At 48.6% G+C, this 1,153,433-nt stretch overlaps 4 protein-coding genes across 4 annotated transcripts; 2 read left to right on the top strand and 2 right to left on the bottom strand.

Moving 5' to 3' along the window:
* The first annotated feature begins 13,350 nt into the window (after positions 1-13,350).
* Positions 13,351-64,832, top strand: LOC146868883 (general transcription factor 3C polypeptide 4-like). The gene is made up of 5 exons (XM_085613913.1): positions 13,351-13,715; positions 39,034-40,812; positions 52,838-52,968; positions 53,418-53,506; positions 63,817-64,832. The coding sequence occupies exons 1-5, from the start codon at positions 13,434-13,436 to the stop codon at positions 63,879-63,881; spliced, it is 2,346 nt and encodes a 781-aa protein (XP_085470039.1). The 5' UTR covers positions 13,351-13,433; the 3' UTR covers positions 63,882-64,832.
* Positions 64,833-82,896: 18,064 nt separating this feature from the next.
* Positions 82,897-136,296, top strand: LOC146868882 (general transcription factor 3C polypeptide 4-like). The gene is made up of 4 exons (XM_085613912.1): positions 82,897-83,225; positions 125,781-127,529; positions 134,136-134,260; positions 136,100-136,296. Exons 1-4 carry the CDS (start codon positions 82,977-82,979, stop codon positions 136,221-136,223), a joined length of 2,247 nt encoding a protein of 748 aa, XP_085470038.1. The 5' UTR covers positions 82,897-82,976; the 3' UTR covers positions 136,224-136,296.
* A 97,977-nt stretch (positions 136,297-234,273) lies between these two features.
* On the bottom strand, positions 234,274-1,117,820 carry AK8 (adenylate kinase 8). Its single transcript, XM_085613911.1, has 13 exons — positions 1,117,640-1,117,820; positions 1,046,858-1,046,942; positions 949,665-949,714; positions 850,342-850,455; positions 762,584-762,652; positions 677,519-677,600; positions 653,305-653,376; positions 651,874-652,074; positions 573,200-573,331; positions 559,547-559,636; positions 491,781-491,922; positions 238,443-238,523; positions 234,274-234,664 (listed from the first exon to the last, which is right to left on the bottom strand). Exons 1-13 carry the CDS (start codon positions 1,117,721-1,117,723, stop codon positions 234,373-234,375), a joined length of 1,494 nt encoding a protein of 497 aa, XP_085470037.1. The 5' UTR covers positions 1,117,724-1,117,820; the 3' UTR covers positions 234,274-234,372.
* On the bottom strand, positions 477,763-479,028 carry LOC146868881 (uncharacterized). The gene has a single exon (XM_085614260.1). The coding sequence runs from the start codon at positions 479,026-479,028 to the stop codon at positions 477,763-477,765; it is 1,266 nt and encodes a 421-aa protein (XP_085470386.1).
* Positions 1,117,821-1,153,433: the final 35,613 nt, after the last annotated feature.

Below are 1,153,433 nucleotides of genomic sequence, written 5' to 3'. Positions count from 1 at the left end.
GTGGACAGGGCTGACATGGGCTTGCTCATGGCAACAGATGAGGGACAGGAGGAAGAGAGTGACCCTCTCCCAGACCTGCTCTCTCACAACCCTGACGATGGGTCAGTTGATGGAGTAGCCTTGGCAGGCAGCCTCACTGACCAGCAGCAAGCAGACTGTAGACAAGTTCTTCAGTCTTACAGACATATGTTTTCTCTGACTCCAAGTCAGACCCCCTGGTGCACTCATGAAGTAGACACTGGGGACAGTCTGCCTGTCAAGAATAAAATCTACAGGCAACCTGACCATGTCAGGGACTGCATAAGGACAGACGTCCAAAAGATGTTGGAATTATGAGTGATTGAGCCCTCAGAGAGCCCTTGGGCTAGCCCAGTAGTCCTTGTACCAAAACCTCACACCCAGGATGGTAAGAGAGAGATGAGGTTCTGTGTTGACTACAGGGGACTCAATGCAGTCACTAAGACTGATGCTCACCCAATTCCCAGAGCAGATGAGCTCATAGATAGATTGGCCTCAGCCAAATATCTGAGCACATTTGATCTGACAGCGGGCTACTGGCAGATAAGGTTAGCTAAGTCTGCAAAAGCCAAAACTGCATTTTCTACCCCTGGTGGGCATTATCAATTTATTGTGATGCCCTTTGGTTTGAAAAATGCACCTGCCACTTTTCAAAGGTTGGTGAACCAAGTCCTCTCAGGCCTGGAAGACTTTAGTGCAGCATATCTAGATGATATTGCTGTCTTCAGCTCCACCTGGGAGGATCACCTGATCCACCTTAGGAAAGTTTTGGAAGCCCTGCAAAAGGCTGGGCTCACTATCAAGGCTACTAAGTGCCAGATAGGGCAGAGTCAGGTTGTGTACCTGGGTCACCTTGTAGGTGGAGGCCAGGTTCAACCACTTCAGAGCAAAATCCAGACCATCATGGACTGGGTTGCTCCAACCACCCAGACTCAGGTCTGAGCTTTCTTGGGCCTGACTGGTTATTATAGAAGGTTTGTAAAGGGATATGGATCCATTGTGACCCCCTTGAATGACCTAACCTCCTAGAGGATGCCCAAAAAGGTTCAGTGGACTGTCAGCTGTCAGAAAGCTTTTGATGACCTAAAACAGGCTATGTGCTCTGCTCCAATGCTCCAAAGCCCCAACTACTCCAAAGAATTCATAGTTCAAACTGATGCTTCTGAGGTTGGGGTAGGTGCTGTATTATCACAACTGAATGAAGAGGGCCAGGATCAACCAGTAGCTTTTATTAGCAGAAGGTTGACCCCCAGAGAGAAACGTTGGTCAGCTATAGAGAGGGAGTCCTTTGCTGTGGCCTGGGCCTTGAAGAAGCTGAGGCCATACTTGTTTGGTACTCACTTCCTTTTCAAACAGACTAGCCCCTCCTATGGCTAAAACAGATGAAGGGTGAAAACCCCCAAACTACTCAGGTGGTCCATTTCCCTACAGGGTATGGACTTTACAGTGGAACAAAGACCTGGGAGCAACCATGCCAATGCAGATAGCCTCTCCGGATATTTCCACTTAGAACATGAAGACTCAACTGGTCAAGGTTAGTTTAATGTCCCTGCGTTGGGGGGGAGGGGGGTTATGTAGGAGAGTGGCATCGACTGCATAGTTGCCCCCAACGTTTTGCTGATGTTTTCACTGTTTTATGACTCTAGCCAGGCTATGGCCCTGCTATCCAGGACCCCAGCCTATCTGCTTCTTCTCTAAACTGATGTGAGTACCCTAGGTACAACCCAATTGGATACTGAGGATACCCTGTCAGCCCTTGTAGATGGTACCCTAGGTACCCAGGGCATGGGTCCCCCAGAGGCCTACCGGGGCTGCAGCACTTATTGTGCCACCCTGGGACAGCCATATCAAATGACACCACCAGACCACTACTGTAGTCTGTGTAAGGTGGTGCTTGCACCCCCTTACAAGGATACAGGTACCCTGTATCCCACCTATGTACAACACATGTATTCTCATTGGTCACCCCTCAAGCAGGCCTTGCTAATCCTACAAGGCAGGGTGCTGAGATATGTGTGAGGGGGGGGCCCTACCTGGAGTAGGGCCCCTCTGCAACCCTCGTAAATCCATTGCTGGGTTGTTTGTAGTGTAGCCATACCATATACTCTTAACCGCATTATAAGAAAATCGCGATAGCGTGATAACTTGAGAATGGCTACACAGAACCATATCGTGTTTGGTGTCAAACATGTAGGAATCATACCCCCAGTCCAGTCATGGGCATGATTCCCCCCTGCTAGAGGGGCGCTATAGGAAAATCGGCAGAATTTAGACACCAATTTAAAAGTGCACACGTATCACATAATGGATGCTACTCGCCACCCACACGACTCCGGCTGCCTGTTGCTGGGGAAAATCTCAGCCTCGGCAGCTGGACAATAGGGATCCTGTTGCAGGGAGGTGCCAGCACCTTCCCAGACAGGCTATGTGGATTGGAACTGGGTGGGTGCACCATAGGATACCTTTCAGAGTTGCACGTAGGCTGCCACAGCGCCTACATTCTGCATACACCGCCTGGAACCGGTTCAGGGGCATCCTGCCGCTCGCCCAGGCGGGAAACACACAAAGGGGAGAGGGTGTAGCCACCCTTTCCCGCCTCAACTACCATTGGTGGACACTGATCTGGACACTCCCCTAATCTTGTGGATAAAGGTGAATAACGTGTCCCCGGAGAATCAGATTAATCTTGGACTTCACAGACTTCACCTTCGATGAGCTGCTGCCCAGCTGACTGAAGAAATCTCCCTTGGGGTAAAGGAGTTACCCCCCTGCTTGGCAGGCACCTGAAACACTGCAAGTGTCCCGGTTGGAACTTCGCTGCTCCTTCGGACATCAACGACTCCTCTCAACCTTGAGGTGAGTTTCCTAGCATCCCAGAGGCCAGTTAGCGTGCCCAGCAAGTCTGAGCACCGTGGACAGCGTGGGTGCCGAGATCCCCGATACCCCAGGACACCGGCCACCTCTTGCGTAGCACACAACCCTGACCAGTGGGGAGGTTGTGCTTTTGCCCAATATTGAGCCAACCTCTCAGCAGCAACTGTGCCAAAGATCAGCGCCCTAGCTCACTCCGGTGGCCCGTGGGCACCCTTTGTCAGGGTTGAGCAAGGCAATTCCCATGGCGCCCCCAAGTCAGGCTTACTGGTTGAAGTTGTGCATAGAAGCAATCAATTTAAACCTCGCAGTGTAATGGCTTTGCGAGTAATTACCTGGTTGTTCAGTAACCTATTAAATTCCCTTCTACGGAAATCCAAGATGGCCGTCAACCACACCAGCCAAGAGTTGTCGGTTTGCCGCTCTAGTGTTTGGCCAGATAATCCGGCGCAGCGGAGTTCGCGCGCTCTCGCGCAGAGTACTCCGCACTTCAACTGATTTTCTGAGGGGAACGGTCGCAGTTCAAATTCGCTACCGTTTTTCTTCAGAGCTTGGAAGTTCCGGTTTCTTAAATTCTGTTTCCTGAAGAAGTTTTCCGAGTTCGAGTACAGAGAAGTTACAGTAGGCTGAGTTCAAGTACAGAGTGTCACAGTAGGTACACTGTGACGGCAGGTCAGTCAACTCACAGAATTTTCCACAGAAGAAGACACAGCCTTTTAGTATCTGAAGCGTCTAGTAAGAAGTAAAAGAGCCAGCGCATCACTTAGAGAGTTCGAGGAAATAAACTATTTGTAGAACTTATGGACATTTGAAGCAAAGAGTTTGGAAATACAACGTAGCACTGGGGTTTTGAGCCAGAGTGGATTAATGGATAAAATTTGCAGCGTATAACCTGATACAGTGACAGAAAGATTCCAACAGTAGATATAGTTATATATAAATACCAACCATATACTTACCATATACCGTATACTTACCAACATATACGTAAACTTACCAACATATACCAACCATATACCGTATACTTACCAACAATCTAAAGGAACTACCTAATATTGCTCCAGCAATTAAAGAAAGAATACGTCAATATGAGATGACATAGTAAATAACTAGGTCGCTGTGGCAGGTAATAGAGCAGGAATTGACTGCTTCGATGACTCAACTCAGTCAGAGGTTTACATAGTCATTTTTCTATTCACAGAATTCAATAGAGAGAGCAACATAAAGATGAACACATAGAATTCCTGCCCATATATAGACCATACAAGAGAGAGGCAAGCCAATAAGGAAGGACAGGTATTAATGAAGGGTACTGGATATAGTGGGAAGTGTAGGCAATGATTGTTGTTATATAATCTTCCATTCTTTCCAGGAGATACGTGAGTCAAGCAAGAGTCTGGTCCTACCGAAGAGCAGCAGTGGCAGTCTTTGGCAGTCTCTCTTTCTCATTCCAATTCCCCTTTCCCCCTCTTTGCTAGTTGTGAACTTAGTTTGCGGTAGTGGAGTTGGGGATCGGGGAGCATTCGTCTGCTCCTGCGGAATTCCACGGTTCTGGATCAGGTACTTGACACCCTTTTACGCACTCCAAATTGCTGCCTTCCGCGGTCCCTTGTCTCTCAACTTGTGGGCCCTGGCGGAGGACAATCCTTACTTTTAAGAGTTCCCCTGGTTGCTCCAGGCCTGCTCTACAGTCTCCTCGAAGGAGACCTCTCACAGACCTTGCGGGTCTGCACCAGTAGCTGATTTGTTCATCTTGCGTGGGTTGCGGTTGCCAAGGCTTAGTGGATCCAATCCGGACACTAACACCGCAGCAACCCTCATCCTATGTGGGATAGTCGCCCTCCCGAAGCTGGCCTTCCTTGAAGCCTCCCGGGCCCGTGGCTGCAGATCCAAGCTACACCTTTTCCACTTGAAGCACCCGACATTGAAGGGCTCTTTTCCTTGAGCCCCCTGGTCACTGTGCCGTGACCCAGACTCTGTCCCCTCTGCTTTCAGGTTCTTCTCTACAAGATCTACAACTTCAATCTTCACGGCATCATCGACGCTTTTGGCTAGCAGCAGTTTTGTACATTTTCCCATTGAAAATCAGCCCGCGACCCGACATCGAAAACGACCTATGCACCCGGCTTCCCTGGGGCAGGTAACAGTGGTACCTCGGTACTCCCGTGGTAGTGGGCTCCTCAAAAGCTTAACTCTAAGTTTTTAACTTTGAACTCCTGCTAGAAGTGTCTTTAATCTGTTTAAATCAAACCGCGACATTCTCCATAGGCTTTAATAGAGATCCCGATAGCAGCTATTTCCACTGCACGCGCCTCCCGTTGGTCCCCTTCCTCATAACCTGTGGTGGATTCTTAAGGGGCCAGCGATCCTAAATGCCCTAGGCATTGTCTGTCGAATTGTCGTGGTTCTTATACCACTTTTTTAATATATGGTTTGGTCCCCCCCCGGGGCCCTGTGATTCCAGTGCTATTTATTGTATCTATAAATGCTTGTTTGAATTGTAACTTTACCTCTAGCCTCATAAAGAGACTTGTGGGATTCTGTTTAGAATAAATACGGACACTAACACCGCAGCGACCCTCATCCGACGTGGGACAGTCGCCCTCCAGAAGCTGGCCTTCCTTGAAGCTTCCCGGAGCCCGTGGCTGCAGATCCAAGCTACACCTTTTCCACTTGAAGCACCCGACATTGAAGGGCTCTTTTCCTTGAGCCCCCTGGTCACTGTGCCGTGACCCAGACTCTGTCCCCTCTGCTTTCAGGTTCTTCTCTACAAGATCTACAACTTCAATCTTCACGGCATCATCGACGCTTTTGGCTAGCAGCAGTTTTGTACATTTTCCCATTGAAAATCAGCCCGCGACCCGACATCGAAAACGACCTATGCACCCAGCTTCCCTGGGGCAGGTAACAGTGGTACCTCGGTACTCCCGTGGTAGTGGGCTCCTCAAAAGCTTAACTCTAAGTTTTTAACTTTAAACTCCTGCTAGAAGTGTCTTTAATCTGTTTGAATCAAACCGCGACATTCTCCATAGGCTTTAATAGAGATCCCGATAGCAGCTATTTCCACTGCACGCGCTCCCGTGGGTCCCCTTCCTCATAATCTGGGGTGGATTCTTAAGGGGCCAGCGATCCTAAATGCCCTAGGCATTGTCTGTAGAATTGTTGTGGTTCTTATACCACTTTTTTAATATATGGTTTGGTCCCCCCCGGGGCCCTGTGATTCCAGTGCTATTTATTGTATCTATAAATGCTTGTTTGAATTGTAACTTTACCTCTAATCTCATAAAGAGACTTGTGGGATTCTGTTTAGAATAAATACATATATTTTATATATATACCTGTGTGGACTACTCTTTCATTTGGTCATTCAAGAGGTTATCTATGGTAAAACAATAAGCTTAACACTCCTTCAAGACTTACCCTGAAGGCTGCTCTCCACAGCTACCACTAGGATAGCTTTCTTTAAAGGTTGTCTTTTAAACCTATCACCTTAAGAGTCGAATTGGACTGGTGCAAGGTGGCCACTATAACTAGTGACCAGCATATGACAGGCAAACTTCTCACAATGTCATATTTACCTTTTTGGACTCGGCTGCGTCCAGTCCCCCGATTCCGTTTGTTTAGAATATTCGTGTCGCGCTGTTCCACGAGTGTCAGTTGGTGTTTGGCTGGCGAAGGTGGAACACGCTCGCATGTCGCACTGAGGAACTGCCTTGTTCGTTAATAAACATCTGTTCCTGAAGCCTTCGGTGTCCGGTGTCATTACAACATTTCTTGGTGACGATCGCCAGCCATATGTAGTGACACCAGAGCGGCAGGGAGCGTGGATGGTGGACGTGTTCGGCCGCCCTTAAAATTCAGAAGGGGGAGCTGTCTGCCGGGCTGTGAGCGCTCAAGTCGGAGCGCATTAAGTCATCTGTCAGAAGTGTTGTTCACATAGTTGCAGGGAAAAGATTTCACCTTCAAGGAGACATAAACGCCGAAAGATTGAAGTAAGCACAGGCAGCGGTTTTTCTGTGTGGCTTATCTGAAACTCGATGACAGCGAATTTTGAGGAAAATTAATTTCCTGTGAGGAGAGAGAGACATTTATTTGCGTTGTGAACTGTGTCAGATGGAGAGTGGAAAAGAAAGGGAACAGTTTCTAATTAACGCGCTGACAGGAAGACGTTTGGTAAGGAAATCCTTACCCAGAGTTTGAGGCATCTTTACATTTGCGAGGCAAACTGTGGCTGAGTGCGACAGAATCTCTTCAGGAAAATCGTGGAGGCGCGCGTTGACAGTAACGCGCATGTGTGTGTGTGTATGAGCAGCTGTGTGAGGTGGATTTGATGGCAAGGACCAGCTGAAGGTCACACACACGTTCTACGGTTAGCACTGTGTATGGCGACAGTCTTCGGATTACTTAAGTCAAAAAGTGACAGCGCATTGATTAGCTGTCTGGATTCTGTTGGCATACGTAGACGAAGTAAGTTTCGGTCGCTGAGGAAAGAGAATCAGAAGGAGTGAGCCCCCCTTGTGGCTGCTGTGCGCATTACATACAAACTCGTATTTAGATAATAGTTGTTTTGTAGGTAACCAGTATAATAGAATCAACATGGCAGCTTCTTCAATAGTAATTCCGCCATCATTCATGGCCCAACCAGGACAACCTTCAATGCCTTGGGAGGAATGGATCGACCTGTTCGAAAATTACATCGTAGCTGTAGACGGCGTCGAGTTCTCTCCAGAGAGGAAAAAAGTGCTCCTAAAGGGTACCATAGGGAAGGAAGCACATCGCATCTTTAAATATTTACCACAGATGTTGGGTAATAACAATCAACCGGTGGAGGATGTGTTCTTGGAAGCAAAACAACACCTGGCGAAACGGTTTACTAAAGAGGAGAACGTCATGCTCTCAAGGTACCAGTTCTATACCAAGCCACAGAAGCAAGAGGAGACTATGGAGGAGTTTGTGTCAGCATTGAGAGAGTTGTCCATTAAGTGCAACTTTGGGCAAATGACAGAGGAACTTATTTGCGACCAATTCATTGTGCAGTGTCACAGCAGAAAAGCACAAGAGAGGTTGTGGGCAGCTAAAAACCCAACATTAAAAGATGCGCTGTCAATTGCAAAAGTGGTTGAAGAGTCTGATAGGTGTATTTTGGATATGAGCAAAAATGAATGCCATAACGGAGGAAGTCGCAGCTATTGGGCGGAAGGATCAGCCAATAAAGACAACGACAAATAAAACTAACGAGAAAATACAAAAGGGCAAGAAGCAAAAAGGTTGTACAAGATGTGGCAGTTTAGTAAACACAAGTGACTCTAAGTGGTGTTTCGCAAGCAAACAAGACTGCATCAAGTGCGGGCGCAGAGAGCACTATGCTAGGATGTGCAAGACGACAGAACGATCAAGGGTTGCTGAAGATCCAAGTTTAGATGGAGATGAAGATGAACGTGTATTGATGGTCCTACTTGGCAACGGCAGCGAAGGAAAAAGAAAACGCCCCAAAGCCGAATTCGACATTAAAGGAAAGCAAGTAGAACTGATGGTGGATTGTGGGTTTTTGTACACCATTGTGCCTAAATGGATGTGGAAAAAGTTGTGGCTCGAAGTCAACCTGGAACCTAGGGACACTGATCCTAGAGGATACCAAGGAGAGAGGATTGACGTTCTTGGCTTCCTCACTGCATCCATTATGTTTAAGTCAAGATGTATTGTTGGCAAAGTCTATGTTGCGTAGGATGGTCCTCCTATTCTCGGGTGGGGACATCAATTTGACTTGCACATAATCATAGATCTGCACTTGGAGGGGCAAGTACTGAGCTTGTCAGATATGTCTACAGATGAGGTCTTGAGAGAAATGGAATGTGTTTTCACTAAGGGTCTTGGTAAACTTAAGGGGTACACTCACAGAATTGTTTTGAAGAAAGGTACTACCCCTGTCAAGCACAAACTGAGAAGGGTGCCTATTGTAGTGCGGGAGGAGGTGAAACAATTGTTAGTTCAAATGCTTAAAGATGGTGTTATTGAACCGGAGGAAGCCACCAAATGGGTCTCTCCAGTGGTTATCAGTAAAAAAAGGTGATGGGAAGTTGAGGTTGTGTGTGGACTTGCGCAGTCTAAACCAGCATATCGTAACTGACACTTTTCCCCTTCCCAACATTAATGAATTGTTATTATTGATCGGAGGTGGTAAGTACTTTTCAAAACTAGATTTGAAGAGTGCTTACCAACAGATCAAACTTGATGAGGAGAGCAAAAATCTCACGTCTTTTATCACCCTGGAGGTAACCTTTCGGTTCAGGAGACTGCCATTTGGGCTGTCTTCCTGTCAAGAATTCCTGTCATGCGAGGGGAGGAAAACGGTAACCAGCAAAAACGGACTACATCTCCCAGGATGCTTAGCGGTTGAGAGGTTATGTAAACAGGAGAGCTGTTACATAACTCAAGGAAAACACGCCCTTATGTAAACAGGAGAGCTGTTACATAACTCAAGGAACACACGCCCTTATGTAAACAGGAGAGCTGTTACATAACTCAAGGAAAACACGCCCTTATGTAAACAGGAGAGCTGTTACATAACTCAAGGAAAACACGCCCTATAAAGGGAGGAACCGGGAGGTACAACGCTGTCGGATATTGTGTTTACACCGACGTACCTGCTTAGTGAAGAGCAGTGTTCCGGAGTGGTGCTCCAGTAAGGCAAGAACGGAGGTAGGTCGAGTCGTTACTCCCTGGGCCGTGTCTTGCCCCATCGTCACCTGTGAAGGACCTGGAAGCTCTACCGGATAACCATTGAGCTTCGCTTTTTGACTCGGCTGAGTCAAAGCGCAGTGGCGCTTTTGCTGGTTGGAGTCGTAACTCCCAGCCCGACCAGAGATACAGGGACTGCCAGCTGTAACGCACACCAGGAGGTGTTTGCCGCGTTACAGACTCGGAAGTCCACGGGATCGATCGAGCGGCTGCTCTCGGTTCAGTCTTCTTTGCTTGTGATTGGGGTAGCGGTGACGCATCACCAGGAGGTGACTCCGCGTCCCGGTGCAGTCTGAGGAAGAGGTTGAGCGGCTGCTCCCTTCAGGTAGAGACCCCGGCTGGGTGTTTCCCTGACTCCTCGATTCTCCCCAACACTCTTCGTGCCCCTCGCAGCCTACCGATTGGCATTGTCGGCCATTTCATTTCTGCCCTCTGTTGGCATACGCCGGGATCGGCGTATATGCAGAGGACGGTTAGGACCATCCGTGCTGTGGGCTGGTAACGTACTTAGCCTGGAGGATTCCAGTGACTATAACCTTTGTTTATTCCTTGTATTATTTTTGCCTTCATTAAAATAACTAAACCTTCACAAGTGGTTGCGTTCTCATTATCGTGTCTGTTAAACGATCCTGAGACGTTCAGGGCGTTACACTTCCGCAGCTAGCGTATTTCAATGTATCATGACAGAAGTGTTGCAGGGTGTCGAAAAAGTTAAATGTTTCTAGGAAGACATCCTCGTGTTCAGGGAGTCAATTGATCAACACAACAAATGTCTGAAAGAGGTCTTGGGTAGGTTGAGGGAGGCAGGCCTAACCCTAAGAAAAGAAAAATGTACGTTTTTGGTGGAAGAGATAGAGTACCTGGGTCATACCATCTCTAGGAACGGAGTTCGACCAAAAGTTGACTTTATTGAAGCAATACGTGATGCACCTGTTCCGAATGACAAAGACAAACAGTTCCTTTATGGGCTTAATTGAGTATTATGCAAAATGTTTAAATTTGTTTGCCACTAAGACTGAGGCCCTTAGAGCATTGTTAAAGAAGGGGTGTTCTTTTTCTTGGGGGGAGGAGCAGCAGGTTGCTTTTGAGCAAATCAAAAAAAACATTTGTGAAGCAGGTGTCTTGGCACCGTTCAACACCAAACTCACTACTTTTCTCACTGTAGATGCCAGTGCTTGTGGGCTGGGGGCTGTCTTGTCCCAAAACTTTAAGGGGCGGGAGAGAACAGTTGCATTCACATCAAGAACTTTGACAGAGAGTGAGTGTAAATATTCAGTAATAAAGCGGGAAGCTCTGGCTGCCGCATGGTTAGTGGAACATTTCAGGACTTTCTTGTGGGGTATTGCAGTCTGCAGCCGTACGGACCACAAGCCTTTAGTCAAAGTGCTGAGCCCAGGCGGTGCTGGAAAAGGGTCAGCAAGGTTAGCCAGACTGGCATCGTGCCTGGTACAAGGTGACTCACATACCTGGATGGAGAAACACACAAGCAGACTGTCTGTCCTGATTGTCTTTATGCAATGGTATTAGCGTGACTGAAAGCATTGTTTGGGAGCAGGAAGGAGCTGTGGCATCCTTGGGTGACGTAGCAGAATGTGTTGGAGGAGCGGTAACTGCGGAGGAGTGGAAGTTGGGTATGGAGCAAGATTCCACTTTTAAGGAGGTGGAGCGCATATTGATCAAGGGATGTAGAAGGGAAAGTACGGTGGGGTCCACTGTAAAAAATATTTGTGAAAATATTGGACGTGTTCAGCATGAGTGAGTCCAAAGTACTTATGAGGGACGACAAATTTGTACCACCATGTGCTGTCAGACGCAAGATAATAGGATTTGCTCACGAGGGCCATCTAGGCCAAATGTTGACCAAGAAACGTTGACGAAGAAATGTGTGAGAGAAAACTTCTGGTGGCCCTGTATGGATGAGGAAATCAATGAATGGGTGGTAAATTGTGAGGTGTGTGTCCAGAGCGAGAAGAGGCTCAAGACGGGTCCCAAGACCAACATTGGCTTTGAAGATCCAGGATTTTCATGAAGCACTGTTTACTTGGACTTCATAGGACCTATGCACGGCATAGATGAAAACCTTAAGAATGCGTTGGTTATGGTAGATGGGCACTCTTAGTGGCTCATCGTGCATTTCATGTCTGAGGTCACCACTCAGAGTACCATAGAAAAACTTAAAATGATCTTCCAAGGAGGGTCTTCCATGTGTCCTGGTCACGGATAATGGGACCCAACTGGTATCGAAAGAAATGAGAAATGTTCTCGACAAGTGTGGCATTACACACCATCGCACCAGTTTGTACAATCCACAGGCCAATGGGATGGTTGAGCGGGCCAATCGCCTGGTTAAAGGTACCATTTCCATGGCAGTCCACAGCCAGAAGAATGTGAGAAACATGGTGAATGAAATGGGGTGGGCGCTTCGTACGACTGTGCACAGTATAATTGGGGTTTCCCCTTTTGAGAAGATGCGTGGGCGGAAACCCGATACTAAACTTGTACCTGCATGGCTGATTTCACCCAGTTCACCCGTAGAGAGAGACACTGACCATAGCGCAAGAGCATCAGGTATCTGTATCGGTGACTTAGTTAAAATCAGACATGGCAGTACAGTCTGTGGCCTGTCAAAGTTTTTGGTGCCAATCAAGGTAAAACAAGTATTCCAGAACTATGTTGTCGTTGAGAATGGAAGCAAGTGGAACAAGCGTAAGGTCGCAAAGGAAGGGAGAATGCACAAAAAGTAGATGTGGTAATGTAAAAAGTTCTGACAATAGTGATAACGAGTTTTGGCTTTTGATTGATGTCGGAATTGAAGCCAATGGAGGGGGTGGAGGAGGACGAGGGCGTTTCTCTTGCGATGCCCACAACTTATTACCTGCTATCTCTTCTTCATCTGCAGGGCCTGAGTTCCCACGCCCCTGCCGTGACCACAGACCGCCTAGTTATTTGGCAGATTGTACTTACATGATTTCCTTTTCACCTCCTAAACCTGTTCCTGTTTTCCTTTCCTTCTCTCCTCTTCTAGGGTGAAGGGAGGGGGGTGTAGTGATGTCATATTTACCTTTTTGGACTCGGCTGCGTCCAGTCCCCTGATTCCGTTTGTTTAGAATGTTGGTGTGGCGCTGTTCCACGAGTGTCAGTTGGCGTTTGTTTGGCGTTAGTGGAACACGCTCGCATGTCGCTCTGAGGAACTGCCTTGTTCGTTAATAAACATCTGTTCCTGAAGCCTTCGGTGTCCGGTGTCATTACTACAGTTTTCATATATAACCCGAAAATTGAGATTGTAGTAGATTCTAGACAGAAGATGGTAACAGGTAAACTGCTGTATATCCAGTTAGGAACGAGGCAATGACCTTATTACAGCTCCAGTGGCCAGGCAGTGAACTTGAAATGTAGACCGGGGTATAACACCAAGGAAAATTTTTATTTTTCTCTCACTTTTGAAATTACTGAACCGGTTGTGCTTGACTAAAAACCAGAAACTGACCTCTCACAAGTAGTCGCTCACAGCAATATATTATATATTTTTTTGCCATGTCTGTTTGACCAGGTAATGAAGGACTCTTGTAAATCTTCGCACCACCAGCAGACTTGAAGCTCCGACTAACATACAAGAGTGGGCGTGACCCACGGCGGCCATGTTACTGAGGGTAACCTCGTCAGCCATCTTGGGAGAGGCGTCACTTTCTCTAACAGAGTTGTAAAGGCTGCCCTGACTTAAGATGGCTGTTGCGCGCACGGCTCGCCCATATTTGAAGGCGCGTTTGTCGCTCGTCGTGACGCCATGACGCCGGAACGGAGGGAAAATGTCAGCCACGGAGGAACCGGAGCCGATGCTTCCTGAGGAAGAGCCGGCGCCGAGCGCGGGGTTTCGCCTCAACCCCACGCGCCGGGAGCCGCCTGTGAAGCTGCAGCACCCCGCCTGCGGCCCTCAGCCGTTGCGCTGGTCCGAGGACCATCGCGTGTCGGTGTGCACGAGCCGCGGGGTCTCCGTGCTGGAGCAGATCTGCGACATCAATACTAGCTCCTCCGACCTGGTGCTGCACCGCACGGCCGTCCCCGCGCCGGAGCAGGCCTGCACGCTGAAGGTGAGCCCGGCACATGCTGCGCCGCCTTCCTACAGAACTGTCCGTAGCTGGTCGTGACGTGCACCGTTGGCATGGCTGTCTTCCTATTGGTCACTGATTTCACCACCGTTACGTCTACTTTCTCTTTAGTCTCTTCTGATGATGTGATCACATGTGTGATGATGTCTATGACACCCTTCCTTTAAGTTGATTAGTAACAGGTGATTGCATCAGCTAAAGAAAGCCGTTGCCATGGAGGTCTTTGTAGTGTTCAGTGTTAGCTCTGTCAAAAAGGCTGCTGCCTATTGTTTTTCTACGAATATCCAAAGAAAGTAAACGGGATAATTTTATCTTTCCTAGTTCGATGCAATTGTGTCCAGAACTGCAGGTTTCCCTAAAAATGTATAGGATAACACAAGTGTTTTGTTAAGGTAACCCTCATCCACCAAAAGGTCCCTTGGTGGCATGTTTAATCATTGGGTTCTTCCCGGGACGGGGCATGCTGCGACTGACAAAGATGTGGGAGCTCTTATTAGTGAGATGATGCTGTGTGTAATGTGAGAGTGGAAGGGTCAGAGTGAATATAGTGAGATTTAAAAAATGCCTGGCTGTGTGGAAACTAAAATTTTAATACTCCCTATAGCTGGTATTAGTAAAAATGAGGAGTGGAGGATGTATGCTGTAATGAGCTACTACCTCCTTAGTCTACATGTTTCAACAGAGTGTCAATTTATCGGAAATTTAACTACATTTTGTAGTTGTTTGTCGTCTTAAGGAAGTGTGAATGAAATGTAGATTTTTATGGAATTTGTAGATATGCTTGTGATTTTAAGGTATTATATATATATATATATATATATATATATATATATATATATATATATATATATATATATATATATATTATTCGATCATATTCATTCATCAGTGCTAATTGTCCAGCCCGAAGCCATAACTTTTTTCCAGTGGTCTCCAATGATGTATTGTCAAGGCTGCCTTTCTTCTGCTTAATACTTTTTGATGTGATTCCTTACTGGTTATTGTAGGAAGGTGGAATCTGACTATATGGTTGCCCCCACTTTTTTCCTGGTGTTTGAATGGTTTTTGACTAGTCTGGCTGGGATCCTGCTATCCATGACCCCAGCCTATCTGCTTACTCCCTTAAATGATTGGTGTGCATATTAGATGCACTAGTGACTGGATACTGTGGTACCTTATGAGCCCCTAGTATATGGTACCTAGGGCACTGGTACTTCACAGGCCTACCAGGGGCTGCAGCATGTATTATGCCACCCCTGGGAAGCATTCTCAATCTGACACCACAGGCCTGCTACTGCAGCCTGTGTGAGGTAGTGTTAGCACTCCTCACTGAGGTATAGGTTTTTATATCTCCCCATACACACACACACACATATAAACCTATCAGTCACCCCTCTAGCAGGCCCTAACAATCCTGAGGGCAGGGTGCTTGGTTTACTATGTGAGGGGGTGCTTCTGCATGAGCATAACCCCTCTGCAGCTGGCAGTCTATTCTCTGCTGCTGTTTGTGGATGCGGTTAAACCATATACTCTTAAGTGCATTATAACCTCGCGGTAAATGCTAACTTTGGAATGACTGCATCAAAACATGTTGTGTTTGGTGTCAAACAACTTGGAATCATACCCCCACACCAGTAACTGGTGTGGGAGTATGATCCCACCCTTCTAGTGGGGACGACATGTACCCACTGTACTAAACGGTAGAATCTCATAGAGCCCTGGCATCACAAAATGGATGTGTATCACACTAAAGGGTTCGAACGGTGGAGTAAAATAAAGCATCAAGCATCACTAACTCCAAATGAATGTATCTCACTAAAAGTGATGAAATGCTACTGTCCTAAAAGACAAAGTCAGTGTGTGTAAACAAGGGAGGAAAAAGAAATCTTTTCTTTTAAAGACGAGAACCCTCACTCACCCGAGGGTGACATGCTTCATCATTGGGTCCCCTCTTGCACACTGCAACCGCAAGGTATACAGTGTGGGCTACAGCTCTCAAAAAAGAATAAGAGAGGAGCGTGAGGTGTTTTAATGAGGATACCAAAGTTGGCAGGGGGAGTAAGGGGCAGAGTGTGAATTTAAACAAAATGTGAGTAAATACAACTAGCTACAGGGTAACAAACTTTAATTTAATGATAGTTCCCATCAGCTAGAGTAAAATGAGGTGATTTAGGATTGAAATAATATCCTAGTTATTGGTGGTCGACATGTTTCTGCCAGGTGACTACTTGTTCGCGGCATTCATCAGGACCTCTCAATATTATCACTCTGCTCGTAGGACAAAAATTAATAAATTACAGACCATACTCATTGGTAAGGTGTTTATGACAACAGAACCAGCTGCAGTCCGGTCCAGTGTCTCTATGGGTAATGTTAATTTACCTCTACCTTTCGAAGAATGATGCTACAGAGCACAGATTACTTGAGTTAATCTGTGTCTTCCTATTCAGAGCACCAACCGATGGATGCCACCAGCACAGACACTGGGCTGCCCTCCTGCTGCTGACCAAAACTCTCAGTGGAGGAAGCCCAACAAAAGGTATCCTGTCACAGGGAGGTGTCACCACCTCCCAGTCAGGATTTAGTGTATTGGAGCTGGGTGGGTGCACTCTTAGAGTGCTTTGAAGTCTTGCACTGGGGAGCAGTAGGCTCCTCTGTGCATATGCCAGCTCACACCGGTTCAGGGGCTACCTGCCCCTGCTCTGGTGTGAAACTGGACAAAGGGAAGTGGGTGTAACCACCCACTACCCTGACCCTCCTAGAGGAGTGGTCATAGAGCTAGTCCCTCCCCTATCTTCACTATAAGATACCAAGCATTGCCAATGCAATTCAGATTAACCCTGAACGACGCTCTACAAAGAAGAATCCTGGCCCTTCGACATTCCACTATCTCTGGAAGACTGAAGAATCTCCCTTGGAGTCGAGGAGTGACTCCCCTGCTTGGCAGGCACCAGTAACTTTGATCAACGGTTGCAAACTTCACCGCTCCCGCCGGAGTCCGAAGTCCCTGCGTCCCCTGAAGCGGATTTCCTGACCTCTCGACGGCCATTTTGAGTCCCCAGCAAAGCTGTGGCATCTGGACCCCACGAGTGACGAGGAACAGCAATACCAGGGAACCGTGCACTGATTTCGAGTGCAAACCCTAAACAACGTTCTACGAACTTCTGCTTTGGACCATCTGTAGTCCAAGTCCCTAGCAGGTCTGGTACCGAAAATCAGCGGACTACCCTGTTCCGAGTGACCGTGGGCTCCTGTGGAACTTTTCCTGCAAAGGCGTCTTCGCGGTTGCTTGCCTGTTGGCTAGTGACTCACCCGAAGACTTTCTCATCGACTTCAAGGGCTCTCCTGGTTGCTCCGGGCCTGCCCTCACTTACCCTCGCTGGGTAAGTCCATCAGACCTTGCTGGTCTGCATCATCGTCAATCCTCACTCCACACGAGACTTGCAGTTGCCAAGGTTCGTTGGCTTCAATCCGGTTGCCGACACAGTCATCAGCTGCAGACGTCGTGGGACCCTCCGAATCTAGCTGCTGGTCATCGTCGATCTCTCCTGGACCTCGTGAGCGAAGAGACAAATCGCCATCGACGACCTGAAGCAACGTGACATCAGTGGTCATCCATTCTGCTGGCCACCGGTCACTGGCAAGTGACTTTGAACTCTGTCCCCTCAATTTTCAGGTCCTCTTCAACTTCAATCCATCTTCGGCCGTTTCATTTTGCAAGTAGTTTGTTAACCCATTTTTTTAGTATATGGTCTGGTACGCCCCTAGGGCTACAGACATATTTGTGCTTAATTTATTGAGAAGTGTTGACATTTGAATGTGTATCTGGGTTCTAATCTCATAAAGAGATTAGTAGAGTGTATCTAAGAATATATATATATATATATATAATACCTACTGGCGGTCGCCAGTAGGTAGTTATAGTTAGGACCCTGTTTCCATAGGAAATCCGCAACATTCTATTTGGAATAACTTTGGCGCCGGTCGATGAATCCTCGCAAAATTTTCAAAATAGGTGGGGCGCTCCGCTCCGCTCCTACCCTGAAAGTCTCGGGGGGATTCGTCAAGCGGGGGCTGAGAAAAAAGGGGGGTCCCAAAACGCGTTTTTCCCATGCATTTTTCCATAGGACCTTTAGACACAGCTACAGCCCGAACGGCTGAACAGAGTTACTTGAAATTTGGCAGAGAGGTAGTCCTCAGGTCAAGGAAGTGCCTTTTGTAGGTCTGGTGTAAATCTGTTCAGTAGTTCCTGAGAAAATAGCATTTAAATCAATATATATATCTGTGGCAGCTTACGGTGCGCTTACCGTGCGCTTACGGTAAGCTTACCGTACGGTGACGTGCGCGAGCGCGATTCTGATTGGCTGTTAGATCTTAGTAAACATTCGAATCGGTCGAAACCAGGAAGCGGCGGCCGCCATTTTCTCTCTCGCACTCAGACGGGGGGAGGCAAAACAAAGGGAAAAAACATATAAAGGAGCTTTATAGACTGCTCCTAACCACCTAGATTTGAAGTAGGTGTCCTGAAAGAACCCCTAATGCAAAAAAGTCAATATTTTTTTTTTTAGAAAAAATCGGCGATTACGCTTACCGCACGCGTACGGTACAAAAGTGTTTAAAAACAAAAATTAACAATACTCTCCCCACCCCGTGTACAAATGGTGCATGAAGGGCATCATTTGTGCATGGCATATTAACACCAATGGGAATGTAAATGTTTAAAAAAAAAAAAATAATACTCTCCCCACCCCGTGTGCAAATGGTGTCCGAAGTGCACCATTTGTGCATGGCATACTTATGTAATGAAAATGTAAAAGTTTACCTTGCACAACGAAGCGCGTAATATGCCCTCCATGTGCGCACGGTGCGCGAAGCGCATCGTGCGTACATGGCCCATCCAGCGTAACGTGGGCACGCGGTGCGCATAGCGCACGGTGCGCGCACGGAACGAACTGCGTTAAGTGGGCGCACACGCCACGAATGGCGTAAAGTAACTTAGCATTTAAAAAACCGTACAAATTCACTGAAAAAACCATAGGTTTCACACACGTTATAGTTAGGAATTAGCATTTAAAAAACCTTGCAAATTCACTGAAAAAACCATAGGTTTCACACATGTTATAGTTAGCTGGAAATTTTACTGATAAAAAAACCTATGAAATTCCCCCGTTATAGTTAGTGCAGGCAACTATAACTCACGCGACCGCAATCCTCTGCTGATGACATATGTGTCTTTATGAAAAAAAAATAATTGTAATATATGTATAGCTAAAATTTAATGGAAGAAGACATGGGCAAATAAGTGTCTAAATACAGTATTAGCATCAGCAGAGGATTGCGGTCGCGTGAGTTATAGTTGCCTGCACTAACTATAACGGGGGAATTTCATAGGTTTTTTATCAGTAAAATTTCCAGCTAACTATAACATGTGTGAAACCTATGGTTTTTTCAGTGAATATATATATATATATATATATATATATATATATATATATATATATATATATATATATATATATATATATATATATATATATAATATAATATATATTATACCTGTGTGGTGTCCTTTTCATTTAGTAATTCAAGAGATTATAAGGTAAAACAAGCTGCTTTACATTCCTCAGAGACTTAGCCTGAAGGCTGCTCTCCACAGCTACCACTAGGATAGGTTTAAGACAACCTTTTAAAGAAAGCTATCTACCACAAGAGTCGAATTGGACTGGTGCGAGGTGGCCACTATAACTAGTGACCAGCATATGCCAGGCCAACTTCTCACAGTTATGGTAGTAGACTTACATCTGTGACAGTTGTGGATGTCCTCACCTATTGATATTGTTGCCTTCCTATTAGTTGCAAATCGTTATCCCATCAATAATTTTGATGGCCAGGCTTACTGTTTTGTCGTATTGCTGTTGTCATCAGTTAAAGGAAAGTTTTATGAATGTCTCCCAACTTTCCCTAGTGATCGTTTGCTGGTCCATTGATTGGTGTCTAGTGAGATCAACATTGTCAAGACGGCCCTAGTCCCTAATGTTTTTCACCTTTTGTGTTTACTTCCTTCTGAGCTGTCCATATTAGTGTGTGGGGTGATGTATAGTCTTTTTTAACTTTGTACTGAGCCAAGGTGGCCTACGTAATGCTTCTAAACATAGTGTCCATCTTGGACAGTAAAACTGTATACTGGGAGAGTACCATTCAAAGATATCTGCCTTATGTAGAAGGAGTATCTGCACAGGGTGCAGCACACTGCAAACTAAATAAGCAGCATGCATGCAGACAGCCCTTTAGAACTGTCTGGGGAGCTTCAGGTTCCTCTGAAACAAATGGAGAAGGAAACCAATTTAAGTGGGCCTGCAAAAGGAGAAATATGGAAAACTTAATGATCGACTAGCATCCCAGACTCTAAAGCGCACACTTTATAAAAAAAAAAAAAAAAAACTGACGCATGAGCTCTGTACAAATGCCATTACTCAGAGGGCAATAGAGCCAATGGTAGAAATGAGTGGGCCAATGCAGTAAGGAGGATATGATTGACACTCAAACAGGTAGAAGAGGGCTGACCCAATAACTAATTTATGTAGTTTATTTTTTATTATAAGGACCTAGCAGGTCCCTCTGAGATTGTCTAGCAAGGATTATCACAGTGTAGATATTCTACTATCAGGATTTGCCAAAAGAAATAAACACAAAATTCATTGTTTAACACAGTAATTCCATGTTAGAAAATGTCTTTCTACAGGTATAAACAGTGTAGTATCAATCTACACTTAACGTCCTATTCGCTATTTTTTAATGTATGGGTTGCACAATAAATTAGCCCGACCTACTGCCTCGAGTAATTTTTCATAATTAAAAGAATGTTCCTACGGCGTCTAACATAACATTCTACACCAACTACAATGATCTAAGATTCCATGTAACAAAATATCTGTGTACAAGCTTTAACACAATGTAAAGACAATCTTACTGTAAAGGCTTATTGGCTGTAACATGCTTACAGCCTCTTATAACTTTATATAATGAACAGATCAGGCTTATAGCCTTAATGGCTCTTCATAACAAACTCAGTCCTGCTGTGTTGGACATGAGCTTTTCTACACAGCAAAACAGAGCAATGCAAGCACCTTTTTCAGTGCAAGCACCGCTTCAGTGCAGCCAGAATCAGTGCTCAAGGAAATTCATTTAGGTTTGGAGCTAATGCTCCTCTCATTAGTGCTTCTTAAAAGTACTTTTTTGTTGATTACCTAACATCTGGCAACAGCTGCGCTTGCAGGACATCAAGTGCACTGCAACCCATTCAAAGATGGCTGCCAAATGAAAGTCAGAAGCGGTTTATGGGGGTGCCTCATTACAGACTAGAGTAAGTAAACCTCAAGAAATGGAACATGGTCCACCAATGCTTGGTGAGGTGAGTGTGTTTGGTAGAGAAAAGATGAGGGCATTAAGGAAAGGAAGTGATGCTGCAAGCAACAGGGAAGGGACGCAAGTGTTGTGGGGCAAGAGTGAAAAGTGTGGAGAAAGGAGGAGAGCCACAGTAAGAGATATGGAGGGGAATCCTGGGAAACATCACTAGACATGCTCTGACCCATGTTTGGAAGGATCTGGGAAGAGGAAAAGATGCCATCAGACTGGAAAGAGGAAGATCGCAAGGTCCCCATGAAAGGTGACCTGAGTAACTGCCCAGTTTAGAGAGAACTCTTCTGTCAACCCCAGGCAAAGTGTTTAACAGCGTCATCTTGAACAGAATGAAGGAACAAGTCCAAGCTCAGTTGCGAGACCAGCAAGCTGGCTTCCACAAAGATAGATCAGATTGCAACACTGCACATCATTGAACAGTCCGTCCACTTCGAATGAGAAGGCATTCGCCAGCGTGGAGAGACCCTTTGGAAATGCCTGCCACCATGGTATGCCAGATAAAGTTGTAAGACTTGTCAAGAACTCTTATGAGGGAATCCCCTGTAAGATGGTCTGTGGAGAACAACTCACTGAGGTTTTCCACGTGAGGACCGGAGTCTGCCAGGGTTGTTTGCTCTCACCTTTTTGGGTCGAGACTAGAGGCAGCGCACATGCGCTGCTTTGCGAGGCATGCAGTAATCCATCTGTGATGTTAGACCACACCCACCACTTTCTGTTTTTCTTTGTGTGCCTTTCTGTAGTCTTTCGCTTTTACTGGTGGAAAGCTGCTCTTTGTCCCGCCTTTGGGTGTGGTTTCAATTTTGAGGCGACTGCCCTTGTTAAAAGTGCCATTACACTTGAATTCCTTTATCGTTTGTTTGGGCACTCTTTAATTTGCATGTAATGGGCCCCGCCGACACTTGGTTGCCCGTGGCCGCCCTAGTTTCCCTTTAAGCATATCTACGCTATGCCCCTATTTGTCAGCATGACCCGATGTCATGTTGCCATTGCTCCAGCCCCCTCGCGTTTTCATGTTCAGAACCTCCCTGGTAAGTGTTCGGAGCGCTTCGGTTGTGTTAAAGGCGCTCCATTCACAGCCCAATACTGTTTGTCCCATGGATGGAGGAACACAACCATCTTGATTCCTTCCTGTTTCTGTATCTTTTACAGTGCTCCGCGCCGTAAATGGTCCGCATGAGCCTGGTGTGCTGCTGGCAGAGTGCAGTGCACGCGCGCGCACACACACTGTGTGCTGTCTGACCACAGTGACCTGCTGAAGCATTGCAAACTATTATTATTAATAAACAATCTTGTGAATGAATGAGTGGCGGCCAAATTAAACTTTCGTTTCCATGTTTCGCCGCCGCTAGAGTGTGCGGCTTAGGTTCACGTGGAGCCTAATTGGCAATGCACTGTGAATGTAAACAAGCTATACAGGGTGGTTGCCGCGCATGACTGGCACCCTGCATAATGTTTTTTTTTTTTTAATTTAATTTTTTTATCCTGCCCGCCCCCCTCCAAGGCACCGTTGCTGTTAAAGACGGGTCTGCCTGAAAACAACAGTTACATGCAGGGTGTCCTCACAGAAAACTGCTGCCAGCCAGAGCGAAACACTTGAGGAGAGCTGCCTGTAGCTCGCCTTGTTCTCTAAGACCGCTTTACACAGCAGCTGTAGTCCATCACCCTCCTCTCCAGCTGAAGCCACAAGACACGCCACTGCCCAAGACTGTCAATAAAGCTCTCTATCTTGTGAAGCGCTGCTGCTCCGCTACATTGAGACGCACTCCAGGCACCTGTGGAATGGCAGCACTGAGGTGATCCATGCATTCTGCCTGTGTTTGACACATTTCCGAGAGAAAATTAGCGGCCATTAGTTAAGTATCTGCAAAGGCCTGGAGGTGACTGATACGAAATGTGTAGAAAAAAATCTTATTTATTCGTTTGTAGCGTGAAATTTCTGTATTTGTTTACATTGAGTATTAGGAAATGTCAGCTCTAGCGCATTATTAAAAGTGCTTTTTAGGTTGAGCCGCGCGCATGCGCTGCCCTGCTCGACTTTATGTAAGGGCTTTCAGAAATCTGCCGCATGCACTCGCTCCCGCGTGTGTTTGTCGTTTTGCCCCAGGCTATTGGCCTTTGTGTGCGTATTTTTAACAAAGACGGCACGCAATTGGCCAAAGCCACTTTTTGTCCCACCCACGGCCTAATGCTTGCTGTTACGCGCAGCAGCATATGTTTCCAGTTATCGTGCCCAGACGCTGGTGCGATAATTGGAAACATATGCTGCTGCTAGCAACCGCGCTTGCACACCAGCAGCTCCTGCATCTCAGGGGCGACATGTGTAAATTCGAGCCGTGGTGCTTGCTCTCAAAATAACATTCAGGCGGCACACTGTACTAAGCACAGATTTTTATCTTATGTGTTTTTAAACTGCACCCTTAATTACACCGGCCGCGCCCCTTTGAGAGACAACCGCCACCCCCACACACACACACAATTTATTTTTTTTATTCCCTGGAAACCAGCTCACTTTCTGGTCGGATTCTAAAAGGGAAGAAGGGATCCGAGGCCAATTTGGTCACAGAAGGTAGATGGATAAGGAAAAGTCTCTAAAGTAAGTGTCCCTTATCAGTGCTGGGTGGGGAGTCTCTCCTTTAGACTTTAGTGCCCTCACACACCCTTGCGGGTGTCATGCTTCATCATCAGGCGTTGCTCCTCATGGGGGTGGCGCTGCAGTCCCCCACTGGCCCCGCGAGAGGGCTCTTTGTCGGAGATCTTTTGAGGAGACGCCGCAGTTGTGCATGCGGGTGTGTGGGCCTAAAAGAGGGAGTGTGGTATTTTAAAATTACACACCGGTGCCGTAAGGATAGTTTTATTCATGGGTAAGATAAAATTGGTACAGGGGCAAGGGGCAACCCTCTATTAATAGATGGCATAGAAGACGGGGTATTACTCCGCTGCTCCTAGTGCCCGTGTGTGAAAGTGTACGTGCTGGTCAACATGTTTCGCGCCGTGGTTGGGTCCCTAGTGGATCCCCTCGCGCTTCATCAGGACCATGTATGTGAAAAATAGAAATGTGAAAGGAAAAGAGAAGGATGCTCTTTGTTCCTAAAATACCTCTTATTCAGGTGCGTTTTCCGCTATGGGGGACACGGTTATTGTGTCCCAGCCTAGTACCTGTGGGAAGAGAAGGGAGACAACAGACAAAGAACAAACATGTAGAGACTTTGTGTCAGAAACGTCAAATGCTAGACAATCAAAAGACATCTGAAGGAGATACCTCTAAATGCTTGTGAGTGCATGCTGGTTGACGGATGGATCAAGATGTTCCAACCTGAATGATTGAAGACTTTGGCATGCACTCGTATATGATGGTGCTAGTAATTACATAACACCATGCGTTTTGTAGTACACATTGGTCAAACAAACAAAAGTGTATACTTGTAGTGAAGAGTGCAATTGAAGAAAAGGGCTCTCGTATCATACCGTGGTGACCACCCGAGTGATGTGCTCCCACAGCACGGATATGTTGGTAAGCGTTACGTGTGGGATAAGCCAAAGTGCAGCAGTGGAGAAAATCAATAACACCACTCCCGATTGGGGTACGCTGGTCGGGTTGTTATACAAGGAGGTAATATCATGCACAATAATCGGAAGACGAAAAAGTAGTCCGAGTAAAAGTTTACCCCTAACGAGAAGGAAAAGTGCCTCCTTGCAAGTCCTAGCGGCGGTGCGGGGGAATCACTGAAAACAGAAAAAAATGTTATCGGTATGGATTCCTTGCAGTGACATACCTCTGTCAGCAGCCTGTCAATGTAAAGCAGCAGAGTAATACTCTCATAGTTGACCCCTCGTTGAAGCCTATTCACCTGCCCTGCCGTGTAGAGGACTCCGGAGTGACGGTAGATGGACTGACTCTGGTATTTTACTGGTTAAAAGCGGAAGTAAACCGGGGGGCAGAGAAAGGAGTGTCTCTGGTGCGAGAGGGGCACGGCCCGGAAGTATTCAAAATTGTGCGGAATACTGGAAAACCATGACAGATAAATAAATAAAAAATAAATGTTGCATAGTGTACTGACAGGGAAAATGTAGTTGCAGCGCTAATTCCAGGAAATTGATTGGAAGCAATTATGTGCGCTGCTGGGTGTACAGTGAAGTTGAATGTAATCCCAGATTGGCTGAATGTGAATTGCGAATGTGGTTTCTTCATAGTTGCCCTGATAGGTGGTGCGGGCAGTTAGAATAGTATGGGATGACATGTAAGTGGCTTATGTCTCAGAGTTGGGTCAGAGTGCTCACAGGCAAGTGCAGGCTCCCAGTGCCTGTACGGGTGACTGGGAGTGGCATGTCTGAATGATTGTATCGGAGAGAGGTGAGACAATGGAGACCATTGTGTCTCTGTGCTAAGTCAGTACGTAAGGACGCAGAAGGTGCAGACTCCTAATTGTATTCACCTAAACGAAGGTCGAGTGTTATCAAAACTGAAGAATAACACTATCATGTTTGCCTTTTGTTTGTGGAATATTTGGTTCATGTATAATTATAAACTAGGAGGGGCCGCGTTAAGGTGGGAATATATTGAATCTGGTACTGCTGGGTCAGATGTACCTATGTGACCAATTCAGACCACGGTATATTGGCGTTGAGCCCACGTGTGTTGCTCTTCAGACGAAATACCCAGCGTTGTTCTGGTCTGAACAGGGTGGTCGCAGTCCAGTTCTATGATGGTCCATTTAAGATCATTAGTGGTATGGTTCATTTCAAGGAAATGGTTCTGTAGTTTCGTGTTAGTTCTCTTACACCGTACTGTGTTTTTGTGTTCCCCTATGCGCAGTTTGATGGGTCTAGTTGTCATGCCCACGTATTTCATATTGCATGGGCATATGATTAGATACACACAATTATTGGTGTTGCAGTTGGTGTGGCGCTTTTGTATCCATGGTCTTGTTAATCCTAGATCTAAACTTTTGGATGAGACCATTAGTGGGCAAATGGAGCATGATCCAGAGGGGAAGTGTCCTTCGACCGGTGGTAGGGACCATAGTGTGGGTTGGGAACTAACACTGTGTTTTGGTCGTGTATGGACAAGCAGGTCCTTGAAATTCTGTGTCCTTTTAAAGGCAAAAAGGGGGTCTGGTCCCGGTTTGAATGACCCGGTTGTTAAAATACCCCAGTGTTTTTAGATTGTTTTTTGAATCCTGTTGGAGTTGGGCGTGAATGTTGGCACACAGGTGAGGGCATTATTCTCCGGTTTCTCTTTCACTTACAACAGGGCTTCTCTGTGGTAGTTCCTTGCTCGTTTTTGTGCAGAATAATGCCCTTACCTGAATACCGGTTTTCCCACTCCAAAATGGCGGCCACGCTCTGCAGACGTGCCGACTTCCGGGCCGTGCCCCTCTCGCACCCGAGACACTCCTTTCTCCGCCCCCGGTTTACTTCCACTTTTAACTAGTAAAATACCGCAGTCAGTCCATCTACCGTCACTCCGGAGTCCTCTACACGGCAGAGCAGGTGAATAGGCTTCAACGCGGGGTCAACTACGAGAGTATTGCTCCACTGCTTTACATCGACAGGCTGCTGACAGGTATGTCACTGCGAGGAATCCTTACCGATAGCATTTTTTTCTGTTTTCAGTGATTCCCCCGCACCGCCGCTAGGACTTGCGAGGAGGCACTTTTCCTTCTCGTTAGGGGTAAACTTTTACTCAGACTACTTTTTCGTCTTCCGATTATTGTGCATGATATTACCTCCTTGTATAACAACCCGACCAGCGTACCCCAATCGGGAGTGGTGTTATTGATTTTCTTCACTGCTGCACTTTGGCTTATCCCACACGTAACGCTTACCAACATATCCGTGCTGTGGGAGCACATCACTCGGGTGGCCACCACGGTAGGATACGAGAGCCCTTTTCTTCAATTGCACTCTTCACTATAAGTATACACTTTTGTTTGTTTGACCAATGTGTACTACAAAACGCATGGTGTTATGTAGTTAATAGCACCATCATATACGAGTGCATGCCAAAGTCTTCAATCATTCAGGTTGGAACATCTTGATCCATCCGTCAACCAGCATGCACTCACAAGCATTTAGAGGTATCTCCTTCAGAGGTCTTTTGATTGTCTAGCGTTTATTGACATTTCTGACAGTCTCTACATGTTTGTTCTTTGTCTGTTGTCTCCCTTCTCTTACCACAGGTACTAGGCTGGGACACAATAACAGTGTCCCCATAGCGTAAAACGCACAAACGCACCTGAATTTTAGGACCAAAGTGTCCTTCTCTTTTCCTTTCCCATATCTATTTTTCACATATATGGTCCTGACGAAGCGCGAGGGGATCCACTAGGGACCCAACCACGGCGCGAAACATGTTGACCAGCACGTACACTTTCACACACTGGCACTAGGAGCAGCGGAGTAATACCCCGTCCTCTATGCCATCTATTAATACAGGGTTGCCCCTTGCGCCTGTACCAATTTTATCTTGCCCCCGGACCCACGAATAAAAATATCCCTACGGCACCGGTGGGTAATTTTAAAACTCCACACTCCCTCTTTTAGGCCCACACACCCACATGCACAACTGCGGCGTCTCCTCAAAAGATCTGACAGAGCCCTCTTGCGGGGCCAGTGGGGGACTGCAGCGCCACCCCCACAAGGAGCAACGCCCGATGGTGAAGCATGACACCCGCAAGGGTGTGTGAGGGCTCTAAAGTCTAAAGGAGAGACTCCCCGCCCAGCACTGATAAGGGAAACTTACTTGAGAGACTCTTCCTTCTCCGTCTACCTTCTGTGACCAAATTGGCCTCTGATCCCTTCTTCCTTTTGAGGAACAGTTACCACAACGTGATTTAATGATATTTCTTGGGAGTATTGGTACTGGACCTAGTCTTTCTAAACTCTCTCCCAGTCCCCCCCCCCCCCCCCCCCCCCCTTCCAGTTTTATACAGATTCTAAAAGGTTCAATAAGGCGGGCCCCTTCAATTACAACAAAACATCAAACTACTGACAGCAACGAATGTGGTGGACACCAAAAACTAAACTGCACTGCCTCCTGAGTGACAGGCGAGTGCCTCATCCAGTCGGCCCCGAAGGATAAATGCAGAGCAGGCCACGTTGGACGTATACTCGTGTCCCACAGCTTTGGCACACATCTGTGCTGCCGGCAGTCAACCAGCCGTGCTCTCTTAGTATGCGCCTGGACCCATACAAGTTGAACATTACAATCCGTGTCCACGCCTGAGAACCCCACTGAGAACAGTCGTCTGACGCAGGTAAATTTAAGTATCCACAGCTGAACAGAACTCTGAGGAAGCTCACTTCATGGAGGAAGTGAAGATTGCTGTCAAATGCACTAGTCTCGTGAGCTTGGAAGGAGGAAAGCATAATGGGCCGGCCTCAGTTTCTTGCCAGCGAGAAATTCATGTCTTGTACCCGTTTGAGCAAAAAAAAAAATGTCACTGACTGGACCCAGCCCTGAAGACCTTTCAGAAACACCATCCTAAAGAGTTTGACATGGGTAAAATAGCTCCTTCGTCTTTAAGCACTGTTGTCAGATGTGTGTGTGACGTGACTACAATTCGTACATAATAACCTAATGTTTCACCTGTATGTGTCTATATAATCATTTAGCTCTGTTACAGTGCAACTGCTTTCAAAGCGCCTCGAGACTGCGCGAATGTGGATGCAAGTGTTGCATGAAAATCAGGTCGTGTATCATAATCCACCCGTGAGGTATGCCAGCCACGGTACTAGGCTGTATATGTGGTAATGTGGTTGGACGGGGGGGGGGGGGTGCAAGTGGAGGGGTCATGCGGTGTTCAGACACACCAGGCCCATACAAAGGCAGCCGACGCAAGAAGGTCGACGGGGACACTGCAGACCATACACACGCTCCCCACCCGGTCAATATGAGAGGCCAGAACCCCTCATGCACAAAAACACACGTTGTGATTCTCACTCCGGTTAGCGAGGACGCAGAGAACGTTGAGGACATGTTCTTTCGGCATCAAGTAGTAGACTTGGTCACTACACAACACACTGCCCCCCAGAGGACAAAGTCCAGGGACAGACCACTGACGCGCACTCTGCCATTGGGTGACCACAGGGCTCAATAAGCCACACTAGCCAGTATCGCATGCAGAGTTCAATACCAGTACAGAACTGCCAATTAATTGACTCCGGGCCCAACATAAAAGGTGCCTCACATGTCCTAGAAGCAGGGCCCAGTGTTCAGGCGCAACGTGCCCTCTCTGCATCCCACACCCCGCCCTCCTCCCCATTCCTGCTTCCCGTCTTGCTGCGCAAGCAGCTGTGTGGACATGACGAGCATTGCCACATAAAATCCATAGGATGCATGGAATGTTAGTCTTTCCATCAATCGGTACATTAGTACCCAGAATATTTACATTGATCTGTTCCCCCCCCCCCCCCCCCCCTCAGGCCGCTTGGACTGCTAATGATGGGCTCCGTCCTCTTTCTCTTGCTACTCTTCCCTACATCCTTAACTCCAGCCTGTGCTCCTTTCTTCCATCTCTGCAGCCCCCAGCCCGAACAATCCCTTCCGTCCCACCCACTCAGCCTTTTTACCTCACAGCCTTTATATTACTGCACATAAAGTATATGATAGTTTACTACCCACTTACAAGATACCAAAAGCGAGACCTATTGGCTATGCCAATGGTTGTTATTTATATTTGTCACAAGATGTAGCTTCTTAAGAAAATACCGCTTCCATTGTCGCAGATCAACTTTCGGGCTAACAGTAGATGTTTCTGGAATGAAAGTGTCTTGCTGAGCGAATAGAATTTCTTTTTCTATGCATGGGCATGTTTCCGCTCTGAGCACTATCAAGAGTCCATTGCTTAAAGAAAGATGGCCCTCCTTAAAGTACCCTCTTAAAGTAAATATTAGCAGCAAAGTTCCTGCCCATGGAGCTCATGAGTCCTCAAGTCAAGTATCTGCCTCATCATCATGCCAGAAAACATCCATTGAATTTTGGCAAATAAATTGTCATGTGCTTGGGATTGGTAAAATGTGTTGCATGAAATTAATTGTGCAGTGATTAGCCTGAAGTGTTCAAGGCTTCAAGCTAAGCTTTGTGGCGTAGCTACTGTCTTCCATACCACAACCTATAGATGGCAAACTACATTGTTAGGAATAAAATGTAAAACATAAAGGTAGCTTTAAATTTGAGTAGTTATATCAGAAAAGTACAAAAACTTTGTTGCACTCGTGCAGTTTTGGCAGGTTAAGAGAAGGCTGCCCAATCCACATGATCTCAGGAGCTTCTCACTGCCGATCATATTCTCATCCCCTGAACAAAATTCTCATCCTGCACAACTCACTGGTACTACTCCTACCCTCAATAGCTCACATCTGGTCACATTTCGCTCTACTGTCCGCATCAGCACAAACACCTTCCAATTTATATGCAATTTTTTTACTCCCATCGTCACTCCATTTGCATCAAACCTGGTTCCCCGGCTCCCCAGTTAGCAGCTCTGGCCGTTACATCACATCCACACCCTTGCCATGTATCACTGCCAATTGCCCTGTTTGTCAGTAGGGCTCAAGATGTCCCTGCTTTTCATGTGTTCTTCTTGCTTGCCATCCCAACACTTTAGGCTCGCTACACCCTAACTGGCGGACCCTGGACACGCACCTGTTGCCAGCCTGGTACAATGCGGGCAAGTTTGGGATATTCCTGCACTACTGAGTCTTCTCTGTAACTTACTTTGGCTCCGAATAGTTTTGGTGGAACTGGGCAGGCGAGCACAAAGAGTACATAAACTTCATGAAACCATGCTGTTCCCCAGGGGCCACGTACGCTGACATTGCACCCGGCTTCACTGCAGTTATTCAACCTAGACATGTGGGCCAAGCTCTTCGAGACTGTGGGGTCCAAGTGACTGCGGTAAAGTAGTGCAGGAGGAATACAATAAACCAAAGCAATCTGGTTAGTGTGCTCACACTCCCAGCATCCACATACGTTTACAGTATGTAAATGCAAATATGAAAGGGGGCATTTTGCACAGCAATAAGAAGCATGCCGAAGAGTCAAGCATTTCATCATAAATCAGACTACATAACACAATATATAGTAATTGTACAGCTATTCAATACCTACCAACACAATACATAGGATAATGTGCTGCATACCTAAACGCTTATAAGGTTCCAAAGGTGAGACCTATTGGCTATGCCAATGCTTATTTCTTCTACCATCATTAACAACTGTGGCAGCAGACTTACCAACTTTCTGCTCATCAAGAAAAGATGCCGGTGTTGGGTAGGTCACACCTTCTGCAAGTCTGCATCAAACACTACCAGGCAAGCTCTGAGCTGGAACCCTCCAGGGAAAAGAAAGGAGGATGGCCAAGAAACACCTGGTGCTTAAGCCTCAAGGCAGACTGTAAGGAGATGAGTTGCACCTAGAGTCATATTCAAAGAAAAGACCAGGACCAAGATGGCTGGAGAGTCCTGGTTGATGGCCTATACCCCAGGAATCCCAGCATGGATTTGGATTACAATTTGCGTCTGAGCTCCTTTATTTATCCCTGCTGCCTCTGGAGTCTGTCAGCTGCTCTATATAATATATATATTTTTAAATAATCTCTCGCCACCTCCCATTCCACAAAAAAGATTCTTAATTCCACCTTCATGCACAAGCAGGGCTACCGCAACAGCTGAGTATGCTTCACCCTCCATACCACGAGCCCATTACCCCATACCACTTAAAAACTTAAGTCTAGTTAATATAGTCTAGTTAATGAAATGTAAACTCCTTGCCCTGTTTTGCATATTCTTCTCCCCCCCCCCCCTTCCCATTTGCAGCAGCCAGCTGCAGCCCAATGCTTACTTTTCTTACTTGACCTGTCCGCCAGAATACCACGCACGGCATCACATATGCTTTAAATTTAACAATCACATAAAAAAAGAATCCCACCCCCTTGGTCTACAAGTCACTATAGCTCATGTATCAAAGTATTTTATTCGTTTTGTTGACACTTTAATGAGCAGACGAAATATATTTTTTCCAAATTTAAAAAGTATGACCACTTAAGGTATATCCTGTTAAAAACCCTAAACAAATTTCAGTTTCTGCATATAACTTTTTTTAAAATGTGTAAATGCAAATACATTGGCTTAGTTGCGCAGGTTAGAAGACCAAATGTAATAATGTCTGTGATGCTACTTTACAATGAGAATTTAGAATGTTTTTATGTAAATAAAAATGCTGCGTATTTTAAAACCGGGCAGTTGCTTTTACGATGATGATTATTATTATTTTGACAACTTAAGTGCAAACCGCTACGTATGTTAAATCTTGGTCTTTCTTTGCTGTTTATCCTACCATATAATGGAATATCAGTTCGCCACCGCAGCCTTTCACCTTTCAATATTTTAACTCCTTATGGATTATGGTCATAAGTGTCAAAATTGTTCTCCAAAGCTTTTGTCTGAAATACTTCTAGGCACTAAATGAGAAGCCAGACATGTCAGTGATTTCATTTGGGCAGTAGCAGTGATGCATTGGAACATTTACATCGCCTGTCCCATGGGTCCGTGCAATGTACATCATCCATCTTTGTGGTTGGTTAACCCTTGTGCTAATGTTGAATGTTTTTGTTGCAATTTCAGCAGTCCCTACCCATGATTTTGACCTCTGCTGTTGTTTATCACAACTTCACCCGTCCTTGTCAGGGCATCCCAGTGTTCAGTGTTTCTTATTCACCATTAGTGGATCGTGCTCCAGAGTTTTCAGTCTGCCTTGACCACTGCATTGTTGAAACTGTCCACTGATATCTTCACTGTATTATTTTAAAATGCCTTTAAGTATGGTTGACGTACCATTCTCTGTCCAGTAATAAGAGTAGAGTGCTTATTGCCAAAGGACCTCGCATGTTTTCAGACTGAGTGGTATTGCTTTTTCTGGTGCTAAATTGGTGCTGAGGTGGTGGTACGCTGATGCCGAGGTGGTGGTACACTGAGGTGGCGCTGCGCTGGTACTCTGGGTGCGGAGGTGAGGTTGCGCTGGTGCGGAGGTGAGGTTGCCCTGGTGCGGAGGTGAGGTTACCCTGGTGGTGCACTGATGTTGAGGTGGTGCTGCTCTGTTCCTGAGGAGGTGCTGCATTGGTGTTGAGTTGTGATGTGGTGGCGCCAAGATGATGCTTGTGTGGCGCCGCCAAGGTGATGCGTTAGCGCTTTGATGATGCTTGTGTGGCGCCGAGGTGATGCCGCCAAGGTGATGCGTTAGCGCTGTGATGATGCTATGTTGGCGCTGTGCTGAGGTGATGCTGCTTTAGCCCTGGTGGTGCATTGATGCAGAGATGGTGCTGTGCTGAGGTGATGCTGCGTTGGTGCTGGTGGTGCATTGATGCAGAGATGGTGCTGTGCTGAGGTGGTGCTTTGGTGGTGTTGTGCTGATGCGGAGTCATGCTGAGGGGGTGGTGCTGAGCCGGTGCTCAGGTGGTGCTTTGCTGAGGTGATTTGCTGATGCTGAGTTGGTGCTGCAGTGGTGATGGTTCACTGATGCGGGGGTGTTTTGCTGGTGCTTAGATGGTGCTCAGTGATGCTGAGATGGTGTTGAGTAATACTAAGAGGGTGCTAAGATGCTTTGGTGGTGGTGCTGAAGTCATGCTGCGCTAATGATGTAGTGCAAGGCTTTAACAATCCACTCCACTTTGAGCAAGTTTTGGTGAGCTGATAACAAGCGTTCTGCTCACAAAGTGAATATGCACTAAAGATGCCTTTAAATCTTATGTTGTCACATTTGCTAGGCTTTCCGAGACCGAGGTCAAAACTCTGTTTGTCTTCCTACGTTTACTTTTCTTTCTGTGACTGAAGAGAACTGAAAATTGCACACTGCAAAACATGTCAAATGAAAGGCTGTACGATGTCATGCTTATTTTCTAACACAGCAGTGAAATGGACAATAAGTGAGCTGTTCAAACATGTCAAATATATTTCACTAGTTATGAAGACACATTATTGTAATTCTGTGGTGGAAAAAAGATTTTGATAGGATCAAAACAATTCGGAACACTTGGTGATGTGAAAAATTTAAATATTTTTGCTGAAACTCAATTTCCAAACGTGTATGCGCTATATAGTTTTATCAGTAAAGCTACATGTTAGTGGGAATGTTTTGTGGCCATTTCAATGGAAAATGTGCTGTCTGTAAATGACATTGCACTACTACATCATGCTTTCATACTTTATTTATGAAAAGTGAGTTTTTAAACATGGACTACCAAATATTCCTGCCCAGATGACAATGCTATTAGTGAACTGAGAGGCAAGCCAGGGATCATGTGTACCCTATATGTGGGCTTAATTCTTATTGTACATGGAGCAAACGTTCATTCTAGTAACGTTTTTTTGTACAGCAGAAATAGTGAACTTGCATACCTGAAGATGCTCTCTTCTGTGATAATGAAGAATAAGGCGGTTCCTTAAGACCATATATTTGCCTAGGAAGGTATTGATTTTTGGAGCCCTGTGGTGCTGCATTGGTGCAGACGTTGTACTGCACTCGGGCTGAGTTGGTGCTGTGCTGGTACACGTAGGTGGGGCTCTGATGCTGGGGTGTTGCTGCGCTGGGGCTGGTGTGGTGGTGCCCAGGTGCTGCTGAGTGATACTGAGGTAGTGGTGCTGAGTGACACTGAATGGTGCTGAGGTGGTGATGCACTGATGCCGATGTGGTGTTGCACTGTCTACTTGCAGGTTATATTGTTAAATAACCTCACATGAAATGCCGTGTGTGGAGAGCACAAGGAGGCATCCCTTGATCTTGGTTTTATTTCACCAATGATTGAAACCTAAAAGCTAGCATCAAAAGTTGAAAGCGTGCAACTTAAAGCTGCTTCATTTTCATACAGCGGAGCAATAATGGCATGCTTACCTCCTTTAATCAGATCCAAATACTCACGCTGTTGAAAGCACTATGTAAATAGGATGATCCTACTGTTAAACTACACTTCCATTAAGTAAGTATGTTTAAGGTTTGGGCATTTGCCCTAATGAAACCAAAAATGTTATAGGATGACAGACAAAATAGCTTCCCACTGAAAAAGCACTTGTGCAAGCAAAGACTGTGAAAAACAAGATAAGGACATTATTTGCAGCCCTTGGCTGAGCGCATTCGGAAAGCCAAAACAAGCTCAAACAAAAAAGTAGTGCGCCGCTACTAACTTATATGGCCAATAGTGAAGGGATCCATGTAACGGTGCCAGACTCCAGGGCATCACCACAACAGCAAGGAGAGACAAATGTAAACTGTTCACCAACCAAAGCAACGGAATTTCGAAAGGCACATTAAGGAACGAATCGAAACGGATGGGCGTGCTGAAAGTCCTTATGGTAGATACAGCATGCCTCGAGAGACAGCACATGTGCTGCCTAGGCGAGGCATAAAAACTGGTCAGTTGCCAAGATTGGAACCTCTAACATGCAGGTTGCTCACAGACTTTAGCCACAGGTGTTAACCCTCTTCCAGCTGAAAGGCATAATCAACAGTACTTACAATCAGTGTTGTAAACCTTCCCTAAAAACTTAGTTTTGTGCACTCACAAGGTTGAGTCTCCAAATTCTTCTCTGCACACACAATCTCAAATCGAAACTGCTAATTAACTGACTTGGGAGATAGACTGATAGAAATGAGTAGCCCAGGAGCATGGAAGTCTTCCTTCACAGTGGAGGAGGGAGTCCACTTAAAGTGTAGGTAAAACGGATAGTTCTTTCGTGCCAGACCTTCCAGTAAGCTGTCCACACTGATCTAATTGGTCAGTGATAACCTCTCAACAATATGCAGTCACACTCTTAATGAGCCAATGTATTTATAATCCCGCCTATTCACCCAAACTGCTGTTAACTAGACTTGTACGCGCCAGTACATTAATTGCAGTGAAATTGCTATGCTCTAGAATTAGAATGATGCTCATTTAATCTTCTTGCAGACTTTTTTGCTCTTCAAATCACCAAACAATTAAAACCCAAGGTAAGTGCTTCTACTATACAAAGTGTTCTTCAGCTGTGAATGATTGATTACAAAGTAGATATGTGAGCTGGAATGTTTATATACATTTGTAAAAGTGCTCAATCACCCACGAGTATTCTGGCACTGTGCAGGTGTGCGAGCCTAGCCCCGAAAGTGGTGTAGGGGGTTAGTCCAAGACCCAGGTCTTAAGCTTCTTGTGGAACTAAAAAGAGGAGGAGACTGTTTTGTGGGAGGTTGTTCCACTCTTTAGGAGCTATGTAAAAGAACGCTTCTCGGGCTCTGTTCCTGTGTATGTATGGAGGCATGTGCAAGTAGAAGTCTGTCTTAGTAGAGGTGCCTGACTGGTTGATGGAAGGAGATGTGGCTGATCAATTGGGCCGAGTGGGCCCGTATTGTGGAGTGCTTTGAGCCACTTGAGTTCCCTTAGGTGTGGTGTGATGTGTGTATTGCGTGTGAGGTTTAGGATGAGTCTTCTAGATGGTTTGCAGTCCAGGTGGCTACTTCAGATATACAGTTGGTGAACTTGTCCTAGTGTTGGGATTTTTGCCAAGAGGGGCCATGTTGGTTGCGTGCCATCGACGTAGAAGATGCTGATGGTCAAAGGGGTCATGTAGGTGTGTAAGAGGGTGGGGCTGAGTGAGCCTTAAAGTACTCCGCAGACTAGTTCTCTGGCTTTTGAGCAATAGGGAGCCAGGTTGACTACCTGAGTTCTCCCTGTTGGGAAATTGCAGACCCAGCAGAGGGCGTGTCCTTGAGTACCAGTCTTGTGGTGTTGTCTGATGCTCATAGGGTGTGCAACTGTGTCAAACGCTGTGACTAGGTCCAATTGGTTGAGGGCTGTGGTTTCTCTTTTCTCTAGGATCTGTAGGTGTTTGTTGCTGCGATTAAGGCCATTTCCGTGCTGTGGTTTGGTCTGAATCCAGACTGAGTCGGCAAGGTGATGTGTGAGGCACCTGTTGATGGCTTTTTCAAGGACCTTTCTAGGTAGGGTAGGAGGGGTGATTCCCTTGATGGTTCAGAGCTTTGGTGCGTCAGCTGAGGGTTTCTTCTATCAAGCGGTGAAAACTGCTTATTTCCAGTCTTTTGCGAAGATGAAGCGTCAATGGTGGTGTCTAGCAGATGGGAGAAGAGTCCTTTGCTAAAGGCTTGGTGGGGGCCTGAGTCTGAGGGGCCTCCAGAGTGGGTGGACTTCCTTGTTACAGGGATCTCCTGTGTGGTGATGGCTTTCACGTGGTCGTAGTCTGTTTCTCTTGCTTTGAGATTGATGTGGTCCTATTGAGGTCTAAGTTGGCATACATGGCTGTGATTGTTTTTGAAAAAATTGTTGCAGAGGTCTTTGTAGGCGGAATGTTGCCTGCGATTGCGGGCATGGTGAAAGCTCTGATGAAGGAGAATATTTCCTTGTTGCTGTTGGTACCGGTGTTAATGTGTTCTGCAAGGACTGATCACTCTGTTTTCCGGATTTGCTGGTGGTAGGGTCTCTGGGCTGACTTGAAGGCCTCTTTGTCTTTGGTGTTGTGGCTCCTTCTCCACTTACCTCCCAGTTGCTTGCAGTGCCTTTTCGTCATCCTGAGTTCTTAAGTGTACCAGCTAGCCTGTGTTCGTGTTATTGCTGTTTATGCAGTGCTTCAGTGGGACCAAGGTGTCTGTGCAGGTGCAGATCCAGGCATTGCAGTTCTTGATATTGTCCATTAGGGTGCTGTTTATTTCGGGACAGTGCTCTGAGAGAGTGGAAACCCATAACTTCTCGGACGTTCCCTCTGTGACCGCTAAGTCCCAAGGTGGTGGGTCTATTATGGTGTGGGATGGTGACTTTGAAGCTGATGATGGCGTAGTTAGCCCAGGTGATGGGTGTAGGTTTGTGGACCGTGATGTTGCTGAGGGTGGAGAAGATCCACGGGGTGTTTAGCAGTGTGGTGTGTCCAGTGGCATGCTGGGCGAGACCGCGCTTGTCAAGGCTTTCGAGGAGGAAAGTCAAATGAGGTCTGTGCTGTCGTATAAGTGAAAGTTTAGGTTCCCAGGCAGGATGTAGGTGCTGGTGTTGATTTATGGGCAAGGTGAAGTCTGTGATGTTATTGGCAAAGTTGGTGCGGGGTCCTGGTTGTCTGTATATGAGCTTTCCGCAGAGGTCGAAGTTGGATGTGGCTTGTAACTTGTAGAGGTGCTCCATGTAGCAGGTAGTAGTGTCCACGAAAGTAGTGCAGCTGAAGGAGTCTTTGAATATAATGGCGACTACTCCTCCGGGCTTGTGTGTACACCTTTTGTGACTATTTTGTAGCTGTTGGGGATAGTTGCGGCAATGGCTTGTATTTTTTCATGAAGAAGAGTGTTTAGGGCAGCAGGTCTCGTATATCTGTAGTGTGGTTGCTCATTGAGCAGGTATTGAGGAGCATGCACATGAATGTGGAGATGTGAGAAGGTAGTGGCTGGTTGGATTTTGCAAGGGGAGGTTGGGGTTGGTGTTTGAGGAGGCGGAGTGCAAGAGAATCTGCTGGCGATGCAGGTGAAGGCTCCTATGTTGTGTGGCACAGTGCAGCAGCACTGAGAGAGCAGCGGCCGGGCCGGAGAGTGGTAGTGGTGGGTCAGTGTGAGACTAAGGATCGAGGTGCTAGGGGCAGGTGGGCTTGTCTTTGGCACTTCCACACTGTGAAACTTGGACGAGCTGCTGTTCTGGATTGTTCCCAGTTTAGACTTGCTTAGCACAGTTTAAACGTTTCATGTTCGTTTCATGTTAGTAACTGTTCTGCAAGTGTCTTTTGCTTTGTTATAAAATACCTGTTTTATACAACCCTACAAAACTGCAAGTAAATAATGGCAGTGCTTAAGAAAACCAAATGGCTATTTGCAAACATTATTAGTATTTTGTGGATCCCTCACTAATGACGTGGTTTCTTTCAGGTCGGCATAAAAGATGAAGTGGAAGAATGTAAACAAAAATTTGCCAGCTCCAGCGATCCAACAGTCAGCCAGACTTTCATGCTGGACAGAGTGTTCAACCCAGAAGGGAAATCCTTACCATCCATGCGAGGATTCAAGTACACCAGCTGGTCCCCAATGGGCTGCGATGCCAATGGGCGATGTCTTTTAGCAGCGCTGACTTTAGACAATAGACTGACCGTTCAAGCCAATCTGAACAGATTGCAGTGGGTCCAGCTGGTGGATCTGACTGAGCTGTATGGTGATCGGCTCTACGAAGCCAACTTCAAACTCTGCAAAGGGGACATCCCGAAAGGAGAACTTGGGGACTTTGCAGAATTTCAGAGGCGTCACAGCATGCAGACTCCAGTGCGCATGGAGTGGTCTGGTATCTGTACAACTCAGCAGGTGAACCACAACAATCAATGTCGTGATGTCGGCTCTGTACTTTTGGCAGTCCTCTTCGAGAATGGAAACATTGCAGTCTGGCAGTTTCAGCTTCCCTTTGTAGGTAAAGAATCTATCACTTCCTGCAATACTATTGAATCTGGAATTAATGCTCCTAGTGTCTTATCCTGGTGGGAATACGAGCATTGTAACCGTAAAATGAGTGGACTAATAGTAGGAAGCAGCCATGGACCAGTTAAAATCCTTCCTGTCAACCTGAAAGCAGTCAAAGGCTACTTCACACTGAGGCAGCCGGTGGTGCTTTGGCAAGATGCCGACCAGATGCCAGTGCACACCATTCAATGCCTCCCTTTGTACCACCCCTACCAGAAATGCAACTGCAGCCTGGTGGTGGCTGCTCGAGGGCCCTATGTCTTCTGGTGCCTCCTCCTAATCACCAAAGTAGGTTTAAATGTTCATAACTCCCACGTTACTGGACTTCATTCGTTACCTATAGTTTCAATGACTGCTGACAAGCAGAACGGCACAGTTTACACCTGCTCAGGCGACGCAAAAGTGCGGCAGCTAATCCCCATATTCACTGATGTGGCGCTGAGGTTTGAACACCAGTTGATCAAGGTGAATGACATCTTCGGCTCCGTAAAAACTCACGGTATTGCTGTCAGCCCATGCGGAGCCTACCTGGCCTGCATCACCACTGAGGGCATGAACAATGGTCTTCATCCTGTTAACAAGACGTACCAAGTTCAGTTCATTATGCTAAAAACATTTGAGGAAGCAGCGGCACAGCTTCTTGAGTCCCCTGTCCAAAATTTGTTCAAACAGGTGGATCTGACAGACATAGTGCGATGGAAGATTTTAAAAGACAGACAAATCCCTCAGTTCTTACATGAAGCCTTAGATAAAAAGATAGAGGATGGGGCTGCATACTTTTGGCGTTTGAGGTTGTTCCTGCTGAGAATATATTGCCAGTCATTAAAGAAATCTCCCTCAGAAGCTCCTTGGAGGCCATCGCACAATGAAACTAAAGTCCTGATAACCGATACTGGTGCAGAGGAGAGCAAAGTTTCTGAGGAACAGGAAAGCGAAAAGGCAGAAGGAGAGACCTCTTTAGAGTCAACAGATATAGCTCCTTCAAGTGAAGCTGAAGTACAGGAAATGATGGAGGAGAAGCTTTTGGAGACACAAGGGAAGATTGAAGCAGTGGAAATGCATTTGACTCGCGAGCGCATGAAACGTGTCCTGGGAGAGGTGTACATGCACACATGGATTGTTGAGAACACCAGCATTCCAACTAGAGGAGTCTGCGACTTCCTGACCTCTGATGAGGAGCACGATGACCGCACCGCTCGGGTAAGGAGAATGGCAAAGCTAAACTGCAAATTCAGTTTTACTGGGTAGTCTTGCTTAATGAAGTGTACTAATTTGATTCTTATTACAAATAAACTAACCCTAGCCTTCCAGTCCCAAGATCACATTTCTCTCCCTCCTGAAGGCTGAACTCTTAAGATCCTTAAAAGTCCATCGCTTTAGCCAGTGGACATGTACATTTTCGTAAATGGTGGCGTTCCAGTTCTACTTCCCAGGATCTAAAATGTTGGTCATGACTACAATATTTCTGTACCTTTCTGTTACCTTCCTCACCTCCACCCTCATCACAGAATTGAACAGGGAGGTACTTTCACTCTTGTGGTAAAACAAGCTGAGTAGTACGTCACAAATGGAAATGGTCTGAAGCATGACTGACTGCTCCTGGATTTCATACCAGAGTCAGCCACGGTATGTATAGTGCCAGGATGAAGTGGCAATTGGGTCTGTGAGTTTCAGGGGCTCTGCTAGGTGTTGCTCTTTTGATCTTTTGTGGAAAACATTATTACCAACGTTTAGGGATGAAAGGGTTTGTACACCAGTCGGGTTAAATGTGCAGGACCTTGCTCGTCACACATTGAGCACTTTTCTCCATTTTAAAATAATGTGATTAAACTGCACTGCAAATGCATGGAAATGCCACACTGGAATGTGGGACCAGCCAAACGTTGCTGCTAATTCTACACCACTACTTTTTTAACCACTTAACGCAAGTTGTTTGCTTTTACAAGTACATTTATTTCTGATGGATACATCTGCCAGTGGATTCCTCACCTTGTGAATATCCCCTGCGCCAACAACATTCGGAAACTTTTGTAGCAGTCCACGCCGATGAGGTCGAAGACGACGTCACAGAGGCACGGCTCCGCTCGCGACTCCGCTGACTTCACCGGCTCCATAAGAAGACCTTCTCGGCGTGATGACGTCAGTTCCCTTTTTTCCGCGCCGACGACGCCAACGGATTTCGGGAATCGTTACTGGTAGCTTTACCTGTTACTTTGTGTTTATTCTGAAGTTTCTCTGTCTTTCTTCGAGAATGTCGACAAGGAAGTCTGGTTTCAAGCCTTGCCGTGAATGTGGCAAACACATGTCCATCACTGACCCGCATAACGATTGCGTTTGGTGTTTGTCCTCGGACCATGACGTTGGAGGTTGTTCGAGTTGCAGGAAAATGAGCTCGAAGGCTCTTAAGGAGAGAGAGGCAAAGCTTTTTATTGCCCGGATGAAGAAAAAGGAGAAAAGAGGTAGAAGAAGATCCAGGTCCAGGTCGGCTTCCAAGTCGACTTCGGGACATGCTTCAAAGAGCAAGAAGCATAAGAAAAAGAGGAGGCATTCGTCGCATCATAAGGCTTCGAAGTCGAAATCACCTGCTCGGCGTCGAAGGGAGTCAGTGTCTCCTTCTCCTGTCCCGGCTTCGCCTCCGGTTCCATCTTCTCCGGTGTCTTCGCCGGCTCCGGCTGAATCCCCGGTGCCGGCGTCCTCTCCAGCGCCGGTGCCATCTCCAGATCCTGCAAGTCCTCGGGCTCCGTCTCCGACTCCGGCCCAGGATGAGGATAATCAGGCTCCGGGTGAGTCTGTGACGCCGCAAGTTCCACCGTCGGCGCCGGCAGGCCCGAGTCCGGTGTTACCTGACCAGTATCCGGCTTTCCCTAATCCAGGTCAGGACCCCTCGCATTATCTCAATGCGATGTACGGGGTGTTTTCTCGGGCCATGTATACCTCTGGTGCACCTATGGGTCCGATGGCTTTCAATCTGGGTGTGCCGCAGGTTTACCCTCAAGCACCATTTATGCCGTTCTTCCCAGCGACGCCGTCTTGGCAGATGCCGGCGCCGAGGACATCGACGCCGCTTCCCTCTTCGCCGGCGCCGACTCGACCTCGTTCGACGCCGGCTGATCCGCGTTCGACGCCACTGCCGGCGCCGTCGGATTCGATCACGGCGCCGCCGACGCCGCAGGTGCGGATCCGTTCAAGAAGGGAGGCGCAGAGAGTGCTGGAGGAGAGACGCTTTCTGATGGATGAGGCTGAAGAGGGGGAATTGGTCGAATCTGATGAGATGTTCGAGTTGGAGGAGGCAAGTGGTTTGGATTTGTCTCCGGAGTGGGAGATCACTCCGCCATCGGATGAACCCTCTAAAGACGCGGCACCCTATCATGCTGTAATTAGAAAGGCTGCAGAGTTATTGGACCTTCAATTGCCATCTACTGAATTCAAGTCCAATATTTTGACTGAGGTGTTGCATTCTCCAACTGCGGTGTCGGAGCCTCTGTTGCCCTTTAATGAGGCAATATTGGAGCCTGTGCTGGATGTGTGGCGCAAGCCTTTTTCAGCTCCTGCAGTATCCAAGGTAGTTGCAAGAAGATATAGGGTGGCTCCAGGGGATCCTGCGTTTTTGTCTTCACACCCTTCACCTGAAAGCCTAGTGGTTCAGGCGGCTTGGTCTGGACGTTCCAAAGGTGCGTTTCCTCAAGTCCCAGGGGACAGGGAGGCAAAGAAGGTGGACCAATCGGCCAAGAAGGTCTTTTCTTCAGCCAGTATGGCATTAAAGTCATCAAATGCAACTTGTTTGTTGGGGCGCTATATCCATGCACTTATGGACTCTGCTAAAAAGTTGGCGCCAAAACTGTCAGAGGAGGATAGCGGAGGCTTCAATGAAGTGCTATCGGATGCCCAGGCGGCTGCTCGCCAGGTTATACAGAGTGGCCTGGATACAGCAGACTCAGTTGCCAGGGTCATGGGGTCTTCAGTTGCCACCAGGAGGGGTGCATGGCTAAAGTCCTCCGAGTTCTCTTCGGATGTCCAGACAACTTTGTTGGACTTACCTTTTGATGGGTCTGGTCTGTTCGGGAAGAAGGCTGATGCTGCTCTCGAGCGCTTCAAAGAGAGTAAGGCTACGGCTAGGTCGTTGGGCCTTCAATCCCAGCCGAGGGGTACTTTTAAGAGGTACAGAGGTTTTGGAAGGGCGAGTTTTCGTTCCTACAGACCATCTCAGCAGCAACAAGGTTCTCTGTCCAAGGGATATAGAGGAAGGCTTAGAGGTCGCTCACGTGGCCGTCAGCTCTCCTCCTCCTCTTCCTCTTCCTCAGCCCCTCCCACCACCGCAAAACAGCCCTAGATTCGACATTCCGGATCATGCTGGTCCTGTGGGGGGCCGGCTTATCCAATTTCTGCAAGATTGGGAATCTGTAACTACAGATCTCTGGGTTCTAGATCTTGTAGAAAATGGGTATGCCCTTCCCTTTCGGGAATTCCCTCCAAATTATCCTCCTTGCCAAGGGGCTTGCTCGGAGGACCACCGTCTTCTCCTGCAAGAGGAAGTCCTGAAGTTGTTTCAGAAAGGTGCGATAGAGGTGGTTCCGGAGCAGGAGAGGGGTCAGGGATGCTACTCCCGGTATTTTCTGATTCCGAAAAAGGACGGCAGATTGCGTCCGATATTGGACCTCAGAATCCTGAACTTTTACCTGAAACAGGAGAAGTTCAAGATGCTCACCCTTGCGCAGGTTCTTCAGGCGCTGAATCAGGAGGACTGGATGGTGTCGCTCGACTTGCAGGATGCGTATTTTCACATCCCCATTCTGAAGTCGCACAGGAAGTATCTCCGGTTTACGGTAGGGTCGCAACATTATCAGTTTGCGGTCCTCCCGTTTGGTCTTACTTCGGCACCACGAGTCTTCACAAAGGTGATGGCGGTGGTGGCAGCCCATCTCAGAAGGTCGGGGATTTCGGTTTTCCCTTATTTGGACGACTGGCTGATCAAGGCGGAGTCGCCAGGGAAGGTGCTGCTCCATCTGCGGGATACAACTCAGCTGTTGTACAAATTGGGTTTTTCGATCAATGTGCCCAAATCTCACCTGGTGCCCTCTCAGCGCAACCTGTTCATAGGTGCGGTACTGGACACTACTGTGTGTCGAGCATTCCCTCCTCCTCAAAGGATTCTCGACATACAGGAAATGATTCCTTTATTTTTCAACGGAGCGGTCGTTCCAGTTCTGAAGGTCCTTCGTCTGCTCGGTCTGTTCGCCTCCTGCATCCTGTTGGTCAACCATGCACGCTGGCACATGAGGGCACTCCAGTGGTGCCTCCGCAAGCAGTGGTATCAGCACAGGGGAGATCTCAGGGAGTCTGTGAGGATCTCCAGAGAAGCTGCAGCAGATTTGTCTTGGTGGAGCGTGGAGGGCAATCTGACCCAAGGAAAGCCCTTTCATCTACCTCCATCGGTGACCACAGTGATAACGGATGCATCCAATCTAGGGTGGGGTGCTCATCTGGGGGATCTGGAGATCAAGGGTCTTTGGTCTCCAGAGGAAAGGTTGCTTCACATCAACCTTCTGGAGTTACGGGCGATACGTTTAGCACTCAAGGCCTTCCTCCCTTCCCTTCGCGGTCAGTCTGTTCAAGTCCTGACGGACAACACTACCGCGATGTGGTACATAAACAGGGAGGAGTGGGGTCTCTTTGTCTCTGCAGAGAGGCCCTGCGTCTATGGTCCTGGGCTCGGGACCATCAGATTTGTCTGATGGCGAATCATCTGGCCGGGGTTCTGAACGTGCGTGCGGACAGTCTCAGTCGGCAGTTTTCCGCCGACCACGAGTGGAGGCTCCATCCGGAGGTGGTTCGTCATGTCTTTCGGACGTGGGGAACTCCTCGGGTGGATCTGTTTGCTACCCGCGAGAACGCGCACTGCCCGTCGTTCTGCAGTCTCCAGTATCCGATGCAGGGAGCGTTGGGGGATGCGTTTCAGTTGAGTTGGGGCTCTCGACTCCTTTACGCGTTTCCTCCCATACCCTTGATTCCTCGGGTTCTGAGGAAGATTCGCCAAGACCGGGCCCAAGTCATATTGATCGCCCCGGATTGGCCAAGAAGGGTGTGGTACACAGATCTTCTCCACCTCTCCTCGTGCCCTCCGCTCAGTCTCCCTCTGAGGGCAGACCTCCTCTCGCAGTCGGAGGGGCAGGTTCTACACCCCCACCTCCAGAGCTTACACCTTCATGCCTGGAGATTGAACGGGGCAACCTGAATTCTTTCTCTCTCCCTCCAGATGTGGTGGATGTTATTTTATCGGCCAGGCGACACTCCACCAAATCTATATACTCATATAGGTGGTCTAAATTTGTTCTCTGGTGCGGAGAGAGGTCAATTGATCCCTTGAAGGCTCGGTTGTCTAATATTCTACAGTTTGCCCTTTCTCTTGCTCAGCAAGGCTTTGCTGTAGCTACTGTGAAAGGATATTTATCGGCTCTATCGGCTTTTCTATGACTGCCGGATCAGCCGTCCTTATTTAAATCACCTATTGTGCTTAGGTTTCTTAAGGGCCTCATGAATAAATTTCCTCCTACTCCCTTTATTGTACCTCAATGGGACTTAAACCTTGTACTGACTTATCTTATGGGTTCTCCCTTCGAGCCCTTGCATAAGTGTCCCTTGAGACTGTTGTCTTTTAAGACAGTATTCCTCATTGCAATCACCTCGGCAAGGAGGGTAAGTGAGCTTCAAGCTCTTAGTTCAAAACCCCCATTCTTGACTGTGCATGCTGAACGAATGGTGCTCCGGACCAGGGCTGCGTTTTTGCCTAAAGTGGTAACTCCCTTCCATCTGGGGCAATCCATTACCCTTCCTTCCTTCTATCCTCCCCCTCACCCTTCCAAGGAGGAGGAGAGACTTCACCGTTTGGACCCTAAGAGGGCGGTGAGCTTTTACCTGGACAGGACAAAAGATTACAGGATTGATGATCAGCTCTTTGTGGGCTTTGCTGGTTGCAGAAAGGGTCGTGCGGTGCACAAGCGCACCCTTTCCAGATGGATTGTACTATGCATCAAGATCTGCTACTCCCTAGCTGGTAAGGAGCCTCCGGAGGGTTTGAGGGCTCATTCTACCAGGGCAAAGTCTTCTACGTCTGCTTTATCTAGGGGTGTTCCTGTGGAGGACATTTGTAGGGCGGCAACTTGGGCCTCCCTCCACACCTTTGCAAAACATTATTGCTTAGACACCGAGGTGAGGAGGGACGGACATTTTGATCGTTCCGTCCTTCAGGATTTTCTGGTATAGGGGGATGGACACCCTCCTCCGGGAGTGGGGACTGCTGTGGAATCTATTCACAAGGTGAGGAATCCACTGGCAGATGTATCCATCAGAAGAACAAGTTACTTACCTTCGGTAACGCTTTTTCTGGTGGATACAGTATCTGCCTGTGGATTCCTCACTGACCCACCCGCCTCCCCGTTGTCCATCCTTCTATACCAGTGACTCTATGACTGTAATTCTATTGATGGTTTCAAATGTGTTTGACTGTCAAGGGCATTAGGTTATTTCTAGTGCTTTGATGTTTCTTCTCCACACTGTGTGTGTTGATATGCATATTGTGTACTGTGTATACTGTTTATGTACATATTGCTGTCAGTCCGTCCGTGTGCCTCGAAGGCACGGAAAAAAGGGGCGGAACTGACGTCATCACGCCGAGGAGGTCTTCTTATGGAGCCGGTGACGTCAGCGGAGTCGCGAGCGGAGCCGTGCCTCTGTCGTCGTCTTCGACCTCATCGGCATGGACTGCTACAAAAGTTTCCGAATGTTGCTGGCGCAGGGGATATTCACAAGGTGAGGAATCCACAGGCAGATACTGTATCCACCAGAAAAAGCGTTACCGAAGGTAAGTAACTTGTTCACTAATACTGCTTATATCAGGAGTGTTAATTCAATTATCGATGCACAAGATTATAGCGCATGCACCGACAAATTAAATGCAGGCCAAAGGCTTTCTGCAAGAGCACGGATGCAGCTCATTCAAAATTATAAAGCTGGTGAGGAAGAGGCGTGGAGGGTGCCCTGCAGTTGGGCCACTGACACTTTCAGAATAATTAAATGACTCTGCTTGCGTAGAGAAAATATTGTGGAGCAAAACTTAACACCACTGAGATGGGTATCAAACCAAGCCCAGACAAAAAAGAGAACTACAACACCAGGACCATGTATCTGAAAACCCTCTGCATGAAGTACCTATGTTCTAGGATCTCAGAAGCCTAGTATAGGACGCAACATGGGAGACAATGGAGGAACCCTCAAAAGCTGCCTGGCTACTTCCATGTGATCGATCTTACTTTAGTTATCTTGTACTACATTTCCTCCATTGAAGACCCACATAATTACAAAATTGTGAGTGCCTTTTAGCTTTGCAAGTAGCTACAAGCCAGAATTATCAGACCTGGAGAGGTTCTGCCCCAGCCTGACAAGTGTGCACATAGAATTCAAACTGACTGGTGAAGTTTTCACACACAAGACTTGTACTAGATTTATATTAGTGCCCTAAGAAAGGGGCGCCAACTCTGTGTTGGAGAATGGCAACAAAAAAAAAACATTCCTGATAGTAGGCAGACACTGCAGATCGTACAAAAGGTAAACCAAGGGAAAGGTGGTTGCTTTGTGCGTATCGTGAGCATTTAAGCAAGGTTTACACATGCTTAGTCTGCCCAAGCGAAGCACGTGCATAGTCTAACATTTTGCCTCTGTCGCCACCAAAAGACCTATCTGCCACAACAGTGCACTGCATTGTGACTGCATAACACTCTCCAAATCTTGGCCCCAACGTTACTTCAAAAAAGTCAACAATTGTTTTAAAATTAACTTAGACATTCTGAACCTCGTATTACTCAATAAGTGCCCTTGTGCGTAATGTCCCCCCCCCCCCATCTTTGCCCTGCTTCAATCTGAAACTGCTATAATTCACCACAATAAAGAGCTATTAAAGCACCCCTGAACCCAGTCTCACACAGCGGTGCTTAGCTGCAGGAGAGAATGTAGACAGTCGAGCTCCTCAGGCCCTAGAAGATCGGCCGCCATATAAGATGCTGCAGGTCTGTGTTCTACAATATAAAAAGTAGATCTTAACGCCACCTTCTGTGCCTTACCTTAAATCAACAGTAGATTTACTCCTCCTTTTCCTTGTAAGAGGCAGCCGCGCTGCAAGCCTGCCTGTAACTTTACACCTGTTTATGAACGTCTTGCACCCTGAAAGCCACACTGTCACTCAGCAGATTGGCAAATGTTGTGTCTAAAGGTAGTTCTGTGTTGCTGTTGTCTACCGGTCTAGCTCCAGGCTGCTGTATTCATTCAAAATGTGTACAGTACAGATGCACTGGGTCATGAAGAGAGGGAGTTGGCTACCTCACAAGGGCCTGATAAAAGTTTGAATCCATGAAGGTGAGACAGCAGTTTTAACAGACTAGGTGGGAAAAGAAGCATTTGTGAAAAGATGAGATTGAGGTGTAATAATTAAAACAAAAAACTAGGAGAATTTCTGAAGGAGAAAGGGGGGAAAAAAAACTTGGAATGGGCATTTCCAAAGAAGAAAAACACTAAACCAAAATCCTGGTAAGTCTGTTTCTAAGGAACCAGTAGTGGACCTGCCTTAGATTCAGAGTGCCAAGAGAGGAGGCTGTGTTCCAGTCGGTAGAAAGTGATGACTGTTAATCTTAAAGAGCAGGGTCAGTAACACACAAACTGCTAGAGCTTCTGTTAGCACTTGTGAAACACGGGTCTATCAGTAGTGACTGAAGTAATCGGGACGCTCTAAACCAGAAAGTAAAAAACTTTCTGGCTTCGCAGTGTTTGAGAGTCTTCTATTTAAGCTTAAAATGTGGACTTGGCATTGGCTCAGAATGTGAACAAGTTCAACCCTTTGTCATAGACAACAATGTGCCGTTATGGCCACTGTACACGTGCTCTGGTACAATACAGCGACTTGTTAGAAAATAGGAATAAAACGTAAGCACTAGACTTTCATCCGAAGGCAAAATAGCAGTGTTGTATTTCTTAATTCATTCAAATGCATCTGAAAAAGACCTTGGGCCAGATGTACGACTGTTTTATGCGGTCGCTAAAGGGTATTCAACTTGTTTGCGACCGTAAACCGTGTCGGTATGTACCAACACTATTTTGCGAGTCAGACTTGCAAAATAGCGTCCCTTCCTAATAGTGAGTCCAAATGTTATGTAGCATTGTTTTGCAACCGCATTTGCGGTCGCAAAATACTCAGTTTACCACCTACTTCACGTAGGTGGTAAACCATTCGCAATCAGGAATTGGGCCCAGGGGACCCCTTCCCCTTTTTGTGCAAAAATATTTCCTAGGAAATATTTCCCAGGGACCACTGCCTACCCTCAAAATATGAAACTGAAAAGTTTTTTTTCTTTTTTAAATGCATCCCGATTTCCTTTAAGGAAAACAGGCTGCATTAAAAAAATTAAATACTGCATTATTGAAAAAGCAACAATGTCTCAACCGGTATTGAGAAGATCAATGTAACAAGTACGTACAAGACATTACTAGAAAAGGAAAAAGGGAGACTCGCAGTTTGTTGTAAAATGTGCATAAGGCATCTTGTATTCGAGATGAGGAATTTGAATTACACAAATATAGAATAGTTGTATCAGCACTGTAGGCAGAAATTGCCGAGGCAACACAATCTTGTGCACTAATGGGCTTGTGACACGCAAGGTGATGGCGCAAGTGACAAGTGCGAGAAACAGCGAACGGTGCAACGTGAAAAGGTGAAAATTATATACAGGAATATATGGTTCATTAAGGTTATTCACAGTCATAGATCATGTATTAGAAATAATTCGAGATGGTTTGTTCCTCCCCTGGAGCATAGTTTCTTTATCACCCTCTTGACTGACTGACTTGTCCTTCCCCCCCCGCCCCCCATCGCTTTTAGGTTAAGCACCCCATCAGTGTATGTGTTTCTGGGGGCTCTTCCTCCTGTTTTTCTCCTACCTTCCTCTGCTCTGTTTGCACTTGCCTTAGTGGTGACTCACTCTTACTTCCCCGCACTGTGTTGCTGACTTCCTCGTATGCTTCACCCCCGCTCCACCCTTTTATGCTGCTGTTTCGTGCCTCCTATTGCTTATTCACAAACTGCTTTTCCATTGCGCCCCATCCCCGCAGTTTTTAAATATATTTGTGTGTGTGTGTGTGTGTGTGTGTTTATATAGGGCAGACAGCAAATTGACGCCGGCCACAAGCGCTTCAGCACACAATTTGTTTTCATGACCAATCTAAATGGTGCATACACTGGTCAATAAAGAATACAAAACGACACCTGCATCACTATATAGACTAGGGGTCTCCAACCTTTTCTGTAGTGAGAGCTACTTCTGCTTAAAGAAAGTCTTCCTGAGCTACTAGCCAATTTTATAACTGTAAAACGGTGACTGCACTATGACCACCCTAATCAGGATTATCAGTAGTCATCACCCAAGTACTCGAGGTGCGGTTACCATCAGAAATGCCAGGAAAATGTTCATCAATATAAAATGCCTCCACCTGACTTATGAAGTAACATTCAAATCTTGACATGCCCTACGGCACAAAGGACATAAGTACAACAGTAGGTCTCCCCAGCTTAACTTGAATTATCATTCAACAGTTTAGTTTCTGAAAATTCACATTTTTCTATCAAATACCACTTTCCACTTTGGGCAAACAAACTCCATTTTCCAGAAGAAAAGCCAGAAACCATATATCAGTCATGACAATTAATATTCCAGGAATAGGTAAATGTAGGCCAGTCATGCTCCTAGTATGTAAATAATGGTTGCCAGTATACCACAACTTAACTAAAAAATACCCAAAATAGTAAAGGATGACAAATATTATGCCATTGGCACTATTATGCCAGGAACAGACACAATTATATCAGAGATAACACCCTTATAAGGGGGACTAGCATACACATTTGCGTGGGCTTGACACTAGGTGTAGCTTTCAAGAAACAATAGTGTTTATTATGAACACACCTAAATGCTGATGAGTCTCTTAATGTTCTCTGGTCTGGATCATGCCCTGTTCTCCTCAGGTCTTGAGCTGATCATGGACCCAACTGTCACATTTTCACTCTGACTCCTGCAGTCCCACATTTTGGTGGGTCAGCACTGATTACTGCGCATGCTACTGCTGCCTACTTCTTTCATTGTCCACTGTTCACACACATGTTGTGATTGATAAAGCGGGGACTAGAACATGGTCAATCTCCTTGTGGCTTAGTTATATTGAGATTGGATACAGAGTGTCAAGTGGCAGGCCCTATACGCCGATACAGTGTGTGTTTGAGTGTTAGTATGAGTTACTGCCATAGGTTTTGGTGGCTGTCACGCTAAGGGTCTTGAGATGAGCAGTGCTGCCTTCTTTAATAGGCTTCTACTCTCTGAATTTTATACTGGGCTTGACTTCACCTCTGAGAGCTACTTTGAAGGTACTGGCGAGCTACTCGTTGGAGACCGTAATTGATGCGTTTGCTACAGAATGATGCAACCATCTATAGCGCCACATTATTGCACTTTTTATGCTGATACTTAATGGTATCGGCAAAAAGCATTGCTCTTAACTGATGCTGTTCATTGTCGCCAAAAATCATTGGCAAAACTAGTAGGCCCTAAGACGAGGCCCATTGGCTTTGATGATGCTTATTTTTATATAAGAAAATTGTAGGTCATTTGGGGACTTTCACACAGGCATATAGTTAAGGAATCCCACAGACTTCTCTGTACAAATGTTGGTTCAACCACAGGATCAGATGGGATTGTTACCAAGCTTTCAGACCTTTCAAGTCTGTAGCACCCTCTTCTTTATAAAGTACCTTGGAGCCTTGTGCAGTAGGAGGAGGTTTCCGTCTATATTTGCTCAATCTGTAAATTATACAGGATTTCAGGCAGCTTGAAAATAGTATATTTAATATATATATTGTGAGTGTTGGTGCCTTGGTACTGTTAGTGTTTTGTAGTCTCAGATAATCCTTTGGGGAAAGACACCGGTACTTGGCTGCAAGTGGTTGATTTTCCTCGTGCCTGCACCTCCAGTTCTTGTGATGTTTGATAGTCTAACTGCTTAATGATGGTAGTCTTGTAAGCCCGGAGACAACCTAAAAATGCATGAATAAACAAATCTGTGCTTTGAGGTGTACAATTGGTCCTTGCCTAGTGGCCAGTCTGTAGATTTTGCTTACTTTGTGCTATCCCCTTAGGTACTGATTGGACACGTACTCAAGAAGATGAACAAGCAGACGTTCCCAGAGCACTGCAGCCTGTGCAAAGAGATCCTGCCTTTCACTGATCGCAAGCAGGCCGTCTGTTCAAGTGGACATATCTGGCGAAGGTAGGCATCTTCACACAAGGGTTTTCTCCAAAACTGTATGTATGGTGTGGTAAGAGGGCTGAAGGTTAGTGATCTCCAGTGGTGTGCTTGGTAGTGCTACCACAAGGCCAGTAAGTGTGTGGCAGAAGAGGTGAATCCTTATTCATTGGTAGGAGAAACAGTCGTGGTGACACAGATTTCAGATTTTTTGATGTCCTTGCTTCTCTGGCAGTAGATGGAGGCTTCATTAAAGTGCTGGTCACACTCTACACACCACTGTGGTGTGCTCTTCACTGGTCTTGCAGTTGTTTGTCACTGTATACATCTCCTGATTAGCTGTATGGTTGAATTGATACTTCACGAAATTCCTTCATGTCATGATTGAAAATAATCCTCCCCTAAGGCAATAATCGTTCAGCGTTGGAATCAAACTCCCATAGCATCATTTGTATACTGATTTCTTCTTTCAGATGTTCCTTAACCTACCAGGCCTGCCAGAGCTTGATCTACAGAAAGTGTTTGATCCAGGACAGCATCGCCAGGTATTCCGTTCCAGAAGGTAAGCCAGGTGAACCAGAAATGTGCGCAGGTGGTGTGCAAAGATTCCAGTTTATATTGTGCTAAAGCTTTGCTGCTTGCAGTAGGTTGCTCCTCTGGTGCAAGCCACCATAGACTGCGGAAACACACTACAAGGTTAGTTGAGAGCAAGTAACTAGCACTTCATTTCAGCATTTGCAATTTAGTCTTCCCTGCATGGATAAGTTTCCCCCAAGCTTGCTGATGAAGTGTTTGAGTTTATGCACTGCCAATACAAACGGTGTGCACAGTTTGATACTTCAGATGAATTCCTTTAATATCCCTTGCTCTTTGCCAAGGCGCGTAGGCCATCAGTACTTTATTAGACCTACTCAAGAGGGTGGCCACGCTAAGTCACAGATCAACTAATTTCCATTACTTGTACACACTCGCAGACCCTGAGTGGGAGATATCTCTTGGTCCAGCGCCTGTTTGGCTCTGTCCATATTACTCTGCTGAATTCATCTGCCCCAAACACCGCCCGGAATTTTGTACAGTCTTAATCTCTAACCCTCATATGTTGGATATACACACACTGTGCTCTGAGGAGTGAACCACATTGCAGTCCTAGACCCGCCACCTGATTGCACCATGGGTTCCACCTGCCCACATATCCAGGCAGTGAAAACGAAGGCCAACATCCTACGAGAACATGCTAGACATTTGGAGGGCGCTGCACCCCCACGACCGGGCCACACATTCTATTCATCAGTGCATGACTCTTCCTCCAGGTTAGATGCTTGGTTTGATATGAAAGATATACTGGGGTTGACACATTCCAGTAGACACATGCCCTGGACTCTGTCCTTCCCTTGGGCCCCCATACTACTTGATTATGCCACATTTGCCCCGAGAATTTGCTAGATGCGGCGTTTAGTAAAGATATACGCCAAGGCACTAGGAATTACTTTACCTAAAATATGAGCTCTGTGGATTCCGTTTTTACCTGATGGGAGGCATACAACGTGGTAATTAGGGAGGGGGAAGGAATTGCCAAAAGCCATGGTACTCTAAAATCCCAAATGAGTGAAGCCGGAAGGAGAAATACAATCACTAGAGAAGTATGAATGGTGAGGGGGTGGGTCATGAAGTGGCTGAAAGAGAAATCAATTTTTGTAGCAAATACAAATCTGTCTATCTATGTTGAGGGAGAAGAACGCCCTGGGGTATACCCTTGCATCGCTGCTCCAGCCAAATTGGGCGGCGAGCCATATTACAGGGATGTTGCGGAACGGAATAAGGGACACGTGAGCCAACTCGAAGTAGAGAGGGTTTTATTTTTCTCAAGACACGCTTTCTGGGGGACGCCAGGTTTAGTAAGCAAATGTCCGATCTGATCCGATAAGTCCTCCTCTGGGGGGGTGGTTCTCCTCCTGATCCTGGTTTTTCCTCTTGACTGCCGCTGTTGGAAGGGGAATAGCTCCAGCTCCGTCTCAGGAAAGGAAGGAGAGAATGGGCGTCAGTATCTGGTTACATCGAACTTCTTTGTGGGAAGGGGAGTGAGGGACACACTCATGAGCCACTTCTACAATAATAGTGAGATGGTGCCAGACTATGGGAGCGAAGTGACAGTGCGAGGGGAAGGATACACACAAGGTAAACTCAGTAGGGGTATGCCGGGTTACTTAACGGGGCTCTGCCTCCTCCTGACCCAGCCCACGAAGCGCTCATGTACCTGGGTGTGCCACGCTCCTCCCGGATCGTGGCTGGGCGAAGCGCGATGCCGTTGGCCTCCTGGCTCTCCTATGGCATCCGGTAGTCCCACAGTATGATTCTGCTTCTCCCTCCTCATGCGTTCACTCTCCTCGTCTCGGGCGTCTTCTCCGGCTTCCGCGTTCTCCTCTCCCGTGTCTTCACACACCCTCAAGGAGGAATCCCAAAATCTTATTGGTCCTGGCAGTCACGTCACTGAGAGGGCGTGTGTCCTTCCTCTCCCGGCTTCTCCAGTTAAAGGGAACGCCATATTCTTCTTGTTGCTGTAAGTCCGTCGCGAAGGATGACGAGGCCCACTCCTCCTGTTGCATAGAAACGAGAGAAGATAGGGGTATCGGGGTCCACCAGTCTACTTCAGTCCCCTCTTCGCCTCGTTCCGACCACCCCTCGTCATAAGGGATCACAAATGAAGATTGGTGGGTATGTCATGGGTCACAAGATATATTGGATTGTTTCACCACCTTCTATAAACACTTGTATAGCTCCAGAACAGCAGATTCCACCCACATCATGCATAGTTATCTAGGAGATGCTCGTAAGGCATGATTGACTCCTAACCACCGGGAGATGTTATGCCAGCAGATTACAGAGAAAGAGTTTAAGGGAGTTGTTGTCCAATTGAAGAATGGTAGCGCTCTTGGGAGTAACTGGCTCCCAGCTGAATTCTATAAAGCTTATGCCGATGATATGACCCCGATCCTACTCCCAGATAAATATAGCTCCTAACATCCCATATCCTTAATGTAGACAGTAAAATACTCGTCAAAGTTCTGTCCAATAGGCTTTTGCTACTAATGCCTGCCCTTGTCCGGCTGGACTAGTCGGTTTATACCTGGCTGTTCCACAGCATACAATTTGCATTCACTCTTTATAGTTACACATCAAATAGACTCCAAGCTTGAAGTGGTGGCTACTTTTTAGATGCTGAAAAGGTGTTCGATTCCGTTGAATGAGTTTCCTGTTTATTGCCTTGGAGAGAATGAGTGTGGGAAAAGGCCTTTTTACAATTAATTAAATTCCTGAGTCCCTGAAAGCATGGATATGGGTGAAAGACTTACTGGCTAAGCCATTTAATATTGGCAGAGGGACGCGACCGGGGTGCCCGTAGTCCCCGCTCCTCTTTGCTATTGTCATGCAGTCAATGGCCTGCCTCCTACAAGACAGTCACCACCATAGGAGTATCCGCTTCAGATAACTGCATGCTCTATTGTCGATGTATGCAGATGACGTTCTCCTACTAATACAATTTTTTTTAAACCCTGACTGTAACTTGAACCCAATCATATGTGATAGAATTGCATGTGGGTGGTCGAGGCTCCAAATAAATTGAACACATCATTATTAGTCCCCCTCGCTGATGCCATTTAATGACCGGAGCTCGAATTCCCGTTGTGCTGGACAACCGAGTCTGTCCGATACTTGAGCATAATGTACCATAGGGATATTGACACGGTGGTGTGGGCAAACTGTGGGACCTGTATTGCCGGGCTTACTGACTCGATCAAGAAAGATTAAATTGCCTTCATCAGTCACTGACAAGATCGCCCTAATGAAAATGTTAGTGCTTCCGAAACTACTGTATCTGTTACAGAACATTCCCATTCCCCTCTGCAGAGCGTATTTTCACACCTGTGCTCCCACATGATCACTCTGTCATGGGCTGGGAAGCAGCTGAGGATAAGCTGGTCTAAGTTACAGAAGTCCTATGATTCGGAAGGGATTGGGGGCACTGCATTTTGAGCTTTACTACTTAGTGACTCATGCACAATTTGCTCCCGATTGGATCTATAATGTCCGATGGGCACTGCGCGTGGATTTGGAATGCGGCTTGATTGAACCGGCCCCGATTCAGTCTAAACTTTACTGCGGATCACCTTGCCCAGGCTAGGAGGTATATATGGTGGTGTGCTGGGGCTTGGCGCTGACTCTGCTGGCGGAGCTCAGTGAAGACTGACTTTGGTTTGCGGCCCAGGCCGAGATCGCATATTACCTATATTGCACACAATTACGCTCCGCTTTCTGTACTGCGGTGCGAATGACTGATACGTGGGTAATTATTCCCAAATCAAAAATGTATCCCTTTGGAGGACTTTATAGCTAAGACGCCCTCCCCTATGCTGGATATACTTAGCTACCATATCCTTAAACACGTTTGAAGCGGCTCATTCAGACATTTCCAGATGCTCCTGCTGACCGGGAGTTAATACATATTCCTGCAGTGCCACAAATCCGACAAACCTCTTGTGACACACCTGCATAGCAAGGTATCCTGCGCTACCTCCGAACCCGAATGGAATGCTTGCACACAGTGGTCTGTGGACCTGGGTTATTGACATTACTGGCAAACAGTCGTTTTGTTGTGCGCAAACCAAAAAAAATTCCCCAAATGGGAAATATATACTTAATCATTATAAATACTTGCACAGGATCTATTCTACCTCCTGTTGGCATAATGAAAGACAGCATGTTGTCCGACACTGCATGTCGCAGATGTGTTGCCCCAGGTGCCGGTCCACCCCCCCCCCATCAAGTCCGTGCCCAGCGGTTGCGACATTCTGGAACCAGGTGATGCATGCATTGGATACGATAGATCACACAACCCCCATATCCCCAACAATACTATTACTGGGAGGCATATTAGTCGCCCGAGGCACTGTAGGAAACTGCTGGCAATGGCGTCTTTGGGCCTTAGATGGATGGCCTTGACCTGGGGGGGGCAAAAGGACTCCTCAGTTAAAATATTGGTGGAAAGACATTAATATGTTCAGTGAATTGGCTGAACAATATTGTGAGCTGTTGCCGCCCTCATGTAGACCAAGAGACCTTTGGGGGCCCTCTAAGAGGATATGTTTTGGAGCCACATGCACTTGGACAATCGACTAGATGGACATGGCGGAACATGAATGGGAAAGGAGATTGAGCCCCAGTGTAGCCTGATGGACAATTCAAGACCGCACGCGGATCCTAGAATTCCACGGGGCGGGGTGGGTGGGTCAGTATGGGGGTCTTTAATGTATATGGTGAATAGGTCAAGCTTATACCCAAGTGGGCTGTTGCATGATGTATTTAGTTGGAACACTGTCTGTTATGGTTGTACAAACAAAATCTAATAAATAAAAATATATTTTGCTCTGCTTAAATTATTTCAAATTCTTAAACCTAATGTGTTCAGTTATCCAATTTCAGTTTTCTTTTCATTAATATCCCACGTTTTAAGTTAAAATGTTTTGTTACTGGTGAATTAGTTGCAAAGCAAACCAAGTTCCCAATTTAGCCCATTTGGTAATACCCCATGCCAGCCGCGCGGACAGTTTCTGCACAGCTACTGATATGCAATCTGCCCAATTCGGGAGATGCATGTCGAGGTATCCGGGGAGACACCAACCGATAGCTCAGTATTTGGGGAGGAGTCGGATAGGCCTCCTACTAGTACCCCTTTTCCACCAACTATTTCTAGGGGGCAACCAGTGTTGGCCTGCCCCGACGCACTCGAGTCATCTCTGCCAAGTAGGGAGTCACTGGAGGGGGCCATTTTATCTACGGAGCCTGTGGCGCTGCCGATCAGCCAGGTGGCTACCACCACCGCCAGTGCCCCTCTTGCAAGAGAATTAGCAATGGGGTGTGAAGGGAGTGGTAGTGTCCCACTGAGGGTAGTTAGTTGGAACATAGCGGGCCTTGCAAGAAATATAAGCATACCAGATTGGAATGTTTTGATAGAATCATTTGGGATTTGCTTGTTCCAGGAAACTTGGTGCCTGGAACCACAGCATAAGATGGGTTATACCACCTACTTTGTCCCTGCCATATGCTCAAGTGGAGGGAAGGGGCGCCCCTCGGGAGGGTTGACAATCTGGGTAAGCATCTCCTTGCGGTACTCCATCAAATGCGTAGCTATGAAGTCACCTGACCTCCAGAGGCTAACAGTGAGAGGACCATGTGGAGGGAGAGTGCTTGAAATTTTCAACATCTATGTCGGAGGTGCACGGGGCGGTTCGTCCACTCTGCCCTTAACTGGCATTGACGAGGAACTCAGAAATACTAAAGCGGATTCCTTCGTCATGCTAGCTGGGGACCTTAACTGCACGTTTGAACCCCTTGCTGTGGACGATGTGCTTGGCAATAGAGATGATGACGCTAGGAGAGGCATTCCATCGTTGCAAATCGCGCCAATTAGGAGATGGAATCCAAGTGCCATCGATCTTAATGCCCTCTGTTTGGAGCACGGCCTCAGAGCAACCAATGGCAGATCCAATTCAGATCAAATGGGGGCCCACACGTTCAACAGAGTAGGGCATTCCTCACGAATCGACTACATTCTGCTGAACTATTGCTTGTGGGCCCATCTGCTGGATATGGCGGTCTTGCCGTCCACTGACAGTGATCATAATCCGCTGTCTCTGTCCCCTCTGTGGATGGGATACTCCCCTCCCCCAATCCCACACGTGTGGAGAACTACACATGAAGTGTGCCCCTCTAATAGTGGTAGGCGCCTGAAATGGAATAATATTGTTGGTAATGAGGGAAAGATCTTGGAGGTAAAATCCATAATGGCAAATATCCCTCCACGCTTCGACTCCCCGCCTCTATCAGTGCACAGGAGGTTTCCACACTGTTCGTCTAAACCACGTATGCACTAGGTGAACTGTTTCTAGCCCACAATGCGGGAAAAAGGAGTATTATAAGAGGCGGCACGAAGGGTAATGCTGGGTGGTTTTCACCTGCTTGTCGAGAAGCCAAAAGGGATTTAATAAAGGCAGTGAAATCCAAGAATAGAGCCCTGATCAGTGTCGCAAGGGGCAATCAAAGGAGGGTTATAACTAAGGCTAAGGCAGAATGGGAGAACCAGTTTTGGTACGACCTCAAGGCCGCTAGTCTAAGGAAGGACTCGAAGGGTTTTTGGGACCAGCGAAGAGCTAGGGATAAACCCGTGGACTCATTAATAACATGTAATATACCGGAGGGCGCGTGGTTTGACCACTTCTCCCAGCTCTACACAGTGGTCCCGGGTATGGGGGCAAGTTTGCCAGAACGGTATCGTTTAGCATTCTGTGAGTTTAAAGATGAGCACCTGTTCACAGCTAAGGAAGTGGAAGGGGTGATTAAATGCCTCGTCCCCAACAAAGCAGCAGGCCCGGATGGCATACCAGGAGATTTGTTACGCATCAATCCGGCGGAGTGGGGAAAACTCATCGCTGCCCTACTGAATGCTAGTTTTGATGGGGCAACCTTCCCGGGCTCATGTAAAGGTGCTGAAGTTGTACCAATCTTCAAAAAAGGGAGCCGGACCGACCCAGCCAATTACCGCCCCATAAGCCTCTTAGACTCCTCGCAGAAAGTGGCAGGAAAAGTGGTTCTGGGTAGGGTATTACACTGGATCGAGGAAAAAGGCATTCTCTCTGACTTTCAGGCTGGATTTAGATCGGGCATGGGGACGATAGAGCAATCCTTCCGTCTTCTGATGCTGTATTGGAAAGTGGTTGTACTGGGCAAAGGCAGCCTGTATCTTGCTTTTATAGACCTGCGTACTGCCTTTGACCTGGTCCCACGTAGCCAACTCTGGAGTGTACTTAATGACCAGGGCATTCCATCATACCTATTAAGCTTACTGGTAAAATTACATGCCGATAATTTTGCACAGATCAGGTGGGGAAACCAGGGACAAAAAACAGCACGAATACCTGTAAATAGAGGGGTCCGCCAGGGATGTGTCCTAGCCCCCACTCTGTTTTCCTTGTATGTAAATGGAGTGGTGGAGCACCTGCTTAAAGTTCCAGCAGATGCACCATCCCTGGCTGGCCGAAGAATACCTACCCTTCTATTTGCAGATGATACCCTCCTGATCTCCAAAACCCCGGTAGGCCTGCAGAGTCTGCTAACTAGCTTCAAATCTTTCTGTGACGCAAGGGGGCTAGTTATTAACACAGGAAAAACCAAGTACCTGGTTCTTAACGCACCGAAAAAGATAGCCAAACCACCGTCCCTAGATTCTGTGTACCTCGAGAGGGTTACGGAGTTCGATTACCTCGGCATTCGCATTTGTGACTCGATGAGTTGGAAATGCCACCTTCAAAAGATGTTGCTGACTCACAAGAGGGTGGTGGGTGCCCTTCTTAAGGAACAACGTGCATCATCCCTAAAACCCATTGCACCCATACTAGACATCTACAGGGCAAGGGGTGTTAGCGCAGCACTTTACGGGGCCGAACTCTGGGGGGTACACAAGGCTGATCAGTTATCCCGCTCAGAAAGCAAATTCCATAAAGATTTAATGGGGCTTCCCTATAGCACCCCCAACCCTTCCACTGCTTTTAGATATGGGTACCCGATCAATTAGTGACCAGGCTAGGCTTCGCCCTCTCCTCTTATGGGCGAGAATATGGAGAGTTCCAGAAATGTCGAGCTACGCAGATGGCTTAACCGACGTGTTGGGGTTACCAGGCTGGTCCAAGATCCATTGGTTGAGGGAAGTCAAGCGTCTTCTTGTCAATATGGGCCTAGGCGATGCCTGGGACAATAGAACTGACCCCCCCCCCCCCCCCCCCCCCCCCCAAAGTCTGTCCTGAAGAAAATTTTTGGTAGCTGATGGTAGAACTAGCAATACCAACTTGTGCAGGACCACTTTGGACTTTCTTTTGGTAAAGGATATGTCTTTTTGCGAACCATATTTGGATATTATCACAAAGCATAGGGATAGGGCTCTGTACTTCCAATTTAGGATAGGTTTACTCCCCGTCGGGGAACTAACATCTAGGTGGAAGGCCCCTGCTCAAACAATTTCTTCCTGCCCATTTTGTGAGAACAGGTTAGAGTCAGTCCCGCATTTGTTCTTTGAATGTCCGGCCTAAGTAGTCCCCCGCAGCAGATGGCTAAAACCACTCTGCAGAGCACTTGGAACAAGGTATTACAAGGAGGCCCTACGTATATTGAAAAATGATCCACGGCCCCTCTTTGCTTGTGGTATAGCCAAGTTCCTAGGATGGGCCTGGTGTATTAGATCATCTAGGCTTTTGTATCTTGTTTAATCTGCTTTTTAAAATGATCTTATTTAATTTATTGGGGCCATTTGTAGTATGAACTGTACGGCTATTTTCTATGCATTGGCTCCTTTTACTGTTTTATTGTTAAGTCTATGTACTGCTTTTTAAGATACTTTGTATATCGAAATAAAGCCTAATTGATGGTTGCAAACCAAGTTCCATCACTCCCTGTGATGACTTGTGTGCTCACCCCTGCAGTTGGCTCTACAGGCCTCTTTTCATAGATTTTGATTAAGGCAAGGTGTTGGAAGTATTACATTAAAACTTGAGTGTTTACACCTTGGTAATTGTTCCCATTACTCATTCAGCTTGTGAGCATTGCATTATATTGTCCTGCGATTACTTGTCATGGGTGCGTTGCCGGTATTATGGCCTGCGTTCCACAGTGTCTCTAGAAATGTTTATTGTGCTGTATCACAAGCCAGTGCTTGTTGAAATATTCCTTGTGTAGCAGTTGTGCGGGTGAGTTCCCTCGTATCAATGTATATCCAATGAGTCCTTCAAGGGATCAGTTTGTGTAGTACCCGGATCATGGAAGCTCTAACTTTGTCTGAAGAGCCTTTTTCGGCTGGTTTTGCAGCAAAGCTGTGCAGATTGCGCTCTCATGGCATGCATGTGGGTTGATGTGACCTCTTACTCTCTTCACCCACGAAGTAAGCACATGCATTCCTGTGCAAGCGTTTAATCCCTATGCTCGCGGTTGCTCATTATATCCTGTGCAGTGTGATCTTTTTGAGTCCAAATGCTCTAGCTAATTTCCAAGCACAGCATGCTGTGTCACTTAATTTAGCTAAACTATACAATAAATAACTATGTGCCTTACTGGCCCTTTCGTGTGAGAGGGCAAATGAGTTGCAGCTCTGTTGCGGTCCGGTGGTGTTTTTCTACTGGTTCGCTGCATCACTGGCCTCCTAAGACAGCCGGTGATGATCTGAGCCGACAGTGCAGTAGAGCAGCTGCCGCCGCCTGTTACCCGCTTTGCCCTTCTCAACCCCCCTAGCGCCATACTCTGCAGCATGCGGATTTGGGTTGTCGGCCTATGGTGCTTACCCGCAGTACACAGATCCACCCGTAGAGGGCAGTGCCCGACAGGCCCACCCGAGCGTCTGATGCCTCCCTTTCCACATCTGCAGAAAGGCCCCAGGACTGCTCTTAGAAAGCCTCTAGTCCACCAACTCTACCAAGCAAATATGTTCTTTCTGTTCCGGGAACCACAGCTGGAATGGTCTTTAGTTAATACAGCACAGTATACTTAAGCAAAACTGCTTGCTTTTATGTAAAGCCCAAAGTGCAAGACGTGGGAAATTATCTAAATGTCCCATCCCTATAGCAGTGAGTGGGAGGGAAGGGGGTCTCTTCTTTTTTGGGGCTGTTGGAGTAAGCACTGCTTGTTGAGTAAATATTTGCCAGTAAATTACCAAAAAAAGACCCTGACCATTGCCTGTGGAGCAGTGCTGTTTTGTCGGTGTTTCTTGACATTACAATGTGTTGCAGCATGGTTCCTCCTGTGTGGTGCTAATTCTAACTTGCTTCTTGCTTCTAGATCCCGAGTGGCTGCAGAGGCTGCTGCAGGACCCCTGCAACTTCTGTGATTCCCCCGTCTTCTGAAGACTACGGCGGAGCGCTCACACACCAAACACGTGGTCGCTGATGAGTGGACACCCCCCTTACCTGCAGTCAGGGTGCACAATGAAGCCCGTTGCCTTTGCGCTTTGTACTGTGGCCAGCAACATTCTCCAAACTGCTGCGGCCATGGAACAGGAACGCCAGACCGTAAATGTTTCAGTGTTGAGCGGTGGCATCTATCCTGTAGGGTGGATTGTTGTGCAAACGTCTCTCCCTGTACAGTCTGCTCTGCTCATGCATGGCCATGTGACCTGCAGCTACCACCAACTGTTCGAGGCACTTAACAAATGAAAGTATGTATGTGGCACAGATTGTGCCAGTTTCATAAAGGGTACCCAATGAAATGAGATTAATAGTGAACATTTTTGTGTGCTCTCAAATCCCAAGGTACATCCCTACATGAAACGCATGTGCACCGTGTGCAGCCTTTTGTGTTTCGGAGCAGGAAACAATCAATCTAGTGGCAAAGGGAGATTAACCACCCCCTCCCCCCAGGTCTGCGGGAATCCCAGGGAGGCAGCTGCTTAGTTACACACATCACTCTGCATCGATCAGGGTGTACCGTCCTGCTCGGCCATGAATGTCCACCTCCGCACAACTGGTTTGTCTTTGATCATCAGCTTGGTTCGTTGGGGTGCCGTAGCCAAAACTCCAGGTCGTGTTAGCGTCATGAGTGCGTCCTGGTTTAAAGGTCATCTTAGCGCCATGAGTGCGTCCTGGCTTGCAGGGCGAGTGAGGAGCAGACGTCGACGGCGGCTGCTCCCTGCAGTACATGGTCTCGTTACAGCAGGAATGATAGCACTGAGGTTGGGATGGAGCTCGAGAGGTGCTGGTGACCTCTAGTACCCGCCATACGAAGAGCCAGATATGTTCATTTTTTTTATTAATGTAATACTGCCATGAGTTTGTAAATAAATAACGCCTCTTGTTTAACATGGATTGTTCTGTTTTCAGTAAGAAAATAGGTTGATGTGATTAAATTGCACAATGCAGGAAACCGGACGGGGACAGCTTCAGTTCCCACTTCTCTCTAATAGATGTAAATAGAGAAGCTGTTATTTCGGTGCTTACAGAAGTAAACGTTACTTTCAGAGACTCCCAGTTTACGCACGTCCAGTGTGTAAACCTGCGGTCTGACTGACTGGTTGGAGCGGCCATGTTAATGAGCAGTCATTTGCTATGTAATGTGCATCCAAAAGTGTGGTGATGCTACTGCGGAAAAACAAGGTATATGATCTCCTTGACTTTGGTATAAACTTTTCCTAAATCCGCTCCGCAGGCCCCCCACAACAAGGGTTTCCACTTGGCATGCTTGCTCCACGCAGGACTGTAAGAGTGAAAAAGTTATGATCTGGTTTGATTGAATAAAGATTGCATTGGAGGGGAGAACATTCAACGGGTGATATATATATTTTTTCCTCTTCAAATACTAGAAGGGTCCTTCAGCAGGCAGGTAGTTCTGTGTGCAGGCTGACTGTATAAACAGCATTCATCCATTACTCATCCACCGATAGTAATTCTCCATTGTAGAGTAAGCACCAGGTGAAGATGAGTAGGCAAGCTGAAAGTCAGTGCAAAGGAAGTACATGCAGGAGGTGTAATACTGGTGTCCTGATAACAACCCCCAGGAACATGTATGAGAGCCACCTGGGTCTGAGGCAGCAAAGGATGTGGACACAGGACTCTTGGGCTTAGTAATAGGAATGAGGATCCGGATGAGCAGAGAATTTAGGCACAATCCAGATGAGTGTGGAAAGCTACAGCACAACCGCCGTGGGAGCATGGGGCAGCACTGATCAGGGCCTGGAACCCGTGCCTGCCTGGGAAAAGCGTGGGAGCGGGAGAAGGCATGGCAAGCTGGGTGTTGGGGTACGGCACAGACTGCAATTGGATCAGCCAGTACCTGAGTAGGGCTGAAAAACCGTATGGGATTTAGATAGAAATACTATGTAGATGGCAGCTCTGAAAATGGTGGATCCAATTGACCTTCAGTCTTTCTAAATTTCTTTTGAGACCGTTTTCTGCTCCTTGCTCGTCTTATTAGATCTGCGCTGTTGGAGCAACGCAGGCACTTCTATCCAGCGGGAGAATTGTATGACCTCCTGCTTCACTCTAGGCAAACTGCTCCCTCAGTACCCATGTAACTGCAACAGGACACCAACGAACTGCATGTCTCTTCTCCGCCTTACATCATGCAGGTAGGAAACCAAAAATGACCATCAGAGCTACATAGCCTTCAGGAGGCTCCGCTCCTTCTGTCTCGGCCACACTCTCGGTATCTATGATGTGTGTAGACTCCGCCTTTGAATATTCCAGGGACGCGCAGCTCTGTGATAAATCTTTCCATGGGCCACCGCTGCCATGTAAACCAAATGTGTACTTCATCTGATGGTTTTGTCCTATGTCCCTGGTGTATGAACAGCACCCCACACTGCCTACCCTCAGGCTGTTTATCAACCAGACATTTGTCAAAACGATTACCACTATCGATGCTCTTTTTTGCACATTACTGGCTCGTAATACAAAGCCACTGAGCAGCATTGCAAGTGTCCTGCCCTTCGTTCCTTCTAAGACCTCCGGAAGTGGACAGTTAAATGCCGGTTAGTGGGAGGAGAAGCCCACCCGTTGGTCTTCAGTGAGTGACTTCTGATCAGGATCGAGTGAAGAGGGGACGAACCGGTGCTCCATCACACTCACTAAGCACATGTCAAACACTGTCCTATGGAACTACAACACCATAGGAAAGGAGTCCCATGTGTGCAGAATTGCATGTGCTACCAGTCCGCAGTAGTCTTGGCGATAGCAAGCCACACTTAAGATTTCCCCACCCGTCTGTGTGCAGCCACAGTCTCAAATTATTCATCACCCTCCAAAAAAGATCTTGTGCTCATGTTACCATCATAAGTTCAGTGCAAATCGGCAAAAAGCACTTTGTCCTCCTCTTATGAATGTTCTGACTGCTTATTCTCGTAGATCTACTCTATGTATACCATAGCAGCCTCAAGACGGATACATTTATATATCCCAATGTGTCCACACCATCTCTGAGCAAGCATTGAGTTGGGCGGGCCAGAGAGGGTGTAAATTCTTTAAACTCGGACTACTGATGTCTCCCATCCCCACTCGGCATTTCACTCCGCTCCTTTCCTCAGACGTTGAAATCTTCCAACACAGTGGTTTTTATTAAATATTATAACTCTTGTAAAATAAATCACAGCTCGGTGTGTGCGCTCTGGGATGCAGGAAGAGCCTTCCATAGAGCAATGTTGCCTTCTTATTTCAGACTGTCCTTGCATGACCGCCTTCCGAGTCCCGAATAAACGGGGGGGGGGGGGGGGGGGGGGGCGCGAGAGAAGCATACTGCTGCAGCCCCTGCGGTGGGACCTTCTAGGTGCCCCCCATCCCCATATTCAACAGAAAGCCAACGAATATGAGACTGGGGGGGGCGTTCATCCCATTCTGTTGGGGGCTGGGGACATCTTGCATCAGCCCACTATGCTTCAAACACTACACTCTAGTAAACCGCCCCCGTCAGGCGCACCTCTCTGGGATGTCCCCCGTTTACTAATCTTTTGTCATGCATTCGAACTACAATAGTCTTCCTGGCAAACACTCCATGAAAATAATTATCTATTCCCGACATGGGTGAAATTCCAATAAGCAATTACAGAAGCCTACTATCTTTGCTTGTAGTAGTAAAAAATGCATTTCAAAGCATCACCTGGAAAAGGTGCAACCCTTCTGGAGAGGGAATAAATTACCAAGGGAACAATGGTTGACACACCAATGTAGTTTAACAAAGAAATCAAGATCAGCATGGGAAATAAATACTGGAAGAGCCGCAAAGAAAAAGGAATTATCAGATGTGTTCATTTTTTTTTTTCATGGGGCAGAATGACTTCTTTCTCCACTTTTCAACTACAGTTTAATTAGACATTCCTTCCTGCATGAGGTGGAATTCTTCCATAAAAGGCTGAAGGTGTTTGAATGTGGATTAACTGGATGCGTAGAATTTTGTAAATGGAAAAATCTTGAGAATAAACAAAAGCGAGACCACTCCGAAAACCAAATGCATGCCTAAGGGAGAAAATATTCAGGAAGAAACAAAATTAGTGTTGGTAAAAGGTAACACACATGAACAGTATGGAGGGGAATATTTAACAAACTGAGTCCAGATTTGCCAGTGCATGTACTTAGAACAACGGCATGGTCAGGTGAAACTAAATGAGTGGTGGCAAGCAGCAACTCTTGGAAGTATGAAAAAGGCCTTTGACGTGGCTGCTCGCGTCATTTTGTGTGTGCGCCTGCAAAATGACTTGGGTGCTTTTTTGTTTCTTACTCTCCTTTTTAGTTACGATATCAGTTGGATCTGTAACCAAAAAGAAAATGCAACCCGTGAAAGCATTTTTTATGTGAGCCAGGGATGCCGAATGGAAGCTTCGGGGAGCCAAAGCAATACATGGCATAAGAGAAGTAGCTAATGTGGAACCAACACAGAGAATGGTTGGGAGGAAGGATACAGAAGCAACACGTGGGGGGATCTGCGGAGGACTGGAAAGCGGCTTTGGGGAGGGCCAGATGAGGAAGGAACACGGAGAGTGCGAGTGGTGGGGGCGATGGGGAGAAGCAACGTGTGAGCAACAGGAAGGGGATGGGTGACGGAACAACGCCGGGAGAGGAGTGCAAGAGGAAAGCAGCTCAAAAACCCATGCACTCTCATAGTGAATAAAATAAGTGATGGTAAAGAGGCAATACTCCATCGGAGGGACAAACAGAAGATTGACATGCTGGGATACAAATAAGTTGGCAAATGACCTAGATAAGGAAAGCCAACCAATGGTAAACAGTGAGCAGGCTTCCAGCCCCTCCTATTTTTGGTAAGTCACAATATGCCTCACAACAGACCAAATATACAGAGTCTAGTAGGCTTGACCTAACAAGGCCCAACTTAGAATGTGATCACTTACAGAAGAATTGCCCTGTTAGATGTCAATATAAAATACTTTTCAAAAATATTTGGAGGCCTGGGCACTTCATTCCAATCTAATACTGTTTAATCAAACTAGATTTAAGTCTGCAGTGTGTACCTCCAACAATCTTGTGGCTCTACTGACTGACAAAGCACAACATAATAAATCTGTGTATGTACATGTTTTGCTGATTAAGTGCAACATTTAATAGTCACTAGAAAACACAGATGGCAAAAAATAGATAGCCGGTCCATTTCTCCACGCTTATTACGAGCCATTTCGTTGCTCTATTCAGACACCTAGGTCACCGCTGCTTTTTAACTAGTATATATTGGACTTAAGCAGGCAACTTGGTGCTGCCAACTCCCATCCACCGAAAATCAGTTAAATCCGTTCTTGCCATACAACTGCCCTTCAATATGAGGATAGCATAGTTTTATTAAATCCTACAGGTGTGGGTCTCCAAAACTATTAACTTTGCTTAATTCTTGCTGCCAAATGTATGCAAGTTGGTGAATTTTAATAAAACAATCCTAGTTGTTTGAGATAGGAAAGTGCATAAATGGGGCTTGTGGAACTTCTGCAATTACTCGGTTGGTAAGATACCCAAATATAACAACCTAGGTGTTTGGCTTGACGAGAGTGGTGGTCATGAATAACCTGTAAGCTTATTAAAACCAAAAGGGAACTCACTGTACTTTGCCTTCAGTGCCCGATTGAGGTCACCCAAAAAACCCACACAAACATTTAAAGCCATAATGTTCAAGTTAATTCCCCCACCGACTCACACCCCATCGTATGGGGTGGAATTTTTTCCAGACTTGAACATGTTCTCAATTTATTGCAGTGTAATCTCTATAGGCCTCTAGTCATGCCCCCACAGAGCTTATTGCAGTACGAGATTAGAATGGATCTGGGCCCTGTGTACCAACAGCTAGTGTTGGAATCTGCTTTTCTAAAAATAGATTTAAGTTAAAAAAAATGCTCAAATAAATTCTCTGAAATGTTTATCTGGGAAACTACTGTGAACAACTTTTTACTTGAACTCTGCCTAAATGTCTCAAGGCTCACTGCTTGTGGGAGTCAAAAATCCCTCTTTCTACGTTGAAAACTTTATTAAATCAAATCAAAACAAACTTCATTTTAGAAGACCAGTTCATGTTTCAAACAAGAATGCATGCTTGGGTACTAATAAACCGCGTCAAACAACTCAGTCCACAAAAGTAACTTGCCGAAGCTTATTACAAACTAAAACTAATTCAGTTGAGATTCTGCTTTCTTGCAACATTAGACTTCCTTTCCAAATGGACACTGTGGCCAAGCAAGCTGGACTGCAGGCTATGCAAAAATGAAACCGAATTGCTTGCACATATCCTATGCACTTGCCCGTTTCCAGTTACTGAAAGCAGGAAATGGCTACAAGATCTTTTTTTTATTAGGCCTGGGTGTGAAATACTGCTCTGCTCGTGTTCCCAAAACGCAGAGCGGAGTTTATCCCTTGCTTGCCAATGTGAAGTTGGCAAGCGGGGAAAATCTTACTCCAGACCACCTCCCTGTGAGATTTCTCAATCTTGACGCGGTTCACGACTGCTCATTTTGAGATCTTCTGTTCGCGTTGAGGAAGCTGTTGCTCGAATAGAACATCTACTCTAGCGACAGAACGAAGCAGCGCCCTCTTGCGCTGCGCATGGTGGTGTTCGCTCTGATTTTCCAGCGTGGGATAAACACCTGGTGCTGAAAATCAGCGCGAACGGCATTGACCTAGAACACTCTGCTGCTTGTGGAACTCCGTGTAGCGCGCCTGAGTTTTTTTGGTCACTTGCGGAGTTCCTCATAGTGAAACTCCGTCCAGGCCTACTTTTAGTTTTAATATCGGCAGCTATGACCGCTTTATTATATTTTGATTGAAAGGAGATCTGCAGGTGATGACAAGGTTCATAATATTTATGAATCATGCCACATCCTTTTTAGCTAAGTTAGTAACAGCCTTGATGAGCTGCTGTTATAAATCTACCAAGTTCCACAACAGTTTGTAGGGGAACATGTAGTATGCAGATTAAACAATGTTACTTCATGTTAGTTGAGGGATTACTGCATGATCTTTTAAATACATCAATTCGGTGTACGCTTTTTAAAATTATTTATAGCGTGCTTAATTTATTCCTGCAGAGTTTAATGGCTCTGTTAGATCAACTTGCTGAGCCCCAAAGTTTTTACATTTTGCTGCCTTAATCTGTCGTATAAATGCACAATTGTGTATATACAACTACTAGAAATGTGGCTTCATCTGTCTCAATCAAGCTTTGTAGCCAATGGTCTTATCTTTAAGGTTTTAATGTGGCTGTGCTATCTCTTCTATGCACTATGTTTATAATGGGTTCAATTAACTATTAAATAAATATATATAGGTCTTCTGGACAGTACTCTTAAGTTAGCAAAAACAACTTTTTACAATTTATTTACCTGTGATTTATCCTGGAAATCTGCTGAGAATAGTCATTCTTCTTGGCTCCTTTGCCATTTTATGATCTTCTGACCATCTGTACTTTCAGAACTAAGGCTTTGTATACTTCTATGTTGTATTAATGGTTTTTCAGACCTTTTAAGAGCGGGGTATACTGTTGAGCTCTGCAGCCACGGCAGAGTCTGATGCACTGTAAAGTCTGGTGTGCATGGGGTTTGCAGCCGCCGAGCAGTGATCAACGCTCTCCAAAAAGGGTGCGGGTGCCACATTGACAGCAGGACAAGATATGTTGTACATACCTCTGTTCACCCTTTGGTATTTGGCAAATGGAGATGGATGAAAAGAAGTGAGTTTAGGTCCCTTGCATAGGGAAAACAACTATCTTGTTACAGGAAGTACTATTTATTCCCATGGGGCATGCTAATAGAAGATTGCTGTAATGTGTCCAGGCCATGCTTAGGGTTAGTAGCACAAGTTAATATATGAAAATGTGTTTTTTTTTTTTTTTTTTTTTTTTTTTTTTAGTGCGCTGCAACACTTCGGTGATTCTGTCTTTGATGTTTTCAATGTTCCTTGCATTCCAGTTCCAGGTTTCCTTTTTCCGGGTTACATTGGCCTTGCTTTTTCCTGCTTCTGATTTGCTTATTTTTACTCCTGTGTGGTTTTGCTTTTTGTTTTATTTATTTAATACATTTCTTAGAAAATATTTGTCCTGGCTCATTTCAATCTGAGCCTCTTTTTGTTAGCATTACTAACCTATCCTTTATGTCCTAATTGCACAACCATTTCATTGATACTCCGTATATGGTGGGTATCAAACAGGGACACTGAATTTGTCATAAATCTATCCATAAGCGAGTGCTACCAGCAACTGGAGAGTTCCATTCATTGCGGGATGGTTCAGTAACCCCTCAATTTGAACATCTTCTGTATCTCTTCTTTTATGGCCTGTTTGGACCTCATAAATGCAATTTATTTTATTATCTTATAAAGCACGCAGATACCCAAAAACCGTTTCCCGACGCTAAGCATAGCAACAAAAAAAAACCTAAATGCCAAATTAATATTGCCATGTCTTCAGACCTTTGCAAAAAGCAAACAGAGAAGTGCGGTCCCTTAGGGATTTGGGAAGGGAGTTCCACAGTCTCCGGCCCAACATAGCGAAAGAGCGTTCTCCCATCTGGGCGAAAAAAAGTTTGGGAACAATGCAAAAGGCCAGATTCGATGATCTCAAAGTATGTGTAGGGGTATATGCGATCACTGGGTCTTTAATTTAGTGTGGACAAAGGGTCCTAAATAGAATGTTTGGCGGCTGTTAGCCAATGCAGCACAAGGAAGAGATGTGTGAACTAAGTGTGCTTAGGAAGCCGAAACAGAAGTCATGGCTGCTGAATTCTGGACCATCTGCAAGCCGCCTGATGGAAGCCTGATCTATTCCCAAATATAAAATGTTACCATAATCCAATCTGGTTAAGATTAGGGCTTGAACCGTGGTCCTTTGTGCCGATATCCAACCCGAAGATCTTACCCCATTTCAGTACTGTGAAAGTAACCTGAGCTTTCATTGAAAGTTTTTCAACCTAGAACAAAACCGAAGTTCTTAACCTTCGGGGGCAGGTTAGGAAGAGGTGCCAAGGATTCTGGCAGTGTTGTGGGGGGCCCCCGGATTGAGCGTGCTTGCCCATGACCTCCATCTTATCGCTGTTAAGCTTGAGACAGTTAGTACTCATCCAAGTGGCCACTCGAATCAAGCCTAGGTTAAAATCAGATGGTCCATGATCCTGTGCAGATGACAAAGAAAATATGGTGTCATCTGCATAAGAAAAAAGTTCAAACCGCAACTCTCCACTACGTCTGCCAATGGTCGGACGTAGATCTTAAGTAGCAGAGGACAGAACCCTGAGGGACACCTGAGAGCAAGGACAGTGTTTTATATTTAACATTGGCAGAAAAGACTTGAAACGTGTGATCCTTTAGAAAAGATGTTAACCAGGCCAAGAGTTTTCCTTCCAGACCAATAGATAACTTGTGCAAGATGAGATGAGACAACGCATCAAAGTCTGCGCTAAGATCGAATAAAATAATCACTGCCGTTCCCTCCTGCAGAGAAATTTGTCAAATTCAACTGGATTGACAGGTCAATGTTAGGTTTTTTAAGAGCAGAAGAACCCAAGCGTGCTTCCAGCTCTGTGGAACATGGCCCTCCAGTAGAGAGGTGTTTAAGAGATTCATCACCACCTGTAGTAGTGCCAGATCCAGCAAGCCAATCTTAGAAAGTGGTAGTGAGTTCAATGGGGAGCCCGATTTTATGGGTTGGGGAGAAAGTAGAGAAGTCCGGGGGCAGGATGACACAGCAGAACTAGCATCACATCTCACCCTGTCATTATACTCCTGTATAATTCAGTGGATGGCTTGCAACAGCTGTGTCCCTAGATAATAGGTTGCACTTAACATGCTTGAACAGATGCAGATGGATGTCTACCACCTGTGGGATGAAATTGGGCAAGCTCCTTGCACTGAATCTGAGTGAGCTGGAGACATTGCAAGGGTCAGAGAGTTCTCTAACCACCTTAAAGAGCGTCTTGGGACGGTTGAGCATTCGTGATTTTATCAGAATGGAATAAATCGTGGGCTATTCTACAAAGTCCATGCTAGGTTTTTTTAATCACATATTCTTTTTGGACACCACATCATAAGATTGTCTCCAAAGTCTTTCCGGACCTTTGCAACGTTCTTACTCTAGACAAAGCAAATCATTGAACCAGGGAGCTGATGGGACAGAACTAATTGAATAAGGTGGCAAAATGACATCCAGAGATTTGACAATCCAGCCCCCGATCTTGATCAGCATTCTGAGTTCAAACCGGTTTAGAGTGCAGGAGCTGCGGCGATTTAATGCCAAAATATCCAATGTAGACCAGATCCTAGACTTAGTGACTGTCTTGTGCAGCTCTCTCAGAGGGCTAGCTGGGATCCGAATAGTGAAAGAAACCGCGAGTGATTTGACCAGACCAAAGGTATTGGAGAGTCTGTGGTTAGATCTGTCATATTTGAAACTGTTGTAGGTTCTGAAATAATGTGGTGGTGTTTTAGATAGATTCTTCCTGGACCCTTGGGTAATAATCTGGAGATGGAACGCAGCAACTGGCTTAACACTTTTCTTTGATTCTCATTTAGATTCTGAATGATGGATTTCTTTTCATCTTTTTTTTAATGTTGACTCTACTACTTTTAGCGTTGCGTATGGTCTGTTCTCATTTTTTTCAGGAGACTGACATGGAAAGTTGGGTTTCCTTTTGATTTAGTATTTCCATTCTGATAGTGACTTCTAGCTGAAGATTCCTCACCTTTTGAATATTCCTGAGGCGTCGCACTGGATCCAGAAACTTTTCAACACTACCTCTGCACACTGGAAGGCGGCGGCTTGCGGTTCTGCACTGATGCCATTCTGCTCCTGAAATAATGTGCGGGGCCTGTACACACCAATCCTGCACACTGCTGTCCGTTCCTTTCTTTTCATGCCTTCAGATGTGGATCCGAAACTCACTTTCGAGACTGAGGCACTTACTTCAATATTTTTTTTTTTAACCAGTCTTTCTACAATGTCCAAGGCATGTCACCCCTAAAAATGACTGGTTTCAATCCCTATAGGTACAGTCTCAAACAAATGTCTATGACAGAATCTCCAACAGGTAAGCCTCTGGTCGAGCTACAAATCCGAGGCCTGTGGGGACTGCGCATCGATGAACTTGGATGCCATCAGGGGAAAGCAAGATTAATCTTCGCCACACTCCAAGTCCTCAAGTAAGCGCAAGAAACACTAAGTTAAAGTGGAGTCTTGCTCTTGTTCTGGAAGTCATCTGACTTTGAAGCTGATCCTGGAGCTTTTTGGGGCACAACCTGAGTTTCCGGGGCCTTCAGCCATGCCAGGTCAAACTGAAATAGTCTGGGCAGCTGTGTTCCAGCTCTTTGGCTCCCCGCTGACTGGCTCTGGTGTGTCTTCGGGCCCCAAGGAGCACAGGTGCGTTCCACCCAGCATACCACCAATGGGCTAGCCCTCAACACCAGCTGTACCCTCCTCACTTGTTTTTCCTCCAACTCTGCTGCCTGTGCCATGACCCACACCGGCCCTGGGCTCGTTGACGCTAATGCCGACTTTGCCACAGCAGCGGTTTGTCCTCTCTGATGCAGGTCTGACCTTGACCAGCGATGTGCTCAAATCTGCCTGAGGTGTCTCTCTATTCTGCTGCAGGAAGTGCAGGCCCTTTTGGTCAAAGGGGCTCTTGAGAGGGGGCCAGTGTGAGAAGTAGGATATGGTTTTCATTCCCATTACTTTCTGATGCCCAAGAAGGACTGAGGTCTTCTTTACTGTTCCTTGCTTTGTGGAATTTTCCAGGGTTTATCGTTTGTCCTTTAGGTCTTTTAAGTCAGTAAAAGAGGGCAAAAAGAGTCTCACCCAGCATCCATTTTTCTTTCAAAATGTTACACTGTATATTTCTGCATCTATCCCTAATCTTTCATGAATGGCATTTTTGCTATTGAAAAAGGAGCACTGCCACCTGGGTTAGCCAACTGATTAGTTTCCGCATATTATTGTGTTGCAGTCACCACCTCTAAGAAGCTTGCTACATGCATGGGACAGGTGACCAGCTGGATGGCAGAAAGCTGTTTCAAACTGAACTGTGACAAAATAGAGCTATTGCTGGTGGGTAACAACCTCTCACTTTGGGACCAACTCACCTGGCCCCATTACTTGGTAGAGCCCTCCCTTCCTAAACCTGAAGTTAAGAGCCTTGGCGTCACCCTGGATAGAGACTTGACTATGCTCTCCCAAGCTAAGGAAGTATTAGGCACATGGTTTGGGTTGCTAAGATCCCTTAGGAAAAGGCTTAAAAGGCTTCCGTTGCACTCTCGGAGGACGATGGTTCAAGGCTTAATCCTCTCACGCCTTGACTATGGTAACTCCCTGTATTTGGGTAGCCCAGCATATGTGACAAAAAAACTGCAGGTTATTCAAAATGCAGCAGCTCGAGCATTACTAAGAGTGCTGAAATGACTCTGCCTGTCCGGCACTCGCAGAAGGCTGGGTAAACCAAGAATTGAATTGAAATCCCTTTGCATTGCCCATAGGCTGAAATATGCCCCAGGCACTAATATTCTTTATCATCTCATCACTCGACACACAGCCACCAGAGCGTTGAGGTCAAACAGCCTTTCCTTTCTTGACGTCCTCAGGATTAAGCAAAAAGAGGAGGAGCTCGCTCATTCGCCTACCTTTCCACCAAATTTTGGAATACGTTTCCATTTCAGCTTAGGTAAAATAACAATCAGTTGAGTTTTAGAAAGCAGCTAAAAACTCACCTTTTTACAGTAGTCTGGCTAAAACCTAGACACATCTGTGATTCGGTTGGCTCTTTCAGCACCAAGAGGCCCGTTGCTGGGTAGTTGTAGCGCTTTATAAAACAATCTAACAACAACAAATCAACTGATAAAATTGGAGCAAAGTACCCACTTTTCAGGTGGCCATGTGGCAATTTGAGTAATTCTCTCAAAATTAGAAAGAAAAAAAAAAGCTGGGATCTTCACTCGGATCATATTTCAGCAGAACACCGCAAGGGGTGTTAGCGTGAACCTGTAAGCAAGCCACAGTCTCTGCTAACCTCATGATAGTATCATCTTGTGCCATAGGAATCTGTCAGTTAAAATCTATCATTTTAGATTCCCAGGATTTGCTGTAGACTTGAAGTTCTTCTTTTGAAATGTTCTTACAAACTGTTCTAAAATCTTCTTAAGGCTTATCTATCAGCCAGCTGCTGAATAAGGTCTTACGACACCACTTTGCAAAGGGATGTTTTGTGGGTTAGTGCATTTGTGCAAATAGGTGAATTTTCTCTCTATATTTTGTCTACTTTCATTTCCATCTTCATTCTTGCTCTACTACCCCTTTCTGCTCATCTCTTTTAATAGGCTTTATTTGTATCCCAAATAGTGTAACATAAGAACTCTGCCTCAAGGTACAGATGGCCTTTTCGCATATTGAGAAAAAATACCGTTTTAAGAGAGTGAATGGTGTCTCCAGTTTTAGAAATGTTGAAAATGTAGTTTATTCCAGCAGTGAAAAAGTTATTAATTTCAGAACATCACATGATTTTAGAGACTTTCTGTTCAACGAGATTAGTGTGCTATGATTTTGCTTCTTCACAGGTCCAGTCTACAGCTTTCCCAAAAGCAACTAAGTGGGATAACTTAGAAAAACCAGTTACACTAGTAATACTAGTCTAACTTCTAAAGCCAGCATGTGGTAGGATAGTGCCCTGGGCACAAAGACATTTGGCGCCCTCTCTGCTGCTATTGAATAAAATGAGATAGCAGGTGCCCCCTTTTGAATGCTGAGGTCAGCTCATGACTGATCACCTCAGAGCAGTGACTCCCCCAACTCACCTGAATCACTCACAGCTCAGGTCTGTCATACTGGTGCAAAGTTGTTTGTTGGCGGGGGGGGGGGGGGTGGTGTTGGTGTGTGAGGGAAGGATAAGGAAAAGAACTGATGGGATGTAAAAACAAGCTTTGGCATAGCCATGACGTGCTGAGTGCTGGCTTACTCTTGAGTCTTGTCGTCCTGGTGCATCACAGGGAGCCCGTGGTAACGGAGAGCTCCAGATTTAAGCATGTGTCCCTAGTGAGGCGCATTGTGATTGCCCTTTCCCTTGCCATCCTCATCTGTTTGTGGGATGTACATGCCCCAACTGATGTCAAAAATAGCCAGTACAGTATATTGTTCTCTCTGACCTTGCACACTGTGAAAATTGCGTGAGCGTCGTCGCTATGATGTCACAAACTATGTAATGCAATGTTTTGTCTGGGTAATACCCAACTACTGGTACAATGCACCATGCGCCTACTCTGACCTCTCCAACCGCAATGGACGGCATCGTACTAAGCTTCAAACATCGCAAACAGGCGTGATAATTAGGTGGTCTAAGCTTGTGACATCACAAGAACCAGTTGGAACGGAGCATGTTAAGATCGTGACATCACAAACAAACATTACAATGAAGCGTTCGAAGCTAATGACATCACAAACCGCCGGTGATATGCACCGTTCTAAGCTCCTAACATCACAATCAGCCGTTGGAGTGACGCTGTCTAACCTCATGACATCACAAACAACCATTACATTTAAGCGTTCTAATCTGATGACATCACAACCCGCCGATGGAATGATTCATTCTAAGCTCATCAAATCACAAACAACCGTTGGAAGGGAGCGCTCTAAACCTATGACCTCACAGCCAGTGGGCGACACGCTGTAAGTCTTACATCACAAAGCCAGTGTAATGTAGGGTTGTGAGCTATGACATCACAAGTCATTGGAATGTAGCGTTCTAAGCCTATGACATCAGTCATTAGAATGTAGCGTGCTCAGACCATTGCATTACAAACGGCCACAAGTTATTCTTCGTTTATGACGTCACAGCCAGGCTACTGAATGGAACCTGCAGAGCCCGAGGAGTGTAAAAGGCGCCACATATTGTATGACTGAGGAAGACTAAAGGGGAGGGCTGTCTTTGAAACGCCTGCGTCTTCCCTAATGACCTCAACCTTGCTGGCCACGCCCCTTCTGTAATTTCCGAAGATCCACCTCTAGCAGGTGATGTTTACACTGAGGGTTTGGGGTAGACCGGAGCTGGACAGGTGAAGCGCCGCCACATGCAGTGCAGGGGTGATGCCCAGCAGGTTAACACCCAGCGGGGTCCGGTCCGGACTGCAGATGATCGTGACGTCAGCACGGTGAGGTAAGTGAGAAGGTGGCTCGGAGAGGGAAGAGAAACATGGTCCCAGACCTGCAGTGCTGGGGTATTTCAGAGTCTCACTGGAGTCTATGCCACCAACCCCTCAGGGCTAAGGCGTGCAAAGGGAAGCATGTTTTCCCCACAGCTCAGGCTTGTGCAACCCTTCATGTAATCCAGCCAGAGAAGCAGCTCAGTATCACAGTGCACCTGTGGCAGAGATCTTTGATTAATCTGCCAATTAGGGTTACTGCATCCAGCAGGGCTGGTACGGCGTTTCATCCTTCCAGGGACACAGACTCGCATCACAAGCCGTACCTGTTCATTATAGAGCTTCACGGCTGAGGCTGCAACTGCAAGCACTGTATAAAATAAGTTCTGTGTAGCCTCGTTCACGGCTCCCAGTGCTCGGTTATCCCTCATGCCACAGTTTCAGCGGGAGTCTCTCTGTAGTGTACATAGTAGGCAGCCTCTTCTGTTTTGGCTGCAGGCGCCGTGACGAAAAAAAGAACAAGCAGCCACAAAAGTGAAGCGACCGCCATTGAAAGAGAAAATAAAAGCCAGGGCCAGCACGAGCGCCATCTGTTTCCAATTAACGCGAGACGCGGGTGCGATAATTGGAAACAGATGGCGCTGATGCTCGCTCTCGCAAGCCCTAGGCCAGGGGAGAGAGAAAGCGGGACATGCACCCGCCTTTGGCCAATTGCATGCTGTCTTTCTTAGAAAGATGCACGCAAAGGCCAGTAGCGTGTGAGCAAAAAAAAAAGCATACGCACGAGCGTGTGGTGCGAGTTGGAAGTCCTTACTAGAAGCCTCGCAGAGCAACTGGCTCAGGCGAGACCTAAAAAGGACCAATAGAGGTCAGTAAAATACCAAAATCACTTTAGCATTCTCTAGATTCCAGTCCATAGAAATTGTCTTCCATAAGCACCCGTAGAGAATAATATTTTTTTCAAATCTTGTAGAGAGCTGAAAATCTTCTGACCTTTCTTGGTGATTGTGGTGGGTGTGGCTGTCTTTTTACCAACCCCACCAATCGGTCTAGCCATTTTGTCTCTTCTGTTTCTCTACATGCAGCTTTGAGACATTTTTAATTTGTTAACAGCACATCTAACATTTTGGCTGTGGATGTTCTTGTTTAAAATAACACCATTCCTGCTTATAAAAAAATCTATATATGTAATTTGGCATAGTATGTACTGCTGGTGTAAACAAACCTCAACATCTAATGATTGGTGTTGATGCTCTAGAGATTATTGAAAATGTTGTTGTATGTCAACTCCATTCAAGAGAACATAAGTTTAGCTACCAAGCAGACCTCTTGCAAATTGTGTGTGTGGGTGTGTGTGTGCGGTTGTGGTTTGTGTGTATGTGGTTGTGGTTGTGTGTGTGGTTGTGTGTGTGTGTAGCAATGACGTTAATGGTTCTACATGTCAAGATCCTGAAAAAAGAATCCTTCCGTAGACTTCCATTCCAAAGGTGAGGGTCTGCTGTAAGGTAGTGGTAGTACCTGAACTGCAAAACTCTTACCATGCAAGTCAACTCAGCAGAGACACATGCTCACTGTAGGAAGCCATCACATCTACACACCTTCTTTGAAGCCATTTTTATTGTGTACCCAGATTGTTGGGTTCCTGCTCAGTCTGTCTTCATAGTTTGCTGCATAGGAGATTTTTTCTCTCCTACTGAAAGATTTTACCTTTGTAGTCACAATCAGCGGTAAAAGAGGTTTTGCGAATTTTGCCTCTTCTTTAGTGAACAAATAGATCAAAGTTCTATTCATGGTTAGCAAAGGTGTCTTCAGTACAAGGTGGCTAATATTATACACGTGCTTAATCACGCTGCAGACATTATATCCGATATGATCTTCAATGGTTAGCATTTAAAGAGATTACATAGAAGTGCTATGACCCAAAGTGCAAAAACATGCTGTGTTTCACGCAGGGCTTTGTGTCACCTTGGAACATGTTAAGATCATGCCCAAAATCCTGTTCATATTGAGTATATACAACTTAATAGCTATTTATCTTATTAAACAACAAGTCCTTTGTGCATTTCTAATGTAACAAGTACAAATCTGAACTAAATGGCATGGATATGTGGCAATGCAGAGAAAAATCTACACTGACAAGCCATACAGATCAATACTTCAGTCTCGATGAAAACACAGAATTTGTTGCTGTTTGTACGCGTGAGCCTCCATTATAACCAGGTGGGAGTTCGGTCTCAGCAGTAGTCAAACTCTGCAGCTTAAGAACTTGTGCTTCCTCAAAGTAGGGGAATCGGTCAGTATTATGGAGCAATAAACACGTGTTTCCTCCATTTTAAGGTAATAACAAGCATTGGCAACGCGGCCGCGAAAGTGAGGCGGCCGCGCAAGTGAGGCGGACGCGGCCGTGATTCACAAAAGCATTAAAATAACAAAAGCATTAAAATACACAAGCTTTAAGTGACGCGGCCGTGAAAGTGATTGCGTGCTGCGGAGGAAAGACACATGGCGCTGCGCGCGTTCACGTGCACTGAAGCTTTAGGCAGCACTTTGAAAAGCCGTATACAAAATGTCTCGGCCAGCCCAGCGCATGCGTTGGATCAGGCGAGACCTAAAAAGCACCTGCGGCATGTTCAAAAGTGAAAAGGCCTTAAAACGGAATCACTGGATGCTGTCTTCTGCATGACCTTAATGCAGACAGGTCTGTGCGCCTCTATAAAGACTGGTCCTCTGCTCCAAGCGCACCTATGTAGAAAACTGGCCGTGCTAGCTTCTAAAGCAGCAGTGTTGACATATATTTTGCAAATAAAGATGTTATTCTATCTTATTTCCTCCACCACAACCTGATTTATAGGTATTTTGACATACGGTTATTGACATAAGCAGCTTGCTTCTGCACTCACTTAATCCTATTCCAGTTATTGGCGCTGTTATTCTCATAATTGATTTATCTTTTCTATGCTATTTTTCCCTTGTAGTGTAAAACACAAGATTCATTAAAATTCTGCTGGTATGCATCAGGGCTGCCTGTTAGTGTGTTTATTGTGGCTCGTCAGTTCTGGATTACTAAATGGGCACTGGCCTATGGGCCCCACTCCTTTTAGGAGCCTGCAACAACGGATTAAAATAATATTGATTTGATCTTGAAGAAATTACAATCAAGCTTTCTTAAAGTGTTTCCGAATGTTTGAAAAAATGAATCCACTCAAAGGAATGAAAACTTTCCTTTTTTAGATTTTAGAGAAACTACAGTATTCTTGTAAAGTACCCATTAACAACTTAAAGTACCTAACTCAGAGACATTAGATTCACATAAGAGTTTGTACCTTAAAAGCTCATCTTCCGGCAACCTATACTTGAAGTTAAAAAGTTGTCATTGCTCTTACATGCACAAGAACGACTGAACTCACTTGCCATTATGGCCACTGAATTTGAAGTCTTGCAAAAGGTGGACTTCGAAGATATCCTGAAAGATTTATCCACAAACTGAGGAGATTGAACATTTAAAGTTTTGTTGGTTTATTAGAATGTAAAAAAATGTGTTTAATAACAATAATTGTTTAGTTGTGGGTAATAAAATTGGTTTATTAAAATTGTTGGTTGGTAAAAATAAAAACGTATGCGATAATTTGCGAGGGGGATCGGCACTGTCTGTCGTGGGCCAATCATTCGTCGAGCTGATCTCGGTGCGAATAAAAAGTGAAGGAGCAAGCGGGCAATGTTGCTGTCAGCGGCCATGTTGGGTGAGGATAAACACTGGCGCTCATCCTCACCAAACATGGCGACGCGCGGGTGTATCTCAAAAAGGTCACATTAGTGACGTCACAGCGCCCCTGCGCTGCGTGCTGCCGAGTGAGAAGCCGGATGTCTGTAGTGCAGGCGATGCCGGACTCTAGTAGTCCCCAAGCCATCCCGACGCGCCGGGAGCCGGCAGTGCAGCTGCACTACCCCGTCTGCGGACCACAGCCGCTGCGCTGGTCCGAGGACAACTGTGTGTCGGTGTGCACGAGCCGAGACGTGTCCGTGCTGGAGCAGATCTCCAACATCCACAGTAGCGCCCCCGAGCTGGTTTTGCACCGCACCGTTGTACCGGAGCCGCCTCGCGCGCCCAAGGTGAGCCCACCACGTGCACCGAATCCGGACGCTCATTGGGCTGTGCCGAAGACGTCACCTGTCTCTGGCAATGCCTGTTTTCTATTGGTCCCCGTGACATCTGCCTTGTATAACAGCTTGAATTCAGGTCTCAGCCGATGACGTAATCTCCCATGAATAAAGATCCTTTCTCATTGGTCCGCTAACATAATTACCTTTAATGACGACTGCATTTCCATTTGTAGCTACTGATGATGTCATCACCTGTTATTACAACTGATCATTATTTGTGGGCGTGAGCCACGAGTCCTGTAGGGCCCTATTGATGACATCACCGATTGGTAAAATCTCCTTGCTATTAGGCATTTCTGGCAGGGTTAGTGACAGGAACAATTTTAATGGGTCTGATCAATTCCTATTTGTTGCTACAGGTGATGTGATCACAACCTATTGCTTTCATTTTATAGCGTGCTAACAGATAATTTCATCACAGATTGTTTTGACAGCTTTTCCATTCGTCACCTACTGGTGATGTAATCACACAGTGCCATGGCTGCCCTCCCAGAGGTCACTGTTGGAGCTCTGATCACCCATTGTTATGTCTGCCTTACCGTTGTTCACTGCTACGTTATGGTAGTGGTGTTCTTATAGGGTGCTAATCACGCAGGAGGGTATCCGAGTGGTGTATGTATGTGTATATATATATCGGGCCTACCTGTCGTCATAAGTACTACATTTGCATGCTCCAGCTGTCCAAACATTTGTTTAGGCAGTCTTGGTGCAAATAAAAGTGAAGAAGCATATGAAAGAGGTTGCTGGCATCACCAGTTGGTGTGACTTCCAGTCACCCAGGCCCTAGTCAGCAGCAGACTCGACTACAGAAACGCCATCTACGCCGGAGCCCCGACCAAGCTCATCAACAGACTGCAAAGAATCCAGAATGCCTCTGCACGCCTGATCTTCGACGTCCCGCGCCGCAACCACATCACCCCCCACCTGAGGAACCTGCACTGGCTCCCCGTCGACAAAAGAATCTCCTTCAAGCTCCTGATCCACGCACACAAGGCACTCCACAAGACCGGCCCAGCCTAGCTCAACCATCGACTCTCCTTCTACGTACCCAACAGGAATCTCCGCTCCGCAGACCTCTCCATGGCTACCGTCCCACGCATCCGTAGAACCACAGCCGGAGGCAGATCCTTCTCCCACCGCGCCGCCAAGACCTGGAACACCCTCCCGCTCAACCTACGACAAACTGAAGACCTTCTAACCTTCTTGAGACGACTCAAGACCTGGCTGTTCGACCAGTAGCAACAGCACCCTCCCCCCCTCACTCCCCGCCCTCAGCGCCTTGAAACCCTTGCGGGTAAGTAGTGCGCTTTAAAAATTATTTGATTTATTGATTGATTAGGCATTTCTGTCAGAGTTAGTGACAGGAACCATAGTGTGCTAATCACCTGTGAAGGTATTCAGGTGCTCTGTAGCAGGTGTGTGAAGCCAACTCTGGAGGGTTTACTCGAAAAGCCAGGTCTTCAGTTACTTGTGAAACCCAAGAAAAGAGGAGGAGGCTCTGGTGTGTCGGAGGTCATACCAGGCTTTAGGCGGCAGGTAAAAGAAGGTGCGGTCCGTGCTCTTCCTTTGCGTTTGCTAGTGAGAGACCAGCAGAGTGGAGCTGTCAAGAAGGTTGGTGGAAGTGAATGCAGCTATTCAGGTAGACCGCGCACCTGTTGTGGAGTGCATTGTGGGTGAGGAGTTTGAGGTGTGCACACTGGTGTATCGGGAGCCAGTGGTGTTCCCTGAGATGTGGTGTGATGTGGGCATGGTGCGGGAGGTTAAGGACTAGTCTGGCTGCTATGTTTCGGACGGTCTTCAGTCTTCTTGTGAGCCAGGCGGTTATCCCTGCATACAGGTTGTTCCCATAGTCTAGTCTGCTGGTGAGGAGGACTGGGGTGCTCGTTTCCCTAATGTCTGGGGGCCACTTGAAGAATTTCCTCAGCGTTCTTAGGGTGTTGAAGCAGAACAAGACCACTGAGTTGACTTGGCAGTCGTGTCCAGTTTGTTGTCTATGATGAGTTCAGTTTGAGGCAATTGGATGTCATCCAGGTGGCCACTTCTGTCATGCATGTTATGAACCTGTTCCTTGTGTTGGATGGTTTGTCCAAGAGGGACAGTATCAGTTGCATGTCTTCTGCATAAGTGAGGATGTTTTTGTTGTGAGCTCGTATGAAGTCCACCACTGCTGATGTCATCATGCACTGTTATAGATGCCTTTGTATAATTGTATGCAACACCCTAGGCAGTCAATTGGCTCAAACCATCTAGCGGCTCATCACAGCAGCATTGTTATGAAAACTCAGTGCAAAAAACAAACTGTATAAAACATATATACATTTTATTTAAATTATTGATAAAAGAGTGAATCGCACATCATATACACAATACAACATGATTTCGGACTGACAAACATAAGGTTACAAAGGTTATGAAAGATGATAATTGATAACAGATACAAAAAACACTACAAATACATGTATACATAATGAAAAAAGGTGGCTATGAGATAAATCTTCTCAACTCGTGTTTCGACGCTAAAAGCGTCTTCATCAAGAGAGCCACGATGTTATCTTTCTATACAAAAGAAATGGGCTGAATCAAATCTAAAAGCTGATGCACAAATGATGCCAACAAACGGCCACGTTTTGTATTTGTCCTTCAAGGTATAATTATGTTGATATGTTCACAATACCAAAAGCGCTTATTCTTAATATGCAATAAGATACAGCTCTGTTTGTTGCTTCCAGGTCCGGATATAATGCAGCCAAAATGCAAGGGCAGCTTGATCCGTCTATATGTTGGGGTATACAAAGCGTGGCGTTGTGCTCAGCATCCGAGTCGGGCTCGATGCGGTATCTTACTTCAGCACCCGAGACTCCACTTGATCCGACATATGGCGGATCAAGCTGCCCTTACATTTTGGCTACATGGTATCCGGACCTGGAAGCAACAAATAGGCTTCCCCTTGGAGAAAGCACCTTCATTTAGAGCCACAATAACTGTTGGAGGTGTTCCTTTTCTCTTTCTACCTTTGGAAAAAATTGGTATACTCCTCATCTTCACAAGAGTAAATCCCTTAACATTTCGTGTGAGGGAACGGTTAAGAAAATGATTTGTGAATACTTACCAATGTGCAGGTTAGTGCGCGTTCACGACCTTCCAGTTCTTTCATGCCACTGTCAATGAAGTCCCTTGATTCCTGTGCAAGTAAAAAAACAACAAAAAAATACTGTCATCTTTTCCCCTTTATATATAATCGGACTGCCATGTCCTTATTAGGTCGAGCTTGGGCAGCGCTGGGAGGCATGCCCACATTTTTCATTGGCTTATGTCATTGTCCACTGTAAACTGTGGCTGTTCATTGGGCAAAAGGATTAGTAGTCTCTCCTTAGTACCGCCTTGTCTCATTTTGTAACCTCCCATGGCGACACCCCCTGTTACGCATGTTCCTCAGTATGCTTTAATTACAGCTTGCGAGCACTATTTTCTCAAATAGCTTTGCAGGACATGCTCTCTCCTAACGCTTTTTAAAAAATGTTATAGCACGAATTTCCAATGCAATAGGTCTCGCAATTGCAAGAGTTTAAGCTATTGGCATTGTAAATGTCAATGCCATTTATTTATCTGTTTTAAAAACGACTCCTAAATAAAAGGCATTGTCATTTACAATGTCAATAACTCAAACTCTCATAAATGCAAGACCTGTTGCATTGCAAATGCTTGTTTCATTATGTATACATGTATTTGTGTTTGTAGTGTTTTTTGTATTTGTTATCAATTATCATCTTTCATGACCTTTGTAACCTTATGTTTGTGTTGGTCCGAAATCATGTTGTATTGTGTATATGATGTGCTATTCACTCTTTATCAATAATTTATATAAAATGTATATATGTTTTATACAGTTAGTGTTTTGCACTGAGTTTTCATAACAATGCTGCTGTGATGAGCCGCTAGATGAGTTGAGACAATTGACTGCCTAGGGTGTTGCATACAATTATATTATTGCCCTGTCCTAGGAGTTCTAGAATCAATACAGGGGGTCCTTGATATTTACAATAGCTGCCTTTCTATCCATCGCTCCAAGTTATGGCATGGCTTGTCATAACCATGAGTTATGGGTAAATAATAGGTGCTCCCTATTTGTCATTTTTTTAGTGTTGTCAACTTCCATCATTATGACTGTCTCTCCCTGTCAGATAATATTGAAGAAGTCATCGTCCAATTTGGGTATTGGCGGTTTTATTATAGCGCGTACAAAACCCTTTAGCATTAAAGCTCTTTACAAGTTAAAACCATATTAAGCAGTAAACCTAAACAAATATATGCAATATTACTATGCTAATATGCAGAAATATTCAATGTCGGAACCTAAATATTTCTAAGTCTAAATATAATGGTACAACAAATATACATTGTAAAGTAATCTATCCAAGTAGAGTTTAAAGTACCATCCAGCAGGAGTAATACAGTCTAATATCCCAACAAAAACTCACATATCGCTCAGAAGCGGGCCAGGGTAGTAATACTGATCAAGAAGAACAGTTTTAGTTCTCTTTTGAAAGTAGAGAGCCAGATGAATTCTAAACTAAATCTACTAGGTGCATTAAAAAAAACAAGCATTGGCATAGCCAATAGGTCTCGCCTTTGGGACCTTATAAGTGTTTAGCCATGCAACAGTTGCATAACTAAATACTTATAAGGTCCCAAAAGTGAGACCTATTGGCTATGCAAAGCGGCCGTGCGGCCGCGAAAGTAAAAGTGATCCCGATCAAACATCAAAGTGGCCGTGCGGCCTCTAAAGTGAAAGTAATCGTGGTAAAGCGCGACCCGCTCACATGCACTGTAGCTCTAGGCTGGCCTGGTAGCACTTTTTGGAGCCCTCTCGATAAGTCTCGCCAGACCAGCGCATGCGCTGGGTCAGGCGAGATCTAAAAATGAAGATAAATGGTACAGAAGTTCGAGTTATGAAATAGTTGAGAACCCAGTGGCAGCTGGCACAGGTAAGCGCAGTGGGGCGGGGCAGGGGTACTGGAGACGACAGGCGGCGGAATCGGTATTATTTATTTAATTATACCTATTCCGTTGTCTGTCGACTCCCCCCTCCCACCTGCCACTCAGCGTTTGACTATGCCGGCCGCCGCTGTGAGACCACACAGAATCTTCAACTTATTGGCCAAATATTGGGTTTGATCGTAGTGTAATAGTTTATACACGAGGCAAGCAAATATGAAGGTGGGTCTGCCATCGATCTGGAGCAGATTTGAGAAGCGCATTAGATGGGACATGGTCAAAGCGACCATTTCATGAGATCTTTCGTGATACAAGATGTAAGGGACAAGGTGAACGTTCAGTCTTCTGGAGAGAATGGCATTTTCCTAGTCAAGTCTGGTTGGTCCTAGTGCTTGGACTCAGGTTCCTGAAAGAAATGGTTAATGGTCCCTAAATAAGTTCAAGCTGGTAATGGACACAAAAGGTCAGAATGTTGATGTATTTCTGGAGATTGAGTTGTGTATCGAGAGTAAAACCCAACAATTTTGAGAAAATAATTATCTCGTGCTCAGGACCAGGAGTACATCATGGGGGAAAAATTGGTATGCTTTATGACCTTGTCGTGGCAAAATGCTGCTAATTTCTGCTGCATTTATAGGATACCCTGTCAACGCCTGAGAAGAGAAGTATTAAGGCTGAGAATCGGTGTCAACCCTTTCTATCAGAATAATGAGACAAAAAGAGTAATGATTGGTAGTAATCGGAAGTGCAACTGTATCCTGGGGACAACATGTGATATTTTACATATTTTATTGGATTGATATATGGTTTTAGAGTTACGGAAGTAGATATTATGTCCAATTTTTAAAAAGTATAGTATAACTAATGGGACACAGGCAGCAGAACCTTTAACTGAAATGAAGAACTTCAATACAGTCTGTGCCCCGGGGAGGTTTATCCAAAGAGCAAAAGAAGACTTGAGATGTGTCTAGTATCAATATGCCCTCCTTTTCACATTTTGAGATAAGATATATGATTCAAAGGAAGGTAAGGATGTTAATAAAGAATTGTAAACTGATGTTTTAATTGCCTGTGCCTGGGGGGAGTTTATATAAAATTTAAAGAAACCCGACCAGAGTTAGTAATGAAATGCTTGACTCATGGTACGTAAAGTGAATTACTAGGTCTGAAACATGGCACAGGATTTTAAATCATGAATTTTAAGATGATGAGTCTAAGAATTTTTTTAATGATTGTAGGAATTGTATTTATGCTGATTTTATATGTTTAAGGACTGTGGAGTCTAAATAAACGTTGTCTTGCCAACAATTTGTCACTTTCAATAATGGACTCCTCAGTTCATCAATAGTGATATATGAACACCATCTGCAGAAAATGCTCACCCTCTCAGTGCTGGAAAACATCAAGCATTAACATTCGCCAAGTTCAGTGCAGTTCACCCCTCCTGTAGGTTCTGTCCTTTCAGCAAAAGTTGACGCGTTTCATTCAGAAATATTGTTTATGTAAGAATCTGCCAATTATGCAAGAGACGGTAGATGATGTGGCAAATAAGGAAATTCATAATTATACAGAAAAAACAGCTGAATCCGATGACTGTTGTGACCCGAGGGTACCCAACTTGAAGGGATGCTGCAATGAGCAGGCAAGGGTTGGAATGAGGTGAGGTGTATTTGTCTGAGGAAAAATACTAAAAGTTAAAAATGAAAACAACATGTTTTTATACATTTAATGTGTAGAACAATAAGCTACAACACAAGGAAACATGGCTCTCACTTTATGTATTTGCTAAGGGCAACTGACGTAAAAAAAAGTCGGTCCTGTATTGCAAACTTTAAAACTGAATAGTGCAGGAATTTAACACAATATTTTATATCCATAGTCCGACTAGACAACAATGATCGTTCTACAACGTTTTAGTAGATTGACAAGTAAACCTCCCTTTGTCTTGCACCATTCAAATATATTTTATTGCGGAGTCTTTACAGAGCTCTCATATTGCACTTCGATTGGGAACAAATGCGAAGACCACAGCCATCCCACTTTTGAGACTTCCACAGAGTTGTCGTGTAGTTTCCACCCTACGGTAGGAACTGCACATTTGTGGACAGCATAACTGTTGGGATGGTGCCAGACTGATTCCATGCATCCCCCTTAGGATACGTGGTCCTATAGGCCAGTTAGCTCACAGTGCCACTATGATTAACCCTAAACTTAGGCGGGTAGCGAATGTTTCTGGCAACCCCTGACCACGACAGCCTTGATCCCCCAGGAATCATTGTAACAGATCTAGAACCCTTTTGCTCAGTCACTCATGCTCTCTTTATTCTTAGAGAGCTACACAAGGAATACACAGTGGGACATTTTCAGTGTTTATTGAACCAACGTGATTCTTGTATAAAATATATGTGCTGCAATGAGCAATAGACAGAAGCAGATAAAAGTTCTTAAAAGTACCAGGACAGTGAACAGAATATAAAGTTCCACCATCATGCTAAGGCAACATATATATGCAGGCATACAACACAATATGGAAATCTGGTAATTCTCCTACTATGCCGTCCCTAACCGAAGTGTCTAGGGCATGTGTGTGTTCAGCCAACAATGTCAGTACTGAATGAGCCAACCATGGCTACCTGAAGGGAAAGAATGTAAGTCCCTGTCTTGGTACCAAGCTACACACCCTTCGCAGAGATGGCAAGCTGCTGGGCTGAAGCTTCAGTGTGTGGAGACCTCGCCAATGACAGCAAAGTGCTCCTCTAACTAAACCAGGAAATGCTTGTTTATTTATAATGAAAAGCATACTTGCAAGTCCTGGGCAAGCCAGAATTGGTATGGTTTATAGATAGCCGTGTTGCCCCGTGGATGAAAAATAGAACAACATTTGCACAATGTGTGTGGAGGCCTTGTATATGGTGTTCAAGGAATTGTGATAATGGTCTAGTGAAGTGGAATCTGTAAGCAAAGCATTGTCACACTAGGAAATGTGTGTAAAAGGTTATTGTGTGAAAGGGAACGCAACTTAAGAAATGTGTTCATGGTGAAAGATTGCATTGTTTCTGCATGGGCCTAACTAAGACACATGACAAGTGCACCTCCAACTTTTTAGGTCTCGGCCTGGCGAAAGCAGCGCATGCGCTGTTCTGCCATGCGGAGGCCTTTTGGAATCAATACGATTCCAGTGTGCACGCGGGGAGACAAACGAGACAGAAGATGTACACGCGGGGATTGGATGCTTTACTGGCGGGGGATACACTCGGGACTTTTTTTTTCGCCGCCAGTAAAGGCAGTCCCCGTGTGCACCTCTTCTATCCGTCCCATGACAGGCCGCGCTTGTTCTCTTTCTTTCCTTTTCGTTCTCTAAAGAAGTGCGTGTTTAGTGCTCGCGCTCTTCTTCTATTACTTAGTTATTTGCTGTTTCCTTCTCGTACCGTCTTTTCATTGTTCCTTTTTTGATATATATTTCTTCCTTATCTTGCTTTTTCTCCTCCCCAAACCACCCCCGCCCACCGTTTTCGTCTCTCTCACTTTCCGTTTTCGTCTCTCTCACTTTATCTTCCTCTCCCTTGTCCGTTCACCATATCTCTCTTTCTTCCTACCTACAGGGTATTACTTTTCGAGTCTCACCTGGTCTTTTCTTTCCCAGCTGCACGCCTCTAAACCTAAGCATTGCATTGTGTTCCTCACTGCGAGGAGCAGATGCTGCAATAAACGCACCTTGATCCTGCTCTGCGCACTCCCGCTCACTCTCTCTGACCAGAATGACAAATGTCAACTCACATATGCGTCTCTGGTCTCCCCTTCGGCAGCATTAGAAATGTCACCTGCCTTCAAACCCCAAATGTCTTATCTTTCAGTCTGGAGACCTGCTTTCTCCGGTCGTGGCATGCTACCCTGGGGAGTTCCTTTGCTCGCTGTTTTGTGTCAAGGTGTGTGAGTTTGCCTGCTCTGTGTGCCTTTGATTTCCTCAGGCATTGTTCGAGCATGCTGCGGCTGTCGGCACTTCCTCCATGCAGAACATAGTTTTGAGATGCGAGGCACGCGTGCTGTTGGCCGTTGTGTTATTTATTAGTTGGGTGTCGCGGGTCAGCTGCAGACGGCATCCTCACAGATCTTGCGTTTTAATAACCCCTCTCTGTACCTTTTGCTCTTAACATCGACTGGTGAGGTGGATAACTCAGGCAGGAGATGAGAGAGAGAGGAAGTAGCAATTATACCATGAGTATTTCGGACAGATTTAGGAGCGCCCCTCCCGTTTCACCCTCTGAGAAATGTTGCTGCTGAGATTAAGTGGCTTGTCTAAAAGCACACATCGAGTAGCGGCGTAGAAACATAACTTTAGCTCGCGCCTCCTGAACCCAATTTATGGCCACATTTAGGTGTTGGAAATGTTTATTTTATTTAGCTTGTTGTCAAACGTTTCACTACACTACAATTGAAATAAGAACCCCTTTACTCGGTTGAGTTTTGCTTTGCCATTTTGTTTATTAGAGTATGCTACTTTCTAATACATCTTAGACTTTAGAGTGAAAATTACCACCTGAAATGTGGTGTTTTCACAAATCTATCCTCACAAAAATATTGCCAGTCTTAGAACATACAACTGTGTAACATATGGGAAACTTGCAATGCTTATGTGAAAACAAGCATTAGCCAAGCAAGTAGGTCTGGCTCTTTTATATTTAAAGTGTATCTTTTTCATAGGAGAGTTGGGGTGCTGTTGTTGTTGTGTGGCAGTTTAGGTGGACAAGTGAGTCAACAATCAGACGTGCGAGTGAGTGCATGTATGCAAGAATGAGTGAGTCCATGAATAAATGAGTGAGTACATGCATGGATGGAGGGCTGGATAAGTGGTTCAAAGAATGAGCGCATGGATGGATGCAGACAGATTGACAGGTATCAACAGTCTTATAGCTGCATGGCTCAGACTGGGTACTACAGTAACATCTGCCTGTCCTATGCAATTATCATTATACCCTATCTTTATATCAGTCCACCCTATGCTGATGTTATCATGTCCATGAGAAGGTATGACGTGTATGTGACCAGGAGGATACAAAACTGCAGGTCCGCTAATACAACTTGCTGCTGGCTAAAACTCTGGGACTGGTTGGAGGTGACACATGACAGAGGATCACTAGACAACAATACATATTTGAGCAATGCTTATTAAAAATAACATACAGAGGTTGATACTGCATTTTACAGCTATAAATAATGTTTTTATTAGAAATTTAAGTTCAGCAGTGTTGGACCTGACATCTTTGGTGTGGTGTTCCACAACATTTTCCTTCAATCTCTGTTTTTGTTGACTTCGTTTTTGCTGGCCTCAGGACTCTGTGTCCTTTACTTCTGCTAACCAGTGCTTGTGCTCTCTCCCTAAATCATAGTAACATTGGCTTCCACCCTAATGGCACCTTTAATTTACTTGTAAATCCCTAATAAATTGGTGCTACATGTACCTACGCCCTGTGAATTAAATGCTACTGTTGGGCCTGCAGCACTGATTGTGCCACCCACTTAAATAGCCCTTTAAACACGTCTCGGGCCTGCCAGGCTGAATTGGGACAGGTGGGGCAGGACCAGGACGAAGTTGTTGCTTTTGTGTAATTACACAGATTTTCAAGAAAATGATGTGAGATTACACTTAATTACCCAAAATAGGGACCCGTCATTTAACGCTTTATTTTTAGCCCAAAATGATTCCAGCGCAGTACACAGTTGTCGAACAACAGCTGCTGACGTTCTGGTTGTTCTAATTGTTTTTACTCACCCGCCCTGTAATTGTGTTGCGAACTGCAGCGTAATTATGTGACCTGGCATAATTTGGGGGGTTTCATGCAGATTCCTGAAATTACAATGCTGTGATTTAAATTTCACCAGGGGCTAGTTGTGAAAAATGGTCAATATTAAGTCCAGCCTTCCCATTCCGTTTTCGTTAGGCATGGCCAGCACTTACCTTCAGATTCACTGAAACAGGGTCCTGGGGAGGTGTGCCATGGAGGTTTCACCAGCCGCCATCTTGTAAATGCTGGTTGAGGGCGCCTACCCAGAGTGCCGGCCCATGTGTCAGGAGCCACAGTGGCCGCTCGCATTCAGCCTGCAAACGAAGCATTGAAAATGCAATAGGTCTCGCCTTTGATTAAATAATGCAAAGCTATAATACAATACCATTAGCAAAGCAAATGGCTTTAACTTAATCAAAGGCGTGACCTATTGCATTTTCAATGCTTGTTTTATCTTTGAACCCCTTCATATGGAACTGGGGCAGCAGTTTCGATTAGTCAAATCCCCAACAGTGTCTTTAGGTCTTCTTCTTTTTTAGGTCTCGTGACGTAAGCAGCACATGCGCTGCTCTCATCTTACGAGGCTTTTTGGAATCGATACGATTCCAGAAGCCTCGTCCCAGCTCTGCCTTCAATTCTCATTCGTGCGTGTCTTTTGGCATCAAGAATTATGTAAAAGGCAGTGTAATGATTGCACCTAAGGCATGCCAATCGCTGCTTGTTGCCACCCTATCATCTTGTAGCCACGCCCAGCGGGATTGGATCTTTTACCCGCGGCGTGACAGTAGGTTTATTATTAGCTTGCCGCACTTTATTACTTTGATTCGGAGCGCGGTGCCCGCTTCAGGGACACCGCGCTCCGTTTATTAACTTTGTTTTATTGCTTTGTTTCTATTATTAGCTTGCCGCACTTTATTACTTTGATTCAGAGCGCGGTGCCCGCTTCAGGGACACCGCGCTCCGTTTATTTACTTTTTTTTTTTATTACTTTGTTTCGGAGCGCAATGCCCGCTTCAGGGACACCACGCTCCATTTATTTTTTATGGTGCTGGTGGCTGTGCGGTTGTGGTCAGCGTTGCTTCACCAGGGGAAGTGTCTCTGTTTGCTTCTTCTCTTTGTCAGACATTAGAAGTGGAACTGTTAAGAGATAACCATTTAAACATGTCCAAGCGATTTCTCAGAGTGAGAGAAATACTTTGCCATCAAATGTTTCTTTTCGGGTTAGGGATGCTTGAAAGTCATTTGAGAGTGTTTCTTTGATGTTTGCTCTCCCCGATGTAATATTTAATTAACAGTGTGGCATCGCAGCAGCGAGGCTACTGTAGAGAGACGGGAGTCCTGTTTGCCAACTTCAGTCTGTAATTGGAAATGTCAATAGCAGAACAGCAAAGCAGTGTACTCATTTAGCTGCCCGCGCGCCGCGCTTCCTCTCGGAGCTGCTTGACAATTCGGGTCCGTATTTGTTTATATTAATTAAGTTAATTGGAAAATGATGTGCTTCACATGTGTTGAATTGCGAAACATCCAGCCTGTGCATTGGAGCGTGCTGGCTCAGCAAAAATACTCTGCTTGTTTCCCATTGATATCCGTTCATCCCGGGGTGCTGCAACCACACTAGGCACGGGCTAATCGTTTCTTTTTCTGGTACGTCGAGCAACAAAACATCCCTGGCAAAAATAGTACACCTTCTGGAAGCATCAAGGGAGGAATTAACACGGAAAGTAGATGTATGCGAGTTTGGAGTACATATCTCAGGGCTTTCAGTGGGTTGAAAAAACTGGTAGGTCTCTCGAAGGGGCGTGGCCCATGTAATTAAGGGCGTGGTTTAAAAATACCTGAGCTAAAAACCTGTGCTTAGCATCATGTGCCGCCCAACTAGTATTTTGCTGTTTTTGTCATTACATCCAGAAATATAATAGAACAAATAACATTACACCTACAAGAAGTAAGGACTATTGGCTTTGCCAATGGTTGCTTGTTACATAAGTCATATATGCAACAACTATGGCTTCTTTGTACATCATATTGAAAACGCTTCAGTTTTGAAATGATGAGGCTGTGAAAGAACTATAACGAGTTTCTTTAAAGTTGTAATAAAATGCAGTTAAGGGTGGTACTGCTGCAGTGTTAAGATTTGTTTCTCCAGCCTGAGGGTGCGGGCAAAAATAGAGGGCCCGATACGGACCCGTCTCAGCACCTGCTTTATAGAACTGCCAGAGCTGAGCACCGGCAGGACCCGGCCCACTTAAAGCCCTGCATATCTTATTACGCAGTGATGCTAACAACTGAGTGAAGTTGCGGAGGATTTGCTAAATCTGGTTTGAAATTTATTCCGACTGTCCTGTTGTAGATGGTTTCTAATGGATCCAGTGCTGGCGCATTGGCTGATCCCTTGCACTACCATGCAGTGGAAGGAGTGTGGTAAATGGCCATCGATTGGGACAATACCCTGCCGCATCACAGTCAGGACAAACTTTGAAAAGAAGCATTGAAAATGCAATAGGTCTCGCCTTTCATTAAGTTAAAGCCATTTGCTTTGCTATACAATACCATTAGCAAAGCAAATGGCTTTAACTTAATCAAAGGTGAGACCTATTGCATTTTCAATGCTTTTTTGTTGTTCATCTTCAACCATGCTGCATAGCAAATGTGCTGCTGTACAAAATGGCTAAATAAACACATTAATAAAGTAAAATAGCTTTCACATATGCATCAACGCGTGGGAGGGGGCAGGTGGTGATTGTCACTGGGCAAACAGCAGTGGGGGCAGGAGAGGACAGAGAAAGGAAGAAGAACAGTTGGACAAGAAACAAAGGGCCAAGGTACGATATGGGAGGGTGGAGGCGGCCAAGCGATAGAGAAAACAACGGGAAAGCAACAATTTGGGAGCAGAAAGCAACAATGGCGGGCAAGCAACAACACAGGGGTAAGAAAAGACTCGGGAGGAGAGAAGAGGGAACAAACAACAACAATGATGGGGGGAAAAAAAGTACCTCAATTACAGTGCGAGCAGCAGAAGGACACTAATTAAAAAGAAGCAATCAATACTTGGTCCATGCTCCTCAGAAAGGAGAAACGAACGAAGAGAAAGTGAAACCGTGCTGACCAATCAGGAGCCAGCAAATAAAAATGACAATGAAGCCAACGAATCATAACCAGCGGCCGGGCTTCAGGCCCCTGTTAGTTAACAAAATGTCTTGCAAGCAACAGCGCATGTGCTACATCAGGCAAGACCTAAACAAATGTTTTTTTTTTTATTTTTTTTTTATTTTTAAACCTTTATTTGTGCATATTAAAAGAACAAATACGGGCCTACAACCGTCAGGCCGGCCACGGTACGGTTAAGCACTGGTACAAACATTACATCCCCTGTGCATCAACGGTCAAGATTAGCAACGAGTCATGAGGTATACACTGGAGAGATCCTTGACACCAGGGGAAGGAGAAGTGAAGGTTAATTTTAAGGTTTTCAAAATAATTTTATCAGGGAAAAATCAGTAAAGAATGAGAACCAAGGAGATTCGAGTCCGCAAGATAGCTTCACCACACGGGAGAGCAGCAGCATCATTAAAACGGTCATGGAAGGAAAACCTCAGGCAGTGAGGCGATGCAGTTATATAACAGGATAGTCACATGAGTAAATATGCACCCCTCCAGAGCCGCCCCCACTCAATCCACCCCACACCCGGACCCCGAATCGAAACAAGTATAGCGCAGAAACATAAAAGAAAAAGGCCCATAGAACTAAGTAGAAACAGTGAATTACCCCCCCACCCTACACCAATGCGGAGGCTACGGCCTGCCCCCCCCCCAGCATAGTGCCTGTCGCCCAATGAACCCGAAATATAGACAAGAGAGAAAGTAGGAATAGAGTGAAGAAAAATAAGAGAACAGAGAGGTAAGTGGGGAGGAGCCTACGTTACCCCAGAGCGCCCGAAACCATCGGCCAGCTATGGCCTCCACCCACTGAGAACCCACTACGCCGAAAGCGGTCGTGGGAAGATAACGTGTCACAACAATTGAAGTGAAGGCGGACAAACCGCGACGAGTGCGCACAACATATGCAAACAGTTCCAGTCCCAGTCCAGCCCATCCGTGAAACCATGGCGATATAAATCAGTTTAGCCCTGGCCCGATCGCGGGCTTAAGATTACCCCAGCCCCTACATGAAGGCCCCGCCCCCCGTGCAGACAAAGACAATATGGCCGCTTGGGAGAAGATGGTGAAGTAGAGTCACAAAATGGCCGCCGACCATCTATTGAGGTCCCCTTGTACACCACATAAAGTCCAAACCTGGCATGTAAAGTACAGGAGTTCCACAGAAAAGAAGCAGTAGGCCACCGTGAACAGTTCCTCGAGGACGTCAGGTGTCGCTCTGCTGGATACCCTTGCGGGCACGGTGAGGCAGGCAACAACGAAGCAGGCAGCAATGAACGGGGAGACAAAGTATCCGCAATTGAGCTGGAGAGCGATTGATCCTGGGTGCCGGTAAAGCCAGAGGCAGGCACCAGTGTAGCACGATCATAAACAGCCATTGCGTCCCCGCAAGAGGACAAAAGCACTGGCAGACCCACGCCTTGTTGATGACAAACGGGGCGCTCACGACCCGCAGCCGACAGTATGGAGTCAAACCGCTCACTCAGCGCTTGCAAGCCAAGACACATTTGTAGACGCAAGTCCCGCAGGGCAGCCAGAACGGAGCCGCATGTCAGCGGAGGCTGCTCCCCCACATCGGTAGCAATCCGGGACGGCACTGTGGAGCTGGTGTCTGGTAGAGGGAGGGCGAAGCGGGCAGCGGGCGAGACCAGAGTAGCATCCCCCAGCCGCGAGCAGGCAATCATCGCCATGTTTTACCGCAGCACGGTACGGTGGCCAGGGGGGGAGGTCGTAGCAAGGAGGCAATTCCCCTCAGGTCTGCGCCGCAACAGGGAAAAGCCAACAATCGCTGCCCTTCCCTCGGGTTCTCTTTGCAGCCGACTAGGCAATAGAAGAAGGGGGTCTGCAGCCTCCCACAGCGCGGTCCACGGAACGGGGCAGGAGACCCGCCGCACCGGGGCTTACCCTGTAGCTCCAGCCCATCAGTTGCGGGGTGCAGGAGGTGTCTGGGCGTCCCTCCCCCGGCTCATCCGGCGACAGTCCGTGGTGTGAGGTGGGACCGGGACCGTGGGGCTCAGGTTTACGCTAGCGGGTCCGGTAACTGCGGAGCTTCCAGGGGGCCGGCCAAGGCCACAATAGAGCAGGAGTCCAGTGCGGAGAACAAAAGCACCAAGAACTCCAGCGTCCGGGCGGGCTAAGACTCCGGGAAAGCGGCGGCGCGGTCAGCGCGTCGTCGCACACGTTGCACCTCGAAAATCGGCGAGGATAGGAAGCAGGATGATAGTCCGAGGCCAAGGGCCGACGGAGCTGGGCGCTCAAGCGTCTGCTCCGGTCGCCATCTTGGCTCCTCCCCTTTAAAAAAACAAATGTTTTTGTTCATCTTTTGCAATCCCTTCTCTGGTCAAATGTTCTCCTTCTATTGGGTCAGCATATTGGCTGACTGTGAGAAGCAGAGTTGTATCCTGACAATGCATAGGATTGCCTCAAACACCTTTGTAGGTCTCACTTAGGCAGCGCATGCAGTGTCTCTTTCGAGACATGTGTCTACAATGTGGGCTTCAAGCCCCTCCTATCTTTTCCATTTGTTCCTGTTACTGCCCTTCCTAAATGTCTGCTTTTGTTTGGTGAATATGCTTAACTAGTCCCTCCTTTTGTACCAGGAGACAACCTCTGTTACAGTTTGTCTTACTCTTTCAAAAAAAATGTATGTTCTTTCTTGTGACCAATTTATTTTTTTAGTTTGCCTCGGCTCGTGTATCAGCACGGGGCCCGCTTCACAGGCACCGCGCTTTGTTTCGGGCGGCATTTAAATTTTCCAACCAGTAGCATGTGTTTTACATGTGTCAACAAACATTCTTTTGTTTTATCAGCACGGCACACGCTTCACGGACGCCGTGCTTCATGTTTCACAACTGATTAGGATTCCAGCCTCACGGCAAGAGCGCTGTACCAGAAACTACTTCCCCCAACGTCCCCGAAGGCATTTTATGATCCGGGCGGTCAACCCCCACTGTGCTGCGCTCTCCACGACAGCATGCCTGGAATGTTTCAAAACGTTTTGCTGAAATAATTTTCCCCCTGTTCGTAACGGAATCCTATGGTTCCACTGTAGTTCCCTGAAATGTGAGCAGCAGCATGGGCCCCCGATGGCTTTAGGCAGAGGGTGGTAGTGGAGCCATATGACGTCATGGTAACAAAGCAGTAGCAGCGCCACTGCAGGATGTGAGGTGGGTCATGTGCTACGGCAAGATGGCTGCTCGGATTCCAGAGGATGCTGTGTGAGTGCATGTGCAAGCATCAGCCCGAGAGTGATTGCCTGACCCCTGCCACCGTGACCACACTGCTCCCGGGCGCTTATAGTATCCCGACTCTTCCCCTGACGCTGCTGCCGTGAGAACCGGTGTCCTGTGGCACATCTGAGTGCGCTGTGCTTACAGTCACAAGATCTACTTTGTGTGCTGTTGTGCCCCTAACTTTGTATTTGTGCAGCATTTCCTGTAGAGACCACTTTTTGCACATTCACAGCTGGTCTTCACAAGCTGAACCTAAAGCCTTACCTTAGCACTGACTCTATTTGGTAAGTCCCCAAAAAACAAACACACACCACACTCTCACACTCTCTCTTTCTCTCTTTCTCTCTCCACCTAAACTTGAGAGCTACCCAGAGTTTTCTGCTTCTTTTTTTGCATAATTTATGCGGCACTCTATGCCTGAAAGGAAATTGTTTTGACTTATACTGGGTGCTCCCTTGTGTTTGGACAAAGCTATACCTCTCTGAAGAATACTAATGAGAGCGAACCAATTGTCAGGGTTTGCTTTTATTCATGTCAGGTTGGCTTGGATGGTATTTACCAATCCAAAGCTGTAATACTGTGCCTGGAGTGGTTAAAGGCCTCGGTCATTTGACAGCTCGGCAAGGATAGCACTGTGCTAATCCTATGCTTAAAAACTTTGCTGTAGAAATGGTAAAATACTTTGTTCCTATCTATCTCGGCGTGGATGGCACTGTCCTAATCCTACGCTTAAAGACTTTGATAGAAAAGCAGACATTTGAGGGGAGCAAACTTCGCATCGCCGGTGTTGAGAGTGCTCTATACCGGAGCTGCTTTCCACCTAAACTTGACAACTACCCAGGGTTCTTTGCTTCTCTTTTTGCATATGTACGTGTGTGTGTATGTATGTGTATATATATATATATATATATATATATTTATTTATTCACCAGCGCCTCCGCACTCACGAGCAGGTGCTTGGTCACGCCAGGGTGCAATCGTCATTAAATCCAGTGCTCTTGAAAGAAGAGACCAGCACTCACGGGGAGAAAATTCCAATTGGTTCTGTAGGTCCAAAAGCATTGGAATGTTCTCCCCCCTTGAGTGCTGGTCCCTTCTTTCAGAGCATTGGATTTAATGGCAAGTGCATTGGTGATAGATAGATATATATATATATATATATATATATATATATATATATATATATATATATATATTCATCCCAAGGTTGCCCAAATGCGGAGACGCACACAATGAAAAGGCTGACCCCAGTTTTCACAGCGGAGTCTTTATTCGGCAATCAGCAGACACATCCGGATATTTCCTCGCCTCACCCAACATGTTTCGGAGCTCCTGCTCCTTGATCACGGGTCGTGGCTTGCTCTGTGTGCAGATGCGTAGGGAGGCAGTCTCTTAATTAGCAATTTATCGCCCTCCAATGGGCTTCTTCCTCGCTTTGCTTTCTGGGGCTTGCAGTCCCTGCGCTAAAATATTACCCTGGATGGGTTCTGCATTGAGAACTATGTTTTCAAACTCTTGATAGAGCCTCCAGTGCACCTGCTGACGTCTCCGCATTTGGGCAACCTTGGGATGAATATATCTATATATATATATATTCACTGAAAAAACCATAGGTTTCACACATGTTATAGTTAGCTGGACATTTTACTGATAAAAAACCAATGAAATTCCCCCGTTATAGTTACTGCAGGCAACTATAACTCACGCGACCGCAATCCTCTGCTGATGCTAATACTGTATTTAGACACTTATTTGCCCATGTCTTCTTCCATTAAATTTTAGCTTTACATATATTACAAATATTTTTTTTTCATAAAGACACATATGTCATCAGCAGAAGATTGCGGTCGCGTGAGTTATAGTTGCCTGCAGTAACTATAACGGGGGAATTTCATTGGTTTTTTATCAGTAAAATGTCCAGCTCACTATAACATGTGTGAAACCTATGGTTTTTTCAGTGAATTTGCAAGGTTTTTTAAATGCTAAGTTACTTTACGCCATTCGTGGCGTGCGCGCCCAGTTAACGCAGTTCGTTCCGTGCGTGCACGGTGCGCTTCGCGCACCGTGCGCGCACAGTGAGCACGCGGTGCGTTTCGCGCACCGCGCGCCCACTTTACGCAGTTAGTGCCGTGCACGCACAGTGGTCACGCGGTGCGCTGCGCGCACCGCGTGCCCACGTTAAGCGGGATGGGCCATGGGCTTCGCGCACCGTGCGCACATGGGGGACATATTTTGCGCATCTTTGTGAAATGTATTCTTTGTTAACTTCTTAGACGTTATATGCCATGGGGTAGGGAAAATGTGGATAATTTTTTTTTTTTTTTACAATTTTTTACCGTACGCGTACGGTAAGCGTAATCGGCGATTTTCCGGAAAAAAAACAATTTTTTTTTTTGGGGCTTGGGGGTGGTTTGGGGACCCCTGTATCAATGCTGGGTGGTTAGGATCTCATGAAACTGCCTCTTTACCCCTTTTTGGGGTTCGTTTTTGCTGCCCAACTCAGGAAGCGAGAGAGAAAATGGCGGCCGCCGCTTCCTGGTTTCGACCGATTCGAATGTTTACTAAGATCTAAGAGCCAATCAGAATCGCGCTCGCGCACGCCACCGTACGCGTACGGTAAGCTTGCGGTAAGCGCACCGTAAGCGCACCGTAAGCTGCCACAGATATATATATTGATTTAAAGGCTATTTTCTCAGAATCTACTGAACAGATTTACACCAAACCTACAAAAGGCACTTCCTTGACCTGGGGACTACCTCTCTGCCAAATTTCATTAAATTCTGTTCAGCCGTTCGGGCTGTAGCCCTGTCTAAAGGTCCTATGGAAAAATGCATGGGAAAAACGCGTTTTGGGACCCCCCTTTTATCTCAGCCCCCGCTTGACGAATCCCCCCGAGACTTTCAGGGTAGGAGCGGAGCGTAGCGCCCCACCTATTTTGAAAAATTCGCGAGGATTCGTCGACCGGCGCCAAAGTTATTCAAAATAGAATGTTGCGGATTTCCTATGGAAACGTGGTCCTATCTATAACTACCTACTGGCGACCGCCAGTAGGTAATATATATATATATATATATATATATATATCTATATCTCAGACCAGATGCATTAAACAAATATATTAACATTTCAGATATATGTGAGGCATAGTAGGAATGCACAGCAGGTTAACATAGTGTTAGTGAGAATGCATAAAGATAACACAGGCATTGTGGTCCCCGATCATTTCCAATGAGTATACGTTAGACATGAGCTCCTGAATGAGTCTTCTGGCGACAATCATATACACTGGGGCACTCAACACAGGAAGATAAGAACTGTAATTTAACTCTTCATCACCCCCTATGCACTGCAACTCGGGTCTCTTACATCCAATAGGGTGCTAGGTATTTCCTTCACCCCAGGGCCTCACTTATCCCCTCCTGGGCCCCCCGCTTCATACTGCTGGTGAGTCAGATACTCCCGATATGGACCCCATATACTATAGGGCTGCATAAGATCATGATAGGCTTCAGATTGTGTACTGCAATATGTAATATCAGTATGCCATTCTGCCACTTCTAGAAGAGGTCCTTTCATCCAACGAATGGTGCTCCTACACTGCGCCAAAAAGAGACCCAGTGCCACCAACTGTTGGCTGGTCCGCAGAACATTCTGGTCATAGTCTAGTAGGACCATCACCTGCTTGCAGACTAATTCCTCTCCTGTCATTTCTCCAAAAATATAAAGATCATAAGCCAAAGGTTCTGTATACCAGGGCAGTGTCATGCTATATTTGTGAAGCCTGCATCATCTATGTCGCAAAGTCTTCTCTCGGACCGTATCTATGTAATTGGAATGGAGTATAATATATCTGATTAAGATATTTAAACTGCACAAGTTGATGGCAGCCATTCATCGAATACTGCATATTACAGAACAGCAGTAACTCCATTATTTTTCAGTGATATCTAAGCCCAGATCGTCTTGCCAGTTTCTGCAAGCCTTGTGGATTCCAGGTTGCCTGGCCTCCTGTGAAAAAGCATATAAAGTTGCTACGGCGCATGCTGTTGTTGTCGCTTGTATGAGATGGGTATGGACTGGCACCTCTGCTGGCTCTGCCACATTGCCGTCCGGCAAGCTCCTCATCGCGTGACGTGCCTCATAGTAATGAAATTGCGCTAGCACGGAATCGTATCATATTCTGTACACTAACCCGGGCCCAGTCGTGGAGCATGTTATTATACAAAAAAAGTCACCCTTACTCCGTATCGCAAGCTCACCTAAAGCTGCTGTTGCTTTCTGCTCCTGTCCCAACGGAAACCATCTGCACCACTCCAGAGGAAGCCACTGGGAGTTAAGCAAGGTTGTCTGCTGCTTGGCCATTAAATGTTTTTTTTCTTCAATAGGTAACATGTGGTGCCCACCGGATTTATTATGGTAAAGTGGCGCACCGGTTTACTAAGTAAAAAGAGGGGCAGCGAATGAGGAGATGCTCTAGCCAAAAATGTGGTAAGCCTTGTGGTCTGTGCGGCCAGTAATGGGCAAATATGCTTTGCGCAGCCCCGTAGTAAGCCTGAAGGTCTGATGTGTTAAGGCTGCCCGCGTTATAAGGAAGAGTAAGCATCTCCATTGCTCACATTACTGCTTGCCAGCCCACGCCAAACGTACCATCAAGGAGCGCAAAGTCTGAAACATCGCACCCGGTAACAATATTGGGATGTGTTCGAATAAGAATAATGAGCTCGGAAGTATTCCCATCTTCATGATGGCTAAGCGACCATAGATGGAGGCGAATGCAACGATCCACAGCCGCGGTGAGGCGATGCACAGTCTTACCATACTTTTCTCGAATCACTACCTCTGAATCCGTGTGGACCTGGATGGCCAAATAGCGAACCGGCTCAGTGCTTCATGCAAGAGGGAACTCTGCCTGTATTGGAGTCGTAGCAGTGGTAAGGGGAAACATGAGGGACTTGTCCCAATTAATACGCTGTCCAGAATGGCCACCAAAGAGTACTACCTCCCGGAGCACCGGACAGACGTTCCGCTCTGGGTCTCTAACATATAGGGGTGTGTCGTCGGCGTATGCAGATAGTATGAGGTTATAACGTGGAAAGTGAATATTTCTATGGGGTTGATATTCCCGAAGTGCACAGGCCAAAGGCTCTGCAACAAGGGTATACAAAAGCAGCGATCAGGGACAACCCTGACGCATGCCCCTAGTGATGGCTATCAGGTCTGACACCAGACTGTTAATACGCACTTATGCAGTCAGTGCTGTATAAAGAACATAGACTAGCGTAAATAGATATCCCCATGCGATGCAGCATGGATAACATGAATCCCCATTTGACTGAGTCAAAAACTTTCTCTGCGACAAAAAAGAATTAGCCACAGCATTGAACTCTGGGTTGATCAGCGAGATTGTTTCAAAGAGGACTCGAAGATTGTAGCTAAGGGAGCAACCGGGTATAAAGGCGGATTGTTCCAGCCCTATTATTCCGGGAAGCAGAGGCACCAGCTGATAAGCTAAAACTTTTGCAAAGAGTTTTGTGACTATATTTAAGAGTGATAACAGTCGATGGGGCAAGCAAATATCGGCTGGTTTGAGCAAGGTGATCAATAAAGCTTCTTGCATTGTTGGGGGCATGGATCCGTCCCGTACCATTTCTCGAAGAGATTAACCTGATGTGGATTAAGTTTGTCCTGGTAGGCCTTGTAAAAGGCTACTGTCAGCCCGATGGAGTCTGGTGCCTTGCCCCCGGACATATCTTTTAATGCCGCTACAATCTCTGCAGGACGGAGCGGTGCCATTAGCCTCTCCCTATGTGTATCCAACAGCCACTTCATGGAGATATGTGCAAGGTAGTCAGCGGTGGCCCGTTCGTCATATGTAACATGTGAGGTATACAGTTCAGTATAATAATGGCAGAATCGCTCTGGCACTTGTGCGCCCCTATGTATGTATTCCTCCTGCTCGTCCAGAATAGACAGCACTTCACAGTCTTTAAGAGTAGCACTAGTTCGCTCTACCTAACCATAAACTCTAGCAGTGGTGTACTTACCCAGGTGTGTAACCTCACTCTGAGCTTGCTTGTTGTATTCATCCAGCTTTGTTTTTATTTCACCCAATAACCCCCGTTCTGCTGTCTCCCAATGTGCATGTTCTAGGTTGGGTATGTCTGTTTCCAGTCTCACGAGATGGCCTCAAATGGAACAGAGCACCCCTGCATGCTTTGAGATGATAACCCTGCGAATGTAAACCTTGAAGGCCTCCTAAATAGTAGCACATTTTGCTACCGAACCCAAGTTGGTGCAAAAATATTACTCAATTGCCTGTGCTCGATCCTCATGGAACACTGCATCCAGCAAAGAGTACTGTGGAAATCGCCAAGAGAACGCTCTCGAGTGTGGGCACTGTAGCTCTAAAACAAGGCAAACCGGGGAGTGATCTGAGTAGGTGCGAGGTAGATGCTCACATTGTCGAACCATGGATAGCAAACTGCGCGACATAGGCCAATAGTCAATGCACGTATGTATATCATGGAAACTGGAATAATAAGTGTACTCTCTACCCTGTGGTACATGTTAACGTCACACATTCACAAGACCACAGCTTCCGGATATCGCCGAAATAGTGCAGACTGCCACGGAAGGTCTCCGAGGAGGGCCCTGAGAACGGCCCAGCTCTGGTGCTAAATCACTTGAAGTCGCCTCCCCACATCTGCGGCATAGATCCATAGGTGGCAAGTTTGATTTGCAGTTTGTGATAAAATTGCAGATCGTTGAAATTGGGTCCATAGATTCCCCAGTAGAAGTATGTCAACATGGTCTTTTCGGCAACATGTTACCGGGTATTGACCACCAGGGTCTACACCCACACCCCGTAGGGTAATCACAGAGCCACGCCGGACCCAATGTAAACACTGCACGCGTGCGGTGAACCCCGCAGCACAGCATTCTCCCCTCAAACATCTCGATGTGAGCAGCCCACTATTGGGGACAAGATGTGTTTTCAGCCATATCACCACATGTATCTGATGCCGTTGAAGATCCAATACCACTTTGCAAATTTTACGACAGTCATTCAATTCCACACGAAGAAGTTTAATTGTGACGCATGCCCTAGAGCTGTATTAATATCTTCTTACTCACTAAGCACTTCCTTACCAGATCATGGGTAACAAAGCACTGTAATCCAATACATGCACAATTTGCAGTTCAAGTCTGAGCCATGGGAGCATTTGAATACATCCCCTCCACGTCCCCATACCCATGCTGTGTCCCCCAAAAACTAAAACAGCAAGACATTTTCCACCCTTAACCCTCCCATACCGTCGAACATTATACCCCAGCAATAACAGTGTGGTACACACATAGAGGCAGATAAAGCCCAAGGGCACTCCCCTAACACAAAGTCACAGTAGGGCCGTTGCAGCAAAGTAAAACGCTCAGCTTTGGGGTATCTTCTGCTGCCGAGGTGTTCCAAAATGCCATCAAAGAGACCCTCTTGGGCCTGGTCGGCGTGATCAATCTCAGTGATGACATTTTGATATACTCTCAGAGCCTGCAAGAACACCACGTCCGACTGCGAGCCACACTGCAGCGTCTGGTGGACTGCGGCCTCACGTTGCATAAGAAGAAATGCTCATTCTGTCAGGGGTCGATTTGAGTTCTTTTGGATACATATTGTCACAAGATGGGCTCCGTGTAGATCCATGCAAGGCGGATGCCATCCGAAAATCCCCGGTTCCCCAGAACCCGACGGAAATAAGGTGCTTCCTTGGCATGGTGACGTACTACAGGACGTTCCTTCTTGTCCTGGCCACACTGGCTGAACCCCTTTGCCAACTTACAAAGTCCAGTGTATGGTGGTGGTGGGGCCCCCGAGAAGAGATGGCATTCAAAAATTTTAAAAAGGCGCTGCTGGACCAGACGACAATGACGTACTTCCACCCCAAGAAGAAAACAGAGCTAGCAGTGGACACCAGCTCCGTAGGGCTCGGGCAGTCCTCCTGCAAGAGAACGACAGAGGAATCTGTGTCCCAGTCGCATACGCTAGTCGTGCGTTGTCGCAGACTGAAGCCCGCTATGCTCAAATAGAGCAGGAAGCTCTGGCAATCCGTTGAGCGTTCAAACATTTCCACCTATACCTCTGCGGCCACCTGTTCCATGTAGTCCTGGACCACAAGCCTCTACTATCCCTGGTCAATGGGTCATCTCGCCTAGCACCACCAAGGATAGAGATATGGGCCATCAAGCTCCAAGCCTACTCCTTCAAGCTGATCTACAGACCAGGGGCAGACAACCCGGCAGACCTGCTGTCAAGACACCCACCACCTGGCAGCATAGGGGAAACCATGGCGGAGGACGAACATACCGAATGCTTCATAAACATGGTGGAAGCCAATACCTGCCCGATCGCCATAACGCGAGAACTCCTCCGGAGTGCCACAGGAGCAGATGACACCCTCGAATAGGTGAAGGCTCTGGCTAGCGGACAGTGGCATCGATTCCTTGACGGTTCCAAGACACTCATGCCAGAGGAACAGAATGTCAGACGCCAGCTCTTGAGGGTGAGACACAAGCTAAGCATCAGTGGGACAGGTTTGGTACTACGAGGGCAGAGGATTATCGTTCCAAGAAGCCTCCGCAGTCAAATGTTTGCACTTGCCCATGAAGAACACCAGGGGGCCACAAAGACAAGGGCAAGACTGCAAGTGTGGTTCCCCAACATGGACGAAATGGTGGACGAATAAGTCAGGAGCTGTCATCCTTGTGCAATCACAGGAAAAGAACCGGCTCCGGCGCCCGTGCTGAAGGAAGAACCCTGCCGGGATCCCTGGACAAAAATCAGCAGTGGAGCTCGTGCCGAATACTGCATTCATTCATGTCCAGCCAGTACTGGAGAAGACTTTTGTGCTGTTTAGGCTCCCAGAAAAGGGCAAGTCAGACAACGGGCCGCCATTCCAGGGGCAAGACTTTCACTATTTCCTGGCACAAAGGGCCATCAAAAACTGTCGGATCTCCCCACAATGGCCCCAAGCTAACGGGGAGGTGGAGCGATTCGTGAGGACGCTGAACAGAGCCCTCCGAATCTGCATGAATCAACAACAGGACCCCAAAGTGTGTTTGCACCAGTCCCTGCTCTCATACCGACAAACACCTCACTCCACGAACGGGTGCGTCTACGCCTCCCTACCGCTCAAGTAGTCACCATGGGACATCATCCCAGAGGATCCTGAGTGGACCCCACCCTGTCTGGACATAGAGAGGGCTCAACAGAAGTGGAGAATAACCAATTAAAAAGCGACCAAGGATCAGAGCGCAAAGCCTCCGACACTGCGCGTAGGAGCCCGGGTGGTGCTTAAGGATCGCCATCCAGGATGGAAGTTTCGCACTCTATATGAGCCGGAAGTATGGACAGTGACCCGAGTGGATGGCCCCATGATTACAGCTCAACGAGGCCAGCACACCGTAGTGAGGAACGTGTCCTGGTTCAAGGCTCTTTATGGTGATGCCTTCCCACATGGACCACCCCCGCGAAGAGGGGTGAGGGCCTGAGAGTGATGACAACGTGCCGACCATGGATGGCAGCCAGAGCTCAGCACCCTCTTCCCCGTCGAAGGTTGCGCCCATGCCAGAAGACAGTAGGCAAGAGGGATCACATCCAACGTCACCGGGGAGACCCTGGGGGAACGCTCCTGATGCTAGTCCAGTTGAGGAGCCACGGAGTCAGCGCTACTATTGTGGCCCAACCCCGCTCCAAGTCAGAGACTGAAAGACTTCTTGTGCTGATATGCCTATGCACGTTTGTTTTGTTTTTCTCTTTCACTTTACTCCTTTTCTGTTCTCTCTCTCTCTTTCTCTCTCTCTCTTTCTCTCTCTCTTTCTCTCTCTCTCTCTGTTTTCCCATTTATCTCTGAACTAAAATAAGGGTCAGATATAGAGAGCCATCTGTCATCTTCTGTACTTGGTTTCACCCCAGACACCCTCCGCGACCGGGCTCGGTCCGAGGTTGTAAATAAAGAAGCCAGGGTTTCATGCGACCACTGGCTGAAGAGAGACCAACGTGTCTTGCGTGAGCTTCTTTTGTGCTGTGTAGCACAGGCCTTCTCTGCTGGGCCTTGCCTGCTAGGTAGGTAGCTGCCAGGGCCAGGCCTAGTGTGCGTCACGTCCCAGTCAGAGGGTAGGCCGTACAGGCTGCCGTAGACCTCCACGAGCCGCTCCTCTGCACAATAAACGCAGCGGTGCACCGGCAGCACAGAGCAATGTTTTAGGAAGCGCCCTGCAGCCCTATGAGGCATGATCCTTTTTGCAAAACGCCGAAGGAGCTCGCCTAGCAGGCGGCCATCTTTGGTCCAGGCAAGCCCCGCACAATTTATATTTAATGTTTCTTAAGTAGCCATGTGTCTTTTTGACTGGTTCGAAGATGGTGACAGCCTGTGTGATACAGTGCTTGTACCTGCCGCCTGAGACAGTATAACTGTCCGAGGAGAGCTCCTCTCCATTCTTTCCTCAGGCAGAGCCCATGGGCGTTCACTCCTGCTAATTTTAGCCCTGCTACGACTAGTAGACTGAATCGTAATGAAGATTTGGCAGTAGGAGTAGCGAGTTCCAGCCGTTGGTAATTTTATTATGCACACCTATTTACGTCTTTGTACGAGACATTTACCTGTATTTCAAAGTCGCATTGCATGCACGTTTTATACAAGAAAACCAGCCGTTGGTTAAAACAATCCTTTTAGTCGCCGACTGTTTTTCATACATGTGAAAGTAACATGAAATGAAATACCAGCATTTGTAAAGTGCACATCTACCTCCATAGTGGTGTCCCGGCACTGGGGGCCGTCGGAGGATTAAATGAGCTATTGCCCAGAGTCACATGGTGCTGGGCTAACCTGCCGCCAGCACGGGGGATCGAACCATGAGCCCCTGTGTTCCGGAGTCAGCTGCCCTGGCCGCTGCACCACACCTCATGACGGTTTCACTGCCTTAACTTAACCCTCTGCCCTTCCGCAATCTTAGGCACACCACCTGAATATTCTTTAGTAACACCGCTCTCCTCCTCGTTTATTTTAATGTGCTGGCCTCCCTGCTCTCTCTTGCATTGAAAGAACATGATATTTTACCTTCTGACGTCACTGCCAATCAATCCTACTGTCTCATTACACTGTTTTTTAATATTATGTGGCAAACTATTCATGCCTACATGCATGTCGATAAACGCAGCGACTGTGTGCCATCTTTTTATCTAGCACACCAGTAGCGCTCTTCATTTACTGTCCTCCATAGTTTTACTATTTTTGATCCTATGTGTTACAATATTCTATCCCACATCTTTTGCCTATACTACTACTACATTGTTTTTATGTCGCACCTAATATCTTTGTTTTTGTGGTTCTCAATTTATCAACCTCAGAAGGATGAAAGACTGACGCATATCTGCTGTGATTTGATATTGTGACCTGCAGGAAATATAATATGCCAACAACTAGAACTTTACTCACTTTGTCCCCTTGTCATGTGCAGGAGGCGTTCCTTTTTTTTTAAATTGTATTATTTTTTATTGGTGCATGATTACACTGTTATGAGTAACATTATAGTTTCAATTACATACAATATTCGGTTGTAAAGACAAACAAAATTATACAGTTACAGATTCACAATTCATACTAATACATGCCGTTTGGGCCAATGTCCTTATTGCAAAAGAAGGCAAATTAATTTATGTCTGTAAGATTTCTGTGGCATTTCTTCATGCACGTTTTATATCATTTTAACCCCCCCTCCCACCCCGGGGTTGGCCATCAGTCTAGATGTAGTTTTGTGTCATGGAAACCAGAATGTACAATGTCTAGAATGACTTAATTTGCTGCTCTTATCTCTCGAGCCATCTGGTCAGTGGTTCCCAAATGTTTAAGCCTTTCGAGCGGGATCGAATCCCTCTTTTTTCGTTTATAGCTTTTTCCAAGTTATAATTCGCCATTAGTCGTATTAGCCATTGATAATAACCAGGTGGAGATGGATCTAACCAAGCTGAAGTTAAGGATATTGCCATACCTATAAAAATCAGCTGCTCTCCCGGCTTCCCTTGGGTCTTGTGATCCACCCCCAGACAGATCAGGGCTGAAGAAAGGTTTATATCCCTGCCTAGCAACTCTTTAAAAAATGTAAATATTTCTAATTTTAAAATGTTTAACGTAGCGCAAGAAGCCAACATGTGGTCAAGATCCGCCTGATACAAAGAGCATCGAGGGCATAAGGTCCCCTTCCCTGTTCCCCATTTAGCAATCTTTTTCGGCGTGTAGTAGAGCGAAAAACAAGTTTTATAGCACTGTGCCTGATGCCGTGCTGGTATTAAAAAATGTTGTGCTAGTTCGATGGAATGAAGAAGTAGATCCTCTGAAATATCGATTTCCTCTTTCCATTTACTAGGTCGCTGTCCCAAGTCATCCGTCATTAAAGAATTAAGAGAGTTCTACACAATTCTTATAGCTGAATGGTTCTGCCTCAGATTACCTTTAATAGGATTATTTATAAAGCCTAATGGACCACCACATTTCTTACTTAAGAAGTCATGTATTTGCAAGTACTTATAAAAATCCCTCCAGTCTAGTTCATAATGTGCTTTGAGGGTTTTGAAGGAAATTATATCAGGAAAGGAATAGAAATCTCAGAGTTTGGCCAGTCCTTTATCTGACCATCTCTTGATTATTGAGTCTCTAAAAATTTTGGGCAGATTAAAATTGTTATAGATCGGTGTGAGGTAATTAGGTGGCCCAATCCTAGCTTTTTCCTGACTGCTTTCATGGTTTTATATCCCGCGGCCAACGTCTTATAGCGTACCTTTTTGAAAATGGGAATCGTTCAAAAACTTCCAGACCCATCCCCAAGCATCTTTGCCCATTATGAGTTCAATAGGTGTGGGTATATTTCCTTGGAGATCGTCGAATGGCTTGTCAGAAAAAAAGAGTATGATTATGTAAAAGGGTAGTTGCCAAATAACAAGGTCTGATATTTGGTAGAGCCAATCCCCCCCATCCTTAGGTAGAGAAAGGAACTTGTATGCTCTTCTGGGTTTTCCATAGGGCCAGATAAATCGAGAAAACAGGTCCTCGGTCTTTTTTAAACATTTGTTGCTAAATTCTAGCGGAATGGCCCTTATAAAGTAGAGAAACTTAGGGGGAAAAAAAACATTTTAATTATATTACATCTCCCAATTATTGAAAGATGCAAGTTATGTAATCGCCTCAACTCTGGTTTAATTTTATCTATCAGGGGGTTGATATTGGAGTCAACTAGATTTTCAACACTAGCAGTGATGTCTACTCCCAGATATGTGGCACTTTCCACCTGCCTAGTGTCGTCGCCCATACTGACATTTTTACAGATGATCTGGGTTTTAGCTCGGTTAAGAGAGTACCCAGACAAAAGTCCATATCTCCTCGCTTCTAGTTCAACCTCTACCATAGGCGCTTCAGGGTTGGAAGTTACAAGCGCAATGTCATCGGCGTATGCCAATACTTTTGTTTCCCAGCCTTGAGTGATTATAGGACTAATCCTTTGATTTCCTTCCAGATCTCGTAAGAAGGGATCGATATATACGGCGAATAGCAGTGGTGAGCTAGGACATCCCTGGCGTGTACCTAGAGTTATTTTAAAAGTGTCAGTAAGTGCACCATTTATAAATAGTTTCACAGTGGGTTGAAAATATAACATCTTAAATTGCTGGCCTATCCCAACCCTCGACAGAGACTCCCATAAAAACGGCCAGGAGACTCTCTTGAAGGCTTTCTCAGTGTCAAGTAGAATGAGCGCTATAGGATCTCCCGAAATATGTGCTGCATCAAAAAGTGAGATAGTTCTCCTGATATGGTCTATGGTACCATGTCCAGGGATGAACCCATGTTGCCTTGGTGATATAATTGTATGGATTACCGCTGCTAGTCGACCCGCTAGTATTTTGGAATAGATTTTACTATCCGCATTTCTTAGTGTAATAGGGCGGTAAGAAGCGGGATCCAGTGCTGATTTATGTTTTTTCAAAAAGATGATTATTTTGGCTTGTGACCATGATTCCGGTGGTGTTCCCCCCTTGAAAACATGTGTAAACAAGGGAAAGATAGCCTACTTTAGTTCTGTAGAGAATTTTTTATAATATTCAGCAGGGATGCTATCTAAACCGGTTGCCTTGCCATTAGGGAGACTATTCATACACAGCAGAGCATCAACCCATTGGGGAGGCTCTTCAAGTTGGGTCTTGTCTTCTGGAGATAGCTGTTCTACTGGAATTTGGTTGAAGTGAGTCATAATATCAAGTGTTGGTGGTTTCAGGATATAGATCTTGGTAGTAGGTTAAAAACACTTTACGAATACCTTCTGGATCTGAGACTATGGCCTGGGTAGCATCTTTTACCGCCATAATATTATTCCTTGTGGCTTTTTGTCTGGCCCTAATCGCGAGGTGATGCCCAACCTGCTCACTGCACTCGTACGCCTCCTTTCTCCAGGTCTCCAACCTGTCTGCTGCCCTTTTAGCTATTACTTCCATAAGCGCAGATTTGGCTGACATTATTTTGACCAGTGCCTCTGCCGGGTCATCACCATCCCTGTGCGCCGTAAATTTTCTTCATGCAGGAGGCGTTCCTAACCTAATTAAAGTCTGCATTGAATTCCTAGAGGTAACCAAATTGTGACTGCTTCTGGTTATTCCACTTTCTAGGGCCCGCAGTTTTCCAACACATGTACACGCGTTTTGGGGTCTTTAGCAAGATCCTGGGTTACCTTTTCTCCAAACGACTATCGATCACTGCTGCTCAGATCATGGAGGCCATGGCCAAGTGTTGCATGTAGATGGTTGTAGCTCACAACTATCCCCTTAGAACACCTCCCACAATGAAAGGGGTCCAGCGCCTGTACCCCACTTGTATCATGCACGTAAACACCATTCCTCGTCACTTAAACAGACACACGAACCAAGACTTCACAACTCAGTGGGAAACCAGGTACTCCCTGTGACTCAGGTGTGTCACTGTGAAAAAGTGGACAATACTGGCACAGGATTGCTCTCAGCTGGTAAGATAGCTCCTCAACAGCTTTCTGTGAGGTATGTTTGTAACCAGCAAGTCGAACCCTTCAATATACCGAGTCTGAGTAATTATCTACAGTTGATTTGGTTATTAATTTCTGTATTTACAGCCTTTGAAAAGGCAGAAGTGCATTTCCGACCCAGTTTAAAATATGTTTATAGGTAAGTAGACTGTAAAATCACGTGTAGACACAGCACTTAAAATAGAAATGTAAAACCCTAAAACAATTGTAAACAGCCAATTAAAATCAACTTCGCCAAATATGAGCTGCACCTTTTCATTTGTAAATCATTGCTGCTTGCTGAGACATTGATCTATATTGTAAAAACAAGGGTATTAGAATGTAACTCCGTAAACCTAGGAAACATTAAATAAGCCAATGAAATGTGTGCAGTGTAGCATTTTACATCCAGCTCACACGCACATCTCCCTTGATTGGCACTTAACCTTGAGGTCAAAACTGGGCTAGCAAACATGGGATTCAGATATAGTCTAAATTTAATTATGAAAAGCATACAGTGACCAGCAAGAATCTGTACATATGGTAAATATCAGCATTACCCCGACATTCTCTTGTAGGTTCAGCTGATGTTTTAGATTTCAGATACCGCTGGTCCATTTCAACTCCGATTCACAAAGGTGACTCTTTCAGCGCCTGCTCTGATTGAAGAGTCTCACCGCTGGATCCCCCTGTGCAGTATGTTGCATTTTGTACATACCTCAAAACAACAAGAGAGAGAGGGTGAAACACAAGGAACCACTCTTAGTCCCCCTGAATAATCATAATCAAACAACGAAAGAGTGTGTCCAAAAAACTAAGAGTTTATGAAAGGACGGGTCACTCCAAAGAGGTAAAAGAACCCTCACTCACCAACCTGGTGGGTGACATGCTTCATCATAGGGACCCCACCAGCGATGCCGAATGCATCTCTGGTGTGCTGCGACGCTTAAATACAGCGGAGCGTATTGTTTTAGTATACCTTCAATGAAGTGTGATAAGTGCAAAAATAATGAATTTAAAGGGCCGTTGTTTTATCCACAAAAAACTTTTTAGTGGCGGAAAACAAGGGACTGGTTAAAATGAAGTGAAATGGATGTCCCTAACTGGTATTTAATTGACCAGATACATCCTAAAAGGTGAAAAATCGGTCAACATGTTTCCGTTTCTATGTATAATTTGTTGAAGCTTTCGTCAGGACCATAAACACCACGGCGGTATAAGCACGCTAAGGCTTACCCTAACCTGTGGTGCAATCTTAAACAACAAACTCACGGTTACGTGGAAACCTTCAAGTATTTCTCGAAAGCCAAGGGAGTATTAAAAAATGGAAAACTCCGCTCCTTATGTACTGCTGGGTGGCGGGACCCTCATTCAAAATTCAACGAAGGATAAACCGCCGGCCGAAAACCTAGTAGGTCCCAACAGGCCTGGAGACTGGTAAGGGTAAGCCTCATCAGCGCACCACCACCAGTTCATCTCCTACTCGGCTTCAGCAAAGCACCACCTCAACATCAGCACACCATCATCTCAGCATCAGCACAGCACCACCTCCGCATCAGTGCACCACCACCAGCACAACACCACCTCAGCACAACACCAACTCAGCATCACTCAGTACCAACTCAGCATCACTCAGTACCACCTGATCACCAGCTCAGCACCACCACCTCAGCATCATGCAGCACCACCTCCGTATCACTCAGCATCACCTGAGGACCACCTCCGCACCATCTCACCATCAGAGTAGCACTAGCGCAGCACGGCCTCCACACCAGCGCAGCACCACCTCAACATCAGCACAGCACCCGTGCATTACCATCTCAACATCAGTGCAGCATCACCTCCGGATCAGTGCAGCACCACCACGCATCCACTCCTCAGCACCAGTGCAGCCCCAACTCCACCGTAGTTCAGCACCAATGTAGCACCACTTCAGCATCAGCGCAGCACCACCTCAGCACAGCACCACCCCAGCATCACTCAGCACCACCTCAGCATCACTCAGCACCACCTCAGCATCACTCAGCACCACCTCAGCATCACTCAGGGCCACCTCAGCACCACCTCAGCATCACTCAGCACCACCTCAGCATCACTCAGCACCACCTCAGTCTGCCCTCGGAATCTGGCATCTGTTGATTCTCCCCTAGTGTCCGTCCGCTGCTCATGTTGTAAATCAGGTGCTATTTCCGAACTTCCACACTCCCGTTGATTATGCCACCCCACATAATTTAAAAAAAAAAAAATAATAATAAACAAACATTAGAAAATGGCCGGAAGAAGTTGCCAGCGTTGCAAGGACAAAAAAAACAGACATTTTTAAGGTTCAAATATTTTTTAATAAGGTCGTTCAGTTGTACATAATGTCTTGGTTATATATAAGGTAATAAAAATGCTTATTTTTTTTATTATAGCTTTGCACCATGCTCCACAGCAGCCACGCCGCTCTACAACACAGCTTAAAGACATTGGCAAAGCCAATAGCTCTGGCTAAACACTTATAAGGTCCCAACGGAGAGACCTATTGGCTATGCCAATGCTTGCATTAACATGATCATTTATTGTTCATGGTACTACCACCTAGTCCTAAAGAAGACCCGGAGTAAGTAATATAAGGGGTCAAAATGTCGACATTGCAACATGTAGATTCACATTCAGTGCCATCACCTCAAACCGTACTCTACACGTGAGTCTTGTTTATAGTTAAAACTAAGTGCGGTCTTAATCTACATGGTCGTTTATTTGTTTTCGTTGTATAATCACCATACGCACACCATTCACATATGTCATGACTCGCTGCGCCTTCACTGGACCACCTGCTATATACATACTTCGGGCCTAATTTAGATCTTGGTGGACGGGTTACACCGTCACAACGGTGACGGATATCCCATCCGTCGAAATATAAATCCCATAGGATATAATGGGATTTATCTTTTGGCAGACGGGATATCCGTCACTGTTGTGATGGAGTAACCCGTCCGCCGAGATCTAATTAGGCGCTTAGTGGTTTGTATTTTTAGGCTGTTTAAACTCATAACGGATTGTTTCACTGTATACATTATTTTCTTTTACAAAGGGAGCAAAGTCTTGTTTGGCTTTCTCCAAAGGGACCATTGTTTTCAGATCAGACTAATCAGGAGCCAGCAAATAAGAGTGACAATGAAGCCAGCGAATCGTAAGCCGCGGGCGGGCTTCAACCCCCTGTTAGTTAATAAAATGTCTTGCAAGCATCCGTGCATGCGCGGTCTCAGACGAGGCCTAAATTACTAAAGCCCATAGAGGTGAGCTTCATGTCAGACATCAAGGGGAAAAAATACTAAATTATTAAAAATATACCAACTTGTCTGAAACTACTCTTGTTCGCATGGGCGTAGGAAGTGTGGGGGACGCGGGGGATATATCCCCCCCAGATTTTGGAGTGGGGGGGACACGGGGGACGAGGGGACAAAGGAATTTCCCCTCTCCCTTCTGTTATCACAGGGCCATTAGCACGTGAAAGGCTACCTAATGGCCCTGCACTTGACCTGCCTGGAGTCAGAGGCCACCCGCCTTCTGCCTTTTGTTATGCTGCAGGAAGGCTCAGCAGTTCTGGGAAGGGCAGAGAACGGAGACAAAATAAACGCGGTCTCTTTCCTTCATGGCAAGGACCGTGTCCACTACTCCTGATCTGCCTCTGGCGGCTGCCCTCCTCTCTTTATTCCTCCATCTCTTTCTGTCTCTGTCTCGCTCCTGCTTACGTGCTGATTTCAAGAGGCAGCTCTTAAGGTACTCTCTCTTGCCTCTCCTTTTCTTTATTTGTTCCCCTGCGAAATTGATCCAAAAAAGGCTGAACACTTTGGCTGTAAATGTCCTCATTTTCTGACCGTTTTCTATTGAAAAGAAAAACCTCGGAATGGAGAGAAAAAATAGTTAAATACCTAAATAAAGCAATACAGAGTGGACAGCAGACAGGCCAGACTGTTATTTACACCCACACACATTAGCGCCACTTTACAGAGTTTGCCAGTGAAAGCGCTACTTTCTTTTTATCTTCTTTCTTTGAACAACATTGTTTTCCCAGGGTGGGTAAGTGCGCCATTCCTAAAGGGACTGCAATACCTGGTTGATGGGTAGAGTGGAAACGTTTAATATGATCGTTTTCAACTTTTTAATTATTTTAGCTTATAAGATGCGGCTCTGTGTTTGGGGATGTGGTCTTTTTTAAACCAAACTGCATACATTTTGAAAGGATCTAAGCAATGGACATTGAAAGGGGTCCCTTCCTGGTCCTGTAGCCATGTCTTGAACTTTTCAGGCAAAATCACTTACTGATTTCTGAATAATGAGTTTAAAACCGTTAAGGTAACCATGTTTTTTTCTGATTACAGTTCACATGCTTTGCTTATTCTTGCATCCCCTATGAGTGTTTGCTTTTTCCAGGGTGTTATTCATTTTTTTCAGGCAGCATTTTCCTGTTGTCTAGTGCATAATTTGAATTTAGTCGCAGCACAATTGAGTTGTGCTGAAGGCAGTGCGAGTTTCTCTCAGTGGGGCAGTATGGTGTTCAGTGTGGGAGAGAATGTGGCACTCTGGCCAGAGCTGCTGAATTTGGAACTGGAGAACCATGTTCAGACCTTCATGACCAGTTCACCATACCACACTCCTGACAGAGCTTATTCCGATGCTACACCTTAGAAGGCCCGATAGACCTTAGAAGCCCAGGTGTCTTAGCACCCGCAGGTGGACCTGTCCACCACAATCCATACTGCAGTTCACTTCCAGTCTTACGGGCAGGCATATGAAGAAGCACATCCTAGATCGACAGTGAATCTGTCACTGAGGTCACAAGACCCTTGAGGCCAGTCCACCTCACCCATTGGTACCTCCATTGGCCTTTTTCCAGCACTAGCAGTGCAACTTGCCAGGGGTTGGCAATGTAGGATTTGCATGCACACCAAACTTAGGGGGTGATTATAATGGCAGTGGCACCGCCACGTCACCCCGTCGGTGGCGGTCCCACCGCCATTGGTGACTGCATCACAGCCCGCCATATTACAATGGCGGGTGGTTACCTGGCGGTCGGAAAGACCAACCACCACGCACCCGACTGGCTTCTTGAGCCCGCCGGTGTGGTGGAGGGGCTCGTGGTTCCTACAATGCTGGTGGTGCCTACCATGCACCGCAGCAGGGATTACGATGTCCCTTACCCGCCACCTTATCAATGGCGGTTCACCTGCCATGGAAATGCTGGCGAAAGGGACATTGGGGGCCTGTAGCAGGCCCCTTTACCCCTGGCCCCCAGACATGGGTCCTGGGGGGCATCAATGATGCCCCACAACATATCACTGCACCATGTGGCAGGCACCGATATATTTAATATGTTCCTTTTTTTTTTACTTTGCGGCGGATGATGCAGCCAGCAGCACCTGCTGTAATGTAAAAGATAGGCACTGCGAACACCTTAGTGGCAGTCGCATTGTAATGCCTATCGTGGGGCCTCCACCTTGAAGGCCAGCGGTCCCATTCCCCGATTCGATGGCGGTGGTACTGAAGTCCGCCTGCCATCGTAGTCAGCCCCTAAGTTTGCATTTTATGAATATGATTCAGCGAGAAATAAATTGATGTTTGCAATTTAATTGACTTTGGTTGGCCTCTTATCTATGAGATTTCCCTGTTGAATGTGCCTTTACATTATACATTTTCGGTTGTATGAATTGATTGCATACTACACTCTCCTACAGGTATTAATTTGAGTGTCATTAGGAGTGTCTGAGACCAATTGTTTTCTTAGGAATTGTTTTCTTTACTAACCTTTGCAAAGGGCCCTAAACTTCACAGCAACACAAGTCACATTTCTTTTAGTAATTTGGGATCCGTTTGAGCTACAAAATTGTTTTGGAGGAAATCGTTAGATTATGCAGCAGATGATGCATTATGTGGCAAATATGATATAGCCATAGTTAAGTGGAAAACATTTTTCCACTTAATTTTGCCCCAACATTGTAGTTGATCAATTTGTAAGTTCCCCAAACCCAAAAGTCGAGTTTGGGCACAATTTGCATTTTAAAAGCAGCCCTATAACACAGGGCTACTTTTAAACTGACCTCAGGCTTCAGCAGTGCACACATGCAAGCGCAGAAAGGGCTGCTGGCCTCTAAACTGCCATGCCTTATTATTTTCTAGGGACTTAAAAGTAGTTCTAATCCCCCTGCCCTATTATGTACTAGGGCCTTATAGGAGAGGTCATGCCAATCATAGGGGTACCCTAACCCATAGTGCACCCTAGTGTATGTAGGTGTTTTCACTGTATTTTTAAGTGCCTCTTTCAGAATAGCACTGGCTGTTTAGGCAGAGGCCAGGGTCAGTCAGTCAGTCAGGTACCACCAGTACCAGTCAGCAAAAAGTTGGGGAGTGCCCAGGGCGGCTTTGCAACACTAGAGAAACACAAACTCAGAATGTAAAACATAACACCATGGTTGGGGGGTTCTCTTCAATAATCAGAATTGATTTCTATCCTAATGAACCCATTTTCCAACATTAGGATAGGGAAAGACTGGGGAAAAATCATAACGTTGTAATCTATACATTGAAGTTTTTATGCAGCTCTTTGATGACGGTTAATAGCTCACTGTTCAATGTTAGGATTTTAACTGATAAACTTCAAATACAAAAAGAATATCTCAGACAAAAGCAGTAACTCACTGACCTATTGAATTAAAACTTTCACTAGACAAGCCTTCGATCTCTCTCAAAAAAAGAACATTAATCACCAAAGTTATCTTCACATTTTTATAGTTGCCTGAAAATTGCTGGAGACCAGGAATGCAGCAGCAGGTACTTTTCAAACCCTAATGCACTTGCAAACACGACGCCCCCACCCTAAGTCAGCGGCCTTTGTTTGCTTTGTGCATTAAGATTCACATAGATGTTTTTTTTTAAACATTTGGTCTCATTACTATATGAATGTAAATAACAATAAAGCATACATGCAAACTGTGACTACATGCCTGCTTTTCTCAATATTTCACTTCGAAATTATGCAATTGTATATGTTTAACGGGCGGTGATTTGTATAGGGTCACTGGAAAGTGCACAAGGTTGTCCCTGTCCCCCCCAGAATTTTAGTGTCTCCTACGCCCCTGCTTGTTCGAATCCCTTTCTCTGCTTCCCCAGATTCAGAATAAAAGATACAACAAGTACACACAACAGAACTAACTTATTATGAACTCGAACTTTCACAATCCATCTACTAGTTCCAACCTTAAACCCCATGAAACAATCCCCTGAATTAGTTTCCAAATTTTAATTTTCTTTGAATTCTTTTTTTTATTGCGATTGGGAATTCTTGCCTCCTGAGCCTTCAAGACCCACTCAGCCGGAGCCCAGAACTGGATGTTTCTTCCAGTTTACACTGTTTTTAAATACTGACATCTGAAGACGTGTTACAAGTAGCTCTGTTGTCGGCTGGTGTGCAGTGCACCTTGCCATCGCAGCACAAACGTGGAAGCTTCTATTAGACGCCTCTGTCTTGGACAGTGCACCAGTGTGTGAATACTGAGGCAGCCGCAAGGGGGCGGGGGGGGGGGCTGCTCTGTCCTTGTGTGCACAGTGGTCTGGTATCCCAGAACTGGCTCATCAGCCGAGCTCCCCCAAAGCACCTCTGTGTGAGCTGTAACCTCTGGGCTCAGATCCTGTGAGCACTCTTAATTTTTCAATCCTTTGTTAGGTAATATAGTTCAGCGGTTATCATATCTTCTGATATGTGCTTGACTTGTAGGTTCACAGTTTCAAATTTCGGAGGGGGGGGGGGGCGGGTGCTGTTCTGCGTTTCATCCTTCAATGGAAGATTTAAAAAAAACACCCTTGAGTTTAGCGATAGTAGGATTTTTAATTGACTGCCTCAATGTAGTTCACTTTAAATGTTCTATTCAAATGCTGCCCTTTTCATCTCCAACTCTCAAGTGCTTGTAGAAACTAGAATGTGTTGGGTAATAAAATTAAGCCATTTAAATCCATCTCACCTTTCGGGTATCTGCGGTGTATTAATAGATCCTGCGAGGAGCCATTAAAAGCCGATGGAGCCGCAGAAGGCTGCGTCCTGTAGGTTCTAGCACCGGTACGGTCGCTCATGAGGTTTAGTGCCTGCTGCTGTGATGTGTGTTTTACTTGCCGGGTAGAGGCTCAGGTGCCAGTAAGGTAGCTTGGTCTGTTAGTGCACGTGCTGCGGAAATGTGTGATGGAGGAGGCGGGAGTTCGTCTGTAGTGAAGTTCTGCAGCGGGTAAACAGTATCTCAGGAGATCTACAGGTCGGTCACGTGTCATCCTAGTGAAATAGTTCAAGTTGTGAATATCAGTAGTGCATTAGCCCTACTTTACTCAACAGTGAGTGCACTAATGTAAGCCCCTGTGGGATGCATCTGCTGAGGCGGCATGCCTGGGCGACTGACCACCTCTGTCCCCTGGACACAGCCACTGCCACGCCAGATCTCGAGGCTCCGAGCTGGACTTCCTGTTGGAGACTGCACCACGGCGTGAGGGGGCGAGGGGGTGGTTATGTGCTTGCTGTATACACATGTACTTGTGATCTGCAGCACGCAAGCACAGTCCCAAGGACACGTTTCAGTGACCTGGCGGTCTGTGCGTGCTCGGCTGGCCGGAGGATGGAACCCTTGCAGGGCCAGCTCGGCGTTTCACTCTCTGGACGACAAAATAAACAGATTTGGATATGATAAAATAACCGCCATTTGTCGAATGAGGTTACTTGATTTTAGACTTGCTGGTATTGTAACATGCAAGCCCCGTCTCCAGAAATGCCGCCTGTCGACATTTGGCAGAATTCAAGTGAAAATGTGAACGCATGTGATACATGTGGGTCTCTGAATGAAGACCCGCTGGCCTAGACTTGGAGGAAGAGCTTGGCGCACAGGTCAGCCCTGGCCACATTCCCACTCCCAGTGGGGCACAAACGCGACGGCGCAGGGGGCGGGTTTACTTCTGCCTGTTCACCACCGCAGCCACAGAACAAAGAACCGCGAAGCACCGTGGGGTCCCCAGCCTGCCCGCTCTTCATCACCTCGATGGTACCTCGGCATTGCTTGACTGATCGCCACCTGGTTCAGGGGTTCCCACCCAGGGGGCGCGAGATGGCATTTCAGGGGGTGCGACAAAGAGGGAAAGTGTGTTCTGTGTGCATTAAAAGCGGATTTGTTTAAGTTCAGTTTGGTCACCCGCAGTCCAGTATTGTGGTTCAATCTCTGGCTCGAAAATAAAAAGTTGACTTTTCATCTTCAAATGTGATATTACTTTTGTAGGGGGTGCGAACATTAATCAAGCATCTACTGGGGGTGCGGGCACAGGGAAGTTTGGGAAGCCCTGACCCAGTTGATCATGGAATCCGTAACGCCGAGAGAGGATGCGAGCACATATTAACATTTCACAGGTTCCCAGGGGGGCTCTTTGAATGAGCGGCAGCCAGGCCTTGGTGCTTGGAACCACACGCACACACCGCTTGCGTCGGTGTGACGCTGCCTGAGGTTGCAAAAGCAGAAATTCCCCCTCAATGGTCGAGTTTCCGGGTTTGCTGGTGTCATTTGTCGGGGTACCACACCCCTCTTACCCCCCTCCCCCTCCAGACTCGACCCTCAGGGCTGATACTTTGATCCTTGGGCAGATATTTTTTTGAGGACCTGTGTTGTCTCGGCGGGAGGGAGGTGCACGTACAGGGGCAAGACCCCAGTCCTGATTGATAGTCCGGGGGAGGGGGGGGTGGCATTCTACCCTCGCATATGGCACGAGCCCACCTGGAAACGCGACCATTGCGGGGTGGGGTTGCTGCTTTCACCCATATAGGGCTGGGCAGTGGTTAGTGGACGTTCCAGGCAGACCTCGCCTGCAATAGTGGGTGCGCGATGGGATCAGGGGGGCAACAGCCCATGTGAAGTGACGCAGAATAACAGGTCACAGCTCTAGGGAAATAGTTTTCCTCTGGAGAAACAAAAAACAAAAGTTAAATATATGAATACGCATTGTCACATTTCTTTGTACGTAGCTTTCCACCTGGTGGAACTCTGCGTGCGCTTCTGGAAATCCTCGAGGGGTCCCTAAAAGTCAAGTGTGCTTCATTCCAAACATGGGACTCAAAAGGTTATCCAGGGATCAGCCCGCCTTGCCTGGGATGGTATTCACACACTGTGCTTCACCTGTACCTGCATGACCTGAAATGCTGTCCTTTGCACCAACATTTATTTTTTGGGACCTTTCACTAAATAGTTGTTTTATTTCAGGTGGCCATAAAAGATGAAGCGGAAGAACGAAAGCCAGGGTTTGCCGGCTCCAGCGATCCAACAGTCGGCCAAGACTCTATATCGGAACAAAGTTTCAACCCAGAAGAGACACCATTACCGTCCATGCGAGGGTTCAAGTACGCCAGCTGGTCCCCGATGGGCTGCGATGCCAATGGGCGATGCCTCCTGGCCACATTGACGATGGACAACAGGCTGACTGTTTATTCCAGCCAGGACCGGCTGCAGTGGGTGCCGCTGGTGGACCTGACTGAGCTCTATGGACACGAGCTGCACAAAGCCAACTTCAAGCAGTGCAAGTGCCACCTCTCCGAAGCGGAGATCCAGCGGCGGCAAAGCATGCAGACGCCAAAGTATATGGAGTGGTCGGGACTCTGCACTACCACCAAAAAAACCCACAACAACCAGATTCTCAACGTGGGCTCGATTCTCCTAGCCGTCCTCTTTGAATACGGAAACATCGCCGTCTGGGAGTTTCAGCGTCCATTCAGGGGTAAAGAGTCCATCGTGTCCTGTGACACCATTGAGTCGGGTGTCGCTGCCCCAAGCATCCTATCCTGGTGGGAGTATGAACATTCAAACCGTAAAATGCGCGGGCTCATAGTGGGTAGTAACAACGGACCAATTAAAATCCTTCCCGTCAACCTGGCGCCAGTCAAGGGATACTACACGGTGAGGCTTCCCTTAGTCCTGTGGCAAGATGCCGACCAGATGCCAGTGCACAGCATTCAGTGCTTTTCCTTGTACCACCCACACCTGGAATCCAACTGCAGCCTTGTGGTGGCCGCACGAGGGACATATGTCTTCTGGTGTCTGCTCCAATATAGTAAAGTTAATCTAAATATCCATAACTCCCACGTCACTGGACTCCATTCCTCACCCATAGTCTTCATGACTGCAGACAAGCAGAACGGCATCATTTACACCTGTATGGGAGACGGGACCGTGTTCCAGCTTAATCCTATTTTCACCGACACGGCGCTGAAATTCGAACACCAGTTGATCAATTTGAAAGACATTCTTGGCCCTGTGACAACCCACGGCATGGGGCTCAGCCCGTGCGGCGCCTACATGGCCTGCGTGACCACCGAGGGCTTGGACTGTGCCCTTCCTCTGGTGAACAAAACATACCAAGTTCAGTTTGTCACTTTGAAGACTTTTGAGGAAGCTGCTGAGCAACTTCTGGGGTCACCTGTACAGAACCTTTTCAAGCAGGTGGACTTGACAGACGTTGTACGCTGCAAAATTTTAAAAGATGAACAAATCCCTCCATTTTTACAAGAAGCCTTGGACAAAAAGATTGAGGAGGGGGGCACATACTTCTGGCGCTTGAGATTGTTTCTACTGAGGATATATTGGCAGGCGCTAAAGAAGTCCTCCTCAGAGGTCCTTTGGAGGCCCTCGCACAATGAAACCAAGATCCCGGCGACTGATGCCTTTGCGTTGCAGAGGAAAGACTCTGAGGAGCAGGACAGCAAGAAGGGACAAGTGGGAGAAACGGATCTTGCGTCGTTAGGCGTGGCTGAAGGACAGGCAGTGATGGAGGAGAAGGTCCTAGAGCTGCAAGGGAAGATCGAAGCAGTAGAAATGCGAGTCGTCCGCGAGCACATGAAACGAGTCCTGGGAGAGGTATACCTGCACACACAGTGCGCCGACGACACCAGCATTCCGGTGAGCGGCATCTGCGACTTCATAACGTCTGACGAGAAGTATGACGACCATGCCGCGCGGGTAAGTCTTGGGAAACATAAACTTATCATATTCAGGTTATTTCTCTCTCCAAATCATCTTTAGTGATAGCGGCATATTTAGCTCAGTATTCTGCAAGTACGTGAGTGGTCGCCACCAGCTCACTGGTGTAACGTTGCATTGTTTGGTCCAACTGAGACTTCAGACTTTCTTGGGCTCCGTCCCAATTCTGCCTCCGGATACCAAGACACCACCATATGGGTTTAGCATGGAACAAGTTTGTCGCTTTGGTGCAATGTTCACTCCTTCCACAGATTCCCCACTAGCTGTTAAAGTTGAGCTCTTTTCTCTAAAGGGTACTAACCTCCCACCCAGCACATTGATTTCTTACCAGTAGTTAGTGCAGCCGCATCGAACGTCTTGAACATTCCTGGCTCGGTGCTATCGTTTTGACTTTCCTGGCCATCCCTGATGAATCTCGCAGGCGATGTGCCCTGCTTGCACACTAGGTCAGACCACTAACCTGTGTTTCTCACCGAACCTAGAGGCAGGTTCTCAATGCTTTGTAACACTGCACCTAGTACTGAAATAGACCCTTGGGGGCATAATACAAAATCACGTCATTGATTGTGTTGGTGAAAGGGGCAGGCTGGGTAAATACTCATTCAAGGACCCTAGTCCGCAGTGCTTTCGTGAGGTCAAGGAGGCAGGGCTCCAGTGGAAGCCCTACATTGGGGGTTCCAAGGCAAGTTGTGTTTCCAGGTCAGCAAAGGTCAGTGACGGGAAGTCACCAGTAGATATGCTCTCGGGGCAGCTGCATGTAAGCATTGAGGGATCCATTGGTTTTTCGAGTTGTGACAGCCGCTTCCAAGTAATGTAAGCAGTTTCCTGTTCAACTTTGCTTGACTTGGAAAAGGGTTAATGGAGGCAGTGGGATGAACCTGTCCATCTTCAGTGTAAGCGACATTAAGGCGGTTGTACCTGAGTGTCTTCTTGCCCATACGCGACAGATCCGTAGAACAAAGCTCAGTCCCAAAGCGAGGTGATGTTGCTGGAGTGTCCAACCGATCTGTCTGAGACACTTTTGAAACAAAAGGAAGCTGCTGCTTAAAACCCACATTGGCCTGATGAGTAAAAGGGGTCTTTGCTCTTTCAAAAATAAGTGTGATTAAAGGCACACAGAAGGCGAAAAATGTCAAAGAAGGAAAATATGTGTAGTACTGGATTTCAGAATGACTTTACATGCAAGGGCTGGCGTCAAGGTCTCAGGCATGTCTCGATTGTTGCATTATTATCTGTGTAGGAGCGTTTTAGCGCAGTGTTTAACTAATTGTGGGTTGCAACACTCTAGTGGTCAGCAGCCAGTTTTTGGTGGGTCGTGAAAGTCCAGGAGTAAATAAAAATAAGCCTTTAAATTCTGTATTTATCTTGTCACTACTGCTGCGCTCCAAAGACAGAGGTCACATCTGAGGCTATGTCTTCTGACAACCTGCTGCTTATGTTTTTCAGCACGCGGATTGGTGTTTCCAAACTCCTCTCAGTGCAGTCAGAGAAACTAAAGTAAAGTGAATTCTGAGACAATCTTCCTGGGGTACAAGGAGTGTGAAAGGAAAGGCTGTAGGATGTCATTTTTAGGTCTCGCCTGAGCCAGCGCATGCAGTGCTCTGGCGAGACATTTAGTAAGTGGGTTTTCAAAGTGCTGCCAGAGGCTTTTGCTGGCCTCAAGCTTGCAGTTACGCGCGAGCACGCGCCGCCATCTGCTGGTCATGGCTCATTAACTCTACACACACAACCCGCCCCCTCTCTTCCTCATTAAGCATGCTCCTCCCCCACCACAGAGCGCATCTCGCAGCCACGCGTCCAGGACTTCCTTGCTCGAATCTCTTTCACTCGTGTTGGTTTGCCTCCAGACCAGCGCATGCCCCTCCCCCACCCCCACCACAGAGCGATTCTCTTGTTTTGGTTATGGAGTGTTGTTGACAAAGCCTGAGCGTGGCGAGTCATTTGCGCAGCAATCGCTCTCCTCGGAGTGGCGCCAGAAACTCTCAATTTGCCAAGGCAGCCTCTTTCCTCCGTGACTTGGCTCTCCCTGGCTCCACCTCTCTTGCGGTTCAGGCCTCTGTCTGGAAGCGTGTCACATGGTCTCTAGTCCTATTGACGCCTCCACCCTCTCTTTACAGTGACTGCGCAACGTTTCAAAACGAGGCTTGACCCGCATGCCTGTCTCTGGCCGTACGTCCCCTGGCTTCCCTCCACGGCGCCGTCATGTCCACAATGCAGCGGAAGTCGGCGTTTGAATCTTCAGCGGTGCACAAACCTCAATAGTGGCCTAGCAGCTGGCGTGCCGTTGATTTTGTGCCTCCCCAAGAGAGGCATTCTGAATGTGTCACAATATTTACTGGGGTATCGAGCTCATGGTTGGCAAGTTATCGCTTTAGTATTTTTACAGTCTATTTCAAACAATGAGTCCTAATAACAATTAGATTTTTCTCATGTTCTTGTATCTTCCATGACCCAGTTGCTGCCCTGATGAGGGCTTTGTGAAGACCTCGGGCTGCTTAGTTTATATGGCCTATGAAATGGTCCAGCACAGCAACACTCACACTCAACACTCTTCAATTTCATGCTACACTCCATGTATCTATCCCCAGGCCAAGAGTGTCCCCTACACCCCGATACTTGCGGTACTCCGGAAACCCCTTCACCCAACCTCCCCTTGAGACCACAGCATCCCCTTGAACTGCTGATCGTCACTTCATCTATTCATGCGCTGGTGTCCCCATAACTTCGTATATTCTCTATGACCCAATGCATCACTGCACCAGTCAAATTGCATGTACCGTCCTCGCACCCTGAGCGGCCTGCATCCACTCTACTCCGGATGCACCCCGATGGTCCCAAGAACCCATGTACACCTGCGTCGTCGTATCACTAGGACCCCATGCACACCCATACCTCTGCGGCTAGCCCACGCTAGCTAGCACAGCTGCATGTCCCATGAATCACCAGCATTCTCTGTATCCTCAGCGGCCAAACCCCTGTCCCCCCGACAACCATGCACCCTCTATAACCCACAGTGCACTGTACACATGGTGACCCTGGACAGTTCTGTACCTGGCATTACGTGCCCCTGTATGGATCTCACGTATACAATATGTGCCCGTAGTGCATCATTTCTCACTATCCATCCGTACCTCCTCTGCCCCCATTCTATTCTACTCCATGTACAAGTCGCACCGACATGGCCATTTGATTTCTGTCCACACCATCTACCCCTTCTAGCCTTGTAGTAACTTGGAATTTTGAACCCCCTCCCGCCCATCCATATCAGATGTGCATTTACCGGTATCAATTGTTCTCTACCGAATTCCACGTATGCTTGGGCCCTCTGTATTCCCGCATGTCTTGTGCCCGCCTCCCCCCTGATCATTACCTACAGTGCATCTAGTAGGTTTGCTGTAATTCGTGAGCACGATGCGGTGTACCCGTTTACATTCCTCCCTTCGACCACTCCATATGAATAGTGTGACTCAAAGTCTGTTTCTAGTGCAGCCGCCATGTACTCCATGCTTGGAGCGGGTCCCATGTATTCTTTTCTTTGGTGTAGACACACCCTGTACTCTGTCTTTGGTACTGCTTTCATCTACTCTGATGTGGCCACCCATGTAATCTGTTTGTTGCAACCACCCAGGTACTCTCCTGTGCAGCTACCCATGTGCTGTAGTGCATTCTGTCTTTGGTGTAGCGACTTGTGTACTCTGGTGTGCAGTCACCTCATGGGCTCCGTTCTGGTACAACCCCCATCTGCTCTGCCTCTAGTGTGGCCACTCGTGCACTCTATGTTTGCTGCAATTGCCCAGGCACTCTCCTGTGCAGCAGCTCATGTGCTGTAGTGTGCAGCGATCCCACGTATTCTGTTTGAGTGCATACAAGTCAAATCTTTATTTGCACAGTTAATACACACCATTGCAATGATAGAATACACGCAAAGGGGCATTGTAATTAATCAGAGCTCTCTTTGGTGCAGCCCCGGTGTACTCTCGTGTGCAGTTACCCCATGGGCTCTGTTCTTTTGTGCACCCCTCCCCATGTACTCCGTCGTTGGTGCAACTAGCCACCTCCTTTGCTGCATCCCCATGTAATCGGTACCTTGAGCAGAGCTCAATGTGCCATGTTTTTGGTGCAGATCACCACAAACTCTGTCTTTGCAGCAGCCCATGTACATGTCTATGACGCATATGCACTTTATCTTTGTTGCTGCAAGCCATGTACAGACTTTGGTGCAACTCTTTGCTCTTTGGTGCCCCTCACAAACACTGGCTTTGGGACAACCGTCAGGCATTCTGTCTGCGGTGCGCCCCCCAATGTACTCTCTTGCTCACCCCTACGCCCCCTGTCTCAGGTGCAGCCCGTGCACTCATGTGCAGCCTCTTGAACTATCTCTGGTGCAGTTTCTCGAGAACGCTCACTGCTCACCACTGCAGTCTATCGTGCACTCTGATCCAACCCCCGTGCACTCTCTGGTGCAGCGCTCTTTCATCTGCACTCCCTTTCTTGCACGCTCCCATGAGCCCCTGTTTTCTGCCTCTCCTTCAGCCAATCTCTCTAGTGCAGTCACTGTATTACCGCAGCGCAGTCCCGGTTGTGTGCATTACATTCACCCCCTCCCTGCTCATACGCTCCTAGTACACATCTTTAAAACATCATTGTGTGCCGCACACCATGGATCTGATGAGCCACCGTCCGCTCCTAATGACTCCCACTGTACAGTTCTAATAGTGTGTGTTCCATCGGTTGCCCAGCGAAGTGTGCCCCTGTCAGGTGCACCTCCTCACATACAGGTCTATCGATGAGTGATTTATTAGGTCCGTGTTCCCCCTCAATGAACACTCCCCCAGCAGTCTGTGTTCCAAGGTCTTTCTGTCGCTCCCCCGTGAGATTCCCCGTCACACATTCCCTGCACTGTGTTGCACCGGCTCTCCGCCATGCCCTCTCCCCCTCATACAACCCCAGCAGGTTGTGCTCCAGGAGGTCTAAGGTGGGCCCCCAAATGCCCCCTAATGCAAACTATCCTAGTAGTGTGTGATCTATTGGGCTTATGGTGCAGCTCACCCATGCTTATACCCTGCACACAGTCCAGAAGTATGTGCTCCGGCAGGCGTCTGGTACACCGCCCCCTCACCCTCTACCAATCAGCACACCGTTTCAGCAGCGTGTGCTCCAGCGGTTCTATGTTGTACGTCCACGGCCACGCTCCCTCTCCACCCCCACCTCCGAATAGCCCAAATCCCAGCAGCGTATGCACGATGCACCATGTCTTTGTTGGTGCCTCCGCCCCTTCCCCAACTGTCCCAGCACCGTGTGCTGCATGGGGTCTCTGGTGTACGCTCCCTCCGCACACGATCCCAGCAGCCTGTGCTACACAGGGTTTCTGGTACAGCCCCCCCCGCACATACATTCCAGCAGCATGTGCTGCACCGGGTCTCTTGTGCAGCCCCCTCTCCCTGTGCTGTGTCTAGCGGGATTCTCTCCTTCCTGCCGCATGCTCCATGCAACAGTAACAAGCATTGGCATGGCCAATAGGTCTCGCTTTTGGGACCTTATAAGTATTTAGTTATGCAGCACAATATCCTTAGTGCAACAACACCAACTGTTGCATGGCTAAACATTTATAAGGTTCGAAAAGCGAGACCTATTGGCTATGCCAATGCTTGTTGTTAATGTAAATACCTGTAAATGAATTGTGCACATTCAGCAGTTAGGAAAGCACTAATGAAGCACATTTTTTGTAATTCTGAAGTCTGATGGTAGCAAAGATTTTAATAGGATGAAAACAAATCAAGTTACTTTACTTGACGGGCGCGCAAATGATAAATATTCACTGAAACCGATTTCCACACATTATCATTTGTGTGCAATATAATTTTATCAGGAAAACTGTACAAATTTAGCAAGCATTTCAATGCGAAATTTTCTGTCTCTTAATGACAGTGTGCTGCCACACGATGCTTTAGTTTCATAAAAAATCTCCCATCTCATGTTTATTGAAGCTAGGTGTGTCTCGGAGGTTTGGTCGTTTTAAAAAGTGGGCCTAACGTTTGGGAAGCCTTGTTTTAGGGCCTTATTTATGCGCCAATAAGCGGGGGATGTCCATCTGTATTGAGTGCATTGATGTCGGCGGCTCTCCAAATATGGTGGGTATTGGCCGATGCCGCGCTCGCGATAGGCTCCTTTGCGGCTGATCATCATGAGCGGGCCTGCATAATCAGAACACTAGTCTCAAATATGTGCAACATATTTATGTTCTTTAACAAAACCATTGAAATGTGTTTTTTGTTTTACAAATCCAGCTGACGAATATTGTTGAATTCAGGGCAACAAAACCGAGCATGGGGTAAATGTTAACTGTGAGTCCTACGGAACTAACCCATAGTCCATTTAGCAGTGTCCCTTATTCCTACACAAGTGAGATGATATGAGGAAAACATAAGTTTAGCCCGTGTAATGAATAGCAACCTCCCTTATCTTGGCTTGAGTCCCAGCTTGTCTTTTCAGCACAACCTAGAAGTCTATGAAAGGATCTGTGCCCTGTTTTTGCTTTCAGGTGCCTTCACAAGGAGTTTTCTCATTGTGTGCCTTGTTTTGCAGGTTCTCATCGGATATGTGTTAATGAACAAGAAGTTTTTCCATGAGCGCTGCAGCTTGTGCAAAGAGGTCCTGCCTTTTGCTGATCGCAAACAGGCCGTCTGTTCGAATGGACACATATCGCGAAGGTATGCATCCTTTGGTTCTGTGCTAAAAGGGTTCCAGGACTAGTATTCCGCAGTTCCCAAAACTACAGGTGTCCTCATGGAAAAGGAGCCAGGGTCGCCTCTGTCAGTGCTTGTGCAGATGTGGAACAAATTGCCAGATAGCATAAAAAGCCATGGCATCACATTTTAACACAACGAGATGATGGACGGAGCGCTGAAACATTTCAACCACTCACCCACAGTCAAGAGATCTGGGTTTAATCCATCGTTCTTCTGCTCACTAAGCCACCCCAGTTCAGACATGGCCATATGCAAATCAGTCTTGACCCTGTGCCTCATGGGAACAGTCCAGCCCGAACTGCCAGACCAGGTCCTCCCTGGAGGTGATTGGACTGGGAGTGAGTGGTTGAAAAGTTTCAGCACTTCGTCCATCATCTTTTTGTGCTTGCTATTGCATCACGCCAGCAAAAGATTTAAAGCAAAAACACAGCAGCAAGATGACTTTTACTCACACATGCACCACACCCACGTGCACCTGTTCATCATGACATGGCAGACATTTATTTACAGGAGGTTTACCATTTCAAGATGGCAGGCACCAACTTTGGAGTGGTAAATTAAAAATGTTTTTGCAAAAGCCCATCAGAAAGGAGCAGCCGCACAACAAATTGCAACTGCCAGCACAGGACAATCTTGACGAGGGGTTGTAAAATAAAATTAAAATCAGAGGGAGAATGCTGAGAGAAGCAACAGATGAGCTGAGGGAGGGGCAGGCTTTGAGGAGGGAAGCAGAAGATGACGATGAGTAAGAAAATACATATATTCCCAAACACACTTGTTCCCTGAGCAGTGAATGCATTATCCAGCGAAAATGATGGTAACATGGCTCTGCTCCAGTGGAGGAACAAACACAAGAAGAGGCAGGAAAGCCATTGAAGAAGAAGCAAGCACATGAGATTCAGAAAGGAAGGCAAGCATTGGTAAGCAACGGGCAGACCCTGAGCGCCCTGCCAGTAGTGGCATAGTACACAATAGGTCTTCGACACCAGACAGCTAAAAGTGTATATCAGCTGTAATGGAAGGAGAGCGCTTGCTTGATTGGTGATCTACCAGAGATTTTGATGAACTTAAAAAAGAAAAACAGCTCTTGTGTAAAGCCAGGCTCTGCTGGTTCTTTCTAGATCTACAGAAACAGGACACATCATGCTTCATTCCGTTGTTTTCTATGGATACACCGTTTGCGTTCTCTTGTCTGACATACCCGTTAGAACCTAACATGGAGCACTGTGAAGAAAGGACGTATGTCCGGGCAGCTGCCTCATTTCCCCAATACGTGGTTGAGGATTTCCTGGATTGCGAAGTGATTGGACTGCAGGCTGTAGGAATGTAATGGGATCAATGATGGCCATTCGCTCGTTGAGGTCCAGGGTAGGCTAGCGAACGGAGGGTTACTAGAGCAAGAGAGTATATATACATAGTGACTTTGACACAGACCGTTCCGGTCGGTGTGCGGTTATCTCTGCACGGCAGTGCAAGGCTTCTGGATTAAAAAATATATATATATATTCTCTTCTCCTGCTCAAAATCGATTACCTGAGATGGTGTAGCTGGGATAATCCAGAGGTTGGGTATGAAATGTAATTTGTGTTATGATAGCAGACACCAAAAACCTATAATCCTCAAAATCATGCGGCTCCTATAGGACACGCTTCGTGGAATGCCATGGTGTGTCTCACGGGCTTCCCATTTGTCACGTTTCACTCTGTGCCTTTGTCTCAAAGCTGTGTGAGTCATCACAGCCTTTCTTTGGTTTAGACTCTCTGCAGAGTTCTCCTTTTGATAGACTTTCCTTTCTTCCAGGTGCTCTTTGACCTACCAGACCTTCGAAGGCGAGATGTACAGACAGTGTTTGCTCCACGACAGCATTGCGAGGTGTTCCGTCCCTGAAGGTGAGCGACGAAGCGCATTCAGTTCCTGCGCATGATCCCGTTTTAACTCGTACCCTTGATTGAGTTTCTGTAAGTTACTTTTCTTTGATGCTGTAGGATGTTGTGCCACTGAATAAGAGATTGCTAATCCCGCTTGTTGTTTTTAAAAGGGTGCCCCTCTTTGTGTCAAAGTTGTCCATGTTGCACCTTGGCTGGACTGCTTGGCTTGGCTGCGGTCGCCCCTTACCTTCATTAAAAAGTTTTCAGGATACTCCTAGTGCCACAATCCAGCTGAAAAGCAGCTGCAGATGTGGTCACACCTCTGTGCGTGCTGAAGAGGTTTCGCAGATTAGTGGCGCTTGTTTCAAAAGTGGATTCCAATGCATTTTCTTGGGTTTGTGATAATTTAGTTTGTGGGTACGGCACTTGTGAACGGTGCGGGGATCAGAGCAGGGGGTCCCTGTCCTTCACAGCCTCCAACAGTGCCTAACATGTCAGAGTTCTGTTGCTGCTCGCGGTGGCAGATTCTCTTCTCTCTTTAGCTAACAGTGCAAGCCTCAGCCCCTGCTGAGCAGTGCACGGTTTTCACTTTCTGTGCACAAGACCTGCTCAGGTTCGTGCAAAACAAAATCAGACTGCGCATCAGCACTGCTGCGGGACGATTGCGCTGCTTCTGATAAAGTGCATCTGTGAAGCAATATTCTCCTTTTCTGTCCCAAGAGCAGCTTGTGTTAGGATCCCCACATAAAACATTGTATACAAACAAGACCTGACCCTGTGTGGTGCACCGCAGGGATTCCAATATGCACAAAAATATATATTGATTGTTCAACAGAGCAACCCACCACATCTAAAGTCCTGCACTGTACCCCCTCAAATCTCAGTGTGTGTCATTAACAACAGGTGCATGTAGACGTAATACACCACTGGACAAGCGCCAAGCAGTGAAATGGATGGGTAACTCTGCAGGGAATAGAAAGCATGTAGCAAAGTATGTCTTTGAAATAAGTCTTTATGGGGTGTTCTCTTCATGCCACTTTTATTGCTTGGAGAAACTAGAGATGCCAGCGGAGACTGCTCCAGGCGGCGATTGGGTTCAGTATTGTGCGTTACTCACCGAGTTTATTTTTGTAGTTGTATCCCTGCTGTGAGTTTGTAAATAAATACATTTGTAAAACTTGAAGTCTCCCTGTCTGAAGTAAGCTAGATCTAGGGGAAAGTCTAGATTTTATTTGCAGAAACTCTTGATGCAAACACCAGGTTGCTACAAGTATTGTTGTCCCCTTGCCAGCAGCACCACTGCAGGAGCATCTGGCCAAAGGGAGGCAAGGCTGCTGTTAGAAATGGGGGTCTCTAGTTGGCAGTGGCTGGCACCCTGTCCAAGTAGGGTCCCTTGTAGTCAGGGTAAAGAAATTACACACCCAAGAGAACAGGACCGTGGCAACTTGACACAAGCTTATCTCAGAGGCCATGTGTAAAGTATTTGCACATAAATACACAGTAACCCAGTGAAAACGGTGCAAATGGACACCACACTAATTTGGAAACATAACCCATCTTTATCTGAATAAAACAAGACCAAAATGACAAAAATCCAACATATACAAGCAAAGATATCACTTTTAAAAGGTTCAAAATAGTTCAGTTCATAACAAAGTATGGATGCCTCACTTTTTAGTGCAAAGTACCCGGTATGCATCAACATCAAAAGACGAAAACAGGCGCTGGGGAGATGAGACACTGAAAAGAAAGCGATGCGTCGATTCCTTACTCTCCGGGGAGGTGATGGTTGACTCCTTACTGCCAGAGCAGGTGATGCGTCGGTTTCTTGCTGCGATGCAGAGGACGTAATGAGGATTCCGTGCTGTCAGGAGAGGTGATGTGTCGATTCCCTTCTGCGAGGGGAGGTGATGCGTTGAGTTTCGGACACACAGCCTCGGTTTCTTACTGCTGGACAACTGCAATGAAGAAATGGCGCACAGGTGCGATGTGTGAAAAATCTGGTCAAGCTGCGTCCATTTTCCTGCTGCGATGCAGGTGATGTGTTGAAACTTCAGCCGCACAACAGAGCCTCCGTTGGAGTGGGTGCCTCAGACGTCAGAGACACATTGCTCAGGACTCAGGCTGCGGTGATCTTTGGGCTGTACAGTAGGTGCTGCGTCGATTCTTCTGCCGCACCATGGCGATGCATTGGTTTTTCAACCACAAGACTCCAGTGTGAAAAACAGGCGCTGAAGGTCAGTGCATGGATTTCCTTCTCTTCTTGCAGCAGAAGCCAAATCCAAGGGCCGAGAACTGGAATTGGCACCACTTGGCAATTCAGAACTCCCAGCAGAGGAGTTCCAGGCTGCAGGTGAAGTATTTGATGGCCCTGAGACTTCGTAACAGGTTGCACGCACACACAAGCCCTTGGAGAACCTTGACAAGCAAGATGATGAAAACAAAGTCCAGTCCTTTCTCTCTCCAAGGCACAAGCATCAAGCAGCAGGCTAGCACAACACAGCAACAAGCAGAGTGGCAGTTCTCCTCCTACAGCTCCTCCAGCTCTTCTTCTTAGCAGAATCTCCTCTTAGTCCAGAAGTGTTCTGAAGTTATGGTGTCACTGCTCCAGTACTTACCAGTGGCGGCTGGTATTAAGGGGCGTAGGGGGCGTTGCCCTACCTAACAGCATCAGGGAAAACTAAAGGGGAGGGGGGGGGTAGAGAATGAACACCATGGCACTGGAGCAGTTTTAAAAGAAGTGCTCACTTGGTTCTCCTGCGTGAACTGAAACTATGTAAAATGACAAATGAAATCCTTTTTTTGTGCTCGTCTGGAAGAGTCTTCCTGGCCCTGCGCATGTGCAAAGCTGGGCGGGGATTATTCCTCGCCCTCGAGGCACAAGCGAGGAGGCGGGTGACATCCTTGTGGGAGTGGCTGCATAAAGCGGCAGAGCATGGTTTTAAAATGGGCGCTAAAGAATTGGCCCTGGGTGCGGACAGTGGAGCGCCATTCAGGATAATGGGAAGGGGCAGGGCTGGCGCACAGTGCAGGCGACCTTAGGGGAGTGGCTATGCATTAGTTTGGCTGTTCGGCAGCTCCTCTTATTCCAGGGACACAGTCAGTTGCTGGAAAAAGAAAGGCGCCTGCACTGCAGCCGTGGTTTCAAACGAGCGCGCAGCAGCAGGTTGGTTTACTTTTAAATATCAAGTTAAGTTACCGAGAGCTGAATTGGGGCTGGGGGGGGGGGGGGCTGCCATTCATTTTATAATCAGTGTAGTACTAGTCTTCCTGTCTTCCTGTCTTCCTGCTTCTTGATTATTTGAGATGATCTTCTTTAGCACAGCCGATGTGTATCACAAGTCGGGGCTAGTTTGCAAGATACAAGAAGCTGAAGGAATAAGAAAAAAAAGGTTGTTTGTTACGCGTGTCACTCTGGGTGCCGGTGGCAGAGGGCGGAGCCTGCTCTCTGCCAGGGGGACAGTCCTGGGACAAAAGGTGCGCTGTTGTGGCATCAACAGGGGGCCAGCGAATGCCCTGCAGGGGGGGAAGTGTGTGTCTACGTAACAGAGTTCATTAAGGCATCACTCACGCAGAGCGAAGGGGAGCAAAAGTTTAAATCCCCCGCTCCCTCCCTCCCGGACTATTGACACCTTTCCTCAAAGACCCATGTGCCCAATGCCAATGCAGAAGAAAAGGCCAGTTATAATTTCTTTTGTATTGCATCAGGGCCCATTGGGGAGAATAATTATCATATGCAATTCACAAATTACGCCACAAGCAGTGACGTGATGCCATGCCCGTATAATAATATGTACTTAAAAGGTATGGGGCCTATTTTACAGAAACAACAATATAACATAATCGCAAAGAAATATGAAAACATATATTTGGTTTTACTTCAACGATCAGAATAATGCGTGACTCGCTAATGTGATCGAGGATCAGGGGTGCAGTGCAGTGCCCCAACGTCACTCATCCAGAGAGGTCATAAGGTCATCCAAGCCTGTGTGACGCAGACAAACCATTGGGCATCTTTCTTGGGCTGGTCTGCGAGGGCACGGGTCACACCTCGTCTTCAGGATATCCACGGAGGGTACATAATACACAATTCATCTGTAGATGGTTGATTGTTTTGAACAGACGGTGGTTATCGTCAAAAACTGTCATTGCTGAAGTCCTCAAGGAACAGCGCTGGACAACCATGACTCCGCGAGCTGAGCTGGGCCTGGGAACTGGGCCTGGGAGCTGAGCCTGGGAGCTGAGCCTGGGAGCTGGGCCTGGCAGCTGGGCCTGGGAGCTGGGCCTGGCAGCTGGGCCTGGGAGCTGGGCCTGGCAGCTGGGCCTGGGAGCTGGGCCTGGCAGCTGGGCCTGGCAGCTGGGCCTGGGAGCTGGGCCTGGGAGCTGGGCCTGGCAGCTGGGCCTGGCAGCTGAGCCTGGGAGCTGGGCCTGGGAGCTGGGCCTGGGAGCTGGGCTTCCCCTTCCCACTCCTTTACATAAGCATGACTCGGCCACGAAGGCATCCGCTCTAACCAGGCCAGGTTCACTTTCTGTCTGGGAGGAACATTGTGTGAGGGGAGAAGTGTGATTTCCGAATGATTGTTACTTCATAAATAGAAAGTAAACCTCCCGACTGCCACGTAGAATGCTATTGTTTTAAGAGTACATTTTCATAGGCGAGAGTGATCAGGTCAGCTTAAGTGAAGTGTCCTGCAATACAGACAGTCTGAGGTCAGAGGGCACTCAGAGCAGCACAGGGCAGAGGCCCCATTCACCCTAACTTCTTGTGATTTCACTTCTTAATGACGTATTTTTGTATGTGTCATGCTTGATTACAAACTGCACATGGAAACGAAAGGGACCTTTATAAAGCCTAAAGTGATTTGTTTCCTGTTGGCTTATGTGACAAATCACAGTTTACATGTGCTTTTTTTTCAATCCATAAATAAGAACAGATTAGAGAAATAACCCTCAGATGTTTGCTGTGCTTTTGCAACTGATAGTGGCGTTTGGGGGCACAAAAGCTGAACATCAAAGCCAAAATAGAGCTAAGTGAATAAACAAACACTTAACGTACCAGGTTCCTAAATTTCTCCTTTACTTTCTTTCTACGCCGTACATTTTGACTAGGATTATTAATTACCGTTGGGTCACCTGTATCATTACAAATTAAGCAACTCTTGACTCAACTGAAGCGAAAATCACAAATGGCCCCTGGGCGCACACACAGGCCAGAGCCACAGACCTCCCCTGCTTGCCAAACGGCCCCTAAACAAGCCAACCTCTTTCAATCATTGACCCTGTGGGAGGCTGGCCCAAGGGGCTAGTTTACTGCTCACCGTGGTAGTGGTGGAGTCTGGAGAAGTAACGGCCAAGCGACTCACAGAGACTGGTGAAGTATGTATGATAGAACTAGATAAAAAGAGTCTAAAAAAGAACTGGCTAATTGTGTGTTGCATATTTGATTAATAGGACCTCTGGACACGGGTTAATAGTGTCTCAGGGAAATGGTTAATAGAAACTGCTGCTTAGTGATTCTGAAGGAACTGTTTAATAGTGTGCTAGGGAACTAGCTAATAGCACTCCATGTAGTTGGTAAATAGTGCCTCAAGAAATTGGTTAATAGGGACTCAAGGAGTTGGTTAATAGATACTAACTGATGTGGTGGTTAACAGTATCTCAGGTAACTGGGTGATAATGTCTGAGAAAACTTGCTAATAGTGTCTCGCAAAATATGCAAAACATGTCCTGCAGAACTGGTTATCCGAGTATCATGCAATTAGTTAATAGTGTCCCAGGGAATAGATTAGTAGTGTGTCATGGTGACATTACACTTATACCCAACTTTTACGCCTCACTACTTTCAAATGTCACCAGCCGCCACTGGTACTTACACCAGTTTCTGACTTTGAAGGAGGCAAACTTCAAAGGAAAGTCTTTGTAGTGCACAAGACCCTGCTTTTCCCTGAGCTGGCTCCAGACACACAACAGCGGGGTGGAGACAGGTTTGTGTTACGACAAGCACAGATCTATTCAGGTGCTAGTGACAACTCCTCCGACCACTCAAGCTCAGGAAGACCCATCAGCCTGGTGATGGGCCTTCAGGATATGCAGGGCACACCTCCACTCCCTTTGTGTGACTGTCTAGAGTGAATGTACAAACAGACCAACTGTCAGTCTAAACCAGGTGTGGATTCCACAGGCAGACAGAGGCACAGAATGGCAAAGAAAGAAAATACCCATTTTCAAACACGCAATTTAAAAACCAACTTCACTAAAAGATGTATGTCTATCTCTTCCCTATTGGAATTTTCACTTGTAGGAGGTTACAAAGCAGCTTCAATGATAACATATGGGAAAGATAGTCTTTGCAATAGAGAAAAACAGAATTAGCAGTATTCACTAGCAGGACATCTAAAACACACCAGTTAATGTCCTACCTTTTAAATACACTGCCCCCTGCCCATGGGGCTACCTTGGGCCTACCTTCTGGGTGCCTTACACGCAGAACAAGGGATAGTTTGGGCCTGGCAAATGGGTGCACTTGCCAAGTCGACATGGCAGTTTAAAACTGCATGCACTGACACTGCAGCGGCAGGCCTGAGACAGGTTTGCAGGGCTACTCAAGTGGGTGGCACAATCAGTGCTGCAGGCCCACTAGTAGCATTTGAATTACAGGCCCTGGGCACACCTGGTGCACTTTACTGGGGACTTATTAGTAAATCAAATATGCCAATCATGGATCACCAATCATAATCACAGTGTACATGGGAAGTACTTACACTTTAGCACTGATCAGCAGTGTTAAAGTACCCTAGTTCTAAAACCAGCAAAAACAAAATGCAGCACTCAGTCAAAAACAGGAGGTCAGAAGCAAAAAAGACGGGAAAAACATGCCAAAGATGCCAGGTCTAACAGCAGCACATTGTGCAGGACTGAAAACATGGCTGGCGATTACATCATCCACAAACAAAACACATTTGAAAGAAGAAGTTCCCAGCATGTTCTCAGTTCCCATAGAAAAGTTATAGATCGAAACGGCATGGCAGAAGGAATTCAAATGGTGCCATTGGAATGAGTTTGAACACTAGATTGTTCCTTCTTTAAATATGTTAGTGCCCATGGATTTAATAATTTTTTTTAACACTTTTTATTTATTGTAAAAATGTGTCGATGGGTTATTTCTATCCTTCAACAGAAGGGCAGTGACGAGATATCGGTGTGTAAGAAAAGCCTTCTTCGGTCTAAGTACCTCCTATCGGTGATGCCTTTTCCTTCCTAGTTTTTACTCCTGTATGCGCCTTCCAGCTCCTTAAAGTTCATGGTCTGCCTTGTTCTGAGCGCTCCCTGGGACCTAGAGCACCACACTCGCTGCACACGGGTACAATGAGAGTTACTTGTATCTTCAGCAGGAACATCGCTCTGCGCTTGCTCTCCTGGGAGCCATGACACAGGTGCTGCTCGGGGTCAGCTGGTTTGACACAAAGTGGTTTCTAAGCCCCTGCTGTTTTTTGTCTTCTTTTATGAAACCATGCACCTCTTTAAAACAGTTGTGTAATTACAGTTTGCAAGTTGAGGACAAAAGTGTTTCTCATACTCTCTCCCAAAAATTATTTTTAACATTGCACAATTTCTTTGCTTGGTGAAGTTGTTCCTAGGATTTATAGCTGAAATTCACTGTTTGTGGATGTGGAACCAGATTTTGCTACTACTGATAACAACAACGCAGTTCTTATACGTTGGTTTGAAAATGACACTTTTCAAATAACGACTCTATTTAGCTCTGAAACCCAGGTTATCGCAAGACCGGTTTCTTGAAGACCTGCGCAGTGTGCTTCAGGGAGATCCGCCTACTTCCGGTGTGAGCAAATGATCATCCGTGTCGTGGGCTACCTTTTTGTGATGTCTCAGGCCACTGCAATGCGACCTTGCTCCAGCATGTGATATTTGTGTTGTGATGTATTGCAATGTTCATATTGTGAGGATTCAACAATGTCAGACTTAGGATGGACAAGCAAGACTTTAAGGCTTGCAGCTTGCCACAGTCAATAGTGTCCCAGAAGTCTATTGAAGCGGCGGAAGGTGACCTGTTCATGCAAACTGCAGCAGTTGCATGCTTACTTCTCTGCCTTCACGGTGGCGCTCCAGGCACCCTCCCCCTCTACCTTGTTTCTGGTCATATGTATTCCCTCTTTCTTTATTTCCATCCCTTCCTTCTCCCTCCACTTGGCCTGTGGCACTTGTCACTTAGCCTTAGTTCCTCTGCTCTGAAGGTGACATGGCTGTTCCTGCAGAGAGACCATGAAGTGAACATGTCCGAGCAGGTCACCAGTACCCTATCTCCACAAAAATCTGAGGAACAACTTTCAATGAAGGTTGGTTTGATGGAGATCTGGGTGGTGTGAGGCTTTCATTGAGCCATGACTTTCTGCTCACTCACGTCAAGGTGCGCCAGCCGCATTACTGACATCCTGGGCGCTGTCTCCCACAGAATTGGCCAGGTCTGGGCATGGAGCGAGCGTGGACGATTTTGTGGAAGTGAAGAAAATTGCATGTGACATTGTGTTGATTATTTCTCACCTCCTAGGGGCCTGCCACCTCAGACGAGGTGTAATGTTGGCGTAGATCACTCGCCCAGCGAGCGCTAAAGCTGTGTCAGCGGGCTCCAGGGTCGACCAGACACTCTGAAGGGTATGCCAATGACTGCAGACTGACAAGGCTGGCTCTCCTAAACGCGAGCAGTCAGCCGATAGATCTCCGCTAAACCTTCGCTGAATAAGGGCCGACTCGTCTAAGCGGCATCTGCGCCCTGGTCGCCGTCCCAAAATGGCGGGAGGTGCCTGTGTGAAGACCATTGAGTACAAGGCCACAGTGGTGACCCCCACGCTTTAATGCACTTGATTAAAAACGGCCAGCAGTGAATGGTGGTTGGAGGCAGTTATTCTGCAAATCTGATATTTTGCCATCTGGTGATAAACAAGCACAGGCAAAGCCTATAAGTAGGTCTGGCCTTGGCAAGTTGGTGTGATGCGTAATTTCTTTTAATGGTAATTCCAAACATATGCTAATGATGAGAAAAATTAGAAGAAAATAAGCGGCGCCTCCTAAGCCTGGTTGCAGATGCTTGCAATAAAGATGGTAAATTAAAAATCAATTAACCACTGTGATTTTGCTTGTAGAGTACGAGTGCTTCCGTGCAGGAGTATGGGACATATAAAACCTTTTTCTTTTTAAAACACATCACGGGAAAATATAATTCTTATTACATAAGGGAAATGCACTATTAGCTTTTAGGTAGACATAGTTTAAAAACGCGAGAACGGAGGAGAAACTGAGGAAAAAAACATTGCCCGTCAGCCCTGGCATTGAAGTTGGCTTCTCTTTAGGCAGAGGTGATCAGACAAAACGGTGTGCCAGAGAGACCGTGGCTGACACGGGTTGACTCACTGCCCCGTTCTGTTGTGGGCAGAAGCAACATGTGAATGACAGTCGAGCAGACCAATGAAGGAAGAGGGCTGACCCAATGCCCGTCTATCAAGCTTGTTTTCCAATTGTGTATTTTAGCAGTTTTTAAATGGGGTTAAAATATAATCAAGTCTTTCTCCCCGCATACATTTGCAGGGACGTGATCACATAGTCACTAAGAAACAAGGCACCACTCTGCAGCAATGTCCTGCAGGTACCCTTAACATATTTGTGGCATGTATTTGTATCCGCTCAGTGAGTCAAGAGCTGGTCTAAGGCAGTTCAATGAACCTTTCTGTGAAATGTAAGAGTTCCATAGTATGTACTCTTGCGAACAGATGGAAGTGACGTCATGACAGTATGGCTGCCGCGCAGGGCACCTTGTGGGATGAGTCTCGTGTACTCTGCATCGCATCGGTCTGCATGTATAGCACCAAACGAGGAGCTGTAAGGGCATTGAGTGCTGCCTTCAGGCCTAATGTACTCAGGAGCTGTGACCCCAGAGGAAGACTCTGAACAGCAAACACTCAACACTGAAACGTGTCAGCTGGTGAATTTTCACATACATGAGGTGTAAATTCATGGATCCTCTTCAGAAACAGTCTTTTTGGGGGAAGTTCACCTAAAAAAGTAGGGAAGAGTGATAGCAAAATTTGCCAGGTATTTTGGCAAAAATGGTTTCTACAGGGAAGCTGAGGGAAGGCCCTGACATAGTCCAGTGCTTCTGTCTCTGCTGCAGTGCCCTGGTGCAGTGCCCTGGTGCAGTGCTTCTCTGCCGCATCAGAGTGTGTGTGTCCCTCAGGTGAAGGCATCCACAGTAGAAACGCAGGATGTACAATAGGCGGATCGTATGCCAGTCCAATAATACCAGTTTAACACATGCCCACAGAGGTGTCAATGTGCATCTTTGCTTCTGTGCCAGTTGATTGCACAGGATTTCTAATGCATAGAGAATTCCTGCACTCTATGCCAGGGGTGCTGCATAAATCGGTCCGTGTTCTCCTCCGCGTGCCGCACTAATCAATCTTCACATTGCTAAGCTAATGTCGTGCCCCCTGTAAACACACATTGCTGTGCCAGTTTGGGGATTCTCCCCAGAAAATGGTACTACCAGTTTTTATATTGATCAGGGGCTGATAAGAGCAAATGATGGGAGTTTAAGGCCTAGAAGGAACTCTGACCCAGGCAGCCTTTCCCTAGCCGTGTTGCATTTTCTTACACATTTCTGGGAGTTTGCCAGTCACTTGGAAGTAATGGTGTCATCGTAATCATAAAATTCGTAGTTTGGGATGGAAATTTGTGGCTAATTAGAAAATAGCTTTTTAAATACTGATCTAGATTTGCATCCTCTAAACACCTCTGCCTGTGCCAGTGACCCAGACAAACACACTGGAGCCTGAAAGAGGGTGGATGAAACTATCTGCCAACCACTCGGTCTCAGGATTGGACCAGGTGATCTAACTTTAGAGTGTCCTCTTATGAAGCTCTGTCTGACAAATGGTGCTTCTTTCCTGATGACCTAAGGGTGCTTTAAAGAGACTTGCTGACGTAAGTTTTTTTCTTGTGGTCCCTGTTGCTGTTTACTAATCGGTCAGTCAGTGCTTTGGGTTCACATAAGAACTGCAAAGACTTCTCTATAAGTCAAATCACTGCATTGGGGGTTGATGCCGCCTCATCATGGAACTGCTAATTGAGATTCTAGGAACTGACACCGTGCACCTCGACAGCTTCATGCTCGATCCATCAGCCTGACTTGATGTCCAAACTGTGGTGGGACTTGTTCATCCATCGTCGCCGCTCTCTGGAACACACAAAGGCTGTTTGTTGGCTGCAGGCTTGGGTTTGACTCACCTGCCACTGTTCGTCTTCACGGGCATGTCCACACTAGAGTGACAGCTCGGAGTTTTCCACTACTGATTCAACCCAATGCCTTACATCAAGTTCCTCATTTTTAGGTCTTGCCGGTGACCGTGCATGCGCTCTTGCTTGCGAGACATATTTTATCCAAAAAGGGGTGTGCAGCCCTCTCATTGCTTACCATTCATTGGCTTTATTGTCACTCATATTTGCTGACTTCTAATTGGCCAGTGTGTACTGGCTTCACTTCCTCTTCTTCCAGCTGGAGCATGGACCAAGTACTGATTGCTTCAGCTTGATGTCTGTCCTTCCCTGGATCGTTCTGTGATAGAGGTACTACTTTTATTTTTTCTTCTTCCCTGTCCTTGTTGAACCTCTTGACATTTGTAGCTACGTTTTACTATGCCATGCACACTTCAAAAAAGCCCTTTTCTCCTTTGAAATAGATGTTTATTGTGACGACAGATGTTATCTGTTTTTATTCTGACAACAGATGCCATCTGCATCCAAATGCATTTTCTCTAATACATGGACATTGGGGCAAATGCTTTATTTATGTGATAGGATCTTTTGCCAAATGACATATCTTTTTCTTTTTCAAACATGGGGAAATTAACTGATTTGATTAGAGTCATAGGGGTGTTGTGCCAAGCCCTAAAAAGCATTGGCAATGAAAATAGGTCTCGGCTTTGAGACTATTTGCTCTGCCATTGCCTTTTGGTCCTGCTGTACAGCATGAGCTTTGCCTACTTTGGCAATGATGTGTAGCAGCATGGCAAAAATAATAATATACAAAGGACTACGATGCATCCAGTGCTAATGTACTTTAATGGCTGCGTATAACCCTTTTTAAGTTAGTTTTAGCCACACTGCAAAGCATATGTGCTACTGTATAGCATGGCTACAAAACATTACTAAATCCAATAGCTCTTAGGGAGACCAATTGATTTTGCCAATACATGTTCACCAAGGAACCTTTGCCTGGCTGTAGCACAATTTGCCAGGCACAACCAATTCCAGCTCTTGTTCGACAGCAGTTCTAGTAAGCATAGGAATGCTTCGATAGCTGCAGCCTTTATTCTCGTGGGGCCATATTTTGATGATTAATCAATCAATCCATTTGTAGAGTGCACTACTCACCTGTAAGGGTCTAAAGGCGCGGGGGGGGGCGGGGTGCTGCTACTGCTCGAACAGCCAGATCTTGAAGAGTCTCCTGAAGGCCAACAGGTCCTGTGTCTGTCGCAGGTGGATGGGGAGGGTGTTCCAGGTTTTTGTGGCGAGGTGGGAGAATGATCTGCCGCCGGCGGTCGCTCGCCGCATGCGGGGGACAGTGGCGAGGGCGAGGTCAGCGGAGCGAAGCAGGCAGTTCGGGGTGTAGAAGGTGAGTCATTCGTTGAGGTACGCTGGTCTGGTGTTGTGGAGTGCTTTGTGAGCGTGGGTGAGGAGCTTGAAGGTGATCCTCTTGTTGACAGGGAGCCAGTGCACGTCTTTCAGGTGGGCTGTGATGGGGCTGTGGCAGGGGATGTCGAGGATGAGGCGTGCAGAGGCGTTCTGTATGCGTTGTAGTCGTTTCTGGAGTTTGGCTGAGGTTCCTGCGTAGAGAGCGTTGTCGTAGTCCAGCCTGCTGATGACGAGAGGCTGGGTGACTGTCCTTCTGGTTCAGATGGGGATCCATCTGTAGATCTTGCGGTCCGATGATGAGGACCTCCTTCTTGTCCGAGTTCAGTTTCAGGCGTCTGTTCATCATCCATTCGGCGATGGCCTTCAATCCTTCGTGGAGGTTGGATTTGGAATGGTGGGGGCCTTGGTTAGGGAGAGGATCAGCTGGGTGTCGTCGGCGAATGAGCTGATGTTGAGGTCGTGCGATCAGACGATGTTGGCAAGCGGTGCCATGTAGATGTTGAAGAGTGTCGGGCTGAGGGACGATCCTTGGGGTACGCCGCAGATGATCTTGGTGTCTTTAGAACGGAATGGGGGGAGGCGGACACTCTGGGTTCTGCCGATGAGGAAGGAGGTGGTCCAGTCTAGGGCTTCATCGCGGATCCCTGTGTTGTGGAGGCGTGTGCGGAGGGTGTGGTGGCAGACGGTGTCGAAGGCAGCCGAAAGGTCCAGGAGGATGAGGGCCGCGGTTTCTCCGTTGCCCAGCATGGCTCTGATGTTGTCGGTGGCGGCGATGAGGGCTGTTTCGGTGCTGTGGTTGCTGCGGAATCCAGATTGGGACGGGTCCAGGATGTTGTTCTCTTTGAGGAAGGAGGTCAGTTGCCTGTTGACAATCTTCTCGATGACTTTCGCCGGGAACGGGAGTAGGGAGATGGGCCGGAAGTTCTTGAGGCCCTTGGGGTCTGCCTTGGGTTTTTTGAGTAAGGTGTTGATCTCGGCGTGCTTCCAGCTCTCCGGGAAGGTGTCGGTCTCGAAGGAGCTGTTGATAATCTTGCGGAGAGGGGGTGCGATGGTGGAGCTTGCTTATTTGAAGATGTGGTGCAGGCAGGGGTCGGATAGTGAGCCAGAATGGATGGTGTTCATGATTTTGATGGTGTCGTCGTCGTTAATGTGGGTCCAGGCAAGCAGGGGGTTGATGTGGCTGGGGTGGTGGTGAGTCTGAGTTGTCGGTGTCTGTCGGGGGGACTGGTTGTTGAAGTTGTCATGGATGTCTGCGAACTTGCGGTGGAAGAAGGTGGCTAGGGAGTCGCAGAGGACTTGTGATGGCGGGATGTCGGTGGAGTTGGAGCTGGGGTTGGAGAGTTCCTTCACGATATTGAAGAGCTCTTTGCTGTTGTGTGCATTGTTGCTGATGCGCTCTTTGAAGGAGGTCCTTTTGGCGGTTCGGATGAGTTGGTGGTGTCTGCGGATGGCACTCTTGTAGGCTGTGTTGCTGTCCGGTGTCTGTTCGTGGTGCCACTTCTTCTCGAGCCTACGGCACGCCTGCTTTGATGCCTGGAGGTCGGCGGTGAACCAGATGGCTTTTCTGTCGGTGCGTCTGTTCGAGGGTTTCTTGGTCGGGGCGAGAGTGTTTGCGCAGTCGTCGATCCATTGCCTTAGGTTGCAGGTGACGGAGTCTGTGTTGGTAGTGTCCATTGGTGGGTTTTGGGCAAGGGTGGTGACTAGCTGGTCTTCGGTGACTTTGCTCCAGCTGCGGCGGGGGGCCGGTTGTGAGCGGTGGTGCGTGGTAGGCTTCTCGAAGGTGAAGTGGATGCAGCGGTGGTCGGTCCAGTGGAGTTCGGTGGTGTGGCTGAAGGTGATGTGGTTGCTGGCAGAGAAGATGGGGTCGAGCGTGTGTCCGGCGGAGTGGGTGGGAGTTGTGACAAGCTGTTTGAGTCCGAGGTTGTCGAGCAGGGTGGTGGAGTTGCTGTCGTTGGTGTTCACGAGGTGGAAGTTCAGGTCTCCGAGGAGGATGTAGTCCGTGGACGCAAGGACGTGTGTGCTGACTAAGTCGGCGATGGAGTCGCTGAACTGTGGCCGGGGGCTGGGGGGTCTGTAGATGAGGGTTCCTCAGAGGGTGGTGTTGGGGTCAGTGTGGATCTGGACGTGCAGGTGTTCGGCGGCCCTGAGGGTATCGTCGGTGCTGGTCGAGATTATGAGGGTGTTTCTGTGGACGATGGCGATTCTTCCTCCTGCTCCGTTGATGCGGTCCCTGCGGGTGATCTTGTAGCCGTCAGGAATGGCTATGGCGATGTCGGGTGCCGAGGAGGGGTTCATCCAGGTCTCTGTCAGGAAGACAACGTCCGGGGAGGAGGAGTCGAGTATGTCCCAGAGTTCGATGGCGTGCTTGCGGGCGGAGCGGGGGTTGAGTAGTATGCATCGGAGGTTGTTGGGTCCTACCCTGGTGAATATTGTGGTGGCTTGGAGGCTGGTGTAGCTGCAGTTCTGGCAGGAGAAGAGTCTTTGGGTGCGCATCGGGGTGGCCCGGAAGCAGGTGTGTGATCGGCCGGCGTTGAGTGCGAGGAGGGTGCTAACGTCATAACGGCATTGGGTGTCATGGCGTTCGGGGACTCTGGCGCTGAGCACTGTCCGGGCACAGACGGCTTGCCTTAGGCACGCCCGCTGCACGCGGCCGCATAGCGGCCGCCATAAGAAGGGGAGGTGGGAGGGAGGAGCAGCTGGGAGGCGAGAGCGGGACGAATGGGCGATTGGGGGTGCCGCAGGGGACGCAGCGGCGGGAACAGGAGAGCCGTGCAGGCGGAATTAGCAGAAAAGCACAAAATGGTACAAAAAGGAATACAGGAGGAATAAAAACAGAATTACAGCGCAGAACAGAAGCTACACACAGCAGGGCAGACAGGAAAAAAATAAAGGGCAGAGCGAGTGCACAGAAAACCTACAGCCTACCACTGGCTACCAGGGATGAGGCGCAGGTGGTAGCCTGCGGGTGGAGTAGGGCCTCCAACTTGCAGCAGGAGCGGCAGCAGCAAGCTCAGGGACACGGGCACACAGGTGGTGCTGTGCTGCGTGGGGAGCGACCTGCCTGGTACAGGGTCAAGGTTGCTCTCCTCCCGCGCAGCGGCTGCCATAAGAAGGGGAGGTGGGAGGGAGGAGCAGCTGGGAGGCGGGAGCGGGACGAATGGGCGATCGGGGGGACAGGGCCACAGGGGATGCAGCGGCGGGAACAGGAGAGCCGAGCGGGCGGAATTAGCAGAAGGGCACAACATGGTACAAAAAGGATTACAGGAGCTCAGGGACACGGGCACACAGGTGGTGCTGTGCGGTGTGGGGAGCCCCCTGCCTAGTGCCTGCCTGGTACAGGGTCAAGGTAAACTCCTTATCCATGGACGCAGTTTGACTGTTTTTGCAGGTCATTTTTATTAAATATTTATCTTGAATTTAAACGTAATTTTGAAGTTAAAGTATTTAATGTCGTTTCTGTGACCATTCTGAGGTATCTGGGGGTCTGTGGGAGTCCTAAGCTGCAGTGTCTGAGGTGGTGGGAATAGGAGTGCAGCTGATGGTCAAATCCCTTTGATCCAAGGCCCACAGAGGACGTGGAAACTTAAGCCGATGATTTTTGTATCATATTGTAATTGCATTTATAATAGCGCTTACTATCCCCGATGAGGCGTTGAAGCACTTCATGGTGGGTAGCACGCTACACCTTAAACCACAGTTAGTAGTTTACCCAGTGGGTACTAGTTATTGTTGTATTATGTTAGTAATTGAATTAGGCTTGTGCACTTACTAAACTGTCAGATGCAGTTCCTCCTGTTTCTTGTGGATTAAGCTTGTAGGAGTTGGGTGAAATTATTAGTGAGATTTCATTCAAGTTCACTATAGAGATGGGCGAGAGGTGGTTGCATAATGTTCTATAGCAAGGAGAGGTTACACAGCAGCAGAGTTTGTGATCTGTGATGAGCGACAAATCACACTGGGAAGCGTAGACGGGCTAGGAAAGGTCTGGTATGAATGGTTATCCAGAAGACAAGATTGTGATTTGTGAGGAAGTTATGGTTAGTTTGCAGAAATATAGTAGAGAGTAAAGTGGACAAGCATGCAGCAGAGTAGGACACGCTCAGAGGGCATTAGGGCATGCCAATGATGGACTGTAGGGCGAGGATCATTCAACAGAAAGGAAGTAGAGAGAGCATTCACCAGCTATAAGACAAGGTCCATTTTCATGTAGGGATTTAGCAGGTAATGGGAGTAGGTGTTTGAGATAGGATGCAGTCTGAGGATGTAGAACGAAAGCTTCAGGGTTTTTACCATTGAGCAGGTGACCTGTTTTGCTGCTTTGGCGGGTTGGTTGGCCGATTCATGCTGTTGATACAGTCTGTCCAATTTTGCTACATAAATATGAGTATTTAGATTTTTACGACTTCATACGTGGCTTCTTGGAATATGAGGTACAGTGGTACGTGGTACGTTGGTATAGCTGGTCCTTTACAATTTGTCTGGTACACTAATCCTTTATTGGTTGCGGAGTAGCGTGCTACTCGCCAGAAAAGTGCTTTAACACCTATCAGGGTTAACAGGTGCTATATGAATGCAAACCTTTCTTCCCCTTCTATCCCTCCGCTATCCTTCCCACTCCAAATAACTGGCTCATATCCACCACTCAAATTACTCTCATATTTCACCATACTAATTCACCCCTAATCCTTTATTGGTTTCCGGAGTACTGTGCTACTCGCCTCCCAAAAAAAAAAAGCGCTTCAACACCCCATCAGGGGTAACAAGCGCTATATAAATACAAACCTTTTTTCCTCTTCTATCCTTCTGCATCCAAATAACTGACTAACCTATCCACCACTTAAAATGTACATTCATGTTTCACTATACTAATTCAACACTAATCCTCTATGGGTCCCGGAGTAGCGTGCTACTCGCCGAAAAAGCGCTTCGACGCCTCGTTGGGGGTATTAAGCACTATATAAATGCAATTACAGTACAATTACAATTTGGAGGATTTAGTGGATCTCCAGGATTGGCGTTTAATTATTCCGTTATGACTTAGTTTGGTTGTCCCTGAAATTAGGATGAAACTGTTTGTCCAAGTATCCTGCTGATGTGGTTCTTTACTTGAGCTTAGAGGGTCCTCGAGACACATCTGTCTGTGGGCTCCGAGGCCAGAAATTGAGGTCATGTATATTCAATGTTGTACCACATTGGCAACATGCAAGTCTTAAACATTCTTCTGAACTCTTACGTGTTTCTTAGCGGGCTCGTCCAGGAGATGCAGCCGGAGCACCAGTGAGGGTAGTTCAGATCTGTTTCTCTTGATGCAGCAGGTTGTAGGCGCGCAGCTGGGGAGCATGATTGTTGAAACATGTGTCCATCAACAATGTGAAAGGCTTTATTTTCCGTGGCCTTGAATTTTCTCCCCTATTCCCAGTGAAGTCTTGCAAAGATCAAACTCCCCAGATGATCCAAGTTTTTGGTTGCACAAAGCATTGCACTTTTACCTGTTTCACCGATCCGCAAGCAGGGTGACCATGAATTAAGGCTTGACGATGGCTAGTCTGTAAGCTGTGTAAAGGCACTTGACCTTTTGCCATACAAGGAGTGGGCAGTGGTGACATTCTTGACTTTACAAATGATCTGCACTCTAGCTTGGTTGCATTTTACTTTAAACAGTATTTTTATTGCAGGATATTCAAAAATGTAAATGGATTGTAGAGATGTTTGGGCTGCTTTTACTCTTTTAATGTACTTGTTTGAAATGTTTTTATTGCTATGCAGTGGTTTTAATTAAGCATGCAATAAAAATTAACTTGAGGCAAGGAACAAAAACAAAAGGTTTCTAAAGATGAGGTGGATTACTCCTCGACAAGGGATTTCTCCAAAGGGGTCCCACAGAAAGGACCCTTGTGATTCCATGCCAGATGAGGGTGAGGAAATGGGGTGTATTATATGGCATGTTTGTGCGACCTCACCGTGTAATACACTTACCAACCCCTTTAGGTCCAGTAGGTTTTGTCTGTAAAACCCTCAGCTCAACCCTGGGTAATGTGGCACTGAGCAGCAAGGTATACGCAGAGGAACAAGTGTTCAGCATTTAAACCGCACCAAAGCATTTTGAAGATGAAATCAACATGACACTCGAGAAATCTGACACCAATTTATAATCGTAGACTGTATTTTTATAAGAATTTGGACACTAGAATGAAAAAGATCCACTAGAGGGTTCCAGAGATATAGATTTTACAAGCAATAATAGATCAAAACAATTTCACTCAATCGCAAACAAGCCTGGGCAAAGTCAACAAATTGAACAATTAGAAACTTTTTCAGGGAAAGCTTAGGTAAGTGTCAATGCGGTTGGTTAGAGGTACTTGAGGAGACCAACTCCAGCAAGTAGCAAGTCAGGGGGACAATCAAGGTCCTCAAGAGCAGTTACCTTCACAGAAGAAGCAGTCCTTCAGCAGTTTCAGGCACTTTATCCGTATTGCAATGTGTTAGACCTGTCAGCCCTTTGGGTGGTCCCTCCTCATCATTATTTATTTTGTCCCACTTTTGCCTCAAACCCTGTTTGAATTTTTCCTTTTTGGGAACCACCAGACTTTTTCGTGTTGCTACAGATTCAGGGAGCCATTTTAGCTACCCCTGAAACTTCTGTCTGAGGGCCTGGAGCACAAAATGGTGGCCACCTGTGACATCACCAGCATCCACTGGAACCTACCAGCACCTTCCAGAACATTCCAGGAGCTTCCAGAACCCTGTGACCGTTGGAGGCGGTTTAGAATGTTGGGAGGATAAGAGAGGCAGTTGGCAGTTGGAGCTGGCAGTTGGCACCTGACTGGTGAAGAGAGAGGAGCACAACAGTGAAGGAGGAAGGAGTGAAGCAGCAGGGGTGGAAACTTGTGCCTGGAGTGGGGTCCATAAACCCACCCTTGATACTTGTCCCTACTGATGGATCCCAGCCTATAGCCCTGTGTGGGAAGAAGACAGAAGAAACTCATCCTAAGGACCTGGACAGCAGGAACAGGCCTTAGAAGCAGAGAGCAGCAAGATCCTGACCTGGAAACTGGTTTCCCTGGAGTCCGGCGTCGAGTAGCCTAAGACCTGGAGCCCGAGGTGGAGAAGCGGCGCTGACTGAAGTAGCAGACGTCGTACCCGGAGCCGCCTGAGGTCGTGAGAGGGCGCCGACGGGGGTCGAGAGGAATACCAGAGGTCGAGGAGGAAGTGAACCGAGGTCGAGCGAGCGGCGTCATCGGAGGAGTGAAGTCCGCCCTCCGGAGTCGTCGGAGACCGAGGTAGAGGTGAACCGGAGGTCGGGAGTGAGGATCGCACTCCGGAGTCGCCCGGAGCCTGTGAGGAGGAGCACCGGAGGTCGGGGGTGAGGATCGCACCCCGGAGTCGCCGGAAGTCGACATCGAGGCCAGGCCGGCCGACGTCATCGGAGCCGAGAGCGCCATCGGACCGGAGCCGCCCGAAGTCGACATCGTGAAGAGACTGCCTGACGCCGTCGAATCGGAGGTCGAGATCGAACCGAGGCCACCGACATCGGACCGGAACCGCCTGCCGGCGTCGTCAAAGAACTGACATTGTGCCGAGGCCGCCGAGACCGAACCGGAACCGCCTCACGGCGTCGACCCGACTCCAGCGGCGTCGGAACATCAGAAAAAGGGCAGTAAGTGGAGTAGAGGGCGCCTAAGGCCCTGTGGAGACCTGAGAGACTGCTCTAAGGGGCTAGGGAGGTGCTGAAACCCACCTGACTGTGCCTGGGGTGAACTGGGACTAACCTAGAGAGGTTGTGTGGAGAAGGAAAGCCAGGGCATTGGTATTCCCCCCTTTGATCTACCTCAGTTTAGGCCTCAGCCTTGTCCCAGCCAGGGAGTAGCCTCCCCCCTCAAGCCTTCCACAACCCTACAAGCTGTGCCTGGGCCAAATCAGCCCTGAAGAAGTGAAGTGTCATCTGATTATATGAGGGGTGCTGTATACTTGTAATTATTTATTGGGGATACTGTATTTATTGAGTTTTTACCTATTTATTGCTGCACTATATTTATAGGTCCACAGGACTTGTTGGTGTACAATATTTATTGGTACAGTATTTATTGCCTCAAAGTATTTAATTGTCTGTATATATTGCACTTGTATTTATGCCCTGTTATTTATGATCACCCCTATTTATTTCATCAAACAGCCAATATTTATTTGACCTGCACTAATTGAAACTTGTATATTGTGATTGACCTATTTATTTTTCCAATCAGCAACTAAGAGAAAAAGATAAAGAAAGAATATTTTCATAATTTTTACGGTGTAGAGTCGTTTTTGGAACGGATGCACGCATGGTTATTGTATGGGTATATTGTATGCTTAGCACTGCGCCTGTTTCCTGACCACTCGAGCCAAGCTACCCCATTGTGTTGGGAAGGTCCACCACCACCCTGCGGAGTGGGAGTGGGGCTGTTTCCAACATAAATTGGTGTTCAGTGGTGGGATAGAGCTGTGCCTACATATACTCAACAATAACTGTGGGTAGTCCATAGGCCTACACCGGGAGTTTTCTCACAGCGGCCTTCCAAATTGTGGGTTTTTGTTTTTTCCAAATTTACTCTGGTGGTGGGAGGAGGTATTACTAAAGGTACCCCCCTGCATTGTTACTGCACAAAACCTGTCCTCTAACCTGAGTGGGCAAGATGGAGTTTGTACTGGAAGATTTAGAAACGTACACTGTGGCCCAACTCAGGGAGTTTTGCCAGCGGGAGGGGGTGTACTGTCCCCCAGGAGCAAAGAAGGGTGCACTCCAAACCAGCTTAAGGGCTTGGGGGGAGGCACGCCGAGAAAGCAAGGCTGAGGAGGAAGACAGGGATGGAGAGCCTAACCCCGAGGGGGCTGAGATGTACCAACCTGAGGTGGGGAACCTGTCAGCAGGGCCCAGGACACTTTCTAGGAAGGGCAGCACTGTCTCTAGCGGGGGCTTATCCAGCGTGGAGTTAGCAGATCGGAGAGAGAAAAGACAGCTCACATGGGATTTAGCAAAGCTGGAGAAGGAGAAGGAGGAACAGAGGTTGGCTCATGAGACGGAGAAAGAGAGGATGGCTCATGAGATAAGACTGAAAGAGATAGAGCTTCAGATCCTAAGAATAGGGGCACAACCTGTTCCTAATGGTGGCAGCCAAAACCAAGAGGTCACCAGGGAATCCAAACCTTACCTGCCAAAGGACATAGTAGCCAGCTATGGGGCGGGTGACGACATCGCCAAGTGGCTAGCAGCCTATGAGGTCTCGTTGAGGGCCCATGGGGTTCCAGTGAAGTACTGGGGAGGGGGATTGTATAAGTACATGCCTCCAGCTGGTAGGGATGCTTTATTGGCCCTCGAAGAGGATGAGCAGACCCACTACCCCACCATGAAACTGGCGCTCATCAGAAAGTTTGGACTAACACCTGAAAAGTACAGACAGAAGTTCAGGGGTAGTCACAAGCTGGGCACACAGAATTGGGTGGACTTCCTGGACTATGCGAAGAAGGCAATGGAAGGTTGGATTCAGGGCAGTGAAGTAAGGAACTACGAGGAGCTGTTTGACCTAGTACTGAAGGAACACCTACTCGAGAAATGTTTCCCTGAACTGCGGCAACACCTGGTGGATAGCAAGCTGACCAGCCCCCGGAAGCTTGCTGAGGAGGCGGACATTTGGGCCAGTACCCGGGTGTCCACAAGGGGGACTGGAGGGGATACTCAAAGGGCCGGACAGGGCGCCCCCCAGAAGAAAGAGGGAGGGGAGAAGAAAAAGGAGTTCTCCAAAGGCCCCCAAAATAACTTCCAAGGGAAGGGAACAGGATTCACCTCTAAGGCTAACCCACCCAGAAACCCTAACCCTGGCCAGAGTCAGCAGCCAAGGGTTGTCCATTGCTACGAGTGCGGTGGCGTTGGACACTATAAAGGAGACCCGAAGTGTCAGAAACGATCACCCCCTCCCACTGGAGGAAAGACCCCCGGAGTAGCTAGTGTAGTGCTCGGGGAGGAGATGCCCTTAACTAAGGGAAGGGAGTGGGCGGGTGTCACTTTAGTGTCCCTGGGAGAACGGGAGATGGTTCCTAAGATCCAGGTGCCCGCAAATACCGCAAAGTATGGGCAGTGGATCACCATCAACGGCCAAAGAGGGGAGGCTCTGAGAGACACAGGAGCCAGTATGACTATGGTGCGTAGCCAGCTGGTGTCTCCAGAGCAGGTAATTCCCGATGTACTCCACCCAGCCGCGATGGCTGACGGCAGAACAGGCCACTATCCCGTGGCCGAGGTTCCCTTTGAATGGGGGGGGGTTGCAGGTTCACTTCGAGTTGCCGTAAGCCCTGCCGTGCCAGTCGATTGTCTGCTGGGCAATGACATGGAGCACAACGCTTGGAAGGAGGTGGAATACCGGACTCACACCGAGATGCTGGGTACACCTGACTGGGCCTGTGTTAGCACAAGGTCCGAGACTACCCGAAGAGGGAGTTCATTTCGGCTGGAGCCTGGAACAAAGGCCCAGCCAGCTGCCAGTCAAGGGAAGAACCGAGGACAGGAGGAGCCTGCCTCGGCGTCTCCACCCCGTAGGACGGATAGGCCACCGGAGGTGGTGGACCAGGAGTCTGCGGAGGGGGACGTTACCAACCTGGAGGACCTACCCATCCCGGCCGAGTGGCACGTGGAGGGAGGCCCGTCCAGGGAGGAATTCTGCCAGGGCCAGAGGGAGTGCCCTACCCTTGAGGGGCTGAGGCGACAGGCCGAAGCCCAGGCAGCAGGGAACGTTGAAGGGAACTACAGTGTTTACTGGGAGGATGGCCTCCTCTACAGTGAACCCAAGGCACCCCTACATGGATCGTCACGAGCCTTGGTAGTTCCTCAACGTTATCGAGCCTTCCTTTTAGAGTTGGCTCACGAGATCCCCTTGGCAGGACACCTGGGGCAAGACAAGACCTTCGCCCGTCTTGTCCCACACTTTTATTGGCCTCAGATGAAAGTGTCGTCCGATACCTACTGCCGGACATGTGTGTCTTGCCAAGCCAGTGGGAAAACAGGGGTGAAGCTGAAAGCTCCCCTGGAACCACTTCCTGTCGTTAGCACCCCCTTTGAAAGGGTGGGCATCGACATTGTGGGTCCATTAGATCCGCCGACTACAGCTGGTCACAGGTTTATCCTGGTTCTGGTGGATCATGCCACACGGTACCCCGAGGCAATACCTCTGAGGACCATAACAGCACCTGTGGTGGCTAGGGCCCTGATGGGAATCTTTACCCGAGTGGGTTTTCCCAAGGAAGTTGTGTCCGACAGGGGGACCAACTTCATGTCAGCATATATGCGGGCAATGTGGAAGGAGTGTGGAGTGACCTACCGGTTCACGACTCCTTACCACCCCCAGACCAATGGTCTGGTGGAGAGGTTTAATAAAACCTTGAAAGGCATGATCAGAAGTCTGCCTGAAAGCCTGCGGAGGAAATGGGACGTCCTCCTACCCTGTTTACTTTTCTCCTACAGGGAAGTGCCACAGAAGGGAGTGGGCTTCAGCCCCTTCGAGCTTCTGTATGGGCACCCTGTACGTGGACCTCTTAACCTGGTGAGAGACGGATGGGAAAGAACTCCCAGAAAGCTCCCCCAGGATGTGGTGAGCTACATGCTGGCCTTCCGGAGCCAAATGGCTAAGTTGTGGAAGCAAGCTTCTGACAACCTGGAAGCCAGCCAAGCAGTGATGAAGGCGTGGTATGACCACAACGCTCACCCGGTGGAGTTGGAGCCTGGCCAGAAGGTGTGGGTGATCGAACCAGGAGAGCTTAGTGCCCTTCAGGATCGCTGGTCAGGACCCTTTGAGGTGTTGGAGAAGAAGGGTAAGGCTACCTACTTGGTGGACCTGAAGACCCCTCGTCAGCCCCTGCGGGTGCTGCATGCCAACCGCCTCAAACCCCACCACGAGAGGCCCGAAGTCATCTTGATGATGGTGACTGACGGAGGAGAGGACGTGGAAAGCGAGCCTCTCCCTGATCTGTTTGCGTCTCAAGAAAAGGATGGGTCGGTGGAGGGAGTGATACTCTCCCCATCTCTAACTCCTGAACAGCAGGAGGACTGTCGCCAGGTCCTGGGGCAGTACTCTTCGTTGTTCTCCCTTGTCCCGGGTAGGACTCACCTGTGCGTCCATGACGTGGACACAGGAGACAGCCCACCTGTGAAGTCCAAGATCTACCGGATGTCAGACAAGGTGAAGGCCAGCATTCATAGTGAGGTCACTAAGATGCTGGAGCTAGGAGTGATTGAACCTTCTAGCAGCCCCTGGTCTAGTCCGGTGGTGTTAGTACCGAAAGCTGCACCACCGGGTGCTCAACCAGAACTGAGGTTCTGTGTGGACTACCGGGGACTGAATTCAGTGACAAAGACTGATGCACATCCGATCCCTAGGGCGGATGAATTGATTGACCGGCTGGGAGCTGCCCAATATCTAAGTACCTTTGACCTTACTTCAGGGTACTGGCAGATCTCGTTGACTGATGGAGCAAGGGAAAGGTCAGCCTTCTCCACGCCCAATGGCCACTACCAGTTCTGTGTGATGCCCTTTGGGCTCAAGAACGCACCTGCCACGTTTCAGCGCCTGGTAAACCAGATCCTCACCGGAATGGAGAGTTTCTCTGCTGCTTATCTGGATGACATAGCCGTCTTCAGTAACAGCTGGGAGGATCACTTGCGTCACCTGCAAGCTGTTCTCCAGGCCCTGAGACAAGCTGGATTGACGATCAAGGCCAGCAAGTGCCAGATCGGGCAGGGGTCGGTAGTGTACCTTGGACACTTGGTGGGTAGGGGAACGGTGCAACCCCTCCAGGCGAAGATCGAGGCCATCATGGCCTGGGAACCCCCCAAGACACAGACTGAGGTCCGAGCATTTTTGGGCCTCACGGGATACTATCGCCGCTTCGTGAAGGGGTACGGTACCATCGTAGCCCCTCTCACGGAGCTCACGTCCAAGAAACAACCTCGACGGGTAGTCTGGACGGAGGCTTGTCAGCAAGCCTTTGAGAAATTGAAGAAAGCCATGTGCGAGGCCCCGGTCTTAAGGGCCCCAGACTTTTCCAAGAAGTTCATTGTCCAGACAGATGCATCAGAACATGGCATTGGGGCAGTGTTATCGCAACTCAACGAAGAGGGTCTGGATCAACCCGTGGTCTTCCTATCCCGGAGACTACTTCCCAGGGAACAGAAGTGGAGTGCAATAGAGCGTGAAGCCTTTGCAGTGGTATGGGCTCTGAAGAAGTTGCGGCCATACCTGTTTGGCTCGCACTTCCTAGTTCAGACCGACCACAGACCCCTTCGTTGGCTGATGCAAATGAAGGGGGAGAATCCCAAGTTGTTGAGGTGGTCTATTTCCCTACAGGGGATGGACTTTCAGGTGGAACATCGGCCTGGAGTGGACCACGCCAATGCAGACGGTCTCTCAAGGTATTTCCGCCTTAGTGATGAGAACTCCCAAGGGGTTGGGTAGCTCTCCCCACTTTCAGCTGGGGGGGACGCGTGTTAGACCTGTCAGCCCTTTGGGTGGTCCCTCCTCATCATTATTTATTTTGTCCCACTTTTGCCTCAAACCCTGTTTGAATTTTTCCTTTTTGGGAACCACCAGACTTTTTCGTGTTGCTACAGATTCAGGGAGCCATTTTAGCTACCCCTGAAACTTCTGTCTGAGGGCCTGGAGCACAAAATGGTGGCCACCTGTGACATCACCAGCATCCACTGGAACCTACCAGCACCTTCCAGAACATTCCAGGAGCTTCCAGAACCCTGTGACCGTTGGAGGCGGTTTAGAATGTTGGGAGGATAAGAGAGGCAGTTGGCAGTTGGAGCTGGCAGTTGGCACCTGACTGGTGAAGAGAGAGGAGCACAACAGTGAAGGAGGAAGGAGTGAAGCAGCAGGGGTGGAAACTTGTGCCTGGAGTGGGGTCCATAAACCCACCCTTGATACTTGTCCCTACTGATGGATCCCAGCCTATAGCCCTGTGTGGGAAGAAGACAGAAGAAACTCATCCTAAGGACCTGGACAGCAGGAACAGGCCTTAGAAGCAGAGAGCAGCAAGATCCTGACCTGGAAACTGGTTTCCCTGGAGTCCGGCGTCGAGTAGCCTAAGACCTGGAGCCCGAGGTGGAGAAGCGGCGCTGACTGAAGTAGCAGACGTCGTACCCGGAGCCGCCTGAGGTCGTGAGAGGGCGCCGACGGGGGTCGAGAGGAATACCAGAGGTCGAGGAGGAAGTGAACCGAGGTCGAGCGAGCGGCGTCATCGGAGGAGTGAAGTCCGCCCCCGGAGTCGTCGGAGACCGAGGTAGAGGTGAACCGGAGGTCGGGAGTGAGGATCGCACTCCGGAGTCGCCCGGAGCCTGTGAGGAGGAGCACCGGAGGTCGGGGGTGAGGATCGCACCCCGGAGTCGCCGGAAGTCGACATCGAGGCCAGGCCGGCCGACGTCATCGGAGCCGAGAGCGCCATCGGACCGGAGCCGCCCGAAGTCGACATCGTGAAGAGACTGCCTGACGCCGTCGAATCGGAGGTCGAGATCGAACCGAGGCCACCGACATCGGACCGGAACCGCCTGCCGGCGTCGTCAAAGAACTGACATTGTGCCGAGGCCGCCGAGACCGAACCGGAACCGCCTCACGGCGTCGACCCGACTCCAGCGGCGTCGGAACATCAGAAAAAGGGCAGTAAGTGGAGTAGAGGGCGCCTAAGGCCCTGTGGAGACCTGAGAGACTGCTCTAAGGGGCTAGGGAGGTGCTGAAACCCACCTGACTGTGCCTGGGGTGAACTGGGACTAACCTAGAGAGGTTGTGTGGAGAAGGAAAGCCAGGGCATTGGTATTCCCCCCTTTGATCTACCTCAGTTTAGGCCTCAGCCTTGTCCCAGCCAGGGAGTAGCCTCCCCCCTCAAGCCTTCCACAACCCTACAAGCTGTGCCTGGGCCAAATCAGCCCTGAAGAAGTGAAGTGTCATCTGATTATATGAGGGGTGCTGTATACTTGTAATTATTTATTGGGGATACTGTATTTATTGAGTTTTTACCTATTTATTGCTGCACTATATTTATAGGTCCACAGGACTTGTTGGTGTACAATATTTATTGGTACAGTATTTATTGCCTCAAAGTATTTAATTGTCTGTATATATTGCACTTGTATTTATGCCCTGTTATTTATGATCACCCCTATTTATTTCATCAAACAGCCAATATTTATTTGACCTGCACTAATTGAAACTTGTATATTGTGATTGACCTATTTATTTTTCCAATCAGCAACTAAGAGAAAAAGATAAAGAAAGAATATTTTCATAATTTTTACGGTGTAGAGTCGTTTTTGGAACGGATGCACGCATGGTTATTGTATGGGTATATTGTATGCTTAGCACTGCGCCTGTTTCCTGACCACTCGAGCCAAGCTACCCCATTGTGTTGGGAAGGTCCACCACCACCCTGCGGAGTGGGAGTGGGGCTGTTTCCAACACAATGGATTCCTATGGAGAGGTCCAATGCAAGGGATAACGGATGCTGAAGATGCCCTAAGGATGCTGTTGATACGACACAGTCAACGGGGGTCTTCCTGCAGGGAGTCCTCGGTCCACGAAGATGGTGAGGAGATGCTGGTTGCACGGTCGACATCCCACAAGTCCTCTCCGGTCTGGCCAAAGTCCAGTTACTACTGGACTACCTCTCCCCTATTGTCACGGTTGATGCCAATCCTTCCTGAGTTTACTACTCGCCTTCTGAGGGTCCCAGCAACTCTCCAATAGCACTCTGGCGCTCAACGAACTCTGGTGCAACTCTGTGCGTCGGTCCTCGGTCCTGCATGGCAGAGGTGGCAGCCACTTGAAGCCTTTGGGCTACTAACTTGCCCCATCAGGCTTCTTCAGCTGTTGTGTCCCTGCGCTGCAAACAGGAGGCCAGTCAGCTGGCCCTTGGAGTGCTGCAGATCGGCGCATATAAAATCTCCCTACTTCCACGGACAGAGTAAATCTACAGTTGTACGCACATACACTCATCATACGCTAGGGCCCATCACACTAACATTCATTACTATTACTCTATCCACACTGTATATATGAGCGAAACTTATACCAATCTGCATCCAGTGCGAGGTCAATGCGACCATAAAGACATGTCTTGAGTCATGATTTTAAACACAGAAGAATACATTCAGAACTCAATAATTGACAAAGGAATAACCACCCGACACTGATATTCAAACAAAGATAATCTTTTATCTAAAATTAGTTCAAATGAAAGTCAATCATTAGCAAGATCATTATTCTCATAGTTACCTATTCTAGCTAAATGGGTCAGGACGGGTCAGGACAGGTCTCTCAGTAAAGTCTCCCGAGTCGCCGTCCTCTCGATCAGCATCGATCCTCACGAGCATAGGTTCAGGAAGAAGTGGCCTCAGACCCTCCCTAGTCTAACATTATTCATAATAAAACTAGCGAAATAAAAGTAACAAATAAACTCTGAATGTCCGTTGAGCCGCTGAGCAGAGCGAGCAGGAAAGGATGTCGTCTGGCAACATTTAGAAAACCTCCGCTCAGAAAAAATCACAAAAATAAAAACACGGAAGAAGGAAACTCGAGTTTGGAAGCGATACATTCATGAATGCTCTTCCTTGGTACCATAGCAGAGCCACCGCAGGTTTATCTTAGTTCATTGTGGCTTTATTCTTCTCCAAGGACAATTGGAAGCAAGCCCGGAGCTGCTGTCCTCACGGAAACTTTTAAATCAGACAGAGGCTGTGGTCAGGTGACTTCCAACCATATTCAGCAAGGCCTCTCGTCACATCTCAATCACTCGAGCGCAGGCTGTAAATGGCAGCCATCTTTGTTTAGGCCAAAACGGACCATCTTAATTAACACAAAACAACGTTACCACATCATAATGATTATACAGTGTTAATCCCCACTAATACCCTTATGTGTATGTAATTACCTAGCCATCTTGCGACACAAGAAAGCATCATAGCACGTTATTTTAAAAGCATAAACACGAAACAAATAGCACTTTAGCAACACTTATTTAATTAAATTGCACATATTATTAAGCAACATATATGCATTCCCACGTGTAGTTTCTCTCATTAGTAATGTTGATTAATCAAGACTTTTAACAAAACTAATAATTAGTGATTATAAATCAGTAATTTTAATCATAACATATAAACAAAACTGGAGCTTAAAACTCAATAAATTTTCAACAGAAAACTCTGCTTCAGCAATCCCCCCTTTGGTGATATATTATCACCACAAAAACCAACCCAAAAAAAAAAATGTTGTCCCAATTTTTAGGAGAAATTGAAAATGCCTTTTATGACACAACATTAAACACCAGACTCCCTCTCATCATCCCTCTTCGACTCCAAATAAACACTTTCCCTCAATTCTTCTAATTCTATTTCTTGTGGGTCTCTTTTTGACCTCTTTTGTTTCTTTTCAGTATTACCTCTAATTATTCTCTTTTTCCCTCCCCTGTTTTTACAACACAAACACCCCAATCTTAGTATCAGTAAAGCAACAATTACACATGTCAATGGAAATAATATTTTACCAATAATGGTACTACCTATTTTAGCAATAAAACTCTTAACAGCAACTATCTTATTAGCTATTTTAGTCCAGATACTTTCAGTTTCCAGTGGTACTAATTCTTCATGCAAATCAGTAATATTTTTGATATAGACCTTTAGATCTTTGCTTTCATCAGGAATGTAAGTGCAACAATGTTGAACTTTCAGCATTCCACAAACTCCACCCTCCTTGGCCAATAGAATATCAAGGGCAAGTCGATTTTGCATAGACATGGCACGTCCGACAATTATCTCCGTATTTACCAAAAGAAACCCTCCAGCGGTACTTGTCGATAAGCGATCCACCACTGTTGACAGTTTCCGAATCCCATATGCATTTAAAGAAATTCCCACTGCTGGAATTAAAGCTCCAAAAATATCACCTACAATTTCTGACCAAGTTTCTCTCTTAAAACGTGTTAGTAAATTAATGTGTTCTACATCTTCTATCCTATCTATATGAAAAATCTTTGGAAAGACCAGGCCCACATAACACGTGCCATACCAATGGTCAGGCAACTTGTAATAAGCCGTGTTCCCACAAACATAATACACTCCTGGGAAAACTGGATCTTCTCCACCTTTAAAACCCCATCCTGTTGCAATGAAGTATGTATCATGACACTCACTAGTCCCAACAAAATACCTATCATATTGGGATTTCTTTCTGGTAATGCATAGTTTACCCTCCTGTGGTGCATCTAAAGCTAAAGTTGGACTAGCCCCATTTCTCAATTCCTTTCCCATCTCAATATCCCATATTGTCTCACCCACTTTATATTTCCCTGCCTTTTCATGCATGCTCACTCTCCTTTCCTCTACCATATCTAGGAAAGCCTTCTCTTCTTCTTTCAAACTGCAAGTTAAATTGTTTCTAAAAATGTAATCTAATGTTAATTCTTCTGTCTCAATAAAAATCTCACCAAAAATGTTAGCTTCTTTAGCTGGATTCAGCTTTTTATTCATAGGCAATTGCCCAAAAATGTTATCTTTGTTAGACATCTCATAATCTATTTTCCCTAACAAATAAAAAACACTACTTAACACACTACATGAAATCCCATACGTAGCTGGTAAATGGTGATAAGTAACACCTTCTGAAACGGATGCAGGTAATTGCATACAAACGTAGCAATCCCTAACTTCCATTGTCTTTACATATTCGTACAACAACTTTGAAAAAACATTGCTAGAAAAATCATTAATTGACCTATCTTTATGTATGTAAATATTACTAATTCTAGTTGGCACTACTTTCTGTGTATTCTTCTCTATGTTAGTCACATTCTCAGTATGTATTCCAAAAGTATCTATCGTAACTCTAAAAGTAACTAGTAAAGCTAGTACACCCCATAACAGCATTAATAATCCAGTACAGCAGCAGCACATTTTACACCATCTTTTCAAGAAGGCACATCTACTTTGATTATTTTCTGTGTTAGCCATTTTACTACTTTGGCAGTGTCTTTTGACTTCGCCTCTACTACTCCACTACTGAATTTCTAGAACTCTAGATTATTTCAAACGGCTAATTTTAGACTTTCTTCTTTTCACTTTTCTCCAAGTGACTCCTTTAGTTCACTCAATTTGGATTTTCATCACTTTTCACTTCTTCTTCAGCAACATCGAATTGTATTAGATCTTCAACAACATCCTGAGCATCCGACTCTTCTCCAATGTCAGTCAAGATAACTTTCAGGATTCCAACAGTTTTCTCCTCAACCACTTCTCGTATGGTCCCCTCTGGATTTCCTTGACTTTCTGCCTCTTCACCTTCAGACAGTGCCACGTACGTCCATTCCGGTGACCTATACTTCTGGTTAGGTTTCCTGATTCTCTTGATTTCCTCTGGTTCTTTTGAGACCTTCTGTTTTTCACCTTTTGCTTGATTCTGACTCGACACCTCGTTCACCTGTTCAGCTTTCGATGAATTTGCTCGTGTCAGTCTGTACCTTAGCCTCTTTATTCTGTTAGGCCAAAGATCTCCTCTTACAACCCTCTTTGGTCTCACTTCTTTATTATTTCTTTCTCCAATCCAACTTCTCTTTCTCAGAACTCGACCCTCTGATTTCTCATTTTCACTCTCATCTGATTCTGTCTCATTTGCCTCTTGTTCCTTACCAATTTTCTTTCGCTCCACAGTCTTTTCCACCACTGATTGAGATTTCCCTATTTCTGTCCCTCCTCGGGTCTCCGACACGCAATCTTCTTGCTGTCTACTTGTCCCTTCACCTAGCTTATCAGGAATGTTCCCTACACCTCCTCGGGGGTCTTCCGCAATCTGTCCCTCTCTATCTTCTTCTGACCCTGCTTCTTCAGGTGTAATCTCAAGTGGATTTTCAACCTCCTCATCTGATTCAGGTGTAGTCTCTGTGGAATTGCTCTTTTCTCTTCTTTCTTCTCTACTGCTTGTTGGAAGAATCACCTGACTCTCTTTCTCCTTCCCCCCTTTCAGGATTCTTTTTTCTTCTCACTGGTTCAGTTTCTGCATCATCACTGGAATCTGACTCTTCAAAATACTCTTTACCAGTCCCTTCTTTTGGATTTGGAACTCTCAGAGTATGACTCGCATGCACCCAGTTTTTCACACCAGCACACTTTACTGCAGTCGTTGTAGTCAAAATAACTTGTCTTGGCCTTCCCCACCTTGGAACCAAGCAATTTCTTCTTCTGTGTACTTTAATCCTCACCCAGTCTCCTGGACTCAGATCATGAGCTTGCTTCTTTTCAAGTGTAGTAGCGTCTTCTCCAACCTGGTGAAACACAGAATGAACTGCGTCAGCCAGGCCTTTACAGTAATCCAAAATCATGTCATCAGTTATTGTCATCAACTTATTGACAGGCACAAATGCATGTCTCATTGCACGTCCCATTAATATTTCGTGTGGACTCAACCCTGTGGTTCTATCTGGAGTAGACCTAATAGTCATTAGCACTAGAGGCAAGACATCAGGCCATTTCATTCCAGTGGCTAAACACATCTTACCAATTCGGTTCTTGATTGTGCCATTCATCTGCTCAACAACACCAGAAGCCTCTGGTCTGTATGCACAATGTAGCTTCTGCTGTATGCTCAATGCTTCACAAATTAAACCCATGAGCTCATTGTAGAAGTGTCCACCTCTGTCCGACTCAATTGTTACTGGGAACCCGTACCTACGAATCAACTCTCTTAACAGTAACTTTGCAACTGTTATTCCATCATTCCTCCTAGTCGGATAGGCCTCCACCCATCTCGAGAACAAACAGACTACCACCAGAACATACCTCAATCTGTTCACTTGAGGCATTTCAATGAAATCTATTTGCATCCTGGTAAAAGGACCTCCTTCTCTGCCTATTGTTCCTAGACTCACCACTGTCTTTTTTCCAGTATTGAACTACTGACAAATCAAACATCTCTGACAGATGCTCTCTGCAATCAGCCTGAACTTTGCATTGTACCAGGTTTGTTTGAAGGACCTAATCATCGCATCCCTCCCCAGATGTCCCTGGCCATGATACATTCTTGCCATTGTCGACAGCATGGAATTAGGCATGACTGGTCTACCATCTCTATAGACCCAAACATGATCTGTCTCTCTTGGGGCACAACCTGCCTTAATCCAATCTCTCATTTCCTCATCTCCTGCCTCATCTTGCAACTGTTTCACTTCATCCCACGTTTCTAGGACATTAGTAAACATCACAGAACAAAAAGACATCTCCCTTTCTCGTGCCCTGTTAATCAAATGATTGTTCTTTGCACAATACTGTGCTATGTCATTGGCAAAACGATTACCAAGAGTAACAAAATCATCTCCTTGTCCATGAGCTGCACACTTCACAACTGCTAACTCTTTAGGCAGCTGTATCGCCTCAAGCAACTTCCCAATCACTTCAGCATTCTTTATTGGAGTCCCACTCGACGTCAAGAAACCTCTCTGTAGCCAAAGCTGGCCAAAATCATGAACGACTCCAAATCCATACTGACTATCAGTCATCACAGTCACCCTCAGATTCTTCCCAATCTTGCAAGCTTTCGTCAATGCCACCAATTCAGCCACTTGAGCAGATCTTACTCCTTTCAAAGACGAAGCTTCCATAACTTCTGAAACCTTGCACACTGCATATGCTGCACTCAGCACACCTTCCTCTGTTCTCAAACATGATCCATCCACAAACAGCACATGATCACTCTCAGGCAGTGGCAAATCTCTTATGTCTGGTCTGGGTTTTGTGCAGTAGTCAAGCACATCCAAACAATCATGATCAACATCATCTCCCACATTCACATTGTCAGCATCTGGTAGAAGTGTCGCTGGATTCACATTCACACATCTCTCAAGAGTCACATTTGATGCTCCCAGAATGATTTTCTCATATTTAGTCAGCCGACTATGTGACATGTACTGAGTTCTGCTTCTCGTCAAAAGAATTGCCACATCATGAGGTACGAATACCCTTACAGGATATCCCATTATTATACCCTCACTCTGTTCCAAACTTCTGCATGTAGCAGCTACTGCTTTCAGGCAACCTGGCAAACCCACAGCTACGGGGTCAAGTGTTGATGAGAAGTACGCAATTGGTCTTCTCAGTTGTCCATGCTTCTGAATTAACACTGAAAGTGCACATCCATTTCTCTCACTGCAGTACAACTCAAACTCTTTCTCATAGTCTGGCATTCCTAAAGCAGGGGCTTCACACATTCTGCTCTTCAACTCTTCAAATGCTGCCATTTGTTCTCCATCCAATTCCAATGGGTCTCTCACCTCACTTTTAGTCAATTTAATCAATGGCTTTGCTATCAGGGAGAAATTACTTATCCACTGACGACAATAACCCACCATCCCCAGAAACATCCTCACTTCTCTCTGGGTCATCGGGGCTCTCATTCCTCTGATAATTTTAATCCTGTCATCGGTCACTTTTCTCAGACCCTTTTCAATATTGTGTCCAAGATAATGCACCTCTTTCTTGCAAAATTGCAATTTGGCTGGAGATACATTTAACCCTCCATCTGCCAGATGATTCAGTAAAGCTATGGTATCTACTTCACAAGCTTCACGTGTCTTCGATGCCACAAGTAGGTCATCGATGTACTGCACTAGTACTGAGCTTTCAGGCATGATCAAACTCTCCAATGATTTCTTCAGTAACTGATTGAATATCGAAGGACTCTCTGTATACCCCTGTGGGATACGACACCATGCTAAAATACGCTGTCCAAACCGAAATGCAAAAATCGGCTGGCTGTCATGATGCAATGGAATTGAAAAGAAAGCATGGCACAAATCAATTACTGTGTACCATTCAGCATCATGAGGAATCTGATACAAAATCACTGAAGGATTTGGCACAATGGGACAACATGCCACCACCATTTTGTTAACTTTTCTCAAATCTTGTACAATCCTGAACTTTCCATTAGGTTTCTTTAGCCCCATTATCGGTGAATTACACGGGCTACTCAGTAACTCTCTCAAAACACCCTGTTGAATCATCTTGTCAATTATAGGAGTTATTCCCTCAATTATTTCTGGTGTCAATCTGTACTGAGGAATATTAGGATAAACAATCCCCTCTTTCACTGAAATCTTCACTGGATCTACATTATTCATCAATCCCACATCTTCTCCAGTAAAATCCCAAACTGCTGTTTTCACTGTGTGTCTCAACTCCTGAGGCAAATCATCTGGATTAAACACTGCATATGTACCACCAATCTCACTCTCTCTATTGTCTAGAGTCATCCTGTACAAAACATCCTTATCTGGTGTTTCAAAAGCTATTCCATCCGGAGTACAAATAATTGTGCAGTTCATCTTACACAATAAGTCCCTACCTAACAAGTTCACTGGACTAGTGTCACAGACTACAAACCTGTGCATGTCTGAGAATTTCCCTATTCTTACCCTTACTGGTTCGGTAAGACGAGTCTTAATCTGTGTATTTGCTACACCAACTACTTGGATTGCTTCGTCCGAGAGAGGAAGATTTCTAATATCTGCTGACCTGACAGTTGATCTCGTAAAACTAATAATTAGTGATTATAAATCAGTAATTTTAATCATAACATATAAACAAAACAAGCTTAAAACTCAATAAATTTTCAACAGAAAACTCTGCTCCAGCAATGTTCTCTTGGCTTGACTGGGCTCTTGGAGCTGACTTTTCCTTGACCAGGACACGGCAGGCGCAGTCCTTCTCTCAGCTAGCCACCAGGTGCAGTTCTCATCAGTGCAGCCTCTCTTTGCTGGTCGCCTTGGTGCAACAGGGCAGTCCTCCTTCGGTCATTCTTCCAAGTCGTTGGCGATCTTAAGTTTAGGTGCCAGTGCTGCCCCCTTTATGCTTGGAAAGTGCGCTCTGGGCAGGATGTAGTTGTTAGCCAATGGGCTACCAGGTTCCTTCCCACCTGGTGACCACTTCCTGTTGAGTGTGGCATCTGGGTACCCCAGGGTGCACCATTCTGCCCACTCCTAAGATGACGAGACCCCTCTCTCTCTGTTCAGACCTCACTAGCCCAGCCCCGTGGTGTAGCTATCTCAGGGCTACAAGCAGGGCAGGAGTTGCGGGTACACGGCGCCCACCCACTCTTTTCACAGGGTGGACGCCCTCCCCCCTGCTAAGAAGTTGGGTCCCACAGAAATATGTTGAACTTGTCCCAGTGTAATGTTGAAACACCGGGACACGTTCATCAGGTCGTGCACGTTGTCTGCTTTCGATTCCCAGCAGCAACGTGCAGGCAGGGAGGGAACTTTTTTTTTCCACCTCCACCTGGGCAACCATAAAGACAGAAGTTAAGGGGCCATCAGGTCTCTTTTTGATCGAGTTTGGCGCTTGAGGTGTCCTGGAACCTCACAGATGCAAATACACCAGTAGAAAACAAAAGCACACAGCTTATCTCTTCACAGGTACTTAAGAGATATATGCAACAAAGTAAAAAGCATGTAAGTGCATACACTGTAAGAATGTCAGATTGGTTGGTCTGTCGCAGTATTGACACAAATAATTTAAATAGAACTTTTTATTTCTTTTATAGCACTACTCATCCCAATTAGAGCACTTTACATAACATACACATTATCCATTCCTAATAAATCATGTAAGTGTGTAAATGAATGTACAAGATGTGTTACATGGGACAGTCAGGATTACAAGGTGTAGGAGTCAAATACACTTCGTAGCTTACTGTGGACTACTAGAAGGATTACTATTTATTAACTGCAAGTAACAAAAGGATCTGTGTTCATAGCAGTAATCCATTTACCTATCTACATAAAATAAAAATCTGTGAACTGCATGTTACATGATATGCAGTAGAGGGAGCCAGAGAGCCACAATCACCAGAACGCTGAGCAAGCAAGCCGCAGAGAAACGATCTCATGGTCTCACGGATATACGGGCACGCGAACTACCAGAAAACACTTGGGTCCCTGCTTGGATACCTGCTGAAAACCCCGCCGAAACCCTCGCTACAAGCGTCCGGCCGCAGTTGTACATCCGTGGTGCGGAGTATTGGGCAGGGCAGCGCGTGGAGCGTGAGGAGCAAAGCGGAGGCAGATTGGAGTAAAGAGGAGCACGGTCACAGATTCGGTCCCAGGCAGCCCGAGCCCACGAGGCTCCCCGTGTCCAGAGGTTCCCACTGCAGCCCTGTGCCGCATCAGACACCAAGGAGGGAGACAAGAAGCGGTGAGGAGGGTGTCCGGGGTTGTGAGTGGGAACGGGAGCGGGGACAGGTGCGGGTCGGACTTGGGGGGGCAGGCGGTTAGTCCTAAGCCTGAGCCCCTGAAACCAAGAGGTCCCTGAAGCCATACACTACCTGAACAGGACGCAGAAGGAGCAGTCTGGTCTGGTCTGAACCGGATTGGGAGAGCAGGCATTGGTAGTGGTGTGGGGAGGTGACAGTCCGGGGGCGAGGTGCGGTAAGGCGAAGTAGAGGTGGAGCAGTGCAGTGCTTGCAGTACCTCTGACTGGAGAGATAAGAATACCCCGCAGTGGGGGGGACAGTAGTAACAGTGAAAAACAGCACAGGGGGTAAGACTGACATTGGAATTAGACCATTCTCCAATTCGGAGTAAAGAATTGGGGACATGCGGTCAGGAAAAGTTCGTCAAGCCCCCATCTATAAAAATAAGAAAAGAGCGACAACACAGGATCATATAAAAATGGTTAACAAATCTGGAAATAAGAGTAATAAGAGTAAGCTAAAAGAGGATTTAAACCCACAAGAAAAGATTTTGATCCCCATTACAGCTACAGCCACTGAGTCATTTAAACTCAGTGGGAAAAATCTAAAGCACAAATATCAGTTTTTAAAAGACCCGATGGCGGCAATTTACGCAAACTCAGAAGAGGCACAAAGCCTACAAACACCCATAAAACCGACACACTTGATAACATCAAAAAGAGCCGGTGATAAATGTCCCGAAGCAACGTTAAGCCCACCAGAAAAGTGTCAACAAAAAGAAGGAAGGATGCCAGAAGAAAGGGATGAAAGACCGGTTCAAGAAAAATCAGCCTTAAAGAAATGGCTTCTAAAAGCGACAGCCCAAATACACGTTCTGGCACCCCAACCCATACATCAACCAACAACTCAACGTACAGCCTCTCACGAAAAAAGTAAGGAAGAAAAAACTGCTCAAAGGTATATGTTAAGGGAAGAAAGCGAAAGCGGAGATCAAGTCACACAACGAGGAACAATCCAAAAGATGAACTGGTCAAGATCTTTTTCAATAACAAAGGAAGACGACCTCATAAAGATGCTAGAATTCAAATCCCAACAAGCTGAGGAAACAGGGGCAATATACCAAGAAATACATAGGGATACAGTCCCGACGGAAAAAAAGGAAAGGGGAGTTGAAAGGGGAGCAGTATCAACCCCCATTAAACTCAACCCCAGCCCCACTCTTTGGCAAGAAGTAAACACGGGACGAAGTGGCTCACCATATGGAGTCAAAAAAACACAGTCACCAATCACTATTTCATCAGTAAGCGGGTTGGATTCCATATCAGGGATCTTAATTCCACCAACAAATAAAGAAACAATCACTTGGAGCGATCAGTTACTAAAAAGTCTACAGCAAGCAATCACTGTATTAAATTTTCAATCAGACAAATTGGATGTGCAGGTAGACTTAATGAACCTGATCGCAACTCATATTGCCGGAATCAATAATAAGTTGGATAAAATTTCAGACCAAATAACAAATGGAACAATCAAAGACCGACAAAACAAGTACAAAGTTTTGGACCAAAGCTGCGGGTGCGGCAAAATAATAGATAAATTGACATGCTTACCAGAAATTTTGACTGAGATTCTATGCGCCGCACAAGCAAGAAAGCAAATAGAAGAAAAATCGTGCTTAGTAAATACAGGTAAAATTAGAATGATTGAAAGAAGTATGAGGCAAAGTATAGAATCTGCAGAAAACTCCACGGAGGACGATGCAAATATAACAAAAGAGCAGGGAAATAGGTACAGCGAAAAAAATACGGCTGCCGCCCCAAGTGTGTTGGAAAATCCAACTAAAAGACAACGCAAACGAACTCGAAAAGCCAGGAAGAACGTCAATTAAAAAATTAAGCAGGGAGAAAAACAAAATTATGCTATTTTTGCACAAAATACTAACAATAGTGCACAAGAGCAAGCAGTCACAAGTCAAATAACACAGGAAAACACTGAAGAATCAATCACATTAGATAATTTGGGGGACTGCAATATTTCCATGCAAAGAAATCAGTGTGTATTAGTATCTGCCGATAGGAAAGCAATAAAAGGAGGAAATACCAATGAAAAAGTAAAAATAAAAACGAGCATAGAGGAGGAGACGGAAAACGTGATAAGAAGGGTCAATAACAAACAAACAACTAAAACACAGGCAATAGAAGACATGTCTCAAAAAGGGGCACCTGAAGTAAAAAACGACGATGGCATAAAAACCAAGCACCAGGAATTAATAAACAAACGGATAACAAATGAAGTTAAAATAAACCTGCAAAAAAGGGAAAAAAGTCCTGGACTGTACATAGAAAGAGCCTCAAGTACAGACATCCAGCTATCTATTACCATGGATAAAAATGGCCGAACGTGCAAAACATTAGCAGAGAAAAAACAAATGGAGAAGACCAGGACAGATAAAATGATCAGAACAAATGAAGATAACAGAAGCCAAAGCGATGAGGAAGATAAAATGCAGAAATCAAGCTCAAAAGGACTGCCCACCATTGAGCCCATGACCAACGCAAAGGCGGGGGAAAGGACAAGGGAAAAAAGGGAACAAAATGGAAATCAAGAACTCCACCCAAACCCAGTAGAGACAGGCTGTAAACTAATTTTCAACCCGGTATATCAAACAAAGGGAAAAAATTACACACTAAATAGGGGTAATATAATGAGACTATTTAGAGAAATACCAAAATTAAGGGACATTCCATCGTCCGATCTCTTGGCACTATAATTTGTTCAAGTTAACACTGAGACGGATCTGGAATTAAGTAGAACAACCTGGGCGTCGATAGAGACAACGGAACGGATCTTCTCCACTAGGGAGATCTTCGAAACATGGGGCATAATAATATAATATCCACCGAAAATAAAATATCCATACCCGCTAATAAACTACGAGGTCTCCGGGCAGCGTAAAACAAAGGGAAAGTCTTCCACGGTACTAAAAGGAGCTAGAAGTACGTCACCAAATCAAGAGATATGCAGGGGAGCCGGCGTGCAAATTATTTCGGACAGACAAACAGCCATCCAGTCAGAGGGAAATCATGACTGGTCCTGGTTACCCCATAACTTGAATTTACATCGATCCTGATGATAACATCACAGTAAGGGGGGATCAAAACAATAAGGCAGAAAATCAAAGTGAGAAAAAAACCATGATCTGTTCTTGGAATGTTCATGGTTTTATAGAAATGCAACAAGACCAAGAAACCATCACCTATTTAAGTAATTTCAAAGTAATACTGCTTCAAGAAACATGGAACACTTCACCAAAGCACCTGGCGGAAAAAATCTCCAAGTACGGGCATCCAAGAGGGGGGTTGTCCATATACATTGCAACAGAAAATGATTGGAAAACGGAGGAAATGGATTCCGGAGAAAACTGGATCCAAATAATAAAAGTGGAAGAAAATCTTCCTGTACAAGGAGAAGGAGTGGGGGATAAGTTAATATTCCTTAATATTTATATTCATCCTGCAAAGAACAAAAAAGAGAAAAAATTGTCAACTCTAATAAACTTAATAAAAACATTACAAGTCACACATCAATATCACGAGATGATAATATCAGGGGACTTTAATTATAATCTGACAGGAGGAAAGATGAATAAGAATAAGGAAATAAATCAAAATATACGAAACAAGCTGGAAAAACTAGGCATGGTCATCCTAAACGGTTACACGAAGGGAGAACAACCGGCTGGAATCACCTTTTCCTGTGGAAAAAAACAATCAATCATTGATTATACGATAATCAGTAAGGAGCTTTCGTCCCGGGTAGACAACTTCTGCATCATTACACGTCCTGAGAGCGATCATTTCCCTCAGGAGACAGTCCTAGACCTAAGCATCAAGCAAAAGGAGTGTGCAGCATCATTAGTAGTATGGCCTGAAATATACAACTTACGGAAGCTTAAATGGAGAGGAGACATCATGGAAGAGATAATGGATATGGTGAATGAACACATAAAGAATGATGAGGAGTCAGAAGTTCAATCGTTAAGTAACTGGGAGGAACTATGTGAATTACTCCTGGACAAATTTCCAGCAAAAACAGTAAGTAAGGGAAATCACGGGTTTATCAATGATCCATGGTACGCAACACAGATGAGAAACAAAAAAAGAAACATCGCCAAAGAGGTAAGACAAAACGCGCAAGCAATTAAAATGGGGAAAAAAATAGACAGTGGAAAGATCCAAAAATTGAGAAAAGAATACAAGGCGGAATGCAGAGTGGAAAAAAGAAAATACAGAGAAAAGTTATGGGAAGATCTGCTGTGGGCAAGCAAACTACCAAATAGTAAAGAATTCTGGGGTATAATCAACAAATTAATGAAAGGATACGAAAGCAAAATACCATCGGAATAAGCGAAAACACCTGGCTAGAATACATAGATCAATTGTATAACCCCAAATTTGGATTAGAAAAGGTAGATGCAGTAAGATCACCGAACATAAAGGAAAAAGAACCTTACACCGAGGTAACCAGCACTAATATTGAAAGTGGAAAAAATCAGTGTAGCTGGGAAGTGGATGACCAAACTCTGACAACTGTTAAACGCATAAAAACACTGATAAAAAAACTTGAAAACGGAAGGAGCAGCAGGCCCAAATGGGCTACCAAATGCTCTGTTCAAACGAGACCCGGAAGTTTGGGCAAAATATCTAACACCTCTTTTCAACCACGTGTTTTGTGATAACAAAATCCCACAATCCTGGAATGGTAACCTGTTCCACCCAATTTACAAGAGTGGCATTAGAACAGAACCCGGGAATTACAGGTTGATCGCCCTGATCGACGTAGAGGCCAAACTCTATGCTTCATGCATCCTGGAACATTTACAAGAGTGGATAGAGGAAAACAACATTATCCCAAAATTCCAAACAGGCTTCAGACGGGGAATGGGCACCATTACAAATCTAACAGCCTTGACAATTCTTACGGAAAAAGCTAAAAGGAAAAAGGGAGTATTAGTGGCCTGCTATATAGACCTGAAAGCAGCTTTCGATAGAGTGCCGCGGGATCGCTTGTGGAAGAAATTGAAAGCATGGGGACTGCCACAGACATTGATAAACGCAATACAATTACTATACAGCGAGACATGGGCTACTGTAAAACTAGGGGATGGACAAAGAGTTTCTTCAAAAATAAAAATAACAAACGGATTAAAACAGGGCTGCGTCCTTTCACCAGGTTTATTCAATCTATACCTAGCAGATTTGAACAGTCACCTAGAACAAATAAATGGACACCCACCAAATCTGGCAAATGAGCCGGTTCAATACTTACAGTATGCAGATGACATCGTGCTGGTAAGTCAAACTCCGATAGGGCTACAAAGGTCAATAAACAAACTCATAGACTACATGGACGCCCAAGGTTTAGAATTGAACAAATCAAAAACCAAGGTGGTAAGATTAGCAGGCCCAAGACAAGGAAACTACAAATGGTATGCAAAGAACTCTCAAATAGAGGAAATACGAGTTTATAAATACTTGGGCATCAAAATGGCAAGAAATTTGTCAATGGTGGAGCAGAAAAAGGAGATTACAGCAAAAGCACAATCCCTAATATTTGCCTACAAACAACTATCCAAGAAACTGGAAAGCCCTTCATATGGGCATCTTTTAAAAATTATGGCAGCCCAATTGCTACCGACCTTGTCCTACGGTCTGGAAACCTGGCATGGCCAAGAAAGCAACATCTTAAATAAACTACAAACCAAGGCTTATAAAACGGTATTCAACCTCTTTAAAGGTTCCTCGCCAGCACAAATTTGTTTGGAATTCGGACTACAGAACCAAGCATTCCAAAGGAAGGCAACCATGGTAAATCTATGCTGGAAATTCAGAGCAGCAGAATTGGGAACTTTGAACAACTTATGCTGGTTGGCAGTTCGGGCTGGACTGTTCCCATGGGGCACAGGGTCAAGACTGATTTGCATATGGCTGGGTTCAAACTGGAATGGCATGGTGAGCAAAAAAAACGATGGATTTAGGCCCAGATCTCTGTACTGGGGTGAATGTATGACATTGTTCTGCATTCTGTCCATCAATTGTTGTTTTTGCATTTGTCACCCCGAGTGGGAAGGGTATGCTCAGACGTGAGTCCCTTGCTCTCCATGCCACTGGAATCAGGCTATCCTGGCTGACGAGGGCTGAAAGCCCGAAACCGGTCCTAGGATGCTTGTTTCCAGTCCAGGGAGGACCTGGCTTGGCAGTTCGGGCTGGACTGTTACCATGGGGCACAGGGTCAAGACTGATTTGCATATGGCTGGGTTCAAACTGGAATGGCATGGTGAGCAAAAAAAACGATGGATTTAGGCCCAGATCTCTGTACTGGGGTGAATGTATGACATTGTTCTGCATTCTGTCCATCAATTGTTGTTTTTGCATTTGTCACCCCGAGTGGGAAGGGTATGCTCAGACGTGAGTCCCTTGCTCTCCATGCCACTGGAATCAGGCTATCCTGGCTGACGAGGGCTGAATGCCCGAAACCGGTCCTAGGATGCTTGTTTCCAGTCCAGGGAGGACCTGGCTTGGCAGTTCGGGCTGGACTGTTCCCATGGGGCACAGGGTCAAGACTGATTTGCATATGGCTGGGTTCAAACTGGAATGGCATGGTGAGCAAAAAAACGATGGATTTAGGCCCAGATCTCTGTACTGGGGTGAATGTATGACATTGTTCTGCATTCTGTCCATCAATTGTTGTTTTTGCATTTGTCACCCCGAGTGGGAAGGGTATGCTCAGACGTGAGTCCCTTGCTCTCCATGCCACTGGAATCAGGCTATCCTGGCTGACGAGGGCTGAAAGCCTGAAACCGGTCCTAGGATGCTTGTTTCCAGTCCAGGGAGGACCTGGCTTGGCAGTTCGGGCTGGACTGTTCCCATGGGGCACAGGGTCAAGACTGATTTGCATATGGCTGGGTTCAAACTGGAACGGCATGGTGAGCAAAAAAACGATGGATTTAGGCCCAGATCTCTGTACTGGGGTGAATGTATGACATTGTTCTGCATTCTGTCCATCAATTGTTGTTTTTGGAAATAAAACAACAACTTGAGCAAAAAATCCCAAACTCATGGGGGGACCAATTGAGGATAGCCCTAGAAGAATTAGAGCTCAATGGGCTTTGGAACAGCAAGCTGGAAAAGGCCACATTTAAAAAAGCTTGCAATAACAAAGAAAAAACATTATCTTCTGTGGAGGACAAAAGGGGATTGTTAAAACGCCGCCACGCATGGGTCATAATAAATTCTTATACACGGCTAAAACCACAACCGCACCTTGCAGCTCATTCCGATTGTCCCTAAAAAGGAGGTTCATGGCATACAGATTTGGAGATCATTGTTTACTGGACTTGGCGCCCTCCTGGAAAAATAAAGACCAAACAAAGGCATGTCGCTTATGTGGTTATCACACTGAATCCCTGTTCCATTTACTGTGTGTCTGTGAAACAGTAAAGTCAGAAAGAAGGAAGGAGCTGAGAACAGTTTATAATGACTTAAATATCCGCACCTGCAGACAGGCGGCGACAAGTTGGATGGGCGCCACATCAAACATTTTAATATGCAGGGGGATCAAATTTATGATAGCGGTAGAAAGCTTACTTACAAAAGTAGGCAAAGATTGAATGTTGGGTACCACAAAGAAATTAAGTAGGACTTTATGAACTGTAAATGTTCTTTTTTTCTTTTTTAATAAGAAATGTGTTTTATATGCTTTATGGTTTGTGAAAACCAAATAAAGTTACTTTTGACTGACTGACTGACTGATATGCTTTGCAGGAGACAAATAAAAAAAAAAAAGAAAACATATTTTATTGCATTTTCAGTTGGCATATGTTATAACATGCTCATATCAGAGCATCACTTCCAGTGAGGTCACTTCCTGTGATGCCACGTGGAATGTCATGCGTCGTGATGTCATGTGCTCTGATAGCATGCATCATGATGTCAATTGTATTCTGCCTGACTTGATCAGTCCCCCCACTTCTTTTTTTTAGGACTTATGCCCTGGCTACAAGCCCTTGGGGAAACTGGTTTGGCAACTGGCTTCCCCTCTATGCTTCTCGTGCCAGCCTGCTTCCCTCAACAAAGGGACAACCCTCTCCCGGGTGTTACACATCTGCGCTTCAAAGGCGGCTTCGCCTTTGAATCCTGCTTTTTGGGGCTAAGACCCAAGTGGCTTCCTGCAGGAGGGAGATGACACCTCCCTTGCCTGCAATCCCCCATTGTTCTCCTTGCTGAAAGTCGTTGGCATGTCTCTTTAGGTGGGCAGAAAACTGTCTCGTGGAGCAAGCTCCATGTGTGCCCGGGAAGGCAAAGGAGTTTTAACAGCAACAAGGTGGAAGCTTACATTATTTCCAACTTAGGCTATGTCCGGCTTTACGTAATAAGTTGTTTGATACCTTGGAGTGCGCACTTTGGTTGCACCATTCAGAAGTTAGCACAGGGGTCAGCGTGCAACCCTGTACTCACCAATCGCGCGACCAAGTCTTTCAACAGTAAAATTGGCAGTTTTGTGCATTTTACCGCCAGGACATGCAGAGTGCATGTCCTACCTGTGTCATGTTGCACCCTGCCTTTTCGGCTCGGTAGGCCTGACTGAGGGGTCACCTCCACACTTGTCCACAGGAAGTGGAGGCTTTGCCATTGATTTTAATGACAAAGTTGGGCTAGCAGTGCATGACTGCTCTACCAGTATGCAGCGGTGGACTTGTTTTACTTGGGGGGCCTCCAGGATAGCACCACCAGTGCAGTATGCTTTGGGGTACCCTTCTAACTTACTTGCCCTGGGTACCAGGATACCATTTACTAGGGTCTTACAGGTCAGTTAGCCACTTCAAATGGGTACAGCCAGACAAGGTCGCACGACGTGAGCATTTTGAACCATGCTGCTTTTTTCCCATCATGCTCTTAAAGTCAAAACAGGGAATGTTGGCGTACGTGGTTAGGGGGTCCTCGCTTGCGATGTGGGATGCACCAGTGTTGTTGGATAGCTCTGCCCTGCCTGGTACTGTACAGTGGGTGAATGTTTGCAAAACAAAGTGCTGAGGACTGAATCATGTGCGAGGGAGAGTTGATGATTGTCAGACTTCCAACAAATGGTCTCACGTGCAAAGGTAGTGGGAACCGACAATACTATGACGCCAGCTGCCCACATACACAGGGAATAAACTACCAGGGTATCTTCGGTGAAACAGAGTCTTTCCCTGGACACAGCCAGAGTCCACATACTTCCAACCTGGAAGCAGGATGCCAGTCCACCCAAAAACAGAGTTGAGTCTACAGCATGGAAGCACCACTGTGGTTCTCCTCAAAATGGGAGTGCAACATGAGGAGAAACAAGATCTTCTCCCAGGCAGATGCAGGCTTTGCAATCTCGCAATCTCATGACCTGTGTGGACCAGCGATTGGCGGATTTTTAAACTGGACATTCTGTTTTTGGGGCATCTGTTTAGCTGGTCCGCCTGGTGTAGCTGCTCCTTCCAGCGCCTTCTCCCTGAGTATTCTTATTTTGCAGTTCTGTTACTTTCTGTATGCTTCATCCCTGGGGCTGTATTGTGCCCATTTGTGTCTGTTCTTTTCAACCCCTGTGGCACTAGAGTAGTCCAGAAAGGAGGCAGCAGGAGCCTGTGTAGCCCCTTTTGTAATATCGATCGCTCTGCCCTCGTTTGCATCCCCTCTCTGCATTTACCTTCCCCCCCCCCCCCTACAGCCCGAACTAAAAAAGAAAAGCACCTGGTATCCTGTCACTCGCCCACATCACCCTCTCTCCATTCCCACATCTCCCCCAGTCCAGGTAGAAACACAATCAAACCTGGCCTCCTGCCACCCACCTCGTCTACTTTTCATACCCCCTGAAACCCCAGAAATAAGATTTTTTTTAAACTTGGTGCCGTATGAAAAGAAGTGCCCCAGAGGTGCATTGGGCATGTGTGTCTGCTTTTTGATTGGGCATGCGTGTCTGCTTTTTGATTGGGCATGCGTGTCTGCTTTTTGATTGGGCATGCGTGTCTGCTTTTTGCACCCCACAGCAGTTTGATATTACCGAAGTAGCATTGGCATCTCAAGGAGCTGTTCCCTCATTTGCATGGGTGCATGCCCTTTGTATTTGTGCCATATTACCAATGTCCAAAGTGGCTGTCGGGAGATGCACTGACGGCACCATATAGAGGTGGGGTACTGTGAGGCGCCCCCCATCCTGATGGTGCCCAGGCACTCCCCTGAACAATCCTACTGGAGGCAGGTGCAGTTACCTCCTGCTCCCTCCTGCCGGGCGATTCCCTTTAAAACAGAGACTTGGTCACCGCAACAGTTGGTCCCCCTTACATTAATGTGCAGTTCCCAGTAGAGGGGTGGGTTTGTGCCTGCATTGGGATCAAAGTATTTACTGTGGCACAGTGTCCTGCTCTCCCCATCCCCAGCCTTCGCTTGATGTCTCTGGGCTCCTGGCTTTTCATTGAGTCTTGCATCTTGTGGTGTGTTATACTTACAACATTCCAAGGTGGGTTCCTGTGCTACATGGAGAAACTGTTTGAATGGCGAGCCGATGCTGCTGTATAACTTATCTTTAGGCCATTGCAATGTGTATTTATTGTTCAGTAAAAATATTCAAATCATATGGTCCCAGATTTACAAAGATTGAGTGGGGTTTATTTCACCTTTATTTTAACACAAACCAGACACAAAGTATTGTGTTGGTGTTTACAATCCAATGCAAGTCGTGATTTGCGTTGGATGATGAGCAAAAGAAACGCAAATCTGCGCAGTGCGCTGCTTTGCTTTACTTTGCGTCAAGGGGACGTTCCATGGATGGTGCATCGCCGTTCCCATGCAAGCACCTATGGATTTTACCTCAAATCCCTATTTACAAAGAATTGGACACAGAAAGTCGCTCCGGAATCCTGCACCTCATTGAGGCAGGCGTAACGAGAAATCATGTTTTCACTTCCCCTAATCTTTCCCTCTTTGCTTGTGTGCTGCGTTGTACAGCACGCTTACAAAGAGGGAACCGTCTTAAAGCATCGCTTTTGTACAGGAAGGCAATCCTTCTGGTGAAAAATCTATGCTTACCACAGCGCACACGCCCTTGTAGTTTGGTGGCAAAGGACTCTGCGTTAGTGAATGCAGCATAGAGTGAGCCAGTGCAGGGAGAGAGCAGAACAATGCCACATCTTAATGGATATGGCGCTGTTCTGCTCTCTCCAGTTCACGCAACGCAGTGGGGAAACTACACTTGCTGCTCTGCCTTGCATGATTTCTTAGTAAATCTGGACCAAAGTTCTTTGCCTCTTTTGATTCTACTCTTGTGTGTGAGTTGTGACTTGTACCACACACATGTTCTCATGCCCGTACAGGCATGCTGCTCACGTCTGCCATAATGGGTTAATCAAGTTTATAAGACCAATCTGTTAGATTAGCCCAGCGAGCGACTCCTTGCAGTGGGTAGTCTCAAAACCTGATTCAGAGCCTCAGGATTCCCATATCCATTGGGTAGAACTCTAAGGGCCTCATTTACACACCCCTTGCGCCTCCGTGATATCACTTTTTTTATGTAGCGACTACACTATCCTATCTACTAACTGGCACATTGGCTCCAGTGCGTCAGTTTGAATAGCCCTGAGTCATATTATACCTGAATCACGTGTAATGTATGAAGGGTGGGCGTTCCCACGCAAAAAAGCCACGGAAAACTGGTGTAGTGAAATTTACAATATTTCATTGTGTCACTCTACGACCTCACTGTGTCAAAATGCTTACACCTGCTCAGACCAGGCATAGGGATTGATGCATATTTTTTACAATGGGACTTGCCTTTGTGTTCTGACACGTTGTGGAGTTGCGTCCATTTTACAACCAACTCCAGCAATGCATCACTTTTGCACAAACAGATGTGTCAGAATTTCTGATGCATCTGTTAATCCTTGCGCCATGGAGCCATGTACTGTAAATGCAGCGCATCCATGGTGTCACAAGGACACCATCAGTTTCTTGTGAATGAGGCCTTAAGGTTCTAACCCAGAGTCTTTGGGTTTGTACAAGTGGTGGGATCTTAGGAGCTGATCAAGAGTTTCGGGTCTTCCTTACCTGGTAGAGGGAACCCAAGGATCTCTCCCGTAGCCCCAGGAACCTCCTATCCAAGGGATTTCTCATAGTGGTCAGGTGGGCGTTCTCGTTATCTGGCCCTGAGGCTGCTATTAGCCCCATTAGATGGAGGTGTTGCCCACACACACACACAGGAGCATCGGGAGGCCGACTCATCTGGGAGCGGCAGTGTCAAAATGGCAGCTTTTGTAGAACAAAAAGTAGTTTTACACCCTACGGGTCACCAGCAGAAAGGGGCCCAGAGAGTATTCTAATAACTTTATGCCGCGGCACCCACTACAGATTTGGGTCCCCTCTATGAAGATGTGCTCAATAATGTGATAGTGCAAGTAGAGGAGTCGTTGACACTTTCTTTACACTTGGGTATACTGCAGAGGAAGCTTTAGGTGGGACTAGCTGGGGGCGTGGCAATGACTGAGGCGTCTGCTAGTTTGTTCAGTCTGCTCCATCCCCCTTTAATTCAAACCCCACTGCACAAGCTTCTCAAGTACATCCCCTGGTATTCCTGGCTGAAGTCCTTGTTGAGGCTGTTACAGTCTTGACAGACAACATTGCATAAAGCACCAATGTGCGCTGCAAACACGCAGGACATCAGGGTCGAGGTGCTCTGGAAGGACAGCCAGGGCTCACAGCTGGCGTACCTGAGACCAGCCTGTCATCCTGGGTACAAGTTACTTTAAAAGAGCTCTGAGCACTTATCGCTCATTTTAGACACCACCACGACCCCTGGCCCAGATCATTCAAGAGGTGCTGAGATCCACCGATGTCTGATATCCTTAAATGAGCCCAAGGAGGGAATGCCGTTAACGATGCAGAAAATGCGCTATATTCACAGGCTATTACTAGGCAACAGCTGGAACCATATAACACTATACCGAGTTCTCACACATGACTGTGGGCCAGTGTTCTGGCCAAGCAGGTGCTGGCCCTGCAATGCTACTAGAGTACATAGGCAACGCCACAACAACAGCTGTCAACAGAAACAGTGGCAAAGTCAAACTGTGTCTATCCGACATGCGGAGGACACGAGATGGACAGCCGAAGGCACAGAATCATGGGAATATATTTTCTCCCATGATAACTTAGAAGCTCCAATGGAGGACATTGGGCTAAGGGAGATAACGTTTAGACAGAAAGATGAGAGGCAATACAATATATACGTTGATATTACAATGTACAATAACAGTTCTTTCGCTGGTTTTTCGTTTATGTAGAAGATTCTTTATTTCTTAGATTCTTTTGTCAAGTGGTTACAGCCAACGCTTTTCGCCCTAAATAGGGCTTCTTCAGGGCAAAATCCCAGCAAGCACTTTCCACGAGTTCTAGGTAAGACACACCAGCATCAAACTATACCAGTCTTGTCCCTGTGTCAGTAATAGTGATCATGTAGAACATCCAGTGTTGTGATCTTGGATCCTTAATAAAATCGTTCCGATAAGGACAAAACGTTGCCTTGTTAAGCGGCCCGGGCGTTTCTGGGTTCTTGTATTATTTTCTGAGAGGCATGAAAACCTCATGTGTAGTTTCGATATAGTATCAGTCTAATCCCATGTCCGGAGGATCGTCAACTCCGGAAGGAGTTGACGAAGGGAGATAACATGCAGACCTTTGTCCGTGAGCGACTGTGTAGATTGGATCAACCTAGTACGATAAAGCACAGAAACGCCACCTTCTTCCCTATACCTGTGTTCCCACTCAGTATGCTGGCACTGATGAAATTCTACGCTAACAAATGCAGAAGATTGGATTACGGCTGAGAAACTCTTTTTCAAGGTCCATTATCTACAGAAACATCAGATCTCTTACGATCTCTCATTCTAGTGATCTGTAGTGACTGCGTTGCCAGGGGCCGAGACAAAGTAGGCATGAAGATGCTGCATTAGAGTGAGTATCTGTTCCGACGTATGTCCATAGGGAAAGATGATGCAGATGGATACCGCGACACAGGAAGGGAGCAATCTCCTGTACATCAGAGATTCAAGAGACTCTGGGTGCGCAGAGGGCAGGGGAAGATGCAAGACCAGGAAGGAAGTGATACAAGAGGCCTGACGTGGAGGAATAAAAAAATGATCACCAAACCATGGGCTCCATAGCCCTATTCCGGCACTGCTTCAAACGCAATCTGAGTTTACTCAATCCAGTACGTGGTACCATTGTCCTTCTCAGCAACTCATGTAGTCCATGATGTTGACTACAAAGTCCTCACCTTTCTCTGGAGAATCCATTCTCTAGACACACGTTCACAGTGAATTTAAGCTAGCTTTGTCTCTCCAGTTCCCGTTCCAGCAAAGAATTGTAACATGTCCAGTGCTAGACTAGCTCTAACTGGTCAGCCGACCTTCTTCACAAGAATTGTCTGTTTGTGTTCCAGTGACCTACAAAACACCTAAGGCTTGTTTGGGTTGGCGACACTCCCACCCACCGTTCACAGTCTCTGTTTGCTTCCAAGTCATGCACCACAAAAGACTATGAGTGCCTTCCCATCTTCTCTTCATCTTCTGGTCAGATATCTAGCTGTGCTTTGTCCCTTTGGTAGCCCCACAAGTCTGGGTTCTGTGGCTAACACACCACACAGAATCTCACCCTAACCCTCCCCCCCACTTCAGAGGGTATGTGTCCCGGTCTTGTAGAATAACAAACAGTATGATTTTGTCAAATTCAATCCTTCAGTCTGCAACACCATTAGATATGGACCTAGCAGAAGTGGGGGAACTCCCTTATTCAGCTTTCCATCAACCTAAAGTGTCTTATGGCAGAGACCCTGTTAACTGAGTGGTCGGATCAAAGCTTTCATAAGATTTCACTAGCGACTGTGGAGTGTTCCTATGGTAAAGTATCGGGAAAAGTCAAACAAAAAAAACGTTAACTCGAAAAATATGAATACTTTTTTTTATGTTAAATATTTATTGTAATTTTTTTAAATATTTATTTTAAATGTAGAACAAAAGAAAAAGTGTATTGCATAATTAACTTAATTTTGGATTAAATCTTTAATTCAAATAAATTTAAAATTATGTTTTGGAAGTTTAAATTAAAAAATAAATTCCCATCTAAAGTAAAAATATAACTCCATTTTATTATGCATTTATAATTATTAAAAGTGATGTATAGGGCGTGGCCAAGCGGCGCTGCAAGATGGCCGCAAGTTAAGAACTCTCCCGGACTCCCCTTCTCCCTCCGCATAAATCCGCATCAAGAATCTGCACCCTGGTGCAATAACCAACTGCCGGAGGTCCTGAGCATCGAAGCGAGCCCTCGGCCGGCGAATTCCGACCCCCGGGGCCGGAGTTGTGAGCGGACCCGAGGTGACGGCCTGCAGTGGTGGAGAGCCGGGACCCACAGCTTTGGAGGGCCCCGGGCGGCGGCTCCGTCGAGCGGCCTCGAGTGGCTGTGGCACCCGGGAGGCGCCTGGAGCTAAGAATGGGCGGAGCAGGGGGCGACCGGCTGAGCCCGCTGAGGCCCCCCTCCCGCAACCCCATCTCTCAGGAGCTGCTCCCGCTGGCTGACTGTACCGGGAGCGGTGGCCCCCGGGGGGACAACAACGTGCAGCAGGACGAGCCTCGCGAGACCGCGCCGCATCGAGGAGGTGAGCCGGAATTGCGGCGGGAGCGGTGGACCCAGCAGAGGCCGCTCCCGGGCAGCGGAAGGGGGCGAAAGGGTGTTATGGACCATCACCGGACTGCCGCATAGTGAACGGCGCTGCTCCCGGACGTCCCCCGGTCTCCGGGGGGGGGAAACACCGATCAGGACAAAACAAGAGGACGCATTGCGGAGGGGCCGCCCAGAACTACTCACAGAGGGCGGAGGGATACCGGAGGGCGCCTTTGCTGGACAGAGGGAGCGACTCAAGGGCCCCCGAGGGGTCGTCCAGGTGGAATAGTTGCATTGCCCGCGAGTGTTGGTGACGGCCATCAATTTTTACCACTACTAGTTGGGCATTATGCCTGTGGTTACTGTAGAGCTTGTCCCACGTCAATGAATTGGAACAATATTGATATCGGTCTAAATAGTCCCTGGGAATTAAGACAACACACTACATGTAACACAGAAAATGTGATTTACTTATTGAAATGCCCTTGTGAATTACTATACGTGGGCATGACAACACGAAAAATAAAAACTCGCATCTTGGAACACATGAGCACCATACGCTGCGGCAAGACTAATACAAGAGTTACTGCCCACTTCCTTGAAAAGAAACATAATGAGAAGGACCTCAGATGGGTAGTGGTGGATAAACCATTTATACCACCAAATATAAGTGATATCTCGAGTTTCCTCCTAATGCGAGAACAAAGATGGGTGGAACGATTGAAAAGTCACACTATGGGATTAAATGATGGAATCCCCTGGTTCCAATTATATGGAATCATGCAACAATGAATCCGATACAGAGAGATACGCAACATTTCAAGATGGGCAGTTATCCAGTGGTAGACGTGAGAGGGAGTAGTTTTATCCATCTTTTGGAATAACCCCTTTTGTACATTATGTGAGCAAAACAATTCATCTTACTCACTAATGTGTCCCATTTCCAAGGGTACAAAAACATACTATCTCGAGTTTCACAAGATCACATTTTTTAATTCACTGAGGCACGATTTGATGATTTAAGGAACTTAAGAATGGCCGCCATGATAGATGTATTAGAATATACAGATCACAGCGAGGGCCTATTTCGATGTCTATGGAACAGAGAGCATTCTGGGCAGGCCATAGACAGAGCGGGCAGTGATTTGCTCTGACGGGAATACCGGCTCCTTAAATATAGGCATTATGTGAGAGATCCGTATCGTCGGAGGACGGACGAGGGGAGACGGGAGACAGTGTCTCTTTGGAGTAGTAAGTGCCTACCGTCAGCTGCAATTGTAATAAGTGTTTGGAGGCTTGACAGTTGAACGGCCCCCCCGCCACACCCCTTTGTTTCCCTAGCACTTCGATCGTGGGAAAGTTGAGCGGTGATGCAAGCGTGATTCAGAATAGTTGTAGCCAAACACTGGTGCGTGTATGCGAGGTGAAGATAATTGAGTGGAATAATTATCTCAGTAAACATGGCTGCATTGATAGTGATGTCCCGTTTTTATTTAGAGTGTGACAACAAGAGCACCCTCCCCCGCAGTCCCGGGTTCAGAACAGTACTCGTAGACTCTTGTAAGTACATAGATTCCACTGGGAGTTGGGTGCAATTTAACCATAGATTGATGATAAACATTTGATGTTTCTTCTCTCTGAGGCTCTAGAGAGAGCTATGGATATACAAGGTTGCCGTTATTAAAGTATAAGCACTGTAAATACACTTGTGGGTCTCTGAGTAGGAATGATTTGGCACTCAAACCATTGGTGTAGGGTTCCATGTGGGCTGTGGTGTCCACTTGCATGGGTTTAGGGTTGTGGTAGAAGAATAGGCTGCAATGGAGAATATTAATCACGTAAATGGACGCTTGGGAAATACAAGAAGAATTATAAATAATAATAAGAATTACGAGATTGGAAATCACGATCCGTTTTTCCTCTTTTCTTGTTGTAGAATTGTACATCCTCTTGGAAATCCCAAAAAGAGAGTGACGCTGCGGTAATACCCCGATTGTAAAGGTAAAGAATACCCGAGTAGCGGTATAGACCACTGAATAGGGACCAACACCCTGATGAATGCCAGAGTGATCCGGTTGGGCACATAAAAAGCTGGCAGAAACATGTTGGTTTTTGCAGTGGGGATTGAAGGGTCGTTACCTTCCCTGAATACCCCATTTTGTTGATTTTAATCCTGCCAGAGGTTGACAATAATAAAATTTGTGGGTGAACCTCGAGACAGTTTTATATCTATTTCTGCACCTCTCTTGGTCCCTTCTTGCAGGAGAAAATTTGTTTTCCTTTTTGATTTGAGTTACACTTTTATGCTTGATTTTTGTCTGTCTTCTTTACTATACTTTACCCTCACCACTTCTCTTCATCATATATACTAAAAAAACTGCGCTCCATCCAAGGTGTTGGTCTGCACCTGGGTGTATGATGCGGCCCAATGATGAAGCATGACACTACCAAGTGTGTGAGGGCAGTACTAAGACATCTGTTGATTTTCCCAGGTGTAGCGTCCAGCACAGTTATTTATGTTACTAATTGTTTCTCTGTCGTGTGAGACTAGGTAGGGGAACTTCCCCAGGACCAACGACTTGCCACCCTAGTGATGATCCACAAGGAAGGCAAAAGTCGGACAGAGTGCTCCTCCTGTCGATCGATCTCACTACTGAACGCCGAGCCCAAGATTTTAGCCAAACTTCTGGCCACCCGGCTAATTAAAGTAATTAATAATCTCGTGCACCCGGACCAATCTGGCTTCATGCCGCAGCGCAATGCTGCACTGAACCTGCGAAGGGTGCACGGCGTGATGGGGAGGGCGTCCACTATCCAGGAGGAGGCAGTCCTTGTATCCTTGGACGCCTCAATGGCATTCGATATGGTCGAATGGAAATATCTGTTTGCGGTACTCGAGAAAATGGGATTTGGGCCCCAATTCATTGGGTGGGTGCGGCTCCTTTATTCAAAACCACTAGCTCAGAAAATCCGATGTGTTTGAGCTGGGCAGAGGCACGAGGCAGGGGTGCCCGCTGTCACCCCTCCTATTCGCCCTGGCCCTGGAGCCGTTGGCGGCGTGGATACGGAGGGATCCGGTGATCGGTGGCTTTAGGTGGGCGGAGTCCTGAGAGGACCGCATCTCACTGTACACAGATGACATACTGCTGTTCCTGACTTCCCCAAGGGCCTCCCTAACTGCAGTGCTTGATATATTCGCCATATTTGGCAGGTACTCCGGATATACCATAAATTGGGGTAAATCCGTGTTGTACGTCCTCAGGGGACCTCTTACGGGACTCCCCAGAGATTGCCCGATACAGATCACAACACAGGGCTTCCAATACCTTGGCATATATATCACTGCCAACCCTGCAGATAGATATGCACGCAACCTGCTCCCTCCTTTGCAAAGACTCAAAAGAGACTCCGAACGCTGGATGGCGCTCCCGCTTTCGCTGCTCGGTAGGGCCTCCCTGTTCAAAATGATGTCCTTACCCCGATTCTTATACGTCCTGCAGAACTCGCAGGATCTGGTGCCGGGCAGTTATTTCAGGGAGATTGAGACCTTACAGCGCCGCCTGTTATGGAATGGGAAGCCGCGCATAGCCCTGTCCAAACTTAACATCTCCTGGTATGACGGCGGGATTGCCCTCCTTGACCTCAAAAAATATTACTGGGCGGCTCATCTGGCAGCAATCAACCATGGGACATATAGGCAGGCGGACGAATGGATGGACCGCTGGGTACTGCCCGGGGGGAACTACAACCGGGCACTCTATTCGAGCGCTGGGCGGCACCAACTCACAGGACCAACGAAACTATCGGTGCAGGTCTGGGGGGCGGCCTCCAGGAGCCTGGGGTGGGAGCATAAAATCACTCGGGCCACGCCGCTATGGGACTCCGACAGGCTTGGTAACCTCTGGTCTACGAAGGGGTTTGACAAATGGGACCTCATTGGCATATCAAAGGTGGGCGACCTATGGGTGAAGGGCGAGGTTAAGTCGTTCGCCGCCTTGCAGCAAGAATATGAGCTGGCCCCTACCGAGTATTTCGGGTACATGCAAGTTCGCCACGCCCTGGGCACCTGTTTACGAAGGGGAGAGACCCCTCCGGAGGCGACACCCCTTGAGGACCGGCTCCTCGATGGATACTTGCCAACGAAGGCCATCTCACTCACATATAAAACGTTGGTGAACCACACGGGAGACCCCCTGGTGAAGTTGAGGGAGAAGTGGGAAAGGGATGGTATCATACTCGATGATGAAGATTGGGTGGCGGCGGTATCCTCGCCACGTGAGGTAGCCATCGCAGCAAAGCTGAGATTAGTACAACTCAAAATTCTGCACCGAATCTGCATCATGGGGCCAGGGATGGTGTTAATGGGGAGAGCACCTGATGGTAAGTGTAGGCGGGACTGTGGGAGTGAAGGCACCTTCCTCCTTATTCTGTGGGAGTGCCCGCATATCCAGAGGTATTGGAAGAAAATACACAAGGTGATGAGTGAAGTATTCGGCCTTGCACTCCCACTGGAGGCTAAGCGATGTCTCCTCAATGTGTGGGAACCAACGGACTTAAATACTGCGCGCATAACATGGGTCACACTGGGGCTAATGATAGCCAAACGAAACATCGCCCAGAAGTGGGGGGCATCGCTTGCGCCACGTGTGAGAGCCTGGGAGAAAGATATGGATTGGTGCATGTTTCGGGAGAAGTTTGTATATGTGGCCAGGGGGTGCCCCGAAAAGTGGTCCCGCATATGGAGCAACTGGAATGCATATAGGGGGGATATCTGCACCCCACCATTGACCCCAGCTCAAGATGAACAGTTGCAGACATGACACGAATCGCCCCTGGACAACACACTGTATACTTTCAATTGTTTGAGAGCCATGTAAAGATAAGAATATATTGTAATGAAGTACTGTGCCTGGTGTTGACGATTCCTATTGTTAATAAAAAGAAATAAAAAATAAAAAAGTGATGTATAGAATTAATTAGAAGTAATTAAATTATATTTTAATTAAAACGTAATGTTTACATTCATTTTTAAATTCAAAAGAGTGTTAAAATATATTAAAATTAGATAAAGGTTTAATTTGTATATATTATTTTTACATTCAGTTGAATTTATTAAAATATTTAACTATTTTAAATAATTTAATTTAACATTATTTTCCAATGGGTTTTATTTTTAGTCCCTTCCTTCATTATTTTCTATGGGAGGGTGTTGCAGCACCAGTTGTAGTCCATGTGTGGTGCTGGACTTTTTCCTGCTCTGAGCGGGAGTAATTTACTACTGTTTTATGCCACTTTTTGCTGTAGTAACTTTAGAAATGGGGTGGGGTGTGTGTGTGTGTGTGGGGGTGTGTGTGTGTGTGTGGGGGTGGGGTGGTAGTGTGTGTGTGTGTATCCGTCCCCCTCCACAAACCCCTACCTAAGTCCCTTCTTGCTCCCTCATAGTGCCTTTAGCTGTAAGTATTCCCCATTTTCCAGCTACTGCCCTCTGTGCCTCCCACATTTACTACTAAAATGTAGATGTGTGTGTGTGTGTGTGGAGGCTCCACAGTTGGGGCGGAGATCTCCGCACAGAAAAAGATAGTAGACAAGGAGACTAAACCACCACATGCTCATTTGTGGAAAGCACCTTTCAGTGCTTTGCAGTACTAATGGAGAACTGCAAAATATTCTAGAGGCTTCGATGAGTAGGAGTCCGTTTGCTGACAGATGTTCAAGGGTAAATCCAAAAACAATAGTGTTTTGCCTACGCACCACCAGGCCAGAAAATCACTTTTGTGTGCAGTTCATGCCTTTGTCCATAGTCCACAGCAAGAAATGACTATGTAGTTGTGCAAACTACAGTTCACCTTTACCAGTGTCATTCTATCCTGTCTTTTGGCTCAGTAGCCCGCGTCAGTGCATCGTGGCCATCGTAGTACACCACATATATTCAGTGTGATTCCTGATACATATTTTGCTCTTTTTGGGGCCTCTGAAAGGAGTGCAACACAAGTGGTTTGAAACTAGGTCATAGTTTGGTCATTCACACAATAGTTATCTGTTCAATGACAGCCTGTCTGAAGAGAGCTCTTCCCCGGTGGGCAGACTCCTTCAGCCCCCAGGAAGCCACAGTCGGAAATCCCAAAACTAGAGTATCGAGCATGCGCACCATCAAGCCATCAAGTCACAGGGGCAGTTTGTGACTCAGTATAGCTGTGGTACCACAGTGGCCATACTGCCCCGGCATGGGATACAGAACCAGAAAGACAAGGACATCCCATTCTGCTCTTTCCCCCTCATCGCTGTAAGCCTGCCTAGGATCCGCAGAAGCCCTGCTGCTGGGGCCTGCTGGGAAGGCTGGAGCTGCACTGTCTGCTGGTAAAAGCAACTGCCTGATCCTGATAAGAACAGCAAAGCCCAGTGGACTGAAGCATTTGTGGAGTGGAACACCCTGCCTTGGGGCCATGAGGTCATCAGCTGAGCTCGCCCTAAGACCAACAGCCTTACTCAAGGAATGCATCACCTGCAGATCAAGGCCTTGAAGGAGACCTTCTGGTCTGTGGCCTGTACTTCCCATGACACCTTTAACCTCGTAGGACCCTTCATTCTTAATTCTCGTCCCCGGAGGGATGCAAGGCCTTTTACCTTTCATCACTGCTTCTTCGCCTGTATCCCATCAGGGGGGCCGGTTCCCTGATGGGGACCCATTTGAACCATCCTTCTGTGATGGACGGTCCCAGTGGGGTGGAGCGTTGAAGGTGCAGTAGGACCTTAACCTTCAAACTCAGGGCCTCGCGTATGAGGAATTGGTTTAGGACAGTGTAGCAAGGCTTCTTACTGCGCTGCCCTACACCAATGTGATAGGGCTGGAAAGCACCTTATTTATGAAATATGGAGCATTCCTGCCCTCTTCCCCTGCGCTGGCACACAATTTGCTCTCTAGCGCCAACATGGGCACCCTTGCACCATGGTGCAAGGGTGCCTCCGTTGCAGGCAGGATTGTTTTTTGCAGGAAGGGCACTTTCCTGTACAAAAACAATCCGGAGAGGCGTTTTCCTTTTTCTATGTGTGCTGCAGAATGCTCTGGGGGACGTAAGGTTCTCGCGCTGCCCCAGGTTGAAGTGATTAAGTAAATCTGGGGCAGCATTAAAATCCATGGGTGCTGCGTGGGAAAACCTGCTGCAACGCCCATGGAATGCGCCCTTGACGCAGAGTACGGCAAGGCAGCGACCTGCGCTGCTTGCTCTTACTTCAGATCTATGAGGCCATGCAGAGCCACGCAGAGGGGGTTTGCGTCGCCTCATAGATATGAGTGACAGGCTTACGCCGCCGGAGCGTCAAATAAATAGATGCTCTGGCAGCATAACCCTCTCATAAATAAGCTCCAGAGTTGCTGATGGGAGAGAGAGGGGGTAGAAAGTGCCCTATACCCTACGGGTGCAGCGTCCACTTCAACACTCCAGTTGTGACCAGCTGTTTCTCAGATGTGGGGGTTGCTTTCATTGAGTGTCAGGGATGGCCTAATTTAGGTTGCTAAGCGCATGCCCAGCACTAGTGGGCCCTGTTAGGATGGAAAGGGTCCCTTACAGGGTTCTGGAGTGCGAGCTCCTCTGCCTTTAGTTTCCCATTGAAGTTCTGCAAGTTGTTGACTTTTCACCTCTGCACATAAAAAGTCAAGGATATGTACTGAGGGCTTCATGACAGGGGCTACGCCCCAGATCAGGCCTCTCTGGTTTGGAGGGGCGCACCAAGTGTGCCTTCCTTTACTAATCATCTCTTCTGTCGTTTCACTGGGCTGTTTAAACTGACATTGGTTGCAGCAACAGACTGCAGTGGTAGGACCCACCTCGTCACACATCACCTCACAAGGTGGGTCACCTGCTGGCCTCATCTGTGTGTTTGGAGTTGGTTTGTTGGTCCTCTGCAACCGGATCCTTCGATCCATCCATGTGGGCCATGGAAGCCATGTCTGAAGAATGGATACCTCAAGTCAAAGGTCACCTCAACGTAAACCCAGAGCCTCTAGAGAGTACGCGCGACTGCAAGACCATACACTGGAATTGGGGAGAGTGAGAGGGAGCTAACCACCTTGTTTGGGTTAGGGGGGGTGAGGGGGTTGGATCTGTAGTAGAACAATAATTCAGGTACCCAAATGGACAAGAGCGATGGTGACACTTGCTGCCTTCACCTTGGCAGGACAGGCGAAGCTGGCACCTGGACATGAGTCCAGAGACATCCACCGCTGGGACTGAGCCCGCTCTCCGGTTCTTGTGGGCCGTACAACACCGCACATCACCGGAAGCCATGCCGCCCTGCCAACAGCAGGCCAGAGCAGAGAAAACGACAGTGCAAGTCAACGGCCTTGAAGTAACTGGGACATTTTACTTTAATGTACGATATCTTCTGGTGGGAAGAGAAGGCAGGAAGGTGGAAACCCAGCAAGGGGATGGGGCTTAAAAGACCTAACCCCCACCAGATCCTAGAGAGGGCTTAGTCTGAGCATGCATTGAAAGATCATATGTTGCCTTAGCATAGGAAATACCAATTCCTATTAATAGCCGGTACCTCTACGCAGGGATTGCCACTGCGAAAACTGTGCTACATTTTTCTTACCCTCTAAAGCTGTATGTACGGAATTGCGTTGTGTGGCTGGGGTACTTTTTTTTTCTTTGAGTAAAGGCACTGGCTGGACTGTAATTTAATGTTTGCAAATAGATGTTTCATTAAGATCTGAGTCTCTGGCGCACCACCTCCATGAGTAGGCCTTGGACTGCATTACTTTGTTACCTTTGTTACCTTGAGGTCCATGTGCACTTGTTGCTCAGTTGTGGCATCAACAATAGGATTAGGCCTCCGAACACTAGGGTTCGATGGCTCTGATTATCACAGTCTGAGCCAGTTCCCACAGACGGTCTGAAAGTTTTTGGGCCTGCACACTCCAGCCCAGAGTATGATACTAGCCGCCATGTTATTTGGATTAGAGCTGCTGACCGCCTAGTTGCTATGAAAATATTTTGGGTCATGTAGGCTCCAGAAGGTACAGGGCCTTTTCTATTGTGCTTAATGTTAACAACCCTACTTTATGCCCTATGATAACAATAGCGCTAACTGGATATTGTGGGCCAGATTTATCAAGGTTCGGCGTCGCCCTTGCGCCACACAAGGGGTGCATGAGCGATGCAAAACGTAAGTGAGATTTATCAAACCACGCAAGACCAGCTTGCACGGCCCTGGACTGCTAAATAAATCTACAGTAACGCAACGCAGCAAAAATCGCTGCCTTGTGTTACTCTGTCCCAGGAAGGTGTTCCATGCTTGGAGCGTGGGTGTTACCATGCATCCACCCATGGATTTTGGTGCATTCCCAGATTTACCATTACTTGTAAACCTCCGAATGCGTCTAAATGTTACGCCTCCCCAGGTCTTTATTTCTCCTAGTTTCCTCCTCTTTCTAGCACACATAGAAAGAGGACCATGCCTCTCAGGATTGTGTTTGTGCAGGAAAGTGTCCCTTCCTACACAAAAACAATCTTGCCTACAGTGCAGGAACCCTTGCACCGTGACACAAGGATGTTTGCATTCATGCTAGGCAGCCAAAGTGCGCCACGCCAGAAAGGACAGGAATGTGGCGTGTAATGGTAAACATCGTGCACTTCCAACCTTCCCTTTCATGCAGCACAGCAAGGTGGCTTGCTGCATGGCACTGCGGGAAAGAATGATAATTCTGGCTCTCTTTGTTTACTGTATCACAAACCTCCCAGAGTAAGCCTCGACTGCTCGTCTTGGCTACTCTTGGTAAAGTGTACACAGGGAGTACGTTGATTATCCAGCTGGAGCGCACTGGTATGTGTGGCCTGTGGAATCATGATCCGCCAGTGATACTGCCCTTTACCCTGAAACTGCACCTGGTTGGACAGGAATGTCCTCTTCTTGGTGCACAGGCATGTACCCCTACCCCAGAGGCTGGATAGCACATGAATGTGGTATCCTGACTTTTAATTTGGCCCTTTCATCACATTAATATAGAATATGTGTGAGGTCAGGACCTGTACAGTGACCTGGAGAAGGGTGCTAGCTATGCCCTGATAGTGGACAGAAGACTACTGCCCCTCTCCTGGGTGTAGCCCAAAATGTGTTGAGGGGAGCGTGCCGTGTTTTGTGATTTCTAATGTGATCAGACGTTTTTACCGTTGTCAGCGAGGCCACCTGACCCTTCTGTGAAGTTTTGTTATGCTGACATCCTGTGTGTATGTCACTGGTGGACATATAGAATATGGGCCATATTATCAAGTGTTACGTCATGTTTGCACCACGCAACGGGGTGCAAAAGCGACCCAACCCTTGAGATGCGATTTATCAAGCCACACAAGGCCACCTTGCATGGCCCTGAGTAGCTTGATAAATCCACAGTAACTCATTGCAGACCGCTGCGTTGTGTTACTCTGCCCCAGGGAGGCGTCCCATGGGTGGTGTGTGGGTGTTCCCATGCAAAACCTATCGATTTTGACGCATTCCCAGATTTACCGTAAGTGGTAGACCTGGTAATGCGCTAAAACTGCTGCGCCTGCACAGGTGAGGCGTAACAAGGAGAAATATGTTCATTTGTCCTCGTTTTTCTGCAGCACACATAGAAAGAGGAAAATGCCTCCGGGGATTGTTTTTGTGTAGGAAACCACGCAGGCACCCTCGCACCATGGCGCAAGAGTGCCTGCTTTGGTGCTAGGCAGCACATTTGCTGCGATGCGTGATATGATGATAAATATGGCCACTTGCATGCAGTAGATGTATTGTAGTAGGACGCAGTGTGTGCGTGAGTACTGAAACGAGTGAGATGCATTTGTGATGCCCGTTGTTTGTAATGGTACAAGATGGAGGATGAGGTCAGCTTCCCCAGACAGGTGAAGTACATGGCTTGCATTCATGTGGCTGGAACATAGATATCCAGGCCTTGGAGTACGTAGGATGGGGGCAGGGCTTCCTTTAGAAAGTCCATGAAGAGCTGTTAGCAAGGGACTGTTCAGTAGTAATTAATGAGCACTGTCGTTCGGGAGATGGGGGGAAGCTGGGATTGCAGTTTCTGCTGTTTGGGCGAGGAACCTTCTAGGCCAGATTGCTCTTTTTCTTTCCCTGATGACTGCTTTATAAGGCTGACGAGAGCCAGGTGCAGAAAACTCACACTTTGATGTGACCATGGGGGGGGCTGCTCTTGCTTGGAGACATCCCAGTGCTACCGTCTGTGAGAAGCATCATTTTACATGAATGCTGTGTCTGGCGAGCAGCCTGTGAAGGACACTTGAAGAGATCCAACCCAAACTTGCTCTCTAGTTTGAGACACTGGATTCACATCCAAGAACGCCTTGACCAAGGAAGGGAGTGCACTGCAGAGTACTCCAAGGGCCACTGTGTTACCAGTGCTGGTGTCTACCTGAAATCTCTCCCAGAGGTGAGGGAACATCCCCTTAAGTCAGCACTTTCTGCTTGTGGATCTGAGGGTGTGTCTGTGCCTAGAGGCTTGCCTGCTGATAGAGGGAAGGAGTGTGCCTGGTCCTGCAGGAAGAGAGACTGTAAAGGAGGAGAAGTCCAGAAAAAAGAAGCAGATGGTATCGGGAATGACTGGTATTGTGTGTGGGTCCCCGGTCTCTGCACGGTGCATACCTGAGAAGTGTCCCACACCTGCACCGAATCCATAATGGCCGTGCCTGCTCTCAGCCACTGCAGCTGTGAACTAGTACTTTTAGAAAACCATTTAAAAAAACGAGCTGCAGCTCTCTGTGCCTGATCGACCTGGGAGGCTGTCCCTGCATGTTGCCACATTGAACCTGTTCAGCCTAGGAGAGCGCGACTGCACATTGCCTGTGTGAGCTCGGTCGGCCTGTGAGTTAGCAACTGCACACTGCCTGTGTGAGCTTGGTCGGCCTGGGAGTTAGCAACTGCACATAGCCTGTGTGAGCGTGACCTGCTCATGAGGCTGTACCAGCATGTCGCCACTGAGAGCCTGATTGGCACGGGACGCACTTCTTGCACATTGCTTCTGGATGAGTGACTGACTTGTGCTTCTAAGCACCATGGGGTACCTGTGTTATAATCTGCACCTGTACCAAACTTATGCCTCTGCCATCATATCCTGAGGGTGGCGTCTGCTAGGGTTACCCGAGTGGGTGGAGGATACAGGAGTGGGAGGTTGTATCAGCTTCTGAAGAACAGTCCGAGATACAACTCTGTACTTGATTATCGCAATTGAATTGTGCAGTGTTTAGTTCTGTTGTGTGATTAGCATACAGGCTTTTACGAAATGAGAAGCACTTGGATGGACATTCAGTTATTCTGTCTGCTGGTTGACTATTGAGTTCTGAGCACCTGCACCCCCACACTAGCCTGAGAGTGAGGTCAAGGCCCCCTTTACTGTGCGCCCCCATTTGTCCTCCTGAAAGGTGACTAACAGCACTAAAGCCCTCAGTACTATCACCAAAGCCCACTAATGCTCTCTTGCTGCTGCCTCGAACCTTTTAGGCTCGTTTCATGTTTCCAACCCCTCTTGACAGGGTGCACCTTGCGTCACCAGCCTTTCCATGAAGAGTTCTCTGTAACAGATGGAGTGGTGGTCTGGGGAGTCCAGATCTGCATTCACCAGCCTTTCCAGGAAGTGTTCACTAACCAGAGGTTGGTGGTGGTTTACTGGCAAACACAACAAGATTATGGACGGTGTGCTTAAACCTTTAAACCACTCACTCCCAGTCAAGAGAACTGGGTTTAATCCATTGTTCTTTTGCTCACTGTGCCACCCCAGTTTGGACCCACCCATATGAAAATTAGTCTTGACCCTGCTACTCATGGGAACAGTCCAGCCCAAAGCTTCCTGGGAACAGTTTTGGGGTATCACCCTTCACCAGCCAGGCTAGCTTGAATCCAGTGGCACAGCATACCCATGGTCACTTAGGGCGAACATAGCAAACACAAGATAATGGAAATAGTGCTGAAAACATTTCAACCACTCACACCCAGCCAGGATAGCCTGAATCTAGTGGCACAGCGAGCAAGGGACCCAGCCATATGGAAATCAGTCTTGGCCCTGCTCCTCATGCTAACAGTCCAGCCCGAACTGCCAGGCCAGGACCTCCCTGGACCAGAAAAAAGCATCCTGGGACCGGTTTTGGGGTATCACCCCATATCAGCCAGGCTAGCTTGAATCCAGTGGCACAGCGAGCAAGGGACCCATGTCTGGGAATAACCATGGCCACTTAGGGCAAACTTAGCGTTCCCCTAGCGATTCCCAGCAACCGGTCCCAGGATGCTTGTTTCCGGTCCAGGGAGGACTTGGCGTGGAAGATCGGACTGGACTATTCCTATGAGAAGCAGAGTCAAGAGAGATTTGCATATGATTGGGTCCAAACTGGGGTGGCATTGTGAGCAAAAGATTGATGGATTACACCCAGATCTCTTGACTGGGGGAGAGTGGTTGAAAAGTTTCAGCACTCCATCCATCATATTGTTGTATTTGCTATGTTCGCCCTAAGTGGCCAAGGGTATACCTAGACGTGGGTGTAGGAAGCTGGCTCTTTTGTATACTATAACTAAGTAAGGTATAGTGTGCACAGAGTCCAGGGAGTCCCCAGAGGTGTAGCAGAGGCTACATTAGGTAAGTACTAACAGCTCTCTTTGTGGTAGTGTGGGCAAGCAGTTAGGCTTATCCAGAGGGTGTATTAAGCATGTATTGTATTCACTCACTCAAGGACTGATTGCACACACTCAGAGACATAGTCCAGACCGATTGGGTAAGTATAAAAAAGGTATACTTGTATTTTATTTCTAGAACCAAGCAGGACTTTATATAGGTAGGTAAAATGTACTTTCAATTGTAATCCTTTACACAGAAATGCAATTGGGAATGGATTTGCAATTGTTACAGGTTGGTATGACTTCAAAAAACAGCTTAAATTACACAGTTATTACTTTTAGAATACTTTTTGATTACTTTCATATTACATTGACTACTTGGGGTGGAATGCATAGATACCACACCAAGGGATCTCACAATTAAAGGTAAGACAGACTTTTGAGTCTTTGCAGTTTAGTTATCTTTTCTCCATACAAACATTAGTTCAACAAAACATTTTAGACCCAAAATCTCATAACATGGGTTCCTATGGGAGAAAATGGTTATCGGTTTCACAGGTAAGTAAACGTCTCACGAGTGAGAGTTTTGGGGGTTAAGGCCAAGGTTCCCCAAGGTCTAGGTAGACACTCAAGTTGCACCACCATTGGCACTGGGGCAGCCGGGTGCAGAGTGCAGGGGCCAATGGGGCTAAGAGGGCCTTCGGTTAGAGACTGCTTACGAGCAGGCTACTCTGTGTGTTAGAAAAGTTCCTGGGGTTAAAGTGAGCACTGCAGGGGCCAACAATCAGCACAGGAGCTGCACCACCAATGGCTCTGGGGCAGCCGGGTACAGGGTGTAAAAAAGACATTGAGAACCCTATGATTCTCAATGGGGACCTTTTGGTTTAGTAAAGTTGCTGCAGGCTCGGCAGGGAGGCTTCCTGAAGGTGATCACTGGCTGGAAAGGGAAGTTAGGTTCTTGGGGTTTGCCTGAACACCGTCGGTTGGGCCACTCAAGGCAGTGGGTTGTCAGGTGCAGGGGTGTTTTTTGGTGTCGGGTCTTCTTATCAGCTCTGGTCGCGGTCGGAGGGACCCTTTAGGTTGAAGCTGCAGGTGTCGTATTGAGGCATGAGGGAGGTCGGGATCACCAGATCCCAGGTCAAGATCGCTGGGTAGACCTCCTCCTGGTGTTGGGCCACTTCAAACTCGGGCCGTGGGTTTCGGGTGCAGAGAAGTGCAGAATCATGGTGTCTCCAGATTCTGTGGGTGAGTCTTGGCTTGAGCAAATCCGGTGCTCACAGGAGACAGAGACTGTACGACGGTTGCAGGGCAGGTCCTCCGGGCTCTGGGGTTCTCCGCTGTAGGCAGGTTGCAGGTAGGTCTGGGGCCAAAGCAGTTAGTGTCCTCTTCTTCCTGGGTCAGCATGGTCCTTCTTCTTTCTTCCTCAAATCTGAGGTGGCAAAGTTCAGGGTGGCCCCTAAATGCTGAATTTGGGGTGTTAAAAGGGATGAGCAGGTCGGGACCCATGGGTCCCGACCCCCTATTATGCCACCCTCCAGTGGGAGGGGGCATGAGCCTCTCCCTAATTGGCTGAGTCCCCTCATTTTCAAGATGGAGGGGACTGAGATGTGTGCTTTACCTCGCCTCCCCCACCTGAGGGTTGGGGTTGGCAAAGGTGGGCATACCTCTATTCCTAACATGGTTGTCCCGAAAATTCTCTCACCAAAAGTGGTGGGCAGAACCGGTGGGAGACAGTTGCTGGGGGCAGGGACAGCTTCCAAAAGCGGCAGGCCTTTGAGGCTTCCCCTTTATGGACCCAGCCCATCCTGATGGAGGAGGCATGACACCTCTGCCCAGGATGGGCTTTGTTTCTGGATCCAGAGAGCGGAGACTCTGTACCCAGGGGTCCAGAAACCTGCCTGGTGGTGGCAAATGGTGGACAGCCATTTAGGAAACACAATAGGGCTGGTAATTTTCCATGGGGCATCTCTAAGGTGCCCTCTAAGTGCATTTTACATTAAATCCCACACTGACATCAGTGTGGGTTTAATGGGCTGAGACTTTTGCTACCAAATTTCCGAGGTTTTCATAAAGCCATTATGGAGCTGTGGAGTTTGTAGTGACCAACTCCCAGGCCTTCTACTCTTTATGGCTTTACTACACTTACAATGTCTAAGAATGGAATTAAGACACTGTAGGGGTACAGGGCTCATGCCACTGTACCCTCACCTGAGGGTTAATGCACCCTGCTATAGGGGTGGCTTTCCTAGGCCTCAGGCAGTGGGTTGTAGGCATGGCACACAGGGATGTGTGCCATGTCGACACATTACTTTTCTATGCACCAGAACATGCAGCTTGCAATGGCAGTGTGTGGGTGTTAAGGTACAGGGACTCTAAGGGTGGCACGATAGGTGCTGCAGCCCCTAGAGGCTTTCCCTGATCACAGTGCCCTTGGTTCCCATGGTACCTTTTACAAGGGGCTTACCTGTGGCCAGAGATGTGTCAATTGTGGGTACAAAGGTACAGTTTTGGGAAAGAACACAGGCCCTGGGAACCTGATTGGAGGAGTAGGGTCAAGACTGATTCACATAGTGCTGGGTCCAAACTGGGGTGGCATAGTGAGCAAAAGAACAATGTATTAAACCAAAATCTCTTGACTGGGGTTGAGTGGTTGAAAGGTTTCAGCACTCCGTCCATCATCTTGTGTTTCCTATGTTCGCCCGAAGTGGCCCAGACGTGGGTCATTTGCTCGCTGTGCCACTGGGTTCAATCTAGCTGGCTGATGAGGGTTGATACCCGAAACCGATCCCAGGATGCATGTTTAAGGTGTAGGGAGGACCTGGTCTGGCAGCTCGAGCTGGACTGTTCCCAGGAGGAGCAGGGTCAAGACTGATTGCATATGGCTGGGTCCAAACTGGGGTGGCATAGTGAGCAAAAGAACGATGTATTAAACCCAGATCTCTTGACTGGGGGAGAGTGGTTGAAACTTTTCAGCACTCTGTCCATCGTCTTGTTGTTTTTGTGGTGGTTTACTTGCCCCAGACCTGTCTTTACCACCCTTTCCAATAAGTATTTCCTCTAACCATGGGTGTGGAAGACTGCTTGTGCTAGACCTGCATTTCCATTGATTCAGGGGGTAGTGATTAGCTGAACCCAGATCTGCATTTTCCACCCTCTCCATGAAGTGTTCTCTAACCAGCGAGTGGCGATCCGCTGGTGCCACACCTGCATTCACCACCCTTTCCATGAAGCGTTCTCTGTAACCAGAGTGTGGTGGTTCGCGGAAGCTAGACCTACATTTGCTAGCCTTTCCATGAAGTATTCTCTAACTAGAAGGTTGGTGGTCTGCTGGTACCCGCCTTGAATTTACGACCCTTTCCGTGAAGTGTTCCCGTTAATCAGATAGTAGTGGCCCACGGGTGCATTCACCACTTTGTCAAAAAAGTGTTCTCTGTAACCAGAGGGTGGTGGTTCGCGGATGCCAGACCGGCATCCACCACCCTGTCAATTAAGTGTTCTCTGTAACCAGGGGGTGGTGGTCTGCTGGTGTCACACCTGTATTCTCCAGTCTTTCCATTAAGTGTTCTCTGTAACTAGAGGGTGGTGGTCCATGCGTGCCAGACCAGCATCCACCACCCTGTCCTTGAGGTGTTCTATAACTAGAGGGTGGTGGACCGCAAATGCCAGACCAGCATCCACCACCCTGTCAATGAAGTGTTCTCTAACCAGGGGGTGGTGGTCTGCTGGTGTCAGACCTGCATTCACCACCCTGTCAATGAAGTGTTCTATAACCAGAGGGTGGTGGTCCACGGGTGCCAGGCCTGCATTCACTACCCTGTCCATGAAGCGTTCTTTGTAACCAGAGGGTGGTGGTCCACGGGTGCCAGGCCTGCATTCACTACCCTGCCCATGAAATGTTCTATAACCAGAGGGTGGTGGTCCATGGGTGCCAGGCCTGCATTCACTACCCTGTCCATGAAGTGTTCTATAACTAGAGGGTGGTGGTCCATGGGTGCCAGGCCTGCATTCACTACCCTGTCCATGAAGTGTTCTATAACCAGAGGGTGGTGGTCCACGGGTGCCAGGCCTGCATTCACTACCCTGTCCATGAAGCGTTCTATAACCAGAGGGTGGTGTTCCACGGGTGCCAGGCCTGCATTCACTACCCTGTCCATGAAGTGTTCTATAACCAGAGGGTGGTGGTCCACGGGTGCCAAGCCTGCATTCACTACCGTGTCCATGAAGTGTTCTATAACTAGAGGGTGGTGGTCCACGGGTGCCAGGCCTGCATTCACTACCCTGTCCATGAAGTGTTCTATAACAAGAGGGTGGTGGTCCACGGGTGCCAGTCCTGCATTCACTACCCTGTACATGAAATGTTCTATAACCAGAGGGTGGTGGTCCACGGGTGCCAGGCCTGCATTCACTACCCTGTCCATGAAGTGTTCTCTGTAACCAGAGGGTGGTGGTCCACGGGTGCCAGGCCTGCATTCACTACCCTGTCCATGAAGTGTTCTCTGTAACCAGAGGGTGGTGGTCCACGGGTGCCAGGCCTGCATCCACCACCCTGTCCATGAAGTGTTCTATAACCAGAGGGTGGTGGTCCACGGGTGCCAGGCCTGCATTCACTACCCTGTCCATGAAGTGTTCTATAACCAGAGGGTGGTGGTCCACGGGTGCTAGGCCTGCATTCACTACCCTGTCCATGAAGTGTTCTATAACTAGAGGGTGGTGGTCCATGGGTGCCAGGCCTGCATTCACTACCCTGTCCATGAAGTGTTCTATAACCAGAGGGTGGTGGTCCACGGGTGCCAGGCCTGCATTCACTACCCTGTCCATGAAGTGTTCTATAACCAGAGGGTGGTGGTCCACGGGTGCCAGGCCTGCAATCACTACCCTGTCCATGAAGTGTTCTATAACCAGAGGGTGGTGGTCCACACGGGTGCCAGGCCTGCATTCACTACCCTGTCCATGAAGTGTTCTATAACCAGAGGGTGGTGGTCCACGGGTGCCAGGCCTGCATCCACCACCCTGTACATGAAGTGTTCTATAACCAGAGGGTGGTGGTCCACGGGTGCCAGGCCTGCAATCACTACCCTGTCCATGAAGCGTTCTATAACCAGAGGGTGGTGGTCCACGGGTGCCAGGCCTGCAATCACTACCCTGTCCATGAAGTGTTCTATAACCAGAGGGTGGTGGTCCACGGGTGCCAGGCCTGCATTCACTACCCTGTCCATGAAGTGTTCTATAACCAGAGGGTGGTGGTCCACGGGTGCCAGGCCTGCATTCACTACCCTGTACATGAAGTGTTCTCTGTAACCAGAGGGTGGTGGTCCACGGGTGCCAGGCCTGCATTCAATACCCTGTCCATGAAGTGTTCTATAACCAGAGGGTGGTGGTCCACGGGTGCCAGGCCTGCATTCACTACCCTGTCCATGAAGTGTTCTATAACCAGAGGTTGGTGGTCCACGGGTGCCAGGCCTGCATTCACTACCCTGTCCATGAAGTGTTCTATAACCAGAGGGTGGTGGTCCACGGGTGCCAGGCCTGCATTCACTACCCTGTCCATGAAGCGTTCTATAACCAGAGGGTGGTGGTCCACGGGTGCCAGGCCTGCATCCACCACCCTGTACATGAAGTGTTCTATAACCAGAGGGTGGTGGTCCACGGGTGCCAGGCCTGCAATCACTACCCTGTTCATGAAGTGTTCTATAACCAGAGGGTGGTGGTCCACGGGTGCCAGGCCTGCATTCACTACCCTGTCCATGAAGTGTTCTATAACCAGAGGGTGGTGGTCCACACGGGTGCCAGGCCTGCATTCACTACCCTGTCCATGAAGTGTTCTATAACCAGAGGGTGGTGGTCCACACGGGTGCCAGGCCTGCATCCACCACCCTGTCCATGAAGTGTTCTATAACCAGAGGGTGGTGGTCCACGGGTGCCAGGCCTGCAATCACTACCCTGTCCATGAAGTGTTCTATAACCAGAGGGTGGTGGTCCACGGGTGCCAGGCCTGCAATCACTACCCTGTCCATGAAGTGTTCTATAACCAGAGGGTGGTGGTCCACGGGTGCCAGGCCTGCATTCACTACCCTGTCCATGAAGTGTTCTATAACCAGAGGGTGGTGGTCCACGGGTGCCAGGCCTGCATTCACTACCATGTCCATGAAGTGTTCTATAACCAGAGGGTGGTGGTCCATGGGTGCCAGGCCTGCATTCACTACCCTGTCCATGAAGTGTTCTATAACCAGAGGGTGGTGGTCCACGGGTGCCAGGCCTGCATTCACCACCCTGTACATGAAGTGTTCTCTCTAACCAGAGGGTGGTGGTCCACGGGTGCCAGGCCTGCATTCACTACCCCGTCCATGAAATGTTCTATAACTAGAGGGTGGTGGTCCACGGGTGCCAGGCCTGCATCCACCACCCTGTCCATGAAGTGTTCTCTGTAACCAGAGGGTGGTGGTCCACGGGTGCCAGGCCTGCATTCACTACCCTGTCCATGAAGTGTTCTCTGTAACCAGAGGGTGGTGGTCCACGGGTGCCAGGCCTGCATTCACTACCCTGTCCATGAAGTGTTCTATAACCAGAGGGTGGTGGTCCACGGGTGCCAGGCCTGCATTCACTACCCTGTCCATGAAATGTTCTATAACCAGAGGGTGGTGGTCCACGGGTGCCAGGCCTGCATTCACTACCCTGTCCATGAAGCGTTCTTTGTAACCAGAGGGTGGTGGTCCACGGGTGCCAGGCCTGCATTCACTACCCTGTCCATGAAGTGTTCTATAACCAGAGGGTGGTGGTCCACGGGTGCCAGGCCTGCATTCACTACCCTGTCCATGAAGTGTTCTATAACCAGAGGGTGGTGGTCCACGGGTGCCAGGCCTGCATTCACTACCCTGTACATGAAGTGTTCTCTGTAACCAGAGGGTGGTGGTCCATGGGTGCCAGGCCTGCATTCACTACCCTGTCCATGAAGTGTTCTATAACCAGAGGGTGGTGGTCCACGGGTGCCAGGCCTGCATTCACTACCCTGTCCATGAAGTGTTCTATAACCAGAGGGTGGTGGTCCACGGGTGCCAGGCCTGCATTCACTACCCTGTCCATGAAGCGTTCTATAACCAGAGGGTGGTGGTCCACGGGTGCCAGGCCTGCATTCACTACCGTGTCCATGAAGTGTTCTATAACCAGAGGGTGGTGGTCCACGGGTGCCAGGCCTGCATTCACTACCCTGTCCATGAAGTGTTCTATGACCAGAGGGTGGTGGTCCACGGGTGCCAGGTCTGCAATCACTACCCTGTCCATGAAGTGTTCTATAACCAGAGGGTGGTGGTCCACGGGTGCCAGGCCTGCATTCACTACCCTGTCCATGAAGTGTTCTATAACCAGAGGGTGGTGGTCCACGGGTGCCAGGCCTGCATTCACTACCCTGTCCATGAAGTGTTCTATAACCAGAGGGTGGTGGTCCACACGGGTGCCAGGCCTGCATTCACTACCCTGTCCATGAAGTGTTCTATAACCAGAGGGTGGTGGTCCACACGGGTGCCAGGCCTGCATCCACCACCCTGTACATGAAGTGTTCTATAACCAGAGGGTGGTGGTCCACGGGTGCCAGGCCTGCATCCACCACCCTGTACATGAAGTGTTCTATAACCAGAGGGTGGTGGTCCACGGGTGCCAGGCCTGCAATCACTACCCTGTCCATGAAGTGTTCTATAACCAGAGGGTGGTGGTCCTTGGGTGCCAGGCCTGCATTCACTACCCTGTCCATGAAGTGTTCTATAACCAGAGGGTGGTGGTCCATGGGTGCCAGGCCTGCATTCACTACCCTGTCCATGAAGTGTTCTATAACCAGAGGGTGGTGGTCCACACGGGTGCCAGGCCTGCATCCACCACCCTGTCCATGAAGCGTTCTCTGTAACCAGAGGGTGGTGGTCCACGGGTGCCAGGCCTGCATTCACTACCCTGTCCATGAAGTGTTCTATAACCAGAGGGTGGTGGTCCACGGGTGCCAGGCCTGCATTCACTACCCTGTCCATGAAGTGTTCTATAACCAGAGGGTGGTGGTCCACGGGTGCCAGGCCTGCATTCACTACCCTGTCCATGAAGTGTTCTCTGTAACCAGAGGGTGGTGGTCCACGGGTGCCAGGCCTGCATCCACCACCCTGTACATGAAGTGTTCTATAACCAGAGGGTGGTGTTCCACGGGTGCCAGGCCTGCATTCACTACCCTGTCCATGAAGTGTTCTATAACCAGAGGGTGGTGGTCCACGGGTGCCAGGCCTGCATTCACTACCCTGTCCATGAAGTGTTCTATAACCAGAGGGTGGTGGTCCACGGGTGCCAGGCCTGCATTCACTACCCTGTCCATGAAGTGTTCTATAACTAGAGGGTGGTGGTCCATGGGTGCCAGGCCTGCATTCACTACCCTGTCCATGAAGTGTTCTATAACCAGAGGGTGGTGGTCCACGGGTGCCAGGCCTGCATTCACTACCCTGTCCATGAAGTGTTCTATAACCAGAGGGTGGTGGTCACTGGGTGCCAGGCCTGCATTCACTACCGTGTCCATGAAGTGTTCTATAACCAGAGGGTGGTGGTCCACGGGTGCCAGGCCTGCATTCTCTACCGTGTCCTTGAAGTGTTCTATAACCAGAGGGTGGTGGTCCACGGGTGCCAGGCCTGCATCCACCACCCTGTACATGAAGTGTTCTATAACCAGAGGGTGGTGGTCCACGGGTGCCAGGCCTGCAATCACTACCCTGTCCATGAAGTGTTCTATAACCAGAGGGTGGTGGTCCACGGGTGCCAGGCCTGCATTCACTACCCTGTCCATGAAGTGTTCTATAACCAGAGGGTGGTGGTCCTTGGGTGCCAGGCCTGCATTCACTACCCTGTCCATGAAGTGTTCTTTAACCAGAGGGTGGTGGTCCTTGGGTGCCAGGCCTGCATTCACTACCCTGTCCTTGAAGTGTTCTATAACCAGAGGGTGGTGGTCCATGGGTGCCAGGCCTGCATTCACTACCCTGTCCATGAAGTGTTCTATAACCAGAGGGTGGTGGTCCACGGGTGCCAGGCCTGCATTCACTACCCTGTCCATGAAGTGTTCTCTGTAACCAGAGGGTGGTGGTCCACGGGTGCCAGGCCTGCATTCACTACCCTGTCCATGAAGTGTTTTATAACCAGAGGGTGGTGGTCCACGGGTGCCAGGCCTGCATTCACTACCCTGTCCATGAATTGTTCTATAACCAGAGGGTGGTGGTCCACGGGTGCCTGGCCTGCATTCACTACCCTGTCCATGAAGTGTTCTATAACCAGAGGGTGGTGGTCCACGGGTGCCAGGCCTGCATTCACTACCCTGTCCATGAAGTGTTCTATAACCAGAGGGTGGTGGTCCACGGGTGCCAGGCCTGCAATCACTACCCTGTCCATGAAGTGTTCTATAACCAGAGGGTGGTGGTCCACGGGTGCCAGGCCTGCATTCACTACCCTGTCCATGAACTGTTCTATAACCAGAGGGTGGTGGTCCACGGGTGCCAGGCCTGCATTCACTACCCTGTCCATGAAGTGTTCTCTGTAACCAGAGGGTGGTGGTCCACGGGTGCCAGGCCTGCATTCACTACCCTGTCCATGAAGTGTTCTATAACCAGAGGGTGGTGGTCCACGGGTGCCAGGCCTGCATTCACTACCCTGTCCATGAAATGTTCTATAACCAGAGGGTGGTGGTCCACGGGTGCCAGGCCTGCATTCACTACCCTGTCCATGAAGCGTTCTTTGTAACCAGAGGGTGGTGGTCCACGGGTGCCAGGCCTGCATTCACTACCCTGTCCATGAAGTGTTCTATAACCAGAGGGTGGTGGTCCACGGGTGCCAGGCCTGCATTCACTACCCTGTCCATGAAGTGTTCTATAACCAGAGGGTGGTGGTCCACGGGTGCCAGGCCTGCATTCACTACCCTGTACATGAAGTGTTCTCTGTAACCAGAGGGTGGTGGTCCATGGGTGCCAGGCCTGCATTCACTACCCTGTCCATGAAGTGTTCTATAACCAGAGGGTGGTGGTCCACGGGTGCCAGGCCTGCATTCACTACCCTGTCCATGAAGTGTTCTATAACCAGAGGGTGGTGGTCCACGGGTGCCAGGCCTGCATTCACTACCCTGTCCATGAAGCGTTCTATAACCAGAGGGTGGTGGTCCACGGGTGCCAGGCCTGCATTCACTACCGTGTCCATGAAGTGTTCTATAACCAGAGGGTGGTGGTCCACGGGTGCCAGGCCTGCATTCACTACCCTGTCCATGAAGTGTTCTATAACCAGAGGGTGGTGGTCCACGGGTGCCAGGTCTGCAATCACTACCCTGTCCATGAAGTGTTCTATAACCAGAGGGTGGTGGTCCACGGGTGCCAGGCCTGCATTCACTACCCTGTCCATGAAGTGTTCTATAACCAGAGGGTGGTGGTCCACGGGTGCCAGGCCTGCATTCACTACCCTGTCCATGAAGTGTTCTATAACCAGAGGGTGGTGGTCCACACGGGTGCCAGACCTGCATTCACTACCCTGTCCATGAAGTGTTCTATAACCAGAGGGTGGTGGTCCACACGGGTGCCAGGCCTGCATCCACCACCCTGTACATGAAGTGTTCTATAACCAGAGGGTGGTGGTCCACGGGTGCCAGGCCTGCATCCACCACCCTGTACATGAAGTGTTCTATAACCAGAGGGTGGTGGTCCACGGGTGCCAGGCCTGCAATCACTACCCTGTCCATGAAGTGTTCTATAACCAGAGGGTGGTGGTCCTTGGGTGCCAGGCCTGCATTCACTACCCTGTCCATGAAGTGTTCTATAACCAGAGGGTGGTGGTCCATGGGTGCCAGGCCTGCATTCACTACCCTGTCCATGAAGTGTTCTATAACCAGAGGGTGGTGGTCCACACGGGTGCCAGGCCTGCATCCACCACCCTGTCCATGAAGCGTTCTCTGTAACCAGAGGGTGGTGGTCCACGGGTGCCAGGCCTGCATTCACTACCCTGTCCATGAAGTGTTCTATAACCAGAGGGTGGTGGTCCACGGGTGCCAGGCCTGCATTCACTACCCTGTCCATGAAGTGTTCTATAACCAGAGGGTGGTGGTCCACGGGTGCCAGGCCTGCATTCACTACCCTGTCCATGAAGTGTTCTCTGTAACCAGAGGGTGGTGGTCCACGGGTGCCAGGCCTGCATCCACCACCCTGTCCATGAAGTGTTCTCTGTAACCAGAGGGTGGTGGTCCACGGGTGCCAGGCCTGCATTCACTACCTTGTCCATGAAGTGTTCTATAACCAGAGGGTGGTGGTCCACGGGTGCCAGGCCTGCAATCACTACCCTGTCCATGAAGCGTTCTATAACCAGAGGGTGGTGTTCCACGGGTGCCAGGCCTGCATTCACTACCCTGTCCATGAAGTGTTCTATAACCAGAGGGTGGTGGTCCACGGGTGCCAGGCCTGCAATCACTACCCTGTCCATGAAGTGTTCTATAACCAGAGGGTGGTGGTCCATGGGTGCCAGGCCTGCAATCACTACCCTGTCCATGAAGTGTTCTATAACCAGAGGGTGGTGGTCCACGGGTGCCAGGCCTGCATTCACTACCCTGTCCATGAAGTGTTCTATAACCAGAGGGTGGTGGTCCTTGGGTGCCAGGCCTGCATTCACTACCCTGTCCATGAAGTGTTCTATAACCAGAGGGTGGTGGTCCATGGGTGCCAGGCCTGCATCCACCACCCTGTACATGAAGTGTTCTATAACCAGAGGGTGGTGGTCCACACGGGTGCCAGGCCTGCATCCACCACCCTGTCCATGAAGCGTTCTCTGTAACCAGAGGGTGGTGGTCCACGGGTGCCAGGCCTGCATTCACTACCCTGTCCATGAAGTGTTCTATAACCAGAGGGTGGTGGTCCACGGGTGCCAGGCCTGCATTCACTACCCTGTCCATGAAGTGTTCTATAACCAGAGGGTGGTGGTCCACGGGTGCCAGGCCTGCATTCACTACCCTGTCCATGAAGTGTTCTATAACCAGAGGGTGGTGGTCCACGGGTGCCAGGCCTGCATTCACTACCGTGTCCATGAAGTGTTCTCTGTAACCAGAGGGTGGTGGTCCACGGGTGCCAGGCCTGCATTCACTACCCTGTCCATGAAGTGTTTTATAACCAGAGGGTGGTGGTCCACGGGTGCCAGGCCTGCATTCACTACCCTGTCCATGAAGTGTTCTATAACCAGGGGGTGGTGGTCCAGGGGTGCCAGGCCTGCATTCACTACCCTGTCCATGAAGTGTTCTATAACCAGAGGGTGGTGGTCCACGGGTGCCAGGCCTGCATTCACTACCCTGTCCATGAAGTGTTCTATAACCAGAGGGTGGTGGTCCACAGGTGCCAGGCCTGCATTCACTACCCTGTCCATGAAGTGTTCTATAACCAGAGGGTGGTGGTCCACACGGGTGCCAGGCCTGCATTCACTACCCTGTCCATGAAGTGTTCTATAACCAGAGGGTGGTGGTCCACACGGGTGCCAGGCCTGCATTCACTACCCTGTCCATGAAGTGTTCTATAACCAGAGGGTGGTGGTCCACGGGTGCCAGGCCTGCATCCACCACCCTGTACATGAAGTGTTCTATAACCAGAGGGTGGTGGTCCACGGGTGCCAGGCCTGCAATCACTACCCTGTCCATGAAGCGTTCTATAACCAGAGGGTGGTGGTCCACGGGTGCCAGGCCTGCAATCACTACCCTGTCCATGAAGTGTTCTATAACCAGAGGGTGGTGGTCCACGGGTGCCCGGCCTGCATTCACTACCCTGTCCATGAAGTGTTCTCTGTAACCAGAGGGTGGTGGTCCATGGGTGCCAGGCCTGCATTCACTACCCTGTCCATGAAGTGTTCTATAACCAGAGGGTGGTGGTCCACGGGTGCCAGGCCTGCATGCACTACCCTGCCCATGAAGCGTTCTTTGTAACCAGAGGGTGGTGGTCCACGGGTGCCAGGCCTGCATTCACTACCCTGTCCATGAAGTGTTCTATAACCAGAGGGTGGTGGTCCACGGGTGCCAGGCCTGCATTCACTACCCTGTACATGAAGTGTTCTCTGTAACCAAAGGGTGGTGGTCCACGGGTGCCAGGCCTGCATTCAATACCCTGTCCATGAAGTGTTCTATAACTAGAGGGTGGTGGTCCACGGGTGCCAGGCCTGCATTCACTACCCTGTCCATGAAGTGTTCTATAACCAGAGGGTGGTGGTCCACGGGTGCCAGGCCTGCATTCACTACCCTGTCCATGAAGTGTTCTATAACCAGAGGGTGGTGGTCCACGGGTGCCAGGCCTGCATTCACTACCCTGTCCATGAAATGTTCTATAACCAGAGGGTGGTGGTCCACGGGTGCCAGGCCTGCATCCACCACCCTGTCCATGAAGTGTTCTATAACCAGAGGGTGGTGGTCCACGGGTGCCAGGCCTGCATTCACTACCCTGTCCATGAAGTGTTCTCTAAGTAGAGGGTGACGGTCCGCGGGTGCCAGGCCAGCGTTCACCACCGTGTCCTTGAAGAGTTCTATAACCAGAGGGTGGTGGTCCATGGGTGCCAGGCCTGCATCCACCACCCTCTCCATGAAGCGTTTTCTGTAATTAGAGGGAGGGGGGGTGTGGGGGGGGGGGTCCCCAGTGCCAGACCAGCATCCAACACCCTGTCCATCAAGTGTTCTCTAAGTAGAGGGTGGTGGTTCGCGGATGCCAGACCGGCATCCACCACCCTGTCAATGAAGTGTTCTCTGTAACCAGGGGGTGGTGGTCTGCAGGTGTCACACTTGTATTCTCCAGTCTTTCCATGAAGCGTTCTCTGTAACTAGAGGGTGGTGGTCCACACGTGCCAGACCAGCATCCACCACCCTGTCCATCAAGTGTTCTCTAAGTAGAGGGTGACGGTCCGCGGGTTCCAGGCCAGCGTTCACCACCGTGTCCTTGAAGAGTTCTATAACTAGAGGGTGGTGGTCCATGGGTGCCAGGCCTGCATCCACCACCCTCTCCATGAAGCGTTTTCTGTAATTAGAGGGAGGGGGTGGGGGGTGGGGGGGGGGGGTCCCCAGTGCCAGACCAGCATCCAACACCCTGTCCATCAAGTGTTCTCTAAGTAGAGGGTGGTGGTCCACGGGTGCCAGACCAGCATCCACCACCCTGTCCATGAAGCGTTTTCTGTAATTAGAGGGAGGGGGGGGCCAGTGCCAGCCCAGCTTCCACCACCCGCTCCATGAAGTGTTTTCGAACCAGAGGGTGGTGGTCCTCCTTGCCGACCTTGGGGCTCGAGGCGTGCGCCTCCACTGCACCCCTATCGCCTCTACGCCCCGCTCGCCCCACCAGACATGGCGCAGACTTCGAAAGAAGCGCTCCACTTTTCAAAGCGCGCACCGAACTTCAGGAAAGCAGCCCCATTTGCACATGAAAGCCGCCTGGAGCACACTTAGCGATAGAAGACCCGCACCCCCTGCAGTGCTGCGAAAGAAGGCACCGGCTCACCCCGCCAGCCCCCCAAAGCGACTTTCATCCTGCCCTTCTCAGATCACGCGGCGCCACTTGATGTTTGTTTCCGGGAATAAAATGCAAATTCGTCGCCGCGCTTGTAAAATGAGGTTTGAAGATGAAGATATTGCGCCTGTCCCTGGCACCGGCGCGTGTACATGCATTACCTGCATCAGTGGCGGCATTAACCCTCCCCGCAGTCATTAATGAGCTCGGCGGTGTCCGGGGGAGCTTGGACATGGTACCCTCCGCTCAGTACTGCGGCCCTGAGACAGGCCCGTGGGGGCGCCACGCGCCAGGCCCCTCCCCGCAGTCATTAATGAGCCTCGGCGGTGTCCGGCGGAGGCTTGACATGGTACCCTTCGCTCAGTACTGCGGCCCTGAGACAGGCCCGTGGGGGCGCCACGCCCCAGGCCCCTCGCCCCAAGCCCCTCCCCGCAGTCATTAATGAGCATCGGCGGTGTCCGGCGGAGGCTGGACATGGTACCCTTCGCTCAGTACTGCGGCCCTGAGACAGGCCCTGGCCTGGGGGTGGGGGAGCACGTGCGGTGCCTTATAATAGGAGCGGTCCTGCGGCCCCCCACTCCTGTGGAGGCGGCGGAGTGCAACTAACAGAGGTGAGGGCACAGATGAGACCGGGAGCCGGAGGGGCAGGCAGGAGAGAGGGGCCTTACTAGAGAAAGGGGCCCTGACTGCAAGGAGAGGGGGCCTTACCAAAGAGAGGGGGGTCCTTACCACAGAGAGGGGTGCTTATTAGGGAGAGGGGTCCTTAACAGACAGAGGGGGCCTTACTAGAGAGCGGGGTCCTGACATTAAGGAGAGGAGTCCTTACCAGAGAGAGGGGGCCTTACTAGAAGGGGGGGCCCTACCAGAGAGATTGGGCCTTACTAGAGAGAGGGGGCCTTACCAGACAGAGGAGGCCTTACTAGAGAGAGGGGCCCTTACCAGACAGAGGGGCCCTTACCAGACAGAGGGGCCCTTACCAGACAGAGGGGTCCTTACCAGAGAGAGGGGTCCTTAATAGAGAGAGGGGGCTTTACCAGACGGAGGGGGCCTTACCAGACATAGGAGGCCTTACTAGACAGAGGGGCACTTACCAGACAGAGGGGCCCTTACCAGACAGAGGGGTCCTTACCAGACAGAGGGGTCCTTACCAGATAGAGGGGGTCCTTACCAGACAGAGGGCCTTTACTAGAGATAAGGGATCTTACTAGTGGGAATGGGCCTTACCAGAGAGAGGGGTCCCTACTAGAGAGAGGGGCCCTTACCAGACAGAGGGGGCCTTACTGCAAGGAGAGTGGTCCTTACCACACTGAGGGGGCCTTACTAGAGAGAGAGGTGTCCTGACTGCAAGGAGAGGGGCCCTTACCAGAGAGAGGGAGCCTTACTAGACAGAGGGGATCTTACTAGAGAGAGGGGTCCTTACTAGAGAGAGGGGGCCTTACCAGAGAGAGGGGGCCTACCTACAAGGTGAGGGGTCCTTACCCGAGAGAGGGGGGCCTTGCTGCAAGGAGAGGGGTCCTTACCACACTGAGGGGGCCTTACTAGAGAGAGGTGTCCTGACTGCAAGGAGAGGGGTCCTTACCAGAGAGAGGGAGCCTTACTAGACAGAGGGGATCTTACTAGAGAGAGGGGTCCTTACTAGAGAGAGGGGGCCTTACTAGAGAGAGGGGGCCTTACCAGAGAGAGGGGGCCTACCTACAAGGTGAGGGTCCTTACCCGAGAGAGGGGGGCCTTGCTGCAAGGAGAGGGGTCCTTACAAGAGAGAGGGGGGCCTTAATACAGAGAGGGGTCCTTAACCGAGGGGGGGGGGGGCTTGCTGCAAGGAGAAGGGTAATTACAAGAGAGAGGGGGCCTTGCTGCAAGGAGAGGGGTCCTTACAAGAGAGAGGGAGCCTTACTGCCAGGACAGGGTTCCTTACCCGAGAGAAGGGGCCTTGCTGCAAGGAGAGGGGTCCTTACCAGAGAGAGGGGGCCTTACAAGAGAGAGGGGGCCTTACCAGAGAGAGGGGTCCTTACCAGAGAGCGGTGTCCTTACCAGAGGGAGGGGGCCTTACTAGAGAGAGGGGTCCTTACTAGAGAGCGGGTTCCTTACCAGACAGAGGGGGGCCTTACCAGACAGAGGGGGGCCTTACCAGACAGAGGGGGCCTTACCAGAGAGAGGGGGCTTTATTGCAAGGAGAGAGGTCCTTACAAGGGAGAGGGCTTGTTACTAGAGAAAGGGGTCCTTACCAGAGAGAGAGGGGGCCTTGCTGCAGGTAGAGGGGTCCTTACAAGAGAGAGGGGGCTCTACTTCAAGGAGAGGAGTCCTTACAAGAGAGGGGGACTTACTAGAAAGAGGGGTCTTTACTAGAGAGAGGAGAGGGGTCCTTACTAGAGAGAGAGGGCGTTACTAGAGAAAGGAGTCCTTACCAGACAGAAGGGGGCCTTAGTAGAGAGAGAGGGAGAGGCCTTAGAGATAGGGCCTTACTGCAAGGAGAGAGGCTCTTACTATACAGAGGGGTCCTTGTCAGAGAGAGGGGGACCTTACTGCAGGGAGAGGTGTCCTTACCAGAGAGAGGAGGCTTTACTGCAAGGAGAGGGGTCCTTACCAGGGAGAGGGGGTGTTACTAGAGAGAGGGGTCCTTACCAGAGGGAGGGGGCTTTACTGCAAGGAGAGGGGTCCTTACCAGAGAGAGGCGGCCTTACTAGAGAAAGGGGTCCTTACTAGAGAGCGGAGTCCTTACCAGACAGGGGGCCTTACAATAGAGAGGGGGCTTTACTGCAAGGAAAGGGGTCCTTACCAGAGAGAGTGAGTCTTACCACACAGAGGGGCCCTTACCAGAAAGGAGGCCTTACCAGAGAGAGGGGGCTTTACTGCAGGAAGAGGGAGTGTTACTAGAGGGAGGGGTCCTTACCAGAGGGAGGGGTCCTTACCAAAGGGAGGGGTCCTTACCAGAGGGAGGGGTCCTTACTAGAGAGTGGGGTCCTTACCAGACATAGGGGGCTTTACTATAGAAGGGGGCCTTACGAGAGAGAGGGGGCTCTTACCAGAGAGTGGGATTTACCACACAGGGAGAGGAGGCCTTACCAGAGAGAGGGGTCCTTACCAGTGGGAGGGGGCATTACTGCAAGAAGATGGGGGTGACGGAGACAAACAGACAGTGGCGGCCGGTAGGCACCGGGGGCAGGGAGAGGTGGGTAGAAAATTAAAAAAAGTAAACTTACCTCCTCCTCGCGTCCCCAGCCGCTGCCTCTCCGCCACTTCTCCATCGCTGCAGGAAGCGCCCAGGCTCCCCTAAGCCAATCACAGCGCTGCAATGCAGCGTTGTGATAGGTCTGAGCGCTGTGGTTCGACACCCAGATGGGGGCGGAAACCTGGGCATGTTCCCCACCAGGCTGTGTAATGCAGCCTGGTGAGGAAGATGTAAAGTGCGCAGGTCTGTTTGGCCAGGCCAAGACGTCTGGCCAAACAGTCATGCCCAGTAACAGTGTGCTCCCCACTCCTCCCCCTGGCCCCTGCTCTAGTCAGCCCAACCCTCCCCGTACCTAGGAATAGGAAAAATAGAATGATAATAACGTCCCGTTATTATCATTTTACCTTTCCTCAGCACTTCTCTGAAAGCAGTGGGGCGACGCTCCTCCACCTTAGCGGAGGAGCCGGCCCTGCAAACAGAAAAAGAATACAAAAAAACGTCCCTGCTGCCCTCCAGCATCGCGTCGCACTCTTGTGCTCCTCTTCACTGCAGGCAGGGGCAGGCTCCCAGCCTGCCCTGCGGCCAATCCTGAAGCTGCTCTCATGTGAGAGAAGAACGCTGAGCATTTGCGCACCAGGACAGACTGGGAGTCTGTGCCTGCTCTCTTTCCAACCCAGCAATTCAACTGGGGTGGATAGAGCTTAACTGCCCAGTGAAAGCAGTGCCCAGCACTCCCTGCCCAGCCTTTCACCACCCTGCCCCGCCCCCAAGCCTTGCCACAAGGAAAAATAAAACAAGGATAAAACGGATTTTAAACCCGTTTTATTATCGTCTTATTTTTCACATTTTTTGAAGTGCTGGCTGGGAGGGAGGGTGGGGGGGGGGCAGCGATGCTGCTCCACCATAGCGGAGGAGCCGTCACTGCCGGAGAGTGGTGCCTACCAGAGAGAAAAGGCTATATTGGACAGAGAGGGTCTTACATGGCAAGAGGGAGAGGGACATGCTGGAGAGGAGCATCCTTACCAGAGTAGGGTCGGGGACCTGTGGAAAAGAGGATGTTACTGGAGAAAGGTCCACCTAATTGGAGATGGAAGATCTAACCTGGGAGGTGCATTCACCAGTGAGAAGGTGCTTTAGCAGGTGGAGGTGGGCTTATCATTAGGGCCATAGCAGAGAGAGGGAGGCCTTACCAGAGATGAACAAGGTTTGGTTATTACATATCTCTCAGTACTCCTGTAAAGAGTGCTGTATGAATGTTCAATGTTAGGAATCCACAGGGGCACTTTTTCATCAGAAGAGCAAGTTACTTATCTTTGGTTATATTCTTTTTTAAGGATGAGTCCAGCTGACTGGGAAAAGGTTCTAGCAGTAGCATGCCATCGGCACCAGAGGGTGCTAGACGATCTCGCACGTGGAAAGAGCTGCGTGGACTCCCGGTGTGAGTTCAGCGTAGCATATAAAGCAGATAGATATAAATCACTACATGCGCCGTCGACAACTGTGCTGCCTCACGTTTTGAACCACCGAAGAAGTAGCATGCAGTGGATAGAACAACTTATGATTATCACTCAAAAGAAGAGTTAGCAGGAGTGTTGGAAGGAGTGGAGAGAACACCTTATGATTATCACTCAAAAGAAGAGTAAGCAGGAGTGTGGGAAGGAGTGGAGAGAACAATTTAAGATTATCACTCAAAAGAAGAGTAAGCAGGAGTGTGGGAAGGAGTGGAGGGAACAACTTGTGATTATCACTCAAAAGAAGAGTTAGCAGGAGTGTGGGAAGGAGTGGAGAGAACAACTTATGATTATCACTCAAAAGAAGAGTAAGCAGGAGTGTGGGAAGGAGTGGAGGGAAGAACTTAAGATTATCACTCAAAAGAAGAGTAAGCAGGATTGTGGGAAGAAGTGGAGAGAACAACTTATGATTATCACTCAAAAGAAGAGTAAGCAGGAGTGTTGGAAGGAGTGGAGAGAACACCTTATGATTATCACTCAAAACAAGAGTAAGCAGGAGTGTGGGAAAGAGTGGAGGGAACAATTTAAGATTATCACTCAAAAGAAGACTTAGCAGGAGTGTGAGAAGGAGTGGAGAGAACAACTTATGATTATCACTCAAAAGAAGAGTAGGCAGGAGTGTGGGAAGGAGTGGAGAGAACAACTTCTGATTATCACTCAAGAGAAGAGTAAGCAGGAGTGTGGGAAGAAGTGGAGAGAACAACTTATGATTATCACTCAAAAGAAGAGTAAGCAGGAGTGTGGGAAGGAGTGGAGAGAACAACTTATGATCATCACTCAAAAGAAGAGTAAGCAGGAGTGTGGGAAGGAGTGGAGAGAACAACTTATGATTATCACTCAAAAGAAGAGTAAGCAGGAGTGTGGGAAGGAGTGGAGAGAACAATTTAAGATTATCACTCAAAAGAAGAGTTAGCAGGAGTGTGGGAAGGAGTGGAGGGAACAACTTAAGATTATAACTCAAAAGAAGAGTTAGCAGGAGTGTGGGAAGGAGTGGAGAGAACAACTTATGATTATCACTCAAAAGAAGAGTTATCAGGAGTGTGGGAAGGAGTGGAGAGAACAACTTATGATTATCACTCAAAAGAAGAGTAAGCAGGAGTGTGGGAAGGAGTGGAGAGAACAATTTAAGATTATCACTCAAAAGAAGAGTAAGCAGGAGTGTGGGAAGGAGTGGAGGGAACAACTTGTGATTATCACTCAAAAGAAGAGTTAGCAGGAGTGTGGGAAGGAGTGGAGAGAACAACTTATGATTATCACTCAAAAGAAGAGTAAGCAGGAGTGTGGGAAGGAGTGGAGGGAAGAACTTAAGATTATCACTCAAAAGAAGAGTAAGCAGGATTGTGGGAAGAAGTGGAGAGAACAACTTATGATTATCACTCAAAAGAAGAGTAAGCAGGAGTGTGGGAAGGAGTGCAGAGAACAACTTATGATTATCACTCAAAAGAAGAGTAAGCAGGAGTGTGGGAAGGAGTGGAGAGAACAACTTATGATTATCACTCAAAAGAAGAGTAAGCAGGAGTGTGGGAAGGAGTGGAGAGAACCACTTATGATTATCACTCAAAAGAAGAGTAAGCAGGGGTGTTGGAAGGAGTGGAGAGAACACCTTATGATTATCACTCAAAAGAAGAGTAAGCAGGAGTGCGGGAAGGAGTGGAGGAAACAACTTAAGATTATCACTCAAAAGAAGAGTTAGCAGGAGTTTGGGAAGGAGTGGAGAGAACAACTTATGATTATCACTCAAAAGAAGAGTAGGCAGGAGTGTGGGAAGGAGTGGAGAGAACAACTTCTGATTATCACTCAAAAGAAGAGTAAGCAGGAGTGTGGGAAGAAGTGGAGAGAACAACTTATGATTATCACTCAAAAGAAGAGTAAGCAGGAGTGTGGGAAGGAGTGGAGAGAACAACTTAATGATTATCACTCAAAAGAAGAGTAAGCAGGAGTGTGGGAAGGAGTGGAGAGAACAACTTATGATTATCACTCAAAAGAAGAGTAAGCAGGAGTGTGGGAAGGAGTGGAGAGAACAACTTATGATTATCACTCAAAAGAAGAGTTAGCAGGAGTGTGGGAAGGAGTGGAGAGAACAACTTATGATTATCACTCAAAAGAAGAGTTAGCAGGAGTGTGGGAAGGAGTGGAGAGAACAACTTATGATTATCACTCAAAAGAAGAGTAAGCAGGAGTGTGGGAAGGAGTAGAGAGAACAATTTAAGATTATCACTCAAAAGAAGAGTTAGCAGGAGTGTGGGAAGGAGTGGAGAGAACAACTTAAGATTATAACTCAAAAGAAGAGTTAGCAGGAGTGTGGGAAGGAGTGGAGAGAACAACTTATGATTATCACTCAAAAGAAGAGTAAGCAGGAGTGTGGGAAGGAGGGAAGAACGTAAGATTATCACTCAAAAGAAGAGTAAGCAGGAGTGTGGGAAGGAGTGGAGAGAACAACCTCTGATTATCACTCAAAAGAAGAGTAAGCATGAGTGTGGGAAGGAGTGGAGAGAACAACTTATGATTATCACTCAAAAGAATAGAGTAAGCAGGAGTGTGGGAAGGAGTGGAGAGAACAACTTATGATTATCACTCAAAAGAAGAGTTAGCAGGAGTGTGGGAAGGAGTGGAGAGAACAACTTCTGATTATCACTCAAAAGAAGAGTAGGCAGGAGTGTGGGAAGGAGTGGAGAGAACAACTTCTGATTATCACTCAAAAGAAGAGTTAGCAGGAGTGTGGGAAGGAGTGGAGAGAACAACTTATGATTATCACTCAAAAGAAGAGTAAGCAGGAGTGTGGGAAGGAGTGGAGGGAAGAACTTAAGATTATCACTCAAAAGAAGAGTAAGCAGGATTGTGGGAAGAAGTGGAGAGAACAACTTATGATTATCACTCAAAAGAAGAGTAAGCAGGAGTGTGGGAAGGAGTGGAGAGAACAACTTATAATTATCACTCAAAAGAAGAGTAAGCAGGAGTGTGGGAAGGAGTGGAGAGAACCACTTATGATTATCACTCAAAAGAAGAGTAAGCAGGAGTGGAGAGAACACCTTATGATTATCACTCAAAAGAAGAGTAAGCAGGAGTGTGGGAAGGAGTGGAGGAAACAACTTAAGATTATCACTCAAAAGAAGAGTTAGCAGGAGTGTGGGAAGGAGTGGAGAGAACAACTTATGATTATCACTCAAAAGAAGAGTAGGCAGGAGTGTGGGAAGAAGTGGAGAGAACAACTTATGATTATCACTCAAAAGAAGAGTAAGCAGGAGTGTGGGAAGGAGTGGAGAGAACAACTTATGATTATCACTCAAAAGAAGAGTAAGCAGGAGTGTGGGAAGGAGTGGAGAGAACAACTTATGATTATCACTCAAAAGAAGAGTAAGCAGGAGTGTGGGAAGGAGTGGAGAGAACAATTTAAGATTATCACTCAAAAGAAGAGTTAGCAGGAGTGTGGGAAGGAATGGATTGAACAACTTCTGATTATCACTCAAAAGAAGAGTAAGCATGAGTGGGGGAAGGAGTGGAGAGAACAACTTATGATTATCACTCAAAAGAATAGAGTAAGCAGGAGTGTGGGAAGGAGTGGAGAGAACAACTTCTGATTATCACTCAAAAGAAGAGTAAGCAGGAGTGTGGGAAGGAATGGATTGAACAACTTCTGATTATCACTCAAAAGAAGAGTAAGCATGAGTGGGGGAAGGAGTGGAGAGAACAACTTATGATTATCACTCAAAAGAATAGAGTAAGCAGGAGTGTGGGAAGGAGTGGAGAGAACAACTTATGATTATCACTCAAAAGAAGAGTAGGTAGGAGTGTGGGAAGGAGTGGAGAGAACAATTTAAGATTATCACTCAAAAGAAGAGTTAGCAGGAGTGTGGGAAGGAGTGGAGGGAACAATTTAAGATTATAACTCAAAAGAAGAGTTAGCAGGAGTGTGGGAAGAAGTGGAGAGAACAACTTATGATTATCACTCAAAAGAAGAGTAAGCAGGAGTGTGGGAAGGAGGGAAGAACGTAAGATTATCACTCAAAAGAAGAGTAAGCAGGAGTGTGGGAAGGAGTGGAGAGAACAACTTCTGATTATCACTCAAAAGAAGAGTAAGCAGGAGTGTGGGAAGGAGTGGAGAGAACAACTTATGATTATCACTCAAAAGAAGAGTAAGCAGGAGTGTGGGAAGGAGTGGAGAGAACAACTTATGATTATCACTCAAAAGAATAGAGTAAGCAGGAGTGTGGGAAGGAGTGGAGAGGACAACTTATGATTATCACTCAAAAAAAGAGTAGGTAGGAGTGTGGGAAGGAGTGGAGAGAACAACTTATGATTTTCACTCAAAAGAAGAGTTAGCAGGAGTGTGGGAAGGAGTGGAGAGAATAACTTATGATTATCACTCAAAAGCAGAGTAAGCAGGAGTGTGGGAAGGAGTGGAGAGAACAACTTATGATTATCACTCAAAAGAAGAGTAAGCAGGAGTGTGGGAAGGAGTGGAGGGAACAATTTATGATTATCACTCAAAAGAAGAGTTAGCAGGAGTGTGGGAAGGAGTGGAGAGAACAACTTATGATTATCACTCAAAAGAAGAGTAAGCAGGAGTGTGGGAAGGAGTGGAGGGAAGAACTTAAGATTATCACTCAAAAGAAGAGTAAGCAGGAGTGTGGGAAGAAGTGGAGAGAACAACTTATGATTATCACTCAAAAGAAGAGTAAGCAGGAGTGTGGGAAGGAGTGGAGAGAACAACTTATGATTATCACTCAAAAGAAGAGTAAGCAGGAGTGTGGGAAGGAGTGGAGAGAACAACTTATGATTATCACTCAAAAGAAGAGTAAGCAGGAGTGTGGGAAGGAGTGGAGAGAACAACTTAAGATTATCACTCAAAAGAAGAGTTAGCAGGAGTGTGGGAAGGAGTGGAGAGAACAACTGATGATTATCACTCAAAAGAAGAGTTAGCAGGAGTGTGGGAAGGAGTCTCTGGGAGCGACACTATCCACCAGAAAGAACATTTTCAACGTAAGTAACTTGTTCTTCCAATGAACGATTTATCCGGTGGATTCCTTACATGAATCCTTCCTACAACACTTTTTACAGCAGAGGGGTTCACCGACAACGACTGGCGAGCCGACTGTCTCCAGACAAGGTCCCAGCAGGAATGGTTTGCGAATGAATAAAGAGAGGACCATGTGGCTGCCTCAGATTTTAGGAATCGGGACACTCCATAACACAGCTGTGGTCGCCTCCAAGACCGTATGTCAAATGGCTTGAAAATCCTCAAGAGGGGATTTATTAGTCAATTCATTATTGTGTTGAACAGTCCAGGACATGCCTCTTGATGTGGTCTGTTGGTGCAAACTCGTTCTTTGCTGCTTCAAAACCTACTGACTTCAAGCCTGGCATCAAATCTCGCAGTGAAGGAGCAGAAACAGGAACCTAAGCCAGGGCCGATAGTGATGACTTGAAAACATAATCTGCGAATCCGTAGCTACCTGGGACATCCCCAAGGCCACAGCAGAGGGAGGGAGGAAGGCTGAAGATGCCAGCTTTAGCTTTTTGGAAGCCTTGAATCTGCTCCTCAAAAGTTCCCTTTGATGGAAAATGCACCTGAGGAACCTCCTGTAGAATTGAAATAAAAGAGGGAGATGTTCTCCTGGGTTCTTATGCTTGGAGGAAGAGTGGTGCTCCCTCTTTTGATAGCAAGAGACAAGCTCTGAGAGCAAGTAGGAGCGTGCTGTCTACCTGTAGATCTGAGTGGTGGTCTTCAAGCAGGAGAGTGCTGCCTACCTATAGATCTGAGAGGTGGTTTTCAAGGCAGGAGAGTGCTGCCTATCTGTAGATAGGAGAGGTGGTCTTCAAGCTGGAGAGTGCTGCCTACCTGTAGATCTGAGAGGTGGTTTTCAAGGCAGGAGAGTGCCACCTACCTGTAGATCTGAGAGGTGGTCTTCAAGCAGGAGAGTGCTGCCTACCTGTAGATCTGAGAGGTGGTCTTCAAGGCAGGACAGTGCTGCCTACCTGTAGATCTGAGAGGTGGTCTTCAAGTCCGGAGAGTGCTGCCTACCTGTAGATCTGAGTGGTAGTCTTCCAGCAGGAGAGTGCTGCCTACCTGTAGATCTGAGAGGTGGTCTTCAAGGCAGGACAGTGCTGCCTACCTGTAGATCTGAGAGGTGGTCTTCCAGCAGGAGAGTGCTGCCTACCTGTAGATCTGAGAGGTGGTCTTCAAGCAGGAGAGTGCTGCCTACCTGTAGATCTGAGAGGTGGTCTTCAAGCTGGAGAGTGCTGCCTACCTGTAGATATGAGAGGTGGTCGTCAAGGCAGGAGAGTGTCGCCTACCTGTAGATCTGAGAGGTGGTCTTCAAGGCAGGAGAGTGCTGCCTACCTGTAGATCTGAGACGTGGTCTGCAAGGCCGGAGAGTGCTGCCAACCTGTAGATATGAGAGGTGGTCTTCAAACAGGAGAGAGCTGCCTACCTGTAGATCTGAGAGGTAGTCTTCAAGGCAGGAGAGTGCTGCCTACCTGTAGATCTGAGAGGTGGTCTTCAAGCAGAAGAGTGCTGCCTACCTGTAGATCTGAGTGGTGGTCTTCAAGCAGGAGAGTGCTGCCTACCTGTAGATATGAGAGGTGGTCTTCAAGCAGGAGAGAGCTGCCTACCTGTAGATCTGAGAGGTAGTCTTCAAGGCAGGAGAGTGCTGCCTACCTGTAGATCTGAGAGGTGGTCTTCAAGCAGAAGAGTGCTGCCTACCTGTAGATCTGAGTGGTGGTCTTCAAGCAGGAGAGTGCTGCCTACCTGTAGATCTGAGAGGTGGTTTTCAAGGCAGGAGAGTGCTGCCTAACTGTAGATATGAGAGGTGGTCTTCAAGCTGGAGAGTGCTGCCTACCTGTAGATCTGAGAGGTGGTCTTCAAAGCAGGAGAGTGCCGCCTACCTGTAGATCTGAGAGGTGGTCTTCAAGAAGGAGAGTGCTGCCTACCTGTAGATCTGAGAGGTGGTCTTCAAGTCCGGTGAGTGCTGCCTACCTGTAGATCTGAGTGGTAGTCTTCCAGCAGGAGAGTGCTGCCTACCTGTAGATCTGAGAGGTGGTCTTCAAGGCAGGACAGTGCTGCCTACCTGTAGATCTGAGAGGTGGTCTTCAAGTCCGGAGAGTGATGCCTACCTGTAGATCTGAGTGGTAGTCTTCCAGCAGGAGAGTGCTGCCTACCTGTAGATCTGAGAGGTGGTCTTCAAGCAGGAGAGTGCTGCCTACCTGTAGATCTGAGAGGTGGTCTTCAAGCTGGAGAGTGCTGCCTACCTGTAGATCTGAGAGGTGGTCTTCAAGGCAGGAGAGTGTCGCCTACCTGTAGATCTGAGAGGTGGTCTTCAAGGCAGGAGAGTGCTGCCTAGGTGTAGATCTGAGAGGTGGTCTGCAAGGCCGGAGAGTGCTGCCTAGGTGTAGATCTGAGAGGTGGTCTGCAAGGCCGGAGAGTGCTGCCTACCTGTAGATATGAGAGTTGGTCTTCAAGCAGGAGAGAGCTGCCTACCTGTAGATCTGAGAGGTGGTCTTCAAGGCAGGAGAGTGCTACCTACCTGTAGATCTGAGAGGTGGTCTTCAAGGCAGGAGAGTGCTACCTACCTGTAGATCTGAGAGGTGGTCTTCAAGGCAGGAGGTGGTCTTCAAGGCTTCGTCCTTGAACGAAGCAGCTACTTTTTCTCTTATGACTTTGCTGCATAAATCACACGACAACTCATCATGAGACCCTCCCAAGCACCGGGCTGGCGTACGGGAATCAGTAACCTGTTTCTGCTTCCACCAGGAACGACAAGGCTTCGAGCTAGAAGATTTAGGAGATGATATACCTCCAAAGTCCAAAGACTAATTCATGAAATCAGGGAGTAAAAACAACTGAAAAAAGTGCTCAGCCACTGGACCACATGTCGATGGAGGTACGGAAAGACAGGAATTGATGTCACTGGTGTGGGCAGCGCCCAATGGCCAATTCGGATGTCACATTTGGAGTCCAAGGGCCAGATTTATCGCGACCTAGCATCACACAAGGTGACCTAAGGGCAACGCAATCCTTCAGTCAGATTTACCAAGCCACGCAAACCCACATTGCCTGGTCCTGCGTTGCTTAGTAAATCTGGAGTGGCGCAAGGCAGCGCACATCGATGCGTAGCATTACTCAGTACCAGGGAAGGCGTTACATTGGCAGAGAGTGGGTGTTCCCACACATCCACCCGTGCTTTTTGCAGTATTCCCAGATTTACTAAGAGTAGTAAGCATGGGAATGCATTAAAATTGTCCGGCTTCCCAATAGAGCTACAACAAGGGAGAAGCCTTACAGAGAGAGACGATGTACATGAGAGAAGGACTTTACAAGACGGAAGGATCCCATGAGGGAGAGGGGCCTTACAGGAGAGAAGCTGTACAGGAGAAAAGGACTTTACAAGAGGGAAGGATCCTATGAGGGGGGGCTTACAGGAGAGACGTGGTACATGAGAGAAGGACTTTACAAGAGGGAGGGATCCTATGAGGGAGAGGGGCCTTAAAGGAGAGACGATGTACATGAGAGAAGGACTTTAGAAGAGAGAGGGATCCTATGAGGGAGAGGAGCCTTACAGGAGAGAATCTGTGCATGAGATAAGGACTTTACAAGAGGGAAGGATCCTATGAGGGAGAGGGGCCTTACAGGAGAGACGATGTACATGAGAGAAGGACTTTAGAAGAGAGAGGGATCCTATGAGGTAGAGGAGCCTTACAGGAGAGAATCTGTGCATGAGAGAAGGACTTTACAAGAGGGAGGGATCCTATGAGGGAGAGGGGCCTTACAGGAGAGACGATGTACATGAGAGAAGGACTTTAGAAGAGAGAGGGATCCTATGAGGGAGAGGAGCCTTACAGGAGAGAATCTGTGCATGAGAGAAGGACTTTACAAGAGGGAAGGATCCTATGAGGGGGGGCTTACAGGAGAGAATCTGTGCATGAGAGAAGGACTTTACAAGAGGGAGGGATCCTATGAGGGACAGGGGCCTTACAGGAGAGACACGGTACATGAGAGAAGGACTTTACAAGAGGGAGGGATCCTATGAGGGAGAGGGGCCTTACAGGAGAGACGATGTACATGAGAGAAGGACTTTAGAAGAGAGAGGGATCCTATGAGGGAGAGGAGCCTTACAGGAGAGAATCTGTGCATGAGAGAAGGACTTTACAAGAGGAAGGGAACCTAAGAGGGGGGCTTACATGAGAGAATATGTGCATGAGAGATGGACTCTACAAGAGGGAAGGATCCTATGAGGGGGCCTTACAGGAGAGAAACTGCATGAGAGAAGGACTTTAGAAGAGGGAGTGATCCTATGAGGGAGAGGGGCCTTACAGGAGAGACCCGGTACATGAGAGAAGAACTTAACAAGAGGGAGGGATCCTATGAGGGAGAGGGGCCTTACAGAAGAGAAGCTGTACATGAGAAAATAACTTTATAGGAGGGTACGATCCCATGAGGGAAAGAGGCCTTACAGGAGAGAATCTGTGCATCACAGAAGGACTTTACAAGAGGGAAGGATCCTATGAGGGAGAGGAGCCTTACAGGAGACAAGCTGTGCATGAGAAATGTACTTTATAGGAGGAAAAAATCCTATGAGGGAGAGGGGCCTTACAGGAGAGAATCTGTGCATGAGAGATGTACTTTATAGGAGGGAAGGATCCTATGAGGGAGAGGAGCCTTACAGGAGAGAAGCTGTTCATGAGAAATGTACTTTATAGGAGGGAAGGATCCTACGAGGGAGAGAAACCTTACAGGAGACAAGCTGTGCATGAGAGATGTACTTTATAGGAGGGAAGGATCCTACGAGGGAGAGGAACCTTACAGGAGACAAACTGTGCATGAGAGATGTACTTTATAGGAGGGAGGGATCCTATGAGGGAGAGGAACCTTACAGGAGACAAGCTGTGCATGAGAAATGTACTTTATAGGAGGGAGGGATCCTATGAGGGAGAGGAACCTTACAGGAGACAAGCTGTGCATGAGAGATGTACTTTATAGGAGGGAGGGACCTATGAGGGAGAGGGGCCTTACAGGAGACAAGCTGTGCATGAGAGATGTACTTTATAGGAGGGCGGGATTCTATGAGGGAGAGGGGCCTTAAGGAAGTGAGATGCTGTACATGAGAGATGTAGGGGTAGATTTATGAACGGATCAGGCAGTGCAGCAGAGGGCAGCAAGTCACCTTGCTTGGCTGCACTGCACTGCATGACCGGGAAAGGGCAGGAATGCCCGGTGCTTACAGCAATATGGTGGATTCCTGTCTTTTCTCCTGCATTGGCGCCCTTTTGGCAGGCTAGCACCAACGCAGGGACCAAGGATGCCTGCGTTGCATGCAGGATTGTATTTGTACAGGAAAGGGCCCCTTCCTGCACATAAACAATCCTGAGAGGTATATTCCTCTGTCTAAATAGATATTTCTCCCTGCTACGCCTCTCCTGTGAAGGCATATCTTTTTGGCGAAATCTCGGGTTTACCAGGGATCCTTTGAGGGAGAGGGGCCTTACAGACGCAAGAAGCTGTACATATGAGAGATGAAATTTACAGGAGGGAGGGATAGTTTGAGGGAGAGGGGCCTTACAGACGCAAGAAGCTATACATATGAGGGATGGAATTTACAGGAGGGAGGGATCCTTTGAGGGAGAGGGGCCTTACAGAGCCAAGAAGCTGTACATATGAGAGCTGGAATTTACAGGAGGGAGGGATCCTTTGAGGGAGAGGGGCCTTACAGACGCAAGAAGCTGTACATATGAGAGATGGAATTTACAGGAGGGAGGGATCCTTTGAGGGAGAGGGGCCTTACAGACGCAAGAAGCTGTACATATGAGAGATGGAATTTACAGGAGGGAGGGATCCTTTGAGGGAGGGGGGCCTTACAGACGCAAGAAGCTGTACATATGAGAGATGGAATTTACAAGAGTGTGTGGGGGGATCCAATGAGGTAAAAGGGTCTTACAGAGAAAGAAGCTGTACATGAGAGATGGACTTTACAGGAGGGAGGGACCCTATGAGGGAACAGAGCCTTATAGGAGAGAAGCTGTACATGAGAGATGGACTTTACAGGAGGGAGGGACCCTATGAGGGAACAGAGCCTTATAGGAGAGAAGCTGTACATGAGAGATGGACTTTACAGGGGGGAGGGACCCTATGAGGGAACAGAGCCTTATAGGAGTGAAGCTGTACATGAGAGATGGACTTTACAGGAGGGAGGGACCCTATGAGGGAACAGAGCCTTATAGGAGAGAAGCTGTACATGAGAGATGGACTTTACAGGAGGGAGGGACCCTATGAGGGAACAGAGCCTTATAGGAGAGAAGCTGTACAAGAGAGATGGCCTTTACAGAAGGGAGGGATCCTATGACTAAAAAGGCCCCTACAGGACGAAGGGTCCTAATGGAAACAAGTCTTAGAGGTGACAGTGGCTTTACGCAAGAGCCACATCTTACAGGATGGAGGTGTGGGTCTTACTGAAGGACAGTGAGGCAGATGAGAATAGACCCAGGATTCGTACCAGGGTAGACTAGAGTCAGGCTCCCTGTGAGAGAAGGGCACAGTTGTATGTGGCAGAGAAAGTAAAGCCCTGAACATCCCCTCCAAATCTCATTGAGCTTTCATGAGCACGTTAATCTTTGATTTGCAAGCTACTGATTAAAATACATTTAAACTATTTAAAATACATCTTTATTAACTAGTGCGCTCATACCAGGGTGAATATTCCGAACAAATGTCTATACAGAGACATCGACAATGACGCAAGAGCCCTAATATTCCTCTGGCTCCCCTTCAGTGGTGTGGGGGACGGGCAGGGGGGCTTCTTTGGGGCCAGCCTTTGGTAGGGGGTGTATGATGCAGCTTTCGATGTACTCAAATATGGTGTTGGGGTCTTGGTCAGCGTTGATGTGGATAACCCCGTCATAGAACTCCTCCACCAGTTGGAAGTTGGCGTGGTAAACATCAAGCTTCTCCTGTATTGCGTCCAAGGAGTTCCGCGGGTTCTGCTGAAGGCGGGCCTGCACCTCCAAGCTGGGCGCTGGCTTGTAAACGGTGTGGTACCTGCAAAAGAGGGGACAAAGACCAGATGTGAGGTCCAATCGCAGCTCAGTACCACATGCCTCAAAAATCCAATGCCACTCCGCCATACACACAAGAGGACTTTTCATCAGTGGTCACATTATGAGCTGCTTAACGATAATGGGCCAGATGTACGACCAAGTAAAGTGAGTCGCAATTTGCGAGGCGCAATTTACTATGTACAACAGTGTTTTTCTCACTGTTAGCGATTCCCAATGGGGTCGCAAGTAGAGAGGCTCATGAATATTAATGGGCCTCTCACAATTTGCGACCCCATTGAAAATGCAGGCCCTCCCAGGTATGGTGGCCTGCTGGGCTCAGCAGACCATAAGGAAGGCGCTATGGCAGACATTAGGCAAGCTATGGCAGACATGAGGCGAGCTATGGCAGACATGGGGCGAGCCATGGCAGACATGGGGTGAGCTATGGCAGGCATAAGGAGAGCTATGGCAGGCATAAGGAAAGCGCTATAGGAAACATCAGGCGAGCTATGGCAGACATGGAGCGAGCTGTGGCAAGCATAAGGGGGTGCTATGGCTGACATGAGGCGAGCTATGGCAGACATGGGGCGAGCTATGGCAGGCATAAGGGGGCGCTATAAGGAAGGCGCTATGGCAGACATGAGGTGAGCTATGGCAGACATGAGGTGAGCTCTGGCAGACAAGAGGCGAACTTTGGCAGACATGAGGAGACCTATGGCAGACATGAGGAGAGCTATGGCAGACATGAGGAGAGCTATGGCAGACATGAGGAGAGCTATGGCAGACATGAGGAGACCTATGGCAGACATGAGGCGAGCTGAGGCAGACATGAGGTGAGCTGAGGCAGACATGGGGCGAGCTATGGCAGACATGGAGCAAGCTATAGAAGACATGGGCCGAGCTATGGCAGATATGGGGCGAGCAATGACCGGCATAAGGAAGGCGCTATGGCAGGCATGAGGTGAGCTATGGCAGACATGGGGCGAGCTATAGGAGACATGGGCCGAGCTATGGCAGACATGGGGCGAGCTATAGGAGACATGGGCCGAGCTATGGCAGACATGGGGCGAGCTATAGGAGACATGGGCCGAGCTATGGCAGATATGGGGCAAGCAATGACAGGCATAATGAAGGCGCTATGGCAGGCATGAGGTGAGCTATGGCAGACATGGGGCGAGCTATAGGAGACATGGGCCGAACTATGGCAGACATGGGGCGAGCTATGGCAGACATGGGGCGCGAGCTATAAGAGACAGGGGCCGAGCTATAGGAGACATGGGCTGAGCTATGGCAGATATGGGGCGAGCAATGACAGGCATAAGGAAGGCACTGGGAGTTCTCACCCCCGCTGTGGAGCCCAGTGTGCGCAGCACACACCTGCTGTGAGTCCACGTCCACCCATAGGCCCAGAGAGCACACACACCTGCTGTGAGTCTGCCCCCACCCCCAGGCCCATTGTGCACACACCAGCTGTGAATCCGCCCCCACCCCCAGAGGGCACACACCTGCTGTGAGTCTGCCCCACCCCCAGAGTGCACACACCAGCTGTGAGTCCGCCCCAACCCCCAGGCCCATTGTGCACACACCAGCTGTGAATCCGCCCCCACCCCCAGAGGGCACACACCTGCTGTGAGTCCGCCCCACCCCCAGAGTGCACATACCTGCTGTGAGTCCACCCCATGCCCAGAGTGCACACACCTGCTGTGAATCCACCCTTACCCCAGGCCCAGAGTGCATACACCAGGTGTGAGTCCACCCATAGGCACAGAGAGCCCACACACCTGCTGTGAGCCCGCTCCCACCCCAAGCCCATTGTGCACACACCAGCTGTGAGTCCACCCCCAATCCAGGCGCAGACTGCACACCTGCTGTGAGTCCACCCATAGGCCCAGAGTGCACACACCTGCTGAGAGTCCACCCCCAGGCCCAGAGAGCACACAAACCTGCTATGAGCCTGCTCCCACCCCAAGCCCAGTGTGCACACACCAGCTGTGAGTCTGCCCCCACCACCAGAGGGCACACACCTGCTGTGAGTCTGCCCTCAGGCCCAGAGTGCACACACCTGCTGTGAGTCCACCCATAGGCCCAGAGTGGACACACCTGCTGTGAGTCCACCCCAAGGCCCAGAGAGCACACACACCTGCTGTTAGCCCGCTCCCACCCAAATCCCAGTGTGCACACACCAGCTGTGAGTTCGCCCCCACCCCCAGAGGGCACACACCTGCTGTGAGTCCACCCCCAGAGTGCACACCCCTGCTGTGAGTCCAACCCCATGCTAAGAGTGCACACACCTGCTGTGGGTCCACCCCCACTCCAGGCCAGTGTGCACACACCAGCTGTGAGTCCGCCCCCACCCCCAGAGGACACGCACCTTCTGTGAGTCCGCGCTCAAGCCCAGAGTGCACACACCTGCTGTGAGTCCACCCAAAGGCCCAGTGTGCACACACCTGCTGTGAGTTCACCCCAGGCCCAGGTCACACACCTGCTGTGAGTCCACCCAAAACCCATAGGGCACACGCCTGCTGTGAGTCCGCCACACCCCTAGGATGCACACACACACACCTGCAGGGAATCCGCTCCCATCCCCAGAGTGCACACACCTGCTTTGAGTCCGGCCCAGAGGTCACACACCTGCTGTGAGTCCACCCAAAACCCAGAGGGCACACCCCTGCTGTAAGTCCGCCCCACCCCTAGAGTGCACACACCTGCTGTGAGTCCTCCCTAGGCCTAGAGTGCACACACACCTGCTGTGAATCCGCTCCCACCCCCACAGTGCACACACCTGCTGTGAGTCAGCCCCCACCCCATAAAGCACACCCCTGCTGTGAGTCCACCCCCATGCCAAGAGTGCACACATCTGCTGTGAGTCCACCCCAGACCCAGGTCACACACCTGCTGTGAGTCTACCCAAAACCCATAGGGCACACACCTGCTGTGAGTCCGCCACACCCCTAGAATGTACGCACACCTGCAGTGAATCCGCTCCCACCCCAAGCCCAGTGTGCACACACCAGCTGTGAGTCCGCCCCCACCCCCAGAGGGCACACACCTGCTGTGAGTCCGCGCTCAGGCCCAGAGTGCACACACCTGCTGTGAGTCCACCCCTGGCCCAGAGGACACACATCTGCTGTGAGACCACCCACACCCCAGGCCCAGAGGTCACACACCTGATGTGAGTCCACCTCAGGCCCAGAGGTGACACACCTGCTGTGAGTCCACTCCAAGCCCAGGTCACACACCTGCTGTGAGTCTACCCAAAACCCATAGGGCACACGCCTGCTGTGAGTCCGCCCCACCCCCAGAATGCAGACACACCTGCATGGAATCAGCTCCCATCCCCAGAGTGCACACACCTGCTTTGAGTCCACCCCAGGCCCAGAGGTCACACACCTGCTGTGAGTCCACCCAAACCCCATAGGGCACACGCCTGCTGTAAGTCCGCCCCACCCCCAGAGTGCACACACCTGCTGTGAGTCCTCCCCAGGCCTAGAGTGCACACACACCTGCAGTGAATCCGCTCCCTCCCCCAGAGTGCACACACCTGCTGTGAGTCCACCCCCACCCTCATCCCCAGACCCAGAGTGCACACACACCCTGGTGGTTTCACTTCTAGGGAGCTCGGACCCGGTGGGGCACACCGGGATTTAGAATGGTGGGCGGCCTACAAGGCCGGGCTCGCTGCGGGCTGGGGGTCCGGGGGGGGGGGGGGGGAGGGGGGAGGAAGGAGGGTGTTCCTTCCTGAGGCCCGCGCCATCATGAGCGAGGATAGCCAAACTCACCTCTCCCCTGTCACGGGATCCGTCATCCTCTGGGTCAGGCGCTCCAGGGCAACTTCATCTGGAATATTCAGGAAAAAGACCCTGGCGGGAAGAGGAGCAGCGCGTTATTAATGTCACGTCATTACAAGCTTGACGTCACGCCCTGAAGAGCAGATGACGTATACAGCAGCCGAGCCTCCCTTTACAACCAGGACAATATTAACGATAAACACAGACCACAATACAGTAAACAAACAGGACCCTTCATTGCATCTCTTGAGATGGGCTGGAACTGGGGGTGGGTTTGGTGACACGAGATACTGATGGGCAAACTGAAGTCCGTTCATTGGGGCGGGTTGGGCAGACGAGTCCTCGTCACAGAAGATAAAGTATGAGCAGACAAGAATCCAGGGGAGGGAGGGGGGGGGGGGACGAGTATCCCTAAGGGCGAGTTTGGTGTGAACTAATACGATTCAGAGCTTCTTTAGGGTGAGGGGTGAGGTAAGAGTAGGGAGAGGGGGAGAAAGGAGGGGTGCATGTCCTACGTAAGTAACTGCTGACTCTCCTAGGACGCGGCATCAGCCCCTGCCAGGTGCAGGCTGGCGCACGTTGGCACCATCACAAATGGAGAGCTGGAGGGGGAGGGGGCGCCATTCTCTTCTGGAAAGCATCGGCACTTTGGGGCCCAGGAGTTCTCATCCTCTGTTAAATGCGCAGATTTCTCATTCCAGTTCAGGTGGCAGCGACAAAAATAGCATGCCATGGGTCCCCCCCGCGCCGTGCCAGAGACGCCATCCACCCACCCTCCTCTGACCGGTGCCAGCTGCAGCGCTTCCGGCTCGTTGTGGCCTCTGCGCCACTGAAAAAAAGCGAAAAAAGGTCCCTGCTGGCCAAAGCTTCTTGAAAACTGTACATAATTAATAGTGGCAAATGTGCCCCAGCTGTGCCAAGGCCTCTCCAGGGGGCGCAGGAACACGGTCTGCGATTGTCTTTGCCCAGTGAATTAGCGCTACGTGAGGCTCAACAGAGGGCATCGTTCTGCTCCACGGAGGCTGGTGCGGGGCATGGATTCTGTACGCAGTCTACCGGCAGACGCCATGTTTCCTGGATGTACCCCTGTTTACCATCACCACCTTCACCTGGTGAGCCACCTCTGCTTGAAGCTCAACACTAGGTTCTACAGAAGTCGTCTCTCTTCTCCATGGAAGCTGGAGCAGGGTATGGATTCTGTACGCAGTCTACCGGCAGACGCCATGTTTCCTGGATGCACCACTGTTTACCACCACCGCCTTCATCTTATTTATCTGGTGGGCGACCTCTGCTTGAAGCTCAACATTAGGTTCTAAAGAAGTCATCTCTCTTCTCCATGGAGGCTGGAGCAGGGTATGGATTCTGTACGCAGTCTACCGGCAGATGCCATGTTTCCTGGATGCACCCCTGTTTACCATCACCGCCTTCATCTTATTTATCTGGTGGGCCAACTCTGCTTGAAGCTCAACATTAGGTTCTACAGAAGTCGTCTCTCTTCTCCATGGAGGCTGGAGCAGGGTATGGATTCTGTACGCAGTCTACCGGCAGACGCCATGTTTCCTGGATGCACCACTGTTTACCATCACCACCATCACCTGGTGGCCACCTCTGCGTGAAGCTCAACATTAGGTTCTACAGAAGTCGTCTCTTTTCTCCATGGAAGCTGGCGTGCAGTATGGATTCTGTACGCAGTCTACCGGCAGATGCCATGTTTCCTGGATGCACCCCTGTTTACCATCACCGCCTTCATCTTATTTATCTGGTGGGCCAACTCTGCTTGAAGCTCAACATTAGGTTCTACAGAAGTCGTCTCTCTTCTCCATGGAGGCTGGAGCAGGGTATGGATTCTGTACGCAGTCTACCGGCAGACGCCATGTTTCCGGGATGCACCACTGTTTACCATCACCACCATCACCTGGTGGGCCACCTCTGCTTGAAGCTCAACACTAGGTTCTACAGAAGTAAACTCTCTTCTCCATGGAAGCTGGAGCAGGGTATGGATTGTGTACACAGTCTACCGGCAGACGCCATGTTTCCTGGATGTACCCCTGTTTACCATCACCACCTTCACCTGGTGAGCCACCTCTGCGTGAAGCTCAACATTAGGTTCTACAGATGTCGTCTCTCTCCTCCATGGAAGCTGGAGCAGGGTATGGATTGTGTACGCAGTCTACCGGCAGACGCCATGTTTCCTGGATGCACCCCTGTTTACCATCCCCACCATAACCTGGTGAGCCACCTCTGCGTGAAGCTCAACATTAGGTTCTACAGAAGTCATCTCTTTTCTCCATGGAAGCTGGCGTGCGGTATGGATTCCGTACGCAGTCTACTGGCAGACGCCATGTTTCCTGGATGCACCACTGTTTACCATCACCGCCTTCATCTTATCTGGTGGGCCAACTCTGCTTGAAGCTCAACATTAGGTTCTACAGAAGTTGTCTCTCTTCTCCATGGAAGCTGGCGCGAGGTAAGGATTCTGTACGCAGTCTACCGGCAGACGCCACGTTTCCTGGATGCACCCCTGTTTACCATCACCACCTTCACCTGGTGAGCCACCTCTGCTTGAAGCTCAACATTAGGTTCTACAGATGTCGTCTCTCTCCTCCATGGAAGCTGGAGCAGGGTATGGATTGTGTACGCAGTCTACCGGCAGACGCCATGTTTCCTGGATGCACCCCTGTTTACCATCACCACCATCACCTGGTGAGCCACCTCTGCTTGAAGCTCAACACTAGGTTCTACAGAAGTCGTCTCTTTTCTCCATGGAAGCTGGCGTGAGGTATGGATTCTGTACGCAGTCTACTGGCAGACGCCATGTTTCCTGGATGTACCCCTGTTTACCATCACCACCTTCACCTGGTGAGCCACCTCTGCGTGAAGCTCAACATTAGGTTCTACAGATGTCGTCTCTCTCCTCCATGGAAGCTGGAGCAGGGTATGGATTGTGTACGCAGTCTACCGGCAGACGCCATGTTTCCTGGATGCACCCCTGTTTACCATCACCACCATCACCTGGTGAGCCACCTCTGCGTGAAGCTCAACATTAGGTTCTACAGAAGTCGTCTCTTTTCTCCATGGAAGCTGGCGTGAGGTATGGATTCTGTACGCAGTCTACTGGCAGACGCCATGTTTCCTGGATGCACCACTGTTTACCATCACCGCCTTCATCTTATTTATCTGGTGGGCCAACTCTGCTTGAAGCTCAACATTAGGTTCCACAGAAGTTGTCTCTCTTCTCCATTGATGCTGGCGCGAGGTAAGGATTCTGTACACAGTCTACCGGCAGACGCCATGTTTCCTGGATGTACCCCTGTTTACCATCACCACCTTCACCTGGTGAGCCACCTCTGCTTGAAGCTCAACATTAGGTTCTACAGAAGTCGTCTCTCTCCTCCATGGATGCTGGAGCAGGGTATGGATTGTGTACGCAGTCTACCGGCAGACGCCATGTTTCCTGGATGCACCCCTGTTTACCATCACCACCTTCACCTGGTGAGCCACCTCTGCGTGAAGCTCAACATTAGGTTCTACAGAAGTCGTCTCTTTTCTCCATGGAAGCTGGCGTGAGGTATGGATTCTGTACGCAGTCTACTGGCAGACGCCATGTTTCCTGGATGCACCCCTGTTTACCATCATCACCTTCACCTGGTGAGCCACCTCTGTGTGAAGCTCAACATTAGGTTCTACAGAAGTCGTCTCTCTTGTCCATGGAAGCTGGAGCAGGGTATGGATTCTGTACGCAGTCTACCGGCAGACGCCACGTTTCCTGGATGCACCCCTGTTTACCATCATCACCTTCACCTGGTGAGCCACCTCTGCGTGAAGCTCAACATTAGGTTCTACAGAAGTCGTCTCTTCTCCATGGAAGCTGGAGCAGGGTATGGATTGTGTACGCAGTCTATCGGCAGACGCCATGTTTCCTGGATGCACCCCTGTTTACCATCACCACCATCACCTGGTGAGCCACCTCTGCTTGAAGCTCAACACTAGGTTCTACAGAAGTCGTCTCTTTTCTACATGGAAGCTGGCGTGAGGTATGGATTCTGTACGCAGTCTACCGGCAGATGCCATGTTTCCTGGATGCACCCCTGTTTACCATCACCACCTTCACCTGGTGAGCCACCTCTGCTTGAAGCTCAACATTAGGTTCTACAGAAGTCATCTCTCTTCTCCATGGAGGCTGGAGCAGGGTATGGATTCTGTACGCAGTCTACCGGCAGACGCCATGTTTCCTGGATGCACCACTGTTTACCATCACCACCATCACCTGGTGAGCCACCTCTGCTTGAAGCTCATCACTAGGTTCTACAGAAGTAAACTCTCTTCTCCATGGAAGCTGGAGCAGGGTATGGATTGTGTACACAGTCTACCGGCAGACGCCATGTTTCCTGGATGTACCCCTGTTTACCATCACCACCTTCACCTGGTGAGCCACCTCTGCGTGAAGCTCAACATTAGGTTCTACAGATGTCGTCTCTCTCCTCCATGGAAGCTGGAGCAGGGTATGGATTGTGTACGCAGTCTACCGGCAGACGCCATGTTTCCTGGATGCACCCCTGTTTACCATCCCCACCTTCACCTGGTGAGCCACCTCTGCGTGAAGCTCAACATTAGGTTCTACAGAAGTCGTCTCTTTTCTCCATGGAAGCTGGCGTGCGGTATGGATTCCGTACGCAGTCTACTGGCAGACGCCATGTTTCCTGGATGCACCACTGTTTACCATCACCGCCTTCATCTTATCTGGTGGGCCAACTCTGCTTGAAGCTCAACATTAGGTTCTACAGAAGTTGTCTCTCTTCTCCATGGAAGCTGGCGCGAGGTAAGGATTCTGTACGCAGTCTACCGGCAGACGCCACGTTTCCTGGATGCACCCCTGTTTACCATCACCACCTTCACCTGGTGAGCCACCTCTGCTTGAAGCTCAACATTAGGTTCTACAGATGTCGTCTCTCTCCTCCATGGAAGCTGGAGCAGGGTATGGATTGTGTACGCAGTCTACCGGCAGACGCCATGTTTCCTGGATGCACCCCTGTTTACCATCACCACCATCACCTGGTGAGCCACCTCTGCTTGAAGCTCAACACTAGGTTCTACAGAAGTCGTCTCTTTTCTCCATGGAAGCTGGCGTGAGGTATGGATTCTGTACGCAGTCTACTGGCAGACGCCATGTTTCCTGGATGTACCCCTGTTTACCATCACCACCTTCACCTAGTGAGCCACCTCTGCGTGAAGATCAACATTTGGTTCTACAGATGTCGTCTCTCTCCTCCATGGAAGCTGGAGCAGGGTATGGATTGTGTACGCAGTCTACCGGCAGACGCCATGTTTCCTGGATGCACCCCTGTTTACCATCACCACCATCACCTGGTGAGCCACCTCTGCGTGAAGCTCAACATTAGGTTCTACAGAAGTCGTCTCTTTTCTCCATGGAAGCTGGCGTGAGGTATGGATTCTGTACGCAGTCTACTGGCAGACGCCATGTTTCCTGGATGCACCACTGTTTACCATCACCGCCTTCATCTTATTTATCTGGTGGGCCAACTCTGCTTGAAGCTCAACATTAGGTTCCACAGAAGTTGTCTCTCTTCTCCATTGATGCTGGCGCGAGGTAAGGATTCTGTACACAGTCTACCGGCAGACGCCATGTTTCCTGGATGTACCCCTGTTTACCATCACCACCTTCACCTGGTGAGCCACCTCTGCTTGAAGCTCAACATTAGGTTCTACAGAAGTCGTCTCTCTCCTCCATGGATGCTGGAGCAGGGTATGGATTGTGTACGCAGTCTACCGGCAGACGCCATGTTTCCTGGATGCACCCCTGTTTACCATCACCACCTTCACCTGGTGAGCCACCTCTGCGTGAAGCTCAACATTAGGTTCTACAGAAGTCGTCTCTTTTCTCCATGGAAGCTGGCGTGAGGTATGGATTCTGTACGCAGTCTACTGGCAGACGCCATGTTTCCTGGATGCACCCCTGTTTACCATCATCACCTTCACCTGGTGAGCCACCTCTGTGTGAAGCTCAACATTAGGTTCTACAGAAGTCGTCTCTCTTGTCCATGGAAGCTGGAGCAGGGTATGGATTCTGTACGCAGTCTACCGGCAGACGCCACGTTTCCTGGATGCACCCCTGTTTACCATCATCACCTTCACCTGGTGAGCCACCTCTGCGTGAAGCTCAACATTAGGTTCTACAGAAGTCGTCTCTTCTCCATGGAAGCTGGAGCAGGGTATGGATTGTGTACGCAGTCTATCGGCAGACGCCATGTTTCCTGGATGCACCCCTGTTTACCATCACCACCATCACCTGGTGAGCCACCTCTGCTTGAAGCTCAACACTAGGTTCTACAGAAGTCGTCTCTTTTCTACATGGAAGCTGGCGTGAGGTATGGATTCTGTACGCAGTCTACCGGCAGATGCCATGTTTCCTGGATGCACCCCTGTTTACCATCACCACCTTCACCTGGTGAGCCACCTCTGCTTGAAGCTCAACATTAGGTTCTACAGAAGTCGTCTCTCTTGTCCATGGAAGCTGGAGCAGGGTATGGATTCTGTACGCAGTCTACCGGCAGACGCCACGTTTCTTGGATGCACCCCTGTTTACCATCACCACCTTCACCTGGTGAGCCACCTCTGCTTGAAGCTCAACATTAGGTTCTACAGAAGTCGTCTCTCTCCTCCATGGAAGCTGGAGCAGGGTATGGATTGTGTACGCAGTCTATCGGCAGACGCCATGTTTCCTGGATGCACCCCTGTTTACCATCACCACCATCACCTGGTGAGCCACCTCTGCTTGAAGCTCAACACTAGGTTCTACAGAAGTCGTCTCTTTTCTACATGGAAGCTGGCGTGAGGTATGGATTCTGTACGCAGTCTACCGGCAGACGCCATGTTTCCTGGATGCACCCCTGTTTACCATCACCTAGTGAGCCACTTCTGCTTGAAGCTCAACACTAGGTTCTACAGAAGTAAACTCTCTTCTCCATGGAAGCTGGAGCAGGGTATGGATTCTGTACGCAGTCTACCGGCAGACGCCATGTTTCCTGGATGTACCCCTGTTTACCATCACCACCTTCACCTGGTGAGCCACCTCTGCTTGAAGCTCAACATTAGGTTCTACAGAAGTCGTCTCTCTCCTCCATGGATGCTGGAGCAGGGTATGGATTGTGTACGCAGTCTACCGGCAGACGCCATGTTTCCTGGATGCACCCCTGTTTACCATCACCACCTTCACCTGGTGAGCCACCTCTGCGTGAAGCTCAACATTAGGTTCTACAGAAGTCGTCTCTTTTCTCCATGGAAGCTGGCGTGAGGTATGGATTCTGTACGCAGTCTACTGGCAGACGCCATGTTTCCTGGATGCACCCCTGTTTACCATCATCACCTTCACCTGGTGAGCCACCTCTGCGTGAAGCTCAACATTAGGTTCTACAGAAGTCGTCTCTCTTGTCCATGGAAGCTGGAGCAGGGTATGGATTCTGTACGCAGTCTACCGGCAGACGCCATGTTTCCGGGATGCACCACTGTTTACCATCACCACCATCACCTGGTGGGCCACCTCTGCTTGAAGCTCAACACTAGGTTCTACAGAAGTAAACTCTCTTCTCCATGGAAGCTGGAGCAGGGTATGGATTGTGTACACAGTCTACCGGCAGACGCCATGTTTCCTGGATGTACCCCTGTTTACCATCACCACCTTCACCTGGTGAGCCACCTCTGCTTGAAGCTCAATATTAGGTTCTACAGAAGTCGTCTCTCTCCTCCATGGAAGCTGGAGCAGGGTATGGATTGTGTACGCAGTCTATCGGCAGACGCCATGTTTCCTGGATGCACCCCTGTTTACCATCACCACCTTCACCTGGTGAGCCACCTCTGCTTGAAGCTCAACACTAGGTTCTACAGAAGTTGTCTCTTTTCTACATGGAAGCTGGCGTGAGGTATGGATTCTGTACGCAGTCTACTGGCAGACGCCATGTTTCCTGGATGCACCACTGTTTACCATCACCGCCTTCATCTTATCTGGTGGGCCAACTCTGCTTGAAGCTCAACATTAGGTTCTACAGAAGTTGTCTCTCTTGTCCATGGAAGCTGGAGCAGGGTATGGATTCTGTACGCAGTCAACCGGCAGACGCCATGTTTCCTGGATGCACCCCTGTTTACCATCACCTAGTGAGCCACCTCTGCTTGAAGCTCAACACTAGGTTCTACAGAAGTAAACTCTCTTCTCCATGGAAGCTGGCGTGAGGGAAGGATTCTGTACGCAGTGTACTGGCTGCTGCCTAGTTTAATGGATGCAGGAGAGTAGGATCTGCTTCTTATAGTTACCCCCACTTTTTGCTGCTGTTTCACTGTTTTTCGACTTTAGTCTGGCTGGGGCCCTGCTAACCAGGACCCCAGCCTAGCTGCTTCTTCTCTAATTTGATAACCAGTACTTTAGGTACACCCCAGATTGGATTCTGGGGTACCCTTATAAGTCCCTAGTATATGGTATACTATGTACCCTGGGCATAGGTACCCCAGAGGCCTACCAGGGGCTGCAGCATGTATTATGCCACCCCTGGGAAGCCTTCCAAAATGACATCACAGGTCTGCTACTGCAGCCTGGGTAAGGTGGTGTATGCACCCCTTACTGAGATATAGGTTACCTATATCTCTCCATATCATTGCACATGTAAACCTATCAGTCACCCCTATGGCAGGCCTTATCAATCCTGAAGGCAGGGTTCTGGGTTTCATGTAAGAGGGTGCCCCTGCATGAGCAGAGCCCCTCTGCAGCCCTCGGAAGGATAAGTTACTTACCTGTAATCCTAGTTCTCTTCCAGGGGTATCCTCATCAAAGTCATAAGCACTGAATATTCCCGCCCATGAGCGGGGACCCCGGAAATAATATAACAAGCATTTGCAATGCAATAGGTCTCGCATTGTTAAAAGTTGCAGTTTCTGGCATTGTAAATGACATTGTTTTTTAATTATATTTATTGTTTGCAGAATTGGAAGAGCACATATGGAAGAACTACCTGAATATTATATGCATGCGAAAATTGAGAGCATTATGTTACAAGCAGCTAGCTAGGCAGGGTGCTGCGAAAGAGGCTTGATATGCAATAGTCAGCCAACCGAGAGCTCTTGCACTCAAAACACCAGGCCAACACATGCCCATGTAAGACACAGTGGAAGCGGCCTTTCAGCGATGTGAGCATCTGCACCCATAGACATGAGACTTGTGTGACCCTTAGGAAGGAGGTTTGTCCTGACGAAGGTTTGCTGTAGTTCAGCTGAACCGAGGCCGACACAAAGAAAAACTTCCAAGCTTAACCCAAGTGGTTATCTAATAGTTAGTCACCATAAGGATTCTGCATATAATGCAGCACAAATGGTTGACACACTTATGGGACCGAGTGACATGCACATCACTTTGCTATTAAAGGTCATCATTAGTGCATTATGGGGAAATACAAAATATACACTTATTCTGCATCTATAAAATAAACAACGCATTATCAAAATAAAAAAAAGTCGGTGTGTTGCCTTAAAGACTGTATAAACGAGAGAACTGCATACACATCACAAAGCGCAATTCCTAGAACACTTACAGTGGAAGTGTTGGGTCTGATACATTCAAGCTGCGTAGGTTTTTATACAGCTTGTGATCAGATCAGGGTTTTTTTCCTAGTTGCCCGTATCAGTATATCACAGCAGAAGCACGGACTAATCCACTGTTCATTTGAATCCATACAGCAACTTAGTACTGTTCGGAAACTAAAAACTATAGATTTTTTTCTCTTTGTATGGCACAATCATGATTGTGGGTGGAAACCCTTGATCCACATTGGGTAGTTTTGATATCCTGTGAAACAGTGAATATTCGTTTTTCTTTTAATGATGCTGTAAAGAGGTGGTATTGCTCTTGCAGGCCCATTGCTTAAAAACATCAGTGGAGACGTTTAGCTCATATAATGATTTCTTTACAGTACAACATCAGGTGGTGTTGTCCCACTGAACTCCATATTTGGATACATGCACCCATTCATGCGGTTCACACATGCACATATTACAACGCCCCACTGGACAGCAATACATTTAGTCAGCATTTGGACAGGATCGCTTCTTGGACACCCAATGGTAAATATTTAATGAGAACCTCGACCTGCCACAGAAGGGTTTGGCAAAAAGGGTTGTCTTTTTGAAAGAGTTGCGAAAAATCAAATCTAATGTGCTTTGTATTGAAATCTGTAGAAACTGCATTCGGGTTGTCATTGCACCCAAACCCTTTCTAAAGATTACTGTCAATTGCCTGTAAAGTATCAAATCCATAAAACGTGTTACTTCCAATCGCATTGGGGCTTTCAAATACAATTAAAATGCACAATTTGACATTACATTTTCTCATACTGACTCTAAATATGGCTCCACCCCACTGCTTGAAGTGTTGGCCCCTTCCTACTTTATTAAAGTGTTAACCCCCTCCCGAAGTTCAGGTCCAGTTCCCCTGACTGTTGTGAATGGCCGACACAGTTCCCTTCTTTTATTTTCAAGTGCTGCACTACGAATAGCTTTCAAAGTTTTTAAAAAGTTACTTTAATTTGTGAGATGCCAGTTTTTGCCACTGTGCACATCCCTTACAGTGGCAGGTAGGCGATGGTTCGAACTCGCGTTATCAGGGGGCTGCTTCTCACTTCCACACAGCTTGGCACCTATTTCGTTCCAACTATACGATAAACAACACTTTATAGTCGCAGTATCGCCAAGGCCTAATTCGAAAGGCGATGGGATGAGGGGGGGGGGGGTTAATTTACCGCATTACATCGGACGGTCATACCTGAATTGTTACAGGCGAACTTTCCTATCCACACTACTAGTAATGTGTTCATTTACCAATTATGAAATGAGAGAGGTTCTGGAGCAACCAGTTCCTACGTGAATCACAGCTGTGACCAAAAGGTCTCTTCAAATTACATACAAAGTGCAACATATATCACCAAGCTTTGTAAAAAAATTCTTTACAATGAAGTTCATTCTGAAAATCGAAAACAAGATGCAGAGGTAAATTACTAGTTGCTTGAATATATTGAAATGCTCAAATTTCGATGTACTGTTAATGTCACAATTCATCTAATACTTGACAATAATCTTAAATCATAATACAATGTTACATAACAAGTCCCAATGCATTTCGGGTTAAACCCTTCGTCAGGGGATTAATGAAATCGCTGTAAGTTGTGTGTACTGTTCTTTTAGTTTCGTCTAGTTGACCTCCTGTGGGAACTACAACAAAAAGCACATATTGTGCTGTTAGCTGAGATCGGAGTACATTTGGATAGATAGAATTTGCACTCGAGAAAAGAGAAAAAGTCAATGACCCTGGATACCAGTAGTTGTAGAAAGTAAACAGTAAAAAACTGTTAGGAACTGTTAAGAATCACCGAAAGGTGTGCGTAAATTTTAAAGGAGTGCGAGAGGTGAAATGAAGTCAAAAATGAGAAACTAAGCAAACATCCTAGTGGATGGGTATCCGCTTACCAAAAAGTAAACCAGCCTTGTATAATGCGAGGTGCTCAACATGTGGGTTAAGAAACCATCTGTAAACACAATGTGAACTATAAGTTATTGCCGCCAAATCCATGTTATCCAGCATCCTAGAAAACTACATAATGTTGAGAACTCACCCGTCGCCGTTATTAGGTGTATTAAACCGTAACACAACTCCACCGTAATCTACGCGAACCGTGCCTGTAACACAAGCACCAGAAGTGACTCGTACACTGCGATATTAATTAAAAAGTTGACTGCCTAAGGCTTAAGTGACGAAAATTCGTTACTACGTCTTACCTTCGAAAAGGTCTAAATTTCTTCAAAGATGCTTCCGGCATTAGCGGGCTCAGGAGAGCGTGTGCGTGGGCCGAGTGAAGGGAAGTTTATCAAGAGAACCCAGGCGTTCTAAAGTAGTCGACAGCGACAGAGGACTTGCTTTCAAAATGATACGAGTGGAAATAGGACTGTGTATCTAGCTGTACTGGGTGTAAAACCTGGGTGTCAATAAAGTTTTGCTCATAAGTGGCGGATAAGAGAAAAAGCGGAGTTATAACGTGGTGATTATTGAAGGAAAAGGTAATGGAAAAAAGAGAAGAGTAAATGCGAGTGCAAATCCTTTACAGGAGAGGGTTAAAAACCAACACTGACATTACTTTTCAGATGAAACATAATAATTCATAGTGATCATTTAAACCACCCGGGATCACCGTTCCTAGGTATTTAATCCAATACGTTTCTCTACATGAAAGAACATTATGCATGTCAACGTTAGTCTGCATGTGGAGATGTTCAAGAATGGTAAAACGCAGTTGTGGAATGGTGTGCGATGTATTGATCCAGTGTGTCACAAGAGAAGAGTTCATGTTTTTATTACGTATTCTACTCTTGTGTTCTATGATCCTAGTTTTGATCTTACGACTTGTCCTCCCTACATATACCAGACCAAATGGGCATTTAATGGCATAAATTACCCATTCTGTATTACAGTCTGAGGTATGGCGAAGTTTGATGTTAAGGCCTGTGTGAGGATGTGTGAACACATTGCCTAAAATTACATTGCTGCATTGTCCACAATTGTGACATTTTTTCATACCCGCATATTTCAATGTGGTGGGTTTAGAATGGCTTTTGAGGAGGTCCCTCAGATTTTTAGATCTGGTGTGAGCAAAAAGAGGAGAATCCTTGAACAAATCTTGGAAATCAGACTCTTGTTCGATGATGTCCCATCGTTTTTTGATGATAGATTTGATTTGTGTGGATTGAGCTGAGTATTTTAATACAAAAACTTCGCGTTTAGAGCGGGTCTTCTGAGTAGTATGGAGTAAGTCTTCTCGTTTTTTTCGCCCAACTTGATTTTCCGCCTCGGTGAGGATGTGTTCTGGGTAGCCTCGCACTCTATATCTGTCCAATTGTTTTTTCATATCGATGTCACATTGGTGGTGCACTGAAGTTATTTTCTTGATCCTAGTGAGTTGAGAAACTGGTAGATGTTTCTTTAGAGAATATGGATGAGCGCTTGAATAATGCAATGCGTTGTTGACATCAGTAGGTTTCCTGTACATCATGGTAATCAATCCATGGGAGGATTTGTAAATCTCTAGATCTAGAAAATGAATCCTTTCAGATTGGATGTCATAAGTGAACTGTATTCTTGGATTGCATTGATTTAATTGTGCTATGCTATGTTCTAGCAAGGTTTTGGACCCCTTCCATATAATGAGAATGTCATCTATATAGCGTAGAAAAAGGGTCGAGTTGGATTGCCATACTGGATTATTGAGCACATGTTGATGTTCGAAATAAGCCATGAAGGTATTTGCATAGGCTGGGGCTCCCGGAAAGCCCATTGATGTGCCGGTGATCTGCTGGTAATGAATGTTCTTCCATGAGAAATAGCTGTGATACAGCGAAAAATGTAAAAGTTCAAGCAAAAAGATGCTTTTGTCTTTAGTCAGTGTTGAATTCAGTAGTCTCCACTCTACTGCTTCGAGTCCCTCATTGTGAGCAATAGATGTATAAAGTGCCACTACATCAATGGTGCATAGGAAATAGTCATCAGTGAGCTGAGGTGTAATCGCTTCCAATTTCAGTAAACAATCTGTAGTGTCCTTAACGTATGTTGGCCAGGATTGGACCAAAGGTTGCAGATGGTAATCTAAGTATCTTCCTATTGGCTCGTGCATCGATCCACAGCCTGCTACTATGGGCCTAAATGGTGGATTTTGTCTGTTCTTGTGGATCTTCGGGAGCATATAGATATGCGGAACCTTAGGTGTAGGGTGAAGTAAGAATTTTTTGGTGTTGGCATCAATATTACCATCATCTTCACCTTTTTGTAAAATCGAGTTAAGAATTCTTAGAAATTCCTTTGTTGGGTCTTGATCCAATGAGATGTACGTGTACTCATCCTTCAGATGTTCATTGACACTGTCTGTGTAGAAGGTGGTGTCTAGGACAACCAGGGCTCCTCCTTTGTCAGCAGGTTGAAATGTTATCGAGGTATCTTGGCGTAAAGCATTCAAAATGCGAGATTCTTTGATAGAAAGATTATTATGCTGAGATTTTTTATATGTGATAGATTCCAGATCCTTTTTAACCAAAATCTCAAAGGTGTCCAAGGTTTTATGTGACATAGGGGCCATGAACTTACTCTTGGGTCTGAATCGTTCTGCGGTTGGAGATTCCTCATTGGTGCTAGGATTTATTGAAAAAAACCATTTTAATCTCAATTTACGCATGAACTTAAACAGTGAAATTTCAGTTTCCAAACCATGTGATGTGTAAGTAGGCACAAACGATATTCCTTTGTTCAAAACTTTAAGTTGTTCTGTGTTGAGTTGTTTGTGAGATATATTCACTACTAGGTTGTTTTCTTCACTGTCCTCTGTGGTCTGCCTGTTTCGGTGCTTGTTTTTTGGGGTTTTTCCCCTGCGGGTATGTCGTCGCTTGGTGTATTGATTTTGTCTGGAGGGGATTTTGAGGAATCGCCCTCGGCTAAAAAAGAAGAGGAGGAGGATTTGCTAGTAGATGCAGTAGCCATTTCTTCTGTTTGTTCCTGTGGTTGAGATCTAGAACCAACCGTTGGTCTATGCACAAGTAGATCTTGTTCATTAGCTACGCTTTCTTCAGATGAAGAAGTTCCGGTTTTTTTGAAGGGGCGTTTTTGAGCATAAACCTCGGCCCATGAGTAGACCTCATCGAGTTTATAATCGATTGTGTCCCTTTTAAATTTCCTGATTTTTCGCTCGTGAACTTCTTTAGCATGTGTATCTAATCTTATGTTGATGTCTTCAAGTACTTTGTTCCAATCCTCCTGTTCCATTTTATTTGATACTTCATCCTTTAGTTTGTTGATGTCTTGATCTAATTCTTGAAGAATAGATGAAATCTCTTCGACTATAAGTAGTATCAAATCCAGAGAGCATTTATTCAAAATTGCATACCACCGAGACATGAATGCCTTATTGAACTTAAAGAGCATAGGTCTTAAAGCTATTCGTAAGCCTCTGGGAATTCGTTTTACTTTATGGTACTCAATAAGTGTAGTAGCGTGGAGACGTTGGTTGATTTCTTTCCTCATCATGTATTCCAATTGACGTAACTGTTGTGTTGTGGTTCCTGAGGAGGAACTGAAGGTTCGTGTATCTTTAACAAGTGCATAAATAGATGTAGCTTCATCTTGTGAATATGCTTTTGTTTCTGCTATGTTAGTAGTTAAATCTGCTTTGTCTTTCCAAGACATGTCCGTAACAGGGTGCTGGACCACCGAGGACTCAAAAATGGAACAATATCTTTTGTGGTGGGTGGGCCTGCACACCTAAACTTTTTTCTAAGTGTAAAATCCTCAATGTTTCAGCGCAATGGATTCTCTTTTTAGCGTGCTTTCACGTGTGGGGGATGTGAGTCTACACCCCTGTGAGTGACATGAAATGAGAGAGGTTCTGGAGCAACCAGTTCCTACGTGAATCACAGCTGTGACCAAAAGGTCTCTTCAAATTACATACAAAGTGCAACATATATCACCAAGCTTTGTAAAAAAATTCTTTACAATGAAGTTCATTCTGAAAATCGAAAACAAGATGCAGAGGTAAATTACTAGTTGCTTGAATATATTGAAATGCTCAAATTTCGATGTACTGTTAATGTCACAATTCATCTAATACTTGACAATAATCTTAAATCATAATACAATGTTACATAACAAGTCCCAATGCATTTCGGGTTAAACCCTTCGTCAGGGGATTAATGAAATCGCTGTAAGTTGTGTGTACTGTTCTTTTAGTTTCGTCTAGTTGACCTCCTGTGGGAACTACAACAAAAAGCACATATTGTGCTGTTAGCTGAGATCGGAGTACATTTGGATAGATAGAATTTGCACTCGAGAAAAGAGAAAAAGTCAATGACCCTGGATACCAGTAGTTGTAGAAAGTAAACAGTAAAAAACTGTTAGGAACTGTTAAGAATCACCGAAAGGTGTGCGTAAATTTTAAAGGAGTGCGAGAGGTGAAATGAAGTCAAAAATGAGAAACTAAGCAAACATCCTAGTGGATGGGTATCCGCTTACCAAAAAGTAAACCAGCCTTGTATAATGCGAGGTGCTCAACATGTGGGTTAAGAAACCATCTGTAAACACAATGTGAACTATAAGTTATTGCCGCCAAATCCATGTTATCCAGCATCCTAGAAAACTACATAATGTTGAGAACTCACCCGTCGCCGTTATTAGGTGTATTAAACCGTAACACAACTCCACCGTAATCTACGCGAACCGTGCCTGTAACACAAGCACCAGAAGTGACTCGTACACTGCGATATTAATTAAAAAGTTGACTGCCTAAGGCTTAAGTGACGAAAATTCGTTACTACGTCTTACCTTCGAAAAGGTCTAAATTTCTTCAAAGATGCTTCGGGCATTAGCGGGCTCAGGAGAGCGTGTGCGTGGGCCGAGTGAAGGGAAGTTTATCAAGAGAACCCAGGCGTTCTAAAGTAGTCGACAGCGACAGAGGACTTGCTTTCAAAATGATACGAGTGGAAATAGGACTGTGTATCTAGCTGTACTGGGTGTAAAACCTGGGTGTCAATAAAGTTTTGCTCATAAGTGGCGGATAAGAGAAAAAGCGGAGTTATAACGTGGTGATTATTGAAGGAAAAGGTAATGGAAAAAAGAGAAGAGTAAATGCGAGTGCAAATCCTTTACAGGAGAGGGTTAAAAACCAACACTGACATTACTTTTCAGATGAAACATAATAATTCATAGTGATCATTTAAACCACCCGGGATCACCGTTCCTAGGTATTTAATCCAATACGTTTCTCTACATGAAAGAACATTATGCATGTCAACGTTAGTCTGCATGTGGAGATGTTCAAGAATGGTAAAACGCAGTTGTGGAATGGTGTGCGATGTATTGATCCAGTGTGTCACAAGAGAAGAGTTCATGTTTTTATTACGTATTCTACTCTTGTGTTCTATGATCCTAGTTTTGATCTTACGACTTGTCCTCCCTACATATACCAGACCACATGGGCATTTAATGGCATAAATTACCCATTCTGTATTACAGTCTGAGGTATGGCGAAGTTTGATGTTAAGGCCTGTGTGAGGATGTGTGAACACATTGCCTAAAATTACATTGCTGCATTGTCCACAATTGTGACATTTTTTCATACCCGCATATTTCAATGTGGTGGGTTTAGAATGGCTTTTGAGGAGGCCCCTCAGATTTTTAGGAAAGCACGCTAAAAAGAGAATCCATTGCGCTGAAACATTGAGGATTTTACACTTAGAAAAAAGTTTAGGTGTGCAGGCCCACCCACCACAAAAGATATTGTTCCATTTTTGAGTCCTCGGTGGTCCAGCACCCTGTTACGGACATGTCTTGGAAAGACATAGCAGATTTAACTACTAACATAGCAGAAACAAAAGCATATTCACAGGATGAAGCTACATCTATTTATGCACTTGTTAAAGATACACGAACCTTCAGTTCCTCCTCAGGAACCACAACACAACAGTTACGTCAATTGGAATACATGATGAGGAAAGAAATCAACCAACGTCTCCACGCTACTACACTTATTGAGTACCATAAAGTAAAACGAATTCCCAGAGGCTTACGAATAGCTTTAAGACCTATGCTCTTTAAGTTCAATAAGGCATTCATGTCTCGGTGGTATGCAATTTTGAATAAATGCTCTCTGGATTTGATACTACTTATAGTCGAAGAGATTTCATCTATTCTTCAAGAATTAGATCAAGACATCAACAAACTAAAGGATGAAGTATCAAATAAAATGGAACAGGGGGATTGGAACAAAGTACTTGAAGACATCAACATAAGGCGAAAAATCAGGAAATTTAAAAGGGACACAATCGATTATAAACTCGATGAGGTCTACTCATGGGCCGAGGTTTATGCTCAAAAACGCCCCTTCAAAAAAACCGGAACTTCTTCATCTGAAGAAAGCTTAGCTAATGAACAAGATCTACTTCTGCATAGACCAACGGTTGGTTCTAGATCTCAACCACAGGAACAAACAGAAGAAATGGCTACTGCATCTACTAGCAAATCCTCCTCCTCTTCTTTTTTAGCCGAGGGCCATTCCTCAAAATCCCCTCCAGACAAAATCAATACACCAAGCGACGACATACCCGCAGGGGAAAAACCCAAAAAAACAAGCACCGAAACAGGCAGACCACAGAGGACAGTGAAGAAAACAACCTAGTAGTGAATATATCTCACAAACAACTCAACACAGAACAACTTAAAGTTTTGAACAAAGGAATATCGTTTGTGCCTACTTACACATCACATGGTTTGGAAACTGAAATTTCACTGTTTAAGTTCATGCGTAAATTGAGATTAAAATGTTTTTTTTCAATAAATCCTAGCACCAATGAGGAATCTCCAACCGCAGAACGATTCAGACCCAAGAGTAAGTTCATGGCCCCTATGTCACATAAAACCTTGGACACCTTTGAGATTTTGGTTAAAAAGGATCTGGAATCCATCACATATAAAAAATCTCAGCATAATAATCTTTCTATCAAAGAATCTCGCATTTTGAATGCTTTACGCCAAGATACCTCGATAACATTTCAACCTGCTGACAAAGGAGGAGCCCTGGTTGTCCTAGACACCACCTTCTACACAGACAGTGTCAATGAACATCTGAAGGATGAGTACACGTACATCTCATTGGATCAAGACCCAACAAAGGAATTTCTAAGAATTCTTAACTCGATTTTACAAAAAGGTGAAGATGATGGTAATATTGATGCCAACACCAAAAAATTCTTACTTCACCCTACACCTAAGGTTCCGCATATCTATATGCTCCCGAAGATCCACAAGAACAGACAAAATCCACCATTTAGGCCCATAGTAGCAGGCTGTGGATCGATGCACGAGCCAATAGGAAGATACTTAGATTACCATCTGCAACCTTTGGTCCAATCCTGGCCAACATACGTTAAGGACACTACAGATTGTTTACTGAAATTGGAAGCGATTACACCTCAGCTCACTGATGACTATTTCCTATGCACCATTGATGTAGTGGCACTTTATACATCTATTGCTCACAATGAGGGACTCGAAGCAGTAGAGTGGAAACTACTGAATTCAACACTGACTAAAGACAAAAGCATCTTTTTGCTTGAACTTTTACATTTTTCGCTGTATCACAGCTATTTCTCATGGAAGAACATTCATTACCAGCAGATCACCGGCACATCAATGGGCTTTCCGGGAGCCCCAGCCTATGCAAATACCTTCATGGCTTATTTCGAACATCAACATGTGCTCAATAATCCAGTATGGCAATCCAACTCGACCCTTTTTCTACGCTATATAGATGACATTCTCATTATATGGAAGGGGTCCAAAACCTTGCTAGAACATAGCATAGCACAATTAAATCAATGCAACCCAAGAATACAGTTCACTTATGACATCCAATCTGAAAGGATTCATTTTCTAGATCTAGAGATTCACAAATCCTCCCATGGATTGATTACCATGATGTACAGGAAACCTACTGATGTCAACAACGCATTGCATTATTCAAGCGCTCATCCATATTCTCTAAAGAAACATCTACCAGTTTCTCAACTCACTAGGATTAAGAGAATAACTTCAGTGCACCACCAATGTGACATCGATATGAAAAAACAATTGCACAGATATAGAGTGCGAGGCTACCCAGAACACATCCTCACCGAGGCGGAAAATCAAGTTGGGCGAAAAAAACGAGAAGACTTACTCCATACTACTCAGAAGACCCGCTCTAAACGCGAAGTTTTTGTATTAAAATACTCAGCTCAATCCGCACAAATCAAATCTATCATCAAAAAACGATGGAACATCATCGAACAAGAGTCTGATTTCCAAGATTTGTTCAAGGATTCTCCTCTTTTTGCTCACACCAGATCTAAAAATCTGAGGGACCTCCTCAAATGCCATTCTAAACCCACCACATTGAAATATGCGGGTATGAAAAAATGTCACAATTGTGGACAATGCAGCAATGTAATTTTAGGCAATGTGTTCACACATCCTCACACAGGCCTTAACATCAAACTTCGCCATACCTCAGACTGTAATACAGAATGGGTAATTTATGCCATTAAATGCCCATGTGGTCTGGTATATGTAGGGAGGACAAGTCGCAAGATCAAAACTAGGATCATAGAACACAAGAGTAGAATACGTAATAAAAACATGAACTCTTCTCTTGTGACACACTGGATCAATACATCGCACATCATTCCACAACTGCGTTTTACCATTCTTGAACATCTCCACATGCAGACTAACGTTGACATGCATAATGTTCTTTCATGTAGAGAAACGCATTGGATTAAATACCTAGGAACGGTGATCCCGGGTGGTTTAAATGATCACTATGAATTATTATGTTTCATCTGAAAAGTAATGTCAGTGTTGGTTTTTAACCCTCTCCTGTAAAGGATTTGCACTCGCATTTACTCTTCTCTTTTTTCCATTACCTTTTCCTTCAATAATCACCACGTTATAACTCCGCTTTTTCTCTTATCCGCCACTTATGAGCAAAACTTTATTGACACCCAGGTTTTACACCCAGTACAGCTAGATACACAGTCCTATTTCCACTCGTATCATTTTGAAAGCAAGTCCTCTGTCGCTGTCGACTACTTTAGAACGCCTGGGTTCTCTTGATAAACTTCCCTTCACTCGGCCCACGCACACGCTCTCCTAAGCCCGCTAATGCCGGAAGCATCTTTGAAGAAATTTAGACCTTTTCGAAGGTAAGACGTAGTAACGAATTTTCGTCACTTAAGCCTTAGGCAGTCAACTTTTTTTTTTTTTGAACCAACTTTTATTGATTTTAACGGTCGTGCAAAAATCCATACACAGCTTGTTCGCCTACAACCACATTGGCCGGCAGCAGGTGACTAGTCATTGGCATGAATACAGGCATATGCTTTAGCACCAGGAACATTATCGATAGCCCAGAAACCGGCCCCCACAGGTACATTGACTCTCAGAGGTTGTTTGCCTTAGTGGCGTTAAACCCTCAGTAGACCTCCCGCCCAGCAACCCTGTAGAGACAGTTCTTAAAGGCTAGAAACCATGGCTAACGAAATGTCCCACTCGTCCCGGGCCAGCCGGGCAGGTAGCGTTAGGGTAAGGCAGTGGGGGTGTCCCAGTTGTGCGATGTTAGGGTCACAGCATATGCTAGCAAGTATCACCTAAAGGAGGCGCTGTACAAGTCAGGTACCTTTCATCAATGATGCACAGAGCAGTAAGTAGCGCCCCACTCCCCACATCAAAGATTGCCAATGTGACGACCAAACAACCAGGGGGAGAGAACAAGGGAAGAGGGGGAGGGTGTGGACCATCGCAAAGGGGACAGTCATGGCGAGGGAGAAAAGATGCGCGCTCAGTTATCACCAGCAGATGGGGGCCCTCCAGGGTGTAGTCCGCTAACAGCAGGGTCTCCTCCCCTCCCTCCGGGTCGGCGCTCACTAGTGGGTTACGTTACATACCCCCTGCGGTGTTCCAGAACCCCCCCGGGTCCGTGGGAACTAGCACGTCATCGAAGAGCTTCAGGGCTCGAAGTCGTGGCGGCTTCAAGCTAGCATGCTCTAGCCGCCCCAGGTAGTCCACCAAGGGCTTCCAGAGTTGCTTATACTTGGCGTCTCGAAGCTGTAGACGCGCCGTGAGAAACTCCATCGCCACCACCTGCCACAGACGGGTAAACCACACGTTTACAGAGGGCGACTCCGGCTTCTTCCAGTGAAGGGCTACTGTTTGTTTTGCAGCGCCCAGCATGTGGAGGCTAAGGTGCCGATCACGACCCGTCATGGCTCTCAGGGTTGTTGGACTAACCCCCAGAAGGACCACCAGCGGATCCTCCGGAAGGGGGAACCCGAGCACCCTTTTTACATGGCTGAGGACCTCCTTCCAGAAGACTTTCAAAAGTGGACATGTCCACCAAATATGTATGAAGTCTCCCTGCGCCTGAGTGCATCGCCAGCACAGGGGAGAGGAATTGGGGAACATTTTGTGGAGTCTGGCGGGGGTGTAGTACCATTGGGTCATTACTTTGTACGCCGATTCTTGTTGAGGGATGCTACGTAGTATTTTAGGGATGTCGCCCCAAAGCCGGGCCCATTGGGCAGGGGTGACGCCCGAGCTAGTAGAGGAGTGCCATCTCGTCTGATAGGGGTGGGGGTCTAGCCGGTGCGAGCGCTGCAGCACCCTGTAGATGCGGGAAATGAGCCCCTTATAGTTACCTAAATCCCGCGCTAGCTGTTCGAACTGCGTGTAGGGTCGCGTGGCCGCCGGCGTCAGGGACGAGCCCTGTATCCAGTGCCGCAGTTGTATATATTGGTATTTGTCGCCGTCCAGGAGCCCAAATTCCTGCTTGCACTGTGCAAAGGTTTTGAGAGTGTCACCGCAAAATAGGTCTCGTATCGTCCTGCAGCCCGACTCTGTCCAGTTCGCGAAGTAAGGTGTCTGACATGCTGGCGGAAACTGTGGATTTCGCGCGATCGGGGTGTGTGGGGAGGGAAAGGTGGTCAGGCCCCTACTCACCGCCACTTTATCCCAGATCTCCAGGACCGTTTTGGTAGGGACGGCCATGTAGGCGCTGCGATGTCGGGCCGCCCGGGGAAGCCAGGCATGGTCCCATAGCGGCAGGCAGGTGACTGCCCTGTCCATGTGGAACCACACCTTTTCACTCTCCCACGCCCCCCACTCCAGGATACAGCGAAGGTGCGACGCCCAGTAATATTCGAGGAGGTTAGGGCAGGCCAGGCCACCCCTGGCCCGGGGGAGACTCAAGATTTTATTCGAGAACCGTGGCTTTTTCCCCCCCCACACAAACGCGTTGAGCTCGCGTTGGAGCCCCTGTATTTGATGTTCCGGAATCGGAGTTGGCAGTGTTTGAAATAGATAGAGGACCTTTGGCAGTATCGACATCTTCACAGTGTTTAGGCGGCCCAACCAGGAGAGCGGTAAGGCCTTCCACGCCCGCAGGTCAGCCAGGACAGAGGTTTTGTAGTCTTGCCAGTTGGCTTGCGTCCAAGTGGCCAGGTCTGGAGTCAAGTTAAGACCCAAGTATCGCACTGACGCGTCCGCCCACTGATACGGGGCCGAAACTTGAATCGCTGGGAGCTCTTCGGCCGGGATCGAGATATTAAGGGCCCAGGACTTGGTGTGGTTAATTTTGAGCCCAGAGGCACGTTCGTAGGTGCGGAGTAGCGAGTGTACCGCCGGCAGTGAGCGCAGGGGCTCAGAGAGGGTGAGGAGGAGGTCGTCTGCGAAGAGAGCAATCTTGTGCTGCACTCCGCGAAGGGTTATACCACAGATATCGGGGGACCGCCGAATCATAATGGCCAGAGGCTCCACCACCAGGGCGAACAATAGGGGCGAGAGGGGACAGCCCTGCCGAGTGCCTCTGCAGATGGGAAAAGGGTGCGTGAGCTGTCCGTTAACCCGCACCCTGGCAACTGGCGAGATATACGGGGCCATAATGCGCGCCACCATCTTAGGACCCAGGCCTATTTTCCGCAGCACTGCTCGAAGAAAGGTCCAGTCCACCCTGTCGAACGCTTTTTCTGCGTCGAGCGACAACAGGCAGGCCGGGATCTTCCAGTGCTGGGCCTTCCCGACGATATGCGCAATACGCCGTACATTATCCGCGCCCTGGCGTTGATGGATGAACCCCACCTGGTCGGGCTCAATGAGATTGGGGAGGTGAGGGCTAAGCCGCTTGGCTAGAATTTTAGTGTATAGTTTTAAATCGGTGTTCAGCAGGGCAATAGGCCGGTAGGAGGAGCACAGCGTATGGTCCTTCCCGGGCTTCGGGAGGAGCGTTATGTCGGCCATTGTCATATCTGCTGAAGGCCCTACCGACTCCCCAAAGGAATTAAAGAGGCGCAAAAGGTACGGCTGCAATTGCGGTAAGAAGGCGCGGAAGAACGACACCGGGAGCCCGTCCGGGCCGGGCGCCTTGCCAAGCGGGAGGTCGCGTAAAGCGCCAACCAGCTCTGCCGGGGTGATAGAGTCCTCCAGAAGCCCGGAGTGATGCCCACTCAACGGGTCCCAGTGACAAGCGTCTAAGGCTTCCGCAACCAGCTCCGCCGCGGGGGGGTCGCCAGTATAAAGGGCTGAATAGTAGTCGTGGAACGTTTGGAGCTTCGCCGATTCCGTAACGGCCCAGGACCCGTCCGCCTTCTGTAGCTTCGCGATATGTGCCGTAGCGGCCCGCGTCCGCAAACGTCGCGCCAGAACAGCGCCCACCTTGTCGCCCCCCGCATAGTAGCGCTGCTTGAGTGCCAGCAGAGCGCGCTCAGCCTTGTTGACCCTATGTGCGCGGAGCTGCCCCCGTAGGACGGCCAAACGGCGCTTGTGCGTCGCCAGCGGGCGCTCTTTGTCCATCTGCTCGAGCACCTGCAACTCCCTCGTAGTTTTTGTCTCATAGAGCTGGGCCTCACGCGCTCGAGCAGCCGCCAAGGCTGTGAGAGTGCCCCGTATAGTGGCCTTGAAGGCGTCCCAAAGGATAGGGAGAGGGGTCCCCGGCAGGTCGTTATCCTCGAAATATGCCAGGATAGCTGTTTGGAGCTCCTCTCTATCCACTGGATCCCGGAGGACGTGGTCCGGGAAACGCCAGCGGCGCGGACGCAGCGGGTGGGGAGGACCCTCCCGTAGAAGCAGCTCGACATGGGCGTGGTCCGAGACCGAGATGGTGGAGTGGGACACCGAGATGGAGTCCTTAAGTAGCGAGTGCGATACGAGAAGGAGGTCAATGCGGGAGTAAGTGCGATGAACATGGGAGTAAAAGGTGTAGTCGCGCAACCCCGGGGAGTGGTACCTCCAAACATCCACTAAGGTTAAGGCGGTTAAGGAGCGTTTCACCGCCGCAGACATGGCCCCCACCCCGTGAAATGCGCCCCCACAACGGTCAAGCTCCGCGTCCCACACCCAGTTGAAGTCCCCCCCGACTATGAGGTCTGTGGTTACCGGCTCTAGGTGTTCCCTGATTACCCTACGCAAGAAGAGATCCTGACCCTGGTTGGGGACATATAAATTACACAGTGTCAGAGCGCGGGAGCCCCGCCTGATCTCCACCCGCAGAAACCGCCCCTCCGCATCGCTATGTACCTTGGAATCACCCCGGGATATCCCCGCCCGGCACAAGATCGCCACCCCTGCCGTCTTTGAAGGAGCCGAGGACCAGAACTGAAGGGGGAAGCGCGGATGCGCCATCCGGCCCACGTCGGACTTGAGGAGGTGAGTCTCTTGAAGAAGAATGATGTCGGGGTTCTGCAGGAGGAGGTAGCGCCAGATGAGGCGTCGTTTGTTGGGAGAGTTGAGCCCATTCACATTGAGAGAGAGAATCTTCCAAGTAGAGATGGTAGTCATTGTCGTAGAATCCCCAGTAGGGCACCACACGCTTGAGCATCCCACCCAAACACATGTCCCCCCCGCCAAGGGTAATGGAGGAAAGAGGTTACGGAGGAGAACAAATAAGAACAAGTACAACCATGTAAACCTGTAGTCGGCCAACAGGGCCGGAAGAGCCTATTCCAGTCAAGAGAGTAGCCAGGCACCATGGCACAGGCTGTCTCGGAGATGTCACTCTCCCAGAAATAGGATGGGGGGTTCGCCATCGTTGAACCGCAAAGTTATGGTGTCGAGGTTCAGCCCGGGCCGCCGCCCAAGCCTGGGAGACAGTGCCCCGTAGAGGAGACGACGGTGCGCCTCCGAGTGAGGCGTCCAGGGCGCTAGCAATGGGGGAGAGATGCAGTCCACAGCCGGCCATGCCTCCGGTCGTCTCAGCCAGCTCAATAATGTGAATGCAGTCAAGTGAGCAGATCCGCGGTGGGCGTTGGTCATTTAACGGCAGAGGCCTGGGAGCCCAGAGGCGAGGAAGAGCCCTCCAAGGATTTGATATGTTCAATAATGTCCTGCTTGTCCCGGGAGGCCCTGCTGCCCTCCGGCGACGGTGGGTGTCTAGGGTGTCGCACCGTGGACCATTGCGGCTTCGCCGGGACTCTGAGTTTGGATGGGCGCCGCGCGGGGCTGGCCGGCGGTGAATCAGGAATCTGTAGGAGTTGGGCCGCTTCCCGGTATGAGCGCAGCACCCGCCGCTTGGACTCCCACTGAAACATGAGGGCGAAGGGATGGGCCCATTGGTAGCGGATGTTGAGCTCCCTCAATTTGGCAGTGATGGGCTTGAAGTCCCGGCGTCGCCAGAGAGTGGTGGAGGCCAAGTCCTGAAACAGTTGAATGGGCTTCCCTCCGCAGAGGATTTCAGATTTGCCTCTGGCCGCCTGAAGAATGGCTTCCTTTTCAACAAAGAAGTGAACCCGTGTCAAGATGTCAGGGACCAGGCCCGGCCTCCCCATCGGCCCTGAAACCCTGTGAGCGCGGTCCAGGGTGGGCGGCGAAGTGTCATCATCCCCTCGGATGTCATGGAGTAGGTCCGCCACGAAGGACATAATATCTGCCCCTTCTGCCCCAGGCGGCACCCCCCGGATGCGTATGTTGTTCCGGCGCCCCCTATTTTCCAAGTCCTCCTGTTGGATCTGAAGCTCAACATGTTGTTCTTCCAAGGTCGCCAGCCTTTGCCATAGGTGTTCTTGGTCCTCCGTGCGTGCATCCAGGGTCTTTTCCAAGTCATCCACTCGGCCACCCAGCTCTCCCACATCCCTCCGAAGGTCCTTCACGCATGCCTGGACTTCAGAGCGAAGGGACCCAATCTCCGATTTAAGTTCGTGCATGAATGCCGTCATGAAGGATTGCGTGACGGGGGCTGTCGAGGCCCCGGCCCCCGATGGCTCCACGCTCTGTGACGATGTGGCAGGCTTGGTCCACAAGTCCTTAACAGAGGCGTCTTTGGGGGTTGCCGGCGGCTCCTTCCCCTGTTTCGTTCGGGTCATGGTGTGGCCGCGTTCAGGATCAGCCTCACAGTGAATGGGGGTAGCAGCCCCCAGCAGCTCAGGGGCCCGCAGTCGTGTGGCGAATGGCCAGCCCCACCTTTCCCGGCTCAGAACCACAGGGGCGCAGGGATGAGCGCAGACGACAATGCCGCAGCGTAGAGCGCCACAACGCAGGAGGTCCTCGAGGCCCAACTCCACGTAGCGATGCGGCCGCTAAACTGTCCCAGGGTTGAGCTCCCACGCCGTCCAAGAGAGGCCCTCCAGCGCTAGGAATGGCCGTCACGCCTGTAGCGAACGCCACCAGCTCTCAGGTCAGGGCTCGTCAGCGGACCTCACCCAGCCCAACGGTAGTCTATCGTCTGGTGTGCAGGTGCAGGCAGCCGGCCACGGACATCAGGGCGCCGGTCGTCCTCTGAGCGCGTTTCCTTCTAGAACGCCCCCCGATCCTGGCCCAGGCCCCAGTCCAGTCGCCGTGTGGGCTAGGCCTCTCCCGCGAGGCGAGTCAAGGTGGCAGCCATCGTCTCTCCGCCCCCGGCTAGTCCACAGCCACACGCACACCCCGCGTCGTTCGCCTTCACCTTCGGGCCCCCGCCTCCGCTCTGGCCCCCAGCAATCACCCAGGACGTCCGGGAGGTCCCGGCCTACCAGCTCTCGTCGTTGTAGGTGTCGTCCGCCGTGCAGCTCGGTGGCTCTTCGCTGCTTCGCTCCGCTGATGGCCGGCGCCTCCAAGCTCAAGGTCGCCACAGGCCGGCAGGTCGACGCCGCGGTCAGGGCCCGGCCGGGCCAGTCCAGGGGCCCCAGTCACCAGCAGCAGGGCCCGCAGCGCCGCCACGCGGCAGCAGCTCCGCGCGTGCAGTGAGTCGTAGGCTATGGCCAGGTGCCCCCCAGGCAGCCCCAGCAAACCGCTCCGCGTACCAATGTCAGGGCCGAGGCCTCATCACAGTCCGCCTCCTCTTTGGCGCCACGAGACGGACAGCCGCAGCAACGGGCCAGGGCCAGCCGCAGAACACAAGATGGCGGCCGCGCCCGTCCCCGAGCCCGATCTCCCTCGAGTCGCCTCTCCGTCGGCCCCAGCCGCCTCAGTGACGCCGTCGCTCTGTCACACGGCCCCAGCCGCCTCAACGTCGCCGTCGCTCTGTCACACGGCCTCGCGGCTTCTCCAGCGGCACTCCTCCCGGTCAGCCAGGCGCAGCCAAGATGGCGGTCGCAGTCTCTCCCGCCGGCTCCTCGCCTCGTATATCACCCCTGCTCGCCACAGCCTGTGTCGGGAGTCTCTAAGGCGCCTGGCAGCTGCCCGCTGTCGATATCCAGCCGGTCCCCCCCCGGCTAACTCGTCTCCGCATCCACCGCCCCGCTTTAAAGGCTGTTTTCCACGGCGGCGGCCCGGAGCCTCAGCGATGTGCGACTCACATCGTCCGCGGCGAGACCACGCCCCCGGCAGTCAACTTTTTAATTAATATCGCAGTGTACGAGTCACTTCTGGTGCTTGTGTTACAGGCACGGTTCGCGTAGATTACGGTGGAGTTGTGTTACGGTTTAATACACCTAATAACGGCGACGGGTGAGTTCTCAACATTATGTAGTTTTCTAGGATGCTGGATAACATGGATTTGGCGGCAATAACTTATAGTTCACATTGTGTTTACAGATGGTTTCTTAACCCACATGTTGAGCACCTCGCATTATACAAGGCTGGTTTACTTTTTGGTAAGCGGATACCCATCCACTAGGATGTTTGCTTAGTTTCTCATTTTTGACTTCATTTCACCTCTCGCACTCCTTTAAAATTTACGCACACCTTTCGGTGATTCTTAACAGTTCCTAACAGTTTTTTACTGTTTACTTTCTACAACTACTGGTATCCAGGGTCATTGACTTTTTCTCTTTTCTCGAGTGCAAATTCTATCTATCCAAATGTACTCCGATCTCAGCTAACAGCACAATATGTGCTTTTTGTTGTAGTTCCCACAGGAGGTCAACTAGACGAAACTAAAAGAACAGTACACACAACTTACAGCGATTTCATTAATCCCCTGACGAAGGGTTTAACCCGAAATGCATTGGGACTTGTTATGTAACATTGTATTATGATTTAAGATTATTGTCAAGTATTAGATGAATTGTGACATTAACAGTACATCGAAATTTGAGCATTTCAATATATTCAAGCAACTAGTAATTTACCTCTGCATCTTGTTTTCGATTTTCAGAATGAACTTCATTGTAAAGAATTTTTTTACAAAGCTTGGTGATATATGTTGCACTTTGTATGTAATTTGAAGAGACCTTTTGGTCACAGCTGTGATTCACGTAGGAACTGGTTGCTCCAGAACCTCTCTCATTTCATGTCACTCACAGGGGTGTAGACTCACATCCCCCACACGTGAAAGCACGCTAAAAAGAGAATCCATTGCGCTGAAACATTGAGGATTTTACACTTAGAAAAAAGTTTAGGTGTGCAGGCCCACCCACCACAAAAGATATTGTTCCATTTACCAATTATAGCATGGAGCGTCTCCGACCTACATCATGGCGAGGAGCAGCAGAGAGTGTTGTACGTGAGTTACAACGAAACGCTTCGTGACCTGACGTTTTATGTTTACGGGTCCCGTTTTCTCCCTTGGTTATCACAGAGGACATTTCATTCCCATACCCAGAGCTTAAAACGTAAAAATAGAAGTGCAGGTACTCTGTACCAGAGAACCTGCTTGTTTCTGAGAAGTGCCGGTACTCTCCAACTAAAAGCATAACGTCTCTCTTGAGTAGTGCCGGCACTCTGTCTCTCAAAATAAAAAAGTACCGATACTCCGCACCGGACAGTACCGGCCCATTTAAAGCACTGCCCATAACCACATCTATATGGGGTGTTCCGTGCCCGCACTGCCAGGGGCGGAGTATACAAACGGAGATTTGTTTGCTGCCCACATTGCGACAGGTGATACTTTGTACCCTAATAATCACGCAAGGGCGTATTGTACCCACATTAGGATGGACGGTAATTCGTATCTTTATAGTAAGGGTCACAGTTTCGTGCCAGCACTAAAGTTGCTGCGCATATTCAGAGTAGGGACGGGGTTTTTCTGAATAATTCAGCAAACTATGCTGCTCCTGTAAGAGGGGTACAGTCGGCACAGACCAGAGTCTGTTGTATTTCTAATGTCCTTCATTCAAGCCCTCTTTACATTACAAGCTATGCCTGGGTGCTGTAGCGATCCTCGCAGCAATAACATTATTTTCAACAATGGAGGAATGGGATATAACATTCTGGCACAGAAAATGGCACAGGACACCGAAAGACAAACATTGGGAATACAGAGGCACAAACAGCCAGCCAGCCACCCACGCAAGCAGACACAAACACACACAGACAAAAGTACATACACACAGATAAACACATGGGGCAAACACACACTAGGAAAAAAACATACGCAAATAAAGGGAAAAACAAAGATACGGTCACACAGATTTATACACACACGCAGACACAAAGACACTCCCAGCGTCATAACGCAAAAGATGCCTCCCTTGCAGAATGTGATGAGGGACCACCAAATCTCCCATATCTCACAAATATTCATTGGTAGCTGAATTGAGAACCCCTGGAGGTCTTGGGGCCCCAGAGGTGTTGGGGAGGGGACGCAGGGGCCTGCGTTACGTTCCTGCACATTCTCAGAGAAACGTATACTGGCGACACACGTTCACTCAAAAACATACACTCAGACACAAAGACGCACACAGGGACAAACGCACAGGGAGGAACACACAGGTATGCGCCCAAAAAAAGATACATCCATCAATACACACTCAGATACACATGGAGAAAAAGACAGCCGCCTATATAGAGACACAGAAATACACACCACACAAATATAGATACAATCAAGCAAACATGCACGCATATGAAAATACACACATAAAAGCACACACAGAGAGTTTTACCAGCTGGATAAAGCCTGTCCTTCTCACTCTTGGGCAAACTCCAGAGTACAGATCGCGACCTCGGTATCCAAAATGGCATGTGGTGCAAGCACATACTCCTCTCCCAGGCTCCCGACGGGCTAGTGCTGGGAGTGGAGGGACTATCGGCGGTCAGGCCTCGCGCCCTGTAGTCGGTGGTGATGGCGGCGCAGGAGGAGGGGGGGGGGGCATGGCACCCTGGAGGTCTTCCTGCACGCGCTGCTTCGCCGCAGGCCTGCGAGTGGTGCGCGCGCGCGCCACAACGAAACATGTGTTTTCAATTATTGCGCCCGTGTCTGGACACGATAATTGAAACCACATGGCCTTTGGTGCGCGTAATAGACACCAATAGGTAGGCTTTCCTGTTTTCAGTTTCTATTTTTGGGAAATTCTGGTGGTGTTTTTTCAGTGTTTTCCAGTGATTTCAATACCTCAAAAAAACAGTGCTTTTCAGTGGTTACTCATTTTCGCGCTATTTATAACAACTGAAACAGTGTTTTACCGGTGTTTATGGAACGCTTTGCTTTTAATATTGCTTTTTCAATTTTTCTTCAGAAATTGTATACTGCTCTACATTTCAGAAGCTTAATACAGTCAAGAAATTCTTTCCATTGTCCTTTGATTCTGCAGCTCAGATTTAACAAGCATTTGCAATGCAATAGGTCTCGCATTTTTGAGAGTTTAAGCTATTGGCATTGTAAATGACAAAGCCTTTTATTTATGTTTTAAAAACGAAAACAAAAATAAAAGGCATTGTTATTTGCAATGTCAATACCTCAAACTTGCGTAAATGCGAGACCTATTGCATTGCAAATGCTTGTTTTAAATGAAAGCGTGAATTGGTCAATCTGCAAGTTGGAAATTACAGTCTGTGTTCCGGAGTCGCTACCGCTCTCCTTCTCAGAGAGTGTTGCATTGCATTGTATCATCGATATAGCGCCCTCACACGTGTTGTGTGCGTGAAGCGCTGTTTGGCACTTCATTTGGTGTCTTTCAAAGGAATGGCTGACTGCGCATATATTGCATTTTCTGCGTTGTTTACGTGTGGGTACCATTGGCCTCCTGTGCCATAGGTGCCAATATCTAAAAATGGTGTCCCTCCCACAGCTCACATATAGCTCCAATACCTTCGGGTCGAGTTCCCGCTATATAATACTTCCGTGGCTGCTGAAGTGAATGGAGCGTGAGGTCTATTGCGACTGCGAGGTGTCTGAAATAAAAAGTGTACTTCAATTAAAGCCCTGTTCTGTACAGCACTTAGCAACGGCAGAAGTGGGGTATGACGTGCCACATAAAAAAAGCTACAATTTGTATTGTTATTAAAGTGAATTGACACTTGGAAGAGAGGTTCACTTTACTCACACCCTCTGAAGAAGAGACAGTTCCGCTCATGAGCCCAGTGTGCGTAGGCGCTAGTCCCCCAGAAAGATCCCACCCCGGGAATGGATGTGCTGTTTGTATGAGACTTGACTGTGTTGTGCGTATAAGATCGGACTTTCTATACTTTGAAAACAGAGGAAGTAAACATGAAAGTCAGACCTGCATGGAAGTAGAACCTTCCTTGAACACCGGTGACGTGCCTCTTGCACATGTTTTCAGCAGGCGCTGCCATGTGTGACCTCCGGCATAAAACCGGACAATGTTTTATTATCGAATCTCGCTTTTCTAAATCTACCATCCGTACGTGGTCGTGCAGTATACATGTCAATGAGTTATTAGGGCATCGCAGGGGCGTAACACAGGCCCCCGTGATGCGGGGGGCCCCAAGCTCCAGGGGGCTGTGCAGGGAGGCCCCCTCAATTTTCGTTCCACCAGTGTGGCTTGGGTCACATTAATATTTCTTCTGCCTCTCGGTCGGGCACTTACGTTCCCATTTCCTACAGCCCGCAGTTTCCCATTCACTTTCAAGATATTACCTCTGCCCATATTGACTTGGTGATTGAAGGCTGGTGTGGTCGCCTTTAGAGCATAAGAACTAGATTAGAAACTATCATGGCTCTCTATTGCTCTGAGGAACAGCACCTAGCCCTAACGGTGTATTCAATCATGTAAAGCCTCTAGTTGGCACAGGTTTTAATTGATTGAAATGGTGCTGTAATCGAGCATTGTTAATTAACACGGTGGAACCTTACAGTGCATGTGAGGCAGCATGCTAGCACTTTACAAAGCACTACGCTTATGAGTGAATGCAACGGATTCTGAACCTTAAAAATCAGGTTTTTAAAATATTATCACTCATTTCACTCCTTAGGTCTAAAGCGCAAATATTATAAACCAAATTGGTTCCTTTAATATGGAGCTATTTAAATGCTGTTGATTGTATATAATTTGATCTACCCATTTTCTTACTTCTTAAAGCTTTATTACGATTTATAAATAAAATAAAAATATTAGTTTTTAGCCAATGTCCAAATATCAGAAGAGGATGTGGCATTCTTCCGTCTTGCAGAGATGTTCCCTCTAGAGCTAAATATACGTTCAATTGTCATAACTAACGTTTTCCCGATTCCTAAAGTTATACATGACCAGGACTCTGCTAATGTTAGTCATTAAAACTGTAGCAGTCTCAGTATTAAGAACACAACATAACTCCCCCACTCTCCATTAAGGGCGAATAGTGCAAATGATAAATGCAGGCCCAAACCAGACAGGGCAAAGAGTGCTAATTTTTTGAATTAATATCGTTGCTATTTTATGAATATATTTGACATGTATGGCTAAGAGGATCCTTGGATAATGAAATCACATCTCTGAACACGCTAACAGTCTAGAGACAGTTTTATACCGTGGGCAAGGCTGAGTCAGGAACTCTCACTGATCTCACAGGAATTAAGTGGTTTTTTTTTTTTAAAGATGTGAGTTGGTTCACACCTCTGTGCCATAAAGAACCGCAACAGCAATAACCCTCCTCGTAGAGACAGCGGGACAACGTTTATCAGCTAGACTGATGTACCACAGTAATGCTGAACATTACAGGCGAGTAAGGAGGGGGCAGGAGGGACTGGAAAAATCAGTAGGGGCCTTAAAGTAGTTCAGGTGAAATGCTTAGACCGCAGTCTGAGACAAAGCAGTCCAATCCTCCATCACAATACAAGTTATTTTTAATGTGATTAATTTTGACAGAGTGATGTTGATTATTATAAATGAAAATGCCCCGAACCCAAAATTCCTTTCTGCCTTTACAGGGAAGGCCTTACACAGGAGCAGGCTAGAGCGCCTTCGGGGCTTCTCTGCGCACATTTTCTGAAGGGATGCAGCGAGTACAAGGAACACACTCGCCAGAGAGCCCTTCTCTCCTGCTCTGCTTTTCGTACTCAAGATTTATCAAGTTGACAGTCCGACGGCGGAAGCCCGGAGCCGCTTTAGTTCTGTGTTTGGTGCGTGCTGAATGTTTCCTGAATCCGCCTACATTTAACTCACTCTGACAGGGTGAAATTGGATAACACAGCGAGTTAAACACTAACGTGCCGGATGTCCTGGCTGCCTAAGCATCTGGGCTCCAACCCCCGGGGACAGAAGTGGCAGTGACCCCAATGACTGAGTCTTTCAGGCGCCTGTTTCCTCTCCGCTATACATTCGGGATCTCTTGATATCTCAAACACAACCCTACAAAGTCAATTCGCCAAGAACTCCGTATTGTTCAATAAAATACAAATGCATTTAAAACACCAGCCTTGCATCTTAAAAGGCGGACAGAGTCTGAAAGGCTGAGTAAGGTGACGCTCCTTTTTTTTCTGCCTGATGAAACTTGAGCATGCAGCCTCTTTCCCCACCGCCCACTCCTTTATTAACAACAAAGCCTCGTTAAGTAAATGGTAGTTTGAAAGACCTGTGAAGTACTCGGGTGGGGCCGCAGTAAGACAGACTGCTGGTGAATTCACGGGCAGCCGCTGGGGCATAGTAACAGGCTGGATGTTTGTAGTTGGGGCGGCAGGGGGGCAGAGGACTCACCAGCTCCGGTGCGGTCAAGGCAGATGCTCAGTGCGGCCCCTCCATTACGAACGCAGGCCCAGGATTCTCACTGCAGCCGTGGTGTAGCTTTGGCTCCATCAAGTGGCCAAGTGGTGCAACAGCAATGAAAATCAGTGACACTCGGTTTAAACAGAGTGCGCTGATTTTCATCCGGTAGGGTACTGTCGTTTAGATTCGGTTTAAACCGAATTCCGGACAGCCTACCAATAGGCCATGAGCGGAGCAATGCGTCTGCCTTTGGCCTATTGCGTGCCGTCTTTGAGAAAAACACGCACGCAAAGGCCAATCGAGGAAACCAAAAGGAAAAGCACACGCACAAGTGTGTGCGATTCCAGGCTCCGTTTTAAAACCCTGTACAAAAGGGCTCTCGCCTGCGTGAGCAGTGCTGCGCACTGCAACGCTAGGGCACGAGCCCTAAAAATTAAATATGGAAATCATATATATATATACATCTCTACATATATATATAAACATATATCATTTTTTCTCATACCAATGCAGCTCCCAATAGGAGGCTAAACAATGTAATTACACCCATAAAGACTGTATTTGCCAATATATAAAAACACAAGAGGGCAAGTAGCAGTTGAAGTCTGTTTTTTAATGAGTAAAGCACTCATAAAGAGTAAAACTGCAAATAAAGTAGACATTGTTAGCCTACAGGCTGCATTGTAAACTAATAGCATAGAAAACGAAAGCATTTTCAACAAAAACTGGCACTGTGCCTTTAAGGCAGCCATGACCCCTAGCTTCCCATCATGCCTCAGGGGTGACAATTATGTCAGTTGTTCTTTGCATAACCCTTAAAGTCAGGGCACAAAGATATCCTTTAATACTTAAGAAAAATCTCATTTGCCTGGGGAGGCGGGTGGGTCGCTTATGACTTTCATGAGGATACCCCTGGAAGAGAACTAGGATTATAAGTAAGTAACTTATCCTTCTCTTCCCTGGGGATCCTCATCAATAAAAAATAAACAAAGAAGGGGGTATCCTTAAATGAGAGAAGGTAAAGACCTTCTGTCTGTTAGAGAGTTCTCAGAGAAGTAAAAAGAGAAATTATTTCTTTTTTATGAAACCCCTCACTCACCAACCTAGTTGGTGACATGCTTCATCATCGGGGTCCACCCGAGCAGTCGAATACCACTCGGGTGTGCTTCAACGCCTGATTACAGCGGAGCAGGTTTGTTATTATATCAGTACGTGTAAGTGACGTGTGTGAGTGAGTGAAATAAAGTTAAAAGTAATCCTACTGTACTCCCTAACAAATTTAATATGGAGCAGCAGGGTCACGATTAAAAAAGTAGTGAAGTGTAATACTAATGTAGGTTTAATTTGACCTAAAGTATTATCCAAATATTGACGGTCTACATGTTTCAACCTTTGAGTGTAATCACAGGTTTTCGTCAGGACCTATCGACACACCGGGTGGTCTACACGCACTAAGGTGCATCCAACCCTGGAGCGTCTGTGTGCCACCTACATATACTTGCGAAGGTGGTAAAAAGGGTTCAGGGAGTCCTCTGTGTACAGATGAACCTGAAAAAAGCACATACAGTTCTGGGTAATCAGAAAATGATCTATTTAGAATTAGAATGAACAGTTCCCATTTCCGTGTGAACTCTCATTTTTGCGCATATAATCACCTCATTCTGAGTTATGCGCCCCATGTAATTACCATTGGTTGTTGGAACCGAGCATTCGTTCCATATTATGCGAAATTAGCATCAACCCACTAACTCATTGTGGAAATCGTGGGTGTCTTACGGCTACACAGCAATTGTGAGTATACTTGATGTGTGATTCTATAGAGCGGACAAAGACGCACGTGAAAAAGACTCTATTTGTGACATGCGTGCGCTAAGGAAATTATTTAAAAACAGAACACGGTGGAGAAAAGGAAACGACTCAAAACTCACTCGAGATTCTTACTCGAATCGTGTCATGGGCTCATAAGGGAGACAGACGGTGCTGCATTACTGTTGGACAAGAAACACAAAACACGGGCGGCAATGGTCAGAACACTTAACTCTAAGTGCCTCACGTGTGCCTGGCCACCAGCTCTTCCCTACATACTCTTACCTCAGCTCACCGACTGCCTGCCACAAACCTGCGGTGCTTCCCCCAGGCGCCTGGATGTTACTGAATGGGCAGCAAGGCTTCAACTAAATACTCCTCACTTCCTGGTTATACGTCACATGACTAGTGGGCGTGGCCTGGAGTGAGGAGACAATTCTTAAAGCGACAGGTCGATTTCTGCCGGTGAATGGCTAGTCATAGGTGAGAAAATAAAAGGAGTGAAGAGTGATTATTAAAAATATATTTACATGGAATAGGACCTTCCACACGTAGGAGGAATGCTACAGAAAGGAAAACAGTAGTTCAGTTAAAATTACATGGCACAATGAGGTTATTTGTTCAGCACAGAGTTCCAAGGTATGCAATCGTTCATACCATGTTTGTGGGTGGACAATCTGTGTATCCAGCGTTGTTCTTTTTCATACAGATATTTCTGTGTGTTAGTACCAGTCACAGTTTCAATTATCGTCCAACGCATATCGTTGGGTGTGTGATTGTGTTGAAGAAAGTGTTCTGTTAGACGCGTGGTTTGTTTTTTGCATCTAATAGTGCTCCTGTGCTCACAGATCCTCTGCTTCACTTTCCTTGTTGTCATCCCTATGTAACGAAGTTCACACGGGCAGGTAATTAAATATACTTCATTAGTGGTGTTACAGTTTGTATGTTTTCTTTGTGACCATTCTCTGCCAGGTTCTAGGGATAGTGTTTTTGTGGCTGTGGTGAGATGGCACACGCTACAGTCACCGCATGGAAAATAACCTGTAATGTTAGGTAGTCCCCATGAATTAAGGACAGTACATCTTGTTGGTGTTTCTGGTTGTTTTGGTCTGGTGTGTACCAATGCATCTTTAATACTCCTTGCTCTCTTGAAAGAGAACAAGGGTTTTTCCCATTTTAGATTGCCTGTATTCAGGATGTTCCAGTGTTTGTTAATTGTCCTTGTGACCTGGTTAGAGATAGTACTGTATGTGGTGACGCACGTAAGAGGCGTGTCCGTCACTTGTTTCGGACTGGGTTCCAACAGTGCCTCACGGTTCTGATTAGCAGCCCGTTTTTTGCAAGTTGCCAATATCTTTTCGGGATATCCTCTGTCTGACAATTTGAGTGACAGGTCATTAGCTTGGGAGCGGAAGTCAGAGCTCTTGCTACAGTTTCTCCTAATTCTGAGATATTGTCCGAAAGGGAGGTTTTCCCTGAGGGGCCTAGGGTGGAAGCTATCAAACCTAAGTAGATTGTTTTTCGCAGTCGGTTTGTAGTGTGTGCGGGTTTCAAGGGCCCCGTTCTCTATAGTGATCACAACGTCCAGAAAGACTAAGGACTGGGTGTCACTACAGTGAGTAAATCTGAGATGGTCATCGCAGGTATTTATCCATAAGAAAAATTCATTTAGAACATTCTGGGGTCCATTCCATACTAGGAGTACATCATCGATGTACCTGCGCCATAGTGTTATGTTTCTATAGAAGGGGATGGATGTGGTCAGGATGAACTTCTTCTCAAAGTCGTAGACATAGAGTCCTGCCACACTAGGAGCAAAGGTACTACCCATAGAAGTACCGCCCGTTTGTAAATACAGGGTACCCTCGAACTCAAAATTTTTTCGTTTCAGGGCTAGAGTGGCGCAATCGATGATAAACCCCTTGGGGGTTCTATGGGACCATTCTGAGTTCTCGAGTGACTGCTCAAGCACGTTTAGGGTTGCATCCTGAGGGATGCTGGTGTAGAGACTTTCAATATCCAGGCTGACGAGGATGGTGTGTTCGTCAACCTGGATTGTTTTAAGTAATGACAGAAGACTTTTGGTATCCTGGAGATATGTTTCCGATTGTTGGACCATAGTCTTGAAAAAGAAGTCACAAAATCGTGATAGTGGCTCCAGGAGTGAACCAATCCCAGAAACAATGGGCCTCCCTGGTGGTGGGAACTTATCTTTGTGCATTTTGGGGAGGATGTAAAAGTAAGGAATTTTGCCTTCCGTGGTTGTCAAGTAATCTGCCTCCATTTTGGAGATCTCATTGTTACAGGCTGCTGAGTTAACCAATGAACTGATGTCACATTTTAGGTCATTAGATGGATCAGAGGGGAGTGGGAGGTAATTTCTCCTGTCAGATAACAGTCTCAAACATTCTGCTTGATACATTGCTTTATCCAGTATGACCACCCCTCCACCCTTGTCGGCTTGTTTTATTACGATGTCCTCACAGTTCTAATCAGAACCGTGAGGCACTGTTGGAACCCAATCCGAAACAAGTGACGGACAGGACACGCCTCTTACGTGCGTCACCACATACAGTACTATCTCTAACCAGGTCACAAGGACAATTAACAAACACTGGAACATCCTGAATACAGGCAATCTAAAATGGGAAAAACCCTTGTTCTCTTTCAAGAGAGCAAGGAGTATTAAAGATGCATTGGTACACACCAGACCAAAACAACCAGAAACACCAACAAGATGTACTGTCCTTAATTCATGGGGACTACCTAACATTACAGGTCATTTTCCATGCGGTGACTGTAGCGTGTGCCATCTCACCAAAGCCACAAAAACACTATCCCTAGAACCTGGCAGAGAATGGTCACAAAGAAAACATACAAACTGTAACACCACTAATGAAGTATATTTAATTACCTGCCCGTGTGAACTTCGTTACATAGGGATGACAACAAGGAAAGTGAAGCAGAGGATCTGTGAGCACAGGAGCACTATTAGATGCAAAAAACAAACCACGCGTCTAACAGAACACTTTCTTCAACACAATCATACACCCAACGATATGCGTTGGACGATAATTGAAACTGTGACTGGTACTAACACACAGAAATATCTGTATGAAAAAGAACAACGCTGGATACACAGATTGTCCACCCACAAACATGGTATGAACGATTGCATACCTTGGAACTCTGTGCTGAACAAATAACCTCATTGTGCCATGTAATTTTAACTGAACTACTGTTTTCCTTTCTGTAGCATTCCTCCTACGTGTGGAAGGTCCTATTCCATGTAAATATATTTTCAATAATCACTCTTCACTCCTTTTATTTTCTCACCTATGACTAGCCATTCACCGGCAGAAATCGACCTGTCGCTTTAAGAATTGTCTCCTCACTCCAGGCCACGCCCACTAGTCATGTGACATATAACCAGGAAGTGAGGAGTATTTAGTTCAAGCCTTGCTGCCCATTCAGTAACATCCGGGCGCCTGGGGGAAGCACCGCAGGTTTGTGGCAGGCAGTCGGTGAGCTGAGGTAAGAGTATGTAGGGAAGAGCTGGTGGCCACGCACACGTGAGGCACTTAGAGTTAAGTGTTCTGACCATTGCCGTCCGTGTTTTGTGTTTCTTGTCCAACAGTAATGCAGCACCGTCTGTCTCCCTTATGAGCCCATGACACGATTCGAGTAAGAATCGCGAGTGAGTTTTGAGTCGTTTCCTTTTCTCCACTGTGTTCTGTTTTTAAATAATTTCCTTAGCGCACGCATGTCACAAATAGAGTCTTTTTCACATGCGTCTTTGTCCGCTCTATAGAATCACACATCAAGTATACTCACAATTGCTGTGTAGCCGTAAGACACCCACGATTTCCACAATGAGTTAGTGGGTTGATGCTAATTTCGCATAATATGGAACGAATGCTCGGTTCCAACAACCAATGGTAATTACATGGGGCGCATAACTCAGAATGAGGTGATTATATGCGCAAAAATGAGAGTTCACACGGAAATGGGCACTGTTCATTCTAATTCTAAATAGATCATTTTCTGATTGCCCAGAACTGTATGTGCTTTTTTCAGGTTCATCTGTACACAGAGGACTCCCTGAACCCTTTTTACCACCTTCGCAAGTATATGTAGGTGGCACACAGACGCTCGAGGGTTGGATGCACCTTAGTGCGTGTAGACCGCCCGGTGTGTCGATAGGTCCTGACGAAAACCTGTGATTACACTCAAAGGTTGAAACATGTAGACCGTCAATATATGGATAATACTTTAGGTCAAATTAAACCTACATTAGTATTACACCTCACCACTTTTTTAACCGTGACCCTGCTGCTCCATATTAAATTTGTTAGGGAGTACAGTAGGATTACTTTTAACTTTATTTCACTCACTCACACACGTCACTTACACGTACTGATATAATAACAAACCTGCTCCGCTGTAATCAGGCGTTGAAGCACACCCGAGTGGTATTCGACTGCTCGGGTGGACCCCGATGATGAAGCATGTCACCAACTAGGTTGGTGAGTGAGGGGTTTCATAAAAAAGAAATAATTTCTCTTTTTACTTCTCTGAGAACTCTCTAACAGACAGAAGTTCTTCACCTTCTCTCATTTAAGGATACCCCCTTCTTTGTTTATTTTGTATACCTCAGGGGACTGGGAGTACCCCTTACAACTTAGTTGTGAAATCCCTTTCTCTCTCTTTTGTTACATTGATCCTCATCAATAGTCATAAGCACTGAATAGAATAGCAAGCCCACCAACCACCTGCAGGCAAATGAGAAACCAAGTGACCCAATTAACAACAACCGAAAAATCAGCTGTTGAACAGATTCCTCAAGGAGGCTTGACCTACTTGAGTGTCCGCTCTAGTATCTGAGTCAAGACAGTAGTGTCTTGTAAATGTATGTACTGATCTCCAAGTGGCTGCTTTGCAGATCTCAGAGAGCGGCACATTATTGAGAAAAGCAGTTGTAGCTGCTTTTCCTCTCGTGGAATGAGCTTTGGGAGCGGACAAAAGAGGCTTCTGTGCTAACTGGTAAGCCAATTTGATGCATGAGACTATCCATCTGGAGATGGACCGCTTTGATGCTGTGAAACCTGTCCTGACCGAACCATAATTAATAAATAGGTGGTCAGACTTTCTCAATGGCTTCGACCTGTCCAGATAAAACTTCAAGACCCTTTTAAGGTCCAATGAATGTAGAGCCCTCTCAGCTGGAGTGGAGGGATTGGGAAAAAAGGTCGGAAGAGAAATGGTTTGATTTACATGAAAATCGGACACCACCTTCAGAAGGAAAGAAGGATGTGTTCTGAGGACTACCTTATTGAGATGGAAAACCAAGTAGGGCTCTTTTGAACAGAGGGCCTGTATCTCACTCACCCTACGAGCTGAGGTGATAGCCACAGAGAAAGCTACCTTCCACGTAAGGAGTTGTAAGGTTGCTTTGTGAATAGGCTCAAAGGGTGGACCCATCAATTTTGACAGTACCAAGTTCAGCTCCCAAGGAGGTGAAGGAGGTCAGACCAGAGGGTAGACCTTCTTAAGACCCTGCAGGGAATCCTTCACCACCTGTAACTGAAAGAACGAGGGCTGAGAAGGAGACCGCCTGTTCGAGGCGTAATGGCAGCCAGGTGCACCTTAATGGATGAGAATTTTAAACCTGCTCTGGCTAGGTAAAGCAAATAGGGCAAGACTACTTCCTCCTGCTCCTTGGTGGGACTACAATAATTTTGCACACACCATATGTAAAAACGCTTCCATTTACAAGCATAAGAGTGCCTTGTCGAAGGTCTCCTTGCCTCTTTCAATATGGACACGTAGTCTTGAGGTAGGCCTAGATGTCCATACTGGAGGACCTCAGGAGCCATGCTGCCAAGTTCAGTGATGGAAGGTTGGGGTGATGAATCCTCCCGTTCATCTTGGACAGCAGGTCCGGTCTGCACGGCAGCCTCTTGTGTGGCTTCACTGAAATATGCAGAAGGTCCGGGTACCACCACTGTCTCGGCCAGTCTGGAGCAATCAGTATCATCGTGGTGTCCGAGTGTGACAGCTTGGTCACCACCTTTGGGATGAGAGGCAGGGGTTAAAAGGCGTACACAAATGCCCCTGACCAGCTGATCAAAAGGGCATTCTCCTTCGATCCTGGTCGGTAATACCTTGAGGAGAAGTCTCTGCATTTTGTGTTTTCTTTGTCCGCGAACAGATCTATGCTTGGACAGCCCCAAGCCTGGAAGATGTCGTCGACCACTTCGTCGTTGAGAACCCAGTCCTGCTGTTCCTCGAAGTGGTGACTGAGGGCATCCTCTTGTGAATTCTGCTCTCCCGGCAGGTGAACTGCTGTGATGGATAGCTTCCTCGCAAGTAGCCAGTGCCAAAGGGACTGCGCTTCCAATAACAGAGACCTCGAGCAAGTTCCCCTCTGCTTGTTCAGGTAGTAGATTGTGGTGATATTGTCCGTCTGTACTAGGATGGAACTCGTCTGAATCGAAGGGAGGAAAGCCTTGAGAGCAAGATGAACAGGACTGAGCTCCAGGATGTGTATATGGTACAATTGCTCTTTTGAGGACCATAGGCCTTGCGTCTGGAGAGAACCCATGTGGGCTCCCCATCCTTGTAGTGATGCGTCTGTGATCAGAGTCTGAGAGGGAGGAGTTTGATGGAACGGAACTCCTACTTCCAGGTTGTCCCTCTTCATCCACCATGGAATGGATGCTTTGGCTGCATGTGATAGACAGATCTTGTCTTCCCAGCGAGAAGACCGTTGATCCCATTTGTCCTCCAGATCCTGCTGCAGAGGACACATTTTTAATCTGGCATTGGGCACCAGAAAAATGCAGGATGCCATCGATCCTAGCAAGGAGGCGATCTGAGGTACCGATGACAGGTTGCTTTTTAAAATCTGTCTGCCTTTGTGAATGAGGGATAATTGTCTCTCCGACGAAGGAAGCACTTTTCTTCGCTTGGAGTCTATCAGCGCCCCCAGATAGTGGATTGTTTGAGTGGGTTGCTGCGTCGACTTCTGGTAGTTCACGTATAGGCCCAGTTTTTGACAGAGCCCTAGACACTACTGGAAATGGTTCCTCACACTCTGGGGAGAGGTTCCCTTCAGCAACCAATCGCCCAGATAAGGGTAGACGAAGATGCCTCTGCGTCGCAGGGCAGCTGACACCACTGCCATGCACTTGGTGAATACCCGGGGAGCTGATTTCAGTCCGAAGGGCAGCACTTTGAATTGATAGTGGGATGTTCCGACTATGAATCGTAGATATTGCCGGTGATGCGGATTTATCGGTATATGAAAATAGGCATCTTGCAGATCTAGTGAACACATCCAATCCTCTTTGCGGAGGTGAGGATATATTTGGTGGAGAGCCAGCATGCGTAATTTTTCTCGTTTGATGGACTTTTTGAGTGCTCGCGGATCCAAAATGGGTCTGTATTCCGACTTCTGATCTTTTTTCTTTACCAGGAAGTATCTGGAATACACTCCTTGACCTCTTTGTGACCGTGGGACCTTCTCTATGGCTGACTTTTGGAGAAGGATGCCCACTTCCCTCTGTAGCATGTTGACCTGGTAGCCTGATGATGGTACCGGAGGGATCGAGGGAGGATGACGTCGGAAACGTAGAGAGTACCCATTTTGCAGCGTAGCCAGCACCCACTGATCCTCCGTGATGGCTCGCCACTCTTGCAGATGATTTGCGACCCTTCCTCCTACTGGAGTGGTGCACGGTACTAGAGGAAGCAGAAACTCATTGCTTGGCTGGAGCTTTCGTCGAGGTAGAGGACTGACGGTTCCCTCCTCTTCCCCTGTTGGATCACTGGTTTTGGCATTGCGATTTCTGCTGACCCTGCTGGTTTTGGTTCTTTTGCCAATGAGGGGTTTGAACCCTCTGTTGGAAATATCGGCGATCAGTATTGCGGTAACGGCGACAAAACTCTTTTCTCTTCTCCAGCCCTACCGCCTTCAGGGTATCTAGCTCGGTCTTCATCCGTGCCATCTCTTCATCGGTGTGCGAGCCAAACAACAATGAACCGGAAAGTGGCAAGTTGAGAATCCTGGACTGCACCTCTGGCTTCAGAGCTGTAAGGCGAAGCCATTAAGAGCTTCTGGCGCAAATTCCGTGGGCGTAGGAGTGTGCTGAAAGTGTAGCTCCATCTGCTGCAGCACTAATGACTTGGTTAGCCACCAAGCTGCCCTCCTGTAATACTTCCTCAAAGTCCTTACGGTCTTCCTTGGGTAGCTTATCTGAAAAACGCTGTAGCGAGTCCCACAACGCTCTATCGTAATGCCCCAATAGAGCTGACGCACTGGAAACTTTAAGCATGGATGCAGAAGTGCCACAGACTTTTCTCCCCCATGAGTCTTGTGCTTTGCTCTCCTTGTCTGGTGGTACTGTAGACGAGGAGACCACTGAGTAGGTCTTTCTGGCGGCAGCCACAATTACAGTCTGGTTTTGGATCGGACTTCAAAAAGGAGGGATCCTCCTCCTCCGGATGATACTTTTTTAGAATTCATGTCGGTGCGGTCTTGAGAGTGGCTGGCGTAAGAAAAATGTCCATAACTGGTTTAAGCAGTCCCGGTACCAGATGCAGTAATGGGCGAGAGGACGTCTTCTTGTTCAAAGTCTCGAAAATGACCGAAGAAGTACTCTGTTGAACAAGCATGGGAATGTTCAGTTTGGAAGCCCCCCTGGCAAGCACGTCCTGGAATGTGCTTACATCGTCCACCGGAGAGATGGTGGACTATCTGTAAGGGTGGGCGAGTAGTCCCTTTTTGAGGAGTATGTTGAAGAGGTAGAAGGTGTTGGAGACCTACGTTTTCTCCTTCTGCTGTGTGATCTTGATCTCCTCTTAGATGTTGGTGCAGGAGAGCGAGTACGAGCTCTTCCTCTTGGAGGAGAAATATCCGCATCTTGTGCTAGGTGAGCCAGAGGGGTCCTGTGAGCTGGACTGGGCTCACGTCTAATGCCTGCTGCTTGTGTACGGTCAGCCCATAGATGTAATGGTTGCATCCATCTGGGAGAGAGGTGAATGGATGGAGACCCCTCCGCTCTAACAGGAGAACAATGTGGAGATTTTCGTCTTTCCTGATGAGCCTTTTCTACTGCCTGATGATGACCAGAGGGAGAGACCTGGATACTTGAAGATGAAATAACCACTTCCGGAGAACCGGACCTGGTAATGGAACGGTGGGAGCCTGCTCTCGACGTCGATGAAGGAGATGGAGAGAAGCTTACTGGGACTGACACCGATGGAGACCTCTGCCTCGACGTCGTTCTTCTCAATGTTGGCGAAGGCATGTGCCTCGACGTCGACTGCCTCCACCTCGACGTCGATCTGGATCTTCTGCTCTTCGACGGAGTATGCTTCGACGCCGAGAGCCACATCGACGGAGACTCCTACCTCAACGTCGATCGTGCTCGCTTAGACGGAGGGCTGTGCCTCAACATCAAGTGGCGCATCGACGGAGATTCCTGTCTCAACATCGATCGTCTTTACTTTGACGGAGGGCTGTGCCTCGACGTTGATTGTCTTCGCTTCAACGGAGGGCTGCGCCTCGACGTCGAGTGCCTTTCCCTCGACGGAGGACTGTGTCTCGACATCGGCTGTAAAACCGACGGAGACTGCTGTCTCGACGTCGAGTGTCTTGCTGACGCCAATGGAGGCCCCTGCTTCGACGTCAAAAAAGGACATCCGACGATCTCTGCTTCGACGGTGACCTGCGCTGAGATGCTGATGTCTCAACGTCGAAGATAATGACTTACATCTCGGCGTCGATGATCTGTGTCTTAACGTCGATCGTTGCTGAAGAGTCGACGGTGGAGGATCGTCTCTCGACGCCGGACGCTGTTCCAACACAGATAGACTTAGCTTTGGAAGTTGAAGAGCGGCGCTCCTGCGCCAAATCCCTCGACGACGACTCCGCCGCCGGTCCCTTCGACGTCGAGCCCGACGCCGAAGGGGAACATATAGGGACCTTGCTCCTCAACATTGAATGCGCCCTCTTCTTTGTCTTCAGAGGAGACAGACCTCTTTCTGAGCGGCCATAAAGACGGATTCTCTTCCTGTCCTTGATGGTTCTTTTAGATAACTTCCTGAAGTGTTGACAGTAGGCAGGAGAGTGTGATTCAGGAAGCAACCTTACAACACCTTACGTGGAAGGTAGCTTTCTCTGTGGCTATCACCTCAGCTCGTAGGGTGAGTGAGATACAGGCCCTCTGTTCAAAAGAGCCCTACTTGGTTTTCCATCTCAGTAAGGTAGTCCTCAGAACACATCCTTCTTTCCTTCTGAAGGTGGTGTCCGATTTTCATGTAAATCAAACCATTTCTCTTCCGACCTTTTTTCCCAATCCCTCCACTCCAGCTGAGAGGGCTCTACATTCATTGGACCTTAAAAGGGTCTTGAAGTTTTATCTGGACAGGTCGAAGCCATTGAGAAAGTCTGACCACCTATTTATTAATTATGGTTCGGTCAGGACAGGTTTCACAGCATCAAAGCGGTCCATCTCCAGATGGATAGTCTCATGCATCAAATTGGCTTACCAGTTGACACAGAAGCCTCTTTTGTCCGCTCCCAAAGCTCATTCCACGAGAGGAAAAGCAGCAACGACTGCTTTTCTCAATAATGTACCGCTCTCTGAGATCTGCAAAGCAGCCACTTGGAGATCAGTACATACATTTACAAGACACTACTGTCTTGACTCAGATACTAGAGCGGACACTCAAGTAGGTCAAGCCTCCTTGAGGAATCTGTTCAACAGCTGATTTTTCGGTTGTTGTTAATTGGGTCACTTGGTTTCTCATTTGCCTGCAGGTGGAGGATGGGCTTGCTATTCTATTCAGTGGTTATGACTATTGATGAGGATCCCCTGGAAGAGAAGGATAAGTTACTTACCTATAATCCTAGTTCTCTTCCAGGGGTATCCTCATGAAAGTCATAAGCAACCCACCCGCCTCCCCGGCAAATGAGATTTTTCTTAAGTATTAAAGGATATCTTTGTGCCCTGACTTTAAGGGTTATGCAAAGAACAACTGACATAACTGTCACCCCTGAGGCATGATGGGAAGCTAGGGGTCATGGCTGCCTTAAAGGCACAGTGCCAGTTTTTGTTGAAAATGCTTTCGTTTTCTATGCTATTAGTTTACAATGCAGCCTGTAGGCTAACAATGTCTACTTTATTTGCAGTTTTACTCTTTATGAGTGCTTTACTCATTAAAAAACAGACTTCAACTGCTACTTGCCCTCTTGTGTTTTTATATATTGGCATATACAGTCTTTATTGGTGTAATTACATTGTTTAGCCTCCTATTGGGAGCTGCATTGGTATGAGAAAAAATGATATATATATATATATATATATATATATATTACCTACTGGCGGTCGCCAGTAGGTAGTTATAGTTAGGACCCCTTTTCCATAGGAAATCCGCAACATTCTATTTTGAATAACTTTGGCGCCGGTTGACGAATCCTCGCGAATTTCTCAAAATAGGTGGGGCGCTACGCTCCGCTCCTACCCTGAAAGTCTCGGGGGGATTCGTCAAGCGGGGGCTGAGATAAAAGGGGGGTCCCAAAACGCGTTTTCCCCATGCATTTTTCCATAGGACCTTTAGAACGAGCTACAGCCCGAACGGCTGAACAGAATTACTCGAAATTTGGCAGAGAGGTAGTCCCTAGGTCAAGGAAGTGCCTTTTGTAGGTTTGGTGTAAATCTGTTCAGTAGATTCTGAGAAAATAGCCTTTAAATCAATATATATATCTGAGCCCGCTTACGGTACGCTTACCGTACGCTTACCGTAAGCGTACGGTGGCGTGCGCGAGCGCGATTCTGATTGGCTCTTAGATCTTAGTAAACATTCGAATCGGCCGAAACCAGGAAGCGGCGGCCGCCATTTTGTGTATTTCACTCTGAAAAAAAGAGTGAAAACAAGAAAAGGGGGCAAAGAGGAGAGTAACAGACCCCCTTACATTTGTGAGGGGGTCAAAGAAGGACTGTAAAGTACAAAAAAAACATTTATTGTTTTTTAAAAAAATCACGGGGTACGCGTACGGTAAGCTTACGGTAAGCGTACGGAAGAAAAATGGCGTGCGCGAGCGAGATTCTGATTGGCCCTTAGATCTTAGTAAACATTCGAATCGGCCGAAACCAGGAAGCGGCGGCCGCCATTTTGTGTATTTCACTCTGAAAAAAAAAGAGTGAAAACAAGAAAAGGGGGCAATGAGGAGAGTTACAGACCCCCTAACATTTGTAAGGGGGTCAAAGAAGGACAGAAAAGTACAAAAAAAACATTTATTGATTTTTTAAAAAATCACGGGGTACGCGTACGGTAAGCGTACGGTAAAAAAAAATAAAAATAAATAAATGAAATGCAGAATTAAGAGTTTAGATATTAGGGAGCTCTAAAAAGAGCTGTTGTGTTTATGAAGTCATTTTTTTAAGTGGTACTTACAAGTAAGTACCGATACAGAGTCTAAGGTTCAAAAGGAAGACTCTGTTCCCTTCATCATTGAAGTGCACACCATCTCCTCTATAAATGTCTTGCATGTCATAACGCAAGTTGTTGTGGTAAATGGCACCCATACCATAGTCACGGAGGAAAGCAGAAACAGATTTGTTGACGTGCTTTCTTGCTTTGTCAATCTGCGGACAGAAATGATTGGACCAGTTCCATTTTTGCCTTTGGCATATGTTGGAAAACAAAAAGGCAGTTTTAGGGAAAAGTGAAAACAGTTGTGCAAAGGTGTCCTTCATAAGCATTTCCAGACCTACCCCAGTCAAAGTGCCTAGGTCATTGCCACCACAGTGCACTATTATGAGGTCAGGGTGTTGGATTTGCATGAAGGATTTCACCAATGGCATCAACTGGTGCCACTTTAACCCTCTCTGACCAATCCATTTAATGTCTACATTTGGCAAAGCAAGGTCTCTCACCATATCTGTAACGTGCGCGTGTAGCGTACACGCGTACGCGTCCCACGCGGAGTACGCGCGGCTACGCAAATTGCGTAACTATACGCAAGCAGCGTGGATAAATTACGGACGTAGCGTAAACCGTACGCTTACCGTGAGCTTACGGTACGCGTACTAAAAAAATAATAAAAAAAATAGAAAAAAAGTACTGCAAATAAATTTTACATGTTTATTTTAAAAAATATATTTAAAAAAACATATTAAAGAATTTTAAAAATTTAATCATAGTCTTTATAAAAGGTAAGAAAATTAAAATAAAAATATGTTAGAAAAAATAGAAGAAAAAAAAAAAATTAGCATTTAAAAAACCTTGCAAATTCACTGAAAAAACCATGGGTTTCACACACGTTATAGTTAGGAATTAGCATTTAAAAAACCTTAGAAATTCAGTGAAAAAACCATAGGTTTCACACACGTTATAGTTAGGAATTAGCATTTAAAAAACCTTAGAAATTCAGTGAAAAAACCATAGGTTTCACACACGTTATAGTTAGGAATTAGCATTTAAAAAACCTTAGAAATTCAGTGAAAAAAACCATAGGTTTCACACATGTTATAGTTAGCTGGACATTTTACTCGTAAAAAACCATTGAAATTGCCACGTTATAGTTAGTTCAGCTAACTATAACTCGCGCGCCCGCAATGCACTGCTGATGACGTCACATATTACATCACTCATGACATGGTCAGTGACATCACTCATGACATCACTGATGACATCTCAAATGACATCACTGATGACATCATCCTTGTGATAGAGTGGTAGACCTCCTCTCACCCTAATATAACCTTTGATACACACATACAAAAATAGAGACTAAAATTTACAAAAGAATGGACATACCAATAACAGTTACAACAACCTCTTCAGTAATTCTAAGATCCACATACACATCCATTCATTCACCAACAGTTCAATACAGTCACTCATACATGTACTCACTTATCATATGTACTCATACACCTATACATCCTGTTACACAATGCCACTTATCCATAGAGCTACTCACACACATAGTCACCCATGCTAATAAAGAATAAAACATACATTTACTTGCATATACAGTTATTCACACACCACCACACTTACTTCTACGGAAACTTACACATACTTAGTCTTTTAAACAATCACTTATAGAAACACATACTTATTCATACAGGAACTCTTCCAATGTCTCACTCTCACATATACTCACTTATTTACACCAATAGTCACATATACTAGTTTAAAACATATGTAGTTACTCATAAAGACACTATTGAGACAGTCATTCACTCACTAACACACCCATACACACACTCATCCACCCATACAGTCCTGCACACATGCTGTCTTCAACATATACAAAGAGTGAGCCACTCATTCATGCACCTATGCACTACGTAATACCCGCCACCGAACCATGCAGACACTCAGACTGATACTCAAAAAACCAACTAATAACCCATATAGACACCCATGTAGCTACTCACCAACCCATGCAGCCACTTATACACAAAGTGAGAGACTGATACAGATATTTCCATATTTAAACATTACTCACTAAGCCATGTATTCACTATGATACACTTAATCAGTCAGCTACACAATCAATTTTTCAAAAACAAATCATCCATTTAGACACTTATATACCCATTTATTCTTCCATCGACCTTGAGATATACATAAATAAAACATATTTAATTTTCAGGAAAACACACATTCACTGGATGATGTCATCAGTGATGTCATTTGAGATGTCATCAGTGATGTCATGAGTGATGTCACTGACCATGTCATGAGTGATGTAATATGTGACGTCATCAGCAGTGCATTGCGGGCGCGCGAGTTATAGTTAGCTGAACTAACTATAACGTGGCAATTTCAATGGTTTTTTACGAGTAAAATGTCCAGCTAACTATAACATGTGTGAAACCTATGGTTTTTTTCACTGAATATATATATATGTAGAACTGCGTATATATATATAAGATTTCCATATATAATTTTAATATTTTTTCCGGGGTCCCTGCACCTGGGCGGAAATATTCAGTGCTTATGACTTTGATGAGGATTCCCCTGGAAGAGAACCTTTATTCCGGGGTTGTTGATGATGCAGCCAAACCATATACTCTTAAGTGCATAACGGTAAATGCTGGCTGCACGGAAACATTTGTTTGGTGTCAAACACCTTGGAATCATCATACCCCCACACCAGTAACTGGTGCGGGAGTATGATCCCACCCTTCTAGAGGGAGAGACATGACAGCACCGGATTACCCGGTACCAGTTAACAGAGCCCTGGCATCACAACATGGAGGCTGCCAGCCACAGACACAAGTCTGCCCTCCAGCTGCTGGATGAAAATCCGGCAGTGGAGGCCTGGACAATAGGTTTCCTGTCACAGGGAGGTGTCACCACCTCCCAGACAGGCTTTAGTGTATTGGGGCAGGGTGGGTGCACTCCAAGAGTGCTTTGAAGTCTGCACTGGGGGCACATTTGGTGTCCCTGTGCATAGTCCAGCTCAAACCGGTTGCATGGGCTAGCAGCCCATGCTCTGGCGCGAACCTGGACAAAGGAAATGGGTGTAGCCACCCCTCATTCCTGACCCTCCAAGAGGTGGGTCCCTAGAGTTTGTCCCAACCCTTCCTTGGGTATAAGATAGGAACCCCTGGCAACAGGACTTTAGATTACACCTGGACGAAACTCTGATACTGAATCCTGGAACTTCGACGATCTACATTGAACTAGATGACTGAAGAATCTCCCTTGGAGTAAAGGAGTTACTCCCCTGCAAAGCAGGCACCAAAGACGCATCTGACCGGTTTGCATGTCTGAAGCTCCAGCCAGACTCCGAAGAATTTTGCAACACAGGTGGTGGGTTTCCGTGGTCTTAGAGGTCGATTAGTGCCCACAGCAAGTCTGAGGCCCGTATCCCTTGTGGTGACTGTGCAACCCGAACCCCTGGACACCACGTCACTTTGCAGAAGCATCAGCTCTCCAACGACTCCTGCAGCTGAGCTTTGGGTTACTTGTAGCCCTGATCCCAAGCAGCATTTGCACTGAAGATTGCCCGCCTACACTCCACGAGTGTTCCGTGAGCTGGCCCTTTGTGTTTTCTCTCGAGGTCCCTTTGCGATCCCTGGTGCGTCGACTGGTGGGTTTGCACTTTCAAGAAGGACGAAGGAGGACGGGGAATCCATGAGCTAATAAGAGCGCCACGTATGCGCATCGGCAGGTGAGAAGGTGGATGTATTTAAGCCCCTCTACCTTGTATGTTATTTGCGGATTTTTTTGGACACAGACCTAGAAACCTGGGGTTCCGGATTGAACCGTTCAAGAATGTACGGCAGTTGGGAAACAGTGATCATTCAAGTCCGTTTAAGAAGGGGGTCCACTAACAGACCACTCTTCGAGCCTGCAAAAGGAATACAAGAATAAGTGCAAATATCAACTCCCTTTCATTCAGGGTATAATAACCTAATATACCACAAAGAAAAGTGAACAAAATGACTGTCTTGATAAAGATGGAATAATCAGATACCCATCGAAACGCGTCGATGCATTTCTGTACATTATCCCGAGGACAAGTTGGACCTGTAGATACAAAATAGAGTATATGTATCCAGGCTAATCTTGCTAAAATTATTCCTAGGGAATTGCTGAGCTAAAAGACAAAGTGTACTGTCTATCATTGTTCTTTTCCCTATTTTCTAGGGTTCTCTGTGGTAAAAGTGTGATAAGATGTTATGTTATGTCCTGATTTGATGAATTGTATTGTTTTTAATTATGTTGAACTGATGCATTGAGTTGTATTTTAGGTGTTTTACTATATAAATTGTGTTTTTAATAATATTCATATGTACTAAAGAAATAAATTGACCCTTTTTATACTGTATGTTTTAGTGGTATCAATGCTTGAGTGTGTTAGGGTTTTTGAGTGAGATCTTTTTTTGTTTTAAAAAGTTTATCTATGTGCTTTATATGAATCAAGAATTCCACTAATGATAGGGTGTTCTTGTTGATTGAGTAAATCAAGGGATAATTTGTTTTTTGTACTGGGTCCCTGTGAAGGCAACTTTAACTTTAATTGGGCTTAACTGGTTGCTTCAGACGTGCCCTGACTCCATCGCTTGGGGAGTCCCCAGAACCTTGCTGGTCCGCACCGGATCATCTTTTCTCTTCCTGCGTGGGTTGCTGTTGCCAAGGCTTGTTGGGTCCAATCCGGACACGGACACCGCAGCACTCGACATCCTTATCACTACCTTGGGTGGTTCCTTGAGGTCCCAGCGATTCTACGTGCTCTAGGCACTTTGTCTAGTCAAGTCGTGGTTCTTATAACACTTTCTTAATATATGGTTTGGTCTGCCTCTAGGGCCCATTGTATATTGTGCTATTTACTGTCGTTTTAGAACTGTATTATTGTGTATCTTGGACTCTAATCTCATAAAGAGATCAGTAGTTAGTGTTTAGAAATAAATACATATATTTTATATATACCTTGTGTGGTTCTCCTTTCATTTAGTAATTCAAGAGATTTTAATCTGGTAAACCAAGCTGCTTTACACTCCTTCAAGACTTAGCCTGAAAGCTGCTCTCCATAGCTACCACTAGGATAGCTTTTAATAAAGGTTGTCTTAAACCTATCATTAATAAGGGTTGTTTGGACTGGTGCAAGGTGCCCACTATAACTAGTGGACAGCATATGCCAGGCCAACTTCTCACACAATGCACCAGTAGAAGGTAGAGCAGTTGAGCACATCAGAGCTCCAGCAGAAGGTAGTGCAGTTGAGTGCCTCAGAGCACCAGTAGAAAGCAGCGCAGTCAAACATCAGGGCCGCAGTAGAAGGTAGGACAGTTGAGCACATCAGAGCACTAGTAGGGGGTAGCTCTGTCGAGCAAATCAGAGCACTAGTAGGAGGTAATGCAGCTGGGCACATCAGAGCACCAGTAGAAGGTAGCGCAGTCGAGCATATCAGAGCACCAGTAGAAGGGTAGCACAGTCGGACACATGAGTGCACCGATAGAAGGTAGTGCAGTCAAGCACATCAGAGCACCATTAGAAGGTAGTGCAGTTGGGCACATCAGAGCACAAGTATAAGGTAGTGCAGTTGGGCACATCAGAGCACCAGTAGAAGGTAGCGCAGTCAACCACATCAGAGCACCAGTGGAAGGCAGCACAGTTGAGCACATCACAGCACCAGTAGAAGGTAGCACAGTTGAGCACATCAGAGCACAGGTGGAAGGTAGCTCAGTTGAGCACATCAGGGCCAAAGTAGAAGGTAGCATAGTCAGGCACATCAGAACACCAGTAGAAGGTAGCACAGTCAGGCACATCAGAGCACCAGTAGAAGGTAGCGCAGTCAAGCACATCAGAGCACCAGTAGAAGGTAGTGCAGTTTAGCACTTCAGAGCACCAGTAGAAGGTAGCGCAGTCGAGCACATCAGAGCACCAGTAGAAGGTAGCGCAGTCAAGCACATCAGAGCACCAGTAGAAGGTAGTGCAGTTTAGCACTTCAGAGCACCAGTAGAAGGTAGCACAGTTGAGCACATCAGAGCACAGGTGGAAGGTAGCTCAGTTGAGCACATCAGGGCCAAAGTAGAAGGTAGCATAGTCAGGCACATCAGAACACCAGTAGAAGGTAGCACAGTCAGGCACATCAGAGCACCAGTAGAAGGTAGCGCAGTCAAGCACATCAGAGCACCAGTAGAAGGTAGCGCAGTCAAGCACATCCGAGTACCAGTAGAAGGTAGTGCAGTCGGACACATCAGAGCACCAGTAGAAGGTAGCGCAGTTGAGTACATCAGAGCACCAGTAGAAGGTAGCGCAGTCGAGCACATCAGAGCTCCAGCAGAAGGTAGTGCAGTCGAGCGCATCAGAGCACCAGTAGAATGTAGCGCAGTCTAGCACATCAGGGCCACAGTAGAAGGTAGGACAGTTGAGCACATCAGAGCACTAGTAGGGGGTAGCGCTGTCAACCACATCAGAGGACCAGTAGGAGGTAGTGCAGCTGAGCACATCAGAGCACCAGTACAAGGTAGCAAAGTTGGGCACATCAGAGCACCAGTAGAAGGAAGCGCAGTCGAGCACATCAGAGCACCAGTAGAAGGTAGCACAGTCGAGCACATCAGAGCTCCAGCAGAAGGTAGTGCAGTCGAGCGCATCAGAGCACCAGTAGAATGTAGCGCAGTCTAGCACATCAGGGCCACAGTAGAAGGTAGGACAGTTGAGCACATCAGAGCACTAGTAGGGGGTAGCGCTGTCAACCACATCAGAGGACCAGTAGGAGGTAGTGCAGCTGAGCACATCAGAGCACCAGTACAAGGTAGCAAAGTTGGGCACATCAGAGCACCAGTAGAAGGAAGCGCAGTCGAGCACATCAGAGCACCAGTAGAAGGAAGCGCAGTCGAGCACATCAGAGCACCAGTAGAAGGTAGCGCAGTCCAGCACATCAGAGGTCCAGTAGAAGGTAGTGTAGTTGAGCACTTCGGAGCACCAGTAGAAGGTAGCGCAGTCGGACACATCAGAGCACCAGTAGAAGGTAACGCGGTCGAGCACCAGTAGAAGTTAGTGCAGTTGGGCACTTCAGAGCACCAGTAGTAGGTAGCGCATTTGAGCACATCAGAGCACCAGTAGAAGGTAGCGCAGTTGAGCACATCAGAGCACCAGTAGAAGGTAGCGCAGACGAGCACATCAGAGCACCAGTAGAATGTAGCGCAGTTGAGCACTTCCGACCACCAGTAGAAGGCAGTGCAGTTGGGCACATCAGAGCACCAGTAGATGGTAGTGCAGTTGAGCACATCGGAGCCCCAGTAGAAGGCAGTGCAGTCGGACACTTCAGAGCACCAGGAGAAGGTAGTGCAGTCGAGCACATCAGAGCTCCAGTAGAAGGCATTGTGGAAGGGCACATCTGAGCCCCAGTAGAAGGCAGTGTAGAAGGGCACATCAGAGCACCAGTAGAAGGTAGCGCAGTCGGACACATCAGAGCACCAGTAGATGATAGGGCAGACGAGCACATCAGAGCTCCAGTAGAAGGTAGCGCAGTCGAGCACATCAGAGCTCCAGTAGAAGGTAGTGCAGTCGAGCACATCAGAGCACCAGTAGAAGGTAGCGCAGACAAGCTCATCAGAGCTCCGGTAGAAGGTAGCGCAGTCGAGCACATCAGAGCACCAGTAGAAGGTAACGCAGTCGAGCACATCAGAGCTCCAGTAGAAGGTAGCGCAGTTGGGCACATCAGAGCACCAGTAGAAGGTAGCGCAGACGTGCAAATCAGAGCTCCAGTAGAAGGTAGCGTAGACGAGCACATCAGAGCTCCAGTAGAAGGTAGCGCAGTTGGGCACATCAGAGCTCCAGTAGAATGTAGCGCAGTCGAGCACATCAGAGCACCAGTAGAAGGTAGCGCCGTCGAGCACATCAGAACACCAGTAGAAGGTAGCGCAGTCTAACATATCAGAGCACCAGTAGAGGGTAGTGCAGTCGAGCACATGTAGAAGGTAGCGCAGTCGAGCACATCAGAGCACCATAAGAAGGTAGTGCAATCGAGCACATCAGAGCACCAGTAGAAAGTAGCTAAGTTGAGCACATCAGGGCCAAACTAGAAGGTAGCACAGTCAGGCACATCAGAGCTCCGGTAGAAGGTAGCACAGTCGAGCACATGAGAGCACCAGTAGAAGGTAGTGCAGTTGGGCACTTCAGAGCACCAGTAGGAGGTAGAGCAGTTGAGCACATCAGAGCACCAGTAGAAGGTAGCGCAGTCAAGCACATCAGAGCACAAGCAGAAGGTAGTGCAGTTGAGCACATCAGAGCACCAGTAGAACGCAGCGCAGTCAAGCACATCAAAGCACTAGTAGAAGGTAGTGCAGTAAAGCACTTCAGAGCACCAGTAGAAGGTAGCCCAGTCGAGCACATCGGAGCCCCAGTATAAGGTAGCGCAGTTGAGCACTTCAGAGCACCAGTAGGTGGTAGAGCAGTTGAGCACTTCGGAGCACCAGTAGAAGGTAGCACAGTTGAGCACATCAGAGCACAGGTAGAAGGTAGCACAGTCGAGCACATGAGAGCACCAGTAGAAGGTAGTGCAGTGGGGCACATCAGAGCACCAGTAGAAGGTAGCACAGTCAAGCACATCAGAGGTCCAGTAGAAGGTAGTGCAGTTGAGCGCTTCGGAGCACCACTACAAGGTAGAGCAGTCGGACACATCAGAGCACCGGTAGAAGGTAGCGCAGTCGAGCACATCAGAGCACTAGTAGAAGGTAGTGCAGTAGAGCACTTCAGAGCACCAGTAGAAGGTAGCCCCGTCGAGCACATCGGAGCCCCAGTAGAAAGCAGTGAAGTCGGGCACATCAGAGCACCAGCAGAAGGTACCACAGTCGAACACATCAGAGCACCAGTAGAAGGTTGCGCAGTCGAGCACATCGGAGTCCCAGTATAAGGTAGCACTGTTGAGCACTTCCGACCACCAGTAGAAGGCAGTGCAGTGCACATCAGAGCACCAGTAGATGGTAGTGCAGTCGAGCACATCGGAGCCCCAGTAGAAGGCAGTGCAGTCGGACACTTCAGAGCACCAGTAGAAGGTAGCGCAGATGAGCACTTCAGAGCTTCAGTGGAAGGTAGCGCAGTTGGGCACTTCAGAGCACCAGTAGAAGGTAGCGCAGACGAGAACATCAGACCTCCAGTAGAAGGTAGCGCAGTTGAGCACATCAGAGCACCAGTAGAAGGTAGCGCGGTCGGAAACATCAGAGCACCAGTAGAATGTAGCGCAGTCGAGCACATCAGAGCACCAGTAGAAGGTAGCGCCGTCGAGCACATCAGAACACCAGTAGAAGGTAGCGCAGTCAAACATATCAGAGCACCAGTAGAAGGTAGTGCAGTCGAGCACATTGGAGCACCAGTAGAAGGTAGCGCAGTCGAGCACATCAGAGCACCATAAGAAGGTAGTGCAATCGAGCACATCAGAGCACCAGTAGAAGGTAGCTCAGTTGACCACATCAGGGCCAAAGTAGAAGGTAGCACAGTCAGGCACATCAGAGCACCGGTAGAAGGTAGCACAGTCGAGCACATGAGAGCACCAGTAGAAGGTAGTGCAGTTTGGCACTTCAGAGCACCAGTAGAAGGTAGCGCAGTCGAGCACATCAGAGCACCATAAGAAGGTAGTGCAATCGAGCACATCAGAGCACCAGTAGAAGGTAGCGCAGTCAAGCACATCAGAGCACAAGCAGAAGGTAGTGCAGTTGAGCACATCAGAGCACCAGTAGAACGCAGCGCAGTCAAGCACATCAAAGCACTAGTAGAAGGTAGTGCAGTAGAGCACTTCAGAGCACCAGTAGAAGGTAGCCCAGTCGAGCACATCGGAGCCCCAGTATAAGGTAGCGCAGTTGAGCACTTCAGAGCACCATAAGAAGGTAGTGCAATCGAGCACATCGGAGCACCAGTAGAAGGTAGCACAGTTGAGCACATCAGAGCACAGGTAGAAGGTAGCACAGTCGAGCACATGAGAGCACCAGTAGAAGGTAGTGCAGTTGGGCACATCAGAGCACCAGTAGAAGGTAGCACAGTCGAGCACATCAGAGGTCCAGTAGAAGGTAGTGGAGTTGAGCACTTCGGAGCACCACTAGACGGTAGCGCAGTCGGAAACATCAGAGCACCGGTAGAAGGTAGCGCAGTCGAGCACATCAGAGCAGTAGTAGAAGGTAGTGCAGTTGGGCACATCAGAGCACCAGTAGAAGGTAGCGCAGTCGAGCACATCAGAGGTTCCGTAGAAGGTAGTGCAGTTGAGCACTTCGGAGCACCAGTAGAAGGCAGCGCAGTCGGACACATCAGAGCACCGGTAGAAGGTAGCGCAGTCGAGCACATCAGAGCACTAGTAGAAGGTAGTGCAGTAGAGCACTTCAGAGCACCAGTAGAAGGTAGCCCAGTCGAGCACATCGGAGCCCCAGTAGAAAGCAGTGAAGTCGGGCACATCAGAGCACCAGCAGAAGGTAGCACAGTCGAACACATCAGAGCACCAGTAGAAGGTTGCGCAGTCGAGCACATCGGAGTCCCAATATAAGGTAGCGCAGTTGAGCACTTCCGACCACCAGTAGAAGGCAGGGCAGTTGGGCACATCAGAGCACCAGTAGATGGTAGTGCAGTCGAGCACATCGGAGCCCCAGTAGAAGGCAGTGCAGTCGGACACTTCAGAGCACCAGTAGAAGGTAGCGCAGATGAGCACATCAGAGCTCCGGTAGAAGGTAGCGCAGTTTGGCACTTCAGAGCACCAGTAGAAGGTAGTGCAGACGAGCACATCAGAGCACCAGTAGAAGGTAGTGCAGTCAAGCACATCTGAGCCCCAGTAGAAGGCATTGTGGAAGGGCACATCTGAGCCCCAGTAGAAGGCAGTGTAGAAGGGCACATCAGAGCACCAGTAGAAGGTAGCGCAGTCGGACACATCAGAGCACCAGTAGATGGTAGGGCAGACGAGCATATCAGAGCTCCAGTAGAAGGTAGCGCAGTCGAGCACATCAGAGCTCCAGTAGAAGGTAGCGCAGTTGGGCACATCAGAGCACCAGTAGAAGGTAGCGCAGACGAGCACATCAGAGCTCCAGTAGAAGGTAGCGCAGTCGAGCACATCAGAGCACCAGTAGAAGGTAGCGCAGTCGAGCACATCAGAGCTCCAGTAGAAGGTATCGCAGTTGGGCACATCAGAGCACCAGTAGAAGGTAGCGCAGACGAGCACATCAGAGCTCCAGTAGAAGGTAGCGCAGTCGAGCACATCAGAGCTCCAGTAGAAGGTAGCGCAGACGGGCACATCAGAGCTCCAGTAGAAGGTAGCGCAGTCGAGCACATCAGAGCTCCAGTAGAAGGTAGCGCAGACGGGCACTTCAGAGCACCAGTAGAAGGTAGCGCAGATGAGCACTTCAGAGCACCAGTAGAAGGTAGCGCAGTTGGGCACATCAGAGCTCCAGTAGAAGGTAGCGCAGACGAGCACATCAGAGCTCCAGTAGAAGGTAGCGCACTCGAGCACATCAGAGCTCCAGTAGAAGGTAGCGCAGTCGAGCACATCAGAGCACCAGTAGAAGGTAGTGCAGTTGGGCACATGAGAGCACCCGTAGAAGGTAGCGCAGTTGGGCACATCAGAGCACCAGTAGAAGGTAGCGCAGTCGAGCACATCAGAGCTCCAGTCGAAGGTAGCGCAGACGAGCACATCAGAGCTCCAGTAGAAGGTAGCGCAGTTGGGCACATCAGAGCACCAGTAGAAGGTAGCGCAGACGAGCACATCAGAGCTCCAGTAGAAGGTAGCGCAGTCGAGCACATCAGAGCTCCAGTCGAAGGTAGCGCAGTCGAGCACATCAGAGCTCCAGTCGAAGGTAGCGCAGTCTAGCACATCAGAGCACCAGTAGAAGGTAGCGCAGACGAGCACATCAGAGCTCCAGTAGAAGGTAGTGAAGTTGGGCACATCAGAGCTCCAGTAGAAGGTAGCGCAGTTGGGCACATCGGAGCACCAGTAGAAGGTAGCGCAGTTGGGCACATCAGAGCACCAGTAGAAGGTAGCGCAGTTGGGCACATCAGAGCTCCAGTAGAAGGTAGCGCAGACGAGCACATCAGAGCTCCAGTCGAAGGTAGCGCAGACGAGCTCATCAGAGCTCCAGTAGAAGGTAGCGCAGTCGAGCACATCAGAGCTCCAGTAGAAGGTAGCGCAGTCGAGCACATCAGAGCACCAGTAGAAGGTAGTGCAGTTGGGCACATCAGAGCACCAGTAGAAGGTAGCGCAGTTGGGCACATCAGAGCACCAGTAGAAGGTAGCGCAGTCGAGCACATCAGAGCTCCAGTCGAAGGTAGCGCAGACGAGCACATCAGAGCTCCAGTAGAAGGTAGCGCAGTTGGGCACATCAGAGCACCAGTAGAAGGTAGCGCAGATGAGCAAATCAGAGCTCCAGTAGAAGGTAGCGCAGTCGAGCACATCAGAGCTCCAGTCGAAGGTAGCGCAGTCGAGCACATCAGAGCTCCAGTCGAAGGTAGCGCAGTCTAGCACATCAGAGCACCAGTAGAAGGTAGCGCAGACGAGCACATCAGAGCTCCAGTAGAAGGTAGTGAAGTTGGGCACATCAGAGCTCCAGTAGAAGGTAGCGCAGTTGGGCACATCGGAGCACCAGTAGAAGGTAGCGCAGTTGGGCACATCAGAGCACCAGTAGAAGGTAGCGCAGTTGGGCACATCAGAGCTCCAGTAGAAGGTAGCGCAGACGAGCACATCAGAGCTCCAGTCGAAGGTAGCGCAGACGAGCACATCAGAGCTCCAGTAGAAGGTAGCGCAGTCGAGCACATCAGAGCTCCAGTCGAAGGTAGCGCAGACGAGCACATCAGAGCACCAGTAGAAGGCAGTGCAGTCAGCGAGCTCTATTGGGCTTCCTCTGCATGACTCCAAGAAAGACATAGAACCACTTGCGTGTTTAGCACCAGTGAAGCCAACGTGTGAGATACACATCTGCACTGAATCGGTGCCTATTCTGTGTAGATACAGTGCCTTGAGGCTGTATTCTGGATTAGTGCTGAGCTACTATTTAAGAGATGGCAGTGCCTGGCCTGGATGGATATGCCACCACACATCACTACTATAGGAGGTTCCCGGCCCATGCAAAGCTGTGTAAGCCATCTTAGTTGGCTCCATGTCGCGACTAATGTCCTTCCATGCTAAAGAGCCTGGCCTGGAAAAAACACAAGCCAACAAGTGTGCAAACTTAGATTAATGAGGACTAACTGAATGGGATTTACTTTAAAAGCAACACGACAGTGGCCACCAATGTCGAAGTTCTACCTCAGCCCACTGACGTTAATGGGCCCAGCTTCAGAACCCCACATGCCAACAAAGGGGCCCTGGGCCGGTCCAAGAAACAGGTCCACTCCACAATCAAATGTGTAAATGATCCAAACAGGGCCTGCTGAATATTTCATGGATATTTGTCATAAAACAGAAATAATAACCAGCGTGCAAAGCTATTAGAATTAATATTTATGGTGGCTGGCATGAAATATTCATGGCTCCCGCAGCGCGGGCGGGAGTGACTGTACAAGGGATGCTGTTTACCTGACGGCTTGATGTTTAAAGATGGCTGACAAGAGGAGATGTGAACCCGTCACTCACTCCTGGCGCCGCGAGGCGGGGTGGGCCGGGGCTGCTGACACTTCACCCGCTCCCTGCCTGACAGCCTTTCAGGGGGAAAGCAAACCTTAAGGCCCCCCACGCCTTTTTTTATCCCTTATTTCATGGCCTGAGGCGGTCTGTACTGCCTCCTTCACCCAATCTCCCTTCCATCTGCTGAAATTAAGGAATTAATGAGATATATACACTTTACAGCGGGGCCCTAGGAATGTTTACTGCGTATTAAATTATAATGCAGCCGCGTGTATTATTCATGAGCCAATTAAAGGAAGTGTTAGTTGATTTGATGGGCTGAGGGCGTACAAAATGCATTTAACTAATAGCGAACCGCCGGGCTGCCGGTTCGGCGGGCTCTCTCGGATTACGCGGCTAATTGCTTGCCTTTACAGGGCTGTCATGGATAGCCATGCATATTTCATCCTTCCCAAAGACTTCAATTGTCCCCTCTCGTGTCGCTGCTGTAATATGTAGCAGGCCGGCCAAAGTTGGGTGTAGTTAAAGCGTCGACTCTGCACACAGCCGGGGGCGCGCGGGCGGGGGCGCGCGGCCGGGAGCAGCCCGCTCACAAAGAGGTAACACAAGTCCGCAGACTTGGATGTCACTCCGCAATTACATGATTAAAAGGCTCAACATACGATAGTCGTTTGTTTTACAACTAACTGACACTCATTGTGCAGGCTGACTTCATGGCAGAGGCAATATTAGGAAACCACACAATTCGGGGCTGTGATTTTTGGTAGGGGAGTGGGGGGGAGGGGGGCGGGATTGGTCCCGGTGGGCCCCCAGAACAGAGAGCCCTGGGGTCGTTTCTGATAATCCCTCTTTGAGTAGACAAGGCAGGTGCTAACCCCTCAGCCCCTCACAGGCCTTTCTTTGCTCCAGCATTGACATCGCTGGAGTGTCTTCGATATGATATTAAAGGCAGGAATGGGGATTCTTAGCTGCCACTCTGCGAGCATTCTGATCTTGGGCTCCTGGCATTGGCTTCCTTCGATGGCACACTCGGCGTGCTGCTGCACAGCAACACTCAGCAGTGCTTATTTGATAGAAAATGAAGTGCCAGGGCCCTCGTCAAAAGGCCACTGCAGCCTGTACCACACATTGCCCCTTTCCGCGCTGCCAATAACAGTTCCAACATTATACCTACATGTGTGACAATTCAGACTGTTTCAGGCCACACAAAGCTGTAATTATGGCGTGAGAGGCTAGTATCAATCATTGTAATGTGATTTGACTTAAAATCAATGGTGCTCATATCAAAATTAAACAGACAGTGCCATCATGTGGTGGACTGTCACTAGGGCCGGTGCTGACGTTGCCGAGCACTGGAAACCACCGGCTCAAATTAAGCACTGGTAGGCAGATAAAAAGCCACGCTGTTCTAGCCCCATGGAGATCAGCGGGGGGCTCTTCTCCTGCATTCTAAGCCCCCTGGGTCAGATTGCTGCCCAGCCAGGTTCCCCACGGTACTGCTCTGTATCTGCAGAGCCCAAACCCACGGGTCGTAGTCTATAGCATTGTGAGGGACGCGCTGCACCAGGCTTGGGGCCCAGAGGTGCCATGGTCCTTCTGAGGTGGGCATCAATGAGCTGGAGCTTGACGGAACCCGCAGCTGTGAAAAGACACCCCTGCCCTCCTGGGCACGAACAGATAGATGGGCATGTACCAGGGCACAAAGTAGGTGTCCAGCGCTTCGCTGCTCAAACTCCCGGCGTCGCTGGCACTTTTCACATGTAGAACAGTGGTCCTTAGGCGGACGTGCTTACAGCACAACAGAAAATATGTTGGTCCGCCCAGGTGGCTGCCTATAAGATCTCCAGCACATCATGGTTTCAGGAAAGCTCCTACGTTAATGTCACTTTTGAACTTCCCTTCATGTGAGCCAATGGCAGAGAAGAACAAGTTACTTACCTTCGGTAACGATGTATCTGTAAGAAACATTAGTTAGTTAGATTCTCACCTTAGAATATCCCCAGGCGTCAGGCTGGATCCGGAAAGATTTTTGTAGCAATACCCCTTGCGCGTCGCTAGGCGTCGTCTGCGGCTCCGTGTCCGTCGTTGGCGTCGTGCGCCGGAATGACGTCGTCGGAGTACTTAGACGCCGCCCTCGCGCGCTGACGTCAGTTCTTGTACATAGCTTTCCACGCCAGGAACGCAGAGCCATGCAAGAGACCGACACTGGTGCCAAAAAATCTATGGCCTTGAAAAGGATAGCCTTAACCCTAGATGTCAGTTCGCAGAACGGGGAGGATGGGTGGGTCGGTGAGGAATCTAACTAACTAATGTTTCTTACAGATACATCGTTACCGAAGGTAAGTAACTTGTTCATCTGAAAGAAACACATTAGTTAGATTCCTCACCTTAGAATAGATACCCCAGCAATCCCAACCCCGGTGGTGGGTCTGCGAACCAAGATCACACCAGAAAGTCCTGGAGAACAGAACGGCCAAAGTAGCCATCTCTCCGGACTTGGCTGTCCAGGCAATAGTGCTTGGCAAACGTGTGCAGTGAAGCCCACGTCGCCGCCTGACAGATGTCCTGCAAGGGAACTTCCCGGCCCAGGGCAGTAGTCGCCGCTGTGGCCCGGGTGGAATGGGCCCTCAACCCAACAGGAGGGTCCTTTTTTGCCAAGGAGTAACAAAGTTTAATACACAACACGACCCACCGTGAGATGGTCCGTTTGTGTACCGCTTTCCCCTTCTTAGCTCCTACGTATCCAACAAAAAGTTGGTTGTCCACCCGGAACTGTTTGGTGCGGTCCAAATAAAAGGACAGCGCCCGTTTTGGGTCCAGACGGTGGAGCCTCTCTTCCTCTTTTGAAGGATGTGGACGCGGAAAGAAGGTGGGCAACGTGAGAGATTGCCCGATGTGAAAGGGGGTCACCACTTTTGGTAGAAAAGAAGGACGAGTCAGGAGGACAACCTTGTCCGGATGAACAGAAAGAAAGGGAGGCTTAGATGACAGAGCCTGGAGCTCACTCACCCGCCTAGCGGAGGTGATAGCTGCCAGGAAAGCAGTTTTCAGGGTCAGAAGACGAATGGGACAATTGTGAAGAGGCTCAAAAGGAGCGCACATCAGAAAGGTCAGAACAAGATTCAAGTGCCACTGAGGCATTACGAAGGGGACAGGAGGGAACATGTGAGTAATGCCTTTGAGAAAACGGGAAACAACAGGGGACTTGAAAAGAGAAGGCTGATCAGGAAGCCGTAAGAAGGCAGAGATTGCAGCAAGATAACCTTTCAAGGTGCCCAGAGCCGAGCCCTGCTGGGCCAAAGAAAGAAGAAAGAGTAGAACCTCAGAAAGAGGGGCGGAAAGGGGATCCACAGCCTTTGCTGTGCACCATGCCACAAATTTGTTCCACCGGCAGGCGTATACCGTCTTTGTGGAGGGACGCCTGGCTGCCAGAATGACATCACAGACTTCAGGAGGCAAGTCAAATGGCATCAACTGCCGCCGCTCAATCTCCACGCATGGAGGTAGAGGCTGGACAGGTTCGGGTGGAGGACCGTCCCCTGCTGCTGCTACAGAAGGTCCTCCTGAAGAGGCAGTCGTATCGGGGGATCGATTGACATACTGAGTAGCTCGGGATACCAGAACCTTCGTGCCCAATCCAGAGCCACTAAGCTAACTTGGGCCCGGTCGCGCCTGATCTTCTTCAGCACTCTGGGCAGAAGTGGTATAGGCAGAAAGGCGTACAACAGACCGCAACTCCACTCGTGACGAAAAGCGTCTCCGAGCGAGTGCTGCCTTGGAAATTCAAACGCGCAGAACTGCTGACATTGCGCGTTCTCTTCGGTGGTGAATAGATCTAACCAAGGCTCTCCCCACTGCCGAAAGAGACCTTGAACCACGTCCGAGTTCAGACGCCATTCGTGATCCATCATGCACCGGTGGCTGAGTTTGTCTGCTCTGGCGTTCAGAGAGCCCGCCAGATGTTGAACCACCAGGGTGATGCCCTGGTGTTCCAGCCATGTCCAGAGGCACAGAGCCTCCTGACAAAGGGTCCACGACCCCACCCCGCCCTGTTTTTTGCAATACCACATGGCGGTGGTGTTGTCCGTGAACACGACACTTCCTCGGACAGAGGGAAGGAAGGCTTTCAGTGCAAGCCGGATCGCTCTCAGCTCCAAAAGGTTGATATGGAGTTGAGCCTCCGCCGCAGACCAGAGTCCTCTGATCTCTGCTTCTCCCATATGGCCCCCCCATCCCAGGAGGGACGCGCCCGTCACTACTACGCGCTCCGGTTGGGGTAGGGAGAGGCATCTGCCGCTGACCCAATCGCGGTCCGTGACCCACAACTGCAACTGTTTCGCAGTGCCCTCCGAGATCAAGACATGGTCGGACAGGTTGCCTTGATGCTGGGCCCACTGAAACTTCAGGTCCCACTGCAGAGCCCGCATTCGCCACCTGGCGTAATGCACCAACAGGATCCAGGAGGCCATCAGCCCCAGAAGCCGCAGCACCAACCTGACCGCAACCCAGGATAGAGGCCGAAAGATGGGAATCAGAGCCTGAATATCCCGGACCCGCTGTTCCGGATGATAAGCCCGGAACTGCGCCGAATCGAGAACCGCTCCGATGAAGAGGAGCTTCTGGGAGGGTCTCAGGTGTGACTTCGGCATGTTGATGGAGAACCCCAGCAAATGCAGGAGGTCGGCCATAGTCTGGAGGTGGGAGACGACTTGCTGGGGCGAGCCCGCCTTCAACAGCCAGTCGTCGAGATAGGGGAAGACTGGAACCCCCGATCTGCGCAGATGAGCTGTGACCACCGCCATCACTTTCGTGAACACCCGAGGGGCACTGGTGAGGCCGAAGGGGAGCACGGTGAACTGAAAGTGCTCCTGACCCACCGTGAACCGCAGGTAACGCCGGTGGGCCGGCAGGACGGGGATGTGAAAATAGGCGTCCTGCAAGTCCAACGCTACCATCCAGTCTCCAGGGTCGAGGGCAGCCAGAACCTGAGCTAAAGTTAGCATCTTGAACCGTTCCTTCCGGAGGAAGGTGTTGACGCTCCTGAGGTCCAAGATAGGGCGTAGGCCCCCTTTGCCCTTCATGGGAACCAGAAAGTAGTGGTAATAGCAACCACGGCCTACTTCTGGACCAGGAACGCGCTCGACAGCCTCTTTGGCCAAGAGGGCCGTAACTTCCTCCCGCAGAAGATTCAAGTGATCCTCCGATATACGGTGGCACTGCGGTGGCATTGCTGGAGGGGTCGTCTCGAAGGGGAGGGAGTAGCCCCTTCGGACGATTTGCAGCACCCACCTGTCCGAAGTGATGGAGCGCCAGTGGAGCAGGTGATCCAGAAAAACTACGGGGACTGCCCAAATGACCCTCCCATACCTGGGCATAGAAACATCTACAATATACAAACAACTGGTATAGAGGGAAAATTCTCTCTTTTATTTTTGCACAAAAGTTTATAAATAACCTTGGCAAAACGCTATTTCTTATAGCAAATTCGATAATTATTTTTCAGGTGCAAATATCCATCAGTGTGTATCTAAATGAACTATACACAAACAAACTCAACAAATTCATTACAAATAAGAAATAATAAATAAATTACAAGACAATCCATATATACATACAACAACTACATCAATTATATTTTCCCCTATCTATTTCTTAAAAATGTACACTTCTCCATCTCAGTGATACATTCAAAGGTAGTCCTCTTGGCGTCAGGGGTATCCTCCCTCTATCTTAATTTGTTATAGTCCGCCTATTGTTTTAATTGAAACATTAGTTTTTTGGCATAACAAATTTAGATAGAGGGAGGATACCCCTGACGCCAAGAGGACTACCTTTGAATGTTGAGTTTGTTTGTGTATAGTTCATTTAGATACACACTGATGGATATTTGCACCTGAAAAATAATTATCGAATTTGCTATAAGAAATAGCGTTTTGCCAAGGTAATTTATAAACTTTTGTGCAAAAATAAAAGAGAGATTTATCCCTCTATACCAGTTGTTTGTATATTGTAGTTGAGCAGGTGATGGCGAACTCTGCCGCCCACTGGCGTGGAATGGGCCTGAAAGCTCGGACTAGGAGGGCTTTGAGGCGGATGCTGCCGGGGTGGATGTGGACTGACCGTGGACTGACCGTGTTGTCCTCTAGTACCGCCACGGCGGAACCCACGTCTGCGACCGCGTGCAGGTTGGGTCTACGGCCGGTGGCTAGGCGGACGTGAGGAGGCGCCCCTTCCTTGGCCACGAAAGGGGCGAAAGGTGGAAGTTTGCGGCCGTGGGGCAGAGAGACCCAAGGACGTGGCCGTAGCCCGGGAGTCCTTAAACCGAGCCAGCGCACTATCCGCCTTCTCACCAAAAAGGCGAGCGCCATCAAAGGGCATATCCATGAGGGTACTCTGGACATCCCCCGAAAAAGACGTGGACCTCAGCCGGCGTGGCGCCGGAGCGCCATCGTGGTGGAAATCGCCCTACCCAGCGAGTCCGTGGTGTCAAGTCCACACCGTATGGCATGTCGCGCTGCATCTCGCCCGTCAGCAAGTGCCTGGGAGAGACGTGTCCGGGCCTCCTCTGGACACAGGGGCAGCACGTCCTCCACCGCATCCCACAGAGAGTGGGAGAAACAGTCCAAGAGGCAAGCGGTGTTCAAAGACCACAGGCCCAAACTCAGGGAAGAGAACAGTTTCTTTACGAACTGTTCCAGCCTCTTGGATTCCCGATCCGGAGGAGCGGACGGGAAGGAGGATTGGGAAGTGGAGGCCTGGATAACCAGGCTCCCGGGGGTGGGGTGTTGGGACAGGAAACTGGGGTCGCCCGGAGCAGGGCGGTGGCGCCGGGCCACATTCCGATCCACAGGAGGAACTGTGGAGGGCTTGGACCAAGTGCCCTGCAGAACGTCGATGAGGGCCTCATTGAACTGCAGCAGAGGCTCTGTGGAGCTTGCTGACGGTTGAAGCACCTCAGTGAGGATATTAGTCCTTACGGCCACAGCAGGCAACTCGAGCCCCAGGGCTTCGGCCGCCTTGCGCAGCACCACTGAAAAAGCTGCACCTTCCTCCGAAGCCACAGTTGGAGGAGAGATTAAACCAGCGTCCGGTGAAGTGTCCAGACCACTGGCATCCCCCAGTTCGTCTACCCAGTCCTGTGAAAGTTGGCCCTGGAGGGCCATAGGGTCCTCAGACCCCTCCCAGTCGCCCCCGTCATCCGATTCCTGATAAACAGGAGGAACGATCGGAGCCGGAAGGTAGATGAAACGTTCATCCATCGATGTCGGTTGCGGTGCCGGGCGGCGCCGTATAACGGCGTCGGGTCCGGACAGGGACTAAACCGGGGAACGGCGTCGTCCAGAGACGGCGCCAGAGGTGGAACCGGTGTCGGCGCCGGCGGAGGAGGCGTCGTGAGGTTGACCGGCGCCGACAGAGATCCAGGCCTGGATCTCTCGGGGACCTGCGGCGTCGGGACCGAAGTCATCGACGGTGCCGGGGCCGGAGCTGCCGGCACGCGAGGTCGTCCAGTCGAGCCCGCGGGGCCCGAAGGCGTGCCGGCAGGCGTCGACGGCGGAGCCAGTCCCCTCATGGCCGAGAGGAAGGCACTGACCTCCACCGGAGTCGCGTCAGTCCCAGGGACCGGCGGGTATGGAGACGGACGCGGCTCCTGCGGCTCCAACTGAGCCACGGGGGTGGGACCACCCTGACCCTCGGCCAAGTCACGCGACCGGCGAGGGGAGTCTGAAGAGCGGTGTCGCCTCTTGGACTTCTTTGATCGCTTCGACTTACCTGAAGACTTCGAGCCCGACGAGCGATGATGGTGACTGCGGCTCCGCGACCGGTTCTTGGACCTCCTCCTGGACCGGGACCGTGAGCGGCGCGGAGCCGAGTGCCGAAGCTCGAGAAGCTTAAGGGACCGCTCCCGCCTAGCCTTCGAGGTCAAGGCCTGACAATCGGGGCACGAGTCCGCGTCGTGGTCGGCCCCCAGGCAGTAAAGGCACCGGCGATGGTGGTCCGTCACCGACATCAGTCGATGACAGGAGCCTCAGGCTTTAAACCCAGGCATCCTACCGGCACCAGAGTCGAGTCGACAGAAGACCAAAAAAAGTCAAAAATTGACTAAGGGGTAAGCTCTTCCCAGATCGGCGCTGTCTGGCGCGGAAAAAAGAAGAACTGACGTCAGCGCGCAAGGGCGGTGTCTAAGTACTCCGGCGACGTCATTCCGGTGCACGACGCCAACATACGGACGCGGAGCGGCAGATGACGCCTAGCGACGCGCAAGGGGTATTGCTACAAAAATCTTTCCGGATCCAGCCTGACGCCTGGGGATATTCTAAGGTGAGGAATCTAACTAACGTGTTTCTTTCAGATTGGAATCTCACAGTGATCTTTGGTGGTAGCCCCTGAGTAAGCCACAATGAGACTGACAAGAGGTTTCTACCACGCTCCGCCTGCTCTTCTGAGAGCTCATGCCTTTCTTGATTGCTTTGCCCGCTGTATTTATGTTGGAACATGCTAACATCTCTTACCCTACTCCCCAATGATTGCAGCCCGAACCCTGGTCTCTGCCCTGCACAGCCTTTCAGTAGCAATACGTCATGTGGCTCCCTGTTCTGTCATCCTGCTGTTGCTCATCCCCCACTAGGTTCTCACTCTTTCTTCTTGGAGTCTCTTCTTGGTATTTGATCTTCTATGACCTCCCTCTCCATCCCTGGACGCACCTTGCAAGGACCTTGAAAGGATCCTGGATGACTGCTTGCGCCCCACAAGCCACGGTCAGACTGCAACTTTGGCCAGTTAGGCTGGGGCCACAGGGTCAAGCTGGTGCCCAAAGGGTCAGGCTGGGCCCGCAGGGTCAGGCTGGGCCTGCAGGGTCAGGCTGGGGCCTGGAGGGTCAAGCTGGTGCCCAAAGGGTCAGGCTGGGCCCGCAGGGTCAGGCTGGGGCCCGCAGGGTCAGGCTGGGGCCTGGAGGGTCAGGCTGGGGCCCGGAGGGTCAGGCTGGGGCCTGCAGGGTCAGGCTGGGGCCAGCAGGGTCAGGCTGGGGCCCACAGGGTCAGACTGCAGCTTTGGCCAGTTAGGCTGGGGCCACAGGGTCAAGCTGGTGCCCAAAGGGTCAGGCTGGGCCCGCAGGGTCAGGCTGGGGCCCAGAGGGTCTGGCTGGGGGCCGCAGGGTCAGGCTGGGGCCCAGAGGGTCAGGCTGGGGCCCGCAGGGTCAGACTGGGGCCCGCAGGGTCAGGCTGGGGCCCGCAGGGTCAGACTGGGGCCCGCAGGGTCAGGCTGGGGCCCGCAGTGTCTGGCTGGGGCCAGCAGGGTTAGGCTGGGGCCCACAGGGTCAGACTGCAGCTTTGGCCAGTTAGGCTGGGGCCGCAGGGTCAGGCGGGGGCCCAGCGGGTCAGGCTGGGGCCCAGAGGGTCAGGCTGGAGCCCGCAGGGTCAGGCTGGGGCCCAGAGGGTCAGGCTGGGGCCAGCAGGGTCAGACTGGGTGAAACTCTCTCCAGACCATTTTTTAATATTTTTGGATGGAAACCCTGACGAGACCTCAGCTATGTCCTACTTACCTGCTCAACAACCGCTTACCCACCACTTGCCTGGCGTTGTGTAAATCTAACAACATAACATTTGCATTTGTAAAGCGCACGTTCACCCACAAGTGTATCTTGGCGCTGAATAACAAAATGTTTATTGTTACCCAACTCAATGGTACTCAAATCCAACAATTATCCATTTTAAGACGATAGTTGTCGCAGTGCATTCCACAAATCTCCAGAATCATGCTGGGGGTTCATCACCACTTGCACCTTATACAAAACTCAAATATATGACCCTAGACATAAAACTGACCAATCAGAAAGTCTCAAAGCGAGCACATGAAGGGGCAGAACACTAGTGACACCAGGACATGCAGTGAAAACCAACCATGCACCCGATGAGCCCTACGCCGGTTGAATTGTGTTGAGTTGCCTTGGGTTGCATGCGCACTGGATTGACCTGATGAGCCCTGCATCAGTTGAATTGAGTTGAGTTGCATGCGCACTGGATTGACCTGAGGAGCCCTACGCCGGTTGAATTGTGTTGAGTTGCATGCGCACTGGATTGACCTGTTGAGCCCTGCGCCGGTTGAATTGTGTTAAGTTGCCTTGCATTCGCAATGGATTGACCTGTTTAGCCCGGAGCCGGTTGAATTGTGTTGAGTTCCCTTTGGTTGCATGCGCACTGGATTGACCTGATGAGCCCTGCGCTGGTTGAATTGTGTTGAGTTGCCTTGGGTTGCATTTGCACTGGATTGACCTGTTGAGCCCTGCGCTGGTTGAATTGTGTTGAGTTACCTTCGGTTGCATGCGCACTGGACTGACCTGATGAGCCCTGCGCCAGTTGAATTTGGTAGAGTTGCCTTGGGTTGCATGTGCACTGGATTGACCCGATGAGCCCTGCGCCGGTTGAATTGTGTTGAGTTGCATGCACACTGGATTGACCTGATGAGCCCTGTGCCGGTTGAATTGTGTTGAGTTGCCTTGGGTTGCATGCGCACTGGATTGACCGGATGAGCCCTGCGCCGGTTGAATTGTGTTGAATTGCCTTGGGTTGCATGCGCACTGGATTGACCTGATGAGCCCTACGCCGGTTGAATTGTATTGAGTTGCCTTGGGTTGCATGCACACTGGATTGATCGGATGAGCCCTGCGCCAGTTGAATTGCGTTGAGTTGCCTTGGGTTGCATTCGCACTGGATTGACCTGATGAGCCCTGCGCCAGTTGAATTTGGTAGAGTTGCCTGGGGTTGCATGCGCACTGGATTACCCTGATGAGCCCTGCGCCAGTTGAATTGTGTTGAGTTGCCTTGGGTTGCATTTGCACTGGATTGCCCTGTGAGCCCTGCGCCGGTTGAATTGTGTTGAGTTGCCTTGGGTTGCATGCGCACTGGATTGAACTGATGAGCCCTGCGCCAGTTGAATTGTGTTGAGTTGCATGCGCACTGGATTGACGTGATGAGCCCTGCGCCGGTTGAATTGTGTTGAGTTGCCTTGGGTTGCATGCGCACTGGATTGACCTGATGAGCCCTGCGCCAGATGAATTGTGTTGAGTTGCCTTGGGTTGCATGCGCACTGGATTGACCTGATGAGCCCTATGCCGGTTGAATTGTATTGAGCTACCTTGGGTTGCATGCGCACTGGATTGACCTGATGAGCCCTGCGCCAGTTGAATTGTGTTGAGTTGCCTTGGATTGCATTCGCACTGGATTGACTTGATGAGCCCTGCGCCGGTTGAATTTGGTAGAGGGGCCTGGGGTTGCATGCGCACTGGATTGCCCTGATGTGCCCTGCGCCGGTTGAATTGCGTTGAGTTGCCTTGGGTTGCATTCGCACTGGATTGCCCTGATGAGCCCTGCGCCGGTTGAATTGTGTTGAGTTGCCTTGGGTTGCATGCGCACTGGATTGACCTGATGAGCCCTCCGCCGGTTGAATTGTGTTGAGTTGCCTTGGGTTGCATGCGCACTGGTTTGACCTGATGAGGCCTGCGCCGGTTGAATTGGGTTGAGTTGCCTTGTGTTGCATGCGCACTGGATTGACCGGATGAGCCCTGTGCCAGCTTAATTGTGTTGAGTTGCCTAGGGTTGCATGCGCACTGGATTGACCTGATGAGCCCTCCGCCGGTTGAATTGTGTTGAGTTGCCTTGGGTTGCATGCGCACTGGTTTGACCTGATGAGCCCTGCGCCGGTTGAATTGGGTTGAGTTGCCTTGGGTTGCATGCGCACTGGATTGACCGGATGAGCCCTGTGCCAGCTTAATTGTGTTGAGTTGCCTAGGGTTGCATGCGCACTGGATTGACCTGATGAGCCCTACGCCAGTTGAATTTGGTAGAGTTGCCTTGGGTTGCATGCGCACTGGATTGACCTGATGAGCCCTGCACCAGTTGAATTGTGTTGAGTTACATGCGCACTGGATTGACCTGATGAGCCCTACGCCGGTTGAATTATATTGAGTTGCCTTGGGTTGCATGCGCACTGGATTGACCTGATGAGCCCTGCGCCAGTTGAATTGTGTTGAGTTGCATGCGCACTGTATTGACCTGATGAGCCCTACGCTGGTTGAATTATATTGAGTTGCCTTGGGTTGCATGTGCACTGGATTGACCTGATGAGCCCTGCGCCAGTTGAATTTGGTAAAGTTGCCTTGCGTTGCATGCGCACTGGATTGACCTGATGAGCCCTGCACCGGTTGAATTGTGTTGATATGCATGCGCACTGGATTGACCTGATGAGCCCTGCCCCAGTTGAATTGTGTTGAGTTGCATGCGCACTGGATTGACCTGATGAGCCCTACGCCGGTTGAATTATATTGAGTTGCCTTGGGTTGCATGCGCACTGGATTGACCTGATGAGCCCTGCGCCAGTTGAATTTGGTAGAGTTGCCTTTTGGTTGCATGCACACTGGATTGACCTGATGAGCCCTGCGCCAGTTGAATTGTGTTGAGTTGCATGCGCACTGGATTGACCTGATGAGCCCTGCACCAGTTCAATTGTGTTGAGTTGCACGCACACTGGATTAACCTGATGAGCCCTGCGCCGGTTGAATTGTGTAGAGTTGCCTTGGGTTGCATGCGCACTGGATTGACCTGATGAGCCCTACGCCGGTTGAATTGTATTGAGTTGCCTTGGGTTGCATGCACACTGGATTGACCTGATGAGCCCTGCGCCAGTTGAATTGCGTTGAGTTGCCTTGGGTTGCATTCGCACTGGATTGACCCGATGAGCCCTGCGCCGGTTGAATTTGGTAGAGTTGCCTGGGGTTGCATGCGCACTGGATTGCCCTGATGAGCCCTGCGCCGGTTGAATTGTGTTGAGTTGCCTTGGGTTGCATTCGCACTGGATTGCCCTGATGAGCCCTGCGCCGGTTGAATTGTGTTGAGTTGCCTTGGGTTGCATGCGCACTGGATTGAACTGATGAGCCCTGCGCCAGTTGAATTGTGTTGAGTTGCATGCGCACTGGATTGACCTGATGAGCCCTGCACTGGTTGAATTGTGTTGAGTTGCCTTGGGTTGCATGCGCACTGGATTGACCTGATGAGCCCTGCGCCAGTTGAATTGTGTTGAGTTGCCTTGGGTTGCATGCGCACTGGATTGACCTGATGAGCACTATGCCGGTTGAATTGTATTGAGCTGCCTTGGGTTGCATGCGCACTGGATTGACCTGATGAGCCCTGCGCCAGTTGAATTGTGTTGAGTTGCCTTGGGTTGCATTCGCACTGGATTGACTTGATGAGCCCTGCGCCGGTTGAATTTGGTAGAGGGGCCTGGGGTTGCATGCGCACTGGATTGCCCTGATGTGCCCTGCGCCGGTTGAATTGCGTTGAGTTGCCTTGGGTTGCATTCGCACTGGATTGCCCTGATGAGCCCTGCGCCGGTTGAATTGTGTTGAGTTGCCTTGGGTTGCATGCGCACTGGATTTACCTGATGAGCCCTGCGCCAGTTGAATTGTGTTGAGTTGCATGCGCACTGAATTGACCTGATGAGCCCTGCGCCGGTTGAGTTGTGTTGAGTTGCCTTGGGTTGCATGCGCACTGGATTGAACTGATGAGCCCTGCGCCAGTTGAATTGTGTTGAGTTGCATGCGCACTGGATTGACCTGATGAGCCCTGCGCCGGTTGAATTGTGTTGAGTTGCCTTGGGTTGCATGCGCACTGGATCGACCTGATGAGCCTGCGCCAGTTGAATTGTGTTGAGTTGCCTTGGGTTGCATGCGCACTGGATTGACCTGATGAGCCCTATGCCAGTTGAATTGTATTGAGCTGCCTTGGGTTGCATGCGCACTGGATTGACCTGATGAGCCCTGCGCCAGTTGAATTGTGTTGAGTTGCCTTGGGTTGCATTCGCACTGGATTGCCCTGATGTGCCCTGCGCCGGTTGAATTGCGTTGAGTTGCCTTGGGTTGCATTCGCACTGGATTGTCCTGATGAGCCCTGCGCCAGCTTAATTGTGTTGAGTTGCCTAGGGTTGCATGCGCACTGGATTGACCTAATGAGCCCTATGCCGGTTGAATTGTATTGAGCTGCCTTGGATTGCATACGCACTGGATTGACCTGATGAGCCCTATGCCGGTTGAATTGTATTGAGCTGCCTTGGGTTGCATGCGCACTGGATTGACCTGATGAGCCCTGCGCCAGTTGAATTGTGTTGAGTTGCCTTGGGTTGCATTCGCACTGGATTGACTTGATGAGCCCTGCGCCGGTTGAATTTGGTAGAGGGGCCTGGGGTTGCATGCGCACTAGATTGCCCTGATGTGCCCTGCGCCGGTTGAATTGCGTTGAGTTGCCTTGGGTTGCATGCGCACTGGATTGACCTGATGAGCCCTACGCCGGTTGAATTGTGTTGAGTTGCCTTGGGTTGCATGCGCACTGGATTGACCTGATGAGCCCTGCGCCGGTTGAATTGTGTTGAGTTGCCTTGGGTTGCATGCACACTGGATTGACCTGATGAGCCCTGCGCCAGCTTAATTGTGTTGAGTTGCCTAGGGTTGCATGCGCACTGGATTGACCTGATGAGCCCTGCGCCAGTTGAATTGTGTTGAGTTGCATGCGCACTGGGTTGACCTGATGAGCCCTACGCCAGTTGAATTATATTGAGTTGCCTTGGGTTGCATTCGCACTGGATTGACCTGATGAGCCCTGCGCCAGTTGAATTTGGTAGAGTTGCCTTGGGTTGCATGCGCACTGGATTGACCTGATGAGCCCTGCACCAGTTGAATTGTGTTGAGTTGCATGCGCACTGGATGGACCTGATGAGCCCTACGCCGGTTGAATTATATTGAGTTGCCTTGGGTTGCATGTGCACTGGATTGACCTGATGAGCCCTGCGCCAGTTGAATTGTGTTGAGTTGCATGCGCACTGTATTGACCTGATGAGCCCTACGCGGGTTGAATTATATTGAGTTGCCTTGGGTTGCATGTGCACTGGATTGACCTGATGAGCCCTGCGCCAGTTGAATTTGGTAAAGTTGCCTTGCGTTGCATGCGCACTGGATTGACCTGATGAGCCCTGCGCCGGTTGAATTGTGTTGAGATGCATGCGCACTGGATTGACCTGATGAGCCCTGCGCCAGTTGAATTGTGTTGAGTTGCATGCGCACTGGATTGACCTGATGAGCCCTACGTCGGTTGAATTATATCGAGTTGCCTTGGGTTGCATGCGCACTGGATTGACCTGATGAGCCCTGTGCCAGTTGAATTTGGTAGAGTTGCCTTTGGTTGCATGCACACTGGATTGACCTGATGAGCCCTGCGCCAGTTGAATTGTGTTGAGTTGCATGCGCACTGGATTGACCTGATGAGCCCTGCACCAGTTGAATTGTGTTAAGTTGCATGCGCACTGGATTGACTTGATGAGCCCTGCACCAGTTGAATTGTGTTGAGTTGCACGCACACTGGATTGACCTGATGAGCCCTGCGCCGGTTGAATTGTGTTGAGTTGCCTTGGGTTGCATGCGCACTGGATTGACCTGATGAGCCCTGCGCCGGTTGAATTGTGTTGAGTTGCCTTGGGTTGCATGCGCACTGGATTGACCTGATGATCCCTGCGCCGGTTGAATTGTGTTGAGTTGCCTTTGGTTGCATTCACACTGGATTGACCTGATGAGCCCGGCGACGGTTTAATTGTGCTGAGTTGCCTTGGGTTGTATTTGCACTGGATTGACCTGATGAGCCCGGCGCCGGTTGAATTGTATTGAGTTGCCTTGGGTTGCATGCGCACTGGATTGACCTGATGAGCCCTGCGCCGGTTGAATTGTGTTGAGTTGCCTCGGCTTGCATTCACACTGGATTGACCTGATGAGCTCTGCGCCGGTTGAATTGTGTTGAGTTGCCTTGGGTTGCATTAGCACTAGGTTGGCTTGTATGACTACAGTGCTGAATCTCAGCATCAGAAATGCCCGTATCCCTCGGTGACCATGACTGCAGCCCTTCACTGGCACCTATCTCCAAGCGGCGATCGACTTCAAATGGTCAGCATGCTGAAAGTAAATGGTCAAGCGTCTCATCTGCTCACGCATGACTCACTTGTTAAATATTAAAAGGTCTTTACGCTGATAGACACCACTTAGTGAACACAAGACCTGAGGGACGCAGATGTCCAGGACACGGTGCCTACCTATCTTATTTGTAACTATATACACACCCGCTCCTTCAGTGCCCGGGGACACAAACTTCTTTTTCTACCAGCTCCTACAGAGGCCTTTCCTTAGCTTGCTTCTCTAATGTGGCCTTAAGTCTGTGCCAAACTTCTTTCTTGAAAGAGCGGCATCCTGAAAAAAGTCAGTCAAAGTAACCACCTTCTCTGTGATTGTATTTTTAGGAAATAGGCAGTGTTTAATTTGAGCCAGTGGTTTCCAGTGCTCGGCAGCGGCACTTAATTGTCAACACCAGCAGTTAAGGCAGTCTGCCAAAAGGTGGCGCTGTTTTTATAAAATAGAGATGAACACAAAAAGAGCTGTTTATTAATTTAATATACATTACAAATGTGGCATACCTGCTGCCCACACCATTCTTATAGCTTGGGGGGCCTGGAATAATCTGAATTGTCATACTTGTAGGGTGAGAGGGTTAGTATTTGTGTTGGTTGTGTCACTGGCAGCGCTAGCAGGGGCAAAAGGTGGTGCAAGCAGCAATGGCCTCCTGACGAAGGCCTTGGCACTTATTTTTTTTTGTTACAAATCAGGCACTGGAAGTAGGTGATCCGACACCGTTCTCCTGCCCGTTCTCCAATATTGATCCTGCCAAGTGGTTTATCTCAGCAGGTGGTCTGCAGCCAGAAATGGTTTCCATCTGCAAGATGGCGGGCACTGAAGAGTGGGACTCACCTCGCCTCCCCCACCTGAGGGGTGGAGTTGGCAGAGGTGGGTACACCTTCTGGGCTGGCAAGTTTTTCCCACCTGTCTTCCTGCCGAAAAGGATGGCAGACAAGAAGGGGAGGCTCCCGATAGCAGGAGACAGGAAGGGGGCCAGCTCCCCATAGCAGGAGAGGCTGGGGGACGCATTACAAAGGCTGCAAGGCCTTTGAAGCTCCCCTGCCACAGATGACTCTTCCTGGCCTGGGGGAGGTGTGAACACCTCTGCCCAGGAAAGGCTTTGTTTCTGGGATCAGGGAGAGAAGGCTCCCACCCTAGGGGTCCAGAAACATGTCTGATGTGTATCAGTCAGGGAACCCACCAGACACTGTTCGTTTTTCAGGACGCATGTCTAAGATGCCCTCTGTGTGCATTTTTCATTAAATCTCACACTGGCATCAGTGTGGGTTTAATGTGCTGAGAGTTTGATACCAAACTTCTCAATTTTCAGTATAGCCATTATGGTGCTGTGGAGTTCGTAATGACAAGCTCCCAGCACCACATAATCTTAATGGCAGCACTGCACTTACAATGTCTAAGAATGGACTTAGACACTGTAGGGGTACAGGGCTCATGCACCTGTACCCTCACCACCGGTATAGGGCACCCAGCTAGAGGGGTGAGTGATTTACGCCAGGGCAGTGGGCTGTAGGCAGGGATGTGTAAACAACCCTTCTGGTGAATGTTCACCAGTATACCGGATGCACAGCGTAAAGATATAGAATCAACACTTAACAATGATAAATAACAAAAAGAAACCAGATCATTCAATTGCTTTGTGCGAAAATTCTGTATTAGCCATAAAACCCTGAGATCAGAACAAATATCAACGTATGAATTGCTAATAGCATAAATGAAAATTTGTACAAGGACGGACAGAAAAACTCAGTACATATATACTACTGACTGTCATAACGTTTGCATGTTACAACTCAATTACCCAGCCTAGCCCAATGGATTTCGGGATTATATTCATCCCTTCTTCAGGGGCCACTGTGAGAAAAACTGCCATATCATCAATGTTACGTATTGAAGTATTTACAAAGAAAAAATGTAATTCAAGCAACGCAATTAGCGCCCATGTACTGAGTTTTTCTGTACGTACATTGTACAAATTTTCGTTTATGCTGTTAGTAATTCATACGTTGATATTTGTTCTGATCTCAGGGTTTTATGGCTAATACAGAATTTTCGTACAAAGCAATGGAATTATCTGGTTTCTTTTTGTTATTTATCATTGTAAAGTGTTGATTCTATATCTTTACGCTGTGCATTCAGTATACTGGTGAACATTCACCAGAAGGGTTGTTTGTATTACGAGGCTGGCTGCCTCTCACTGGGTAGCACGCAACCTTGTTTGAAATTGGAAAGCATTGTTTCGTTTTTTCAAAATAGGAGTGCGCTGACACACATGGATGTGTGCCATGTCGACTCTTCACTTTGTTCTGCACCAAAACACGCAGCCTGCAAAGGAAGTGTGTGTGTGTGTGTAAATGTACAGGGCCTTTAAGGGTGGCACAAAAAGTGCTGCAGCCCTTAGAGGTCTTCCCTGTTTACAGTGCCATGGGCACCTGTGGTACCATTTACCAGGGGCAGACATGTGGCCAGAGATGCCAATTGGGTTAGTTTTTGGGAAAGAAGACAGGCACTGGAAACCTGATTGGCTGGGACCCAGTGCACACCAAGTCAAAGTGCATCAGTAGTCTGGCAAAAAGTGGGGAGTTACTGCAACAGAAACCCAGCTTCTCACACCAGAGCCCCAAAATATGTTTGGTCCAGGGCTCCAAAATCCTTAAGATGTCCCTGGTTCCAGGACAGATGGTGCCACAGGCCATCTTCTGAGTCAGAGGGATAACTGGAGTTCCCCACCTCAATGGGGCAAAGCACTCTGCCCACCAGAAAGTGCCATTCCTTCCTCCTTTAAAGTCAAGGGAAAGCCCTAAAGCTTTCTTGGACATCGGGTCTTACCACCCCAAGAGACAAAAGGACCATGGGCAACAAGTAAGTCCAGTTTAATTTGTAGCGACTGATGTTATCTGATAGTCCAGCGCTTACGCATCACAGGTACTGCACTCTATCTCTAGAGCAATCTGAACAACAAGCAGTGGCATGATTTGCAACCCTAAAGTAACTTAGGTGGCATAAGTGAGGAAAACCTATCAAGGGGATTCTTCATGCCCTGTCACAATGTCCAGCATCTTTCTGAACCCAAATCATCATCTCACCCTGGTCTTTATGCAGCCTTGGATCCATCAATACAGGGGGCTAGAGGGTGACCACACAACGACCTCCAAATTGTTTTTTGCTATTCCAGTTTTTGGCATCAGTGTAGCTACAGTCTCGTCTAATGGGTTCATGTGTGCCACCTCCTAGGAAGAGAAGCTTTAGGCAGCTACCTACCTGCCCGGTGCCAGGCAGAAGTCCACCAACCTGCAGCTAAAATCCAACTACACCTTCAAGCAGGGAGAGCTTTAAACAACCACCAGCGAGGCCTGTGCCTGGCAACAGCTCTTCCTTTCAGCTAAAATCCAACTGCACCTCCCAGCAAGGGGAGCTTGAGGCAACCACCTGCGAGGCCTGTGCCATGCAACAGCTCCTCCTTTCAGCTAAAATCAAACTACACCTCCCAGCAAGGGGAGCTTGAGGCAAGCGCTTGTAGGGTCTGTGGGGTGTTGCGGAGGGAGTGTTGTGATGGGGAGCTTCAGAGGTCGAGTGTGATTCTGTCGGCTGCATTCTGGATGGTCTGGAATTCATATAGGAGTTGTTTGGAGATTCAGGAGTAGAGACTGTTGCCATAGTCCAGCCTGCTGGTGATGAGTGCATTGTTCATTCTGGATGTTGTTTGTGGCCAGTGGCTGTGCATCTGTGGATACTGGGAGATGCTCAACTCTGATGCCCATGGACACTCCCTTGGAGTACAGCCCTTACCACCCCTTCAGCTGGCAGTGAAGACAATGATAATTTGGTTCTCGTTTCAAATCAGGCGGTAATCTCATTTCGGCTAATAACCGGCATTACCAACTGACTCAGGGTTACTAATAACTGGGGCTCACTACACTGTTGATTTTTGGCACGCTAGGAATCAGGCCTTTTACTATGATTCCTCTATGAAATGACTCAAAATCTGATCTCCACTCAGGGAAGAGCGTTTAGTCTCCCATAAGTGGGTTCCCTCACCAGCACCTGCACAAGCGCTGTCAATCAATCATTTCCTATTTTAGCCTAAACCAAACAAAAAGAGACAGGACAATGAAGCTCGGGAACATAAAAAATAATCGATGCAAATATGCCAAAGTGCAAGCTAAAAAGCGCCACATATGTTTCGATTAATATATACAGCGTTGCCAAAATCTCAAAATACTTAAGAGTTAAAATGGTCAGGTCGATCTAGGCAAACTTAAAGTATGAAAACGAGAATTGGCAATGCCATTAGGCCTGGCTGTAAAGGAATGTTGTTTGACAATGTGCAGTATTACAATAAGTAGCATGGGAACAGATATGCATTTTGTGGTAGCAAAGAGCTGTAGAATAATATTGGTGTAGTTTAAGTGGACGAGTGACAGTTGCACTGTCAAGCCAGACCTAAAAATCCATGTATGTTAATGACTGCCCTTCACCCATCTGTATAAGTGCCAGAGAAAAACAACACAAATTAACTAGTTATCTAAGACCCTTTAATAGCATTACAATGGCATGTGTGTGCCCCTGAAAATTCAAGCTCAGGAGCTGAATAAATAAACAAAATGATCACCAATGTGTGGCGGGCAAGCACTTTTTTTGTGGAAGCCCCCAACTGCTCAATCAAGACACGTGCTCCTGGCTCTAAAGATGTGAGTGGAGCCAAAGCCCCTCTCCCGGTCATTCGTGCCGAATTGTCTGACGACAGCTTCACTGTCAAGCCTGATCATATTATCAGTGTGTTGGACTTGGCCCTTCTGGCAGGTTCACCCCTGGACTTTTTGGCTTTTTATTGGTGACTTGGTGTGGTAATTTTTTTGGTTTCTGCGCACTTTCCCTGTGTCCCAGGGTAAAGTGCGTGCGTGCGCTGAGTGCATGTGGTGAGATAGGCCTGCCCTCCCATAGGAATGCATGGGGAATGTATGTGTCCCTAGTAGTTCCTGATGCGTGGGGTGTGCAGGCCCGAGTTTGGTATGTGCGGACTCGTGGGAGTGAATGCTGCGCGATGATGTGTGCGGCGTGCATGTACCTAGTGTGGAAGTGCCACTTCTAGAAGTGGGCACTTCTGTGTGCAGTGTGTCTGTCGCGTGATTGGCTGGTCGTGTCATGTGACGGGCTAGGGATTCCCCAGTGTCAGGATGAGTCACCCAGTGGTGAATGGGGAGATCAGCAGCTAGATGGGTGGGAGGAGTCCACCTGGGTCCTGAATAGGACAGGGTTTTCCAAACACAATGCTGGCCCCGCCCCCTGTGGTGCGACTGACGACCCTAGCCCTGCCAGTCAATAGAGTGAGGGGCTGAGCACATCAAGGGTGCTCCCCAACCAGCTGCGACTGCTTTTCCCCCTCACCCTGAACCCAGAACAAAGGGTTTGCCTGTATAAAAATGGGGCTGTGTCCCCACAGAAACTGTTCTCTGCCAGGATCTTACCTGAGGGGGGCTGCTGCTGCTGCTGGACCAGAGGACCGCCACTTGGACGACCTCCCTGCCTGGAGGCCCAGTGAGCTGGCTCTGGGTCCAGCCTTGCCCCCCACCCCTGCCCTGCTGCATGCAGGGAAGAACCTGCTGGACTTCGTGGTGCTTTTTAGGCTAAAGCGCTGGGAGTGCTCTTCCTGTGTCCCTAAGCGCTTGGAAGCGCTTTCATTTTCCTTTAGCGCTCAGGAGCGCTTTATTTCTAACAGCCGGTGCCCACCCGGCGTTTGCCCCGTCTATACAGATCCTGAAATCCCCTGGCAGGTGCCCACCCTGCCAGGGACCTTGCTGTGCTCGTTGGCGGGTGCCCACCCCGCTTATTTGTTTATTTTACGGCGGGTGCCCACCACGCCGTACATCCACTGTAACGAGGGAGCCTACCCCTCTTGTGACGGGAAAAATCACCGCTGCAGCCCGGTTCGGGACTCACAGGAAGTCAGGCAAATCTCAGAGGGACGTAGGCGGGGCCTCGCCTCAAACAGGAAGCGGACGGGAGCCTACCCCGCCTCCGCCTGCAAAGGAGAGTCCCGCGTCGCCGGAGGAAGCCAGCGGATCCGGGGATCGGTGCTGGCGAAGGATTCCCGAGTCCCTGAGCGGGACTCCACGAAGCGCTGCCGTCGGCCGGGACCTGTGTGTTCACCCGGTGAGTGTCCGCTACTGGGGGTGTGACGGGGCCCTGGGTTCGGTCCTCCCCGGCAGCGCCCAGCGCTGGTCCTGTTGCTCGGCCCCTCCCACAACGGGGGCATTATTTCTGGGGTCACTAGAGCCCCGAGGCTCCACCGACTGGCAGCGATTGTCTTTGAGCGCGAGGCGCTCCAACGTGGGGATTGTGTTTTGTCGAGCCCACGAAGCTCCATCGCTGGGGGCATGATTATCTTGTAGTGTCCAGAGGGACTCCCCCGCCGGCCAGCATTATTTGTTTAGAGTCCAGAGGGACTCCCACGGGCCTGGTGTGCCTAAGAGCTCCGTGTAGCTCCAACGTTGGGGGCATTCTTCCGATAGAGCCTGTGAGGCTCCAACACGTGGGCCCATTGCTTGTAGAGCCTGCGAGGCTCTGGGGGCATTTCTTTTGTGACTGAGTGGCCCCAGATGGCAGCGGGCCACTCCCACCTTGCCCCACAGTGACGTTCAGAGCCACGAAGGCTCTAGGGGGCATTTTGTACAGCTAGAGCCCAGGAGAGGCTCCACGTGAGTACTACATATTTGTTTAGGAAGGCACAGTGGTGCCCCAGCATTTCTCCAGTTGCCCAGCACTTAGTGGGCAACTGCCACGTTTAGGTGGTGCTTTGTGCGCGCTGGTTTGCGCAGCCTGCGCCGGCGCGCCCTGACTTGCTGGACACAGGGCGTCCTTACCCCTCCACGGCCAGTTGGCCTAGGGACTGCCACAGATAGTGGCTAATGTGAGTTTTTGCGCCATTGTACCTTTCCTGCACCTCTGAATGTGGTTATGCGTCATGTGCTTTGCTTTACACCTCTGAATGTTATGCATCATGTGTTTATGTGCTTAGACCCCTACAGGTATTGTGATACTTAGGTGGTTGTTTTCTCCCTAGTACAGGTGGTGCCAGTGAGGTCCTGATTCCCTGCGCAATATTTTCCTAAGGTGGTTAGGGTTGCGTCGGTGGTACTTACCTGATACCAGTAGTGACTGGTTGTGTGCTAGGTGTAATTTTGTGCAACAATAATTTTATTTCCTATGTTCCAAGTGCTATGTTCTAAGAGTGCTAATTCCGGACAGCGGTCCATGTGGCCCTGTCCCCTGTACATATAATCCCTTGTAAATTCTGCCCGTGCCTGTTGGCACATTGTAGAGTGTGTGTTTTTATCTAATGTGTTGTGTATAATACAAAGGCTATTTTTATAGAATACCTTGTGTGGAGTTTCCTTTGTGGTGGGCCTTGGGTGTTGTTGCTGGGTGCGCGCGCAAACGCTTTACACATCGCCTCAGAGATAAGCCTGACTGCTCGTGCCAAGCTACCAAGGGGGTGAGCAGGGGTTATCTTTGGCGTGTAACTCCCCAGCCCTGACTAGAGTGGTGGTTTCTGTCTGGCTTTGGCGCAAGCCCTAGCCAACCAGAAATCCCATTTCTAACATTGGTGATCAGCGGTGGGATTTGGACTTGCGTTTGCGCTGTACCGCAGCAGCAACTGGCCGCACTACAAAACTCTGCATTTAGATAAATCACATGGTATAGGGATTATTGTTTTAAGTTTGTTTTTAATTGTCATTTCTTTGGAAATGTGTTTTTGTGCACTGTGAGTTAGGTGTCCCTAGCTCGGGAGGGTAGATCATCGCCCTTAGTGCATTGTGTTTCTGGATTCACCAGAGGGTGGGATCCAGTGGTGGCAGCGTAATAGTGTCCTGTACATTTGTCCCCCGCCCTGCGCCCAGAGTTGGTACCTGTGTCACGTGGTGGTCAGGTTGAGGAATCAGGGGTGGTAGAAACTGCCTTACCAGTCCGAGGGGAGGGTTGTGTGTGTGGATGAATGGTGTGTGGCACTAGGCAAGTGAGTGTGAGTTCTCTGGGTTAGAGAGCTTGCTGAATATTTTTGTGAATTGTGTGCTCCTGTGTGAAACTCAGACCCCTAGGTTCCCTGTATAATTGTTACCATAACGTCCACCAGAATGGAGCCTGCTTGTGATCCCTATGAGCTAGCTTGGCGCCAGAGGCAGGAGTTAGAAAGGTACTGTACAGAGGAAGAGTCAGAAGAGGAGGTAGAGGATGACAATACCTGGACGCCAGTAGAGAGTGAGGACCCCATAGGTAGGGCGTCCCTTGCTGGGTCCAGCGTAGGAGGCAGCGCCTCATCCCTTTCCCTGTCCCCAGAGGAGTGGGAAGATAGGAGGAAAGAAAGGGAGCACCAGCTGGCGTTAGAGAAGCTCAGGTTAGAGCATGCTCAGGCGATGGCGCAGCTGGAGGCCAGGAAGCAACAGCGAGAGACTGAGTGGGTCTTGGCGCGGGAGAGGGTAGAGGAGGCTGAGAGGGCCTCCACCAGAGGCAAAGTAGCTCTGGAGGGTAGACTATCCCCTGCGCGCAGTTTTAATTTTCTGGGCTCCCCAGGGAGGGTTGAGTCCAGTGGTAGTAGCGATGTAGATTCCAGTGTAGGAAATCCCAGTCCCAGTTCCCCCAGTCTGGTACCTGTTCCCCAGGAGGAGGAGTTAAGGTTGAAATTCAGGGGCAGTAGGAAACTGTCTCACCAGACTTGGGAGGAGTTTGTGGATGGATGTGAGGATGCAATGTTTGATTGGATTTCCACAGCAAGTGATTTTGACATACTGTGTAATCTGGTTCTCAAAGAACACCTGCTCAGTTGTTGTGTGCCAGGGTTGCGCCAACACCTGTTGGGGTGTGGATTGTCTGAGCCCCTTGAGCTTGCGGATGAAGCAGAGCGCTGGGAAAGGGCTAGAGGTTCTCTAGAGTCATTAGGGAGTGACTCCAAAAGTAGTGGGTCAGGTATCTTCCAGCCCAGCGTGGTGGAAGAGGCTCAGTGTAGCCCAGCTAGGTCCCAGGATAGCGAGGAGGGTGTAGGGGCTCACCGCCTGGCTCAGTGGAGCAGGAGTGAGAGGGTGACCGAGGGTCCCCTGACGTACGAAACCCTGCCTCAGGACTTGGATGGTTCCATGAGGGAACACCAAGTTGGGGACCTAGGCTGTCCTGTTAGCCCATTTGAGGGAGATCTCCTGGTGAGTAGAGGACCTGGAGCACCTGTAACCAGGGCTCCTGTGGTTCTAGAGTCTGGCAGTACCGCTCCGGTAGGGAGGGTACAGGAGTCCAGTGTGAGGAGTGATTGGGGGATGAGTTTCCCAGTGGAAGAGCCTGTGGGTCAGGGACTACCCAGTTGGGCTAGGATCCCGTGTAGTGACCAGGGTGGCACCACTTCTGTTCTGGGGGATCTCCGCGCACTGTCAGGTGGACAGGGGACGGGAGATCAGCGCCAGACAGACAGTCGCTTGACGTATGTGTCCTTTGATAGCCTCAGGGGGATGGAGTGGAAATCCCCAGAAGTCCTGGAGTGCCAGGCAATTATTCCACCAAAGGTTCTAGGCCGGAGGTTGGGAGGCCAGGTTCAGGATCAGCCTGACCTGACGGGTGGGACGTCTGTAATCAGCGTCCCGACCAGTTCTTCTTCCAGAGGTACCGCCCCAGTTGGTAGGGAGCAGGGTTCTGGAAGGGGGTGCAGAGGGTGGGAGAGCCCACCTCTGCCCCCGGTACAACCTGAGGGGTTAAACCCTGGGTTGGGATGGCGTTCTAGGTGTACCCCTCGCCAGAGGAGGAGGAACCCTAGGAGAAGAGGTAGGGGGAGGAGAGCCTTCCCTGAGACTCCTGGTCCGCCTGAGGGTGTAGACCCTAGGCTGGAGAACCAGTGGCAGTCTAGTCCTGTCTTTCAGAGAGGAAGAGTGGAGAATGGCCGCTATGTGCCAGGGGTTACTACCCCCCACTCTGTGATTAGGCAAAGACCGGTGGCACCTGGGTGGCCTAGGGCCTGGTCTTGGCCGCGGACAGCTTGGGAGTACCAGTGGGGTAGCCCAGTTGGTCCAGACAGTGGTGTTAAAAAGAATTCCATGGGTTCACCGTGGCGTAGAACCGGAGGGTGTCCATGCAGTTGCGGGCCCGCGTCCGTGTTCTATCGCCCCAAGCAGGGAAGTCCATCACGGTGGTGATTGGTCTGCCCTGCGTTTTGGCTGGAAGGGGGTTGTGTTGGACTTGGCCCTTCTGGCAGGTTCACCCCTGGACTTTTTGGCTTTTTATTGGTGACTTGGTGTGGTAATTTTTTTGGTTTCTGCGCACTTTCCCTGTGTCCCAGGGTAAAGTGCGTGCGTGCGCTGAGTGCATGTGGTGAGATAGGCCTGCCCTCCCATAGGAATGCATGGGGAATGTATGTGTCCCTAGTAGTTCCTGATGCGTGGGGTGTGCAGGCCCGAGTTTGGTATGTGCGGACTCGTGGGAGTGAATGCTGCGCGATGATGTGTGCGGCGTGCATGTACCTAGTGTGGAAGTGCCACTTCTAGAAGTGGGCACTTCTGTGTGCAGTGTGTCTGTCGCGTGATTGGCTGGTCGTGTCATGTGACGGGCTAGGGATTCCCCAGTGTCAGGATGAGTCACCCAGTGGTGAATGGGGAGATCAGCAGCTAGATGGGTGGGAGGAGTCCACCTGGGTCCTGAATAGGACAGGGTTTTCCAAACACAATGCTGGCCCCGCCCCCTGTGGTGCGACTGACGACCCTAGCCCTGCCAGTCAATAGAGTGAGGGGCTGAGCACATCAAGGGTGCTCCCCAACCAGCTGCGACTGCTTTTCCCCCTCACCCTGAACCCAGAACAAAGGGTTTGCCTGTATAAAAATGGGGCTGTGTCCCCACAGAAACTGTTCTCTGCCAGGATCTTACCTGAGGGGGGCTGCTGCTGCTGCTGGACCAGAGGACCGCCACTTGGACGACCTCCCTGCCTGGAGGCCCAGTGAGCTGGCTCTGGGTCCAGCCTTGCCCCCCACCCCTGCCCTGCTGCATGCAGGGAAGAACCTGCTGGACTTCGTGGTGCTTTTTAGGCTAAAGCGCTGGGAGTGCTCTTCCTGTGTCCCTAAGCGCTTGGAAGCGCTTTCATTTTCCTTTAGCGCTCAGGAGCGCTTTATTTCTAACAGCCGGTGCCCACCCGGCGTTTGCCCCGTCTATACAGATCCTGAAATCCCCTGGCAGGTGCCCACCCTGCCAGGGACCTTGCTGTGCTCGTTGGCGGGTGCCCACCCCGCTTATTTGTTTATTTTACGGCGGGTGCCCACCACGCCGTACATCCACTGTAACGAGGGAGCCTACCCCTCTTGTGACGGGAAAAATCACCGCTGCAGCCCGGTTCGGGACTCACAGGAAGTCAGGCAAATCTCAGAGGGACGTAGGCGGGGCCTCGCCTCAAACAGGAAGCGGACGGGAGCCTACCCCGCCTCCGCCTGCAAAGGAGAGTCCCGCGTCGCCGGAGGAAGCCAGCGGATCCGGGGATCGGTGCTGGCGAAGGATTCCCGAGTCCCTGAGCGGGACTCCACGAAGCGCTGCCGTCGGCCGGGACCTGTGTGTTCACCCGGTGAGTGTCCGCTACTGGGGGTGTGACGGGGCCCTGGGTTCGGTCCTCCCCGGCAGCGCCCAGCGCTGGTCCTGTTGCTCGGCCCCTCCCACAACGGGGGCATTATTTCTGGGGTCACTAGAGCCCCGAGGCTCCACCGACTGGCAGCGATTGTCTTTGAGCGCGAGGCGCTCCAACGTGGGGATTGTGTTTTGTCGAGCCCACGAAGCTCCATCGCTGGGGGCATGATTATCTTGTAGTGTCCAGAGGGACTCCCCCGCCGGCCAGCATTATTTGTTTAGAGTCCAGAGGGACTCCCACGGGCCTGGTGTGCCTAAGAGCTCCGTGTAGCTCCAACGTTGGGGGCATTCTTCCGATAGAGCCTGTGAGGCTCCAACACGTGGGCCCATTGCTTGTAGAGCCTGCGAGGCTCTGGGGGCATTTCTTTTGTGACTGAGTGGCCCCAGATGGCAGCGGGCCACTCCCACCTTGCCCCACAGTGACGTTCAGAGCCACGAAGGCTCTAGGGGGCATTTTGTACAGCTAGAGCCCAGGAGAGGCTCCACGTGAGTACTACATATTTGTTTAGGAAGGCACAGTGGTGCCCCAGCATTTCTCCAGTTGCCCAGCACTTAGTGGGCAACTGCCACGTTTAGGTGGTGCTTTGTGCGCGCTGGTTTGCGCAGCCTGCGCCGGCGCGCCCTGACTTGCTGGACACAGGGCGTCCTTACCCCTCCACGGCCAGTTGGCCTAGGGACTGCCACAGATAGTGGCTAATGTGAGTTTTTGCGCCATTGTACCTTTCCTGCACCTCTGAATGTGGTTATGCGTCATGTGCTTTGCTTTACACCTCTGAATGTTATGCATCATGTGTTTATGTGCTTAGACCCCTACAGGTATTGTGATACTTAGGTGGTTGTTTTCTCCCTAGTACAGGTGGTGCCAGTGAGGTCCTGATTCCCTGCGCAATATTTTCCTAAGGTGGTTAGGGTTGCGTCGGTGGTACTTACCTGATACCAGTAGTGACTGGTTGTGTGCTAGGTGTAATTTTGTGCAACAATAATTTTATTTCCTATGTTCCAAGTGCTATGTTCTAAGAGTGCTAATTCCGGACAGCGGTCCATGTGGCCCTGTCCCCTGTACATATAATCCCTTGTAAATTCTGCCCGTGCCTGTTGGCACATTGTAGAGTGTGTGTTTTTATCTAATGTGTTGTGTATAATACAAAGGCTATTTTTATAGAATACCTTGTGTGGAGTTTCCTTTGTGGTGGGCCTTGGGTGTTGTTGCTGGGTGCGCGCGCAAACGCTTTACACATCGCCTCAGAGATAAGCCTGACTGCTCGTGCCAAGCTACCAAGGGGGTGAGCAGGGGTTATCTTTGGCGTGTAACTCCCCAGCCCTGACTAGAGTGGTGGTTTCTGTCTGGCTTTGGCGCAAGCCCTAGCCAACCAGAAATCCCATTTCTAACACAGTGCAAATGTATCACAGTGCAACCTAAGAAAAGTGTGACGTATATGTTTCAATTCATATCTGAAGCACTGCCAGAGTCTCAAGATACAGCCCAGGTAGTGGAGATCCGCGTGGCCCTGACACTGAGGGAGCTTGTCTAACAGCCACCAGGATCTGTGATTCAACTGTCCCAGAGGCTCGACAACATCAGCGACAGGAAACAGCCTGATCAACGAGGGTAGAGCCATGCGTGCCATTCCAACGCAAGGGCAACCTCGCTTGCCTTAACCACACATATGCCTTAACCACGCCTATGCGTGGTTAAGGAAATGCGCGGTCTAGATACTGAAATGGGCGGGCCCAGGAACAGGAAGGATCAGGAGAGGATGCAATTAGGTAAGTGGGACTTGGGACAGATTCTGGGGGATACTTTTTTAAGGGTTGGGGTCGTTTTTAGGGCTCAGGGTTAGAGCTGGGAGGTGGGATTGTTTTTATGGCTGGGGGATCAGGGTTGCTTTTAGGGCTCATGAGGGGTTAGTAGTTTTAGGGCTTAAGGGGGGGTCAGGGCTCAGGAGGGGTTACAGTAGTTTTTAGGACTCAGGGTGTGGTCGGGGTACATTTTAGGGCTCAGGGAGCGAGGTAGTTGTTAGAGCTGGGGGGGGTTCAGGGTCGTTTTTAGGACTTGGGGGTAGGAGAAGTTTTAAGGGCTGAGGGGTCATGTTTATTTTAAGGGCTCAGGGTAGGGTCGGGTACATTTAGGGCTTGGGGGGCTGGTAGTTGTTGGGGCTAGGGGCAGGTGGCATACGGTGTGATCTTTACCACACATCCCTATGCTAGTCATGTCTTTAGAACGAAATTGCATGGTAAAGGAATGTGTTGGCCAGACGCACTCGTGGTTTAGGCAGTGTAGTAGAGGCAGCAGCAACACCGAAGGACTGCCTTGCTGGTGAGCCTAGAAGTCAGCAGTGACCCCCAGGGCTCGTGACCCAGTGATGGACAGAGGGGGTAAAGGCCTAAAGCTCACAGATACACCATGACTGTGTCGGTCCCTATGACACCAGCTCCTGGGAGGATATTAGAGCCCTTCTCCACCCAACCTTTCATTGTAGGCGGAAGGGGCAGTAGGGGTGCAGAATTCAGTTGAACTGGTTGTAATGAACCCAGAGCTGTCTGAGACGTAGCCCTAAAATGTACCGTTCCTGGATTATCACGGTTTAAGGTCCGGTGACAACCTCACCCTAATCCTGTGGACAATGGAGCCTGACCTGGGCAATGCGTCCAGCTGGACTGTGCTCAGACATTTTCGAGGGAGGTCCCCAGAGACTTGCAGCAAGTGTGAGGGCCCATTAACCTGCACCCCCTAGCACCCAAATTTAATTGTGGGACCAGATAGGGCAATAACTGATCCCTGAGGTGTGTTCAGTAATCCCTTGTTATTCCACTGGAGGACCTGCTACACCAAAGACGAAAGACATGCCACACTCTTCCAATCTCCTGGTACTCGCCAACGCCCTGCATCAGAAACGGTGTGCCGACACTACAGCTGTGGCATTGGCTTCCGAAGGTCCTCTCTTCTTCCACAGTTTCATGGCATCATTTCGATCTCTACAGCCCAATCTGCGGCAGGAGTGGCTCTGCAGCCCTAGTTCACGAGAAATTAGCCCATTGGTCCTCTTTTTATCAACCTCGGAAGTATAAAAGACTGAGACCAAAGTCATGGGATGCACAGACCTACCACTAATACAAGATGGCATTGCCCTCCACCCTCATTAATGTTACTCCTTTTTGTGCCAGAAGATAAACACTGGAAAGGGTACCAGAGGGATGGGTCTGGGGTTAGCAAGGTTTGAAGACTAGCCTTCACAGTGGACTTGTAAAACAGCCACCAGAAAATCCTCCAAGCATCTTGTTATTACACTGATTCATTAAACACTGCGACTAATTTCCCTCATTTTCAAATGGGGCTCTGAGCTCTGTCTGTGACTTGAAAAATTCATACCCAGAAACAGCATCACACAAGTCACTGGTGCATATTATACATTTTCTGCTTTAAGAGAGGGAGATCTTGCTGAAGGCAGGGGCCTAGCTTCAATTGTTATCCCATTGTTTCCCTTATCAAGAGGCTTCATCATATTGGAATCCAAGGAGACACCCTGAAATAGATTGCCTCCTTCCTCACTGGCAAAACCCAAAGAATCCGCCTACCACCGTTCACCTTGGAACCCAAGGACATCATCTGAGACGTCACTCAAGGCTCTACCCTCAGCCCCACATTGTTCAACACCTACATGACCCCCTTGGCTAACACTGTCAGAACCCATGAACTAAACATAATTTCCTTCGCAGGCGACACCCAGCTCATCCTCTCGCTATCAAAAGACCCCTCCCCCATAAGGGCCAAATTCAAAAGGTGTATGACGAATGTTGCTGACTGGATGAAAAACAACGGTCTAAAACTCAGCACATGAGAAAAAGAATTCTCTTGGGTATAATTGAAACCACCTTTTCTTCAGATATACAGTATCATATCATGCGTATACCAATCACTCTCATTCCCAATCAGGGGTACAAACACCCTGTTATTCAACCAGACTCAGACTTCAATGTGGATCACCAAATAACAAAACCGCATATGACTAAATGATAAAGAACTAAATCAATTAAAAATTATTATCACAATTTATTGACAATTATATAATCAAATATCTACATCAATAATAATTAACAAATTCATACAATACTCATGAGATAAAATACATAAAAAAACATATATATTTAAAATAGAATAGAAAGAAAGAATTAGAGAGCAAGAACGTAATGTGAAATCAATATATTCATCAAAGAAAGGTATAACTCCAGTGTAAATCAATGTATAGGGATCATCAGTCTATTATTTTCACAATAGATCTTGGTACGATACAGTTCCTGGATTTTAACCAATTCTTAAATGCACAAGCGTCGATGCGTTTCGGTAATAATTGCTTATTTAAATTCCACCTTCATCAGGACAAGAATAATAAAATCTCTCCAACTTTCATAAAAAACCCTTCTATGGTTTAAATCCAATCAGAGGAACAGGCTTATTACTGGTGCCTATTATGAATGTGTCCCTGATGGATGGAATACCTTGGTCCATCGATTGTTCAGACTATTGGGTCCTCAGTAGTCTCACTGTGAGATATATATATATATATATATATATATATATATATATATATATATAGATATATACAACAGGGTATATCTAGAGAAACGCACAGATATATTCCAATGTTTATATTCATTAAGGGAATCTTCTCGTGGATAGCATGTAATCAAATCCACCTTCGTGTATGGTTCGAAGTAATCCTCTCGAGTTCCAATACGTGTTCCCGTTCGCCTCGTTTCCGGGTAAGAGACCATGAGTATTGTATGAATTTGTTAATTATTATTGATGTAGATATTTGATTGGGAATGAAAGTGATAGGTATACGCATGATATGATACTGTATATCTGAAGAAAAGGTGGTTTCAATTATACCCAAGAGAATTATTTTTCTCATACACTTGAGGTACCCTCTCTCTTGGGCAGTGGAGTCGCTCACGATTTTTTTATACACTTAAACTCAACCAAGACAAAACGGAAGTGCTGATCTTCGGAAACAACACCTCCCCATGGAATAACTCATGGTGGCTCTCTGAATCAGGACCCTTACCCACTCCGACAGACCGTGTCTGCAACCCCTGCATTATCCTGGACAGCAAACTCTCCATGGAAAGCCAGATGAATGCAGTCTCTTCCGCCTGCTTACTCACTCTTCTAATGCTCTGGAAAATCTTCAAATTGCTTCCCATGGACACCAGACGAACATCACTTAAGTCCTAGTCACCAGCAGACTGGACAACGGCAACGCACTCTAAGCAGGAATCACCACTCTCCTCCTGAAAAGACTGCAGACCATACAGAACTTGGCGGTCAGACTCATCCTCTACCTCCCCAAACAGACCCATATCACACCCCCACCTCAAGAAGCTCCACTGGCTCCCCATTCAGAAGAGATGCCAATTCAAGAGGCTGACCCACACCTACAAAGCCCTGCACAATCAAGGACCAGCATGCATCAACCACTGCATGAACTTCACATCCCCTTGCAGACACCTGCACTCCGTCTCCCTCATACACCCATGCATCAGCTGAAGCAAGAGTGGAGGACGCTCCTGCTCCTACCTCACTGCTAATTCCTGGAAGAACCTTCTCTGTCAACTCTGAACCTCAATACCTCTTCGTAAGTCTTCCTCGCCACATGCTAAACAAAGTGAGCTTCAGCTCCACACCAGAACCCTCCAAAGCAAAAGTTAGCCTCCCATCCTTTCCAAACATGGCTGACCCATATCACCCCTGGCCTCTATAAGAGGGGGGTCAGCCCAACCCAGAGCCTGTTTTTTATGTTCTGTGCAGACTCACCAAGTGCGCTGTGCGGTAAGTGTGGGATCCTGCTCTAGCAAGATCGTATATCCCTGGGGGAGGCCCTGCTCTAGCGGGCCTGTGTGCGTGGGGATCTTCCCCTTTCCTTCCCCCATTTCCACTTCGTTGGGACGGTTAGGCTCTGCCTTAGCGAGCCACGGGTTAATAGAGGGCAGGCCGCGGTTGGGATTGGGCTATGCACTAGTCAGCCCTTCATGGCTTCGGCGGCTGTTTATGCATCCTTCCTGGTTGTGGGCACTCACGGTGGCCTTTGCCTGCTTTGTCAGGTGCTTCTCGGTGTCCGGGACAGTGGGTCAGTTCCCGGCTCCGGCCCGCTGTGCACGCTTCTGCCATTCAGCTCCCCCTTCATTTTCGAGCTCATTTGTGGTTCCCGCGGTTGGCCTTGAGGGCCTGCGTGGGCAGTTTGCGGCACCCCTCATCTCCAAGGACATGTCTCCGAAACACAGTTTTTCTAGTGGTGGTGGTGGGGGGCTTGCATTGCCTCTTTTGTTGGCCACATCTGGACGCCCTTTTGCAACTCTGCTGGGTCCGGGCCTATACGGCCTCCTGAGGGGCGGGGCCGGTTGTTTCTGGCTTCCCGTGTCGCAGGTTTCCTGGCAACTGTGTTTCCGTGTGATTTTTCTGTGATCTCTTTTCATTTGCGACAGAAACTGCTATTTAAGGTAAACAGTTCTGTTACTTGGCATCCTTGTGCGGCTTGTCTAGACGTCTGGTAGTTTCCTGTGTGCTGACTGTTCGGTCTGATTGTCCTCATGAATCAGGGGGCGGATCCTCCGGGGGTGGCTGGCTCGAGCTCTCAAGCCCCCTCTGATGCCCTGTCTATGCAGTCCATTCAGGCCATGATTCAAGCTGCGGTGGCTGCTGCTTTTGAGGAACACAAATGGGGGCAGAGTCCCTCTTCCCCTAAACCCCCATGCCTAAACGTTCCTCCAGGTTCCGAAGCTGAGGGTGAGTATGAGGACCTCAGGGGTCGGTATGTGCAGGGACAGGAACTGCGTGATGTCCTTCAACACATCAAGGATAACATGGCATTTCCAGATCCCACAGTCGATTAACTTTCTGAGGATATTTTCTTGCAATACCAGCGCAAGGAACCTGAGTCCCTCCCTTTACATTCTTCGGTTAAGAAAGTTATTGATAATGAATGGCAGGAAATCGATAAGCAGGCTTTTCCTTGTTATCTGGCCAAGCGCTACACCACCCAGGACTTCGCTAAGGAGTTCCATTCCTCCATGAGGGTGGATTCACTCATGGCTGGTCTTGCCACTTAGGGTTCCATCATTTCTGAGGATGCTTCTCCTTCAGACCCAGTCGGCAAACGGGTGGAAGCTGCACCAAACGGGCCTATGCGGCGGCCAACTTGTCCATCCGTGCTTTGGTGTACTTATCTTACACAGTCCAGTCTTTATTGAAGGACTTTCTTTGGCAGAGTTGCTGGACCAGGGGGCTGATGTTGTTCCTACCCTTGGCGGTGATGGAACAGCAGACGAGACTTCTATCGGATGTTTCTTTCGATACCCTGGGGGCCGCGGCTGGTGGCGCTGTGATCCAGAGCCGTCGCCAAGTCTGGCTGCGCCACTGGAAGGCTGATGCTGCCCAGAAGGCGATCCTGATGAAAATTCCTTTTTCGGGTACGAAGCTGTTTGGCACTTCCCTGGAGGACATGTTCAAGTCCGTGGAGGACAGGAAGCTTTTGGCATCCATCCGTTCCTCTAGGGGCTGTTTTTTTGGTCCTAAGAGGGCTTTCTCTTCCACGTCTACTACCAGGGGCAGTTTGCCCTTTCAAGGGAGGGGTCGCGGCCGAGGCACCCCATTCTTCAACAAGTTCCGGTCTCAGGCTGCTGCCTCTTCCCCGCTTCTTAATCCTGACTATCCTCTGGTTCCACCTGTGGAGAGTCTGGTGGGTGGACGCCTGCGCCATTTCATCTCGGCATTGGAGTCGTCCATCTCGGACCAGTGGGCTCTCCGGATTGTCCGGGACAGTTTTTCCATTGTGTTCAGCTCCATTCCTCCAGATGCTTTCTGCACCACCCCGCTGCCTTCCACGTCAGTGAAACTGGTGATCACTGCTGGCCGGTTTTCAGGATCTCCTCGACAAGGGGGCAATTCAGCCGGTTCCTGCTTCTAAGAAGGGAAGGGATGTCTATTCCATCCTGTTCTTGGTGAAGAAGGTGTCTGGGGACTATCGTCCTGTTCTGGATTTGAAGCAGGTTAATTAATTTATTCCCCAGGTAAAATTCAAAATGCTCTCTCTGCAGGTGATTCTGCCGCTGCTGATTCAGGGGGAGGTGATCGCATCTCTTGATCTTCTGGATGCCTACCTCCATGTGCCCGTCCACCCATCCTCAGAGATTCCTCTGATTTTGCGTGGGGGGCCTCCACTATCACTTCCAGGTACTTCCCTTTGGTCTATCCTCTACCCCGAGGGTTTTTACTAAGGTGTTGGCTCCTTTGGTGGGTATCCTCCACAGGGAGGGTATTAGGGTTTTTTCTTACCTGGCTAATATTTGCCTCTTCTTTTTCTAAGGGAACTCTTCACATCCAGAGGGTCTGTGAAGTTCTTTCCTCCCATGGGTTCCTGATCAATCTCAAGAAATCTCACCTGTTGCCAACCCAGGACTTGGTGTTGATTAGGGGTCGCCTGGACATGGTCCGGGGGATGGTATTCTTGCCTCTGGAACAGAGGAACACCTTGTGGAGGGATCTGGGTTCTCTCCTGAGTCTGGATTCCACCCATGTACATCAATGGTTAAGGGTTCAGGGGTTGATGTCAGCTACCATCAATGTTCTGCCTTGGGCTCGCCTCCATTTATACCCCTTGGTGAATCCTCTTCTGGTCCGATGGGATACCTGCTCAGGGAATTAGGACCTCCTGGTGGGTGTGTCTCTGCAGATCTGTGCCGAGCTGAGCTGGTGAGTCGTGGAAGCCCATGTCTCTAGGGGTCTCCCCTTCCTGGTCTCCCCGTCCTGGGTGGTCACGACTGATGCCAGTCTCCTGGGCTGGGGTGCGACCCTGGGTTCATGGTCTGTTTAGGGTCAATGGGATAAACTTCAGGCGAGGTGCTCCTCCAACTTTCGAGAGCAAAAGGCCGTTCTCCTGGTGTGCCTGGAGTTTGCTCCTTCTCTCCGGGGTCAGCATGTGTTGGTCCGGACGGACAATCAGGTGGTGTGGGGGTACATCAATCATCAGGGGGATTGCAGGGTTCGCTCCCTTTGGCTGCTGACCCAAGAGCTGATGTCCTGGGTGGAGTCTTCGGTCTTGTCCCTCAGGGCGGTGTATCATCCGGGGAAGGAGAATGTTGTGGGGGATCGCCTGAGCCGGGTGTTTCCACCTCTGTCTGTCCTCTCTCTGAGGTTCTCGGTTCTCCGGCACCTTCTGGCCCGGTTTGGCCAATTTCGGATCAACTTGTTCGCGGACGAGTTCAATGCTCTCATGCCTTGTTTCTGCGCTCTCCCACCGTGCCCAGGGGCGTGGCAGTTGGATGCTTTGTCGTTCTCGTGGCCGTCTTCCCTCCTGTATGCGCTTTCCCCATTTCTCCTTGATCCCGCGCGTCCTGTGCAAGATTTGCCAGGAGAAGGCATTAGCCCCGTTGGTAGTTCCCGGATGGATTTGCCGTCCTTGGTTTCCTCTTCTGAGCGAGTTGGCTGTTCAGGAGTGCTGGGTAATTCCGGATCCGATCCCTGTGGGGTTGTTGCTCCGGCTTCCCCTTCAGGATTGGCTCCTGAGAGGGTGACCTTACTGGCACAGGGTTGTTCTGTGGGGGTGGTGGGCTTGCTGCAGGGCTCCCGCCGGTCTTCTACTCTGCTTTCTTATTCCCGCCATTCGTCCTCCTTCTCTCGTTGGTGTGGGCTGAAAGGGGTCGACCCGGTGTCTGTGGATCCCTTGCGGGTCCTCGATTTTCTCGCTGAGGGTTTTTCCCTGGGTCTGGCTCTTTCCACCCTGTGGGCTCAATAGGCGACCTTGCGGGCATTTCGCAGTCCGGGGCTGGATGGACTCGATCCCCTTGTGGCTCACTTGCTTTGGAGTTGTTTTTTGCAGGGGCCTCGGGCTGTTTGCCTGGCTCCGCCCTGGGATCTTCCATTGGTTTTGTGGGCCCTCCAATGTGTCCCCTTTGAGCCCCTAGGTTCTGTGGATTTGAAGTTTCTCACCTTCAAGGTGGTGTTCTTGGTGGCGATCGTGTCGGCTGGAAGGATGGTCGAGCTGGGCTCCTTTCTTCGTTCTCCTCCATTCTTGCGGGTTCTTCCGGATCATCTGGTGTTGCGCCCTGACCCTAGGTTTCTTCAAAGGGTCCTTCGGTGGTTCACCGCTCCTGCAAGGTGATTTTGCTCTCTTTTCCTCCGGGGGCTGTCTCGGGCTCTGATGCCTCTCTGTCTCTGCTGGATGTTCGGCGGGCGGTCATGGTATATTTGGATCGCACTGCCACTTTCTGTTGTTGTGACAATTTGTTTGTGACATTTGGCCCGGTCACAAGCCTTCCATTTCCACGTTGAGTCGTTGGATTAAGCAGGCTATCTTGCTTGCCTACGAGTCTCAGGGGTCTGAGCTTCCTTCCAGGGTTCAGGGTCATTCCACCTGGGGCCTCTCTGTGTCTTGGGCCTCATTCAAGGGTGTCTCTACTGAGGATATCTGTCGGGCAGTGACATGGGCCTCCCCGCACATGTTCATGGAGCACTACCAGGTGGTTTTGGGTGGTTCTCCTCCTGGGGATTTTGCTGAGGTTGTTCTCTGAGCTGATTCCTCATGCTCGTGATTGTGGCCTTTTGTCCTTGGGCCTTTGTGATTTGATCTGTTCGTTTATCTACTCTGGATTGAATCCTGTTTGTGCGTCATCTACTCCTTGTTGTTGGTTTCTTGTTTGCTATGAAGCCTCTTGGCTTGGGTATGCGCTCACTTTGTTTGGCATGTGGCAAGGAAGGCTTACGAGGAGGTACTGCCCCGGTTACTTACTGGTAATCCTCATTACTCTGAGTATTGTCTTCCTCGCCACATGAGTTCCCATCCCTCCCTCCCTGGTGTGCTATCGGCTTCATTTTATTGGGGCTTGGTAGTTCTTCATGCTTTGGGTTGGGCCGAACCCCTCTTATAGAGGTCAGGGGTGATATGGGTCGGCCATGTTGGGAAGGGTTGGGAGGCTAACTTTTGCTTTGGAGGGTTCTGGTGTGAAGCTGAAGCTCACTTTTGAACACAATACTTGGAGTAATGAAGATTACCGGTAAGTAACCGGGGCATCCTCACTCCTGGGATTCAAGAAGGGACACTAGACCTGGCAGTTCAACTGATTCCAACTGAATCAACAAAGCCCTCTGCGTCCGGATTCCCTTGCAGGCGATTAGCTGCGCTCTATATATAAATCCTGATTGACTGATTATGTTATGTTATGTTATATTGATTTGATTTGTATACTACACTAATCACCTGAAAGGGCATCCAGGCGCTTGGGCAGGCGTGTAGGTTTGTGGTCCAAAGGTGCTTATACTAAGAGCCAGGTCTTCAGCTTCTTACGGAACTTAAGAAGTGAGGCAGAGGCTCTTATGTGATGAGGGAGGTCACTCTATGTCTTGGGTGCGATGTATGCGAATGTGCGGCCTTCAGGTTTGCTTTTGCAGATGCGGGGGATGTGTGTGAGTGAGACTGAGGCAGAGTGTAGGTGTCTGGTGGGTTGGTCAAAGTGCATGCGGGTGTTCAGGTATGTATGTGTTGTATGGGTGCGCGAGACGTTTGAATTGGCTGCACTTGTGAATGGGAAGCCAGTGAATCTTCCTGAGGTGCGGTGTGATGTGGGTGTGGTGTGGGAGGTAGCATATGAGTCTTGCAGGGGTGTTCTGGATGCTCTGGAGTCTGCAGTAATTGAGAGATTCCGGTAGAGAGCGCTGCCGTAGTCCAGTCTGCTGGTGAGGAGTGCTTGCCTGACAGTTTGTCCGGTATTCTGAGGCAACCAATTGGTGCAGCAGGTGCGATAACACCGGGCCCAGAGGCCTGAGGGGCACATAGAACCCCGATTATTGCTGTATTTGACAATTCAAATGGCGGCCAGGAGGGCCATTTCCTTCTTCACACAAGGGCCCATGACACACTGGATGAAGGCAGGGACCCCCTCCTCACCATTCCAGAGAGAGCAGGTACCGGACTAGGGCTGGCAGAGTAAACATACAGAATGCGAACAGTGTGACTGGGACGAGGTGTAACTCGCTGCTTCGCCCTCGCAGCTGCACGCTCGGGGCAGCTGTAGCGCCCACGTCTCGTCAGAGTCTGCCTGGCCTGGCAATGGCGGCGGCAGCCAGGTGCAGGTGCGCAGCTCCAAGCACAGGTACGGCACTGTCTGAAAGGCAGCCACGGCCCGTGGCACATTGTTTACATCAATTACGGCCAATTACTAGAGTGGCTCCAGCCTTCCTTCTGAGTGCCAAGAAGCCCGACCCATTCAGAGCGCGGCTGTCACTTAGCGTCCCTGCCGGGGAATCCGATAGCCGCTAATTAATAAAACTGTCAGGTGGATGGTCCGGGCTCGTATCATTATCCATACGGTAACACAAGCCCAGATCATCCCGGCTCTCAACCCAAGCTTCCAGCGCAATTAACTTAATGCTATGCAAATGAGCGCCTCTCCTCGTTAGCTTCCCGCTCACAAATGTTAATAGTATAATTGGGCCTTCAACGGGGTAATTAGACACGATTCCTTCCATTACTCTTACAAGTCTAATTACTGGTGATGGCGGAGCCGGGGCCGTGTCCCTGGGCTGCCTGTACAGAGGGGGCACCTGCTTAAAACTAATATAGACAGAGCTTCAACAAGGCACAACAATGGCTGAGATATGTAGCGGGTCAGGGGGCGCCGAGGAAGACATCAAGACGCTTCCCAGCGGTGCCATTGGTTCGAGAGCGCGTGCCTGCATGATCAGCCCTTGGGCAAAGCCTACTCGGTGCCATTGGTTCGAAAGCGCGTGCCTGCATGATCAGCCCTTGGGCAAAGCCTACGCGTTACTGGCAAATATGACTCAGGCTAGCGTCTCGCTTCAAGGCACTAAAAATTGCTGCCAGACCTCCTCTCTGACAACATGAATCAGGGTTACATGTAGCAGATTGTAACAGTTGATTGAGGTCGCTGGTGGACCTCCTTCCTCGTAACATGAATCAGAGTAAGGCTTAGCTAACCGCAACGAGGCGCATGAGGTCGCTGGTGGACCTCCTTCCTGGTAGCATGAATCAGAGTAAGGCATAGCTAACCGCAACGAGGCGCATGAGGTCGCTGGTGGACCGCCTTCCTGGTAACATGAATCAGAGTGACGCATAGCTAACTCCAACGAGGCGCTTGAGGTCGCTGGTGGACCTCCTTCCTGGTATCATGAATCAGAGTGACGCATAGCTAACTGCAACAAGGCGCTTGAGGTCGCTGGTGGACCTCCTTCCTGGTATCATGAATCAGAGTAAGGCATAGCTAACTCCAACAAGGCGCTTGAGGTCGCTGGTGGACCTCTTTCCTGGTAACATGAATCAGAGTAAGGCATAGCTAACTGCAACGAGGCGCTTGAGGTCGCTGGTGGACCTCCTTCCTGGTAACATGAATCAGAGTAAGGCATAGCTAACTGCAACAAGGCGCTTGAGGTCGCTGGTGGACCTCTTTCCTGGTATCATGAATCAGAGTGACGCATAGCTAACTGCAATAAGGCGTTTGAGGTCGCTGGTGGACCTCCTTCCTGGTAACATGAATCAGAGTGATGCATAGCTAACCGCAATGAGGCATTTGAGGTCGCTGGTGGATCTCCTTCCTGGTATCATGAATCAGAGTGACGCACAGCTAACCGCAATGAGGCATTTGAGGTCGCTGGTGGATCTCCTTCCTGGTATCATGAATCAGAGTGACGCACAGCTAACCGCAATGAGGCATTTGAGGTCGCTGGTGGATCTCCTTCCTGGTATCATGAATCAGAGTGATGCACAGCTAACAGCAATGAGGCATTTGAGGTCACTGGTAGATCTCCTTCCTAGTATCATGAATCAGAGTGACGCATAGCTAACCGCATCGAGGAGTTTGAGGTCGCTGGTGGATCTCCTTCCTGGTATCATGAATCAGAGTGACGCATAGCTAGCCACAATGAGGCATTTGAGGTCGCTGATGGACCTCTTTAATGGTATCATCAATCAGAGTGTCCCACAGCTAACTGCAACGAGGCGCTTGAGGTCGCTGGTGGACCTCCTTCCTGGTAACATGAATCAGAGTAAGGCATAGCTAACTGCAACGAGGCGCTTGAGGTCGCAGGTGGACCTCCTTCTTGGTATCATGAATCAGAGTGACGCATAACTAACTGCAATGTTGTGCTTGAGGTTGCTACTGCACCTCCTTCCTCGTATCATGAATCAGATCAATGCATAGCTAACCGCAAAGAGGCGCTTGAGGTCGCTAGTGGACCTCCTTACTGGTATCATGAATCAGAACAACGCATAGCTAACTGCAACAAGGCGTTCGAGGTCGCTAGTGGACCTCCTTACTGGTATCATGAATCAGAGTAAGGCATAGCTAACCACAAGTAGGAATTTGAGGTCACTAGTGGACGTCCCTGCTGGTATCATAAATCAGAGTGACCCACAGCTAACCACATCGAGGAGTTTGAGGTCGCTGGTGGACCTCCTTACTGGTATCATGAATCAGAGTAAGGCATAGCTAACAGCAAGGAGGCATTTGAGGTCGCTAGTGGACCTCCCTGCTGGTATCATGAATCAGAACAACGCATAGCTAACTGCAACGAGGCATTTGAGGTCGCTGGTGGACCTCCTTCCTGGTAACATGAATCAGAGTGACGCATAGCTAACCGCAATGAGGCATTTGAGGTCACTGGTGGATCTCCTTCCTGGTATCATGAATCAGAGTGACGCATAGCTAACCGCAACAAGAAGTTTGAGGTTGCTGGTGGACCTCCTTCCTGGTATCATGAATCATAACAATGCATAGCTAACCGCAAAAAGGCGCTTGAGGTCGCTAGTGGACCTCTTGTAACGCCCTGAACGTCTCAGGATCGTTTAACAGACCCGATAATGAGAACGCAACCACTTGTGAAGGTTTAGTTATTTTAATGAAGGCAAAAATAATACAAGGAATAAACAAAGGTTATAGTCACTGGAATCCTCCAGGCTAAGTACGTTACCAGCCCACAGCACGGATGGTCCTAGCCGTCCTCTGCATATACGCCGATCCCGGCGTATGCCAACAGAGGGCATAAATGAAATGGCCGACAATGCCAATCGGTAGGCTGTGAGGGGCACGAAGAGTGTTGGGGAGAATCGAGGAGTCAGGGAAACACCCAGCCGGGGTCTCTACCTGAAGGGAGCAGCCGCTCAACCTCTTCCTCAGACTGCACCGGGACGCGGAGTCACCTCCTGGTGATGCGTCACCGATACCCCAATCACAAGCAAAGAAGACTGAACCGAGAGCAGCCGCTCGATCGATCCTGTGGACTTCCGAGTCTGTAACGCGGCAAACACCTCCTGGTGTGCGTTACAGCTGGCAGTCCCTGTATCTCTGGTCGGGCTGGGAGTTACGACTCCAACCAGCAAAAGCGCCACTGCGCTTTGACTCAGCCGAGTCAAAAAGCGAAGCTCAATGGTTATCCGGTAGAGCTTCCGGGTCCTTCACAGGTGACGGTGGGGCAAGACACGGCCCAGGGAGTAACGACTCGACCTACCTCCGTTCTTGCCTTACTGGAGCACCACTCCGGAACACTGCTCTTCACTAAGCAGGTACGTCGGTGTAAACACAATATCCGACCGCGTTGTACCTCCCGGTTCCTCCCTTTATAGGGCGTGTTTTCCTTGAGTTATGTAACAGCTCTCCTGTTTACATAAGGGCGTGTTTTCACTGAGTTATGTAACAGCTCTCCTGTTTACATAAGGGCGTGTTTTCCTTGAGTTATGTAACAGCTCTCCTGTTTACATAAGGGCGTGTTTTCCTTGAGTTATGTAACAGCTCTCCTGTTTACATAACCTCTCAACCGCTAAGCATCCTGGGAGATGTAGTCCGTTTTCGCTGGTTACCGTTTTCCTCCCCTCGCATGACCGGAATTCTTGACACCTCTGTACTATCAGGTGTAAACTGCAAATTTGACCTGTGAAATAACTCATTTTTGAGAGGCATCAACATTCCTTTTAAAAATCAATACATCACCACTAAATAAGCCTTACTGTCCATAAGGAAGAGTGAATGGTATTTCAAAGTAGAACAAGTAAAACGTTAATAGTAAACATGTCTTAACAGTGAAAAAAGCTCTAAAGAACAAGTTATTTACCTCCGGTAATGCCTTTTCTGGTGGATACAGTATCTGCCTGTGGATTCCTCACCCTATGAATATCCCCTGCGCGAACATTCCACGGAAACTTTTTCCTAGCTCTCCACGCCGACGAGGTCGTCACAATGCTATGGCTCCGCATTGGAGCCGTCACCGGAGCCATAAGAGGACCACGTCATCGTGATGACGTCAGTTCCACCTATTTTTTCCATGCCTCCGAGGCGAACGGGCGGACCGACCATAGAGATAACACATACATAGTACACAGTATTCACACAAATACACACAGTGTAAAGTGAAAAAGGAAAGCAAAAGAAAGCAAGCATTTCCTATAAGCCTTATGACCTAGAAGCATGGCTAGGTTAAACCTTACGCAAAACCAATATTTAAATCAGGGTGTAGACGGGTATCTTGAAGGGTGCTCCAGGGAACAGAAAGGAAACGGCCACCTACGTCCCAATAATCCTCTGTTACTGAAGGTACACAGAAGATAAACACAAAACAGAATATCGTCCCCGAGCAAGGGACAAGTAAGCAACCAAAATTATATAATTAAAGCATGAGTACAATAAGATGTCAGTCCAATGTATTATCAGATAATATTCTTCTTTATTTTCTCATTTATCAAATGTTCTCAGCTTGATCATAACCGTAGATGTATTACACATTGGTTCATGATAACAGATTGGTATAGATGGTGTACCCAAGTTGTAGCCTGTAGCCAACACGTGCTTCGTCTTGGGTCAATCGCCCAGCGACTTCCTCAGGGCAGACGCAATTTCTGAGAATCGATTCACCACACCCCAGGTAAAACCTGTATGTGGTCCCATACAATATGGGTGTGTTTTGCAAATATCTCGATAGGACTTAAATTCCAGTCAGGACGTTTATAGAAAAGAATATCAAGTTTCGGAGAGTACTCCCGTCGCCATCGTGGTTTCGTCATATTGTATGGGACCACATACAGGTTTTACCTGGGTTGTGGTGAATCGATTCTCAGAAATTGCATCTGCCCTGAGGAAGTCGCTGGGCGATTGACCGAAGACGAAACACGTGTTGGCTACAGGCTACAACTTGGTTATACCATCTATACCAACCTGTTATCATGAACCAATGTGTAATATATCTACGGTTATGATCAAGATGAGAACATTTGATAAATGAGAAAATAAAGAAGAATATTATCTGATAATACATTGGACTGACATCTTATTGGACTGATGCTTTAATGATATAATTTGAGTTGCTTACTTGTCCCTTGCTCGGGAACGATATTCTGTTTTGCATTTCCTATAAGCCTAAACAAAGGCAAATAGAGGCAATACAAAATGACAATATGAAACAACCATATTAACCAATACCTCTTTTAAGGTATAAAAGGGTGGACAACGGAGTGGCGGGTAGGTCAGTGAGGAATCCACAGGCAGATACTGTATCCCCCAGAAAAAGCGTTACCGAAGGTAAGTAACTTGTTCTTCTGATGGATACATCTGCCTGTGGATTCCTCGCCTTATGAATAGAATCCCACAGCAGTCCAAACCCCCGGAGGACGGTGTCCACCCTTCTATACCAAAAAGTCTTGTAAAACAGAGCGTGCAAAATGGCCGTCCCTCCTCACTTCGGAATCCAAGCAGTAATGCTTTGAGAAAGTGTGGAGGGAGGCCCAAGTTGCGGCCTTACAGATGTCCACCACAGGAACACCTCTGGACAAGGCAGAAGTAGATGATCTAGCCCGGGTGGAATGAGCTCTAATGCCTTCAGGAGGCTCCTTACCAGCCAGAGCGTAGCAGATCTTGATGCACAAGATAATCCACCTGGATAAAGTGCGCTTGTGCACCGCCTTGCCCTTAATGCGTCCAACGTAGCCCACAAAGAGCTGATCATCCAGTCGTAAGTCCTTAATTCTATCCAGATAGAAACTAACCACCCTCTTAGGATCCAAGCGGTGCATCCTCTCCTCCTCCTTAGAAGGGTGAGGGGGAGTATAGAAAGTAGGGAGGGTAATGGACTGCCCTAGATGGAAGGAAGTTACCACCTTAGGCAGAAAAGCAGCCCTGGTCCCGAGAACCAACCTTTCAGCATGAATAGTAAGAAAAGGAGGATTTGAACTCAAAGCCTGGAGCTCACTCACCCTCCTAGCCGAGGTGATAGCCTCAAGGAAGACCGTCTTGAATGAAAGCAGTCTCAGAGGACAACTATGCATGGGTTCAAATGTGGAACCCATTAAGAAAGTTAAAACCAGATTTAGATCCCACTGGGGCATAATGAAAGGAGTGGGCGGAAATACATTACTAAGCCCATTAATAAACCTTAAAACAATCGGAGATTTAAAAAGAGAGGCTGATCGGGCAAACCAAGAAATACCAATAGAGCCGACAAATAACCTTTAACAGTAGCCACAGCACAACCTTGCTGGGCCAAATGCAGCGAAAAACAAAGGACATCAGAAAGACAAGCTTTTAACGGATCAATAGACCTCTCTCCACACCATTTAACAAATCTTGACCACCTGTATGAATAAATAGACTTGGTGGAGTGTCGCCTGGCCGATAAAATAACATCCACCACGTCAGGCGGGAGAGGGATAGAATTCAGGTTGCCCTGTTCAATCTCCAGGCATGAAGGTGCAGGCTCTGGAGGTGGGGGTGTAGAACCTCCCCCTCCGCCTGCGAGAGGAGGTCTACCCTGAGAGGGAGACGGAGCGGAGGGTGTGATGAGAGGTGAAGTAGATCTGTGTACCACACTCTTCTTGGCCAATCCGGGGCGATCAAAATGACTTGGGCCTGGTCTTGGCGAATCTTCCTCAGAACCCGAGGAATCAAGGGTATGGGAGGAAACGCATAAAGGAGTTGTGTGCTCCAACTCAACTGAAACGCGTCCCCCAGCGCTCCCTGCATCGGAAACTGGAGACTGCAAAATGACGGGCAGTGCGCATTCTCGAGAGTGGCAAACAGGTCCACCCGAGGAGTTCCCCATGTCCGGAAGATGTGTCGAACTACCTCTGGATGAAGCATCCACTCATGGTTGGCGGAGAACTGCCGACTGAGGCTGTCCATACGCACATTCAGTACCCTGGCCAGATGATTTGCCATCAAGCAAATCCGATGGTCCTGTGCCCAGGACCAGAGCCGCAACGCCTCTCTGCAAAGACGGTATGACCCTACTCCTCCCTGCTTGTTGACATACCACATCGCGGCAGTGTTGTCATTCAGGACTTGAACCGACGGACCGCGAAGGGAAGGGAGAAATGTCAATGTCAATGTCAAAGATTTTTATAAAGCGCACAAATCACCAAAGGTCTCAAGGCGCTAGCAACCAAGACAAAGAGAACCGGGGAGTGACTGAAAGTGCTCATGTGACAGCATTTATTGAGAGAAAAGCCAGGTCTTCAGCTTTCTACGAAAGAGTAGATGGTCCGGTATGGAGAGCAGATCTAATGGAAGTTTATTCCATAGCAAAGGGGCTAAGTATGAAAAGGCACAGCAGGGAACAGAGTAAGCTGAGCTAGAGCACCGCTGAAGCTGCGCTACCCGGCATACAGCGCCACGGAGCACACACTGGAGCGGCAGCTGAAGGCTTCAGCAGTTGTGACATTTATCTATGGGGTGCCGTTCGGAGGCAGGTGTTTGTTCACGAACCTTGGAACCTTGGTGGCTGCACGGCGGAGTACTTTGGAGCTGAACGCGGGTTCCTGACTGTTGTGGGAGCACTTGTGAACGGAGCCGGGACTGCGAGTACCAGCGGCCCCTCTGTTGACACACATTGGCCGCAGCTGTTGACTCTTCCCGGCCCCTCCCTCCATCTCTACAGCCCTACATAACGCCTCACGGCCCCCGCTTCGCGGGAGCCGTTCGGAGGCAGGTGTTTGTTCACGAACCTTGGAACCTTGGTGGCTGCACGGCGGAGTACTTTGGAGCTGAACGCGGGTTCCTGACTGTTGTGGGCGCACTTGTGAACGGAGCCGGGACTGCGAGTACCAGCCGCCCCTCTGTTGACACACATTGGCCGCAGCTGTTGACTCTTCCCGGCCCCTCCCTCCATCTCTACAGCCCTACATAACGCCTCACGGCCCCCGCTTCGCGGGTGCCGTTCGGAGGCAGGTGTTTGTTCACGAACCTTGGAACCTTGGTGGCTGCACGGCGGAGTACTTTGGAGCTGAACGCGGGTTCCTGACTGTTGTGGGAGCACTTGTGAACGGAGCCGGGACTGCGAGTACCAGCAGCCCCTCTGTTGACACACATTGGCCGCAGCTGTTGACTCTTCCCGGCCCCTCCCTCATCTCTACAGCCCTACATAACGCCTCACGGCCCCCGCTTCGCGGGAGCCGTTCGGAGGCAGGTGTTTGTTCACGAACCTTGGAACCTTGGTGGCTGCACGGCGGAGTACTTTGGAGCTGAACGCGGGTTCCTGACTGTTGTGGGAGCACTTGTGAACGGAGCCGGGACTGCGAGTACCAGCGGCCCCTCTGTTGACACACATTGGCCGCAGCTGTTGACTCTTCCCGGCCCCTCCCTCCTTTTCCCCACTATAACTAACATCACAGTCACGCGTACGCGGGACGCGTCCGGGGCGTGTCCCGGGCGAAGCCCGGGCCAAGGGCGGGCCCGTTTAAGCCCGTTCAAGCACGGTCAAGACCGGACCGGGCCTCCCCTCTGTCATTCCATATACCCCTTGCCGTATTGAGTATTAAGGAGGATTGTAAGTACTGTTTTTCCTGCTGCTTGACTAACGTAATATGGCTGCAGCATCAACCAGAAGCAGGACTGCATTAACAGGAACTCTGGACAACTTCATCACAAGAGCTAATTCCGTAATTGATCAGGGGAAAATACTGTTGGAAAGAAGAGTCTCCCATGATTTAGCTCTCGCAAAGAGATCCTCTATGGGTCACATCGCTAATGCTCGAACTCCGGATGCACCTAGGAGAGAAATGCTAGGCAATGGCCCCTCATGTAGTGATAATGTACCGTGTAGCATAGATTTACCGCACTCTCTTCCATCTGAGCAAGCTTTAGATTCTACTCTAGCTTTAACAATATTGAGCTCACCTGAGAGATTAAGTCTCCCCCAGCTGCGAGGAAGACGTGAGGGAGCGATGCCAAAAAGAAAAACGAATACGGCCCCGAGGGCGGGGGGCAAAAAAGCTAAAAAAGCTAAACTTGTCAAAGGTCATACGGGTAGTCAAATGACATATAATTTAACCACAACAGCTTCATCTGTTGCTGCTTTAGTCCATGCTCCACCCACACCCTCAGAAACTGGGCTACCAACTTCCATCAGCAGTGATACCCCACTAGAGGCACATGACATCCCAGTAGAGACATATACCACTGTAAGTGCTCTTTTGAGTGCCATAATTAAGCCCCTGGAATTGAGATTGTCTCGCATCGAGCAACAGCTTTTGCGGATGGAACAGGTTGCGCTGGATACACAGAGCAAGTTAAAGGTAGATACACCTAATCCATGTCCGGCTCAAGCAGAAAATGGGTGTTCTCAGCCTGACCTAGCTTCAACTAATAACACCACGCCTGTTCCTCCAATAATACCAACAGCAACAAGTCCAACTATTTTGCAGAGGGGGGATGCCAATATAGATAAAGGGAAGGGTGGTCAGATGGAGAGCAAGGGTCCCCTCCCCAAAGAACGTATTATAGATTTGCCACCTGAATGTAGCCCTTATGTGGCAATCTTGGTAGGAGTCCCTGAGCTTCCAGATTCAACCATAGAACCATACCCTTCTCTTAAAAATAAAGTAATAGATTGGCTTAATAAAAATCGACCACTTCCCCCCCGTATTACTAGTGAAATCCTTATGGCACGGAGAGTATCGTGGGTGGGTCATGGTCCTAAAACGAGCAGGGGTGATTGTATCTTAGTAAATTTTAAAGATCCCCGAACTGCTGAATATATCTGCAATTGGAAGTATAAGGACCAGGGAGCATTGATCCAAACCTATCCGTTGTCCCATTTTTACCCATCGACTCGCTGGAACGCAATGGAGAATGATTGGACATTAGTACAATATAGAGGAGGAGCTAGGTCACCAAGGGCCCCATATGATCATCCGCCACCACCTCCCAAAATACCGATGCAAAACAGATATAGCTGTTTGGACCAAGTGGACTGACTGGGTGATGTCCAAAAACAGAACAATAGTAAAATCTGGGCTGTCGGTGAGGCTGAGTGCCCGACAAGAATAGATGGGACATTAATTACTGTTACAGAGAAACATACCCCCACCGCCGAACTCCCCCCGGAATTCCAAGAGGTTACATCTGATACAAGGCACATAGAAGCCCAAGAGGACATAGGCCAGTACCTCTGTGAAAGCACCGTTACAAACAGGAGTGATTGTAATTCCAGGGCAACTATGAATACTGAATCCCTGGTAATCGCGTCCTGGAATGTTGCGGCGCTACATAGTAAAATAGCGAGCGATGACTGGGACACGTTTATCGATGGAATGGACATATGTCTATTCCAGGAGACATGGGCGAGAATAGAGGAAAGGAGAATGGGTTTTGCGGGTTTTCATATATCTGCACGATGGGGAGGCAAGGGACGACCATCTGGGGGCCTTACCATATGGGTGGCAACTCATCTGGGTTGTACAGCTGAGTCTGTCTGTACCCACTCGGACGACATACAGTGTGTAATCCTGAAATGGCCTAATAGCTTTAAGCTGGCTGCTGTGAATGTCTACTCGAGACCTGTCAGTCTAGCTAGTGAGTCTACTACGGTTGACGATCTATCAAATTTTCTGTATTCTATCCCAACGGATGTGTTTCTACTAGTGGCAGGAGACTTTAATTGCCACTATGAACCCTTACCGGGGATGGATCATGGTGCACTCGCAACTGAGGATGACTACTGGTCTATTCCGCAAATTCAATCTCCACATACTAGGTCGTGGTCCCCTTTAGCGGTCCAAATAACGGCCCTTACACTAAGTCACTCAATTAGGGCCTGTAATGGACGCACCTTATCAGATACACCCTCTAGGTGCACATACAACAAAAAGGGTCACGAATCACGTTTAGACTACATCATGGTTCGGACACAGTTGTGGTCAAAGGTTATCGACCTTGAGGTCATTGCAAGGGATGACAGCGATCACAATCTGTTGAGGCTGGAGCTGGTTTCGCCGGTTACACAGCCAAAGGAACAAGGACCTAGAGATGTGCGAGTAGATAGGCTAGTCCTAACGAATGATCGGCGCGGGGTCAGGTGGGACAAGGTGGAGGCGTCCTCTGTGGACCTGGCAAGATTGTATAACCTAATCTTGCCGTGTTTTATTGAACTAGATGTTCTGACATCCCAACAACCTCCTCCTGATTTTAATATTAAATTGCAGGCCCTGCACACGAACCTTGTTAGTACCTTGTTTGATGTGTTTAACCCAGTAGTAACTAAGAGAAAGAATAGGATTCCTCTCTCCTCTTGGTTTAACAATGCTTGTCGCCTGGCAAAAAAAGAGTTGATTCGGGCTGTAAAACATGGCAATAATAGGATCCTTATTGCTGCCAAGAGAACACACTACAAAGCTATGCTAAAGCTGGCCAAGCAGGACTGGGACCATGCAAAATGGACCGATCTGTCCTGTGCTCTAGATCAGAAAGATGCCCGCAAATTTTGGTCTATAATCAACACAGGAAGCGGGGATCCCAAACCTGCAACTGAACCTAACATAGCGGCTAGCATTTGGGAAGACCACTTTAGAGCCCTGTACACTATTGAAGTTGATATGGATCCACACCCGGTCCTTCCAACAGTGAATGATCCCCGCGACGTTATAGAGTTCTCACTCGAGGAAGTTGTTAATGCCATATCGAAAATTCCATCCAGTAAGGCTCCAGGGCTAGACAAACTGCCGGGAGACCTCTTTAAACATCAAAAGGAGATCTGGGGACCATATCTATGTATTTTATTTAATGCAATCTTGAAAGGAATGAATGTACCCTGCACCTGGTTGGGGGCAGAAATCGTTCCTATTTTCAAGAAGGGCTCCCCTTTGTCACCGGTAAACTATAGGCCCATCAGCCTTATAGATGTCCCGCAAAAATTTTTTGCGCGGCTCATCCTTGAACGACTACATGACTGGATGGAGGAGCACGCTATACTGAGCCAATACCAAGCGGGGTTTAGGAGGAACACCTCTACCATGGATCAAATCTTCCGCCTGTTATTACTATTCTGGAAAACAGCAAAGATTGAGGGTGGCAGCCTCTACATGGTATTCGTTGACCTCCGCTCCGCTTTTGATCTAGTACCCCGAGGGAAACTTTGGGCTGTGTTGGTCAGTCTGGGGGTGCCACCACCAATTCTGGCAATACTGATCAGGTTGCATGAGGGCAATTTTGCCCAGGTGCGTCATGGGAAGAATGGGGCTTTAATTCTAAATTCCCCATTAGCAGAGGGGTGAGGCAGGGGTGCGTATTAGCACCTACCCTGTTTTGCCTATACGTTAATGGTGTGATTTCCCATCTCAATAGTGCCCTTAATAATGATGCCCCAATTTTGGCAGGTAGCAGGGTGCCAGCAATTATGTTCGCGGATGACACCCTGCTACTTTCTAAATCACCAATGGGAATCCAGCGTGTGCTTGACAGTTTTGAGGATTTTTGTAGAGGTCGTGGCCTGGAAATCAATGTGAACAAAACAAAGTATATGGTTTTTAATCCCTCACCTTCCACACAGCCGAACCCAAAATTAGATTCATCAAACTTGGAAAGGGTAAAAACCTTTGATTATCTAGGAGTAACTCTAAGTGAAAACCTTTCATGGGCTCCACAAATCGCCAAAGCACAGCTGAAATTAGCCCAGTATGCAGGGGGTATACTTAGGTTTTCCAACACATCTACATATAAACCTATTAAACCCCCGCTTGAAGTATACAAGAGTCAGGCCAGGGCAGCAATCTTATATGGAGCATCACTCTGGGGGAATTCAACAGGGTTGGAACTCCTTAAAATTGAAAATAAGTTAATCAGACAGCTACTATCACTTCCACAAAGTACCCCGTTGCATCCTTTAAGGATGGATCTGGATCTGAGGCCGATGGATGATGAACTAGCTCTGAAGCCCCTTAGGTACTGGCACAGGTTGTGGACTACGCCAGAACTATTGCATTATAGACTAGAGCTGAAGGAAATTCTGGCTAGCAATAGTGTACAAAAAATCCCGTGGTTCATGTTTATAAAATCTCAGTGTATCAAACTTGGGCTAGGTGACATGTGGTACGAACCGGAAACAAGCTGCAAGGGGATCCCACGGAAGATGCTTACTAAGATCTATGTGGCTGAGCAACTAAACAGAGTACTGACTGCTCCTAAGAATGGACTTTTAACTAAATCCTTTTTAACTGTTAAAGATTTTTATCAATTTGAGAATTTTATGGATATTATCTATCCTATAGCATCAAGGAAACAATATCTGCAATGGAGATACAGCACTCTACCCCTGAGAGCTTTCACCCGCAGTTGGGCGCCAACCTCTACTGAGGCCTGCCCTGGCTGCAGTTGTGATAAAGAGGATGAGCTCCATGTATTATTTTTTTGCCCTGCATATTCAAAAGCTAGGAAGCATTGGATAGTGCCTATTTGTAAAAATATGGGTTTTCGGCAATGTAGCCATGCTTTTAGAATTCTTAAAACAGACACAACTGAATGTATAGTTTTCGCAGTCTCTAAATTTCTTTTAGCAATGTGGAACAGAAGAAGGGGACTGACTATCACCTAATGTATTGTTATGACTCATTTTATCTGTGTCAGGTCTGTCTGTGTATATATCTATTTTATTCTTTTTTGTACTTTTTAAGGCTTTTTGCCGAAATAAAGATATCTTGATGATGAAAAGGATCGACCTCCATTACGGACTGTCCGGATGCGAGGTTGGACAAGAAAAAGTCTGGAGCTGGACCGCAGACAGCGTCCAGGAACATATCATTGAAGTTTTTTTGCCAGGTATAGTGGACCAGTGCCATGCATTATCTTATGCGTGAGACTTAGGATTTTGAAACGCCCTCTTTGGCGAATCGAAAGCCAGTGCAAAGTTTTTAGGGTGGGGGCAGAGGGAGTACGGGAGGGAAGATTCAGAACAAGTCTGGCGGCCGTATTCTGAAGGATTTGAAGCTTGGAGAGTAAATCCTGATTGAGTGCAGTGAACAGGGCATTACCGTAGTCCAGGCGACTAATAATAAGACCCTGGACCAAGGGTTTCCATGCTTCTATGGGTAGCCATTTAAAGATCTTACGTAGCATACGCATAATCCCAAAACAAGTCCCAAGCACTTGGTTTATATGGGTCTTCAAGGACAGAGAGTTATCAATCATGATGCCCAGATTGCGGACTGCAAGCTTGGGAGAGGGACAAACGCCCAGCTCTGATGGCCACCAAGCGCAGGTCCAGAGCTGTTCGGCTTTCCCAAATAAAATAACCTCCGTCTTCCCACCGTTCAGTTGGAGCCTATTTAGATTCATCCAGTCATTGATACGAATCAAGCAGCTCTTAAAAACGGGTTTGAATATCAGACTGGTCAGGGTCACAAGTCACTAGCAGCTGGGTATCATCGGCATACGATAGTGTGTCAAAACCATAGGACCTGATGATATCGGCTAGAGGTGTTAGATATACGTTAAACAGCATGGGGCTGAGAATAGAGCCCTGCGGGACCCCCACTGTTACTGAATATGAGCGGGAGACGATCCCGTCCACGGAAACCGTAGTGAAACGGTCTGCCAGATAACTCTCGAACCAGTCCAGGGCCCTCCCTCTGACACCAATCTCCCACAGACGATGTTTGAGAATACTGTGGGAGATGGTGTCAAATGCTGCAGACAGATCCAAAAGGACCAGGATTGCAGATTCTCGACGGTCCAAGGCCAGCCTGATATTGTCCACTACTTCAATGACTGCGGTCTCTGTGCTATGAGCCGCACGAAAGCCGGATTGGGAGGAATCGAGGAGCTTATGGGTTTCAAGATAGGCCGTGAGACGTTTGTTGACTAAAAACTCCAGTACCTTCCCAAAATAGGGAAGCAAGGAAATAGGGCGGTAATTTGCAGGCACACTGGGGTCGGCAAGGGGCTTTTTAAGGATAGGCTTAACCTGTGCTAATTTCCACCTTTGTGGGAACGTGGCCTGATTAAATGACATATTAAAAACAGTGGTTAAGATATCCACAAATAGTGGTAACATTTTAGCACAGGAACAGGGGGGAAAGGGATCGGCTGGGGAACCAGACTTGATCCGTCCTAAACTTTCACTGACTTCAATTTTTGTTATAGGGTCAAACACTGTTAATAGGGGGGCATTATTTAATTCTAACGGAGGACTAAATTCACTCACGTTAGTATTGTGACAGTCCTGATCTTCTGCCTGAGAGGGGAATGAGGCATATATTGTTTTGATTTTATTGTCAAAGAACAGAGCGACGGAGTCAACCCATTCTTGGGTGGGCGCAAAAGAAGGTTGCTCGACCTGGGGAACAGTGAATTCCTTCAATATTTTATACAGCTCTTTACTCGAGTGAGCTGCATTATTAATGCGCTGGGTAAGGTAAGCCTTTTTTGCAGATTTGATATTGTTCATATAGATTGGAGGTTTGTATATTTCCTGCGGTGTTCGTCGGTTTTGGATTTCCTCCATTGGCGTTCAGCGGCCCGACATGTTGTTTATCGGCTTTTAATGCAGCAGTAAACCATGGTGACGCTTTGCTTTTTACTTGGACCCTTGTGAGAGGAAGGACTTTATCGAGGGTCTTCGAAATGGAGGATTCTAGATTACTAACAATGGAATCTACCGCATAGACCTTCTCACCTTGTAGTAAAGGCTCAAAATGCGATAAGAAAGTATCCGTAGAGAGTTTGCGCCATGACCGTATCCAGGTACTTTTCTTTAGGCTATCATTGCAGTGCATGGTTATGGGCATACTGAATTTAAGAATAGAATGGTCAGTCCATAATGCCGAGCACGGGGATTCAATATTTAGTTTAGAAGAATTTGTGAATATTAAATCTAAGGTATGACCCGCGGAGTGGGTTGGTCCAATCACCTTCTCTGTCAATCCTAATGTGAGCATTGCCCCGATAAGGTGAACTGAGTCAGGGTCTAGTGTCAATTCGGCATGGTAATTAAAATCTCCGAGAAGGATAAAATTATCTGCTGCTAGTACATGGGGTGCAATAAATTCTAGCAGCTGATTAACAAAATGCGTCTTGGAGCCCAGGGGTCTATATATCAATGCCCCATTCCAGTATTCAGCGCCAAGGATATCTACTGTGAAAATTAGAATCTCTGATTGGATAGAGGAAAGTGATTCTAGTACTCGGATCGCAGCAGGGGCCGCCGTTGCCTCTGCAATACCACCGCCTCTTCCTGACTCTCTATCAAGCCGAGTCAGATGGTATTGCGAAGGAAACGCGGTGGCTATACTCGCTGATGAGAAACCGTGGAGCCAGGTCTCAGTAATAAAACAGATCCCGGGTTTCTCCGCATCTAAAAGACTCCAGAGCTCAATCGCGTGCTTGGGTATGGACCCGGCATTTAGGTATAAGGCCGACAGAGAGTTCAGGACAGTTTTAATGGCATTTGGGCGAGGGATATCCAGTACCTGAGAGCAGATACTGGCCACCTCTCTACTGTTAGTTACGGGATGGGGTTTCTCATGGACCACAGAAAGAAGTAGATGCGCACTAGGCGAAGAGAGTCTAAGAGGGTTTAAAAGATGAAGCTCCGCACTAGAATAGCGCAGCATATTGACAGACTGGTACTTACAACTTTCTTCAGAGGATCTGGGCGTCTGGCGGCGGTCAGGCGCGGACGGGCGCAGACGGGCTTGCCTTTGGCGCGCGTCCGCGCCCTGAACCGCGTTAAGAAGGCGGAGTGGGTGGGGCGTGCAAGAACTAGAGTGCTGACCTAGAATGCTGAGCTGGGTGGAACCTGAGATCGCTCGTCACCACTGAGCGCCCCAGAAATGACCTTGCGTCCCTCCGCATCAACCGGCATAAGCCGTGGCGGAACGGGGACCAGCCAATTAGAGTAAAAGCAGCAGGTAAGAAGTTTTAAAAGCAATACAACACAATTTTTAATATACATTTTTTAAAAGTAATACGACGGAGTTTGAGATTGCAAAGTCCCTGGTGTCAGGTTCACACACAGTGCAATTATAGCAAGTAAGGATAGCGGGAAATGCTGTTTACATAAAGACAAACAGTCACAGACCTGGAACAGCGTCTATGGCTTGAGACCAAACGTATAGCCTGCAATTCCAGAAGATTGATATGAAGCAATCTCTCCTCTGGAGACCGAAGACCCTTGATCTCCAGATCCCCCAGATAAGCATCCCACCCTAGCGTAAGGCATCCATTATCAGTGTGGCCACCAATGGAGGAAGATGAAAGGGCTTTCCTTGAGACAGATTGCCCTCCACGCTCCAACAAGTCAGCTCTGCTGCAGCGTCTCTGGATCCTGACTGACTCCCTGAGATCTCCGTTGTGCTGATACCACTGCCTGCGGAGACACCACTGGAGCGCCCTCATGTGCCAGCGTGAATGATTGGCCAACAGAATGCAGGAAGCGAACAGACCGAGCAGGCGAAGGACCTTCAGAACTGGAACAACCGCTCCATTGTGAAACAAAGGGACCATTTCCTGAATGTCGAGAATCCAATGCGGAGGAGGAAAAGCTCGACACACAGTGGTATCCAGTACCGCCCCTATGAACAGGTTGCGCTGAGAGGGCACCAGGTGAGATTTGGGCACATTTATCGAAAAACCCAATTTGAACAACAGCTGGGTTGCTACCTGCAGATGATGACGCACCATCTCTGGCGACTCTGCTTTCTTTGTTGCAGCGCCTGAAGAACCTGCACAAGGGTGAGCATCTTGAACCTCTCCTGCTTGAGGAACAGATTCAAGATTCTGAGATCCAGGATGGGTCGTAACCTGCCATCCTTCTTGGGAATCAGGAAATACCGGGAGTAGCACCCCTGACCCCTTTCCTGCTCCGGAGCCACCTCTATCGCACCTTTTTGCAAAAGGACAAGAACCTCCTTCTGAAGAAGAATTAAATGATCCTCCGTGCAAAACCCTTGGCAAGGAGGGTAAGGGGGGGAAATTTCCTGAAGGGAAGGGCGTACCCATTTTCTACCAGATCTAAAACCCAAAGATCCGAAGTGACCGATTTCCAATCCTGTGGAAAATGGGTAAGCCAGACTCCCACAGGACCTGCATAATCCTGGATGGCGGATCTAGGGATGCTTTCCTGCATTAGCAGCAGGGGTTGGGGAGGTAGAGGAGGAGGAGGAAGAGAGCTGACAACCGGTTCCACGAAGACGACCTCTACCTTTAACCCTGTAGGACTAGTACAAGGGGTTTTGCTGCTGTTGCTGTGGCTGGCGGAAACCACGAAAGGAAGACTTCCCGAACCCACGGTATCTTCTATAGTCATAACCCTTTGCCTGAGTCTGCAGACCCAAGGATTTCGCTGTAGCCTTACTGTCTTTGAATCGTAGCAGGGTAGAATCAGCTTTTTCACCAAAAGTTTAATCCCATCAAAAGGAAGATCAAGTAAGGCAGCTTGTACGTCAGGTGAGAACCCAGAAGACCTTAGCCACGCATGTCTTCTCGTAGCAATGGATGAGCCCATCACCCTGGAAACAGAATCCACTGTGTCCAGGCCAGACTGGATGACCTGGTGAGCCGCAGCCTGAGAGACTGCCAACACCTCACTGAGATTTCCTCGATCTTCTTCAGGCAATTTTGGAAGAAGCTGTTTGGCAGAGTCCATTAGGGCAGGAATGTATCTGCCTAACAAACCGGTGGCATTTGTGGACTTCAAAGCCATACTCGCCGAAGAGAAGACCTTTTTTGCAGATTGTTCTAATTTCTTGGAATCCCTATCAGCAGGAGCCTGAAGAAAGGCGCCCGTGGACTGCTTCGAACAAGACGCCTGCACCACCAAACTCTCAGGCGAAGGATGTGACGAAAGGAACACAGGATCCCCTGGAGCAGGCCTGTACCTCCTGGACACAGACCTTGAAACTGCAGGAGCAGAAAGAGGATGGCGCCACACATCAAGGATTGGCTCAGCCAAGGCATCATTTGAATGGCAAAAGTGGTTCAACCACAGAGGGCGGTTAATAAAGCACCACTGTAAGAAAGTAAGGCTTATACTCGACCACAGGGAGCTGAAGATCCAAGAGCTCTCCAGCCTTCCTTATCACCGCATGGTAAGGTGAAACTTCCTTCGAGGGAGAAGCTTTCTGTGAAGCAAAGTCCCACTCTGGGGAGGAATCAAGTTCACTTGCCTCACACAGACTCTCAAACAAATCTTCAGTATCATAAATGTCACCTTCCTCCATCTCTTCAGCCTGGTACTGCTCCTCCTCAATCCACATCTGCGCTTCTCTCCTCGAGCGCAACTGGCGTCGATGGATCCGGGAGCGGTGTCGAAGAAGGATCCGCAGCAGCAACCGGCGTTGAACGAATCCGAGAAGAAGGTTCAAGGGATGGAGCCGAGGACTGCACATACGGCGTCGACATCCCCGGAGCCAGAAAATGCCAGGACGGCGCCGTCGGCATGAATGGCATGAAGGGTGCCTGAGGATATTGGTGAGGCACACCCAAATTAAATGCCAAAGGACCCATGGGACCCGAAGGTGCACCAGAAGGGTATGAGGCCCTGGCAAACACGCCATACATCGCATTTAAAAAATTTGAGGTATCCGATCCCGGTGCCGGAAATTGAGGATACTGAGCAGGCTCGAGATCCACGAGGCACCTCCGGAGTCGGAACCGCTGGAACCACAGGCAGAGCCACTGGAACTGAAGGATCCTCAGCATCAGCCGGATTCGACAAACCTTCCGGAGTCGGAGAAAATCTCGGAGTCGTGACTGCACCAGAGTCCCCTTGAGCCAAGGAGAATAGGTCGGAGTCGCTTCAGGAGACACCGAAGGTGAAGGAGAGACAAAGTCCTTTTCACGACGCTGAGGAGCCGGAGAAGGCAACCTCGAAACCACAGCCTTCGAAGAACGGCGCCGAGATCCATGTCTCGTCTTCTTCTTGTGCTTCCTCTTCGAGTCATACGAAGTCGACAACCTCGACTTCGAACGTTTTCGACCCCTTTTTTCCTTTTCTCACCGTAGACATGTACAGATTGGCTTCCCACTCCTGCAAGGGCTTAGGGTTCATTTTCCTGCAGGAAGAACAGCCTTCGACATCGTGATCTGATGATAAACACCATAGACAGTTATCATGGGGGTCAGTGATCGACATATGACCCCCACACTCTTTACAGGGCTTAAAACCCGACTACCTCGAAGCAGACATGGCCAAACCACAGATAGAAGCAATCCAAAATACAAAGTATCTAGCAGAAAAACAGTTAGCGTTGACAGCGCAGAAAAAAGGAAACTGACGTCATCACGCCGACGTGGTCCTCTTATGGCTCCGGTAACGTCATACGGAGCCACGTGCAGAGCCATGGCATTGTGACGACCTCGTCGGCGTTGGGAGCTAGGAAAAAGTTTCCATGGAATGCTGGCACACGGCTCTGCATGACGTCACCGGAGCCATAAGAAGACCACGTCGGTGTGATGACGTCAGTTCCACCCATTTTTTCTGTGCCACAGAGGCAAAACGGGCGGACCGACATAGAGACAACATATACATAGTATACAGAACTCACACACAAATACACCCAGTGTATAAAGAAAGAAGAAAGCTTGCACTTCAAACAAGACAATAGCAAATAAACAGAGGTTATGGTATAAAAGGGTGGACAATGGGTCTGTGAGGAATCCACAGGCAGATACTGTATCCACCAGAAAAAGCGTTACCGAAGGTAAGTAACTTGTTTTTCTGATGGATACATCTGCCTGTGGATTCCTCACCTTATGAATAGAATCCCACAGCAGTACCCCTCCCGGAGGTGGGTGTCCACCCTTCTATACCAAAAAGTCCTTCAAAACAGAACGCGCAAAATGGCATCCCTCCTCACTTCGGAATCTAAGCAGTAATGCTTCGCGAAAGTGTGGAGGGAGGCCCAAATTGCGGCCTTACATATGTCCAAAACAGCTACACCTCTAGACAATACAAAAGTAGAAGATTTAGACCTGGTGGAATAAGCTTGAATGCCTACAGGAGGCTCCTTACCAGCCAGGGAGTAGCATATCTTAATGCACAAGATAATCCATCGTGATAAAGTGCGCTTGTGCACCGCCTTGCCCTTCATATGACCAGCATATTAAACAAAGAGCAGGTCATCCTGACGAAAGTCCTTTGTTCTGTCCAAATAGAAGCTAATCGCCCTCTTTGGATCCAAACGATGAAGTCTCTCCTCCTCCTTGGAAGGGTGAGGGGGAGGATAGAAAGTAGGAAGGGTAATGGACTGACCTAGGTGGAAGGGAGTCACCACCGTATGCAGAAAAGCCGCCCTGGTCCTAAGTACCATCCTTTCAGCATAAATGGTCAGAAAAGGCGGCTTTGAACTCAAAGCCTGGAGTTCACTCACCCTCCTGGCTGAGGTGATAGCTACCAGGAAGACCGTTTTAAAAGTTAAAAGTCTAAAGGACAACTATGCATCGGTTCGAATGACGAACCCATTAAAAAAGTTAACACCAAATTCAAGTCCCAATGAGGCATAATGAAAGGAGTGGGAGGAAACATGTTTGTCAGTCCCTTGATAAATCTTAAGACTATAGGAGACTTAAATAAAGAAGGCTGATCAGGTAAACACAAAAATGCCGACAAATACCCTTTAACAGTGGCCACAGCAAAACCCTGCTGGGCCAAATGAAGAGAAAAACAAAGAACATCAGATAGATGAGCTTTTAAGGGATCAATAGATTTCTCTCTGCACCACTTAAGAAGTTTAGACCACCTGTATGAATAGACAGACTTAGTGGAGTGTCGCCTGCCGATAACATAACGTCCACCACGTCAGGCAGGGGAGAAAAATAATTCAAGTTGCCCCGTTCAATCTCCAGGCATGAAGGTGCAGGCTCTGGAGGTGGGGGTGTAGAACTTGCCCCTCCATCTGAGAGAGGAGGTCTGCCCTGAGAGGGAGACGGAGTGGAGGGTGTGACGAGAGGTGAAGAAGGTCCGTGTACCACACCCTTCTTGGCCAATCCGGGGCGATCAATATAACTTGGGCCTGGTCTTGGTGAATCTTCCTCAGAACCCTAGGAATCAAGGGTATGGGAGGAAACGCATAAAGGAGTTGCGAGCCCCAACTCAACTGAAACGCGTCCCCCAATGCTCCCTGCCCCGGAAACTGAAGACTGCAGAATGACGCGCAGTGCGTATTCTCGTGAGTGGCAAACAGGTCCACCCGAGGAGTCCCCCCACGTCCGGAAGATGTGTCAGACTACCTCTGGATGAAGCCTCCACTCATGGTCAGCGGAAAACTGCCTACTGAGACTGTCCGCATGCACGTTCAGAACCCCGGCCAAATGATTTGCCATCAAACAAATCTGATGGTCCTGAGCCCAGGACCAGAGTCGCAACGCCGCTCTGCAGAGACGGAACAACCCTACTCCTCCCTGCTTGTTGACATACAACATCGCAGCAGTGTTGTCCGTCAGGACTTGAACCGACTGACCGCGAAGGGAAGGGGAAAGGCCTTGAGCGCCAAACGTATCGCCCGCAATTCCAAAAGGTTGATGTCAAACAAACTTTCTTCTGGAGACCAAAGACCCTTGATCTCCAGATCCCCCATATGTGCTCCCCACCCTAGGGTAGAGGCATCCGTTAACACTGTGGCCACCGATGGAGGAAGATGGAAAGGCTTTCCTTGAGACAGATTGCCCTCCATGCTCCACCAAGACAGATCCACTGCAGCTTCTCTGGAGATCCTCACAGACTCGCTGAGATCTCTGTTGTGCTGATACCACTGCCTGCGGAGACACCACTGGAGCGCTCTCAAGTGCCAGTGAGCATGGTTGACCAACAGGATGCAGGAAGCGAACAGATCGAGCCGGTGAAGGACCTTCAGAACTGGAACAACCGCTCCATTGTAAAACAAGGGAATCATTTCCTGTATGTCGAGAATCCTTTGAGGTAGAGGGAATGCACGACACATAGTGGTATCCAGTACTGCCCCTATGAACAGGTTGCGCTGTGAGGGCACCAGGTGAGACCTGGGTACATTTTTTGAAAAACCCAATGTGTACAACAGCTGAGTTGTTACCTGCAGATGATGACACACCATCTCCGGAGACTCTGCCTTCATAAGCCAGTCGTCCAGGTATGGGAAAACCGGAATCCCCAACCTTCTGAGATAGGCTGCCACCACTGCCATCACCTTGGTGAAGAATCGAGGTGCAGTAGTAAGATGGACCGCAAACTGGTAATGTTGCGACCTAACCGTGAAACGGAGATACTTCCTGTGCGACTTCAGGATTGGGATGTGGAAATTTGCATCCTGCAAGTCGATGGACACCATCCAGTCCTCTTGTTGCAGCGCCTGAAGAACCTGCGCTAGAGTGACCATCTTGAACATCTCCTGCTTGAGAAATAGATTCAAGATTCTGAGGTCCAGGATAGGACGTAGCCTGCCATCCTTCTTGGGAATCAGGAAATACCGGGAATAGCATCCCTGACCCCTTTCCTGCTCCGGAACCACCTCTATCGCACCTTTTTGTAACAGGGTAAGAACTCCTTCTGAAGGAGAAGCAAATGATCCTCCGTGCAAAACCCTTGGCAAGGAGGGGAAGGAGGAGGGAATTCCCTGAAGGGAAAGGCGTACCCATTTTCCACAAGATCTAGGCCCCAAAGGTCCGAAGTTATTATTCTCCAGTCTTGAAGAAAATGGGTAAGCCGACCTCCCACAGGACCCACATGATCCAGGATGGCGGATCTGGGGCTGCTTTCCTGCATTACCGGGAAGGGGAGGGGAGGTAGAGGAGGAGGAGGAAGAGGGATGACGTCCAGCTACACGAAAGCGACCTCTCCCTTTACCTCTGTAGGATTTATACAGAGGGTTTTGTTGCTGTTGTTGTTGTTGCTGAGGCTGACGGGAACGAAAGGAAGACCTTCCAAAACCACGGTACCTTCTGTAACCAAAACCTCTTGACTGAGACTGCAAAGCCAGAGATTTTGCCGTGGCTCTACTGTCTTTAAATCTCTGCAAGACCAAGTCCGCTTTCTCCCCGAAGAGCTTAGAACCATCAAAAGGAAGGTCCAAAAGGGCAGCTTGCACATCAGGTGAGAATCCAGAGGATCTTAACCAAGCATTCCTCCTAGTGGCAACAGATGAGCCCATCACCCTTGCCACTGAATCTGCAGTGTCCAGACCCGACTGAATTACTTGTCGAGCAGCAGCCTGGGAGTCCATCAAGACCTCATTCAAGTTGTTCCGATCCTCTTCAGACAGCTGAGGGAGAATCTGCTTGGCAGAGTCCATGAGGGCGCGGATATATCTGCCCAATAGACAAGTCGCAGTTGTGGACTTTAGTGCCATACTGGCCGAAGAAAATACTTTCTTTGCCGATTGCTCAAGCTTATTTGAATCTCTATCTGCAGGTGCTTGAGGGAAAGAGCCAATCGACTGCTTCGAAAAAAGAATCTTGAACTACCAGGCTTTGAGGTGACGGGTGAGAAGACAGGAAATCAGGGTCCCCTGGTGCCGGCCTATATCTCCTAGAAACAGATCTAGAAACTGCAGGAGCAGAAAGAGAATTACTCCAGACTTCCAATATCGGCTCCGTTAGAGCATCATTGAATGGTAAAAGAGGTTCCACCACAGTAAGGGTGGGCGTAGTTCGCGAAGTAGCACTTCGCGAAGCTACGCAAAGTACAGTTCGCACTACGCGAGCTACGCGTAGCACTTCGCGAACTGCGTAGTAACATGTTCGCACTGTGCAAGATGTTGTTTTCAATGATTGCACAATGCGGACAAGCAACCGGCACTGTGCAATCATTGAAAATGGCATCTTGCACAGTGCGAGCTGTAGTTTTCTGCTGCTCGAGTAGATTTTTACTCGAGCTGCAGCTTTCTCAACGCGAACTGGTAGTTTCTCATCGCGAGCGGTCGCGACCATACGCGACCCCTCGCAATGAGAAACCTGACCTCCTCGCGTTGGGAATCTCGCCGGGAGGTTTATTTCCCATGCTCGCGATCGCCAACTTGATGTTGCTGATCGCGAACAAGGAAAAAGTCTCGCCGGGATGTCATTTTGCTTGCTCGCAGTCGCCAACTTGACGTTGAGGACCGCGAGCAAGCAAAAAATGACCGCAGCACTACGCAAGACTACGTTACGCGTGTTCGCACTGTGCTACGTGCAATTCGCGTAGTGCGAAGTAGCGAGAACTTCGCAAACTACGCGAGCATAGCGTAGTGCTTTGCCCAGGCCTACACCACAGCAGAAGGAGAATGAAGCACCTCTGTTAAAAGATTAGGCTTATATTCAGCCATAGGAAGCTGTAGGTCCAACAATTCAGCTGCTTTCTTGATAACCACATGGTAAGGAGCTACATCCTTCGAAGGAGAAGCCTTCTGTAAAGCAAAGTCCCCTTCCAAAGAGACATCCAAACCACTTGCTTCACAAAGATCTTCCAATAAGTCCTCAGACTCATAAATGTCCCCTTCCTCTATGTCACCAGCCCGATATTGTTCCTCTTCAATAAGCCTTTGAGCTTTCCTTCTCGAACGCATCCTCGGCTGCGGCATTGGCTGCGCCATCCGCGGCGTCTACGGATCCGGCAACGGCGTCGAAGTAGGCTCATTGACAGGGATCCGCGTCGAACGAACCCTGGAAGAGGGGACGCCGGATGGAGCTGGAGACTGCACAAGGGGCGTCGACACCCTTGGCGCAAGATACTTCCATGACGGCGCCATCGGCATAAAAGGCATAAAGGGGGCCGAAGGATAATGCTGAGACACGCCCAAATTAAATGCCAAAGGGCCCATGGGACCCGAAGCTGCTCCAGAGGGGTATGTGGCTCTGGTAAAAATATCATACATCGCATTCATGAAGTGCGGCAGATCCGAACCCGGCGCCGGGAATGAAGGATACTGCGCCGGATCGACTTCCTTATGAGGAGTCTCCGGAGTCGGATCCACTGGAGTAACAGGTGGAGCCACAGGAGCAGCAGGAGCAGCAGGAAACTCTTTCTCTACCGGATTCGAATCCCCATCCGAAGCCGGAGAGTCAACCGGCACTGGAGACTGCACCGGAGAAACCAAAACAGGAGACCGGTCTGGAGAAGCCTGTGGAGACTCGGAAGGTGAGAGAGAAATAACATCCTTGGTACGACGTCGAGGAGCAGGAGAAGGCGACTTCGAAGCTCGAGACTTGGACGATCGACGTCGAGACCCATGCCTCTTCTTCTTCTTGTGCCTTCTCTTGGATCCATGCGAAGTCGACAACCTCGACTTGGATCTCTTGCGACTTCTTTTTTCCTTTCTCACCTTGGACATGTAGAGTTTGACCTCTCTCTCCTTCAGCGCTTTAGGGTTCATTTTTCGACATGATGAACAAACTTCGACGTCGTTATCACTGGAGAAGCACCAGAGACAGTCCTCATGTGGGTCAGTGATGGACATGTGACCTCCGCATTCCTTGCAGGGCTTGAAATCCGACTTCCTAGGAACAGACATAGTTGAAACAATAACAAATAAAGTCTCGAAACAAAGTAGCAGTTGAAAGACAGGAGAGTCCCAGAAAATCAGTTAGCTTGTAGCGGAGAAAAAAAAAGGAACCGACGTCATCACTCCGACGTGGTCTTCTTATGGCTCCGGTGATGTCATGCGGAGCCGCGTGCGGAGCCATGATGCTGTGACGACCTCATCGGCGCAGAGAGCTCCGAAAAGTTTCCGGAATGCTGGCTCAGAGGGGGATATTCATAAGGTGAGGAATCCACAGGCAGACGTAGCCATCAAAAAGCAATTTTTACTGTAGCAAACTTGACTGTCCCATAGAAAGCACTGGGATACAACATTAGGTTTAATAAATGTTATCTCTGGAAAGAAAACAGCTACACAGTTTGTTTTTGGACTTTTTGAAATGTTAATTACAAGCCCAATTCACTGGTGAAGTTATATTTGTGATTAATATTTTGTTCCAAGGAGCAGACAATAAGCGGACTTGAATGGGCAGAAGAACAAGTTACTTACCTTCGGTAACGCTTTTTCTGGTGGATACAGTATCTGCCTGTGGATTCCTCACCTTGTGAATATCCCCTGCGCCAGCATTCCACGGAACTTTTCTTCCCCAGCATTCCACGTCGACGTGGGCGACGTCACAATACATCGGCTCCGCACGCGACTCCGTACGACGTCATCGGAGCCATAAGAAGCCCACATCGGCGTGATGACGTCAGTTCCACCCATTTTTTCCGTGCCTTCGAGGCGAACAGGTGAACCAACGACAATCCCAAGTATACACAGTATATAGAAAAACCAATACATATACATAGCATACAAAACAAAGGAATGCTAATCAAACAAGCATTTCCTACAAATGTACAAGAGAAAATATAAGCATTTCAAACAAGACCTATTTCATGGTATACAAAAGGTGGACAACGGGGAGGCGGGTGGGTTGGTGAGGAATCCACAGGCAGATACTGTATCCACCAGAAAAAGCGTTACCGAAGGTAAGTAACTTGTTCTTCTGATGGATACATCTGCCAGTGGATTCCTTACCTTGTGAATAGATTCCCACAGCAGTCCCCACTCCCGGAGGAGGGTGTCCACCTTTCTATACCAGAAAGTCTTGCAAGACAGAGCGCGCGAAGTGGCCCTCCCTCCTCATCTCAGAGTCCAAGCAATAATGCTTTGCGAAAGTATGGAGGGAGGCCCAAGTCGCGGCTTTACAAATATCTGCCACAGGAATACCCCGGGCCAGAGCAGATGTTGAAGACTTAGCCCTAGTAGAGTGAGCACGAATACCCTCAGGAGGAGTCTTACCAGCCAAGGCGTAGCAGATCTTGATGGTCAGTATAATCCATCTTGACAGCGTGCGCTTGTGCACCGCTTTACCTTTAGAACGACCAACGTAGCCAATAAAAAGCTGGTCATCAATACGAAAGTCCTTGGTCCTGTCCAAATAAAAACTCATAGCCCTCTTCGGGTCAAGGCGATGGAGTCTTTCTTCTTCTTTGGAAGGATGAGGGGGTGGATAAAAAACAGGGAGGGTAATAGACTGCCCCAAATGGAAAGGAGTAACAACTTTTGGCAGGAAAGCAGCCCTGGTCCTGAGAACCATCCTTTCAGCATGTAAGGTAAGAAAAGGAGGTTTGGAACTAAGAGCTTGAAGCTCACTCACCCTCCTTGCCGAGGTTATGGCTACAAGAAAAACCACCTTAAAGGACAACAGCCTCAAAGGACAATTATGAAGAGGCTCAAACGGGGACCCCATTAAAAAGGTTAAGACAAGATTAAGGTCCCACTGAGGCATTACAAATGGAGTAGGAGGAAACATGTTTGTAAGGCCCTTGATGAACCTCAGAACAACCGGAGATTTAAACAACGAAGGTTGATCTGGAAGGCACAGAAATGCCGATAAGGCCGAAAGGTAGCCCTTAACCGTGGCCACAGCACAGCCCTGCTGAGCCAAGGAAAGAGCAAACTGAAGCACATCAGAAAGATGAGCCTTTAAAGGGTCAATAGACCTCTCTCCACACCACTTTACAAACTTAGACCACCTGTAGGAGTATATGGACTTGGTGGAGTGTCGCCTGGCCGATAAAATAACGTCCACCACATCAGGTGGGAGAGAGAAGGAACTCAGGTTGCCCCGTTCAATCTCCAGGCATGAAGGTGTAAGCTCTGGAGGTGGGGGTGTAGAACCTGCCCCTCCGACTGCGAGAGAAGGTCTGCCCTCAGAGGGAGACGGAGCGGAGGGCACGAGGAGAGGTGGAGAAGATCTGTGTACCACACCCTTCTTGGCCAGTCCGGGGCGACCAAAATGACTTGGGCCCGGTCTTGGCGAATCTTCCTCAGAACCCGAGGAATCAAGGGTATGGGAGGAAACGCGTAAAGGAGTCGTGAGCCCCAACTCAACTGAAACGCGTCCCCCAACGCCCCCTGCATCGGATACTGGAGACTGCAGAATGACGGGCAGTGCGCGTTCTCTCGGGTGGCAAACAGGTCCACCCGAGGAGTCCCCCACGTCCGAAAGACGCGACGAACCACCCCCGGATGGAGCCTCCACTCGTGGTCGGCCGAGAACTGCCGACTGAGACTGTCCGCACGCACGTTCAGCACCCCGGCCAGATGACTTGCCATCAGACAAATCTGATGGTCCTGAGCCCAGGACCACAGACGCAGGGCCTCTCTGCAGAGACAAAGAGACCCCACTCCTCCCTGTTTGTTTATATACCACATCGCGGTCGTGTTGTCCGTCAGGACTTGAACTGACTGACCGCGAAGGGAAGGGAGAAAGGCCTTGAGTGCCAAACGAATCGCCCGCAACTCCAGAAGGTTGATATGAAACAACCTCTCCTCTGGAGACCAAAGACCCTTGATCTCCAGATCCCCCAGATGAGCTCCCCACCCTAGGGTGGAGGCATCCGTTATCACTGTGGCCACCGATGGAGGTAGATGGAAAGGCTTTCCTTGGGACAGATTGCCCTCCACGCTCCACCAAGACAGATCCGCTGCAGCTTCTCCGGAGATCTTGATCGACTCCCCGAGATCCCCGTTGTGCTGATACCACTGCTTGCGGAGGCACCACTGGAGCGCCCTCATGTGCCAGCGTGCATGGTTGACCAACAGAATGCAGGAAGCGAACAGACCGAGCAGGCGAAGGACCTTCAGAACTGGAACAACCGCTCCACTGTGGAATAAAGGGACCATCTCCTGAATGTCGAGAATCCTTTGAGGAGGAGGGAATGCTCGACACACAGTGGTGTCCAGTACTGCCCCTATAAACAGGTTGCGTTGAGAGGGCACCAGGTGAGATTTGGGCACATTGATCGAAAAACCCAAGTCGAATAACAGCTGAGTTGTCACCTGCAGATGACGCTGCACCATCTCTGGGGACTCTGCCTTCAGAAGCCAGTCGTCCAGGTAGGGGAAAACCGGAATCCCCGACCTCCTGAGATGAGCAGCCACCACTGCCATCACCTTTGTGAAGACTTGAGGTGCAGTAGTAAGACCAAACGGGAGGACCGCAAACTGATAATGTTGCGACCCAACCGTAAAACGGAGATACTTCCTGTGCGACTTCAGGATTGGGACATGGAAGTACGCGTCCTGCAAGTCGAGCGACACCATCCAGTCTCCTTGCTGCAACGCTTGAAGAACCTGCGCAAGGGTCAGCATCTTGAACTTCTCCTGTTTCAGGTAAAAATTCAAGATTCTGAGGTCCAGAATCGGACGCAATCTGCCGTCCTTCTTGGGGATCAGGAAATACCGGGAGTAGCATCCCTGACCCCTTTCCTGCTCCGGAACCACCTCTATTGCGCCCTTCTGAAACAAAGCTTGAACTTCTTTCTGCAGGAGAAGCAGGTGGTCCTCCGAGCAATAACCTTGGCAAGGAGGGTAAGGGGGAGGAAACTCCCGAAAGGGAAGGGCGTACCCAGTCTCTACGAGGTTCAAAACCCAAAGGTCGGTTGTAACAGATTTCCAACCCCGTAGAAAGTAGGACACCCGACCCCCCACAGGTCTTACATGATCCGGGATGGGGGATCTAGGGCTGCTTCCCTGAAGCCTCATTTGGAGCAGAGGAGGAGGAGGAAGAAGAGGGGTTGCGACCAGAACCTCTCCGACCCCTTTGCTTCCCTCTATAGGAGCGATAGAGGGGATTCTGCTGCTGTTGTTGCTGCTGTTGTTGTGGCTGTCGGAAGGAGCGAAAGGATGACCTTCCGAATCCCCTAGCCTTACGGAAAGTTGAACCTCTAGCAGGAACCTGCAGACCCAAGGACTTCGCCGTCAACCTACTGTCCTTAAAACGTTGAAGAGCAGAATCTGCCTTCTCCCCAAACAACTTTTGTCCATCAAAGGGCAGATCCACCAGCGTGGCCTGGACATCTGCAGAAAACCCTGAGGAACGGAGCCAAGCTTGTCTCCTTGCGGCAATGGACGACCCCATAATCCTCGCCACAGAGTCCGCCGTATCCAGCCCAGACTGGATCACCTGCCTGGCAGCTGCCTGAGTGTCCGCCACAACCTCCATGAAGGACGACTTATCCCCCTCAGGTAACTTAGGGGCCAAAGTTTTAATAGAGTCCATCAGGGCATGAACATAACGCCCCAGCAAGCATGTGGCATTTGATGACTTCAACGCCATACTTCCTGAGGAGAATGTCTTTTTGGCCGCCTGATCAACTTTCTTTGACTCCCTATCAGCAGGAGATTGGGGGAAAGCACCCGAAGCATGTTTAGAACATGAAGCCTGCACCACTAGGCTCTCCGGAGAAGGATGCGTGGATAAAAAATCCGGGTCTCCTGGCGCAACCCTGTATCTCCTTGCCACCTGCCTGCAAACTGCTGGAGCTGACAGAGGCTTCTTCCACACCTCCAACACTGGCTCCAAGAGAGCCTCATTGAAAGGTAACAAAGGCTCCGAAGACGACGTCGGGGAGTGCAACACCTCTGTAAGCAGATTGGACTTGTATTCCACAGAGGGCAGCTGCAGATCTAACAACTCCGCGGCCTTCTTGATCACAACATGGTAGGGCGCCAATTCCTGTGGTGGAGAAGACCTTGTAGAAGCATGCTCCCACTCCGGGGTGGTATCCAAACCACTTGCTACCTCTATACCTCCAAACTCATCCGAAGAAGAGTCGACTTCATCTTCTTCCACCTCAGCCCGATATCTTTCCTCCTCCAAAACCCTTTGGGCCTCCCGCCTCGATCGATCCCGGGGAGCCGGCGTCGTCGACGTCGTACGCGGCGTCGGTGGAGCCAAAGGCACCGGCGTCGGAGGCGCTACAGGTGGAGTCGGCGGCGCCGGATGCGGCGTCGATGGAGTCGGCCTCGGCGTCAAAGAAGGCTCCGAAGATTGACCATCCATCCGAGGTCGAGCCGGATTCCCAACCGGCGCCGGAAACTGCCAAGAAGGCGCCATCGGCATAAAAGGCAGAAAAGGAGCCTGAGCGTATTGCTGCGGCACTCCCAGAGAAAACGCCATCGGACCCACGGGACCTGCTGCTGCTCCGGATGGGAAGGATGCTCTCTGAAAAATGCCATACATGGCATTCAGAAATCCCGAAGGATCCGTACCTGGAGCCGGGAATTGGGGATAAGGAACTGCCCCTGTATCCTCCTGTGGAGCCACCGGCGTCGGCTCCTCAGAATCCTCCACCGGAGCCGCGGAGTCATCAGGCACCGGAACAGACTCTTCCTGCTCCTGCTCCACATCAGAATCCACCCGACCCGGAGTCGAAGCCTTGGACGGCGCCGGCGACGGCGTCGGGGAACGAGCTGGAGTCCGCTTCGGAGAGGGAGACTTCGAAGACTTATCAGGAGAAGGCGAAGGAGACAAGACCTTGCTCTGACGTCGACGAGGCGAAGCCGACCTCGACCTCTTAGACTTCGAGGACCGACGCCGAGAAGAATGCTTCCTCTTCTTATGGTGCTTCTTCGACTTCGACGACCTCGAAGTCGAAGACTCCCGCCTGGACTTCTCCTTTTTCCTCCCTCTCTTCTCCTCACCGATCTTCTTCATGAAGAGTTTGGTCTTCCTCTCCTTCAGCGCTTTAGGATTCATGCTCCTACAGCACCCGCACTCATCCACGTCATGATCAGAGGAGAGACACCATAAACAATTCTGATGCGGATCCGTCATGGACATCAGGCCTCCGCACTCCCTACAGGGCTTAAAGCCCGACTTCCTCGTCGAAGACATACCGATTTTAACAAAAATACACCACTAGATTACAAAGTATCTAGAGAGCACTGGGAAAAAAACGTTGCGCGTCGACGGCGCGGAAAAAAGGGAACTGACGTCATCACGCCGACGTGGGCTTCTTATGGCTCCGATGACGTCGTACGGAGTCGCGTGCGGAGCCGATGTATTGTGACGTCGCCCACGTCGACGTGGAATGCTGGGGAAGAAAAGTTCCGTGGAATGCTGGCGCAGGGGATATTCACAAGGTGAGGAATCCACTGGCAGATGTATCCATCAGAAATGACCAATCTGAACCTGACAGAATATGCAGAATGGAGCTGTGGGGATCCTTTTTGAAATTAAAGTATTAAAAACTGCTTGAATGTCAAATCCTGCTTAACAGGACTGATGGTGTTTTCATATGACACTTGGGGTGCAGTAAAAAGAGGCTTCCCCTATCACAGGCAAATCTGAGCTGCCACTTGGCCAGGGACCTACTTTTGTCCACCCAGCCATACAGGCCCCAAAAACAGTAGACATGCATCTTTTTGACATTACAGTGTCAAAGGCTGTTTCAACAGGTATGCTAGGTTCAAATGTAACATTTAGGGCATACTTTAAAGAAGGGAAAAAGGATGGCAAAACAATCTGGGTGTATCCGCTATCTGGTTGTGGAGAACTCAACTTTATTCTACCCGACTTGTACCTCTGAGGTTGTTGTGGGTACAGGACCTGCTTCAAAGAGGATTGTAGTGTTAGATGTGGATGGACACTAGTATTACCATAGTACAGTGCCCACACATACCACCAGCCCTCAGAGCCCAAGTTGAGTGAAGCTGAAGACTTCGGGCATCCAGACAAATGCCCAAAGTGGGTAGAATTAGCTTTGGGAACCTTTACTCCACAGGCTAGGGCATCCCCAGGGGTGATTCCAACTCACTTACTCTTGCCAGACGTAAATGTGGCATCTTGAAGCATCCAATTCAGAAGAGGACTGAATCAGATGTCTACAATCTGAGAATAGCCCTGGAGGACTGAACCGGCTCTTTCTATCTTGTACCCAGGGCAAAGAAGTAGACTTCCTGGGTTATAAGGTTGACCCCCTGTTCAACCTACAAGGACACACAAGCTACAAGAGGCCTTTTCCTGCAACTGCCCAGCTGACCACCAGCAACTGGATCTGGACTGACTGGACTCTCCTGTTGGCCTCTGCCACCCATCTTGTGAGTCTCTAAGGGCCTCAAGTGAGGTCCAGGGGAACTTTAGAAGTGTATTCCTGTGGTGGATTGGAACTTAAAGGACCAAAGTCAGAGGGTAAAATCTTCGACCAGGGAAAACCTGGTTGGTGTTTCTGACCCGTGCTCCATCACAGTCAGTAAAAAGTGTGTGTAGGTCCCAGTCTACAGCGACCATTGACGATCATTGTCACCCTGTGCTTCCTGGAAATATTTTATTTATACGTTTTTTAAAACATATCTCCTGTTCCCCTTAAGGAATATTTGTCAATTTACTGTCATTTTGTTGAATACATTTTACTTTATTTTTCTAATACATTTTAGGATTTTTATGGTTTTGCATTTTGAGTTTATTACTGTTTTAGTACTGCATAAATACTTTACACATTGACTCCAAGTTAAGCCTGTCTGCTCTGTACCATAGCTACCAGGGGGTTGAGTTCAGGTTATTTTGGTGACTTTAAGGGTTCACACTCACAAGGACTGTGGTGATTACCAAAAGTGGGTACATTGGCCCCTCAACTAATAATCCAAATACACTACCTTTTCCTCTTATGCCTGATGGGTGCTGATAAGACAGAAATCTGTGATTCCGTTCTGGAAGGACCTCCCCTGATCGGTGACCTCCCCTGTTACGGTTTTGGTCTGAGCAAAACCGTAATGTCATTGAATTTATTATGCGTCTGTGAATGTAACAGGGGTTCTCACTCAGGCATTCTGTAGCTATCTGATATCTTAAGTGCCCAGGCTAATCTAGAGGGACGGAAGAAATCAGGTTGCTTTTGAAAAACATCAGCGCTTGATATGTGCGCAATGTCTCATTGAGAATGAAGTGCCCGTCACTTATGCACTGGTGGCCTGATCCAGGAACTCTGAGGAAGGCCCCCCTAACACACATTGTCATCCCATCAAAGGGACACCATTCTATCTTACCCTGAACCCCTGTGCCACAAGAACAGCCTGGTAATCTGGGGCCAATGTTAAAACGAATTGGGAGGAGTGGGAAGAGTCTCATTTTGGGAGGAGAGCCTTCCATGTCGGACGATCCTCATGGGTGCGCCTTGATCTGGAACCCTGCCACTACTGCGATGGAAAGATAGGCTGCGGCACGCAACACAGTGACCTCCTTCACACCAAAAGAGCCCCTAGGAAGTAATTTCGGTGCTCCGGCCCCTCGATACTGTTGCTTGTCCTGGGTGGAACACAAAAGTATACAAAAAAGTGAAGGATGGAATGCTTGAATTAATCTCAGTCACTGATAATTACATGGGGTGCATCCCAAACCATTGTTATTTTGCACACCATGCTACCCCAGTATGGACCAAACCATATGCAAATCAGCCTTGACCCTGCTCCAATAGGAATAGTCCAGCCTGAACTGCCAGCCTAGGTCCTCCTTGAACCGGAACACAAGCAACTCAGGACCAGTTATAGCTTAGTTCCAGGGACTTAGTGAGCATGGGACCCACGTCGGGGCATACTTATCCCACTAGGTGCGACACACAAAAGTATACAAAAAGTGAGGTATGGAATGCTTGAATTTATCTTGGCCACTGGTAATTACTCGTGCCTCATCCCAGCCCATCTTGCTTTGCACACCATGCCACCGCACTTTGTACCCAGCCAGAATACTTCAGTGAGTGGAACTGAGACCGCACTTGACCATCGGCTGGGCCTGCCTCAGTGGCCTACAGCAGGATCTCGGCGCAGCCTGGGGCTTGTTCCTGATCTTCAGCGGGGCAGGAGGGAGGGCTCTGGCTTTGCTCCTTATTGTCACTGCTGGAGGCTATGAGCAGGGTGTGGGCCTCCCCGAGCAGCCTCCCCGATCAGCCGCACACATGTGGCGAGGGCTGCTCCCCTATTCCGTATCTCAGCGGGGCCTGATACATTTGCCAACCATGGGCTACAGGCCGGAGGCCTCTTTTGGCGAGGGACTGTCTAGACAATGAGTGGATATTGCCTCATGATAGGAGAGCTGCTTCAGTACTGCGCTAGGCCACATGAGGGGGAAAGACCCAGGCCAGCCTTTGGACAGGTGCCTATATATCTATTTGAGGCTCTCACCGGCGGGAGGTTCCCTTGGTTGGACTACATGGGGGTCCATATCTCTGGACAAGCTTTCCCAGATTGCTTGCTGCTTCAGGCCCTGAAGGGTGGGCAGTAGGTGTTCCTGCCACACCTGTGCCTCCGTCTCCCATCAAACTCCCCCCTGACACCCATCTTTTCTTATTTCACCAATTGGCCTGCTGGGAGCCTAGGCATAGAATTCCTTGCCTGACCTTTTTATATCCTTTCTGGACATTGCCTCTCCTGATGACACCAGCGGACTCGCTCCGTGGTCCCTGGAGGAGGACTCCTAATGAACACCAGAGAAGAGGATAGTGGCTGCAAGAGGGCCCCCACCCTGTGCCACCTTCCCCCTGTTGCTCGCTGACCCCCTAGATAACTGGGAATAAGATTCACAATCTCCTGCCACCCCTGGGGGTCCCCTCCTATGCAGTCAGGGGAGACCCCAAGGCATTGCCCTACCTTCTTACTGCACTCCTTTTCTAGTCTCCCTCCTCAATGACCCACAGTCGAAGTCATCAATCAATATCATCCGGTGCAGAATAGACCAGGTGAGCACAACCTGGACTACTGTAGCAGTAGTGACTTCACTACTAAGCAACCGTCCAGAGACTGTGAACTATGTTAAAGATTGCTGCTCCTCTGACAGGCTGCTGAGGCTGGTCGCATCCTTTGGTGCTGGTGGCCATGGAGGGCCGGCCTGTGCCTCAGACCTAACCACTGTTGGAGTCAATAACTGGTCAGTGACATGACCTCAGAAGATGTGGTAACCAAGAGTAGAAGGGTCATGAGCTACTGCTGAGATAGTGATCTAATTACAAGCTGCACTCCTTGAACTACTGCTGAGAGTGATCTAACTACAAGCTGCTCTCCTTGAACTACTGCTGATGTAGGGATCTAACTACAAGCTGCTCTCCTTCACCTACTGCTGAGGTAGGATCTAACTACAAGCTGCTCTCCTTCACCTACTGCTGAGGTAGGATCTAACTACAAGCTGCTCTCCTTCAACTACTGCTGAGGTAGCGATCTAACTACAAGCTGCTCTCCTTGAACTACTGCTGAGATTGTGATCTAATTACAAGCTGTTCTCCTTGACCTACTTCTGTGGTTGTAATCTACTGCTGTGGTAGTGATCAAGTTACAAGCTGCTCTCCTTCACCTACTGTTGAGGTAGGATCTAACTACAAGCTGCTCTCCTTCACCTACTGCTGAGGTAGGATCTAACTACAAGCTGCTCTCCTTCAACTACTGCTGAGGTAGCGATCTAACTACAAGCTGCTCTCCTTGAACTACTGCTGAGATTGTGATCTAATTACAAGCTGTTCTCCTTGACCTACTTCTGTGGTTGTAATCTACTGCTGTGGTAGTGATCAAGTTACAAGCTGCTCTCCTTCAACTACTGCTGAGAGAATGATCTAACTGCAAATTGCTTTCCAACTACTGCTGAGATAGTGATCTAACTACAAGTTGCTCTCCTTGAACTACTGATGAGATTGTGATCTAGCTACAACCTGCTCTCCTTGAACTACTACTGAGACAGTGATCTAACTACAAGCTGCTCTCCTTGAACTACTGAGGAGGTAGCGCTCTAACTACAAACTGCTCTCCTTGAATTACTGCTGAGATTGTGATCTATCTACAACCTGCTCTCCTGGAACTACTGCTGAGACAGTAACCTAACTACAAGCTGCTCTCCTTGAACCACTACTGAGATAGTGAACTAACTACAAGCTGCTCTCCTTGAACTACTGCTGAGATAGTGATCTAATTACAAGCTGCTCTCCTTGAACTACTTTGGTGTAAGTAATCTACTGCTGAGGTAGCGGTCTAACTACAAGCTGCTCTCCCTCAACTTTTACTGAGAGAGTGATCTAACTGCAAACTGCTTTCCAACTACTGCTGAGATAGTGATCTAACTACAAGCTGCTCTCCTTAAACTACAGCTGAGGTAGATATCTAACTACAAGCTGCTCTCCTTGAACTACTGTTGATATAGTGATCTAACTACAAGGGGCTCTACTTCAACTACTGCTGAGGTAGTGATCTAACTACAAGCTGCTCTCCTTGAACTCCTGCAACGGTAGCAATCTACTGCTGTGGTAGTGATCTAATTACAAGCTGCTCTCCTTGAACTACTATTGAGGTACAAATCCAACTACAAGCTGCTCTCCTTGAGCTACTGCTGAGGTAGTAATCAACTGCTGTGGTAGCGATCTAGCTACAAGCTGCTCTCCTTTAACTACTGCTGAGAGAGTGATCTAACTGCAAACTGCTTTCCAACTACTGCTGAGATAGTGATCTAACTACAAGTTGCTCTCCTTGAACTACTGCTGAGATTGTGATCTAGCTACAACCTGCTCTCCTTGAACTACTACTGAGACAGTGGTCTAACTACAAGCTGCTCTCCTTGAACTACTGAGGAGGTAGCTATCTAACTACAAGCTGCTCTCCTTGAACTACTGCAGAGAGTTGCCTAACTACAGGCTGCTCTCCTTAAAGTACAGCTGAGGTTGCGATCTAACTACAAACTGCTCTCCTTGACCTACAGCTGAGGTAGTAATCTACTGCTGTGGAGGCAATCTAACTACAAGCTCCTCTCCTTCAACTACTGTTGGGGTAGCAAACTAACTACATGCTGCTCTCTTTGAAGAACTGACCCATAGACCTGGGAAAGGTTCATCGTATTCTCTCCTAGCCAGATACTCCTGCTGCTGTAACTGGCCACATCTCTTGGGGCTGGCCTGAACAATGGGTCACTCCCCTTGGATGCTTATACAGGATGAGGTACGCTGGTTTGTACGTGCATCTCTCCATCTATTAATGCACTTGGAGCCACTATGATGTTGAGAAGAACCTGACTTGTCAAAGTAGCGCTGGCTTCCTCCAGGGTTTGTCAAAACTCCAAGGCCACAGCTTTTTTGACCCCAGTTACCCTGTCATGTCTACCTGATACATCTGCCAAACTAAACGCTATCCTGGAAACTATAAAAAGGTCGAGTACATCCAGTAATCTAGTCTGCGGGATCTAAGATCTAAGGGGCATGACGTGCTCATCATTTGTTCGTTTAAGAAAAACAGTTCCCCTACTTTTTGTGGAAACACAATCATCCCAGGATGGGTAATTCCGATAGTTCAAATGCTTCAGCTGAAGCTTAAGGTAGTGACTCTTTTGTGCTGTGATACAGAGGGAGGCGAGATAGCTAAAAAAACTTCCTGCCAGGGTGCCTGCTTCCTGAAAGAAATGCAGATGTGCGCAACTGGTCAATCTGCAAATGTAAAGGGTGCTTATAAGCCGGTATTGGCTTTAATTGATGGCATCACTTGAACCTTCCTGCTGACACATTTATTCTTTTTGAGTGGTATTGTAAGGGAGTTACCAACGAATCTAAGAAGTGTGTGCTTTTAAAAGACCATTATAAAAAGAATTGCACTACATGCCTGCCATCTTGAATGATCTCACTGTGTAAGGAGGGGCGGGCCTTGAAGAGGGCAGGGCCTCGTTAGAAGAAGTAGCAACAAGACACTTTTGAACCCCACCATGCAACCATGCCCCCTCCCTGCCAAAAACGTTTTAAAAGCTTGCGTAGGCTGCTGCCGATATCCTGGGGTGTTTTCACACCTCTTAACGGACGTCAACAGTTCAAAGCCTCGGAAAACATGCTGGAGCCCCACTATTTAAAGTGGTTTTCAGCTCGCTTTCCCTGCCACCATGTGATATCGACTCCTTATCGGTAGACCGTGTGATGGGAGCCGATATCGTGTGTCATACAGTGGCCCCGTGTGAGTTGGCACATATGGCACTACATACAGTCTGGGTATTACTAAACTGTGTATTTTCAAAGCACTTTTTATTAATCCTTTTTGTAGCAGTCTATCTTCTACAGTATGTAATACAAGTATAAAATAATGATTTACATATTCATAGTAGTTTCTATCACAGAATAGTACCCCGTAGCACTAAACATACACAAGTCACTATAGTCCACTGCACCAACCAGGCTTCAATTCTTTGGCTCCCAGGTGCAGTGCATTATCTAACAGTGGTTTTATAATGTACGTTAGTGCATTTCCCACTGATTAACATAACTTGCATTTACTTTTCCTTTGAGCTGTGTGTTATTTTGTCTATTTACCTGAAGGTGAAAGACCAAGACAATTACTGAATATTTTGTTTTTTAGCCACGCCTTTGACCATGCCCACACGCTCACTCACCCTGCCCTCTTTGCACACAGCATCACAGTTCCCATACTTTTTTTATGCACTTCGACCACTGAGTACATCCTTTGAAAATCAAATAGACGCTGTGGCACTTGATGTAAGGTTATTATGGGTAGACAATAGAAAATTGTCTGCAAGGTTGTCTCAAGCAGAACACAGACCACAAAACCTACAGCCTCAAACATCAGAAACACAGAAGTAGATACTTGATCTGAGAGACCGTGAGCATTTACTGGAGGGCAGAGCTGAAGATGCTGAAGGCTGATCTCGACAGAGCAACATCAGAACTGTGGGCCTGCTCAAAGGCTCAGAGAGCGAGACACTAAACTCTTTGGAGACGTGGTTTAAATGGTTTGTGCCCCCTCACAAACTCTCTTCATTTTTGTCCATCGACAGGGCCCAGAGGGGTTCCTGCACTGAGGCCCCCTCCTGTCTCTGTGCCTGGACTGGTTGTTGCGGAATTGCTGCACGTCAAAGACCGCAATGAAATCCAATGTCCTGTCTTGTGTTTTCAAACTATGGTACCTGACAGTACAACACCAGTGAGACTCCTTTGGCAGAGTCAAAAGAAAGCTGAGAGAAATGGGGCTGAAATACTCCTGTTACCTGTGAAACTCTGAATAATATCTGAACACAAATCAAATGTTTTCATTGATCCAGCACAGCGACTGGGAACTGCTCCCCTAGCAGACACCTCCAGGAAATGTGAGCAGCAAACAAGAAAACACTTGTGGAGAAGAAGCAAGAAGTCTATTCACACAAACCACCTCACAACCCCATCCGATGAACAAGCAGAAAGATGGCAGATGCTGGGAGCTTCATCCAGAGACTGGCCCTGGTCACTGACACTGTCACTGAAGAAACTTCCTCTTTCCAAATACCCCTCCAAGGGTTAATACCCCTTCCGGAGAGACCCCACAAACAGTGGACAAGCTACTCAAGAGATGTATCCATTAGGCCCCTTTCTCCTACTGAGCTGCTGTTGGTTGGTACTTGCCTCGACGGGTGCCGCCCCACCACCTGAGCCCACATTTACATCCTACCCTTAGTACCTAGCATTTGATATAGTTGTGGCTCCCTACTTACTAGACCAAAGCACACACCAAAATTAGTAAATAAAAAGCCAGTTACTTTAGTGGTCCCCACACCTGACCTACCCAAGCATGTATTCTGTTCAGTACTGATGTTGGGGTGCCAGATAGAACCCCAATCAACAAGGCTTTTCACCCAGGATCTGAAGGACACCATCAGCTAATCTCAGCCTCATCGCAAGAGACCAAACAGAGGGACGCATATCACCCCACTCCAAGAATCCCACAGCACAGAGATAGACACATAAGGGCTTCAGAAGCATTGGAGAGGACAGATGTTCTCCACAAATTACTCCGCATACGCCCGTGGAGTCCCAGTTTAGCCTTATGCCACAGTATTGGATAAAAGCTGGAGTCCCAGTTCAATCTTATACCACAGTATTGGATAATGTCTCAGTAGATCACACCCCCACTCCATCCTACTGTCTGGAACCCTGGTCTTGGGTCGACATATGAAGACAACACCACCTGGGGGTCAAAATCCACTCTTCACCCATCCCACATGATCAACACCTTAAGACTAGATAGAACTTTGTGTTCCACATCTATCTGCCCTAATGTCACCAACGTGGAGCATCAGCTGAGAACCATTTCAGACCCCAACCCGATGCAGGCTGGGCTCAGCTGGGGAAGGTGCATCCTCCCATTCCAACAGGGGGTGCAGACCTCCATACTTAAGGATGCGGCATTTCAAGCTACGCAACGTGAGAGAATTAGTGACTATTTTACATTCAGTTGAAACACTGCATCATCCTTATCAATTGAATGGGAAGTGTTTAAGTTCGTAGCTAGAGGGCGCTGCATTCCTGTAGTGGAAGGTGCCCGAAAAACTACTGACAAAGAATTCAAGTTGCCCTGTCTCCAAGTACCACCAAACATTATAGAACACCACTCACCAAAGCTTTGACAGCCAAGCAGGCACATTTTTTAATGAAATGCCACATAGCTGCTCATTCATTGTTCACAGCCTATATCTGTCCCTTTCATCTTTGGGCCTTTTTTGACGCCTCTGACCTCACTTCTCCCCTTCCCCTTTACAGCACTTCTTAAAAATTGTGACCATTGTCCTGATGATGGCCTGGAATCAATCAGGCTGAAACGCCGTCGACCCTCCCCAGCAAAGAACTTTGGCATTGCTCTGGTCAATATATTAATTGTTTAGAAATTACACTGTATATAATGTTTTGTCTCCTTTGACCACATTGTTACCTTATCATTTGTCGTCGTTCACGCTGTTCTTCACCCTTGTGTCACTGCGCCGTTCACTATCACTAGCACGCCCAGTGCTCACTTGAGTGTTATGGTCACTTGTACCTTGACTTGTACTGTAGTGCTGTAATAACTACTTACAATATAATTATTCTCCCTATTTCCTTGTGGTCTCCCTTTTTTTCCCCCTCCCTATGTGATTTATATCACTAACTCTGAATTTGCTATGCTTAGTGGAATGGGAGGCATATGAAGTGGTGATGAGGGGCCATTTTATGGGTCAGTCCACTGGGGTGCAGAGAGGAATCTGTCAAGAAACAGTAGACCTAGAGGGTAAGCCAAGTCAACTGGATAATGCTCAGGGCATTGACCCCACTTCTTTGTTAAGATTGCAGTAAACTCGCGCAAGCTACAATAAAGTGCTAGAAAGTATTGAGATGCCACAACTATAAGAAACATCTGGACAGAATACAGGAGGAGGGGAGGGCTGGTCGTCTCCTGGCATGGCTGATCAAACCGGAGATCTCTCAGTCACCGATCACACAGCTGCAGGCAGAAACGGGTGACCTAGTTTATAATCCTGAGGAAATTAGCACTTTTTTCCAAGAATATTATGAGAGATTGTATACCGTCCCTGTAGCGGTCCCTCAGACATTTATCGGGGACTTCCTGGACCCCCTGCCACTTCGGACAGTAAACAGACAGACACAGGAAGAATTGGGGGGCCCGGTGACTCTGCAGGAAGTCTGTGCGGACATTGCACATATGGCACCTGGTAAAACACCTGGACCGGATGGCCTCCTGGCAGAATTTTACAAGAGATATGCGGCCAGCCTAGCAGCGCGACTAGTGACTTTATACACGGAGTGCCTCAGACTCCGCAAGCTTCCCAAAACTACCCAGAGAGCGCTTGTGATTCCCCTCCCTTAATGTAAGGAGTTAGGAGCCTGGCTGGCAGATTTTAGGCCCCTCTCTATGCTTAATTTAGATTTAAAAATTCATAGTAAGGTACTGGCGGGCAGGCTGCTCCCTCACATGAGAACTCTTATCCACCCTTAGCAGAAAGGCTTTATTCCCTCCCGCAGTACCTCCTACAATATGCGCAGACTCTACTCTGTCCTTTATCACTCGGAAGCGTCACTCATGCAGCAGGCTGCAGCGTCACTCATGCAGCAGGCTGCAGCGTCACTCATGCAGCAGGCTGCAGTACTCTCCATTGACTTGTAAAAGGCCTTCGGCACGGTCTGCTGGGAATACCTGTTCAAACCAATGCTGCGGATGGGCCTTGGGAGTGGCTGGGTGAAGTGTGTACAGCTGCTCTATGCATCTCCCACGGCGAGAGTCAGGACAGGCGAATCAATATCCAGTCGATGTAAGATCTCCTGGAGAACTCTGCAAGGATGCCCTCTCTCTCCCCTCCCGTTTGCCCTAGCAATTGAACCGTGGGCTGAGAGGGTCAGTCAGGGTGGTGAGGGGATGGGCCTCAGGATGGGTGAGCGGGTTCCTATTATCTCTCTTTACGCCAATGACTTGCTGATTTACCTGGGGGAAGCGGTGAAGGGCGTGGCCTCAACAATACAGCCCCTGGTGAGGTTTGAACACATATCGGGCCTCCGGGTTAATAAGGCAAAAACGTATTTATTCCCAGTGGCGGGTCCCATACCTATGCCTGCGGCCCTGACCCCTGATACTAATTGGACCCCTCAGTCATTCAAGTATCTGGGCAGTCATATCTTCCACTCTATGGAGGACCTGAGAGACGCAAATTTGAATAGAGCAATGCGGTCCCTTAGATCCTGTGTTCTTTTTTGGCGCGCCCTGCAGTTGCCTATAATGGCTAGGATTTCCTTATCTAAAATGGTTATGCAGCCCCTAATCTATTTTTCGTCAATCTCCTTGTCCTGATGCCCCAGGGTGGTTCCGCCCGTTCGACTACCTACTAGGTGACTTGGTGTGGGGGAGACGGGTAACGGAGAGTGTCACTGAAGACATTACAATGCCCTAAGACAGAAGGTGAGTTGGGGGTAACAACTTTTGAACTTTATATGTTAGCCGCCCAAATGCAATGGCTGGCAGGAGTAAATGAGGAGGGTACCAGTTTACTGGAGCCCGGCGCTTACCCAGCTTACTGTTTGCAAAGCTGTTGGATCCAACAATCGCAGTCCCATATCGCTCGATATTGCAAAATACAAATTACAGACCTGGAAAAGATGTCTGACCAAGATGCTAAGAACCCCGAAGTATACCCCTATGCTGCCTCTAAAGGGCATGCCCCATGGGGAACCTAAGACGATATTCTCACCCGAACAGTTGGCGCCCTGGACAACGGCAGGGCTGGAGAATGTTGGGGATCGCTATCTGGATAAAACACTGATCACATCTGAGGAATTGGTGGAGAGCTGTGGTCTCCCCTCCGGGGCAGTTCCTACAGTACGAGGCCCTGACTCGCACCTTTGGACAGTTGTGGGAGGGGGGAGGGAGAAGCCTGGGACTCACCCAGTGTTGCATTCGGTGATCACCCTGGGTTCCGCCGGGCACCAAGTGAAGTGCTCACCACGTCCCTTACCGCATTGCATAAATTGTGGGGGAGATGGGAGAAGATGGTAGATTGGGAACTCTCAGATGTAGAATGGGGCAAAATGTTACAATCCCCTAGGAAGGTCTCCCGAAATACCCGCTTGAAATATATACAATTCAATTTTATACACATGACCTACAAGACACCTCACCGCCTCAACATCACTTATGAAATACGGAAGTGCCTGAGATGTTCCCACATAGACGCAGAGTTCATACATATGACATGGGAATGTCCGAGCACACGTATATTCTGGGAAGCAAATTTAGCTAAGATGAAAGATGCCCTGGGACGAGAGTCGGCCCTTACAGTGCGGGTATGCCTGTTCGTACTTTTTCCCCAACCACATACACGCAAGGTGGGGAATAGATTGATGGATTTAGCCATGGGGCTAGCTAAGCGAAGAATTGCGTTGGAATGGAAGTCTGCTACTTGACTGCAGTTTGAAACTTGGAACCGCAATCTGATTAACTGGGCTGCACTGGGAGGAATCCAGGGGAGTGCGGAGTCACCCCAAGGCTGATCTCTGGAAAGAAGCATTGGTGTCATGGGAAACGCCGACACAGTCAGGCAGCGAGGGAGGGGAGAGCGGTGGCGAGCAGGAATGGGCGGATACATGGCATCACAGCAACCTCGTCCCCATAATGAGATCTGAGGTTAGATTCAGTTATAGGACACTAGTGATGTTTATAACCAAGCAAGAGATGCGGGACCAAGAAGGAAACTAGTATATTATGAGAAACCCTCCCAGCCCAATGAGGGGCCCATTGATGAGCTCTGTAAGCTGTATACCATGAGTAAGACACTTCTACTTCCATACACGTACCACCCACCTGCACAAGTTGTAGTCAATAGTTAGAAGCTATTGTTTATCCCTCAAATATGAAGGCTGTTGGTATGTACTAGAACGGCGCTGACAACTACCCACCTAGAAGAGACTGAATAGACTGCAAACCGCATTGCGGAACAGATATCTGTTTATTAAAGGCTAGGACACGCCAATAGGCCGCATTCTGCTTCCAAAATCTGTGTACACATAGAATTTGACATGTATCGTGTGAGCTCGAAAGTTTATAATTTGATGTAACAGTACTGTACAAGATAATTGTGTTTGAAGAATAGCTGGATTTTTGTAAACGGTAATGTTAAATATAAAATGCTGATAAAAATATGTTTTTAAAAAATCATTCAACTTTCCAGTAAAAGCTTCCATCAGAATGTGTGAGGGACTATTTGCCGCTGCGCCAACTCACATGGTACTAGAATGTGTCTCATGGTACTGGCTCAATCCACAAGGTCACCCGGTGAAGAGCCAGTATCACATGGTGGGACTGGAAACCCTTTCACAAGGTGGGTTTACCGGCTGGTGTATGAAGGCTTTGATGGAGGGATGGCTCCTCCGTAATGGTGGAGAAGCCTCACACCAGAGCCCGCACCAGCAGATGATTAATGAAATAATAATAACACAATGTTATTATAATTTTATTTATGCTGTCTGAGCCCCGCAATAAGTATAGGGTGGAGCCGGGAATGTCAGGAAGGAGAAGTAGTGCGCACTTATAAGTGTGCGTGTGTGTTGCCAAATACACATGCGCACTTAGATTTCTGCAACCCAGCTGTGTTACACAGCCGGGTCCGAGAAAAGCTACAGGCTTCAATACACTGTCTGAGTGGTCAAACTAATCTGTTCAGACCAATCATAGTGCTCCTCTCAGGCTATGAGAGCAGAGTCTTGATTGGGTGTGGAGCTTGTGCTCATCCCCTTCCGGCCCGACAAGAGGAGCAGTGAGCAAGGTTGCCAGATTGGGCTATTTCCCGCACAATTGGGCGACTTTTTCCCCAGTTGTGCGGGAAAAACCCATGCCTGGCGGGGGGCTACTTTTTGGGCTGGATTTCAGTACTTGTGCGGGAATTACTGGCCTGGGGCGAGCACCCACCGGCATCGCCACATGCATGTCTGAGTCTCTGGCATTAAATTGGCAAATGGCATGCAAATGCAATGGCATTGGCTGGCAGCAATTGCACTGTGCACAAATCATTCAATCAGAGGAGAGCGCAGCTGCGCAGGCAGGCTCAGCGGTGGTGGAGAGAGAAGAAGAGCCTGAGCCACTCACTGACCAGCCAGACCACGCAGGCACCACCTAACTTTACCGTACCCCTCGTGAGTCGTGGGCATGGCAATTAATTAGCCAATGTGGGGGGTCTCCAGGGCCGTCATGTTGTAGCGCGCGAAAACGCTACCAATGACGGCCCTGGGAATTAATTTTAGGTCAGCCCCCGCGGTTCCCATTATAATGCGGGGGCGGACGTGAGCACGCACGGTCTTTTCGGCGGCCCGGGGCGCGGCGGCGATTGATCCATCTCTTGAACTAAGTTAAGTGATCATCTGATCATCATGATCACTGATGGTTGGTGCTTGGTGGTGCTGCCTGGCTGCCACTGCTGCTGAGTGCTGACTGTCTGCTGTGCTGCTGATGACGACGAGTGCGAGTGGTCGTGTAGTCAAGTCCGTGCCCGTGCAGCAGCAGCCAGCAGGCAGTGTTAACTTACTGTTACTTTCATTCTGTCTGACTCGGTCTGACTGAAGAGAAGAAGAAGACGACAACGAGTCACACGAGTCACGACGGACGGTCTGTCACTGCGCTGCCTGGCTGAGAGTGGAGATGACGACGTCGACGAGTCCTCGACGAGTCCTCGACTCCTCCGAACCCGACGTGTGGTGTGTGTGCACTCATCATCACCAGCACCAGGCCCAGCCCCAGCCGACCAGGCCCAGGCCCACCTCGCCCCAGCCGGCCAGCCCCAGCCCCCAGGGTTAGTCACTCCAGCGCCCAGCCAGGGCAGGCCCGCGGCGCCAGCGCCCAGGCCCGCCCCAGCGCCCAGGCCCGGCGCCAGCGCCCAGGCCCGCCAGCGCCTAGGCCCAGCCACTGCCGGTGCCACGCCACCGTGCCTGCTGCCAGGCAGCTTTAGTTTTCCTTTCCAGTCCAGTCCACTGCCAGCCCCACCACCGGTGACCGCGTGACTCACCACCGACCTCCGACCAGGACCAGGTAAGTGAGACATCAGTCACCCCATGATCCAAAGGATCAATTCTGTGTGTATATCGAGAGTTATTTTAAAGTTAAAGGGATATAATTAGCATGCACTTTAAAATATGTTGCCCTAATGACCTGAGTTGACCGCTAGTTAAATGAAAATAGAAAGGCAATGACAGGGCCGTGTTTAGCGCGCTAGTGCGAAAGTCTTTTTTGGTGCCGCACGAATGACCTCTTTCTCCACAGATACCATTGCTACCAACCTCCAACAGTGCCCTTCATGTCTCTGTAGCCCCCTATCATATGCATTTCATTTGTTGTAACTTGTATAGCGCTATTCATATGACAGTGTAGGGTGTCACAGTACTTATGTTATGAAGCTCAGGAGAGGAGACTGACGTAGTGTGCGACAGTGTGTGCGAGAGAGGGATCACACGCTCCTCAACTGTGCAAATCTGAGGTGTGCATGATTTTATCCACATCAATTTGGCAACGATTGCTTGTGCCTCATGATCATCACAGAGTGAGTGAGGTGGAAACTAATCATTTATCTACGTTTGAAGACTTCAAATGAACCAACACATATAGTTCCTTCAATTACTGCTACGTCCCGGTGTACGTTTCGCTACATTATATTGAGAAGCTGTGGCATAAAGGTACTGTTTTGTTTTATTTTCACTTACTCGTAATCACAATATACAGAGACAATGAATCATACAAGTATGTCATTCAGTCTATAGGGAATGTCACATAAGTCAATGAGGATTACAAGGTGTAGGAATTAAATGTCATCCATACTCTTGGGCAGTATATTTTAAGAGGGTTTGGCCTGGGAAAGCACAAACTCAGGATTTAAAGAATACCCGGAGAAGAGAAATCAAACAAGGGTCCTTCTCTTGTGCGTTTAATTTCTTCCATTCATTCTACCCCCACCCAACAATCAACCATTATGCAGCCACATGACCAACAAACAGAGCTAAAACAATTGTCCTTGAATGAACAGTACTAGCATTCGCGATGATCAGAGTCGGAGTGGTGTGCTGATATTCTATTTGGATGCGTTTCACACTAGAAACGAGTTGTATTGGATAGTAGGCCAATGTACTGTTTAGGAACAAATTATAGTGGATAGCGTCAAGCAAGACCATGACTACATTTGTGTGAACAGTAGTGCATGGATGCGTCAACCTAGCCATCTGTTTTCGTTTCTTACGGTGCATAGTTGTCCACTGCTTATCTTGGACAGCTCTTACGTGTACAGTAATTCCGGCAAACTGTGTGCTTAATGTAATGTTATTTAAACGAGGGTGTGTTATGTTTAATGTTTTATGGATGCAGATATAGGTGGGAGAATATCAATACAGTGCTGTGGTAGTCCAGGTTTATTCAACTATGAACTGGAAGAGACAGGAGCACCGTGGTGCAGCACCGTGGCGCAGCACCGTGGCGCAGCAGCATGTAGGGAAGACCAGAGATTCCTGGAATGCTGCTCATATACTGTGGCTACAGCCCACAGTCAGAACGAAGCATGTTTCCTTATCCAACGACACTGTACTCAACCATCTAAGTGGCATGCTTTCTCAGTGTCCCTGCTCTTTGCCCTGAATAAACTACATTTGTATCCAGGGTAGGTTCCTAAACGTCCAGCCAAAAACTGCCATACCTGAAATCCAACAACCACAAGATTGCTGCTCATCACGAGAAGTGAGTGACCATTTTTCAATGTAGATTGTTAATGTGTAATGTAATGAATAATGAAGACACTGAGTTTTACAGACTTTATTACAAATCCAATTTAGAGGGAGCAGTAAATTGCACAGACCACTATTTCTGCCTTGCTTATTCTTTGTTTTCTACTATTGTATTCTGAGCAGTGCCTTATTTCACATGACAAAGTCACAGGGAGAACTGGTCTTAAAAATGAGTAGCATTAAGGCAGGTGCCCAGTTAACACCCTCCCACCATCTGTATATTGAATAGAATGTATATTTGTCGTTAAAATTGTTTCTGATGTCGATTTGCGCTTAATTGGAGACTTGCTAATTTGGGCTGGAACTGGTCTGATTGGGCTTATTTTGGGCTTATATTTGAGCAGTTTTGGGCTTGGGACGGGTCTAAAAATCTGGCAACACTGGCAGTGAGGCAGCCGTCAGCGGGTGAGGAGCGGCTGTAAGTCTTATTTTGTTTATATTATTTCTCCCGCCCAACCCCTCGCCCTCCCCCCGCGGTCGCCCTACCACTTTAGATAGGCGCCCGCCGCCACTGCTTTGAAGTACTGAAATTGATTACTGATTTCACAACCTCACTGGGGCTAACCCGTTGTGAATTCAGTCCAGAAGCCTTTTGTGTTTGTGGCCGAAGTAGGAGTCACTACCCCCCTCTCCAGGTCCCATCCCATCAAGTGCTTCCCCAAACAATGACAGCTTTAAGTCCTGTCGCCATATCTAGGCCAGGCCTCCATCAATGTCCTTTACAAGGTACACTAGGCTTTCACAGTCTGAAGAGCCCCACCCCCATCCCCAGGTTCCACCCCTTCTGTTGTCGTGCTTCCACCCTCACACCTTGAAAATGTGTCATAAGTTGGCAGGTCTCAATTTTACCTCTTAAGAATGCCGTCATCAGTGTTTGTCATATTCAATGTGTTCTCCCCTGTGTGTGGTCTGTATAGAGAGCAATCCTTTGTCATGGTCTGGCTCGTCAGCACAGCTGTCACCAGACAATTAAGTGAGCATCACTAGAGACAGGTTGTGGCTCCTCCCATAGGTTGGGTACCAGGAGTACATGTTTTGATTGGGAAGAAGTGTACATCCACAAGAAAGAGAATACTCGCTCTCCACCGGTTGTGATTAATGTGTTTATTTATTCAGCCGCCTGAGCTTGAACTTTCAGGGGCACACACGAAACACAGTAATGCTATTAAAGTGTCTTAGATAACTAGGTCAATTGATGGTGGTGTTCTCTGGCAGCAGCATGGATGGGAGGAGGGCAGTCATTAACCATGGATTGTTCGGTCTGGGGTGAAAGTCTAACAGTCACCTGACCTTTTACCCTACACCAATATTATTCTACAGCTCTTTGCTTCCACACAAATACATATCCATCCTCATGCTATCTACTAGTAATGCTGCAAAGTAAGACCAAATAGCATTGCCAATGTTTGTTGCTAATTTTCCCAGTATTGGCAAACACAATAGGGCTGCCTTTAAAAAGATAGACAGCGTATTTGCATCCAGTGTATTATACAGCACATGCAAATGGCTGTGCTTAAATGCGTTGGAACATGAAAGCCAGACATACTCCCTGTGCCATTGCCTATCTTCAGCTCGTACATATGTTAACAGCACCCTCTTGTGGTCAGACGGCCTAGTGCTGCTCAATACACAGATTGAGCAGGCACAAGTAGGGAGCACACTTCGGAGTCCAGGTTAATCTCGTTTGTTGTGAATATTAGCCTCGGATTATGGGGTAAAAGTAAAACTGCTGGGAACTACTTTATCCAGAACGCCTGTTCCATCTGATGTCACCCAGGAAGACATTCGGAGTATACAGTTGTGTTTTTTTGTTGTATCTTTACCGTAGTGATTAGTTTCTTCTCCCCCCAAATGCCTGGGGCGTTTATTCCCGATTAGCCAAAATAGTTAAATCCTAGTCGAATTAGCTGGGGATGTGTATCCATTCTTGAGTAAACAATGTATTTATTTATGTATTTATTTTTCTCATTGCGCCTATTGCATCTTCAACCCTTTGAACGTGTTTATTTAGCTCGTGCAGTTTTACTGTTTTTAAATCTACTTTTGTGTAGTCTCTACATTCTTTATTTTTTGTCGGTTTGAGTCGTGCATCTGTCAGTGTTGAGGTTTTAGGCTCGGACAGAGCTATCTAATGGGCATCTCCGTGCCTTTGTTCTCTTCTAGGCGCTTACACACGGATTTGGGAGTTTGCAGGAACTCTGCTTCAGCGCATTAAACCCGTGGCTTCTGTGCCACCGGGACCCTGCCAGTGATTTCTTAGCAGAGGCCCTGAGCATGGGCGTCCTCACAAATTTAGGGGGTGGCTAACCTGGCAAATGAAGGGGCGTGGCTAATGTTAATCAATAAGGGCGGGGCTAAAATGGTGGTGCTGACTCTCACTGCCCGGGGGCTTCTCACCGCACAGCAGGGCCCCTGGTTCCATGCCAAAGGAGGCACTGACTCTCAATGCCCGGGGGCCGCTCACCCCACAAGTCCCCTGGTCCCACCCAAAAGTGGCACTGACCCTCACTGCCCGGGGGCCTTTCACCGCACAACAGGGCCCCAGGTCCCATGCCAAAGGAGGCACTGACTCTCACTGCCCGGGGGCCTCTCACTGACCACAGGGCCCCTGGTTCAACCCAAAGGAGGCACTGACTCTTACTGCCCGGAGGCCGCTCACCGCACAAGTCCCCTAGTCCCACCCAAAGGAGGCACTGACTTTCACTGCCCGGGGGCCTCTCACCGCACAACAGAGCCCCTGGTCCCACCGCAAAGGAGGCACTGACTCTCACTGCCCGGGGGCCTCTCACCGGCCACAGGGCCCCTGGTCCCATGCCAAAGGAGGCACTGACTCTCACTGCCCGGGGGCCTCTCACCGACCACAGGGCCCCTGGTTCAACCCAAAGGAGGCACTGACTCTCACTGCCAGGGGCCTCTCACGCATAGCGGGACCCCCAACCCTCCGTGGTCAGCTCTAGCAGCGCCCCAGCTCTCTCTGGGGTGCTGGGTGGATAAGGTATGCTGACTTTCACTGCCAGGGGGCCTCTCACCGCACAACAGGGCCCCTGGTCCCATGCCAAAGGAGGCACTGACTCTCACTGCCCAGGGGCCTCTCACCGACCACAGGGCCCCTGGTTCAACCCAAAGGAGGCACTGACTGTCACTGCTCGGGGGCCTCTCACCGCACAACAGAGCCCCAGGTCCCACCCCAAAGGAGGCACTGACTGTCACTGCCCGGGGCCTCTCACGCCTAGCGGGACCCCCAACCCTCCGTGGTCAGCTCTAGCAGCGCCCCAGCTCTCTCTGGGGTGCTGGGTGGATAAGGTATGCTACTTGGGACATACAGTGCGAACCAGCAGCAAGTACAGGAAGAATATCCACACGGGGACATTTGAATAAAAAGAAAGAGCAAGGTTATTGCTACAATAAATGACACACATAAAAATGTCCAAAATGTAAACTCATGAATCAGATGCTCAGGACAGCAGAATAGAGTATTATCAATCAATCAAAACATTTGTATAGCGCACTACTTACCCGTGAGGGTCTCAAGGCGCTGAGGTGGGGGGGGGGGGGGGGGGGGGAGGGTTGTCGCTACTGCTTAGAAAGCCAGGTCTTGAGGAGTCTTCTGAAGGTCAGCAGGTCTTGGGTCTGCCGTAGGGAGACGGGGAGGGTGTTCCAGGTCTTGGCGGCGAGGTGGGAGAACGATCTGCCATCGGAGGTCGCCCTTCGGATGCGGGGGACTGTGGCGAGGGCGAGGTCGGCGGAGCGAAGCTGGCGGGTGGGGGTGTAGAAGCGGAGTCGTCTGTTGAGGTACGCTGGTCCGGTGTTGTGGAGTGCCTTGTGTGCGTGGGTGAGGAGCTTGAAGGTTATCCTCTTGTTGACGGGGAGCCAGTGTATGTCTCTTAGGTGGGAGTGTGATGTGGCTGCGGCGAGGGATTCGAGGATCAGGCGTGCAGAGGCTTTCTGAATGCATTGAAGTTGTTTCAGGATTTTGGCCAAGGCTCCTGCGTAGAGGGTGTTACCGTAGTCCAGCCTGCTGCTGACAAGGGCCTGGGTGACCGTTCTTCTCGTTTCGGTGGGGATCCACTTGTAGATCTTGCGGAGGGTGTTGAAGCAGGAGGATGAGACGGCGTTGACCTGTTGAGTCATGGAGAGGGTGGAGCCGAGGATGAACCCTAGGTTGCGTGCGTGGTCGGTGGGTGTTGGAGCTGATCGCAGTGCGATCGGCCACCAGGAGTCGTCCCAGGCCAAGGGGGTGGATCCGAGGATGAGGACTTCCGTCTTGTCGGAGTTTAGCTTCAGTCGGCTGTTCATCATCCACTCGGTGATGGCTTTCATTCCTTCGTGGAGGTTGGTTTTGGCGGTGTGGGGGTCCTTGGTGAGGGAGAGGATCAGCTGGGTGTCGTCTGCATAGGAGATGATGTTGAGGTCATGCAGTCGGACGACGTGGATGAGCGGTGCCATGTAGATGTTAAACAGTGTTGGGCTGAGGGAGGAGCCCTGGGGTACGCCGCAGATGATCTTGGTGGCTTCGGAGCGGAAAGGGGGGAGCCGGACGTTCTGGGTTCCGCCGGAGAGGAAGGAGGTGGTCAAGTCCTGGGCCTTCTCTTGGATCCCAGCGTCGTGGAGGCGTGTGCGTAGGGTGCGGTGGCAGACCGTGTTGAAGGCGGCAGACAGGTCCAGGAGGATGAGGGCCGCGGTTTCTCGTTGTCTAGCAGGGCCCTGATGTCACCGAGGTGCTGCAGGGCTAGGGTGTTTCTCTGTAGCACGTCTGAAGTCCAAGGCTGGCACGGAGGGGAGCGGGAGCTTGTCTTTGTAGCGCCTCGTGGTTCGCACTCCAGCTCGAGCAGCAAGCACCCCTGGGCTGCTGCAAACGCCGCCGGATGCAGTGCCGCGGGGCCCTGAGTGCCTCCTTCGAGGGTCGCTTATGGTGTCCATGCACAGACTGAAGACCTACGGGCTTGGAAGACAAGGCAGGCGCTGGGACTGCCCAGGCGGCCTTCTAAGCGCTACCCCAGGACTCAAATGATGTATAAATCCAGACTCTTACCCCGTCTGACGGTCCGCCGTGGTGAACCTCCTCAGCAGGACAGGTGCCTCCACGCAGGAGTTCCTGCATGCAGGGAGTGCATTTCAGAGTTACTTATGTCAGCAGAAATCTAAACAGTTCACAAGAAAAGAGAGTTTAGGATTCTGTTCTCTGGGTTACTTCAGCGTAGAACATTATATTCTCATAGTAGCCCAGGCCACAGGAAAATGGTCTTAACATACTTGTGTCGCAGATATCTACCCTTATCTTTAATCTGAAACTCCCTACTGCGAATGGCGTTTTTCTTTCTTATTTCTTTATGCTATTGTATATAGCAGGAACTCCAGCCGAAGGTACAAGAGCGCTATACATTTGCGCTAGTTACATTATAGAAGGTCACATTCATTTTGGTAGGCACCGGGGAGATTGAGTGATTGGCCAGAATCACAAGATGTTGAGCCTAATGCCAGACTCGAATCCAGTTTCAAAGTTGGCAGCTCTAGCTGTTACGCCAGATCCTCTATACTTTCAGGCTAGACAGAAAAGACAGACGTGGCATGGTTACATATCTGAATTTATCCATGCTTATAGGTTAAGCGGATCGGGCGAATGTTCATCTGGGGTCTTTTACCCAGCATGCCATCTTAGATGACCAGCCATATGCAAATAACCCTGCTCGAGTGAGAACAGTCCAGCAGCTCTGATTGGGGCTCGCCTGCTGTGTGTAGCTTGGTTCCAGTGGCACAATTGTATTGTAATTGCATTTATATAGCGCTTACTACCCCTGACAAGGCGTCGAAGCGCTTGAGCACAGAACCCATGGCATACCCTTGCCACTTCGGCCGGTACATCAAAGACACAACATGAGATGGGATTGAAGAAGGCTTGTAATCCGTCCAAACCCTTGCTAGCACTCCTACTCGTCACACTCTTGTCCCCCATGCATTTCACTTTAGACCCATCCATATGCAAATCAGTCTTGACCCTGCTCCAATCGGAAGAGCCCAGCGGCTGGGACTCTGCTTGGAAGTGCGCCCACCAGGGGCTAAGTGAGCCCCTTCACTCCAACTTAGATGCTAAAATCAGGAGCCTATAATGACAGGATTATTAGGGAACATTGGTCCGGCCCACAGCCATGATAGGCCGGGAACTGCGGCGGGGCCAGCTGCCAGCCAGGCCGCCCTCTGGAGACGGCGCGCGCTGGAAGACATTCCAGGTCTACCCCACTCTCTCGACTGACAAATTAATAAAACAATGAACATTAAAACAAAGTTACCGGGCTTTTGCTAACAGACGGAGAAGATGTGCTCTCCAAATTAAAACGGAACACTTCCCGAAATATTCTTTTGCGCCATTTAATAAAATATATTGAACAAACATGTAATGCAAGACAGACACGCCTCGGTGCCTGGCTGATCAGTGTGAGCGGAAGGAGCCGAGCTGTAAAATGTTCAACTCGCTGCTCGGAAGATTCCAGCATCTGTCAATCTCTGCTATTTGCACTGAGCGCCAGCGCCAAGCCGTGTAAGCCGGCTTCTATGCGCCAGCTCATTTACGAGCGTGGCGCAGTACCAGTGTTGTTACTCGTGCAGTCAACGGAAGGTCAAAGGTCACCTCAGTGGCGTAAGGCAAAATGATGGGGGCTGCCCTGCAGAAGTGATGAGGGACCCCGGAATCTCCGAGACTGCACATATATTCGTTAGTCTTGGCCTGGATGGGGGTCCCCTGAAAGGTTTTGGGGCCCCCGGAAAGGTTGGAGGGGGGGAGGTGTTCCTGCTCCGCAGTGCCCTGCGTTACTCCACTAGTGCACCTACGTCACAGGCTTTAGATACATCTGCACACATTTGTACTGGGCTGCTCACGTAGGGAGCAATATACAGAGATTAGAAAAAACCTAAACTAGGGTCTGTGTAACTCCCACCTACGAATGCGCGAGGAACACATGACTTACGACTGGTAACCCTCTATCCGGTCCGGGTGGGTACTTTATGGAACCTCAGATCTCTCCTTTACAATAATCCCAGGCACCAGACTGGGTCCAGTGTCCGTGTGCTGGGAGATGGGGCCTGAGGCCATAGGAGAACGGACAGCGCCGAGGATATGATATGCTAGGAGCTATTTATAGCGCACTGTCACTCATGACTGAGCATCCTGGCGCTAGGACAGCAACAAACACAGCAAACCACCACCTAACACATAAGAATGTAGTATGAAGAACCGAGGGGAGAAAGCAGAACCTAAAACTCCGTCGGTCGAACGCCTACAGGACTCATCAGACAGGGAAACAAGCCGCGCTCGGGGACGTTTCCGGAAATCCGTTTCACTCTTGGTAAATCTGAAAGGGACAGGGAGAGGATTCAGATGTTGGCCCCCATTACAGAGAGATTCGTTTAGGGTGGCTAGCACATGAAGGTGGGAAGATTTCAAGGCTCTTGAAGGCCCGTCATTTTTAAAACGGTCACAGAGATATAAAGGGTCTGAGCGGTGAAAGCTCTGAACCCCAAGGCCAGAGTCTCAAAAAGAATTTGTTTGTGGACCGGAAGTCGATGCAGATTCCTAAGCGCCTAAGAAACCGAACATTTGCGCGGGAGTTTCAGAAGCAGTCTGACTGCAGAAATGTGGACCTCTTGAAGTTCATGTAATAGACGTCTAGTAATTCCAAGATGTGAGCTGTTGCTGTTGTCTAATCGTGAAGCAATAGGTGCTAGTACTCATTTTTCTTGCTTTCAAAGTAAGGCATTAAAGAATTTATTTACTGATTTGTCTTTAATGATTTGATCAGGGAAACCTACTACTTAGGAGTGAAAAGTGAGTGAGCAATCAGATTTGATGGCGAGATTACCAGCCACTAAAGAGACTGAAGAGGGAGGAGACAGGAGATCGTCAGGCCACTCCAACCGAGGGGAAAAGACATGCTCCTGACCAAATAAATGAATCTCCGTCTTGTCAGTGTTACATTTCAGGGAATTAAGATCCATCCACCCGACAATACTTAAAAACATTTTCAAAATTGGGCTTGGGGCAAGAAGAATTTTTGTCTACAGATAAATTCAATTGGGTATCGTCGGCATCTGATGTGGACGACTGTGAGAAGCTGGCCTGGTGTATGATGTCCACTAATATAAGTGGGCACCTTGCACCAGTCCAGACAACCCTTATGGTGATTTAAGAGATCTTAGATAACCGTAGAAAGCTCTCTAAGTGGTAGCTGAGGAGAGCAGCCTTCAGGGTTAGCCCGGGAGGAGTGTAAAGCACCTTGTTTCACCAGAATGCAATCTTATAGTACAAGTTACTTACCTTCGGTAATGATGTATCTGTTAGAGGCGATTCTAGCCGCAGATTCCTTCACGTAGAATTATCCCCAGAAGTGAGACTAGATCCAGAAACTTTTGCCACAGCATCCCTGCGTGCCGGGGGCGGGGCGATATCACGTGACTCTGCCCAGGCGTCGTCCGTGTACGTGACGTCAGCGAGGTGACATAAGACCCGCCCCGGCGCGCCTACGTCAGTTTTCTTCAGAGAACTTTTCCGCACCACAACGCAGAATCACCAGATGAAAAACTGTGGGAGCATGGGAATCGTGTGCGAAGAGCAGAAACATTGGAAAGAAATGGTGACTAACTACATCACCAGGGTAGTGCCAACACCGCAAATCCAAGGGCAGGGAAAGCAGAAAGAAGAAGAACAAGCAGAAACCTGCGCAGCCACCCTGCCCACACACAGACAACCACCCATCCCTGTGCCCCGGAGGGAAGAACAGGCATAAGTCATGGCACACGGAGGAAGCCCACCCCCCTCATCCTGAGCAAGGAACGGGACCAGTCCCAAGACGGATAGGGACAACAAACCACCAAGCCACCCCAACCTAGAGGGCAACCACCCACAAGGACAAGGGCAAGACATGGCCAGAGGACCCTCAAACCAGAGGACAGCAATGGAAGGGAGGACAAGGATAGAAGCAAACCCCCCCAAACCTGGGGTAGCCAGAGCAGCAGGGCACCAATGCACTGAAACCTCATCCTCCAAAGAATCAAGGGAGGAAGGAACCGCCCCCAGCCGGAGCCACCCGTCAAGAACAAGGAAGGCACTCACAGGAAACACAGCCCCCACCAGGAGGCGAGTACCAAAGACCAACCCAAGGGTCCTTGCAGAATAGGGGAGGAAGGGCGGGCTGTATAGGAATCTGCGGCTAGAATCGTCTCTACCAGATACATCGTTACCGAAGGTAAGTAACTCGTACATCTGATAGAGACTACTAGCTGCAGATTCCTTCACGTAGAATAGATACCCTAGCAATACCCCCGGGGAAGGAGGGTCTGCAAAAGGACCCCACCAGCCAATGCAGAACAGAGGGTCCCACAGGGGACCAGATCTGTGGACCAGGTAGAACCTCGCCCCTGCCAGGCCAAGGGAACCCCCACAAGCAGAACCCCACCGACCCCAAGGGGATGTAGGAGGGAAAGAAGGCTGAAGAGGCTCGCACACCCACAGCAGAGGAACCAAGGGCAAGGGCTGAGAGGCCGAAGCAGCGCACTACCCCACAACGCAGCACAGTTTCCGTCGAATGACAAGACAGGAAGACGGAAGAAGAAGAAGAAGAAGACTAGAGAGCCCAAGGAAAGTAGGGAGAAGAAGGCGAGCCCACTCCAGATGGAGAGCAGCCTGTTAGCCAGAACAATGCCGGCACGCAAGGCCAGAAGCAAGAAGAAAAGCCCGAGGCCCCAGGAAGACCAAGTAGGCAACGCCTGACAAGGGACATCCCAGACCGCAGAACGGAAGCAGGGAGAGGAGGAGAGGCCCGGGCCACAACCACGAGTGGCCGCGCACACGACCTCAGGAAGCAAAAGCAACCTACGTAAACACCAAGGAGAACGGGTACCCGAAGGCGAGCAGAACCCTCCAGCAGAGCACAAGCCATATGACAGCTACCATAACCCCACATAGGGCACGTGAAGTCCCAATATATGGAAACCCTCTTTGGAATAACTTCCGCAGCAGAGGAAGAAACAAAAGAACCACGGGGAAAAAAACATCCCCGCTACAGGCTTGACAGCAGCCCAAGCAAAGGAGAAGGCCCAATCTCAGGGCCAAGTCTGCGCAACAACTCCTGCAGAACTCACACACAACAACAAGGGGCTGTCCAGCAGCCAACAATGCCAAAGTCCCAAGGAAGAACGTAAGCGGCCAGAAAAACATACTCCCCAACCACAACCGCCGGCCTAAGAAGACCGAAAGGCAACCCTAACTCAGAAGTCACTGAGGAGGGGACGGAGGAGGAGGAGGACGGAGCCCTGCCAAGAGCCTCTGGATGGCGGAGTCAGCCGGGGCATGAAACAACAGACTGCCATCAAATGGGAGATCAATGAGCCTCTCCCGAATATTTTTGGGGAAGACGCCGTCCCGAAGCCAAGCATGGCAACGGAGAGCGACTGAGGAAGCCATGGCCCGGCCCAGCGCCTCAGAGACGTCTAGAGCGGAGAATAAACGCCGCAAGCTCCCGGCCATCCAACGCATGGTGCCGCAAATCCACCTGAGCAGACTCCTGTGACGCTGCAGACCCCAGAGACTCAGCCGAGTCCCACAAACAGGAGGAGGCCCTAGCCAGCACACACAAGGTGTTAAGGGCCTGCAGGGCCGCGCTGGTCGAGGCGAAAATGTTGCATCCCCAAGTGTCCAGCCAGCGGGCCTCCCTGAACGGCGGAGCCAACAGGGGCGGCAGGGAGGGAAAAGCAGTCCGCAGAAGGGGACTGGCGGCTGAGGGGTGAATGGACAGGCACGCCGGGTCACGAGCGTCGGAAGGTGCCGATGCAGATGTGAAGGCACCGGGTCCCCGGAGGCAGGAGGCCTCCAAGCCCCTGTCAAGGCAGAAAGGAGCAAACCGTCAAAGAGAAGCAAGATTTCCCTCCCACCAGAGCCCTGGTGGAGGACCTCCAACAGATGATTCGCCGGAAAGTGAGCCACCGGGACACCCATGCATAGGATGCCCACAGCCATGGACACTGCGTGAGTGAAGGCCGCACCCGCATCCGTAGGGCCCCGCGGTGGAGAAAGCAACTCCTCTGTGGGCGACGGCTGCAAACTAAGGCGGCCGTCCCCGAGGCCAAGCGGGGCAGGCAAGGGCCAGACCTGGAAGTCAGGAGGTGTCGAAGAATGAGGGACCTGCCCCTCCTCCGACGGACACCCCTGCCGCAGAAAGGGCGGGGAGCCACCCTTCCACGCCGGTGAAAAAGACACCACACAGCGACCAGTCTCCAGGGAGGATGACACCAAAATGCAGCCTGCCTCCGGAGAAGAAGGAGCGTCTGAAGACGAATCCGCCGTATGACCCCTCTGTGGAGCCGTGGAGTCCGCCGCTTGAGGCAGGACACCGGCGCCATCCGGCGTTGACAGGCAAGGGACCTCCAAGTCACCCCGCACCGGAGAGGGGACCGGAGTAGAGATGGAGCCGTACTGACCCCAGAGCGGCGCTAGGACGGCGCCGGCCTGACCCCCGCCGAGGTAACCACCTGCGTGGGGGAACGGGATGGGCCAGGGGAGGGGCTCGAGGCCCTCCGCCGGCCGCGGCCCAGAAGGAGGCGAAGGTCACCCGGCAACCCCTGTGGCGGTGCCAGGGACGATACAACCTCCGACTCGCCCTCCAATGAGGCAGCCACCTGTGAGGAGGTACGAGAGGGGCCCGAGGAAGGACGAGGGGTCTGCCCTCGACCTCGACCCGGAGCAGGACGAGGAGGGGCCACTGACCCCTGTGGCTCCACATGGTCCAGCTGCTGCCGGCGCTGTAGCGGCGTCACCTCGGCCTTAAACAGGACCACCCTGCCAAGGGACCGAGAGGGGCTCAGGGATGCGACCCAAGCCCCGGCGACCTCCCGCGACTCCACAGGGACCCCCGCGGGGGTTAGCGGCGAGGCAGAGACGCCGTGGCCTGAAGGAGGTGCCCCAGAGGAGCCGAACCCCAACAGCACCACATCCTCCAAGCCTGGATCCGACCCAGTCGGCGCCGGGGCCGGAGCGACCGGCGGTGCCGCAGAGGGACCCATACGAGGCAAGGGATCCGCCGAAGCCCCAGGAGGGAAAGGAGGAGGAGACGCCAGCAAGGCCTGCAAAGCCGCCGATTAAGTCTCCATCTGGACTCTCAATGTCTCAACACCGGGAAACGGTGGATAGGACGACACGCGGGCCGCATCACCCGCAGAGAGTCCACGCCCCCTTTAGACCGAGAACCAGCCCCCGGGGATGAATTGCGACACTTACCCACCAGAGAGTGACGCTCACGTGACATCGGAGAAAGGCGAGGACGACGACCACAGCCGCACCTTAAGTCGTCCGCCGAAGCAGACCGAGGGGAGGACTCCGACCTGGAGAGATGCGCCGAGAGAAGTTTAATTCGGTGCTCCCGCCGCAACTTCGGCTTCAACTTTTGGCACGCCGCACAATCCGAGGTGCCGTGATCTTCCCCCAAACACCACATGCAAATGAGGTGAGGGTCCGTCGCCGACATAAGACGCCCACAAAACGTGCAAGTTTTAAAGCCCAAGGTATTCGCACACTGCTCCCACCAAAAAAGAATGGAAGAAAGGGAGGCCTTAAACAGGCCCGCAGCAAGGAATGGATCCGCGTTGCACGCGGAAAAGAAAAAAACTGACGTAGGCGCACCGGGCGGGTCTTCTGTGACCTCACTGACGTCACGTACGCGGATGACGCCTGGGCGGAGACGCGTGATGTTGCCCTGCCCCCGGCGTGCAGGGATGCTGTGGCAAAAGTTGCCAGATCCAGTCTCACGCCTGGGGATAATTCTACGTGACAGGAATCTGCGGCTAGTAGTCTCTATCAGATGTATAGATTAAGTGAAAGAGAACCACACCAAGTATTTATAAAAATATGTATTTATTATATAATGCTCGCTAATACGTTCAAGTAACTCCCACACGGAGATAAACACAATGCTCACAATACTTTAGCAAAGAAACACAGTAAATAGCACTAAATACACAGAGGGCCCAAGGGGGGGAACCAAACCATATATCAAGAAAGTAGATTAAGAACCACGACTCGAGTTAGGACGATGTTGAGAGGACGTAGAATTGCTGGGGACCCACAGAACCACCCAAGGTAAGTAGATAGGGACCCCACGGACAGCGTGTGCAGTATGTGAACACGACCGCGTGCTCCGTACAAGTCTATGTGCAAGTTGCGGTTGGATTTTTAAAGATTAAGGACCCTTCCCAGTGGGTCCTGGAGGAACCCCTTGGAAGACAGAAGGTTGGAGAGCCACCCCACCCGTAGAAACCCTAGTACCCGAGTTACATACACCAGGGAAGCCGGGTGTATACGTGTGAAGAAGTGTCGGAAACCGCTATCGAACCCAATGGAGGACTCCAGGAAAGTGCCGCTGTGGAAGAAGGAAGAAGTGTCTGGTGGAATCTGAGGATGGATTCTAGATGAGAGGTACCTGCAAGCAGAGGGGCAGAGTCTATGTCACTCAGGGGTGACCAGGAGACTTGGAAGACGAATGCCCTCCGATGGTAGGTGTTGCAGGATGGGTGACAATGACCTTGACTCTGCACCTGTGACGACCAGGCAACGCTGAGGAGGTCCAGGAGCCATGCACAAGCTGTACCACGAAGGATGTCGAGTGTTGAGGGGTGAGTGTCCAGCGGGAGCACAAACAAGCCTTGGCAAATGCAACCAACGCAAGAAGTGAAGAAGGAGCAACGTCGGAACCAGCAAGGTCCAGGGGACTCAACACAATCAGGGGAGTCTGGGGCAGGCCCGGAGCAATTAGGGGATCGCAGAAGAAACAAAGGTGACCCTCTACAGGACCCACAGGCCGGAGGCACTGAGTTGCAAGAGAACCTCAAGCAGCTCACCAAAAGATGCAGGCCACGATGTACACGATGCAGTGTGGCTGAAAATTCTGGTTACTGAAGATGCTTGAGGTTGGGGCTACTTGGAGTCCGAATATCCTCTTGAAAGGAGGCCAACAAGCCTTCGCAACTACAGGTTGACACAAAGCACAGGGTTTCAGTTATTGCAACCCCCACAAGGGATACTGGCCTCAAACTTGGTGAGAGGGCAGGGCAGGCCTTGGCAGCTGTAGAAAACCACCACCTGTGTTTCAGAGCCTTAGGAGTCCAGAGGAACTCAGGATCAGCAGACCGGTCGACTTAGTTGAGGTGCCTGCAAATGCAGGGGAGTGCCTCCTTTGCTCCAAGGGAGATTTCTTCAGGTGTCTTTGATGCTTCACAGGCCTTGTAAGGTTCCTGTATGATGCACAGGCATAGACGATGCAAGAGACTAAAAGGGAGACTAAGTCAGGCCCAAACGAAGTCCAGCGAAGTCCAGAGTGCCCAGACGGTAGAAGTAGAAGTGGTGTCTAATCTGAATCTTATCCTACAACGAATCTAGGGATCTACACCCAGGTACGCCCTTAAGTACCCTAGGTAAAGGGTTGGGAAGATTCAGGGGACCCTCCCAGGGGAGGGTCTGGACAGAGGGGAGGCTACTCCCATGTCCTTTCTCTAGTTTCGCGCCAGAGTGGGACCCAGCGGCTCCCAGAACTGGTTTGAACTGGACTATGCACGGGGACACCAAATGTGCCCCTCATGCAGACTTTCTAGCACTAGCAAGCACACCTACCCGGTCCCAACACACTAAATCTGTCTGGGAGGTGGTCACACCTCCCTATGACAGGATGCCTATTGTTCTACCTTCCTCTGCTCGAGCTTGGCTCAGCAGCAGGAGGGCAGAAATGTGTCTCTGGTTGGCAGCAACCATTTTGAGCTCTCCTCGTCTAGAATGTTGGCACCGGAAACACTGAGAGCCTAATGGAGGGCTCTTCCAGTGCTTGGCATCATACCTCCCACACCATTTACTGTGTGGGGGTATGATTCCAATATGTTTGATACCAAACATGATAGGATATGATGCAGCCGTTTTCGAGATGGTCATAGCGTAATTACGCAGTGCCCCTCTATATAGTATATGGCTGCTTCACTGACAACCCGGGAGAATGGACTCCGTAGGCTGCAGGGGTGTCCTGCTCGTGCAGGGGCACCCTCTCACTTAGAACCAAGCACCCAGCCTTCAGGATTGCAAAGGCGTGCTATAGGGGTGACTTATAGGTTTCAAGTGCAATGACCCTTAGATATAGCAAACCTATACCTTTAGTACGTGGTGCATGCACCAACTTACACAGGCTGCAATGGCAGGCCTGTAGTTCCCTTTTGCACGGTCTTTCATGGGTGGCATAATACATGCTTCTGGGAGGCCTCTAGGGTACCTATACCCTGGGTACCTTAGTACCATATACTAGGGACTGATAAGGGTACCCCAGTATCCCATCTGTGATGTACCCAAGTAATGAACACAACAATTTAGGGAGAAAGCAGATAGACTGGGGTCCTGATTAGCAGGATCCCAGTCAGACTAGTCAAAAACAGCATCACATCAAGCAAAAAGTGGGGGTAACCATAGAAGCATATTCTACTTTCCTACAATGACATACCAAAAGAATCGATAAGACACATAAGAGGGGTGTACATTGGCAACATGAATCAGCACTAACATCAGTTTTTTCATGCCCTCAGGCGCAGATCAAACATGACAAATAGGTGGTGACAGTGTACAGAAACTAACTTGGGCCCTTTTTAACAGCTACAGGAGTCCACTCCACAGAACAGGGAAAGATGTTGGGCATGGATAGCTGCAATGAGGTATAGTACCCACCTGAAAGAACGGTACTGACAATAAGTAACTTATTTGATTGATGGATACTTCTAAACACACATTCCTCAGCTTTAGAATAGCTACCTAAGCAGTACCTCTGAATAGGAGGAGGGTCTGAGGTGTGGACTCGTACCAACAAGTCCGACAGAACCAACAGGCGTAGTTTCCACCTCTGTGGACTGGACTGTTGATGCGGCAGTGCTTGTTGAAAGTATGCAGGGATGCTCATGTAGCAACTTGGAAGATGACTAGGACAGGAACACCCGCCAGCAGTGCCGAGGAGGTAGCTTTGGCTCTGGGGAAATGAGCATGTAGGCCCCCAAGGAGCTCCTTCTGGGCTACTGTGCAGCATGTCTTTATGCACATGATGATTCACCAAGACAGGGTCATTTTCAGTACTGCCTTACCCTGTTTAGGACCTCTAAAGCCCACAAAGACCTGATCGTCTACACAATAGCACTTTATGCACTCAATGTAAAAGCTGAGTGCTCTCCTGGGTTCGAGCAACTGAAACCCTCCTTTGTCAACGGATGTGGCTGAGAGAAAAAGGCAGGAAGGGTGATGGACTGACCCACATGGAAGGGCGACACCACCTTTGGCAGAAAGGAAGCCCTGGTTCTCAACAGAAGTTTGTCAGGAAAGAAAGTGTTGTACAAAGGTTTCATTGATATCTCCTGCAGCTCACTGGCACAATGCATGGATGTCATTGCGATTAGGAAGAATGTCTTGATGGTCAGGGGCCATACAGAATGGATATGCAGGGACTTAAAGAGCCTGTACATCAGAAACATGAGAACCTAACTGATGTCCCATTGAGGCATGAAGGGCTTTGGTGGGAACAGGTGTGTTGACTCTTTTCACAACCTCATCACAACAGGTCCCTAGAGTAAGGAAGATAGGTCAGGCAAACGTAATAAGGCTGAGAGGCCCCATATAATCCTTAACTATGCACACCACAGAGCCTTGCTATGCCAAAGACAAGACAAACAGTAAGACATGTGATAACTGTGCCTGTAAGGGATAAAGGTGAAGGTCCTTAAGCCAGGCCACAAATTTCACCCAATGCTCCGAACAGATGGACTTAATCAAGGGGTGCGTGGATGTGAAAATCACATCCAGTACCTCAGCCATCAAATCAAAACTAATCAGTTGTCGCTGCTTAATCTCCGTGCATGGAGATGTAGATTGCGGAGATTCAGGAGGGCCCTCCGAAGGGACAGAGGATCGGGGGCAAAGGTTCAGGCTCAACAGATCTGGGTACCACACTTTCCTGGACCAGTCAGGGGCTATGTGCAGCCACTCAGAACAAGTGTGGAGGGCATGCGGTGTTCAGGCAAGGCATCCGTCCTTCATGTTTAGTCCGCCTGTGGAGCAGATTTGGGAAGTTGAGCCAAAATAAAACTGCCCCTGAAGCAGACACAAAGGGAGCAGACCTTTCCTCATTTGATTAGACAGTTTTGCCCACTTTTACATCTATATGTACTTTTACAAAGTCAATACAATAGATGTTATGATGAGCCTGTCTGGGATGATTGAATTTTTAGGTTTTGGTTGCCTAAGACAATGGCATATGACTTCACTGTCGTACGCCGAGCCTTTTTACTAGGTACAGGAAATATAATTCAATTGTCAAAGTTTCAACCCTCAAGACTTGTGGTGCTTGTACAACATCATAATAGGTCTTCATCAGGACTGATCCAGTGAAACGTTGTCTTTGGCAACCAAGACTCACAAATGTAAACATCCCAGACAGGCCCACCATAACATGTATATGTACTGACTTTGAGAAGTCCAAACGTGTTCTTGTTTGCATATAAACTGCTACACTTGTTTCACTTGATACACTGCACGAGCACCTTCACTTTGCACTTACGAAGCAGCCTACAAGAAAATGGATATATTTAATAATTTATGCTTGCTTTGTACATTCTATTCAAAACTGTTTGAATATACCAAATGATGGTAATCAGACCCATGGGTTTGTCTTTTGTCAATCTATGCTTTAATATATGAAAGATTCCTATTGTGTTTACAGCTCCTAAGCAACAGTTAACACTACACCTATCAGAATCTGGCAGAACCAATTGTCTTTTTACATCAACCAATACCCAGGTTCTGAGGAATACAGGGTTAGCCCATTGTAGCATCATGTTTCAAGGGATAGGGAGTGGGCACCTGTCCATCCTGCCAGCGTCCAACCCTGTTTCTGCTATTAATGTCTCCTTCCTCCTGTTGCACCTGGCCTACATGCACACTGTGCCCTTAAGGACTGCCATCCCCTGGCTTCTTGCCCAAGCCTGGCAACGTCCAAATAACATCTGGGCCATTTCAGGGCTCAAGAGCCAGAGGTCTGCAGATGGCAGCTCCTGGTCTCTCTGGACCAGATTAGTAACCAGAATCAGCCCTGGCAAAATGTTCATAGCAGCCCCACACTGCATGAGGCCGTGACTAGAACCAGGCTATGGGGCCATGGATGTGTCATCAAAACACACAAGATGATGGACGGAATGTTGCACATATCTGGGTTTAATCCATCGTTATTTTGCTCACCACGCCACCCCAGTTCAGACATGGCCATATGCAAATCAGTCTTGACCCTGTGCCTCATGGGAACAGTCCAGCCCGAACTGCCAAGCCATGTCTTCCTTGGACCGGAATCAAGCATCCTAGGACCGGTTTCGGGGTTTCACCCCTCTTCAGCCAGGATAGCTTGACTCGAGTGGCGTAGTCAGCATGGGACCCACGTCTGGGCATACCCTTCCCACATAGGGCGAACAGCAAAACACACATGATGATGGACGGAATGTTGCACATTGGCAAAACATTCACCCCCAGTCACAGATCTGGGTTTAATCCATCGTTATTTTGCTCACCACGCCACCCCAGTTCAGAAATGGCCATATGCAAATCAGTCTTGACCCTGTGCCTCATGGGAACAGTCCAGCCCGAACTGCCAAGCCATGTCTTCCCTGGACCAGAATCAAGCATCCTAGGATCGGCTTCGGGGTTTCACCCCTCTTCAGCCAGGATAGCTTGACTCCAGTGCCGTAGTGAGCACGGGACCCAAGTCTGGGCATACCTTCCCACATAGGACCTGGCTTGGCAGTTCAGGCTGGACTGTTCCCATGAGGCACAGGGTCAAGACCGATTTGCATATGGCTGGGTTCAAACTGGAATGGCATGGTGAGCAAAAAAACGATGTATTTAGGCCCAGATCTCTGTACTGGGGTGAATGTATGACATTGTTCTGCATTCTGTCCATCAACTGTTGTTTTTGCATGGATGTATCATGGCAGCCCACCCTGCTCTGAAAGAAGACAGATAACCTGCAACCAACTGGGGTAATGCCAGAGTAACCAAATCTGCAGCCTGACTCTAAGGCATCCCACGCAGTGGGGGTCCCTAGCACCACGTGGCTGCTACGCCCCAAGCCCACAGCTAAATAGCCCCCTCGCCTGCCTCCTGTAGTCTGGAGCACCTTCATCCCACCGATACTGCTACCTTCAGAGAGCCTAGCCAAGAAAACCCAATGTCAGAGCCCCCAAGACAAGATTTCCGTCACCTGCCATGGAAACTGGGAGGGCACGGAGGCAGTGACATTCAACGTTTCAGTATGTGGGTATGAGTAGGCACATGCCAATGAGCTTGAAGGTTTTTCCCAAAGAGTGCTTTCACTTTTCTTGGTATGTCTCCCTCCATCCGGAGTGTTATTTCATATAACTTTTGTGGAGAACTAACCCTGGTGTCTACATTTTCAACTGTTATGTATTCATTCAAGTCCACTGTCTCCAGAACTTCCTCAGGTTCTGGCGAGCTATTGTTACTTCTGCTGCACTGTCCAGCATTGTCTGAGCCCATTCTCCATTCTTGAGTTGTGTCCTCAGGATTTTCGGCATGTCTGATCTTCAGACCTGCTACCTTTTTCTTAGTGAATTGAGGTTTTTGTTTGTTTTTCTGAACATGTTGATCGTCTCTGGACTTCACGCGTTCTTCTTAATGATCTGACTGTCCTCTTCTTTCTGATGTTTGTGAAGATCTCTGAAAGGTACGAGAGGAACGTGTATCAGTATCTTGATACCTGTCAGGTTTTTTTCAAATTATCCCTATTCCTGAGGTTATACCTCCTTTCAGAGGGCTCCTTTTGAGGAGACCTACCTCGGGATGGAGAACGTTTCTCTTTTGAATGTTGTTTCTTGTTTTCCCTCATCTTTTTAGAGGATGTAGGATTGTGTTTAATTGAGTCTTTTTCAGGACCCTCAGACAGTTGTGGTTTAACTGGTTTCCCACCTAAACTGTCTCTGCCTAATTCTTCATAGGATTTTTCCAATTATTCTGGGTAGTTCATGTTGTTGTTCTGTTACATCAAATTCCCTTAATATCTGGCGGATCACCACTGATGCTGCCTCCCCTTTAATATTAGATATTATTATTGTTGAGACCTGGTCGAAGTTTTTCAGTAATTTCATACCTAAGTTCAGAGCAGGCTCTGCCCCGTATTCGTTTTGAATTTGTTTCATGACATCAGGTATTACCGCAATAGACGGAACACCATGTGTTTTAGTGTAGATGGCAGCAAAGACCGTGCCCCAAGTGGTGCAGTCTTCCAGTTGTGGTGTGATCCCCATTGGTAAACAGATTCTTAGGATTCTGTGTTTCTCATAAGGGCTAGTATTAGGAAATACTGCTTCAATTTGAGTAATTTTTTGAGCTATCCAGAATGGAATTTGTTCACGTTTTGTGGGCATTTTACCCATGACTGCGTGTAAAGTCTGTGGAGTAATTTTTAGTGTATTTCCCTGATGAGGCGTTTGATTTGGAATGGTTATTGGTGGTTGGACTATTAAAAGTCTGCATGACATATTGTATTAACTGTCTGTAAATTTTTATTAACTCTTTGAGTTGAGTGAGTAATTCATCATCTGACATTCCTTCAATGTCAGGATGAGGTGTGTAGCCGGCTAAAATCGGCCATGTTGCTCCTGGTCTACCTAGTGGACCGAGCCTGGTAATGTGATTGTAATGTTTTAGGGCGCCTTTAACCAGAGCTGATGCTCCTGGTATGTGAGTGGAATTTCAACATCCTCGAAGGGAATGTATTCCTCAGGTGGTTCATCTTTTTTTTGTTACTGGATTTGATTCTGGGAATGTAATCCATGAATAGAATACCTCTGTCTGAAAAGATTCATGTGCCTCTATCACAAAAACTGCTCTACCACCTCTTGGTGTCAGGCCATGTTTTATAAGTTTTAGAGTGATGGCTCTCCTTAAATTTGGATGGATGTTTATAACACCCTCATCGGTTTCATTTAAACCTGTAGTATTAAGAGCTGCTACGACTTGGTCAGCCGGAGCCTCTGTATCAGACATGTTTGTTTAATGAAAAATGTAGAACAAGTTTCAAGGGAACAAAGAGAAGGTGCACAATATTTTGGGACACTGTATCCTTCAACGTTGAATAAACCAAACAGCTAATACATAGGATTTTTGTCCTACACAGCTATGGCGGATATTATCCCTACCCACTCCAGATGTCTTATGGAGTTTTATGAGTCTCTGAGAAAAGACAACTGAGTTACTTCAGAATCTAGCGTTAAATTAGTGCCTTACCAAACCATTGGGCGCCATATAGTGTAGTTCCTATTTCCCTTATAGGCTCTACGCATTGGAACAATATACACTATAGTTTTTGCATAAGACTAAGGTCAGTATGCTCCTATCGAGTACATTAAAATTAATTACTTGTGTGTGCCAGTTAATTCAGAGGTCACTAAAACTTCTCGAATGAACAAGAAGAGATTAGTTTCTGACAACCGCATAAACATGACAACTTTGTTTCTCTTAGAATCGGAACAGTCTCAGAATTGTGGAAACAACAGATAACAGTTTCACTCAGTCAATCGTGCATGCTTTGTTTCTCCAGAGTTACACAGAAATAGATAGACGGGTGTTTCAATAAAAGGGTTTATTGAACAGTCTTGTTTCTCGTGTAAGAGATATGAGCTGTTACAATCATTAGACAGTAAGCAAGATATAATACGCACAACGTAAGCAGTAAGAAGAAATAAGACTGCAATAGCGTTGTCTTTTAGCTATGACATATATTCATATATACATACATAAATAACATAGACTAAAAAGTGAATACTTATCTGATGCTTCTAAAATAGTTCTACCCCAGTGTACCTAACCTAAGTGTAGCACGAGGTAAGAAGTAGGTGCTGTTTTCTATAGTATGGTATTTACTAAGTTTAGTATGGCAAGAGTCCCTCTAGGTTCTAGTCGGCTCCATACCTTTAGAATGAGCGAGGTGGGAATCTCTATCCGGGTCTCAAACTCTAACACCCCATGAAGGGAGTCAGAACACTGGAAGCTAGATTCTCTGTGAGCAGGGATGACAGCGTCTGGTCAGTGTGTCAGGCCGGGATATGGTCTCTTCCGAACTTGCCGTGGTGAACCGTGCAGTCAAGTCGTGCTGAGTCATGCCGTGCCGTGGTTTGCCATGGTAAGAGAAGGCATATTTATACCTGGAAGGTGCTTAGGAATGCTAGCATTGACGTAAAGTCAGGCAGAGGAAGACGTCATGGATGAACCCCTAAGGAATAGTAGTTCATGCATAATATAGGAGTTCTTGGAGAAATCAATAATCCTAGCTAGGGAAAGTGCCGTTCGGCTTTAGGGTCTGGTTTCTAAGAACTCGTTGTGGCGTGGGATGGACGGATATAGGTGACCATGCCTGTATTTGGTTAGCATGGTTAATGCCTAAATAAGGACTGGGATTCTATGCCTAAATAAGGGCAATGTGAATTGTGCCTATATAAAGGACATGATTCAGGGAAACCTATATACGGGTATCTAAATCAAAACACAACAAGCCTTCACATAGTGAGCGTTCTTGCCAATACCCCGACTATTGCTTGTACAATGGCACTAAAAATCTCTCCCTGTAGGTGATGGTGGGAAACTGCAGAATATGCCACGTGTAAGAGTAGTGCTGGTGAATGTCTGGTGGAAAAGAAGCTCGTATTTGTATCTACCATTTCAGGGCAACACATATTGGTGGGTGGAGGAGCAAGCTGCTGGTTCAGACCAAATTACTGCATTTCAGAATGTTATTTAAAGCTGGTAATTGAGGTGAGAGGCATATTACTGGTGATACCAGATGGCGGTTGATGCTGAGGCCATCATCTCATCATTGGAGAGGAGACACATTTCATCTACATTGGACAAACCTTCTCGGACATCACTACCGCAGCCTGGGGCGTGAGCTGGAACCAGTCTGCGCTCTCAGCCTGAAGTCACTGTCGACAGCAAGTCATTGCCTGTTCTTCTAACATCTGACTTTTCCACCCTCTCCCTTCCAAGTAGATTCTCGGTCCAAAAACATGACTGAGAATCTACTTGGATGGAGTGGATGTAAAAATGAAGTGAAGAAAGTTCCTATATAGATTTTAATAAATGCAAGGCTTTGTGAAATAATATAAGGAGTTTTTTTAACTGCCTGAAATACATTTTGGGTCTGGTGTTCAAAATTTCCTTAGAAAAAAAATTGTTTGAAAATTGCGCACCGGCTTTTTGTGAATGTAATAATGTTTTGTCAACTGACCTATGTACTACTATGTCGGTTCACAAAATTCATAATCTAGGAGAGTCGCAAACCAATCTACCTCATTAATATTCATTATGTAGTCAAGAAATGATGACTTACAGTGATTGGATGCCATTGCAGGGATGACCTACTGAGGTTAAACAGATCACCCAACGTTTAATTTGAGCCAGTGGTTTCCGGAGCTCAGCACCGGCACTTAATTGTCAACACCGGTGCTTATGACAGTCTGCCACATGGTGACATGGTCTATGTAATTTACAGACGAGAGCAACAACAGTTGTTTGTTAATTCAATATACATTAAAAGCGCCAAAAAGCTGCCGCCCAAGCCATTCTTACAACTTTGGGAGCTTGGAATAGTCTGAATTGCCACATTTGTAGAAGTATTAAGGTTAGTAGCTGTGTAGGTACTGTTGATGGCAGCACTGGCATGGACAATTGGTGGTTTCAAGCTGCAGTGGGCTCCTGACGATGGCCCTGGCATTTATTTTATCGCAAATTAAGCACTAGGACCATCATTTTTAAGGTACCAGTGGCTACAGGCTGGCCCCCTTGGTGCGCCTGTAAGATACCAGTGGCTACAGGCTGGCTCCCTTGGCGCGCTTGTAAGGTACCAGTGGCTATAGGCTGGCCCCATTGGCGTGCTTGTAAGGTACCAGTGACTTCAGACTGGACCCCTTGGCGTGCTTGTAAGGTACCAGTGGCTATAGGCTGGCCCCATTGGCGTGCTTGTAAGGTACCAGTGACTTCAGACTGGACCCCTTGGCGTGCTTGTAAGGTACCAGTGGCTATAGGCTGGCCCCATTGGCGTGTTTGTAAGGTACCAGTGGCTTCAGGCTGGACCCCTTGGCGCACTTGTAAGGTATCAGTGGATACAGGCTGACCCTCTTGGTGCGCTTGTAAGGTACTAGTAGCTTCAGGCTGGCCATCTTGGCATGCTTCTAAGGTACCAGTGGCCATAGGCTGGCGCACTTGTAAGGCACCCATGGCTACAGGCTGGTCCCCATGGCGCACTTGTAGGGTACCAGTGGCTACAGGCTGGAACCCTTGGCGCGCTTGTAAGATACCAGTGCCTACAGGCTGGACCCACTGGTGCGCTTGTAAGGTACCAGTAGCTACTTTCTGGGCCCCTTGGTGAACTTGTAAGGTACCAGTGGCTATAGGATGGCCCTCTTGGGGCACTTGTAAGGTACCAGTGGCTTTAGGCTGCCCCCCTTGGCGAGCTTGAAAGGTACCAGTGGCTACAGGCTGCCCCCCTTGGCGAGCTTGAAAGGTACCAGTGGCTACAGACTGGCCCCCTTGGCAGGCTTTTAAGGTACCAGTGGCTACAGGCTAGTCTGATTGGCGCGATTGTAAGGTATAAGGGGCTAAAGGCTGGCCCCCTTGGCGCGCTTGTAAGGAACCAATGGCCACAGGCTGGTCTGATTGGCATGCTTGTAAGGTACCAGTGGCTTCAGGGTGGCCCCCTTGGCGCACTTGTAAGGTATAAGGGGCTACAGGCTGGCCCCCTTGGTGTGCTTGTAAGGTACCAATGGCTACAGGCTGGTCTGATTGGTGCGCTTGTAAGGTACCAGTGTCTTAAGGCTGGCCCCCTTGGCGCACTTGTAAGGTACCTGTGGCTATGGGCCGGCCCCCTTGGCACACTTGTAAGGTACCACTGGCTTCAGGCTGGCCCCCTTGGCGCGATTGTAAGGTATAAGGGGCTACAGGCTGGCCCCCATGGCGTGCTTGTAAGGTACCAGTGTCTTCAGGGTGGCCCCCTTGGCGTACTTGTTAGGTATAAGGGTTTAAAGGCTGGCCCCCTTGGCACACTTGTAAGGTACCAGTGGCTTCAGGCTGGCCCCCTTGGCACGATTGTAAGGTATAAGGGGCTACAGGCTGGCCCCCTTTGCGCGCTTGTAAGGTACCAGTGTCTTCAGGCTGGCCCCCGTGGCACACATGTAAGGTACCAGTGACTTCAAGCTGACCCGCTTTGGCGTGCTTGTAAGGTACTAGTGGCTACAGGCTGGCCCCCTTGGCACGCTTGTAAGGTACCAGTGGCTACAGGCTAGTCTGATTGGCGCACTTGTAAGGTACCAGTGGCTACAGGCTGCCCCCCTTGGCGTGCTTGTAAGGTACCAGTGGCTACAGGCTGGCCCCCGTGGCACACATGTAAGGTACCAGTGACTTCAGGGTGGCCCCCTTGGCGCACTTGTAAGGTACCAGTGGCTACAGGCTGGCCCCCGTGGCACACATGTAAGGTACCAGTGACTTCAGGGTGGCCCCCTTGGCGCACTTGTAAGGTACCAGTGGCTTCAGACTGGCCCCCTTGCCATGCTTGTAAGGTACCAGTGGCTACAGGCTGGCCCCCTTGGCACACTTGTAAGGTACCAGTGGCTACAGGCTGGCCCCCATGGCGCGCTTTTAAGGTACCAGTGGCTACAGGCTGGCCCCCTTGGCACGATTGTAAGGTATAAGGGGCTACAGGCTGGCCCCCTTTGCGCGCTTGTAAGGTACCAGTGTCTTCAGGCTGGCCCCCGTGGCACACATGTAAGGTACCAGTGACTTCAAGCTGACCCGCTTTGGCGTGCTTGTAAGGTACCAGTGGCTACAGGCTGCCCCCCTTGGCGTGCTTGTAAGGTACCAGTGGCTACAGGCTGGCCCCCTTGGCACGCTTGTTAGGTACCAGTGGCTACAGGCTGGCCCCCTTGGCGTGCTTGTAAGGTACCAGTGGCTACAGGCTGCCCCCCTTGGCGTGCTTGTAAGGTACCCGTGGCTACAGGCTGGCCCCCTTGGCAGGCTTTTAAGGTACCAGTGGCTACAGGCTGGCCCCCGTGGCACACATGTAAGGTACCAGTGGCTACAGGCTGGCCCCCGTGGCACACATGTAAGGTACCAGTGGCTACAGGCTGGCCCCCGTGGCACACATGTAAGGTACCAGTGGCTTCAAGCTGACCCCCTTGGCAGGCTTTTAAGGTACCGGTGGCTACAGGCTGGTCCCCGTGGCACGCATGTAAAGTATCAGTGGCTTCAGGCTGGGCCCCTTGGCGCACTTCTACGGTACCAGTGGCTACAGGCTATCACGCTTGCAAGGTACCAGTGGTTACAGGCTGGCACCCTTGGCGCAGAGAGGCACGTGGAAGGCTGCAAGCAGTAGGCCGCAGTCCCTTGGCTCACTGCCTCCACAGGCTTCACAGGTAGAGTACATTTTGATGGAGTTGCGTCAGAAATAATTGCTGCTGGGTTCTGCAAGGAAGAGAACAAACCGAGTAGGAGGCTGTCATAAACTCAGTTTTAACCCGCGCGAGCAGCCGTGACCCCCCCTCATTGGCTCACAATGTAATTCTGCGGATTTTTTCGAGCGCAAACACTTGAAAGAGACAATCAGACATCCGTGTCCCCCTGAGGACGGCGGAGCAGGGGAAATGTCAGCGCTCATTTCTGGACTCAATTTAAAGGCATTCTGGAATTTTCGGGGGCTTTGAAAACAGATTGCCAAGGGGTGATCACGGTCCGCGGTGGGGCATGTCTAGTAGTGTGATGGCGAGGGGTCAGAGGGGTCACACGGAGCAGCAGTCGTCTCATTTCATGGCGCAGACACTGCAGAAAATATGTCATTTGAAACGGAAAAGTGAAAATATCACAACATAATGAACTAAAAAAGACGCGGCTTCCCTCGGACGGACGAGCCTTGCCTGCACTGTTAGAGGGTCAAACGGGCAGTTGCCAGCATTTCCAACAGAACTTTGACGGAAGTTTCCGCTGCAGCGGGTCACGAGATGTCGCGACTCTTGTGAGGGCGGCACTGGTGAAACCTGTCTCTGTGGGGCCTCTGGGCATCTCTCTAGTCACAACAATAACGTGTGCCGATCTTATTCACTACCACCAAAGTTAATATCCAACGCCTGATGAGTTTTTTTTTATTTTTTATTTGACGGAGTTTGACATAGCGCGAAGGTATCGGGTATCAGAGCACTTTACTGAGCACCATTTCCTTACATGAGGACACATTCATTTTTGTTAGGCATGGGAGATTAAGGGATTTGCCCAGAATCACAGGATGGTCAGAGTCATTGCCGAGACTCGAACCCAGTTCCCCAGATTCGAGGTCGACCGCCCTCGCCGTTAGGTCAACTCTTCTCCCTTTGCAGTCCTTACTGTGTGAAAAAGAAAAAAAAAACATTTCTAAAGTAATATTAAGCGCCGCCAGGGCCATAACTTTTGTTCACAATCCCACAACCGGTATTGTCCAAGGGTGGGGTGCTTCAATTCATAGGGGTGGGCAGAACACACTGAAGTTCACTCCACGGAATTCCGTGGAGTTACATGAAAACTCCACGAGATTCCAGAGAGTTCCACGAACAGGCAGAAATCAGCTTGTTGCGCTGCTCGTGTTGACTTTTAGCACGGGAAGCTCGTTCATGCTGAAAAATCAGCAGGCGGCAAGAGGCTGCTACTACTGTAGCTGATTTTTAGCACGGGAAGCTCGTTCATGCTGAAAAATCAGCAGGACGCAAGAGAGCGCTACTGATCCAGTTGATTTTGCTGCTACTTGAGTATATTTTCTACTCGAGTGGCGGCTTTCTCACTGCGAGCAGTCGCAACCACCCACGACCACCCGGGTTGGGAAAATCTTGCCAGTGACCTCCTAGCGCCCAAAAACTGTGGAAGGGGACGCCAATTCTTGCTCGCCAACTTATCATTGGTGAGCCACATGCAAGAAAAAACTCCGCCATACGGAGTTTGGTCAGTAATCCGCGTTATGAGTGGCCAAAACTCTGCCAACTCTGCAGGTAGAGCAGAATTTATCACTTGCCCCACGTGCTGAATACCGAGGCTTCCTCATCCACCGGCACTCACCCCGGCCTCCTTATCTCACTCCTGGAGGTTCCTTTCATCCATGCTTTCTCCTTTAGACACTGGTTATTCATCTTTCTCTCCTTTCCCTCTAGCATTTTTTTAGGTCTCGCCTGGCGTGGGCTACGCACATGCACAGTCTCGCTAGCGAGATTTAATGATTTGGGGTATTTTGTGTAAAGGGCGTTAAGCCCCGCCCCTCTTTTCAATTGGCCGGCGTCACCGTTTATGCTAAACGGTGGCCAGCCATTGGAAAAGAGGTGTTTGTGATGTTTTCGCCCGGCTTTCTGAGCCGTCCCATTTGGACGGGCTTGTCTGCCTTCCTTCTGCCGTGAAAGCTTTCTTATCTTTATGGGGCCATGTGTTTCAAACACATGGCCCCATAAAGACAAGAAAGCTTTCGCGACGGAGGAAAGCGGACCATGCTTGTTTTTGCTTCTGCGAACTGTAAGCACATGACCCCCTTCGCCAATAAGCAGCATCCCATTTACGTTGCCTGCGAATCTGATTCTGCCACCTCAGAGATGTGCGCTCGTAATCAAACACCCGTTCTGCTCTTCTGGTATGAAGAGGTGCCCGATAAATGATGGCGGCTTGCAGTGTAGCATGAGCGTGCAGTTTGTAACGTTTCTTCTTTTGATTGAGTAGCATCTGTTGCTTGTCTCACTAGCGGTTTCTCTTTCTATATTTCTTTTCCGCTTGTTATGGTGAGACTGGTTCAAAGCGCTTTTGCTCGCGAGATGAAGGAGATTTAAAGAGGTCAAAGTGCAAGCATCCTTCTGCGGGAGAGGTCCTATTTATTCGTATTCAATCACTGGCTTCCTGCTTCGCGGCTGTCTGTTTTGCCAAATTCACAGACCAATCTGAACCGATGCACCTTCAGTGCTTTTTTTTGTATTTTGAAAGTCTGTTTCTAGCGGAACAGGGAGTGACTTCCAAAGAAAATAAGACTTGCACGCGGAGCCTTTTGGGTCGCAAATGTGCTTATTTGTTTGGGTGGCACATCTGCTTTAGGGTCCGCCCCTAAGGTCCCAACAGGTTGAAACGGTAGGGGTCGCCTTTCCATGGAGATCCTTGTGCACACGTCACAGAGTCTCAGATCAGGCTCGTGACAACTGACAGTGGACATGATCTCCTGGGTCTTCAGAACTCCCTAAACCTTTGGTAGCGGAATGCTGATGACACTGACAGAGGGGTCGTAATCAGTGCTTTAAATGAGCCGGTGCTGTCCGGTACGGACTACGGGCACTTTTTTTCTTAAGAGAGGGCGAGTACCTGCACTTCTCAAGAACATTGTGATACTTTTAATTGGAGAGTAGCGGCACTTATCAGAAACAAACAGATACCTGAACTTTTATTTTCCGTTTCGAGCACTGGTCGTAATAACAAAGTAACCCGACTTCATCATCACAGACTGCCTAACACTTGATCTACTTGGATCCAGGCCTGCCAATACGTGGGCGGATGGCACAATATACCCCAAGCCCCTACCTTTTTATGGGCCCCAGCTATTCGTACTGCAACGTATTGATAGTTTTTAAAAACAAAGCGGGCATATTTATTAATAACAAGGCAGCTGGCAGTTCATGCCACTAGATGGTGCCAGACGCAGACCTGTGGTGTTTTCTTTGTCCCCACAATAGGTCTCGCCTTTGGGACCTTAGAAGTATTTAGTTATGCAGCACAATATCCTTGGTGCAACAACATGCATGGCTAAACACTTATAAGGTCCCAAAGGCGAGACCTATTGGCTATGCCAATGCTTGTTGTTTGTTGTTTTGGAGTCTGCAACCACCGGTTCAAATTAAGCACTGAGGGCCATATGTAGATAGCTAAATACCGGTCGGTAACGGCCGAAAATCGGTAATTTTCCCGTTACCGACCGGTATTTAGCCCTTTCTAATGTAGGAGGCAGGTTTTAAGGATTCGATAATTTACCGAATCGGTATTTTAAGAAATCGGTAAAATACCGAATCAGTAAATTACCGAATCCTTAAATCCTATGTAGGGAGCACTCAAGTGAGTGCATTTTTGGATTAAGGATCCGTTATTTACCACCAACTACAAGTTGATGGTAAATACCGAATACCTTTTCAAAAGCAATTTTGTGCTTTTTTAAAAGTACCATGTGGCAGACATACATGCCCTTAGGGCATGTATGTGCGCCACATATGCACACATGCACGATTCAGGGGTGCAACAGGGTGTCAATGTGACACCCTGCCACCCTTGAATATGCTCCCCCTATTACCGATTCGGTATTTACCTAATCGGTAATAGTGAATGGCTTCCCATTCATTCCTGTGGGCCTCCAGGCCCATAGAAATGAATGGGAAGGTATGCCTTACCGATTCGGTAAATACCGAATCGGTAATAACGAATATTACCGAATCGGTAAAATTTACCGATTTTTTACCTACATTCTATTTACCGATTCTTAAATACCGAATCGGTAAAATTCGGTATTTAGGAATCTGTAAATAGAAATTACCTACATATGGCCCTGAATCTCTAAACCAGTTTAGTTGATAAAGCCTGTGATTCACAGACTTCGCGAGCGAAAACCAAACGCAGCAACACACCGAAGGTGCAGTGCAAGTGGCCAGTGTCTGTGCCAATCATGATTTACACTTTACAACTCATTACGAATCGTCAGAGAAAGGTGGCAAGAAATGGTTGACCCTCCCCCTTCTGGCCCCACCCCTCATGATTCATTAATGTATCAATGGCTTGCAATCTCGGTTCTGGATGCAAAGCATTCATACCGAAGGGGGTGGGTGTTCGACCTGTCGCTCAATAGTTTTACACCAATCACCCACCTCAAGACCCCAGTACAACACCACCCTCGCCAAGTCGGCCAACGTCTGAGAAGTGCAATGCCCTGGGGGGGCGTAGCCATCATTGGTTGAGCAGGGGCAGTGGCCCCGGGGCCCAGAGAGGCCCAATGAACCTTCTTGATAACTACTCTAATTTCGTTAGCTGCATCAGGGCCCATGGCCCTTGGTCACTAAGAGTGTGTGGGGAGGGGCGGGGGAGGGAGCTTCAGATTTTCCAACAGTCAGACTGGCAAATAATGTTAAAATACATTCTTCGACAGACAGGGTGCATGAGAGAGGCCTGGGGAGCAGTGGAAAGGAAGAGGAATGCAGATTTGAAGGAATACTAAGAGGAAGCACAATATTTTGTAAAATAACCAACGTTTTGAGGACATTCAAAACAGACAGGAGAAGAGTGTGTGTGCGTTCGTGTCAGTGTGTGTGAAGAGTGTGCGTTTGTGTCAGTGTGTGTGAAGAGTGTGCGTTTGTGTCAGTGTGTGTGAAGAGTGTGTGTGCGTTTGTGTCAGTGTGTGTGAAGAGTGTGCGTTCGTGTCAGTGTGTGTGAAGAGTGTGTGTGCGTTCGTGTCAGTGTGTGTGAAGAGTGTGTGTGCGTTCGTGTCAGTGTGTGTGAAGAGTGTGTGTGCGTTTGTGTCAGTGTGTGTGAAGAGTGTGTGTGCGTTCGTGTCAGTGTGTGTGAAGAGTGTGTGTGCGTTCGTGTCATGTGTGTGCGTTCGTGTCAGTGTGTGTGAAGAGTGTGTGTGCGTTCGTGTCAGTGTGTGTGAAGAGTGTGTGTGCGTTCGTGTCAGTGTGTTTGAAGAGTGTGTGTGCGTTCGTGTCAGTGTGTGAGCACAAATTCCTCAAGAAATCTGATCTGACAGATAGGGTGACCAACTGGCATTGGTGCAAATTCAGGATGGTGAGTGTAAAAATTCAGGACAAAGGGTCAAAATTCAGGACACAAATTCAGGACAGGAGGTCAAAATTCAGGACAAAACTTCAGGACAATAGGTAAGTTTTACAGACACATCAGAGGAGGTGGCGCAATAGTATATAGGTAAGCCCAGCCATATCCAAACATATTCAACCATTTGCAAACCTATCCATCATGTATCCTTCCATCTATCATTTCACTCATCCATCCCTTCATTCATCCTTTCACTCATCCATCCACCCTTTCACCCTATCCATCCAGCCATTTACCCTTTCACCCATCCAGCCATCCTTTCACTTACTCATCCATCCACCCAGTCACTCATCCTTCCACCCATCCACCCTTTCAGTCATCCATCCATCCTCCCTTTCTCTCTCCATCGACCCTTTCACTTAACCATCCATCCACCCACCCATACACCCACCCACCCATCTACTTATCCACTCATGACTTCATCCATTGACCCTATCACTCATCCATCCTTTCTCTCATCCATGTATCCTTTCACTCCTTCACTCATCTATTCATCCTTGTGTCCCCCTACCCTCCCTTTCACTCACTCATCCATCCTTACATCCACCCTTTCACTCATCCGTCCATCCATTCACCCTTGTACTTATCAATTCATCAATCCATCCATCATTTCACTCATCCATCCACCCACTCTCATCATCCACCTTTTCACTCATGCATCCTTTCACTCATCCATCCACCCTTTTACCCATCCAGCTACCCTTCGACCCATACATCCAGCTATTTACCTTTTCTCTCATCCATCCATCCACTCACTCATCAATCCATCCATACTCTCTCATTATCCATCTATTCAATCTTTCATTCATCCATTCACCTTTCACTAATTCATCCAACCATCCACCCATCCCTTCACTTACCCACTCGCCCACCTTTTCATATTAATTTTGAGCTGAGCCTTTTTGAGAAGAGGCCCATCAAGAACTTCACCCTCGCTGCAGGAGCCATTCCAGGACTGGGACAGAAGCCAACCAGGGCGGAGACAGGATCCACCACAGGGGGGACAGGAGCCATCACAGGCAGGGGGGGGGGGGACAGGAGCCACCACATGGGGGGACCGGAGCAATCACTGGGGGGCGCAGGAGCCATCACAGTAGGGGGAACAGGATCCACCAGGGTGGGCACAGGGGTGGGCATGCAGTATTCTAGTATCATCTTGGTCTCTTCCAGGGTGGGGTAGGGCTCCTCACCCCCTCCTGGACAAGACAACGAGACGACAGGCTCTCTTTCTAAAATGTTAGTTTTGCCATCCCCCACTGTGATGTACAGTACTTAAAGGAGATACTCCAAGAGAACTGATTTAACTGATTGTCCTCCATACTTTGTTAATCAGTGTGGGTGCGATTGTGCCATTTCTTTATTTTATTACATTATAGACTGCATGTTTGAAGAACCCAGGTTTGCTTACAATTTAGTGACAGTAATTAAGCTCTGTGAAGAGAACCACGTGCTGCCTGGTGTAATCAGGGCCGGTTCTAGGATGTTTGGGGCTCTGGGCAGAAAGGGAATGTGTGAGGCCCCTCTAAATTGCAGAGACATGAGCATTCAGGGCTGTTTGCATCTGAATAGATGCCCCTGCGCCTGAAGCTGCAGCCCCTCCCTCTGACACCTTCAAGCACCTCTTAACAGCTCATCAAGGGCTGAAGGTGTGAGGGTGGCCATCCCGCTGAGCCTCTCCAATGCTGCTGGGATCTGAGCTTTGGTCCTGCATTGAGTCTGTTACACCCGACCTCAACTGCATCGGAGTCAAGCAGGGAGGTGGGTGGAAGCTGTGCCGGCTTTAGGGTGGTGCGACCGGTGCCCGGTTAAAATTACGGACAAATGGCGTCCGTTAAAGAATCCTTCACGGACAACGGACAGACGGCCGAAATTACGGACTGTCCGTGAAATTTACGGACGGTTGGTCACCCTACTGACAGACCGCACCATAGCTGAAAGAAAGCCCCTGTACCCAACTATTTATCAGAAAATACATGTAGTAGGAGGGTGCGTGTAACACCCCAAACCCTCACTGCCCATAGCGTCCCTGCCATGCTACTGGCAGTGCCCTCTGTACCAGCCTGCTCTCATCTTTAATCCGATAGTGGGACCCCTCCACCCCCCCCCCCACCAACCGGGCTCGCTGCTCCTCCAAAAGGGGGTCTGTGGCGCTCTAGGCTGAGCCCCACTCATTCTTGCAGCCTCTGGGACGTGTGGAGTATGAGGGAACCGTGAGGCCGTCTCCCACACCAGCCTCTAAATCCTTCCCCACTTACCTCCACCCACCACCGTTCACTCCTCCGACCTATAAGTTTACTGCTATCTGCCTGCTCCGAAAGCGTACTCTCCCCTCCCAGTGACTCCACTCAACCACAACACTTACAGACCATGTACCACTGACTATAAACCCCCTCTCTACCAACCACCCCTCCAACCCCACCACTACCTAACCTTGTTCCACTGACTTTAACCCCCCCTCTTTACCAGCCACCCCTCCAACCCAACCACTACCTAACCATGTACCACTGACTAGAAACCCCCTCTCTACCAACCACCCCTCCAACCCCACCACTACCTAACCTTGTTCCACTGACTTTAACCCCCCCTCTTTACCAGCCACCCCTCCAACCCAACCACTACCTAACCATGTACCACTGACTAGAAACCCCCTCTCTACCAACCACCCCTCCAACCCCACCACTACCTAACCATGTACAACTGACGATAAACCCCCCTCTCTACCACCCACCCCTCCAACCCCACCACTACCTAACCATGTACCACTGACGATAAACTCCCCTCTCTACCACCCACCCCTCCAACCCCACCAGTACCGAACATTGTACCACTGACGATAAACTCCCCTCTCTACCAACCACCCTTCCAACCCCACCACTACCTAACCATGTACCACTGACGATAAACTCCCCTCTCTTCCAACCACCCCTCCAACCGCACCACTACCGAACATTGTACCACTGACGATAAACTCCCCTCTCTACCAACCACCCCTCCAACCCCACCACTACCTAACCATGTACCACTGACGATAAACTCCCCTCTCTACCAACCACCCCTCCAACCCTACCACTACCTAACCATGTACCACTAACGATAAACTCCCATCTCTACCAGCCACCCCTCCAACCTTACCACTACCGAAAATTGTACCTCTGACGATAAACCCCCCTCTCTACCACCCACCCCTCCAACCCCATCACTGCCTAACATGTACCACTGACGATAAAATCCCCTCTCTACCACCCACCCCTCCAACCCCACCACTACCTAACCATGTACCACTGACGATAAACTCCCCTCTCTACCAACCACCCCTCCAACCCTACCACTACCTAACCATGTACCACTGACGATAAACTCCCCTCTCTACCAACCACCCCTCCAACCCTACCACTACCTAAAATTGTACCTCTGACGATAAACCCCCCTCTCTACCACCCACCCCTCCAACCCCATCACTGCCTAACATGTACCACTGACGATAAAATCCCCTCTCTACCACCCACCCCTCCAACCCCACCACTACCTAACCATGTACCACTGACGATAAACTCCCCTCTCTACCAACCACCCCTCCAACCCTACCACTACCTAACCATGTACCACGGACGATAAACTCCCCTCTCTACCAACCACCCCTCCAACCCTACCACTACCTAACCATGTACCACTGACGATAAACCCCCCTCTCTACCACCCACCCCTCCAACCCTACCATTACCTAACCTTGTACCACTGACGATAAACTCTCCTCTCTACCACCGACCCCTCCAACCCTACTACTATCTACCCATGTACCATTGACAATAAACTCCCCTCTCTACCAACCACCCCTCCAACCCTACCACTACCTAACCATGTACCACTGACGATAAACTCCCCTCTCTACCAACCACCCCTCCAACCCTACCACTACCTAACCATGTACCACTGACGATAAACTCCCCTCTCTACCACCCACCCCTCCAACCCTACCATTACCTAACCTTGGACCACTGACGATAAACTCTCCTCTCTACCACCCACCCTTCCAACCCCACCACTATCTACCCATGAACCACTGACGATAAACTCCCCTCTCTACCAGCCACACCTCCAACCCCACATCTACCGAACCATGCAGCATCTGACGCTCAACTTCTCTCCCCTACCAAGTGAACTGCTCAGAGCTCGTATCCAACAAAAACATTATCAGATTCTCAGAAATATCGATAGAAATGTCGTTTCTTCTCGAGCGCCAATGAATCGGCAGCAGGTGATTCGGAGGAGTGGGGTCGGGTGGGCGGTCTGTGGAAGCAGAGAGGGGTGGGCGGTCTGTGGAAGCAGACAGGGGCTTCCGGGACACTCAAACATATGCCGCGGCATGGCTGGCAAACGAAGAGATAATGGAGCAGGGAGGGGTCGCCGGGGTTGTGTTAGCTCAATTAATGCGCAGTAAGACAGGCGCGCACCTAGCGCTTCAGCTGCCGAGGCGCTTAGCTGCCAGTAATGGAGTTATTAACCTCCACCAGCCATGAGATGGAGCTGCGCATTCAAAACCCATCATCCAGTTCAAGCCGGTATTAAGAGCCTCTTTATGGTCATTAAACCGCAGGGGCTGTGCAGGAGAGGGGGCGAGCTGTCGAAATCTGAGGCATCTTGTCACGTCTGAACTGTAAGAGCGGTGACAAGAAGATCGCCCCACCCTAGTCAATAATATCTTATGGGGATCATCGATGAACATGTAAACTCTGAACTGTAAGAGCAGTGACAAGAAGATCGACCCACCGCAGTCAATAATGTCTTATAGGGGTCATAGATGAACATGTAAACTCTGAACTGTAAGAGCAGTGACAAGAAGATCGCCCCACCGCAGTCAATAATGTCTTATAGGGGTCATAGATGAACATGTAAACTCTGAACTGTAAGAGCAGTGACAAGAAGATCGCCCCACCCTGATCAATAATGTCTTATGGGGGTCATCGATGAACATGTAAACTCTGAACTGTAAGAGTGGTGACGAGAAGATTGCCCCACCCTAGTCAATAATATCTCATGGGGATCATCGATGAACATGTAAACTCTGACCTGTAAGAGCGGTGGCAGGAAGATCGGCCCACCGAATGTCTTCAGGGGTCCTCACTGAACATATAAACTCTGAACTGTAAGAGCAGTGACAAGAAGATCGCCCCACCGCAGTCAATAATATCTCATGGGGGTCATCGATGAACATGTAAACTCTGAACTGTAAGAGCAGTGGCGAGAAGATCGCCCCACCGCAGTCAATAATGTCTTATGGGGGTCATCGATGAACATGTAAACTCTGAACTGTAAGAGCAGTGGCGGGAAGATCGCCCCACCGCAGTCAATAATATCTCATGGGGATCATCGATGAACATGTAAACTCTGAACTGTAAGAGCAGTGACAAGAAGATCGCCCCACCCTAGTCAATAATATCTCATGGGGATCATCGATGAACATGTAAACTATGAACTGTAAGAGCAGTGGCGAGAAGATCGCCCCACCGCAGTCAATAATATCTTATGGGGGTCATCGATGAACATGTAAACTCTGAACTGTAAGAGCAGTGACAAGAAGATCGCCCCACTGCAGTCAATAATGTCTTATGGGGGTCATTGATGAACATGTAAACTCTGAACTGTAAGAGCAGTGGCGAGAAGATCGACCCACCCTGGTCAATAATGTGTTATGGTGTCCTTAATGAACATGTAAACTCTAAACTGCAAGAGAGGCGGTGAGAAGATCGCCTACCCTGGTCAACAATGTCGTAAGGGGGTCATCGATAAAAACGTAAACTCTGAACTGTAAGTGCAATGATGAGAAGATCGCCCCACTCCGGTCAACAATGTCTTATGGGGGTCATCGATGAACATGTAAACTCTGAACTGTAAGAGCAGTGGCGAGAAGATCGCCCCACCGCAGTCAATAATGTCTTATGGGGGTCATCGATGAACATGTAAACTCTGAACTGTAAGAGCAGTGGCGAGAAGATCGCCCCACCGCAGTCAATAATGTCTTATGGGGGTCATCGATGAACATGTAAACTCTGAACTGTAAGAGCAGTGGCGAGAAGATCGCCCCACCGCAGTCAATAATGTCTTATGGGGGTCATCGATGAACATGTAAACTCTGAACTGTAAGAGCAGTGGCGAGAATATAGATGCACCCTAATCAAAAAATGTCTCCAGGGGTCCTTCATGAACATTTAAACTCTGACCTGTAAGAGCGGTGGCAAGAAGATCGGCCCACCAAATGTCTTCAGGGGTCCTCACTGAACATGTAAACTCTGAACTGTAAGAGCAGTGACAAGAAGATCGCCCCACCGCAGTCAATAATGTCTTATGGGGGTCATCGATGAACATGTAAACTCTGAACTGCAAGAGCGGTGACGAGAAGATTGTCCCACCCTAGTCAATAATATCCCATGGGGATCATCAATGTACATGTAAACTCTGAACTGCAAGAGCGGTGACGAGAAGATTGTCCCACCCTAGTCAATAATATCTTATGGGGGTCATCGATGAACATGTAAACTCTGAACTGTAAGAGCAGTGGCGAGAAGATCGCCCCACCGCAGTCAATAATGTCTTAAGGGGGTCATCGATGAACATGTAAACTCTGAACTGCAAGAGCGGTGACGAGAAGATTGCCCCACCCCAGTCATGGGTAATAACTCTTTATTGTTTGGTTTAAAAAACCATTTACAACAACAAGCTAAAAATTGAATAATCAAATTAACTATGATAAAAGTTTTAAAACAATTAATCAATAAGATAAAATTCCATAATTGTAAAAGTCTAGTAATATTCTAATACAATACATCACCCTGGATTTCATGTAGTTTCTGATTTGGATAAATCGTCTTTTAGTTCAAAATCTCTACTCTGGCTAGAATGAAAGTTTGGCTTCAAGAAGTCTTGACGCTTTATGAACAAATTTCGCAAGCCCAATATTTAACTTGGTGTTAACAGGGTTGAGGGCAGCCATTATTGCTTGACGGCAGGAGCGTACACCCAACATAATACATTGGCCTCTCAGCAACTGCCGTCTGGCTTGAAGTAATGCTGGGCATGCACAAACAATATGTTCCATTGATTCAGTATGATAGCCGCACAACCTGCATGCAATGCTACTGCCCGACCGGCGCCATACCGGGAGATTCTTCAAAAAGGGCCATTCTCCCATCCTCAAGGCTAAAAACTTACGTTTCCAATAAAGTGCATATGTGCTAGACAGGTAGGGCAACTGGACACCCACTTCGTAATTGGCAATTACCGCCCAGGCATGTCCCCTCTTTGATAGTGTTGCCCTGTCTGAATGGAAGGACCACAACCTAACAGATTTCTTAATAACAGATTTTAACACCGATGGAGAGGGATTTGAGTCCCATAGGTCTTTTACGCCTAACAGCTGTAAACTGTAATCCAAGAGTTGTCGGTGCTTTTGACTTGTAGGCTTTTTCTGTATTTCCTGCCAGAGTCGGGCCTCCAAAGAACCCTCCCTGGCCTGGCGCAGTCTATGGCACAATTTAACAAAAGCACCTGCCTCCACGCCGAGGTGATCTTGAAGTCCCAGTTCTAGTCTCACCTGGGCTGGCGATGCGGATTTTGGCAGCCGAAAGGCTCGTTCGAAGATTTTTGTAATTCATTTATTTATTAATATACTGGTTGAGCCCTTGGTGATCTCGTGACCATATGTCAATGAGTTAATTACTTTGGCTTTCATTACTTTCACCATAGGTGTAAGGCTGGGACCTAATAGCTGGTTTGTCAATTTTGCGGCGGCCACCTCTAATGAAAGTGCTTTTATTTGTAATGCTTCCTTGTGCTTACCAAAGGAGCCACTTGCCTCCAGAAAGATGCCCAGATATTTATAACTGGGAGTTGAGTCCAGCTTTGTTTTATTAAAGTACCACCTTTCTATTGTCCTTTTTTGCTTCCCAAAGGAGATAGTTTTGGTTTTTGACAAGTTAAGTTCTAGATGGTTTTTTGTCGAGTATGACAACAATTCGTCCAATAACCTCTGTAGACCCACTTTTGTGTGGCTTAGTAGCACCAGGTCATCGGCGTAAAGTAAGTTGGTAATGCGGGTCCCATCAAGTTTAGGAGGGTGACAATTTACTCTATCAAGTGCTGGGGAAAGGTCTGATATGAATAGGTTAAACAGGAGTGGAGCCAATACACATCCCTGTTTAACACCAGTTACAGTTTTGATCTTCCTGGAGACATGACGGCCTTCGCACAGCTTGATTTTAATCCATATTTCGGTATGAAGCTGAATTATTGCCTGTAGAAGAGACTGTGGTATTCCCCATGATTTTAATTTCTGCCATAAGAGGCTTCTGGGCACACGGTCGAAAGCTGCTTTGAAGACTACGAAGCAGCAGTGTAGCTGTGTGTGTTGGCATGCTGCTTTATCCATCAAAACTGTTAATGTTAGCAAGTTGGTTATTGTCCCGGTGTTGGCTACGAAGCCCGTCTGATTGAAGGGGAGACACGCAGTTGTTTCAGCCCAGGCCTGTAGCTCCTCTAGTAAGATGTTTGCAAAATACTTGGACTCCACGTCAAGAAGTGCAATCATTCGATAATTTTTTGGCTCGTTTCTCTTTCCGCCTTTATAGATCGGGTGAATGATTGCTCCTCGCCAAGATAGAACAGCGGGGTCAAATAATCTGACCATAAATTGATGTCAGATTTAAACATTGCTTGGGGGAGGCCATTCGGACCCGGGGCTCCATCAGCTCTTGCTTTCCTTATGTGATTTGAAATCTTATTTTTTAATACTGCTGGCAACACCGAAGGCTCTGGTAGGATGTCATTCCGTTCCATAGGGTCCTTTTTTGTCGGGTCATCTAATGGGGTGTTTTCGGGCCAAACCCTCCTCTGGCTTTCTGGACCCGAGAAGAGGAACTTAAAGCTTACTGGGCTGGCAGAGTCAAGATCAACTTTGTTGTCATGAGTGTCTCCAAAATGAAGAGATAAAAACTTGCTCCAATCTGCTTCACTGATGTTTGCGCTGCCATGCCCAGTTACACTTTGATTACTCCTATTCACAAGGGACCAGAAATGTTTCGGATTAGGATTTTTACTTTCATGGATGAGCTTCAGCCAGAATTGATCCGAGGCCTTTAATTTTTCTTTTTGGATGGCGGTTCTGAAAGAGACTTGCGTTTGCTTGTAATTATTAAAGTAGATTTTGTTACTAGGGAACCTTTTTGAAAGACGGAGTGCTCGGTTCCTCTCAGTTCTTAATTTCCTTGTGGCTTTTGAGATGAAAAATTGAGAGGTTTGGTTTCTCGGGCCCCTCCTTATGGGAAGTTCATTAAGAAGAAGATTTATGAGAGAGGCCCAACCACTGACCACATGGGTGTTTGAATCTCGAGATTGATGTAACAAAGCTCTACTTTTTTCCATCAAAGATGGAGCCATGGAATCTGACCACTTTAACCGCTTAAGATCCTCTGAATGGCTACCTAAATGGGTGTGAGCCAATTCCTGATGATATGAGTCGCCAATGGATAATGTTATTATTTGAGCCCGATGATCACTATCTCCCTGTTGGGCAATTTGATAGCTCTTAATCCAAGGCAGTAATTCTCTGCTCCCTAAAGTAAAGTCCAAAAACGAATGGGATCTGCCATCTGACCAAGTCCAAGCAGGCGGGGTATCAGAAGAGAAACGCCCATTCAATAAAGTATATCCCAAGTTGTTGAACTGTGTTCCCACGTATTCCCGCAATATTGATGATTTGTTCCCAACGGGGATTACCTGAGGTAGAAAATGTGAGGGGGTTCTTGGAGGATCCGGGCATGTATCATCTACATGGTTGCAAAATAGATTAGTGTTGAAATCACCCGAGATGATGCTTGGTGTACTTCCGTACTTGCCGATTAGGTCGCAAATGGAATTGATCAGACTGTCCATTTTAGATTTTTTCTTAGTAGTGCCGGGGGGAATATAGACATTAAGAATCAACAACTGAGGATCGATAGTCGAGCTTCCCAGAGTTATTCCAGAAAGCCATTCCTCCGCGAATTCGATCTGTTTAACACTTGTTAATATTTTTGTTGATACATAAATCGAGAGACCACCCTTGAGACGACCAAACTTGGACTGCCTGGAGGCAAGTGTCATAAACTCCAAAAAGCCCACTATTGGGATACTTTCTCCTGCCCATGTTTCCTGTAAAAGGAGAACGTTGTTTTCTTTTAGAAAGTCCATTGTAGCTGGTGATTGTTTTTCCGGGCCAAATCCATTAATATTCCAGGAACATATTGTCAAGTTGTGATTAATAATGGGTCAATCGGTCTGATTTCGAATTAAAACCCCCGGTAGCCATGACCAGTGTGCAATGCCACTATTTCGCTGGTTATTTGCCGGTTCAGGGTTGCCTGTTGGCGAGCTACCTCTGGCGGACCTCAATACTGAATAGGGAGCTAAGATGGGACTTACAATGCATGCCTGATTTGTTTCAAATATTGAGGGGTAACAAGGAACACTCGGGGTTGTTATTATTATACCCCATGTTTTGAATTGGTCGGTTTTAGTCAACACTAGATCCTGAATTACGGACGTTGACAGCGTTATTTGAGTAGCTTCGCCCGTATTGGATCCAGTACATGGGATAAATTCTATCACAATTATATCCCTCGATTGAAGATGATTTAAATCTGATAATGATTTGAAGAGTTTTAATATATTTCCTCGGTTAAGAATGTCTTGCGGGCCCCTTGAGATGAATTCTGGAATAAACAGCAATTTGGTGTTTTGAGTGCTGTTTTGGGGCTCACAGAGCTCGTTGGCCGTTGCTGGCTGTTTTTGCTTGGAATTTTCTTTGGAGAGCTTTCTTGACAATACGGATATAGTGGGTGAAAAAGAAGACTTTTCCTTGTGGTTTATATTTAAAGAATGTGGGGAATGACTTTTGTTTGTGGGCTCCAAGCTACAATGGTTTGCTGAATTTAAATCTCTTTTACAACCAGAATCTATAGCTATATTTTGTATACATGGTTTGTTATTAGTGGCACCAGTGAGGGGTTGAAGTGAACTGAATTCTTGAGTAATAATTTGAAATGATGCGGGGCTCTGTTGAGCAGCTCCCGAACATGGTGCTTAAGTGATAGTTGTGTAGAGCCAGATTTTACTTGTATTGGTGAATGAAAAGAAGATTCCAGAGCTTGAGATGTCACTGGTTGCCTGTTAATCCGGGTTAAAAGTTCTGTCTGTGTTAGCAGCTGATTTGACGGAGGTTGAGGGCTTATCCGGGCTTATCAGGGAGCCGATTCGACCCACTCTATTGCCTAGGACTTTTCTGGTGGAGGATAGTGTGGACAAGAGCTATGCTGTCCTTTGCCAGCAAATTTTGACATCTCTGGACGAGTTGGCCCCTTTGCGAAGGGTGAGGGACAGACCTAGAGGAGCCAATGCTTGGTTCACTGATGATCTTGAACAGCACAAGCTCCGTTGCAAACAGGCGGAGCGTACCTGGAGGAGAGGGTATAAGGAGCTGGATAGGGCAGCATATAAAGCGGCCCTGCAGGTATATAAGACCCAGCTAAGAAGCGCTAAAGCAAAGTTCTTAGAAGATACCTTGGCGAAGGCCTCTAATAAATCGCAGACTCTATTCAAGCTGGTTAACAACCTATCTAACCCGTCTTGTACAGTACCAGCCATTCCGGCTTCCCAGGAACTTTGTGATTCTTTGGCCCTCACGTTCGAGGAGAAAATTAGGACCATTCTGAATGGACTTTCAGTACCCGGACAGTCTGTGCCGTCTTTATCCCTCCCCTTGGAATCCCCCTGCCATTCGGTACCCGCATGGGATAACAACAAGGTAGACTCCTCTCAGATGTCTTGTTTTCCTATTCCCTCGCTAGAGGAACTCTGTGTCTTGGCCAATGGCGTATCCTCAGGTTCACCACTTGATCCAATGCCTCATAAGATCTGGAAGGCATTCCAAAATGAGTTGTTTCCTCCACTCTATTCCATCTGCTGCCAGTCATTGACTACAGCGCTAGTCCCAGACAGTTGGAAGTTGGCAATAGTAACTCCACTGCTAAAAAAGGCTTCTCTAGACCCTCTATGCTCGGCCAACTGTAGACCCATCTCGCTTTTACCATTTGCGATAAAAATTCTCGAGAGGTGGGTCACGAGAGCCTTGTACAACTTCCTGGAAACAAATTCCTGTCTGGATGCAGCCCAATTTGGCTTCAGACCGGCCCACGGCACTGAGACCGCATTGGTTACCGTGTTGGACGATCTACGAATGCGTGTCGACAGGGGTAAGTCAGCATTCTTAGTGCTGCTTGACATGTCGGCCGCGTTCGACACGGTGGACCATGAGGTTCTTCTGGGCCGTCTTCAAAGCGTGGGAGTAAACGGTCTGGCTCTAAGTTGGCTAACATCTTATCTCTGCAACAGACAGCAAGCTGTGGCGTTACCACCATTTCGATCAGCCACACGACAGGTGAACCATGGTGTCCCCCAAGGGTCGGCGGTCAGCCCGATCCTTTTTAACTTATATCTCTGACCCCTGGTAGACCTGATCAAGTCATTTGGCATATCAGTCATCAATTATGCCGATGACACTCAATTGATTTTTTCATTTGAGGGCACTGAGATAGTTTCAAGGGACACCTTTCACCGCTGTATGTCGGCTACAGCAGAATGGCTGCCAGCTAACTCACTCCAATTTAATGGGTCGAAAACGGAAGTACTCCATTGCTCCCTAGACCGTCTCCCTCGCGTGCTACCGGATGACTTTTGGCCAACCTCTATTCCGGGCTCGGTGGAAGCCGCAGAATCGGCTCATAATTTAGGAGTTTGGTTTGAACCCAATTTACAGCTGGAAGCCTCTGTAAATAGGACTGCAGCGACCTGTATGGGCCTGCTTCGTGCCCTACGTAAGATCCTACCAATACTCCCCCGGGGAGCCAGAGCAGAGGTAGTGCGAAGTTCTATCCTCAGTAGGCTAGACTACTGCAACGCACTACTTCTGGGAGCTCCTAAGATCCTGATCCTAAAGTTGCAGAGGATCCAAAACATGGCTGCTAAATTGGCTCTATCTCGGCCACGTTCTGCTTCTTCATCTGCAGCACTAGCCGATCTGCACTGGCTACCGGTCCAGCAGAGGATTGCCTTCAAGGCTTCATGCCTTGTATTCAGAGCTCTGCATGGACTAGGACCAATACCACTCCAAAATCTTTTTTCTTGGTATCAAGCTGCCAGACCTCTGAGATCCTCCTCGGCGTTCCTGGTGAGGATTCCCAGGATTAATAGAGTGAGGATGGGCGGCCGCGCTTTTAGTTTCACGGCCGCCACATTATGGAATACTTTACCTCTGGCATTGAGGAGTAGCCAAGATCTGCCCTTTTTCAAAAGGGATCTTAAGACCTACCTGTTCCCAAGAGCAATGTAATACACCTCACCTGATGGTTAGATACGGTCTCAGCGCCAGGATACCCTTTCGGGTGACAGTTGCGCTTAATAAGCATTAAATACATACATACATACATCCGTTCTCCTTTTGAAGAAAGTATTTGTGCTGTTGATGGAGCATTTCCTAAGGGAGCGGCCTCGTCCCTGAGGGAATTGCTCATGTTTGAAGATGTTAGGCCGATTATTAGTTTGTTACGGCTTTTTCGTTGTCTTTTCTTTTCCCTTTTCGACAGGCGGTGTGATTTTTTGGATGGTTTAATGGAAAGTGGTTCAGCAACTGCTATGTCGATTGGGTTAGGAGACTTTGAAATGGTGTGAACTTTCAGGCGAAGAGAATCCTGTAGCTGACTTGGAGCCTGAGTGGAGGGATCTTGCGACTTGGACTCCAAGGGTTTCTTTATTTCCGTTAAAACGGCTGAAAGAAATTGAGGTAGAGATGAAAGAGAATCTATTATGGGCGAACAGCAGCACACTGATTGCACCAGTTGTGTTTGGGCTTGGGCTTTTTTAATAAGAGCATTGAGCGCCTCCAGTTTTTGATCGATCCAAGCGGTGTACACTGCAAGCGTGTTTAGAAGGTGTACCTGCATGTCCATCTTGTCTGAATGGTATGTTAAAGCAGCTGACGTTGTTTGAAAAGTTTGTAATAGTTGAGACCATAAGTTGTTGAAATTGGCCGATGAGGATGTGTTTTGCCTATCCGGCTCTTTATGCACAGTATTGAAAAATGATAAGTCCAGAGAGGTATTTATAATATTCGTTTTTAGGTCTTCGGATATAGGAACTTGGTCGGTTGCCACCCCTTGATTCATTCTGTTCAAACAGGGGTCCAATTCAGATTGAACTAAGTTGCTGAGGGCCGCTTGTGGAGAAGCCCTAGCCTGTGATGGAGCGGCTGTTGGACTCTTTTGTGGTTTATCCTGGTTAAGATTAACTGAAGAATAAAATGCAGGCGGAGAGAGCAAACTTGAATTTAAAATTGGTTGGGGGATTGAAGGGTCAGAATTACCGTGAGTTGTTACCTTTAATGAAGCTTGATCTGAATAAATTGATTGTTGAACTGAAGGTTGAGGGAGAGCCTGTTGTAATTGGATAAAGTTCAGGGCTTCTGGGGCATCCTTGCGAGGAGATTCTATTATTGATAAGGCACTGTGTTGACTTAAATCGGTGGATCCTCCATCGGCCCTGTGAATCAATGGGAGAACCGTAATTTGGTGTGGCCGTGGCTCAGGGACTGCTAATGCAGGGACCTGCCGAGAAGGGGATACCTGTTGATTATTCTGGGTACCTGTGGCACTCTTCCGGGCTGTGGCAGGAGCTGTGGAACTGAAGTAGTCACTTAGAGAGACCTTGTTTTTTGCTGATTTTGATTGTTTTTTAGAGCCAGGTGATTGTTCCTCAGTCATTGAATGGGCATATGCTAGCCCTGGATCGGAGGTTGTCCTTGTGGTTGCTAATATTTGGTGTGGCGTGGACATCATTGGAGAAGTTGCCAGTAGCTCACAGAAGTCCGTGTTGTTTGCTCCTTTTTTTGGCGGTTTTACCAGAGCTTTCCTTACTCGTCCTGACCTCATTCCAGGCGCCCTTCCTTTCCCCTTTTTAAAATTTTTTCTTAATGTGATTTATGTTTTGAGTAACTGCAAAGCTTCCTGGTGGTCCTGAAAGTTGCGATTGAATGGCTTAATGAGGGACCAGATCAATGGAAAACACGATGATCAGACTTAATTAAAGTAAGACCTTGAATTCACCTTTAATTTATTTATGTTGATATGATGGTGAATTGATTACTGAGTTATTAAGTAATTGGGTAGAATTTGGTGAAGTTGTTGGGTTATTAAGTGAATGGCGCCTGCTCTGGCAGTTCACCGGTTTCAAAGTGTCGGTTCTGTCCTCAGAAGTCTCGGGGACCGGTGTTAAGATCAACACGGATTCGAGCTCGAGTTCCTGCTCGGACCCCCAAATCAGGCTTCGCCCCGGCACCTCCGGCGCCCCCGGCGATGGCCGACCACGATATTGCTCGCTCCCTCTCCGTAGTCGTAGTCGTGGTCCGTGGCCGTAGTCGTGGCCATTGTGGGTAGCCGTCAATAACTACCACCGCAGCCTTGATTTTTAACAAGATTGTGGGGGGGGGGGTCCGCGGGGGATTTGCAGGGTCACAGTGGCCACCAACCTGAAGCTGATCCCAAGCAATCCTGCCGCAGAGCCGCCTCGTTACTCCACGCTCAACTCAGCTCCGAGCTCCAAGCTCCGCGCAGCTCCACGGAGCTCCCCGCAGCTCCTCCTCCGTTCAGCCCTCAGCTGCACGCGGCTAATGGCAACTCTCCACCTCGGTCCGACCACGCCAGCCTCCCCTTGGCTGACGGCGATGATTCAATAGTCCGACAATCCGGTAGCCCGATTGTGGTGGAGAGGGGGGAAGGCAGAAACCGCGTCTGAGGACTCCTGCGGCTTGCGGCTGCAGCACAATTGCTCTGCTCCGCTCCGCTCCGCTCCGCTGCTACTGCTTTCTGCTGCTCCGCACAGTCCTCAAAGGAGTAATCTGTGCAGTTCGGGTCCCACCCTAGTCAATAATGTCTTATGGGGGTCATCGATGAACATGTAAACTATGAACTGTAAGAGCAGTGGCGAGAAGATCGCCCCACCGCAGTCAATAATATCTTATGGGGGTCATCGATGAACATGTAAACTCTGAACTGTAAGAGCAGTGACAAGAAGATCGCCCCACCCTAGTCAATAATATTTTATGGGGGTCATTGATGAACATGTAAACTCTGAACTGTAAGAGCAGTGAGAAGAAGATCGACCCACCCTGGTCAATAATGTCTTATGGTGTCCTTAATGAACATGTAAACTCTAAACTGCAAGAGAGGCGGTGAAAAGATCGCCTACCTTGGTCAACAATGTCGTAAGGGGGTCATCGATAAAAATGTAAACTCTGAACTGTAAGTGCAATGATGAGAAGATCGCCCCACTCCGGTCAACAATGTCTTATGGGGTTCATCGATGAACATGTAAACTCTGAACTGTAAGAGCAGTGGCGAGAAGATCGCCCCACCGCAGTCAATAATGTCTTATGGGGGTCATCGATGAACATGTAAACTCTGAACTGTAAGAGCAGTGGCAAGAAGATCGATGCACCCTAATCAAAAAATGTCTCCAGAGGTCCTTCATGAACATTTAAACTCTGACCTGTAAGAGCGGTGGCAAGAAGATCGGCCCACCGAATGTCTTCAGGGGTCCTCACTGAACATGTAAACTCTGAACTGTAAGGCAATGAAGAGAAGATCACCCATCTGTAATTGACAGTGTCTTCATGGGTCCTCTGAACTGTACGAGGGGCCACAAGAAGTTTGACACCCACTAATCAGAAATGTCTTCAGTGGTCCTTGATAAACATATAAACTCTAAACTTTAATAGTGGTGACAAGACTATCACACCTTCATATCGACAATGTCTTCTGGGGTCCTTGATGAACATGTAAACTCTAAACTGTACAAGGGGGCCCAAGACGATCAGTGCACCCTAATCAACAATGTATTTAGGGGTCCTCGATCTCAACTGTGAGAGAGATGATGAGAAAATCACCACTTCATAATAGACAATGCCATCAGGGATCCTCGATGAACATGTAAACTATGAACTGAGAGAAAGACGATGAGAAAATTGCAGCTCCGTAATTAACAATGTCTTCAGGGGTCCTCATGAACATGTGAAGTCAGAACACTAAGAGCGATGGAAAGATCGCCCCACCCCAATCAACAATGTCTTTGGATGCCTTTGATGGACATGTAAACTCCAACCTGTAAGAGTGATGATTAGATCATCTCTATCCAATAAATGTCTTCGTGTCCTTGATGAACTTTCAAATCTGAACTATAAGAGTGATGATGAGAAGATCATCTCTGTCCAATCAACTATGCCTTCCGCTGTCCTCAATGAAGATGAAAGTCTGAACTGTAAGAGCGATGACAAGAAGATCTCCCCATTGGAATCAACAATGTCATTGTCGAACGCATAAAGCATCAACTGTATGAGCAAAAACAAGCAAATAGTGCCACCCCAATCAACTAGGTCTTCAGTTTGCCTGATGAACTTTAAGGGCCTTGTATGAGCGATGACAAGATAATTGTACCACCACATTCAACAATCCTTTCTGGTGTGCTTCATGAACCGGGAAAGTTTGAACTATTAGAGAGACAACAAGAAGGTCTCACCTCTTCTCCACCACAACTCCTCTTTGGACGTCTTCACACTTGTCATCATCAACTCCAATTTCCTTTCCTAGTGAGCATCTTCTTGTCATCCCCACCTCCAATTTCCTTTCCTAGTGAGCATCTTCTTGTCATCCCCACCTCCAATTTCCTTTCCTAGTGACCATCTTCAAAAAAATGATTAGGGCTTTGGTCCTCATTCTCTCCATGTCCTTCCTGATCGCTCTCTCCACCTCTCTGTTGGCAGATGGGATCCTTGCCTGTGTTGTCTTCACTTCTCTCTGCGTCCCCTCCTGTTCGCTCTCTCCAGCTCTCTGTTGGCAGGTGGGATCCTTGCCTGTGTTGTCTTCACTTCTCTCTGCGTCCCCTCCTGTTCGCTCCTTCCACCTCTTTATTGGTAAGTTGTATCCTCTCCCATGTCAGCTTCGTTACTCTCCATGTCCCTTCCTGTTCACTCTCTCCATGTCAGTCAACTGGTGGTATCCTGTCTCAGCCAGCAGGTGGCTCCTCTCTTAGTCGGCAGGTGGTGTCCTTCTGGCTGGCAGGTGATATCCCCTCAGTCAGCAGGTGCTAACGTCTCTCAGTCATCAGGTGGGCTCCACTCTCAGTTGGCAGGTGGGTTTCTCTCTCAGTTGGCAGGTGGTATCCTTTACTGCATCTTCTCTGTTCCTCTCCATATTTCTTCCCGTTCACTCTCTCCATCTCTCAGTCTGTGGGAGATATCCTCTCCCATGTGCCCAATGTCAGTTTTGCTTTTTCTTTTGACTGCTGCTAAACCTTGGAACTCTGAACCAGTTCCTGGCCACTCTACTCCTCATTCTAACCCAATGAAACATCTTCTTCCTTTTGCTTTTTGTGGACATTTTCCACCAACTGAACTATTCTACCTGATTAAGCAAACAAGAGCATCTGGTGACTAAGTCAAATGTCTGCACATACGGCGATACTTTGACCTATGAGTCTTCAGACCAGCATGCTTATCATGGTGTTGCGGTCCTTCTGTATGACCTAATACTACGGTAGCAGACACCTAAAACCTTTTGGGAGTACGTCGTAGTTTGCCCAATAATGGGATAATCATCTGTATGAAGTCTCAGATAAAAGGATTCAATGCTTCATACCCTATAATTATTAGAATTGGGAAAGACCCCAAATTTATATTGGACTTGTTACTACACATATAAACTTGAAAAAGTCCAGGTGGACGAAACACGTATCGGCTGCAGCATTGTTGGAAGTAAAAAATGTGTGTGGAACCCCTTATTTTGTGTGAACTGGAATTCTAAAGGACTACAAACAGAATTCCTAAACTTATGATTGAAATTGTGTGTGTTTGAATGCAAATTCTTTGTTCTGAACTATTCTCCCTCCTCGCTCTGTATTATGGTCAAGTAGTTTTACTATTTCAGGAGTTTTATCTTACGTGCAAAAATGTGTTGAAAACGCTAAGAGACACAATCTAATAAACTGAACAGTCTAATTGCAATTAATATTAAAACCAGATTCTGTGGCGTCATCTACACTGAAACAGGAGGCTACGCTCATGCGCCAACCATGCAGCCTTTAGGGCCAGTCAGGGCATGCAACTTGGACCACTTTGTAGCTTTGTAGCTTCTGGAAGCCCATAAGGACTGCTTTGAAACTGTGGCTATGGATCACTTCACAGTGAAAATGCCGTAGTACAGACTCATCTCACCATGCATGCATGCTTCTCAGTGAGCATGCCCCAGTGAAGACGCTCATTTCTCCCAGCATGCATGCTTCTCAGTGAGCATGCCGCAGTAAGACGCTCATCTGAACAAGCATGCATGCTTCACAGTGAGCATGCCGCAGTAAGACGCTCATCTGAACAAGCATGCATGCTTCACAGTGAGCATGCCGCAGTAAAGACGCTCATTTGTGCCACCATGCATGCTTCACAGTGAGCATGCCTCAGTAAAAACACTCATTTGTGCCACCATGCATGCTTCACAGTGAGCATGCCACAGTATGACGCTCATCTCAACAAGCATGCATGCTTCATAGTCAGAATGCCACAGTAAGATGCTCATCTCAACCAGCAGGCATGCTTCACAGTGATCATGCCGAAATAAAGACACTCATTTCTCCCAGCATGCGTGCTTCACAGTGAGCATGCCGCAGTAAAGACGCTCATTTGTGCCAGCATGCATGCTTCACAGTGAGCTTGCCGCAATAAAGACGCTCATTTCTCTGAGCATGCAAACTTCACAACGTGAGTGCTGCAGTAAAGACGCTCATCTCAACAAGCATGCATGCTTCACAGTGAGCATGCCGCAGAAAGACGCTCATCTGAACAAGCATGCATGCTTCACAGTGAGCATGCCGCAGTGAAGACACTAATTTCTCCCAGCATGCATGCTTCTTAGTGGAGAGGTGTGGCTCACTGGTTAGAGGCGGCAGACCCGTAAGCAGAGAATTGGCCAGGGACCAGGGTTCAATTCCCGACGCGGCAGGGTTGTGGACCAGGGTCAAAAACGGACTCGATAATTCTCGCCTCGGTACCTACTCTAACCAGGAACACACTCGGCAACTCTGGGCATTAAGCTTGCCTCATCTCTACAACGGCCCCCCACAGACGCTGGGGATGCCTGGTTTCACCTTGGAGATACCCAGAAAGGGACCATCTCACAGGGATAGCCAGGACGGGTTCCCCAGCGGTCTATAGCGCCGGGACACCTCCTCGTGAGGTAGCTGTTCGCGCTTTACAAATATCAGTATTATTATTATTATTATTATTATTATTAGTGAACATGCCGCAGTAAGACGCTCATCTGAACAAGCATGCATGCTTCACAGTGAGCATGCCGCAGTAAAGATGCGCATTTGTGCCACCATGCATGCTTCACAGTGAGCATGCCGCAGTAAAGATGCTCATTTGTGCCACCATGCATGCTTCACAGTGAGCATGCCGCAGTAAAGACGCTCATTTGTGCCACCATGCATGCTTCACAGTGAGCATGCCACAATAAAGACGCTCATTTCTCTGAGCATTCATACTTCACAACGCGAGTGCTGCAGTAAAGACGCTCACCTCAACAAGTGAGCATGCCGCAGTAAAGACGCTCATTTCTCCCAACATGCATGCTTCATAGTGAGCATCCCGCAGTAGGACGCTCATCTGAACAAGCATGCATGCTTCACAGTGAGCGTGCCACAGTATGACGCTCATCTCAACAAGCATGCATGCTTCATAGTGAGAATGCCACAGTAAGATGCTCATCTCAACAAGCAGGCATGCTTCACAGTGATCATGCCGACATAAAGACACTCATTTCTCCCAGCATGCGTGCTTCACAGTGAGCATGCCGCAGTAAAGACGCTCATTTGTGCCAGCATGCATGCTTTACAGTGAGCATGCCACAATAAAGACGCTCATTTCTCTGAGCATTCATACTTCACAACGCGAGTGCTGCAGTAAAGACGCTCATCTCAACAAGCATGCATGCTTCACAGTGAGCATGCCGCAGTAAAGACGCTCATTTCTCCCAACATGCATGCTTCATAGTGAGCATCCCGCAGTAGGACGCTCATCTGAACAAGCATGCATGCTTCACAGTGAGCATGCCGCAGTAAAGACGCTCATTTCTCCCAGCATGCATGCTTCACAGTAGCCACGCCGCAGGAAAGATACTGCTTGCTCCCAGCATGTATGCTTCACAGTGAGCATGCCACAGTAAAGACACTCATTTGTGCCAGCATGCATGCTTAACAGTGAGCATGTTGCAGTAAGACGCCCATCTGAACAAGCATGCATGCTTCACAGAGAGCATGCCGCAGTAACGATGCTCATTTCTCCCAGCATGCATGCTTCACAGTACCACGCCGTAGGAAAGATACTGCTTGCTCCCAGCATGCATGCTTCACAGTAGCCATGACGCAGGAAAGATACTGCTTTCTCCCAGCATGTGTGCTTCACAGTGAGCATGCCACAGTAAAGACGCTCATTTGTGCCAGCATGCATGCTTCATAGTGAGCATGCTACAGTAAGACACGCATCTCAACAAGCATACATCCTTCATAGTGAGGTTGCCACAGTAAGATGCTCATCTCAACAAGCATGCATGCTTCACAGTGATCATGCCGAAATAAAGACACTCATTTGTGCCAGCATGCATGCTTAACAGTGAGCATGCCGCAGTAAGACACTCCTCTCAACAAGCATGTAAGCTTATTTGTCATGCTTCACAGCGAGCGTGTTGCAGTAAAGACACTAATTTCTCCAAGCATGCACGGTTTCAGTGAGCATGCCTCAGTAAAGCGAAACATCTCACCAAGCATGCGCACTTCACAATGAGCATGCCGCAGTAAAGATGCACATTTCTCGAAGCGTGCATGAGTCACAGTGAGTGTGCCACAGTAAAGACACTCATTTCCCCCAGCATTCATGCTTCGCAATGAGAGTGCCGCAGTAAAGACACTCATTTCTCCAAGCATGCACGCTTCACAGTGAGCATGCCGCAGTAAGACGCTCATCTGAACAAGCATTCATGCTTCACAGCGAGCGTGTTGCAGTAAAGACACTAACTTCTCCAAGCATGCACGGTTTCAGTGAGCATGCCTCAGTAAAGCGAAACATCTCACCAAGCATGCGTACTTCACAATGAGCATGCCGGAGTAAAGATGCACATTTCTCCAAGCGTGCATGATTCACAGTGAGCGTGCCACAGTAAAGACACTCATTTCCCCTAGCATTCATGCTTCGCAATGAGAGTGCCACAGTAAAGACACTCATCTCACCAAACACGAATACTTCACAGTGAGTATGCCACAGTAAAGATGCACATTTCTCCAAGCGTGCATGATTCACAGTGATCATGCCACAGTAAGACACTCCTCTCAACAAGCATGTAAGCTTATTTGTCCCAGCATTCATGCTTCACAGCGAGCGTGTTGCAGTAAAGACACTAATTTCTCCAAGCATGCACGGTTTCAGTGAGCATGCCTCAGTAAAGCGAAACATCTCACCAAGCATGCGCACTTCACAATGAGCATGCCGCAGTAAAGATGCACATTTCTCGAAGCGTGCATGAGTCACAGTGAGCGTGCCACAGTAAAGACACTCATTTCCCCCAGCATTCATGCTTCGCAATGAGAGTGCCGCAGTAAAGACACTCATTTCTCCAAGCATGCACGCTTCACAGTGAGCATGCCGCAGTAAGACGCTCATCTGAACAAGCATTCATGCTTCACAGCGAGCGTGTTGCAGTAAAGACACTAACTTCTCCAAGCATGCACGGTTTCAGTGAGCATGCCTCAGTAAAGCGAAACATCTCACCAAGCATGCGCACTTCACAATGAGCATGCCGCAGTAAAGATGCACATTTCTCGAAGCGTGCATGAGTCACAGTGAGTGTGCCACAGTAAAGACACTCATTTCCCCCAGCATTCATGCTTCGCAATGAGAGTGCCGCAGTAAAGACACTCATTTCTCCAAGCATGCACGCTTCACAGTGAGCATGCCGCAGTAAGACGCTCATCTGAACAAGCATTCATGCTTCACAGCGAGCGTGTTGCAGTAAAGACACTAACTTCTCCAAGCATGCATGGTTTCAGTGAGCATGCCTCAGTAAAGCGAAACATCTCACCAAGCATGCGTACTTCACAATGAGCATGCCGGAGTAAAGATGCACATTTCTCCAAGCGTGCATGATTCACAGTGAGCGTGCCACAGTAAAGACACTCATTTCCCCTAGCATTCATGCTTCACAATGAGAGTGCCACAGTAAAGACACTCATCTCACCAAACACGAATACTTCACAGTGAGTATGCCACAGTAAAGATGCACATTTCTCCAAGCGTGCATGATTCACAGTGATCATGCCACAGTAAGACACTCCTCTCAACAAGCATGTAAGCTTATTTGTCCCAGCATTCATGCTTCACAGCGAGCGTGTTGCAGTAAAGACACTAATTTCTCCAAGCATGCACGGTTTCAGTGAGCATGCCTCAGTAAAGCGAAACATCTCACCAAGCATGCGCACTTCACAATGAGCATGCCGCAGTAAAGATGCACATTTCTCGAAGCGTGCATGAGTCACAGTGAGCGTGCCACAGTAAAGACACTCATTTCCCCCAGCATTCATGCTTCGCAATGAGAGTGCCGCAGTAAAGACACTCATTTCTCCAAGCATACACGCTTCACAGTGAGCATGCTGCAGTAAGACGCTCATCTGAACAAGCATTCATGCTTCACAGCGAGCGTGTTGCAGTAAAGACACTAACTTCTCCAAGCATGCACGGTTTCAGTGAGCATGCCTCAGTAAAGCGAAACATCTCACCAAGCATGCGCACTTCACAATGAGCATGCCGCAGTAAAGATGCACATTTCTCCAAGCGTGCATGATTCACAGTGAGCGTGCCACAGTAAAGACACTCATTTCCCCCAGCATTCATGCTTCACAATGAGAGTGCCACAGTAAAGACACTCATTTCTCCAAGAATGCACGCTTCACAGTGAGCGTGCCACAGTAAAGACACTCATTTCTCCAAGCATGCACGCTTCACAGTGAGCATGCCGCAGTAAGACGCTCCTCTCAACAAGCATGTAAGCTCAGTTGTCCCAGCATTCATGCTTCACAGCGAGCGTGTTACAGTAAAGACACTAATTTCTCCAAGCATGCACGGTTTCAGTGAGCATGCCTCAGTAAAGCGAAACATCTCACCAAGCATGCGCACTTCACAATGAGCATGCCGCAGTAAAGATGCACATTTCGCGAAGCGTGCATGAGTCACAGTGAGCGTGCCACAGTAAAAACACTAATTTCCCCCAGCATTCATGCTTCACAATGAGAGTGCCGCAGTAAAGACACTCATTTCTCCAAGCATTCATGCTTCACAGCGAGCGTGTTGCAGTAAAGACACTAACTTCTCCAAGCATGCACGGTTTCAGTGAGCATGCCTCAGTAAAGCGAAACATCTCACCAAGCATGCGCACTTCACAATGAGCATGCCGCAGTAAAGATGCACATTTCTCGAAGCGTGCATGAGTCACAGTGAGCGTGCCACAGTAAAGACACTCATTTCCCCCAGCATTCATGCTTCACAATGAGAGTGCCACAGTAAAGACACTCATTTCTCCAAGCATGCATGCTTCACAGTGAGCGTGCCGCAGTAAAGACACTCATTTCTCCCAGCATTCATGCTTCACAATGAGAGTGCCGCAGTAAAGACACTCATTTCTCCAAGCATGGATTGCTTCACAGTGATCATGCCGCAGTAAGACGCTCCTCTCAACAAGCATGTAAGTTCATTTGTTCCAGCAATCATGCTTCACAGCAAGCGTGTTGCAGTAAAGACACTCATTTCTCCAAGCATGCACGGTTTCAGTGAGCATGCCGCAGTAAGACGCTCATCTGAACAAGCATTCATGCTTCACAGTGAGCGTGTTGCAGTAAAGACACTAATTTCTCCAAGCATGCACGCTTCACAGTGAGCATGCCGCAGTAAGACGCTCATCTGAACAAGCATTCATGCTTCACAGCAAGCCTGTTGCAGTAAAGACACTAATTTCTCCAAGCATGCACGGTTTCAGTGAGCATGCCTCAGTAAAGCGAAACATCTCACCAAGCATGCGCACTTCACAGTGAGCATGCCGCAGTAAAGATGCACATTTCTCGAAGCGTGCATGATTCACAGTGAGCGTGCCACAGTAAAGACACTCATTTCCCCCAGCATTCATGCTTCACAATGAGAGAGCCGCAGTAAAGACACTCATTTCTCCAAGCATGCACGCTTCACAGTGAGCATGCCGCAGTAAGTCGCTCCTCTCAACAAGCATGTAAGCTCATTTGTCCCAGCATTCATGCTTCACAGCGAGCGTGTTACAGTAAAGACACTAATTTCTCAAAGCATGCATGGTTTCAGTGAGCATGCCTCAGTAAAGCGAAACATCTCACCAAGCCTGCGCACTTCACAATGAGCATGCCGCAGTAAAGATACTAATTTCTCCCAGCATGCATGCGTCACAGTGAGCGTGCCACAGTAAAGAAACTCATTTCCCCCAGCATTCATGCTTCACAATGAGAGTGCCACAGTAAAGACACTCATCTCACCAAACACGAATACTTCACAGTGAGTATGCCGCAGTAAATAAACATGCTTATCTCACCAAGCACGCATGATTAACAGAGAACGTGCCACAGTAAACATGCTAATTTCTCCCACCATGCACTTTTCACAGTTACCATGCCGCAGTAAAGACGCTCATCTCACCAAGCATGTTTGCTTCACAATGAGCATTCCGCAGTAAAGAAACTCATTTGTCCTCACGCGCATGATTCACCGTGTGCATTCTGCAGTAAATCCGCTCATCTCACAATGCATGCACACTTCACAGTGAGTGTGCCACCGTGAAGATGGTCATTTGACCCAGCAAGCACCCTTTACAGGGAGCATGCCACGGTAGACGCCTCTTCCATCAAGCATGAACACTTCACAGTGAGTATGCCACCGTGAAGATGCCCATTTGACCCAGCAATCAACCTTTACAGGGAGCATGTTAAAGTAGATGCCTCACTCACCAATCATGCACGCTTTCCAGTGAGCATGCCGCAGTAAAATGGCTCATTTCACCAACCATGCATGCTCCCCAATGAACGTCACAATAAAGATGTCCAACTCACTAAGCATGCATGCTTCACAGTGAGCATCCTGCAGTTGAGACGATTTCTCGCATCACACTTCAGAATGCGCATGCTACAGTAAAAATGCATATTTAGGCAAGTGACCAGGAGGCACGAAAGTCGAATGCCCACCGATGTCGGAGATGCAGGGAAGTTGACAGTGCCCTTGAAGTTGCTGCTGTGCGGACCAGGGGAGGCTGTGGAAGACCAGGAGCAGTTCATGAGCTTTCCCACGTCAGATGTAAAAAAATCAAGGAGTCAGTGTCCGGCAGGGGCACCAACAAGCCTTGGCAACGGCAAACAGTGTAGTCATAGAAAAAGGTGCAGTGTCAGGACCAGCAAGGTCCAAGTGACTCACCACGAGCAAGTAAGTCAGAGTAGGCCCGAAGCAAGCAGGGGAGCCCACTGGAGCCAAAGAAGACCATCAAGAGGACCCACAGGCCGGAGGCACAGGAGTCACAAGAGGACCTCGAGCCGCTCACCAAAGGTTGAAGGCCCACGGTGCAAAGGATGTGGTGCAGGTGAAAATCTTGGCTGCAGGAGATGCTTGAGGCTGTTGCTTCTTGGAGCCCCAAGATCTGTGGAGGAGAGAGTCGACAAGCCTTGGCAACGACAAGTCGACACTGGACAGGGATACTGCTCCAGCGTTTCCGACGAGGGGTACTGACTTCAAACTTGCTGTGAAGACAGGGCAGGCCTTGAGGGAGTTGCAGAACCACCACTTGTATTGCTGAACCTTTCGGAGTCTGTAGGAGCTCAGGAACACAAGCAGCTTTGTTGCGGTGCCTGCAGATGCAGGGGAGTGACTCCTTCACTCCAAGGGAGATTCCTTCGGGTTTCTTTGACGTCCACAGGCCCTTTGAAGAACATGTATGGAGCACAGGCACATACGTTGCAGAAGACTAGCAGGACGATGAGGCCAGGAGCAGCAGGAATCTTCCCAGGTGCAGACTCGGTTCCCAAAGCGAAGTCCAATGTGCCCAGACAGTTGAATCTGAAGTGGTTTTGGATCTGAATCTTGTTCCACTATGAATCTAGGGACCTACCCACAGGTAAGCCCTTATGTACCCTAAGGAAAGGGTTAGGGGTCCCTCCCAGAGTCCAGAGTATGGGCTGGACAGTGGGGAGGATACTCCCATGTCATTTGTCCAGTTTTACGCCAGAGTGGGAGCCGAAGGCTCCCTGAACTGGTCTCAACTGGAGTATGCGAGAAGGGCACCAAATGTCCCTTCAAAGCAGTCTAGTGGCGCTGGCAAGGGGCCCCACCCTGTTCTACTACACTATGGCGCACATGCATCATTCTAAATACTGGTCGTAAAGGGGCAACTCTGCGACTGGTATTTTTGCATTTGGGATGCATCAACCCAAATGCAAATTCGCAATATAAGTAATCGCAAAATTTGCCATTACTTAAATTGCGAATTTGCATTTGGGATGCATCAACCCAAATGCAAATTCGCAATTTAAGTAATCGCAAAATTTGCCATTACTTAAATTGCGAATGCATTTAGGGAATCAAAAAATTGCGATTCCCTAAATGCAATGCATGATGCAATTTTAAATTGCGATTTTGCAATTAGGGATCGCAAATTACCATCAATTTAATGTTGATGGTAATGTGCGAAAACTTTGAGAAATGCACTAAAGTGCATTTTTCAAAGTTCCATGTTGCACACACACACATGCCCTTGGGGCATGTGTGTGCGCAACATGTGGTCACATGGCAATTTCAGGGGTGCATCAGGGTGTCCTTTTGGCACCCTTGAAATTGCATGCGCAATTTGTGAGTCCCTATTTGGTACTCGCAAATTGCGTATGCAATTCCAATTCATTCCTATGGGCCTCTAGACTCATAGGAATGAATGGGAAGCTATTCCTCAATTGCGAATCGCAATTTGCAATTAGGGAATATGTCGGAATCGCAATTTTGTTTGTGATTCCTACATGCATAAGGAATTGCGATTCCTAAATAGTGATTTCTAAAAAATCGCTACTAAGGAATCGCAATTCCTTATGTTGATGCATGTGCCCCTAAGTCCTGTCTGGGAGGTGGTCACACCTCCCTGTGACATGAAACCTATTGTCCTGCCTTCCCCTGCTTGAGCTTGACTCAGCATCAGGAGGGCAGAATCAGGTCTCTGGTCGGCAGCAGCCATAGTTTGCTGTCCGGATCTATAAGACTGGTACCGGGAGCACTGAGGGCCTCCCGGAGGCGCTTCACAGTGCATGGAATCGTATGATTCCAACATGTTTGATATCAAACACGACAGGGTTCGTTTCAGCCAGTTCAGAGATAGCCATCGCGTAATGACGCATGGCCACTCTATATATCGAAATGGCTAATGAACTTACAACCCAGGAGAATAGACTCTAAGGGTCACAGGAGTGTCCTGATCATGCAGGGGCATCCTCACACTTAGAACCTAGTACCCTGCCTTCAGGAGTGAAAGACCTGGCTTAGGGGTGACTTATAGGTTTTAAGTGCAGCGACCTCGGATATGAGGAAATATCTGTCGTAAGTGGTGCTAGCACCAGCTTACACAGGCTGCAATGGCAGGCATGTAGTTACAATTTGAATGGTCTCTCATGGGTGGCATAATACCAGATTCAGCCCATGGAAGACCACTGGTGTACCTAAGCCCTGGGTAACTTAGTACCGTATACTAGGGACTTACAAGGGTACACCAGTAGCCAATCTGGAGTGTACCCAAGTACTCACCCTGTCCAATTTATGGAAGAATTACAGAGACTGGGGTCCTGATTAGCAGGATCCCAGTCAGACTAGTCAGTAAAACATAATGACACCAGCAAAAAGTGGAGGTTACCATGACAGCAGATCCTACTTTTCTACACAAGCATGCACACTTCACAGTGGGGAATGCTACAATGAGCCGCCTCATTTCACTAGTACCTTCATTTTACAGTAAGCATACATATTTAAATGAATGAATGAATGAAATTCTATTTGTATAGCGCATGGCTACCCTAAGGCCTCCCAGTGCTGCTCAAAAGAAGGACAGAGAAAAGAACAGAGGCTGTGCTGCTACGGAAGCATCTTGAAAAGGTGAGTTTTCAGGAGCCTCCGGAAGGCCAAGAGATTATTATTCTCACAAAGTGGGGGAGAGTGTTCCAGATCTTGGCGGCATTAAACGAGAATGAGCGACCACCCCATCTAGATCTTTGTATTTTCTTGGGGTGGCCAGGCTCAAGGAGCTGGAACGCAGAGTCCTGTGGGGAAGATAGGGAGTAACCAGGGAATGCATGATGACCGGACCAGTTTTCCAGATGGCTTTGTGAGCCAGGCACATAGCTTTAAACTGTATCCTGGCAGAAATAGGCAGCCAATGAAGATTCTTCAGTGCTGGTTTTGCAGACTGCCACCGCGGCGTCTGGAAGAGCATGCGCGCTGTACAGTTCTGCGTTACTTGTAGTTTGTGGATAGTAAATTGGGGAGCCCCGAGATAAAGGGCATTCCCGTAGTCAAGGCGAGAGAGAATAAGGGCCTGTACCATAATTCTTCTCGCCTGAAAGGGAAGGAGGGGGATGATTTTCCGCAACATTCTCATCAGTCCATAGCAGGTGGCTGAGAGCTTGGTGGCCTGGTGGTTGAAATCAAGAGAGCTGTCAAGCCACATTCCAAGGCTCTTAATCCAAGTCTTTGGAGGTGGAGCAGGGCCTAAGCAGACCGGCCACAGAAGAGCAGGGACAGGGGATGGTGGATTACCCAGGAACATAATCTCCGTTTTGTCCCCATTGAGCCTGAGGCAGGAGAGTTCCATCCACTCGTCCACCGCCTCTAGGCAAGGGCATAGGGTGCTAGACGACCCCTCAGAGTGATTTAGTGCTACCACTAACTGACTGTCGTCTGCGTAGGTGATGATCTTAATGCCGAATGGATGGACAGCCTCTGCCAGAGGACTCATGTATGTATTAAAAAGCGTGGGGCTCAGGGCAGAGCCCTGTGGAACCCCACAGCTGAGGGGTAGCTGGGAGGACACCACATCTCCCTCAAAGACCTGAAAATATCGCTCACTGAGAAAGGACTGGAACTGATATTTAAAGAGAAACATACTGCTGTAAGGATAATCCTTTACCGGCAACCATGCTCGTTTTATAGTAAGCATGCCACTGTAAACATGCTCATTTCAGTAAGCATGTCACATAAGTATGTTCATTTCATAGTAGGAATGTTACTTTCACAATAAGCATGCCATGGTAAGGGATCTTATTTCACCGTCAGCATGTCGATTTCACAATAAGAATGCCGTGGTTCATAGTTAGCATGTCGATTTCACAATAAGCATGCCGTGGTTCGTAGTCAGCATGTCGATTTCACAATAAGCATGCCGTGGTTAGTAGTCAGCATGTCGATTTCACAATAACCATACCGTGGTTCGTAGTCAGCATGTTGATTTCACAATAAGCATGCCGTGGTTCATAGTCAGCATGTCGATTTCACAATAAGCATGCCGTGGTTCATAGTCAGCATGTTGATTTCACAATAAGCATGCCGTTGTAAGGGAGCTCATTTCCCTGTCGGCATGTCAACGTCACAATAAGGATGCCGCTGTGAGGGAGGTCCTATCACAGTCAGCATGTCAACATCACAATAAGCATGCCGTGGTAAGAGAGCGCCTTTCACAGGCAGCATGTGGACATCAAAATAAGGATGTCGTGGTAGGGGAGCTCATTTCGCAGTCAGCATGTCCATTTCACAATCAGCATGTCCATTTCACAATCAGCATGCCGGGGCAAGGGCGCTCATTTCACAGTTAGTATGTTAATTCCACAATAAACATACCAGGGTAAGGTAGCTCATATCACAGTCAGAATGATGATTTCACAATAAGCATGCCTCGGTAAAGGAGCTCCTCTCACACTCAGCATGTCGATATCACAATAAGGATGCCGTGGTAAGGGAGCTCCTTTCACACTCAGCATGTCGAAATCACAATAAGGATGCCGTATAGGGGAGTTCACATCAAACTCAGCAGGTTGATTTCACAATCAGCACACCAGGATAAAGAGGCTCATTTCACATTCAGCATGTTGATTTCACAATAGGGCTGTGGTAAGGGAGCTCATTTCACAGTCGGCCTGTTGATTTCACAATAAGCATGCCGGGGTAAGGAGGCTCATTTCATAGTCCGCATGTTGATTTCACAATAGGGCCATGGTAAGGGAGCTCATTTCACAGTCGGCCTGTTGATTTCACAATAAGCATGCCGGAAAGGGTGCTCATTTCATAGTCCGCATGTTGATTTCACAATAGGGCCATGGTAAGGGAGCTCATTTCACAGTCGGCCTGTTGATTTCACAATAAGCATGCCGGTAAGGGTGCTCATTTCACAGTCGGCATGTTGATTTCACAATAGGGCCATGGTAAGGGAGCTCATTTCATAGTCGGCCTGTTGATTTCACAATAAGCATGCCGGAAAGGGTGTTCATTTCACTGTCCGCATGTTGATTTCACTATAGGGCCATGGTAAGGGAGCTCATTTCAAAGTCAGTTTGTTGATTTCACAATAAGCATGCCGGTAAGGGTGCTCATTTCACAGTCGGCATGTTGATTTCACAATAGCGCCATGGTAAGGGAGCTCATTTCATAGTCGGCATGTCAATTTCACAATAAGCATGCTGCGGTAAGGGAGCTCATTTTACAGTCTGCATGTTGATTTCACAATGGCCGGGGTAAGGGAGCTCATTTCATAGTCGGAGTGTCAACATCACACTAAGCATGCCGGGGTAAGGGAGCTCCTTTTGCAGTCAGCATGTCGACATCACTATAAGCATGCCATGCCAAGGGAGCTTCTTTCACAGGCAGTATGTTGACATCACAATAAGAATGCAGCAGTAAGGGAGCTCCTTTCACAGTCAGCATGTCGACATCACAAAGAAGGATGCTGCGGTAGGAGAGCTCATATCACAGTCAGCATGTCGATTTCACAATCAGCATGCCGGGGTAAGGGAACTCATTTCACAGTTAGTATGTTAATTTCACAATAAGTATGCCATGGTAAGGGAGTTCATATCAAACTCAGCATGTTGATTTCACAATAAGCATGCTGGTAAGGGAGCTCATTTCACAGTTGGCATGCAGATTTCACAATAAGCATGCTGGTAAGGGAGCTCATTTCACAGTCGGCATGTTGATTTCACAATAAGCATGCAGGGGTAAGGATGCTCATTTCACAGTCGGCATGCTGATTTCAGAATAAGCATGCAGGGGTAATGATGCTCATTTCACAGTCGGCATGCTGATTTCACAAAAAGCATGCCAGTGTAAGGTAGCTCATTTTACAGTCGGCCTGTTGATTTCACATTAAGCATGCCGGGGTAAGGGAGCTCATTTCACAGTTGGCATGTTGATTTCACAATAAGCATGCAGGGGTAAGGATGCTCATTTCACAGTCGGCATGCTCATTTCACAAAAAGCATGCCAGTGTAAGGGAGCTAATTTTACAGTCGGCCTGTTGATTTCACAATAAGCATGCCGGGATAAGGGAGCTCATTTCACAGTCGGCATGTAGATTTCAGAATAAACATGTCGGGGTAAGGGAGCTCATTTCACAGTCGGCATGTTGATTTCACAATAAACATGCCGGTAAGGGAGCTCATTTCACAGTCGGCATGTAGATTTCACAATAAACATGCTGTGGTAAAGGGGTTAATTTCACAGTTAGTATGTTTATTTCACAATAAACATGCTGCGGTAAGGGGGTTAACTTCACCTTCGGCGTGTTGGTTTTGCAATACGAATGTCAGGGTAAGGAAGCTCATTTCACAGTCGGCAAGTTAATTTCACAAAAAGCATCCTATGGAAAGGGAGCTCATTTCGTAGTCAGTGTTGGACTTGGCCCTTTTTGCAGGGTCATCCCTAAACTTTTTGCCTTCCTCCTGCATTTTTTCTGACCTGTTGTTGGCTGTTCTATTACTCCGGGCACTTTACCACTGCTGATCAGTGCTAAAGTGCATATGCTCTTCCTACTGTAAAATGTATATGTTGGTTGGATTCCATAATTGGTTTATTTGGCTTACTGTCAGACCCCAGTAAAGTGCACCAGGGGTGCCCAGGGCTTGTAAATACAAATGCTGCTGGTGGGCTTGCAGCACTGGTTGTGCCACCCACAGAAGCGGCCTAGTAAAATGTGCCTAAGGTCTGCCATTGCAGAACCTGCGTGCAGTCTGGTACTGTCATGCTGACTGGGTAAGTGCACTCACTTGCCAGTCCCTAAACCTTCCCTTAACTTCATATTAGTCACCCCTATGGTAGGCCCAAGGGCAGGGTGCATTGTAAGCATAAGGTAGGACAAGCCCTGATGTGTGTGACATGTCCTAATAGTGAATTACAGCCATTTTCGTTTTCACTATTGTAAGGCTACCTGTTTCCATAGGCCAGAATGGGCTGTTAGAATTGTTACATCCTATGATCCTAACAGACCCAGGGAACATGGTAGAAATTCGAGTTTAGTATGCCTGAACTCAGAATAATAAGGCACGTCTTTTAGTAAGGTTTATTTTAATATTCTGCGTTTGCAAATGCCACTTTTAGAAAGTTGGCCTTTGCTTGCCTAACCATTTCAGCCCGCCTCTGCGTGATGTGTATCTGCTGTCTGGCTTGTGTGAGTGACAGGGCTGGGGGAACCCAGATGGGCAGGGCTAGGTAGCCTGGTGGTGAATAGGAAGATTGGCAGATAGATGGGTGGGAGGAGTACACTTGGACTCTGAATAGGAGTGTGCTCTGCCACCACAATGCTACCTCCACCCCCTGTGGAGCGTCTGATGGCTCTGCCCTGCACCCTGAAAGAAACAGCCTGCATCGCAAAAACAAAGTGCTCAGAAACCGGACGGAACTAGGCAAGGGCCCCCCTGGCCTGGGAGAACAAAAGAAATGTAGTATAAATGTAAGAGCCCTGCTCCTAAGAAATCAGATCCTGTTTGCGCCAAGAAGAACCTCTGCCCGACGAGAAGGACCTGGGAAAGCTGCATGGAGGACTACTGTCTCTGACCTGGGAGACTGGCCTGTGGTGGGTGCCTTGCTGCAAGAAGGAGAGGAAAAGACTGAGAAAGACTTTAATTTCAACTTGTGCTTTTGTGAACAAATCTCCAAGGGCTTGGAACCGAGCTTCCCCCCTGAACTGAGCCCCAGGACCATTGGGCTCTTTCCCCCTTCAACAACGAGCTGCTGGACTGCCTGTGCTCGTGCCCCGCTGACGCCGTCGCTGAGTGTGCCTCGCAAATCTTTTCATTGCCCTGAAGTGCCTCGAGTCCGTGCTGGTGCCGCCCGACACTGCGTGCCTCCGCTGAGTAGGCCGTAGCTCGCACCGTGTCCCACTGGGGCCGCCCGCACCTGACTCGCTCTCCTCTTCACGACTGAGCCGCACCGCCACTGCCGACAGCCACCACGACCTCGCATTGCAAGTCCGAGAGACGACCCGGTGCGTACGACTACAAGCATATCCTCGCACTGTGTCTCATCCCCCGGGGCCACGCCGCACCCAAGAAGTCGCCCTGTACGTCACGTACAGGCCACGAAGTGCCGCCTTGCCGCCCCAGAAGAAGCAGCCTCAACAAAGAAGGAATCCCCTGTCCCGGGACTTTGCCGTAGCCCGACTCCTCCGCCGCATCTCCGGAGGTCCCGCCCCAACGCCCCGCATCGCGGCGCTGCTGAGAGCCGGACCTACCTGTGGAGCTGCCGACGACCGTCCGTTCGAGGCCCCGCATCGTCCCAAGGAACTGCCAGGTATTTTGTGCACACCGCACCTGAAAGTGCGCACCGCGGATCAGAGGGTCCGTCCCATTGAAACCGACCCGTATTTCCCCTCGACCCCCAGGGGATCCGCTCTGCACAAAACCGGACTGTAAACAGTATTAAGAGAACTCCTGATGCAAAAACAGTATTGCGGACATTTTTAAAAACGTTGTTTGATGGTCTTGTACTTAAGCCTGCATAAGAAATTTATATTTTCATAAAGTCTACGTATTTTTATAAAAACCTGACTGGTGTCCCTCTGTGGTGCAACTAATGTGTTTACTGTGTGTATGCCCTCAAATGCTTAACTGTATAACGCCTGGGAATTAGCCTTGTCTGCTCGCGCCACACAACCTTGAGGGTGAGCAGGGATTATTTTTAGGGGTAATCCTACGCCCTGACTAGAAGTGAAGGGTCCCTGCTTGTCGCTGGTACATACCGACGCCAACCAGGGGTTCCCATTTCTAACAGTCAGCATGCTGTTTTAAGATCAGTATTCACACAGTGACGAAACTTAATTAGTAAGCATGCTTACTCCACAGCAGGAATGCTCCGTTCAGGAAGCGAGATTAGCTCACAGCGAACATGCTGTATTCAGTGAGCGAAAATGAGCATACAAAACAGCGATAGATGGAATGGTTGAATTAATCTCAGCCCCTGGTAAACATTCAGTGTCGCACTCCATTGTTTTCTTGCACACCTTGACACTTCAGTTTGGACCCAGATATTTGCAAGTCAGTCTTAAACCTGCTCCAGTTGGAACAAGCCAGGCCCTCCCTGAACCAGAACACAAGCGACCCAGGACAGGGTAAAACCGGTCCTGGCCGGACTGTTCCCACTGGAGCAGGGTCAAGACTGATCTGCACATGGCTGGGTCCAAACGGGGGTGGCATGGTGGGCAAGATGGACTGGGATGAAGGCCAGAGCCCTTGCCAGTGGTTGGACAAATTGCAAGCAGCCTCTCATCACCTTTTGTGTGTTTCACGTATTCAGTGAGCTGCGACGGTAAGTATGCTCGCTTTCACAGCAGGCATGCTGCTGAATTCAATAAGAATCTTCATTTACCTTTTAAGCATGTGGCTTTTCTTAATTGTATTACCAAGTTGCTTAAGCAGGGTAATGGAAGCTCTTTTTTAAAGGCTGCAAACTCATGTTTTTTTGTTTATTTATAATTAACAATAACATGACAGTCAATCTTCATCGTCAATCTTTGAGTGAGGCCACTCACCTTGGACTGTGCACTACCGATTCTGTAGAACAGGTACTGCTAGGAGCTGCTGATCACTGAGGACACTTCCCAGCAGCAGCAAGGCCGGTACTGCTAGGAACTGCTGATCACAGGGACACTTCCCACCCGCAGCAGGCCCAGTACTGCTAGGAGCTGCTGATCACTGGGACACTTCCCCCCGCAGCAGGCCCGGTACTGCTAGGAGCTGCTGATCACTGGGACACTTCCCAGCCGTAGCAGGCCCGGTACTGCTAGGAGCTACTGATCCCTGGGACACTTCCCAGCCGCAGCCGGCCCGGTACTGCTAGGAACTGCTGATCACTGGCACACTTCCCAGCAGGAGTAGGCCCGGTACTGCTAAGAGCTGTTGCTCACAGGGACACTTCCTACTCGCAGCAGGCCAGTACTGCTAGGAGCTGCTGATCACAAGGACACTTCCCCCCCCCCCCGCGCCCCCCCTGCCCCCTCCCGCCCCCGCAGCAGGCCCGGTACTGCTAGGACCTGCTGATCACAGGGACACTTCCTACCCGCAGCAGGCCCAGTACTGCTAGGAGCTGCTGATCACAGGGACACTTCCCACCCGCAGCAGGCCCAGTACTGCTAAGAACTGCTGAACACAAAGAAATGTTCCATCCGTAGCAGGCCCGGTACTGCTAGGAGCTGCTGATCACTGAGGACACTTCCCAGCCGCAGCAAGGCCGGTACTGCTAGGAACTGCTGATCACAGGGACACTTCCAACCCGCAGCAGGCCCGGTACTGCTAGGAGCTGCTGATCACTGGGACACTTCCCCCCGCAGCAGGCCCCGTACTGCTACGAGCTGCTGATCACTGGAACACTTCCCAGCCGCAGCAGGCCCGGTACTGCTAGGAGCTGCTGATCACTGGGACACTTCCCAGCCGCATCAGGCCCGGTACTGCTAGGAGCTGCTGATCACTGGGACACGTCCCAGCAGGAGCAGGCCCGGTACTGCTAAGAGCTGTTGCTCACAGGGACACTTCCTACTCGCAGCAGGCCCAGTACTGCTAGGAGCTGCTGTTCACAAGAACACTTCCCCCCCCCCCCCCAACAGCAGGCCCGGTACTGCTAGGACCTGCTGATCACAGGGACACTTCCTACCCGCAGCAGGCCCAGTACTGCTAGGAGCTGCTGATCACAGGGACACTTCCCACCCGCAGCAGGCACAGTACTGCTAAGAACTGCTGAACACAAAGAAATGTTCCACCCGTAGCAGGCCCGGTACTGCTAGGAGCTGCCAATCACAGGGACACTTCCCACACACAGCAGGCCCGGTACTGCTAGGAGCTGCTGATCACTGGGGACACTTCCCACCCACAGCAGGCCGGGTACTGCTACGAACTGCTGAACACAAAGAAATGTTCCACCCGTAGAAGGCCCGGTACTGCTAGGAGCTGCTGATCACAGGGACACTTCCCACACACAGCAGGTCTGGTACTGCTAGGAGCAGCTGCTCACAGGCACACTTCCCACCCGCAGCAGGCCCGGTGCTGCTAGGAGGTGCTGATCACAAGGGCACTTCCCCGCCCAGTACTGCTAGGACCTGCTGATCACAGGGACACTTCCCATCCGCAGCACTCCCGGTACTGCTAGGACCTGCTGATCACTGGGACACTTCCCACCCACAGCAGGCCCGGTACTGCTAAGAACTGCTGAACATAAATACATTTTCCACCCGTAGCAGGCCCGGTACTGCTAGGAGCTGCTGATCACTGGGACACTTCCCAGCCGCAGCAGGCCCGGTACTGCTAGGAGCTGCTGATCACAGGGACACTTCCTACCCGCAGCAGGCCCAGTAAAAACATGAATATATTCCCACCCACTGGTAGCCCGAGTGCTGGCTCGTGACGTGTGGACATCTCGCCAGCGCGCGCCTGGCTCGCATCAGATCCAATTTAGAAGCCGAGGCTGGGATTTGCTGCTTCGCTCAGCGGACTGGAGGCCCCTTCGGTAAACACGGAGCGCGGATATTACTGGATATTTGTCTGGCCTAGCTTCGCTGTATATCCTTCATAATGCTGAGATATCGGATTCTTTTGGCAACGGGAAGGATGTGGCTCAGATGCACCGATTCAGCCCGAAGAAGACCGTGCGTGGGATATAGTGCCAATATCGGCAACCGTTATCATAGCATACATCAGTACAGAATCATAATAAAACACATGACACTGAATGTAAGTGGAGAAATATTGCTGCAGGTTTATTAGCATAATAAATATGCAAACACGGTGGGTTATCTTACGGGCGATCCCAGGGCAGGCCAGCCCCATGCCGCCTGCCCGTCTGATAAGCCTAGAGTCACCATGGCAACGCCAATTGGTGACCACCAAATGTTGGGAGGGTCCACCCCTCCCATCCGTGGACCTCCAGTCCACATGCTTCACCACGCCCCCCCGTGATGGGTGGGCGGAGCATACATGGCAGCCCCCGGTTGCTCAGACCCACAACCGCCTGTCGGTTAGCGGGGCGCCGTAGGTCTTCCAGTGGACACGCTAAAAGATCCCTGGGTATCCTGGCTTAGCACCACACGGTGCTGCTGCATGCTATACCCCTTGGTATGTGCAGACCCTGGATCGCCCTGTAACTCCTCCTGCAACACAAAAGTGAAAGTTGTTAGAAAAACCTTCCCCCCCCTTCTTGTCCCTCCTGATGCCGGGTAAGCGGATGGGCGGGCAAGGCAAACGAGCGGACAAGAGGGCGAGGAGGGGGCGGGGACCGAATATGTACCCCCCCCTTGGCTCCTCCCCGCCGGAAGCAGCTACCTGACTGGGGTCTCCCTAGGTCAAGCCCAGGGACACGACCTCCCACCCCTGTGCCTTCCTGTGGCACTAAGGCGGCCGCCCTCAAGGGGGCGGGCCGCTGCGCAACCCCCACCCCGGGCAGCCTTACATAGTGCCAATATCGGCAACCGTTATCATAGCATACATCAGTACAGAATCATAATAAAACACATGACACTGAATGTAAGTGGAGAAATATTGCTGCAGGTTTATTAGCATAATAAATATGCAAACACGGTGGGTTATCTTACGGGCGATCCCAGGGCAGGCCAGCCCCATGCCGCCTGCCCGTCTGATAAGCCTAGAGTCACCATGGCAACGCCAATTGGTGACCACCAAATGTTGGGAGGGTCCACCCCTCCCATCCGTGGACCTCCAGTCCACATGCTTCACCACGCCCCCCCGTGATGGGTGGGCGGAGCATACATGGCAGCCCCCGGTTGCTCAGACCCACAACCGCCTGTCGGTTAGCGGGGCGCCGTAGGTCTTCCAGTGGACACGCTAAAAGATCCCTGGGTATCCTGGCTTAGCACCACACGGTGCTGCTGCATGCTATACCCCTTGGTATGTGCAGACCCTGGATCGCCCTGTAACTCCTCCACAGCCTTGGGAGTGGCCACCGTCACTACCAGGGCCCCCCACCAAGGTAGACCTATTTCCTTACAACCTGCTGCAGCCAAAGCTTCCCCTAGGCCCAGTAGGTCCAGTCTATTCGCAACCCGCAGCTGCCAAGGCTTCACCAAGGTCAAGTAAAATTAAATTCATGCCTAGCGTGGAGAGGTGCACCCCATCACCCTCCAGACACCCTGTTGATTTGGCGTGTAAAAGGCCATGCCTGATGAAGCCAAAGCCTCTTAGCTCAGTGAACTTGCACATGGCGCTATTAACTTTTCTCCTTGACACCTCAATGGCTTCTCCTGAGCGGGCTCCTTGCCAAGGTAGCCTATTACTAACAGCCTGCTGCAGCCAAAGCTTCCCCTAGGTCCAGTAGGAAAAGAACCGTGCCTAAACTAGGGAGGTGCACCCCATCTCCCTCCCGGCACCCTGTGGACTTGGCGTGTATAAGACCATGCCTGATGAAGCCAAGACCTCTTTGCTCTGCGCAACTGCGCATGGCTCCTGGTAGGCCATCATACCTACAGCATACTGATACCGGGCTTCTCCCAGGTCCAGTCAAAACAAGTCTACGCCCAACCGGGCCGGCGGCCAGCGTGCACCATCAGGACAGGTTCCCCCAACCTTTCTAAACTCCTCCGTGGATTTGACTGAAATGACCTTAAACCTAAATAGGCGATGGTCCAAAGTTGCCTTTGCATGGCTAAATAACAATCCCTTTGCCAAGACACTCCTGCCTGGCAGTGCCCAGCCTGCCTTCCTTCCTCTTTCACTCCGTTGGAGTATGCCCATCGTATTCCATCAGTCACCACCAAATGTAAAGCCTTGCCCTCCCAAAATTCTGCTAGTATACCAGGGAGAGACAGGTCAGAGTGACCACAGAGGAGAACAACGTGTAAAATGCTTCTCTATTTGAATACTGGAAAAGCCAATTGGTCTCCATCAGTTTTATAGCTTAAAGTGTTCCCCCGGTGCTTCCCTTAATCATATGGACCATAGGCCCCTGTTGGAAGGCCACTTCCACAACCTGCATAGCTGCCAGCCAGTGCTGTAGGGCGGGCGAAGTTACCCGGTACTGATGCTCGCAAAGGTACCTGTTTCGCCAAACTCAAGGGCGTGCTGCTCAGTGAGCAACCAGACTCTGCCCTAGTACCCAGAGGTCAAACCCAAGCCCCTCCAAGTTCTGCTGCTTCACCTGCCTGTTAACACGAATCCCAGGGCAGACCACCGGCCTATAACCCATGCTTGGCCATGCCTGAGCTAAAATACCTCTGAACAGCCTGACAACAGGCTAACCACCAGCATTGCGTTCTGAATGTTTCTGACACTGCCAAGAAACATGCGCATAACTAAAGCAACTGGCACCATGCCATAAAAGTAACAGTTCAGCCTTCTATGAAACAAACGTGCCCTTGTGGCGATCAGAGTAGTGCTCCCTCCAAGCCAGCAGCCCTAACAGGCAACCCGCACCCTCTTGGCACTGGCACACCCCCGCCACAGCTGCCCTCGAGTGCCTGGTCGTGTGAGGCCATAACCTATGTTTCATCACTGCGTCATACCGGGGTATGATGACCCATCTAACTCTACTGCTGAGTGCCCATTGCACCATCGCAAGTATGCCTTTGCCTGCTCAGAGTCTGGCTGTAAAGTTGGAAGACATTGACCCCCCAGCCCAGGGCGAAGATGGCAGCATTACAGTATCTGGTGCTATAGACGGTCCCCGTACCCTGATGGGACAGAATGCAATTCCCTTGCTCCTGTTGAGCACGAAACCAAAACCAATTGCTCACCCTGGTTTAATACCTTCCTGCTGCTAATCATTTCCTAGCTGAATGTTGACAAATCCATGTTCTGTAATGGCACTACTTCGCCGCCTGCACCATTCTGCCAGTGCCGAAAAGACCTTTGTCATGCTGCCTGGCCTCATCAATCATGCCCTGTTCTAGCAGCGCCCGCTTCAGCCGAGGAGCAAACAACTCGCCGGTACCCCCAAACTGGCCCTGATGCGAGACAAACCGGGCCAAGGCACAGCAGTGCGGTACTAACTAATAGCAGGTCTAACAGCGTCAACAGGCGTCCTCAGCTTACAATAGGCGTGGTGGAGTGAGGGTATCCAGTGAGAATCAAGATGACAACTTCCCATCTGACCGACCGTGGTGGGAACCACTCCTGCATATTCTAGTACACATGGTCCCAGTTCACATGTCACTGCCTGATGTACGTGCCCTAGGTACATGGTCCCCTTGCATGGCGGCCTGCCATTGAGACCCACACCAGTCCCCGATCAGTACCACTATCTGCCTACGCTACAATCTTGCCTGGCCTTCCTTCATGCCCAGCTGTACCACGCGATGATTGCTCTCCTCCGTCACTTGACCTGACCACACCTAGAAATACAAACACAGCGAGAGGAGGCAGCCTGTGACCTGCCCCAAAACCACCATCCCGCATCAAACCGACCCGATGAAAAGACAAGCGCCTAATGCTCTACACCCCTGGAAGACCCAGGAAATAACCCACCGATCAACAATCGAGTAAATAACAACGGACATCCTTTCAGCATCTGAAGGCCTAGCCCCTCCGAAGTAACCTGGGAGCCCAACGCCAGGCCTCAGCACCTGTGGCGTGAGTGATCTTTGCCCACTACCGTGTGAGCCAGGGCCCCCGTTTTTTTTTTTTTTTTTTTTTTTCCTTCTTTTTCCTCCTTTTTTTTTTTTTTTTTTTTTTTTTTATGACTGAAGCACACGAAAACAACCCTAGCTGTTCCTTGCCGCTAGGTCTTCCTACCCTCAGGAGACCAAGAACGACCAGGAAACAATAACACTCACTCAACACTAGGCGTTCCAAGTCCACTCGGCCTAATTTGCCAGCCGGTGAGCGTTCCAGATTCTTTAGCTTGACCCCTCCTATGAGCTCCCTGTTGTAAGTGGCGAGCCGGACCTGCCAGTACTATCTACCCTTCAACTCATTGCCGCATGGCGGCACTACCCATTGCAACCCTTGTCAACCAGCTGGCAATGTGGGTTAACCTCCCATTAGGGTGGCGGCAGAGCATCTAGCATGTGTCCTAGATGCCCAATCTATGTGACGTTGTGCCGGGGTAGTGGAAACCTTACACTGATAACTGTGCATCGCACCCTCAGACAATCGTAAAATTACTTGCTATTTAATAAAGCTGTGAATTGCAATGTGTAACTGTTACTACTTTTATCACACTCCAGGAGTGAGAGGCAGAGCTAGCTACTGATGCACTGCCCATTATACATGGGGTTAACAGCAGGCACATCCCCTGGTGGGCTATCTTGTTTGGAAAGGATCCTTGAGCTGAGGATTACACCGCGATCTCCCTGCCAAGTGCAAGTACACCTAAGAAATGTGCCAGTTTCATACCTGAGACCTGTAAATAAATCCCCGTAGACCGGCTACCTAACATGACCATAATGCGTGCTACCGCCTCAGAGTTTGCCTGCAAAATAACTGCTGTGATTCCAGGCTGATATGAAAAACTCATGCATGAGGCAAGAAGTATTGATGGAAGGATCGTGATGTGGCCAAAATTGCAGTCACTGCACCCCCAGTGGGTTGACCCCTACCCCGCCCATCCTACTTACTTGCTGAGTCCTATCCCAAGTACCTTACCTGCTGACCTACAGTGGCCCTTGGTGCTGAACAAACTATGCCCCGGTATGCTTAGTATCCCCCGGAGTTGCTAGCCTCCCACAGGAAGAGGTGGAACTGGGCCTGCCTGTATCTAGGAGTACTGGAGGATGTATGTAATTTGCCCTCCTTGGGATAAAACCTGCCCTTACCTACACATGCATAGATTCGTGTGCTGAACTACAGCAAGGAGCATGCCCAAGTAACTTGCCCTTCTATGAGACCTGGGCAGGAGAGGACCTGCGACATACCCCACTATGGTTGACCTACGCAGATCCCAGCTGTGCCCACACACAAGGGAGATTAAGCGATTTGCCCAGAATCACAGGATGTTTTAGCGTCATTGCCGAGACGCCCACCCAGTTCCCCATGTCCAAGGCCCAGCGCCCTAGCCGACAGGGTAACTCATCTCCCCAGCTCTCCATCTTGGCAGCCCGATCTGTACTCCTGTGACGCTGAACATACCAAAGCTAATAGTACTGGCTTGGCCATGCCTCTTTGTTGCATAAGATCAATGAGTCATAATTGCGGCAAGCAGGCATATCATTTGGAAAATGCCTCGGTTCAGGCATGGTGAGGCAGGGTCACCAAACACTACGACAAAATACATTTAAAACATACAAATGTCTGTGTATGTGAGCGCAAAGGCGATGACACGATAAACCTGATTTCCCGGAACCTGACATACTGCGCACATATCCTCGCATCTCTATATATACAAAGCGAGGAGCACTACTTACACCAAGCCCATCTATTGGCTGCTCAGTGCTTATGATTGCATATAGTGAAATAAGTACCCCTCCTAGCTCAATTGCAAGGCCCACCGAGAGCTATTCTACCCTCATGTCAGCCTGCCTGCGAATACGACAGCTGGGCTGTCCCTCCACACCAGTAAAACGCCAATTCTCCATGAAAGACACCAACAGAGCCAGGTGCGCCCTGCGCCAGCTTCAAGTATGGAATAAAAGTAAAAACAACTGGTCTGCAGGGCTCCCTAACTAGCTGAGGCAATGACTAGGGAGTGAGGATGCATGCCTACCGGGATTGACTTCTCCACAGGATGTAATGCAGCAGAAAAACACCAACACGTAGTCAGGCCAGGCCCAGCCTGCAACTCCCAAAATCATATATGTCACCCAAGGAATGTGATATGTCACAAAAGCATATCTCAGAGCAATCACCACCTCTCATTGTGTAAAACTACTTAAACACAATATAGCGCGTCTCCACCTTCAGGGACGGGAGTGTAAGCGACATACACGCAATCCAATTGTGCGTACGCGACCCCGAGGCTCAAAAACATGGTGCCATTGCCAGCCTGGGGCCTCATACATGCGAAACATGCGCCCACTGAGCAGTACTGTTCTTTTTAGCCACGGCTGCCGGATGGAAAGCTGGGGGCCGCACAATGGATTAAAGCCCGTAACCTGCAGATGCCACAGCATAGCCCACGTGCCCCCCGTGCGCATGCATACCTCTCCGTGTCGCCACTACTGAGGAGATAAAAATTATAGTGCGACTCTACCTGCCGGAAAAGGAGCGCTTACACGAGCACCGTGTTTCCATTGCACATTCAGGCACGGGAGATACAGTGACTTGGCCCGAGTCACCGGATGTGGCACGACCCCGAGGCTCGACCCATATATTTCAAGCCCCAAGGTCGGCAGTCTAGCAAGCGGACCACCTCCTACCCCCAATACTCCCCGGCTGCGACCCGATCTGAGGCCCGAACCCTGGTTACCCGCACAGAAAAAGGGCAATATCACGTAGGCGCACGAAGCTACCCGAAGGTATAGAAGCGCACGGCCTTGCCCCATGGTGCATCACACCTTCCATCCCGGAAGAAGTGGTTTGTCCCGGGGGAGTTGAAGGGATATACATACCCGTATTCACACACCAACTCTGGTTACCGCACCTCGTCGCAGCGTAGCCGGAGGGCCACCTACTCTCCCAGACAAATAAGTAACATATGAGGGTTAGATTCCTATTGCTGACGACAAACCCCGGGGATCGAACCCCGCTCGTCTATTCACCCTGATTGTATTGACGTGCTACACTAATCCCACTCACTGGTAGGCGACCCCGAGAGGGGGTGCCACAGATCGCTGCGCCGCGCCCTCCCCCAGGGATACCCGTGCCGCTCCGTGCGTGGGGGGGGGGGCTAACAGTGCCCCTGCAAGGGATCAAAGGATGTTGAGTGTTCCTGCCGAGACTCGAACCCGGTTCCGCAGCGTCATACCGAAGAGGCCGGCCATCAACCACGCGACAGGGCAATCCCGCACGACGCATGACCACAAGGCAAACGAGCGGACAAGAGGGCGAGGAGGGGGCGGGGACCGAATATGTACCCCCCCCTTGGCTCCTCCCCGCCGGAAGCAGCTACCTGACTGGGGTCTCCCTAGGTCAAGCCCAGGGACACGACCTCCCACCCCTGTGCCTTCCTGTGGCACTAAGGCGGCCGCCCTCAAGGGGGCGGGCCGCTGCGCAACCCCCACCCCGGGCAGCCTTACAAAGGGATGTGTATCCGAAACAGGGCGGCGGCCGAGGGCCTGACCTGACGACGCCGCCCCACAGGGCGACCTTCACCGGTGTTAATAGTGCCTCGGTTTCATACACTTGTATATGTGAAACACCAACAATACTTCCCCAAACACACTGCATTTCCCCGCATTCCCCTGTGGCGGATGCACTACGGCCAGGCCACCTGGGACGGGCTCTGTGTGGAGAAGGACTAGCTCGACGTGACACACACATCACTGTCTGCTGCCGCACAGTCTGAAGACTTGAACAAAACACAAAGATCGCTGCAAGTGCCCCACAGAGGATGGGACCGTGTGCAAACTGCGAATGTGAACTGCTCACCTTACAGCTGCTGACTGCTGGGTCCCGCCACTTACAGGCACGGGCCTCAAGTCACCACAAGCGTTGGCATAGCCAATAGGTCTCGCTTTTGGGACCTTATAAATATTTAGTTATGCAGCACAATATCCTTGGTGCAATAACATCAACTGTTGCATGATTAAAAACGTAAAAGGGCCCGAAGGCGAGACCTATTGGCTATGCCAATGCTTGTTGAAGAAAGCTATACATTTATTTGCCTTCGAAAAAACTCATAAACGATGTAACTTTTCACTTGGGTGGTGTGTTAATTTCAAAGTTATGCCCAGGGCGCGTTTAGCAGACGTTCTAAGTATCCTTTTTTTATTTCTCCCGTTTCACCTATATCGTGTGTTATTGACTGGTACACCTTAAATCGGACTGTTTTTATAGTGACAAAAACAATAACCAAAGTTGGCATATATAGATGAGCCCCAATATTTAACCACGTAAAAAACAGAACGGCCACTTGAAAGCAAGGTGTTCATTGATTTCATTGAAAACATCACATAATGGTGGGAGCAAAATAAAGGTGGCCCCTTTACTGCCAAAAACATCTCTGAACAGACGAAAATAAAATAAAATAAAACAACTGGATTTTGATGGTTTAGAAGACTTGCACAAGGAGGGAAATATATATATAACAGTTACTGCATTAATTACAGTATTGAAAAAGAAAGACAAAAATATATATATTTATAATGTGACCCGCCAGGCCAGCGCGCAAAAGGTGACGGCAAATGTATTCACACTGGGGTGATACTAACAAGTTTAAAAAGTGTTTGTACTCACTGCAGCTTATAATAAAATCATTTTGTTCTTTTTGTAAACTGGACAATTGTATGTTCACTTGGTGAGTTAAAAACGTTAACAGATTCAGCACCATGTGTCTCTATAATTCTTTCATGTTTTATCCCAGTCTTCAAACTCTTGGAATGCAAATGGGGGAGGGGTAAACACACTGGCTCAAACTATTGATGGGAAATTGTGAACTGACGTGGCCAAGGTTTGGAAAATGAGACAACTGGGGGGAGAATGACCGGCCGTTTAAAAACCGAGGCGGGTGTAGGAGCTGTACCTCGCCCCGTCTCAAGCAGCAGTTGGCCTAAACTTGTAAAAGGTTTCCAAAAATGATGTTGACCCGGAAGAAGCCATGATGTAAAGAATGATCTTGTGCACAGAGGCAGGCAGTCTCTATTATGGCAGTCCAGATGCAGTCTTTTTCATTTCAAGTTTTCTGCTAATATCAGAGGAATGATAAGGGAGCAGCCCAAAGCATGGCTAACATCATGACCCGAGTTCTTAAAGGACTTTTACTTCCCTCAGGGTAGGAAGAGAGGGGGTATGATGTGGTGTTCTGCACCCCTCCTCTGATGCGCCTGCTCTTAGGACACCATTTGCAGGGGAATCCAATACAGCACACGAGGCCCAGACCCATACTACATTTTCAGGATAACCACTAAGTAAATAACTGCCCCTTCGATTAACTGCCTGCGCATTTGTCCCAAGAGGATATTCTGGGACCCTGGCATCCATGCGGCCCTTGAGGGGCAATACTGGACGTCCTTGACTAGGGCATCAGAAAGAGCAGACGGAATTATTGCCTCTGATAGATAACAATCATTTGCAAGTTTGGGGAACGACAATCAGTTTCATGAGGCCTCAAAAATGTAATAAAGAGGGTAAATGAAGTGTCCTGGAACCTGCAGGTAGGGAAGGGGCGGAGTCTGAACTACCAACCAGGGCAGGTTAGGGTTTGTGGGGGGTGGAGAATCACCCACCAGAGCTCCAAAGAGGTGTCTGATGCTTTATCCAGTCAATCCATGAACCTTAGTGTAAGGCCAGCGGCGAAAAAGACCAAGACACCCTATCATATAAAATCCTAGGAACGTATAACATGTAACACAGAGTGAGAAACTGGCTCTGCATACTGTCTGCACTCCTGCTTACGTGCTGGGAGACATGAACCTGAACATGTATCTTTGGGAGAGGCAACCATTCACTTGGCAGCCATAATCCAAACTCTTCCATTTATTGTGCATTTGTGTATATACTAAACTATCTAATTCAATTAAGTGTCTTGGGCTTAAGCAGGGTAAATTGACAAAGTTTGTGTGTTACTCCTATTAAGTTTTGATCAGAAACACACTGTATTATTAAAGATTGATTATAGTGACCACGGGATGAGAAAAGGAGGAAGTAACATTAGGAGTGGAGAATTCAATTGACATTCCACTGAAGTGTGCAGCAGACAAGCAGACAACACATGTGTAACCGTAGGCAGGTACTGGAAACAAGAGAATGGAACATTGTGAAGTTGATAAGCCTCAGATAAAAATGACTGTAAAACACAAAGGGTGAGTCGGTATCAACGTCACTAGTGACACACAAACGAGATGTAATTGGACAGTAGGTGGGGAAGGCCTAATAAAGTATATGAAACTTGAAACAAGTCTGGCAGGCTTCACGCTAGGTCAGGGGCAATTAAGCAATCACATCCTTTTTTACCAATTGATCCATTATTCCACAAAAGACATGTATTGAGTCACTGGGGTGCCGTGGTGGTCCCAAGCAGGCATCCTGCTGGAGACGTGCATTTCCAGGGGAGAAGTTGAATTCATTCCTCCCCCCCCCCCCCTCCCCCACAGCGTTCAGTCTCCTTTCCACTAACGCCGTTTCTCAAAGTCAAGAGGGAGGGGCGGGATACTATTTTTGCAGAGAATCAGGGAAGCCGTTGCGTCAACCGACAAGATTGGGTCGTCATATGAAAAAAAGGTTTTCATTTCATAATTGTCAAATAACGGAGCAAACAATGAGATACGGATGAGAGGATGCTGGAGGGGAGGGCTGGAGGGGAGGGCGGGAGAAGGGTGGGGGAGCGAGCATAGGAGAAGGGAGAGAAAAGGCTTCCGAGGAAATAGTGGAGAGGAGAAGAGGAAGGGAAGGCCGTGAGGCGCAGAGGGAAGAGGTGAAAGAATGAAATGTGGAAGCGTAATAAGGGAAGAAAAGAAAGTGAGGGAGGGGGCTCAAGGGTGGGATATTGTAAGAAATGGGTGGCAAAGAGAAGTGATGGAAAGGAAGAAAGTGAAGGAGAGAACATTAAAAGAGAGTGCTGCTCTAGAGGAGACACGAGGAAAGGGAGTACAGGGCATGAAAAGGGTGTGTGCACACTTAAGAGTGTGCACCTGAAGATGCGTAAAGGTGGTGAGAGGGAGCAAAGGGAGGGCTGGGGAAGTAATGATGTGGAAGAAGTGAGACGTAGGCTGAGATGGGGGTAGAGGAGTAGGTGCAATGGCATGGTATAATGAGGGGGAGTGACGTAGGAGAGAAGGAGCGTGAGAGAGAGGTTAAGAGAGGGACGTGTGGTGGTGTGCATCAGGAGGTACTGGGACAAAGGCAGTCAGAGAATGATGGAAATGAGACAGACCACATGTAGAAAGAGACAACAAAGTGGGGAGTATGGTTATAGGATTAGAGGCGGCGCAGGTAGAAATGTGGGAAAGAGGTGAGACGCGGAAGGACTGCATGGTGCACGCGGGAAGGAGGGGAGGAACAAGGGAGGGGAAGGAAGCACACTAGGTGGAAAGGGGGCAGGAGATATAACGAAAAAGGAAGAACAAAAACGGAGGTTGGATGGGCAAAGGAAGAAAGAGGCGACACGCGAACTGGAATAAATAAAACTAAAAAGGCGGAAACTGGAGGAAATAAGCATTGGCCACGAAATTCATCGCAATCACGATCGCTGTGAAAGCAAAAGTGATCGCGATGACGCGCTCAAACACGCAAGGGATGCGCGCGCAAGCGCGCGTGCTTTTTGCGCGTTCTAGCAAGCTGGCTAAAAAGCTGGGGGGAAAAATGCTACCGCCGGCCACAGCTTGCGCGCGCCCGCACACCTGCACTGCAAGCTGTAGCCGGCGGTAGCAGTTTTTGAAGCCCTCACTTACTAAAGTCTCTCTGAGCAGCGCATGCGCGCTGACTCAGCGAGACCTAAAAATGCTAGGGGTAGGAGAAGTGACATCACAGGCCATATGACCCCTGTGTGACATCACAGGAAGTGACATCACCTGACCTTTAACCCTGATTACATCACTGGAAGTGAAGTCATGATATTTGGTCTGATGAAGCCACTGAAATCAACATTAAGGGCGTGGAAGTAAAAATACTATTATATTTGGAAATTCACAAATATCATTAAAAAATATGTATCCTAAATCCCAGTAACAAATTCCACCCACATACTCTTTATCAGGACAGTTGAAGGACAGTGGTTGGTGCGGTCTAGCAGTGCCTTTACTTCTACAGAGATGTGTCAATAACCCACACAAAAACGCCGGTGAAACAGTGCCCGACTGCAATCGATTCACATTGTGTTACCAGGCGTCAGTTGCTTCGGTTGTTACTCACCTCACACCACAAAGTTGTGCGCTTTTTACATAAAGTCACTTTTATCTCCAGCAGCACTGGGGCTAGTAATGCAAGTGTGAAACCCGGAAGGGGGTGCTGCCACATGAAGCCATCTCTGATGTTTCGTTTTTACAGCAGTTCTCAAGTAGATTCTTTTGTGAATTGTGGGAACAAATTTTATTTTCAATGTCAGACTTTATACAAGTATAAAGAGTCTTTTACTGGCTAACTACTGATAAAAGTGTCTAATCCGTTCCCCTGTTGTGTTTTTAAGATCACGCTGAGTCAGCGCGCATGCGCTGCTTGGAGAGACTTTAGTAAGGGCTTTAAAAAATGCTACCGCAGGCTACAGCTTGCAGTGCATGTGCGCGGGCGCGCGCTTCAGCAGAGGCGCCATATGGCGTGATTACTGCTGCGCGCGCACCACTCCCGCACATGCACTGCAAGCTGTGGCCGGCAGTAGCATTTTTAGCTTGCTAATCGCGGCACCGGTGCTTTACTTTTAACATTAAAAGTAAAGCGCCGGTGCCGCGATTATAGCAAAAGTAAAGCAATAGAAACAAACATCTATTTCTTTACCTTTGCGATAATCGCAGCAACTGCGTTTTACTTTTAATGTTAAAAGTAAAGCGCCGGTGCCGCGATTATAGCAAAAGTAAAGAAATAGAAACAAACATCTATTTCTTTACCTTTGCGATAATCGCAGCAACTGCGTTTTACTTTTAATGTTAAAAGTAAAGCGCCGGTGCCGCGATTATAGCAAAAGTAAAGAAATAGAAACAAACATCTATTTCTTTACTTTTGCTATAATCGCGGCACCCGCGCTTTACTTTTAATGTTAAAAGTAAAGCACCGGTGCCGCAATTAGAAAGAAAACAAGCATTGGCATAGCCAATAGGTCTCACCTTTGGGACCTTATAAGTGTTTAGCCATATAATAGTTGCATAACTAAATGCTTATACGGTCCTAAAAGCGAGAATATTGGCTATGCCAATGCTTGTTCTTGTATGAGGTAAGGTTGGTGCAGTGCGTTTCAGGCAACTGCTGAAAAAAGTCCCTTATTTAAATTATGGCACCAGAGTAGAGGACAAATGTGTCATTGGCGCAAACTGCAATACATATTCATACTTCGTGCATCTCCGTAACGTGTATAATTGAGGACAGTGTCAAACTTTCATTGTGTTTGGTTTTACAACCCTATTTGGAATTGGATTCCTGTCGGACCCGACCCTCCCTGGCTTAAAGTGCTCGACAAGCTGGTGCTGGCACAGGGCACCTTTCGAAGCACATGGTGACACCCCTGCCCAGCAGCCAACCAGACACTCACACCTTGAGTTTACAAAGACTGAAGTTTGTTTCCTTCCGCTTGTGGCACGCTGGCCCTGCTTACTCGAAAGCCAGGGGTCGCAAAGGCAGGGCCAGGGCTAGCAGAGTGCAAGCCAGGGGTCGCAGCCGCGACCCTTAAATGACGTCCATGTTTACAGAAAAGTCAGTTTTGCCCCAGTGCTGTTACCATCCACATATGATGGAGGGGAAGTGGGCCTTTTTTCCTACAACAGAAACCACAACCCTCACAAAATTCGATGGAATTCACAAAGGGTGTAAAGAACCAGTCCTTCGTTTTGAAAATGTTTTCTTTCAATAGTCATGGAAATTCATGCTCATATCGGAGACACTGTTCTGAAAGTAGCAACTATTCCAAAAGGCCACTCAAAGTGTCTTTTAAACTTTAGATCTATTCAGCCCTAAATGCAAGATGCTCTCCTGCAGAACGGATTAATTTTGGAAACCACTGCTTGTGGAGGCCCTCTGCTGTGAACACGCCATCTTTTTTCGGCACCTTAGTAGATACTATTTTTTTTGCCGTGCTAGTGTTTTGCATGTATGGGCAGGATCTCGCCTACTTAAGGCAGTGTGGTGTGCGGTCACAACACTGAAGGCGTGCTAAGGGCAAGCCTGTCTGCGCCCGTCCATGCCCGTGCCGCACACAGAGCCAGCCATGCTGCCCCGATTTCCATCTATCAGCTACAAGGCAAGACGTCTTCCATGATAGGTCACATAAGGTAATCCAGGGAGATGCTGTTAGGTTGGACAAGACTTGGCTTAACTTCTCAAACACAAGTAGACCTCCTAACTTCTCAAACACAAGTAGACCTCCTAACTTCTCAAACACAAGTAGACCTCCTAACTTCTCAAACACAAGTCGACCTCCTAACTTCTCAAACACAAGTCGACCTCCTAACTTCTCAAACACAAGTAGACTTCCTAACTTCTGAACACAAGTAGATCTCCTAACTTCTCGAACACAAGTAGACCTCCTAACTTCTCAAACACAAGTAGACCTCCTAACTTCTCAAACACAAGTCGACCTCCTAACTTCTCAAACACAAGTCGACCTCCTAACTTCTCAAACACAAGTAGACTTCCTAACTTCTGAACACAAGTAGATCTCCTAACTTCTCGAACACAAGTAGACCTCCTAACTTCTCAAACACAAGTAGATCTCATAACTTCTCTGACACAAATAGACCTCATAACTTCTCAGGCTTGAGTCACAACACTGTCCCATGTGCAGCAGACCAACCTCTTGCGAGTTGGCGGTCAGGCTCATGAGTCAAGTGCGATGATGGAGCCTACCTTGACTTGCATATGTGCCCTGTCAGCAGGAACTTTCTCATCCATAGGTACTTAATCAAAGCACGTCATGGGTAAAACATGATGAGGAAATCCATGATGTGTTGATTGTGGAGAAATCAGATCTACTTTTTATTACAGAAACATGGACCACTACTGAGTCTAATCCTCGCTGGTGCCTGACCTGCAGGTTTTACAACAATGCACCTCCCTTGTGCCTTATGCAGAGGGGGCGGGCTGTCAGTAATTTTCAAAGACTTTGGGAACCCAAGGTCCCCTACGCTTTCTGAACACTCCCAGGCTGACCTTCTTGGACTTTCACTGCCAACGATGGACTCCCTCACCATAGCAGCATTGCTGTTATTGTCCACTGGGTCATTCTCGTGAGTTTCCAGAACTATTGGCCGAGTTTCTTACACCATTGCTTTTGTCGCACACACAGTTTGTTGTTTTCAGTGACTTCAATGACTGCGCTGATATATCAGCCAAGGATTGATAAGTGTTTGATCTTGCAAGCCGCATGTTCGGTGGGACCACTCTGAATCTATTTCAGTAATCCACTCTAGTAACAATCCACAGAATTTTGCCATTGCACCACCTCTGCATTCATGCATCCACGGTCCGACCTATGCCGTAAGACCCCTATGATGCTCATGCCACTGGGCAGTGGTCCTCACACAGCCCTTCTATAGATGATGAATACAGCACCTATTACAACCTGATTAAATCAGCTTTAGACACTGTTCTACCTGAAAAGAAACTATGCTTATGTTCATGCCATTCTGCTCCTTGGACGAGCTAGGCTGTTAGAGCCGGCAAGCTTAAATGTAAACAGTGCAAAAAACTCTTGCAGGCAAATTATAGCGCTTATCTCAAACTCAAGGCATCCTTGAAATCCAACAAGAAACGTATCTGTGCTTCTGAAGCAGATTACTATGCTAAAGAAATCTTGGACGCCCCGAATCCATCCAAAAACATTTTCTCTATTGTGCATTCTTTAGCAAATCCCATCTGAATCTCACAAAGATTTCAACGTTCCCAATGTTTGTGACATCCTCGGTTCCTTTTGTCACAACAACATTTTAAGCATGGTCAGTAGTTTAAGTCCTCATGTGGCCATTTTAGAGCCTCTCAGTCCCTCTACTTCATCGCTAGATATGCGCCCGGTGGGAAACATCTGGGCGTCTGATGTGCCTTTAGATGGGAGTACTTCTTCCCTCTTGATAACCAATTTGGGCAGATCAATTGGGATAGCTTTACAAAGCTGGCTAGTTCCATATCCCCTGGATCCCCTCTTGATCCCTTACGGCCAAAGATTTGGAAATAAATGGCTTCTTTCTTGCTTGCTCATTTGCAAGCCATCTGTAACCACTCCTTATACATGGGCTCAGTGCCAAAAGAGTATTAACAAGCATTTACAATGCAATGGTCTCGGCATTGGTAAAGTTAGAGCTATTGGCATTGCTCGTGACATTATTTTTGTTTATGTTTTTGTTTTTAAAACATTTAAAGAAACGGCATTGTCATGAGCAATGCCAATAGCTCTAACTTTAACAATGCCGAGACCGTTCATGGAATACAGAATGGTGTGTCCAAATTAAAAACTTAAGAAGGCTCCAATTATTACAATTTCACTTACCAGGTGGTATAGAAAGACCTGGAGGCAACTGGATTGTGCTTTGTTGAGCAGGCCGCATAATGAGCTGTGGGGAAACTATTCTCGGTGGAGTCGCCATCGCATGCCTCAGTGATGGCGACAGTGATGGGTTGGACATGACATGTGCAACTATGCTCTGCTGCATGCCACCTGCAGCAGAACATGGAACACCCAACCCAAGGGGTGACGGTGTAATACTGGTGCGCAGGGTGTCGTTGTTGGACACTACAGAGGCAGAACATGGAGTATTGTGCGTTATACTTGTGGGAGGCATCATCATTGGAAGAGACGTTGAGGGTTTGCAAGGCGAGGCTCCTGCAGCATGGTGAAGTTGCACAACTGATGTTTTAGGCTGCATTTGCGAGTCCAGTTTACAGTGAGTTATAGATGGAATCTGGTGGTTGACAACGTGTGTTACTGACGTTGGTGCGTAAGTGCGCCTTGCACAGTCCACATTCTGCATAAATAGAGGGTCGACTGAGCTACAATGCCCATTTTGTGTAATGGCTGCTATGTGAGCTTGAGGTCTTTGAAAATGGACAGAGGACTGGTTGGCGCCATACATCAAGTTGGCTTGAAGCGGACTTTGATGAGCGGCGGGAGATGCACTTTTGGGACTGCATAGAATAGTCATGTTTGAACTACTGCTGCTTGCACTGCCGACTGTCCCTGCAGGATACGTATGCGACGCAGAGCTGTGCTGAGTAGGCTGGTGGAAGTGACTGTTAGCAGCAGACAGAGTCGAGCTCCTGATAGGTGTAGATAAAGAAGGTAGGGGCGCGGAGTTCGTTTTTATTGCAGGGGCAGAAGGGCTCACCGGTGGCAAAGTGGCTGCTGGTGATTTGGAACTTCTCAGCGCTGTGGTTGGGACAGACGGGCTCATTAGTGATACACTGGCATGGGGAGCCATCGATGTTGTGACATGGGGTGCCCCATGCGACGGCTGCTGCTGCCTGCCCTGACTGTTTACATGCGCACCTGCAACAGGCTGAGCACTGACAGTAGAGAGAAGCTGGCTCTTGCCGCCGCTTACAGTCGCTCCTCTACTGAGCACTGAGCCACCAGTTCTGTGCTGCTGCTGAGCAGTGCTCAGCCCCCGAGAAGCCCAAGTTCCACCCCCCGCTGCACCAGGCCCGTGTCCAGTCAGCTGCGATTCCAGAGAACCCACTAAGTCGCTGACGGCTTTTTCGTCCACCTCGGAGAAGAGCATCTCCTCCAGGGGATCAGAGGAGCCCGCCATCTTGCTTTTCTGCACTCGCCGAAGCCTTTGGAGTTTTGTCTCAGTGCGCCTGCGATACAGCCCGGGGCATGATGGGAATCTAGTGACGACATAGGATCCCCATCCCAGCTAATGAGTTTGCTGTAAAGGCGTGTGTTTCTAGTCACGGGTGTCGCAGTTGTAAACACGGCGACGAGCGGAGGTCGGGCCGCTGGAAGCAGCGTGGGGCGTGGCATAGTAACTGCTCTGTCCCCCCCTCCCGAGTCCAAAGGAAAAAGCAAACAGCAACAGAAGCTTTAACAAGGCAGAGCAAAAGGCAAGCACACCACCACCTTTCTCCGAGGCAGAGCAGAAATGCCTCGGAGAAACGCAGCGTCCTTTTCGGATTCGGGGGCGTGTTTTGCTGTTATCTCCTCCAGCCATTGGCTGGAGGAGATAATTAGACTTTCTGCAAAAAACACGCCCCCCGATCCGAAAAGGACGGGGCATGATCGGAGTGACAGGACCTCTTCTCCAGTGGCTGGCCAGCATTGAAGAGGCCAGCCAATGGAGAACAGGGGAGAAGAGGGGCGGGTTCAAGCCCCTCTTCTCCAAAACATTAAATCTCTCGACTTCCGGTTCTGCCTTCGGCAGACCGGATGGTCCCGAGACCTAAAAAGCTATGGTGGCTCCACTATTGAAAACAACTACTGCTGGCTCTTCCAATCTGAATAACTTCCAACCTATTCCTCTTTTGCCATCCCCAGTAAAAATTCTGGAGAAATTTGTGAAAAGGTGCCTTCCCAAATTGTTTGGAACAAAAGCAGCTATTGAATGGTTTGCAATTTGGTATTTGCTTTGGTCATAGCACCAAATCTCACCTAATCTCTATGCTGGAAGACCATCATATGGCGGTATTACTATATGTGTAGGCCGCCTTCGATACAGTCTCTCATACAATCTTGATTAACAGACTGGCAGAGGTGTAGCGCTGAGGTGGTGCAAGTCCGCCTTGGAGAGCAGAAGTCAAGCCATTTAACTTCCCCTGCTTCGTTTGGAGTTCAGAACCATTTGACAGGACGAAATTCAAGGTTTGTCCTTATGTGCCACTTTATTTAAAGTGTACTTAAGACCTCTGGCTCGGCTGATCCGCGATTAAGGGATCGATGTAATGAACCACACAGAGGATACCCAGATGATCATTTCGGGGGATCAATCTTTACCAGCCACTTTTGCACATTTAGGATTTGCTATGATATTATCTCCTGGCTTGGTCAGAACTTTAAAAATTTAACAGGGATAAGACTGAGATACTTTGAGGTTTTACAGTTGGTCTCTTGCCCACCTCCAACAGATGTTTGGCTGGAAGACGGTGACAATATCGCTATATCTGCTACTTCAGTATGAAACATGGGGTTCCACTTTTTGACGAGTCACTCACCTTTTCCGGTGAGGTCAGTAATCTGCTGTCTACCTGCTTGTGCATGCTGGAGCTCCCACGTAATATTCTCCCGCTTCTCTCGAGCCATGCTCGTCCTTTGGTGGTCCAGGCCTCCATCAGGAGTAGGGCTGGATTAGGGTAATGCTCTGTTTTTGGCTGCTCCTATATCACATCCAGACTGCCGCAGCCAGACTTGATGGTCTCTGGCAAAGCCGACCTCTGCCTCCAAGTATCTTTATAACTTACAAAGGCTCCCTGGACCTGAAAGAATTGTGTTAAAAGCGCTCTGCTTGGTTCACAAAGCTTTTCATCAAAGAGGACCCCAGTATCTTTTGCAAACTTTTCAAAACTACTCACCTAGACACATGTGAGCTCAGCGGATGCTAATCTGGCTTATCAACCTACCGCTGGAAGATCATGTTCAGGAGGCAAAGGCTTTTCTGTTCAAGCTGCCTGCCCGGAACAGCCTCCCACAGCCTCCGCGATCTACACACAATCTTGTTTGGTTTAGGAAAGCCTTAAAAACCTGGCTTTGCTGGCGCTGAAACTGCCTGTTTTGTATTGTTTCTTGCGTGCGCTTATCAGTGCCAGGAAGTCTATGATGTGTCAGCTGTGCTTTATAAGTTGAAATACTACTACTGATACTACTGCTGCTGCTGCTGCTGCTGCTGCTACTACTACTACTACTGCTGCTGCTGCTGCTGCTGAGGCGGCTGCTGCTGCTGCTGCTGCTGCTACTACTACTAATAATAATAATAACATGGGGCATAACTGAAATCCAAGACTCATATCAAACAGAAATGGGACGTGCAAAATAAAAGAGGCAAATCCCTTATACCAAGAAGCATGTACATGTAGGTTTATTTGTTCAACTTTGTTCATAAAGATTAAACACAAACTGTTTTACTCTGGGAGGCAAATAGAGATAGAACACAAAAAGCACGAGCTTCCATGTAAGACAAGATCAATAATTGTTTCTTAATACAATGTGAACATTTCTGCTCAAGATATTCCCTGTTGCATAATTCCATTAGCAATGGCTACAGCGCCCGTTACCTAAAAACAGCGGCAGCTGCTGCCAATGCTGCCTGGGGGACAGCCCGTCGTAAAAAAAAAACCCCCACATTTACCTTTTGCCGCTGCGATCTTATGCTCCCACGCTGCTCCACTGCTGGCACTCCAGTACCCAGGAGCACAGGCTCCCAGACTCCCCGCACAATCCCAGCGCTGCTCTCACCCTATTACTCCCAGCATGAGAGAAGCGCTGGGATTGGGCGGAGCGGTCCAGTCTCACGCTCCAGCAGGAGTGGGAGCCTGTGCCCTGAGGATATCTCCATAGAAACAGCCTGGAGATATCCAAGTGCGCATGTCAGTTTGGGCGGCCGCCAGAATCAACATGCGCACTTTCAGTGCATACCACCACTCTCACCGTTGCTGCTGACGGGACCTGGCCCTGCCTTGCTATAGACTCGCGGAGTAGAAATCAAAAATGAAATGACAATAAAATATATTTATTGTCATTTTACTTTTCTTCTGCCTGCTGCATTTCAGAAGTGGGGCGATGCTCCTCCACCGGAGCGGAGGAGCCGCCCCTGCCTAAAAAGACCCCACACTTTCTGCTCACTCTTGCTGCCATGGACACACTGGAAACTCATGGCCCAGGCCCAACCCCCCGCATACCAAACCCAGCGATGCTCATAGCCAGTTATTTGCACACAATTGGAAAGCACTCTGAATCCTGGCAAAGATGTGGTTTGAGCTGCAGCAACATAACACACTCAAATAAAACTAATATTACTACGCCAAAATCTTTGTAACAAATGCGAAAACTATAAATACATTGCCTAACACTCCTATTATCCTGCATTAGAGGGGCAGAGGGCACCTCTGGTCTCGCTAGGGGTGTATCTAGTGGTAGTGCCTGACCATGGAAGACTGGAGCCCTTCTTCAGGTTTCTGTACCAGCCAAAACGTGTGATCTGAAGCAGATCTCTCCATGTGCTCAGGTCTCTCCTCAGTAAAAAGCGCGAGGGCTTTGAGACAGGACGAGCATCACTTTTATGCCCTAAATTTAAAAAAGTCACAACACTTAGAGCCAAATATATAAAATAGGCCCCTTTCCAGTAGAAAGTTAGCAAACAATGTTTTGTTATTGTCGTTTGCACTTCACTTTACACGATTGTTATGGCTTTTAGGCGCTTAGTCAATCGGGGTATCTTTTTGCGTGGAGCTAGGAATGCAAACGCTTGATTGGGTCTTTTATTTTGTTGTGTGGTTATAAGAAGTGTGTTCGATGTTTAGTTTAGAAGTGGTTTGTGTAGGTTAGAGTAGAAGTAAAAAGACACTGATCTTGGAAGAATTCTGCAGTGTTGTATGTGTGTGGATGGGTCTCCCGGAGGACTGGATTGGGCGGCCTCTGGCCCATGTCTTGACCACAGCAAGGAGCTTTGTTTATATGCACCAGATGCTCTCGGTAGGTAATGCTGATGCAGATTTGTGGGTGTAGGTATATGCAGGTTTTATTGGAGTGGTTCTAGAGTGTATGTTGGTGCGGCACCTCACAGTGCTGTTGGTTTCGGTAGCACATTGCAGCATTATTGCTTTGGTGCTGTCGCGTCCACATAAGGGATTTACGGTCTGTGCAAATGTAATGGTCATTTCAACTGAAAATGTGTTGTCTGTAAAGGCAGTGCACTAACACACAATGCGTACTCCACTCGCAACACTCTACTCCACTCTATGACATGTCACTTCATTCTACGCCACTCCACTTCGCTGTACCCCACTCCACTCCACTTTGCTCTATGACACTCCACTCCACGTCACGTCACTCCACTCCACAACATGCCACTCTACTACGACACGTGGCTTCACTCTATGTCCCTCCACTCTACACCACTCTATGACATGCTACTTCATTCTACGCCTCCCCGTTGCACTTTTCTCTACGACACTCCACTCTAGCACACTCCACTCCACTCTGTGCCCTTCCACTCTACGCTACTCTATGACATGCCACTCCATTCTACGCCAGTCCACTTGGCTCTACCCCACTCCACTCCACTGTATGATACTTCACTCTACAATATGCCACTCAATGACATGTGACTCTACGCCACGCCTTTCCACGCCACTCTACACCACTCCACTTAATGCCACTCTACGCCATGCCCCTCCACTGTACGACACAACACCCTACGCCACTCTATGACATTTTAATCAACTGTACGCCACGTCACTTCACTCTACAAGACTTTACTCCACTGTATGTACCTTCACTCTAGAACAATCTACTCCACTCTATGCCACTATGCACCACTCTACCCAACTCCCTCTACATCACTCTACTCCACTGTACTCTAGGACATAGTACTCAACTCTACTACGCAACTCTTTGCCACTCCACTCTCTGCCACTCCACTTTACAACACCCTGCCACTCCAGTCCACCTCACTCTAATCTGCGACACACCACTTTACTGTCTGAGGACGACCATTAGTATGTGAATGTGGAAGGATTTCATGTGGTGATATTGTTCAGTGCCTTTGGACAGCAGATGACACAGATTATGGGATATTGGAAGTATGTTGGATGCATATTGTAAGGGTTACCTCTAATGTACGTATAGAGAGCATGCAAGGTACATTTTGGTTTTGAGTGGGCTGGAAATCCATATAATTAGTTATCCTTCAAACCAGAGCTGATGTTTGATGTTAAGCACAGTGGTCTACTGATGGGGAGCCAGTCCTGTAAAAGAATAGCAGGGTGTGCATGGCGGGCGAGTGTAACCTGGGATTTTAGAATGACCACACATTGTCAGAAAAGGCAGATGCATCAGTATCAATAGAGCATGCTTTAGAGATGACATCACATTGTCTAAAAGTAATGTTAGTGTGACATGATGCGCTCTACACAGGAAGCAAGCCTGTTCTAAGAGACAAAAACACCAGGAGAGGCAACTGAAGGCTCATTATCGGAGGCAAACAGACCAGAAACAACAGTGATCTGACACCAACAAATATAAAAACAATCCTGGCATTGGATGCCCTCCCTCTCGACGGTGTGCACCAGAGGTAAACAAACCCCAAACTATGGACCAACCACCATGCTTCAGCTTTCTTATTAACAGAGAAGACAAAGCGAGCATCATGTAAGAAAAGTCTCTTACTAGAATTGTCCCCTCATGGTCTATAGATGTGTATCACCGTCCTGAGCCTCTCACCTGCAAGTACATTTCTGACTTCTTACTGGCCAAGCTAACAGGCTCCTCTAGTATGTGCATTAATGGCCTATGCCGCCTGCCCCCGGTAATGCTAAAGTCCAGACCTTCAGGGGTGCCCCAAGCGCGCTGTCCTTTGCTGATATGTGACAACTGTTCATGTCCTGGGTTGTTAACATGAAGCAGTGGTGGCAGCGTACTGAGCTTTCAGAATGAATAGCCCTGAATCAGCCTTTTTTCTGTGTCGAGTGCGAACTACTGGCCCCATCTGTGTACATTTCTGCTTCAATGTGTCAGAGACGAGTGTGCGCAACTGGCCCCATCTGTGTACATTTCTGCTTCAATGTGTCAGAGACGAGTGCGCGCTACTGGCCCCATCTGTGTACATTTCTGCTTCAATGTGTCAGAGACGAGTGCGCGCTACTGGCCCCATCTGTGTACATTTCTGCTTCAATGTGTCAGAGACGAGTGCGCGCTACTGGCCCCATCTGTGTACATTTCTGCTTCAATGTGTCAGAGACGAGTGCGCGCTACTGGCCCCATCTGTGTACATTTCTGCTTCAATATGTCAGAGACAAGTGCGCGCTACTGGCCCCATCTGTGTACATTTCTGCTTCAATGTGTCAGAGACGAGTGCGCGCTACTGGCCCCATGTGTGTACATTTCGGCTTCAATGTGTCAGGGACGAGTGTGAGCTACTGGGCCTATCTGTGTACATTCTGCTTCAATGTGTCAGAGACAAGTGCGAGGTACTGGCCCCATCTGTGTCCATTTACTGGCCAAGCTAACAGGCTCCTCTAGTATGTGCATTAATGGCCTATGCCGCCTGCCCCCGGTAATGCTAAAGTCCAGACCTTCAGGGGTGCCCCAAGCGCGCTGTCCTTTGCTGATATGTGACAACTGTTCATGTCCTGGGTTGTTAACATGAAGCAGTGGTGGCAGCGTACTGAGCTTTCAGAATGAATAGCCCTGAATCAGCCTTTTTTCTGTGTCGAGTGCGAACTACTGGCCCCATCTGTGTACATTTCTGCTTCAATGTGTCAGAGACGAGTGTGCGCAACTGGCCCCATCTGTGTACATTTCTGCTTCAATGTGTCAGAGACGAGTGCGCGCTACTGGCCCCATCTGTGTACATTTCTGCTTCAATGTGTCAGAGACGAGTGCGCGCTACTGGCCCCATCTGTGTACATTTCTGCTTCAATGTGTCAGAGACGAGTGTGCGCTACTGGCCCCATCTGTGTCCATTTCTGCTTCAATGTGTCAGAGAACAGTGCGCGCCACTGGCCCCATCTGTGTACATTTCTGCTTCAATGTGTCAGAGACGAGTGTGCGCTACTGGGCCCAAACTGTGTCCATTTCTGATTCAATGTGTCAGAGACGAGTGCGCGCTACTGGCCCCATCTGTGAACATTTCTGTTTCAATGTGTCAGAGACCAGTGCGAGGTACTGGCCCCATCTGTGTCCATTTCTGCTTCAATGTGTCAGAGACGAGTGTGCGCTACTGGCCCAAACTGTGTCCATTTCTGCTTCAATGTGTCAGAGACGAGTGTGAGCTACTGGCCCCATCTTTGTAGTGTCAGAGACGTGTAGTGTCTGAGATGAGTGTGCGCTACTGGCTCCATGTGTGTCCATTTCTGCTTCAATGTGGCACCCAGACCCTTGCGCGGACATTCCGCTTGCATTTCAAGTGCATATGTACATTGGGTTTGTGCTTCACATACAAGACACTGAGACTGTGTGCAATGTGGGAACGTTTTTTGGGATCAGGGGGGTCTATTCTGCAGGGCGCAATATTGCACAAGATGAAAGACAGATCCAGCACCCACAAACAGTGGCAGCGTCGTGCTTGTCCTCCTGTGGCCGTAGGGTGGAGACACAGAAACTGAACTGAGGGGTCATTGTGACAGGGCTACCCTTACAAATTCCAAAAGGAACTTGTAGCTGGGGACTGCTGATAGGTTTCCGGATTACTGTCATTTTGTAGATAGTAGGGGGTGACTTGGCAGAGTCTGTTGTTAAAGGCGGGGAAGATTCTAGGCAGGGACTTCCCTTTTTTCAGTCCCCGACTGCTTCTCCAGGTGCAGCCCCATCTCTTCATTTGGATGCTGCTGCTTGGAGCCAGCATCACCGCTGCCTGCAGTGAGAGCCATCACCGCCGCCTGCAGTGAGAGCCATCAACGCTGCCTGCAGTGAGAGCCATCAACGCTGCCTGCAGTGAGAGCCATCACCGCTGCCTGCAGTGAGAGCCATCACCGCTGCCTGCAGTGAGAGCCATCACCGCTGCCTGCAGTGAGAGCCATCACCACTCATCACCGCTGCCTGCAGTGAGAGCCATCACCGCCGCCTGCAGTGAGAGCCATCACCGCTGCCTGCAGTGAGAGCCATCACCGCTGCCTGCAGTGAGAGCCATCACCGATGCCTGCAGTGAGAGCCATCACTGCTGCCTCCAGTGAGAGCCATCACTGCTGCCTCCAGTGAGAGCCATCACCGCCGCCTGCAGTGAGAGCCATCACCGCTGTCTACAGTGAGAGCCATCACCGCTGCCTACAGTGAGAGCCATCAACGCTGCCTGCAGTGAGAGCCATCACCGCTGCCTGCAGTGAGAGCCATCACCGCCGCCTGCAGTGAGAGCCATCAACGCTGCCTGCAGTGAGAGCCATCACCACTGCCTGCAGTGAGAGCCATCACCGCTGCCTGCAGTGAGAGCCATCACCGCTGCCTGCAGTGAGAGCCATCACCGCTGCCTGCAGTGAGAGCCATCACCACTCATCACCGCTGCCTGCAGTGAGAGCCATCACCGCCGCCTGCAGTGAGAGCCATCACCGCTGCCTGCAGTGAGAGCCATCACCGATGCCTGCAGTGAGAGCCATCACTGCTGCCTGCAGTGAGAGCCATCACCGCCGCCTGCAGTGAGAGCCATCACCGCTGTCTACAGTGAGAGCCATCACCACTGCCTACAGTGAGAGCCATCACCACTACCTGCAGTGAGAGCCATCACCACTACCTGCAGTGAGAGCCATCACCACTACCTGCAGTGAGAGCCATCACCGCTGCCTGCAGTGAGAGCCATCACCGCTGCCTGCAGTGAGAGCCATCACCGCTGCCTGCAGTGAGAGCCATCACCGCTGCCTGCAGTGAGAGCCATCACCGCTGCCTGCAGTGAGAGCCATCACCACTGCCTGCAGTGAGAGCCATCACCACTGCCTGCAGTGAGAGCCATCACCACAGCGAGAGCCATCACCGCTGCCTGCAGTGAGAGCCATCACCACTGCCTACAGTGAGAGCCATCACCGCTGCCTGCAGTGAGCGCCATCATCCCTGCCTGCAGTGAGAGCCATCACTGCCGCCTGCAGTGAGAGCCATCACCGCTGTCTACAGTGAGAACCATCACCGCTGTCTACAGTGAGAACCATCACCACTGCCTATAGTGAGAGCCATCACCAATGCCTGCAGTGAGAGCCATCACCGCTGCCTGCAGTGAGCGCCATCATCCCTGCCTGCAGTGAGAGCCATCACCACTGCCTACAGTGAGAGCCATCACTGCTGCCTACAGTGAGAGCCATCACCGCTGCCTGCAGTGAGAGCCATCACCGCTGCCTGCAGTGAGAGCCATCACCGCTGCCTATAGTGAGAGCCATCACCAATGCCTGCAGTGAGAGCCATCACCGCTGCCTGCAGTGAGAGCCATCACCGCTGCCTGCAGTGAGAGCCATCACCGATGCCTGCAGTGAGAGCCATCACTGCTGCCTGCAGTGAGAGCCATCACCGCCGCCTACAGTGAGAGCCATCACCACTGCCTGCAGTGAGAGCCATCACCACTGCCTGCAGTGAGAGCCATCACCACTGCCTGCAGTGAGAGCCATCACCACAGCGAGAGCCGTCACCGCTGCCTGCAGTGAGAGCCATCACCACTGCCTACAGTGAGAGCCATCACCGCTGCCTGCAGTGAGCGCCATCATCCCTGCCGGCAGTGAGAGCCATCACCGCCGCCTGCAGTGAGAGCCATCACCGCTGTCTACAGTGAGAACCATCACCGCTGTCTACAGTGAGAACCATCACCACTGCCTATAGTGAGAGCCATCACCAATGCCTGCAGTGAGAGCCATCACTGCCGCCTACAGTGAGAGCCATCACCGCTGCCTGCAGTGAGAGCCATCACCGCTGCCTGCAGTGAGAGCCATCACCGCTGCCTATAGTGAGAGCCATCACCAATGCCTGCAGTGAGAGCCATCACCGCTGCCTGCAGTGAGAGCCATCACCGCTGCCTACAGTGAGAGCCATCACCACTGCCTGCAGTGAGAGCCATCACCGCCGCCTGCAGTGAGAGCCATCAACGCTGCCTGCAGTGAGAGCCATCACCACTGCCTGCAGTGAGAGCCATCACCGCTGCCTGCAGTGAGAGCCATCACCGCTGCCTGCAGTGAGAGCCATCACCGCTGCCTGCAGTGAGAGCCATCACCACTCATCACCGCTGCCTGCAGTGAGAGCCATCACCGCCGCCTGCAGTGAGAGCCATCACCGCTGCCTGCAGTGAGAGCCATCACCGATGCCTGCAGTGAGAGCCATCACTGCTGCCTGCAGTGAGAGCCATCACCGCCGCCTGCAGTGAGAGCCATCACCGCTGTCTACAGTGAGAGCCATCACCACTGCCTACAGTGAGAGCCATCACCACTACCTGCAGTGAGAGCCATCACCACTACCTGCAGTGAGAGCCATCACCACTACCTGCAGTGAGAGCCATCACCGCTGCCTGCAGTGAGAGCCATCACCGCTGCCTGCAGTGAGAGCCATCACCGCTGCCTGCAGTGAGAGCCATCACCGCTGCCTGCAGTGAGAGCCATCACCGCTGCCTGCAGTGAGAGCCATCACCACTGCCTGCAGTGAGAGCCATCACCACTGCCTGCAGTGAGAGCCATCACCACTGCCTGCAGTGAGAGCCATCACCACAGCGAGAGCCATCACCGCTGCCTGCAGTGAGAGCCATCACCACTGCCTACAGTGAGAGCCATCACCGCTGCCTGCAGTGAGCGCCATCATCCCTGCCTGCAGTGAGAGCCATCACTGCCGCCTGCAGTGAGAGCCATCACCGCTGTCTACAGTGAGAACCATCACCGCTGTCTACAGTGAGAACCATCACCACTGCCTATAGTGAGAGCCATCACCAATGCCTGCAGTGAGAGCCATCACCGCTGCCTGCAGTGAGCGCCATCATCCCTGCCTGCAGTGAGAGCCATCACCACTGCCTACAGTGAGAGCCATCACTGCTGCCTACAGTGAGAGCCATCACCGCTGCCTGCAGTGAGAGCCATCACCGCTGCCTGCAGTGAGAGCCATCACCGCTGCCTATAGTGAGAGCCATCACCAATGCCTGCAGTGAGAGCCATCACCGCTGCCTGCAGTGAGAGCCATCACCGCTGCCTGCAGTGAGAGCCATCACCGATGCCTGCAGTGAGAGCCATCACTGCTGCCTGCAGTGAGAGCCATCACCGCCGCCTACAGTGAGAGCCATCACCACTGCCTGCAGTGAGAGCCATCACCACTGCCTGCAGTGAGAGCCATCACCACTGCCTGCAGTGAGAGCCATCACCACAGCGAGAGCCGTCACCGCTGCCTGCAGTGAGAGCCATCACCACTGCCTACAGTGAGAGCCATCACCGCTGCCTGCAGTGAGCGCCATCATCCCTGCCGGCAGTGAGAGCCATCACCGCCGCCTGCAGTGAGAGCCATCACCGCTGTCTACAGTGAGAACCATCACCGCTGTCTACAGTGAGAACCATCACCACTGCCTATAGTGAGAGCCATCACCAATGCCTGCAGTGAGAGCCATCACTGCCGCCTACAGTGAGAGCCATCACCGCTGCCTGCAGTGAGAGCCATCACCGCTGCCTGCAGTGAGAGCCATCACCGCTGCCTATAGTGAGAGCCATCACCAATGCCTGCAGTGAGAGCCATCACCGCTGCCTGCAGTGAGAGCCATCACCGCTGCCTACAGTGAGAGCCATCATCACTGCCTGCAGTGAGAGCCATCACCGCTGCCTACAGTGAGAGCCATCACCGCTGCCTGCAGTGAGAGCCATCACCGCTGTCTACAGTGAGAGCCATCACCGCTGCCTACAGTGAGAGCCATCACCGCTGTCTACAGTGAGAGCCATCACCGCTGTCTACAGTGAGAGCCATCACCGCTGCCTACAGTGAGAGGCATCACCACTGCCTGCAGTGAGAGCCATCACCACTGCCTGCAGTGAGAGCCATCACCGCTGCCTGCAGTGAGAGCCATCACCGCACAAAGGCTGAGTCTCACTACAAGCAGGGAATGGCGTTTGAAAGAGACCCACCCCAAACTGTTCCAGGACCACAGGCAGTGGATCCGCAGTCTGAAAACGGAGTGTAAAGGTGGAACCCAAACCGCCCACTTTGTCCATTTCCAAGCTCTTCATGGTCAAGAACAGGAGGCTCTGGAGAGCACTGCAAGAGCTGCTGTTCAACCAGGGCTGGTGTCTGCATGACTGCCAGACTCCCAGAGGTAAGAGGCTATCACCAGATGTCTGTGAAGAAGCGGGGGGTTTGCCTTGCACCCAGAGGCCTGCGGGCCTGCTCTGGGGGGAAGGAGAGTCCATGTGAGTAGGTGGCACCTCCCTAGAACTCCTATGTGAGGTTGCAGCCCTCTAACTGCAGCCTCATTGAAGTGTGTAGTATGTTGTCTTGAGGGGAGATTACTTTCTTTTTTGCCATAAAATATTGAACTGGGCCAGAGAGTAAGTGACTGCGTCTGTTGGTTGACTGTTGAGTTCAGAGCTGTTGAAGCCCACATTACCTTCATGTGAAGCCTTTAACTGCTCGTCCTCGCTACCTTATGAGTCAAGTGTGGAAACGGGGTACTTGGCCCACATCTGAGAGCCACGTAATAGGGTGGCAATTCCTAGGCAGTACCTGATTGGTGTAAATGTGGCTAAACTAGAGGTGAACATGTAGCTCTATTATCTTGGTCACCTTGACAAAGAGGGTGCAACTCCAGGACCCTACAACAGATCATTCATGGACAACGCCATGTCCGCCTTCACGAGTGTGTGTGGATAACGACACTACAAACAAAAAAACGCAATGTGACGCACAAGGATACAAAACATGGCTCACCTGTTTGGTACAAAGCCGGAATCGGTGAGCAGGCCAGCTTGTTCGACGTCCAAAGGGTATCTGTGCAGAACCCATCCCCGCGTGGCCGCCTCCAGTTTGCTGAGGTGTTGTGTAAGGACCTTGACCACAATGTTGTCTGGGACTGGAAGAGAGGAAAGGATAGGGTGACCGGTCAGAGAGTGATCAACAGTGCACTCACGACAAATGGATACACCCAAAGAACTTCTTGGCCTCCACTGATATCTACAAGCGAATCTAACACACATCTGTGGAACCACCTCAGCTAGGGCCACATTGTATGCGGCCTGGGGCCCAAGCGCCAGCAATAACACACCTTGGCAGCCCAAGGGTCAGGCCACACCTTTCACATTATATTTCTTAGCTGGACCTATCTGGGATTGATGTGCTGCCCAACACCTGCTTTCTGAGGGACCGGATTTACATTTAGAGAACTGCACATCCGAGGGTGCCAGGGGGGGTCAGCGACACAGGGACGGGCGCAATCGCAGACCATCTCAGACTTAGCCGGTAGGATAGTTCAGTGAATTGACTGCTCGCCTGCTCTGGAGGTTGTGAGTTCAAATCCCAGACAAGGCAAACTATACCTTCAAAGGTCTGGACATTTACTAGTCATGCAACCAGTGCATTTAGAAACAGAAACATGTAGTGCTATAAAACACAATAATTAGTTATTAGAGTGTTAGCACCCAAGCATTCTTATTTTAAATGCACCGACCATGCCTAACCCCCCTTTTGCTTAATGTTGTCAAAATATTAGAATCTATATGGTCAACCATCCCATAATTTATGAAAAAGATGGGTGTAATATAAAATAAGATAAATCATGTTTAAACATCTTGTTCTTTTCCTAATTGTATTGGTGCTAGGATAACTAGTTTATTCATGATGGGCTTCACATACAGACACCTTGAGCTCTCTGTAATGCATTCGATATCAAACCTTAGAGCTGGCTTTGGGTCTGCTCTTTGCCATGATTGGTCAGCTGTCTTGTCTGTCTCGTTTTCCTGCTTTGCTTCAATAATTTTCCTTCCTCTTTATGAGTTTATCTCTCCATGGCAGCTTAGTTTCTTCACCGTCCTTTTGAGTGGAGGATTTGTAGCCCCCACACATGGAATCAGGAGACACATTTTTAGGGCTGGCCGTAGCCAAGACCGAGTGATTTTATTAATATTATATGCATAGCAGACCTCCTTACAGGTGCTTCTAGTAGTCTACTTCATCCATTGGTCACCTATTGGGCCATTCACCGTTTGCTTCCTCCTACTACAGCAAACAGCATGGGGAATGGTTCCGCCCACTTCAACCATTGGCTAGCTTCGCTGTGATTGACGGCGTTCTGCCCTTTCACAAGGAGAACACACTATAGCTATGGACTGCTATGCCGTGCATGCCAGTGCCATCAGGACTATGGCTATGTGTTTTTCGAGAAACAAAATACATCTTTTTGCTTTTAGCTAATGTTTTTTCTTTCAGATTGATGAGGGCCTAAGAGTTTCCCCAGTTTTGCAAAACCTATGAAAAAAGAATATTAGCATTGACCAATCCAAATGGATCCAGCAAGTACCAGAACTATTGCCCTTGTCAATGCTGGTTTCTTTTGCTCTCAGTAACTCATGTAAGTGGATGGATTTTCCTGCCCTCTCCTGGGTGTGCTGCTTTCCGGCCCACATCCCTGCCCTCAAAGTCTCCATTTTGATCTGCCTTCTTCCTGCCCCCCCAGCACGCTTGTTGCCTCCCCCACCACACCAACTGTGATTTATTAACATTTTGTATTGCTCCGCTCTCAGTTGCTCCCTCACACTCCGGCTCGGCACTGCTCCTCTCCTTTGTGGCATTCAATTGATTGCCCTGCTCTACCACCTCCCCTTTTATTCATATTTCTATATATGTATTTTAACAGTTTGTGAGGGCCCAGCAGCGGCAAATTGTTACAGGCCCTTTCTTATAAATGAGCTTTCACGTACCTTTTCTTGTTTTTTTTTACTTACAGCTCCAACATGGGCATCTGCCACCTTGGAACAAGAAATGTAAACATCCAAAATGGCAGCCACAGTTTCATGATGTATGCGCCAGCATGCATAATGACACACACCATATGATATCAGCCTGGAGCAGGCCATTTTCCTTTTTTGCTTATTTTGAACAACAACGGTCCCTCAAGAGTTCAAGATAAGGAAACGGAATGAATATAGACTCAATCAGTTCTATATGAAACAGACTTGTCGAGCCGGACAGAGGTCAAATATTTACTTATAAGTAGATAAATAAACATATAAACATTAGTACATAAAGTGGGACACAAGCCTGTGTCCTATTCGACCAAGCTAGAAAAATGCAAAACAAAACAAAACAACAGGGGGCTCAGGCAAAGCTCATGGATTGTTTTGAGGAAGCAGTAAACAATTTCAAGGAAACAAATCGCGTAGAACACCTTTACACTTTCAAATGAATTATTTAGGACGTATAAGGTGTTATTAAAGTGTCGACGGCGTTTCGATCCATTGGGGGAATACACGGATCATCATCAGGACAACGGGTATTATGCCTGTGTGATAGAGCCTGAATGACCGGTATGCCAGGTTTTCAGCCGTCCCTCTCTGAAAACCAGGACTTGAGACAAATTTGAAGAAATCGGCGGGAACAGGTGGTGAAAAACCTGGACTGTCTCAACGAATCCGCGAGTCGTCACCCTAGCTTTGTGCAACAATGGTATTCCAGTTACGAAAAAGATGGCTGTCCAGGCAGGAGGACAACAGGAAAAGGAATATTTCTTGAACAAACACATTAAAATTGCAGAATGGCAAACATCAGAAAGAAGGTTGGTAGCCTGGGGTCTGTATCTTTAGCACTAAAAATCGACCAATCAATCAGTAGATTTGTAGAGAGCTTCTTGTCACCCGCGAGGTGATCGTCTGCATCATCTTTCAGGTAGGGTTATTCATCCAACCTTCATGGACCAGTTCCGGTTCAAAGTTCACCCCTTCTTTCTTGGGAGACCCTGATACCTCGGAAGCGGTTTCTTTTGACCCATAGGGGCAGCACCTCATGTCAATGGTTCCACTCTTGGCAGTGGTCGAAGTGGGCGGGATCGGCAGAGCACGGCGTGCCCCTACTTCTTTAATTTCATAGAATCCGTTCCCCTACTTTCTTATTTTAAACATGCCTCAAAGACGACAGAAGTCACCACGGCCGACAGTTAAGGCTCGGCTTTTGGGGACCGGCGGAACGGGCAGAGAAGGAAAAGGACTCTGTCTTTTCCTTCGTGCCCATAGAAGAAAAGGACGCTGTCCAGTGCTCCTGTCGCTGGCAGCTGATCCCCCGCCCCTCTCTTGGTCCCCCCTCTTCCCAGGCTCTCTTTCTGTCCCGATCCTCATTCAGTGAAAACCTTGACTTCAAGAAACAGGTATTACCTTCTCTTTCCTCCTTTCGTTTAGAAAAACACTTTTGTTGGAAACCTCATCTTTTTCTGAAATTTTTCAATTTCTAACTGCAGCCTCAGGATGGAGAGAAATAAAACATTCAAAATATGAAAACAAACTAACTAACTTAAGTAAGGCAGAGTGGTTGCAAGGTGGCCAGATTGATGTATTCACACCTAAACACACTAGCGTCACTTTACAGTGTTTGCCAGTCAAGCGCTATTTTTGTGTTCTTGTCTCTCTTTGAACAACATTAACTTTTCAGGCTAAAGCACTCACTACTTTCGGAATAATGAGTGTAAAAAGAACAAGCATTGGCATAGCCAACACGTCTCGTCTTTGGGACCATATGTGTTTAGCCCGAACTTTTGGCTATGTTGTAGAGCATTGTGGCTGCTGTGCATCATGTTGAAAAGTTATAATAAAAAGTGTTAAGCATTTTTGTTACCTTTATACGAACCAAGACGACATTATATACAACTGAACAACCTGATTAAAAAAAGATTTTAACATACAAAATGTCTTCTAGTTTTTTTGTACTTGCACTGCTGGCAACTTCTCCCTGCCTGTTCGCATGCTTGTTTGTTATATAAAAATATGTTATGGGGTAGCGGGACATAAATAGCGGGGGAGTGGAGGGGGGGGTAAACAGTAATTTAATTAGAACACGAGCAGCAGACGGACACTAGGGGAGAATCAACAGATGCCAGATTCCGAGGGTAGACTGACGTGATGCTTAGGTGATGCTTAGGTGGTCGCTGATGCAAAATGGTGGTGGTGAGTGATGTTTGGTGCTCAGGTGGTGCCACTATATGGTGTAGATTGGAGGTACGTTGTGGATTGTGGAGTTGAGTGGTTGAAATATGTAGTTTGGTGTGTAATTATGTGTTGTGTATTGGAAATGTGTGGAGTTGAATTGTGTGGCCTGGAACTGTGGTGTTGAGTGAAATTATGCTTAGTGAAATTGTGTCATGGTATAGAGTGCATTTATGTTGATTGGTGGCATGTGGCATAAAGTGCATGTGGAGTGTATTTATGTTGCATTGAGTAGAGTGCAATTATGTGCCGTGTAATTATGTTCCACTGAGTGGTATTATGTGGAGTGTATTTATGTTGCATTGAGTAGAGTGTAATTATGTGGTGTGTAATTAGGTGGTACTGAGTGGTATGTGTAATGTTTTTATGTTGCATTGAATAGAGTTTAATTATGTGACGTGCAATTATGTGGTACTGAGTGGTAGTATGTTGAGTGTATTTATGTTGCATTGAGCAGAGTGTAAATATGTGGCGTGTAATTATGTGGCACTGAGTGGTATTATATGGAGTGTATTTATGTTGCATTGAGTAGAGTGTAATAATGTGGCGTGTAATTATTTGGCTCCGAGCGGTTTTATGTGGAGTGTATTTATGTTGCATTGAATAGAGTGTAATTATGTGATGTGTAATTATGTGGTACTGAGTGGGAGTATGTTGAGTGTATTTATGTTGCATTGAGTAGAGTGTAAATATGTGGCGTGTAATTATGTGGCACTGAGTGGGATTAATTGGAGTGTATTTATGTTCCATTGAGTAGAGTGTAATTATGTGGCGTGTAATTATGTGGCATGTAATTATGTGGCACTGAGTGGTATTATGTGGAGTGTATTTATGTTGCATTGAGTAGAGTCTAATTATGTGACTGGTAATTATGTGGTACTGAGTGGTATGTGGGGTGTATCAGTGAGTTCACCTGTCTCGAATGACACTCATGAAAGGGGGCAGTCAGTGCTTTAAATGGGCAGGTATTGTCCGGAACAGAGTACTGCACTTTTTTATTTTGAGAGAGAGAGTACCTGCACTTCTCAAGAAGAACGTAATCATTTTAATTGGAGACTAACAGCACTTCGCAGGTACTCTAGTACAGAGTACCTGGCTGCACTTCTTTTTTTCCATTTCAAGTACTGGGGGCAGTACATACCATCTGACTCAGCTCTCTCTCCTGTATGGGCGAAGTATACACCCGTCCTGCAGAGTAACTAACTGCACCCAACTTGGCTCTAGCTCCTGCAGTGGGAGTGGCGTGCGTCTGTCCTGCAGAAGGACAGTGAATGCTTCAAGCACTGAGGTGTTCATGTAGACGGACAAGGTGCACTCCTGCTAGCTTCCGTAAGAGTCGTGGCAAGGGCCAGTCTTTGGCGCCTAACCTACAGAGAGGGGCAGTCCATGCGCCTGGCCCGAGGTAGTCACTACACACACAGTGCAAGGTCCGCTCCCTGAGGCCCTCTTGAAGACGGGCAGTGCACGCACTTCTCCCATTAGCAGAAGTGTTCGTGCATGGACCAGTCCCTCGCGCCTGCCCTGCACAGGAGCAGTGCATGTGCCTGACCCCCCTCTGTTGCATGCATCCATCTGCAGTCTCTTCCACTCCTGCCTCCTCCGTACACAGAGGCACAGTCGGTGTGCACGCAGCTCGCTCCCCCCTCCATTCATGCAGCCGGCAGATCCGTACCCAGCTCCTCGGGCCTGTCCCCCGCTCCCTGCAGCAGGCAGCGCTGTAAACAAAGGCGACCCGGGGAGTGAGGAGCAGCAGGCACGGGCGCAGCAAGCACGAGCAGGGAAGGCACGGGGTGGAGGGAAAGGACCTGCAACAACCACGGGTGCAGTGAACAGGCAGGGGTGGATGAAACCCCCGCGAGGGGTGAAAGTAGCGGGCACAGGACGTGCAGCAACCTCAGTGGGTGCAGCAAGCAGGTGCTCGGAAGTGAAGTAGCAGGCTCAGGATCCCAGAGGCGCCAGGACCAGGCACAGGGAGGTGCAACAATCACAGGAGGGACAGGGAGCAGGCACGGGAGGTACAGGAACAACAGGGCACAGGGAGGAGCAGCAGTCACGGGAAGAGCTGGCACGGAAAAAGTGAAAGCAGCTGCAGGGGGAGTGGTGCGCGCGCGCTCGGCTCGACCTAAAAAACGCGAGCACCATCTGTTTCCAATTACTGCCAACGCGATAATTGGAAACAGATGGGATTAAAGCTCGCTCCCGCGGACCCTAGGCCAAGGACCAGAGAAGGCGGGACATGCACCCGCCTTGAGCAAATTGCGTGCTGTCTTTCTTAGAAAGACGCATGCAAAGGCCAATCGCGGGTTAATTTTAGAAAAACACACGCACGAGCGTGTGTTCGAAGCTGAAAAGCCTTTTCTAAATCTCTCGCACAGCAGGGCATGCGTTCTGGCTCAGGCGAGACCTAAAAAGGTAACCATGTTGTTCCTGCTTACATTTCACATGCTTTACTTAATCTTGCATTCCCTACAAGTGTTTGCTTTTTCTAGGATGTTGTAAAAAAATGTAGGCAGCACATTGCTCTTATCTAGTGAGTAATTTGAATTGAGTCACTTCCAGGTGTTTATAGCAGGTCAGTGCAGTGCAAGTTTCTCTTGGTGGGGCAGTATGGTGCCCAGTGGGGGGAGAGGATGTGGCACTATGGTCAGAGCTGCTGAATTTTGAACTTGGAAACCAGGTTCAGCCTTCCTGACCGGTCCACCAGACCACTCCCCCTGAGGGAGCACATTCCCATGCTAGACCTTTGAAGGCCCCGCAAGGTCTTAAAAGCCCTGATGTCTTAGCACCAGCAGGTGGACCCTAGCAGTGGCAAGTGTGGGTTGACCTTGGTGGCCTGTCCGCCACAATTCATACAGAAGTTCTCTTCCAATATTACAGGCAGGCCTATGAAGCAGCATACCATAGAGTGAAAGTGACTCTGTCACTGAGGTCACCGGACCATTGAGCAGGGTGGCTCTAGGGCAGTGCGACCACACCAGGCGCTGACCAGCCGCAGTCTGTGCAGGTAACAGCGGTGGGGCAGAGGGGCTGAGTAAGGGGGGATTTTGAGGGACAATGCCGAGGGAAAATTAAATGAATAATTAATTTTTCCTCAGCATAGTCCCTCGAAATCCCCCCCTTACCCAGCCCCAACACCCCACCGCTGTTAGCTGCACGGACCACGGTTGGTGCTGGCTTCAGGTGGGGGCGTCGTGTTTCCAAGTATAATATGGTTTTATAAGCACTTGCTGCCTCCTTCCTGGCCTCCAACAATTTTCGGCAACATTAAAAATGCCATGATAACTCCAGTGAAATAATGTTCCAAGTAGAGAGACATGGTGTTTTGTCTAGTGGACGTTTTGACTCATGGACAGGAAGCCCAGGGGGTTAATGTGCCTGCTGCTAAGAACATGTACCATGCAGGTCACAAAGTGCACATAATGTAAATAGGTCAGTGGGTTACTGCTTTTGTCAGAGAGACCCTATTGTTACTTGCCGTTAATAAGTTAAAATCCTAACACAGAACAGTCAGCAGTTAACGGTCATGTAAGAGCTGCATGCAAACTCCAAGGTATAAATGAGAGCGTTATGGTTTTTTCCCCAGTCTTTGATTATCCTAATGTTGCAAAAAAGGTTCATTAGGGTACAATCAATTCTGATTATTAAAGAGAACTTCCAACCATGGTATAACATTTTACATTCTGAGTTTGTGTTTCTCCAGACCAATCACTATTAAAGTATGCTGCCTACTAGTATGGTTGTCATGTGACTCCTACACCTTGTAGTCCTTTGTCTCATCTAACATTTCCTATACAGGGATTTACACATGTATGATTGATTGTCTCTGTGTAATATGTGTGATGTGTGATGTAAAGTGCTCTGATATCCTACACTGATATTAGTGGTGCTGTAAATTTTCTGATACTTTATTATTTTGACATTTTTACACATTCCAACAGTCTCTGCAAAGATTTTTACTTATTAGTACCAGTGGAACAAACAACTGCAGCAGTGAGAAAGGTGACAATTCAACCTTTGCAAAGGGCCCTCCACTTCACAGCAGCACAAGTCAAATTTTATTGTAACTTTTGATCTGTTTGAGCTATAAACAATTTATTAGTTAAAATCGTCTGATTATGCAGCAGATGATGTATTATGTGGCAAATATGGCAGAGCCATAATTATGTGGAAAATATTTGCAAGCTAGGATATTTTGCCATTCATGTTTGTGGAAAAAAGGGAGGAGAAGTCCTGATGACAGAAACTCCATGGCTGGGAGACAAATGGCTTGCAATTCCACTTTTAAGGATTTTTGGGACATTCTGTGATTGGAAACGTATTCCACTTTGTGAATGTATTTTAATGTCAATGATGATAAACCTTAAATAAACATGTGTATCCACTGGTTAAATTAAATAACGTAATAAGCTGTAATCGGTTAGTGAAATGGGAAACAAATACTAAAAATTAGGATATTTAGCTCTTTCTGCCACACCTCTGACTCCACCCCCTGACCCAATCCACGGGTTATTCCCGCCCTCAGATTCTTTGCCCACAGTTCCCCTATTTTTTATCCCCACTTCGACCACTGACTCTTGGGTAACTTGGCCTTCTCGTACCGGAAGCCAGGTCGCTACCACTGCCAAGTGGAAGAAAGGGCACAAAGGAGAGACCTCTGGGTCCAGTCTGTCTCTGAGCCCATGGGCAGCTGGCAGGGTCATATGACAGCTAAGCAAACAACCCCACTACTGAGGACACACTAGTGACAGGCCCTGCTCACACCGTGCAGGCTGGAAGCAACAAGAAACAAGCACCTGCTGGTGCAGGGTGTGTGCTCACCATCAGAGTCATCACCAGAGGGCAGCTTGTTTGCACCATCGCCACCACAATGGTGAGGTGTGGCCGCTCACCATCAGAGTCATCACTCCAGGGCAGCTCGCTTGCACCATCGCCACCACCATGGTGAGGTGTGGCCGCTCGCTATCAGAGTCAGCTTGCCTGAGGGCAGCTCGCTTGCACCATCGCCACCACAATGGTGAGGTGTGGCAGGAGAGGTTCAGGGAGCTCGAGGCCAGCGTTGAAGGTTTCTTGGAGCTGGTAGGCGATCCTCAATGCAGAGAGATATCCAAACAGGATGCAAGCAGACCAGTAGAGAATCAGACAGAGTTTCAGGTAAAGGGAATGCGCTGAGTTCACCCCAAATGTACAGGAAGGCCCCAAGCACGGCCCATGCTGGCCGTTTCATATATCTCTTCCAGCCAATATTGTGGGTTTGTAAGAAAAAGAAAAGTACTTTACTTTACAATGAATGTTATTGTAGACATTTTAAAAGAGGCTGGATGTTACGTGGCAGAAATGCGAACAGCACCCATGGTGCACTGCGGGCCGTCTTTCAGTTCAATTCAGTGTAACTCAAGCTTGTATGCTATTGTCGTGGTTGGGAAGCCACTGGCATTCTAGATCAACTACAGCATTAAGAGTCGTACTCTTCACGAGTGTGGCGCCACTGGCATTCTAGAGCAACGACAACGTTAGAAGTCGTACTCTTCACGAGTGGGAGCCACTGGCATTCTAGAGCAATGACAGCGTTAGAAGTCGTACTCTTCACGAGTGTGGAGCCACTGGCATTCTAGAGCAATGACAGCGTTAGAAGTCGTACTCTTCACGAGTGTGGAGCCACTGGCATTCTAGAGCAATGACAGCGTTAGAAGCCGTACTCTTCACGAGTGTGGAGCCACTGGCATTCTAGAGCAATGACAGCGTTAGAAGTCGTACTCTTCACGAGTGTGGAGCCACTGGCATTCTAGAGCAATGACAGCGTTGGAAGTCGTACTCTTCACGAGTGTGGAGCCACTGGCATTCTAGATCAATATCAGCCTTAAGAGAAGTACTCTTCACGAGTAGGAGCTATTGGCATTCTAGAGCAACGACAGCGTTAGAAGTCGTACTCTTCACGAGTGTGGAGCCACTGGCATTCAAGAGCAACGACAGCGTTAGAAGTCGTACTCTTCACGAGTGTGGAGCCACTGGCATTCTAGATCAACGTCAGCCTTAAGAGAAGTACTCTTCACGAGTAGGAGCTATTGGCATTCTAGACCGACGACAGCGTTAGAAGCCGTACTCTTCACGAGTGTGGAGCCACTGGCATTCTAGAGCAACAACAGCGTTAGAAGTCGTACTCTTCACGAGTGTGGAGCCACTGGCATTCTAGATCAACGTCAGCCTTAAGAGAAGTACTCTTCACGAGTAGGAGCTATTGGCATTCTAGATCGACGACAGCGTTAGAAGCTGTACTCTTCATGAGTGGGAGCCACTGACATTCTTGATTAACGACAGAGTTAAGAGCCATACTCTCCACACCACAGGCATTCTAGATCAACGACAACGTTAAGAGCCATACTCTTCACGAGTGGGAAGCCACTGGCATTCTAGATCACTAACAGCGTTAAGAGTCGTACTCTTCACGAGTGTGGAGCCACTGGCATTCTAGATCAACGTCAGCCTTAGGAGAAGTACTCTTCACGAGTAGGAGCTATTGGCATTCTAGATCGACGACAGCGTTAAAAGCCGTACTCTTCACGAGTGTGGAGCCACTGGCATTCTAGAGCAACAACAGCGTTAGAAGTCGTACTCTTCTAGAGTGTGGAGCCACTGGCATTCTAGATCAATGTCAGCCTTAAGAGAAGTACTCTTCACGAGTAGGAGCTATTGGCATTCTAGAGCAACGACAGCGTTAGAAGTCGTACTCTTCACGAGTGTGGAGCCACTGGCATTCTAGATCAACGTCAGCCTTAAGAGAAGTACTCTTCACGAGTAGGAGCTATTGGCATTCTAGATCGATGACAGCGTTAGAAGCTGTACTCTTCACGAGTGTGGAGCCACTGGCATTCTAGAGCAACAACAGCGTTAGAAGCCGTACTCTTCATGAGTGGGAGCCACTGGCATTCTAGAGCAACAACAGCGTTAGAAGTCGTACTCTTCTAGAGTGTGGAGCTACTGGCATTCTAGATCAATGTCAGCCTTAAGAGAAGTACTCTTCACGAGTAGGAGCTATTGGCATTCTAGATCGACGACAGCGTTAGAAGTCGTACTCTTCACGAGTGTGGAGCCACTGGCATTCTAGAGCAATGACAGCATTAGAAGTCGTACTCTTCACGAGTGTGGAGCCACTGGCATTCTAGAGCAACAACAGCGTTAGAAGTCGTACTCTTCACGAGTGTGGAGCCACTGGCATTCTAGATCAACGTCAGCCTTAAGAACAGTACTCTTCACGAGTAGGAGCTATTGGCATTCTAGATCGACGACAGCGTTAGAAGCTGTACTCTTCATGAGTGGGAGCCACTGGCATTCTAGAGCAATGACAGCGTTAGAAGTCGTACTCTTCACAAGTGTGGAGCCACTGGCATTCTAGATCAACGTTAGCCTTAAGAGAAGTACTCTTCACGAGTAGGAGCTATTGGCATTCTAGATCGACGACAGCGTTAGAAGCTGTACTCTTCATGAGTGGGAGCCACTGGCATTCTTGATTAACAACAGAGTTAAGAGCCATACTCTCCACACCACAGGCATTCTAGATCAACGACAACGTTAAGAGCCATACTCTTCACGAGTGGGAAGCCACTGGCATTCTAGATCAACAACAGCGTTAAGAGTCGTACTCTTCACGAGTGTGGAGCCACTGGCATTCTAGATCAACGTCAGCCTTAGGAGAAGTACTCTTCACGAGTAGGAGCTATTGGCATTCTAGATCGACGACAGCGTTAAAAGCCGTACTCTTCATGAGTGGGAGCCACTGGCATTCTAGAGCAACGACAGCATTAGAAGTCGTACTCTTCTTGAGTGTGGAGCCACTGGCATTCTAGATCAATGTCAGCCTTAAGAGAAGTACTCTTCACGAGTAGGAGCTATTGGCATTCTAGAGCAATGACAGCGTTAGAAGCCGTACTCTTCACGAGTGTGGAGCCACTGGCATTCTAGATCAACGTCAGCCTTAGGAGAAGTACTCTTCACGAGTAGGAGCTATTGGCATTCTAGATCGACGACATCGTTAAAAGCCGTACTCTTCACAAGTGTGGAGCCACTGGCATTCTAGAGCAACGACAGCGTTAGAAGTCGTACTCTTCTAGAGTGTGGAGCCACTGGCATTCTAGATCAATGTCAGCCTTAAGAGAAGTACTCTTCACGAGTAGGAGCTATTGGCATTCTAGAGCAACGACAGCGTTAGAAGTCGTACTCTTCACGAGTGTGGAGCCACTGGCATTCTAGATCAACGTCAGCCTTAAGAGAAGTACTCTTCACGAGTAGGAGCTATTGGCATTCTAGATCGACGACAGCGTTAGAAGCCGTACTCTTCATGAGTGTGGAGCCACTGGCATTCTAGAGCAACAACAGCGTTAGAAGTCGTCCTCTTCACAAATGTGGAGCCACTGGCATTCTAGATCAACGTCAGCCTTAAGAGAAGTACTCTTCACGAGTAGGAGCTATAGGCATTCTAGATCGACGACAGCGTTAGAAGCTGTACTCTTCACGAGTGTGGAGCCACTGGCATTCTAGAGCAACAACAGCGTTAGAAGCCGTACTCTTCATGAGTGGGAGCCACTGGCATTCCAGAGCAAAGACAGCGTTAGAAGTCGTACTCTTCTAGAGTGTGGAGCTACTGGCATTCTAGATCAATGTCAGCCTTAACCCCTTCAGTGCCACGCCCTTTCCCCGCCCTGTGCCGGCCGTTGCATTAGCGGGCGGGGTTCATGACGAGATAGTCTCGTCATGGGCACAGCGCAACCGCGCTCCATGACGAGACCATCTCGTCATGGGCACTGAAGCGGTTAAGAGAAGTACTCTTCACGAGTAGGAGCTATTGGCATTCTAGATCGACGACAGCGTTAGAAGTCGTACTCTTCACGAGTGTGGAGCCACTGGCATTCTAGAGCAATGACAGCATTAGAAGTCGTACTCTTCACGAGTGTGGAGCCACTGGCATTCTAGATCAACGTCAGCCTTAAGAGAAGTACTCTTCACGAGTAGGAGCTATTGGCATTCTAGATCGACAACAGCGTTAGAAGCCGTACTCTTCACGAGTAGGAGCTATTGGCATTCTAGATCGAGGACAGCGTTAGAAGCCGTACTCTTCACGAGTGTGGAGCCACTGGCATTCTAGAGCAACAACAGCGTTAAGAGCCATTCTCTTCACGAGTGGGAAGCCCCTGGCATTCTAGATCAACAACAGCGTTAAGAGCCATTCTCTTCACGAGTGGGAAGCCCCTGGCATTCTAGATCAACAACAGCTTTAAGAGCCACTCTCTTCACGAGTGGGAGCCACCTGCATTCTAGATCATTGACAGCATTAAGGGCCGTACTCTTCATGAAGGGGAAGCCACTGCATTCTAGATCAATGACAGCGTTAAGATCCATACCCTTCATGAGTGCCGTTTGTGAAAGCTGTAGCGTTCATTCACCTTGTAAAGCAATGAAAGTTACCAGAACCTGGGTCTTTTGGACCCAATTTCAGGCTTTTCCAGGTCAGTAAAAGGATCTCAAAATGTGTTTCTTCGAGTAGTAGACAGATTTATGCGAGGAGTGTAGAAAGTGTGGAAAACCGAGGCCGTGTTTCTGGCCCTGTCTGAACAGCTGTGTTTGCAGCAGAAACGTCAAATCCTGAATATCTCTTAGGAAACTTTTCTTTTAAGGATGAAAGTTTAGAGCTCTCTGTCATAGCTGCTCCATTCCCCCCCACCCACCAGCAAAGAAGGGTGCCACTCTTTAGTTTTTTCACCCAGTGATCACTGTATCTCAGAACCCATTTAGGTGCCAGCTTCAGTTTGCTACCAGAGTCTACCTAGTCCAGCATGCAAAATGCTCCTAGTTTCTTCCCAGGAATAGTCTTCCTGTCAGGCGATATCTTCGGTGCCCTAAGGTATGAGGTCTAGCAATCCCTGGTCCAACATCCGCTTTCAATTCATGTGATCACCAGCCATCTTCACAGCAAACTTTTTATAATGTACTAGGTGTGTGGTGAATGTTCTCAATGAATATAAAACATGGATAAATGCCAGTGACCCGCTTCCTTCAATTCCATCATTCGAGCATGTCCCTGTGCACATCTCTCCACTGGAGGGTCTATGTTGTATTTGACCCTTCTCACATTATCTTGACCGCTGATGCTTTTGAGCTAAAATACACATTCAGTTCCAGATGAATCCTGTTTGTCCTGTCTCTGCTTCACCGGAAAGTCTACAAAGCAGCTCTTGCTCCTGATAGGCTGGCCACCCAGATTTTGAAGCAAGCCACTTCCCTGATTGGAGATAGAAATGTATCCATTTCCCTAAAAAGCGTGAAATTCTGGATCCCTCTGAATGGCTCTGGAGACAGTGTTCCACTAAACAATGTTGTTTTCAACAGTACAGGTTTTCTCCACTCAGACCTCTTGGCATGGAAGGGCTACCTCTACACAGCCCAGGTGTCAGGGTACCCATAGCATGTACCCTTAATATCTTATTTTCTTTTCTTTTGTAGGACTTGGGACAGAGTCCCCAAATCCTAAAAGGGTGGCAGCAACTTTTGCTTCATATTGCGGCCATGGTGGAACTGCGGTACAAAATATACAGACAGTTTGAACCATTGTTTCTCAAAAACTCACTGAACAAATTTGCACCAAATTATAAAAAGCACAATTTCTGAATCAACTTTGGTGTAATTTGTGAAGCCGAGTTTGCGGTATTGCTATTCAATTTTACTATGAAAATTGCAAGGGGAAAACGTATTTTGCACCCCCACCCATCTTCTTGGCCCCTGCTTGGCGGATCACCCCAAAACTTTCCAGGAAGAAGTTGAGGTGGATAGGACTTTTCTTGGAAAGTGTTGTTAACATTAGTCAAACAACACCAAAGTTATAAGCAAACAAAAATAAATTTCCTATGGAACCATCGTTCTAATGATACAATGTGATGCAGGATTTTAGGTCAGCTCATGGCACATCACAGTTTCCTAAATACATAACAAGAAAATCAGGGAGGATGCAATGCAAACACTGATAAATCACATATCAAAATATTCTTCAACCTAAATACATTTTATTAAAAAACAATGTATTATCTGACCAATATTATCACACAAATAATACACATTTTAAAATCGATTTTATAACAGTAACCCATTTGTAGTATTTATGTTATTTAACACACCACATCGTTTTTTAATTGACAGTGCCACCCATCCATTTCGATGTTGGCATTCAATTTTGGTACACAGAGTATGGGGTCCCTAGGGTCACACCCTGTTGCCAACCCCCCACTGGCCGTGGCACAGTGGGATTGCTTATATGGAGGGAGGAGTGGCTTCTGGGCAGGGGCTGCATTTCCGTAAGGTAATTAAGTATTACTTTACATTACAAAATCCATAGAAATTCACTGAAAAAAACAAAGGTTAAATAAAAAGATCTGTTTTCTTTTTTTTAAAACCTTAGAAATTCACTGCAAAAAAACTAAAGGTTAAAATAACTTTATAGTTAGGTGAATTTTCCAATGAAAAACATTAACGTTTTGAACTAAAAAAACACCAAAATTCACCAGTTATAGTTAGCAGCAATAACTATAACCAGGGCCACTGGAATAATGCGATAGTGCGCTGATTTTGGCATAATTATGGGTTTGCCACATAATACATCATCTGCCACATAATATACAGAATTTAACAACAACAAAATTATTTCCATCTCAAAGGGTTTAAAAGTTACAAAAAATGTGATGACATGTGTTGCCGCGCAGTGGAAGGCCCTTCGCAAAGCTGGACAGCACACCTTTCTGTTGCCTATTGCTATATTTGGGTGTTAAAGTGGTATTAATGCGGTGCAACCAGTGCCCAGAGAGTGTTACCAAGTTAAGAAATGATGAAATAAAGAAGTTATACTATTACAAAATGTGCCACATTGTGGCGCATAATTTGCTATTTCTTGCTGCATAATTTACTAAATTCTGCCACATAACTTGACCCTTTCCTGACGCATAATTCTAGTGACCCCGACTATAACTGGGGCCCCTGCCGTGCGCTGCTTATGTACCCACATACATCACTTAAGACATGTTCTAAGTCATCATTTATGGCAGTACTGATGATATCTCAAATGATATCTCAAACCACACCTCTGATAACATCATCCAAACCTCTTTTATACACATTGCTCTGTAAACAGGTATACTATTAAAACTCTGGAAGTAAATGCAGAATAGCTCAGAATACTCAAGCATCATTGCTGCTATCATACATACAACCCCATAGGTAAAGCATGCTTGTGTTATGTGCAAGATTTACCCTATACCATACACTTCATGGGTAGCCAAGTTCATGTTGAATATGAACTACAGATGAAAAGGGTAAAGTATCCTGCACACAGTGTTCAATCTCTATACAACTGTTCAGGGAAACCAAGTTCCTCCAGATACTGAAGCCCTGTTACATAACTAATACCCTACAACGGACAGTCTTTACTTGCATCAAACCACTCAAGTCACTGAACATACATTGAGAAAAGAATTGTATATAAGTAGAAAAGCGGATACTGTTTACTTCATGGAGGGTACTTACTCTGTACCATACTGTTTGCAGACAATTAAACTCTTATGAGAAATACACCACAGAGTATTAAAGAGAATCTACTAAGAAGAGTGTACACTCTGTAGAGAACCTGTCCAAAGAGCGACTATTCACTTAAAATAACCAAGGTCTGAAGCTGCTAAAACTCGTACTACCTGCAGCCTTCATTCTGTGGTGAAAACTTTACAGATAGCCCATGGTCTGAAGAAACACAAGCACACGTACATTGGTTAGTAACTGGTGCACACAGTCTTCCATGTGAAGTAGAAATTGTCATATTTAGACAACTCTGTCTAGTAACTGGATGCTGCTTAGAATACTTAGTATGTAGATTTTTTGGAAACTTTTTCTGCAGTACCAAAAAACTTGTGTAGAACGTAATGAACACAAGTCAACTGTCACCTGCACCCATGGATACTCTTCAATACAAAGCTTTATAATGTGTTCAATACCTCTACACCCCTATGGTACATTAGGAGCACATGCGTTTTGTAAACACTTACACCCATTAGCTGGACACAGGCTGTATAAAATTGGGTAGAAAAGTAATATGGTAGTTACCCACACTATATAACTATAAAACAAACTAGCACACTAATTAGATGATGTAATAAGTGACATCATCAATGATATTATTTGAAATGTCATCAGTGATATACAAGATGTCATAGAATGCGTCATCAGTGATGTTATATGTGAGGTTATAAGCAGTGCATAGTGGGGCACAAGTTATAATTAGCACTGCTAACTATAACTGGTGAAGATCTGTGGGGTTGTTTTCAGTTCAAAACATTAATGTTGATAGTGACAAATACACCTAACAATAACTTTTTTTTACCCTTTGTGTTTTCAAGTGAATATCAATCTATCTTTCTACCTATCGATAAAAACAATATACTATCAGGCTTAGAGAGCAGCAGAAATGATACAAAGAAGAAACAGGAGACCCATTGAATGACATATCCCCATGAAGATGGCCTGCACAAAGGGGAGTAGCTTAGTCCGTGAGATACAGGACACATGCTGGTGCTGATTAATATGCCCAAGCACTCAATAGTGTAGAATCCAGAACAAATTATTTGGTCACATCCTGACCAACCTGGATACTTTGAGGCCAGAAATTCCTCATGGACCGTCAATAAGAGCTTGTTAACCATGTCCTATAAAGCGTGGGAATATCTCTCTAGTGCCCTCTCCCTCGCTAACAACTGACATTAACTGACCAGAAGCCGAGGCTGACTGATGAAAACATCAGTTTCCCAAATGCTTTAATTCTCTTTGACTCTGTCTGGTGAGGGGTCGTAGGGAATGAATTGAAGTTCATCCTGATAGTGAAAGCCTGAACTACCAAACTTTCTGGCATAGGGTGCTGCATCAAGAACTCAGGGATGCCGGACTCTAGTCTATGTGCCTGGCTACCTTTCTGTTAGCTGGATGTCAGGAACAAGACTTAGACCAGGCGCTCATTAGAGTGTCAGTCAGGGCTTCATTGAAGGGCAGTAAAGGCTCAGATGTAACAGCTGCCCAGGTTATAAAACCTCTGTTAAAAAGTGACTTTTAACTTCTGCAGATGGCAGCAGTACATCTCATACCTCTGCGCACGTCCTACCACAGTGAAGGAAGTGCTCCCTCCCAGGTCCAGGGGTACAATACAACCCAGTGTCCAGGGAAGCGTCCAAATCAGCGGACTCCTGCAAATCCATGTATAGATTGTCATCATCATAGTGTGAGGGAAATAATCCCATTGTCATTTCCGAAGTCTAGTTGACTTTGATTAGAGTGGGAACCAAAAAATCGTTGGATTCTGGGGGGTGGCTCTGAGGTAAAAGCATGGTTCTAGCGGAGTAAGACTGGACTGGTACCAGACGTGTCTGTGTAGCTTTGGGATGCCACCTTCGGCAGGGTCAAGACTAATTTGGCTCAGGGTCAGATAGCACTATTGGGACAAGGTCTTCCACTGGCACCTGCAGAGTTGGTGCCGGTGTCAACGGTAAAGGGACCACTGTTGATATTGGTCTGGAATTAGAAGTTCGATCCGAATGGAAACGGAACTCGAGGCAAGTTCAATAGGCACAGACTGCGTCAAGGATGGTTTTGCTGACATTAAACCGACTGGAGGCATCCGACGATCACTGGCTGCTAGAAGGCACGCCTGAAAGAGTCAGAAGAGTGCCAAAATTTCACAATAAGCATTGCCAATGGCCCAGGAAATGCAGGGGGAGGAACTGGCTTCTCTGCATAGGATTGGGAGCAGGACCAAGAGGCACCCTGTTGTCCTCACAACTTCTCTGGCGGAGACAAGCAGGATGAGAACAATTCCCACTTGGCCATGTTATGCTTCTAAAATTGGATTAGATAAGAGGCAATATATAAGCAAATATAATCAAATATACAGCAATATATCAATAACGAACATTTCGCATATGAGTGTTTTCTGGTCTTTTATTTTCTGTTGCACTTCATATAAAAAACAGCCAGCCAACGCGTTTCGCCCAAACATGGGCTTCTTCAGGGCTGTAATGGCATACAATATGAGGATATTTTAGAATAAACGAAGAAAATACCAATTTATTGCAATAGACATACGAGAAAGCGACTCAAATACATAAGCTAGATTAAGTGAATAATAGATACAGAAGACTCATTAAGCGTTTGAGCGACTTAAACCAAAGGGCAAAGTGACTGCAGAATGATCGAACTAGACCGAGCGGTGTAGTGAGTACCTGACTCTGAAAGTAGTGAACGCTTCTGGTAACCAATTTGAGCAACACTATAAATAAATCCAATGAATAGAAAGAGAGCGCATGAAAAAAGGAGACAAGAGTCAGAACAGAACGCTAGTAGTGACATGAAAGCAAAAAAATGCTAGCGATAAAAATATATCAGACTTTTTTAGTAGTAGGGTGCATGTTTTCTTTTTCATTTTTTGATCTTACTATTTTATGATGTTCACCTTTTCACTAATTCTGGTCCTGTTCTTTAGACATCACTTCTTTTTTCTCACGGGTGAAATGTTCAGTTCACTAGATCTCTAGTCTTTTTGGATTCACGTCTTCTTTCTTATCATGCACCTTTTTCTACATTTTTGTCTTGATAACTTCTTGCTTTCCTCATCTCTCTATCTTATTTCATTATCTAATCTCACTCTAAAAATGTTGTTGTTGTAATTCTATGTCTATTGCAATAAATTGGTCTTTTTCTTCGTTTATTCTAAATTATCCTCATATTGTATGCCATTACAGCCCTGAAGAAGCCCATGTTTGGGCGAAACGCTTTGGCTGGCTGTTTTTTAGTATGAAGTGCAGCAGAAAATAAAAGACCAGAAAACACTCATATGCGAAATGTTCTTTATTGATATATTGCTATATATTTGATTAAATTTGCTTATATATTGCCTCTCATCTAAAGCAATTTTCATGATTATATTTGTGATCTACAAGCAGCAGATCGTTTGAGGTGGCCATTTTCGCATACTGCTAGTGACTAGTCCTGGTTGTGCGGTCTTCCATGACCCGGCTGCTTTTGATTCCTTTCTATGTTATGCTTCGACTTTGACTTCAACTTATCAGAAGACTTGGACTGTGACGAGGATCTGTCGTGGGAAGAGTCGAAAGTGGGACCACGCCCTCAACTTTGAGCGTGAGCAGGACTTCTGTGACTTCTTTTGGTGCTCCGCAACATACATCCATCTTCGATTCAAGTACCCAGATCACTTTTGCCTTTATAAGGGCACACTCCTTGTGGGACTTGGAGTCGTGTCCCAAAAAAAACACCAGAGGCACCACCCCTCGTGGGGTTCTGTCAGAGACATCGGTTTGCAACAGTCCCTAAAGGTGTAAACCCTGTTATTCTGGAAGGGAACATAGGAAACTATCAAAATTCAGAGAAAAAAACTTGTCAACTGATGAGGGTGAAAAAGGGAACCAGCGCTGGATCCGCATATAAAAGCCCTGAAAGAGAGGAAGTGATAGCCACACAACTGTGGTGCTTATATGCGGCTCCATTGTCACTTCTGGGTGGGAAGAAAGTTACGGAGCCACCTGTTTACAAGCAGGAGTAATGCTGTTTACATCATCTGGATCCAGCCTAGCATCTGGGGATAGTCTAAAGGTGAGGAATCTGTGCTTAGAAGTGTAGGAGAGTAGGATCTGCTTCTTATAGTTACCCCCACTTGTTGCTGATGTATCACTGTTTTCGACTTAGATTGACTGGGATCCTGCAATCCGGGACCCGAGTCTAGCTGCTTTCTCCTCTAAATTGATTGCATGTACTTTAGGTACACTCCAGATTGGATTTCTGGGGTATCCTTATAAGTCCCTAGTATATGGTATACTTTGTACCCAGGGCATAGGTACCCCAGAGGCCTCCCAGGGGCTGCAGCATGTATTTTGCCACCCCTGGGAGACCATTCAAACTGACACCACTGGTCTGCTACTGCAACCTGTGTAAGGTGGTGCATGCACCCCTTACTTAGATATAGGTTCACTATATCTATTCTAAATCACTGCACATATAAACCTATCAGTCACCCCTATGGCAGGCCTTATCAATCCTGAAGGCAGGGTGTGGGGTTTTATGTGAGAGGGTGCACCTGCCTGAGCAGAGCCCCTCTGCAGCCTTCGGAACCTATTTTCCGGGGTTGTTTGTGATGCAGCCAACCATATATATTTAAGCGCATTACAACCTCGCGGTAAATGCTAACTTTAAAACGGGTGCTTAGAAACATGTCGTGTTTGGTGTCAAACACCTTGGAATCATACCTCCCCGCCAGTAACTGGCTGGGGAGGTATGATTCCACCTTCTAGAGGGACTTATGTGAACCACCGATAGACCCGGTACCAGCTTTCTCGACCAGGGCATCCCAAAATGGATGCTGCCAGCCACAGACACGAGTCTGCTCTCCTGCTGCTGAGCCAAGCTCGAGCAGGGGAAGGCTTGACAATAGGCTTCCTGTCACAGGGAGGTGTGACCACATCCCAGATAGGCTTTAGTGTATTGGGGCTGGGTGGGTGCACTCTGAGAGTGTTTGAAGTCTGCACTGGCGGCACATTTGGTGTCCCTGTGCATAGTCCAGTTCAAAACGGTTGCAGGAGCCATTGGCTCCTGCTCTGGCGCGAAACTGGACAAAGGACATGGGTGTAGCCACCCCTCTGTCCTGACCCTCCTATAGGTGGGTCCCCAGAGTTTGTCCCAACCCTTCCTTGTGAATAAAGTAGGAACCCCTGACTACAGGACTTTAGATTTTACCTGGAGTAAACTCTGCTACAGAAACCAAGTACTTCCATGATCTAGACTACGCTGGATGACTGAAGAATCTCCCTTGGAGTAAAGGAGTTACTCCCCTGCAAGGCAGGCACTAAGCGCATCTGACCGATTCGCATCTCCCGAGCTCCTGAGGACTCCGAAGATTTCTGCAACACAGGAGGTGGGTTCCCGAGCGTCCCCGAGGTTGATCTGACCTCTCAGCAATTCTGAGACCAGTATCCCTCGTGCGGACCATGCAACCCAAACCCCTGTGCACCGTGTACTTTTGCAGCAGCATATGCTTTTTGGCGATCCCTGAGGCTGTGCTTTGGGCTACTTGTTGTCCTAACCCCGAGCAGTAATTCCACCGAAGATTTCCGACCTACAATCCACGAGTGTTCCGTGGGCTGGTATTTTGTGATTCAGCTCAAGGTCCCTTTGCGATCCCTGGTCCGTTGGCCTGTGGGTCCCTGTGAAGGTAACTTTAACTTTCAGTGAGCTTTCCTGGTTGCTCCAGACGTGCCCTGACTCTCCATTGCTTGGAGAGTCCCCAGGACCTTGCTGGTCCTCATCAAAGCTTATTTCCTCTGCCCGCATGGGTTGCAGTTGCCAAGGCTTGTTGGTGTTCAATCCGGACACTGAACCCCAGCACTCGACATCCTTTGTGGGACAGCCCACCTCCGGACTTTGGTTGTCGTCGACGTCTCCTGGTCCCCGTGGCTGCAGAGTCAAGCATCGCATCTTCTCACCTGAAGCACCCGACATCAGTGGGCATTCGTCTATTGTGCCCCAGGTCACCCTGAAGTGACCCAGACTCTGTCCCCTCTGCTTTCAGGTTCTTCTCACCTCGGATCCAGGCTTGGATTCCACCGGACACTTTTCATCTTCCCGCCAGCAGTACTTTTCCGCATCACACCATTGAAAACGACGAAGGTTTCCGACATCACTTGACCCCTATGCACCCGGCTCCTCTGGGATAGGTAACACTGGTATCTCGGTACTCTCAAGGGTGCTGGCCTTAGAACCTTCTATAATTGAAAGGATTTGCTTAAAGTCCTCTCCGAAGTGTCCTTAATCTTTAAAATTCCAACCACGACTTTCCCATAGGATTGTACGGAGCTTGCGCCTGTGTTCACACACTGCACCCATCCTCCGTGGGTCCCCTGTGTCACTACTTTGGGTGATTCCTTGGGGTCCCATCGATTCCACGTGCTCTAGGCACTGTGTCTAGTTAAGTTGTGGTTGTTATACCACTTTCTTAGTATATGGTTTGGTCTCCCCCTGGAGCCCACTGTGTATTGTGCTATTTACTGTTGTTCTAGTGATTTAATATTGTGTACTTTGTGCTCCAATCTCATAAAGAGGTTAGTAGAGAGTGTTTAGTAATAAATACATATATTTTATATATCTCTTGTGTGGTTCTCCCTTCATTTGGTCATTCAGGAGGTTCTGATCTGGTAAAACAAGCTGCTTTACATTCCTTCGAGACTTAGTCTGAAGGCTGCTTTCCATAGCTACCTCTAGGATAGCTTTCAATAAAGGTTGTCTTTAACCTAATCATCAGTAAGGGTTGTTTGGACTGGTACAAGGTGCCCACTTTAATTAGTGGTGAGCATATACCAGGCCAACTTCTCACAAGAAGTATCAAAGAAGTTATTTACAAAAAGAAAATAAAAAAAGGTGCTGGACTCGCCCACATTCTGTTGTTCGTCGCTATTCCATGAGTCAGTTTTCGTGGGAGTGTTATCCTGGGACTTGGCCTTCTGGGCCTGACTTGACTTAACACACCCGTTGCCCCGTGTTTGACCCATACTTGTTACTCACCGGGTCACTGTGTCTATTATTCCTCGCACTTCACACTCCTCCCGAGTTGCTCCATCTGTATATCTTACTTATCAGCAAAGCCCAGACTTCTGCTTCTGAGAAGATTTCTCTCTCCCCTTCTTTTTCGGGCTTCCCAATCCATTGAATAGGATGTTCTTCCCCCGGTAGCCGGCCTCTAAGAAAACTCTCGGCCGGGTTTCGGTCCCCCTTTGTATCATCCAGCTGTGACCCGGCGATCCCATACCCTGGACCATATCTCTACAACCTGTGGGTTTCGCCTAGGCTATCTACCCTTTTTCTAGGTAAGAGTATTTCCAGGTGCGGGTAGCCTTACCCTTGTGTCGGACCGGGTCCAGGCCGATTGTACTTTCTACCTGCGATGTACGCACATATAACACGTGCTTTTTTCATCTTACTACCTCTTACAGAATACCGGTCCATCGGTCTGCCTCCCGGATTCTTAGCCCATTTCTCCTCACGTGGATGTGATCCCTATTGGACAGTCCAGGTAGAGTGCAGTGCTTCTCTTGTCTGGGACCAGCTTCTTTGATGGTATCATGGTAACAGGGTCTAATATTCACTGTATATTGCACTTTCTTTCTGGCACCACTATGTGAAAGGTGAGGAGCCTTAGGGATGTGCATGCACTGTATCTACACTCTCTTTAGTTGTCTTCCTTTTTGCACCCTCTTGTGATCTTCCTATTACTCCATGTTGATGGCACGTCTCCCAATGTTACCCTTTTAATTTTTTTGTATCACTTTCTCCTCAATGTTTACTAGTTCCTCCCTTCATCCCCATATAGTCTATACATGAATTGTTGTTCTTATATTCCCCTGGCGCTTCCCTGTTTGCCTCTCTTGATACTGTGCCCTGAAGAAGGTTAGACTCAATATTGGGGTCACACACCGAAACGTGCATCGGCGCTGGAGTTCTTGTGTTTCTTTGCCTCCCTCCAAGATTGTTTACATATAAGATTTAACTTCTGTGTCAATAAATTATATATCAAAATGTCGATATAACTGATGAAAATAAATTGTGTTGACGCCACTACCTAGTGAATCAGGATCCTGTGGCTTTCCAATATTGTCAACTTTGTTGTTGGAGGGCGGATTATTTACTAGATGTCATTATCTTAGTTTGCTCGCTGGATCTGAGTGTATTTTAGGATATGTGGGAAAGAGTGAGTATGCCTTGGTTTGAATGAACGGGTGTGTGATATTTTACTGGTTGCGCCTGGTTTATTAATGTTCGGTATTATTATGTTTCATTCTATTTATTACAATAAACTTGATGCAATTGATTTTCAATATATTTGTTGACTCTGTCTTACCATTCAAACATTGTTTTCTAATGAGTGTGTTTTCGTGGGGGAACAACCTTTACAACGCAACTTTTACAACGCACTACACTTACAGCGCATTTTTTACAACGCAACATCCCCTACAACGCATTCCATTACATCGCATGACACTACAACGCATTTTTAAAAACTACCTTTACAACGCATTCCATTACATCGCATACTACCTTTACAACGCATACCATTACAACGCATAACATTACACTACACTATCCAACACTTACCCTACTGTTGCACCCCCTGGAGTTAGAATAGTAATTTTTACCCCTATACTATCCAACACTTACCCTACTGTTGCGCCCCCTGGAGTTAGAATAGTAATTTTTACCCCTATACTATCCAACACTTACCCTACTGTTGCACCCCCTGGAGTTAGAATAGTAATTTTTACCCCTACACTATCCAACACTTACCCTACTGTTGCACCCCCTGGAGTTAGAATAGTAATTTTTACCCCTACACTATCCAACACTTACCCTACTGTTGCACCCCCTGGAGTTAGAATAGTAATTTTTACCCCTACACTATCCAACACTTACCCTACTGTTGCACCCCCTGGAGTTAGAATAGTAATTTTTACCCCTATACTATCCAACACTTACCCTACTGTTGCACCCCCTGGAGTTAGAATAGTAATTTTTACCCCTATACTATCCAACACTTACCCTACTGTTGCACCCCCTGGAGTTAGAATAGTAATTTTTACCCCTATACTATCCAACACTTACCCTACTGTTGCACCCCCTGGAGTTAGAATAGTAATTTTTACCCCTACACTATCCAACACTTACCCTACTGTTGCACCCCCTGGAGTTAGAATAGTAATTTTTACCCCTATACTATCCAACACTTACCCTACTGTTGCACCCCCTGGAGTTAGAATAGTAATTTTTACCCCTATACTATCCAACACTTACCCTACTGTTGCACCCCCTGGAGTTAGAATAGTAATTTTTACCCCTATACTATCCAACACTTACCCTACTGTTGCACCCCCTGGAGTTAGAATAGTAATTTTTACCCCTATACTATCCAACACTTACCCTACTGTTGCACCCCCTGGAGTTAGAATAGTAATTTTTACCCCTATACTATCCAATACTTACCTTAAATGCAATGTAATTTTATGCGTTGTAATTGTATGCGTTGTAAAGGTAGTATGCGATGTAATGGAATGCGTTGTAAAGGTAGTTTTTAAAAATGCGTTGTAGTGTCATGCGATGTAATGGAATGCGTTGGAGTGGATGTTGCGTTGTAAAAATTGCGTTGTAAGTGCATGCGTTGTAAAAGTATGCGTTGTAACGTCATACATCCGTTTTCGTGTGGGGGTGCAGGCTTCCTTTGTCTGTTCATATATATATGTCAGTGACGGTTAGCACTGCTACAATAAGCTGCTAGGCAGTGGGGTTACTGCTGGTGAGTATTACTGTGCTTTCCCCTGCTCCCCCTGCTCCCCCTGCCTACTTATCTGACCAGGGCCCCCTTCTGTGCGACTGACCTCGTTGGTCTCTAAAAGAACGGTCTGGTAGACACAGTGCAGTTGGACACACACACGTACACTCTTGCACAGACACCGCACAACACAAAAAGGAGAATGCTTTAAACCAGGTGGAATGTGCCACAGGTGATCTGTTACTAAGGGTTTGAAACTCGGATCTCGCTGAGAGGATAATTCACATTTCCCACCCGTAGTGAAGAAGGGACATTTCACCCGTCTCCATAATTCTAAAACGCTGTACGTCATCGGTAATTGTATCTCGTGTTTTGTGCACGTGCGCTGTAGCTTTGTAAAAGAGTTGCTGACGGTGGCATGAACTGTGCTGAGGGCCCACACATTACCTGCCCACCTACCTGTGCACCGAGAAACACACACACACAAAACCGAGCGAGTCCTCAATGTGAAGAGCTGAGCGGGGGGCAGCGCAGGAGAGAGCACTCACGGGGGGGGGGGTGGAGAGATGTAAATAGATGGGGGGGGGGGGGCGCACGGCCACTGAGGCTTGTGAAAAATTAAACTCGGCGCATTCAAACTGCCCTATTTCCACTTCAAAAGGGACGAGCGCTGCGCGCCCCACGCGGCTTCAAACACCGGCGCCCGCCAAGGCTTCCAGGAAGGAGCGAGGGCCGCGGCTCCCGGGCCCCGAGCACGGGCCGCGCCGGCAGCCGCCGCTAATTACACCCGAGGGGGACTACTAACTAGGCGCTAGGGCCGGGGAGGGAGGCTCGCGGCCTCGCGGAGGAGGAGGGCACGGGGAGAGGCACCGTCAGGGCAGACTGGCAGGGCCCGAGTGCTCACTGGCAAGGGTCTCAGGCAGAGGGGAGAGGGGAATCACGAGGAGGACTGGTAGTGCACAAGTGCTCACTGGCAAGGGTCTCACGCAGGCGGAAGAGGGCCAAGGAGAGGTGCAGAGGCAGACTGGCAGGGCCCGAGAGCTCACTGGCAAGGGTCTCACGCAGGAAGAAGAGGGCGAAGGAGAGGTCTGGAGGCACACTGGCAGGGCACGAGAGCTCACTGGCAAGGGTCTCAGGCAGTACAAAGAGGGCGAAGGAGAGGGGCGGAGGCAAACTGGCAGGGCCCGAGAGCTCACTGGCAAGGGTCTCAGGCAGAGGGGAGAGGGGAATCACGAGGAGGACTGGTAGTGCACGAGAGCTCACTGGCAACGGTCTCACACAGGAGGAAGAGGGCCAAGGAGAGGGGCGGAGGCAGACTGGCCGGGCACGAGAGCTCACTGGCAAGGGCCTCACGCAGGAGGAAGAGGGCCAAGGAGAGGGGCGGAGGCAGACTAGCCGGGCACAAGAGCTCACTGGCAAGGGTCTCAGGCAGGAGGAAGAGGGCCAAGGAGAGTGGCAGAGGCAGACTCGCAGGGCACGAGAGCTCACTGGCAAGGGTCTCATGCAGGGGGAAGAGGGCGAAGGAGAGGGGCAGAGGCAGGCTGGCAGGGTACGAGAGCTCATTGGCAAGGGTCTCGGGCAGAGGGGAATCACGAGGAGGACTGGTAGTGCACAAGTGCTCACTGGCAAGGATCTCACGCAGGAGGAAGAGGGCCAAGGAGAGGGGCGGAGGCAGACTGGCAGGGCACGAGAGCTCGCTGGCAAGGGTCTCAGCAGGAGGAAGAGGGGAATCACGAGGAGGACTGGCAGGGCACAAGAGCTCACAGGCAGGGGTCTCAGGCAGAGGGGAGAGGGGAATCACGAGGAGGACTGGTAGATCACAAGAGCTCACTGGCAAGGGTCTCGACTCACGCAGGAGGAAGAGGGCCAAGGCGAGGGGCGGAGGCAGACAGGCCGGGCACAAGAGCTCACTGGCAAGGGTCTCAGGCAGGAGGAAGAGGGCCAAGGAGAGGGGCAGAGGCAGACTGGCAGGGTACGAGAGCTCATTGGCAAGGGTCTCGGGCAGAGGGGAATCACGAGGAGGACTGGTAGTGCACAAGTGCTCACTGGCAAGGATCTCACGCAGGAGGAAGAGGGCCAAGGAGAGGGGCGGAGGCAGACTGGCAGGGCACGAGAGCTCACTTGCAAGGGTCTCAGCAGGAGGAAGAGGGGAATCACGAGGAGGACTGGCAGGGCACAAGAGCTCACTGGCAAGGGTCTCGACTCACGCAGGAAGAAGAGGGCCAAAGAGAGGGGCGGAGGCAGACTGTTAGTGGCATAGTGATCAAGAGCTCACTGGCAAAGGTCTCACGCAGGAGGAAGAGGGAGAAGGAGAGGGCCGGAGGCAGACTGGCAATGCCCGAGTGCTCACTGGCAAGGGTCTCAAGCAAGAGGAAGAGGGGAATCACGAGGAGGACTGGTAGTGGACAAGAGCTCACTGGCAACGGTCTCACACAGGAGGAAGACGGGAATCACGAGGAGGACTGGCGGAGCACGAGAGCTCACTGGCATGGGTCTCACGCAGGAGGAAGAGGGCGAAGGAGAGGGGCAGAGGCAGACTGGCAGGGCACGAGACCTCACTGGCAAGGGTCTCAGGCAGAGGGGAGAGGGGAATCACGAGGAGGACTGGTAGTGCACAAGAGCTCACTGGCAAGGGTCTGACTCACGCAGGAGGAAGAGTGCCAAGGAGAGGGGCGGAGGCAGACTGGCAGGGTACGAGAGCTCACTGGCAAGGGTCTCACGCAGGAGGAAGAGGGCGAAGGAGAGGGGCGGAGGCAGATTGGCAGGGCACAAGAGCTCACTGGCAAGGGTCTCACGCAGGAGGAAGAGGGAAAAGGAGAGGGACGGAGGCAGACTGGCAGGGTACGAGAGCTCACTGGCAAGGGTCTCACGCAGGAGGAAGAGGGAAAAGGAGAGGGGCGGAGGCAGACTGGCAGGGTACGAGAGCTCACTGGCAAGGGTCTCACGCAGGAGGAAGAGGGCAAAGGAGAGGGACGGAGGCAGACTGGCAGGGCACGAGAGCTCACTGGCAAGGGTCTCACGCAGGAGGAAGAGGGCCAAGGAGAGGGGTGGAGGCAGACTGGCAGGGCACGAGACCTCACTGGCAAGGGTCCCACGCAGGAGGAAGAGGGCGAAGGAGAGGAGCGGAGGCAGACTGGCAGGGCAGAGGAGCTCACTGGCAAGGGTCTCACACAGGAGGAAGAAGGTGAAAGGAGAGGGGCGGAGGCAGACTGGCAGAGTACGAAAGTTCACTGGCAAGGGCCTCACGCAGGAGGAAGAGGGCCAAGGAGAGGGACGGAGGCAGACTGGCAGGGCACGAGAGCTCACTGTCAAGGGTCTCACGCAGGAGGAAGAGGGCCAAGGAGAGGGGTGGAGGTAGACTGGCAGGGTACGAGAGCTCATTGGCAAGGGTCTCGGGCAGAGGGGAATCACGAGGAGGACTGGTAGTGCACAAGTGCTCACTGGCAAGGATCTCACGCAGGAGGAAGAGGGCCAAGGAGAGGGGCGGAGGCAGACTGGCAGGGCACGAGAGCTCATTGGCAAGGGTCTCGGGCAGAGGGGAATCACGAGGAGGACTGGTAGTGCACAAGTGCTCACTGGCAAGGATCTCACGCAGGAGGAAGAGGGCCAAGGAGAGGGGCGGAGGCAGACTGGCAGGGCACGAGAGCTCGCTGGCAAGGGTCTCAGCAGGAGGAAGAGGGGAATCACGAGGAGGACTGGCAGGGCACAAGAGCTCACAGGCAGGGGTCTCAGGCAGAGGGGAGAGGGGAATCATGAGGAGGACTGGTAGATCACAAGAGCTCACTGGCAAGGGTCTCGACTCACGCAGGAGGAAGAGGGCCAAGGCGAGGGGCGGAGGCAGACAGGCCGGGCACAAGAGCTCACTGGCAAGGGTCTCAGGCAGGAGGAAGAGGGCCAAGGAGAGGGGCAGAGGCAGACTGGCAGGGTACGAGAGCTCATTGGCAAGGGTCTCGGGCAGAGGGGAATCACGAGGAGGACTGGTAGTGCACAAGTGCTCACTGGCAAGGATCTCACGCAGGAGGAAGAGGGCCAAGGAGAGGGGCGGAGGCAGACTGGCAGGGCACGAGAGCTCACTTGCAAGGGTCTCAGCAGGAGGAAGAGGGGAATCACGAGGAGGACTGGCAGGGCACAAGAGCTTACTGGCAAGGGTCTCGACTCACGCAGGAAGAAGAGGGCCAAAGAGAGGGGCGGAGGCAGACTGTTAGTGGCATAGTGATCAAGAGCTCACTGGCAAAGGTCTCACGCAGGAGGAAGAGGGCGAAGGAGAGGGCCGGAGGCAGACTGGCAATGCCCGAGTGCTCACTGGCAAGGGTCTCAAGCAAGAGGAAGAGGGGAATCACGAGGAGGACTGGTAGTGGACAAGAGCTCACTGGCAACGGTCTCACACAGGAGGAAGACGGGAATCACGAGGAGGACTGGCGGAGCACGAGAGCTCACTGGCATGGGTCTCACGCAGGAGGAAGAGGGCGAAGGAGAGGGGCAGAGGCAGACTGGCAGGGCACGAGACCTCACTGGCAAGGGTCTCAGGCAGAGGGGAGAGGGGAATCACGAGGAGGACTGGTAGTGCACAAGAGCTCACTGGCAAGGGTCTGACTCACGCAGGAGGAAGAGTGCCAAGGAGAGGGGCGGAGGCAGACTGGCAGGGTACGAGAGCTCACTGGCAAGGGTCTCACGCAGGAGGAAGAGGGCGAAGGAGAGGGGCGGAGGCAGATTGGCAGGGCACAAGAGCTCACTGGCAAGGGTCTCACGCAGGAGGAAGAGGGAAATGGAGAGGGGCGGAGGCAGACTGGCAGGGTACGAGAGCTCACTGGCAAGGGTCTCACGCAGGAGGAAGAGGGAAAAGGAGAGGGGCGGAGGCAGACTGGCAGGGTACGAGAGCTCACTGGCAAGGGTCTCACGCAGGAGGAAGAGGGCAAAGGAGAGGGACGGAGGCAGACTGGCAGGGCACGAGAGCTCACTGGCAAGGGTCTCACGCAGGAGGAAGAGGGCCAAGGAGAGGGGTGGAGGCAGACTGGCAGGGCACGAGACCTCACTGGCAAGGGTCCCACGCAGGAGGAAGAGGGCGAAGGAGAGGAGCGGAGGCAGACTGGCAGGGCAGAGGAGCTCACTGGCAAGGGTCTCACACAGGAGGAAGAAGGTGAAAGGAGAGGGGCGGAGGCAGATTGGCAGAGTACGAAAGTTCACTGGCAAGGGCCTCACGCAGGAGGAAGAGGGCCAAGGAGAGGGACGGAGGCAGACTGGCAGGGCACGAGAGCTCACTGTCAAGGGTCTCACGCAGGAGGAAGAGGGCCAAGGAGAGGGGTGGAGGTAGACTGGCAGGGTACGAGAGCTCACTGGCAAGGGTCTCATGCAGGAGGAAGAGGGCCAAGGAGAGGGGCGGAGGCAGACTGGCAGGGCACGAGAGCTCACTGGCAAGGGCCTCACGCAGGTGGAAGAGGGCCAAGGAGAGGGGCGGAGGCAGACTAGCAGAGCACAAGAGCTCACTAGCAAGGGCCTCACACAGGAGCAAGAGGGCCAAGGAGAGGGGCGGAGGCAGACTAGCAGGGCACGAGAGCTCACTGGCAAGGGTCTCACGCAGGAGGAAGAGGGCCAAGGAGAGGGGCGGAGGCAGACTGGCAGGGCACGAGAGCTCACTGGCAAGGGTCTCACGCAGGAGAAAGAGGGCGAAAGGAGAGGGGCAGAGGCAGATTGGCAGTTCACGAGAGCTCACTGGCAAGGGTCTCACGCAGGAGGAAGAGGGCGAAGGAGAGGGGCAGAGGCAGACTGGCAGGGCACGAGAGCTCACTGGCAGGGTCTCAGGCAGAGGGGAGAGGGGAATCACAAGGAGGACTGGTAGTGCCCAAGAACTCACTGGCAAGGGCCTGACTCACGCAGGAGGAAGAGGGCGAAGGAGAGGGGCGGAGGCAGACTGTCAGGGCATGAAAGCTCACTGGCAAGGGTCTCACGCAGGAGGAAGAGGGCGAAGGAGAGGGGCGGAGGCAGACTGGCTGGGCACAAGAGCTCACTGGCAAGGGACTCACGCAGGAGGAAGAGGGCCAAGGAGAGGGGCGGAGCTGACTGGCAGGGTACGAGAGCTCACTGGCAAGGGTCTCACGCAGGAGGAAAAGGGCAAAGGAGAGGGACGGAGGCAGACTGCCAGGGCACAAGAGCTCACTGGCAAGGGTCTGACGCAGGAGGAAGAGGGCCAAGGAGAGGGGCGGAGGCAGACTGGCAGGGTACGAGAGCTCACTGGCAAGGGTCTCACGCAGGAGGAAGAGGGCGAAGGAGAGGGACAGAGGCAGACTGGCAGGCCACGAGAGCTCACTGGCAAGGGTCTCATGCAGGAGGAAGAGGGCCAAGGAGAGGGGCGGAGGCAGACTGGCAGGGCAAGAGAGCTCACTGGCAAGGGTCTCACACAGCAGGAAGACGGTGAAAGGAGAGGGGCGGAGGCAGACTGGAAGGGCACGAGAGCTCACTGGAAAGGGACTCAGGCAGGAGGAACAGGGCCAAGGAGAGTGGCGGAGGCAGACTAGCAGAGAACGAGAGCTCACTGGCAAGGGTCTCACACAGGAGCAAGAGGGCGAAGGAGAGGGGCGGAGGCAGACTGGCAGGGCAGAAGAGCTCACTGGCAAGGGTCTAAGGCAGAGGGGAGAAGGGAATCATGAGGAGGACTGGTAGTGCACAAGAGCTCACTGGCAAGGGTCTCGACTCACGCAGGAGGAAGAGGGCCAAGGGGAGGGGCGGAGGCAGACTGGCAGGGCACGAGAGCTCACTGGCAATGGTCTCACCCAGGAGGAAGCGGGCCAAGAATGAGGCCTTGTGAGGCAGACTGGCAGGGCAAGAGAGCCAACTAGCAAGGGTCTCACCAAGGAAAAAGCGGGCCAAGGATGAGGCCTCGCGAGGCAGACTGGCAGAGCAAGAGTGCGCACTGGGAAGGGTCTCACACAGGAGCAAGAGGGCCAAGGAGAGGGGCGTGAGGCAGAGTGGCAGTGCACGAGAGCTCACTGGCATGGGTCTCACGCAGGAGGAAGAGGGCAAAGGAGAGGGGTGGAGTCAGACTGGCGGGGCACAAGAGCTCACTGGCAAGGGTCTCAGCAGGAGGAAGAGGGGAATCACGAGGAGGACTGGCAGGGCACAAGAGCTCACAGGCAGGGGTCTCAGGCAGAGGGGAGAGGGGAATCACGAGGAGGACTGGTAGATCACAAGAGCTCACGGGCAAGGGTCTCGACTCACGCAGGAGGAAGAGGGCCAAGGAGAGGGGCGGAGGCAGACTGTTAGTGGCATAGTGAACAAGAGCTCACTGGCAAGGGTCTCACGCAGGAGGAAGAGGGCCAAGGAGAGGGGCGGAGACAGACTGGCCGGGCACAAGAGCTCACTGGCAAGGGTCTCAGGCAGGAGGAAGAGGGCCAAGGAGAGGGGCAGAGGCAGACTGGCAGGGCACGAGAGCTCACTGTCAAGGGTCTCATGCAGGGGGAAGAGGGCGAAGGAGAGGGGTAGAGGCAGGCTGGCAGGGTACGAGAGCTCATTGGCAAGGGTCTCGGGCAGAGGGGAATCACGAGGAGGACTGGTAGTGTACAAGTGCTCACTGGCAAGGATCTCACGCAGGAGGAAGAGGGCCAAGGAGAGGGGCGGAGGCAGACTGGCAGGGCACGAGAGCTCACTGGCAAGGGTCTCAGCAGGAGGAAGAGGGGAATCACGAGGCGGACTGGCAGGGCACAAGAGCTCACTGGCAGGGGTCTCAGGCAGAGGGGAGAGGGGATTCACGAGGAGGACTGGTAGATCACAAGAGCTCACTGGCAAGGGTCTCGACTCACGCAGGAAGAAGAGGGCCAAGGAGAGGGGCGGAGGCAGACTGTTAGTGGCATAGTGAACAAGAGCTCACTGGCAAGGGTCTCACGCAGGAGGAAGAGGGCGAAGGAGAGGGCCGGAGGCAGACTGGCAATGCCCGAGTGCTCATTGGCAAGGGTCTCAAGCATGAGGAAGAGGGGAATCACGAGGAGGACTGGTAGTGGACAAGAGCTCACTGGCAACGGTCTCACACAGGAGGAAGACGGGAATCACGAGGAGGACTGGCGGAGCACGAGAGCTCACTGGCATGGGTCTCACGCAGGAGGAAGAGGGCGAAGGAGAGGGGCAGAGGCAGACTGGCAGGGCACGAGACCTCACTGGCAAGGGTCTCAGGCAGAGGGGAGAGGGAAATCACGAGGAGGACTGGTAGTGCACAAGAGCTCACTGGCAAGGGTCTGACTCACGCAGGAGGAAGAGTGCCAAGGAGAGGGGCGGAGGCAGACTGGCAGGGCACGAGAGCTCACTGGCAAGGGTCTCACGCAGGAGGAAGAGGTCGAACGAGAGGGGCGGAGGCAGACTGGCAGGGCACAAGAGCTCACTGGCAAGGGTCTCACGCAGGAGGAAGAGGGAAAAGGAGAGGGGCGGAGGCAGACTGGCAGGGTACGAGAGCTCACTGGCAAGGGTCTCACGCAGGAGGAAGAGGGAAAAGGAGAGGGGCGGAGGCAGACTGGCAGGGTACGAGAGCTCACTGGCAAGGGTCTCACGCAGGAGGAAGAGGGCAAAGGAGAGGGACGGAGGCAGACTGGCAGGGCATGAGAGCTCACTGGCAAGGGTCTCACGCAGGAGGAAGAGGGCCAAGGAGAGGGGTGGAGGCAGACTGGCAGAGCACGAGACCTCACTGGCAAGGGTCTCACTCAGGAAGAAGAGGGCGAAGGAGAGGAGCGGAGGCAGACTGGCAGGGCAGAGGAGCTCACTGGCAAGGGTCTCACACAGGAGGAAGAGGGTGAAAGGAGAGGGGCGGAGGCAGACTGGCAGAGTACGAAAGTTCACTGGCAAGGGCCTCACACAGGAGGAAGAGGGCCAAGGAGAGGGACGGAGGCAGACTGGCAGGGCACGAGAGCTCACTGTCAAGGGTCTCACGCAGGAGGAAGAGGGCCAAGGAGAGGGGTGGAGGTAGACTGGCAGGGTACGAGAGCTCACTGGCAAGGGTCTCATGCAGGAGGAAGAGGGCCAAGGAGAGGGGCGGAGGCAGACTGGCAGGGCACGAGAGCTCACTGGCAAGGGCCTCACGCAGGAGGAAGAGGGCCAAGGAGAGGGGCGGAGGCAGACTAGCAGAGCACAAGAGCTCACTGGCAAGGGTCTCACGCAGGAGAAAGAGGGCGAAAGGAGAGGGGCAGAGGCAGATTGGCAGTTCACGAGAGCTCACTGGCAAGGGTCTCACGCAGGAGGAAGAGGGCGAAGATGAGGGGCGGAGGCAGACTGGCAGGGCACGAGAGCTCACTGGCAAGGGTCTCAGGCAGAGGGGAGAGGGGAATCACAAGGAGGACTGGTAGTGCCCAAGAGCTCACTGGCAAGGGCCAGACTCACGCAGGAGGAAGAGGGCGAAGGAGAGGGGCGGAGGCAGACTGTCAGGGCATGAAAGCTCACTGGCAAGGGTCTCACGCAGGAGGAAGAGGGCGAAGGAGAGGGGCGGAGGCAGACTGGCTGGGCACGAGAGCTCACTGGCAAGGGACTCACGCAGGAGGAAGAGGGCCAAGGAGAGGGCGGAGCTGACTGGCAGGGTACGAGAGCTCACTGGCAAGGGTCTCACGCAGGAGGAAAAGGGCAAAGGAGAGGGACGGAGGCAGACTGCCAGGGCACAAGAGCTCACTGGCAAGGGTCTGACGCAGGAGGAAGAGGGCCAAGGAGAGGGGCGGAGGCAGACTGGCAGGGTACGAGAGCTCACTGGCAAGGGTCTCACGCAGGAGGAAGAGGGCGAAGGAGAGGGACAGAGGCAGACTGGCAGGACACAAGAGCTCACTGGCAAGGGTCTCATGCAGGAGGAAGAGGGCCAAGGAGAGGGGCGGAGGCAGACTGGCAGGGCAAGAGAGCTCACTGGCAAGGGTCTCACACAGCAGGAAGACGGTGAAAGGAGAGGGGCGGAGGCAGACTGGAAGGGCACGAGAGCTCACTGGAAAGGGACTCAGGCAGGAGGAACAGGGCCAAGGAGAGTGGCGGAGGCAGACTAGCAGAGAACGAGAGCTCACTGGCAAGGGTCTCACACAGGAGCAAGAGGGCGAAGGAGAGGGGCGGAGGCAGACTGGCAGGGCAGAAGAGCTCACTGGCAAGGGTCTAAGGCAGAGGGGAGAAGGGAATCATGAGGAGGACTGGTAGTGCACAAGAGCTCACTGGCAAGGGTCTCGACTCACGCAGGAGGAAGAGCGCCAAGGGGAGGGGCGGAGGCAGACTGGCAGGGCACGAGAGCTCACTGGCAAAGGTCTCACCCAGGAGGAAGCGGGCCAAGGATGAGGCCTCGTGAGGCAGACTGGCAGGGCAAGAGAGCCAACTAGCAAGGGTCTCACCAAGGAGGAAGCGGGCCAAGGATGAGGCCTCGCGAGGCAGACTGGCAGAGCAAGAGTGCGCACTGGGAAGGATCTCACACAGGAGCAAGAGGGCCAAGGAGAGGGGCGTGAGGCAGAGTGGCAGTGCACAAGAGCTCACTGGCAAGGGTCTCACGCAGGAGGAAGAGGGCGAAGGAGAGGGGTGGAGTCAGACTGGCGGGGCACAAGAGCTCACTGGCAAGGGTCTCACGCAGGAGGAAGAGGGCCAAAGAGAGGGGCGGAGGCAGACTGGCAGGGTACGAGAGCTCACTGGCAAGGGTCTCACGCAGGAGGAAGAGGGCAAAAGGAGAGGGGCAGAGGCAGACTGGCAGGGCACGAGAGCTCACTGGCAAGGGTCTCACGCAGGAGGAAGAGGGCCAAGGAGAGGGGCGGAGGCAGACTGGCAGGGCAAGAGAGCTCACTGGCAAGGGTCTCAGGCAGAGGGGAATCACAAGGAGGACTGGTAGTGCACAAGAGCTCACTGGCAAGGGCCTGACTCATGCAGGAGGAAGAGGGCGAAGGAGAGGGGCGGAGGCAGACTGGCAGGGCACAAGAGCTCACTGGCAAGGGTCTCACGCAGGAGGAAGAGGGCGAAGGAGAGGGGCGGAGGCAGACTGGCAGGGCACGAGAGCTCACTCGCAAGGGTCTCATGCAGGAGGAAGAGGGCCAAGGAGAGGGGCGGAGGCTGACTGGCAGGGTACGAGAGCTCACTGGCAAGGGTCTCACGCAGGAGGAAGAGGGTAAAGGAGAGGGACCGAGGCAGACTGGCAGGGCACGAGAGCTCACTAGCAAGGGTCTCACGCAGGAGGAAGAGGGCCAAGGAGAGGGGCAGAGGCAGACTGGCAGGGTTCGAGAGCTCACTGGCAAGGGTCTCACGCAGGAGGAAGAGGGCGAAGGAGAGGGACAGAGGCAGACTGGCAGGGCATGAGAGCTCACTGGCAAGGGTCTCACGCAGGAGGAAGAGGGAGAAAGGAGAGGGGCGGAGGCAGACTGGCAGGGCACAAGAGTTCACTGGCAAGGGCCTCACGCAGGAGGAAGAGGGCAAAGGAGAGAGGCGTGAGGCAGACTGGCAGAGCACGAGAGCTCACTGGCAAGCGTCTCACCCAGGAGGAAGAGGGCCAAGGAGAGGGGCAGAGGCAGACTGGCAGGGCACACGAGCTCACTGGCAAAGGTCTCAGGCAGAGGGGAGAGGGGAATCACGAGGAGGACTGGTAGTGCACAAGAGCTCACTGGCAAGGGTCTCTACTCACGCAGGAGGAAGAGGACCAAGGGGAGGGGCGGAGGCAGACTGGCAGGGCACGAGAGCTCACTGGCAAGGGTCTCACCCAGGAGGAAGAGGGCCAAGGAGAGGGGACTCACGAGGCAGACTGACAGTGCAAGAGAGCCAACTGGCAAGGGTCTCACCAAGGAGGAAGTGGGCCAAGGATGAGGCCTCGTGAAGCAGACTGGCAGGGCAAGGGAGCTAACTGGCAAGGTTCTCACCAAGGAGGAAGCGGGCCAAGGATGAGGCGTCGCAAGGCAGACTGGCAGGGCTAGAGTGCTCACTGGCAAGAGTCTCACACGGAAGCAAGAGGGCCAAGGAGAGGGGCGTGAGGCAGAGTGGCAGTGCAAGGGAGACGACTGGCAAGGGTCTCACCCAGGAGGAAGAGGGCGAAGGAGGGGGGCGGAGGCAGACTGGCAGGGCACGAGAGCTCACTGGCAAGGGTTTCATGCAGGAGGAAGAGGGCTAAGGAGAGCGGTGGAGGCAGACTAGCAGGGCACGAGTGCTCACTGGCAAGGGTCTCACCCAGGAGGAAGAGGGCCAAGGAGAGGGGCGGAGACAGACTGGCAGGGCACGAGAGCTCACTGGCAAGGTTCTCATGCAGGAGGAAGAGGGCCAAGGAGAGGGGCCTCACAAGGCAGACTGACAGTGCAAGAGAGCTGACTGGCAAGGGCCTCACCCAGAAGGAAGAGGGCCAAGGAGAGGAGCCTCACAAGGCAGACTGGCAGGGCACGAGAGCTCACTGGCAAGGGTCTCACGCAGGAGGAAGAGGGCCATGGGCAGGGGCAACATGAGGTACACTGACAGTGCACAAGGGCTCTGGGGACTTCAGTGGATCACTCATTCTTTGACCGCACAGCCTGTTCCTCATCCCACACATGGGCATTCCTCAAGGCTAAGATCAGGTTTTCTGTGTCTTCACCATGGGCAACGCCGCCTCTCAAGGCAGACTCTTGAGTAGAACCCCCAGCTCCTGAAATCTTTTACCACCTTCTGTTGTTGTTTTGGACAGAAGAATGGCAGCCTTTCTCTTGAGTTCTTGCGGTGCTTGAGGATTTCTACTTTTAGTTGAGGTTTCAGAGGTGTGTTGATAATCTCCAAAGGCAGACTCTTTGGTGATCCGATGATCACTCAGCCAGGGTGCTTGAATATTCTCAATGCTCACTCCCACGTGCAGGGAGGAGGGAAGAACGTCACTTTCATGTGCTCATTTTCTTTATGAGAAGCCTGTTGTGGGCTCAATAGATTTCCAGGTCTGTTTTTGAGTCGAGGTCCTTGACCTGTTGGCTACTATTGATGATACTCATGTTGGTATGGAGAACACCCTTGAGTAGGCGGTCCTTGACCTGTCGGCTGCTATTGATGATACTCATGTTGGTATGGTGAACACCCTCGAGTAGAGGTCCTTGACCTCTCCGCTGCTATTGTTGATACTCATGTTGGTATGGTGAACACCCTTGAGTAGAGGGCCTTGACCTCTCGGCTTCTATTGATGATACTCATGTTGGTATGGTGAACACCCTCGAGTAGAGGTCCTTGATCTCTCGGCTGCTATTGATGATACTCATGTTGGTATGGTGAACACCCTCGAGTAGAGGTCCTTGACCTCTCGGCTGCTATTGATGATACTCATGTTGGTATGGTGAACACCCTCGAGTAGAGGTCCTTGACCTCTCGGCTGCTATTGATGATACTCATGTTGGTATGGTGAACACCCTTGAGCAGAGGTCCTTGACCTCTCGGCTGCTATTGATGATACTCATGTTGGTATGCTGAACACCCTCGAGTAGAGGTCCTTGACCTCTAGGCTGCTACTGATGAAACTCATGTTGGTATGGTGAACACCCTTGAGTAGAGGTCCTTGACCTGTTGGCTACTATTGATGATACTCATGTTGGTATGGAGAACACCCTCGAGCAGAGGTCCTTGACCTCTCCGCTGCTATTGATGATACTCATGTTGGTATGGTGAACACCCTCGAGTAGAGGTCCTTGACCTCTCGGCTGCTATTGATGATACTCATGTTGGTGTGGTGAACACCCTCGAGTAGAGGTCCTTGACCTCTCGGCTGCTATTGATGATACTCCTGTTGGTATGGTGAACACCCTCGAGTAGAGGTCCTTGACCTCTCGGCTGCTATTGATGATACTCATGTTGGTATGGTGAACACCCTCGAGTAGAGGTCCTTGACCTCTCGGCTGCTACTGATGATACTCATGTTGGTATGGTGAACACCCTTGAGTAGAGGTCCTCGACCTCTCGGCTGCTATTGATGATACTCATGATGGTATGGTGAACACCCTTGAGTAGAGGTCCTCGACCTCTCGGCTGCTATTGATGATACTCATGTTGGTATGCTGAACACCCTCGAGTAGAGGTCCTTGACCTCTAGGCTGCTACTGATGAAACTCATGTTGGTATGGTGAACACCCTTGAGTAGAGGTCCTTGACCTGTTGGCTACTATTGATGATACTCATGTTGGTATGGAGAACACCCTCGAGCAGAGGTCCTTGACCTCTCCGCTGCTATTGATGATACTCATGTTGGTATGGTGAACACCCTCGAGTAGAGGTCCTTGACCTCTCGGCTGCTATTGATGATACTCATGTTGGTGTGGTGAACACCCTCGAGTAGAGGTCCTTGACCTCTCGGCTGCTATTGATGATACTCCTGTTGGTATGGTGAACACCCTCGAGTAGAGGTCCTTGACCTCTCGGCTGCTATTGATGATACTCATGTTGGTATGGTGAACACCCTCGAGTAGAGGTCCTTGACCTCTCGGCTGCTACTGATGATACTCATGTTGGTATGGTGAACACCCTTGAGTAGAGGTCCTCGACCTCTCGGCTGCTATTGATGATACTCATGATGGTATGGTGAACACCCTTGAGTAGAGGTCCTCGACCTCTCGGCTGCTATTGATGATACTCATGTTGGTATGGTGAACGCCCTCGAGTAGAGGTCCTTGACCTCTCGGCTGCTATTGATGATACTCATGTTGGTATGGTGAACACCCTTGAGTAGAGGTCCTCGACCTCTCGGCTGCTATTGATGATACTCATGGGGACCTTACTGCTGTTTGTTTGTGCTGGCCCTGCATTCCAGAGGACATTTGCCGTTTTTTATTCCACGCCTCGCGGTACCCGCTGCGCGGGTCCCGCTTCGCTGCGAGGCACTATCCAACACCAGGGAGCAGCTGACTGGGGCGTACCTGGGGCTGAGGGCTGCGAGCACAAGGGATAGGACTCCATCTCCCAGGAGTCTCTGGTCATCCCCCGCCCGCTCCACCTGGGCCGCTCTCCCTCATCGCCCCGCCCCCAACAGATCTGAGCACGGATTTAAGCAAGGTGTGCTCATTGCTACGTGGGACCTTACTGCTGTTTGTTTGTGCTGACCCTGCATTCCAGAGGACATTTGCCGTTTTTTATTCCACGCCTCGCGGTACCCGCTGCGCGGGTCCCGCTTCGCTGCGAGGCACTATCCAACACCAGGGAGCAGCTGACTGGGGCGTACCTGGGGCTGAGGGCTGCGAGCACAAGGGATAGGACTCCATCTCCCAGGAGTCTCTGGTCATCCCCCGCCCGCTCCACCTGGGCCGCTCTCCCTCATCGCCCCGCCCCCAACAGATCTGAGCACGGATTTAAGCAAGGTGTGCTCATTGCTACGTGGGACCTTACTGCTGTTTGTTTGTGCTGACCCTGCATTCCAGAGGACATTTGCCGTTTTTTATTCCACGCCTCGCGGTACCCGCTGCGCGGGTCCCGCTTCGCTGCGAGGCACTATCCAACACCAGGGAGCAGCTGACTGGGGCGTACCTGGGGCTGAGGGCTGCGAGCACAAGGGATAGGACTCCATCTCCCAGGAGTCTCTGGTCATCCCCCGCCCGCTCCACCTGGGCCGCTCTCCCTCATCGCCCCGCCCCCAACAGATCTGAGCACGGATTTAAGCAAGGTGTGCTCATTGCTACGTGGGACCTTACTGCTGTTTGTTTGTGCTGACCCTGCATTCCAGAGGACATTTGTCGTTTTTTATTCCACGCCTCGCGGTACCCGCTGCGCGGGTCCCGCTTCGCTGCGAGGCACTATCCAACACCAGGGAGCAGCTGACTGGGGCGTACCTGGGGCTGAGGGCTGCGAGCACAAGGGATAGGACTCCATCTCCCAGGAGTCTCTGGTCATCCCCCGCCCGCTCCACCTGGGCCGCTCTCCCTCATCGCCCCGCCCCCAACAGATCTGAGTACGGATTTAAGCAAGGTGTGCTCATTGCTACGTGGGACCTTACTGCTGTTTGTTTGTGCTGACCCTGCATTCCAGAGGACATTTGTCGTTTTTTATTCCACGCCTCGCGGTACCCGCTGCGCGGGTCCCGCTTCGCTGCGAGGCACTATCCAACACCAGGGAGCAGCTGACTGGGGCGTACCTGGGGCTGAGGGCTGCGAGCACAAGGGATAGGACTCCATCTCCCAGGAGTCTCTGGTCATCCCCCGCCCGCTCCACCTGGGCCGCTCTCCCTCATCGCCCCGCCCCCAACAGATCTGAGCACGGATTTAAGCAAGGTGTGCTCATTGCTACGTGGGACCTTACTGCTGTTTGTTTGTGCTGACCCTGCATTCCAGAGGACATTTGTCGTTTTTTATTCCACGCCTCGCGGTACCCGCTGCGCGGGTCCCGCTTCGCTGCGAGGCACTATCCAACACCAGGGAGCAGCTGACTGGGGCGTACCTGGGGCTGAGGGCTGCGAGCACAAGGGATAGGACTCCATCTCCCAGGAGTCTCTGGTCATCCCCCGCCCGCTCCACCTGGGCCGCTCTCCCTCATCGCCCCGCCCCCAACAGATCTGAGCACGGATTTAAGCAAGGTGTGCTCATTGCTACGTGGGACCTTACTGCTGTTTGTTTGTGCTGACCCTGCATTCCAGAGGACATTTGTCGTTTTTTATTCCACGCCTCGCGGTACCCGCTGCGCGGGTCCCGCTTCGCTGCGAGGCACTATCCAACACCAGGGAGCAGCTGACTGGGGCGTACCTGGGGCTGAGGGCTGCGAGCACAAGGGATAGGACTCCATCTCCCAGGAGTCTCTGGTCATCCCCCGCCCGCTCCACCTGGGCCGCTCTCCCTCATCGCCCCGCCCCCAACAGATCTGAGCACGGATTTAAGCAAGGTGTGCTCATTGCTACGTGGGACCTTACTGCTGTTTGTTTGTGCTGACCCTGCATTCCAGAGGACATTTGTCGTTTTTTATTCCACGCCTCGCGGTACCCGCTGCGCGGGTCCCGCTTCGCTGCGAGGCACTATCCAACACCAGGGAGCAGCTGACTGGGGCGTACCTGGGGCTGAGGGCTGCGAGCACAAGGGATAGGACTCCATCTCCCAGGAGTCTCTGGTCATCCCCCGCCCGCTCCACCTGGGCCGCTCTCCCTCATCGCCCCGCCCCCAACAATCCTCCCACCTCTGCAATATCCACAAAGGAGTCTGCATCTGCCGCTGCGCGGGAGCGCGCGGGAGCACGCCGGGAGAAGCCCGGGACAAGGGCGGGACCGTCTGTGGCCGTCCGGGGCCGGAGGAGGCCGGGCTGGGCCCTATTATTAACATTTTCTTCCTAATTACGTAATTTTGACCCTTATCAACTGGTATAATTATTATTGTTACTGATTGTGTCTAAAGTGACGTTACAGTCCCCATATTTGGAAGGATAAATACTGTGGCCTGAGTGGCTTCGCTGATTGAGCATTGAGGTTGGTGATATCCCCGCCCGCTGTATTTTAATAAGAATAACAAAAATGCCTTTAAGGTCTGGTAAGGAGAGGCAAGTTCAGGTCTCAACCTCTAATGGTACTTTTACTGGTACAATTGATCAGTTTTTTAAACGGTCTACTGCTATATTAGAGAAGGAGATCGCCCTGGTTGAAAAACGCCTCTCGCTTGATATTATTACAGGCAAGCGGTCTTCACTAGGTAAAATCAATGAGGCTGTCTCCCCTGTCCCACTTTTCACGTTGAACTCGGACAGTAATGTAGAAGTAATGTTGGTAACTGCTCCTGAGATTCATACTGTGGAGATAGTGGATTCTAACCAGGAAAATGCTTTTAATACTGCGCGCGTTAACCTACTAAATAGCGGGACCACTTGCCTAGATCAGTCCAGGGATAATTCTGGTCTTTCAGACTCCCCAAATTTCAATATTAGTGCTGAACTAATGGATTCCCTTTCCCATCCACAACAAACACCCACTCATAACCCTGGGAAACGCAAGAGGGTAGACTTACCGGACATGGAGGAACAAGCTGAGGGGTTGGGAAATGCCTCACCATCCCCCCCACAGCTACCCAATACTAACACTACTGCCCAGCAAGGGGGAGGTGAGACTATGATTAGTATTACAGAAGAGATATTTTTGGCTAAAATTGAGTTGCTATTTAAATCTCTACTTTTACCTCTTTTTGAAAGGACAAGGTTATTAAATACAAAAATGGATTCCTTAGATCTGCTAGTGAAGGATAATATAGCGACCTCTGACAGAATCCTCGCCAGCTTAGAAATTGCTGGTCCGACCCCTTCTGTCCTGACCATTCCAAAGCCTATGAACAATAAAGCGGGGGGTAATAGTTCACAAGTGGGACCCTCTATACCCAAGGCCCCGCAAAAAACTGTACCTGCCCCTAAGAAAGCAGTTTCTACAGAGAACCCTGCAAGGCCAAAGCCTGTAAAAAACCAGCAGGTTCAGAAAAACCTAACTTCCGTTAGGGACAAAAATATTAGTCATCAGTCCACCGCCAAACCCATCCCAAAGAAACAGTGTGTGAACCTTCCACCGGAGTCAGTGCCTTATACAATTGTTTTAACTGGCGTGGCTCCGCTAGTAGATGGTAAGAGGGAAACAGACGAGGATCTTTACAATAAGGTTACATTTTGGCTTAATAAAAACCGGCCACTCCCTCCTAACCTAAACCCTGAAATACTTAATGTAAGGAGGGTGGATTGGATAGGTTTTGGTAAGAAAGATCTTGAGGGGGATTGTGTGGTGGTTAGCTTTAGAGAGCCTTGGGTTGCCGAATACATTTGCAGGGAACCAAGATTCGGTAGAGTTGGGGATGTACAAACTTTACTATTGCATTATTTTTATCCAGCTTTATATGCAAATAGATCCCACACCCCGTTTCATCACTCAAGAAGGGACAGGCCTAGAGGGAGATTCCATTTTGACACTCCGCTCTATCCAATGTTTTATCCCCACCTTGCGAACCGGTTTGCTCCCCTTTCCGGCCTGGAAGGTGTGGATTGACATGATGTAGAACAATCGATTACTGGGTGTTCTAGGGCTGTAGTAACTTGCTCTTTAAATAATGTAAGTGTCCCTGGGGTAGAGACTGTCCTTGTGTCTAGCGCAAATTCACAGAGGGTGGATATAAGGGAGACATTCTTGTCAGGTACCCATAGACAGACGATCACAAAGGCTGTCGCCAACCCAACCGCCATGATGGCAGAGAGAACAAATTACACCCTCGTAGTCTTGTCTTGGAATATAGCGGGCTTAAGGGGGAAAGCGTCAGAGGCTGACTGGGGTTCCTTTGTGGATTTACATGATGTTATTATCCTGCAGGAAAGTTGGTCAACCGACGCTATTTATCGGGCTGGCTACCTTAATTACTACAAACCAGCTAGTAAAGGACCGAAGGGTCGCCCTTCAGGAGGTCTAGTTATTTGGATTAGACAATCCTTAGCCATTACTATCACGGAACTCCCTACACTGAGTAATGACATCCTAGCGTTGAAATTAACCGGTAAAAATAACCAGGACATTTGTTTGTTCAACATATATGCTAGAGGGTTACCAGGTGGGAAGCCTGCGGGAGTGGTAGCTGAACTTGACTCCCTACTGAATAACATTAGTAGTGACAAATGTGTCATGGTGGCAGGTGATTTCAACTGTTGTTTTGAACCGTTTCCTAATCTTGATAGCGGGGGATATGGGGAAATTGATCAGATTTGGAATATTCCCCCTTTGTCTATTCCTCCAATTAAAAAAGTCACGGAGGCAGTTATGCAGTGGTTGGGTCTTTGCCTTGAATGGGATTTGCGTGCAGCGAATGGAAGGACCAAATCAGACCAGATGGGAAACGTTACATTTGATAATTTCCTAAACTCGAGCCGCATTGATTATTTTTTGTTAAAGATAGAGTTTTGGAAAATATTGGTGGACATGGAAATAGTCACTAGATCCGAGAGTGATCATAACCCCCTGGTTATAAAATTATCAGTGGATGAGGGTCTCCGCATGAATACTGCAACAAATATTGATACAGCAGATGCTGGTCTCACAAATGATTGCAGAAGGGTAAGATGGGCTGGGCTCCAAGACAATACTGCTATTATTAGCGGGATTGCCATGGAGGTCCTTGCGGCTACAAAACAGATGGTACCCATACTTGAAGCTGGAACCCCACTTGACCAAATCGGGACAATTCATGAGTCTCTTTTTAGTAAAATTAAGTCTTTTTTTATCAAACCCGTAAAAGGAGGAATTAATGGCCCAGTACAATCTAGGTCGAAATGGTATGATAAGACCTGTAGTATTGCCCACAGCTCTCTGTTAAGGGCTATTAAATCTAAATCATGCCCGGATATAAGAATAGCCAGGGTGAATTATAAGAAAGCATTAAAAGAGGCAAAAATCAAATGGGATGATCAGCGTTGGTTAGATTTATACCAGGCAAGTACCTCATCTAACCAACAAAAATTTTGGGAGGTTGTGAAATGGGGAGGGCCGGGGGAATTACATACTCCAGTAAACCACGTCCCTGCAGAGCAATGGGTCAAGCATTATGAGGCACAGTTCAGCCACACGGAACGGATCTCCCTTACTACCATTAGGGAAGATGCCAGTGTGCAGTCTGAGGTGTCCTCACTTGATCACATTGTTTTCACTGAAACTGAAGCTATTTCTGCTCTTAAACAAGTGCAGAATGGCAAAGCCCCCGGCATGGACTGCATCCCTGCGGACCTCTTCAAATACGATCAAACACACTGGGTCCCGTACATATTAGTCTTAGCAAATGCCATAGCTAGAGGGACCAGGATCCCAAACTCCTGGAAAGGGGCTGAGATTCTGCCAGTGCACAAAAAAGGGGATAGATCTGATGCGGGAAATTATCGCCCCATCAGCCTTATCGATGCCCTACAAAAAGTAATAGCCAGAATGCTGTTAGGGAAGATCCATTCGTGGATGTCAGAAGTAGATATTCTGTCTCCAATGCAGGCGGGTTTTAGAGCACACATTAGCACAGTTGATCAGATATTAAGATTTGTCATGATCTATTGGAAAACCGTGTTATTGAGAGACGGGAAGATCTTCGCTGCATTTGTGGACCTCAAATCAGCGTTTGATCTGGTCCCCAGAGGGAAGATGTGGGCAGCATTGAGAAGGATGGGGGTCCCTAGTGCACTATTAGAACTTACCATCAGGATGCATGAGGGTAACTTTGCAAGAGTCAGATGGGGTTGTCAGGGCCAGGTTACCGATTCCTTCCCCGTAACTCGCGGTGTGAGGCAGGGTTGTGTCCTGGCCCCCACCCTATTTGTACTCTTCATTAATCAGGTGGTTAAGTTCCTCTCAGACACCCCCACTGATGCTCCTTCACTGGGTGGGACCAAATTCCCTCTTTTAATTTTCGCAGATGATACTCTCATATTGGCCAAAACACAGAAGGGTTTACAGGTAGCAATAAATAAATTCATGGACTTTTGTAATATGAATGATCTTGAGATCAATATTAATAAAACCAAGTTCATGGTCCTGACTAAGAAAAAGCCACTGAGGGGCCATGTTTTAATGAATGGGTCTAGATTGGAGCAGGTTGATGTAATGACTTATCTTGGTGTTACCTTGGATTATAGGCTACAATGGAAAGATCAGGTAGCAGCACTCTGTTTGAAATTTGCCCGCCTGACTGGTTGTTTAGTAAAAGAACAGCGGTGTTCCCTGACTAAAAGAGTACTGCCCGCTCTTAAAATTTATAGTGCTAAAATCAGCTCAGCCATATTATATGGGGCCGATATTTGGGGATGTGTGGACCTGGTTGCCTTGGATAGGATACAGAATAAATTCCTTCGAAACCTAGTTAGTCTCCCCCCCTCAACACCAGTCCTTCCACTTTTGATGGACATGGGCATGCATACCATTAAACACCAGGCCCTCTATAGGATGGTGGCGTTATGGAGACGCATATGGTCCACCCCGGAGTTGGCCATGTTTGCCCGTGAATTACAGGATGTGAGAATGCAACAAGGGGCAGGTGACGTACCGTGGCTAAAGCTAATTAAGAACACTCTTACCGAAATGGGTCTTCCCTTGCTTTGGTCGGAGCCGGGTTCTCAAATCTTCCCTACTAAGAATGAATTTAAACTTCTCTTTTGGTCTATGGTAAAAACGGAACTTGTGGCTCTTTCTGAGAAAATGAATCTGACAGGCCAGTGTTTGCTCCACAAAATAGTACCTAACAAAGAAGTATACTGGGATGTTATCCTTAAAACATTAGATAGGAAACTATACCATCAGTTCCGTGTAGGTACACTGCCTCTGAGGGCTTTTACTAATGGCTGGCAGAGGTTGGAGTCAAGTTTTTGTCCCTGTTGTACCGTTTGCAAAGAAACACTAGGTCATTTTTTATTTGTCTGCACTGCTTATTGTGAACCACGTAATAAGTGGCTGAAACCTATATGTTCTAGACTAAACACCCGAGTGAGTAGTGAAGCATTGTACATCTTGAGAACCAACACTTCTGAATGGCTAACCATAGGATTGGCCAAATTCCTTGGGTGGGCTTGGCTGATAAGGATTAAGTCAGTCAGCTCATAGTATCATGACCCAAATAACTGGTATATTGTGTTATCCCACTGTTTTTTTTTTTTTTGTCCCATGATTTTATTAGTATTGATGATCTGCTATTTTTTTATATATGCCCAAATGTTTATACAATTTTTTTTTTTGACGTCTTTATAAGTATGTTTAATTGAGATTTTTAACTAGTTTTGCCTTGCCTTCATTTTTCTTGTTTTGTTTCTTTTTGATTTGTTTGTTAGTATGTGTATTTAAATATTTATGATTTTATGACTTTGGCGCACTAATTGTATCTAATGTAATTTTGTGTATATGTGTGTCTTTTATGATGAAAAAATCGAAATAAAGACGTTAAAAACTGAAACTGATACTCATGATGGTATGGTGAACACCCTTGAGTAGAGGTCCTCGACCTCTCGGCTGCTATTGATGATACTCATGTTGGTATGGTGAACACCCTCGATTTGTCAGTTAGAAAACCACTGCCTCTTTGATAATATATTCTATTGCGATAGCCTTTTGTAAGTGTAGTAATCCTGCCTCTTGAAATGAGCGGGCTGTATCCACATCTGTCTCTATTGCCTAACTGGCCTCTTCTGCTTGTTTTCCCCATCAATGTCCAGTATTTTCACGAGTAGCTCAGGCCTAAAGCTAGTGCTTTGACGCTATCCCCATGTACTCACCACAGCAGAAGGTGCTACTTGGCTGAAGCCGACTACGAATAAATCCATTGCTTAATGAATAAAGATGTGCATGCCTGCTTCCCTTCTTTTAATATAGTGAGGACTTGCACACTGTTGGCAGTTTTTGAAGAAATGTGGAACAGTCATTTCAAAGTTGCTTATTGACCCTGCCAAATATGGCAGAGGAATTCACCATTTATATACTTGTGTATGAGTGCATTAACTCCTTTCCCATAGCACCCATCTTCTTGCTGCTGCGGAGTGCCTGGTGCTGCGGAGTTTCTTTGGCACCTCTTGAAATTACTGAATCTGCCTCCGTTGGGTTCAGCAGACATAACATTTATGGTTCTTGTGCTTTGCATTTCTTCTCTAATATTGAGATATTTAGTGTTGAAGATGTAGGATTTTTCATATGCTGAAGGCCGTCCTTCCATAGATGATGTAGATCTGGAATTGTTTGCACTGTTTACAGCGATTTCTCTGTAAAGCAATGAAGAAAACATGTTTTTCCTACAGCGGCAGTGTGTAGACCATGGGTACTCACAAATATTATGTCAGGGACCACAAAGAACTGCATCTGGCATGCCCGAGGGCCGCACCGAGGCCAGCAGGGCGAGGGTTGGGGTGATGAAAGGTGGCCATAGAGGGCCGCAAAGCAGATGCATGGTGTGGACAACAAACCGAGCCTTCACTTAACTCCTGTCTGCCACCGACAGACAAAGCATCAACTTCTAATGTAAAACGTGAGAGAGAAAAAGATACTCTTCTGGCAGCTGAATTGCAAAATGTGAAACCAAAAAACCTGGGATCAGTCCTGCCTTCCCCACTTGAGCAAATTGTGCAATCCTAGGCAATTACTTTGCCTCCTTTTACTTCATTACCACATATGAGAGCCCCTTGAATTACACTGGTACAGGATGTGTGCTGTACAAAAGATTCTTGTGCTTTATTTAATAAACTGTGTTGTTTCAATTGTAAAACAACTGAGGCTACACACAAGGTGCATCTGGCAAACGATTTACCTCTTTATTCACCAATGACATTGTTTTCCGAATGGGGACAGAATGAATGATTCCGAGTTCATGTTTGAAAACGTTCACTTCTAATAAATGCCACTCAATGCAGTAATATAATCTGATCTACTAAGGTAAAACGCTCATGCATGTTATTAAAATACACTTTTTTGAAGTTTGCAGAGAGTTTATCATGTTTTTACACGTCTAATGCAAGATGTCTTTAAAACTAAAGCTGTTCCTAAACATAAGTTGTCTAGGGCACCTTCTTTGCTTCTTTACAGTCACTTTAGTTAAGGTGTTAATAAAGTATGTCCGATTCACAGCTTTATGAATGTTCTTTGTTCTTGCTCTGTCAAATGAACAGCAGCCGAGTGCTGCTGTTCACCAGGGGGCCACAATTAAAGGTCAGGAGGGCCGTACTTTGAGTATCCCTGGTGTAGACTGAACATATTCGATGCTTGCTCCCCAAGGCATGATATCGGCCAATAAGATCAGGTGCAAAATCTTGAGGCATGGGTTTCAGGCATCTGGTACTATTCTGACATGAAGTCTGTCTTGTGGTCAAGAAACAGCTGTTTCTTGGTGATCTTAATCACACAGGTCCTGCTCATCACTAACATCTTCATCACTATTAGATCAGATATGCCTTGTCGCCATCAGCATCTTCTGCAAAAGGACCTTGTGTCTTTTTTGGTGATTCCGCTTGCAGACAGATGTCTTGTAGTTGGAGATGTATAGTCTTGAGTGAGACTTATGAAGTTCTATCCACCAAATATTTTGCAGCACTGATGAATACTTACCTTTGAGAATCACTGGGCCTTTGCGAAAGATAATGAGAAGCAAAGGTTGTACATCCTTTGATGCAACGAGAACAGTAAATCTACCGGAACTTGTATCGTTGAATATACGTGGGTTGTCTTGCAAGCATTACTAACTCGGATAGCGGTAGTTGGTGACATGAAATAACCCCGTTGACTCATGCTATAGGAAGGAAGTGTTGCACGCTGGGGTATGAATTCAGTATGCAGCTTCTCTGGACTCGAGCTTTGCCTGTCCTCTTCACCTTCATCTTTTCAGAAGAAAGCTTCAATCTCTTCTTAGTTGCTGTCTTGCTCTTGAGTACTGGCTCCTGCAACAATACTTCTGGTAGTTGCAAAGATATGATTAGAGGTAAATTCAAAACGGATTGTATTGGTCATGTAGCTGAAGTCCTCGTTGATGACGAAGCTGTAAATGTGGTCTTTACGTCCAAAGGTGATTCTTTTGTCGTCGATAGTAAGGCATCCATTGTTGAAGGTGAAAGCTGCCATGGGGACATGAAGATGGCCTGCTCCATGGATGGAGGCGGTTTGGTCATTGCTCAGGCTTCCCTTATTAAAGTGTCTGGAATTGTTTTCTGTCGGTGGTGAAAGGTTCAGCTCCAAAAACGATGGCACCTTCGTTGATGATGTTGAATCAGGAGGCGGCAACTTTTCATTTAATGGTGCTTTCAGTTGTCTACGATTGTTTTGGGATATGGGTACAAAGTTTGTTTAGTCATCAATGACTGGTCCTGCAACAATTTCTTGGACAACGAAGAGTGTCCAATCTTTTTACTTGCTGTCGATTCTGATGGTTACTTTTGGTGACGGGAGTGTCGACTGAAGTCTGTGAAGCTACCTATCAGTCTTTCTTGAGTGTCTGGAATGTAACTCAGTCCTTGGTTGCAGGGATCATTTTCATGTCTCCCTTTTCAAAGAAAAAATGGCTATACGGTTCTGTCTTCACCCTTCTTCACTTGGCAGGGGTTGTTGGTACCGATGCATCCGCACCCAACAGCTTAAGGGCTAGCCTCCTGCTCCGATGCTTTATTGTTTTTGTTGAGGAAAAGTAACACGAATGGCACAGTTGTTGGGGTCATGGTCCAGGGGAACAAAAGCTATACAAAAATAGGTTTGTCCTTCACAAAAAATGACCTTTTGCCCCATGAAGAACATGATTGCTTTTTCTCTTTCTCCTCAGCAGCCATAATGAAGTAGCCTGGCAATAAACAGAGGGTCCTTCTTTGGCGCACTACCTTCCAAGTAAATGTGAGCTTTTTGTTGAAACAACTTATCAAACTTAGAGCGAGGCTGTGGAGGTGTCTCCCCACAGACTGCAGTAGAAACATCTGGGAGCGGAGGGGTCTCTCCAGGCTCGAACAGGCCCTTTATTCCACTGGGCACCCCCGGTGGGCTGCAGTATTTGGAGCCAATGGCTGCTCCTGGTGCTCCGGTCTCTTTCCCACCTCCCTAAGGGTAACTTCAGCAGGCACTGGGAAGCTTGCAGAGAAAGACAGAGAGGGCGCAGGTGGATGGTAGAGCGCAAGCAGTCAGAGACTGAGGAGATAGAGAAAGAAAATGGATGGATGAAGGAGAGACTAGCACAAGGAGATGAATGGAGCGGGGCTGGTGTGAGCATTTTAGCCAGCGTTGCTTCTGGATCCCCCGTCTGGCCCTGGATCGCTCACTCCAACATTGATTTTCCAAGAGTTGGAACATTGTTGCTGGTAGGAGTTGCATCAGAGGGCAGCCCTACTTAGGATGGCTCCACAGATGCCATTCGTGCTGGCGTCCAATCTGCCTGGGAGTCTGCAGATGCCCTTCATGGTTTGGGCAAAATCTCCACTGCGCTCCTGGTTTGAGGGTCTGTCATTGCAACCAACATGAGTACAGACAGGTCATCATGTGGGCTAGGTACTGCAGACTGGGGGCCAAACTATAAAGAAACTATTAGCATACAAACCAGCATGAGCACCACTTTTTGTTAGACGTACATGTGCATGTGATGTCCCCAGCTCTCCTAGAAAGTAAATCTCACTACAAAGCAACAGTTTAGGCAGTGGGGAATTGGCTCTAGGAAGCCCATCCCCACGGCCTTTATGTTTTTTTGTTATTTGAATGAAGGGGCGAAGCTTGCCACCCCCCCCCCCCAACCCCCCGCCCAAGCCATGTAATGACCCTGGGGACCCCATCTCCAATTTTTTTTAAATAAAGGGGGTCGAGCTTGACCCCCATCCCCAGGCCGATTTCAGCCCCGGGGACTTTATCCCCGGGGCCCAGCATTATTATTAGAGTAGAGGCATCACATGTCCCCCCTTCCCCTCCCCAGGCTGGTTTCGGCCCTAGGGCCCAGTGTAATTTTCATGGGGAGGAGGGCCAATTAAGGTCCCAGGTAAACTATCCAGCAGGGCCTGGCATTATTATTAGGGGGGAGGGGGCACGTGTCCCACTACCTGGGCCCTCCTCATTTGATAAAGATTGGGCCCGGGGCTGCGCCCCCTGGACCATAAGAGGCTCAGCAGGGGAGCCGCACTGCCTCCCTCCCTTTTATAATCACAGCCCTGGGAATGGGCTCTCTAGGGTATAATGTAATTAAATGCGGACCGCTCGCCATTTTTTTTCCGATTTCCACAAGATTCTCAATGAGAGATTTGTGAAGCACGCTACTCACCCGTGAGGGTCTCAAGGCACTGGGTGGGGGTGGGGGGGGGGGGGGGAATAGTGCAGCTCCGTCTCACCCAAAGAGCCAGGTCTTGAGGTTTTTCCGGAAAGATTGCCGACTGGGGGACTGTCTGATGCTGAGCAGGAGTTAGTTCCAGGTCTTTGCCACGATGTAAGAGTAGGCTCTTCCACCCGTTCTGAAACTGCAGATGCGAGGGGTTTCAAGGGCGAGGTTGGCGGAGCGAAGGCTTCTCTTGGGTGCGTAGAAGAAGACTCTTTCGTTGAGGTATTGGGGTCCGGTGTTGTGGAGGGATTTGTAGGCGTGAGTGAGTAGCTTGAAGGTCACTCTCTTCTTGACAGGCTGCCAGTGGAGGTCTCGTAGGTGCTGGGTGATGTGGTCTTGTTGTGGGATGCCGAGGACGAGTCTGGCGGCGGTGTTCTGGATGGTCTGGAGTTTTCGGAGGAGGAATTTGTTGATTCTGGCGTAGAGGGCATTTCAGTAGTCCAATTTGCTGGTTATGAGTGTGTCGGTGACGGTCTTTCTGGATTCGGGGGGGGATCCATTTCAAGGTATTGCGGAGGATGCAGAGGGTATTAAAGCACGTGGAGGAGATGGCGTTGATCTGTCGGGTCATGGTGAGGGAGGAGTTGAGTATGATGCCGAGGTTGCGGGCATGATCCGTGGGAGTGGGGGGGTTGCCGAGGGCAGTGGGCCACCAGATGTTGTCCCATGCAGAGGGGGTAGATCCGAGGACGAGTAACTCTGTCTTTTCCAAGTTGAGCTTTAGGTAGCTGCTGCTCTTCCAGGCTGCGATGTCTTTCATTCCTTCTTGGAAGCTGAGTCTGGTGGCTTTGGGGTCCTTAGTGAGGGAGAGGAAGAGCTGGATGTCATTCGTGTAGGATACTATGCTGAGTCCATGCTGTCTGACGATGGCAGCGAGGGGGGCCATGTAGATGTTGAAAAGCGTGGGGCTGAGCGATGATCCTTGGGGTACACCGCAGCTGATCTCTGTGGGTTCGGAGACGAAGGGCGGGAGTGTGATAGTTTGGGTTTGGCCGGTGAGGAATGAGCGGATCCAGTTAAGGACGGTTCCCTGTATTCCGGCATTGTGGAGTCTGGCGGTGAGCGTGTCGTGGGAGACAATGTCGAAGACTGCAGAGAAGTCTAGTAGGATGAGAGCTGACATGTGGCCCTGATCGAGGAGAGTACGATGTTGTCTGTGGTAGCTAGGAGGGCGGTCTTGGTGCTGTGGTTTATGCTGAATCCGGATTGGAAGGAGTAGAGGATGGAGTTAGCTTCAATGAAGATTGTGAGCTGGATGTTGGCGATCTTCTCAGTGACTTTGGCTGCGAAAGGGAGGAGCGAGATGAGTCTGTAGTTTTTGAGGTCCGTCGGGTCTGCGGAGGGCTTCTTGAGGACTTCTGCACGTTTCCAGTCGTCAGGGAATGTGGCGGTTTTGAAGGTGGAGTTGCTGGTGCGTCGTAGTTTGGGTGCTATGGCAGAGGCACTGTGAAAGAGGTGCGGTGGGAAGGGATCCATGGGTGCTCCCGAGTGTATGCTCTTCATGGTCGTGGCGGTGTCTTCTGTGGTGACCGGGGTCCAGGTTGAGATGGTAGGCCGGCTGGCATTGCAGGAGGTAGGTGTGCTGTTGGTGTCTTGCTCCTCTTCGTTGAAGTTGTCTTAGAAGGACTTGACCTTGAGATGGAAGCAGAGTTTGTTGCAGAGGTCCTGGGTGGGCGTGATGTCTAAGGCTTTGCTGGGGGGTTTGGTGAATTACTGTATGATGCGGAAGAGCTCCTTCGGGTTGCTGGAGCTGGCAAGGATCTTGTCCTGGATGAAGTTCCTTTTAGTGGATCGGATGCATTAGTGATATTCTGTCATGGCGTTCTTGTAGCTGGTGTGTGCTTCCGCGGTTTTGCTATTTCTCCATACTTTCTCGAGACGTCTGAATTCTCGGAGGTCGGTGGTGAACCAGGTGGCTTCCCTGGGGCGCTGTCTGTCGGGGTTCCGGAGGGGGGCAAACTTGTCTACGCAGTCAGTGATCCATCTGTGGAGTTTGTTGGCTGCAGAGTTGGCGTCGGTCGTGGCGTGGAGTGTGGTTGATGGTGGAGTTGAGGTGCTCTTTGCTCCTATTCCTGCACGGGCGTGGTGTAGGTTTGTGTGTGGTGGGTTTTGAGAAGGAGAAGTGTACACAGTGGTGGTCTGTCCAGGGGAGTTGCGTGGTGTGGCTGAAGTGGATGTTGTTTCCTCTTGCGAAGATGGGGTCAAGGGTGTGTCCTGCCTTGTGGGTTGGGGTGGTGACGAGCTGTTTCAGTCTGATGTTGGCGAGGTTATTCAGGGGAGCGGTGGAGTTGGGGGGTCGCGGAGGTTGTCGAGGCGGAAATTCAGGTCTCCGAGGAGTACGTAGTCCATGGAGGCGAAGGCGTGGAGCGCAATGAGGTCTGTGATGGTAGCGGTGAATGCAGTGTGAGGTCCGGGAGGTCTGTAGGCAAGGGTGCCACGTAGGGTCATACTGGGGATGGTCTGGATCTGGAAATAGAAGTGTTGCTGTTACCTTGTTTAAAGAAATCTATAGAAAATGCATGGGAATTTGGGGTTTTAGGACCCCCTCTTTTTTCTCTGCCCCTGCTTGACGCATCACCCCGAAAGATTCCACGAGGGAGCTGAGGTAGATGAACTTGTTTGTTTTGGAAAGATTAGAGAAACGGGGTCAAAGTTATTAACAAACTAAAAACGCTCTGTCTATGGAAAAGCAGACTTAACTATAACAACCTAGTGGTGACCGCCAATAAGTAATAAATGTGTATTCACGTTGTTGATTCCCCTACTCATGGTACGGCGGCACAAAGCACAGAAAAAGTCACAGCAGCTGGTGGTGCAGAATACCAGTGTGCTTTATTGAAAGCCTCTGACAAGCTCTTCAATAGAGTGAAGAATACTAAGGAAAAATATTACGGCCGACGCTTTTCGGCTGGATGCCTTCTAATGGGCCGGTGTTACCGTCATGGTGGACATTGTTCATTATATAGTCCTACAACACTTTTCATGACCCACTAAGCACTACAGCATTCAATATCTGGCAAAGCGACCCACTCTGATCGCCATATTATCACATTGTCGGCAAGCAGTATCTCATGACAATACACTTCATTCATTACATCAGATGTACAAGATTACGCGCCTCCCGACATTTATGCAGAGAAACCATAATTTCCTTCCCATTTCCAAATTCAATAAGTTCATGCATTTCTCTTTGTCTGTTTTTTTACATATGCGAATGTCCCTCGTCCATTTCAACAACCCCATAAGCCATTGCGGCTTTCATAACTTTGCAGTTCCATCTTCTGCTTACAAACAGGAGATGTTCATACAGCCGAATAGTTTCCAGGTACGGTGACACCTATTGTGCTTTTCTAACACCCTGTTATGATGGTTTATCATACACAACAATTGTCAAGAACATTGGGGGTTTCCTCCGTTGCCTTTCTATACACCGTGTATCCGGTACATTTGGAATGCATGCCTCATCCATAGCATTGAAGGGCAGTGTCAGATTGTATGTCAGTAAACTGGCATGTGCTTCCTGCAGGGTGACATACATGTAATATATATTGCACATTTCACACGATGTAAGCCAATACATTTAAGGCTGAACCTTAATAAAGTGAAATGTGCTTCTTGTAAGGCGACATACATATGCTATCGATTGTACATTTCTCTCCATGTAAACAAATGTGTCACAGGCTAACTCAAGAACAGCTGCCCAATGGGCTCATATACACACTTCCTCTATTCGATTCAATGGTGTGTGGCCATCATGATACTCTGAGTTGTTTTGTAAAGTGACGTGTATTTTGTGTAGGGTACTTTAACAACACAAAGGGACGAACTGCACATCTGTTCAATATATATTATACATTTCCCTTAGCAGCAGAAATGGACGGCCTGTGCAGGTGTACAAAGTTCTCTTCATGAAGTGACAATCATGAAACACACATTGCACAGTTCCCTCGATATAGGCTAAGTTCCCATGAACCGCCCGGGTCGAAATCTAGGACTCATTGTGCTCACAGTACTTTGAATTATGCTATAAAGTGACAAGTACTTGTTTTTAAAATGCCATCAGCATAACGTGCATTGCACATTACCATTGATGATAAAGACAGACTGCCCGTGCAAATATGCATTATCTGCTTTATGAATGGGGGAGCAGTCATAGGTTTTGCCACATTACACGGCAATAAGCCGACGTTAACATTTAGTTGATCGGGACGATAGGTACAAATGTTATGTGGGACCTTTCCCAAATTTGGGACCTGTTCAAATTAAATATCATATACCCGATTGACATGTGAATGGGCCACATGCCAATAATAGGAGACACTTGTTCTCAATCGGGTGCTTATACGCCATAAAAGGTTGTCCTTGTGATCAGGTGTTAAGTGCACTATTAAGCTATAAGTGAATCCACATTTTTACAAGAAGTAAGGAGGAGGGGGAGGGAGAGAATGGAGGGGGGAGGGAGAGAATGGAGGGGGGAGGGAGAGAATGGAGGAGGGGGAGATGGAAAAGAAAGGGCAGGGGAAAGGGAGAGGGGGGAAGTAAACAATAGAGACAAGAGACAACATAGATGCCAAGGTAGAAAGTGCATGCAGAGAGTTTTCAATATCATATTCGGTGCTATGTGCTCAGACTATTGCTAACCAGTATCACAATCCCACCCATAACGGATAGGAGATGTAACCATGCAGACATCCAACGGAGACATCCAACCTGCCCCGAAGAGTGTGGGGTGCTTGCTGCAACCACGAGGGCTAAGGTTATTTAGCAAAACATGGTTAAAAATACATACCAAATGGGCAAAGAGGACAAAGTGGGGAGGTCAGGGGGAATCAAGAGGACAGAGGTCAAGGTGAGTATCAACTGTCCATGAAGCATGGTCCATATCCAAGGTTCAGACGTACATGGAGCTCTGCATCAGTATTGTGCCCCCAAGGGGCCCCAGGGCCCTTTATCACAATCAGTTTAGATTCCTCTCTCCTCAATGCCTTCTCTCTGTCACCCCCGGGCTCATTTTAACATGTTTAATCCAAAAGTATTTAAAGCCTGCCAAGGATCACTCATGGTGTTGTTCAAAATGCGAAGCCATGAGATAACTCTTGCCCCCAATCTTTAAATCTCGCATGTGTTGCAGAATCCTGATTCTCAAACTGTTGATGGCAATGCCCACATACAGTTTATTACAGTCACACCACAGCACATACACAACACAGTCCGTATTGCAGGTGAGCCAATCCCGCATTATAACATTGCGGCCCTCAAATGTCTGGTATGACCTTTGCTTTGACCCATACTTGCAAGCTTTACAAGAGTTACATTTCATGAAGCCATTCATGTTGTTTCAGGAGGTCACCTAATGATCTTGTTTTCCTCAAGGTTATTCGGGGACCAGAGCCAATGACTTCTTTTAGATGATCATTCCTCCCAAGGATACGCCAGTTTCTTTGTAGGATCTTTTTAATACTGGGTTGAGCCTGATCATATTCTAGAAAAAGTCTCTTTACCTTCTCACTTTTTTGTGTTGGATCTTTAACTTGTTGGTACAGTAGATGATCCCTTTGCTTTTTACTGGCTTTCTCTCTTGCAGCCATCAAGACACTGGACGGATTGCCACGCTGAGCAAATCTTTTGTCATTTTGTTTTCACTTCCTTATCAAATTTATTATCTGTTGAACAAATCCTCCTTGCTCTCAACATCTGACCATATGGTATACTCCATTTTAACACAGCTGGGTGACCACTGTTTGCATGCAGAATTGAATTTGTGGCGGTTGCCTTTCTGTGTATTACAGTTGTTAACGTCTCATCATGAACATTTAGCTCGATATCCAGAAAATCCCAATGTATTTTTCAACGCACTGCAGTAAACTGGATATTAGATCTGTTAAAATTCAGTTTCTGTGTAGTTCCTCTCCTAACCATAAGATAAATGTATCGTCAATGAAGCCTGTCCATAGCATGACATTTCTCATGTAGTGATCATTCTCCGTGACCCAGGCTACCTTTTTCTCCCACCACCCCATGAACAAGTTTGCATTGGTGGAGGCAAAGGAGGTACCCATTGCTCTGCCTGTGTTTGGGAGAGCTACCTATTAAAAATTAACATATTGTGAATGAGACAGAAACGTAGCATATCAATCATCATTCATGTGTGTTCTAGATGTTCTATCGATCTATCCCTCAGAAAGTACTCACATGCACGTATTCCAACTTCATGCTTCATTGAAGTGTACTACATCAAGTGGGATCATGGTATATCCAGATTTCCAAGATACTCCCTCCATTGTTTACTTAGAAAATCAGTAGAATTCCTTAGATAGGATGGCAAGCTAGTAACATAAGGTTGCAAGAATAAGTACCTCAAGCTTTTCTCTGGTAGCGAACCAATGGAATTGACAACTGGTCTGCCAGCTGGTGTCTTGATATTTTTGAGGATTTTAGGGAGGAAGTATATTGTGGCTGTCTTTGCATGTTCTGTACGAAGATACTGGCATTCATCCCAGTCCAAGAGGTCCTTCTCGTGCCACAATATTAATTTCTGATGGTATCCCTTTTCAATTGATCTCACTGGACTCTGGGGGAGACACTTGTAATGGGTCGTGTTGTTCAACTGCCGTTTTGCTTTCATCAAATATGTATCTTGATCTATCAACACAATGTTACTTCCTTTATCTGAGATATATATATATGCGTGTGTGTGTGTGTGTATATATATATATATATATATTTGTTTTTTAAACCGGGACAGTATAGTTAGGCTGACATTTCACTCATACAAAACCAGAGAAATTCAGCAGTTACAGTTAGCTGACCTAACTATAACTCATGCCCCCGCAATGCACTGCTTATGACCTCACATATTACATCATTCATGACATGGTCAGTGACATCACTGATGACATCACTGTAGTTTGTCTGGTGCCAGGACAGGGGAGACAGGAAACCTGTGCACTTCCAAGGTGAACCTTCAGGAGCTTCTTTCACTTCAAATGAGGCACCTGGTAGACATATTGGACCTCAGACACCAGCTCTTCAGTACACTTCTGGACTTGTGGAGACTCTGCCAGGAACAAGGACTGCTGTGCTGTGGAATGGACTGCCACTCTGCCAGACTGCTGCCCTTGTGGCTGATTCAGAGGAATCGGACCTGCACCTGAACCCAGGACTTCCAGAGTTACTCCAAGGGCTAGTCCGCTGGCCTCCTTTTCAGAGCCAAAGGGACATAACAGGCTCACAACCACCAGAACCAGCTCCTGGGTTCAGCTGGAGCAAATCCCTGACCCCCAGGTGGTGCCCTTCAGGACCCGGAACCTTGATGTGGCCTCAGAGAAGCTGAATTGATGTTTTTGGGCTCTCTATGACTGCGCACAGGCCAGCTGGCGCCAAAACTTTGTTGCTCGCACAGCCTGCCAACGTGACGTTCCATCAACTCAACTCTTTACGCTACAGCATCGACTGCTTGTGGAGACCTGCTGTTTCTGCAATATCGATGACCGCCCAAGGCGCTTCATTCTCCTCGTGGCCCCCTCCATCGCGAACGGGACTCTTTGTGCTGGACTGAGACGGTCTCCCATGTCCAGATGGCCGCGAGTGGCGCTTTGGGATTTCTGGTGCTATTTTCACTTAAACCTTTGAAAAAACTTAATTTCTCCGGTTATACTAATTGGATCTTTGCCGTTGGGTAATGATTTATTACGTTTGCTCTATTTTTTTTTATAGGTGTGGGATTTGTCTTGCGCTGTGCCTATGTTGTTTTCTTGAGAGCTCTTTTCTTTTATCTCTTGATGGACAGCCCATCTGAGCAATGGCAAATCTTGAAAAAACATGTGAAACAGCTGAGGGAAGCGCACCCAGAACACACAACAGCCAGTGGATGAAGGGGACTTCATCAAAGCACACTCTCTTGCTCTCTGTACCTTTTAGAATAATTGATGATATGAGGTAGAGAAACAGCTAAAAATGTCCAAAGCCAGACTTAATGAATAAGTGCATACTGTATTCAGTTTTCTGTGACGCCCCATTTCATGTGCATGAGCTTAGAGTGTGAGGATGTGTCAAAGACCTTATCCTCTCCTCTGCTACCTGTCGGGTTCCTCTGTTGTTCCGAGTGAGGAGGATACCTACAACAGTGGTGGAGCGTCCATTGGGGGCGTTGGGGCGTTGCCCCCCTGCCCCGCCCGCAGCTCCCGCAGCGCTGAGGGAGAACTGACAATGCATGTCAGTCAGCATGACGTCGGACCGTGGGCGGTCCGGCGTAATGTTGACTGACATGCATTGTCAGACCAGCCAGGGACAGGCAGCACTGCAGCACAAGTGCGCATGAGTGGGGACGGTGCGCACATTTTTAGCCCGTGCCCAGTCATGCTCACTTGTGTTTTCACTGACTTGCGCATGCCCATTAGGAGCCCCTCGGTCCCCTAATGGGCAGGCGGCGGGCGAAGAGTAAGCTGTGCCCTCAGCCAATCCTGGCACTGCAGTAGCGACAGGATTGGCTGAGGGGTTGCCACTCCAGTGCTGTTCCTGTTTCAACTCAAGAGGCGCCATCGCCAACGCAGAGCTGAGGCGGTCAGGTAAGTTGTCATCTTAATTTTATTCTCCCTCGGCCCCGCGCGACCACCCCTTACAACCCCCCATCGCGACTGCCTCCTCGCTCTTTGAAGAATGTTTTTGCGTGCATTGAAAAATAAAATGCATACTGCGCGCGCGGCTCTGTATTCACAAACGTGGTCTTTTTAAACCACCCTACTTTCGTTTTTTAATGATATAAGCAATGGGCATTAGGTCTCACTAGGCGCTATAGATAGATAGTTCATGATGTTCAACCGATTGTGAGATGTGCTCTGTCGTAAGTCACTGCTTGAGTCCAGTTCTCCAGCTGCTGGCAGCTGCCTCCCTCCTCCTTTGTTCCCCCTCTTCCCTCTCTGTCTCGCTCCTCCTCATGTAGAAACAGGTATTACCTTCCCTTTCCTCCTTTCGTTTATTTGCTTCCTTGTGAAATGGATCCAAAAAGATAAACACTTGCTGGAAACGTAGTCTTTTGCTAACATTTTTCAATTTCTAAGTGCAGCCTCAGGGTAGAGAGAAATAAAACATTCAAAATATGAAAAATAACTAACTAACTAAAGCAAGGTGGCCATATTGATTTATTCACACCTAAACACATTAGCGCCACATTAGTGTTTGCCAGTGAAGCCCTACTTTTGTTGCCTCCTCGCTCTTTGAACAGCCATGTTTTCCCTGGGTGGGAAAGCACACTATTCCTGGAGGTACTGAAATACCTGCTTGTTGGGTGCGTGCATTGGAAAACAGAATGCATACTGCGGCTCTGTATTCACAAACGTGGTCTTTTTAAACCATTCTGCTTTCGTTTTGTAATGATAAAAGCAATGGGCATTAGGTCAGCTCCGTTACTCTCACACGTTCCTTTCTGCACCCTTGTTCCCTTATGTCACTGTTTCTTTCTCTTTCTATTCCCCGGTTAACTGACTTTTCTCTCTTACTCTGGGTGTGAAGGTCGATGATGAGAATTACGCCCCGGACTAGACGCCGGACCTTAAAAGAGTGGCAGCGCTAAGTGCCCACCACCTGCAATCACCAGTACATATTAGGCGCTATAGTAGAGTCTAGGGATAGTTCATCCGATTCTTGTGTGAGATGTGCTCTGTCGTAACTACTTGTCATTTGCTATGATGGGGGAATGGAGGTGCGGAGACAAAGAAAGAGACGAGGGAGGAAGGGATACTGAGATGTAGGGAGGGATAGCAAGCAAGATGGATGTGACAGTAACAAGATAGGAAGAGATATCAAGATAGAAAGAGGAAGCAAGATAGGGAGAGAGAAGAGCATGGGGTGTTGCGAGACAATGGAAGGGGCAGCAAGAGACAGTCACCGGGCAGTGTCAGCAGCACCCAGCCAGTGACAGAGGAGGGGAGATGCTCAGATAGTGAAAGAGATAAGGTAGGAAGGGATACTTAGATGATGGGAAAGTGAGAGTGTCACTGGAAGAGAGTGACGCCGAGAGAGCAGCTTGCAGCCACTTACAGGTGAAGGTGGTGAATTCTGGGAGAGAGATAGGTAAAGAGAAAAGTGACAGTTCACAGAGGCACTTTCACAATTGCTTTATTAACCTTCCTGCTTTCTCAAATTTGCTTGAAAATGTACCATTTTTCTTCTCTTTTTTCAAAATTTTCAAGGGAAGAGAATCGCAATGAACCCCCCCTTATGGTGGTTGGGGCTCACTCGCTACGCTCGCTCGCAACGGTGCAGTATACCAATCATTTTACGCCTCACCACTTTCAAATGTCACCAGCCGTCCCTGACATACAACCATTGCTTCCTGTAATGTGCTTACACACACACCCATGCAACCCCAAGCACGCAGTGCCTCTGGTAAAAAGCACACGCACTTCACTGCACAGCACACGCCGCTGCTTTTAAAAAGCCAGTGGAGCGCAAAACGGTCATTTACTTGTTGTGGGAGAGTAGTGGCAGCGATCTCAGGAGAGCGTGGCCTACCCAACACTACTTGCGATGGCACTAGTCAAATGTACATTACAATAGTGTCAACATCAACAGGTGACGGTCAGGTTGGTCATGAAGCCCCTTCCGGGTCAGAGGGCCACTTCTGTTGGGATGGCCCACAGGATAGTGACAGCGCTCCTATAAGCCCCTAAGGTACCAACAGGGTTCTAGCTGCTCCAAGTGGCATTTGGCCTCAAGCAGGAGGCTCGCAATTTGTAGCGCCTACATGCGCTTTCTGCATCTCTGACTGGATGATGAAAGCAAGAACAGTGTGTCCAAGACCTGCCATGAACAGTCATGTGGGGTTTCCCTGCCTGAGGCAGCAACATTTCTATTTTTTGGGGATTTTGCATCCCTTTCAGCATAGTGTGATAAGACTGGGTTTAAAAAAATATAGATATATTTGCGGATTTAAAAGCTCAAACCCGACCAGAGGTCTTTAGGGTGGGAATGTATGTCGTTACAACGAATTCCGTTGCAACGCATGCCTTTACCACGCATGCGTTACAACGGAATGATTTTTCCTCGCATAATCTTTACCACTAATATTCCTTTACCACGCATACTTGCATGGTAATGGAATACTCTTGGTAAAGGTTATACCTCTCCCCTGTACCCTTACGTTATCCCCCTTCCCCCAATACTTTTTATAATTACCCCTGCCCGTTACACTCAATTTATATATATATATATATATATATTTTAAATTTGTATTTCCCTTACCTCTTCACGTCGTCTCTTCGTTCTTCCTTCGTGACTGACGTTATACGTCTTAAATTTGAAGCGTCATTTCCTTTCTCATAAAACGACGTCGATTTCCTCTACTTCCCCACTTTTTTTTAAAATTATTTTTTTTGGGGGGTGGGACCCCACCCACCCCCCTTTCTTTTCTTATTTTTTTTCTTTTTTGGGGGGGGGAGACCCCCAAGGCCCCCTTTTTTTCTAATTTTTGCCTTTAACTCAGGTCTTCAACAAGCTGAAAACACACAGAAAGTAAAAAAGGACTACACTAATGACGTTAACGCAGGACGTAGCAACGTAGAAGACGATGAAGATGGAAGAAGACTTGCGTGGTAAAGACTATCGTGGAAGAAGAACGCGTGGTGAAGACGTCTTCGAGGTAAGTGTTGCGTAGTAAATGTTCCTCGTTGTAACGCAATCGTGGTAAAGGATGTTTCCCTTAGGGTGGTTTATATAAGCACTGGGATGTGTTACATATTTCTTTTGTGCTCGGGAACAGTAAGTGACTTGCCCAGAATCACAGGATGTTGAGCGGAGGCCGGGATTTCCCCAGTACCAGAGTCAGCAGGTGTAGCCGCAATGCCATTGTCGTGAACCCACCAGGCATTTCAGCAGATGCTGAATTAGGCTCAAGGCTGGCAACACCAACTGTTATGTCATTTCTCCCTAAGACCTACTGACAGCTTCGCACTATAGCGGGGGAGAACCCAGTGCCTCGGTGCTTTTCATGGCACCCCGCACCATCTTCCAAAATTGACTAATTTCATTAGGATACAACATTCAAAACCATATCCCAATTTTAAGAAATCGTTACCAAGGATTTGCAATAGCAGTAAACAAACAGTGCAGTAGTTTTTATAGCATCCGCTGCAGAGTGCCTTGTATATCCAGTGGTCTTCAGGCGACAATAAAAGTGTCACGATAATTAAGGGTGATTAATGTACCTGCTGGAGAGAGATCCGAGTTTTGTCTTGTTCCAGTTTTGACTCATCTAAGGTAGCACAGAGGGTTAATATGCCTGCTGCAAAGGACGTGTACCATGCAGATCACAGAATGTGCATAGCTCAGTGGGATACTGCTTTTGTCCCAAAGACCCTTTTGTTAGTGTGCAGTTCATAAATTACACTCGTAATCTAGCACAGTAAGCTATGAAGTGTCATCAAAGAGCTGCATGCAAACTGCATGGTACAGGTTAGAAAGTTATATTTTTTTCATGTCTTTCATAATCCTAATGTTGCTAAAAAGGGTTTGGGTACAAATACATTCTTATTAGTAAAGCCAACCCTAACCACTGTGTTATATTCTCAATCCTGAGTTTGTTCCTCTCCAGAACAAGCACTCTTAGAAAATGCCTAACAGTACGGATGATATGGATCCAGCACCTTGTAGACCCCTGTGTCTAACGTAACATTTTCTACACACTGATTTACACATGTATGATTCACTGTCTCTGTATGTGTGTGTGATAAAAGTGCTCTGACTTCCTACGCTGGTCTGAGAGGCGCTATAAAACAAACAAAATTCATGTAAGAGAGGGGCAATGGAGAGATGAGGGGCACTGTTGGACGGTGATAGTGAGGGAATCATTGACGAGTCCCAACAAAGATTGTTGAATCCTGGTGCCCTCCGAGGTCATCATTTACTATGCTTTAAAAGGTATTTCAAGTGAAAACATCATGAAAAATATGTTGTAGAATGCACCATTTCCCCCTAAACCTTTTAGGGAGAAGAACCCTCCCACCTTAATACTCCTTGTATTGGTCCGGCTGACTTGCTGCACTCACTATGCACCCTACAGAGGTTGGTCTGACAATTTGCCAGGGCTGCTTTAGGTTCCTGGTCGGGTCCTGTGTAGGACGAGGCTTATAATGGTACAAACGTTGGGAGTCCTGTGGTTTTCTAAACGCAGAGTGTATTTGCCTGTGTAACCAATTCATGTCATGGCGTGTGTATCTAAATTGCAAACCTGTCTTGAGACTCCCTCACGTGGTGCTGTTTGTGTGGAAATGCACCTTCTTTTCACATTTTCCGAAGCAGAAATTTGGAGTGGTATTTGGACTGATTTGTCGCTGCACTCGCATGCATGGTCGGGTTCTTAGCGCACATAGCCTTGGCTGCAGCGCACAGAGAACATACACGGCCGCACAAGGAGGATACAAAATTAGAGGGAACATTCCATACAACGGGTCTTACCTTGCTGCCTCCGCTCGATGTACGGCCTAATCAGCTCCCCGAGTTTGGTCTCATCCGCCACCTCTTGTTTTAGAACTTTCCCGCAGCTGACTGCAAGTGAGTGTAAACAAGACAGCGCAGGTTACATTTAAAAATGAAAGGGGGCAATAAACCTGCACACAGGCAAAGCAGACTTTGAATAAAATTAACAAGTTAATTACCTTTGGTAACGCTCTTTCTGGTGGATACTCTATCTAACTGCAAATTCGTCACCTTATAAATATCTCCAGGTGCCCGATTTGATAAGGAAAATTAAAGGCAATGCTCGTCCACACCAACGGTGCTACTGTGTGACTCCGCATCAACGCCATTCTGTGTCGGAAGTGACAAACAGAGCCGTATATAAGCTCCATCCGTGTGCGCTGTCAGTTTCTTTCATGAACTGTTCCACACCCTAAGGCGCAGAGCCTCTCAGCAGATTGAACAAATGAGTGTGCAGATTCCTAGGTTGGGATTTTATTAGATAGAAGAGTTCATGCGACAGAACAGGGAGGTGGGAGGGCAGCGAGGAATCTTTGCTTGGTGGAAGTATCCACCAGAAAGAGTGTTACCAAAGGTATGTAATTGGTTTTTCTGACCGCAGATTCCTCGCCTTGTGAATAGATACCAAAGCAGTACCTATTGGTTTAAACTAATAAGTCCAACAGTATTGAGCGGGCAAAATGCCCATCTCCACAAGGTTGATTGTCGTGACTGAGGGCTTTATGAAGGTGTGGACTGATGACACAAACCACAGAGGTAGGGACTGGGAGCGAAAAAAAGAAAAAAAAGAGGTCGAGTACCCATGCTCCCTAGAACATGTGTGTACAACACTCAAGGGAAGCTGTTCCTAAAGGAGATTCCAGCCCAATAGGCAGCGGACAGGGTGAAGATCGGGGGGGGGGGGTGGGGAGAGAAAAAAAGGGGGATTGAAATTTAGTTTGTCTCTGGATGGATGTATAGGTCGGGGAGAACTTCCTTATTTGGAAAAGTTGCCCTCACACACCCGTGAAGGTGTCATGCTTCATGATTGGGAGTTTTTGCTTCTCGTGGGGTCGGCGCTGCAATACCCCATGGGCCCGCGAGAGAGCTCTTTGGCGGAGATCCTTTTGAAAAAAACACAGTTGTGGTGAGTGCGGGTGTGTGGAGCTAGTGTGATAGTGAGTTAAAAATTCCACGGTGGGATCCAATAAAAAGGTTTTTATTCCTGTGTCCACCGTGTAGAGTAAAACCAGAAACCAAACTGCTGCTTTTCACTAATGAGGAAATATAGTTTGGTTCAAATAGTACGTGCAGTGAGTGAGGTCGACATGTTTCACGCCCTATTGGTCCTTAAAGGATCCTTGGCGTTTCATCAGGACCAGGTATAATGGGAAAAAATGTTTTAAATTAGACAAAAGTTGCTTAAAGAAACAGGGGAAGTCTCCCTGAGTCTTAGTCTTAGAAAGACTAATTGTCATGGTGCCAGAAAAAAAAATTGTATGTCTTCAGTCACCCAAGAAAAAGAATCCAACCTGAAAGAGAAAAGAAAAAATAGTGTGAGTATGCATCTGCCACATGGAATCTATAGTGGCTAAAAGAGAGTTAGCACGTGAAGAATGAGTCTGTGCTACATGTGTGAAGGGTGAGATCGTATCACAACTTGTGTCATTCTCCTAGAAAAGTTACTTGAGTGAGAGATCAATGATCGGATGGCCAAAGACATAAATATTATCTTTAGCAAGATCAAGCGTGCTCATCCCATTGTATTTATATCAAAGATGTATGAGCAAACATGTAGAAATGGTATCTTGCGTACCCTCTTGAAATGAAGGGGAGGGCTTCTATGGTTATGGCAAGGTGTACACTATAGGCAACCTGTCAGGTGAGGTAACATGAAAGAGTTCAGGATCATCAAAGGTGAGTGAATAAGTAAAGAAGTTGAGCGCTCAGGAGAACGTCCTGATCATAAATAAAATCGGACTCACAGTGACCCATTGGAGCGTGACCCGCGTCTGCTACAACTGGAGAAACTGGCAACAAGGCACAGACGCACTATTATAGTCAAGAGGCTGTGACTCCCTTCACCGGCTCCACGCAGGACGTGGTCCGGAAAGCCAGAAGTGACGTCGGATAGGAGGGAGTGACAAAGAGGCATCTGGGAGAGGCTCAGTAATGTAGCTGCCATCTTAAAGTGGCAGAGTTGATAATGAAGCCCTCTGACTTCCTCTGAATGGCAGTGATCACTTCTGTGTACACCTGACAGGCACTGGTGAGGCCGGAAGGGAGCACAGCAAACTGGAAGTGCTTAAGGTCCACCTTCAACCGAATTTAGTATCTGTGGGCCTGCAGGATGCGGATGTGAAAATAAGTGTCCTCTAAGTCCAAAACCACAATCCAGTCTCAAGATTCAGGGCAGACAGAACCTGGTACATGGTGAGAATCTTTGCACAGGAAAGGCATTTAAATTGTAAAGATCCAGGAAAGGGCCGAGGCCTCCATCCTTCTTTGGCACAAGGAAGTAGCAGGATAACCCCTAGGCCCCACTTCTGAGGCTGGTACCCTCTCTATGGTTCCTTTGGCCAAAAGAGCCTGCACTTCCTAGCACAAGACATATAACTGGTCCTCTGACAGGTGTTCCACTGTAGGTGGAAGGTGTGGTAGGTTGAAAAGGAACAGCAGGATGGAACCCAACTGGGTAATCTGCAAGACGCATTTGTCTGATGTAATGTTTTGTCACTCCGGTTGGAGGTGGCTGATCCTGCCTCCCTCTGGATGGCTGTGGCCGCTAAGGGCATACTAAAGACGCTTTGTGTTGTGGTGATTGCCGGAGGGGTAGTAGATTGGGATAAACCTGGTGGCCGAACCATTGTCTGTCAGACCCATAGCCCATTGTCGAAAGGGCTGGGAAGCCTGTGGTGTGGGCAGTGGGGGCTGGTAAAGTTGATACGCCAGGCCCCTGTAAAATTGACTAAAAGGACAAAACTGTTGTGGAGACTGCCAGATTGGTGCTGAAACGCTCTGAGAACGTGCCGTGGCTCGGCTTTCTTTAAAACGATCCAGGTACAAACTCGCCTTTTCACCAAACAGATGGCAGCTGTAGAAAAGCATGTCCATTAAGGATGCCTAGTTGGCGCCGGAGAAGCTCGTGGACCTCATCCATTTGTGGCACCAAAGCACCGCACTAATTCCCACAGTCCTGGCGAGATAATCTGTATTATCTAGGCCTAAGCGGATGACTAATGTGACTGCATCTAATCATCTTGAATGGTTTGGACGAGTGAAAGTCAGGTGTCTTCTGGGATCGCAGGTAAGATCTCACCCACCATGTCCCAAAGTGCATAGCTATAACACCCCTTAACTCTCCTCAGAGCAAGGGGGGCCGAGGAGAACATATGTTTGGCAAACGCTTCCGTTCATTTCGGAGGAGTGGTTGCAACGGCATTAGGGTTTACTTTACTGGTGGACGCCTGTACCACAAGCTCTCTGGTGTTGGATGCTGGATCAAAGAATCTGGGTCACCTGGAGCAGGTCTGTGGTGACTGGCAACTTGTTGGTTGACTGGGGGCCCAGAGCATGGCTTAGCCCAAATGTTCCAACAGTGTGTCAGTAAGGGCTTTAGTAAGGGGCAATAGATGCCAGGTCGGTGCATAGCCAGGCTGTAGGGAATATGTAAAAACGTTTTTTTAACTTACATAGTTGGAAGGTGAGGATTAGGGACCTCAGCAGCCCTTCTATGTACTGTGACGAAGTAAGTGCTCTACTCTGTTGCTGGTCGGGGGGGAGAAGGAGAAACCAACCCAGTGTTGGGTGAGGTGTCCACTCCACTGACCTCCTGTAATTCCATGTACCAGACGTCTGCCTCATAGGGAGGTGCAAGTTATTCCCTGTCCCTCCATTTTCCTCTCCATATGGCTGGCTCTGATCAGAGTCAAAAAGCTGGTGTAATGTATGTGCACACCTGCATGGCAGGGGGGTGGTATGAGAGCCTGATGGGGTCAGTATTGGCTGTGGTACAGCAAGATCTGGGCGTGGCCTCGGTTGCAGTCAAGCCAAAGCTGGTTTGAAGTCTGACAGAACAATGGGTTTGGAGGGTGCAAGCAATGTCGAAGCAGAAGTCAATTAACGAGGGGCTGGCATAGGTTTTGGCGCCAAGCCCGAGGCCAATACAGAACCCGAGGTGCATTTTAGTGGTCCAGAGAGTGCCAAGGGCAAACCCACTGGCAGTAATCCAACTACAGGGCCCAGCGGATCCTTGAGGAAGCCAGAAGCATGCCAAAGATACCCAGCATAGCCTCACGAAAGCCTTCGACTTACTGATAAGTCACCAATGGGCATGGGAACTTGGGGTGAATTATACCAGGAGAAGGGATCGGCTCTTCGGAGGAACGGATGCGAGAACGAGAGACACTGTGACACCCATTCACCTTATGCAAAGAGTGGCGGGAAGGGGCCAAGTCCTGCTTGGACTTTTTAATGTTTTTTCCTCGACTTAACTGAAGACTTCGACCTAAAGGAAGATCGGCCTTTGGAACAACTTAAGGAGTGAGAAAGGGCCCGGAAGGAGGTCCGCACTCTCGATCTATACTTGCAGCAGGACCTGCGTGGAGCCTTTCGGTGCATTGCTACGCATTGCTTCACGTGATCCCGGATGGCTCTCCGATTCACCAGGACGCAGCCGTCGCAGGCCTTGGAGCCATGCAACAAACCCAAGCACCAAAGGCATAGCTAGTGGGGATATGTCACAAACATCTGTTCCCGACAGTCTCCACAAGGCTTGAATTCTGTAGTCTTAGGGGCTGACATCCCTTGCACACTGGTAAACTATGAAGGAAAAGAAAAAAGAAAGAGCGGAGCTCCGGATCCGTGTCTGAAGACGCAGAAAGAAAGGCACCGACGTCAGTGCACTTGGCAGACGCGTATATGCGGCTTTGCTCGTCACTTTCGAAGCAGAGCCGCACTGGCGCCGAGTCACACGGAGCCACCTGCCGGATGCAGTGTTGGGTCTGGGGATATTCACAAGGTGAGGAATCTGCAGTTAGAAGTATCCATCAGAAATCTGGAATTTTTATTTTAGGCCAAAGCAGCACAAAATCAACAGACAATAGAGAGCAGGTGCTGTGCTAGACAGGGTACAGCAAACAAGAGGGTCCCTGGGCTCTGCTGGAAATCACAGAAAGGCTTTCAGAACAAGAGGTTTTTGACCAGAATTCCACATTTTGCTGGGTGTATTTTTGAACAACAGTAATCACAAAAGTTCAATTCAGCCCTGGTGACTCGGACTCAAACTCCGACCTGTGGGGTCGAGAAGCTCTGGGTGTCAGTAGCATACCAGGGGTACCCTGGGCAGCAATGTGAGCGAGGGAAACTGACTTGCTGTCCCATTATCCAGCATTAAATACACCCTCACGCCAGTGCGACTGAACCTGCTGCACTATTGAGGGCCACACTGCTCCTCATACAAACGAGCGGTCATCGAACCCGGCAGACACAGATGTCAGTGCACCCAGGGGCCGGAGCCCACTGAGCACCTCCATTCATTCATTCATTCATTCATCATTCCCAGCCTGAATCTACAGCTCTGGGTACCAGAAGCCCTGGTGGCAGCCGAGGTCCGTGCAGGTAACAGCGTTTGGGCCGGGCAAGGGGGTATTTCCAGGGACGATACCGAGGGAAAATTAATTCTTTATTTAATTGTCCCTCGGCATCATCCCTCGAAATCCCCCTTACCCGGCCCCACCACTGTCACCTGCACAGCCCGTAAGCTCGATGCACTTTTGTGTTTGCACCAGGTCATTAATGTCTCTCTCGCTGGTGTCCTTTTCCAACACTGCTGGTTTTAGTAGTGCCGATTTCCCGTACCATGCCCACTCTGACGGATCCATGCCCACTCTGCAGGGGGGCTATGCCAACTCTGCAGGCTAACAGGGCAGAACATGAAGCGCTCCAAAGCAAAATGCAGGAAAGCCATGCACAGAGAGGTGAGATGTTAACAGACCAGTGAGGCACAAAGAGGGGAGATGTTAACAGTGCAGTGAGGTACAGAGAAGTGAGATGTTAACAGAGCAGTGAGGTACAGAGGGGAGATATATTAACAGAGCAGTGAGACCCAGAGGGGTGAGAGGTTAACAGCGCAGTGAAGTACAAAGAGGTGAGCTGTTATTAGAGTAGTGAGGCACAGAGGTGAGATGTTAACAGAGCAGTGAGGCAAAGAGAGGTGAGATGCTAATGGAGCAGAGAGGCACATAGGTGAGATGAATAGAGCAGTGAGTCACACACAGAGATATGATGTTAACAGAGCAGCGAGGCACAGAGGGGAGAGATGTTACTAGAGCAGTGAAGCACATAGAGAGATCAGATGTTAACAGAGCAGTGAGGCACAGAGGGGAGAGATATTAACAGAGCAGTGAGACCCAGAGAGGTGAGATGTTAACAGCGCAGTGAAGTACAGAGAGGTGAGCTGTTATTAGAGTAGTGAGGCACAGAGGTGAGATGTTAACAGAGCAGTGAGGCACAGAGAGGTGAGATGCTAATAGAGCAGAGAGGCACATAGGTGAGATGTTTATAGAGCAGTGAGTCACACACAGAGATATGATGTTAACAGAGCAGTGAGGCACAGAGGGGAGAGATGTTACTAGAGCAGTGAAGCACATAGAGAGATCAGATGTTAACAGAGCAGTGAAGCACAGCAGTGAGATGTTAGCAGTGCAGTGGGGAACAGAGGTGAGATGTTTAACAGACTAGTGAGGCACCGAGAGGTGAAATGTTAATAGAGCAGTGAGGCACAGAGGTGAGATGGTAATAGAGCAGCGAGGCACAGAGAGGTGAGATGTTAACGGAGCAGTGAGGCACAGAGAGGTGAGATGTTAACAGACCAGTGAGGCACAAAGAGGGGAGAAGTTAACAGTGCAGTGAGGTACAGAGAAGTGAGATGTTAACAGAGCAGTGAGGCACAGAGAGGTGAGATGTTAACAGCGCAGTGAGGTACAGAGAGGTGAGATGTTATTCGAGCAGTGAGGCACAGAGAGGTGAGATATTAACAGAGCAGTGAGACCCCCGAGAGGTGAGATGTTAACAGAGCAGTGAGAGACAGAGGTGAGATGTTAACAGTGCAGCGAGGCACAGAGAGGTGAGATGTTAATGGAGCAGTGAGGCACAGAGAGGTGAGATGTTAACAGACCAGTGAGGCACAAAGAGGGGAGAAGTTAACAGTGCAGTGAGGTACAGAGAAGTGAGATGTTAACAGAGCAGTGATGCACAGAGAGGTGAGATGTTAACAGCGCAGTGAGGTACAGAGAGGTGAGATGTTATTCGAGCAGTGAGGCACAGAGAGGTGAGATATTAACAGAGCAGTGAGACCCCCGAGAGGTGAGATGTTAACAGAGCAGTGAGGCACAGAGAGCAGAGATGTTAACAGCGCAGTGAGGTACAGAGAGGTGAGATGTTATTAGAGCAGTGACGCACAGGGAGGTGAGATATTAACAGAGCAGTGAGACACAGAGAGGTGAGATGTTAACAGAGCAGTGAGAGACAGAGGTGAGATGTTAACAGTGCAGTGAGGTACAGAGAGGTGAGATGTTATTAGAGCAGTGAGGCACAGAGGTGAGATGTTAACAGAGCAGTGTGGTACAGAGAGGTAAGACGTTAATAGAGCAGAGAGGCACAGAAGTGAGATGTTAATGGAGCAGTGAGTCACACACAGAGATAAGATGTTTACAGAGCAGTGAGGCACAGAGGGGTGAGATGTTACTGGATCAGTGAGGCACATAGAGAGAGATCAGATGTTAACGTAGCAGTGAGGCACAACGGTGACATGTTAACAGTGCAGTGAGGGACAGAGAGGTGAGATGTTAATATAGCAGGGAGGCACAGAGAGGTGAGATGTTAATAGAGCAGTGAGACACAGAGAGAGATGAGATGTTAACAGAGCAGTGAGGCACAGAGAGGTGAGATGCTAATAGAGCAGTGAGGCACACAGGTGAGATGTTAACAGAGCAGTGAGGCACAAAGAGGTGAGATGCTAATAGAGCAGTGTGGCACATAGGTGAGATGGTAACAGAGGAGCGAGGCACAGAGAGGTGAAATGTTAATAGAGCAGTGAGTCGGAGAGAGATGAGATGTTAAAAGACCAGTGAGGCACAGAGGGGTGAGATGTTAACAGCACAGTGAGGTACAGAATGGTGAGATGTTATTAGAGCAGTGAGGCACAGAGAGATGAGATATTAACAGAGCAGTGAGACCCAGAGAGGTGAGATGTTATTAGAGCAGTGAGGCACACAGAGAGATGAGATGTTAACAGAGTAGTAAGGCACAGAGAGGTGAGATGTTAATAGAGCAGTGAGGCACAGAGAGGTGAGATGTTAATAGAGCAGTGAGGCACAGAGGTGAGATGTTAACAGAGCAGTGAGGCACACAGAGAGATGAGATGTTAACAGAGCAGTAAGGCACAGAGGTGAGATGGTAACAGAGTAGCGAGGCACAGAGAGGTGAAATTTTAACAGAGCAGTGAGGCACAGAGAGGTGAGATGTTAATAGAGCAGTGAGTCGGAGAGAGATGAGATGTTAAAAGACCAGTGAGGCACAGAGAGGTGAGATGTTACCAGCACAGTGAGGTACAGAGAGGTGAGATGTTATTAGAGCAGTGAGGCACAGAGAGATGAGATGTTAACAGAGCAGTAAGGCACAGAGAGGTGAGATGTTAACAGCGCAGTGAGGTACAGAGAGGTGAGATGTTATTCGAGCAGTGAGGCACAGAGAGGTGAGATATTAACAGAGCAGTGAGACCCCCGAGAGGTGAGATGTTAACAGAGCAGTGAGAGACAGAGGTGAGATGTTAACAGTGCAGCGAGGCACAGAGAGGTGAGATGTTAATGGAGCAGTGAGGCACAGAGAGGTGAGATGTTAACAGACCAGTGAGGCACAAAGAGGGGAGAAGTTAACAGTGCAGTGAGGTACAGAGAAGTGAGATGTTAACAGAGCAGTGAGGCACAGAGAGGTGAGATGTTAACAGCGCAGTGAGGTACAGAGAGGTGAGATGTTATTCGAGCAGTGAGGCACAGAGAGGTGAGATATTAACAGAGCAGTGAGACCCCCGAGAGGTGAGATGTTAACAGAGCAGTGAGGCACAGAGAGCAGAGATGTTAACAGCGCAGTGAGGTACAGAGAGGTGAGATGTTATTAGAGCAGTGACGCACAGGGAGGTGAGATATTAACAGAGCAGTGAGACACAGAGAGGTGAGATGTTAACAGAGCAGTGAGAGACAGAGGTGAGATGTTAACAGTGCAGTGAGGTACAGAGAGGTGAGATGTTATTAGAGCAGTGAGGCACAGAGGTGAGATGTTAACAGAGCAGTGTGGTACAGAGAGGTAAGACGTTAATAGAGCAGAGAGGCACAGAAGTGAGATGTTAATGGAGCAGTGAGTCACACACAGAGATAAGATGTTTACAGAGCAGTGAGGCACAGAGGGGTGAGATGTTACTGGATCAGTGAGGCACATAGAGAGAGATCAGATGTTAACGTAGCAGTGAGGCACAACGGTGACATGTTAACAGTGCAGTGAGGGACAGAGAGGTGAGATGTTAATATAGCAGTGAGGCACAGAGAGGTGAGATGTTAATAGAGCAGTGAGACACAGAGAGAGATGAGATGTTAACAGAGCAGTGAGGCACAGAGAGGTGAGATGCTAATAGAGCAGTGAGGCACACAGGTGAGATGTTAACAGAGCAGTGAGGCACAAAGAGGTGAGATGCTAATAGAGCAGTGTGGCACATAGGTGAGATGGTAACAGAGGAGCGAGGCACAGAGAGGTGAAATGTTAATAGAGCAGTGAGTCGGAGAGAGATGAGATGTTAAAAGACCAGTGAGGCACAGAGGGGTGAGATGTTAACAGCACAGTGAGGTACAGAATGGTGAGATGTTATTAGAGCAGTGAGGCACAGAGAGATGAGATATTAACAGAGCAGTGAGACCCAGAGAGGTGAGATGTTATTAGAGCAGTGAGGCACACAGAGAGATGAGATGTTAACAGAGTAGTAAGGCACAGAGAGGTGAGATGTTAATAGAGCAGTGAGGCACAGAGAGGTGAGATGTTAATAGAGCAGTGAGGCACAGAGGTGAGATGTTAACAGAGCAGTGAGGCACACAGAGAGATGAGATGTTAACAGAGCAGTAAGGCACAGAGGTGAGATGGTAACAGAGTAGCGAGGCACAGAGAGGTGAAATTTTAACAGAGCAGTGAGGCACAGAGAGGTGAGATGTTAATAGAGCAGTGAGTCGGAGAGAGATGAGATGTTAAAAGACCAGTGAGGCACAGAGAGGTGAGATGTTACCAGCACAGTGAGGTACAGAGAGGTGAGATGTTATTAGAGCAGTGAGGCACAGAGAGATGAGATGTTAACAGAGCAGTAAGGCACAGAGAGGTGAGATGTTAATAGAGCAGTGAGGCACAGAGAGGTGAGATGTTAATAGAGCAGTGAGGCACAGAGGTGAGATGTTAATAGAGCAGTGAGGCACACAGAGAGATGAGATGTTAACAGAGCAGTAAGGCACAGAGGTGAGATGTTAATAGAGCAGTGAGTCACATACAGAGATGAGATGTTAACAGAGCAGTAAGGCACAGAGAGATGAGATGTTAATAGAGCAGTAAGGCACAGAGAGGTGAGATGTTAATAGAGCAGTGAGGCACAAAGAGGGGAGATGTTAACAGTGCAGTGAGGTACAGAGAAGTGAGATGTTAACAGAGCAGTGAGGCACAGAGGGGAGAGATATTAACAGAGCAGTGAGACCCGGTGAGATGTTAACAGCGCAGTGAAGTACAGAGAGGTGAGCTGTTATTAGAGTAGTGAGGCACAGAGGTGAGATGTTAACAGATCAGTGAGGCACAGAGAGGTGAGATGCTAATAGAGCAGAGAGGCACATAGGTGAGATGTTTATAGAGCAGTGAGTCACACACAGAGATATGATGTTAACAGAGCAGTGAGGCACAGAGGGGAGAGATGTTACTAGAGCAGTGAAGCACATAGAGAGATCAGATGTTAACAGAGCAGTGAAGCACATCAGTGAGATGTTAGCAGTGCAGTGAGGCACAGAGGTGAGATGTTTAACAGACTAGTGAGGCACCGAGAGGTGAGATGTTAATAGAGCAGTGAGGCACAGAGGTGAGATGGTAACAGAGCAGCGAGGCACAGAGAGGTGAGATGTTAACAGAGCAGTGAGGCACAGAGAGGTGAGATGTTATTCGAGCAGTGAGGCACAGAGAGGTGAGATGTTAACAGACCAGTGAGGCACAAAGAGGGGAGAAGTTAACAGAGCAGTGAGGCACAGAGAGGTGAGATGTTAACAGCGCAGTGAGGTACAGAGAGGTGAGATGTTATTCGAGCAGCGAGGCACAGAGAGGTGAGATATTAACAGAGCAGTGAGACCCAGAGAGGTGAGATGTTAACAGAGCAGTGAGACCCAGAGAGGTGAGATGTTATTAGAGCAGTGAGGCACAGAAATGAGATGGTAACAGAGCAGTGCGGCACAGAAATTAGATGTTAACAGAGCAGTGAGGCACAGAGGTGAGATGTTAATAGAGCAGTGAGTCACATACAGAGATGAGATGTTAACAGAGCAGTGAGGCACAATGGTGAGATGTTAACAGTGCAGTGAGGCATAGAGAGGTGAGATGTTAACAGAGCAGTAAGGCACAGAGAGGTGAGATGTTAATAGAGCAGTGAGGCACAGAGAGGTGAGATGTTAACAGAGCAGTAAGGCACAGAGGTGAGATGGTAACAGAGGAGCGAGGCACAGAGAGGTGAAATTTTAACAGAGCAGTGAGGCACAGAGAGGTGAGATGTTAATAGAGCAGTGAGTCAGAGAGAGATGAGATGTTAAAAGACCAGTGAGGCACAGAGAGGTGAGATGTTAACAGCACAGAGAGGTGAGATGTTATTAGAGCAGTGAGGCACAGAGAGATGAGATATTAACAGAGCAGTGAGACCCAGAGAGGTGAGATGTTAGCAGAGCAGTGAGACCCAGAGAGGTGAGATGTTATTAGAGCAGTGAGGCACAGAAATGAGATGGTAACAGAGCAGTGCGGCACAGAAATTAGATGTTAACAGAGCAGTGAGGCACAGAGGTGAGATGTTAATAGAGCAGTGAGTCACATACAGAGATGAGATTTTAACAGAGCAGTGAGGCACAATAGTGAGATGTTAACAGTGCAGTGAGGCACAGAGAGGTGAGATGTTAATAGAGCAGTGAGGCACAGAGAGATGAGATGTTAACAGAGCAGTAAGGCACAGAGAGTTGAGATGTTAATAGAGCAGTGAGGCACAGAGAGGTGAGATGTTAATAGAGCAGTGAGGCACAGAGGTGAGATGTTAATAGAGCCATGGGGCACACAGAGGTCAGATGTTAAAAGAGTAGTGAGGCACAGAGAGGTCATATCTTAACAGAGCAGTGAGGCACACATAGAGGTCAGGTGTTAACAGAGCTGTGAGGCACACAGAACAGAGTGAGGCAGACAGAGCAGAGATAAACAAGGCTCCTCATTTCATCTCTTACAAAGTGAGAACAACAAGTGTAAGTGAAGGTAGAAAGGTAGAGATTTAACGGACGGCAGAGAGAGTCAAAGGGAGCAAGGTATGGTTGTAAGAGAGAGATAGCGAGAGATGTATTTGAAAGAACAGTAGACACAGATGTGGGCTAGTGAGTAGATTCATATGGAAGCAGGGACAGAGAGGCAAGACAGATGTGAGGTAGAAGAGATGAGCTGAAGGAAGGCGAGCGACAGGAGACAGACAGGTGAAGCAGAGAACGACGGAAGGTGGGAGAGGAGTGACACAGAGGTAGTCATAAAGAGGTGGAGAGAAGTGAAGAAGAGAGGGGATGTTAATTCAGTGAGTAGTGAGACGGAGAGCGAGAGGTAACGTACAGAAATGTGGGATAAAACTTGTGAAGTGGTAGAGAGAGCGACAATGTAGACAGAGAGAGGGAGGAGAAGAGTACGTTACAGGGAGGTAGACTGAGAAGCAGAAAGGTAAACGGGTGAGACGATAGAAGATAGTAGAGAAAAGGTGGGTGAGGTAGGGTAAGATGTCGAAAGATAAAATCTGGTGCTGTAAGGATAGAGAGATTCAGAGGTGGAGATAGGCAGAAAGTGGGAGAAAGATAAGCAGAGAGACAGGGAGAGGAGAGCGTGAGAGAGAGGGGGAGCCCTGAGAGAGATGAAGATCTGAGAAAGAGAGCTTGGGATTCCAGCTCCTCCAGTGGCATTGCTTTTTACGGCGGGTACATCTTCATATACCCTGTACCCCCCCCCCCCCCCACCCCCTCCACCCCCTCCCTCCTCCTTCCCCAGCCCGTCTTCCTGACCGCCCCTGGGTTGGCGCTGATTCCAGGCCCCCCCTGCCAGGACACACAGCCCCTGCAGCCCCCGCCCTGCACCTCAGCTGCTGCTCCACAAAATGGCGCCCGAGTCAAAGGGCAGGAAAAGCAATCATGGGAGGAAACGGTGGGACCTGCGCTTGACGAGGGCCCCGGCCTCCGCTGGGGGAGTTTTACTGAACCCTGACGGCGGCGGCGGCGAGTTATGAGCAGGTTGGCAGGAGCACAGGATCGATATCACAGATTACTGGCAGGCGCAGGCAGCATGCTTACAGAGAGGACTTACTGTTGACAATGTTGTATTTCTGCGCCAGGAGCGCGGCCTGCAGGCTTTTGCCGCTGCCTGGGGGCCCGTAGAGCAGGATCCGCGGAGTGTGTGGGGCCACAGATCGATGGCGGCTCTGGACGAAGGTCAGCACTACGAATGAAAAGAGGGCTCTCGATCAAGGCTGGGGAGACAGACAAGGCAACGTCCCAGGCCCCCCCCCCCCCCCATGCCCCCACCCACGCCTCAACAAGCTCTTACCCTAGCATCGACCTAATACATGTATTAATTAATCTGAAGATTGCTGGGAGATGGCGTGTTCAAGGAGGTCACTACCTTTACTGCATCAGTGGAGATTCATTCCAGTGCTATCGGCACCCATCACTGCGTCCTAGTGTATGTGTGCGCGCCTCCTGCCTGTATGGTCTCGACTGGGGAGCTTCAAAGCGCTACCACCTACAGAGAATAATACAATTCTTGGAGTCGCTAACCCTTCCTTGCTTCTACGATCCTTTCTATCCAAGAGCTCCAGGGTACACACCTGCCTCACTGGCAAGTACCCAGAGTGCTTCGAGACCACCGTGGTGCTCACACTGGCTCCTCTCCTCACTGTGGCCCTGTCTCCCATGCGCCCCTCTCTCAACAATCCTGGAACCGGCAGTCCTCAACAAGCTCCCGCAGGTAGTACGATTTGAATCAAGAATATGTCTCAGGGGGGTTTAAATCCCCACCAAGGCCACAGATCCCGACCTCAGCTCCAGATACAGTTCCACCCCGCTAGTCACTCCTAGGGGCGTAGCTACCAAAGGCGCGGCTTGTGCAGAAGCACCAGGACACCGAGGCCTGAGTGCCCACTGAATGCTGTATTTTACCACCTACAGCAATCAGAGGGCCCATATGCATTGTTTGCAGTGGGGTCTATGGCACCCTTGCTACGCCTCTGGTCACTCCCTGATTCGCTGGCTGCGATTGTGACAGCACACTTGTCGGCTTCACAAAGTACGCCTTTGCCTCTATTGACAGAGTGCGAATCTATGTAACTTGCCTAAGTTCACAGCAGCAGTCCACCTCTCAGGATCAGCAACAAGCAGCTGAGCTCTGCCAGGTACAGAGCCCAGTGATCAAGCTCCTCGCCTTGGTTCCCAAGGCGATTCGCACCACATCTAGCACCCGCCTGCCTCCTACATTGGAGACTCATCATTCTGCACCATCAAACTCCATCAAAAAGCTGGCACTTCATCCCACTTCTGGGTAGTCCACTTGGAGTCACTGACAATAAAGTACCCTCGGGGTTGATACGATGACCATTCCCTCCCCTCCCCACCAGCTTTCAATCTCGAGTGTCGCAGAAAACCATCCTACTTGGAGTCCTTGCCAATGAAATAGTCTCCTGACAGATACGATGGCTGTTCCCCCCCACCAGCTTTCGATCTACAGTGTCGCTGTTCCCCCCTACCAGCTTTCGATCTACAGTGTCGCAGAATACCAGCCTACGTGGGGTCTGTTCCAATGAAATACCCTCAGGTTGATATGATGACTGCCCCTCTCACCCCCAACAGCTTTCAATCTAGTGTTGCAGAAAACCAGCCTACATGGGGTCCCTGCCAATGAAATACCTTCAGGGTTGATATAATGGCTGTCCCCTCCCAACCAGCTTTCAATCTACAGTGTCGCAGAATACCAGCCTACGTGGGGTCTGTACCAATGAAATACCTTAAGGGTTGATACCCTGGCTGTCCCCTCCCAACCAGCTTTCGATCTACAGTGTCGCAGAACACCAGCCTATGTGGGGTCCCTGCCAATGAAATACCTTCAGTGTTGATAAAATGGCTGTCCCCTCCCAACCAGCTTTCAATCTACAGTGTTGCAGAAAGCCAGCCAATGCATGCACACTTCGTGTAACAACAGATGAGCTTCATTTAGTCAGCACAGCCCAATTTATGCTGTACAACGTTTTCGTTTACTTTGCTACATGTGTTCTGGATGTACCTCTTTCACTTCACAGCCCTGTACATCATGTGAGAAGTTGGCCTGGTGTATGCTGTCCACTTTTTACAGTGGGCACCTTGCACCAGTCCAAACAACCCTTATTGATGATTAGGTTTAAGACAACCTTTAAAGAAATCTATCCTAGTGGTAGCTATGGAGAGCAGCTTTCAGGCTAAGTCTTGAAGGAACGTAAAGCAGCTTGGTTTACCAGATCAGAACTTCTTGAATCACTAAATGAAAGGAGAACCACACAAGGTATATATATAAAATATATGTATTTATTTCTCAACACTCTCTACTAACCACGGGTCACTCGAGGAGTGTAGGCCAGCAATCTTCAGTGGAATCACTGCTCGGGTCTGGACTACAAGTAGCCCAAAGCACCGCCTCAGGGATCGCCAAGAAGCATATGCTGCTGCAAATGAGCACGGTGTCCAGGGGTTCGGGTTGCACGGTCCCCACAAGGGCTTTGGATCTCAGGATTGCTGAGAGCACGGATCGGCCTTGGGGAAGCTTGGAAACCCACCTCCTGTGTTGCAGAGTCTTCGGAGTCCTTCAGGAGCTGCGTAGTTGCAAACCGGACTGATGCGTCGTTGGTGCCTGCCTTGCAGGGGAGTAACTCCTTTACTCCAAGGGAGATTCTTCGGTCATCCAACATTGTGTAGATAGTAGAAGTTCTGGGATTCTGTAGCAGAGTTTCATCCAGGTAAATCTAAAGTCCTGTAGCCAGGGGTTCCTACTTTATACCCAAGGAAGGGGTGGGACAAACTCTGGGGACTCACCTATGGGAGGGTCGGATCAGAGGGGTGGCTACACCCATGTCCTTTGTCCAGTTTTGCGCCAGAGCAGGGGCTGAGTGCCCCTGCAACCGGTTTGAGCTGGACTATGTACAGGGACACCAAATGTGCCCCCAGTGCAGACATCAAAGCACTCTTGGAGTGCACACACCCAGCCCAATACACTAAAGCCTGTCTGGGAGGTGGTTACACCTCCCTGTGACAGGAAACCTATTGTCCAGGCCTCCCCTGCCGGAGTTCCGTCCAGCAGCAGGAGGGCAGACTCATGTCTGTGGCTGGCAACATCCATTTTGTGATGCCAGGGTCTGTGAAGCTGGTACCGGGTGTACCGGTGAAGTCATGGTTCTCCCTCTAGTAGGGTGGAATCATACCTCCCACACCAGTTACTGGTGTGGAGGTATGATTCCTAGGTGTTTGACACCAAACACAACATGTTTCCATGCAGCCATTCCAAAGTTAGCATTTACAGTGAAGTTATAATGCACTTAAGAGTATATGGTCTGGCTACATCACAACCAACCCCGGAATAAAGGTTCCGAAGGCTGCAGAGGGCCTCTGCTCATGCATGGGCACCCCCTCACATAAAACCCAGCACCCTGCCTTCAGGATTGATAAGGCCTGCCATAGGGGTGACTGATAGGTTTATATGTGCAGTGATATGGAGAGATATATGGAACCTATATCTCAGTAAGGGGTGCATAAACCACCTTACACAGGCTGCTGTAGCAGCGGTGGCATAATACATGCTGCAGCCCCTTGTAGGCCTCTGGGGTACCTATGCCCTGGGTACATAGTAAATAGTATACCATATACTAGGGACTTATAAGGGTACCCCAGAATCCAATCTGGAGTGTACCTAAAGTACATGAAATCAATTTAGAGGAGAAAGCAGATAGACTGGGGTCCTGGTTAGCAGGGCCCCAGCCAGACTAAAGTCGAAAACCAGTGAAACATCAGCAAAAAGTGGGGGTACCCATAAGAAGCAGATCCTACTCTCCTACACATCATTACTGGGTACATCTCTCAATGTAAGGCACTTCAAGATTCAAGATGCACCCTGTGCACGTCTGGAAAAAAGCTGACAACAAGCTATGCCCATCAGAGAAGGAACTCTCCAAACCCAGCTTTCCTCCATTAACGGCATCTTTGCCTTTGACCCTGTACAGCGATCCGCTGCTTTGATGTGTTTACATGATACAAATATCACATACAAACAAACAAGATATGGGACCTTCAGTAGGGATGCGTCGTGTCTGGGATTCTTCTAAACTCTGAGTGGCATCTTGATATAACCGCTGCTTTGAGAACAGAGTCTCTGAACTGGACATGAACTTGTGTGGACAGTAAAAACCCCATTGTCACGACAAAGAAGGAATCATCACTCCTACTCTCTCTGAACTGCATTTATGTGTTTCCAATGTTTTTTTCTTGATGCAGTTAATAACTATTCCCCATTCCATAAACTAGGGCAGCTCGCACCGTCCAGGCACAACTTGCTCCTCTTTAAGGGTCTAAACACAGCAGTCCACAGATTGTCTTGTATTAGTATTCTACGGTGCCTTCCTTTCCCTTATCATGAGAGGTGACCAGTTCCAAGGCGCACAGTGTCAGGCACAGGGGTTCAGCCGGTCGTACCTATGCTCGGCAAACCACGGCTGCACAATAGTGTTTATCCAGTGCCCCCCCCCCCCCCCCCGAAGAGACTCGGGAAGATTTCCTAAAGCGGGGGCCACAGAACAGTAGGGGGAGAGTGCGGGCCTGCTTTAGGGCTGTGGACGGGTTACTTTGTGTCACGGATATCTGCGAGCTCCTCCTCGGGATGGCACTGATGCTAAGTAAGGCCCCCCTCCCATCCGTCCCCAGCCCGGAGTATGTATGAGACACGCGGACTAGGGGGACGGGTGAGCGAGGGAAAACGGGACAGGAACAGCCGGGACAGAGAGACCTGGAAGAGAAGATGCACAGGGTGAGAAGAGGAACGAGGATCCCCGCACCCTTCCCGATAGCTCTCGGATAGTATAACGACCCTGGTACCTTCGCGCTGTAGATGAGGGTCACCTCGACCAGGAGAAACTGGAAACGGAGCTGGCGCTACCACTTCCACGCTCGGAACTCCGTGAGCGGAGGAGCGCCAGTCAGGAAGGTTCTCTCCTCCTCACCCTTCACAAGGAGGGAGGAAGTGGAGCGAAAGCTCGGTTTCACTCGTTGGTCAAGCGGGGATTACGGACAGCAAGCAAAGTAAACAAAAGGAGTTGCGGGTGATCCCCGGCAGAGATGTTCGCGCTGCTACTCAAATACTCACGGTACTACCGTGAGTAGAGGAGCGCACTCAGAGGAGTTGGCAAGCCCGGAAATCCGTGGGCGTAGAGGAAGAGCAGGGAGTCCGTCGGGTTGCTGGCCGTTAGGAGGACGGCGGATGAGGATTCGGGAGAGAGGCGTCTGCAAGGGTTGCTGATAGAACCGGAGACACTCACCTCTCTGCGAAGGCGTCGGTGATGTCGCTCTGGCAAAGAAGGGCAACGGCTGCAGGGGCCGCTGGAAGCTCTGGAACGCTGTGGAGGACGGCGGGCTGGAAACCGCGTAGGCTGGCAGTCGGGGAGCCGATGATGAGTGTAGGAATCATAGGCAACGCCCCCGGGTAGTCTGCGGTCTTTTGTTGGCCGAAAGGTGATTACGTGATCGGGTGGCCGCGTTGCCTCTGGGACCTGTAGTTCTTTCGGGCATTTCTGTGGCGGGGTCAGTGCGCTCGGATCGTGACAGCACATCCCCCTTTACCCCGGCACCGCCGCCCCCGGGCCCCCGGGCTTGGCCGGACAGCGACGGTGAAAGGCTGCCACCAGGCGGTCGGCGTGCACCGCGGAGGCGGGCTCCCAAGAGTCTTCTTCAGGACCGTACCCCTTCCAGGACAAGAGGTACCATATCTTCCCCCTCAGCAGTTTGGAGTCCAGCACTCGGCGAACCACGTACTCCCGATCATGATTGATCCACACCGGAGCAGGAGCCCTCCGCGCTGGACAGCGCGAGGGCTTGAGGAGAGAGACGTGGAACACCGGGTGAATGTGCATGTGTGGTGGAAGGCGCAGTTGCACCGCTACGGGGTTTACGTGTTTAACCACCGGGTAGGGTCCAATGTATTTCGGATTGAAGACACTGGGTTTCCGAAACCGGAGGTTCTTAGTGGATAGCCACACTCTGTCCCCCTTGTGGTACACCGGCGGGGGTCTGCGGTGTTTATCCGCCTGCGCTTTGTATCGGGCCTTGGCTAACAGGAGATGCGACCGGGCCTTTTTCAGGGCCGAGCGTATGGAGTGAAGCCGGCTCTGGAGATCAGGAAGGCAGATGTTGTCTCGCGGGAGAAAGAAGGGGATAAAGCGTGGATGGAACCCCGTGGCGAGAAAGAACGGAGACTGCTGGGTGGAGGAGTGTTGTGCATTGTTGTATGCCACCTCAGCCACCCAAAGTAAGTCCACCCAGGTGTCCGCAGCTTGGTCAGCGTAGCATCGCAAGTACTGCTTGAGCGTCTGATTCAATCTCTCTGTTTGTCCGTCTGTCTGTGGGTGGAAGCTCGTAGAGAGGGAGGAGTGAATACCCAGCGCTTCACACCATACCTTCCAAAACCGTGCAGTGAACTGCGACCCTCTGTCAGAAACAATCCCCGTCGGTAATCCGTGAAGTCTCACCACGTGTTGCAAGAGGAGTTTCGCTAACGCTCCCGCTGTGGGCACCTGTTTGCAGGCTATAAAATGTCCCATCTTTGTCAGATAGTCGACGACTACAATTATGGCTGTGCACCCTTGATCTTTCGGCAGCCCCACCACAAAGTCTATGGATATGCGTTCCCAGGGGTGCAGAGGAGTGGGTAGAGGCATCAGGAGACCTTGGGACTTTTGGTGGTCGCTCTTCATCTGGGCGCAAACGGCACATTCCTTCACCCACAGCAACACGTCTGGTCGAACGGAGGGCCACCAGAATTGACGCATCACTTTCTCCAGCGTCTTGGTGCCTCCCGTATGACCAGCACACGGCAGGTCGTGACACCAGGAAAAGACGAGTTTGCGGAGTTTGAGCGTAGGGATCAGGATCCGAGATCCGTTCATCGGGAGACCGTGGTGCAATCGCCATTCTCTATGTCTTTTTAACCATGTGGACCATGCACAGGTACGTATCCCTCGCTTCACTCCTTGCAGGAAGGATTCGGTGTGCGTGTTGCCGATGACCTGTTCCGGTGATAGGATGGGCTGATCTGGTGTTGCCAACGGGAGGTGCGAGAGGGTCTGTCTTGAAAGGGCATCGGCTTTCTTGTTTTGCGTTCCTGGTCGGTAGGTGACCACGAAGTGGAATTCCGCAAAGAAGAGCACCCATCGCTTCTGCCTGGGAGAGAGGTGTCGGGCTGACCGCAGGAACTGGAGGTTGCGGTGGTCCGTGAACACCGTTACCTGATGTTGGGCCCCCAGTAGCCAATGGCGCCATTCCTGGAACGCGTCTTTGATGGCAAGCAATTCCTTCTCGGAGACGGTGTAATTACGTTCCGCTGGATTCAATTTCCTGGACATAAAGGCCACTGGGTGTAGTTGGCCCGTGTTGGGGTGGCGTTGGGAAAGAATGGCTCCCACTGCTTCATCGGATGCGTCTGCTTCCACTATGAACGGAAGATCTGGTTGCGCGTGGCGCAAGATGGGAGCAGTGGTGAAGGCGTGTTTGAGCTGGTCAAACGCTGTCTGGGCTTCCAACGACCAAAGGAAGGGGATGCCTTTCCGTGTTAGTTTCGTGAGTGGTGTCACCATTTGTGAGAAGTGGTGTATAAAACGCCGATAAAAGTTTGAAAACCCAAGAAAGCTTTGGACCTCCTTCACTGTTTTCGGTGGGGGCCATCTGGTTACCGCCTGGACCTTGCGGTCAGTCATGACTTGTCCATCGGGGGTAAGCAGGACACCAAGGAACTCCACCGTGGTGACATGGAATTCGCATTTCGTAAGTTTACAAAACAGGTGGTGTTTTTCTAAGGCTTGCAATACCGATGTTACATGGCCCACGTGTTCTTCTTCCGAGGATGAAAAGATGAGGATGTCGTCTATGTACACCACTACATAGAGGTCCAGAAAATCCCTCAATACTTCGTTCAAAAAGAACTGGAAGGCGGCTGGGGCGTTGCAGAGCCCGAAGGGCATCACCAGATATTCGAACAGGCCGAATCTTGTTTTGAAAGCCGTCTTCCACTCATCCCCCTCTCGCATTCGCACCAGGTGGTATGCCCCCCTGAGGTCTAGCTTGGTGTATATGTGCGCTCCTCGCACCTGTTCCAACAATACCGGGATCAGTGGTAGCGGGTATTGATTTTTGATGGTCATGGCGTTGAGGGCGCGATAGTCTATGCAGCAGCGTAGTTCCCCATTGGCCTTCGGTATAAAGAAGAGGGGGGATGCTGCGGGCGATCTGGAAGGGCGAATGAACCCCAACTTAAGGTAGGTATCAAGATAATCCCGGAGATGACGGGTTTCTGGACCCGTGAGAGCGTACACCCTGCTACACGGAACAGCGGCTCCTGGGGTGAGATCGATCCTACAGTCATAGTCGCGATGTGGAGGAAGAACCTCGGCTTTCTGTTTATCAAACACTCCTTTGTAGTGGTGGTAACATAGAGGGAGCTCTACGTCCTTCTCTGCAGCTGTAGCCACGTGGTGTGCCTGTGGTTCGTTAAGATCTGGAGCGGCCTCACGGCGTTGACATCGCGTGCGGCAGAAGAGGGAGCAGAAGGTTACAGAGTTGGTAGCCCACTGTATCTGGGGCTCGTGACGACGTAACCAAGGCAATCCAAGGATTAGATGGCAGCGGGGCGCTTGGATGATGTTAAACGCGAGTCTCTCGCTATGGTCTTCTCCAATGGACACCTGTAAGGTGGGTGTGGTATACCGTATGGGGCCGGATTCCAGCTCCTTGCCGTCCACGGCGTAGACGAGTTCCGGGGTGTCTTTCGCCACCAGCGGTATCCCCAACCGGTGGGCTTCACGGTCATCCATGAAGCAGCCCGTTGCTCCAGAGTCAATCATGGCCCGTACTTGGTGAGTTTTGGGACCGATAGCGAGGAGCACGGTTAGGAAGAAATGGTCTGGCTCTATAGAGGCGTCTGCTTCCAGGGAAGGGATGTAATGACAGCTCGAAGGGGCCCTTCCTTGCTCCTTCAAGCGTTCAGGTTTCCCACCGGTCCGGTGTTGGTTACGGTGGCTGCTTGTCCCACCTGAGGCCGGCGGTTCTTTGGACGGACGGGGCATTCCCTCAGGAAATGGCCTTTCTTGCCACAATACAAACAGAGACCCTGTGTGCGCCGGTGGTCTCTTTCGCTGAGGGTCAGGGACGCTCTCACCGCTCCGATGTCCATGGGAACCGGTCTCGGGGAGGCTGGTTCCTGCAAGCGAGGGTGTTCCAAGGACATGGGTGTTTTCTCCTTGCGCTTGTTTTCCCCTTTTCTTTCTCTGAGCCGGTATTCCAAATCGAGAGGCCAGTTCGATCATGGCCGAGCATGTGCTGGGCTGGGGGTCTATCTGTGCGATAACGTCCTTCAGGTCCTCGGTGAGTCCTCGATAGAAGATAGCGGCCTGCTTCTGTTCGGGCCAATCCGTTTCCGCCACTAATCGTCGGAAGCTATTGACGTACCCCAGAAAATCCGAACTCTGTTGGCGTAGATCAAGGAGGTCTCGATCCGCAGAGAAGGTATCCGCCCGACGGTCGAAGGTCTTCTCGAACTCCTGGTGAAACGTGTCCCAGTCATACAGGAGTGCGTCGTCCCGGCGAACGATGGGGACAGCCCATTGCGCCGCTTCTCCCGTCAAGTAAGAAATCAGAAACGCCACTCTGGCCTGGTTCGTGTGGAACAGTTTGGGCTTGCAGTGGAAGTGCAAGAGCACCTGGGTCATGAAGACTTGGACTTTCTGGATATCTCCCTGGAATCTCTCCGGAGGGGCCAATGGAACGTGTGAAGGCATTTCCACCACTACTTGCGGGGTCGAGGACGGGAGTATAGGCCCAGCGTCAAACGGGTTTCGTTGAAGGCGGTCCAGGCGTGTATGCAAGGCTGCTGTTTCCGCTCGTGACGTTGCTAACTCCTGCTGGACTTGCGCTAAAGCAGCTAACACGTCGTCCAACGAGGCCATTGTAAGTGATCAGTGCTATCAAGAGGAGAGGTAATTTCGTGGGCCTATGATTCTGTCACGGATATCTGCGAGCTCCTCCTCGGGATGGCACTGATGCTAAGTAAGGCCCCCCTCCCATCCGTCCCCAGCCCGGAGTATGTATGAGACACGCGGACTAGGGGGACGGGTGAGCGAGGGAAAACGGGACAGGAACAGCCGGGACAGAGAGACCTGGAAGAGAAGATGCACAGGGTGAGAAGAGGAACGAGGATCCCCGCACCCTTCCCGATAGCTCTCGGATAGTATAACGACCCTGGTACCTTCGCGCTGTAGATGAGGGTCACCTCGACCAGGAGAAACTGGAAACGGAGCTGGCGCTACCACTTCCACGCTCGGAACTCCGTGAGCGGAGGAGCGCCAGTCAGGAAGGTTCTCTCCTCCTCACCCTTCACAAGGAGGGAGGAAGTGGAGCGAAAGCTCGGTTTCACTCGTTGGTCAAGCGGGGATTACGGACAGCAAGCAAAGTAAACAAAAGGAGTTGCGGGTGATCCCCGGCAGAGATGTTCGCGCTGCTACTCAAATACTCACGGTACTACCGTGAGTAGAGGAGCGCACTCAGAGGAGTTGGCAAGCCCGGAAATCCGTGGGCGTAGAGGAAGAGCAGGGAGTCCGTCGGGTTGCTGGCCGTTAGGAGGACGGCGGATGAGGATTCGGGAGAGAGGCGTCTGCAAGGGTTGCTGATAGAACCGGAGACACTCACCTCTCTGCGAAGGCGTCGGTGATGTCGCTCTGGCAAAGAAGGGCAACGGCTGCAGGGGCCGCTGGAAGCTCTGGAACGCTGTGGAGGACGGCGGGCTGGAAACCGCGTAGGCTGGCAGTCGGGGAGCCGATGATGAGTGTAGGAATCATAGGCAACGCCCCCGGGTAGTCTGCGGTCTTTTGTTGGCCGAAAGGTGATTACGTGATCGGGTGGCCGCGTTGCCTCTGGGACCTGTAGTTCTTTCGGGCATTTCTGTGGCGGGGTCAGTGCGCTCGGATCGTGACACTTTGTCACAACAATGAGATCTGAAGCAGGCCCAAGTCCTCTGTGAGTGAAGGCCTACCATGCCCAAGATCAGGGGTACCCAGTGATGGTCGAGCAGGGCAGGGTCCATGTCAGATCTGGAGCAGGCCCAAGTCCTCTGTGAGTGAAGGCCTACCATGCCCAAGATCAGGGGTACCCAGTGATGGTCGAGCAGGGAAGGGTCCATGTCAGATTATCAAGCTATCCACATAAGATAAAAGTGCTTATATAGAATCGAGATGTTTAGAGCTCGGTGGACGGGTTACTTTGTCACAACAATGAGATCTGAAGCAGGCCCAAGTCCTCTGTGAGTGAAGGCCTACCATGCCCAAGATCAGGGGTACCCAGTGATGGTCGAGCAGGGCAGGGTCCATGTCAGATTATCAAGCTATCCACATAAGATAAAAGTGCTTATATAGAATCGAGATGTTTAGAGCTCGGTGGACGGGTTACTTTGTCACAACAATGAGATCTGAAGCAGGCCCAAGTCCTCTGTGAGTGAAGGCCTACCATGCCCAAGATCAGGGGTACCCAGCGATGGTCGAGCAGGGCAGGGCCCATGTCAGATCTGGAGCAGGCCCAAGTCCTCTGTGAGTGAAGGCCTACCATGCCCAAGATCAGGGGTACCCAGCGATGGTCGAGCAGGGCAGGGTCCATGTCAGATTTTCAAGATATCCACATAAGATAAAAGTGCTCATATAGAATCGCGATGTTTAGAGCTCGGTGGACGGGTTACTTTGTCACAACAATGAGATCTGAAGCAGGCCCAAGTCCTCTGTGAGTGAAGGCCTACCATGCCCAAGATCAGGGGTACCCAGTGACGTTCGAGCAGGGCAGGGTCCATGTCAGATCTGGAGCAGGCCCGAGTCCTCTGTGAGTGAAGGCCTACCATGCCTAAGATCAGGGGTACCCAGCGATGGTCGAGCAGGGCAGGGTCCATGTCAGATTTTCAAGATATCCACATAAGATAAAAGTGCTCATATAGAATCGAGATGTTTAGAGCTCGGTGGACGGGTTACTTTGTCACAACAATGAGATCTGAAGCTGGCCCAAGTCCTCTGTGAGTGAAGGCCTACCATGCCCAAGATCAGGGGTACCCAGCAATGGTCGAGCAGGGCAGGGTCCATGTCAGATTTTCAAGATATCCACATAAGATAAAAGTGCTCATATAGAATCGAGATGTTTAGAGCTCGGTGGACGGGTTACTTTGTCACAACAATGAGATCTGAAGCAGGCCCAAGTCCTCTGTGAGTGAAGGCCTACCATGCCCAAGATCAGGGGTACCCAGCGATGGTCGAGCAGGGCAGGGTCCATGTCAGATTATCAAGCTATCCACACAAGATAAAAGTGCTTATATAGAATCGAGATGTTTAGAGCTCGGTGGACGGGTTACTTTGTCACAACAATGAGATCTGAAGCAGGCCCAAGTCCTCTGTGAGTGAAGGCCTACCATGCCCAAGATCAGGGGTACCCAGCAATGGTCGAGCAGGGCAGGGTCCATGTCAGATTTTCAAGATATCCACATAAGATAAAAGTGCTTATATAGAATCGAGATGTTTAGAGCTCGGTGGACGGCTTACTTTGTCACAACAATGAGATCTGAAGCAGGCCCAAGTCCTCTGTGAGTGAAGGCCTACCATGCCCAAGATCAGGGGTACCCAGCGATGGTCGAGCAGGGCAGGGCCCATGTCAGATCTGGAGCAGGCCCGAGTCCTCTGTGAGTGAAGGCCTACCATGCCTAAGATCAGGGGTACCCAGCGATGGTCGAGCAGGGCAGGGTCCATGTCAGATTTTCAAGATATCCACATAAGATAAAAGTGCTTATATAGCATCGAGATGTTTAGAGCTCGGTGAACGGGTTACTTTGTCACAACAATGAGATCTGCAACAGGCCTAAGTCCTCTGTGAGTGAAGGCCTACCATGCCCAAGATCAGGGGTACCCAGCGATGGTCGAGCAGGGCAGGGCCCATGTCAGATTTTCAAGATATTCACATAAGATAAAAGTGCTTATATAGAATCGAGATGGAAATAAGTGACCTAATGATTGAATTAGCGTTTATTTGAAAATTCTATCATTTTCATAATCTGCTGTCATCCTGAGAACCGGACATGGATCAGGAATTCCTGGGCTTCAGTCGGATGGCCCGCCCTAGGGGGGCAGTAAGAATCACAGAGAATCTCTTGTAGGGGAAGGCCCTTTGGGGTACATGTACAAAGCATTTTTGCTGTCGCAAACGGCCCGATTAACAGAATGCTTTTTGTAATGTTCAAACACCAAATTGGGATTCGGTAACTTGTGACAGTTTTGCAGTCTGGATTTGCACAAGTAAACAGATTTGCTGTTTGGAAGGGGTGTGTTCAGGGCATCCCGTCCAATAGGGAATCTGAATGGTATGTACTAATGTTTGGAGACAGAAATGCGGTCGCAAAACATTTGCACTTTACCACCAATTAAAAGTCGTTGGTAACACATTCGCAAATGAGAACAAGGCCTCCTTTGGGAATGTTTGAATTTTATTTTTTTTAAGAGCAGGCAGTGGTCCCCCAGTCCTGTAAGGAAAATGGGCTGCGTTTGAAAAACAAAAGATTGCTTTACTTAACCCCTTCGTTGCACCCGTCTGGCAACGGCCGTCGCGAGCACTACCTCGGTAGTGCTGCGCATGTCTGTTGGCCGACGCGGCCCCGCCCACTTAATAGAACGCCCCGCACCGCAGCGGAATTACCGTCACGGTAAACGGGTTAAAAGCAATGACAGACATGGAGGTGTGCTGACCCCAGCCGGCCACCCTCCCTATGATGGCAGCGAATTCTAGTGGGTCACAAATTGCGAACTACCTCATTAAAATTCTTGCGGTAGGTCTACTAGCGACCCGCTAGGCATCACTAATTTGGAAATCAGGCCAGATTTCACTTGAGTAGATTAGTAATAGCGATCCCAAAACATTGCTATTTGGTCATCGTTATAAGTGATGCTCGTACATCTAGCCCGTAGTCTCTTGGTCTAGACATTCAACACATAAGCAACAAGCGTGTCTCCCTGCGGTGCGCGGCACACACGGAGCTACTCGCGGTCAGTCACATGGCCCAGCCCAGGGCGTTTATCTATACAAAGACCACAGGTGGTAGACGTGCTTGAACACAACATACTACCTGCTCTTTCGCACTATAAACAGGATACAACTTGAATCACTCTTGTTTGTGAACACCACACCAAGGTAAACACGGAGACAAAAACACACACCAACAGAAAACACAACAGTACGTTATTATCGATGAGTGGAGGCGGTCTCACTTTATTTATTGTGGGGTTCTGTAGATCACCGTAAGTTGCCCCCACTTCAGAAAGCTTATCTGTCCCGTTAGTGTCAACATTTCGTGTTATTTTATGTTGAGTGCCTTTTCCTTTTATAACATATAGATTTCCGCAGAGTACGATGATTGCATTGCATACGCTTGTCCCAGTGGCGTAACGAAACTTGAGGGGCCCACCTGCAAAGTGCATGAAGGGGGCCCCCTCCGAGCACATTCAGGAGCTCTGCTAACAGGGTACTGGGCTGAAGGGGCCTCCTGGAGCTCGGGAACCCCCCGCACCGCGGGTGCTGAGGGGGCCTTTGTTACGCCCCTTGCTTGTCCAAGCGGGTACAATAAAATAAAAATACACCCCTCTTTGAACTACATAGCACACAGTGAGCTGGACACGTGTGGGCATCTCTGTCTCTGGGAGTTCGGGGATCAGAGGGAAATTGTCCACTGAGAACATTTTGGGTAAAAAAAATGCCAAATTGTGCATTCTAAACACAATGTTCAAAGAATTTAGCAACAACGTTACACGTTGGCTGTCGGTTGTGAATGGACACTCGTGAAACAGTCCAAGAAATCAAACACGGTCTATTAAGGAGACCTTCAGGGCACAAGTGGAAGGGAGGCCAGAGAGTTCTTTTTGACATTTTCGAAAAACAAGCCAATCTATGAATTTTACAGCACACATTTCTAATACTTTGGCTACTACGGCTATAGGATTGATTCACAATTGTAGAGGAGCAGCCATTACATATGTTGATACTTTAATGGCGGGACAGGCAATCCTGATCCCACCTCAGGGGTGCAGGAGGGGTAATCCTCCCAGAAGACTTGATAGAAAAGGGCACGCGCGGAGCATCTGTGGTACCATTCACCTATAGATCCGTTAACAAAGCAAAGGGAGTTAGAGACACTTTATGGATCTGCGTATGCAACTTGACATTGGCACGCTATGTACAGACCACCTTTCTTCAGTCCGACCTCAAGCTATGTACAGACCATCCGACCTCAAGCTATGTACAGACCACCTTTCTTCAGTCCGACCTCAAGCTATGTACAGACCACCTTTCTTCAGTCCGACCTCAAGCTATGTACAGACCACCTTTCTTCAGTCCAACCTCAAGCTATGTACAGACCACCTTTCTTCAGTCCGACCTCAGTCCTACCTCAAGCTATGTACCGACCACCTTTCTTCAGTCCTAGCTATGTACAGACCACCTTTCTTCAGTCCGACCTCAAGCTATGTACAGACCACCTTTCTTCAGTCCGACCTCAAGCTATGTACAGACCACCTTTGTACAGACCACCTTTCTTCAGTCCGCCCTCAAGCTATGTACAGACCACCTTTCTTCAGTCTGACCTCAAGCTCTGTACAGACCACCTTCCTTCAGTCTTACCTCAAGCTATGTACAGACCACCTTTCTTCAACCTATGTACAGACCACCTTTCTTCAGTCCTACCTCAAGCTATGTACAGACTACCTTTCTTCAAGCTATGTACAGACCATCTTTCTTCAGTCCTACCTCAAGCTCTGTACAGACCACCTTCCTTCAGTCCTACCTCAAGCTCTGTACAGACCACCTTTCTTCAGTCCTACCTCAAGCTATGTACAGGCCACCTTTCTTCAAGCTATGTACAGACCACCTTTCTTCAGTCCGACCATAAGCTATGTATAGACCATCTTTCTTCAGTCCTACCTTCCAACTCCTTTCCAATGACCTATATTATACCTTCCAACTAGATTTTCAGTCTTATGCTATTATTATGAATAAACGTACTCAGGCAGTGTGGGAAATGATAATGTCAGAATAAATGTCAATATTGGTTAAGAAACGCCTTTACATAAATGATATATCACAGCAGCTGGAGTTCTCTGGGGCCAGGAAACTAGCATCAGCAGTCAGCGTGAAGTATCACTCAAACCTCGTATTTGAGTATATGCTGGAATTGCAATAATTTTGTCCCCAACATCAGCTTCACACTTCTTCAAAAGACATGTTTTGTTACCATCTAGATCTTATCATTTTAGGTGAATAGATCCAAATCTCATAGACAAACTTGTAACGTGTACAGATTTTTTAGATAACTTTTTGTCACAAAAAACAAGCATTGGCAAAGTCAATAGGTTTTGCCAATACAAGAGCTATTGGCTTTGCCAATGTGTGTAGCCATGTTGTACACCAGCATGGCCGCTGTTCCGCATGGCTAAAAGTTAGTGGCATAGAGGAGAGTGATATGGAGTGTCATAGAGTGGAATGGCAAAGAGTTAAGTAGAGTGTCGTAGAATGGAGTGCAATAAAGTGTTGTGTACTAGAGTGGCATAGAGTGGAGTCGCGTAAAGTGGCGAAGGGTGGAGTAGAGTGCTGTAGAGTGGAGTGGCATAGAGTGTTGTGTATTGGAGTGGCATACAGTGGAGTTGCATAAAGTGGCTTACAGTGGAGTGATGCAGAGTAGAGTGGACTGGTGTAGAGTGCATTGGTGGCGAGTGTTGCAGAGCATAGTGGTGTAGAGTGCAGTGGTGTAGAATGCAGTGGCGTAGAGGGAAGTGGCACAGAATTCAGCAGCGTACAATGCAGTGTCGTAGAATGCAGTTGCATAGATTAGAGTGTTGCATAGTAGGGTGCAGTGGTGCAAAGTGCAGTGATGCAGAGTAGAGTGCAGATGCGTAGAGTGGTGCAGAGTAGAATGGCATAGAGTGGTGGAGTAGAGTACAGTGCCCTAGAGTGCAGTGGCATGGAGTGGAGCGCTGCAGAATGCAGTGGCGTAGTGTGGCGTGATGTAGAGTGTTGTAAAGTGCAGTGGCGTGGAGTGCATTGGCATAGAATGCAGTAGTGTAGAGTAGGGTACAGTAGAGTTCAGTTGCAAAAAGTGAAGTGTTGCAGAGTAGAGTGTCATAGAGTGCAGTGGTGTCGAGTGTCATAGAGTGCAGTGGTGTCGAGTGGCATAGAGTGCAGTGGTGTCGAGTGGCATAGAGTGCAGTGGTGTCGAGTGGCATAGAGTGCAGTGGTCTCGAGTGTCATAGAGTGCAGTGGTGTCCAGTGTCATAGAGTGCAGTGGTGTCGAGTGGCATAGAGTGCATTACCGGTGAGTGCAGTGTCATTGAGTTCAGTAGTTTACTGCAATATACCATTGGGTATTTCACCCGGTAACTAAACTCTAGTCCTGATGATGATCCTATAGTAGAATGCAGTGGGGTAGATTAGATTGGTGCATAGGAGAGTGCAGTGGCATAGAGCCAGTAGTGGACGGTGTTGCAGAGTAGAGTGTCATAGAGTGCAGTGGTGTCAAGTGGCATAGAGTGCAGTGGAGTCGAGTGGCATAGAGTGCAGTGGTGTCGAGTGGCATAGAGTGCAGTGGTGTCGAGTGGCATAGAGTGCAGTGGTGTCGAGTGTCATAGAGTACAGTGGTGTCGAGTGGCATAGAGTGCATTAGCGGTGAGTGCAGTGTCATTGAGTTCAGTAGTTTACTGCAATATACCATTGGGTATTTCACCCGGTAACTAAACTCTAGTCCTGATGATGATCCTATAATAGAATGCCGTGGGGTAGATTAGATTGGTGCATAGGAGAGTGCAGTGGCATAGAGCCAGTAGTGGACGGTGTTGCAGAGTAGAGTGGCATAGAGTGCAGTGACATAGAATACAGTGGCGTGGAGTGCAGTGGTGCAGCTTGCAGTGGCATAGAGTACAATAGTGTAGAGTGGTGCAGGGCAGAGTATAGTGGAGTTGCATAGAGTGCTGTGGCTTCGAGTAGAATGGTACAGAGTATGTTATTTTATTAAAATTTTGAGGGCGCACGAATACCAAAACGGTGTCTTGGCGCTAGCGTTGCTGAGTAAGCTAAGATCTCAACTTGTTGAATAACCAAGTTTTGAGAGCCTTGCTGAAGGCTGTCAGAGAGGAGAGAGTCCTAATGGAACTGGGAAGTTTGTTCCAAAGTTTCATGGGCCCTATTGTGAAGCTTCTATCGCCCCAGTTAGTTTTACGAAACCTGGGGAGAAGCATCAGTTTCACTCCTTCCGAGCTGAGGCATCTAGTTGGGGAGTACCATTGCAGCAACCGCCTCAAGAACTGAGGACCAGTACCGTGAAGCGCTTTATAAGTAATGCATTAAGCTTTGAAGCTGATATGGTTTTTGACTTGTAGCCAATGCAGGTTTTGAAGGTGCTTTCCTACTTATTGGAACTTAGAGATCCCTAACAGAAGCCTAGGAGCAGCATTCTGAATCATCTGAAGTTTTCGTAGCTGCTTCTCGGGCATGCTAAAATAGACCAGTTGCAATAATCCAGCTTGGAAAGAACTAAAGATGTTGCTAAGATTTTTCTGCAATCTACAGGAATAAAAGGCAGAATTTTCTTCATCACTTTAAGTAGATAGAAGCTGAATGAGGAAACGGCATGGACTCGAGCCTCGAAATTTAGATTTGCATCGATGATCACTCCCAGATTTTTCGCTTTGGGAACAGGAATGGGTCCTACCCCCAATTCGTCTGGCAAACATATATGCGACCAGTTGGGGAAAAAGTTGCCAAAGAGGACTGAGTTCAGTTTAAGACAGCGTGAACTCATACAGGAGCTGACTGCCAACATACAGTACCTAAACCTAATGACTGAAGGCGGACTGTTTTTATGAACGGACAAGACAATTTGAGTGTCGTTCGCATAACATGTTAGTGCCAAACCGAAGGATCTGATTAGTGCTGCTGATTCTGATACATAAAGAAGAACCCTGCAGAACCCCACAGGGGAGAGCAAAGGAGGGATATTCATAACTGCCCAGAGCAACCAATTGTGCTCTTCCTGATAAGAAAGAGGAGACTGTTGCAGGGATTCTGCACATACACAGAACTATGCGCAGGAATATGGGACCTCGGTGTATAGGGGCTAAGCCTTCCCACCATCATAGTTCCCACGAACCCAAGACCGACTAGCTATAGTGGCTCACTTGCTCTCCTACACATTCATAAAGAAGCAAATGATTAGACACCCCCAGAAAACAACACTCCTGAATCTCTAAGGAATCGCAGTAACAAGACACACCTTTTCGCTCTTGTACCGGTCCACAATAAGAAATGACTGAAACACGTATATAGTTTAAAATGTTTATTTTACCTATCGTGCTCTAAAATGCAGTATACGAGCCTCAACCAGCAGAAAATACATAAAACTAATACAGTTAGCATTGCAGCAAGGCCATATATCATAAAGGGAGATGTCATTATATAAAGACAGTGGATAAAGGATCATAAAGCCTAACCACCCTTCCCTTGGTAAGAAGAAGAATTATTATATAATAGAAGATCTCTGGGTTTTGTCAGCAGACCCCATACCTTAGTGCGTAGATGGTATATCTACATCATAGGAACCGCATTGCTCTTCTCCCTGGAAAGCTCCCTCTCAAAATGTGTTTTACCTAAACATGCATCCCCATCATATCAAAGTACGAGTTTACAGCAGCAGCTGCATCAGCATGTTTTGTCGAGGTGCGAGGGACTGACCAGAACAGAATAACACGGCCATTGTTTATCGACCTTGCTCACAGTGTTCAGACTAAACTCCAGGAACAGGCAGAGAACAGACAAAGCAGAAGGTTATCATGTGAAAGGCATAAACAGAGTCTTGCAAAAATAAAGCCATGTAGTAACATGCTCAAAAGCAGCATGGCTGCTGGGCTCATGCTAACTTTGCGATGTCGACAATGTCCCTATCGGCCACGTGACAAGACGAGTGATAGTGCATTATCCTTGATGCCCAAAGTACTCAAATGATTGAGTAGCAGATTATGGCCGACTGTGTCGAACGCTGCCGAAAGGTCGAGCAAGGTCAGAGCCGCAGCATCCCCTTCATCCAGAACTGCCCTGATTTCATCAGTGGCTTTGATTAGGGCCGTTTCAGTGCTGTGGCCTGCCCTAAAGCCAAACTGGGTCTCATCCAAATAATAATTTTCTTGAAGATAGTTTGATAGCTGTTCATTCATGACTTTTTCCACCACTATAGCCGGAAGTGGAAGACGCAAATAGGCCGATAGTTATTGGGTTCGGCTGGGTCAAGACTGGGTTTTTTCAAGAGATGCAAAATTGATGCCCTCCTTCCAAATGGAAGGGAAAACTCCTTCCTTAAACATAGAAATAAAGATGGTAGTTAAACATGATCCTAGAATTTCCGCAAACTGTTTGAATATTGTGGGAGAAGAGGGTCATAAGGAGAACCTGATTTGGCCTGGTAGATTAGAGCTAATATCTGATCATTGGTTTCTGGAATAAATTCCGTGAATACTGGAGAGCTAGCGGATCGCGGTTCTGCTGAAGCTTGAGCCTCTGATCTGGGTCTATTCTCAAAAGTGGAGTAGATTTGATGGCTACGTGCCCGACAGCACTATTTCTCTGATTTATAAGAAACTCATTAATGATCGCGCGGACTTGCTGCTCCGTCTGCGGGAGGCATGGACGGGCGATGGCCTGGAACTGGACGATGAGGACTGGGTATCGGCGGTGGCCTCCCCGAAGGAGGTCGCGATCCCGGCCCGCTTACGATTCGTACAGCTGAAGATCCTTCATAGAGTGTATGTCACGGGGCCCGGTTTGCTGCGTATGGGTTACTCGATGGATGGATTGTGTAAGCGTGGATGTGGCCTGCCGGGTACCTTTCTTCTTATCTTATGGGAATGTTTGGAGGTTGCGCGATTTTGGAACGGTATCCACACCGTAATGGAGGAGGTCACGCACGTTGCCCTGTTGCCAGAGGCTAGGAGGTGTTTGTTGAATGTCTGGGAACCGAATGATTGTAATGCGGCACAGACGCAGTGGGTGACCTTGGGGTACATGGTGGCTAAGCGTAACATTGCACAGCTGTGGGGCTCCCCGAGGCCGCCCACGATCGAGGTATGGAAGGAGAATATGGACTGGTGTATGTTTCGGGAAAAGACGGTGTATGTGGCGAGAGGCAAGCCAGGGAAATGGACTAAGGTATGGGGTCCATGGAATTTATATCGTGGACGTATCTGCACCCCGCCTCTGCCGTTAGAGGTCGATATTGCTTTGTCCCCCTAGACACACATTCTGCGGGATGGTGTGAGGTTTGTTCCATGCTTTGCTTTTCCGTTGCCCCCCTCTACCGCTTCCAGACAAGAACTGCTTTGGACACTGTACGTTGTTCCCCGTCCTGGGAAGAGCACGCTGCTATTTCGGACTCTCATTGCCTTGAGTGTGTTTTATATTTAATAGAAAATGAAACTGTTTTTTCCGATTGCTCCTGGCCTATGGCCACAGCCTGTTACATGTGCTCACGAACTGCCGTAAGCTTTGCCTCTGGTTCATTTGAATGTGTGGCGTTGCACTGCGGGCCCTCGGGCTCTATAGCGGCCGGCCCTCGTGGTTGTAGGCCCTTGTCTGCCCTTGTCTGTATTTTATTGTGTACCAACGGTTTCTAATAAAAAAAAAAAAAAAAAAAGGAGTAGATTTGCTCCACTTTATTTTAAAAGTTCTGGGCTAGAGAGTTACAATAAACTTGAGAATGTTCTTGAACAGCTTTGTAAGATAGTGTAGTCTTTTTAGTTACCACCTGGAATAATTCCTTGGTGGAGTTTTTGCCTTCTCAATTAGCTTAGAATAATGGGACCGCTTTTCCTTAAAGATGAGATATTTACATTCGGATAGTAATAAAGTTTTGTACAAGGAGAGCTCATTCTCATTGTAATTAGATCTCCAAAGTCTTTCCTGTCTTCTGCATTCTTGTTTTTTGGTTCTAAGAGCTTCTGTGAACCAAGGAGCAGACAGGACTTTCCTATTGCTTGAGCCTTTTTTGTAAGGAGCTAAGCTGTCGGCTACCGATGTGAGCCAAAGGTTAAACTGAGCGGAGGAGAGTTCTGCTTTCTCAGGCAGTTTAGTTTGGGAACGAGAAAGATGGTGACTAAGCATGTTGTTGTCCACCTGCTTCCAATTACGGTAAGACATGTTAGGCATATTAGAGGTGAGTGCCTGAACAGTGAAAGGAACATTGAGCTTGAAGAGAATGGCTAAAGCGTCGGTCAATGGTAGTGGTAACATCTCTTTAATATTAGTTGACTCACTGTTAGTAAAAATTCCATCTAGGGTATGGCCCGCCTGATGCGTAGGGCCAGTGAGCTTTTGACTTAGGCCTGCCATGTTCATAATGTCTAATAGTGAGGCTGTGTTAATATTAGTAACGGCCTCTAGATGAGAGTTAAAATCACCCAGAGCACAGGATTCTAGAAGTGGGTTAAGAGTGGTAAGAAACCCATTTTTGGCCCCTGGCGGGTGGTAGAGTAGCACCCCTTCAAAGGAAAATTGGTTAGCTATTTTTAAATTAAAAAGAAAAGCTTCGCATTCTTGGGAGGATATTGGCTCAAAGGTGGCTTTGTAAATATCACAGTAAATCCAAGCTAGTCCTCATCCTTTTTTGTGTGTCCTGTCACCTCTGAATAGGTCTGGTGGCTCAGTGGACTAATGCATCCACTGCAGGGGCCTGTGTTCGACCTCAAGGTCACAGGTTCAAATCCCGGCGGGTTCACTCAGCCTTTCAGCCATTTGAGGTCGATAAAAGGAGTACATTGAGTTGGGTAACAATATACATCTGTTATTTCAGCGCCAAGATGCCCCGTTGCTGGGGTGAACGTGCGCTTTACAAATACACCTGTTAAGTTATGTTATGAATACTGTGAAACCAGGAAGGACTGCAGTACAGAAATCTGGGCCTGCTGCCTGGTCTGCCCATGTTTCTGTAATAAAAAGCAAATCTAAACCTGAGCATCAATTAGTTCAGCGATATCGAGTTTGTGCTTAGGCAAGGAGCGAGCATTTAGAAGTGCACCACAAGTGCAGTGGCATAGAGTGGAGTGGCATAGAGTGCATTGGCGTAGAGTGTTGCAGAGTGAATTGGCGTACAGTGGAGTGGAGTGGTGTGGAGTGGAGTGGTGTAGAGTAGAGTGGACTGGTGTAGAGTGCATTGGCATAGAGAGTTTCAGAGCGAATTGGCATACAGTGGAGTGGTGTAGAGTAGAGTGGACCCGTGTAGAGTGCATTGGCGTAGAGTGTTGCAGAGTGCGTTGGTGTACAGTGGAGTGGTGTAGAGTGCATTGACGTAGAGTGTTGCAGAGTGCGTTGGTGTACAGTGGAGTGGTGTAGAGTAAAGTGGACCCGTGTAGAGTTCATTGGCATAGAGTGTTGCAGAGTGCGTTGGTGTACAGTAGAGTGGACCGGTGTAGAGTGCATTGGCATAGAGTGTTGCGAAGTGCAGTGGTGCATAGTATTGCGGAGTGCAGTGTCGTAGAGTAGTGTGGATTGGCGTAGAGTGTTGCGGAGTGCAGTGGCGCATAGTATTGCGGAGTGCAGTGTCATAGAGTAGTGGACTGGTGTAGAGTGCATTGGCGTACAGTGTTGCGGAGTGCTGTGGCGCATAGTATTGCGGAGTGCAGTGTCGTAGAGTAGAGTAGAGTGGACTGGTGTAGGGGTTTGCAGAGTATAGTGAGGTTGAGTGCAGCGGCACAGATTTCAGAGACGGACAATGCAGTGTTGTAGATTATAGTGGTGCATAGTAGAGTGCAGTGGCATAGTGTGGAGTGGTGGAGAGTGGAGAGGTGCAGAGTATACTGGCATAGAGTGCATAGGTGTAGAGTGGTGCAGGGGTGAGTACAGTGGCGTAGAGTGGTATAGCATTCAGTGGTGTAGAATGGAGAGCTGCAGAGCGCAGTTGCATAGAGGTCAGTAGTACAGAGTAGAGTGGCAGAGAGTGCAGTGTTGCAGAGTGTCATAGAGTGCAGTGGTGTAGAGTGGCATAGCGTGGTGTTGAGAGCAGTGACATAGACTACAGTGGTGCAGAGTAGAGTGCAGAGGCATAGAGGTCAGTGGTTCGGAGTGGTAAAGAGTCGAGTGGCATAGAGTGCAGTGGCATAGAATACAGTGGCGTAGAGTGTAGTGGCATAGAGTGCAGTTGCGTAAAGTGCTGCAGAGTGCAGTGGCATAGAGAGCAGTAGTGCAGAGTAGAGTGGCGGAGAGTGCAGTGTTGCAGAGAAGAGTGTCATAGAGTGCAGTGCTGTAGAGTGGCGTAGAGAGCAGCAGCATAGACTACAGTGATGCAGAGTAGAGTGCAGTGGTAGAGTTCAGTGTCGTAGAGAGCAGTGCTGCAGAGTAGAGTGAAGTGGTGTATAGTGCAGCGGTGTAGAGTACAGTGGCATAGAGTGGAGGGACATAAAGTGACGTAGAGTAGATTGTTTCAGAGTAAAGTGAAGTGGTGTAGAGTGGAGTGGTGCAGGGTAGAGTACAGTAGTTTCGAGTGACCGGGTAATGGCATACAGTGGTGTAGAGTGCAGTGGCATTGAGTGCAATGGTGCAGAATAGATTAGAGTGGCGTAGAGTGGATTGGAACAAAGTGCAGTGGTATAAAGTGAGGAGGTAGAGTAGAGTGCATTGGCATAGAATGTATTGGAATAGAGTGCAATGGCGTAGAGTGCAGTGTTGCAGAGTGGCGTGGTGTGGCATGGAGTGGTGTAGAGTAGAGTGGCGTAAAGTGGCGTTGTGCAGAGTAGGGTGCAGAGTGGAGTAGAGAGCAGTGGCGTAGAGAGCAGTGGCACAGAGAGCAGTGGCACAGAGTGCAGTGCTGCAGAGTAGAGTGGCATAGAGTGGAGTGACAAAGTGGCATAGAGTAGATTGTTCCAGAGTAGAGTGAAGTGGTGTAGAGTGGAGTGGTGCAGGGTAGAGTGCAGTGGTGTAGAGTGGCGTAGAGTGGTGTAGAGAGCAGTGGCATAGACTACAGTGGTGCAGAGTGCAGTGGCATAGAGGTCAGTGGTGCAGAGTGCAGTGGCATAGAGGTCAGTGGGGCAGAGTGGAGTGGTGAAGAGTAGAGTGAAGTGGTGTATAGTGCAGTCTTGTAGAGTACAGTGGCATAGAGTGAAGTAACAAAGTGGCATAGAGTAGATTGTTTCAGAGTAGAGTGAAGTGGCGTAGAGTGAAGTGGTGAAAAGTGGAGTGGTGCAGGGTAGAGGGCAGTAGCGTAGAGTGACAGAGTAATGGCATAAAGTAGTGTAGAGTGCAGTGACTTAGAGTGCAGTGGTGCAAAATAGATTAGAGTGGCATAGAGAGGATTGGAATAAAGTGCAGGGGTATAAAGTGAGGTGGTAGAGCAGAGTGCATTGGCGTAGAATGTATTGGAATAGAGTGCAATGGAGTAGAGTGCAGTGTTGCAGAGTGACGTGGAGTGCAGTGGTGTAGAGTGGCATAGAGTGGTGTAGACAGCAGCGGCATAGACTACAGTGGTGCAGAGTAGAGTGCAGAGGCATAGAGGTCAGTGGTTCAGAGTGGAGTGGCGTAGAGTGCAGTGGTGTAGTGTATAGTAGCATAAAGTGAAGTGGCATAGAGTGCAGTTGCGTAAAGTGCTGCAGAGTGCAGTGGCATAGATAGCAGTAATGCAGAGTAGAGTGGCGGAGAGTGCAGTGTTGCAGAGTCTCATAGAGTGCAGTGGTGTAGAGAGCAGCAGCATAGACTACAGTGATGCAGAGTAGAGTGTAGTGGTAGAGTGCAGTGCCGTAGAGAGCAGTGGCACAGAGAGCAGTGCTGCAGAGTAAAGTGAAGTGGTGTATAGTGCAGTGTTGTAGAGTACAGTGACAGAGTGGAGTGACATAAAGTGGCATGGAGTAGATTGTTTCAGAGTAGAGTGAAGTGGCGTAGAGTGAAGTGGTGTAGAGGTGCAGGGTAGAGTGCAGTAGCATAGAGTGACAGAGTAATGGCATAAAGTGGTGTAGAATGCAGTGGCATAGCGTGCAGTGGATTAGAATAAAGTCCAGGGGTATAAAGTAAGGTGGTAGAGTAGAGTGCATTGGCGTAGAATTTATTGAAATAGACTGCAATGCATAGAGTGCAGTGTTGCAGAGTGACGTGGAGTGGCGTAAAGTGGAGTGGCGTAGAGTGGACTTGTGCAGTGTAGGGTGCAGAGTGGAGTAGAGTGCAGTGGGGCAGAGTGGAGTGGCATAAAGTAGATTGTTTTAGAGTAGAGTGAAGTGGTGTAGAGTGGACTGGTGCAGGGGAGAGTGCAGTAGCGTAGAGTGACAGAGTTATGGCATAAAGTGGTGTAGAGTGCAGTGACTTAGAGTGCACTGGTGCAGAATAGATTAGAGTGGCATAGAGTGGATTGGAATAAAGTGCAGGGGTATAAAGTGAGGTGGTAGAGTAGAGTGCATTCGCGTAGAATGTATTGGAATAGAGTGCAATGGTGTAGAGTGCAGTGTTGCAAAGTGGCATGGAGTGGTGTAGAGTGGAGTGGCATAGAATGGAGTATGCACTGTGTGGTAGCACACTACCGTTACAGACAACACATCTTCAATTGAAATTACCATTACATTTGCACAGACATACAGTTTTTTACTAATAAAACTATGCAATGCACAAACGATTGTAGTGCAGTTCCTATATCCCTGATAGGCTCTGCGCATTGGAATAACATACACTATAGATTTGACATAGGACTAAAGTCAGTATGTCTCTATTGAGTATATTAAAGTTAATTACTTGTGTGTGCCAGCTAACTCAGAGGTCACTAGAAACTTCTCGAATAGACAAGAAGGGATTAGTCTCTGACAACCACATAAACATGACAACTTTGTTTCCTTTTAGAATCGGAAGAGTCTCAGAATCGTGGAAACAATAGATAACAGTTTCACTCAGTCAATCGTGCAAGCTTCGTTTCTACAGAGTTGCACAGAAATAGAGAGACAGGCGTTTCAATAAAAGGGTTTATTGAACAGTCTTATTTCTCATGCAAGAGATATGAATTGCTACAATCGTAAGACAGACTGCAAAGTACAATATGTACGAGGTTAGCAGTAAGATAAAATAATACTGCAATAGCATGGTTTGTAGCTATGACATATATTAATCAAAATACATACATAAATAACATAAGCTAAAATCTGATACTCATCTGATGCTTCTAAATTGTTCTACCCCAGTGTACCTAGCCTAGGTGCAGTACGAGGTTTGAAGTGGGCGCCATTTCTAAAGTATAACTAGCTATATTTTAGTTTAGCCAAGAGTTGCCAAAAGTTTCTCTAAGTTCTAGTCACCTCCATACCTTAGAATTAGAGAGGTTGGAATCTCTTTTCTGGACTCAATAGTCTAACCCCCTGCAAGGGTAGTCAGAGAGCACTGGAGCTGGATTCTCTGCAAAGGATGGCAGCGTCAGGTCATGGCGAACCGCTTAGTCTGGGTTGGATCGAATCCTCCGGGAACCGCAATTTGCCAGGGCAAGTGCTGGTATATTTATACCTTGAAGGTGTCTATGAATGCCAGTATTGACGTAAAAGTTGGGAAGAGGAACGTCATGAATGAACCCCTAAGGAATAGATGTTCATGCATACTTAATGAGTTCTTGGAGAAATCAATATTCAAGCTGAGGGAAATTTCTAAGGGCTTAAGGGTCTGGATTTCCAAGAATTCGCTGTGACGTGGATGGACGGATGTAGGTGGCCATGCCTGTATTTGGTTTGTACGGATGATGTCTAAATAAGGGCCGGATTTCTATGTCCAAATAAGGGCAATGTGAATTGTACCTATATAAGGGCATAAATCGGGAAACCAATATACGGAATCTAAATCTGCACACAACACCCACTCCAATTTCGTATGAACGACGTTACTAAATCCTAAACGTTCTAAACATATCTTAAAACAGAGTATCGCATGGGTTTGCTAAAATAAAAAACATATCTAAATAAGTTTGTAGTGGAACCATCACAGGCCCGTGTAAGTTAATACCCTGACAAAGGAGAGAACCGCTTAGTGCGTGTTTACAGTTGTCACCGCTAAGAAACACTTCACGTCCCCCACTCAACATCTGTGTGTGTAAGGTAAATCCCAGGATGTCTTGATGTATTCTTTACCCAACCTTTCATATTTGCCAGCCGATAGATTTTTTAGGCAATACTGAAAATAGAAAGTCGTAACAGGCAGAGTAATCTTACCATGTATGATCCACTCAGTAGCTGGTTTTTCTGCCACTGTGAATGGTAATTTCTCCAGTTTTTCACTGCTCAGCACCGTATAGTCTGTTCCCCTTTATGCCAGTTTGATCTGTCTATCAGTGAGATTGAATTCTGGAAACAGTGAGGTAGCATTGATTAAACGCCAAGGCACATAGTCAGAATGCAGGTTTTGAAGCATCCAGCCTAATAGCATGATAGAACGTAGCTGTGACTGACCATGTTGCAACATGACCAAGTCTTGTTCCATGATGTCTATGACACAGGATACAATGCTGTGCAAAGAATATATCCTGGACGACAGAGTCGTTAACCCATTGTCTACTACAGAGAGAGATTTCTCTAAATTAATACGATCAATTTCTTGTATCTGTTCTGCAGTCTCTGCTTGGGTGACCTTCCATGCTTCATTATAAGAAGCGTAGATACCGGCATATATGAAACGTTTTTGACGCGGTTTTCTTGGTCCTAGCATGAATTCCTCAAGGTCTGCGCCTTCTTGAAGTAAAGTTAAGTGTTGTTTTACATCCTCTAGTGTAGCTTTCTGTAGCCAATCAAGGCAAAGTTTCCCTACACTGTAAGTTGTTACTACCCCGGATGCTGTCTTTGGACATAACGTGGGTGTGGCCTATGAAAGGTAAAACCTTGTATTTTGTTTAGGAATCTATCTTGACAGTTGTTTGTGTCTAAGGGCCAGAGCAACCATTTTTTCCATTCAGGATCTGATCTGTTATTATTCAAAATAGTATGTACGTCGACCTCCCCCTGTGTAGTGCTTTCACTTGTAGGTGCAGGTATAGATGGAGTGTTCATGTCTTTTATCTTGGCTATTCCAAGGCATGATGTTTGTTGGACAGTGTCGTTCAAAAACATAATTTGCTCAGGGATGATACAGGCTCTAAACAAAGCTTCTATTCCCTTTACTTCCCACTCTTTAGTACCCCAGACAGTTTTTGTCTCAATGTGGTCTTTCCAAAAGTCGTAACCCTGTCTAGACAGTTGGGCAATAAAGGCTGTAGAATAAATCTGTTTGGTATTCGTTAACATATTTTTCATTCCTGTCTTGTTGACATTCTTAAAGTAAAATGTCTCTGCATTCGAGATATTAAACCCTGAAAAATATGGAAATTTCATTGCAAATGTTTTCGAGCTACCCTTTGGTGGCGTAGGACAATGTTCCCATTGGTTATACATAAATACATTTCTAGGTGTTGCAGATTTATGCAAGAAATGATGACCATAGTGGTTATAACAATACATGTGTTCATAGTCTGATGAACCCTGTAAATCTTCATTATTAGTAAATGCAGTTGACATCTCTAGATCAGACATCATATTATTAACAGTCTCGAAGTCCCAATCATCAGAAAAGGTACTGGAGGTAATAAAGTCACTTAATGAAATTTTAAATAAATGTGGAATCTTCAAAAGCTCAGACGGGCCAAAAATGTCATATTCGGTTTTGTCCCAAACTATACCATCAGGTATAAGAATCACTGTGATGTTCACTGCTGACAAGTCTCTTGCTTCACGATGGGATGATTTGTGTGGCTAGAGAAGTTAGTTCACTCTTTTACTTGCTGTGTCCATTTGAATATATCTTCCATTAATCAGCATACCAAGAGTTATTACCAGAGCTATCCAAAGTAGAAAGAAGAATATTCCCAAAACAATCCATACTTCAATCCATGGTGAAACCAGATAAGTTTTTTCCAGCAGTTGAAAAAAGTCTGTTGCTTGTTCTTTGAAAGTTCTTTGTACCGGCGTCGTTTCAGGCTCACTGGGATCCTCAGAAAACATATCAAAGTTCATGAAATAGCCAGAAGCAGTTCTGTCAATGGTTGGAATTGTATCCGCATTTGATGAAATTGCTGGAACCAGTTGATCACTTGTTACTTCGTTGTAAACAGGTGTATCTGAATGAACTGTTATTTGGGTCTCAAGAGGTACAAGGTCCATAGCATTGTTGCTTAGTCCTCTATTTCTTATTGTCGAATCTTCAAAGGTGGTGAGTCTCTCAGTTTGAACCTCTTGGATTGAAGCTAGAGGAGTGCCTCTGCTACATTGGCGGAGTTCACTTGGCCTACTGTTCAGTATCGGCCACATAGTGTGGTTTGATCTGGTCGATGAACACAAATCTTTTCTCCTTTTTACCAGCAAGGGGCAGCAAAAGTACTGTTCTTGATCCGTGGATTGCGAGGCAGGTACTGGTTGTCTGTATGAAGGCCCAAAGAAATTCTTTCTTATCCGTGATCTTTTCTCTGACTAGATCCCCAAGCTTTGGGATCCAGACAAGCCTTGCTGGGACGGCCGGATTTTTCTCAGTGGTGGTTGGCTTCAGGACCACGTTGCTTTGTTGCGTACTTAGTTCATTTAAGTCCTGTAAAACAGCCAAACGATCTTTGATATCAAATTGTTAGTTTAACACCACTGTGCCTTTCATATCTAATCCAGAACCAACATTCTAGTCCCAAACAGGACCTCATATGCAGTGACACCCCCTAGAGAACTTCTTGGCAAGTTGTTTATTGCGCGCTGGACCCCATGTAAATGTTTGACCCACCCATCACCCGAACCTAATACCCTAGCTGTTATAGACTGCTTTATGTCCCGGTTTTTTCTTTCCACAACAGAATTTCCCTCAGGATGGAATGGAGAAGAATACCGCAATGCTACGCCCAGACTGGCCATGGCTTCATTGTAAGCCCTAGAGCTAAACGCAGGACCCTGGTCAGACTGTAGTGTGCCTATTGCGTATGTGCTGATAAAGACTCGCAAATCTTTTATAACAGTTCGAGCGTCAGCCGAGCGCTGAGGCCACATCCATAGGAACCTAGACTTAGTGCTTCTGGGATTGCATTCGTCCATGAGGACGCATGTATATCGTTAGTCTGATGCTATCTAACAATGGTGTCTGAACTGGGCTGGCTACATTGTAGTCATGTGTCTGGTGGCATTCTGTACTGCGATCTCTATTGCATGCTATACAGTTATTAATGAAGATGTGAATGAAAGTATTCATCCCTGGCCACCAGTACATCTCTTTGAACTCTAAAATTGTCTTTGAGATCCCCTGATGTATCAGGTGCGCTTCGTAAATCAAAGCTGCTCTATGTTCCCTGTTTGGAATTACTCTATCCCCCACTCCAGGGATTGGAGCAAACGGAACGCCATTCGCATCAATTATATATGAGTGAAAACTTTTTAGGTAATGCCGCACCTCTGCCTTTGCTTGATGCATTGACAGCCAGCATTATTTCACTGTCTATTTTCGTTTTTGAACGAGTGATTGCAGCTACGGAAGCCGTTTGCACAGCCCCTTTCGCGGCTTCATCAGCCAATGAATTCCCTTCAACGTGAACGCCATCACGTTGGTGACTCAGCGTGTGTATCACGTGAGTGTTTTGTAGTCCCTTTCGCAACTGAACTACTTGTTCCCAAAGCAATTTGTGCTTGATTGTGCCACCTTTTGCATCTTTGAAACCATTTTGAATCCAATTCTGTCAATATTCATTGTAAGATTGAACACAGTAAAAAGAATCGCACACTATCAGTGTGGGGAATTCACGATCTGTATTTTCAAGTGCCATCTTAAATGCTTGTAGTTCAGCTCGCTGAGCTGTACAATCTCCTAGAGATTGGGATTTTTGTGACCATTGGTCTGAATTTGCCATCTCGCATGCGACCTTTAATGATAGCACTGTAAGCTTGTTTACTCCCCTTAGCGGGCTGTGCAGATCCGTCAGTATAAATTATAAATTCGTACTGGTCAAGAGGGAGAATTTCAGTAGGCAGAGGACATTCGTGTTCATATTGCAGGAATGCTTGTGTTTTTAAATATGGATCAAAAACATATTCAACATCAGTTGCAGCAAGAGAATTAACACATTGTATCATCTCGGATGTAAAGCTTTTGCATTTGGAATGCTAGCCTTTGTAACTGCCTCTAGGGCTGGTACAGGAGTCACAAACACAATGCGTTTCCCCTGTGCTAGGGCTCTTTCTTTTGCTACAGCGGTTTGAACTGCTGTCAGAATTTTTTCTGTAGAAGTGAATTTCATTTCTTCTTGTGTATACAAGTGGGATTTGTATGCAATTTGTACTTTTTCACCTTCGTTAAAAGTTAAGTAGGTGAATCCGCATTGACCTGGAATTATTCGGATCACTAAGTTGCGTACGTTTACGCGTGTTTGCAAGTATTTTGTTGCTAACTTGTCTGTTTGGAGTGAACGCAAAATTTCTGTGTGTTTTTGTGTCCAATGTGTTATTTTAAAATCAGGTTTGATTAATCCGTAGAGAGGTTTAACCCTTTCTGCGTAATTTAAAATGTAAGTTCTTCCAAAATTCAGGAAACCTAGAATCGACTGTAAATTTTTCAGCGTTTTTGGCGGTTGGAGCAGCTCACACTTTTCTAAAAAGTTGGCTGCCAGGATTTTCCCTTCACTTGATAGTTCATATCCTAGGAAAAGGACGTTGAGGTGGGCAATTCTTGACTTTTTAAAGTTGAATTTGTAACCCTCTGAGGCGAAGCCCAATATTATGGTGCTCATCCTGTTCAAGTGCCTATCCAGGTCATCGTCTGTCAGATATATATCATCGACATATGACAATGCCTCGTCATCATAAGTTTGTAGTAACTCTGTTACCCTTGCTGAGAACAACCCCGGGCTGTTTTTGAATCCCTGGGGCAGTCGACAAAATTGACGCTGAGTCCCCATTATTGAGAAAGCGGTCAAATATCTGCTTTCTGGTGCAATATTTTGACAAAAGAAACCATTTAAAATGTCTAATGGGGTTTTATATTTTTTACGCACGTTATTCATTAATGCTGTACCATTTGCATTTTGCACTGCAAATGTTTTGCAACAAGAATTTAAGTGTCTGTAATCCAAAACTAGACGATATGTAGTGTCTGGTTTGGAGACAGGAAACAAACGATTTTTCATTGATGAGGTGCATGTTTCAATCACCCCCTGATATTCAAGTTGATCTAAAATCTCCCTGACCTGTTTTTTAGCTTCTTGCTTAACTGGGTACTGCCTTTGAGCAGTCGGTTGATTTTTTAACTCGATTTTATGGTGAGGTGAGTCCTCATCCCATCCTACATGATTTTTATACAGTGCTGGGGCTTGGGCTACTACCCATTTCCTGGCTAATGTATATTTTAAATGAACTGGAACATGGTTAGAGAAGGCAGGCATAATGATGTCCTCGCCATGTGGGCACTCCCTGACAAATTCTGGTGGCCAGTCCTGTTCTGCTAGAAGCACATCATAACCCTTTGAAAGATGCTCCCAAAAGAGTGCTTTCACTTTTCTTGGTATGTCTCCCTCCATCCGGAAGGTTATTTCATATAACCTATGTGGAGAACTAACCCTGGTGTCTACAGTCTCAACTTGTATGTCTTCATTCAAGTCCACTGTCTCCAGAAGTCCATTCAGGTTCTGGCGAGCTATTGTAACTTCTGCTGCACTGTCCAGCATGGTCTGGGCCCATTCTCCATTCTTGAGTTGGGTTCTCAGTATTCTCGGCATGTCTGATCTTCAGACCTGCTACCTTTTTCTTGGAGAATTGTGGTTTTGCTTTATTTTTCTGAACGTGTTGATCGTTTTTGGACTTCACGCGGTCTTCCTTGTTTTCTGGTGGAGAAGTGTGGCTCAATGGTTAGAGAGGCAGACCCTGAAGCAGAGGTCTGGCCCAGGACCAGGGTTCAATTCCCGCCTCAGCGGGTCTTGGGGCTCAATTTCCTCGGACCTGTTAATTCTCGCCTCGGTGCCTATTTTAATCATGGGTCCCACTCTGCAACTCTGGGCAATAGCTTGCTTAATCTCCACAACGGCCCCAACAGCGCTGGGATGCCTGGCTTCACCTTGGGGGTGCCCAGGAGTGGACATTTCACAGGGAAAAGCCAGGAAGGGTTCCACAGCGGTATGAGTACAGCGCCAGGAAACCCCAGGGTAACAGTGCGCTATACAAGTACAACACATTTACATTTACATTTTCTGACTGTCCTCTTCTTTCAGATGTCTGTGACGATATCTGAAAGGTACGAGAGGGACGTGTATCATTATCTTGATATCTGTCAGGTTTTCTCAAACTATCCCTATTCCTGAGGTTGTATCTCCTCTCAGAGGGATCCTTCTGTGGAGGAGACCTGCCTCGGGAATGAGAACGCTTCTCTTTGGAATTCTGTTTACTATTTTCCCACTTCTTTTTAGAAGAGGTAGGAGTGTTTTTAGGAAAGACCTTATCAAGACTTTCAGACAGTTGTTGTTTTACTGGTTTCCCTCCCAGACTGTCTCTGCCTAATTCCTCATAGGATTTTTCAATTATTCTGGCTAGTTCTTGACGTTGTTCTGTTACATAAAATTCCCTTCGTTTCTGGCGGATCGCCACTGATGCTGCTTCTCCTTTATTATTAGATAATATTATTGCTGACACCTGGTCGAAATTCTTAAGTAACTTCATATCTAAATTCAGAGCAGGCTCTGCCCCGTATTCATTTGAATCTGTTTCAGGACATCAGGTATTACCGCCATTGATGGAACACCATGTGTTTTTGTGTAGCTAGCAGCAAATACTGTGCCCAAAGAGGTGCAGTCTTCCAGATGTGGTGCGATCCCCATTAGTAAACAAATTGTTAAAATTCTGTGTTTTTCATAAGGGCTAGTATTAGGAAATACTGCTTCGATTTGAGTAATTTTTTGAGCTAACCAGAATGGAATTTGTTCGCATTTTGCGGGTAATTTACCCATGACTGAGTGCAAAGTCTGTGGAGTAATTTTTAACGTATTCCCGAAGAGGGGCTGGATTTTGAATTGTTAATGGTTGTTGGACTGTGAAAGTCCGCATGACATATTGAACCAATTGTCTATATATCTTGATTAACTCCTTGAGTTGAGCAAGTAAATCTATGTCTGACATAGTTTCAATGTCAGGATGATGTGTATAGCCGGCTAAAATCGGCCACGTTGTTCCTGACCTACCTAGTGGACCGAGCCTGGTAATGTGATTGTAATGTTTTAGGGCGCCTTTAAACCAGAGCTCATGCTCCTGGTATTTGAGTGGAATTTAAATATCCTCGAAAGGAATATATTCCTCAGGTGGTTCATCTTCTTTGTAGAAGTGAAACACGTGTTACTGGATTTGATTCTGGGAATGCTATCCATGAATAGAATACCTCTGTCTGGTGAGATTCATGTATCTCTATCACGAAAACTGCTCTACCACCTCTTGGTTTCAGACCATGTTTTATAAGTTTTAGAGTGATGGCTCTCCTCAAATTTGGTGGGATGTGTATAACACCCACCTCGTCTTCATTAAGACCTGTAAGGTCAGCCGCAGCTTGGCCGTTGTTGACGATAGGATCGTCGTTTTCCGACATTGTTTAATGAAAGTTGCAGAGCCAGTTTCAAGGAAACAAAGATAAGGTGCACAATATTTTGGAACACTGTATCCTTCAACGTTGAACAAAACCAAACAGCTAATACATAGGACTTTCGTCCTACTCAGCAATGGCGGATATTATCCCTACCCACTCCAGACGTCTTATGGAGTTTTACGAGTAGAGAGTCTCTGAGAAAAGCACGACTGAGTTACTTCAGTATCTAGCGTTAAATTAGTGCCTTACCAAACCGTTGGGCACCATGTAGTGTAGTTCCTATATCCCTGATAAGCTCTGCGCATTGAAATAACATACACTATAGATTTCACATAGGACTACGGTCAGTATGTCTCTATCGAGTATATTAAACTTAATTACTTGTGTGTGCCAGCTAACTCAGAGGTCACTAGAAACTTCTTGAATATACAAGAAGGGATTAGTCTCCGACAACCGCATAAACATGACAACTTTGTTTCCTTTTAGAATCGGAACAGTCTCAGAATTGTGGAAACAATAGATAACAGTTTCACTCAGTCAATCATGCATGCTTCGTTTCTACAGAGTTGCACAGAAATAGAGAGACGGGCGTTTCAATAAAAGGGTTTATTGAACAGTCTTATTTCTCATGCAAGAGATATGAATTGCTACAATCGTAGGACAGACTGCAAAGTACAATATGTACGAGGTTAGCAGTAAGATAAAATAATACTGCAATAGCATAGTTTGTAGCTATGACATATATTAATCAAAATACATACATAAATAACATAAGCTAAAATGTGATACTCATCTGATGCTACTAAAATATTCTACCCCAGTGTACCTAACCTAGGTGCAGTACGAGGTTTGAAGTAGGTGCCATTTCTAAAGTATGGCTAGCTATATTTTAGTTTAGCCAAGAGTTGCCAAAAGTTTCTCTAAGTTCTAGTCAGCTCCATACCTTAGAATGAGAGAGGTTGGAATCTCTTTTCTGGACTCGATAGGCTAACCCCACGCAAGGGAAGTCAGATAGCACTGGAGCTGGATTCTCTGCGAGAAGGATGGCAGCGTCAGGTCAGTGCATCAGGCTGGAACTCGATCTCCTTCCGAACTTGCCGTGGCGAACCGTGTAGTCTGGGTTGGATCGAATCCTCCGGGAACCGCAATTTGCCAGGGCAAGTGCTGGTATATTTATACCTTGAAGGTGTCTAGGAATGCCAGTATTGACGTAAAAGTCGGGCAGAGGAACGTCATGAATGAACCCCTAAGGAATAGATGTTTATGCATACTTAATGAGTTCTTGGAGAAATCAATATTCAAGCTGAGGGAAATTCCTAAAGGCTTATGGGTCTGGTTTTCCGAGAATTCGTTTTGACGTGGATGGACGTATGTAGGTGGCCATGCCTGTATTTGGTTTGTACGGACAATGTCTAAATAAGGGCCGGATTTTTATGTCCAAATAAGGGCAATGTGAATTGTACCTATATAAGGGCATAAACCGGGAAACCTATATACGGAATCTAAATCTGCACACAACACGATAATGTGTGGAAATGGCATCACCAAGTGTATTGATTTGTTTTGATCATATTAGAGTATTTCTTTCCAACACACTTCATATTAACAAAATATGTGCTTCATTTGTGCTTTGCTAATTCCGATATATTCTGAAATACTTTCACAGCTCATTCAAATGGTATTGTGCGCTAGAAAAAAACACCTCTCCTCTACCCCCAGTATCCAGCAAGAGGGTCACATAAATCCCCTCACTTAGAGGTCAGAGAAAGAAAAGTAAAGTAAACACCAAGCTCCCTTGAAAGACAGATCCTGACATTTGACCCCTGACTTTGATTGGACAGCAAATGTGACAAGATAAGAACAAGTTGTACATGCCTGTTGACAAAAAGGAGCACTTCTGGAAGAATACAAGGAGAGGTAGTGTGAAAAGGTTTTGCTCCTTGGAGAGAAGAATTGAACCTGCACAGCCTAAATTAAACACATAAAGACAGCAAACAGAAAGCCAGAAAATGTGAGTTATAAACCACAAACCCAATGGAAAGAAACGGGCGGAATGCATTCCCAGGGAAGCTTTCAGAGGGTCCCCAAGAAGAATTTAGAAAACTAGATTTGCTGTCTGGAAGGTTTCAACCTAAACTGATTTTCATTTTCAGAAAACCCTTATGTACTACCGCCCACTGTGGATAGAATCTGCCCCACATGAATTACTGCCCATTGTGGACAGAATCTGCCCCACATGCCATACTGCAGAATGTGGACAGAATCTGCCCTAAATGCACTACTGCCCATCGTGGATAGAATCTGCCCCACATGCAATACTGCCGAATGTGGACAGAATCTGCCCTACATGCACTGCTGCCCATCGTGGACAGAATCTGTCCCACATGCAATACTGTAGAATGTGGACAAAATCTGCCCTACATGCACTACTGCCCATCGCGGACAGAATCTGCTCCACATGCACTATTGCCCAATGTGGACAGAATCTGCCCCACATGCGCTACTGCCCACATGGACAGAATTTGCCCATTGTGGACAGAATCTGCCCCACATGTGCTACGGCCCAACATGGACAGAATCGGGCCCACATGCGCTACTGCCCATCATAGACAGAATCTGCCCAACATACGCTACTGCCCACTCTGGACAGAATCTGCCCCACATGTGCTACTGCCCATCATGGAAAGAATCTGTCCCACATGCGCTACTGCCCACCGTGGACAAAATCTGCTTCACATGCACTACTGCCCGCTGTGGACAGAATCTGCCCCACATGCACTACTTCCCACCGTGGACAGAATCTGCTCCACATGCACTACTGCCCACCGTGGACAGAATCTGCCCCACATGCACTACTGCCCTCCGTGGATAAAATCTGCCCCACATGCGCTACTGCCCACATGGACAGAATTTGCCCATTGTGGCCAGAATCTGCCCCACACGTGCTACGGCCCACCGTGGACAGAATCTGCCCCACATGCACTACTGCCCACCGTGGACAGAATCTGCCCTACATGCACTACTGCCCACCGTGGACAGAATCTGCCCCACATGCGCTCCTGCCCACAGTGGACAGATGCTTTCCTACATGCCCATGTACTGCAAGCTCATTGCAGGGATGCGCATCGTATGCTTGTAGTGGTGACTAAATGCCAGGATGCGCATCATGAGCCATTGCTGGTCGCCATCTGCCAAAGATGGCCAAGGACATGGCTTGGTTGGCCTAGATAACGGTAAGGATACCAATGAGATATCTAAAACTGCCCCTTTTTATTCCAGGAGCCCCATTGCCAGTAAAATACTGACACACTTCTCAATGATTCTTTCTTCTTCATATGTCTACTTTCTTTCTTCGTTCTAGCTTCTCACCCTTTCTTTTTTGTTCCTTCTCACTGTTGCTTCATTCCTCACACTTTCTTCTCTCTTACTTTGTTTGTTTCACATTCTTTCATGTCCCCTTTCTTTCTTGTCCCTCATTACAGTCATCTCCCCCTTGTTGTGTTCTTCTTCCCTTCTTTCTTCTCATCTACTTTGTTTCAATACCCTATCTTTCTTCTTCTTTCTTTGTCTACCTTCCTTCCTTCGGTGTCCCCTTCTTTCTTTTTTAATGCCTTCTTTTTTTCATCTGTTCCTTTCATGTTCTTCCTTTCCCCTTTCCTTCCGTTTTTTTTCTTACTTCATTCGTCCATCTCTTTTTGTTTGCATCAATTCTCTTTCTTTCTATTTCTTTCCTAATTTACTTTCTTCTTTTTTATCCTGTTTCTTCCTATCTTCCATTCATTTTTTCCCTGTCGTCATTTTCCTTTTCTTTCTTTCTTCTTTTTTCTATGACGTCCTTGCTTCCTTCTTCCCATTTACATCCTTTGCTCCTTAACCCTTGCATTCTTCTCCCACACCACCCTTCATTGTTTCCTTCAGCCTTTGTTCCTTACTTAAATTATTAATTTCCTTCTTCCATGTTTTGTTTCTTCCACCCTTCTCCCCTCCGTTCCTTCATCATACCCTTCTCTTTCTTTCTCTCCCTTCGGTCCTTTCTTTTCCTTCTTTTAATAATCCCATGTGTCCAACTTCTGTTGCTTTCTTGTTCCTCTGCTGCCTTTCTTCCTTCCTTTGATTGTTTAGTCTTCTCAGTATCATCCTTTCGTTTTTCCTCCCATCTTTCTTTTCTCCGTGCCTTGCTTATTTTTTTTATTCCCATTCATGCACCCTCTCTCTCCGTCTGCCTTTTATTTTTTACTCTTCATAATTTCACTTCCTTCCTGCTACCGGGTTTGCCCCCTTTGAAAACAGTTTTACTTTGTAATTTACATGTTTTATGCAAATATGATTTTCATGTGTGTAAATGTCCTACAAAAGGCCGGGAGGCCCACCCTTTAGGCCGAGGTCAGGCCACGAGCAAGTCCCTTTCCAGAGTGATAGGGGTCTCATGTAAAGCTAGACAAGACCCTTTGTAGTAATGCAGGTGAGCCTATCCCGTGGCTACAACCCAAAAACCCTCCACCATGGAGAATAATTGTCAAAGTGAGGACAGCTCCTGCCGTTATGCAGTCGTTTCTAGAATAAATTCTTCAAAGGACCGAGAGACTTTCGACGTCACATGTTGTTCCTACAGGACCTAGAAGAAGTGACTTTGAGATAAATGCCTTGAGAAAGCCCTTGGTGGATTAGCCAGATGGGTGAAACGCATGTCGGCTCGTCATTCCATATATTTTTTGATCTTGTGCTTCCGTAATTAAATGAGGAACCATAACACATTGATTTTTTTGTAACATATTTTTATTGACATTTTCAGATGTTATCTACTGTACAGTATACCTATCCATCCATCAATTATGCCGTATAGCACAGTATGCGGTATCACATTTCGTCTGCAAAGACTGAAGGAAAATTGGCAAGGAAAGGAAACAATAAAAATACAAAAACAATGTGTGGACCCTATGGGCTCTGATAGAAAATATGTCACTTGAACTGGGGTGTAACACAGGTAAAAACTAGGGGATGTGCATGGAAGTTCATGTCCGGGCCTCTCAAACTAATGCTCGAACAGTCGTGTGGGTGTGGCGCCCCAATGAATTGCGAGTGAATCGACTCTTAGGCCCGACCGGCCATTGTGACAGTATGCGCTATGGTGCTACTTTGTATGCGATCATATCCCCAACATGTGAAGGGGTTGGGTGGTCAGGATTTAAGACACCATTAACACATTGATGTTGCAATTTGGAGAACTTATTCTATCTAGGAACCGCTGCATTAAAGGCTGTCCTCTCTTTGACACTCATTCCGTTCCAGAGTGGCAATGGGCGGGAACCCCCATGTATCTTGGTGGGGCTGCTGGTAAAAAGGCTTCTCCACACTAAAAAACACTTCCTCTCTATGGGAAAACCCCCCAGACAAAACAAGCACTGGCAAAGCCAACAGACACATATATAAACAGCGTTGGTAGATAGATGCTTGTGTTGCAATATATAAGCCACACCTTTTCATTTGCCAGTGCTTGTCTGACAGTGCTTACAGAGTTCTACGATAGGTAAAGAGTCTACATTCAAACATGTCGCTGCAGTGAAAAGAACAAGAGTCAGGAATGCTTTCTGCAATCAATATTGTGATATGCTGCTGGCTTAACGTGCCTAATCCTGGCCTGATGCCAACATAAAGCTATAAGTGGCACCGGGGGAACCATACCTGCCAGCTTGAAGAACACAGTGTGAGGAGGAGGAGGGGGCGGGACGGGGCCTCGTGCCGAAAAGTACCTACGAGGCACCCTTTGAACCCCGGCCCAAGCTCCCGCCCTCTCCCCACCCCACCCCAAAATAAACAAGCTTGCTAAGGCTGGTGCCCGTGTCCTGGGGGATCTTCACACCTGTTAATGAACGTCAGCAGTTCAAAGCTGCTCGAAAACGAGCTGAAACCAATGTTTGTAGTGGTTTCCAGCTAGTTTTCCCTGCCACAGTGTGCTCCTCACCGGGAGATGGGAGCCGATATCGTGTGTCACACTGTGGCACCGTGTGAGTTGGCAGGTACGGGCTTTAATTGCCTTATTCTCCAGGGTGCTGGCCAGGTGTTTGTTACCTCCCGTCATTAAACCACCTCGTTTTTAGCCACGGTCCTGAACAGCAAAGCAGACAATTAATTACCTGGGGTTAACGCCCTCACCTCATCGCAGGGCGAGAAGAGTAAGGGGCGGGGCGAGAACACGCAAGGAAGCGTGCCACTGAACAGGGGCAGCTAGAGAGTGGGGCAATCATTCAGTTAACAGGAGGAACCCACAGTTTTTGGAAGAGAGCGCATCGCAGGAGCCGGAGAGACCCCCCCCCCCCCCTCCCAATCTTCACAGCAGCTGACGACGCCAGGCAGACAGACCGCATCCAATGGCGCTACTTCCAGTAAATAACGGAGTTAATTAGCAGTAATGATTCCCCGAGTACTGAGGCTAATTACTGAGTGAAGTGAAACGGGGCCGGCGCTTGAAGTGATCTGCCGAGAGCTTGTTTAGTGCCCGTTTCCCACACTCCGCTTTCAATTTACCTCTCTGCATTATTAATTAGTCATAATTAATATTCAAGCGCCCCCAACTTTACTTACAATTCCAGGCATGAATTCTTTATGACTTCTGATATAAACTTTTACATTTAATGAAGCGATTTAGGAGATAATTAATGAATTTGTGTTTCCGGTGCCAGAGAAACAAAGCGACGCTGCGGAAGCGCAGCACGCGGTGTGAAATGTTCTGCTGGGCACCAGGTACCCGACTCTAGGGGTGCAGTGACGTCACGGGTGGGCAACGAGTGCCAGAACTTTCTACCTGCAGCCTGTAGCGGTCTCGTTGTTGCGTGAGCTGACGACCCCAGGAAGCACACACACACTATGTATCACTCTCTGGCCAGGCGTGGCCAGAGAGACTATAAATAAAAGGGCGGAGGTCGCTCGGGACCTTCCGGCCCAGACCAGTACACCTGCCTCATGTGTATTCTTTACCCCCGCTGTATTCCCCACGTGGCACACACCCTGGTAGGCCCCATCACGCTGCAGCGCCCTCACACACGGGCGACTCTACACTGGCGACGAAGTTGGGCCCATATACCTGCATCGTCGATTCCCCACACGGCGGAGGAGCACCTCCGGGGCCGCGCGAGCCTGCCGCAGTCTGTATGTTCCGGCACTGGCCAGCGGCACTCCAGAAGACCTGCGCTGCATCCTGCTGTCAGACGGTGACTGCCCAGACCCGGCGAACAACATCGCGCAGGCTGGAAGACGCGCGTTCAGGCGGGAAGGTGTGCGCGAGCCTGGCGTCTACCTCGTGAGTACAGCGTACTGCCGGTAAGCCAGGGGGCGGTCCTGCACGCTAATGAGTGCGCGAGCTGCGTGCTTCAAGTGAAAGTCTGGCAGCCTCGAGACGGCAATGACCCCACCAACAGTAGATGATACTGGGGATGTGTATGGCCTGCATAGGCACTTTTAAGCCTTCAGTTCTGAGCGTCTGCCTCACTAAGCATTGGCAACTGCAACCGGTCTACACTGGAGCCACTCCCAGCGAGGCTCACCAAACACGCGGAGGAATGCGCACAGCTTGATGTTGGCAGGCAGCACGAAGGGGAATAACACAGCTCGCCCCGCGCGCACAGGGCGACTCAAGCATTGGTACCTGCAAATAGCACAGACAGCGCAAGTTGGGCTACACCTGAGCAGTCGACATGGTGGACCAAGCAGCAGCAGGGTCAGGCAAGCAACCGGTGGCACCAGCTCTGCTAGCGACGCCAACACACTCGCAAGTGAGCGCGTTGCCCCCATTCAGTGAGCTCATTGACCCCGCAACAGCGTCTCCAAGATGGAAGATGTGGCTAAGCCGCCTCAACAACTATTTCATCGCCACAAGGGAAACCGACGACAAGGTCAAACGGTCGCTTCTACTACACTTTGCGGGGGATGAAATCTACAAACTGTTTGCACACCTACCGAACACAGGGCCTGCGATGGACTATGACGCAGCTGTCAGGGCCTTAAACGCACACTTCGATCCTCAGCTAAACCCAGACTAAGAGCGGTTCAAGTTACGACAAGCACGACAACGGGAGGGCGAATCCATGGATGCGTTTCACGCCCGCCTTCGTGAACTGGCGAGCACATGCACTGAGGATGACCCCGTGAAGGAAGCACGTGCGCAGTTAAATTCAAGGATGCCGAAACAAAACCCTGAGAACTCTTATCCTCCGCCAACCTCGTATATCACTGGAAGATATCCTTATCTTGGCACGTTCACACGAGCTGTCGGACGTCCGGGCGTCTGCGATGGAAACGGCCCTTCATGCTGCAGCAGAACCGACGGTAACAGTCAAGACGGAGAGAGCTGATGCGCTACGCACAATGCCGCGCGGGGCCCGTGGGAGGTGGCCCAACCGGACGCCACGAAGATCGCAATGTGGGTACTGTGGAAAGGAAGAACACCCTCAAGACAGTTGCCCAGCACGAGGGAAAATGTGCACCAAGTGCGGCATCCCCAATCATTTCGCGAGCGTGTGCAGAGGAGGAGCAAGGCCGAAAGGATTCTCAGGGAGGAAAGCGTCATACAAGCAGGTGAAACAACTATCGCTTGATGAACCAGCTCAAGCTAAGACACACAGCTCACGGCCGGGACACCGGCAATATGTGGAAGATTCGTCCTCAGAGGAAGAAGAAGAGTGCCATTTCGTGTCGTTTGTGAACGATTTAAAGAAACAACGGCGCCCACAGCCAACCTGTGAGGTCAGGATAGCGGGGACACCTGTCACTGCCCTAATAGACACAGGAGCATCCGTCAATGTCATGGGCTTCCAACATTATCAGACCCTCACATCCAAACCTCAGCTGACGCCGTCAAAGGTGAAAATCCTCACGTACGGGAGCCAGGTCCCGCTCCCGCTAAAAGGGAAGATACTAGTAACCGTCCAATCGGAAGACCATGAGGTCACCACGACGTTCCATGTGGTAGACAAGGAAGCCGACATTCTACTCTGAAGCCACACGGCCGAAGACCTCTCGCTAGTCACATTCGCCAACGCGGTGAAGACGACACAAACGGAAGACATCTTAGCACAGTTTCCACAACTGTTTCAAGGTCTAGGCACCATAAAAAGACCTCCTATCAAACTACACATTGACACTGCCGTCATGCCGATAGCACTACGACACAGGAGAATACCTTTCCCTTTGAGGCCACTAGTAGAGCAAGAACTGGTGAAGCTCGAGCAACAAGGTGTCATAGAAAAAGTGTCGGGGCCGACCCCGTGGGTGTCTCCAATGGTGATCGCAGAGAAACCCCGCCAACCAGGGAAAATACGATTATGCATCTATATGAGGCAGCCAAACCAAGCCATCAAGAGGGAGCGACACCTGACGCCCACAGTTGATGATATCCTCGCTGATCTGAACGGTGCACAATGGTTTTCCAAGCTAGACTTGAACGCTGGATACCACCAACTAAAACTGGATAAAGACAGCAGGTATATAACTACGTTCTCGACACACTTAGGCCTGCGGAGGTACAGACGGTTTAACTTTGGAATATCTTCCACTGCGGAAATATTCCAGAATGCAGTAAAGGAAGTGCTAACGCGATTGGGAGTCATGAATGTGAGTGACGACATCCTGATACACTCAGCGACACTAGAGTAACACCACCGCCGACTAAAAGCAACCCTCAAACGGCTAGCTGAACATGGGGTGACACTGCATAAGGAAAAGTGCCAATTCTTCCAGCGCTCCAGCAAATTCTTTGGATATGTGTTTGGTCCTGAGGGAGTGAAAGTTGACCCAAAGAAATCGGAGACCATTCAACTAGCGCCAGCGCCGAGCACCTCGTCGGAGGTGAGAAGCTTCATGGGCATGGCAACGTACTGTGGGAGATTCATCCCGAATTTGGCAACGATAGCTGAACCCCTGCGCCAGCTAACAAAGAAAGAGGCCGGGTGGCAATGGGGCCACAAAGAAGAAGAGGCTTTTCAAAAGATCAAGTGAGCGTTGCTAGCCAGTACAACGATGGCGTACTTCGACGTCAACCGGCAAACTGAACTGATAGTGGATGCTAGTCCCGTGGGACTGGGGGCGGTGCTGACCCAAGAAACGGAGCCAGGAACCTGGGCACCCCTAGCATTTGCCAGCAAAGTGCTCACAGCGACTGAAGCCAGATATTCACAAATTGAGCGAGAGGCCCTCGCGATCAAATGGGCCTGCAATCACTTTCACTTATACATAAGCGGACACTCGTTCCGAGTGGTGATAGACCACCAACCACTCTTACCACTATTCCGAGGAACTGCACCGAATCCTCCCCCGCGGATTGAACGATGGGCTATACAACTTTAGCATTACCAGATGGAACTGGTCTACCGCCCTGGCGCCAAAAACCCAGCCGATTTCCTATCGCGACACCCGGCGCATCAAGAGGATTCAAACATGAAGCAAGAGCGGAGAACTGAGGAGTTCGTAAGCATGATATCGCAATGGGCCTGCCCGCAGGCAGTGTCAAGAGAGGAAGTAACGTCACATATAGAATCGGACATGGTCCTCAAAAGAACAGTAGACGCAATAACAAGGGGATCATGGGATGGTTTTCTCAGCATCGGCCAAGGGTGGAATGAGGCCGAAAGAGCACGGCTGGGGAAAATGTGGAGAGTACGGGATGAGCTGAGCACGACAGAAGACGGAGTCCTACTACGAGGATCCCGGATTGTCATCCCGCAGAGCCTGCAAGACCGAATCACTGTCCTAGCACACGAAGGACACCAAGGGTCCGGAAGAATGAAATCCCGGTTGCGGGAGAAACTATGGTTCCCCGGGCTAGAAGAAGCTGTGGACAGGACGGTAAGAAACTGCCGGGCATGCCAGCTGACCGGAAACGCAGAAGTGCCAGCCCGGGTGATCACAGAAGATCCCGCACCTGCACCCTGGGCGAGGGTAAATTTAGATTTTGGGAGCTTCCAGGACGGGAGAGTCACCGCGGTACTAGTGGACAGCTATTCAAAATACCCCTGTGTGGAAATACTGCCATCCACAGCGTTTAATCACTTAGCCCCAGCTCTCCTAAAAGTGTTTGCACTGTTTGGCCTACCGCAATCGATCAAGACGGACAATGGACCCCCCTTCCAAGGTTGTGATTTTAAGGAATTTCTATCTAGACTTGGAATAAAACACCACCGCATAACCCCTCAATGGCCTCAAGCCAATGGCGAGGTTGAACGATTTATGCGGACCATCAACAAAATCCTGCGCATAGCGGTTGCGGAACAAACTGACCCGGAAGTAGAGCTTCACAAGTTTTTGCGAGAGTATCGCAGCACACCACACTGCACCACCCAAAGAACACCTTGGTCGTTAATGCTAGCCGGACCCCGGCGAGACAGTTTTCCAGTGTCTGACAACTGGGAGCCGGAGCCGTACGACGCATCGGCGACGCAGCACCGCAGAACCATGACCAATGAGAAGGCAAGCCACCGACGGAGAGCAAAGAGCCGGACTCTGAGGCCGGGCTGCAGGGTCCTAATAAGAAATCGAAGGAATGGGGGAAAGTTCCGAACGCCCTACGAAGTTGGATCATGGCTGGTGCAGGAAGTCAGAGGTACAGCAGTAACGGTGGAGCGGAACGGAGAAGTTGTAACCAGAAACATTTCTTGGTTCAAAGAAGTTCCGGAGGAGGCACAAGAACGCCAGGCGTCAAGAGAGGCGCCAAGCGCAGACATGACCCTGAATGACTCAGGCATACCTTGCCCCGACGAAACACAACAAGGTTCACAACACACAAGAGAAGAAGGAGAGGCTGTGGTACCAAGGCCAACTGGTGAACCGGGAACCGGTAGTCCTACCAGAGGAATGAGCACCATGCAACACAGATACAACCTGCGTCCCAATCCGCGACCAAACAGCCAGCTCACTGACTTTGCATGGAGTGCACAGGCTGGCTGGAAAAGAAAAGAACTAAGTTGGAATGGGATGTAGCGGTCTAGTTGTTGCGTGAGCTGACGACCCCAGGAAGCACACACACACTATGTATCACTCTCTGGCCAGGCGTGGCCAGAGAGACTATAAATAAAAGGGCGGAGGTCGCTAGGGAGCTTCCGGCCCAGACCAGTACACCTGCCTCATGTGTATTCTTTACCCCCGCTGTATTCCCCACGTGGCAAACACCCTGGTAGGCCCCATCACGCTGCAGCGCCCTCACACACGGGCGACTCTACACAGCCCACAGTGTTCACTGATGAGGTTTCTGTTAGGCGCCACCAGTGTCAGAGGGAGAGCCGAGCCAGGGGAGGAGCCGAGCCACTGAAAGGCACACATTGTATTTATTTAGGGTCTTTGTAACGCGCGTCAAGAGATCCTGGGCAGAGCGCCCACCAGAGACTGGCATAGGAAGTACAGAGAATCACAAAAACTAGGTCATCCAAGCAGGAAGGGTGCATTGTAAGAGCAGTCACACCCTGTGCTCATCTTCAAAATTACACAAACCGCGCAACCATGTGGGAGACCATCATGAGAGCCGGTGTAGACAACGAGGTGCCTGTGCTGAACACCGGAAAGCAGTGCTACAAATTAAGCACTGCTCCCTGGTTCTTCCTATGGCGTCGCTGTCTTTGGACCACACTGAATCCATACGCTCTGGGGCTTTGCCTGCTCCTTTCCTGCTTTTTGACTCCACCGACCACTGTACTCCCGGGATCGGCCTGTTCATTCATTGCCTTTTGTAACGGTCTAGTTGTTCCGTTAGCCAGCAACCCCCGGAAGCATACACACACTATGTATCACTCTCTGGCCAGTCGTGGCCAGAGAGAGTATAAATAAAAGGGCGGAGGTCGCTCGTGGCCTTCCGGCCCATACCAGCAAACATGCCTCCTGTGTGATTATTTCCCCGTCCTATTTACCACGTGGCCCCGTAACTGTAGGCCCGCACTAGCAGCAGTGTCCCCATGCTGGGGGACCTCTACACCTTTCGACCTCGGCAAACCCAGTGCTTTCTGTTCCGTCACTGTCCCAGTACCCCCTGGTTCTGCCTGTTCCTTCACTGCCCTCTGGACCTCATTGGCCCGCGCGCCCTGGTGACAGATGAAGAGGTTATGGAGCAAGCCAGACGCTGCTCTGATGCGACAAATCTCTTTCTAAACCAATCACTAACCCAGCTGAGGTCGTTTGATCAAAGTGAACCTAACGAGCAGACTTGGAGGGTGGTGTACACCCCCTCCACACCAGTGAACCCAGGCCGGGGTCCATGGTGCAATGAAATATACTGTACTGATATATTCGACAGAACACAAGCTGCGTGTTCCTGATTACATGGGGGATGAAGGCTGTCCTCTGATTTGTTACCTTTTTCGTCCTGAGGAAGACACGATTTAATGCATAGTAAACACCTGATCTTAAGGTCGAAACGCTGAAAACATTGTTTTATGTCCTACGTCAGCTATCCTATGGTAAATAATGAAGATCTAAGGATATCCTGAACTTGAATCCTTGGACATTTGACAGTATGTGTTCCATTGTCCCAAGTTTTGTGTGTGAACACTGTGAGTATTTCAGTTTCACTATGTATATGTTTGCGTGATTTCTTGTATGTATTTTATGTGTTATGGGCATCTGATCATTTACAAAAACAAACAAGCATTTTCAATGCAAAAGGTCTTGCATTCGCGAGAGTTTGAGCTATTGGCATTGCAGATGGCAATGCCTTTTATTTATGTGTTTTGAAAACCTGCAAGCGGTGCATAAACACACAATTTGTACTTCTGCTTGTTGCTTACTGGAAGCAAGGCTGGCAGAAACTGCGCCTGTTTTACTGCCAGCCTTGCTTCTCGTAAGCAAGGACTATAAGTACAAAGTGCCCCCTGTGCCTCATATGTGCAATAAAAAAACCTTCAAAATAAACATAGATGCACAGATTGACACGCTAAACGTGCAAGCACAGATACAAAGAAACCGCACACACAGACACAAACGCACACACAGACATGCACACATTTGGGAACACAGCCACCTGCAGCCGCATACATAGATACACAAACACACAAGCACATACAAGCACATACAAAGACTCGCACGTGCACATACAGACTCATGCGCACACAAACATGCACAGAAGCAAGCATGCATATACATGTACAGCATTACTAAGAGGAAATACATTTACACACATACGCAGGCACATATACAAGCGCACACACACAGGCACTCCTACATACGTACACATATGTGCCCACTTAGACACACATGCATGCAGACATGCACGTTCATATATACATGCACACACTTTTGTGTCTCTTGTCTTACCCCTGTGAGGTGGCTTCAATGAAATATTTATTTTACACCTCTGAAAAATGAAAGCATTTGAAGTGCTCTGACTGGGGCAGCTGGTTGGTGGAAGCAGCCTGGTCGTGGGAGTAGTGTGGGAGGCGGGTGCAAGTAAGGACGGGGGAGGAGCGGAGATGGCTTGCTAGAAAATGTACTCTAATTGAGCAAGACAACAGTGACACGTCAATTTTTTCCCTGGTCTTGTATGTTGTATGAGCACCAAACTCAAATAAGACCGCGGGAGCAACACAATTGTGTGGTTGGTTGAAGTAGGGTTGAGGGGAGGAGGGCGAAGATGGCGGCCAAGCTGAGGGTCGAGCGCAGAGACCTGAATTTTTAGGAGAATGCTGCGTGTGTCACAAAGCCCTTTTCACGTAAACTATGTAATGTATGGTAAAGAGTTGGAAGCACAGCTTAATCAAGAGGGGATCGGGGTGTAGGGGGGCACTGCGTAAAAACATTTTGAAAAATAATGAAAATTCAGTATTTTTTTTATCCTTTTAAATATAAACTTGAAAACAGCAAATGCAAGAAGAAACCACTTTGAACGTTTCCTAGAGCTCTCCAAACTAATTACAAGTGAGCATGAAAACAAAGCAAGTCAGAACCGTCAAGTTAAAAGGGAATGTAGAGAGCTTTCCACCACGTGCTAATCAAGGACAGGCTTCTGGGCCTACCAGAATCTCAACACATGAGCAAATTGACTGGCTGCAGCCCTGGTGTGAGCCCCCCTCTTGGGACCCCACATTCTCAGTCTCTTCGGAGAGTCCTGTATACCTTTTTGCTTGCTGGAAACTGAGGAAGAGAAACAAACATGGAAAATGTCTAACATCCATGGGGAATTTCCAATATACGCTGAAATAATAAATCCGCATTTTACACTGAAATGTCTGCACAGTCAATGTACTCAAATGAACGTGTCTTTGTATAGTTTGTGTTTACCCAGAAGGCTTCCCTGGAAGTATAAAGCAGATGTGTATTGTCAATCGATTGGAACATGAGACTAAAACATCACCACGTTAAATACAAATTCTTGTTGTGGCTTCATCAAACCCGGGTACTTCATGGAACGTTTGCTTAGTTATGTCTGTTGGAAGCCAGAAGACAAGCAATAAGCATTGGTGTCTTTTTGGGTGGCCTTGGACAACCGTAAACAAAAGGTTCCGAAATATATGGAGAATCCCCCTTCAACCAAGGTTTTATACAACATGGCCGCCCCCCTGTGCAGGCAAGGGGCTGCGGTTCACAAATGGTGCTTCACAGTTCCTCCCCGTGAGGGTTTAAACTGTCTGTGCAACGAGGGACGTGCTCTCCAGGTGAGGGTTTTACATACTCCGTGCAGTGGGAGGCATGCTCTCCTCGTGAGGGTTTACACTGCCCATGCTCTCGTGAGCGTTCACACTGTTTGTGCAAGTGGTGACGTGCTCCTGTCCGCGCAAATTACATTGTGTTTTTCCCAAGCACTGTTTAGACTTTAACCTGAGGGGAGGTGGGTGAACCAACAGATTAGCAGGGAGAGCGGACCAAGAGCCGAGCCAAGGGACGGGCTTGGTTCTAAGAGCCCAAACATGAGCCGAGCAGAGGGGCAGGTTGGGTTTTTAAGAGCCTGCTAGGAGCGTGCGCAGAAACCGAGCCCCGAAAATATTTGCGGTGTATCCTTCAAACGAACAAGTTACTTACCTTCGGTAACGTTTTTTCTGGTGGATACAGGATCTGCCTGTGGATTCCTCACCTTGTGAATATCCCCTGCGCCAGCATTCCACTGAACCTTTTTCCCCAGCTCTCTACGCCGACGTGGACGTCATAATGCTTCGGCTCGGCTCGCGACTCCGTATGACGTCACCGGAGCCATAAGAGAGCCACGTCGGCGTGATGACGTCAGTTCCACCCATTTTTTCCGTGCCTCCGAGGCGCACAGGTGGACCAACAACAGATTCAAAGTATACACAGTATACAATATACAATCAAATATACATAGTACATAAACAAAAGGAAAGCTAAAGAAAACAAGCATTTCCTACCAATGTACCAGAAAGAAAGAAGCTACGAAGCATAACAACATCTCAAGCAAGACATCTTTTAAGGTATACAAAGGTGGACAACGGGGAGGCGGGTGGGCCAGTGAGGAATCCACAGGCAGATACTGTATCCACCAGAAAAAGCGTTACCAAAGGTAAGTAACTTGTTCTTCTGATGGATACATCTGCCAGTGGATTCCTCACCTTGTGAATAGATTCCCACAGCAGTCCCACTCCCGGAGGAGGGTGTCCACCTTCCTATACCAAAAAATCTTGCAAGACAGAGCGCGCAAAGTGGCCCTCCCTCCTCATCTCAGAGTCTAAGCAATAATGCTTTGCGAAGGTATGGAGGGAGGCGCAAGTCGCGGCCTTACAAATGTCTGCCACAGGAACACCCCTGGCCAAAGCAGAGGTCGAAGACTTAGCCCTAGTAGAATGAGCTCTAATACCCTCAGGAGGAACCTTACCAGCCAGGGCATAGCAGATCTTGATGGCAAGGATGATCCATCTTGATAGAGCGCGCTTGTGCACAGCTTTTCCTTTAGAATGCCCAACATACCCCACGAAAAGCTGATCGTCCAAACGAAAGTCCTTCGTTCTGTCCAAGTAAAAGCTCACAGCTCTTTTTGGGTCCAGACGATGAAGCCTTTCCTCCTCCTTGGAGGGATGAGGAGGTGGATAAAAAACAGGGAGAGTAATAGACTGCCCCAAATGAAACGGAGTAACCACTTTAGGCAGGAAAGCAGCCCTGGTCCTGAGTACCATCCTTTCAGCATGTAATGTTAAAAACGGGGGTTTAGAACTAAGAGCTTGAAGCTCACTCACCCTCCTTGCCGAGGTTATGGCTACAAGAAAGACCGTTTTAAAGGACAACAGCCTCAAAGGACAGCTATGAAGAGGCTCAAACGGAGTCCCTATCAGAAAAGTTAAGACAAGATTAAGGTCCCACTGTGGCATTACAAAAGGAGTAGGTGGAAACTTGTTTGTAAGTCCTTTGATAAACCTTAGTACAATAGGAGATTTAAATAATGACGGTTGATCAGGAAGACATAGAAAAGCCGATAAGGCCGATAGATAGCCCTTGACCGTGGCCACAGCACAGCACTGCTGAGCCAAGGAAAGAGCAAACTGAAGCACATCAGAAAGATGGGCTTTTAAAGGGTCAATGGATCTCTTTCCACACCATTTAACAAACTTAGACCACCTATATGAGTAAATGGACTTGCTGGAGTGTCGCCTGGCCGATAAAATAACATCCACCACATCAGGCGGGAGAGAGAAGGAATTCAGGTTGCCCCGTTCAATCTCCAGGCATGAAGGTGTAAGCTCTGGAGGTGGGGGTGTAGAACCTGCCCCTCCGACTGCGAGAGGAGGTCTGCCCTCAGAGGGAGACGGAGCGGAGGGCACGAGGAGAGGTGGAGAAGATCTGTATACCACACCCTTCTTGGCCAATCCGGGGCGATCAATATGACTTGGGCCCGGTCTTGGCGAATCTTCCTCAGAACCCGAGGAATCAAGGGAATGGGAGGAAACGCGTAAAGGAGTTGTGAGCCCCAACTCAACTGAAACGCATCCCCCAACGCTCCCTGCATCGGATACTGGAGACTGCAAAATGACGGGCAGTGCGCGTTCTCGCGGGTGGCGAATAGGTCCACCCGAGGTGTCCCCCACGTCCGAAAGACATGACGAACCACCTCCGGATGGAGCCCCCACTCGTGGTCGGCGGAGAACTGCCGACTGAGACTGTCTGCACGTACGTTCAGCACCCCAGCCTGATGATTTGCCATTAGACAAATCTGATGTTCCTGAGCCCAGGACCATAGACGCAGAGCCTCTCTGCAGAGACAATGCGACCCCACTCCTCCCTGCTAGTTGACATACCACATCGCGGTAGTGTTGTCCGTCAGGACTTGAACAGACTGACCGCGAAGGGAAGGGAGGAAGGCCTTGAGCGCCAAACGAATCGCCCGCAATTCCAGAAGGTTGATGTGAAGCAACCTTTCCTCTGGAGACCAAAGACCTTTGATCTCCAGATCCCCCAGATGAGCACCCCACCCTAGGGTGGAGGCATCCGTTATCACTGTGGCCACCGATGGAGACAGATGGAAGGGCTTCCTTGAGGCAGATTGCCCTCCACGCTCCACCAAGACAGATCCGCCGCAGCTTCTCTGGAGATCTTGATCGACTCCCTGAGATCTCCGTTGTGCTGATACCACTGCCTGCGGAGGCACCACTGGAGCGCCCTCATGTGCCAGCGTGCATGGTTGACCAACAGAATGCAGGAAGCGAACAGACCGAGCAGACGAAGGACCTTCAGAACTGGTACACAGCTCCATTGTGGAATAAAGGGATCATCCCCTGAATGTCGAGAATTCTTTGTGGAGGAGGAAATGCTCGACACACAGTAGTGTCCAGTACCGCCCCAAAAAACAGGTTGCGTTGAGAGGGCACCAGGTGAGATTTGGACACATTGATCGAAAAACCCAAGTCGAATAACAGCTGAGATGTTACCTGCAGATGATGTTGCACCATCTCTGGGGACTCTGCCTTCAGAAGCCAGTCGTCCAGGTAGGGGAAAACCGGAATCCCCGACCTCCTGAGATGAGCAGCCACCACTGCCATCACCTTCATGAAGACTCGAGGTGCGGTAGTAAGACCAAACGGGAGGACCGCAAACTGATAATGTTGCGACCCAACCGTAAAACGGAGATACTCCCTGTGCGACTTCAGGATTGGGACATGGAAGTACGCGTCCTGCAAGTCGATCGACACCATCCAGTCTCCTTGCTGCAACGCTTGAAGAACCTGCGCAAGGGTCAGCATCTTGAATTTCTCCTGTTTCAGGTAAAAATTCAAGACTCTGAGGTCCAGGATCGGACGCAATCTGCCGTCCTTCTTGGGAATCAGGAAATACCGGGAGTAGCATCCCTGACCCCTTTCCTGCTCTGGAACCACCTCTATCGCACCCTTTTGTAGCAAAGCTAGAACCTCCTTCTGCAAAAGAAGTAGATGGTCTTCTGAGCAGTAACCCTGGCAAGGAGGGGAAGGGGAAGGAAACTCCTGAAAGGGAAGGGCGTACCCAGTCTCCACGAGGTTTAAAACCCAAAGGTCGGTTGTAACAGATTTCCAACCTCGCAGAAAGTGGGACACCCGACCCCCCACAGGTCTCACATGATCTAGGATGGGGGATCTAGGGCTGCTTCCCTGAAGCTTCATTGGGAGCAGAGGAGGCCGAAGATGAAGATGGGTTGCAGCCAGAACCTCTCCGTCCCCTTTGCCTTCCTCTATACGACCTATAGAGGGGATTCTGCTGCTGCTGTTGAGGCTGCCGGAAGGAACGAAATGAGGATCTCCCAAAGCCTCTGAATTTCCTAAGACCAAATCCCTTAGCAGGAGTCTGTAATCCTAAAGATTTAGCCGTTACCCTGCCATCTTTAAATCTTTGCAAAGCGGAATCAGCCTTTTCGCGAAAAAGTTTTTCTCCGTCAAAAGGCAAATCTACCAAAGTGGCTTCAACATCAGTAGAGAAGCCAGAAGAACGAAGCCACGCTTGCCTCCTAGAGGCTATCGACAATCCCATTATCCTTGCCACAGAATTAGCCGTGTCAAGTCCCGACTGAATTACCTGCCTTGCAGCAGCCTGAGTGTCAGAGACCACCTTCATAAAAGAAGCTTTATCTCCTTCTGGCAGCTTAGGGGGTAATGATTTCATAGAGTCCATAAGAGCATGAACGTAGCGCCCTAGTAAGCAGGTGGCATTAGTGGATTTAAGCGCCATGCTCCCTGAAGAAAAGGTCTTTTTAGCTGCCTGATCAGTCTTTTTAGACTACCTATCCGCAGGAGTCTGAGGGAATGCGCCTGAAGAATGCTTCAACATGAAGCTTGCACCACCAGGCTTTCTGGAGAAGGGTGGGAAGATAGAAAACTTGGATCCCCAGGAGCCACCCTATATCTCCTTGCCACCTGTCTGGAGACTGCCGGCGAAGAGAGTGGCTTATGCCAGACGTCCATAACTGGCTCCAAGATAGCCTCATTAAAAGGCAACAAGGGTTCAATAGTTGAAGCTGGCGAATGTAGTACTTCAGTTAGAAGGCTTGGTTTATATTCAGCAGAGGGTAACTGCAAGTCCAGAAACTCTGCGGCCTTCTTAATAACTAAATGATATGGAGCCAGTTCTTGCGGTGGAGAGGATCTAGTAGAAGAATGCTCCCACTCGGAGTTGTATCAAGACCACTAGCATCTTGAATGCCTTCAAAGTTGTCAGAAGATGTATCCACCTCACCTTCTTCCACTTTCTCCCTATAACGTTCCTCTTCCAAGACTCTCTGGGCCTCTCTCCTTGAACGGATCCGAGGAACCGGCGCCGTACGCGGAGTCGGTGGAACCGAACGTGGAGTCGGCGGCGTCGAAGTCGGAGGCGCCGGAGTCGGTGGTGCCGGACGTGGAGCCGCGGGAGTCGGCAACGGCATCGAGGAGGGCTCCGAAGAAGGCCGATCCAAACGAAGCCGAGATGGATCCCCAGACGGCGCCGGAAACTGCCACGAAGGAGCCATCGGCAAAAAGGGCATAAATGGGGCTTGAGCATAATGCTGCGGCACTCCCAAGGTGTATGCCATAGGACCCACGGGACCAGATGGTGCACTGGATGGGAAGGAAGCCAGTTGAAAAATCCCATACAAAGCATTCAGAAAATGCGTCGAATCCGCACCCGGAGTCGGGAACTGCGGATAACGGACTGATCCCGAATCCGGCTGAGGAGTACCTGGAACCGGAGCCGAAAAGTCCTCGACAGGAGCCACAGGATCAGCCGGCTCTGGAGAAAGCTCTTTCTCTTGTTCTTGCTCGACGTCAGAAGCAGAAGACTCCACTGGCGCCGGAGACTGCGCCGGTGACTGCGCCTGAGACTGCGCCGGGGACCGCGCCGGAGTCCGCTTCGGCGAAGGTGACCTCTCTGGGGACTTCCCAGGAGATGGAGAAGGAGATACAACATCCCTACTTCGACGTCGAGGAGACGGCGATCTCGAAGCCTTGCTCTTCGAAGACCGGCGCCGAGAGCTATGCTTTCTTTTCTTGTGATGCTTCTTCGACTTCGAAGAGTGTGAAGTCGACGACTCCGGCCTCGATCTCTCCTTCTTCCTACCCCTCTTTTCCTTCTTCGCCTTGGCCATGAAGAGCTTCGCCTCTCTCTCCTTCAAGGCCTTGGGGTTCATTCTCCTGCAGCTGGAACAGTCCTCCACGTCGTGGTCAGAAGAAAGGCACCACAAACAATCTTCATGGGGGTCAGTCATTGACATGTGGCCCCCACATTCCCTACAAGGTTTGAAACCTGACTTCCTAGTCGAAGACATGGCAAATCCAGAAACAGTAACCCACTACAAGACTACAAAGTAGCAGGAGAGTGCTGGAAAACCGTTACGCGTCGACAGCTAGGAAAAAAGGGAACTGACGTCATCACGCCGACGTGGCTCTCTTATGGCTCCGGTGACGTCATACGGAGTCGCGAGCGGAGCCGAAGCATTATGACGTCCACGTCGGCGTAGAGAGCTGGGGAAAAAAGTTTCGTGGAATGCTGGCGCAGGGGATATTCACAAGGTGAGGAATCCACTGGCAGATGTATCCATCAGAAATCAGATTATATCAGTGCACTGACAGGCATTTATTAAAAGTAAAATATAAATAAAGTGAGCGCCGTGTCCAGTGGCGGGCGCCGCTCCTTTAAATTAATTTAAAAACATACAATTTATAAATACAAGCTGTCGCCATTGCGCGAATAAAGAAACAAAAAAAGTGCTCACCGACTAAGGTAGGAGACCGTGTCACGCACATTGCCACGAAACTTATTCGGCTGTGAATGCAGGCCCGCGGACAGCTGAGCGCACCTAGTGGGCCCTGACAAACGAATACGTTGAGGCGGAAGCTCTGCTCCAGGGCATCGGCAGTTGACCTGATGCACTGTCGGAAGACTTGGCTGCACACGCGGGACACAGCGGTGAGTGTGCGGCAGCCTGGGCAGGCTGCGGGCATGACGGCGGACTGTGTTACGAGACTGCCTGAAGGTCCTGTGTTGCGCTGATGCCCCAGGCGAGAGAGAGAGCCACTGCTCGTGCCTGCACTAACTGGTGCTGTGCACAAGCAAAATCTCCGGTCAAGGTGGGCGGGGCCTAAGGGAGACAGGGCGGACACAAACCCCGCTTCCAAAGAAGCCCGACACAAAACCAACGACAATAGATCTCGCCAAGGCGAGCAGCGCATGCGCTGCAACGCAGGCGAGACCTAAAATGTGAGACAATGTTAGATATATGACAATAAATATATTGAATTTGAAACTGCTTTGTGTTGCGGTTTCTCTTTCTGATTTGATTTATCTTTCAAAGGTGGTTGATATTCTTCTTTGAAGGCACCATTTCTTGACTCTTCTAAGCCAATGTTGAATGGTCAGCCTTGTTCACAATTCTCGGTGAAGTATTGTGTCACCGTACAGAACTCTTTGTAGTTTGTCACTGCTTTTGGACATCATTGGTCCCAGAACACCCCGGTTCTACCTGGCCCATCACTGCCTTTTGACCTCACTGGACCAAGGCCCACCTCGTCTGTCTTTTCACTGACCTCTGGATCTCACTTAGCCCATTACACACTGATTCTCTCTTTCATTACTGCCCTCTGGAGCTCACTGGGCCCAGGACACACTGATTCTCTCTCTTTCATAACTGCCCTCTGGAGCTCACTGTGCCCAGTGCACACTGATTCATTACTGCCGTCTGGAGCTCACTGTGCCCAGTGCACACTGATGCATTACTGCCCTCTGGAGCTCACTGGGCCCATGGCACACTGATGTATTACTGCCCTCAGGAGCTCACTGGACCCAGTGCACACTGATGCATTACTGCCCTCTGGACCTCACTGGGCCCGGGGCACAATGATGCATTACTGCCCTCTGGAGCTCACTGGGCCCAGGGCACACTGATGCATTACTGCCCTCTGGAACTCACTGGGCCCAGGGCACACTGATGCATTACTGCCCTCTGGAGCTGACTGGGCCCAGTGCACACTGATGCATTACTGCCCTCTGGTGCTCACTGGGCCCAGTGCACACTGATGCATTACTGCCCTCTGGTGCTCACTGGACCCAGTGCACACTGATGCATTACTGCCCTCTGGAGCTCACTGGGTCCAGTGCACACTGATGCATTACTGCCCTCCGGGGCTCACTGGGCCCAGTGCACACTGATGCATTACTGCCTTCCGGAGCTCACTGGGCCCAGTGCACACCGATTCATTACTGTCCTTCGGGGCTCACTGGGCCCAGTGCACACTGATCCATTACTGCCCTCTGGAGCTCACTGGGCCCGGTGCACACTGATTCATTACTGCCCTCCGGAGCTCACTGGGCCCAGTGCACACTGTTTCATTACTGCCCTCCGGAGCTCACTGGGCCCAGTGCACACTGATTCATTACTGCCCTCTGGAGCTCACTGGGCCCAGTGCACACTGATTCTCTCTATTTCCTAACTGCCCTCTGGAGCTCACTGGGCCCAGTGCACACTGATGCATTACTGCCCTCTGAAGCTCACTGGGCCCATGGCACACTGATGTATTACTGCCCTCAGGAGCTCACTGGACCCAGTGCACACTGATGCATTACTGCCCTCTGGACCTCACTGGGCCCGGGGCACAATGATGCATTACTGCCCTCTGGAGCTCACTGGGCCCAGGGCACACTGATGCATTACTGCCCTCTGGAACTCACTGGGCCCAGGGCACACTGATGCATTACTGCCCTCTGGAGCTGACTGGGCCCAGTGCACACTGATGCATTACTGCCCTCTGGTGCTCACTGGGCCCAGTGCACACTGATGCATTACTGCCCTCTGGTGCTCACTGGACCCAGTGCACATTGATGCATTACTGCCCTCTGGAGCTCACTGGGTCCAGTGCACACTGATGCATTACTGCCCTCCGGGGCTCACTGGGCCCAGTGCACACTGATGCATTACTGCCTTCCGGAGCTCACTGGGCCCAGTGCACACCGATTCATTACTGTCCTCCGGGGCTCACTGGGCCCAGTGCACACTGATCCATTACTGCCCTCTGGAGCTCACTGGGCCCGGTGCACACTGATTCATTACTGCCCTCCGGAGCTCACTGGGCCCAGTGCACACTGTTTCATTACTGCCCTCCGGAGCTCACTGGGCCCAGTGCACACTGATTCATTACTGCCCTCTGGAGCTCACTGGGCCCAGTGCACACTGATTCTCTCTATTTCCTAACTGCCCTCTGGAGCTCACTGGGCCCAGTGCACACTGATGCATTACTGCCCTCTGAAGCTCACTGGGCCCAGTGCACACATGCATTACTGCCCTCTGAAGCTCACTGGGCCCAGTGCACACTGATGCATTACTGCCCTCTGGAGCTCACTGGGCCCAGTTCACACTGATTCATTAGTGTGCTCTGGAGCTCACTGGGCCCAGTGCACACTGATTCATTACTGCCCTTTGGGGCTCACTGGGCCTAGTGCACACTGATTCATTACTGCCCTTTTGGAGCTCACTGGGCATAGTGCACACTGATTCATTACTGCCCTCTGGAGCTCACTAGGCCCAGTGCACACTGATTCATTACTGCCCTCTGGAGCTCACGGGGCCCAGTGCAGACTGATGAATTACTGCCTTCTGGAGCTCACTGGGCCCAGGACACACTGATTCATTACTGCCATCTGGAGCTCACTGGTCCCAGTGCACACTGATTCATTACTGTCCTCTGGAACTCACTGGGCCCAGTGCACACTGATTTATTACTGCCCGCTGGAGCTCACTGTGCCCAGTGCACACAGATGCATTACTGCCTTCTGGAGCTCACTAGGCCCAGTGCACACTGATGCATTACTGCCTTTTGGAGCTCACTGGGCCCACTGCACACTGATTCTCTCTATTTCCTAATTGCCTTCTGGAGCTCACTGGGCCCAGTGCACACCGATTCATTACTGCCCTCTGGAGCTCCCTGAGCCCAGTGCACACTGATGCCTTACTGCCCTCTGGAGCTCACTGGGCCCAGTGCACACTTATGCATTACTGCCCTCTGGAGCTCACTGGACCCAGTGCACACGAGTTCTACCTTCTGCTTCATTTCCAGTGACATCATTGGACCCAGTGCATTGTGGTTCGACCTCTTCCTCCACTGCCTTTGGGCATTACTAGTCCCAGAACACCCTGATTCTAATGTCTCTTCCTTCAGGGGTCTCAGAACCTCAATTCACCCACAGCTCTCTCAGTCTACTTGTTCCCTCAAGGCTTTGTGGTCTTCGTTAGAACGAGTCCAACCTGCTTACGCCTGTTCCTTCACTTGTCGTACTTTAATCTCTGCGACCGCGTAGGGGACAGGGCCCCACCCCTGTCTATCCTGGTATTAGCAAACCGCAAATGGTTAATGCGGTATGTACGAGTGCTTTATATATCGTTCTAGCTATGAATGCACTGTGTACACGTTATTCTGCTTCACTACGCGGGTTCCATTTTGGAGGCAGTGGCCATCTTGTGATTGCCCTCACATAGGCTATAATGAAGCAACTACGGGCCTTGGTATCCATGTGCCTTTCCATGACTCTTCTGTGACCTGGGCGGCTCGGTTCTACTGCCCCAGGTCAAACTGGTCTCACGAGCTCCCCTTCCTCCGGCCACCTGTGATTAGCATCAGGGCTCAGCGCACCATAAAGTCCTTTCATCACACACAAGCCTCCGGCTAATCACTTTCGCACCTGCTTGTTCCTGCTTTATGGCTTGTTTCCCAAAACAGGAGATGCTCATGTTTATTGGGGCCTATCGATTATCTAATGTGGGATCTGAACCTTGCTGTGTAAATAATTGTGGGCTGGTTTAGCTGGAATGTGGGATGGTCATCATGACTCTGCCTTTTCGTTTGTAATGTACACGTGTATATTGCCGTATCATAAAACCTAGGAATGTATGCCTGAGGCAGGGAAAACTGTATTTAAGATGAAGTCCGTTTCTATGATTTTCAGCAGTCTCCTGAGAACATACACGCTGTTGTACTTCTAGGATACCTGTAATTGGTCTGCAGCCAATAAATGAATCTTTGACTTCACCCAGAAGACTCTGTGTTTCTATAGGTCTGGAACAGGGTGAACCCAGAAGTCATAGGGTGTGTGCCCCTGCACCGCTGGGTCTAAAATACCCAGTACTTCAGTTTGGCGCCCAACTCGGGACGATTTCAACGGTACCGGTCCAAGACAGAGGTTCGTGAGGAGCTTCGTGTGGAAATTCTGGAGGAAGGCCGCCACTTCATCGACCCCTGCATGTCGACGTGGTCCGAAAGTCTTTTCTGCGAGGTTCTCCGCGTCCCGACGGCTACGAAGGACTGCTGCCCTGATTAATCGACCTGTTTTGGACCCTTGACGAGTTTTGAGAGAGCGAAACAATCGAGAGAGTCTTCTGGTGACACCATCGATCAGCAATATTCAGTTAAGTATAAGTGGAGCGTCTCCCATTTGTTTGGTATCCCTCGGGATCGTTTTGATTTGGAAATTTGGAGTTTGCAAACGCCAAAGCCAGAGGACTCGTGTATTCACGAGACTATCGTAATCGATAATCCTCTGACGTTTAGATCTAGACTAGTGAGCGAAGATGCCTGGTTCTAGAATATTTGGTAGAATATTTTGTTTGGGTTGTGGAAGAGATTTCCAGCTGGAGGAATCATGTCCGGTTCCTCCGGTTGGAACTCCAACTTATGAGCTCTATGTAAAACATGGCGTAGGCCCTATTGCATATAACGAAGTGTGGATCCACTACACCAGAAAAGACGGTGTTTTAAAATGGCCCCAAAATGGTAGTTTCTTTTTTTTTTTTTTTGAAACCGTTTATTACAAGACTCAAAAATATACAAATATGGGCCTACAACCTTCCGGCCGGCCGCTAGCAATGAAAGGAGCATACGATATACATTTATAAAACACATGGTGCTGCGGCTGAGCATGCACAGGAGTTAACATCGTTGCGAGCCACACTATCCAGACCCCACTATACGGTTCCATTTTAAACTTAAAGAACGACAAATACAAACAAACCCACAAGGCAATCCTCAATCGGAAATAGCAACACGTGCTCCCCCAGAGGGGGGATCCTAGCCATCCATAGGAATCTCAAGAGGGGGGAGAGATCAGAACCCAAAATGGTAGTTTCGATACCGATATTTTAGATAATCTGGAAATTAAATTGTTTAAAAAGAAAGCCCGGCCGGCGATGTTTGATTCTTTCCGCTTGTGGCAAAAGGAAGCCAAACAGAAGGAAATTAAGCTAGCGAAAAAGAATAAAAGGGAGAGAGGTATGACAGTAATGCAAGCAGCTGTACAATTCAAAGACAATGAGGAGGAGCAGATGAATGAGCAATTGCACAGGCAGCGTAAGTTAGGGATCGACAAATGTTACCCAGCTTTACCGCACTCTAAACAGAATGAGTTAGAAGAAAAGGAGAAAGATCCCCTGATGTCGCATTTGTTGAGTTCGCCACCCCCGTATGCTCAAAATGCCACGGCGCCTCCCCAGCTTGTGAATATGCCACCTCCAGTCAATATACTGCAAGCCTTGCCGCTACCGCCAGCTGCTTTGCAGCCGGCTCCTATCCCTATAGCGCAGCCTTCTCAAGGGCCGCCAGTTGTGTTTCCAACTGCCCCCGCGCTTCCTGCGACTTTGCCTAGCATATTGACTGCCTCCCCTGATACTCTTCCTTGCACCACTCCAGTACCTGTTTCTGCATCCTCTTTTCTCCCCTCTGTTTATCCCCCTGTTTTCGCCTCAGCTTCTCCTTCAGCGCGACAGCGCTTAGCTAATGTGGTTACTACACTAATGTCTCCTCTCTTTGAGTCATCTGGTGCGACTCCTGGTTTACAGCGTAAGCAATTGCGCAGTCAATTGCCTAACCCCGATGAGAAAAAGGTAATAGATCGCATGGCGCGTAGATGGATTGTTTTCCCTTCACTGTATGATGTGGAATCAGTTGTCAACGTTTTCCATCAATGGGATGCCCCAAAACAGAGATATGTGTTTGAGAAAATGTGCGAAATTCTCTGTGAAGAATTGGAGGATAGTGGTAAAGACCCGAGCCCGCAGGAGTTGTGTAGAGTGAGGTTTGATTTTGGAACTGGTACAATTGTGGATCGCGAGGTAGATAAAGCAGTTGCGGTTGTATTATCCTTCAGGAATGATGATTGTCAACAGTCATTGTTTGAACAAGATGTCCTTGTGGGGAAAAAGGTAAAAGCGCGACAATACCCCATGAGAGAAGTTCCCCCGGTATGGTAGGAAGCAGTTGCCGCTGATGCCGGTGCCGGTATCGCTGCTGTGCCAGCGCATTTCCAGCGTGTTTGGGTGCATGTTCCATGGAAGCGTTCTGAGGTGTTAGCGCTTAAGCAGACATTGCCTGATCCCCGTAAAAACCCTGCAGGATATTATAAAGAGTTGTCACAGACGGCAGGGTCATGCGTTATGAATCTGGCCGACATAGACATGTTGTTTGGTAATGTTGTTCCACAGCCCCTATGGGGATCAATTCGTAATGCAGATCACGATGCAGAACTAGGTGCTACATGGGCTGACATTATTGCCGCTGACGCTAGACAAACTGGTGGCGCGAAACCTGAGCCATTAATAGCAGAACTCCCTGGTAGAATCATCACGTATATGAAGACAATAATGCCCGCGATGCGCGTAAATTGGGACAAGCTATCTGCATGCAAGCAGAAGAAAGATGAAACAGTGTCAGACTTCTTTACCAGGTTTGAAGAAACGTTTATTGATCACAGTGGGCAAGATATGAGTACTGAGGGTGGCCAACGGTTATTTGTGGATACATTTGTGCAGAATCTACTTCCTGACCTGTGTAAAAAGTTAAAAGATTCAGAAAGTTCTTGGGCTGTTTCTTCTTCAGCGCAAATACTGGCTACTGCACAGTATTATGAAAACAGAGATAAAGACGAGAAAGATAGAACAGAAAAGAAAACGAAAGAGTTAAAAACGAAGGTCCTTTTGCAGCAGGCCTATCCGCCACGTGGAGGTCAGAATAATTATAGGCAACCCCAAGGTGTCTATCACCAACCCCAACAATTTCAGAACAATCAGCAAATGAATGGGTATTATCAACCACGTGTCCCTGTAGGTCCCAACCAATGTTCATACTGCAAAGAGGAAGGTCATTTTAAATATAGTTGCCCTAAATTAATGCAGCGGAACGGTAATGCGTATGGCGCAAGAGGTAGGGGTGGTCAGCAAGCTCCTAGAGGCAGAGGGCGTGGAAATGCTCCCCAGAACGTGCGTCCTCTGCCGCCTCAAAATACCATCAATAGTTTTGACCAGCAAGCTAACACAACTAGTAATACAGCTCAGTATTACAATAATGATTATTATGCAGAGGACGGCGATGCAGAAAATAATGATTACTAGGACAGCCGTAGACAGAGAGAGGGAGTTGTTTCAGTGCCAGTGGATCAGAGCGGACCGTATGTTGAGGTGACTACAGCAAATGTAACGGAGCCCTTTCTGCTAGACACTGGTGCTGCAAAGAGTTCAATCATGCATTCAAAACTCCCTGGCGCACCTTTGTCTGGCGATATAAATGTTTCAGTAGGTTTTTCTGGCGCCCCAGTTAGAAACCCGATTTCTAGTCCCATGTCACTTTCTATTGGACCTTGCGAGCTGAAAGCACCCCTGATTCTAACAACAGGTTGTGGTGAGAATTTGCTAGGGTTAGATTTGTTGAAAAGATTACATGCTACACTGTATTGTTCACCGTCAGGGGTACAACTTACATTAGGCAGGAAAGTGATTTCCCCGATGTACTTGTCTAAAAATACAATGCCACCTGAATTGTCATCCCTTCCGGATGTCCTTTGGGCTACTGGTCCCAATGATGTGGGCCTCTTGGAGATACCGCCATACGTGGTAACTTTAAAGGCTAATGTCAGACTGCCACGTATTCCCCAGTACAAGATTTCTAATGAAGGCCAGAAAGCATTGTTAGACATTGTCAGCGACTTGATTAAAAAGGGTGTAATTGAAGAGACAAGAGGCAACGTTTGCAACAGCCCGATTTTACCTGTTTTAAAACGAACGGACCCTTCACAGCCACCTGTTTACAGATTTGTGATTGATCTTAGAGAGGTTAATAAGATTGTTGTGCCACAGTTTCCAGTTGTCCCTGATATAACTGCCTTGTTAACGATGATTCCAGCCTCTGCTGCATGGTTTTCAGTGATCGATTTAAAGAATGCTTTCTTTAGCATCCCAATTGCAGAAGAGAGCAGAGACATTTTTGGCTTTAGTCTGGGAGGCCGAAGCTTCCGCTTCAAACGCGCTCCCCAGGGCTACTGTGAGAGTCCATCCATATACAGTCAAGCTTTGAAAGCGCAGCTTGATGCACTTGTTTTACCTAGTGGCGCTATTCTGATTCAGTACGTGGACGATTTACTAATCGCCGCGGATACTGAAAAGATCTGCAAAGAAGCCACATTGTCATTGTTGCGCCATTTATCTGCTTTCCATCATAAAGTGTCTCTCTCCAAGCTGCAATATTGTCGACAAGAAGTGACCTACTTAGGTCATCTCTTATCGAAGGAGGGAAGGAAACTGACCCCAGAAAGAATTCAAGCCATTGCGCAGTTGAGTGTGCCAAGAACACAGAGAGAAGTGCGTGCTTTCTTGGGCATTACCTCATACTGTAGGCACTGGATCCCAAATTTTTCCTTGTTGGCAAAACCTTTGTTAGCCTTAACATGCAAAGACACACCGAATCCTATCCCATGGTCTGAAGAGTGCCAGAAAAGTTTTGTGGAATTGCGCAATGCATTGTGTTCAGCACCTGTGTTGGGTACTCCTGACTACAGCAAGCCTTTTACATTGTATGTTCACGAGAAAGATGGTTGCGCATTATCAGTGTTAACACAGCCTTTTGGTGACAGACCGCGCCCATGCGCATATTTTTCATCAACCTTGGACCCTTTAGCGAGGGCATTGCCAAGCTGTCTGAGAGCGACAGCTGCTGCAGCTATGTCTATCCGACAATCTGCTGGTTTGGTAATGGACAACACATTGATCGTTATGGTTCCACATGCTGTAGACACATTATTAAACAGAACCAAGACACAACACTTGACTAGTGCGCGATTATCAGGCTATGAGCTCACACTGTTAGCAAATCACATACACATAAAGAGATGCAACACGCTGAATCCAGCTACGTTATTGCCAAATCCAGCAGACCTAGATGAGAATGAGCAACATGACTGTCTGTTCAGAACAGAAGAAGAGACGAAAGGGAGAGTAGATCTAAAAGATACTCCCCTGACTGAGTGTGATGGTACTTTATGGGTGGATGGTTCGTGTTTCAAGCTCCCTAATGGTGATACGACTGCTGCATATGCTATCACGACGTTACACACGGTCGTGGAAACTGCACGAGTGCCACATAATTCGGCCCAAGCAGCAGAATTAATCGCTCTCACGAGAGCGTGCGTGTTGTCTGAAGGAATGAGAGTGAATATATACACAGATAGCCAGTACGCCTTTGGCGTGGCTCACAATTTTGGACGACTGTGGAAAGAACGTGGGTTCCTGACGTCGCATGGAGCTAAAATTCAGAATGGCAAGTTAGTGAATGATCTCCTTGAATCACTGACCCTACCATTACAAGTTGCGATTATGAAATGCAGTGCGCACAGGAAAATCACAGATGATGTTGGACGTGGGAATGCGTTTGCTGATGAGATCGCGAAAGAAACAGCACAGAATGTAAAGACTAGAATGTATATTGCAGGCCCCGCAAGATGGGTTGATGATGTTGGGATGTGTGAAAACACAATAGAGAGTGTGAAGTCGCTTCAAGCTGAAGCTACAGAGAAAGAATTAAGCAAGTGGAGAGAAAGTGTGGGTAAGTTAGATGAGAATGGTTGTTGGATTGATCTGACAGAACATAGGCGATGGTTGTTGCCTGATGCATATGTGCTTCCAGTAGTTACAATGGCACATGGGATGGCACATATCAGTACGAAAGGAATTTGTAAGTTGTTGGCTCCAGTATGGCAGAATGCTGGGATTCCCAAGTGTGCAGAGAATGTGGTCAAGAATTGCATGGTATGCTTGAAATACAACCCTGGTAGGGGAACCCCAACTCCAGCTGGTCATTTTGCACCCCCATCATACCCATTTGAAGTTTTGCAGCTGGACTTTATCCACATGGAAAGGTGCAACAACCTGAAATATGTACTGGTGGTTGTTTGTGCTTTCTCGAAGTGGATAGAGGCTTATCCTCTGAAAGATAACACTGCCCTGTCCACAGCCAAAGCTCTTGTGAAGGAGTTTTTTCCCAGGTTTGGAATGCCAAGAATGGTGTGGTGTGATAATGGAAGTGAGTTCGTGGGTAAAGTGATGAAGAATGTGTGTGAAGGGCTAGGTATAAAGCAAGCAAAAGTTCCACGCCGCAAATCACCCCCAATCAGCGGGGTTAGTAGAGCGCTACAACGGTGCTCTAAAACTTAAGCTGGCCAAAATCCAGGCGAGCACCGGTCTTAAGTGGCCTGACGCTCTGCCTTTAGCACTCCTGTCCACCAGAATGACCATACACTCACGAGTGGGACTTAGTCCCTATGAGGTCGTCTTTGGCCGCCCGGCTAATGTATGGGGCGTGCCAAGACCGGCGAAATTCAGTGAGATCGAGCATCCAGTACTACTCGATTATTTGTATGATTTGACTGTTAAACTGCGTGTTTTACATCAACAGGTGCATGATACTCTTCCTCAAGCTTCTGAAACTCCTGGACACCCTATCGACCCTGGCACATGGGTGCTGATTAGAAACTTCCAGCGCAAGAGCAACGACGAGCCTCGCTGGATCGGCCCTCACCTTGTACTTTTATCAACAAGATCAGCGGTGCGAGTGAAGGGGAAGAAACACTGGATCCACGGCACCCACTGCAAGGTACTTCCCTTGCCCCTGCCATATGACCGGTGGGTCCAGGAGGGTATCGCCGACTCTGAGACAGACACTGTACCTCGTTTTGTATCATTCAGTGATGCACGCATAAAAGGCACAGTTTCAGACCAAGAGAGTGACAATATTCTGCAAGAGGCTGTGCCACTGTCAAATCGATTGGACACCACAGAGCCTGAACTTTTGTTCCAAGACCAAACAGCACCTGGCCGTCTCCGCTATAATTTGAGACCAAGGCCTATGGACAAATAAAGATTTCCTTACTATTTCCTTTTTGACATTTTAGCTCTCCCATCTGAAGGACTTTCTTGATTTTTGTTTTTCGAACCACCATCCGGGTTCAGCCGCAGGGTCGCGGTGCCAAGACTTTGGGGTACAGGCCGAAGACGTTAGGTCAACGGTTCTGGTTGGTCTAGGGCGTTTCCCTGGACTGACAGGCGTACTCCTCAGCAGAAGAAACTCATCCGCCGCGAGCGGCCCGATTAGAGGATGGAGTTTTTTAAGATGGAGAGACCCGTTGAGGAAATGAACTTTAAAGCAAGGATGTGTAGAATTGTAAAAAGTAAATGTTTTGTATTTCTGTGCCTATTTATACTGTGTAGTATGATAATGTTTACTGTGGGATTTGTGTTTTTCTCCTCCCAGGAGCCCATTGCACCCACTGTACAGCCTATACCTCTTTCTACTGCCTCCTCACACTCTTTTCACCCTCTGCCTGAACATGAACAAACCAGACGATCAGAATTTGTAAATAACTCGTTTATTCAGCTCTTGCACCAACACCAACTAGTAATGAATACAACCAATTGCTGGGTCTGTGGGTTAATGCCACACACCATTAACAAGGGTATTCCCTATTTGGTGCTTCCCTTTAGTTACAATGGATCGTCATGGGCATTCCAGACCATGTTCCTCTACGCTCTAGATGCCTACTCCCCGCGACAACCGCGTTCCATCAGACCTAGTACAAATAATAAAGCCTTAGTGAGAGGAATTGCCGATATGAGTAGGGATATTGATGCATACTCATCCATTCCCAAAGAAGAGCTGAGAGCTTATGTAGGGTGGAACGCGACGGGGTATAGTATTAGTCTGGGTGAAAGACAGCGAAAAATCTCATCTTCAATCTGGGTCGTACCCCACATAGGTCGGTTCTGCTTACAGGGTAATGGTCAGAATCCTAGAGCCCAACTGGGAAGAAGTGACTGTACTGAAACGTACACTTTCCCGTCACAGTTTTCCCCTGCGTTTTTGGCTGCCAAGGGTACATATTTCATCTGCAATGACCGAGCATACACATGGTTGCCCCCTGATTTCTCGGGCACATGTTATATTGCGAACTTGCTACCGCCAACATTTACTGCTGCCTCTGATTATCACAAGACCAGAGTTGTGAGAGGTGTGATTAGTAAGGAGGATACTGCCGGTCAGGAAGCAGGAGACTTCTTCTTGGGTTTCCTGCCGTTTTGGGGACCTATGGTAAATAGTAGGAACCTGAGACAACTGACTCGTGTGTTTGAATCCACTGTCAATGTAATGGCTGGTGCCCTTGGTAATCTGACCGCTGAGCTCCAAGCGGATCGCCTTATGACTTTGCAGATACGCATGGTTCTAAACGTTATTCTTGCAGACCGCGGTGGGGTATGTAAGGTTATCCAATCCAGTTGTTGCATTTTCATACCAGATAACGCTCCAACAGTCTATCAAGCCATCTCCAAACTCCATAAAATATCTGAATCCATACACGTGGATAAGGGAGACTGGTCACTGGTGGGGTGGTTCTGGGAACTGATATCTGCCTGGGGTTGGAAAGTTCTAATGGTCATTGGAATGATCTTAGCCATTCTTTTCCTGTTCTGTCTGTGCATACAGTGTGCTCCTGCGATATGTGGCCTCTGTGCTACCTTATGTGTAAGGAAACCTGTATCGAGGGACGAGCTAAGTAATAGGATGATGCTACAGCAACATCTCCATGACTTTGTGAACATTGACCTAGACTCGGATTAAGATGAATATAGTGATTGCCTATGTAAGGGCAAAAGGAGGGTCTGTCGTACTTTAATCTCTGCGACCGCGTAGGGGACAGGGCCCCACCCCTGTCTATCCTGGTATTAGCAAACCGCAAATGGTTAATGCGGTATGTACGAGTGCTTTATATATCGTTCTAGCTATGAATGCACTGTGTACACGTTATTCTGCTTCACTACGCGGGTTCCATTTTGGAGGCAGTGGCCATCTTGTGATTGCCCTCACATAGGCTATAATGAAGCAACTACGGGCCTTGGTATCCATGTGCCTTTCCATGACTCTTCTGTGACCTGGGCGGCTCGGTTCTACTGCCCCAGGTCAAACTGGTCTCACGAGCTCCCCTTCCTCCGGCCACCTGTGATTAGCATCAGGGCTCAGCGCACCATAAAGTCCTTTCATCACACACAAGCCTCCGGCTAATCACTTTCGCACCTGCTTGTTCCTGCTTTATGGCTTGTTTCCCAAAACAGGAGATGCTCATGTTTATTGGGGCCTATCGATTATCTAATGTGGGATCTGAACCTTGCTGTGTAAATAATTGTGGGCTGGTTTAGCTGGAATGTGGGATGGTCATCATGACTCTGCCTTTTCGTTTGTAATGTACACGTGTATATTGCCGTATCATAAAACCTAGGAATGTATGCCTGAGGCAGGGAAAACTGTATTTAAGATGAAGTCCGTTTCTATGATTTTCAGCAGTCTCCTGAGAACATACACGCTGTTGTACTTCTAGGATACCTGTAATTGGTCTGCAGCCAATAAATGAATCTTTGACTTCACCTAGAAGACTCTGTGTTTCTGTAGGTCTGGAACAGGGTGAACCCAGAAGTCATAGGGTGTGTGCCCCTGCACCGCTGGGTCTAAAATACCCAGTACTTCACACTGCAAGGCCTCAGAACACCAAGCTTTAATCTTTTCACTCACTCAACTCCGGACGTCACTGGAATCAGTACAGCCAATTACTCCACTTCCTTTTCGACCGCACTAGATCCAGAACATCCTGGTTTTTATCTGTACCTCTACTGCCTTTGGGCCTTACTGGCCAAGTATCACCCTGTTTTGACCTGTTCCTCAAAATGACATTCGCACATCACTGGGCCAAGATCATGCCAGTTTCACTGCCCTCTGGACGTCCCTGCGCCCACAAGATCCTGGTTCTACCTTTTCCGTCCCTGCCCATCCGTCGTCCCAGGGCCCAAATCATCCTGGTTCTACCTGTTGCTTCACTGCTCTTTAGATCTCACTAGACCCAGATCGTCCTGGCTCTACCTGTTTCTTCACCTCCCTTTGGACATCACTGGGTCCAGCACATCCTGATTTTACCCATTTCTTCAATGCCCTTTGGATGACAAGGGGCTCAGCCCATCCCAGTTTATCCTGTTGCTTCACTGCCCTTGGGCAACAATAGGACCAGATCATCCTAGTACCTTCTGTTCCTTCACTGCCCTTTGACATCACTGGACCCAGATCATCCTAGTTCTACCTGTTCCTTCACTGCCAATTTGGACGCCGCTGGACCCAGATGAATATAGCACTTTATTACATCGCGTGCTATTACAACGCAGTCGTTACAACAACCGCCTTGTTAGTACGCGATGCATTTACATCGCAAGTCTTTAAAACGACTTCCACTAGGGGGCGCGCTGGACTTAGGAATATTATTATTTACTATTCCTACTCCAGTTTGCACAACAGTAGGGGAGGTGTTGGATTTCATTTCCAATACCTCAGCGCCCCCTAGTGGAATTTGTTGTAAAGACTTGCGATGTAAATGCATCACGTACTAACAATGAGGACGTTGTAACGACCACGTTGTAAAGGTATTGCGGTGTAATAACTGCGTTGTAAAGGTTGTTTCCAGACCCAGATCATCCCGGTTCTACCTGTTCCTTCACTGCCCATTTGGACACCGCTGGACCCAGATCATCCCGGTTCTACCTGTTCCTTCACTGCCCTTTTGCTATTTCACAGTAAATTTGGTTGTCTTGTTACAACTGCCTTCTCTGCACCTTGACTTTAACTGTCCAGGATACAAATGTAAGCTGATAAAAATGCTACAGTGCAGGCACACATGTCTGATTCACAACAATACCTAATTTCGTGAATGTGTTGTCATACATTAGTACTACTGTTTCCTACCTAAACATAAACATTATGCATCAGCTCTGACCCCTTCAGCAGACATGGCTGACGTCCATGATCTCACAGACTTCTACAACGTCACTATGTAAATGTAAATGTTGTAGACTTGTAAAGCGCACAGCTGCCCCAGCAACGGGGCGTCCCGGCGCTGTAGACCGCTGGGGAACCCGTCCTGGCTATCCCTGTGAGATGGCCCCTTTCTGGGTATCTCCAAGGTGAAACCAGGCATCCCCGGCGTCTGTGGGGGGCCGTTGTAGAGATGAGGCAAGCTTAATGCCCAGAGTTGCCGAGTGTGTTCCTGGTTAGAGTAGGTACCGAGGCGAGAATTATCGAGTCCGTTTTGACCCTGGTCTACGACCCTGCCGCGTCGGGAATTGAACCCTGGTCCCTGGCCGATTCTCTGCTTACGGGTCTGCCGCAACTAACCAGTGAGCCACACCTCTCCACTATGCTTGAAATCCTTGATACCACAGCGCCCCTCCAAGAGAAAAATATCTCCTCCAAAATCTCCAAACCATGGTTCAACGAGAATCTAAACTCGGACCGGCGCAAGTTAAGACTAGCTGAGCGAGCTTGGAAATCAGCACCTTCCACTGATCACCTATACGAACTTAGGGTATTGAGAAACACTTACAACAGAAAAATCTTAAAAGCTAAAGCAGACTTCTTCAAAACACAGCTGAACAAAGCCATTAACCGTCCCAAAAAGCTATTCGAAATTGTAAAACAACAATCGCTTAACTCTACAAATGTAGTGGAGCTAAGCAACCCAGCTACCCCGAGTTGCGACGAGCTTGCCAAATTCTTCCTAGAAAAGACTAGAGTCATTGAAAATGACATTCAATCCAAGAAGGTTCCCCAACAATTTACTGACCAAGAATCTACTCTTTACTCACAGATCAAGGACCTCTTTAGCTTTCCGATCGAAGTTCAAAAAAACAATGCCAACTGGCACTCCTTCTCACCCATCCCTGAACACGAAATCTATAGCACCCTGCTAGCGATCAACCCTGCCAATCATTTCTCCGATCCCCTACCACCATCTATATTCAAAATGATAAAGACCTCTATTCTACCACTATGAGCAAAAATTGTTAACGCCTCTCTGAGGCAAGATTCCTTACCTGACTGCCTTAAAATAGGGCAGGTAACGCCTATACTAAAGAAAGTCAACTCCCTCTCCACAGATCTCAACAACTACCGCCCTATATCCACCATCCCCACTCTGGCGAAGTTATTGGAAAAATGTGTTCAAATTCAACTTCGCAAACACATCGAGAACTTCAACCTCCTAAATAAACACCAATCCGGCTTCCGGCAAGGCCACAGTACTGAATCAGCACTCACTCATATAATGGATGACATCTTAAAAATGTTAGATCATAACGAATCGTGCTTACTGATACTCCTTGATCTATCTTCCGCTTTCGACACGGTTAAACACGACAATCTACTGGCCCTTCTTGAACAAAGGATGGGCCTTACCGGTCCAGTGTTACAATGGTTCACCTCCTTCCTAAGCAACAGAACCCAAAGAATCAAGATGAAGCAATCACTCTCTCAACCATCCATGGTCTCCCTAGGAGTCCCACAGGGATCAGCACTATCACCAATCCTTTTTAATCTACTCATGGAACCCTTAGCCAATGCGCTGAACTCCGCAAACATTCTATATCATCTATACGCGGACGACACTCAAATATATATGAAAATCTCCTCACCAGATGACCTCATTTCCCTCAACGCCATTCTACATAATACCCAAAACTGGCTCAATGGCAACCACCTCATGCTCAATACCAAGAAAACTGAGTTCCTCCTCATCTCCCCCCCCCCCCCCCCAATCACACACCCAAGATAGACTTATGGCTGAAGCATCTAACCTCCTTTGATTGCGCCCCACACATCAAAATCCCTGGGAGTCACCTTTGACAAACATTTAAATATGCAGGCACAGATCTACAATGCCACCAAGGGAGCCAATTTTCAGCTGAGTATATTAATGAAACTTAAACCCTTCCTCCCACAGACTGATCTAAAAATGGCGGTTCAAGCGCTAGTACTACCAAGACTGGACTATGGAAGCACCACGCTCTGCGGTCTTCCAAAATACAAGCTAGCACCGATCAGGGCATCGCTTAACGCTGCGGCCAGGCTGGTCTCCGGAACAAAAAGAAATAACCACATCACACCGGCCCTGAAGGCTCTGAACTGGCTGCCCTACGAATCGAGAATACAACTAAAGATCGCCTACATGACACATAAAGCCCTAAATAGCAACACCCCCAGCTATCTAGCGCAAAAGCTAGAGCGGTCAGGAGGTTGCAGACGTACACGAAGCGCAAGCTCACTACTACTAAAACCTCAATCCTTACACAAAAAGAGAACTGGGTGCAGAGCTTTCTCAGGTATCGCACCGAAGATCTGGAACAACCTTCCACCAGACATACGTAGAATCTCCTCTTTTACCACCTTCAAAAAAGAAGCAAAATTGTTTCTAATGAACAAATTAACATCCTAAATATTTAACGCTTTGTTGCCTATTTGCCACCAATTATATCCAAACACCAATATCTACCTCTTTTGTATTACATGCGATTTCCGACTGTATGTATAACTTGTGAGAATTATGTACTGTAAAGCGCTCTGATACCCCCGTGGGTCATGTTCGCGCTATATAAAACTTTAAGAAGAAATAAAATAAAACAGGTATTTTTTGCCACACACTTCAGGTGATGTCACTTAAAAACCATGTCTCAGTATTTCGTGATCACTAAAACATCTTGACAGAATGATAGCAGTGTTTTCAACATCCGATTCTGTGCGTTTCAGAGATTTTCTAGAATCAATACCAACTCACTCTGAAAGTACACAATCAGACTTTCAGGAGTTGACATCTACGCCCCACAAGAGTGAATGTCCAGACTGTCAAGCGTTGACATCCACGCCCCACAAGAGTGAATGTCCAGACTGTCAAGCGTTGACATCCACGTCCCACAAGAGTGAATGTCCAGACTGTCAAGCGTTGACATCCACGCCCCACAAGAGTGAATGTCCAGACTGTCAAGCGTTGACATCTACGCCCCACAAGAGTGAATGTCCAGACTGTCAAGCGTTGACATCTACGCCCCACAAGAGTGAATGTCCAGACTGTCAAGAGTTGACATCTACGCCCCACAAGAGTGAATGTCCAGACTGTCAAGCGTTGACATCCACGCCCCACAAGAGTGAATGTCCAGACTGTCAAGCGTGGACATCCACACCCCACAAGAGTGAATGTCCAGACTGTCAAGCGTTGACATCCACGCCCCACAAGAGTGAATGTCCAGACTGTCAAGTGTTGACATCTACGCCCCACAAGAGTGAATGTCCAGACTGTCAAGCGTTCACATCTACACCCCACAAGAGTGAATGTTCAGACTGTCAAGCGTGGACATCTACGCCCCACAAGAGTGAATGTCCAGACTGTCAAGCGTTGACATCTACACCCCACAAGAGTGAATGTCCAGACTGTCAAGCGTGGACATCCACGCCCCACAAGAGTGAATGTCCAGACTGTCAAGCGTTGACATCCACGCCCCACAAGAGTGAATGTCCAGGCTGTCAAGCGTTGACATCCACGCCCCACAAGAGTGAATGTCCAGACTGTCAAGCGTTGACATCCACGCCCCACAAGAGTGAATGTCCAGACTGTCAAGCGTGGACATCCACGCCCCACAAGAGTGAATGTCCAGGCTGTCAAGCGTTGACATCCACGCCCCACAAGAGTGAATGTCCAGACTGTCAAGCGTAGACATCCATGCCCCACAAGAGTGAATGTCCAGACTGTCAAGCGTGGACATCCACGCCCCACAAGAGTGAATGTCCAGACTGTCAAGCGTTGACATCCACGCCCCACAAGAGTGAATGTCCAGACTGTCAAGCATTGACATCCCCTCAACCGAAGACTATGCGTCCAGGCTTTCCATCCACTCCTCCTGAAAGCACAAGTTGGGATTTTAAGAGTGCGCATCCAAACTTTGCAAAACTGGTATCTACTCATCTTGAGCATACACATCCAGAGTTCAAGAGTTGATACCCACTCACAATGGGATTACAGGCCAGACCACCTAGAGGTATCTACTCAACCTGAGAGCACACTGCCAGACTATCAAGAGTTCAGATCCACCCCTCCCATCCACCCTGGGAGTAAGTAGCCACACTTTGCAGAGTGGATATCTGACTTGCCCTGAGAGTGTATATCCACCATTTAAAGCGCCCAGACTTTCTGGATGTGATATCCGAGTGACCTTGAAAGAACATGTCCACACTTTCAGAGTTCACAAACAGACTTTCAAGAGCTCGGATCCACTCCTCCCATTCATCCAGAGAGTAAACCTCCACACTTCCTAGAATGAATCCCTGCTTCACCCTGAGAGTCCATAGCCACACTTTAAAGAGTGGATATCCACCCGCCCTGGGGAATCCATTCAGATTTATCAGAGCTGGTACCCTACTCACCCTGAGACTACTCTTCCAGATATTCATTCCACATCCAGAGATTTAAAGGTTGACACCCTCATCGCTGTGAGAGAAAATGCCAAGCTTTCACTCGCTAATAATCACTTACTCTGGGAGTACACATCCAGACTTTCAAAAGTTTCTGTTTATTCATCACGCTCACACGAGTAGTACACAAGCAAACTTTATATCGGTGGTGTCTAACATTCTGAGAATCGCCTCACTCTGAGAGAACACATCTATACTTTCAAAAGTGAACACCTCCACAACCTGCACACACAAGTCCAGGTACTCAAGAGCCGATATCAAATAATCCTGATAGTGCATGGTCAGACACCCAGGAGGTGATATCCACTAATTCTGAGAGTACACATTTAGACTCTGACGAGCTCATATCCAGTGAGACTGAGAGCACATGTCCAGACATTCAGGAGTTGATGTCTGACTCCCTCCAATGGCCCCCACAACGCTAAGGATGCCTGGCCTCCACCTTGGGGGTGCCCAGGAGTGGACACCTCACAGGGAAAGCCAGGATGGGTTCCACAGCGGTATTCGTACAAGCCCCTTGAGACCCTTGCGGGTGAGTAGTGCGCTATACAAGTATCAATTTACATTTACATTTACCTCTGAATAAATATCCAGACTCTGAGGAGCGGACATCCACTGAGACCTTCAGTGCATGTCCAGACATTCAGGAGGTGAAGTCTGACTCCCTGTGAGTACATATTCAGACTCCGAGGAGCTGACATCCACTGAGACCTTCAGTGCATGTCCAGACATTCAGGAGGTGATGTCTGACTCCCTGTGAGTACATATTCAGACTCCAAGGAGCTGACATCCACTGAGACCTTCGGTGCATGTCCAGATATTCAGGAGGTGATGTCTGACTCCCTGTGAGTACATATTCAGACTCTGAGGAGCTGACATCCACTGAGACCTTCAGTGCATGTCCAGACATTCAGGAGGTGATGTCTGACTCCCTGTGAGTATATATTCAGACTCTGAGGAGCTGACATCCACTGAGGCCTTCAGTGCATGTCTAGACATTCAGGAGGTGATGTCCACTCACCCTGGGAATACACGTCCATGAATGGCTGATCCGCGTTCACAACCTTGTGGTTTTTCTTGTAGGCTTCCAGTACTCCAGGGATGCTGCGGTGGTACTCAAATAGCCTCTTTCCAGTTTCTTCTTCCGAGGTTCCTTTGGGGACCATCAGACGCTCCTGCACCTCAGGGTCCGAGGGCCAGTCGAAGGATGTGTGGTACACCTCTAGAAGTGCAGAGGAGAGGGAGATTTATTGGTGTTATTGTTCATTTCCAAACAAGTGTCCCTTTTCCTTTCTGTAGCAATCACTGCATGACATATTCATACTCTGAGGTCAGGAAAGTGAATGATTTTCCAGTGTCATTTTAGTCGTTATTTTCACTTTCTTTGCAAACTGCAGAAGACTGTTGGTGAGAAGCTCTTACAAAGCACCCTCGTTAACGTACAATTAAAAGACTTTTGTAAAACACAACTATTTATTTGTTGATTTGAGTTTTTATATAACCTGGACCAGACCTAAAATGGAGACAGCAGTAAGGCTAGGCCCTCTGTAGAGGAAGCACATTGTAACCAACATACAACATTTACAATAAGAAGTTATCAGAGTTATTTTGATGCAATAGACTCCAGCCATGTATGTCTGTTTTGTAGCGGCATATGAGGCTACACCTGGCTAACAGGCATGTCGCCTCTTGGTTACTTCCGCGTGCGAGTGGGCCAGACAGAACCACCTTTCACTCCAGGAGTCACAACTTTGCGCCTATGCAATACAGGAAAAAGCTATTTCTCCGTTTCGGTAATATGGAATCGAGCAATTAATTTTGCACAGCTGAGACAAAAAATATATTTTTGAATTAAAGAATTACAGAAAAATTGGGAAATCCAACCCACAAAACCCTCATCAAATAAAGAGACATTCTGGAAACTACCACCTAACAATGGCTCATTACTCAATGGGACACTCTGAGATAAAGGGATATTCCGGACTTCAAATCCCAACCAGATATCAATAAAAAAAGAACATATGAGAATCCAGAAACCAACATCATCAAATAACAGAATGCACTGGAATTCAGATTTTTGGTGACGTAGGATGGATATACAGACATACTGAAAGGAGGAACCCAGCGTGTCTCATCAAAGTATTCCCTAAAACCAAACCAGAACTAAACCCAAGGGATATTCCAGAATCCAAGACACATCCAGACATAATCAATCAAAGGCATATTCTGGGATCGAAACCTAATTTAAGCAAAGATACATAACTAGACATAATCAAACAAGATAGACATTGTGGATTCAACATCCAATCAAAGGTCGCCTGTCAAAATGAAATTCTGGAATCCAAAATCCAACGATACGTCACCAAACAAATGGATATTCTGTTTCAGCTTCTTTGACCAGCATAGAGACTTTGAAGTTACTTTTTAGTTATACATTAAAGTTCCTCCTTACCATCGTCAAATGGGTCAATCCTCTTCCCAAGGTTCCTCTCAATCAGGACGGTGTCGGGCGCATCCAGGACCACTGATAACAGAACAATACAAAAGACATGTATCCAAGCATGCATTGATGACAGTACAAGGTACAATGATAGGGACTTGAATAACAGAACACAGTCTGTCTATACACTCACATACAGACAAGACAGACATAAAAACAGAGGAGACTTGGTCCATTGACGGACGTAAAGAGATGAGAAGAGAGTCGCGTTCTTTACAAAGAAATGGACAGAAAAGAGACTCACAGCCGATCAAGAGATATGAAGAGAGAAGAGACAAGGGTCATGAAAAAAAGAGACTCATGGACTCCTAAGTGACATAAAGAGATGAGAGTCAGAGTATCAAGAGACATAACGAGAGAACAGACTCATGATCTACCAAAGGTCATGACGAGAGAAAAGACAGACTACGAAGAGACCTGAAGAGAGAGCAGACTCATGGTCACCCAAGGCTCTTGAAGAAAGAAGAGACAGACTATAAGAGACATGAAGGGAAAACAGAGTTTAAGGAACATGCAGAGACAAGAGACTAGTGGATATCAAGGGACATGAACTAAGAGACTTTTGGTCTACCAAGGAAGATGAAAAGAGAAGAGGTTCACGGTGTATCAAGAGACATGACGAGAGAAGAGACTCATGGTCTACCAAGGGACATGAAGAGACAGCACACTCCCAGCCTTTCAATGGATGGGGAGAGAGCAGAGACTCCTGGTCTAGCAAGGAGCATGAAGACAGCTGAGACTCATGCTCTATCAAGGGACATGAAGAAAGAGACTCATGGTCTACCAAGGGTCATGAAGAAAGAAGAGACAGACTATCAGAGACATGAAGGGAAAACAGATTCATGGATATCAAGGGTTGAAGAAGAGACAGAGGATCAAGAGACATGAAGGGAGAACAGACTGATGGTCTATCAAGGGTCGTGAAGAGTAAGAGGCTCGCGGTCTATCAAGAGGATGAAGAGTCTCATGGTCAGTCAAGAAACATGAAGAAAGAGACTCACGGTCTACCAGTGAAGATGAAAAGAGAAGAGGCTCACGGTGTATCAAGAGACATGAAAAGAGAAGAGTCTCAGGTCTAGGAAGAGACTCTAGAGAGAAAAGACTTGTGGTCTAGCAAGGGTCGCGAAGAGACAGAGTATCAAGGGACACAAAGAGGGAAGAGACACTTGGTGTATGAAGGGACATGAAGAGAGAACATACTCACAGCCCATCAATGGATGTGAAGAAAGAAGAGACTCGTGATCAATCAAGAGACATGAAGAGAGAATAGACTCCTGGTCTACTAAGGAATACGAATAGAGAGAATGCTCACAGTCGGTCAAGGGATGCGAAGAGAGAGCACGCTCACAGCCCATCAATGGATGCGAAGAGAGAGCACGCTCACAGCCCATCAATGGATGCGAAGAGAGAGCACGATCACAGCCCATCAATGGATGCGAAGAGAGAGCACGCTCACAGCCTATCAATGGATGCGAAGAGAGAGCACGCTCACAGCCCATCAATGGATGCGAAGAGAGAGCACGCTCACAGCCTATCAATGGATGCGAAGAGAGAGCACGCTCACAGCCCATCAATGGATGTGAAGAAAGAAGAGACTCGTGATCAATCAAAAGACATGAAGAGAGAATAGACTCCTGGTCTACTAAGGAATACGAATAGAGAGAATGCTCACAGTCGATCAAGGGATGCGAAGAGAGAGCACGCTAACAGCCCATCAATGGATGCGAAGAGAGAGCACGCTCACAGCCCATCAATGGATGCGAAGAGAGAGCACGCTCACAGCCCATCAATGGATGCGAAGAGAGAGCACGCTCACAGCCCATCAATGGATGCGAAGAGAGAGCACGCTCACAGCCCATCAATGGATGTGAAGAAAGAAGAGACTCGTGATCAATCAAAAGACATGAAGAGAGAATAGACTCCTGGTCTACTAAGGAATACGAATAGAGAGAATGCTCACAGTCGATCAAGGGATGCAAAGAGAGAGCACGCTCACAGCCTATCAATGGATGCGAAGAGAGAGCACGCTCACAGCCCATCAATGGATGTGAAGAAAGAAGAGACTCGTGGTCAATCAAGAGCCATGAAGAGAGAAGAGACTACTGGTCTATTAAGGAACATGAAGAGAGAGCACGCTCACAGCCTATCAATGGATGCGAAGAGAGAGCACGCTCACAGCCCATCAATGGATGTGAAGAAAGAAGAGACTGGTGGTCAATCAAGAGCCATGAAGAGAGAAAAGACTCCTGGTCTATTAAGGAACATGAAGAGAGAGCACGCTCACAGCCTATCAATGGATGCGAAGAGAGAGCACGCTCACAGCCCATCAATGGATGTGAAGAAAGAAGAGACTGGTGGTCAATCAAGAGCCATGAAGAGAGAAGAGACTCCTGGTCTATTAAGGAACATGAAGAGAGTGCACGCTCACAGCCTATCACTGGATGCGAAGAGAGAGCACGCTCACAGCCCATCAATGGATGCGAAGAGAGAGCACGCTCACAGCCCATTAATGGATGCGAAGAGAGAGCACGCTCACAGCCCATCAATGGATGCGAAGAGAGAGCACGCTCACAGCCTATCAATGGATGCGAAGAGAGAGCACGCTCACAGCCCATCAATGGATGTGAAGAAAGAAGAGACTCGTGATCAATCAAAAGACATGAAGAGAGAATAGTCTCCTGGTCTACTAAGGAATACGAATAGAGAGAATGCTCGCAGTCGATCAAGGGATGCGAAGAGAGAGCACGCTCACAGCCCATCAATGGATGCGAAGAGAGAGCACGCTCACAGCCCATCAATGGATGCGAAGAGAGAGCACGCTCAGAGCCCATCAATGGATGCGAAGAGAGAGCACGCTCACAGCCCATCAATGGATGCGAAGAGAGAGCACGCTCACAGCCTATCAATGGATGCGAAGAGAGAGCACGCTCACAGCCCATCAATGGATGCGAAGAGGGAGCACGCTCACAGCCTATCAATGGATGCGAAGAGAGAGCACGCTCACAGCCCATCAATGGATGTGAAGAAAGAAGAGACTCGTGATCAATCAAAAGACATGAAGAGAGAATAGACTCCTGGTCTATTAAGGAACATGAAGAGAGAGCACGCTCACAGCCTATCAATGGATGCGAAGAGAGAGCACACTCACAGCCAATCAATGGATGAGAAGAAAGAAGAGACTCGTGATCAATCAAAAGACATGAAGAGAGAATAGACTCCTGGTCTACTAAGGAATACGAATAGAGAGAATGCTCACAGTCGATCAAGGGATGCGAAGAGAGAGCACGCTCACAGCCCATCAATGGATGCGAAGAGAGAGCACGCTCACAGCCCATCAATGGATGCGAAGAGAGAGCACGCTCACAGCCCATCAATGGATGCGAAGAGAGAGCACGCTCACAGCCTATCAATGGATGCGAAGAGAGAGCACGCTCACAGCCCATCAATGGATGCGAAGAGAGAGCACGCTCACAGCCTATCAATGGATGCGAAGAGAGAGCACGCTCAAAGCCCATCAATGGATGTGAAGAAAGAAGAGACTCGTGATCAATCAAAAGACATGAAGAGAGAATAGACTCCTGGTCTACTAATGAATACGAATAGAGAGAATGCTCACAGTCGATCAAGGGATGCGAAGAGAGAGCACGCTCACAGCCTATCAATGGATGCGAAGAGAGAGCACACTCACAGCCCATCAATGGATGTGAAGAAAGAAGAGACTCATGGTCAATCAAGAGCCATGAAGAGAGAAGAGACTACTGGTCTATTAAGGAACATGAAGAGAGAGCCCGCTCACAGCCTATCAATGGATGCGAAGAGAGAGCACGCTCACAGCCCATCAATGGATGTGAAGAAAGAAGAGACTGGTGGTCAATCAAGAGCCATGAAGAGAGAAGAGACTCCTGGTCTATTAAGGAACATGAAGAGAGAGCACGCTCACAGCCTATCAATGGATGCGAAGAGAGAGCACGCTCACAGCCCATCAATGGATGTGAAGAAAGAAGAGACTGGTGGTCAATCAAGAGCCATGAAGAGAGAAGAGACTCCTGGTCTATTAAGGAACATGAAGAGAGAGCACGCTCACAGCCTATCAATGGATGCGAAGAGAGAGCACGCTCACAGCCCATCAATGGATGCGAAGAGAGAGCACGCTCACAGCCCATCAATGGATGCGAAGAGAAAGCACGCTCACAGCCCATCAATGGATGCGAAGAGAGAGCACGCTCACAGCCTATCAATGGATGCGAAGAGAGAGCACGCTCACAGCCCATCAATGGATGTGAAGAAAGAAGAGACTCGTGATCAATCAAAAGACATGAAGAGAGAATAGACTCCTGGTCTACTAAGGAATACGAATAGAGAGAATGCTCACAGTCGATCAAGGGATGCGAAGAGAGAGCACGCTCACAGCCTATCAATGGATGCGAAGAGAGAGCACACTCACAGCCCATCAATGGATGTGAAGAAAGAAGAGACTCATGGTCAATCAAGAGCCATGAAGAGAGAAGAGACTACTGGTCTATTAAGGAACATGAAGAGAGAGCACGCTCACAGCCTATCAATGGATGCGAAGAGAGAGCACGCTCACAGCCCATCAATGGATGTGAAGAAAGAAGAGACTGGTGGTCAATCAAGAGCCATGAAGAGAGAAGAGACTCCTGGTCTATTAAGGAACATGAAGAGAGAGCACGCTCACAGCCTATCAATGGATGCGGAGAGAGAGCACACTCACGGCCTATCAATGGATGCGAAGAGAGAGCACGCTCACAGCCCATCAATGGATGTGAAGAAAGAAGAGACTGGTGGTCAATCAAGAGCCATGAAGAGAGAAGAGACTCCTGGTCTATTAAGGAACATGAAGAGAGAGCACGCTCACAGCCTATCAATGGATGCGAAGAGAGAGCACGCTCACAGCCCATCAATGGATGAGAAGAAAGAAGAGACTCATGGTCAATCAAGAGACATGAAGAGAGAAGAGACTACTGGTCTATTAAGGAACATGAAGAGAGAGCACGCTCACAGCCTATCAATGGATGCGAAGGGAGAGCACGCTCACAGCCCATCAATGGATGTGAAGAAAGAAGAGACTGGTGGTCAATCAAGAGCCATGAAGAGAGAAGAGATTCCTGGTCTATTAAGGAACATGAAGAGAGAGCACGCTCACAGCCTATCAATGGATGCGAAGAGAGAGCACGCTCACAGCCCATCAATGGATGTGAAGAAAGAAGAGACTGGTGGTCAATCAAGAGCCATGAAGAGAGAAGAGACTACTGGTCTATTAAGGAACATGAAGAGAGAGCACGCTCACAGCCCATCAATGGATGCGAAGAGAGAGCACGCTCACAGCCCATCAATGGATGCGAAGAGAGAGCACGCTCACAGCCTATCAATGGATGCGAAGAGAGAGCACGCTCACAGCCCATCAATGGATGCGGAGAGAGAGCACGCTCACAGCCTATCAATGGATGCGAAGAGAGAGCACGCTCAAAGCCCATCAATGGATGTGAAGAAAGAAGAGACTCGTGATCAATCAAAAGACATGAAGAGAGAATAGACTCCTGGTCTACTAATGAATACGAATAGAGAGAATGCTCACAGTCGATCAAGGGATGCGAAGAGAGAGCACGCTCACAGCCTATCAATGGATGCGAAGAGAGAGCACACTCACAGCCCATCAATGGATGTGAAGAAAGAAGAGACTCATGGTCAATCAAGAGCCATGAAGAGAGAAGAGACTACTGGTCTATTAAGGAACATGAAGAGAGAGCCCGCTCACAGCCTATCAATGGATGCGAAGAGAGAGCACGCTCACAGCCCATCAATGGATGTGAAGAAAGAAGAGACTGGTGGTCAATCAAGAGCCATGAAGAGAGAAGAGACTCCTGGTCTATTAAGGAACATGAAGAGAGAGCACGCTCACAGCCTATCAATGGATGCGAAGAGAGAGCACGCTCACAGCCCATCAATGGATGTGAAGAAAGAAGAGACTGGTGGTCAATCAAGAGCCATGAAGAGAGAAGAGACTCCTGGTCTATTAAGGAACATGAAGAGAGAGCACGCTCACAGCCTATCAATGGATGCGAAGAGAGAGCACGCTCACAGCCCATCAATGGATGCGAAGAGAGAGCACGCTCACAGCCCATCAATGGATGCGAAGAGAAAGCACGCTCACAGCCCATCAATGGATGCGAAGAGAGAGCACGCTCACAGCCTATCAATGGATGCGAAGAGAGAGCACGCTCACAGCCCATCAATGGATGTGAAGAAAGAAGAGACTCGTGATCAATCAAAAGACATGAAGAGAGAATAGACTCCTGGTCTACTAAGGAATACGAATAGAGAGAATGCTCACAGTCGATCAAGGGATGCGAAGAGAGAGCACGCTCACAGCCTATCAATGGATGCGAAGAGAGAGCACACTCACAGCCCATCAATGGATGTGAAGAAAGAAGAGACTCATGGTCAATCAAGAGCCATGAAGAGAGAAGAGACTACTGGTCTATTAAGGAACATGAAGAGAGAGCACGCTCACAGCCTATCAATGGATGCGAAGAGAGAGCACGCTCACAGCCCATCAATGGATGTGAAGAAAGAAGAGACTGGTGGTCAATCAAGAGCCATGAAGAGAGAAGAGACTCCTGGTCTATTAAGGAACATGAAGAGAGAGCACGCTCACAGCCTATCAATGGATGCGGAGAGAGAGCACACTCACGGCCTATCAATGGATGCGAAGAGAGAGCACGCTCACAGCCCATCAATGGATGTGAAGAAAGAAGAGACTGGTGGTCAATCAAGAGCCATGAAGAGAGAAGAGACTCCTGGTCTATTAAGGAACATGAAGAGAGAGCACGCTCACAGCCTATCAATGGATGCGAAGAGAGAGCACGCTCACAGCCCATCAATGGATGAGAAGAAAGAAGAGACTCATGGTCAATCAAGAGACATGAAGAGAGAAGAGACTACTGGTCTATTAAGGAACATGAAGAGAGAGCACGCTCACAGCCTATCAATGGATGCGAAGGGAGAGCACGCTCACAGCCCATCAATGGATGTGAAGAAAGAAGAGACTGGTGGTCAATCAAGAGCCATGAAGAGAGAAGAGATTCCTGGTCTATTAAGGAACATGAAGAGAGAGCACGCTCACAGCCTATCAATGGATGCGAAGAGAGAGCACGCTCACAGCCCATCAATGGATGTGAAGAAAGAAGAGACTGGTGGTCAATCAAGAGCCATGAAGAGAGAAGAGACTACTGGTCTATTAAGGAACATGAAGAGAGAGCACGCTCACAGCCTATCAATGGATGCGAAGAGAGAGCACGCTCACAGCCCATCAATGGATGCGAAGAGAGAGCACGCTCACAGCCCATCAATGGATGCGAAGAGAGAGCACGCTCACAGCCCATCAATGGATGCGAAGAGAGAGCACGCTCACAGCCTATCAATGGATGCGAAGAGAGAGCACGCTCACAGCCCATCAATGGATGTGAAGAAAGAAGAAACTTGTGATCAATCAAAAGACATGAAGAGAGAATAGACTCCTGGTCTACTAAGGAATACGAATAGAGAGAATGCTCACAGTCGATCAAGGGATGCGAAGAGAGAGCACGCTCACAGCCTATCAATGGATGCGAAGAGAGAGCACACTCACAGCCCATCAATGGATGTGAAGAAAGAAGAGACTCATGGTCAATCAAGAGCAATGAAGAGAGAAGAGACTACTGGTCTATTAAGGAACATGAAGAGAGAGCACGCTCACAGCCTATCAATGGATGCGAAGAGAGAGCACGATCACAGACCATCAATGGATGTGAAGAAAGAAGAGACTGGTGGTCAATCAAGAGCCATGAAGAGAGAAGAGACTCCTGGTCTATTAAGGAACATGAAGAGAGAGCACGCTCACAGCCTATCAATGGATGCGAAGAGAGAGCACACTCACGGCCTATCAATGGATGCGAAGAGAGAGCACGCTCACAGCCCATCAATGGATGTGAAGAAAGAAGAGACTGGTGGTCAATCAAGAGCCATGAAGAGAGAAGAGACTCCTGGTCTATTAAGGAACATGAAGAGAGAGCACGCTCACAGCCTATCAATGGATGCGAAGAGAGAGCACGCTCACAGCCCATCAATGGATGTGAAGAAAGAAGAGACTCATGGTCAATCAAGAGACATGAAGAGAGAAGAGACTACTGGTCTATTAAGGAACATGAAGAGAGAGCACACTCACAGCCTATCAATGGATGCGAAGAGAGAGCACGCTCACAGCCCATCAATGGATGTGAAGAAAGAAGAGACTGGTGGTCAATCAAGAGCCATGAAGAGAGAAGAGATTCCTGGTCTATTAAGGAACATGAAGAGAGAGCACGCTCACAGCCTATCAATGGATGCGAAGAGAGAGCACGCTCACAGCCCATCAATGGATGTGAAGAAAGAAGAGACTGGTGGTCAATCAAGAGCCATGAAGAGAGAAGAGACTCCTGGTCTATTAAGGAACATGAAGAGAGAGCACGCTCACAGCCTATCAATGGATGCGAAGAGAGAGCACGCTCACAGCCCATCAATGGATAAGAAGAAAGAAGAGACTCATGGTCAATCAAGAGACATGAAGAGAGAAGAGACTACTGGTCTATTAAGGAACATGAAGAAAGAGCACGCTCACAGCCTATCAATGGATGCGAAGAGAGAGCACGCTCACAGCCCATCAATGGATGTGAAGAAAGAAGAGACTGGTGGTCAATCAAGAGCCATGAAGAGAGAAGAGACTACTGGTCTATTAAGGAACATGAAGAGAGAGCACGCTCACAGCCTATCAATGGATGCGAAGAGAGAGCACGCTCACAGCCCATCAATGGATGCGAAGAGAGAGCACGCTCACAGCCCATCAATGGATGCGAAGAGAGAGCACGCTCACAGCCCATCAATGGATGCGAAGAGAGAGCACGCTCACAGCCTATCAATGGATGCGAAGAGAGAGCATGCTCACAGCCCATCAATGGATGTGAAGAAAGAAGAGACTCGTGATCAATCAAAAGACATGAAGCGAGAATAGACTCCTGGTCTACTAAGGAATACGAATAGAGAGAATGCTCACAGTCGATCAAGGGATGCGAAGAGAGAGCACGCACACAGCCTATCAATGGATGCGAAGAGAGAGCACACTCACAGCCCATCAATGGATGTGAAGAAAGAAGAGACTCATGGTCAATCAAGAGCCATGAAGAGAGAAGAGACTACTGGTCTATTAAGGAACATGAAGAGAGAGCACGCTCACAGCCTATCAATGGATGCGAAGAGAGAGCACGCTCACAGCCCATCAATGGATGTGAAGAAAGAAGAGACTGGTGGTCAATCAAGAGCCATGAAGAGAGAAGAGACTCCTGGTCTATTAAGGAACATGAAGAGAGAGCACGCTCACAGCCTATCAATGGATGCGAAGAGAGAGCACACTCACGGCCTATCAATGGATGCGAAGAGAGAGCACGCTCACAGCCCATCAATGGATGTGAAGAAAGAAGAGACTGGTGGTCAATCAAGAGCCATGAAGAGAGAAGAGACTCCTGGTCTATTAAGGAACATGAAGAGAGAGCACGCTCACAGCCTATCAATGGATGCGAAGAGAGAGCACGCTCACAGCCCATCAATGGATGTGAAGAAAGAAGAGACTCATGGTCAATCAAGAGACATCAAGAGAGAAGAGACTACTGGTCTATTAAGGAACATGAAGAGAGAGCACGCTCACAGCCTATCAATGGATGCGAAGAGAGAGCACGCTCACAGCCCATCAATGGATGTGAAGAAAGAAGAGACTGGTGGTCAATCAAGAGCCATGAAGAGAGAAGAGACTACTGGTCTATTAAGGAACATGAAGAGAGAGCACGCTCACAGCCTATCAATGGATGCGAAGAGAGAGCACGATCACAGACCATCAATGGATGTGAAGAAAGAAGAGACTGGTGGTCAATCAAGAGCCATGAAGAGAGAAGAGACTCCTGGTCTATTAAGGAACATGAAGAGAGAGCACGCTCACAGCCTATCAATGGATGCGAAGAGAGAGCACACTCACGGCCTATCAATGGATGCGAAGAGAGAGCACGCTCACAGCCCATCAATGGATGTGAGGAAAGAAGAGACTGGTGGTCAATCAAGAGCCATGAAGAGAGAAGAGACTCCTGGTCTATTAAGGAACATGAAGAGAGAGCACGCTCACAGCCTATCAATGGATGCGAAGAGAGAGCACGCTCACAGCCCATCAATGGATGTGAAGAAAGAAGAGACTCATGGTCAATCAAGAGACATGAAGAGAGAAGAGACTACTGGTCTATTAAGGAACATGAAGAGAGAGCACACTCACAGCCTATCAATGGATGCGAAGAGAGAGCACGCTCACAGCCCATCAATGGATGTGAAGAAAGAAGAGACTGGTGGTCAATCAAGAGCCATGAAGAGAGAAGAGATTCCTGGTCTATTAAGGAACATGAAGAGAGAGCACGCTCACAGCCTATCAATGGATGCGAAGAGAGAGCACGCTCACAGCCCATCAATGGATGTGAAGAAAGAAGAGACTGGTGGTCAATCAAGAGCCATGAAGAGAGAAGAGACTCCTGGTCTATTAAGGAACATGAAGAGAGAGCACGCTCACAGCCTATCAATGGATGCGAAGAGAGAGCACGCTCACAGCCCATCAATGGATGAGAAGAAAGAAGAGACTCATGGTCAATCAAGAGACATGAAGAGAGAAGAGACTACTGGTCTATTAAGGAACATGAAGAGAGAGCACGCTCACAGCCTATCAATGGATGCGAAGAGAGAGCACGCTCACAGCCCATCAATGGATGCGAAGAGAGAGCACGCTCACAGCCCATCAATGGATGCAAAGAGAGAGCACGCTCACAGCCCATCAATGGATGCGAAGAGAGAGCACGCTCACAGCCTATCAATGGATGCGAAGAGAGAGCATGCTCACAGCCCATCAATGGATGTGAAGAAAGAAGAGACTCGTGATCAATCAAAAGACATGAAGCGAGAATAGACTCCTGGTCTACTAAGGAATACGAATAGAGAGAATGCTCACAGTCGATCAAGGGATGCGAAGAGAGAGCACGCACACAGCCTATCAATGGATGCGAAGAGAGAGCACACTCACAGCCCATCAATGGATGTGAAGAAAGAAGAGACTCATGGTCAATCAAGAGCCATGAAGAGAGAAGAGACTACTGGTCTATTAAGGAACATGAAGAGAGAGCACGCTCACAGCCTATCAATGGATGCGAAGAGAGAGCACGCTCACAGCCCATCAATGGATGTGAAGAAAGAAGAGACTGGTGGTCAATCAAGAGCCATGAAGAGAGAAGAGACTCCTGGTCTATTAAGGAACATGAAGAGAGAGCACGCTCACAGCCTATCAATGGATGCGAAGAGAGAGCACACTCACGGCCTATCAATGGATGCGAAGAGAGAGCACGCTCACAGCCCATCAATGGATGTGAAGAAAGAAGAGACTGGTGGTCAATCAAGAGCCATGAAGAGAGAAGAGACTCCTGGTCTATTAAGGAACATGAAGAGAGAGCACGCTCACAGCCTATCAATGGATGCGAAGAGAGAGCACGCTCACAGCCCATCAATGGATGTGAAGAAAGAAGAGACTCATGGTCAATCAAGAGACATGAAGAGAGAAGAGACTACTGGTCTATTAAGGAACATGAAGAGAGAGCACGCTCACAGCCTATCAATGGATGCGAAGAGAGAGCACGCTCACAGCCCATCAATGGATGTGAAGAAAGAAGAGACTGGTGGTCAATCAAGAGCCATGAAGTGAGAAGAGATTCCTGGTCTATTAAGGAACATGAAGAGAGAGCACGCTCACAGCCTATCAATGGATGCGAAGAGAGAGCACACTCACAGCCCATCAATGGATGTGAAGAAAGAAGAGACTTGTGATCAATCAAGAGACATGAAGAGAGAAGAGACTACTGGTCTATTAAGGAACATGAAGAGAGAGCACGCTCACAGCCTATCAATGGATGCGAAGAGAGAGCACGCTCACAGCCCATCAATGGATGTGAAGAAAGAAGAGACTCATGGTCAATCAATAGACATGAAGAGAGAAGAGACTCCTGGTCTATTAAGGAACATGAAGAGAGAGCACGCTCACAGCCCATCAATGGATGCGAAGAGAGAGCACGCTCACAGCCCATCAATGGATGTGAAGAAAGAAGAGACTGGTGGTCAATCAAGAGCCATGAAGAGAGAAGAGACTCCTGGTCTATTAAGGAACATGAAGAGAGAGCACGCTCACAGCCTATCAATGGATGCGAAGAGAGAGCACGCTCACAGCCCATAAATGGATGTGAAGAAAGAAGAGACTGGTGGTCAATCAAGAGCCATGAAGAGAGAAGAGACTCCTGGTCTATTAAGGAACACGAAGAGAGAGCACGCTCACAGCTTATCAATGGATGCGAAGAGAGAGCACTCACAGCCAATTAGACATGAAGAGACAAAAGCCTCAGTCCATCAAGAAACATTAAGAGAGAAGAGACTTCAGCTTTATCAGCAGACTTGGGAAGAGAAGAGACTTATGGCTGCCTATCGAGGGACATTAGTAGAGAAGAGACGCCCGTTCTATTGAGAGACATGGTGTTGTACTTGGCCCTTTTTGCAGGGTCATCCCAGAACTTTTTGCCTTCCTCCTGTATTTTTTCTGGCTTGTTGTTGGTGGTTTTAGGACACTTTTTCTGCTGATCAGTGCTCGCGTGCATGTGCTCTCTTTGGTAAACTTGGTAAGATTGGTCTACTCCTGTTTTGCATATTTAATTTACTTATCAGTCCGTTGTACAGTGGTATCCCCTACACCCAGGGCCAGTAAATTAAATGCTACTGGTGGACTTGCAGTGCCGCTTGCGCCACCCACCGAAGTAGCCTTTCAAACCTGTCTCAGGCCTCTGCCACTGCAGGGCCTGCGCATGCAGTTTACAGCCGCCATGACAGGGCATATAAAGTGGTTGCCATGTCTGCAACTCCCCTTTTTGAGGCAGAGACTGGGTGTGTGTGCACCCCGCCCCCGTATTTGGTATGCAGGGCTCTGTGGGCATTCTTGTTCGGGAGGACCGGGTGGAACCTCAACGGAGGCCCCCGGATCCTGAAGGATACAGGATCGTTGGAAAAATACCGCTTTCTCTAATAGAGGCACAGGAGTGAGGTGCCCCATCACCAGAGGAGGGAGGGGTAATATGCCTATGGTACTGTGTCTCGGTGATTAGGGGTGTTTCCTATCACCGGATCTCATGTGTTTCGGTTTCAGGATCAGACAGTGAGGTGATGTTCTTGTTCCTAATGTGTGCACACTGCTAGTATCTACTCTAGTGCACTACCAATGATGGTCATGCCTAATGCTTTGTGCTAAAGGTAATTCTACTAGTGGTTACTGGGTGGGGGCAACTGTGATGTTTTATGACCGTGACCAGATTGGCCTAGTAATTTATGTAATCCCTGTGAAGTCATGACAAGTGCCTAGTGGCACAGTAATATATGCGATTGTGATCTAATGTGTTTTTATGGATAATACAAAGGATATTTTTACATAACCTTGTGTAGAGTTTCTTTTGTGGCGTGCCTAGTGTGTCATTGCTGAGTGAGTGTGTTGTGTAAATGCTTTACACAGTGCCTCTGGGATATGCCTGACTGCTCTGCCAAGCTACCAAGGGAGTGAGCAGGGGTTATCTTCCGCGTGTAATACCCTTGCCCTGACTAGAGTGGTGGGTTCTGCCTGCCTTAGGTGCACACCCTAGCCAACCAGAAACCTCATTTCTAACCCATGAGACAAAAGAGACACAAGGTCCATCCATTTACTGATATTCAGAAACTGGTGGTACACCTAAAAACATGTGAAACAAGCATTGGCATAGATAATAGGTCTCGCCTTTGGGACCTTATAAGTGTTTAGCTATGCAACAGTTGCATAACTAAATACTTATTAGATTCCAAAAGCGAGACCTATAGGCTATGCAAAGCGGCCGTGCAGCCGCGAAAGTGATCGCGATCACGATCAAACATCAAAGCGGCCGTGAAAGTGCAAGTAATCGCAGTAAAGCGCGGCGCGCGCGCTCGCGCACATGCACTGTAGCTCTAGGCTGGCCTGGTAGCACTTTTTGGAGCCCTCTCAATAAGTCTCACCAGACCAGCGCATGCTCTGGGTCAGGCGAGACCTAAAAAGGTGATGGGCGAATGTTCGAATTAATCTCTGCCACTGGTAATTTCTTTTTGCCACATTCCAGTCCATTCTTGTTTTGGTCTCCATCCTACTACAGACAGGGACAAACCATAGGCATATCAGCCTTGATCGTGCTGCAGGAGTCCACGCAGAAATGTTAGACCAGCTTCACTCTGAACGAGAACACTAGCAACCCCAGACCGGCTTCCGCTTTGTTGGGTAGCTTGATACCTGGAGCACAGTGAGTAGGGGGGCCCACGCCTAGGAACACCACTCACGCTGGCGATGCTGCACTGCAAAACACAAAAAGTGATGATTGGAGTGCTTTAACTAATCTGAACAATTTGCAATCACTCTGCTCCAGATTCCAGAGCTCATGGTGCTGATACTGTGCCACTACAGACAAGGACCAACCCTATGTATGCAAATCAGAAGTGGTCCATGTGGAACGGTCCAGTGCGAACTGTTTGGCCAAAGTCTCTGAACATAAGCCGCCCCAACCTGCTGCCGGCCCTTCCTTTGGCCCAAGAGAGGTGCCACTCGAGTCCTTGGCACAGCCAGCATGGGGCCCACGCCTGGAAATGGCCGTCACACGAAGGGTGTCACACTGAGGAAATCAAAAAGGGATGAGGGGAATGTCGGAATTGATCTTAGCTAGTGGGCCACTGATGATTACTTGGGGCTGCTGGTTATTCCATCGTCCAGAAACGTGAACAGTTCAAAAGTTACTGACAGTATATCAAGGATGGGGAAAGAAAGGGCAAAAAAGGACTAACAACAAACAACAACAGGAAAGGTGAATCTAGAAAGATGGCAAGAGTACGAACGAGATGGTAGTAAACCTACAAAAATGGAGAGTCGGAAGTGACGTCTGTTATAACTAGAAACATGAATAGTATAAAAGGGAGCAGCATGCTGTGTCTAGAAACATGGAAAGAAAAAGAAAGGACTGGTGTGTATCTAGTAGAAGGGTTTGATGTTGTATACAGAAACAAGAACCGAGTACGAAAGGGCTGATAGTGTACCTACAAACATGGAGAGTCGGAAGTGACGTCTGTTATACCTAGAAACATGAATAGTATAAAAGGGAGCAGCATGCTGTGTCTAGAAACATGGACAGAAAAAGAATGGACTGGGGTGAGAAACATGGGCAGTTAGAAGGGTATAGTGTATATACAGAAACGTGAACAGTTACAAGTGACTGACAGTATATCCAGAAACGATATACAAAAACAAAGATGGGACAAGAAGGGATTTATAGTGCACCTACAAACAACAGCAGTAAAAAGAGAACGGTGAATCCAAAAAGATGGCCAGAGTACAAAGGGGCTGGTAGTGTACTTACAAACATGGAGAGTCGGAACTGACGTCTGCTCTATCTATAAACATGAATGGTATAAAAGGGAGCAGCATGCTGTGTCTATAAACATGGACAGAACAAGAAGGGACTGGAGGGTTTGATGTTGTATACAGAAACAGAAACAGAGTATGAAGGGGCTGATAGTATGCCTACAAACATGGAGAGTCGGAAGTGACGTCTGCTAGATCTAGAACCATGAATAGTATAAAAAGGAGCGGTAAAAAGGAGCGGCATGCTGTGTCTAGAAACATGAACAGAAGAAGGGGCTGGTGTGTATCTAGAAATATGGGCAGTTAGAAGCATATGATGTTGTATATATAAACATGAACTGAGCACAAAGGGGCCGATAGAGTACCTACAAACATGGAGAGTCGGAAGTGACGTGCTAGATCTAGAACCATGCATAGTATAAAAGGGAACAACAATTTTGTGTCTAGAAACATAAACAGAAAAATAAGGGGCTGGTGTGTAGCTAGAAATAAGGACAGTTAGAAGGGTTTGATGTTGTATACAGAAACATAAACAGAGTATAAAGAGGCTGATAGTGTACCTACAAACATGGAGAGTCGGGCAGCATGCTGTGTCTAGAAACATGGCCAGAACAAGAAGGGGCTGGGGTATATCTAGAAACATGGCCAGGACAAGAAGGGACTGGGGGTGTATCTAGAAACATGGCCAGCACAAGAAGGGGCTGAGGTGTATCTAGAAACATGGCCAGAACAAGAAGGGACTGAGGTGTATATAGAAACATGGCCAGAACAAGAAGGGGCTGAGGTGTATATAGAAACAAGGGCATTTAAAAGGGTGTGATGTTGTATACAGAAACATAAACAGAGTATAAAGAGGCTGATAGTGTACCTACAAACATGGAGAGTCGGGCAGCATGCTGTGTCTAGAAACATGGCCAGAAAAAGAAGGGGCTGGGGTATATCTAGAAACATGGCCAGGACAAGAAGGGACTGGGGGTGTATCTAGAAACATGGAGAGCACAAGAAGGGGCTGAGGTGTATCTAGAAACATGGACAGAACAAGAAGGGGCTGAGGTGTATATAGAAACATGGCCAGAACAAGAAGGGGCTTGGGTGTATCTAGAAACATGACCAGAACAAGAAGGGGCTGAGGTGTATCTAGAAACATGGCCAGAAAAAGAAGGGGCTGGGTGTATCTAGAAACATGACCAGAACAAGAATGCGCTGAGGAGTATCTAGAAACTTGGCCAGAACAAGAAAGGGCGGGGGTGTATCTAGAAACATGGCCAGAACAAGAAGAGGCTGAGGTGTATCTAGAAACATGACCACAACAAGAAGGGGCTGGGGTGTTTCTAGAAACAAGGGCAGTTAGAAGGGTTTGATGTTGTATGCAGAAACATAAACAGAGTATGAAGGGGCCGATAGTGTAACTACAAACATGGAGAGTGGGGCAGCATGCTGTGTCTAGAAACATGAATAGTATAAAAGAGACCAGCATGTTGTGTCTAGAAACATGAACAGAAAAGTAAGGGACTGGTGTGTATCTAGAAATAAGGACAGTTAGAAGGGTTTGATGTTGTATACAGAAACATAAACAGAGGATAAAGGGGCCGATAGTGTACCTACAAACATGGAGAGTCGGGCAGCATACTGTGTCTAGAAATATGGCCAAAACAAGAAGGGGCTGGGGTGTATCTAGAAACATGGAAAGAACAAGAAGGGGCCTGGGTGTATATAGAAACATGGACAGAACGAAAAGAGGTTGGTGTGTATCTAGAAACATGGCCAGAACAAGAAGGGGCTGGGGTGTATCTTGAAACTCGGCGATAAGAAGAAGGGACTGGGGTGTATCTAGAAACATGGCCAGAACAAGAAGGGGCTAGGGTGTTTCTAGAAACTTGGCCAGAACAAGAAGGGGCTGATGTGTATCTAGAAACATGGCCAGAAGAAGGGGCTGGGGTGTATCTAGAAACATGACCAGAACAAGAAGGGGCTGGGTTGTATCTAGAAGCATGGTGAGAACAAGAAGGGGCTGAGGTATATCTAGAAACAAGGGCAGTTAGAAGGGACCTGGGTGTATCTAGAAACATGGCCAGAACAAGAAGGGACTGGGGTGTATCTAGAAACATGGCCAGAACAAGAAGGGGCTGGGGTGTTTCTAGAAACGTGGCCAGAACAAGAAGGGGCTGATGTGTATCTAGAAACATGGCCAGAACAAGAAGGGGCTGGGGTGTATCTAGAAACATGACCAGAACAAGAAGGGGCTGGGTTATATCTAGAAGAATGGTGAGAACAAGAAGGGGCTGAGGTATATCTAGAAACAAGGGCAGTTAGAAGGGACCTGGGTGTATCTAGAAACATGGCCAGAACAAGACGGGGCTGGGGTGTTTCTAGAAACATGGCCAGAACAAGAAGGGACTGGGGTGTATTTAGAAACATGGCCAGAACAAGAAGGGACTGGGGTGTATCTAGAAACATGGCAAGACCAAGAAGGGGCTGATGTGTATCTAGAAACATGGTGAGAACAAGAAGGGGCTGTGGTGTTTCTAGAAACAAGGGCAGTTAGAAGGGTTTGATGTTGTATACAGAAACATAAACAGAGTATGAAGGGGAGAGTCGGGAAGCATGCTGTGTCTAGAAACATGAAAAGTATAAAAGGGACCAAGAAGTTGTGTCTGGAAACATGAACAGAAAAATAAGGGACTGGTGTGTATCTAGATATAAGGGCAGTTAGAAGGGTTTGATGTTGTATACAGAAACATAAACAGAGTATGAAGGGGCCGATAGTGTACCTACAAACATAGAGAGTCGAGCAGTATGCTGTGTCTAGAAACATGGCCAAAACAGGATGGGGCTGGGGTGTATCTAGAAACATGGCCAGAACAAGAAGGGGCTGGGGTGTTTCTAGAAACATGGACAGAACAAGAAGGGGCTGGGGTGTATCTGGAAACATGGCCAGAACAAGTAGGGGGCGGTAGTGTATCTAGAAACATGGCCAGAACAAGAAGGGGCTGGGGTGTATCTAGAAACATAGCCAGAACAATAAGGGACAGAGAGGCTTCGGCGCAGGCTCATCTGCACTCAATATTTGCCCTGGTGTGTCACACAGATTTATCTCTACACTTGGTGTTTGCCTTTGTGTGTCACGACTCTCGGGGGACATTATTTGTGTGTGTATTGGATTGGGAGCAAATCGCCGTGTGGTCTCACCCCTTTCTTCCTGTATTTGGAGTTGGGAGGCTTCGGCGCGGGCTCATCTATATGACAAAAATATTTGAAAAGCAACACGTACTGCATTATTCAGCAAGAGGTTCTTGGTTAGGCGTTAGCAACGCGCTCTTGTTGTTCTGGTCTTGTCGGCGTATTGAGGCATTTTTAACACGCGACGTGTCTATTGCGTGCCCCGGAGTCTTACAACTACTGGACTGAAGTGACATCACACGCCTATGCTTCTCACGTTACCTGTCCAACGTGGTGGCCATATTGGGATGGATTGAAGCGATCTCTCCATGTTTTCTATTTATGGACATTCTACGTGTTTGACATTGGCACGACATCAGTGAATTCATGTGATGCACTCAAGAGCATACTAATTTGTAGTGACTCTTTGCAGTTCAGTTATACGTAGACGTCATTTCTGTGCATATTTACTTGCAATTTCGGTAATACACATTTCATAGTGTGTTACTCCTACATTAATAACATTTTAAATTTGTTGTACTACTTTTCAGTAGTAGTGAAAACATACAAGTGAAACTATGTCTTTAATATTTAGTATGAGATTTACCTTTTTCATGTATTTATGATACATTGATATTGCAGCTTTCTTGTATTTTCCATCCTTGTACATTGATACAAATTGTGCAATTGTTTTTCTAAATTGATTTTTTAAATTATTTTATTTACTTCACCATGCAAAATGTTACAGCACCTCCTTTCTTTTAATATCCCCTGGTGATCCTCCCATAAAATGGCAAAAGTGGAAGAAGGTGTTTGAAAGATATGAAAAGGTTTGTGGAAAGTCTCTCAGTGCCGAGAGAAAAACAGCTCTTCTGTTGCATAGTCTTGGTTCGGAAGGACAAGAAGTGTTTGATCACTTACAGGAGATAGTTGATGAGAATTTAAACAAATTTGAAATATGCATGTTGAAACTTGATAGACATTACCTACCCAAAGCAAGCACGATTTTAGAGTGCTATCATTTTGGTCGCAGGACTCAAAAGGATGGTGAGTCAGTAGAAAACTATGTCACTCCACTTAGAATATTGGGTTCGTCATGCAAGTTTCAGGCTTTATTAGAAGAAAGATCAAGGGATCAATTCATGCTCGGATGCAACGTAGAAAAAGTGAGAGATGACTTATGGCAAAAAGATGATCCCTCCTTAGATGAAGTTCTTATTACTGCAAAACAAATTGAACATTCTCTGAAATGTGTGGAAGTTATTGCAAAACATGAAGCTAAGGGGGCTGTAGTTCATGTAGTAAAACATTCCTCTAAAGAAAAGAATTAGAAGAAAACGATTTATGTTAAGCCTGAAAAGAAAAATAGTTTTCTTCCCAGGTGTTATAGATGTGGCAATATTGGTCACCTTGCCAATGACAAGAAATGTACTGCACTTAAATCTACATGCTCAAATTGTGAGAAAATGGGACATTATGCTGCAGTTTGCAAAGCCAAAACTTACAAAGGAAAACTTAATGTTATTTCCCAAGGAAATAATAGTGATAGTGATGTATGTTCTGATTTTGACTGTGGTCAAATTGTTTCACAAGTTACTTCTGATAATAAGAAAGGTCCCTTGGATGAAATAATAGTAGAAGGGAGAAAGACCAAGGTATTATTTGATTTGGGTGCGAAAATCACTATAGTCTCCAAACAGTTTTATTTAGGCAATCTTAAAGACAAGGTAAAGACATTAAAGCCAGACATTAAACCCAGTGCTTATGGTGGAGAACCAATAAAACTTCTAGGATATTTTTGGGGTTTGTTAGAATATAAAGAAAGATAACTTTCTGGAAAAATGTATGTTTCCCAAAAGGGTGATAGTATCCTGAGTTGGTTTCACCAGAGAGAACTAGATGTGATATTTGATCCCAATAATGACCCCCCTATCATTTTGAAAGAGAATTTTCAAATAAGTGAGATGAAAGTGAAAGAAGACTTTGATGACAGCTACTCTCTAATGTTAAAAAAGGATTTTCCTAGAGTATTTAGGCGTGAACTAGGATGTTTTCGTGATTATGTTCACAGTATACGACTGATTAGTGGGGCAATACCTGTTTCTGGTAAGGTACGTGCTGTGACTGTTGCTGTGAGAGATGAAATAAAGTTGGAGTTAGAGAAACCTTAAGCTGAGGGTATCATTGAAGAAGTAGAAGGAACTCAGTGGTTGGCACAAGTTGTAGCTGCCAGGAAGGCAAATGGAAGTCTACACCTATGTGTTGACTTAAGGGAGCTAAATGAACATGTCATAGTTGATAAACACCCTCTTCCCAAAATGTCTGACATGCTAATGCTGTTAAAGGAGGCCAAGGTTTTTTCTACTGTAGACCTTAAATCTGCGTATCACCAGATAATGCTTGATGACAAGTCCAAAGATCTTACTTCTTTCTTAACGCCCTTCGGGACGTACAGATTTATCAGGTTACCATTTGGGCTAGTGTCTGCAGCCTCAGTATTTCAAAGGGCCCTAGAAAAGGTTTTGAAAGGTCAGGAGGGAGTAAAGATTTATCAAGACGATGACTTAATTTCTGTAAAGGATGGACAAGAACATGATATGAGGCTTAGATAGGTATTACAAAGGTTTGATCAATTTAATCTCACAGTTAGATTAGACAAGTGCAAATTTAAAAAATCTTCGATTGATTATTTAGGCCACACCATATCTGGTGAAGTTGTTGCACCGAAAAGTGACTTGGTTGATCCCATCCAAAAATTAGCTTCTCCTACTAATAAGGAGGAACTTATGAAGTTTCTTGGTATGGCAGAATATTACAGTAAATTTGTAAGAGGCTTTGCTGAAAGGTGCGTCAACATAAGAACGTTACTGTGTAAAGGTGTCGAATTTACGTGGACTGAAAGGTGTGAAGCTGAATTTAAAGAAATTAAGGAAATGTTAAAAAAAACTCCAAAGTTAAGAAGTTTTGATCCCTCCAGGAATTCAGTTCTTATCACAGACGCTAGCATGAAAGGTTTAGGTGTAGTATTACAGCAGGAAGATGAAGGTTCTGAAAACGTTATACTGTTTTTCTCACACAGTCTTCGAGGAGCAGAGTTATGTTACTCTGTTATAGAGAGAGAGGCTCTGGCAGTACATTGGACTGTTAAAAAACTTAAGAATCCTCTATGGGGTCAAAGTTCGAGATACGCACAGATCATAAGCCACTGTGTGAGATCATTAAAAAAAAGAGTATTGATGCTATTTCAGGCAGAATCTCTATATGGGTGGTTGCGTTACAGGAGTATGACTTTCAAGTAACATATTTACCTGGAGCCAAGAATAAGATTGCTAATACCCTTTCAAGATTAGTGCAAAGTACAGAAGGAAAGGAGGATCTTGATGAAGATGAGCAGGATGAATGGGTATGCAACATTGAGTGCAGTGGTCTCAAAGAAAGAGTTACTTAAAGAGGGTTGGGACATCAAAATTAAGGGAGATTGTGAAAAATATTGGAATGTTAGGAACGAGCTCTCTGAAGGCAATGGACTTTTATTTAGAGGTACTACACTTATTCCCCCTGTTTCACTTCGTAAAGAGTTGTTGAATTTGGCTCATACAGGACATCAAGAAATGTCAAAAACTAAAGAAAGACATAGATTGAACTACTGGTGGCCTGGTATGGATTTACAAGTAGAATGCTTGGTAAAAGAATGTGTTTCATCTGCTTAGAGTGAGAAGAGTGTGAACCCAGAGTATAACCCATGGTGGTCAGGGATCATCCAAAGAAACCATGGGAAGAAGTAGCCCTTGATATAATGGGTCTCATTCAAGGGAAGGGATGTGATGTCTATGTCTTAGTCCTCATTGACATGTATTCAGTGTGGCCGGAAATTAAGGTCTCTAGGGGCATTGAAACAAGACATGTCATTTCATTTTTGAAGAAACTGTTTGGGAGAGAGGTGCTACCTGTTTTTTTACTAACTGCTAATGGGGTACAGTTAGTCTCTAATGAGATGGAAGAGTTATTGGAAAATTGTGCCATCAGACACAAAAAGTGTTCTCTTTATCATCCCGAGACAAACGGTATGGTAGAACGCTTTAGCCGAGTATGAAAAGAAACCATTGCCATGGCCAAACAAAATAACCTAGCTTGAAAAGCAGAGATGAGAAAGAAGATTGAAGTTGATAGAGTTTCTCCCCATGCCATCACAGGAATAACACCGTTCGAGTGGTTTAAGGGAAGGTATCCTAAAACTTTAATTGCACCTCATTGGGTGAATAATGCAGAATCTAAAAAGGATTTACTGTTGTCTGATGGGGAATGTAAAGTCAAAGAAGCAGAAAGGATTAATGCTCGTAAGTTAAACTTTGATTGTAGAAAATCAGTGAATGTTACTTCTGTGAAAGTAGGAGATTGGGTAATGATTAGAGCTCCTTTTGGGAGAAGAGCATCTAGTTTGTTTCAGAAACCACATAAAGTGCTTAAAGTTTTGACCAATGCTATTAAAACAGAAGATTCACACATTTTGAATCTTAACAGAGTTGTTGTTGTAAAGAAGGATGTGTTGGGACCCATTGAGCACAATACTTACCTTACAGACTCGGCTCCACATTACTCTACAGACTCCGCTCCACAGAGAGAAAAAAGAAATGTGAGAGAGCCATCACAGTTCAAGCACTACGTCGTGGAGCAGAAAAGGAGATGAGAAGATTTCATTATTTATTTCTTGTAGTTTGCTGTTTATGTTCACTATTTTTTTTTTATAGCTTTTATCTGTCATTTCTTCCTAATTTTCTTTTTTCAGGTGTTCTTTACCCATGTTTATAAAGAGGGAAGGTGTGTGGTATTGTGGTATCTATCTATGTAGAGCATTAATTGTGTTTACATTTGAGCAGCACCATGGTAATGGAACCTGGTGATGGGAATGTTAGAAGTAAAGTGGTCAGGTGTAACTAGAAACATGACCAGAACAAGAAGGGGCTGAGGTGTATCTAGAAACATGGCCAGACAAAGAAGGGGCTGAGGTGTATCTAGAAACAAGGGCAGTTAGAAGGGTTTGATGTTATACACAGAAACGTAAACAGAGTAACAAGGGGTTAAAGTGTATCTAGAAATGTAGAGAGAGGTCTGGCATGCCAGGAAACACAAACAGCGCTTAGAAGAGACTGGTGGCGTGTTTACAGGTACAGGCAGCCAATTAGGCTGACAGTGCATCAAGAAACATGGACAGTGAGAAGTTACTGATGACGTCCTAGAAGCAAGGACAGAGTTAAGATGAGTCTGTTGTGTGTCTAGAAACACAGAGCATGTGAGAAGGGACTGTGGGTCATCCTCAGGCATGAGCCGGGCTAGCAAGGACTGGTGAGGTACATTGGCACATGGGCAGTTAGAAGAGAGTGATATGTCTAGAAACCGAGACACAGATGGAGTCAGAGGGGGCTCTAAAGGGCACAGTATATGGTGTTTCCTTACCGACGTGTACAGGAGCGATGCCAGCCATCTGTATCCTTAAAGCCTGCTCCCTTGTCTGGGGAAAGCCTTCGATGACCCAGCCCTGGGGACCAGAACCACAAGAGCATCTTAACATACAGTACTTGAATGCATCTCTGTGGCGTTGTATGCCAGTATCCTTACAACCAGCCAATCAGCACACAGGAGGTAGGCAGGACACGCGCCATACACCTTTCTGATATGTCACAGTGGGTCACCTTTGGACACTCAACAGTACATGCAGGCCACTCACTACACAGCACGCTCCAATGACACTTAGAACTTTCCTTTCCCAAGCAGGATCCCACGGGCAGACCCCATGACACCCTCGTGCACAACACGACACCAAAGAGACATGGTTGGCGAACTGCTGCCAAAACAATGGCACTCCCACTGCCCCACGCCAACATACAGCTTAGAATCATTATCTTTAAACTCTTTACCTCATCCGACAGTGGTATGAGGCCACAGTAAAGGCAATGCAGCGCTATACAAATCTCTTTTAACATAACATTCTCTTTTTGGTTAGCTTGTGATGGCCAGTCGATCTCGTCTCTCTTTGGGGGTCTTCAGTGAGCCTGTGCTAGGAACTGTCAACCCTCTGCTCCCAGGTCCTCCGGGTGACTAGGTGCATCAGGCCCAGAGCTGGTGATAACATCCAGCTGCCACCACTGCTGACCTCTCAGCGTCTACCAGCTCAGCCACTGATCCCCACACCCACACACAATCACATTTTCATTTATCCAGTGTGGCACGCCTTGGCAAGAATAATGGAGGCAGTGCTTTTCTTTTGTTATTTACTGGCCAAAAATCAATATGTTTTCTATTTGTTTACTTTCAAAGCAATCTCGGCACCCATGCTTTAGCTTAAGATGAGTAAAGCTAAAGCCCAGATGCCGCCATTGTAAAAAAAACGTAAATAAACAGAAAACTAAAGGCATGTGGCAACACTTGGCCAGCAAATAACAAAAGAAAAGAGCAGCCACCATTATTCTTGCCGCGCCGCGCTGGATAAATAAAAAAAATAGGCATTGAGGGAGAGGGTTTCCTGCCTGACAAAACAATTTAAGAAAATAATGCTCTGAGGCTGTAATTAAAGACTACTGAGTAACAACACATGTAACGGGGGTGTCCTCATGGGAGGCTACAAGAAGAGAAAAGGCGGTACTAAGGAGGGACTACTAAGCCTATTGGCCAATGAAAAGCCACCATTTACAAAGGACAGGAGCCAATTAAAAAGATGGGCGGAAAGTGGGCGGTGCTTCATGTCCTTATCCTGAATACAGCATGCCTCGAAGAGACAGCACAAGCGCTGCCTAGGCGAGACCGAAAAACGTCCCAATTTGTAAGAGAGGGTTGGGTAAACATGCACATTAATCACACTGTTGTGCAGACTAACATTTCATCCCGCCCTCTTTCAAAAACCAAGGACAGAAGTTTTTTTAAAAAAGTTTTTTTAAATAAATTTATTTATTTTGTCCAGTCAGCATCACAGTTCACACAGTTTGTATTGGTTGTTTAGGTTACACAAAACGCATCTCAGAACATAAATGATATTTACATTGGTTGCGTCCCATATCTCGTACTGTCCTGACATCGTGAAAAGGACCGCATTAAACAGACAACACTAAGACATTTTCTTCCCCCGGCAGGTGTGCAAACCGACTTGTCCCAGTTGATTTCACCTCTTTATACATGAAATATTAATGTCTGGTACTCACACCATACCCTACCATAATATAAGAAGAGAGTCCATCATATTAGGTGTCGTGTAATATGCGCTTACCGCAGTTTGCGTATATAACTCATCTTCCCGTCTTAACAAGAGGTATTGTTTCAATGGTTCCCAGTAGTCTCTGGGCCTCGATGGATGTGGTAGTTCTTCTGCATATGTTTCCATAGTTTCTCTACAGTATGACATGTCCATAAGCCAGTCCTTGAATCTTGGGGGGCCTTTGCTACCCCATTTAATTGTAACTCTTCTCTTTGCTAGTAATAGTGCCACCGCCAGAAACTTTCGTCATTTGACCAATTTGAGTTTATACATCCCTAGTAAACATACAAGAGGTGTGTTCGGCACCGGCTCACCTAGCATTGTAGTTATTGCCTCTGTTATGTCCTGCCAATATTTATGTACCTGTTGGCATGCCCACGCTAAGTACAAAAAATCCGCATTCGTTGCATTACATCTTTGGCACCTATCATTAAGCCTCAGTCCATATCTGTGAAGTTGTGTCGGGGTGTAATAGTATTGGTGGAGAAATTTAAAATGTATTATTCGTAGGTTACAGTTGGATGTTAGCAATTGTAGTTGTGTGCAACAGTATTCCCAGTCCTGTTCCTCTATCCTTTCTCCGACTGTGATATATTATATAAACGAGTGATTAACTTCTGGCGAGTTGGCGCCATGAGTAGGGCCTGTAAAGAATTCAGTGTTGGTGGCTCTTCCGGGTAGGTGATATACAGTTCCCGGATCGCTGCTTGCAGCCGCAGATGGGCAAACACTTTCAATGGGGTATTGTGCGTGCTTAATTAGGGGTCCTCCCGTCGTATGAATCTGCCGTGGGGAAAAGCATCTTTCATGGTGGAAAGTTTCATTTCACCTAGCAATAGCATCATTTTTCCTCTCTTGTGTGACGGACAGTTTGGGATGATTAGCAATGGGGAGCGCTGGGGCGTAGATGGGGAGCTTATTGGCCCTGTGTGCCAGCTCGTACCACGCGTATGTAGTGCAGTATACTGGTTGGATCGTGTTCCTATGCATGTGTGGTCTCGGGTCAGATATAAAAGCTGACAGCGGTACTGACTGCGTGCTGTCCGCCTCTACTGCTACATGTGGAATGTACGCATGTGGTTTAGTCCAATAGTGAGCATGGTGTGCCTGGGTGCAGTAGAAGTAGAGCTGTAGATCCGGAGCCCCGAAACCGCCTAAGTAATATGGCCGTGTCAATACAGTCCAGCTGACTCTAGCCTGCTTGCCTGCCCACGTTAGCTTCTGCATTGCTGATCGCAATCTTGCGAAGAATGTTTGCGTCAACCAAATTGGGATATTAATAAATAGATACAAGAATCGAGGTAGCACGATCATCTTCTGCAATGCGTTCCTGTCAGCCAGCGATAAAGGCATCTTTATCCATCTAGCTATTTGTTCTTCCAGTTTCGTCATTGCTCTACCATAATTTTCCCTGATTACTAAGTCCGGGTCCCTGTGTACCCATGCGCCTAAGTATTTCACCGGGTCAGTTTGCCACCGTAGAGGGTAGTCTAGTGCCGGTTGGGTCGTGGCTGGCGTAAGGGGTATGATCACTGATTTGTCCCAGTTGATTCGTAACCCCGCATATTGTTCAAAACGGATGTATTCTCTAATGAGGCTGTTTAGGTGTGTATTCGGGTATCGTGTGAATAGCTCCATGTCATCAGCATATAATGATATGCTGAGGGACCGCAAGCTAAACTGTAACGCTGCTTCTTTGTGGTGCTGTCGAATCCTGCATGCCAGGGGCTCCAGAATTAGGGTGAACAAAATCGGTGACAGCGGGCAACCCTGTCTCGTCCCCCTTTTCACCTCCATGAGGTCAGATACTTGCCCATTCAGCCTTATTCTGGCCATTGGACCATTGTATAAAATCTCTATCCATCTTAGGAATTTCGCAAGAAATCCCATCCTACGCAGCACCACGAACATGAACCTCCACTGAGTCGAAAGCCTTCGCAGCGTCTAATAAAGCCGCTGCCGATGGCATTTCTGGGTCCAGAGTATGGTACAGGGCAAAGATGGTGCGTATATTTTGAGTGGTAGATCTAGTGGGTACAAAACCTGCTTGATCAGGTAACACCAACATTCCCTGCAGTAGCTGTATCCTAGTTGCAATAACCTTTGCTAGAATCTTAGTGTCAATGTTTATTAACGATAGGGGCCGATAAGATTCGCATTGTGTCAGATCTTTATCTGGTTTAGGGAGTGCCACTAACAGCGCTTCTCTCAATGTGGCAGGGAGTGTACCCTTTTCATATGCCTCCTCGTACATTTCTGCTAAGTGTGGTATCAACAGGTCCTTATATGTTTTTGTAAAACTCCCCAGGTATCCCATCCGTCCCAGGGGCCTTATTATTCGGCAATGAGTTAATAGCGTCTATGAATTCGCCTTTAGTGATATGATGGCTCAGGAACTCCCGGTGTTCATCGGAGAGCCACGCAAGGGCTACATCCCTTAGGTAATCATTAATATCATCTTCTGTAGTGTGTGTTTGTGTGGCATAGAGCTGTGAGTAATAATTCTTGAAGCAGTTTGAAATGGACCGTGTGTCATATAGCATCCTGTCTGTGTCATCCCTTATCTGTGCTATGTATGATGTGGCAAACGAGGGTTTAATCTTGCTTGACAAAGCCCGACCCGGTCTGCCCCCCTCCCCGTAGTTTCTTGCTGTATAACGTCTTGATTTGTACTTTATCTCATCAGCGGCATACTTCTGATAATCGTCCATCCTTCCCCTGATCTCTGCCAGCAATGTCTGATTGTGTGTCCGTGTGAATTCCCTTTCTAGTGTGGCTATGTCTCTTTCTATTATCTGTAATTGTCGTTGTATATCCTTCAGGTTCCCGGCATGTTTGTTTATACAGTGACCTCTGATAGTTACCTTAAAGGCCTCCCACAAGGTCCCCGCACTGTCCACCGATCCAGAGTTTATCTCGAAATAGTCTATTATTGCCTGTCGGAGGTCGCTTTGAAACACCTGGTCTAATAGGGCTGTTCCCTGTAACCTCCATGTGAAGTGGCGGGGTATGTGTGTAGGGATCTTCATTGTGAGGCTAACCGGAGAGTGGTCCGACAGTGTCTTAGGTAGGTGCTTGACCGTCTGTGTCCATGTACATACTTCCGCTGAAAGCAGCCAGTAATCTATGCGGGACCACGTGTTATGCGTCGTTGATGTGCATGTTCCCTCCCTACAGCCCTCATTTCTCATCCTCATATATCTGTCATTCCCCATGTTATCATGCCCTCTTTGAGTGCTTTGGCCGCTCTCTTTCCATATCTCTCGTTACCTGTTGACCTGTCCAGCGCTGGGTCCAAGCATGTGTTAAAGTCTCCTCCCCATAGTATTGGTGCTGTCGGAAAGTCCCTCAGCTTAGCCCATATTTCGGCGTAAAACTCCGGATCATCCGTATTTGGGCCATATGATGTGATAATCATCAGTACAGTGCCCCCGAAGTTTCCCTGAACCATTATGTAGCGGCCTTGGTCATCAGTCAGTGTCCGGATAAGCTGAAATGGGGTATTTCGTCTGAAGAGTATCAAGACTCCCCTAGCATACGTTGAGTACGAAGATGCTAAGCGATAGGACGCCCACCTAAGACCCACCCTCGGCTCGGTGTTGGTAGTGAGGTGTGTTTCCTGTATACACGCCACATCAATGCCATGTCTGTCCAAATATGCCAGTACTTTGCGTATTTTCTGAGGGTTTTGTAACCCCCGGACATTCCAAGTTAGGAACGTTAATTTTCGAGTATTCTCGTCAGCGTTATCTATATTCCTTTGTCCTTTACTCGGGACTTCCGTGTTCCTCATATGCCATGTGTGTGAAGTTGTATGTGTGTGAAAAGCTCCTTCTTGCCGACTGGACATTTTTATCTACCCCGTCCCCCACCCCCACCCACTCCGCTCTAACCCTCACGGCGGAGACATTCCCAACACGCACCCTTATGTAATCTGAAATGAAAAAACAAAAAAAGGGGGGGAAACAATAAAGAAAAAAGGGAAAGGAAAAACCTAAAACCCCCCTTTTTCCCGATCTGGTGTGGTGTACACTAAGGGACGCTTGCCGCCCGCCCGTTATCTGTGGACTGTTCCACATGGGCAATCGCCCTGCAAACATATATATCAAAACCTGAACTTATCCTTCTAAATTACAACAGGTGCACTATACATCTTCTTACTAGTAATGCATCGACTCTAGGGTGGTTGGAGTTACATGTCTATAAACATTCAACACTCAAGACAACATTACATTGCGCCGTCGTAGTGACTGTAGTATTCAACTTATCTGCGTCGTGCGCATGACCCTCTGGTGAACATCACGTGCTCAGCAGCTAGTTCTCTGTTCACCTTTCCGCCTCAGATATCTTGTTCTGTTGCAACGTATAGTGTAGGTCTTATAATCTGTCGCCATACGAGCTGGGGATCTGATCCTCAGACCCCCGCTGCCGCGGACTTTGTCAATTGTTCCCTTCCGTTGCAACCTTTCTGAGTTCTCTGGGTGACGGGAGTGATCAGCCGCCTGCGCTATATGCCATTCCTCGACGTCCGACGTGGTAGACCTTTCTTTCTGACCTCCCCGTGGAGATCTCCGTTTTGACCCCGCTTGTTCCTTCTGTTGTAAGAGTTTGAACACGTCCTTTGGTTCATTATATATTTTCACCTTCCCCTCGTCCGTGATCCTGAGCCTTGCCGGATACAACATTGCGTATGGTATGTTGAGCTCTCTCAGTTTTTGTTTCGCCTGCATAAACTTCTTTCTTGCCTCCTGCACCGAGGCAGTGAAGTCCGGGTAGATCGAGATATCCATGCCTTCGTGAGTTAGCTTCCCCAGCTCCCTGGCCTTTCGCAGTGCCGCATCTCGGTTCCTGTAGTTTAGGATCCGCGCAATAATCGGCCTCTGTGGCGCGCCTGCAGGCGGCTTTGGCGCCAGGGATCTGTGTGCCCGCTCCACAATGAAGATCTCTGAGAACGTGTCCCTTCCAAGTATGGAAACCAGTAATTGTTCCACAAACCGTTCCATAGGACCTGTATTTGTAGTTTCCGATATGCCCGTCAGGCGAATATTATTCCTGCGGGACCTCGCTTCCAAGTCTTCTGCTTTGGCTATGATGGAGGCCATGTGCTTTTCAATCTTCGCCTGCCTCGTGTCTGTCTGTAGCTGGGCGTACTCGGCGTCCGATATTCTTCGCTCAGCCGTGTCTAATCGCTCCGAATGTTTATCTAGACGCTCTGACATTCTGTCTACTCGATATGTGAGGGAGTCGATTTTCCCATCTATATTTGATAGAGTAGCTCGGATAGAGGTAAACATGGCTTGTACTTCAATGTTTGTCACCCCACCCGATGCGTCTGCCTCCACCTGTGGACGTGGCTGCTCGTCCGTCTTTCGGTCCGCTGGTTTTTTGGCCTGGTCGAATGTTATTTTGGGTTGAGTCTTGTGTGCCTTCCCCATGGTCGTGTCTTCTGGCCTATGCCACTTCTTCGCCTTCCCAAAAGCGTGTGTGCACTGGCGCCGATATGTTGCGTGCTGCTGGTCAGGGCTCAGACTCCGTTTGCCCGTTCTCGCGGGGGTTAGCTGTTCTTACTTCGCTTCCGCCAGCTCAGCTCTCGCCCCTCTTCGCCGTTCTCAGTTTCAAGCCCTGGACCCGGATGGACTCTGCCGCTGTCCGGTTCCGCACCTCTTGCACGCTATTCCGCCATTCGGTGCACTGTGCTCCTCAGCCTGGGCCCCCTGGTGCTTCCCGCTGCCGCGTTGTGTTATAGTGGGTAGTTTGTGTAGAGCCTAGGGTCGTGGTTCCTAGTTTCGCTGCTCAGACACGAATCGCCCTTAATCTTGAGCCGTAGTATCATACACCGCCAGTTCTCTGATCCGGCGCTTGGGCTGCCCCCGGTCTTGTGCCTCGTGTCCTGCGCTCTTACCCTCCAGATCCTCAATGACTAAACTTTCAGCAGTCGGTCGAGCTCGGTTCTGGCAGCACTGTAATGTTTCTATAATGTCCCAAATTCGTTGATGCCCAGTTCCTGGCTTCTGGGGTGGCGCTCAGCCCAGCGCGCACATACCTTTAATTGTACACCTCTCTCAAGCTTCTACAGCTGACCCCTCCCTTGCAGGCCTCCGTCGGCAGCCAATGCTTGTTTGCACCACCGGTGTCCCGTACGTGTCGTCCGCATAGTGCGAGCCCTCACATATTCCCTCCGATCGTGGGATATATATATAATTCCGGCTCCAACAATCCTGGGGGCTCACCGTTATTTCGGTCGCGGCAGCAATCAAGCAGGGCTCGCAGCTTTCCCGGCACTGCCAGAGACGAACCGCCACCCGCGCCTCCTTGCGTACGTTACGTCGCGGCAACGTCCGCCACTCCAGGCCGGCGCTTCAGTGCCGAACTCACGCTGCTAGGCCCAGGAGTCTCGGGTCACTTCTCCACTCACGCAGGCTCGCAAATCCACCCAGGTTCGGTCAGTGAGTGTATCGGACGGTTCACTATGCTGGGTCGCACCTTGGTGTAGCAATCAGGTTTCGATGTTAGGATTTTGTTGGATTTATACGGGCTTCCGCGAGGAGCTCACTTAAGATGCGGCCATCTTGCTGCGCGGCTAGCTCCGCCCCCCCCCACCAAGAACAGAAGTTCCCTTGTTTAGAGTGCCTACTGTGCTGTCCAGCCTCATTCAAGCAGCACGTCAGGTTTTCAGGAGGTGTGGCTCAGGGCCACAAAGCCTGTAAGGGAAGGCCAGGCCCTACAGCAGCCTTACCCTGTGTGCTCCTGCAGGACACTACATGAATGAATGAATAAATATATATATTTGGATAGAAGCAATTGGCGAAGGGCAGAGGCTGTTGTCACTGGGAAATGAAGAACTATTTTACACGTTCTTTGCCACCCCTTTTAATCCAACACTTAAATCTGACTTCTGATGAGCAGCGTAGAAGGGTGTACTTGAAAGTAAGATCCTCTGAGAACCCATAAATGCTGAGAACAGACACGAGTCTGTGCCTGGCTCAGATCTCGCTGCCAGGGCACCTGCAGGGCTCAGGCCAGCTGCCTCCATGTACACAGGGCCAGGCAGCTGTCTCCTTATTCACATTTGTGGCCAGCTGCCTCCATGCACACATTGACGGCCAGCTGCCTCCATGCACACATTGACAGCCAGCTGTCTCCATGTACACATTGACGGCTAGCTGCCTCCATGCACACTTAGACGGCTAGCTGCCTCCATGCACACATTAGCGGCCAGCTAACTTCATGCACACATTGACGGCCAGCTGTCTCCATGCACATTGAGAGCCAGCTGCCTCCATGCACACATTGACAGCTTACTGCCTGCATGCACATATTGTGTGTAATACCAATGGGGTAGTCCTGTGTCCCTCAGAACCTGGGTATCTATATGAAAAGCTACAATGGTTCTGTCGGGAAAGAGCAATTTCTTCACAAATAACAGATAAATCGTAAAGTGTCACTCATATTCAATGCAGTTTGAACACAAAAACACAGTCAAGTATGTGTTTGCAAAAAACGATTTTATTTTTTGTTAAATAAAGCATTCTTATTATGCATTTATAAGGCTGTCGATATTCAATTTGAAAACGTAATAAAGTGAAAAGCAGTGCTCAGTGACTGTTGCGCAGTGAGTGTCATATATACAAGGTGAAAATAGATTCTGTACAAGTTAACGAAAGGAAATAAGCTAAAAAGTGGTCAGAACAACGAAAAAACACCATGTCTCCGGTAAACAGCACAATTGCTTATTGGTTTGGGACCGAAAGACTTGATAAAGCTGAGCCATACACTATCATCGACGTTTCGACCCAGACAAAAAGCGTTATTAGACAAATGTCATGGCGGGTCTTCTTCAGGACTAAGGAGAAAGATGACAGCCCATCATGGGGGTTAATTCCGTTAGGATTGCCTCGTTGAGTGAAGGCTTCCAGTTATCTGGTGGTTTCAGGAAGATTCTATGATAATGAATCAAAGCAGTTCATGAGATCGTGTGAATCTAGGCCGGTAGTGACACGAATGGCCGTTGAGGTAAAATCAGCCGATGGGCGAAACAGAACAAATTAAGTTCCCCATTGAAGTGCCAGTCCTCAACGGCCATTCATGCACATATTGACAGCTAGCTGCCTTAATGCAGACATTGACGGCTAGCTGTCTTCATGCACACATTGACGGCCAGGTGTCTACATGTACACATTGCCTGTCAGCTGCCTCAATGTACACATTGCCTGTCAGCTGCCTCCATGTATGCATTGTTTGCCAGCTGCCTCCATGCACATATTAACATACAGCTGCCTCCATGCACACATTGACGGCCAGTTGCCTCCTTGTACACATTGCCGGCCAGCTATCTCCATTCACACATTGCCGTCCAGCTGTCTCCATGTATACAGTGCTGGCCATCTGCCTCCTTGCACACATTGACGGCCATCTGCTTCCACATACAGATTGACTACCAGCTGCAATCTATGTACACATCAACTACCAGCTCCTCCATGCACACATTGACAGCCAGCTATCCCCACTCACACATTGCCGTCCAGCTGTCTCCATGCACACACTGATGGCCAGCTGCCTCCATGTTCACATTGGCAGCCAGCTGCCTCCATGCACACACGGACGGCCAGCTGCCTCCATGAAACACAGTGACAGCCAGCTGCCTCCAACCACACACAGACGGCCAGCTGTCTCCATGCACACATTGATGGCCAGCTAAATACATGTACAGTCTGCCGGCCAGCTGCCCCATGTACACAGACAGCCAGTGGTCTCCATGTACCCACTGCTGTCCAGCAGACACCATGCACACATTGTCAGACATTGTGGAGCGAGGCAGCCGAGATGCACACTTTGACTGCCAGCTGCCTCCTTGTACACATATATGGCCAGCTGCCTCCATGCACACATTGATGGCCAGCTGCCTCCATGCACACATTGATGGCCAGCTGCTTCCATGCACACATTGATGGCCAGCTGCCTCTATGAATACTTTGACGGCCAGCTGCCTCCATGCACACATAAATGGCCAGCTGCCTCTATGAATACATTGACAGCCAGCTGCCTCCATGCACACATTCCCCCGAAACCGGTCCTAGGATGCTTGTTTCCGGTCCAGGGAGGACCTGGCTTGGCAGTTCGGGCTGGACTGTTCCCGTGAGGCACAGGGTCAAGACTGATTTGCATATGGCCAGGTCAGGGCCGGACTGGAAGACAAAACCGGCCCTGGCAAAGTACTCGGCCGCCCCCCCCCCCCCTCCCCGCTTGGGAGTGCTGCCGAGCTCTTTGCCAGGGCCGGTTTTGGGCCGACTTTGTTACAGGGCCGATTTTGCAGCTATGCTGCAAAAACGGCCCTGTAACAAAAACGGCCCCCAGTGGCCCAAAACTGGCCCCCACCCGTGCGGCGCACCAGGTGATTGCCCGGTGCCCACTACGGCCAGTCCGGCCCTGGGCCAGGTCTAAACTGGGGAGGCATGGTGAGCAAAAGAATGATGGATTTAACCCAGATCTCTTGACTGGGGGTGAATGTTTTGATTTGTGCTGCATTCCGTCCATCAATTGTGTGTCTTTTGCTTTCTTGCCCTAAGTGCGCCAGGTATGCAGAGACGTGAGTCCTGGGCTCACCGTGCCACTGGAATCAAGCTATCCTGGCTGAGGAGGGGTGAAACCCCGAAACCGGTCCTAGGATGCTTGTTTCCGGTCCAGGGAGGACCTGGCTTGGCAGTTCGGGCTGGACTGTTCCCATGAGGCACAGGGTCAAGACTGATTTGCATATGGCCAGGTCTAAACTGGGGTGGCATGGTAAGCAAAAGAATGATGGATTTAACCCAGATCTCTTGACTGGGGGTGAATGTTTTGATTTGTTCTGCATTCCGTCCATCAATTGTGTGTCTTTTGCCTCCACGAATACATTGCCAGTCAGCTGTCTCCATGCACACATTAACTGACAGCTGCGGGTCTCAAGGCACTGGGGGCCCTCGGGGAGATTAAGTGAGCTATTGCCCAGAGTCACATGGTGCTGAGCTGGTGCCACGGATCGAACCGTGAGCCCCGTGCTCCGGAGTCACACGATCTGGTCGCTGCGCCAAACCTCTCCCTCACAGATACAACTACAATGATGCGAGCAAACCCAGTGCAGATACAATGAAGCAAGCATACTCAGTGCAGATACAATGAAGTTAGCACACTCAGTGCAGATACAATGAAGTTAGCACACTCAGTGCAGATACAATGAAGTTAGCACACTCAGTGCAGATACAATGAAGTTAGCACACTCAGTGCAGATTCAATGAAGCGAGCACACTCAGTGCAGATTCAATGAAGCGAGCACACTCAGTGCAGATACAATGAAGCGAGCATACTCAGTGCAGATACAATGAAGCAAGCATACTCAGTGCAGATACAATGATGCGAGCATACTCAGTGCAGATACAATGAAGCGAGCATACTCAGTGCAGATACAATGAAGCAAGCATACTCAGAGCAGATACAATGAAGCAAGCATACTCAGTGGAGTTACAATGAAGTTAGCACACTCAGTGCAGATACAATGAAGCGAGCATACTCAGTGCAGATACAATGAAGCAAGCATACTCAGTGCAGATACAATGAAGCAAGCATACTCAGTGCAGATACAATGAACTTAGCACACTCAGTGCAGATACAATGCAGCGAGCACACTCAGTGCAGATACAATGAAGCGAGCATACTCAGTGCAGATACAATGAAGCAAGCATACTCAGTGCAGATACAATGAAGCAAGCATACTCAGTGGAGTTACAATGAAGTTAGCATTCTCAGTGCAGATACAATGAAGCGAGCATACTCAGTGCAGATACAATGAAGCGAGCATACTCAGTGCAGATACAATGAAGCAAGCACACTCAGTGCAGATACAATGAAGTTAGCACACTCAGTGCAGATTCAATGAAGCGAGCACACTCAGTGCAGATACAATGAAGCAAGCATACTCAGTGCAGATACAATGAAACAAGCATACTCAGTGCAGATACAATGAAGCGAGCATACTCAGTGCAGATACAATGAAGCAAGCACACTCAGTGCAGATACAATGAAGTTAGCACACTCAGTGCAGATTCAATGAAGCGAGCACACTCAGTGCAGATACAATGAAGCAAGCATACTCAGTGCAGATACAATGAAACAAGCATACTCAGTGCAGATTCAATGAAGCGAGCACACTCAGTGCAGATACAATTAAGCGAGCATACTCAGTGCAGATACAATGACGCAAGCATACTCAGTGCAGATACGATGAGGCAAGCATACTCAGTGGAGTTACAATGAAGTTAGCATTCTCAGTGCAGATACAATGAAGCAAGCAAACTCAGAGCAGATACAATGAAGCAAGCATACTCAGTGCAGATACAATGAAGCGAGCATACTCAGTGCAGATACAATGAAGCGAGCATACTCTGTGCAGATACAATGAAGCAAACATACTCAGTGCAGATACATTAAAGCAGAGGCCTTCAAACTTTTTTACTCTGAGCCCCCCCTAAGCAAAATGTTTTGAGGTCAGGCCCCCCTCCAAAACTTTATGACAAGATTGGGGGAGCGGGAGGGACATGGCTGCGTGCAGGGAGCGGGGCTTATGAGATGATTTCAGGAATACTTTTTCTATAGCTTATGAACGGCACCAAATATGAGACTTATAAAACAGCAAATGCATCAAACAAAAACAGATATCCCAAACAAACTGCTCCCCATAATTGGGGTGTTGTGAGCCCCTCACACTCTTTGACCCCAATGCAACTATACCTGCTGCATTAAAGATAACTGCAGTCCTGAGTATCAGGCTATCTCCTTTGCCTTTTTTACCTCTTCTCCTCCATGATGGATCATCACCTCTGTCCTAATGCTTGAAAGGACACTAGGCTCTGATGCCCCTTTTTTTTAAAGGTAGACAGTCATACTTGTGATGCAGTGGGGCCCCCAAATCCCTGGGCCCCAGTCCTGCTGCGTCTGCTCCTTTATGATAACCAGCAGTGGCCACTCACACACTTGGCAGCAGTACCAGCTTCACTAATGAATGTCCCTTTAAAAACTAAAAAAACACTTATATTGTCCCCTTCTTTGGGGTATCTCTCTGAAGACGAGGTCTCTGGCCATTTGTAAACATAAAAATGAGTCCGCATACAGTGCTCCCTATTCTGGGCCTTCTCTTTGACAATATCTATAAATCTCGCTCCTTTCCTCTGTCTCCTAGACCACTACTGTGAGGCCCCCAGGGATTGAGAGGATTAGGGCTCTGCATCTGATTGCAACCCTGCTGGCCTTCTACCTGCTACCCCATGGACTCAACTTTCACAAAAAACCTGCCCCTGAATGGTTAATACTGACTTTGAGATGCCCCTGCCTGAAATCGAAGTGTGGGTGGTAGTGCAGAAAGTTAAAAAAGAAACCATGGAATTATGAGTTTCTGCAGCAGCGTTTTCCACATAATTATCAGTTTACTGCATTTGCTACATAATCTGCAGATTTCAACAAAAAAATCTTGATTCTAGCTTAAACGGAACAAAAGTTACTTAAAGCGTGACAAAGTGTTCCGGAGCAGTGGAAGGCCCTTTGCAAAGATTGACTGGTAATCTTGTAGTTGCTTACTGCTGTATTTGAGTGCTACACTGGTATTAATGAGGTGAAATATTTCCCCTGACAGCGTTACCGTGAGTTAAAATGACAAAATAATGAAGTAATGCTAACCACAAAATGTGGCGCATTGTGCCGCATAATTGACCTTTTCTTGCTACATAATTTTGTGCCGCATAATGTTGTCCTCTTCTGCTGAATAATTCCAGTGGATTTGCTTGAAGCTTTATGATGGCAAAGATCTATTCTTTTTAAGATGTAATGTAAAGGAGTTATCAGCTGGGATCTGGAATAGTGGAGACACTTACAAAAATGTCTGCATTAGATACAGTTTAATTACTTATTACTAAAAAGTATGTTTTGTAAGAACTTGTTTTATCTCAATCACTGCATCATTTTGCAGCAGCCTAGCTTAGAGTATGTAAATACTGTTTTAAAATAATGACATATTCACAGTGCTTTCTGCCATAGACTGGGACCTCATAGCACTATAAACAGGGCCATTGGAATTATGCGGCAGAAGGCCAAATTATGCAGCATAGTTGACTAAATTCTGCAACAAGCAAAGGCGAATTATGCTGCATATTTTGTGAAAGCATTACTGCACTATTCTGCTATTTTTTTACACTTGTTAACATTGTCTCGGCCTTTATTGTCCCTCATAAGTACCACATTAACACCCACATATAGCAATAAGCAACGGAAAGGTGACCAGTCAACCTTTAGAAAGGGCCTTCCTCTGTGAGGTAACGTGTTGCTGCATTTTTCAATCTGCAAATTATGCAGCAGACGATGGATTATGTGGCAAATGCGGGAAAAACATAACTATGTGCTGTGAGTGCAGGGTGAGCGTGAAAGTGAAGGGTGAGAATGAGGAGTGAGCTGTCTGAATGCAGGGTGAATTCCCAGACACTTGAAGTTAATCAGCATATTATTGACAGGGCGTAGGGTTTCAGATATAAGTTAAGTTAAACTATTGCTATTATTGAATTAATCAGGGAATCGAGGGTGAAGGAAATAAATAATGTGCTGATCCTGCAACAAACTTCCAGTCTTATGATTAGGGTTGCCAGCTCATTATTTTGATGTTGCAGACGGTACAAAAATAAACATTCACCTAAAGCCCTATTTTCAACACTTGTCTGTGAGCACTTCGAAAAGCAAATATAAAGCACTTTTAAATGTGTTCTAGAGCTGCCTCAATGTTTCATGACTGGAAATAAAAGGAACAGACAGAAAGTCAAATTACAAATGAATACATACTTTTTTATTTAAGACCCTATTTAGTGTCAAAGCAAGGTCTTTGCAGGCTCTTTAAACATACATGGCAGGCATTATTTCTATTGGCAATCCTTTTTTATATTTCTTTTCATCAAATGCATTTTCACACTACAGCAGTAAATTTACAGTACAAATGTAAGGAAGAGGCAGAGTCAGGGCCCAGGGGGTACTGGAAAAAGAAAAAAACTAAGACTTGTAACCAGTTTCCAAAGGTATGCAAATGGTCTTTAAAGACATGTGAAAAACTGGGGAAGACTCCAGACACAGCCCAGCCGAGCCCCCAGCAGCACACCCACTGACCTCTGGCCCCACAGCACTCTGAGGGCTTCCCAGTAAATGAAGACAGCCTGGAAATGCAGCAAATAAACATCACTGCACTTCTAGGCGTCTTCATTTACATGTCCTTGCAGAGGCCTTTGCACCCCCCTGGGAACCCATCCACGCCCCCCCCTGCCTCCCCCAGGGGGGCGCACCCACAGTTTGAAGACCTGTGCATTAAAGGGACCATACTCAGCGCAGATACATTGAGGCGAGCATACTCAGTGCAGATACATTGAGGCGAGCATACTCAGTGCAGATACAGTGAAGCGAGCATACTCAGTGCAGATACAGTGAAGCGAGCATACTCAGTGCAGATACAATGAAGTTAGTATTCTCAGTGCAGATACATTAAAGGGAGCATACTCAGTGCAGATACACTGAAGTGAGCATTCACAGTGCAGATACACTGAAGTAAGCATACTCAGTGCAGATACAATGAAGCGAGCATACCCAGTGCAGATACAATGAAGCGAGCATACTCAGTGCAGATACAATGAAGCAAGCATACTCAGTGGAGTTACAATAAAGTAAGCATACTCAGTGTAGATACAATGAAGCGAGCATACTCAGTGCAGATACAATGAAGCGAGCATACTCAGAGCAGATACAATGAAGTTAGCATTCTCAGTGCAGATACATTAAAGGGACCATACTCAGTGCAGATACAATGATGCGAGCACACTCAGTGCAGATACAATGAAGTGAGCACACTCAGTGCAGATACAATGAAGTGAGCACACTCAGTGCAGATACAATGAAGCGAGCACACTCAGTGCAGATTCAATGAAGCGAGCACACTCAGTGCAGATACAATGAAACGAGCATACTCAGTGTAGATACAATGAAGCAAGTATACTCAGTGCAGATACAATGAAGCAAGCATACTCAGTGCAGATACAATGATGCGAGCATACTCAGTGCAGATACAATGAAGCGAGCATACTCAGTGCAGATATATTGAAGCGAGCATACTCAGTGCAGATACAATGAAGCGAGCATACTCAGTGCAGATACAATGAAGTTAGCATTCTCAGTGCAGATACATTAAAGGGACCATACACAGTGCAGATACATTAAAGGGACCATACTCAGTGCAGATACATTGAAGGGAGCATTCACAGTGCAGATACATTGAAGCGAGCATACTCAGTGCAGATACAGTGAAGCGAGCATACTCAGTGCAGATACAATGAAGTTAGCATTCTCAGTGCAGATACAATGAAGGGACAATTCTCAATGCAGATACATTAAAGGGACCATACTCAGTGCAGATACATTAAAGGGACCATACTCAGTGCAGATACATTAAAGGGACCATACCCAGTGCAGATACATTGAAGGGAGCATTCACAGTGCAGATATACTGAAGTGAGCATGCTCAGTGCAGATACAATGAAGCGAGCATACTCAGCCCAGATACAATGAAGCGAGCATACTCAGAGCAGATACAATGAAATGAGCATACTCAGTGCAGATACAATGAAGCAAGCATACTCAGTGCAGATACAATGAAGCGAGCATACTCAGTGCAGATACAATGAAGCGAGCATACTCAGTGCAGATACAATGAAGCGAGCATACTCAGTGTAGATACATTGAAGGTACCATTCTTAATGCAGATACATTAAAGGGACCATACTCAGTGCACATACATTAAAGGGACCATACTCAGTGCACATACATTAAAGGGACCATACTCAGTGCAGATACATTGAAGCGAGCATTCACAGTGCAGATTCATGGAAGTGAGCATACTCAGTACAGATACAATGAAGCGAGCATACTCAGTGCAGATACAATGAAGCAAGCATACCCAGTGCAGATACAATGAAGCGAGCATACTCAGTGCAGATACAATGAAGTTAGCATGCCCAGTGCAGATACAATGATGCGAGCATACTCAGTGCAGATACAATGAAGTTAGCATTCTCAGTGCAGATACAATGAAGGGACCATACTCAGTGCAGATACATTGAAGCGAACATTTACAGTGCAGATACATTGAAGTGAGCATACTCAGTGGAGTTACAATGAAGTTAGCATTCTCAGTGCAGATACAATGAAGTAAGCATACTCAGTGCAGATACAATGAAGGGAGCATTCTCAGTGCAGATACAATGAAGCAAGCATTCTCAGTGCAGATACAATGAAGCGAGCATACTCAGTGCAGATACAATGAAGCAAGCATTCTCAGTGCAGATACAATGAAGTAAGCATACTCAGTGCAGATACAATGAAGGGAGCATTCTCAGTGCAGATACAATGAAGCAAGCATTCTCAGTGCAGATACAATGAAGCGAGCATTCTCAGTGCAGATACAATGAAGCGAGCATACTCAGTGCAGATACAATTAAGCAAGCATTCTCAGTGCAGATACAATGAAGCGAGCACACTCAGTGCAGATACAATGAAGCGAGCATACTCAGTGCAGATACATTGAAGCGAGCATACTCAGTGCAGATACAATGAAGTGAGCATACTCAGTGCATGGAGTATGAGTGCAGTCTGGCATCATGAAAGATAAACAGCACTTGTGTTTGCCGAACGAGTTTACAGAGGATGGAGAATGTGCAGAACGAGCGAATCTCCGATGTCGCATTTCCATAAACCCTACTCGTGTAGGTCAACGCCCAGAGGCTGCAGAGGTGGCTGCCATTTACTCCAGTCATCACACAAGGGCTGCTGTCCTTTGCAAGTTGTACCAGCGAGCCCCTTAATGTTTGGGGTGTTCTACCTTCGGATCCACCTTCCAGGATCTAGGAAACCTTTGTAAACTTGCAATCCTGCAAAGAACCCTTGAACCCTTGCAGAGCCCTTTTCGGGGATCCTAGTGCTGACAAGTGTTACTGGGATCAGATGGTGCCAATCAAGGCCTTTTGCCACTCATGACTCGAGGCTTAACCCGACTGTCGAACCCAGAACTGAGCTCCAAGTGAACCCCGTTAGCACTTGACCTAAGAACGGCAGATGCGAGCAGTCCAAGGATTACTGAAGGAGGTGCTGTGGGGTAACAGACACAGAATTCAAGAAACCTTCTAACAGCAAATATATAAATCTAGGTTCAGCTAGTGCTTTAACATAAAAGAAAAAAGTTCCTCACTTCCAGACACACAGCCCAATACTGTGCATATGATTTAGAAAGGCACATTGCGTTCAATATATGATGTGCTCGGGGACACTGCCATTGTTCCCTCTCAGACGGAGGTCTCCTGGGGATTGTAAAATATTCTGTTCAAGTCCTCTTCATGAGACCTTCCCCTGGGGAACGATTCGGCCTTTCAATAGCTCTCCCTCCTTCTTCTTGTAGGAGCAGCCAAGCCCACTCTCCCAGGCAGCAGGGGTTTAGTCAGACCTGCCGCCTCCCACGGTGCCACCATGTGACACACAAGATCAGCTCCCATCACACGGTCACTCGGTGAGGAGCCGATATCACACGGTGGCAGGAAAATGAGCTGAAAAGGACTGTAAATAGTGGATTTCCAGCTCGCTTTCCAAGGCTTTGAACTGCTGACTCCAATAAGGGGCGTGAAAACAGCCCTGGACTTCGGTACTAGCCCCTGCAAGCGGTTTTTTTTGTTTTTGTTTTTTGGAAGAGGTAGTTTGGGTCGGGATAAGGGCAAAATTGCCTCTTAGGTACTTCTCAGAACGAGGCCTGCGCCCTCCTCACAGTGAGATCTTTGTTCAAGTTGGAAGGTCCAGTTCAGTTAAATTCAAGGACGGCGAGTCGAAGAGTGACTATAGTGGCGGAGTACCTCTGGTTTCGGTCACTGATGCAGCATCGGCCTGGCCTACATTCCCTCATTCATCAGTGGCATGATCCGTTCATGGCCCATTGAATAGCATCATTAGCATTTCGCCCTAGTCCAGCCCAAGTCTTGTGGTGTGCAGTTCTGGTGCCAGCACACACCTAGCCAAGTGAGTGTCGGCAGCTCCAGCGATGGACCAGCGGTATTGAGCTGCTCATGGCCCGGAGGTCTTTGGCTTTGCGTTTTCTTCTTCAAGCCCAGACACACAACCCACACTGAAAGCAAAGCTAGGAGTGGTGCTTAATTTGAGCCGGTGGTTGCCGGAGAGCCCCACCAGCACTAATTTTTTGGGACCGGCATTTATTTTTCCTCATTAGACATTGACCGAGAGCAAGAGAGGGGAAACACACAAAGGGGAAAGATGGAAAAACCATTACGAAGGGAGAAGGTGGGTTCTGAGCAGAGCTTTGGGCACCGACTCTCATTCTTTTACAAACTAGGCCCTGCCTAGGAGCCCATCCCGGCTTCACAGATGACCTTCCGTGTGGGTCACTGCTATCGTGGGTCACCGGATCTTGTGCGCAGGTCAGTTTGTGGTGACCGTGAGACCGGTCAGGAGGGGTTCAGTACCACACATTTCTATTTGAATCTTCACCCAGTGGGCTCAATACAGGGCACTGAGTAAAATACAGTTCGGCCCCAAGGACACTCACTTCCGCAGCAAGACCCGGCTGCCGGGACGCCCAGGACTCCTAGATCTTATCCTTCGATGCAGCAGTCTTTCTCTTCTGAGTTCATCTTTCTCTTCTGAGTTCATCTTCCTCTTGCAAGAGCGTCTCCAATGTCTTTCTCGAGCAGTGTGCGAGCACCTTCATTCAAGCAGGGTTCAGCAGCCTTCCCAGGAAGGCTTATAGAACCTCCCCGGGTTTCTGGTCTCAAACCTGGCAAGGAGAGTTGGCTGTAGTTACGCCAACTCTGGAGCAAAGAAGAATGTCTCAGTCACACCGAAGTCTCAAAGGGGCACTCTCTCTCTCTCTTCTCTCTCTCTCTTCTCTCTCGCTCTCTCTCCTTTCCTAAATATTGCTCAGTCTGACCCACTACAAAGGATGTCTGGAGTGTTCTGAGGGAGCCTGACAATTCACACCTGCTTTCTGGGATCTTCCTCCAAGCCTCCATCTTAGGCACCACTAGAATGTAGCAAAGACAACATGGATCCCAGTGTGGCTATGGAAACCAGTGCCCAACATGCTCTCCATATGCATTCTCTGTACACTAAACGGTGCACATATGCAGCACGCATATCCCCATGGATGGATGAAGGACTCTATTTCAGAGGACAGAAAGACCAATTTAAAAACATGGGAGAGGCTGTAAGGTCACCCTCCCCAGCAGGCAACAGGTAAAAAAAGCCCGTACTCTTTCTAGAATCGTATTGCTGCCACCACTGTCCTGTAGGGCCCGGTTAGTTGCCTGGAATGATGCTCATCGAAAGGAGGATGCATATGATATGGCCCTCCGACAGCAGAGCCCACTCTGGGTCTCAATTCTTGTCACAAAAGTGCCTCCAGCCCACATTTGTGATAATTGTGTGTGCTGAAGTAAGAGTAAAAAAAAAACAGCCGCTTCTACGGTCAATCTGAGACAGAGCTGCAAGCTCGCCAGGCCATGCAGGGGCCTTTCGCCGCCCCAAAGGCCTTTTTTCTGTTGATGAGGTGAATTGAGGGGTGCTGAGGGTGGATTGAGGCGTGCTAGGGTGGATTGAGGCGTACTAGGGTGGATTGAGGCGTGCTAGGGTGAATTGAGGGGTGCTGAGGGTGGATTGAGGCGTGCTAGGGTGGATTGAGGCGTGCTAGGGTGGATTGAGGCGTGCTAGGGTGGATTGAGGCGTGCTAGGGTGAATTGAGGGGTGCTAGGGTGAATTGAGGGGTGCTGAGGGTGGATTGAGGCGTGCTAGGGTGGATTGAGGCGTGCTAGGGTGGATTGAGGCGTGCTAGGGTGGATTGAGGCGTGCTAGGGTGGATTGAGGGGTGCTGAGGGTGGATTGAGGCGTGCTAGGGTGGATTGAGGCGTGCTAGGGTGGATTGAGGCGTGCTGGGGTTGACTGGGGTGTGCTGGAGTTGATTGGGGCATGCTGGGGGTGGAGGAGCCAACGGAAGCCAACAGTGGATTAACCACAATGTTTCCTTTGCTGAACTAGTTGTTTATATGCTGTGCTCCTCCATTGTGGATACCCAGCCCACTAGAACACACAGGGCGTTTCTAAATATTACTAAATATTCTTTGGAATTTCTCATCCTGAGTTCTCCCTGGTCCTGTTACAGCTTCTATCTGCGAACACCTGCTGAGAGCCACAGTACACCAGTCCCCGAAGTCCGTGCCGCCACATCTTCAGCGTCTGCCCAAGATAAAGATGTCCTTTCTACCCAGATACAGTGCTTAATTTGAGTTGGTGGTTTCCGGTGCTCGGCACTTATTTGGGAACACCAGCACTTAGGACAGCTGCCACATGGTGGCACTGTTTGCTTAATTTAGAAATGAGCAGAACAACAGTTGTTTAATAATTCAATGTACATTAAATCCAACAAATTCCTGCTGCTCAAATCATCCCTATTGCTTTTGGGGTCTCAAATATTCTGAATTGTAACACTTGTAGCAGTGTGATTGTTCGAAGTTGTGATGGTTCGAAGTTGTGCCGGTCATTGACAGAGCTTGCACGGCCTCCTGATGAGGTCCCTGGGGTGTTTCTTTTAAACAAGTGAAGCACTGCACAGGTGGTGATGCTGGGAAGCATATATCCCCACATTAGTAAACTTTGTCTTCCTTTTCCTACAGGTCTTCGTGCCGTGAAATTTACTGCACCTGAAACCAGGGCTTTAAGTGGGGCGGGTCTTGCCGGTGCTCAGCATCAGCAGTTCTAAAAAGCAGGTGCTATTGGGCTCTCCATTTGTGCCCTCACCCTCAGGACAAAAAAAATACATCTTAACTCGGCAGCAGTGCCACCCTTCACTGCCTTTGATGGCACTCCATAGAGACTCAGTATAGTTCTTTCACAGTTTCACCATTTCAGAACTAAATCATTTTCAATATGCTATACTACGAACCCATAGTTGTTGGTTTTTTTGTCCTATGCAACTAACAACCATTGACAAAGCCAATAGTCCTGGATTGTTGTAAGTGTAATGTTACTTGCTGTATTATATATCTGGATGTAAAGTCTGAAGTAGCAAAATACCAGACAGAGGCACACTAAGCTAAGCACAGGTTTTCAGCTTAGGTGCTTTTAAGCAACGCCCTTAACCATATTGTAGAGACCCCACCCCCCCAAGTTTTTTCATCCCACTTAAAGCCATGCCTGAAACTCCAAGAACTTGCACTGCTCCTGCGAGGCCACATTGCCTGTTTCCTATATAAGCGGGTCTCCGTGCCACACTGCCAGTATACATCCGCACACCGCACCGCGCGTCTGTACCTGCCACATGCATTTGCACCTGCCACACGGTCAGTATACCTCCGCACACCATGCTACGCCGTCAGTATACATCCACACACAGTGCAACGCCGTCAGTATACATCCGCACACTGCACCACGCTGTCAGTATACATCTGCACACCGTGCCACACCGTCAGCATACATCCACACACCGTGCCATGTGTCAGTATGCATCCACCAACGTGCCACTCCGTCAGTATACATCCGCACACCCTGCCACGCAGTCAGTATACATCAGGACACCCTGCCACGCCATCAGTATACATCCGTACACCCTGCCACGCCGTCAGTATACATCTGCACATCCTGCCACGCCGTCAGTATACATCAGGACATTGCGCCACGCCGTTAGCATACATCCGCACACTGTGGCACGCGTTAGTATACATCCGCACCACGCGGTCAGTATACATCCGCACTCCACGCCACGCCACGCCGTCAGTATACATCCACCCTCCACGCCACGCCTTCTGCACACTGCGCCACTCTGTCAGTATACATCCGCACACCCTGCCACGCCATCAGTATACATCTGCACACTGTGCCACGCGTCAGTATGAATACACACACCGCGCCACGACGTCAGTATACATCCGCACTCCGCACCACGCCGTCTGTATACATCCGCACTCCACGCAACGCTGTCAGTATACATCCGCACACCCTGCCATGCCGTCAGTATACATCCACACACCGTACCACGCCGTCAGCATACATCCGCACACCGTGCCATGCGTCAGTATACATCCGCACACCGTGCCGCAAGCCGTCACTATACAACCGCCCACCATGCCATGCCGTCAGTATTCATCTGTACACCGTGCCACGCCATCAGTATACATCCACACACCGTACCACGCCGTCAGCATACATCCGCACACCATGCCATGGGCCATCAGTATACATCCGCACACCGTGCCACACGTCAGTATACATCCGCACACCCTGCCACATGTCAGTATACATCCGCACTCTGTGCCACGCATCAGTATACATAAGCACTCTGTGCCATGCGTCAGTATATATCTGCACACTGTGCCACACGTCAGTATACATCCACACAATGTGCCATGCGTCAGTATACATCCGCACACCGTCAGTATACATCCGCACACCCTGCCACACGTTAGTATACATCCGCTGTAAGAAGTTGGCCTGGCATATGCTGGTCACTAGTTATAGTGGCCACCTTGCACCAGTCCAATTCAACTCTTATGGTAGATAGGTTTAAGACACCTTTTAAAGAAAGCTATCCTAGTGGTAGCTGTGGAGAGCAGCCTTCAGGCTAAGTCTCAGAGGAATGTAAAGCAGCTTGTTTTACCTTATAATCTGTTGAATTACCAAATGAAAGGACACTACACAGGTATATATATAAAATATATATGTATTTATTTCTAGACACACACTACTAATCTCTTTATGAGATTAGAAATCAGGAACTTATGCAAATATCAACATTTCACAATAAGTTAAGCACAAATATGGCTGGGGCCCTAGGGGCGTACCAGACCATATACTAAAAAAGAGGTTTAGGAAAGTCGACTAGCAAGGGGACAAGGCCTAGGGCCTGTAGAATCACTGGGGCTTCACTAATCCGCCCAAGGCAGGTAAGTAAAGGACCCACGGGAGAGGTGTGCAGTGTGAGAACACAGCCGCGGGTTCCCTATTGATTTCAATGGAGCAAGTCGCGGTTGGATTTTTAAAGTTTAAGGGTACTTCTAGAGAGTCTACAAGCAAGCCACTGACAAGGTAAGTAGTTCGAGGGAAAACACCCACAGGAGCACCGGAGTGCACGAGTTACCTCACCCAGGAAAGCCAGGTGCATAGGTGTCTTTTGGTGTCGGGTCGCGTCGTCGTTTTCAATGGAAGCCGAAGAAGTTTTGCTGCTTGTGAAGACTGGAGAAGTGTCCGGTGGAATCCAAGGCTGGATTCAAGATGAAGAAGACCTGAAAGCAGAAGGGACAGTGTTCACAGTCACTTGCCAGTGACCCGGGGCCAGGAAGATGGATGCCCACGGAAGTCGGGTGATTTCAGGTGATCAAGGGTGTTTTGAATCTTCAGCCACGAGGTCCAGGAGGCGTCGACGACGACCAGGAGCTGGATTCAGAGTGTCCCACGAAGTCTGCAGCTTACTGAGGTGTCGGCAACCGGATTGGAGCCAACAAGCCTTGGCAACAGCAAGTCTCGTGGAAATTGAAGAAAGTCAGCGGTGCAGACCAGCAAGGTCTGAGGGGCTCACCCAGCGAGGGTAAGTCAGGGCAGGCCTGGAGCAACCAGGGTAGCCCTTTGGATCGATGAGAAAGTCTTCAGGGTATCCACAAGCCAGCCGGCAAGGGATCGCGAAGACGCCTCGTGAGGATTCGCTTCACAGGAGCCCACGGTCACTCGTGACGAGGTAGGCCTCTGATTTTCGAAGGAAATCCCGCTGGAGGCTTGGACCACACGTGGTCCAATGCACAAGTTCGTAGAACGTCGTGAAGGGGTTGCACTCAACAATAGTGCACGGTACCCGGGTATTGCTGTTCCTTGTCACTCGTGGGGTCTACTCGCCTCAGCTCTGCTGGGGACTCACAATGCCCGTCGAGAAGTCAGGAAATCCACTTCCGGGGCTGCAGGGACTTCAGACTCCAGCGGGAGCGGGAAAGTTTGCGACCATTGATTCAAGTTTTTGGTGCCTGCCAAGCAGGGGAGTCACTCCTTGACTCCAAGGGAGATTCTTCAGTCTTCCAAAGGTAGTGGAACGTCGAAGGTCCAGGATTCTTCTTGTAGAGCGTCGTCCAGGGATATCTAACTTGCAATGGCAAGGGTTCCCTAACTTATACTAAAGGAAAGGGAGGGACCAGCTCTATGACCACTCCTCTGGGAGGGTTAGGGGAGTGGGTGGTTACACCCACTTCCCTTTGTCCAGTTTTGCGCCGGAGCAGGGGCAGGAAGCCCCTGAACCGGTTTGAGCTGGCATATGAACAGAGGAGCCTACTGCTCCCCCAGTGCAGGCCTTCAAAGCACTCTAGGAGTGCACCCACCCAGCCCCAATACACTAAATCCTGTCTGGAAAGTGGTTACACCTTCCTGTGACAGGATGCCTATTGTTGGGCCTCCTCCACTGCGAGTTTCAGTCAGCAGCAGGAGGGCAGTCCTGTGTCTATGCTGGTGGCATCCATTTTGTGATGTCAGGGCTCTTTCAGATTTCTACAGTGTTTCCACAGTAGGTACATGTCTTCCCCTCTAGAAGGGTGGGATCATACTCCCATACCAGTTACTGGTGTGAGGGTATGATTCCAAGTTGTTTGACACCAAACACAACATGTTTTGATGCAGTCATTCCAAAGTTAGCATTTACCGCTAGGTTATAATGCACTTAAGAGTATATGGTTCAACCGCATCCACAAACAGCCACAGAGAATAGACACTGCCAGCTGCAGAGGGGCCCTACTCAGGGAGAGGCACCCCCTCACATTGTAAACCAAGCACCCTGCCCTCAGGATTGATAGGGCCTGCCTTAGGGGTGACTGATAGGTTTATGTGTGTGTGTGTATGGTGCGATATAGGGAACCTATACCCCAGTGAGGAGTGCTAACACTACCTCACCCAGACTGCAGTAGCAGGCCTGTGGTGTCAGATTTAATCTGCTTCCCAGGGGTGGCATAATACATGCTTCAGCCCCTGGTAGGCCTGTGAAGTACCTATGCCCTTGGTACCTAAGGTACCATATACTAGGGGCTCATAAGGTACCACAGTATCCAATAGAACGGTGGGGCCGGCATCGGCCACGCCAAAGGTATGGTGGTCGAGCCAGCCCCCTCCGCTGCAACAGGGGGCGTGCCTCTCGCGCACTTTTGTGACGCGGCAGGTGCGCCCCCTACCCCCATTGGTCCTGTCCTTGAGGCGCGACCCGGAAGTGATTCGAATCACTTCCGGGTCGCGCGGAATGGCAACGTCCGGCCAGTAGCCCTGGACGGGCCATCTAGGGGCTATAAAGGGCTGGGGAGCTCAGGAATCTGCCTCTTTGCTCCTGGCTCCCCAGCTTGCCCCTAAGCCTCGCTAGGAGGCTTTAACTTTTGATTTTTCTTTTGTTTTGCTGCAGGTCAACACGGAACGTTGGTGTCCTGGTCGGATCGAAGACTCGATGTCGGCGTCGGAGCGTTGGTGTCCTGGTCCCCGGTCCTGGTCCCCGGTCGATCTACGCACAAGAACATAGACAGTTCAGATCGAAGACTCGGCGTCGGAACGTTGGTGTTCTGGTCCCCGGTCGATCTACGCTGCGCCTGGGTCATGTGGTCGCAACAGACGAGGATCTGAGGGATCGCCGAGACTGCGGGGCGAGACGGTGCAGGAACACTTCAGGTATCGGGAGGTGGTGGCGCGAGAGGCTCGTGGGAGCACGCACCACTCCAGCTGCTAAACTGCGGGAGCGAAGCTAGCGCGAATAGTCTACAACTAGTAGGCTTTCGTATTTCCTTCATTAAGGTTGGGAAATATTTGAAGACGTGCATGGTAGCGGCATAATTGTGGTTCTCCGCACAAATGCACGAGGCACACGGGTGGACAGTCAGTTGTTCAGCTAGCTCGGTTAGTAGAGCGTGATGCTCTTAAATTCATGTTCGTGGGTGCAATCCCTACGCTCTGCGCCTGGTTTCTTTCTTAAGCGGAGCTACCGCCTACCGAATTATTCTAGTAGGCGTTGTGAAATAGTAGCGGGTGGTTTGAATTGAGCTATGGAAAGTACGCGCATTGGGGCACACGCGATGAAAGTGATTTGAAGAGGTTTCATATTTGGAGTTAACCCGAACCACGAGCTCCACTTGCTGCTGTGCCTGCCTTGGGGGGAATTAATTTAATTTAGTGCATTTCGAAGGTGGAATGGTGAATATTGATTTTAAGAACTGTGCAGGTCTGATGTTTATGTGAGTGGAGTAAGATCAAATCTTGCGCAGGGCTGTTTACTTCTTTAGTACTTAGCCTGTGAAGGGGGGGACATTCGTTGCAGTATGCCGAAATTTCGTTAACTCATCCATAACATCTGAGGGCTGCTTGTTTCCATTCATTCGAATTACCCTCCAGGCATACCGTTGCTGCCGCTGTAGGTCTCATTTTGTAGCAATTTAAAGCATTAGCTGCATTGAGTGTGTTTTTGTGGGGTGTTTTACGTTTCTACTGTTAATGGCGGGAAAAGCTAAGAGGAAAAGCAGGGCTCTCGTATGGAGAAGCTGATGGAGGAAATGATGAGAAAAGTGACTGAGATGGGGCAGGATCTCGCTAACCTTAGGGAGAAAGTGGAGGGGCAGGAGGGGCAGGGAGAGAAGGCTAGGAGCCCCAACGTACCACCCAAGGCTGCTTTTCCTCCAATCCCTAAAAGGGTTAGAATTAAGAAACTCGTGGGGAAGGGACTAGCTCCACCGATTCGGCAGGTACCAAGTGGTAACGAGCCTGCGTCACCTACCCCAGTGCCTGTCCCGGTACCAGGTCCAGAGAACCCTATGGCACCAGTCCCGTCAACAGCACCTACGATAGCACCAGTGGCACCACAGACCCCACCTCTGCTTCCAGAGCCGCCAGCGATCCCAGTACCAATATTGGCTCCCCCTACATTGCCAGCTCTCCCTGGGGTACCAGTGCCCCAACTCGCCCCCCCCAGGGGTGCCAGTCACGGGCATCCCGGTTGTCATTCCTTTACCAACACCCGCTGGGGAGACACTGCCAGGGAGGGTCCCTCAAGATATAGTGTCACATTTGGCGTCAATCTTGCCATGGTTGGGGAAAGCAGGCATTCTCGCTCCGGCGGTGGGGGCGAAAGAGTTGGGTACTGATGCTTAAGCGGAAGCAACGCGAATTGTGTCTCAGTTTAATGCGGGCCCAAGGAACAAATCATTGCTGGGCCAGCTGCATCGTTACCTATCATTTGAGGGGGTGGTACCGGCACTCTGGAGAACAAGTGGTTGTCAGTCCCCAGTGCGGCAGCAGGGATTCAGCAGGAGGCACCTGGGACTGCGGCAACAGGTAAACTGCCAACATTACCAATGTTGGGCGTGGGCGAGTCCAGCTCTGAGCGGGAGTTTTTAGGCAGGCATGTGTCTCGAGTTGAAGAACAGAATTTGAGCTGGTGAATATATTAACATGTTTTCATTACTGATCTGTGAAAGGGAGAGGGAGGAGGCAAGGAAGAACAAATATTATATGCTTCCCAGGGAATGGGCTAGTGAGATGTTGCAGTACAGGGTGGAAGAAAACTTACTCAACTGGATCAGAGCCTTTGGCTTGCTACCAGAACAGGATAGTGCTGGCCCGTGATAAATTTGCAGGTGGAGGGTGGTTAGAGTATGACAAGAATTTCAGGGTGGCTAAGGCATCCGACCCATCGCTGTCATGGGATCGAATTTACACAATATCTTGGTTGGATCTTTTTGGGGGCGAGGGGCATGGTAACACAAAGAGTCAGTCCCCGCAGGCAGCTCAGCCCTTTCAGCCCTTTCGGTCACAGGGTAACACAAGTTTCATCACTAATTCAAATGGTAATGGTGGGAGGAAAGGGACGTGCTGGGACTTCAACAGGCGGACTTGCACCAGACCACAGTGTCAGTGCAGGTTCAAGCATGCGTGTTCCATTTGCGCCAACCCATCCCACCCCGAATCCAAATGCCTCAAAAGATCAAAGGATAAGAGTAGGAAAAAACAGGACTGAGGTGGTGTCCACGCTCAAAGCGCGGTCCCCTATTGATGTGACGGCTCTGACACCATGGCTCAACAAATACCCATGCCACCTTACGGCAAGAACTCTGTTGGAGGGTTTCAGGGATGGTTTTAGGATACCAGCTCCAAACTATGTGGGAGCACCTGAGTGCCAGAACCAACTCTCTGCTCGGACCAATCCAGGTATAGTCTCCACAAAGATTGCCAAGGAGTTGTGCCTGGATAGGGTGGCGAGCCCATTCGAGTCTGTGCCGGTTGAGAATTTTGTCTGCTCCCCGTTGGGTGTTGTCCCCAAAAAGGTAGAAGGGGAATTCAGACTAATACACAATTTTCCAGCTCCCAAAGGTGATTCTCTGAATGATGCAATTGATGATGAGTTCTGCAGTGTAAAGTAAGTGTCCTTTGACCAAGCAGTGGAGATCCTCAGGGGTTTGGGGCCTGGAGCATTGATGGCAAAATCTGACATAGAATCAGCCTTTCGGTTACTCCCAGTACATCCGGACGATTATCATCTCCTTGGTTTTAAATTTCAGGGAAGTTTTTATATGGATATGTGTATGCCAATGGGCTGCTCTGTTTCATGCGCATATTTAGAAAAATTCAGTTCATTCTTGGAATGGGTTTTCAGACAGAAGAGAGGGCACCAGTGGGTCATGCATTACCTGGATGACTTTCTTATCCTGGGGACACTGGGCTCCCCGGAATGTGGGTGGGCGCTGCAGGAATTTTGCGCGCTCATGCATGCTTTGGGGGTTCCTTTGGCTCCGGGAAAGACAGTTGGACCGGCATCTATGATAGAGTTCCTGCACATTGAGTTGGATTCTATTCAGAGGTGTTTTAGGTTACCTATGGACAAAGTCAACAAATTCAGAGCTGCTTTACAGCTATGCTTGGGCAAACAGAAGGTCACACTACACCAGCTGCAGCAGATAGTGGGGCAACTGAACTTTGCTTTAAGGGTTATTCCAATGGCTAGACCTTTCTCCAGATCCATCTCACAAGCCATGGCTGGGCTCAGGGAGAAACATCACCACACAAGGCTGTCAGCTGAGGTTCGGCAGGACATGCGGATTTGGATGGCATTCCTGCAGGATTTCAATGGCAGAGTAGTGTGGCGCGGTCCGCCCACTGCCTCCGCGGAGTTGGGTTTAATGACTGACGCCGCGGGCAGTGAGGGATTTGGCGCCATACTCGGTACCGAGTGAGTGGCACAACGGTGGCCTGCATGGTGGATAGAGAACGGCTTAAGAGGTAACATTGGTTTCCTTTAGCTCTTCCCCGTCTGGGTGGCATTGACTGTATGGCCAGAACAATTGTGTAATCAGTCAGTAGTTTTCTGGTCAGACAACATGACCGTCATTGAATGCATCAACCAGCAAGCAGCCCGGTGTAAGATGATTCTCCGCCTCTTGAAGGAGATTGTTCTCACATGCATGAAATTGAATGTACAATTTAGGGCTAAGCACGTGCCTGGTGTCCTTAATCATGCTGCTGATGCACTTTCTCACTTTAAGATGCAGGTTTTCAGGACTCACCTCCCAGCAGCAGCAGAGTATGCCACCCTCTTCCCAGAACAACTCTGGCAGATTGGTGCCCCCATCTACCGGACCTCGTGGCAGCTAGCCTAGCACCCAGGACCAGGAAAGCATACGAAGGGGCGTTCTGGCAATATTGTTCATTCTTGGGTATGGGGTGGGCTGAGAGGTGGCACGGCACTGGGGCACTCATTCAGTACCTGGGTTGTTTAAAGAGCATTGGACGTTCGGCTGCAGCAGCTAAACTGCATGTGGCGGCGATCTCCTTCTTTGCTCAGATCAGCGACAAGGGGATCCCATTAATAGTTTTATGGGAAGGAAGGCTCTAAAAGGTTGGCAACGCCTCCAGGGGTCGGCCCCAGACACAAGGCAGCCAATTGGGGTTGAGCTCCTGACGTCATTACTAGCAGCCCTCCCCGCAATTTGCAGCACATCAGGGGAAGTACGGTTATTCACGGCGGCATTTGCGTTGGCCTTCTACGGAGCTTTTAGAATTGGGGAATTAGTGGCACCAAAACAAACTGGATATACACGGCGGCCTACAGTTTGAATGCCTTAAGGTCAAGGCCGACACCTTACTAATATCAATTAAGAAGTCCAAGACCGATCAGGAGGCCCGGTGTGAGGGGGTAGTTCTACATCGGGCACAGGGTAACCCATGCTGTCCTATATCACATGTTGAGAGCTACCTGCAGGTTAGACCACATAGCAAAGGGGGGCCTTTCCTGATACATGCGGATGGGGTCCCACTGACACGCTTTCAATTCTAAAGGGCAATTCTAACGGCAGGTCTGAATCCAGGCAGTTTTGGTACCCACTCCTTTAGGATAGGGGCTGCTACTGAAGCAACGGGCAGGGGTCTGCCAAACAGCAATGTACAGAGGATCGGGAGATGGGCTTCCAATTGTTACAAACGATATGTGCGTCTACACATGCTGTGAGTGAGAGAGTTCACAAAACACTGATGCATGTGTCTTTCTCTGCTTCCATTACAGTTTCTCAAGCCTGTCACGCAGGGGAGAAACTGAGGACGCAGCAACAGCGACATTTGGCAACGCAAAGATCAGCACCAAAGGAAACACCACAGACAGTTTGGATTGTAGGCCATTCCTATGTAAGGCGTCTGTCTAACCTTTTCTCTACAGGCAATTAGGATAAGTTACTTACCTGTAATCCTAGTTCTCTTCCAGGGGTATCCTCATCAAAGTCATAAGCACTGAATATTCCCTCCCATGTGCGGGGACCCCGGAAATAATAAAATTATATATGAAAAACACATATATATTCAGCTCTGTATATATATAAACATATATTATTTTTTCCAAGCCAAGGCAGCCCCCATAGTAGGCTAGACAATGTAGATATAAATATCCAATAGCACACCATAGGCATAATAATACACCTAAACCTCTTTTTTTTTTTTTTTTTTTAATGAGGTAAAAACTCATGAGAAAGAAAAGAAAACACTGTGCAAAACACAGATCCACAAAACATTGTTAGCCTGCAGGCTGCATTGCAATACAATACCGTAGAGACTGAAAAGCCTTGTACAGGTAAAAACTGGCACCGTGCCTTTAAGGCAGCCCTGATTCCAATATCCCATCATGCCTCAGGGGAGACAGTTGGGTCAGTTGTTCTTTGCGGGACCGTAGTCCTAAACACAAAGATATACTTCTTCCATATTTAATAATACAGTCCTCTCATTTGCCTGGGGAGGCGGGTGGATTGCTTATGACTTTGATGAGGATACCCCTGGAAGAGAACTAGGATTACAGGTAAGTAACTTATCCTTCTCTTCCAGGGGATCCTCATCAATAGTCATAAGCACTGAATAGAATAGCAAGGCCATCTTCCTCCGCAGGCAAATGAGAACTGCACTATACATTGAAGATAACAACCAAAATAATCAGATGTTGAACAGATTCCTCAAGGAGGCTTGCCCTACTTGAGTGTCTGCTCTGGTGTCCGAGTCCAGACAATAATGTCTCGTGAATGTATGGACAGATCTCCCAGTAGCTGCTTTACAGATCTCGGAGAGTGGGACATTATTGAGAAACACAGCAGTAGCCGCTTTCCCTCGTGTGGAATGTGCCTTAGGTAGAGGCCACAATGGTTTCTGAGCTAGTTGGTAAGCTAACTTAATGCTTGACACAATCCATCTGGCAATAGAACGTTTAGATGCTGCAAAACCTGTACGGACAGCACCATAGTTTACAAACAATTGGTCAGACTTTCTGACCGCCTTAGTTCTATCTAGGTAAAATTTGAGAACTTGTTTAATATCCAAAGAATGCAACGCCCTCTCAGCTGGCGAGGAGGGGTTGGGAAAGAAAGTCGGTAGTGAGATAGACTGATTCACATGAAAATCGGACACCACCTTAGGTAAAAATGAAGGATGAGTTCTCATCACCACCCTATTAAGGTGAAAAACCGTGTAGGGTTCTTTTGAGCAGAGGGCCTGTATTTCACTCACCCTACGTGCTGAGGTGATAGCTACCAAGAAGGCTGCTTTCCACGTAAGGTGCTGTAATGTAGCCTTATGTATGGGTTCGAAAGGTGGACTCATAAGCTTTGAAAGAACCAGGTTCAGCACCCAAGGAGGTGAGGGAGGCCTCACTGGGGGGTAAACCTTTTTGAGTCCCTGCAAAAAACCTTTTACCACTTGAATCTTAAAGAACGAATGCTGAGATGGAGAGCGCCTATAGGCCGTAATGGCCGCCAGGTGCACTTTGATGGAGGAAATTTTCAACCCCACCCTGGCTAAGTGAAGCAGATAGGGTAATATCACTTCCTCTTGACATTTCGTAGGATTATATTAATTTTGAATACACCATAAATAAAATCTCTTCCACTTACAGAAGTATGAGTGCCTCGTAGAAGGCCTCCTAGCTTCCTTCAATATGGTCATACATTCCTGGGGAAGGTTTAAATGGCCATACTGGAGGACTTCAGGAGCCATGCTGGTAAGCTCATCGAGGGAAGGTTGGGATGGTAAATCCTCCCCTGCATCTTGGTTAGCAAGTCCGGCCTGCATGCCAGACGCTTGTGCGGCCAGATCGATAGGTGAAGGAGATCTGGGTACCACCACTGCCTCGGCCAGTCCGGTGCTATTAGGATCATCTTGGTGGTCGAGTGTTGCAGCTTGGTCACCACTTTCGGGATTAACGGAAGAGGAGGAAAGGCGTACACAAATGTCATTGATCCGTCGATCAAAAGGGCATTCCCCAGAGACCCTGGTAGGTAGTACCCTGAGGCGAAGCCTCGGCATTTTGTGTTGTTTTCGTCCGCGAAGAGATCTACTTGCGGACGGCCCCACTCCTCGAAAATTTTCTCTAGCACCTCGTCGTTGAGGACCCAGTCCTCTGGGTCTTGAAAGTGTCGACTGAGTGAGTCCGCTTGAACGTTGAGCTCGCCTGGCAGGTGCACTGCCATTATGGAAATGTTCCTTGCCAGGATCCAGTGCCACAGGGATTGAGCCTCCAGCGAGAGTGTCCTGGAACGAGTACCCCCCTGCTTGTTCAGGTAGTACATTGTGGTGGTGTTGTCCGTTTGTACTAAAATGGAACTCGCGCTGATTGAGGGCAGGAACGCCTTGAGGGCGAGATGTACTGCCCTGAGCTCTAGCATGTTGATGTGATATAGCTGCTCGCTGCTGGACCACAGCCCCGGAGTCTGAAGAGACCCCAGATGCGTGCCCCAACCTTGTAGCGATGCGTTGGTGATCAGTATTTGCGATGGAGGTTCCTGATGGAAAGGAATCCCCACCTGCAGATTGCTCGACTTCAACCACCACTTGATCGACTGCCTGGCCGTTGTCGAAAGGCACACTTTGTCCTCCCACAGAGAAGACTTTTGGTCCCATTTGTCCTCTAGATCCTGTTGGAGAGGACGCATCCGCAACCTGGCGTTGGGCACTAGGAATATGCAAGATGCCATGGCCCCTAGCAGGGATGATATCTGTTGCGCTGTAGACAGCCTGTTGGTTATAGCATGCCTGCCTTTTTGAGCGAGGGATAACTGTCTCTCCTCCGAAGGAAACACTTTTCCTAGTTCGGAATCTACAATCGCTCCCAGGTAGTGTATCCTTTGCGTTGGTGTGAAGGTGGATTTCTTGTGATTCACCTGGAGCCCCAATCGGTGACACAGATCCAGGCAGCGTGTCAGCTGTGAACGTACAGCCTGAGGCGATGGACCTTTTAGTAACCAGTCGTCTAGATAGGGATAGACGAAGACTCCTGCGCGCCTCAGGGCAGCAGCTACCACCGCCATGCACTTTGTGAACACTCGAGGTGCTGATTTCAGGCCAAATGGTAGAACCTTGAACTGGTAGTGGGAGGTTCTACCACGAGTCTTAGGAATTTCCGATGACGCTGGCAGATGGGTATATGAAAATACGCGTCTTGCAGGTCCAGCGAGCACATCCAATCGCCTCAACGGAGATGTGGATATATTTGGTGAAGTGCAAGCATGCAAAACTTCTCCCTCTTGATATGTTTGTTGAGTGTTCGTAAATCCAAGATGGGTCTGAACTCTGTTTTTGTACTTTTCTTCTGAATTAGAAAATATCTGGAGTAGACTCCTCTCCCTCTCTGCGCTCTTGGAACCCTTTCTATGGCCGATTTAAATAGGAGGGTTGCCACCTCTTCTCTTAGCATCTTGAGTTGATGAGACGAATGTACCGGGTGGACAGATGGAGGCGGACTCCGGAAACGAAAAGAGTATCCATGTTGCAGTATAGTTAGAACCCACTTGTCTCTGGTGATGTTTTGCCAATCTAGAAGATGTCGCGAAATACTTCCTCCCACCGGAGCGGTGGACGGTTTTGGAGGAAGCGATAGCTCATTGCTTGCCTTGAGCCTTGTTCCCACTGTTGGACTGGCGGTTGTTTCCTCGTCCTCTAGTTGATCTGCGGGACTGAAATTGTTGTTTTTTCTGTCCTTGTTGGTCTTGATTCTTCTGCCAGTGAGGGGTTTGAACCCTCTGCTGGAAGGCACGCCTGTCAGTTCCCCTACGACGACGGAACTCTTTCCTTTTCTCTAGCCCCACGGCTTTCATGGTCTCGAGTTCAGACTTCATCCGAGCCATCTCGTCGTCGGTATGTGAACCAAAAAGCGAACTCCCAGAAAAAGGCAGATTGACAATTCTGGCTTGTGCCTCAGGTTTCAGAGCCGTTAATCTTAGCCAGGAAGATCGTCTGGCTGAAATACCATGGGCGTAGGAGTGAGCTGCCAGCGTTACTCCATCTGCTGCCGCACTTATGACTTGATTAGAGACCAGACTGCCCTCCTGCAGGATCTCCTCAAAGTCCTTTCTATCCTCCTGCGGACGTTTCTCTACGAATCTTTGGAGAGAATCCCAAAGTGATCTGTCGTAGCGCCCCAAGAGCGCTGAGGCACTGGCCACTTTCAAACTGGAGGCAGCCGATCCGCATACTCTTCTTCCCCAAGAGTCTTGCGTCTTGCTTTCTTTGTCCGGCGGCACTGTGGATGACAAAGCCACTGAATGGGTTTTCCTGGCGACCGCAGTGATCACAGAGTCAGGTGGAGGGTCCGCCTTGAGAAACAGAGGATCCTCCGGAGCAGGACGATATTTCTTAAGTATTCGCGCCGGAGCTGACTTGATGGTAGCCGGCGTGAGGAAGACGTCCATCCCTGGTTTAAGCAACCCAGGGGCAACAGTGGACGAGACGCCGTTCTTTCGTGAAGGGTCTCAAAGATGACTGAGGAAGTTGTCTCTTGAACAGGCATTGGAATGTTCAACTTTGCTGCTCCCCTGCACAAAACATCTTGGAAAGTGCTGATGTCATCCACTGGTGAAACTCGAGATGGAGGAGTATCTGAAAGTGTGGGGGAGTAATCTCTCTTGGAAGAACGGCTTGAAGAAGGAGAGGATGTAGGAGACCTACGCCGTCTTCTCTCAGATCGCCCCGACTCTCTTCTGCGTGAGCTGGACCTTGATCTTCTCCTGGGCGAACGTGAGCGCCGATCATACTCTCTTTCCCGAGAGCGAGAACTTGTTGGTCTCCTAGGCTGGGTAAAATTCCTCAATCTAGTTAAGGAAATGCTTACTGCATGCGCCATGGAAGGCATACGTGGAGGTATGGACTGAGGCAGCACTCTGGTGGGGCTTTGTCCCGGAGGATGATCCTCTTCCTGCCTTATTGGCGTCGGTGACGCTGTCAATCGAGGACTTGTCGGCCCAGGATGCTCTATAGGTGAAATAGGAGCTGGAGATGAAATTATCACTTCAGGTGATCTGGATTTTGAAGGAGGAGATCCTGATCCTGCTGAGGCTGAAGGCGAAATAGAAACAGGCGGTGAGCCAGAAGCTGAATCATGCACCGATGCAACATCCGGAGTATACTTCACTCTATGCGGAGACTTGCGTCTCGACGCTGACCTGGATGTCAGTTGACGCTCCTGATACCCCACAGCGGAGGACTGTCTCGACGGTGATAGGCCTATCACCGGAGATCTGGACCTCGACGCCGAGTGTATAACCGGCGACGAGTCATGCCTCGACGTCGAGAGCCTTGTCGTCGACGGAGGGCTTCTCATGGATCCCAACGGGGAACTTCGCCTCGACGTCTGTTTCATCGCCGACGTCATGGACTTCTCTAACGACGGAGACACCTGCCTCGACGTCGATCCAGACGGAGGCACCTGCCTCAACGTCGATCCAGACGGAGGCGACCGCCTCGACGTCGATTCATGCTCCGACGACGATCTTCGTCTCGACGTCGGCAATGTCTTCGATGACGATCGCTTCTCCATCGACGGCGAGGCAAGTCTCGACGTCGATGATCGCCCATGTTCTTTTGACGACGATCTTCGCCTCGAAGTAGATTTCGACGTCGACCTTCTTTCCTTCGACGTCGACTTCCTCCTAGATGTTGACTTTGACGTTGAACGATGATGTTTCCCCTTCGACGCCGAACGATATCTCCTCGACGGCGAAGTCTTCGACGATGAACGTTTGCGTTTCGCCGCCGGATCTTGCATCAACGTTGATTTTCTCTTGGAAGCATGAGCATCCCTGGTCTCCTCACCTCTCAACGATGATCCCGCCGCTGGAGTCTTCGACGCCGAGCCCGACGCCGATGGAGAATACACAGGGATCAACTGCTTCGACGTCGACCGCATTTCAGAAAGGCCATAAAGCCTAATCCTCTCCCTTTCTTTCAAAGTCCTCTTAGAAAGGTCCTTACAATGTCGACAGGAAGCAGGAGAATGAGTGTCCGGTAGACAGATGATACACTCATCGTGAGTATCTGAAGAAGCCTTCTTTTTGCCACAGGATGGACAGGGCATGAACAAGGAAGGCATTTTCTGACAGAAAAAAGTTTTGAAATCTGTCAGCAAAACAGGAAAAATGCTTCATCAAAAGTAAATAATTAAGATGAAGCAAAACATTCACTAGAAAACTAGCAAATCTTGACTAGAAAGTCAAAACTGAAGAGAGCTGAATTCCAGGGTCCTAACTGAAGGAGCCGGAAAGAACAACTGACCCAACTGTCACCCCTGAGGCATGATGGGATTGGACTCAGGGCTGCCTTAAAGGCACGGTGCCAGTTTTTACCTGTACAAGGCTTTTCAGTCTCTACGGTATTGTATTGCAATGCAGCCTAACAATGTTTTGTGGATCTGTGTTTTGCACAGTGTTTTCTTTTCTTTCTCATGAGTTTTTACCTCATTAAAAAAAAAAAAAAAAAAAAAGAGATTTAGGTTTATTATGCCTATGGTGTGCTATTGGATATTTATATCTACATTGTCTAGCCTACTATGGGGGCTGCATTGGCTTGGAAAAAATAATACATGTTTATACATATACAGAGCTGTATATATATGTGTTTTTCATATATAATTTTATTATTTTCGGGGTCCCCGTACATGGGCGTGAATATTCAGTGCTTATGACTATTGATGAGGATCCCCTGGAAGAGAATAGGGACAGAGCACGGCAGGCGGGTTTTGAAATAACATGTCATGGGAAAGGGGGGCTCTGTTTTAGTCAGTTCAAGGGTATCACACTGGACTTAATGAGGAAAAGCGGTCCGCCCCCCAATATAATCATACTACACTTGGGGGGGGGGGCGATCTAGCAAGACTGGGAAGAAGAGGGTTGGTCGAAAATATAGTCACAGAAATAGGCTGGTTAGCCAAGACTTCTCAGGGCTGCATTATCGGGTGGTCTCAGATGATACCCCGATTCCAATGGAGAGGAGGGGAATCTGTAAAGGCTTTGAATCACTCCGCGAGGAGAATAAATAACAAGATTGCGAGACTTTTCAGGGCTCCCCACTTACAGGCCATCCCCCATGGATGCATTAGGGGTGAACCGTGCTTCCTAAAAGACGGCGTTCACTTGTCCAAAGTAGGCAATGAGGTTTTCCTGGAGAATATTTTGGCCTGGTTGGGGGGCCTTAGTCGCAGGGGATGACCTTCTAGTGAGCACAGGGGGTGGGGGCTAGATTGTCGGTCAACTATGCTAGCCTGTGACGGTAAGGTCATGATTGGTGAGCAGTAAATTTAAGGTCCTTAGAGGGCGGCGCCATTCCCGAATGGTGTCGCCCAAGTGGGAGGGACAAGTGGTCTCTCCTAGAACTCCAGGGGCAGTTGGGTGCGGGGGAGGAGGGAGTCACGCTTTCTCTAGGCTGGTTGGCCATCCCGCACGTGCACAACGGCGCCAGTAACTGGCACACAGCTGCAAGGGCCCCTTTATGGAGATCAGGTACAGCGCGTACGGGGGCAACGGGGGGGGAGGGGAGTACCCTCACGGTGAACAGGCCCTCTGCGCATGCGCACTCCGTCTGGAGGGCGTGGTTAGAAATTGATAAGGATCTGACACCAGTTAGTGACCTTGCCGTAGGCTCTATTAGGTACGCAGAAAATAGAGATTGTAATGATTATTAAAGGTATGTTTAGATATGGATAGGAAACCTTTGTATTAGAGTTATGTTAAGGTTAGCCATCTGACAAATCTGTGCTTATCAATTGTAATCTGTGTAAAGTATATTTTCTGCTACATTTTGTAAATATTGTAATGTTGATAAATGTTTATTAATTTTGTATAATAAATACGGCCTGGGGGTGTCACGCCCTCCGCATCCAAAAACATCTCTCCTGTCACGGGTCTTGAGTGGGGAGGAGGGGGTGTAGGTAGTACCTGGCCATATAGAACGGCGGGGCCAGCATAGGCCACGCCAAAGGTATGGCGATCGAGCCGGCTCCCTCCGCTGCAACAGGGGGCGTGCCTCTCGCGCACCTTTGTGACGCGGCAGGCGCGCCCTCTACCCCCATTGGTCTGTCCTTGAGGCGCGACCCGGAAGTGGTTCGAATCACTTCCGGGTCGCGCGGAATGGCAACGTCCGGCCAGTAGCCCTGGCCGGGCCATCTAGGGGCTATAAAGGGCTGGGGAGCTCAGGAATCTGCCTCTTTGCTCCTGGATCCCCAGCTTGCCCCCAAGCCTCGCTACGAGGCTTTAACGTTTGATTTTCCCACCCACCATCCCCTAGAAGCAAGTAGGTTTTAAGTGTGTTTATTCGGGGAATATTAGGATGTTCTTAGTCTTTGGATGACAAGATAATTGTCAGAGTTGTGTAGAAGTGCCAATTTGTTCATCCACAGGTCTTCAATCGCCATATTTATGATTAACTTTGGTCAGGCAGTAAGGTCATGATTGGTGAGCAGTAAATTTAAGGTCCTTAGAGGGCGGCGCCACTCCCGAATGGTGTCGCCCAAGTGGGAGGGACAAGTGGTCTCTCCTAGAACTCCAGGGGCAGTTGGGTGCGGGGGAGGAGGGAGTCACGCTTTCTCTAGGCTGGTTGGCCATCCCGCACGTGCACAACGGCGCCAGTAACTGGCACACAGCTGCAAGGGCCCCTTTATGGAGATCAGGTACAGAGCGTACGGGGGTAACCGGGGGGGGGGGGGAGTACCCTCGCGGTGAACAGGCCCTCTGCGCATGCGCACTCCGGCTGGAGGGCGTGGTTAGAAATTGATAAGGATCTGACACCAGTTAGTGACCTTGCGGTAGGCTCTATTAGGTACGCAGAAAATAAAGATTGTAATGATTATTAATGGTATGGTTAGATATGGATAAGAAACCTTTGTATTAGAGTTATGTTACGGTTAGCCATCTGATATCTGTACTTATCAATTGTAATCAGTGTAAAGTATATTTTCTGCTACATTTTGTAAATATTGTAATGTTGATAAATGTTTATAAATTTTGTATAATAAATACGGCCGGGGGGTGTCACGCCCGCGCATCCAAAAACTTCTCTCCTGTCACGGGTCTTGAGTGGGGAGGAGGGGGTGTAGGTAGTACCTGGCCATATCACTAGTGCATCTAATATGCACTCCAAGTTGTTTAGAGAGAACAGAGAGACTGGGGCCCTGATTAGCAGGGACCCAGGCACACTATAGCCAAAAACCAGTGTAAACATCAGAAAAAAAGTGGGGGCAACATAAGTGCAGATCCTACTCTCCTACATCTGCACACTGTGCCACGTGTCAGTATACATCCGCACGCCGCGCGTCAGTATACATCCGCACTCCGCGCCACGCCGTCCGCACACCCTGCCACGCGTCAGTATATATCCGCACATACTCAATGCATTGAATATCGTTGGATTTCTGAAGACCACTTTTAAAAAGCACTGAAGCAATCTTGGCGCATGGCCCGCCTGTACCAAGTCAGCTCTTTCTACAGATGCGTGATTGGCACCACCACCAGGCTGAGCTGCCGTCACATCCGTGGAGTCCTGGCGCACTGGGTCGGCAGACGCGTAAAGTGCGCCCCGACCTGCATTCTGACTAGCGTCCATGGCGCAAAGGCGCGGTGCGCCGGTGCGCGGCTCCGGCGCGGCTGCGCGCTTTGTTCAGAACAGGTTAATTGATATTCATTCGCCGCCTCGCTCCGGCACTCTCTGGACCCCCAGTGGCTTGCTTCTGTTTTATCACACATCAAAAAGAGCGTATGCTCAGGGCACCTCGGCGCGCCCGCCGAGCTGGCGCACGGAACAGCTGCGCAGAGTATGGTATCACAGGAGGGACAAGCGCAGAGCAGATGTCACGGATAAAATGAAATAAAAAAGAGTTCTAGGTGGGAATGTGTGCGGCAGGGCTGGGAAGACAGCCTGCGACCCACGGAGGCTTCAAGGAAACCTGTGGTCCCCACTGGCGCCCTCAGCAGGGCTCCGCAGTTTGATGTGTGTCATCCACTGTGTTAATAACACACACAGGGGCACCTGGAAGGAAGAAGGCGGGCCTAGGGAGACACGCCACGATACCCACCCAGGTGCCTCGTGCGCTATACAAAAACACATAACTTAGGTTTCAGAGTATTTGAGCCGAAGGTGGCAGGATTGAAAATAGATTTTAAAGTAAGCTCTTTAATAAATGTTTCTCGGGCATGCTACCGCCTCAGTAGCTAGACAGTGAGTTCCTCCAATGAGCACGCCCAGGTCAGAGTTTACAGTAGTCGACTAATCCATAGATCCTTTATGAGGTTGAACCCTGAGACGATCTTTTCCAGAAGCTACACGCTGGAATATCAGGGCCTGGTCAGCTCAGGCCACGCACAATCGTTCCTTTCACCTCTCCCGCCCCCGCTTACCTAGCCGCACACTTACAACTTTCCAGAGTTGAGGGACGTTTCCGGAAGTGACACATTGCGGATTGTAGGAGCCTGGTCGCTCAGGGCGCACTCTTGTTACTTCCACCTCTGTGGGCCTGCTCTGCACCTCCCCCTCCCCGACTCCATGTCCTCACCTGGGGGCACATTTACCACTTACAGAAACTCCCCAATGTGTCCGTAGGTCCCTTCAACATGTCTGTAAATTCTCTTTTCGCTTGTTTAATTATGTCTTTACATTTGCTCCTTAGGAAATGCAAATGACCCTGGTTTTTAGGTCGAGCCTGGGCAGCGAATGCGCTGCTCTGCGAGGCATGCTGTATTAGAGTATGGACTAGCAGCCCCGTCCACTCTCCGCCCATATTAGTCATTGGCTTGTGTCATTGTCCTTCCTAAATGCTGGCTTTTGATTCGTTAATAGGCTTGTTAATCCATCCTTAATCCCGCCTTGTCTTCATTTGTAACCTCCCACGAGGATTGGCTTTTACTTCTGTTGTTACACAGTATGTCGTTTTAGTCTGTAAGCACTATTTTCTTTAATGAGTTTCTCCCACTGCAGGCACAACATGCTTTCCTGCAACATTTGGCGCGCCATGCGCGCATTCACTTACCAAGCAGCCCGGACAATGGCGGACGCTTCTTTGAAATGAAATAAGTCTGCATTTACAAGAGTTTGAGCTGTTGGCATTGTAAATGACAATGCCTTTTATTTATCTGTTTATTATCGAAACAGATAAATAAAAGGCACTGTCATTTACAATGCCAATCGCTTAAACTCTCACAAATGCGAGACCTATTGCATTGCAAATGCTTGTTTCTTTTTCTTCACAGAGGGGGAAACCCCCCGCTTCTACACCTTCATCCATTTTGCGGGTGTCCCCGTCCCCTTTCACCATGAGAAAGAGAGGTTTCCCTCATTAGGCGAGACTTCCAACCTTTTCCAGATGAGGAAAGGGCTGATGAGCTTGTGAAAACTCACAAACCTGAAACCTGGATATTGTTTTGTGAGTGCGTACAGAGTTCAAGGGCATCTCAGCCCTGAAGCATCCAATCCCTGCCACCGGAAGTAGATTTCCTCAGAAAAACCTGTGTGAGTAAACATTTTACGAATGACAAGCCGGTCTGATTGTGCACTTGTAAAAACAGTGTGTGTAAACAAAACTTACACATTCATATAGCTTTGTGACACGGGTCTTGTTATTCTGTGTGTGCTATTGACCAATCAGGATGCAGAAGTGCTGGACACATGCGTGTAACTGGCGTGCTTGTATCATGCTAGGTCAGCGGTGATCTGCTGCAGTGATGGATGGGGAAGGTGGGTGGACAGACTGAGGCTTCCCCATCCAGTTAGTTAGGGAAGGTGTTGATTTTACAAAAAGTGGGGTTTCGGCTTTTTATCGGCTAGTTGTAATAAGTGCTCTGACCGCATCTGCTTACGGAGAAGCTTCTGCCTGTAGCCGATGCTAGTGACCATTTGTTTTACGGGCGTAAACTTAGTGTTGGGACATAACATGGCTTTTTTGATCATATTTTGGGGCTTGCCTGAAAGGGTTTTTGTGTAGTAGTGTCAATGTTTGAAAATAAGTTCCCTCATATATCAGAAGTCAGTGGATGTGTATACGTCCACATTTTCTGTGTGGTGAACTCGGATTGTCCCCCTTTTGCTGGACCCCATATTTTTACTGGTGTTAGAGCTCTGCGCTTTACCTTTGCTAACCGAGGCTAAAATGCTTGTGCTTCCCTTTTAAACATGGTTAAATTTACATATTCCTAATTGGGATATTTAATTTGTCTTTAAGTCCCTAGTATATGCTACAAAAGATACCCAGAGCCTGGAAGTTAAATGCCACTAGTGGACTGCAGCACCTTTTGTGCCATCCACTACAGCAGCAGTGCCAACAATACCCACCAGTGTATCCTGACTGTACTGTGCAAAACATGCACTGTGACCTGTCAACTTATACCCTCTTGGCAACGAAAAACCTTTCTTTGGAATATTAAGTCACCCTTATGTAGGCCTTGTAGCCCACATGGAAGGGTGCATGGTACTTAAAAGTAGGACAAGTAGAAATTTAGTTAGCATGTCCTTACAGTGTCAAGCCCAGAAAAGCTATTTTCAGTGTCGGAAGGTTGGCTGTTTCAAAGAGACACACAGGGAAGCAATATTAAATACTACTACTGTATCTCAGGAAAGGGACCAGCTCGAGAAATAATCAAACCACTACTTTTAATAGGTATTAAATCCAATTCAAAGGGGAAGTCAGCTTTTTAATAAATATTAAGGAAAATCTTTTTTTACAAAGTTATTACTTATCTGCCTGCACTGTGAAAAGGCTCAATAGCAGAAGCCTCCACCAGCTCTCATTCTTGTGCACAGCCTTGAACAGGTGTGAAATGTCTCCCGATAGCAAACAATAGGCTGACCTGAAAGGGGAGAGATGACTCCTCTAAAAGCCACAGAATATGCAGGGTGGGGGCTTCGGGTCTCCTTTAGACAGCACAGTATCCGCTCCTGCTTGGCAGGTCTATTGAGCCACATTTAACACTCGGGGGACACTTGAAGGGGAGACAGCAGGATGCCTAGACAATTCTTGTGTATCCACTGTCCGATTGCTGTAGGACCCTGTTGTGTCCAATAAGACAGAATTCTGTCTCTGGGTTTGTTGTGGGCACAGGGCCTGCCACATACTGGATTTTAGTGTTAGCTGTAGGAGGACACTGGGATTACCAAAGTACACTGCTCTAGACCTCTGACCTCAACGTTAATGCAGCCGAAGGCTTTCACCATCTTGAAAATGCCCTGACATAAGGCATTTGGGGCCTGTTTACAGTGAAGCGAACAGGAACTACTGAAAAAGTGGGTAAGGATGACTTCAGGAACTTTTCCCCCACTGGTTAGGAATGCCCAGGAGTCACCCCACCGCCTCCCTGGTTTCTGGCATAAATGTGGCACTTCCAGGTGCCCACTTCAGAACACTTTCTGAACCTGGGGAAGTTCAAAAGAGGACCATGCTGAGTGTGACCTGAGAAAAGCCTTGAAAGGTAGGCCCTGCTCCCTCTTGTACCCAGGACAAATAAGTAGACTCTAAGGGTCAGCTGTCTGGCCTCCTGTGTGGCTACAAGGAGACAACAAGCTGCAAGAGACTTTTTCTTGGAAGTACCCAGCAGACCAGTGGCATATGGATCGGGACTGGACCTTGCTGTTGGCTTCTGCCTGACACTCTGAAAGTCTAAGTTTCCTCCTTAAGGTCCTGGGGGGCTATAGAAGTGTACTATTGTGGTGGATGGAACTTAAAAGACTTAGGGGGTCATTAAGAGTTTGGCGGTCCGATGGACCGCCAAATCAGCGGTGGTGGTGCGGCTATTGCCACACTGGCGGTCTGTCCGCCGTATTACAGGTTTGGAGGTTGGACAGCCATCGGACCGTTGCTACTGCCAGGCATCCATGATGCCTGAAAGCCTTGCAGTGGTCTGAGGCCTGCAATATGCTGGTGGTGCCACAGCGGCATCACCAACTATATTACGAGATGTCTCACACGACAGTTGTCATGGCTGAAGTCCACCATGAAAAGTGTGGCTTTGAGGAAACTAAGGGCCCCCTGTTGCCTCTGGGCCAGGGGATGCATGCAGGGGGCCCATGGTGTTCCCCCCTATCTGTATGCACCCCCTGTACCAGCACAGTCCATGCCATGCTGGAACGCACTGAGGAAGTCCCACCAGGCTGCCTTTGTAAAGCTCACAAACGAGCCTTTGAAAGGCACCACGAAGGGCCAGCACCTGCAGGACTGCCGGACTATTATTGCAATCGGAATACAGCGGATGGCCAGATTGCGGGTTTAGCGTCTTGGAGAGGGGCCCTGGCATGGAAGACCGCCAAACTCATAATCAGGCCCTAAGTTAGAAGCTAACATTTTTGATCAGGACAAACCTTGGTGGTGTATTTTACCATCGCTCCATGGGGGAATCAGACTTAAATTGCGCCTATGTCCCGGTCTACCGCAACCATTAACTATTATAATGCCTAGGCTCCTGATACGAGCCTCAGGGACATAAAAGGCTCTCCAGCGGATTCTTGACCCCCAAGTGGTGCCTCTCAGGTCCAAGCCCCTTGGTGAGGCTCTTGAGCTCTTGAAATCAAGCATTTTGGCTCTTCATGACCACAAACAGGCCTATTCACACAGGGACCACACCGCTCACACCAAAAATTAGCATGAGCTGCCGTCAGCCTGTCTCTTTGCACAGCCGCATCAACAACCTGAGAGGGATTACTAATGCGAAGGTCCAGCCCACCCGTCCACGACGCCTGGCCTGCTCTTCGCACCACACCGACTGCCACCTACGATGTTCTTCTTGCTCCTCGGGACCCTTGCAAACGCAAACAGGACTCTTGGCACAAAACGTGAGAAGGTAAACCTTCAGCAGGACTCATCTGGGACTGTATCCGACTCACGCTACATCGCAGTCTGCTTGAACCTTTGACTTTGACCCGGTCCAGCACGACCAGATGCTGTGGTTGGTGCTTTCTGCTTTTAGGCACTATTTTACAGTTTATTCTCTAAAAATTCATAACTCTGGTTCTACTGATTGGAGTTTTGCCATTTTGGTCTTGTTTATTAAATTAAACTCTATTTTTCTAACTTGCTGTAGGATCTTTTGTGTCGTGTTTTTCACTGTTTTGCTGTTTTAAGTTTTGCACAAATACTTTACACATTGCCTGTAAGTTAACCCTGACTGCCCTGTGCCAAGCTACAGGGGGCTGAACACAGGTGAATTTGGGGTTTGCTTGTGCCTTCCTCTGAGACTGAGGTTGCTGCTTGACCAGGGCTCAGACCCCAGTCAACCAGTGACCCAATTTCCAATAATAGTGTATGTTAAACTAGCTTTCCCCACCTTGGGTATCCTGGACTTTTTCTAAAAACCGAAAGGTATTTCAGCTGGATCCAAGCTATGGTTAAAAACATATTTATCAACTATCAATCTAATTTTCGAGCAAAGAAATTGCAGAAAAGGAAATCATGTAGTAACCTTTGTCTTACTAACTTATCAACAGGTCCTGAGTTCTACTTAATTTCCACAGTTTAACAGGGAGTATAGATTTTATCTAACCTGCACGCGATTTAATATTGTACATTTTTTTAGTCATGTTTCCAACTCAGGGATCTTGGTTTCCAAATCTCCCAACCTGTCCCTGCAATAGTGTTTCACAAAAAAGCACAGCACACTTTTTGCTTTTTTGCAAACTGTATAAGCCCCATCAGAAACGTTTTCTGGCTCCAATTCTGCAAGATGCACGCCTTAGACAGCACAAGACACCATAGTATTTTTGCAACAACTAGGCTCCCTACACACGTCATACTTAAAAAATGGTATAAGATGCTCGCTGCCTACAAGGAAGAGATATGGGTAATCCATATGTACAAGTATAATCTAAGCTCTGCATGTGGCTTACTTTGGAGTAACATCATGTTATTCCAGATGTTTTTCTTTTCTCTTGCCAGTACTGCACTCTTGCACCTCAATGCCAGTTCCACTGTGCGGTTTATGTAAATGAGACGAGCTGTGACACAAGATTTGCAAACTAGGCTCTCCTTTGCCAAGTGAAATATCTGTAAGACCCAGGAGCTTCTAATGGCCTCAAAGCCACTGTTAAGACGCTCTTACTAATCGCTTGTAGTGTGTTTTTATACTCCAATTGCTATATGCACTTTAAGTCATTCTATATGATTTAAGATGTTGCTATAGCATCTTAATTATTAGCAGATTTTAATGTTTTTCCTGTATTTATTTTTGTCTTTTTAATTGATGTTCTGAACTTTCATGGCTTTATTGTAGCCGAAAAAAGATGGTTTGACTGAATAACATTATTACTGTTTTGGTACTGCATAACTACTTTACACGTTGCCCTAAGTTACTTCTGTCTGCTCTGTGCCATAGCTACCAGAAGGTTGAGTTTAGACTTGGACGGTTCATCCCAACAAGGGTTGTGACTTCCATGAGATGGGCAGTTGTCCACCCCAAATAATAGTCCAGTTTCTTACAGTATTTATGTATGAGATTCATGGGCACACCTTTATAGTTAGTGATGGTTGGCAAGGGGTCTGTATGAGGGTTGTTACATGACGGGCGGACGGATATTGTTTTATTTATTGTCAGGGTGTATAATCTTCTAGTCAGGCGAGATCACTGCATTGTCCAGAGGCTGGAATATTTTCATATTCCTGTGCAGCCCTCAAGTGTCTGATCAAGCACTAAGTGTTGCGCTATGCCCTGTTATATAATTGTGCGGTTCATTCTCAATGCTATTTAGTCATTTCTTGACCTTGGATTAATCACAGTGCGGCTAACAGGCGACCGGGGCGTCTAGATTTCTGGTAGACCAAGCTGCAGGTTCTATCCACTCACCAGGGCTCCAGGGTGACAGGTCCAGACACCACAGCGCCCGCAAGCTCTATCAACTCACGAGGGCTCCAGGGTGACAAGTCCAGACACCACAGGGGCCTGCAGGCTCTTTCAGCTCACCAGGGCTCCAGGGTGAGAGCTCCAGACACCACAGGGGCCTGCAGGTTCTTTCAGCTCACCAGGGCTCCGGGGTGACAGGTCCAGACACCACAGGGGCCTGAAGGATCTTTCAGCTCACCAGGGCTCCAGGGTGACCGGTCCAGACGCCACAGGGGCCTGCAGGCTCTTTCAGCTCACCAGGGCTCCAGGGTGAGAGCTCCAGACACCACAGGGGCCTGCAGGTTCTTTCAGCTCACCAGGGCTCCGGGGTGACAGGTCCAGACACCACAGGGGCCTGAAGGATCTTTCAGCTCACCAGGGCTCCGGGGTGACAGGTCCAGACACCACAGCGCCCGCAGGCTCTATCAGCTCACCAGGGCTCCAGGGTGAGAGCTCCAGACACCACAGGGGCCTGCAGGTTCTTTCAGCTCACCAGGGCTCCAGGGTGACAGGTCCAGACACCACAGGGGCCTGCAGGCTCTATCAGCTCACCAGGGCTCCATGGTGACAGGTCCAGACACCACAGGGGCCTGCAGGCTCTATCAGCTCACCAGGGCTCCAGGGTGAGAGCTCCAGACACCACAGGGGCCTGCAGGTTCTTTCAGCTCACCAGGGCTCCGGGGTGACAGGTCCAGACACCACAGCGCCCGCAGGCTCTATCAGCTCACGAGGGCTCCAGGGTAACAGGTCCAGACACCACAGGGGCCTGCAGGATCTTTCAGCTCACCGGGGCTCCAGGGTGACAGGTCCAGACACCACAGGGGCCTGCAGGATCTTTCAGCTCACCAGGGCTCCAGGGTGACAGGTTCAGACACCACAGGGGCCTGCAGGATCTTTCAGCTCACCAGAGCTCCAGGGTGACAGGTCCAGACACCACAGGGGCCTGCAGGCTCTATCAGCTCACCAGGGCTCCAGGGTGACAGGTTCAGACACCACAGGGGCCTGCAGGTTCTTTCAGCTCACCAGGGCTCCAGGGTGAGAGCTCCAGACACCACAGGGGCCTGCAGGATCTTTCAGCTCACCAGAGCTCCAGGGTGACAGGTCCAGACACCACAGGGGCCTGCAGGTTCTTTCAGCTCACCAGGGCTCCAGGGTGAGAGCTCCAGACACCACAGGGGCCTGCAGGCTCTATCAGTTCACCAGGGCTCCAGGGTGACCGGTCCAGACGCCACAGGGGCCTGCAGGATCTTTCAGCTCACCGGGGCTCCAGGGTGACAGGTCCAGACACCACAGCGCCCGCAGGATCTTTCAGCTCACCAGAGCTCCAGGGTGACAGGTCCAGACACCACAGGGGCCTGAAGGATCTTTCAGCTCACCAGGGCTCCAGGGTGACCGGTCCAGACGCCACAGGGGCCTGCAGGCTCTATCAGCTCACCAGGGCTCCAGGGTGACAGGTTCAGACACCACAGGGGCCTGCAGGTTCTTTCAGCTCACCAGGGCTCCGGGGTGACAGGTCCAGACACCACAGGGGCCTGCAGGATCTTTCAGCTCACCAGGGCTCCAGGGTGAGAGCTCCAGACACCACAGCGACCTGCAGGATCTTTCAGCTCACCGGGGCTCCAGGGTGACAGGTCCAGACACCACAGGGGCCTGCAGGATCTTTCAGCTCACCGGAGCTCCAGGGTGACAGGTCCAGACACCACAGCGACCTGCAGGATCTTTCAGCTCACCGGGGCTCCAGGGTGACAGGTCCAGACACCACAGGGGCCTGCAGGATCTTTCAGCTCACCGGGGCTCCAGGGTGTCAGGTCCAGACACCACAGGGGCCTGCAGGATCTTTCAGCTCACCAGGGCTCCGGGGTGACAGGTCCAGAGACCACAGGGGCCTGCAGGATCTTTCAGCTCACCGGGGCTCCAGGGTGACAGGTCCAGACACCACAGGGGCCTGCAGGATCTTTCAGCTCACCGGAGCTCCAGGGTGACAGGTCCAGACACCACAGCGACCTGCAAGCTCTATCAGCTCTCCGGGGTGACAGCTCCAGACACCACAGCGACCTGCAGGATCTTTCAGCTCACCGGGGCTCCAGGATGACAGGTTCAGACACCACAGCGACCTGCAGGATCTTTCAGCTCACCGGGGCTACAGGGTGACAGGTCCAGACACCACAGGGGCCTGAAGGATCTTTCAGCTCACCGGGGCTATAGGGTGACAGGTCCAGACACCACAGGGGCCTGCAGGCTCTTTCAGCTCACCAGGGCTCCAGGGTGACAGGTCCAGACACCACAGGGGCCTGAAGGACCTTTCAGCTCACCGGGGCTACAGGGTGACAGGTCCAGACACCACATGGGCCTGCAGGCTCTTTCAGCTCACCAGGGCTCCAGGGTGACAGGTCCAGACACCACAGCGGCCTGAAGGATCTTTCAGCTCACCAGGGCTCCAGGGTGACAGGTCCAGACACCACAGGGGCCTGCAGGATCTTTCCACTGAATTAAGCCTTTAGCACCAGGGAATCAAGCACCCACAGTAGCAACACTAAAGTATTTACTTTCCAATCGCCCTGCTCCCAGGCTCCATCATGTTGACAGTGTGTGAGAGAACTGCCCTCAGGTGCCACAGGCAGGGAACTGATTTTTCAGATGTTTAGGTTTGTATTGATAGAGTAGCAGTGAAGGACCTTATGTGATCAACAGAAATCACAGAGGGGTTTGGCTCCACCTACATTTTGATTATCCTGAGCTCAGCATTTGATTGGGCAGAAGCTATGACCTTCCACTGAAAAAGAGTGTTTGTACTGCACGTTTTCCCTTATGTGAAATGTTACGCGGAAGACAGTAGGGACAAATTGGTAATGGTGATAAGCCAATGGTCAAGCCTTTGGGCCGGATTGGTTTACTGGGCAACGGTATGTCTGACAGCATAAGTTACGACGAGGACAGTAGGCTTGACTTATTCTGAAAAGCATTTCAAAAGAATTCATATTACCCGTGCTGGTAGGTCAGTCCCTTAGATTTTGATTTTCTCCTTTTATAGCCCCCTTTCAATTCTGCCCTTTCCCTCACTTTATTTTCATTCTTTAGAGCAGACTACAGCTCCCCAGCTTGCTTGCCTGTCACTTCATCTGCAGTGCACTGCATCCTGAACAGCCAGTGCCTCTAGACCAACCAGGCAGCCATTATGGAAAGGTATTGTCCACAGAGCATTATTGCTTTACCATTCCAAGATGGCCAACACATTGGTCATGTTATGGCATGCAGATTTGAATGGCACAGTATCACACAGGAGCGTTTCCTGGCGCTTAGCCGGTGTAAGTCTAGCCACACCTAGGGCCTAGTGGGGCGACTCAAAAAGCCAGGTCTTCAGCTTCTTGAGGAATTCAAGTAGTGAATAGGAGGCTCCTATGTGCAGCAGCGAGTCAGTCCTCTTGTTAGCAGCAATGTATGTGAAGACTCGACTGCCAGATCTGGTTTTCGGTATGCGTGTAACTTGTACAAGTAGAAGTCCGGACGAGCGGAGGTGTCTGGTGTACAAGTAGAAGTCCGGACGAGCGGAGGTGTCCGGGAGGTTTGTGAAGCCGATGCGATTCTTGAGGTGTGCTGGGCCAGTGTTATGTAGCGCCTTGAAAGTGTGGGTGAGGAGTTTGAATTGTGCTCGTTTCTGAATAGGGAGCCAGTGGCGCTCCTGCAGGTGTGCTGTGATGTGAGTGCAGAAGAGGAGGTTGAGAGTGATTCTAACTGCCGAGTTCTAAACGGTCTGCTGCAGTCTGGTGAGTTTTTTTGGGATCCGGAATAGAGGGTGTCCCCGTAGTCGAGCTTGCTTGTGTCCAGGGGGTGCGTGACGATGTTCCAGGTGCTGATCGGGTGCATTTGAAAATCTTCTTCTGCATCATCAAAGTATGAGGCAATGACGGCATTGACGCGGGCACTCGTGTGGAGATTGCTGGTGATGATCCAGAGGTTCTTGGCGTGGGTGGGGAGGGTGTTTGTGAGCGTCAGTGCGAGCTTAAATGGCCACCAGGTGTAGTCCAATGGGGATGGGCTATTCCCAAAGATCATGATTTGGGTCTTGTCAGCGTTCAGCTTTAGAAAGTTGGTCTTCATGAAGTGGGTGAGACCAGTCACGCAGGGTATATGGTGGCGATGCCGGAGCTTTCAAGTAACAGTCTAGGTTCAAACACTGGAAAATGACCACCCACTGCTAGGTTATATTTCACTTGCAATTGCAAGCATATGCCACCCATGTTTGGTCAACAGCATTTTCGGGGGGGGGGGATGAATGGATGCATGAGTGCAAGGATGAGTGGATGCACGTTTGAGGACTTCTTGAGTGCCTAGAGCCATCACGGATTTACAAAACCCTTCTCCTTCTAAGCCAGGCCTGCTGGCGTTGCCAATGCTCGTTTTATATAGCGTACACATGCATCTCACCTGCACTCTTCACACTTACGTTGCTTCTAGCTCCCTTCCTACAACAAAGATGGCTGTACATTCAACCCGCAGTCCATACTAAGCTCCTGTAATGGTGTCAGTAAGAATGGCGGAGGGCGAGCTGCGGATCCCAGTGCCTCAAGGCGCTACCTTAGAAATAATCTGGGTGAATCTTCCACCCGTCTCAGCGTCTGCAGGCTGGTGAAGCCCGTTTGCCCCAATGATCACAAACACTCAACAGCACAGCACCCCACATGCAGGCCTCGGCCCACTGAACACACCCCGTGATGGAGCAGCAGGTGGGGTCCTCACAACATAGGTCGCACTGGAAGATACTGCTCTGGTTGCAATATTCTTCCTGGTTTAGTCTGTAAGTGACATGCCGGGGCTCGTTCATGGACACATGTATGTATTAAAGCCCCACCTTTAAATCTAAAGTGGGCGGGGACCTGGAACCAGGCAAAGCTCTCTGCCCGTTCCTCACCTCGGGCAGCATCCGGGAGCGGAGGCGTCTATCGGCGAATCCACCGCTCATCCGCCGTTGGACGCAAACCCACGAACAACAATCAGAGGGCGTGTGCCCTTTAAAAACCAAATAACTGGGTGGCTTCTTTATTGGCAGAATGATTCATGAATTCCCTGAATGAAAACAAAAAGCATTCCACCCTGTCAGAAGGCAGGCTGAAAGAAAATAGAGGCATCACAGCGGCATCTGTCAGCCGTGACAGACCCTCCCGCCCCCCGAGAGGGCGCAGGGCCGCTTCCTCGTGTGCCTCGAAGGACCGGCCCCTGAAGGATGACAGGCCGTCGCCTCCGCCCCACCAGCCCCAGCCCCAGCTATAGGCATCCTCTGGCCGCCGGAGCACCCCGGAGTCCGATCCCCTGCACACTTCCCGAAGATTTACCGTAGACACAGCGCCTCGGCAGGGCTCTTCATCAGCCGAGGCGCTCCTCCGAGGACGCGCCTGACATCTATAAAACCGGCGCTCGTCAGAACAATGCCGAAGCAGCGGGCTTGTCGGCTGTCAGTGCCCAAAGTGTCGCAATTAATAGCAGCTCGAGGCCCAGCCAGGAGACATAAAGCACACGGCTGCAGACAGGCCCGCCCGCGCCTCAACTCTATGTGAACATTTACAGTGTGAAAAAGAGAATAAACTAGCAGTGCGGGCTGGGGCCGCTCAGCCTATGCGAAGGCCCAGGGGGCTTCTCTTCCTGCCATCTCTGTACATGGCCGGCTTTACTTTACCGTCCGGACCTGCAGAAGGCTTGCTTCTACCCAGGGCACAAGTCCTAAAAAAAGAAGTGGGGGGACGCTGTCACCGGAAGTGACGTCACGATAGGAATCTCCTGGGTATTCGTATGCAAAAGAAGTGGGGGGGACGCTGTCACCGGAAGTGACGTCACGATAGGAATCTCCTGGGTATTCGTATGCCTTTAGATGAAAGGTGGTCTGCACCCTACCTCGCGGAGGCTGCGTTTAATCCCCCCGCAGTGAATGCAGGTAGACAGACGTTCTGAATGAGCTCTGATCTCGCTCCAGAGAGGCCAAAGAGTGAAGTCCAGCTTTTGGGCAGGGGGGACGGCGTCCACCCGGTAAAAACCTGGTAAAATAAGTGGGGGGACGCCGTCCACCCGCGTGGTACCCCGACTCGAGCCCTGCTTCTACCCCGCCCCCCACCTGTCAGGCTTCCACCCCTCTCTGTACCTGCCCAGCTCCCTCCACTCTCTGTATCTGTGGACGTCTTCCCTCCACTCTCTGTACCTGTGGATGGCTTCCCTTCTCTCTGTACCTGTGGACGTCTTCCCTCCACTCTCTGTACCTGTGGATGGCTTCCCTTCTCTCTGTACCTGTGGACGGCTTCCTTTCTCTCTGTGTACCTGTGGACGGCTTCCCTTCTCTCTCTGTACCTGTGGACGGCTTCCCTTCTCTCTCTGTACCTGTGGACGGCTTCCCTTCTCTCTCTGTATCTGTGGATAGCTTCCTTTCTCTCTGTGTACCTGTGGACGGCTTCCCTTCTCTCTCTGTACCTATGGACGGCTTCCCATCACTCTCTGTACCTGTGGACGGCTTCCATTCTCTCTATGTACCTGTGAATGGCTTCCCGTCACTCTCTGTACCTCTGGATGGCTTCCCTTCTCTCTGTACCTGTGGGCGGCTTCCCTTCTCTCTCTGTACCTGTGGACGGCTTCCCTTCTCTCTGTACCTGTGGACGGCTTCCCTTCTCTCTCTGTACCTTCCCTTCTCTCTCTGTACCTGTGGACGGCTTGCCTTCTCTCTGTACCTGTGGGCGGCTTCCCTTCTCTCTCTGTACCTGTGGACGACTTCCCTTCTCTCTTTGTACCTGGCTTCCCTTTTCTCTCTGTACCTGTGGACGGCTTCCCTTCTCTCTCTGTACCTGTACCTGTGGACGGCTTCCCTTCTCTCTGTACCTGTGGGCGGCTTCCCTTCTCTCTGTGTACCTGTGGACGGCTTCCCATCACTCTCTGTACCTGTGGACGGCTTCCCATCTCTCTCTGTACCTGTGGGCGGCTTCCCTTCTCTCTCTGTACCTGTGGATGGCTTCCCTTCTCTCTCTGTACCTGTGGACGGCTTCCCTTCTCTCTCTGTACCTGTGGACGGCTTCCCTTTTCTCTGTACCTGTGGATGGCTTCCTTTCTCTCTGTGTACCTGTGGACGGCTTCCCTTCTCTCTCTGTACCTGTGGACGGCTTCCCTTCTCTCTCTGTATCTGTGGATAGCTTCCTTTCTCTCTGTGTACCTGTGGACGGCTTCCCTTCTCTCTCTGTACCTATGGACGGCTTCCCATCACTCTCTGTACCTGTGGACGGCTTCCATTCTCTCTGTGTACCTGTGAATGGCTTCCCGTCACTCTCTGTACCTCTGGATGGCTTCCCTTCTCTCTGTACCTGTGGGCGGCTTCCCTTCTCTCTCTGTACCTGTGGACGGCTTCCCTTCTCTCTGTACCTGTGGACGGCTTCCCTTCTCTCTCTGTACCTTCCCTTCTCTCTCTGTACCTGTGGACGGCTTGCCTTCTCTCTGTACCTGTGGGCGGCTTCCCTTCTCTCTCTGTACCTGTGGACGACTTCCCTTCTCTCTTTGTACCTGGCTTCCCTTTTCTCTCTGTACCTGTGGACGGCTTCCCTTCTCTCTCTGTACCTGTACCTGTGGACGGCTTCCCTTCTCTCTGTACCTGTGGGCGGCTTCCCTTCTCTCTGTGTACCTGTGGACGGCTTCCCATCACTCTCTGTACCTGTGGACGGCTTCCCATCTCTCTCTGTACCTGTGGGCGGCTTCCCTTCTCTCTCTGTACCTGTGGATGGCTTCCCTTCTCTCTCTGTACCTGTGGACGGCTTCCCTTCTCTCTCTGTACCTGTGGACGGCTTCCCTTCCCTCTGTACCTGTGGGCGGCTTCCCTTCTCTCTCTGTACCTGTGGACGGCTTCCCTTCTCTCTCTGTACCTGGCTTCCCTTCTCTCTCTGTACCTGTGGACGGCTTCCTCCCACTCTCTGTGTACCTGTGGACGGCTTCCCTTCTCTCTCTGTACCTGTGGACGGCTTCCCTTCCCTCTCTGTACCTGGCTTCCCTTCTCTCTGTACCTGTGGACAGCTTCCCTTCTCTCTCTGTACCTGTGGACGGCTTCCCTTCGCTCTCTGTACCTGTGGGCGGCTTCCCTTCTCTCTCTGTACCTGTGGACGGCTTCCCTTCTCTCTCTGTACCTGGCTTCCCTTCTCTCTCTGTACCTGTGGATGGGTCCCCTTCTCTCTCTGTACCTGTGGACGGCTTCTCTTCTCTCTCTGTATCTGTGGATGACTCCCCTTCTCTCTCTGTACCTGTGGACGGCTTCCCTTCTCTCTGTACCTGTGGACGGCTTCCATTCTCTCTGTGTACCTGTGGGTGGCTTCCCTTCACTCTCTGTATCTGTGGACGGCTTCCCTTCTCTCTCTGTATCTGTGGATAGCTTCCGTTCTCTCTGTGTACCTGTGGACGGCTTCCCTTCTCTCTCTGTATCTGTGGACGGCTTCCATTCTCTCTGTGTACCTGTGGATAGCTTCCCTTCTCTCTCTGTACCTGTGGATGGCTCCCCTTCTCTCTCTGTACCTGTGGACGGCTTTTCTTCTCTCTCTGTACCTGTGGATGGCTCCCCTTCTCTCTCTGTGCCTGTGGACGGCTTCCCTTCTCTCTCTGTACCTGTGGACGGCTTCCCTTCTCTCTCTGTACCTGTGGACGGCTTCCCATCACTCTCTGTATCTGTGGATGGCTCCCCTTCTCTCTCTGTACCTGTGGACGGCTTCCCTTCTCTCTCTGTATCTGTGGGCGGCTTCCAATCTCTCTCTGTACCTGTGGACGGCTTCTATTCTCTCTGTGTACCTGTGGGCGGCTTCCCTTCTCTCTCTGTACCTGTGGACGGCTTCCCTTCTCTCTCTGTACCTGTGGACGGCTTCCCTTCTCTCCCTGTACCTGTGGATGGCTCCCCTTCCCTCTACCTGTGGGCGGCTTCCCTTCTCTCTCTGTACCTGTGGACGGCTTCCCTTCTCTCTGCGTACCTGTGGATGGCTTCCCATCACTCTCTGTACCTGTGGACGGCTTCCTCCCACTCTCTGTACCTGTGGACGGCTTCCCTTCTCTCCCTGTACCTGTGGATGGCTCCCCTTCTCTCTGTGTACCTGAGGGCGGCTTCCCTTCTCTCTCTGTACCTGTGGACGGCTTCCCTTCTCTCTCTGTACCTGGCTTCCCTTCTCTCTCTGTATCTGTGGACGGCTTCCATTCTCTCTGTACCTGTGGACGGCTTCCCTTCTCTCTCTGTATCTATGGACGGCTTCCCTTCTCTCTGTGTACCTGTGGACGGCTTCCCTTCTCTCTCTGTACCTGTGGACGGCTTCCCTTCTCTCTGTGTACCTGTGGATAGCTTCCATTCTCTCTGTGTACCTGTGGGCGGCTTCCCTTCTCTCTCTGTACCTGTGGATGGCTTCCCTTCTCTCTCTGTATCTGTGGATAGCTTCCATTCTCTCTGTGTACCTGCGGGCGGCTTCCCTTCTCTCTCTGTACCTGTGGACGGCTTCCCTTCTCTCTCTGTACCTGTGGACGGCTTCCCATCACTCTCTGTATCTGTGGATAGCTTCCATTCTCTCTGTACCTGTGGATGGCTTCCCTTCTCTCTCTGTACCTGTGGACGGCTTCCCTTCTCTCTGTACCTGTGGACGGCTTCCCTTCTCTCTCTGTATCTGTGGATAGCTTCCATTCTCTCTGTGTACCTGTGGATGGCTCCCCTTCTCTCTCTGTACCTGTGGACGGCTTCCCTTCTCTCTGTACCTGTGGACGGCTTCCCTTCTCTCTCTGTATCTGTGGATAGCTTCCATTCTCTCTGTGTACCTGTGGATAGCTTCCATTCTCTCGCTGTACCTGTGGACGGCTTTCCTTCTCTCTGTGTACCTGTGAACGGCTTCCCGTCACTCTCTGTATCTGTAGATAGCTTCCATTCTCTCTCTGTACCTGTGGACGGCGTCCCTTCTCTCTGTGCACCTGTGGACGGCTTCCCTTCTCTCTCTGTACCTGTGGATGGCTCCCCTTCTCTCTCTGTACCTGTGGATGGCTCCCCTTCTCTCTCTGTACCTGTGGACAGCTTGCCTTCTCTCTCTGTATCTGTGGGCGGCTTCCATTCTCTCTGTGTACCTGTGGATGGCTTCCCATCACTCTCTGTATCTGTGGATAGCTTCCATTCTCTCTGTACCTGTGGACGGCTTCCCTTCTCTCTCTGTATCTGTGGATAGCTTCCATTCTCTCTGTGTACCTGTGGATGGCTCCCCTTCTCTCTCTGTACCTGTGGACGGCTTCCCTTCTCTCTCTGTACCTGTGGACGGCTTCCCTTCTCTCTCTGTACCTGTGGACGGCTTCCCTTCTCTCTGTACCTGTGGACGGCTTCCCTTCTCTCTGTATCTGTGGATAGCTTCCATTCTCTCTCTGTGCCTGTGGACGGCTTCCCTTCTCTCTCTGTACCTGTGGACGGCTTCCCTTCTCTCTCTGTACCTGTGGACGGCTTCCCATCACTCTCTGTATCTGTGGATGGCTCCCCTTCTCTCTCTGTACCTGTGGACGGCTTCCCTTCTCTCTCTGTATCTGTGGGCGGCTTCCAATCTCTCTCTGTACCTGTGGACGGCTTCTATTCTCTCTGTGTACCTGTGGGCGGCTTCCCTTCTCTCTCTGTACCTGTGGACGACTTCCCTTCTCTCTCTGTACCTGTGGACGGCTTCCCTTCTCTCCCTGTACCTGTGGATGGCTCCCCTTCCCTCTACCTGTGGGCGGCTTCCCTTCTCTCTCTGTACCTGTGGACGGCTTCCCTTCTCTCTGCGTACCTGTGGATGGCTTCCCATCACTCTCTGTACCTGTGGACGGCTTCCTCCCACTCTCTGTACCTGTGGACGGCTTCCCTTCTCTCCCTGTACCTGTGGATGGCTCCCCTTCTCTCTGTGTACCTGAGGGCGGCTTCCCTTCTCTCTCTGTACCTGTGGACGGCTTCCCTTCTCTCTCTGTACCTGGCTTCCCTTCTCTCTCTGTATCTGTGGACGGCTTCCATTCTCTCTGTACCTGTGGACGGCTTCCCTTCTCTCTCTGTATCTATGGACGGCTTCCCTTCTGTCTGTGTACCTGTGGACGGCTTCCCTTCTCTCTCTGTACCTGTGGACGGCTTCCCTTCTCTCTGTGTACCTGTGGATAGCTTCCATTCTCTCTGTGTACCTGTGGGCGGCTTCCCTTCTCTCTCTGTACCTGTGGATGGCTTCCCTTCTCTCTCTGTATCTGTGGATAGCTTCCATTCTCTCTGTACCTGTGGATGGCTTCCCTTCTCTCTCTGTACCTGTGGACGGCTTCCCTTCTCTCTGTACCTGTGGACGGCTTCCCTTCTCTCTCTGTATCTGTGGATAGCTTCCATTCTCTCTGTGTACCTGTGGATGGCTCCCCTTCTCTCTCTGTACCTGTGGACGGCTTCCCTTCTCTCTGTACCTGTGGACGGCTTCCCTTCTCTCTCTGTATCTGTGGATAGCTTCCATTCTCTCTGTGTACCTGTGGATAGCTTCCATTCTCTCGCTGTACCTGTGGACGGCTTCCCTTCTCTCTCTGTACCTGTGGACGGCTTCCCTTCTCTCTCTGTACCTGTGGACGGCTTCCCTTCTCTCCCTGTACCTGTGGATGGCTCCCCTTCCCTCTACCTGTGGGCGGCTTCCCTTCTCTCTCTGTACCTGTGGACGGCTTCCCTTCTCTCTGCGTACCTGTGGATGGCTTCCCATCACTCTCTGTACCTGTGGACGGCTTACTCCCACTCTCTGTACCTGTGGACGGCTTCCCTTCTCTCCCTGTACCTGTGGATGGCTCCCCTTCTCTCTGTGTACCTGAGGGCGGCTTCCCTTCTCTCTCTGTACCTGTGGACGGCTTCCCTTCTCTCTCTGTACCTGGCTTCCCTTCTCTCTCTGTATCTGTGGACGGCTTCCATTCTCTCTGTACCTGTGGACGGCTTCCCTTCTCTCTCTGTATCTATGGACGGCTTCCCTTCTCTCTGTGTACCTGTGGACGGCTTCCCTTCTCTCTCTGTACCTGTGGACGGCTTCCCTTCTCTCTGTGTACCTGTGGATAGCTTCCATTCTCTCTGTGTACCTGTGGGCGGCTTCCCTTCTCTCTCTGTACCTGTGGATGGCTTCCCTTCTCTCTCTGTATCTGTGGATAGCTTCCATTCTCTCTGTGTACCTGCGGGCGGCTTCCCTTCTCTCTCTGTACCTGTGGACGGCTTCCCTTCTCTCTCTGTACCTGTGGACGGCTTCCCATCACTCTCTGTATCTGTGGATAGCTTCCATTCTCTCTGTACCTGTGGATGGCTTCCCTTCTCTCTCTGTACCTGTGGACGGCTTCCCTTCTCTCTGTACCTGTGGACGGCTTCCCTTCTCTCTCTGTATCTGTGGATAGCTTCCATTCTCTCTGTGTACCTGTGGATGGCTCCCCTTCTCTCTCTGTACCTGTGGACGGCTTCCCTTCTCTCTGTACCTGTGGACGGCTTCCCTTCTCTCTCTGTATCTGTGGATAGCTTCCATTCTCTCTGTGTACCTGTGGATAGCTTCCATTCTCTCGCTGTACCTGTGGACGGCTTTCCTTCTCTCTGTGTACCTGTGAACGGCTTCCCGTCACTCTCTGTATCTGTAGATAGCTTCCATTCTCTCTCTGTACCTGTGGACGGCGTCCCTTCTCTCTGTGCACCTGTGGACGGCTTCCCTTCTCTCTCTGTACCTGTGGATGGCTCCCCTTCTCTCTCTGTACCTGTGGAGGGCTCCCCTTCTCTCTCTGTACCTGTGGACAGCTTGCCTTCTCTCTCTGTATCTGTGGGCGGCTTCCATTCTCTCTGTGTACCTGTGGATGGCTTCCCATCACTCTCTGTATCTGTGGATAGCTTCCATTCTCTCTGTACCTGTGGACGGCTTCCCTTCTCTCTCTGTATCTGTGGATAGCTTCCATTCTCTCTGTGTACCTGTGGATGGCTCCCCTTCTCTCTCTGTACCTGTGGACGGCTTCCCTTCTCTCTCTGTACCTGTGGACGGCTTCCCTTCTCTCTGTACCTGTGGACGGCTTCCCTTCTCTCTGTATCTGTGGATAGCTTCCATTCTCTCTCTGTACCTGTGGATGGCTCCCCTTCTCTCTCTGTACCTGTGGACGGCTTCCCTTCTCTCTCTGTACCTGTGGATGGCTCCCCTTCTCTCCCTGTACCTGTGGACGGCTTCCCATCACTCTCTGTATCTGTGGATGGCTCCCCTTCTCTCTCTGTACCTGTGGACGGCTTCCCTTCTCTCTGTACCTGTGAACGGCTTCCTCCCACTCTCTGTACCTGTGAACGGCTTCCCGTCACTCTCTGTATCTGTGGACAGCTTCCATTCTCTCTCTGTACCTGTGGACGGCTTCCCTTCTCTCTGTACCTGTGAACGGCTTCCTCCCACTCTCTGTACCTGTGAACGGCTTCCCGTCACTCCCTGTACCAGTGGACGGCTTCCCTTCTCTCTGTACCTGTGAACAGCTTCCTCCCACTCTCTGTACCTGTGGACGGCTTCCCTTCTCTCTGTACCTGTGGGCGGCTTCCCTTCTCTCTCTGTATCTGTGGGAGGCTTCCATTCTCTCTGTGTACCTGTGGATGGCTCCCCTTGTCTCTCTGTACCTGTGGGCGGCTTCCCTTCTCTCTCTGTACCTGTGGATAGCTTCCCTTCTCTCTCTGTACCTGTGGATGGCTCCCCTTCTCTCTCTGTACCTGTGGACGGCTTCTCTTCTCTCTCTGTACCTGTGGATGGCTCCCCTTCTCTCTCTGTACCTGTGGACGGCTTCCCTTCTCTCTGTACCTGTGGACGGCTTCCCTTCACTCTCTGTATCTGTGGATGGCTCCCCTTCTCTCTCTGTACCTGTGGACGGCTTCCCTTCTCTCTCTGTATCTGTGGATAGCTTCCATTCTCTCTGTGTACCTGTGGATGGCTCCCCTTCTCTCTCTGTACCTGTGGACGGCTTCCCTTCTCTCTCTGTACCTGTGGGCGGCTTCCCTTCTCTCTCTGTATCTGTGGATAGCTTCCATTCCCTCTGTGTACCTGTGGATAGCTTCCATTCTCTCTGTGTACCTGTGGACGGCTCCCCTTCTCTCTCTGTACCTGTGGACGGCTTCCCTTCTCTCTCTGTACCTGTGGACGGCTTCCCTTCTCTCTCTGTACCTGTGGACGGCTTCCCTTCTCTCTCTGTACCTGTGGGCGGCTTCCCATCTCTCTCTGTATCTGTGGATAGCTTCCATTCCCTCTGTGTACCTGTGGATAGCTTCCATTCTCTCTGTGTACCTGTGGACGGCTCCCCTTCTCTCTCTGTACCTGTGGACGGCTTCCCTTCTCTCTCTGTACCTGTGGACGGCTTCCCTTCTCTCTCTGTACCTGTGGGCGGATTCCCTTCTCTCTCTGTATCTGTGGATAGCTTCCATTCTCTCTTAGTACCTGTGGATAGCTTCCATTCTCTCTGTGTACCTGTGGACGGCTTCCCTTCTCTCTCTGTCCTGCTGACAGCTTCCCCCCTCTCTCTGTTTCTATGAACGGCTTCCCTTCACTCCCTGTATCTGTTCAGCTTCCCTCCTCTCTCTGTACCTGTGGGCGTCTTCCCTCCTCTCTCTGTAACTGTGAACGGCTTCCCTTCACTCCCTGTATCTGTTCAGCTTCCCTCCTCTCTCTGTACCTGTGGACGTCTTCCCTCCTCTCTCTGTACCTGTGGATAGCTTCCATTCTCTCTGTGTACCTGTGGATGGCTCCCCTTCTCTCTCTGTACCTGTGGACGGCTTCCCTTCACTCTCTCTACCTGTCTGGCTTCCTTCGTCTCTCTCTACCTGTCTGGCTTCCTTCGTCTCTCTGTACCTGTCTGGCTTGCCTCCTCTCTCTGTACCTGTGGACGTCTTCCCTCCTCTCTCTGTACCTGTGGATAGCTTCCATTCTCTCTGTGTACCTGTGGATGGCTCCCCTTCTCTCTCTGTACCTGTGGACGGCTTCCCTTCACTCTCTCTACCTGTCTGGCTTCCTTCGTCTCTCTGTACCTCTCTGGCTTGCCTTCACTCTTTACCTGTAAACGGCATCCCGGCTTCCCATCACTCTCTGTATCTGTGGATTGCTTTCTTCTCTCTCTGTACCTGTCTGGCTTCCGCCCACTCTCTGTACCTGTCTGGCGTCCCCTCCTCTCTCTGTACCTGTTGTGAGAAGTTGGCCTGGTATATGCTGTTCACTAGTTAAAGTGACCACCTTGTACCATGCCAAGCAACCCTTATGGTGTGGTTGTAAGTCAACCTTTTCGGACTAGCTGCCCTAGTGGTAGCGTAGGCTAAGCAGTCTTTGAGGCTAAACTCGTTAAAGCGTGTTAAGCAGGCTGTTTTACCACATGTAACCCCCCTTTATACCAATGAAAGGACACCACACAGATATATATTCAAAATATATATGTATTTATTATTCAAAGTATCCCCTAGACTTTTTATGATCACAGGAGCACAAATCGTTAAACAAGAAAGTATTACAATATACAGAAGTTGCACTTTATATGGATGGGCCCTGGTGGCCACTCAAACCATATACTAAAATAGTGGTATAAGTACCATGAACAGGAAAGGGAAAGGGCCTAGGGCCTCTAGAATCGCTGGGCCTACAAGGAGCTAACTTTAGTTAGTGACCAGGAGGTCCACGGGTCGCGTGTGCAGTGAGGAAAGTTACACGCGGGCTCCCATAGGTTTTCAATGGATGCGTAAAAGTTCAAAAGTTACTGCAGAAAGGGTCTTCTGGATGGACTACGAACTTAAGACTTAAAACACAGACACTAGAGATGTTTCTCTACACTTGGGCACCGGAGTGCCAGCTTTACCTCACCCACAGGAAGCGGGTGCATAGGTCTCGAAGTGCGTCGGGTTTCGTCTATCTGTTCAATGGAGCCTGATGACAAAGATGCTGCAGGCGGTCGGTCCAGAAGAGATGCGATGGATCCAAGGGTGGATCGGAGTTGTAGAGGACCTGTAAGCAGAGGGGACAGTGTTCACAGTCACTAGCCAGTGACCAGCGTGGCACCAGGTAGGTACCAGGCGATGTCGGGTGCAAACAGGTGATGAGGGGTAGCTTGTCTCCGCAGCCACGTGGTCCCTGAAGGTCGACGACGTCCAGGAGTCGGTTCACGAGCTGTCCCACGCAGGCTCTCGCTGTCGGCGGTGTCGGCGACTCGAAGGAAACAAACAAGCCTTGGCAAAAGCAGAAGTCGTGAAGAATGAAGAAAGCTGATTGTTCTGACCAGCAAGGTCAGGGGGGCTGCTCCTTTGGAGGGCAGCAGGGGCCAGTCTGGAGCAACCAGACCAGCGTAGTAGTTTTCAAAGTTCGTCGCCAAAATGGCCACTAGCCAACGGGCCAGGGACCGGGCAGGCGCATCGAGATGCAAAGTGCAGAGGGGCCCCACGCAGATCGTGGAGATGCTGGAGGGCTCACCTTTGGTGCAGATGCTGCTCGGATGTTGGGCTTCTCAAGACCCAAAGCACAACTTGGAGGGAGCCTCTGTTGTCACGCTTGCAGCTTGTCGTGGGTCTTTCAAGATGGCTGGCTCCACGTGTCTCGGTGCCTCCACGGGTTCCTTCTTTGCAGGGACTGTGGATCGGGCTGTGAGAGGTCTGGAGGTCCAGGTCTTGTCGGGCTCTGGGCTCGGGCTCCGGCAGGAGGCGGCGGCAAAGCAGACGTCGAGTAGCTGGTTGGTGCTTGCGTTAGCAAGATGGTCACTCCTTGACCATAGGGGAGATTTCCTTCTGTTCTCTGTGCAGCAGAGCGTCGAAGTTCCCGTCTTCTTCTTTGTAGTAAGTTGATTCCAGGATGTCTGAAGTCTTAGGACACAGCTCCTACCTTTAAGCGGATTCTAGGGGCCGGACTACCTGCTAGGTCCCTCCCTAAGGGTGGGACCAGGAAGGGGGGTGGTTACACCCCTAATCCTTTGTCCAGCTCGCCCCAGGTCCGGGGCTGGTGTGCCCCAGGACCGGTTTGAACTGGCATATGCACCGAGGCTCCTTGTGAGCCTCAGGCATGTCTGATTCCATTCAAGCCCTACCTGACCAATACACAAAATCCTGTCTGGGGTGGTGCCCGCACCTCCCCTGGCAGGAAACCCTTTGTCCACATCTCCCAAGCTGGAAGGACTCCCAGCAGCAGGAGGGCAGACTTGTGTCTGTGGTGGCAGCGTCCATTTTGTGGAGCTGTGGCTATGTCTGATTTTACCCGGGTTTCAGGTACTGTACATGTCGTGGCCCTCTAGAAGGGTGGAATGCTAACCCCGTCGCCAGAATTGGCGAGGGGTTAGTATTCCAATTCGTATGACACCTTACTCGACATGTTTTGATAAAGCCAAACCAAAGTTAGCATTTAACCGCGAGGTTCATAATGCACTTAAGAGTATATGGTATGGCGATATCTGGAAACGGTAGAAGGAAGTTGTTCCGACCACTGCAGACAGGCTCAGCTCATGCCAAAGCACCATCTCACATGGAACCAAGCACTCTGCCTTCAGGATTGTTAAGCCCTGCCATAGGAGTGACTTATAGGTTAACATGTGTCCCATTTAAGGTTAGGTATAGGTATACTACACCTAAGTAAGAGGTGGATACACCAACTTACCCCAGCTGAGTGATCAGCCAGTTGTGTCAAATTGTTAGGCCAGGCCAGGGCTGGCATAATACATGCTTCAGCCCCTGGTAGGCCTTAGATACACCAATGCCCTGGGTACCTAGTGTACACTGGTACAGGGGCTCACAGGGTGATCCAGTTCCAATTGGGTTATGCACCTAGGGTACATGGAGTCCATTTTAAAGAGAGAGCAGATGGGCTGAGATCCTGAATGGCAGGATCTCAGGCCAACTAAGTCGAAAAACCAGCTAGACACTAGGCAAAAATTTGGGGGTAACCATAGTCAGATATCCACCTTCCTACACCTGTGAACAGCTTTCTTCTCTCTCTGTACCTGTCTGGCTTCCCTTCACTTTCTGTGCCTGTCTGGCTTCCTCCCACTCTCTGTAACTGTGGACGGCTTCCCTCTACTCTCTGTACCTGTGGACGGCTTTCTTCTCTCTCTGTACCTGTGGACGGCTTTCTTCTCTCTCTGTACCTGTGGACGGCTTCCCGTCACTCTCTGTACCTGTGGACGGCTTTCTTCTCTCTCTGTACCTGTCTGGCTTCCCTCTACTCTCTGTACCTGTGGATGGCTTTCTTCTCTCCCTGTACCTGTCTGGCTTCCCTTCACTCTCTGTGCCTGTCTGGCTTCCGCCCACTCTCTGTACCTGTGGACGGCTTCCCTTTACTCTCTGTACCTGTGAACGGCTCCCCCCACTCTCTGAACCTGTCTGGCTTCCCTACTCTCTCTGTACCTGTGAACGGCTTTCCTCCTTTCTCTGTACCTGTCTGGCTTCCCTCTACTCCCTGTACCTGTGGACAGCTTCCCTCCTTTCTCTGTACCTGTCTGGCTTCCCTCTACTCCCTGTACCTGTGGACAGCTTCCGTCCTTTCTCTGTACCTGTCTGGCTTCCCTCTATTCTCTGTACCTGTGGACAGCTTCCCTCTACCCTCTGTATCTGGCCAGCTGCCCTCCACACTCTGCAACACTGGATGGTTTGCCTCCACTCTCTGGTGCCGGGTGGAGTGCAGTGGCAAAGAGTGCAGTGGTGCTGAGTAGACTATAGTGGCGTACAGTGGATTGGCTTAGAGTGCGGGGACATAGAGTTGAGTGTTACAGGGTAAAGTGTATTGGCATAGAGTGCAGCAACAGAGTGCAGAGATGTGGAGTGGTGTAAAGTGTACTGGCATAGAGTACACAGTCTGGGATCCCTCTGGTGCCACATAACCTGACACAGCAGGGTCAGTCAGGAGAGGAGATATATAGTCTGGTATCACTCTAGTGCCACATAACCTGATACAGTAGGGTCAGTCAGGAGAGATAGTCTGATATCACTCTAGTGCCACATAACCTGATACAGTAGGGTCAGTCAGGAGAGGAGATATATATTCTGGGATCACTCTAGTGCCACATAACCTGATACAGTAGGGTCAGTCAGGAGATAAAGTCTGATATCACTCTAGTGCCACATAGCCTTACAGAGCAGGTCAGTCAGGAGAGGAGGGATATGGGATCACTCTGGTGCCACATAATCTGACAAAGCAGGGTCAGTCAGGAGAGGGGAGATATAGTCTGGGATCCCTCTAGTGCCACATAACCTGACACAGCAGGGTCAGTCAGGAGAGGTGATATATAGTCTAAGATCACTCTAGGCCACATAACCTGACACACGAGGGTCAGTCAAGTCAGGAGAGGAGATATACAGTCTGGGATCACGTGTTTGCCACATAACCTGACAGAGCAGAGTCAGCCAGGAGAGGAGATATACAGTCTGGGATCACATGCTTGCCACATAACCTGACAGAGCAGAGTCAGCCAGGAGAGGAGATATACAGTCTGGAATCATTCTGGTTCCACATAACCTGACACAGGAGGGTCAGTCACGAGAGGAGAGATATCCTGGTATCACTCTAGTGCCATATAACCTCACCGAGCAGGGTCAGTCAGCTGAGGAGATACAGTGTGGTATCACTCTAGTGCCACATAGCCTGACAAGAGCAGGGTCAGTCAGGACTGGAGAGATCATCTGTGATCACTATTGCTCCATATAACCTGACAGAGCAGGGTCAGTCAGGAGAGGTGATTTATAGCTGGGATCAGTCTAGGCCACATAACCGGACACACGAGGGTCAGTCAGGAGAGGAGACGTATAGTCTGGTATCGCTTGTTTGCCACATAACCGGTCACAGGAGGGTCAGTCATGAGAGGAGAGATATCCTGGGATCACTCTAGTGCCATTTAGCCTGACCAAGCAGGGTCAGTCAGTAGAGGAGATACAGTGTGGTAAATCATATTTCGATTTAGGCCCAGATCTCTGTACTGGGGTGAATGTATGACATTGTTCTGCATTCTGTCCATCAATAGCTCTTTTTGCATTTGTCAACCCGAGTGGGACGGGTATGCTCAGACGTGAGTCCCTTGCACTCCATGCCACTGGAATCAAGCTATCCTGGGTGAAGAGGGGTGAAACCCCGAAACCGGTCCTAGGATGCTTGTTTCCAGTCCAGGGAGAACCTGGCTTGGCAGTTCAGGCTGGACTGTTCCCATGAGGCACAGGGTCAAGACTGATTTGCATATGGCTGGGTCCAAACTGGAATGGCATGGTGAGTAAAAATACGATGGATTTCGGCCCAGATCTCTGTACTGGGGTGAATGTATGACAGTGTTCTGCATTCTGTCCATCAATAGTTCTTTTTGCATAACCTGACAGAGCAGGGTCAGTCAGGATAGAGAGATAGTGTGATATCACTCTAGTGCCACATAACTTAACGGAGCAGGGTCAGTCATCAGGAGAAGAGATACCATCTAGTATCACTTGGGTGCCACATAGCCGGACAGTAATAACACCAAGGTGATGCACAGAATGCTTGAATTAAACTCAGGCACTGGTAATTGCTCTTTCGCCCACCATGCCACCTCAATATGGACCCAGCAATATGGAAATCAGTTTTGACCCTGATCCTCACAGGAACAGTCCTGTCCGAAATGCCAGGCCAGGTCCTCCCAGACCCGGAGCACAAACAAACCAGAACCAGTTTTGCACTTCTTGGGCCTCACAAGCCAGGAATGGGTTGATGTAAGTGCACACTGAGGCGCAGACCACGTCTGCGCATACCCGGCGCAGTCAGGACGTTAAATATAAAAACAACAAGGTGATGGAATGCTTGACTGAATGGCTCTACCACCTACTAGGCCACCTCAGTTTGGACCCAGGCTTGTGCAGATTAGTCTTGGCCCTGCTCCTCATGGGAACAGCCCCGCCCTTCTCACCTTGGGTTTACACATATAACCTGACTCTCTGGCATCACCCTGAAGGCAGATAACCTGGCACCACCAATGGATCCCTCATACATACATGAAGACATGTGTACATCTCACTCAGTCACGCCAAGGCGGCACCTTGCCCTGCCGGTTATACCACTTATATTTCAAATCAAACAAGGGAACCCGCAATGTAGATAAGGACCTTGGGTATCAATTAGTTACAGAAACAAAGGTCCTTAAAAAACAATAAAGTTGTAATAAATATAGACTAGAATCAGCGCTATATTTAAGATGTCCAGCCGGACAGTAAATTTAATGAATCACAAAATTTCAGGAAAATCAAGAACACAGTAATAGAGTGGGCAGAGTCCTGCGTCCTACAAAAACACAAAACAATTACATATGGACAAAAACATTTCAAGCAAAACAAAAGTAGCTTATGGCCAATACGAATATTAGGGGCAAGCTTTCAAGATAACGGGTACTGCACTGGTTTTAACACATTGGATTAACGTGCAGACTGTTTAACCAAGTCAACAACGTTTCGATCCTTTAAAAAAAATACTAGGATCATCATCAGGACGGGTATTATACCAGCCTAAAAAAATACACTGCCTCATTGATTATGAATGTGGGAATAGGAGAGCTGGAGGGGTACGATTTCAATCATGCAAGGGAGCTCGCTAGGAGCCACTGGTCTGCTACAATGAGCGGTCCATGGTGTTCAATTAAGGCAAACATGTAAGGGGTCAAGGATAGTTGACAGAACTCTAGCTTAGGATAGCTAGGAATTGGGCAGGGTGAGGATATCACGGGATGCCCGGTGTATTGCTGGAATTTGATCCGATCGCGTTCTAGATGGCCATTACAATTGTTTCTGAGAAATAAAAGGCCGCATATTTCAGTTTCTCCTTTATCTTATTTTAGGAGTCATTACTGCCACTGCATCCAACTCAAAAGCACAGGGCCTCCCTACCAAGAACTGTCCGACAGGACTTGCAATCTGCGCAGAAGCAGGCGTGGACGCCATAGTGCCACAAAGGTCTCGCCTTTTACCACAAGCCACTCAAGCAGACCGCGCCCGGGGCACCCCTGCTGTCATTTCTGTCTTCAGATATTGCAAAAACCACAAAGCAGCCCCAGAGTCTGCAGCTGTAGCCTATGAGGTGTTATGTTCGGTTGTTTTGCGTTGTAAGTAGGGGTGCTTTTAGGGGGTAATATTAGGGACTGACCGAAGCCCACAGCGCTGATGCAGCATCCACCCCCCTTGACTTAGACCTGAGACCCTCCAGATGATTACATGGCCTGCACTTGGCAAGTATAGCAACAGTTCCATCTTCACCGAAATTGGAACCAGTCAGCGAAGTCATTGGAAGGTCAGGCATTACAGACCGCAATCATTTCCGATCGCCGTCGAAAACGATGAATAGATTAAAAACGAAGCTGCTTGGTGGATAACAGGGTTAAGACATTCTGTTTTGAAGTCAATCATGCAAGGTGCACAGACTCTAATGCCAGGGTAGCTAAGGAGACACAGAAATCCCTTTACTACCCGTTGAGATCACAGGGTTGACCCTTCTCTCATTCTCAGCCCTATTTGGAGTTAGGAGACCTGTATGGTCAGCAGCAGGCCCTCTCTCAAGGTGATGTATGGGCTGGTAGCAGACCCTCTCTCACGGCCCTGTATGGTCAGTAGCAGACCCTCAGTCGCAGACCCTCTCTCACGGCCCTGTATGGTCAGTCGCAGACCCTCTCTCACGGCCCTGTATGGTCAGTAGCAGACCCTCTCTCATGGTGCTGTATGGTCAGATGGCAGACCCTCATGGCGATGTATGGTCAGTCGCAGACCCTCTCTCATGGACCTGTGTGGTCAGGTGGCAGACCCTCTCTCACAGCCCTGTATGGTCAGTCGCAGACCCTCTCTCACGGCCCTGTATGGTCAGTAGCAGACCCTCTCTCACGGTGCTGTATGGTCAGGTGGCAGACTCTCTCTCGAGGCGCTATATGGTCAGTAGTAAACCCTCTCTCATGGCACTGTATGGTCAGTCGCAGACCTTCTGTCATGGCTCTGTATGGTCAGGTAGCAGACCCTCTTTCACGGCTTTGTATGGTCAGGTGGTAGACCCTCGCTCACAGTGCTGTATGGTTAGATTGCAGACCCTCTCTCATGGCGCAGTATGGTCAGGTAGCAGACCCTCTCTCATGGCGCTGTATGGTCAGTAGCAGACCCTCTCTCACGGTGCTGTATGGTCAGTAGCAGACCCTCTCTCATGGCACTGTATGGTCAGTCGCAGACCCTCTTTCACGGTGCTGTATGATCAGTCGCAGACCCTCTCTCATGACGCTGTATGGTCAGGTCGCAGACCCTATCTCACGGTGCGGAGTGGTCAGGTGGCAGACCCTCTCTCATGGCCCTGCGCGGTCAGGTGGCAGACCCTCATGAAGCTGTATGGTCAGTCGCAGACCCTCTCTCACGGCCCTGTATGGTCAGTAGCAGACCCTCTCTCACGGCCATGTATGGTCAGGTAGCAGACCCTCTATCATGGCCCTGTATGGTCAGTAGCAGACCCTTTTCACAGCCCTGTATGGTCAGGTAGCAGACCCTCTCTCACGGCCCTGTATGGTCAGTAGCAGACCCTCTCTCACGGTCCTGTATGGTCAGGTAGCAGACCCTCTATCGTGGCCCTGTATGGTCAGTAGCAGACCCTTTTCACAGCCCTGTATGGTCAGGTAGCAGACCCTCTCTCACGGCCCTGTATGGTCAGTAGCAGACCCTCTCTCATGGCCCTGTATGGTCAGGTAGCAGACCCTCTATCATGGCCCTGTATGGTCAGTAGCAGACCCTTTTCACAGCCCTGTATGGTCAGGTGGCAGACCCTCTCTCACGGCCCTGTGTGGTCAGGTGGCAGACCCTCTCTCATGGGGCCCTATGGCCAGGTCGCCGTCCCTCTCTCACGGTGCGGTATGGTCAGGTGGCAGACCCTCTCTCATGGCGCTGTATGGTCAGTAGCAGACCCTCTCTCACGGCCCTGTGTGGTCAGGTGGCAGACCCTCTCTCATGGGGCCCTATGGCCAGGTCGCCGTCCCTCTCTCACGGTGCGGTATGGTCAGGTGGCAGACCCTCTCTCATGGCGCTGTATGGTCAGTAGCAGTCTCAGACCCACCCTCACAGCCCTGCATGGTCAGGTAGCAGACCCACTCCCATGGCGCTGTATAGTCAGTAGCAGACCCTCTCTCATGGCCCTGTATAGTCAGGTAGCAGACCCACTCCCATGGCGCTGTATAGTCAGTAGCAGACCCTCTCTCATGGCCCTGTATAGTCAGGTAGCAGACCCACTCCCATGGCGCTGTAGTGTCAGTAGCAGACCCTCTCTCATGGCCCTGTATAGTCAGGTATCAGACCCACTCCCATGGCGCTGTATAGTCAGTAGCAGACCCTCTATCATGGCCCTGTGTGGTCAAGTGGTAGACCCTCTCTCACGGCGCTGGATGGTCAGTAGCAGACACTCTCTCATGGCCCTGTGTGGTCAAGTGGTAGACCCACTCCCTTGGCGCTGTATGGTCAGTAGCAGACCCTCACTCATGTTCCTGCGTGCACAGCGCTGTATGGTCAGATGGCAGCAGGGATGTGGAATTCCTATGGCCTGACGCCCAGGACATTTTGTTTGGGGTCAAGGGCAACACGTTTTCATGTGTATTTTGTCCCTAGGACAAGTAGGCCCAACCCCCTACAGCACAAATTCTTTGGCTGCCAGTTTGCAGTAGCACATTATGGATCAGGTAGGGCACTGTCTGCAGTTAAGGTAACATTTCTATCCATATGTTAATTCTGTACAAACTTATTTATGGTTCATTAATTGAAAGCCTTTATTATCAGGGTGAGCGCTCTAAGTAAATGTTGTAAGGTCTGACTGCACTACTGACAGTTGGTCCAGTATAAACATGTGTACACACATTTTCAAAGTTTAGCAGTAGGAGGCTATATATAATGCTCCCAGAATGCTCTCTGATTTGATCAAACATTTGCAGAAGCTTGAAAGCAAGATTGATAATTCTTTGCTTTCAAAGTAAAATGTTCATAAAAAAATTAAAGCAGGAAAAAAACATTTAGCTAAACTACTGTAACATTTTAAGTACCATTTCTATGCAGCATCATTTAGTAACACGTACTGATGCATGCTAGTATTTCCCAACAATATTCTTAACGGAAAATCAGTGTTACCAGTTTCAATAGGATTATGGGAAACAAAAATAAACAAGCATTGGCAAAGCCAGTAGGTCTGAAGCAGGTGGTCAACTTTTTAGTTTTTTTTAATGTGTGAATTGTTTTGCATGGTTTTTGTAAAACTTTATTGGTGTGGGAGCTGCCAGGCCCTCACCATTATAACAAAAATTGGCAAAAGCAAAAATAGTTTTTGGTCTCAAAAAGCACCCACTGCCACAGTAGTTACTGGCACTGAACAAAACTACTTTGTTTGTAGATATACTCCTTGTGAAAGAGCAGAATGCTGTCACTCATAGTGAAGCCAGCCGAAACAGAGAGAGAGAGAGAGAGAGAGAGAGAGAGAGAGAGACAGATAGAATTTTAATAAATGCAAAAGGCCAATGTCAACGCCAGTCCAAATTAGGGGCCCAATTGTTAGAGAAAGTCTCAAAAGTACATCCATGGTATATGTCCTTCCATTAAGTGCCGCTATACGGCTTTCATGAATTTCCAAGAATTTACATTAGTAGGACAAGAAATAGTATTCCTAGAAAATATTTGTGAACTGTATTTTAGCATGAGCAAATGTGCATGTGTAGATTTGCTCATGCGAAAATATGAGCGTTTGCAAGTTCACTTTACCTCCAATCACTTTTTTCGCAACTATGGAAGAAGGTTTACATCTGCCATTGTCAGGAGTAAATTTCCAACATTTCTCAGTATGGGAAAAGATTAAAGAAGAGTTGTTGAAACCTTTAAAACATGCAAGTTAGTAGGTTTGCACAGACGCAGAAGGGCTTTCGAACCCTGGAACTATCACTTACCACTACCTTCAGCCCCAGTATGTAAATCTGCGGAAATGTGGCAACATAAGGGGATTGCAAGTATTCAAACACTACTATGGTATGAGCCCTACCATAATCAGGGAGGCTAGATCAGAGCTCTTCTGTAATGAGATTGCTGCCATAATTTGTCGCCGCACTACAGGGGACCAAAGAGACAAGTGGATTTCGTTACAGGACAAGCATCTTTATGAAGCAACCTGCCCCATGGACAAAGAGATATTTTATTAAATTCCACACACCTGTGGCAGACCCACCCTCACGGCTCTGCATAGTCAGTAGCAGACCCACTCTCATGGCACTGTATGGTCAGTCGCAGACCCTCTCTCATGGCGCTGTATGGTCAGGTAGCAGACCCACCCTCACAGCCCTGCATGGTCAGGGAGCAGACCCACTCCCATGGTGCTGTATGGTCAGTAGCAGACCCTATTTCACGGCGCTGTATGGTCAGTAGCAGACCCACCCTCATGGCCCTGCATGGTCAGGGAGCAGACCCACTCCCATGGTGCTGCATGGTCAGGGAGCAGACCCACTCCCAGGCGCTGTATGGTCAGTAGCAGACCCTCTCTCATGGCCCTGCATGGTCAGGTAGCAGACCCACTCCCAGGTGCTCTATGGTCAGTAGCAGACCCTCTCTAACGGCCCTGCGTGGTCAGGTGGTAGACCCTCTCTCACGGCACTGTATGGTCAGTAGCAGACCCTCTCTCACAGCGCTGTATGGTCAGTAGCAGACCCACCCTCACGGCCCTGCATGGTCAGGTAGCAGACCCACTCACAGGCGCTCTATGGTCAGTAGCAGACCCTCTCTCATGGCCCTGTGTGATCAAGTGGTAGACCCTCTCTCACGGCGCTGTATGGTCAGTAGCAGACCCTCTCTCATGGTCCTGCGTGGTCAGGTGGCAGACCCTCTCTCATGGCCCTGCGTGGTCAGGTGGTAGACCCTCTCTCACGGCGCTGTATGGTCAGTAGCAGACCCTCTCTCATGGTCCTGCGTGGTCAGGTGGCAGACCCTCTCTCATGGCCCTGCGTGGTCAGGTAGCAGACCCTCTCTCACAGCGCTGTATGGTCAGTAGCAGACCCTCTCTCATGGTCCTGCGTGGTCAGGTGGCAGACCCTCTCTCATGGCCCTGCGTGGTCAGGTAGCAGACCCTCTCTCACAGCGCTGTATGGTCAGTAGCAGACCCTCTCTCATGGCCCTGCATGGTCAGGTGGCAGACCCACTCCCAGGCGCTGTATGGTCAGTAGCAGACCCTCACTCATGGCCCTGCGTGGTCAGGTGGCAGACCCTCTCTCACAGCGCTGTATGGTCAGTAGCAGACCCTCTCTCACGGCCCTGTATGGTCAGTAGCAGACCCTCTCCCATGGTCCTGCGTGGTCAGGTGGCAGACCCTCTCTCATGGCCCTGCATGGTCAGTGGCAGACCCTCTCTCACGGCGCTGTATGGTCAGTGGCAGACCCTCTCTCATGGCCCTGCGTGGTCAGGTGGCAGACCCTCTCTCACAGCGCTGTATGGTCAGTAGCAGACCCTCTCTCACGGCCCTGTATGGTCAGTAGCAGACCCTCTCTCACGGCCCTGTATGGTCAGTAGCAGACCCTCTCTCACGGCCCTGTATGGTCAGTAGCAGACCCTCTCTCACGGCCCTGTATGGTCAGTAGCAGACCCTCTCTCATGGTCCTGCGTGGTCAGGTGGCAGACCCTCTCTCATGGCCCTGCGTGGTCAGTGGCAGACCCTCTCTCACGGCCCTGCGTGGTCAGTGGCAGACCCTCTCTCACGGCCCTGCGTGGTCAGTGGCAGACCCTCTCTCACTGCGCTGTATGGTCAGTAGCAGACACTCTCTCATGGCCCTGCGTGGTCAGGTAGCAGACCCACTCCCAGGCGCTGTATGGTCAGTAGCAGACCCTCTCTCATGGCCCTGCGTGGTCAGGTGGCAGACCCTCTCTCACAGCGCTGTATGGTCAGGTAGCAGACCCACCCTCACAGCCCTGCATGGTCAGGGAGCAGACCCACTCCCATGGTGCTGCATGGTCAGGGAGCAGACCCACTCCCAGGCGCTGTATGGTCAGTAGCAGACCCTCTCTCATGGCCCTGCATGGTCAGGTAGCAGACCCACTCCCAGGTGCTCTATGGTCAGTAGCAGACCCTCTCTAACGGCCCTGCGTGGTCAGGTGGTAGACCCTCTCTCACGGCACTGTATGGTCAGTAGCAGACCCTCTCTCACAGCGCTGTATGGTCAGTAGCAGACCCACCCTCACGGCCCTGCATGGTCAGGTAGCAGACCCACTCCCAGGCGCTCTATGGTCAGTAGCAGACCCTCTCTCATGGCCCTGTGTGATCAAGTGGTAGACCCTCTCTCACGGCGCTGTATGGTCAGTAGCAGACCCTCTCTCATGGTCCTGCGTGGTCAGGTGGCAGACCCTCTCTCATGGCCCTGCGTGGTCAGGTGGTAGACCCTCTCTCACGGCGCTGTATGGTCAGTAGCAGACCCTCTCTCATGGTCCTGCGTGGTCAGGTGGCAGACCCTCTCTCATGGCCCTGCGTGGTCAGGTAGCAGACCCTCTCTCACAGCGCTGTATGGTCAGTAGCAGACCCTCTCTCATGGTCCTGCGTGGTCAGGTGGCAGACCCTCTCTCATGGCCCTGCGTGGTCAGGTAGCAGACCCTCTCTCACAGCGCTGTATGGTCAGTAGCAGACCCTCTCTCATGGCCCTGCATGGTCAGGTGGCAGACCCACTCCCAGGCGCTGTATGGTCAGTAGCAGACCCTCACTCATGGCCCTGCGTGGTCAGGTGGCAGACCCTCTCTCACAGCGCTGTATGGTCAGTAGCAGACCCTCTCTCACGGCCCTGTATGGTCAGTAGCAGACCCTCTCCCATGGTCCTGCGTGGTCAGGTGGCAGACCCTCTCTCATGGCCCTGCATGGTCAGTGGCAGACCCTCTCTCACGGCGCTGTATGGTCAGTGGCAGACCCTCTCTCATGGCCCTGCGTGGTCAGGTGGCAGACCCTCTCTCACAGCGCTGTATGGTCAGTAGCAGACCCTCTCTCACGGCCCTGTATGGTCAGTAGCAGACCCTCTCTCACGGCCCTGTATGGTCAGTAGCAGACCCTCTCTCATGGTCCTGCGTGGTCAGGTGGCAGACCCTCTCTCATGGCCCTGCGTGGTCAGTGGCAGACCCTCTCTCACGGCCCTGCGTGGTCAGTGGCAGACCCTCTCTCACGGCCCTGCGTGGTCAGTGGCAGACCCTCTCTCACTGCGCTGTATGGTCAGTAGCAGACACTCTCTCATGGCCCTGCGTGGTCAGGTAGCAGACCCACTCCCAGGCGCTGTATGGTCAGTAGCAGACCCTCTCTCATGGCCCTGCGTGGTCAGGTGGCAGACCCTCTCTCACAGCGCTGTATGGTCAGTAGCAGACCCTCTCTCACGGCCCTGTATGGTCAGTAGCAGACCCTCTCTCATGGCCCTGCGTGGTCAGTGGCAGACCCTCTCTCACGGCGCTGTATGGTCAGTGGCAGACCCTCTCTCATGGCCCTGCGTGGTCAGGTGGCAGACCCTCTCTCACTGCACTGTATGGTCAGTAGCAGACCCTCTCTCATGGCCCTGCGTGGTCAGGTAGCAGACCCACTCCCAGGCGCTGTATGGTTAGTAGCAGACCCTCTCTCATGGCCCTGCGTGGTCAGGTGGCAGACCCTCTCTCACTGCGCTGTATGGTCAGTAGCAGACCCTCTCTCATGGCCCTGCGTGGTCAGGTGGCAGACCCTCTCTCACTGCGCTGTATGGTCAGTAGCAGACCCTCTCTCATGGCCCTGCGTGGTCAGGTAGCAGACCCACTCCCAGGCGCTGTATGGTCAGTAGCAGACCCTCTCTCATGGCCCTGCGTGGTCAGGTGGCAGACCCTCTCTCACGGTGCTGTATGGTCAGTAGCAGACCCTCTCTCACAGCGCTGTATGGTCAGTAGCAGACCCTCTTTCACGGTGCTGTATGATCAGTCGCAGACCCTCTCTCATGGTGCTGTATGGTCAGGTCGCAGACCCTATCTCACGGTGCGGAGTGGTCAGGTGGCAGACCCTCTCTCATGGCCCTGCGCGGTCAGGTAGCAGACCCTCATGAAGCTGTATGGTCAGTCGCAGACCCTCTCTCACGGCCCTGTATGGTCAGGTAGCAGACCCTCTATCATGGCCCTGTATGGTCAGTAGCAGACCCTTTTCACAGCCCTGTATGGTCAGGTAGCAGACCCTCTTTCACGGCTCTGTATGGTCAGTCGCAGACCCTCTCTCACAGCGCTGTATGGTCAGTAGCAGACCCTCTCTCATGGCCCTGCGTGGTCAGGTGGTAAACCCTCTCTCACGGCGCTGTATGGTCAGTAGCAGACCCTCTCTCATGGCCCTGCGTGGTCAGGTGGCAGACCCTCTCTCACTGCGCTGTATGGTCAGTAGCAGACCCTCTCTCATGGCCCTGCGTGGTCAGGTGGCAGACCCTCTCTCACTGCGCTGTATGGTCAGTAGCAGACCCTCTCTCATGGCCCTGCGTGGTCAGGTAGCAGACCCACTCCCAGGCGCTGTATGGTCAGTAGCAGACCCTCTCTCATGGCCCTGCGTGGTCAGGTGGCAGACCCTCTCTCACGGTGCTGTATGGTCAGTAGCAGACCCTCTCTCACAGCGCTGTATGGTCAGTAGCAGACCCTCTTTCACGGTGCTGTATGATCAGTCGCAGACCCTCTCTCATGGTGCTGTATGGTCAGGTCGCAGACCCTATCTCACGGTGCGGAGTGGTCAGGTGGCAGACCCTCTCTCATGGCCCTGCGCGGTCAGGTAGCAGACCCTCATGAAGCTGTATGGTCAGTCGCAGACCCTCTCTCACGGCCCTGTATGGTCAGGTAGCAGACCCTCTATCATGGCCCTGTATGGTCAGTAGCAGACCCTTTTCACAGCCCTGTATGGTCAGGTAGCAGACCCTCTTTCACGGCTCTGTATGGTCAGTCGCAGACCCTCTCTCACAGCGCTGTATGGTCAGTAGCAGACCCTCTCTCATGGCCCTGCGTGGTCAGGTGGTAAACCCTCTCTCACGGCGCTGTATGGTCAGTAGCAGACCCTCTCTCACGGCGCTGTATGGTCAGTAGCAGACCCTCTCTCACGGCGCTGTATGGTCAGTAGCAGACCCTCTCTCACGGCGCTGTATGGTCAGTTGCAGACCCTCTCTCACGGCGCTGTATGGTCAGTAGCAGACCCTCCCTCAAGGTGATGCATGGGCTGGTAGCAGACAGACCCCTATGGCGATCTAGAGTCAGGCAGGAGACCAGGCCCTGTTCTAGCGGGTAGGCCAGGTGGGCCAGGCCACCCAAACATGAGCCTGGCCCACTCAAACATGAGCCTTGGCCCTGGCAGTGGCGGCTTAAAGGCCAATAGAAAACGGCCACTTTAAATTAAAATGTTTCTCCGAATTTTGTTTTTCTTCCTGTTCTGGGAGATGCATCTCCTTTTAGAAAGGTGAGCTGTGTCGTGCAGGTACAATGGGGCATGGCAAAAGGGACAATTTATTTATTTGGAGCCAACTGTGTGGATATTTCCTTTTCTATTCAGTGCTGGAGAAAAGAAGTTTGTTTATTCTGATTCACCTTTCCTGACCTCTGCAGCTGCTTATCAGATTGGGTTGTGAGGCAGAGTTCTATGAACCAAGAAGGAAAGAAAATGTGTGACTATTTGTTCTTATTTTTTAAATCTGCAAAGGCCCAGCAAGGCACATCCTTTGTGTATCCTTCATTTAAATCGTTTTTATCATTATCATGGCCATGGATGCAAGACAACAATAAAAGTGTCCAGATAATTGGTGATTAATGATTCTGCTGGAGAGCTATCCTTTGTCTGTTGGTAGTTTTGAAATGCAGATAAACTGTATTTTATGTGGATAGCTCAGTGGGTTACTGCCTTTGTCACAGAGATTTTTGTGTTACTTGCAGTTCAGAAGTTACAATCCTATCATGGGACAACGACCTATGAATTGTCATCAAAGAGCCCAACCACTGGGGTATGCTTTAAATCCTGAGTTTGTGCTTCTTCAGACCAAACCCTATTAAAATATACTGCCCACCAGTATGGATGACGTGATTCCTAACCTTGTAATCCTCATTGGCTTAGGTGACATTCCCTATAGACTGATTTACATACTTGTATGATTTATTGTCTCTGTATAATGTGTGTTAGAAGGCGACCTCAGAGGGGCCCGGAGGGGGCCCTGACTGTCCTGAGACCAACCCTCGAGGTATCGTAGCCGGGCACTGGCGGGAGACTCCTCAGGGGAGGAATCTCGTATCTAGGATCGCACACTCGGCACCACACGACAAAGAGACACCACACCGGGAGTTCTTAAGAGCAAATCTTTATCAGATCGGAGTGGTAAGATCTTTATGATCAGCAAGGCAATATATATACAAGTAGAGCGCGGGCTCACAAAGTCTTGGAGGGGGGTTAGGAGGTAGCGGGACAGTCTTTGGGGGAATGGATCCAATGCAGGAGCGTATCCGGCGCACAGCTCAAAATCCTCGAGCTGGGGGATACGCTTGTCGTCGTGGGGTCCGGTGGGACCAAGGGAGTCTGGGGGCGCTGCGAGATACTCAGCAGGCTCGAGTACAAGTTCGGAGGTCTTACGATCTTCAGGGAGCCGCGAGTCACTCCGCAGGGCTCAAGCACAAGTTCGGAGGTTTTACGATCTTCAGGGAGCCGCGAGTCACTCAGCAGGGCTCAAGCACAAGTTCGGAGGTCTTACGATCTTCAGGGAGCCGCGAGTCACTCAGCAGGGCTCAAGCACAAGTTCGGAGGTCTTACGATCTTTCAGGGAGCCGCGAGTCACTCAGCAGGGCTCAGGTGTTTCCAGGGCGAATCTGCCGGACGGTCCCAGAGCACCCCTTGTTATAGGGCGACTCCTCTTTGATGTCCGGAGTCTGGGCAGGCAGGGGTCTTGTCACCTGGGGGTCGCTTGTTGGGGGTTTCCTGCCATTGTCCTTTGATCCTTTCAGGGCCGGGTCGGGAGGAGCCCCAGACACCCAGCAGGCGTGGAGCCAGCCCTCGGGGAGGCCGGCGGGTCGATCGAAACCCACCTTCCCGGGGAAGCGCAGAGGTGTGATGGAAACTGCTCCTCCCTTTCTCATCCCAAGGGTAGCGCGATGTCCTCCAGCCGGAGTGGCGCCTGTAGGCTAGGGTCGCGCTGGGGCCGGGCGGCCATCTTGGTGCATGAAGTGGGCACGCGGGCCCGGGGTGGCCGAAGGAGGAAGGCCACGGACGGGGGAAGTCCGGGTCGGGTGTGTGTGTTCTGGTGGGAAGGATCGGCTAGGCCAGGGGCTCGGGGCTGGTGTGAGGTGCAGGGGTCAGGTCTGACTATGTTACGAGGGCCGGGTCTAACAATGTGTGCGTGGTGTAAAGTACTATGACACCCTACACTGATAGGAGTAGCGCTATACAACAAATGAAGTGCATATGAGAGAGGGGCTACGGAGAGATGAGGGGCGCAGTTGGAGGTTGGTAGTAATGGTATCTGCGGAGAAAGAGGTCATTGGTGAGGCACCAAAAAATACTTTTGCACTAGTGCTAAAGCCAGCCCTGTCATGGCCTTTCTCTTTTTGTTTGTTGAATTAGCGTTAGGTCATTAGGGCAACTGTGGAACATATTTTAAAGTGTGTGCTAATTATAATGACTGCCATACTCAATGTTTTAAGTTTGAAGGTGATTTTACTAATGTTCTTTACCGGGAATAATGAAAGTGGAGCTGGATGGTGGCTGGTATGGGCCTGGGGCCCAGGGTCAGCTGTGAGATAAGGTGCACAGGAGTGGGATGGGTTATAAGTGGATAATCGGGTCTGGAAGCACTTACGTTGAATCCTGGCCTGCTGGAACTTGAGGGTTTGCACTTAGGTCCAAAAACTGTGAGAAAACCTCTGGCTGACCTATATTTTGTTTGTGCATCACGGGCGCCTCTGTTACCACGGCGGGATTCCTCACACGCCAAACGGATTATAACTTCGGCCACTCCCATCACGTAGATTTCTTCAGAATTTGGTATTTTAAACTTTACCTGATGGATCAACTTCTGGCGCTTCGCGTTTTTTGCCTAAATGACTGATGTCTGCTTCACCCATGAAATGATTGGCACCGTGTACATATCGATTGACATCTCTGTGGAATGAGACGAGGACTTTGCGGCAAATACAGAGTGGTCTCTGATCATAAGAGCCATGGTTCGATAGAACTATCGTGTTGTCAGATACCCCTGCTTCCATATTTTAGCTTTTCTATACAATCTGCAAACATTGGTCCTGATGAAGGTGGTGAAAATAATGTGCGTACCACCGAAACGTACGTCGACCATTCTCCCTTGAGAGTCCGCCAGTGAGACATTTAGGAAAAGAGACAGCTGATACATCTGCAGGCAATAATGAAACCATACAGAGACTTCTATACACTTTTGTAATTAATGTAATTGATCAAATATCTCTATGCTATCAATGAAATGACTCTCTTTTGAGTTTCACCGTCGGATCCCCATTGTGTTGCCCAATTGTACTTTTATTTTACACTATGTACGTCAGGTTGAATGAGTGGTATGGTATGGAGTGAGTTTGTTGGGGTGCATGTATGAGCACGCTGGGGTACAGCAGCTACAATGAATGGACTTGTCTTAGACTCCTAATTTGTATTTTTTGTCAAAAAAATGTTTTTGGTGAATTAATCTCATTATACAACTTTGTGATTGATGAAGTTTATATGTTTATAAATTAATTTTCGTGTCTTTGCAAAAGAAAAATAACCAATATAAAAATAAAAAATAATGTTTTTCTAATTATCATTGCCATTTCTATGTGATTTCACTATAGAAAAGAAAAATGTTACCTCCTGTGGGGCGCTCACAAGCCATTGGCTATTCTTAAATGAAATATAGGTCTGCCAGAGGTTTTCACACAGTTTTTGCCTGGTTCTACCCCCCCCCCCCCTTCTTTGTCTTTATTGATTGCCCTTAGGTCCAGACATTGCTCTTACTTTCAAATAACTCTCCACATGCTCTGTACACACACAATCGACCCGTTGTATAATGATGTCTGCAAGTAGATATGATGTAATCTGGGGCTTGTTGGCTACCTCCAGAAGCTACAAATTGGGCCTGCAGTGGCCCACCCAAATGTTCTCTTGGCCCACCCAAATAACAAATTGCTAGAGCCGGGCCTGCGGAGGCCTCTATCACCGCACTTATTATACCCCGGGGGCGGAGCTCCTATCATAGCGCTGCACTTCTTAACAAGAGAGACATTTTTCCGAGGACAAAATGTTAAGAAAGTGGTAAGTGTCAGCTAAAGACAGAGGGTGTGTCTGCGGATGAGGGCGCGCAGCGCCTGGACGCAGAGTCCAGGCGCTTCACGTAGGCGCTATAGCGCAGTGTTTGCCCCGGGCTCCAGACACAACCCTGCTTGTTCCGCTTTGATCAGCTGCGTGTTCTCAGATTAGCATATGCAGAAGTTCACCCGCCCCTTTATGTGGCTAATGAGGCCCCCACCGCTCGCCTAGTCCCCTCTGAACCCTACATTCCAGAAAGGGCCACCCCGCCCCCGCGCCTTTGCGAACGAGGGGCTTGGGCAGGAGATGCGCGCTGCCCCCTGGGGGGGCGGCTTACCCGTTTGATGCAGTCCACTTTTGACAGCCGTTCCGCAACGAGCTTGGCCCACAGCGCAGAGGGAATATCCTGAAGAAAAGAACAAAAAAAAGCCAAGAATGAATATTTACAAAGGAGTTCAAAAGGAAATATTTCCAGCCTGCTCAGGCGCCAGCACCACCGCCCCCCCACCCCCACTTTACCTCCCCGCCCTCAACCCTCCCTCGCCCCCAAACAGTCCCAAAATCAACCATCCTCCAGGCAGAGCCGGAGAAAGGTAAAAATACACGGGGAAAGGCAGATTTCCGAGCTGGCAGTCGTCGGCCCGGTGGGTGGCGGGGGAGCGCCCCCATCTCCTGCGGGGTCTCGCTGCTGGGGGCTGCTCCGCGCCTTTGAGCGCTTTCCTTCCAAAGGTGTAGCCTGCTGTTCGGCCTGCCAGCAGACGTCAGGCTGGCATCTTTGATGTGTCTCGTCAAGAAATGTTGGTGACTGCTGCCAAGCTCCGGGTGCAGGCGCCACCTGGCGGTGGCCCTGGGCTCCTGGCCTGGAGTCTGCAGGCCGAGAGGCACTGATTCCTCCGGCCTGCTCCAAGTCACATTTACTAACGTGTTTTCTGCCCTCACTCCATCCGAGGGATGTCTGGGAGGAGGTAATGTCTCGGAGAGGGCAGAACAGCCTGGCACACTGCCTTCCAGCGCCATGCACGAGGAGCTCGAGGTGCTGACTGCTGCCAGGCTTTGGGCACTCGTGCCATCCGGCGCTGCCCACGACCCCCTAGCACGGGTCCCTCTGTCCTGAGGAGGGCATGACCCCGAGAGGGCAGAACAGGCTGTCACTGTCTGCCAGCGCGAGGTGCTGCTTACATTCACACGGAATGTTAACAGAGGCACAACGCCCCCACGAGGCGCGGCCACGGGGCGCTATAGGGAGAAGCATCTCCAACACGGGCATCTGTCCACCCTCCGCTCACTCTGCCATCTCATGTAGAGTTCTGGAAAAAGAGGGTTACACAGCAGAACGGTGGGAGGTGGCACGGAGGCCATTGGAGGGGCCCCCGCCCTATGAAGCATGTTAATCCCAGGCAGAAAAAGACAACAAAATACTCTCCATACTGAGAAAGTCCTAACAAATAGCGGACATTAGTTACATTTTATCTAAAGGGCCCCCGGCACAGGTGCCTAAAGGGCCCGGCACAGGTGCCTAAAGGGCCCGGCACAGGTGCCTAAAGGGCCCGACACAAGTGCCTAAAGGCCCAGCACAGGTGCCTAAACAGCCCAGCACAGGTACCTAAACAGCCCAGCACTGGTGCTTAAGGGGCCCGGCATAGGTGCCTAAAGGGCCCGACACAGGTGCCTAAAGGCTCAGCACAGGTGCCTAAAGGCTCACCACAGGTGCCTAAAGTGCCGGGCACAGGTGCCTAAAGGCCTGGTACAGGTTCCTAAAGGGCCGGCACAGGTGCCCGGCACTGGTGCCTAAAGGGCCCGGCACAGGTGCCTAAAGGCCTGGCACAGGTGCCTAAAGGCCTGGTACAGGTTCCTAAAGGGCCGGCACAGGTGCCGGGCACTGGTGCCTAAAGGGCCCGGCACAGGTGCCTAAAGCTGGCACTGGTGCCTTAAGGGTCGGCACAGGTGCCTAAAGGGCCGGCTCAGGGGCACAGCGGTAGAGATGGTGTAACAGGCATGATGACAAAGCTTACATGAAATCTACACAGTTTCAGCAGGTGCAGCACGGGGACCACATCCGGGCTAGCAGCACTAGAAAGTGACCTAGCGCCTAGAAATCGAAGGCAGTGTTTAAGCTCTTCGTGCCTCGCAAGTCCTGCTGCAGTGCACAAAGCGTAGTTCAAATCTAGAATAACTTCAGCATGGGCAGCACAGGGACCACGCCCAGGCTAGCAGCACTAGAAAGTGACCTAGTGCCTAGAAATCGAGCGCAGAGTTTGTAAAGCTCTTCTTGCCTCGCAAGTCCTGCTGCAGTGAAAGGTGCATTGGCAGGTGCTCTCGGTCCGTCTCGCTGACCCAACATCATGCTCCACCGCCCCTGGGCAGCACAGTGTGCGAAGGCCAGTGCTGCAGCCTGTCTGCGCTTTTATTATGAAGTGTGAGGTATTACCCAGGAAAACTTGGAAAGGGAAGGGGGTGGGGGGGCTCAGCCCATTTCCGTGTCACAGGGTAGGCCTCAAGATCATACTGTGGGTGACCATCAAAAGATCTGACCACTTCACCTTGTTCTGGAACCAGGTACAGACACCCTATGGAGTACAGAAACTGACTCAAGGCCCTGTGATGGGCAGGTTTACCCACTAGAGAGCAGGTGAGGCAGCGCTGAGCCTGTGATGGGCAGGTTTACCCACTAGAGGGCAGGTGAGGCAGCGCTCAGCCTGTGGTGGGCAGGTTTACCCACTAGAGGGCAGGTGAGGCAGCGCTCAGCCTGTGATGGGCAGGTTTACCCACTAGCGGGCAGGTGAGGCAGCGCTCAGCCTGTGATGGGCAGGTTTACCCACTAGAGGGCAGGTGAGGCAGCGCTCAGCCTGTGATGGGCAGGTTTACCCACTAGAGGGCAGGTGAGGCAGCGCTCAGCCTGTGATGGGCAGGTTTACCCACTAGAGGGCAGGTGAGGCAGCGCTCAGCCTGTGATGGGCAGGTTTACCCACTAGCGGGCAGGTGAGGCAGCGCTCAGCCTGTGATGGGCAGGTTTACCCACTAGCGGGCAGGTGAGGCAGCGCTCAGCCTGTGATGGGCAGGTTTACCCACTAGAGGGGAGGTGAGGCAGCGCTCAGCCTGTGATGGGCAGGTTTTACACGCTGGAGAGCAAAAGAGGCAACACTGTCTGAGCCTGTGATGGGCAGGCTTACCCGCTGAGGGCAGGAGAGGCAGCGCTGTATGTGCCTGTGATGGGCAGGCTTACCCGCTGGAGGGCAGGAGAGGAGGTGCTCTCTGAGCCTGTGATGGGCAGGCTTACCCACCGGAGGGCAACCGAGGCAGCGCTGTCTGAGCATGTGATAGGCAGGCTTACCCGCTGGAGGGCAGGAGAGGCATCGCTGTCTGAGCCTGTGATCAGAAGGCTTACCCCGCTGGAGGGAGGTGACAGGTGAGGGTGGTCTGTCTAAGCCTGTGAGGGGCAGGAGAGGCAGCTTTGTCTGAGCATGTGATTAGCAGGCTTACACGCGAGAGGGCAGGAGAGGCAGCGCTGTCTGAGTCTGTGATGGGCTGGCTTGCCCACTGGAGGGCAGGTGAGGCAGCGGTGTCTGAGCCTGTGATGGGCAGGTTTACCCGCTGGCGGGAAGGTGAGTCACCACTGATTGAGCCTCCGATGGGCAGGCTGACCCGCCGAAGTGCAGGAGAGGAGGTGCTCTCTGAGCCTGTGATGAGCAGGCTTAACTGCTGGAGGGCAGGTGAGGCACCACTGACTGAGCCTGTGATGGGCAGGCTTACCCACCGGAGGGCAGGAGAGGAGGTGCTCTCTGAGCCTGTGATGAGCAGGCTTAACTGTCGGAGGGCAGGTGAGGCAGCACTGTCTGAGCTTGTGATTGGCAGGTGCACCCGCTGAAGGGCAGGTGAGGCAGTGGTGTCTGAGCCTGTGATGGGCAGGTTTACCCGCTGGAGGGAAGGTGAGGCACCACTGACTGAGCCTGTGATGGGCAGGCTGACCCGCCGGAGGGCAGCAGAGACAGCGCTGTCTGACCCTGTGATGAGCAGGGTACCCACCGAAGGGCAGGAGAGGAGGTGGTCTCTGAGCCTGTGATGGGCAGGCTTATGTGCTAGAGGGCAGGTGAGGTAAGGCTGTGTGAGCCTATGATGGAGGAGGGACTTACCAAAGGCGAGTCGCTTCACGGTTTGCCCATCTTTTCTACAAAAACATCGGATATTTCCACACTCACTGCACGTGGTGACTTTCTAGGTAAGATCCTGACGACCAGTCGATCCATGACCGGGAGAACATTATCTTGGAGCCGCGTAGATTAAGAAGTGTCCAATCTTAGCCCAGGTTACTTCATCTTCCAAAGAGCTTCCTGTTCTACCTTGTTCCCAAACCCAGATTCTAACCTCTCACTGACCCGGAAGCTGAAACGCGATCTCCAAGAAGGGCTCCTGGCTGGACCTTCCCCTAGCGCAGCCGGTGTAGTGGCACGGAGGGGCTGGGGTGTGGTGGGCTTTTTGCACGCCAATTATGGCTGCATGCCACTACCCACACAGAGTGTAAGGGGCCTGTTTCCATTAACCGCAGTTGGGGCCCCTGGTACCCTTGCTAAGCCATTGTGCTGTTCGTGGGTTGAATTGTAGCATTTTTATTAGGCCTCGGTGGTGAACTCCACTCCGGTCACGGAGTTTCCCACACTCTGCGGAGTACAAAGACTTCCACAAAAGTCTGCTCCTTTCGTGCTCGCTGGCACTCGCCAACGTTAAGTTGGGAAGTGAGGAGAATCCAACACTAGACCGCCTCCCGGTGAGATTTCTCAACACGGGCGGTCACGTATGGTCGCGACCGCTCGCGCTGAGGAAGCTGCCGCTCAGCAGAAAGAAACCGCGCCCTCTTAGCTGTGCGTGGTGCCATCCGTCCGATTTTACCAGTGTGGGACAAACACCAGTGTCTGAGGGCGCAGCGCCTAGAGTGTGGCGAAGAGGAGTTGTGAGAGGCAGGTGCACAAATTTGAATTCTAGGAAGGACTGAAACATGTGTGGACTTCAGGAACCGGTCTCTACAACCTCCAGGGTGACAGAGTCGAGGAACTACACGAACTGGAAGCTGCGTGAAGCATGGCGGCCTGTTGAAATGCTGCGCGCTTCACCACTTCACAGGCCTCCATGACCCAATTATCGAGGACATGCTCCTCGTTTCATCCTTCCCTTCATCAGTGTTCTTAACTCTAATAAGCCCTAAAGGCTGCCCTTTAAGGGGCCTCTGCACAGCCTGATGTACACGGGCAATCCGAGTAATTAAACCTCGGGGACTGCCCCCAGCCGTCTGGATGAACATGGCGGAGGCTCAGCCCGCACTTTAAAGGGTTTTAGAAGAACAGCTGTAGCCTTAAACACACCCGGGAGGGGCCCTAGGCCACTGCCGTAGCGAGCCCTATGCACCTGCCAATCCTGTACCCACTTCCAAACGAGTCCTGTGCGTTAGCCGCCCCCACCCCGCTCATTCCGCAGGCGCCCTTTGCACCCACCGATTCCTACCATATTTTTTTTCTTTTTTTTTAGTTTTTATTTAGCGGGAACTCGACACATAAGCATCGGTCTATCCCACTTCCCTCTATTCCACACAGACCCTCTTTCAACTGACCCTATGCACCTGTCTATCCCTCTTCCCCCTTTGCCACAAACCTCTGCACCCGTCTATCCCTCTTCCCCCTTTTCCACAGAGCCTATGCACCCGTCTATCCCTCTTCCCCCTTTTCCACAGAACCTATGCACCTGTCTATCCCTCTTCCCCCTTTACCACAGACTCATGCATCCCTCTATCCCTCTTCCCCCTTTTCCACAGAACCTATGCACCTGTCTATCCCTCTTCCCCCCCAGACCCTCTACACCTGTCCGTCTCTGACCCCATTTTCCACAGAACCTCTGCACCCGTCTATCCCTCTTCCCCCAAAACCTATGCACCTGTCTCTTCCCTCTTTTCCATATAACTTATGCAACTGCCTATCCCTCTTCTCCCTTATCCACAGAGCCTATGCACCCATCACTCTTCCCCCTTTGCCCCAAAACCTATGCACCTGTCTATCCCTCTTCCCCACTTTTCCACTTGATACTATGCATCAGTCTATCTTGCTTCCCGTTTTTCGACAAAGGCCCTATTCATCCGTCTATCCTCTTTCCCCTTTTCCATGTGGACACTATGCATTTATCTATCCCTCCATCCCCTTTTCCACAGACCCTATGCACCTGTCTATCCCTCTTCCCCACTATTCCACTCCACACTATGCATCCGTCTATCTCGCTTCCCGCTTTTCGACACTGGCCTTATTCATCTGTCTATCCCCTTTTCCATGTGGACACTATGCATCTGACTATGCATCTGTCTATCCCTCTGTCCCCTTTTCCACAGACCCTATAAACCTGTCTATCCCTCTTCCTCACTATTCCACTCGACACTATGCATCGGTCTATCTCGCTTCCCGCTTTTCGCCACAGGCCCTATTCATCTGTCTATCCCCTTTTCCACGTGGATACTATGCATCTGTCTATCCCTCTGTCCCCTTTTCCACAGACCCTATGCACCTATCTATCCCTCTTCCCCACTTGACACTATGCATCAGTCTATCTCGCTTTCCGCTTTTCGACACAGGCCCTATTCATCTGTCTATCCCCTTTTTCACGTGGACCCTATGCATCTGTCTATCCCTCTGTCCCCTTTTCCACAGACCCTATGCACCTGTCTCTCTTCCCCACTTTTCCACTTGACACTATGCATCAGTCTATCTCGCTTCCCGCATTTCGACACAGGCCCTATTCATCTGTCTTTCCCCTTTTCCACGTGGAAACTATGCATCTGTCTATGCCTCTGTCCCCTTTTCCACAGACCCTATGCACCTATATATCCCTCTTCTCCACTTTTCCACTTGACACTATGCATCAGTCTATCTCGCTTCCCGCTTTTCAACATAGGCCCTATTCATCTGACTATCTTCTTTCCCCTTTTCTATGTGGACACTATTAATCTGTTTATCCCCTTCCCCTTTTCCAGGCAACACTATGTATGCCTGTATCTCACTTCCCTATTTTCCACACATACCCTATGCACCTGTCTATCCCTCTGCCTCCTTCCCCCAGAACCTATGTACCTGTCTAGCCCTCTTAACCACTCAACACTATGCATCAGTCTATCACGCTTCCTGGTTTAGACACAGACCCTATTAATCTGTGCACCTCCTTTCCCAACCAGACACTATGCATGTTTATCCCCTTCCCATCGTCCACTCAACACTATGCATCTATTTCATTTCCCCCTTTTCCACACAGACCATATGCATCTATCCATCCCCCTTTTGCACAAACCCAACACATATGTCTCTCGCCCATCCCTGCACAAACCCTATGCATCTATCTATCCCTCTTTCCTTTCATCCACTCAACACTATGCATCTGTCTATCTCACTTCCTCTTTCCACTCTGATCTTATGCATTTCTATCACTGTCCCCCTTTTCCACACAATCCTGTGCACGGGTTTTTCCTTCTGTGCCATGAACCACACGTAGGAAAATATTGGTTGACAGTGATGCAATGGGACCAATCCCTCTTCCTCACACAGAATCTGTCCCACACAGACCCTGTGCATTTGTCTACCCTTTCCCCCCTTTCCCACACAGATCTTATTCATCTATCTCACATCATTCTTTTCAACACAGACCCTATGCATCTGTTTATCCACGAACCCCATTTCCACACACACTCTACGCAATTGGTCTATCCCTTTCCTTCATTTTGTCCTCCATCTGTATGTATCCACCTAGTTCAATTCCCTCTTTTCCCCACAGACACTGCATCTGTCTATGCCTCTTTCCTCTTTCCCACTAACCCTATGCATCTGTATGTCTTACCATCTCCTTTTCGAGACAGACCCTATGCATCTGTATATCATACATTACCCTTTTCCAGACAGACCTTATGCATCTGTATGTAATACTTGGATAAATTACTTACCTTTAATCTTAGTTTTCTTCCAGGGGTAACCTCATCATAGTCATAAGCACTGAATATTCCTGCCCATGTGCGGGGACCCCGGAATGCATACAAAAAAAATATAAACTTTTCCACAAGCCAATGCAGCCTTCAAGAAAAGCAAGGCTAACCAATGCATTGGAAAATCTGCTTTTGCATCAATAGACCTATACTCTGCTTTTAATTCTTTAATACACACATACAGGAAGAACAAGCATTGGCATAGCCATTAGGTCTCGCATTTGGGACCTTATAAGTGTTTAGCCATGCAACTGTTGCATTGCTATTGGCTATGCAAAGCGGCCGTGAAAGTGATCGCGATCAAACAACAAAGCGGCCAAAAGTGAAAGTAATCGCGGTAAAAGTGGCGCGCGCGCCCGCGCACATGCACTGTAGCTCTAGGCTGGCCTGGTAGCACTTTTTGGAGCCCTCTCAATAAGTCTCGCCAGACCAGCGCATGCGCTGGGTCAGGCGAGACCTAAAAAACAGAGGGAAAAGAGACACGTGAACTCTCTTAATGAACTGCAGAAGCTGCAATGTAATGTAACTTAGATATATAACATAGTAGGCACTGTTAGCCCAAAGGCTGCATTGGAACCATAACAGTATAGAAACTGAAGGAAAATGGAAGATAACTGGCACTGTGCTTCAAGGCAGCCATGACTCCTAGCTTCCCATCATGCCTCAGGGGTGACAGTTAGGTCAGTTGTTCTTTGCGGAGACCCGAAGATCAGGGCACAAAGAGACAAACTAATGATTGAGGTGGGAGGGTTGCTTATGACTTTGATGAGGATACCCCAGGAAGAGAACTAGGGTTACAGGAAAGTAACTTATCCTTCCCTTCCACGGGATCCTCATCATTAGTCTTAAGCACTGACTCAAATAACAAGCCCACCCTCTACCCCTACTGACACATGATTTAGAATCAAGAGCAGCTGGTCTCGGTATTGGAATACATTTCACAAAGAGGCACTGCCTACTTGAGTGTCCGCTCTCATATCTGAACCAAGACAATATTGTCTCGTGACTGTATGAACCGACCTCCAAGTGGCTGCTTTGTAGATCTCAGAGATGGGTACGTTGTGCAGCAAAGCCACAGTAGCTGCCTTTCCCCGTGTGGAATGAGCTTTGGGAGTGTCCACAAGGAGCTTATTAGACAACTTGTAAGCCGGCTTGATACTTAATACTATTCATCTGAGATGGAATGTTTAGAGGCTGGGGGACCCATGAGCTTGGAGAGAACCAAACTGAGCTCCCAGCGAGGAGAAGGGGAGCGTATAGGGTGAAAGACTTTCTTTAAAACCCTTGCATAAAATCCTTAACCACCTGAAGTTGGAAGAAGGATGGTTGGTAGGGTGACTTCCTATACGCCGTAATGGCTGCAAGGTGCACTTTTATGAAAGCAAACTGCAAACCTGAATTGGCCAAGTGCAGGAGATACGGTAGGATTACCTCCTCTTGCGCATGGGTCAGCAGGAACCCTTTTTGAACACACCGCACATAGTATCTCTTCCATTTAAATGCATAAGAATGCCTTGTGGAAAGCCTCCTTCATTCCTCTAAAATGTTCATGCACCCCTGAGGAAGTCCTAGATGGCTGTACTGAAAACCTCAGGAGCCATGCAGCCAAGTTCAGTGAGGGAAGTTTGAGATATTGGATTCTCCCGTTCATTTTGGAGAGGAGATGCGGCCGGCACAGATGCCTCCTCTGTGGACACAGAGATGTAGAAGGTCTTGGTACCACCACTGCCGTGGCCAGTCTGGCGCGATCAGGTTCATCCTTGCTCTGGAGTGGTAGAGTTTGGTTATGACCCTCAGGATGAGAAAAAGTGGCACAAAAGAATACAAAAAGACCTCTGATCAACTGATCAAAAGGGCATTTACCTTTTGTCCCTGGCAGGTAATATCTTGACACAAAGTCTTGGCATTTTTTGTTGGTGTCATCTGCGAAGAGATCGATATTTGGATGACCTCATTCTCGGAAGATGTCTGCCACCACCTCGTCGTGCAGAACCCAGTCTTGCTGATCTTCGAAGTGACGACTCAGGGAATCTGCGTTTTGCTCTCCTTACAGGTGGACTGCTGTAATTGAAAATTGCCTGGTCAGAAGCCAATGCTAGATCGCCTGAGCCTCCAAGGAGAGGGAGCGAGATCGGATCTCTCCCTGCTTGTTTAGATAGCATATTGTGGTCGTGTTGTCCGTCTGGACTAATATGGAGCTGGCTTGGTTGGAGGGCTAGATGCACGGCCCGAAGCTCCAGTATAATGATGTGATATGCCTGTTCTTTGGTCGACCACAGACCTTGAGTTTAAAGAGGTCTCATGTGGGCTCCCCAACCCTAGAGGGTAGCATCCGTGATCGGAGATTGCGTTAGAGGGGTCTGTATAATGGAACTCCCACTAAGAGATTTTCGGACGAGTCCACCATGGGATGGAAGACTTCGCAACCTGGTAGAGGTGGACCTTGCCATCCCATCAAACCGTCCGCTGATCTAATTTGTCCTCCAGATCTTGCGGCACGGGTCGCATCCTCAGCCTGGCATTGGGAACTAGGAAGATGCAAGATGCCATCGACCCAAGGAGCAAGGCAACCTGCTGGACTGAAGGTTGAAGAGTGGGAAGAAGCTGGTTTCACTTCAGAGTGACAGATGATAGTCTCTCCTCCGAAGGATACACTTTTCCTACGTTGGAGTCTAGTGTCGCACCCAGATGGTGTACTCTTTGAATAGGTTGATCAACTGACTTTGCCAAGTTGATGTGAAGGCCCAGTCGCTGTATAAAAGTTAGACAGGTCTGGTATTGGGTCTTTACACACTGGGAAATGAACTCTTCAGGGGCTAGTCGTCGAGGTAAAGATAAATAAACAGTCCCTGGTGGCGTAGAGCAGCCACTACTACAGCCATGCATTTGGTAAACACTTGAGGGGCCGACTTCAAACTGACAGGGAGGACTTTGTACTAGTAGTGTTTGGCCCCTACTATGAAGCGCAGGAACTTTCGGTGGCAAAAGCTGACTGGTACATGGAAATACGCATCCTGCAGCTCTATCGAGCACATCCAGGCTCGTTGCTGGAGGTGAGGATATATTTGATGAAGAGCCAGCACGCAACAATTTTCTCTTCAGATGGACTTGTTCAGAATGCGTAGATCTAATATAGGTCTGAACTTGGCTTTGCGACCTTTCTTTCGCAACAGAAAGCACCTTGAATATACTCTTTTCTCTCGTTGAGAGGGATGTACTTGCTCTATGACAGATTTTTGTAGGAGAGTGGCTAAAACTTGCTGCAGTAGCTGCAGGTGGTGGCATGTGGTTTTTCCTGGAAGGATCGCTGGAGGTAGATAGTGAAACAATAGAGAGTACTCATTCTGCAGCATACTCAACACCCGTTGATCCCTTTTGATGCTGCACCACTCTTACAGATGATTGGCAATACTTCTCCCCCATTGCAGTCGGTGGCGGCAACGGGGGGAGCGACTGCTCATTGCTTTGTTGGAGTCTTCGCTGACGGGTAGCACTCCAAAACCTTGCAAAGAAGTGTATATAATGGTGGTCTGGCTCTTCCAGACATCAGGGCATATTACATGGCATCCCACCTTATTGTTATTAACGAGTGGATCCATATACAAGGAGACCATTCGACATATAGGCTGGAAAGATCACAATTCAGAAATCGTACGTATCTTCGCTATATATATGGTAGCAAGGGCAGTAGCCAACTACTTCAGGCAACCCGGAGGACACTGGAGGCTTGGAAACACGCGGAGAGGCAAATGCAATGGGACAAGAAATGCACCAGGGAGACCCTGCTATGGGAAGGGAATAGACTGTCCGAAATAGGGAAGCTTAGGGGTTTTAAAAAATGGGACCTAATTGGCATTTCCAAGATAGGGGACCTTTTAGAAAGGGGGGTGTTGGCCTCATTTGGGACACTCAAAGACAGATATCAACTCCATGCTACACAAAGTTATGCATATATTCGGTTAAAACATGCATGGATGGGGGAGGGGTCAGAGGGGGAGGCACTACCAGAGCATGCCCCACTGGAGGGTCGCCTATTACAAGAGGAGATCCCGGCTAAAGCTGTTTCCTATACATATAAAACCCTACTCAATAATATGCCGGATAAGGTTGGTCCACTCCGAACCAAGTGGGAGGAGACATAGATTGGGAGGCCGCTCTCATGCACCCTCGGGAGGTGGCAATCAAGCTTGGCTTATGCCTCATTCAGTATAAAATTTTACATAGAACATATTTTGACAGAGCCCGCCTTCACAAAATGGGAAAAGCAGATAGTCCAAATTGCCTTAGATGTCATGGGATAGATGGGACTTTCATACATACCATATGGGAATGTAGGGAAATCCAGTCATACTGGGGGAAGATTGTGAATGAACTTAATAGTATCCTTGAGGTCCAGATAGAAATGGAGCCGAGTTTCCTTCTTTTGGGTATTTCCACAGAGGTAGATATCCCTCGCTGAAAATTACTACTGGCTAACCTGGGATTAGTAGTGGCCAAGCGCGACATACCGAAATATTGGGGTGTGCAACAAACGCCCACACTAAAGGAATGGAGGGCATGTTTAGACCTATACATGGTTGCAGAACAGGTGACGTACAAAGCTAGGGGCTGCCCGCGGAAATTTAAGAAAGTATGGATACCATGGATGAAATATTATGGCTTAGAGTTGGAGGGGGAAGCAGAGAATTAGGGTTTATTATCTGGGAGGCGGAGGGAAAAACCCTGAATGAGGTAACTTATGACCCATTTGGCGTTGTGCAGGAATGTGTGCGGTTGATGTCATGATCTATGTACAATTGGATCTCTCGTGTCCCTCAATATATAGCCCTGTAGGGGATATGTATTATGAACACTGGCCGAGTGAAATTGCTCTACAACTAATGATGTCAAGTACTCATATTATGTTCTATATGTTCTTTCATTGTCAAAATAAAAAATAAAAATATTTTTAAAAAAAAGAATGCGCAGCCAGAGTTGCCCCTTCTCCTGCAGCGCTAATCATCTGGTTCGCCATCAAACCTCCTTCTTGAAGAACTTCCTCGAAGTCTTGACGATCCTCTTTGGGCAACTTGTCTTTAAATCTCTACAAAGAATCCCACAGGGCCTTATCATAGCGCCCTAAGAGGGCTGAAGCACTGGATACCCTTAAAAAGGAAGCTGAGGTGCCACAAACTTTTCTTCCCCAAGAGTCTTGGGCTCTGCTCTCTTTTTCCAGAGGAACAATTGAAGAGGAAGCCACTGCATGCGTCTTCTTTGCAGCTGCAATAATTACGGAATCTGAAGGAGGATCCGCCCTCAGGAACAGTGGGTCTTGCTCTAAGGGGCTTGTACTTCTTCAATATCCTTGAGGGTGTTGCCTTGAGTGAGGCCGGCGTGAAGGTGTCCTTGATCAGCTGAAGGAGGCCAGATACCCAAGGTAGCAAAGGTCTTGCAGCTGACCTTTGGTGCAAAGTCTCAAAAATATCAGAGGATGATGTTTGAGGAGTGGGCAATCAATATTCAACTTGTGAGCCCCTCAAGCCAGCACCTCGTGGAAGGTGTTAATATCACCCACCAGGGAGATTCTCGAAGATGGACTGTCCGCCAAGGTGGGAAAATAGTCCTGATTTAAGGAATGCATGGAGGATGAAGACCACAAAGGTGATCTATGTCTTTTATGATGGGTACGTGCAGGGGACCTCCTTCGTGGTGATGGAGATGCTGTCCAAAAACGTTCTCGAACTCTGGGAGAAGTGCTAGGAGAAAGGTCTACTGTCTGCACCAAGCAAACCAGGAATATACATCGTTATCACACTGTTTTTTTTCCCGCAGGGAATTACAACGCGGTCGTTGTAACAACCGCGTTGTAATTCCGCATACCATTACCCTGCAAGTCGTAACAACGACTTGTGGAGGGGGGGGCGCTGGATGTTGGAATAGTATAATTTACTATTCCAACTCCAGTCTGTGCGGACAGTATGGAAGGTGTTGGATTTTAAATCCAACACCTTCCCCCCCCCTTCGCAAGTCGTTGTTCCGACTTGTGGAGTAATGGTATGTGGAATTACAACGCGGTCGTTGTAACAACCGCGTTGTAATTATCTGCGGGGAAAAGGTTTTGTGGTAAACGTTGTTTACCGCAAGCCAGAGGCGATCTGTGCAGAGGACTAGAGTAGTCCAGGGGATGCACTTGCTTTGTAGTAGACTTCTGCCAGTGGTGCACAGGTAACACCCATCTGGGAGATAGGTGCACAGAAGGTGATCTCTGTCCTCTCCTCTTTTGCTGTGCAGGAGAATCCGCCGCCTGCGGTACCCACTTCTATATCTGCTTCCCAAGAGATGGAGAAATTGAGCTGCTCGACATCGACAGAGGCACCTGCGGTGATCTCAACTGCGAATCTGTAGACGTTGAATGTCCCTTCGACACTGAACAGATAGACTTTGAGCGCCTTTCCGATGGAGATTGGTGCGTCGAGTGCTGGGAAGATGCTAACGGTGCTTGGATTCTCAACGTCGGGAGAGGTGTTACCGACAGAGACTGGTATCTTGCTTGACATCAGGTGAGACGCCAACGGTGGGGTCTTCTTTGACGTTGTACGAGGACCTGTCGACAGAGACTGGTGCTTTGATGCTGGATGTGGAGCTGCCGACAGAGACCGATGAGAGGACGAGGGTTAGTGTCCTCTGGATATTGATCGTCGTCAAGATGACGTCAATGTGGACCGAGGCCTCGAAGCTGACCGTCGCCAGGTTGATGGTAATGGAGGACTTCATCTCGACGTTGAACGTGCACTGGAAGACCAGCAGCTGTCTGAAGCTCAACTCAGAGAAGACAGAGGTCCTCGTCCTCAAACCCTCCCCCTCTGCTTGGAACAACACCTGGTGGCCCGCCGCCCTTGGCAGCCCCCCCGCCATTAAACCAAAAGTAATACTAAGTTTTTGTTCCACTTACCTACAGTAAGGACCACGCCCGAAACCTTGGCATCGTACTCAACTACTCCCTCTCCATGGTCCGACAGGTCAACGCAGTGGCCTCCATCTGCTTTAACGCTCTCCGCATCCTCCGCAATACCTCCAAATGGATCCAACCCGAGTCAAGGAAGAGCGTCACCCACGCACTCATAACTAGCAGGCTGGACTACGGAAATGCCCTCTATGCCGGGATCAACAAGTCTCTGCTCCGCAAACTCCAGGCCATACAGATCACCGGAGCCAGACTCGTCCTTGGCATTCCTCGACACAAACAAATCACCCAACACCTGCACAACCTCCACTGGCTCCCCAATGAGAAGAGAGTAGCTTTCAAGACACTCACCCACGCCTACAAATGCCTCCACAACACTGGACCTCTATTTCTCAATGACAGAATTTCCTTCCACGTACTCAAGAGGAACCTCCGACCTCGCCCTCGCCGAACCCACTCGCATCGGCAGAGCAAGAACAGGTGGAAGAACTTTCTCCTACATCGCCGCCAAGGTCTGGAACAAGCTGCCGATCAGCATCAGACGCACCCCCCACCCTGCACATCTTCAGGAAGACCCTCAAGACCTGGCTCTTCGACCGACCGTAGCTGCTCTCCCCCATCCCCCAGCGCCTTGAGACCCTCATGGGTGAGTAGCGCGCTTAACAATTCCCTGGTTGATTGATTGAACACCTTTGAGATGGTGCCAACGGAGACCGACTCCTCGAGATTGAAGGTCGCCGTTGTTGTGCCGCCAGTGAATGTCGACGATGGGTAGACACTAAACTTGCTGTTGTCTTCGACGGTGTGCTCTTCAACGACGAGCGGCGGTTCAATATCGTCGACGGCGGTGGCAGCGTCGACGGGGAAACCCAGGATGATGATTTGTTTGCTGCTGGAGGCATGCCCGACGACAAGCCAGATCCCGAAGAAGAACAGACGGGATCTTACTTCCAGAAGTCGATCTGGTTCTCCTCTTCTTGTGCCTCAGTGGAGCTCATTTCAGCTTTTCTGAGAGGCTATAAAGACAATTGCTCTCTCTTTCCTTGAGAGTGAGTCTGGAAAGATTTTTGCAGTGTTGGCAGATCTCAGAAGAATGTGTCTCAGGGAGACAGAGAATGGAAACAGACTGGGAATCTGTTTTGGCCTTCTTGTTGCCACAAGAGGTGCAAGGATCAAAAACAGAAGTCATATGTTGACAGAAAAAATACAAAAATTCTGTTAGAAAATGGTAGCTCCTCACTCCAACAGGTGAAAAACAGAGTGAACAGGAACTAACCAGTTTTTACACAAACCTTTTTGACAAAAAGCCCCAAAAAGTTCAGGGCAGAAGACTCCAGGGTCCTGACTGAGGGAGCTGGAAAGAAAAACGGACCTAACTGTCACCCCTGAGGCATGATGGGAAACTAGGGGTCATGGCTGCCTTAAAGGCACGGTGGCAGTTTTCTATCATTTTCTATGCGGTTATGGTTCCAATGCAGCCTTTGGGCTAACAATGCCTTCTATGTTACATTTCAGCTTCTGCAGTTCATTAAAGAGAGTGCGGGTATCTCTTTTCGATCTGTTTTTTCTTCCTATATGTCTGAATTAAAAACAGAGTACATGTCTATTGATGCGAAAGCAGATTTCTGATGCATCGGTTAGCCTTGCTTTTCTTGAAGACTGCATTGGCTTGTGGAAAAATTATATATATATATATTCGCTCGTTTCTCCACACTCAGGCGGGGCACTCGCAGACAGGTGCAGACTTTGCGGGTGTGGACTACGAAACAATATTACGCTCAATTCCCTCTTTTTTCGTCAAAAAGGATGTTGCACTCACGGGGCGTTCGAACACAGTTTATTAAATCAAATGACCAGCAACAGACGCGTTTCGGCGAGATGCCTTCCTCGATGTTACCAAGACATCAGAAACGCCATGTTTTTTAACTTCCCCCATGTCCACAAAATTGAGAAAGGACTAAAATGATCGCTCTAACATCAGCGCCATTTTGTAGTGGGTGCTCACTTGTATTCCCCGCACCTTATCAATGTTAGAAATTAACAATTCGTACATTTCAATTAAACATATCATTGATAATGCCGTGAATCGGCCCATGTTCTCTCTGTATTTGTGTATCACAGGGATTATTGCATTACATATTGCAAACTTTTACACGTCACCCGTATCCACAAAAATAGAAAGAGGACTAAAATAGTTGCTGTAACATCAGCGCCATTTGATAACGCCGTGGATCGGCCCATATCCCCTCTCTATGTGTATTACAGGGATTATTTCATTTGATTTATCTATTACCAACTGTTATACATTTACTTACTTTTAAACCTCATATTCATAATTTGTGATTTACATTGAAAGACATGTTCATAATTGATTTCAATCTTATTTCAGACACATCATGTAGTTCCAACAGCCGTTGGAAATATTCCAAAAAGTTTTGGAACCCCATCTCAGTTAGATAAACTCCCCACAGATCACTTATGTACCTATGTGGACGGACAACTCCTCCCCACTATTTAACCCACGGGGGGACTTGGTCAATAGATCTATAATAAAACGTGACTCAAGTCTTCGTAGTTTCTTTACTCTATCCCCCCCACGGACACTTGTTGGGACATAGTCTAGGCCATAAAATTGCAGCAGATTGCGATTGCTTTGATGTTTTTCTGCAAAGTGACGCGCTACTGGATACATCTGATCATTCTTGTCAATAGCCCTTAGATGTTCAAGAATCCTAATCTTCAATTGATGAATAGTGCTACCTATGTAGCGTAGCCCGCACGGGCAGACCAGACAGTAAGCAGCATATGGAGTACTGCACGTTATGAATTTAGTAATTTTCTTGTTCTTTTCAATGTCAGGAATAGTATATGTTAAGATTCTTTTGCTATTGACACAGGCCTTACATCTGTTGCACGGGTAAAAACCCATCATTTCCCTCAAAGTGCCCCCTTTCTTTGGTATTTTTTCTAAGTGGCTTCTCACCAATATATCACAAAGTGACCTTGCTTTTCTAAAAGTCACCAAAGGAAAAGGAGGAATGTCATCACATGTGGTGTTGTCAGTTTTTAAAATATGCCAATTCTTTTTGAGCATGTTTTTTAGATGGTTTGCTTCAGCGGAGTAAGGGGTAATCATTCTAAACTTGCCCTTATCTTCCACGGGTTTATCTTTATCTTTTAACAGATTTTCTCTTGGGATACCTCTCACCCTCTGTAATGTGGATCTTAATGCTTCCAGGTTATATCCCCTTTGGGTGAATCTGACTATACTTTCTGAAGCTGCATTTTCAAAGTCTATGTCCTTGGTACTATTTCTTTTTAGCCTTAAAAGCTCTCCGTATGGTATGCTGTTCACAAGTTTGGGGGGATGACTGCTTGTGGCAAATAATATAGAGTTTCCTGCAGTGGATTTTCGGTAGAGAGCTGTTTGAATATTGCCTCCTTCCACAAACACTTTCAGGTCCAGGTAGTCCACTGCCACCAGACTCACTGTTCCCGTAAAGTGTAAGTTTACATTGTTCTGATTTAATTGATCTATATATCCTCGTGCCGTTTCTGTTGTTCCCTGCCACACGATGAAAAGATCATCGATATACCGATACCACTTTATTACCCTGCCTTGATCATTGTCATTTACGTAGGTTCTAGGCACCTGCTCCTCCCACCAGCCAACGACCAAATTTGCATAGCTGGGGGCGAAGCAGGTGCCCATCGCCGTACCGGACAGCTGTTTGTAATGTTGTTCTTCAAATAGAAAGATGTTGTTTCTTAAACAAAACTCTACAAATTCTACTACCATTTGATTGTGTTAAACAGACTAGTGATGTCTAGTACCATTAATTGATATGTGGGATCCCATTCAACATGCATGATCTTATTCAAAAAGTCTTTCGAAACCTTTACATACGAGTCCAACTGAGCAACAAAAGGAAATAAGAAATGGTCAATAAAAGTTGATAAATGTTCAGTTAGTCCGTTAAGAGATGATACGATTGGCCTACCAGGTGGATGCCGACTATCCTTATGCAGTTTGGGAATGTGGTAAAAAGTGGGAATCACTGGGTTAGAGCTGCGTAGGAACAAATGTTCTTCCGGACCCAACATCAGTCTCTTATACCATTTGTTGATAAGTTCATCGTATCTCTTGATGCTTATCCGATACATTTCACTAGTTGTTTTTTGATAACATTCCACATTCGATAGTTGACGCAACGCTTCATTGCAGTACTGTTCTCTGGTCTGCAAAACCACATTCCCCCCCTTATCCGAGGATTTGATGATGGTTGATCGATCCTGTGTTACATTCTGTAGTGCCAATTTCTCGGACTTAGACAAATTACTAGAAAATGATTTAGTTCTATTTTTGCACCTGAATTTCAAAAGGTCGTTGATCATGGTTTCAGAGAAAATGTCTATGGCATCCAGTGGCATTTGAGGATTGAAAAGAGACTTTGGTTTGAACGGACTTTCCTCACGTTCCTGTTCAATGCCGATATTCTTTGCCCTTTGTGCCATGTCCTCAAATAATGTTTGATTTTCATCGCTTTCCAATCTCAGACTCTCCAAAAGTTCTATTCCAGGTAAATCTTTGCCAGTTAGAACATCTGTGACCGTCAATCTGGCTGTAACCCCTTTCTTTTCTTTCATACATGATCTTAGTTTGAAATACTTGTGTAATTTCAATTTTCGTACGAAGTTAAAAAGATCTATTCTGGTTTGTGTGTACTCTAGATGATTGCTAGGACAGAATGTTAGGCCTAGACTGAGTACTTTCTCTTCAGATGGTGAAAGAGGTTTATCCGTCAGATTGACTACTGTTAAATTAGGAAAGTCTACTGTCTCTTGGTTTGTTTCTTGCGATATATCCATCTGGATCCCCGTCCTCTTCCTCTTCCTGCCACCACCGGCTCTTCTCGTTTTTCTACGTCTCCTTCTGGTGGCTTGTTTTTGCCACCTCGTAGCCATGATTGGCGGATTATCTGAAACTCGTCGTGAAAAGGATTTGAGGTTTTCATTCCTTCCATTGGTCTCCCCCTTTGATCATCACTTGATTCATTTTCTGTGATATCGGATTCCGAAGTTTCTATGCGTGATGATGGTTGCCTAGATCTTATATTAAGTTCTTTTCTTGGATCATCAAACTTCCAAGCAAATGTTAACACCCTGCCCTGTGCATAGTCGTTTTCGTCCCGTATGAATTTCTCTTGTTTCCGGTATTTGATTTTCTGTTCATATTTGAGTAGTCTTGCTTTCATTTGACCCATTCATTCCTCACTCTTGTTCTTATTATCTTCATCTTTGGCCATTTCCTCTTCAAGTTCTTTAATCTCGCTGAGTGCCCTGTTCCGATCACTCCAAGCATATTTGACAAGTATGCCCAAGGTCCCCTGGCAGTATTGAGCTGTATGCTCCGCCCACTCCGTTAATAACTGTGGGTCAGGATTCTCATAAGAAGGGACTGTATACACTCGCAGTCCCCTCGGAACTCTTTTTTCATCGATGTAACTTTGTAAACTGGTGGCCTCCCACCATTTACGGATTTCACGCTCATACAGTCGCTCCAATTTGAGCATATTGTCATTCAATTTGTTTCTTGGTTCCTTCGGATCAGGAATACTCGAACGAGCCCTGGCTCCTAGTTGTGTCTTGAACATGTCTTTCGCTGCCTCACGACGTGATTGCTCACAAAACATGGCTCTGATGTACTATCCTGGTCCAATATTAGATATGCGTATCAGTGTGTTCCTTTCACCCCCTTGCCTTGCCGTTTAATATACACTGCCCGTCTATATCAAACAAATGAGTTGGAACTCACCAATTGATGGTAGTCCTGTTGACCCAACACTGGTCTCCACTTCCACCTCTCAAAGGGATTCCTGATACTCCTGGCAGTTGCGGCGGTGCTTCCGCAGAACGTATTCGCTCGTTTCTCCACACTCAGGCGGGGCACTCGCAGACAGGTGCAGACTTTGCAGGTGTGGACTCCGCAACAATATTACGCTCAATTCCCTCTTTTTTCGTCAAAAAGGATGTCGCACTCACGGGGCGTTCGAACACAGTTTATTAAATCAAATGTCCAGCAACAGACGCGTTTCGGTGAGATGCCTTCCTCGATGTTACCAAGACATCAGAAACGCCATGTTTTTTACCTTCCCCCATGTCCACAAAATTGAGAAAGGACTAAAATGATCGCTCTAACATCGGCGCCATTTTGTAATGGGTGCTCACTTGTATTCCCCGCACCTTATCAATGTTAGAAATTAACAATTCGTACAGTTCAATTAAACATATCATTGATACATTCATGATATTCCTTCAATCAAAATGCTGTGCCTTGATTAATAATACCATCTCTAACAATTTAAATGCGGTATCTAAGTGCTGATGCAACTTAACTTACTAGAATCCCGGTGAACCAATATGCACTCGATATCAAACACAAGTGGGTCAAAATAGTCTCTTCATTACATTCTGCTTATTGTAGAAATGGTATTATTAATCAAGGCACAGGATTTTGATTGAAGGAATATCATGAATGTATTTTGGTCTTTGCTCCTTTACTAAGAATTTAAGAATGATCTTATAGACATTGTAATTATTACGAAAGCTTTTCTTAACATGAGATCAACACCATTCAAAGATGGCGGGATTTGCCCTTTTGCATTCAATTTGGAGTGAAGCAACCCCCATAGATTAACCCCTTCGCCGCGGCACGAATTTCGCCGCGGCGCTGGGGGGGTTCGGGGTCAGCGCGGCGCCGCCATGCTCGTAACGGAACCACTCCGTCATGAGCCACGGACGCGCTGTGCTCATGACGGAGTGGTTCCGTCACGACTCGGCCCACTTGCAATGATCGCCCGCACAGGCGGGGAATCAGTGCCGCGTGGGCGGAGCGGCCGCCAATGGCCGCAGCATGACGGAACCACTCCGTCATGAGCACACGGCGCCCGTGGCTCATGACGGAGTGGTTCCGTCATGAGCAGGGAACGGGTTAAGTCTGTTCTCTATGTTGTTGTATTTTCACATGATCACATGGTTGTTTATTTAAACAATACTTTATTGTAACCACTACACTCGTGAACAAGGGAGTAAGTCCCAAAACGCGTAGAGTGGGACGTTTTTTGAAAAATAAATTTGCGCATTTAAAACCAAAAGAGTCCGTGGTTGCTGTTACTTTTTCGTATCCCGAAGAAATCAGCTTTGAGATATATATATATATATATATATTACCTACTGGCGGTCGCCAGTAGGTAGTTATAGTTAGGACCCCTTTTCCATAGGAAAACCTCAACATTCTATTTTGAATAACTTTGGCGCCGGTCGATGAATCCTCGCGAATTTCTCAAAATAGGTGGGGCGCTACGCTCCACTCCTACCCTGAAAGTCTCGGGGGGATTCGTCAAGCGGGGGCTGAGATAAAAGGGGGGTCCCAAAACGCGTTTTTCCCATGCATTTTTCCATAGGACCTTTAGAACGAGCTACAGCCCGAACGGCTGAACAGAATTACTAGAAATTTGGCAGAGAGGTAGTCCCTAGGTCAAGGAAGTGCCTTTTGTAGGTTTGGTGTAAATCTGTTCAGTAGATTCTGAGAAAATAGCCTTTAAATCAATATATATATCTGAGCCCGCTTACGGTACGCTTACGGTACGCTTACCGTAAGCGTACGGTGGCGTGCGCGAGCGCGATTCTGATTGGCTCTTAGATCTTAGTAAACATTCGAATCGGCCGAAACCAGGAAGCGGCGTCCGCCATTTTGTCTCTCGCACTGAGTGTTGTTTATCAAACATGATGGCCAAAAACATGTTACTGGGCTGTTATGACAACTCCCTCCCATATAGTCATGTTGAGGGAGTCCCCAAACATCCCCCAAGAGCAAAAACGGTTTTATTTTTTTTTCGGCAATTTCGCCGAGTACGCTTACCGTACGCTTACCGTAAGCGTACGGTAAAAAAAATAAAATAAAAAAAACACTATCCACACTTACCCCACCCCCTGTGCTTTTGGTGGCCGTAGGCCACCAAATGTACAGGGCTTATTAATAGGTAAAAAAAACTAAATTTTGGCAACATGAAATTATAAAATCGAAATAAAAAAAACACTATCCACATTGACCCCACCCCCTGTGCTTTTGGTGGCCGAAGGCCACCAAATGTACAGGGCTTATTAAAGTTGATAAAAACCGTGCACGGAACGAACTGCGTTAAGTGGGCGCGCACGCCTCGAATGGCGTAAAGTAACTTAGCATTTAAAAAACCTTGCAAATTCACTGAAAAAACCATAGGTTTCACACATGTTATAGTTAGCGGAAATTTTACTGATAAAAAACCAGTGAAATTGCCCCGTTATAGTTAGTGCTGGCAACTATAACTCACGCGACCGCAATCTTCTGCTGATGACATATGTGTCTTTATGAAAAAAAAATATTTGTAATATATGTATAGCTAAAAATGTATGGAAGACGACATGGGCAAATAAGTGTCTAAATACAGTATTAGCATCAGCAGAGGATTGCGGTCGCGTGAGTTATAGTTGCCAGCACTAACTATAACGGGGCAATTTCACTGGTTTTTTATCAGTAAAATTTCCGCTAACTATAACATGTGTGAAACCTATGGTTTTGTCAGTGAATATATATATATATATATATATATCCAGAAAACTCCACTGCACAGCGGCTATGTCAATCCAACGAAATGGAGCACGGACCACAACTTGATGCACAGAATCTAGTTTTATTGTCTCCTAACTTTGTCAGCCATTACGCGTTTCGGCTCCATGGAGCCTTGATCACATGACACGTAGGTAAGTCACCTGACTGGTTTTATGCCATTTTTTTACCATTTTTTTCTCAACTGTGTTTAAAAGTGACAGTGCATTTTGTAAACAAATCTCCCTTTGGTAATACAAACCAATTTGATTATATCCTTGGTCACATGCTATGTGTAATTTATACAGCAATTAAACATTTGTCTAAAATCGTGGTATGAATACCATTATGCATAAAAACCGTTGTAATAAAATGCAATACAACAGAAATTTTACACCAATAGACCTTAAAATGCCATAAAATCTATCTGAGATAATTAAATAAAATCAATGCCAACTGTAATTGCATAGCTATATATCCATTATGAATTAAATAATATTTCTCCTTTAAGGATATATTGTACAAGTTGACATTCAATAAATGAATAAATATGTATACATGCAAATGGATCATTATTATAAACTCAATTTTGTTAAAATTGTGAAAATATCTTTGCAGTTTAAAAGTCATTTTATAAAATGCCAATTAACATATATATTAGTTCATCTCGTATATTCTATGTAAAATTGTATTGTTAAGCTATGTTTTTTTGCACAACTTTTTGATTATTAAATTGTAGCTGTATATCTTAACCATACTGGTTCGCCCCTAGTGTTAGTGCAGTGATCCATACTAAATCGGCAGAAGCCTCTGCCGTTAGTGGTGTGTATTAAAGTGAAACAATAATTATAAAAGTCAAGGGAAGGGAAATTAAAACAAGATAAAAGCCTTTATCTTTAAGTGAACTTTTATGTTCGCCGTGAGGTACATGTTATTTTGTATCATTACAGTATCATCTTGTAGATTTTATGACGTTGTTCTCATTTTCAGTACTACATGCATAGTATTGTATATCCGGGAACCAAGATAGAATATCTCGGATAAGATAAGAACATAGCCATATGGGCTAACAGATATTTAAGTTTATACAGAACCACGGCAAACTGAGAGGTACTATTAAATTAGTGTGTTTTAGAGACATGTGTACAGATCGTCAGTTATGTTGAGACCATTTGGATTCTTAGAGTCCAATTCTAGAATGTATTTGATCTCCAACTTTCGTAGGGTATTCTCTCTGTTACCCCCTCTTCTGTTAAAAGGTACACAGTCAATTATGTAGTACTTCAAATATTTTGGGTCTGCCTGGTGGAATTCGTTAAAATGTCGGGCAACTGGGTACACGGAGTCTTTGTTTTTAATTGCTCTGATATGTTGTAAAATTCTCTTGTGCCCCTGCAGTTTGGTACTTCCCACATACCGAAGCTTGCAGGGGCACTCGAGGACATAAACAACAAACTCAGTTTTACATGACAGAGATTTGTTAATTATATGTTGACCTTCCCCAAATGCTGTTTTGAAGGCTGTGGTGTTAATGCCATATTGGCAGGCCTTACAGGTTTTACAACTATAGAAACTCTTCCTTTGGCTTAGCCAGTTTCCCTTGGATTGATCCACTGGGTTGTTTACCACTAACCTGTCTTTCATGTTGGGGGCCCGTCTGTTGGTAATAGAAAGTCTAGGAGGCAAAGTGTGCTCGAATACAGGGTCATTTGTGACCAGAGGCCAGTTTTTTTTAATGATATGATTGATTTCTTTATGTTGCTTACTATATCCCACAATCATTCTGAAATCATAGGTGGATTGATCTGTGGGTTTTGTTGGTTGTTCAGTGGTATCAGTGCTGGTATCTGGTCCTGACCCTGGTGTTCCTAGTTTTAACAATTTTTCTCTGTTAGCTGCGTTGCTTTTGAAAATTGCAGCATCTATGCATTTGGCATTGTACCCACGTGCAAGAAACCTACGTTTACTTTCTAGTTGGGCTCTTTGTAATTCACTGTCAGTACTGCAGATACGTTTTAATCTTATCATCTCCCCATATGGGATACTCTGGATGAGGTGTTTGGGATGTAGGCTCGTGGCGTGTAGGACTGAATTGACCGCAGTTGGTTTTCTGTGTAGTCTAGTTTCAATCCTGCCCCTCTCTATATACACCTCAACATCTAAGAAGATAACTTTATCAGTGCTAATATCTGCAGTGAACTGTACATTTATATCATTGTGATTTAATTCATCAATAAAAGATATAGCTTCAGTTTTCAAGCCCTGCCAAATTAAAAAAAGATCATCTATATATCTCCACCAACATTTCACATTTTGCTCGATGGTTTTAGCATGTTGCCTATGTAGGACCAGTTCCTCCCACCACCCCATATGAAGACAGGCATAGCTGGGGGAGAAACTGTCCCCCATAGTGACTCCCCGTAGCTGTTGACATAGAAGATGTTGGAATAAAAAGATGTTATTATAAAGGCAGAAATCTATCATGTCAATGAGCATTTTGTTATAGTTTCTATGTACAGGCGGTCTTTGTCCCAAATAGTATTCAACTGCCCTCAAACCGTCTTTGTAGCTTATGCTCGTATAAAGAGCAGTGATGTCCATTGTTATTAATAGATAGTCACTTTGCCACTCGAAGTTGTGTATCTTGGCTAGAAAATCGCTAGTGTCCTTTAAGTATGAGGGAAGTTTCTGGACAAAATCCAGCAAGAAATGATCAATATATTGTGATGCATGTTCAGTCAAGCTGTTGTTGGCCGAAATGATGGGACGTCCTGGAGGTGTTATAGGGTTCTTATGTATCTTGGGTATAAAGTATAAGACCGGTGTTGTTGGTGTATTATTCCTCAGAAACAAATATTCATCTTTACTTATCAAGCCCAGACCTTTCCAGGCCATCAATCTTGTATAGTAATTTTTGTACGTCATCTTGAGCACCGATTGATCACATCTACGATAACATTCCATATCTGATAATTGTTTCAATGCCTCTTTAATATAGTCAGCTTTGCCCCAGATTACCAGATTACCACCTTTATTGGCGTTCCGTATAATTATGTTATGTTATGTTATGGTGATTTGTAAAGCGCGCGATTACCAAGTAGGTGTCCTGGCGCTGTCCACAATTCCAAGATCCTTAAGCCAAATTAATTACTGAAACAGCCAGGTTTTTAAAGCTTTCCTGAAATGCAATAGGTTCTCCATGCGTCTCAGGTGGAGAGGCAATTTGTTCCAAAGCCTGGCAGCCCCGTAGGAAAAATTACGTCCTCCCCAGCGGGCTTTTTTTATGACTGGGACGGTAACAAGACTGGTTTCCGCTGAACGAAGATGTCGGGCAGGAACGTACCTAGTGAGTCGTTTAGAAAGGTATTCTGCGCCTTCTCCATTCAAGGCCTTGAACACCAAGTACAGAGATTTGAACGGGACTCTGCTTTGAATTGGCAACCAGTGTAGGTCGCGGATGGCCTTGGATATTGGCGAGAATTTCGGGATGCCAGTGAGTAGTCTAGCAGCCGCATTCTGCAATAGCTGCAGTCTGTGCAGCAGGTTTTGCTGTATATTCAGATACAGACTATTGCAGTAATCGAGTCTGGAAGTTACAAGGGCTGTGACCACCGTTTGACGGCTATCATGAGGAAGCAGAAACAGGATCTTTTTTAACATTCTCAAAATAAAGCCCGTTTTGGAAGCTACTGCCTTGACCTGTAGTGCCATGGTGAGTTTGTCGTCCAACACCATCCCGAGATTTTTTACTTTGTTAACCGGGTTGGGAAGGGCCCCTAATTCCTGAGGCCCCCGTATTGGGGTCCAGAAGCTAGGGTTATTGCCAAACAGCATTACCTCAGTTTTATTAGAGTTTAGCCTAAGACAGTTGCTAGCCATCCAACGGGCCACCTCCGACATACAGGCCTGGAAATTGTGTTCCATCCCCAATTCACGTCCGGGGTATAGAGACACAACGATCTGCGTGTCATCCGCATACGAGGTGACACTAAATCCGTGGCTTCTAATGATGGGAGCAAGGGAGGCCACATAAACGTTTAATAATGTGGGACTTAGTGAGGACCCTTGCGGGACTCCACAAGGCAGAGAGAAAGGACGGGACGAAAAATTTCCCATGGCAACTATTTGACTCCGCTCGGAGAGAAAGGAGTTCAGCAATTCCCATGCTTTTTGCCGAATACCCCCTTTCCTCAAGCGGTCCATCAGCAGTTATGTTTTTGTTGTTTGATAACTTTTTCATTAATTCATGGTATTTTATTTCCTGTTTGTTTTTCATGCCTTTGTTCTTTTTATTGATCTTATCATTTAATTTGTTTTAATCCTGCAATGACCTGTTCATGATATACATCAATACCATCTCTGGGCATAACTGGAACGAAAGTTGAACGAGGTTTGAATGTCTTTTTTTGGGTGGTACTATCGGTCTCATTGTCATTGCGCCATTCTAAACTCACACATTGTGTTTCTGTTTGTGCCAATGATTGTAGATCTCTGAGAAGTGGCATGTCTTGGCTTGTGAGATTAGATTGAGGTAGCGGGTCTTCAAGATGAGGTGAGTTCAAGATGTCAATATTCATAGGATGGTCAGTTGCATTTTTTAGGATATGATGTTTTCTAAGTTCTAATTTTCTTATGCCCTTGAATATATCCATTCTTGTTGAAGCGTAGTCGAAGGAACTCTCAGGAGAAAACGATAAACCTAGTGACAATATCTGTAACTCAGCCTTATTTAGAGTCACTGTAGATAGATTTGTCACCGTAATGTCGTTCGCCTTGAATTGTTCTATGTTTGTTTGAGGTTCCACCGGCGCGTTTGGTATCACCTGGTGGTTTCTCCTTTGTTTTGCCCTTCTCCTTTGTCGGCGCTTGTGGGTTTTAGTTTTATTTGTTGTTTTTTGGGTCGTAACGTTTGTTTGCGCTCCTCTACTAAAAAATCCAATTCTTCCATAAGTGAGATGGCGATTGGGATCCTCTTATCGCGGACGTCACCTTCAATATCGCTTTCCACTGCTGAGCTCAGTTCAGAAGCAGATGATTCCGTTTGTTTTGAACCCTTGTTGCCCCTCATTGTAGTTTTAGGAGCCCCACTGAATTTCGAAATCTTCATGCTCTCATATTTTTTAGCGAAAGTAAAGATCCGACCACACTCTTAGTCAGCCTTATCCCGGTGATATTTTTCAATCACTGTGTCATCTCAGTTTTCAGTTTGCTATCCTCATCACTCTGTCCCATTGCTTTAATTTCCTCATTCATGGCATCTATTTGTTCCTGTAATTTTTGGCGATCAGATTCAGCATATTTGACCAACAGTACTACCAATCTTCTAGAGGACTCCAGATTTGTTTCCGCCCATTCCTTCATCCTTTGCGAATCGGGCATCTCATAACTGGGCTCGATTAATGTGCGCAAGCCTCTTGAGATTCGTCCGACATCCAAGTAACGTTGGAGGGAGCGTCCCTCCCACCACTTGCTCTGTTCGCTCTTCATGAGCTTCTCAAGGATTCGATACTTGTCACGGAGCGTTGTGTTCTTGGCTCCGGTTGTTGCATTTTGGGTAATGTAGTTGGTTGGCGGCGCATTCGTGTCATTGAACATTTCAGCCGCAGCGGCCTCAAGGTCTCGTAACGTGTCGGCCAACATGGTTTGGAGACTCAAATTTAATTTGTTTTACACCTCGGACAACGAAGACCTTTGCACAAAAATAAAATGCCAGGTCGTTGAACAAAGTTTTAGGCACACCCTTCACCCAGCGTATGCGCGTTGTTGACAGTCCAACCTTTGGCTTTCGACAGCTATCCCGGGTCAGTCTCGTCTTGCTTACTTCGTGGGAATCTGCTTTCTGTAGCGATGCTGGGGGGCTGGACACATTAAAATGCTCCTGGATTTGTAACCAAAGCGGTGTCCGTTGCCAGACATTGTCTTCATTGTATGTCAGCAGCCCAAACGTAGAAGGGAGGCCCGTGTGCAACCGGAGAAGACGAAAAACGTTTTTTAATATCCAGAAAACTCCACTGCACAGCGGCTATGTCAATCCAACTAAATGGAGCACGGACCACAACTTGATGCACAGAATCTAGTTTATTGTCTCCAAACTCTGTCAGTCATTACGCGTTTCGGCTCCACGGAGCCTTGATCACATGCCACATAGGTAAGTCACCCGACTGGTTTTATGCCATTTTTTTACCATTTTTTTCTCAACCGTGTTTAAAGTGACAGTGCATTTTGTAAACAAATCTCCCTTTGGTAATACAAACCAGTACCGGGCACCAATTTTATTATATCCTTGGTTACATGCTATGTGTAATTTATACAGCAATTAAACATTTGTCTAAAATCATGGTATATATCTATATATATATATATCTATATCTATATCTATATATCTATATATCTATCTATCTATCTATATATATATATATATATATATATATATATATATATATATATATATATATATATATATATATATATATATATATATATATATATATATATATATATATATATATATGTACTTACCAGCATGCTTCTGTTCTTGGCATGTAGAGCTGCAGAATATCATACTGTTGCATAGATCGCCATCTGGTGGTGGGCTCGGATGCTTGCACCTTGTTGTTGTCTCTGAAGAAGTCTTTTGTAGTCACGAGATAGGTGACCCCTCCCTTGGACAATAGTGCGCATGGGCATCGACTCCATCCTCAGATTGTTTTTCGCCATGATGGGAAATGATAGTTTGTAAGAAACAGAAAAGATGTCCATGTGAATGTATCTAAGTAAGATAACACTGGAACAGATACAGGTCCCGGGGAGGCGGGTGGGCGTATGATATTCTGCAGCTCTACATGCCAAGAACAGATGCATACTGGTAAGTTGCATTTTCCGTTCGAGGCATATGAGCTGCAGAATTCATACTGTTGCATAAACTGTACAGCAGTGTCTCCCCTAGCGGTGGTCACCTGTATTTGTTGCAGTGATTTGGAAAAGTGTCTTAAGAACAGCTTGGCCAACAGAAGCATGTTGCTTCGCCTGCACGTCCACACAATAGTGTTTGGTGAAGGTGTGTGTAGTAGACCATGTCGCTGCTTTACAAATGTCCTCTAGGGGAATCTTCCCTAAGAATGCCATGGAAGTCCCTAGTTTACGTGTTGAATGCGCTCTAGGGGGAATTTTTAATGTGCGTTTTGCCTTCTGGTAGCATATTTGAATGCATTTGACTATCCACCTGGCAATTCCAGCTTTGGAAATGGGATTTCCTTTATGAGGTGGAGCGAAAGCTACAAACAGTTGGTTTGTCTTACTAAAAGGTTTAGTCCTGTCAATGTAATAAAGTAAAGCCCTCTTGACATCAAGCGTGTGAAGAGCTCTCTCTGCTACAGAGTCTGGGTTTTGGAAAAACACTGGTAACTCTACAGATTGATTAAGATGGAAAGCAGAGATTACTTTGGGAAGGAATTTTGGATTTGTTCTAAGAACCACCTTGTTACGATGTATGTGTAAGAAAGGTTCTTGTATATTTAAAGCCTGGATCTTACTCACTCTTCTAAGATAGGTGATTGTGACGAGGAAAGCTACTTTCCATGTAAGGAACTGCAATTCACATTTGTGTAAAGGCTCAAAATGGGGGACCCATTAGTCTAGTAAGGACAATGTTTAGGTTCCACACCGGAGAGGGTGGCAGTCTGGGTGGAATTATCCTTTTAAGGCCTTTCATAAAGGCTTTTATTGCGGGTACTCTAAACAATGACAAATGTCTGTTTTGCAGGTAGGCGGCGAGGGCAGCCAGATGTAATCTTATGGATGAGTATGCAAGATTACATCTTTGTAAATGCAGTAAATAGCAAATGATGTTCTGAATGGAAGCATCTAGCGGGTCAATTGTGTTGTTATTACAGTAAATGACGAATCGCTTCCATTTGGCTGCATAGCAAGCTCTAGTAGTAGGGCGTCTGGCTTCTTTGATAATGCTCATACAGTCTGGTGGGAGGTTAAGGTAACGGAACGCTAGGACTTCAGGAGCCAGATTGCTAGATTCAGTTGTGCTGGATCTGGGTGTCTTATCTCTTCATGGCTCTGCGTCAGCAGTCTTGGGGAGAGACATAGCTTGTGTCGTGGAACTACAGAGAGTTCGAGGAGTGAACCATGGTTGCCGTGCCCATGTGGGAGCAACTAGGATCCTTTTGAGAGACTGTTGCTTGAGCTTGCGTACTACTAGCGGAATGAGTGGGAGTGGCGGAAAAGCGTACGCACATCTGCCTGGATAACGGGTGTGGAAACCTGGCGGCTAAGGTTGGGCAATTTGCGTGTGTGGCAACCAGATTTATGTCTGGGTGACCCCACATGTGAAAAGATGGTTGAAGAACTTGAGGATGAAGTTCCCACTCGTGCAGCTGCTGTGACGGACGACTCAGCAGATCCGCAATCTGATTGTGCACTCCTAGAAGATGTTCTGCCAGAAGATATATGTTTTGCGAAATGGCCCATCTCCATATGCTTTGTGCTAGGTGAGACAGCTGCAAAGAATGTGTTCCTCCTTGTTTCTGTATGTAGTACATTGCTGTCATATTGTCAGTGTGGACCAGGACAGCTTTGTTGAGGAGATGTGATTGGAATGACTTTAACGCTAGAAATATTGCCAGTAATTCTAGGTGATTGATGTGGAGCACTTTTTGTTGAGTGGTCCACCTGCCCTGAATTGTGTGGTTTAGGAGATGGGCTCCCCAGCCAGTGAGTGATGCATCTGTTAGCACTATCTGTGGAACTGGCTCTAGGAACGGCCGCCCTCTGGAAAGGTTTTTTGTGGTCCACCACTGTAGAGAGTGATGTGTGCGGCTGTCCACCAACACCAGATCTGTCAATTGACCTTGAGCCTGATTCCACTGACGTGCTAAGCATTCCTGTAAGGGGCGCATCTGAAGTCTTGCATGAGTGAGGTACTATGAAAATGCAAGAGGCCATCATTCCTATGAGCTTTATGAACACTTGAGCTAGAAGAGAGTGTTGGGGTTGAAACTTGGGGATGAGGGTTTGCATACTGGCTATCCTGACTGGATTGGGGTATGCTAGAGCTTTGGAAGTGGCTATTGTGGACCCTAGATACTGATGTAGGTGGGAGGGATGTAGGTGTTGTAGGAGAGTAGGGTCTGCTTTCTATGTTCACCCCCAATAGGTTTCCTGCTTGGGGAGGTGCTAGCACCTCCCCAGACAGCCTTTAGTGTATTGGGGCAGGGTGGGCTGAAAGGAATGAGACATGCCTGGGGCACACAAGGTGTTCCTTGCATAGTCCAGTTCAAACCGGCGCTGGGGCACTCCAGCCCCAGCTCTGGCGCGAAACTGGACAAAGGGAAGTGGGTGTAACCACCCCCTCCCAGGTCCCACCCATAAGGCGTGACCTAGCAGGTATCCCAGCCCCCCAGATTAGTATAAGAGTGGGAGTTGGGCCTCAAGACTTTAGATTATCCTGAACCTGCAAAACTGAACAGAAACTCTGGACCTTCGACATTCGACGAAAGAAGAAGACTGAAGAATCTCCCTTGTAGCCAAGGAGTGGCTACCCTGTGCAAACAGGCACCATCAAGAGACTACCCTTTGCTTTGCCCACGTTCTACGAGGAACCGACTGCAGAGCCCGACCAGATCCTTGACTTCCAGACTTCTCCGACCCTGATCCACATCGACAGCAAAGCTGAGACCCGTGGAGGCGACGAGCGACGTGGGACCGGCTACCTGGGAAAAGTGGCTAGTAACTTAAAGCGCAGCTTCTGAGGTACCCTCGAAGTTGTGCACCGGGGATTGAGAAGCCCCAACCCCAAGCCCCATCTGCACCGAAGATCAGCCCCCCACACTCCACGAGTCCTGCGTGGGGCCCTTCTGCATTTTCCTGCTTGCCGCGTCTGTCCGGTTGCTTGCCGCTGGCTAGTGGCCTTTGGGACGACGCACCCTGAAATCTTCTGCGCTGGTTTGGCTCCTCCAGACTGGCTCCCGCTTCTCTGCAAAGAAGAAGCACCCCAGACCTTCCTGGTCTGCACCAGAAGCAAGTCCTCCGTTCTTCGTGGGTTCCGCTTGCCAAGGCTTGGTGAGTCCTAGTCCAACTTCGACGCCGCCGACAGCAAGAGCCTTCGTGGGACAGCTCGCCTCCTGGTCCTGGTCGTCCTCGACGCTTCCTGGACCTCCTGGCTGCAGCGACAAGCTTCACCTTCACCTGCAATCTTCACGACATCGCCTGGTTCCTTCCTGGTTCCACGTGGTCACTGGCTAGTGACCTTGACTCTGTCCCTTCTGCTTGCAGGTTTCCTCTCTTCTTGATCCCAGCCTTGGGATCCACCGGACACTCTTCACTGACTGCCTGTCAGCATCTTTCTTCAGGCATCCATAGGAGTTGACGACGAAAACGACGCATCTTCACCCCTATGCACCCGCAGCCTGTGGGCTAGGTAACTTGGGTACTCCGGTGCTCATCAGGATAGTGACTATCCTAGCGTCTAGTTTTCAAGTCTCAACTTCCTAGCTACTCCGGAAGTGTCCTATATCTACCGTTTCCTAAACTATACTATTGCTATTGACTTTTACGCATTACGCGTGAGTGTTTCCACTCTGCACACGAATCCCGTGGGCCTCCCACTTCCTAACTAACGCTAGTGTAGTGTAGCCCCAGCGATTCCCTAGGCCTAGGCCTATTCTATTTCCGTGACAGTGGTCCTTATACCACTTACTTAGTATATGGTTTGCGTGGCCCCTAGGGCCTAACTGTATTACTTACCTGTGTGACTTAATGTATGCTTAAATAAGACTGTGTTGTACTTACCTCTAATCTCATAAAGAGTGCTGAGGGTTTTGACTAGAATAAATACACTTTATTTTATATATATATCTGTTGTGGTGTCCTTTCATTTGGTATTCAAGGGATTATATATGGTATCACAGCTGGCTTCACATGCCATTCAGAGTTTAGCCTAAGACTGCTCTTGTCCATGCTACCACTAGGATAGCTGGTCTATAAGGTTGACTTTACAACCAATCACCATAAGGGTATTTGGACTGATATAAGGTGTACACTAGAACTAGTGACATCATACATCAGGCCAACTTCTCACATTGGTGAGCAGCGGTTGGGATCTGAGCTTGCTGTTGTAATACCATTGTAATCTTGAGATACTAAATTGAAAGATCACACAGATATTGTCTAGGTACATATAACATAGATTATAATACTTAAGTCCTACTGGACTTTGTAGTTGTAGGTTGAAGGGAGTAACACACCCTGACTACAACTACTAGAGAGGTTTAGTAGATACAACTAGTGTAGGTAGGTGCACACACCACACCCTCACTAGATCATGTCTCTGAGAGGAGATCAAGTAGATGCTCTCTCAGGAGGATCAGGTCTGCAAAAGACCCCCTCTAGATATGATACCTTAACATTCCAGGAGATGAGACACTTGTGTACCTCCAGAGGAATAAAACAGGGTGCAAACCCTACCCTCCTTCAGTTAAGACAACTCCTAGAGGAGTATGACATTCTTAGGGCATCTCAGGCAGGTACCCTAGGTACAGAGGAGGGTCTACCCACCACAGAGAAGTCAGAGGGGACTTCAGATGAAGAGGTAGACAGCCAGGGCCAAGTAGGAAGACTTAGCCAGGCTAACCTAAGCTTACATGGGAGTTTGCATGGGGTCCCCCCATACAGACCCCCAAGTAGGCTTACACAGAGAAGCAGGAGGGACAGATCCCCTTCAAGGGAATCCATCCACTCCCATGTCTCTAACATCTCTAATGCTTCCTCTCACAGGGGGATGACTTCCCCTGAGAGAAAGGAGCATGAAGCCAGAATGAGGGAAGCTAATCTGAGGATTCAGAGGGAAGAACTTGCCCTTGCCAAGGAGAAGCTTGCTCTGGCTAGAGAACAAAAGTTAAGTGGGTCAGAACCCACTGGTGGCAGCAATATCCCTAAGGATAGAGACAGGCACTATGACAATAGAAACCTGAGCAAGATTGTCCCTCCCTACAAGTGTGGGGATGACATCCACAAATGGATAACTGCTTTGGAGAGAGCTTGCAAAGTACAGCAGGTACCCCAAAGTCAGTGGGCAGCTATCTTGTGGCTCTCCTTCTCTGAGAAAGGTAGAGACAAGCTCCTCACAGTTAGTGATGAGGATGCAGATAATTACACTGTCCTGAAGAGTGCTCTGATTGATGGGTTTGGCCTAACCACTGAACAATACAGGTTGTTGTTCAGGGATACCCAGAAGACACAGACTCAGGACTGGACTGACTTTGTAGATTGTGCCACTAAGGCTCTGGAAGGCTGGCTAATGGGAAGTAAGGTTAAGGACTATACAGGATTGTATAATTTGATCATGAGAGAGCAAATACTTAACAACTGTCAAAACCAGCTATTGCATCAACACCTGATTGATTCTGATCTGACTTCTCCCCAAGAATTGGGAAAGAAGGCAGATAGATGGGTCAGGACTAGAGTTAAGCAGAAAAACCAGAACCAGGGCGGTGATCAGAAAAAGGCAGACCAGAAGGGTAATGATCAGAAACAAAAAGACCAGAAGTCTTCACCAGGCCCCCAAAAGGCTCAGGGGGAGGGTGGTCCCAAAAAGGATAAAAAGAAAGATGGCCAAAAGAAACCATGGTGCAACTATTGTAAGTCCAACTCACATTGGTTTAGTGAGTGCACCAAAAAGGATAAGCCCCCAGCCACCATTGCCCCTAAGGCAACTGTACCCCCTAGTTCAGCTGTAAGTGGTGGTTCCCAGCAAAAGGGTGTAGTAGGGTTAACCCTGGGAACTGAGGAGGACTCTGGCCTAGTCAGAGTACCTACTCAGGCTGTTCTGATCTGTGATGGGGACTTAGCTTTGTCCTCTACTGTAGGCCCCAGTAACCTGGGCAAGTACAGACAGACTCCTTTTATCAACCAAAGAATGGCTCAGGCCTACAGGGACACTGGAGCTAGTGTCACAATGGTGACACCTGCTTTTGTGGACCCTGGACAGATCATACTAGGTGAGAATTACCTAGTGACCAACGCTAGCAATGCCACTACCTCCCATAGTGTGGCTATTGTTAACTTCTCCTGGGGAGGGGTAACTGGCCTCAAGAAAGTTGTTGTTAGTTCAGACCTTCCTGTAGAGTGTTTACTGGGCAATGATCTTGAAACTTCAGTTTGGTCTGAAGTGGAGTATAGGACCCATGCAGAAATGCTGGGGATAGATGCACATGTCCTTGCTGTGACCAGGTCACAGGCCAAAAAGTGCACCACTGAACAAGTGCTGGATCCTGAAACTATGGACCAGTCACAACCCAAGAGAAAGAGCAGTAGGGTTAAGGCTGTGCCTTCCCCCCTGCCTCAGGTGGTGGATCAGCCCTCCCAGGAGGATGATTCTGAGAGCCCTGAAGGAACTGTCCTAGAAGAACTTGAACCTGATCAGGTTGAGTTTCTTGGGACAGGGGGACCTTCAAGGGCAGATCTGAGGCAGGCTCAATTAGACTGCCCCTCTCTTGAACCCCTCAGACAGCTGGCTGCTGCTGAGGCTGCAGGGAATGCTCAAGGTACCCATAGAGTGTATTGGGATGAAGGGCTACTGTATTCAGAGGCTAGAGACCCCAATCCTGGTGCATCCAGGAGGTTGGTCATACCACTGAAGTTCAGAGGCTTCCTTCTTACCTTGGCCCATGATATTCCCCTTGCAGGACATCTAGGCCAGAACAAGACTTGGGACAGGCTTGTCCCTCACTTTCACTGGCCCCATATGTCAGAAGATACTAAGGAGTTTTGTCGCTCCTGTGTCACCTGCCAAGCCAGTGGCAAATCAGGTGGCACCACAAAGGCCCCCCTCATACCACTACCTGTGGTGGGGGTCCCCTTTGAAAGAGTGGGCATAGATATTGTAGGACCAATGGACCCACAAACAGCACAGATTCATACTGGTGATAGTGGACCATGCCACCAGGTACCGAGAAGCAATCCCCCTGAGGACCACAACAGCTCCTGTTGTGGCAAGGGCCCTGCTTGGAGTATTCTCCAGAGTGGGCTTTCCAAAGGAGGTCATTTCTGACAGAGGTGCCAACTTCATGTCAGGATACTTGACTGCAATGTGGAAGGAGTGTGGTGTTAACTACAAGTTCACCACACCCTATCACCCACAGTGCAATGGGCTTGTTGAGAGATTCAACAAGACCCTAAAGGGAATGATAAAAGGATTACCAGACAAGCTTAGGCGAAGATGGGACATCCTTTTACCCTGCCTTCTGTTTGCTTACAGAGAGGTCCCACAAAAGGGGGTTGGCTACAGCCCTTTTGAGCTTTTGTTTGGGCATCCTGTAAGAGGACCCCTGTGTTTGGTGAAGGAAGGATGTGAGAGACCTCTCAGACAACCCAAACTAGACATAGTGGATTATGTACTTGGTCTCCGCTCCAGGATGGCAGAGTATATGAAGAAGGCTTCTAAAAACCTTGAGGCAAGCCAAGAACTCCAAAAAGCTTGGCATGACCAAAAGGCTGTACTGACTGTTTACCAGCCAGGACAGAAAGTGTGGGTGTTGGAGCCAGTGGCCCCAGCAGCACTCCAAGACAAATGGTCTGGACCCCACACTATTGTTGAGAAAAAGGGAGAAGTCACCTACTTGGTGGACCTTGGGACTCCCAGAAGCCCCCACAGGGTGCTTCATGTCAACAGATTGAAGGCATATGTTGACAGGGCAGACATGGGGCTACTCATGGCTACAGATGAGGGGCAGGAGGAAGAGAGTGACCCTCTCCCAGACCTGTTGACTCAGAACCCTGATGATGGCTCAGTTGATGGTGTGGTCTTTTCTGACAGCCTCACTGTCCATCAGCAACAGGACTGCAGACAGGTTCTGCAATCCTACAGACATATGTTCTCTCTGACCCCAAGTCAGACAAACTGGTGCACCCATGAGGTGGACACTGGTGACAGTCTGCCTGTGAAGAGTAAAATCTACAGGCAACCTGACCATGTCAGGGACTGCATAAAAGTTGAGGTACAAAAGATGTTGGAGCTGGGAGTCATTGAACCTTCAGAGAGCCCTTGGGCTAGTCCTGTAGTTCTTGTGCCAAAACCTCACACCCAAGATGGTAAGAGAGAGATGGGGTTTTGCGTGGATTACAGAGGTCTCAATGCTGTCACTAGGACAGATGCCCACCCAATACCTAGGGCAGATGAGCTCATTGACAGACTGGCAGCTGCTAAGTTTTTGAGCACATTTGACCTAACAGCAGGCTACTGGCAAATCAGACTAGCTGAGAGTGCAAAGGCCAAAACTGCTTTCTCGACCCCAGGAGGACATTATCAATTTGTGGTAATGCCCTTTGGTTTGAAGAATGCACCTGCCACTTTCCAAAGGTTGGTGAATCAAGTCCTTACTGGGTTGGATGATTATTGTGCAGCTTATCTTGATGATATTGCTGTCTTTAGCTCCACCTGGGAGGATCACCTGGTCCACCTGAGGAATGTTTTAGAGGCCCTGCAAAAGGCAGGCCTCACTATCAAGGCCACTAAGTGCCAGATAGGGCAGAGCAAGGTTGTATACCTGGGCCACCTAGTCGGTGGGGGTCAGGTTCAACCACTGGAGAGCAAGATCCAGACCATAAAGGACTGGGCTCCTCCAACTACCCAGACTCAGGTCAGAGCTTTCTTGGGCCTGACTGGGTACTACAGAAAGTTTGTTAAGAACTATGGGTCCATAGTGACACCACTTAATGACTTGACCTCCAAGAAGATGCCAAAGAAAGTTCAGTGGACAGTAAGCTGTCAAAAAGCATTTGATGACCTGAAGCAGGCCATGTGCAGTGCACCTATTCTGAAAAGTCCAGACTACTCCAAAGAGTTCATTGTCCAGACAGATGCTTCTTAGTTAGGTGTGGGAGCTGTTCTTTCACAACTGAATGTAGATGGTCAAGACCAGCCCATTGCTTTTATAAGTAGAAGGCTGACCCCTAGAGAGAAACGTTGGTCAGCTATTGAGAGGGAGGCCTTTGCTGTGGTTTGGGCCCTGAAGAAGCTGAGGCCATACTTGTTTGGCACTCACTTCAAGATTCAGACAGACCATAAGCCCCTCTTGTGGCTAAATCAGATGAAGGGTGAAAATCCCAAACTTCTTAGGTGGTCCATTTCCCTACAGGGGATGGACTTCACAGTGGAACATAGACCTGGGACTGACCATGCCAATGCAGATGGACTCTCCAGATATTTCCACTTAGAACATGAAGACTCAACTGGTCAAGGTTAGTTTAATGTCCCTAAGTTTGGGGGGGGGGGGGTTGTGTAGGAGAGTAGGGTCTGCTTTCTATGTTCACCCCCACTTTTTGCTTTTGCTTTACTGGTTTTCGACTTAGATGTGGCTGTGGGCCTGCTAATCAGACCCACAGCCCTGCTGTTCTCTCTCTAAATTAATACTATGTACTTTAGGTGCATAACCCATTTGGATAGGATCACCTTATTGGCCCCTGTACGGTGTACCCTAGGTACCCAGGGCATAGGTGTACCCTAGGCCTACCAGGGGCTGCAGCATGTATTATGCCACCCCTGGCCTGGCCTTCCATTCTGACACAACTGGCTGATCACTCAGCTGGGGCAAGGTCGTGTAATCACCCCTTGCTTAGGTGTAGTATTCCTATACCTAACTTACATATAGACACATGTGTACCTATCAGTCACTCCTATGGCAGGCCTTAACAATCCTGGAGGCAGAGTGCTTGGTAACATGTGAGATGGTGCTCTAGCATGAGCTGAGCCTGTCTGCAGCTTTCGGAACTAAGTCCTTATAGCTGTTCTATGATATAGCCTACCATATACTCTTAAAGTGCCTTATAATCTTAGAAGGTTATGGTAACTATGGTTTGGCTTTATCGAAACATGTCGTGTAAGGTGTCTAACACTGTGGAATAATACCCCCATGCCATTTCTGGACATGAGAATATTATTCCCCCCTTCTAGAGGGAGAGACATGTTAAAATCATACTTCAACTGTTAGCCTCTGACCAAAGCCTCAGCATCACAAAATGGATGCTGCTGCCACGACACAAGTCTGACCTCCTGCAGCTGGGAGTGATCCCAGCCAGGGAGGCCTGGACAATAGGTTTCCTGCTTGGGGAGGTGCTAGCACCTCCCCAGACAGCCTTTAGTGTATTGGGGCAGGGTGGGCTGAAAGGAATGAGACATGCCTGGGGCACACAAGGTGTTCCTTGCATAGTCCAGTTCAAACCGGCGCTGGGGCACTCCAGCCCCAGCTCTGGCGCGAAACTGGACAAAGGGAAGTGGGTGTAACCACCCCCTCCCAGGTCCCACCCATAAGGCGTGACCTAGCAGGTATCCCAGCCCCCCAGATTAGTATAAGAGTGGGAGTTGGGCCTCAAGACTTTAGATTATCCTGAACCTGCAAAACTGAACAGAAACTCTGGACCTTCGACATTCGACGAAAGAAGAAGACTGAAGAATCTCCCTTGTAGCCAAGGAGTGGCTACCCTGTGCAAACAGGCACCATCAAGAGACTACCCTTTGCTTTGCCCACGTTCTACGAGGAACCGACTGCAGAGCCCGACCAGAGCCTTGACTTCCAGACTTCTCCGACCCTGATCCACATCGACAGCAAAGCTGAGACCCGTGGAGGCGACGAGCGACGTGGGACCGGCTACCTGGGAAAAGTGGCTAGTAACTTAAAGCGCAGCTTCTGAGGTACCCTCGAAGTTGTGCACCGGGGATTGAGAAGCCCCAACCCCAAGCCCCATCTGCACCGAAGATCAGCCCCCCACGAGTCCTGCGTGGGGCCCTTCTGCATTTTCCTGCTTGCCGCGTCTGTCCGGTTGCTTGCCGCTGGCTAGTGGCCTTTGGGACGACGCACCCTGAAATCTTCTGCGCTGGTTTGGCTCCTCCAGACTGGCTCCCGCTTCTCTGCAAAGAAGAAGCACCCCAGACCTTCCTGGTCTGCACCAGAAGCAAGTCCTCCGTTTTTCGTGGGTTCCGCTTGCCAAGGCTTGGTGAGTCCTAGTCCAACTTCGACGCCGCCGACAGCAAGAGCCTTCGTGGGACAGCTCGCCTCCTGGTCCTGGTCGTCCTCGACGCTTCCTAGACCTCCTGGCTGCAGCGACAAGCTTCACCTTCACCTGCAATCTTCACGACATCGCCTGGTTCCTTCCTGGTTCCACGTGGTCACTGGCTAGTGACCTTGACTCTGTCCCTTCTGCTTGCAGGTTTCCTCTCTTCTTGATCCCAGCCTTGGGATCCACCGGACACTCTTCACTGACTGCCTGTCAGCATCTTTCTTCAGGCATCCATAGGAGTCGACGACGAAAACGACGTATCTTCACCCCTATGCACCCGCAGCCTGTGGGCTAGGTAACTTGGGTACTCCGGTGCTCATCAGGATAGTGACTATCCTAGTGTCTAGTTTTCAAGTCTCAACTTCCTAGCTACTCCGGAAGTGTCCTAAATCTACCGTTTCCTAAACTATACTATTGCTATTGACTTTTACGCATTACGCGTGAGTGTTTCCACTCTGCACACGAATCCCGTGGGCCTCCCACTTCCTAACCAACGATAGTGTAGTGTAGCCCCAGCGATTCCCTAGGCCTAGGCCTATTCTATTTCCGTGACAGTGGTCCTTATACCACTAACTTAGTGTATGGTTTGCGTGGCCCCTAGGGCCTAACTGTATTACTTACCTGTGTGACTTAATGTATGCTTAAATAAGACTGTGTTGTACTTACCTCTAATCTCATAAAGAGTGCTGAGGGTTTTGACTAGAATAAATACACTTTATTTTATATATATATCTGTTGTGGTGTCCTTTCATTTGGTATTCAAGGGATTATATATGGTATCACAGCTGGCTTCACATGCCATTCAGAGTTTAGCCTAAGACTGCTCTTGTCCATGCTACCACTAGGATAGCTGGTCTATAAGGTTGACTTTACAACCAATCACCATAAGGGTATTTGGACTGATATAAGGTGTACACTAGAACTAGTGACATCATACATCAGGCCAACTTCTCACAGGTGTGACTTGGTGTGGTGTATGGTGAGCCCCAAGTTGTGTAGCAGCTGAATTCTTTGGTGAGTGTGATGAACACAATGACTGTGTTATTTGGCTTTTATCAGCCAATCGTCCAGGTATGGGAAGACATGGACCTGCTGCCTCCGCAAGTGTGCGGCTACTACCGCAAGACACTTGGTGAAGACCCTGGGTGCTGTGGTTACCCCGAATGGGAGAATCTTGAACTGATAGTGTTGGCCGTCCACTGAGAACGTTAGATATTTCCTGTGAGCAGGGTGTATGGGAATGTGTAAGTAGGTGTCCTTGAGATCAAATGTGGCAAGGAAGTCACCTTGTTGGAGCAGTGGAAGGACCTGTTGAAGAGTGATCATGTTAAAATAATCCGACTGTATGTAGAAGTTGAGAGGTTTGACGTCCAGTATGGGCCTGAGAGTACCGTCCTTCTTGGGGAATAGAAAGTACAGGGAGTAAACCCCTGTCCCTTGATGCTCTAGGGGAACTGGTTCTATTGAGTGCTTTTGAAGCAGTAAGAGAACTTCCTGTTTCAGAAGCGTTAGATGTTCCAAGGACACTGGACGCTTTTTGGGTGGTATGTTAGGGGGAGTTGCAGTAAGTAACCATACTGGATAATTTGTCTTACCCACCTGTCTGTAGTGATGGAATTCCAGACAGGTAGGAACTGAGAGAGACTTCCTCCGACCGGAGTGGAATGGTCTGGCGGGAGTGTGGGGAAGTCATTGTTTGGTAGTGGGGGAGGTGCGAGTGTTGTTACCTCGCCTCTCCCTTTGTTATTATTTCCCCTATATCCATCTCTGAAATATTCCTTTTTGGGGGATGTTTGTGTGGGACTTTTATAGGAGGACGAAAAAGTGTCTGTGACGATGTTTTTGGATGTGCCCTTATAAAAGGAGCGACTAAAGGAGCCTTGTGTAGATGGAGACTGTAATGCTCCCATTGACTTTGCAGTCTTTGTGTCTTTCTTAATTTTTTCTAAGGCTGTGTCTACAGCTGGGCCAAAAAGTTGTTCCTGATTGAAGGGCTGATTCAGGATAGTAGTCTGCCCTTCTTGATTGAACCCCGAAATGCGCAACCATGCGTGTCTTCGTAATAACACACTAGTGTTGATTCATCGAGCATGTCTTCGGGCACCGGTGCAGCCTGTTGCGCCATAAGAAGTCGTTGAGCCCGTCGATCACGAATCGTTTTCTTGGCCCGAAAGGAGGTTCAGGCTTGGCAATCCTTTTCTTCGTGTTCAGGCGAGAGACAAAGGTTGCAGACCTTGTGTTGGTCGCTGTGTGGGAATTTAGCTCCACTGTGGAAATGTGGATTTTCCTGGTCAGTTATGTCCCCTATCTTGGACCCCAACGGTTCTATATGCATGTTACAAGTACATGTATGTTCCCTTCAGTTCCAGTTTCGAAGACGCAAACACATGTGCGTCCACCGTTAACATGTCCTCTGTCAGATCCGCCATGAATGGGCTGGATATTCGATTCCTAAGTATGAAAGGCCACCGACTTTATATGGCTAAGTTACTCCATTTTTACAGTTCAGGCAAGTAGGCCCGATTCTGTCCTCAAAGCCTTTCCCTGCTCTCTGCCTCTGACAGCTTCAGCTTGAGCTCGCATCTGTGACCATGAACTCTGTCTCATTCTCTGCGCGGCCCACGAAGCCTGACATCAGCCTATTCTCTGCCAAGAGCTGTATTTCACCTTCGAATTATCTGCTTCCCCCTCAGCCGATGCATTCCTGCCTAGTAGCTTAAGTAAACATTCCTCCAGTTACCAAGCAAAAGGCCCGGTTTCTCTGCCCTCATGCAAGTAATTCATAGCCCTGTCACCATGGAATATTCCCATCCCCTCGCATTCAGTGTAGACACTTAGACGCTTGTACACACACACACAGTCAGTATAGAATAGATTCTGTCCGAGAGCCCTTCCCTTGTGGATAACATAGTTCTTTAAACATAGGATATTAGATATGATTTGGGATTAGGTTGACATAACCCCAGACTTTTGTCTCCACATGTAGAGCTAAATGTCAAGTCCCCTTCACCCCCTAGTTGCACGTCAATTACACGTCATGCTGCTGAGCGCGCATCTCTGCCAAGTATTTCTGCTGACATTGCGAAATCATCTCCAGGTATCCACCCACACATGACAATTTACCCCTTATCATCAAGTGGACGCCCACATGGACGCCCACCTTCACGCCTACTTACACGCCCACATGCTCTTATCTCATTCTCTCTTGCTCTCTTGCTTACGTACAATTGAGAAATGTATATATACTGTACTCTGTGAATAATGTTTTGAGAATATCGAGAATACTTTTCAGCCCCGTCCAGATCCTTTTTGGTGATGGAGATATTCTCCCTTTGACTCGAGTTATTGGAATAAAGCCCTTTATGAATCTGATACCACAGACTCAGCCTCTTGCTTTATGCATGATCTTATTGATATCTGAAAAATTATGACAGCGTGATATTTTATTTACCACAGAATGGCGCCCGAACAGTTTAATCTCTTTCCCCACACGCCGGAGATGAAGGTCCTGTTTTGCCCCCTTCCATAGCCGTGATGGACTTCAAGCGTGCACGTCGCGGGTTTTTCCCGCCAACTCCCTCAGGCCACCGAAGGGGACAGACTGCGACAAGGCATCCATACGAGGCGGTGAGGAACGCAGATTGTCTACCCAGAGCCCACCTGCGAGAGAGCTGCGTCTGAGGTATACAGAGGCCCACCAGGTTTTCAAAGTCCCGATGTCCAGAGGGTCCGATGTCCGCAGTCGTCGAGTCCAGTCCATTCTCTGAGGCCTTCCGTTTCAAGGAGCTACTCGGTGAGTACCATCGCCGGGGAGGCGTGTTGACGCGCACATAGGTTGTGCCGGTCAAGACGGATTTGGGTACACAAATCCGGTCTGCACTGTTTAGCAGTGTATATGTACTGTTTAGCAGTATATCAAGTATTCCGAAGTATTCAGTTATTGTCAAGAATTCAGCGTGGTGATTAGTTAGGCAGACTGTCATCATTGTCGGTCGTTGTTAAAATGTTTAATGTTTAATGTTTAAAGTGTTCAAATATTGTGGTATGAATGATTGTTCATTGTTCACTGTTCATTATTGTGTTTTTTTCGTATTAAGTGAGTTCAAGAGTAAGTATCAGATCAGTTGTCAATATGCCGCTCTTCTCGAAGTTAAGACAGATTACTACCAGAAAAGGGGTGCTTGAAGAAGCAGTTCCTATTCCTCCTAGGGACACTACAGGACATTTTATTTTTCACAAGCATGGCTTAGACGCCATATTATTCCTTGATCTATGGGTGGACTACACCAAAGAGTTACCAGAAAGTCAGAGATGGCCCGTAGCTGGGACCTGGGATGCCGAATGTATCATGAAAGTCGAAGAAGAGTTGTGGAAGAGGAAAGCTAGACAGTCACAGAAAGACGCTGTTGAATTATGGCGTAAAGAATAGCATAGACGCACAGAGTAAGCGCTCAGAAAAGAAGAGAAAAGTAGGGAGGATTCAGACAAAGCCCGAGAAAACGTGTTAGTTGAGGAAGGTATACGAGTAAAAGCAGGACAAGTAGATGGACAACGAAACACTCTTATGAAAGAGAAAATGTAGACCAGCTTGGAAGGATGCCATTGAGTTTTTGGCGCAAGGCGTCACATAGAAGGTCAGAGTAAGTGTTTCACGAAGCAGAGAGGAGTGGACTGGAGTCTGGAAAAGCCAAGGATGAGATGTTACAGGAGGAATTTGAGCTGGTAAAATGAGCGCAGGCTGACAGAAAAAGAAATACTGACGTTGCTGGTATTTATACCGTCCTTTCAGAGGACCTAGCAAGAGTGGCCCCAGTAAAAAGACCAGTTCTAATACATATATTAATTACATAGTAGCCCAAAGGTTCTTGAGCCCCCCACCAAGTGAACAGCGCATAGCTGGTGTTTACATGGTCCAACATTTGACTACATTGTCAATAGGAAATTGAGAGGGGTGCAGCTAGAGAAGGAGCAACTCCTGTGATTTGATGACACCCCTAATGTACAAAGTGTTAACGAAAAATAATTAGTGACAAGTTTAGCTTGGAAAAAGAATTGTGGGTATTTCGAATTTGCAAATTTTTCATGAATACAGGTTTGTGTTCTTGATGGTCCAGTGAGCCAATGTGCTGGGTCAAGTCGGTAAGATTATGACCCCCTGAGTGCAAATTGTATGTAAAAATAATTTTTCAATTGAGCGAATTATTGCAGTTTTTATGGAATTGAGTAGTCTTTTTGTCTTTGACAGCTTCAGAGTGAGGAGAAGGTGGGGGCCGTGTAGAGCAGAATGTGATACAGAAATCGGAGACAGATTCTGACCTTGTAGCCAGTGTAGGTGGGGGCCGATGAGAGGAGCAGAACAGGGCACTGCTTAGAAGGCTTCTCTGACATCGCATCTGTGTAATGCCTGCAGCTGGAGAGCCTTGGGGCCAGGAGTAGGAAAAACAAACAAAAGATGGCTGGCAGCCCAGGCTCAGGCCGCGCTGAGGGGCTATTTTTAACTTCTCTGATAAGACAGGGCAGCTGAGAAATGTAAGTCGAGAAAGATTCCCTTGTTCTATTCTGTGCAAAACAAGTGCCCCGAGGAAATGTCTATGGAGAAGATTTGTTTTATTTTTTAGCAATTGTTATATTGCTTCTGGTCAGAAAGTAAAATGTTGCTCTTGTTTGGAATTTTAAGGGCTATGTGCCTATATAAAAACGATTTTCAAATTCAGACATTTTTGAATTGTGGCCACAAGCTGCCACCAGTTGCATTGGATAAATGATCCAGTGGTTACGGGTCTGTGAGGAAAGATGTGAGATGCATCTTCGACTAGGACATGAGGGTACATTGTGTACAAAGAAGCATAGCACATTTTTATAAAAAAAAAAAAAAAAAAAAAAAAAAAAAGAGACAGGTTCGTGTGTTCGTCATTTTTTGATTATTGTTGCTGATCCTGTGTGTCAGACTTGACGCGGTCATCATTGGGATGACCCACTGCCAGATGGGGTTGTATAGGGCAGGTAAATAAGTTATTGATTATAAGCCTGACAAATTAAGCAGGCCAGAATGTTCGCATCTGAGCTGTAGGTACTGTAATTACGCATCGCTGCTCATTTATATATGTTAGTGTAATTATCTATGCTTTCTGTGCCCGGTATACTGATGGCTTGGCACAATTACTAAATTTCACAGACATGATATTACCTTTATCATGCTGTCAAAATAGCAGACAACACGTTATCAGTGTATGTCTAATTGGTATTGGAGATGAATAAAAAAAGGCTATGCAAGACTAAAATATTTTTCACATAACTGCCTTTCTCTTATAGACAGGCAGCCTCGGTCATATGTTTCCAGATTGGACATTAAGGAACAATTATGATCTGTGCACTCGCATTTTAACTCTTGAAAGGCCTGTTTTAAATAGGGACTGCCACCACAGAGGGACATATAAGGCCCGGTATTTAGGGTAATGAGAAAATATCTGACAGGATTTCCTTTTTAAAGTTTGCTTTAGTAAGCTCATTCTTGTGAGTGGTGGCCCCAAAAGTTGACTTGTTTTTGAATTAGGCTATTTATTGTATAGGTGGAAATTATTGCACATTGACTGATTTCTTTAGCAGATAAATTATTAATTATCAACATTAACAACTGTTCTTAAACTTGGTTTTCCGAATATTTAGGTAATTTAGCATTCCTATTAGGGCCTCCTAGCATTAATATTGACTTCAGGTTGGTGTAGGTTCATGTAATAGGGACATTTGCATATGAGATGTCATTTGGCTAGCTTATGAGCTAACACAATGAGGTTTGTACATTAATTTGAAGGATTTCTCGCCGTTTCACATACGCTGTGTATCTCCTATAATTTTGCTTACGCCCAGTAGCTACACACAGGGATTAATAGTATTGTCAAGACACAGGGTGGCCCCTGAGGAGGTTCGCTTCCCGCTAGCCCCTTAAGAAATTAAGCCCCTTAGAAATTAGCCCCCTTAGAAATTAAGCCAAGGAAATAGGTATGGTGTTTTCCCCTTTTTCTCATGTTTTATTGTGATCTTTCAGGGGAATTAGTCCAAGCCCCTAATACAGCTTCTACTAAAGTCCTCCCTTGGACACAAGAACACACTGTGGCATTTGAAGAATTAAAGAGAGCTTTATGTCAAGCACCAGTTTTAGCAAACCCTGATTACAACAAATCGTTTATGTTTTTGTGACAGAGCGGGATGGAACAGCACTATCTGTCCTAACACAAGATCATGCAGGAAAACACGAGCCCTGTGCTTATTTTTCTAGTACATTAGACCCAGTAGCACAGGCTGTGCCTGCGTGCCAAAAATCAGTTGCAGCAATGGCCTTAGCCATAAGACAAAGTGACTCGATAGTGTTGGGCCACCCTCTGACAGTACAAGTACCACACGCAGTAGAGGTTCTCTTGAACCGGACACAAACACAACACCTGACTGTAGCTAGACTGACAGATTATGAGCTGACGTTATTTCAACCACACATAGAGATCAGACGATGCAACATACTGAATCCCGCTACCCTTTTGCCCTCCAGTACAGAAAGCGTTTCACCACACAACTGTGTTGAAGTAATACATACCGTGACTAAACCAAGACAAGACTTGACAGATGTTGCACTCCCAGACCCCGACCTAACACTATATGTTGACGGCTCATGCATGAGGACAGGGGCGGGAGAATTAGTGGCAGCATATGCAGTGACTGCTGATACTGTAATAATAGAGACTAAAAGAATAGACATATTGTCAGCACAAGCAGCAGAGCTCATCGCCCTGACACAAGCGTGCATAAGAGCTAAGCACCTGAGAGTAAACATTTACACCGATTTTCTGGCGAGAAAGAGGTTTCTTGACCTCTCATGGGGCCAAGATACAGCATGGCCCCCTTATTCAAGCCCTACTGGAAGCAATACATTTACCAACAGCCATAGCTATCCTAAAATGTAAAGCACATACTAGAGCCACAGATACCATTTCCCAAGGCAATGATCTGGCAGACCGAACTGCTAAACAGACAGCTCAGACCCCACTAGACATGACAAAATCACAGATACTATCACTGTCCAAAGCCATGACAGTTAGGGATCCTTCCAGGGATGTACAAGACATTCAGACACATGCTACTGTAGACGAATTAAAGAAATGATCGGAACAAGGAGGGGTACTGACTGATCAAGGTTGGATGACAAAGGGCAAATCCACATGGTTTCTTCCTGATACCATGGTACAAGTGATTATAAATACCGCACATAGTCCTGCACACTTAGGAGAGAAAGCAATGATAGATAGCTTACAGAATATATGGTTCAACAAGCACCTGCGTGCAGCAGCGAAACAAAAGGTCAGAACATGTATGATCTGTTGCCAATTCAATGCAGGTAAAGGCATTCCGATGGAACAAGGTGGATTCCATCCACCTGACCACCCTTTTGAAGTGCTCCAAATGGATTATATCCAAATAAACAGATGTAGAGGTTACAAATATGTCCTGGTACTAATGAAGCAGGTGTCCCTTCTGTTAGGGTATACCTGGAAATTCCATTGTGTGCGACATCCTGAAGCAGCAGGCCTTGTAGAAAGACATAATCAGACATTAAAAATTTGCGCAGACAAAGGTATAGACTGGATGGTAACCCTGCCGGTTGCCCTCTTTTACATGCGAATTGTAGCTCATTCTAGAACAGGCTTATCTCCCTATGAAGTGGTCTTTGGTAGACCACCAAAATATGTGGGCACTACAATGCCTAAAAGATTACTTATGTTGACAGTAACATGCTGACAGATTACCTGGCTTCCTTGATGTCTGCACTACTCTCTTGTTGTTCGCAGGTTGCTGCCGCCTTCCCTGACAACACCCAGGTCAAAGAATACTCCATCGCTCCTGGATGACAGGCGCCGAAGTCAGTGCTCTGGACCACGGGGACGGCCGTTAAAGTCAAAGTGCACCTTCACCACTCTTTTACAAAGGAAAAAAAAACTTTGAACTTGGATTTTGAACAACATTTTCTAGAGGAGAATGCCCAGAAGTTTCCACAAAGCTAAACCTTGATTCAAAAAGTCAGAACCCGTTTGATCAATTAAGTCCACTAGGTGGTGAAGCGGTTGAACATGTATTCTGGCTCGCATAAGATCTTGGACAATAACATAAAGCAAAAATAAGAGAGTTAGATAAGAAGCAAATAGATGTATAGTGACTGTAATTTTTCAATATCTTAAGAGCATCACGATAATATGTATCAGCTTAATACTACATGCTATTTTTCCTCCTATTGCCTCACTTTTATACTCCTCCACTAATGATACCATAAAGCACACATTTAGTGATCTGCCATCCTATGAGCTATCATATCGACTTGCCTTACGCAACAATACCTTTATTCAGATGCTGCACCATTCACATCAGACTAGCAATGCTACAGACTGCTGGGTCTGTGGCCGACTCCCCCCCCTATCAGAACTATAAGGGAGTTTTGCCCCTTTATTCTCTATCCGTTCACACACAATGGCTCCTGTGGAGCATGGTTTAGTTTGATTAATTCCCTAGATTCGAATTCCGCAGTTTATCAAGACAACTGGGTATGGGGAAACCTGAATTTAGTTTTTGCTTAAAGTCTGCTACCCTAACAAGGAGGGACTTCCCAAAAGAACAGGAACTGATCTAAGAAATGAAGTATATGGATTAGGTAATTTTACACTTAACCTCATGATCCTGAACGTTGAATCTGAAGCTACACCAATCTTGCCCGCCATGTCCGTATTCCCAGTAAAAGAGGAATTATGTATAAGAAAGAATGGCTCCATACACATGGGCCATAGTAAATGCACCACTGTAATAAAATTCAGTGATCAAGGCAAGTCTAAATTTAGAGCTTCTCGTCATTCCTACTTTATATGTGGCCAGACCGCATATATACGCTTACCTCTAGATTGGGATGGTACCTGTTACATAGCATTCCTCCTACCACCTGTTTTCCTAGCTCCTCCTGATTCTCATAGAAATACTCATTTAGTACACAATAGACAGCAGAGAGATCTCCCAATTGTCAATTACACTGAAACAGCATGGGAAAAATACACAGATTTCAATAAAGGTTTCTTTCCCTATATAGGTACAGTTACCAATAGTAAGCTGATACGTAGATTAACCAGAACCCTTGAAGCAGTAGTGAACGAAACTATTCCCGCCTTAGGCAATTTAACAGAAGAGCAGTCTGCTATGCGGATTGTTGTGCTTCAAAATAGTCTTGTCCTTGACGTTATCCTGGCCGATAGGGGCGGAGCTTGTAGGGTCATCGGATCAAGCTATTGCATTTTTCATACCAGAAAATTCGCCATCTGTATATAAAGCCATAACTCGCCTTCATAAGATTGTAAGCCAGATACACCAGAATCCAGGCACCTGGACTTGGTCCGGTTGGTTTTGGAGTGTATTATCTACCTTCGGATGGAGGGTCCTATCCTTCCTAGGTATTGGCCTTCTCATACTATTCAGTTGCTGTCTATGTCTACAATGTGGACCAGCGATCTGTGGTCTGTGTGCCACATCGTGTATTCCACCACCAAGATTTCATTCAAGATCACGGAAGAAGAAAGAAGAACAAATGATGCTATATGAACAGATCAATGGATTGATGAAGATTGATATCTCTTGAAGGGCAAGTAGGGGACAAGGAGGGAATGTGGAAATGTGGATTTTCCTGGTCAGTTATGTCCCCTATCTTGGACCCCAACGGTTCTATATGCATGTTACAAGTACATGTATGTTCCCTTCAGTTCCAGTTTCGAAGACGCAAACACATGTGCGTCCACCGTTAACATGTCCTCTGTCAGATCCGCCATGAATGGGCTGGATATTCGATTCCTAAGTATGAAAGGCCACCGACTTTATATGGCTAAGTTACTCCATTTTTACAGTTCAGGCAAGTAGGCCCGATTCTGTCCTCAAAGCCTTTCCCTGCTCTCTGCCTCTGACAGCTTCAGCTTGAGCTCGCATCTGTGACCATGAACTCTGTCTCATTCTCTGCGCGGCCCACGAAGCCTGACATCAGCCTATTCTCTGCCAAGAGCTGTATTTCACCTTCGAATTATCTGCTTCCCCCTCAGCCGATGCATTCCTGCCTAGTAGCTTAAGTAAACATTCCTCCAGTTACCAAGCAAAAGGCCCGGTTTCTCTGCCCTCATGCAAGTAATTCATAGCCCTGTCACCATGGAATATTCCCATCCCCTCGCATTCAGTGTAGACACTTAGACGCTTGTACACACACACACAGTCAGTATAGAATAGATTCTGTCCGAGAGCCCTTCCCTTGTGGATAACATAGTTCTTTAAACATAGGATATTAGATATGATTTGGGATTAGGTTGACATAACCCCAGACTTTTGTCTCCACATGTAGAGCTAAATGTCAAGTCCCCTTCACCCCCTAGTTGCACGTCAATTACACGTCATGCTGCTGAGCGCGCATCTCTGCCAAGTATTTCTGCTGACATTGCGAAATCATCTCCAGGTATCCACCCACACATGACAATTTACCCCTTATCATCAAGTGGACGCCCACATGGACGCCCACCTTCACGCCTACTTACACGCCCACATGCTCTTATCTCATTCTCTCTTGCTCTCTTGCTTACGTACAATTGAGAAATGTATATATACTGTACTCTGTGAATAATGTTTTGAGAATATCGAGAATACTTTTCAGCCCCGTCCAGATCCTTTTTGGTGATGGAGATATTCTCCCTTTGACTCGAGTTATTGGAATAAAGCCCTTTATGAATCTGATACCACAGACTCAGCCTCTTGCTTTATGCATGATCTTATTGATATCTGAAAAATTATGACAGCGTGATATTTTATTTACCACACCACACTGGGGGCATTTTTTGAATGGAGTCCTTTCCATTAGCCGTAGGCCCGAATGGCGTTGATAGGCCCAGCGGCCCGCATCGACGACCGGAATCGAGTATTTAGAGTTAACACGTCGAAAGGCACACAAACGAAAACAATACAGTCGAGTTTGTGATAGTTAGCGCGTCGAAAAGGTTAGGAAAAACACGGTACCGAACCGGAGCACTGATGTTACATCCGAACCCGATGGCGGAAAAAAACAATCTGAAGACGGAGTCGATGCCCATGCGCACTATCATCCAAGGGAGGGGTCACCTATCTCGTGACTAAAAAAGACTTCTTCCAAGACAACAACAAGGTGCAAGCATCCAAGCCCAACACCAGATGGCGATCTATGCAACAGTATGAATTCTGCAGCTCATATGCCTCGAACATATATTTTTTTTATCTACTACGGTGTCCCCGCGCATTGGCGGGAATATTCACTGCTTATGACTATTGATGAGGATCCCCTGGAAGAAAACCCTCTTTTTCACAGACCCCTACGTATCTGTAGGTCCTACTTCCATCTTTTCCAAGCAGACCCCATGCACCTGTATGTCCTACATTCATCTTTTCCACACAGGCCCAATGTATCTGTATGTCCTACTTCCATCTTTTCCACGCAGGCCCTATGCATCTGTATGTCCTACTTTCATCTTGTCAACACAGACCCTATGCATCTGTATGTCGTACGCCCATCTTTTCCACACATGCCCTATGCATCTGTATGTCCTACTCCCATCTTTTCCACACAGGCCCCATGCATCTGTATATCCTACTTTAATCTTGTCCATACAGAGCCTATGCATCTGTATGTACTGCTCCAATCTTTTCCACACAGCCTTTGCATCTTTATTTCCTACTTCCATCTTGTCCACACGAAGTCTATGCATCTGTATGTCCTACTTCCATCTTTTCCACACAGACCCTATGCATCTGTATGTCCTACTTCCATCTTTTCCACACAAACCCAATGCATCTGTATGCCCTACTTTCATCTTTTCCACACAGACTTTATGAACATGTATGCCCTACTTCCATTTTTCCCAGACAGACCCTGTCCATCTGTAAGTACTACTTCCATCTTTTCCACACAGACCCTATGCATCGGTATTTTCTATTGCCATCTTCTCCACACAGACCCTATGTACATGTATGTCCTACTTCCATCGTTTCCACACAGACCTCATGCATCTATATGTCCTACTTCCATCTTTCCCACACAGACCCTATGTATCTGTATGTCCAACGTCCATCTTTTCCATAGAGACCCTATGTATCTGTATGTCCTACCATTTTTCCACACAAAACCTATACATCTGTATGTCCTACCTCCAACTTTTCACACAGACCCTATGCATCTGTATGTCCTACTTCCATCTTTTCTACACAGACCCTATGCATCTGTATGTCCTACTTCCATCTTTTCCACATAGACCCTACACATCTGTATTCCTACTGCCATCTTTTCCACACAGACCCTATGCATCTGTATGTCCTACTTCCATCTTTTCCACATAGACCCTACACATCTGTATTCCTACTTCCATCTTTTCCACACAGACCCTACACATCTGTATGACCTACTTCCAATTTTCCACACAGACCCTATGCATCTGTATGTCCTACTTCCATCTTTTCCATACAGACCCTATGTATCTGTGTGTCCTACTTACTCTTTCCACACAGACCCTATACATATGTATGTCCTACTTCCAACTTTCCACACAGACCCTATGCATCTGTATGTCTTACTTCCATCTTTTCCACACAGACCCGATACATATGTGTGTCCTACTCCCAACTTCCCACACAGAGCCTATGCATCTGTATGTCCTACTTCCAACTTTTCCACACAGACCCTATACATCTGTATGTCCTACTTCCTCTTTCCACACAGACCCTATACATCTGTATGTCCTACTTCCATCTTTTCCATACAGACTATATGCACATGTATGCCCTACTTCCATCTTTCCCACACAGACCCTGTGCATCCGTATGTACTACTTCCATCTTCTCCACACAGACCCTATTTACATGTACGTCCTACTTCCATCGTTTCCACACAGACCCTGCGAATCTATATGTCCTACTTCCATCTTTTCCACACAGACTCTATGTATCTGTATACCTACTTCCATCTTTTCCACACAAACCCTATACATCTGTATGTCCTACTTCGAACTTTCCACACAGACCCTATGCATCTGTATGTCCTACTTTCTCTTTCCACACAGCCCCTCTACTTCCAACTTTCCACACAGACCCCATGCATCCAAATGTCCTATTTCCATCTTTTCCACACAGACCCTATGTATCTGTAAGTCCTACTTCCATCTTTTCCACACAGACCCTATTTGCATATTGCCTTTCTGCAAAACACTGCTTTGGCAAAGTTTTATAAAAAGAAAGGGGGTCTCTGACAGAGGCATGTTTTCTTAACCTTACTTGGTTTTAAAAAAATGCACGGATTCGTTCACACTGGTGAAACACACCTGAAAACAAGTGAGGCCACTTGCTTAGGTCCCCTGTCCCTGCTCAATATGCATACATTGATTGCCTACCCAGTGAGAGAAAGGGAGTGACACCTCTGCCCGTTGATAAAAGGGAGGTAATGGACGCCCATCTGCCTCCAGAAAGGCCAGTCATGCACCCACTGGGCCAATGGCGGCATCCAAACAACACAGACACCGCCCAAATCATTCCCCCAGGCTGCCCAAAAAAGCAGCCCACAGCTGCAACTCAGATACCGGCCTCTCGGCCATTGCCCGAGTGCCCGCCTTGCCAATCCGACCCTGCCCCTCTCTCCTCTCACCACCTCTGGCCAGTCACCCCCATCCTCTGATCCTTTCTCCCCACACCCTCCTCTGGCCTGTCGACCCCCTCCTCTCTCTTCAAGCTCATCTCTGGCCTCCCCCCCACCTCTGACGCGTCACCCCCTCCTCTGTTCTTTTCTCTTCACACCCTCCTCTCTCCTGTCCCTCACTCTCTCTCTTCCCATCTCCTCACCCTCACGTCTGGCCTGTCCCTCACTCAATCTTCTCTTCTTTTTGCATTCTCACCTTTCGTCAATCACTCAAACTCTCTGATCTTTTCTCCGCACACCCTCCTCTGGCCTGTCCGTCACTCCCTCTCTTCTCTCCTCACGCTCACCTCTGGCCTTTCCCTCCCTCCTCACCTCGGATCCGTCACCCCTCACTCTGATCTTTTCTCCTCACACCCTACTCTGGCCTGTCCATCACTCTCTCTCTCGCTCTTCACACTCATCTGGCATGTCCCTCCTTCTCACCTCTGTCCCGTCACCCACCACCTCTAACCTTTCCTCATCACAATCTTCACCGTCCTGCCCCTCACTCTTATTTTCCCATCTAGTCACTCTCACGTCTGGCCTGTCCCTCTCGCCTCACCTCGGGTTTGTCACCCCTCCCTCTGATCTTTTCTCCTCACACCCTCCTCTGGCCTCTCCCTCACGCCCTCTCTTCTCTCCTCATACTCATCTCTGGCCTATCCTTCCCGCCTCACCTCGGGTCCGTCACCCCTCCCTCTGATCTTTTCTCCTCACACCCTCCTCTGGCCTGTCCGTCACTCCCTCTCTTCTCTCCTCACGCTCACCTCTGGCCTGTCCCTCCCGCCTCACCTCGGGTCCGTCACCCCTCCCTCTGATCTTTTCTCCTCACACCCTCCTCTGGCCTCTCCCTCACGCCCTCTCTTCTCTCCTCATACTCATCTCTGGCCTGTCCCTCCCGCCTCACCTCGGGTCCGTCACCCCTCCCTCTGATCTTTATTTCTCACACCCTCCTCTGGCCTGTCCGTCACGCCCTCTCTTCTCTCCTCACGCTCATCTTTGGCCTGTCCCTCCTCACCTCGGGTCCGTCCCCCCTCTGATCTTTATTTCTTCCCCCCTCCTCTGGCCTGTCCGTCACTCCCTCTCTTCTCTCCTCACGCTCATCTCTGCCTGTCCCTCCTCACCTCGGGTCCGTCCCCCCCTCTGATTTTTTCTCCTCACACCCTCCTCTGGCCTGTCCGTCAATCCCTCTCTTCTCTCCTCACGCTCATCTCTGGCCTGTCCCTCCCTCCCTCCTCACCTCGGGTCCGTCACCCCTCCCTCTGATCTTTATTTCTCACACCCTCCTCTGGCCTGTCCGTCACTCCCTCTCTTCTCTCCTCACGCTCTTCTCTGGCCTGTCCCTCCCTCCTCACCTCGGGTCCGTCACCCCTCCCTCTGATCTTTACTCCTCACACCCTCCTCTGGCCTGTCCGTCACTCCCTCTCTTCTCTCCTCACGCTCTTCTCTGGCCTGTCCGTCCCACCTCGCCTCGGGTCCGTCACCCCTCCTTCTGATCTTTACTCCTCCCACCCTCCTCTGGCCTGTCCGTCACTCCCTCTCTACTCTCCTCACGCTCATCTCTGGCCTGTCCCTACCTCCCTCCTCACCTCGGGTCCGTCACCCCTCCCTCTGATCTTTTCTCCTCACACCCTCCTCTGGCCTCTCCCTCACGCCCTCTCTTCTCTCCTCATACTCATCTCTGGCCTGTCCCTCCCGCCTCACCTCGGGTCCGTCACCCCTCCCTCTGATCTTTATTTCTCACACCCTCCTCTGGCCTGTCCGTCACGCCCTCTCTTCTCTCCTCACGCTCATCTTTGGCCTGTCCCTCCTCACCTCGGGTCCGTCCCCCCTCTGATCTTTATTTCTTCCCCCCTCCTCTGGCCTGTCCGTCACTCCCTCTCTTCTCTCCTCACGCTCATCTCTGCCTGTCCCTCCTCACCTCGGGTCCGTCCCCCCCTCTGATTTTTTCTCCTCACACCCTCCTCTGGCCTGTCCGTCAATCCCTCTCTTCTCTCCTCACGCTCATCTCTGGCCTGTCCCTCCCTCCCTCCTCACCTCGGGTCCGTCACCCCTCCCTCTGATCTTTACTCCTCACACCCTCCTCTGGCCTGTCCGTCACTCCCTCTCTTCTCTCCTCACGCTCTTCTCTGGCCTGTCCGTCCCACCTCGCCTCGGGTCCGTCACCCCTCCTTCTGATCTTTACTCCTCCCACCCTCCTCTGGCCTGTCCGTCACTCCCTCTCTACTCTCCTCACGCTCATCTCTGGCCTGTCCCTACCTCCCTCCTCACCTCGGGTCCGTCACCCCTCCCTCTGATCTTTTCTCCTCACACCCTCCTCTGGCCTGTCCGTCACTCCCTCTCTTCTCTCCTCACGCTCATCTCTGGCCTGTCCCTCCCGCCTCACCTCGGGTCCGTCACCCCTCCCTCTGATCTTTACTCCTCCCACCCTCCTCTGGCCTATCAGTGCCTCCCTCTGTACTACACTGCCCCGCCCCCCCCTCCTGTGCAACCCTTTCAAATTCAAACCACTGATCAAAACTCGCCTCTACCAGCAGCCGTCGTGACCCATCACCCATCACCCTTCCCCCCTCCTGCCCCTCCCTCGCCGGTCCCACCCCAAAACTCGCACCGCCATCACGAGCCTCCCCCTCCTAATGTTCTCTCAGCTGAGAGTCTGACAATGTCTTTCATTGGTGCAGCAGGTGCAGTGGTACCGTCCGGGGCACTTAGTCCTGAGGGTATATTTTATCATTCAAACAGCGGCCAGGAGACCCTCCTGGTGCAATGACCGTGTACATGCTGCGATCCTCCAAGGGTCACTCGTCCATGAGCCCATGTCCTTCCTTGCGCCAAGGCCCATGGCACACTGGCTACGCTCCTGGTGCAGTGACCGTGTACATGCTGCGATCCTCCAAGGGTCACTCGTCCATGAGCCCATGTCCTTCCTTGCTCCAAGGCCCATGGCACACTGGCTACGCTCCTGGTGCAGTGACCGTGTACATGCTGTGTGCCTCCAAGGGTCACTCGTCTATGAGCCCATGTCCTTCCTTGCTCCAAGGCCCATGGCACACTGGCTACGCTCCTGGTGCAGTGACCGTGTACATGCTGCGATCCTCCAAGGGTCACTCGTCCATGAGCCCATGTCCTTCCTTGCGCCAAGGCCAATGGCACACTGGCTACGCTTGTGGTGCAGTGACCGTGTACATGCTGTGTGCCTCCAAGGGTCACTAGTCCATGAGCCCATGTCCTTCCTTGCACCAGGGCCCATAGCACACTGGCTACGCTACTAGTGCAGTGACCGTGTACATGCTGCGATCCTCCAAGGGTCACTCGTCCATGAGCCCATGTCCTTCCTTGCGCCAAGGCCCATGGCACACTGGCTACGCTCCTGGTGCAGTGACCATGTACATGCTGCGATCCTCCAAGGGTCACTCGTCCATGAGCCCATGTCCTTCCTTGCACCAGGGCCCATGGCACACTGGCTACGCTCCTGGTGCAGTGACCGTGTACATGCTGCGATCCTCCAAGGGTCACTCGTCCATGAGCCCATGTCCTTCCTTGCGCCAAGGCCCATGGCACACTGGTTACGCTCCTGGTGCAGTGACCGTGTACATGCTGTGTGCCTCCAAGGGTCACTAGTCCATGAGCCCATGTCCTTCCTTGCACCAGGGCCCATGGCACACTGGCTACGCTCCTGGTGCAGTGACCGTGTACATGCTGCGATCCTCCAAGGGTCACTAGTCCATGAGCCCATGTCCTTCCTTGCGCCAAGGCCCATGGCACACTGGCTACGCTCGTGGTGCAGTGACCGTGTACATGCTGTGTGCCTCCAAGGGTCACTAGTCCATGAGCCCATGTCCTTCCTTGCACCAGGGCCCATGGCAAACTGGTTACGCTCCTGGTGCAGTGACCGTGTACATGCTGCATGCCTCCAAGGGTCACTAGTCCATGAGCCCATGTCCTTCCTTGCACCAGGGCCCATGGCACACTGGCTACGCTACTGGTGCAGTGACCGTGTACATGCTGCGATCCTCCAAGGGTCACTCGTCCATGAGCCCATGTCCTTCCTTGCGCCAAGGCCCATGGCACACTGGCTACGCTCGTGGTGCAGTGACCGTGTACATGCTGTGTGCCTCCAAGGGTCACTAGTCCATGAGCCCATGTCCTTCCTTGCGCCAAGGCCCATGGCACACTGGTTACGCTCCTGGTGCAGTGACCGTGTACATGCTGTGTGCCTCCAAGGGTCACTAGTCCATGAGCCCATGTCCTTCCTTGCACCAGGGCCCATGGCACACTGGCTACGCTCCTGGTGCAGTGACCGTGTACATGCTGCGATCCTCCAAGGGTCACTAGTCCATGAGCCCATGTCCTTCCTTGCACCAAGGCCCATGGCACACTGGCTACGCTACTAGTGCAGTGACCGTGTACATGCTGCGATCCTCCAAGGGTCACTGGTCTATTGAGCCCATGTCCTTCCTTGCACCAGGGCCCATGGCAAACTGGTTACGCTCCTGGTGCAGTGACCGTGTACATGCTGCATGCCTCCAAGGGTCACTAGTCCATGAGCCCATGTCCTTCCTTGCACCAGGGCCCATGGCACACTGGCTACGCTACTAGTGCAGTGACCGTGTACATGCTGCGATCCTCCAAGGGTCACTGGTCTATTGAGCCCATGTCCTTCCTTGCACCAGGGCCCATGGCAAACTGGTTACGCTCCTGGTGCAGTGACCGTGTACATGCTGCATGCCTCCAAGGGTCACTAGTCCATGAGCCCATGTCCTTCCTTGCACCAGGGCCCATGGCACACTGGCTACGCTACTAGTGCAGTGACCGTGTACATGCTGCGATCCTCCAAGGGTCACTCGTCCATGAGCCCATGTCCTTCCTTGCACCAGGGCCCATGGCACACTGGTTACGCTCCTGGTGCAGTGACCGTGTACATGCTGCATGCCTCCAAGGGTCACTAGTCCATGAGCCCATGTCCTTCCTTGCACCAGGGCCCATGGCACACTGGCTACGCTACTGGTGCAGTGACCGTGTACATGCTGCGTGCCTTCAAGGGTCACTAGTCCAAGAGCCCATGTCCTTCCTTGCACCAGAGCCAATGGCACACTGGCTACCCTCCAGGTGCAATGATCTTGTAGGTGCTGCGTGCCTTTAAGGGTACCCACTCTAAGGAACCCCCTTTGTTACTTGAGCTAGGGACCATGAAACGCTGGCTACGCTCCTGGTGCAGCAACGTAGTACGAGCTCTGTGCTTCTAAGGGTCGCTAGTCTATTAAGCCCATCGCCTTCCTTGCACTAGGGCTCATGGCACACTAGCTACACTCCTGGTGCAGTGACGTAGTACGTGCTGCGCGCTTCTAAGGGTACCCCGTCTAATCAGCCCATCTCCTTCCTTGCGATAAATCCCATGACACACTAGTTACACTCCTGTTGCAGTGACGTAGTACGTGCTGCCTGCTTCTAAGGCTACCCAGTTTAGTGAGGCCATCTCCTCCCTTGCGCTAGGGCCCATGGTATTGTAAAGGCCATCAACATCCAGCTAGCAAACTTCATCAAAGCTAACAATGTCCTGGACATCTCCCAATCTAGATTCTATAGCAACCACTGCACAGAGACTGCCTTACTCGTCGCCACCGTCGACATCCTCCCCCTCCTTGACCAGGGCGAAACATCTGCCCTCATCCTCCTGGACCTCTGGGCTGCCTTCAACACCATTTCCCACCGCACCCTAGCCATGAGACTCCACAAAGCCGGCATCCATGGCAAACTCTTAACTGGATATGCCCATTCCTCACCGGCAGAAATCAGCGGGTCAGACTCTCCCTACATCTTGGAACCGACAGAGACCAACTGTTGTGTGCCCCAGGGCTCCTCCCTCAGCCTCATTCTTTTCAACGTCTACATGGCCCCCATCGCAACCATCGCCAGGAACCACGGGCTCAACATCATCTCCTATGCCAACGACACCCAGCTCATCCTCTCCATCACCAACGAACCCAACATCACCAAACACAACTTCCAAGAAGGAATGAAAGTTGCGCCACCTGGATGAAGAACAGCTGCCTGAAACTCAACTCAGAGAAAACAGAAGTCCTTCTCCTTGGCTCCACTCCCTCCGCATGGGCCAACTCCTGGTGGCCCCCTCCCTCGGGAATCCCCCCACCCCGCACAAAACCTCAGCATCATACTAGACTCATCGCTCACAATGAATCGACAGATCAACGCCATATCCTCAACCTGCTTCAACACCCTCCGCATACTTCAAAAGATGTTCAGGTGGATCCCATCCGAATCCAGAAAAACTGTCATGCATGCTCTCATCAGCAGCAGACTGGACTATGGCATTCCCCTCTACGCCGGAAACAACAAGAACCTACTTCGCAAACTCCAGACCGTCCAGAATGCCACAGTCAGACTGATCCTCGACATCCCCCTTCGTAGTCACATCACCCAATACCTCTGAGATCTCCACTGGCTCCCAGTCGAAAGAAGAAAACAAGTTACTTACCTGTAACTTTGGTTCTCCAGTATTGGAAACTTTCATAGATTCCCATGCTTGTATCATTCCCCGTCGTCGGAATGGGAGTCCCCGGTATACATAAAATAGCAATAGAAACCATTACCAAAACAGAAACTAAGCCTAGGCCCATTCTTGTTTTGCAACCTATCCACCTCTTTTTGTAAAAGAGACCAAACAAAGTGAACAACCAATCAGATTAGCCTCACCCCTTAGAACCCTCCTGAGAGAAGCTCAGAACCTCAGATTTTTGCAGCTGTTGTGTAACCCCACCACTGAAGGTACCAGAGGCTGAGCTTTCCCAAGGGAGGAGGGTGGGTCGCATGGGAATCTATGAACGTTTCCAATACTGGAGAACCAAAGTTACAGGTAAGTAACTTGTTTTCTTACTCCAGTATTGGAACTTTCATAGTCCATGCTTGTATCAGAGTAGCTAGCAGTTATCAGCAAATTTTTGGAACCATTATCATTATAAAATCAAGAACAACGCAATAGCACATGTATCATAATGACAATTTCAATGGTCAATCAACATTCTTAGAAACCATAGAAAATATAGAGACATGAGGTACAAAAATGTGCAAGAGCTGAAAAAACAGTAACATGGAAGGAGGGATGAAAGGGAAAGCTCACCGCTACTGAAAGAGGTTCCTCAGGACTGCCTGGCCCACTGCTGTGTCACTCTTCGTTGCAGAATCCATTGCCTTGTAAATGTATGAGTACTGCTTCAGGTCGCTGCCCTGCAGATCTCCCGAATATGAACTCCGGCAAAGAGGGCTGCCGAAGAAGAAATCGCCATTGTGGAGTGAGCACGGACCCGCCCTTCCAGGGGCTTACCTGCTGCTCTGTGACAATACTGGATAGCGCTGGTAATCCAACGAGCAATCCCCTGCTTAGAAAGGGGAAACCCCTTACGAGGACCACTAAAAGACACAAATAGTTGAGGAGACTTCCTGAAGTCCTTAGTACGTTGGAGATAGAATTTCAAGCACCTCTGAATGTCTAGTGAGTGGAGTGCCTTTTCTGCCGGAGTAGTAGGATGAGGGGAAAAAGTTTTGAGCATGACTGGCTCATTCAAATGAAAGTCTGAAGGCACTTTCGGTATGAACTTTGGGTTGGTGCGCAGAATCACTGTCCCCTTTTTAAACTGGAGAAAAGGTTCCTGAATGGTGAGATCCTGCAATTCACCCACTCTTCTAGCCAAAGTCAAGGCCAGTAGAAGAGCTACCTTCCAGGAGAGAAATTTCAAATCCACCCGGTGAATAGGTTCGAAGGGATCGCTCATAAGCTGGGTAAGAACCAAGTTAAGGTGCCAAAGAGGAGGCGGAGGCCTGACATACGGGAAGACTCTGAAAAGGCCCTTGAGAAACTGTTTATTTATGCGTCTGAAGCAAGAGATGGCGGCAAGTTGCACCTTGATGGAAGAGTGAGCCAGCCCCGATTTTGCTAATGAAAGAATAAAAGGAAGAACTTCATGCGGCTCAGAAGAAAAAGGATGGACACCCTTTTGCTGGCACCAAATGCAGAAACGCTTCCACTTCAACTTGGAAGTCTTGTTAGTACTTGGGGCTCGTGCCTGAGAGAGCACCTCCCTACATTCTGTGGAAAGAGTCAAGCCAAGAAATTCTTGCTGCTCAGGAGCCATGCCGACAACTGCAGAGACTGCGGATCCGGATACCAGACTTGGCCCTGGGACATGGTCAGTAGCAAAGGAATTGGCTGCAGCGGAAGTGGAAGGTTCCAGGGAGAGGAGATGAAGCTCTGTGAACCAAAACTGTTGGGGCCACACAGGAGCTATCAAAATTATCTTGCACGGTTCCGTTTTGAGCTTCCTGAGAAGCCTGGGGATCAGAGAAATGGGGGGAAAAGTGTAAACAAATGCGCCTGACCAGGCCATCGAAAGCGCATGCCCCAATGATCCCTGATGGTGAAGCCTGCTTGCGTAATATCGACATTTCTTGTTCTCTGGCGTTGCAAAGAAGTCTACGGAAGGCCTGCCCATAGGCGAAAAACCTCTTCCAACGTAGACTGGTCCAGTTCCCATTCGTGGCTGACCGATTTCAGTCTGCTCAGGGTGTCTGCAGTCTTGTTGAGAACGCTCTGTTTTGAGCGATATCCCCTGATGGATCGCCCATTCCCAAATTGTCTGAGCCTCTTGTGACAACAGACGAGATCTGGTGCCGCCTTCCTTGTTTATGTAATGCATAGCCGTCGTGTTGTCTGATCGTATTAGAACTGCAGACTGCTGTATTCGCGGAAGAAAAGCCTGTTAGGCTAAGCGAATCGCTCTGAGCTCCAGCAAATTGATATGTAGAAGACGATGTTGGGGCAGCCAACGGCCACTTACATGAAGGTCTTGCAAGACTACTCCCCAGCCCTCTAGCGAGGCGTCTGTAGTAATTATATGAGGAGCAGGAGTGATCCTGAAGGAGAGACCCAGAGAAATGTTTTCCTCGTTCGTCCACCATGATGCGGCGTTTCTCATGGGCACGATAGCGAAGACTTTGTCTTTGAAAGATCCGTCGACTTGGCGCCACTGCAAGTCCAACTCCTCCTGGAGAGGACGCAACCACAACCTGCAGTGAGGAATAAGAGAAATGCAGGAGGAAATGGACCCGAGGAGAGACTTGTAGAGGCAAACTGAAAGTGACTGTCTTTTTAACAGCAGACGGGCCATTGCCATCAGCTTTTCCTTCCTCTCCCGGGTGGGAAAAGCTTTGTCGATGGACGTGTCCAGAATGGCTCCCAGAAATCTGGCTGTTCTGGACGGACAGAGGGTCGACTTTTCCAAGTTGAGAGTCAGCCTGAGATTGACAAAAAGGCGTGTGCATGCCACGACTGATTGTTCTGCTGCCTGTTTTGTAGAAGCTTTCAGCAACCAGTCGTCCAGATAAGGGAAGACCTGATGGTGTTGTTTTCGTAGAAAAGCTGCCAATGGAGCTAATACCTTTGTAAAGATCCGCAGAGCAGACCAGAGTCCAAAAGGTAGGACCTTGAACTGAAATTGGCTCTTGGCTACTGTGAAGCGAAGGAACCTCCTGTGGGCAGGATGAATGGGTACGTGAAAGTAAGCGTCCTCTAGATCCAATGTGGCCATGTAATCTCCTGAATTGAGAAGACGAAGAATGTCCTGCAGAGAAACCATGCAAAATGATTGTTTGATGAGATAGATGTTGAGCTCCCTCAGATCCAGAAGAGGGTGACACTTTTCTATAGTTTTCCGGACCAGGAAGAACAGGGAGTAGAAACCTTCTCCCCACTGAGAGAGAGGGACCAGTTCTATCGCTCCTTTGAGGAGCATTTGATGGACTTCCAACCGTAGAAGACGTAGATGTTTTGATGCAGTGGGGCGAGGGGGCTTGGAAGTTGGTGTTTGGACAAATTCCAAAGTATGGCCGCATAGAATGATCTTCAGCACCCAATGATCCGATGTGATTTGCTGCCAGTTGTGGAGGTAATTTGATGTCACAGGAGGAGAAAGGACAGTAGTCAGAGCCAGCAAGCAGCTATTGACGCTTAGAGGCGTCCCTCTCCTGGCGTCCTTGTCTTCCTCTGTTGTTCGATTAAGAGAAAGAGGAGGATTGATTTTGCCACTGGTTGTAGTTCTGCCGGTAGGATTGTGACTGCGAACCATACGAGGAATACCGCTGCTGTTGGTGTCCTCCTCTGTATGTTGTGTTACCTCTCCCTCTGGCTCCTCGGAAGGGAACCTTGCGGTACTGCAGAGTCCCTAAGGATTTTGCGGTTTCTGTGTCCTTTTTTAATCCTGGAGCGCATCATCCACATGCTTCCCAAAGAGTGCTTCCCCATCAAAGGGAAGATCCAAGATCTTGTTTTAGACCTCAGGACGGAACCACGTAGCCCGCAACCAGCCTTGCCGACGAAGGTAAGCAGCGCCAGCCTGGGAGCGGAAAGCAGTCGTTGCAATGTCCATTGCACGGTCAATGACTTCCGCAGATGTTATCTCACCCTTTTGAAGAATCTTTTGAAGAATCTTTTTAGCTTCCTTCTTCTTATCTTCCCGCAACTGGTCCAGATAGGGGGAAAGGTCGCACCACATTTGGAGATCGTAGCGACCAAGTATAGCTAAGGCGTTTGCAGCCCTGATCAACAGGCTGGATATGGAGGAAAATCTCTTGCCCGCATTATCAAGGCATCTGCCCTCTTTATCTGGAGGAGTCATGAGGGGAGCAGAAGGATTCCTGGACTTCCTCTGGGCAACTTGAGAGGTGACCGAGTTCGGTTTAGGCTGGCTGACCAAACAGGCCGGGCTATCATCTGGAGCCTTATATTTTTTCTTCAGGCGAGGTAGTACCGTAATGACCGCGGCTGGATTTTGCATCACTTTAACCCTTCATCCCAGACGTGACCAACAATAGGTATTGATCGGACCAACTTCTTGTAAGGCTCCTTAAAGTCATAAAGGAAACACTCCGACTGCACTGTGGACATGGGCAGTTGGAATCTCTTAGCCGCTCGCTCCATCAAATTATGGATACCCCTATGTCCGCAGGAGAGGAATCAACAGGTGCTGGCGAAGGAGAAGCCGGACCAGGAATGACACAGTCATCCCATTCTGTGTCTGGATCTGGTATGTCAACATTGCCCTGGTCCTCATCAGAGCTGTCATCCGGAACAAGAGGCACGATAGGTGGTGCATCCTGGGCCACAGGTATCGGCTGAGGCTGCGGCAATTGAGGGGTAGCAGGCCGAGGAGGAGGAACAGAAGAAAGTGGCTCCGCACCTGAAGCCGGAGGCTGCATTGCAAATTTCTTCCTATAGTCCAGAAGCAAAGACTGCAAGCCCGCTAGGAGGGAGGAAGGCATAGAAACCATCTCCTGTTGGTAGTCCTCCTGATAGTCTGAAGAAGGATCATAGTGATGTTCCTCCAAGTATTCCACGACAGAATCTGTGTCCTGACACTTGACATGTAACCGAGAAGGGCTGTCCACATAGCCAAACGGACCATCATCCTCCTAAGAACCCTCTTCTTCAATCAATCATCAATCAATCATGGAATTTATATCGCGCACTACTCACCCGGAAGGGTCTCAAGGCGCTTGGGGAAGGGGGTCTGCTACTGCTCGAACAGCCAGGTCTTGAGCTGTTTCCTGAAGGCCAGGTGGTCCTAGGTCAGCCGCAGGTGGACGGGTAGGGAGTTCCAAGTCTTAGCCGCCAGGTAGGAGAAGGATCTTCCTCCGGCGGTGGCTCTCTGGATGCGAGGGACGACGGCGAGGGCGAGGTTCGCGGAACGTAGCTGGCGGGTGGGCGTGTAGAAGGTGAGGCGGTCGTTGAGGTACCCTGGGCCCAGGTCGTGGAGGGATTTGTGTGCGTGGGTGAGGAGTCTGAACGTGATCCTCTTGTTGACAGGGAGCCAGTGCAGGTCTCTCAGGTGGCACGAGATGTGGCTGCGTCGGGGGACGTCCAGGATGAGTCGGGCGGAGGCGTTCTGGATACGCTGAAGTCTTTTCTGAAGCTTGGCTGTTGTACCGGCGTAGAGGGTGTTTCCGTAGTCTAGTCTGCTGGTGACGAGAGCCTGGGTGACCGTCTTCCTGGTCTCGGTCGGGATCCATCGGAAGATCTTCCGGAGCATGCGGAGGTTGTGGAAGCAAGCTGAGGAGACGGCGTTGACTTGTCTGGCCATCGATAGGGAGGAGTCCAGGATGACGCCCAAGTTGCGTGCGTGGTCCGTTGGTTTGGGTGCGGTGCCTAGTGCCGGAGGCCACCAGGAGGTGGCTGCGATGAGGGCGGTCTAGGTGCTGTGGTTGGCTCTGAATCCGGACTGCGATGGGTCGAGGGATCCGTTCGTCTCGAGGAAGGCTGCCAGTTGCTTGTTGACGACCTTCTCGATGACTTTGGCAGGGAAAGGAAGGAGCGAGATGGGGCGGAAGTTCTTGAGGTCGATCGGGTCCGCTGTTGGTTTCTTCAGCAGAGCGCTGAGCTCGGCGTGCTTCCAGCTCTCCGGGAAGGTGGCTGTGTTGAAGGAGGTGTTGATGATGTCTCGGAGGTGGGGTGCGATGGTAGAGGCGGCCTTGTTGAAGACATGATGGGGGCACGGGTCGGTCGGAGATCTGGAGTGGATGGTGTTCATCATGCGTGACGTGTCTTCGGGGGTCACCTCGGTCCATGTCTGGAGGGTGGCGGCGGGGTGCGTAGGTTCGACCGATGGGTGCGGGGGTGGAATGCCGAAGCTGTTGTGGATGTCGGCGATCTTGCGGTGGAAGTACGAGGCGAGGGAGTCGCAGAGGTCCTGTGAGGGAGTGATGTCGTTGTTGCCGGTGCTGGGGTTGGAGAACTCCTTGACGATGTTGAAGAGCTCCTTGCTGTCATGGGCGTTCTTGTCTAGTCGTTCCTTCAGAGATTTCTTCTTGGTGGTGCGGATGAGCTGGTGATGTCTGCGAGTGGCGAGTTTGAGTGCGGTCATGTTGTCGGCGGTCTTGTTGAGGAGCCAGGCCTTCTCGAAGGTGCGGCAGGCCTTCTTGGAGTCCTTAAGTTCATCGGTGAACCAGGGGGCCTTCTTGCTTCTGGGCCTGGTGAGTGGGTTCTTCAGTGGGGCGAGGTCGTCGGCACAGGAGGTCAGCCACTGCGTGAGGTCGAGGGCTGCTGTCTTAGGGTCCGTAGTCCTGACAGGTGGGCTCTGGCTGAGGGAGGTGGCGAGCTGGTCGGCGGTGATCTTGCTCCAGTTTCTGTGGGGAACCTGCTTCGGGTGATGGTGGACCGTGTTCTTTCTGAAGCTGAAGTGGACGCAGCTGTGGTCAGTCCAGTGAAGTCCGGTGGAGTGGCTGAAGGTGACGTGTTTGCTGGATGAGAAGAGGGGGTCGAGCGTGTGGCCGGCGTAGTGGGTGGGGGTGTTGACCAGTTGCTGGAGTCCGAGGTTGTCGAGGTTGTCCAGCAGGGCGGTGGTGTTGTGGTCATTGTTGTTCTCCAGGTGGAAGTTGAGGTCCCCGAGGAGGATGTAGTCGGCGGAGGGGAGGGCGTGAGGGCTGATGAAGTCCATGATGTCCTCGCAGAATTGTGCGCGTGGTCCCGGGGGTCTGTAGATGAGGGTGCCTCTGAGGGTAGTCTTGGGGTCGGTGTGGATCTGGAAGTGCAGGTATTCGGCGGCGTTGAATGCGTCGATGGAGTCAGTCGAGATGCGAATGGTGCTCTTGTGTACGATGGCGATACCTCCTCCGGTCTGGTTGACGCGATCCTTCCTGATGATCTTGTAGCCGTCCGGGATGGCTATGGCGATGTCGGGGGCTGAAGAGTCGTTCATCCAGGTTTCCGTGAGGAAGGCGACGTCTGGAGATGCTGTGTCGAGGAGGTTCCAGAGTTCCACGGCGTGTCTGTGGACGGAGCGGGTGTTGAGCAGGATGCACTTGAGGTGGTTGCTGTTGTTCGTCCTGATGGGTGCGGTGCCGGGTCGGAGGCAGGAGAAGTTGCAGGATCGGCAGGCGAAGGGTCCATGGGTGCGTCGCGGGGATGCTCGGTAGCACCCGGGGGCTCAGGCGGTGTTGAGTGCTATGAGTGTGGCGGCATCGTAGGTCCTGCGGGGGGGCTGCCGGACGCGGGGGCCAGGGGGTCTGGCGCTGGGCGCGGTCCAGGCGTGGACGGGCGCAGACGGGCTTACCTTTGGCGCACCTTCGGCGCTCAATCGGCGCTCCCGCTGCGCGCGTCCGCTGCGCGGTCGCTGAGGGGGAGTCATAAGTAGGTAGCCGGGTGGGAGGGTCGGCTGGGAGGCGGGAGGCTGGGCGACCAATGGGAGGCGAGGGGAGGCGGGTCTGGGGTCAGCGGCGGGAGGAGCGACTCACCAGGGGCAGCGGCGGCGGGAAAAGGCGCCAAGAAGCTTAGCGTCCGGCGGGGAGCAGGAGGTGTTCCCCACCTGAGGGAGAGAGGCAGCGGCAGCAGGCAGCAGGCGGCGGCAGGCAGCAGGCGGCGTCAGAGCGGAGCAGAGGTAAGGAGCGACCGACTGTGAGGGCACAGTGGGTCACACTGACCGGTCCCCCGTGGTCCCCTTAAGTAGGTAGCCGGGTGGGAGGGTCGGCTGGGAGGCGGGAGGCTGGGCGACCAATGGGAGGCGAGGGGAGGCGGGTCTGGGGTCAGCGGCGGGAGGAGCGACTCACCAGGGGCAGCGGCGGCGGGAAAAGGCGCCAAGAAGCTTAGCGTCTGGCGGGGAGCAGGAGGTGTTCCCCACCTGAGGGAGAGAGGCAGCGGCAGCAGGCAGCAGGCGGCGGCAGGCAGCAGGCAGCAGGCGGCGGCAGGCAGCAGGCAGCAGGCGGCGTCAGAGCGGAGCAGAGGTAAGGAGCGACCGACTGTGAGGGCACAAAGAGGAGAGCAGGAGGTAGAGGAGTCACCCTCCTGGGGGAAGTCACCGCAGGTGTAATCTGGTGCTTCTTGACCGAAATAGAAATTGTTTCCATCAGCGACGAGGTCGTCGACAGGGCCGTTGACGACATGAGAATTGTCGTCGAAGAAATGGACGTCGACGCAGTCGTCGTCGAGACCGTCGTCACCAGAGCCGTTGTCGTCGACGTGCAAGCTGTCGTCATCATCGTCATCGACATTGTCAACACCATCGACGACGACATAGCCACCACCGGCGTCGAAGTCGTCGACGAGGAACCCTGAAGCGTCAGCGTCGGAGACGATAAAATCACTGTCGACGAGCCCGTCGACGGAGCCAAAGTAGAAGAAGAATGTACCTTTGAAGATTTCGTCGACGGAGTCATCATCGACGATGGGACTTTCTTCACAGATTTTACCTCAGAAGAGAGTGAGGATGGCTTTTTGAACGTCTTTGGAGCCGCAGGAGGAGAAGATGGAGGAACAGAGCTGGATTTCCTCTCAGACATCACTCCTTTCGATAGTCCTTCCCTCTCCTTTACACCTCGGTGAGGAGATTCGCCAGGACTATGCCTTTTAGACCTATTAGAGGTCTTTTTTAAGGCCTTACACTCTACCCCTTTTTAAAGACCTTCTGGAAGATGAAGCCGAAGATCCCTCCTCACTGTCACTGGATACAGGCTCCTTTCTTGACTTGAGTTTCTGGAGCCAGGTTAGCAGACGCCCTTCACGGTCTCGCAGAGTCTTCGAGGAAAAAGTGTGGCATATTTTACAGTCTGCTGCCTTATGGTCTGGGTACAGACAGTAAATACAATCTTTGTGTTTGTCCTCTACATATAACCTCTTCTTAGCACAGGTGGCACAGGCTTTAAAGAGGGCTTTCTTCTCCTTATCAGACATCTTGACACGAAGTCCAAGCAGGTTTTGAAGAAAAAACAGGTGAAAAAACTCTAGAATTCAGGTTAACAGAAAAAAACTGAGCAGAGCTCAGTGGAGACTCCCTTGCACAACGTGCGGTAGAAAATCTGAGGTTCTGAGCTTCTCTCCAATACTGGAGTAAGAAAACAAGTTACTTACCTGTAACTTTGGTTCTCCAATATTGGAAACTTTCATAGATTCCCATGCGACCCACCCTCCTCCCCTGGGACAGCTCAGCCTCTGGTACCTTCAGTGGTGGGGTTACACAATGGCTACGAAAAGAACAAGTTACTTACCTTCGGTAACGCTTTTTCTGGTGGATACAGTATCTGCCTGTGGATTCCTCACCTTGTGAAAATCTCCTGCGCCAGCAACTTTCGGAAACTTTTGTAGCAGTCCACGCCGATGGGGTCGACGACAACGTCACAGAGACACGGCTCCGCTCGCGACTCCGCTGACGTCACCGGCTCCATAAGAAGACCTCGTCGGCGTGATGACATCAGTTCCGCCCCTTTTTTCCGTGCCTTCGAGGCACACGGACGGACTGACAGCGATATATACATATACAATATACACAGTACATGATATGCAAATCAACACACACAGTGTGGAAAATAAATAGCAAAGCACAAGAAAAAACATAATGCCCTTGACAGTAACAAAACACATTTTGAAATAGAATCAACAGAATTGTAGGTATAGAAGGATGGACAACGGGGAGGCGGATGGGTCAGTAAGGAATCCACAGGCAGATACTGTATCCACCAGAAAAAGCGTTACCGAAGGTAAGTAACTTGTTCTTCTGATGGATACATCTGCCAGTGGATTCCTCACCTTGTGAATAGATTCCACAGCAGTCCCCACTCCCGGAGGAGGGTGTCCACCTTTCTATACCATAAAGTCCTGAAGGACGGATCGCGCAAAATGTCTGTCCCTTCTCACCTCGGTGTCTAAGCAATAATGTTTTGCGAAGGTGTGGAGGGAGGCCCAAGTTGCCGCCCTACAAATGTCCTCCACCGGACCACCCCTAGTTAAGGAAGATGTGGAAGACTTTGCTCTGGTAGAATGAGCCCTCAAACCCTCCGGAGGCTCCTTACCAGCTAGGGAGTAGCATATCTTGATGCACAAGACAATCCACCTGGAAAGGGTGCGCTTGTGCACCGCTCGACCTTTCCTGCAGCCAGCAAACCCACAAAGAGCTGGTCATCAATCCTGGAGTCCCTTGTCCAGTCCAGGTAGAAGCTCACCGCCCTCTTAGGGTCCAAGCGGTGAAGTCTCTCCTCCTCCTTGGAAGGGTGAGGGGGAGGATAGAAGGAAGGAAGGGTAATGGACTGCCCCAGATGGAAAGGAGTTACCACCTTAGGCAAAAACGCAGCCCTGGTCCTGAGTACCATTCGTTCAGCATGAATGGTCAAGAATGGAGGTTTTGAACTTAGAGCTTGAAGCTCACTTACCCTCCTTGCCGAGGTGATTGCAACGAGGAAAACTGTCTTAAAGGACAACAGCCTCAAGGGACACTTGTGTAAGGGCTCGAAGGGAGAACCCATAAGATAGGTTAGTACAAGGTTTAAGTCCCATTGAGGCACAATAAAGGGAGTAGGAGGAATCTTGTTTGTAAGGCCCTTTATAAAACGAAGAACAATAGGTGACTTGAACAGCGACGGCTGATCCGGCAAACAAAGGAAAGCCGATAGAGCCGATAAATATCCTTTCACAGTAGCCACAGCAAAGCCTTGCTGAGCAAGAGAAAGGGCAAACTGTAGAATATTAGACAGACGAGCCTTCAAGGGATCAATGGACCTCTCTCCACACCAGAGAACAAATTTAGACCACCTATATGACTAAATAGATTTGGTGGAGTGTCGCCTGGCCGATAAAATAACATCCACCACATCCGGCGGGAGAGAGAAAGAATTCAGGTTGCCCCGTTCAATCTCCAGGCATGAAGGTGTAAGCTCTGGAGGTGGGGGTGTAGAACCTGCCCCTCCGACTGCGAGAGGAGGTCTGCCCTCAGAGGAGAGGTGGAGAAGATCCGTGTACCACACCCTTCTTGGCCAATCCGGGGCGATCAATATGACTTGGGCCCGGTCTTGGCGAATCTTCCTCAGAACCCGAGGAATCAAGGGTATGGGAGGAAACGCGTAAAGGAGTCGTGAGCCCCAACTCAGCTGAAACGCGTCCCCCAACGCTCCCTGCATCGGATACTGGAGACTGCAGAACAACGGACAGTGCACGTTCTCGCGGGTGGCAAATAGATCCACCCGAGGAGTTCCCCACGTCCGAAAGACGTGACGAACCACCTCCGGATGGAGCCTCCACTCGTGGTCGGTGGAGAACTGCCGACTGAGACTGTCCGCATGCACGTTCAGCACCCCGGCTAGATGATTTGCCATCAGACAAATCTGATGGTCCTGAGCCCAGGACCATAGACGCATGGCCTCTCTGCAGAGACAAAGAGACCCCACTCCTCCCTGTTTGTTTATATACCACATCGCAGTAGTGTTGTCCGTCAGGACCTGAACAGACTGACCGCGAAGGGAAGGGAGGAAGGCCTTGAGCGCCAAACGTATCGCCCGCAATTCCAGAAGGTTGATGTGAACCAACCTTTCCTCTGGAGACCAAAGACCCTTGATCTCCAGATCCCCCAGATGAGCACCCCACCCTAAGGTTGATGCATCCGTTATCACTGTGGCCACCGATGGAGGAAGATGAAAGGGCTTTCCTTGAGACAGATTGCCCTCCATGCTCCACCAAGACAGATCCACCGCAGCTTCTCTGGAGATCCTCACAGACTCCCTGAGATCCCCCTTGTGTTGATACCACTGCTTGCGGAGGCACCACTGGAGCGCCCTCATGCGCCAGCGTGCATGGTTGTCCAACAGAATGCAAGAAGCAAACAGACCGAGCAGGCGAAGGACCTTCAGAACAGGAACAACCGCTCCGTTGTAAAATAAAGGAATCATTTCCTGAATGTCGAGAATCCTTTGAGGAGGAGGGAATGCTCGACAAATAGTAGTGTCCAGTACCGCACCTATGAACAGGTTGCGCTGAGAGGGCACCAGGTGAGATTTGGGCACGTTTATCAGAAAACCCAAGTTGTACAACAGTTGAGTTGTATCCCGCAGATGATGCAGCACCTTCTCTGGCGACTCCGCTTTGATCAGCCAGTCGTCCAGATAGGGGGAAACGGCAATCCCTGACCTTCTGAGATGGGCTGCCACCACTGCCATCACCTTCGTGAAGACCCGAGGTGCAGAAGTAAGACCAAACGGGAGGACCGCAAACTGATAATGTTGCGACCCTACCGTGAAACGGAGATACTTCCTGTGCAACTTCAGGATTGGGATGTGAAAATACGTATCCTGCAAGTCGATGGACACCATCCAGTCCTCCTGATTCAGCGCTTGAAGAACCTAAGCAAGGGTGAGCATCTTGAACTTCTCTTGTTTTAGATAAAGATTCAAGATTCTGAGGTCCAATATCGGCCGTAACCTGCCGTCCTTTTTCGGAATCAGGAAATACCGGAAGTAGCATCCCTGACCCCTCTCCTGCTCTAGAACCACCTCTATCGCACCTTTCTGAAACAACTTCAGGACTTCCTCCTGCAGGAGAAGACGGTGGTCCTCCGAGCAAGCCCCTTGGCAAGGAGGGTAATTTGGAGGGAATTCCCGAAAGGGAAGGGCGTACCCATTTTCTACAAGATCCAGAACCCAGAGATCTGTAGTTACAGATTCCCAATCTTGTAGAAAATGGGTAAGCCGGCCCCCCACAGGACCAGCATGATCCGGAATGGCGGATCTAGGGCTGTTTTGCGGTGGTGGGAGGGGCTGAGGAAGAGGAGGAGGAGAGCTGACAGCCACGTGTGCGACCCCTGATTCTTCCTCTGTAACCTCTCGACGAGGAACCTTGCTGCTGCTGCTGAGTCTGCCTATAGGTTCGAAAAGATGTTCTTCCAAAACCTCTGTACCTCTTAAAAGACCCTCTCATCTGAGACTGGAGTCCCAAAGATTTAGCAGTTGCCTTGCTCTCTTTGAATCTTTCCAGAGCAGCATCTGCCTTTTTCCCCAAACAGGCCAGACCCATCAAACGGTAGATCCAATAGGGTTGATTGCACATCTTGAGAGAACTCCGAAGTTCTCAACCAAGCACTTCTCCTAGTCAAAATGTTCGACTTAAACTCCGTTGTTGGAAGTTGGAGATCAAGCAACTCCGCAGCTCTCCTCATGACTGCATGGTAGGGTGCAACGTCCTTGGATGGCTCATCTGATGGCGGAGTAATCTCCCACTCAGGAGACAGGTCCAAGCCACTAGCCTCCTTAAGCTCGTCAAAAACCTCATCCGACTCCACCAATTCTCCATCTTCCGCTTCCTCCTGAAGGTATCTCTGCTCCTCAATAATCCTCTGAGTCTCCCTTCTGGAGCGAATTCGAATCCTCGGCGGCGCCGTAATCGACTCCGACGGCGCCGGTGCCGACGTCGACCGTGTATCCGGCGGAGCCATCGGCGTCGAACGAGGTCGAGCTGGAGCCGGCGAGGATGGAAGCGGCGTCGACATTCTCGGAGCCGGAGGATTCCAAGACGGCGTCGCTGGATAAAATGGATAGAAAGGGGCCTGAGGATACACTTGCGGCACCACTAAGTTAAATGCCAAAGGACCCATCGGACCCGCAGGTGCACCAGGGGCATACATGGCACGAGCAAATACCCCATACATCGCATTTAAGTAATGCGAGGGGTCCTGACCTGGCCCAGGGAAGGCAGGATACTGGTCAGGCCCCACCGGACTCGGGCCAACCGGTGCCGACGGTGGAATCAACGGCGTCGCAGGCTCACCCGGGGCTTGAAGATCTTCCGGGGCCGGAGATGGAGCCGGAGACGGAACCGGAGCCGAAGATGGAACCGGCGTCGGAGTCCGGGCTGGAACTGGCGAAGCCGGAGACAAAGAGACCACCGGAGATGAAGGACCAGCAGGCGAACCCGGCACAGGAGAAGGAGAAATAGAGTCCCTTCGACGCCGAGCAGGTGACTTCGGCTTCGGCGCCGTGCTCTTATCTGAATGGTGCCGAGAGGAGTGTCTTCTCTTTTTCTTGTGCTTCTTAGCTCGAGAAGCATGCCCCGAAGTCGACTTTGACACCGACCTCGACTTCGATCGAGACCTCGATCTCGATCTCCTTCTCCCTCTCTTCTCCTTCTTCATTTTGGCAATAAAGAGCTTTGCCTCCCGTTCCTTCAGAGCCTTCGTGCTCATCTTACGGCAGCTGGTACAGCCATTCACGTCGTGGTCCGAGGATAAACACCACACACAATCCTCATGTGGATCAGTGATGGACATATGCTTGCCACACTCCCGGCAAGGCTTAAATCCAGACTTCTTTGTCGACATCTTCAAAGAAGACAGGAAAAACAACGAAAATACACAAAGTATCAACGATGCTAACAACAGCGATTCCCGAAATCCGTTGGCTTCGACGGCGCGGAAAAAGGGAACTGACGTCATCACGCCGACGAGGTCTTCTTATGGAGCCGGTGACGTCAGCGGAGTCGCGAGCGGAGCCGTGTCTCTGTGACGTCGTCGTCGACCCCATCGGCGTGGACTGCTACAAAAGTTTCCGAATGTTGCTGACGCAGGGGATATTCACAAGGTGAGGAATCCACTGGCAGATGTATCCATCAGTATCTGAGGTTCTGAGCTTCTCTCAGGAGGGTTCTAAGGGGTGAGGCTAATCTGATTGGTTGTTCACATTGTTTGATCTCTTTTACAAAAAGAGGTGGAAAGGTTGCAAAACAAGAATGGGCCTAGGCCTAGTTTCTGTTTTGGTAATGGTTTCTATTGCTATTTTATGTATACCGGGGACTCCCATTCCGACGACGGGGAATGATACAAGCATGGGAATCTATGAAAGTTCCAATACTGGAGTAAGAGTAACCTTCATACTCCTCATCCATGCATACAAGGCCCTTCACAACACCAGACCAAATTACCTGAGCAATCGTCTCTTCTTCCACGCATCCAAAAGAGACCTTCGATCAGCCGACCTCACTCTGGCCTGAGTCCCACACATCTACAAGACCAGAATGGGAGGTAAGTCCTTCTACCTCGCAGCCAAGGCCTGTAACGACCTCCCCCTCCACCACAGACAAGCCCCCACATTGCCCCAGTTCAGAAAGGACCTCAAGACCTTGCTGTTCAGATGACCCCAGCACTCAACTGAGCCGCCCCCCTCCCCCTCAGTGCCTTGAGACCCTCATAGGTGAGTAGTTGCGCTTTACCAACCCTGAATGATTGATGGCACACTGGCTACACACCTGGTGCAGTGACATAGTACAAACTTCGTGCTTCTAAGGGTCACTAGTCTATTGAGCCCATCTCCTTCCTTGCGCTACGGCCCATGGCACACTGGCCACGCTCCTCTTGAAGTAACCTTGTATGTGCTCTGTGCCTCTAAGGTTCGCTCTCTAATGAGCCCCTCTCATTCCTTGCACTATGGCCCACAACACACTGGCTACACTCCTGGTGCAGTGCTGTAGCACCTGCTGCGTGCTTCTAAGGGTACCCAGTCTATTGAGCCCTTCTCCTTTCTTGCGCTAGGGCCCATGATACACTGGCTACACTCCTTATGCAGTGACGTAGTACGAGTTCCGTTCTTCTAAGGGAAGCTAGTCTACTGAGCCCATCTCTCTCCTTGTGCTAGGGCCTATGACACACTGGTACATTCATGGTGCGGCGACCTTGTAGGAGCTGTGTGTTTCTAAAGGTCGTCAGTCTAATGAGCCTATCTCCTTCCTTGTGCTAGGGCCCAAGGCACACTGGCTACGCTCCTGTTGAAGTGACCTTGTATGTCCTGTGTGCCTCTAAGGGTAGCTAGTCTATTGAGCCAATCTCCTTTCTTGCACTAGGTCCCATGACTCACTGGCTACTCTCCTGGAGCAGTGACCTTGTACAAGCTGCGTGCTTCTAAGGGTCGCCAGTCTGAACCAAGAAGTTGAGACTCTGAGAGGTGCCTGATGAGTCTTGGGAAGTAACGCACTCCTTTGTTCGATCCCTGAGATGACCACAGCTTGTACTTTGAGGGGTGCTAACTAAGTGTGCTATCATTCTTTGGAAGGCCTGTGAGTAAAGCAGTCTTTTATTCTCAGTAACATGACCAAAAATTGTAGCTTTTAGGGTACTAGTCAAGTGTTGGGGAGGCCTGTGAGGAAAGAGGTCCTTTATTCGATCCATGAGACGACCATGGTTGTACTTTGAGGTGTATTAGTTGAGTCTTGGAGATGTCTTTGAGTCAAGCATCCTTTATTTGATCCATGAGATGACCTTGGTTGAACTTTGAGGTGTACTAGTTGAGTCTTGGAGATGCCTCTGAGTTAGGCATCCTTTAGTTGATCCATGAGCTGACCATGGTTGTACTTTGAGGTGTATTAGTTGAGTCTTGGAGATGTCTTTGAGTCAAGCATCCTTTATTTGATCCATGAGATGACCTTGGTTGAACTTTGAGGTGTACTAGTTGAGTCTTGGAGATGCCTCTGAGTTAGGCATCCTTCAGTTGATCCATGAGCTGACCATGGTTGTACTTTGAGGTATACTAGTTGAGTCTTGGAGCTGCCTCTGAGTTAGGCACTCCTTTATTCGATCCATGTGATGACATTGAGGAGCACTAGTTGAGTTTTGGAGATGCCTTTCAGTTAGGCATCCTTTAGTTGATCCATGAGCTGACCATGGTTGTACTTTGAGGTGTACTAGTTGAGTCTTGGAGATGCATCTGAGGTAGGCACTCCTTAATTCGATCTATGAGATGACCATGGTTGTACTTTGAGGCATGATAGTTGAGTTTTAGAGATGCCTCTGCTAGTTGATTCTTGGGAAGGTCAGAAGTGAATCAGTCCTTTATTCAATCTAAGTGATGAATGGGAGAAGTTGGCCTGCTAATTAAAGTGGGCACCTTGTACCAGTCCAAACAACCCTTATTGATGATTAGGTTAAAGAGAACCTTTATTGAAAGCTATCCTAGTGGTAGCTATGGAAAACAGCCTTCAGGCTAAGTCTCAAAGGAATGTAAAGCAGCTTGGTTTACCAGATTATAACCTCTTGAATGACCAAATGAAAGGAGAACCACACAAGGTATATATATATAAAATATATGTATTTATTACTAAACACTCTCTACTAACCTCTTTATGAGATTAGAGAACAAGATACACAATATTAAAGCACTAGAACGACAGTAAATAGCACAATACACAGTGGGCCGCTGGTGGAGACCAAACCATATATTAAGAAAGTGGTATAACAACCACGACTTGACTAGACACAGTGCCTAGAGCACGTAGAATCGCTGTGACCCCAAGGAACCACTCAAGGTAGTGACACAGGGGACCCACGGGGGACACGTGCAATGTGAGAACACAGCAGCGACCTCTGTACAATCCTATGAGAAAGTTATGGTTGGAATTTTAAAGCTAAAGGACACTTAGGAGAGGACTTTGAGCAAACCCTTTTAAACTTAGACGGTTCGAAGGCCAGCACCCATGTGAGCACCTGAGTACTCGTGTTACCTAACCCAGGGAAGCCGGGTACATAGGTGTCAAATGGTGTCGGGAATCTTCGTCGTTTTCAATGACGTGATGCTGCAAAGTGCTGCTGCCGTGAAGGGGAAAAGTGTCCCGTGTGATCCAAGCCTGGGTCGGAGCTGAGAGAAACCTGAAAGCAGAGTGGACAGAGTCTGGATCACTTGCTAGTGACCAGGGGCACGATAGACGAATGCCCACCGATGTCGGGTGTTTCAGGTGCGAAGAGGTGACGCTTGACTCTGCAGCCACGGGGATCAGGAGACGTCGACGACGACCAAAGTCCGCAGGCGAGCTGTCTCACGAAGGATGTCAAGTGCTGGGGGGGGGGTCAGTGTCTGGATTGGAGACCAACAAGCCTTGGCAACTGCAACCCACGCGGTCAGAGAAAAGATGCTTCGGTGTGGACGAGCAAGGTCCTGTCGACTCCCCAAGCGATGGAGAGTCAGGGCACGTCTGGAGCAACCAGGAAAGCCCACTGAAATTTAAAGTACCCTTCTCAGGGACCCACAGGTCGACGGACCAGGGATCGCGAAGGGAACTTGAGAGAAATCATAAAATACCAGCCTACAGAACACTCGTGGAGTGTAGGCCAGTAATCTTTGGTGGAATCACTGCTCGGGGTCGGGACTATAAGTAGCCCAAAGCACAGCCTCAGAGATCGCCAAAAAGTATATGCTACTGCAAATGTGCATGGTCCCCAGGGGTTCGGGTTGCACGGTCCCCACGAGGGCTGCGGGTCTCAGGTTTGCTGAGAGCACTGGTCGGCCTCGGGGAAGCTTAGGAACCCACCTCCTGTGTTGCAAAATCTTAGGAGTCCTTCAGGAGCTGCGTAGATGCAAATACCTTCACCCCTCCTGAGGCACAGCCGGGAGATAGCCTTTGCGTATTTGCACACTCATTTTTAAAAAAAATACCTCTAATCTTTTTGCTGCTATACTCGACCAGTATCTGCCTTCCTGGTTCCCCTGCCTGAAAGCATCCCCAGCAGCCGACCTAGCGCTGAGAGGGAGAGCTCGCGGGAGTCTTGGCAGGCGCCATCGGTCACACTGAAGCGAGGGACACGCCCCCCTCGAGGCCACGCCCCCTTGTTGTGTATAAACTAAGCGCTGACTTGCGAGCGCGTCAGAATACCTTCACCCCTCCTGAGGCACAGCCGGGAGATAGCCTTTGCGTATTTGCACACTCATTTTAAAAAAAAATACCTGTAATCTTTTTGCTGCTATACTCGACCAGTATCTGCCTTCCTGGTTCCCCTGCCTGAAAGCATCCCCAGCAGCCGACCTAGCGCTGAGAGGGAGAGCTCGCGGGAGTCTTGGCAGGCGCCATTGGCCACACTGAAGCGGGGGACACGCCCCCCTCGAGGCCACGCCCCCTTGTTGTGTATAAACTAAGCGCTGACTTGCGAGCGCGTCAGAATACCTTCACCCCTCCTGAGGCACAGCCGGGAGATAGCCTTTGCGTACTTGCACACTCATTTTTTAAAAAAATACCTATAATCTTTTTGCTGCTATACTCGACCAGTATCTGCCTTCCTGGTTTCCCTGCCTGAAAGCATCCCCAGCAGCCGACCTAGCGCTGAGAGGGAGAGCTCGCGGGAGTCTTGGCAGGCGCCATCAGCCACGCTGAAGCGAGGGACACGTCCCCCTCGAGGCCACGCCCCCTTGTTGTGTATAAACTAAGCGCTGACTTGCGAGCGCGTCAGAATACCTTCACCCCTCCTGAGGCACAGCCGGGAGATAGCCTTTGCGTATTTGCACACTCATTTTTAAAAAAAATACCTGTAATCTTTTTGCTGCTATACTCGACCAGTATCTGCCTTCCTGGTTCCCCTGCCTGAAAGCATCCCCAGCAGCCGACCTAGCGCTGAGAGGGAGAGCTCGCGGGAGTCTTGGCAGGCGCCATCGGCCATGCTGAAGCGAGGGACACGCCCCCCTCGAGGCCACGCCCCCTTGTTGTGTATAAACTAAGGTGCTGACTTGCGAGCGCGTCAGAATACCTTCACCCCTCCTGAGGCACAGCCGGGAGATAGCCTTTGCGTATTTGCACACTCACTTTAAAAAAAAATACCTGTTATCTTTTTGCTGCTATACTCGACCAGTATCTGCCTTCCTGGTTCCCCTGCCTGAAAGCATCCCCAGCAGCCGACCTAGCGCTGAGAGGGAGAGCTCGCGGGAGTTTTGGCAGGCGCCATCAGCCACGCTGAAGCGAGGGACACGCCCCCCTCAAGGCCACGCCCCCTTCCTGCCCTTTAATAATGTGTATGCACTGGAAGCGCAGCGGACGAGCGCAGCGGGCGCGACGAATGCGCGCCGAAGGCGCGCATAAGGCAAGCTCGTCTGCGCTTGTCCGCGCCGAGTCAGGGCCTAGGGCCAGTCCCTCTGCCTCCCAGTCCTCAGAACCTATACACTACAGTGCTGAAACCCTCCACAGTCTCAGGACAACCAACAGCAACTGTAGTCGACACAGCTTTCAAGCTGATACCCTGCCGCCTACCTGTCCTAAATGCCACTACTCCTTCAAACCCAAATCAATCATGGAACCGCTACACGATTTCCGTATGTTCTTATTGAACTGCCGCTCTCTCCCCAAACATTCGGCTGAAATCGCGCTTCTAATAGAGGAACACACACCAGACATTCTGTTCCTAACAGAAACCTGGTTATCCCCTGAGGCCGATCCAGCGGTCATAGAAGCCCTCCCACCAGGCTTCCAAATCTCCCGCCAAGACCGACTTAAAGGGAGAGGAGGAGGCGTGGCGATAATTCATAAAGAACAACTCCACTGCCGAGTGGTTGAATTATCACCCAACAGCTGCCTTTCCGGCACTCTTATCTACCGCCCTCCCGGCCCCCCGAAGCAGTTCCATGTCCGTCTACCTTTTAGCGTGGCTGAACGTCTTAATATCACATCCAACTTCATCCTGCTAGGTGACTTTAATTTTCATTTCGAGTCATCTTCAGATCATATAGCCTTGACCTTAGCAGAGGATCTAGCAGCTCTGCAACTCTCTCAACGGGTCACCTCTGCCACCCACGTGAAGGGCCATTTGCTGGACCCAGTCTTCAGCAACTGCCCTGGCCTTCTAACCAGTCCACCTATTCCCCTACCCTGGACGGATCATTTCCTGATCCCCATTAACTGGACTGTGTTTAAAAACCCTGAACCAACACCTACCACTAGACTCACGAGAGCTTGGTCCCACCTAGCAGTTGACAAGTGGACCAGCAAACTTGATGAGAACCCACCTATGATTAATGACAACCCCGGCCTAGCTAACCAGGCCTATGTCAACTGGATCACTCAATCTCTCGATGTTGTTCTGCCCAAAAAGAAAATCACGCTCAAACGTTCCCACAAAACAGCCCCGTGGTATACGGAGACTCTTAGAGACAAGAAACGACTCTGCAGGAAATCGGAAAGACGTTGGCGATCTGATTATTCTATAGACAATAAAACCCTCTATTGAGAAGCCATCAGTGAATATAAAACACTGATAAAAGCGGCACAAGCCTCATACTTCTCCGCGAAAATCCTGCTTGCTAAATCTAAACCCAAGGAAATTTTCCAAATCATTAAAAAACTAACTAAACAGCCCCCTAGCCTGCAGGTGGACAAGTCCACTACCCACTGCAATAATATTGTTGAATTTTTCCATCAGAAAATAAGCTCTATTTACTCTGCCTTTCCCCTGAAGAACCCTTCCCCCTCAATCCCTCTCTCCATCCCGCTACCCCCCCCCCCCTCAGTAAACAGCCTCCCACATTGACTCACTTCCTCCCTCTGGATCTCGCCACTCTTGAACCCTTAGCACGAAAAATAAAATCCGGATCCCCTGATGACCCTGCCCCACCAGACATAATAATGGCAGCTTCGCAGACCACCCTTCCTATTATTAGGGAGGTCTTAAATGCCTCCATCTCTTCTGGCACGGTCCCGACCGTATGGAAGCAGGCTATGGTCAGAGCCTTATTAAAAAAGCCTAATTTGGACTCTACCAATCTGAGCAACTTCCGCCCCATTTCCCTGCTCCCATGGGCAAGTAAGATCCTGGAGAAATATATAAATCTACAACTTATAAACTTCCTGGAAGATCACCACCTATTGGACCCCACCCAGACGGGCTTTAGACCAAAACATGGGACCGAGACCGCCCTCCTCATGGTCACCGAGGAAGCCAGAAAAATCCTGGATCAAGGAGGATCAGTGGCAGTGATCCTCCTTGATCTCAGCGCGGCCTTTGACACGGTCAGCCATGACATTCTGCTGTACCGCATATCCCAGGCCGGGATTAAGGATAAAGCCTGGTCTTGGTTCCAGTCCTTCCTAGAGGATAGATCTTTTCGTGTGTTCGAAGGCGAGTCTGTGTCCACCAGCAGACCTTTGAAGTGCGGAGTCCCCCAGGGCTCTTCTCTGAGCCCTGCACTCTTTAATCTGTACATGAGGCCGCTGGCTGATGTCGTCCGCCCATTTGGGATTAAGATCATCTCCTATGCAGACGACACGCAGCTGGTGGTCTCCATGACGCAGACAACCAATCCACCTGCTCGGGGCGGACTCAGAGAGTGCCTGGAGGAAGTGAAGACCTGGATGTCCCTATCGTGCTTAAAATTGAATGGGGACAAAACTGAGCTTATGCTTCTAGGTCCCTCGGATCTTAGTCTCCCCGCCTCCCTGTGGCCGCCTAGTTTGGGATCCCCCCCAACTCCCAAAAACAGTATCAAGAGTCTCGGAGTCTGGCTGGACAGATTTCTGTCCTTTAATATACAATCCATAAAACTCTCAGCCACTTGTTTTGGCATCATGAGGATGTTAAAGAAAATTCTCCCTCTCCTCCCCCTGGAAGCCAAACTAGCAGCCGTACAAGGTCTAATTCAGTCACGCCTTGATTTTAATAACGCACTTTATCTTGGTGCTCCTGATTCCACTCTGAGAAGGCTTCAGACAGTCCAGAACTGCGCAGCTCGCATTTTACTCGACCTTCCCCGCAGACAGTCAGTGAGGTTTGGACTGGCATCCCTTCACTGGCTACCAGTGCGCCACAGAGTTATGTTTAAAGCTATGTGCATAGCTCACCAGGCTTTCTGGAACACTGGCCCCAGGATTACGCGGGACCTAATTACCCACTACACGCCCAGCAGAAGCCTACGCTCTAATCAGACTTTCCTTGCATTGGTCCCCAGAATTAAAAGAGCCAGATCCGGAGGTAGAACATTCTCCCATAATGCCGCCATAGCCTGGAACGGCCTCCCGTTGCATCTCAGAGCCAACCCCAATCTTACGTCCTTCCGCAAACAGCTGAAAACCTTTTTATTTCATTCTGTCTAATTACCCCCTTTCTCTCCCTTCCTGGGCTTCTGTTGCGGGTCATTGGTATGCTCAGCGCTTGGACGCCTCCGGGCAGCAATTCGCGCTCTACAAATGTACATCCAATCCAATCCAAACAGGTCAGATGCGTCTTTGGTGCCTGCCTTGCAGGGGAGTAACTCCTTTACTCCAAGAGAGATTCTTCGGTCATCCAACGTAGTGTAGATAGTTGAAGTACTTGGTTTCTGTAGCAGAGTTTCGTCCAGGTAAATCTAAAGTCCTGTAGTCAGGGGTTCCTACTTTATACCCAAGGAAGGGGTGGGACAACTCTGGGGACCCACCTATGGGAGGGTCAGGATAGAGGGGTGGCTACACCCATGTCCTTTGACCAGTTTTGCGCCAGAGGAGGGGCTGAGAGCCCCTGCAACCGGTTTGCGCTGGACTATGCACTGGGACACCATATGTGCCCCCAGTGCAGACATCAAAGCACTCTCAGAATGCACCCACCCAGCCCCAATACACTAAAGCCTGTCTGGGAGGTGGTCACAAAAATTGTCCAGCCATTCCCTGCTGGAGTTTTGTCCAGCAGCAGGTGGGCAGACTCGTGTCTGTGGCTGGCAGCATCCATTTTGTGATGCCAGGGTTTGCAAATCTGGTACCGGGTGTACCGGTGCTGTCATATGTCTCCCTCTAGTAGGGTGGAATCATACCTCCACACCAGTTACTGGTGTGGAGGTATGATTCCAAGGTGTTTGACACCAAACACAACATGTTTCCATGCAGCCGTTTTAAAGTTAGCATTTACCGCGAGGTTATAATGCACTTAAGAGTATATGGTTGGCTGTATCACAAACAACCACGGAATAGAGATTTCGAAGGCTACAGATGGTCTCTGCTCATGCAGTTGCACCTTCTCACATAAAACCCAGCACCCTGCCTTCAGGATTGATAAGGCCTGCCATAGGGGTGACTGATAGGTTTATATGTGCAGTGATATGGATAGATATAGTGAACCTATATCTAAGTAAGGGGTGCATACACCACCTTACACAGGCTGCTGTAGCAGACCTGTTGTGTCATTTGGAATGGTCTCCCAGGGGTGGCATAATACATGCTACAGCCCCTGTGAGGCCTCTGGGGTACCTATGCCCTTGGTATATAGTATACCATATACTAGGGACTTATAAGGGTACCCCAGAATGCAATCTGAAGTGTACCTGAAGTACATGAACAACCAATTTAGGGAGAAAGCAGATAGACTGGGGTCCTGATTAGCAGGATCCCAGTCAAACTAAGTCGAAAACCAGCAAAACACCAGGCAAAAAGTGGGGGTAACCAAGCAGTCAGATTCCACCTCCCTACAATGAATACAGCTTTTACTCTGAGGTGCTTGTCAAGTCATAAAAAAGCCTCCAAAATTGAGATCAGTGTATCAAACTAGGGGCAAGTTCAAAGACCTTAAACAGGACAAGAACATAGGGACCAGAACGCATGATATGGTCTCAATGGATGGGAGTTTCTACAGGATTGAAGCCTGGAAGCAATCGTGGTGTATGGAAAATGATTCCAGGTGCACGCTGGAGATACCAGTGCAACAAGCTGGGACAGCATTCAGTGGGGAAGCAGTCAAATAGCTGGCGTTCATAGACAATGTCTTGTTTTTGGGGCTGGCACAGTATCTGCAAGCTTTTGCGGGTTATCAAAGTTGTCCAGGAACAGTACATGGGCGTTTCTTTACATGGGTCATTTTCTTGCCAACTTACTGTTTCTCTACTATACACCTTTTGAGGTTGGATGGATAGAAGGTTCCTGAATAGATTTGGCTTATATATTAAGTTGTCACAATATATATGTAAAAGATAAGGATGGTGAAGAGTTTGTTTTTGATTGGGGACACTTCAAGGAACAGTGACTCTGATGGGCCAGTGATATGGTACATGAGTAGGAAGAACTGAAACAATGAGGTATGTAAGGATTTAAAGCTCTGTCTATTATGTTTTCCATGTGTATAAGTAAGCATGTTTTGTTCAACAGGTTCAGACTGTTATGAGTGTGGAGGTAGGTACACGTCAATCCATACCTTGCCATCATCTATATAATCAGCAGCCTCTGCAGCCAATGGAGATGTGTCACTCTCAAGGAAGTCCTGGCTTCTCAGGTGTGTTGCTTTCAGCTGATGAGCTAGGAGTTTTGCCTGTGGAAGAGAAAACATTGATCTCAACACTTCAAGCGAACGATGATTTCATGACTTGGTGCGATTAAGCGCTATCTTTGGCGTATCACACATATCAATACACTAGGCAGTAACCTTTGCATACAGGAGAGGTAAGATGTGGTCTAGTAGTTATGTAGAGATGTCGTCTAGCAGTTGAGATTTTGTCTAGTGGGTATGTTTAGTTGCAGGCTAATGGTTAAGGTGGACTAGTAGTTGTGTTCAGGGGAATTCAAGTGGTCATTTATTTATTTAAAAGGTTTTATATAGCCCGAACATGACCACATGGGGGTATCAGAGCGCTTTACAATTTAGCAATAATAAAAGGTATGAGGAAGTAACAGAAAACCAACAAAACAACATGCAATCATAACAGTCTCATGGAAACCAGAGAGTCCTCGAGAGCTTTGGAAGCTAGGGTTCTAAGGCAGAAGTTTCTTCATCAATATTGTTTTAACTTACTTTTTGAAAAAGGCAATGGAGGGATTTAATCTATATCGCGACCAAGACTGAGATGTCATCTAGTGGCTAAGCTGAGAATTGGTTTGGTTGTTATTTTGACACATGTGGCCTGATTTTCAAAGGTAAACACACTTTTGTGTTAGTTTAAGATTGTTTGCTATTCACAAAGTTATTTTACTCATAGTATTTGTATGACTGCAGAGTCTTCACACATAAAAAGTTAGGACAGTCCTATTTTCTTATGTATGGAGACTCTGCAGTCACAGATACAACTAGTAAAATACCTTTGTGAGTAGCAAGCAATCTTAAACTTACACAAAAGTGTAAGTTTACCTTTGCAAATCAGGCCTGTAATCTATTGGTTAAGCTGCAAGGCGGTCTGTTGGTTGAGATGCAGTATGTTAGGCTGAGATGTAGTCTAGTGCTTAGACCAATGTGATCTCTAGTGGTTAAGTTGAGAACTGGCATAATGGTTATGTTAAGGTGTGTTTTCGTGGTTAATCAAGATGTGAGCAACTGGATAAGGTGAGATACGTTCTAGTGGTTAAGTTGAGGAGTAGTGCAGTAGTTAGCTTTAGATGCAATCAAGTGGTTATGTTGAGAGTTGGTCTAGTCTAGTGCATGAGATGCAGGGGTTGAGAGTTGGTGCAGAGCTTATGCTGAGTGACAATCTAATGGTCATAATATGGTCAAGTGGTTAGATTGAGATTTTGCCTGAGAGTTCGTTTGAGATGCATTGAAATGTGCAGTGCGCAGCCAAACCCCTCCATATCTGCAGGGGACAAGGTTTCGGTTCACTGTACTGTGGCTGTGCATGGAGACTCTGTGCCCAGGACCAGGTAACCCTGGAGTCAACAGCACTTACTTCACATTGTTTTTTCCATGCATAGTTGGTCTGTGAATATCTAGTCTTGCAAAAAATTCACGCATCTATTCTTGAATTTGCAGATCCAGAGATCCAAATTTCAGGGCAGAAATCCTGTGAGAAAAAGTGAGGTGTTTTTTAAAGTGCTGGGGGAAGCATCGGCCCCTTTGGGATGCCTTCCATTCCTCTACCCAACATATATATATTTTCACTGGAAAAAAAAACAAAGGTCACAGGGACGTTATAGTTAGGAAAAAGAGTTTAAAAAAACCTTAGAAATTCACTTGAAAAACCAAAGGTTACAGGGACGTTATATTTCACTTGTATAAAAATTCAGCAGTTATGGTTACTTGAGCTTATTATAAATGTTTAACAAACAAAATCTTAGAAAAAACTTACACTCCCTGGATGATGTGATCAGTGATGTAATTTGAGATGTCATTAGTGATATCATCAGTGATGTAGATGAGCATTTCATGAGCGATGTAATATGTGAGGTCATAAGCAGTGCATTGCGGGGAGTAAGTTATAGTTAGCTTAGGTAACTATAACTGCTGAATTTCTCTGGTTTTGTACAAGTGAAATGTGAGCCTAACTATAACATCCCTGTAACCTTTGGTTTTTTGGGTGAATTTTGAAGGTTTCTTTTTTATTCTATTTTCTGACTATAACGTCCCTGTAACCTTTGTTTTTTTTCAGTGAATATACATATGTATTCATAAACATAGATATACATATATACATATGTAAGCTAAACCAGTTTGGTTGAAACGGGTTGATGGTGGTAATATGGTGATATTTGTACCGACTAAATAAATTGAAAAGAAACGTTCCTTTCAAGAGCAAGGCATTACTCATAATTTGATAGATAATATATAATATATAGGGCGTGGCCTCGCAGACCTCTTAGAAATCCTGCTCTGTGGGACTTACTGGAGGTAAAAGGAGGGGTTGTTCGGGCCCAAGGATCCTCAGGAGCTGAGGGAACTTGATCCCCCAACTAGCAGTGCGCCAGGAGTTGTATTTTCAGAGTGGTAGAGAAAGGGGACGGGCCACGAAGACCTCTCAGCAATCCCGTTGTGTAGGATTAATAAAGGTAACAGGAGGGGTAGTTGGCCCACAAGGACGTCCTTAGGGGCCACCATCTCCTCCTGTTACCGCCAGTAACTGCCACACAGTGTGATTGCTAAAAGGTCTCGGAGGCCACGCCCCCTTTTTCCACCACTCATTTGCAGAGGGGTGGAGAAAGGGGGCCTGGCCTCCAAAGACCTCTCAGCAATCCCGCTGTGTGGGACTTACTGGAGGTAACATGAGCGCTTGTTGGCACCCAAGGACCCTCTGGAGCCAAAGGGGACTTCATCCTCCAACTGGCAGTGGACCAGGAGGTGCATTTGCAGAGTGGTGAGGAAGGGGGCGTGCCCTCTAGCGGCTTGCCGATGTTTTTTTTCTTAAATTTTTCAAGCCGTTTTCAGCCCTGGGGACACCATCTCCGGGGCCTGGCCTTTTTTCAACGGGGTAGGGGGTGTGCAGCCCCTCTGCCCTGGCCGATTTTGGCCAGGGGCCCCATCCCCTGGACTTTTTTCTCATATTCTTTAAAGGGAGGAGGCCAAATGGCCCCCCACTCCCACGACCGTTTTGGCCTCGGGGACCCATCCCCCGGGATCTGCCGCTTTTTAAATGTATTATTTTTTTTATAAAAAGGAAGGGGGGGCATGCGGTTCCCCTCCCAACCCAGTTTTGGCCTGGGGACTCCCTGTCCTGGGGCCCAACCTGTAGTTTGGTTTCCCTGGTCCCATCCAGAGCACCCACTTTTTAAAGGTTGGTGACCGCGGGGGGAGCATCAAGGCCCCCGCGGTCCCTGCCGGCTCCCTGCCTCCTGCAGGAGCAGGCAGTGCTTTTACACTTAGAGAGCTGCTAACAAACAGCTTCCTGTGTGTAAAAACAATTCTGCTCCGCTTCTAGTAAGTGAGAGCATTTTCTGCTTTCGCTTACTAAAAGCAAAGCAGTGTTTGCTATGGCATGGCCGGAGCGGTGGCACCCGAGAGATTGCAGGAGCTGGCTCTGGGGGGTGGCGGTCCACAGTGCCATCTAGGGCTCCAGGAGGGGGGCCATGTGGGCCCCTCCCATTTTCTAATTATCCCCGGGAAAGCGGGGGTCCATGCGGCCTCCGCATCAAATTGCAATAATGCCCCGGGAAGGTGATGGTCCAAGAGCCGGATGGGGGGGTTGGAAAGGCCCTCCCCATTTAAAATTAAATAAGCCACGGAGAGGTGGGGATTCTGCCCTGCATTAATACTTTAAGAAACCCCAGGAGGGGGGCCCGTGCACCCCCTTCCCTTAATAAAACAATGCACCCAGGCCCTGGCCCACCCGGTGGCCGGTATTAAATGAAGAGCAGGAGCCCACGCTTCAGTTTTTTCGCTGGCCGGATCTGCGCATCCTGCCGCAAATAAAAAAAAAAAGGGGGGTTTTGCCCGAGGGAAGGCCTAGAGCGTCAAGGTGTTTCTACATGCCCCTTTTTCTTATTTTTTAAAACATTTTTTGTGGGACTCAGTTCAACCGAGTCCCAAGATGGCTACCAAAACACTTCCTGGTTGAAGTGTTGGCAGCCAATCAAATTTCAGTAGGGTTTCAGTAGGCTGTTGGGATTCCAGATATCTATATCTTTATAACATAAATATCTTTGAAACTACTGAACATATTTACACCAAATCATCACAAAAAGCATGCTTTCTGGACCAACATCTAGCTTTCTGTCAAATTTGGTGTAATTCCCTTAAACGGTTCAGGCTGTAGTTGTGTTAAAGAAATGAAAAATCCCCATAGACATAACATGGGGAAAACGTGTTTTGAGACCACCCTTTTTTCTCGACCCCGCTTGACGGATCACCCCGAAACATTCAACACAGCAACTGAATCCAAAGAGGCAAAGTTTTTTGGAAATTTTGTGCTGATTCGTCAAGCGGCGCCAAAGTTACTGGCAAAACAAAAAATGCTTTTCCTAAAGAAACTTTGGTCCTAACTAGAACTACATACTGTCGACCGCCAATAGTTAAAAAAATAATATATATATATATATATATATATATATATATATGTTATGTTATGTTATTTCCACTTGTAACGCGCTCGGCTACTCGTAAGTGTCCCGGCGTGAAAACCAAGGGGAGAGGATAGCCAATCACGCGAAAAGATGTGTTTTGAGCTTCCTTTTGAATGCTGCAAGCTCGTGAGTGAGGCGAAGATCTAGGGGAAGTGCATTCCAGACCTTGCTGGCTTTAACCATCAGAGAACAGCCCTCGGCCCTCTGGAGTTTAAAGCGCGGAACCAAGGCTAGGCATAGGGACAACGAGCGCAAGGCCCGCGCGGGGACATAAAAGGAAAAGCGCCTCTGGAGATAGATGGGGCCTTGATCCTGGCTGCCACGGGTAGCCAATGAAGAGAGTGCAGGTGAGAAGTGACACTCTTCCTTGACGAAATACCCAGAAGCAATCTGACCGCCGTGTTCTGGACCACCTGCAGTTTTTTAATCATGTACCCAGGGGTCCCCACATATAAAGAATTGGCGTAATCAGCCGAGAGAGAATCAAAGCACAGGTGATTGTATCTCTGGCTGCCTGCGGAAGAAGAGGAAAAAAATTCCTAAGGGTTTTAATAAGGCCAAAGCAGCAGCCAGCAGTTTTCCTAATATGGGTGGAAAAAGAAAGATTCTCCTCGAACCAGACACCCAAGTTCTTAGCGGGCTGTCCCTCAGATAGGGGAAGAGGAAGCTCCTGTGGCCACAGCTGTTCACGAAAATCGGTAGGAAAAGTGCCAAAAAGCAGGATCTCCGATTTTTGCTCATTACACTTGAGCTGAGCGTCCGCCAGCCAGGTGAAGATGGAACGAAGGCACTGTTGGGCCGCAAGGACCGAATTAGAAGCTTTATCCCAAGTGAAGAGCAGCTGTTTGTCATCCGCATAGGCCAATACCTTAGCCCCGAGAGCTTCAGCCAGATGGATCAGAGGCGTAACATAAATGTTAAAAAGCAAAGGGCTAAGGGAGGAGCCCTGCGGGACACCCGTGGTGACCGAGTGGAGGGAGGAATAGAAGGTAGGGAGCCTAACTATAACTACATACTGGCGACCGCCAGTAGTTAAAAAATGAATATATATATATATATATATATATATATATATATATATATTATATATATATATATATATATATATATATACACACACACACATACTCTTAAGTGCATTATAACCTCGCGGTAAATGCTAACTTTGGACTGACTGCACGGAAACATGTCGTGTTTGGTGTCAAACGCTTTGGAATACTGCCCCCTGCCAGTTCTGGCGGCGGGGTAGCATTCCACCCTTCTAGAGGGAGAGACATGTTCACACTGGTCAACCTCGTAAGGACTTTCTACAGCCCTGACATCACAAAATGGATGCCTCTGCCACAGACACGGGTCTGGCCTCCTGCCGCTGACCGAAACTCCGGCAGGGAAGGTCTAGACAATAGGTTTACTGTCCCAGGGGATGGGCGGGAGCACTCTCTGGTGCTTTGAAGTCCTGCACTGGGGGCACACTTGGTGTCCCTGTGCATAGTCCAGTTCAAACCGGTTGCAGGGGCTACCTGCCCCTGCTCTGGCACGAAACTGGACAAAGGAAATGGGTGTAACCACCCCTCTTTCCAAACCCTCCCACAGGTGGGTCCCTAGAGTATGTCCAACCCCCAAACTTTGTATAAGTATGGGAACCCAGTCCTTTCTACTTTAGATTATCCTGGACGAAACTCTGCAACATATATAACCTGGACCTTCGACGTTCTATTTCAACTAGAAGACTGAAGAAATCTCCCTTGGGGTCAAGGAGTGACTCCCGTGCTTGGCAGGCACCAAAGAAGCAACTGTCCAGTCTGCAATTCTGAAGCTCCCGCCGGACGCCGATGTCTCTGCATCCCCAGACGTGGATTTCCAGACTTCCCCGAGGCTACCCTGAGTCCACAGCAAAGCTGAGGCCCGTGGCTATCGTGGGTGAAGTGGAACTGTGACCCCTGGACACCGTGATCTTTTGCTGATCCATCATCTTCCTAGTTTTCCTCGAAGTTGTGCTTTGGGATCCGAGTAGCCCCAGCCTTGAGCACCTCCTGCACCGAAGATTTCTGGCCTCCACTCCACGAGTGACCCATGAGCCAGTTTTCAGTGCGACCACTCGAGGCTCCTTCGCGATTGCTAGCCCGTTGGCTAGTGGGTCCCCACAAAGGCAACTCCTCTTCTGGTTGGGCTTTCTTGGTTGCTCCAGATGTGCCCCGACTTACCCTCGCTGGGTGAGTCCCCCAGACCTTTCTGGCCTGCACCGACGTCCTTTCTCTGTATGCTAGTGACTTGCCTTTGCCAAGGCTTGTTGGGTCCAATCTGGTCGCTGACACCGCAGCACCTGACAGACTTCGTGGGACAGCTCGAATCCGGCTCCTGGTCGTCATCAATGCCTCCTGGACCTTGTGGCTGAAGAGTCAAGACACCCGTCAACTCACCTGAAGCACCCGACATCTGTGGGCATTGGACTATCGTGCCCTTGGTCACTGGTAAGTGACCCCGACTCTGTCCCCTCTGCTTTCAAGTTCCTTCCATCCTAGATCCAGGCTTGGATCTCTCTGGACACTTCTCCTCTTCACGGCAACAGCACTTCTTGAGCAGCTTCCATTGAAAACAGCGACGCGACCCGACACCATTTGACACCTATGCACCCGGCTTCCCTGGGTGAGGTAACTCGAGTACTCCAGTGCTCCCATGGGTGTTGGCCCTAGACACCTCTAAGTCCAAAAGGTTTCGCTCGTAGTCATCCTCTAAGTGTCCTTAAACTCTTAATTTCCAACTGCGACTTTCCCCATAGAAGTTAACGGCGATTCGCGGCTATGTTCTCACACTGCGTCACTACCTTGGGTGGTTTCTTGTGGTCCAAGCACTTCTACAGGCTCTAGGCCTTGTGTCTCGTTCAGTCGTGGTTCTTATACCACTTTATTGGAATATGGTTTGGTGCGCCCCTAGGGCCCAAAACGTGTATTTGTGCTATTACTGTTGAATACTGACTTGTAACTTAAGTACTTCGAACTGCAGCCTCATAAAGAGACTATAGGGGTGTGTCTTATCTTAAATACATATATTTTAAATATATACCTGGTGTGGTTGTCCTTTCATTTGGTCATTCAAGTGATTATAGACTGGTAAAACAAGCTGCTTTACATTCCTTCAAGACTTAGCCTGAAGGCTGCTCTTCATAGCTGCCACTAGGATAGCTTTCAACAAAGGTTGTCTTTAACCTATCACCATAAGGGGTTGTTTGGACTGATACAAGGTGCTCACTATAACTAGTGGACAGCATATATCAGGCCAACTTCTCACAATAATAAATCATAACCATCACAGTAGATAACTCACTATATAAATAACTCTATAAAAACATTTATCAATGTCTCTGAACGATGAATATCAATGAATAATTGATTTTTATTTTTATATTTTCACCAATCAACCGATGGCGTTGATGGTAGTGATGTCCCTGCGATGGTACACGAGGGGTCGGCGCTGGCGGACACAGCATTGCCGCAAATATTGTGCTCGAAAAAAATAACTAATTTTGGACTCATAACCTGTGTCACTAACACCCCCATTTCTCAACCATAGGATCAGAGTATCTCCACCCTGACCCCTTATGTGGGCTTTCACATAGATTTTCAGCCCCGGAACAGTTCCCGATAGATAAAATGGTGGCTGCAACTTTCTATTCAGATTGCGCCCAATCTGAGCATTCCCATTGGCACGTGCATTTGCGATTATTCAAGAACCACTGCGAAATATCCGCGGCCAGAAATATCACTATAATTTTAAACTTACATTTCTCAACAACTACTGAACGGATTTACACCAAATAAGCAAAAGGCACTTCCTTGAACCGACATCTACCTATCTGCCAAATTTGGAGTAAGTTCTCTCAGTGGTTCGGGCTGTAGGTGTGGCTAAAGGTTCCCATGGGAATTAACATTACAAATGCAACCTTATTTTGCACCCCAAATGTTCGGTCCCTCTGCACGGATCACCTCCAAACGTTCCATAAGAATACTACCCACTGTGACACTTTTTGTGGGAAATTTCATGCAGATTGGTCAAATGACGCCAAAGTCATAGCCAAGTCATAAAATGTTTTTCCTATGGAAACTAGGTCTTAACTATTACTACCTACTGGGGACTGCCGGTAGGTAGGTAGGTAGGTAGGTAGGTAGGGAGAGAGAGAGAGAGAGAGAGAGAGAGAGAGAGAGAGAGAGAGAGAGAGAGAGAGAGAAAATGAGAATGAATATATATATATATATATATGTGTGTGTGTGTGTATATATTACCTACTGGCGGTCGCCAGTAGGTAGTTATAGTTAGGACCACGTTTCCATAGGAAATCCGCAACATTCTATTTTGAATAACTTTGGCGCCGGTCGACGAATCCTCGCGAATTTTTCAAAATAGGTGGGGCGCTACGCTCCGCTCCTACCCTGAAAGTCTCGGGGGGATTCGTCAAGCGGGGGCTGAGATAAAAGGGGGGTCCCAAAACGCGTTTTTCCCATGCATTTTTCCATAGGACCTTTAGACACAGCTACAGCCCGAACGGCTGAACAGAATTACTTGAAATTTAGCAGAGAGGTAGTCCTCAGGTCAAGGAAGTGCCTTTTGTAGGTTTGGTGTAAATCTGTTCAGTAGATTCTGAGAAAATAGCCTTTAAATCAATATATATATCTGAGCCAGCTTACGGTGCGCTTACGGTGCGCTTACCGTACGCGTACGGTGGCGTGCGCGAGCGCGATTCTGATTGGCCCTTAGATCTTAGTAAACATTCGAATCGGTCGAAACCAGGAAGCGGCGGCCGCCATTTTCTCTCTCGCACTCTGACAGGGGGTTGAAAAACCAAGTGCAAAAACATGTAAAGGGGCTGTTTACACAGCTCCCAAGCACCTAGCCATGTCGAGGGAGTCCCCAACGATCCCCCAAGTGGAAAAAGGCAATTTTAATTTTTTCGACAATTTCGCCGATTACGCTTACCGTACGCGTACGGTAAGAAATAATTAAAAAAAAAAAAAATATCCACATTCTCCCCACCCCGTGTGCAAAAGGTGCTCGAAGGGCACCTTTTGTGCATGGCTTATTAGAGCTAAACAAAACATATATTTTACCTGTCACAATGATGCTCATCATTTGTCCTCCATGTGCGCACGGTGCGCGAAGCGCATCGTGCGTTCATGGCCCATCTAGCGTAACGTGGGCACGCGGTGCGCGAAGCGCACCGCGTGTTCACTGTGCGCGCACGGTGCGCGAAGCGCACCGTGCGCGCACGGAACTAACTGCGTTAAGTGGGCGCGCACGCCACAAATGGCGTAAAGTAACTTAGCATTTAAAAAACCGTACAAATTCACTGAAAAAACCATAGGTTTCACACACGTAATAGTTAGGAATTAGCATTTAAAAAACCTTGCAAATTCACTGAAAAAACCATAGGTTTGTCACATGTTATAGTTAGCTGGACATTTTACTGATAAAAAACCAATGAAATTCCCCCGTTATAGTTACTGTAGGCAACTATAACTCACGCGACCGTAATCCTCTGCTGATGACATATGTGTCTTTATGAAAAAAAAATATTTGTAATATATGTATAGCTAAAATTTAATGGAAGAAGACATGGGCAAATAAGTGTCTAAATACAGTATTAGCATCAGCAGAGGATTACGGTCGCGTGAGTTATAGTTGCCTACAGTAACTATAACGGGGGAATTTCATTGGTTTTTTATCAGTAAAATGTCCAGCTAACTATAACATGTGACAAACCTATGGTTTTTTCAGTGAATATATATATATATATATATATATATATTATACTGCACTTAAGAGTATATGGTCAGGATGCACCACAAACAGCATCAGAATCAGAGGAGGTACTCCGAACGCTGCAGAGGGGCTCTGCTCACGCAGGGGCACCCTCTCACATAAAAACCAAGCACTCTGCCTTCAGGATTGTTTAGGCCTGCCACAGGAGTGACTTATAGGTTTTATATGTGTGTGCAATGGTAGTGATATAGGTAGCCTATACCACAGTAAGGGGTGCAAGCACCACCTTACCCAGTAGCAGACCTGTGGTGTCATTTTGGAATGCTTCCCAGGGGTGGCATGATACATGCTTCAGCCCCTGGTAGGCCTCTGAGGTACCTATGCCCTAGGTACATAGTATACCATATACTAGAGGCTTATAAGGCACTCCAGAATCCAATTAGAAATGTACCTAATGTACATGGAAACCATTTTAGAGAGGAAGCAGCTAGGCTGGCGTCCTGATTAGCAGGGCCACAGCCAGACTAAGGTCGAAAAACATTGAAACACCAGCAAAAATGTGGGGTACCCATGTGAAGCAGATCCTACTGTCCTACAATTATATAGTTATAATTTTTTTATGCGACGAAACTGCAGGGATAACGATCACCGACGTCATTGCAATTTCCGTCCTCACCAGGAAAACAGAAAATAGGTTTTAGAGATGGTTGCAGAGTGGAGGAGAAAGGGGGCATGGCCTGTGTCCTCCTCTCAGCAATCCTATTAGCTTGGGCTTAATGGAGGTATCAGGTAAGCTAGTTGGCCCCTAAGGACCCCCAGCAGCGAAGGGGACTTTAATTCCCATCCAAGAGCGTGCCAGGGAGCACGTTTGCAGACTGGTGGGCAAAGGGGGCTTGGCCTGCTACAAGAACTTACCATTGCTGCTGTGTGGGACTTACTGCATGTAATAGGAGGGGTAGTTGACCCCCAAGGCTGTCCTTGGGGGCCAACTACCCATTCTGTTACCTCCAGTAAGTCCAACAAAGTGGGATTGCTAAGAGGTCTTCGAAGGCCACGCCCCCTTTCTCCACCACTCTGCAAACGCGCCTCCTGGCACACTAAGGCTTGGGGGATGAAGTCCACTTTATGCCTGAGGGACTTTGGGGCCCAAGAAGCACACCTGGTACCTCCTGTAAGTCCTACGCAGCAGAATTCCTGAGCGCTGGCTAGAAGCCCAGCCTTCGTTCTGCACCGCTCTGCAGACGCGACTACTACGTTATAGTTAGAAATTAGCATTTAAAAAACCTTAGAAATTCACTGAAAAAAAACATTGGTTTCAGGGACGTTATAGTTAGGAATTAGCATTTAAAAAACCTTTGATATTCACTGAAAAAACCACAGGTTTCAGGGACGTTTTAGTTAGGATGACATTTCACTCATCCAAAGGAGAGAAATCGGCCTTTCTAGTTAGCTGAGCTAATTATAACTTGCGCCTCTGCAATGCGCTGCTGATGACAGGTCACATATTACATCACTCATGACATGGTCAGTGGCATCACTCATGACATCATTCAGTGAGTGTCAGTGTTTCTAAAAAGTTTAAGAAATGTATATATATATATATATATATATATATATATATATATATATATATATATATATATATATATATTCACCAAACCTCTCTGCCTGAGAGAGGAATGAGCCGCACTCCTTCCGGTAATTGAAAGATTTTATTACCAAAGTGGCATTTCCTAATGCATTTCAGTCACATCTTGACCTTCGTCAGAGGAAGCCACAGCAACTCGAGGTAAACGCAGCACACCAACACGACAATTGCCATTTAAATGTACACAGTTTGCCCCCTGGTGGGTGCCTCGTTAGGCTGATTTCAGGCATGCTGGACCATGTAGTGCACTGTGAACCTCCTAATTTTTACCCTCCAGTGGGCGCTGCTCTTAATGTTCGTGCTCCATTTTACCACACCGGAATCCCCAGACAAATTAATTTTGACATTGCTGGGGCCCCAAACCAAAGTCCATTCCTTGGTGGCACCAAACACCCTACGTGTTTCCACTTCCACAAAAATGGTCCGTTTTCGGGTGTTTACTGGCGCTCTTGACAGGCGGTGCGTAGCTCAGGGCTGCACCAAGCCGCTTAAACATTCACCAAACCTCTCTGCCTGAGAAAGGAATGAGCCGCACTCCTTCCGGTAATTGAAAGATTTTATTACCAAAGTGGCATTTCCTAATATATATATATATATCCTACTGGCGGTCGCCAGTAGTTAGGACCTATTATCCATAGGAAATCCGCATCTATTTGAAATAACTTTGGCGCCGGTTGACGAATCTTCGCAATAGTTTCAAAACTGGTGGGGCGCTCCAGTCCGCTCCTATCCTGAAAGTCTCGGGGTGATTCGTCAAGCGGGGGCTGAGAAAAAAGGGGGGTCCCAAAATGTGTTTTCCCCATGCAATTTTCCATAGGAACCGTTCATCGCAGCTACAGCCCGAACTGCTGAATGGAATTACACCGAATTTGGCAAAAAGGTAGCCCTTGGTTCACACTCATGCCTTTTGCTTAAATGGTGTAAATCCGTTCAGCAGTTCCTGAGAGAATCAAGAGTAAAATCATAGATATATCTATGGGCGCGGTGGATCCGCGCACCCTGCCGAGCACGAGCTGTATGCTAATTGGCTGTCAACACTCCAAACCAGGAAGTGTTGGCAGCCATCTTGTGCCTCGGTAGAACCGAGGCACAAGAAAACAGAAGAAAAAATGCGGAGAACGCAAAAAGGGGGCAGAGTAGAAACACAATGACCCCCTAGGCCTGCTTAGGGGGTCCCACAACGACCCCAGGGCCCCAAAAAAAAAAAATATATTTTTTTTTTTTTAAATCGGCAAAATCCGCGCTGGGTGCGTGGATCCTGCCGATAAAAAAAACGAAGTGCGGACTCCCGCGCTTCAAGGCCAAATCCAGGGGGCTATGCTACTATTGGGTTGGGGGCCCAAAGCGGTCCCCCAGTCCCGGGGACCGCCACCCCCCCGGGGCTTTATGGAAATATGTGGGGGGGGGACAGCCCCCCCAGCCCCGGGGACCGCCACCCCCGGGGCTTTAAAAATGAATGGGTGGGGGGCTCAAAGGCCCCCCCCAAGCCCCGGAGACCGCCACCCCGGGGCTTTGTGAAAATATTTGCGGGGACTCATGGCCCCCCCCCCCGCAGCCCCGGGGACCACTACCACCCGGGGCTTGTGTATTTTTTAATAAAAATAAATAAATATCCTGTGTGGGGGGGCTCAAGCCCCCCCACACACCCTGGGGACCGCCACCTCTCCAGGGCTCTAAATATGTAAAGTGGGGGCCACCACCCCCCGGGGCTTTGTAAATTGGTGGGAGGGGGGCCGCGCGGCCCCCCCGGAGCCAATGATGGCCCTGGGGACCACCACCCCTCAGGGCCGGCTCCTGTAGTGTCCCGGGGTGCCCACCCCTGGGACACTGCTGTTTGCTATGGCAGGGCGGGAGCCTCGCGGCTCCCGCCCAACCATAGCAAACTTGCTTTGAATTTTGAAAGAGAGAGCAGAGAAACCTGCTCTCTCTTTCAAAATTCAAACCACATTGCTTTTCCACACGGGGAGCTGCATGTTAGCAGCTCCCCATGTGGAAAAGCAATGCTGGCTCCCGCAGGAGGCGGGGAGCCGGCGGGACCGTGGGGGGATTGGGGACCACCCCACGGCCCCCAACGGATAGGGCCTGCCCCGGGCGATGGGGTCCCCGGGGATATCAGTGACCCAGTGGGGCGGCCACACCAACCCCCTCTCCCCAACAAAATAAATAAATTAATAAATAAATGTGAAAGGCCGGCCCCAGGGGATGGGGTCCCCGGGGCCTTTAGTGGCCAGCGGAGGGGGGCAACACAGCCCCCCTACAAAACAAAATAAAAAGAATAAAAAGGCCATGCCCCGGGGGATGGGGTCCCCGGGGCTGATTAAGGCCTCGGGAGGGGGGCCACACGGCCCCCTTCCCAAATTTTAAATCTTTTTATAAAAAATGAGGGGGCAGGCCCTGGGAGATGGGGTCCCTAGGGCCAAAAAATGAGTAAAAGAAGGGGGGCTACGCAGCCTCCCTTCCTAAATAAAACAAATAAACATACCGGCATCGCGCCGGAGGCCACGCCCCCCGTTTCAGCACTCTGCAAACGCGCCCCTTGGCACGTTTCAGGATGGGGAACGAATTCCCCTTGAATACTGTGGGTCCCTGGGGGCCAACTAGCCCACCAGGAACCTCTAGTATGCGCCAGGGGGCTGTGTTACAGAGAGGTGTTCTGAGGCCACACCCCTTTTTACACCTCTCTGCAACGCAGATCTGTGGCGCTTAATGGAGGTAGCTGATGTGGTAGTTGCACCCCAGGGACCCTCAGGATTCAAGGGGGGTAATACCCCAACTTAAAACGTGCCACGGGGCGCGATTGCATAGTGGTGAAGGGAGGAGGCGGGGCCTGAGGTGATATGTGTGCAAACACATCCTGTGGTGCGTTTTAAGTTCAGGAATTAATTCCTCTTCAATCCGGAGGGTCCCTGGGGGCCAACTAGCCCACCAGGTGCCTCCAGTAAGCGCCACAGAGCTGCGTTGCAGAGTGTTGTAAAAAGGGGTGTGGCCTCTGAACACCTCTCTGCAAAGCAGCTCTCTCGTGCATACTGGAGGTACCTGGTGGGCTAGTTGGCTCCCAGGGACCATCAGGATTGAGGAGGAATTAATTTCCAACTTAAACCGCGCCACAGGGTGTGTTTGCAGACATGTCACTTCAGGCCACGCCTCCTTCCTTCACCACTGTGCAAACGCGCCCCGTGGCACGTTTTAAATTGGGGGATTAACTCTGTTTTAATACTGAGGGTCCCTGAGGGCCAACTAGCCCAACAGGTATCTCCAGTATGCGCCAGGGAGCTGCGTTGCAGACAGGTGTTCAGAGGCCATGTCCCTTTTTAAAGCTGAATGGAACGCAGCTCTGTGGCGCTTACTGGAGATACCTAGTGGGCTAGTTTGACCCTAGGGACCCTTAGGATTCAGGGGGACTTAATCTCTCAACTTAGAACGGCCACAGGGCAGGTTTACACAGTGGTGAAGGGAGGGGACGGGGCCTGAGGTGACGTGTGCAAACACGCCCTGTGGCGCGTTTTAAGTTGGGGAAATAATTCCCTTCAATCCTAAGGGACCCTGGGGGCCAACTAGCCCACCAGGTGCTTCCAGTAAGTTCCACAGCGCTGCGTTGCAGAGAGGTGGTGCAGGCTGTGCCCCATTTTACACCTCTCTGCAATGGTGCTTACTGGACGTACCTAGTGGGCTAATTTGCCCCTAGGGACCCTCAGAATTCAAGGGGAGTTAATCTCCCAACTTAAAACGGCCAAAGGGCGTGTTTACACAGTGGGGAAGGGACGGGGCCTGAGGTGACGTGTGCAAACACGCACTATGGCACGTTTTAAGTTGGGGAAATAATTCCCATTTAATCCGGAGGGCCCATGGGGGCCAACTAGTCCACCAGGTGCTTCCACAGTAAGCACCACTGTGCTGCGTTGCAGAGAGATGGTCCAGGCTGTGCCCATTTTGTCTGCAACGCAGCTCTGTGGTGCTAACTAGAGATACCTGATGGGCTAGTTGTACCCAAGGAACACTCAGGATTCAAGGGGACTTTATCCCCCAAATTAAAATGGCCACAGGGCGTGTTTGCACATGTCAGCTCAGACCCCCCCCCCCCCCCTCCCTTCACCAGTGTGCATAAGCGCCCTGTGGCACGTTTTAAGAGGTAGTTTTAATACCCCTGCCCTATTATATACTAGGGGCTTACAGAGGAGGTCATGCTAATAACAGGGGTACCCCAACACATAGTGTTCCCTAGTGTATGTAGGTGTTTTAACTGTATTCTAAGTGTCTTTTAGCATAGCACTGACTCTAGGACTGGTTAGTCCGAGTCAGTTACCACCAGTACCCATCTGAAAAAGTTGAGGGTACAGGATAATTTTGAAGAAAGACTACTTCTGCTCCTCCGTTTGTTCTTTCTGCACATCTTCCTTCTTCCTGCACTTTTCTTCGTCTTTGAGGACTTCTGTAGCTTCTTTCTGCATTTCTTTTTCTTCTTTCTGTGTGTTTTTTCTTCTTTTTTCACATGTCCTACCTCTGTAGGCATAGTTAGAAACTACCATTTTAAAAAGCTTTGAAAATCACTTAAAAAACCATAGGTTTCAGACATGTTATAGTTTGACCCTAGGGACCCTTAGGCTTTATATAGTTACTCTCACAATCACTGACTCTTACACATACTTATTTATATACACCAACTCTCACATACAATGCCTTTTATTTTTTTACTTTACACCACATTTGGCAAAAAGGTAGGTCTTGGTCCAGAAAGCGTGCTTTTTAAAAAAAAATTGTGTAAATCCGTTCAGTAGTTGCTAAGAAATAAAAAAAATATATATATCAATATCTGAGCACCGAGGAGGGTTTACGAACCCTCCCGAGGACGAGCTCAATTCTTATTGGCTGCCAACACTCCAAACCAGAATGTGTTGGCAGCCATCTTGTGACTCGATAACTGAGTCACAAGAAAACAGTGGAAAAAAGGTTAAAAAACAAGAAAAGGGGGCAGGGTAGAAACACCCTGACCCCCTAGGCCTGCCAAGGGGCCAAAAAAGCATTTTGCGCTGGGTGCGGCCGAGAAAAAAAAAACGAAGAGCGGACTCCTGCGCTTTGTTTTGTATAAGCCCCCGGGTGGGCCAGGTTTAGGGGGCAATGCGCAGTTAATTAGCATGGGCCTATGGGGGCCCCTGCAGGCCAGGGGACCGCCAACTCCCCGGGGCTTTATTCACTATGTGCGGGGGGCACCCGCAGCCCCAGGGACCGCCACCTGCCTGGCGCTTCTAAAAAAATGTGTGGGGGCTCCTGCACCCCCCACGCTGCCCCAGGGACTGTTACCTCCCCAGGGCATTCATCAATATGGATGGTGGGCCTGGCGGGCCCCCCGAAGCCCTAGGGACCGCCACCTTCCCGGGGCTTAAATTAAAATAAAAAAATGTGTGGGGGCTCCTGCCCCTCCCCACACAGCTCCGGGTACCACCACCTCCCTGGGGCTATGCAAATGAAGGGAGGGGGGCTGTGTGGAGTCCTTGGTGGCCCTGGGGACCGTCAGCCTCCAGGACCGGCTCCTGCAATATCCCGGGGTGCATGTTAGCAGCTCCCCTTGCTCAAAAGCAATGCTTGCTCCCACAGGGGGTGGGGACCCGGCAAGGACCGTGGGGGCATTGAGGCTCCCGCCATGGTCCCCAACATGAGGGCTGGCCCAGGGGGATGGGGTCCCTGGGGCCAGAAGTGGCCAAAGGAAGGGGGGTTACGTGTGCCCCCTTCCTAAATATTTTTTTTTTAGAAAGCTGGCCAGGCCCTGAGAGATTGGGTCTCTGGGGCTACAAGTGGCCCAGGAGGGGGGGCCACGAGGCCCCCCTCCCCTTTTTCAAAACATTAAATAAAAAAAAATAAGGCCGGGCCCCGAGGGATGGGGTCCCCGGGGCCAGTAGTGGCCCAGGGAAGGGAGGCCACGCAACCCCCCTCCTGTAACATAAAATTTTTTAAAAGAGGCCATGCCCCGGGGGATGGGGTACCCAGGGCGGAAATTGGCCTTGGGAGGGGGGCCGTGCGGCCCCCTTCCCGATGTGTTTTTTTGTTTCATGTGGCAGGCCCTGGGGGATGGGGTCCCCAGGGCCCCAAAAAGACTGAAAGACGGGGGGGCCACACATCCCCCCTTCTAAAAAGATATAAAAACAAAAAGCCGCTATCTCGCCGGACCCCCACCCCCTCCCTGCACCACTCTGCAAACACGTTCTAAGTTGGGGAATTAAGTCCCCTTGAATACGGAGGGTCCCTGGGGGCCAACTAGCCCACCAGGTGCCTCCAGTAAGCGCCAGACAGCTGGATTGCAGAGAGGTGGTCTGATGACATGCCTCTTTTTATACCACTCTGCAAACGCGCCTCTTGGTGCACTGCTGGTGGGGTGATGAGGTCCTCTTGTTTCCTGAGGACCTCAGGACACAAGTGGACTTCATACCCCGAGCAGCAGTGCACCAGGAGGGGGCGTGGCCTGTGTCCACCTCTCAGCAATCCCATTGTGTGGGGCTTACTGGAGCTAAGAGGTAGGTTAGTTGGCCCCTAAGGACCCCCAGCAGCAAAGGGGACTTCAATCCCCATCCAAGAGCGCGCCAGGGAGCCCGTTTGCAGAGTGGTGGGCAAAGGCGGAATGCCCTGCTATGAGAGCTTAGCAATCCTGCTGTGTGGGCTGACTGGAGGTAATTGGAGGGGTAGTTGGCCCCAAGGTTGTCCTTGGGAGCCTACTACCCTTCCTGTTACCTCCAGTAAGTCCCACATAGTGGGATTGCTAAGACGTCTTTGGAGGCCACGCCCCCCTTTCTCCACCACTCTGCAAATGAACCTCCTGGCAGACTACGGGATGGGGGATGAAGTCCACTTTACTCCTGAGGGACTTTGGGGGCCAAGAAGCCCTCCTGGTACCTCCTGAAAGTCCTACGCAGCGGAATTCCTGAGCGCTGGTCAGAGGCCCAGCACCCTTTCTTCACCTCTCTGCAAACGCGTCCACTAGTTAAATAAGTGTTTGCAATGCAATAGGTTTCGCATTTATGAGAATTAGAGCTATTGGCGTTGTAAATGTAAACGTGTTTTACTAATGTTTGTTGGAGTGGAGTGGATGTACGTTGTGTGTAGTGGAATTATGTGGTAAATTGTGCAGTGAAATTATGTGGATAGAAAGTATGTGGTATTTAGTGTGTAGGAATTATGTAGAGTGGGATTATGTGTTATGGAGAGTGCTATGGTAGTCTATTTTGTGGAGTGGTAACCTCAGGATTAGTCTTCCTCGTTTCCATAGAAGCTCAACCATGAACTCAGTGAGACAAAAAAAGAAGGAATCAATGAGGAGCACTTGTGGACCTAGTCAGAGGTATTAGCAGAGCCACTGGAATTATGCGACTGTTTGGCTGCGCCGACTTGCGCACAATTATACATTTTCCGCTTAGCCACATAATCCATCATCTGCTCCCTAATCTGCAGATTTGAACAAAAAAAAGCCTTGTTTCTAGCTCCACCGTTACCAAAAATACAGCGACATGTCTTACAGCGTGGTGGAAGGCCCTTTGCAAACCCAGAACTTATTGCTAAATGTGGCTATTAAATTGGTACTAATGGTCTGCAAGCCACTCTTGATTCCTTCTGTGCCTCTCTTGCCTCTTTCTGAATTTCTGTTGCTTCTTTCTGCACATTTCCTTCTTTTTCTGCACTTCTCTTGCCTCTTTCTGCAAATCTCTTCTACTTTCTGCACCTCTGTTGCCTCTTTCTGCACCTCACTTGCTTCTTTCTGTACCCCTCTTGCTTCTTTCTGTACCCCTCTTGCCTCTTTCTGCACCCTTCTTCCCTCTTTCTGCACCCTTCTTGTCTCTTTCAGCACCTCTGTTGCTTCTTTCCGCACTTCTCTTCCTTCTTTCTGCACCCCTCTTGCCTCTTTCTGTACCCCTTTTGCCTCTTTGTACACCTCTCCTACCTATTTCTGCACCCCTCTTGCCTCTTTCTGCACCTCTGACGGTTCTTTCTGCACTGCTCTTGCTTCTTTCTGCACCTCTTTTGCAAATTTCTGAATCCCTCTTGCCTCTTTCCGCACCCATGTTCCTTCTTTGTGCACCTTTCCTGCCTGTTTCTGCACCTCTCTTGCATCTTTCTGCACCTCTTTGCTTCTTTCTGCACTTTTCTTGCCTCTTTCTGTACCCCTCTTGCCTCTTTATGCACCTCTGTTGGTTCTTTCTGCACTGCTCTTGCTTCTTTTTGCATCTCTGTTGCAAATATCTGCCCCCTCTTGCCTCTTTCTGTACCCCTCTTTCCACACCTCTCTTACCTCGGTTTGCACACCTGTTCCCTCTTTCTGCAACCCTTGTGCCTGTTTCAGCAACTCTCTTGCCTATTTCTCCAGTTCTCTTGCCTCCTCCTGCACCTCACGTGCCTGTTTCTGTACTTTTCTTCCTTCTTTCTGCACCTTTCTTCCTTTTTCTGTACATCTCCTGACTCTTTCTGCACCTCTCTTGCCTCATTCTTTTTATCTCTTGGTTCTTTCTGCACTGCTCTTGCCTCTTTCTGCACCCCTCTTGCCTCTTTCTGCACCTCTTTTGCTTCTTTCTGCATTTCTCTCCCTCTTTCTGCACCCTTCTTGCCTCTTTCTGTATCTCTCTTGCTTCTTTCTGCACCCCTGTTGTCTCTTTCTGCACTTGTCTTCCCTCTTTCTGCAACTCTCTTGCTTCTTTCTGTACTTCTCCTGCCTCTTTCTGCACCTCTCTTGCTTCTTTCTGCACCCTTCTTCCTTTTTTATCCCTCTTGCCTCTTTCTGCTGTTCTCTTGTCATTTTCTGCCCCTCCCTTGCCTCTTTCTGCACCTCATTTGCCCCTTTCTGCACTTCTCTTGCTTCTTTCAACACCTCCGTTGCTTTTTTCTGCACTTCTCTTTCTTCTTTCTGCACCCCTCCTGCCTCGTTCTGTACCCCTCTTGCCTCCTTGTGCACCTCTCCTACCTTTTTCTGCACCCCTCTTGCCTCTTTTTGTACCTCTGTTGGTTCTTTCTGCACTGCTCTTGCTTCTTTCTGCACCTCACTTGCTTCTTTCTGCACTTCTCTTGCTTCCTTCTGCACTTCTCTTGCTTATTTTTACACTTCTGTTGCTTCTTTCAGCAATTCTCTGGCCTCTTTCTCCACTTCCTTATTTCTGCACCCCTTCAGACTGTTTCTGTAACTCTCTTGCATCTTTGTGCACCTCTCCTACCTCTTTTTGTACCCCTCTTGCCTCTTTTTGCACCTCCGTTGGTTCTTTCTGCACTTCTCTCACTTCTTTCTACACCTCTGTTGCTTCTTTCAGCAATTCTCTTGCCTCTTTCTGCACTTCTCCTGCTTGTTTCTGCACCTCTCTTGTGTCTTTCTGCACCTCTGTTGCCTCTTTCTGCACTTCACTTGCTTTTTTCTGCACCTCTCTTGCCTCTTTCGGCACCTCTGTTGATTTTTTCTGTACTTCTCTTCCCTCTTTCTGCACCTTCGACTTAGAGATAGTTTTAATCCCCCTGCCCTATTATGTACTAGGGCCTTACAGGGGAGGTCATGGCAATCACAGGGGTACCATAACCCATAGTGTACCCTAGTGCATGTAAGTGTTTTCACTGCATTTTAAGTGCCTTTCAGCATAGCACTGGCTCTGGGCCTGGTTAGTCAGAGTCAGTTACCACCAGTACCATTCAGCAAACATTTGTGTACACAGGATGACTTTGCAACAAGGCCTCTTTCTGCACCTCTGTAGATTCTTTCTGTATATCTCTTGCTTCTTTTTGCACCTTTCTTTGTCTTTCTGGACTTCTGTTGCCTCTTTCTGCATTTCTCTTGGTTCTTTCTGCGTCTTTCTTCATCTTTCTGCAGATGTCCTACCTATGTAGGCATAATTAGAAATTAGCATTTAAAAAAACCTTTGAAATTCACTGAAAAAAACATAGGTTTCAGGTACATTATAGTTAGAAATTAGCATAAAAAAACCTTAGAAATTCACTGAAAAAACCACAGGTTTCAGGGACTTTATAGTTAGTTGGCCATTTCACAAAACCAGAGAAATTCGGCCGTTATAGTTAGTTGAGCTTAATATAACTCGCGCCCCCACAAGGCACTGCTGATGACTTCACATATTACACCATTCATGACATGGTCAGTGTAGGAGAGTAGGATCTGCTTCACATGGGTACCCCCACTTTTTGCTGGTGTTTCACTGTTTTTCGACCTTAGTCTGGCTGTGGCCCTGCTAATCAGGACCACAGCCTAGCTGCTTCCTCTCTAAAATGGTTTCCATGTACATTAGGTACATATCTAATTGGATTCTGGAGTGCCTCATATGCCCCTAGTATATGGTATACTATGTACCTAGGGCATAGGTACCTCAGAGGCCTACCAGGGGCTGAAGCATGTATTATGCCACCCCTGGGAAGCACTCCAAAATGGCACCACAGGTCTGCTACTGCAGCCTGGGTAAGGGTGTGCTTGCACCCCTTACTGTGGTATAGGCTACCTATATCACTACCTTATACAGACACATCTAAACCTATAAGCCAATCCTATGGCAGGCCTTGACAATCCTGAAGGCAGAGTGCTTGGTTTTATGTGAGAGGGTGCCCAAGCATGAGCTGAGCCCCTCTGCAGCTTTCAGAAATACTTCCTTATGGCTGTTCTGTGATACAAACAATGTATTTGTAGAGGCACACACTTGATAGTCCTGGTCAAAAACTGTTTTGATACTCTTGTTCTAGAAACTTACTCAATTCAACATAAAGCGTGCTGCAGGGGAAGGCATGTACAGTCGGACAATGTCATCGAAACACATCAATTAGTGGGATCAATGGGACCCCGTCCTCTGCGCACTGTAGCTATGGGTAAAACATACCGTGGTATGTCTACATCATTAACTTTCACAACTTCAAACTAATTTAGTGATTAACAAACATAAATCAAATCCACTTCAGACTCAAATTTGTTCAAGTGTTTTTAACAATAAAGTTTTTCAAATTTCCATTGAAATAAATGTCCATAATTTCATCAATGCGAAACAAAATAATTTTTTCCAACATTCGCTTTAAATCATAACTTTTCTTGATGCCCAATGCATTTCGAGCCGGTCTGGCTCTTCTTCAGGGGCTTGGGTTCTGAAAAGATGAACATAAACAGTATACAAAGAATCAATGAAGAGTGGACCACTTGTCCTGTGTAGCCAGGGTCTTTCTGTTCTTGGTTCCGTCATAAAAGAACCCTCATAACTGTACACAGGTGCGATAGGCGGTATATACGGGGTCACCGCTTATGTGTACTAGTGCAGCATCATCATAGGGTCCTTTGTTTGTATGTATGCTGACCTCCGCCGGGAGGAGGACCAACTGGTTATACAGTAGCGTCCAGACATAAATATGAGGGAGGGTGTGAAAAGTGCTCAGGTATGATGAGGTTAAAATTCTCAAAATCGTTTTTTCTAGTGAATCTTTATTGGAAGAATATTGATAAGAGAAAAATAAAAAATTGGAGTGCGGATGAAGACCGAGTTACTGGTCTACCGTACTGTCAAATGTCGAGGGTCAACATGTTTCAGCCTTCTGTGGTAGTCTAAAGGCTTTCTTCAGGACCGATCTAAAGGAAGACGCGTTATGGCTCCTTGTATAGTGGAAATTAACCACTAATTATGTTTAAGGGGTCAGATCCGTGGTATCTGTACCTGATTGAAAAGGAAAAACAATTGCGTTTGGGTATTCCTAGTAACATACATCCACTGTAATAATCATACTTCTATGTCTTAAGTGATTCACTTAGAGAGCTGCTGTTGTGGTCAACATATAGTGAGGTTAGTGGCTTAGTGAACTATTGGGTTGCCAATTCCGGGCAAATGGCGCGAAAAAGAAGGGCGGCTAGGTGAAGGAAGAGGGACTCTATGTGAAATAACAATGATTTGTCTCATGTAGAAATGTCGCCCTGAGGTAGTGTGTTCTCACTGACTAGGACGTTCATGTAACCGCTTTTAGGTGCAGTTCGTAGAAGGTGTAATTAGAAAATCGCATCTAGATCATGCGTGCGTGCATAGCCGTTGTGCGCTTGCAGTACACTAAATGGGAGATAGCCTAAGACCACAAACAACCTAGTCGGTTGTGGCCCTATGCCTCCACAAAAGTAAAGTACAAGTGGTGATCCGAGATACTACATATCAGTGCGGTGTTTATCAAGGAGTCCCGTTTCTTAAGAAAAGTTCGCTATTAATGTCGGGATCATACATCACAAGATAGCTAAAAAAACATCGTTACCTTATGAAAGTGTGTTTTGCACTTCCTGGAGGTACTCAACGGCACATACGGAACTGTTTTCTAAAGTAATGAGAGAGAGGATGTAAAAAGGATTAGAGGCGTCTTACTTCTGTGTAGCGCGTTGTCCCTCTGGCGGCGGCCATTAAAGCTTACCGGTTCCGTCAAGTCATTAACTTGTTCTGGCTCTGTTCGCGGCACCCCCGGTGATGCGGGACCGCTAGGTGCTCCGATTTACGTAGGGAATCGGTATGGAGTGTGCTCGTAAATGTAAACGGAAAATATATGAACGAAAGAATAGAAAAGAAAAAAGGTTAGATGTATAATCCTTCACCATGATGTGTAACTTTCGTGATAACGGAACTCATCTACCTAACGCATGCGTGCGTTCTCATTAGCCGGTGCAGAATACTTAGCCCCGAGTCTATATTCATAGGGCCACCCGTGAGACGCCTAATATCCTGTTGCACGACACTTCTTTGAACAGCATGCGCAGAATGAAAGGCTGTTGAAGATGGTGGTAATTGATGCTGTCATTGATAATGCACGTGGAGGTAATAAATTGCTCCACCTTAGACAATTGGAGTCAATATATATAGTTGATTTTGAAACAATGTTCCCCAAAGGGCTAAATTCTAGCGAAGAATTATCTGTACACTTACATAATTGAGTTAATCTGTTGTGTGTTGTGCACATTGTTGCTGTTGTGAATCTGATACACTTTGCACTAAAATTAGATTTTATTGTATTTTTCAGGGATTGGTATCGAGAAAATGATTTTTTGCAGTGGCCATTGATGAACTTCAACAGTTGAGCTATGTGTAAACTATATTACTTGGTTAATGTGTTACAGTTTCGTACAGTTTTCCATGATGCCCACTGGGGCTTTATTATGGGCTTGTTGCTTTGCATGATCTATAATTGCCCACTAGGGCATGACTGTGATATACTTTGTGCAGGTTACGATTAATCACACGCTATATGCAATTGTGTATTACTATGCAATTTTGTACCATTATTACGAGTGTGTGTAGCGAATTTTCGTTGGTATAATCATGCAAGCACAGGTTTGGAGCTTTTTGTACTGAATACTTAAGTAACCTTGGACGATTGATCAGAGGAACGTTATTATGCCTTTATTTTCAAGTTTCAAACTATATGCTGCTCAGTATTATGAGCCGTTGTATTGAATCAAGTACAGTGCTAAGATGGCCGCCATTTTTCCAATTTCCTTTCTCTTTCATTCACTATTGTGTTTTGATGAGTCTGTTGTTTGTTTTGTGGATATTGAAGTGTATTTAACTTTAACAAAAAAACTGCGTTAAGCGTGAACAAGGCGAAAGCTGAAACGCGTTGTGTTTGCAGTTCAATAAACCAACTCTAAACTGCAAATCTCCTTGGTGTCCTTGAATACTTTTGGATTGGAAAGTGTGGTGTTTCATATTTGGGGCTACCGATTACCCCGGAACGGACCGTCCTGGCAGACAGCCTTCATCTTATCGGGATTGTGCTGTGATATATATATATATATATATTCCTAACGAAAAAAGCACCCAACGTTGGAGGTCCACACACAGCGTGTCTTTATCATTTATTTCGCCAGGCAGCATCTCAAAACAAATGCGCGGACACAGCAGAGTTCAGCCATAAATTCCTTACGCGTTTCAGGTATCAGTTCACCCTTGTTCACAGGAATGGCGTATGAGGATGGGAGGCGGCAGAGTATCTCATTTAAATGTTTCTTACGTCCTGCCCCATGGGCGTGTCAGCTCAATGCTTTATGGTACTTGAAGTCTTAGATAGCGCCACCCCAGCTCCTTCAATGAATATAAAAAATCCCAAGTGGGTCGCTCTGTCCAACACAGTTGCCGCTATGCTTTTCTCACCCCAGCGAAACCACACGTTGTTCCATCGATGCAGGTATAGTACCAGCGTCGGACCTGCACTTTCAGCAGGGGGGCCCTCCGCAACCCGGGTAGGCCCTTAACAGATGCACTCTTGAACCCATACACCCAGTAAATCAGCCACTCACACATCTATGCACAGTCACACACCCCCACCCATCCACACAGGCAGACACTCAGGCACCCATACAGATACTCAGACAACCAATCAATAACCCATATAGACACTCATGTAGCTACTCACCAACCCATGCAGCCACTTACACATCAACTGACAGACTGATACAGACATTTACACAGTTTACTCACAAACCCATGCATTCAGTAAGACACGTTTAATCACTCACTTATACAGTCACGCACCTACTAAATCATCTATTCAGACACATACACCCACTCATTCTTCAATACACCTTGGCATAAATGTATGTGTGTGTGTGTGTATATATATATATATATATATATCTCATATTTAAACTTTACAGAAACACACAGTCACTGGATGATATAATCAGTGATGTCACTGACCATGTCATGAATGATGTGCATGGGGGGTGCGAGTTATAGTTAGCACAACTAACTATAACGGACAAATTTCTCTGGTTTTGTATGAGTGAAATGTTCAACTAATTATAATGTCCTGAAACCTGTGATTTTTTAAGTGAATTTGTAAGGTTTTTTAAATGCTAATCTTTAACTATAACGTCCCTGAAACATCAGTGAATATGTGTTTTGTGTATGTGTGTGTGTGTGTGTATATATATATATATATATATATATATATATATATATATATATATATATTACCTACTGGCGGTCGCCAGTAGGTAGTTATAGTTAGGACCCTGTTTCCATAGGAAATCCGCAACATTCTATTTGGAATAACTTTGGCGCCGGTCGACGAATCCTCGCGAACTTTTCAAAATAGGTGGGGCGCTACGCTCCGCTCCTACCCTGAAAGTCTCGGGGGGATTCGTCAAGCAGGGGCCGAGAAAAAAGGGGGGTCCCAAAACGCGTTTTCCCCATGCATTTTTCCATAGGACCTTTAGACACAGCTACAGCCCGAACGGCTGAACAGAATTACTTGAAATTTGGCAGAGAGGTAGCCATAAGGTCAAGGAAGTGCCTTTTGCAGGTCTGGTGTAAATCTGTTCAGTATTTCCTGAGAAAATAGCATTTAAAAGCATATATATATGTGGGCGGAGCCTAACCACACATCTCATCCTGAGATCTGATTGGCTGTCAGCACTTCATCCAAGAAGTGTTGGCAGCCATCTTGGGACCAATATACATGATAGCACCTCATTAAAAAGCATTGCAGTTAATAGAAGGTTTTAAGACTTTAGTTACATTATAAATCATTTGTTGATGGTACCATACTCATTTTAGGAATTGTGGTATGTTCTAAGGTGATTTCACCATGTGAAAAAGCCTTCTGCTGGGATATCATGATTAAGAGAAAAATATTTTCTCATGCTTTTACCACAGAGGTTTTGAAGGTGATCTATAGGCTAAACTGAGAGCTTATTTTCTGTAAATTCACATTATCTTTCTCAGTCATGTGAGAATGAAGTCTGACATTCTCAGTAAAACATGTACATCCAACAAGGGCAGAGACTGTCAGTTGATTCCTTTGTGTTCTACTGCAGCTTCCCAGAGTGTTCCAAAGAACTACTAGAGCGCTAACAGTCCTACTTATGATAAACGTATGGCACACCTGAAGCCATCTTGCTTGGATTAAAGTGGTAACTCTTAAAACATTTAATTTAAAAAGGAACAAAATGAGGGGGTTCATTTTTCCATAAAAAGTATGAATAGTGCAGCAGAAAGAAAAATTAGGGCACATTTTGAGTGACTTCTCAAATCCTCTTCTATTTCATTAAAAAATTCTGACATGCAGACTGAAACATGCACTTTCAATACCAGCAGCAGTTTTCCCTGGTGAGCAGTAGCTTTACTACAGTGATCTAATGAGCAAAAAGAGTGCTAACATTCTGAATTTATGGCAAATGTGTGACACATCTGAATGTCTTCTTGATGGAATCAAAGTAAAAAACTGAAAGTATTTCCTACTGAGGAGACTGCAGTAAATGAGGAAATTAGGAAACTTCATAACAAATAAGTCTCCCAAGATGGCCACCAGAGACAAAAGAGCCCAAATGTAGCCCAAATATCACCCAGATGTAGCCCAAGTATAGCCCAATGACAGAATGTCCCAGAATGTTCTTAAAAACAACTAGAGCGCTTACTGTCTTCATTATGACAAAAGTATGGCACACCTGAAGCCATCTTGATTGGAATAAACTGGTAACACTTAAAACATTTAATTTAAAAAGGAACACAATGAGGAGGTTCATTTTGCCATAGAAATTATGATTAATGCTGAAGAAAGAAAATGAGGGCACATTTTGAGTGACTTCTCAAATCCTCTTCTATTTCATTAAAAAATTCTGACATGCAGACTGAAACATGCACTTTTAATACCAGGAGCAGACTTCCATGGTGCAGTAGTTTTACTACAGTGATCTAATGAGCAACTAGAGTGCTAACATTCAGAATTTATGGCAAATGTGTGACATATCTGAATACCTTCATGATGGAATCAAAGTAAAAAACTGAAAGCATTTCCTACTGAGGAGACTGCAGTACATGAGGAAATTAGGAAACTTCATAACAAATAAATCTCCCAAGATGGCCACCGGAGACAAAAGAGCCCAAATGTAGCCCAAAATCACCCAGATGTAGCCCAAATATAGCCCAATGACAGAAGTGTGCAAAACACTTATTATTTTGTGTTTTTGCAGTGTTATATAGTGCAGACTTGTCAGGTATTGGAGTGCTTTACATGAGCATTGGTTACATCACACAAGAACAAATTCATTTTGGTTGTAGACATGGGGAGACTAAGTGATTTGACCAGAATCACAGAATGTCGAGCTGAAGCAGAAACTTCAACCTGGTTCCCCAGTTGCAAAGTCTGCAGTTCTGGAAGTAACACCACATCCACTCCCCTAAGTGCAACATTTAATCAAGTGGTCAACTGGATAAAAAAACATAAAGATAACAAATAATTTAAAAGTGCTTTGTCGCTATTTGAAAACTCAGAAAATATGTCCTTATTTTAGTCTTTTAGAGCACTAACCATAATTTTGATGCCAATAAGACCCTCTCATATATGTAATTTCTAAAGGAAATGCTCTAGGTATTACAGTTTTGTTTACATCAAGATGATGTCAGGCGTTCCACACTTTTGTAATAAATATAGAATGTTAGCAATCTAGTTGTTCATTAGGATACTGTTGAGAGGCAGAGGCCAGGGGCACGGACTCTGAAAATTGAAGGCAGGTAGGAGGGTGCAAAGGCAACAATTTAACCACACTGAGCAGGCAGGAAGGGCCGTGGAAGCACAACAGACTATGGAGGGCAGTGGAAAGGGGGGCAGGGGCAACAAACCAACAATACAGGACTTGCAAGAGAGGCTGTTGGAGGAAAGATCTATTACGGGTCAAGGAAGCTAGGGGCGGTCCCCAGATCCCCGGGAGCCACCACAGAACTGAGCAGGAGAGTGAGTCAGGGACAAAAGGGGCACCTTAATTTGAGCCGGGGTGCCTAGGAACGCTTGCTCCAAAAATGAAGAAAACAGACATATGAGACATGGAATTGGAGGCAGAATACAATGGCAGTTTAATGAGAAGATGCAACTTCAAAGAAACCGCAGAATAGAGACATAAAGTACAAAATACAGAATCCAGATAATCATACAGCTGTCATAATATTCTCTGTATCTCAATTAATGTACTGACAGAGAGAGAGAGAAAACACATCTATAAATGCATCATGAGAAACAAGTTACACCAAGGAAAATGTTACCTAGGAACACTCACGTTTACTCTTAGAGCAAGCATTCCTGCAATTACAATACAAAATCTTTTAAATGCAAAAGTAAAGAGAACAATGGTTAAACATAACATGACATTTCATATAGGTAAAATAGAATAAGATACTTCAAGCAAAGCAGAGCAAGACATTTTAAGCAAAGGAAGACAAGAGCTCCCAGCTCTTGGGGAAAACCTGCACTGCCTGTTAACCTACATACAGACGGCGAGGTAGTCCGTCGATATCTGTGGGTGCTCCCTTTTTATATCATTTTGTGGGCTCCTTTGCACGCTACATCTACCTACGTATGCTACCCAAAAGCTTCGTCTGCAGATTTTACCAGACATTTAGTCATTTACCCACTTAATGCTGACAATGGACTGGGTGAAAAGGTCAGTCTCTCAGGCCAATCGCTTATCGTAAGTTCCATAGAGCAAGCAGAAAATAATGGGTATTGTACGGGAATTCAATATATTCATGTATAAAATCTCCTCAGTTCTCCTAACTTGACGCTCTGCGGTTGCCTCTTCCTTAAAAACGGGAAACCTGCCCAGGAAGCAAGTACCAGTCCAGGATGCAGCCTACTGTATGTCGACAGCTTCAGGGGGATGATGAACTTTGATACCGAGCACGGAGCACTCGGGTAGGGTGGGGGCTACTAGTTTGGATAAGAAGGCCTCGCAGACCTGCCTTCAGACTGCTATACACTAAAATTGCAGAGCTATGGTCAATTTAACAAAGAGGCCTACATATTGAACAGAAGGGCCTACACAGGGGTTTTATGCTGGCTGAGTGGTAAGGATGTCTCAGGATAATTATATAGCAACACAGGACCCGCTGGTCAATTTAATACGGCCTACAAATGCAGCTGGCAGGGCAAGGACAAGGGTCTCATACTTCAGGTGTGGACAGAACGGGCTAGGGGCCCCCTGTGATACAAAATCTACCCTCCTTCAAGGCTGTGGCAATGTAATAGACCATTGTGGGCAGAAGGAAGAGGCAATGGTAGTACAACCATACATGCCAACAGACCCGATTCAGCTAGGAAACGTCCAATATTTTTAAGCTCAAATGGGCTTTATTTGATCTGTCTCCTGTCTACAATATCCTCTTTTTCAATGTAACTCAAAGGGGAAAATCAATACCCCAGTTTTTTTCAAAATCTCCCTCTTACCAAGTTCAAAATGTTCGCAAGTATGGTACATTGGATCATGGAAGGAAATGGGATAGGGACATGGACTTGGATAACAGAGGACAGGAGGGACATGGAGAGGTGCACCAAACTGACCCTGCAGGGCAGGCATCAGGGTTTGCAGCAGCACAATACACCACACAGGGCATGCAGGACGGGAGTGCAGCACAACAATCCATAGAAAGCAAGAGGGAGGGGACAGGACCATGCACATGGACAACAGAGAACAGAGGGGCAAGAGGCAATGGTAGCTAGCTGACCATAATGGACAGACAGGAGAGAAAGCTGCAGCATAACAGACCATAAAGGGCAGGAGGGACGGATCAGGGGCATTACAATGGAACAGACAAGCCAGGAGGGAGGGAGTAGGGCTGGGGGCAAGGGGGCAGGGCAGGAGCAGCAAGATAGCCATGGAGGTCAGGCAGGATGGGAACTAGAAGCAAGACACACCATGAAGAGCAACAGTGAGACTGTGATGGCATACACACAGAACATGGAGGGAAGGTGGGAGGGGGTCAGGGGCAGCTAACTGACCACACAGGGAAGGTGGGAGGGGCCATGGCAGCACAGAAGACCATGCATGGCAAGTGGGAGGGTTAGTGGCAGCACAATGGCTATGATGGGCAAGAAGGAGGGTGGAGGGGCATGCACAAAGGACGATGGAGCATAGAAGGGAGGGTCAGGACCTGTGCACAGACAAGAAAGTTCAGGGGAAGGGACCTCACAACAGACCACACGGGGCAGGCAGGAGGAGCAGTTGCAGCACAACAGACCAGGGAGGGCAGAAGGGTGTGGCAGTACAATGGACCATGTAGGACAGGAGGAAGAGGATAGGGGCATGGCATGTGGACAGGCAGGGTGGAGGTGGCAGGGACAGGTTACAGTCATCTGACAATGCTAGGCAGGTGGGAGGGGAGTGGCAGCTCAACAGAACACTCAGAGTAGATAGGAGTGGCAGGTCCATGGGACATGGTGGGCAAAAAGGATGGAGCAGGGGCATGCACAAAGACATCGGAGGGCAGGGGGAAGGAGAATAGGGGCAGCAAGCTAAGCACAGAGTTTAAGCAGGAGGTCAATGATGGGGCATAGAATTGGGCTTGGAGGGCAGGAGGAGTGGACTGGTACATCATACTAAATTGAGGGCAGTGGCAGCACATCAGACCATGCATGGCAGGAGGGAGGAGGCTAGTCCATGGATTCACACAACAGAGGATAGGGAGGAAGGGGATGGGGCAGCAAGCTAACTGTTCAGAGAAGGCGGGTAATAGGAACTTTATTGTTTTTAAAACATTGTGTCTGTGCGAACTACTTAAAATATGAACAAGTATGCAGCATAATCTCACTTTTATTCAGGAAGAAGAGGACGTTTGTGACTGTGACTCCGGGCTCACTTGGCAGAAACACCCCCTGACCCTCCACCCCCTATCGCAAAATGTAATGCCCGTGAAAAGGGTAGGTGAACACAGTGTTATATAGAACATAGTCCTGAGAGCACGATTGAAAATGAAAACTAGATATAGTGTATGGTATAAACTATGCACCAAAAAGTGTGATATAAGATGAACCGGGCGTGAAATATAATATGCAATACATTGTGCGCAATGACAGATTCATTGGAGAGCGCGAGATAGCACAGGCACTAGCGCGTGCTATGCGATATGCGCCTTGGAGTGTAATATGCACAAGGCAGTGTTGTGTAACCTAACTAGTCTCTAAAGTTGTAATATAAAATATGTGCTGGGGAGTGTAACGTTGCATATGCACTGTGACAAAGATATGGATCCCAGATTGTAATATGTATGGCATAGCACTGTGCGTTATAACATAGGCATCGAGAAAGGCACGTTAGATGGGGCAATATAACCCGTGCGAAGACAAGTGTGGCATGACATATTCACGGGGTGGTGTTACAGTGCACATGGGCTAGAGAGTGTCATAGCATATGCACTAGCTAGTGGAATACAACACAGAGGTGTGTGGCACTCGGCAGGCAATGGTGGGTGTAACACAGCATTGGGCTCTGTCAGGAGCACGCCGTGAATCTCAAGTGATGTTCGTCCCCTTTCCAGAGAGTAAAATAAAAAGTATTACACATCCGGCAGTGGATGTGTGTTTTATTAACCGTGAGGGGGGTTTCTTGCATAGTTTTGGTCGAATTTTTGTCGAATCCCCTTTGAATGGCTTGGTGTGCATGTGTATTAAATGTGCCCGTCAATAGCTACCCATGTTTGTATAAATAAACGACAAGGGTGTCTACCAGGATTAGGCACGGTAGGGCATCAGACATGTCAGAGCTTCACTAGTGGTGTAAATACATTCCACGTGGATTCATTGCATGCATAGTCGCCTTTTAATGAATATCACGCAAATCGTCATGGTGATAGGTGCGTACGGTTTGTCCAGCATGTCCTAGGTGTGTCTATAAATATATATTTTTTAAAAATAATAAAAAACAGTGGCCGGCCCTGGGGATTGGGGTCAAAAAAATATAATTAGGAGACTGGCCCTGGGGGATGGGGTCATCAGGGCCAATAAATTAGAATAAGAAGGGGAACCAAACAGCCCCCCTTCTTAAAAAACTAAAATAAATAAAAGACTGGCATCGTGCCGGAGGCCATGCCCCCTCCGTGCAGCACTCTGCTAACGCGCCCCCAACAGGCATCTCCAGTATGCGCCAGGGAGCTGCGCTGCAGCCAGGTGTTCTGAGGCCAAGCCCCTTTTTACACCTCTCTGCAACGCAGCTCTGTGGCCCTTACTGGAGGTACCTAGTGGTCTAGTTTGACTCTAGGGACCCTTAGGATTCAAGGGGACTTAATCTCCCAACTTAGAACAGCCACAGGGCGCGTTTACACAGTGGTGAAGGGAGGGGACGGGGCCTGAGGTGACGTGTGCAAACACGCACTATGGCACGTTTTAAATTGGGGATATAATTTCCCTTCAATACTGAGGGCCCCTGGGGGCTAACTAGCCCACCAAGTGCTTCCAGTAAGCGCCACTGAGCTGCATTGCAGAGAGGTGGTCCAGGCCGTGCCACTTTTTACACCTCTCTGCAACGCAGCTCTGTGGCACTTACTGGAGGTACCTAGTGGGCTAGTTGGACCCTAGGGACCCTCAGGATTCAAATGAACTTAATCTCCCAACTAAAAATGGACACAGGGCGTGTTTACACAGTGGTGAATGGAGGGGACGGGGCCTGAGTTAACGTGTGCAAAAACGCCCTGTGGCCTGTTTTAAGAGGTAGTTTTAATCCCCATGCCCTATTATATACTAGGGGCTTACAGAGGAGGTCATGCTAATCACAGGGGGACCCCAACGCATAATGTTCCCTAGTGTATGTAGGTGTTTTCACTGTATTCTAAGTGTCTTTTAACATAGCACTGGCTCTAGGACTGGTTAGTCAGACTCAGTTACCACCAGTATCCGTCTGAAAAAGTTGAGGGTACAGGATGATTTTGCAACAAGGCTTCTTTCTGCTCTTCTTTTTGTTCTTTCTGCACGTTATCCTTCTTCCTGCACTTATCTTCGTATTTGAGGACTTCTGTTGCTTCTTTCTGCACTTCTTTTGTTTCTTTCTGTGCATTTTTTCTTCTTTCTTCACATGTCCTATCTCTGTAGGCATAGTTAGAAATTAGCATTTAAAAAACCTTTGAAATTCACAGAAAAAACCATAGGTTTCAGGCACGTTATAGTTAGGAATTAGCATTTAAAAAACCTCAGAAATTCACTGAAAAAACCATAGGTTTCAGGGGTGTTATAGTTAGCTGGACTTTTCACTTGTACAAAACCATTGAAATTCCCCCGTTATAGTTAGTTCAGCTAACTATAACTCGCGCGCCCGCAATGCACTGCTGATGACGTCACATATTACATCACTCATGACATGGTCAGTGACATCACTCATGACATCACTGATGACATCTCAAATGACATCACTGATGACATCACTGATGACATCATCCTTGTGATAGAGTGGCAGACCTCCTCTCACCCTAATATAACCTTTGATACACACATTCAAAAATAGAGACTAAAATTTTCAAAACAATGGACATACCAATACCAGTTACAACAACCTCTTCAGTAATTCTAAGATCCACATACACATCCACTCATTCACCAACAGTCCTATACAGTCACTCATACATGTACTCACTCATCATATGTACTCATACACCTATACATCCTGTTACACAATGCCACTCATCCATAGAGTTACTCACACACATAGTCACTCATGCTAATAAAGAATCAAACATCCATTTACTTGCATATACAGTTATACACACACCACCACACTTACTTCTACAGAAACTTACACATACTTAGTCTTTTAAACAATCACTTATAGAAACACATACTTATTCATACAGGAACTCTTTCAATCTCTCACTCTCACATATACTCACTTATATACAACAATAGTCACATATACTAGTTTAAAACATATGTAGTTACTCATAAAGACACTATTGAGACAGTCATTCACTCACTAACACACCCATACACACACTCATCCACCCATACAGTCCTGCACACATGCTGTGTTCAACACATACAAACAGTGAGTCACTCATTCATGCACCTATGCACTACGTAATACCCCCCACCGAACCATGCAGACACTCAGACTGATACTCAAAAAACCAACTAATAACCTATATAGACACCCATGTAGCTACTCACCAACCCATGCAGCCACTTATACACAAAGTGAGAGACTGATACAGATATTTACATATTTAAACATTACTCACTAAGCCATGTATTCACTATGATACACTTAATCAGTCAGTTACACAATCAATTTTTCAAAAACAAATCATCCATTTAGACACTTATATACCCATTTATTATTCCATCGACCTTGAGATATACATATATAAAACATATTTAATTTTCAGAAAAACACACATTCACTGGATGATGTCATCAGTGATGTCATCAGTGATGTCATTTGAGATGTCATCAGTGATGTCATGAGTGATGTCACTGACCATGTCATGAGTGATGTAATATGTGACGTCATCAGCAGTGCATTGCGGGCGCGCGAGTTATAGTTAGCTGAACTAACTATAACGGGGGAATTTCAATGGTTTTGTACAAGTGAAAAGTCCAGCTAACTATAACACCCCTGAAACCTATGGTTTTTTCAGTGAATATATATATATATATATATATATAAAATGTATTTCCTGTTCGAGGCCCGGTGGATACTTATTTTGCGAGGCTCGGATGTTATGGGGACTCAAGGAATCGTTTTATTGTTATTAAGGAAAATTTCAGATCGGACATTCTGTGTTCAGTCCTGCGCAGCAAGTAATTATCTGGACTGTCATCTGTGAGCCCATCCCCATGTATCATCCGTCCCAGTAAGGTTAATTCTGGGAGTTGTAGTATTTGCAGTACTCCCGCTGATGTCTGGTCACGTGATGGGGGATTGCCAATGCTCCCGCCAATGGGAGGGTGCTGGACTATTTTAGGACACAGGTGGGGCAGCACCTTGATCTACAGCGGCATCCGACGAAGGCTGAAGGCAGCCGAAATGCATCATGCCACATGCTGTTTTCATTAAATAGATTCCAAAGAAATCCCCTGTGTGGCCTCTACCTTTCGTCACTGGAGGGGTTTGGTGCATATTGTCACGCCGGCCAGAGGCGTGTTTAGAGGCCCCATCCTGCAAGTTGGCTGAGGTTTTACTGGCTTCTGCAGCAGCAGTCTTTTTGTTTTCCAAGGTCTTGGATTAACCTCAGCCCGCCTCTACGAGTGAGAGAAACAAGGGCTTCTGTGTTCACAGCTCGTGATTCTACGAGGAGCAGGTCACATTGATTTCCTGTTCGAGGCCCGGTGGATACTTATTTTGCGAGGCTCGGATGTTATGGGGACTCAAGGAATCGTTTTATTGTTATTAAGGAAAATTTCAGATCGGACATTCTGTGTTCAGTCCTGCGCAGCAAGTAATTATCTGGACTGTCATCTGTGAGCCCATCCCCATGTATCATCCGTCCCAGTAAGGTTAATTCTGGGAGTTGTAGTATTTGCAGTACTCCCGCTGATGTCTGGTCACGTGATGGGGGATTGCCAATGCTCCCGCCAATGGGAGGGTGCTGGACTATTTTAGGACACAGGTGGGGCAGCACCTTGATCTACAGCGGCATCCGACGAAGGCTGAAGGCAGCCGAAATGCATCATGCCACATGCTGTTTTCATTAAATAGATTCCAAAGAAATCCCCTGTGTGGCCTCTACCTTTCGTCACTGGAGGGGTTTGGTGCATATATATATATATATATATATATTACCTACTGGCGGTCGCCAGTATGTAGTTATAGTTAGGACCTATTATCCAAAGGAAATCCGCAACATTCTATTTGGAATAACTTTGGCGCCGGTTGACGAATCTTCGCAAAATTTTCAAAACTCGTGGCCCGCTCCGGTCCGCTCCTATCCTGAAAGTCTCGGGGTGATTCGTCAAGCAAGGGCCGAGAAAAAAGGGGGGTCCCAAAACGCAATTTTCCATAGGGACCTTTAGTCGCAGCTACAGCTCGAACTGCTGAATGGAATTGCACCAAATTTGGCAGAAAGGCCGACCTTGGTTCAGAGTCGTGCCTTTTGCTTAAATGGTATAAATCCGTTCAGTAGTTCCTGAGAAAATCAAAATCACATATATATCTATGGCCGCGCTGGATCCGCGCACCCTGAGCGCACACTGAGCGCACCCTCTTGATCACGAGCTGCATGCTAACTGGCTGTCAACTGTCTGTCAACACGCCAAACCAGGAAGTGTTGGCAGCCATTTTGTGCCTCGGAAGAAGCGAGGCTGAAGAAATTAGTGGAACTAGTGTGTAAAACTCAAAGGGGGTAGGGTAGAAATACCCTGACCCTCTAGACCTGCTTAGGGCCGTAAATTATTATTATTATAATTTTTTTAGATGGCAAAATACGCGCAGGGTACGCGGATCATGCCGTAAGAAAAAGAAAAAAAAAAGCGCGGGCCAAATCCCGGGGGCAAAAGTTTTAAATTTTTGGGGGGGCCCAGAGGGACTACCCATCCCCTGGGACCTGCCACCCCCCAGGGCTACAACATAAATGGGTGGGGGGGGGCTCAACTGCCACCCCCCCAGCAAAATAGATGGGTGGGGGGCTCAAAGCCCCCCCAGCCCCGGGGACCGCTACCCCCTGGGGCTTTCTCAAAAATGGTTGGGGGGCTCAAAGGCCTCCCCAAGCCCCGGGGACCACCACCCCTGGGGCTTTGTATGTTGTGGATGGAGGCCGCGTGGCCCCCCTCCTGGAGCCCTCGAGGGCCCTGGGGACCACCACCCCCCAGGACCGGCTCCTGCAGTGTCCCAAGGTACCCACCCCTGGGACATTGCTGTTTGCTATGGCAGGGCGAGAGCCGAGGCACCCCACCTGTCAAAGCAAACTAGGTTTGGATTTTCAAAGAGAGAGCATGGAAACCTGCTCTCTCTTTCAAAATGCAAAACATTTTGCTTTTCCACATGGGGAGCGTCTGGGACCTCAACGTTATATATGAGCCACGGGGGATGGGGTCCCCGTGGAGAATAGATATTAGTGATAGGTGCTATTTTTTTTTACTGTAAAATTAGGAGTCTCGCACCCAGTGCGGCGCTCAGCGCAGCCCCCTGGTGTGCACGCACTGGGTGCGCGACTCCAAACGCGCATCAGTGATGTCATGAGTGATGTCACTGACCATGTCATGAGTGATGTAATATGTGACATCATCAGCAGTGCATTGCGGGTGCGCGAGTTATAGTTAGCTGAACTAACTATAACAGGGGAATTTCAATGGTTTTGTCCGAGTGAAAAGTCCAGCTAACTAGAGCGCCCCTGAAACCTATGGTTTTTTCAGTGAATTTCTAAGGTTTTTTAAATGCTGATTCCCAACTATAACGTGCCTGAAACCTATGTTTTTTTTTTCAGTGAATTTCAAAGGTTTTTTAAATGCTAATTTCTAACTATGCCTACAGAGATAGGACATGTGAAGAAAGAAGAAAAAACGCACAGAAAGAAAAAAAAGAAATGCAGAAAGAAGCAACAGAAGTCCTCAAAGACGAAGAAAAATGCAGGAAGAAGGATAACGTGCAGAAAGAACAAACAGAAGAGCAGAAAGAAGCCTTGTTGCAAAATCATCCTATATCCTCAACTTTTTCAGACGGATACTGGTGGTAACTGAGTCTGACTAACCAGTCCTAGAGCCAGTGCTATTTTAAAAGACACTTAGAATACAGTGAAAACGCCTACATACACTAGGGAACACTATGCGTTGGGGTCCCCCTGTGATTAGCATGACCTCCTCTGTAAACCCCTAGTATATAATAGGGCAGGGGGATTAAAACTACCTCTTAAAACATGCCACAGGGCGTGTTTGCACACGTTACCTCAGGCCCTGTCCCCTCCCTTCACCACTGTGTAAACACGCCCTGTGGCCATTTTAAGTTGGGAGATTAAGTCCCCTTGAATCCTCAAGGTCCCTAGGGGCAAAATAGCCCACTAGGTACGTCCAGTAAGCGCCATTGCAGAGAGGTGTAAAAAGGGGCATGGCCTGCACCACCTCTCTGCAACGCAGCACAGTGGCGCTTACTGGAAGCACCTGGTGGGCTAGTTGAGCCCCCAGGGTCCCTCAGGATTGAAAGGGAATTATTTCCCCAACTTAAAACTCGCCATAGGGCGTGCTTGCACATGTCACCCCAGACCCCGTCCCCTCCCTTCCCCACTGTGTAAACACGTCCTGTGGCCGTTTTAAGTTGGGAGATTAATTCCCCTTGAATCCTCAGGGTCCCTAGGGGCAAAATAGCCCACTAGGTACGTCCAGTAAGCGCCATTGCAGAGAGGTGTAAAAAGGGGCATGGCCTGCACCACCTCTCTGCAACGCAGCACAGTGGCGCTTACTGGAAGCACCTGATGGGCTAGTTGAGCCCCCAGGGTCCCTCAGGATTGAAAGGGAATTATTTCCCCAACTTAAAACGCGCCACAGGGCGTGTTTGCACACGTCACCTCAGGCCCCGTCCCCTTCCTTCACCTCTGTGTAAACGCGCCCTGGGGCCGTTCTAAGTTGAGAGATTAAGTCCCCTTGAATCCTAAGGGTCCCTAGGGTCAAACTAGCCCACTAGGTACCCTCAGTAAGCGCCACAGAGCTGCGTTGCAGAGAGGTGTAAAAAGGGGCGTGGCCTCAGAACACCTCTCTGCAATGCAGCTCCCTGGCGCATACTGGAGATACCTGTTGGGCTAGTTGGCCCTCAGGGACCCTCAGTATTGAAGGGGAATTAATTCCCCAACTTACAACTCGCCAGGGGGCACGGCCTCCGGCGCGATGCCGGTCTATTACTTTATTTTATTTTTTTAAGAAGTGGGGCTGTGTGGCCCCCCTTCTTTTTCTAATTTATTGGCCCTGGGGACCCCATCCCCCAGGGCCTGCCCCCTAACTTTCTGTTTAGAAAAAAAGAATTTGGAAGGGGGCAGATTGGCCCCCCTCCCGATGCCTTAATCGGCCACGGGGACCCAAACCCCCGGGGCATGGCCTTTTTTCTTTTTATTCTTTAGGAGGGGGGCTGCGTTGCCACCCTCCTCAGGCCACTTATGGCCCTGGGGACCCCATCCCCCGGGGCCGGCCTTTGTTTTTTTTTTTTTTTTTAAATATATTTATAGAAACACCTAGGACATGCTGGACAAACCGTACGTACCTATCACCATGACGATTTGCGTGGTATTCATTAAAAGGCGGCTATGCATACAATTAATCCACGTGGAATGTATTTACACCGCTAGTGAAGCTCTGACGTGTCTGACGCCCTACTGTGCCTAATCCCGGCACCCCCTCCGGTGGGTACTCTCCAAGTAGACACCCTTGTCGTTTAATTATTACAAACATGGGTAGCTATTGACGGGCACATTTAATACACATGCACACCAAGCCATTCAAAGGGGATTTGACAAAAATTTGACCAAAACTGTGCAAGAAACCCCCCTCACGGTTAATAAAACACACATCCACCGCCGGATGTGAAATACTTTTTATTTTACTCTCTGGAAAAGAGACGGACCTCACTTGAGAGTCACAGCATGCTCCTGGCTGAGCCCAATGCTGTGTTACACCCACCAGTGCCCGCCGAGTGCCACACACCTCTGTGTTGTATTCCACCAGCTAGTGCATATGCTATGACACTCTCTAGCCCATGTGCACTGTAACACCACCCCGTGAATAGGTCATGCCACACTTGCCTTCGCATGGGTTATATTGCCACATCTAACGTGCCTTCCTCGATGCCTATGTTATAACGCACAGCGCTATGCCATACATATTACAATCTGGGATCCATATTTTTGTCACAGTGCATATGCAACGTTACACTCCCCAGCACGTATTTTATATTACAACTTTAGAGACTAGTTAGGTTACACAACACTGCCCTGTGCATATTACACTCCAAGGTGCATATCGCATAGCACGCGCTAGTGCCTGTGCTATCTCGCGCTCTCCAATGAATCTGTCATTGCGCACAATGTATTGCATATTATATTTCATGCCCCGGTTCATCTTATATCACACTTTTTGGTGCATAGTTTATACCATACACTATATCTAGTTTTCATTTTCAATCGTGCTCTCAGGACTATATTCTATATAACACTGCGTTCACCTACCCTTTTCATGGGCATTACACTTTGCGATGGGGGGGGGGGGGTGGAGGGTCAGGGGGTGTTTCTGCCAAGTGACCCCAGAGTCACAGTCACAAACGTCCTCTTCTTCCTGAATAAAAGTGAGATTATGCTGCATACTTGTTAATATTTTAAGTAGTTCGCACAGACACACATTTTAAAAATAAAGTTCCTAATACCCGCCTTCTCTGAACAGTTAGCTTGCTGCCCCATCCACCTCCTTCCTATCCTCTGTTGTCTGAATCCATGGACTAGCCTCCTCCCTCCTGCCATGCATGGTCTGATGTGCTGCCACTGCCATCCATTTAGCATGATGTACCAGTCCACTACTCCTGCCCTCCATTGTCCAATTCTATGCCCCATCATTAGCCTCCTGCATAGCCTCTGTGCTTAGCTTGCTGCCCCTATTCTCCTTCCCCCTGCCCTCCGATGTCTTTGTGCATGCCCCTACTCCATCCTTTTTGCCCACCATGTTCCATGGACCTGCCACTCCTATCTACTCTGAGTGTTCTGTTGAGCTACCACTCCCATCCCACCAGCCTAGCATTGCCAGATGACTGTAACCTGTCCCTGCCACCTCCACCCTGCCTGTCCACATTCCATGCCCCGATCCCCTTCCTCCTGTCCTCCATGGTCCATTTTACTGCCACACCCTTCTGCCCTCCCTGGTCTGTTGTGCTGCAACTGCTCCTCCTGCCTGCCCAGCGCGGTCTGTTGTGAGGCCCCTTCCCCTGAACTCTCTTGTCTGTGCCCAGGTCCTGACCCTCCCTTCTATCCTCCATGGTCCTTTGTGCATGCCCCTGCATCCTCCTTCTTGCCCATCATAGCCATTGTGCTGTCACTAACCCTCCCGCTTGCCATGCATGGTGTTCTGTGCTGCCACAGCCCCTCCCACCTTCCCTGTGTGGTCAGTTAGCTGCCCCTGACCCCCTCCCACCTTCCCTCCATGGTCTGTGTGAATGCCATCATAGTCTCACTGTTGCTCTCCATGATGTGTCTTGCTTCTAGTGCCCATCATGCCTGACCTCCATGGTCATCTTGCTGCTCCTGCCCTGCCCCCTTGCCCCCAGCCCTCTGTTTCCATGTGCAGACCCCTATTCCCTCCCTCCTGCCGTGTCTGTTCCATTGTAATGCCCCTGATCCGTCCCTCCTGCCCTTTATGGTCTGTTATGCTGCAGCTTTCTCTCCTGTCTGTCCATTATGGTCAGCTAGCTACCATTGCCTCTTTCCCCTCTGTTCTCTGTTGTCCATGTGCATGGTCCTGTTCCCTCCCTATTGCTTTCTATGGATTGTTGTGCTGCACTCCCGTCCCGCATGCCCTGTGTGGTGTATTGTGTTGCTGCAAACCCTGATGCCCGCCCTGTAGGGTCAGTTTGGTGCACCTCTCCATGTCCCTCCTTTCCTCTGTTATCCGAGTCCATGTCCCTACCCCAATTCCTCCTGCCTTCCATGATCCAATGTACCATACTTGCGAACATTTTGAACTTGGTAAGAGGGAGATTTTGAAAAAAAACTGGGGTATTGATTTTCCCCTTTGAGTTACATTGAAAAAGTGGAGATTGTAGACAGGAGACAGATCAAATAAAGCCCATTTGAGGTTAAAAATATTGGACGTTTCCTGGCTGAATCGGGTCTGTTGGCATGTATGGTTGTACTACCACTGCCTCTTCCTTCTGCCCAAAATGGTCGATTATATTGCCACAGCCTCCCTTGCCAGTCCTGTATTGTTGGTTTGTTGCCCCTGCCCCCCTTTTCACTGCCCTACATAGTCTGTTGTGCTGCCACTGCCCTTCCTGCCTGCCCAGTGTGGTTAAATTGTTGCCTCTGCACCCTCCTACCTTCCTCCAATTTTCAGTGTCCGTGACTCTGGCCTCTGCCTCTCAACAGTATCCTAATGAACAACTAGATTGCTAACATTCTATATTTATTACAAAAGTGTGGAACGCCTGACGTCATCTTGATGTAATCAAAACTGTAATACCTAGAGCATTTCCTTTAGAAATTACATATATGAGAGGGTCTTATTCCCATCAACATTATGGTTAGTGCTCTAAAAAACTAAAATGAGGACATATTTTCTGAGTTTTCAAATAGCGACAAAGCACTTTTAAATTATTTGTTATCTTTATGTTTTTTTATCCAGTTGACCACTTGATTAAATGTTGCACTTAGGGGAGAGGATGTGGTGGTACTTCCAGAGCTGCAGACTTTGCAACTGGGGAACCAGGTTGGAGTTTCTGCTTCGGCTCGATATTCTGTAATTCTGGTCAAATCACTTAATCTCCCCATGTCTACAACCAAAATGAATTTGTTATTGTGTGATGTAACCAATGCTCATGTAAAGCACTCCAATACCTGACAAGTCTGTACTATATAAAACTGCAAAAACACAAAAAATAAAAAGTGTTTTGCACACTTCTGTCATTGGGCTACATGTGGGCTACATCTGGGTGTTATTTATGCTGCATTTGGGCTCTTTTGTCTCTGGTGGCCATCTTGGGAGATTTATTTGTTATGAAGTTTCCTAATTTCCTCATTTACTGCAGTCTCCTCAGTAGGAAATGCTTTCAGTTTTTAGGTCTCGCTGGCGTTGCAGCGCGAAGCGCTGCCGCCAACAAGAACTATTGTTGCCGTGATGCCTCTCAAGGGAGACAGACCGGGGCACGCGCAGCGATCGGGGTCTGTGGACGCGCTTCTGAGACGCGCTTGCGCAGACTGACACGCCCCCAAGCGTGCGCGCGCCACGCTCCGCCGGGCTTGTTGCCTTCCCCGTGATGGGCCTACGCTGCACTGGACCCGCAGCTCCGCCTGGGCTCTGACCCCAGAACTCACGATGAGTTGGAGCGGAGCTCAGCCATGGCACAGCCGGTACCTGTGGCTGCAGCTTCAAGCTCTGGGCTTTCAAGATGCGCCTCCGCCCGCCGGCAAGACGCTGAACCCCGCAACCCTGGGAGTGTAAGTGCGAAATACAGGTTGGTATGGTCTTAGGGTAATGTATGGTAAAGAGTTTGAAGCAGTTTAAGAAGTAAGGGTAGAGAGGGGCACTGCGTCACTGATTTTCCGCCGCACTTGCCTTTTGCTTGCGTCTGTTTTTCCTCTAGATGGTCTCTCCCATGCTTAAACTCCTGCTTTTATTGCGAATCCATCTCTCCTTAGTATACTTATCTTCGTATTCTGTATACGAGAGTCTCGTGTATTCTTCATTCACATGTTGTGAATCCCACCACCCTACAGTCCGGTTTTGGAAGCTCCTATGAAATAATAATCCCACACTACTAGGGTGACCAGACGTTCCGAATTTGGCCGTACAGTCCCGGTTTCCCACCAGCAGCCCCTACAGATTTCGGCAATTTTGGCTCATGTCCCGGTTTTTAAAATGGATCGACTGAAAACAGTGAGAGGCCCTTTTTTGGGTGTTCCGAATCTGTGCTAGTTAGCAGCTGTTCTAAGTAAGCAGTTCAATTAATAGGTATGATGTTGTTTGTAGAAATTACATTTTATTTATTTTCTTAATGCATCTTCTGTGATCTTATGTTGACGAGAGCTGCCATTTTGCGCCATTCCGTGGATTAAAAACTGTAGTCCTTTTATTTTTCCCAAATGTCCCGGTTTTTGGTTCTCACGATCTGGTCACCCTACACACCTTTGTCATGGCCACCTCGCTAACTCTACTGCCTTTTCCCCCGCCTAGACTAAAACCTGCCCAAAATCCTTACACACCAACCGATTACTACGCCGCCCTTTTGTGAAAGCGCATACATCAACTCACACCAATGCTGGTAAAGAAAGTTATTGGACAGTTGAGCTCCACGGGTCCGGCTCCTGGCACTACACTCGTCACTCCAGACTACTCTTGAATTCTCTGGCTCCGCTGCGTGTTAGTGTGTTGTGGGATTATCTAGACATTCACAGTGGAACCTGTGATTTAATCTTGTTCAGTCGAAACTTGCGGATGTGGTAAACGAATATGATCGCCAAACCCCACGTCTGGTTCGCTCCTAGATATAGGGTTTTTTTAGGACCCCGTGCACGGGCCTAAAGTTTTACTTTTATTACGCATTTATGTTGCTTTAACTGGAAGTTTTGCTGAGAACTTGGCTACCCAGTAAAGTTTTCTTGTACTGTCTGACTTCAAAAGGGGAGTAGGATTGAATAGAAGAAAATTGCACATCCTTGAGCGGTTTTACAGTAAAATATAGCACGACACGAGGAAACAAGCATTTGCAATGCACTAGGTCTCGCATTTAAGCGAATTTGAGCTATTGGCATTGTAAATGACGGTGCCTTTTTCTTTAGGTTTTGGTTTTTAAAACATAAATAAAAGGCATTGTCATTTACAATGCCAATAGCTTAAACTCACGTAAATGCGAGACCTATTGCATTGCAAATGCTTGTTTACTTTGATTCCATCAAGAAGGTATTCAGATATGTCACACATTTGCCATAAATTCTGAATGTTAGCACTCTAGTTGCTCATTAGATCACTGTAGTAAAGCTACTGCTCACCACGGAAGTCTGCTGCTGGTATTAAAAGTGCAAGTTTCAGTCTGCTTGTCAGAATTTTCTAATGAAATAGAAGAGGATTTGAGAAGTCACTCAAAATGTGCCCTAATTTTTCTTTCTTCAGCACTAATCATAATTTCAATGTGTCCCTTTTTAAATTAAATGTTTTAAGTGTTACCAGTTTATTCCAATCAAGATGGCTTCAGGTATGCCATACTTTTGTCATAAGTAAGCAGTAAGCGCTCTAGTTGTTCTTAAGAACACTCTGGGACATTCTATCATTGGGCTATACTTGGGCTACATCTGGGTGATATTTGTGCTACATTTGGGCTCTTGTCTCTGGTGGGAATCTTGGGAGACCTATTTGTTATGAAGTTTCCTAATTTCCTCATTTACTGCAGTCTCCTCAGTAGGAAATACTTTCAGTTTTTTACTTTGGTTCCATCAAGAAGGCATTCAGATGTATCACACATTTGCCATAAATTCTGAATGTTAGCACTCTAGTTGCTCATTAGATCACAGTAGTAAAGCTACTGCTCACCAGGGAAGTCTGCTGCTGGTATTCAAAGTGCATGTTTCAGTCTGCATGTCAGAATTTTTTAATGAAATAGAAGAGGATTTGAGAAGTCAAAATGTGCCCTAATTTTTCTTTCTGCAGCACTAATGATACTTTCTATGACAAAATGGCATTTTGTTCCTTTTTAAATTAAATGTTTTAAGAGTTACCACTTTATTCCAATCCAGATGGCTTCAGGTGTGCAATAAGTTTGTCATAAGTTGGACTGTTAGCGCTCTAGTTGTTCTTTAGAACACTCTGGGAAGCTGCAGTAGAACACAAAGGAATCAACTGACAGTCTCTGCCCCTGTTGGATGTACATGTTTTACTGAGAATGTCAGACTTCATTCTCACATGACTGAGAAAGATAACGTGAATTTACAGAAAATATGCTCTCAGTTTAGCTTATAGACCACCTTCCCAACCTCTGTGGGAAAAGCATGAGAAAATAGTTTTCTCTCAAACATGATTCATGATATCCCAGCAAAAGGCTTTTTCACATGGTAAAATCACCTTAGAACACACCACAATTCCTAAAATGAGTATTGGACCATCAACAAATGATTTATAATGTAACTAAAGTCTTAACATTTTCTATTAACTGCAATGCTTTTTAATGAAGTGCTATCATATATATTGGTCCAAAGATGGCTGCCAACACTTCTTGGATGAAGTGCTGACAGCCAATCAGATCTCATGATGAGATGTGTGGTTAGGCTCCGCCCAGATATATATGTGATTTTACTTTTGATTTTCTCAGGAACTACTGAACGGATTTACACCATTTAACCAAAAGGCACGACTCTGAACCAAGGGCTACCTTTTTGCCAAATTTGGTGTAATTCCGTTCAACAATTCGGGCTGTAGCGGAGATTAAAGGTTCCTATGGAAAATTGCATGGGGAAAACACATTTTGGGAACCCCCCTTTTTTCTTGGCCCCTGCTTGACGAATCACCCCAAGAGTTTCAGGATAGGAGCGGACCGGAGTGCCCCACCAGTTTTGAAAATTTCACGAAGATTCGTCAACCGGCGCCAAAGTTATTCCAAATAGAATGTTGCGGATTTCCTATGGATAATAGGTCCTAACTATAACTACCTACTGGCGACTGCCAGTAGGTAATATACATATATATATTCACTTAAAAAACCATAGGTTTCACACATGTTATAGTTAGGTGGATATTTCACTCGTAAAAAACCAATGAAATTCCCCCGTTATAGTTAGTTCAGATAACTATAACTCGCGCACCCGCAATCCACTGCTCATGACGTCACACATTACATCACTCATGACATGGTCAGTGGCATCCCTCATGACATCACTGATGACATCATTCTTGGGATAGAGTGGCGGTCGCGCGAGTTATAGTTATTTGAACTAACTATAACGGGGGAATTTCATTGGTTTTTTACGAGTGAAATATCCACCTAACTATAACATGTGTGAAACCTATGGTTTTTTAAGTGAATTTGCAAGCTTTTAAAAATGCTAATTCCTAACTATAACATGTGTAAAACCTATGGTTTTTTCAGTGAATTTGTACGGTTTTTTAAATGCCAAGTAATGTATGTATTATTATTTTTTTATATATTTATTTTACAATAAACTACGTATTAAAAAAAAAATATATATATATATATATTTTTTTGTTTGTTTTTTCACCCCCGCGATTTTTTAAAAAAAAAATTAAAATGTTTTTTTCTGCCTTCGGGGTCCTTCAGGGACCCCCTGACAAAGGCTAGGGGGTCAGGAACTCTCTACCCTGCCCCCTTTTCACGTTCGCCACCTTCCTTTTTCACTCTCGCACTGAAAACAAACAAAATGGCGGCCGACACTTCCTGATTTCGACCGATTCGAACGTTGACTAACATGTAACCACCAATCAGAATTACGCTCGCGCACGTTAGGGTGCTCGCACGGTGCGCGCGCGGTGCTCGCACGGTGCGCGGCTTTATATATGTATGTGCTTTTAACTGCAATTTTCTCAGGAACTACTGAACAGATTGACTCCATATATGCAAAAGGCACATCCCTGAGCTGAGGACTACCTCTCTGCCAAATTTCAAGTAATTCTGTTCAGCCGTTCGGGCTGTACCTTGGACTAAAGGTCCCTATGGAAAATTGCATGGGGAAAACGCGTTTTGGGACCCCCCTTTTTTCTCAGCCCCCGCTTGACGAATCCCCCCGAGACTTTCAGGGTAGAAGCGGAGCGGAGCGCCCCACCTATTTTGAAAATTTCGCGAGGATTCGTCAACCGGCGCCAAAGTTATTCCAAATAGAATGTTGCGGATTTCCTATGGAAACACGGTCCTAACTATAACTATCTACTGGCGACTGCCAGTAGATAATATATATACAAATATATATATATACATATATATACACATATATATTTACATATATATATATATAAATATACACATATGTGATGTCATCAGTGATGTTACTGACCATGTCATGAGTGATGTAATATGTGACGTCATCAGCAGTGCATTGCGGGCGCGCGAGTTATAGTTAGCTCAACTAACTATAACGGGGCAATTTCTATGGTTTTATATGAGTCAAATGTCCAACTAACTATAACGTCCCTGAAACCTATGGTTTTATAGTGACTTTGAAAGGTTTTTTAAATGCTAATTCCTAACTATAACGTCTGTAAAACCTATGGTTTTTTTCAGTGAATTTCGAATGTTTTTTCAATGTTAATTTCATATTTTAATATTAATAAAACCTATATTTTTTCTATTTTTTTTGGTAATAGTTTGGAACTCTATTATCCTTTTTTTTTTACTTTAAAAATTATGTAATGTTTTATATCTTCCAAAAAAATAGGTATATATATTTTTTTTTGTTGAGAAAACTGGAGTCCCGTACCGGTAGTGTACCAAGCTCCATCAGCACGCGAATCCTATCCGCCATACCATATTGCTAAACTCGTAAATGATGCACATTTCGTATCCGATGGGTTCGTGGCACCACGCCCTGTGTAACATCATATACGTATCAGGTCGCGCCAGCTGCTACTTTGGTATGCAACGGGTACGCAGTACCAAGCCGCGCGTTACGTCATGTACGTATTGGGTCGCGCCCGCTGCGCGTTGCATATGCGACGACTACACACTGTCAGGCCCTGTCTTACGTCATAGATGTATGGTATCACGCTGGGTACGCCATTCCCTCATTTTTTTTTAATGTCTCAAAACTATATCTAAATAAGTTTAAAGTGTATATGAGAGCAAGCTATAATCTAAAATATTTTAAACATTTATATATTTCTAACTGTAATAAACTTATATTAGGGTAAATATATTTTCTCAAAATCGCATCGAGTGCGACCTCCTTGCGTGCTCAGTGCGCAATTGCCATATGACCTTAAAAAAAAGCATTTGATTGGTTCATAATATTTACCATTGTAACAGTTGGAGGACCCTACCCATTTTAGTCATTCTCTCTACAGCGTTTGATAAGAGACACCTCTTCTGCTTAGAGAGCATTTTTGAAAACTTTTTTGCTGTGCACTCATATCTTATACTACAAACAACATGCAACGATCAATATTCATGGTCTGTACAGTAGCCTTCCACATGTGATGGCCATGCATCTAAAACGTTACATCAAAAAACAAATGTGTGTTACACGATGCCCCTGGTGTGTGTGTGTCAGCATTATTGTGCTGCCTTTCGGCCTGGATATTGGTGGCTCGAAGGGGTATCATCAGCCACGGGCAGAGTGCACATCCTAGATCACATGTGACAAACAGTAAAGAGTAATATGTATATTTGTGTTGCAGTATGCTCTGATGTCAGGCTTTACCAGTATAGTAGTGTGTCATATGTGAGACTTTCAGATTCACGTTTGACATGCATTGCTTGACTGTAATGAGCATTATCACTGTGTATGACGTAGCCTCACTACTGATCCTCCCTCCATCCGAGCACATTCACATATGTGCGCTTCGCGATAGCAACACTTTCAATAATTCCGCACACCATTGACATGCGTGTCTGCGCATAGCCACAAGCTTGACAACGACATGTGATGTTGGCCATCCAATGTGTTCGGATAGCATCTCATTAGCGATAGTTGCCGACCTCCCGGTACATGCTACATTAATGTAAATTGTGGATTGTGCGACATCAAAACTGCAACAGGGACACAAACATAAGTACACTTCCTGGCCAGGCAGGAACTAAACAACGCCAGGTCCGGGGATATAATTATTCACACCCCTACGCTGGCCTAGCGTACGCAAGTCCAGCCCACTTTGCGTACGTATAAGTAGGATAACGACGACGTCTCTCGGACATGGCACACATACTTATGTTTCTTTTTTGTCTTGCAGGTTTTGTACGCTGCTTCCGGAGGAGTCCCACCCACTTATTTCATGGTATACTGTTGTTTCTTCGAATAAAGTTGCGTTTCCATTTATTTGTGTTGTTTTAATAAAGGTTATTTTTTTTACCAATAAATAAGTGAGTATATGGGTCTTCTTTTTCTGACAACACTTATCTGTAGTTTATTGTGAAAATCGGCAGTCAGGTGATAGGAGGTTATGAGGGAAAACATTTGTAATTTTGCGGTACACCTACCAAAAATAAACCAACGAACAAGTTACTTACCTTCGGTAACGCTTTTTCTGGTGGATACAGTATCTGCCTGTGGATTCCTCACCTTGTGAATATCCCCTGCGCCAGCAACAATAGGAAACTTTTGTAGCTCTCCACGCCGACGAGGACGACGTCACTGAAGCACGGCTCCGCTCGCGGCTCCGCTGACGTCACTGGATCCATAAGAGGACCTTGTCGGCGTGATGACGTCAGTTCCGCCCTTTTGTCAGTACCTTCGAGGCACACGGACGGACTGACAGCAATATATACACAGTATACACAGTACATAATATACAAACCAACACACACAGTGTGAAGATAATACAGGAAGGCAAAAGAAACAACACACTTCCCTTGACAAAAATAAATGAATCTTGAAACATCACTATTGTAGGTATACAAGGCTGGACAACGGGGAGGCGGGTGGGTCAGTGAGGAATCCACAGGCAGATACTGTATCGACCAGAAAAAGCGTTACCGAAGATAAGTAACTTGTTCTTCTGATGGATACATCTGCCAGTGGATTCCTCACCTTGTGAAAAGATTCCCACAGCAGTCCCACTGTCGGAGGAGGGTGTCCACCCTTCTATACCAAAAAGTCCTAAAGGACGGAACGAGCAAAGTGTCCGTCCCTCCTCACCTCGGAATCCAAGCAGTAATGCTTCGCGAAAGTGTGGAGGGAGGCCCAAGTTGCCGCCTTACAAATGTCCTCCACAGGAACACCTCTAGACAAGGCAATGTAGAAGACTTTGCTCTGGTAGAATGAGCCCTTATACCCTCTGGAGGTTCCTTACCGGCCAAAGAGTAACATATCTTGATGCACAAGATAATCCATCTGCAAAGGGTGCGCTTGTGCACCGCTCTGCCTTTCCTGCAGCCAACAAAGCCCATGAAGAGCTGGTCATCCACTCGAAAGTCTTTAGTCCTATCGAGGTAAAAGCTCACCGCCCTCTTAGGGTCCAAGCGGTGAAGTCACTCCTCCTCCTTGGAAGGGTGAGGGGGAGGATAGAAGGTGGGAAGGGTAATGGACTGCCCCAGATGGAAAGGAGTTACCACCTTAGGCAGAAAAGCAGTCCTGGTCCTGAGTACCATTCTTTCAGCATGAATGGTCAAGAACGGGGGTTTTGAACTCAGAGCTTGAAGCTCACTTACCCTCCTTGCCGAGGGTAATAGCAATGAGAAAGACCGTTTTGAAAGATAACAGCCTTAAGGGACACTTGTGCAAAGGCTCGAAAGGAGAACCCATCAGGTAAGTTAAGACAAGATTTAAGTCCCATTGAGGCACAATAAAAGGAGTAGGTGGAAACTTATTGGTAAGGCCCTTAAGAAAGCGTAATATAATAGGTGACTTAAACAAAGACGGCTGATTAGGCAAGCAAAGGAAAGTCGACAGAGCCGATATATATCCCTTTACAGTAGCTACAACAAAGCCATGCTGAGTAAGAGAAAGAGCGAACTGAAGGATGTTGGATAAACGAGCCCTCAAAGGGTCAATAGACTTCTCTCCACACCAAAAAACACATTTAGACCACCTATAAGAATAGATAGATTTAGTGGAATGACGTCTGGCAGACAATATTACATCTACCACATCAGGCGGGAGAGAAAAAGAATTCAGATTGCCCCGTTCAATCTCCAGGCATGAACGTGCGAGAGGAGGTCTGTCCTCAGAGGGAGACGGAACAGAAAGCACGAGGAGAGGTGGAGAAGATCTGTATACCACACCCTTCTTGGCCAATCAGGGGCGCTCAATATGACTTGGGCCTGGTCTTGGTGAATCACCCTCAGAACCCGAGGAATCAAGGGTATGGGACGAAATGCATAAAGGAGATGTGAGTCCCATCCCAACTGAAACGCGTCCGCCAATGCTCCCTGCATCGGATACTGGAGACTGCAGAATAACGGGCAGTGAGCGTTCTCGTGAGTGGCAAACAGGTCCATCCGAGGAGTTCCCCACGTCCGAAAGACATGACGAACCACCTCCGGATGGAGCCTCCACTCGTGGTCGGCCAAGAACTGCCGAATGAGACTGTCTGCACGCACGTTCAGAACTCCGGCCAGATGATTTGCCATTAGACAAATCTGATGATTCTGAACCCAGGACCAGAGACACAGAGCCTCTCTGCAAAGACAATGTGACCCCACTCCTCCCTTCTTGTTGACATACCACATCACGGTAGTGTTGTCCGTCAGGACTTGAACCGACTGACCGCAAAGGGAAGGGAGGAAGGCCTTGAGAGCCAAACGTATCGCCCGCAACTCCAAAAGGTTGATGTGAAGCAACCTTTCCTCTGGGGACCAAAGACCCTTGATATCCAGATCCCACAGATGCGCACCCCACCCTAAAGTGGATGCATCCGTTATCACTGTGGCCACCGATTGAGGTAGATGGAAGGGCTTTCCTTGAGACAGATTGACCTCCACGCTCCACCAAGACAGATCTGCTGCAGCTTCTCTGGAGATCCTCACAGACGCCCTGAGATCTCCTTTGTGCTGAAACCACTGCCTGCAGAGGCACCACTGGAGCGCCCTCATGTGCCAGCGTGCATGGTTGACCAACAGAATGCAGGAAGCAAACAGAACGAGCAGACGAAGGACCTACAGGACTGGAACAACCACTCCATTGTGAAACAAGGGAATCATTTCCTGTATGTCGAGAATCCTTTGTGGAGGTGGGAATGCTCGACACACAGTAGTGTCCAGTACTGCCCCTATGAACAGGTTTCGCTGAGAGGGCACCAGGTGAGATTTGGGCACGTTTATCGAGAAACCCAATTTGTACAACAGCTGAGTTGTAACCTGCAGATGATGAAGCACCTTCTCCGCTTTGATCAGCCAGTCGTCCAGATAGTGGAAAACTGGAATCCCCGACCTTCTGAGATGGGCTGCCACCACTGCCATCACCTTCGTGAAGACTCGAGGTGCAGTATTAAGACCAAACGGAAGGACCGCAAACTGATAATGTTGCGACCCTACCGTAAAACGGAGATACTTCCTGTGCGACTTCAGAATGGGGATGTGGAAATACGCATCCTGCAAGTCGATCGACACCATCCAGTCCTCCTGTTGCAGCGCTTGAAGAACCTGCGCAAGAGTGAGCAGCTTGAACTTCTCCTGTTTCAGAAAAAGGTTCAAGATCCTGAGGTCCAGGTTTGGACGAAGCCTGCCATCCTTCTTGGGAATCAGGAAATACCGGGAGTAGCTTCCCTGACCCCTTTCCCGCTCTGGAACCACCTCTATCGCACCTTTTTTTAGCAATGTAAGGACTTCCTCCTGCAGGAGAAGAAGGTGGTCCTCCGAGCAACCACCTTGGCATGGAGGGTAAATTGGAGGGAATTCCCGAAAGGGAAGGGCGTACCCATTTTCTACAAGACCTAGAACCCAGAGGTCTGAAGTGACCGATTCTCAATCTTGTAGAAAATGGGTAAGCCGGCTCCCCACAGGACCAGCATGATCCAGAATGGTGGATCTAGGGCTGCTTTGCAGTGGTGGGAGGGGCGGGGGAGGAGAGCTGCCGACCTCGAGCACGACCTCGGATTCTGCCCAAGTAGCTTTTATACAGGGTGTTCTGTTGCTGTTGTTGCTGCTGCTGCTGGGGCTGCCTGTAGGTCCGAAACGACGACCTTCCAAAACCTCTGTACCTCCTAAAGGAGCCCCTAGATTGCGTCTGCAGACCCAGAGATTTGGCAGTGGCTTTACTTTCTTTAAATCTCTCTAGTGCAGCATCAGCCTTTTTACCAAAAAGCCCAGAACCGTCAAAAGGCAAGTCCAGAAGCGTTGCCTGCACATCAGGGAAGAACTCAGATGACTTCAGCCACGCACTCCTCCTTATGACAACAGAAGAGCCCATAATTCTGGCGACAGAATCCGCGGTATCCAGGCCACTCTGGATAACCTGACGCGCAGCCGCCTGAGTGTCCGAAAGCACCTCATTAAAGTTCTGTCTGTCCTCCTCAGACAACTTAGGGGCCAGTTGTTTAGCAGAATCCATGAGAGCATGGATATAACGGCCCAATAGACAGGTGGCATTTGTCGATTTTAAGGCCATACTGGCCGAGGAGAAGACTTTCTTGGCTGAGTGGTCAAGTTTTTTTGCATCCCTGTCACTAGGGACCTGAGGAAAGGCACCTGAAGAGCTCTTAGAACAAGCAGCCTGAACCACCAGACTCTCCGGAGAAGGACGGGAAGTAAGAAAGTCTGGATCCCCTGGCTTGGGCGGAAATGGAGACCGGTGAGGCAAACAGTAAAGCTGCACTTGCAGCGTGATTTTAAAGTCAGACTAAGGGTCAGGGTGAGAGACTGTGTTAGGAGTTTTATGGGAGGCAATACCCACTACGGGTTTTAATGAGGAAACTCGCATTACCAGAATGCACCTGATGACACGCCCACTTGGCAGGACTTTAAAATCACGCTGCAAGTGTAGCTTTACTGTTTGCCTCACCGGTCTCCATTTCCGCCCAAGCTAGTGATCAAGGGATACTTTCCAGAAACGCGTATGGCAGAGTGGGCTAATTAACTGCTGGAGCTGCTTTGTGTTTATAGTGCGGTCTGCCAAATAAAGGAGATAATACCACTCTGCGTGTGGCCTTTCCATTCAGGAGCGTTTGCAATTGGAATATATGGCGGCCGGCTCTGGTCGCGGAAATGGTCCCGCCGCCGACTGAGCGGTCTTAGGCACCGATGATTGAAGTGGTGCCATAAGAGCAACATGGTTCGTTTGGCGGACTTTGAAAAGCGGAATTCTCACCTGGCATGTTTCCAACTAAACCCAATCGGGTAAGAGACTGTGTTAGGAGTGTTATGGGAGGCAATACCCACTACGGGTTTTAATGAGGAAACTCGCATTACCAGAATGAACCCGATGACACGCCCACTTGGCAGGACTTTAAAATCACGCTGCAAGTGTAGCTTTACTGTTTGCCTCACCGGTCTCCATTTCCGCCCAAGCCAGTGATGAAGGGATACTTTCCAGAAACGCGTATGGCAGAGTGGGCTAATTAACTGCTGGAGCTGCTTTGTGTTTATTGTGCGGTCTGCCAAATAAAGGAGATAATACCACGCTGCGTGTGGCCTTTCCATTGAGGAGCGTTTGCAATTGGAAAATATAAAGATTCTCCGTACTTCGGCACTGTAGTTTCGGGGAACAGAGAACCACGAACCACCGGAAATGTAGGCATTACATTTTATTACTCCTCAATATATATATATCTAAAGGACAAACTAGTAAGAAGCCATTTGGAAAGATCAAAAACGGAGTCCTGGCTAACAGAGCATCAGAAGGGATTTACCAAATGCGAGAAGTGCAAGGTGTGCAAAATTGGAAGGAATGTCAAACAGCTTGTCGTTTTGATTTCAAAGACAAAATCTTCTCCATCAATCATAGGATCACACGTGAAATAAGCTGGATGTAGCCTTAGGGCTAGAGCGGTCGACCTTGAAACTGAGTAACTGGGTTTGAGTCTCGGCAACAACCCCCAACATACTGTGAATCTGGGAAAATCACTTAATCTCCCCGTGCCTAACAACAAATAAATGTGCCCATCTGTAATCAAACTGGTGCTCGTGTAAAGTGCTCTGATACCGATATTTTCGGGTCTAGTTCGCGCTAACTAAAATTCGAAGAAAAAAAAAGCTATGACACGCACCATATGTCCATTAAAGAAAAGAATATTGGAACATATTAGAGCGGTGCAAACCAAAGACATGAACTATGCCATGGCCAAACATCTAGAGTACCATGGAGGATGCAACTGGCAAAACATGAGATATTGCGGCATAGCAGATGTACCTAAACATGAAGAGGTGGTAATAGAACACTAAAATTGCGATGCCTAGAGTCCCGGCTGATAATAAGGTTAAGAACAAAACAGCCGCAGGGCTTGAATGCAGATGAAGAATTATACATACATCTATAATTCAGAAAGAATTAGGTAATTATACGCGCTGCGATCTGACTTCTTTAGTAAAAGGGCATGAGAATTAAGAAAGTAAATAATGGAGATGATTTAAATCATGTCCATCTTTCTTGTGTATGCATATAAGTTATGAATATTGATTGTATCTAATGAAGAGACAGATGGTGAGAAATGTACATATGATCCTAGGTTTTGGTATTAGAATGGGCACTGTACCAATTACAGGAATTTAGCCTGCCAGAAAACACTTGTGTGTGTTGGTAAATGTATACACCATGACGTATGAAGAATATCTCTAACAAATGGCACTGAGTCACTTACTAAGTAAAGATAATTGGTTGTAAAAGCACTGAGCTGAAAGATTATAGTAAATATATGTATCAAGTATAATGGACAGTTAATCATGCCACTTGAACATGATAATGAATTCATCAAATGACAATGTGGTAAAATGACCCAAATTATTATATGTAGGGCTGAAACATAGGATGTGTGAAAGTAAAACAAATGTTTTTTTTTTATTTGTTTGAACTACATACCCCACAATGCCTCATTATGAGCAAAGTGGGCATTTTGTATACATTAAATGAAAGTAGAACTACTCAACCGTGATCAAGACTCCTTAGTCGAACACGTAGGTGTTTGTGGTGTGATTAAAGAAGTTTGGAAATTTCAACTCCTGGAGAACAGCATAATTTCTTGGTGTTAATAATTTATGTGAGCTGGATTTCGCCCAGAATGCCGGCACCGGCTGAGAGCACATTGTGTTGGAATCGTGTTGATGTTGAATATACATATTATCTACTGGCGGTCGCCAGTAGATAGTTATAGTTAGGACCGTGTTTCCATAGGAAATCTCAAAATTCTATTTTGAATAACTTTGGCACCGGTTGACAAATCCTCGCGAAATTTTCAAAACTAATGGGGCGCTACGCTCCGCTCCTACCCTGAAAGTCTCGGGGTGATTCGTCAAACGGGGGCTGAGAAAAAAGGGGGGTCCCAAAACGCGTTTTCCCCATGCATTTTTCTATAGGACCTTTAGACACAGCTACAGCCTGAACGGCTGAACAGAATTACTTGTAATTTGGCAGAGAGGTAGTCCGCAGGTCAAGGATGTGCCTTTTGTAGGTCTGGTGTAAATCTGTTCAGTAGTTCCTGAGAAAATAGCATTTAAATCAATATATATATCTGTAAGCGCGCTCCGTGCGCTTACCGTAAGCTTACCGTACGCGTACGGTGCCGTGCGCGAGCTCAATTCTGATTGGTGGTTACATGACTGTAAACATTCGAATCGGTCAAAATCAGGAAGTGTCGGCCGCCATTTTCTGTCTCTCGCACTGAGAAACAAAGGTGGGGAACGTGAAAAGGGGGCAACGAAGAGAGTTGCAGACCCCCTAGTGTTTGTCAGGGGGTCCAAGAAGGACCCAAAAGGACGGAAAATACATTTAATAATTTTAAAAAAAAATCGCGCCGTGCGCGTACGGTAAGCTTACCGTACGCGCACGGCAAAAAAAATAAAAAAAATAAAATAAAGAAGTAACAATCACATTTATTAAATAAATTAAACGACCCACAAGGGAGAAAAAAACAAATGTTACTGTGTAAAAAAAGTCGAGGTGCGCACGGAATGCACTGCGCAACGTGGGCGCTTGGTGCGCGAAGGGCACCGAGCGCCCACAGCGCGCGCACGGTGTGCGCACAGTGAAAAACCAGAAAAAAAAATAAAAAATAAATACATAACTTAGCTTTTAAAAAACCGTACAAATTCACTGAAAAAACCATAGGTTTCACACACGTTATAGTTAGGAATTATCATTTACAAAACCTTGCAAATTCACTTAAAAAACCATAGGTTTCACACATGTTATAGTTAGCTGTACATTTCACTCGTAAAAAACCAATGAAATTCCACGTTATAGTTAGATCAGGTAACTATAACTTGCGCGCCCACAATAAACTGCTGATGACGTCACATATTACATCACTCATGACATGGTCAGTGACATCACTCATGACATCAATGATGACATCTGAAATTACACATTGTGGATTGCGGTCGCGCAAGTTATAGTTACCTGATCTAACTATAACGTGGAATTTCATTGGTTTTTTACCAGTGAAATGTACAGCTAACTATAACATGTGTGAAACCTATGGTTTTTTAAGTGAATATATTTATAGATATATACATATATATACACACACATATAAATATACATATATACACATACATATATATATACACACACATACATACACACACATATACATACATATATATATATATACACACACACATATATACATGTATACATAAATACACACACACATATATATATATATATACATACACACATATATACATACTGTTCGACTTGGCCCTTGTTGGCTAAAGTTCCTTAAACTTTTTACCTTCCTCCTAGACCTTTTTCTGACATTATGTTGCCGACTTAGATGCTTTGGGCACTTTGCCACTGCTGATCAGTGTCAAAGTGCAAGTGCTCCCTGTATAAAGTTTTATGGAAACTGGTTGTTCATTATTGGTATGTTTGTCTTACTAGTAAAGTCCCTAGTAAAGTGCGCTATGTGTGCCAGGGCTGGTAATGCCAATGCTACTAGAGGGCCTGCAGCATCAATTGTGCCACCCACACAAGTAGCCCTAAAAAGTGATCTCAGGGGGCGTGGCTAAGATGGCGATGCCGCCCGATCATCGCTTTCATTATCTGGCCTCCTGATGCCCATCCGAGCCTGCTGTGATACCCTTCTTTGTGTGCCACTTACCTGATGCCTCCGGCGGTCCTCCTTTTGTGGAGCAGCTGCGATCCGTGTATTTTGTGGGCCCGTCCGGCCCCGGCCTTGCTGCGGCCCGGCGGCCCTCCTGCCTGGGATTGATGGCCGCGATCGGCGGCGTGGAGTGGAGGCGGGTGCACCGGAGGTGATCGGTGGCGGTCAGCTGACAGAAGCGGCGCTGCCTGGGGCTCGCCCCTTGTGGGGGCTGGAGTGCCTGCGGAGAAAGTGGAACGGCCTGCTCCTGAGCCGCCAATTGCTGCCCCGGCGGGCCCAGCTCGGCGTCTTCCGGCATTGTGGCCCTTCGGCCGGAAGCGGTGACGTTTGCGGAGCCTGGTGCCTTCCACGGTCCGCTTTCCTAAGGTGCGGCGATGATCCTTGGATTTGGTGGGGCCATCCGGTCCCGGCGCTGCTGCGACCCGGCGGCCCCACTGATCTGTGCTGGTGTCTACGCTGGGCGGCATAGAGAGACGACGGAGGCGGAGAGGGTGCCCTGAGGCGGCCTGGAGACGGCAGTGGTGTTGACTGGGGCGCGCCCTTTGGATTCCTTGGGGGCAGTGCAGAGTGAGCGGTGTGGCCTGCTCTTGGGCCGCTAATTGAACTACTGGAGGGCCTGGCCCCGCTGCTCCCGGCCCTGAGACATCGCGGCAGAGATTCGCGCCCTTTCTGGCTTCAACACCTGGCGAGCTAGTGGTGAGTGCTGTTACTGGGGGCAGTGCTCGCCGCTCTGGGGTGCCGATCGGTCCGCACCTCGGCAGACGGTGAGATTTGCGCTGGTGGGGCGCGTGTGAGGCCTTGCTGCAGGTCCCTGTGGCCTACCACTGTGTAAAGTGATCTGTGCTCCCCCTGAACTCTGTGTGGTGCTGCGGGGTGGCGCGCTGTGACTGGGTGATCTCCCCTTGCCTCTGCCTGGACACTGGCAGGCCTGATTGCTGGCTGAGGGCCCAGGAGGCCGGTGACTTTGGCTCCGGGTACCGATTTTCGGCCCGCAGGCTGGCGGGTGGCGCTTCCTTACCTGTACTGTGATGTGGAGGACCGGTGGTGAGGCCTTTTGGGGCCTGCGGAGCGGGGGCCTTCCGCTGCTGCTGCTGCCGGGGTGCTGCACTGTGCCCTGCGGTTGTGGGGTGCCGGCTGTTTGTGTGGAGGAGGCACTCGGGCCGTGCGTTGACGGTCGGCGAGGGGCAGGTGGCCCTACTGTTTTCTAGGGACGGGCTTCGGTGGTGTCATAGCGCTGCCCCCGACTCTACAGCCTCGTGGGCCCTGCTGATCTGGTCACTTTGCAGAAGGCCCGTTTTGCTGCCATGTCATCCACTAAAAATAGGCGGGACAAGATCCTGTAAGACGCTATGCAGAAGGTCCGGGTCCGTCCTCTTCTCAATCAGCCCCACTTTCGCAGCCGCCTGAGGATAGTGACCAGCCGGCCACTAAGGCGTTTATGCTTGACTTATTCTCCGCCATCAAGGAGGATATTCTGGAACTCCGCTCCCAACTCTCTTCTGACCTTCGTGAAGTGCGGCGCGACGTGGACGCCCTTGGGGATCGCGTCGCCACTGTGGAAGAGCATCATTTGGGGCGTGAGGATGATCTGCATCAGCTCCAACAGGATGTCATCCATCTCACGGAGTAAAACCGTGACTTGCAGGCCCACGTCGAGGACCTCGAAAACCGGTCTTGACGGAATAACATCAGAATTTGTGCGGTGCCATGGGAAGGAGAGGGGGACGATCTCCGTGACTATGTTCTTCAACTCTTTCGGCAGATTCTAGGGAGGGGACAGAGCGGGACATCCTGATGGACCGTGTGCACCGTGTTGGCTTGCCCAGGGGTGCGAAGGCTCCCCCACCGGACATACTTGTGTGCGTGCACTATTTCCAGCTCAAAGAGCAAATTCTGCGGAAGACCTGTGAACTTAACCCGGTGCAGTTTCGGGGCCACCAGCCGACCCTCTTTCAGGATTAAGCTGCTTCCAACCTGGTGAAACGTAGGGAGTTTAAGCACATCACTACTCACATTTGTGAGAATAACATCCCATATTCGTGGGGTCACCCATTCCAACTTATCTTTAAATAACAGGGTAAACTCCTCTAGCTCCGTTCTTTGGCTACTGCTTATGAAGTCCTGGAGTTAGATCGTCCCTCCTCCCCGACTGGGGTTGCTGGTGCTCCCTCGCGGCGGCGTAGATGATCGGATGGCTGGCAGCGAGTTGGGCGCTCCCCTCGGTCCTTCGGGGCCAGACGTGTCCACGAGCCTTATGGAGAGGGAGGCAGCGGTTACATCAGTGGCACAGGTGATGGACAACAATGGCGCTCCATGAACCGTATGTAGCGGGCATCAGGTCGACTTTTTCTTACGGCGCCGGAGGGGAGAGGTCCTTGGTTGAGAGTTCTTATCATCAACTACCCTTTGGGGTTTGGATGGCTATTGCCCTCACTGCCGAGGTGTCATTTCCCATGGTGCCGCGTTCCCCACATCGTTTGTTTCACGTGACAGACTGTTGTCCGTTCTCAGGGCCCTGGTGTCCTGTGTTTTGCATTGTCTTTTTTGTGTTAGTGGTGTTTTTTCCTGGGGGAGAGGGGGAGGGGTGGGGGGAAAGGGTTGTTTTGGTGAATGTGTTGGGGCACCGCATCAGTCCTCTTATGGGTTCGGGAGATGTCTGTCCTAGAGTTGCTGCCCTTTGGCTCGCCTTATCGCTCTGGGGTCCTGCGCTTATGCCCTGGCTTTTCCCCCCCTGACCTCCATGGGTAGGAGTCTTAAAGTGGTAAGTCTGAATGTTAGGGGCTTAAATAATCCGGTTAAGCGGTCCGCTATCCTGTCCCTCCTGGAGGGAGTGGGGGGGCGACATGTGTTTGCTGCAGGAGACTCATCTCCTCTCTAAAGACACTAAGCGGATGAGAGATCAGCGCTTCCCTCTACAGGTGTGGTCTTCTGGCACGGCTAAAAAACATGGGGTCGCAGTTCTTTTTAGCGCGCGCGCTCAATGTAAGGTTCTCTCCCAGGTTGCTGAGATTAAGGGGAGACTCCTTGTGCTCCGTGTGCAATGGGGGGACACGTACTTCACTATAGGATCGATGTACGCCCTGAATGAGCATCAGGAACCATTCCTGAAGGCGGCCTTTTCTGAGGTTCTGACTTCGCCAGACACCCTGATCTTAGTGGATGGGGACCTGAATGTGGCGATGGATGCGTGCATGGATAGGTCGGAGCAGCGGCCCCATCGTGCAGGCGCCCTATCGCAGGGGGGGAGACAGTGGATGAGTGATGGCGGTCTGCATGATGTCTGGCGTATACAGCATCCTACTGAGCGTGATTATACTTTCTACTCCCTTTTGCCCTGTTTGACAGATGCGGTTATCACTCCTCGCTCACTCTCCGAGTGCCCTCATATCGGTGCAACTCAGCTCTCCTGCTGCGCGACCCCCATCTCCCGGATGACGCCTGCACGATTCTTTGCTACACTCGGAATCAGTGATTACTCGTATACGGGACCCGATCTTTGCTTACCTGGCAGTTAATGACCAAGAGAGTACGTCTTTAGCGGCGGTTTGGGAGGCCCTCAAGCTGTTAGCCCGGGGTGAGTTCATAGCGCTGACGGCTGCGTTTACGCGCCTGCGTAAGGCTAATCGCGCGGAGCTGGAGCGGGAGGTGGGAGCCTTGGAGTCCATCAATAAACGAACCGGTTCGCCTAGGGTGTGGAGGGATCTTGAAACAAAACGGCGCATGCTGAAACACCTAGACCTCGATAGGGCCGCTTTTGCCATAAATTTTACCTCAGCGGGGATAAAGAGGGGCGTCTGTTGGCCCATAGGCTGCGTGCGAGTGCGCAGGGGACAGCAATCCAATCCATTAGGGACTCCCATGCGGTGGAGCATACTACCAACGCCCTTATTGTGGACTCTTTGTATACTGAGGAGGAGACCAGGTCAGAGGAAAGGGAGGCTTACCTTGCATCCTGCCGCATTACGCCGTTGTTTGCATCCTCGGCTGACGCGTTGGAGTCCGCCATCCGCATTGAGGAAGTCATATCGGCGATAGCCCGTCTTAAGATCGCCAAATCGCCTGGACCGGATGGTTTCTCCGCTTTGTTTTTTAAGACCTTTTGCGCTGAGCTGGCTCCACTTTTAACGCGTCTTTTTAACTCTTTTCTGAATACTGGGGAGGTAACTCCCTCTATGTCGGAAGCCGAGATCACGGTCATACTTAAGCCTGGGAAGGATACGAGGGACTGTGGCTCGTATAGGCCAATTTCCCTCTTAAATATCGACGCCAAGTTATTCGCGAGTATTCTGGCGGCGCGTCTCAGCCCGCTGATGGACGGAATCATAGACCCAGATCAATCAGGTTTTATTCCTACGCGCCAGGGCGGGGACAACACCAAACGTATTCTCCATCTTATTGACCTGGTTCACCGATCTCGGGTCCAGGCTTGTCTCCTTTCCATCGATGCCGAGAAGGCCTTTGATCGAGTGGATTGGGACTATATGTTTGCTGTTCTGCGCGCTTTTGGTTTCGGTGAGCACTTTCTTCGCTGGGTGCACTGTCTCTACGTAGCCCCTAAGGCGTCGGAGAGGGTGAATGGGTGTCGGTCTTCCCTCTTCCCCAACTCCAGGGGGACGAGGCAGGGCTGCCCCGTCTCCACTATTATTCGCGCTCTATATGGAGCCCTTTGCCCAGCGAATACGCTCGAATCCGGATGTTGCGGGTATTAAGTTTGGCGCCGACATACATAAAATTAGTCTCTATGCGGACGATGTTATTCTTTCCCTTATTCACCCGCGTACCACCCTGCGGTATCTGGCGCGAGAGCTTCATGATTTTGGATTGGTAGCAGGATTTAAAGTCAATTTTTCGAAATCGCTGGTACTTAATCTTTCTATCCCTGCGGATGAGGTCAGTGACTTACAGAGGGACTTTGCCTTCCAATGGGTGCACTCTGACATATCCTACCTGGGTATCCGGTTGACCCCTTCCATTGCTAAAACTGCCCACCTCACTTACAAGCTGTTGGTGGAGCAAACTGCTAAGTCGTTATCCGATTGGTCCCGCCTTGGTCTGGCCTGGTATGGGCGGCTTGCGGCAGTAAAGATGACTGTGTTGCCCCGTGTCCTTTATTTGTTCCAGATGCTCCCGACGAATCCGCCACCGGGTACCCTCCGGAGGTTGCAGGACCTGCTTAATAAGTTTTTATGGCATAGGGGGAGACCGAGACTCGCTTTATCGCTTGTTATCCTCGCCGAAGACCGCCGGGGGGCTGGGCTTTCCGCTTTTGAGTGCGTATTACCAGGCCTCTTGCCTCCGATATATCACGGAGTGGAACCGACCTTCGTCCAGCAAGCACTGGCTTTTTATGGACCAGACGGTCGCTGGTTGTAATATCTGGCGTGAGCTCTGGCTTCCGCGGAAGCATAGGGCATGGGGCCTCTACTCGTCTCCGGTGACCTCCCCGACTCTCAAAGTGTGGGATCAGTTGGTGAGCTCAAGGGGTTGGACCACGTTCCCCTCCCCTATGACCCTTATCGTGGACAACCCTGACTTTCTGCCGGGGTGTGCTTCCCCTGTTTTACAGGACTGGCGACAGGAGGGATGTAAGAGAGTGGGCTCCCTCTTTGATCCGGATGGTGTGATCCCCTTCGCCCAACTGCGCAAAGACTACTTTGACCTGCCGAAAGCCGACGCCTTCCATTACTCACAGCTAGCACATTTGGTGACCCTACCCTCCAACTTCGCCTTGATGTCCCGTCACTTGACCGCTTTTGAGCGCTGGTTGGTTTTTAAGAAGGATGACCGGAAACTCATATCGGAACTGTATGCAATGATAATGGCGCGTCCTAAGCAGCAGCGGTCGAAGGCGCAGGTTCGGTGGGAGACTGAGTTGGGACGCCCGCTAACGCGCAAGGAATGGGAGCAGAATCTGCCTATAAGGTGGCGGCATATTGGTGCTATACTCCTGCGCGCATTCAGTCTTGGGATCCTACTAAATCTGGCTTTTGCTGGCGGGGGTGTGGTCACCCTGGCAGCCTCGTTCATTTGCTGTGGCACTGCCCGAAACTGGTGCGGTATTGGGCGGCGATCTTGGAGGATCTTGATGAGGCGTTTCAGATCAAGTTGCCGCGGGAGCCCGTGCACACACTGTTGGGTCTCCCTCACCCCAAGTCCTTTCCCTTGCGCACGCTGCGGGGCAGACAACTTGCGTTGGCGCTGCTTGTGGCGCGACAGGTTTTGTTGGCGCAGTGGGGCTCTCCGGCGGCGCCGGACCCGAGGGACTGGCTCCGGAGGCTCTGGCACCATCTTGCGCCTAGAATTGATGGGAAGGGTTCAGAATACGCTAAGCTTTGGGGTCCTTTCTTGCAACTTCTGTCAAAGGAGTTGAGGGAAGTCACGTGCCCCAAATATTTGCAAATCCTTCAACTTATCCCTTTGGAACCGGCAGGGGCCACTGGGGCGGTTTGACACATCTTAGATTAGGGCTGTTGACCCTTCGGGGACTTCGGAGTGGAGGATAGAGACTGATGCGGAGAGGGTGGGATTTTGGGGGGGGGGAGGGTTGGGGGGTGTTTAGTTGTTTCGTTTTTGAATCTTCCTTATAAAAGTGATACATGAGCTATTGTCTGGCAGGCCTGGCCTACACTAAATCATTTTCTTGTGGGGTCGCCCTCCCGGCTGTAGACCTGTGCGCTGTGTACTGCCCGTTCCGTTTCGCTCTGCCGGACGCTAGTTGTAGGCAGTTGAGCTGTGTGCTTTGGAAGCGAATCACCTAATAAAAATGATTGATTCTAAAAAGAGATCTCAGGCCTGCCACTGCAGTGCCTGCGCACAGTTTGTTAACTGCCTTGTTGTCCTGACAAGTGCATCTACTTGCCAGGCCTTACCCATCCCTTTTTATGCACTTCAGACACCCCTATAGTAGGCCCGAGGTAGCCCCCTGGGCAGGGTGCAGTGTATGTGAAAGGTAGGATATGTACTGCGGTGTGTACCATGTCCTGACAGTGAAATACTGCCAAATTCGTTTTTCACTGTTGCAAGGCCATCTTGCCCATAGGACAGAATGAGGAATGCTGGGTCACATGTTTTCAGCATATCTTCCCATAGGCATAAGATGTAGAGATGGAGTTTAGTGTGCCTGAACTCAGAATTTAATAACACATCTTTTTGTGAAGATGGTTTTTGAATTGTGTGTTTAGAAACCACGCTTTTAGAAGTGGCTGGTTTCTTGTCTTAAACCATCCTGTGCGCCTCTGCCTGGTTGTGTATTGACTGTCTGGGTTTGGATGTGACAGGGTCTGGGGAGAGTCCTGACACCAGGGAGGAGTAGGTGAGACAGCACAGGCTGGCCTGCATTTGGTGTAGTGGGAGGAGTAGCCCCTTTGATGCAAGGAGGCCTGTGCTGCTGCCACAAAAGAATGGTTCCACCTCCTGCAGTGCGTCTGGGGCCCAGACCCTGACTATCAAAGGAAGAGGGTGTGCACTGGCAGGAAGACACCCAGGTCTGGTTTGGACCGGGCTCAGAGCCCCTGAACACAAAGACTTCAAAGGCACTTAGGGGTATAAATGTGAGAGCTGAAACCCCTGATCTCAAGACTACTTTGTGATCAAGAGGAACCTCTGCCAAAGGAGAACAGCGGAAGAGACTGAAGAGAAGGACATGCCTTGCTCTGTGTTCTGGGGCTGGCCTGCAGTTTGCTGATTTGACTAAGGAGAGGACAGGGGACTTTGCTGTGTGCTGTGTCCCCCTGCTTGAGCGGACTTTGCTCTGTGCTGTGTCCTGAAGTAACTTGTCTCCAAGGGCCCGAGGAGAGCTGGTCCCCTTTTCTGGAAACTCCGGAACATCAGAGTTTCCAATCGTGGCTCAGCGACGCTTGGTGCGTGTGCTTTTGCACGCCTGAGAGTGGTCTGTGGTGCTGTTTACGAGGTGCCCCGTGACCGCATTGCCCCCGCAGTGTGAAACATTGATCACGCTGCTGCATTGCTGTTTATGGCTTGAGCCGTCATTGTAACTGAGGCTGTGAGTGAGGATCGCCGCCTTCGGCCCGAGCCGCAACGTGCTAAAGGATTTCTTGAAACTAAGGAAGCTGCAAGGTGAAAGGGATCGTGATTGTTGTTCGCCAAGAGGAATCTGCCCAAGATCCTCAACGAATGAGAAGGCAGTGCCGTAACCCATCCGGCTACAGCGTCGCCCAGCAACGGAGCTGCAACGTCATCGGGCCGCCCAGCAGAACGTCAGATGAGCGGAGAGAGAGAGCCGGGCAGCGTACCCCCTGGTAAGGCTTGGACTCCGGTCGGGTGCTGCAAGTGTGTGTGGCCTGGGGAGGCATGCAGAAGGAGTACAGGAGTGCTCTGATCTCTCTCCTGCTGCACCGCGTCTGACGGGATGCATCCCGAGCGGCCCATACCTGCCCAGCAGTACCAGGACCGCCTCTTTAAGCTTACGACCGTTGTCTCTGCTGTTGGGGCCTAGTGGTGCCAGAGTTGACCGCGCAGATTGGCAAACTACATTATTCCTTGCATTACGAACAGCATTATGAACTGCATTATTCTTGCATTACGAACTGCATTATTCTTGCATTACGAACTGCCTTATTCTTGCATTATGACCCGCATTATTCTTGCATTATGAACTGCCCGGTTCTTGTATTACGAACCACATTATTCTTGCATTACGAACTGCCTGATTCTTGCATTACGAACCACATTATTCTTGCTGTCAGGAAACTCGATGATCCGCGCCTACCTAGCCATTAAAAACTACATTTCTCAGAAGGCTAGAGGAGGAGGAGCAGCATCTACACGCTTTTAGAAGTGGCTGGTTTCTTGTCTTAAACCATCCTGTGCGCCTCTGCCTGGTTGTGTATTGACTGTCTGGGTTTGGATGTGACAGGGTCTGGGGAGAGTCCTGACACCAGGGAGGAGTAGGTGAGACAGCACAGGCTGGCCTGCATTTGGTGTAGTGGGAGGAGTAGCCCCTTTGATGCAAGGAGGCCTGTGCTGCTGCCACAAAAGAATGGTTCCACCTCCTGCAGTGCGTCTGGGGCCCAGACCCTGACTATCAAAGGAAGAGGGTGTGCACTGGCAGGAAGACACCCAGGTCTGGTTTGGACCGGGCTCAGAGCCCCTGAACACAAAGACTTCAAAGGCACTTAGGGGTATAAATGTGAGAGCTGAAACCCCTGATCTCAAGACTACTTTGTGATCAAGAGGAACCTCTGCAAAAGGAGAACAGCGGAAGAGACTGAAGAGAAGGACATGCCTTGCTCTGTGTTCTGGGGCTGGCCTGCAGTTTGCTGATTTGACTAAGGAGAGGACAGGGGACTTTGCTGTGTGCTGTGTCCCCCTGCTTGAGCGGACTTTGCTCTGTGCTGTGTCCTGAAGTAACTTGTCTCCAAGGGCCCGAGGAGAGCTGGTCCCCTTTTCTGGAAACTCCGGAACATCAGAGTTTCCAATCGTGGCTCAGCGACGCTTGGTGCGTGTGCTTTTGCACGCCTGAGAGTGGTCTGTGGTGCTGTTTACGAGGTGCCCCGTGACCGCATTGCCCCCGCAGTGTGAAACATTGATCACGCTGCTGCATTGCTGTTTATGGCTTGAGCCGTCATTGTAACTGAGGCTGTGAGTGAGGATCGCCGCCTTCGGCCCGAGCCGCAACGTGCTAAAGGATTTCTTGAAACTAAGGAAGCTGCAAGGTGAAAGGGATCGTGATTGTTGTTCGCCAAGAGGAATCTGCCCAAGATCCTCAACGAATGAGAAGGCAGTGCCGTAACCCATCCGGCTACAGCGTCGCCCAGCAACGGAGCTGCAACGTCATCGGGCCGCCCAGCAGAACGTCAGATGAGCGGAGAGAGAGAGCCGGGCAGCGTACCCCCTGGTAAGGCTTGGACTCCGGTCGGGTGCTGCAAGTGTGTGTGGCCTGGGGAGGCATGCAGAAGGAGTACAGGAGTGCTCTGATCTCTCTCCTGCTGCACCGCGTCTGACGGGATGCATCCCGAGCGGCCCATACCTGCCCAGCAGTACCAGGACCGCCTCTTTAAGCTTACGACCGTTGTCTCTGCTGTTGGGGCCTAGTGGTGCCAGAGTTGACCGCGCAGATTGGCAAACTACATTATTCCTTGCATTACGAACAGCATTATGAACTGCATTATTCTTGCATTACGAACTGCATTATTCTTGCATTACGAACTGCCTTATTCTTGCATTATGACCCGCATTATTCTTGCATTATGAACTGCCCGGTTCTTGTATTACGAACCACATTATTCTTGCATTACGAACTGCCTGATTCTTGCATTACGAACCACATTATTCTTGCTGTCAGGAAACTCGATGATCCGCGCCTACCTAGCCATTAAAAACTACATTTCTCAGAAGGCTAGAGGAGGAGGAGCAGCATCTACACGCTTTTAGAAGTGGCTGGTTTCTTGTCTTAAACCATCCTGTGCGCCTCTGCCTGGTTGTGTATTGACTGTCTGGGTTTGGATGTGACAGGGTCTGGGGAGAGTCCTGACACCAGGGAGGAGTAGGTGAGACAGCACAGGCTGGCCTGCATTTGGTGTAGTGGGAGGAGTAGCCCCTTTGATGCAAGGAGGCCTGTGCTGCTGCCACAAAAGAATGGTTCCACCTCCTGCAGTGCGTCTGGGGCCCAGACCCTGACTATCAAAGGAAGAGGGTGTGCACTGGCAGGAAGACACCCAGGTCTGGTTTGGACCGGGCTCAGAGCCCCTGAACACAAAGACTTCAAAGGCACTTAGGGGTATAAATGTGAGAGCTGAAACCCCTGATCTCAAGACTACTTTGTGATCAAGAGGAACCTCTGCAAAAGGAGAACAGCGGAAGAGACTGAAGAGAAGGACATGCCTTGCTCTGTGTTCTGGGGCTGGCCTGCAGTTTGCTGATTTGACTAAGGAGAGGACAGGGGACTTTGCTGTGTGCTGTGTCCCCCTGCTTGAGCGGACTTTGCTCTGTGCTGTGTCCTGAAGTAACTTGTCTCCAAGGGCCCGAGGAGAGCTGGTCCCCTTTTCTGGAAACTCCGGAACATCAGAGTTTCCAATCGTGGCTCAGCGACGCTTGGTGCGTGTGCTTTTGCACGCCTGAGAGTGGTCTGTGGTGCTGTTTACGAGGTGCCCCGTGACCGCATTGCCCCCGCAGTGTGAAACATTGATCACGCTGCTGCATTGCTGTTTATGGCTTGAGCCGTCATTGTAACTGAGGCTGTGAGTGAGGATCGCCGCCTTCGGCCCGAGCCGCAACGTGCTAAAGGATTTCTTGAAACTAAGGAAGCTGCAAGGTGAAAGGGATCGTGATTGTTGTTCGCCAAGAGGAATCTGCCCAAGATCCTCAACGAATGAGAGGGCAGCGCCGTAACCCGTCCGGCTACAGCGTCGCCCAGCAACGGAGCTGCAACGTCGTCGGGCCGCCCAGCAGAACGTCCGATGAGCGGAGAGAGAGAGCCAGGCAGCGTACCCCCTGGTAAGGCTTGGACTCCGGTCGGGAGCTGCAAGTGTGTGTGGCCTGGGGAGGCATGCAGAAGGAGTACAGGAGTGCTCTGATCTCTCTCCTGCTGCACCGCGTCTGACGGGATGCATCCCGAGCGGCCCATACCTGCCCAGCAGTACCAGGACCGCCTCTTTAAGCTTACGACCGTTGTCTCTGCTGTTGGGGCCTAGTGGTGCCAGAGTTGACCGCGCAGATTGGCAAACTACATTATTCCTTGCATTACGAACTGCATTATGAACTGCATTATTCTTGCATTACGAACTGCATTATTCTTGCATTACGAACTGCCTTATTCTTGCATTATGACCCGCATTATTCTTGCATTATGAACTGCCCGGTTCTTGTATTACGAACCACATTATTCTTGCATTACGAACTGCCTGATTCTTGCATTACGAACCACATTATTCTTGCTGTCAGGAAACTCGATGATCCGCGCCTACCTAGCCATTAAAAACTACATTTCTCAGAAGGCTAGAGGAGGAGGAGCAGCATCTACAAGAAGACGCAACGCACGCTCGTTAGCGTGCGTGATTCTGATTTTGAACTGGAGATCGGCTCGGCTGAATGTCGGAGCCAAGCAGGGAAGGCGAGTCGTGCACAGCAGGATTTGTGCAGCAAAGAGTTGCCGCTAGTTGGTGCTCGTTGGTGGTCCTGGTTCAGAGCTGTAAGGATTTGGAGCATTCTACCGGCCGGTGAGTGTGTGTGGTGATTAGCAGCATGGGGCGGCGGTGAGGAAACCGCTGAGCCCTTCTAAGCATTTCAAGGAGCGGAATAAGTATATGTGGGCGGCGGTGAGGAAACCGCAAATGCCTTCTTTCTAGGTACTCCTGGAGCCAAGAAAGTACTTAGGGACTACAGTGAGGAAAAACCGCTGTGCCCTTTAAGGTTACATAAGAAGCAGAAAATGCTCTGGAAGTAGGGCAGCAATTGATTACTAAGTTTTGTTTTCTTTTTACTCACGAGAGAACAGCGTTCCATTTTTGGTTGGGTTACTACATTCAATTTACTATTTACACGGATTGTGCTACGAATAACACTCTTGCAGTATCCATGGGAATATTTATGACTTTGTATCGAGACTTTGGCCAGTTAGCACCTTTTTTCTTTCCACTGACCCTGGAGAACCGGTACACAGGGCCGGACTGGCCATAGCGGGCACTGGGCATTTCCCCGGTGGGCCGCTAGGGTGGGTCCGGTTTTGGGCCCCTGGGGGCTATTTTTGTTACCGGGGGTCAGAAATATCAGCCCCCTGTAACAAAATCGGCCGAAACCGGCCCTTGCAAACTGCTTGGCTGCACCCCCCTCACCTCAGGGGGTGCCAGCCGAGCAGATTGCCAGGGCCGGTTTTGGTTCCCAGTCCGGCCCTGCCGGTACGCAGTGGAATACCTATGATTCAAGGGTGTGCTAGGCAGAAGGTCCTATGGTGCTGGTATATGCATGTGGTATGAGTGTGGTGTTACTTACTGTGTTATGTTTTGAAGGATTATCCACACAAAAGGGACTGGTTGTTTTCAGAGGTTAGAAGCAGGCTTGCAATGACACTCTGATGGATAAGGTATTTATAGCCCAGTAGTGAGACACATATGAGAGTAGCAATTGCATGTATATTTATTCTTGATATCTGTTCATTTTTGTCTTATAGGTTCTCCTCCCTGTTGTTCCCAACCTTTCCTTTCCCTCACTTGATCGCCCTAATAGTCTGTGAACATTCTGTTGGAGTTTAGGGATGTCAAGGGGTGGACCCCTTATTGCATCGTTCAGACCCTGAGGAGTACAAAATTCTTATACTTGCATTACGAACTGCATTATTATTGCATTACGAACTGCGTTATTCTTGCGTTACGAACTTAAGTAGTGCTTGCATTAAGTACTGTCTTATTACTACATTACGAACTGCGTTACGAACTGCATAGCATTGCATTAGGACTGCATTAGATTATCGTGAATTGCTCATTAATACTGTAAGAACCTACAAGTGATTGTTGGCCTAATAACCGGCAAAGTGAAATATTACGAATACGCATATGTTGGATTCCTATCGTTTGGTCTCATCGTATTCCTTTTGATAAAGATACCGCTATTTTTATAAAACCAGTGTGGTGTCCATTTGTGGTGTTATCACTGTGTTACTGGGAGTGTGGTTGCAAATACTTTACATATTGCCTTGGAGATAAGCCTGGCTGCTCGTGCCAAGCTACCGGGGAGTGAGCAGGGGTTATCTGACAGCGTCTCCCTCCTTTCCATGACTAGAAGCAAGGGACCCTATTTGGACTAAGGTACCTACCTCAGCCAACTAGAGACCCCCAGTTCTAACACATACATATATATATATATATATATATATATATATATATATACATACATATGCACATATATCCATACAAATAAACATATATATGCACAAATATACATACATATACACATACATATGCACATATATACATACATATACACAAAAATACATATACATTTGTTCCTGAATGGCGGGAGCAAAAGAAAAGCTGCTCCTGCAGGTTGGGAGTAATGTCGGGATGGGTACAAGCAAGGGAGCCAGCGGGGCTGCGGCGGCCCAGGGTGGATAGATAGATATAGATGTGCAGAGTGTAATATGCTATTTATTACAACTGTTGAGTGAGGGGAGTGGCCATGACTCACAATCTCCAGTCCTAAACACTGGTAATAAATAGCATATCACATTCTGTGCATCAGCATATACAGCTTAAATAAGATAATTATTCAAAACCATAATGTAAGTGGTTAGTTATTTTTGCTGTATGGTAAAATCCTAATTTAGAGATATTTTGAATATTAGGAGAGTTGTTTCCCTGTGTAAAGTCATTGTAATATGCAAACTGTGCTCTTCTGAGGTCAAGGTTGCTGTACTGTGGTAATAAACTGGGAGTTGACCTTTCCACCGTAGAAATGTAGTATTATCATAGAATATCATTTTACAATGGGAGCTATTTTTTATAGATGTTCAAGTCGTATATCATTACGTTTTCAAGCAGTTCAGAATTATTGATGTCCTTTTAGATGCCGTCAGAGATGTCATCGAAGATGCCATGAGGTTATAAGCAGTTCACCTAACCATAACTGGAGAATTTCAATGATTAGGTTTTCTTTTTACTTTGAATGTGTCAGTGACAATAAATGTGGCCCCAATAGAACACAGATGTGTGATTGAGTATGTAAGTGGTTGTGTGGGTATGTGAGTGTATATGAGTGATTGTATGGGTGAGGGTGTGGCTGTATGAGTGGCTGTATAGGCGAGTGACTGGTTGTATGAGTAGCTGTATGGGTGAGTGAGAGGTTGTGTGAGGGGCTCTATGGTTGAGTTATTGGTTATGAGAGTACTTTATGGGTCTCTGAATGGGTATGTGAGTGATTGTGTGAGTGGGTGTATGAGAGGTTATATAGGGGTGTGCATGGGTGTGTAAATAGTTGTGTAGATGATGTCATCAGTGATGTCATTTGAGATGTTGTCAGTGATGTCATCAGTAATGTCACTGACCATGTAATGAGTGATGTAATAGTTGAGGTCATATGCAATACACTGCGAGCGTAAGTTATAGTTAGCTCAGGTGACTATAACTCCTGAATTTCTCTGGTTTTTTACAAGTGAAATGTGAGACTAACTATAACGTCCCTGTAACCTTAGTTTTTTCAGGTGAATTTTGACGTTTTAAAAACATTTTCCCTATCTGTAACCTGTAACCTTGAGAGTGGATGTGTGAGTGGCTATATAGTTAGGTTAGTGGGTGTGCGAGTCCCTGAGTGAGTGAGTGTGTGGGTGTGTGAATGTCTGAGTGAGGCTGTGAGTGGTTGTGTGAGTCTCAGAGTGGGTCCATAAGTGTCTGAGAGGATTTGTGAGAGGCGGCATGAGTTTCTGAGAGGGTCTGTGAATGGTAACTAGGGGTGGGCGGTAAACTCCACCGGTGGAGTCTGCAGAGCTTTGCCCCTCCAGGCTCTGCTTGAAACGCAGAGTTCAGCAAAAACTCCACCAACCCACAGGTGGAACAGAGTTTACCAGCATGCTCACCCCTAGTCTCAGCAAATCCTCTGTGGGATACTTTCTTGTGGCAACAATAGGGGTGCTTGGCCCAAAACGACCCTCAGCAGTCAAGGGCATTTCATCCCACAACCAGTAGTGCACCAGGGGGCCACTTTGCAGAGTGGTTGAGAAAGGGGGCAGGGCCTCCGACAAGGTCCTCTGCAATCCTGCTGTAGGTGACCTATTTGTGACAACAATAGGGGTTCTTGGCCTCCAGCGACCCTCAGAAGCCAAGGGGACTTCATCCCCACCCAGTAGTGCACCAGGAGGCCCCTTTGTAGAGTGGTCGAGTAAGGGGGCGGGGACTCCAACGAGGTCTCAGCAATCCCTCTGTGGGTGACTTAATTATGGCAACATTAGGGGTTCCTGGCCCCCAACGACCCTCAGCAGCCAAGGGGACTTTATCCCCCAACTAGTAGTGCACCAGGATGCACCTTTGCAGAGTGGTTGAGAAAGGTGGCGGGACCTCTGACGAGGTCTGAGCAATTCTCAGCAATCTCATTTTTGACCTTTATTCTGCCTTTTTCTGCTTGTTTCCTTTCTTTATACTGCCTCTTTCTGCTTGCTTGTTGCTGTCCTTTATTCTGCTCATTTCTGACCTTTATTCTGCCTCTTTCTGCTCGGTCCTGCCCTCTATGTTGCCTCTTTCTGCTAGTTTCTGACCTTTATTCTGCCTCTTCTTGTTCGTTTCTGACTCTTTCTGCTGATTTCTCATTGTTATGTTGCCTCTTACTGCTTGTTTCTGACCTCTATTCTGCCTCTTTCTCTCCTTTATTCTGCCTCTTTTTGCTTGTTGCGGACCTTTATTTTGTCTCTTTCTGCTCGTTTCTCACCTTTATTTTGCCCTTTACTTTTGGTTTCTGACCTCTATTTTTCCTCTTTCTGCTCGTTTCACATCTTTATTTTGTTTTTCTGCTCCCTTCTGACCTTTTTTCTGCATCTTTCAACTAGTTTCATACCTTTATTTTGCCTCTGTTTGTTTCTGACCGTTAATCTGCAACTTTCTGCTTGTTTCTGACCTTTATTGTGCCTCTTTCTGCTCAAACGATCTCTTTTATTTTGCCTCTTTGTGCTCGTTTCTCACCTTTATTTTGCCTCTTGTTTTTGGTATCTGACCTCTATCTTGCCTCTTTCTGCTTTTTTTCTACTACCTTCTTACCTTTATTCAGCCTCTTTCTGTTAGTTTCTGACTTTTATTTTGCCTCTTTCTGTTAGTTTCTGACCTTTATTCTGCCTCATTCTGCTCCTTTCTGACCTCTGTATTGCCTCCTGCGGCTCTTTTCTGACCCCTATTCTGCCTCTTTCTGCTCATTTCTGACAACTATTCAGCTTCCTGCTGCTCGTTTACCATTATTTAGCCTCTTTTTGCTCGTTGCTGAACTTTTTTTGTCCATTGATGACGTTTTCTGCCTCTTCCTGCTCATTTCTACCCTTTATTCTGCGTTTTTCTGCTAGTTTCTCCCCTTTATCTTTCCTCTTTCTACTCATTGCTGACCTTTACTCTGCCTTTTCTGCTCGTTTCCTTTCTTTATACTGCCTCTTTCTGCTTGCTTGTTGCTGTCCTTTATTCTGCTCATTTCTACCTTTATTCTGCCTCATTCTGCTCGGTCCTGCCCTCTATGTGGCCTCTTTCTGCTAGTTTCTGACCTTTATTCTGCCTCTTCTTGTTCGTTTCTGACTCTTTCTGCTGATTTCTCATTGTTATTTTGCCTCTTACTGGTTGTTTCTGACCTCTATTCTGCCTCTTTCTCCCCTTTATTCTGCCTCTTTTTGCTCGTTGCGGACCTTTATTTTGTCTCTTTCTGCTCGTTTCTCACCTTTATTTTGCCCTTTACTTTTGGTTTCTGACCTCTATTTTTCCTCCTTCTGCTCGTTTCACATCTTTATTTTGTTTTTCTGCTCCCTTCTGACCTTTTTTCTGCATCTTTCAACTAGTTTCATACCTTTATTTTGCCTCTGTTTGTTTCTGACCTTTAATCTGCAACTTTCTGCTTGTTTCTGACCTTTATTGTGCCTCTTTCTGCTCGTTTCTCTCTTTTATTTTGCATCTTTTTGCTTGTTGCAGACCTTTATTTTGCCTCTTTCTGCTCGTTGCGGACCTTTATTGTGCCTCTTTCTGCTTGTTTCTCTCTTTTATTTTGCCTCTTTGTGCTCGTTTCTCACCTTTATTTTGCCTCTTGTTTTTGGTATCTGACCTCTATCTTGCCTCTTTCTGCTTTTTTCTACTACCTTCTTACCTTTATTCAGCCTCTTTCTGTTAGTTTCTGACCTTTATTTTGCCTCTTTCTGTTAGTTTCTGACCTTTATTCTGCCTCATTCTGCTCCTTTCTGACCTCTGTATTGCCTCCTGCGGCTCTTTTCTGACCCCTATTCTGCCTCTTTCTGCTCATTTCTGACAACTATTCAGCTTCCTGCGGCTCGTTTAGCATTATTTAGCCTCTTTTTGCTCGTTGCTGAACTTTTTTTGATCATTGATGACATTTTCTGCCTCTTCCTGCTCATTTCTACCCTTTATTCTGCGTTTTTCTGCTAGTTTCTCCCCTTTATCTTTCCTCTTTCTACTCATTGCTGACCTTTACTCTGCCTTTTCTGCTCGTTTTTGACCTTTATTCTGCCTCTTTCTGCTCATTTCTCACCTTGATCCTGCCTCTTTCGGACCTAAACTTGGCCTCTTTCTGCTTCTTTCCGACCTCTATTTTGCCTCTTTCTGCTCTTTCCCGGACCGTGGGGGGGGGGGGGGGGGGGAAGCTTCATGGCCCCATGGTACCAGCACACTCCCAGCCTCCAGTGGGAGCTGGCATTGCTTTCACACACAGGGAGCTGCTAAACATGCAGCTACCTGTGTTTGAAAGCAATTTGTCTGTTTCCCTGCTCGCTTGACAGCAGGCAGAGAAACAGACAAGAGCTCCACTTCCAGCAAACAAGAGTATTTTCACAGCTCTCGCTTGCTGAAAGCGGAGTGTTTGCTGTGACTTGGCGTGAGCGGTTAAAGCTCCCGTCAAGCCACAACCAACAGTTATGTCCCAGGGGTGAGCACCCCAGGACATAGCAGGAGCCTGCCCTGGGGGTGGCAGTCCCCAGGGCCATCTATTGCTTCAGGAGGGGGGTAGTGTGGCCCCCCTCCAATGCAGTACTTATCCCCAGGGAGGTGGTGGTCCCCGGCCCCTGCGGACAGCCCCCCTTAATTTGAATTAATTCCCCCGGGGAGGTGGCAGTGATATGCCCCCAGGACTTGGCCCACCAGGGGGATTATTTAAAAGCAAGTGTGGGAGCCCATGCTTTTTTTTATGTACCGCAAATTTGCGAATATCACAAGTTCATGGCAATCTTTTTTTTTAATGCTTTTAAGCCATGGCGGGGGCTCCAGGAGGACCCCAAGACCAAGACCTGGGGCTCAGTGTATTCCTACACTGTCCCTTTTTCTTTACATTTTTTTTTAAGACTCGCTTGAAGCCGAGTCCCAAGATGACTGCCTACACTTCGTGGTTGAAGTGTTGGCAGCCAATCAGAGCTCTGCTTTTCCGTGCACGAGCTTATTATTATTTGCGAAGTCGTCGCAGCCACGGATATCACTAACTTTATTCTCCTAAATTTCTCAACAACTACTGAACGAATTTACATCAAATAACAAAAAGCAGTATCCGCTAAACAAAATCTGGTTTTCTGCCAAATTTGGTGTAATTCTGCCCAGCATTTCGGGCTGTAGTTGTGTTGAAAACTCTTATGTGAATTAATATGGGAAACACACTTTTTTTGATCCCCGCCCTTTTTCTTCTCAGCCCCCACTTGACAAAACACCCTGAACATTTCCATACGCAACAAGAATCACTGCCACACTTTTTGGGAAAATTTAGTGAAGATTCATCAAACGACACCAAAGATTTAGGCAAGTCAAAAAAAGATTTTCCTGTCGAAACAAGTTCCTAACTACCTACGGGCAACTGCCAATAGGTAATATACACCCCTCAATATTTCCAAAGCAAAAGACGACACCGTACTCCAAGAACTGTGATTTTTCATGGCTTAGCCAATCAATGAGTTGCATGAAAAATTAGAGTACCTAGAGTGTGGATATATATATATATATCCAATTACTCTCCAAATGTGCAGTCGCGCACAAAAACAGGAACGGACAACTTCTATTGCCGGTGCCAAAAGATGTAGTTTATTTAATTTATACAGATAAGTGCACAGCTCATGACGCGTTTCGGGCCGCCTGGCCCTTGCTCACATGATCACGTTACGCTCATTGTAGTGAATCTATTTAAAAAAACACCACCCATCACCAGACTGGATCCGTGGTACTACAATTGAAATAGACAACATCCTAATTTTGGTAGTTCACTCTGATGGAACTTGAACACTGATGTTACAAGAAACATAATGATACTCAATAACAGTGATAATTGGATGCTATAAATACAAAACTACATCGTTTGTGCTTTCATTTAGAATAATAAGTTAAATCTTAAATATATTTATGAATGCACGCTGTTTCATTAAAGCTCTAATCAAATAAGGGTATATGTGCTAGAAAAATACACCTTCTTCAACCTCATTGGAAAGTATGTAATTGTCTGATACAAATTCGGGGTTCGGGGTGTCAAGTCAGAAATGTGAAAATGTTGCCTTAAGCGAGTCAACAATAGTGTGGTTTCCTTTCTGAAGCACATGTTTAATATGACTGGTACAAATAGCACAAGTCAAACATAGTATCAATTCCTATGCGATACCAAATCACTAGAATAAGAGAATACATATGCTTACTAATATATGATAAAAATACAAATATTATTATTGTAAACATTGTTGCTAGTGCTGAAGAACAGATCAAAATTGATTAAGTAGCTCTGTTGGTAAAACATGTGCAAATGTTGCTTTCAGCGAGTGAACAGTACTGTGGTTTCGTTCATGACACACCTACTCATTGTGACTGGTACAAATCCCAAATGTCAAACATAGTATCTATTCTAATTTAATACCATATGATTAAAAATAGATAATAAATATGCTACCTAAAAAGTAAAAATACTACTACTGTAAACGAACCCACTAGTGCCAAAAAAGACCAATATTGATAAAAAATTACTTAGTTGGAAAAACTGTTGATGAGCTTCTTAAGTGCCACGTTTGTCAAGATACTAAGTGCTAAATTGCATGGTGATAAAGTGCAAAAGTGTAAATATATAAAAATTTCACTTTTTTCGTATTTAAAAACGGCAGCTAGGTAGGAACTGTTATTTTCAAAAGGGCCAGAGCCGCTTGCAAAAGCGGGTTTTGGAGCATTTGAGGGCCGTAACTCATAATGATAAACAGTATCCTATTGCACACCACTTTCATTCTACTCATAATCAAAATACGAGTTTGTTATCATTTGTTGTCCAGGACTGTGTCCCCAGAAGAGAGAGGGGAGGAGATAGAACTAAAGAACGTAGACGTCTAGAGTCCAGGATTATCATTAAGTATCACACCTTGCAACCTAGCGGACGCAATAGTGATGAAGCATTAGCAGTTCATTTCGGCTGAGTGATACTGTAGCCTTTGTTTCTCTTTTAAAATGCCTAACTGGAATTTTTAACCGATGTTTTTTATTCCCACTATCTCTGAATCAATGTCAATGATGTGTGTATATGTAAAATATGTAACACTATATTTATATTACAACATTTATTTCTTATTTTTATTTTCAGATTGCACAAATTGTCTCTAATGAACTATGAGATAATGACGTGAATTATCTGTCTTCACTTTCTATTACTTTGAATGTCACATGTTTTGTATAAAACTTTATTGTTTTTCATTGCCCACTACTCGTGAACAAGAAGCGGGCGCTTTGAAACGCGTTGGATGACTTTCCATGAAATAAATAATCACGCTTGAAGCAATTTATGGGCCAAGGCGTGTTGTCTTTGTACGCCAAGAGAGACAACTCTTTGTGTGTGGATTTATTAGGGTTGGCAACCCCGCCACGGCCCGCCTTGCAAGCGGCTCGGGTCCTTTTGTGTGTTGGAATATATAATTATTTCCTGACGGTTCAAGCCTCTTCAGGTTAAGCCACCAAAGCCAATTGTTTTTCCAGGCTGAAACCAGGAGACAGCACAATTCCAGTTAGTAGCTGGATTATTTTTTTCATTTAATTTCCTGCGAACCAAAGTGAATCGTGCTAGCAAACCAAATAGTGGGGGAAAGGGGTTTGTGAGGGTTTACCCACATATACAATAATACTAATATATAAATATAGTTTTCCAACCCATGAAAGATTTTTATGAAATGTGGAACCATAAAACTGTACCATCGTTATTAACAAATATTTTTTTTACTTCCTCTTTAAATTTGCTCCCCCTAGTTGAATCTGTGTAAACACTGAGGTTCCAGCACTGGACTTAACTTATTAACATTCTGCCAAAATGCAAAGGAAACTCTGACCATAAACACACACCGGCTGCTGCCAAAGTGTAACACATCTTCACAGAGGCAGCAATACTTTTTCTGTAGTTATGATTAAGTCGAACGTTCCATCGAAAAGCCTTATCTTTGCTAATAACTTTTCGGAAGTACAAACAATTTGCAGGAATCTTTCCAAACAAATTACCCATAACACTATGAAAGGGATGACAATGAGTATTGCATTATTTATTGTCTTGAGTATATGTTGTTATTTAATGACCTTCAGCAGGAGCCACAGGGCCTAGGAGCCGGACAGACCATCCGCAGGTGGCCACCACTCGCTCTGCATCGCCTTTAGCCATGCACAGCATGGTTAGCCGAAGGGTCTGGGCTTCGGCCGGGCCCTGTACCCGACCCTCAAAGGGAGTTGGCCACAGGGCCTGGTCTCCCACCATGCCATGTGCCCAACCCTCGGTGGGCAACCAACTCTAGCTGCACACAGCCTTCAGTCATGTGCAAATGGGTGTTGGCCACAAGGCCTGGACCGTGGCCAGTTCCCGCTCCCACCCCACAGTGTGCGACCATCCCCCAGATATGTTCAAACAAGAGTATTCCTTGGCACAAGTGTAAATACTCTGTAGACTGTAGAAAAAGTCAGGCAGAGCTTCAACTGGGAGGATTTGCGAACAATACGTTAGACTTCTCTCTGTGTATATATGGATTTCAAATTAAAAAAATGTTTTCGTATACATTCACCCAGCAGAGATGGCCACAGTGTTGTGTAGAAAGCCCCTACACTTCTATTGAGGGTGCATCTCTTACAGAAACAAGTTAATGTTTGTCAGTGGGTCGAATTAATTACCCACCCTTTTTACTCCTACATTTGGGGAACAAATAAAAGCTGTATTATCCATCAATAGCTAGTTTTAAGTTCTAATCCGTACCTCTCCCAACTGAGCCCTCTATCCCTTATATCCAAGACACTCATCAAAAATCTATTGTCCTGTTACTAACTATTAAAACACCTTACAACTCCCCGACATCAGGGTAGTTGCTTCCACCTGAAACTTTCAGACCAGTGCCAAGAGGGACTCAATGATGAAGCATTGGGTGGATGAAGTCCTTCAGTCCTAAAAACACAAGTACTTTCAGACTATTTTCTACAGTCTAGAGAGTATCTATACTTTTAGCAAGAAGTACTCTTTTGCATGAATTTATGTAATGGAGGGTGTCCGTTCTTAGTTTCCTCCTCCTCTAGTCTTCCTCCATTGTGCCTTGACAACCCCCTACATTTGGCCGTTGGCCAAGCACAGCAGTAGTGCACCTAATACTTGTTTTCCATTTTTTGGGATTGGTAGAGTCCATGCTGGATTCCAAATCCTGAGGCCCCAGAAGTGTTTGCAAGACCCAGAGAGGATCCAGGATTCACATGGGGTCTGTGAATAGTCTACTTATCTTCAGTAATGATCTTTCTGGTGGATACTCTAACCGCAGATTCCTCGCCTTGTGAATATTCTCCAGGAATCAGATGGGATCTGGAAACTTTAAGGCAGTACTCCTGCAAGCCTGTAGGTGACATCATGTGGCTCTGCGCTGCTGTTGTTCCGTTCCGGAAATGATGGACGCTCGCATCTCAATTGATATCTTAGCCAGTCTACATCCTCAGATGCAGAGCCTATCGACAGATTGGCAGGACCAGTGTGCAGATCTCAAATTTGGGACTTTTGTAGATGGAAATATTCTAGTTCACATAACACGGAGATGAAGGGTCATTAAAGAACATGCGATTAGCTAGAGTATCCACCGGAAAGATCATTACTGAATGTAAGTAACATGTCCTTCTGAAGGATACCTCTAACCACAGATTTCTCATCTTGTGAAGAGATACCATAAAAATATCTCCCAAGGTGGTGGGTAAGTGGGCTGTCTCAGACCAAAACATCCTGCAGTACAATGCTGTGGCCCTGATTTCCTGAAATTATTCGATGGCCAAATCTGCCTATTCACGTAAAAGACAAGAGACATTGAATGATATGTCCATCAGAGATGCTCAGACACCCGTAGACCTTATCCAGACACAACCCTGCAATGCAACATTGGTACCCGCTGCTCATCCTGAGCAGTCGGTCATGTCTAAACTAGACCGGATTACAAACTTGGCTGCGTTGCGGACATTCAGAATAGCTTGAGGTCTCTGGAACTGCAGACAAAACTCGAGCCACTGCGTCTGATAGGGCATGGGAGTAGCCGCCTAGAAGGCAGCTGGCACTCGCTGAATGCAGAGCAAGGCTTATAGAAGAAAATATGAGTTTTCCAAACGTTCCTATGTTTTTTTAACTCACAATCAGGTGGAGTGGTGAAGACTTTACTTTGCTTCGCTGGGGGACTCCCGAACCACCAAACTCTGTGCCGTAGGATGTTGTGTAAGAAAAGCATGGTCTGCTGGGACTAGGTAATGGCAGAGAGTGACCTGCCCATTAACTGGTGGCCTTGTTTACTTCGTTTTTTGTCTTTGTCCTATAGGGAGACAAAATCCTCCCTCTCATCTAAATTGTTGTTGCCAAAAAGACTGTGCGAAGTTTGGGCAAAAAGTCAGAGTCAGAGGGATTGCCTGCTGGCTGTGCTCTAGTGGGCACCAGGTGCGGCGTCGGTCGTGGTGGATTCTGCTGGGAGTCGAAAAGTAAAATGGGCTGTAAATCCTCCTCTGGCATCAGCAGTGTCAGTACCTGCATCGATGGAATGGGTAAGGGGGATCGCACTGGAAGGACATAAATCAGCACTGAAGCCTCTACGGAACCAGAGGTGGGTTTGAGGGGCCCAGAGAGCATCCAAGGCAGACCCACTAATCTGTCAATCCTTGGGACCCAAAGCACACCAGAGGGAGCCAGCAAAGTCCAGAAAATGGGGAGAATGGCTTCCATAAAGGTATCGACGTACTACAACATTGCTGAAAAGCCTGGAAATTCAGGGTTCATCTGGACAAGATTCCGAATGTGCTTTAATGGAGATTGGGAATGAGATTATGAGGCACGTGGATGTCCTCACACCTTCGCTGGGATGGCCAGAAGAGGCAGATTACCACTTCAATTTCTTATGCTTCTTTTTGGACTTACCCAAAGACTTCAACCACAATGATGACCTGCTGCAAGAACAACTTTGGGAGTGTGACGGGACCTTCCTTTCAACTTAAACTGTTTGCAGCATGGGGTCTTCCGATGTTTGGCAATATGCAACTTCGACTCACAGTCCTGTATGGCCTTCGGATTCATCTGAAGTATATAAAAAGGGATGGATGGAATGATTCAATTAATGTCAGCCACTGGTAATTACTCGGGCCACATTCCAGTCCATCGTTATATTGCACACCATGCCATCTCAGTTTGGACCAAGCAATATGGAAATCATTCTTCACCTTGGTTCAGTGAGAACAGTTCAGCCCTGACTGCAGGCCAGGTCCTCCCTGACAAAGAACACAAGCAACCCAAGACCGGTTTTGCCCTTTATGAACTGGTCAGTAGAGTTTAGCTAAGCTTCAGTGTCTGTCTTGGATTGCTTGCATCCTGGTTCAGGAAGGTCCTGACCTGGCAGTTGGGATTGGGATACAGCCCAAGCAACTGCCAAGGGCTGAGATTAATTCAAGCATTCCAACCATTACAGTTAACGCCCTAAGTATGATGTCAATGCCCAGACGTGGATCCCATGCTCACTGTGCCACTGGAACCAAGCTATACCCTACTGATGAACCAGAGTCAGGCCGAAACTGTTCTTGGGTTGCTTGTGTTCCAGTTTAGGTAAGACCTGGCCTGACAGTTCGGGCTGGGGTGTTCCTAGTGGAGCAAGTCAAGACTGCTTTACCTATGGCTGGGTGCAAACTGAGAAGGCATGGTGGGTAAAAAGTGACGGACTGGGATTCAGCCCTGACTGATTGCCAGTGGGTGAGATGAATTCTCATTCCATCCATCATCTTGCTGTTCTTAGGGTTCATCTGGGCGCAGTCGTTGCAGGTCCTGGAGTCGTGCTCTGACCCCAGAAAGAAACAGACTTTGAGAGGGTCCATTACCGAAGTCTGCTCGCAACAGTCCCAACACAGTATGAACCCTGTTGGTTTAGGGGGTGACATTTTCCATTGCACACTGGAATTTGTTTTGGAAAAAAGGGTCTAAAAGTGCACCAAGAACGGAACTGATGTTAGCGTGCAGCTTATATGCAGGCCTGTTTGCCATGTCCAAAGCGGAACGGCATTGGCCCGGAGCCACACAACGCTACCTACCAGCACGCAGGAGTACTGCTTTAAAGTTTCCGCATCCAGACTAACGCCTAGGGAATATTCACAAGGTGAGGAAACCGTAGTTATAATTATCGATCAAAAATCATTTTTGTGTTTCATATTTTAATGACGGAGTCCGTTTAAAGCCACCCCCCACCTCGCATTTGGCTGGGGGCAGGGTAAGCTGACTATGTACCCTTATGCCTAATTGCTTTTCAATTCTTCCCTAAATGGTGCTCAATGTACTGTGCAGGGTAACGGTACCACAACAGAAAGTTTTCTGTGACAGCCACCCTAACAGAATGCGATGGATTCACAAATTTGATGTAAGATTCTGAAATTCGCAACAGATGACCGGAGGAAAAACTGCCAAGTTCAATGGGGTACAATATGTTTTTTAAATAGATTTGCAAACCTGTGCAGGATTCCTGAATCAACAGTCTAGCTATCTTTAAAATAGAATTGCTTCATGCCAAACCCGAGCATCTTTTTAAAAGTTAATTTCTCAAAAACTAGTGGATGGATATACACCAAACCAAATAAAGGCACGTCCTTGCGTAAAGTTCTACCTTCATGTCAAATCTGGTGCAAGTCCATCCTGTATTTTATTCTGCATTGAGGACCAAACAATCATATGGGATTTAAAATGGGAAAGGCCACTTCTGGGGCTCCCCCTTTTTCTTTGCCTTTGCTTGATGGCCTTGCAAAACAATTGTGATAAAGAACCTAACAAGCATGTACTTTTCTTTTGAAAAGTTTTGAGTATATTTACTGAATGGTGTAAAAAGTATTAAGAAAACAAAAAATGCCTTTGCTCTATCACCGCCAACGTAATTTATATATGCCAAGCCAATGAAAAGAAATGTGGCCAATTAACAAATGATTTGTAATAAGTATCCTACTAAAAGTGCAATCACATAACTATACTACAATGCAAAGGTCAAATTCCATGCTACTACCATGACAGAGCAGAGAAATTGACGCACACAGAAACTGAAATGCTACAGACTAAGAATATCACCCCAAATGCTCTGAAGTGGGGGTGTTATTTCATACTCTGAATAGGGTTCACCTGGTGATGGCCAGTTGAAACATGTCAGTAATCCAAAATTCTATTCCCATATTCGAGGTAGATTTTCAGTTTTTAATACTAATTAATTGTCAAGAATTCCTGTCATACAAGGGAAACACGCCCTTATGTAAACAGGAGAGCTGTTACATAACTCAAGGGAAACACGCCCTTATGTAAACAGGAGAGCTGTTACATAACTCAAGGGAAACACGCCCTTATGTAAACAGGAGAGCTGTTACATAACTCAAGGGAAACACGCCCTTATGTAAACAGGAGAGCTGTTACATAACTCAAGGAAAACACGCCCTATAAAGGGAGGAACCGGGAGGTACAAGGCTGTCGGATATTGTGTTTACACCGACGTACCTGCTTCGTGAAGAGCAGTGTTCCGGAGTGGTGCTCCAGTAAGGCAAGAACGGAGGTAGGTCGAGTCGTTACTCCCTGGGCCGTGTCTTGCCCCATCGTCACCTGTGAAGGACCCGGAAGCTCTACCGGTCAACCATTGAGCCTCGCTTTTTGACTCGGCTGAGTCCAAGCGCAGTGGCGCTTTTGCTGGTTGGAGTCGTAACTCCCAGCCCGACCAGAGACACAGGGACTGCCAGCTGTAACGCACACCAGGAGGTGTTTGCCGCGTTACAGACTCGGAAGTCCACAGGATTGATCGAGCGGCTGCTCTCGGTTCAGTCTTCTTGCTTGTGATTGGGGTATCGGTGACGCATCACCAGGAGGTGACTCCGCGTCCCGGTGCAGTCTGAGGAAGAGGTTGAGCGGCTGCTCCCTTCAGGTAGAGACCCCGGCTGGGTGTTTCCCTGACTCCTCGATTCTCCCCAACACTCTTCGTGCCCCTCACAGCCTACCGATTGGCATTGTCGGCCATTTCATTTCTGCCCTCTGTTGGCATACGCCGGGATCGGCGTATATGCAGAGGACGGTTAGGACCATCCGTGCTGTGGGCTGGTAACGTACTTAGCCTGGAGGATTCCAGTGACTATAACTTTTGTTTGTTCTTTGTATTTTATTTGCCTTCATTAAAAGAACTAACCCTTCACAAGTGGTTGCGTCCTCATTGTCGTGTCTGTTAAACGATCCTGAGACGTTCAGGGCGTTACAAAATATCCGACCTTAATAACACTAACTGTCTCCCGGTCGATAACAGACATGGCAACACTTGATGATGTGCTGGCTGCTTTAGCGGCCATGCAAGTTGAAGTGGCTGCCTCTAGGCAAGAAACAGCCGATGTAAAAGCCAGACTGGATGCTATCCAATTGGACCCGCTCACGCCCAGCACCTCCCTCACGAACCAGACCCCTGCGGTAGTAGTGGAAATGCCGGTAGCCATCCCCTTGGCAACACCAGAGAGGTACAGTGGGGATCCTAACACAGTGCAGGTATTCCTCACACAAGTGGCGCTACATTTATCGTGCAAACCAAAGGCGTTCCCCACGAGTCAGGCTCGTGTGGCTTTCCTTATATCCTATTTGGCTGGAAACGCGGCACAATGGGCCGTACCTCTGGTGAGCAGGGACGACCCCCTCTTATGTGATTGGGGTGCTTTTCGCGAGGAATTCCTGAAGGTATTCGACAGAAGGGCTGACTCGTACACGGCGGACCGTGAAATGCTTGAGTTGAGACAGGGATCCAACGACCTGGTGCAGTATCTCAACGCGTTCCGAAGGCTGGTTGCGGAAACCAAGTGGCCTGTTGCTAAACAGACGGCGCTCTTCCATCAAGGGCTGTGCGATGAGCTCAAGGACGCCGTGGCTCATATTGACCCTCAACCCAAGACATGTGAGGGCCTTATCAACCTGGTATTACGGCTGGAACATAGGCTAAGTGAAAGAAAGGGGGATCATGGGAGAAAAGGAAAATCCCTTCCATCCTATGTGACGGTGGGAAGTCCTGAAACTTCCACCGCATCCAAGGGAGAACCCATGGACATCAGCGCAATACGAGCGAGCCTCACAGCCACGGAGAAAGAGTCACGCCGTAAACAAGGATTGTGCCTATATTGTGGCAAAAAAGGCCACTACGTACGTGAATGCCCTGCCAAACCGAAGACGTCACGTTATCGGGCCAACCGGTCGGTAACAGCCGTGGTGGACATACCGGCGGAAAACTAGAGGACTCCAAGACCAGAGAAGGGGCATCTCGGAGTCACTCATCCATCCCTTCACTTTCCAACTCGGTCACTAAGGGACAACGACACCTGTTTATCACGGTGCACGTGGGAGTGCATGACCAGTGGATACCCATTGTGGCCATGGTGGATTCAGGGGCCACTGGCATGTTTATGGACCACAACGAGGCATGCAGGCTAGGGCTAGTGCTTCTTCCCAAAGCAGTACCCGAAGACGTCTATGCGGTAGACGGAAGGCGATTGGTGACGGGGCCCATCGGACAGCACACGGGGGTCCTTCCGATGAGATATGGGAGGAACCATTTGGAACAAATCGATTTTAACATCATCCGAGCGCCCCAATATGGCGTCATATTGGGATTGCCGTGGCTACAGAAACACAACCCCTTTGTGGATTGGCCAACACATCGCATCGAAATGACGTCACCGTATTGCATCCTGCATTGTGGAATAAGAACGGAATCCCTTGACGCAGATGAGAGCGGGAGTCAGACGGTGGCTACAGCGGCAGAAAAAGATGTGGCTCTCCCCCAGGCTTATCACAGTTTTGAGGATGTATTTGATGAGGTGAAGGCGGAAGTGCTACCACCACATAGACAGTTTGACTGCCAGATCGACCTGGTGCCAGGGGCCAGCGTTCCCAGCGGCAGGCTGTATGCCCTGACGGAGCCTGAAAACGTGCATCTCCGGGGGTACCTGGATAAACTCCTCAAGCTAGGATTCATCCGCCCGTCCAAGTCTCCGGCCGCCTCGCCACTCTTCTTCATCCCGAAGGCTAATGGGGAGCTGAGAGCCTGTGTGGACTTTAGGGCATTGAATGCGATAACCATAAAAAATCGGTACCCCTTGCCTCTCATCAGTGTACTTCTGGAACAGGTCAAGAAAGCTCGTATCTACACCAAGTTGGATTTGAAAGGGGCATACCATCTGGTGCGCATGAGGGACGGAGACGAGTGGAAGACCGCCTTTAAGACCAGGTTCGGCCTTTTTGAGTACCTCGTCATGCCGTTCGGTCTGTGCAACGCCCCGGCAGCCTTTCAGTACTTTTTGAATGAGGTATTCAGAGAGGAGTTGGATATCTACGTGGTCGTATATATCGACGACATCCTCATCTATTCGTCCAGTGTGGAGGAGCACGTACACCACGTCAAAGCTGTGCTCCAAAAGCTGAGGGAAAACATGCTGTTTTGTAAACTCAGCAAGTGTGACTTCCACGTCACATCCGTGGAATTCCTCGGAGTGATGCTGAGTCCAGAGGGACAGGAGATGGCAGAACGAAAGATCAAGGCGGTGAAAGAATGGCCGGTGCCCCAAAGCGTGAAGGACGTCCAAAGTTTCATTGGCTTCGCCAACTTTTACAGGCGGTTTATAGATGGATTTTCAGGAGTGGTGGCCCCAATCACACAGCTACTGAGGAAGTCCAAGGAGTTTGTCTGGTCCCCTGAAGCGAACAAAGCCTTTGAGGCCCTGAAAAGCGCCTTTGGTAAGGCGCCGGTGTTGGCTCACCCCGATCCGGATCTCCCCTACGTGGTGGAAGCGGACGCGTCGGATGTGGCGCTGGGGGCTATCTTGTCCCAACGCAACCACGACACAGGGGTGCTTCATCCCGTTGCGTACATGTCCCGCAAACTCAACGACGCCGAACGCAACTACCATATTGCGGAGAAGGAGCTTCTCGCAATCAAGGACGCCTTCACCGAATGGAGGCATTGGTTGATGGGGGCAAGACATGTGGTATCGGTGTACACGGACCATCGGAACCTACAGTTCATGACGGCCACTAGACACCTTTCTCCCAGGCAGCTGCGGTGGATGATCTTCTTTGCGGGGTTCAACTTCCGCATCACATATCGGCCGGGGACGGAAAACCGGAAGGCGGACGCCCTGTCCCGTCAATCTGCAGTTAAGGAACCATTGCCTGCAACCGAGCGTTCCATCATTTCCCCGAGGATGGTATTGGGGGTTATCCAACCGGATACTTTCCTGAGGGGAATAAAGAGAGGGATCAGGTCATTCGCATGGCGGAGGTGGCTCCTCAGTCACAGAGAATGGCAGCTGAAGGACGGGATACCCCTGAAGGGCAGGTGCCTATTGATACCCACGCCTAGGCTAAGGAAACAAGCATTCATCTGGTGCCATGACTCTCCATGCGCAGGTCATTTGGGCTTTGAAAAAACGGTGGCTAGCATGGGACGGCATTTCTGGTGGCCAACCATGAGAGTGGATGTCAGGAGGTGGGGACAGGAGTGTCCTACGTGTGCTACCATGAAGGCCGACCATGGCCGAACCCAAGGGCTCTTACATCCACTTCCGACCCCGGATAGACCATGGGATAGCATATCACTGGACTTCGTGGTGGGCCTACCGGTAGACCAGGGGATGACGGCAATACTGGTGGTGGTGGATTACTTGACGAAAATGGGGCACTTCATCCCCTGCAAGAGAGTCCCTACGGCCGGGGAATTGGCGTCACTACTCCTAAAGAATGTGGTACGACTGCATGGATTACCTGGGGTGATCGTGTCGGACCGGGGGTCGCAGTTTACTGCGCAATTCTGGAAGACTTGGTGCACTGCGCTGCATGTTAAGACCGCCCTGTCCACCAGCTACCACCCTCAAACGGACGGCCAAACCGAGCGCCTGAACCAAACGCTCAAACAGTATCTGCGATGTTTTGTGGACCAGGGCAGGGAAGAATGGGTCGACTTGCTATGGGTTGCAGAGATAGCCTATAACAACGCCACTCACAGCTCCACACAGTCATCTCCGTTCTATAGCAACTATGGCCAACATCCCAGGTTCTTGCCATTTCTACATCCGTTCAGAGAGGACAGGATTCCCGCCACAGCGGACAGGGTGGCACACATAAAAGACACGTTGATGCGCTCAAGGGCTGTCCTAATAGAGGCCAAGAGAAGATACAAGGCTGCGGCAGATAGGAAGAGAAGGCCCGGGCCACTGTACCGCACTGGAGACTACGTCTGGATATCCACAAGAAACATGAGGTTTCGAAAGAACAGTGTGTTCCATCCCAAGTACATGGGCCCCTATCGAATTACCAAGTGTATGGGTCCCGTGAACGTGAAGGTGTGCTTGCCCCAGTCATTGCGGATACACCCTGTCTTTCATGTATCATTGCTCAAACCAGCACCCTCCAAGCCGTTTGGGACACCTAGGCCGGTATGCGTGGAGTCGGAGGTGGAGTATGAAGTGTCGGGCATACGGGCGTCCAAATGGCGCAGGGGGAAGCTGTGGTACCTGGTTGCGTGGAAAGGCTATGGCCCGGAGGAGCATTCATGGGAACCGGCTGAAGGGGTTCATGCTCCGCGCTTGGTCTCCTTGTTCCATCGGCGTTTTCCTGCCAGCGCTGGACCCGTGGGGAGCCGCTGAGAGGGAGGATGTACTGTCAAGAATTCCTGTCATACAAGGGAAACACGCCCTTATGTAAACAGGAGAGCTGTTACATAACTCAAGGGAAACACGCCCTTATGTAAACAGGAGAGCTGTTACATAACTCAAGGGAAACACGCCCTTATGTAAACAGGAGAGCTGTTACATAACTCAAGGGAAACACGCCCTTATGTAAACAGGAGAGCTGTTACATAACTCAAGGAAAACACGCCCTATAAAGGGAGGAACCGGGAGGTACAAGGCTGTCGGATATTGTGTTTACACCGACGTACCTGCTTCGTGAAGAGCAGTGTTCCGGAGTGGTGCTCCAGTAAGGCAAGAACGGAGGTAGGTCGAGTCGTTACTCCCTGGGCCGTGTCTTGCCCCATCGTCACCTGTGAAGGACCCGGAAGCTCTACCGGTCAACCATTGAGCCTCGCTTTTTGACTCGGCTGAGTCCAAGCGCAGTGGCGCTTTTGCTGGTTGGAGTCGTAACTCCCAGCCCGACCAGAGACACAGGGACTGCCAGCTGTAACGCACACCAGGAGGTGTTTGCCGCGTTACAGACTCGGAAGTCCACAGGATCGATCGAGCGGCTGCTCTCGGTTCAGTCTTCTTGCTTGTGATTGGGGTATCGGTGACGCATCACCAGGAGGTGACTCCGCGTCCCGGTGCAGTCTGAGGAAGAGGTTGAGCGGCTGCTCCCTTCAGGTAGAGACCCCGGCTGGGTGTTTCCCTGACTCCTCGATTCTCCCCAACACTCTTCGTGCCCCTCACAGCCTACCGATTGGCATTGTCGGCCATTTCATTTCTGCCCTCTGTTGGCATACGCCGGGATCGGCGTATATGCAGAGGACGGTTAGGACCATCCGTGCTGTGGGCTGGTAACGTACTTAGCCTGGAGGATTCCAGTGACTATAACTTTTGTTTGTTCTTTGTATTTTATTTGCCTTCATTAAAAGAACTAACCCTTCACAAGTGGTTGCGTCCTCATTGTCGTGTCTGTTAAACGATCCTGAGACGTTCAGGGCGTTACATTAATACCTGTTATTAGACATTTTATGACTAGAAATTGTGTTACAAATAAATTCTTCTCTGACAGAATAATGTAATTTATTTAAGTCTAACATATCTTTTCATATGTTGAAATATGTTAGAACTGCTTAGTACCGCGAGTAAACTTCCCACCGATGACACAACTAGTAGCAACATACTGTCAAGCTGTAAACCAATACAGCCTGCACCGACTGATGTGATTTTTGTGCGTTTCAATATGTGAATTGTCATTTTAGAGAACTCTTTCATGTTGCACTAAAACAAGATAGGGACACAAAAAACACCATGTATTGTCTCACAGACTGGATGCCACAATGGGCAAACCAGCTCTATTAGAAGCTGCGAAGCCTCTTCGGTTTGATATCATCTCTGTGCAGATGTGACCCGTTGTATATTGATTTTGTTTAAATACCATGTTTTACAGAACACACGTGACAACAGCATTGCATAAACCATATGTGCAGATCTGCATCGAGTATTATGCTATTTATCAGCATTGTTCAGTTGAGGGTAAGACATCCTCACATGCAGGGCTTTAAGTGGGATGAAAAACTGAGGGGTCCCTCAAAGGGGTGTGTCTTATGTAATTAAGGGCGTGGCATAAAAACACCTAAACTAAAAATCTGTGCTTAGCATAGTGAGCCGCCGGGCTGCTATTTTGCTGTTTCTATCATTGCATCCAGATATACAAGACAACAAGTAACATTACACCTACGACAAGTCAGGCCTATTGGCTTTATTAATGGTTGATAATTGCATAAGATACAAAAGCAACATCTATGGCTTCGTTGTATATAATATTGAAAATGCTTCAATTCTGAAATGATGAGACTGTGAAAGAACAATAGCGAGTCTCCTCAAAGTTACCTCAAAGGCAGTGATGGCTGGTGCTGCTGCAGAGGTAAGATTTTTTTTCCACTCCGAGGGTGAGGGCAAAAATAGAGAGCCCAATAGCGACCCGTCTCAACACCTGCTTTTTAGAACTTCCAGTGCTGAGCACCGGGTGGACCCGACCCACTTAAAGCCCTTGTTACATGCAATCTAAGAGGCAGTACAAAGAGTTCTTCTCAAGTCATTACTGTGGCAATAGACTTGAATTCGACCTTTGTGCTGTAGTAATAAATATGTTAATGTGTGCTTATTGTACAGTTGCCATCTCTCCAGTAATGCTGCTCAACCCTTTATCCCACCTTGGCAATCTCTTCCTTTTCCCTCCCCCAGGACTAGCAGAAACCATACTCTCTTCAACTACTCTCTAGGTCAATCCTTCCCACTCTGCTTGGTGCAAGTTCCCATACACTCACCTCTCCTAGCCCACGGGACCTCTCCAGCCCCTTCTCCTCTCTTCTCCCCTAACCTCCTGCCATTCTATGACTCCCCTCTTCCCCTCCCCGCATTCCACCCCCTTCATGTTCCACACCTGTCTCCTCCTAAATTTGATCTCAATTCTTCTCCTCTGTTCAACATCTACAAAGATAACTCTCTTTCCACCTCAGATGCACCAACAAATTCTATCAACCATCATCTATCTCCACCTTTTACTCCTGCACCCCAATATTCTCTCCTCACCCCACCTCTCCCTGCCCTCCCTAGCCAATTGCACTCCCTCCTGAATCCATCGAGACACCTAGCATTCCGTGCTCAGCCCTACTCTCTTTAGAAACAAATTAGGATTTCTCACCTCCTCTATCTCCCAGCTTGAAGCTACCATCTCACTCTTAAGTACTAAAATGTCCACCTTTCCCAACAACCCAATTCCCCTGGCAAGCACTCACTGCCCCAAACTCCTGAGGAGAACCTTGCTCCCGCACCCCAAAAAAGCCACATACCATCTGCCATCTGCAGACATTGCTAATTTACTGGCTAGTTACAAGACTTCTAACGCCATCCCTCTTTCACACTCTTCTCCAATTAGGTCTACTCTGTGCACTATTCCGACCATCTCTTCTGCCAGAACTAAACATCAGCCTTATTCTACCCTGGCACCCTCATACAAGAACATTATCCCCATCACCCCTAAAACTCCAAACGCCCCTATCAGCAAAACAGTCTCGTCAGAGTTGCACTGTTTGCTCCAAAACTGCAGATCTGCAATTAAACGCAAGCTGGAAATTTCTGACACCATCATTCTTCAAATCTTGACATTCTTTTCCTCACTGAGACCTGGTTCAACGACACCTCTAATACTATTTTTGATCTTCTGTTACCCACCGACTATTCCATCTTTAGAAATGACAGAACAGATAAAGTTGTGGGAGGGGTAGCAATCATCTTCAGTAACTCCCTTCAATTCAAGGCTTTTCCTAACAGCTCCTTCCGTACATTCGAATGCCCGTCTCTGGAGCTTCAAGTGCAACACTGCTCCCCCTTCAGATTTCATGCCATTTATCAACCGCTTGGTGACTGCTCCTCTTACTTGGAGAAATTCACCGGCTTCGCCAGCGACCAATACTCTCAAAGTGACAGACAGATTTTTCTGGGAGACTTTAATCTTCACTGGGTCTCTTTGGAAGACTCAGCTGCCAATAGACTTGCCACTTTTCTCTCAATAAATGATCTTATCCAACACTGCACGGAACCAACACACTCTAAGGGCTCAATTCTTGACCTAGTTATATTCAAAGCACACATACTAACTATTGCTCTCCCTATTCGAGTAGACTGGTCCGACCACTTCCTCATCCCCTTCTCTCTTCACCTATCGTTATGTTATGTTAACTGAAATTTGAATATCGCGTAATCACCAGCAGGTCTCTTAACGCTTTGAGAAGACCAAAGTCCACCAGCAATCGCTCTGTAACTCTTGGCCAACCTAAAAGGACTACTACCTGGTTCCACAACACCCAAAACATTGACCTTGACATTCTTTGTGAATCTGCTATGCCATCACTTTCAATGTTAGACCCTAATTTGAATGTCAATGATCTTACCTCCCAATGCCTCTCCAGCCTTGCAGTCGAAATTGATAATGTTGCTTCACTTCAAAGCAAAAAGAAAAGGCCTATTCCTTCAGCACCAGGTTCAATAAATCTCTTTATGAAGAAAGGAAGAACCTGAGATTCCTGGAGAAACAATGGAGACAATCTCCATCCACCACTAATCTTTCTATTCTACTTCTGCAAGATCAAAATACTACAAACACATCTTCCATGAAAAAGCATCACACTTCAGAACCCTCCTCGACCCAGCCAAAAACAGACCCAAAAAACATTTTGACCTCATCAAAAATACAAACTTCTCTCCCTCAACCATCAAGCCTGACGATCCTCCAAAGAAAGCAGCAGAATTCGCTACATTCTTTGATGAAAAACTGAAATAACTAGTGGATCAGGTCCTTCACCCTATCCCCCTAGAGGAGCGCAAATCCTGAGTCATTTGGCAGAACTTTGACATCATCTCTGAAGATGCCCTCCTCAAAAACCCTCTAACCATTCTTTCGACCCCATTCCGAGTGACATCGGCATTGACTTCTACACCCGTACTCTTTCCTATTTTACCAGTCCGGTTAACCTCTTCCTCAGCCAAGGTTCCCTTCCAGTTGCCCTTAAAATGGGACAGGTTACCCCACTTCTTAAAAAACCCTCCGCTGATGCAAATGACCTCAACAACATCCGCCCCATCACCAACCTCCCTTTTCTTGCAAAAATCACAGAAAGATGTGTAGCAAAACAACTTTCCGTACATATTAAGGATAAGAATCTTCGACGAATTCCAATCTGGTTTCATGCAAGACTGCAGCACTGAAACAGCCCTGCTGCAAGTGATCGACGATGCCCTGCATGTACTGGACTCAGGGGACCCTTGTCTTCTGATTCTTCTAGACAGAGAATGGGCTTGGAAGGCACAGTGCTTAAATGGTTTGCTTCATTCCTCTTGGACAGATCCCAAGTAATTAAAATAGCGAACAGCCTTTTGTCTTCAATGGCGGTAGGTCGAGGTGTCCCTCAAGGATCTATCCTCGCACCCACTTTGTTCAATCTTTATTTGGAACCACTGGGAAATCTCCTAAGTAAATCTGGGATCCTTTACCATCTCTATGCGGATGACACCCAAATCTACCTTAAGGTGTCTTCCGCACACGACATCTCAATCCTCAACACGACTCTCAACTCTATTCAAAACTAAATGTTAGCTCATCAACTCATTCTGAATCCTTCCAAAACTGAATTTCTCCTACTCTCTACTTCACTCTCTCCTTCTCCTGTTGAATCATGGATGAATAAGCTGAATTTACTCAACAAACCTATCATTGTCGACAGCGCTAAATCCCTTGGTGTCATACTTGACAAAAGGCCCAATCTACTCTCTTACATCAATTTAATTGCAATGAATGCACGTTACCAAATTCTCCTTCTCTGGGGGATTCGACGTTTCTTTCAAAGCAAGACCTAAAAACCTTGGTCCAATCTCTGTTTTTTTCTAGATTGGACTATTGCAATTCTCTTCTTGCTGGGCTCCCCAAATCCCACCTTTCTCCTCTTAAATCCATACTCCATTCAGCATCTCGTTTTGTTTTTGGGGGCAAAAGAAGTGACCACATCACACCCATCACACCCATATTGTTTTCTCTTCAAGACTGCCTGTATCATCCACAAAGCCTTGTACACTTCCTCCCCTCGATACCTGGCAAATAAACTTAAAATCTCTGGAGGCTCTACACCTTCAGGTAATGCGGAACATTTACTGCTTGAGCCCCCCACCTTCAAAAGGGAAAGATCATTGGCTCAATCCTTCTCAGGCAATGCCGTTAGAATCTGGAACTCGCTTCCTCCACTACTCCATACCACCACCTCTACCCGGACCTTCAAAACGGACCCCAAATCTCTAAAGACACTTCCAGAGTTAATACATACCTTTTCATGTCCCTCAAGGAAGTTCTTACAATGTTGTAAATATGTAATCTATGCCTGTACAATCCTCATCCTAATGTGTTTTTGTTTTTTGTGTAATTCCCATCTATTTCCTAATGTAATGTACTTGGTTCGATTGTGAAGCCCTCTGACACCTTTGGATAAAGTCCGTGCTAAATGAAAATGCATCAAATAAATAAATAAATATTGTGGGGCCAGACGTACTTTACTTTCACTGCGATGGATGGAGGGATCGATGGATAACTTTTGAATGATAAATGAAAACAATTTCCCTTTTGGTCTTGTAATGAAATTATTATTCAACATGCCTAATAAAATGCATACTTCACCAACCCATCGGCCGTCCCACAGCAATGACGCTACTTTTCATGACAACACCCAAGAGGCAGCCTGTACTCACCAGTGTCCTTTTCCCAGATGCTGGAGGACCCAAAACGAAAATTCTTGGAACTAGAGAGAAGAAAAATATATAGATTAGTAAATTTATAATTTCAAAATCTTGTCTGCCTGTTTTTCAAGAGCAACTTTCTCTTATTTCCGCCCTTGTTACTTCGGTGCGGTTTATGCTGAGTTTGTTGTGACCCTGAAACGTAAAGTTTAATTTAATTTTCTGTGATGGAAACTCTGGTGTCCAGTGTTATGCAGTGTCCTGCGTGTGTGCGGAGCTATGTGAGTGAAGTCCTTTGGTGCGCGCTGTCTGGTGCAAAAAGTGATGTGAGTGAATCCCTCTGGTGCGCGCTGTCTGGTGTAAGAAGGGATGTGAGTGGATCCCTCTGGTGTGCGCTGTCCTGTGCAAGGAGTGATGTGAGTGAAGTCTTACGGTGGGCGCTGTCTGGTACAAGTAGTGATGTGAGTGAAGTCCTCTGGTGTGCGCTGGATGGTGCAAGGAGTGATGGGTGTGAACTCCTCTGGTGTGCGCTGTCTGGTGCAAGGAGTGATGTGAGTAAAGCCTCTGGTGTGCGCTGTCTGGTGCAAGGAGTGATGTGAGTAAAGCCTCTGGTGCAAGGAGTGATGTGAGTGAAGCCTCTGGTGCAAGGAGTGATGTGAGTAAAGCTTCTGGTGTGCGCTGTCTGGTGCAAGGAGAAAGGTGTTTGGTGTCCTGTGTTTTGAAATGACATGTGCAACGAGTGATGTGTGTGAATTCCTAAGGTGTGCGCTGCCCAGTACAAGGAGTGGTGTGTTTGAAGTCTTACGGTGTGCGCTGTCTGGTGCAAGTAGTGATGTGAGTGAAGGCCTCTGGTGTGCGCTGGATGGTGCTAGGAGTGATGAGTGTGAACTCCTCTGGTGTGCGCTGTCTGGTGTAAGGAGTGGGATATGTGGTGTCCTGTGTTTTATAATGCCATGTTCAAGAAGTGATGTGTGTTTAGTCCTCTGGTGTGCGCTGTCTGGTGCAAGGAGTGATGTGAGTGAAGCCTCTGGTGTGCACTGTCTGGTGAAAGGAGTGATGTGAGGGAAGCCTCTGGTGTGCGCTGTCTGGTGCAAGGAGTGATGTGAGCAAAGTCCTCTGGTGTGCACTGTCAGGTTGTTAGACCTGTCAGCCCTTTGGGTGGTCCCTCCTCATCATTAGTTATTTTGTCCCACTTTTGCCTCAAACCCTGTTTGAATTTTTCCTTTTTGGGAACCACTAGACTTTTTCGTGTTGCTGCAGATTCAGGGAGCCATTTTGGCTACCCCTGAAACTTCTGTCTGAGGGCCTGGAGCACAAAATGGTGGCCACCTGTGACACCACCAGCATCCACTGGAACCTACTAGCACCTTCCAGAACATTCCAGAACCCTGTGACCGTTGGAGGCGGTTTAGAATGTTGGGAAGCTAAGACAGAGAGTTAGTTGGCAGTTGGAGCTGGCAGTTGGCACCTGACTGGTGAGGAGTGAGCAGCACAAACAGGAAGGAGGAAGGAGTGAAGCAGCAGGGGTGGAAACTTGTGCCTGGAGTGGGGTCCATAAACCCACCCTTGATACTAGTCCCTACTGACGGAGCCCAGCCTAGAGCCCTGTGTGGGAAGAAGTCAGAAAAACCATCCTGAAGACCTGGACAGCAGGAACAGGCCTTAGAAACAAGAGAACAGCAAGATCCTGACCTGGAAGCTGGTTTCCCTGAAGTCCGACGTCGAGTAGCCTAAGACCTGGAGCCCGAGGTGGAGAAGCGGCGCTGACTGGAAAAGCAGACGTCGTACCCGGAGCCGCCAGAGGTCGAGAGAGGGCGCCGTCAGAGGTCGTGAGGAATACCAGAGGTCGAGGAGGAAGTCACCCGAGGTCGAGTGAGCGGCGTCATCGGAGGAGTGAAGTCCGCCCTCCGGAGTCGTCGGAGACCGAGGTGAAGTGTAACGGAGGTCGGGAGTGAGGATCGCACTCCGGAGTCGCCGGAACCTGTGAGAATCGTGCCGGAGGTCGGGAGTGGAGGTCGCACTCCGGAGTCGCCGGAAACCTAAGGAGAGGAGCACCGGAGGTCGGGAGTGAGGATCGCACTCCGGAGCCGCCGGAAGTCGACATCGAGGCAAGGCCGGCCGACGTCATCGAATCCGAGGTCGCCATCGGACCGGAGCCGCCCGAAGTCGACATCGAGTAAAGACTGCCCGACGCCATCGAATCGGAGGTCGAGATCGAACCGAGGCCGCCGACATCGAGACCGGAGCCGCCTGCCGGCGTCGTCAAAGAACTGACATTGTGCCGAGGCCGCCGACATCGAACCGGAACCGCCTCACGGCATCGACACGACTCCAGCGGCGTCGGAGCATCAGAAAAAGGGCAGTAAGTGGAGTAGAGGGCGCCTTAGGCCCTGTGGAGACCTGAGAGACTGCTCTAAGGTGCCAGGGGTGAACTGGGACTAATCTAGAGAGGTTGTGTGGAGAGAGAGAGCCAGGTCTCTGGTATTTCCCCCCTTTATCTACCTCAGTTTAGGCCTCAGCCTTGACCAAGCCAGGGAGTAGACACCCTCAAGCCTTCCACATCCCCACAAGCTGTGCCTGGGCCAAATCAGCCCTTAGGAATTCAAAAGTGATCTGATTCCATGAGTGTCACTGTCAGCTTTTAAGTATTTATTAGGGGCATTGTATTTATTGTATTTAACCTATTTATTGTTCCACTGTATTTATTGGTCCACAGTATTTATTGATGCACAATATTTATTGGTTACAGTATTTATTGCCTCGGAATATTTAATTGCCTGTCTGTATTGCACTTTTATTTATGCCTTCAGTATTTATGATCACCCCTATTTATTGAATCATTAAGCCAGTATTTATTTGTCCTGCACTTTCTAAAACGTTTGTATATTGTGATTGTTATTTATTTACTCCAATCAGCAACTAAGAGAAAAAGCAGATAAAGAAAGATATTTTTCATAATTTTTACGGTGTAGAGTCGTTTTTGGAACGGATGCACGCATGGTTATTGTTTGGGTATGTTGTATGCTTAGCTCGGAGCCTGATTCCTGACCACTCGAGCCAAGCTACCACAGTGTGTCCGGAAGACCACCACCACCCCTTCTAGTGTGGGAGTGGTTTTCCAACATAAATTGGTGTTCAGTGGTGGGATAGAGCTGTGCCTACGTATACTCAACAATAACTGTGGGTAGTCCATAGGCCTACACCGGGAGTTTTCTCAAAGCGGCCTTCCTAATTGTGGGTTTTTGTTTTTTCCAAATTTACTCTGGTGGTGGGAGGAGGTATTATTAAAGGTACCCCCCTGCATAGTTACTGCACAAAACCTGTCCTCTAACCTGAGTGGGCAAGATGGAGTTTGTACTAGAAAATCTAGAAACGTACACTGTGGCCCAACTCAGGGAGTTTTGCCAGCGGGAGGGGGTGTACTGTCCCCCAGGAGCAAAGAAGGGTGCACTCCAAACCAGCTTAAGGGCTTGGGGGGAGGCACGCCGAGAAAGCAAGGCTGAGGAGGAAGACAGGGATGGAGAGCCTGACCCCGAGGGGGCTGAGATGTACCAACCTGAGGTGGGGAACCTGTCAGCAGGGCCCAGAACCATTTCTAGGAAGGGCAGCAGTGCCTCTAGCGGTGGCTTGTCTGAAGTGGAGCTAACGGACCGGAGGGAGAAAAGACAGCTCACATGGGACTTAGCAAGGCTGGAGAAGGAGAAGGAGGAGCAGAGGATGGCCCATGAATTACGACTGAAAGAAATAGATCTTCAGATCTTGAGAATCGGGGCACAACCTGTTCCTAATGGTGGCAGCCAAACCCAAGAGATCACCAGGGAACCTAAACCATACCTGCCAAAGGACATAGTAGCTAGCTATGGAGTGGGCGACGATATCGCCAAGTGGCTAGCGGCCTATGAGGTCTCGTTGAGGGCCCATGGGGTTCCAGAGAAGTACTGGGGAGGGGGATTGTACAAGTACATGCCTCCAGCTGGTAGGGATGCTTTATTGGCCCTCGAGGAGGACGAGCAGACCCACTACCCCACCATGAAACTGGCGCTCATCAGAAAGTTTGGACTAACACCTGAAAAGTACAGACAGAAGTTCAGGGGTAGTCACAAACTGGGCACACAGAATTGGGTGGACTTCCTGGACTATGCAAAGAAGGCACTGGAAGGTTGGATTCAGGGCAGTGAAGTGAGGAACTACGAGGGGTTGTTTGACCTAGTACTGAAGGAACACCTGCTCGAGAAATGTTTCCCTGAACTGCGGCAACACCTGGTGGATAGCAAGCTGACCAGTCCCCGGAAGCTTGCTGAGGAGGCGGACATTTGGGCTAGTACCCGGGTGTCCACAAGGGGGACTGGAGGGGATACTCAAAAGGCCGGACAGGGCGCCCCCCAGAAGAAAGAGGGAGGGGAAAAGAAAAAGGAGTTCTCCAAAGGCCCCCAAAATAACTTCCAAGGGAAGGGAACAGGATTCACCCCTAGGGCTAACCCACCCAGAAACCCTAATCCTGGCCAGAGTCAGCAGCCAAGGGTTGTCCATTGCTATGAGTGCGGTGGCGTTGGACACTATAAAGGAGATCCGAAGTGCTTGAAACAACCACCCCCTCCCACTGGAGGAAAGACCCCCGGAGTAGCTAGTGTAGTGCTCGGGGAGGAGATGCCCTTAACTAAGGGAAGGGAGTGGGCGGGTGTCACTTTAGTGTCCCTGGGAGAACGGGAGATGGTTCCTAAGATCCAGGTGCCCGCAAATACCGCAAAGTATGGGCAGTGGGTCACCATCAACGGCCAAAGAGGGGAGGCTCTGAGAGACACAGGAGCCAGTATGACTATGGTGCGTAGCCAACTGGTGTCTCCAGAGCAGGTAATTCCCGATGTACTCCACCCAGCCGCGATGGCTGACGGCAGAACAGGCCACTATCCCGTGGCCGAGGTTCCCTTTGAATGGGGGGGGGTTGCAGGTTCACTTCGAGTTGCCGTAAGCCCTGCCGTGCCAGTCGATTGTCTGCTGGGGAATGACATGGAGCACAACGCTTGGAAGGAGGTGGAATACCGGACTCACACTGAGATGCTGGGTACACCTGACTGGGCCTGTGTTAGCACAAGGTCCGCGACTACCCGAAGAGGGAGTTCATTTCGGCTGGAGCCTGGAACAAAGGCCCAGCCAGCTGCCAGTCAAGGGAAGAACCGAGGACAGGAGGAGCCTGCCTCGGCGTCCCCACCCCGTAGGACGGATAGGCCACCGGAGGTGGTGGACCAGGAGTCTGCGGTGGGGGACGTTACCAAACTGGAGGACCTACCCATCCCGGCCGAGTGGCACGTGGAGGGAGGCCCGTCCAGGGAGGAATTCTGCCAGGGCCAGAGGGAGTGCCCTACCCTTGAGGGGCTAAGGCGGCAGGCCCAAGCCCAGGCAGCAGGGAACGTTGAAGGGAACTACAGTGTTTACTGGGAGGATGGCCTCCTCTACAGTGAACCCAAGGCACCCCTACACGGATCGTCACGAGCCTTGGTAGTCCCTCAACGTTATCGAGCCTTCCTTCTGGAGTTGGCTCACGAGATCCCATTGGCAGGACACCTGGGGCAAGACAAGACCTTCGCCCGTCTTGTCCCACACTTTTATTGGCCTCAGATGAAAGTATCGTCCGATACCTACTGCCGGACATGTGTGTCTTGCCAAGCCAGTGGGAAAACAGGGGTGAAGCTGAAAGCTCCCCTGGAACCACTTCCTGTCGTTAGCACCCCCTTTGAAAGGGTGGGCATCGACATTGTGGGTCCATTAGATCCGCCGACTACAGCTGGTCACAGGTTTATCCTGGTTCTGGTGGATCATGCCACACGGTACCCAGAGGCAATACCTCTGAGGACCATAACAGCACCTGTTGTGGCTAGGGCCCTGATGGGAATCTTTACCCGAGTGGGTTTTCCCAAGGAAGTTGTGTCCGACAGGGGGACCAACTTCATGTCAGCGTACATGCGGGCCATGTGGAAGGAGTGTGGAGTGACATACCGGTTCACCACTCCTTACCACCCCCAGACAAATGGTCTGGTGGAGAGGTTTAACAAAACCTTGAAGGGCATGATCAGAAGTCTGCCTGAAAGCCTGCGGAGGAAATGGGACGTCCTCCTACCCTGTTTACTCTTTTCTTACAGGGAAGTGCCACAGAAGGGAGTGGGCTTCAGCCCCTTCGAGCTTCTGTATGGGCACCCTGTACGTGGACCTCTCAACCTGGTGAGAGACGGATGGGAAAGAACTCCCAGAAAGCTTCCCCAGGATGTGGTGAGCTACATGCTGGCCTTCCGGAGCCAAATGGCTAAGTTGTGGAAGCAAGCTTCTGACAACTTGGAAGCCAGCCAAACAGTGATGAAGGCGTGGTATGACCACAATGCTCACCCGGTGGAGTTGGAGCCTGGCCAGAAGGTGTGGGTGATCGAACCGGGAGAGCTTAGTGCCCTCCAGGATCGCTGGTCAGGACCCTTTGAGGTGTTGGAGAAGAAGGGTAAAGCTACCTACTTGGTGGACCTGAAGACCCCTCGTCAGCCCCTGCGGGTGCTGCATGCCAACCGCCTCAAACCCCACCACGAGAGGCCCGAAGTCATCTTGATGATGGTGACTGACGGAGGAGAGGACGTGGAAAGCGAACCTCTCCCAGATTTGTTTGCGTCTCAAGAGAAGGATGGGTCGGTGGAGGGAGTGATTCTCTCCCCATCTCTAACTCCTGAACAGCAGGAGGACTGTCGCCAGGTCCTGGGGCAGTACTCCTCGTTGTTCTCCCTTGTCCCGGGTAGGACTCACCTGTGCGTCCATGACGTGGACACAGGAGACAGCCCACCTGTGAAGTCCAAGATCTACCGGATGTCAGACAAGGTGAAGGCCAGCATTCATAGTGAAGTCACTAAGATGCTGGAGCTAGGAGTGATCGAACCTTCTAGCAGCCCCTGGTCCAGTCCGGTGGTGTTAGTACCAAAAGCTGCACCACCGGGTGCCCAACCAGAACTGAGGTTCTGTGTGGACTATCGGGGACTGAATTCAGTGACCAAAACTGATGCTCATCCGATCCCTAGGGCGGATGAATTGATTGACCGGCTGGGAGCTGCCCAATATCTAAGTACCTTTGACCTTACTTCAGGGTACTGGCAGATCTCTTTGACTGATGGAGCAAGGGAAAGGTCAGCCTTCTCCACGCCCAATGGCCACTACCAGTTCTGTGTGATGCCCTTTGGGCTCAAGAACGCACCTGCCACGTTTCAGCGCCTGGTAAACCAGATCCTCACCGGAATGGAGAGTTTCTCTGCTGCTTATCTGGATGACATAGCCGTCTTCAGTAACAGCTGGGAGGATCACTTGCGTCACCTGCAAGCTGTTCTCCAGGCCCTGAGACAAGCTGGATTGACGATCAAGGCCAGCAAGTGCCAGATCGGGCAGGGGTCGGTAGTGTACCTTGGACACTTGGTGGGTAGGGGAGCGGTGCAACCCCTCCAGGCGAAGATCGAGGCCATCATGGCCTGGGAACCCCCCAAGACACAGACTGAGGTCCGAGCATTTTTGGGCCTCACGGGATACTACCGCCGCTTCGTGAAGGGGTACGGTACCATCGTAGCCCCCCTCACGGAGCTCACGTCCAAGAAACAACCTCGACGGGTAGTCTGGACGGAGGCTTGTCAGCAAGCCTTTGAGAGATTGAAGAAAGCCATGTGCGAGGCCCCGGTCTTAAGGGCCCCAGACTTTTCCAAGGAGTTCATTGTCCAGACAGATGCATCAGAACATGGCATTGGGGCAGTGTTATCGCAACTCAACGAAGAGGGTCTGGATCAACCCGTGGTCTTCCTATCCCGGAGACTACTTCCCAGGGAACAGAAGTGGAGTGCAATAGAGCGTGAAGCCTTTGCAGTGGTATGGGCTCTGAAGAAGTTGCGGCCATACCTGTTTGGCTCGCACTTCCTGGTTCAGACCGACCACAGACCCCTTCGTTGGCTGATGCAAATGAAGGGGGAGAATCCCAAGTTGTTGAGGTGGTCTATTTCCCTACAGGGAATGGACTTTCAGGTGGAACATCGGCCTGGAGTGGACCACGCCAATGCAGACGGTCTCTCAAGGTATTTCCGCCTTAGTGATGAGAACTCCCAAGGGGTTGGGTAGCTCTCCCCACTTTCAGCTGGGGGGGACGCGTGTTAGACCTGTCAGCCCTTTGGGTGGTCCCTCCTCATCATTATTTATTTTGTCCCACTTTTGCCTCAAACCCTGTTTGAATTTTTCCTTTTTGGGAACCACTAGACTTTTTCGTGTTGCTGCAGATTCAGGGAGCCATTTTGGCTACCCCTGAAACTTCTGTCTGAGGGCCTGGAGCACAAAATGGTGGCCACCTGTGACATCACCAGCATCCACTGGAACCTACTAGCACCTTCCAGAACATTCCAGAACCCTGTGACCGTTGGAGGCGGTTTAGAATGTTGGGAAGCTAAGACAGAGAGTTAGTTGGCAGTTGGAGCTGGCAGTTGGCACCTGACTGGTGAGGAGTGAGCAGCACAAACAGGAAGGAGGAAGGAGTGAAGCAGCAGGGGTGGAAACTTGTGCCTGGAGTGGGGTCCATAAACCCACCCTTGATACTAGTCCCTACTGACGGAGCCCAGCCTAGAGCCCTGTGTGGGAAGAAGTCAGAAAAACCATCCTGAGGACCTGGACAGCAGGAACAGGCCTTAGAAACAAGAGAACAGCAAGATCCTGACCTGGAAGCTGGTTTCCCTGAAGTCCGACGTCGAGTAGCCTAAGACCTGGAGCCCGAGGTGGAGAAGCGGCGCTGACTGGAAAAGCAGACGTCGTACCCGGAGCCGCCAGAGGTCGAGAGAGGGCGCCGTCAGAGGTCGTGAGGAATACCAGAGGTCGAGGAGGAAGTCACCCGAGGTCGAGTAAGCGGCGTCATCGGAGGAGTGAAGTCCGCCCTCCGGAGTCGTCGGAGACCGAGGTGAAGTGTAACGGAGGTCGGGAGTGAGGATCGCACTCCGGAGTCGCCGGAACCTGTGAGAATCGTGCCGGAGGTCGGGAGTGGAGGTCGCACTCCGGAGTCGCCGGAAACCTAAGGAGAGGAGCACCGGAGGTCGGGAGTGAGGATCGCACTCCGGAGCCGCCGGAAGTCGACATCGAGGCAAGGCCGGCCGACGTCATCGAATCCGAGGTCGCCATCGGACCGGAGCCGCCCGAAGTCGACATCGAGTAAAGACTGCCCGACGCCATCGAATCGGAGGTCGAGATCGAACCGAGGCCGCCGACATCGAGACCGGAGCCGCCTGCCGGCGTCGTCAAAGAACTGACATTGTGCCGAGGCCGCCGACATCGAACCGGAACCGCCTCACGGCATCGACACGACTCCAGCGGCGTCGGAGCATCAGAAAAAGGGCAGTAAGTGGAGTAGAGGGCGCCTTAGGCCCTGTGGAGACCTGAGAGACTGCTCTAAGGTGCCAGGGGTGAACTGGGACTAATCTAGAGAGGTTGTGTGGAGAGAGAGAGCCAGGTCTCTGGTATTTCCCCCCTTTATCTACCTCAGTTTAGGCCTCAGCCTTGACCAAGCCAGGGAGTAGACACCCTCAAGCCTTCCACATCCCCACAAGCTGTGCCTGGGCCAAATCAGCCCTTAGGAATTCAAAAGTGATCTGATTCCATGAGTGTCACTGTCAGCTTTTAAGTATTTATTAGGGGCATTGTATTTATTGTATTTAACCTATTTATTGTTCCACTGTATTTATTGGTCCACAGTATTTATTGATGCACAATATTTATTGGTTACAGTATTTATTGCCTCGGAATATTTAATTGCCTGTCTGTATTGCACTTTTATTTATGCCTTCAGTATTTATGATCACCCCTATTTATTGAATCATTAAGCCAGTATTTATTTGTCCTGCACTTTCTAAAACGTTTGTATATTGTGATTGTTATTTATTTACTCCAATCAGCAACTAAGAGAAAAAGCAGATAAAGAAAGATATTTTTCATAATTTTTACGGTGTAGAGTCGTTTTTGGAACGGATGCACGCATGGTTATTGTTTGGGTATGTTGTATGCTTAGCACGGAGCCTGATTCCTGACCACTCGAGCCAAGCTACCACAGTGTGTCCGGAAGACCACCACCACCCCTTCTAGTGTGGGAGTGGTTTTCCAACACAGGTGCAAAGAGTGATGTGTGTGAACTCCTCTGGTGTGTGTTGGATGGCGCAAGGAGTGATTTGTGTGAACTCCTCTGGTGTGCACTGTCTGGTTGTAAGGGGCGAGGCGTAGTGGTGTCCTGTGTTTTGAAATGCCACATGTGAAGTCCTCTGTTGGGTGTTGTTCTGTGTAAGGAGTGAGGTGTGAGGTCTGCTCTTTAGTGAAGAAGGGAGGTGTCTGATAAGCTATGTTGTGTTTTGTCCTATGAGGTGTGCTGTCCTCCGCTGTGCAGTCTCCTATGCAAGGTGTGAGGTCTGCTCTGTTGTGCAGAAGGGAGGTGTCTGATAAGCTATGCTTTGTTTGTCCTATGAGGTGTGCTGTCCTCCACTGTGCAGTCTTCTATGCAAGGAGGGAGGTGTTTGGAGTCCACAGTTGTGCAATGTCAGGGGTAAGGATTGCGAGTCATAGAGCCTGATTCACAAAGGGCCTCCGCACTCGAAGGAGGTCTGGAAGTCTTGGGGGAGACCAGCGTTCCACGTGGAATCCAATGAGACTTCTTGCCGAGATTACGCCCTAGTGCGGAGACCTCAGTCTCCTGTGTTGTACACTATCAGGAGGAAGATGCCTGCCGTCATTTGTGGTTCTCTGCCATGTGTAAGGAAGGGTGTGTATGCAGCACTTTTTTGTGCAGTGTCCCTGGTAAGAACAGAGGTGGGTGGTGACCTGTGTTCTGAACTTTTCTGTGTAAGCTTGGCATCCTATGTTGTTTCCTGACCTCTGTAAGTAGGGAGGTGTGTGATGTTCCATTATGTCTCTTTTGCTGATAGGAGGCAGGTGTGTCCTGTGTTGTGCGCTGTCCTTTTAATTGAGACACTGTGAAGTAAGGCCTGTTTGTGCCATGCTTGTGTAACAAACAAGGTATGTAGAGTCCTTAGTATGGTTCCTATTCAGACCTCGAAAAATCATAAAAATGTTACTAGACCTGCAGGTCTAGTGACTTAAATAATCTACTCGACCTATTTGTAATGCTCGACCCTTAAACTGGTTTCAAATTATGTGATCTTGGGCAAACATTTTAATTCATTGGGCCACCAATTTCTTCTTTATCACATATGAGAGCACCTTCAAATATGCAAGTTCAGCACGTCTGCTGTACAGAAAACACTTTTGTTGGATTTAATAGATTAAACTTTTGCTCCATATATAAAACAAATCTAGCCACATAACGGATACACATGACTGCTGAGTTGCCTCTTAGTTCATTAATCATATTGTCATTAGGGCGGGGCAGGAATGTTTTTCAAATCATGTTTAAAATAAATGCAGACCGGAAGCATGAAGTGGTAGCACACTTATTTGTAATCATCAGATTTTCCATTGAAACGGCCACATTTCCCACTGACATGTGACTTTACTGATAAAACTAGATAGGGTACAATGTTTGAAAATTGAGTTTCTGCAAATATTTGCCATTTGCGCATCACAAAGTAAAGTGTTCCGATTTGTTTTGCTCCTATTTAAATCTTTGTTTATATTACATTTCTGAATTACAAAAAAAATCTGATTGTACTATTCATTTACAAGCTGTGTAAATGTTTTGTTTTAGAAAAAAAATCTGATATCTTACAGTCTTTTGTTTAACAAGGATTGTCGGACAGCTCATGTGACAAAAAACGGCAACTGTAATAAAAAAAAGAAAAGTGAACACCATATTCCAGGATAAGATAAGAAACAATAAGTAAAAAGACAAACTGACATTTGGCCACTGTCCATGAACAGACAGCAAACGTGTCAAAATAAAAACAGGATTTAAAGGTGTCTTTATTTCTCATTCACTTTCTGAATGAACACAACGCATGTTCCTCCCAGCTTAAGTTCACTTACCAGAACGGGGCTCGCCATAGGGAGTGGGCAAGTAGATTTCTCGAGGCATGCCATTGTTGTGTTGTGGGAGGTGTGTGTTGTCCTGTGTTGTGCTATATTCTGTAGAGAATGAGTGGCTTGTGAATGCAGTGAGTGAACTGTGAGTTGTCTAGTGTAAGGAATGAGTGTTCTGTTCTCTGCTGTGGAAGGTTAGAGGTGGCTGGTGCACAGAGTTGTGATGTGTTCTGTGTTAGGATTGAGGTGTGCGTTGTCCTGTGTTGTGCTATATTCTGTAGAGAATGAGTGGCTTGTGAATGCAGTGAGTGAACTGTGAGTTGTCTAGTGTAAGGAAGGAGTGTTCTGTTCTCTGATGTGGAAGGTTAGAGGTGGCTGGTGCACAGAGTTGTGATGTGTTCTGTGTTAGGATTGAGGTGTGCGTTGTCCTGTGTTGTGCTATATTCTGTAGAGAATGAGTGGCTTGTGAATGCAGTGAGTGAACTGTGAGTTGTCTAGTGTAAGGAAGGAGTGTTCTGTTCTCTGCTGTGGAAGGTTAGAGGTGGCTGGTGCACAGAGTTGTGATGTGTTCTGTGTTAGGATTGAGGTGTGTGTTGTCCTGTGTTGTGCTATATTCTATAGAGAATGAGTGGCTTGTGAATGCAGTGAGTGAACTGTGAGTTGTCTAGTGTAAGGAAGGAGTGTTCTGTTCTGTGCTGTGGAAGGTTAGAGGTGGCTGGTGCACAGAGTTGTGATGTGTTCTGTGTTAGGATGGAGTGTGTGATGTCCTGTGTTGTGCTATATTCTGTAGAGAATGAGTGGCTTGTGAATGCCGTGAGTGAACTGTGAGTTGTCTAGTGTAAGGAAGGAGTGTTCTGTTCTCTGCTGTGGAAGGTTAGAGGTGGCTGGTGCACAGAGTTGTGATGTGTTCTGTGTTAGGATTGAGGTGTGCGTTGTCCTGAGTTGTGCTATATTCTGTAGAGAATGAGTGGCTTGTGAATGCAGTGAGTGAACTGTGAGTAGTCTAGTGTAAGGAAGGAGTGTTCTGTTCTCTGCTGTGGAAGGTTAGAGGTGGCTGGTGCACAGAGTTGTGATGTGTTCTGTGCTAGGATTGAGGTGTGCGTTGTCCTGTGCGGTGCTATATTCTGTAGAGAATGAGTGGCTTGTGAATGCAGTGAGTGAACTGTGAGTTGTCTCGTGTAAGGAAGGAGTGTTCTGTTCTCTGCGGTGGAAGGTTAGAGGTGGCTGGTGCACAGAGTTGTGATGTGTTCTGTGTTAGGATTGAGGTGTGCGTTGTCCTGTGTTGTGCTATATTCTGTAGAGAATGAGTGACTTGTGAATGCAGTGAGTGAACTGTGAGTTGTCTAGTGTAAGAAAGGAGTGTTCTGTTCTCTGCTGTGGAAGGTTAGAGGTGGCTGGTGCACAGAGTTGTGATATGTTCTGTGTTAGGATTGAGGTGTGCGTTGTCCTGTGTTGTGCTATATTCTGCAGAGAATGAGTGGCTTGTGAATGCAGTGAGTGAACTGTGAGTTGTCTAGTGTAAGGAAGGAGTGTTCTGTTCTCTGCTGTGGAAGGTTAGAGGTGGCTGGTGCACAGAGTTGTGATGTGTTCTGTGTTAGGATTGAGGTGTGCGTTGTCCTGTGTTGTGCTATATTCTGTACAGAATGAGTGACTTGTGAATGCAGTGAGTGAACTGTGAGTTGTCTAGTGTAAGAAAGGAGTGTTCTGTTCTCTGCTGTGGAAGGTTAGAGGTGGCTGGTGCACAGAGTTGTGATATGTTCTGTGTTAGGATTGAGGTGTGCGTTGTCCTGTGTTGTGCTATATTCTGCAGAGAATGAGTGGCTTGTGAATGCAGTGAGTGAACTGTGAGTTGTCTAGTGTAAGGAAGGAGTGTTCTGTTCTCTGCTGTGGAAGGTTAGAGGTGGCTGGTGCACAGAGTTATGATGTGTTCTGTGTTAGGATTGAGGTGTGCGTTGTCCTGTGTTGTGCTATATTCTGTACAGAATGAGTGACTTGTGAATGCAGTGAGTGAACTGTGAGTTGTCTAGTGTAAGGAAGGAGTGTTCTGTTCTCTGCTGTGGAAGGTTAGAGGTGGCTGGTGCACAGAGTTGTGATGTGTTCTGTGTTAGGATTGAGGTGTGCGTTGTCCTGTGTTGTGCTATATTCTGTAGAGAATGAGTGACTTGTTAATGCAGTGAGTGAACTGTGAGTTGTCTCGTGTAAGGAAGGAGTGTTCTGTTCTCTGCTGTGGAAGGTTAGAGGTGGCTGGTGCACAGAGTTGTGATGTGTTCTGTGTTAGGATTGAGGTGTGTGTTGTCCTGTGTTGTGCTATATTCTGTAGAGAATGAGTGGCTTGTGAATGCAGTGAGTGAACTGTGAGTTGTCTCGTGTAAGGAAGGAGTGTTCTGTTCTCTGCTGTGGAAGGTTAGAGGTGGCTGGTGCACAGAGTTGTGATGTGTTCTGTGTTAGGATTGAGGTGTGCGTTGTCCTGAGTTGTGCTATATTCTGTAGAGAATGAGTGGCTTGTGAATGCAGTGAGTGAACTGTGAGTTGTCTAGTGTAAGGAAGGAGTGTTCTGTTCTCTGCTGTGGAAGGTTAGAGGTGGCTGGTGCACAGGGTTGTGATGTGTTCTGTGTTAGGATTGAGGTGTGTGCTGTCCTCTGTGGTGCTATATCCTGTAGAGAATGAGTGGCTTGTGAATGCAGTGAGTGAACTGTGAGTTGTCTAGTGTAAGGAAGGAGTGTTCTGTTCTCTGCTGTGGAAGGTTAGAGGTGGCTGGTGCACAGAGTTGTGATGTGTTCTGTGTTAGGATTGAGTGTGTGTTGTCCTGTGTTGTGCTATATTCTGTAGAGAATGAGTGGCTTGTGAATGCAGTGAGTGAACTGCGAGTTGTCTAGTGTAAGGAAGGAGTGTTATGTTCTCTGCTGTGGAAGGTTAGAGGAGGCTGGTGCACAGAGTTGTGATGTGTTCTGTGTTAGGATTGAGGTGTGTGTTGTCCTGTGTTGTGCTATATCCTGTAGAGAATGAGTGGCTTGTGAATGCAGTGAGTGAACTGTGAGTTGTCTAGTGTAAGGAAGGAGTGTTCTGTTCTCTGCTGTGGAAGGTTAGAGGTGGCTGGTGCACAGAGTTGTGATGTGTTCTGTGTTAGGATTGAGGTGTGCGTTGTCCTCTGTTGTGCTATATTCTGTAGAGAATGAGTGATTTGTGAATGCAGTGAGTGAACTGTGAGTTGTCTAGTGTAAGAAAGGAGTGTTCTGTTCTCTGCTGTGGAAGGTTAGAGGTGGCTGGTGCACAGAGTTGTGATATGTTCTGTGTTAGGATTGAGGTGTGCGTTGTCCTGTGTTGTGCTATATTCTGTAGAGAATGAGTGGCTTGTGAATGCAGTGAGTGAACTGAGAGTTGTCTCGTGTAAGGAAGGAGTGTTCTGTTCTCTGCGGTGGAAGGTTAGAGGTGGCTGGTGCACAGAGTTGTGATGTGTTCTATGTTAGGATTGAGGTGTGTGTTGTCCTGTGTTGTGCTATATTCTGTAGAGATTGAGTGGCTTGTGAATGCAGTGAGTGAACTGTGAGTTGTCTAGTGAAAGAAAGGAGTGTTCTGTTCTCTGCTGTGGAAGGTTAGAGGTGGCTGGTGCACAGAGTTGTGATGTGTTCTGTTAGGATTGAGGTGTGTGTTGTCCTGTGTTGTGCTATATTCTGTAGAGAATGAGTGGCTTGTGAATGCAGTGAGTGAACTGTGAGTTGTCTCGTGTAAGGAAGGAGTGTTCTGTTCTCTGCGGTGGAAGGTTAGAGGTGGCTGGTGCACAGAGTTGTGATGTGTTCTGTGTTAGGATTGAGGTGTGCGTTGTCCTGTGTTGTGCTATATTCTGTAGAGAATGAGTGGCTTGTGAATGCAGTGAGTGAACTGTGAGTTGTCTAGTGTAAGGAAGGAGTGTTCTGTTCTCTGCTGTGGAAGGTTAGAGGTGGCTGGTGCACACAGTTGTGATGTATTCTGTGTTAGGATTGAGTGTGTGTTGTCGTGTGTTGTGCTATATTCTGTAGAGAATGAGTGGCTTGTGAATGCAGTGAGTGAACTGTGAGTTGTCTAGTGTAAGGAAGGAGTGTTCTGTTCTCTGCGGTGGAAGGTTAGAGGTGGCTGGTGCACAGAGTTGTGATGTGTTCTGTGTTAGGATTGAGGTGTGTGCTGTCCTTTGTTGTGCTATATTCTGTAGAGAATGAGTGGCTTGTGAATGCAGCGAGTGAACTGTGAGTTGTCTAGTGTAAGGAAGGAGTGTTCTGTTCTCTGCTGTGGAAGGTTAGAGGTGGCTGGTGCACAGAGTTGTGATGTGTTCTGTGTTAGGATTGAGGTGTGTGTTGTCCTGTGTTGTGCTATATTCTGTAGAGAATGAGTGACTTGTTAATGCAGTGAGTGAACTGTGAGTTGTCTCGTGTAAGGAAGGAGTGTTCTGTTCTCTGCTGTGGAAGGTTAGAGGTGGCTGGTGCACAGAGTTGTGATGTGTTCTGTGTTAGGATTGAGGTGTGTGTTGTCCTGTGTTGTGCTATATTCTGTAGAGAATGAGTGGCTTGTGAATGCAGTGAGTGAACTGTGAGTTGTCTCGTGTAAGGAAGGAGTGTTCTGTTCTCTGCTGTGGAAGGTTAGAGGTGGCTGGTGCACAGAGTTGTGATGTGTTCTGTGTTAGGATTGAGGTGTGCGTTGTCCTGTGTTGTGCTATATTCTGCAGAGAATGAGTGGCTTGTTAATGCAGTGAGTGAACTGTGAGTTGTCTAGTGTAAGGAAGGAGTGTTCTGTTCTCTGCTGTGGAAGGTTAGAGGTGGCTGGTGCACAGAGTTGTGATGTGTTCTGTGTTAGGATTGAGGTGTGTGTTGTCCTGTGTTGTGCTATATTCTGTAGAGAATGAGTGGCTTGTGAATGCAGTGAGTGAACTGTGAGTTGTCTAGTGTAAGAAAGGAGTGTTCTGTTCTCTGCTGTGGAAGGTTAGAGGTGGCTGGTGCACAGAGTTGTGATGTGTTCTGTGTTAGGATTGAGGTGTGTGTTGTCCTGTGTTGTGCTATATTCTGTAGAGAATGAGTGGCTTGTGAATGCAGTGAGTGAACTGTGAGTTGTCTAGTGTAAGGAAGGAGTGTTCTGTTCTCTGCGGTGGAAGGTTAGAGGTGGCTGGTGCACAGAGTTGTGATATGTTCTGTGTTAGGACTGAGGTGTGCGTTGTCCTGTGTTGTGCTATATTCTGTAGAGAATGAGTGGCTTGTGAATGCAGTGAGTGAACTGTGAGTTGTCTAGTGTGAGGAAGGAGTGTTCTGTTCTCTGCTGTGGAAGGTTAGAGGTGGCTGGTGCACAGAGTTGTGATGTGTTCTGTGTTAGGATTGAGGTGTGCGTTGTCCTGTGTTGTGCTATATTCTGTAGAGAATGAGTGGCTTGTGAATGCAGCGAGTGAACTGTGAGTTGTCTAGTGTAAGGAAGGAGTGTTCTGTTCTCTGCGGTGGAAGGTTAGAGGTGGCTGGTGCACAGAGCTGTGATGTGTTCTGTGTTAGGATTGAGTGTGTGTTGTCCTGTGTTGTGCTATATTCTGTAGAGAATGAGTGGCTTGTGAATGCAGTGAGTGAACTGTGAGTTGTCTAGTGTAAGGAAGGAGTGTTCTGTTCTCTGCTGTGGAAGGTTAGAGGTGGCTGGTGCACAGAGTTGTGATGTGTTCTGTGTTAGGATTGAGTGTGTGTTGTCCTGTGTTGTGCTATATTCTGTAGAGAATGAGTGGCTTGTGAATGCAGTGAGTGAACTGTGAGTTGTCTAGTGTAAGGAAGGAGTGTTCTGTTCTCTGCTGTGGAAGGTTAGAGGAGGCTGGTGCACAGAGTTGTGATGTGTTCTGTGTTAGGATTGAGAGTGTGTTGTCCTGTGTTGTGCTATATTCTGTAGAGAATGAGTGGCTTGTGAATGCAGTGAGTGAACTGTGAGTTGTCTAGTGTAAGGAAGGAGTGTTCTGTTCTCTGCTGTGGAAGGTTAGAGGAGGCTGGTGCACAGAGTTGTGATGTGTTCTGTGTTAGGATTGAGGTGTGTGTTGTCCTGTGTTGTGCTATATCCTGTAGAGAATGAGTGGCTTGTGAATGCAGTGAGTGAACTGTGAGTTGTCTAGTGTAAGGAAGGAGTGTTCTGTTCTCTGCTGTGGAAGGTTAGAGGTGGCTGGTGCACAGAGTTGTGATGTGTTCTCTGTTAGGATTGAGTGTGTGTTGTCCTGTGTTGTGCTATATTCTGTAGAGAATGAGTGGCTTGTGAATGCAGTGAGTGAACTGTGAGTTGTCTAGTGTAAGGAAGGAGTGTTCTGTTCTCTGCTGTGGAAGGTTAGAGGAGGCTGGTGCACAGAGTTGTGATGTGTTCTGTGTTAGGATTGAGGTGTGTGTTGTCCTGTGTTGTGCTATATCCTGTAGAGAATGAGTGGCTTGTGAATGCAGTGAGTGAACTGTGAGTTGTCTAGTGTAAGGAAGGAGTGTTCTGTTCTCTGCTGTGGAAGGTTAGAGGTGGCTGGTGCACAGAGTGGTGATGTGTTCTGTGTTAGGATTGAGGTGTGTGTTGTCCTGTGTTGTGCTATATTCTGTAGAGAATGAGTGACTTGTGAATGCAGTGAGTGAACTGTGAGTTGTCTAGTGTAAGAAAGGAGTGTTCTGTTCTCTGCTGTGGAAGGTTAGAGGTGGCTGGTGCACAGAGTTGTGATATGTTCTGTGTTAGGATTGAGGTGTGCGTTGTCCTGTGTTGTGCTATATTCTGTAGAGAATGAGTGGCTTGTGAATGCAGTGAGTGAACTGAGAGTGGTCTCGTGTAAGGAAGGAGTGTTCTGTTCTCTGTGGTGGAAGGTTAGAGGTGGCTGGTGCACAGAGTTGTGATGTGTTCTATGTTAGGATTGAGGTATGTGTTGTCCCGTGTTGTGCTATATTCTGTAGAGATTGAGTGGCTTGTGAATGCAGTGAGTGAACTGTGAGTTGTCTAGTGAAAGAAAGGAGTGTTCTGTTCTCTGCTGTGGAAGGTTAGAGGTGACTGGTGCACAGAGTTGTGATGTGTTCTGTTAGGATTGAGGTGTGTGTTGTCCTGTGTTGTGCTATATTCTGTAGAGAATGAGTGGCTTGTGAATGCAGTGAGTGAACTGTGAGTTGTCTCGTGTAAGGAAGGAGTGTTCTGTTCTCTGCGGTGGAAGGTTAGAGGTGGCTGGTGCACAGAGTTGTGATGTGTTCTGTGTTAGGATTGAGGTGTGCGTTGTCCTGTGTTGTGCTATATTCTGTAGAGAATGAGTGGCTTGTGAATGCAGTGAGTGAACTGTGAGTTGTCTCGTGTAAGGAAGGAGTGTTCTGTTCTCTGCGGTGGAAGGTTAGAGGTGGCTGGTGCACAGAGTTGTGATGTGTTCTGTGTTAGGATTGAGGTGTGTGTTGTCCTGTGTTGTGCTATATTCTGTAGAGAATGAGTGGCTTGTGAATGCAGTGAGTGAACTGTGAGTTGTCTCGTGTAAGGAAGGAGTGTTCTGTTCTCTGCTGTGGAAGGTTAGAGGTGGCTGGTGCACAGAGTTGTGATGTGTTCTGTGTTAGGATTGAGGTGTGCGTTGTCCTGTGTTGTGCTATATTCTGTAGAGAATGTGTGGCTTGTGAATGCATTGAGTGAACTGTGAGTTGTCTAGTGTAAGGAAGGAGTGTTCTGTTCTCTGCTGTGGAAGGTTAGAGGTGGCTGGTGCACAGAGTTGTGATGTGTTCTGTGTTAGGATTGAGGTGTGTGTTGTCCTGTGTTGTGCTATATTCTGTAGAGAATGAGTGGCTTGTGAATGCAGTGAGTGAACTGTGAGTTGTCTAGTGTAAGAAAGGAGTGTTCTGTTCTCTGCTGTGGAAGGTTAGAGGTGGTTGGTGCACAGAGTTGTGATGTGTTCTGTGTTAGGATTGAGGTGTGTGTTGTCCTGTGTTGTGCTATATTCTGTAGAGAATGAGTGGCTTGTGAATGCAGTGAGTGAACTGTGAGTTGTCTAGTGTAAGGAAGGAGTGTTCTGTTCTCTGCGGTGGAAGGTTAGAGGTGGCTGGTGCACAGAGTTGTGATATGTTCTGTGTTAGGATTGAGGTGTGCGTTGTCCTGCGTTGTGCTATATTCTGTAGAGAATGATTGGCTTGTGAATGCAGTGAGTGAACTGTGAGTTGTCTAGTGTAAGGAAGGAGTGTTCTGTTCTCTGCTGTGGAAGGTTAGAGGTGGCTGGTGCACAGAGTTGTGATGTGTTCTGTGTTAGGATTGAGGTGTGCGTTGTCCTGTGTTGTGCTATATTCTGTAGAGAATGAGTGGCTTGTGAATGCAGCGAGTGAACTGTGAGTTGTCTAGTGTAAGGAAGGAGTGCTCTGTTCTCTGCGGTGGAAGGTTAGAGGTGGCTGGTGCACAGAGTTGTGATGTGTTCTGTGTTAGGATTGAGTGTGTGTTGTCCTGTTTTGTGCTATATTCTGTAGAGAATGAGTGGCTTGTGAATGCAGTGAGTGAACTGTGAGTTGTCTAGTGTAAGGAAGGAGTGTTCTGTTCTCTGCTGTGGAAGGTTAGAGGTGGCTGGTGCACAGAGTTGTGATGTGTTCTGTGTTAGGATTGAGTGTGTGTTGTCCTGTGTTGTGCTATATTCTGCAGAGAATGAGTGGCTTGTGAATGCAGTGAGTGAACTGTGAGTTGTCTAGTGTAAGGAAGGAGTGTTCTGTTCTCTGCTGTGGAAGGTTAGAGGTGGCTGGTGCACAGAGTTGTGATGTGTTCTGTGTTAGGATTGAGGTGTGCGTTGTCCTGTGTTGTGCTATATTCTGTAGAGAATGAGTGGCTTGTGAATGCAGTGAGTGAACTGTGAGTTGTCTAGTGTAAGGAAGGAGTGTTCTGTTCTCTGCTGTGGAAGGTTAGAGGTGGCTGGTGCACAGAGTTGTGATGTGTTCTGTTAGGATTGAGGTGTGTGTTGTCCTGTGTTGTGCTATATTCTGTAGAGAATGAGTGGCTTGTGAATGCAGTGAGTGAACTGTGAGTTGTCAAGTGTAAGGAAGGAGTGTTCTGTTCTCTGCTGTGGAAGGTTAGAGGTGGCTGGTGCACAGAGTTGTGATGTGTTCTGTGTTAGGATTGAGGTGTGTGTTGTCCTGTGTTGTGCTATATTCTGTAGAGAATGAGTGGCTTGTGAATGCAGTGAGTGAACTGTGAGTTGTCTAGTGTAAGGAAGGAGTGTTCTGTTCTCTGCGGTGGAAGGTTAGAGGTGGCTGGTGCACAGAGTTGTGATGTGTTCTGTGTTAGGATTGAGGTGTGCGTTGTCCTGTGTCGTGCTATATTCTGTAGAGATTGAGTGGCTTGTGAATGCAGTGAGTGAACTGTGAGTTGTCTAGTGTAAGGAAGGAGTGTTCTGTTCTCTGCTGTGGAAGGTTAGAGGTGGCTGGTGCACAGAGTTGTGATGTGTTCTGTGTTAGGATTGAGGTGTGTGTTGTCCTGTGTTGTGCTATATTCTGTAGAGAATGAGTGGCTTGTGAATGCAGTGAGTGAACTGTGAGTTGTCTAGTGTAAGGAAGGAGTGTTCTGTTCTCTGCTGTGGAAGGTTAGAGGTGGCTGGTGCACAGAGTTGTGATGTGTTCTGTGTTAGGATTGAGGTGTGTGTTGTCCTGTGTTGTGCTATATTCTGTAGAGAATAAGTGGCTTGTGAATGCAGTGAGTGAACTGTGAGTTGTCTCGTGTAAGGAAGGAGTGTTCTGTTCTCTGCTGTGGAAGGTTAGAGGTGGCTGGTGCACAGAGTTGTGATGTGTTCTGTGTTGGGATTGAGGTGTGTGTTGTGCTTTACCGCATGAAAGGGGGGCGGTGTCCATAGGCTTGGTGTCCTCTATTCTGCTTTTTCTTTCGAGTGTGGTATGTTGTTTGTGTTCTCTCTTGTGTAATCTTGGATGTGTGGGGTATTCTAGGTTGTGCTCTGTCTTGTAAAACGTTAAATGTGTGTGGTGAATGGTACTGTACTCAGTCCTGTGTAAAGTTGGAGGTGTGTGTCTACAGTATGCTCTGTCCTGTGTATGTTTGAAGGTGTGTGGTAAATTGTCTTGTATTTAAAATAACATCTTTTTATTGGTTTTCAGTGTATTACAATGTGTAATTCCATTCCCATTTCCCCCTGCATGGCTCCAGTAGAGTGGAAACAGTGGGAAGAGTACAGTCTAGATTGTTCTAGTAAAGCTGCGACGTCAGGGCATTATTATAAATCATGTTAGGAAGTCAGCAAGATAAGAACATAGACGGTGGTCGTGACAGGCTCAGAAACAAAAGCGCAAGCATTTCCGTGTGCGTGCTCTGCACCTCAACGGGTCTCATGTGTCTGTTGTTGGTGGGATCGTGCTTGTCCCACCTTCTTTGAGATCCTTAAGCATATGTCTCCATGCTGCCAACCCATCCTCCAGTCAATCATCCGCCGTACATGCTTCATCCCAACTTGCTCTGCCACCGCCCATTCTGATATGTCACGCAACCACTCTTTATGTAGGCATTTAGGGGTTTAACCATTTAATGGCTATCCACCTCTTTGCCAACGCCAATCCGAGTATTAAAAATGTACGACTACGTTTCTTTTTGGCTGGGGATGGGGAAGGCCCAGCAAGACTACCCGAGGGATGCATTCGACCTCCCACCCCTTGGTCACCCTCATACGATGTAGTACCGCTACCCAGATGGGCTCAATCATTGGACAAGTCCACACCACATGTAAGACGTCCGTGTCAGATGCATTGCACCACGGGCATTTGTGAGAACGGGAAGGGTAGATAGCGTGCAAAGTTTTTGGGGTGAGGTACAGCTGGTGCACAAAATTATATTGTACTAATTTAAAACGCGGTTTTGAGCTTACTGTGGCGTCTCCGTATGGATCTTGCACCAGTCACGTGTCGTCAGATCCTCGTCCAATCTTTTTCCCTACCTGCTGTGTGCCCTCGGGGTTATATCCAGTGAATCATTCCGCAGTGCCCTATATAAGTGTACTTCCATTATCCGGTATAGGGCTAGTAGTATGCACAGTGTTTGTGATGGTAGAGGCTCCGCCGGGAAGCTGGGCCACATTTTGTGTGCTGTGGCTGATATTTTATTATACTGTAGGTATTGACCGTGGCCCAGCGCAAATAAATCTATTGCATTAGTTCTCATGATGAATTGTCCCCCAGGGTATCACAACCTCCCTGTCGCCATTTCCGGATGGACATAAGCCCCGCTATGTCTGCAAACGGTTTAAGTGTCCAGATAGGCATATCACACGCACAAGGGGCTTGACGCGAGACTTTTGTGACCACTTGCTCCCAAATGAGGCCTACTTGTCTAATCAAGTATGGATATTTCTCCAGGATCCGTGCGCCACACATGAGGAGCTCGGCTAGAACATAAGACACATTTGGGTCAACCAACAGCAGTTTCTCCCAATTATCCTCCTCGTCGAACCAGTGTCCTGTGTGTTGGAGGTTTGCTGCCATATAAAATAACTCCAGATTGGGAAATTCCATGCCCCCTCAATCCAAGGTCTGTTTTGGCATGGCCAATCCTATCAGTTTCCGGTTCGCAGCCCATAATAAATTTATAATTAGACTGTCAAGTTCCCTGAAATAGCACCGGGATATTGTAGAGTGGGCCCTGCAGAACATAAAGACAATGGGGCAGCACTATCAACGAAAAGGTACACAGTTCCTCAATTGCAATGAAGAGATGAAGTGGATGTAGGGGATCAACCATCCACTAGTTACCAGAAGGTAACCAAGGGAAGACCGGGGGGGATTCACTTGGTGGAACTAGAGCTCTCACACACCCAGCAAGCTAGGTGTCATGCTTCATCATTTGAGCAATGCCCCTTGTCAAGTCGGCGCTGCAATCCTTGACGGGCTCCCGAAACCGGGGCTCTTTATCGGGGATCTTTTGTTCCTGCCGATAGGTGCATGGGGGTGAGGGGCCTAGTGTGTGTAGATGTAGCCAGGAGTAAATTAAAAAGTGTCAGTTAGTCCTAGTCGATATTTTATTCAGAAAGTAAACTACCCTATTAAAAAAGGGTGTAGAGTGGCTAAGTGCTAGAGATAATGTATCTAGACATGTAGCTCTACTCTAGGAGATCAACATGTTTCATGCCGTATGTGTCAGAAGGATCTGGGCAATTCTTCAGGATCAGAAACACTATCTACACTACGTGGTGGAGCAAAATCTACATACCACGTCCTTAGGTCTGTGACCTGTTGAGAAAATGCAAGTTAATTAAAAACATCTCTTCTTCTTATTGACAAGGTATAGTACTGATGTTGTGAGATAAATTCAATAGTGTGGTGACTATCTAGACCACCGTGCTGGAAGTAGCTCAAATCGAAATTCTATATAGTGAAGTACCTCATAGGGCCGTGTGTAAATGGAGAAGTAACGGGGGTGGGTGGTTAGTGGGGGGAGGGAAGAAGGGAAAGGTGGTTAAAAACAGCTGACTAGCTGTCATTAATACATGGAGAGCGCAAGGCCGGACTCACCTAGTAACGTTACTAGAATTACTAGCAACAGTTCTGGCGGCAACTAAAAGGACACCGATTGGGTCCTGTAAAACATAAAAAGTATCAAAATAAAGTCACACAAACTGGTTGGCAATACCTCTAATGATACTGAACAGAATATAAGCGACATATCCGGGTACTGGGAGGTCCGTCAATTGCAAAATATGGCCCACTCCAAAGCAAGAACCCACCATATCCGGAGCCTAGGCGAATGATGTTATCTGCCGAGGCAAGCGGAGAACCGATAAGGTCGGCAAAGGGGGGGGGGGAAGAATGCATATGCGGCGCAACTCACCAGCGAGGTCCCGAGTACTGCTTACCGGGCTATAACCGATCAAGAAGGCTCCAACGGGGAGATGTACTCAACAGCGTGATTTCACGCTAAAGCCGCAAGACGTCATGACGGAAGGATATACTCCATAGAGAAGTCGCTTACGCCGCTACGTAGTGGGCGTTTGGCAACACAATGACGTCTACGGTTGCTAGGTTACGTCAGGAGGGTGGCCAACTCGGTGGAGGGCGTGTGATGACGCGGTGACGACTGTAGTTGCTAAGTTACGTGACGTAAACAGATGGGCGGCTATCTAAGTGCAGGATATTCATCAGGTCTGGTTCAGTGTAGATATCCAAACTGCAACCATGTTCCGTAGTGACATGAGAAATTGGAACAATACGTGAGGGGATGTAGGTGGGTCAGCTTTAACTCAACTACTCAAAGGGAGTCTAGCGATGGTGTATGTTAAACACACGTAGAAACCACATGTTGATCAAGCGGTTCTCCTTCTAATATGAGATATTGGAACACTATTTGGGGGGATGTGGGCGGGTCAGTAATATTCTTATGGAGTCTGACGGTGGTGTATATGAACCCCCGTGAAGACTAAACGTTAATATGACGGTACTCTCCCGTGATGAAGTACCGACGCCTGACTAAGGGTCATAACGGTCCTTATTAAGATCAGGGAAACCCAATATGGGGGAGTGCAGATTGATGTATAAACAATACCAATCAATGACCACAAGGGTCAAAGCTCAAAAGGGAGACTCCATATATTGGTGTTAGTGCAAGGTATAGGAGTCAAAATGTCACTGTCCAAAGGGAACGACTGGGATCAGAGTCGGGCTCCAAGTTAGAGTAAGCTCGCTGAGATCAATGCGGAGATTACTGAGAATAAGGAATACCTTATGAGACAGAAAATAACCAAACTACAGAAAGACATCCAGAAATTCGACAAAGAGAAAGTATACCCTTACCTTAAGGCAGACTATACATTGGTCAAGAATAGCTATTCTTCTGATGATAACTCTGACAGAAGAAACTCTTCTGACAGTAACTCTAGTACAGGTAGCTGGGGTAGTAACAATGGTCGGAAAACCCAGCGCCCCAACTATCACTACAATGTCCCTGCCTTTCAGGGACCCCTCTTATTTCCCGGACCCCCACCCCCATATTGGCAATACCAGCCTTTTCAACAAGGACCTCCTCAATTCTTCAACAACGGCCCCGCTTTTTTAGACAGAGGTTGGGGCAGAGGAAGAGGTCACAACAGAAGAGGCTCGCAGAAACAGGTCCATTGGCAGGACCTCCCCACGGGAGGGATGGACACAAGGAGCAAAACTCTAAACAAGAAGAACTAGTAGTAAACTTATCACAACGTGACCTTTCAGACTCCGAAGTGTCAGTACTACAGAAGGGGTTAGGTTTCGTACCCACCCCCAAAGTTGATAAGTTCAGGGACATTTGCGAGGTCCAAAAACTATTCCTTAAGATAAGACTACGAGCATACTTCCGGGATAAACCTCATACCCAAGAGGATGACTCAGGATTGAGCAATCCTTCCACTTTTACACCCCACAATGCCATGATCCCGGTCGAAATCTTAACATTTGAGAAGGCGGTATTAAAGGATCTAGCCTTTATACCTCCCCCGTCCCCTTTCCACAATCTTTCCAAGACCGAGACACAAGCTGCGAATGCTTTTGCAGGAGATGAATCCATAATCATTAAACAAGCTGACAAAGGTGGGGCTACTGTGATCCAATCCGTAGATGACTACGATGAGGAGTGTAAACGTCAACTTAACAACGATAAGTACTACGCTCCCATCACAATTGAGCCCACCCCTCGCCTCGCTAATACCATCGCCACACTAGCATATGAGGCACTAACCAACGGGTGGATCAATAACAAAGAAGCAGCTTTCTTAAAAGCTACAGAACCTAGGATTCCCTACTTCTATACCTTACCTAAGATACACAAAGGTGTAACCCCGGTCCCTGGGCGCCCCATAGTTTCGGGTTTTGGCTCAATACTTGAGCCCCTTTCAAAATTTGTCGATCGCTTCCTGCAACCTTTGGTGAGAAACATACCATCCTTCATAAGGGACACTACTGATATCCTCAGAATAATTGAATCAATAGAGGACTCAAACCAGATTGATTTCCTTATCACCCTTGATGTAGAGGCCCTCAACACAAATATTCCCCAGGGAGATACCCTGACAGTTGTAGAAGCGGCCTTGAAGTACACCACAAACCACCTGAGGATGTGATCACATGCGTCACCTCCTTTACACCTAACCCTGCCCCTACAAAGAAGATTATTTTAAAACACTGGGGCATTCTAAACACAGGAGACCTACAGATACCAAAACCAAGGTTTGCTTACACTAGAACTTGCAGCCTGAGAGATATCCTGATTCACACGAGACCTAAAATACATACCAACCCATCACAAACCACTCTTTGGGGTTTACCGCCTGTTAACGGACATTATCCTTGTGGCACTTGTACTGTCTGTAAATATACAACATTAACTAAGGAAGTTACTCTGCGACCTAATTTCAAATGGAGTATCCAAAAGCATGCCAACTGCAATACTAAACAGTGCATCTACTTGATTACCTGCCCATGTGATTTACATTACATAGGCATGACTATGCGACCAGTCAAAACCCGCATAATTGAACACAGGAGCAACATCCGTTGCCAACGTGCCACCACTAGACTATACAGACATTTCACTGAGGCTCAACACTCCCCCGACTCATTACACTGGATTGTATTGGAGTCCCATGTACAGATCACCAAATCTTCTCTATTTAGGATTGAACAGAGATGGGTACATAGACTATCATGCCATACTGAGGGTCTCAATGATGACATCCCGTGGAGTGCTCTACCCTAACTTGGAGCCCGACTCTGATCCCAGTCGTTCCCTTTGGAGAGTGACATTTTGATTCCTATACCTTGCACTAACACCAATATATTGAGTCTCCCTTTTGAGCTTTGACCCTTGTGGTCATTGATTGGTATTGTTTATACATCAATCTGCACTCCCCCATATTGGGTTTCCCTGATCTTAATAAGGACCGTTATGACCCTTAGTCAGGCGTCGGTACTTCATCCCGGGAGAGTACCGTCATATTAACATTTAGTCTTCACGGGGGTTTATATACACCACCGTCAGACTCCATAAGAATATTACTGACCCGCCCACATCCCCCCAAATAGTGTTCCAATATCTCATATTAGAGGGAGAACCGCTTGATCAACATGTGGTTTCTACGTGTGTTTTACATACACCATCGCTAGACTCCCTTTGAGTAGTTGAGTTAAAGCTGACCCACCTACATCCCCTCACGTATTGTTCCAATTTCTCATGTCACTACGGAACATGGTTGCAGTTTGGATATCTACACTGAACCAGACCTGATGAATATCCTGCACTTAGATAGCCGCCCATCTGTTTACGTCGCGTAACTTAGCAACTACAGTCGTCACCGCGTCATCACACGCCCTCCACCGGGTTGGCCACCCTCCTGACGTAACCTAGCAACCGTAGACGTCATTGCGTTGCCAATCGCCCACCACGTAGCGGCGTAAGCGACTCCTCTATGGAGTATATCCTTCCGTCATGACTTCCTGTATTCACCACCCCGGTTCCTGGCGGTTTGGGTAGGTCTTCCGGCTTTAGCGTGAAATCACGCTGGTGAGAACATCTCCCCGTTGGAGCCTTCTTGATCGGTTATAGCCCGGTAAGCAGTACTCGGGACCTCGCTGGTGAGTTGCGCCGCATATGCATTCTCCCCCCCCCCCCCCTTTACCGACCTTATCGGTTCTCCGCTTGCCTCGGCAGATAACATCATTCGCCTAGGCTCCGGATACGGTGGGTTCTTGCTCTGGAGTGGGCCATATTTTGCAATTGACGGACCTCCCAGTACCCGGATATGTCGCTTATATTCTGTTCAGTATCATTAGAGGTATTGCCCTTTTAGTTGCCGCCAGAACTGTTGCTAGTAATTCTAGTAACGTTACTAGGTGAGTCCGGCCTTGCGCTCTCCATGTATTAATGACAGCTAGTCAGCTGTTTTTAACCACCTTTCCCTTCTCCCCTCCTCCCCACCCCCCCCCCCCCACTAACCACCCACCCCCGTTACTTCTCCATTGGCACACGGCCCTATGAGGTACTTCACTATATAGAATTTCAATTTGAGCTACTTCCAGCACGGTGGTCTAGATAGTCACCACACTATTGAATTTATCTCACAACATCAGTACTATACCTTGTCAATAAGAAGAAGAGATGTTTTTAATTAACTTGCATTTTCTCAACAGGTCACAGACCTAAGGACGTGGTATGTAGATTTCGCTCCACCACGTAGTGTAGATAGTGTTTCTGATCCTGAAGAATTGCCCAGATCCTTCTGACACATACGGCATGAAACATGTTGATCTCCTAGAGTAGAGCAACATGTCTAGATACATTATCTCTAGCACTTAGCCACTCTACACCCTTTTTTAATAGGGTAGTTTACCTTCTGAATAAAATATCGACTAGGACTAACTGACCCTTTTTAATTCACTCCTGCCTACATCTACACACACTAGGCCCCTCACCCCCATGCACCTATCGGCAGGAACAAAAGATCCCCGATAAAGAGCCCCGGTTTCGGGAGCCCGTCAAGGATTGCAGCGCCGACTTGACGAGGGGAATTGCTCAAATGATGAAGCATGACACCTAGCTTGCTGGGTGTGTGAGAGCTCTAGTTCCACCAAGGGAATCCCCCCGGTCTTCCCTTGGTTACCTTCTGGTAACTAGTGGATGGTTGATCCCCTACATCCACTTCATCTCTTCATTGCAATTGAGGAACTGTGTACCTTTTCGTTGATAGTTCTTTGGGGCATGTACACTGGACCTCCAATAAACAAGCCCTACTGTCCCCCCTTTTTGTACTATCATTTTCACAAGGGCCGCACATCCAATGAGTGACAGAAGTAGATCCCTCCAAAATCGGACTGAGGCCTGTAGCCGAGCGATAACCTTGCCAATATTCATGGCCAGGAACAGCTGTTGCTTAGCAGCAATCCTAATCTCCAGGCAGTGCACGCCCTCTTGACACCACAGCAGTGTAAATTGCGGGAGTGTTGCAGAGTCCATTGCAGCCAACTCCCCCAACAGTAGTGTTTGACATTTCTGGGCACTGGCCGAGAGTTCAGAGATCTCCGCAAACTCCGATAGGACCTGCATGAATACCGGCACGGCCCTCACCGTAGATACAGCAATGCATCATCGGCGTATGATGAAAGCTTATGCTTTGTGAAAAAAGAGTGGAAAAATGGTGCATTTTAAAGCAATTTTGAGAAAGCAGGAAGGTTACTAAAACAATTGTGAAAGTGCAGTTATTACATTAATGCAGTTTGCATGCAGCTCTTAGATTACAGTTAATAGCTCACTGTTGTATGTTAGGATTTTAATTTACAAACTGCAAGTAACAAAACAGGTTAATGTGCCTGCTGCAAAGAACATGTACCCAATGATGATCACAAAATGCACATGATCTAAATAGGTCAGTGAGACCCTGCTTTTGTCAGAGAGATCCTTTTGTTCTTTGCAGCAGGCACATTAACCTTCTGCGCTACCTTTCCATGAGTCAAAAGTTCCACTAGACAAAACTCCTTCCACATGTAACATGAAGGAAGTATGCGTTCTATCCAGCCCAGACAGAGGAAACATGCACTGGACAAAAGGAATGGGCAGGAAGACAGGGTTCACAGAGGGAGACAGCAAGGGTCGATCTAGATGGAGACTAAGAAGTGTAAGATGGATATCAGCAGCAGGGCCTCCATCTTGTACACCGCACACACACGGTGTAAAAATAATGCACGTTCCCTGCCCTGGGAGTGTGTAAAGGCAAGTCCAACCGGGACGTGACTCACACAACAAATAAGCTTTTGTGAGTAAAATGTGAGCAAGTAAACACGCTATAAGAATAAGGCCGAAACTAGATTAACCCAGACAACAACATTGTAAGATAGGTGTGTTACCTTCATGGGGATGGCCATGTATGTTTTGGATTCCTAGGTACTGGCAATTGTCCTGATTGATGTCCTGGGGTTTGAGAGACGGGTAACCGAGCACCACTGGCTCATTTTTGCCAGCGGGAACACCAACACTCATTTTTGGGACCAGGACACTTAAAACTTACAACAATGGTATCATGTAGGGGTAAGGGGGTGAAGACCGGCGTCACACCCTGCAACTCCCAAAGGAGATAGACCCCCATAAGTGACTGCCTGTGTCACTGCTCTGTCTCTTATTGGCTGGCAGTCCTCTCCTGGGCTAGCCCATGAAATGTGTGCATTACATTTCTGCCTGGCGTCCGTCAGTCCTTCTATGAACCAAAATGGGCCAGGACAGATACGCTTTTAGTCTTATTCTCCAACTGGTAGCAGTTTTAAAGGTTAATCTGGTTTCTCTCTCTGGATACAAAGTGCCATGGAGCAACAAAGCGGCAGACGACAAGCACACCAGCTGAATGCCGCTGCCCGCGTCCCACGCTGGGGGACATCAGCAGGGCAGCCCTCTAGTGGCCACCCGTCGGAGTCTCCCCCCCCCGCCCCTGCTCCGCCTCTCTCGAGAGGCCGCGCCTTGGGGAGGGGAGGCCCCAATGGGTATGGCTCGGGGAGGCCCCAATGGGTATGGCTCGGGGAGGCCCCAATGGGTATGGCTCGGGGAGGCGTGCCGCGGGGCTGGGCGAGGCCAGACCCCCTTTTTTAAGCGCCTCACCCCCGCAGATCGCCCTCTGCTTCCTGCGCTCCTCCTGGCCACGCGAATGTACATTGCTGAGTGTTCTATAACGTGTATACCCCAAGAGTTTTGTGTGCAAATAAATATACGACTGCCTAAAGCTGCTTCATCGTTTCATTTGGCAGGCCACCAGGTATGGTTGATGGGACACTCTTACATCACAAGGCTGGAACGCTGGGCGGTGCACAGGAACTGGTCGCAGAGTTTCGTTAACACACAGTTCGCATGGTTGGGCTCCCCGGGGATGAAATGGAGTGAAGCACGGGGCTCAATCGAACAGCGCTTGGCGGCCGGGGAGGCCCAGCCGTCGGTCCTCATCTTGCACCTTGGGGGGAATGACCTTGTTGCCAGGGGAAGGAGGGCCCTGCTTCAGTCCATGCAAGCGGATTTGGCAGCCATCAGTCAGGCACTGGGTTCATGCGAACTGTTGTGGTCGGAGATCGTCCCCCGCAAGGTTTGGAGGGGAGCCAGGTCCCCGGCTGCGGTAGATCGGTCATGCAGGAGGGTCAATAGGTCCATGCAGAAATTCATGGAGCGCAGGGGCATGGGTTTCATCAGACATGCATTGATCCAGGAGAAGGTGGAGGGGTTCTATGAGGCTGATGGGGTACACCTCCAGGGTAGGGATGGACATGTTCTTGCTGGACGTGCAAGAGGCGCTCGCAGGGGCGGGGCATCAGTAACAGCAAAGGAGGGAAAGGGGGGGGCTCTGGCAGTGACGGGAGCCTCCCCAGAGCTGTGGCGGAGTTACAGGGCGATCTGGAGGCAGAAGGGTACAGTAAGGGTACCTCTGCGACAGTCGGTACAGTAAGGGTACCCCTGTCCGGCACAAGTAAGGGTGCCCAAGCCAAGGTCCGGGAGCCGAAGGAGGTTCTGGGAAGACCGCGACGGCGCCCCGTTAGTCCTTAGGGCGGTTGGGGGGCCTGACCAACCGGGGGTGTGCCAGAACACGCTCCGCCCCCGTTAAAAGGGGCGGGAGTATTAGACAGATCACGTGATCCAAAGGAGGATCTGAAAAGAATGTGCCGCACTGCCGGGCATCGACCCACCGTGCGTGCTGGCTCGCAAGGCAGGCGGAGCAGCGAGGGGCTGCTTGCCCTGGATCGCCCGTAAGATAACCCACTTATCGTCATACCTATGTTGTATGAAATAAACCTGCAGCAGTTCTTCACCCATAACGAAGGTGTCAGTGTAATCTTTCGGTGACGTCTGTGCATGCGTGTTGAGTGGCGCGGATGACGGTTTGGTCACTATGCCGCTGCCCGCGTCCCACGCAGGGGGACATCAGCAGGGCAGCCCTCTAGTGGCCACCCGTCGGAGTCTGCCCCCCCTCCCCCCTGCTCCGCCTCTCTCGAGAGGCCGCGCCTTGGGGAGGGGAGGCCCCAATGGGTATGGCTTAGGAAGGCGTGCCGCGGGGCTGGGCGAGGCCAGACCCCCTTTTTAAGCGCCTCACCCCCGCAGATCGCCCTCTGCTTCCTGCGCTCCTCCTGGCCACGCGAATTCCCACCCTTCCGCTTACCCTGCGCGGCGGAGGCAGCGCGCTATTGGAATGTTGTAATGTTTTTTCTTGTGTCGCAGGCGGAGTTACAGGGCGATCTGGAGGCAGAAGGGTACAGTAAGGGTACCTCTGCGACAGTCGGTACAGTAAGGGTACCCCTGTCCGGCACAAGTAAGGGTGCCCGAGCCAAGGTCCGGGAGCCGAAGGAGGTTCTGGGAAGACCGCGACTTTGCCCCGTTAGTCCTTCGGGCGGTTGTGGGGCCTGACCAACCGGGGGTGTGCCAGAACACGCTCCGCCCCCGTTAAAAGGGGCGGGAGTATTAGACAGATCACGTGATCCAAAGGAGGATCTGAAAAGAATGTGCCGCACTGCCGGGCATCGGCCCACCGTGCGTGCTGGCTCGCAAGGCGGGCGGAGCAGCGAGGGGCTGCTTGCCCTGGATCGCCCGTAAGATAACCCACTTATCGTCATACCTATGTTGTATGAAATAAACCTGCAGCAGTTCTTCACCCATAACGAAGGTGTCAGTGTAATCTTTCGGTGACGTCTGTGCATGCGTGTTGAGTGGAGCGGATGACGGTTTGGTCACTATGCTGAGAGTCGACAACGAGTCACCGGTGGTGTAACAAGCCCTCGAGGGACTCTTCAGATAAAATCAGCTCACCAACTTAATTTTGCAGGCATCTCGCCCCTACAACCTACCCTAACATATCAGCAATTTCAGTGAGTGATAGAATAAGCTTCAAGGAGATCGCCATGCTCTGTAGTCAGCGTGTCATCAGGGCACGTTAAAGACACGGGCGCGATAATTCAAAACATATGGCCTGGTGCTCGCTCTCGCGCACGCGCCTCTCGCGGGACGCTGCATTCCTTTTTTTTTTTTTTAAACTTCACATAGAGACAGAATCTACAATACAAAAAACACCCCAAAGCACACAGCGCATGTTACAATGGGGCACACACAGAACTAACAACCCAACACGGAAACACCGATCAGTAGCAAACCTAGCACAAGACTGGGGCGCGCGGAAAGCCTGGTACCTCCTGGAAGCTAAACTGCCTTTATAGGCATCCAAGAATGAGCTCCCCGGAGGTACAGAAACCATTCATGTTCGTGCGGTGCTGAAATGTTGCGACCCTCGAGGAAGAACCTACTGACTTTCGAATGGGTACAATCGCTTCATAAGAACTTGTATTCCACCGCATGTATAAAAATTAAATGTTTAACGGCTCTTGGGTTTAGACTAAGGTTTTATTCTTGTGTCGTTTGGTGTCTTCATTTCTTAATCCCCGAAACTCAAACGTGTGCTGAAAAGTCACAGCACGAATGCAGCAGTAATTATCTCAATGTTCATGTGTTTCCCCTACATATGACTATAGGTGATGAGGTCAGTTTTAGTGGTTACACCAGCTCAGGGCTAAAGACCCTTGTGACCCATTAACTGAAGCACTGAGGGGGCTTCCGTGCCCATCTCTTCAGACTCTGGTTACACACACGGGCCTCTGCACATTTACATGTTTGCACTGCAGTGGTGGTCTGAAATCACGTGACTGCGACCAGGCTCTGTCACCTGTGAGGGAGGGGCGGGGACGTTGTAGTTCAGCAGAAGTTTGTGTGTCTGGGACAACCCCGAGTTGTCTAGATTTTCCCTCCCAAGTGCGCCTCGAGCAGTAGTACTAGGCAGGCACTGGCAGTGGGCACTCAACACGAGGTCACGGTGTGCAGCAGGCCACTAGGCCAGGCAGGCAGTGCAGCATGGTGACGTGAGGGACTGCAGCACAAGTCGACGTCGTCACGAAGCAGGAAATGCCATGGCCAATCATTGTCTTCATGGCTTCACATAAGCCACAGTGATTGGCCATAGGTTGTCACCAAGTGAGGCAGACAGTGTCACTCACGTGCGGCACCCAATGTAATTTATTGCCTGCCCTGCGTGGTGTCTCAGCCAATCCAGACGCTGCATTAGCAGAATTGGCTAGAGCAGGGATGCTCCCCACCCATTAGGAGACCGGGGTTGCTGCATGAAGCAACCCTCGGTCTCCTAAGGGGAGGGGACTAGTGCGCATGTTCGGGCTGGTCATAAAAATGACCAGCCCAAAGCCGAACATGCTCACTAGCTAGTGCACTGTCTGTTACAACTGTGTGTATGAAGTGAACAACCCCATGTGACATCAGAGTCAGTCAAACCCTGTGCTGCCGCCCACAGCCCCACCCCCTTCCGTCCGATTGGCCCGGTCAGTGTCGTGACGGTGAACGAGTCTCGACTCTCGCCTCAAGTTATTTACTGAAACTAGTATTAAGTAAATAACTCAATTTAACTTAATATTTAATGGGCCATGGTATAGTGGGGCAAGACCCAGTGCCCCAATGGACGCACCGCCACTGGTTGGAGTTGATATGCCTGTGGGTACACTTACAATAGTTTATCCATCACACGGTCAGAGTATTTGTGGTAGAATTCGGCAGGGAGGCCATTGGTCCCGGCATCTTAGCCGTCTTCTGCCTTTCTCTGGGATGCCAGGATCTCCTCTGTAGTCAAATCAGCCTCAAGTGCCTCTCTTCCCTCCGGTCGAAGTCGAGGGCGGTTCGCCTCTGCCAAGAAGTCTATCATGGCACCTTGTGGCATGGTGTCTTTTGACATGTACAACCGTTCAAGGTGAGTCCGCAACACAGCATTTATAGTCCCCTGTGAGGTGACCAGTTTATTTCCCACGTCTCGCAGGGCCAGAATGGGTTCCCGAGATTCTTGCTGTTTAGCCAGCCTAGCCAACATAGTCCCCATCCTGTCACCTTCAGCAGGAAGTCTCTGTCTATAAGCTGTGCAAGTTTATCTGTCTAGCCTACGCCAGTCGCCTAGCACCGCACTGCAGGTACACCTCCATTCCTCCAGCCTCAAGGGCTGAGAGGGGAGAGCTTTATCTATGTCAGAGAGCTTGGTCTCGTTGAGTTCCAAATCCTACACTAGTTGTTTTTTCACTCCATGTACAGTGTGTAAGCAAACCCCTCAAAGCACCAACTTCATGGCATCCCAGTCATGGGCCATACCTCCAGAACTGCCCTGGTTCTCTTGAAAAAAGTGATCGAGAGCGTCCCTGACCTTAGCAGCAAATGGGGGGGAAGGGTCAGTCAGCGCCTCTGTCCGCAAACGCCAAAATGGCACAGCGGGACACTCATATCCAAATGCCAGAGCTAGGAACAATGGGGGAGTGGTCTGAGATATATCTTGCCAAATAAGTAACGTCGCGGGTTGTAATACAAGCTTATATTCTAACCTACTATAAGTACTCGTTGCAGGTGTGTAACCAGAAAGTATTCTAGAGTTGGGGTGTCTCCTCCTCCATACATCGAAGAGGCCAAAACTCTGCATCAATGAACGTAGTTGGGCAGTCGTGAGGTTTCGTATGGGCCTTGGAGGGATCATGATCCAATGTTGCATCAATCGCACAATTGTAATCCCCAGTAAACAGTACATCAGTGGTAAGAATGGAGCAGTGGCTGTTGCCACATCTGTGAAAAAGTGCTGGCAGTCAACATTAGGGGCATATACATTCACGAAACAGATATCTTGTCCATCCAAGACTCCAGACAACACCACAAAGCGGCCATCCGTGTCCACCACATGTCCCCCTATGTTGGAACGGTACCCCTGGTGCAACCAAGATCGTGAACCTCGTGCAAAGCCAAAGTATGACATGGCATAGAGCTGTCCCCTCCAGCGTCTATGGAGGCTGGGCACACAATTCCCCCATATATGTGTCTCCTGTAAGAAGGCAATGGAAACACAATATCGTTTGAGGTAGGCATATACTCTATGACATTTCTCTAGTTGGGCCAGTCCCTGACATTCCAAGTTATGAATTTAAACATCGACTCAGGTATTCTAGGGAGTGGAGTGGCCCAGCCGGCCACCATGTCTCGCTGCCACAGTCATCATCAGCCACTCACCCGAGCCATCAGGAACCCCACTAAAGTGAAATAAGAACCGAACTCCCCCTCACCGCATGGGCAGCGTCGCAAACCAGTTCTGCCTTAGAACGAGCGGAACATAAACCTGCAGATCCCCCCCATACCCAAAACAGTCAACAAAAAAGCAAAATTAAATACAAGTTAAGTGCTATGCTAGGTGCCTGAATTACACAGCAGGCACAGGGAAGAAAAGTAAAGTATCCACAGCACTACTGTGGCCAAATGACCCCCGGTCCCTTTATTCATGGTTGTCCATCCAACCCCATCTTGACTGGAACAATTACAAAAAAACACATAAAATATAAGTTCCCGCCACCTCTCCGCAGCGCCCCAGTGCACCAAACAACATCATCATAACAGGAGCACCGCCCATAAGCAGTTAAGTAAGACCATCCGTGGCTTGCATCATAAGAGTTCGGGTGCCGAGGACCCACAGCCCAAATCACAATGGAATAGTCTCTGAATCGCATGCGGCGGGAAACAAGAAACATGGCGGCGGGCTGATGCCGGTCACGGGAGCTCCCAGGGCGGAGACGACAGGAGGTGGCTATATGAAGTAATCAGCGGGGAAACAGTGTAAAACCTGCACGGTCTGCAAAATGCAGACGTGCAGTATCACTGAATCATTTTAAGACGCATTCAAAACTTTTGGATATTTCTGTATCTGGCTCCCGGGCGTATGTGTGCAGTAGGGGTGAGAGGACACGGTGCCTGGCGTCAGGCGGCCTTAGTGTGGAGAAAGACTAGAGCGGCGTTCTCTACAGTTTGCTTCCGGGTCAGCGGTGGAAGCGCAGCGAGGCCACGAGGAGAGTGGAAGCACGCCGAGGCTGGCACCGAGTGCAGCAGCGGCAGCGTGTTCTGCAGTTACAGCGGACCCAGCGGAGAAAAGGCTAAGTCAACTTTTAACTATCAGGGTGCGCAGAGTGTACAGGGTAACAGGCGGACCCCCCGATGGTGCAAGTAGGTGCGGGCAGAGGGGTGGTGACTATTCAGCTACTGGAGAGAAACCTGGGAGACCTGGGAGTGGAGAGGTCGATGGAAGAGCTTTCCCCTATTTCTCATACTCCCTCTACTTCTCCTATTACTTCAGAGGCTTCGGAGGCCGGTCACGACTCTAGCTGTGGAGAGGGGCCCTCTGTGGACAGTTGGCAAAATATAGGAGTGGCAGTTAATTCCACCTTATCGTCCTGTTGGAAAGAACAAGGTCCAGCAAAAGGCCCAGCGGCACACTTAACAGAATGCAAGCAAACTGGATTGAAGGGGCAGGTGAGGAACCGGTACCAGTTGAGGTCCCTCGCCAAAGGAAGAAAGAAAGATGGTGGGGAAAGGGAAGGGCAGATCAGGAGCAGTCACCTAGGGGAGGCCTAGTAATTGCTCCAGTTTCCCCCAAAAAGAAAGTTATGAAGGCCCTAAGAGGCACTGGAAAGTCTTGGCGATGCAGGCAAAAGGAGGTGCGTGCTCCAGCAAAACCTCCTCCTTCTTTGAAATCATATTCTAAAATCATGGAGCACGTTACGAATGCGCAAATTGCACAAATCGCACATATTAGGGGAAAGAAAACCACAATGCAAATTAATTCGGTTTCTGATCCGGTTGCTAACCCAGTTCCAGCTCCTCTCCCTGTGGAGAATTGGTTTGTTGTATTAGACGGTCTGTCTTCTACCGATGAAGGACAGCAGGTAATAGCGCTGTGTTTGAAGTTGGGCATGAGACAGTTGAGGGTCCAAATAGTATTCTGTCTAGTACTAAGCCCAGTCTCCATACAAATCCTAATTTGGGCACTAGCTCTAGTCCCCCCACTACGGTGTGTATAAGTCCAGAATCTTCTCACGGTGGAACGGTTCACTCAAATTTAGGAGAGAACGCCCAGGAGCACATAACTGATCGAAGAGGTGGAGGTGATGGAGGAGATGAAAACTCTATAGAAAAACAGTTTTCGAATTTAAGGCAGGATCTTTTTGATAAATGTGATATATCGGAGTCCAATCAAAAGGGGATCCAGGATAAATGCGATGCATTAGAGGAAAAACTGGATGATATCATAGTACGTACTTGTACTTTGGAGGGAGAAGTTAAAACTTTGTCGGGAAATGTTCTGGAAAACTCTAAAGATATTGATTGGCTAAAGAAGCAGAATAAAGGGTTACAAGATGATTTAGAAAGGTTGGAAACACAATCCCGCTGCAACAATCTGAGGTTTTTACAAATTCCAGAGGGAGCTTAAAAGAGGGATGTTAAAATCTTTATTTGTGCCCTATTACGAGAGGTTATGCCTGATAGGCCAGACATTGAATGGGAAAAAGAAATCCAGAGGGCACATCGGGATCCCTTTAGGTGAAATCCTGCGAGGAAAAACCCAAGAAAAATTTTGATTAATTTCTTGAATTTTACCCTAAAAGAGCAGATATTATCAAAGGCATTAAGAGAGGGCTCCCTTAAATATGAAGATTTCACATATCAAATAAGATCCGACCTTAGCAAGAGGACAGCTCAGTGGCAGTGGGAATTAGGTACCAGGATGAGTCTACTCTGAGAAAAGGGAGCACAGGTGCAATTAAAATTTCCAGCCATGCTGAAAATAATGTGGCGGAATAAGATCCACAACACTAGTGACCCTGAGGAGGCAGATATATTTATACAACAGATGAATATTGAATAAATGAATAAAATGATGATGAGTAAATGAGCTATAAATAAGCTGTAGAACGCTTGTTGATAAAAGCCATTAAAAAGGTTAAGAATGATTATAGACATAGTGGCTCGTCAGGGTCTATTTTTCTTTTTTCTATCCTCGTTAGTTACATTTTTCACTTATATCTTTTAGGGTCTGCCTCCTATCGACTCTGTCCTTGGAGAGGGGGGTTCCCAAAAGGCGGAATGTATCGCCCAAGAGGTAGAAGGGGGGGGGGTTCCTGGTGGGGAGGGGTATGGGGCACTGGGTGTGGGGAGCAGTGAGAAAAAAAACAAAAAAATATGTCCTCAATGATGCAGGCTTTTATTTTTCCTGGGAAAAACTTGATGGAGGTTGGTATTGTACGGGGTTCATGACCTATCTTGTTCAGGAAAATGAGTACAGATAAAGCTAAGATCATTAATATACTAACATGAAATGTAAATGGTCTTAGATCCAGGAAGAAAGTGTCACGAGTGGCAGAGTTTTGGTTAAGGGTAGCGAAGCCCAAATAATTCTATTACAAGAAACTCACCTAGAAAGGATAGAGTGGACCCAGTGTTTTAAAAAATTCAGATGGATACAGGATGTGATATGTTCGGATCAGAGTGGCAGTTCTAGGGGAGTTGCTATAATTGTTAAAATTAATAATGATATAAGACTACTTAAATATGAGTCAGATTGTTCAGGAAGGTGGTTAGTGGCTACCTTGTTAGTATATGGTAGGCCTTTGGCATGTGCTGTATATTATGGGCCAAACAACGATAATCTAGAGTTCCTGGAAAAATTAGAGTCCTGTCTACTAGGAACAACAGCCCCGATTGTTCTAGGGGGAAGACTTCAATTTGGTATTAAATAAAGGATTAGACAGGACGTCTAGAGCCAAATATAATAGTCCGCCTAAATCTTTCTCTAGACTCATAAATATAATGAGGGAATTTAACTTAGTAGACATATAGCGGACATTAAAGAAGGATAAGAGAGAATTCACATTTTACAGTAAAAAACACAGACGCCATTCTCGTATAGACTATTTCTTAGTCGATCAGGAGCTGTGTGGAGAAGACTTAGAGGTGACCCATATTCCGGCAATAATATCAGACCACTCTGCGGTCGTACTAGCTTTAAAATATTGTCTTCCTGAGGAGTCCACAAGGTGGACCCTAGCTAGGGCAATTCTCTTAGATGAGAAGGTTATTGAAGACTTAAGAGATAAATCAGAGAGTTTTTTCTGTGTTAATAATGGTTCAGCGGAGAAGAACATTGCCTGGGATGCTTTTAAAGCGTATCTAAGGGGGCTCCTAACTTCCAATATGATAGGGAAATATCGGGCTGAGAACCAAGACAGTAAAAGGGCTATCCAAGACATTAAGAGTAAAGAGGGAGAGCTGCAGAAGGCGTCCATGGAGGATTCAAATAGAGTGGGGGCTCTAAATAAAGAATTGGAGGGGTTACAAGCTGCATTTAGGACAAAAATGGATAAAACATCTTTGGAAAGGTGGAAGGCGAGCAAACTCCAACATTTTGCCTACGGCGAAAAGTGTGGCTCGCTATTAGCCTGGAAAGCAAAAGCAGATAGGGCCAGGAACACAACTTAAGAGCTAATTAGTGGCAAAATGGGAGCCCTTTTGTATACTAATTTAGACATGTGTAATGAGGCTTGCAGATATATGCAGGAGTTATATGAAGAGGATATCGCACCCAGCCAAGTGGAAATAAAGGAGTGGATTATGTTAACAACTCTCCCTCGGTTATCGTCTGAACATGTGAAAACCCTTGAAGGAGAGATTATGGAGGGGAAGATAATGGCTCAGTGTAAAAAAATGGTTAAGGGAAAGGCAGCTGGGCCGGATGGCCTCCCCGTAGAAGTATATCTCTGTATTATAGATATTGTAATCCCTGTCCTTCAGGTTCTATTTAATAAGGTTGACCTGGGTGGAAAAAGGGTCCCCCAATCCTGGCTAGAAGCTACAGTCACTATGATTCAGAAGCCAAACAAAGATTCACAAAAGATAGATTCTTACAGGCCGATTTCACTACTAAACACAGATTATAAGATCTTTTCTGGGATCATTGCAGCTTGGCCGGCTACAGTAATACGGGAGGTTATCCACCCTAACCAATGAGGCTTTATCCCCGGGAGGCAATTGAACAAGCTTACCTTCCAGTTATTAGGAGTTATAGATTTGGCAGAGGCTCGGAAACTGCCTCTAACGATAGTGGCAGTGGACATAGCCAAGGTCTTTGACCAGGTACACTGGCCCTACCTTTGGGAGGCCTTGCGAAGTTTTGGTTTTCCAACAAGTATGATCTCGGCAATTCAGACTTTATATCATTGCCCTAAAGTTAGAGTCCTAATAAATGGGAGGCTGTCAGAATGGTTTGAAATTTCTAGAGGTACAAGGCAGGGCTGCCCCCTTTCCCCGCTTCTCTTTAATATATATATTGACCCCCTAGCTAACTTGATCAGGTCTGACTTGGCTATTACCCCTTTTAAATCGGGCACTTTTGAAGTCAAGTTAGGGCTTAATGCTGATGCCTTGTTGCTCAGGCAATCCCAAATCTGATGGGGAAGGTGGGAGATTTTGGTTACATTTCAGGATATGAAGTGAATTCAGAGAAAACCGAGATTATGAACTGGAATCAGGGGGTGGTAAACTGTGGGGCAAAGAACCAAATCAGATATCTTGGAATAGAAATAACCCAGAAGATGGAAGACATTATAAAAGTAAATTGGAAGAAGATTAGTAGCGAAGTAATAGGTTTACTTTCTAAGTGGGCGAATTTACCTCTTAATATCTATGGTAGGGTTAACCTTATAAACATGATCACTCTGCCAAAAGTGACTTTTTAAATCAATACGATTCCACTGACGTTCCAAAAGAAAGACATAGCAAAACTACAGGGGAGAATATGGAGCTTTATTTGGGCATCTAAAGGTCGGAGGATCTCCTGGAAAAAGCTACATAGGAGATTAGATAATGGAGGACTGGCATTACCAGACATTTTTGTATATTGCTACGCTTTCCAATTCAAGAATGTCCGTATGTTGGCCAACAAAGTAGACAACTCATCAATAGGCACGCTTTTTGAGGCCTTATTGACTGATGTACCAGATGGTCAGATTTGTTTTTTTTCTAAGTACGGAGACCCAAATTCTTTTTTAAAAGTGCGGCCTGAAAACATGGATGTACGTCCGAAAACAACTAATAATTCCTTATCGTTCATCATGTGCACCAATCTGGGACTCTCCTGGTACACCCGAGTGTTTGAGGGATCAATTGAGTCAACCCCTGAAAAGATGTGGTATATCTTGCTGGGCAGACCTTAAGGTTGGAAATAACTTGATGAGCTGGGATGCACTGAGTGATTGTACTAATGGCTCGCTGACCAGGTTTAAATATTATACACTCAGTGCCTGGTGGGTAAGACAAGACTGGGCAGAGAGGGAAGATGACAGCTCCGATCAAGTAATGAGAATCGGACAGTGGCGTAAGGAAACTTCATTCTGGTATTGGGTTTTTGTGGAGGCGGACAGAAATATCGAAATCGAAGTCCATAAATTATGGGGCGAAGAGTTGGTTAATCAAGACCTGATGCAAATGTGGGGCAATTCATATGCTACATTGCGTAAAGTAGTAAAGTCCGCACCACTAAAATTAAATCATCTGTTCAGTACCCATCGGGTATACTGGTCCCCTGAAAAACTATCAAGGGTCACTGGCAAAGTATATACATGTCCCAGGTGTGCGTAGACGGAGGCGGACCATATACATGTATTTATGTCATGTTCAAAAAAAAATCTTTTTGGAATGCGATTTTTGCTTTCCTGGATGAAATCATCGGAATACAACTAAAAATAACAATTAGTTTAATCTTTTTTGGATCTAGTTTGGATCGAGAAATGCAAATTTCTGCAATAGAATCCAATTTGTTATTTTATGCTGTCCTGCTAGCAAGGTGGGAAATTTGTAAACTATGGAAATCTGGGAATTCTCCGATTTTTCGGGCTATGTAAAGAGTGTTGTTTATGTTAGTGAATCAGATATGGCGTGCGATCAAAAAAGCAAGAGAGAGTGTGGGCTCCGTTGGTGAAGTGGAGAGAAAAAGAAATGTGAGTCAGATGATTATGCCATCTACTCTGTTGGTCATATTATCTCCTCATTTTTCAGGGTTGGTATAGTGAGTGCGGAGATGGAATTGGAAGCAGCAGTATACTTGTGGGTGATGGTGCAATGGTCTAGCTCTATGGTCTTCGGCCTGGTCTCTCCCTAAAGAAGACATAGACAGACGGGAGTAGCAACCCATCAAGATATTCGGCAAAATGAGGACAAAAAATAAAAAAATAAAAAACCAAGAGTTCGGGTGCCAAGCTTCGTTAGGAGAAAAGCTTGAGGCAACATCCGGAATTCAACAAGTGTCACTTCTCCATTATACTCACTGGCCCCCCGTCAGGAGAAAGTAATGGTAGACCATCGTCCATGTTGTCCGTTTCATAGTCCGGGCCACTGCGCCTGTTTGTGAAAGAGTTCTTTATCACCCACATGTTTTCTGAGTCCTGCAGTGCACCATCAGGACACACCACTGAGATTCGGTCCAGCCTGGTAACCACCCCGCAGTCTTCTCCTGGGCTGTGTCAATTAACGTGAGGACTTTCTTTTCAGCGCTTCGAATGCCGTAAGGAAAAAGTGCACTTTTCCTCGGTGGACCACCCAGGGTTTAGCTTGGAACATCAGGCTTTAACATAGATCAAGCACCGGAAGCCTATTCTTAACCTCCAAGAAGGTTCGCCGCTGCTCTTGGACTTTGAGAGTTTAGTCTGGGAAAATAAATATAGGAGGGCCCTTCACTTGCACCTGCTGCAAAATCTTAAGATTATTCCTCCGGGGCCCACCCTCGGTATCCTCTGCGCGGTCTTCAAGGCGGATGGTTAATTCTGTAAGGAGGACACCGTCTCGTGTAGAGTTGTCATTTCAGTTTGGAGGTCCACCACATTCCCTTCCACGGTGGTCACGCACTCTGTGAAGATCAGCGCATAGCAAGTTAACATCAATGGCAAAAAAAATGTTGGTGACCAGAATTCAGTTTGAGTACTTTTGATGGCCCCCAGCAAATCAGACAGCAGGGGCTCATTTCCCTGGGCGTCCGGGGGTTGGTGCTCAACGGTCGCCGCCCGTGCACCAGTAACGCATGGGTGCAGTTGTCCACTTTGTTCAGATTGTGTGGGCTTAGTAGTTTTATCTATTCCCATGAGGTGTAATTTTGGGGGAGGGGCTACTGCCCGCTTATGAGTGCTCGGGCCCATTCCACAGCACCACAGCGCGAGCAGTCCACGACCGTCTATTAATATCTGCATATCAGAAGGACGGTGGGCGTGTTGGCAGCCAATCAGGGTGCTCTCATAGGTGGGGTACTCTCTCTTGGGTGAGAAGCTCCATTATCAATTATCCAACAAGGTTTGCAGGTGAGTAGCTGTGATAAGTGTCCCCACTGCAGGCCCATCCAGGTTGTCGTTTGAATGATGTGCTAAGGTCTCAATCCAGGGCCAGTCCCCAAAGGCCAGGCATCGCCCTCTATGCAGGAGCTGGGCAGCGGCCCCTCGATCTCACAGCAGCCTCTAGATTTTACTCACTGAGCCCGGACACCACTCCAGGGTCGGAACTGCAGATGTGGGCAAACACGTCTCGGCACCGGAGGCCTCTGAACCCAGGCCGGGGCCCACCAATCTCCTGTTGAGCCCGCAGCCTCCACGGGGCCCGCTGATCTGCAGGGTCTGTTACAGGGTGGCAGATGACGTCCACCAGGTTAATGAATTACCAATATGGACCACAAAGGTAGATAACGACCACCAGGTTAATGAATTACCAATACGGACCACGAAGCCAGATAATGACCACCAGGTTCATATATTACCAATATGGACCACAAAAGTAGATAACGACCACCAGGTTAATGAATTAGCAATATGGACCTTGAAGGAAGATAACATCCACCAGGTTAATAAATTACCAATATGGACCATGAAGGCAGATAACGACGACCAGGTTAATGAATTACCAATATGGACCACAAAGGCAAATAACGACCTCCAAGTTAATGAATTACCAATATGGACCACAAAGGCAGATAACGACCACCAGGTTCATAAATTACAAATATGGACGACGAAAGTACATAACGACCACCAGGTTAATGAATTACCAAAACGGACCACGAAGGCAGATAACGACCACCAGGTTAATGAATTACCTATATGGAAGACGAAGGTAGATATCAACCACCAGGTAAATGAATTACCAATATGGACCACAAAGGTAGACAACGACCACCAGGTTAATTAATTAGCAATATGGACCACGAAAGTGGATAACAACCACCAGGTTAATGAATTACCAATATGGACCAAAACGGTAGATAACGACCACCAGGATAATGAATTAGCATTATGGACCACGAAGGTCGATAACAACCACCAGGTTAATTATTTACCAATATGGACCACAAAGGCAGATAACGACCACCAAGTTCATAAATTACCAATATGGACCACAAAGGTAGATAACGACCACCAGGTTAATGAATTACCAATACGGACCACGAAGCCAGATAATGACCACCAGGTTCATATATTACCAATATGGACCACAAAAGTAGATAACGACCACCAGGTTAATGAATTACCAATACGGACCATGAAGCCAGATAATGACCACCAGGTTCATAAATTACAAATATGGACGACGAAAGTAGATAACGACCACCAGGTTAATGAATTACCAATACGGACCACGAAGGCAGATAACGACCACCAGGTTAATGAATTACCTATATGGAAGACGAAGGTAGATATCAACCACCAGGTAAATGAATTACCAATATGGACCACGAAGGTAGACAACGACCACCAGGTTAATGAATGCCCAAAATGGACCACGAAGGTAGACAACGACCACCAGGTTAATAAATTAGCAATATGGACCACGAAAGTGGATAACAACCACCAGGTTAATGAATTACCAATATGGACCAAAAAGGTAGATAACGACCACCAGGATAATGAATTAGCATTATGGACCACGAAGGTCGATAACAACCACCAGGTTAATTATTTACCAATATGGACCACAAAGGTAGATAACGACCACCAGGTTCATAAATTAGCTATAAGGACCACGAAAGTAGATAACGACCACTTGTTTTATGAATTAGCAATACGGACCACAAAGGTATAACGTCCACCAGGTTAATGAATTAGCAATATGGACCACGAAGGTAGATAACTACCACCAGGTTAATGAATTAGCAATACGGACCACAAAGGTAGATAACGACCACAAGGTTCATAAATTAGCTATATGGACCACGAAGGTAGATAACGACCACCAGGTTAATGAATTAGCAATATGGACCACAAAGGCAGATAACGACCACCAGGTTCATAAATTAGCAATACGGACCACGAAAGTAGATAACGACCACCAGGTTAATGAATTACCAATATGGACCACCAAGGCAGGCAACGACCACCAGGTTCATACATTACCAATATGGACCACGAAGGCAGATAACGACCACCAGGTTAATGAATTAGCATTATGGACCACAAAGGTAGATAACGACCACTAGGTTAATAAATGAGCAATATGGACCACAAAGGCAGATAACGACCACCAGGTTCATAAATTAGCAATACGGACCACAAAAGTAGATAACGACCACCAGGTTAATGAATTACCAATATGGACCACCAAGGCAGGCAACGACCACCAGGTTCATAAATTACCAATATGGACCACGAAGGCAGATAACGACCACCAGGTTCATGAATTAGCAATACGGACCACAAAGGCAGATAACGACCACCAGGTTCATGAATTAGCAATACGGACCACAAAGGCAGATAACGACCACCATGCTTGTACAATCTTCTGGTCTGTTATCAACAGACAATCTGATGGGAGATAATGCACTCTGCTAATGAATTATCAATCCAGACTGAACATCGATAAGTTTCGTGCAGTACTCATGCTGATGGCAGATAACACCTGGATGGTTCATGAAGTCTGCTCATAAATTATCCATGCAGACCCTGGTGGATGATTACACCTGCCAAACTCATGCAACGTACACTTGAAAAGCAATAAAGACTCAGAGGACAGACAGTGCATGCCAGGGTCATGCAGACTGGACATGAAAAAAGCAAAACAGATCCTACTACCAGATAACACCCACCAGACTGAAGCAGTCGGCTGATAAATTACCAATACAGACCCTGCTGACAGGTAATATCAGTCGGGCTCATGCAGTCTGCTCATAATTACCACTAAAGACCCTGCTGCCAGGTAATACAAGTCGGGCTCATGCAGTCAGCTCATAAAGTGACAATACAGACCCTGCTGACGGGTAATCCCAGTCGGGCTCATCCAGGGGTGAGCGGTCAACCTTGAATCTGGGGAGCTGGGTTCGAGTCTCGGCAATGAGGCTGAACATCCTGTGATTCTGGGCAAATCACTTAATCTCCCCGTGCCTAACAAAAAAAAGTGTCCTCATGTATTGCAACTAGTGTTATGTAAAGAGCTCTGATACCCGATTCGGGTCAAGTTCGCGCTGTATAAAACTCTGTAAAATAAAAAAAATAAAAAATAAAAATAAAGTATCAATACAGACTCTGTTGACAGGTAATACCAGTCAGACTCATGCAGCCTGCTCATAAAGTACCAATCCAGACCCTGCTGACAGACAATACGAGTCGGGCTCATGCAGTCTGCTCATAAAGTGCCAATACAGACCCTGCTGACAGGTAATCCCAGTCGGGCTCATGCAGTCTGCTCACAAATTACCAATACAGACCCTGCTGACAGACAATACGAGTCGGGCTCATGCAGTCTGCTCATAAAGTGCCAATACAGACCCTGCTGACAGGTAATCCCAGTCGGGCTCATCCAGGGGTGAGTGGTCAACCTTGAATCTGGGGAGCTGGGTTCGAGTCTCGGCAATGATGCTGAACATCCTGTGATTCTGGGCAAATCACTTAATCTCCCCGTGCCTAACAAAAAAAAGTGTCCTCATGTATTGCAACTAGTGTTATGTAAAGAGCTCTGATACCCGATTCGGGTCAAGTTCGCGCTGTATAAAACTCTGTAAAATAAAAAAATAAAAAATAAAAATAAAGTATCAATACAGACTCTGTTGACAGGTAATACCAGTCGGGCTCATGCAGTCGGTTCATAAAGTACCAATCCAGACCCTACTGACAGGTAATACCAGTCAGACTCATGCAGCCTGCTCATAAAGTACCAATCCAGACCCTACTGACAGACAATACGAGTCGGGCTCATGCAGTCTGCTCATAATTACCAGTACACACCCTGCTGACAGACAATACGAGTCGGGCTCATGCAGTCAGCTCATAAAGTACCAATCCAGACCCTGCTGACAGACAATACGAGTCGGGCTCATGCAGTCTGCTCATAATTACCAGTACACACCCTGCTGACAGACAATACGAGTCGGGCTCATGCAGTCTGCTCATAATTACCAGTACACACCCTGCTGCCAGGTAATACGAGTCGGGCTCATGCAGTCAGCTCATAAAGTGCAAATACAGACCCTGCTGACAGGTAATCCCAGTCGGGCTCATCCAGGGGTGAGCGGTCAACCTTGAATCTGGGGAGCTGGGTTCGAGTCTCGGCAATGACGCTGAACATCCTGTGATTCTGGGCAAATCACTTAATCTCCCCGTGCCTAACAAAAAAAGTGTCCTCATGTATTGCAACTAGTGTTATGTAAAGAGCTCTGATACCCGATTCGGGTCAAGTTCGCGCTGTATAAAACTCTGTAAAATAAAAAAAATTAAAAATAAAAATAAAGTATCAATACAGACTCTGCTGACAGGTAATACCAGTCGGGCTCATGCAGTCGGTTCATAAAGTACCAATCCAGACGCTGCTGCAGGTAATACAAGTCGGGCTCATGCAACCAGCTCATAAAGTACCAATACAGACACTGATGCCAGGAAATACCAGTCAGACTCATGCAGCCTGCTCATAAAGTACCAATACAGACCCTGCTGACAGGCAATACGAGTCGGGCTCATGCAGTCTGCTCATAAATTACCAGTACACACCCTGCTGCCAGGTAATACGAGTCGGGCTCATGCAGTGTGCTCATAATTACCACTAAAGACCCTGCTGCCAGGTAATACAAGTCGGGCTTATGCAGTCAGCTCATAAAGTGCCAATACAGTCACAGACCCTGCTGACAGGTAATCCCAGTCGGGCTCATGCAGTCTGCTCATAAATTACCAGTACAGACCCTGCTGACAGGTAACACAAGTCGGGCTCATGCAGTCAGCTCATAAAGTACCAATACAGACCCTGCTGACAGACAATACGAGTCGGGCTCATGCAGTCAGCTCATAAAGTACCAATACAGACCCTCCTGACAGGTAATACGAGTCCGGCTCATGCAGTCAGCTCATAAAGTACCAATACAGACCTTTCTGACAGGTAATACGAGTCCGGCTCATGCAGTCTGCTCATAAAGTACCGATACAGACCCTGCTGACAGGTAATATGAGTTTGGCTCGTGCAGTCTTCTCATAAAGTACCAATACAGACCCTGTTGAGAGGTAATACCAGTTGGGCTCATGCAGTCAGCTCATAAAGTACCAATACAGACCCTCCTGACAGGTAATACGAGTCTGGCTCATGCAGTCAGCTCATAAAGTACCAATACAGACCTTCCTGACAGGTAATACGAGTCCGGCTCATGCAGTCTGCTCATAAAGTACCAAAACAGACCCTGCTGACAGGCAATATGAGTCCGGCTCATGCAGTCTTCTCATAAAGTACCAATACAGACCCTGTTGACAGGTAATACCAGTTGGGCTCATGCAGTCTAGTCATAAATTATCCAAGCAGACCCTGTTGGATGGTTACACCTGCTAAACTCATGCAGTGTGCACTTGAAAAACAATAAAGACTCAGAAGAAAGACAGTGCATGCCAGGGTCATGCAGCCTGGACATGAAAAAAGCAAAACAGATCCTAGTGCCAGATAACACCCACCGGGCTGAAGCAGTCGGCTGCTAAATGACCAATACAGACCCTGCTGACAGGTAATACCAGTTTGGCTCATGCAGTCAGCTCATAAAGTACCAATAGAGACCCTGCTGACAGGTAATGCAAGCCGTAATACCAGTCAGGTTCATGCAGTCAACTCAGAAAGGACCTATAAAGACCCTGCTGATAGGTAATCCAAGCCGGGCTCATGCAGTCAACTCATAAAGTACCAATACAGACCCTGCTGCCAGCTAATACGAGTCGGACTCATGCAGTCAGCTGCTAAATTACCAATGCAGACCCTGCTGACAGGTAATACGAGTCAGGCTCATGCAGTCACCTCATAAAGTACTAATTCAGACGGTGCTGACAGGTAATACCAGTCGGACTCATGCAGTCGGCTGCTAAAGTACCAATACAGACACTGATGCCAGGTAATACCAGTCAGGTTCATGCAGTCAGCTCAGAAAGGACCTATAAAGACCCTGCTGATAAGTAATCCCAGTCTGGCTCATGCAGTCTGCTCATAAATTCCCTATACAGACCCTCCTGACAGCTAATACCAGTCGGGCTCATGCAGTCTGCTCACAAATTACCAATACAGACCCTCCTGACAGCTAATACCAGTCGGGCTCATGCAGTCTGCTCATAAATTCCCTATACAGACCCTCCTGACAGCTAATACCAGTCGGGCTCATGCAGTCTGCTCACAAATTACCAATACAGACCCTCCTGACAGCTAATACCAGTCGGGCTCATGCAGTCTGCTCACAAATTACCAATACAGACCCTGCTGACAGACAATACGAGTCGGGCTCATGCAGTCTGCTCATAAAGTGCCAATACAGACCCTGCTGACAGGTAATCCCAGTCGGGCTCATCCAGGGGTGAGTGGTCAACCTTGAATCTGGGGAGCTGGGTTCGAGTCTCGGCAATGACGCTGAACATCCTGTGATTCTGGGCAAATCACTTAATCTCCCCGTGCCTAACAAAAAAAAGTGTCCTCATGTATTGCAACTAGTGTTATGTAAAGAGCTCTGATACCCGATTCGGGTCAAGTTCGCGCTGTATAAAACTCTGTAAAATAAAAAATAAAAATAAAGTATCAATACAGACTCTGTTGACAGGTAATACCAGTCGGGCTCATGCAGTCGGTTCATAAAGTACCAATCCAGACCCTACTGACAGGTAATACCAGTCAGACTCATGCAGCCTGCTCATAAAGTACCAATCCAGACCCTGCTGACAGACAATACGAGTCGGGCTCATGCAGTCTGCTCATAATTACCAGTACACACCCTGCTGACAGACAATACGAGTCGGGCTCATGCAGTCAGCTCATAAAGTACCAATCCAGACCCTGCTGACAGACAATACGAGTCGGGCTCATGCAGTCTGCTCATAATTACCAGTACACACCCTGCTGACAGACAATACGAGTCGGGCTCATGCAGTCTGCTCATAATTACCAGTACACACCCTGCTGCCAGGTAATACAAGTCGGGCTCATGCAGTCAGCTCATAAAGTGCCAATACAGACCCTGCTGACAGGTAATCCCAGTCGGGCTCATCCAGGGGTGAGCGGTCAACCTTGAATCTGGGGAGCTGGGTTCGAGTCTCGGCAATGACGCTGAACATCCTGTGATTCTGGGCAAATCACTTAATCTCCCCGTGCCTAACAAAAAAAGTGTCCTCATGTATTGCAACTAGTGTTATGTAAAGAGCTCTGATACCCGATTCGGGTCAAGTTCGCGCTGTATAAAACTCTGTAAAATAAAAAAAAATAAAAATAAAAATAAAGTATCAATACAGACTCTGCTGACAGGTAATACCAGTCGGGCTCATGCAGTCGGTTCATAAAGTACCAATCCAGACGCTGCTGCAGGTAATACAAGTCGGGCTCATGCAACCAGCTCATAAAGTACCAATACAGACACTGATGCCAGGAAATACCAGTCAGACTCATGCAGCCTGCTCATAAAGTACCAATACAGACCCTGCTGACAGGCAATACGAGTCGGGCTCATGCAGTCTGCTCATAAATTACCAGTACACACCCTGCTGCCAGGTAATACGAGTCGGGCTCATGCAGTGTGCTCATAATTACCACTAAAGACCCTGCTGCCAGGTAATACAAGTCGGGCTTATGCAGTCAGCTCATAAAGTGCCAATACAGTCACAGACCCTGCTGACAGGTAATCCCAGTCGGGCTCATGCAGTCTGCTCATAAATTACCAGTACAGACCCTGCTGACAGGTAACACAAGTCGGGCTCATGCAGTCAGCTCATAAAGTACCAATACAGACCCTGCTGACAGACAATACGAGTCAGGCTCATGCAGTCAGCTCATAAAGTACCAATACAGACCCTCCTGACAGGTAATACGAGTCCGGCTCATGCAGTCAGCTCATAAAGTACCAATACAGACCTTTCTGACAGGTAATACGAGTCCGGCTCATGCAGTCTGCTCATAAAGTACCGATACAGACCCTGCTGACAGGTAATATGAGTCTGGCTCGTGCAGTCTTCTCATAAAGTACCAATACAGACCCTGTTGACAGGTAATACCAGTTGGGCTCATGCAGTCAGCTCATAAAGTACCAATACAGACCCTCCTGACAGGTAATACGAGTCTGGCTCATGCAGTCAGCTCATAAAGTACCAATACAGACCTTCCTGACAGGTAATACGAGTCCGGCTCATGCAGTCTGCTCATAAAGTACCAAAACAGACCCTGCTGACAGGCAATATGAGTCCGGCTCATGCAGTCTTCTTATAAAGTACCAATACAGACCCTGTTGACAGGTAATACCAGTTGGGCTCATGCAGTCTAGTCATAAATTATCCAAGCAGACCCTGTTGGATGGTTACACCTGCTAAACTCATGCAGTGTACACTTGAAAAACAATAAAGACTCAGAAGAAAGACAGTGCATGCCAGGGTCATGCAGCCTGGACATGAAAAAAGCAAAACAGATCCTAGTGCCAGATAACACCCACCGGGCTGAAGCAGTCGGCTGCTAAATGACCAATACAGACCCTGCTGACAGGTAATACCAGTTTGGCTCATGCAGTCAGCTCATAAAGTACCAATAGAGACCCTGCTGACATGTAATGCAAGCCGTAATACCAGTCAGGTTCATGCAGTCAACTCAGAAAGGACCTATAAAGACCCTGCTGATAGGTAATCCAAGCCGGGCTCATGCAGTCAACTCATAAAGTACCAATACAGACCCTGCTGCCAGCTAATACGAGTCGGACTCATGCAGTCAGCTGCTAAATTACCAATACAGACCCTGCTGACAGGTAATACGAGTAGGGCTCATTCAGTCAGCTCATAAAGTACGAATGCAGACCCTGCTGACAGGTAATACGAGTCAGGCTCATGCAGTCACCTCATAAAGTACTAATTCAGACGGTGCTGACAGGTAATACCAGTCGGACTCATGCAGTCGGCTGCTAAAGTACCAATACAGACACTGATGCCAGGTAATACCAGTCAGGTTCATGCAGTCAGCTCAGAAAGGACCTATAAAGACCCTGCTGATAAGTAATCCCAGTCTGGCTCATGCAGTCTGCTCATAAATTCCCTATACAGACCCTCCTGACAGCTAATACCAGTCGGGCTCATGCAGTCTGCTCACAAATTACCAATACAGACCCTCCTGACAGCTAATACCAGTCGGGCTCATGCAGTCTGCTCACAAATTACCAATACAGACCCTCCTGACAGCTAATACCAGTCGGGCTCATGCAGTCTGCTCACAAATTACCAATACAGACCCTCCTGACAGCTAATACCAGTCGGGCTTATGCAGTCTTCTCACAAATTACCAATACAGACCCTGCTGACAGGTAATACCAGTCTGGCTCATGCAGTCTGCTCATAAATTCCCTATACAGACCCTCCTGACAGCTAATACCAGTCGGGCACATGCAGTCTGCTCATAAATTACCAATACAGACCCTCCTGACAGCTAATACCAGTCGGGCTTATGCAGTCTGCTCACAAATTACCAATACAGACCCTGCTGACAGGTAATACCAGTCGGGCTCATGCAGTCTGCTCATAAATTCCCTATACAGACCCTCCTGACAGCTAATACCAGTCGGGCTCATGCAGTCTGCTCATAAATTCCCTATACAGACTCTCCTGACAGCTAATACCAGTCGGGCTCATGCAGTCTGCTCATAAATTACCAATACAGACCCTCCTGACAGCTAATACCAGTCGAGCTTATGCAGTCAGCTCTTACCTTATCTATACAGACTCTGATGCCAGGTCATACCACTTGGGCTCATGCAGTCTGCTCATGAAGAACAAGCTACTTACCTTCGTTAGCGCATAATCTGGTAGAGACAATATCAAACTGAAGATTCCTTACCTTTGAATTTCCCTGGTGTCAGGCTGGATCCAGGAAGTTTTGCGTGAGCAGTACCCCTGTTCGCCATTGGCTGGCTCCATTCAGCTCCACGTGGCATCATTGGCACCAAATTTGGTGTTGCGGTCACCTATATAGACGCCACCCAGGCGTGTGGACATCAGTTATTTTTCATGGCTTTCAATGCCAGAAGCGCAGAGCTAAGAAGTGAACTGACTAGTGTGTGTCCAAACTAAGGCTCTGAAAAGGGAGCAACCGTAGCACTATAAATGTGTATGCAGACTAGGGAGGCATGGGTGGGTCTGTAAGCTGAACACTGTCTCTACCAGATAAGCGGTACCGAAAGTAAGTAACTTGTTTATCTGATAGGGACTTCTCGCGCAGCTTCCTTACCTTTACATAGATACCCAAGCCATGACATCCAGGCAGTGGCCTGTGGACAGATGGACTGCGTAATCCTGCAGGACCGAATGGGCAAAATGTTCATCTCTGCGAACATAACTGTCTATGCAGTAGTGTTTGGAAAACGTGTGCAGGGATGCCCATGTCACTGCCTGGCAGATGTACAGGACTGTAACACCACGAGCCAATGCTGTGGTTGCAGCTATTTCCCTGGTAGAGTGGTCTCGTAAGCCCTCAGGAGGCTGCCTTTTAGCCAGGGCATAGCAGATCTTGATACAGAGAAAGACCTAGCGTGAAATTGTTCGTGCCTGAACTGCCCAACCTTTTTTAGCCCCTACATAGCGCACGAAGAGTTGGTCATCCACCCAGCACTCTTTTGTGCAGAGAAGGTAGAACGACAATGCTTTTATTGGGTCCAGACTGTGGAGTCGCTCTTCCTCTTTGGAGAGATGTGGAGGAGCATAAAAGGTGGGCAGGATGATGGATAATCCCAAATGGAATGTGGCCACCACCTTAGGTAGGAAAGAGGCCCGGGTGCCAAGCACCACTTTGCCCGGGAATACCATAAAATAGGGAGGCATGGATGATAAGGCCTGCAGCTCACTCACCCTCCAGGCCGATATTATTGCCACTAGAAAGGCTGTCTTGATGGTAAGCAGCCGGAGGGGACAATTGTGTAACAGCTCAAAGGAAGCACACGAGGTGAGTGAAAACCAGGTTCAGATCCCACTGAGGCATGATGATGGGCGAAGGGGGAAACATATGTACAAGCCCCTTCAAAAACCGAATTACAATAGGGGACTCAAATAAAGGGGATTGGTCAGGCAGCCACAGGAAAGCGGACAGAGCAGAAAGATAGCAACTTAGAGTACCCAGAGTAGATCCCTGCTGGGCAAGGGTAAGAATAAAGAGTAGAATATCAGAAAGAGAGACAGAAGGAAGGTCAATAGACTTTTCGGTACAATATTTTATAGGTTTTTGCCAACGGCAGGTGTATATTGTTTTGTTGGAGGGCCACCTGGCTGCCAGAATAACTTTACAAACTTCGGGAGGAAGGTCGAAAAATATAAACTGTTGCCGCTCAATCTCCATGCAACGAGGCAGAGCGTTTACAGGTTTGGGTGGAGGAACCTCCTCTGCTGCTGCTACAGAAGATGTTCCCAATGGGGCAGCTTGATTGGAGAATCAATATTTATTTTTAGTAGCTCGGGATACCACTCTCCGTGCCGAGTCTGGAGCCACAAGAATGACTTGGGCCTGGTTGTTCTTGATCTTCTTGAGAACTCAAGGTATGGGCGGAAAGGCATACAGGAGGCCTCAGCTTCATTTGCAATGAAAAGCATCGCCGAGCAATAGCCGCCTTGGAAACTTCAACACGCAGAACTGCTGATATTGTGCATTCTCTTCGGAGGCGAACATATCTAACCAAGGCTCTCCCCACTGCTGAAAGAGACCTAGCGCCACTTCTGAGTGGAGACACCATTCATGATCCGCTCGATGGCGACAGCTGAGTTTGTCTTCCCTGGCGTACAAAGAACCTGTCAGGTGATGAACCACCAGGGTTATGCCCTACTGTTCCAGCCATGTCCAGAGGCACAGGGCCTATTGACAAAGAGTCTACAACCCCACTCCGCCCTGCTTGTTGCAGTACCACATGGCAGTGGTGTTGTCCGTGAACACTTGCACTAACTTCTCCTTGACAGAAGGAAGAAATGCTTTCAATGCTAGTTGGATCACCTGGAGCTCCAACAGGTTGATGTAGAGCCCAGATTCCACTGGAGACCAGAGTCCTCTGATCTCTCCACACCTCTTTCCGATGGCTGCCTCATCCCAGGAGCGACGCATCTCACATTACTGTGGGATCTGGTTGGGAAAGGGAAAGGGGTCTGCCTCTGACCCAATTGCGGTTTGTTAGCCGCCACTGCAGGTCCTTTGCAGATCCCTCCGAGATCTAGACCACATCAGAGAGATTCCCCATAAGCTGCACCCACTGGAACTTCAGGTCCTACTGCAGTGCCAGTATGTTCCATCTGGCATGATTTACCAACAGGATGCAGGACGCCGTGAGCCCTACCAGCCTCAGAGTCATTCTCAACGAAATCCAGGATAGAGGCTGAAACATCAGTATCATAACCTTAATATCCTGGACACACTGCTCGGGAGTACTATATCCAGAAAAGCTCCGATGAAAGGGAGCATCTGAGAAGGATGCAGGTGTGACTTTGGCACATTTATAGTGAACCCCAGCGAATGTAGAAGGTCCCCCGTAGTCAAGGTGGGAGACGACAGTAGGGGGCGAGGCTGCCTTAAAGAGCCAGTCGCAGAGATGTGGGAATACTAAAACCTCCAACCTGCGTAGATGAGCTGCTACCACCACCATCACCTTAGTGAGCACCTGAGGGGTGCTAGTAAGGCCAAAGGAGAGCACCGTGAACTCAAAGTGCTCGTAGCCTACCTTGAACAGCAGGTAACACATGTGGGCTGGCAGTATGGGGATGTGAAAACACGCATCCTGCAAGTCCAATGCTACCAGACAATCTTCTTGGTCTAGGGCAGACAAGAGTTGAGCACAAGTGAGCATCTTGGATTTCTCCTTTTTGAGGAAGAGATTGATGGTTCAGTGGTCTAGAACAGGACTAAGGCCTTTGTTCTTTTTGAGTATCAGAAAGTAGTGGGAATAGCAATCACTACCTACTTCTGATATCGGAACACTTTCTATAGCCCCCTTTGCCAGGAGAGCTGTAACTTCCTCTCGGATCAAGATAAAATGATCCTCCGCCAGCCGTTTGAGAGATGGCATTGGAGGGGGAGAGAAAGATTGGAAAGGGAGGGAATAGGCTCTCCGAATGATCTGCAAGCCCCATCTGTTCGATGTTATGGACTGCCAGTGGAAGAGATGATGTTGGATTCTCACTTCAACTGGGCACCCATGGTCTTGCAAAACCAAACTAGGAAGGCTTTGAGGCTGCAGCTGCCAAGGAGTTGGTTGCAGATGACTTCTGGCTACCATTCCTACGTGATTGGAATGCACCGCATTCACGTCCTCGCACAACTTGGGAAGCCTGCCCAGTATGGTGGCTGAAGTATGGCTGGCACGGTTGAAAACCCCTTCCATTGCCACAAAAGGGGCAAAAGGTAGACTGGGTGTGAGGTGTCACTGAGAGGCCCAAGGACATGGCTGTATCCCGCAAGTCCTTTGAAGCGCTCCAGAGCAGAGTCTGCCTTCTCGCGGAAGAGACGAGTCCCATCAAAGGACATGTCCATGAGGTTGGCCTGGACATCCCCTGAAAAGCCAGATGTTCTCAGTCGGGCATCACGCCGCAAGGCCACCATCGATAAAACTGCTCTGCCTAGCGAGTAATTCGTATCCAGACCACACATAATGGTGAACTTTGGTGCATCTTTCCCGTCTTTCAATGCTTGGAGAGGATGGTCCGGGCCTACTCCAGGACCTGTGTCAGCACTTGTGCAACTGGTAAATAAATGTGTATTGTTTTAGTTAATTAAAACCATAACAATTTTGTCACTTATATATAAACAACGATAACATTTTGTCATTTTTTCCTTAAAACTTTACATTCTCAGTTATAAATGTGCAACTGTTTCCCATAGGGGATGGAAGAAACGTCCAAAAAGGCTTGCAGTGTTCACCGAGAACAATGCTAGTCTGGTGGAAGAAAACATCTTCTTCCCAAGTGTGTCCAGCCTCTTGGACTCCCCATCTAGGGGTGCGGCAGGACATGCGCCATGAGATTTTGAGGCTTGGACTAACTAGCTCTCAGGGGTGGGGTTTTGGCTGAGGAAACTAGATTCACCCAAGTCAGAGCGATGGTGGCGTGCTATTGTCCTGTTCACAGGAGCCCTTGAGCTAGGCTTGGACCAAGTGCCTAGAAGGACATCCGTCAGTGTTTCATTGAAGGGGAAAAGGGGTTCAGATGAGGAAGCCCCAGGCTGAATCACTTTGGTCAAGAGGCTAGTTTTGACCTGCACTGAGGGCAGCTCCAGACCCAGGACCTATGCTGCCCTCTTCACCAACATTGCAGAAGACCCTCCCTCCTCCGTAGCAACGTTACGTAGAGAGAGCATACCACTATCTGGAGAGATGTCCAGTCCACTGGTCTCTGCTAGTTCCTCATACCAGTCCAAATTCTCACCAGGTGTGTATAAATGGTGTTCTAAAGCGTCCAGTGACCCTCCTACTCCCACTCTTCCTCCATCCTCCATGCTCCTCAAAAAGCTCAGCGAACACACTGGGCTCTGTCGGCGCCGGAATCGGCATTGATCGACACTGTTTAGACTCAAAGTCATCGGTAATAAGAATGGGGCTGGTGCCGTTGAATGTATCGACATCGGGACCGGCGCCAGAGAAGGTTGCGTTGCCAAGACTGGTGCCGATCAGGATCCGGGATCGGATCCATGAGACCCCATCGGAGCTGGGACCGTAGCCGTCGGCCTGAAACCTTATGGGGCCTCCTCCAACCCCGCTGGACTCGAGGCCCCCGAAGGGGTCGACCCGCTCTAATCTCTACGCATGGCCTCGTAATACTCTTATTTGAGCGGGGGTCGCTCCGGCTCCTGGAAATAGGGGGAGGCTCGGAGTCAGATCTGGCAACGGCTGTGCAGAACCGTGCCTAAAACGTCGATGGTGCCCTTCTTGTCTCATCAATACTCAACGGAAGAAGTGAAGTCAAAGTCCGTCTAGACGACGACTTTTTTTTGTGCTTCTTCCCTGAGTGTCTCAAGGACCTCAAGTGCAACAAACAAAGACTTGGGAATCCTGAAGCAGTTCTGCAACCTTATTTTCCTCATTTGGGACCCGATCTCCTAGGAGTTGCCCTAGATGGTGTTGAATGCGGGGCTGCTAGCAGATTTACGGACCACTCCCTTAAAGCCTTTGGCACCACGGCAGTCCGAGCATGATTTCGAGTCGTGGTGGCACTCAAGACAACATAAACACACAAGGTGCGGGTCGGTAACCGACATGGCGCGGTGGCAAGCACCATGCGGCTTGTACTCTACTTTTCTGGAGGACAGTCCTTCGAAACACAAGAATAAATCCGACAAAATGTCGAAAAAAGTCTGTCAAAAAGAGACAGAGGGGTAGCTCTTCTCTGGATCAGCGTTAACTGGCGAGGAAAGAAAAGAACAGACGTCCATGTGCCTGGGTGGTGACTATATAGGTGACCGCAACGTCACATCCAGTGCCAACGACGCCATGAGGAGCCAAACGGAGCCACTCAACAGCACGCAGGAGTACTGCTCACACAAACATTTTCGGATCCAGTCTGACGCCTGGAATATTCAAAGTTAAGAAATCTGCAGCTAGAATTCTCTATCAGATGTACCATAACAGACCCTGATATCAGGCAATACCAGTCGGGTTAATGTAGTCTGTTCATAAATTACCAATAAAAACCCCAAGACTCATTCAGTCTACTCATAAATTACAAATACAGACCCTGATGCCAGGTAGTTCCAGACAGGCTCATTCAGTCTGCTCATGAAAAGAAATTATACAGAACCTTGAGGTAGTCTGCTCTTTAATTAACACTATAGATAATCAAGCAGTCTGCCCGTGACACATCCTGCACACTCAGAACCCCCCACCAGGCTCATGCAGTCTACTCATGAATTAGCATTACAGAACCCAAAGACAGATAATCGTGCAGTCTGCTGGTGACCCATCCTGGAGAATCTGAATCCCCACCAGGCGCATGCAGTCTGCTCATGAATAAGCATTACAGGCCCTAAAGGCAGATAATTATGCAGTCTGATGGTGACACTTCCTGGAGACTCTGAACCTCCACCAGGCTCATCCAGTCTGCTCGTAAATTAGGGTTACAGACCCCATAGGCATATAATCATGCAGTCTACTTGTGACACATCCTGGAGACTCAGAACCCCCACTAGGCTCATGCAGTCTGCTCATGAATTAGCATTACAGATCCCAAAGACAGATAATCATGCAGTCTGCTTGTGACCCATCCTGGAGACTCCGCCCCTCCTTCCCCCCCCCCCCACCAGGCTCATGCAGTCTGCTCTTAAATTACCATTGCAGACCCGGAAGTCAGATAAACGTGCAGTCTGCTTGTGACACATCCTGGAGACTCAGAACCCCCACCAAGTTGATGCATTTGGCTCATGAATTAGCGACACAGAGCCTGAATGTAGATGACAGATGGTACGGTACGTTCATGCAGTCTGCTCATTAATTAGCATTACAGACCATGCAGACTCAGAACACCGACCAGGCTAATGTAGGCTGCTCATTGAATTACCAGTACAGACACCAATGGCAGAGAATGCTTAGCGGGTTCATGCAGTCTGCTTGTGAATTACTCTAGAGACTCAGAACCCAGCTAGGCGCATGCAGTCTGTTCATGGGGAAGCAGACGGTAGGTGTTAAAAGACATCATGTGACCACTGAAGAAATGTTTATCTTTGTGTAAGCAAACTCCCTGAGAACTGCTGACATCAGGTATTTTAGAAAGATTTCAAACATCTGCTTTTCCAATAAGCTTCTCTATGAGGGGCTATTCTTTATAATCCTTCTCCTTTCCTGCATGATGAGCACCCCTGAGAGGGTCAGTCTGTCAGGGACCACACTATGTCTTCTTTTTATTTACACAAATCTGCACAAGGATTCACTTTTCTGACCATTAAAGATAATTAGGATGAGATTTTGACACAACTGCGACTCTCTTTGAATAACAACCAATATGAGTTTGTTTTGTCATTTCAATTTTTCCCAAAACAAAATAAAATTATATTATATATATATATATACACACACACACACACACACACACACAGATATATATATATATATATATATATATATATATATATACACATATATATATATGTATACATACACACACAAATATATACATACATTACCTACTGGCGGTTGCCAGTAGGTAGTTATAGTTAGGACCTTGTTTCTATTCAAAAAGCGTTTTTTCTTTTCCCAATAACTTTGACGGTTGACGAATCTTCGCAAAATTTTCTAAACGTTGGTCCTGCCCCAGTCAGCTCCTATCCTGAAACTTTTGGGGTGATTTACCAAGCGGGGGCCGAGAAAAAGGGGGGGTCCCAAAACGCGTTTTTTCCATGTTATTTCCCATAGGAAACTTTAGACACGGCTACAGCCCGAACTGCTGAACGGAATTACACCAAATTTGGCAAAAAGGTAGCCCTTGGTTCAGAAAGAAACCTTTCTTTTAAATGGTGTATATCCGTTCAGTAGTTCCTGAGAAATTGAAAAAACAGAGATCAAAAAATCAATTTCCCATAGGAAACTTTAGACACGGTTACAGTTGAAAATGCTGAACAGAATTACACCAAATTTGGTAAAAAGGTTTTGCTTGGTTCAAAAAGCGACCTTTCTTTATAAAATGGTGTAAATCCGTTCAGTAGTTTTTGAGATATTAAAGGAAACAAATCTTTATATATCTGGGCGGGACCGAACTACACAAGCACAAGCTTGGCTCTAATTGGCTGCTTACACTTCAATCCAGGAAGTGTTGGCAGCCATCTTGGTGCAATGCTTTTTAGATCTCGCCTAGCAACGCAGCGCATGCGCTGCCCTACGCAAACACAACTGCACTGACCTAAACCCTAAAACACTACCACAACACGAGCCCCTACACTGCACGAACACCACTGCACTGCCCAAAACCCTAAAACACTACCCCAGCACGACTCCCTACACTGCCCGAACACCACTGCACTGCCCTAAACCCTGAAACACTACCCACAGCACGACCCCCTACACTGCCCGAACACCACTGCACTACCCTAAACCCTGAAACACCACACCCAGCACGACCCCCTCCACTGCCCGAACACCACTGCACTGCCCTAAACCCTGAAATACTACCCCCAGCAAGACCCCCTACACTGTCCGAACACTACTGCACTGCCCTAACCCCTAAAACATCACCTCCAGCACGACCCCCTCCACTGCCCGAACACCACTGCACTGCCCTAAACCCTGAAATACTACCCCCAGCAAGACCCCCTACACTGTCCGAACACTACTGCACTGCCCTAACCCCTAAAACATCACCTCCAGCAAGACCCCCTACACTGCCCGAACACAACTTCACTGCCCTAAACCCTGAAACACCAGGCAGTTCGACCCCCTACGCTGCCCGAACACCACTGCACTGTCCTAAACCCGGAAACTCCAGCCCCAGCAGACCCCCTACACTGCCCGAACCCCACTGCACTGTCGTAAACCCTGAAACACCAGCCCCAGCACGACCCCCTACACTGCCCGAACCCCACTGCACTGTCCTAAACCCTGAAACACCAGCCCCAGCACGACCCCAGCACGACCCCCTACACTGCCCGAACACCACTGCACTGCCCTAAACCCTGAAACACCAGCCCCAGCACTACCCCCTACACTGCCCGAAAACCACTGCACTGCCCTAAACCCTGAAACACCAGCCCCAGCACGACCCCCTACACTGCCCGAACACCACTGCCCTAAACCCTGAAACACCAGCCGCAGCAAGACCCCCTACACTGCCCGAACACCACTGCCCTAAGCCCTGAAACACCCCCCAGCAAGACCCCTACACTGCCCAAACACCACTGCCCTAAACCCTGAAACACCACCCCCAGCACAACCCCCTACTCTGCCCCAACACCACTGCACTGCCCTAAACCCTGAAACACCACCCCCTGCACGACCCGCTACACTGCCCAAACACCACTGCACTGCCCTAAACCCTGAAACACCACCCCCAGCACGACCCCCTACACTGCCCAAACACCAATGCTCTACCTTAAACCCTGAAACACCACCCCAGCACGACCCCCTACTCTGCCCGAACACCACTGAACTGCTCTAAACCATGAAACACCAGCCCCAGCACGACCCCCTACACTGCCCGAACACCACTGCAGCACTGCCCTAAACCCTGAAACACCACCCCCAGCAAGACCCCCTACACTGCCCGAACACCACTGCACTGCCCTAAACCCTGAAACACCAGCCCCAGCACGACCCCCTATACTGGCCGAACACCACTGCACTGCCCTAACCCCTGAAACACCAGCCCCAGCACGACCCCCTACACTGCCCGAACACCACTGCACTGCCCTAAACCCTGAAACACCACCCCAGCACGACCCCCTACACTGTCCGAACACCACTGCACTGCCCTAAACCCTGAAACACCAGCCCCCGCAAGACCCCCAACACTGCCCGAACATCACTGCACTGCCCTAAACCCTGAAACACCACCACCAGAACGACCCTACACTGCCCGAATACCACTGCACTGCCCTAAACCCTAAAACACCACCCCCAGCACGACCCCCTACACTGCCCGAACACCGCTGCACTGAACCCTAAACCCTGAAACACCACCCCCCAAGACCCCCTACACTGCCCGAACACCACTGCACTACTGCCCTAAACCCTGAAACACCACCCCCAGCAAGACCTCCTACACTACCCGAACACCACTGACCTAAACCCTGACACACTACCACCTGCAAGACCCCTACACTGCCCGAACACCACTGCACTGCCCTAAACCCTGAAACACCTTCCCTGCACGACCCCCTACACTGCCTGAACACCACTGCACTGCCCTAAACCCAGAAACACTACCCCCAGAACGACCCCCTGCACAGCCCGAACACCACTGCACTGCCCTAAACCCAGAAAAACCACCCCCAGTAAGACCCCTACACTGCCCGAACACCACTGCCCTAAACCCTGAAACACCACCCCCAGCAAGACCCCCTACACTGCCCGAACACCACTGCCCTAAACCCTAAAACACCACCTCCAGCAAGACCCCCTACACTGCCCGAACACCACTGCACTGCCCTACCCTCAACCCTGAAACACCACCCCCTGCACGACCCCCTACACTGCCCGAACACCACTGCACTGCCCTAAACCCTACAACACCACCCCCAGCATGACCCCCTACACTGCCCGAACACTACTGCACTGCCCTAAACCCTAAAACACCACCCCCAGCAGGCCCCCTACACTGCCCGAACACCACTGCACTAAACCCTAAAACACCACCCCCAGCACGTCCCCTACACTGCCCGAACACCACTGCACTGCCCTAAACCCTAAAAACACCACCCCCAGCACGACCCCCTACACTGCACGAACACCACTGCACTACCCTAAACCTTAAAACACCACCCCCAGCATGACCCCTACACTGCCCGAACACCACTGCACTGCACTTCCCTAAACCCTAAAAGACCACCCCCAGCACGACCGCTACACTACCCGCACACCACTGCACTGCCCTAAACCCTAAAACACCACCTCCAGCACAACCCCCTACACTACCCGTACACCACTGCACTGCACTGCCCTAAACCACCACCTCCAGCACGACCCCTACACTACCCAAACACCACTGCACTACCCTAAACTCTAAATCTACCCCCAGCACGACCCTACACTACCCAAACACCACTGCACTATCCTAACCCCTAAATTTACCTCCAGCACGATCCCCTACACTACCCGTACACCACTGCACTGCCCTAAACCACCACCCCAGCACGACCCCTACACTACCCAAACACCACTGCACTACCCTAAACTCTAAATCTACCCCCAGCACGACCCTACACTACCCAAACACCACTGCACTATCCTAAACCCTAAATTTACCCCAGCACGACCCCCCCTACACTACCCAAACACCACTGCACTACCCTAAACCCTAAATCTTCCCTCAGCACGATCCCTACACTACCCAAACACCACTGCCCTACCCTAACCCCTAAAACACTACCCCAGCACGACCCCCTACACTACACCAACACCACTGCACTACCCTAAACCCGAAAACACTACCACAGCACGACCCCCTACACTACCCAAACACCACTGCACTACCCTAAACCGCTAACCCCAGCACGACCCACTACACTACCCAAACACCACTGCACTACCCTAAAACACTACCCCCAGCACGACCCCCTACACTAGACAAACACCACTGCACTGCCCTAAACCCTAACACACTCCCCCCAGCACGACCCCCTACACTACACAAACATCACTGCACTACCCTAAATCCTAAAACACTACCACCAGCACGACCCCCTACACTGCCCGAACACCACTGCCCTAAACCCTGAAACACCACCCCCAGCCAGACCCCCAACACTGCCCGAACACCATTGCACCACTGCCCTAAACCCTAAAACACCACCCCCAGCAAGACCCCCTACACTGCCCGAACACCACTGCACTGCCCTAAACCCTAAAACAACACCCCCAGCACAACCCCCTTCACTGCCCGACCACCACTGCACTGCCCTAAACCCTGAAACACCACCCCCTGCACGACCCCTATACTTCCCGAACACCACTGCAGTGCCCTAAACCCAGAAACACCACCCCCAGCACGACCCCCTACACTGCCCGAACACCACTGCACTGCCCTAAACCCTAAAACACCACCCCCAGCACGACCCCCTACACTGTCCGAACACCACTGCACTGCCCTAAACCCTAAAACACCACACCCAGCATTACCCCCTACACTACCAGAACACCACTGCACTGCCCTAAACCCTAAAACACCACCCCCAGCACGATCCCCTACACTACCCAAACACCACTGCACTACCCTAAACCCTAAAACACTACCCCCAGCACGACCCCCTACACTACACAAACACCACTGCACTGCCCTAAACCCTAACACACTCCCCCCAGCATGACCCCCTACACTACACAAACATCACTGCACTACCCTATATCCTAAAACACTACCACCAGCACGACCCCCTACACTGCCCGAACACCACTGCCCTAAACCCTGAAACACCACCCCCAGCCAGACCCCTACACTGCCCGAACACCATTGCACCACTGCCCTAAACCCTAAAACACCACCCCCAGCAAGAGCCCCTACACTGCCCGAACACCACTGCACTGCCCTAAACCCTAAAACAACACCCCCAGCACGACCCCCTACACTGCCCGACCACCACTGCACTGCCCTAAACCCTGAAACACCACCCCCTGCACGACCCCTATACTGCCCGAACACCACTGCAGTGCCCTAAACCCAGAAACACCACCCCCAGCACGACCCCCTACACTGCCCGAACACCACTGCACTGCCCTAAACCCTAAAACACCACCCCCAGCACGACCCCCTACACTGTCCGAACACCACTGCACTGCCCTAAACCCTAAAACACCCCCAGCATGACCCCCTACACTACCAGAACACCACTGCACTGCCCTAAACCCTAAAACACCACCCCCAGCACGACCCCCTACACTACCCAAACACCACTGCACTGCCCTAAACCCTAAAACACCACCCCCAGCACGACCCCCTACACGACCCAAACACCACTGCACTGCCCTAAACCCTAAAACACCACCCCCAGCACGACCCCTACACTACCCAAACACCACTGCACTACCCTAAACCCTAAAACACCACCCCCAGCACAACCCCTACACTACCCAAACACCACTGCACTACCCTAAACCCTACATCTACCCCCAGCACGACCCCTACACTACCCAAACACCACTGCCCTACCCTAAACCCTAAAACACTACCGCCAGCACGACCCCCTACACTACACCAACACCACTGCACTACCCTAAACCCTAAAACACTACCCCAGCACGACCCCCTACACTACCCAAACACCACTGCACTACCCTAAACCCTAAAACACTACCCCCAGCACGACCCCCTACACTACCTAAACACCACTGTACTACCCTAAACCCCAAAACACTACCCCCAACACGACCCCCTACACTACACAAACACCACTGCACAACCATAAACTCCAAATCTACCCCAAGCACGACCCCCTACACTACACAAACACCACTGCACTGCCCTAAACCCTAAAACACTACCCCTAGCACGACCCCCCCTACACAAACACCACAGCACAATCCTAAACCCCAAATCTACCCCAAGCACGACCCCCTACACTACACAATCACTGCACTGCCCTAAACCCTAAAACACTACCCTCAGCACGACCCCCTACACTACACAAACACCACTGCACTACCCTAAACCCTAGAAAAGTAACCACCACCCCATGCCCAATCCCCCTTACCTCTCACTTCACGTGGTTCCTCTCTCCTCATGGCTAATGCTTCATGTCGTCTCTGAGGGGCGGTGCACGTCGTTGTAAGGAAACAGAACAGCCTCTGTTTCCTTACAACGGTATGGATCGTCTACATTTTTTTTAGAACTCATGGTCATTTACCATACATACCTTTACAACAAAATTTGTTGTAAAGGCATGCGTGGTAAATGACCATGCATTCTAAAAAAATGCGTAGTAATGACTTTGCGATGTACAACGCATGCGTGGTAATGCATGCATTGTAATGGTATCGCGAAGTAAAAAATTTGTTGTAACGGCTGTTTACCGATCGGAGCTGGCCCCTGTTCTTCAGTAAGTTGTTTTGTGTTTTTACCGAAAAGTGCATTCCCGGCTGTTGTATTGTGAAAGTGTCCGCGTGGCCTGGTTTCACTTCCGGTGACAGAGTGGAAGAGTCTGTTTGGATCTAAAGGGGTTCTGCTGTTGGACGGGGCCAGCACAACACGTCATCAGAAAACACAGCTAATGGAAAGCGTTGTCCCCGAAGTGTGGAGCAGTGCCATGAGAGGTCAACGAGTGTGCGTCCCACCGCAGTATGACCGTACCGCGTGACCCATGTGCCGCCTTCAGTGTACGGAAGGCAGAAGCAGCATCCATCACAGGTTCTCTTGAAGACCATTGTAGCACTAATTCTACATTTTGGAACTAGGGCATTTTAACCTTGTTGTTCCTGCCAGATACAAAGAGAAGATCCAGTGTTATTCAGTACCATTTTTGTGGGTAGTGGTGCTTGTTACTTCGCTGCCCCGCCGGTGCACACGACTGGGCTCACCCACCTCGTGTGCCATCTGCAGGGCCTCTGCCCTCGGATCACTGGTTTCGGTTTCTGGAGTGGTAACATAAACAGTTGCTACCAAAGGCCTAGCCTGAAAACTTAGGTGAATGTCCCCTGCGCCAGCATTCCGCGGAAATTCTTTCCTAGCTCTCCCACGTCGACGACGATGTCATAATAGCACGGCTCGGCTCACGACACCATATGATGTCATAGGAGCCATAAGAGGACCACGTCGGCGTGCTGACGTCAGTTCCACCCATTTTTTCCGTGCCACCAAGGTAAACAGGTGGACCAACACATTTTCACATGTATACATAGTATACTAAATATATATATATATACACATACATATATACATATATATATATATATATATATACACACACACACATATATATATATATATATATATATATATATATATATATATATATATATATATATGTGTGTGTGTGTGTATATATATATATTACCTACTGGCGGTCGCCAGTAGGTAGTTATAGTTAGGACCCTGTTTCCATAGGAAATCCGCAACATTCTATTTGGAATAACTTTGGCGCCGGTCGACGAATCCTCGCGAAATTTTCAAAATAGGTGGGGCGCTACGCTCCGCTCCTACCCTGAAAGTCTCGGGGGGATTCGTCAAGCAGGGGCCGAGAAAAAAGGGGGGTCCCAAAACGCGTTTTCCCCATGCATTTTTCCATAGGACCTTTAGACACAGCTACAGCCCGAACGGCTGAACAGAATTACTTGAAATTTGGCAGAGAGGTAGCCATAAGGTCAAGGAAGTGCCTTTTGCAGGTCTGGTGTAAATCTGTTCAGTATTTCCTGAGAAAATAGCATTTAAAAGCATATATATATGTGGGTGGAGCCTAACCACACATCTCATCCTGAGATCTGATTGGCTGTCAGCACTTCATCCAAGAAGTGTTGGCAGCCATCTTGGGACCAATATACATGATAGCACCTCATTAAAAAGCATTGCAGTTAATAGAAGGTTTTAAGACTTTAGTTACATTATAAATCATTTGTTGATGGTACCATACTCATTTTAGGAATTGTGGTATGTTCTAAGGTGATTTCACCATGTGAAAAAGCCTTCTGCTGGGATATCATGATTGAGAGAAAAATATTTTCTCATGCTTTTACCACAGAGGTTTGGAAGGTGATCTATTGGCTAAACTGAGAGCTTATTTTCTGTAAATTCACATTATCTTTCTCAGTCATGTGAGAATGAAGTCTGACATTCTCAGTAAAACATGTACATCCAACAAGGGCAGAGACTGTCAGTTGATTCCTTTGTGTTCTACTGCAGCTTCCCAGAGTGTTCCAAAGAACTACTAGAGCGCTAACAGTCCTACTTATGATAAACGTATGGCACACCTGAAGCCATCTTGCTTGGATTAAAGTGGTAACTCTTAAAACATTTAATTTAAAAAGGAACAAAATGAGGGGGTTCATTTTTCCATAAAAAGTATGATTAGTGCTGCAGAAAGAAAAATTAGGGCACATTTTGAGTGACTTCTCAAATCCTCTTCTATTTCATTAAAAAATTCTGACATGCAGACTGAAACATGCACTTTCAATACCAGCAGCAGTTTTCCCTGGTGAGCAGTAGCTTTACTACAGTGATCTAATGAGCAAAAAGAGTGCTAACATTCTGAATTTATGGCAAATGTGTGACACATCTGAATGCCTTCTTGATGGAATCAAAGTAAAAAACTGAAAGTATTTCCTACTGAGGAGACTGCAGTAAATGAGGAAATTAGGAAACTTCATAACAAATAAGTCTCCCAAGATGGCCACCAGAGACAAAAGAGCCCAAATGTAGCCCAAATATCACCCAGATGTAGCCCAAGTATAGCCCAATGACAGAATGTTCTTAAAAACAACTAGAGCGCTTACTGTCTTCATTATGACAAAAGTATGGCACACCTGAAGCCATCTTGATTGGAATAAACTGGTAACACTTAAAACATTTAATTTAAAAAGGAACACAATGAGGAGGTTCATTTTGCCATAGAAATTATGATTAATGCTGAAGAAAGAAAATGAGGGCACATTTTGAGTGACTTCTCAAATCCTCTTCTATTTCATTAAAAAATTCTGACATGCAGACTGAAACATGCACTTTTAATACCAGGAGCAGACTTCCATGGTGCAGTAGTTTTACTACAGTGATCTAATGAGCAACTAGAGTGCTAACATTCAGAATTTATGGCAAATGTGTGACATATCTGAATACCTTCATGATGGAATCAAAGTAAAAAACTGAAAGCATTTCCTACTGAGGAGACTGCAGTACATGGGGAAATTAGGAAACTTCATAACAAATAAATCTCCCAAGATGGCCACCGGAGACAAAAGAGCCCAAATGTAGCCCAAAATCACCCAGATGTAGCCCAAATATAGCCCAATGACAGAAGTGTGCAAAACACTTATTATTTTGTGTTTTTGCAGTGTTATATAGTGCAGACTTGTCAGGTATTGGAGTGCTTTACATGAGCATTGGTTACATCACACAAGAACAAATTCATTTTGGTTGTAGACATGGGGAGACTAAGTGATTTGACCAGAATCACAGAATGTCGAGCTGAAGCAGAAACTTCAACCTGGTTCCCCAGTTGCAAAGTCTGCAGTTCTGGAAGTAACACCACATCCTCTCCCCTAAGTGCAACATTTAATCAAGTGGTCAACTGGATAAAAAAACATAAAGATAACAAATAATTTAAAAGTGCTTTGTCGCTATTTGAAAACTCAGAAAATATGTCCTTATTTTAGTCTTTTAGAGCACTAACCATAATTTTGATGCCAATAAGACCCTCTCATATATGTAATTTCTAAAGGAAATGCTCTAGGTATTACAGTTTTGATTACATCACGATGATGTCAGGCGTTCCACACTTTTGTAATAAATATAGAATGTTAGCAATCTAGTTGTTCATTAGGATACTGTTGAGAGGCAGAGGCCAGGGGCACGGACTCTGAAAATTGAAGGCAGGTAGGAGGGTGCAAAGGCAACAATTTAACCACACTGAGCAGGCAGGAAGGGCCGTGGAAGCACAACAGACTATGGAGGGCAGTGGAAAGGGGGGCAGGGGCAACAAACCAACAATACAGGACTTGCAAGAGAGGCTGTTGGAGGGAAGATCTATTACGGGTCAAGGAAGCTAGGGGCGGTCCCCAGATCCCCGGGAGCCACCACAGAACTGAGCAGGAGAGTGAGTCAGGGACAAAAGGGGCACCTTAATTTGAGCCGGGGTGCCTAGGAACGCTTGCTCCAAAAATGAAGAAAACAGACATATGAGACATGGAATTGGAGGCAGAATACAATGGCAGTTTAATGAGAAGATGCAACTTCAAAGAAACCGCAGAATAGAGACATAAAGTACAAAACACAGAATCCAGATAATCATACAGCTGTCATAATATTCTCTGTATCTCAATTAATGTACTGACAGAGAGAGAGAGAAAACACATCTATAAATGCATCATGGGAAACAAGTTACACCAAGGAAAATGTTACCTAGGAACACTCACGTTTACTCTTAGAGCAAGCATTCCTGCAATTACAATACAAAATCTTTTAAATGCAAAAGTAAAGAGAACAATGGTTAAACATAACATGACATTTCATATAGGTAAAATAGAATAAGATACTTCAAGCAAAGCAGAGCAAGACATTTTAAGCAAAGGAAGACAAGAGCTCCCAGCTCTTGGGGAAAACCTGCACTGCCTGTTAACCTACATACAGACGGTGAGGTAGTCCGTCGATATATGTGGGTGCTCCCTTTTTATATCATTTTGTGGGCTCCTTTGCACGCTACATCTACCTACGTATGCTACCCAAAAGCTTCGTCTGCAGATTTTACCAGACATTTCGTCATTTACCCACTTAATGCTGACAATGGACTGGGTGAAAAGGTCAGTCTCTCAGGCCAATCGCTTATCGTAAGTTCCATAGAGCAAGCAGAAAATAATGGGTATTGTACGGGAATTCAATATATTCATGTATAAAATCTCCTCAGTTCTCCTAACTTGACGCTCTGCGGTTGCCACTTCCTTAAAAGCGGGAAACCTGCCCAGGAAGCAAGTACCAGTCCAGGATGCAGCCTACTGTATGTCGACAGCTTCAGGGGGATGTTGAACTTTGATACCGAGCACGGAGCACTCGGGTAGGGTGGGGGCTACTAGTTTGGATCAGAAGGCCTCGCAGACCTGCCTTCAGACTGCTATACACTAAAATTGCAGAGCTATGGTCAATTTAACAAAGAGGCCTACATATTGAACAGAAGGGCCTACACAGGGGTTTTATGCTGGCTGAGTGGTAAGGATGTCTCAGGATAATTATATAGCAACACAGGACCCGCTGGTCAATTTAATACGGCCTACAAATGCAGCTGGCAGGGCAAGGACAAGGGTCTCATACTTCAGGTGTGGACAGAACGGGCCAGGGGCCCCCTGTGATACAAAATCTACCCTCCTTCAAGGCTGTGGCAATGTAATACACCATTGTGGGCAGAAGGAAGAGGCAATGGTAGTAAAACCATACATGCCAACAGACCCGATTCAGCCAGGAAACGTCCAATGTTTTTAAGCTCAAATGGGCTTTATTTGATCTGTCTCCTGTCTACAATATCCTCTTTTTCAATGTAACTCAAAGGGGAAAATCAATACCCCAGTTTTTTTTTCAAAATCTCCCTCTTACCAAGTTCAAAATGTTCGCAAGTATGGTACATTGGATCATGGAAGGAAATGGGATAGGGACATGGACTTGGATAACAGAGGACAGGAGGGACATGGAGAGGTGCACCAAACTGACCCTGCAGGGCAGGCATCAGGGTTTGCAGCAGCACAATACACCACACAGGGCATGCAGGACGGGAGTGCAGCACAACAATCCATAGAAAGCAAGAGGGAGGGGACAGGACCATGCACATGGACAACAGAGAACAGAGGGGCAAGAGGCAATGGTAGCTAGCTGACCATAATGGACAGACAGGAGAGAAAGCTGCAGCATAACAGACCATAAAGGGCAGGAGGGACGGATCAGGGGCATTACAATGGAACAGACAAGCCAGGAGGGAGGGAGTAGGGCTGGGGGCAAGGGGGCAGGGCAGGAGCAGCAAGATAGCCATGGAGGTCAGGCAGGATGGGCACTAGAAGCAAGACACACCATGAAGAGCAACAGTGAGACTGTGATGGCATACACACAGACCATGGAGGGAAGGTGGGAGGGGATCAGGGGCAGCTAACTGACCACACAGGGAAGGTGGGAGGGGCCATGGCAGCACAGAAGACCATGCATGGCAAGTGGGAGGGTTAGTGGCAGCACAATGGCTATGATGGGCAAGAAGGAGGGTGGAGGGGCATGCACAAAGGACGATGGAGGATAGAAGGGAGGGTCAGGACCTGTGCACAGACAAGAAAGTTCAGGGGAAGGGACCTCACAACAGACCACACGGGGCAGGCAGGAGGAGCAGTTGCAGCACAACAGACCAGGGAGGGCAGAAGGGTGTGGCAGTACAATGGACCATGTAGGACAGGAGGAAGAGGATAGGGGCATGGCATGTGGACAGGCAGGGTGGAGGTGGCAGGGACAGGTTACAGTCATCTGACAATGCTAGGCAGGTGGGAGGGGAGTGGCAGCTCAACAGAACACTCAGAGTAGATAGGAGTGGCAGGTCCATGGGACATGGTGGGCAAAAAGGATGGAGCAGGGTCATGCACAAAGACATCGGAGGGCAGGGGGAAGGAGAATAGGGGCAGCAAGCTAAGCACAAAGTTTAAGCAGGAGGTCAATGATGGGGCATAGAATTGGGCAATGGAGGGCAGGAGTGGACTGGTACATCATACTAAATTGAGGGCAGTGGCAGCACATCAGACCATGCATGGCAGGAGGGAGGAGGCTAGTCCATGGATTCACACAACAGAGGATAGGGAGGAAGGGGATGGGGCAGCAAGCTAACTGTTCAGAGAAGGCGGGTATTAGGAACTTTATTGTTTTTAAAACATTGTGTCTGTGCGAACTACTTAAAATATGAACAAGTATGCAGCATAATCTCACTTTTATTCAGGAAGAAGAGGACGTTTGTGACTGTGACTCCGGGCTCACTTGGCAGAAACACCCCCTGACCCTCCACCCCCTATCGCAAAATGTAATGCCCGTGAAAAGGGTAGGTGAACACAGTGTTATATAGAACATAGTCCTGAGAGCACGATTGAAAATGAAAACTAGATATAGTGTATGGTATAAACTATGCACCAAAAAGTGTGATATAAGATGAACCGGGCGTGAAATATAATATGCAATACATTGTGCGCAATGACAGATTCATTGGAGAGCGCGAGATAGCACAGGCACTAGCGCGTGCTATGCGATATGCGCCTTGGAGTGTAATATGCACAGGGCAGTGTTGTGTAACCTAACTAGTCTCTAAAGTTGTAATATAAAATATGTGCTGGGGAGTGTAACGTTGCATATGCACTGTGACAAAGATATGGATCCCAGATTGTAATATGTATGGCATAGCACTGTGCGTTATAACATAGGCATCGAGAAAGGCACGTTAGATGGGGCAATATAACCCGTGCGAAGACAAGTGTGGCATGACATATTCACGGGGTGGTGTTACAGTGCACATGGGCTAGAGAGTGTCATAGCATATGCACTAGCTAGTGGAATACAACACAGAGGTGTGTGGCACTCGGCAGGCAATGGTGGGTGTAACACAGCATTGGGCTCTGTCAGGAGCACGCTGTGACTCTCAAGTGATGTTCGTCCCCTTTCCAGAGAGTAAAATAAAAAGTATTACACATCCAGCAGTGGATGTGTGTTTTATTAACCGTGAGGGGGGTTTCTTGCATAGTTTTGGTCGAATTTTTGTCGAATCCCCTTTGAATGGCTTGGTGTGCATGTGTATTAAATGTGCCCGTCAATAGCTACCCATGTTTGTATAAATAAACGACAAGGGTGTCTACCAGGATTAGGCACGGTAGGGCATCAGACATGTCAGAGCTTCACTAGTGGTGTAAATACATTCCACGTGGATTCATTGCATGCATAGTCGCCTTTTAATGAATATCACGCAAATCGTCATGGTGATAGGTATGTACGGTTTGTCCAGCATGTCCTAGGTGTGTCTATAAATATATATTTTTTAAAAATAATAAAAAACAGTGGCCGGCCCTGGGGATTGGGGTCAAAAAAATATAATTAGGAGACTGGCCCTGGGGGATGGGGTCATCAGGGCCAATAAATTAGAATAAGAAGGGGAACCAAACAGCCCCCCTTCTTAAAAAACTAAAATAAATGAAAGACTGGCATCGTGCCGGAGGCCATGCCCCCTCCGTGCAGCACTCTGCAAACGCGCCCCCAACAGGCATCTCCAGTATGTGCCAGGGAGCTGCGCTGCAGCCAGGTGTTCTGAGGCCAAGCCCCTTTTTACACCTCTCTGCAACGCAGCTCTGAGGCGCTTACTGGAGATACCTAGTGGTCTAGTTTGACCCTAGGGACCCTTAGGATTCAAGGGGACTTAATCTCTCAACTTGGAACAGCCACAGGGCGCGTTTACACAGTGGTGAAGGGAGGGGACGGGGCCTGAGGTGACGTGTGCAAACACGCACTATGGCACGTTTTAAATTGGGGATATAATTTCCCTTCAATACTGAGGGCCCCTGGGGGCTAACTAGCCCACCAAGTGCTTCCAGTAAGCGCCACTGAGCTGCATTGCAGAGAGGTGGTCCAGGCCGTGCCACTTTTTACACCTCTCTGCAACGCAGCTCTGTGGCACTTACTGGAGGTACCTAGTGGGCTAGTTGGACCCTAGGGACCCTCAGGATTCAAATGAACTTAATCCCCCAACTAAAAACGGACACAGGGTGTGTTTACACAGTGGTGAATGGAGGGGACGGGGCCTGAGTTAACGTGTGCAAAAACGCCCTGTGGCCTGTTTTAAGAGGTAATTTTAATCTCCATGCCCTATTATATACTAGGGGCTTACAGAGGAGGTCATGCTAATCCCAGGGGGACCCCAACGCATAATGTTCCCTAGTGTATGTAGGTGTTTTCACTGTATTCTAAGTGTCTTTTAACATAGCACTGGCTCTAGGACTGGTTAGTCAGACTCAGTTACCACCAGTATCCGTCTGAAAAAGTTGAGGGTACAGGATGATTTTGCAACAAGGCTTCTTTCTGCTCTTCTTTTTGTTCTTTCTGCACGTTATCCTTCTTCCTGCACTTATCTTCGTATTTGAGGACTTCTGTTGCTTCTTTCTGCACTTCTTTTGTTTCTTTCTGTGCATTTTTTCTTCTTTCTTCACATGTCCTATCTCTGTAGGCATAGTTAGAAATTAGCATTTAAAAAACCTTTGAAATTCACAGAAAAAACCATAGGTTTCAGGCACGTTATATAGTTAGGAATTAGCATTTAAAAAACCTCAGAAATTCACTGAAAAAACCATAGGTTTCAGGGGTGTTATAGTTAGCTGGACTTTTCACTTGTACAAAACCATTGAAATTCCCCCGTTATAGTTAGTTCAGCTAACTATAACTCGCGCGCCCGCAATGCACTGCTGATGACGTCACATATTACATCACTCATGACATGGTCAGTGACATCACTCATGACATCACTGATGACATCTCAAATGACATCACTGATGACATCACTGATGACATCATCCTTGTGATAGAGTGGCAGACCTCCTCTCACCCTAATATAACCTTTGATACACACATTCAAAAATAGAGACTAAAATTTTCAAAACAATGGACATACCAATACCAGTTACAACAACCTCTTCAGTAATTCTAAGATCCACATACACATCCACTCATTCACCAACAGTCCTATACAGTCACTCATACATGTACTCACTCATCATATGTACTCATACACCTATACATCCTGTTACACAATGCCACTCATCCATAGAGTTACTCACACACATAGTCACTCATGCTAATAAAGAATCAAACATACATTTACTTGCATATACAGTTATACACACACCACCATACTTACTTCTACGGAAACTTACACATACTTATTCTTTTAAACAATCACTTATAGAAACACATACTTATTCATACAGGAACTCTTTCAATCTCTCACTCTCACATATACTCACATATATACACCAATAGTCACATATACTAGTTTAAAACATATGTAGTTACTCATAAAGACACTATTGAGACAGTCATTCACTCACTAACACACCCATACACACACTCATCCACCCATACAGTCCTGCACACATGCTGTGTTCAACACATACAAACAGTGAGTCACTCATTCATGCACCTATGCACTACGTAATACCCCCCACCGAACCATGCAGACACTCAGACTGATACTCAAAAAACCAACTAATAACCTATATAGACACCCATGTAGCTACTCACCAACCCATGCAGCCACTTATACACAAAGTGAGAGACTGATACAGATATTTACATATTTAAACATTACTCACTAAGCCATGTATTCACTATGATACACTTAATCAGTCAGTTACACAATCAATTTTTCAAAAACAAATCATCCATTTAGACACTTATATACCCATTTATTCTTCCATCGACCTTGAGATATACATATATAAAACATATTTAATTTTCAGAAAAACACACATTCACTATATATATATTTTCACCAAGGTTCCTCTGCAAGAAGGAAATCACCGCACTCCCAGGAAGTCATTAATTAAATGGTATTTATTTTGTCGTGCAAATCGTCACCACCACCAACGCGTTTCAACCAACAATGGGTCTTGTTCACGGTATACAATGATTTCAGGCACGTTATAGTTAGAAATTAGCATTTAAAAAACCATAGAAATTAACTGAAAAAACCATAGGTTTCAGGCACATTTCACTCGTACAAAACCATAGAAATTCTGGCGTTATAGTTAGTTCAGCTAACTATAACTCGCGCCCCCGCAATGCACTGCTGATGACGTCACATATTATATAATTTATGACATGGTCAGTGACATCACTGATGACATCACTGATGACATCTCAAATTACATCACTGATGACATCATCCACGTGAAAATCTGATGCACCTCCTCACACCTGAATATAACCTTTGATACACCCACTCTAAAATACAGACTACCATTTTCGAAAAAATAGACACATCAATACCAGTTACTAAATACTCACTGACTGATTCCTAGGTCTACACACACATCCACTTATTCACCCATACAGTCACTCATACATGCAGTCACTCATAAATACAACACTATCATATGCACTCATACACCTATACAGACACTCACACACTGCCACATATCCAGAGTTACTCACACACTTAGTCAGTCATGCAAAGAATCAATCATACTTCCATTTACTCACCTATGCAATTATACAGACACAACCTCACTTATTCATACAGATAATAACACATAATTACTCTCTTATAGAATCACTGATACAAATACACACTCATCCATGCAGCCAATCTCACAATTACTGACTCTCACATATAGTTATTTATATACACCATCACTCACATATACTGCCTTTTACATATGTAGTTGCTTGCACATGTACCTCCCACCCACCCACACCCACACTCAGGCAGCCAAAAAAAACTGGTAAGAGCCTTTATTGGTTGAACGGCCTCCTTTCCCATTCCTTAAAAAGCATGAGTCCGCAGCCTTACGCGTTTCGTGAACATCACTTCTTCAGAGGCTGGCGCAGTCACAAGGAGCATTACGTTCCACTCCTCCCTTTATTTCCATATCGTACGCCGTTAGATCAGCTGTTCTGGATGAAGAAGTGATGTTCACGAAAGGCGTAAGGCTGCGGACTCATGCTTTTAAAGGACTGAGAAAGGAGGCCGTTCAACCAATAAAGGTTTTTACAAGGAAAAGCGGTCTGTGTCCGAGTGCTTCTCAATTTTGGTCACCCCACAAGCTTGTATGTTTAGGCGGCTGTCCTGTCGCCGAGTAAGCACCACCCCACAAAGGGGGCCAGGAGTTCCAATCATGTGGAGCTCATAATGGGGAATGCGGACCTTGGATTAAGAATGACTTTCATTTCCTGGGGCTCATTTTGAGCTTTAATTTCGCATTTACTAAAGGAGCATCTATCTGAGGAAAAGGAATCAGTACTACATCCCCCATAAACCCTTACGTACCTTTCATCCAGAACAGCTGATCTAACGGCGTACGATATGGAAATAAAGGGAGGAGTGGGACGTAATGCTCCTTGTGACTGCGCCAGCCTCTGAAGAAGTGATGTTCACGAAACGCGTAAGGCTGCGGACTCATGCTTTTAAAGGACTGGGAAAGGAGGCCGTTCAACCAATAAAGGCTTTTACGGGGAAAAGCGGTCCGTGTGCTTCTCAATTTTGGTCACCCCACGAGTTTGTATATATGTAGTGAGGTGAAATCAAAATCAGGAGAGCACAGCAAGGCAGCTCAGTGAGGGGACAGCAAAATCAGGGTAGCACAGCAAGGCCACTCAGTGAGGGGACATCGAAATCAGGAGAGCACAGCAAGGCCGCTAAGTGAGAGGACAGCGAAATCAGGAGAACACAGCAAGGCCACTCAGTGAGGAGACACCAAAACCAGGAGAGCACAGCAAGGCCACCCAGTGAGCTGACAGCAAAATCAGGAGAGCACAGCAAGGCCGCTCAGTTATGGGACAGCAAAATCAGACCAACACAGCGAGGCAGCTCAGTGAGGTGACAGCAAAATCAGGAGAGCACAGCAAGGCCGCTCAGTCAGGGGACAGCAAAATCAGGAGAGCACAGCACGCAGCTCAGTGAGGTGACAGCAAAATCAGGAGAGCACAGCAAGGCCGCTTAGAGGAGCGTCAGCAAAATCCGAAGAGCACAGCAAGGCCGCACAGTGAGGGGACAGCAAAATCAGGAGAGCACAGCAAGGCCGTCAGTGAGGTGACAGCAAAATCAGGAGAGCCCAGCAAAGCAGCTCAGTGAGATGACATCAAATCAGAAGAGCAAACCAAGCAGCTCAGTAAGGTAACAGCAAAGTTAGTAGTGCAAACCACGCAGCTCAATGAGATGAGAACAAAATCAGGAGAGCAGAGAAATGCAGCTCAGTGAAGTGACAGCAAAATCAGGAGAGCACAGCAAGGTCGGTCTGTGAGGCGACACCAAAATCAGGAGAGCACAGCAAGGCAGCTCAGTGAGGTGATACCAAAATCAGGAGAGCACAGCACACAGCTCAGTGAAATGACAGCAAAATCAGGAGAGCAAACCACGCAGCTCAGAGAGATTACATCAAAATCAGGAGAGCACAGCAAGACGGCTCAATGAGGAGACAGCAAAATCAGGAGAGCACAGGAAGGCCGTCAGTGAGGCGACACCAAAATCAGGAGAGCACTGCAAGGCTGTCAGTGAAGGGACAGCAAAATCAGGAGAGCACAGGAAGGCCGTCAGTGAGGTGGCACCAAAATCAGGAGAGCACAGCAAGGCAGCTCAGTGATGTGACAGGAAAATCAGGAGAGCACAGCAAGGCAGTTCGGTGATGTGAAAGGAAAATCAGGAGAGCACAGCAAGGCCGCTCAGTGAAGCAACAGAAAAATCAGGGGAGCAAACCACGCCGCTCAGTGAGATGACAGCAAAATCAGGAGAGCATAGCACACAGCTCAGTGAGGTGACAGCAAAGTCAGGAGAGCACAGCAAGGCCGCTCAGTGAAGTGACAGCAAAATCAGGAGAGCACAGCAAGGCGGCTCAATGAGGAGACAGCAAAATCAGGAGAGCACAGGAAGGCCGTCAGTGAGGCGACACCAAAATCAGGAGAGCACTGCAAGACTGTCAGTGAAGGGACAGCAAAATCAGGAGAGCACAGCAAGGCCACTCAATGAGGAGACAGCAAAATCAGGAGAGCACAGCAAGGCAGCCCAGTGAGGGGACAGCAAAATCATCAGGAAAGCAAACCATCCAGCTCAGTGATATGACAGCAAAATCAGGAGAGCATAGCACACAGCTCAGTGAGGTGACAGCATAGTCAGGAGAGCACAGCAAGGCCGCTCAGTGAAGTGACAGCAAAATCAGGAGAGCACAGCAAGGCGGCTCAATGAGGAGACAGCAAAATCAGGAGAGCACACCACGCAGCTCAGTGAGGTGACACAAAAATCAGGAGAGCACGGCCGCTCAGTAAAGGGACACAAAAATCAGGAGACCAAAGCAAGGCCGCTCAGTGAGGTGAAATCAAAATCAGGAGAGCACAGCAAGGCAGCTCAGTGAGGGGACAGCAAAATCAGGGTAGCACAGCAAGGCCACTCAGTGAGGGGACATCGAAATCAGGAGAGCACAGCAAGGCCGCTCAGTGAGGTGACATCAAAATCAGGACAGCACAGCAAGGCCGCTAAGTGAGAGGACAGCGAAATCAGGAGAACACAGCAAGGCCACTCAGTGAGGAGACACCAAAACCAGGAGAGCACAGCAAGGCCACCCAGTGAGCTGACAGCAAAATCAGGAGAGCACAGCAAGGCCGCTCAGTTATGGGACAGCAAAATCAGACCAACACAGCGAGGCAGCTCAGTGAGGTGACAGCAAAATCAGGAGAGCACAGCAAGGCCGCTCAGTCAGGGGACAGCAAAATTAGGAGAGCACACCACGCAGCTCAATGAGGTGACAGCAAAATCAGGAGAGCACAGCAAGGTCGGTCTGTGAGGCGACACCAAAATCAGGAGAGCACAGCAAGGCAGCTCAGTGAGGTGATACCAAAATCAGGAGAGCACAGCAATGCCGCTTAGAGGAGCGTCAGCAAAATCCGAAGAGCACAGCAAGGCCGCACAGTGAGGGGACAGCAAAATCAGGAGAGTACAGCAAGGCCGGTCAGTGAGGTGACAGCAAAATCAGGAGAGCCCAGCAAAGCAGCTCAGTGAGATGACATCAAATCAGAAGAGCAAACCAAGCAGCTCAGTAAGGTAACAGCAAAGTCAGTAGTGCAAACCACGCAGCTCAATGAGATGAGAACAAAATCAGGAGAGCAGAGAAATGCAGCTCAGTGAAGTGACAGCAAAATCAGGAGAGCACAGCAAGGTCGCTCAGTGAGGAGACAGCAAAATCAGGAGAGCACACCACGCAGCTCAGTGAGGTGATACCAAAATCAGGAGAGCACAGCACACAGCTCAGTGAAATGACAGCAAAATCAGGATAGCAAACCACGCTGCTCAGAGAGATTACATCAAAATCAGGAGAGCACAGCAAGGCAGCTCAGTGATGTGACAGGAAAATCAGGACAACACAGCAAGGCAGTTCGGTGATGTGAAAGGAAAATCAGGAGAGCACAGCAAGGCGGCTCAATGAGGAGACAGCAAAATCAGGAGAGCACACCACGCAGCTCAGTGAGGTGATACCAAAATCAGGAGAGCACAGCACACAGCTCAGTGAAATGACTGCAAAATCGGGAGAGCAAACCACGCAGCTCAGAGAGATTACATCAAAATCAGGAGAGCACAGCAAGGCAGCTCAGTGAGGCAACAGCAAAATCAGGAGAGCAAACCACAGCGCTCAGTGAGGTGACAGCAAAGTCAGTAGAGCACAGCAAGGCCGCTCAGTGAAGGGACAGCAAAATCAGGAGAGCACAGCAAGGCGGCTCAATGAGGAGACAGCAAAATCAGGAGAGCACAGGAAGGCCGTCAGTGAGGCGACACCAAAATCAGGAGAGCACTGCAAGGCTGTCAGTGAAGGGACAGCAAAATCAGGAGAGCACAGCAAGGCAACTCAATGAGGAGACAGCAAAATCAGGAGAGCACAGCAAGGCAGCCCAGTGAGGGGACAGCAAAATCATCAGGAAAGCAAACCATCCAGCTCAGTGAGGTGACAGCAAAATCAGAAAAGTACAGCAAGGTGGCTCAGTGAGGGGACAGCAAAATCAGGAGAGCACAGCAAGGCCGCTCAGCGAGGAGACACCAAAATCAAGAGAGAACAGCAAGGCCGCTCAGTGAAGGGACAGCAAAATCAGGAGAGCACAGCAAGGCGGCTCAATGAGGAGACAGCAAAATCAGGAGAGCACAGGAAGGCCGTCAGTGAGGCGACACCAAAATCAGGAGAGCACTGCAAGGCCACTCAATGTGGAGACAGCAAAATGAGGAGAGCACAGCACTCAGTTCAATGAGGTGACAGCAAAGTCAGGACAGCACAGCAAGGCAGCTCAGTGAAGTGACAGCAAAATCAGGAGAGCACAGCAGGCAGCTCAGTGAGGTGATACCAAAATCAGAAGAGCACAGCACACAGCTCAGTGAAATGACTGCAAAATCGGGAGAGCACAGCACACAGCTCAGTGAAATGACTGCAAAATCGGGAGAACAAACCACGCAGCTCAGAGAGATTACATCAAAATCAGGAGAGCACAGCAAGGCGGCTCAATGAGGGGGCAGCAGAATCAGGAGAGCACAGCAAGGCAGCTCAGTGAGGGGGCAGCAGAATCAGGAGAGCACAGCAAGGCGGCTCAATGAGGAGACAGCAAAATCAGGAGAGCACAGGAAGGCCATCAGTGAGGAGACAGCAAAATCAGGAGAGCACTGCAAGGCTGTCAGTGAAGGGACAGCAAAATCATCAGGAAAGCAAACCATCCAGCTCAGTGAGGTGACAGCAAAATCAGAAAAGTACAGCAAGGTGGCTCAGTGAGGGGACAGCAAAATCAGGAGAGTACAGCAAGGCCGCTCAGCGAGGAGACACCAAAATCAAGAGAGCACAGCAAGGCAGCCCAGTGATGTGACAGCAAAATCAGGAGAGCACAGCAAGACGGCTCAATGAGGGGGCAGCAGAATCAGGAGAGCACAGCAAGGCAGCTCAGTGAGGGGGCAGCAGAATCAGGAGAGCACAGCAAGGCGGCTCAATGAGGAGACAGCAAAATCAGGAGAGCACAGCAAGGCAGCCCAGTGAGGGGACAGCAAAATCATCAGGAAAGCAAACCATCCAGCTCAGTGATATGACAGAAAAAAATCAGGAAAGCACAGCAAGGCGGCTCAATGAGGAGACAGCTAAATCAGGAGAGCACAGGAAGGCTGTCAGTGAAGGGACAGCAAAGTCAGTAGAGCACAGCAAGGAGACAGCTAAATCAGGAGAGCACAGGAAGGCCGTCAGTGAGGGGGCAGCAGAATCGGGAGAGCACAGCAAGGCCGCTCTGGGAGGTGACAGGAAAGGACACCACGCAGCTCAGAGGGGCGACACCAAAATCTGCAGCAGGAGGAAGTCCTTCTCTAGGGCTGGTATTGCCAGCATGGCGGGTTCCGGTGCTTGGGGATGCTACAGAACCCCCGGGCCCTGGCACGTGCTTCCAGACAGCTGATGGGAGATGTACACATTGTTCATAACGGACCAGGAAGACGTGAAACAAGGCATGGATGGCGGGGATGGGTCCTCTGGGGCAGCTGAACCTGTGCACTGCAGCATGTTTGGGTGAAAGGCCCGTGTCCAGCACCTCCACCTCGTTCCCCTCCCGTGCACCGGAAGACCCGCTCCGCCAGTAACACCTTGGAAGTGAGCCTGGTACCGCGGAATTATTTATGAACCCCCTCAGCTGAGGCCACGAGGCCAGCGCTAATCAGCTCCTTGCACACTTCAAAGCAAATGAAAGGCCCTTCCCGTCCGCCGTCTCTTTTGAGGCTTAACTAGGAACAGGCTTTAAAATTCAGAGGAAACCCCCAGGTATTAGCGCTGTAATATACAGCTTTCTTGGACAAACGTTTGATAGAAACGGAAGCGCGCAGGATGTTCGGCGGAAGGCGCTTTACCATAGCCCAGGGCAACTATAAACGCTCGCTTTGTACCAATCCCATCGCCTCCGCAGATGAGACGGCGGCTCTCATCTGCGGAGGGGTGGGGGGGCATCAGGGACCCTAGGAGAGGCCCACGGCCACCGACCGCCCTCGTGGGTGCCACGTGAAGGGACTGCGCAGTGCCACACTCGGCTCCGGTGAAGATTGTAAATACACTCCACAGTGCTTAATTTTAAGAAAAAACATAAGTGCCAGAGCCCTTCTCAGGAGGCAACGGCAGCTTGCGACACCTATTGTTCCTGCCAGGCCTGCCAATCAATCACTCATTCACTCAATCAGGGATTTTCAAAGCGCTACACACCCGTGAGAGTCTTGTGGGGGAGGGGGGTCTATGAGCAGCTCCGCAGGTCATCGAAAGAGCCAGGTATGGAGATCCTTTCTGAATAGGTGCAGTGTCGGGCTTCGTCTGATGTGGAGGGAGAGTTCGTTCCAGGTCTTGGCCACGATGTAGGAGAAGGATCTGCCACCCGCTCTGGCCCTGGGGATGCAGGGGACCGTGGCTCGGGCTAGGCCGTGGGAGCGGAGCAGAGGTTTCTCTTGGGAGCGTGGAAGGAGATTTGATCGGTGAGGTATTGGGGTCCAGTGTTATGGAGGGCATTTGTAGGTGTGTGTGAGCAGTTTGAAGGATTTTGTTGTCGACTGGGACTCAGTGGAGGTCGCGGAGGTGTTGGGTGATGTGGTCATGTCGTGGGATGTCGAGGACGAGTCTGGCTGCAGCATTCTGAACGGTTTGGAGTTTGCGGAGGAGTTTTTGGTTGATTCTGGAGTAGAGAGCGTTTCCGTAGTCCAGTCTGCTGGGGATGTGTGGCTGACGAACTTCCTGAAGTTGGGGGGGGATCTATTTGAAGGTCTTGCGGAGTATGTGGAGAGTGTTGAAGCATGTGGAGGACACAGCGTTGATCTGGCAGTTCATGCTGAGTCGAGTATGATGCTGAGGTTGCGAGTGTGGACCGTAGGGTTGGGTGGGTTTCCGAGGGTGGGGAGCCACCAGGTGTTGTCCCATGCAGAGAGGGTGGCGCCGAGGATGAGGACTTCTGTTTTCTCCAATTTGAGCTTCAGGCAGCTGCTGCTCAGCGACGTCCTTCATCCCTTCTTGGAAACTAAGCCTGGTGATGTTGGGTCCCTTGGTGAGGGAGAGGATGAGCTGGGTGTCGCCAGCGTATGAGACTATGTTGAATCCGTGTTTTCTGACGATGGTTGCGAGGGGGACCATGTAGACAATAAAGAGCGTGGGGATGAGGAAGGATCCTTGAGGTACTCGGAAAGGCGGGAGTCTCAATTCTTTGTGTTCTGCCTGCGATAAAAGATCGAATCCAGTCTAAGGCTGTTCCCTGGATGCTGGCATTGTGGAGTCTGGTGGCTAGGGTGCGGTGGGAGACGGTGTCGAAGGCTACTGAGAGGTCTAGGAGGATAAGGGCTGCTGTGTGGCCTTGGTCGAGGAGGGAGCGGTTGTTGTCAGTGGCGGCTATGAGAGTGGTCTTGGAGCTGTGGTTGCTGCGGAATCCGGATAGAGAGGTGTCGAGGATATTGTAGGTTTCTATGAAGTGAGCTAGCTGGGAGTTGACGGCTTTCTCAATGACTCTGATGGCGACGGGAAGAAGAGAGATGAGCCTGAAGTTCTTGAGGTCTGTCAGGTCTGCGGAGGGCTTCTTGAGAAGGGGTTTTACTTCGGGCGTTTCTAGTCGTCGGGGAATGTGGCAGTCGCGAGAAAGCAGTTGATCGTCTGTCATAGTTCGGGTGTGATGGCGGTCGTGGCCCTGTTGAAGATGTGCAGCAGGCAGGGGTCAGTGGGTGCCCCGGAGTGGATGCTTTTCATAGTCTTTGCGGTGTCTTCTATGGGGAGAGGGGTCCAGGTGAGGAGAGTCTGCTGGATGGCGTCGCTGGTGGGGGCAGTTGCATCAGTGCCGTGGTCTTAGTTGTTGTAGTGCGTCTTGATCTTGTGGTGGAGGAAGGAGCCGAGTTTGTTGCAGAGGTCTTGGGCGGGAGGGACGTCAGTAGTTTCGCTGTTGGGTCTGGTGAATTCTTGTATGCTGGCAAAGAGTTCCTTGGAGTTGTGGGAGTTGGAAAGGATTCTGTCTTTGATGAAGTTTCTCTTTGTTGTTTGGATGAGTTGGTGGTGTGCCATGGTGGCGGCCTTGTAGGCGGAGCGTCCTTCCGAGATTTTGCTGTTTCTCCACGTTTTCTCCAGTCGTGGGCAAGAGCGCTTGGATTCTCGGATGTCCGTGGTGAACCAGGTGGCTTTTGCCTTGTGTCGTATGGTGAAGTTCTGGAGGGAGGCGAGAGTGTTGGCGATCCATTGGTGGAGGTTGTTTGATGCTGTGCTGGCGTCTGTCGTAGTTGGGGGAGGAGTGCAGGTGAGGGGGGAGGTGAGGTGGTCTTCTGTGATTTTGTTCCAGTTTCTGTGGTGGGTTTCGAGAAGGCGAAAGTACAGGACCAACACAACTACTAACCATCACACTCCTACAAGTGTGACTATTCAGACTATTCCAGGGCCCTGAAGCTATAAGAATCGCTTGGGCAGCAGATATTAGTAATTTTTACTGTATTTTGAACGAATAAGCAACTGTTGTTGTCCTCATCTCAAAATTAGGCAAACATCACCACCATGTGGCAGACTGTCATAAGTCCCAGTGTTGACAATTAAGTGCCAGTGCCGAGCACTGAAAACCACTGCCTCAAATTAAGCACTGACTGATCACAAGTACCGGGGGCTGGCATCAGGGGCATAACGCAGGAACCTACAGCCCCTGCGTCGCAAGCCCCCCAACCTCCCCACCCCCCAAGTGAGCCCAAGGCCCGCGATTATCTATGCAGTATATGAGATTCAGGAGTCCTTGCCACATTCTGCATGCCGCCCTGCCCCTCCATAATTTTGCCACTGGCTGCCCCAGTGCAAGAGCTGGTAAGGCTGTCACAAGGGGTGGAACATCCAGAAGCAATACTTGGGCCTGGGCAGGTCATTCATTTAGCACCTGGCAAAAAGGGCATTTCACTTCCAGGACCACAGACCGAATTTGACCCTCTTTGACAGGGGCCAAAATGAGCTGAAGTTCACGAAGAGACCACCATCGCACCACATTGTAGTGTCGCTCAAGTACCTAGTCAGTACAGGGCCCTCTAATAACAAGCATTGACAAAGCCAATAGGTCTCAGTCTTTAGTCACGTGACCCAACCTTTTGGCTTCAACTGTGTTTTTTTTTTTTTAACCGATGTTGTTTGGCATCAGCAAAAAAGACAAAAAAAAGTTTGCTTGTCGATGCGGAACAGCCTCAGTGAAAACAAAAATAAACTGCTGAAGCGTAATACTGTACATGCGTGCACACGAAGCATGCATGCACATGTACGCGTCATGATGGAGCAGCCACATTTAGAAATTTTAATTTGCCATTCGAAGATGGATGTTGCCAATGTTTGAGCTGTAAATATTTTTTTTTAAGTGTGAACTTGCATCAAAGATAAACATGTCACCCGTTAGTAAATTGCTATTACATGGACCCAATGTGAAATGGTGGGGTAGAGGGAAAGGGGCGAGGGTGGCAGTTAGGGAGAGGAGTGCTCAAAACTAAAGAAAAAAGCAGTTCCCTAGTGAGGAGCCCTGGAAGGATACAAGTTATCCAATCAAATGGATGTTGAAGAAGCTTTGCTCCAGGGGAGGGACAAACAAAAGAGTATGAAGGAAATCCAGCAAGTAAGATGCACACAACTTCGAATGACAAGAAAGCCAAGCAATGGGCTGACCCAAAGTCCACTGCAACTGCTGGCACTGTCCACAATAAGTCTTCGACAACAGACAGCTTACAGCTATTTGTAAGCAATACCTAAAAAGGATGCATAGAAAAGGAACCCGCTCTTGCAGATACAGACGAGAGGCCAAGAAATCGAAGTTTGGATGCGGAGTCTGTTGTCAGAGGGTAATGGTGGTAGAGCAGTGTGTGGAAGCTTGCCCTACCCATGTTATGTTTCTATAAGGAAGGTTTGCACTGTTCCAGCGTTTGCTGTGCATGTCAAGTGTGTTGGAAGCCTGTACTGTTCCAACGTGTGCTGTGCTTGTCGAGTGTGAGGGAATCATGCACTGGTCCAGCGTTTGCTGTGCTTGTCGAGTGAGGGAAACTTGCACTGGTCCAGCGTGTGCTGTGCATGTCGAGTGTGAGGGAATCTTGTACTGTTCCAGCGTGTGTTGTGCTGGTCGAGTCAGGGAAGCTTGTACTGTTCCAGCATGTGCTGTGCTTGTAGAGTGTGAGGGAAGCTTGTACTGTTACAGCGTGTGCTGTGCTTGTCGAGTGTGAGGGAATCATTCATTGGTCCAGCGTTTGCTGTGCTTGCGAGTGAGGGAAGCTTGCATTGGCCCAGCGTGTGCTGTGCATGTCGAGTGTGAGGGAAGCTTGTACTGCTCCAGCGTGTGTTGTGCCTGTCGAGTGAGGGAAGCTTGCACTGCTCCAGCGTGTGCTGTGCTTGTCGAGTGTGAGGGAAGCTTGCACTGGTCCAGTGTTTGCTGTGCATGTCAAGTGTGAGGGAAGCTTGCACTGGTCCAGCGTGTGCTGTGCTTGTCGAGTGTGAGGGAAGCTTGCATTGCTCCAGTGTGTGCTGTGCTTGTCGAGTGTGAGGGAAGCTTGTACTGTTCCAGCGTGTGCTGTGCTTGTATTGTGTGAGAGAAGCTTGTACTGTTCCAGCATGTGCTGTGCTTGTCGAGTGTGAGGGAAGCTTGCACTGGTCAAGCGTGTGCTTTGCTTGTCGAGTGTGAGGGAAGCTTGCACTGGTCCAGCGTTTGCTGTGCATGTCAAGTGTGAGGGAAGCTTGCACTGGTCCAGCGTGTGTTGTGCTTGTCGAGTGTGAGGGAAGCTTGCACTGCTCCAGCGTGTGCTGTGCTTGTCGAGTGTGAGGGAAGCTTGTACTGTTCCAGCGTGTGCTGTGCTTGTATTGTGTGAGAGAAGCTTGTACTGTTCCAGAGTGTGCTGTGCTTGTCGAGTGTGAGGGAAGCTTGCACTGGTCAAGCGTGTGCTTTGCTTGTCGAGTGCGAGGGAAGCTTGCACTGGTCCAGCGTTTGCTGTGCATGTCAGCGTGTGCTGTGCTTGTCAAGTGTGAGGGAAGCTTGCACTGCTCGAGTGGGTGCTGTGCTTGTCGAGTGTGAGGGAAGCTTGAACTGCTGCTGCTTCCATTCCTGTTGAGTGTATACCTGTACTATGTTATTTTATTTTTGTGGGAGTTTTGCAGAGACCTGTATGTTGTCTTATGGCCACTTGAGCTGAACATACAAACACAAGAAGAGCCACTTTGAAAGTGTGAGTCCAGAAGGATGAGTTTTGTGAATGGCAGGATGTTAGATTCTGGTCTTAGGTCTGGGTTCGGGGAGTAAAACCGTTTGGGACCCTGTACCCCATTCGACCATCCACTGTTCTTAAGCAGTTTTAATGACTGTTGATGATCAGGTGTGTCGTGGATGATAGGGGAGCCATGGAAGGTATGCTCTTGCATGTCGGCTTTAAAGGTATCTTCCAGGGAGCCTTGTGCACAGTGCATAAGGTCTTAAACCGAGTCCTTGACTCCACCAGTAGCCAGTGCAAGGTTTTCAGGGCTGGTCTAACATGATCCTGTTTCTGCAGCTTCAGGTACAACCCGTCAGCCTGGTTCTGGTGTCTCTCTGACCTGTCTATGTGCTTCAGGCCTGTGTAGATTGTGTCATGGTAGAAATGGGGCATCACTACCAAGCCTCTTGCCAGTCTCTCCAGTATGTGAGGCCTGTAAGAGTGAGAGGATGCACTGAAGGGTGCTGATGCCTGAGACCACTGCATGTTATCAATGCATATACTTTTTATTTGAGCAGTAAAGAAGAAGAGGTGAGTATTGAACATGATCCCCAGATGTCTTTTTCTCTGGTTGCTGGAGGGATCCTTTGGGGCCAGTTGAATGAAGCATGGCGCGGATCCTCTCTGGTTGCAGTGACAGAAGGTCTTGTTGGACTCTTTGCAAAGTGGAGAGCTTCTCTCATCCAAAGATGGGCATGGTCAAGGGATCGGGTGATGTGCGCTGGACTCCCATGGCTGGTCTCCAGAGAGATCTGGGTATCACCAGCACACATCTGAAGTGTAGCGGTGGTGCATGTTCTAGAGGTCGCCTGTAGCGGTTTATCGACCAGGCACAGAGCAGCGAGTCCTGTGGCTCTCCCCGTAAAACGTCTGGCTGGATGGTTCAGTAGATCCAATGGAGATTTGTAGACTGTCTCTGGTCAGCAGGATTTCACGATCCACCACCTAGGTAAACACTGCACTGCTGCTGGTTGTGGAGGAGGGAGAGGTGCAAAGGGGCGAGATGTGTCCAAACTGCTAGAGCTGCCAACTCTGGAACTGGGAGACCAGGTTTGGACCCCAGCTTCAGCTAACATCCTGTGATCCTGGGTAAATCACTTCATATCCTGTGCATCAAACATGTGTACCATAATCTGTCTCTCTTGTAAAGTGCTTTAATGCCATGCTATTTCTCCTAATCCAAGCACAAGCATCACTCAAATATAAGGCTGAATAGGTTTGTTCTCCGCCTGCTCAGCTTTTCCGCAGTCGCAAAGCTCCTCAAAGGTGGTATAACAACACCACAGAGCAGCAGAGCCGCAGCTGCAGCCCCCCAAAAACACGCCGTGGACTTCTGCTTATCCAAAACACGGCCTCCTCCCAGGAGGACGCTGTGCAGCCAATATCAGACGTCGACAGACCATGGTATAAAGTTTTATTAGAGGGAGGTGGGTGGTTGGCGACTGCTGCTTCTTCATCTGAAATGCCACAGAGCTGTGGGACTCATTACCATGGCAAGCAGGGGCTCATCAGAAGAGCAGCCGAAGGAGCAAAGCATCCTGGGGCCGCCACGCGCGCCATCCAATCTGAGCGCGCGAAGGGGGGCAATTATTGGGCTTAGAAGCACCAGGGCGAATCAGAGCCCGAGCGGAGGGAGGGCCTGGAATGCGATCCGCCGCCTCATGCTGCTGCTCCAGCGGCCGCCATGTTAGGAGCTGTGTCCGAGCTGAGCCTGTATCGGAGGGAGGGCCTGGAATGCGGATCCGCCGCCTCATGCTGCTGCTACAGCGGCCGCCATGTTAGGAGCTGTTTCCGAGCTGAGCCTGTATCGGAGGGAGGGCCTGGTATGCGGATCCGCCGCTTCATGCTGCTGCTCCAGCGGCCGCCATGTTAGGAGCTCTGTCCGAGCTGAGCCTGTATCGGAGGGAGGGCCTGGAATGCGGATCCGCCGCCTCATGCTGCTGCTCCAGCGGCCGCCATGTTAGGAGCTGTTTCCGAGCTGAGCCTGTATCGGAGGGAGGGCCTGGTATGCGGATCCGCCGCCTCATGCTGCTGCTCCAGCGGCCGCCATGTTAGGAGCTGTTTCCGAGCTGAGCCTGTATCGGATGGAGGGCCTGAAATGCGGATCCGCCGCTTCATACTGCTGCTCCAGCGGCCGCCATGTTAGGAGCTGTGTCCGAGCTGAGCCTGTATCGGAGGGAGGGCCTGGAATGCGTATCCGCCGCTTCATGCTGCTGCTCCAGCAGCCGCCATGTTAGGAGCTGTGTCCGAGCTGAGCCTGTATCGGATGGAGGGCCTGGAATGCGGATCCGCCGCCTCATGCTGCTGCTCCAGCGGCCGCCATGTTAGGAGCTGTGTCCGAGCTGAGCCTGTATCGGAGGGAGGGCCTGGTATGCGGATCCGCCGCTTCATGCTGCTGCTCCAGCGGCCGCCATGTTAGGAGCTGTGTCCGAGCTGAGCCTGTATCGGATGGAGGGCCTGAAATGCGGATCCGCCGCTTCATACTGCTGCTCCAGCGGCCGCCATGTTAGGAGCTGTGTCCGAGCTGAGCCTGTATCGGAGGGAGGGCCTGGAATGCGTATCCGCCGCTTCATGCTGCTGCTCCAGCGGCCGCCATGTTAGGAGCTGTGTCTGAGCTGAGCCTGTATCGGATGGAGGGCCTGGAATGCGTATCCGCCGCTTCATGCTGCTGCTCCAGCGGCCGCCATGTTAGGAGCTGTGTCTGAGCTGAGCCTGTATCGGAGGGAGGGCCTGGAATGCGGATCCGCCGCTTCATGCTGCTGCTCCAGCGGTCGCCATGTTAGGAGCTGTGTCCGAGCTGAGCCTGTATCGGAGGGAGGGCCTGTAATGCGGATCCGCCGCTTCATGCTGCTGCTCCAGCGGCCGCCATGTTAGGAGCTGTTTCCGAGCTGAGCCTGTATCGGAGGGAGGGCCTGGAATGCGGATCCGCCGCTTCATGCTGCTGCTCCAGCGGCCGCCATGTTAGGAGCTGTGTCCGAGCTGAGCCTGTATCGGAGGGAGGGCCTGGAATGCGGATCCGCCGCTTCATGCTGCTGCTCCAGCGGCCGCCATGTTAGGAGCTGTTTCCGAGCTGAGCCTGTATCGGAGGGAGGGCCTGGAATGCGGATCCGCCGCTTCATGCTGCTGCTCCAGCGGCCGCCATGTTAGGAGCTGTGTCCGAGCTGAGCCTGTATCAGAGGGAGGGCCTGGAATGCGGATCCGCCGCTTCATGCTGCTGCTCCAGCGGCCGCCATGTTAGGAGCTGTGTCCGAGCTGAGCCTGTATCGGTGGGAGGGCCTGGAATGCGGATCCGCCGCTTCATGCTGCTGCTCCAGCGGCCGCCATGTTAGGAGCTGTGTCCGAGCTGAGCCTGTATCGGATGGAGGGCCTGGAATGCGGATCCGCCGCCTCATGCTGCTGCTCCAGCGGCCGCCATGTTAGGAGCTGTGTCCGAGCTGAGCATGTATCGGAGGGAGGGCCTGGAATGTGGATCCGCCGCTTCATGCTGCTGCTCCAGCGGCCGCCATGTTAGGAGCTGTGTCCGAGCTGAACCTGTATCGGAGGGAGGGCCTGGAATGCGGATCCGCCGCTTCATGCTGCTGCTCCAGCGGCCGCCATGTTAGGAGCTGTGTCCGAGCTGAGCCTGTATCGGAGGGAGGGCCTGGAATGCGGATCCGCCGCCTCATGCTGCTGCTCCAGCGGCCGCCATGTTAGGAGCTGTGTCCGAGCTGAGCCTGTATCGGAGGGAGGGCCTGGAATGCGGATCCGCCGCCTCATGCTGCTGCTCCAGCGGCCGCCATGTTAGGAGCTGTGGCCGAGCTGAGCCTGTATCGGAGGGAGGGCCTGGTATGCGGATCCGCCGCTTCAGGCTGCTGCTCCAGCAGCCGCCATGTTAGGAGCTGTGTCCGAGCTGAGCCTGTATCGGAGGGAGGGCCTGGAATGCGGATCCGCCACCTCATGCTGCTGCTCCAGCGGCCGCCATGTTAGGAGCTGTTTCCGAGCGGAGCCTGTATGTCCGGCTTCTGGCACACGGCTGGCTATGGGGCCACACGGCCTACATCTATGGGGCTATGGGACCACACGGCCCACATCTGTAGGCCCGAGCTGGACCGGGGGTGCCCGCTGCCCCCAGCTAGGGCTTAACCCAGGTCTAGTCAGTACAATTTAGTGCCTTTACTTGAGCCGGTGGTGGCTGGTGGGAAACAGCGGCACTCACTTTTGGGTACTCGCTCTTATTTTCCATTTAAAAACTAAGATCCAGAGCGTGAGAGAGAAAAAGACAAAATGGGAAAGGCCAGGGAAGAGAAAGACGGAAAAACAGTGACAAAGGATACAAGCAGGGGTGAAAACGACCGAGCCTACCAGAGTGAAGTAAAGGGGCAGGGAGTGATGGTGATAGATTCAAGATTCAGGAGGTGGATTTAAGACTACACAGACTTGATATCCCATACGCTGACCTTCCATAGGGCCCACTGCAGGTTGCGGAACACAACTTTGGGCCCGCCACAAATTCTTTCACAAATGAGGCGCGGTCTTTGTTTGGCCATGGTGGGGCTTTGGGATTGTCATTCCCCCGGTGCCGGCTGAATGCACAGCTCAGTGTTTGTGGTGCATCTCTTTTACGTCTTAGTCGTGCTCGCACCAGGCCCGCGGCTCACCTTTCTGAGAGAAGAATACTGCGCATTTCTTCAAGTTTAGAGACGCTGAAAGGAAGAGCAGCTGGTGCTTCAATAAGTATTTTCTTAAAATCTCTGTTCTTTTGTTTTAACAGAGAAGTTGTGCCTGTGTGTTTTAATAATCATTAGGTTAAACAGTTCTCAAATACTATGTCATTGAGATCTGCTTGTGTTTGCTTTTTTGTGTTGCAGCCTAATCACCAATAAAACATGAAAGTTTCAGCTGGAGACTTAGACCACCGCCTGATAGTACTTGAATTTTTTTTTGATATTCACCCACATTCCCATAACAACCTATTGATCCGTGATGTCATCAGACTGGCAGAATGACAACAGAGAGTGCAGCAGTCAACTGAAAGCCTTTCTGGAAGAAAACAGTCTCGCCCAGTACTCAAAGTCTCACCCGCACAAGAAAGACTCCCTCGTTGATCTCTTCCCAAACCCTAGTTATCCTCTCATGGGATTGGTCACCTCTTCTTCAATGCATCCTCCAATTCAGAGCACACCTAGAAAGCCCATGAGAGCCACCGTAGACCTTAAGAACATCAATCCAACAGTCTTCCTCCAGGGTCCTACAATCAGCACCTACATGACTCTGAAATGGGAACAGGCGGGGGGAGGAGTGAAAAGTGATGTTACAATCACACAACTATGGCCCGATTTAGATCTTAGCGGGCGGGTTACTCCATTACAACGGTGCTAGACATCCAGTCCCCCAAAATATAAATCCCATAGGAAATAATGGGATTTATATTTCAACGGACGAGATATCCAACACCGTTGTGACGGAGTAACCCGTCCGCCAAGCTCTAAACCAGCCCTACATCTGTTATAGGAGTTACTTGGTGAATTGAAGGTCACCTCGGTTTATGTTCGAGTCAAGAAGGAGCCCAGTGAGACTTGAGGTGATCATGTTTGGATAAACATTTGGGACAACTAGGATTAGAACACAGAAAAGTCAAAGGTGCAGCATCCTCCTACCTTCGTCGCTGTCCCTTTTTAAGTGATCAATGAGATATTGGATAGTGTCCTCCGGCCTGTCCATCAGCAGCTTCTCCAGCATCGTCTGGAAATAAACACAACAGGTGTTGATGAGTTGCAGGTCACAGGAAAAACAACACAACACAGATCCCATGTACTGAAGTGCGGTCTCCGCCTTGGAATCTCCAAGATTCAAACTAAGTAAAAGAAAAGGCTGCATTTCTGCAACTGTTCCAGACCCTGTGCTTCAGCAGTTATAACCCATTTAGAATAAATCAGTGGCGGCCGGCATGGCTCGTGGCCGAAGGGAGGAAAGGGGGGGTAGGGAATAGGTGTTGTGTGCAATATTTAAAAAAAACACTTAACCTTGCCGCAGGGTCCCACGCCTCAGCTCCTGCTCTCCTCGTCTTGACTCGAGGAACAGGAAGCACAGCTAGGCTCCCCTGACCAATCACAACGCTGCAATGCAGCGTTGTAACTGGTCGGAGTGTCCTGATCGGCGCCCAGCCAGGGAATGGGGGCCTGGGCTTATTCCCGCATTACAGCCTGCATGGAGAACAGGAAAGTGTGCATGACTCAGGGCGTGAGGCAGCGCTCTGTCCGTCGCTACCCCGGACTTTCTTCCTGATTGTTCCGAGTGAGTTGTGACCAGGAGTGTGGGACGTTCCCCGATCATTTGACGGGTGACTTTTATACTTCCCTACGGTGCCGTATATCCTCCGATAAGCAGGTACCTATGTAGGTTGTATCGTTCCTTTCATATTTACGTTTACACTTTTTCACATTGCAGTAGTGTTTTGTCATGGTCCTGAAGAAAGCCACTGTCATCTGGTCGAGACGGTAGTTGGCTGAAACATGTAGACCTACACTTAGAGTACGTGTTCCTAAATTATCTGCGTACACGTTTTACTCTATTATTTCTGCGTTTTTATTCTTGATACCACTGGATATCTAATAAAATATTTTTCCAGTGATAATCAATTTTAATACCACTTTTTCACACACTGCACTCAACTTCACTACACTTTTGGCAGCTTCCTCACACTTTGAGAGTGATATCCTCCAATTTACATCAGTTAAAACATCCTTGAGCTCCTCCTTTTTATAGTAATTTAAGGAGTTGTAGCTCTTTAACCGCACCAGGTGCGGTTAAGGGAGGTCCCAGATGATGAAGCATGCCACTTCGGTGGGTGATGGGACCTGGTCCCTTTTGAAAGGACCTCTACATGTGTGTATGTAGCTGGCGTGTTTTGCTTGCGCTCTAGGTAGACCGGTATAGACCCACGGACTCTGGTGTTGTTCAAGTTTCAATATTTGGGGATCTGTCCGCACAGGTCTTTAAACTCCCTAAGACCCTCCAATCAACTGTGCTTTTCGATAATTTGTCAATTACCTTGGCACAATTTATGGAGTTCTTTCACTTTCCGCCCGAAGAATATTCACACTACTTGGCACTTAAAGCAGCTAATGTGGAATATTCAGATTTGTCTGTAACATTTGTAAGATCCTTCCTAATTCATACAATCTAGTGCACTGCCACCTCATTTATAAACCTAAACCTTTAAATGCTGTTTGAACAAAGATGAAAGTAAATTATTGGATATTCTGGTGGTTTTAGGGATTAAGCCGATTTCTTTCAAATGAAAATCTACACCTGGTTTACCTTATCTCTGGAATGGTGTGATTTTACAAAAAGACTTGTTTTATCTCAGTTAATATTGATTTTAATACTGTCGCTTGCTGATCACCTATATGTTAGCAATGGATCGGGATCATCTTTTAACTCGTTGTTATTTCATGTCTATCACTTGTCCGATTCTCCTCCTCTTTTTCTAACCTTGCATTTCAATGTGTAATGTTTTTGTCGATTTGTTCTCAGTTAATGTGTCATACTTTTCATTATAACCGCTTAATAAAATATTTTGACCGTAAAAATGAAATATGATTTTGTCAACAGTGGTGATGCTTAGTCCTCGAAATTCGAGGTAGGGCTCTTTCTCGGCAGAGGGTCTATAATCTCCAAGTCCTTACATTACCATATATATTTTTAGTTTGAATCTGGAGCTGGGCCGGGGTTGTCTACCTTGCTGGTGTCAAGGATTCCCAACTGCTCCTGAGAACCCTGGCGGTGCATGTCATGGTGGAAAGTGGCACTGAGGAGGCATCATGTCCTGATGGGAGAGGATGCTAAAGATGAGGACTGCATTGCAGTTGAATCCAGTGATAGAGGATGAAGCCATGGCATGGGCAGTGAGTTGGGAGACTACCGTGCCCTGGTGGAGTGGCACAAAGTTCAGGAGCGGGATGGAAGCGAAACCAGTCCTGAACGGTGGAAATAAAGGTTGGAGGGTCAGACCCTCGTGGGATCTGGTAAGTGCTTGAGAAATGGATTAGGAGAGCGACAAACTTACAGGGTGAGACAAGCGGTGGTATGTTGCATGGGTGGGGCATGAGTCAAATAGGTGTGATCAATGAACTGCAAAGCTGACTGGATTGGAGCAGGCCCTGTAGGGGTGTAGGGTTTGGGAAAAACATTCAAAGGGGAGGTACCGCCTATGTGGGCATGCCAAGGATTACGAAACTGGTTGAGAAGAGGGTGAGCCCGGTGGGGTGGGTTAAACACTGGGAACTTTGTGAAGATGCTGGGAACTGGCACTAGCGGTGTTGGCTAATAGTTGTAAGCGAGGATAAAGATGCAGGAACTGGCCCAAATGGGGTAGGCTAACAGTTGTAGGCATGGTTAAAGATGTAGGAACTGACCCTAATGGAGTGGTCTAACAGTTGTAAGCGTGGTTGAAGATGCAGGATCCGGCTCAAGAGAAGTGTCTAACAGTTGTAAGCATGGTTAAAGATGTGGGACCTAGCTCTGGTGGAGTGGGCTAACAGTTGTAAGCATGGTTAAAGATGTGTGACCTAGCTCTGGTGGAGTGGGCTAACAGTTGTGCACATGATTGAAGATGCAGGATCCGGCGCTAGTGGAGTGGCTAACAGTTGTAAGCATGGTTAAAGATGCGGGACCTAGCTCTGGTGGAGGGGACTAACAGTTGAAAGTGTGGTTGAAGATGCGGAACCTAGCTCTGGTGGAGTGGACTAACAGTTGTAAGCATGGTTAAAAATGCGGGACCTAGCTCTGCTGGAGTGAGCTAACAGTTGTAAGCGTGGTTGAAGATGCAGGATCTGGCTCTAGTGGAGTGACTAACAGATGAAAGCATGGTTGAAGATGCAGGACCTAGCTCTGGTGCTGCTGGCTAACTGTTGTAATTGGTTGAAGATGCATGATCAGGCTAACAGATGGGTTGAAGAGGCCGGATCTAGCTCTGGTGATGTGGGCTAACAGTTGTAACCATGGTTAAAGATGCGGGAACTGGCTCGGGTGATGTAGGCTAAAGGTTGTAAGCATGGTTGAATATGCGGGAACTGGCTCTAGAGGTGTGGGTGAAGTGATGTAAGCATGGTTGAAGATGCAGGATCCGGCTCTAGTGGAGTGGCTAACAGTTTTAACCGTGGTTGAAGATGCGGGACCTAGATCTATTGGTGTGGGTTAACAGATGTAAGCATGGTTGAAAATGCTGGAACTAGCCCTAGTGGAGTGGGCTAACAGTTGAAAGCGTGGTTGAAGATGTGGAACCTAGCTCTGGTGGAGTGGGCTAACAGTTGTAAGCATAGTTGAAGATGTGGGACCTTGCTCTGGTGGAGTGCGCTAACAGTTGTAAGCATGGTTAAAGATGCGGGACCAAGCTCTGGTGGAGTGAGCTAACAGTTGTAAGCGTGATTGAGGATGCAGGATCCGGCTCTAGTGGAGTGGCTAACAGTTGTAAGCATGGTTGAAGATGCAGGACCTAGCTCTGGTGCTGCGGGCTAACAGTTGTAAGCGTGGTTGAAGATGCAGGATCGGGCTGTAATGGAGTGGCTAACAGATGGGTTAAAGAGGCGGGATCTAGCTCTGGTGATGTGGGCTAACAGTTGTAAGCGTGATTGAAGATGCAGGATCCGGCTCTAGTGGAGTGGCTAACTGTTGTAAGCATGGTTGAAGATACAGGACCTAGCTCTGGTGCTGCGGGCTAACAGTTGTAAGCATGGTTGAAGATGCAGGACCTAGCTCTGGTGCTGCGGGCTAACTGTTGTAAGCGGGGTTGAAGATGCAGGATCAGGCTAACAGATGGGTTGAAGAGGCGGGATCTAGCTCTGGTGATGTGGGCTAACAGTTGTAACCGTGGTTAATGATGTGGGAACTGGCTTGGGCGATGTAGGCTAAAGGTTGTAAGCATGGTTGAATATGCGGGAACTGGCTCTAGAGGTGTGGGTGAACTGATGTAAGCATGGTTGAAGATGCAGGATCCGGCGCTAGTGGAGTGGCTAACAGTTGTAAGCATGGTTGAAGATGCAGGATCCGGCGCTAGTGGAGTGGCTAACAGTTTTAACCGTGGTTGAAGATGTGGGACCTAGATCTATTGGTGTGGGTTAACAAATAAGCATGGTTGAAAATGCTGGAACTAGCTCTAGTGGAGTGGGCTAACAGTTGAAAGCGTGGTTGAAGAAGCGGGATCCGGCTCTGGTGGAGTGGACTAACGGTTGTAAGCATGGTTGAAGATACAGGATATGGCTATGGTGTGGACTAACGGTTGGAAGCATGGTTGAAGATACAGGATATGGCTCTGGTGGAGTGGGCTAACGGTTGGAAGCATGGTTGAAGATGCATGATCTGGCTATGGTGTGGACTAACGGTTGGAAGCATGGTTGAAGATGCATGATCTGGCTATGGTGTGGACTAACGGTTGGAAGCATGGTTGAAGATACAGGATATGGCTCTGGTGGAGTGGGCTAACGGTTGGAAGCATGGTTGAAGATGCATGATCTGGCTATGGTGTGGGCTAACGGTTGGAAGCATGGTTGAAGATGCATGATCTGGCTATGGTGTGGGCTAACGGCTGGAAGCATGGTTGAAGATGCATGATCTGGCTATGGTGTGGGCTAACGGTTGGAAGCATGGTTGAAGATGCATGATCTGGCTATGGTGTGGGCTAACGGTTGTAGTCATGGTTGAAGATGCATGATCTGACTATGGTGTGGACTAACGGTTGGAAGCATGGTTGAAGATGCATGATCCGACTATGGTGTGGACTAACGGTTGTAAGCATGGTTGAAGATGCATGATCTGGCTATGGTGTGGGCTAACGGTTGGAAGCATGGTTGAAGATGCATGATCTGGCTATGGTGTGGGCTAACGGTTGGAAGCATGGTTGAAGATGCATGATCTGGCTATGGTGTGGGTTAACGGTTGGAAGCATGGTTGAAGATGCATGATCTGGCTATGGTGTGGGCTAACGGTTGTAAGCATGGTTGAAGATGCATGATCTGACTATGGTGTGGACTAACGGTTGGAAGCATGGTTGAAGATGCATGATCTGGCTATGGTGTGGGCTAACGGTTGGAAGCATGGTTGAAGATGCATGATCTGGCTATGGTGTGGGCTAACGGTTGGAAGCATGGTTGAAGATGCATGATCCGACTATGGTGTGGACTAACGGTTGCAAGCATGGTTGAAGATGCATGATCTGGCTATGGTGTGGGCTAACGGTTGTAAGCATGGTTGAAGATGCAGGATACGGCTCTGGTGGAGTGGGCTAACGGTTGTAGTCATGGTTGAAGATGCATGATCTGGCTATGGTGTGGGCTAACAGTTGTAAGCATGGTTGAAGATGCAGGATACGGCTCAGGTGGAGTGGGCTAACGGTTGTAGTCATGGTTGAAGATGCATGATCTTACTCTGGTGTGGGCTAACGGTTGGAAGCATGGTTGAAGATGCATGATCTGTCTATGGTGTGGGCTAAGGGTTGGAAGCATGGTTGAAGATGCATGATCTGGCTCTGGCATGAGCTAACGGTTGGAAGCATGGTTGAAGATGCATGATCTGGCTATGGTGTGGACTAACGGCTGTAAGCATGGTTGAAGATGCAGGATCCGGCTCTAGTGGTGTGGACTAACGGTTGTAAGCATGGTTGAAGATGCATGATCTGGCTCTGGTGTGGGCTAACGGTTGGAAGCATGGTTGAAGATGCATGATCTGGCTCTGGCGTGGGCTAACGGTTGTAAGCGTGGTTAAAGATGCAGGATCCGGCTCTAGTGGGGTGGACTAACGGTTGTAAGCATGGTTGAAGATGCATGATCTGGCTATGGTGTGGGCTAACGGTTGGAAGCATGGTTGAAGATGCATGATCTGGCTATGGTGTGGGCTAACGGTTGGAAGCATGGTTGAAGATGCATGATCTGGCTATTGTGTGGGCTAACGGTTGGAAGCATGGTTGAAGATGCATGATCTGGCTATGGTGTGGGCTAACGGTTGGAAGCATGGTTGAAGCTGCATGATCTGGCTATGGTGTGGGCTAACGGTTGTAAGCATGGTTGAAGATGCATGATCTGGCTATGGTGTGGGCTAACGGTTGGAAGCATGGTTGAAGATGCATGATCTGGCTATGGTGTGGGCTAACGGTTGGAAGCATGGTTGAAGATGCATGATCTGGCTATGGTGTGGGCTAACGGTTGGAAGCATGGTTGAAGATGCATGATCTGGCTATGGTGTGGGTTAACGGTTGGAAGCATGGTTGAAGATGCATGATCTGGCTATGGTGTGGGCTAACGGTTGTAAGCATGGTTGAAGATGCATGATCTGACTATGGTGTGGACTAACGGTTGGAAGCATGGTTGAAGATGCATGATCTGGCTATGGTGTGGGCTAACGGTTGGAAGCATGGTTGAAGATGCATGATCTGGCTATGGTGTGGGCTAACGGTTGGAAGCATGGTTGAAGATGCATGATCCGACTATGGTGTGGACTAACGGTTGCAAGCATGGTTGAAGATGCATGATCTGGCTATGGTGTGGGCTAACGGTTGTAAGCATGGTTGAAGATGCAGGATACGGCTCTGGTGGAGTGGGCTAACGGTTGTAGTCATGGTTGAAGATGCATGATCTGGCTATGGTGTGGGCTAACAGTTGTAAGCATGGTTGAAGATGCAGGATACGGCTCAGGTGGAGTGGGCTAACGGTTGTAGTCATGGTTGAAGATGCATGATCTTACTCTGGTGTGGGCTAATGGTTGGAAGCATGGTTGAAGATGCATGATCTGTCTATGGTGTGGGCTAAGGGTTGGAAGCATGGTTGAAGATGCATGATCTGGCTCTGGCATGAGCTAACGGTTGGAAGCATGGTTGAAGATGCATGATCTGGCTATGGTGTGGACTAACGGCTGTAAGCATGGTTGAAGATGCAGGATCCGGCTCTAGTGGTGTGGACTAACGGTTGTAAGCATGGTTGAAGATGCATGATCTGGCTCTGGTGTGGGCTAACGGTTGGAAGCATGGTTGAAGATGCATGATCTGGCTCTGGCGTGGGCTAACGGTTGTAAGCGTGGTTAAAGATGCAGGATCCGGCTCTAGTGGGGTGGACTAACGGTTGTAAGCATGGTTGAAGATGCATGATCTGGCTATGGTGTGGGCTAACGGTTGGAAGCATGGTTGAAGATGCATGATCTGGCTATGGTGTGGGCTAACGGTTGAAAGCATGGTTGAAGATGCATGATCTGGCTATTGTGTGGGCTAACGGTTGGAAGCATGGTTGAAGATGCATGATCTGGCTATGGTGTGGGCTAACGGTTGGAAGCATGGTTGAAGCTGCATGATCTGGCTATGGTGTGGGCTAACGGTTGTAAGCATGGTTGAAGATGCATGATCTGGCTATGGTGTGGGCTAACGGTTGGAAGCATGGTTGAAGATGCATGATCTGGCTATGGTGTGGGCTAACAGTTGTAAGCATGGTTGAAGATGCATGCTCTGGCTATGGTGTGGGCTAACGGTTGGAAGCATGGTTGAAGATGCAGGATCCGGCTCTAGTGGTGTGGACTAACGGTTGTAAGCATGGTTGAAGATACAGGATATGGCTATGGTGTAGACTAATGGTTGGAAGCATGGTTGACGATACAGGATATGGCTCTGGTGGAGTGGGCTAACGGTTGGAAGCATGGTTGAAGATGCATGATCTGGCTATGGTGTGGACTAACGGTTGGAAGCATGGTTGAAGATACAGGATATGGCTCTGGTGGAGTGGGCTAACGGTTGGAAGCATGGTTGAAGATGCATGATCTGGCTATGGTGTGGGCTAACGGTTGGAAGCATGGTTGAAGATGCATGATCTGGCTATGGTGTGGGCTAACGGTTGGAAGCATGGTTGAAGATGCATGATCTGGCTATGGTGTGGGCTAACGGTTGGAAGCATGGTTGAAGATGCATGATCTGGCTATGGTGTGGGCTAACGGTTGGAAGCATGGTTGAAGATGCATGATCTGGCTATGGTGTGGACTAACGGTTGGAAGCATGGTTAAAGATGCATGATCTGGCTATGGTGTGGGCTAAGGGTTGGAAGCCTGGTTGAAGATGCATGATCCGACTATGGTGTGGACTAACGGTTGGAAGCATGGTTGAAGATGCATGATCTGGCTATGGTGTGGGCTAACGGTTGGAAGCATGGTTGAAGATGCATGATCTGGCTATGGTGTGGGCTAACGGTTGTAGTCATGGTTGAAGATGCATGATCTGGCTATGGTGTGGACTAACGGTTGCAAGCATGGTTGAAGATGCATGATCTGGCTATGGTGTGGGCTAACGGTTGTAAGCATGGTTGAAGATGCAGGATACGGCTCTGGTGGAGTGGGCTAACGGTTGCAAGCATGGTTGAATATGTATGAACTGGCTATGGTGTGGGCTAACAGTTGTAAGCATGGTTGAAGATGCATGATCTGGCTATGGTGTGGGCTAACGGTTGGAAGCATGGTTGAAGATGCATGATCTGGCTATGGTGTGGGCTAACGGTTGGATGCATGGTTGAAGATGCATGATCTGACTATGGTGTGGACTAACGGTTGCAAGCATGGTTGAAGATGCATGATCTGGCTATGGTGTGGACTAACGGTTGTAAGCATGGTTGAAGATGCAGGATACGGCTCTGGTGGAGTGGGCTAACGGTTGCAAGCATGGTTGAATATGCATGAACTGGCTATGGTGTGGGCTAACAGTTGTAAGCATGGTTGAAGATGCATGATCTGGCTATGGTGTGGACTAACGGTTGGAAGCATGGTTGAAGATGCATGATCTGGCTATGGTGTGGGCTAACAGTTGTAAGCATGGTTGAAGATGCAGGATACAGCTCTGGTGGTGTGGGCAACGGTTGGAAGCATGGTTAAAGATGCATGATCTGGCTATGGTGTGGGCTAACGGTTGGAAGCATGGTTAAAGATGCATGATCTGGCTATGGTGTGGGTTAACGGTTGGAAGCATGGTTGAAGATGCATGATCTGGCTATGGTGTGGGCTAACGGTTGTAGTCATGGTTGAAGATGCATGATCTGGCTATGGTGTGGGCTAACGGTTGGAAGCATGGTTGAAGATGCATGATCTGGCTATGGTGTGGGCTAACGGTTGGAAGCATGGTTGAAGATGCATGATCTGGCTATGGTGTGGACTAACGGTTGGAAGCATGGTTGAAGATGCATGATCTGGCTATGGTGTGGGCTAAGGGTTGGAAGCCTGGTTGAAGATGCAGGATCTGGCTCTGGCATGAGCTAACGGTTGGAAGCATGGTTGAAGATGCATGATCTGGCTATGGTGTGGACTAACGGCTGTAAGCATGGTTGAAGATGCAGGATCCGGCTCTAGTGGTGTGGACTAACGGTTGTAAGCATGGTTGAAGATGCATGATCTTACTCTGGTGTGGGCTAACGGTTGGAAGCATGGTTGAAGATGCATGATCTGGCTCTGGCGTGGGCGAACGGTTGTAAGCGTGGTTAAAGATGCAGGATCCGGCTCTAGTGGGGTGGACTAACGGTTGTAAGCATGGTTGAAGATGCATGATCTGGCTATGGTGTGGGCTAACGGTTGGAAGCATGGTTGAAGATGCATGATCTGGCTATGGTGTGGGCTAACGGCTGGAAGCATGGTTGAAGATGCATGATCTGGCTATGGTGTGGGCTAACGGTTGGAAGCATGGTTGAAGATGCATGATCTGGCTATGGTGTGGACTAACGGTTGGAAGCATGGTTGAAGATACAGGATATGGCTCTGGTGGAGTGGGCTAACGGTTGGAAGCATGGTTGAAGATGCATGATCTGGCTATGGTGTGGGCTAACGGTTGGAAGCATGGTTGAAGATGCATGATCTGGCTATGGTGTGGGCTAACGGTTGGAAGCATGGTTGAAGATGCATGATCTGGCTATGGTGTGGGCTAACGGTTGGAAGCATGGTTGAAGATGCATGATCTGGCTATGGTGTGGGCTAACGGTTGGAAGCATGGTTGAAGATGCATGATCTGGCTATGGTGTGGACTAACGGTTGGAAGCATGGTTGAAGATGCATGATCTGGCTATGGTGTGGGCTAAGGGTTGGAAGCCTGGTTGAAGATGCATGATCCGACTATGGTGTGGACTAACGGTTGGAAGCATGGTTGAAGATGCATGATCTGGCTATGGTGTGGGCTAACGGTTGGAAGCATGGTTGAAGATGCATGATCTGGCTATGGTGTGGGCTAACGGTTGTAGTCATGGTTGAAGATGCATGATCTGGCTATGGTGTGGACTAACGGTTGCAAGCATGGTTGAAGATGCATGATCTGGCTATGGTGTGGGCTAACGGTTGTAAGCATGGTTGAAGATGCAGGATACGGCTCTGGTGGAGTGGGCTAACGGTTGCAAGCATGGTTGAATATGCATGAACTGGCTATGGTGTGGGCTAACAGTTGTAAGCATGGTTGAAGATGCATGATCTGGCTATGGTGTGGGCTAACGGTTGGAAGCATGGTTGAAGATGCATGATCTGGCTATGGTGTGGGCTAACGGTTGGATGCATGGTTGAAGATGCATGATCTGACTATGGTGTGGACTAACGGTTGCAAGCATGGTTGAAGATGCATGATCTGGCTATGGTGTGGACTAACGGTTGTAAGCATGGTTGAAGATGCAGGATACGGCTCTGGTGGAGTGGGCTAACGGTTGCAAGCATGGTTGAATATGCATGAACTGGCTATGGTGTGGGCTAACAGTTGTAAGCATGGTTGAAGATGCATGATCTGGCTATGGTGTGGACTAACGGTTGGAAGCATGGTTGAAGATGCATGATCTGGCTATGGTGTGGGCTAACAGTTGTAAGCATGGTTGAAGATGCAGGATACAGCTCTGGTGGTGTGGGCTAACGGTTGGAAGCATGGTTAAAGATGCATGATCTGGCTATGGTGTGGGCTAACGGTTGGAAGCATGGTTAAAGATGCATGATCTGGCTATGGTGTGGGTTAACGGTTGGAAGCATGGTTGAAGATGCATGATCTGGCTATGGTGTGGGCTAACGGTTGTAGTCATGGTTGAAGATGCATGATCTGGCTATGGTGTGGGCTAACGGTTGGAAGCATGGTTGAAGATGCATGATCTGGCTATGGTGTGGGCTAACGGTTGGAAGCATGGTTGAAGATGCATGATCTGGCTATGGTGTGGACTAACGGTTGGAAGCATGGTTGAAGATGCATGATCTGGCTATGGTGTGGGCTAAGGGTTGGAAGCCTGGTTGAAGATGCAGGATCTGGCTCTGGCATGAGCTAACGGTTGGAAGCATGGTTGAAGATGCATGATCTGGCTATGGTGTGGACTAACGGCTGTAAGCATGGTTGAAGATGCAGGATCCGGCTCTAGTGGTGTGGACTAACGGTTGTAAGCATGGTTGAAGATACATGATCTTACTCTGGTGTGGGCTAACGGTTGGAAGCATGGTTGAAGATGCATGATCTGGCTCTGGCGTGGGCGAACGGTTGTAAGCGTGGTTAAAGATGCAGGATCCGGCTCTAGTGGGGTGGACTAACGGTTGTAAGCATGGTTGAAGATGCATGATCTGGCTATGGTGTGGGCTAACGGTTGGAAGCATGGTTGAAGATGCATGATCTGGCTATGGTGTGGGCTAACGGCTGGAAGCATGGTTGAAGATGCATGATCTGGCTATGGTGTGGGCTAACGGTTGGAAGCATGGTTGAAGATGCATGATCTGGCTATGGTGTGGGCTAACGGTTGTAGTCATGGTTGAAGATGCATGATCTGGCTATGGTGTGGGCTAACGGTTGTAGTCATGGTTGAAGATGCATGATCTGGCTATGGTGTGGGTTAACGGTTGGAAGCATGGTTGAAGATGCATGATCTGGCTATGGTGTGGGCTAACGGTTGTAGTCATGGTTGAAGATGCATGATCTGGCTATGGTGTGGGCTAACGGTTGTAGTCGTGGTTGAAGATGCATGATCTGACTATGGTGTGGGCTAACGGTTGTAGTCATGGTTGAAGATGCATGATCTGGCTATGGTGTGGGCTAACGGTTGTAGTCATGGTTGAAGATGCATGATCTGGCTATGGTGTGGGCTAACGGTTGTAGTCGTGGTTGAAGATGCATGATCTGACTATGGTGTGGGCTAACGGTTGTAGTCATGGTTGAAGATGCATGATCTGGCTATGGTGTGGGCTAACGGTTGTAGTCATGGTTGAAGATGCATGATCCGACTATGGTGTGGACTAACGGTTGCAAGCATGGTTGAAGATGCATGATCTGGCTATGGTGTGGGCTAACGGTTGGAAGCATGGTTGAAGATGCATGATCTGGCTATGGTGTGGGTTAACGGTTGGAAGCATGGTTGAAGATGCATGATCTGGCTATGGTGTGGGCTAACGGCTGGAAGCATGGTTGAAGATGCATGATCTGGCTATGGTGTGGGCTAACGGTTGGAAGCATGGTTGAAGATGCATGATCTGGCTATGGTGTGGGCTAACGGTTGGAAGCATGGTTGAAGATGCATGATCTGACTATGGTGTGGGCTAACGGTTGTAGTCATGGTTGAAGATGCATGATCTGGCTATGGTGTGGGCTAACGGTTGTAGTCATGGTTGAAGATGCATGATCCGACTATGGTGTGGACTAACGGTTGCAAGCATGGTTGAAGATGCATGATCTGGCTATGGTGTGGGCTAACGGTTGGAAGCATGGTTGAAGATGCATGATCTGGCTATGGTGTGGGTTAACGGTTGGAAGCATGGTTGAAGATGCATGATCTGGCTATGGTGTGGGCTAACGGCTGGAAGCATGGTTGAAGATGCATGATCTGGCTATGGTGTGGGCTAACGGTTGTAAGCATGGTTTCTGGCTATGGTGTGGGCTAACGGTTGTAAGCATGGTTGAAGATGCATGATCTGGCTATGGTGTGGGCTAACGATTGGAAGCATGGTTGAAGATGTGGGGAACGTGCCCTGTAGGGAAGGGCTAAAGATTGAGATATTGGTAGCTTGTTCTGGACATGAACCCAGTGTGGTGGGAGCCAGGAGGGGCAGAGGATGGGGGTGGGTTGAGGGGTGGTCCAAGGGCTGGTGAGTGTGATCAGAGACTGCAATGCCCAGGGCATGATGGAACAATACATGGGAGGTGAATGAGGGAGTGGCAGAGCCCTGCTCAGGGTTAAACTATGGGTGGAGGATGTATTGGAAAAGTTTGAACACCAGTGGGGTGTGCCATGCGTCGAGAGGAGGTTTGGGATGGTAACGAGGCCTTGTGGGTTGGAAAGACGGGCCAGGCACATTACAGGGCTTGAAATCAGTTCCAATCAGTTATTTCACTGGCCGAGCACGCTTCTAGTTCAGGCACGCTGAAACGGTCTCATGCAGTGCGGTCATCATATCAGCGACAGGTCCAGTGGCCTCACATCAGAAGCCAGAAGTGATGTCACTTCCAGGAACTGCTCTCAGGTGCTCAGAAACTGCCCCGGAATAACCCTGACGCTGGGTCAGAGAAAGCACTCAGCCGCTCCTGCCCCCTCCCCGCCCCGCCCCCCAACAGCCGAGGGATACCTTCCTCACCGGTCTGGCCTGAAACATTTGGTTGGACACTGGCGCCATGTTTTTACAGCCAGGGGCGTGCTTTCACAGATACCACTTGAAACAGTTGTAATAGTTCTATTCCGAGTTGCCGGCGGATTGTGCTTTCCTACACAAATCCTCTAAATCTAATACAAGTCGGAGCTTTTTTCCGTAAAAGGCCTGGTCATTTTTAAAATGAGCGTACATGTTATTATTTGAGGTCACCTTCCTTATGTGTACTACTTCACGTTGGAGGGTGACATTTTGACTACCAATGTGCCACATTAAATGTGCCCACGAGTGGAGGGTATTCCTCCAGTGCCGCCACACCGTGTTCCCCACATGGTCGGTAAAGGGTGTTTACCAGCTGGTGAGAAACACAGACCTCACCTTTTGACGAAAGTCTGCCAGTTCCAACCAACCTTTCCGAGGCGGTCCTTTCTCGGTGCCAGGCCCGCCGACCATGGCCTCCGTGCCCGCTTGGCACCACCCGCCCATCTTTGACGAGAGAGCTGCATCTTCAGGGCACAGATGGCAGCGGTGTCTTGGCTGGTGGGATGCCCGCCCCGGACGGGAAACAGCCTCCGGAGGTACTGACGGAGGACTGACTTTGTCGACAGACTCGTGTATTATCCCCTATAAATCGTGCCCACAGCGCGCGCCAGGCACCGGACGATTAGGAATGAACCCAAATGTAGAGATTTCTCAGAGGATTATTCAAGTGATCTTCAGTATTCCACTTCTAGGAATTTGCCGCAAAAAACATGATCTAAAGACAACTTAGCTGCCCCTTGGAGCTCTAGCGCTTGGCGACCCTTCAATGATACGAAGCGCTGTATAAAGCCCACAATACATTGAGCAGCGGCCAGCGGGGGGACTATCGGTGGGTTTTGTTTGTGGATTAACAGTGCCCCCGTGTGGTAAATTATAGGAAAATACAAGCGTCTTTTTAGAGCTCATCGCCTGCTCAGAAACTATAACAAGCACTGGCAGTAGCAATAGGTCTTGCTGATAACTAAAAGGGCCTCTTCAGTCACTGAGTTGAGGCCCTCTTTAATGTCACTCATCCTTGCACTCCTACGTCCATTCAACCACCTTCTGATTTTCTTGCATTCACCCACTTATACATCAGCAATAAAACAGACACACACATTTCCACAATCATGGAAGATAAATTAAAAGAATAAAAGTAGAAAAAAGAAAACATGCTGCCGCCTAATTAAAAACAATGATGCCTTATTCACAATACCAGTCTAAGATGGCCGCTCTGTAAACAACGCACTGGGCAGCCATCTTCGAATGCTATAGTGTATAGTGTGTGAATATATTCTTCCGAAGCATGGTGGCATCTTGGAACAGTAAAACAATCACACCTAAGGGCAACACAAGTCAAAGAGAGTCACCCAGTTTAGAATTGGTGACCACACAGGACGCAGAACACTGCAGACGGTCCAGGAGGACTACCGAGGAGCTACAGGGCGCTCAAAAAGAAAAGGATCAATACAAGATATGAAAGTGGACTTCTTGTAAAGAGACAAATGCAACATTAAGGACTGGCACCCCGCCCCGACACTGAAGCCCCCTCTTATTAGGAGGATGCGCACGTGAGCAGGCACAGTGCCCTTACTCAGAGGGCAGCAGAACCGAGGGCAGACAGGGGCTCACCCATTGTCTCATCCAGTAATCCGTCAAGGGGAGAAAAATAATGGGAAGGACAATTTATCAGGCAGGAGAAGAAAGTAGAGTTTTAAAATCTTTTTTGCTGCAAGGGCGTGGCAGACAGATGCATCTGCTAGGTCCCTCCTAAGAGTATCTAGCAAGGATTACCAAAGTGAAAGTCTTCTAGCCCTGGGGTCTGTTAGAGGAAGTGATCCCCACCACAATCCTTGCTTACTACAGTAATAAGTTAAACTCCCTGTAACAAAATGCCTATCTACAGGCATCAAAAGACACACAATTGATGGACGGAACGGATAACAAATCAAAACATTCACAGAGATCTGGGCCTAAAACCATCATTCTTTTGCTTACCATGCCACCCCAGTTTAGACCTGGCCATATGCAAATCAGTCTTGACCCTGTGCCTCATGGGAACAGTCCAGCCCGAACTGCCAAGCCAGGTCCTACCTGGACCGGAAACAAGCATCCTAGGACCGGTTTCGGGGTTTCACACCTCTTCAGCCAAGAAAGCTTGATTCCAGTGGCACGGAGAGCCCAGGACCCACGTCTGGGCATACCTGGCGCACTTAGGGCGAGAAAGCAAAAGACACACAATTGATGGACGGAATGCAGAACAAATCAAAACATTCACCCCCAGTCAAGAGATCTGGGTTAAATCCATCATTCTGTTGCTCACAGCCATTAGCACAGTGTGATGTCAATGAACCTTCAAAGGCCTATTGTCTTTAACATGATGCTCACAGTAAATAAGTCATACCTCCTGCCTTTCTGGTAATTTTTCATAATAAACAGATCAGGTCTATTGCCTAGGTTCACGGCTTGGCACCATAACCACCTCAGCCTGCTCTGGTAATCTCTGACCTTCCCTGTAACAGCATACTTGTGAGCAGGCGTTAACAACAAGCATTGAAAATGCAATAGGTCGCGCCTTTAACTAAGTTAAAGCCATTTGCTTTGCTAATGGAATTGTATAGCAAAGGAAATGGCTTTAACTTAATAAAAGGCGAGACCTATTGCATTTTTAATGCTTGTTCTCTCTCCTCTCCCTTATTTCTAACACCTTTTGCCCGCCCTCCCTTCACGCGTCTCATGCTTCCTTCACTCTTTTCTTCCTTCTTCTACTCTTCCCCTGTCCCTTCCTTCCCCAAATCACTTTCTCCCTTTCTTTCCTGTCCCCCTCACCCTCACCCTTCACTTCCCTTCCTGTCGTGTCTTCGCTATGTCTAGTAACGACAGACACCGTGGGTTCATTCAACACTCTTGATTTCCAACCGGTCACTAGCATGTCCCTACTCTCACTGCCGTCCCTAGGCTTGCCCCGCCTCTTCCTGCTGGCCGTCCTCCTCCTCCGGCCCTCCCGATGCTCCACCCTCAAACAACTAGACCACCTCACAACTCTACATCTCCCCCTTTGTTAGCAAACAAAATGAGTCACTGAAAGTCTACATTTCTTCAATTAGCCGCTTGGGCTGGCGAATTGTCTGTCGGGGTCTGAGAGACCGTCCTTCAGGCACCACGGTGGCATTGTCTCCGGGTTCCTTGTCCGAGTGGGTGCCATTCTCACCTCGCGTTTCAGTCTGTTGAACTCTTGGTGACGTTATCCGCGAGTCGAGCGCCTCTTGCAGAGCTGGACTACACTTTTGAAAATGAGACACATTTCGAGTGACGCGCCTGTTGTCTGACTCCGCCGTCAGCATGGTGCCCTTCTGTCGAGTGACTGTCAGAGGTTCCGCTCTAAACTTGCTGTCTGTTTTCTTGCATTGCTCCTGCTTGACTACCACGCAGTCTCCTTCATGTAACGAGAGAGAGCGGGCTCGTCTTCTACCATCCGCATATGTCTTCATGCTTTCTTTGCGAGCTCTGTCGGTAGCCTCCACTTCCTGATGGACGCGACTTGGGGATACCGGTCGTAGAGCTCCCTCCCAGGTGGGTATCCACGTCCGAACCGGGCGCCCTAGCATGAGTGTTGCTGGACATTTGCCTGTGGTGGCGTGCGGCGTCGTCCGGTACGCTCGGAGCACATCATTGAGTGCCACCTGTAGGTCTCTTTTGTCAAGAGCTGCCTGCTGGAATGTCTTCTTGAGGGTGGCCATGAACCTCTCAGCTGTGCCGTTGGCCTGTGGCCATAGTGGTGTTATCCGTCGGTGTCGAACATTCATTAGTTTCATGAAGTCACTGAACTCCCGGCCATTGAAAGGCGGACCATTGTCTGTTTTCACCTCTTTGGGTACCCCCCAGGCTGCAAAGACTTCATCCAAGATAGTAAGTGTGGCAGCTGCGTTAGTGGATGGCACAAATCGGGCGATAGGGAATCTCGAATATTCATTGATTATCACTAGCACATATTTGCCCGACTGCATGGGGTCATAAAAGTCCATCGCCAGTTCATGCCACACTCCTGGCGGTAGGGGCGTCATCTGGAGTGGGGCCGGCGGATCTCCTTGCCTTACCACTTGGCACTGCAGACAGTCCTTCAAAGTGTGTTCTACCATTTTGTCCAGGAAGGGGAACCAGACACGCTCACGAAGAGCCCTTTTGGTTGCTACCACTCCTCAATGGCTTTCGTGAGCCAAGTTGACGACTCCTTGCCGCAATTGTTGGGGAATGACGATTCGGTGGTCCCTTAGCAACAGGCCGTCTGCTGTGACAGATAGTTCCTCGCACACGTTCCGGAACGCCTGCAACTCCTGATGCATTGTTGGGTCACCGCTTTCATCCTCCGTGTCTTCATGCCGCCATCGGTGTGTTTGAACTCTGCGAATCACCCTTTGCAGCATTGCATCCTGCGAGGTGACGTCTTGGATGACTTCTAGAGGAACAGCTGGTGGCCGCGCCTGATCCACTACAAAGTGGATGTATTCGTCAGCAACGGATGGTGTGGGGCGCTGGGAAGCTTCGGGGTGTCGCGACATATAGTCAGCTGGGTTGGCTGCCTTCCCCGGTTTGTGCACAATGGTGAAAGTGTATTCTTGCAGACGTAGTCCCCAGCGTTCGATGCGGGGAGGCATTTTGGACCGCGGGTTTCCATAGATGGTGATGAGTGCTTGGTGGTCCGTCACCATTGTGAAACGTTTACCATATATAAATACGTGGAAGTGTTCGCACGCCCACACTACCGCGAGGCTTTCCTTTTCAGGTTGAGAGTAGGCCTTCTCTGTGTCGGAGAGGCTTCGGCTGGCGTGGGCCACTATGTGACGTTGGTCAGTGTCTTTATCGTATTGGGCCAGGATGGCACCTAGCCCGACGGGGCTCGCGTCCACGGTGATTTCAGTCTTGCGGTCTGGGCTGAAGTATGCCAGGCTCTCCACCGTGCCCACAGCCTGTTTAATTTCTTGAAACGCTCGCTCGCACTCCGACGTCCACTCAAACACTTGTCCCTGTTTGGTCAGCATTCGAAGGGGGTGGCTGAGTGTGGCATAGTCCTTAATGTACCTCGAGCAGTAACTCGCCATGCCCAGGAAGGACCGTACATCGCTGACGTCTTGTGGGCTCTTGGTGTTGTTCAGAGTGCTCACTTTGTCGGGGTCTGGCTTCATCCCGGCTCCAGAGAAGATGTGTCCAAAGAATTTTAGCTTCGACTGGTGGAACTCACATTTCTCTCTGTTGAGCGTGAGGTTGGCTTCTAGGAGGGCATGGCAGACTCTGTCCAAGGCTGTATCGTGATCTTGGATGTTCGCCCCGTAGACTAGGATGTCATCACTGTAATTCAGCGTATTAGGAATGTGATGGATTGTTTGTCTGATAGCCTCTTGAAATATCTCTGCGGCTGATGAAATGCCAAAATTCAGTCTCTTATATCTGAACAGCCCCAGGTGTGTTGCGAATGTCGTGATATATCGGGAGCTTTCGTGGAGTTCCAATTGGTGGTAACCTTTGTTAAGGTCTAACTTAGAAAACACCCGCGCCCCGTTTAGTGCAGCTATCATGTCACTTAAGTGGGGCCCTGGATGGCGCTCCCTCTCGATGGCGGTGTTGGGCATCCGCATGTCCACACATAGTCGGACCTTCCCTGGTGTTCCTTTCTTTGGTACGACCACTACTGGAGACACCCACGGCGTGGCGCCTTCTGTCCGCTCGATGATGTCGGCCCTTAGCAGATCTTGCAGCTCGTCTTCCACAGCCTGCTGGAGGTGGAAGGGTACCTTCCGAGGGTGTTGAGCAACTGGGCGGATCTGTTCATTTATGTGGAGGCGAATTTGGCCTCTGTTCATTTTGCCAAGCCCGGTGAATAACTTTGGGAATTTGTGAATGGTATCGTTGTCGCTGCTGACACGGTAAAGGATTTCCACCAGTCTTAGCCGTTCAGCCGTCGGCAGGCTGAGGAGACAGTCCGCTTCTGGCCCCTCTATGACGTGTATCACAGCTGGGACAGATGTTGTTTGGTGCCTCAGCGTCGTCGAAAACTTCCCAAGACATGGGAGCGGCTTCCTGGACATCCAGGTATAAACGCGGACGTGTGCAGGGCTTAGTCGGGGCCGAGGATTCATTTTCTTATACTCTGTCACCGGGATGTAATTGAGTGATGCCCCGCTGTCCATTACAAACTTTGTGTGATGTGTGCCCACACTGATGTCCAGTCGAGGGTATTTCTTCAGCTGGTCTGGATCAGCAATCATGTTTGCATATTCCACTGAATACTCTCGTTCGCTCGACGGTGAACCAGAGTCTCTAGACGGTGATCTTCTCGACCACCTTGATGCTCGTGACTCCCTGCTGGACTGGGAGGATATGGACGACGACTCCTGACGGTCATGTACTGCTCGCGCATGGTGTCGGCGCGTTTCACCTCTTGGCATCCTGGTTGCATTTTTGTCTTTCTCACGGCGGTACTCCCCGCACATGGTCTCAAAATGATTACTCCGGCCACACTTGTGGCACTGCTGCCCTATGGCGGGGCATGCTCCGCTGTGTGGGAAGTCATACCCACATCTATAGCACCTTCGCACTGGCGCCTTCTTCCCGTGATCCTGGCGTCTGCTCCTCCTCCCCGAGTCTGGCCGCCAATGTCCAGGGCGGCGATGTCTCGACGGCGGTCGTGCATGCCGTTCTCGTTCTCTCGACCCCCGGCGGGGACGTTCGGTGTGCACTTGACAGATTAGCTCCTTGCGCTCCGTACGCCCTGCCTCCATGGCCTTGGCCTGTTCCTCCGTTTGGTCGTGTAATCTCGTGAGTTCCTCAATTTCATCTAAGGTGTGGCTTTTCTTCAATAGTTTCCTACGAAGGGACTCCGACTGACAGCCGTCAATCACGCGCAGCCGTATTACATCATCTGTCGAGAATGCTTCAAAGTTGCAGTGACGCACCAATCGCCGCAGTCGCGTTATATACGAGCCCATTACTTCATCTTTCTCTTGGCGCGCTCGCTGAAACACATACCGTTCGTAGTCCACATTCTTCTTGTACAAGAACTTCTTATCCAGGGCCTCTCGCACCTTTGCATATGTTCCCGCATCTGCGGCAGGTATTTCTTTGATCATCTTGCTAATATCCTTCCCCACGAGATTTCGAAGTGCGATCAGTTGGTCCTCATCCCCCAGTACCTTGGAACCTTTGATATAATCCTCGAAATCTTCTATCCATTCTTCCCAGCGAGGGCCCATACTATTTCCGACCACGAGCGCTAGGGGTTCTGGAGGGCGCAGGTGCGATAACCCCATGACAAGTGGCTTCGCTTCTTGGCGGACTGGGGATCCCTGGGTCGACATTGTGCTTCACGTGATATTATGTCCAATCTGTCCACTTGCCTTTGCCTTGGCTTGTTCGTGATTTGTCTTGTTGTTTTTTTCTTGTTTGAATTGATCTGTTTCTGCACTCGTGTGGGGCTTCGCTTTGCTCGTGCTTGTTTGTTCCTCACGGCGCCTGACTTCAAAATGGCCGCCGGGTACACTTAAATGGGACGTCTTGCTAGTCGCCTGACTTCAAGATGGCCGCCGGGCCGGTATTGCACACAGGGCTTCACACGTGCTGCTATCACTGTGGGGCTTCACTCACCCCAGGTCCGTGCCCTTCAGTCAGCGCTGGGCAGGTGAGCTTCACGGCAACTGCTCGCCTAGCCTCCGCACGTCTTCCGCTTCACACGGGGAGAGGCTTCACAGCAGGGTAGGTGGTGATTCTCGCATCTGGCACTCACATTGGAACGCGCGGGCCGGCGTCGTCGACCTCTCTTCTTTCCCTCGAGCGCCAACCCTCTTCAGGCTCAGGGTGCGCTCTGCGCTTCCGCTGCTCGCAATGCCGGGCTCTCTTCGCGCTCGGGTGTGCTCTGCGTGAGGCGGTGTTCCCGCCGTCTTCTCCTGCTTCTTGCCCTCCGGCGGACTCGGTTGCACTTCAGGGTTTGGGAGAGCATTCAGCTCGATCCCACCCTCGTCGCCAGCTGTCGTGTCTTCGCTATGTCTAGTAACGACAGACACCGTGGGTTCATTCAACACTCTTTATTTCCAACCGGTCACTAGCATGTCCCTACTCTCACTGCCGTCCCTCAGGCTTGCCCCGCCTCTTCCTGCTGGCCGTCCTCCTCCTCCGGCCCTCCCGATGCTCCACCCTCAAACCACTAGACCACCTCACAACTCTACACTTCCCTTCTCCTCCTCTTCGCTTCTATCTCCCCCACCAGGTCCCCTGGATATCACCCACTTGAGGGACGAGCTCGAGCCCCTCGAACTAGAGGAAGAGGAGGCGGAGGGGGCGGGGCCGGGCAGCCCCTGCCCCCCTCTCGGTAGCGTTAGCAGCGTCACCACCCCCACCTCCAATGCCAAGCGCATCCCTTTCTTTAAGAAGGTAATGCCCAGGCCGGCGTGGGCACTGCTGCAAGTCCGAGGGGGCATCTCCTAGCAGGCACCATGCAGGGCACAGTGGTGTGTAGCCAGGTTTGTAGCTTTTAGTGGACTACGTCACTTGAAAACAACCTTTGCAAAAACAAAGACTCGAAAACAGACCTTGCACAAAAAAAATCGACCTGCACTTATCACGCGCAAGTCTCAAAATGTGCTGTGATTTGAACTGGGAGAGTAAATGAAACAAGACCTACCATATGGGGAAGTGAGTTTGGCTGGATTTAAAAATTAAATAGACGTCGAACTGTTTGTAGGGAAATATGTGGGCAAGGTCAGGGTTCTGCCACTCTGTGTGGCGAAGTCAATGTTCTTGCGAAAGATGGTTTTGAATCTGTTTTGACTAGAGACAGGCCTGGAATGAATAACCTGCTTTTACAGCCCAGTGTCGGAAATAGATTCTCTTGCTGAGAACACACTTTACTGCCATCTGCTGGTTGGATCTTTAATATCTGCAAGAGTTGATTTCTATGAGGAATGCGGAGCTGTTGAAAGAAACGCCCACAATCCTCCTGGTTTCGACTTCTCTCTCCCCCTTGTAATGTCCGGCGCGCGAGGCGTTCTAGCCGTCCGCGCTGCCGGGGTGCACTAGCGCTGACGCGTGACGTCAGACGCTAGCGGGTATAAATAAATAGGCGTGGTCTCGGCGCGGCAGTCGGGAGCCGCGTGTAAAGTATAAAGTACCGGCTCCTGTGATCCTTTAGCGCGACCGCGCAAGCATGCAGATAATAGCATTAAAACGCTACACTGGCGACGAGGGGTGTATTGAGCCCTGCTTTGATGTCTATCTGCCCCACTGTGTGGTACATCGGCCACACATGTATCCTGGGCCTGTGGTTGGTGTCCCCTCCTCATGGTGACCCAGCTGTGCATGCTGGTGGTTCCGGTAGGAGACACTGAGAGAGCCCTGAAGGCCCATCCTGCAGCCTGTGAGGGGTATGTCTCGCCTGGGTGGTGGCAGGCCTGATGCCACGAGGAGCCTGACGACGGCCGCACCCTACCCCAGAGCGGGCCCAAGCCTGGTGGAATCGCCCAAGCCCCTGAACACCCGGAGGGTCCCGATGATGACTCCTGGAGGTATGCGCGCCCGCTGGATGGTGTAGAGGCACGGTGGGGGACCACGCGCGACGCCCACAAGGGGGTGCCCACCTATCGGCTTCGACGAAGAGGAGAGGTAGCCGGCTTCCACCGTGTGCTGCGCACGTGCCAAGATGGTGTCGATTCCCGCCATTGAGCCGTTTGTCGTTGACGGTGCCCCGTCGTCCCTCGCCCCGCGCTGGAGGTATTGGACAGACCGCCTACAAATTTATTTCGAAGGGGCAGGCATCTCGAGGGAAAGGCGCAGAGCACTGCTACTCCACCTAGGAGGCAAAGACATCCACTGCATCTACAAAACCCTTGTGGAGGCAACGCCGAAAACTTACCACACGCTTCTGAACGCTCTCAATGCCCATTTCGAACCCATGGCGAATAGAGACTATGAAAGATTCATCTTTCGTCAAGCCAAACAGGAGGCAGAAGAGTCCCTTGATGCGTTCCACGTCAGACTGAAGGAGTTAGCCAGCACGTGTGGGTTCCGCGATGAGCAAGAGGAGATCCGAGGGCAGATCATACAAGGATGCTACTCGTCCAAGCTCCGGGTCACGGTCCTCCAGGAAGAATGAAAGCCCCTCGCGGACATCCTCACCCTCGGACGGTTGAAGGAGCTCTCGCAGGCGAGGGCCTCGCACATGGAAGCAGCCCTACATCGTCCCGTGAAGACGGAACAAGTACAGGTGGCGGAAGCGGTGAACGTGGTACGGCCCAAAGGGAGACCAGCCGGAGGGAAAAGACAACCGGAAACGAAGAAGAAAGAATGCGGATACTGTGGCGGCCAGCGCCGCCGCATGCAAGACTGTCCCGCCAGAGGGAAAAAGTGCAGCGCCTGCGGGTGGATGAACCACTTTGCGGCGGTGTGCCGGTCCACCAGAGTCAAGAAAGAGGCGGCCCATGCGGTGCAGGAAGGGGCGGATATCGAAGACATGGACGATGACACCGAAGAGTACCCAGTCCATTATGTATTTGCGATCAACCAGCCACAAAAGAAGAAGCGCAGACTTCCAAAATGTCGCATCTTGGTCCAACAACAGGAGGTAAAGGCGACAATTGATACAGGGGCATCCATTGAGCTGATGGCCGCCAATGTCTACCACCAACTGCGCACCAAGCCTCCGCTGCGAGAGGCGAAGATCTGAGTGTTCGTGTACGGCCAGAAGACACCCATCCCTCTCATCGGGTGCTTCAAGACAGAGCTGCAACATGGAGAGAGGAGGATCAGCACCACCGTCTATGTCACAGAAGAGGGCAGTGAAATGCTGCTGAGCGGGCAATCGGCCGAAGAACTGAGACTGATCTTGTTTGCCATGGCAGTCCTAGAGGAAGAACTGGATACCATCATGGAAGAGTTCGGAGAAGTTTTCAAAGGCATCGGATACACATCGACCCGTCGGTCAAACCAGTGGCGCTGAGGCACAGGCGAATCGCGTTCCATCTGAGGCAAAAGGTCAAGGAGGAGCTGGAGGCCCTGGAGAGACAAGGCATCATTGAAAAGGTCAGCGGGCCAACCCCGTGGGTATCCCCGATCGGCATCGCCAGGAAGCCGAAACAGCCAGGACAAGTCCGCATCTGTGTGGACATGCGCCTCCCCTAAGCCGCAGTAAAGAGGGAACGACACCTGACGCCCACCATTGATGACATCCTGGGAGAGCTGAACGGGGCCAGGTGGTTTTCGAAGCTGGAGGTACGATCAGGCTATCACCAGCTGCCACGTCATCCGGACTCGAGGTACATTACCACGTTCTCCACACATGTGGGCCTCAGACGGTATCGGCGCCTGAACTTTGGCATCTCGAGTGCCGCCGAGGTATTCCAAAATACCATCAGAGAAGTCCTCAGCGGGCTCCCCGGTGTGCTCAATGTGAGCGACGACCTGCTGATATACGGGTCAACCATAGAGGAACACCACCAGCGGTTGAGAGGGGTCCTCAAAAGGATTCAGGAGTCAGGCCTGACCCTGCACCGAGAGAAGTGTCAATTCCAGCAGAACAAGATTAGCTTTTTTGGATACACCTTCTCGGACCAAGGAGTGGCCCCAGACCCGGACAAGATGAAGGATGTCCAAGAAGCCCCAGCCCCGACAAACATCTCGGAGGCCAGGAGTTTCCTGGGCATGGTCAACTTCTGCGGCCGCTTCATTCCAGATCTCTCCAACCTCACCAAACCCCTCAGGGAGTTGACCAAGTCGTCGACCACGTGGCAGTGGGGCCCAGAACAGGAGCAAGCGTTCCAAGCAACGAAGGCGGCCCTCTCGGCGGACACTACCCTCTCGTACTTCGACCCTGCGAAGCCCACCAATGTGGCGGTGGACGCAAGCCGTTTTGGTCTGGGAGCGGTATTGACTCAACTCCAGAGCAACGGAGAGTGGGCCCCCATCGCCTACGCAAGCAGGTCTCTGACCGAGACAGAGCAGCGTTACTCGCAAATCGAGCGAGAAGCCATTGCCATCCACTGGGCCTGCAGGCACTTTCATGTATATGTGTACGGCCACCACTTCACGGTGGCAACCGATCACAAGCCCCTCATACCTCTATTCCAAGGGTCAGCCTTGAAGCCGCCACCCCGGATCGAAAAGTGGATACTCCAACTACAAGGGTACGACTACAGGGTGGAGTACAAACCGGGGGCCACGAACCCGGCGGATTATCTGTCAAGGCACCCGCGGAAAGCCACAACGGAAGAAAAGGAAGAGGCAGAGGACACAGAGGAGTACGTCTGGTATGTGACAGAGCGGTCACGACCCCTCCCGATGAGCCTAGCCGCAATAATAGAAGCGTTGAGAGGTGATGAATGCTTGAGAGCAGCGGCGGAGAATAATCCAAGAGTCGCTAAGTCGGAGGACTACCCAAGCCAAGCTGACACTGGAATCCATCTTGAGAGTGAAGGGTGAACTGTCCATCGATGCCCAAGGATGTCTTCTACGTGGCCCGAGACTGGTCATGCCGGCCAGCCTTGCCCAACAGGCGGTAGACCTCACCCACAGGGGGCATCAAGGAATGGTGAAAACGAAGGGCAGGCTCCGAGCCAAAGTATGGTTCCCTGGCATGGATGCGATGGTTGAGCAGGCGGTGAGAACCTGCACGTGGTGCCAAGCGGCAGGACAGCCGGATCGCCCTCACCCGGTGGCGACCGAATAAAACCCCCTGAGGCCATAGGAGTGCGTGAGCGCCGACTTTGGACACCTCCCGGATGGACGGTACGCGTTAGTCATCATCGATGATTTCACCAAATACCCAGAGGTCGAAATCGTGGGGAGCCAGACAGCCACCGAAGTAATAGCGAAGTTTGAGAAAACCATCGCCACTCATGGCATATTCGGGGTGGTCAAGACTGACAATGGACCCCCCTTCCAGGGGCAGGAGTTTGCAGAATATCTCAAGAGCTGGGGTATCCATCATCGCAAAGTTACACCACGATGGCCCCAAGCCAATGGAGAGGTGGAGAGGTTTATGAGGACACTCAACAAAACCATACGCATAGCCATGGCTGACGAATCTCCACTGGAGAGGGCGATCTACAGTTTCCTGAGGGAATACCGGATGACCCTCCCATGTCACAACAGAGGCAGCGCCAGGAACAGCCACCATGGGAAGAATAGTGAGTGACACGATCCCTCACCACCCGACTTGGATTCCGACACAAGCCACTAATGAAAAGACTCTAGCCAATTGGACGCGCTCGAATGACCAAGCCAGCCGACGAAGGGGAGCTAAGGAGTCCACGATACAATTGCAGGATCAAGTGTATGTGAAGGACTGCTACCCAGGCAGCAAGTTCAGACTTCCTTTCGAACCACAACCGTGGATCGACACCTGCCGGACAGGCACGATGGTGACCGCCCAAAGAGGAACTGAAACGGTCACCCGAGATGTGTCCTTCTTCAAAAAAATCCATCCAGGGACACCTTCACGTCCCGGGGCCGAACCAGAGGGACCCGGCCCCGACCAGCTGAGCGGAGACCAGGAGGGGGAGGACGGTCTGGGTGAAGATTGTGACTCCCAGTCTATACCAGCCACACCTGGGGGTAACCTGCCCGGCTGCTCCCCATCCCGGGAGGAGCGTAACACCCCAAGGCGCAGAACCCTCGAGGTGGCCCTACCCAGAGGCGGCCAATCCCGCTACAGCCTGCGGAAGAACCCGGCACCGTCGTCCCAGTTGGCGGACTATATGGTGTAACCTGAAAGGACTGGCAGACTGGTAACAGACTCATCGTTGGTTTTGATTTTGCGTTTTGATTTAATGTTTTATAAAGGTTGGAAGGAGTGTAATGTCCGGCGCGCGCGAGGCGTTCTAGCCTTCCGCGCTGCCGGGGTGCGCTAGAGCTGACGCGTGACGTCAGACGCTAGCGGGTATAAATAAATAGGCGTGACCTCGGCGCGGCAGTCGGGAGCCGCGTGTAAAGTATATAAAGTACCGGCTCCTGTGATCCTTTAGCGCGACCGCGCAAGCATGCAGGTAATAGCATTAGAAACGCTACACCCCTCATATTTGACTCTTTCGGGGTGCATTCTTCTTCCCTGTTTTACGTCGCACTACTTGAAGTCTTTGATTAAGTATCACTGCGCGAGGCTGCGAAGATGTTTTTGGAGTTACTATGATTGGAAAAGGAGTCCGTTTATTTGTTGGCATTTTATTGTATTTTTCAGAATAGACGTACCCATGTTTTTTCTGGCTGAAAGGAGACAGACGCCGCAGCCCCCGCATTTGAAGGTGTTATCGGAAAGTCTGTACAACTGGGAGGAAATGATCCCAAAATCAGAGTTTGGGGGACGGTTCGTATTTTCCTTCGTGTCCTGTGGTGCACGGTTTACGTAATGTAGAAACAACATCAATGCAGGTTGAACATGCTTCCCTTGCCCTAAGAATTCCCATGAAGCGAGGAAGCGCCTACAATTTGCCATCAACATCAGCCATATTTACACGACATCTACAGGATCATAGTTGCTTATGTGTGGCAGGAAGACAGACAGACAGACAGACAGACACCCTGCTCCTGAATTTCTCCTGGGTATACACTACTGCTAACAAAACTAAAACGTTGGCATGGCAACCAGCCCCTGGCATCCCGAGAGAGGGACAGCGGTACACCGTTTATTTATTTAATGCATTTTTATATGGCGCGGACTTTAGCCGGAGCTGTCAGAGCGCTGTACAATAGAACCAGTTATGTTACATGTTACATGAGAGAAAAGGTACAGAATAGAACAGTGGGGTGGATATTCGGCGTGTAAGTGGAATCACTTGCAAACTACGAGACGTGGCACTTTTGAAGACACGTGCACTTTAAAGACAGTTCGTGTAGGTGCACATTAATGTACTGTGCCAGCATCTTTAGTGTAAATAGTTTCAATGTGTCATTTTCTCACAAACTTACGTGCCTCACAGAAAGATACATATTGAAAGTTTCTGTTTGATGGGGCCATGGCACAGCTTGAGTCACAGCAGGTGATCATGCCTACACCAAAGAGTTGTTAGATCGTCCTCACACCTAACCAGCTTGCACACCACTAAACCTACATACACAATTTAATATCACCCTTTGATTCATGTCCACTGGACTTCTCCCAACAAACCCGGAAGCACTGTTTGCCAAGCGCGACCATCGGGAAGCGCGCTCTTAGGGCCATGATTGTCATGTTTATGAATATCTTGTTTTGTATTAAACATGGCCTAATTTTCCCACACCTGGGAGTAGTGAATGGTTTGTGGGTACTCAATGGGTGGAACGGGGTCGCTCTGGGGGGGTCCAGGTTCTATGCCAAGCGCGACCATCGGGAAGCGCGCTCTTAGGGCCCGGCCCCCCCGCCCCGGGACACACCCCCTTAGCGTGGCCAGCAACCTAATTGGTTGCTGGCCGGTAGAAGTTCTTCCGGGGCACCACGACGTGGGCCCAACGCTGACTTCCGATGGGGGGGGAGTGGAGGAGGGGCCTGGGGGCTATTTAGGCCCGGCTCTCACCTCCACTCTTCCTCTGTTTGCTGTGATTCCTGCCCGGACGACGAGGATTCCTTTTATCTCCCACCCACCCGTCCCTTGAGTTAAGGCGACAAGTTAGTTAGGATCGGAGAGAGGGGCGTCGCGGAAAAGGGGTCACAGAGCTGTGACTTTTAGGACAACCGGAGGCCTGCTGGCATACTCCCGAGGCCAGCACTGAGGGGAGAGACGGTTTGCAGGAATTTATAACCTAGAAAGTTATCAATGTTATTGATTGTCATGTTTATGAATATCTTGTTTTGTATTAAACATGCCCTAATTTTCCCACACCTTGGAGTAGTGAATGGTTTGTGGGTACTCAATGGGTGGAACGGGGTCGCTCTGGAGGGGTCCGGGTTCTATAAGAATACCACTTCGAAAGCATGTTTGCTCAGACACCGTTAGTGGCAAAAGAATTACACCGATTTTACAGCTTTCTACCTTTCAGTGTAGCTGAGCCCTCGTTCACGCTGTTATGATTTGCAGTAAGGGCAAGGCAGACATTTACCTACCCGCCCTACAACATCCTTAACTAACACATACTGTACGAGTTTGTGTCAGCCTTGTAATTATAAAAAAAGACTCATAAAAGCACGAAAGATGGCACTGAGAAAATGAATGCATTAAATCTACTGCTGGCAAAGTAACGCCGTGCTAGGAAATAATAAACACAGCCATGAGCATTTCACCCAAGCAAAATCAGATCTAGCCGCAAATGCCTCCATAAAAATAACAAGCATTTGCAATGCAATAGGTCTCGCATTTACGCGAGTTGGATCTATTGGCATTGTAAATGACAATGCGTTTAAAAAAAAAAAAACATAAATAAAAGGCATTGTCATTTACACTGTAAATAGCTAAAACTCGCGTAAATGCGAGACCTGTTGCATTGCAAATGCTTGTTGGATGATGCTGGGCAGCCAACTTTTCTAAAAGGCAAAGGCAACAGGAAGCAAGTCCTGTTGGCTTTGCCAATGCATTTTGTTATCTCGTCCCGCCATAGTGTTTTCTTTTTCACACTCCCTCGCGTTTTTGTCTTTACATTCTGCTGCAGTTGTCTCATTTTGCTTCACAATAGGTATACATTTTATTTCCATGATTCTTGTATGCCATTTATTATGCAAGGACCTCAGGTTCGAGCAGAGCATTAACATCGCAATGTTTCTAGGCGCTTGAATAATAAATAATAGGTGGCATTTTTAGCCAACCTGGTGAGGCTCAATTAATCGATCTCAAAGCATGAAAGACTGAGTGAGTCCAACTAGTTGGAATTCATTTTGAGGATGACGTCTAGTGGTCTGCAGCAGGGGCATTGACCTCCGAGCTATGATGCTGCCTCAGTGTTCTGTCTTGTATCTGTACGGCAACACAGCAGTGTGAGAGGCGGGAAGGAGGCCGGATTGGTGTCACTGTTTAGAACTGCTGGGGTTTCAGTGAAATGTAAACTCACACCATGGTGAGCTTCATTCCACAGCATGTGCACGAGATGTTCTGCAGGGCGGAGGAAAAAAGGACATTAAAGTCAGCATGCGCCTGGAGGCGAGGCGCTAGACCCTAGTGGGCACTATATTTCTACAGAGTAGCCGATGGAATCAGATCGGATAAAATCCGAAGGCTTTTTGACACGCCTCTGAAAGACAGGTAAGGGAGGGCAGGTCCGGTGCACGGCAAAAGGCCAGAAGAGCAGAGGAGTCATTCACGTGTCCAGCACTGAATGACTAGTATCTGTTGAATGTAAAGCTACTGAAGGGGCAGAATCATCTTTCTGTCGGGCTGAAGCTTCTGGGCAGATTTTGAGAATTTTCTAGTCCAGAAGGGCCGGCCAAACATCGTCGCCGGACAAGCTTTACAGGGCTGGACAGAGTCAGTCACAATCCGAACTCTGAAAGGCCAGTAGGGTTTGCAAGATTAAATTGAATGAATGTTGGAGAGTCCACAAGAGATGGGTAAAGTCAGGGATATATTATCAAGGCTAGACATTAAAACGTAAAAATACTGCCGACAGACTGGTTTCTCTCAAAGGCCTTTATAAGTAAACCGTGTCGGGTACATGTCAGGTAACTAACACCGTACCCGTTTTTTTTACAAGAGATGAGACCGTGGGCGTGGACTAATATCCTGGCCTCCCTGTCAGCCCCTTCTTCCATTTCTAAACACTTTAACAACAAGTGCGGAACCCAAAAGTAAAAAAAATAGTAAATAAAATGAGTTACTAGAGCCTCTTCCGCCAGAAAGCAGATCCATATCTGGGCCGGGGAGGAGACCTGGGAGGTGGAGGGCTGCCCGCGCATGCGCAGTAACTGAATCTTTTGCGTGTTCTGCGACTGCGGCTCGTGCACAGGGACGGCGGCGCGTGCGGACTTCAAAAGCCGCCGTACTTTAATGAGTGCTGCATCGTGCAGCCAAGGCAAAAAAAGTAAAGCAGAAGTCCGGCGGGAGCCCACCCAGCCTTCGTGAATGCCGCATGGTTTCAGACGGGGCTCCTGTGAGCAAGACGGAGCCCCGCGTGGTGCTGCAGTGAGCCGCTGAAGACTCACGACCAGCCGGAGTCCCCACAAGAGCTGGTAAGTGGGGCATGCTGTACGTTTAAAGCGCGCCGCGCTTGGAGCGCACGTGTGCATTTAAAAAAAAACAAAATTGCATGTTGTACATTTAAAGCGCGACGTGCTTGGAGCGCATTTAAAAAAAAAATTACATGAGGCTGGTGAGGACGAAAGTGAAACTGCTTGCTGGCTTGCGAGGGAAGGGGGACAGGAGATGTGCACGCCGCGTGGCTGTAAGCGCGTACACCAACTCAAATCCGCCGAGAGCCTGCGCGTGCCCATCTCCTGTCCCCCTTCCGAGGCAAGTTAGCAACAATAGATCTCGCTGGCGACAGCGCTTCGCGCTGCGTTCGCCAGGCGAGACCTAAAAACAGGGAATGTATTGCCTTTCCCGTTGGTTGGTATTTGAAGCGAGTCACCACCAGACGCTTAACCTAACCGGAATATTCTTCCCTGAGATTGCCATGGGGGAGGGGACCTTATGGTCAGAGCTGCCATATAAATCTACAAAAAAACAAAGCTGCCACCAGCAAAGGGAAAGGCAAGGGTGGGAAGTCAGCATTTCACAGGGGAGTTCAATCTCCAAAGGAAACTTTTCTCTCCGCATTAACTCTCTCTGCGTCAAAATCTTTTTATTTATATCGCATGCAGAATCACAATGCAGAACACGTTTTTAATTGAAAATGAAAGCAGGCTTTTAGTTAAAAGACTCGCGGCCTCCAAATTAAAATAATAAAACTGCAACGGTGAAAATGAAAGCGGGCGACTAGTTAAGCCCGCGAGTGGTGTGCGCGAGCTATAAGGACCAACAAAAACAAGCATACAAAAGAAAGTGCGGCAAGCTAATACTAAACCTCCTGTGTCCCGCCGCGGTAAGAGATCCAATCCCGCTGGGCGTGGCTAAAAGGAGACAGGGTGGCAACAAGCAGCGATTGACATGCCTTGCATGCAATCATTGCACTGCCTTCGGCATAATTTGTGACGCCAAACGACGCGCACGAATCAAAACTGAAGGCGGAGCTGGGACGAGGCTTCTGGAATCGTATAGATTCCAAGAAACCTCGTAAGACGAGAGCAACGCATGCGCTGCTTACGTCAGGCCGAGACCTAAAAAGGGACCATCCATCCTTACAGGCCTACTGGCTCTCACATATGCTTTTCACAATAAACTAGTCAGACCTACTGATATTGTCACAACTTTTCAGAAATAACAGATGAAGCCTACATCCATGATCAGTGCCTTCTCACCACAACCACCTCACTCAGTCCTGCTGGACTGAGTATAAGCTTTTCCACAAGGCAAAACGTGCAAAACATGCACTCTTTTATAGTGGGAGCACACAACTTCTGCCCAATTAAAATATGTACTCAAGGGTATTAAAGTTTAGGCAGCGCAAAATCCTCTCTCTCAGTAGAGCTTCTTCTGTTAATCACATAAGGTATAGCGACAGAAGCACTCTCATACCAGACCTAAAAAGAGAATGTCAGAACTAATACGTCTGGGTAGAAGAACTTGTATTTTTATATAGGACTTGGTACCACAATCACGCAGTTTCAAAGCGATGTCAATCTTAAGATCATCTACACGATTGATAGTTAATAGATGCTGAGATGATGAAAGAAAGCACAGAAACTCCATGGGACTCTAACCTGTGGACACTCAATGGGATTCAAACCTGTGACCCAAAGGTGCCACAGGTGGACACTCCATGGGATTCAAACCAGTGACCCAGAGGTGCCACAGGTGGACACTCCATGGGATTCAAACCAGTGACCCAGTGGTGCCCAAATCTGGACACCACAGGTTTCTAACCTGTGACCCGGAGGTATATACAAGAGGACACTCCATAGGATTCTAACCTGTGACCCGAAGGTGTCACATGTGGACAATCGATGGGATTCTAATCTGTGACCCAGAGGTGCGCATAGATGGATACTCCATGGGATTCAAACCTGTGGATACTCAATGGGATTCTAACCTGTGACCCAGAGATGCCACAGCTGGACACTCCATGGGATTCTAACCCGTGACCCAGAGGTGCGCATAGATTGATACTCCATGGGATTCAAACCTGTGGACACTCAATGGGATTCTAACCTGTGACCCAGAGATGCCACAGCTGGACACGCCACGGGATTCTAACCTGTGACCCAGGGGTGCCACAGCTGGACACTCCATGGGATTCTAACCCGTGACCCAGAGGTGCACACAGGTGGACACTTTATGGGATTCTAACATGTGACCCAGAGGTGCCACAGCTGGACACTCCATGGGATTCTAACATGTGACCCAGAGGTGTGCACAGGTGGGCACTCCATGGGATTCTAACATGTGACCCGGAGGTGGGCACTCCATGGGATTCTAACCTGTGACCCAGAGGTGCGCACAGGTGGACACTCCATGGGATTCTAACATGTGACCAAGAGGTGCCACAGCTGGACACTCCATGGGATTCTAACCAGTGACCCAGAGGTGGACACTCCATGGGATACTAACCTATGACCCACAGATGCGCACAGGTTGACACTTCATGGGATTCTAACCTGTGACCCAGAGGTGCACACAGGTGAATACCACATGGGATTCTAACTTGTGACCCAGAGATGCCACAGCTGGACACTCCATGGGATTCTAACCCGTGACCCAAAGGTGCGCACAGGTGGACACTCCATGGGATTCTAACATGTGACCCAGAGGTGCCACAGCCGGACACTCCATGGGATTCTAACATGTGACCCAGAGGTGCGCACAGGTGGGCACTCCATGGGATTCAAACCTGTGATCCGGAGGTGTGCACTCCATGGGATTCTAACCTGTGAGCCACAGGTGCGCACAGGTGGACACTTCATGGGATTCTAACCTGTGACCCGGAAGTGGCACAGTTGGACACTCCATGGGATTCTAACCTGGGACCCAGAGTTGCACGCAGGTGGACACTCCAAGGGATTCTAACCTGTGACCCAAAGGTGCACGCAGGTGGACACGCCAAGAAATTTTAACATGTGACCCAGAGGTGCGCACAGGTGGACACTTCAGGGGATTCTAACCTGTGACCCAGAGGTGCGCACAGGTGGACACTTCAGGGGATTCTAACCTGTGACCCAGAGGTGCCACATGTGGGCACTCCATGGGATTCTAACCTGTGACCCAGAGATGCACGCAGGTGGACACGCCAAGTGATTCTAACCTGTGACCCCGAGGTGCCACAGCTGGACACTCCATGGGATTCTAACCTGTGACCCAGAGGTGCACTGAGTTGGACACTCCATGAGATTCTAACCTGTGACCCAGGGGTGAACACAGTTGGGCACTCCATGGGATTCTAACCTGTGACCCAGGGGTGAACACAGTTGGGCACTCCATGAGATTCTAACCTGTGACCCAGAGGTGCCACAGCTGGAAACCCCATGGGATTCTAACCTGTGACCCAGAGGTGCCAAAGCAGGACACTCCATGGGATCCGAACCTGAGGAAACTCCATGGGATTCTAGCCTGTGACCCAGAGGTGAGTGCAGGTGGACACTCCATGGGATTCCAACCTGTAACCCACAGGTGGACACCCCATGGGATCCCAACCTGTGGACACTCCATGGGATTCTAACCTGTGACCCAGAGGTGGGCACAGGTGGACACTCCATGAGATTCTAACCTGTGATCCGGAGGTGCACACAGGAGGACACTCCACGGGATTCTAACCTGTGACCCAGAGGTGCACACAGGTGGACACTCCACTGGATTCTAACCTGTGACCGACAGGTGGCACAGATGGAGACTCCATTGGATTCTAATGTGCAACTGACAGGTATGCACAGGTTGACAGTCCACGGGATTCTAACTTGTGGCCTAGCATTGCACACAGGTGTACAGTCAATGGGATTGTAACATGTGGACACTCCATGAGATTGTAACCTGAGACCCAGAGGTGCACACAGGTGGACACTCCATGGGATTCTAGCCTGTGGACACACTATGAGATTGTAAATTGTGGACACTCTATGGGGTTCTAACCTGTGACCTAGCATTGCACACAGGTGTTCACTCAATGGGATTGTAATCTGTGGACACTCCAAGGGACTGTAACCTGTGATCCAGAGGTGCACACAGGTGGACACTCCATGGGATTCTAACCTGTGACCCAGAGGTGCACACATGAGGACAATCCGTGGGATTCTAACCTGTGACCCACAGGTGCACACAGCTGGACACTCCATGGGATTTTAACTTGTGACCCGGAGGTGCACACAGGTGGACATTCCAGGGGATTCTAACATGTTTTTCAGCTTTTGCCCTACTATAACTCTGCACTCTGACATGAGGATAGTATAAATGCAGCAGCAGTACCCGTCTATGTTGAAGTATCTCCATTCCTCAGGGATGACACACCTATATCCTTGCTGCTTCCCTTTCTCAACTTTTGTCCTATCGTTAACCTGCACTCGAATAGGGGAAAATAACAGAATAATAGAGGCCTTCACGCTTCCTTTTTTATCTCCTGAACTAGCAAATGTACCTTCGCCTTCAAACTTTGTGATTGTGTCAGGATTCACTAATCATGTACCAGGACTCCAAGTCAGTGATGCACTCTTCCATCTCTCACTGTTTACACCAATGACCACATACACATGTATGTGTGGGCCTGTGGTAGGACCAGGGAAAGAGGAGTAGGAGAAGAGAGAAAACCAAGACAATGGACTCCACTCCTCCGACGTGTCACTTGTGATGGTCAATGATGTCTGCAGGATGTAGTGACTCTCTAAAAGATGTCTTCAGAGTCTAGCCATGAAGATACTGCACTTATCTGAAATAGTGAATGGATATACCTTAACAATATATTTGTGATGTCAACTCTCTGTACTTTGAAGTGGAGCTTGTAATGCTTCAAATTAAACAAGAAAAATGAGTACCTTAAATGTACATTCATTGATGCTTGTCCCTGTAACTTGAATAACTAACTCAAGTGTTATCACTATGCTCTGTGGAAGACAAGTTATAGTTTCTACTTGACTCTAGTAACGCTGCAATGTAAATAAAAAAGTTACTATTCCTTGTCTTAGTTATTCAAGTACACATACTTGAACTATAGTACCTTGTACTCTGACATGCATACTTAGTTCAAGAAATTCTTCCTGGCTTAAAGAATCCTTCCTGTTTCCAAACCCATCAGCACAGGAAGTTTTATCAATGGATCTCCCATCATACACCTAGACCATAAGTGACATTACAGAATTTCAGCTGGACAGGAAGTGGCATTACTGTTTTTTCCACAAAAATCATTTTTAAAAGAAGAAGCCAAGCTAGAGAATTCCACCCCAGTCATGGAATACCTGCACTTCAAGCTGCACATTTTGGAAAACTTCACCCCGAATTGAAACCTCGCGTAGCGACAATACGGACCATGAGCTACCATTAACAACCTCATCAGCAACTTTGTCGCTCTGCTAACCATCAACTCCAGAGCCTACATTCTCCTCAGTGACCTCAACTTTCACCAGGAAGACGGAATCGACCCCTGCTCTACATCACTCGTTGAAAGGTTGAACAACATCAGACTCGCCCAGCTCGCATGAGAACCAATACACACCGCAGGGCTCGACTTGGACCCCAACTTCATCACAAGCAAAAGCATCAAATACAACTCCAACACACCGCTCATATTTACCGACCACTCCATCATCAGCTTCAAAACCCACATACCTCAAGACAACACCCCTACCAGGTTCAGCGTTCCAAGCAGCAACTGGGGCAAAATCACAGTTGCAGATATGCTGAGTGCCCTCAGCACAGATCAACCAAGCCCCACAGAAAACCTCGACAACGACATTTACAACTTAAACTACTGGATGAAGAACTGTGCGGACTCCCTTAAAAAAATGCACTAGTGGACAACATCAAAGAAAGCTCCAACAGCTGCAAGCAGATTTTTTAGATCGTTAAGGATTTCACCTCGCCTTCAGCCACTGTTACCAACATTGCTGCCTCCAAACAACTCTGCGGCAACCTATCCAACTTCTCCACAGCAAAATCGTAAATATCTACAGCAACTTTGCACACTAACCCAACCCCAGGGAACTCGTTGGTAATCTCCCCACCATCAACCATGATGGCCACCTGATCAAATGGGCAATCCTGATTAGAAACAACCCAGTGGCAATCACGGGGACCATCCACTCTGCAGCCCCAAAAGACCTATGCCCCCACCACATCTACAAACTGGAAACATCACCAATCAGCACTACCCTGACCCACATCATCAACACCTCCATAACATCTGCCACTTTCCTGGATAAATCAAGAAGCCCAGAGCTGACCAGAATCAACTGAGCAACTTCTGACCCATCTCCCTGCTTCCCTATCCAGCGAGAGTGATTGAGAAGGCCATCCACAAGCAACTCATAAACCACCTCAATTTCACCATCTACTAGACAACACTCAATCAGAATTCAGAAAGAACCACAGTACTCATCGCGACCACCAATGACATTTGAATCATCCTGGATGGAGCCAAAACAACATCCTTAATCCTGCTGGACCTGTCTCCAATCTCCGACACTGCCTCCCATTACACCCTCTTCAGAAGTCTCCATGACATTAACATACAAGGATGCACTCTCAAAAGGAGCTGTCCTTTCCTCATGGAAAAAAACTAAAGGGGTCAGGCTGTTACACTTCACATCAGAAATTGATGTGCGGAGTCCCACAGGGATCGTCCCTCACCACCACGTTTTTCAACATATAAATGGCACAGCTCGCCAACATCATCCCATCACAAGACATCACCCTCATCTCCTACCCCGATTACACCCAACTCATCCTCTCCCTGATAGGCATAACAACCTCTGACAAAATCAACTTTACCAACTGCATGACCATGGCAGCAGAATGGATGCGAACCAACTGCATGCAGCTCAACTCCTAAAAGACAAAGTAATGGTCTTTGGCAAAAAGACCTCCCCATGGGACTCCACTTGGTGGCCGTCGGAGCTACGAACAACACCCACAGACCACGCAAGGGATCAAGCTCAACGTGACCGCACAATTCAATGCATTATGCACCTCCTTCTTTCTCATCCTACGCATGCTGCGAAAAGTCTTCAAATGGTTGCCTCAGAAAACCAGACGCACCGTCATGCAAGTACTCATCACAAGCAGGCTGGACTACGCCAACACTGTCTACACAGACTCCAGACCATCCAGAACACCGATGCATGACTCGTACTCGACCTCCCACTCCCCACCCACATCACTTCACACCTCAGGAAGCTGCACTGGCTTCCCAATTCAAACGTGCAGCCAATTTAAACTTCTCACACACACTTACAAAGCCCTACACAACACAGGACTAGAATGACGGAACAGCAGCATACACTTTCACCAATCCACCAGATGCCTACACTTTGCCTCACTCTCACTTGCCCACATTTCCCGCATCCACAGAAGCAAAACTAGAGGTCACTCATTCTCCTACATCGCACCTAAGACATAGAAAGACCTCCCTCAACAAATCAGAGCCTCCTCCTCACTTCTTGAGTTGTGCAAGAAGCTGAAGACCTGGCTCTTCGTACAAGCACCTTGGGGACCACACACCTACACACCTGCCCAAGTGCCTGGATATCCTCTCAGGTGATTGGTGCACTATATAAATCAACATAACATAACAGGATAGCGTTTATGTAAAATGTAACAAACCAACAGTTGTACAAGAGTCCATATTTAATGCTTAAATTGTTAAAAGTTCATGATTCTGAGATCTGTATTTCCAATGCTCTCCAATAAAAATCAAAAGGAAGCCAGTGGCCAGAAGCAAATGAAATCCTAGAACCTCATAGCAACGTCCTGTCTGCAGCATCAGTGCCACAACAGCATAGTGAAAATGCCGAGGACTACAAAGGAAATTATACCTAGATATCAAAGATAGCCACCATGCCTTCCAACTACACATGACTTCATGGCATGGGGAGAAAGGTCGTTTTTAGATTTCGCCTGCACAGTGCTTGCCTGTGCGTGTGAATCTCTTGTAATCAAATATAAATCTTAAAAGGGGCTTACAACCCACCCTTACTTTTCATTTGTTTGTGTGCTTCCCACTTTGTTTTCCTCAGTTTCTATTGATTGTAGCATGCTATGTCCTGTTGTTATTTGTGCATTTTTCTCATCAGTGGAGCTTTGGCCAAGTATTCCTTTTTAACTTCACTTTTTTCGATCTACTTTTTTCTTCGTGAGCAAGCTTGTTTGGCGACTGTATGTGATTTGTGCTTCTGCGCTTCTCATGGATTTAAATGCTTTTATTAATTTCTTATTACGAGTGCCATCCGTCTTTTCTCCTCCCAGTTGTCGCCTTCCTCCCTCGTGTGCCTGCAGAGGTGCAGTAACCTCAACATCTTGACATTACTTCAAATATCACTGAATCGTCCCGAAGAGCACGCCACATCTTCTCCCTAGCCTCTGCCTCAGTTCCACATTTTGCGATTACAGCCAAATCACCCAGGGCTTGATTTAGATCTTGGTGGAAGGGTTACTCTGTCACAACAGTGACGGATATACCGTCCGCCGGAATATAAATCCCATAGGATATAATGGATTTATATTTCGGAGGATGGGATATCTAAAATCTAAATCAGGCCCTTAATCTCCCTGTGGCTGCCCGCATTTGCTGTTAGTTGCCGTCCACCTCCCGCCCATCACTGCTTGCCCCGCTGAACTCTGTTGCACAGATTCCCTCCTCCCCTGACTCTGCTTTTAAAACATTTTTTTGTGAGCAGTTTTATAAAGCGTTTTACAGTAGCACCAGTTACTTTTTGTGTGCAGTTTTATACAGCACCAACATCAACCAAAGGTATTGGAGCACTTTACATTAACACCAGTTACTTTTCACGAGGACACATTAAACTTAGGCAAATCACTTAATCTCCCGGTGGCAGCCTGCGTTTACTGTTGGTAGCCAGTTACCCTCCTGCCGTTCCCGCTGAACTCTCATTGCACGGATCCCCTCTTCCTCCAGATCCCCTCCTCCCCTGACTCTGCTTTTCACATTTGTTTGCTGTGCAGTTTTATGTAGCATCAACACGACCTGAAGGTTGAAGCACTTTACAAAAGCACCAGTTACTTCTTTTTTGGGGCAGTTTTATATAGTGCCAACACCGCCCAAAGGAATTAGAGCACTTTACATTAGAACCAGTTACTTTACACAAGGACACATTCATTTTTGTAGGCATGGCAAGATTCAATGCATTGCCCAAAATCAAGGAACTTAAACCGACATCGAAACTCGAACGAAGTTTATCAGCTCCATACTCGGCAGCTCTGGCCCTTTTCCCACATCCTCTCCCGAAGGATGCCTTATCATCTCTCTAGCCTGTACCTCAGTTCCACATTTTGTGATTACGGATAAATCATTTAATTTCCCTGTTTCTAAATACAACAATCATTGGCAAAGCTAGTAGGTTTCGCCTGTGCAAAATCTATGGTTTGTTTTAGGTCTTGGCTAGACAGCGCATGCGCTACTCGGCTAGACAGCACATGTGCTGCTTGGCTAGACAGCGCATGCGCTGTCTCGAAGAGAATTGTTGTGATCTATCTGTGGGCTTAAAGGCCACCCATCTCCTACCATTGGTAAACTTCGACGTCGCTCTCATTTTCTTTGATGCCATTCGTCATGGCATGATGGAGTCATGCGCTCTTCTTGCTTTTGGCCTGCCCCTAGCCCATGGCCCAAGTACTCGGCAATGCCCGAGCTATTGGCCTTGTCGATGTGAATGTATTTTAGCCATGTTGTCTAGCAGCACACCTGGCGTTTAGCATGGCTAAAAGTCACTGAAAAAGGCGCTATGATGCGGCCAGCGCAGGCCACGGCATAATGCTTTTTTCTGTTGAGAGGGGCAGGACAACAAAACTCAACATGGGGGGGAGAAGAGACTCTGCGTCAGCTCAACATCCTGTGATTCTGGGCTTTTAGTGACTTTCAGCCATGCGGAACAGCAGATGTGCTGCTAGACAACATGGCTAAAAGACATTCACATTGACAAGGCCAATAACTCGAACATTGCCAAGAACAAATGGCTTTGCCAATGCTTATTGGTAATAGCAGGTGATATGGAATTTGGTAAAAATAGGGAAATTCTTTCCATTTACTGGATAGCCCCTTTCAAATTGTACGTTTATAGTGGTTAACCGTGGCCAAATTCACACTATATATCACATAGCTTATTGAAACATATTTTTTCCTAATCACAAACGGAATATTATGAGTAGAATTTACTTTTCGTTTCTGTGTTTTTTCATATTGTGTTCAAAGGTCTTTGAAACAGCTTCAAAGCGATTTTGTCGATTCTCATCAAAACTGTATCTCAAGCACATTCTAGTTATGCTGTAAACTCTCCAATACAGTCAGTGCTTGTTGTTAGACCCAGCGGTTTCTGGCCGGCTGGGACGCATCAAAGCCAGGCAGAATCCGCAGTGCTAGATAGATTGAGTACAATACATTTTTCCTCAGGGTCAAAATGTAAAGTATTGGCACAACCCCACCCTTGCAACACACTGTGTACGCTAAAAAAAAGACTCCTCACCCGATGTATAAAACACTGGTCTTTGTATCACACACACATTGAAATCAAAACGACATACACATTGGATATAAACTTTACAGTTATGTGTAATGGTCAAATTCTTCCATTAGCAGCAGAACAGCAGGAGCATATATGTACTTGTCCTAGGTATTCGCTTCTCCCATTATCCCCTCAGCCTTGTAAGCGACACACAAGCATTTGCGTACTCCACCAAGGTGTTTACAATCCAAACAATCCCTCACACATCAGAAACAACAGAAACATATATGCAGGCTGTTCAGAGGTATTCCACTTTCTTGCTAACACATTAGCATAAACTATGACATTTCATATATTGCATACCCCATTCAGTGCGATGGTCAAGAACTCAGAGGTTCTGACTACGCCCGGTGACCTGGCCCCTCAGCCACTCGAACTACACTAGCCAACAATACAAGTTGTCCCAGATGGCGGTAGATTGACAGGACCACCTAAAGCGGAAGAAAACAGTTACATGTTTTCATCCATCCAGATTTGGTCCTCAGGTACCTAGCGGCAACTCACGAGTGCAGGATCACAATCCCCACCCCGCCCCCCTTAGGCAAAAGACTGTAACACTGGAAGGAGAAGGGTTTCCCCTCCAATGGAGGTGCGAGCTGCAGTTGCTCCAGGCAGCCACCTGTGGGTGCACACAAGGCACGACGAGACCCCTGAGGTCCAGTCACGATTATCCCCAACAGAGTACCTTGCTGCAAGTGAGAGGTAGCTGACGACCTCAGACTGAGGCCGCAATGTCAGGCACTGTTGTCCTACCGATCTGGCCGTCAGAGACAGTCTAGGCTGCCAGCTCGGGTCCCGCTGACTCAACAATCTTCCCTCAACCCCCCTCAGCCACCACACGCTACGGAAGGCGAGCTAGCACAGGTTTCCGGTTGTAAGTTTATGTCCGCCGGACTCAGCGAATGTACCCCACACTCACCCCCTGGTGGGCCAATGATTGTTACGAACACACGCCTCGATACAGTGAGATTACTTCACAAGTCAGGACAGTCCTTGTCCCAACCGACGATCACTTCCACCCGTTTCCGCCGCACCCTGCGCTGTCCTTATGATCTTGTGGAACTGGGGAGATCCTTTCTGTCCCTGGGATCTTGTGGACAGGAGGCCAGCCAACCGGCCCTTGGAGAGTGCTTAGGGACCCGGGCCACAACAGTTGGCAATTAGTTGCAGGTCAGCAACATCCAGGAAAAATCCACCAAGTAATAGTCCCCTTCCTAGAGCACAACAAACCTAAAGCCACCACGAGTCTGCAGATAATCCAGTTGCAGTCCCTCCTGCCCCAATAGTTCCTTTAGTCGATGCTCCAGCGTCGAACCAACGCAATTCCCAAAGCGTTTCTAACTCCTGAGGGCAGAGCCCGAGTAGGTATAACCAAATTGACTTTTGAAGATGAGATAATTTCAAAAGGTCACCTTCAAAATGCACAGGCCCTCTCTAAATGTTGTCTTTTCTGCCATCCTACACTAGGAGGCTTGATCAGTATCTTTAGTGAGGCCACGACACAGCCCCTTTGGAAAGCAGGTGCCAATTCCACCCCCTCTTAACCATCCCAGGAAGACCCCTCCATGTCAGAGGTCTGCAGTTTCCCTTTAGCCCTTAGTTTATGGCTGTTTCATCAGGATTGCACAGATGTAGCTGCCCACCCCCCAGCACCCAGCTGTGGAGACACACAGAGCCACGAGCGCAAAAATGCCCAGTTTCCCAAAGTGGTATTTCCCCCGTAGTAATGTTGAATCCCTTCGCACCACCGGAGAGGATTCACCAAAACTAATGCATAAATATCAAACATTATACTGCCACTCTTCTGCGTGTAGGAAATTCAGCTCAATAACCTTTCCACAAATCCCTCTCGTCAATCCAAGGCGAGAAGTAGGCCATACCATACCGAACACACCACCTGGTGCCATTCACTACCCGTGCATGAAGCATACACACGCACATACCTTGCCTCTTCCCGACACTGCACCCTGTCCCCATGGAGTACTCCAATATAGTGAGAGACATGCAGATCCTTGGCAAGCAGCTTCTTAAATGCCCAGCCAAGTAACAGTAAATGGCACACACAGGCCCCGCCATGGCAACCCTCTGTCACGTTTGAAGAGCTACCTCTGTGGGAGGCACAATCAGTGCTGCAGGACCATGGAGGAGCCTTTGAGCAACATTCCCTAGATATATGTCTACCCCTATGGACTTACAGCTAACTCAATTCAGCCAATCATGTATACATTAATCGCCAGTATGTATATGATATGCACAGTGCTTGACACTGAATGGCAGTGTCAAAAGCGCTAAAAGTCCTAAGGCTAGCACATAGATCAGCGGAAAACCAGGAGGGACAAAAACAAACGCTGAGGGAAATCACCCTTTAAAGGGCCATTTCCAACACCTGGGTACTGATCTTTAGTGATATTTAATATGCATTTATGCAATACAATCAGGGCTGCAAAAATCTGTCAGCTTTTGTGTGATAATTTTATGTCTGCTGTAAGTCAATGTGTGACACTTTGAGTGACACTTTTTGGCTAACTTAATCACACCACATCCTCTCCCTAGTCTCGGCCTCAGTTCAACATTTTGTGATTACGGGCAAATCACTACTCACTCTACTACTCTCTACTACTCACTCTCCACTACTCACTACTACTCACTCTCTACTACTCACTACTCCTCACTCTCTACTACTCTCTACCTCACTCTCTACTACTCTCTACTACTCTCTCTCTACTACTCTCTACCTCACTCTCTACTACTCGCTACTACTCTCTCTCTACTACTCACTCTCTACTCTCCACCTCTCTCTCTACTACTCTCTACCTCTCTAACTCTACACACATATATATATATATATATATATATATATATATATATATATATATATATATATATATATATATATATATATATGCATATGCATTTATTATCTACTGGCGGTCGCCAGTAGATAGTTATAGTTAGGACCGTGTTTCTATAGGAAATCTGAAAATTTTATTTTGAATAACTTTGGCGCCGGTTGATGGATCCTCGCGAAAGTTTCAAAACTAATGGGGCGCTCCACTCAGCTCCTACCCTGGAAGTCTCGGGGTGATTCGTCAAGCGGGGGCTGAGAAAAAAGGGGGGTCCCAAAATGCGTTTTCCCCATGCATATTCCCATAGGACCTTTAGTCGAAGGTACAGCCCGAACGGCTGAACAGAATTACTGGAAATTTGGCAAAGAGGTAGTCGTCAGGTCAGGAATGTGCCTTTTGCATATATGGTGTCAATCTGTTCAGTAGTTCCTGAGAAAATTGCATTTAAAAGCACATAAATATTGTGCGCAAGCGTAATTCTGATTGGTGGTTACATGTCAGTCAACATTCGAATCGGTCGAAATCAGGAAGTGGCGGCCGCCATTTTGTGTGTGACAGTGAAAAAGAAAGGTGGAGAACGTAAAAAGGGGGCAGGGTACAGAGTTCCTGACCCCCTAGCTTTTGTCAGGGGGTCCCTGAAGGACCATGAAGGGTGAAGAAAACATTTTTTTTTTTTTTAAATCGCGGGGTGCGCGCACCGTCGCACGGCTGAAAAAAAATCATTAAAAAAATAGAATCAAAAATCAAATTTAAGTGTTTAGATGTTAGGTGGCTCTAAAAAGAGCCGTTGTGTTAATTGAGGAATAGAGGAACAGAAAAATGACAAAAATTATAGGGTGCCGCACGTGTGCTGCTGTATCTTGCTCTCTATTAGGGGAATGTTGGTGTCCCCATAAGAGAGAAGAGCATTGCACGCATTGCACCGTATATGCACCCTCTTAAACAGAGGGTGTATATCCAGAGGAACAGAAGCAGGTGAAGCTGCCGCCGCAGATGAACTGCTCGGCTGAGCTGCCGATGATGTGCTCGGCTGAGCTGCTGCGGATGTGCTCGGCTGAGCTGCTGGAGGGTTTTCTCTAGCAGCTCGAGCATAAGCCACAGGATGCACATCTCTAACGTGCCTGTTCATAGTGAAGATACTAAAAGAGTATTTCTTTTTAGGATCTCCTCTTGATAAGACAGCATTACAAATAGTGCAGGTGACTTTTGGAGCATTCACCTTCTTCTGCCCCTCTGGATAAGTGAAAAATTGCCATATAAAAGAGTTTTTCTGTTTCCTCTGTCTCTGTGGCACAAGGGTCTCCTGCTCACTCCCAGAAGATGACTGCTGCTCTGCCATTCTCAAGTACTGGAGTACTGGAAAAGCTGCTCAGCTCCTTCTCCCAGGGAATCAGAAGTAATAATGAGGGGAGTGGGTGTGTTGTTGGAAGTTTCTGGAACTGAAACTATTATAAACCAATGAAAAGTGTTGTTTCTAAATCACATGACTTGCCGTGCGCGCAAGGAGCACGCGCGTACGGAGCACGCACGACGTACGCATGCGCACGTGGAGCACATACGCATGCGCACACGGAGTGTTTATAAGTTTATAGAAGATATTAACTATGCTGTTCAACTCTATACAAAATAAAAAAATAAAAAAACTGAGCCATTCCATATTACAGGATAAAGTTAATCTATAACTATATAGGTAGCTTATTGTAAAATAAATATTTAAAAAATATAATAATACATTCATAAATTAGCATTTAAAAATCCTTGCAAATTCACTTAAAAAAACATAGGTTTCACACACGTTATAGTTAGGAATTAGCATTTAAAAAACCTTGCAAATTCACTAAAAAAACCATAGGTTTCACACACGTTATAATTAAGAATTAGCATTTAAAAAACCTTGCAAATTCACTGAAAAAACCATAGGTTTCACACACGTTATAGTTAGGAATTAGCATTTAAAAAACCTTGCAAATTCACTGAAAAAACCATAGGTTTCACACATGTTATAGTTAGCTGGACATTTCACTCGTAAAAAACCAATGAAATTCCCCCGTTATAGTTAGTTCAGCTAACTATAACTCGCGCGCCCGCAATCCACTGCTGATGACGTCACATATTACATCACTCATGACATGGTCAGTGACATCACTCATGACATCACTGATGACATCTCAAATGACATCACTGATGACGTCATCCATGTGATAAATTACCACATCTTCTCTCACCCCAATATAACCTTTGATACACCGACTCAAAATTTCCATTCTCAAAACCATACATACTGCAATACCAATAACTACATACCCACTTATTAACTCTTAGGTCTACATACACCTCCACTCATTCACCTGTACAGTCACTCATACTTACAGTCACTCCATACAAAACTATCATATGCATTTATACACCTATATAGACACTCACACACTACCAATCATCCACAGAGGTACTCTCACACCTACTCAGTCATGCAAATAATCACACTCCCATTTACTCACCTATGCGGTTATACACACTCAAGTTCACTTACTCATAAAAATAGTATCACATTCTTACGCTCTTATAGAATCATTGATACAAGCACACACTCATCCATACAGTCACTCTCACAATCACACACTCTCACATCTACCCACTTATACACTCTTACACGCATATATACTGCCTTTCACATATGTAGTTAGTCACAAATGTACCACTGAGATATACATTCAATCCCTAACACACCCATACATACACTCACTCAACCATACAGTCCATCACAGATGCACTCTTAAAACCATGCACCCATAGAATCACCCACTCACACATCTATGCATAGAGTCACACACACCCTACCCACACAAACATTCAGGCACCCATACAGATACTGAGACAAGCAATCAATAACTCATATAGACACTTATATAGGTATTCACAAAACCATGCCGCCACTTATACACCAACATACAGACACATACAAACATTTACACAGTTTAGTCACTAGTCTGCAGTAAGAAACATTTAATGACTCACATATAGAGTCATGTTACGCACCACAGAAAATCATCCATTTACACACTTGTACACCCACTCATTCTTCAACAGGCCTTTCCCTATATATATTAACCATATTAAAATTGTTCAGAAACACATACTCAATGGATGATGTCATCAGTGATGTCATTTGAGATGTCATCAGTGATGTCATGAGTGATGTCACTGACCATGTCATGAGTGATGTAATATGTGACGTCATCAGCAGTGGATTGCGGGCGCGCGAGTCATAGTTAGCTGAACTAACTATAACGAGGGAATTTCATTGTTTTTTTACGAGTGAAATGTCCAGCTAACTATAACATGTGTGAAACCTATGTTTTTTTCAGTGAATTATACATATGAGTATATATATATATATACACAAATACATATATAAACATTGCATATCTATATAAATACAAATATAAATGCATGCATACATATATGCATACATATGCATGTTATGTACATGAAATTTTGAAAAACACTAATAAAAGCAAAGCTAAAAAGCCACCTAATTACAAACAGAATTGCTTTAACTTAAACGAGGGCGAGACCTATTGCATTTTTAATGCTCGTTTTCCTTTGCTCTAGTCTAGATGGTCTTTTGAGATTGACATGATACAGGAGGTGTGAACTAGCGAGCCATCATGGCGGACACTATGTTGGCAAGCTCCCTGCAGTCCTCTTCAATATCTGCCATCGTCCTGCCCACATCACAGCCTAATTCCGTCTCGATCCCGCTACAGGAGAACCAGCGTGAGGGGTGTGTACCCTGAAGCAGCAAGGCGGCACTGTGCCTCCCAGTCCCAGCCTGGGGAGAGACAGATCTGAGGGGCATGCGGTGCAGAACCAGGGAGGCCTTGCAAGGCGGGTGTTGGCTGCCGAGCCCCGCTGGAGAAGTGGGAAGTGGCGTCGGGCCCAGCAGATTTATTGGGCCTGTGGTGACAGCGACGGGGTTACCATCGAATGACGGCGGCAGGGCCCGGTCTGGGCCCCTGAAGACACGGCGGCATGGCGATCAGTGGAGACATGGGGAGGTAGCCACAGTGGCCTGTTGCAGCGGTCCGGTGCCCGCTTACTGTTCTAGGGGTGGAGTGGTTGTGGCTACGGGCCGCCCTGTGTGGGGCTGGGGAATCTGTCTCTCGGCCGGGGCCGCAGCTGCCGCCAGACGGACGGCCAGCAGGAGACCTGTGGAGACCTGGGAGGCCCCTGTTGCCGATGGCGTCCCGAGAAGGCCCGCATTGAGGTATGGTGCCGAGCCCATTGGGCAGCTAAAAGGTCTCCCGCCTCGTGTTCCACTAGATAGACAGGGGGGGGGGGGGGGGGCTTCTGCTGAGGCTGTATGGTGGCCCTGGGGCCAGGATCCCCGCACTGGGAACTGCGCACGATGGCGGGACCCCACCGGGAAACACAGACAACATGGAGGGAGCTAGTGGTTGTGCCCCATCCCCTCTAATGTATGGCAAGATGTGAGGAGACCCGGGAGGCTGCTGGACTGGCCTGGTGGCACGTGGCTACTGGGGTCTAGCTGCTGCCATTGGTGGCGTGAGGGCCGGTGTAGATCCCCTCTCGCAGGGCCCAAGATTGAGGGCCCAGAGCACTAGGCCACTAGAAGTCTGGCGTGGGCCCTTCGTTAGGAGGCAGTGCTGCAGTTGGACCCCTGGTTGCAGAGGTGGCCAGGCTAGACCCTGGTGTGTTTTGTGGCTGGAGACAGACTGAGGTAGGTGGGCCTGCACTCAGCGAGGACCCCAGGTTGGGCCCAGTTGGAGACCCCATCAGATCCTGCATACAGCTGTACACCTTCAATCGCTAACTACTCGTGCTGCCCCTTGGAGCCACTTCAGGGGGGGGGCTGGCGGGTCAGATCACCTGGGGCACTAAGAGGATCACCCCACTTGACTTGTCAAGAGTAGAGATCCAGCATGATGAAGGACAAATTATCCAACGCTACGGCCAAGTACAGTACCATGGACAAGTTCTCCGGTGCCCATACGGTGGATTCGGGGGGCGGGGGGGGGGTCACGCAGCTTCCGGTCTGGATAATGCGCCGCTATTGGCAGACATCACACAATCAAGAGCCATGCTATACACAAAAATATGCACAATTGGCTCCGATGTTACTCTTCTGTGCCAGGATCTCCAGAAAGCTGAGAGGATTATAAAGGCAGAGGCTAGAATGTCGAAGAGTCAGTAGTGTCTCTTCAACACAAAGTCAGCATGCACACGGTTGTGACAAAAGAATTGGTGGCACGAGTCGAAGATGTGGACGGTTGCGCCCAACGCAATAACTTATGAAATGTGGGTTTTCATGAAGGGTGTTAATGTGCCTCCATTGACAAATTCCTTGCACAATGACTCCCATCGATAGTGCCCGCAGAATCCCTCTCACAGTGCTTCATAATAGAAAGGGCCCATAGGGCATTGGTAAAGAACACCCATCCCCCAGGTGCCAGTCCCACGACCGGTTATTGCCAAGATACTCAATTTTGAGGACAGAGACACAATCCTGAAATACACAAGGAGCTGAGATAAGATCCTTTTTTATCTCACCACGTCATGATATTCAACGATTATATATAAATGGTCTGACAGCAGCGCCAATCAATTACAGCAGCGAAGCTGCGCCTTCAAGACCTCAAAATACCGTGCATGCTGCTATATCCCGCTCAGTTATGGGTCATACTCAACTCTCAAACCTTATTCTTTGATACTCCAGAAGAGGTCTTTGCATGCACGAGTGAGACAGTACCCTGTAGTCCCACACTCTGCCGCGCAAGGAGTCAGATTTGTCCCTGAATGATAGACGTACTCCTCCTACTAAGTCTACGGTGAAGCGTCGGAACCGGTCCCGCTCATTCTGGTGCAATATACGTCGAGATGATGAACGCTAGAAGACATTCGTCGATATTATATGCTTGGCCCACGTTCCATCACAACGCAACTGAGCCAACACTGACTATTGTGCCTGAGTATATATTGTTTACTACATGATTGTGATGTGGGTACAGATATTTAACTGCACTCCTAGAGGAACACAAGTTAAGTTTCTTTAATAAGGATAACTGGTTGGGCAAAGTAGCTATGGGGATTCATTGGGGTTCCTCTTTCCAGCCCCCGTTGAGGTCGTGGCAGGCCTCTTCTGCAACAGATACTTCTATATTTCTGAAGTATATGGGAGGGTGAAGTTTGTTTTAATGTTTCATTAGTTGAGGTGGTGCACAGACCCAGCACACGCTCACCCACAGATTTATAAGTAGTAGCCCAATACATGCCTACCTTAGCGGCTGATGACTGACACTGACCACACTGACTCTGTGTCCTTACTTGGAATGTCTGGAGAGTTCTGGATAAGATCAAGCAAGGTGCTGTGCTCAAACAAGCTAAAAGACTATGAGCAGACACCCTTCAACTACAACAGACACATCGTTGGGATCTAAAGTCCAGTGCTTTATAGGATAACGATCACAAAGCATGGGTATTCTTATACACAGCAGGGTGCTCTTTAAGTCCACCAGAATGTGGGTGGATGACCATGGCAGATGTGCGTTTGTGGCAGGGACACTGGATAAACATACTATTTAGCAGTTCACAGCTTGTTCTCTAGGTTGGATTATTTGCTGGTACCCATGGGTTTCTTACATAGGGTATCTGGGGGTGGACATTCGGACCACTCCCTGGTGGCTCTTTGGCTCCATGAGGGTCGGGAACGCCCTCCCTTTCGATGGTGACTAGCGTCCTGGCATCTCCGGAACCCAACATATGGGACACTTCTCTACTAGTCCATAACAGAATACTTTTCGCCGAGACTGTGTCCTCCAGGGCAACACTGTGGGAGGAATTGAAACCAATGCTCCAGGGGGGTAGATATTAGCTTTTGCGCAAGTGAGCACAAGTGCAGCTCCCACGCTTTTAACAGAACTAGAAGTGCAAATGCATACACTAGAGGAACGTGGCCGTGAGAGGGACGGTTGTTCAGAAGGAGGCAACTGTACCAGACCCAACAGCAAGATCAACAACTGCAGGCATGGCAGGCTTCACAGAGCAGCATATATCATTGGTGTGACAAATCTAGTAGAATGCTGCACAGACTGTGCTAGGCTGCCCGATGCCAGTGATAGAAAACGCACTGGGAGGGCTACTATCGGGCCCCAAGGAGGTGGCTCAAAGCTTTGCAGAGTATTACGGGGAGACATGTGCTCAGAGGAAGGTGGTGACCATAGAACAAGTAATTGAATTCATAGAGGCCCTGCCCCTTAAATCTTTGACAGATACAGCCCGTACACAGATGGACGTGCCGGTCACCGAAGAGGAGCTGCCCTCAGCCCTTCCAGAGGTGCATCCCGGGAGGGCCCCTGGGCCTAATGGCTTCCCCAGTGAGTTTCTTAAATCAGCTATGCTGCAAATAGGGACACAAGCAAAAGGAACAATTGATGGACGGAATATTGAACAATGCAAACATTCACCCCCAGTCACATCGTTCTTTTGCTCACCACACCCTAAGTGGGAAAGGAATACCCAGACGTGGGTCCCGTGCTCACTGTGCCACTGGAATCAAGCTAGCCTGGTTGATATGGGGTGATGCCCCTAAACCAGTCCCAGGGTGCTCGTTTCTGGTACAGGGAGGTCCTGGCTTGGCAGTTAGGGCTGGAGTATTCCCATGAGGAACATGGTCAAGACTATTTGCGTACACCCAAACTGGGATGGCGTGGGGAGCAAAAGAACAATGGATTAAACCCAGATCCTTGTAACTAGGGGTGAATGTTTGCATTGTTCAGCATTCCGTCCGTCAATTGTTCCTTTTGCCATTAGGGACACATCTGCTTGGGGTGATTCACACAGCACTGGAGGAGTCACAGCTTGCACGGGATTTACGGCATGCTGAAATGGTCATGGTCCTCAAGCCGGCCGCTCAGAAGCCCATTCATCATAACGTCATATCTCTCTCCTCAATTTTGAGGCAAAGCTCCTTGCTAAGACCCTTGCCAATAGATTAATGAAATATATGCCAGAGCTGGTTCATCCCGATCAGGCTAGTTTTATGCCCCACCGTGCCACCCGTCACAATATCAGACATGCCTATAACGCTTTGGCCTTGGCATATCGCTTAGGGCAGCCTGCAGCGGTAATATTGGCTGACATTGACAAAGCGTCTGTTGGGAGTACCTTTTTGCTCTTCTTCAGCACATTAATCTGGGGCCACGGTCTCTTTCATACATTAGATTACTATACACCGGTTTCTGCTCCTTTTTCGATTCGCCAGGGTAACAGACAGGGGTGTCCTTTGTCTCCCCTGCTGGTTACCCTGGCAATCGAGCCTCTTGCCGTTTGGGTTAGGGTAGATGCTCAAGTGAGGGGATTGGAATGATCGGCAGGGCTGTCGGATAGGAAAGCCCTGTATGCCGACGATGTTTTGTTCTTCATTACAGACCCTGCAACTTCAGGACCTCATCTTTTACAAATTAGGCAGGTTTTTGGGGAGACCTCCGGATTATATTTGAATGATGGGAAATCTGTGATATTTCCGATAGGCGGGCCATGGGAGACATAGATTGGGCGTTGGGATTGTCATTAGTGGATTTAAGTATCTCGGAGTGTTTGTTTCTCCGGACCCAACAGTTTAGTGGACCCAAAATATGATCCCTTTGCTCATGCGAGTTAAAGAGGAGGTGAAAGCCTGGTCCCCGCTGCCACTATCTCTACTAGGTAGATCGGCCATTTTTAAAATGGTTGCCCTAACCTGCATGCTATACCAACTTCAAAATTATCCATACACTATTCACCCATCGTGGTTCCAACAGGTCAATGCAGCTCTAGGTCACTTCTTATGGGGAGGTGGTACATCACGCATAGCCCTTCAGACCTGCTTTCAGTCCACATATTCTGGGGGTATGTACGCTGCTGATGTACAGTCCTACTATTCAGCCTCCCACTTACAGATTATAAATGACTGGTGGTATGGAGCGCATGATGGCCAGGCATGCCCCGAAGAGAGATGGGCGATGGGTGACACCTCTGTCCTAGACTTTCTCTATAGTGGGAAAGAGACAGGATTGCTTTGCCCGGCAGCCAGGGTGGTGATACAAGTATGGCGAAGATCCCTTTGTGGAATGGGGTGGTGGGGGAGACTGTCGCAGGAGACACCGCTGTGGCAGGGCACTTTTTTCTGACTAGTGGCCCCGCTGAAGGGCTTTCACAAGTGGGATACTATAGGCATATCTACGTTACAAGACATTATGCATGGCACAGTGCTTAAATCATTTCGAGAGATGCATAAGGATTACCAGATACACCATAGCCAGTTTTACAAATATTTGCAGCTACAACACGCTATCTCTCCCTATCTGCGCGACCTCCAAGACCTGCCAGAATTTAGCCCGCTAGAAAAGACAAATTGTTAATGGGAGATCTGGATACCCACAAGATTTCCAATATTTATCAATCCTTGGGCACACATAGCTCCACTACACCACCAGCCCTTTGTGTGACATGGGGAGAGGACTTTGAAAACAGACTGGACAGAAGCCTTAGAAGCCCCATGCAGAACAGCAATATCCTACCAGCTGCGGCTGATCCAATTGAAGTACCTGCACAGGGCTTTTTATACGAGGCGCCATCTGTGGCACATCGGCCTCATTAGATCCCCTGGATGTCTCCGTTGCGAAGCCGATGAGGGTATCTTCCATACGGTGTGGAGTTATTCAGCACTAAACATGCTCTGGAGAAGGGTAAAGTCCCGCCTTGGTGAAGTTCCCATCTGGTATATTCCATTAGACCCATATTGTTGCTTTTTCATAGCACAGAGTTGATGGGGAGAGGAACCGCTATAGACAGCAGCTACTGTTTTTGGGGCTTACATTGGCTAAGAGGGACATTGCTAGGCAGTGGAAGGCGGTTATACCACCATCAGTGGGGGCATGGAAGAGAGAGATGGACCACTGCATGGGGCTAGATGTGGCAATGTTCCAGGCTAGGGGCTGCCCACAAATGGGCAGAGTATAAGGGCACAGTACTAGAACCTATCCCCACCACGAAATCTCAGCTGGATGCCAAAATATGACAATATGGCCACGCCACAGGGATTGGGATGGGGTCAGGGCTGCAATTGAATAGTGACATTGTTTTTTTTTTTTTTTTTTTTTTTTTTTTTTTTTTAAAAGTTTTTATTGAACAATAATTCGATTACAAGCACGGGCCTACAACCACCAGGGCCGGCCGCTAAGTACAGAATGAAATATACATTTATCAAAGCTGCAGTCGGTTCCCGGGGGTCGGCCCCGTAGTGAGTCCGGATAGTTCTAGAGGCACAGGAGACTTAGATCAAACAAACACAGAAAACTAAAAGAAAAACAAAAGGCGAGGCATAAAGACAGACGGCGCAGGTCAGGCTTCCTCCGGGGAACTCCAGGTCAGACCATTAAGCAGCACACGAAAGGAAGGAGTACCGGGAGGCTGGGGACGGGGGGGGGGGCCAAGGGAACTGAACGTCCATATGTAGTCATTCCAAAAGGTGCCCGGAACCGTCAAGGGTCAGGGGGACATGGCGATATCGGTGTCCACCAGGGGGGGCGTACAGATACCCCCGCGATAAGCATTCCATTGCCCCCAGATTCTGCCCCATGCCCCCGGCTTACCACGGGCAACATACACAGTCTTCTCCCTGAACATACACCAGTCCATATTCTCCTTCCATACTGACACGGTGGGCGGCCGCTGGGCACCCCAAAGCTGCGCTATATCTCTCTTGGCAATCATGTTCCCCAGGGCCGCCCACCGAGTCTGAGCCGCGCTATAATCATTGGGCTCCCACACATTCAGGACACAGCGACGCACCTCCGGCAGCAGCACAACCCCAGTGACCTGTCCCATAACCGTATGTACCCGGCGCCAGTAGTCCGCCACCTCGCGGCACTCCCACAGGATATGGAGAAAGGTGGCACTGAGCCCACAACCCCGCTTACAGAGCCCATCGTCGGAATATCCCATTGAGACCAAGCGAGGACCCGTCACATACACCCGGTGAAGAATCTTAAGCTGTACCAACCGGAGACGGGCTGGAATGGCGACCTCTTTGGGGGACGACAGTGCAGACTGCCAGTCCTCGTCGTCCAATTCCACCCCATCCCCCGTCCAAGCCTCCCGAAGGCGCACCAAGAGGTCAGCCCGATGATTAATCAGTTTCTTATAAATTAAAGAAATAGTGCTGTCCGGGACATGTCCGTCAAGTATGCGGTCCTCGAGGGGCGAGGAAACCGGGATCGTGGTCCCCTCTCCAAAGACCGAGAGCAGGGCGTGTCGAACCTGGGCATAGCGGAAGAACTCCCTGTCCGTAAGCTCATATTCGGCCTGAAGAGCCGCGAAAGTCTTAACCGCGCCCTTATGCCACAGGTCTCCCACTTTGCTGATACCAATCGTGTCCCACTGGTCAAACCCCTTCGTAGTCCAGAGGCTCCCCAGGCGATCGGAGGCAAACAAAGGAGTAGCACATGTCAGTCGCTCACCCCAGCCCGTGGCCGCAGTGGCGGCCCTCCAGGTCCGCACAGCAATCTTAGTAGGACCCGTAAGGGTCCGGCCAGCCGAGCGGGAGTACAGCGCCCTGTTATAGTCCCCGCCGGGAAGCAGGAACTTGTCCATCTCATACGCCGGGTTCAGGCCAGGCGCATACGTGGCATGGTTGATGGCCGAAAGCTGCGCGGCCCAATAATACCTGCGAATGTCGGGAAGCGCGATGCCCCCGTCATACCAGGGGAGAGTAAGCTTAGCAAGAGCAATACGCGCCCGCCCGTCCCACACCAGTCTCCTCTGCAGGCTCTCTACCTCCCGAAAGTAGGCCACTGGGATGACGTCGAAGGAATTCTGGAGTGCATAGAGGAACCTGGGAAGGGACATCATTTTGAACAGCGCGGCCCGACCCAGCGGGGACAGGGGCAGCCTGCACCACCGGGCCGTATCCTCTCGCAATCGCCGAAGCGGACGCAGGAGATTCAGCTCATAGCGAGCCACCGGGTCCAGCGAAACGTATATCCCCAGGTACTTAAAGCCGCTCAGTGATACCTGGATCGGAAGCCGAGGCGGTAGGAGTGGAGGACCACCGGAGATCGGATAGACGCAGGATTTAGACCAATTGATCGTGAGACCCGAATTATTCCCAAAGGAAGTCAGAACGTCAAAGAGGACGTTGAGCGACTGCCGCGGTGAGGTGAGATATAGGAGAATATCGTCCGCATACAGCGAAACCCGATCTTCAAAGCCCGGGGCCCACCGGATCCCTCGAAGCGAGGGCTCCCAGCGGAGCCAAGCCGCGAGTGGCTCCAGGGCGAGAGCGAAGAGCAAAGGGGACAACGGGCATCCCTGCCTCGTGCCCCTGCCGAGGGCAAAGGGCCGAGAGACCCGCCCGTTCACCACCACCTGAGCCATGGGTCCCGTGTACAGAAGCTTCACCCAGCCAATAAATCCTTCCCCAAAGCCAAATTTAGCCAAGACAGCCCAGAGGAATGGCCACTCGATGGTGTCAAAAGCCATCGTGGCATCCAAAGAAACCAGCACGGCCGGTTCGGAGAGGAGCTCCGCCCTGGCAAGGGCGCCATGAAGACGCCGCAAGTTAAGAGCGGTGTTACGATGCGGGATGAATCCGCATTGGTCCGGATGAATCAGATCGCACACGACGCTCAACAGACGATTGGCAAGGACTTTCGCCAGGATCTTAGGCTCCGCATTTAGCAGTGAAATAGGCCGGTAAGAAGTACAGCGATCTCGCGGCTTGTCCTCCTTGGGGATAACGACTATCGTGGCCAAACGCTGATCGGCCGGGAGGGAACCCGCCGCCAGAGACTCACGGAACATGCGACTGAGGAAGGGCGCAAGCTTGTCAGGGCGCAATTTATATAGCTCAATGGGCAGACCGTTGGGACCCATAGCCTTGCCCGAGCGAAGGGAGCGGATCGCGGTCGCTATTTCATCCACCGACAAGGGGGCGTCAAGCCGCTCACGGTCCTCAACGGACAGGCAGGGCAAGGCGATATCCCTCAGTAGAAGGCGAGAGTCGTCCTCATCCCTGTCAGTCACTGGGGAGTACACAGCCCGGAGGTGGTCGGCAAAACATTCCACAATCTCGTCAGGCTCCGTCACACACACACCATCCGCAGCACGCAACTCCGGGACCACACGATTCACTCTCTCCTTCCTGTCCAGCCACGCGATCAACTTTCCCGCCTTGTCCCCGGCATCGTACAGTCGACCCTGCTGCTCCCTATACATAGTTTTGGCCGCGTCAGTGACCAGGGACCTATATTCAAACTGTTTCAGGCTGAGGGCATGGAGCCCGTCCGGAGTAACATTCGCCTCCAAGGCCGACTCCAGCCCCAAGATGTCAGTCTCCAGCCTCACCACTGCCTCACTCTTGACCCTCTTAGCCACCACTATCTGGGAAAGGGCGTGTCCGCGGATCACGGTTTTAAAGGCTTCCCACAGGGACATTGCAGAAGACACCGACCCCTCGTTATCCAGGAAGTATTGGTCCATAGCCTTAACCAGGCTGTCACGAGTCGTAGGGTCTCGCAGGTACCATGGGTTAATGGGAGCGATCCGCCCTGCAGACCGCGGCCCGGTGTCAAAAACAAGCCACAGCGGAGAATGGTCGGAGATACCCCGCGCCAGGTGCCTGACCTCTCGAATCCGACCAGTCTGCGCCGCGGGCATAAGGAAGTAGTCTAACCTAGAGAGACTCCCATGCGCCCCCGAGTGAAAGGTGAATTGACATTGGGTCGGATGCATTAATCTCCAACTATCCACCAGGCCGAAGGTCTCCAGCATCCCACCCAGCCATGCCTGGGCAGCGGGGAGGGTCCTTGGTGGGTGACGATCCAGCTCACCCGAAACCACAGAATTAAAGTCCCCGCCCATGAGCAGGAGGCTGTCCGGAAGGTCAAGCAGCATTCGACCCAAGTCAGTGAAGGTGGAGTTCTGGAGGCCCGGGGGGACGTAAACTGAAACCAGGGCAAGGGGCTGCCCCTCCCACCTCCCAATCAAACACACATAGCGCCCTCTGTCGTCCGAGACTATCTTAGTGATCTCCACCGGAAGTGAGGTTCGCAGCAGAATGCCCACCCCCCTGGAACCAGTTGTGAAACCAGAATGGGCCACGAGGCGGTATCCCCCCCTGTTCATTGCATGACAAACATTGCCAACCAGATGCGTCTCCTGGAGAAACACCACATCAGGAGTCAAACGACGCAAATATTGCAGTACTACACCCCGCTTGATACGGTCCCCCAACCCATTGACGTTCCATGACATAAGCCTCAACCCGTCCCCCCCCATCCCCCCCAATAGATCAAGGGTCCCCCAGCCTGCAGCACAGTTCCCAAATGTGGACAAAAATCAGTACCTCGCCCTGTAAACAAAAAACACACAGCAAAACAAACCCTCCTCCCCCCCAACCCCACCCCAGGACCAACTCCCCCCACCCTGCACCCCTGCGGGCCAAAAAACCCCCCCAACTTGCAGTGTGCCTGTCGCCCCACTAACCCCATACTACGAAAAGAACCCAGAGGAGGTAAGGGACCCGTCCCCGCCCGCCCCCTTCACTGGTCCTGGTAAAACACAATATGCAAATGAAATAAGACCCGACTGTACAGTGCAAAAAGGCAAAATCAAGGACCAAAAGTCATTCTAAAGGGGACCCATCACCTGCGGTGCCCGCAGAGGGTCCGGGACGGCCACCTCCGTCCGGCAGAGAGTCCAGCCAGTCACTTGCAGCTACAGGAGAGTCAAAAAAGGCTGTCCGATCCCCATGTTCCACTCGGAGTTTTGCAGGGTAGAGCATCGAATACTTTAGGCCCAGCACACGGAGACGACGCTTCACCCCTTGGAATCCCATCCGTTGTTTCTGGACCAGTTGCGTGAAGTCCGGGTAAAAATTGATGGTCGAGTTCTCATGACGAACCGGGCCGTGGGTCCGTGAGGCCTGCAGAATAGCGTCGCGGTCCCTGTAGTAGAACAGTTTGGCCACGATAGGCCTCGGGGGGGCCCCCGGCCGTGGCCGACCGCCCGGAACTCGATGGGCCCGCTCCACGGCAAAGAACTTACTTAGGCCAGCCGAGGACAACTGTTTCAGGATAAGTTCCTCGACCACGAGGTCAACCGGGCGGCCGTCAGAGGACTCCGGTACACCTATGACGCGGATGTTGTTGCGTCGGGCCCGTCCCTCGAAGTCCTCAAGCCGCCGGGCCATATGGTCGTTAACCACCCTGATGTCTCCAAGCGCGGCCCGCAGATCCGACACATCCGCACCGAGGGTGGAGGTCCGTGCGTCGAGAGCCTGGACCTTCTCGTTAGTTTTGGAGAGGTCGGCCCGGATCAGGGTGACATCGATCGCGACAGTGTCAATCTTACGGGCCAGGGCCTCATATTGCGTCGCGATGGTTTCCCTGATGCCATCAATGGCGCCCATAATGTCCTGCAAGGATAGTTCCGTAGTGGCGGTCGCGCCTCCTTCCGCAGTATCCGAGGGGAGGCCAGCAGCGCCAGAGGGCCCCCTGCCCTGGGTGTAGCGGTCCATGTTATTGCTCTGGACTGCCCCCCCGCGGAGGGAAGCCTTGGTCTTGCGGCCCTCGGGACCCCCTTTGCCCCCCATGTGAACACGGTCACCCGAGGGGACCTCCAATCAAGAGGTGTAAGGCACCAGCAAGAAGACCACAAAATGTCGGTATAGGGGGTCCGAGGCGATAGGCGCTCTAGTGGCAGATGAAAGAAAACCTCATGCAGAGGCCCAGGAAGCACCTCTCCACCCCGAGCGCACCTCCCTGCCGGTCTCCTGAAGTGCAAAACCGAAACCGAAAGTGGTGGCTCGGCAGCTGGCACCGCGCTGAAGCCGCTGTTGTTCAATTGCAGCCCGGTCCCTCGGGTCACCTTCACCCCGGTCACCTCCGTCGGGTGGGTCCCAAAAGTTCCGACGACGACAACTCAGGATTCCCAGGTCCGATTTGAGTTTTAAAAAGAGATATACGCTCAGCTGGTCTTTATCTCCCAGATTCCATAAGCCACGTCAGGATATTCTCAGGATAAATTCCGAGGAGCAGAGAGGGTCCGGGGAGCCCTGTGCTCACGCGACCATCTTGGATGCGCGCTAGGCTCCTCCCTCGAATAGTGACATTGTTAATGATCTGTGGCACTGTGACTAGTAATACACTATGCATGTTCTTATGTTTTGGTTGTTTATGGGGTTATATTTTGCAAAGTCCTGTATATGTATGTTGGCCCTTTGGGCCCTGATATATGGCTAAAACTCAATAAAATTGTTGGGAAAAGAAATAAATTACATGATACTCCACTTTGGGCCAATGCAACTCCCACCTTGTCGAAAAGACGTACTTTCTCTTAAGGAAAACCACCCTAAGTCTGACTTGTGCGTTTTGACTGATCTGTCGATAATGAAGTAGGGCTTTGCACATACCAATTGTTGCAATCCAAAGAGCCAGATGAGAAATACGGAGTAAATTGTGGCGCTGTGCAGATGAGTGATGAGAAAAAGTGTATTTAGGGACATAAATGACTTAAGCTTTCCTAGACTTGCTTTTTATCAATGAAAATACCAAGTTTTGCTTGCAATGAGGTTTGAAAACCAATAGGACCTATTTGACGCAATTGCTAGAGCTGGACCAGAGTTCTGTTTACATTGCAAAGGACAGGGGAGACAACTGCTAGGAAGTCCTAGTAATGATTGAACAGCAGAGCTAACTACTCTGTGATATCTCTCACAGCTCTAGTGCTCTATGCCTGAGCAGTGGCCAGAATTCAGTTATAGGTTTGTGAACTGGCAAACAGATGTACTTCAGAAAAACATACATATCAAGATGCTTTGATTGGGTCATCGCTGGAAAAAGTTATCAAAAGGGCATTGACAATAGGAAAATGGCTTTGGGGCTCAGGAGCAAATCCAAACAGACATTATGAAGCCGAGCATCTGCCACACCAAAGACTTCACATTACTAACCAATACGTTATTTTTCTACTTACTTTTCCATGTCGAGACATCATCTTCTTCTAGCAAGTATCGGTAGACAGCAAGGCAGCCCTACTGACTGACAAGGCAGTCGCCTCAATCCAGGAAAGGCGTGAGGGTGCCCCAGTCTGTTTGTAACCAGGTAGACTCAATTAAAGAGGCTCCTGGAAATGGTGAAGAAGAATGTTGCACAGTTCTTAGGCTCGTACCGAATCAGGCCTAGTTAATATATTTTTGCCAAATTTATATATATAATTTTATATAGGCCTAGTTAATACATTTTGGCCAAATGATCCAAACAGACTGCTTGCAAGCAGGAATACCATGTCGTTTTGAAAAATGGTGTAGCATTGCAGTGCCTAAGCACTGGCGAGAAACAAGGTCCTAATGGCTTGGTACTCATTACATATCTGCAGAGACAGTGCTGCCTTTCAGTCAATTCTTCCTCTTCATCAGTTGGGCTGAAAAGGTGGTTGGATCCAGCCAATATGGAAAACAACACGTGGCTCGACCATCCAACTCCACAGGTCACAGCAACAGAAGCCACCAGTCTGAGGCGGGGAGCGACCCTCAGCCTGCGGTCATTTTATGGCAAGTGATCTGCTCAGATAATCTCTAGAGCCCCTTAATCCGGACTCATTTTGCAGTTTCTTACAGAAAGGGTTTCAGAAGGTACTAGTGATGACCAGCATGTTTTGTTCAGATTCTTGTGTTGTTTCAACAGAACTTAAACAGGAGTACAATAATGCAGGCATTGCTTTTGGGCATGTCATCTTTCAGATGGAGTTATATAGGTGAAACACTTAACATAAATATCACATTGCACAGTTAGGGTGTTAGAGAGTTTGTTCACTTGTTAGTTTAAAATAAAATGATAGCAAGAGGAGAACAGAGAAAATGGGGGACTAAGAGACTGTACTTTACATTAACTTATACTGCTTTGTTTCATTACTTAAAGTTCTTACAGAAAGTGCGTGAGCAGAGAAGCATCCTTAGAGTGGTGTTGCGAAAGCATATTTCATGCCGCATTTCTGTGTGTATAGTGTTTATTCCAAGCAGTTGTACTACTGGGAGATGTTTATGCACACTGTCCCACAGTCGCCTATTGCTAGTGATAATATCCTTATTCCTTATGAAAACATGCGACCCAAGCCCACCACATCTGCTCTGAATGTTTGTTGGCCTTTTTCCAGTTTGAGAGAATGTTTTAAGTTCTAATGGGAGTGCAGTGTTAGATATGATATGAATTGGAAGGGTATATAAAAATATTTTCCAAACATCATAGCAATATGTTTTGACAAACTTTTGTATATAACAGTGGAATCAAGTCTCCTTGTTGACAGCATCAACATAATGTAGATGCAGTAGGACCGTTAAATACAACTAAAGTGGGGATAAAGTAGGACCGGTTTATAGTCATAAAGCCAGATTTGGCTATTCCACCAATATCAGTGGCCTCTGAATGTCCATCAGAGGATGGTTGCAATTCAATTTAGTGAGGTCTTTATTCTTTTTAACAGTGTTTTCCTTCACCATATTTGAAGTCCTAGAAGCCACACTACCTCATTTTATTAAATTTCAATAAAAGTTCAATGACCTTTGGCAGGTTCAGTGATTTAACCTTTTAGTAATAATCATTCTGCCCTTTAAGAAGTTGTAAAATGTGACATACTCTTAACCTCACTCATAATAATTGTGCAAAGGAATTTGGATTCAGGGCATCATAGAGACAGACACCCACCTCACTGTACCAAGACATGTGGCTCCGTCTAATTATAATGTTTTGCATCTCCGCTGGCTTGGATGTGGAGAATTGATTCTGCTATTTAGACTCAATCTTTTATAGAGCAGTAATTGTATTTACAATTATTATAGAAGTGGTTATTTGGGAACTGCCTGTCCGCTTGTTAATTGGAGTCTGGAAGCCGGTTTCATTTTGTGTGGAGTCCATTCTGTTCTTGTCGTCTTGTCCTGTGATACTCAATGATGAGAAGGCCTGGCCTGCGGAATGTGCAGAACAAATAATGTGCCCTAAGATTGATCTTATATGCTTTTAGCTTACACAATGAAATATCACAAGATGTACAGTTCCTGTAACACGTCGCTGCTGTACTTTTCGAGCAAGGAATGTGTCAATCTAGGACCATATATAACAAAGACCAAAAGTTGATTACACAGGTATTGTGTAAACCCCTGTCTGGGCACATTTGATGATCCTAGCCGCCAGGATATGTGGACACCATTACCTGTCTCCATCTGTTTCACGCATGTACCACGAGAAGTTATTTCACTACAATTGGCTAAATGCTAAATGCCCGAGTACTTTCTGCATCTTCCAGTTAACAATGCATGATGTATTTGTTCATAACAATGAAGAAAGCACCTTGCTACGGTATTCTGATTGGATGTATGTTTAACCCGCCTTTTGTGATTGTTGGGCATAAAAGGGCCAGTAAAATTCAGTTATTTGGGCACCTTGCTATTTTAGCTTGGGCCACCATGATCACGTATAAACGCCTATGTATCAAATGTGACAAATTTTCTTTGTTTCTTTTATTTAGCTTCCACAAGAGCTAGCAGATTAATTTAGCGACAAATTATTTCTTGTTTGCAGACAAAGGGGGCCTTGGTGCAGAAACAAGTGGTAAACAAACCCTTTGAAAGTAGCTTTGATAGTACTTACTAAGAAAGCTACTTGATACTTATGGACGTTTCAAAAATGAATCCCGCCTGGTTTTTTTCTGTTGAAATTTCCTAGCGGCTATTGTGGGTTCTTTATTATAATTTTGTGGAGGCTTCTGGGGGAATATTCCATCAGTTGAACTGGAAGCATTTATAGTAATTAAGAATTAGGGCGAGGGTAGTTTTAATGGCTTCTATCTTTAGGCTAACCATACACTGCACAAAAACATACAAAAGATTTAGGACCAATGTAATAAAAACAAATGTAAAATATCTAAGGTTTCTCTCTGAAAAGAGGATTAAATACTAACAAAAATGAAGAACTACATAACAGAATATCAGAGAATTAACAAAGAAATGGTCCTCGACATAATGGTGGCTACACTGAAAGTCCAGTGAGCTGCTACTAACACTTTGTCAACCCTGGATTGGGGTGCACTCAGTTTAACTGCTGGATTCCCACCTGTTAAAAGGGAACTTTCTGGTTTGTCCCTCTAGGAAGGTTTTGGTTCTAGAGTGGGATCTCGCTTAGGCATAACAGGGCCGCCCAGGGCTCGAGTCGGGGTACCACGCGGGTGGACGGCGTCCCCCCACTTATTTTACCGGGAGCTCGATAACTGGAGCAAATGGAGCCACACATTCACTCTTTGGCCTTTCTGAAGTGAGATCGGAGCTCATTCAGAACGCTGCTCATTCGCTGGCTTCTCTGATGCAATCGCATCTAAGGGGAGAGCAAGAGGAGGCAATGAGTCTGATGGCGCAAGCCACCTTTCGTGACGTCACTTCCTATCGTGACGTCAGCGTCCCCCCACTTCTTTTTTTAGGACTTGTGCCCTGGGGCCACCTCAATTCGCTGTTTGAATTTTTAAAATAGGTGTCTTTCAAGTTTCTGTTTTACTTATAATGACATCTGTGAGGATTTTGGGGGATTTGAGGGCCTCAGCCAGCAGTGATCCTTACCTCAGGGAGCTTTCTGATTCTTTAGCATTACGGAAGAAGGCACGTTATATGCCCATTGTCTTTTCCATCTTCCATCTTAAGCAGGGAGGAATTAATTCTACTTCTGTAAACCAATTACCCAAAAAGAAGACAGATCCCTTTCATCCTGGATATGTGCAAATAATCGAGGTGTAATTGGATAGCACCACCTCTTTAAAAAAAAAGTCGACTTGGTGAAGATCAGAGGATTCTTCAAACACTGCAATCCAACATGAGCCACTAGATCCACATTGCCATCCCAATAATTGATGAGTTGGATGAGTCACCTACCTCTGATAGTGCAAGGGCATTCCACAAGGAGAATGGTAGTGTTCGGGGCTAAAGCTTTGGTGTCCCTTTGCGATACCTCTAAACGGGGCCTCTCCTTGTGCGTTCTTTTCTCACGGCATGCATGTACGTGAACCTGATTAATTGGTGACAGCTATCAAATTCTCTTTTCTGACTTTCACAAAATGGTTTTCTATTTCATTCACAGATGTTGCATTTAGAGATGGATGTGGTCTTTTTTGGTAGTTTGGTGGGTTATGCCGTCTCATTTTATTTATTAAAGGTATGGTCATCAAGGAGTATGTTGGTGCTGGAAAAAATCAGGAGACACTAAAATGGAGCAGAATCAAACCCAAGACAGGGACTAACAAAACAAGTGGGGTTTTAGAGCCCATTTCAATTGGACAGTATTAGCTAGACGTCACATCTCCAGAGCGGAGGGCTCATTGCTCCAAATGTTCTACCACAGCAGCAAGCCTGTTTGAAAGGCAGGACTCAGACGAGTTCCAGAATGCGGAGGCATACCTAGCAGGTACATGCAAGATCAGAGGAAGTGACAGAACTCACAACTATTCAGTGAAGGGTCCAGGGTGCCAGGAACATAGCTTCAAGCTGGATACACTCTTTACCCAGAAGCCAGAGTAGAGCGCACCAGGAAGTAGTGTCATGGTCAAATTTATTGAGGCCAAGGGTATGCTTAACAGCCATATTTTGGAGCCACTGTCATTTGGTGGTCAAGATAGGACGTCCAAGATAAACAACATATCTATAACCCAAATAGGAAAGGACGCAAGTTCCCAGGATTGAGAGTGGCAAGCTTAGAAGAAATAGGAGGAAGAAAGTTCCTCTACATTTTCAATTGCATAAAGTTTGTGGACATAGACTACATTTTGTTATGACAAGAGGAATAGGTAGTAGGCGAAGCTGGTCGAGCCAGAGCTTGGGGTCCAACAGCTCTCATTACCTCCAACCACCAACATTTGTGTCTTCCCTCCAGTGTGTAAACGGTTTGTATCCCTTTAGATGACCAATCGCGTGGGAGAATTCCATCTTTAGGATGTCTTTACTGGTGCAAGCATTGTAATGAGGAGGTTCGGTGGGGTACTGATAACTTACCGGCTATCTTTAATGTGTTCTCTCTTCCTTGACACAGTACCTACACCTTTACCTCCCTGGAAAGTGCCAACATAGATTGGGGGATGGCACAGAACAAGAAGCAGAAGTAGTGGCGCCCCTTATATATGCATCTACTGAGACATACTTCATTGTAGTAAACACTGTGACAAAGAAGCGAGGATGACGGGTAATGAGGACTGCAGTTAAGTAGCCTGGATATTACATTCTGAATCTGCACAAACGTGGAAAAGGTTGGTGAAGTTCCTCTTCGCCGCAGACTGTGAGGCATCTTTTCATTATCTTGGTCTGCGTTTACTTGAAACTGTGATTTCATTAGAAGAAAAACACACATTTCAGAAAAACTGGATGCTTATGGGTGAGAGACATTAGCATAATTAAGGCATATTCCTTTTTAAAGGCATACCTTTGTTTATCTTGCTTCGTGGATTTGACCTCTTGAGCTAAAATGTTATTATTTAATGACCATTCAGGGTCGCTGTATGACGTTTCGACATGGAGTGAGGGTGCCCCTACACTTCGGCACCCCCTCAGGTGTTTCTCACTCCCTCGTGTCTAACAAACACTCTGCAGCTCCAAACAAACATCATCTTCTGCGTCTCCCCTCAGTCTTCTCCTACCCTCTGGCCTCTTCCTCCTTCAAGTCTCAGCTCGAGTCTTTCACTGTCTCGGTTTCCACTCATGTATCTCTCATCATCAGGCAGCATCGAGCTCTGGAGTATCGCCTTGAGTATCTATACAAGTATCTTCCATCATGAAGTCTCCCTTCGATCCTTTCCTTGGGTCTCTTCCATCCTCAAGTTTCTACTTCAGCTTTTCTCGTCCACAGACTCCTCCCACTCTCGGGTATCCAGTTGCCCTCACCATCAGGTCTCCTCCCATCACTTTAAGGTATTCCTCCAAAGTATCTTACCTTCTCAGGGGTCAACCCCTCACCTCCCTAAGGTATCGCTCAAGTATCTGGCACTGTCAGGTATCCCCTCGGGTATATCCCACCCACTCTCAGGCATCCACTCGCTCTCACCATCAGGTCTCCTCCCATCACTTTAAGGTATTCCTCCAAAGTATCTTACCTCCTCAGGGGTCAACCCCTCACCCCCCTAAGGTATCGCTCAAGTATCTGGCACTGTCAGGTATCCCCTCAGGTATATCCCACCCACTCTCAGGTATCCACTCGCTCTCACCGTCAGGTCTCCTCCCAGCACTTTCAGATATTCATCCAAAGTATTGTTCCATCTCATGTGTCTATCCCACATACCCCTCCTTAAGGTATCACTCAAGTACCTGGCACTGTCAGGTATTCCATCAGGTATATCCCACCCACTCTCAGGTATCCACTCGCTCTCACCGTCCGGTCTCCTTCCAGCACTTTCAGATATTCATCCAAAGTATCGTTCCATCTAATGTGTCTATCCCACGCACCCCTCCTTAAGGTATCACTCAAGTACCTGGCACTGTCAGGTATTCCATCAGTCTGGTCACTTTCCACCACTTTCAGGTATTCCCCAAAAGCATTGTTCAGTCCCATGTGTCTATTACCCCCTTTAAGGTATCACTCAAGTATCTGACACCGTCAGGTATTCCCTCTGTTCTATCCCACCCACCCTTAGTTATCCACTCACTCTCTCACCATCAGGTCTCCTCCCACCATTTTCAGGTATATGTTACGTGTCTAACCCCCTCCTTAAGGTATCACTCAAGTATTTGGCACTTTCAGATATTCCCTCTGTTATATCCCACCCACCCTCAGGTGTCACTTATGTACAGGGCATAAGTCAAGGATACACATGGGTGGACAGGGTCTACCCACTCTTTTCACAGGGTGGACGCCGTCTATGCTGCCAAGAGGTTGGACCCCACAGAAATTTGCTGAACTTGTCCCGATTGAATTTTCAGACACAGTGACACATTCAGCAGTAAGCCTGCACGTTATCTGCTTTTGTTCCCAGCGGCCACGTGCAGGCAGGGAAGGGGCTTATCAGAATCCAGCTGGTCACATAACAAAGGCTGAAGTTAAGGGGCCACCAGGCTTCATTTTGTTGGACTACCCTGCCTGGGGGTGATCTGGAGCCTCACACCTAGATACAAATGCAATGAGGGGAAATAAAGGTACACAGCTTATCACTTCACAGGGACTTAAGCGAGACATGCTTTAAACTTTGTTCTGTACCTTCATATAAGAGATATGCATGTACTGTAGAAATGTCAGATGTGTTGGTCTGTCACAGTATTTTCACAAATAACAATTTAAATACCTCTATTTTGTTATATTTGTTTTATAGCACTATATTGCTACTCAACCCATTGCATGGTGTCAGAGTGCTTTACATAACACATACATATTATACATTGACAATAATTCATATGTGTGTAAATCAATGTACAGCATGTGTTACATAAGACAGTGAGAGTTAAAAAGTGTAGGAGCTACATGTCCTTCACAGCTCACTGTGCTATATTAGAAGGATTACTATTTATGAACTTCAAGTAATAAAAGGATCTATCTATGTGTTAAAAGCAGTAAACCACTTACCCATTTAAATTAAATAAACATCTGTAATCTGCATGTTACATAATGTGCTTTGAAGGAGACATTTTAAACCGCTATGCTACTTTGATTAAAAACTGGGACTAGACAAAACACATATCTCTCCAGCCAATACGTTAACATCCAGTGTTATTTTACCATTATTATTATTCTGGGATATAGTTGGCACACAGAGATCTCTGCAGCAGGTGTCTTAACCACATAAGATATTTTAAAATATAGACTTTGCGACCAATTAAGCAGAATATTTACTACCACAGTTCTCATTGTTGCCCGTTTCTTTGTCACAGGGTTTAAAAAAATAAATGTATAAGTGGAAGCCCAGATTTTCCGTAGGGGTGGAGTAATTTTTTTGGCACAACCATGATGCAAAATCTTATCTGTTAAATATTATAATGCGCTGAGATGTACTCCTGATAGACCTGCTTAACACGTGTGAGGTTTTATGTCACTTCTTGTGATGTCACTTCTTGAGAGGTCATAGGTTGTGATGACACTTCCTGTGATTCCACGTGCGATGATGGCACACGCCGTGATGTCATGCACTGTGATGTCACGCCCCCACGTCCCCGCCGCCGCCCAGGGGGGTCTCAAGTATTTCCCACCCCCTGTGCTTCGCTTCAGCCTCCCCGCCCCCTCACACCGCACCTGTATGATGTCGAAGACCCGGTGCTGCTCGGCGTACACCCCCAGCTCCGGGGGCACCTGCAGGGGGCGGGCGCAGACGTCCATGGGGCCGGTGCCTGGGTGGGGAGGGCGAGAGCAGAAGCCGCCTTCAAACTTCAGCACAGAGTGCAGCCGCTAACCGCCCCTAGCAACTGCCGTCTCCAAGGACTCTGCGACGTCATCAGCGTGCGCCGCGGGGGCCGGCGGGAGCGGAAGAGAAGAACGAGCCGAGGTCAGGCAGGGGATAGCGCAGGAGCAGAGCCTGGGGGCCAGGCAGCCTTAACCTTAGGCGGGTAGGCAATCCAGAGCCACAGTCTAGGCCGGCCAGGGGCTCTTCAGAACAAGCCACGCCGGCTCAGTCGATGGAGACCCAGCCTCACCTCTCCAGCCCTGCCCTTCCAACTATTTCCTAACCCCACTCCTGCCTACCCTTGCCTCATAGTCCATCACAGGCCCCTGCTCAGTCCACCACCAGTCCAGCCTCTCAATGCACACCCATTCTACACTTCAGCCACACTCCTCTATAGCGATGGTTGCCCCCTCCTCAGAGAATAAACTGACCATTTGTGAGTGTTTTTGGAATCTGGAAGGGACATGAGCTGATGATTCTCGACTAGCAGTTTGTGCACAATAGCCTGTGTTCGTTTTTTTAACACAGCAACTCATCGGTTTGCTGAAAAATCATTACGGAACAGGGTACACAGCATGACAGTTTGTTTGATGGGTTTTCTTTTTGTATCTGCTCATATAAGGTTATTTTTGAAAGGGGGAAAAAATCGGCTTATAATGATTTTCCTGATTGATTTTTTTTCTACCTGGATACTAGGCCGGTGGGTGTAATACAGATCAGGTGGCAACTTTCTCTAGCCCAGTCTGCACAGTTCACAGTGCAAGCCCGCCCTAATTCAGGTGCAACTTCGCATTCCACCACGAGCCCAGCCTCGCAGTGTAGTGCAGCCTCCTAGATCCAGCATCAGCCACTAGTGCAAACTCAGTCTAATCCAGCCCCTGTCCTCTCAATAAAGCCTAACAGCTCTTCACCAGCCCTCAGTGCAGTCTAACAGCCCATGAGGCCAATCCCAGTGCACAGATGCCTCCCAGTGCAGACTTAGGGGCATATCATCAAGGCTAGGCGATAATTATCGCTCAGCGCTCTTAGCGCAAGAATAATTATCGCCGGCCAACGCTGAATTTTATCGCGGAGATAGCGTACTATCAGCAACGCTTATCTCCAAAGCAATAAAATTCAAAGCGCAAGCTGCCAACTGTGCGAATATAGCTGGAAATCCAGCGATAATTGCACAACTTTGGCGAAAGCTTGCTGATAGGGCAAGGCAGACTTAGCCATGATATCCACCTTCCATAGGATATCATGGCTAAGTCAGTTGAAAAGCAGGCGTAAGGAAAGTAGCGATAACCATGGTTAGCGCAACTTTTCTTATTGCTATGCTTGTTAGCGATTCCCTTGATAATTGGAGAAATGTCGGTTAGCGACATTTCTCCAGTTATTTCAGGAAGGAACGCCCACTTAAGCTGGGCATTCAGAAAACAGGCGCTAAGGCAAGGATTCACGCAATAGCGTGACCTTGCTGATATAGCGATAAAATTATCGCCGCTTTTCGGCCAAAAACGGCCGCAAAAGCGGCGAAATTTTTTATCGCCGCCTTGTAGATATACCCCTTAGTTCTCTGTTACAATCTCCTGGTAATCCCCACCTTTACTAGAACCTCATAGAGCACTCAGTTAAACCTCCTAAGTCTCTAAGTAAAGCCACTAACCACTCTTTTCTAGCATAGCCCAGAGCTTTCAGGGTTCAACATTGAATGCTGAGTAGTCCAGGTTTCTTTGCATTCTGGTACTTGTAGTCCAGAAGACATGATGGTATAAAGAAGGCTATGAGAACTACAATGCAAAGACAAATATTTGGAGTGGATGAACTACGCATGCGTGGAACCAGGAAAGCTGAAATTTCAGCCTCATAACATTCCATCCTAGACTTCTGATTCCCTTGCACAGCCCAGATGGAGTTTCCGGTTCCACCAAATGCAGCCTCACCCTCCCAATCCAAGCCCTGCTCAGGTCTAACTTGTTGCAACCACCACCCACCTGTCTAACCACCCAGTTCGGTCACTGTCCTTTCTCTTCACCTCCTAGATTTGAGCTTTGCTCTCAGTGCAGCCTCACAGTCCTGCACGTAGTACTCTCCATGCCATCCAAGCCACCTAGTCAGTGCTTCAATTGTAAACAATAATACTAGAATAAGTGCCAAGGGCCGGCGGTGTCGAATGCTGGTGTTACCAAATACCAAAGCTTTCTACTCTTGATTCCACCCAATCCGTCTTTTCTTCCATCGCACACTTGTTTTATCCTACGCTTGTGATTCTTTTTCCTCTTTGCCTTTTTCCTTGGTCACTGTTCTATCTTTCTATTCTTTCTTCTTCTTCTGCATTTCTCTCTCTTGTCCCGAGTCAAAGTCTGATTAACAAAAATAATTAATGGAACCCAAAGATAAGTGCCGGTGTTTATCACCGGTAACCAGCAGCGAAAATTGAGCACACTGAGCTCAGTCCACTCCTAGCCTGAATAGTCCTACAATACAGCAATCGCCTCAGCTCTGTTTATTCTTACTGGGCTTTTGGGAATACAGTCTTTCTCGACTGACCCTCATTTGGCGGGCCCAAACCTTATCTTACCATCAATTTTAGTAAGAAAGATGAGTTTCCTTGTGCAACTCTACAAGCTATTCACCCATGTCAATGCTTTTTAAAGGAAAGTTCACGTTGACCGACTCGAACTTTCAATGTCTGAATATGGCCAGCATGTCTAATGATATTGTGGTGCAGTAGGTAAGCTACATTTCCTACTCCGCTTCCACAGTGTCAAGAATTCCTGTCATGCGAGGGGAGGAAAACGGTAACCAGCGTAAACGGACTAAATCTCCCAGGATGCTTAGCGGTTGAGAGGTTATGTAAACAGGAGAGCTGTTACATAACTCAAGGAAAACACGCCCTTATGTAAACAGGAGAGCTGTTACATAACTCAAGGGAAAACACGCCCTTATGTAAACAGGAGAGCTGTTACATAACTCAAGGGAAAACACGCCCTTATGTAAACAGGAGAGCTGTTACATAACTCAAGGAAAACACGCCCTATAAAGGGAGGAACCGGGAGGTACAAGGCTGTCGGATATTGTGTTTACACCGACGTACCTGCTTCGTGAAGAGCAGTGTTCCGGAGTGGTGCTCCAGTAAGGCAGGAACGGAGGTAGGTCGAGTCGTTACTCCCTGGGCCGTGTCTTGCCCCATCGTCACCTGTGAAGGACCCGGAAGCTCTACCGGTCAACCATTGAGCTTCGCTTTTTGACTCGGCTGAGTCAAAGCGCAGTGGCGCTTTTGCTGGTTGGAGTCGTAACTCCCAGCCCGACCAGAGATACAGGGACTGCCAGCTGTAACGCACACCAGGAGGTGTTTGCCGAGTTACAGACTCGGAAGTCCACAGGATCGATCGAGCGGCTGCTCTCGGTTCAGTCTTCTTGATTTTGATTGGGGTATCGGTGACGCATCACCAGGAGGTGACTCCGCGTCCCGGTGCAGTCTGAGGAAGAGGTTGAGCGGCTGCTCCCTTCAGGTAGAGACCCTGGCTGGGTGTTTCCCTGACTCCTCGATTCTCCCCAACACTCGTCGTGCCCCTCACAGCCTACCGATTGGCATTGTCGGCCATTTCATTTCTGCCCTCTGTTGGCATACGCCGGGATCGGCGTATATGCAGAGGACGGTTAGGACCATCCGTGCTGTGGGCTGGTAACGTACTTAGCCTGGAGGATTCCAGTGACTATAACTTTTGTTTATTCGTTGTATTGTTTTGCCTTCATTAAAATAACTAACCCTTCACAAGTGGTTGCGTCCTCATTATCGTGTCTGTTAAACGATCCTGGGACGTTCAGGGCGTTACAAAATATCCGACCGTAATAACACTAACTGTCTCCCGGTCGATAACAGACATGGCAACACTTGATGATGTGCTGGCTGCTTTAGCGACCGTGCAAGTTGAAGTGGCTGCCTCTAGGCAAGAAACAGCCGATGTAAAAGCCAGACTGGATGCTATCCAATTGGACCCGCTCACGCCCAGCACCTCCCTCACGAACCAGACCCCTGCGGTAGTAGTGGAAATGCCGGTAGCCATCCCCTTGGCAACACCAGAGAGGTACAGTGGGGATCCTAACACAGTGCAGGTATTCCTCACACAAGTGGCGCTACATTTATCGTGCAAACCAAAGGCGTTCCCCACGAGTCAGGCTCGTGTGGCTTTCCTTATTTCCTATTTGGCTGGAAACGCGGCACAATGGGCCGTACCTCTGGTGAGCAGGGACGACCCCATCTTATGTGATTGGGGTGCTTTTCGCGAGGAATTCCTGAAGGTATTCGACAGAAGGGCTGACTCGTACACGGCGGACCGTGAAATGCTTGAGTTGAGACAGGGATCCAACGACCTGGTGCAGTATCTCAACGCGTTCCGACGGCTAGTTGCGGAAACCAAGTGGCCTGTTGCTAAACAGACGGCGCTCTTCCATCACGGGCTGTGCGATGAGCTCAAAGACGCCGTGGTTCATATTGACCCTCAACCCAAGACATGTGAGGGCCTTATCAACCTGGTATTACGGCTGGAACATAGGCTGAGTGAAAGAAAAGGGGATCATGGGAGAAAAGGAAAATCCCTTCCATCCTATGTGATGGTGGGAAGTCCTGAAACTTCCACCGCACCCAAGGGAGAACCCATGGACATCGGCGCAATACGAGCGAGCCTCACAGCCACGGAGAAAGAGTCACGCCGTAAACAAGGATTGTGCCTATATTGTGGCAAAAAAGGCCACTACGTACGTGAATGCCCTGCCAAACCGAAGACGTCACGTTATCGGGCCAACCGGTCGGTAACAGCCGTGGTGGACATACCGGCGGAAAACTAGAGGACTCCCAGACCAAAGAAGGGGCATCTCGGAGTCACTCATCCATCCCTTCACTCTCCAACTCGGTCACTAAGGGACACCGACACCTGTTTCTCACGGTGCACGTGGGAGTGCATGACCAGTGGATACCCGTTGTGGCCATGGTGGATTCAGGGGCCACTGGCATGTTTATGGACCACAACGAGGCATGCAGGCTAGGGCTAGTGCTTCTTCCCAAAGCTGTACCCGAAGACGTCTATGCTGTAGACGGAAGGCGATTGGTGACGGGGCCCATCGGGCAGCACACGGGGGTCCTTCCGATGAGATATGGGAGGAACCATTTGGAACAAATCGATTTTAACATCATCCGAGCGCCCCAATATGGCGTCATATTGGGATTGCCGTGGCTACAGAAACACAACCCCTCTGTGGATTGGCCAACACATCGCGTCGAAATGACGTCACCGTATTGCATCCTGCATTGTGGAAAAAGAACGGAATCCCTTGACGCAGATGAGAGCGGGAGTCAGACGGTGGCTACAGCGGCAGAAAAAGATGTGGCTCTCCCCCAGGCTTATCACAGTTTTGAGGATGTATTTGATGAGGTGAAGGCGGACGTGCTACCACCACATAGACAGTTTGACTGCCAGATCGACCTGGTGCCAGGGGCCAGCGTTCCCAGCGGCAGGCTGTATGCCCTGACGGAGCCTGAAAACGTGCATCTCCGGGGGTACCTGGATAAACTCCTCAAGCTAGGATTCATCCGCCCGTCCAAGTCTCCGGCCGCCTCGCCACTCTTCTTCATCCCGAAAGCTAATGGAGAGCTGAGAGCCTGTGTGGACTTTAGGGCATTGAATGCGATAACCATAAAGAATCGGTACCCCTTGCCTCTCATCAGTGTACTGCTGGAACAGGTCAAGAAAGCTCGTATCTACACCAAGTTGGATTTGAAAGGGGCATACCATCTGGTGCGCATGAGGGACGGAGACGAGTGGAAGACCGCCTTTAAGACCAGGTTCGGCCTTTTTGAGTACCTCGTCATGCCGTTCGGTCTGTGCAACGCCCCGGCAGCCTTTCAGTACTTTTTGAATGAGGTATTCAGAGAGGAGTTGGATATCTACGTGGTCGTATATATCGACGACATCCTCATCTACTCGTCCAGTGTGGAGGAGCACGTACACCACGTCAATGCTGTGCTCCAAAAGCTGAGGGAAAACAAGCTGTTTTATAAACTCAGCAAGTGTGACTTCCACGTCACGTCCGTGGAATTCCTCGGAGTGATGCTGAGTCCAGAGGGACAGGAGATGGCAGAACGAAAGATCAAGGCAGTGAAAGAATGGCCGGTGCCCCAAAGCGTGAAGGACGTCCAAAGTTTCATTGGCTTCGCCAACTTTTACAGGCGGTTTATAGATGGATTTTCAGGATTGGTGGCCCCAATCACACAGCTACTGAGGAAGTCCAAGGAGTTTGTCTGGTCCCCTGAAGCGAACACAGCCTTTGAGGCCCTGAAAAGCGCCTTTGGTAAGGCGCCGGTGTTGGCTCACCCCGATCCGGATCTCCCCTACGTGGTGGAAGCGGACGCATCGGATGTGGCGCTGGGGGCTATCTTGTCCCAACGCAACCACGACACAGGGGTGCTTCATCCCATTGCGTACATGTCCCGCAAACTCAACGACGCCGAACGCAACTACCATATTGCGGAGAAGGAGCTTCTCGCAATCAAGGACGCCTTCACCGAATGGAGGCATTGGTTGATGGGGGCAAGACATGTGGTATCGGTGTACACGGACCATCGGAACCTACAGTTCATGACGGCCACAAGACACCTTTCTCCCAGACAGCTGCGGTGGATGATCTTCTTTGCGGGGTTCAACTTCCGCATCACATATCGGCCGGGGACGGAAAACCGGAAGGCGGACGCCCTGTCCCGTCAATCTGCAGTTAAGGAACCATTGCCTGCGACCGAGCATTCCATCATTTCCCCGAGGATGGTATTGGGGGTTATCCAACCGGATACTTTCCTGAGGGGAATAAAGAGAGGGATCAGGTCATTCGCATGGCGGAGGTGGCTCCTCAGTCACAGAGAATGGCAGCTGAAGGACGGGATACCCCTGAAGGGCAGGTGCCTATTGATACCCACGCCTAGGCTAAGGAAACAAGCATTCATCTGGTGCCATGACTCTCCATGCGCAGGTCATTTGGGCTTTGAAAAAACGGTGGCTAGCATGGGACGGCATTTCTGGTGGCCAACCATGAGAGTGGATGTCAGGAGGTGGGGACAGGAGTGTCCTACGTGTGCTACCATGAAGGCCGACCATGGCCGAACCCAAGGGCTCTTACATCCACTTCCGACCCCGGATAGACCATGGGATAGCATATCACTGGACTTCGTGGTGGGCCTACCGGTAGACCAGGGGATGACGGCAATACTGGTGGTGGTGGATTACTTGACGAAAATGGGGCACTTCATCCCCTGCAAGAGAGTCCCTACGGCCGGGGAATTGGCGTCACTACTCCTAAAGAATGTGGTACGACTGCATGGATTACCTGGGGTGATCGTGTCGGACCGGGGGTCGCAGTTTACTGCGCAATTCTGGAAGACTTGGTGCACTGCGCTGCATGTTAAGACCGCCCTGTCCACCAGCTACCACCCTCAAACGGACGGCCAAACCGAGCGCCTGAACCAAACGCTCAAACAGTATCTGCGATGTTTTGTGGACCAGGGCAGGGAAGAATGGGTCGACTTGCTATGGGTTGCAGAGATAGCCTATAACAACGCCACTCACAGCTCCACACAGTCATCTCCGTTCTATAGCAACTATGGCCAACATCCCAGGTTCTTGCCATTTCTACATCCGTTCAGAGAGGACAGGATTCCCGCCACAGCGGACAGGGTGGCACACATAAAAGACACGTTGATGCGCTCAAGGGCTGTCCTAATAGAGGCCAAGAGACGATACAAGGCTGCGGCCGACAGGAAGAGAAGGCCCGGGCCACTGTACCGCACTGGAGACTACGTCTGGATATCCACAAGAAACATGAGGTTTCGAAAGAACAGTGTGTTCCATCCCAAGTACATGGGCCCCTATCGCATTACCAAGTGTTTGGGTCCCGTGAACGTGAGGGTGTGCTTGCCCCAGTCATTGCGGATACACCCTGTCTTTCATGTATCATTGCTCAAACCAGCACCCTCCAAGCCGTCTGGGACACCTAGGCCGGTATGCGTGGAGTCGGAGGTGGAGTATGAAGTGTCGGGCATACGGGCGTCCAAATGGCGCAGGGGGAAGCTGTGGTACCTGGTTGCGTGGAAAGGCTATGGCCCGGAGGAGCAATCATGGGAACCGGCTGAAGGGGTTCATGCTCCGCGCTTGGTCTCCTTGTTCCATCGGCGTTTTCCTGCCAGCGCTGGACCCGTGGGGAGCCGCTGAGAGGGAGGATGTACTGTCAAGAATTCCTGTCATGCGAGGGGAGGAAAACGGTAACCAGCGTAAACGGACTACATCTCCCAGGATGCTTAGCGGTTGAGAGGTTATGTAAACAGGAGAGCTGTTACATAACTCAAGGAAAACACGCCCTTATGTAAACAGGAGAGCTGTTACATAACTCAAGGGAAAACACGCCCTTATGTAAACAGGAGAGCTGTTACATAACTCAAGGGAAAACACGCCCTTATGTAAACAGGAGAGCTGTTACATAACTCAAGGAAAACACGCCCTATAAAGGGAGGAACCGGGAGGTACAAGGCTGTCGGATATTGTGTTTACACCGACGTACCTGCTTCGTGAAGAGCAGTGTTCCGGAGTGGTGCTCCAGTAAGGCAGGAACGGAGGTAGATCGAGTCGTTACTCCCTGGGCCGTGTCTTGCCCCATCGTCACCTGTGAAGGACCCGGAAGCTCTACCGGTCAACCATTGAGCTTCGCTTTTTGACTCGGCTGAGTCAAAGCGCAGTGGCGCTTTTGCTGGTTGGAGTCGTAACTCCCAGCCCGACCAGAGATACAGGGACTGCCAGCTGTAACGCACACCAGGAGGTGTTTGCCGAGTTACAGACTCGGAAGTCCACAGGATCGATCGAGCGGCTGCTCTCGGTTCAGTCTTCTTGATTTTGATTGGGGTATCGGTGACGCATCACCAGGAGGTGACTCCGCGTCCCGGTGCAGTCTGAGGAAGAGGTTGAGCGGCTGCTCCCTTCAGGTAGAGACCCTGGCTGGGTGTTTCCCTGACTCCTCGATTCTCCCCAACACTCGTCGTGCCCCTCACAGCCTACCGATTGGCATTGTCGGCCATTTCATTTCTGCCCTCTGTTGGCATACGCCGGGATCGGCGTATATGCAGAGGACGGTTAGGACCATCCGTGCTGTGGGCTGGTAACGTACTTAGCCTGGAGGATTCCAGTGACTATAACTTTTGTTTATTCGTTGTATTGTTTTGCCTTCATTAAAATAACTAACCCTTCACAAGTGGTTGCGTCCTCATTATCGTGTCTGTTAAACGATCCTGGGACGTTCAGGGCGTTACACACAGTTTTTCCACACTCACTTGTCATTTCAGAACCAATGCAGAGTGCTGAACACCAGGGGTGCAGCTATCACTAGTGCAGAAGGTATAGTGACACCAGAGCCAGACGTGACATGGGTCCAATGAACCCACATTTTAGCTGTATTTTACTGCCCGCCAGTAAAATGAGGCCCATTTACCTTGCTTGCACCAGGGCTGCTATGCCACTGTTGAAGGCTACATTTTCAGGGTGTCTGTGGCACCCTCCATTAAAGGGCACTACAGTCACCTCCTGTGAGGCCTGTGTGAAATAAGAGACCCTGCCAGGGGATCTCAGTAAAAGCAGGGCCAGTTTGGAAGCTATGAGTACCACTGAACCCTTCATTGCAGTGCTATTTTCTGCCTGTTTCTAGCCTATAAGGAACAACAACATTTCTATCAGAAAAATATAACATTAAAGTACCCTACTGCCCTAGCCTTCCTGAACCCCAGCTCGGATTTCCAGTACAGTAGTCACAGCCCTGCTTTTAAAACCTCTACAGGCACATACCTATAACTGACAAAAGACCTATAACTAAAAAAGTGAAACTACAAGCCCCATAATCCAAAGAGTACGTCAGGCTTAGCTGCAAGTTACTGTTGGTGACTATGTGACTCCAGTCCACTACGTTACTCCAGTTTGATCTCCGACTATAACACTAGTTAACTCTAGTAAGAATTGGGATGTTGGTGGGGGGCGAGGAAGCTCAACCCAGGCAACAAACAATCCTTGGCAGAGTGAACCGCAAAAGTCACTAAATTGACCTATGCTTAACCCTTTGGTAGCTTGGCACCAAGGCAGTCAGGCTTAAGTTGGAGGCAATGTGTAAAGTATTTACGCAGGACTCAAACATTAATAAAATGAAAACACAAGAAAAATCCCAAACTAATTATAAAAGAGAGTACATTTTAATAAATAAAATGATACCAGTCAACAAAAATGCAATCAGTAGTACCAGAGAGATGTCATTTCAAAGTTTTAGGTAAAAATAGGTCAGAGAAGCACAAAGCACACACTACGATTATCTGGTCACATTGGACCAGGACAAAATCACAAGTTCAGGCCGAACGTGATGTTGCCCAGGCCAGATACTGAGACCAGGTTAGCCCATCTGGGAATTGCACCGTACGTCCTCAATGCAAGGCTTAGCATCATGCTGCGCCGGTTTCAATGAGGAGCTGCGATGCAGGATCGTGCATTGAGTTGTGGTGTGCTGCGTTAGTTTCGATGATGCCAGACAATCAGGAGCTGAGAGGGCCGGCGATGCGAGATCCTGTGTCGAGTTGTGTCATGCTGTGTCTGTTCTGATGGAACCGACACTCAAAGAGGAGTACACGCTGATGCCAGCCAAAGGCCCAGGAACAGGGGAGGCACCTCTCGGGGTTCAGGAACTCATTCCAGCAGAGACCAACAGGGAAGCAAGATGAAGTCAGTGTGAGTGCTCGCGCTGTTCGGCTGCTCACGCCAGACGCGTGAATGATCTGCTAGCCGCCCTGCATCCTGCGATGCGATGCCGGTTTTGAGAACGCAGAGAACGCTGAGGCTGCCACTGGGAGGTCACGAATCTCGGCAATTACTACGCGGACGTGGCACTACCTGCGAGGCAAGAATCAATGCCACTTTTTGTATTTCTATCCACCCATCGGATCCCCTGCCAGATCGGAGCTTTATCGCGGCCTTGATCTGGACCTCTCCGCTCACAGCACCTTTGGCTCCATCAATCAGCAAGTTCTGCAGCCTCGACATGAGCGCCCGGGGGGCCAGGAAAGGTGGCAAAACGAAGACAGCAGCCATCCTCAAGCCCAGAGAACCCAGGGACGCTGCATCTACAGAAGGGACTGTTAAACCCAGGCGAGAGGTTAGTGGCAGCAAAAAACTGTTGGGTAGAGCGGGGGGGGGGGCCGGCCGTTTAAAGACATAAAAGACACAAAAGATTCAACATCTATGCAGCCCCCCTTAGCAAAAATGTTTATGGGAGGCAGAACCCAATCCTCAGGCGCTATTTCCAAGACCCTTGCGCTCCCCACTGAGAGTGTCCCCACGGCCCCACTAACCATGCTGACTGCACCAGCATCTACACCCGGTCCGCAGCAAGAGGCTTGCTTAGCGGCTAACCAAGAGACTGTCCTGGCAGAAACCGGACCCAGGGAAATGCCACGCACTGACGCTGGCACTAGCACCAATGGCACCTCTGTGGGGCTATCAGATCCTGCTACGAACTTAGGTATCTCTCTCTGTGTACCTCCTATTAATTCCCCAAAAGGGGCAACCATCCAACAAACTTTATCAACTCTGCCCTTTGTAGCGCAGGAACTTGGCAATGGCTCCAATGTTGTGAGCCTTGGCACCCCTCTCACAGCGCCAGAAATGCAGACATCGGGTACAGCCAACTTTATCCAGCGCCTAGATGCTCCCCCTGGCGCACAAGCTCCTTGGACCCCAGAAGCAGGGCCTGAGCATTTCTATTCTGTCTCCGATAGCACACCTACCTCTTCGGGTGAGGGAGGGTCCAACACAAGTGAAGGAGACAGTGAGGCCTCAAATCAGGACACTGGCACGGTCCAGCGACCAAAGAAACCCAGAAGTAAGAGCAAGCGGCGCAGCCAGTTGAAATGGGACTACTCAGACTCTCAAATGTCTTATCCTCTGGACGAGGATGATCCCAGCACAACACAGTGGGGGTCTACCGAAAACCTGCCTGCAGACCTAGCTGAGCTATCCCTCGCCTCTATCCTAGCTTCCATCAAAGAGTTTCAGGAGGAGGTTCGGGCCGACAATCGCGCAGCCAAAAGTGCTGCTAAAAAACTTCAGGGAGGCATACGAAGGCTGAATAAAACCTGCACCGACATTAGCGACCGCGTCTCCATGGTGGAAGCGCGTACCGAGCATTTGGAAACTGAATCCGTGGCAGCCAAGCAACAGAGCGAGTCCAATTCTGCCTGCCTGGTAGACCTAATGTCTAAGATGGAGGACCAGGAAAACTAGCACAGACCAACAGGACTTGGGCAGGTTCAGATGCAGGTCCAGTGCGGCCGGTCAACTGGGCAGGTGCAGGGAGGCCTCTGGAGCTTGTTGTGTCCCTATAGCTCAGACAAGAGGTCAGCCAACTGACCCTTGGGGACACTCAGGTTAGCCTGGAGCAACGGTAAGGAGGTCAATCTGCCATCTCAGAGAGCAAGGCAGCCCTCAAGCAGAAGGACAGTCCTCTGGTAACAGCATAGCAGTCTTTCTGGTGGCAGGGTAGTCTTTCTTCTGTAATGTCCACAGGTCAAGGAGTTTAGTGAGGTGTGGCTCTGGAGGTCCAATATTTATAACTGGTGCCAGCCTTTGAAGTGAGGGTATTTCCTATACTAACCAACATCTGGGGCAAGATTTGTCAACATTTTGCGCAATGCAACACAACACAGCTAGACAACTTGCTGCACTGCTTAAACTGGTGAGAGCAGGAATGTGCCACAATTACTAACATATGGCTCATTCCTGCACTCTCTGTGCACTGGAGCACTTGTGCTTGCCAATCGCCAACATAGGCACCCTTGCGCCATGGTGCAACGGTGCCTGCATTACAGGCAGGATTGTTTTGTGCAGGAAAAGACACCTTCTTGCACAAAAACAATCCTCGGTGGCTTTTTCCTCTTTCTATGTGCGCTGCAGATTGCAGCACCGGTAGGAAGAGGGAATAACTAGGAGAAATAAACATATTTTTCCTCTTTAGGCCTCACCTGGGAAGGCCTAGCATTTTGACATATTCCTAGGTTTACTAGTCTTAGTAAACCTGAGAATGTGCAAAAAAACATGGGTGGATAGATAGAAACACCCACGCTCCACCCTTGAAACGCCTTCTCAATGAAAAGTAACGCAAGGCAGCAACTTCTACTGCCTTGAGCTACTCCAGATTCACTAGGCCACTCACGGTGGCTCCATGTGACATGGTAATTCTGACTTAAGGGCTTCCGTTGCCTTGTGTGTCGCAATGGAGACACAAACACCTGATAAATCTGGGCCTTGGTTCTGTAAAGTTATCCCCATCGCCTTTCAAGTCTCTAAGAATTCAGGGGGTGACAAAAGACAGGCCAAGCCTGACAGATTCCATTGTGTGTGGAGGAGGCAAAACCCTTTGAAATGTAAGTGGGGCTGGGTACAGCCTATCCTGTCCACAACTAAACCCCCTTTGTGTTACTCTCTGGAAGGAATTCACAAACCCCAAAAAGCAGAGCCACTCACACTCATGTGACCGAGGATACTGGCAGAAGTCACAAATGGTTAGGACAAGAAATCCAACTTTCTAAAAGTATGAGAAACAAAACGTGGCATTTTTAGGATTGTGACTTAAAATTTGACTTCATCATTAAAAAGGATTTCAAATTACTATTCATTTGATTGTAAACCGTGGATGAACAATAAATATAGACCAGAATCGGCGCTATATTAATTGGAAATGTCCAGCCGGACATATAGATTTAATAATATGCGTGATGAATAGAATATACAATACAACAAAAATAGAGTGGGACACAGTCCTGTGACCTTCAACAAACAAAACAATTAAAGACAATCACAATTTTCAAGACATTTTTCAGGCTAAACAAACAAGCTTAACGCCGATAGAGAATAAAGGGGCAAGCTTTTTAGACGGCAAACAGTCATGCACAATTTTTAACTAATGTGTTTAACATGCATGCTGTTCAGCAGGTCGACGACATTTCGATCTATTAAGGGATATATAGATCATCATCAGGACTAATTAAATGACAAGCCTGAGAGCGCACTGCCTGTAAAAAATGGAAAAAGCGAGAGAGGAGGCAGGAAGGAAAACATTAACATCTCAACACAGATAGGAAACAGTGTGCCACACAGTGTACTTAAAAGTGCAAGGTCAGTTGGTGCAGGTCATATCAGAAAGGACATTTACTAAAAGTTAAAGCAAACCTTGGGCACAACCCAGGAAAAAGGCAATGAATCCTCAATTCATTTAACATAACAAACTCAAAGCCAAACAGACGAAACAGGTTGAAAATTCAATTCAAAACTGTAAGGGTGACGTGATGCGTTCTCATAAGTGAGTGAGGTGGAGCAGAGTGAAAGACGGTAACGTAGCGCGTGATGGAGGTACGTTGATGTAAATAGTCTAGGCCGTATGGTGAAAGTGCCGAAACGGGAATACCGGAGTGGGTAGATAATGGGGGGTTGCTTTAAGATGAAGCGACGATCGGAACAATAACGGGTTCGCTAGCTGATACTAACCACGTGTTGCAGGGAGCTGGCCGTGAATAGTTGGACGCAGAAAAAAACGGAGGTTCCCGGGTTTAATGGGCTTCTGAGGAAGGAAGGGTAAGGTTAGAAGGGATGGGGAGATGCGGTGGGGGGGTTACGGAACAAAAGGTGAATGCCAATAACTCACCGATCAGTTCAACCGGGTAACCCAACTGCGATACTTTGGAGCAGAGTTGGTTTAAGAGCGACGGCGCCAATGAAGGGGATCTGGAGCGTCCGCGTTGTAGGTAGGCAGCTTGTCGATCACAAGGTTGCCTAGGATGGGAGAAGGAGGTGAGGATTGGAATGGAGAGCCTGAGCGGGGGAGCTCCGGAGAGGAGCAAGGCAGATTCTTACCTCAGTGCCGGTGACTAGCTGGATCGCTGGTGAAGTGAAGCCCGCGAATGCCTGGGTTAAGGAAGGGTGTTTGGACACGTGATAAAGCACGCTCACAACGTGCTCTCAACGTTCAATAAGCTAAATCGCCGGCAAGGTGAAGGATTGTGTGGCGGCCATGTTGGGTCAGTGAGGGCGGTCGGAATTGTGTATTAAACGATAGAAAGCAGTGACATTAATAGATCGTATCAGCAAGAATTACTAAAGCATTAAAACCATACGATGGAATTACAGGAAGCACATGTAGCAATGGAATAACACTTGAGCAGGCTATATGGTCAAAGGACAATTATTTCAAAATTCAAATTAAGGTCATCCAATCCTCGTTTCTGTTGAGGCCATTACGTATTGTACAGACGTAGCGCTGTATCAGAGTGAAAATGGAAAATGTATAACATTTGAGGTTTAAAGGAAACATAAACAGTCCCACATTTAGAAGGAAAGTGGGCACGTGTGGTCAGCCCTCCCCCACATATATCTTCTAACCCAAGGCAGCTACAGTCCATGTAAGCCCCCCGACCCCCCATTCCTCCACAGATACGGCCAGGGCTGGCCTGCTGCCTCTCTGAAGTTTGTAATTGCACTCATGATAGAGCTGGTGCTGATTTTGAGCAGAGGGAAAGTTGTGCCTGCTTGGCTTGTGATCTCACTTTTACCACCTATCTCTAGTTGTTGGTAAAAGCAAGAGAAAGACAGAGAAAATGGAGTAAAGCAAAATTGATATCAATACAATTAGTGTGTTGTGTTATTTCGATTGTTTTAAATAGACCATAACAGCCTCATTCTGAGGCCACACAAGAATTCACCACAGAACCCACCTGGGAAATACTCTTATTGCACAGAATCAGGCGGGTTTTACTCCCAATTAGTGGTTTTCTTCTTTGCAGTGAGTGATTGTGACTCGTTTTGCCACGTGATATTGCCCTTGTTTTTTCCAGGTACTATCTGGATGAAATAGATTTTTTTTTTAAACCAGGACCAGGCACAATATACACCAAACTTGTGACTTAAATTACTTATATTATTTTTTGGGTTTACATTTTCATGGTGTGGTTTGGGCACTACCTCGGCTTCCCTTGGTCTGATTAACCTTCTTTTTCTTTGTCTTTTTACTGCTTTGCAGATTTCCTGGATTTATTACAGGCAGCAATGATATGTGCTGTGCTTTTTGTCCTGATGATGACCTCAAACGAAGAAGGGTCGAAACGCCGCCGACATACACCGGTCCATATATGGAAATGTATTGTGTTGTGATACCGTATTGAAATATTGGACTGACTCTATCCATGCAGAATATTGATTCATTTTGTCCTTTTCACCGTTGCTTTGTATGTGTTTTACTTTGCGCCGTTCACATGTTCTTCACAAGCACTATGTGTTCTCTTTGCACTCTGAGCACGTCAATGGTTAATATTTGATGCTGCTTTTAACCATTCACTCTAAAATTGTACAAATACATGTGATTACCAATTGTGTTGACATATTTTCTTTGTGTTGTCACAAATCAGTGATTGACATAATACACATCTTTTTACTGATACCCTATGAGACATGGCTGCATGATACAAATGCCAGTGTCATCGACTGCGCATCCCACTCAGAGCTGCAGGTGTGCGATGTTCAAAAACAGACAGAGCGCCACCATGTGATGGACTGTCATACACAAGTGCAGATGTTTGAAAATAAATGCCATTGACGAGCACCGACAAACACCAGCACAAATTAAACACTGCCAGTCTGGCTTCAGAACTTCCTGAGGCACAGAATCAGCACTTTCAAACAGAGGAGACTGCCTCGTAACTCGTTTTGTTTAAATCTGTTTTATTCAAATTTCAACAACATATCAGGCACTCACATTACACGTTACATATTGCTTCAGTTGCCTCTGCCAGGTATATATGACATAGGGCATAATAACATAGCATCAGTCATGAATACTGTATGTATATGTTACTGAGATTGATAAAAGCTCTGCTTGTGTCCCCCTGATCAGAGGCCAGTTCTCCGGCAGTGTCCCAGTCAGACAGCTATGACTTGGTGGCTGTGAGCCGCTCTGTTACCCAGGGACGCGGGTAAGAAGGGATGGGGCAAATAAAAAGGAACAGGTAGAGAGGTGTTTTTAACTGGAGGGACCCCCCGATCCCTATTGCAATAGATGGGCGTGATTCTTACTGTCTGTGGCAGGTAGGTTCACTTTAGCGAGATCGCCTGGGGTGATGCGGGTGCGTGATGCGTTGCCGTGGCCTGCAGTCTCCCCTAGGTCACGCTCTGTGGTGTTGTTCGTGTCTGTTGTGTCTGATTCGCTTGTGTCCATTCTGTAGAGCGCGCATGCGCGGGTCCCAGTGTGCTGCAGTCGGTATCCTGTGAGGGCCCAGTGTGTACTATCGGTGCTCAGCCTTGGCTCACACCTGCAGGGAGTGCCGCCAGGACAACACCGGAGGGGGCTCTGGGCATTGCCACCTTTTCGTGATCAGTCGTTTCATCCCTAAGTCGATAAAGTGAGGTCACTTTCTGGCGCTTACTTGTACGGTAGAGGTGCGGGATGCGTGCCTCCCACTCCAGAGGGGTTGCGCGCTCCGTGCAACGCGACAGCTCATGTACGACCACCCGCCAATACTCCCGAAGGCTCGGCCTGCTCTACAGCATGTGACGCAGGTCCGCGCCCACCCAAAGGCAGCAGGGACAGGCAGTGTCCGCCCTGCCATAATACTAGTTCATGTTGGCCAGTGTGAGATATGCTCTCTGTGTAATGTAGTACTGTATCATTCGAAAGCGCGCGTTCCTGGGAATGTGTATAGAGCCTTCCAGCATGGAAGCCCACTCAGCGCTGGTGAAAGGGCGGCTGTGGTCTTCCCAGCGCTGCCTTGGAGGGGATAATGCTATCGCTGTGTGTTGTCGAAGGAAGGCAACGAACCATTTTAGAAGATGTCTTCCCTGTCCCATGACATGCATATATTGGATCGTTGGATGCATCGGTGGCTCACTCGTAATGTCGCCCCACTGGCTGGTCAGGGCTGCCACGAGTAATCGATGCAGCAAAAATGTGCCTGGGTGTAGCCCGTCCTCCGTAATTCACATGTCATATGGTTTTAGGACTCGTTTCCTGTATAGGTCTCCCACTTCGTGTATCCCTGCCGGCCACCACTGGCGCAGCTCAGCAGCCATAGTGGCCATGCGACCCCGAGGCATGCCCTGCAACGTTAGCACGGGTGCATATGGCTTCAAGCTGCGTGGAGGTATAAACACCTATGGTAACAGCGGTACGCTGTATTCAGGGGTAAAGGCGTTGGTGGTTTGCCCCTTCAGCAGGGGTGGGAAGCGCAATCAGCGTCCTATGGTTCTAGGACAGGCAAGTGGCTGCTGTATCTTGCAATTGGTGGCCAGCCAACCACCGCACCACCCCCTGCAGTTGTGCTGCAAGGTAGTAATTTCCCATATTAGGTAATGGCAGTCCCCCCCCCCCCCCCCCGGTTCGTTGGTAGGTATAGTTTTTTGAGAGCTAGCCGGCAGCGGGAGCTCCCCCAGAGAAAGGCCCCAATGGTTTTCTCCAGTGTGTGAAAGAATGATGGTGGGACATACAGGGGTAAGTTAGTGGAGTAATATAGGAGACAGGGTAGGACCACCATTATAATAAGTGCCACTCAGTCCATGACCGATAGTGGGAGCGCACTCCAAAAGGACATCTGAGATCGGATGGAAGTTGTTGCTCTGTCCAGATTACCCTCCAGAAGACCTGCATGCTAGTGATATATCCATATCCCCAGGTATCGGAAGGCGTCAACTCGCCATTCTGACTACCTCGTAACTCCTAATGAAGGACAACAAGCAGCTTTGATCTTTGAGTTCACAGCTGCTAATAACATGGTCCGCCACGCCATCCTGCGGAACAGGCTCAACAAACGGGTAGAGGTGTTTTGGACAAACTTCAAATGTACTTTTGTGTTTATTTAGACTCAGTCAACAAATTATTTTAGAATCTTCTCTTCCATAGGGGTTTACCTTCTCCCTGCTACTCTTTAATGCCTACATGCTTCCCGTGGCTGTAGTACTGGGTGATCACCACGCAATATTAGGGACTAACCAGTAAGACATGTAGATACACGTCCGCCCAGAGAACAGCCTGAGAAGTGCGCTAGCATTGTGGGGTGCCTGGACGGTGTCTATTTTAGGATGAAGGAAAGTCGTGTTTGTCTGAACCGATCAAAGAATGGAGACCTCATCGAAGAGGGGCATCTCAAAATCACTTCCTTTCAACTGGCTTTCAAATCTGGGCCACCACATCTCTTTCTAACAGGTTAGACATCTGGGGATCATCTTTGACTCAGACCTCAACTTCCCCTTACAAATCAATGCAGTGGCCAAGATACCTCACTTCTAACTCCCTCGCTTCCATAAAAAACCCATTCCTCCACACTATCCATCAAACAGAGCTTATACATGATCTTGTCGTGGCCAAGGTTCACTAATCTAGCCCGCTGCCGAGGGCTATACCAGTTGTTAAATGCCCTGAACCCGAGCCGCAGGCGAGGGCCTATAATGAGGAAGAGGGACTTTAACAACTGGTATAGCCCGAGGAAGAAGGGCTATAAGGTTATTAGAACATTCCACGCACTAAGGGCAGAATGTTCGATATTAAAAAGGGAGAAACATGAAGACAAACATTGGAACGTTGGAGCTCTGGGCTTCTAGCAGCTATTACAAGCCCGGAGCACGCCATTGTGTTCAATGGCGCTCCCAGCATTCCAATGTCATGTAGTCTACAAAGCCCTGCTCCAAGAAGCTCATTGCCGGGCTGTAAAGCGCGCACGATCAGGCAGCGAGAATGCGCCTGCACCCACAGAAGCATCACCATAGTGAACCACCATTCAAAGCGCTTCACTGGCATCTGGCTCAACTAAAGATCGAGTTGAAAACTCTCTGCATTGGGGCACAGCCACTGGCTACCTTCAAAATCTAGCATGCCACTAGGATCTTGCCCAGTGCTTAATTTGATGGTGGTTGCTGGTGGGGCCCACCGGCACATATATTTGGGGCCAGCACTTATTTTTCCTCTTTGGACATTTACCGAGAGCAACAGTAGGAAAAACACACACAACTGAAAGACTGAGGAAGGGAATGACAAAAAAAACTTGACAAAGGGAGAAAGCAGGAACCTGCAGGAGTGATATAAAGGGACAGGGAGTGTCTGGCTGGGGATTAAAGAGGCCTGAAGTGAATTGAAAATTGCCAAGCTTTGGTAGTCGGCGCGCTCATGGTGAATTTCACCAGCTGCGGCTTCTTCTGAGCAGAGCTTTGGGCACCGGCATGCATTTATTTACAAATTGAGCTCTGATCTTGCCAGACATTTTAATTTCTCACTAGCTTATGGGTCAAACAAAGCTACTAAAAGGCAAGAGTATTGGTGAAGATGGTGTCTTTTTGGGTAGGTTACCTTAAATTCAAGAAACTCTTCAAAACTAAATTAAAAAAAAATGCTTTCATCTAAGTCCTATGTCTAAATCCCACACATCCAGAACCAGGAGGCCTCTTAGTTTCAAGTTCTCACAATTTCGAATTGTCATTTTTAGATCTCGCCTAGCGACGCAGCGCATGCGTTGCTTGTTTGGCGAGACTATTGTCGTCGATTTTTGTTCGGAAGGGGGACAGAAGATGTGCACGCGCCCGGACAGGCGATGTGCACGTGTACGGCTTGCGGTGTTTCGTCTCAGATGATTTCAGCTGCTGCTTGTTTTGGATATACTTCTGCAATTGGATTCTTGTGATGTCGGCCTCTTGTTGTAAGCGCGGTTGGTAATGGCTAGGTGCTGAAACTAGGTTAATTGAAAACGCAACAGCTAGGCCATGGGAACAAACAAAACAGGATAATAATGTCGCACTTTAACTGTCCAGAGTCACATTACATATGATATACGCTTGCGGCGTAGTCTTGTAAATCTATAAAATGCTACCTGTCCTCAGTGTGAAAAGAAGCCATCTTTTTTCAATTATTTATTTTTAACCCCTGTCATCCTGTCATAGCCCTCAACATGTAAACGCTGAATACAGAGTACAGGGCTGTTGCGCAGCACCAGGTCAGGCACCATGCACCTAGCGGTGAACATTCAAGGGAGGTCCTAGGTGGCCATTTAAAAGGCAACAAATCCGGGTATTGTGCACAAGCTCTGGATTCAGTGATCGCGTGCATTTTATTTCTGCGACGACAAACTGCAGAAGTTCGCGCACCTTTAGGTCACGTCAATTTAAGAATAAGAGTTCAGGTCAGTAGCACAGTTAGAAAAGTAAACAGAGCAAGGTAAAGCGGGGTACATTAACCAGCTGTTTACATTACCCCCGCTGCCTTTTCCTTGTAAACCTTTATTCTTTTTTTTATTATCAGCAGTTGTCACAGATGTCCGCCTTTGCTACGTGACGCTCCGCACTGCAGCGCGCGTCCTTCCAGGTGCGGAGGAGGGACTGGTTACTCACAGGCTGACAGGAAGTGTCTGTTTTCAGGTACAGACAGCGGTACAATGCGATAATGCTGTCCTGTCCTGCTACACGATGTGTCCCAACTTACTGCGGTTTCACTGTGCCTTCCAAAGCCAGTACATGCAGTCCGTTTCCTCATTGTTACTCAAACACTCCTTTGTCAATCTTTTGTGGGAGGAGAAAAACAAGTCCTCCCTTGCCAAAGACAACAGCCCTACCCTTTGATATACAGTATGCAGATTAATATATCGAAAATACATTTTCTCTATGCTAACTCCATCATTTGACTGGACCGCGCTGGGCATCTGCATGGTACTATTTCTTCTCTTTCTATGACTGAGGCCCATACTAGTCCTATTCGGAGGCTAAATTTAGCATCATCTATTTCTTCAATCCATTACTCATAATTCTTGCCATGTAATTACCATTTTTAGAGCGCTAACTATTATTGATATGGCATCCTGGCTCGTTCTCTATCTAGGTGTCCTTTCTTCCTGATCTCGGAGAGTCTCCAGTTGAGCTGGAGGAACAGTTGCTGATCATGTCTTTTATTTTCTTTCTGCCTGGGTTTGTGGGGTTAAGAGAGCTTGTGCAGTGTCAAGATTCAAAATGGTTTCTGAGTTACAGTGACTGTAAAACAACTTCAATCCAGGCAGATCTTAGTGTGTTCTAGGAGTGTCTGGGCGGGAGCCGAAGGACCATCTGTTCTTCGTTCTATGGAGGTGTCAACTGCCTAGTGCGTGTACAGAGAATAGCTATTCATATACATGGATCTTAGCTCAAACCAGTGCCTTATGATTAGGGCTCCCGGTTTGATGGTATTTATTTTTTGCCCATTTCCGTCTGTATTTATCCATATTTATTTTTGGGCCATTTTATCTGTATTTATCCATATTTATTTTGTGTTTTGCGTATAAATACATTTGTAAAACTGTACATTTCCATATCTATTTGACTGATAGACATGCATTCATGCTTTGATTTCTGTCATGTTTTAGCAATTTAAGCTGCCAAATATTACATAATAAATAATCACTGGTAAATACTAGCATTATACCATAAATGTATGTTGACATATGCCGTTATTTAAAGAAATTTCATCCTGTTTTTTAATTTCCCGTGCTGTCCATCTGCTCAGCTGCTGGCCTATAATTCATGAAAGACAGCACGGAGAGTCACTTAAAAGAAGCACAATTTTCTGCATTTGTCCACTTTTAAAAATAAATGCAGACAGAAAACACCTTGATTTCTGTTTGTATTTATCTGTAAAAATCCGTAAAAATGGAAAACAGGGAGCCTTACTTATGATTCAACATTGTGAGCAAGGAGGTGCTATGCTTATGCCAATATTCTGTACGTTTCCAGGGTGAATGTTGGTGTGGTGCAAAACAGTGCTATTGATTTGGCTTCTCTCGGCCTACTATATGTCTTCGGAGCGGTGTTGGGCGCATTACTCTAAGTGGGGTCTGTCTACCAGGCACACTTTGGTTATAATCATGGGAGGGTAAGATTGGAATGATGGTGCGCGGCATTACCATTGGGTACAGAGTGCTGATATTGGATGTTAAATGAAAGTGCAAATATTGAATATTAGCAGAGTTGGGCGTGGACAGAAAATAGGCCTGGGCACCAAAATAATGTGGGCCTTATTAGCGAATTAGAAAGCTAAAAAGGTGGTCCATGTTTACAAAATGGGGCAGGTTCGAAAGACAAGCTGTATAAGTGTTTCGCAAGTTTCGGAAGACCTCATGTATTTGAGTTTGCTGCGGCAATGTTTGTTTTGATATCAGGTAAATCAACAGTAAAAAGCGGTCCAGCAGACCATAAAATAGTCTTATAAACGGCCACAAAACTGGCCCACACACTGACCAGACAGAACAGCCTATCGGGCAGAGCTTCATTGCCCTGTAGGCCAGTCTGACCCTGGCTATTGCAGCTGTGTTGGCTTCATGTGATAGTGGCAGCGTATATTGTACGGAATTCAGGTTGCTTGTTGGTTCTGGATTTAGACGTTGAGGGCAGTCCGATGAAAACTGTTCTAGAAATTCTGAGTGCCATTAATACAAAAGGCTGGTGCCAGGTGGCGATTTTTAGTGAATAGCCTCGGTTTTCCAGTGAGAGAAAAGCATAAAGAGAGACAACACAATCTTCACAGTCACAGATGTACAAATCCTGCAGCACTAATGCAGTTAGGCTCAGAGTATTAGTAGTAAATATCGAATAAGTGACTGTCCAGGCATTAGTTGCTCTACCTTTGACCAAGGTAAATTCATGGTATGAAGCCCCGACATGCGGGACCAAAATACACATACATGTTACTTTAGCCATATGTGTCTGGTATCTTCATTAATTTGCAGAATGTAACATGATTTAGCCTACATTTAATTTTAATTGGTTGGTCTACATTTTTAAAACTGTATACCATGAAATAATATTTGTAACAATAACTAAATGGTCATCACTTTAACTGTATATTCTTCATTTTGAATGATGATGTGAATTCATAAATATGTAATAGGCTTCAATTCCTTAAGTGGTTTTGTAATAAAACTGTAAATCTACTTTTGGGCTGATACATCGTTCAGAAGGAGGTTTTGACCAAAAATCTAATTAAATGTGTGTGTATGTATGTATATGGTATTTCCATACATGAACCTAGCCAAAAGGCAGTGAAGCGCTGTACATGATCAAAGGATATCTTAAAGTCGGAGAGAAATAGGAGACGAAGCCGAGTTGTGGACAGTTAACGTAAAGTGATGCAGTGTTCTTTAAAGGGGTAAGCTTTTAAGTCTCTTTCCCATATTGGAGGAGCATTGGGCAGTTCAGAAGGATACAGGGATGTTGTTACAGACCTGGTGTGCATAGATGAAAGAGGCCTGTTGGTTTGTTTTTCCTTTTTTACACTTCTTAGTTTGCAGTCTGATGGTGTCCTGGCTGCGAATGTGCTGAGAACCACCAGAGACGGTGAGCTTGTCTGAAAGATAAGTGGGGATGCGGGTTGTGATGGCTTTGTAAATGATGCATCGTTTTGAAGAAGATGCAGGCTGGCAAGGGGAGCTAATGGCAATGCATTAGGGTGGGTGAAATGTGATCGTATTTCTTCCCGCCCTGGCTGAGATATGTTGGGGGGATGTACGATGCCCATGAAGGGTAAATGTAAATTGATACTTGTATAGCGCACTACTCACCCGCAAGGGTCTCAAGGCGCTTGTACGATTACCGCTGTGGAACCCATCCTGGCTTTCCCTGTGAGGCGTCCACTCCTGGGCACCCCCAAGGTGGAGGCCAGGCATCCTTAGCGTTGTGGGGGCCGTTGTGGAGATTAAGCAAGCTATTGCCCAGAGTTGCAGAGTGGGACTCCATGATTGGAATGGCACCGAGGCGAGAATTATCAGGTCCGTGGAATTTTTGAGCCAAGACCCGCTGAGGCGGGGAATTGAACCCTGGTCCCGGGCTAGACCTCTGCATCAGGGTCTGCCGCTCTAATCATTGAGCCACACTTCTCCACGGGTGCCAATGTGGAGTGGAGCAGGAGGGCTATGGAGTAAGGCATTATCTCTATCCAGGGGCACGAGTACAAGGGCTTGAACTGCTGTTCTGAAGTCAGTTTCTAGAAGAAACTTTTTGACTTTTAATGTTTTTTTTTTATTAAAGAAGAGAGATCTGGTACCACACAGTTTACTCTTTAGGAACAAAAAACAATCTTAATATTCAGTACTTCATATTTGTTTATTCGCTTTGCACTGTTGGAGCAAGTGGGTGAAAAAACCTAAAACTTTAAAGGCATGTAATATGAAATTCAAACCATTGCTTGTGTTTCAATGCATCAGACTTAATGGTGTTTCAGACCACTAATGGTCCTTTACTGCTTTTCTGGCAGCTAATACAGGTCAGGAGTGTAAGTGTAATTTATAATAGACAGGCTCTGGTCTTTGAATTTGTGGCTGCTTTTCAAAATTCCCTCTTCTGTTCCAATGATTCTAAGTGGTAGATCGTTGCCACACTGTAATTCAGTATTACGAATTAAGCTAGTAGTGGTATCTCTGCTATGCTCAGTCCCACTTCCATGCCTCATGGTGTGCGTGACGTGCCAGCATACCATTTTTGTCTAGTCTCAGGTGTTTGGTTGCAGTGAAGTAGGTCCTTCTGCTTTACATTAAAAAGCTTTTGCTACATTGAATCGTACTTTTTTTCCCCCAGAATTTTATATAGCACGAACTTGACCATAAGGTATCAGGTGTCAGAGCGCTTTACAGAGCACCAGTTCCGTTACACAAGGATACATTCATTTTTGTTAGGCACAGGGAGATTAAGTGATTTGCTCAGAATCACAGGATGCTGAGCGTCATTGCCAAGACTCGTACCTGGTTCCCAGATTTGAGATCAGACGCCCTAGCCATTAGACCACATCCTCTCCTATTCTTTTTATGTTTTTTCCTTAGATGGGTGCACTTATGCCACAGAGATAATACTTTTTTAAATCAAGCCTGGGCAGCACTTGTGCTGCTCTGCGAGGCATGCTGTATTAAGAGTAGGGACTTGAAACTCAGCCCATATTTTTCATTGGCTTGTGTCAATGTCCTTTGTAAATGCTGGCTTCTGATTCACTAATAGGCTTGTTGGTCCCTCCTTAGTACCGCCTTGTCTTCATTTGTAACTTCCCATGACCACTGGCCCTATTACTTCTGTTGTTACACAGTATGTTTTATTTAGTCTGTAAGCACTATTTTCTTTAATGACTTTCTTCTACTTTAGGTACGACATGCTTTCCTGCAGCATTCAGCGTGCCATGCGCGCATTGGCTTTCCAAGCAGCCCGGACAATGGCGCGGCTTCTTTGAAATTAAATAGGTCAGGCATTTACAAGAGTTTGAGCTATTGGCATTGTTAATGACAATGTCTTTTATTTGTGTATTAATTATCAAAACAGATAAGTAAAAAGGCGTCATTTACAATGCCAATAGCTTAAACTCTCCCAAATGCGAGACCTAGTGCATTGCAAATGCTTGTTTACATTTCTTTTGAGGACTCTGGAGGTGACGTCTTGTGCTAACCAAAGCTCTTAAATAAATAAACTTTAGCAATACTTCCACACATCACATTCCTCGGTACCAACAGAGGAAAAACATCCATGTGGCTCAAAGCTGTTATTAAGCATTTTCCAGCACTGCCCCTGTCCACTCCTGTTTTCATTCCTTGTTGTTGGTTCCTTGCTCAGCCATGACGTCATTGAAGGGTTGTCTTGGGTGGCAATTGCGTCCCCATCTGTGGCCACTGGAGCCCCCTGGCACTGCCCTTCCTAGTCCTGTTTTAAGGTCATTCTTGTAATACCCCGAAGGGCCCGAGTAACTGAAGGGGATTACGGGACAATCCCTGGGACATGCGGTCGGGGCTTCAACCGACTTCTAGGGGCGTGGGACTCAGGGAGGCCTAACTACTGACAACGGAGCGGCAATAAGGGACGTCTTCTCAGTTGCTCAGTTTGTGCCGTCAGCCACGTGCGCTGACGTCACCTTTTATTATATACTCCCTAGTCCTTGCCCGGCCCAGGGAGTTGACTGCGCTACAGTGTATTGCAGTGGCCGTGTGGCTCACTACATCCCATCCAACCTATAAATGTATAAGAAATAACCAAAACAGAAAGTCATGAAAGTCACTTACAGAGACCACCTCAGGATGCATCTTCACGGCAGTCCAAATTTCCACTGTTTCATCCAGCAGCCCTTAACACAGGAAGTCCTGCAACCTGGAGCTCGGCTCTAGATAGCTGCGTAACCCGTAGGGAGTGTGCCTGCTCCGGTCCTCACTGCTTTCGGCCCCCTGGTGATGACTGTTACGGCCGTGGTCAGAGGTACTTCGTTCGGCCACACCCCCTGTCCTTCTAGGGTGGCCTCGATCGTTGGGCTCCCTTCCATCGGTACTTTGGCATCTGCTTCTTTCCACAGCTCTCTCTCGGACTCCGACACCGCCTCACTCGGCCCCAAAAGCCGTTTTGAACCATGACATGTTCCGGGCTATCCGCTGACCGCCCTTCTCCACCACAATAAGAGTTCCTTTTACCTTCCCTACCTTCCAGAGCTCATGCTCAAACAGCGTGCGGAACTTAGATCCTGGGTGTCGGTCTTTTCCTACCACATAGTCGCCTACTTGGATGTCGGCCAGTCAAGCCCCTCTCTTCCTGCTGGCCCACTCATTGTTAACTCGTCGACGGGCCTGGGACCGCTCCACGTCCAGAACCGCAGGAGTCCACACTTCGCTGCTTGGTATACCATCCCGCAATGCTCTTTTCAGCAGGAGGTCGTTGGGCACACACTTGGTCGTGCAGTGCCACAGTTTCGGCATTCGCGCTTCTGGCACTTCTCCCCCCGTTTGGCACCAGCTCCAGCCTCTCGGCCATAGCCCTTCTTGAGCGCCTCGACCCTTTCCTCCTTGTCAGGCGTCGGGACCTGCGGCTGTGTCCCCCCAGATCTCTGTGCCAGCGCCACTTCCATCTCACCGGCTCTCATGTCGGCCAACTCATGCGACTGTTCCAAAACCAAAATTTCATCCAACGCGATCCCCGGCTGCTGCACGATCAGCTTGCGTAGCTCTATGGACTTGCACCCCACAATCAGCTGGTCTCTGGTCTCGAACGGCCGGTCAATACCCACACAGGTTCTGGCCAATTTCCTCAGCCTTGCGAAGAACATATCGCTGGACTAGTCGTCACGTTGTTTCGCCTGCCGCAGCTTGAAATGTTCAAAATCCGGGTTGACCTGCGGATCAAAATGGTGATTCAGACCAGGGCAGGGGATGAGAAGGGGCTGGACTGGGTGAGGGCATGGGAGCAGATAGTACAGGCTCTGAAAGATTACCGGCTGGAGAGCACTGAGCAGGAGGACCGAGAGGGAAGGGCACCATGAGGCCTGGAGGCTACAGGCGAATATCCGGTAGCAGTAGCAATAGTAAGCTAGATTTCAGCAGTAATGGGTGGGCGGGAGGGTAGGGAGGGGGGGAGTTCTCGGGGTGTTGTATTAATATATTGACGGACAGCTGGGGACTGAGGCGGATGGGAGAAAAGCAGCTGTTGCCATGGGAAATTTACCTGCTCTATGGGGTCAGACTGGTTATGATATTCAGGGGCCGGTAATGTTGTGCCGCCCAGCCTCCGGGATGTGGGCTGAATGGCTGTGTAAAGTGTTACAATGATGCAAGCCTTTGGGACATATTGTGGGCATGGGAAGCTATTATGGAGTTCTCACACTTAATTCTGCAATAAAAATACGTTTTCAAAATCAAAATGGTGATTCAGGGTCCTGACAGCCATCTCATAGTCATCATGGTCACCAGTGTCGGGCAAATCCTGGACCAGGTCATATAGTTCATCGTCACCCATCAACAGCAGCGGTGACCGCTTTACAGAATTGTCCGACTCCCGCGTGGCAACAAAGTAGTTTTCCAGCTACCCCTTGGAGCTGCCGTCGCCGGGTCTGCCAATTGGCTGAATTCTGGGAGGGCCTTCGCGGCCATGCGGCCATGCGACCAGGCCAGGCCCCCGCCGCCCCTGCTCCCGAGGCAACGCCTCTGTCCGGAGAGTCCGGCATCACCGCTGGGAACACCTCGCCTTCGGCCACGGCACACTCACCCACTGGAGCAGTAGCTGATCACTAGGCCGCAGGGCCAAATAATTACACCACTCCGAGTGCGCCAGGCCACGCCACACCTCCTCCTGAGTAGGCCCAGGCAACCTCCGCCCAGCCTACGCGCACGCCACGTGGCAGCCCGCGGGGTCCGCTCTCACCTCGTCGCCAATGTAATACCCCGAAGGGCCCGAGTAACTGAAGGGGATTACGGGACAATCCCTGGGACATGTGGTCGGGGCTTCAACCGACTTCTAGGGGCGTGGGACTCAGGGAGGCCTAACTACTGACAGCGGAGCAGCAATAAGGGACTTCTACTCAGTTGCTCAGTTCGTGCTGTCAGCCACGTGCGCTGACATCACCTTTTATTATATACTCCCTTGTCCGCGCCCGTCCCAGGGAGTTGACTGCGTTACAATGTATTGCAGTGGCCGGGTGGCTCACTACAATTCTGGCAGTGGGAAGACAGCTGTAAACAGGGTTTAAGAGAAATGTCTACTTCAGTGCCGTTATAACGCATGGGCACACTGGACAGTTGCCCGGGGACCCCATGAGCATAGGGACCCCATGCTGACCAGAATTTAACACTTATTTTCTGTTAGACATTTTTATTCCTGTGAGTGGTTGTGTAGGCAGGGCCCAGCGCACCGCTTTGCCGGGGGCCTATAATGCTGTTAAGGCAGCCCGTGTTAAAAAACAAAAAAAAAAAAGACGACCCTTGTTTACTTTCCGTGGTTTCCACTTATTCACCCGCCCACAAGCGTTCAGCGACAAATAAGAGGCGGTTTAAGGTCTAAAGGTGCACGTAGGAGTCATAGGGTGCATGATGTCACTTCCGCTGCCCCTGGACTTTTGGTGAATCAATTTCCATGTGCGCAACAGATTTTGGAAATTGACAACCAACGCTGATGCCCCTTCCTCGACCCGCTGCTGGCCGCTGCTCACAACCAAGGGGCTTATTTACAAGCTCCTTGCGCCTCCGGTATGTCACTTTTTCCCATATTATAAGTGACGCAGTGGCGGCGCAAAGGGCTTGTAAATAAAGCCCCCAAGTTTTCATTTTTGGGCGTTCCCAGGGAAGGATGGGTGGATAGGCACTTTGTTATTCCTCTTTCCGTTCATCTTACCTAATGTTCCGTCACAGACAGTGGTCCAAAAATTATGGGGACTTAAGGGCAAGGGGGGGGGGGGGGGGGGGGGGAGCCAGGCTTCAACAAGAAGGAAGATATCTGATGTTTTAAATATGATATATCAATGGCGCTCCAGCCTCTGTGTGGTGAGGCATGGCCTACTTAAGATGCCTCCAGGCACTTTTATTCACTGTGAGTCGACCTCACTAGATATGTAACCATTTCGGAAAATGTTTTATATTTAAAATGCCTTCAAGTAGCACAGTGTCTGCGTATAGGGAGAGTTTCTTTAGCTAAGGGCTCGTGCAGTAGCGCCATGAGAGCTGCAGATGGCGCTGTCAGATTACGTGCTGCTGTGCTTCAGTTAGTGACCTGCCCAGCCCAGGGCCTCCTGTTATCCTGCCAAGCTCCTGGCCTCTGCGCCCGGCCCCCCTTGCCTCTCACACCGAGGCCCATCAGCGCAGACGCCTCCATTGACGCAACGCAAATAAACCTCTCCGCGGCGGTGTCCAGCTCCGGAGTCTGTTTGTTGTGGCATGAACGAGGCGCTATTATCCGTGTTTGCATCTGCAAGTCCCGGCCTGCCGGCTCCCGGCGCGCCCCTCCTTGTGTACAAGGGGTTTACCCTGGCTGCCAAGGGCGCGAAAACAGCAACCACGCGCAGCCAGGCTGCGACAGGGACAGGGTGCTGCTGCGGGGGCGTTCGGGGAGGGTAAAGCTGGGGACAGTGTATGTAAGGACACTTCTAAAAGAAGAATAAAATGCACTTTTCACAGTCCTGGTATTTCTACAGTCTATATTTTGGAAGCACGTTTTAATCTTAAACCTTTTTGGGCATGTTTAGCAGCCTATCGTCTGCTGTGCGTAATGCAAGTTCAATAGAATGACTTACATAACTGAGAATGGTCAGTGATGGTTTCCTTCCATCTAGGGGCACGTGCCAGTATATGTGTCCGAGAATGTATGCAAAGAGTAAGCTTGTTGTGGTGCTAAGAGGTACAGATGCATCACACTACCCAATATGATTCAAATCCATTGGCGACACACCTCCATTAACATGAGAAACTCATGCACCAGATGCACCAGAGCGCTCAACATAAAACACACCAATGGTGTTGTCACCATATATAATGCCGGCGGCCGGACTGATCATTCTGTAGAACCGGTTAATACGGGGTCTCTCGTACATGGATAACGGTGGACATTTTTGAGGAAGCTTATCTCGTCAATCGACTTGGACTGCATTGGGATTACTATCCCCTTCTTTCGCTGATAACAAGCTTTGAATGCTGACCTGTTGAAATCCAGTTTTACGGTGTGGAGCAGTGGGACACTTGTTAAGGAGCCGTGATGACACTTTCATTCTAGGCATTGACTTTCAAGAATATCTTCTTTACCCGGGCAGTTGACCCACGGGATCGTGACAACAGTATTATTCCATTTAGCCTTGAAGAAGTCACTTATGTGACGAAACACGTGTCACACCTAATAAGTGAGTGTGCTACAAGGTGTGTGGCTCACACCCAATGAGTGATAGTGTCCTACAAGGTGTGAGGTTCACACCAAAAGAGGGAGAGTGTGCTACATGGCGTGAAGCCCACACTCAATGAGTGATAGTGTACTTCAAGGTGTGAGGCTCTCACCTAGTGAGTGAGACTGTGTTGAAAAGTGAGAGGCTTACACTCGATGAGTGAAACCTGTGTTCAAAGGTGTGAGGCTCACACCTAATGAGTGAGACTGGGTTGAAAGGTGTGAGGCTCACACTCGATGAGTGAGACTGTGTTATAAGGTGTGAGGCTCACACCCAATGAGTGAAACTGTGTTGAACTCAACTTCCACCTCGACGACCCCAACAACATCAACTCCACCCACCTTCTCGACAGCATGATCAGCCTCAGACTGACCCAAATCATTCTTGACCCCAGGCACACTGCAGGACAAACGCTGGATCCCAATTTCACCTCCAGCAACTGCATCAAATACAACCACGTCACAGAACTCACATGGACAAATCATTTCATTGTCCACATCAGTATCTCAACCCTCCGCACCACCACCTCAAAGATGGTCAGCGCCCCCTACTGCAGCCCGAGCAAAATCTCAGGGACTAGCTGGACGGATACACTCAATACCTCCAACCCAGCCGCTGCCACCAACCGGGAACAAGGAATTCAAAACTTCAACACCTGGATCACCAACTGCGCTGACAGCATTGCCCTCATCAAGAGCAACAACCACACAAGACCCTCCAGAATGGACAGCTGGTACACCCAAGAACTCAGAACAGTGAAACATGACAGAAAACAGCTGGAGAGGAAATGGCACACCAGCAAGGTCTCCCCCAACAGGGCAGCCTTCAAGGCCTCCCTCAACCTCTACAACTAAGAAGTCAGTCCTAGCCGCAAGCATTGAAACCAGCGCCAACAATAGCAAGGACATTTTCAACATTGTTAAGGAGTACTCCAGCCGGGTTGCCAGCAGAAAAAAATGAAACCCTCACAAGAGCTGTGTGACAACTTCACCAACTTCTTCCATTACAAGACTGCAACCATATACAGAAACTTTGAACCCCAACCTACACCCACAGACCTCCTCGACTGATACACCCCCACCACAACCGACACAAACCACAGACTGACCACCTGGCACCAGCTCTCCACCCAGGACACAAGCTCCATCATGAAATCCATTCACTCAGGAGCTACCACAGACCCATGCCAGCACCACATCTCCAGCCTTGCAAACCAAAAGGATCGGCCAGGAACTAACCATCCTGGTCAATACCTCAATCACCACTGCAACATTCGCTGATGCCTGGAAACACACCGAAGTCAGGCCACTACTCGAAAAAGCCTTTGCCAGCCCCAGCGAACTAAAAAACTACCGGCCAATCTCCTTGAGCCTAACGCCAGCCAAGGTACTAAAAAAAAGATCATCGACAATCAGCTCATGACACACCTGCAACAGAACCAGCTACTCGACACCACCCAGTTAGGCTTCCGCAGCAATCACAGACCTCCCTGGTCGTAGCCACCGACGACATCTGAACTCTCCTCAACAATGGAGAAACAGCATCTCTGATCCTCTTCGGCCTCTCGGCAGCCTTCGACACCATCCCACCACCCCACCACAGGCTGATCGAAAGACTCCACCACATCGGCACCCAAGGGGATGCACTTAGATAGATCACCTCCTTCCTCACCGGTAGGACACAGAGAATCCGCCTACCACCTTTTACCTTTTTACCTTGAACCCAAGGATATCGTCTGCAATGTCCCCCAGGGCTCATCCCTCAGCCATACACTTTTCAATGCATACATGACCCTACTGGCCAACACTGTCAGATCTCATGGTCTCAAAATTATATCCTACACAGACGACACCCAACCTAAACCTGCCAACCATGCCAGAAACCTCAGAATCATCATTAGCAAGCTCACCATGAAATCACAGATCAACGCCGTCTCTGCCTGCTCCTCACTCTATCTATGCTACGAAAAATCTTCAAGTGGCTACCCTTTCACACAAGACGCACCGTGACACAGGTCCTCATCACCAACTACACAACACACACTAGCTGCCTGGACTGTGGCAACGCTGTCTATGTAGGAATCACTGCACGCCTCCTACAAAGACTTCAAACCATACAGAACGCTACAGCCAGACTCATCCCCGACATCCCCCGACAAACCCACATCACACCCCACCTCAAACAACTCCACTGGTTCCCAGTACAGAAGAGATGTCAATTCAAGCTGCAGACCCACTCACACAAGGCTCTAAAAAACCAAGGACCCGTTAACATCAACCACCGTCGGAACTTCCACCAACCATCGAGAACATTACGCTCCACCTCCCTTTCATTTGCCCTTACTCCCCACATCTACCGAAGCAGAATTGGAGGACGCTCCTTCACCTATGTAACTGCACAGACTTGGAACAGCCTCTCCACGCACCTCTGGACCATCACCTCACTTCCGGAATTCCGAAGGGCCCTCAAGACGTGGCAGTTTGAAAGAGCCTTCTGGGACCTGCAGGCACCTGGATATCCTATTGGGTGATTAGCAGCCTATATAAATCTTGATTGATTGATTGAGGTGTGAGACTCACACTCGATGAGTTAGACTATGTTGAAAAGTGTGATGCACACACCCAATGAGTGAGCCTCTGTTGAAAGGTGTCAGACTCACACCCGATGTGTTAGACTGTGTTGAAAGGACTCACACCCAATGAGAGAGTGTGCTACAAGGTATGAGGCTCACACCCAATGAGTGAGAGCATGCTACAAGGTGTGTGGTGCACACCCAGTTAGTAAGACTGCGCAGAAAAGTCTGAGGCTCACAGCCAATAAGTGTGACAGTGCTAAAAGGAGTGAGGCTTACAACCAATGAGTAAGACTGTGTTGAAAGGTGTGAGAATCATACCCAATGAGTGAGACTGTGTTGAAAGGTGTGAGGCTCACAACCAATGAGTGAGACTGTGTTGAAAGGTGTGCAACTCACATCCAATGAGTGAGAGTGTGCTCCAAGGCATGAGACTCATACCCACACCATGAGTGACACTGTGCTCCAATGTGTGAAATTGTCAGCCAAAGAGTGAGACTCTGCTACAAAGTGTGAAACTCATACCCATTCAGGGACACTGTACTTCAAGGGCTGATACTCTGATTCCATGAGTGAGATTGTGTCTCACTGTGTGAGACTCACATATTGTGCTTTATAAAGAGAAAGACACTCACTCCACTGACTGGCTCTTTACTGCAAGATATGAATAAGACTGTGCTACAAAGGGTGAGAATCACACCAAATGAGTGAGAGTGTGCTACAAAGGGTGAGGCTCACACCCAATGAGTGAGGGTGTGCTACAAAGGGTGAGGCTCACACCCAATGAGTGAGAGTGTGCTACAAAGGGTGAGTCTCGCACCCAATGAGTGAGAGTGTGCTACGAAGGGTGAGGCTCGCACCCAATGAGTGAGAGTGTGATACAAGGTGTGAGGCTCAAACCCAATGAGTGAGAGTGTCCTACAAAGGGTGAGGCTCACACCCAATGAGTGAGAGTGTGCTACAAAAGGTGAGGCTTGCACCCAATGAGTGAGAGTGTGATACAAGGTGTGAGGCTCAAACCCAACGAGTGAGAGTATGCTACAAAGGGTGAGGCTCACACCCAATGAGTGAGAGAGTGCTACGAAGGGTGAGGCTCGCACCCAATGAGTGAGAGTGTGATACAAGGTGTGAGGCTCAAACCCAATGAGTGAGAGTGTGCTACAAAGGGTGAGGCTCACACCCAATGAGTGAGAGTGTGCTACAAAGGGTGAGGCTCACACCCAATGAGTAAGAGTGTGATACAAAGGGTGAGGCTTGCACCCAATGAGTGAGAGTGTGATACAAGGTGTGAGGCTCAAACCCAATGAGTGAGAGTGTGCTACAAAGGGTGA

Source organism: Triturus cristatus, chromosome 1_2, assembly GCF_964204655.1.
Source record: "Triturus cristatus chromosome 1_2, aTriCri1.1, whole genome shotgun sequence".
NCBI lineage: Eukaryota > Metazoa > Chordata > Amphibia > Caudata > Salamandridae > Triturus > Triturus cristatus.
The sequence above is the reverse complement of the archived record's forward strand: the minus strand, read 5'-3'. Positions and strand labels throughout refer to the sequence as shown.

Excerpts from the sequence above, each read along its gene's own strand:
- LOC146868883 (XM_085613913.1), top strand. The coding sequence starts at position 13,434 with ATGTCAGCCACGGAGGAACCGGAGCCGATGCTTCCTGAGGAAGAGCCG. Across the intron at positions 13,716-39,033 it reads AGCAGGCCTGCACGCTGAAG|GTCGGCATAAAAGATGAAGT; the intron begins GTGAGCCCGGCA and ends GGTTTCTTTCAG. Across the intron at positions 53,507-63,816 it reads CAGGTATTCCGTTCCAGAAG|ATCCCGAGTGGCTGCAGAGG; the intron begins GTAAGCCAGGTG and ends TCTTGCTTCTAG.
- LOC146868882 (XM_085613912.1), top strand. The coding sequence starts at position 82,977 with ATGTCTGTAGTGCAGGCGATGCCGGACTCTAGTAGTCCCCAAGCCATC. Across the intron at positions 83,226-125,780 it reads AGCCGCCTCGCGCGCCCAAG|GTGGCCATAAAAGATGAAGC; the intron begins GTGAGCCCACCA and ends GTTTTATTTCAG. Across the intron at positions 134,261-136,099 it reads AATGGACACATATCGCGAAG|GTGCTCTTTGACCTACCAGA; the intron begins GTATGCATCCTT and ends CCTTTCTTCCAG.
- LOC146868881 (XM_085614260.1), bottom strand. The coding sequence starts at position 479,028 with ATGGCGGGCTCCTCTGATCCCCTGGAGGAGATGCTCTTCTCCGAGGTG.
- AK8 (XM_085613911.1), bottom strand. The coding sequence starts at position 1,117,723 with ATGGACGTCTGCGCCCGCCCCCTGCAGGTGCCCCCGGAGCTGGGGGTG. Across the intron at positions 949,715-1,046,857 it reads AAAAAGGGACAGCGACGAAG|TTCCAAGAATTTTCGTTTTG; the intron begins GTAGGAGGATGC and ends TCTTCTCTCTAG. Across the intron at positions 677,601-762,583 it reads AAGTGGACTGCATCAAACGG|GGCTGGGTCATCGAAGGCTT; the intron begins GTAAGCCGCCCC and ends TCTGGTCCCCAG.